General features: G+C 44.3%; 19 protein-coding genes, 2 long non-coding RNA genes, 4 other non-coding genes and 2 pseudogenes across 50 annotated transcripts in view; 16 read left to right on the top strand and 11 right to left on the bottom strand.

Moving 5' to 3' along the window:
* The first annotated feature begins 19950 nt into the window (after positions 1–19950).
* Positions 19951–106844, top strand: ITGA11 (integrin subunit alpha 11). Its single transcript, XM_087972965.1, has 30 exons — positions 19951–20129; positions 35332–35443; positions 53635–53744; positions 54234–54325; positions 55184–55298; positions 58454–58581; positions 59351–59499; positions 61430–61574; positions 62817–62982; positions 64486–64556; positions 65873–66017; positions 67952–68100; positions 69585–69725; positions 70441–70644; positions 71135–71265; positions 72005–72171; positions 72738–72880; positions 75012–75122; positions 77081–77166; positions 77526–77733; positions 84701–84799; positions 90129–90205; positions 92569–92658; positions 92811–92901; positions 92989–93102; positions 95424–95510; positions 97611–97721; positions 99057–99152; positions 103125–103238; positions 104868–106844. The coding sequence occupies exons 1-30, from the start codon at positions 20078–20080 to the stop codon at positions 104937–104939; spliced, it is 3576 nt and encodes a 1191-aa protein (XP_087829091.1). The 5' UTR covers positions 19951–20077; the 3' UTR covers positions 104940–106844.
* Positions 106845–110896: 4052 nt separating this feature from the next.
* FEM1B (fem-1 homolog B) lies at positions 110897–120698 on the bottom strand. Its single transcript, XM_026687902.2, has 2 exons — positions 120010–120698; positions 110897–114299 (listed from the first exon to the last, which is right to left on the bottom strand). Exons 1-2 carry the CDS (start codon positions 120447–120449, stop codon positions 112664–112666), a joined length of 2076 nt encoding a protein of 691 aa, XP_026543687.1. The 5' UTR covers positions 120450–120698; the 3' UTR covers positions 110897–112663.
* Positions 120699–124942: 4244 nt separating this feature from the next.
* CLN6 (CLN6 transmembrane ER protein) lies at positions 124943–139702 on the top strand. 2 transcript variants are annotated; one of them, XM_026687903.2, is made up of 7 exons: positions 124943–125219; positions 128128–128242; positions 130990–131088; positions 131724–131912; positions 132124–132179; positions 134896–135021; positions 139078–139702. In XM_026687903.2, the coding sequence occupies exons 1-7, from the start codon at positions 125122–125124 to the stop codon at positions 139367–139369; spliced, it is 975 nt and encodes a 324-aa protein (XP_026543688.1). In that variant the 5' UTR covers positions 124943–125121; the 3' UTR covers positions 139370–139702. The 2 variants fall into 2 exon arrangements, with proteins under 2 accessions (XP_026543688.1, XP_087829099.1); XM_087972973.1 differs by lacking the exon at positions 131724–131912 and having other exon boundaries at positions 125000–125219.
* A 6761-nt stretch (positions 139703–146463) lies between these two features.
* CALML4 (calmodulin like 4) lies at positions 146464–158327 on the top strand. Its single transcript, XM_026687906.2, has 5 exons — positions 146464–146589; positions 146687–146717; positions 149407–149547; positions 154816–155004; positions 158051–158327. Exons 1-5 carry the CDS (start codon positions 146587–146589, stop codon positions 158146–158148), a joined length of 462 nt encoding a protein of 153 aa, XP_026543691.1. The 5' UTR covers positions 146464–146586; the 3' UTR covers positions 158149–158327.
* Positions 158328–159489: 1162 nt separating this feature from the next.
* PIAS1 (protein inhibitor of activated STAT 1) lies at positions 159490–214118 on the bottom strand. 4 transcript variants are annotated; one of them, XM_026687913.2, is made up of 15 exons: positions 213990–214034; positions 194129–194156; positions 184238–184682; positions 176880–176964; positions 175451–175498; positions 175075–175165; positions 173995–174129; positions 171495–171600; positions 170784–170857; positions 169500–169660; positions 168346–168476; positions 168037–168211; positions 166344–166486; positions 164532–164569; positions 159490–163654 (listed from the first exon to the last, which is right to left on the bottom strand). In XM_026687913.2, the coding sequence occupies exons 3-15, from the start codon at positions 184677–184679 to the stop codon at positions 163355–163357; spliced, it is 1929 nt and encodes a 642-aa protein (XP_026543698.1). In that variant the 5' UTR covers positions 184680–184682; positions 194129–194156; positions 213990–214034; the 3' UTR covers positions 159490–163354. The 4 variants fall into 4 exon arrangements, with proteins under 4 accessions (XP_026543698.1, XP_026543700.2, XP_026543697.1 ...); XM_026687915.2 differs by lacking the exon at positions 194129–194156 and having other exon boundaries at positions 213990–214118; XM_026687912.2 differs by lacking the exons at positions 194129–194156; positions 213990–214034 and adding an exon at positions 212947–213088.
* A 27961-nt stretch (positions 214119–242079) lies between these two features.
* SKOR1 (SKI family transcriptional corepressor 1) lies at positions 242080–253618 on the bottom strand. The gene is given in 10 exon segments (XM_026691254.2): positions 242080–242432; positions 243488–243553; positions 243665–243739; positions 244799–244873; positions 247184–247255; positions 249106–249213; positions 249656–249755; positions 251547–251725; positions 251728–252327; positions 252330–253618. Coding segments are annotated over 10 exon segments (2649 nt in total). The 5' UTR covers positions 253606–253618; the 3' UTR covers positions 242080–242334.
* A 22309-nt stretch (positions 253619–275927) lies between these two features.
* On the bottom strand, positions 275928–432622 carry MAP2K5 (mitogen-activated protein kinase kinase 5). Of its 3 annotated transcripts, XM_087972951.1 has the most exons (22): positions 432419–432622; positions 427414–427462; positions 422451–422518; positions 418008–418077; positions 412734–412774; positions 411813–411880; positions 408221–408269; positions 401525–401589; positions 387021–387060; positions 380400–380468; positions 380228–380309; positions 379332–379393; positions 376146–376194; positions 371002–371075; positions 369950–370000; positions 360935–361006; positions 341809–341838; positions 326167–326193; positions 325809–325841; positions 309620–309681; positions 306476–306521; positions 275928–277544 (listed from the first exon to the last, which is right to left on the bottom strand). In XM_087972951.1, the coding sequence occupies exons 1-22, from the start codon at positions 432557–432559 to the stop codon at positions 277437–277439; spliced, it is 1356 nt and encodes a 451-aa protein (XP_087829077.1). In that variant the 5' UTR covers positions 432560–432622; the 3' UTR covers positions 275928–277436. The 3 variants fall into 3 exon arrangements, with proteins under 3 accessions (XP_087829077.1, XP_087829079.1, XP_087829078.1); XM_087972953.1 differs by lacking the exon at positions 422451–422518; XM_087972952.1 differs by lacking the exons at positions 325809–325841; positions 326167–326193.
* Positions 279042–286643, top strand: LOC148129718 (uncharacterized). The gene is made up of 3 exons (XR_015750827.1): positions 279042–279091; positions 281152–281203; positions 286561–286643. It is a non-coding gene; the product is annotated as an uncharacterized LOC148129718 (long non-coding RNA).
* A 7873-nt stretch (positions 432623–440495) lies between the features above and the next one.
* Positions 440496–445334, bottom strand: C11H15orf61 (chromosome 11 C15orf61 homolog). Its single transcript, XM_026673128.2, is given in 3 exon segments — positions 440496–441642; positions 444958–445167; positions 445170–445334. Coding segments are annotated over 3 exon segments (480 nt in total). The 5' UTR covers positions 445312–445334; the 3' UTR covers positions 440496–441514.
* A 3502-nt stretch (positions 445335–448836) lies between these two features.
* Positions 448837–552323, bottom strand: IQCH (IQ motif containing H). Of its 6 annotated transcripts, none has more exons than XM_087972937.1 (22): positions 552233–552323; positions 547452–547568; positions 546261–546358; positions 544368–544476; positions 536613–536732; positions 528710–528830; positions 527746–527874; positions 526252–526484; positions 523848–524399; positions 522390–522456; positions 507744–507827; positions 500581–500756; positions 494513–494785; positions 489225–489416; positions 477997–478117; positions 476121–476407; positions 457835–457942; positions 454318–454440; positions 453779–453840; positions 453057–453165; positions 450845–450948; positions 448837–449376 (listed from the first exon to the last, which is right to left on the bottom strand). In XM_087972937.1, coding segments are annotated over exons 1-22 (3237 nt in total). In that variant the 5' UTR covers positions 552284–552323; the 3' UTR covers positions 448837–449375. The 6 variants fall into 6 exon arrangements, with proteins under 6 accessions (XP_087829063.1, XP_087829061.1, XP_087829065.1 ...); XM_087972935.1 differs by having other exon boundaries at positions 457784–457942; positions 552233–552317; XM_087972939.1 differs by lacking the exon at positions 457835–457942 and having other exon boundaries at positions 552233–552317.
* Positions 552324–552596: 273 nt separating this feature from the next.
* Positions 552597–576704, top strand: AAGAB (alpha and gamma adaptin binding protein). The gene is made up of 10 exons (XM_026673127.2): positions 552597–552709; positions 560906–561096; positions 562040–562136; positions 564402–564491; positions 568952–569035; positions 570769–570851; positions 571284–571377; positions 572557–572661; positions 574903–574952; positions 576075–576704. The coding sequence occupies exons 1-10, from the start codon at positions 552643–552645 to the stop codon at positions 576150–576152; spliced, it is 939 nt and encodes a 312-aa protein (XP_026528912.2). The 5' UTR covers positions 552597–552642; the 3' UTR covers positions 576153–576704.
* A 460-nt stretch (positions 576705–577164) lies between these two features.
* Positions 577165–578852, top strand: LOC148129717 (uncharacterized). The gene is made up of 2 exons (XR_015750826.1): positions 577165–577749; positions 577781–578852. It is a non-coding gene; the product is annotated as an uncharacterized LOC148129717 (long non-coding RNA).
* A 5794-nt stretch (positions 578853–584646) lies between these two features.
* SMAD3 (SMAD family member 3) lies at positions 584647–661011 on the bottom strand. Its single transcript, XM_026673126.2, has 9 exons — positions 660526–661011; positions 604475–604668; positions 604219–604353; positions 602379–602453; positions 600410–600460; positions 597482–597694; positions 594699–594836; positions 590631–590775; positions 584647–586876 (listed from the first exon to the last, which is right to left on the bottom strand). The coding sequence occupies exons 1-9, from the start codon at positions 660729–660731 to the stop codon at positions 586753–586755; spliced, it is 1281 nt and encodes a 426-aa protein (XP_026528911.1). The 5' UTR covers positions 660732–661011; the 3' UTR covers positions 584647–586752.
* MAP2K1 (mitogen-activated protein kinase kinase 1) lies at positions 651197–943953 on the bottom strand. 2 transcript variants are annotated; one of them, XR_015750823.1, is made up of 12 exons: positions 943634–943953; positions 925244–925454; positions 923648–923794; positions 923285–923362; positions 921591–921642; positions 913081–913205; positions 911810–912017; positions 910578–910642; positions 908157–908218; positions 906891–906936; positions 905324–906256; positions 651197–651215 (listed from the first exon to the last, which is right to left on the bottom strand). XR_015750823.1 is itself a non-coding variant. In XM_087972954.1 (11 exons), the coding sequence occupies exons 1-11, from the start codon at positions 943711–943713 to the stop codon at positions 906143–906145; spliced, it is 1188 nt and encodes a 395-aa protein (XP_087829080.1). In that variant the 5' UTR covers positions 943714–943953; the 3' UTR covers positions 904920–906142. The 2 variants fall into 2 exon arrangements, 1 of the variants encoding a protein (XP_087829080.1); XM_087972954.1 differs by lacking the exon at positions 651197–651215 and having other exon boundaries at positions 904920–906256.
* On the bottom strand, positions 742437–794690 carry SMAD6 (SMAD family member 6). The gene is made up of 4 exons (XM_087972950.1): positions 793194–794690; positions 780545–780601; positions 776285–776362; positions 742437–743364 (listed from the first exon to the last, which is right to left on the bottom strand). Exons 1-4 carry the CDS (start codon positions 793903–793905, stop codon positions 742820–742822), a joined length of 1392 nt encoding a protein of 463 aa, XP_087829076.1. The 5' UTR covers positions 793906–794690; the 3' UTR covers positions 742437–742819.
* ZWILCH (zwilch kinetochore protein) lies at positions 867031–883677 on the bottom strand. Of its 3 annotated transcripts, none has more exons than XM_087972947.1 (18): positions 883307–883677; positions 880070–880121; positions 879164–879302; positions 878962–879077; positions 878394–878589; positions 877692–877772; positions 877218–877388; positions 876935–877006; positions 876199–876292; positions 875841–875893; positions 875242–875338; positions 875017–875096; positions 873252–873408; positions 872786–872814; positions 871669–871805; positions 870526–870621; positions 869082–869197; positions 867031–868492 (listed from the first exon to the last, which is right to left on the bottom strand). In XM_087972947.1, exons 1-18 carry the CDS (start codon positions 883320–883322, stop codon positions 868407–868409), a joined length of 1788 nt encoding a protein of 595 aa, XP_087829073.1. In that variant the 5' UTR covers positions 883323–883677; the 3' UTR covers positions 867031–868406. The 3 variants fall into 3 exon arrangements, with proteins under 3 accessions (XP_087829073.1, XP_087829074.1, XP_087829075.1); XM_087972948.1 differs by having other exon boundaries at positions 879164–879259; XM_087972949.1 differs by lacking the exons at positions 880070–880121; positions 883307–883677 and adding an exon at positions 879833–879860 and having other exon boundaries at positions 879164–879259.
* RPL4 (ribosomal protein L4) lies at positions 883756–890680 on the top strand. Its single transcript, XM_026673125.2, has 10 exons — positions 883756–883831; positions 885919–886090; positions 886826–886932; positions 887284–887422; positions 888136–888260; positions 888598–888727; positions 888988–889144; positions 890030–890113; positions 890309–890429; positions 890524–890680. The coding sequence occupies exons 1-10, from the start codon at positions 883829–883831 to the stop codon at positions 890605–890607; spliced, it is 1122 nt and encodes a 373-aa protein (XP_026528910.1). The 5' UTR covers positions 883756–883828; the 3' UTR covers positions 890608–890680.
* On the top strand, positions 885744–885844 carry LOC113415625 (small nucleolar RNA SNORD16). Its single transcript, XR_003371341.1, has one exon. It is a non-coding gene; the product is annotated as a small nucleolar RNA SNORD16 (small nucleolar RNA).
* On the top strand, positions 887124–887222 carry LOC113415624 (small nucleolar RNA SNORD16). Its single transcript, XR_003371340.2, has one exon. It is a non-coding gene; the product is annotated as a small nucleolar RNA SNORD16 (small nucleolar RNA).
* LOC113415623 (small nucleolar RNA SNORD18) lies at positions 888785–888856 on the top strand. Its single transcript, XR_003371339.1, has one exon. It is a non-coding gene; the product is annotated as a small nucleolar RNA SNORD18 (small nucleolar RNA).
* Positions 892481–902705, top strand: SNAPC5 (small nuclear RNA activating complex polypeptide 5). The gene is made up of 3 exons (XM_026673122.2): positions 892481–892635; positions 898838–898927; positions 901966–902705. Exons 1-3 carry the CDS (start codon positions 892546–892548, stop codon positions 902062–902064), a joined length of 279 nt encoding a protein of 92 aa, XP_026528907.2. The 5' UTR covers positions 892481–892545; the 3' UTR covers positions 902065–902705.
* On the top strand, positions 927134–929491 carry LOC148129716 (uncharacterized; annotated as a pseudogene).
* On the top strand, positions 929711–932576 carry LOC148129715 (uncharacterized; annotated as a pseudogene).
* A 6810-nt stretch (positions 943954–950763) lies between the features above and the next one.
* On the top strand, positions 950764–969768 carry TIPIN (TIMELESS interacting protein). 9 transcript variants are annotated; one of them, XM_087972964.1, is made up of 9 exons: positions 950764–950874; positions 952145–952297; positions 952889–952982; positions 954826–954901; positions 955641–955763; positions 955865–955928; positions 961378–961584; positions 963118–966853; positions 969543–969768. In XM_087972964.1, exons 2-8 carry the CDS (start codon positions 952168–952170, stop codon positions 963249–963251), a joined length of 828 nt encoding a protein of 275 aa, XP_087829090.1. In that variant the 5' UTR covers positions 950764–950874; positions 952145–952167; the 3' UTR covers positions 963252–966853; positions 969543–969768. The 9 variants fall into 9 exon arrangements, with proteins under 9 accessions (XP_087829090.1, XP_087829085.1, XP_026528905.2 ...); XM_087972959.1 differs by having other exon boundaries at positions 952886–952982; XM_026673120.2 differs by having other exon boundaries at positions 950804–950892.
* LOC113415626 (small Cajal body-specific RNA 14) lies at positions 959849–959982 on the top strand. Its single transcript, XR_003371342.2, has one exon.
* Positions 963403–988987, bottom strand: DIS3L (DIS3 like exosome 3'-5' exoribonuclease). 3 transcript variants are annotated; one of them, XM_087972932.1, is made up of 17 exons: positions 988516–988987; positions 987064–987217; positions 983662–983790; positions 981173–981308; positions 980524–980700; positions 979055–979133; positions 977862–978041; positions 976826–976995; positions 976557–976718; positions 975478–975725; positions 973258–973350; positions 972608–973141; positions 971404–971558; positions 971131–971312; positions 968821–968966; positions 966704–966878; positions 963403–966043 (listed from the first exon to the last, which is right to left on the bottom strand). In XM_087972932.1, exons 1-17 carry the CDS (start codon positions 988817–988819, stop codon positions 965729–965731), a joined length of 3339 nt encoding a protein of 1112 aa, XP_087829058.1. In that variant the 5' UTR covers positions 988820–988987; the 3' UTR covers positions 963403–965728. The 3 variants fall into 3 exon arrangements, with proteins under 3 accessions (XP_087829058.1, XP_087829059.1, XP_087829060.1); XM_087972933.1 differs by lacking the exon at positions 973258–973350 and having other exon boundaries at positions 964837–966043; XM_087972934.1 differs by lacking the exons at positions 963403–966043; positions 968821–968966 and having other exon boundaries at positions 966755–966878.
* Positions 988988–1013943: 24956 nt separating this feature from the next.
* MEGF11 (multiple EGF like domains 11) overlaps positions 1013944–1042864 on the top strand; it is a 530131-nt gene continuing 501210 nt past the window's right edge. For both annotated transcript variants that reach the window (XM_087972942.1, XM_087972943.1), the window contains exon 1: positions 1013944–1014028. The gene's annotated coding sequence lies outside the window, so the exon portion shown is untranslated. The remainder of the gene's footprint in view (positions 1014029–1042864) is intronic.

Raw genomic sequence — 1042864 nt, 5'->3', positions numbered from 1 at the left:
GGGGAAGCGCTGGGATGGAGGTGGGCGAGGGGGCTCCAGGCAGGAGCACTCTGGAACAGGGCTCGCCAACCTTGGCCGCTTTTAAGCCTGGTGGACTTCAACTCCCAGAATTCCCCAGCCAGCTTTGCTCTAATGCAGGGGTCCCCAACCATGGCGACTTGAAGCCTGGCGGACTTCAACTCCCAGAATTCCCCAGCCAGCTTTTGCTTTAATGCAGGGGTCTCCAACCATGGCGACTTGAAGCCTGGCGGACTTCAACTCCCAGAATTCCCCAGCCAGCTTTGCTCTAATGCAGGGTCTCCAACCATGGCGATTGAAGCCTGGTGGACTTCAACTCCCAGAATTCCCTTTGCTTTAATGCAGGGGTCTCCAACCATGGCGACTTGAAGCCTGGTGGACTTCAACTCCCAGAATTCCCCAGCCAGCTTTTGCTTTAATGCAGGGTCTCCAACCATGGCGACTTGAAGCCTGGCGGACTTCAACTCCCAGAATTCCCCAGCCAGCTTTTGCTTTAATGCAGGGGTCTCCAACCATGGCGACTGGAAGCCTGGTGGACTTCAACTCCCAGAATTCCCCAGCCAGCTTTTGCTTTAATGCAGGGGTCTCCAACCATGGCGACTTGAAGCCTGGCGGACTTCAACTCCCAGAATTCCCCAGCCAGCTTTTGCTTTAATGCAGGGGTCTCCAACCATGGCGACTTGAAGCCTGGCGGACTTCAACTCCCAGAATTCCCCAGCCAGCTTTTGCTTTAATGCAGGGTCTCCAACCATGGCGACTTGAAGCCTGGTGGACTTCCACTCCCAGAATTCCCCAGCCAGCTTTTGCTTTAATGCAGGGGTCTCCAACCATGGCGACTTGAAGCCTGGCGGACTTCCACTCCAGAATTCCCCACCCAGCTTTTGCTTTAATGCAGGGTCTCCAACCATGGCGACTTGAAGCCTGGCGGACTTCAACTCCCAGAATTCCCAGCCAGCTTTTGCTTTAATGCAGGGCTCCAACCATGGCGACTTGAAGCCTGGCGGACTTCAACTCCCAGAATTCCCAGCCAGCTTTGCTTTAATGCAGGGTCTCCAACCATGACTGAGCGGTGGACTTCAACTCCCAGAATTCCCCAGCCAGCTTGCAGAGGTCTCCAACCACGACTGCATGATCCAGGAGCTGGCTGGGAATTCTGAGTTAAGTCCTTGAGACCCCAGCATGATGGATGAAGAAGTCCTTTAATTCAGGGTCTCAACCTTGGCAACTTTAAGACTCGTGGACTTCAATTCCCAGCATTCCCCACGCTGGCTGGGCAATTCCACAAGTCTCTTCTGTTGCCAAGGTTGGACATCCCTGCATTAAGGTTTCTAGGTCATGATGAACCTGACATGGTCAATTCAGTTGTACCTTACATCAGGGGTCTCAACCTTGGCAACTTTAAGACTTGTGGACTTCAACTCCCAGAATTCCTCAGCCAGCTTTGCTGGCTGAGGAATTCTGGAAGTTGAGGTCCACAAGTCTTAACGTTGCCAAGGATGAAGACCTCTGCCTTAATTCTCATTCTGCACATAAGATGCTCCGATTCAAGAGTGCTCCAGTCCCAGTGGCCTCCGATGCCTTTGGCCTCCCCCTCCACCCCCTCGTCCCTCCAATATACCTTGAAGAAAGTTTGGTTGCCACTGGCAGTTTGGCTTTTTGTGTGCCCAATTCTCACCCTCTCCTCCTCTCCCTGCTCCCTTTTTTGCAAGTCAGCCGCGGATTATTGCTCGAATTAATTAGCCCCAATTAATTGGTTGAGGGGACCTAGCTTGCTCTCCTCCCCTCCGGAGCGGGGAGTCAGTCGGGAGGACAGAGGAGAGCAAAGCGAGGAGAGCTGTGCCAAATGGAGGCGCTCTCTCCAAATTGCTTCCATGCCGTGAAGTCCTTTAATCTGCCTGGGCGTCAATGGAAGAACATCGTGTCTCGTTCCGCACGCAGGCCTTGAAAGAGGCTGAGCTGCCAACATACTAGCACTGCTCTGTGTGACAATGTTTTTGCGGCACCACTGTTCCAAGGTCTCAGGTGCTGCAGCTGGAAATGGAAGTTTAGAAAGAAAAGTTCCACGGAGGACTTAGGCTCACTCTCTTTAACAAGTCTTTGGTATGTATTGCTATGAAAAAAAATATCATTATCATCTTCATAATTTTAAAATATAGCCTGTTAAAGTAGCTCTTGGGAGGATTTCAATGCTGTACACCAGAACAACTAGACATAAGGACAGTTTTTTTTCCAAACGCCATCACTCTGCTAAACAAATAATTCCCTCAACACTGTCCAACTTTACTAAGTCTGCACTACCCTTGCGATTAATCCTCCCATCCTTCCTTTCACCCATCTCCTCCTGCTTATGACTGTGTGACTGTAACCTTGTTGCTTGTATCATTACGATTTTTATTCCTAGTATGTTTCCTAGTATGATTTGATTGCCTATGACTATATTAAATACCCGATGATTCTTGACTCTTGACGAAGGTCTCTTTTCTTTTATCTACACTGAGAGCATTTGCATCAAAGACAAATTCCTTGTGTGTCCAATCACACTTGGCCAATAAAAAAGGAATTCTATTTTATCCGGCAAGACAAATCTAAGCTTTGACTACAATTGTTGAATGAGCTGATCCTGAACCATTCTCCGGTGACAGAATCTCAGCCATCCAGGCAAAGGTTTCTAAAGGCTGAATCATGGCAACTGGACTAATATTTTTGTTCGTTAGCCTGAGACATTTCACTGCTCATCCAAGCAGCTTCGTTCGTTCTCTGGTGACTTGCACCAAAACCAGGGGACATTTCATTTTACCCTAAAGTTGGAAGAAAAAAACTGGATCTGGAAAAAAATTGGTCTTTGCCCAATAGCAACAGCACTTAGACATATACCGTTTCACAGGTTTTTTTTCCATCCCTCTCTAAGCAGTTTACAGAGTCAACCTCTTGCCCCCAACAATCTGGGTCCTCATTTACCCACCTCGGAAAGATGGAAGGCTAAGTCAGCCTGGAGCCTGGTGAAAACCGAACTGCTGTCAATTGGCAGTCAGCAGAAGTAGCCTGCAGTACTGCATTCTACCCACTGCACCACCCAGGCTCTATCAAGCAAAGATGACAACAGATAAATCAGGCAACATTTGTAGAAATACCTTCTTTGAACAAAGAAATCATTAGGTGCTGAACAGATCATCCCAGGGACCTTGAATTTGGACTGGCAGAAGAAGTAGCCAGTCTGCCAAAATAAGATCTGCCCTGATTGTACCTCTAGCCATCAATGTCTTCTGGCAGAGTTCCACCTTCAACGAAAGAAAGAAGGCCAGTGAGGTGTGATCTGAGTAATATTTTATGTCAGTATGTTGCCAAGGCAGAGAACAAATTTGAAGAACTACATTTCTTCATACCTGAAAAACTCTGGGTTGAAACATGCTATTGGTAAAGATGAGGTCACTTTGTAATTGAGGTAACCTACAGTTGCACAAATGAATAAATAATATAGAAAAGCAAAAGAAGGGGAAATGTTTGCCTACTGAAAATAGTTACAAGAGGGGAAAAAACATTTGTTTAATTAGATGCCAGATGCCAGGAAGACAAGATGACGCAACGAGATTTATCAAAATAAGCAGTGTGCAGAAATTGAAACTACCAGACAAATAACAGCAGACAAAAAGCAGACGAACAATTAAGTGGGAAACAATTCTTTATCAAGGAACTGCCAAGGTGAAAACCGAACCCCTCCAATCCTGGCAGGACAAGCTTCTGTATATAATAAACAGGAAGGCAACGTCTCTCTCTCTCTCTCTCTCTCTCACACACACACACACACACAAGCACTGATGATGTTACCTATGCTACTAATGAAATGTCTGGAAGCTAACAGCCAAGTTCAGAGAACTCCAAGGATTCCATAGTTCAACCCTGAGTTATATATCTCAAAGGTGCTTTTTTTTTTCAAGAGGCAACTGGACTTTCTGGTTTTTTCTTCGAAGACATTTCGCCTCTCATCCAAGAAGCTTCTTCAGCAACAGTCCACAAGCCTTCAAATTGCCAAGGTTGAAGATCCCTGTTGTAGAGTGTCCTACTTGATCAATGGGTTGGACTAGAAGACTCCAAGGTCCCTTCCAACTCCATTGTTCCATATTCCCCCCACCCAATTTTCACGTAATAAATACTCAGCTTTAATAGAGGATCCTTACTCTCAAATCATCTTGTTAAACTTTTTGTTGTGCTAGTAATTATGCTGGCACTTGTCAGCTCACTTCTGTCTGTTACAGGGGTGTTAAATTCATGGGCTGGAACTCTGGGGGGTTGAAGTCCACAAGTCTTAAAGTTGCCAAGGTTGGAGACCCCTCCTGAACTGCCCTTTTAAGCACCCTGGGCAGGTGCCTCCTTTGTAATTTGTCACTTCTGCAGTGACACCCGTTGCCCTGCCTGACACTGAGCGAAAGAAACGCGCCTTTGAAACAGCGCTCACAGCTCCCTCTTATGGTCAAGAGCGGGATTGCTTTCTGAGAAAGGCAGGGGAGCCACACACACCCCCCACATTGTCCGTGTGCTGGGATCCCTCGCCCCCCCCCCCCACTTCCCACTTGGCTCTGCACATGCCCCTCATCCCAGTACATTCATCTCAAAGCTCCTTTGGATCCTTCGAGTGATCCTTCCCCATCATGGAGTCTCTTCGTACCCTGAAAAAAAAACATAAATATGGAAATTTCTAAGAAAGTCAACAAACAGATTATTTTTATCGGATTAGATCGGACCGCGGATTGTTTGGTGTGAACTTAGCCATCCTGGTTTGGGCACCAAGATGCAGGACTTAGGATGGTGTACATAGTTCCAGCTAAGAGTGCTTCGTTCAACAAGCTATGGCTAAAGTAAGCTGTGGCTTAACTCAATGGTTGTCAGCGGGATCCTCTCATAATTCCATACCGGAAGGAAACTGAGCCAAGATCTCTTTCATTCCCAGTGGTATCCACTTCGCCTGCTTTGCCACAATGGTTTCGATGCTGTAGGAAGTTAGCGCCCACCCCTCTCCTAGAAAAATGAAATATCTTAGGAAATATTAAAAAGGCAGAATATTTCCCCTAAAAAGAGTAGAAACTCAGAAGCAGAAGCTCACCCCCACCTTTGCTAATGGCCCATTACTCTGGCCTAGGCCAGTCTATTTTACATAACAAAGATCTACTCCAGGTAGATCATAATAGGAATTGCCCCAAAGCCCTTTCATTACATTATAATCCAGCAAAGCTCAACCAAGCCTGGGTCTCAGGACAGCCTACAGAATTGCCTCTGCATGGCCCCCTGGGAGTCTGACAACTAATCAGAATACAATTAGAACTTAAAGCAGAAATCTTTTTACTGGGAATAATAAAAGGTGAATACGCAAAAGAAATAAAATATTTAATTTTGCATATAATTACTGCAGCCAGGCTAGCACTTAGTGTTGGAAAGGAGATCTTATGCCAACAGAGTTTAATAATCCAAAAAGTCTATGATTGCGCTGAAATGGAGAAACTTACTCTAAAATTAAAAGAAAAGGAAAACTCAAAGTACTATACAGTCTAAGAAAACTGGTACAAATGGATAAACAACAGAAACCAGCGAGTAAATAAATAAGGAAGGAATAATAGAAAGAGGTTAAAGTATGAGTAGTAACCAGATATATGAAATAAGTATTAGAATAATGTTTGATATATTAGCACTGTCGAATTAATTTGTAATGTATATAGCGTTTTTCATTTTTAACAAAATGTTTTGTATTTTATATTTTGTATTTACCTTTTTAATATTTAATAAAGTTTTTGTAAAATTAAAAAATACAATCCCAACAGAGGATATAAAACCCAGGCACTCTCAGCATCTCAGCCCTTTTTCCCTTCTTTCCCTTCACCCAACGTCCGGAAGCATGTGACCGTCCTTTTCACTTTGGAGCTCCAAGGCCTGTGGTCCTGTCCACCATTAAACCATCTTTCCAAGCAGCCTCCATGTTTCCAGCGTCTTTCTTCCCCACTTGGAACTGAACCCAGAAGGATAATTCTTCCAACAATGCCTTTCTCAAGCCACGGCCCGGCTCCCTGGGGCTCTGCTCCTTGGATTGCTGTCCGGAGGAGGAAGCCGCTGGGCTCTGGGGAGGAGGGGGCAGCAACAACATCTGGCGCTTCCTGAAGGGTCCGTGGGACCGCTCAGATTGGGTGGGGTCCTTTCCGGCCATTGCCGCAGCTGAGTGGGCTTCCTTTGCTGCGGCCGGAGAGTCACTTTGGCCTTATCTGCAAATGAGCCGGGAAAGCAGATGGGATGGTAAGAATCCCAGGATCCTGGCAGGAAACCAGAGACGGTGCTGGTACTTACGCACTGTCTCGCCTCTGCCCTTGTCTCCATGGAAGTCAGTGGAAATACCGGCAAAGTAACAAAAGCATCGCACATTCCGTTTGTGCATTCTTTGAAATACCCTTTTGAAGATTTTGGTGGGACGGCCTTTTAAAACTTCTCAGTAAAGGTTCACATTCCCTTGTTAAATCTAGCACTTTAGTATCTACAGTGCCTCGTCTGTTCTCTTTGGGGAGAAGACAGACACCGCAGGCCTCAGTTTGAAGAGAACATGTCAGTCAGAAGCTGGGACTGCTTCGTTTTCCCCCTTGTTTGACTCAAGAAAGATCAAGGCTAGACTTATAACGTCAATGCAGACAGATAACCCCATTTCTCCCCAAACTCTCCCCCTCTCATAGAGCAGAATTTGCTCTACATTAGGGGTCTCCAACCTTGGTGACTTTAAGACTTGTGGACTTCAACTCCCAGAATTCCTCAGCCAGAATAGAATAGATTAGATTAAAATAGAGAATAGACTAGAATAGAATAGAGAATAAAAATAGAATGGAAATAGAATAGAAGTAGAAATAGAAATAATAGAATAGAATAGAATAGAATAGAATAGAATAGAATAGAATAGAATAGAATAGAATAGAGAATAGAAATAGAATAGAAATAGAAATAGAATAGAAATAGAAATAGAAATAGAAATAGAATAGAATAGAATAGAATAGAATAGAATTCTTTATTGGCCAAGTGTAACTGGACACACAACGAATGTGTCTTCGGTGCATAAGCTCTCAGTGTACATAAAAGACTTGAGTGATCAATCATGATCATAGTCATCATAAAAATACATTCATCATAAATCATAAAATGCAATACTTAGTGATAATCATAGGATGCTAAATAAGAAATCAACATAAATCATACGAGGAACTAATAAACAATATACATTGTGAAGATACAAGCAACAAAGTTATAGTCGTAAGTAGAAAAAGGGGATAGGTAATAGGAAAGGTGAGAAGAATAATATTAATACAGTCTAACTAAATAGTTGGACAGTGTTGAGGGAATTATTTGTTTAGCAGAGTGATGGCATTCGGGAAAGAACTCCCTTGGTGTCTAGTTGTTCTGGTGTGCAGTGCCCTATAGCATCGTTTTGAGGGAAGGAGTTGAAACGGTTGATGTCCAGGATGTGAGGGGTCTGTAGATATTTCCCATCTGTTTTCAAATGTTTATCATGTCAATTAATCATTTCTCCTTATATTTCTAGGGGCTAAATCACAACACAGGCAAAACTTCTTTGGAAGAAGCATGCAACTGTGTTAAAAGAGAGGGTTCTTGAGGAAAAAAAAAACAGGCCTGGGAACTGCAACTGGCGCAGTGGTGTCTATCACAATGAAATCACCGGGATCCAGTTAAATGGGGGCTTCTTCTCTAAGACAAAGGAAAGCATCGTTCGTTCGTTGGCATCAGCCGGAATCTGGGCTGCCCAAAGTCCCTTCATATACAGACCCCAAAGTCTCTTCTCTGCCCAGGTGGAGTTTGGCGGGGGGGGCCATTGGCTTCTTGGGAGGGCAAGGCTGCCCCCTAGTGGCCCCTAATGGCTCCAAGACCGGAGGGGATGCCAGATGTCCAGGAATAAAGTTTGTGGTCCTTTTCTCCTTCGTTCTAAGTTGCTTCTCTCCTTGAATAGTTTCCACCCATTGCTTCTTGTTCCTGTGCTTTGGAGAATAGGTGGGGGGCCCTCTTCTTTGTGGCAGCCCCTCAAATATTGAAAGGCTGCTATCATTACAAGGCAACCTTTGAAAACTATTCAGAAGATGCAGTTGGTGCAAAATGCAACTGCTGTTCACATAAAACAGGTGCACCGCAGGTGTTGCACTGGCTGCACTGTCCTAAATTAGGCTATAAACTAAAAGTTCAATTTAAGCTTTATTTATATCTTTTGTAAAAGAAGTTGGAAGTCACTTTTTATACTTCTTTTGTATACTTATTTGTTTTCTGTGCTGCTATCCTCTAACTTTTTTCTTTATTCTGCCTATCCCCTTTTCTGGCTATTTATTTTTGTTAGTTTTTATCTTATATAGCCTATGGAAATCTTACATAAAAAAAGCTAAATTTGCTAAAATTATGCCAGTGATGAAAGGAAGGGGTAGGTGGGAACAAACTGCACCAGTGAACCTCTGCCCAAAGACAAAGAGAAAGGGAGGGGCGAGAGGTCATGCTGAATTAACAGCCCCCAGACCATCATTTCCCTGTCAGCTCATCTAAAGAGAAGAGTCAAATAGGTGGAAGACATTTGACTGTAGCAAATTAACAGAACTAACAATAGAATGAAAACCTAAATTTCGCAACAAAAACTACTCAGATTGTTGTGGTCTCTTCTACATACTCTCACAAAATTGTTATGGCATAAAATGCCCTTAGCAAAGAAATTTTAAGCTCTAAGACATAAATGGCCGGGCCCACACATTGCACAAGGTCCGGGGCATCCGCAGCAGCATGTAATAAAAACCATCTTGCCACCATAATCATGTGGTAAAAGCCCTGCCCGTTTTTAGTGCGCATCACACGTGCAACAGATTTGATTAAATTGTGAGGCTCAACCACGCAGTCACAATCCCACCTTCAATTTTTTTTGTTTCATCCTATCTGAGGACAACCCCGCTGTGTCTGATTTTGCCTTAGTACGTTGTGCAAATCCATCCACTGTCATTTATAAACCATGCTTATGGCCTTGCAACAATTACTTACAAATTTGTTCAATCGCAGATAAGAAGGTGACCTTTATTGCAGGGGTGTTAAACTCGTAGCGTCACGGTGGTGTCATGTGACATCGTGGACTTCCCCCCCCTTCGCTAAACCGGGTGGGGGCATGGCCAGCATGTGAGGCTCTGAGTGTGACTCCCCTATTTTATTGTCACTTTTTTCTGTGACACACACACTGACACACATTAAAAATGAAATTCTGATGCCTGCTGTCAAAAGAAAATATGTACCCATACCCATACATACCCATACATATACATATGCACACACACACACACACACACACACACACACACTTATATTACTCACAGTCCATTTGGAATACATAAATTATAACTTAGGTCAGAGGTTTCCAAACTTGGCAACTTTAAGACTTGTGCAGCTGGCTGGAGAATTTCTGGGAATTAAAGTCCACAAGTCTTAAAGTTGCCAAGTTTGGGGACCCCTGACTTAGGTGATGAGGGCTTATAGGTCAGCCTGTAGGCTTAGCAGGCTGCCTGGCCTTCTTTGGGGAGGAAAACAGTAGCTTGACCAACACAGGCCAGTTCACCCCTTGCACTCAGCCAAGTGTGATTGGACACACAAGGGATTTGTTTTGGTGAGAGCATTTGCACCGAAGACAAATTCCTTGTGTGTCCAATCACACTTGGCCAATGAAGAATTCTATTCTATTCTATCCTGCAGGAGGCGCCCTCGTTTAATCTTTGCACATTGAACCGGCCCAGCTGGCTGTGATTTGCTGAACAAGCCAGGGTAGGCCATCTCCCTCCAAGCTACCTGCCACTCTGCCCCCTGTGTCAGCTTTGGAGTCGGGGTTTTCTGGAATGCTGACACCCTGCTTTTTGTGGGGCTTTCAATGGCACCATCCCGGTGCAATTGTCATCTAGACTTTTCTGATGGCTAAAACAGCCTTAGTGGAACCCTAAGCAAGCAGAGTTGCTTCTGATGAGAGCCGGAGGTGTTCCCGGGACTGGCCACAAGGGGGCAGGCCTGGGACGGTTTGGAGCACTTGGGCTTTGAGGCCAGCGCTGTGCCCGAGTCCAAAACCTTTTGCAATTTGAGTTGGGGGCTGAGCTCATTCGGGTTCCTGGCCAAGACTAATCAGCTTCCTTCTTCTGGGAGGACCAAGGCCCTCCGCCTTCTTCTCAGTGGCCCATCCCTGCTTTCTCCCTTGCCAGTAAAACAGCAACTGAAGAGTCTGAAGCTCCCAAAAGATTTTCCCCCTGGAAAAAAAGAACAGATGAAATAATGGGAGGCTGGGACCAGCTCCCAACCCTTCCAGCGGCTTAATGCTTTTCACAGAGCTCAAGAGGCCCGAAGTTCATTCCTTATTATTTTAGCCTGTCAAGATAGCTGCCCTCCACTTCCTCTCCAGTCTGGCCACTCAGACTGACCCAGAGTGATAAATGCTGTCCAAGACTTGAAAAACAACAGAGGAGCGGATCGGGTGTCCACCTTGCCCTTTCAAGGTGGAGAAGAATGACGTGTCAAAACAGGGCTCAGTCAAGGCAGCAGCAGCTTCTGGGGCCGTTGGCGGAAGGCAAGCGGGGAGATGGTTGCAAAGGAAGTCGTGCAAAGATCATAGAGTTGCAGGGCTGGAGGGCATCTCTCAGCCTTTGTAGGTTGACCAGGTCAGGAGCAGACTCTTGTAGAAAGTTAGCGCCCACCCTGTGATGACCCAAAGGGGCATGGCACAAAGGCAACACAGTCAGATAATCAGTAGGAATCCCTTTATTAGCTCCAACTTTGCCCCCAATGTCCTGGTTACCTTCTGGGCTGGAGAAAAAACTCTCCCAGGAACAGCAGATAAGTCCAAAACATGGTCAACACAAACTGTTATTACAAGTCCACTCAAGCCAAAATAAGGTAATTAGTTTGGCAGGGCAGGAGCAAGAATTCCAGGCACGGCAAAACTCAACACGGTTGGGAAGACGCCAGGAACACAGATAAGCAACAACAACACAGGATAAAGTCACGTTTGCTCCCAGCAGTTGCCACAGTCAGCATTCAGTTCTTATAAACTTTCATTCATAGTGTGGCTAATGAAGGGAATCCTCCCCTGTGAACCACACAACCCACGTTGCTCTCTTCTCTGTTCCTCCCTGCGTGCCCTAGGATGAAGAGGGGGTGGGCCTGGGTCTTCCTCTGAACTCTCTCTCCTTTGTTCTACCTCTCCCCTGCTCTGCCCAGCCAGACTTTGCCCTTCCCCAGTTTCCTCCACAGCCAAAGGAGCCACACTCCCACCCCCTGTCAGCTGTTCGTCTTCCTCCTCGGATTCAGACTCTGACAGGGGCATGACAGACCCCTCTCCTAGAAGAATTGAAATACTTTGAGAAATATTTAAAAAGGCAGAATATTATAATTCCTCTAAAAAAGAAATAGAAATCTTAAAGGAAACAGAAACTCGGAGCCACCGTTCCCTGGCCCCAAGCCGATACTAAGCTGAGGCCAGCTTTTAGAAATGCAGATTTGGTCATCCACTCAAGACAGGATATTTTGAATAAAGGCAGAATTAGGTAGAATGGTAGGATGAGCCCTTACCCAAGATCCAAACCAGGAAAGCCATTAAAGACACAATAGGAATGGCCCAACACCCTTTCAGGACCCAAGCCTCCTCATTACATCATCTTAGAGAGTCCAGGTTTCCATCAAACTTAATTCAGACAACCTAAAAAGTTAGCTACGATCCCTGCATAGCCCCCTGGGAGTCTGACAACCCATAGACTACAATTTCTTGCACAGGAACCGGAAGTTCAAGGGAAAGGCCCAAGAGAGGGTATAAATATCTCTCTCTCTGTCCACTCCATGTGGTCAGCTGCCCAGAATCACCAATCATGGGCTTGGTGGTTCTGCTTCACCATTAAGCCGTCTCTCCAACCAGCCTCCATGTTTCCAGTGTCTTTCTCTCCACTTGGAACTGAACCCAGATGGACCTTTCTTCCAACACTCTACAAAGACTACGCAAATCCTATTGACTGTTGGAGGCATAACAACATTATATTGAAAGAACGCCTCGTACAGTAATCCTGGTCGGCTCATGACAACCAATAAAGGCAAACCACACACAAACAGATCAAACTTTTCCCGCCAGGCACAGCCTTTCCACGCTGATGAACTCCTGATGGAACCCCACCTTAGCTGGATGGTTGGGGAAATAGCCAGATCTCTTCAGCTATTAGGAATGTTTGGATCGCTGAGTTCTATAGGCAAGTTTTAACACACGGGCTGAATTTCCTTCAATCCCTAGCAAAAGAGTTTTGAAATACAAGTTTAAGGATTTGAAAAACAATCTTTTCGAATAAGGAGAAAAGGGGTGATTGTAACTTTTATTTTGTAAAATTGCAAATGGACTTGTGTGCAAACTAAATGTATTTTACGCATGTTACGTTGATTGTTCCACTTTATTCTATGCACCCTGTTTGTTTTTTTTCCTGCTTTCCGTCCTGGGCTCTACACATCAAGAAAGATTCAAAGAAAATTCAGAGACTAGAAATGAAACTTCAAGAAGAGAGTGCAGGAGCTAAGTGTGTTCTGTCTTGAAAAGGGTGACTGAGAAAGGGCGTTTGGCGTCTGCAGATGAGGGCAGGACAAGAAGAAGCAATGGGTGAAAACTGATCAAGGAGAGAAACAATCTGGAACGACGGAGAAATTTCCTGACAGTTAAGAACAATTCATCAGTGGAACTCCTTGCCTCCAGAAGTTGTAAATGCTCCAACACTGAAAGTTTTAACAAAGAGATTGGATAACCATTTGTCCTGCTTAAGCAGGGGGCTGGACTAGAAGGCCTCCAAGATCCCTTCCAACTCTGTCATTCTATATGTGGCAAGCCTTGAGGCAGCGTTGAAGCCCAGCAGATCCAGTCCTGCCTCTTGTCAACCTCTGTCTGAGTTTTGCTTTGGATAATGGCTGCCTCCAGGAGCGCTTCCACATGGACGTGGCTCTAGCCAAGGAGCCAATGCCCTGGTGAGAACTAGGAACCATGTGCAGTCAGGATTCTTGACCAAGTAAATGCTATGTCAGGTCAAATACTGTATAACTGCAGACTCCTTTCTGACCTTCCCCACCCACACAAGGAGGCCAAGGGGAGAAGCAAAGCTGGGCTGTCCCGATTTCCTTTCGGTGCTTAGGACTTCCAGCCATAGAATACAGACTGGGAAGAAACAGACATTGTACAGAGAGGAACATGTTTGCACAGCTGTTGGACACAAGGGTTGGTTTGGCTGTCTCATGAAAAAAAAAGAAAATCTCTGCTGGTCAGTCCAGAACTTGATGGGAGTCCAATATTCTCTTTCTCAAAGTCAGCCAATCCGATGCCTCCTCCCACCAGCAGGACATTAGCACGAGTGTCTTCCAAATAAGTTATTACCACCAGGCATTGTAGCCATGCAGGGTGGTGATGATGGAAACCGGGGTGAAATCCAGTGCATAGCTAAAATATGGAGCTCCCGGTTACCAGATAAAAATGATGCTTGCTTTATTTAGCTGAGTTTAAGAACAGAATGGACAATTCTGTAGAGGACACAATATGTGGAGAATGATTGTGTATAGGAGTGCACAGTGTGCTGGGGGAAGGAGAGAGAGAGAGAGAGAGAGAGAGAGAGAGATGGTGGTCAGACCAAGTCAGAGAAATCACAGAATGAAATTTCATAGAGACAAGTTCAAAGTTCTTCACTAAGAAAACAAAACTCAACTGCAAAGTTATACCAAGCTCTTAGTAAATGAGGTTGTGACAGTATCTTGGAACAGTAGTTGATTGGATAATTATTACGAGCTAGCTGTGTGATGTGGCATCACAAACACCTTTTTGCAACTTTAGATTGCATCAAGAGATACATCATTTTCAAGTCATAAAAAGTATTGGTGTTCCATTTCCTTTTGCTTTGGTCCAGGTACAATATTGCAACCCCAAAATCTATTCAGCTAGTAATTCTGTCAAAAAACAAAATCAGGTTAATTGGGGGGGGGGGGAGAGAGAAATCCATGTGGTGCTTGTTGTATTCTTTTTCAAATACTTAGAAATGAGCATTGGTGGTGCAGTGGTTAGAGTGCAGTACTGCAGGCTACTTCTGCTGGCTGCCTGCAATTTGGCAGTTCAAATCTCACCAGGCTCAAGGTTGACTCAGCCTTCCATCCTTCCGCAGTCAGTAAAATGAGGACTCAGATTGTTGGGGGACAATAGACTGACTTTGTAAACTGCTTAGAGAGGGCTGGAAAGCACCACGGAGCTGTACATAAGTCTAAGTGCTATTGCTAAATAGACCATTTAACAATCTACTCAAAGGCATTGTAGAGGTGAAGCTAATAGGTATGTAATTTCCGAATCCCTCTTTCTTTCCCCCTTTTGAAGATTTGCTATCCTCTAATCCACTCCCTTTTCCCATGCAACAGATCCATAGCCTCTTTGCCGTTTGGTGGTGTCTGCGGTCCTGGCAGTGGGGAAAGACCAAAGTGACCAAAGAAGTGGCTGGCTTTACTTCATTGTTCAGGGAGACATCTATTGACAAAGTTTTAATTTGCATTCCTGCATGGAGTAGGAAGTAGAATGGGATGATATCAAGGAACCCTTCCAGCTCTAAGATTCTATGAAGAAGTTGGAATGTGACCATTCGCATTCCTAGGTCCTAGCCCGCTTCAACAGAGGGGCAGCATCAAGATCATGAGAATACTGCTGGATATATTGCACTGGTAAGACCCCTCCTGGAATGCTGCATCCAGTACTGGCCGCCAAAGTCCAGAAAAGATGCAGAGGCCCTAGAAAGAGCATAGAGAAGAGCAACAAAGAGGATAAGGGGCCTGGAGGCTAAATTGTATGATGGACGGCTAAGGGAACAAAGTATATCTAGACTCTGGCCTAACGAAGAGAAGGATTAGGGTGACATGACAGCTGCCTTCCAGTGTTTGAGGGGCTATGAGAGAGAAGAGGTTGATTCTCCAGAGCACCCGAGGCCAGGAAATGAAGCAATCAGAGGTGGTCTTCAGCAGGTTCTGAACAGTTCTGGAGAACCGGTAGCAGAACCAAGCCACGCCCACCAAGCCACGCCCACAGAACCGGTAGTAAAAAAAAATGGAGTCCCACCACTACAAGCAATGCTTTGCTAAAGAGAGATTCAAACTGGAACTAAGGAGGAACTTCTAGAGAGTAACAACACTTAATCAATGGGACACCTTGACTCCTGGAGTTGTGGGTGTTCCATCACTGGAGGTTTTCAAGAAAAGATCGACACCCATTGACCATGTGGTGGGACTGTCACTAGAAGACCTCCAAAACGCCCCTTTCAGCCCTGCACTTCTGTGAACGCTGATCAGGTGGGTAGCCACTGAGTTTTGGGGCACAGCAAATTCTGTGGCACAAGATAAGCATTGCTTCCCTCGACTTGTAAGCCAATCAGTAAACCTAGGGATTTGCTTTTCTCTTCTCTGTTTCCCTAATCAAATAAATACACTTGGGGAATTTTACAGATCGTACGTAAAATAGACGGCAATGGAGAAATTGGAGTCGTTGTCCTGTAGTGACATATAAGATCTCTGCACCAACTCATTCAGCTGCAGGGACTGATCTCCAGATGACAACCATCTGTCTGGAACCCTTTCCAGTTTCTGCGCTGAGCAGGCCCTTGCAATACTTACTTTTGTTTTTGCTGCGTTCCCATGACACAGCCTCGGTTTCATCATCTCCGGCCTGGGAGTGAGACAGCCACGCGGCTGCAAAAGCCATGTTCTCCCATTTCTTCTTCTGACAGCCTCCAAGAGCCGAGTCTGTCTGGGGAATCCATTAAGCTTTGACTCCCATTCCCTTGGAAGGAGATCAGGTTGCTGGCAGAGATAATAGGACAGAAATCGGCAACGAGGATGCTAACGTAGTTTTCTCGCCACTCCGATATGGGTCCAGGATGCCACCGGCTCTTTCTTCTGGGCGAGGCAAGGTTCCTTTCTCCAATTCTGACCCAGAAAAGTATACTATAAGATAAAACCTACTGCCCCGAGGCATACTTTTGTGGTGACATCATATTCAAGACAAAGGCTGATGGAATTTCCATGATCTCTCATTTCGGTGGGAAGACATTCATCAGCCTCTTTAAGGTGGGCTAGAGGTAGAGAGACAGCGAGTTTTCACAGATGGGAGACTCCTTTTGGACCCAGGATTGACAGGATTCCAGAAGAGCATCAAACCATGTTCAAAAGCAGGCTGGAAGAACCACCAATGTACACGGGGAGCCATGTGTCCCTCCTGCTCCAATGTGCAGCCAGTGTCTTGTGAGCGTCAGTCAACGGCCAGTCAGGCTGATCTAAACCTCAGGGCCAGGAATCGCTCAGCTAGCCTGACCTGCACTTCAGTGTCTATTATTGAAGGATTAAAAGCCTGTAGAGCAAGGGTCTTCAAACTGTCTGCAAGGAATATCAATCCTTCCATTCCCCACCATCCAGTCAGAGCTGAAGAAGCTTCTTGGAGGAGAAGTGAAAGGTCTTCAAAAGAAAAAACAAGCAAGTCCAGTGGCCTCCTGAAAAAAGCACCTTTGGGATTAATGCAAGGATGCACGCTTCTGTTTCAGTTCCCAAAAGGATCAGTCAACCAGCCTAAAAATGGAACAAATATTAAGTTTGGTCCAGAAATTCCTACTCTAGGATCATCATCTTCAGCTAACTCAGAAAAAAAAAAAAGTCAAACTGACGAGCTTGCAGCAAACTCGCTGCTAAGCTTCTCAAGAAAAACAACAGCAGGTCCCTCTGAAGCTGACCATCTGGGAGAAGTGGCTTGTCTGTAGACACGGATCCAAGCTCCCAAGTCCCAAGTCCCCATGGTTTGGCTTGGCCTGTAATAAAGCCAGATACCAGACACCCGAAACTTTCTTCCCAAGGCTTTCAGTTAGAAAGGCGTATCAGCTGTTGCTGGAATGCAGCCGCTTGTATGATCTTCAGGTCACGTAATAAAAAATTAAAGAGGTTGAATTTTTAAATTTCCTCACAGCGCAAGTTCACCCCGTGGACTGTCTCCTCTCCTCCTCTGGGTGAAGGCAGTCCCTCCCGAGGAGGCAAAGGCAAAAAACCACTGGAAAATGTTGCCAAGAAAATTGCCGGGTTACCAGGAGTCAACAACACTGAGTCAGATCAAACAAAGCTAATTCCATCTTCTTCAGAAAAAGGGAGACAGAACATAGAGCACACAATAATAGGGTTGGAAGGGACCTTGGAGGTCTTCTAGTCCAACCCCCTGCTCAAGCAGCGGACCCTCTACCATTTCAGACAAGTGGTTGTCCAGGCTCCAGTGATGGAGGACCCACAAGGCAAGCCATGTCAGGAGTTGCTTGCTCTCACCATTAGGCAATTTCTCCTTAGTCCTGGGTTACTTTTCTCCTTGGTTAGTTTCCCTCCATTGTCTACTCTATGGATTCTCAGTCCTGCGGGTCCTGGTTGTTCCAAAGATGCTCTTTTCAAGAGGCAACTGGACTTTCTAATTTTCCTCTGAAGACATTTCACTTCTCATCCAAGACAGACTCATCCCCAACAACCTGTGCCTGTGCTTAACAGTGAAGGGACACAGAGCAGAAAACATCAGCGTTGAAGAAGCTTCTTGGATGAGAAGCAAAACGTCTTCAAAGAAAAACCAGAAAGTCCAGTTATCTCTTGAAAAAAAAAAAGCACCTTTTGGATTTCCATCCATTGTTTTTTGCCTTGCTGTTTGGTGCTTTGGGAAATCGTTTGACTCCCTCGTCTTTGTAGGAGCCCCTCAAATATTGGAAGGCTGCTATCATGTCTCCCTTGGTCCTTCGGTTCATTAGACTAGACACACCCAATTCCTGTAGCCCTCCTTCATATGTTTTAGCCCCAACTTCCTAATCATTTTGGTTGCTCTTCTCTGCACTTGTTCTAGAGTCTCAACATCTTTTTTATATTCTGATGACCAGAACCGGATACAACATTCCAAGTGTGGTCTTCCTAAGGCTTTGTAAAGTGGTACTAGAACTTCACATGATCCGGATTCTATCCATCTATTAAGGCAGCCCAGGATTGCATTTCGGCTGCTGCCACACATGCTTCTGGCTCTTATTTAAGCGATTGTGTCCACTAGGACTCCAAGATCCCTCCCACGGTTACTGGCATTAAGCCAAGTTTCACCCAGTCTGCAGCTGTGCATTTGGTTTTTCTTGCCTAAGCGTAAAACCTTACTTTTATCTACATTGAATTTCATTTTGTTAGATGGGGCTCAGGGTTCAAGTCTGTCAAGATTTTGTCTTCTGGGGTGTGGGCTATTCCTGCCAGCTTAAGTGTTGTCTGCAAATTTGATGAATTCCCCTATTATTCCCTTGTCTAGATGAAACCTTTGGGTACCCCACGTTTTACCTTCTTCCATGTGGATGGAGTTCTGCTGGAGACTACACGGGGGGGATACGATTTGTAAGCCAGTTACAAACCCACCTGGTGGTGGTGCTGTCTAACCCACATTTTTCCTAGCTTACCCAGAAGTAGCTTATGGTCCACTTTATCAAAGGCCTTACTGAAATCTAAGTATGCTTTGTCCACAGCATTTCACTGATCCACTAATTCAGTCACTTTGTCAAATAATGAAATCAAATTTGTTTGGCATGATCTGTTTTTGACGAACTTGGCAAACTTTACAACATGCAAACTTCACAACTTGGTAGACTTCACAATTTGTTGCACAAACTAAGGAAAATGCCTGGGAAGATAAAGGTGAAGATGGTTATAAGACAACGCAGAGTAAAAAAAAAGAAAACCCAGGCGACCTCATGGCCTCGGAGTGCAACACGTCATCTTTCTTTTAGGAGCTCCAGGTATGAGGGCACTTGTCTTCCTCCGGCATTTTCCCCACAACAGGCTGAGGGAATGGCCTGCAGTCACCCAAGGAGTTCTCCTATATGAGGGTCAGCCTGAACTTGGGGCTCCCCGTTGCTCATCCAGCACCTTGAATACTAGACATCATCTCGAAGACGATGAGTGCTCTCAGATGCTTCCTTGAGTGCAATGGCTTTTTGAGGGAGAATTTTAGTATTGTAAACATTTCATAATTTAGCATTTAGGTCTTAACTTAGAGTTTCTTGCGTAATGTTTTAGTAGTATTGGTTTTACATGCGTTTTTATTCACTTTGTCTTGTTTTTTTTGCTCACCTATTAGTGACTTATTTCTCTTGTATAATAGTATAGCTGTTAGGCAAAATGTTTCTCAGTCACCCTAAGAAAGGATCTGATCTTTTTGATGGGACTTTTTATAATTCTGTTGAGGGGCTGCAGGATATTTGGGTCCTGCAGCAACTGGTGAAGGAGTGATTTGTAGGAGGAAGATGCTTCTGTTGGAATAAAAGCAAGTTGGAAGATGTGGCAGATTCTTGCAGCAGCTCAAAAACCTGCAACTCAGCAAAGAGGACGTCACCGTCGATCTACCGAAAATAGATGACTGCCAAACAGGCTTTTTAACCCACCGTCTAAATCTGAAAAATTCATTTTGAAATCTTCAATCTGACCATTTTTCAAGTGATCAAATGCTACCTTGTTTGAACAAAGCGGGGCAAATTTGGCAGGTTCACTTCCAGTTTTTCGGAGTAAGTGCTCCCTCCTCCTCCTCCCCCCGTCACATAATACGATGCTCCGTGTTTTCATGGTGTTTGGCAAGAGCACCTCAAAACTGCGAGGGCCGCTTAGGAGGGAAAGTTTGTTTTGCCATGGCAGCGCAGTCCTCCTCGCCGGAGCGCTTTCCACACTCCGGAAGCCTGCCGCTTCTGACAGCCAGGCCTGGGGGAGACCCTGCTGCTGGCACAAGCCTCTGCTCCTAGCCACCCCATCCCCACCCCGCTTCCCTGCTCCTGCACCTCCTACTACAACCCACCCCGTCCCTCCCACTTCCTTTTGAGAGCTGCTTCTGTCAGGAGTGGGAAGAGACTTGTGGGATAAGCGAGCCGCTTTTCACCGAGTTGGACCTCGGCTTCGCTTTGGAGCCTTCGGCGTATGGTCTGACCAGGCAGCCCCGGACATCTCTGGGTCCCCCATGGAGACCTGCCGAGGGGTGATGGTGGCCTGGGCTGTCAGCCTCCTGACAGGTAAGCCTGCCTGACCTCTGCAGCCTCCTGTGAAGACCTGAAGGCTGTGAGGGAGGAGAAGGTGAGGGGGGTGGCAGGGAGGTGGGCTCGCTGGCTCTGTTAGCTGTTCCCTGACAGATGCCTCCCCAGGACGCTTGGATGAGGATGCTCCTTTTTTTGCAAAAGGCAAAAAGGCGAAAGACCTCCCCTTCTTTTCCTATTTTCTATTTCTATGGCAGCTTTGGAGTTTGGCATCTGGATAGTTCAAAGATATTGATATTTCAATGTGTCGCTTTTGATACTTTCTTTGGACGAAGGAGGGAAAGGAAGGCGTTCTTCACGGAGCTTTTAAAATGCTTTTGCTTATTCAAAGCTGGGGGTCCTCACTGGAGGCTTTGAGAGGGTTGGCTAATAAAATTTGCGGGAGCCACCTTCTCAGGGACTCCTTCTTCTTCTTCTTCTTCTTCTTCTTCTTCTTCTTCTTCTTCTTCTTCTTCTTCTTCTTCTCTTCTTCTTCTTCTTCTTCTTCTTCTTCTTCTTCTTCTTCTTCTTCTTCCTGCAAATTTAAACACCATATGGGTTCGAGCACAGCTGGGGCAGCGTATTACGTTACAGAGGAAGGGGAGAGGTGAAATTAACTTATTATTGGCTTTTCTTTGCAAATTTAAACACCATTGTATAGCCTTTCTTTCTTTTCTTTTCTGGCTGAAAGCAGAATTTCTTTCTTTCTTTCTTTCTTTCTTTCTTTCTTTCTTTCTTCTTTCTTTCTTTCTTTCTTTCTTTTTCTTTCTTTTCTTCTTCTTTCTTCTTCTTCTTCTCTTTCTCTCTTCTCTTTCTGTTATAGTTGAATCTTTTGTGCTCAGTTCCTTCAAGAGCTTCCGTCTCTCTGAGACTTTAGAACAACAGGGTGGAAAATGGTCTTCTGTTTTTGGAGAGAAGGTCTGCTGTTTGTATTTGTGGGAATTATTTGAAAAACGACGCCTCATTTTTTTCCAGGCTGAGGAGAATTTGAAGGCTGGAGCACAGCAAATTGTGACTTAGAGGGGGAATGTGCTTCCACGTGGACAAATGATTTTGTTTTGCCTGCCACCAAGCTGATTTAAGGGTTGGCCTTTTTTTTCTCTGGTGTAGCAATTCCGCAGATTCAGGATTTAAAGACGCTGCACTGCCACTACCACAGTAGCAACCAGACCAAGTTGCATTTACATTTTAAGTGTATGCTTCATGCTTAGTATCTAGAGATGCATTATTTCAAGGGACCGATTAACAGGGTGTAAGTCTATTTTTATTTTGCTCCCCGTTTGTTACTACGGTGTATTCACTTTGTACCGTAGCCCCAATAGAGCTGACTGTGAAGGCAGAGTCATCCAGGGCAGCCAGGATCAACTCAAGGGATTGTGAACTGGGCTGCAAGGTTTATAGGTTTATAGCCTCTGTCCTCATTCACATAGATGTTTCGGGTGAAAGAAAATCGGGCAATCTGCTGTAATATTCCTACCTAGTAATTTTTTCTCCTACAAATTGTTTAGGAATGGGGCTTCTCAGTTTTTCACTCTTTAGAGTAGGATTTCCTCGGCCGCTTGAGGATGTCTGGACTCACCGGGCAGCCATGCTGCAGTCTTCACATCTTCTAAGGTTGGGAAGCACTGCCGTAGAAACTTAAATACAACTTCTTTGTTTTATTGAATGTGTATACCCACCCGTCTGAAATCGTTGACTTAGAAACTTAAATCTGCAGGACTAACCCGTGAAAATTGTTGGCCGCTTGCTTTTCCAGCCCCAATAACACATTTTATATTTCAAATTTCCCAGTCCACCACTGCTTTCCTGTCTCTTTCAATAATTAGGCATGGTTGTGCATTTGGGGGAGGAAGGTTTTTTTTTCTCTCATGCATTACAATGACTGGAACTGTGGATGGTCCATTCGAGAACTTCTGCCCCAAACATCCTGCCTTGGCCTTGCTTGTGGGGCATGGGGAGGTCTTGGTGATCTTTACGGTTCCCTCCAGTGAGCAGGTGAAGAGCTGCAGGCAGAGTCTGAAGAGGTACGGAAGAAATGAAGAACACATCTAAAGGGTTCTTTTAATGAAGAATCAAGCAGGGATATAAATTGAAGGATTCTCCTCACAATCCAATTTATGGGAGAAATAAAACACACAAAGAAAAAGTATATGGTTTTATGTTTCTTTGGATCATAATATAGACCACCGCTCCTGATGTTATCATTTAAGAAATTCTGGTCTAAGACTTGGGAGGTGATCACGAGTTGTAGAAAAGGTATTCAGGGATCGTTCCCTCTACCCACCTGTCCTAGATCGTAGAATCATAGGGCTGGAGGAGGCCTGGGACATATTCCAATTCTACCCCTTGCCCAAGGCAGGGGTCCCTATATCTGTGGCCGAGGGAATTAGGTATGTCTAGCCTAACGAAAAGAAGGAGTAGGGTGACATGATAGCAGTCTTCTAAAACTCAACAGGCAGGGATAGAGATGAGGATTGACTTGTTCTCCAAACTACAGGACCTCTCTAGGACTTTGCCTTGGAACCTAACAAAGCTGGCTGAGGAATTCTGGGAGTTGAAGTCCACAGGTCTTAAAGTGGCCAAGGTTGGAGACCCTTGTTTTACAGCCCCCCCCGGCCCGGGGGCGGGGGCCGGTGTGCGGGGAGGTTTTTTTTTTGATGTTTTTTTGGTTTATGTTTTTTTGGGTGTTGTGGGGGGTGTTTGGGTGGGGGGTGGAGTTGGTTGGGGGGGTTTTGTTTTGGATTTTTTTTTTAAAAGATTTGGTTTTTGGGAATTTTTTTTTTTTTTTATTTTTTTTTTTTTAAAAAAAAGGGGGGGGGGGAAAAAAGCGGGGGGGGGGGGGGAGGGGTTTTTCTTTTTTGGGGGGTCTCGGGGACTAAGTGTTGGGGACCCTTCGACCTCTCTAGGACTTTGCCTTGGAACCTAACAAAGCTGGCTGAGGAATTCTGGGAGTTGAAGTCCACAGGTCTTAAAGTGGCCAAGGTTGGAGACCCCTACTCCAAAGCATCAGAAGGCAGGGCAAAAAGCAATGGGTTGAAGTTCATTAAAGAGAGATCTAACTTGGCACTAAGGAGGTATTTCCCAGAAAGTGAAAGCAATTAGCCAATGGAACAGCTTGCCTCTTGTAATTGTGTGTGATCAGTCAGTGGAGATTTTCAAGAAAAGGTTGTACACTTACTTGTCCAGGATGGGATAAAGATTCCTGCCTCCTCCCTCACTCTGTCCATCTGTTTGAATGAAGGACACATATAGACTGTTGCCGTTGGCACTGTCTCTAAGGTGGCAACCTCAAAGACCACCAAAAGCCTCTGCTTCTCAACCTCAGCAAATTAAGGCTAGCTGCAGAATTCCGGGAGTTGAAATCCACACTCTTAAAGCTGTTGAGGTTGAGATACACTGACCTAAACACACAGCTGGGGCTGACTGTTTTCTCTAGCAAGGAGACTCAGGCCTGCCAGTAGCCAAGTCAGCAGCAGCCCCTCCCATCTGGCTGAGCCAAGCAGCCCCCCTCCCCCTCTCATCACCCACCTCCAGCCCCCAGCCCAGGCACCTTTCCCCTGGGCTGCGTTTCTCCCACGGCAGTTTTTCTTGCAATATATTTTTTGGATAGATTCTTGGGTGCTGTCAAATATTATTTTTTGCAAAGGAGGAGGAAGAAACTTATTTATATATGTCAAGCTGTGTTTACATGCCTGGCTTTTTTGTGCCAAAATGATGGAAATAATTATATATTAATATTTCAGTGGTTTGCTGGCAAGTTTTGGAAATGCTAATTCTTGACATTCCAGAGAATGCAATAAATAACGCAAAAACTTTTACAGCAGTGTTTTTCAAACTTGGCAACTATATATATATATATATATATACAGAAGCCTGATGATGGCAGATGAGATTCTGCCGAAACGTTGCTACAACTTTAAAAGCACAACTGCAATGACGTGGGAAAATACCCGAACAAAGCTGAATGCCATACATGTAAGTACCCGCGAAAACTTAAGAAAATTATAGTTGTGCTTTTAAAGTTGTAGCAACGTTTTGGCAAAATCTCATCTGCCATCATCAGGCTTCTGTATTGTGTTCATCTGTGAGTCAGACTTTTAGAATTGTTTCAGTTTTAAATTTGGGGCTAGCCTACTGCTGTGCCAGAATGGTTTTTTTCTTCATCCTGATTGGTTGGGAGTCTTGGTCTGTGTTTATTGGTCTTGGAGTTTGCTGTGTTCTGCTTGATTGGTGTTTCTAATATCTTCTGTCTGTTTTGTGGCTTTTTGTGTGTGTCTTGATTGGCTGGCAACATTGTGTTTCCTGTATTGGAGGCTTTTAGTGCAGCTTGGCTCCGAGTAAATGGACGGCTATCATTTGTTAGGAAGCTAGGTTTCATCTGGGTGCCTGGTTGGGGTGTGTTTGAGCTGGAGGTATCAGGGGGGATCTGTTTGTGCCCAGGTGTTTGGCTGGCTTGTGGTGTGGAGATTTTTTTGTTTGTGAGTGCAGGCTTCCAAATGATTGACAGTCTGGTGGAATCATCTCTTCTATTCATGCTTTCAGGTCTTTTTTCAATCTCTATGGCTTCTCTGATAATTCTGTGGCTGGGGTTTTCTATAGTGGCTAGGGTTTTGGTGCCATTGAAGTCGATGCTATGACCTGTGGCTCTCATGTGTTGGACTAGTGAGGAAGTGTGTTCCAGCTTTTTGACTGCATTTTTGTGTTCATCCAGGTGGGTACTTATTCTTCTATTGGTCCGTCCAATGTATGTGGCCGGGCATGATGCATAGGGGACTTCATATATGCCTTGGTTTTCCAGGTCAATTTTATCTTTGGGGCTTCTAAGGATGGCTGCTATTTTTCTGTCTGTTTTGAAGGCAGTCTTGATGTGATGCCTGTGTAGTATCTTACTGATTTTGTCGACAACCCCAATATGTGATCATATTTTTCTAGAGCTTGTGTTTCAAAGTGTTCCATGTAGAGGTTTGCGATGACAGGTGAGAGGGGTGACCCCATGGGTGCTCCTTCTATTTGTTTGCATTTTTGTCCGTTGTAGGTGAAGTATGTATTGGATAGGCAGTGGTTCGTTAGATCTAGGAGTTGAAGTCCACAAGTCTTAAAAGCTGTCAAGTTTGAAGACCCCTGCTGCAAAGTCCCCATTCCCTCCCCACCCCACTAACCTGCTTTCCAGTTCCATTCTCCTGGGCAGGGCAACCAAAGGAGACCCAGCCGAGCAGCTGGGACTCCATGGGAGGCTGAGAAGAGATGGGGTTGGCGGGTGGTATTGGCCGGTTCTCTGAACTACTCAAAATTTCCCCTACCAGTTCTCCAGAACTGGTCAGAACCGGCTGAATACCGCCTCTGGACCCAGTCTTTCTGAATGGATAACCAACTCTGCATTTCTAAAAGCTGGCCTCCTCAGTTTCTGCTTGGGGCAGGGAGACTGGTGCTGGTTTCTGCCTCTCTTAAGATCCCCCCCACCAATTTCTCCTTTAGGGGAAATATTCTATCCTGCCTTTTTAATATTCCCCAAAATATTTCATTCTCTAGGAGGTGGCTGGGCACTGACTTTCTACAGCCCCCAAAGTCAGGTTTGCCTTCCCTTCCCATAGTGTAGCTAGACCCAATTGGGCCCAGGATTTCTTCTTCAGCCTCTCCTGGCTCCCTGGAGTGCTGGTGGGGAAGGGAGAAACTGGTTAGGGTACTTTCCTTTTCCAAGGGCATTTTGATATTCCAATTCAGCGTTACTGATAGCCCGTTGGTCTGTTCCTTGTCTCTGGAATCAAAAGCAAGTTTGATTCTGGTTGTTGTGGCAATGCGGGGAAGCATCAAATTATTCTAACAAAATTGCCGTAAAACTACTGGGGTGCAGCATTCAAAAGCAACATCGGTTGTAAACTGAAGGAGTTGGCAGGTGCATGGAGAGGTTGTAAGAGAATCATTTGAAGTTTATGGTCTACCCAGCAAGGGGATAAGATTACACTCTGATAGCCCAAAGTTGCTTTTTCAAAAGGCGACTGGACTTTCTTTGTTTTTCCTTGAAAATGTTTCGCTTCTCATCCAAGAAGCTTCTTCAGTTCAGATGAAAGTAAAACACATCAAGAAAGCCCTCGGAATGTATGGCTATTCCAACAGGGCCTTCATATAATCCCAAAAAAAGACCCAACAGGAGCTCCTCCACTACAGACAAAGAAGAGAACAATTTAAAAAAAGCAACATTGCCATCCCATATGTTGCAGGAATATCTGAAAAGCTCAGGAGGGTTTTCAACCAATACAACATTTGTGCGCACTTTAAACCAAAGAATACACTAAAGCAGAAGCTTGTCTATCCTAAGAATAAAACACCCAGACACAAATTGAGTAATGTGATATATGTACAATGCAATTCAGAAAGACATGTGCTTTGGAGGGACGAAACAACCACTCCTCAAATGCCTGGCACAATACAGGAGAACAAACCCATCAGGAGAAGATTCAGTGGTGCATCTGACTTTGAAAGACAACGGTCACTCTTTCGAAGACAGCAAAGTCCGCAAATCTGGACCGAGAGGACCCCTGGGTTTGAAAGAGGAATCAAAGAGGCCATCTAACAGACTTTCACAGATGAACAGAGTTGGAAGGGACCTTGTAGGTCATCTAGTCCAACCTCCCACCCAAGCAGAAGACCCTACACCATTTCTGACAAATGGCAGTTGAATTTCTTTTTGAAAGTCTCAAGTGATGAAGCTCCCACGGCTTCCGAAGGCAACTTCTGTTCCATGGGTTGGTTGTTCTATGTTAAGAGTGAACAACCCTCTCTCAACAACGGGGGAGGCATGCAACACCACCTGTCTCCTGTTTAGAACACAGTCCTTGCCGTAGTTCCAAGAAGGTTCCACATCAATCTGCTCTATCCAGGGGACTCTGAGGCACAGATAAACCTCCAAGTGGCCTCAATGACTCTCAGAAAGAGTGCCAATGACCAGATGACTGCAAGGAATATAAATCCTTCCACCCTCCACATTCAGTCAGAACTGAAGAAGCTTCTTGGGTGAGAGAAGTGAAATGTCTTCAAGCAAAAACAAAGAACGTCTAGTTGCCTTTTGAAAATCTCCATAGATTGTGATACCCTGATATTTCTGGTCTGGGAAATCAAGGCATCCTTTGTCTGTTTTTCAAGAGGGTTAACAAAGTGGTCGAAATGGACAATTTGGTAGGAAAAAAAATCAGTTGCATGTGACTGGTTTGTGTCCGTTAGAGCAGACCAGGTAACTAAAGCCATGTAAGTCAGGACCACTTTTATTGTAACAACTGTAGAACAGAATCTTGTAAATCTGGATAGGCTTCCCTCCTTTCTCTCTTCATCTTCATGCACATGTGAATGTGGCTTCTCTGAGACATCTTCTCATGTTGCGTTCTTGGCCCAAGCTCAAGATCTTCCTACCTGACCATTGCTTTGGTATTAGCATGGGAGATGTGCATATTATCTTGAGCAGAAATGTCCCTTTGCAAAAGGGCCCATGCAGGGCTGTCCACAGGGTGGGGATGTGTGGTTAAAAATCATCCAGATGGCAGCCATGATCATGCTCTTAATGCCCCTCCTCTTTTCTAATGTCTTTTAAAGCAAAAAGAAAGAAAAACTCTTCCATCACATGGTCACAACTGCCATATGCACTTTTTAAACAATCCTCTTGTAAATGACCTTGGATTTGAGGTATCATTGGCATATCTAGGGCTGTGGGACATTTTAATCCTGCTGCTGTGAGATTTTATAAAAGCCAGGCAGAGGAGTTGCCGTTACAAATCAGCTTGGATTTTTGCAAGCAGAAGCAAAAACAATTATGGCTTCTAAAGAGGAAAAGATCCTTTGTAAAAATATGGTTCTTTAAGGTGTGGTATGTGGCAGAAAATTGTAAATAAGGAACTGTATCATTTTCATTTAAGGAAAAAATATTTGACCAGAACACTTTTTAGAATTGATTGATATTCATCAGTTTGGTCAAAAAGATTATCTGAATATTGAAAGATTGTGTTCATTGAATCAGGTACGCAGTATAGTCAGTCACTGAAGAGTTGTATTTTATAATTCTGTGCATTTAAAAGCATTAAGATATTTTATGTACAAAATTAGTATTTATAGTTATGAGTTTTATGAGGTTTAATGTCAGAATTGTTACTAATGTTGCTGGTGAGGAAAATATCAATATTCCTTCCAACATCTGTAAACAGTTATTGCTTTTATGTATTTAATATTTCATTAATGACATTCTGGACACTTTCTGCATTTTTTAAAAATGGGTACATCACAGTCCCCACAATGCTTCTAACACCCAGTTCACAATACTTAGTCATGAAGCACCCTTCCAAGGGTGGTCCAGAAACTGGGCCCCATCTGAGAGCTCCTTCTCTGCACATCAGTTCAAGATGCCCACAGCAAGTAATTCACACACATTTTCCATGAACTTGCCTGGTCCTACATGAACCTCAGGACAATTGTATGTGCCTCAACCATTTATGAGGTGGTTCAGTAGCAGGACGCATCTCTGGTATTGAGGAATTGCTATGGTGATTTGTTAACAAACAATCAGTACAGACCATATTAGGATACTAAATAAAACAATATAAATTGTAAGATACAAGCAATGAAGTTATAGTCATAAGATGATAAGGAAATAGGTAATAGGCAAGATGAGAAGAATAATGGTAATACAGCCCTTCTAGGTAGTTTGACATAGAATAGAATAGAATAGAATAGAATAGAATAGAATAGAATAGAGTAGAGTGAGAGAGTAGAGTAGAGTAGAGTAGAGTAGAATAGAATAGAATAGAATAGAATAGAATAGAATAGAATAGAATAGAATAGAATAGAATTCTTTATTGGCCAAGTGTGATTGGACATACAAGGAATTTGTGTTGGTGTAAATACTCTCAGTATACATAAAGAAAAGGTACATTTGTTAAGAATCAAGAATCATAACGTACAACACTTAATGATAGTCATGGGGTACAATCAACAATCAAATCATACTAGGAAACAGTTAATATAAATCATAAGGATACAAGCAACAAAGTTACAAATTTGGAAAGTTGGAAATTCCTCAGAAACAGTTCATTAGGGCAGAAGGTTGTTGTGCAAATGTTAGCTGGATGTGTAGTTGGGCAGAAAATTCCAGGTTCAAAGATGTGTGTACACTTTGTAAATAGTTGAACAGTCTTGAGGGAATTATTTGTTTAGCAGAGTGATAGCTTTCGGGGAAAACTGTTCTTGTGTCTAGTTGTTCTGATGTGCAGTGCTCTATAGCTTCATTTTGAGGAAGAACGCCAACCAAGATAAACCATGATACTCTGCAAATAAAGTGAAAAAGTAATTGTCTCCAGAAGACGGTTCAGCCATGATGGGTCCAAGGACTCTAATATGGAACAGCTGATACATGGAACTTGAAGAGGTCTGGCCTCACCCCCGAGTAGTTAAGTTTGCACTTGAAGTTGTTTTGCAACCCTTTCTGTGTATCATGATCTAGTTTTGTTCATACATATACGGTGCTTGGGGCTCAGCAGTTAAAGACCGTGAGCTTGTCAGCTGGAAAACGGACAACCTAGATTTGTGACCCGAATGCCGCACAATAGGTGGAGCTCCTGTTCCTGCCCCAACTCCTGCCAACGTAGCAATTTGAAAACATGCAAATGTGAGTAGATAAATACCTTCGGTGGGAGGGTAACAGTGTTCCATGTGCCTTGACGTGTCGTCGTGCTGGCCACATGATCACGGAAGCGTCTTTGGAGCATGCTGGCTCCCTCAGCGAAGAAATAGAGACGAGCATTTTCCCCTCGAATCGGACAGGCACTTGATCCCATTTTCCCAACTCCAGTTCAAGGAGATGTGCTTACCTTGATTTTAGAAGGCAGACAGGAAATTAAATGCCGTAGGCCTCCAGCCATATGCCTATTGCCCACTGGTGGGATTCAAATTTTTACTACTGGTTCCATGGGTGTGGCTTGGTGGGCGTGGCAGGGGAAGGATACTGTAAAACCTCCAGTCAGAGGTGGTATTTTCCAGATCAGGGTTGCCATCTGGCCGTTTTTCTGGCCAAATTTGAGAAATCTGGCCGTATTTCTATCTGCTTGGCTGTGAAAAAATGATGTCTCCGGCCAAATTTATTTGGCCGGAAATTTGGCCGTACAAAAGTTGCTTGGCCGTGAAATCGGCCAGATGGCAACCCAGCCGCTCTCCTTCCCTCACGCATGCGCGTCACCATGAGCAAAAGGAGGACAAGCGCGTCCTCTGGCGCTCTCCTTCCCTCACGCATGCGCGTCACCATGAGCAAAAGGAGGACAAGCGCGTCCTCTGGCGCTCTCCTTCCCTCGCGCATGCGCGTCACCATGAGCAAATAATAATTTGCCTGAATTTGGCCGTATTTTGACTGGAGTTTGGCCGCAGAACCAAACTGCGATCTGACAACCCTGTTCCAGATCTCCAAACTACTCAAAATTTCTGCTACCGGGTTCTCCAGAATACCACCTCTGAATAAAACCTCTGATATTGCCACCTGACAAGATGCTGAACCAGTAAACCAGAGACTGAATTACAGCAAGGATTACTATCCAAGATTTTTTCCCTCACTTTACGCTATAGATAGGGTACGAGCTCTGGGAAGCCAAAATCTGGGTGATTACTAGATGGCAGCAGATTCTGGGTGTGCACAACTAAAAAAAAAAAATGTAAGGAAAAGCATAAAAATAATTTTTACCTCCTGTCCAATAAAAAAAATCATTCTGGATTTGTAACAAATGATTCCACACAAAATCGGATCTTTTTCAAGCTACACTGATTTACCACCAGCTTCTAGTAATGTGTGTAGAAGTGGTTACAGGCTGCAAGCTTAATATAAACAAACCCAGTCACTTTGTGTTCTTTTTCCTTCTTTTCCCCTTTACAATATTTATTTGCTGAACGGCTTGGCCTATAGAAGGAATAGATTCCTTTTCAGAGTTCTGATTATGAGGTAGGAAAAAGGGATTCTCCCATCCCTCCAGAGAATTCTCTATATTTACATTCTAGATATCTTTCCAGCTGGAAGTCTCCAGTCAAGAATGACCGTGAAGAAAGTGTTGTAGAACTGAAAGCAATGCCAGGAAGTGATTTCTTTGAGCAATGCCCTCCCCTCTCCCAACAATGTTGTTGAAAACTAGCTTTGCCAGGCCAAGACCATCAAAGCATTGGTTCTTTCAAATACTTTACTAAAAACTATGGAAAATATTGTGACACCTTAAAAGTAAATATTGTTTATATATGCACAATGTCATGGAGCAGAGGATAGAAAGAAGAGAAGACAGAATTACCTGTGGACGTGGCTGGAAATGAATCAGCAGTAAGATGTGACACAAACCTTCCTGAATGGAATAACTACCAGATGTAGTATAGTTTTATTTAATCTTTAAGAAAATATGTGGTTTCTTCTGTGAAATCACAACTCAGCTTGTTAGCAGTGAATACTCATTCCTTGACGTACTCAAGAATTGTCCTATCACTGTTTCAGGGATACCATAATTTCTGCTGTGAAATAACTTAGTTTTGTTGTGTATCCAGTTATTTTTTTGTACAGAGTTTGGTATGATTTAGCCTCCAAATATCACCACCTTAATTTTTCCCTGCACTATGTCTAGTGTCTCACCATTCGTAAATTGTGGTGATCAGAGTTGGATGTAGTATGCCATATGCACTCTGTGACTTTTTATACCATCTATATCAGTGGTCGCCAACTGGTGGGCTGAAGCCCATGGTGAGCCATGGAAAAAATTTGGTGGGCTGCAGAAGAAATGGCCCACGAAAACAATTAATCTGGGCCGTGCAGTTCTCACACCTCCCGGCTCTTCGTGGGACCCCGGAGTCAGGTCCCTGAGATGCAGGTGCCAACCAGCTCCTTCTCCTGGCACCTGCTGTCAGCTCTTTGGATTGCTCCAGCCTCTCTCTTTCTTTTTCTTTCCCCTCCACCCACCCACCCACCTGGAAGCAGGCAAGGAAAGGGAGATGGGGCAGTGCGCAGCTGGCTCCTCCAGCCCTCACCCCCTCTTCCAAAACCGAAACCTCGGAGACGCAGGCAAAGTTTTCATTTAATGGTTTTAAAGGCCACATTACAACAAAACTCTCATTTGTTTTACATTGTATGAGTCTTTATCTAAGATCTTTACTTCAGGGCTTTCACCTCTAACTCACACGAGAATACGTTTAAAGCATTCCTGATCAAGATTAAATGGTTTTAGCAATATTTTGGGGAAGTAAACGACCAACCTATTCTTCAAAGCACCTGAGGGCAACAAGTAATGGGTGGAAGATCATTAAAGACTAATCCAACCTAGAACTTAGGAGAAATTTCTTGACAACGAGAACAATTAACCAGTGAAATGATTTGCCTCTAGAAATGGTTGGTGGTCCATCATTGGAGGTTTTCTAGAAGTGACTGGACAAGCATTTTATCTGGAATGATACAGGATCTCTTGTCATGATTGGGGCATTGGACTAAAAGGCCTCCAAGTTCCCTTCCAAGTTCCAACCCTATTTATTTTTATTTTATTTGATTTGCCAATTGTTTACAAGATAATAAGTATAAGTGTATACATAGTTGTGAATACATGAAATGGGTACATATAAGAAAAATAAAAGAATAAGAGAAACAATAGGACAGGGACAGTAGGCACGATGGTGCGCTTTATGCACGCCCCTACAGACCTCTTAGGAAAGGGGTGAGGTCAATAGTAGACAGTCTAAGGTTAAAGTTTTTGGGGTTTGGGGAAGAGACTATAGAGTCGGGTAGAGTATTCCAGACATTGACCACTCTATTGCTGAAGTCGTATTTCCTGCAATCAAGTTTGGTGCGGTTTACTTTGAGTTTGTATCTATTGTGTGCTCTTGTGTTGTTATGGTTGAAGCTGAAGTATTCATTGACAGGTAGGACATTGCAATGTATGATTTTATATACCATGCTTAAGTCCCACCGAAGACGGCGTAATTCAAGGTTTTCTAGTTTTAGAATTTCAAGTCTGGTGGCATAAGGTATTCTACAACGAGTAGAAGAGTGGAGAACTCTTCTTGTGAAATATTTCTGGACTTTCTATTATCCTGTTCTGTTTTCTATCTTGTACTGGCATCCAGATAACTCAGATAAGACCTCCGGTGCGGGTCAGCAACTCAGATTGGATCCTGCAACATTATCCTGGGACAAATATTTTTGCCTTAATTCGTAATCCCAGAATCTTAATATAAACAAAACATTAAAATTTAGCATAAAAGGGATAGGTCCTCCTTGAAAATGAACACGTTAACAAAACTTCCTTAAAGAAACAGTTCAATACAGAACCAGTTTAAATGCTATCGAATTAGGATACATAAAGAAATTGTCAACCGTCCCACTCAGTCATTTAGCAAATTTGTTTTTGCCAAGAGTACACTTTACTGAATCTTAAAATGGTTGCAGAAATAGTGTAATCTTAATCTGAGGTTCTCCCGTGCAAACAATAAAAAGGGAATTTTCCTCTCCCCCCACCTCCTCCCCCCCTTATCTGTAAATGTCCAATTAAGTGCTTATATAATTGTTTAGGAAACAGGTTCTTGGTTTCCAGCTCTGCATACCGATGTTTGACCTTGGCTGGCTGAAGCTTCTCACAAGGCTCAGCTGGGCTTCCATCCCACTTTCTTCTTCTTTACATTCCAATCTCTCCCCCTCACCCCAATTGCTAATTTCAGGCTTATGAAGCTTGGGTCGAAGAGATGCCGCCATGAAACAAAATGCAATAATAGTTAGTAGCACATCATATACAGGTGGGTCATGGAATTGGTGGGTGAGTTGGGAGGACACCCGAACCCATTCAGGGTCCTTCTGGAAGTCCTTCCATAAAATTAGGTATTGCAACTTTCTCTTATAGCAGCAAGAATCATAAATTCCTTGACCGCAAAATGTTGTTCTCCTTCTGTTAGGGTGGGAGGGGTGGTGGTGGCTTGGTGGCAGGATGCAAGGATGAGTCCGTGACAGGTTTCAAAAGACTACAATGGAAAACTGGATAGATACATTTAAGACTCTTAGGAAATTTCAATTCAACTGTCACTGACTTTATGGCCATAGTAATGGGGAATGGCCCTACATATTTGGGATCAAGTTTTTGGCAAGGCTGCCGTGACTGCATAAATTTTGTAGAAAGATAAACGTTACCCACTACTTTACATTCCTTCTGTGGAGCTCACCTCTTATCGGCTTGTCTCTTGTACGTGTCCCACGCCTCATTCATGCAGAAAGAGAATGCAACATGGTAGAAATGTTAAAATGGTACTGTGGTAATGGTAAAATTGAAGAAAAAATAATTGAAAAATGGATTGGACCAGAAATCGGCAGCTTCCTCATTACTGTGTAATGCAGAATTTGGGGAGCGTTAGCGTAATCTGAAGAAGCTGACCAATGGCCCTGTTTCAGCTAACCAGACCCTCCTGAATAACACAACTGTGCCTCTTCCTAGACTGGGAGGAAGGGGCCTTTCTCATTCATCCTACTACATTCTTTTGTTTACGGCAGTACTCCATCGTGGAGCTGTCCTTGAAGATGTTCCAGAAACTGCATCTAATCCAGAATTAGAACAGCAATGATTGTTTCTGACATTTTTCATTATACTTGTATAACACCACTGCTTTGTGAATTGCACCAGCTGTCCGCCAGTTTCTGAATGTAATTCAAGTGGGAATTAACCTCTACAAGCCCCACATGGTATAGGGCCAAGCTATTTAGGGAACTGCTGGTGTCTCATCATCTCTCTTGGCCCACCAAATCCAGCAGGGAGAGCATATTTTGGGTCCCTTTCATTAGTGCCATCTTGACTCATTAGTTTACTTTCGCTGCCCTGTGAAACTTCTGCTAAGCCAAGCAAAGTACAGTTCAAATGTTAACAGAGTTTAACTGCTTCCAGGACCATCAAGAATTATACATATTTTTTAAATGTAGAAGTGTAGAATACCCCATGCAGAAACACTTTCTCATTCTCTTCAGCAGATTTTTCTTTATGAGAGAGAGCTACCGTTGAACTTTTCCATCCTTGCAGAACCTGAGATAGACTCCAGTAAAAATGAATTCGAAAACTAAACAATTGACCAACTTAACATCACGAATCAAAATGACTGTTCTCTCAAACATTTTTCTGAATTTAGAATTTTGGTTCTTTTCTTGCAGAACTAATTTCTCTTAATATTTTTTTTGTCTCAGGAGTCTGTGATACCTTCAACATCGATACCAAGAAGCCAAGGATTATCCCCGGCTCCAAAGAAGCATACTTCGGCTACACAGTTCAACAGCATGAAATCAATGGGAAGAAATGGTAAACCATAGTGCCTTGGCCTGAGATTGAATGTTTAGCTTATCTGCTCTCCAAATGTGTTGAATATGGCTGTCAAAATAATGAGACCTGGAAAATAATGAGAGCCGAAGGCACTTCTGATAGTATCAGTCTAGTGAAGTCTGGCTTATTTTGTGATGTTACTTAAAGTTTAGGGCAAAAGTGTGGGGTTTTTATGCCTTTTTTATTGAGCTGCAACACAACCTTTTGTTGTCATTGTTATGTGGATACCAGAAATGTCAAAGCTAAATAACAATAGTAGTAGTTTATTGAATGATTAATCTTGCGATCTTATCAATATCGAAGTTAAAAGGTATTCTTTTTCCAACCTGCTCATGTATTGCTTTGTTTATAAAGGAAAAGGATAGAAGTTTGCTCAATTCATGCACAAATGTTAACTCCCAGGGGGGAAAAAAATCCTCCAGCAAGGGGCGATCTTTTAGATTTGTACAATCTATTCCCAGGGTGCTTCGAAGGAGTAGAACAGAAGCATTAATCTAAGTCTGTCAGCATCCAGAAAAAAATATGAACACACGAAGTGTTTGAAAAAGGAATTATGTTACTGACACTCGAATACAAATGGTGGGGGTGACATTTTGAAAAAGAACATGTTCTTTTTCATCCAGGAAATGTACATGTCAAAAAATAAAAGCAGGGTAATTTTGTATGTAAAGAAAAGCAGATTCTCCATCTAGTCACATTATGATTTAAACAGGGAGAAGATGTGTACAAGCCCTTCATATTCTATAAAATGTAGCAAATATAAACTTTAATTTTTTAAAAAAATCTATGTACCTTCCATTAAAAATCCAGATTGCCATATTATTCCTAATATATTCAAGATTTTTTCTTTTCTTTTTACAACACTGTAATCCAGGGTCTCCACCTTGGCAACTTTAAGACTTGTGGACTACAACTCCCAGAGTTCCTCAGCCAGCAAAGCTGGCTGAGGAACTCTGGGAGTTGTAGTCCACAAGCCTTAAAGTTGCCAAGGTTGGAGACCTGCTGTAATCCCTTGAATTCAGGGTGGGGTCAGGGCGACTTGAGCTGAGTGTTTACTGGCCGGACACCCTTCCTGACACCTATGCAGAATGTGATGACCCAAAGGGGCGTGACACAAAAATAACCAAGTCAAAAAAGTAGAATAAATTCCCTTTAATGCCTCCAATTTGGCCCCGTTGTCCAATTATCCTCGGTTGGATAACAAACTCTTCCAAAAACAGTCTACGAAGGGCAGAAATGTAGTCTAAACCCAAAGTAAAGATAATTAGAAATAAAAAAACAACAACCAACACAACCCACACTGAAGCAATTAATATGGTAGGCCAGGATGATAAATTGCAGGCTTTCAAAGGATAACTCAGCACCCACAGTTGGAAGGATGCCAAAACCCAGATAAGACTTGACCAAGAAAATGCACACTTTGCTTCCAGCAAGGAGCTGTATGCAAACGCTCCACTTATATCCTGTTCTCCCAGCTGCAACTAATGAAAGGGATCAGGGCCTTTTCCTCTCTCGCAAGCTGTGTTGCTCCCTTCTCCGTTCTTCCTTGCGTGCCCCAGGATGAAGAGAGGATGGGCCTGAGTCTTCCTCTGAATGCTCAGCCGGACTTGCCCTTCCCCCGTTTCCTCCACAGCCACCGGAGCCACACTCCCACTCCCTGTCAGCTGCTCAACCTCCCCCTCAGAATCAGACTCCAACAAGGGCAGGACACGGAATTTGCAGCAGATATTTTCTTTTTGTGCCCTGAGAGAGAGAGACCAGTGCCTAGGATTGAACGCTCAACCTTCTGACTGGGTCACACGAGCATCTTCACCACTAGGCCACCACAGCTGCTCTATCCTAACATATTCAACAATAATAGGCCTAAACCTATGTAGCATGGTTTCTTGTCTTCCTGATTTGAGTGCCAAGGACTCAATCATAATTTATGGTTGAAAAAGTCTGGTGCAAATGGAGTGAACATTTTAGACTATTTTACTAATGCCCTGGCAGCTGAGTGTATGAACTAGCTATGGGACCAAGAGTTGCCTTTGACTTGGCATGAAATTTCTCTCCAGGATCCTCAATCAGAGTACTATTGCAGTCTTTGGGAAAGGGATATCCAGTGTCTGAGCCAACTGTTAAGTCTGTTTCTTTTTAAAAAGATGTCTAAAATGCAAATTCAGGAATTAGTAGCTAAAATAAGCTAATGACTTATAAGCCAATATGACATATCTGGTAAAAATATGAATCACTAAACCAACAAGCCAACTGACATGTCATACTAATAAAGAATTCAGCGTTTTCTATGGTGCACATATTCAGCCGACTCTGCTAAATCTGAAATTGGCAAAAAGCAGATGTACTGGGAAAAAAGAGAACTAAAAAACCCAAAAACAAATCAAACCTTTATTACAACTTATGAGCCAGAAATCACAGCAATAAAACACATAGACATGCAATGTTTGATAAAAAAATTTAAAATTGCAACAACATATAAAATACATTATTATAATAACTAGTAAAAATACCAGTGGCAATCACCAAAATCTATATACTACTAAAAATCTCGTGTCTTTTAACTGGGCAAATGTCATAGGGCAAAACCAAGAAACCTCAAATGGATGAACTTATAGAACGTGTCCAAAATCTGGAGCCATGACTCTCTTAGAACTGAAATATAGAACTTTTTATAAAACATTTTATGACATAAAATTATTGAAATCATTTTATGTCAAAATACAAAAATTCATAAAACAATTCACGTGGTTAACTGCTGAAGTTCAATTGTTCTATACAGTTCAACTTTTCAAAGGAGATACATTTCTGAATATCTCCCTGAATTTTTAAGATTTTTTTCTGAAACATTAGAAGCTGTTTCATTGTGGAAGGCATCTGATGAAGAAATAGCTCTGAAACAATGACCCACTAGATCACGGGTTGTCTAGATTGTTTTAAACTTCAACTGTGGATAGGACAGATAAACAAATGATGGCCCAAAATAGGGCTATTTGGAAAAATATGTCAGTGTCTTGTCAGATAGAAGCAGTGGCAGACAGACAAAATTGCCGAATTCGAATTGAAGAAAGTTAAGGGCATGACACATGGGCTTAAACTGGTTTGACAATCAAAACCACAAATTTACGTTAAGGCAAAAACTAGATAAATCCCGAATTGCCAACTGCAAATATTCCAGTAAGAGATACTGGGAAAGAAAAAGCACTCTAAACGCTCGGTGACAATTTCAAAATCTTGGTCTGTCCAGAAAACTGATGATTCTTGACTCGTAACGAATGCATCTTTTCTTTTATGTATACTGAGAGTATTTACACCAAGACAAATCCCTCGTGTGTCCAATCACACTTGGCCAATAAAGTAGTCTAGTCGAGTCTAGTTTAGTCTAAAAGAATGAAATAATCACAGCTTTTACAAACTGCGGTATGTCACCAAATATTTAAAAATGAATTTTCTTAGCATTTTGAATGCATCTTTGAGTCTCCCCACCCAGGGTACTTTTTTTAGGTGCCATAACTCTCCCAGATATCTTTTGTGTATCTGATACAAAGAGCAGCTTACTTCGGTGAGTTTGCAAGCTGGAAGGAAGGTAGGAAATGTATCTTCATTATAGCACCAAGCCTTGAATCTCCTCCTGCTTTTGAGATTTTATGTTCTTCACCAGAGCGAGATGATTTTGGGAGGTTTAAACATTACACCTTGTTTTCCATCCAAATGCTTTTCTTAGGCTTTAGGGTCGCCATATCCAAGATGGCCTCAACAAGGTTACTTGGCTATCAGCATTGCCTCTTAATAATTTATTTTCCGGCTTTCCATAATCATGTGAATCATGAAATAACAAAACAGGTCCAGTTATACAACATACCAGACCTTGCTACAACTAAACAAATCTGCACATTATGCAGCTACCACATAAAGTTGATAGATGTGTTACATAAATCAACCAGCCCTTATTAGATTCTTTCTACCCCTTAGAGCAGGGGTGTCCAACCTTGGCAACTTTAAGACTTGTGGACTCCAACTCCCAGAATTCCTCAGCCAGCAAAGCTGGCTGAGGAATTCTGGGAGTTGGAGTCCACAAGTCTTAAAGTTGCCAAGGTTGGACACCCCTGCCTTAGAGAATAGACTCAAGATTCAGTAGGATCTTGACAGACTTGAGCATTGGGTCCTAGCCAACAAGATGGTGAGAAATTAAGGTTTTCTATTTAGGCAGGAAAGAAAAACCAAATTCACAGGTATACAGCAGATGGTACCTGGCTCATCAGTAATAACTGTGGGAAGGATCTTGGTGTCCTAGTGGACCACCACTTATGAGCCACCAGTATGCCGCAGCTGCCAAAAAAATCAACACAATCCTAGGCTGCATCCACAGAGGGATAACATTAAGATTATGAGAAGTGATAGTACTGCTTTATTCTGCACTAGTGAAGCCACTTGAAATCCTGGGTCCAATTGTGGTCACCATGATACAAAAAGGACGCTGAGACCCTAGAAAATGTGCAGAGAAGGGCAAGAAACACGACGAGGGGTTTGGGGGCTAAGTCGTACAATGAATGGTTCAGGGAAGGAGCCTGGGGTATGTCTAACCTAACAAAAAGAAGGATCAGGGGGGAAATGAGAGCAATCTTCCAGCATTTGAGAATTCCTCTGGCTGAGGAACTCTGGGTGTTGAAGTCCACAAGTCTTAAAGTTGCCATGGTTGGAGACCCCTGCTCCAAAGCACCAGAGGACAGGATAAGAAGCAATGGATGGAAGCTCTTTAAGAGAGATCCAGACTGGGACGAAGGGAAAATGTCCTGATAGTGAAACCAATCAATAGAATAACTTGCCTCCTAGAGTTGTGGATGCTGCATCAAGGAAGGTTTTCAAACGACTGGACAGTTATTTGTCTGGGATAGTATAAGGTGTCCTGCAGGGGGTTAGACTAGAAGATCGAAGCTCCCTTCCAGCCCTATGATTCCATCAATTTGTCCCCATTCCTTCTTTTCCTGAACTTGTTTAGAATATGCAATGTCTTTTCATGTATGTAGATGTTTTCTTTATATATCTTTAAGTCCAACTTAATATAAAATTAAGCTAGATAAGATATCAGAAGTAAGAGTCATTTTTAAAGAAGCCTCTTTAAAGGGTATGATGCATGAGAGAGGGGGAGGGAGGGAGAGAGGGAGGAAGAGGGAGATACTCCTATGAGTCATTATTGATTCTTGGCAACTGCCTAGACGAATCCCTGCAGTTTTCTGGGCAAGATTTTTCTGAAGTGGTTTCCTTTGCTTTCTTCCTGAGAGAGAGAGAAACCAGCCCAAAGTCTTCCAGCTGGCTTGCCAAAAGCAAGACTAGAAGTAAACTACCTCATCAAATTACATCATCATCTTCTTCTTCTTCGTCATCATCATTTCCTCTCCGATAACCAAATGGACGCATGTAAACATTTGTGCCAAGCCAGATCACTTTTTCAGATATTCGTTTTCATCCATCAAAGTTCACTTCCTCCACAGACCCAGACTCTATTAAGGAGAATGATTGGTGGATGTTTTCCTGGTGTCGTTTTGGTGGAAAAGAGAGAGTTAAAGCAGGGGGTTTCCACCAACCACTCTCCTTAATGTGCCCTGAACTTAGTAAAGAAGGACAACAACATTTGCCGGGACTGGACTTCTGACGGGATAGGAAGCAGTGATGGGGGCAACAAATTTAACACTGCTGTAGCTTTCTTCTGGCCAAGAAACCAGACGAAAACCACATTAACTCAGCCATTCATTTGTCAACATATTTTCCCATGTCAACATTAACTCCTTTTCTTTATAGCAGGGGAAAAGTTAAGTAGTCTATATTTATCTACTCTTGCTTCTTCCTTCCTCTTCGTTTCTTCTCTCTCTCCCTCTCCCTCTCTTTCTCTCTCTCTCTCTCCCTCCCCCTCCCCTTAGGTCTATTCATTTATTTTTTTAGCAGAACTGCTTTCTTCATTTTGAAGCAGCCAAATATTATCCATTTGGGGGAAAGGATTCCAAGGGTAATGGTGGTAGTGGAAAGTATGAAAAGAAAGAATTCAGAGAGATTCCAAAAGAGAAGGGAAAAAGTCATTTTCAGGCTCTAAAATACAGCCAACATGATTAGATCATCCTCTTTCTCCATTATCTTTCCAGATTGGCATTGAAACTTGTTCTTTTCTAATTTCCTGAACTTGGTTCCTTGTTTTGTCTAAAATAAGCACACACACATATTATTTTAGTATGTTAAGAGTATTTTTTTTTCAGAGTGAATTTAATAGCTCTCAAAAATGGGAAATCTCAATATTTCTAATTTTGTTTAACTATTAAAATATTCCAAAATTTCTGAATCTTAAATTTTATATACCATCTGATTTATTCATGCTTCATTTAAAAAGATTTTATGGGATCCCTCACAAGCCTGCTTAGGTTTCCCAATTTATGTGATGCTGCTTATGTGATGCTCCAGAGTTTGCCAGGCCTACGATCTAAGTCAAGGCACGGTGTCAATCCAAAGAGAGGCAGGAATCACAACAACCAGAGAACACACAGATAGGAAAGAAACACCTTGTTCCCAGCCTCACCTCCATCTGTCTGCTGTGCTAAATAGCCATCTTCTGGTGCAGCCCATCAAGAAGGGTGAGGCTTCCTCATGAGTAATCTGGTTGACCTTTATCTGCACCTGCTTTCTGTCTGCCCTACCTGTTCTGGAATCAGGTGCAGTAGGCAGTTCCTCTTCCTCATCACTGACTGGCTGCAGCTGCATGCTTTCCCTACCTGGAGCCTCAGGGCTGTCCGGCTGTAACTCTGCTTCAGGCAACGCCTTCATAGACAGCTGCTTGGAGCCATCAACCAACTCAGCTCTTGATGTGCCAGGAACATCTTCCCCCAGCTGACATCTAGAGAGGTATCTGAGAAGGCATGGGGGGAGTCATTATGAATAATAATAATAATAATAATAATAATAATAATAATAATAATAATAATAATAATAATAATAATAATAATAATAATAATAATAATAATAATCTGTCATGTAACTTTGTAATTGTAAATTTTCAAATTCTGGCCAGAACTCTGCATTCACACATCTTGGTGCCATAGCAAAAAAATGCAGGCTGTTCTGAACTAATCTGTCTCATCTTACCTCCTCTCCAAATGGTTCGTTTTTACCAGGGGTGGGATTCTACCGGTTCGCACCTATTCGCTAGAACCGGTTGTTAACCTTCTAAGCAGTTCGGAGAACTGATTGTTAGAAGAAATGACTGGCCTAATCCTGTAAGGAAGGCAGGAAGGAAACATTCTGGTGTTGCTGACAGAAACTGCCTCTCCGTTAACCCTGATTACATTCTTGGCAGGACTAGACTTCCTGTCTCTGGAATTTCTCTGGAGTTTTCCCCCCCTCTTTTGCTGGTTCTTTGTTTATGTGGAGTGACTATTCAAAGGTACAATGGCACTGAAAAAAGTGACTTATGACCATTTTTCACACTTACGACTGTTACAGCATCCCCACAGTCATGAAAGGCCAGGCGAGGAGATGCGTGCCTCTACGTGAGTGATATTGAGTTGGCCACATCCAGCCAATAACATGACCACCAAGCCATGTCCACCCAGTCACATGACCACCAAGCTACACCCACCAACTTAGCCATGCCCACAGAACCGGTTGTTAAAAAATTTGAATTCCATCCCTGGTTTTTACTATTGTATTAGACATTTTACTATGGACATTTGTGCCCCCCCCTGCTCCTTTGGATGGAACTGATAGGAAGATGCAACGTTAAGCTGGCAAGGATTACTTTTAAGTCTCTTTTTGCCAAGTGTTTCTACTTCGTTTCCTGTATTCACAACACAATTTGAATTTGTGGAAGAACAGAATCCTGAGGAGGGCCTGACCCAGCCAGGACCCAGAAGCCTCATGCTTCCATGCATGCCACTGTGATTGAGCATATGAGCCAGAACATTGGCAGCTGACCTTCAGGTCCTGGAGGCAATAGCACTTCTAGTAGCAGACCTGTCGTTCCCAATCCTACTGCACAGTAACATGAAAGAGTGGAAGAAATGGCCTTAGGGGAGGCAACATCAAATCTGCTTTGAAGATTTACGGCAATAATTGCACAGTGTTGATCTGTAAAAGTAATTAGTCATTTGCCCCCATCCCATCTTGGCTGGCTAGATACTGAATGCTCTATGTCCCAGTGGGGGTGGAAAGCATGGCTGGCTTAATACCAACTTTTGCTAGACATTCCGAGCACAAATACAAGGCAGCTTAAAGCAGTTATACGTTTAACATCAACATACAGTTGACTCTTTTTGGAACAAAGCTACTGTGATGGGGGAGAGGAGTTAGGCAGGTTTAGTCATCCTAAAGTATTTCCATATGAAAAAATAAACGTATTTCCAGACTTACTTTTTTCAGTAGAAAGTTCCCTTGCCAACTGAGAGGCCAGCACAGAATTTCCACTTGTAACCTATAAAACAACTAAAAACCTGTTTTTGAACTTAAACTATACTGTGGTACAATAGTCCTCATAAAATGTGGCAATAAGTTTGACAAGCTAATTATACTTTTTGTGAAGAAACTGCTGTCTTTTTTTATATTCTTCCATGTATGAGAAATAGTGGAGAAAGTATTACAAGCAGTATATGACCTGATTTGTTCCGTTTATAAGGAGCACAAGACGTCATAGGTATGGAATAGACAAACCACAGTTTTTATACTGCAAAGCTACACTTACTACTGTAATATATACAGCCAACTTTTTAAAAATCTGGGTTTCTTCCTGTTGTTGTGCACTGATTCAAACCACAGCTCCTTCACTTTTGCATGTTCAGTGCCTCTTTCTTTTTAAGCAATGCTCATAAAATTGACATCACATGGTCCTCGACAGTACTGAATATATACAGACGCCACAGTTACCCATAAGATCAGTCACAAAAGAGAAAGAGAAAAAAAATAGAAAACAGCAACAAGAAGTAGGAGAGTATGCTGTCTATTGTGTGGAAGCATTTGGCACTCAGATGGAATGGAATAAATAACCCATGATGGGGCAATTTCTGTTCGACCATATCATCCTGCTCATCCTCATTTCTCCTTCTATGCTGAGGATTTCGGAAAAACACATTGAGGGAAGTCTATTGTGTAAGTAACACATTGGTCAGAAGAGAGACAAGGGATGAGTAAGCAGGACGAAAGCCCGCCTTGTATCATTTATGTCTATAAGGATAGGTTTCTCTATGTAGAATGTACCACAACAATACTGGGAAGTGAATGGAGAATGGGTGGAGAATTCTTCAACCCTTGTTCTGTACAGGAGCCCCAATTAAACCATCCCTAAAAATGTCTGCTCAGCCTCTAATGTGAAGGAGCAAAGCAGAGCCAATAATTGCTTCTTCTGTCATTGGTTCAGCTGTCAACTCCACTTCAACAGTGTCCATGAGGGAGGGTCAAAAAAGCCCAGATGGTGGCAGCAGTCCTTTGATCAAATCCTTATTATGCGCTAAAAAAGGAACAGCTTTGATCCCATGGACACGGCTACTTCTTGAATCTCCCCACCCTCAGCAGATCCCTGTGTTTTATTTGCAGGATTTTTTAAATATATTTTTTTCTTAGAACCTAAGAGGCACCTGAGACATTTTCCTGTTAACATTGGTCCCGTTTTCTAGGTGTTCAGGGCTCTTAGACAAGATGTTCTGAATTTATCAATGGCTGCAAGACAGACAAGTTATTATAAACCTCCAAAATATCTTCCATAACATTTTCCAACTGAATAAACTGCTTTTTGGGCAAAACCCAGCAACCTGTGTACAGAGATACAGTCCTGTGAAATTTGCCTGGACACAACCTCCCTTAAACTCCATTATTCCCAAATAAGCAGGCCTGGCTCTGGAATCTGGATTCAAATATTTTGAAAGTTCCAGCATGAAACTTGAACAGAGAAGCCCTGAATAATGGAAAATGGAAAGAACTTTGAAGAAAAGGAAAGGTGAGGGTGGGGAGGAGGAAGAGAGAGAGGAGAGTTGTGATGACAAGACAATGCATTCTGCATTTTTCTTGTTTAAAATAAAATAATATTGGAGCTTGGAATAGGACAACTCACTGTGGGGGTCTCAATTGGATGGGACTTCAGCCAACTCCACCATTAGGACACGGGTCCAATTTGGGCCCAAACTTGGTGCAGACTTTAAGACTTGTGGACTTGTGGTTCTGGGCAGCTGACCATATAGAGTTGAGGACCCGTTAGACCCTCGAGGGGAATGGGGGAGTAGTTGGGGGGGGGGGGGGGGGGGGGGGGGGGGGGGGGGGGGGGGGGGGGGGGGGGGGGGGGAATAGCCTTGGTTTTTTTTTATGTTTATTTTTTTTGTGATTTTTTTTTTTTTTTTTTTATGGGGGGGGAGGAATTATAATGGTGGTGTGGATTGTGGTTTGGTTTAATAGTTGACTAAAACAGTTGTTTTTTTGTTTGTCGGTCCACAAAGGTGGTGGTAGCTTTTTATACCTGTTCTTGGGCTTTGAACTTGAGCTTCCTGTTCCTATGCAAGAACATGTATTCTATTAGTTGCTGTCAGACTCTCACGGGGCTGTGCAGGGGTCATAGCTGAGGTAATCTGAGCTCCCAGGTTTGGTTGAAGCTTGGCTGATGCAATGTCCTTAGGAGATTGTGCCCTGTGGTGAGCTCTGCTGCTAGATGGGTTAATCCTAATATGTCCTGGAGGGTCATCATGTCTTAATCCCTGTCACCCTGGAGCTGGAGGTCTTTTGTGTTGTAGATAGACTAACTCAGTCTTTCTTAATGGGCACCAAATATCTGCTGGGGGCAGGGAGCTGCTTTCTGTCTTTAAAACATGTTTCCTCTTTATCATCCAGGGAAATATAATATTCTGTCTTTTTAAATATTTCCCAAAATATTTCATTCTTCTAGGAGAGTGGTGGGTGCTAACTTTGTATAGTGTTTTCTACAGATTTTTAAATAGTATGGCTATTTGGAATTGAAATATGTAAACTACTAATTGATACATCCTACTGGTAAGGATGTCTAGTCAAGGTAGATTTGCCAAAAGTCCTAATGACACACAAGATGGAACTAAAGAGTTAAAATTTTCTGCACTTCCCTTGTATTTTTAAAGCTTAGAACTTTAAAGGAATGAAATGAAAATGATCTATCCCTAATGTACTTCCTGCAAATACAGCAAAACGTGATACTCTGGCTTTCTCCTAAAGAATGTCATTTTTTTTCTCAGTCTTTGTATGTTTACTAGTATTTGTGTGGGTGTGCACATGTATATGTATGCAGCAATAATACCTTTCAACATGAAGGACTATTATGTCTCCAATTCCAGCCATTCCTCTAGATAAAGTATGAACATTTAACTGGAATTCTTCAGTCTTTAAAATTTTGCTGCTCTGTTTCATATCTCTTGACTGTTTTTATATAGTACTAGCTCTATACCCATGCTTCACTATGAAACTATATGATCAGGCTTAGTTTTTGGGAGGAAAATAAGGTGGGGATTGTGCCTCTGCCTAGACTTGGCTAGAAGGTCTTCGTTTTTGCCAGTAAAAACTATGGTAAACCATCAAAAATTAAGATTAAAGGTATTAACTAACTAGCTGGATACCCGTGATTCGCTATGAAACTATGCGGTCAGGCTTAGTTTTTGGGGAGAAAAATAAGGTGGGAAATTCTACCTCTGCCTACCAGCATCTATCAGTATTCATCTGGCTAGCGTCCTGTCAGTGAGAGAGAGAGAGAGAGGGCTGTTGAAGGCTGTTTGGAAATTGAAACGGTATTTGCTGTGTGAGCAAGAAGGAGACAGCAAGGAGCCTGGGCGTGGCTTAGCTCAACTGTCCTGTACTAAAGCTGCTTGGTGCTGTGAAACTGAAACTTCTCTCCTCTGCTTGTGTTTTGCATTTGGAAAAGATGTCTTTTCAGGTGGAGATGGGGAGTAGAACTCCTTAGCATCAGAGCGTGTTAATAATAATAATATATGAAATACTAATACTCTGATGGTCATTTCGAAAAATCCTTTCTTAGTGAGCACCTAGAAGCCAAGAGGAACTTACGTGCCAAATTTCAAGTTTTGTAGGCTTCACGGTTCTAGAGATTTTGTGACGATGCATGAGGGGCCTTTCACTTTTATATATATATAGAAAGATTACTTTGTATTCCACCTTTTTTCTAATAGCTCTAAGTTGCACAAATGAAAGGGGCATCACACTCCTCCTCCTCCTTCTCTAACAACTCCGACTGGAGAAGAGGATTGGTTCAAATGAGCGAGGGAAGAACCTGTGGCTCCTTGGTCGCAGGGCATTTCATCACAATGTTTTTTTTCTTCCAAGTATAGACATTTATCTTTTTACTTCTTAAGGTTCATATGCCTGTAAAAATGTGTGCATCAATACAATGCCACACTGCATGGTTTCATCTACCATTTCTCTTGTTGGCAAGGCTCTCATTTTGACAGTGATTGCCTGTTGGAAGAAAATTATTACCTTCACGTGTATGGCTAGAAAATAAATATGTTCAGATTTTAAATGGATGTGGGACAGCATTGCAAATAGTAAAGTACAGCAGCCAATGTATAATCTATACCATAAGGTGGGGGAGGAAAACTGAACATTGATGCCTATTATTGGGATATAGGTATTCCTCTAGTTCTGATCTATAGAAAAATATCAGAGTTATCAAATCATAGACACCCAGAGTGTGCATCTCTTCAGCTGAATCATCTGTGGACTTTGGAGATATCTGTCATTATCAAATCATTATCAGTTTAAGATGTGAGTTACACCTCTCTCTTTTTCCAACTATTTAAATATTCCTCTTGATCTACTCATACTTCACATTCCAAATATTGGGCTGTTTCTCCAGACTCATATTGAACCCATGAGCTGTGCTGAGTCTCAGCCAGAGATTAAGTGTACCATGGATTGCAAAGGACTGATCCTTTCTTACTTTTCCTGCCTGGCCTTCATTCCACAGATATTGCTACTTTCCCCCCAAATAATAAAACACATGAATCATTTTTTTCTGGAAATGCAATTAAAAAATTATATTTGCTTCCCAACTAATTTTATCAATGGGCAGCTGATTCAATGTAGAATAACCATCAAATAAAGTAGATTAAAACATATGTTGATGGAATGCAAGCATGCTTTTATTTCTGTTGGTTTAATTTCCTCTAAATGTCCTCTTTTGAAGCTGACACCCTGGTCAGTATATCTCTCTAGGTAAAGCAATAAACCGCTTTGCCACAAGGAATGGAGTGGGGTGGAGTGAAGTGGAATGGAATGGAATGGAATAGAATAGAATAGAATAGAATAGAATAGAATAGAATGGAATGGAATGGAATGGAATGGAATAGAATAGAATAGAATAGAATAGAATAGAATAGAATATAGAATGGAATGGAATGGAATGAAACAGAACAGAACAGAATAGAATATAGAATGGAATAGAATAGAATATAGAATAGAATAGAGTAGAGTAGAGTAGAATAGAATAGAATAGAATAGAATAGAATAGAATAGAATAGAATAGAATAGAATAAAATAGAATGGAATGGAATGGAACGGAACGGAACGGAACGGAACGGAACAGAACAGAACAGAACAGAACAGAACAGAATAGAATAGAATAGAATAGAATAGAATAGAATAGAATAGAATAGTGAAGAGCCGTGGTGGCGCAGTGGTTAGAATGCAGTACTGCAGGCTACTTCTGCTGGTCACCGGCTGCCAGCAGTTTGGCAGTTTGGGTTTCACAGGCTCAAGGTTGACTCAACCTTCCATCCTTCCAAGGTTGGTAAAATGAGGACTCAGATTGTTGGTGGGCAAGATGCTGACTCTGTAAACCACTTAGAGAGGGGTGTAAAGCACTGTGAAGTGGTATATAAGTCTGCTATTGCTATTGTGAATAGAATAGATCAGACTAGACTAGACTAGACTAGAATAGAATAGAATAGAATAGAATAGAATAGAATAGAATAGAATAGAATAGAATAGAATAGAATAGAATAGAATAGAATAGAACATTTTCCATGGTTAGTTTAAATCTCAAGATAGTTTCTGCCTAGAGGACTTAGCAAAATGTTGGTTCTACCTCTAGAGCAGGAATGGGGAACTATGGCCCTTTTATGACTTGTGGATTTTAACTCCCAGAATTCCAGAGCCAGCCATGCTGGCTCACAAATTCTGGAAGTTGAAGTCCACAAGTCATAAAGAGGCCATAGTTCCCCATCTCTCTTCTAGAGTTTCAGTCATCTGCGCTGTCATAATCTCTTGGATATCCAATTTTTTTTCATCCCTCAGTAGTGCATAAAACTATGATAATAAAATATCACCCAAGAATCACATTTGCCCCAATTCAACCACAACTAAAACAACCAAGAAGCTGGAGATAATTAACGAGGCATACTTTTGTAACATAAAAAATGATTATCCAGCAATTTTCCAGTAAGGAAAAATGGCCTTGTATAAAAACAATACATAGATAGTTTTCCAATATAAATAGTCATTTAAATAGTTTTCATATTATTCATAAAGAATAGCTAGGCATGGTTATAAATGTGCAGATATTTCTTCTTGGAGAATGTTCCTTACATTTGCAACTTATATAGACACTCTTTTACCTGTGGAGAACTATCAGTAAAGACTAAGGTAGTTGTACAAATTCATTAGGTCAACTGGAGTTTACTTCAGGAGTTTTCTTCAAGCCTATTTACTTCCTGCTACTATCTGAATAATCTGCTGCTTTCACATTTGTATTAAATAACCTCCATCCGCAGACTTCAATCACAATTTCGTTGTTTCCATCTTAATTTTTTGACTTTCCCTGACATCCCTTTTCTGTTGGACCAACAACCTGATCCAGCAGGGCATTTCTTATGTCCATAAACCGTGTAACCTTTAGAAAAAGCAGTATTGATGCAAGTGAACTGAGATCCTATACATCTCTTCAGTTAGTTGCAACTAAGCTCACCCTCACCCTCTTCTGCTCCCCTTGTATAATCTGTCATATAATCTGTCTTGGGTGCCTCTTTTTGCTGCGGCTGCCCCTCAAGTACTGAAAGAATGCTATCCTGTGTTCCCTGACTCTTCTCTTCCTTAACTGGCTCATACCGAAGCAGTGATCCACCAGGACACCCTTCTCACAGGCACTAATGTTGAGCCAGGTACTTCCTGTTCTGTACCTGGGCACTCGGTTTTTCCTGCCTATGTGCAGGATCTCACTTTTCTCACCCCTGAACTGCATCTTGTTGGATAGAACCCAGTGTTCAAGTCTGCCAAGATCCTTCTTCAGTCTATCTTCCAAAGTGTTCGTAATTCCCTTCAGCTTGGTGCCATCCGCAAAGTGGATGAGCTCATCCTCTCATTTAAGAGTCATTTATGAAAAGGCTCCAAGATGTAGAGGAAACAAAAAGTCATATCAGTGAAGACAACAATATCCTGAAGTATCTTTCTTCCCCCCCCCCCCACCCTTAGGGAGTGCGGATTCTTTTCTCCCAAGTAGGTTGAATTTTAAATTGTTAATAATCTGTGGCCACTGAATTGCATGGAAACTTGGCAGCTGCAGAAATATTTTCCCAAATATTTTAATGGCAAATACTGAAATGAGTTGCTTCAGATGTCTCAATGGTATTTACTGTTCCAAGAAGTTTTTAGGAGGCATGGCAGCTGAACTATTAAAACATTTGGATTCACTCTTTGCAAAACCAAACCAATAATGTTGTGGGGAAAAAAATAAGAATGGCATTAAAGTTGACTTGTGTTAAAATTTTCTAGAAGAGGGACAATGTCAATTTTTTTTTAAAGAAGTCTTGTGGCACTTTAAATACTAACAAACCTATGGGACATAAAGTTTGGTGAAATATAAGACTTTACTTTGATGGCAAGACTTGAAATACCTGATTGTAAATGTATTAACAGCGGCTAGGATTGTATTTGCTAAAAACTGAAAAAATGAGAAAATACCATCACAGGAGGAAATCATTAAGAAAATATTGGAATGTGCTGAAATGAGTAGATTGACATTTGAAATTAGAGAACAAGAGGATAAACAATTTTATAAAATTTGGGATCTTTTCTATCAATGGTTAGACAACAAAGTACAGTAATGAAATATGTAGATTTTTAGAAAATAATAAATATATAAAGATGTACTTTTTTCTTATTATAGCTACAAAATGATTTTAGGATAGATTTAGGATGATAGTATGAACTGTTATAAAATAAATTAAGTAAATTATGGTTATCTTGTAAAATATGAATGAATAAAAGTATAGTCAAATGATTGATTAATAATGATACTAAGGTATTTAATTTTTGATTGACAATATGAGATTATATGTAATGTAATTGTAATTGAAGACTACGAAATGGAAGCACAAAACAATTTGTAAACCAACCGGCACACTGTATGTACACCTATGGAAGATAGCTTGATGTTTTTATGTTTTGTTTGTTTATGTTTGTTTTTAAAAACCAATAAAATAAAAATAAAAAAAAGGAATCAGAGGTACCATCCCGAGGCAAGAACCAATGGTTGAAAGATCCAAGGGCACAAGTGTGAGAACGGAATGCAAATGCCCACCAAAGAGGCACCAAACTTTAGAACTGTTACCAAAACATCTACTTTGAATACCATTGGACATTAACAAAATGACCAAGCGGGGAGGGCATGGGAGAAGGGAAAAATCACTGGGTTTATACAGGAATATCAAGATCTGGCTTGCTTACACGGTAACCACTTGGCTTTAGTAAAAGCATCCCTTTCACTACAATGGAGTTGAGGGTCTTTCTTTCCTAAATGCCCAAGCTGGCACAGCCCTAACGCTATTTGATTAAATGCATAGAATAGTATCCTGAATCTGGAATCTTTATATATGCATTTATGGGGCTCTTCCAGACAATCAGTATTTCCGCCTCCAAGATCCCTGTTTGTGAATCAAACTGACTTTGCCAGACTGGGAAAGAGATCCATTTCCAACGTGAGATGACTTCCTCTACATGTTTCCAGGATACTTCGGAATTCGAAAGACAAAACTGAAGCTCAAGTAGACCTGATCTAAAAGACCCTACGGTATACAGCTTCAGAGCCTTCCACATGCAATTCTTCCAACATGGTGGGCTTCTGATGGTCTTAGATGTGGAGCCGAGCAACCAATTAACTTCAGAAGTTAATCAGGTCAGCTGGTGCTCCAGAGGAATTAGCTGCAGTTCTCTGTACTTCAGGTTAGGTGGTTTCCCACATTCACAAACCTTCACTTTCTGCTTCTGGGCTCTTGGTGTCACTGCTGGCAGCTCCTGAGGGCTTGGGGGGTAGGGCAAAACTAATGGTCATGTAGAAAGGGGGCAGAGAACAAATTTAACTTACAAAAATAGCACCAAGTGTTATAATTTACTTTCTACTGCAATCTTTCTTCCGTTAAAACCAGCCAGCATGAAATCAGAGTTTTATTCCTGCCAGCCTTTGATTTGGATGATTTGAACAATATTTTTGCTCCAAAAGGAATGAGTCTTTGTTTAGATTTCTTTCTGGTGCCCGACTGTTTTGGGGAGCTGCTAAAGTCAGACCAGCTTGTTCATTGGACATGCTTGAGTGCCGAGAAGCCATCTCCTCTGCATCTCTGCTGGCAAATATTTCCCAACCAGCAGCCTCAATCAGCCCAGAAGATCCTGGCGAGCACATAAGGGCATCCAGACCCCAGGTCAAGAAGGGGACAAGATGTAGTAGCTCTTTCATGTTGCGGCTTTTTCTGTTTTGTTCTAGCACAGGAATAGGCAATCTTTGGGTAGCTGAATGCAGAGGTTAACATTTTCTTTGGAGGCCACAGGGAGGGTGCAAGGACGAAGAAAAAAGTCAGGGTCATGAAAGGATAGGGGTTTTTTTCCTTTCCTTTTTAAACTGTGTAAAGGCTACCTTCAGGCTCAAACAACACTTTTTTATGCTTCTGCTCCCCAAAGGGTGAGAAATAGCACACCACTTTTCTATACCACTAACCTTGCAGGGGGCTAAGAAGACAAATAATGGTTTGCATCAAGAAACACCTCACCGGAGCAAAGGACAGCCTCCTTGCATGGACAGAACAAACCATATCTAAGGATTTAGTGGAGACAGAATTTCTCAGCTGTTGTCCTGAATTAATATTGCCTAAAGGCCAGATATGTACCGATTTTGTTTTCTTTTCCAGGCTAGTGGTAGGAGCTCCCTATGAGATCAATGGGCCCCAAAAAACGGGAGATGTCTACAAGTGTTCAGTGAACGGCAAGACCAACAGCACCTGTTCCAAGCTCAATCTAGGTAAAGCTATGGAATGGAAGGGCTGAGCTTATTGTCTCTGGGTATTGCTCTGAAAGTGTTAGAAGCCACACAGAGGAAGGTTTACATTGACATGCAAAACTCAAGTCACCTCAAGGTAGATGTTGTCTATTATCTATGATTAAAAGTTGGTGAGCTGAACATAGTGAAGTATGTTCACCTCACCAACTTTTTGAGCAGAACATGTAAGCCAGAAGGAGAAAGCTATCCAGGACAGGTTAATGTTAACCCACCATGTATTACTGAAATACGGTTCCCAGTATTTTAGCTGAGACTGGACCTGTAGGCCCAAGAGTTTTTGGAACAGACGGCGCCTAGTCAATTAGATGTAGGGTCAATGGGGGAGAAAGGGTGACAGTTGTCAAGGAGAAAAGATGACGATAGTGGTGATGAGGAGACACCAGGCTCTCTCTTCAAGGGCTGTGACGTTTCTCCCACCGCATGTCTTGACTGTGACACTTTTTTCCCAAGGAAGAGTAACTCTTTCCAATGTGTCGGAACGAAAGGATAACATGCGCCTGGGTCTCAGCTTAACTACCAACCCCAAAGACAACAGCTTTTTGGTAAGAAATTATGTGTGAATAATTTACAAACACTCTTTTTGCTGGGATTATCTTCAGGGGTTTCTGACCTGGAACCCACCATTCAGTCTCCTATAAGGTAGCTGCCTCCAACGGCAGTTTCTGGGTTTCATGCAAATCCGAAAATTAACAGGATAAAATATTTGGAAGGAACCTTGAAGATCTTCTAGTCCAACCCTTTTTGCTCCAGCAGAATATACCATTTCAGGCAAGTGGAGCACCCACAACAGGCAAGGCATCCCAGTGGTTAATTGTTCTCCTTGTCAGGCAATGTCTTCTTAGTTCTAGGTTGCTTCTCTCTCTCCTTGCTTCGTTTCCATCCGTTGTTTCTTGTCCTGCCTTCGGGTGCTTTGGAAAATTGGTTGACCCCTCTTTTTTGCGGCATCCCCTCAAATATTGAAACACTGCTATCATGTCACGCCTGGTCCTTCTTTACACTAGACCGGAAATACCCCAATTCTTGTGATTATTATTCTGTATGATTAGAAGACAGGTTGCTAAAACTTACCATGTCCTAGAGCAGAGGTCTCCAACCTTGGCAACTTTAAGACTTGTGGACTTCAACTCCCAGAATTCTCCAGCCAGGTCTGCAGAGCTGGCTGGAGAATTCTGGGAGTTGAAGTCCACAAGTCTTAAAGTTGCCAAGGTTGGAGACCTCTGTCCTAGAGAGCTCCCTTCCTGGGCAGAGATTCTGTTTCTTATAGCTGACTTTGATTTCCTTTCACCTTGACAAACATCTACTGCTCATGGGGAAATGCCCCCAACTTCCACAGAAATTATCCAGGCCACTGAAAGAAAACGTGTCCTAATATGTCGTTGTTTTCTTCCTTTCTGACACAGGCTTGCAGCCCTCTGTGGTCTCATGAGTGCGGAAGTTCCTACTACACCACAGGCATGTGCTCCAGAGTGAACTCCAACTTCAGATACTCCAAGTCAGTGGCTCCAGCTCTCCAGAGTAGGAAGATCAGCCTATTACGTTTTCTCTCTCCCCCACCTCTCCTCCGCTTCCTTCTTCCCTCTCTCGCTCTCCGCCTGGGGATTTAGAATCACCATCTTAGGGGAAACAAATCCGCCTGTTCTTGCAAAGAAGCCTGTCCAATGGGGATTTTGTGCTGACAGTGGTTAATAGGCAGCAGTGGGGTGGGGGCAACCACCCTCCTCCCAGACAGCCAGGAGGCTTGTGTTTGATCCCTGTTTTCCGGCGAAGAAGCAAAGTGAAGAAAACAAATGGTCAGGAGACCGTTCTTGGCAATGCCCTGCGGAGAACTTTACCAACCCTGACTCAATCCGAGGAAAGAAAAATGTGTGTGATGTCCTTGCACTTAATCACTGTACAAATGGGATTTATGGGGATATTTTGCCTTTTGGGTCACATCTCTGCAGAGGTCTGCAGACTCCCTGGCTCCACGCTCTTCCATTCAATCCCAGGAAAAAAACATTTGGAAGTTCCTCAAGGGCCTATTTTATTTTTTTAATCAAAGTTCTACACTAATCTCTTAATCTACACTAATCTTATTCCTAGAAAATAGGTGCAGAATTCCTCCTACCTCTTGGAAAATTCAGAGAAACGTTCCACCTATTTATTTCTAGGCCCACACATTGGTTGGAGAATTTCAAAGGGTTAATTCTTGATCAGAAACCGCAGTGCCCTCAAAAACTACAATTTTTTTTCCTGTCCCTCTTTCACTGTTTGGGGCAGATTAACCATTAAGCAAAACGATCACATGCTCCCTCTCAGAGCAAGAGAGGGAAGTGGGATGCTACAGAATTTCTCCCCCTAGCTATTATGCGCTTCATGCATTGCCATGTTTTCAGTACAAGAGCCCTGGTGGTGCATTGGTTAGAATGCAGCATTGCAAGCTAACTCTGCCCACTGCCAGGAATTCAATCCTGACCCGCTCAAGGTTGACTCTGCCTGCCATTGTTCCATGGTCAGTAAAATGAGGAGCCAGATTGTTGCAGGCAATAGGCTGGCATTTGTAAATGACTCAGAGAGTGCCGAGAAGCACAACGGAGCGGTATATAAGTTTAAGCGCTATTCCTATTGTTACTTATTCTTAATGTCTTGTCAGTTATTCAAGGAGGATACTATTGCTCAGCTATGTGTGGAGTATCATCGAATAAGAGACTGGAAGGGACCTTGTAGGTCTTTTAATGCAACCCCCCTGATGGAGCAGGACACCCTATACCATTCTGGACAAATGGTCACTAGTCTCTTCTTGGAAACTGCCAGGGAACCCACAACCTGGATAGGCAAACCTATTGATTAATTATTCTAATTCTTAATTCTCAGACTCCTTAATTCTCACTTTAATAATATTCATCCGTTATTTCTTGTCTTGCTCTCAGGTGTTTTGGAGAATAGGTTGACCCCGTCTTCTCTGTAACAACCTCCCATTTGCTGGAAGACTGCTACCATGTCACCCTTAGTTCTTCTCTAGACTTGAGATACCTTTTGATAGGTTGGTCTGTTTTTCCCTTTTGTGTAAAGATACATGCAAAGAATTAATTTAGCACTTCTGCTTTCCCCTGCAGTCCATTACCTCTTTGCCATCTTCCGTTTAGTGGACCGATCGTTTCCTTGGCTTTTTTGTTGCTTTTTACATATTGAAAGAAACTGTTTTTACTGAGGGGTCTGGAGGCTAAACCATATGACAAGCAGTTGTAAGAACTAGGTATATCTAGTCTAATGAGAAGGACTATGGTTGACATGATAGCATATCATCATCTTCCAATATTTTTTTTAAAAAATATTTTTATTGTACATTTTTTGTTATTATACATCACATTTCCAGTTTTGCAATGGCATTTCCAGTTTTGTACTGGCTATGTCATCCTTTTTAAATATACATTGTAGTATACACCCTGGTTATAACTATTCTCTTAGTCATAGAGTATAGTCTCTTTTAAATACATAGTGTTGTACGTCATAATTATAACTATTATTTTCATAGTTCAGAGGTGGTATTCAGCTGGTTCTGACCAGTTCTGGAGAATTGGTAGTGGAAATTTTGAGTAGTTCGGAGACCCGGCAAATCCCACCTCTGACTGGAGATTTTACAGTATCTTTCCCTTGCCATGCCCACCAAGCCACACTCACAGAACCGGTAGTAAAGAAAATTGAATCCCACCATTGTCATAGTTGTACCTTGACACATCATCTTCCAATATTTGATTGGCTGTCACAGAGACGAGGGGATCAACCTATTCTCCAAATGACCTGGGAGCAAGAGAAGAAGTAATGGGTGGAAGATTATTAAAAGGAGACCCAACCTAAAATTAAGGAGAAATTTCCTCACAGTGGGAACAATTAATCAATGGAATGGCTTGCTTTCAGAAGTTTTAGGTACTTCTCACTGGAGTTTTTTAAGAAGAGATCGGACAACCATTTTTCTGAAATGGTATAGGGTCTTCTGCTGGAGCAGAGGATTGAACTAGATAGAAGACCTCCAAGGTCCCTTCTAACCCTGTTATTCTGTGTTCTATGTTCTATTATTTTTGGCATTTGTTGCAAGTCATTGTCTCATTCTGAGACAATGAGTTCTAATCCCACCTTAGCCATGAAAGCCACATCAATGGTGTGTATTCTTAAGCCTCGGAGCTATATCTAGCCGCTAAAAGGCTTTGCATACAACCTCCAACACACTTCCAAAAACTGTCACCTCAATGTAAACATGAGGAACAGTCATTTAATTGTATGTAATCATTGTGAAATAAATTTATTTAAATTTACATTTAGATAAAGCCTTTTTATTTTTTGCATGGACCATCACAGCCCCTAAAGATTGTAGCATGGTCCTTGGATCTGGAAAAGTTGCTTAGCTCTGTTGGAGACCTGGAAAGAAGCGCTATCCAATTCAAGAGGACTTTGAGTGGTCAGACACAGAACTGTGATGTTAAATGTCTGGTATTGTTGTATTAATAATAACATAGAGCAGAAACACAATAGACCCAAGGAAAAAGTGGAGAGATGCGATTTCAGAGTAGAAGAAGGAACGGTTGGCATTTGCTCCAAGATTCCTTTGCTCCAAGGGGAAAGGAATTGGCAGCCTATTCCACTCCTTTTTGGTAGCCAATATCCCTTAATGATCTTTCTCCATCTGGTTGCAGAATGCCAGACATACATGGATATAATTATCGTACTGGATGGATCTAACAGCATCTACCCCTGGGCAGAAGTTCAAAATTTCCTGATAAGAATCTTGAAGAAATTTTACATTGGACCAGGCCAAATACAGGTGACAAAACATGCGTGCACTTCATTTCATAGATTTCTTTGGTTATATATGTCCCCCTTGCCCCTTTGCTTCAATAATAAATTTGCACTATTTATTTTTAAAAGCATAATTTATTTTTATTTATTTATTTTTAAAAGCATAATAATCTCTTTTATCTATTTATTTTTAAAAGCATAATAATCTCTCAGTACTCGCAGGCTCACATACAACTGGGTTTTGACTTGTGGTCATATTTTGGAGCAGAGATCACCAGTGTTGGCTGGACATTATAACCTTGATTCACTTCGCTGGAATGAGATTCAAATGACTTCAGCTCACTTTATTGGGAAATTACCAAGTCATAAGTAGTAGACTGGGCTGCATTTGGATTTGAAAGCAAAAGGTGCTCTGAAGCACCCAGTCATTGGCACCTGTCTGCAGCTCCTTAAAGTTGGTCTACTAGTTAAGGCACCAGGTTAGAAAGCGGGAGATGGAAAGTTCTTACCATGAAAGCCAGATGTTGGACTTTGGGCCAATCCTTCTCTTTCAGACCAACTCATCCCACAGGGTTGTTGTTGTGGGGATAGTAGGAGGAAGGAAGTGTGTTGGATGTGTTTGCCGCCTTGAGTTGTTTGTCACAGTTTTAAAGTTTTAAAAAAGGTTTAAAGTTATACAAGACAAACAGACAGACAAGAAAAGTGTTCAGAAGTAGGATTTTCTTGTAATATATTCTGTAGGCTCGTTCACGAAATAAGCTTCTCACCCCAATAATTTGCAATGTTTTCACAAGGTTGGAGTTGTCCAGTATGGAGAGGATGCTGTCCATGAATTTCACCTGAACGATTATAGGTCTGTAAAGGATGTGGTAGAAGCTGCTAAACACATCGAGCAGAGAGGGGGTACTGAAACCCGAACAGCCTTTGGAATAGAGTTTGCCCGGTAAGCTTACTTTCCAGGGTCTGTTCAGATGTGTTCTTAGGCAGGCATGAGAATTGGGCAGCGACGGAGCTTAGCAGTTTATCCCAGGTGTGGTAGATCATGGATGCATTCTGATCCGAACACATCATAAGCAGACAGCAAAAACAACCATGCACATTATCTCCAAAATCCTAAGGCAGTGAGGTAACTCTAAGCAAAGTAAACATTATAGACAATACCAATATGCACTATAATTTAGAGGACACTGAATTAATTTTGCTACTGAGAAATACTAAGACAAGGCAGCAATTAGAATAAGATTAAAGAATATGCAGCCCAGAAGGCTTATGCCCCAAAAGCAATTTTAAAAAGAGAGTATCTCTGAGTTTATCTAGTATGAATTTCTTTCTTTCCCTACTTAACATATTGTGGAAATGAAAACATATTTTTTTTCTCTGGAAATTATGGAGCATTCTAATTGCAAGGGGTTGCAACCAAAGAACAATAATAATTCTGTTCTTCACTCGATAATCTATACCTGTGATGGCGAACCTATGGCGCGCGTGCCACAGGTGGCACGCAGAGCCATTTGTCCCAGCACATGAGCTGCAGGCAAACTTACCTCACTGTGCTTGCACGTGCCTCACAGTTGATTTTCGGCAGGTTTGAGGCCTTTTTTGGCCTCCCAAAGGCTTGAGGAAGGCTTCCGCAGGCTTTGCAGGTTGAAAACTAGCCCCGTTTCATCACTTCCGGTTTTTCCGAAAATACCAGAAGTGATGAAACAGGGCTAGTTTTCGGCCTGCAAAGCCTGCAGAAACCTGCAGAAGCCTTCCTGAAGCCTTTGGGAGGCCGAAAAAGGCCTCAAACCTGCTGAAATCAGCTGTGAGGTGCTGTGCAGGTAAGGAGGTGGCGAGAGGTGGGTGGGTGGTTGGGGATTGCGCGTGCATGCGTAGGGGGAGTGGAAGTGCACGCATTGCATTCTGGGTGCTGGCACACGAGTGCGAGCATGCAAGCGCATGCATAATTTTTGGCACAGGAGCCCAAAAAGGTTAGCCACCACTTAATCTATACTTTGTTACATTTCATGACTTTTGGCCAAAGCAGGTTCCTTTGTGGTCTTTATGGTGCAAATTCTCAATGCCCCCATATTGCAAGAACCAAGAAAGTGGCATCTCCATGGTGATTCTAAGTCATTCAGGTCATAGTTGTTCCAACGGTGCTTTTTTTAAAAGACAACTGGACTTTTTCTGTTTTTCCTTGAAGACATTTTCGCTACTCATCGAAGAAGCTTCTTCAGTTCTGTCCACTTCAGTCAGAACTGAAGAAACTTCTTGGATGAGAAACAAATCATCTTCAAGGAAAAAACCCAAGAAAGTCCAGTTGCCTTTTGAAAAAGCACCTTTAGGACAAGAGAGTGACAGACTGCTCTTACAGGCACGTTCCCCATTCCTCTCTTTTTGTCCCAGTCTTTGTTTTAGTTTGTGCTACAACCTCCCCAGAATTCAGGTAACCTTAAAAAATAGCAGATGAGTATAAAAAGAATATAACAAAGAAGTTTCTTTGTGTCAGATCACAAAACAACAAGAGATTGAGAATCTAATATAAACAGAACCTTGTATACACAAAGGGGCTTTATTATTGCTAAGTATTCTTTGGCTCTAAAGGAAATGAGCCAGGGGAATAGAAATCACTTTTAAAGTATTTTGTTGTAAAACGTCCCTTCCTGCTTTTGTAGAGCAATGACTCTTGGCTTTTATGTTACCTAATAGTGGGCTTTTCCCTCCCTGTTGCTGGTGCCCAGAGGAAGATGCACCTGCTTTCTAAATAAAGCCCAGGAAAATCACAGGGGCCATGGACCCAATGCACCGAGATCCTCCTTGGAAAATCGTCATGCTTCATTTGCAAAATGCCACATCTCTCACCAACTTCTCTGCGTCTCTTTTAATTTCAGCTCAGAAGCATTTCAGAAAGGAGGGCGGAAGGGTGCAAAGAAGGTTATGATTGTGATCACTGATGGAGAGTCTCACGACAGCCCAGATCTTGAGAAGGCCATTGAAGGCAGCGAAAAGGACAACGTCACCAGATATGCCGTTGCAGTAAGTCATTTATGGGGGCTGCACACTTTTTGCCCGGAACCTTCGGAGTTGTACTGAAATGGCTGTGAATTCAGAGTCCACCTGCTAGGAAAAGATTGAAGGACTCAGTTTTAAAATAGATTGCCAATTTCTGATGGATAACCCACATGACGTAAGTGGATCGGGTCCCGGCAGGGGTGGGACGCTACCGGTTCGGCCCGGTTCTATAGAACCTGTAGCTGCGAAGAGCCAGTCAGTACAGTCCTAGGCTGCACCAACAGACGGATAGTATCTATATCACACGAAGTGTTAATACTGCTCTAATCTGCACTGATAAGACCACACTTGGAATACTTCATCCAGTTTTGGTCACCACAATTTTAAAAAGATGTTGAGACTCTGGAAAGAATGCAGAGAAGAGCAACCAAGATGATTAGGGAACTGGAGGCTAAAACATATGAAGAATGATTGCAAGAACTGGGTATGTCTAGTTTAATGAAAATAAGTACTAGGGAGGACATAGCAGCGTTCCAATATTTAGGGGATGTCAACCTATTCTCCAAAGCACCTTAGGGCAGGACAAGAAGTAGCAGATGGAACCTTATCAAGCAAAGATCCAACCTATTATTATGGAGAAATTTCCGGTCAGTTAGAACAATTTAATCAGCGGAACAGCTTCCCTCCAGAAAGTGTGGATACTCCATCGCTGGAGGTTTTTAAGAAGCGGTTGGACAGCCCCTTGTCTGGAATCGTATAGTTTCTCCTGCCTGAGCAGGAGGTTGGAGTAGAAGACCCCCAAGATGCTTCCCATCTCAGTTATGCTGTTACTGTGTCTGGAACATTGAGCAATTCCAGTCACACTTGAGAAGGCTGTAACAGAGCTGGGAAAACAGAAATATAGAAAAGAAACATTTTCTTTTGAGAAAAGGGTGAATTTTTCCTCCACCTGTGCATTTGAAAACTAGCCTTGTAATTATTATTATTTTTGTAGCCTTTGAGCCTGGCGACTGTCCGGACATGTCCCTGCAGTTTTCTTGGCAAGATTTCAAAAATAATTTTCTATCCGCTGAGAGGAAATGACTGGCCCAAGGTCATACAGGATCACTCAGGGTTTGGTCTTTGTGCCCGAGGCAAGGCTAAAACGCCAAGTTTCCCAGTTTCTAGCCAAGTACCCTAATCACTACACCAAACTGGCTTTCTTGCAAATACTTCCACCATGACTGTAATGATCATGCTGAGATATCTTTTTGCTTGCCACTCCAGGTCCTTGGTTATTACAACAGAAGAGGGATCAACCCTGCAGCCTTTTTGAAAGAAATCAAATATATAGCGAGTGACCCGGATGAAAAACATTTCTTTAATGTCAGTGATGAGGCTGCCCTTAAAGATATTGTGGATGCTCTTGGGGAGAGGATTTTCAGCTTAGAAGGTGAGCAACTTCTGAGGGATTGCAAGGACGATGTAGGAGGCTCACTTCTCCATCCTACAACATGAGAAACTTTGAATATGGTGCACAGGAGTTTGGTATGAAGTTCCATGGGGGAATCTGCAACTCACATTTCAGTATTCGCACACACATGCCTTCAGCCTTGGCTCCTAAAGACTGCCTGGACAAGTGTTTATCTAAAGTCTTTTTCTGGGCAAGATTTCAGAAGTGGTGTGCCATTGCATGCTTTCTAGGGCTGAGAGAGAGAGCGACTGGCCCAGGGTCACCCAGCTGGCTTTGTGCCTAGGTAGGACCAGCCATCATGGCATCCTGGTTTCTAGCCTTGTTTATCCCTTAAACCAAACTGTCTGTATTCTGAATTAATTTGGAAATGTTTATGGTGACTGCATTTGTTAGTCCCCCTCAGCCAGAGAGATGCTTTAAGCTTTTGCCTCTTGGGCTCTGTGCGAAGGAAGAAAAGTCTAACTTTGTAACTCCTGTTTCCTGGCTACATGAGGACCTAGAGATAGCAGTAGGGTGTGACTTCCATGGATGTAGGAAGGAGAATCTTTGGCTCTGGCTTTTCTCACTGCATTATCGAAGCAAAGTTGTTTTTAAACAGTATTTTTGAAGTTTCCTGAATTTTGAGCAGGCTACTAGACCTCAATCATGTGCAAAGTACAAAAATACTTTCTTTTTGTTACAGTTCAACCCTATTTCTGCAGTTTTTAAAGTGCTTGCAGTGACAGAGTTAATTATGACAAGTCACCCTCAATAGAACTCTAAATGCTTTGGACAGGGGTCCCCAACCGTGGCAGCTTTAAGACTTGTGGACTTCAAGCATAGCTGGCGGAGAAATTCTGAGAGTTGAAGTCCACAAGTCTTAAAGTTGCCAAGTTTGGAGACCTCTGGATTTGGAGATTCCTTAAACGGCAGGAATCTGTTATAAGTAAGGTACTCATCTCTGTGATTTATTTCTGAATGTGGATGCTAAGTCAAAAACTGCCAAGAACTCTAATCTGCACTCAAATTTCTTGCATATGTTTATGTCCGTGCTTTTCAATCTTGGCAAGGTGAAGATGTCTGACTTCAGCTCCCAGAATTCCCCAGCCAGCAAGTCCAGACATCTTCACCCTGCCACGATTGAGAAATACTGGTTTATGTCCTCATCGTTTCTGCTGTGGACATTAGCCTATCACTGGGATGAATGATGGGGTCGCAGAAGGGCTAATTTCACATGCAACGCAGCATTTTTATGCCTGAACCGATAGCCAAAGTGGGACAAGGTAATTTACATGCCATTTATTCCAACTTTTCAGCTTTAGACTTTTAAACAGATGGATAGGATTTTCTCTGCTTTTATTTTCTGGGCTCATGCTCACAAATCTTCCTATTGGCCTTTGTAATATTTATATCGAATTTCATCACACAACTGTAATGGCAGGTAATAAACCTATTTTTCTTTCTTTCATATTTTTTTTTAAATATCTCCTTTTGGTGTTTTAGGCACCAACAAAAATGAAATATCCTTCGGCCTGGAAATGTCCCAGACTGGATTTTCATCCCATATTGTGGAAGTAAGTGAATAACTGACTTTTTTTTTTTCATTTTATCTCATGATACATGTGACTTTGGCATGCAATAGATATAACTGAGCCTGAAAAGCTCTTGGTTTGTGATATATGGATCCAACAAAAGTTTGCATCAGGTGGAAGGTACCTGGACTTCTCTGTCTATGATAAGCTGGAAGCACAAAAATTTAAGCTGCGCTCTGGTTTCAGACAGCTGCTACTTAATGCAATGGGGGTCCAAAAAGCCTCCAAGTAGATCGGCAGAAAACCTGAACTATTTTTTTACTGTGCTCTTCATGGAAAACAAAATCTAAGAAGTGGTCAGTTCATTTATTTCTTGCACATGTTTTGACAAAAATTAAGAGCAAAACATTCTTTGAACAATAATTAAAAGAACTATCCCTGTATTTTGTAGCCCTGGAGAATATAACAATTTAACAAATTGCTGAGGGTGGCTAGGATCCTGGGGACATAGGGAGCTGCCTATTGCCAAATCAATAGAATAGAATAGAATAGAATAGAATAGAATAGAATAGAATAGAATAGAATAGAATAGAATAGAATAGAATAGAATAGAATAGAATTCTTTATTGGCCAAATGTGGTTGGACACACAAGGCATTTGTCTTGGTGTAAATACTCTTAGTATACATAAAAGAAAAGATACATTTGTCAAGAATCATCCGGTCCAACACTTAATGATAGTCATAGGGAACAATAAGCCATCAAATCCTACTAGGAAACAATCAATATAAATCGCAAGGATACAAGCTACAAAGTTATAGTCATACAGTCCCAAGTGGGAGGGGATGGGTGATAAGGAGTGATGAGAAGATTAATAGTAATAGTAATGCAGACTTTGTAAATAGTTGGACAGTGTCGAGGGAATTATTGGTTTAGCAGAGTGTCTAGTTGTTCTGGTGTGCAGTGCCCTATAGCGTCATTTTGAGGGAAGGAGTTGACACAGTTTATGTCCAGGATGTGAGGGGTCTGTAGATATTTTCACAGCCCCCTTTTTGACCCATGCAGTATACAGGTCCTCGATGGAAGGCAGGTTGGTAGCCATTGTTTTTTTCTGCAGTCCTAATTACTCTCTGAAGTCTGCGTCTGTCCTGTTGGGTTGCAGAACCAAACCAGACAGTGATAGAGGTGCAGATGAAAGACTGAAGTCCAGTCTTGTCCAGTCTCTCGATAAGAACATACAGGAACCCTGCAAGGTTTCGGGCAGACATTTTCCAGCCTTCTTGAATGCAGCAATGAATAATGGACCCGCACCTTCCACTTTCATTATCCCTTGGCTTTTTTTGACAATTCCATGAATAGGATGGCATTCTGCTTGGAGCCGTTGGTGCCTATGACTGGAATGGGGCCGTGCTCAAGGAGACCAGCAGTGGCAAAGTGGTTCCTCACCGAGAATCCTACCTGGAAGAGTTTCCAGATGAACTGAAAAATCACGGGGCCTATCTTGGTAAGAACAACGTGCACTGCGCACGCTTCTGGGTGGACATTAACCAAAGCTTAACCAAAGCTGCAATTCAGACATGAAATACTGGTTCCCAAATTATAACAGCCATAAAAATCACAATTAAACAATATTTCATATAATTGTATGTATTTAAAATATTAATTTAAATGGAGAAAGGTAGAAAGCTAGCCATTTGTTGCTGAATTCCAGATAAGAGAGAAGCGGGTGGGATCTAGAAAAGGAGCCCATTGGGATGCAGATAAGGAGAAGAAAAGCAGACGCGGAATGGCATGAAAACAGAGGAATTGTTGGTGCAGAATCAACAGGAGTCTGGAACGCCAACCCTTCTGGGAGGAACTCTGGATGGGGCAGGAATCTTCCAGAAGGGACAGCCCTCTGAATTGGGGGTCAGCCTGGAGTCACAGGTAGAGCTACATCAGAGGTGGGATTCAGCCGGTTCTGACCAGTTCTAGAGAACCGGTAGCGGAAATTTTGAGTAGTTCAGAGAACCGGCCAATCCCACCTGACTGGCACCGCCAACCCCATCTCTTCTCTGCCTCCCATTGAGTCCCAGCTGATCGTCTGGGTCTCCTTTGGTTGCTGCACAGGAGAACGGAGCTGGAAAGCAGGTTAGTGGGGTGGGCAGGGAAGGGGGATTTTGCAGTCACCTTCCCCTGCCACGCCCACCAAGCCATGCCATGCCCGCAGAATGCCACACCCACTAAGCCACACCCACAGCTGAACAGCTGGGTCTCCTTTGGTTGCCCTGCACAGGAGAATGGAGCTGGAAAGCAGGTGAGTGGGATGGGGAGGGAAGGGGGATTCTGCAGTATCCTTCCCCTGCCACACCTACCACACCACACCCACGGAACCGATAGTAAAAAATTTTGAATCCCACCATGAGCTCTATGGGCCATAGGACAACTGTGGCCAGGAACATTTTTGCTTTACTTGGGTCAGTGCAACTGGCAAGAGTGACAAAACACTTGTTACTCTTGTATACGTAGATGGCTGCACTATGATCTCTCTGTGGCCGGCTTTGAGGATTACTCAGAAGTTGCAGAAGTGGCAAGTGAGAGCCACGATAGATAGATAACGGTGCTGCAGGCTCTTCACCAGTCATCAGGCTTCTGGATGCATCTCTCAAGGGGCTGCTTTGAACCTAAATCGCCTGATCCAGCTTGGTGTCCAGGTACCTGCAGGCCTACTGCAAAGTGGTTCTACACATTCCGATAGGCTAGGAATACTGGGGTTGATACTCATGTGGTGCCAACCATCTGGAATAATCACTCCCTGGAGATATCAGAGGGCTCCCAACCTTTAAGAAGATGGTTACATGGATGGTCAGAAAAGCCTAGAGGGATCAAGACCTGGTCGTTGGGATGAAGAAGGAAACAGAGGACTTACGTTTTCATTATAAATGAAATGATTATTAATGAAGCCATTACAGATTATATGGTTGGCCATCATATTTTCGATAGCTATTTGTTTTAAGTGTAAATCTCCATGAGTCTTTAGACATGTGACAGGAGCACATTTCCAGGGCAGGGGGGTAAAAACCAAGATAATACATTCAAAGCCCCACTTCCTTTTGGCATATTGGATTTGCAGAAAAAGGGAGTAGGGCTTCAATTGCATGGTCACTGCTTCCATGTCAATATTTTAACAGTGGTAATCTAAAAACACAGTAAATTAAGAAGAGATTATATAAATGAATCAAACCCATAAAACAACTGTAAACGGAAGGCCACCCTGGATTGAAACTGTTTTGCAGGTTGTCAGAAAGTAAGAAAGGCTGTACAATATTGTAGAAAAGGACTCCAAGTGGGATTATGATAATGATGATCAGTTCTGGCCATGGAAATAGGCCACTGTAAGGGACTCCCGCTGCATGATCTCTCTTGTGTGTGTATATGTGTGTGTGTGTGTGTTTCTAGGCTACACTGTCACCTCCGTGGTGTCCACAAGACTCGAAAGGATTTACGTAGCAGGAGCCCCTCGATTCAACCACACGGGAAAAGTGATTGTTTTCACAATGCACACAAACCGAAGCCTCACCATCCACCAATCACTGACCGGAGAGCAGGTAACAGATATATTTCTGGGCATCGCTTTAGGACGCTATGTGACTGGCAAAGAAGGAGGCCGTGGCACGTGGCTGGATTAAAGCGAATAGATAATTAAGCAGAGTCCAGCAATGGTGCCCTTTGACAGGAGCAAAGCTCTCATGCCATAAAGAGGAATAAATGTGATATCCGATGAAAACTTCAAGCCAAACGTTTAAACTTTAATCATTCACAGAAAATGGTTTCTTTACCCCAGTGCGGATTGAAGTTGAATGCAGCAGATAAGAACAATTTATAAGATTGAAGAGTGTGGCCATTAAAGAATTAAGGTAGTCCTTGGCTTATGACCACAATTGAGCCCAAAATGTATGTTACTAAGCGGAAGATTTGGTAAGTGAACTTTGCCCCATTTTACAACTTTTCTTGCCAAGCGAATCACGACACTTGTGAAGCTAGTAACATGCTTGTTAAGTGACTTTGCTTGTCAGAAGGTTGCAAAAGGTGATCCCAGGACACCCCAGGATCACCATAAATACAAGTCAGTTGCCAAGTGTCTGAATACTGACCGCATGCCCATGGGGATGATAAACGGTCAAAGTCGCACAGTCACAAAGAACTGTTGTAAGTCAAGACCACTTGTAGAGGGAAAACCTCTGGTGGTCTGTAAGATAACAATAATTGTGGGGCAGCGCACCAACTGCACAGTCACTTTTTTAAATGAACTGTTGTAAGTCAAGGACTACTTGTAGCTAGAGGGGAAAACCTCTGTGGTGGCTCCTGCCCTTGGTCTGCTTAATTGATAACAATAACCTTATAATAATAACAGTAAAATTATTGCCTTCAAGTTGGTGTTTTCCCCACAGCAATTCCAAAATAAAACAGCACTGGGGATTCAGGACTGACTCTTCTGTTTTTCACTTCATCCTTTCAAAGCCATTTGTCTGTGGGTCTGATATAATTTCCTGAAGAAATGCCTGGACAGGTTATAAATTATAAGAAGAACTGTCTCCTTTCAGGAGCTGATTTTGAGTTTTTCTACTTCAAGCATGACTGTGGCCAAATGGAATGAATAAGCAATGTTGAATTGCCTATTATACAGACACATTTCTGTCTATAAAAGAATGCGAATCTTGGCATTCATCAAGAATCCACAGAATACTATTTGCTTGATGTAAATAGGCTTCAATTCTTTCAGACTGAGTTCATCGTTTTTTACCATGGACTTTCAGTAACAGAATCAATCAACGGAAAGCAACCGAGAATAGCAGTTAATACGATCCTTAATCTTCCAGGATCAAAGTGTTATTTCGCTCTCCGTCTCTCTGAAGTGTTATTCCAGAAGCAAAGTCTAGACAAGGAGATGATGGATGGTTTCCTCTGAGAAATGGCTCTCATTCCAGTAGTATCATTACAGATGCCATTAATTTTTCAGAAGCATATGCCAATGCAGAAATACACAGCTCTGTAGTCTTCGTTCTGTCTCTATTTTTCATATCCTTCTCAGATCGGTGCCTACTTTGGAAGTGAAATAAGTTCAGTTGATGTTGATGGGGATGGAATCACAGACATTCTGTTGGTTGGGGCTCCCATGTATTTCAGCGAAGGGAGAGAGAGAGGAAAGGTCTACATCTACAGCTTAAAAGAGGTAATTCTTCTTCCTGTGTTGACAAATGGGTATGTTCTTCAAGGAGAGGAAGAGCTCTTTTACATTTGTTTCCTTTGTCATATGACAGCTGATCATACCATTGACCAAGCAGGAGCAGTTGGTTTCCGATGATTAGTATATTCAACCAAAATATAGGAAGTTTTTGATTCTGAGTTCCTCCTTTCTGAAGACATTGAGATCAATCAAGAAGAATCGAGGGGAAACATTTAGAGTAATGAACAAAAATATAAGGAAGAACAAACACCAACCTTAAGAGAAATCTCTTTCTCAAACAGCAGAAGAAAAACCATTGTGTTTAATAAGGCTTCTCGCCATGGGACAATTCAATACTGTATTTTCATTCAGTTACTTTTATTATTGGTGACTACCTTTTCATTGAAATTATTGTAACTCTTTTGTTTCTGGATTATTTTATTATTAATGGCCATGGTTCAGTTGAAATTAATTTAACTTTTGCATTTGTTGAATTGTCCCATGGCAAGTTGGTTTGGTTGCGGTGAGTTGGCCATGGCGAGTTGGCTGTTGTCCCATTCTGAAGTGTGGCGTAAATTTCAATGCATTTTCTGCCTGGATTTCTCACTTTCTCCATCTCTTTTTTGAGGGGCAACAAATTTTCTGACAAATTGTATTCATGGTTCATTCTGTGCTGATACACAAATGTGGTTTTTTTTTTCCACCTTTTCTCTTCTTAAAGAACCAATTTGTCCCCAATGGAGCTCTGAAGGACTTGCCCGGCTATCAGAATTCCAGGTTTGGATCCTGCATTGCCTCTGTGCCTGACCTGAACCAGGATTCCTACAGCGATGTAGTTGTGGGAGCACCTCTGGAGGACGAGCACCAGGGAGCTCTGTATATCTTCCACGGTTATAGGGAAAATCTGATCCGGAGATATAAGCAGGTACAGATTCTCTGTAGGCCGTGAGACAAAGGCAGAGAAGGGGTGATGGTTGGGGTCTACATCAGCTTTTGGGCTTGAATGAAATCCCATTCATTTAATCCAATATATTTAACATTGTTAAGTTTCTGCATGTAATAATTTTGTTCTAGTGACGTATTATTCATTTTATTCATATCACTTTGGGGTGGGGATCCAGGGGGTTTGCCCAAGGGTTCACCCCTGCAGTATTGTTAGGAATGTGAGACTGGAAATATTAAATACAGGGAGATTAACTTAAATTGATGCCAATTTGCTTTTTGACATAGCCCCACCCAACTAGTTTTTCAAGGACAACCTTCTCTCATTCGTCTAGGGACTCTGGGAGCTGAACTCAACCAATAGGCCTTGTACACCGAGATATAGTTTGGGTGTGCACGCTTGTTAAAATACGTAATTTACTCTTGCACAGCTATGTTGAAAGAAAACTCTTTTTTCCCCCTTGTTCTACCAGAGAATTGCAGCTGTTGACCTTTCTCCCGGCTTTATGTATTTTGGGAGCAGCATCCATGGAAACCTGGATATGAATGAAGACAAGCTGGTGGATCTTGCTGTGGGCTCGCGTGGAAGTGCCGTCCTATTATGGTTGGTCATATCCAATATAAGACCGGTTCATTCAGAATGAAATGGGGCAGCAAGGAGGAAGGGAGCCAAACCCAACCAACACCCCGAGTTAGTAGATGTCCATCACTGTATGAGGAGTCTAGGCAGTGGTAGGATTCAATGGGTTTTTACTACCGGTTCTGTGGGCGTGGCTTGCTGGGCGTGGCAGGGGAGGGATAGTGTAAAATCTCTAGTCAAGGGTGGCATTTGCTGGTTCTCCGAACTACTCAAAATTTCCACTACCGGTTCTCCAGAACCGGTCAGAACCTGCTGAATTCACCACCTCTGAGTCTAGGGAATATGAGCGCAAGCACTGAGGTTTTAGATCCACGCCCCTCCTGGCTGGTGAAAGCTTCCGCCGTGGTGACATGCAGATGAGTTTTGGCAGTGATTAATGCTTCCCTGTGGGAGGCGGTGGTACCCTAGCATTTTAAGGATGCTGTGGTCCACCCTCTTCTCAAGAAGCCATCATTAGGCCCTACCGGATAATTTTCACCTTGTCTCATGTTACCCAGTGGTGTATTAACCATTAAGCAAACTAAGCCCACGCTTAGGGCACCAGTGAGCCTTAATCCGCCACTGATCTTGCCTTACTGCAGCGCACGGCTGTAGCAAGGCAGCCTTTCTCCCCTGTTGCATCCAAAGCTCTGAGCCCCTCCGCCCAGCAATGCATTTCTGGACTGGCTCAAGATACCAGCTGCCTCTCCCTCTTCCCTGTAAGGTCCCGCAGTGTGGTCCAAATCAATGCCAGCCTCCAGTTTGAGCCCTCCAAAATCAACATCTTCACCAAGGACTGCGTTCGGAATGGAAAAGAGGCCACCTGTCTGTCAGCCTTTCTTTGCTTCACTGCCGTTTTCCTCTCAGCTCATTTTCAGGCAGCTCACGTAGGTAAGTGGCAGGGGGCTGCCCTCCCTTGACAGGTGTTCTCCCCATTGGGTGGCTGTATTGCTTCCCCAGGGAGGGGGCTTTTATTCGGGACACAATCCTGTCCCAGATGCTCAGGGCAGGGAGCAGAGGGGTAAAAGAAACGCTTTAGGGGGAAAAAAGCCTGAAATTGTCTCCACAATCCAGTGATTACAAGGAAGCCCCTCTTAACCTCTTCCCATCACTGCAATTTAATCATCACTTGCTTGTTTAAACTAAGTTTCTTATTTAAGAAGTAAATTTATAAGACAATTGTGGCAGTCTTCGGAATCACGTCTAACGGTAGAGGAATGGGGCTGCAGAAGACATTAATGATGTCTTCACAGAGCACTGATGAGGTTACCTAGCCAGGTCGTGAAACGTCTACAAGAAAACAAGCAAGCTCAGAGAACCCCAAGGGCCCACCATTTCAACCCTGAACTACAAATATTCTCCTTTATTAATATGAGATTTGAACTAACTTGAGATTCGTTCTACATTAGTCCGCACTGAGGAATAAATTATTTAACCTCCATCTTCCTTTATTTCAGCCTTGAATTACAACCTCACCATTGATGAACGACGGTATTTCCCACGAGCTCACCTGGATGCAAATGGAGAGCGACTGGCCCACAAGGCAGCTGCCCTGCTTGCCGGCCAGGAACATTGCGACAGGATGGATTTTCATGTCTTGGTAGGGATTTTCTTGTTGGGTAACCGCATTCAATTTTTTTGTTTTTGTCTCTAAAGAGCATTTCTCAGGGATGTCTGTAGGCAGGAGGTGTTGGAGAAGTAGGCTTTGCATGGGGGTGGACATGGTGGCACAACTGAAGCTCTGCCCCTTTTGTACAGGTGTGCCAGTTTTGACTCCCTCATGTGTTAGATCAGGTAGATCGGTTCCCACAGAGACGCGAGACCAAAAGTGTACATTCAGCTCTTTATTTCAATGTTAAGACCTGTACAAGATCTTGGAGCCGCGGCAGCCCTTCATATAGGGATTGCTCGCGGCTCGCCGGCCAATGACAGGGCTTTGAATCTCCCGCGATCGGCTCAGCCAATCGCGGTTGATTCTTAGCGCGCCAATCACGGCCGTTCAGTTGACCAATCGGGTCGCGGTCCGTGTAGACCAATCAGTATTCAGTATTTGGAGTATGCTGATATAGAACCTCGTGGATGCTCCTGATTTCAATCCAGCTGTGTGAAATATTTCTTGCAAGTTCTTTCACAAAATAGCAATCGCACTTAGATATATATATATACTGGTTCACAATGCTTTACCACCCTCTCTAAGTGGTTTACAGAGTCAGCATATTGCCTCCAATAATCTGGGCCCCCATTTTACCAATCTCGGAAGGATGGAAGGTACAGTCAACTTTGAGCTGGTGAGACTCGAATTGCTGAACGGCTGTCAGTCGGCAGTCAGCAGAATAGATTGCAATACTGCAATCTAACCATGGCACCACCGTGGATATTAGTCAATTAAAATATCCACTGGCCATTGTACCTCCAGGCCTACATGCCAACTTGCAGAAAGAACAATTCCATTGGTTACTTGTCCTCACTGTTAGGAAATTAATCCTTAATTCTCAATTGCTTCTCTCCTTGATTAGTTTCTATCCATTGCTCCTCTCCTTCATTAGTTTACATCCACTGTTTCTTGTCTTGCTTTCTGGTGATTTGGAAAATAAATTGACCCCCTTCCTCATTGTGGCAGCCTCTCAAATACTGGAATCCTGCTAGCATGTCGTTCCCCACATGCCCTTCTTTTCTCTAGACTAGCCAAACCCAAATCCTATAACCGTTCTTGATGTTTTAGTCTCCAGGTCTTTAACCATCTTTGTTGCACTTCTCTGCATTCTTTCTAGAATCTTAACATCTTTTTTATATCATGGCAATAAAAAACTGGATTCAATATTCCAGGTGTGTCTTACTAAGGCTTTATAAAGCAGTAGTAATCCTGTATGATTTTGATTCTATGCCTCTGTTTATACAACCAAGGACTGCTTTGGCTGCTGCTCACTGCTGACTCATGTTTAAGTGATCGTCCACTAGGACTCCAAAGACCCTCTCACAGTTACTGTTTTTGAGTCAGGTTGACCTAATCTGTACTTGTACCTTTGGTTTTTCCTGCCCAGGTATAAGACTTTGCTTGTCTCCACATTAAATTTCATGTTGTTGGATAGGGCCCATTGTTCAAGTCTGTCAAGATCTTGTTGGATCCTGAGCTGGTCTTCTGGGCTGCTGGCTATTCCTGACATTTGATGATTTCCCTTTCTGTTCCTTCTTCTAAGTCATTTCTGAAGATATGGAAGAGTACTGGGCCTAAGAGAGAACCTTGTGGTACCCCACTGCTTACTTCTCTTCATGTAGATGTCGTACCGTTAACTGTACTTGTTGAGTACAGTTTGTCAGCCAGCTACAAATCCATTTGGTGGTGCTGCTGTCTATCCCACATTTTTCCAGCTTACTCTTTAAGTATTTAATGGTGTTCTTGGTTTGCATTTTTGAGTTTGATTGTAAATGCATTTTTGTTATTATTTTCCTATAAAGTCATATTTTTCAATGGTTATAGGAAAGCTTGATTGTTTGTACAATTACAAAATACCGGGCATAAAGGCAAAAGTAATAAAGAGTTTCGTAATTGGAATAGTACAAAATAAATGAATAAAGAAACAAAATAAAAATAAGACAAATGCTGCTCATTTGGACAGTTTATGGTGCAATGCACTGTGTAAACCCAAAAGTTAGTTCTCTAACCAGATTAAGTGTGTTGAGCACACTCATCAGACCAATAACTATGTTCCCTGTTCTTTTTATTCTTTCAGGATACGGCTGATTATGTGAAGCCAGTGACTTTCTCTGTCGATTATGCCCTAAAGAGTCCTGAGACTGGACCAGTGTTGGATGATGGTTGGCCAACTTCACTGAAAGTTGCTGTGCGTGACACCTTCTGATCCTGGAGTGAGGGTTAAAGAGGGTTAAATTTAGAAACCCTTGCAAGGAACGTTCGGCTTATTTATCGCTTTGGCTCTCTTTCCCCATCACCTAAAGCAGTGGAGGGATTCAAATTTTTTTACTACTGGTTCTGTGGGCGTGGCTTGGCGGGCGTGGCAGGGGAAGGATATTGTAAAATCTCCAGTCAGAGGTGGAATTTGCTGGTTCTCAGAACTACTCAAAATTTCCGCTACCGGTTCTCCAGAACTGGTCAGAACCTGCTGAATACCAGCCCTGACCCAAAGCCTCTTTCAGCACAGAATAAAGAACAGTCGTCTGAGATGAACCAGTCAGGAAGGGAAGATACCCAGGAATTGTAGAGTCAGAAAGAACAGAGAGCAGAGGATAAAGAGTCTTCTTGGTGGAGTATTTACAGTGTAGTTTAAAATCTGTGTGAAATTGATAAATAACAGAGCAACATGGACTCAATTTGGTTGAATGAAGCTGGAGACCCCTTGTTTCACATGTTTCTACATCTCATGGAGCAACACTATATCGTTCTAATATAAACAACCAAATCTGCAGAAAGTCTATGGCCCAATCTTGAAATCCAATCCACTTTAAAACATGACATACCTGTACCATTATAAATTTTTTGCAAGAATTTATGAATTCCTGAAGGAGGGTGCACCATTTGTTCTGGAATTTTTCTGGCTCTTCAATTCCAGCCCAAGAACAGACATCTAAAATGACTAAATGGTTTCCAGACCTCAGAAATTAGTTTCAGTAACCAATAGATATATGGGTATAGTACTCCATTCAAAATCCAAGAAAGACGCTCTTTGACTCCATTATTATAGAGAAAAGAGAACTTTTATTGGAAATCAAGTGGTAGTAGCATCATGGGAATTCTAGATCTGAGGATTTACGCATGAAAAACACATATACAAAGTGATGGCAACGTTCCCACCCACCATAGTTCAACTGGGCCATCCAATCGAAGATGTGTATAACGTCAGGTGGGGCATCTTCAGGTGGTGATGCAGACATCTGGCCGTTGACCTTGGCCTAGTTTGATAAAGAGCTGCAGTTACATAGTAAGCAAACAAGTAGGCATAAATAATAAAGTTTTCCCCAAGTTTTACATTCTCTAAAACCTCCAGCACATTTCCCACCCCCACAAAGCCCAATTATTTCACCCTCCCCCCCCCCATTACTATGGCAGCTGAAAGATGCGAGAGAAAGCAAAGGAGTCTTGAAGGCTGACAGATATAGGCATAGACATAGACCATACAGTATGCATGGTATTACAGTATATGTGTATGCCTACACACTCATACACACAAACACAAATCAACATGAGGCTGGGGTACACAGGATTAAAAAGCATAAGGATGCATAAAATATAATTTAAAAAGAAAAAAACGCATGCACACGCTGCTGTATCAAACCTGGCAGCATTATATGTTATACCACGGTCAGTAGTTGAAAGCAGAGAACTGTGGAATTGCACTGTTTGTCCTGGAGATTTGTAAGGTAACGGTGAGATGAGGCTGGTAGGAATTATAGTACAGGCAGTGGGAACTCTGTGCATCCAGAATCACCAGGGCATTGTCTCTCTGGCTAATAATAGGTTGTTAGTCCCAAATGAAGACTGGATTTTGTTTTTCCTTGAACATGTTTTGCTTTTCATCCAAGGAGCTTCTTCGGTTCTTCTTTGGCGAAAAGCAAAACATCTCCAAGGAAAAACAATAAGTCCAGCTGCCTTTTGAAAAAGCACCTTTGGGGCAACCATGACCTGGATGACGGAGAATCTCCACAGACAAATGAGTTGCTAGGATTTCTGCTTTGTCTTAGCGAGGGGACAGCATTTCCCAGTCTTTCCTTGAGTCGTGCATAACTTCGAGCATTGAGGGTGCCCACATCTTAAACCATCCAACCCTTCTCCTCTGCCCAATAGGTCCCGTTCTGGAATGGATGCAACGAAGATGAGCACTGCATCCCTAATTTGGTTCTGGATGCTAAAACAGACGTCCCAACTGCCATGTGAGTAGATCTTCTGAAGTGAGTCTAAAGTTAGAGGGATCTGGGAAACCAGATTGCACAGTTCATTTTGGAGAGCTTTGTGGAAGGGAAGTAACCTGAGCAGGTGAATCTCTTTCTTCCCCTTTGTCTTGAAAGGGCAGGATCATTCTCCGTGAAGGTCACATCTTCACTCAGGCTGCTGGCCAGCACCGTTGTACTCTCAGCTGCCAATTGGCCTAACTGCCCCCACCCACCCACCCACCCACCCCATCTCTTGACTCCAGTCTATGTGTGCAAGGGATTGAACTCATGTGAATTTCCTTCATGCTCTTGCAGACCCTGCTGTGTGGCTGCTGCCATAACATTTGCTCTTTTCATAGGGAATATTGCAGACGGGTCCTGAGAAAATCTCACTCGGATTGCTCCGCCTACACGCTGTCTTTTGATACCTCCATTTTTGTCATAGAGAGTGCCAGGAGGAGGGTAGCAGTAGAAGCCCTGTTGGAGAACAGAGGAGAAAATGCATATAACACCATTCTAAACATTTCCTTCTCAAGAAACCTGCAGTTTGCAAGCTTGATTCAGAAGGTAAGGCTTTCCCTAAACACTCCCTTGCAGGAGCGAAGGCTGATAATTCTTAACGATTTAAAAAATATCTCTTTCTGGCAGCCCCTGAAGCCCTCATTGTCTTGCTAGTTGAAAATTAAGAGCAGAGTTCTCTATTCTTTTTTGAGTTGCAAAATGTTCAGAAACAGTATTGTGTGCTTTAAAATAGATGTAACATTTCCCCCCCCAAATTCTCCCCAAGTTCGACTTGGATTGAATGAGGTCTCCCTGCATCTGAGAATAAGCACTCAAGCATCCCTCCTGTCCCCCAAACGCATACTTTTTTTTAGCCACTTTTTATTTTATTCATTTATCAGATTTATGTACAGTAGCCACCCTCTCGCCAAAAGTCACACTTTGCTGCAGCTGTCCATTGATTGCAGCTCCTGACCACCCAAAATTTGCTGTGGGCCGCCTGTCATCAAAAGGTTGCTCACCACAATTTCAAACATCCACATGAAAACATAGGAGGGTTGGGGCCAATCTCACATGAGGATGGAAGTGGGAGGGGGCAGCAAGATGTTCCAGAGGGCAGGATCACAGCAGAGCAGGCCCCCCTCCTGGCCCTGACAGCTGGAATAATTGGGCTGATGGCACCGACAACATACCTCCCCTACTGGCATGAGAGGGTGGGCCAGTCCCAGTGGGGTGAGACAGTGATTGAACTAGTCCTTTGACACAACTCAGAACTGATTGACCAACTTTATTCTTGGAGAAGGAAGGTAACTAAATCACCTGTGGTAACTAAATCTTGAACGCTCTGTGGCCTGTGATGTGTTGTCCTGAGGTTCCCATATACTCCTTCAATTGCAACCCTTCCACTACCCTTGGAATCTTTCTTTCCCTACCACCAGTCTCAGAAAAATGCCTGACTTCTTCCAGTTTGGCATGGAGAGAAATGCTTTATTCTTCCTGTTGTCTTGTCATTCTTTCTGCATGCAGGGAATTCACCAAATGTAGTTTGTCTGCAGGTTTTCTTATAGGGAGGAGGTGAAGACTTTGGTGGGTGGGTGCAATAAAAATAACTTGGTTTTGAATGTTAACAAAACAAAGGAGATCATTGTTGGTTTTAGAAGTCATACTCCACTTCGTATCAAGGCTGCAGTGTGGGGGTGGTCAATAGTATTAAGTATCTGGGGGTGCAGATAACTAACAATCTGGCTCTCCCCACATGCCATCCTCAGTGAAGCGTGCAAACCAATGTCTGCATTTCCTGTGTCGGATGAGGAGAGCACTTCTTCCTCCTGTCCTGGCCACTTTTTACAGAGGCATGATTGAGACCAAATTGTATCACCGTTTGGTTCAGTGGCTGCAATGCCTCAGATAGAAAGTCCCTACAGTGAGTGGTGAGGACAGCGGAGAAGATTATAAGAAGCTCACTTCTCATTATTCAGAACGCTGCTTATAAGCGCAATGTGCTTATTAGAGCTCAAAGCCTTGTTAGAGACCCCACACACCCAATTCTGGTCTGTTTCTGCTGCTCCCCTCTTGGAGGAGGTTTCAAAGTATCATCTGCAGGACTACTAGATTCTGGAACAGCTTTGTTCCCTGTGCATCCATCTGATAAAGTCCCATGATTCTTCTCTCCCCCCACCCCCCATGTGTATATATATATATATATATATATATATATATATATATACATCTGAATTAGACTGTGATGTTTCTCTGTGTCATATATGCGTGTGTATGTGGTTATATGCATAATGGTTATCTTTTGAGAGCCAAATGCAACGAAATTTCATTTTAATGTATGCTGATTAGTGACAATAAAGTCTTTATTTTACTCTACTCTATTCTAAACAATTTTACATAGAATTGCATATGACTATTCAATAATCACAGAAGGCAAGTGGAATTTCTGAACCCTCCCCTTGTTGGGGAAGATACCAGGGAAGAGGAAGACCTCGTTGACTTACCACTGTGGAATTTTGGTTTTTTTTATCATTGGAACTTATATTTGAGCCTTTTTTACCAGAATAACTTATCTTTATGGATGAACTAAACCTCACATTCCTTTCTATTCTTTGTGAAGGTTTGTCCTTTCATTATTTTGGTTTTTAGAAGGCAAACACCCTGCAGAAGTATTTCCAACATTTTTGTGCCAGAGAGTGCTGTGCTTTAAAATACATTAACTTGTGACAAATGACACAGAGGCAACTTAATACAATGTTCATTTATGATTGTTATATGGTAATTCTAATTGTAGTCATACAATTGTGGCTTATTTAGCCTCTATGGTGCAGTGGTTAGAGTCAGGGGTGGGTTTCTACCAGTTCGCACCTATTTGCTAGAACCGGTTGTTAACCTTCTAAGCAGTTCGGAGAACCGGTTGTTAGAAGAACTTACTGGCCTAATCCTGTAAAGAAGGCAGGAAGGAAACATTCTGGTGTTGCTTACAGAAACTGCCTCTCCGTTGACCCTTATTACATTCTTGGCAGGACTAGACTTCCTGTCTCAGGAACCTCTCTGGAGTTTTTTCCCCCTCCTTTGCTGGTACTTTGGTTGTGTGGAGTGACCATTCAAAGTTACAATGGCACTGAAAAAAGTGACTTATGACCCTTTTTCACACTTACGACTGTTGCAGCATCCCCACAGTCATGAGAGGCCAGGTGAGGAGATGCATGCCTCGATGTGAGTGGTATTGAGTTGGCCATGCCCAGCGAATCACATGACCATTAAGCCATGTCCACTCAGTCACATGACCACCAAGCCACGCCCACCAACTAAGCCATGCCCACAGAACCGGTTGTTAAAAAATTTGAATCCCACCCCTGGTTAGAGTGCAATATTGTAAGCTACTTCTGCAGCCAGCTGCCTACAATTCAAATCCCACCAGGCTCAAGGTTGACTCAGCCTTCCATCCTTCCCAGGTGGGTAAAATGAGGAGCCAGATTGTTGGGGGAAAGAGGCTGACTCTGTAAGCAGCTTAGAGAGGGGCTGTAAAGCACTATGAAGCGGTATATAAGTCTAAGGGCTATTGCTATTATTTGGTAAATCATAGACAAGCATATTTTCATTTTGTATAATGTATGAAATATTAAGCATGGACCTATATCCATCCATCCATCAGATGACTTGAGAAGATACAGAGCTAGCAGTTGACTATCCCTGAGAAAGAGGCATCTGATCTAATAAGATCTTCAACTCCAAAATCCACCAGTGGTCAGCAACCTCATATGTTTACTTCTGGCCTTCAGCTTTTCCCTCATGCTCCTCTTTTCTCTGTCTGCAGTATATTCGACTTAATAGAAAAGTGCCAGTAAGAGGTGATTTTCTTTCCCCCCAGAGAAAGAAAGGGAGAGGCTCAGAGGGGTTTGACTGCACAGCCGATGCGCTAAGAATTGCGCATGTAAAGCTAGATGGGTTTGCCAAGCATCTGTTAAGCACTTGGGAGGGGGGAAAAGGAAGCTTTAACGATAGGAAGCTTCAAATGCCAATGCCTGAAAAGGCTTTATTTTAAAATGATTCTGATTTATCATTTTCATGGAGCAGTATCCACGTCAGCAGCTTTATCACCCTGAATCCGGCAGGTCTGAGCTGTGAGAAAGGCAGTTTTCCAATTGCAAAATCTGCTCCCCTTCCAGGGGAGCTAAATGGCAGGCCAGTTGACCAGTAGCCAGTAAGTGCAGTTCAATCGACCTGGCAGTATATTCATTCTCCAGATCCACCTCTCTTTGGAAATATCTTTATGTCGGAATGCTAAAATGCCTGTTGCCCCAAATAGAGATACAACGGAACAAGGCGAGCCTGTGAATCTACACCAATTGGCCTCCATCACTCCCAAATGCACATCCATCTCTATTTCAAGTCTCACATCCATCTCTACCTCCAGAACATCCCACCTGCATCCTCATGTTACACCGGGATTCCCTTTAGGATTTGGCTTATGATGCCATTGCCCAGATGCTGAGCCAGGGAATTCCATTAACAAAGACTCTTAGTTGGATCCCCATCAAAGAAAGAATCTAAGAATTATCTTAGATAATCAATAGATTCATGCCTTCCTGATCTCGCTGAATTCATGGCAAAACAATCCCCAGTGGCTAAATAACTGTTGAGTTACTCTGCCTGGGCACAGAAATCATGTTCTTATGACATTACCATATGCAGCTACTTAGAAGACATCATCTCTCATTCAGCCACTGGGCGATCGTACCATTTACATCCTGGCTGGGCCTCCAAAACCGCCTCCTCTCAGAAACGTATAACTGGGTTGTCAGCACATGTAAGCACTTTGTTGTATGTTTTGGATGGCCTGGGCTTTCCATCCCTCTTTAGTAGCAAAGATGCTGACCTTGCTGCAGAGGCCTCACTAATCTATGCAGCATGAAGATTTCCTTTTGTTGGTTTTTAAAGCTGCCAGTGGAAAATTGCAGGAACAACTACCCACAAAATAGTGTAAAAACTTCTCTGTTTTCTGATGGATTGCCCTGAAATAACCAAAGAAAAATATTAGGAGAACTATCAGAGCAAGTATTAAAGGCCATCTTTGTCTTCTGATAAGAGTAGGTTTGTTTTATATGTATTTTTTAAAAGGAATCTCCTATAATTCTGGAGTATAACATTTGGGGAGTTGTGGATGTTTGGAGGGCTACAACATTCCAGAGAAGAATCAAGTCCTAAATCAGATGGATTTTTTCATTCCCAAATCAAGATGACTACAGAGTACATTTTCTCTTGCAAGGACGCTTTAATTCCTATCTGTATTGGGTTTGTATTTATTGACAGAATCATTCTTCCTCCATCAATACCATTTGGCTGGATCTGCTATTTGGCTGCTGTCCTTTTCTGTAGATACTTACAGCATTGGGTCCAAGAGATAATTAGAGGACAGAAATCCTGATCATTTACAGTGTAGCATTTCAAACTGGGGCTTAAATTGAGGTGGTTATGTGAGGCACCTTTTGATTTCGAGCCAATTGGTCCATGAACAGTAATAGCAGATTCCCCATTTATATGCCATTCCAATTAAAAGCAGCTCTCAGTGGCTGACACTTAAAAGCAAACTGTACAAATTAAATGGCAACAATCAAATTTTTGCATCGTCCTGAAAGGCCACCCAGAAAATTCTGGTCTTATCACCTGACATTTCCAAACTCAAACTGATTATGTTATCATAGCTAATTGTTTATATGCCTCCTGACTCCCAGCAACTCTGAACCATTTACAAATGGTTTAAAGTATTAAAAACAGGAAGAACTAGAGAAAAAAAGAAAGGTGAAGATGGCAGGATGACAAATCAGCTGGAGCTAAAGGAAAAATCCACATCGTACAAAGGGGCTTCAACCATTCTTGCCAAACACCTGGGCAAAGAATCAGATCTTCTTGATCCTTCAAGTGCCATTCAGATCTCAGGGGGAATTTGATTCATGAGGGCGCAAACTGTTACAGAGAAAGAGCACTTCCAGGGTCCTGACATATGACATTGTTTAATCACAGGAACCCTCAGAAAGCCAATCTTGCCAAATAAAATTGCCTGGGTAGATACTATGAGAGGCAGTAATGAGGCCTTAAGCCCTGTATCTTCTTACCAACACCCAGATTTCTCACAAAGATCTTCACTGTTAACATCCAAAGTTAATACTTTGTCCATACACAAGAGAGAGAGAAAGAGAGAGATGATAGAAAAGAAATTGGCTTTATTTTTGATGGGGTCACACAAATGCATGTATCATTTTATGAGTCAAGTTACCATAAAGTTTGATGGCTTCCTTTGATGGTTAAAGGGACTGTGCTGGTCAGACAGTATATAGTTAATTGGGAATTGGGAGCTGTCCCCTTAAGGGAATGCCTCATGGTAAATGTAGTCAATGCCTCATGGAAAATGTAATTCATGTCATGTGGTCACATCTGTAATCTTGATTGGTCACTGAATTGACTCTTGGTTGGGTTTGGGGGAATTTCCTTTATTCTTGACCCAGCATCGCGCTGGTGTCTTCCCCTTTGCTCCATCATTATGGGATGAAGATAACTATATTTTCACACTATGAAGACGACTATGCAAAGATTGGACATTAGATGAATCTCAACGTAACTGTGAGTTATACCTTGAGGATGCCTATTACAATCCAATAAAGAGAACTTTGTATGGAAGCCTTTGTAGAGTTTATCTAACTGTCTTTATATTCAGCCAGAAAGTTAAGTTAAAGACAGAACAGGGACAAAAATGTTCCCTTTAACACTTCTGTGAAATATTAATATTATTAATATCTGGGAAATATTAAGGCTTTAAACTAAATTGAAAAAACCCTGAACATTCTGGAAGAAAACAAACCAGTTCCATATTGGTACTATGGAAACCACATAAATGTGTCTGTGAGATCAGTAGAGGTCCTTATCCAACTAGGTGGATCATAGAAAAACTGTGTTGGACTACTAGAAAGTTCTAACAATGCAGCTGAGATTGGAATGCTGAGATAACATTCTGGAAGAAAACTATAGCAAACCCTTTCTGTATTCCATCGAGAATAATGGGCACTGTAGATGGCAGTGGGGATCAAAATTTAAAGGAGGCTTTATTTACTGTGATTACTTCTCATGTTGTGGATAATTTCCCATTTCTGCCACATTAATCTTTCAGGTTGGCAGTGATTTTTGGATGTGCCTAGGCAGGGTTTCAGGGTCTCAAGGGTTTCAGGGGCCACCTGAAGTTCTAAACTCTTCTGTGGCATAAATGGATCATTTGGCCTTCCAATGGTGTATCTGTCATAGCTGTAATTCATCCATCTTGTGCTGAACAATCCCTTTTTCCCTGTCCCAGCGTTATATTATTCTCAAGAGAGCCACAGTAGGTCATTCCACAATGTGTCCAAATTATGCTATTTTGAATCTGGTCCTTTGTGCTTTGAGTAAGCATCTAGACTCTACTGTTCTATTATTATAGTTGCATGTAAATTTACAGAATGAGCCTTAACTTGAAATCTGCATCCTTTCCCTTTCGTTTCAGGATGACCCGGACATTAACATAGAATGTATGTCTGAGGAGAAACATTCAAACAGCAAACTTTGCAATGTCAGCTATCCCTTCTTCCGAGCCAAAGCAAAGGTAACTAGAGATTCCTAAATGAAACACGCCTATCAGCCTAGGGTTGAATAAGTGATTCCTTTTCTGCATTTTTAAAGAATTCTGCTTTTTACACAGTTGCTGCTTCCCAGAACAGCTCACATCAATTAATATTTGGGTCACATTCTAGAGATATGGCAAGGAAAGAGAAAGAGACAAAGGAGTCCAGTATTTCATAGCCAGAAATGTGACATTTATAATATCCATCTTAGGCCAAGCTGATTTTTTTGCTTGTAAGGAACAGTAATTGATGATTTTGGTCCTTTTGCGGATGGGTGATATATGTGCTATCCTTCAGCTATCCCCTCACTGGATAGCTATCAGTAGAAACGAAGAAACAGGATGGACAAAATAGCCTTTTGCAGCTGTGTCTTTTAAGGCTAATAGGAGAAGTACCGTTGGTTTCCATCTTATCATGAAGTTTTTTGTTGGAGTGGACCCTGGATGAGAATAGGTTGACAGGAACAACTTCAAGTTTTATGAGAATCTCAAGAATCAACAGTCAGAGCCAGAAGGCAAATACAGATTCAAGTGGGCTCATACCAGAATCTACTTCTCACATGCCTCCACATATTTCTCTAAGCGTTATTTTTCAGCAACATCTTCATGTACAAATATAAGATTGGATAAATTTTTGAGCAGCTGAGAAACCCTTGTTACTTTACTGAAAAACTTGCCTTCTTTCTATTTGTCCTGCTCAGAAAAAGGATGATGAACATAGGTTTGCGGTATCCTGATAGATCTCTGCTAGTAAGCCAGGATAAAAAAACTCAATGACTAAAACTCATTGAGATTGATGCCTTTATAAATATCCATTATATTACATGGAAGCTTGGCAGAGGGTTTGTATGCTAGGAAGAACTACATGAGCTGTATCTGCGTGACCAAAGATAACTCCAGAGCATGAAATTAAAGACTGACTCTGTCCAGACATTGACTGAGTAATGCTGCTGAACACAGATTCCACACCACCTAATTGCCGTTGCTTTCCAAGCCAGAAGAGTTTGTTAAGAATTCCAGAACCATGAAAAACTGGCAGATTAATATTAGCTTTTCCAAATCTTTATTGCCAAATAAGAAAATAATAGGTTTGGCCAAGAGGTTTCAACTGCATTAAGATGGTCCAGCATCTTAAACAGTCTTTGGGCAGCCGGTTAAAAACTAGAAGACAAAGCTAAAAGATTTCTCCCTTAATCAAGCAATTTAATTTTTTTTAATCCAAGTTTTTTGAATGACTGTTGACAGTTTGGGTCCCAGTTTCATTTCCTTCTCATTAATGACTTTTTGGGGAGATGGAGGAACACAAAGGTTGCTGAAAGTTTGAGTTGTCAGAAGTCTTACCAGATAAATAGTACTTTATCTTCTATGGCTTCTTTATGTTAAGGATCAATTAAAAGTTCTAACCTCCCAAAAGCCTAAACAGAGATGAAATTTTAGTCCAGAATATTATAAACTGTTCCAGCAGTAGCATAACAAAGAATGCAGATGATTATTTTGTGGCTATTTCCTTCTGAAATAAAATATAAACAAAGCAATAGTTTGAGAAACGGAAGCTGAAAACTCTGAGAACAGATTTTCAAAGTTCAGGGAATCAGATAAATTTATTACTCTAATGTTTCTGATATTTAGAATTTAAGTATTGATCTTTGGGGGTCAATACTGACTACCTGGGGCAATTCTGATTTAAATATTGTCCAGTCAAAATGTTGAATGGCAGGCTGCTATAATTCACCGGGAAATTGTGATAATTCCCCTGCTTCTCACTTCAGAGGTGCCTTTCCTTCCCCCTTCTCCCATCTACGGACAAACAATTCCTCCTACAAGCTGGGCCCCAAAGCCATAGCTCGAAGCCCCTTGGAAGGCCTGGTCTTGGTCTCCTCTATGGGACTCCATTAAAAGGGACTCACTCGCATTCCATTTAATGCCCCTGTTTTGGAGAACTGGGGTTCTACTTCTGCTCTATTGATAAACCAGGATGGCTCAAGGGAGCACGCTTTTAAAATTATTATTTTCAGCATCCAAGAGCTATACAACGTAGTGCCAAATTAAAACATTTAACTTTGGAACCTGGCTTTTTTATGTGGAGGGGGAAGACTTTTATTGACATTTTAAGCATTGTGGAGAGAAATGAATCTCTTTTTTCATTGTTTGTTGTTGTTTCATTTCTGCTGAAAATCAACTGGAAATAACACCACCAACTTTCAGCATTTTGCAGGAATTTTGAACGATACAATTGTACAGACACACCCAAGGTTAAAAAAAAAAAAGGAGCTGCAGCTACAGTGTGCTCCTTCCTGCTATGTGCCCACACATTGGCTGTATTCTCACAACATGTTTAACTGGGTCAGTGTGATAGTAGCATGTTTTAATTAACTAGTAATCTAGTTATCAACTTAACTATCCCCAGAAGCAGAGATATACAACTTTAAACAGAGCCATGTTTGCATAGGGTATATTAACACACAACACCACATCTGCCATATTGTGAGAACTACTGGCTGTGGGTTAATTGATCCTCTTGAGACTAGATCCTAATAAAAATAGATATTCCCTCTATTTTGGTTTTATACCCACCCATCCCTGATCCCTACCAGCCCACTTGGAAGGCCTGAATAAATGGAGAAGGGGGCTGGATCCACTGGATTGGCTCCAAAACAAGCCCCACCGATACCTGGGAGATGAAATCTGAGGAGAACCCTCCTCCAACCAGCCCCATCATGATGGGTTGTTTTTTTCCTTTCTTTTTAATTCCAACTTGCAAACAAGGGACGAGAAGTGGACCAGGCTGAATGGCTTTGCTTTGGCAAGGATGGGGGACTGTAATTTGTGTGAAGGCAAGCAAAACCCCACTATCGTCAGCTTTACGGGGCCATTAAAAGGGGGCAGAGCTTAGATCACCATCCTGATTTTTTGACACATACATCAGATATTGTACATCTTAATGACAAACCAGGAAGTCCAGTTGCTTCTTGAAAAAAAACCACCTGCAAGGCAACCATGACCTGGAGAACTGAGAATCGTCTAATTTATGATATTCTAATATATGAACCTGGAGAGCGAAGGCTTCTTTTACTGTACAGCAGCTTTTCATTTATTTCTAATTTTAAAAAATATTTATAAACAACTTACTTCAAAGCGCTGGATGGCACGCATGCTTTCTCCCAACCCACACACATTTATATGCAAACTGTTGTAATTCAAATGTATTCAAAACATATTTTTGGCAACCACTGCCAACCCATTCCACCCAGGGCAAATAAAGACCCTATTAAACCAATCAAATGCATTGCATCTTCTCCAATCAGCTTCCATCAAAACAAAGTGCTTCCATGCCCTGTTTCAAAAGGGATTGCTAGCCCATCTTCATTGAAGAAGCTGTGGTGGCGCAGTGGTCAGTATTACGGGCTAATTCAGCTCTCTGCCAGCAGTTCAATCCTGACTGGCTCCAGGTCGACTCAGCCTTCCCAAGTCGGTAAAATGAGGACCAAGCCACTTCCAAAATCAATCTGTGTCTCTGTCTGTCTATTTGTCTGTCTGTCCATCCATCCGTCCATCTGTCTGTATCTGTCTGTCTGTCTATTTATCTATTGTCTTGAACATAACTTAGAGAGCGTGCATAAGCGCACCAACGTGCTTACCATCCCTGTCCTATTGTTTCTTTTTTTTCTTATTTCTGTCAATTTCATGTATTCATAGCCATGTTTATACTTACACCTGTTATCTAATAATCGCTTGACAAAATAAAATAAATAAATAATAAATAAAAATAAATAGAACAATGGTTGCAACAATATTAAGAAAATGCATTGTAAAAATTAGGTGCAGTTTCCTAAATATTTTGTATAACATTGTGCTGTTACAATGATTTGTAACAGCAAAGAAAAGTACAATATTCTATGTATGTTTGGATAAATAAAACTATTAATTTCCCTGTGAATTGCAACAAGCCAGTCTTGACTGAATTGCAAAAATGAGAAACAGGTTTATGATGAAAAACAACCACAGATTCCAAAGGAGTACATTTGTTAACAATCAAATAAAGAACAGTTCAGAAAATGCAACTAACTAAAGTTTCCTTCAAATGAACTTGAAGGATGATACCATTAGAGAATATGATCCTGCTGCCGCTGCTTTGTTGTTTTTTCTTTAATGCATAAGGAAAAAGGACCAATTGTGACTGTGACTGTGACTGGGGTGAGGTGGGGGAGTTAAGAAGGCACTCAATTCTTCCAAGGTCTTTCTTTAAAAATTAGTAATAAAAAGACTTCCCATAATCAAAAGGGTTTAAGAGGAAAGCAGGGGCATCTACAGTGGGCCAAGAAAGTTAAAATGGCAGCTCAGCAGCACAATTGAAGCCCTGACCTTTTTCGTGGGGGTTGCATGTAAACTTCAATGTCTCCATTGTGACTGGTAACTATTTTGACCCCATCCTTGCAGACATTCCTACTCACCAAAAGGTTTCTTGAGGTTCCTTCTAGAGAGAAAGGTCCGCTTTGGAGGTCGTCATGCACTTTTGGACACCTTCAGTTGCTGTATCAGATTGGGTAGAACTTTGCATTATTCATCCCGATCACAGGCTAGGAATACTTATATTAACCCTTTTTGCAGTTACATTATACACTTCTTTCCTTTCCCCAAATGTTAGGCTTAACACAACGTACGTCTACTAAGAAACAGAGTAAAAACAGTCACATGGCCTACCAGCCTGGGACTTAAGGTGGCTCATTATAAGAGTTGGAAGGCACCTTGGAGATCTTCTAACCCAGCCCTTTGCTCAAGCAAGGAGACCCTATATCATTTTAGACAAATGGTTGTGCCAGTCCCTTCTTAAAAGCCTCCAGAGATGGAGAAGCCACAACTTCTGAAGGCAAATGGTTCCACTGATCGTTCTTACTGTCCTTAGTTCTAGGTTGCTTCTCTCTTTGTTTCCACCCACTGCTTCTTGTCTTGCATTCTGGTGCTTTGGAAAATGGGTTGACACCCCCTCACACACACATCTTTATGGTAGCCTCTCAAATCATGGAATACTGCTATCATGTCACCCCCTATTCCTTCCTTTCGCTAGACTGAGCGTACCCAATTCCTCCATATGTTTTAGTTTTCAGTCCCCCTAATCATCTTTGTTGTCCTTCTCTGCACTCATCCCAGAATCTCAACATCTTTTTAATATTATGGTGACCAACATTAGATGCAATATTCCAAGTGTGGTCTTACCAAGGCAGTATAAACTGGCAGTATAATGGATAGTATAAAAGGAAATGCTGGCAGAAATACTTTGTTTAATGTCCTAAATCTGTTCTGATCTCTACAGGTTGCTTTTCGCTTGGATTTCGAGTTCAAAAAGTCAATCTTCCTCCAAAACCTGGAGATATTTTTGAATGCCAGCAGGTTAGTAATTATTTTTTTTAACTTCTTCTATTACCCGGTCCTGATCATTTGCTTTTTTTCTCTCTCACTCACCCGTGTCCCTTCACCACCCACAAATAGACTTCTCCCCCTGGCTTCATCTTTGTAACTGTTCCTGGTTTCCTCCTCCTGTGACAAGACAGCTGTCAACCATGCCCCCTCCTCAGGCGATTTGCCATGAAAACACTCCTTGGAAACATGGGTGTCAAAAGTTTGGGAGGACAACAGGCCACATTCCCTCTTCTCCCTGAAATTCTGATCAAGGCTAGACATCCTCAGGCCCCTCCAAACCCCAGTTCAGCAGATACATCAAAGAACAGCAAAGCTACATCTCAAGGGCTAAAGTTAAAAAGAAAGTGCTGCAAAGTAATTAGAAAGTTGTAGAACAGGATAACAGAGTTGGAAGGGACCCTGTAGGTCATCTAGCCCAAGCAGGAGACCCTGCACCATTTCTGACAGTCCAGTCTCTTCTTGAAAGCCTCCAGGGATGAAGCTCCCACAACTTCCGAGGGCAACTTCTGTTCCATTGGCTGATTGTTCTCACTGTCAGAAAATTCCTCCTTATTTCTAGGTTGATCAGTTTCCATCTATTATTTCTTGTCTGGCCTTGAGGTGCTTTGGAAAATAACCTGGACATATAGATTACTTCTTGAAATGCTCGGAAGTTAAAATTTATCCTGGGAAATGAGGAGTTTTTCCAGTTCCACTATAGAATACTGATATTGTACTGACTCCTGGGCAGTTCCCACAGGCCTAATTTTGCCTTTGGAAGTGTTTTCACATTAAATGGATTTGCTGGCAATAAATACTATTACAAACCCAAATGCATTGCTTGGAATGGCACTTTTATAAAACAGAGTTCTAGTTTCTTTTTAAAAAATCATTCAGTTTACAAGCTCACACAAGTGAAGTATTAGCTTTGCCATTCACCTAAAGGGAATTATAGTATGCTCTTCCTGGAAGTGTGAGATAACAATAGCACACAGACTTATATACTGCTTCATGATGCTTTATGGCCCTCTCTAAGCAGTTTACTGAGTCAGCCTCTTGCCCCCAACAATCTGCGTCCTCCTTTGACCCACCTCAGAAGGATGGAAGGCTGAGTCAACCTTGAGCTGGTCAGGATCAAACTGTGCCTGGCTGTGGGCACAGTTAGCCTGCAATGCTGCATTGCAACCACCACGCTACCAGGGCTCTAATCATTGCATCCTAACCACTTGCGCCACCACAGCTGTTTGCAACCATCTCCCACTCCCAGACACAAACTCATATGTGGAAAATACTCAGCCAATGATATTCATAATGCCATGTTATAATTTGAAAGCAGCACAATAATATATGCAAATTGGTGCTACCAGTAAAACAAACCATGGGACTAAGGACTTGACGACCTCAGAGCTTCCTTCTAACTACTCTTAAGCAACAGGGATTTACAACGCTGAGAAATTTTTCCAACTTGGACAGTAGTTATCCTTTACTTGTATTTTACCTTTCAGGAATAAAAATATACAAGGGAAGTGAAATATAAGGCTGAAGAACGAGTTTTGCCCATTACAGCTAAAAGAAAGTGAATATTTATATCCAGTTTTGGCTGATCTGTTTCCATTTTTTTTTTTCAAATTCTAGACATTATTTTTTTTCACACACCATAACTGAAGCTGGAAGAGGCCATGGCAAACCACCTCCATACTGTTGCCAAAAAAACATGTGTTAATGATGTCCCCAGAAGCTGCAGATTAGTTTTTAAACTTAATGCAATCTTCATGTCACTCTCACAGCGCGCTTTTACTTCTAAGTGTCCCTCTTTCCTAATAAGAGGAAAAGTTGGTGTGTTTAAGTTGCAACTCTCCAGCTGCATATCTTGAAAAAAATAGCAAGTCAAGCAAATTGCAGATGGAACAGATCCCAGGATAGTATCAAATCCCTAATTCCAGCCAGTGGTGGAAAAAACACATTTTTCTCCTTGCTTCAGCTAGGAATGTTGACTCATATGAAGCAAAGATCAGCTTTGACATGTCTGTAATGCGCTTATTAAGCCAGGACAGCACTGGCAAGAGAAGGCGCTGTCTCCGGCCAAAATCACCAAGACTTCAGTAGACAGAAATTGCTTCCCTTGGGAAGGAGACCAGAGAAAATATAGGCATTAATTGCACAAAGGAAAAACTGAGCTGGGTGGGGGTCTGTTTATGAGTCTAACTGCTCATAGTAAAAGTCAGTGAGGTTCGAAATAAGGAGTCAGTGCCTCCCCTAGGAGATGGTAGCTATCACTTTATGGCCCATCAGCATTGTACCTTTCTTATGGGATGGTCTCTAAATAGATCTCTGGTTCCATCTCCACGTTCTAGTGACAGCGATGAACAAGAAACCACGAAAGAGGACAATTCTGCTCTCCTCAAATTTCAGCTGAAATATGAAACCGATCTCCTTTTCACCAGGTATTTTGGATATTGTACAGAGTGAGTTTTGTGCCGCTATAATTCATCATTCTGGAAATGACGGTGTGTGTTCTATCTGTTCAGGCCTTCTGAGCAGTGGGATCAATTTTTATTTTGATTGGGTTCTCCTTTTTTTTTTTGCTGCTGTTCAGGAGTTCCAGCCAGAACTATTATGAGATCGAACCCAACAATTCTCTGCAGACGTACGATAGAATTGGCCCACCATTTAATTGCACTTTTAAGGTAAATTCATTTTTGTTGTAAGCAACATATTGGGAAGGGGAGATGGCTTCTTGCAGAAGAGGGTCACATGCTACTTTTTCCCTTCAGCTACAGAATCTGGGCCTCTTCCCTGTTGATGGGATAGTTATCAAAATCACAGTCCCGGTAGCCACACGAGGAGGGAATCGCCTTCTGCAGCTAACAGGCTTCCATGGACCAGAGGTATCCAGAGTTGCTACTAATTATTTTGGTGTTAGAGAACCTCAAGAAATGAGCTTGAACAATCAATCCGATACCTCAAGAGAAAGCACATCATCTACCTAGCTACTGAATAAAGATGACAGTTAGGGATGGCATTGTTCTTCTCAGGTGGGCACATGTCATTGTTTCCTTAATAATAGGCTGCCCTCCTGTTACAGTTTTCCCAGCCATTACATGCAGGTCAGTGAAAGACCAAGCACATTCACACAACATGCCAGATATGGTTAGTTTTGATGTGTTTTTTTAGTTTTGTTTTGGGAGTTTTAGTGTATATTTAGTGTGTTGTTTTTGTTGTGGTCCGCTGGCGGCCTGCAGAACTGGCAGCAGAATCGGACAGTGGGGAGGAGCATGAGCCAGTCCTGGAGTCTGGGGAGGACTTGGATGAGGGATCTGTGTCCGACACAGAGATGGGGCCAGGGCCATCTGGGAGTTATGTGCTGACTCCAGAACCTCCAGAATCTGGCAGCAGCAAGGCAGAGGAACAGGGCTGCCTGTTCCCAGTGCGCACTTGCACAGAGCTGCCAGAAGGCAAGAACAGTTAAGGCAAAAGGGGTAACTCAAGAGTAAGGCTTGGAGATGATTGGCTCCTTCCATAAGACATAAAAGAGGAGTAAAGGGACAGGAGCCTTTGCAGGAAGCAACTTTGTACTTTCTGGTCAGTTTAAACTCTGAAGATCCATGTTGACTCTGCTCCATTTGGCCTTGTACAGCTAATTGGCAATTTAGTCGTTGGCAGCATTTCAAGGGAGATAAAGGTGGGTGCTTATCAGCCTTATCCCGAAAGACTACAGCAGACTTCTGTTGGACTATTCATAAACTGTTTGGGACTCATTACGGGCTGTTAAATCATATAATTCATAGCCATTGAAATAAGAACAAGGTTTTTGGGAACAGCGTGTGATTGTTACTGCCTCAGGAAACCTTGGTCAGAACAGCTTCATTTTATTATTCCAAGTAGTAAACACATTCAAAAATTAAGCCAATTCAGAACCAGATTTGTTGAGGTAATTCCCCGTTAGGAGAACGAGCGCATACAGGGAGTCGTATTTGAGAGGAGTGTTTGAATAATACACACACAGCACACAGATACACTGTACAGTAAATGTAGGTTTTTACTTCCAGAAAGGTTTAAAGCAAAGTTCAAAATAAGCAGTCCAAAGTCAATCTTTTCTATGACCACCAACCCTCATAACTAGCCTGGTTGTTTTTGGATGGTCTTCATGCTAATGGAGAGGAAATGCTGGTTTTGGCACAGACTAGGATGCCCACAAAGTCCCTGCTGCTATTGTGGCTGTGATCAGGCCAACGGACCTCCTCTATCTCCTGCCCTGAGGATCTCCTTCAATTACTGGTGCTTTGCCCAAATAGTTTGTAGACTTTCCCCCATAGGAGGGAAAGGTATTGAGATCACCTGATCTAATCTGTTGCCCAGGGATGCCCTACACCAGGGGTGTCCAACCTTGGCAACTTTAAGGCTTGTGGACTTCAACTCCCAGAATTCCTCAGCCAGCTTTGCTGGGAGTTGAAGTCCACAAGTCTTAAAATTGCCAAGGTTGGACACCCCTGCCCTACACCATCTTTGACAGGCAGCAGGCCAGTCTCTGTTTAAAGCCACCACTCCATCTTGAGGCAGCTGTTTCTATTGTCTTATCAATTTGGAAATTTTTCATGGATTTCATTCAAAATCTTCCTTGTAATTTAAACCACTTTTTCCTTATTTCGTGTTTTGGAACAATTTGGAACAGTCCTGCCCCCAAAGTGATGGGAACCACTTCCAAAATCAACAGTGATCTGAAAATTGGGAAGAAAATACAGTAAATAAAAATTTAAAAAACAATGAAAACATGCAGTGTTGAAAGTTATAATTCCAGCAGCTGTCAGAGAAGGTCCAAACAGGAACTAGATGGAAGCAGTGAAATACTGTAGAAAACCGTTTAATGGCTCCCCTTTTCATGAGTTGGATTTTCTTGATTCTTCCCAATCGCTATACGAAACTAAAAGAGGTCCTCATATTCTATAGTATTCCTCTGTACAAGCAGGACAGATGGAAAATATTAAGACCCCAAGAGAAGAGATCCAAGAGTTTTTGTGGCCAAAGTAGCATTTAACAGTGGATTGTAAAGAGTGTAATCACATTCTTCTGGAGTGATTGTGGATGGAATGCCTGCCTCCTTAAAGTCACAGCATTGGTTTTGCATATCCTCTTGAGGTCCAGGCCTCAAAATAAACCAAAGCATGTGTTTATTTGATGAATGACTCCTCTCTCCCCCTCTCTCTCATAGAATGGTATGGTCTGCAATGTTGGAGGCAATAACACAGACTACCGAAGGACCCCCTCAGATGAAGATTTAGGCCGTCATCCCCAGATGGTGAGCCCTTTCAGTATCACAACATGGTGGTGAAGGTTCTATGGCTGAGCACGGTTGTCTTGCGTCAGGCTGCACAACAAAGAGTAACCCTCTGAAACACCAACAACCCACTCTAGATCTTTGGAGAGCTGGAGAAGCTTAGGCACTCTATCTCAGTGGTCCCCAACCTTTTTTATGCCGCGGCCCGGTACCGCCATCAGCTGGGCGCCGCCATCTTGTTTTGATGAAAAAGTGCTTCCGAGCTGAGCTTTCTACCCGGAAAAGCTCACCGAAGCACTTTTTCATCAAAACAAGATGGCGGCGCACAGCAAGCCAGCGGCCCGGTAGGATTTGTTCCACGGACCGGTACCGGTCCGCGGACCGGTGGTTGGGGACCCCTGCTCTATCTGACAGCTTTTCTATAGAGTAGAGATTGACATTTCTATCTTCCAAGTTTCAATCACAGGAAGTATTTATCAGTGGCTGACCAACTCCTATGCTTCAGGGAGCAATCTCGAGTTCTGTCTTCCCATGTGCATTTTCCTATTTTTGGACCACAGTTTATCAAGGGAGCAGTCCAGCTTTGAAGAGCTTACCAGTGATGCTAATAAAATGATTTCTTGGGTAGTTCCCACCCTTCCCAGTTCAAAATTAGCTTCAGTGGTGTTTGGTATAAAACAAAACCCTTTCACCAGTCCTCTCATTTGAAAATTTCTCAACAAGAAGCACAATATTTGTCCTTTTTAAAAAAAAGGCTACTCTCCCTCCAGACCCTCAAAGATTAGTAAGACTTCTCATCTAACTCTGTAGCAACTCATAACATGTAAACGTCTACATCTATCTGCTGGAATTTGGCACAGTTAATCCAAGAGAAGGAGCAAATGCTGAATAAGTTATAGAATCTAACACATAATTGGCACATACACCCCTATACTGTACATATGTGTGAAAAATAACATGGTGAAGATGCTAGACTAGGAATGGAAAGGCCCAGGTTCAGAAGTTCCCTCCTCAACCTTAGAAGCTCCTTGGAAGACTTTGGGCCAGTCACTCCCTCCAGCCTGGTAGATGAGGGTCCATAATCTTCACCGAAGAGGCCTTTCTTACAGTGGATTGATTCAAGCTGATCGTTTATACATGTATACTGTTCACGTATATAATGTGTGTGGGGGTGAAACTATAAAATTTAACATTGGCTTGATTTTATCTACGCAGCTTTTCTATGCATACAAAGTTCATTCCGTTTGGTTAAAAAATACTAAACAAATGCAACTGTTTGGAGAGTCAGGTGCAAATCAGTTTACCAGAAACTGAGGTTCCTAGTTGAATCAGATATAGCTTCATATATGACCTCTTTTTGTGCAGGAGCATTGCAAAATATTCCTCACTCCTCAGCCCATTTGCCAGATCATTAGTACTTTATGGCTAAGATTATGCAACATATAAAATCATCAACACGGCACCATTTAGGTACCTCATGCTGATGCATTCTACACTGGCTGAACTTTCTGAATGCTCTTCAAGGGTAGACCCATGTATAGTGCATGTAGTAGCCCAGACAAGAGGTGACAAGGGCATGAGTGATAGCAGGACCCCTCCCCCTACTCATCTAGGAGCAGACGTAGCTGGCACACGGCCTGAAGGTATGCAAAGGCCTTCCTACATACAGTTGTCACTTGGTCTTCAAGCAGGACCCCCCAAGATTATGCATTATGTCTGACTGAGATGGTGCCCCCCCCCATCCAAGACCTATGATGGAAGGTTCCCAGACCAGAAGGTCCACTCCCAGAGCCTCTCCATCTTGCCTAGATTGACCCAAAGCCTGTTGCACCGTATCCAGCACCCCACAACCTCCAGACACTGGGACAACCCACAGCATCACTCAGGCAACCAAGGGGGAGATTAAAGCTGGGTATCATCTATATATTGGTGATACTTTATCCCAAATTGTCAGCTGACCTCACCCAGCAGCGTCATGTAGATGGCCTCAGATAGATGTTTAAATGAGTTCATGCAGCCATTTTGAAGGAAATTCTATCAATCAAAGGACTTCCAGGTTAAAGGGGGGAAATGGCCCAATATCTTACATTCCACCAAACCTCACTTGTCTTTTTGTTCCAGAACTACAGTAATTCTGATGTGATTTCAATCGACTGCAGTGTGAATCTGGCTGCCAATGAAGAAGTCAGCTTCCTCTTATATGGAAATTTGTGGATGAGGACCCTAAGAATGGTATGGTCAAGATGCAAATTGCCATCTTTCTAAGAGCCAACGCAAGCAATAAATGTTAGGTCCTGCTCTGGCGTTTCTTCAGTGGTGGGATTAAAAAATTTTCACTACCGATTATGTGGGTGCAGCTTGGTGGGCGTAGCTTAGTAGGCATGGCAAAGGAAGGATGCTGCAAAATCCCATTCCCGCCACACCCCACTAACCTGCTTTCCAGCTCCGTTCTCTTGTGCAGGGCAACCAAAGGAGACTCAGCCGATCAGCTGGGACTCGATGGGAGGCAGAGAAGAGATCTGGGAGGGACCAGTCACAGGTGGTATTGGCCAGTTCTCTGAACTACTCAAAATTTCCGCTACCAGTTCTCTCCAGAACTGGTCAGAACCGTCTGAATGCCACCTCTGCGTTTCTTCCTACGGGTGGGGCGCTGGTCAGATTTTTTCCTTCCGCACTAACTTGGCTTTCAGTGGTAATAATAGTTATCCCAAAGCCAGAGTTCTTAGCCCAGCTGGGGAACGAAAGTTTCCAGAGTCCGCATTAGTTGCTGGCTAACTGCAAAGAGAGAATGTGGTCCTACCAGGAGCAGCTGGGATTTAAGATGAACATAAAACTTCAAGGAAATTTTAAAAGAGATTATATTTCAAAGAAACAAACGTGTGATTCTCTACCATTAAAAAAATTTAATAGGGTAAACATGGAAGCAGTACTGAAATTGGCAAGAAAGTAGCTGGAAAGTCTCACCAGTGATGACGTCCCATTTCGCAGATTTTATGTTTCCCCAATCGCAGGATACCCCTTTTCCTGCCTTTCCCTATCTGCCAAGTCACTGTAACAGGGGTGTCAAACTTGCAGCATTATGGCAGTGTCATGTGACATATCGGGACTTTTTCCCCCCTTCGCTAAACTGGCCATGGGCATGGCCAGCGCGTGAGGCATCCAGCCAGCGGGCTGGGAGTTTGACAGCCCTGCTCTGTAACCAAGGACACATCAAACCACACTGAGAGTCTAGGAAGGAATGATGAAGAGAAGACAGGCTATTTTTCTGCCTTCATTTGTGTCAGGAGGCAGAATTCTTTTGGATGTGATCAGTGCATTGATCCAAAAGAGCATTCTAGCCTCTGTAGGCCATCATTAATGAGAGTGAATCAATTCTGACTAAACTAGGTGACCCGTCTCCCTATTAGAACATGTTCACACAAGGCTCTAAGGAATGGTTTGTTGATTTGGGTCAGTATATTGTGTGAACTTCATATTTATGGTTTCTTCCACCAAGCTATAGTTAAAATCAAACACGGCTTAGCATCATGTGTGAAGAGAGCCAATGATTCTCTCCTATCTGTCCAGCTGAAATTCAAGACCCTGAGATTCATCTTCAATGCTGCCTTGCAGAGAGGTTTTCGTAGCGCCTTTGTCTTCAAAGAGGAGGATCCCAGTCGCCAGGTAAGTCCGTAGATCACAGGTCCTCTTCTCACTTGCTCCTGTCAACTTGACTCTTGGGAGTTCATAATCACCTGAAGATGCTAACGGAAACTAAAGCTCGCCTTTGGGATTATAGGCATCTGTGGACTCTAGTTTTCACATTTCTTCTGACCCTGATACGGTATGTCTTTCCAGGCCACCCAGAGAGGAAGAAACAAAAAAGTCAAGACAGCAGCCACCCTCCCGCAGTCAAAAAAAACGGCCTCTTTTTTAAAATTGTGCCATAATATGTGTAAAAGTGGGGGCAGGGCTTTGACAAAGGGCTTATGGATGAATTATTTGACCCCCTTCTGGACACCCCTGACCAGTCTACATGCCCCTCTCTACACTATCACTCTCTTCTCGAATTCAGTGGTGTAAACCATCTTGCTATTGATGAGTTTAATATGCATTCCGTTCTAACTTCATGCATTTTGGAGAAACTTGGCTTCAGCTGTCATGCTGGCATTAATAACAGCAGCCAAGTTATTTCTTAACACGGTGAGGCTTACAAGTCTTTCTATTATTGATAATAACAATCTTGTCATTATTAACGAGAAAAAAAATTAAAGTGGAATAATAGCATGACTTAATAAGCTTCCTTGAAAGGTTCTGATTCCAAACAGCTGGATACAAAGTTCATAACAAATTCATAAATTGTGGCAGGAATTGTAGCACATTATAATCTGCATGAAGGACTAGAATAAAACTGATGAATATTTCAGCCATTCATCAGCTGCGTATCCCCAGTGGGTGCGGTTTGAACTTTAACTGCCACAGTAATGTGAATGCGTCATTGGTGTGGAAGTTCAAAACCCCTGGAGGACAATGTGTTGCCAACCTTTAACCAAACTAATAGGCTGTGTGTTCTAATGTTGAGGAGCACCTCATTTTAGAAATGAAGAATTATTTAAGGGAGAGCAGTGGTTTTGAACAAAAGTACATTTTTAATTCTGAAAACAGAGTGGAACTTAGCATCATATTGCATATATTTTAACCTCCCTTTCTGGGGTTTGAGCTAGTTTAAGAATTAATGGCCACCATGACAATCAGGGGCATCTCCCAGGTCATCATTGCCTGACCAACACTGCAACAACACCTTTCCTCAAAGCAGAAGAGATGTGATATTGTTTGGGGAAGACCTGTCCATGGACCAGTCATTTATTCATGAGGATGGATTGAATCAGGACTGTCAAAGCATCCGGGAAGGCTGGTGGCTCATTAACATGGTACCTGCAGATACCAGATTGAACTGGAGGGTTTCTGGTTAGCCTTTCAGGAATTTCCAAACAATCGGGAACTCTGTTGATCAATCTCTGATCAGTGGAAGTGACCTGGATGTTTGATAGGGTTGCCTGAGTAACCTTTAATCCCTCCATTGATCACTGGCAACTCTTTGCTTTTCTGAGGAATTGAAAATGAAGCAAACAAAGATCCCTAGAGTGAGGTTGTCGGAAAATGAGGTTGCATCTGAGGCATATGAATCAATCTGAGGTTGAACCAACTCTTTCTAGCGATCAGAGCGTTGAAGCGTAACTCCACCCTTATGACATCTGCAGGAGACTGTCAGCCAGCTTCATGGTTCATAGCAACCCAGGCCCTGTTAAGTAATGGTAGGTTGGGACAGCCAGTAACAGTAATGTGCAGACATCTGGCCAGTAATCTCATAGATTAAATCACTCATACTTTTTTTCAAAATGAAAGCTGGATCAGCAGGATTATGAGGTGACACAGGAGGACACATCTAGCAACCTTAACTGAGCCTTAGGATCCCGAGGCAGCAAATTCCTTTTGGGCATAAGTTCCATCACTTGTGAACTTGACCGCTAATCCTCCTGGTTAAGGGATCAAGAAGGCAACAGTGACTGGATTTGAGCAATGTATTTTTCAGGAAGGGAGATGTTCCAGCAATCTTAAAAGACAATCCAGCAATTCCGAGTGTATATCCAACTTTTCTTTTTGGAAGAACATTGATAAAACAGTGAGCGGCAACTTGTCAATCCTCTGAGATAAAGTCAGGAAACAGGAGCTGCTCGTAGTCTTGAAAAATAGTTTTGCAAGTTACTCAATATTGGATTAAAATCTTGAAAGTCTGTCAGTATGGCCCCACTTATATCTAACCTAATCAAGGCGGAGTTGTCTGAATTCCTTTTTCAATTTCTGCTTTCTACTACCCCAGGATTGAAATACTGTTGTTGTGACTTTCCACATTCTCCTGATGTTCTATCACACAATTACAGAGGAAGAAGCAGGTTGTCTGGATCCTCGGCACTTAGGATTTAGGCCTAAAGAAGGCTGCAGTCTGCAGTTCTCTCTCTCCCTCGTGGTGGAACATGGAGGGAAAGCGGGAGCACAGCTATCCTTCTGCTGCTGTATCTTTCAGTGGCCTTTGGTATTGGTCAACCGGGGTCCTTCTGGTCGTCCTGTGAGGGTTGGAAGTGAGAGACCACCTTTTGTGGCTGTTTTGTTCCTTCCTGAATGGGCAAGTCTGGGTCAGTGGTTTCAGCTGGAAGAACAAACCCAGGGGAATTCCAGTATGGGTAACTAAGGGCTTACTTAGCCTTCCCCCCCCAGCTTGTTTCTTTGGGGCTTAGATATCTCAGAGGCCACCTATTCCAGTATGTTTTGTTTGCCAGAACTGGGAGAATAGAGTTAATAGCTTAAGTTCCCTCCCATCGGTGGGAAGAAGCAGAGAAACAGGAAAACTAAAGCAGTTTGTCCCTTACACACAAGTTATCCCCCCTCTCGTGCCTTTCCAAGAAGGTGATAAACCAGAAATCCTTTATAGACCGAAATAGCTGGAACAGTTGTTGTTATGGCTTTATCTATCTACCTAGTTCCACCGCAGAATTCAAGTCCTTCTTTCTTGTTTACAAACCACCTTAAACCACCTCAGACGGAGCAGGAGCGCCCCCTTCTGAGCAGCTGTGGCTCAGCCGCAGCCACCAAACAGAAGAGGCCGCCTTGTTTTTGCAGTCCATCCGTAGGAGGACTCACCTGCCGTTCATATTGGACCTCCTGTGCCTTTATTTTATTTATTTATTTATTTATTTATTTGATTTGCCAATTGTTTACAAGATAAAAAGTATAAGTGTATACATAGTTGTGAATACATGAAATGGGTACATATAAGAAAAATAAAAGAATAAGAGAAACAATAGGACAGGGACGGTAGGCACGTTGGTGCGCTTATGCACGCCCCCTACAGACCTCTTAGGAAAGGGGGGAGGTCAATAGTAGACAGTCTAAGGTTAAAGTTTTTGGGGTTTGGGGAAGAAACTACAGAGTCGGGTAGAGTATTCCAGACGTTGACCACTCTGTTGCTGAAGTCGTATTTCCTGCCATCAAGTTTGGTACGGTTTACTTTGAGTTTGTATCTATTGTGAGCTCTTGTGTTGTTATGGTTGAAGCTGAAGTATTCATTGACAGGTAGGACATTGCAATGTATGATTTTATATACCATGCTTAAATCAGACCGAAGATGGCGTAATTCAAGGTTTTCTAGTTCTAGAATTTCAAGTGGCATAAGGTATTCTACAACGAGTAGAGGAGTGGAGAACTCTTCTTGTGAAATATTTCTGGACTTTCTCAATTGTGCTAATATCAGATACGTAGTGTGGGTTCCAGACTGATGAACTGTATTCGAGTATTGGTCTAGCAAATGTTTTGTATGCTCTGGTTAGTAGTGTGATATTACCAGAGAAAAAGCAACGTAGGATTAGGTTAACAACTCTTAATGCCTTTTTGGCTATGTAGTTGCAGTGGGCTCTAGCACTTAGATCATTAGAGGTGAGTATTCCAAGGTCCTTTACAGAGCTGGGATCATCAACAAGATCTTGACTATTCAGCTTGTATTTTATTTTCTGATTTTTTTTGCCAATATGTAAGCCTTCCAAAAGAGTCGACCCTGGAAGAGTTCCAGGTTACGCCTCACTGTCCTTTTTCCCCTTGCAGATTGCATTTGAGATCTCCAAAGTCGAAGAGTCCCACATCCCCACCTGGATCATCATTGGGAGCACGCTAGGTGGTTTCCTGCTGCTGGCGCTCCTAGTGCTGGCCCTCTGGAAGGTAAGCCGTTCTGCAGCGCCCCCCCCCGCCCCCCCCAGGGTAGACATGGATGTATTGGGATTGGCTCATCATCATCAGGAACACTTCTCCAACTTTAAGTAAGCTCCCACCTGAAGAACGGCACCCTTCAGAGGCAGCGATTAATCGGGGCCAAACTTTTCCATGCAACCACAATGAACAGAGGAGCCAAAAAAAAAAAACCCACCACCCTGCATTTTGTAACGCTGAATTCAGCTATCTTGGCATTGCATGCATTGAGTTATACTGGACACCCTGGAGAATACAGTAAGATAGCAATTGAACATCCCTATAGACAGAATTATTTTTCCAAAAACCCTTTTAATGACAACACAGATTAGCTTTCCATTTTTATGGATTAATCTACATTACCAGTTAATTGACACACACATATTTTTCATTATAGCAAGAAACCAGCTGATTCTTTTCTTAGGTAGGAATAACTAGCAAACTTCAAATAGTCCTTGACTTACAACAGTTCATTCAGTGACTGTTCAAAGTTACAACAGCGCACTGACTTATGACCATTTTTCACACTAACGATCATTGTGGCATCCCCTTGGTCATGTGATCAAAATTCAAATGCTTGGCAACTGACTCACAGTTATGATGGTCGCAGTGTCCCGAGGTCATGTGATTACCTTTTGCCACTTCCTGACAAGAAAAGTCAATGGGAAACCCAGATTCCTTTAACAACCATGTTATTAACTTAACAAGTGCAGCGATTCACTTAACAACAGTGGCAAGAAATGTCATTAAATGTCTCAGCAGCAGAAATTTGGGGCTCAATTGTGGTTGTAAGTCAAGGACTTCCTGCATTGCACTCTTGGGTTGCATCAACGGGGTATTGAGATCACAGAAAGGAACAGTAAGAGGGAGGGGAGAGAGAGGGGAAGAGAGAGGGGGGAAGGAGAAGTGGGGGTGAGAGAGAGACCAACGCAAAGTGAGAACTCTTCCACAGTTTGCCTCCCGGAAATGTGGGTGCCGCATGCTGGCGCTTTCCCATAAAGGTTGAGTAGCCATTGGCTTGGAAGGGTCTTAGAGTTCCTGTCCTCAGCGGAGGCTTGGACGAAGACCTCCAAGATTCCTCTCAACTCTATGATCCTGGGAGGTCTCCAGAAGACGGCCAAAAAGTCAAGATGGCAGCTTGCAACCATGCAAAACCCTGGATCTGTTTATGAGTCGCAAAGTTGCCATCTTGACTTTTTTGACCCTTAATATGAATATCCTTGTAAACTAATTTCTCCCTCATTCTAAGTAGCACAAAAAGGAAAAACCGTTCTTGTTTATGGTCTTCCTATAATTCATTATGGCTGCTTCCTTTCTTTAATGGAGGTTTTATATACCGTATAACGGGTAGAAAATCAGGTGGGTTTTTTTGCCCTTTTTTCCTTCATTATTTAATTTTGAAATGTTTGAAATTTTTCATACCATTCTTTAAGCAAAAGTGAAAAGTTAACGTAACCTGTGTTAGGTAAATTACAGTTAAATTCTTTGGCATGCCGTTTCAGTGATTTGTTTGTTAAACAACTGAAAGCTTTCGAGTTGGCAAACTCAGTCAAGGCATGAGATTTACAGACGGATTTTCTGCTTTGTCTTGTATCTCTTTAGCTTGGTTTTTTTCAAAGCACCACCCGCAAGAGAGATGCAAGCCAGGATCAGACCGCCAAAGATTTGGACTAAGGTTTCCATGGTCCTGAGCATACAGGCCTGGTTTTTGTTTTTCTTTCTCACAAACAAGTCTACTTTGCTGCATGGCCAGCCTTCGTTTGCCTTGATCCGTTTCCGTTATCTGAAAGTAACCCAGTTGCTCAGTGTTATCCTGCAAAGGAGAAGCCTCCACCAGCAAGGACTTCAAACTGGTTTTGCTTCCTTCTGCCTAAGACACTGGAACTATACAAGAAGGACAGGGAGAGAGAGTAGATCCACAAGGAGCAGCTTTCTCTTTAAAATGACCTACTTGGGCCATAAGGCTGATGGAAAAGAGGCCAGAAGACTCTTCGAAGACCCTCTGATAATCCTTTACATGTCTACGGCATGCGCAAAATTGTTTGGGAGGATAATACGCTTTTCAGAGGGAGGAAAAACTTTGCTCTAAAATAAAAAGAAGTGCAAAGTCTTAAGATTCACAGAGATACTTGACCTTCCGCATTCAAGCTGCCAAGGACAAACAGGCCAGACAGAAGCCTCTACAGTGCACTTCCTTAAAAACAAGTCACGTTGCTACAATAAAATGGCGTTTTATTCCAGATTACTTAGGGACTTATCAATCTTTACGGACAAAAATGGATGCTTTCAAATCAGATCTGCATAGCTGCTGAGCGCAAATTGGGATCACTAAAGCTAAGTGGATATTAATTTGCAGACGGGCACAAGGAGCACACGTTTGCGGTCAGGTATCTGAAGAGCAAAAAAAATGGATAGAGATGACCTGTAATCATGTTACCAGATTATATGTGCAAGTGTACCAGTAAAACCAGGCGCCCGATGGTTCTGAAGGCAACGATACAATGCAGTGGGTGCTGCTTTGCCGTACAACAGGATCCTTTTTATTCTCAAAGCAAGTAGTACAGAAGTGCTCATGAAGAGAAGCCACCGGCTTTCTTTCTTTTTTCCTTCAGTTTTTGTGTGTGGAGATTTTCTTTTTATATGCACTGAACAAATACCCATCATTCTAAGCACCTTAATGCAAATCTTCAATCCTCGGCTGTATATACTTATTTAGAAAATGTTTAACTTTCTTACTTTTAAGGTGACTTTAAGAAAACCAGTTTGAAGAATTTTCCCCAAGTTGTGCAATTTCCAAAATCAACGAGTGAGGAAAATTGTAGTATATGTATATACTTCTGTATATTGGAAAGGGTTTAATTGACTATTTTTTCTTCTTTTGCATATACTTATTTATGCCAGTGTTAATATTGATAAGTGAGAACAAGATATTGGTTCAGCTGAATTCAGTAACGTAAAATGTACCACTAGGGTTTTTTTTAAGAATTGGGGGGGGGCGGAGTAAAAGTTTTAAAATATGTTTAAATATTCTTTGCCTACACCCAGTTTTAATGCAGTATAAATATAACTTTCCCACTGGATGAATATTACATACTCTGCTATGACATTCAATGGAAGAATCTGGTTACTCAACAAGTTAAGAGTTGTGAGTTGTAGCTGAACAACCTGAAGCCCTCAAAAGCCACAAGTTTTCTTAACGTGAAAAAGAAAAGTGGGGGCTATTATGTGATGGAAAATAGTCCTGTTAATGGCAATGAATTTCACATTTCATTCAAATCAACATTAGTTTTCTGTCCACTTTGGGGCTTGAGGCATAAAAAAAATCAAATAGCCCCTGGACTGATCCTCTCAAAAATCTACTCCCTCATATCAGGACATTTTAGTGATGAAGTGAGGCTGTTGCTTTCACAGATGGTGGTGTAGAAGCAGACAGGAAGTCTCTTTAGAAGAAAAAAACAAAATGGACACTTAAGATCCACTGTTGTGATTCTATTTTTTAAATTCGCTTTGTGAAGAAGGTGGTAGTTTTCCTTCAAGGCAACCTAGAAATATTTCAAATAAATTCCATTTGGATAGATATTCTGCCCACATTCTGGATTGTATACTTGAATACTGTTTATTTCTGCCATGCTGTTTCTCATTCTTCAGCCAGGTATGTTTTTGTTCCTTCCTTTGATTGTTGGAATATTTTAAGCCTGAACAAGCAACTGCCTTAAAAGCCTTCATTTTACGCCAAAATCCCAGTCTTGGCTTTAGGCTGGAGTGGTAGGGAATCCCCCCCTCCGTTTGTTTTCCATCCCCCCCCCTCTAAAACATAGCTACAAGTGGGAGGAAATCTTAAAATCTTAAAAACTGATTGTTTGCCAAGTGGAAACCTAAAAAAAATAAAAATAAACCCTTGATATCATTATGCGATCATATTCTATTGAAGCCCATGCAAACCAGTTGGGCTTATCTTGCATCTGCATAGACTAGCAATATTTTTCCAGCGTGAGGGACTCCTTCCATCAAGTGGGAGAAGCGTTGCGGAAGGATGAGCAGCCCACTGAAAGCAATTTCCCTAATTATTTTTTTGCAAGGCCAATCCGATGTACTTTGATTCACCTTCCAGTGATGGGCCAAGCCGTAGGGAAACCTTGTCTCTGGAGATTCTCGGGTCATGGTTGTCCCAAAGGTGCTTATTCAAAGGCGACGGGGCTTTGTTGGTTTTCCTTGAAGATGTTTCCCTTCTCAGAACTGAAGAAGCTTCATGGATGAGAAGGGAAATATCTTCAAGGAAAACCAACAAAGGAAGCCCAGTGGGAACTTTTTGTCCTGTTTACAGTGATTCTTTTCAGCTTCCAAGGAGATGGACTAAGGATGCTTCCGGTTGATCAGACTGGTCAGGCCAGGATTGTTCCCCGTGGTTAAAGGCCACCGTGGCATCCTTAAGTGATCCCTGTATTCCTGCTTATTCAAAAGAGGCAGCAATATCGCCTCCTCTATGAACCCTTAAAGACTGTTTCTGGGAGAAGCAATTAGGAGAGTGGGGGGGCCTCAAAGCATCTGAATTAAACTAATTATTATCCTGAGATTTCGATGGGGGCTTCACTCAAGGTACTGGGACTGGGACTGTTTCGGTAGTCCTTGGTGAATTACCTACCGTATGCCAGAACTAGAACTTCACTTGTCAATTAGCGATCTTGAACGTTACTTAAATTCAACAATATGCATGCTGAGGAAGAATAAGCGGCAATTAAATCCAGACAGAGCAGAGGTGCTATTAGTAAGGGGGAAAAAAAAACAGATATGGTCTTTGCTTGCCGCACTCTTCCTGAAAGGGCAGGATTGTAATTTGGGAACGCTCCTTGACCCCCTAAAGCAGGGGTGGGCAACTATGCTTGCTCAGGAATTCTGGGAGTTGAAGTCCATAATTCATAAAAGGGCCATAGTTGCCCACCCCTGCCCTAAAGTGATCCTGGATTTGCAAGCGAGAACACATTTTCAATAACCAAAACACGGCAATGAGGTTGTTGAGGTTGTTGAATTTAAGTAATGCTCAAGATTGACTGGGACAAGGTGCAAGGATCACATAATCACAGGCTGACAAATCAATACTGGGGATTACTTGAACACACCTTTTAAAAAGCAGCTTTGAGGCTGCCACCTAATTATGTGGGTCAGGAGAAGGCCCGGTGCCGAAGAGTCCTTCCCTTGCATGGCCCCAGCCTGAAGAAGGAACTCCAAGAAGTTGAATTCTAACCCCAGTTCTAGACTGCTGAAAGGGCAAAAGCCACTCCATTTCAGCAAGCTTTTTCAATCTTCTGTTTTACCACGGATTTAGATTTTGCCTTGGATTTTAACTGCATTGTTTACAACTGTATCTTCAACTGATGTAAGCCATTTTAAATGTGGTAGGAAGCCATAAATCAATATTTTGCTAGTTCCTACTGACCTCACAGCAGCTCAAAAGATACACACAATAGAATGGAAGTCATCATGTTGCCTTTTGGTTCAATGCTATCTTAACGTAGAGAAGGGAGAAGGAATCTCAAGACATTGCCAAAATTGAATGGTGGCTGATCCAGAGCAAACCACAAAGTACTTCTTGACTCAAATCCTGCTTTATTTGCTTGCAAAATGCTGATGATACTAAACTGGCAGGAATAGCTAACGCCCAAAGAAGACAGGCTCAAGATCCAGATGGATCGTGACTGACTTAAAACACTGGGCCCTATCTAACAAAATGAAATTCAACGTAGAGAAAAGTAAAGTCTTACATTTAGGCAAGAAACACCAAAAGGACCCATATAGACTGAGTGAAACCAGGCTCAATAGCAGTAACTGTGAGAGGGATCTTGGAGTCTGAGTGGACAACCAGCTAAATAGGAGCCAGCCGTGTGCAGCGACAGCCCAAAAAGCCCACGCAATCCTAACTTGCATTAACAGAGGGATGCAATCAAGATCATGGGAGGTACTAATACCACTCAATAAAGCCTTAGTAAAACCACACCTAGAGTACTGCATCCAGTTTGGGTCACCACACTATAAAAAAGATGTTGAGACTCTAGAAAGAGTGCAGAGAAGAGCAACCAGGATGATGAGGGGACTGGAAGCTTTAAAACCGTGATGGCGAACCTATGGCACATAGGTCCCATAGCCCTTTGTGCCAGCACGCGAGCCGTAGGCAAACTTACCTTACTGCGCATGAGCGCACCTCACAACTGATTTTTGGCTGGTTTGAGGCCTTTTACAGCCTTCAGGGCTTGAAAAAAGCCTCTGCAGGCTGAAATAGGCCTGTTTTGTCACTTCCTGTGATACCGGAAGTGACAAAACTGGCCTATTCATCCTGCAGAGGCTTTTTTCAAGCCCCTGGGAGGCCGAAAAAGGCCTCAAACCAGCCGAAAATCAGCTGTGAGGCACAGTGCAGGTAAGGGTGCGGGGGGAGCACAGCAGGGGGGGATTGCACGCGCATGCACAGGGGGGAGTGCATTGCCTTCTGGGTGCTGGCATGTGAGCGCACGTGCGCCAGCGCACACACAATTTTTGGCACAGGAGCTCAAAAAGGTGCTAGCCACCACTGCTCTAAAACATATGAAGAACGGTTGGAGGAACTGGGCTTGGCTACTCTAGGGAAGAGAAGGACCAGGGGAGACAGGAGAGCAGCCTTCCAATACTTGAGGGGCTGCCACAGAGAGGAAGAAAGGGGTCAAACTATTTTCCAAGGCACCCGAAGGCCAGACAAGGAATAATGGATGGAAACTGAACGAGGAGAGATTCAACCTGGAAATAAGGAGAAACTTTCTGTCTGTGAGAACAATCAACCCATGGAACAGAAGTTGCCCTCAGAAGTTGTGGGAGCTTCATCTCTGCAAGCTTTCAAGAAGAGACTGGACAGCCATATATCAGAAATGGTATAGGCCAGGGTTTCCTGCTTGGGCAGGGGGTTGGACTAGATGACCTACCAGGTCCCTTCCAACTCTGTTGTTCTGTTCTATTCTAAAATGGATTAGATATGTAATGGATTAGATTGCAATATACTCTTCAGATGAAAACAAGCAAAACATCTCTTTGTATTAGACACTGGGAATCAACAACAGGAAGACACTTTCCTCCTATGGCAACCATGTGCCCCTTACGTGTTCTGTTTTAGAAAGACATATAAAATATTCCTGAAACAAAGAGTAGTCTATAGTTGATTGTAAGCCATTTACTGTTTCCTGTGGAACTGAAGGGCAAAGGATATCAAAGGATATCTCAGCCATCTGAATTTTAGCTCACACAAAGTTCATTCCAAATCTAATCTGTTCAATGAAATTTCTTGGGAGAACCCTTGGTATTATGTTCATTCCAAACCTTTTACTTGTGCTTAATAGAAACACCACAATTACACAGTTAATTAAATTAGACCAAAATAAAAAATAACCATGTATATTATTTTTATAAAAATTTAACCCAGTTTTCATTGTTCAAAATAAATTCCATGGCCAGGTCTTCCAAGACACGCTATAAAAAGTGGGACCCCACATCGACAGTTTTCACGTCATTATGGCTTTGAAGAACCGAACTTTCTGAGCTGCTGAACCAGCTAATACACAACCAAGAAACTGCAGCATGAGGACAAGCCAACGAATCCATTCTATTTCACATCATTTGATTATGTGATTATTTGTTTCAAGCATAGTTTGGTAAACGACAATGGCACGTTTCAAAAACAATACTGTAATTTGTAAGTAGTAATCACTGCTTTCATTAAAAAACACACAGCCGAAAGCAAAGGTATAGTTTATCATTGAATTCTAGAGTTGGAAGAGGTCCCTGAAGCCCAAACCCTGCTCCATCTACTGGGTGTTCTTCAAAACAGCATTTCCCTCCCTTGGATTAACATACACTTGCCATTCTTAAACATTTCAGTGGCTTACAAGACAATTGTTAAATAGTGGATTAACAGGGAAGAAGGCAGGCACAACAATCAGAAATGGAGGCAATGCATGTTTTTTACAATATTTTGCATCTATTTGAAAAACAGAAAGTTTATAGGCAATGGGCAGAATCCACTTCCCCCGGTGTCCTTTACTGGTGCCCTTACTGGTGCCAAAGAGACAGCAGTAACAGGTCCTCTTTGCAACGTGATAAATTAGAATTAAGACCTGGTTTTCACATTCAAGATTTTTATTTGTAGTACAAACACATACACCTGTGCCCAGAGTGTCTTTCCCGAATAGAACTGACCCATTTTTAAAAAATGACAGGAGACCATTCTTCCACATTTTGACAAAGTGACATTTAAAATAATGGCATGTGCTTCCAAAGACCTGTAAAAACTCCCACTTATAGGCTGCTGACGTTTCTGCTAAAGAGATGCTTTTCCCAGGTCAAAACATTTTTTCACACAATCAAGTTACTACAGAGAATTAACAAGATGGCCTTGGGAGGGGGGCATTTCGGGGCGGTGGGATCCTAAACGGAGCCATGATCAATAGACTGAAAACACAACATTATTTTCAGGGCAGGACAATGTCAATTATTCTTCCCTGATCCTTCCTGCTACAATTTTTAAATATTATTTCTAAAAAAATATGAGCTCATCTTTTGCAAAAAAAAATAATAATCCTTGCTTGCCAGCTAGTTGGAAGATAGTAGGAAAATGCATCCCAGATAAAATTCTAGGTGAGGGGCCTATCCAAAACCACCGCGCTTATCCATCCACACATAAATACCCACAGCATTTTTGCTCGACTGAAAAAATACTTCTGCATAAAGAACTGAGTTGGAAGAGTTGTGTCAATATTTTTTTTTTCTAAGAATCAATGAAAAATATACTATCAACAAGCCCGTTCTCTTGTCTGAATTTCTGTCTCATGGGAAATAATCAGTTTTCATTTCACTGCAGAAATTAGAAAGAAAAGTTGGCTGTATTGGTGGGAATGGAAAAACGTTAAAAAAAAAAATAGGCTGGTGAAGAAGACATTTCCCTGGATTGTTATATGTGTCAATAAAATCCCAGCAATAATTCTCACCTCCATCTCCTCCCACCCCCCACTGGATGACTCCCCAGGCGGCTGCATAGATACGTACTGTCTCGATCTATCAAATGCAAAACACTTGGCAGATAGCTGCTTAAAGCATTCTCGGCTGTCAATGGTGAAACCCGTGTGCATCAGAGTGCTCTATCAAAATATTCTACCCTTATTCGAATTTAGGGTTTGCTCTGTTCTCCTCTAAGGGAAAAAGACCCCATTTATCCTGCCACCAGGTGATCTATTTGGAAATCAAAGCAAAATATCAAAGAGCTGACTGGTGTCTATTCACGCCTGAAAAAAAATGGAAAAGGAAAAGGAGATCCAGACTATGTGTCTGACATTTTATCTGACCCTTCATGGAGGGAGAGGGAGATATCACCGTCTAGGTGCGGATTCCTAGTGGAATTCTACAAATTCTTCCAACGCCTTGGGGATCTGATTGTGGTAACCGATATGATGAACCCGCACAGCTCGAGCAGCCAGGCACTTCAGGCTCAGTTTCATTTGAGTCTTCAAGAGGATTTCGGACACCCCCGTCGTACTTTTGTCGAGAGGTGTTTTTTTCTGTTTGTTTGTCATATCTGTATGAGCACCGGCCTCCACCAAGCTGATGATGATAGAATGCAAGGTCAAAAAGTCACTAATGGGCCTGTTGTACTGGACTATGACGTGCAGCGGAGTGTTTCCCTCGTGGTCCACCGCGTTGACGTCCGCGCCACAGTCCAGAAGAAGTTTGGTGACCAGGGCGTTAGGGAAGCTGCAGACGTCGTTGGTGTGGAAGTCATCAACTGGCGTACCGGAGTTGACCGCGTGGTGTAACAAACTAGACCCATCTCGTGTCCTGGGATCCAGGTGGATTAAGTTATAAATCTGTTTATTAATTCGTGATTGTTCCTCATCTCTACACTGGGTTTTGGTTGAGATGCACACCAAGTACAAGAAGGTAAAGATATTGCATTCGTAGTTGTCCATGGCTGTGTGAAGCTCAGCTTCTGGAGAGCTTTTGACCCTGGCCATGCCTTGCTCTATCTCCAGGACGCTACATCTCAAGACGCTCTCAATGTCCTTGGCTTTCACAGGCTCATTCAAGTGTATCATCTGAGAGAAAACTTGAGCGAATCGGAGAAGGTCCTTGTGGGTGTTCCTACTGCCTCTCTGTCGTAAATGCAAAGCATGGAGCCAGAGCTTAATGCACTGTTCAAACTGCATGTTATCGGCATAAACAGCACCACGGTAAATAATTGGATGCGACACATCGATGTTATCAGAGCCCAGGATCCGCTCACGGACAATGAGGCCCTCCATGTGCAAAGCATCTCGGTCCTGGCGAATGCGTTCTAACTCCTGAGGAGTTCGGCATTCCGTCCGGTTGCCATAGGCTTCTATCTGGGGCAGGATGTCCTTCTCTATAAGGTTCTCGCTATCTCTGTACCGCTCGAGCATGGCTAAATATAAATAATGATAGGTTTTCATGATGTCATAATTTTCCCGGTCGTTTGCAAAGGAGGCACCCAGGAGTTCCAAAGCTTCGATCCTGCTCTTGCGGTCACAGTCCGCGTGTGCCAACAGCAGCTCCACAACATCAGCTTTACAACTCTCTGCAGCTGCCTTCAGAGGCGTCATGCCATGGCCGTTCACCATCATGGCAGACTCCCACTTGACTAGCTCCCGGACAATCTCCAAGTGACCCGCCTCAGCTGCAAAGTGCAATGCTGTAGCGCCACAGTGTGCTTTGGCATTGGGATCAGCATGCTGCTCTAGAAGGAAGCGCACCACGTCGACATGGCCCTTGTAAGCAGCGATCATAAGGCAAGTGTTGTCATACTTGTTAGCAATGCTAATGTTGGCATTGTTCTCCACAAGGTACTTGACGATGTCCAGCCTGCCGTCAAAGCAGGCAGCCCGCAGAGGGGTGGAATTGGTCACGGTAGTGTGGTTAACGTTCGCCCCATGGCTTACCAAAAGCTTGACAACTTCGAAGTGGCCAGCCCCAGCTGCACACCACAGTGCTGTGGCTCCATCTATGACGTAACTATGGAAAAAGAAAAGAGATAAATTGTGTACAACAGCTGTAATTTTAGCACAGGCTTAAAAGTAAGTCCACGAGAAATAAAGAGGTGGAGTTTCTCTGTTCAGAGAGACAATTCGGAAGGAGGGAGAGTGCAAAGGACGAGTATTAAATGAAAGACCAAGGATAGCCTTAAGAATTGTGCTTTTGTATAGGCACAACACCAGGGTAGCGATATACAGTAAGTTTTGTACACTGGAGAGTATAAGGCTAGTTTTAAAAGTGCAATTTCATACAACAGTGAAACAGTCCAATCCATAAATAGGCCAGCTGGTAGGAACTATTTGCCAGCAATATTAACAGGCAGTTTACAAGATACAACCACGGCATATAACAGAGATACTAAACAGCACTATGCCTATTCTGAACAGCTGAATGATAACTGATCAAAAACATGTGCACTGGTTCTAACAGACCAGCTGTGGTCCTTAAGTATGTTCTCTTATAAGAAATGCAGGACTCTGGATGGAAAAGTCCCAAAATTCTGAGAAACGTCACCCAAGTTTAAGCAAATGCATGCATGAAAAGTTCTTGGGGAGAAAGGGAAGACCTCTACTCATTTCACTTTGCTTAAAAGGGTGGTAGCAATTTAGTTAGCCTGCTCAATTGCATTTATAATCTCAGGAAAACTCCATGATATAAACCAGGGAGACAAGTTCATTTATTGAAGGGATGCAACGGTACAGATTTTCATGAAGTGAAGCAGAGGTAACTAGTAAACCCAAAGTGTGTCAACCAACTGAACATAAGCTTATTATGCAAAAAAATAATAATAATAAAAAAAAGTTGAATTAGCAGAATTTAAACGTGTTTTGTGTACGTGTTTTTGTTTCTGGCAGAGTTCATTTTTTATTCATATTTGTTTCATTAACAATAAGTCTTTATTGATTAGCCCTTGGGCCATATCAAAGTGCAAAGTTCCAGCAACAATTTGTTACTAAAATTTAATAAAAGCAATTCAAAATGGAACTTGATAAAATACAATTTAAAATGGAATCTAGACAAAATACGATTTAAGATGAAATAGTAATAAAGTACAATCCAAAATAAAACTGTAATAACGTACAATAATTTAAGATATGGATAAAATATAATAACATTATATTTCAGAGTCGCCCTTGCAATCTACCCCAATCAATCGCACATATGCAGATCTCAACCGAATTGCTTTGTTTGAATACTGTGCTACTTTAAATGTTATTTTCAAGTTCTGGCCGGACATAAGGTGAGTTATTTGGATATGGGTATCCCAATGGGTCATTCGGTGTTTCATGAAATAACAACCAAATTGTATCTGGAATTTGGCATGATTTATCTTCTTAGAAGAGGCAATTATGTCCCAATGTCACTGTTTCACAGGAGGTCCCACTTCACGCTGCTGGCCGTCCCACCTTTTGCCGGGCAGGAGGTGAGTGGAGGGAAGTTACTGAAGGGAGTTTAAAAACAACAGGCAAAAACCTCCTGGCCCAGGGAAGCCCTTGGGTTCCAAAGCCGTTTAAAGGAAAGGAAGAAATGGAGCCTAAAAGTTATTTATTCCAGCCTGAGGTGAGGATCCTTTTACAGGACCTATGCTGTGGCTTCATCCAAATTTGCTTTGCCAGGGAATTTTTGGGTAATTTTTTTTTTTAAATTCTGCTGCTCTTTGGCTTGCCTCTTCTAACCTATCGTGGATCTGCAGGGTGGAACAGAGGAAGCCCCTTCAGGATTCTCTTCTAAAACTCTCCACAGACTCTCCGATAGTTTCCTCTGGATACCAAGGCAACTGTCTGCAAGGTGTCCTCTTCAAAGGTTATCCCTGTGAACTAATACGATAATTTAACAGAGCTTCTTTAACACAGGCCTGATGGGATGGAAGCGAAGCAAGTGAAATTTAGCTGCAGGCTCTACCTATCGAGTTCCCAGTCCCTAAAATTCAACCTGGATAGCTCTTCAAATTAGGAGTTTTCAAAGTGGTCTTCCCTCCTCCAATTAGACCATTTCTGCTGTTTAATTCTCCCTTGTCAAAACAGAAAAAAAATAGCTTTTGTACTCAAAAAGATTTTAACCCGAAATCACTTTCATTTGATCTAATGAGACGTTTCAGCGTAACTTGTCCTACCTTACCTAATCCATTCCACCAGGAGCAGAGAGCAAATGGGGGGGTCTGGCTGCCCTTAGGTGTCTGCCTAAGCTCCCCCTCTCCTGGGTGGTATGTCCCACAGCTCTCAGCAACCCAACTCTTCAGCGATGTCACAGAAAGAAATTATCAAGTTGATTTGGGCAAAAAAAGAGAGAGAAAGGTGGGCCAGTGAGACAGCAAATACTGTGTTTCCCCAAACATACGACCTATCCGAAAACAAGCCCTAGGCCAGGGGTGTCCAACCTTGGCAACTTTAAGACTTGTGGACTTCAACTCCCAGAATTCCTCAGCCAGCAAAGCTGGCTGAGGAATTCTGGGAGTTGAAGTCCACAAGTCTTAAAGTTGCCAAGGTTGGACACCCCTGCCCTAGGCCCATTTTCACGCCTGCGCCTAATATAAGCCCTACCCAAAAAATAAGCCCCACTTATGCCCCGCCCATCGCTTGGCTGAACCAGGTGGGGCGAGGCACACATGTAAAAATCAAGCTAGGGTCGGGGTGCGGTATGGAGCTGCCCCATGGGCTCTGCGCTCGCTTACCTTAGGACCACTGCAACCAGGGCTCCCACAACCCAACACCTGTTGTCCCGCTGTCCGACTTCTTCTGTTGGCTGCTTCCAGTCACTCGTGGCCGGATGCCACATGGCACATCGTGCTGGTGACACCGCTCGTGGTAGGACACCGTGAGGCTTATTTTACTGGTGCCGCCACTTGTGGCAGGACACCATGAGGTGCAGTGCATCAGTGTCGCCGCTCACACGCACAACAGCACAACACTACAAAGCCACCCGCCATGAGCGGCAGCACCAGTGCAATGAGCCACGTAGCGTCTGGCCACGAGAGGCCACAGAAGACAGGCAGCAGCACAACAGGTGTTGGGGCATGAGAGGCCTGGCTACGGTGGTCCTAAGGTAAGTGGGTCTCCCAAGGACCTGGTGCTTATTTTGGGCTCCAAAAGAAAGTAAGACCAGGTCTTATTTTCAGCTGTCTTATTACAGCTATGTACATGGGAAATGCTGAGCGTTGCATGTTTAAGCAGTTTGTATTTGTCCTTTGGTATGATATCTTTAAATGAAATGAAGAATTTTAGCTTCACTGAAACAAGATCTTCTAAACCAGTAAAATGCCAGCCTGACTGGAAAGAACAGAATAAGAAAATTGAAATGCACCCAAGTTCTTTCAGATGAGACCTTTAAGCCATTATTCCAACACTCCCAATGCTTCCCCTCAGGAAATACATAAAGAAAGCTGTAGAGTTGTAATTGCAGGAATGTTCCAATCTCGGATGGCAAACCTCAGATAAAGAATGTTTCCAAGCAAATACAACTCAGGTAAACAAAGTCACTAATCTAAAGGAGGATTAGAGAGAGGAAGTAAACATATGTTAGACTTTAACTAGAGATAATTAATTGTATGGATTACTATGCTAAACAGTAACGAAAGTTAAGCAGTAACCAAAGTTAACCAATGATGGAGGATAATTAAAAATGTGTATAAATGCAAGACTAGACTCCAATAAAGATCATCATGATTCAGTTGTTCATGATCAAACAACTCGACTGCCTCGTCATTACAACAGAAAGCTCCATGCACTGAAAGACCTTCAAGGCCTCCTTATCTCTGCCCACAATATTCCACCAAAATACAGAGTGGCTTCTGTTTCAAAGGCTTCTTGTCTTTTCTTTTTGCAGTCAGTAAAAATGTGGGAAACGCCAGGGTTTCTTCACGGGTGGAGCTCTTTTTCTACAAAATATTAACATCCCTGAATCTAATGATTGACCTCACACAATGCAAGGCACAGGCTGGATGATGACCGTGAACAGTCCTGTGATCTGGATTTAGTGCATTAGGCTAAATAACGTGGGCTTGAATAGAAGTTTCATTTCTCACAGCCTTCTCTTCCCTTCCCTTGTAGCTTCCCAATTTTCCAACAAACTCCTGCCTTGCAGGAAAGAGAAATCATTCCTGGCCCTAACAATAGTTTAGTTTAGTTTATTGTCACTGCAACTCGTACAATGAAATTAAATACAACCTTCAGTGTACAATTTATGACTATGAAAATAAACACAAACACACATCCCTCACACTGCACACATTGAACTGAAAACCCCTGATATTGCATTAATATTGCACTATACATTAATATTGTCAATAGACCTACTGCCCTGGGATAGAAGCTGTTTTTCAGCCTATTTGTCCTTGTTTTTATTATCCTGTACAGTCTGCAATAACAGGAGGTTCAGAGGGAATGAAATGATAAAAATGCCCAAGGGTGAGAAATTTGACAGCCATAGCAGGACTCTCCAACCTTGGCAACTTTAAGCCTGGTGGACTTCAACTCCCACAATTCCCCAGCCAGGAGTTGAAGTCTGCCAGGCTTAAAGTTTCCAAGGTTGGAGAGCCCTGAGCCATAGGATGGCAAGCCCTGCACATATCACCTCCTGTTGCATGCAACTTATCCCAAAACTTGGGGCAATGAGTCCAGGGTCATACTACCTACGCCCCTTCCTAATTACAGTCCAGCAGGATCAGAATTGCACAAATTACTCCTAGGGAGCAAACGAGAAACCTTTTTGGCTGGCCTCATTCCTCCACTGGTAGGGATTGGGGACCATCATTGATTGGCACCGATGCCATCCAGGTGGAAGGAAGATATCCACCTAACCAGACTCTCTCTCTCTCTCCATCTCTCCTCCTTCTCCCTCCATCTCTCCCTCCTTCTCCTCCATCTCTCCCTCCTTCTCTCTCTCTCTCTCTCTCCCTCCTTCTCTCTCTCTCCTCTCCCTCCATCTCTCCCTCCTTCTCTCTCCTCCTTCTCTCTCTCCTCCTCTCTCTCTCTCCTCTCTCCTCTCTCTCTCCCTCCTTCTCCCTCCATCTCTCCCTCCTTCTCTCTCTCTCTCTCCCTCCTTCTCTCTCTCCATCTCTCCCTCCTTCTCCCTCCATCTCCCTCCTCTCTCTCTCTCCCTCCTTCTCTCTCTCCATCTCTCCTCCTTCTCCCTCCATCTCTCCCTCCTCTCTCTCTCCTCCCTCTCTCTCTCTCTCCCTCTCTCTCCTCTCCATCTCTCCCTCCATCTCTCCCTCCTTCTCTCTCTCTCTCTCCTCTCCCTCCTTCTCTCTCTCCCTCTCTTCTCTCTCTCTCTCTCTCCCTCTCTCCTCCTCTCCTCCTTCTCTCTCTCTCTCTCCTCCTCTCCTCTCCATCTCTCCCTCCTTCTCTCTCTCTCCTCTCTCTCTCTCCTCCTTCTCTCTCTCTCCATCTCTCCCTCCTCTCCCTCCATCTCTCCCTCCTTCTCTCTCTCTCTCCTCCTCTCTCTCTCCATCTCTCCTCCATCTCTCCCTCCTCTCTCTCCTCCTTCTCTCTCTCTCCATCTCTCCCTCCTTCTCTCTCCATCTCTCCCTCCTCCTTCTCTCTCTCTCTCTCATCTCTCCCTCCTTCTCCCTCCATCTCTCCCTCCATCTCTCCCTCTCTCCATCCCTCCATCCTTCTCTCTCTCTCTGAACCGGACCGCGCTCCCCTGGCCCCCCGGGGTGCCTGCCTGTCCGGGCCCTCGGCGCACCTACCCATCGAAGCGGACGGTGCCGGTCTGCTGCGTCTGCACCCGGTAGTGCTCCAGCAGCAGGCGGACCACCTTGGCGTGCCCGTTGCGCGCGGCGATGATGAGCGGCGTGGACCGCTGCCCGCCCTGGTGCGTGACGTGGCCGAGCAGGTAGCGGACGTCGCCCTCGGAGCGGTTGAGCAGCAGGGCGGCCAGGGTCAGCACCCGGCCCTCGCTGGCCGCCTTGTAGACGTAGCCGGCCAGGCTCTCCATGGCCGCCTGCTCCTGCAGGGACCGCCACCGCGCCCCGCCGGCCTCCCCCGGAGGGGCCGGGGCCGGCCGGGGCTCCTCCCGCTCTCCCCCCTCCGTGGCTCCGCAGCGGGCGCGGGCATGCGGGCCGGCCCCCTTGGGGTCCGCGGGGGCGCCGGCGCTCCTCGTCGTCCCGCCGCTCCCGTCGCCCACCATGCGCGGCCGGTCAGACGGGCCCCATGGCCGGCCGTCTCCGCCTCTGCCGGGCAGCGCGCCTCCTGGGAAGGGGCCCTCGGGGCGCAGCGTCCGCCGGGAGCGCCGGAGCGCCCCTCCTGCCCGCCGGCCGCGATCCTGCAGGAGCCCCGCGGAGGGCGGGCGGCGGCGGCACCGGGAGGAGCTGCGAAGGGCCGAGCCGCGGAGGCCTCCCCGGAGCGCCCAGGAAGGAGGACGGGACGCTTCCTGGCATGCTACGGGTGCCCGGAAGGGTCGCAGCGCTGTCCCAGCGGAGGGGCGGGGTTGGTAGCTACGGAACGTCGGAAGCGCCCTGCCGGCCGTCCAATCGGCATCAGTTGTTCTTAGCGCCCTTGCATGGTCCCGGAACCTATAAAGCAGCCGTCCAGTCCTCAGCAAAACCAATCCGTCCCGGAAACCGCTGCTCAGACGAAATGGTTCCGGAGCCCGAACGGTCCTGGCTGCTGAGCGGTGGAGCTGTCTCCGGTCCGGCCTGTTTCCTTGGGGGGAGGGGGGGGAGTGGCAGGGTGGCGACGTGGATGGAGCAACTGGCACGCTGGCCTCCCTGCACGCGCCAAGCCGCGATTTCTTTGTGTTAAACCACAATCCTCCGATTGCAAACTACTATGGGACTCGTTGATCTAAACCCGGCGCGTCGGTGCAAACTCAGCCGTCAAAATCTTTTCAGGCTCTTGTTGGGCTCCGCAGCCTTTTGGGGGAATGACAAGGCTCTCCCTTCCAAGCCACCAGCCCCGCAGCTGGCGTAAAACGTGACTGACACAAAACCCGCAGGACCTTTTGCAATTCCTGACCCGACGTCAGGATGAGATCCTTTCCTCGGTCCAAGCGTGGCAAGGGAGAACTTCTTTCCCTTCTGGCTTTAATTTAACCTCTGTTAAAATAACTCGACTCCCATGCAACTGAATGTGTGGCATACACAACCCTGTTTGTTCCACTGGATAAATTGTGTTTTCACCCTGGTCTGTGATTGTAATAAACTCTGTCTATATGTTTGACCGTATGATATGGGGACGTGTAGTTTTACTTCTAGGGCAAGAATATAAAAGCTCTATCTAAGCAGGATACAAAACTTGAAAGTTAAGAGAAAAGTGAATTCTGAGGTCCGGTTGGAATTTCCTATGTTGCACTGAAACTATTCAACATTTGTCACTTGTTGTGTAAGTTGTCTCTTTCGGCAGAAATAGCAGCAGCATTGCTTTCCTTGCCTCTTGCTAGAGCTGCCTGTGACTTGCTCCAGAGGCCTTCAGGGGACCCAGCCTTTGTCCTGCTTTGTCATTTGTAGTACCAGCTGCCTCAGTAATGTGATCTTGCTAATTGGACCTGAGGCCTGTTCTATATTGGTTTCAGTAACAAAATGAATAGTTAATTCAGAGTCCTGCAACTGGAGATGTTGCCACCTGTAGAAATAATACAAGGCCAATTTCATGTATTATGTACAGACCTGATTCAGCCACGAGACTCTTTCCACAGCCTGCACCAAAGAGGCATGGGCATGGAGACTCCCTGCTGCAAATATTTCCACTTGTTCTTCCCCCATTCCCTCATGATCCTTGATAGGATCTTTACTCTTAATCTCCCAGGATAGATTATCTGAATATGGTAATTCATGAGCAATGCACGTGCATCAAAAAGCTCCTCAAATGTCAGGCTGGCAGGCAGAGATGTTATGCCACAAAAGCAGTTGTGAGGGGATTTTTTTCCCCATTCTTTGAGGTTTCTCACTGCATAATTATAATCATAAATTGGATTGCTTCCATTCAGGAGTGAGCAAATTCAGTTCAGGAGTGAGCCAATTGTTGCTGTGTACTCTGATTTGTGCAATTTTCAGTGTACTTATAAATATTGGCTTCATTATCATCATTTTAGCCATTGTTTGAGCACTGCAGGATGAAGGCCTCTTCCGTATGTTTCCAACCAATGCAGTCCTGAACTTCCTTTTGCCACTTGGGCCCACAATCCTTACCGATGTCATCTTGTTTTAGGTCCCTTTTGTGGATCCTTTTGATCCAGTGGGATCCATTCTATGACTACCTTGGTCCACCTGCCATCATTTCTTCTTGCTATGTGACCAGCCCACTTCCATTGCAATTCTTTTATTCTCTTGATGATACACTTTAGTTCTCTAATCCATCTGCAGGTTTTTCTATCTTGTCTTGTAATACTGAGCATGTATCCTTGCATGGCTGTTTACGCCACTCACAGCTTTTTTATGGATTATGAGGTTAGTGTCCGTGTTTCATTGGCATATTAGAGCAGGTAGTATACACTGATCGAAAACTTTTCTCTTCAGGCAGAGACGGAGGCTGTTCTTGAAAATTATGCTTAGCTTACCAAATGCCTGCCAGCCAGATTTCATTACTGACAGCAGCAGAATACCTTGAATGTGGAGGTAGCCAGAGTACTGTCGGATCATCCTCTTGCTCCTCAGCTATGCATCACTTGGGAACAAAGTTTGAATCAGAAGGAAGGTTGGACTACAAATTGCTGCTGCAAACTATCATAAAAGTAAGAGGCTGAAAACTCTTGGGTTACTGGCTCAGGTTTTAGATGGTACTAGTCTCATTTTATTGTCTTGTATTATTATTGACACATGAATATATGGAAGGTGAAAATTTTCTGTTACTTGCTTTTTTTACCACAAAACTCTTTCATGCCTAACTGAATTAAAGGGAAAAACACAGTAAAATACAGTCAAAAGGAGAGATTGCCTACAAAAAATGGTTGCTTTTTTCCTCCCCTGTCCTTACAAAGCAGACAGATTGGAGAAAAATCTCAAAAAAGATCTGAAGATCTGAAGAGATTAAGTCATTTTTCTTCTATAGCAGTGGTTGCCAACTGAGACAATTTTGGTGGGCCGCAGAGAAATCTCACCCCCAGAGCATCCCCCCAAAGCAATTAATCCAGGCTGTGCAGGAACACAAGGCTGCACCGCCCACATGGCCCATGGGAACCCTCCCCGCCCACTCACTCCTTACCAGCAAACTTGCCTGCCAAATTGCTATTTTTCCTTTTTCCAACCATCATCTGTCCTGCTGTGCCCGGAGATTTACTGTAGATTAGCTAGGAAGCAGGAAATGGTTGGATTTCTTGCTTTCTAGCTAGTCTTTAGATCTTTGGCTCTGCTTTTAAGTACAGCCGAACCTCCCTTAGGACTGAAGGTTTGCTTGCAAGCAAATTCGAGAGACTGAGCTAGCCGATGGCAGATAGATAGATAGATAGATAGATAGATAGATCACTGAATGATTCTATGAGCAACTCAATCTGCCTGCCTGCTTTGCCTGATTTTGGGTAAAAGCTGCTTTTTTATAAAAAATCCAATATTTATATAAATATTTATATAAATTTATATAAATATTCAGATACAAGCCATGCCCAGCCAGTCACATGATCACCAAGCTACACCCACAAATTAGGCCACACCCACAGAACCAGTTAGTGGTCCCTGGGATCTAAAATGAGTTTCGTGGTCCCTGAGGTCCAAAAGTTTGGCGATCCCTGGACTAGATGACCTCCAATGTTCCTTCCAACTCTGATTATCTGTTACTTTGTTACAAAGTTATTTCCCATTCAGGAGTCGGACAGGCCATGGATGAAAACCGTTCTTCAGCTTTCTATATATATTTATATATCTATATATAAATATCTATATCTATCCATATCTATATCTCTAAATATCTATCCATCCATCCATCTATATCTATATCTCAAAATCTCTATCTATCCATCCATCTATATCTATACCTCTAAATCTCTATCTACCCATCCATCCATCCATATCTATCTCTAAACATCTATCTATCTGTCTGTCTGTCTGTCTGTCTATCTATCCATCCATCCATATCTATATCTCTGAATATCTATCTATCTATCTATCTATCTATCTATCTATCTATCTATCTATCTGTCTGTCTGTCTGTCTGTCTGTCTGTCTATCTATCTATCTATCTATCCATCATCTATCATCTATCTATCTATCTATCTATTTATCTATCTATCTATCTATCTATCCATCACCTATCATCTATCTATCCATCATCTATCATCTACCTACCTACCTACTACCTACCTACCTATCCATCCATCCATCCATCCATCTCTATATCTCTAAATCTCTCCGGCCTCTCTCGCCCTTCCCCGAGGAGCGTCTTCCGTTCCGCTGAGGTTCAGCCACAGAGCCCCATGTCTCCAAGCCATTTGCTCCCAGCCGAGGCCGGGCTGAGCCGATCCGCAGCCGGGGAAGCTGGATCAGCCCGCCCGCCGTTCGTGGGGGGGACCTTCAGGGCTGCTCAGACCGACTCGGGCTCGCCTTTCCCGAAAGCTCGGCCGGCGCTCTATTCCCCGGGACGGGCACCGAACTCAGGAGAGCCGCCCGGCTCCTCCCCGGCCCAACAAAACGTCCGTCCGGAGTTTGGCAGCCGCCCGACGGAGCGGCCTCTGGGCGGCCCCTGGGGCGAGCGGGCGGGGTCCGGCGCGGCAGGGACGGCGCTGCGTTGGCCGGCCGCCGCCGCCGGGGCTGAGCCGGGGCCGGGCGGCCAGAGGGGGCAGCAGACCTTCCGCCAAGCCGGGGCCGCCCAAGCCCGCCCCGCCGCCGGACTAGCGTCTCTGCCCGCATGGCGGCTTCCAACCGGCGGCTGCCATGAACGGCGACCGCAGCCCCGCAGGAAGGGAGACTCCCGCCGCCGCCGCCGCGCGACTCCCGGCGTCCCTGAGGAGGCGCCACCCGGGCGGCCGCAGGTGCTCCGTCCTTCCCCTCCCCACCCCGGGATCCCCTCCCGGCCCCGGCTCTTGCCCACGGCCGCCGAGCAGCCCCCGTGGGAGGGCGGGCGGGTGAGAGCTGCTTCCCGGGCCGAAGGGTCGCGACAGCCCAGCCTGAGGGGGCAGCGAGGGGCCCCTTCGGAGCCGCCCGCGAGGGTCGCCTTGGCAACCCCCGGCCCGGCCCGGCCGGTCTCGCCCGACGCCCCGAGACCCTCTTGCTGCCCCCGGAAGGGAAGCGGGGAGGGGGGCGGTTGCGGTTCGCCTTCTCGGCGGGGCCCGCAGAGGAAGCCCCTCCAGGCCGGAGCCGGTTTTGGAGCTCGGTTTTTCTCGGTCCCTTTCCAGGGGTGGCCGGACTACAACTCCCAGCCACTGGGAATGTGGCGCCTGCTGGCTGGGAATGCTGGGAGTTGAAGTCTCTCGCGCCCTGAGGTTGAGGAAACTCCGAAAGGGGCTTCCTTCCCCCCCGCGACGCCCGGACTGCGGGCTCTCTCGCCCTTCCTGGAGGCTGAAGCGCCTCTTGAATATTCCCGGCAGAGCAGATTAAACAGATAATCAGAGTTGGGAGGGACATTGAAGGTCATCTAGTCCAACCCCCCCTGCCGAAGCAGGAGACCCTACCAGGGGTCTTCAAACTTGACAACTTTAAGACTTGTGGACTTCAACTCCCAGAATTCCTCCTCCAGTCATGTTAGCTCAGGAATTCTGGGAGTTGAAGTCTGTAAGTCTTAACACTTGCCAAGTTTGAAGGCCCTTGCCGTGCACCATTTCTGACAGATGGGAGTCCAGTCTCTTCTTGAAAGCTTCCAGTGATGGCCCTCCCCAAGCCTGCCTTTTCCCCTTGTCCCAGGCCGTCCCTCCGGCCAGTCCATGAGGGGTTCAAATGGGGTTTTTTGGCTCGGGCAGGGCTCCCCCAAACTTGGCCACTTTAAGACTGGTGGGCTTCGACTCCCAGAATTCTCCAGCCGGCTATTTATATATGCCCACGGCACGAGGATAAATGACAAGGTTTGGAGATGGTTTTATTATACGCTGGTTGCTGATGAAAGCAAACTGGCCTCTAGCTATGATACTGCATGTTGTTTTCCTCATTATCCTCGTTTTTACTGCTTTGTTGCCAGTGTAAACTTGCCTCAACATTTGCTAAAACTTTCCTTTCTAAAAAAAGGGGGGCAGGGAAGTGTAGATGAGCAAATGGAATGAAGAAGATGATTTGTTCTGTATCTAGAGACAAAAGGAGAGGCAAAGCGGCGTTTCTGAAGGAAAGTGAAGAGGACAGGAGGAACTTGTTGAGCTTGGAAAGAAGCTCTGGGTTCCTATTTTTAGAGAACTGGAGGGCTAAAAAGTGTTCAAAAATAAAACGCAATTATTAAACTTCACTCCATGCTCTAAGTCAGAGGTCTCCAAACTTGGCCACTTTAAGACGGGTGGACTTCAACTCCCAACATAGCAGGCTGGACAGTTCTGGGAGTTGAAGTCCACCCGTCTTAAAGTGGCCAAGTTTGGAGAGCCCTGAGCTAAGGTTTGGTGGCATTTTGCATTCCTTTCCAATCTGCCCTGGATTGGCACCTCTGGTTCCTGTCATCATCATCCGTCCCATTCTCTTCCCTTCCTGCATTTTAGGCATGCGGAATGCCAGTGAAAGCGAAGCGGGCTGAAGCATTTCACAGAGTTGGAAGGGGCCTTGTATAGGTCATGTAGTCCAACCCCTGCCCCCAATGTATATTCTGTCTTCATTGTGAGTTGTGCTGGGGAGGGATGCACAAAGGGAGGCTCAGCCAATTTCATCGCACACGGGTTGTACTCTGACAGTAAAGGTTGATTGATTTACAATGGTAGAGCTGACAATTCTGAAAGGGCGCAGCCCAGGCTGACTTCTTTTTTTAACCATCTTACGTTAGACATTCTGGATTTAAAGTCATGAAAACGGGCTAATTTGGGGGGAAGGAAACAATCTGTGTCTTTAGAAGAAAAACCAGACATCCAAGAAGCATTAAAATGGCCATGAGCAGCAGCGAATTTTTTGAGGCAAAGAGGGGTCTTGACTTAATGGATTCCCTCCCCCCCCCCCTCAATCCTTGTGGCATCTTGGGGTCAGGCAGGGATGTCACCATAATCTATGATTAAATGAAAACAAGATATGTGCCAGGATTCCGGCAGTGACCCCAATTTAAATCATGAGTCTTGAGCCAAACTTCCAAAACTTCAAAAGGATTTATGGGGAGTTTAACATGTCCGGCACTGCCTGGGTGTAGCTGACTCTGAGACACATCATTCACTGTCACCCTTGACCCTGGTTTCCCCCCCACCCCCTGGGTGTATCGTAATTCATATTCTCCAATGGGACACATTCATAGCCAAGAGTCATCAATCATGCTCTCCAGTTAGAATTTTGCCCGGCAGAAACTTCAGTCACCTAGTTACTTATCTTTGAAAACATTTATGGAATGCACTTTCGGTTTGCAAGCTGCCGCCCTGCTCCCCCTCCCTTTCTGTTGGCAACTCTAAAAAGACCATAGAAATATTTCATGAGTTGAAAATAAAGCTGTTTTGACATGATGCGCATAAAAACAGCTGGAGCTTTGATCACACAACCATGGCTGCTGTTTCGATTTTTTTTTTAAAACCCTGCCGAAACTGCTAAGGACAGATGACTCTGTGGCGGCCAAAGGTTTAGTGCGCCTGCATTCTGGGATGCACCAAGCCAGCCCAAGATGCAGTTCACAGAGATCAACTGAAATTATGGCTCAAACAAGTGTGGAGACAGCTGCTATGCCACCTTCAACAGGGAGGGTGGTAGAAAAAGATACCTTTTCCTCGCTTTGTGTCTGTGTGTGTTTGTGTTGGTTGGCCTGACTTACATCCCTTGCCTTCCCGCTTTCACTCCCAGGCATGGAGCGATCCTCAAGGATGATGTTTGCAGGGATTCGTGCTTCCATTTTGATTTGTGGTTTTATTTCACTCTGCAAAACTGGGTCCTGGACTTTGGCCGGCCCATTGCCATGGTGAGTACCCCGGGGATGAGGTCGATTGACGTTAAGGGTTCAGAGGATGTAGAGGAATTGAGGTGAAGATGCACCGGGACAGAAAAATGAAGGTTCCTTCCCAAATACAGGTAGTCCTTGACTTATAACAGTTCATTTAGTGACCCTCCAAAGATTACAACGGCACTGAAAAAAGTGACTGGTGTGATCAAAATCCAGACGCTTAGCAGTTTCATATTTATGACGGTTGCAGTGTCCGGGGTGGGTGGGTGTATCATGTGATCAGTGTCAAGGCTCTGACAAATCACCCCCATTCAAATCTAGCCACATTTCTCAGAGTAAGAAAAAAAAAAAAGATTTATTAGGAGTGACCATTTCAGCGTTACCTGGGTGCATCCGACTCTAAGACACATCATTCATTTCCCCCTTGACCCTGGTCTTCCCCCCCACCCCCTGGATGTATATTCTCCAATGGGACACCTCCATAGCCAAGAGTCACCAATCATGCTCTCCAGTAAGAATTTTGCACGCCAGAAGCTTCGGCTGCCTAGCAATGATCTGAAGCATGTAAGGAATGCATTGCCTTCCCCGGCTCCCTTTCTGCTGGCAACTAAAAAGACCAAAGGAGTATTTTTTTAGTTGATAATCAGTTTTTGCAACTTTCTGACAAGCAAAGTCAGAATCCCAATGGGGAAGCCGTATTCGCTTAACAACTGTTTTACTAATTTAAAAACTGCAACGATTCGCTTAACAACTGTGGCAAGACAGATTGTAAAATGGGACAAAATTCACTTAACCCAGAAGTCTTCAAACTTGACGGCTTTAAGGCTTGTGGGACTTCAACTCCCAGAATTCCTCCTCCAGTCATGTTAGCTCAGGAATGCTGGGAGTTGAAGTCCCACAAGCCTTAAAGTTGCCAGGTTTGAAGACCCTTGACTTAGCAAATGTCTTGCTAAAGAACGTAAATGTTGGGCTCAATTGCGGTCGTAAGTTGGAGGCCTGGCTGCATCCTGGCTTTAGCATTTGGGGTTCGGGCAGCCTTGCGAGCTCTCTGCTCCCGGGGTTCTGTGGCGCTTTCCCCCACTGGGATTCTTTCACTAAGACTCTTAACCGCAGGTGACAACAGGACCATAAACTCCTCAGCCGTCATGGGCAAATTGGGCTGCCCCAGAAGGGAGCTCCCGCCTGCAAACACTCCTGCGTGGGCCTCTTTTTTTCCTCCCCTCACCCCGAGGTGCCCTTCACCTCCCACTCACGAATGAAACCGGCTGAAGTTGACTTTGACTCTTGCTACTGAAATGGCGTCTCTCCCTTGTTCTTCTGCCTTTCTCCAAATTGCATCAAATCTGTTCAGTTTTGTGAATGAATGAATGAATGAATGAATGAATGAATGAATGAATTCTTTATTGGCCAAGTGTGATTAGACACACAAGGAATTTGTCTTGGTGCAAATACTCTCAGTGTACATAAAAAATACATTCATCTAGAGTCAAGAATCATAAAGTACAACACTTAATAATAGTCATAGGATACAATAAGAATAGAATAGAGTAGAGTAAAGTAGGGTAGAATAGAGCAGAACAGAACAGAACAGAATATAATTCTTTTATTGGCCAAGTGTGATTGGATACACAATGAATTTGTCCTGGTGCAAATGCTCTCAGTGTACATAAAAGAAAAGTTACGTTTGTCAAGAGTCGAGAATCATAAGGTATGACAATAATAGTCACAGGGTACAATAAGCAATCAAATCATACTAGGAAACAGTGAATAGAATAGAATAATAGAATAGAATAGAATAGAATAGAATAGAATAGAATAGAATAGAATAGAATAGAATAGAATAGAATAGAATTCTTTATTGGCCAAGTGTGATTAGACACACAAGGAATTTGTCTTGGTGCAAGTGCTCTCAGTGTACATAAAAAGAAAAGGTATATTTGTCACCTGTAACCCAGGAGGGAAAACAAGGGACTGCAGGCAGGACAGAGCTAGCAGAGCAGCTGGCCGGTTGGCTGGGCAGCCGGGTTCATGGTGGGAGGGGTTTTTGCTGAGCCCAAGATGGTTGGGGGGGGGGCACTTCGGTGTGACAGAGGGAAAAGGCTGATCCTCTTGAAAGTCCAGCCTGGCTGTTTGCTCCATTCTCATTTTAAAATGTTTACAAAAATGGTTTTACTTTGAAAGAAAAGTGAAAGGGAACATAACATGACACAAAGCTTCCAGAATCACCTTTATTTTCAAGAAATCCTGGAAGTAAATTTTCAGTCTGATCTCTTTATCCTCATCTTGACATGCGTGCTCACAGGAAGGTAAATAGTACAGCCCCTGAATACGCATTGAGTGTGAGGTCAGGATGGTGTGTTACACACTGTTCTACAAATATGTCAACATGTCTCTTGGTTGATATGCGTGTAAGGATGGTTGGTGCTTTAATTTTTCAGTGTAAGCTGTTTGTCGCTTGCAAATCCTCCTCCATATTCTGTAATGCATTTGGCAAAGAAGATTTGGGATTAGGATGTTTGCGTTGCTCTGAGATTAATTTTTCTTGGCATTGGCTTTTGACGTTGCCTCCCTCCCTCCGTCTGTCTCGCCCACACAAACACACAGAGAAAAATATCGGCAAGCCAAGGTGGCCTTTATGGTCGACAAAAACCTTGACAAAAATCTGCCGCAGAAAGCCCACCAATAATGAAGGGGTGGCACAGCCTGCCTATCTGGCTTCGTGCTTTATGTGTGTGTGTGTGTGTGTGTTTTGTCTCCCTCTGCAGATCGTGCTTCCCCTGGAGTGGTTTCCCCTGAACAGACCCAGCGTGGGGGATTATTTTCACATGGCCTATAATATCATCACACCCTTTATTCTCCTGAAGGTAAAATAGTTGCTGGATTCTTCCTGCACAAAGTCATCTGGGACAGTGTTGCTCAACCTTGGGAAGTTTTAAGATGTGTGGATGTCAACTCCCAGAATCCTCCCAGCCTTCATCTCCTTCGTGACTAATCCAAGAAAATCAGTTTCTCCCCTGTTGAAAAGACGGTTGAGTGAGTCACGGAGGAAGAACTAGGAGAGAGAAGGCTGCCGTTTAGACGTCAGTCCCTCACTCCTCGTGGTGGCACTGGAGGCCGATGTTTTGGGAACAGCCCAAAAGAGAGCAGAGGGGCTGAATCGGTCTGGTGTCATCTCTAGGGCAGCCCTGGGTCAGCAGCTTCTCCATCGCAGCCCCCCCTAAATGGGTTGTCTCGCTAGTTTTAAGGGGAAAGGGGCCCACAGGGAACTTCCTCCATTCTCAGTGGGGGCCGGGCAGGGGGATACCGCTACCTCCAAGCGGGGGGGGGGTTTAGGTTGAGGCACCCCCTCTTCTGCAGAGACTTTTCCCCTCCGGAACAGTTTCTGACGGCTTCTGCGGGAGTTGGATTCCTCTTAGGAAAGGGGAGGAGGTTTTTGAGGGGCTCTGGGAGGGGCCTGACTTTGCTCCCCAGCCTCAGACCCCGGTGGCTTTGTGTGCAGCTGATGGAGCGCTCTCCCAAGGCTCTTCCCCGGTCCATGGTGTATCTCTGCATCATCGTATTCGTCATGGGGGCCAGCATCCACCTGGTGGGCGACTCTGTCAATCACCGGCTGATCTTCAGCGGCTACCAGCTCCACCTGTCCGTCCGAGAGAATCCAATCATCAAAAATCTCAAGCCGGAGACTCTGGTGAGAGAGGTTGGCTCGCTCTGCTTGTGACTCCTGACACTGCTAGTCTGGCTCCGTCCCTCCCTCCCTCCCTCCCTCCCTCCCTCGCTCTCGCTCTCCTTTGGTTATAAGCTGAGGACTATCTGTCACAACCGCCACGCTAAGCAGAGCTCTTGGCTGCCTGGCCCACATGCCTTCGGTCTCTGGACTCTTCCCTTTCCTTCCTTTCCAGATCGACTCCTTTGAACTGCTGTACTATTACGATGAGCACCTGGGCCATTCCATGTGGTGAGTCTTGGCTGCGTGTGGAACCGGCTCCCTTTCCCTGTTGCTCTGGGGAAAAACGTGGCCTCACCTGGTCCCGTGGGCTGAGAAGGCACGAGAGGTGGGCAGTTGGGAGAGCCGGCAGCATTTGCTCAGGTGCCTCCCTTGGAGTCCCCGTGGGGCTTGCCGCTCCTCGCGTTAAACCTCCTTTAGGGTTACTTCATCTCGTTTCCTTCTTAAAAAGATTCCGCAGCCGTCCTTCGGGGCGAAACTATGCAGCCCCTTCCCAAGAACAAAAATGCACCCTTACACCTACTCTGACACAAAGAGGAAAAACAGTCACAAAAGGGGCCAGCCGTTCCCGAGCCAAAAGTCTTGGAATCTAATCCGGGATCCTTTTCTTCGCATCCTGAAAATATTGGTCTGCTTGGCTGCATTGTTTCCATGCCGCTGATTTGTTGTAATGCGCTCTCTCTCTGTGGATTCTGTGCCACCTGATGCTGCCCCTGCTTTCCTTGGGTAGACTGGAGGTACATTTCATCAATGCATTAATAGAGATAAGCAAATCATAAACCACAGCGGGTTCCCCACCACTTGACATCTTTCTAACAAGATTTTAACGGATCAAGAATTAGAATCATCATCCTCTTTAACCACCCCATGCTGCCTTGTGGGGGTGGAGTCTGGGCAACTGAATGGAGCAAGCAGAGTGTTTGAATGGCCAGATGCCCTTCCTGTCGCCAGTGAGGAGTTTTGTTCAGCAGATAATATTCTCAGTGTGCCCAGAGAGAGAAATAACTGCCTCTACCTAGGATCGAACTCATAGCCTCCTGATTGTGAGGTGAGAGCTCCACCTCTAGGCCACCTGGCCAAGAATTAGAATAATATTAGAATAATAGAGTTGGAAGGGCCCTTGGAGGTCTTCTAGTCCAACCCCCTGCTCAAGCAGGAGACCCTATAACATTTCAGGCCAGTGACTAGTTTCTTCTTAAAAACTTTAATAATCAATCTGGTCACACCTGCATCACTGCCCCTGCTCACCCCTTTGTGGAGCTGCTGGCTAGGTGAGACTTTCCACCAGGTAGGCCTGCACCTGTCTGAGCCCTCCTGGTGGGCTGTGAGAACCATGAGGGGGATGCAACGAACCAAAAGTGCATTTTGATTGAGTTATCAAAGCCTAAATCAAGGATTTTTGGTGCAGGATTGCTTACTTAAATCTGTTTCTGCTGCATTTCCCCGTATTATTGGTTGGTAATCAGTGTTCCAAGCTCTTGGCATAGTTATTTCCCTTGTTTTCATTAAGAAGTCCCTGGACTTTTGCCAAACAGGACTGTGGATTCTGTGAAAAGGATTTGGAGCAAGCCCGTCCTGCTTTGCGTGCACAGCCCAGTTCTCTGTGACTCACCAAAGCGGCCCCTCTGTTTCCAGCTCTCCACGTGACCCCAAGGAAAAGGTGCTGCTGCAGCTTTAAGAACCCTGTTCATTTTAATGGGTCAGGGCCTTAAAGCCACAGGATCTTCTTCTTGCCTGTGGAAACCGGTCAGCCGCCAAAGATGATAGAATACAGAACTGAAAAAAAAGTGGCTAAGAATCGGGAGGAATCCGTTAGCGCAACGTTTCCAGCCTTAGCGGCTCGAAGCTGTGTGTCAGTCTTGCCCCAGCTAGGTCCCTAGTAAAGAAAGACCCTCAACTCCACTTGGTTGAAGTGATAGGTTCTTTGACCGAGGATTAGTGGCTGCAAACGGAACAAGGCAAGGCTAAAAGTTCCAGCATGAAATGTTACGGCATTTCCCCCTTCTCCCTGCCCCTCCTCTCTTCAACGATCCGTCTTCGTCCAGTGGCGTTCCATACAGGTGTTTTGGGAACCGCTTGGATATTCCATGCCACTCAATGCAATTCCCATTCCTTTCCCAGGCTCTGCGGCCTTGAAGGCTGGAATCGGCCAGTTTTCTCTCTCTCTCTCTCTCTCTCTCTCTCTCTCTCTCTCTCTCTCACACACACACACACACACACACACACACACACACACACCTTGCTCATCTCTACCTTCTATACGCCAATTGCTCACTTCCCCTCCCCCCTTCCCCTCAACAATTTATGGAAGGGTGTCAGCCAAGATGGCAGATTTGACAACGTGTGAATTTCGACTCCCAAGGATTCCTTAGTCAGCTCTGCTGGCTAGGGGATTCTGGGAATGGAAGTCCATACATCTTCCAGCTGGTAAGATTGAAAAATCTTGGCGTCCGTGCCTTTTCTGACCAGCACATTTCATCCCAAGTCATATGTCTTGGAATATAAAAGGGGCGGGTCAGAAAAGGCGCTCCTACGCTTCTCTGGATTATTTTTTTGGCCACCGAAGACGAAAGGGGCTCTCTTCTTACAAGTGAGAACAGGGTTTATGATGTAGGCTGGCAGGATTCCTGTTCTGGCTTAAATGTCCAGTCAAAGTGGCCGGGTATTTCTGAGGGCAAAGGGAAGAAGATAGGGCTCTCTCACCGCTTGGTTACACTGATAAGAACACTAGATACTCAAGGATGTAGGCACTGAGGCATCAAGTATTTTTATTAGGTCAAAAGAGGGTGAGGACTTCCAGGTTCTCAAAACTGTCTCTTCAGGCCATTAAACAGCTACTTTGTCCACTTTGCCAAGCCGGAGGAACCGAAACGAGGTGTTAAAAACACCAGGAGACCCTTTTCCACTTTATCCCTCACAACCTCTTGCAATGTTGTTCTCTTCACAGGTACATCCCCTTCTTTCTCATTCTGTGCATATATTTTTCTGGCTGCTTCATACCCTGCAAAGAACAACAGCCGAGAATCCCTGTGGCTGCTTTACTCCTCATTGGGCCCAGCAGCCTCTATTACTGGTAAGTGAGCCCAGGTGACACGAGAAGGCAACCAAACCAAGCCAGGTGTATCTGCATGTGAGACAGTTGGTGTCTCGGCTGGCGTCTGAATATCCCAAGCGGAACATAGAATAATAGCTGGAAGGGGCCTTGGAGGTTTTCTAGTCCAATCAGTGGCTCAAGAAGGAGACCCTTAGGCCAGTCTGGACAAACAGCTGTCCAATATTTTCTTTAAAACCTCCAGTGATGGAGCCCCCACAACTTCTGGAGACAAGCTGTTCCGTTAATTAATGGTTCTTACGTTAGGTGCATGTGTAAAAACTAATCTAGGGCTTATTTTCGGGAAAACACGGTCACAGGAAATTTATCCTTAGTTCTAGGTTGGATCTCTCTGGTAATCTTCCATCTGTTACTTCTTATTGTACCCTCGGGTGCTTCGAATTATAGGTCAACCACTTCTCGGTGACAGTCCCTCAAATATTAGAAGAAGTCACCCCTGGCTCTTCTCTTTATTAGACTCCCCCCCACCCAGTTTCTGCAACTGTTCCTTGCACCAGGACTAATCTTTTAAGTTTCAAGTAGTTATTTTCTGGAGTCCCCGGAAGGGTCAAATGCCACGAAAAGGGTTTGGCTCCTGGGATTCCTTTTTTCCAGGCAAATGTCCAAAAAAAACGGAGGGCCAACATGTCCAGCTAGCTATTTTCTAACTCTTAATGCAGCTGCTCCGGTGGGGAAGCAGTTGGTGGTCCATTCCAAATAGAGACTCAAGAAATGGAAGTGCAGGTTCACAAGATTGGCGTAGTACGGAGCTGCACCCAAAACGGAGTCATGGATTAATGCTATTAGAGGTATCTCCTCTGTCGTGCCATGGACTGACTTCTTCCACAATCTCAGTATGTTACATCCACAGCATTTCTGTAGCTTACAGTCTAGTCCAGGGGTGTCCAACCTTGGCAACTTTAAGACTTGTGGACTTCAACTCCCCAAAGCTGGCTGAGGAATTCTGGGAGTTGAAGTCCACAAGTCTTAAAGTTGCCAAGGTTGGACACCCCTGGTCTAGTCCCTTCGTTTTAAAAAAATCAGATTAGTGGGGCACAATCCATTTTTAATGAACCCCTTGCTGGCCACGAGTAATCCTATTCCTTTCTAAGTATTGGGAAGTTCACTGTTTGAGGACGTTTTCTAGGATTTTCCCAGGCATCGGTTTCCAACGAATGGCTCTGTAGTTTCTTGAGTCCACTTCTTCTTCCTTCATAAAGATTGGAAACAATGTCAGTTCCACTTGGGTTGTCTTGTTCAAATGTATTTCAAATCTAGGCTGAATATTTGAACGGACTTTCCAAGGTGGAATTTGCAAAATAGTCCGATAAACCACGGCCCAGTCTCTTGCCTTGTAAACTGTTCAGAGAAGGATCGGTCAATTCTAGTTAGCGATCCTTTATCGGGTGGGGCAAAGTGGGGGTGGGAAAAGGGGAACCCTGCCAAACTGATCCATGGAGACCGTTTCAAACTCTGGTTCCGTTTCTTTCCTGTTGCAAACTTTAAAACTCATCCTGGGGGGAAAAGAGAGAGGGGTGGGGGCAGGATGGATGCCTGCTCTCTGTTTCCTTTTGTCACACTGGTATCTTTGGGGCGGTGGTGGGATTCAAAAAGTTTTACCACCGGTTCGGTGGGCGTGGCTTAGTGGGCACGCTTTGCACAGGCGCGAAGGTGTTCCAACTCACCTCCTGCAATCCTGCACCCTCCCGGTCGCTTCAGCAGCTACAGCGCTCGGCTGTGCCGTGCAAAGCAGCTGCGCTTCAAAAGCAGAGGATAAAGGTGAGTAGGGAAGCCCGACAGCAGAGAGGCGGAGAGAACCGTTTTGGTCTCTGCTGCTCATCACCGCTACCGGCTCAGCAGAACTGGGCCAAACCAAGGGGTGGGATTCTACCGGTTCGCACCTCTTCGCTAGAACCGGTTGTTAACATCCTAAGCAGTTTGGAGAACCGGTTGTTAGAAGAAATTCCTGGGGCTAATCCTGTAAGGAAGGCAGGAAGGAAACATTCTGGTGTTGCTTACAGAAACTGCCTCTCCGTTAACCCTTATTACATTCTTGGCAGGACTAGACTTCCTGTCTCTGGAACTTCACTGGAGTTTTTTTCCCCCTCCTTTGCTGGTACTTTGCTTGTGTGGGGTGACCATTCAAAGTTACCATGGCACTGAAAAAAGTGACATGACCATTTCTCACGCTTACAACTGTTGCACCATCCCCACAGTCACGAGAGGCCAGGCGAGGAAGTGCGTGCCTCGATGTGAGTGATATTGAGTTGGCCACGCCCAGCCAATAACATGACCACCAAGCCATGTCCACCCAGTCACATGACCACCAAGCCACGCCCACCACCTAAGCCACGCCCACAGAACCGGTTGTTAAAAAAATTGAATCCCACCCCTGGCCGAACCGGTAGAATACCATCACTGCTGTGGCGTCTCCCAGGGGCCCCTTGTCTTGCCAGTCAGCCACTGGCATCTCTTGTAACCAGCCATTTCCCCAAAAGGTGGCTTCCTTCCCACAGGACCCCTGGCTAGCTCATCTTAGCGGGTAGAAGTAGAGTTTGGTAGCTGCTGCTGCAGCTCTTCATTGCAGCCTTCCAAGAATATTTATGCTGGGTCTGTTCCAAAGCTTGCTGAAAACAGTTTTAGGTAGTCCTCTCGACTTACAATAGTTCATTTAGTGACGGGTTCAAAGTTGCTACGGGAATGAAAAAGCTATCTTTTTTTCACACTTACGACCATGGCAGCATCCCCATAGTCACGTGAACAAAGTGCAAATACTTGGCAACTGGTTCGTATTTGCAGTGTCCCTGGGGTCACGTGATGATTCCCTTTTGCAGCTTTCTGGTCAGCAAAATCAATAGGAAACCAGATTCATTTCACAACCGTGTTACTAACGTAACTGTTCTGGCCAAGGCTTCCTGAGACTGTAATTAAGCACACACTTAGTCCAAACTACCCTCTTTTTATTTCAACGCTGGGAATTATGTTCATTCCCAGCCTGTATGCAATGAGTCCCAAACAGTCCCTCAAAATAAGCACCCACCTTTCTCTCCTTTGAATTGCTGCCAACAACCAAAGCGCCAAATGAACTGTAAAAACCCAACTGAAGTACAAAGTCCACACAGAGCTTCAAGGTTTAATCTGAACAGAGCGAACGACTTTGCTTCCTGCAAAGGTTTCTCTACCTTTGCCTGTCCTTTATACCTTAGGGGAGGGGCAATCACCTCTCAGCCTTAACTCCCAAGTCTCCCCTTTTGTCTCAGCTGCTCTTGTCTTCTAGTAGCTCTGCGCACATGTTCACTGGGAACAGGCTCCCCTTGCTCCTCTGCCTTGCTGCTGCCAGACTCCGGAGGCACCCCAGAATCAGCACCCCACTCTCAGATGGCCCTGGCCCCATCTCTGCATTGGATGCAGGACCCTCGTCCAAGTCCTCCCCAGACCCCCAGCCTGGCCCATGTTCCTCCCCACTGTCTGACTCTGCTGCCGTCTCCGCAGGATGCTGGCGGATCACAACAACAACTACAGTGATTCACTTAACAACTGCAGCAAGAAAGGTCATAAAATGGGACAAAGCTCACCTAACAAATGTCTCATTAGCAGCTGAAATTTTGGGCTCCATTGTGGTCCTAAGTCCAGGAGTACTGTATAAGTCAGGGGTCCCCCAAACTTGGCAGCTTGAAGACTGGTGGACTTCAACTCCCAGAATTCCCCAGCCAGCCGTATCTGTTTCTTTTTTCTCTTGACCTCCGAAAGTGGAGAGAGAGATTGCAGAGGAAGGGATTACAAGAGAGCAAGCTATGCTGGCTGGGGATAATTCTGGGAGTTGAAGTCCACCAGTCTTAAAATGGCCAAGTTTGGAGGCCCCTGGTACAGGTGAAGAAAGGACGTGGGACGAAAGTGTCAAATTAGACTATGCCTTCAGTATGAGGTCTGCCCGCCCCCACATGCAGAGCCCCCCCTTCCCTTCTGGGAGGCATCTGCTCCTTCTTCCTGCTTGAGAAGCTCACCTTGACCTCGCCCTGGGCTCCCTCCCTCTTGCAGGTACCTGGTGACGGAGGGCCAGATCTTCACCCTCTTCATCTTCACCACCTTCGCCCTGGTGGCCCTGGTGATGCACCAGAGGCGGAAGGGCCTCGTCATGGACAGCAACGGCCGCTTCCTCTTTTACTCCTTCCTCCTGGCACTGGGGCTGGTGGCCCTCTGGATCGGCTGGCTCTGGAACGACCGGATCCTCCGGAACAAATACCCCGGCATCATCTACGTCCCTGAACCCTGGGCCTTTTACACCTTGCACTGGAGGGATCTGCCCTCCACGAAGGCCGAGAGCTTTTGATGCGGTGGCTGCTATGTTATTTTGGGGGGGCACGGGGTCCTTTGGGCGAGCCAGCAGGGTTTGGGGTGGTGCCCCGCAGAGCCCAGAGAAGGGAGGCTCAGCGTTCCTCCCGTCCACGGCTGTTATGCCCAGAGGAGCCTGATTCTGCGCGTGGATTCATTTGGAAGCAGGTTCTCCCAAACCGGGGCCTCCTCCCAAATCAATCTTCACTGGGAGCCCTAGACTAGAACGAGGGCTGCGGGAAGACCCCTTGGAACCCGAACGAGAATCTACCCAATCTGCTGATCTGACATTCCTTTTGTATTTGGGTTTGTATTTTTCCCCATGGTTTAAGTCAGGGGTGTCCAACCTTGGCCATTTTAAGACTTGTGGACTTCAACTCCCAGAGTTCCTCAGCCAGCAAAGCTGGCTGAGGAACTCTGGGAGTTGAAGTCCACAAGTCTTAAAATGGCCAAGGTTGGACACCCCTGGTTTAAGTCCTGTGTGATTGAGGAGATGTCTGGTCTATGTAGAGTTTGTCAGAGAATGTTGACTGGAGAAGAGAGCCAGGAGACCCTGTCTGACTTCTGATGTTCAACCTGTCCTCTCATTTTGCCTTTTCCAATCTATGCAGAAATGGAAGAACCTCTTATTTCGTGCTGCTGACTCTTGCTAAGTACGGTACGACGGCCTCTGCGTTCCGTTCTCAGCCAGGTCTTTGATAGCTAGTTTGGTTGTTTACTCCTCAGATTCATGGTGCAGGTAGATAGTATTAAGCCTGGTGAATTTTGAAACGAGATAAAAAGCACTGAAGATTTTGACTTCCAGCCTCCTGGTTTTTGCGCTCGCTAACATGGACAAGCAGCCGATACGGCTGGAAAGGAGAGAGATTCAGTCAGGGGTGCAAAAAAAGCATGGCGTTAGGTACCTGCAAACAGGAGATTAGGAGTAGCAAACAAAAGAGGCTGCGAAGGGAGGTCAAAGAGCAGCCACCACATGCAAAGAGGCTGTCTGGCCCTGTACAGGTAGTCCTCAATTTGCCACAGTTTCATTTAGTAACCAAAGTTACAACAGCACTGGAAAAAAAGGAACTTATGACCATTCTTCACACAACCATTCCAGCATCCCTCTGGTCACCTGGCCAAAATTCAGATGGCAGCTGACTCGTATTTATGACCATTGCAGCGTCCAGAAGTCATGTGATCCCCTTTTGCAGCCTTCTGACAAGCAAGGAAGCCGGATTCATTCAATAACCGTGTTGCTAATTTAACAATTGCAGTGATTCCCTTAACAACTGTGGCAAGAAGTGCCGTAAAACGGGGCAAAATTCGCTGAACAAGCGTCTCGGTTACCAACAGAAATTTTGGGCTTGATTGTCAAGGACTACCTGTAGTTTATTGTCCCCCCCTAGGAAGGTTCCTGGCTTTGATGATGACACCCTAACTAGCAAATTATCTATTCCCAGCAGAGAATAAGAATTACGGCCCCAAAGTAGCTCAGCCAGAGTTAGCTCTAAATTAGATGATTTTTTTCATCGATGAAGCCCACCAACCTCTAAACCGGTCATATTGTCAATAACTCACAGCATCTTTTAGAACTTTACGCCGAGGGAATGGTGGTAGAAGTAGCCACTGTAGGGTAGACAGATCCTCTTCTGCTTTTCTCTTGAAGAAAGAGACCCTTTTCAAAACTATGGTTTCTCCTTCCCTCCCTTTGAATACTCGAGTGGGAAACTCCACACCTAAAAATGCGCAGAGACAACCTTCAGCAGGGGTGTCCAACCTTGGCAACTTTAAGACTTGTGGACTTTGTTAAGCCTGGATTCCCCAACGGGTGTTAAGGAAAACAAACTAAACAGAACGTGCAGCGAAGTCAGATAGGAAGACAGGTAAATGTGTGAGATAAGTTTTCTAGTTAACACGCAGTAAAAATACAGATACGCTTGTGCTATCAAAAATATTGTTTATTCCATTTAAGAATTATAGCATAGTCAAAGTAAACAGTCCATTAGTCATATATCATTTCAGTCAAGTCTTGTCGGGGATACTCTATTTGCAAAGTCCGTGTTGAATAGCCAATGTCAGTTCACTTACAATAAATCAGTCCAATCTTTTTCTTCTCTCCGTTGAGAAAATAAACACCCCTTTATCTCTCCCCATTCCAGCAAGAACGCAGTCATCAATCCATACAGTAATTAGGGTTCAGTAAGCCAGAGAGAGAGAGAGCTGCATTTGCCTCGCTTCATATATAGTGCTTTTACAACCACACCCTTAATTACATTCTTGCTGTTAAAGTTACACACACTTTAACTAACAAACCATGATACCATATTTATTATTTTTACCCAAACCAGTTAGGGTAAACAATGTTATCCCTAACAGACTTCAACTCCCAGAATTCCTCAGCCAGCAAAGCTGGCTGAGGAATTCTAGGAGTTGAAGTCCACAAGTCTTAAAGTTGCCAAGGTTGGACACCCCTGCTTTAAAGTTACAAAATTCTTCACTGGAACATTTTTGGGGGGGATGTGCACAGGGAGAGGAAAAAAAAACACCTTAAGAGGACTCTGACCACAGAATCAAAGCCCCCTGCCCTGGTCCGTGAATGCACTCAATTTAAGCAAGACCCCACCCACCCTCAGGGCTTCAATTACACAACTGCACCCCCTTGACTCTCTTACTCCCTTTCAGATGGTCCTGTTTGTTGTTCTTGCATTTTGGAAACCTAGAGCAGGTCTTTTGTAGCACAGAAAGAAGGCATTCACAATTCGAGCCATTGTTGAAGTCAGTGGTAAAGTATGCCCAGATTGTTGCTGAGAAAAAAACGTGGACATTTCTGCCTGGTCGGCAAAAACACAGCTCAGCTGGAGTGAGTCTCTTCCTTTTAATAGTGTCTCTGTTTAATAGGACAAAGTTGATGAAACGGCTTGTGAGGGGCCAGTTTCGGCATTCTGGAAGAGTCGGGGTGTCATTCCACGTTTATCGCTGAAAGGAAACCCCTTAGAAAATTTCTGTGCGGAAATTGAAACAAGAAAGTTATTTTTTTTTTATTATTTATGATTTTGATGTTTAGCTAGGATAGATTATAGAAAGAAGAGTATTGTGGTGTAACTTGAGAGAGAAAAGTTAAAACGTAATTGTATTGCAGTTCTTCAACGGCTGTGAAGAATATCAGAGGTCACTGAGGTGTATCTTTTTTTCTTTTCTGTTTAGCTTTTTCCTTTTGTTGTAATTTTTTGCTTTTTCTTTGCTTTCTTTCATTTTCTCTTCTTTATATATGTTGCATTAGTTTATATATTTAAAAACTCTGAATTATACGAGGAAAAAAGGAAATTCTAGAGCCGTGATGGCACGTGTGCCACAGGTGGCATGCCGAGCCATTTGTGCCGGTACGTGAGTTGCAGGCAAACTTACCTCACTGCGCATGTGCGCACCTCACAGCTGATTTTCGGTCAGTTTGAGGCCTTTCTCGGCCTCCCAAAGGCTTGAGGAAAGCTTCTGCAAGCTTTGCAGGCCAAAAACTAGGCCCGTTTCGTCACTTCCGGTATTTTTGGAAAAACAGGAAGTGATGAAACGGGGCCAGTTTTCGGCCTGCAAAGCCTACAGAAGCCTTCCTCAAGCTTTTGGGAGGCCAACAAAGGCCTCAAACCGGCCGAAAATCAGCTGTGAGACGCAGTGTAGGTAAGGGGGTGGGGTGGGGAGGCTTGCACACACATGCATAAGGGGGCGTGGGGAGGCACACGCATTGCCTTCTGGGCGCTGGCATGCGAGCACGAGCGTGCGAGCACACGCACCATTTTTGGCACAGGAGCCTAAAAAGGTTAGCCACCACTGTTCTAGAGGATGCTAAATTTGAGAAGGCTGTGCTAGCATGTTATGCGCTGAATGAGGTCATCTCTGCACAGCCATAATGATGCCACTAGATGTGGGGGGAGGCAGGGAGGGAGGGAGAGGCTGCCTAGTCCAGGCGTCTCCAATCTTGGCAACTTTAAGCTGGCTGAGGAACTCTGGGAGTTGAAGTCCACAAGTCTTAAAAGTTGCCAAGGTTGGAGACCCCTGGCCTAGGGAACAATCAGACAAGAGATGGCATAGCTCACAGCTGCATAAGGACCGAGAAAGGGACTCCGAAAGGAACCCTCCCTCATTTCTGTAGCGTTAAGGAACCTGAGGGGTTTGTACTATCAGACTTGCAAGAATCTGTTCGTCTAGTTTTATAATAAAAGAGTAGAATTGACTTTTCTGGTTGTGTTTCCTTGTCTGGTTTATCCGGGAAGGCTGAGAGCCGTTTGAACAATCCTTTCCAATGAATGTGCATCAGTAGAACATCTGGCTACAAGGTTGTGTCACAGGGATGACTAATAAAAAGAGAATATTTACAGTTCAGGGTCGAGCTGTTTTAGTCCTTGGTGCTCTCTGAGCTTGGCTATTTTCTTGCAGATGTTTCATTGCCCACCTAGGTAACATCTTCGGTCCACGACTAAGCTCAGTACATGGAGTACAATAGAGCTCCACCTTAGGCTGTGTGCTATTCAACATTAATTTTGAGTTTGGATGATGATCAGAAAATAATACAGGTTACGTAAAATAAGCAGATAACAATCAGCTTAGAGAATAGTATCAAGATTCAGGAGAATCCCATGACGAGTAGGAACAACAAGCGAAAGTCAGGAAGATGGATTTCAACACAGACAAACGCAAGGCATGGAAAATGCATTTGGGTAGAGCAAATAAATTAAAGGCATGAATATAAAATGGAGGAGACTACTGGACCACACGTGAAAAGAACCTGGTTCTCTCAGAGGTCCCAACAACGTGAACCAGTAGTGTGATCGGTGTGCAAACACCTCCCCCCCAATGAATCCAAGGCTGCATCGACAGAAGTTTAGCATCACAATCGAGGGAAGCCCTTATTTTTTCTCTGCAGTGGTTGGACTGTGACTCCATATATTTTCTACTTCTGGGCACCATAAAGATGCTGAAGACCTGGAAAGAGTCCTGTGCAAAAAAGAACAACATACATCGTGAGAGGCTTGTAGACAAGACGTGGATATGCTTTGTTTAAAAAAGGGAGATGTGTTCTGACCCAAACCTTGTTCCAAGCAAACCTTGTTCCAAGCATAATGGAGGTAACAGCAAAACCTTTTAATGATTCTTTACGAATTCCGTTCCTTCCCGGTTAAAAGGCTGTTTCAAACTAATTGCCTCTGATAAGAAGGAGCCTTGCCAAGGTGGTGCAAGGCTGCCAAGAACACTAGATAAAAGTTTGTAAGAAATATTTCAAACACAAAGAGTCTCCAAACACTAACCAAGATATTCCGAACGTCCACAAGGCTTGAGTGCAAAAACTTTTTTGCTTCCTACAAAGAACTCCAGTTTCTCAGCTGGCTTTTATCCCTTATGGGAGGGGCCATCACCTTGAAGCCTTACTCCCGAGTCGCCCGTGCTGCTGCAGCTGCTCTTTCCTTCGAGCAGCCCTGTGCGCATGCACACTGGGCACAGGCTCCTCGGGGGCCTCTTCCTCACTGCTGCCAGCCTCCACCATCTCCAAAGGCAGCACTCCACTCCCTGATACTCCTGGCCCCATCCCTGCATCACACGCAGGCCCCTCACCCGAGTCCTCGCTCTCCGAGACCTCAGCCGTCCGCACCTGCTGCTGGCGAACCACAACAAGACACAACAGCAGTCTCTTCTAATACTTGGAAAGGTGGTCCCAGAGAAGAGGAGTGAATGTATTACTATCCTCTGTATTATGGACAAGAACCAGTGGGTAGAGGATTTACCAAGAGAGATCCAATTGAAAATGAGGAATTTCATGAAAATAAGAACTCTCAGCCTCTTGGGATGGTGGGGCCTCATGGATCACGTGGCCTTCGGTAAAATGTGTTACACTGAAAAGGTGCTACTGGACTCCTTTGAATTTGAGCTACTATAGACTAAGATGGTTCTCCTACAATAAAGGTTAACATAAATTCTTCAGCTATGGAACCAACTGCCTCAGGAGACAGTGAACTCTCCTTTGCTCAAAACGTTTCAACAGAAACTTAAGGGTTATCACTCAGGATTGCTGTAGTAGTAGGTTCCTGCAATAGGCTGGATCCGGTCCATGGGGTGCTTAAATCTGGCCTGTGGGCATCACAACCCCCCCCTGTTGCCCCAGTTTGGCCAGCAGAGTGCTGCAGGAGACATCCATCCTGTCTCCCCCCCCCCCGCCCCCAGCCAGCCCGAGGAGGAAAACTACAACACTGATCCGGCTCGCGAAGAAAATCCAGTTTGATACCCCTGATCTAGATAAGGGGTCTCCAACCTTGGCAACTTTAAGACTTGTGGACTTCAACTCCCAGAATTCCTCAGCCAGCAAAGCAAAGCAAAGAATTCTGGGATCTGAAGTCCGCAAGTCTTCAAGTTGCCATGGTTGGAGAGCCCAGATCTAGATGATCTCCAAAATCCCTTTCAATCCTCACATTTCATGAATCTTACGGTACTTACTGCTGAATTTATTACTGTACATTGATGGATGGTCCTTGACACACAAGCTAGGCAGCTCTTGAACCAGCCCAGGCCACTTCTGACCTGAAACCCAAGATGGTGGCAATTTCCTCTCATTGATAAGGGAGATACTGCTGCTTAGCCACCCCTGTGCCCAGAAGTCAAAATATATATATTCTTGTATTGCCGTTAGTAATTGTACTCAAAATGTCTCCTGGTAAAAACAAAGATGGAAGTTTAGGTAAGGTCTTTCTAAATATTCGGCCATTTCTCCCTTTCAGCCGGTTCCAATGCCTAGAAAGCAAGCTTTTAATGGAGTGACCTCTTTTTGAGTTAAGCAACATGTCGAGGCTTTGCAAATGCCTTGGGTTGAACCCTACTTAACCTGTCTTGAAGGAGGCTGGAGACTGTGAAGCCACTGGCATCTAACGGAATACTTGAAGGCTTTAGAAAGATGGTGTTCTTATCTGCTCTGTGCAGTACAAAAAGCCAAGTCCTTGTCAAGAAGAGAGAGCCGGAAAATAATTCCTGCAAACACAGAACAGTCCCGGATCTGGTTGCTGTTGCTTGCTAACAGCTGAAATTTGACCCTCAACCTGGATTGTATCCATGACGACTAAAGGTATTTATTACACCTGCTGCTACCACTCTCTGGGATGAGTGGACTTCGCCCCCTTCATCAACGAGGAAGCTGGGGGTGGAAGGCAGGCAGGGCAGCCGGGGAAGAACCAGCATCTGCACCCCAAAACCTTCCAAATGGTGACTGGGAACAATTTGGCCAGGATGGTGGCTGGGGGATCCTTTGGCAGAGCAGAATGAGGTTGCTTCATTGTTGTTTTCCCTTTTTGTCTTGCAGGCAAAGTTTCTAACCCAGGATCAGATCAATGGTAGGTGCCTTTCTCATTTCAAAAGGGCAGCTTATTACCCTTCTCTTTCATTACGTGCATCCTGGTCTTCCTTGACTCCAAAACTTGACTCCAGCTTTCTGGGAGGGCAGAGCAGGGCAGGTCCCTTTCCACTTCCCTACGAAAGAATTTGTAAGACCAGGAGAGGCACATATGTTTTGTACAACTTCCATCTATGAAACCTGCGATTGATCCCTAGGTAAAATGTTCCTGTCCATCTGAAGAGTGTCGGTCACACTCTTTGCATTCTTTAAAAAGGCTACAATTCTTGCCTTGCCTTTCAGGGCTACATTAGCATGTGAATGACCTCTTGCTGCATTGTCCTTTCCAAGAGTTGCTAGGTAGCAATTATATTGCTTGGAAAAAAAGGTATAAATGCCAGGACAGAAGGGACCCGGTAGAGTTTCTGGAAGAAGGGCAAGCTGTCCTTAGAGGTGGGGGCACTTTCGGGGTCAAAGGGGCACCAGCCACCAGCTAAGATAGGAGGGCTAGAAGGTCACTTGCATCTGCGGCTTTGTATACCTCACTGGCTAGTCTAATAAGCGCAGGGGTGAAGGTATTGGACAGGACCATAGAAACTCAGGTTCAAGTGCATTAAACTGCAGGAAAAACAATTGCTACTAACCTGACTTCCGTGGAGGACCTGTGTACTGCACGAGTCAAAAAGGGGGCTGGGAAAATATCTACAGACCCCTCACATCCCAGACATAAACTGTTTCAACTCCTTTCCTCAAAACGACGCTATAGAGCCCTGCACACCAGAACTACTAGACACAAGGACAGTTTTTCCCCCAACACCATCACTCTGCTAAACAAATAATTCCCCCAACACTGTCCAACTATTTACAAAGTCTGCACTACTATCACTATTAACCTTCTCATCACTCCCTATCGCCCATCCCCTCCCACTTGTGACTGTATGACTGTGACTTTGTCGCTTGTATCCTTACAATTTATATTGTTTCCTAGTATGACTTGATGGCTTATTGTACCCTATGACAATCATTAAGTGTTGGACCTTATGATTCTTGATGAATGTATGTTTTCTTTTATGTACACTGAAAGCATTTGCACCAAGACAAATTCCTTGTGTGTCCAATCACACTTGGCCAATAAAGAATTCTATTCTATTCTATTCTATTCTATTCTATTCTATTCTATTCTATTCTATTCTATTCTATTCTATTCTTATTCTTATTCTTATTCTTATTCTTATTCTATTCTATTCTTATTCTTATTCTATTCTACTCTATTCTATTCCATTCCATTCCATTCCATATTCTATTCTATTCTATTCTGTTCTGTTCTGTTCTGTTCTGTTCCATTCCTTATTCTATTCCATCCCATCCCATCCCATCCCATCCCATCCCATCCCATTCCATTCCATTCCATTCCATTCTATTCTATTCTATTCTATTCTATTCTATTCTATTCTATTCTATTCTATTCTATTCTATTCTCCTTCCTTCTTTCTCTATTCCATTCTATTCCATTCCTTATTCTATTCTATTCTATTCTATTCTATTCTATTCTAATCTAATCTAATCTAATCTAAACTAATCTAATCAGCCATGGAAGCTCATTGGTGACAGACCAACTACAGGTAAGTCTTTGACTTATGACCTTAGCAAATCTTCAAAGTTATGACAGACACCCCTCCCCTCCATAGTTCTGATGACAGTCATGTGACCACATTTTGGAGACTCAGCAACCATCCTGCATTTACGGCCATTTTCAGTTTTAGCCAAAACGCAGCCTTTACATCCAGTTTCCTACAGAGATGCCCCTTAGTGAACAATGGCTTTGCTTAACAACCTTGGGGATTGCTTAACCACTACAACTTTATGGCCACCACTGAAAAACTCTTAAAATTCAGGTCAGTCATATGGGTGACCCACTTTAAGACCATCCCAACTTAGGACCATAATGAGTCAGCTCCATTATTGTTGTAAGTTGAGGATTACCTAAACTCTCAGATGCACCAAGATCACGGGATTTATGGTGGGAAAAACGGAGGACAGAATGTTATATACCTTATCTGGAAAAAAAGATCTAATAATTAAATAACTAATATGTGTATGACTTTGCCTGTGAGATGGGCGGCATACAAATTTAATACATAAATATCCCAGCAAGCATTGGCCCCTGAGTGACCTTTTCTGAGTTCAGAAAGGAAGCAGGATATCTCTTGGATAGAACTTGGATAGAGACTAGAAGGAGGCCTCGTTGCTTTAGGCCAGGGGTCCCCAAACTTGGGCCAACTTTAAGACCTGTGGACTTCAACTCCCAGAATTCTCCAGCCAGCTCTGCTTCTGAGAGTTGAAGTCCATAAGTCTTCAAGCGGCCAAGTTTGGAGACCTCTGCCCTAGGCCAAACTAAGAAGTCAGGAAGACATAAGAGAAGATGAGGATGGTGACCCACCAGCCCTGCCAAGAAAACCTTGTAGACACATCTGTGAGTCCACCAAAAGGCAAGGATGAAGACATCTGTGCTTTTAGGGCTACGCTCATAGTAGCTGCAGGATGATTGGGTTCTTGTAAACTCAGTAGCAATTGAAATAATAATTGAATTTACGCTTGATCCTCCCTCCTGTGGAGAGTTGAGCCCAGACATTCCTTGCCTCTCAGCCTCAGAAACCATCCCATGGTCCTTCTCCTTTTCTCCTAAACAGAATTCAAGGAGTGTTTTTCCCTGTATGACAAAAGGCAGAAAGGCAGAATCAAGGCCAGCGATCTTATCGTTGTCATGCGCAGTTTGGGCACCAGCCCAACTCTGGGAGAGGTGGCCAGGCACCTTCAGCTCCACAAGATCGGTAAGTGTCAGTAAGATCCCCCTCCCTCCCTCCCTGCTTAACTTTTGAAGATCAGCCAAATGTGTGTATTTAATTAACATTAAATGTAATTCACATATATGTTCCCAGTCATGTGTTGTTCTGCACCAGTGACACCATATGGAAAGATTCCAGGGGATGCAGCTATATGTCCATGGTACAAAACAGGGGTCCCCAAACTTGGCTGGAGAATTCTGGGAATTGAAGTCCACAAGCCTTCACTGAACCTGGAAAATGTATGATAATTCAAACGGAGCACATTTTCCTGGTAAGATGCTGATACCAGAGGCTGATTTCCTTTTACCTTTAAAATAGATGTGTGACAGCAAGTAGGAACTGCCTTGGGCTCTCTACAAATATATGTTATTCTATTCTAATGGTAAATGTATTAAATTTATCTTAAACGTTCAGCAGATGAGAAAAGGGAAAGTTTACATTAAGGATCATTAATAAAGGGGCTGAAATAACATAGAATAACAGAGTTGGAAGGAACCTTGGAGGTCAGCTAGTCTAACCCCTTGCTTGAGCAGGAGAGACTATTCCATTTTAGACAAATGATTGGACAGCCTCCAGTGATAGAGCACCCAAATCTTCTGAAGTTAAGTTGTTCCACTGATTAATTTTTCTCACTGTCATTTCTCCTTAGTTCTAGGTTGGTTCTCTCCTTATTCAGTGTCCATCCATTATTCCTTGTCTGGTCTACAGGCGCTTTAGAAAACAGCTTGACCCCCTTCCTCCTCTCTGTGGCAGCTCCTCAAATGCTGGAAGGCTGCTCTCATGTCTCCCCTGGTCCTTTTCTTCCCTAGACTAGCCAAGCCCAGTTCCTGCAACCGTTCATCGTATGTTTTAGTCTTCAGTCCCCTCATCATCCTGGTTGCTTTTTTCTGTACTTTTTCTAGAGTCTCTACATCTTTTTTATATCATGTTGATCAAAAATGGATGCAGTAGTCCAAGTGTGGTCTTACTAAGGCATTATAAACTGGTACTAACACTTCATATGGTCTTTATTCTATCCCTCTATGATACTACAAATTTAAATTTGATCGTAATATAAACATAACAATATTTCAGGGATAGATAAGCCATCAATCTTGGCCCCATCAATCCATTTGTCATCATCATGCCGCTTAAAGCTGGAAATAAATCCATTTTCTTAGCAAGATTTTTCCATATCTTTCCAAATTAAAAGTAAAGTAAGTTGAATTTCCACTGCGCTTAATAGTTATTTTGCCTTTTTTATGTATTTGTTGAATTTACATAGCCGCCCATCACACATATGTGACTCTGCGTGACTCACATAATTAAAATAGCAACAGCCAAAACTGTCAAATGATTAAATAGCATAAACAGTAAACAGGGGCAAGTACACTCAGAGTCTTACAAACAATCTAACCACCTAGCTGGCAAGCTCCACACTATTTCTCCCTGCTGCCTGACACCTTCTAGCCATGTGCTCCCATTAATGGATCTTTTGTTTCCTTAACTTCCTTCTTGTAAGAAACCTTTTAGATTATTTTTAACGTTTTGTTGCAAGTCTTAGCTCATTCTGGGCCTTTGGCTTTCCTGAGTCCTTCCTGGTAGATTCAGCATGTCCCTCAATTTGACCTTTTTGTCCCTCAATTTGTCTACTAATTCTTTATGCAACCATGCTGGTCGTCTTGCTTGTCCATCTCTGTGGTATTATTTCTCTAGGGCCTAATCCTGTAAGGAAGGCAGGAAGGAAACATTCTGGTGTTGCTTACAGAAACTGCCTCTCCGTTCACCCTTATTACATTCTTGGCAGGACTAGACTTCCTGTCTCTGGAACTTCTCTGGAGTTTTTTTCCCTTCTTTGCTGGTACTTTGCTTGTGTGAAGTGACCATTCAAAGTTACAATGGCACTGAAAAAAGTGACTTATGACCATTTTTCACACTTATGACTGTTGCAGCATCCCCACCGTCATGAGAGGCCAGGCGAGGAGATGCGTGCCCCGATGTGAGTGATATTGAGTTGGCCACGCCCAGCCAATAATATGACCACCAAGCCACACCCACCACCTAATCCATGCCCACCACCTAAGCCACGCCCACAGAGCCGGTTGTTAAAATATTTGAATCCCACCCCTGATCTACTCCCTCAATTATTTCATTTCATATATGTAAGACGGAGGTCTAATGTCGCTGTCCCTCTAGTTCCCTCCTCTACCTCTTGTATGACAAAGTTGTTAGCTAAGCATGTCAGGAACGTGTTTGATTTCCCACTCCCTGCAGAGTTTGTTTCCCAGTTGATGGGACGGGAAGATGTGCTGCCTGAAATAATAGCAATAGAAATAGCACTTAGACTTATATACCGCTTCATGGTGCTTTCCAGCCCTCTCTAAGCAGTTTACAGAGTCAGCCTGTTGCCCCCAACAATCTGGGTCCTCATTTTACCAACCTTGGAAGGAAGGAAGGTTGAGTCAATCTTGAGCCAGTCAGGATCAAACTGCCAAACTGCTGGCAGCTGGCAGTCAGCAGAAGCAGCCCACAGTACTACATTCTAACCACTGTGCCACCACGGCTCATAAATAACCCAGCTCCATCCCATATTGGCCTTTAAAAATCAAAACCAGCCCCTTGGCTGAACCTGGAAGCAATCTGGCAGCCAGTGCAGCTCATGGAGCAGAGATGTAATGTGCCATTCTTGGGGCATCGGTAATTTCCTGCATCGCTGCATTTTGCATGCTTTTCAAGGGCAATTTGCAGTTTTCATTACAGTGGCCCTTTTGGGAGGGACTGAGAGTAAAGCTTGCCAATCAAGAAACAGGTACAACTGGGGACACAATACCAAGGTGCAAAATCTCTCCTAGCCATGACTATACAACCTGCGTGTGCAGATGAAGCTTCACTCACTAGCACATGGCTTGCGCAGTCCGGTTCCCAACAAGCCACAGATTGGGGTTTGAGGGCCACTGTTTTACAATCTAGCTCGGAGAATACCAAGAATGCAGAGTTCAGCCTGGAGCTATATATATATATATATCTCTACTGTGTGGTTTGTTATTTTACTAAAGAAAATCAATCCTTTTGAAAATAATCTTGCATTTTTGCCTTCTAAGGTTGTTTTCTAAGCTGGGAAACATGGTAAGCTTTTGAAATGCAAATCTCAGCAGTTGGGAGCTTGTTCCACAGATTTATTCAATTTAAACGAATTGGGAGCTTTTTTGGACTTCTCCTTGAATATAGTCACTATTGGCAAAGGATCTTTAGAATTCTGGTCAGCATCTCAAATGGTTAAAGAAATGTGAAGAGCTTGCTACAAATCATCGTTGAACTGGTTCTGCAAATTTTTCTTTTTATTCTGGTATTATAGAAATAAAATGAAAATAATTCTACGCTTTCTAAGGAAAGCGTAGTACTGATCTACAGAAAGATCAGCTGAAATATGAAATATAGTTCATATTCAAGGATATGAAACTATCCTCCTGTGGTGATGCAGGAGAAAAGATGACAGGGACAGTTTGGGGAAACCTTCAGAGCTTCAAATTACTTCTCTTTCGGCCTTTCTTTACAAAAATTAAGCATCCAGTCATTATGGAAAACTAGGATGTTAGCTTGGAGCAGAAATGGGTCACCTTTTGGTACCTGGACCCAAACTTGACCTATGGGAGTGGAACAAGGTCTGTAAAGCTATCACACGGTGCTTTTTCAAAAGTCAACTGAACTATCTGTTTTTTCTTGAAGAGATTTAGCTTCTCATCCAAGAACCTTCTTCAACCTTCTGAAGAAGTGAAGAAGCTTCTTTGGATGGGAAGTGAGGTTTTCAAGGAAAAAACCAAGAACTGCCTTTTTCAACTGCCTCTTGGAAAAAGCTTCTTTGGGACAACCGTGACAGGGATGGGATGCTACCGGTTCGGCCCGGTTCTATAGAACCGGTAGCTCTGAAGAGCAGCAGACGCCAAACCAAGTTCGCTGCAATGATCTTTTGGTCCTCTGTTTGGCCCACCCGCCCGCCTGGGCTCTTGGCTGTCCTTTATTTCCTGCTTTTTCAACCTCACCTGCTTTGCGCGGCACGGTTGAGGTTGAAAAAGCAGGAAAGAGGAGGATTTTCAAACGCTGCACACCCACACGCAGCGCTTGTCAGCTGTCTGGGCGGCACAGCTGTTGTTTTTTTTTTGCAAATGCTGAACACGCGCACACAAAACCGGTACTCTCTCAACAAATCGGTGGTAACACCAGTTGAATCCCACCCCTGAACCGTGACCTGGATGACTGAGAATCTCCAAAGAGATCTGTAAAGCCAGAGCTATTTCACACATGGGCTGGCAGGCAGGGCTAGGATATTTCATTCTTGGCAGAGTCTGGGGCGATCAGGAACTTTCTATCGTACTCCTTATTGTAGGAAGACTATTTTAAAATGTCTTTGTGCATTTCCTTACTCCAAAGGGGCAGGAAGCCATGACACTGACATTTGGTTCTAGGCTCCATACTAGAGATTTGGGTTAATGTCAGTGTTCCAGAAAACCCCAAACTCCAACATCAAAACTCCGAGGCAGGCGTTTTCTCAAAGTTCCATTTTATTAGAAGAGTCATACTGGCCCATCTGGGAAAACCCGAATCTGGGAGTTCTGGGTTTTCCCTTAGTAATTCAAAAGTCCAAAACCCAACCCCTGCACCCATCAGTCCATCATATGGCCCAATCACCATCTGTCCCAATGTGAGACACCCCTTCAACCAGGAAAACCATGGCCTTGACCGAAAGGAGGAACGCTCTTGTGTATAACTACATACACTCTACAAACCCCCCCCACCCAATTTCCCAGGCACAGGAATGTAGCAGCGTGGAAGCTCCTGGTGCTAATATGGCTTCCAAAACTGACAGCCAGCTTAAGATGACAAGCAGGCAACTCTGATTTACGTGGAGAGACATGCTAAGTCAGTGATCCCCAACCTTTTTTACGCCGCGCCCGGTACCGGCATCAGCTGGCGCCGCCATCTTTTTGATGAAAAAGTGCTTCCGGTTACCTCACCGGAAGCACGTTTCATCAAAAAGATGGCGGCGTAGCTCGTGAGCTTTCTGGGTGAAATGGCTTTCTCTGCCCATCTTTTGAGAAATGGCTTTCTACCCGGAAAAGCTCACCGGAAGCACTTTTTCATCAAAAAAAGATGACGGCGCCAGCAAGCCAGCGGCCCGGTAGGACTTGTTCCGCGGACCGGTGGTTGGGGACCCCTGTGCTAAGTGATGGGCTTTAATAGTTTTCTTTTCATGCAGTGCTTCCTTCTCACTTACAGATGTCAACGAAGAACTGGATTTTTCAACTTTCCTGACCATGATGTATAGGCAAATGCAGCAGGAAGATCCAAGGAATGAAATCCTTCTGGCCATGTTAATGGTAGACCAGCAAAGGACCGGATTCATCTCCGTGGCTGAATTGCAGGCGAAGCTAATGAACCTTGGAGAGAAGCTATCCAAGGAAGAGGGTGAGTCTCGGGCAAAGGTCTTTATGCCTTGACCCTTGGAAGAGGGCTTTGTCCAAAGACAGTAGCCCTCAGTACTTGGCCTTAATTCATTCTGGGCGCTGCGATGGGTACTTAAAAGGACAAGTCCTAAACAAACCAGGTGACCCTTTGTTTTGACCGGGAAGAACTTTCTATCTGTCCCTTTTTCTAAGTCGGTGACCTTCCCAGTCCGCCCTCTATGGCTGACCCCCTTCTCTGGCAGCATGGCTGACTTCCTGTTTGTTCCCCATAACGATTCCCCTCTTCCCATAGCAGCACATTGAGTACAAAGGCTGAGCACTGGGACGACATGTTCACCTCAAAATGCATCCAGAACCAAATTTAATGAGTTTTGAAGCAGTTGAGTACCAAGGTACAACTGTACAGGAAGATGGAAGGGAAGAGGGAGCGAGCAAAGGCGGCTACATTCCTGTGTTTCCCCTAAAATAAGACTTGGTCTTATATTAATTTTTTGCTCCAAAAGATGCATTAGGGCTTATTTTCTGGTTAGACCTTTTTGGGGGGAAAACACGGTACTAAATGCATCCGTCTGGCTGACATTCTTAACTGGGGCTTATTGTTGGGGGTAGGGCTTATATTATGAGCATCCCGGAAGACCACGCTAGGGCTTATTTTCTGGCTGGGTCTTGTTTTCAGGGAAACAGGGTATCATTGTTAATTAACTAGGTTAATTTGTGTCCTCTAGATCAGGGCTGGGCAATTAATCTTCCCAAAGAGACACATGAGAAACAGGGACTGTTGTGGAGGGTTGAACTGACAGGGCTGTGACGATGCAAAAGAATGAATGCCCATGCAGATGTAAATTGGCTAAGGAACTCTGGAAGTTGAAGTCCACAAGTCTTAAAGTTGCCAAGGTTGGAGACCCATCCCAGAGTATCGGTATAAATATTACAGTCCAGCATACCGCAATGGTAAAGCTGGAAAACACCGTTTTCTTTCCTATAGCTTTTCCTCCACCGCATAGTGTTTCTATTCAGCACAGCAGACCTGGTAACTTGGTGCAGGATTCTGTCAATTGGTAGAGTTAAAAGCTAAGCATCTACTCTCAGTGTAGGAAGAACCTAAAAATCTTCATAGGACCCTCAACAGTGGGTGGAAGGCCAGTTTCCAAAAAGTAGGCACTTGGGATAAAAACGAATAGGGATTTTTATTTAAATTCAAATTAAATAAATTAAGACACATTTCATGATTAATTTTCCTCTATTTTTAATATTTTTCTGCGGCATAATAAACACTTCAGTTCCACTGAATTGTTGAAGGGCTTTGTGGTTTCAGATTCTGGGCTAGGAGAAATCAGCAACCAGGCACACAGAACAGGTGCATGAAAGAAGGAATGCTAGTGGATTTTGTGGTTTAGCGTGGAGTAAAAAGTATTTTGTGGCTGGGAGCAATCAAGATTTTCTCCTTCTTCTTGGATATCCTCTTTATAATAATCACTCCCCAGGTTCAGACATTTGACTCATCTAGGTGGCTCTCTAGTTCAGGAGTCTCCAACCTTGGCCACTTGAAGCCTGGTGGACTTCAAGTTGCCAAGGTTAGAGACCCCTGCTCTAGTTTGCTCTTAGCTTTAAGAACACCGAGTCCTGGTGGCCTAGTGGTTAGAGCAAGGGTCTTCCAACTTGGCAAGTCTAAGACTTGTGGGACTTCAACTCCCAGAATTCCTCCTCCAGTCATGTTAGCTCAGGAATTCTGGGAGTTGAAGTCCCACAAGTCTTAGACTTGCCAAGTTGGAAGACCTTTGGGTTAGAGTGTAGTATTCTAGGCAAACTCTCTGCACAGCCAGGAGTTCGATCCTGACAGGGCCCAAGGTTGACTCCGCCTTCCATCCTTCCAAGGTTGGTCAAATGAAGACCCAGATTGTTGGGGTCCAAATGCTGACTTTGTAAACTGCTCAAGAGTTCTGTAAAGTGCCATAGAGTGGGTATATAAATCGAAGTGTTATGGCTATTGATCTATACCAGGGGTGTCAAACTCGCGTTGTCATGTAATGTATTGTGATTTCCCTCCCCCCCTTTGGTAAACTGGGGATGGGCATGGCCAGCGCGTGACATATCTGGCCCACAGGCTGCAAGTTTGACACCCCTGATCTATACCGTACTTGGAGGTATTTCAGTTAGTCCTATCCCAAACCTCAACCTGCTTCAAACCAGGTTGTCAACTCATAAAATATTTCTATGGTCTTTTTAGAGTTGCCAACAGAAAGGGAGGAGGGGGGAGCAGTGCGGCAGCTTGCAAAACCGAAACCGCATTCCACAAATGTTTTCAAAGATAGTAACTAGGTGACTGGAGTTTCTGCCGTGCAAAATTCTAACTGGAGAGCCTGATTGATGACTCTGGGCTATGGATGTGTCCCATTGGAGGATATGAATTACGATACACCCTGGTGGAAAACCAGGGTCAAGGGTGACAATGAATTATGTGTCTCAGAGTCAGCTACACCCAGGCAGTGCCGGACCTTTTAACTCCCAATCAATCCTTTAGAAGTTTTGGAAGTTTGGCTCGAGACTCATGATTTAAATGGGGGCGACTGCCGGAATCCTGACACAGGTTCCTACATCATGCGCCTTTGTGATGTGTGAACCACCTATTCCACCAATTGTTTCCTTTAGCTGTTGAATTACCATAATTTCATCTCCCACTCATCCACAATTTGACATCCTAATTAAAGATCATGAGCCTTGGTGCTGTACTGGTCACTTCTGCTGACTATTGACTGCATACAATTTGGCAGTTCGATCCTCACCAGGCTCCAGGTTGACTCAGCCTTCCATCCTTCCAAGGTGGGTAAAACGAGGAGCCAGATTGTTGGGGGCAAGAGGCTGACTCTGTAAAACTGCTTAGAGAGGGCTGGAAAGCACTACGAAACAGTATATAAATCTAAGTGCTATTACCATAATTTCATCTCCTGCCTATCCACAATTTGACATCTAATTAAAGATCTGAAATAAATAGTCTGGATATCTGTAACCTGCAGCCTGAAGTTCAATTATTCTGCCATTGCTTACAGTGGACCACCTTTTGAAGAATGTCAGAACAGGACACAACGGACTGGTGAAGTATGAAGACTTAATTCAATCAATCACACTTCCACTTGATGATTATTGAATTGCAAAAAAGCAACCCATCTTCTTCTCGCAGCCTTCATCGGTTCTTCTTGGAACCTGGGGCCTGACTGCCTTTTTGTCTTAAAAAATAAACACTTTGTGGCAAACAAAAAGAAATATGTTAAACAATGAAAGAAAAGCAGAAATGTTAGCTTTTCTGGGTAAAATCTACTATGCTTATTTTCTGTTTGAGTGAAGTTTCTTTGTTGTTGTTTTTTAAAGTAATCAAAAAGCAGGTGCTCGCAAACTGGAAATACTTTTCAGTATCATGCAATCCATAAAGTTTGCTTTTTGTGAGGAAACACATTGCAAGGAGTCAGATCAGATTAACAGAGTTGGAAGGGACCTTGTAGGTCAGCTAGTCCAACCCTCCGCCCAAGCAAGAGGCCCTATACCAGGGGTGGGATTCTACCAGTTCGCCCCTATTCACTAGAACCGGTTAAAATTCTAAGCAGTTCGGAGAACCGGTTGTTAGAAGAAATTACAGGGCTAATCCTGTAAGGAAGGCAGGAAGGAAACATTCTGGTGTTGCTGACAGAAACTGCCTCTCCGTTAACCCTTATTACATTCTTGGCAGGACTAGACTTCCTGTCTCAGGAACGTCTCTGGAGTTTTTTTCCCCTCCTTTGCTGGTACTTTGCTTGTGTGGAGGGACCATTCAAAGTTACCATGGCACTGAAAAAAGTGACTTATGACCATTTTTCACACTTACGACTGTTGCAGCATTCCGAGTGTCACGAGAGGCCAGGCGAGAAGATGTTTGCCTCGATGTGAGTGATGTTGAGTTGGCCACGCCCAGCCAGTCACATGACCACCAAGCCACACCCACCTGGTCACATGACCACCAAGCCACGCCCACCAACTAAGCCATGCCCACAGAACCGGTTGTTTAAAAAATTGAATCCCACCCCTGCCCTAGACCATTTCTGACAGATGTCAGATGTCCAGTCTCTTCTTGAAAGCCTCCAGGGATGAAGCTCCCACAACTTCCGAAGGCAACTCCTGTTCCCTTGAATCAGTGTGATGCAGCTGTGTTGTGGTCACTGAACGTGGTGTGAAGCAGCATCAGGAGCAGCTACTCGAAGCAGAGGTTCACGTAACCAGAGTCTGCGCAGTCATCCACTACCACACCGACGTACCCAGATACTCATAAAGTGGTATACATCCTCCAGCTTGGCAGCTCCTGATTTCAAAGACAGCCAGTGCCTCCTGGCACAAATAGCAAGCTACAACTAAGGTTCTTTCAATTTGCACTGGTTTTTTGAATAGAGTTTACCAAGAATTTATCTCTTGCAAACCCAGTCTATTATTGTGCATACATGGCAAGTTATTCCACAAGAGAGAACATAATAATGTTTTTATTACATCTAAAGATGTTTTACATAAACAAGTAACATTCAATAGGGTAAACCATTTCTCTTCCAATGCATGTAATAAATATTTTCACTTGGTACTTTTATACAAACTGACATTGGTCTACTATACATTTTTAAAAGCCACTTTTTAAAACTTGTTTGGCATGCTGTATGGAAACTTAAGAGAAAGTTTAAGGCAATGAATCACAGATCTGCGTTTATGGAATCACTTTTTCTGTTTTTCACTTTATATACACAGGTTCTTCCCTTTTGTTAATCAGAACAATTAACAGCAGCACACATTGGGGCCTCTGGCAGTTTTAGTTCAATAGAAATCAAAGCTCTTACCGAAGAACAATAAAATAAAATAAGAAACCATAATTTCAAATTATGAGAAAAGCTAGGAAATGTTTAATATAATGGGAAAGCTTAGCCAAAGTACAGCAGAATTACTAGTAAGAATCAGCTTCAGGTTGATACATTAGTTCTGTTTCAGTAGAGAACAGAAGAAACGTGGGAATGCAGTTAAAATACTGTGGATTTTGCTTGCAATTTTGGTTTTGCATTCAGGTTTTTAAACAGGAAAATGATGCATCTAGTTAATGCCCACAGAAGTGATTCAAAATCACTCTTATTATAGAAGACTCTTGCATCTGTGTGTATACACACAGAGCACAACGTACACAAAGTACAAACAAGACATACAAGTCATAAGCACACCCACACCCACACACTCCTTTCTGTGGGGAAAAATAATAAGCCACCATCCCCACAAAAGCAAATATACAAAATGAAATACGTAGGTCTTACATTGTCCAATTAAGCAAAACAGACCCCTTTGCTTCCCAGAAAAACTACCACGGTCAAAAATTAGTTTGGCAAGGACATCTCACCACAGAAGAAAATCCTGTAGTCAAAATATATTGTTACTCCCAAAGTCTGATGCATGTTCTGACTTAATTGACTGCCCAGATCTCATTTAGGTTGGAAAAGATTTCGAGCAGAAGAATTGGCATTAACTCCCCCCGGCTTCCATTTGGGATGTTACTGAATATCTCACATTCAAATGATCGGTGCTGCTTTCAGGTGCAACCTCACCTGTCCCTTGGCAGCCAGAGGTGGCTCTTCTATTTGGTTCATTGAAAAACTGAAGTACCAGCAGGACTTTCGTTTCATAATTATCAAGTCAATTTAACGTGGAGGAAATCCTATGTTTCCCGCAACGCCCAATTCTTTATCGGACTGAGAGCCAGATCAAAATTCTTCTGATGCACGTCCAGCCCAGAATGCACCACAGACACACGGACGGATGGACACACACACACACAAACACACACACACAAAGCTAAACACCCTCTCCATGAACCCACTCAAAGCAGTGCATAAATTCAGCTTCCTTCGGTTAGATGCAGCAGGGGAGCCAGTATACATGCAGATCACAGTACGTACGATTCGTGGTCAGTGCAAACAAACTTCACACGGCTACTTGCCTGATGCATTTACTGTACATGTACTGATTCTCCATCACAAGTAAACAGAGCGTGACTGCAGCTCATTTTTACACACGCTGGGCCCACGCTCTCTAGCTTAACCACCTTACAATGTGCTATGGTGTGTTATTAGAACATATACTTTTAAGTATTCAACAAAAACAATTATTTGGAGTTATGCAAAAATGTCAGATCGAAGGCCACAGGCTTTCAAGAGAATGGTGCCAATTCTGTTCTACAGCCATCCATCTGGCTATTTCCCAATCTTCACTTGGAACACAGAGAGGATAAATTTTAAACGTTAGGTATAATTCTTAAGCCAGTATTAGCTTTAATGCCCCAAGCTATAGTGAATTTAGAAAATATTACTGTTTTCTACTTGCTTCTTTAACTCTTACTGCCATTTAATAAATTAGAAACTAGCAAGGAATCATATTGGCCAAACATTAATAGAATACATGCATGGAACAGAATACACACCTTCGCTCTCACACACACATATCTATAAATACATATATACACACGCATATACATATAAACAAACATTCCTAAAATTCAAATCAAAATGTAAATGGCAAATGGGATGTATTTCAGAAAATCCAATATAACTTTGCTGAGGTCTATATTAAAAAAAAAATCACTTTTAAGATTAAAAATTTGTAGTTTCTCATTGATTTAAGTTTCATTAAAAGACAGCCTTGAAAAGAAGAGTTTGGAAAAATGCTGCCCTTTCCAGATCATGGTTCAAAGAACCAGCTAACGTGCCTCCTGATTAAGACGAAACAAAAAGGCCGGCCTTGTTGCACCACTTGGCTTCCTCCTGCTGAAATCTGCATCGTTTTTAAAACTTGATTTTAAGGTGAGTTATAAAATCTTCTAATCTCAACACAGATTTTGGCATGCAGAAAATTTCACTTGTCCTTCCCTGTCATTTTCTTTTTAAAATCTCCTGCCAATTTTCATGTTTTGTTATTTTTGGGGGGGTGGGGGTGGGGAGATGCTTTTTAAAAAAATCAGCCAAATAAAAACAGTTTTCTAACTTAACGTTCATCCCTCAGTATGGAATTTGCAAATGCTAAAAGGGTGAGGCCCGTATCTTCCTTCAGAAGATGGGAAAGAAGAGGAACAAATAATCTTGCAGATTTTTATTTTCCAATAAGCCGCAATACAAACGGAAGGGCTTTTTGTCATAATTTAATGGGCCACTCTTTAGCCCAATCCTAGGGATTATTTACTCAAATATTAGTTTTGCTAAATCCTACTCAATTCAATAGGGCACATTTTCCCAAGCCAAAAAAAAAAATGTTTTCTAGGATTGGACCTTGGTGCATAGGGTGGCCATTAACACTGTCAACTGCACAATAAGCTTACTGAAATTACATTATTCCTCTTAAATATTGATGGGTTGGCTCTATTTAGTAAACGTGTTCTAAAAATTCCACCAATTTCTTTGTCTTTAGAACTCTAGACAAAGAGTTTAATTGCCACAGTAATGCCAAGCAACTGCCTCAACCAAGGGTGCCCTCACTGGCACCTAGATTTTAAGAAGCCATTTGGTCTCATCCAACTGAGTGGAATAACCCTTTAATGGCAAACAATTAGCGAAGAGGAGAACTGTGAAATCTGAGTTATGAGCAAACCAAGGCAGTGCTAGCTAATCCACACAATCCAAAGAAAAAAAATGTGGGTCCACATCAGAACAAACAGCCAAAAGACTTTCCCAAACCTACATCCAGCTGACACACGAGAAAACGCTATGGAATTTCGGTAACTCAAACAGCCTCTGTCCTACTTGGGGATAAACAAATGAAGAGAAAAGCAAGAAGGTCCAATTCAATTGCAAACACTGCATTTGTTTCAAAGCAAATGTGCAGGCAAACTTTCCCAACGGAGCCTTAAGGAAGGAGAAATTCTCTCCAATTATTGTGGATGCCGTTCCGTTTCCTCAAGAACCAGAAGTCCTCTATTAACGTTCAGTGTTTCAAGTGCACCATTTCCCCCGTCAGCACTGCTGTGAACAAACGAAAAGTTATATATGGTTCAGAGTCAAAGCTTCAAAACAAGCCCGCCAGCGCACAAGATAAATCGGGAGGGGAAAAAGTCTTCCAGACCCCAAGCAATTATGTTGGGAGCTTTTGTCGTTTTTGTTTTGTTTTGTTTTTCACCAGTCCAATCATCTTAGGTTTATATACAAAAGTACAACTGAAAATATAGCTTTGTTCTCTGTACACGTCTCTTTTTTTTTTTTCCCCCTACAAAAAAAGGAAAAGCTTATCTGCATTTCTAAACAAAAATAAGGTCAAACGAAAGAATCGCAAATCTCTTCTTCACCCACGGAGTCCAGGGACACCTCAACCGAAGCTCAGTCCAAAGAAATGATGTCCGGCATGACGCCGAAGAGAGAGGCCGGGTCTGTGCTGCCCCTGCTGGCCACGGGGTGGCTGTGGGCCTCCCGCATACTGGTGGAGGAGACGAGGCTGCTGTTGCTGCCGCTGTTGCTGCCATTCGTGGTGGGGAGGGTGGCGCCCGCTCCGGAGTTCAGCTGGTCCAGGAACATCTGCGACGAAGTGTAGGGGAAAAACCGGGAGTGCAAGAGTTCTTGATCATCGGAAGTGGAGACGGCGGCGGCGGCAGCGGCCGCCAAAATGGAAGTGCTGTAATGCTGGGGAGGAGATAAAAAGGCTGATGAAACCGGGGAGGGTCAAGGACACCCTGTCCCTTTCTGCCGCCAGCCCCAAACGTGGATCGTTGGAGTGGGAGTTAGAGGCTTCCCAAGCCCAGGCGGTGGAGAGGCCCTGCGAAATCTCACATCTGGAGTCGGGGCACCAGGGTGGGGTTTCAATGTTCAGCAGCCACAGAGCCACAGCTGGAATATCGGTCATGGCCTCTGAACGAAGGCCGAGGCGCCTTGGGAACCCATTAAAGAGCCGCAGTGGTGTAGTGGTCAGAGTGCAGTACTGCAGGCTACTTCTGCTGACTGTTGGCTGCCAGCAGTTTGGGTCTCCCCAGGCTCAAGGTTGACTCAGCCTTCCGTCCTTCCGAGGTGGGTCAAATGAGGACCCAGACTGTTGGGGGCAAGAGGCTGACTCTGTAAACCGCTTAGAGAGGGCCGGAAAGCTCTGTGAAGCGGTATAGAAGTCTAAGTGCTATTGCTATTAAATGGGAAGAGGGAAGAGAACGGGAAGCCAGTGAGGTCTGAGCTGGGCAGAACAGTTCTCCTTTTGGTAGTTCACTGGCACAATTTTACACCACTTTTGTCATGCACTGGATGCCTGCACCAGATTAGGGCATTTTAGTACACAAAGATATTTATTGCCTTTGCAAACGAGAATTCGTCAATCAACTTGTGAAATCCCCTCAGTAGCTACAGGAAACTTTTAACCTTGTACCTTTAACCTTAAAGGTGACTAGGATGGGTGGATAATTAGGGATGTTATATTATGTATTATTTTAAGTGTACTTCTGCACTCCAAAACGCTGGGAATTTTTGGAGATTCTGGAAATACATGAATACGCAAATAAATTAACACGCAACCTACCTGATTGTCTCCTGGTAAGAACGAAAAGAAGTCCAAACCTGTGGGAGACAAAATGAAGGTATTTTTTTCACTTTCTTCATAGCAACAGAGTTGGGCAGAGAAAATGGCAGCATCTGAGGCTGAACCAAACAAATACAGGTAAGTCCTTGATTGATGGCCACAATTGAACCCAAAGTGTTGTTAAGCAGGACGATTATTGAGTTTTGCCCCATTTTATGACCTTTCCTGCCACATTTGTTAAGTGAATCGCTGCAGTGGTTAAATGAGTAACCTGGTCGTTAAGTGAATCTGGCTTCCCCGTTGACTTTGCTGGTCAGAAGGTCGCAAAAAAAAGATCACGTGACTCTGAGACACTGCAAGCATCAGGTGAACCTGAGCCAGTTGCCAACCACCCGAATTTTGATCATGTGACTATGGGGATGCAAGCAACAGTCGTAAGTGTGAACAGTGGTCAAAAGTTCACTTTTTCCAGGGCTATTGTAACTTCGAATGGTCACTAAATGAGCTATTGTAAGTTGAGGACTAGCTGTAACTCCTGGGAGATTGTCTCACTTAACACAGCCTTGCTCAATATTCATCAGTGGCTGCATCTCTTTCTCCTCCACCATTAACCACGGGGCGCAGATATAATGCTGGGAGAAGCCATCCAGAAGGAGAAGGTGAGGTCGCATCGGAGTGCTAACCGTGCCACCTTAAATCTGGCATAGAGAGATACAGATAGATAGATAGATAGATAGATAGATAGATAGATAGATAGATAGATAGATAGATAGATAGATAGATAGATAGATAGATAGATAGATAGATAGCTCGATAGATGATAGGTGATAGATAGATAGATAGATAGATAGATAGATAGATAGATAGATAGATAGATAGATAGATAGATAGATAGATAGATAGATAGGTAGATAGAGAGCAAGCGCCATCTGAACGTTTGAGCTGATGCACGATGCTGCCTTCTGGCTAGTAATGGATGCAGCACCTGAATAACATCACCACTGCAAAAGCCACACTGGCTGCAATAGCGCAATTATCTTCTGGGTCTAATTTAAAGGTCAACTTTAAAGTTGGGGACTGGCTACCTCTGGGACCACCTACTTGCAGGTTGGATCTGCCTTGTCCAGCAAGCTGTGGACGAGAAGGGCTGCCCAGGGAGTGCAATGTCCGTCTCCGTGCACACAATGTGCCCCCAAATATTTGGACTACCCACACAGTAGCATAATAATTGTAGTAATAAATAAACAAAATAAAATATTTCTCTTTTCTCACAACTCTCCTCTGGGTATATGACAAAAGGACTCTGGCCTGCAAAAGCCCAGGTCAATATGTATGTGATTGTCTCCACACAAGTTGGGAGGGACCTTCTAGAGGTCATCTAGTCCACCCCGCCCCTCCCCAAGCGGGAGACCCTACACCATTTCTGACAGCCAGTTCTTGGAAGCCTCCAGTGACGACGCTCCCACAACTTCTGAAGGCCACTTCTGTGTCCGTGGGTTGATCCCTCTCACGGTCTTGGTCGTTTTTTGTTCCAAGAACTAACAAAGTCACTGTAAAAGTATATACTTTCCTTTCGGGCAGGTGCTTATTTGGACTAGACTGCTCTGAAAATGATCCCCTCTCGCCTCAGACTGCAGGCCCAGTGCTTTTATTAAACCTCCAAACAAACTGAGTGCTTTGGGGGGCGAGGGGGAAGGACAGAATTCAGCCTATTCCACAGTAAGGGCCCCCAAAGGTAAGAAAGACCCTTGTCATGCCCCCAGAAGATTCTGCCTCAACCCCCCCAGCCTCTCTCCAGGGTCAGAAACCTACCTTGGAGGTCGTAAGGCATGGGAGTCATATGAAAGGGATGCCTGTAGTCCTGCAGGAGTGATGTGTTGATGTAGCTTGTGTCAACAGCTGGAAGGCTGGGAGTTCTTGAAACAGGAGAGACTTGGTTGGGCAGACTTAAAAGGCTAGAAAAGGAAAAGGACACTTGGAAGAGCCATGGAAGGCGGCTGTGGGATCCTCCCCCAACAGCCACTGAGATTCAGAACTAAGGTGTTTGCATCGCTCGTCCTGCCAAACGACAAGGGCTTCCTTAGTCATTCAGCAAGCTAGGATTCTCTACTTCTCTTCCACGGCCTTTTTATTCAGCCTTGTGCACCCTGTTCAGCATTTCCGCACCACCCAGAAACGGAGGGGTTGCACCCATCAGGTTCTCCTCTGTTAACCTCCAGAGGCCACCAGCCGTGGGACGCTCCACCTTCCTTCCGTGGGAAAGGGTAAGTGGAATTCCCTGTAGAATTCTAGTCTTGTCAGGCGATAAAACTGATTGAATCATACATTTTTTTTCCCCTCAGAATATGCAGCCGTGGAAAGGCTGCCACCTATTCACGAAAGCTTCTGTTTATCGGTCATTTTGTTGGGGTTCACCGGCCACAGGTGCGGATGGCTGAGGTCTCGGAGAGTGAGGAGATGAGCGGCCTGTGTGGGATGCAGGGATGGGGCCAGGAGGGAGTGGGGTGCTGCCTTCGGAGATTGTGGCGGCTGGCAGCAGTGAGGAAGAGGCCCCCGAGGAGCCTGTGCCCAGGGTGTGCGCGCGCAGGGCTGCTCGAAGGAAAGAGCAGCTGCAGCAGCACAGGCGACTCGGGACTAAGGCTGCAAGGTAATGGCCCCTCCCTTAAGAGATAAAAGCCAGCTGAGAAACCGGAGTTCTTTGCAGGAAGCAAAGAAGTTTTTGCACTCAAGCCTTGTGGAGGTTTGGATTCTCTTAGTTTGTGTTTGGAGACTCTTTGTGTTTCAACTATTTCTTGGCAACTTTATCTAGTGTTCTTGGCAGCCTTGCACAACCTTGGCAAGGCTCGTTCTTATTAGAGACAATTAGTTTTAATAGCTTTTTAACCATGAATTAACAGAATTCGCAGAGAAGCATTAAAAGCTTTTGCTTTTATCTCTGCTTGGTTTTTGTTGACTTGGAACAAGGTTTGGGTCAGAACACATTTTCACAGAATGTGAAAGAAACCCTATTTTGTCATCCCCAAACCAGGCTTCAGTGGACATGCTTTGGAGAAATAAAGGATCCCAAAATGAAAGTGAGAACTCCTTCTGCACTTCCTACTACAAATTGCCAAACAGGTAATAAATAATTGACCTACGATCTTACGGAACCTGCCCATCTGACCACGGTTCCAAGTCGTGATGATTGTAAAGGGGGACATTACACAACTGGACACAATTTTATGACTTCTTTGTGCAACTTACATACACCCACAGTGCTCATAACGCAACCGCCTTGGTCATTAAGTGAACCCATTGTTTGATATGGGTTGGTTTTGCTGAAAAATGGAGCTAAACACCAGGTTTTGGCAATAACGTTGTAAATTGGGGTCATGTGCTGGGGACACTGCAAATGGCTGTAAATGTAGGGTGCCCAAAATTCGGTCCTATGACAGTGGGGAAAGGGGAGCTGGCTGCTGTAACTTCAGAGCTCCCTGTCTCCCTCTAACTTGGGTTGCCATCTCACCTCTTGCTGTTAATGGGTGACACAGGAGACAGGGATGGACATCTCCTCTTGATAGGCGGTTCCTCTTCCTCCTCATCGGATGAACTGTCAATGGTTAAGTCGATCACTTCAACCTTCTTATTTTTGTTGGACTGATGAGAAGATACCTGATGATCCACAGAAGAACTTAAGCAGCCTAGGAACAGTCAAATGTTGAAATCAACGTAAGTTGAAGCCACGTGTCACATAATGAACAATTGGGAACCACGTACAGCAACAAGCAAATAGGAAAAATCTTTAAAGAGGCAGTCAAATTATTGGGAAACTCACCTTCGACACCATTATAAGATGTTGTCACTTCTTGGGCCTCTTTTTTTGACCTCATAGGAGCCCATGACCCATCTTCCTTAAACTGAATCTCATCACAATCTGTGCAGTATTTCAGAATTTCCATAAACAACCTATAAAATAGAAGCTTCCTTAAAAATCACCCTGGATATACAGGAAAGCATATCTATTAGATATGTTCAACCTCTGAGACCTAATATGGAATGGCAGCATCAAAGTACAACTTAATACCTTAGACCAGGGATCTTCAAACTTGACAGCTTTAACACTCGTGGACTTCAACTCCCAGAATTCCTCCTCCGGTCACGTTAGCTCAGGGATTCTGGGAGTTGAAGTCCACAAGTCTTAAACTTGCCAAGTTTGAAGACCCTTGATCTATTCTATCTATCTATCTATCTATCTATCTATCTATCTATCTATCTATCTATCTATCTATCTATCTATCTATCTATCTATCTATCTATCTATCTATCTATCTATCTATCTATCTATCTATTCTCCCTCCCTTTATCTATCTATTCTATCTTTCTATCTATTCTACCTCTCTTTCTCTATTTATTCCAGGGGCCTTAAAACTCGACAGCTTTAAGACTTGTAGACTTCAACTTCCAGAATTCCTCCTCCTCCAGCCAGGTTAGCTCAGGGATCATGGGAGTTGAAGTCCACAAGTTTTAGCTCAGGGATCATGGGAGTTGAAGTCCACAAGTTTTAAACTTGCCAAGTTGGAAGACCCTTGATCTATTCTATCGATCTATTCTATCGATCTATCTATTCTATCTATCTTTCTATCTATTCTACCTCTCTTTATCTATTCCAGGGGACTTCAAATTCGACAGCTTTAAGACTTGTGGGCTTCAACTCTCAGAATTCCGCCTCCGGTCATGTTAGCTGAGGAATTCTGGGAGTTGAAGTCCACAAGACTTACACTTGCCAAGTTGGAAGACCCTTGACTTAGACCAGTGTTTCTCAATCGTGGAAGCTTTAAGATGGCTGGACTTCAATTCCCAGAATTCCCCCACCAGCTAGAATTCTGGGAGTTGAAGTCCACCCATCTTCAAGCTGCCAAGACTGAGAAATGCTGCCTTGGACATTTCCCAAGTATTCCCAACTATTCCTGGCTTCTGAAAGGTACTCACCCATCAATTATTAGGTGTTCATAGGGTGCTTTTTTGTCACAGACAGGACACACCCAAGTGGGCTTCTTTTCATTCATCTGAATGTACAAGGTGGCATCAAAACACTGAAGGTGGGAGCAAGTCAGAGACCTGCAAGGTATTGCTAGTCGCATTTTGCCAAGCTTTTAAAAGAAAAGAAAAAAAGGTGAATTGAATAATTAAGTCTGACATACAAACAAAAGTTGGCTTAACAAAAAGAAGTCCTTTTTGGCTAAATAAAACCTCTAGGTAAGGCAAAAAGGTGCACAGGAGGTGAAGGCAAACTCTGCCTTGAATGGATGCATGAATAAATTCGTTCAACTTCTCCCGCAGAGGAGGACTCCCATCTTCCCAGTGAGGCCATTCTTGCCAGATCAGGTGGATTAACATTCAAAGTGACATTGTACAGTAGATACAGGTAGTCCTTGACTTACAACAGTTCATTTAGGAACCGTTCAACCTTACAAAGAACACTAAAAATGTGACTTACGACCATTTTTCACAGTTATGACTTTTGAAACATTCCCCATGATAATGTGATCAAAATTTTGTTCACCCCATTATAAAAAAGATGTTGAGACTCTAGAAAGAGTGCAGAGAAGAGCAACCAGGATGATGAGGGGACTGGAGGCTAAAACATACAATGAACGGTTGCAGGAACCGGGCCTAGCTAGTCTAAGGAAGAGAAGGACCAGGGGAGACAGGATAGCAGTGATCCAATATTTGAGGGGCTGCCCCAGAGAGGAAGGGGGTCAAGCTATTTTCCAAGGCACCTGAAGGCCAGACAGGAAACAATGGATGGAAACTGATCCAGGAGAGATTGGAGGAATTTTCTGACAGTGAGAGCAATCAACCCATGGAACAGAAGTCGCCTTTGGAAGTTGTGGGAGCTTCATCACTGGAGGCTTTCAAGAAGAGACTGGAGTGTCTGAAATGGTGTAGGGTCTCCTGCTTGGGCAGGGGGGTTGGACTAGATGACCTACAAGGTCCCTTCCAACTCTGATTATCTGTCTGTTAAAAAATTCAGATGCTTGACAACTGACTCATAGTTATGACGCTCAGAGTGTCAATGAGGAAGCCAGATTCACTTAAGAACCGTGTTAGCTGCCACTAACTGATCAACTGCAGTGATTCACTTAATAACTCTGGAAAAAAGGGTTGTAAAAAGGACAACTCAATTGTTAATTCTCTCAACTGTGGTCGTAAGTCAAGGACTACCTGTACTCAATGCAATGAGGGAAGAATTTTAGAAAAAAATACACTTACTGGGCATAGAAGAGAAACTCTTAAACTGGTGGTTGCTATTTCACTGTCAGGATCTGCTGTTAGTTTCTCTTTGACTGTGAAGAAGAAAAACAAAAAACAAAATTGAAACTATCATTAGAAGGTGTAACAACCCAATGAAGTGGGGGAAAGCCAGGATAGGAAGTCAATGCATTTCCTGAGTTAGTCAGAAACAGGTTTTGAGGTCCCCAAATGAGTTTGAAGAACTGTTAGTAAAATGCTCTGCGGGATGCTGAAAGTGAGGCTGGAGGGAGAAAAGAGAAGGGAATCAGGGCCCTTTTCTTCCCCATAAGCCATGTTGCTCCCTTCTCCGTTCCTCCCTGCGCGCCCCTAGGATGAAGAGGGGGGTGGGCCTGGGTCTTCCTCTGAATGCCCTGCTGGACTGTGCCCTTCCCCAGTTTCCTCCACAGCCACCGGAGCCACACTCCCACTCCGTCAGCTGTTCCACCTCCCCCCTCGGAATCAGATTCCAACAGGGGCATGACACATTCATTCATTCATTCATTCATTCATTCATTCATTCATTCAATTTCTCAGTCAATAACTCTGGGCAGCTTACAATTCAAAAACATATTACAATTAGGACACTTAAAACAATTTAAAGCAATGAAGCAACAATAAGGGGGGACCATTATCGCAGCGTCTTTCTCCTGAAATGATTCTGTACTTGGAGCTTGCACTCAGTAGACGTACTTAGCGCTCTCGAATGGTCAGGGTTTCTTATGCCTTTTATTCGTAGCCTCTGTAGCAACACAGATGAGGACAGCTGCTTGACAAGGTAGACGGCCATCGAATAAGACTGCAGGGAAACACAAGAAAGAACCAGGCAGTCAAAATACCAGGAATGCATGTTATTATATCCAAATCCGTGTGACATTTGGAATTAGAAGCAAAATTCACTGGTTTTGGGGAGATACAGTAAATAATGGAAGTTATTTTTACTCTTTGCACTTAGAAGAAATATAGAGGGTTAGGCTGTAAGAGGTTGCAATTTAACAGATCACTATGAACCATCCAGCAGTTTCCCAAGAAAATATATGAAATTACCATATCCAGGAAGGATAGGGTGATGTGGCTCCAAAGTAATTGAAACAAGAGTTCATATTTCATTTTCTTGTTAAGTACTAGAAAAATATTCATTACACGTTTTCTTCTCTAACAAATGCCAAAATCTGGCAGATAGATTTTATGTTTTGTATGTTTTATCCAACCAACATAATCAAATCACTTTGGAAGTCGCCACATTTGTTTTGAATGTATGTGGCATTCATCAGGTCAGAAGGATTATAGAACTGTTTTTTTGAAGACTGCTTGCATTTTCTGTTGCTTGTTTGGTATGTGATTTAGCTTGTGGTTTTTATGTACAGTAAGTACATAAAAATTGGTTTGACTTGATTTAATTTTAAAAAAATAGTTTGAAGACTAAAAGCCTTGTTTTCCTAAGGTCAAATACCTCAAGATAAAAGTTTGTTCAAAAATGCCTGGATTGGATTCTGACGCCATTTCAGTCCAGTTTCATTATTCTACAATAAACACTATAACTTACATACAACTTAGAACTGGAAGAAGGAATTCATCAAACCTAAGATATATTGCCAGTTGAGAGGTGTAGAACTCTTATTCAAAACTATATAAAGTCCCGATTGTCTCAAAAGAGTCTCTTACCTCTATGCCATCTTCACATATTTTATTATTTACAATTATATGTCAAGGCGTATATCAAAAGCAAAATTACAGCTCTATGAACTATGGAATAAAGAACGATGTTTACTTGCTTCCAGTTCAACTTATTTCACAGCAAGTTGTGACTCTTTGGGGCAAAGTTAACTCACACAGGTCTGTGTCTGCATACATCCATCCATATATACAAATGCATATAGATATATATTCCATTTCCCCTTCTTTTTTCTAAATTGAACATTGTTTTAATTAAGCTGCCACAATTTGTAAAATATCTAACTTATGCAGAGATCTATCACACATCCCTTTCATGGTCCAATTTGGTCAAGAGCCAAATTAACCAAAATAACATACTGCCAGCATTAACTTAAAGAAGCAACTTGTCTCAGCAGCTTTACAGAAATCTGATAAACAGAGAAAGCAGAACATCAAGCTTCTCCCTTTGCTTGGGTTGAAAAGCGATGTCTGGAAATCCTGCACGATGCACCTTTACAAAGGAATCTCACAGATTCCAGAAACATCACGAGGTTAGTCGTGAGACGCAAATCCTGAAGTCATAGAACCAGAGGGTTGGAAAGAACCATCTAACACACCCCTCCCCAGTATCTACTCTGAAGCTGGCCTGACTGAGGCCATTTTGGAGGCTTCTGTGCTGCCTCAATGATGCTGAGGGAAAGGGATTTTGTAGCCAAAACAAAGTAGTTTCCCCTGAGAACCAAGGACATTCCCACAGGTGGCTGATAAGAGGAAGAGTGACATTTCCAAGCAACCAGTCAGCACCTTGACTGGACCATGCGACTGATTGTTTGCGAAAGGGGAAATAACTTTTATTTTTAGTTAGGCGAAAACCGCAGGAACCTTTAGAGTCGGTTTTCACCAGTCTGTGCCAATATGATGCGTCCAATAAACCTGTTCTTTGAGGAGCCTGCTTGCCTCGGAGTTCTGCTTGCTATGGTTGTATTACTTGGAACCCTGGCATGCAGGTGTTGAAATCCAGACTTCAGCATCTCCAACAGACACATGTCCAGCCTCTGTTTGACTACACAGAGTAAATTGCCCCCCCCATCCTCTCTTGATCATCAGTTCCACTCTTGCAGCAAAACACCTGAAAAAAGGATGACTAGATCTGCACCAGAAGCCTCAGCAGGTTTACTTCGGTTTCCTGCTATTTTCAATCTGACTAGCAAGGAGTGGTCTTCATTCACGCCCCTCAATACCTCACTGCTTCTGGCAACTAGGCAAGTAATTAAATAGTGGTTTTTAGGGTTGTCTCTTCTTTTGCTTACACATGCAATTGGAATTGTCTTCACTGAGCCCAATTATCTAAGCCTCCCTAAGCAACATCCATCTCTTCCAACTGATGCCAAGATGTACTAGAGATAGCCAATCTACAAAAAGCCCCAGAGATATTTATTGAAATCATTAAGTTCAGACAAAGCTACTCTGATTCATTGACTAGATGTAACAATCCCTCCTCCCAATAATTTTGCTTTGTAGCAAAAACATTACTTACTCTTCCTATTTCTGCAGTCCAAGAGACAACAATTGTGTTTGGTACTGTTGTGGATAGTCGCACCAGTGAAGTAATGTTGATTGGTCTGCTTGGTCGCTTTGGTTCAACCCCGTTTTTAGTTGGAGGAAGGTAGCCCTGAAACACCAGAAATCAAGTCACCATTATGAAAATGACCATGTGAAGCCATGTCTTCCTTTTCATGACCTTTTGCTCGAGGCCACATCAATATCTGAAGTAGGTCATTATGTCCCTTTTGTTGGTAGGGAATTAAGATGAAATCCTTACACCCCTAATTTCCCTTTATGAGATAGGTTGATAGAGATGGACAGATAACCAAAACTAGTCAAAGACCAGAAAGTTCATTTCATACTACAAAAAGGCCAAGGAAGAAAGTCAACGCTCGGGCACTATGGAATGGGATATGTTATGTGAGAAAGATCAAGTGTCAGGTTTCCAAGTGATGAAACCACCAAGAAGAAGGTAAGAAAAAGAATATATACTAAGCCTAACTAAAATGGCTACACATATGTCAATGTTGGGCTTAACATCAAGTTTTTTTAAAAATCCCACTTAATTTACACGGAGAACTTGAAACAGATGAGCTGACCGACCGTGCCCTAGTTGAAAAGCTACCAAGATCAGGTTTCATTGGTACTTAGTTGCAAAAAAAGATTCAATGAACATGTCCACGAAATCACCAGCTCATAGGAGACCAATTTTTACGGGATGAGAGACCAATGGGTCACCCCAGGGCAGTAGGCTAACCTGGGAAGTAAAACTAAAGAATCCTATAAGAAGGGAATAGTAACCACTTCCATCCTGCTGACTAAAAAACTCGTCAACTCGTCATGTTTGTCATATCACCAGAAATTGAACTGGACTCCTAGGAGATTTTGCCTCAAAAGAACTGTAAGCAGAAGAGACAGAATAACTCAGGTGACTTCTGCATGTCAAACAAAGGCACCACTGAATGCAAAGATCACTTATAAGGACAATTATGCCACAAACCATCCATAGCTCCCACATGGATTGTTTTATGAAAAAGAAGACTATAGTATTCATATTTGGGGAGATACTTACAGGAAGGCTACATGGTTTTCCGTTAACTTTCACACAAAGGTTGGGTGGGAAGTGGTCTTCTTGTGGGCAACTGGTTTCAGATAAGCAAAACCTAAGGATATTACAAAGTTCAGTTATGTTATATTTTATTTATTTTCAGCCCATAAAAATAACTAAATTTGGCAAACATACCTAACATTCTTTCCTCCCCTATTTGCCCCCAACAACAATCCTGTGATTATAGATATACATGTATGTATTACGTAGGGAAACATTTATATGCATACTCATTACCAGTTTGCATAATTTAAGTCTGTTGTAGACACAATATTTGACACAGAATGTGGAGGAGAAGGGAAACACCATATTGCAACTGGATTATAGGAAAAGCAATTACCTTAACTGGACCTGCACAGTGAAATCACATTTGGTTCCAGAAATATCCCTAACAAAAACATTAGACACTGATTAAATACAGACTGTTAAAATAATCCATCACATAATTTAAACATGTAAAGCTTGAAACAGAATATGCCAGCACCAAACTATGTTGAAATGGCACATTTGATCCAATGGCAAATGGCCCATTTGATCCAACCTTCATCCTCCTCCTTCAAATCCTTTCCCCGTTTCTGAACAGACTACATAGACAAATAGCATTTATATGGTTCTGGCATCATTTTAAATTATGAAAATGCACATACTCTGAACATGGGGGTCAGGGCACTCATGTGTTAGGAGTTAGCACTCCCAGTTAGAAGCAAAGTGTGGGCAACAGTACGCTGACCTGCAAACAGCCTGCATAGAACGGCATGGCCACACTTGAAGTAATTTTTTATTATACTTGTGGAGTAAGTGGCCCAGACTTGTGAATTACTAGATAACTAAGAGGAAAGGTTACAAAAATTAAGTGCAGAGATCCCAGGAATGGCAAAGTAAGTGTAAAGGCTTTTTTGTGTGGTTGTTGTGTCAGCCCTTGGCAAGCATAATACAAGGAGAAAAGATGAGGCAGCATAAGGCAAATGTGCTCCCATACATTTTATCTTCAAAAGCCAAGTTGGGAAGAATGGGCCTACCATATTTATGAAAACCACTGGATTATGGAAACACAAAGACTCTGTGGACATGAGGAACAAAGAACTTGGAACTTCCAAAATCAGAAGCCAGTGCGCGTATCTCTAGATATATAAGTAGCCGGGTGCTTGTGCATAGCAAGAGAGACTTGGACCAAATTAAAGAGAATTTACCACGAAAAGAACATCGGTTCGTTCTACTGTGCATCTTACGGAAAGAATGCGTTCTTTAAGAAGGCAAGAATCTCATATCACATGAGCCAAAAATGTGGTCAGCATGATGTCACTTGTGTTGGGGGGGGGTGCCTGTGGTGGGCCAACCAACCTGCCATCGAAAACAGGCTCCTGAGCTCCGTTGACGGCTGTGACAACCTCCTGCAACCTTCTACCAGCGAAAACGGTGCTCAGGGGGGCCACGCCCAGCCCTCACACGCTGTTTTCACTGGCAGAGTCACCACAGGCCGGTCCTTCGCTTTTTCCAGGATGGCCCCGCGGGACAGATCTCTAAGCACCCTATTTGGCTTGAGTTTGACCCCCCCCCCGCTCTATTCCTTTGCTCATTCCCCTAAGCCACATTAAACATTAAAGCTTTACATTGCACTTCTATCACACCCCAAGGTCACCTCATCCTCACTAGGAATGCTAAAACCTGAAAAAAAGTCCTGCCCCACAATTATAAACACACCTCTTCAAAAGGTCACCACCTTTTGGAAATAAGAAGCATTGCACTAAAAGGGCAGGAGGACCACTTACATGGAACTGCTGATCTGCTGCACTTGCTGTGGAGTCAGGGCAAATGCAAAGCAGGTTTCCCGAAATCTCTGGCTATTATCTGATGCTAAAGAGAGGTCAAGAGGAGATTAAGTAAACATGACAATGATTATTTTTCGTTATATAGACAATTCTGTCATCATTTTAGGAAATTTAGCATCAACCCAACCTTAGGTTATCTTCTAGGGCAATGTTTCCAACCATGGCAGCTTTAAGATTGCGATGGAAAACACTGTTCTAGGGGTTGATTCTTCTCACAGGATATAGACTTACCTTGGAAAAGAACTGGAAGTTGATTTCAAAAATTACTTTAGAAATAGAAAATATAACAGGACTAAAACCTGACACGCTGAGCCATTTAAAAAAAAAAGACTGATGAAGAACACAAAGTAAAATGTTCTGATTGACAAAACAGTTCGGAGTAATTGTGAGGGAGAATCCATATTTTAAGCATTAAGCTTCAACTTGTGTGGCACATTATTACAGCGCACTCTATACATTCCCTGCATGACTGAGAGTGCAGAAACTCATTCACAAAGATCTGATTTACATCCTGAAGTCTCAAGTCGTTTGATTAAATGTGAGTCATTAAATACAAATTATCTCTTCTCATAACATAAAACAAATGCTTGTAGAACAAAACAAGGAAGAATTAGCAGAGCCAAAGGGGATTATGTTCTACCAACTAAGAAGAGGATATTTTAATTGAAATGCAATAAAGAAGAGCTCAACATAGACTTTCTCTTGCTCTGTTAGCTTCCACGAAGGAGGTGGATAGAAAGGTTTCTTCTAAGATTTGCAAAACTCATCATGTTTCTAAGCCCAGCGTACAGCTTGTGAGGCAGCAGAATTTCAGCCAAGCTAAGTTAACAAACTGCATTATTTGAAAGAAAAAAAAGTATTCTGACTTTAATAGGAAAATGAAAGTAAGACAAATGTATCACCCAAAAACTATTATAAATTAAACGTGGAAACTAGTCAGGACTCTGATACTATACCTGCATATAAAACATATAATATAGTTAATGTATATAATTAACTTCCTTTATTTGGGGAGTTCTTATGGGGCCGCGTTATCAGCTTCCAGGGCCGCAGGTTGAGCATGCCTGCTGTGGGCTGTTTTTAGAGGCATTAGAACAGACTCTTTGATAAAGACAAATATATATGACTCCTGTATTTATGAGAAGCTTGTGCATATTTTTATAAAACATATACAGTTAAGAGTTTATGATTAAAAGATGCAATTAAAACTATACTGAGCAATGTTTGAAATCTGAATATAATATAAACTTTGAGAGCAAACCAGCCAGGTACCCCCTTACAGTAATTTACAGATATTATATTAACAGTTCCATTACCTTCAGTTAAAACAAGCATTTAATGACCCACGCACAGAAAGCTGTAGCTATAAATATATCACTGAAATGCTCTTCTGGTAACATATTCCTTTCTGAATTGGAAAAAGAAATCCAGTTAACCATTCAAAAATGGTCCTGGGTGAACATGCAGTGTTCTATCCCAAGCAGGCTCCCCAACTCAGTTCCAGTCCTCCTCAATTCTATTTATTCACTGGGTGCACTTTCAATCTTTCCTTGCAAATTGGCCATTGCTAAATAATTGAGTTTATTACAATAACTCAAGATAAATTGTATCGCCAAATTGCTATTTGCTGGAATATTTCACAGTACAATAAAATGAGGAAGAATTTTTGCTTTATACAGTTACATTATGGGACATTTATTAACGTAAGAGATATTATATTAATCCAAGAAAGCACTACTGTATTTTACCATAATTTTCTAACCCCGCTTGTTCTCCATCTTTGCTGCACTCTGTTCACTAAATATACAGAGTTTGTGGAATACCACCAGCATAAAGTTTCACAGAATCATAGGAAGACAATGATACTCCATTTAGATTTTAATCTGCCCTTGTGATTGCAATGAAATTGAGCACGGTCATGGAAAAAGGCAGAGATGTGGAAGTTTCTTAATCTCCTCAAACTACAATATTTTTGCAAGCTTTTTGCCACTCAGTTCCTTCTCACCCAAGGACAGAGGACTTGGTCCTGCAAAATCAAACATGAAATAATCCTTTTGAGCTTCACAAAATTATTTTGTGTATTCATCAAGCCAGCTGACCTGGTTTTTGGTGTCAGATAGACTTGAAGACTCTCTCTCTCTCTCTGTGTGTGTGTGTGTGTGTGTGTGTGTGTGTGCGTATATGAACACGCATGCACACATGTAACGAATGGCATTTTTATAATTACTTTGGCCTCTCAAATCCAAACATTTGAATTTGGGCATAAAGTTTCACAGAATCATAGAAGGTACATAAAAGAAAAAAAAAGAAAGAATACAATAGAAAAGAATACACAGTAGTAAAGAAAAAGAAAAGGAATAAAGAAATGACTTTCCCCTAATCACAACAAGTGTAAACTATTTTAATAATGTAAGATCTTCTCTTAAAATGAGACAAATTTCTTCTTCCTGTTTCCTGTCTCTTATCTATAAACAAATACCTCAAGGCTCCTCATTTCAGTCCCTATGTCAGCAAAAGTCTATTAAGAGATTCCAGAGACAACAACATATCTGTTTTAACCGTGATAAAATATTTACACATTATGTTGCCCATCTCGCAGTCACAAAATAAACCAAGTTTATATTCCTTCATTTTGATCCTTACTCCCTTCAAATAATATCATAGAACTTGGTTCCTTTTCATTTTTTTTGTCCCTTTTCACAAAATTCTTCAGCTTTAACAAGCCTCTTTCGTAAATCCAATATAGCAAAATTATCCAGATTTGTTATTTATATATCCCTTTTAATTATTAAGATATTAGCTGGTTTCTTTTGTATGTCCAGTGTGATAGCTTTTCCATGTCATTCTTGTAGCCTATCATTTTTAAATCCACTTTGAAATCAGTCTCAATCAGGTAAAATCTCTTCCATAACAAGGGGCGTGCAAAAATGCACCATTGTGCCTACCCTCCCTGTCCCATTGTCCCCATTTATTCGTACCTATTTCCTGTATTCTTACTCATGTTTATACTTATATCTATTACCTCGTAAGCAATTGACAAATCAAATAAATAAATAAAACATTTTAAGCGCCATAGATTAAAATTAACTTCTGGGTCCACTGTTCAAAAATAAGCTTTAATATGTCCAGTGTTAAAATATTTTACTTCATTCTGTATTTCTAAATTGAGATTAGGTGTTCTTCTTTAATTGTAAAAGAAGGGCTTGGACTACACTCCCTTCCAATCTTGTTATTCCATGTTATTCTAGGATTTCACCCCCGTTTCTTCTGAGGACTAAACGACTTCAATAACATTGTTATCAGTAGATAAAGATATTACATCTAGATGTGGCATGTATGGATTACCTAGAAATTGGAACCCTAACAAAGGAACTGAGCTCTACCTGTTTTAAACAAACAATCCAAGGGGCCTCTGCAAACTATGGCAGACTAAAAAATGTGTAAGAAAACAAAATGGGTTGGACTTGGAGCAGCATTTCATCTGCAAACATGCATCCAGGTCAACACCTGGCTTCTGTAACTGTCTGGATCCTTGCAGGATTAGACTAAGACCATTAATATTTGGTCAATTTAAGCAGGCATTATCATAGCTCCTTTAATGGATAACATCTGTTAGAACCAGGAATATATTTTAGATTGTTGTGGCAGGAAAGAGGAATTATTTTCTACACGAAGATTTCACAGAAGCAGGCAGCAACAGGATAGGTCGATCTAGAATTAATGGAAAGATAAAAGGATTGCAGCAGAATATAATAGTGTTTTTTGCTATATGATTTAAAACAGGCCACCTCTATTTGAATTCTAGGAGTAGAACAAGTGCAAGCATGTGTTAAGAAGGGAATGCTGTAAATTTCACTCAGTTATACTTCTGCTACAGTGGAAGAAACTAACAAGCCCTTATATCTCAGGAGGTCCAAATCCCTCCATAGCTCCCATTAGGCTGGACAAAACACAAACCCCTCTAAGTCAACCGATGCACAGACTTTTAATAACAACCACACAGACTGGCTCAGTGGGGGACAGGGAACAATTTGATGCTGGAAATTATTACAGATGACGTCTGAATCCAGGATTAGCAGGGAATTAATCCCATGTCATTTCATAATACTAAAGGATGAAATGGTCCATTTTTTTATTCATAAGGCATTCTCTCGTTTCAATACTGAAAGGCATCAAAAACTGCAGAAGAATTAGCTCGATATTTAAAATTAAAATAAAAGTGTGTTCCCACTGTACATTTCATTTCTAAAGCTAACAATTTATTTGAAATTATCAGCCGGAAACATAAAAAACTTGTTCCTTGTGATCTTAAAAGACACTGACAAAATTATTTTCTTGCTGATCTTAAGAACACATTTAAAATAAAATCCTCAAATCATTAAGAACTGCAACTGTGTAGTTTCAGAGAAGAATTCTTGCCCGTGAATTTATTTCCATCGACAAAAGAACACCTGTATCTTAAGAGTAATAGCAAGGGGACACCATCTTCTCAAGGGACCGAGAGCCGCTTCTGGTTCTCTTCAATAAGCCCTCAAAATGATAGCCATATTGTAAGTGTGAAAACCCAAATGTCTATTAGGGCCCCGAGAGAGCAAAGAAAAAAAGCCAGAGACTCAGCAGGGTTGGCCGCAATCCAAGCAGGAAAGAGTCACAAGTAACTGGAATTTGCATCAGCCCTTTAGAGTCTGAACAAACAGTAAAAAAAAAAGAAGAAGTGAGGATACTCCAGATACAAAAGAGACTTCAACAGATGCTTTTGAGTTAACCTAATACATTAACAGGATTTAATAATTAGCCTTGAACAATTAACTACGGTACCATTGCATTTTAACATACCCCAAGGCATGTTAATTCTCAAAAACATTTATCTGCACTCCTGTTTTTTTTTAAGAAACTTCATTTCAAGCGTGCATTCGTACCGCAGAGCTGCGCCGTTTGTCTGAAGTAGTGCTGATAAGTAATCGTTTTTCAAGAAAGCCATGAAAGGCTGGATTAGGACTTTGCAAAGTTCTCTTGGGCAGGAATTATTTGGAGTATGCAATACTACATTATTACCTTACTCTGTGCTTCTGACCAGAATTCATCAAGGACTGAAAAGCTCAATTTATCTCCTCTTCCTAATTGAAAAGGAGATAATTTAGAGAGCTGAATATTACTCAAATATACATGAAATTGGTTAATGATTTGCAACATTGTTTAGAGTCTACGTAGTTAGATAATGGCTTGAAAGGAGAGACAGTCTCAGATCCCTAGAGTGATACTGCCATTCAACTGGGGAAAGAGTGGGACCCCAAGTATATTTCTTTATTTCTACTTTTGACAACTGCTATTTTCACCTAAGCACCCTGAGATTTTTCTCACCTTTTGGGGAATGTATAAGGGGGGAGGGCCATGTGGATTGTTTCACTCTGAAAGTCCCTGGGAATGCTTGCTTATCTGGTTTTCAGTATACAACACAATATTACAATAACTTCACACCTGCGGATTGGCTGAATCCACCTTGGGCTGAAAGTGCTTTATTTCCAACTATATTGCCTGAGGGGATTCAGAGCCTGCTTTGCTTTTGTTCTGCTATCACTTCTGCTCAATAAAAGGTTCCTTTTGAAATACCAAGTTCCAAGAGTGTTTACTTTCTTGAGTGAGGAGGAGAGGCAGGGCCTTGCAGACAGATTCTTTCAGGATTTGAAAAGCTTCACATCAATATAATCCCCTGAGACACCCAGAAAGCTACAGGACTATGGATAGGTCAGTTGGACTCCTTCATATAAGGCAAGTCTCTCTTAGACATTTAAAAACATAGAACATGTATAATAATAATAAATGTCCCGTAATTTCACCTCTCCCAAAGTTTATACTATATATCTTACTTCTGTTAGACTCCTGAAATGTTATTGGATAGCTACATTTGGTTCTGCAGCTAAGAGATTCTGCCCTCAACTCACATTTGGCACATCCGATCATCTATAAAACTTTTAGCACCTTCTAGATTGCCAATTGTCTCATTTGCAACCTTTTAATGATCAAACATCTCTCTTTTATGTTTATAGCTAAATACCTATGCCTAAAAGTGCTCTCAACTGTAACATCTCATTTTATTTTATGGCTATACTACAGTATCAATAATTTTATTTGATTTTAGGCTCTGGCCAGTAATATATTTTAGTTAGCTTCTGCATTCCTTACAGTCTCTAATTTGATTATTTTGGTCTATTTTATTTGTTGCATTGTCTACCTAGTGCTTTTGTACTGTTTGTCATAGGCCTGCTCACTAATTACCATAATTAATAAAGTATTCATCAGCCTTTCTCAGTCTTGTGGTTCTGGACACACTAGACACATATTTATTTATTTGATTTGATTTGTCAATTGCTTACAAGATAATAGGTATAAGTATAAACATAGTTATGAATACATGAAATGGGTACATATAAGAAAATTAAAAGAAATAATAGGTCAGGGACAGTAGACACATTGGTGCGCTTATGCAGGCCCCCTGCAATATATATCCTATAGTTTCCACCCATATTTTAGTCTAATGTGTTTAGGAAAAAATAATAGAAATATCTTATTTCAGCATTTTTACATATTAGTTCAACATTAAGAAAAAACACATTAAGAAAAATGGTCTTAAAAATGAGTAAAGTCTATAAACAGACTCCCTTTTTGAGCCCAAAAGATTTTTGGAAGCTGTAAGCTAGCTCAAATTTTGTATGTGTAACAAGATCGCTAATCAAGCATTCTGGTGAGCTGGTAATTCCGATAGTGCAAAATAAAACAAACTTAAAGTCTTTCAAATTTTTGGCATTTTGATTGCTTGTGTTAGCAAGCCACATTGTAAACATATGACCAAAAAAATTCTGGAATATCAAAGCATACTTTTAAAATTTGTAGGTTGTGACTTAGGCCTTTTTTTTTCATTAGTAAGAACATTACTAAGTAGCATTCTGCAATGACGGTCCAATAACTTATTTAATAAAATAATCCCTAGTCAAATTGTTTTCTATTGAAGAATAATTCAACAGCTTACAATTACATATTCTGGCAAAATTTGTTTGTATTCATTCAAAATTTGTTTGTACCATGTTCATCCACCTAAATAACTGTAAATATAGCACCCAGACTCCAGTCCATCTTTAAAAAGTCAAGAAATCGTTCCATCCAAACTGGAGGTAACAGGCTTTCAATCTGCAAGTTGGGAGTTGTCAAGGAAGAAAAGCAAGAGATCCTTAAATGCATTACTTACATCCTCATGCATATAAACGATTGCGTTTATAAAAGTGACAATAATATTCCCTTACCTAGACTGGTTGGTTTTATCAGTTCATCCAACAAGTCATAAAATGGCAACTTCTGAAGCTTTATGTCCGGGTGGACTGGGTGGAGTGCTGAGGTCAGATGGGGCAGGTCCAGTTCGTGTTTAGGTCCCAGGAGAGAAACAGGAAGCAATGGCGAGGTTGCTGGGGGGCCATCAAAAGCCAGTTGCGGAATGGTAGAGGACGACAAAGGGGATGACATGGACGTTGAGTGGACGCTTGGGATGGACAAGTCTGCAGAGGTGATTATTTTTTGCGGGAACCGCCTCCTGTAAAGTTCTTTGATTTTCATTTGGACAGCAGGACTGCAGCCAGCCTTGAGCAAGTGAAGGGCTTTAGTGAGGAGTTCGTGTTTGCGGCCGTGTTTGTTTCTTCCTGCGTAACCCAAAAGCACTTGCAACTCAGAGACTCGGAGGCTCATCACCATTTGCTTGAAGACAAACAAAAAGGCAAGACAACAGTTATTCAATCAGAGCTGTCTGTGAACATGAAAGAGTAGAGAGTTAACAACCTAGAGAATCAAGCAAAGCGTAACTCTGCTCCACCGAGCATACATTCTTCTTCTTCATCATCATCATCACCATTATCATCATCATCATCATCATATCATGATTGTTGTTGTTGTTCTGCATTGGGAGGAAAACTTTTCCAATCGTGAGTTTATTTCCAGGTCCCAGCAAAAATCACCCAAAGTGAACAATGAGTTTTGCTTAACCCTCATGGCATTTGCTTTACAACTGCCACAAAAAAAGTTGTAAAATTGTGCGCAGTCCCATGATAACCCACTTTAGAACTGTCACAACTTAAGACCAAAATTCTAGGCTCAATTACAGTCATAAAGTGAGGATTACCTGTCGTTAAATGATACTAGAAGATACTAGTCTCTGCAGTAGGATAGAAGTGTGAAAGTGGTTGGTGTAGTGTTTAAGGCAGTAGGCAGGAAACTGGGAAACCGTGACTCGTAGTCCTGCCTTAGGCAGGAAACTAGTTGAGTGACCTTGGGCCAGTCCCCCTCTCTCGGCCCTAGGAAGCAAGCAATGGCAAGCCACTTCTGGAAAACCTTGCCAGGAAAATCACAGGGACTAGTGCAGGGGGTCAACCAGGAGTCAAAAACTCACTTGAAAGTCACAGACACAAAAAGGGAAAACCAAGTAAAGAAATGAAATTATCTACTGCAATTCCACTGTTCACCATATCCCATGTCATTAAATAATTTGCAGTAGGATAGAAAGATGAAAGAACAAATTCTGACCATGTCCCTTTATTTTCTCTTAAGATTGCATGTTGTATCCTAGGGGTGTCAAACTCGATTTCAGTGAGGGCCACATCAGGGTTGTGTTTGACCTCGGGGGGCCGCGGCCAGCTCGACATCGTGTCGGGGGCACCTGTAGTGGCCCGAGCTCTCTGCCAGAGAAAACATGCTCCCGAGCTCCTGAGTTTGACAGCCCTGCTCCATACCTATATCTATACAGCCCATCGGAAAAAGAGGTGAGCTGCAGCAGAGGTGAGTGATAATTGGGGCTCTTCCCTAAAGAGTCACTTGCCAAATCGAGAGATTTAGAAGCATTTCATCTGCTTGAACCCACAGGCCTTTGCTTACAATGCTGATAAATCTGAACATCTGAAGCCATTTTACGGAGGGCTAATTTACAGAAGTTTCTTTTTACTTTTTTCTTACTATTTTAATTCATGCTTTTAAATTTTTCAAAACTGGGCATCATGTCACATCCCACCTAACAACTGCTCCACTCAGTGGCTGAGATTCTCGACTCAACTGTAGTTTTAAATTGAGAACTACTTGTACCGTCAGGAGTGAAATGTTTGTAGATGTCATCCACACTAAAATGTTCTGCTTAAGCAAATCTTAGCTATTTACGAGAGCACAAAGAAAGAATATCTGCTGCAAACTTGGTGCAGCTGCAGGGAGGGCATCCGGCCAGTAAATGCTCAGCTCCATCTAGTTCCCCTCCCTTGACTCTACCCCGAAATAAAGGATTACAGGGTCGTAGAAAAAAGGAGAAAGAGAATGCTTTTAAAAGGTTGACTGTCTATATCTCATTATGTAAGTAACTTCTGTGAATCAGTTTGAACCGGCAGTGCATAGACAAAATAAATAAAATGGAAGAGGGGACACCAATATTCATAATTTGGAGAAAACGAAACTCAAACTCTTCTATAACAAATTGGCAACAGAGAGATGGAACTAGACAAACTTAAAGCCACGATTTCCACCTGTCCAGCTTGCTGAAAGAACGACCCACAACTCAAAAACAAACCCAAAAGCATAAATACCAGTCCCCAGCAGTGAATTGTTACCGTATGAATAGTCCACTTTAAAGATGATTATTGTTCAAAAATGCAACATTCAACCTTAGGAAATGAAAAAGCCACTATGCACTTTTTTCAGGCACTAAAGATAATGTACGCTGCAAACTGAAAGGGGGAAAAAAAAAACCTTAGTATTAACCTCTCAAGACAGAAATTGCAAATTCTACCAAGTTTCCACCTTAAATGTCACCATTGGAAATTCCGAAAGCCGAAGGAAGTGGGGGCCAGTGGGTGGGCGGCCATGTGGGCGGTGCAGCCTTCTGTTCCCGCGCAGCCTGGATTAATTGCTTTGGGGGGAGTGTTTGGGGGGGGACACACAAACCTCTGCGGACCACCAGTGGTCCCTGGACCACCAGTTGGTGACCACTGCTCCAATGTACTGTTTTGCCGTTGAATTTGAAGCACTGCACAATTCTAGGCTGCCGTTCTTAAAGTAAATGTCAGCTTTCAGTCCCATCTGAGAATTTAACTCCAGGTATTTTTGCAATCATGTCCTACCTATCAGGACATCACTGATTATGAATAAGAATTTCCCCCATCAGCAGAGCTGTTGTTTTTAAGGAGCCTCATTTTATTCAAGGAGTCATAACACAATATTTTGTATACTGAAGAAAACAAATTGGAGGGAAGCAAGAAAGGAGGCAGGTTATTAAAACAGTCAATTATGCTAACTAACCCTTTCAGCTAGCTGCAATATTACTTGTTGCATGCTGTCAGCACCTTCTAAAGTAAAAATTATCCAGTAAGCATTTCCTGTTTAGCTGCAATACACAATTCTTTGTGGGATTAATTGCATTATTCAGCTGCAGAATCACATCACTTCTTCTGCTGTCTTTTCACCTTCTTGGCCGATGAAGCCAAATCATTCACCAGCATTTATGATACATGGAGATCGATGGCGGAGGATCTGATGATTTTGATCTGCTTCGTTTTTTATTTTTATTTTTCTGCCTTCAAGTCTGTGTTAACTCCCGATGACTGTTCTGGATTCATTCCTGCAGTTTTCTTGGCAAGTTTTCAGGCATGGTTTTTCCATGGCCTTCTTCCTCAGGCTGAAAATGACTGGCCCAAGGTCACTCAGCTGGCTTAGTGCCGTAAAGCAAGACTAGAACCCAGTCTCTCTGTTTCTAGCCTTGTGGCTTTAACCACTGCCCCAAACTGGCTCAATCTGCTTTGTTTAGTTTTTCTTATTTAATTATTTAAAATGTATCTACTGTTTACTAAAGCAGTATACTTACTAAAGGCTATGCAAAGCTAATTCTAATACTACTCTAAGAAGAGTGAGGAAGAAAAATCTATCCTTTTTAGAGATGTGGAAACTCCGGAAAAAATAAAACCAATGTTTCAAGTACTTTGGAATTATTTTCCAAGCCGATGCTGGAAGAGGCACTCATGCTGATTAGGTAGCCCAAAGAATTACCACAGCAATTCTATAGTATCACTGCTCAAGGTAATACTGCTAGCTATCTTACTCATAGCATTAAACTTTCCCAGACAAAGTCTTAGACAACAGCTTGGACTATACTTACTCTTACTTGGATTATACTTATATCACTATTTCTGGCAGCTGTCAGTCTTGGTCTATATTCTAGTTTAGTCCAGGAGAATCAGTTTTTTGGTTCTTGGGAATCACTTCCTAGTTCTTTATTTCATACTTCCGAATGCATCTCAAATGTGGCTCTTAGGCTAGAAGCAAGGCTGGTTATAGGGAAAACAAAAGCTTGGCTAATAATATTTAATTATTGGCTTAAACTCGTCAATCAGCCCACTGGGTTGCCCCACTCCAGCTTTAAATGTCTGTCTACTTGGAAAAAATCCCTTAAGCAGAAGGTACTTTCATGCAGCATCTCCCAGACCACATCAAAGTTGGACTCAGGCAAATTGTTGATTGCTCAACAATTACTTCAAAATGGGTGGCAATCTAATCTGAACAGAATGTCCAGCTCTTGCATAAACCATTCATTAGGGAGGCAAAGTTCCCTACCTTTATTCACTGACTCATTCAAATTACAAACTGGTCTTTACTGGTGCTCACTGTAATGCCCGGCTGTCAGTATTTCACAGAGCAGATATTGCATCTCCCTGTGGCTCATGATCCCTTCCTGGGCAGCAAGGAAAAAAATGGAATCAATCACATCGCTGGCACATCACATTGAGCCAAAATCTGTTTCTGCTCTTCTAGCACCAATCCCCGGTCTATCCGATACCTTCCACACTGAATTTATGCTTCCTGATAAGATCTTTCACACCACATATGCTGACTCTGTAAACCGCTTAGAGAGTGCTGTAAAGCACTATGAAGCGGTATACAAGTCTAAGTGCTATTGCTATACAATGCTGTGAAATTCCTGTCATTTAAAATCAAGAACCCAGAGCAAGCTGCCCCTAAGACTGATTGTTACAAATGCTTATTTGTTGTTTATCTATTTGTCTTTTTTTAATCTGCTAGCTAAAGGCTGTAATAAAATTAAATTGAATTGAAAATTAAGTTAAAAATTTGGAACATTTGTGTGGCCATTCAAAAAAAAGATTTAATTAGGTAGTATATAAATCTTTAAATAAAAATACAAAAGAAAAAACAACACATATCATTAAAGCAAACTAAAACAATTAAACATTGTTTGCAACTAAAATATAATTACCTTTCAGCAAATGGAAATTCTACTCAACCCAAACAACCAGGAAGTGCTCCAAAAAACTGTGAAGAACTAATCTGAATCAAGCAGATAGAAGTGAAGACCTTATAAGGCACACCAGATCAGAAATATCAAACCACCCCAACTGCTTGGTCCTGTAGCCGTATTTTGAGGTCCTCAAACCAGTTTATAATAGGAAACACAACCCCCCACGCGCTATTGTATGCGTCAAGTATGGATGCATTACAGTAGCGCTGGAGTTGGAGGGGCTGCAATAGGAAGAAAAGATGTTTCCATCAGAAGGACCCCACGGTCCACGCCCCATAGTAGGACAATGGAATGGAACACAGAACAAAGAACACAGAATAACAGAGTTGGAAAGGACCTTGCAGGTCTTCTGTCCAAGCCCCTGCTAGAGTGGGAGACCCTACAGACCATTTCAGACGAATGGCTATCCAATCTATTCTTGCAAACCTCCCGTGATGGAGCACCCACAACTTCTGGAGGCAAGGAGTTCCACTGTTTAATTGTTCTCACTGTCAGGAAATGTCTCCTGAGTTCTAGGTTGCTTCTCTCTCTCCTTGATGAGTTTCCATTCACTGTTTCTTGTCTTGCCTCCTGGTGCTTTGGAGAGTAGGTTGAAACCACCCCCACCCCTTGTCTTTGTGGTAGCTCCTCAAATATTGGAATACTCCTATCATGTCTGCTATCATGTCTCCCATAGTCCTTTTCATTGGACTAGACATACGCAATTCCTGCAACTGTGCTTCATCGACGTTAGCCTCCAGCCGCCTAATCATCATCTTTGTTGCTCTTTTCTGTACTTTTTCCAGTGCCCCAACATCTTTTTTATATTGTGGTGACCAAAATTGGAAGCAGTATTACAAGTGTAGAATGCTAAGGAGCTTTCTAAAGTGGTGCTCATCCTTCACAAGCTTTTGGCTCTATCCCTCTATTAATGCAACCTAGGATTCCATTCACTTTTTGGGCTGCGCCACACATTGCTGGCTCATAAACTTAAATGATCATCCACTAGGACTCCAAGATCCCTCCCACAGTTACTGTTTTGGAGTCATGGTTTCACTAATCTGTATTTGTACATTTGGTTTTTTCTGCCCAAGTACAAAAACCTTGCTTTTCTCTATGTTAAATTTATTTTGTTGGATGAGGCCCCAGCGTTCAAGTCTGTCAAGATTCTTTTCAATCCTGAGCTTATCTTCTGGGGTGTTGGCTATTCCTGCCAGCTTAGTGTCGCCTGCAAGTTTGATGAGTTCCCCTTCTAGCCCTTCATCTAAGCCATTTATGAAGATACGGAAGAGAGCCGGGTCTAAAACGGAATCCCCGGGTATCCCACTGCCCACCTCCCTCCATGTGGATTAGTTCCAGTAAGGATTACACATTGAGTACGGTTTGTTAGCCAGTTACAAATCCATCTGGTGGCGTTCTCCAGCTAGGCTGGAGGGAGGGGCCAAGCGGGACCCTAAATTTGAATCTAAAGTACTGTGTGCAGTAGGCCACGCAGGCTGGACGTCTTCCAGAATCTCTGAAGCCTTATCTTACTTGTCTTCCATAGGAATGCAGGACGTCTGGCGAGATTCTTGACTCTTCAGGAGTGATTTTGGTTGCTCCCGCCTCACAGACAAGAAGCAAAACCAATTCCAAGTTTATGTTTTTAAAGATAATAATGTTCCTCTAGTTTTTGCTCAAACCTCTATTTCTGGAAAATCTTATTAAGCTACTATAATTATTTATCATGTTAATGTTTCAAAGTTTTATCATATTGCTGTTATTTTATTGTAAGCAGCACATAGAGAGATGGGTGGCATAGAAATTTAATATATAAATTGGTTGAATTTGTCCGTGTCTCTTTAGCCCTGGTCAGCATAGTAGATTTAAACATATAAGCTGCAGTTCCATACTATTTTTTAATTAGTTTTTCTTTTTGGGGAGAGGGATCTCTAGGTTTTGGGTGCCTTTAATTTTAATATATATCCCCATGCTTCCTTTGCTGTTTTTGTTGCAAACTTCTTCATAAATTCCATTGTACTTTATTCTTGCTCAGACTTTATTTTTTAGGCAAATCTCCTGGAGGCAGCCTCTCCATTCAAACAGTGCAACTCCAGGGTCCTTCTGGGGTCGTGACTCTGTCAGAGTCTATTCATGAACTGGAATAGAGCCCGGTAACGAGGTCAGCCAATGAATAGGCATACCAACTAAGTCAGCCAATGAGGACTGTTTGGAAACTGAAACGAGAAGTAGCCTAGGCGTGGCTCTATATTAAGCTCTGCAACTCTGTTGAGCTCCGAGTCTGTCTATTGAAAGTGAAACGGCTTCTCTCCTCTGCTGTGTGTCTTGCTTGCCTGCTGAACTAAAGTGAAACTGAGGCCTGTTTCTGAGCTCCTGAGTTGCTGCTGTTCTGCTCTGAACCTGTCACATGTCTGCTTCTGTTTGAGTTTGCTCCATGCTGGAGAAATCTACAACTGGTATTGTAAAATTTATGTTAGGTGTTTATAAAGAAGTTAAATGAAGCCTCAGCCATCTGTGTTTACTTTTCTGGTGCTGAATTTATGCTGCAGCACTCTGAACAGATTCCTGCTTGGGGAGCAGGTGGCACTCGTGGCTAAGAGGGCTCCGTGCTGGTTGCACCTGGATCAAGAGACTCGTGTCCTGACCACCTCCCAGATGAAGCACTACAAGAGACCACCTCTTTCTGTTCACAGCTCCCTGTTCCATCAGGTCCAGTTGCCTTTTGAAAAAGAACCTTTGAGACAACCCAAAGAAATACAAGAAGAATGCAGCTTGGATAAAGGAGGTAAATAAGAATAAAAAAGGTGAAATGAAAGGTGCAAAATCGAATTTGGGTCAAACAGACTGGCACCTGCCACCAGATGTAACAATTGTTGACAAGAAAGAAAGAAAAAAGTCTGGATAATGGATTTTGTATCTCTAGACAGTGGAAATAGAAAAGAAAGAACTGGAGAAAATGACAAAATACAAAGACCTGCAAATAGAACTACCACGGCAAAAGAAAGCAAAGATAACATGTGTCTTGGATGCAACACTAAAATATTTGGAACACCATCAGCATTGACAAAACCACCATCAGTCAATTACAAAGGCAACTTTATTTGTAACATCTGGTAAGGATGCCTTTATGCCACCTTCAAACATCCGCCTATTCCAGATCCTTGGGAAGAATTCAATAGGTGAATAAAAAATGTGTGCAACTAACCATAATATTAATAGGACCAAAACGTTACATTCTATTTAATAATATCATTTAGAACTACATTCAGTCTTATCTTCAATTCCATTTCAAAATTAATACTGTAGGTCAGTGTTTCTCAACCTTGGCCACTTTAAAACCTGTGGACTTCAACTCTCAACAATTTCCCAGCAGCATGGCTGGTTGGGAAATTCTGGGAGTTGAGGTCCACAGATCTTAAAGTGACCAAAGTTGTGAAACATTCTTGTAGGTGATTATTTGCACAGCTTCATCTCATGTGCCAGCTATGCCTGTTCCTGGATCAGGTATAGCAGGCCCTTCAGTTGGTCCCTCATGACTTATTCACTTCACAGCCAGGTTGTTGCAATGGTTCTACATGGGGCTCCTGTTTAAAGACCTTTTGGGAGCTGCAGCAGAAGGGGCAGTAACGGACATGCCTCAGAATGCCCATCTGTCACTCTATGAGCTGTGCTGATTGATACCCAGGGAGCTTCCAGATGCAATCGAAAGTGCTTGTTATAATTTATGGCACAGGGCCTAGTTGTTTGACAAGATTATCTTCCATGGTTTCTGTTTATCTGTAAGATTAGACAAAGCTGATGAATCGCAGTCCCATTTATGCCAACAATGCCACCTACTGGGACCCAGGAAGTGTGCCTTCTCTGACACAATATGCCCCAGAAATCTGTTTAGCTCCTACCTTAATAGTGTTCCACAAGTGCTTAAAAATGTGGCTTTCTCCTTGCTGTGAATGGTGAAATATTCTGTACAATACATAAGAGTTTGGTTTGTGTGGATAAATGTTATTACAAACAGACAATAAAATCTTGAAAAGTTGTAAAGCAAAGCATTCATGGACATCTGAGTTCATGCTAGGCAAATGTTAATCTTTTTTGCCTTATGTTTTTGAAGTGCCAAGCATCTGAAAGTTGGTATGGGGACAGTAAAGAAAATAATTTTTTTTAAGGACAGTTAGCTGAAGAACAAGGCTGCTCTTTTCAGATTAGCAAAAGCCTAAAAGGCTCAGGTAAGGAATACGCTGTCCTTCTAAAAGTATCTTCTGCAGTATTTTCCCTAGAAGATTAATTTAAGAAAGTTGCTTCAGAACATTTGGGGCGCAAATGTAGCCCCTATTTACGACTATTTAAAGTTTTGCATCTTTTTCTGGACTGATGATACTTGTACCCCCATGTGCTCCAAAGCAGTCTTTCCAAATTATTTCTTAAATGCTACTAAGCCTACTCTCTTCCCACATCCAATTGAGTTTTGAGGTGTGTCCCGAATTACAAAACTCAAACAAAATGGATTAGTCTATAGTAAGTGTTGTGGTTGTTTGTTTTCCCTCTAGCTTGTATACTACAAGACATTGGATTCTGAAAATAACATTTTTAAGAACACAAGATGCATTCTACCAACATCTAAAACTGAAGACTAAGAAGTGACAAATTCCATTCATCAAATGGGAAAAACAAATGAACTGTTAGGACCCCGAAACTGGAGGATAGGATGATTTAGAGATACTATCAATAGCATATGCAACCTTCCTGAGCTTTCCTAACAACAAAGCCCAAACCTTTAATAAGGCAACCTAGACAGGTTTCAGTTATAATACCTACAAAACGTTTCAGTTTTAAAACAGCTGTTGAGGGTGCTAAGCTAAAAATAAAATAAATTGTTCCATCCTACCTCTTCTAGCAGCTTCTTTCTCTTTCACCTGAAAAACAAAGACAACTTTCCTTGATGATGTAGTTCAAAATTCAGGGGTTGGAAAGAGAGGGGGAGAAAAAGCTTTATAAAAAGCTTTATTAAAAAAAAACCCATGTTTATAGTCACTATTCTCCTTTGTATATAGTGGCAAAGCAAGGCATTCAAGCAGGTTACTGAAGAAGCTAATATGGATGCTAATCTGTAGGAAATACATGATCACATCACATTAAACCAAAAACAAACAGAGCAATGCCTTAATTTATATCAGCCAAGCTTCTGCGTGGCAGTGTCTAGGCTGGTGCCATCTTTGAGAGATGCTAGAGTTAATAGGCATTATTAATTATGCATATCTGGTGCTCCTTAGATTCCCCAAATTCACTGTGCCAGATAAATTTTTCTGCGTGCTTCCAGAGCAAACCACTCTTTTTGCAACAATTCAACTTGGCTTTAAGCTTAATTTAAAATTAATGGAATAGCTGAGTTCCAGCATTACTGCTTTTCATTTCAGTGGGGCTGTGTCCAGAATTCTCTCCCTGTGCCTCTGAAATGTAACGATGAACGCCTAGATCGAGTTGCAAGTGAATATTTATTTACTATCTGAGTTTTATGGTTATCTTTGATATTAAACAAGGTTGTGGAATATAACAGTCTTCAGTTTAGTAGTAGAAAAATCAAATCAACTCTGCTAGCATTTTCAATTTTTACTACCCCCATCAAATTTAGCCATGCAGACAGGAGCTGTTTTACTCTGCTATTTGTTAGTCTAGTTTAAGGACAAGTAATTGCAGAGAAATACGTTAGTGTTAGACACAGGCCTGGCAAGTACTATGGAGTGCTTTTGCAGAGAATTAAAATAATGCACAAGAATCAGGACAAGAGATTAAAACAAAGAGAAAGGATAATCAGATTATTTTTTTGTTTTTGTTCCTTAAATATTCAGGTTCCCTCTCTCCAGCCCGACAGAGGGAATAGTGCCATTAATTAGGAAGCCACCGCTTGCATCTATTGGTGTGTCAATCATTTATTTATTTATTTATTCATTAAACTATATTGGCCGCTCAATTTCAATTGACCCTGGAAACTAGTTCCACCCATCACTGATGTTCCTGCCCTTAATACTTACTCTAGGTGATGGAGCATATTAATAGCGTTCTCTTGGTATCTAAATATACTGTATACAAGCCCAAAGGAGGCGTTTAGCATTTATGACCGGTTCTCTGATATCCACAATTGCTGGGTACTAAAAAGAAAATGGACTTATTCAATTATCTTCCATTTGCCAAGGGGAAGAACCCGAAGAAGAAGAAAAATTGGTATTCCCCCTCCCCCAAAGTATTTAAGAGATTAAAAGATGTTACAAGTGCATCTGGAAATTATATTAAAGAAAAGAACCAAAACTGATGCTACACAGCAGTAGCAGGGAAGTAGTTTTTGGCTGCTAATTGTGGACTAAGAGGCACTAGAGATGCTTAAAAGTAAAAACAAAGTTCAAAGAAAAGCAACCGCTTTTACTGGAGGAGAAAAGTGTCACAGGACAAAAATGAGGAATCCAAGCACATCCATTCTTTCAAACAAGACAAACAGGGAATCAACTGCCAGACTGCAATTACAGGGAGTCCTTGACTTACAACAGCTCATTTAGCAACTGTTCAAAGTTACAATAGCACTGAAAAAGTGACTTATGACCAGTGGTGGCTTTCAAATTTTTTTTCCTACCGGTTCGATGCAAGAACGCACCTTGCAACCGGTAGAATGCCAGCACTGCTTATGACCATTTTTCACATGACCATTGCAGCATCTCCAAGGCCACATGGTCACAATTCAGATACTTGGCAACTGACTCATATTTTTGGCGGTTGCAATGCCCAGAGGCTCTGTGATTCCCTCCTTTGCGACTTTCTGAGAAGCCAGACGGGAAAGCCAGATTCACTTAATCATGTTACTAACTTAACAGTTGCAGAGATTCACTTAACAGCCACGGCAAGAAAAGTCGCAAATTGGGGCAAAGCTCCCTTAACAAATGTCTCACTTATCAACAGAAATTATGGGCTCAGTTGTGAACATTAAGTCGAGGACTCTGTGTCGTTTTGACTTGCAGGGAAGGACAGAGGGAGCTTACACCCATGACAGTCAGGCGGCCTGAAGACCGGACTTCCAAGAGCAGCACTCAGAGCTTTCCTGAATAAAGAGCAGAGGAAGCAACAGAAGTTGCAAAGTTATGGATTAAAAGGGCAGGTAGATGGGTCTCCAAGAAAAGGGTGGAGTAAGAGGATTAGGTCTGCAAGCAGCAAAATCAAAGCATGGGTAGGAGGAATCTAAGAAGATGCACCCAAAACATTTTAGGAGGAGGCCATAATTGTTGAGAAGGGAAACAAAATAAAACACAAAAAACTGAGAAGAAATAACAGCCTTGAATATTAAGGGTCAGACCTGCAGAATTTGCTTTCAGACACTCAAAGTAACAATAAAAATTCAGTTTAGTATGATACAAAATGATCACATTCATCCTATGCAGTTTATTAGAGCTGTGGTGGGACGGTGGTTTGAATGCAGTATTGCAGGCTAACTTTGCTGACTCTCAGGAGTTTGATCCTGACCCGTTCAAGGTTAACTCAGCCTTCCATCCTTCCGAGGTTAATAAAATGAGGACCCAGATTGACAGGGACAAAGATGCTCAGAGAGAGAGAGAGAGAGCAGTAAAGGACAATGAAGCGCTATGTAAGTCTAAATGCTATTGCTATATGCTACAGGTGGTCCTCGGTGAACGACCACTCACTGACGAAGACTGAATAAGGGGGACTTGATAACAGATCCTCAAAGTTGTGGCCACTGCAGTGTCCCTGGGTCATGGTATTGTGAGTCAGATACTTGGCAACCAGCTCACAATTACAACGTCCCACGGTCACATGTCTGCTATTTGTAACATTCACTGGTGGCTTTGACAGAGTCAATGGGGAAGTAGGCAGGAAGTTATCAATGACAACCATGTGACTGTAGAACACCTAACAATGGCAACTGGGACTGCCGCAATTGCCATAGGTTGGCGCACTCATGTGACGTTATGGTCTTTGTCTGCAGCACTCAGCAAGGGAGATGTCAGTCCCAAACAACCAGAATTAAGCAAAAACTACATGTATTATATCGAAACTAAGACTCACGACTCTTTACCTCATGGGAGTTGGGCTTCAAGGTGACATGGAAGAAACATGAGTTTGTTTTGTGGAGAAGTTAATCCGGGATTCAAAGAAAAGCAATCAGAAAACAAGAACCACAAAGCTGGATCAGACCAAAGACTATCTAATCCAGGGGTGTCAAACATAAGGCCCGTGGACCAGATCCAGCCTGAGGGGTGCTTAGATCTGGCCCGCAGGGCCGCCCTGGAAACAGCGAAGGACCGTCCCACAGTGCCTCTGCCAGCGAAAATGGAGCTTGGGAGGGCCGTGAGCTCCGTTTTCGGCTGTGATGGCCGGCTGCAGCCCTCCCGACCTCCGTTTTTTACTGGCAAAGCGCTCAGGCCACCACAGGTGCCTCTAACACAAGTGACGTTGAGCTGGCCACACAACCCCCCAGCCTCCCCAAGGTCAAACACAACCCTGATGTGGCCCTCAATGAAATCGAGTTTGGCACCTCTGGTCTAGTCAAAGGGTCTCCTGTTCAGTGGCATCGGCTATCCTCGAGAAAGCCTAGAACCTGAAACCCAAGAAGAGCTCCCCACCTGGATACCCTAGTAATGCTACTTTAAGAAAGTTCTCCACCTTCTTTCTTTATCCAATGAATACATACCCGTATCTTTCTTTCTCCTTTTCTTTCTTTTTCTACTGAAAAAAATCCAAAACATGACCTTTCTCCTTAGAGAACTAGCTCCTCCTGCCTCATACCTGCTTTAATAGAACTCTTATTGTTTCTTTAGTTACAATTATATAAAAATCATTTTGAGAATAATAATAATTGATATTTCAATCAAAACTGTGCCATATTTTTATATGAATACTTCATAAACTAGCAGTTTCACTTGCATTTTTATTCTAATGATGTTCAACACAAAATTTCTATTGTCCATAGCAGCCACACAAACACACAATTATGCTACGCAGGATTCTTTGTTCTAGCATACAAAATTGCTCATTTGCTATTTTGCTGCCATTAAATCTATTCATAAACACTATTTTACAGATCTTCATAGCCTACTTAAGTTTTCACAACTCATATTTTGATTTTTCTATGAACTTATTCACCTCTCAGCTTCCTCCTTAAAGGCCACAGCATACAATACCAACTCTTTCACAACCCCACTGTTTAATTCCTTCCATCCATAGCAAGAACTATTTGTACACCTGCCTCTATTCTTCCAATAGTCCGTTTACACAGAGATTTTTGGGGGAGGAATGTTGCTCAAGTCCAAATAAACAATATCATTTATCCACAGATCACTGATGTTATTTTAAAAAATTCCAAAAGGTTAAAAATAGACCTATTTTTTATTCAGCAAAATATTTTCCATATGTTCAAATCCCAAGCTTTCTTAATATATTTTACCAAGTTGCCTGGAAAATCAATTTATGGTATCAAATTAATAGTGTCTTGTGTTACATTAATCTGAAAAGTTCTGGATCAAAAGCATATGTAATGACCAGGTGTTTATTTTTTTAAAGTACATATCACATATTGTCTTTGCAGCAAGAAATAATTGTCCAGTAAAAAAATTATTACCATTTGGTTTCTATACAGTCATATGAAAAAATAAGTACATCCCATGTAAAATGCTCTTTCTTTGTTATATGTCACTCATCTCACAAAACATATCCAGGTGGTGTATGTGGAAACATAAATATTTTATCTTTATACAAACAATATATACAGAACTGTAAAAATGATATAATTAAAAAAAATGACTTTGCAATCTTATTCAACAAAGAGATATGCCTTTCCTTCTGTGGAAAAAGTAGGTACATGCTTGGCTTTACTGCCTGTTATTGCCCTCTCAAATAGACTTTTTTTTTTATCATGGTCTAATAGTGACATCAACTGGGAGGGTATTTCCCCCCCCCCCATGCAGAATTCTTTCCTCTGTGATGTTCATGGGGTTTTTTGCAGCACAGCCCATTTCAAATCACTCTGCAGCATCTCAATGAGGTTTAGAGCTGGGCTTTGAGTTGGCTATTCCAGAATCCTCTTATCTTCCAGCCATTCTTGGTTGAAGGATGAATTCAAACTGGATTTCTATGATGAGCAGCAGAGCAGGCCCACAACATTCTACCACCATGCTTTGCAGCTGGCATGAGGTTCTTCTGATGAAAGGCTGTGTTTGGGTTTTGCCTAGCATGACTTCTGGTGCCATGACAAAATACCTACCTTTATCTCTTCTGTCCACAGCACACTGTTCCAAACATCCTGATCCTCGTGTAGGTGTTTATCGGCAAATTTTATTCTTGGCCTCATGTTCTTTCTGGACAGCAAAGGTTTCTTCCTGGCACACTCCCATGTAGATCTAATTTGTGCAGCTTCTGTCTAATGGTAATTTGACGGACTCCGGCATTCATGACAGGGAGAGCTGTATGTGATAAAATTCTGAGATTCTTCCACCATCTTGCATTCTGTTCTCAGGATGAACTTACTCAGATGGTGGCCTGGCTGGGCAAGTTGGCAGTTGTTTGAAATCTTCTTCACTTTTGGTAGATCTTCAAAACATTAGGATGCCTGATGAGCAATGATTTGGCAATCTATAAAAATCCCTAACCCTTCCCAGATCCATAGACTTCTATAATGTTCTTTCTGAAGAGCTCAGAGAACGCTTTTCAGCAAGGCATGATGATACTTCAGCAAGAAAAAGCAAATCAAATGAAATGTTCAAGATTTCATTAAGACAGGTTTCTCCCAGATCATCTGTAATAAAGTTCTAGACATTTTCATCGAATCTGGTGCACCTGGTTCTAATTTTAGGTATCTGTGTTAATGATAAATGTAGGGGTAAATTTAGTTTTCTACATGAAAAATTGGTATTTGTTTCTTTAATTATGCAACGACTACAAAATGTAAATGATTCATGATGTTCATTATATCTATCGGTGCTGTTACAATGAAGATCAAATAGTTATCCTGTATGCTGAAATATATTGAAAAGACAAAAAATTTAGTGGGGTATACTTTTTCACGATTGTAATTTTTTTTTTGCAATCCTATCCATTTTTTGTATAAAGGTATCTCCTTAATGTCAAGGTTCCAAGTAATAAATCCATGGCAAGCCAGACTCCAAGACAACTGAATTCCTCAAATACTTTTTATTGGAATTATCATATTGGCATATTTGAAAACCAACTCTGAAAACTCCCATGGTTTTCACCTAATTAAAAGTAAAAGATTTTCTACTCAAAACAATTGTCACATGGTCCATCACCGTGCACTCTGACAACCGGCTAGCATCACTCCATCTTCCTCTGACCAGGTGCGAGAATGTCCTTGGTTCCCAAGAGAAAGTATTTTGTTTTGGCTACAAAATCCCCTCTATCTCAATTCCCTCCTCCCTATTCCTCAGCTCCAGTGTGGCAATGTTGAAGTGGTCCAAATGGCTTCGGTCAGGCCAGCTTCAGGGTTGATACTTTTTATCCTGTACTTAAAAATGTACAATTTTTCATATATTTGACATTTTCAGGCTTTTGCTTTTCTTGACATTACTTGACAGTTTGTGAAATGTTCTTTTTATATCCTTTGTGAGGTTGTAGTCTGCACATTAGCAGTACAGAAGTGCTACTTGATTTTTCTACAGCTTTCACAGCAGATAAATATATTTTTCATAATTTGAAATATTCAGTGTATTCTGTTATACATATTAAATTTTATGCTGCTTATAGTCAATGTTTCTGAGGAAGGACCAATCGTCCAATGAGATTCTGGGTGCTATGCAGCAGCTTCCTTCTGGTTGTCCAAGAGTTCCAAGACTTTTTGCAGAAATATTTTGTTAAAACTTGAATAAGTTACCATGCCAATGCCAGGGAAGCCATTTTTACAGCCCCTTTCCCCAAACTTCTTCCTTTGGCTTCTGTCCTTATATCAACACTGTTTCCATAGATAGCCTCAATGAGACTGTAGAATTTAAAAAAACAAAACCTCATATCAATAACAAAACTAATTTTATTAATATATACTGTTCACTACCTTATTAAACAACAAGAAATTTGCTAAACAACTAAGAGAATGCATACTGGTCAATTAAAGCTTGAAAAACAGTAAATGTATTTATCCACAAAACATGTTCAAATTAGTGTTAAGTTTCTTTCAGTTCTTTTAAATACAGTGGGTACAGAAAGTCTACACCCGTTAAATGCTCAGAAGGTTTTTGAGATGTAAAAAAGGACAAGTTAAATCACTTCAGAATTCTTTCCACCTTTATTATAACATAAGCTGTATAATTCAATTGAAAAACGAACTGAAATCTTTTTTGGGGGGAGGTGGGGGATAATAATAATAATAAAACGCACAATAACACGGCAGCATAAGTGTTCACACCTTGGTGTGGCTGTGTTCAAAATTAACCAATCACACTAAAAGTGATGGAAACAGTAGGCAGGACACATCTGCCATCAATTAAAGTAACTCTGTTCAAGCCCATATAAAATTCAGCTGTTCTCGGATTTTTCTGACTTTCACTCAGTTGCCCCTCATAACGAAAACCATGGTCTGCAAAGAGCTTACACAGCATCAAAGGGATCTCACTGCTGAAAGGTATCAGTCAGGAAAGGAGTAAAAAAAAATTCTAAGGCATTGGATATACTATGGAACATAGTGAAGACAATCATCAGCAAATGGAGGAAATATGGCACAATGACATTACCAAGAACTAGATGTTCCTCCAAAATTGATAAAAAAGCAAGAAAACTGATCAAAGAGGCTGCCAAGCAACATGAAAGAATTTCTGGCGAGTACTGGTTATATATGCTATATGTAGCAACCATCTTCCGTATTCGTGTGTCTGGGCTATGGGACAGGATGGCAAGATGGAAGCCTTTTCTTACAAATAAAAAATATCCAAGCCTGGCTACATTTTGCAAAAACCTACATTGTCTGAAAAAATCATGTGGAAAAATGTGTTATGATCTGATGAGGCCAAGGTTGAACTTGTGGACTGTAATTCCAAAAAGTATGTTTGACGCAAAAACAACCACTGCGCATCACAAAAATACACCATATGCCCCCAGTGAATCACGGGGGAGGGCTGCATATGATGCTTTGGGGCTGCTTTTCTTCAGCTGGGCTGAAGTCCAGGTAGAGGGAAATACGAACAGCTCCAAATATTGGTCAATTTTGGCACAAGCCCTTCAGGCCTCTGCTAAAATGCTGAAGATGAAGTTCACCTTTCAGCACGAGAACGATCCAAGGTATGTCTCCAAATCCACAAAAGAATGACTTCATCAGAAGATGATCAAAGGTTTGGAATGGTCCAGCCAGAGTCTGAACCTGAATCCAGCTGAAAATCTGTCAGGTGACCTGAAGAGGGCTATGAACAGGAGAGGCACCCTGACCGGATTGGAGCACCTTTGCAAGAAAGCGTGGGCAAGGTGAGCCATGTTGATAGCCTCCCACCCCAGGACTGAATAAAAGGTCCTCCAACAAAGTATCACTTTAAGAGTGTCCACCTTTATGCAACCATATTATTGTAGATTTTTTTACTGTTATTTTCCTTCTAAAAGATTTCAGTTTGTTTTTCAATTGTATATGTCATATTAAAAGTGGAAAGAAGTGATTTATCTTGGTCAGATTTTTTTTTATATATCTCAAAAACTTTTAACAGGAGTGTGCAACTTTCCATATCCAGTGTAGGTATTAAAAAATGTTATTTGTTACTATTTACCCCATTTCATTAAAAATGAGCTAATATTTTATGCAGAATATTTAAACAACATTTATAAGAATGCCTCATTGAATTTTATGTAAATAGTTCAATTATTTTTGGTTATTGTTAAAAGTAAATATATAAAATTGGTAAAATTAAAACTGCATGTATTTTAATTTTGCTTAACTGAAGTACAACAAATCTACAGTGCTCTGAGGTAGTACAAAATATTTTCAGAAAATTCATTACTGTGTCTAATCTTAAACTGTTTTCATATTCAGCTATTTTATGCAGACTAAGATCTTTGAATGAGTTTCCTATTGGATTTATTTTTCTTAAATAGGACTCTGTGTCCTCTATGATGTAAAGAACATACAGCACAGGCTTCTTTCGTTTGGAATAATGGTTAAGTTATTCCCTAGCAGTTGTTTGAGAAAAATCTTCTGATATAGCAATATTCAACTAAAATCACTTCTGTCATGAGGCAAATAAATAGAAGGAAGCAATCAAGTAAAAGATCTTCTTGAGCAGCTTTAGCCAATGGACTGCATAGATATGTATGATATAAGGGAACAAAAGAAAACAAGAACCGGGAGGGATATATTATAAAAGAAAGTTTGTTAAATATTTACGATTTTGATTTATATCCCACGTTTATTATTTTTACGAATAACTGAAGACAACAAACATATCCAAAACACCTTCTTCCTGTTTCCCCAAAAATAAGACTCAAATAAGCCCTAGCATGATTTTTCAGGATGCTCGTAATATAAGCCCTACCCCTAAAATAAGCCTGTTAAGATTGTCAGCCAGACGGACGCACTTAGTACCATATTTCCCCGAAAATAGGACCTAATCAGAAAATAAGCCCTAATACATCTTTTGGAGCATAAAATTAATATTAATTAATTAAAAATTAATTAAGACCCGGTCTTATTTTGGGGGAAATACCAGTACTTTCCCAACAACAACAACAACAACCCTGTGAGGGAGGTTGGACTGAGAGTGCGACTGGCCCACGGTCACCCAGCTAGCTTTCATGGCCAAGGCAGGACTTGAAGTTGCGGTCTCTTGCTTTCTAGCCTGGTGCCTTAACCACTAGACCAACTGGCTCTCTTACATCCCTTAAAAGCAAGGTTAAGACCCACATTTGACCACTAGCATCACTGCGAAATACTTTTCATTCAAAGACAATTTTACAGTAAGAAAGTCCTGATTCTTCTTCCTGGCGCTCTGGCAGGGTCCCCTTGAGAAAAGGTCTGATTATAAATGCCATTAATATGGCACACCTGGATTAAAGAAACAAACAAAAAACAAAACAAAAGTTGCTTAATAAAGGAAGAATTCTACTATGGCTACAAGTAGTCTTCAACCATTCATTTAATGGCCGTTCAAAGTTACAATGACACTAAAAAAGCAGTGCCTTGCTTAGCAACATAAATTTTGTGCTTAATTATAGCCTTAAATCGAGGACAAACTGTAATTGTAAGTTGTAAAAATAAAAAGCAATTTTAAAGCAGGAACCTTAGAAAGATGGCAGAATTCAGAAACATTCAGAAAATTGTGGGAATAAAATTTGAATTAAAACCATAAATACTTTGTTAGATATGATCCCAGAGGGTAAAAATTAAAGGCATCATAATTTATCAGGATATATGCTCTCAGCAACAAAAATTAATGTGACACAATACAGAAAAAGAGGAATCTTGCCATCTCTACTGAATTAGGAGCCTTTTTTTTTCTAAACTAAAGAAGTATATGCAAAAGCTTTTCTGATAAGGAAGTTGCTCTTTTATCAGCTTTTACAGGTTGACAGACTGAAGGCCGCATGGCTTTCAATGAGAGCCAGCCCCTTGCACAAACCAAGCTTAATATATTGTCCAGGCTCCTTATAAGTCCAACTCTCTCTTCCCAGCCTTCTACCTTTACTTTCTTACTGAAATCACCAGTTTTGCTTATGTCTTAACCTTCTTATACAGTCAGGTCCATATATTTTGGGGCAATGATATGTTTTGTGGCATTTGGCCTCTGTGCACTGCCACTGGAACGTCCAAGATATGAGCAAAAAGTGAAGTCTTTCAGCTTTAATTCAGGGGGTTTGACGAAAGTGTGGCATTAACCGTTGAGGAATTGCAGCCATTTTAAGGCATCCAGCTCTGATGTTGCTGCCAAACTTCTACCTCTATTTAATTTTGTAGGGCACCTAAATCCTTCCAGCCTCGCAGCCGTATACAATATTCATTTTAAGACACAAAAGGCATTTCAGGACAATGGGCCTCATCAAGATTTCTTTACAGCTTCACTATGCAGACACATATCCTCCTTCAATTTTATTTTAGGATTTTTAAGTACTATAACCATTAATTGAGACCAGCTCTGGGGCTAAGCAATGCAGCTGCAAATGTGCAATGTTATATGACCATGCTGACTTACGAGCGCAGTTGTGGCAGTCGCCATTGATAGGAGGCTCCCACAGGGCTTTTAATCCCTGGTCATCCTCACTGCTCTTCTCTAAACAACCAGGAGGGATCAGACCGATGGTAACAAGAGTGTAGCAATTGTCTCTCTTGGTTTGAAAATGACACTTCTGTTGATGCCACCTAAAACTGTGTTTTTGCAGCTACACTTCTCTGCTAGCTCATGTTCAGCTCAAGGCTCAGCTGAGCATCCAGGTTGTATGTCCGAGGACTGGGACCAGAGTATCCTGAGCAGGGGCAGCCGGACAACAGCCCCCTTGCTGGTGGCTCAGCACTGTCCAATGGCTACCACACTCCTTGGCCTGCAGACCTGCCAGCTGTGCCTGCAGATGTAGAGGAGGGAAAGGATCTGGTCCTAGACAAAAAAAAGTTTGACAACCCTGTCTTGAGGCATTAGTTATCCCAATTATGTTATTGTCTACAAATATGGCAAGCAATCCCTCCACCTGTTCACAGAAATCATTAATGAAAATGTTGAAGAGCAAGAGGCCCAGGACCGACCTTGTGGCTCCCCACTGGCTGGCTCTCTTGGATGTCAGGAATCAGCGACTAGTAGGCAAATACAACGACTAGTAGGCAAATACAACGTTGAGGCAGCTGTATACCCACTTAATTTATCATGCCATCATTCTACCCTTAACAAGCCTGCTAAACCAGCATGCCATGGGGGACTTCTCTGATACTTTGCTGAAGTCAGGTTATATTGTATTTGCAGCGCTTCGACCACCAATTCAGTAAATGATCTGAGAAAGATTGCTGGGGTAATATTTGTTCTTGACAAATCAGTACTGAATTCTGATAACTACGGAATGGTTTCCACGGTCCTTGGATCAACTTATTCTAGAATCTTGCCAGGGTATCAATATCAAACTGACTGAGGTTTAATATATCTTCCTTGTTATCTTTTTGAAGATACTGTAAGGATGTTTGCTCTCCTTCAATGATTTGTCACTTCCCAGTCTTCCTGAATTTCTCCAGAATAATAATACAGGGAGTCCTCAACTTTCAATCACAATTGACCCCAAAATTTCTCTTGGTAAGTGAGACATTTAAGTGAGTTTTGTCCCATTTTACCACCTTTCCTGCCACAGTTGCTAAGTGAATCACTGCAGTCATGTTAGTAACACAGCTATTAAGTGAATCTTGTTTCCCCGCTGACTTCGCTTGTCACAAGGTCGCAAAAGGGGATCCCATGACCCTCGGGAACTACAACTGCCTTAAATATGAACCAGTTGCCACGCATTTGAATTTTGTTCACGTGATTATGGGGATTCTGCAATGGTCCTAAGTGTGAAAAAAGATGTCAATTTTTCATTGCCGTTGTAACTTTGAATGGTCACTAAACAAATCCTTGTAATTCGAGGACTACCTGTACATAATAGTTGACGGACAGAATCTTCAGAACCTTAAGATTCAATTAATTAACCTCAAATTTCAGATCTGCTCCTCCATCCTGCTCCTCTAAGTTTCCTGGTGGAACAAAAAATTACTTTCTGAAAACCTGTAATCTCCAGGGAAAAAGTCAGTTCCTATTATCTCTAGTTTTGCCACCAAGCCGTCTGCCTTATTTTGCATTTCTAGCCATCTCTGTGTCATTTTATTTAAATTTCTAGAATTAATGGCTTGAAATGGAAAATTAATGGAAAATAACCTTTTGGAATAGTCTAATAACATGAATTCCCTTCCTCACTGCATTGACAACTTTCATAAGGCTTGTGACTTCCAACTTCTTCTGACTTCTTGCCACCTACTTCTAGAATAGCCTTTTTTCATGATTAAAACTCTAACGGTCTCAAACTTGATATATCAGGTTTGGATATTAAAAAGATACGGCCAAAGTTAAATTAGTGTGAATTTAATATATTTAAATATTTTTTTTGTTTTTATAAATATTTACTATTAACGTAAACACTTCCTCAAATTAAATTCTCAGTTATCTGACAAATTGTTTTTCTTTCATCCTCTTTGCAGTTTCTCTTCTTCATACAATCAGCTATTTGGTTTCCTTTTCACTCCCTTGTCTACATATGCCCGATCATAAATGCTATACTAAAATGCTTTTGTCCCAACTTTTATACAATAAAATAAAATAACTTCATGCCTTCAAAAGAAACCATCAATGACTCTTTATATGGAACATCTTTAACCTAACAAAAACATTCTAAAAAATATGCAACTTTTATTAAAGAGTGAATTAATAAAAAAAAATCCACCAATAACCTTATAAATATCATTGAAAGGTACTTTTAATTAAGTATGAAACCCTTCAGACAGTATGTACAGACTGTTTATATTTACATGTGCAAAAAATCTGCATTCTAATTTTTCCAGCCTATTACTGGCCTATTTTTTCCACAGCAATGCAAAGCTGCTTATTTGACATGTGCACTGGTAGCAGGAGGGAAATAAACACTTTTAAAATTACAGATACTTAGCTAACTGCATCTAAAAGCCACTGTTCGCTTAAATTGATTTTATTGTGTAACACACTTCAGAATTTGAACTGTACTATACAGAATGTGAAACTGTACTATAAATAAGTTTAAGGTAGAGTTCCCCAATTTGAAAATGTTCAAATTTTTTTTTTAAATCAGCACCTGATTTAATTGAGGAGTAGCGATTTCTTTCTTTAAAGCAGGGGTGTCAAACTCAATTTCATGGAGAGCTGCATCAGGGTTGTGTTTGACCTTGGAGGGTGGGGGGCAGGTATAGCATGGCCAGCTCAACATTACTTGTGTCAGGGGCACCTGTGGTAGCCCGAGAGCTGTCAGTGGAAACGGGCTCCCGAACTCCGTTTTCAGCTGCAACGGCCTCCTGCCAGCGAAAGTAGAGCTTGGGTGGACTGCATTTCTGCTAGATCTAAGCACGCCATTGGCTGCATCCGGCCTGTGGGCCTTGAGTTTGATACCCCTGCTTTAAAGGATAAGCATTTCTGTGCCAAATCTTTTTATAAAGTTTTATTTTTGTTCCCACAATATAGCGGCTCATATTATACATCAGTTCAAAGTGCTACCTCATCTATTTATTTTCAAGTACTTTTATGCCTTTTCCATAAAAACGAATCTGAGTGGCTTACTATAGCAATACACCAAAAACAACCATTCAAAAATACATATAAATATCTGCAATTAAAGATCATAAAAATCACCATCACACAACCATCACTGAGGCCAACTGATATCCATCCCAAATATATTATAAGGTTTATACATCAATTAAAATTGGTATTATTCTTTTTCTCTATAAAAATCTTTCTGGGGTTTGGTAGCACCTTCATAAACTCCAGTACTGGAAATCTGGTATCACAAAGCTTTGGATTTGTTTTCCAACTATAAAATAATCATTGACAAAAACACAAAGTACCAAAGTGACTTACATATACCATCTAATAACTTGGCAAGTTTAAGACTTGTGGACTTCAACTCCCAGAATTCCTGAGCTAACATGACTGGAGGAGGAATTCTAGGAGTTGAAGTCCACAAGTCTTAAAGCTGTCAAATTTGAAGACCCCTGGTCTTCCTACTTGAGCAGGGGGTTGGACCTCCAAGGTTCCTCCCAACTCTGTTATTCTATGTTCTATCCAGGAAAGAGAAACACCACCCTTTCCTAAGCCTCTTTCTCAATCTGCTCTTACAACAGGAAGTTTTTCTTACCCTCAACTAAAATCTTCCTTCATGTAATTTAAATACTTTACAGCATATCTTGTCCCAAATTACAAGCAACAGGTCTTTGCTTTCTTTGTGTGACAACCCTTAAGATATTTGAAGAGGGTGATTATGATTGCATTATGACTTTTTGTCACAAAGTTAAACATACCCAATTTCCACAAGCTCTTCTTATAAGAGTCCAATTCCCTGAGCATCCACACTTACTGTACTTTACTTTAGGCGGCACCTGAGCTGTGCAGACTAGAACAGAAGGCAGCTATTGTTTTATATTGAAACGGTAATACCAATATTTGATGCAATCTAAATTTGATTTTGCCCCTTGGAACAGGCAACTATTTGCAGGCCCTGCCATTCCTTAAGACAATGTTTGCCTTCCCCCTTCCAAAAAGGGTTTCTCAGACCCCATCTGTAATTTTAGCATTCAAGAAGTGCTATCCTGAACTGTAATATTAATTCAAACTGTACACAATATGTAAGGACTTATAGGAAGTTTTAAAAAACTTTCAACCATGCAACAGATATTTTCTTCCCTGCAGATTGGAAACAGGCCTGATTGTCCATTTAAAAACAATCCCAAAAGTAGCTCGTCTTGAATTTAAATTAACTTCCAAAATTAACAAAGGGAAGGGAATTTTTTTCCATCTGCTCTTCCTGTTAAGCCTGATCAGTTTTATCCCTCCAGCAGAAAAGTCAAAACTGAAAACAGTCTGCAATTTCACAGGAATGCATACAGTACAATAATTTAAGGACTCCTGGCTATCACCTTTTCTTGGATGTTCCAATAACAAGCCTTGGAAGAGTTTCCTTTAAAAGCAGGTATTTACTTACAAAACTCTGGATCTAGAAAATCTGAATAACCTTCCCACACAATATCATTATTAGATTTTTATCCTACCTTTTTTAAATATATGTTTTGGTCATCTCAAGGCTGTGACCATTCCTAATATGTCTGTTTTCCCCACAACAATCCTGCGAGGGGGGCTGGGTTGAGAGGGTATGACAGGACCCACAGTTAGTCGGTTTTCATGCTTAAAGAAGGCCTAAATTTCTCAGTCTTCTCATTTCTAGACCAGAATTTTGAATACTACACCAAAGCGGCTCTCAATTTTTAAAAATAGTTTATATTCTTTACTGTTTGTATAAATTTGCCTTCAGAAATTGTGGGCCCTCCATCACTGGAAGTTTTTAAGAAGAGACTAGACAATCACTTAGAATAGGGGGTCAAATTATTCTACAAAGTACCAGAGGGCAGGCCAAGAAACAGTGGTTGGAAACTAATCAGAGAGAGAAGCAACCTGAATTTAAGGAGAAACTTCCCAACAGTGAGGACAATTAACCAGTGGAACAGCCTGCCACCAGAAATTGTGGGCCCTCCATCACTGGAAGTTTTTAAGAAGAGTCCAGTCACTTGTCTGAAATAGTATAGTTCTTCTATGTGAGCAGGGGGCTGGACTAGAAGATCTCGGAGATCCCTTCCAGCTCTATTCTATTCTATTCTAAATGTAATATATGCATATAAATTGCATGTGCATATAAAAGATTTGTATCAAAATATTTTACAATCTTTGTATGTCAAGTAGCTTCTTTTCCTACCCCAAAGCAGTCAAGTCTGATAGAAACAGGGGATCAGGCTATTTGGAGCTATTTGCCCCTAGAAGGATCACTGCCAGACAGGACTTTCGCTTTCGTTTACATCGTCCAAATCCATTTAGAAAGTGAGAGGAAATTCCAAATTTACTTTCACATCACTCACCATTTTCGTAATATTGGATACAATTGCTTTACTTAAGAGACAACAAAAAGGGGGGAACTACAGGCAGTCCTTAACTTACAACTATTCGTTTAGTGACCAAAGTTACAACAGCACTGAAAAAAGTGACATGTTTTTCACACTTGCAACTGTAGCAACATAGCCAAGGTCATGTGATCAAAATTGAGGCGCTTGGCACTGGCATATTGTGACCCACAGCATCACCAAGAGCCTGATGCAATTGAATGGATATCATCATCATCACAATTTGCAGTGTTCCAGGGTCCTGTGATCACCTTTTCAGACCTTCTTGCAAGCAAAGTCAATCGGGAAGCCAGATTCACTTAACAACCATGTTATTAACTTAATAACTGCAGTGATTCGCTTCATTATAGCAAGAAAGGCCATAAAATGAGGCATAATTCACAATATAACATATAGCATATAACAATATAATTCACTATATTCTTTGCAATGGAAATTTTGGGCTCAATTGTTTTTGTAACATTAAAAATATTAAAAATATTTGTCTTCTGGTCTACATTTGTTAGACATTTTTTATTTGTATCCTGCCTTTATTATTTTTACAAATAATTCAAGACAATGGATATATCCCACACAAATGGGGGGAGGGGTATTTTCCCTACAACATCCCTGCGAGATGGGTCAGATTCTAAGTTTTAGTCTTCTCAATTGTTTTTGCTTACTTGTAGTCTTCATTTTAGTTTTAAATGTGTACATTTTCATATTTAATATTCTGTAAATTGCCTTGAGTTTGTTAAATGTTAAAAAATCTCATATTTTAAAATTTATGTTAACACCAAAGAAAGCAATAAAAATCAACATCAGAGACAGATGCTACAGAGAGAACAGAACACCTAATGTTGGCAAATTAGCAGGGGAAAAGAAAGATAGAGGGACTGCAGGGAAAAATTCATGTCTTAAAAAATGCTTTTAACGTTATTATTTTGAGTAATTTTCTCACGCTAACAGAAGGAAAAAAATGTATATCCCTCACATATAAATTTGCTTTCTCCACAGGACCTTGAAGGGAGAAAAGGAGAAATGTTTTGCTATCTAAAAGAGTCCGGTTTTAAAACTATTCCCTAATAAGCCCATCATCTCAGCCAATCAGAGCCAAGATTAACGAAGCAGCTCAAAGAGTGAGTGAAAACAGATAAATGTTTTTATGCTTTGCAACAGCTGGCTACAACAATGTTTGCTGATTTTCTTTAACTATCTTATTTCCGGACCAGCAAAATTCCACTCCACTCTTCAAAGCACAAAAGGCAGGAGGGAGGTGATAAACAGGATCCATTCAAAGAAAATAGTCATCACTTTGTATACAAATTCCAGAAGGATCAAAGCACAGTTGAAGAGTCCAAATGAAAAAAAGATCTTTATAGATACCTAGAGGTCCTCTGGCACCGTTCCATCAAAAATCTCAAAAAGTCTCAGCAAGCACAATAGGTTTTCAACACATTATCATTGTTAACTATTAGATACCTGTTATCCGGCTCATAACTATCCTCTCTTCCCTTTCCAGCCTCATCCCAATTTAAACCTACATCAAGCATCTCATGTAGTAAGATGCAGCAATTGCTCTTTGAAAGCTTTCACATTACCTCTGCCTGAATGCTGATGTACACATCTGACTTACCTTGTGACTTGTAAAGACTGAAACTCTGCACAAGGGGGGGGGGGGAATCTTCCATCTGCACTAAAGACTTTTTTATACTAAGCATTTACTTTGCATTTCAGACATTTGCTGTATTTCACGGCAACTAGCTAGCCTTGCAATAAATGAAAATACTAAGCACTGTAACTGAATATATCCCCCTAAAATCCTTTTATCACCACCAAACATACGCATTTAAAGAAATGAATATTATTATAAAACCCTTCGATGCAATCTCAACAGGAAATTGAAACGTTAAGAATCTTCTAGCTATATCAAACATTCTTTTGACAAAAGGGATACGGGGGAGGGAGAAATATATAAATATATATATAAATATATAAGCTTCTTGAGATGCTGCTAAGAGCCCAGAGATACTGAAAGTATTTGCTCTCACCGGCGTCCCCATCCCTCCTCCAGCTGTCATCCCCTGGGCCCTTCAGAAGCCTCAGTAGGAAAAAGGAGCCGGCGAGATTCCCCTCTTTTCGTTTCCTTCCTCTCGAGTAGGAGGGAATCCAGTTTCCTTCCGCCCACTCTCGCCTTCCAGAGAGCTCAGAAAAGCCTGAACTTTCGTGGGGGGGAAAAAGAGCCAGGAAAGGCGGAAAAGAGCCGGGAGAGGGAGAAGCCGGGGGAGCCCCGCTTCCTCCGCGCTCACTTTCTGGCAACTCAACCCCAACACCCGCGAACCGCCAACGCCAAATGCCGGCCCGTCCGTCCGTCCGTCCGTCCGCGTCCCCTTTGATTGCGCCCCTCGCGTTCACACGACCCCAATTGGCGTCCCGCGCACACGCATCTTCCGAGCGGGCCCCGTCGCGCCAAAAAGGAAAGGGAAACTACCGTGGGGGAGCGCTAAGCTGAGAGCGGGGGGGTTGTAACTCTGTCCCTCCACTTCTTCCGCCAAGCCGCCCCCGTCCCGTCCCGTCCCGAGAGACTTTCCCAGCCGGGGCCACTTTCCCGGGCAAAGCCGGCACTGCTCCCCGGGGTCGAGCGGGAGACAGGCAGGCAGGCTCGGGCGAGAGGCCCCCCCCGCGCCTGGGGCAAAAGTTGGGCCCCCGAGAGTGGGGAGAGCCCGGGCAGAAAAGAGGTCCCGAGCTCCGCTGGGGGACGGTCGAAAGGGGCCCCCGTCCTGCCTGGAGGAGGAGACCAGCCCGGCCCTCCGCGGGGAAGGAAGCGGGAGCCCCGCAGCGGGACGAAGGCGGCCGGGGAGGCGAGGCGGTGGCAGAGGCGCCCCCACGGGGGTCTTTTCTTCAGGCAGCCCGGGGGAGGGCGCCCTCCTCAGTCCTCCCTGCCCCTCCGACCCCGCGCTCGCGCCGATACCGCCGCCTCAAAAGGCGGCACCGCGCGCCCCCCACGTGGGCCCCGCTGCCCCCGAAACGGCCCCGGGCGGGGGCGGAGAGCGGCCGTGGAGGGAGGCGGGGGGGCTCCCAACTGCGCCTTTACCTTTAGTTCCGCACTGTCCGCCATTTTGAATCGTGGGGCGCAAGCGCAGTGAACCCCGCCGGGAGACCGCCTTCCCCGCCCCCGCCCCGCGCCCGGCGTTTGAATCCGCGGCGCGCGCGCGGCAGCCATTTTGTCCGTCCCCCTCCGGGCGGGACGCCGCTGCCCGGGAGGGGGAGCTTCCTCGAGGGCGAGGCGGGACGATGGGGGGCTTGGGGGTGGTGGTGGTGACGGGTTGGCGAGGCGAAACCCACCATCGCTCACCTGTCCTTTCGGGGGGGTGACGCCCTTTCGCGCCCCGGTTCTTACCGCGGGGGCATTCACTGGAGAGGATGGCAGGTTCCGTGACGTCACGGCAGCTCAGCCAATGGCCGCAGAGGAGTGCTGTGAGCAATCTGGAGACTGGGCAACCTGATGGTTAAAGGGCTCGTCTGGATGACTGCAGGGGTACCTCAACGACCCCCCCCTCCCCCAAGTATGACAAGCTCTGCATCTGAATGCAGCCGCCTTCTGCCAGGCTTCCCCTCCTAGAAGGAGAACTGCAGGAAACTGGTCCAAGAAGTGGAGAGAAGGACCAGGGGAGACATGATAGCAATGTTCCAATACTTGAGGGGCTGCCACATTGAGGAGGGGATTCACCCACAGTATTTATCAAGGCACCTGAAGGCCAGACAAGGAACAATGGATGGAAACTGAACAAGAGGAGATTCCAACTAGAAATGAGGAATTTCCTGACAGGGAGAACAATCAACCCATGGAACAGAAGTTGCCTTCAGAGGATGTGGGGGCTTCATCACTGGAGGCTTTCAAGAAGAGGTTGGACTCCCATCTGTCAGAAATGGTGTAGGGTCTCCTGCTTGGGCGATGGGGGGAGGGTTGGACTAGATGACCTACAAGGTCCCTTCCAACTCTGTTAATCTGTTAAAGAAACAGGTTGAGCTGGGTTAGCAGACCTTCTGGGTGGTATGATTTCCCCCACAGCACTGTGGCCAGGAAGAAAAGGAGCAGAGGACTTTCCTTCAGCATCCCTCAGGGAAATTATTTTAGTCCAGAGCTGTGTCAAATTTTAATTCAATCGTATTGTGTCATTTCCCCATGCAAGTAGGATTTCTGTGTAATTGCAGTGGTGAATTTTAATTCATTTTTTGGGACCAGCATCAAGATATCTAAAATGGAAATGGAGACCCTCTCCTTGTTCACCAATTGAACTACCACCATCTTCTGGCCTGCCAAGAACATTGCAAATCAAGCTTCTTCATTCCTTTACCTTTTTTAAAAAATAAAGTTTGATTTTTAAAAAAATCTCTTGTAGACGTTTTATTACCAAACTAGGTAACATCATCAGGGCACTCTTTGTTATTTCTCTGTAAATGTGATAAAATAACTAATAGGAACACAGAAGTTTGTCTCATACTACGGTACCTGTAATGTTGGACTCTAGCAGACAGAACATTAAGGTCTCCAGGAACTAAACAAATTATGTATACACCTGTAAAATTGAAGAATTGTTTGTGCACCACTTTGTCTAAAGGATAAATCTAAGATCCAGTTTGGTCTACTAGGAAACAAATAAAACAATATAAATTGTAAAGATACAAGCAACATGGTTATACCCATAAGTAGGAAGAGATAGGTACTAGGAAGGATGAGAAGTGTAATACAGTCTTAGTAAATAATTTGATAGTGTTGAGGGAATTATTTGTTTAGCAGAGTGATGGCGTTTGGGGAAAAACTGTCCTTGTGTCTAGAGTAGTTGTTCTGATGTGCAGTGCCCTATAGTGTCATTTTGAGGGTAGAAGTCGAAACAATTTATGTCCAGGATGTGAGAGGTCTGTAGATATTTTCGCAGCCCTCTTTTTGACTGTGCAGTATCCAGGTCCTCTATGGAAGGCAGGTTGGTAGCCATTGTTTTTTCTGCAGTTCTAATTCCTCTCTGGAGTCTGTGTCTGTCCTGTTGGGTTGCAAAGCCAAACCAGACAGTTGTAGAGGTGCAGATGACAGACTCAACAATTACAAAAATTACCTAGTTACTAGGATTGCAACCCACTGAATCAACTGAGGTGTTTAAGAAACACATTTACCACTTTTTGCAATATGTAAGATTGTGTTGTAGTCTCACAATTTTCAGTTCAAAGTAGCTCTCCTGTGGCTAGCACAATCCTAGGAGATAGATCAGTTTTCATATTTTTAATAAGTGTTGTAGCCAGTTAGACTTTGGGAAATAATACCGTAGTGATGAGTAAATGTGTTTTCTTACAGATTTTTTTCTTTCTGTTAAATAAAGCTTGGAATATGGATGTCATTTGTATAGTAAATACTAATTACTGTGATGCATTTAATTGTCACAGGTATTATATGTGTTAAATCTTCTTGTGTGGCCTTTCATCTTGACAGCTTAAGCTAGGAGATGACAAGTGAAAAAAGGAACAATTTGACTGAAACCTCCTCTTCCAAAGACTAGAAATATGAGCTTGTAAGAAGGTCCATCTGCCTAAAAAAAAGCATCGAGATTTTACAGCCAAAAAAATGCAAGGCAGCTTAAAAAACAAATTGTAAAGAATAAGCTATCTAGTCACTTTTTAATTGCAATCCCATGCAAGCAAAACGTCTCCAAAGGTTTATTAAGGAATTTGACCATAAACCTCTTTGTTTTATTAGGTTACAATGCACTAATCAATCAACGTATGCTAACATTTATAGCCTCTCTTCCCCATCTCTGTTTGGCAATGTTATTAATATAATAAGAATCTCTATCCTTTAAGAGATGGGAAACATATTAATTTACACATTTTCTTCAAAACAATTCAATGGATTAACTGTAATACAGGAATTTAACCTAATGTGATTGGTTGGTAATTTATGCTTTTCCAGTAATAACATTAAAAGTAAGTACCATTTTCATCCTATATTTACTAGGAAGTAAATCCCTCTTCCCTCCTGAAGTTACTCCATCCAGAAGGATAGCTTAGTTTGCCCTTAATGAAGTTTTCATGAAAGAAAATCCCTCCATCTGGACTGTAACATACAGCTAGAGGAGAGAAGGGTAAGAACCACTCCCTCTATGTAAATTATAACTGCTCCAAGGATGCAAGAATGTCATGCATCTCATATTAGTTTAAGCATGCTGGGGAAGGAGATAGTCACTGCAGGTGGTACGTTGTTGCATGAGCCATAATGCAGATGAGTCCACAGAGTATAAATGTCAGTGTGAAGAAGCCACAGTGGCAGGTTGTCCATAGGAAATGGAGGGGGGGGGTGTCAAAAAAGTTAAGATAGCAGATGCAGCCACATGTTCAAAGCCTTGCACCTTTTTATGTGCATCCTGCTGTTTGAATGTGGCCGAGAAGAAAGAAGCCAGCTGGACCAGGGAGAATGGAAATTCAAGCCAGCAAGAGATACACTCACTGGTCATAGAGATCTATTACATTTCTCCTCTATATATTCAATTTGATTAGCCATTGTAGGAAACAGGATGCTGAATGTGGCAGTGCTCTTCTAACAAAACCGCATACATCCTGAAGTTGGGCTTGATTGACTCTGTTCACTGCACACAAACCTTCAAACGTCAGAATAATTAAGAATAATCATTTGGCAATTAACTTTTTGTCACTTTCCCCAAGTTTAAAGATAACTTTGCATTCTCGTACGTTTCCCACCCACTCCGGCTGGATGGAGGTATGTTTTGCCATTTTAGAAGGAGAGTTTCACATTTGTTGTGTCAGGAAATGATTACAAACATGAACTTATTAAACCCGAATATTCCTGGTTCATGTTTCCTTTGAAATGCCAACAGAACAGCCAAACATCACAAGATCAGAAAACTGCCGAGGGGGGGTTAGTGAAAGCAATTAATTGAACCATATAATTAAGGCTTCCTTTCAATGTGGCTAAGCTTTCTTTTTCCACAACATAAATACTAGTCAGAATCAAGTGTGAATTCATAACTAACCCCTGTTGTTTACTTTGTGGGAGAATTGGTGGGGTGTGAAGTAGATGAGATGAGTACAATGACAGGTTTCCTCCCATCCGCTGAGACAGAGCAACTCTGGGTTCAGCGAGGGAATCCAAACAAACTTCAAAATTAGTAGTGTCTACAATTACAGAAATATAATTTTGGGTAATTACTGCCATATAATTAGCAGTGCTGCCTTTTTAAATCTAGATCTTTCTCTGTTTCAGTTTTTATTGTATTTTCATACATTAGTATGCCTTGCAGAAACATGAGAATGTATATATTTGACAATTTTCAAAGGTTGGGGAGGTTATAAATCAAGCCTCTGGGTCATTGTGTGCTGAATGTGTGTTCTGTGACCAAGAGGAGAAAGTCTGGCTTACACCCAGATACTCTGTGATATTAGTAACTAAACTAATGAAGGCTTAAAATGGATGTTTCCAGCGGCATTTTGCTTGTCTAATCAGTTTTGCTGTAATCAGCTTCTGCTGCTTTAATGGCATCTCGGGCTCTTACGTGATAGATTGGGTCAGCCACAGGACTCTGAGAGGAGGTGAGTCCATAAGTGGATGTTTGTGTAATTAAATGTGAGACAAAGTAGCAAACTGTGATTAGTAGATTTAGAAGCTGCCTTATCAAAGAGCAGAAAGGAGCACTTTCACATAATGTTGTAGGAGCATCAACAGGATGGATCTAAAAACTCAAGATGGCCGAAGCTTGAGATCAAACCTCCTTCCCCTTTTTACATGCATTACAAATCACATAAAAATGGGTGTGGGGATGGCCAAGGCCACCATCTTGATCTTTTTCAAAAACGCCCTTCTACTCCTAGATGCCCCTGCTTTGGTATAGGTGAAGATTCAATTCAGGGTCTGAATTGTTCATCAAGGATTGCCCTTACGTGTCCAGGGGGTTACCATTTGGGATCTAAAATCTCAAATGGGGTTACATGGAACAGCCAAAATACCCTCACAGACTGTATATAGAGTTCCTGAGGGAAAGAGGGAACCAAAGAGTGGACAGCACCCCCATTTATCTGTGTGATAGGAAAGGCAAAGGATGAAATAAACAATGTAATACAAGTAGCAGTTTTAACCTTTTTCATTCTCAGGACTCTGGGTTCTCTTCAAATCGTATAAATCTTTCACTTTTGCATGTACATATATTTAAAAATAAGCATCAAAATCAGATAAGCAGGTTAATTGGGGTTGAATTCTCAATAGAAATGTATTCAGGCACCCAAAGCAACTAGATAATAAGCACAAATAATTAAAACAGAATTATTATTGTTATTGTTATTATTATTGGTGTTATTATTGTTGTTGTTATAATAATTATTATTCTGAGTAAAATCCGTGGAAAAGAACATCCATAATGCTAAAAGATTAATAAATGCCTTCACTACAAAGTTGGATATCAAATAGTTGTTGCATTTTGGCCCCCTAACTTGAGATCATCCCAGAATGTCACCAACTTGCTAGGCCCTGAAAGCAACAGTAAATTAGTTCAGTTCTGGTGCAAATGCCCACATCAGTGTTCCCTTCTACAGAGCCATGATCACCCACCACAAGGGAAACCTGGTGTGAGAGAGATGTTCTATAGTCTTGCTTGCATCTATGTTAACTATCACCCCATTAATTAAGTCTTAGCGTTCAAATAGGCACCCTTAAGAACTCAATAGAATGCCCAACTTGAAAATAATTGAGAGGTTCACGAATCCCCTGTGAACTCCACTGGAGTCTAAACAAAGATGTCGTGTAGTTTCTAATGTAAATCATACTCCCTGTCTGGGCTTCACTGGTTTGTGAGAAGTTGAGGTGCTCTGGCTGTCTTCAACTTCAAACTGTTCAGTTCTAATATCTGATCTGAGACCTTTGAGTGATAAATTCTTAAAAGTCTAGATTTGAATCTCTTTGCGCTCAATCATTTAGCACCAGCCACATATTTATTATGCATAGCCCTCAGCCATAGTATCAGTCATGTTTGTCGTTCTGAATTATAGTTACCATGCTGCCTTTTCCCCCACTTTGCCAGACTCCTGGTCTTTAACAACCATGTGGCAGGCACTTCAGCATGGAGTAACTGTGACTTTTGAATCACAGAACTATTTTGCACTGCTCTGCATTAAGATCAAGAAATGCTATGTGCACTTCCTTGAACTTCTTCACAAAGGCTGCACTTAAATAAGTTAAACAAAAGGAGGCCTAGAGAGATGCTTTGCCTGCAGGCTGGGTTCTACTTTTTTAAATAGCACACTTGCTAAGATAATAGGTCTTAACCAATCCCAGCAAAAGATTGTGTTCTCAGCTCAGCCAAAATTCCATACGACTTAGAGCATGGAGTGAAGTTTAACCATTGCTTTTATTTTTAACACTTTTTAACCTCAGTTCTCTAAAAATATGAATCCAGAGCTTCTTTCCAAGCTCAACAAGTTCCTCCTGTCCTCTTCACTTTCCTTCAGAAACGCCGCTTTGCCTCTCCTTTTGTCTCTAGATACAGAACAAATCATCTTCTTCATTCCATTTGCTCATCTACACTTCCCTGCCCCCCTCTTTTTTTTAGAAAGAAAAGTTTTAGCAAATGTTGAGGCAAGTTTACACTGGCAACAAAGCAGTAAAAACGAGGATAATGAGGAAAACAACATGCAGTATCATAGCAAGAGGCCAGTTTGCTTTCATCAGCAACCAGCATATAATAAGCCATCCCCAAAACTTGTCATTTATCCTCATGGCGTGGGCATATATAAATAGTAAATTGTTGTACCACAGCTTAGATTCTGCCTCCAATCTGAATGTATTTTCTTATACTTCAGTGGTATTTAGTTTCCTCCTTGAAAGGAAGAATAATAACAAACTACATCCCTATTATCATTACCAGGAATTTCTTGTGTTTTTTTTTTTTTAATTTGAATTCTTTATGCTTGGTTTCTCTGTATTTGATTTTATGGTTCTTGTAGTAGACCTGACAGTTGATCTCACCAGAGATAGGAAGCATGGCTGGTATAAATGTGTGTTTGTGCAGCATAGTAGCAAAAGCAAAAAGTACTCCATCCTTAACTCTCACATGGAAATATAATTCTTCCAATCATCATTTATTTTCACACTCAGTTAGAGAACTGGTACAGTGGTTACTTGGAAGAAGGCGCCCATATTTCTCATGGGACAGATGAGAAATACTAATAGTTGAAGATTATTCCCGTTGACCATAATTTCCTCTAAATGTAAACTGTGTTTATTTTAAGAGATGTAGGTGTATGAATCAGAAAATCCAAATTGTGGGTACAACATGTTGATTAATGCAGGGCTCTGCACAATTAGTTGTACATCCTATCAACTAAATTCATAGGAAACTTCACTATATGGTTTACCACGTTTGAGTTTAGAGCTGAAGACAGTGGTTACTTTAGAAAGCTGACGTTGTTATAATAGAACATCACTGTAGGGGTGCCCACTCTTTCCTACCTCTAAATATAAACTTTGCTTTGTGGTTGCTTTAAATATTTGCTAAACGAGATCAGAAACAACACAAAGATAAATGAAACAAGTTTAGGCATTGGAACAAGATACTGCCAAAAGCTATTAGTCCCTCCAACTTGGAATATACCCAGTATCTTATAAGGCGAAGATGGAAAATAAATTTCTTAAGATCCGACTTCTTACTTACTGTTCTTATAGTGTGTATAAGAAATTTTAACTATCCCCGAATTTATCTGTTCTCTCAGAGTCTAAGTATTGAGTTGTTTGCTCCAACAGACTGCTAAACTAAAAGGTGCTTTTTGTTCTTGGATAGGAGGATAATCTTGGAACCAATATGAACCTGAAACATATAGGAAACTAATAACTCCTACGCTGAGAAGGACTAGTGTTACCAATTCACTGTGAGAGGGGAGGATAAATGGAGACCAACGTGATGAGAAATAGGGACCTTTCACACACAGCTGAAATGGAAGATTTTTCCATGATTTGGGGTCTGATGGAAGAGTACCAGTGTGTTCAGGACAATCTGTCCCTCAAACAAATACAAGTAAATAGTTGTCAGTTAATTATACACGGTCAATTAATTACAGCATGCTTATCAGTACTCCGCTGTTACAGAACATAATGTTATATTCTTATCCTATAAAACATATTACTAAGAACTGATAACCAAGAAAAATATTTTCCTCTGGCAAAGTTTTACTCATTGGCTTTAAGAAGCCACAATACCTGAAATGCTATGGTGAGGTTATATATTAAAAAGAGGGATACATCATTTATCTGAATTCCATGTGAAAATTACAAAGAGTCTTGTGGCACATTAAAGATTAACAGATGTATTACATCACAGGTGTTTTGTAAACTAAGTTATATGGAAGGTTCTATAAGCGGTGGGATCAAGGGGAAAATATATGCACTATTTCAGTGGTCATTCATCAAGCAGGATTAGTAGCAATAGCAAGAGCACTTAAACTTATATACAGCTTCATAGTGTTCCACAGCCCTCTCTAAGTGGTTTGCAGTGTCAGCATATTTCCTCCAACAATCTGGGTCCTCATTTTACCGACCTCGGAAGGATGGAAGGCTGAATCAGCCTTGAGCTGGTGAGAATCAAACTGCTGGCAGTTGGCAGAATTAGCCTGCAATACTGCAGTCTAACCACCGCTGTATATGATAGAATGATATCATATAACTGTTGTGCTGTAAATCCATAGGGTGATAAAAAGCCATTATTCTGATTCAAGATGTAGGCTGACAGAGGTAACCATAGCTTGACAAATTGTAACTCAGTGTCTTATAATGGGATCTTCCTTTAAAGGTTTTTTTGACCGTAGAGGTTCTTTAATTATTGCTTTTCTTTGATATAGCATTTACGTCTGTTTATTCTTTTGCATAGAAACCAAAGCGAAATGAAATTTATCATCTGAGGTCATTTCTTTCATTTCTGAACTGATTGGGAAAAGAAGAGTTTTTTTCAATTAGTCAGTCAGTTTACAAATTATAGATTTTATTAGCAGGATTTATTTAGTCACCTCAATTAGCTAAGTCCCTAGACAATGAACAACATCCAAAATTAATAAGGCACTTAAATATCAATATGTATAATACAGCATAATATAATTTTAGAAAGCCATGCCAATGTAACCATGCTGTTCAATTCCCGAAGCCCAGCTTTTACAAGGTTTCAGAAGGCTACAGGGGCCTTTAGAGCCATTGTCACCTGAGATGACAGGTATTTCTAAAGAGGAGCTAGGAGAGCTTGTATTATGGCTAAAACAGCTTTAAGAATTCTCACTTTGTGACTATCCCTCTGATATTCACTATCTCCATAGTACATATACATAAGCCTTCGTACTGGTAAATCATCTGCAGCCTACCGCAATGATACCAGTCAACCTAACAACACAAGAGCCACATAGATACAAACTCAAAGTACCACACCAAACGTTGCAGGAAATCACAGCAATAGAGGGTCAATCTCCACCGACTTGAGTCTCTCCCAAACCCAAAACTTTAACCTGCTTCCTCACCTCCTAAGGGGGCCCGCCTATTCTTCTTCTTTTTTCTTTTTACCATTTCATGTTTCAAATCCTTCTTATTTCTTAAACAATTGGCAAACAAAAAAAAAATAAATAAACAGCACATAAAATCTGCAACTGGCACTTCATCTCTGCAGGGAAGGTGCACAGCAGAGGCATCTGGCAGAAGGTCAGAAATATAAACAATGCAGGTAAAAAGGGGCGAGGACTTTAATTGCAAGGTTGTAGCCTCCATCCTGGATTTTTATTATCCCTCCTCTCATGGATGTTCCTGTTGCAAAGTGCTCAGCAAGAAGATTTTTTTTCTTCACTCAGTGGACAGCAGAAGGAAGCTTCCCAGAGTTTTGAAGAATACGCATGGATTTTTCATTTATTTCCTAATGTAAGAATTTAACACATTTGTTTTCAACTGGGATTTCCGTCAGTTTGGGTGCATAACTAGTCAGTGGTCACTTTCCTGCAGGCTGCTTCATAGAATAGAATAGAATAGAATAGAATAGAATAGAATAGAATAGAATAGAATAGAATAGAATAGAATAGAATAGAATAGAATAGAATTATTTATTGGCCAAATGTGATTGGACACACCAGGAATTTGTCTTGGTGCAAATGCTCTTGGTGTACATAAAAGAAAAGATACATTCATCAAGAGTCAAGAATCATAAGGTACAACACTTAATAATAGTCATAGGGTACAATCAGCAATCAAATCATACTATGAGCTCCGTCATTCCATTGGCAGTTTGGAGTACCTTCTAACTGTGCAACTATGGGCCAGTCTGGCTTGTTTCATTTCAACACTTTAGCAGTTTGCGTTTCCATTTGCATTATTGTGCTCAGTAAAGACATCCACGAGTCAAACTTAAATGATGAATAAAGCCATGCTGGGTTTTTGGCAACAATCAAGTGAAAATTTACCTTCTTTGTGGATTGTTTTTTTTCCCCTTCTTTCAGTTTCTCAGATTATGCACAGACCTCAGATTTCCCAGGGAATCTCTTGTCCAACTTTGCCTACCCTGCTTGGTCAGGTGCTGCAATCTGCTAAAAGCATGTAATAGCCGTGTTCCAATCAAAGCTAAGGCCAAGAACTGCATGTCGTAAATTGAGCTTCTTCAGATATTGTTGCTGCTCTAATAAGTAGGTGTCCCAGGTTGCACATGCCCTTTGAGAGGTGTGTGAGCTGGAATGGGTCAGATATTCTAGCCTTTGGAAGCATCATTTGGAAGCAGTTCTGGTCTCTTACATTTCAACTGCATTGGGTATCCAGAAATATCCCAGCGTTTTACCCAACCGATGTGTCAAAGTAGCATCTCCTGATTTCCCAAAGGCAAACATGCTAGTATGCCTCTGGGAGTACAATTGATCTGGTACCAGGACAACCTTTGAGTTGTACTTTGCGGTGTCATCAAAGAGGAGGGAGGGGGGTCATGCTGCAGAGCAGCCTCTGACCTCGGGAGGTTATCAAGCGCGACAAAGAACATCAGCCTTGGTCTGCAGGACAAAGCAGGGAAATAAGCCACTCTGAAAGGAGAGCTGCTGGGGGTAAGATGAAAGGGGGTTGAAATGTGAAATCAGAGTTGGGAGGACAACAGAGAAAGTTGATGTCATGGTTAATCAGCCCAATAGTTGGATGAGGGTCACTAATCTGGCAAAAAAGCCAAAATGTAAACAATTTTATTGCCAGGTTTTTAGGGTTTAAAATATCCATCATCATGTTGCTTTAGAATGTTTGCAACACTTCTAGATGACAGGGAAGGATGAGTATCGCCCAGGGGTGGGGTTCAAATTTCTTAACAACCCGTTCTGTGGGCGTGGTCTAATTTGTGGGTGTGGCTAGGTGGTCATATGATTGTGTGGGTGTGGCTTGTTGACTGGGCATGGCAAGGTGGTCATATGACTGGGATGGGCGTGGCTAGATGGTCATGTGACTGGAGTGGGTGTGGCTAGGTAGCCATGTGACTGGCAAACCAAATCTAAGTGGTCCTTAGCAAGTGTTCTAATTTACAACTGACCTCCTCAGAGCTACTTGACCTGTTTTGGTGTTTTCACACACACACACACACACACACACACACTTATGACCAGTTACAACATCCCACAAAGTCTTGTGACTGAGGTTTTCTATGTTTTTTGCCAGTTTCCAACAATTCCTTGTGGTTTTCCAGTTAAAAATGCCCATTGGGGAAAATGGACTTGTTTTAACAACCAGTGTTTGCTTAATGACCACAAGGTTCACTTAGCGACCATGGTGTTTGCCTAACCCAGGGGTCTGCAACCCACTCAAAGAACTACTTTTCTATTTTCTTTTAAACAGGCATCTCTGTCGTTCTTTCTTTCTCCCTCTCTCTTTGTCATCTCTTTCTCTTTCTTCCTCATCTCTCTTTCTCTTTCTTCTTCATCTCTCTTTTTCTTTCTCCCTCTCTCTGTTTCTCATTTCTCTTTCTCTCTCTCTCATCTATAACTGCTAAGATTGGAAGCTGTTTCTTTATAATCCTGTTTCTTTTCAGTTTTTTTCACACACATTTGTGCATACGTATCCAATACTCTTCCTTCCTTTCCGCTATGTATTCAAAATGAGCAATGGTTTTGTGTGTGTATGTGTGTAGCATGTGTATATGTGCGTTATGTCTGTGTGTGGATATGTCTATATATTTCACTTTTAATGTATGCCAGTGTACTTACAGTAAAAAATGACAATAAAAGTTATCTTATCCCATCTTCCTTCTTTCCTTCCCAACCCCATTCCTCCCCACACCCAATTTTGTGTTGGCTTCCCAGCCAAGTACTTACCAGGTCTGATCCTGCTTAGCTTTCTAAAATCAGCCTACTGAAATAAATACCAAACTAAACTGCCCAATAATTTACCTATCATCTCTATCTTGCACCTGATTTCAATGTAAACAGCCAATCTGCAGTATTACTAAATTTTGCTAGGCATCTGCTGCATGTTATTCTCTCTTCCTTGATAATCCAGTCCTGAGATCTCCAAACTTGGCAACTTTAAGACTTGTGGACTTCAACTCCCAGAATTCTCCAGCCAGCAAAGCTTTGCTGGCTGGAGAATTCTGGGAGTTGAAGTCCACAAGTCTTAAAGTTGCCAAGTTGGGGACCCCTGATCTAGTTTTAGCTGGGCAAAACAGTCTGGAGTCACTGGCAAGAGCAGCTCAGGGAGGAGAAAAGTTGTGCGTCTCCCCATATTCCTTTCTCCACGAGCAACCTTGTCCCCTCCTCCTCATTTTGAAGTGCGCTAAGTTTAAAGGTGCTGCGAGAGGCTGCTCACGGAGAGAGGAGTAGGGGAGACACATGACTCTTCTCCATACCAAGAGGGCTGCTCTCTCTCTCTCTCTCTCTCTCTCTCTTCCACTCTTGGTGTGGAAAAAAGTCGGTGAGAGCAGCAATTGAGGTGGTCGGTCACCCGTCCCAGGGCTCACACTCACCACACCTGCAGGAGGTGGGGGATGCAGCAGCAGTGAGGCAGCAATGGCAATTCTGGCGGGATTGGGGTTTCCAGGACCAGTCCCCCCCACCACCATCCATGTGGCTGCACACGTGGTGCATCAGGGCTTCCAGGCTTTGCTTCCCGCAACTGCCATCAGCTGTCCTGGACTCGATCAAGGGGCGCCTTCTTAACACAAGCCTCTCCATGTGTTCCTTCCTGCTGCTCCTGCTGGGAGAGCAAGAGAGTTTCCCAGCACAGCGGAAAGTTTGCAAGTCCATTGGAAATGGCTCCTGAGCAGCAGAGAGAAGCAGGATTCAACCTGGCTGCTTCTCTGCTTGCCCCGGAGCCATTTCCAATGGGAGGGAGACTTGCAAGTTTTTCACTGTGCTGGGAAACTCTCTTGCTCTCCCAGGTGGAGCAGCAGGTGAGAGAAACAGCCACTGACCTGGCTGGAGCCCATACGAGCCTCTCCACCTGTTCCCCGGTGAAAGGTAAGTGGTTGGGGAAAGGCGATCGCTGGCAGCAACAAAAGACAAGTGGGGGTGGGGAAGGCAACCGGGGCTTGCAGAGCCTCACTCACCCAGGGAGATCAATAAAGGCAGGGCCACAGTGAAATGTAGGCAACAATGGCTGGCCTGACGGGCGCGCAAAAGCAGGCTGCAGGCGTTGCGCATGCGTGCAATGTTACACATGCGTGATAAGGATTCACTGGGCAGGGAGCGGAGAAGCAAGTGGAGAAGCGGGTGGAGAAGGGCGGGGCCAGCCAGAGGCCCAATTTGCCGGTTCTCCAAACTACAGAGAATCATAGCAACCGATTCTACCGAACCGGTGCAAACTGGTAGAATCCCACCCCTGGTATTGCCACTCCCGTTCCTTTGAGGCACTCGAATAATATAAAGTATGTACTGCAATGTTATGAATACAAAAGATAACAATCCACTACCTTTCTTTATATTCAGGATCTGTTTAAGGATGAGCAATAATAACAAGTTCTGAACAAAAATAAAAGTAAAAAAGTCCGTTGGCAAGTAAAGAAAGTAACAACATGGTGCAATAGCAGAGCTGAGGTGCCTAATTATGTTTGTTACTTTCTGTTTCTGGAGGACTGTGAAAACCTTGGCCAGGAGCTCCTGCTGAGCTGCGAGAGAGCAAAAGGCAGAATTCCGCACTTAGGAGCACAAGCTTAGAGTGGAACAGTCCCAAGACTTGGATACAAAGAAGGATTTCTGCTGATCATTTATATTTTGCCAAGAAACAGCAAGTGCTGTGCAGTTAAAAAGGAGAAAAGGAATCAAGCCCGGCCGGCCCTTTCGTTGGGAAGAATTGCAGTGTTGTTTCAGGCCGCAGATTCTGGGAAACAGCTCCAAAGCCTCAAAGCTTCCTTCATTGGGAAAAGCTGTTTCTATTGTCAAAGAAAGAGATTCAGCTGCCTTTTGCCACAAAGCACGAGGCCTCATTTTGTATTTCACCTCAAAAACCAAAACATCTTCTGATCTTTGAAGAGAAAAATCAAAGGGAGATTGTAGGAAATGGTTGGGGTGAGGGGGGAAGAAACCTGTTAAATAGTCAGAAAGGAGCATCAGCCTCCATCAGAGGCAAAGATGGGGAGGAAGCAGTTTGGATGTGAGCCACAGCCAAACCAGAACCCGTTCTGAAGAGGAATTGCTAAGGCTGAAAGAGAATTCGGATGATCAGCGGGACAACCTCTTGAAATCTCTTCTGTCCTGGAATCAATCATCTCTTTACTGGAGTGCATCCAGAGGTTTCAACCCCTATGTTCCCTTAATGATAACCAGCATCCCAAAAGCATTGGGGCCACCTTCCATTCCATTTCTATTTCTGCCAGTGATGCAGGAGGAGGTCAAAGCCCTCGGAAGGAGCTACCAAGAACCTGGGCTTAAAACAGGGGTCCCCAAACTTAGCAACTTTAAGACTTGTGGAGTTCAACTCCCAGAATTCTCCAGCCAGCTGCTGGCTGGAGAATTCTAGCAGTTGAGTTGCCAAGGTTGGAGACTTCTGATTTAAAAGGTCCACGAAAGGGTAGTGGAGACTAACTTGTTAATATCATAGCTGCCAAATGGATAGCATCTGAAACTGTTCCAGTCCATCTTTGCATCTCGCGTGGGGTAAGGGACCAGAGATTTTGAGCAATTTTTGAGGCTTGTTTAAATTTGGGGACAGTGGCTAATTATCCCCATTGTTGTACTTTTTCAGAGCACATACAAAGTTCCCTCTTCTCCATTCTCCCACACACACACACACACACACATCCATGGCTGTGAAAGAAACTATGGCGAGTGGAGCTGGTGCCTTCTAACAGATGCACCTTAGCGTTTCTTGCAGAAATTCACTCTGCTAGAATTGAATTTCAAATTACAAGAACTAATTAATCAAGAGGCCGTTTTATTTTTATTTTTCATTAAGGGTGAAATATTGAGGTCTTCTAAAAGAGTCCAACATATCCTTTCCTTGATTAAAAATGTTAGCCTCTACTTCCCAGGCCAGAAATTTCAAAGCAGCTGCTAATTTGGCCTCCTAAGGGAAACTTGGCAAGAATTGCTAGTCTGGAATTTTTATTAGGGAGGTTTAATTATTATGTGCTTTCCCCCCGCCCCTCCCACCCTCTGGATGAGAAATATTGCCAAGCCCCAACTGTGACACTGAATGGCCTCATAAATTCACAGTGAAATGTACAGCTTTGCACTCCGGAGATGACTGAGCTACATAGTTGAACTGCTACATCAACAGGTCAGCTCCAGTAAAAAGGACTCTTCTCTCTACCAAGAGTGTGTTTCGGGTCCCCCGCTTGATTTGGTGTTTAGCCTGGTGTCCTGCCCTTGTTGGAGTCCGATTCTGAGGGGGAGATTGAGCAGCTGACAGGGAGTGGGAGTGTGGCTCCGGTGGCTGTGGAAGAAACGGGGGAAGGGCACAGTCCAGATGGGCATTCAGAGGAAAACCCAGGCCCACCCCCCCCTCTTCATCCTAGGGCACACAGGGAGGAACGGAGAAGGGAGCAACATGGCTTACGGGAGAGAAAAAGGCTCTGATCCCTTTCATTAGTTGCAGCTGGGAGACCAGGATATAAGAAGGGCGTTTGCACACAGCTCCTTGCTGGAAGCGAAGTGTACATTATATTTGTCTGGCCTTCCCATTTCTTACACAGTCGCTCTAAAGCAAAACTCCAGTCAGCTGTGAGGTGAAATCAAAAGGACAATTGTGAATGTAAATGAAGCATAAAATAAATGATAATAAGCTCTCATTTGAAACACATTCACAAAAGGAATTGAAAATGAAAAAAAAGATGAAAAAGGTTGGAAAGGTTGCAGAGCAGTTTTTTGTTCGCATATGTTCCAATTTTTCCCTTCAGTTCATCTCCCAGGGTTTAACTCGGAGGTCTCCAAACTTGGCAACTTTAAGACTTGTGGACTTCAATTCCCAGAATTCTCCAGCCAGCTGGCTGGAGAATTCTGGGAGTTGAAGTCCACAAATCTTAAAGTTGCCAAGTTTGGGGACCCCTGGTTTAACTAAAAGCTTGCCCATCTTGTTACCAGCTAAGGCAAAAGAACCCACTAACCAGGAGGTGGCATGATGTTCTATATTCACACACACACACACCCCACACATACACAAATGGCTAGACTTGAGCATGGCACCCTGTTAAGAGTTTGCAGAAATCACTCCCAGAAAGCACACTCAGATAACTGATTCAGCAGGATTCATTAACTTCTTTATATACATAATGATATGAGCAAAATGTACAATACCAATAGTAGATTCTTCCAATGTAACACAAGCAAAACACAAGCAGCAGCTTCAGAGTTCAGAGCAGGGAACTTAATACAGAGCCACACCCAGTCTACACCTAGTTTCACTTTCCAATTCAGCTCCCATTGGCTGGTCTGTTGCCATGCCTATTCATTGGCTGACTTTGTTATTAAGCTCTATTCCAGTTCATGAATATACGCTGACAAGGTGGTCACCAACTGGTGGGCTGGGGACCACTGATGGTCAGCAAGAAAATATTGGTGGTTCACAGAGAAATGTTCCCCCCCAAAGCAATTAATCCAGGCTGCGCGGGAACACATGGCTGTGCCGCCCACATGGCCGCCTGCTGGCCCCCACCCTTTGGCCGAGTGCAAACTTTACCTTGAATAGAGCCACGTGAGCTGGTACTAGAAGGTAAGACCAACAGCGGGGGAGGGAAATCCATCCCGGGGTGGCTTGCTGACGTTGGTGGGAAAGTCGGTCCCATATTCCAGAGCTGTAGTAGTCACAGGACTTTTTGGTCATCCCGGAGCAGCTGCTCCTCCACTTGGGTGCACCGGCCTGCCATGGACTGGAGGAGCTACTCCAGGATGACCAAAGGGCCAGTCCTGTGACTACGGCAGCTCTGGAATATGGGACCGACTTTCCCACCAATGTCAGTCAAAATTCATATTAGTGGTCCGCGAGATTTAATATTATGAGTTTGGTGGTCCCTGAGGTCCGAAAGGTTGGCAACCCTTGTTCTGACGCACCCTCTGTGGGGACATTCTGGAAAGCAACCTCCAAAGAAGAACGTCTCCTTTCTTGTCTCATCCTGACCTTGATAAATGGGGAAATATGTCTTTTGTGTGAGACTTAGTTTTAATTTCCCCAGCTTTGATGAGGAATTGTTTAATTTCCACAGCTTTGTGTGGCATTGTTTGGCTTCTTCCATTAAACGCAATTTTGAGTTCACTTCCATGAATACATTTTACACCTATTATTCTATTAGAGTATTAATTGAACTGAACAATGGTCAACATCATATCTCATGAGCAATCTTAGATTATTTTTAAGAAAGGCATTCACACACAGGCAGAGAGAATCAAGTCAAGAATGCTTGTAGTTATCACAATATGGTGGCTGTTTTCACAGTTTTACAGAATATGCAGACACACATTCTAGCTAGTTTTCCCCAGCAGGTCAGTTGAGGCCTACGGGCTTCCTTATCCTTCCATATGATAGTGTGCTTGGCTGGATTTTAACCTTGATTTGTTTATTTTTCTGTAACTTAATGTGTTGCATATACCCAATACTTTTGTTTTCTTGAATTGGGCGAACCCCAAAAAGACTGAATTCAGTAATATCTCCAAGAGAAATGAGTGATTAAGAAATATGAATGCATAAATAAAAACAAAGTTAAAAATATAGTGTGAATAGTGCCAGAGAAAGATACAGTATATCAGGGGTCCCCAACCGCCGGTCCGCGGACCGGTACCGGGCCGCGGAACAAGCCTTACCGGGCCGCTGGTTGCTGGGCGCCGCCATCTTTTTGGTAAAAAAGCAATTTTCGTCAAAAAAGATGGCGGCGCCAGCGCTTCGGGTGAGCTTTTCCGGGTAGAAAGCCATTTCTACCTGAAAAAGCTCACCAGAAGCGCTGGCGCCGTTATTTGACGAAAATCACTTCCGTGACGCCACCGGAAGTGATTTTTCGTCAAAAAGATGGCGGCGCCAGCTGACGCTGAACCGGGTCAGCGGCGCAGCTGACGCCGGAACCGGGCCGCGGCGTCGAAAAGGTTGGGGATCCCTGCAGTATATTATGTCTGGCCTTAAGGGCTTTAATCAACAAACATGGAGAACTTTGGCTGGTCCATGAGAGGGGAGGACAATGGGCACAACCATGGCATCAAATCCTCTCCTCAGAATTTCACCCAGAGCTGGGATTCAGCCGGTTTACACCGGTTCGATAGAACCGGTAGCTAATTTTTTTTTGGAGTTCAGAGAACTGGCTGAAAACCGTGCCTCCCCCCCTCACTTTCCTCCCAGCGAGCGGCCAGGAGGCAAGGCCAGTAGCTGGTCGAGGCCTCGAGGTGAGGTGAGGCAAGGCACCTCTCGACATGACGTCAAGTTGGCCACACACACACACACACACACACACAGTCACATGACCACCCAGCACACCTAACCCAGCTGGTCATTAGGGCAGAAAACCTGTTGTTAAATTATTTGAATCCCACCACTGGTTTCACCAGTGGTGGCCAGCTACCATCTTGGCTTCTTTGACTTGTCTGGCCCTTTTTTCCTTGCATTTGATTCCAACACAAAACAGTAGAACCCCTCTTGAACCCCTCCACCCGCCTACCCTTGAATTTAGTTCATTTTCAGAAGCTGGCCAGTATCTGTACTTCCAGATCTGCTTTATTTAAAGTCCTAATTGGAAATACCAGTTGTTTTGTGTTATTGTGTCTCCAGCCTTGTTATCTCCCTCCAGCTATTTAAGAGTCTTCAACAGCACCGCATTCCCTTCCATCAGCCCTTGACGTCTCTTTCTCTCTAATTATTTCATCTTGTACTGGGTAAATCAGTTTCATAATTTCTAGTATATTAAGCACTTAATATGTTGTGTCATTTGAAACTACATCTTACAGTCAGTAAAGTACATTTTAATGAGGGTTAAGTGGTGTGAAAATACTGATCCCATATAACAGTTGGTTTTTTTGTTTTTTGATTTGGTATGTTTAAATCTTGAATGTTACAAGCTTTGGCATCCTGCACAGAATATCCTTTGAACAGGTGGTTATGTTGAAATTATATTTATATTAATGGTTCATTAAGGAGTTTTATCATTGTGGCTGCCAATTCTCCTGCTGGCCCTTTAATGCTGCCTGGCCTGCTCAGGTCAGCCATTGGCCCCGCATGGGAAATTCTGCAGACTGGTTGGTGCAGGTCAGGCTGCAACTAAACACATCAAAACTGAGCGCAGGAAGGAGAAGGCTGTAGTTCAAGTCAGAGCATCATTCCAGAGCATCAGGATGTCCACCACTACCTTGTTTCCCCAAAAATATGTCCTACCCTGAAATTAAGTCCTAGCTTGATTTTTATACATGCGCCCAATATATAAGCCCTACCCACACAAAAAATAAGCCCTAATTAAGCCCACCCACACCAGAATGCATGGGTAAAAATTAAGCTAGGGTGGAGATGGAGGGTGGTGGAGCCACCCTACTACTTACCTTTGGACAGTTGTAGCCAGTCCTCGCACACCCCGACACCTGCCTTGCCAGGCCATTTCTTCTGCAGCTGGCAAGGCTGGCAAGGCTTTCCTGAAGGCCTCTGGATCAATCCAGAGCTCTGTTATCATCTGCAGAGGCCTTCAGGAAAACTTTGCCAGCAGCAGCAGTTGTTCCTGAAGGCCTCTGACAGCGAAAGGGAGGCCGGGGGTGACGCGCGCAAGTGAGGTTAGTCAGTGGATGACATCCCCACAAAATAAGATCTGGTGCCCTTTTTGGTGGGGAAAAAATATAAGACGGGGTCTTATTTTCGTGGAAACATGGTATTTGACAGTGTCGTTCCAGGCAGTTGACCAGATTTTTCTAAGGTTACCAAATTTGGACTACAAAGCTTTGGATCTTTGTTCTATGGTGGTTCTTCAGGTGGCTCTGGGGATTTTTCATGGAGTCAGCCAAGACTGTATACCAGGGGTGTCAAACTCGATTTCATTGAGGGCCGCATCAGGGTTGTGCTTGACCTGGGAGGGGGTGTGGTTGGGGTGTGGCCAGCTTGACATCACTCATGTCATGTCCTCAGCCAGCAAAGCTGGAAGCCAACCAAATTCTGGGAGTTGAAGTCCACAAGTCTTAAAGTTGCCAAGGTTGGAGACTTCTGCCCCAGAGGAGCCTTGCCATCTGCTGGTGGCTAAGTGCTAAGGCAGGACTTCTCTTTCTTTCTTTCTTTTTTTCCTTCCTTCCTTCCTTCCTTCCTTCCTTCCTTCCTCCCTCCCTCCCTCCCTCCCTCCCTCTCTTCTCTTCTTTTGCCTTTCCTCTTCCTTCTCCTTTCTTCTTCCTTCCCCTCTTTCCTTCTTTTTTCTTCCTTGGTCTCTTCCCATCTTTCCTTCTTCTTCTTTTTGTCTTTCCTCTTTCTCTTTCTTCTTCCCTGATGCAAAAGGGGAAACATCTCTCCTTTTTGTTTTGTTTGGCTTTTAATTTGTTTTGCTAGCCCTCTGAAATGGAGCCCGGGGGGGCACATGTCCAGGCCAAAAACGGGGCCTGGGGGGCAGCCAAGTGCACCATGGGCCAGTCCTTTGCAGTTTTCATGGCTGCCCTGCAGGCCTGAATTAAGCACCCTTAAGTTTGACACTCTTACTCTTACATTAAGGGAGAGAGGATTGGAAGGTGAGTGTGGTTTTCAAAATGGAAGAAGAAACAATAATAACATGCATTGCAGTGATGATACTACTTTGGTAGCTGAAAATGCAAATGAACGGCAAGGTCTAGTAAAGTCAACGAGTGTGTTGGGGGGGTGGAGGATCATGATTAAATGATTAAACATAAAGACAACTAGCAATCAACATATAGAATTGACAGTGAAGATACTGGAGTGGTAAATAGCTTATTGTCAGGTGCAAAAACCAGGTCCACATGTGAAGGTTCAATTTAACTGCTTTATTGCTAACAGCCTATGCACAGGAATCTTCTCAACTAATGGTCAGCACCTGAGAAGGGTCAACTGCATTCAAGGAGTTGAACTTCGTTGGCTTGTGGCCATGTAATGACTCTAAACCAGGGTGTCCAACCTTGGCAACTTTAAGACTTGTGGACTTCAACTCCCAGAATTCCTCAGCCAGCTTTGCTGGCTGAGGAATTCTGGGAGTTGAAGTCCACAAGTCTTAAAGTTGCCAAGGTTGGACACCCCTGCTCTAAACTGATCCCTCTTTTCACTCTGCCATTGTCTCCTACACTTACACCTTTTAGAAGTAACCATTAAAAGAACCGGGAGCCAAGATATAATTCTGCAGAGGAGCACTTGGTCGAGTAGCCATGAACACCTTGGAAGAGATACTCAGATGCTGTGATGTGTCTATACCTACAAAGATCAGAACCACCCAGTTGGTGTCCCTATGGAAGCAGAAGCTGGACCTTGAAAGAAGCAAGGTAGAAAAAGTATGGATACATTTGAGTGTTGGTGTTGGGAAGGACTCCTAAGTGTGCCGTGGATAACCAAAAGAACAGAGAGATCAAATCAACCCTTCTAAATGCCGCTTTCTTGTCAATCACACTCATGTGAACAGGTGACTCTGCAAATGGCCATAAATGTGATCCAGTTGCCAAATGCCCCAAATGTGATTACATGACCTTAGAGGGGGTGACAGTCAGAACTTTGTGTGTTTTATGTCAGGGCTCCGGCATCGACCCCCATTCAAATCATGGGTCTAGCCGCATCTCTCAGAATTTTTTTTAAAAAATTATTAGGAGTGAACATGCCGGTGCTACCTGGGTGTAGCCGACTCTGAGACACATCATTCATCTCCCCCTTGATCCTGGTCTTCCTCCTGCCCCCTGGGTGTATATTCTCCAATGGGGCACTTCCATAGACAAGAGTCATCCATCATGTTCTCCAGTAATAATCTTGCATGCCAGAAGCTTCGGCCGCCTAGCAATTATCTGAAGCATTTAAGGAATGCACTACTTCTGCCCTCCTTTCTGCTGGCAACTCTAAAAGACCAGAGGAATATTTTTGAGTTGACATTGTACCTTTTTGGTGGGGTTGTCTGTTAGAACTTTGAACAGTTGTAAGTTGAGGGCCAGGTGTATACCACATGGTGGGGGTTGAGGAATATCCTACCTGACACTAGGAAATACAATTCCTTTCTGGAATTATAACAGTGAACAAAGCCGAGCCACTTTGGTGTAGTGGTTAAGGTGGTGGCCCAAAAACCTGTTCTAGTCCGGTCTTAGGAGGCAGAAAAGCCAGCTGAGTGGCTTTGGACTAAGCGCTGCCTTTCTCAACCCAGCCTATCCCAGCTGTCGTGAGGAAAATAGGAGAAGGAAGGATTATTGGGTAGGTTCACCGCCTTGAGTTATTTATAAAAAGCAATAAAAGGATAAAAACCTAATTAATGTTAAACACAAACCCAGCTGATTGCATGGAATTCAGATTATATCTTCTAGCCTATGTCACTCGAATACTTGCATGCTCAGCCACCAGCAATCTGCAGTCTTCTTTGTCTGGGATGAAAAACTCTGAGATTTGGTTAAAGAGAAGCGTGGTGTCAGCCTCCAAGAATCTTTCTTCTGCTTGTCTTTCTGGCTGCCATAGAACCAGGGGGGAGGGAAGGATAATTGGGCTTCGTGTGGGGAAGAGAGTTGGAGATTTAAGTTGGTGAAATGTAAAAGTTGGGATATTTTCTTCACTAAGCTTACTTGCTTACTGGGCAAATGTAGCCTCTTATTTGTCTAGGCCAAGGTCAACCGCCTGGGCATGCCAGATGTGTGAAAGACCACCTGAAGATGCCCCACCATGACATTATGCACACCTCAGATTATGATGGCCAGTTTGAACTCTTGGGGGTGGGAACATGGGAATAACTTTCTGTATGTGATTTTTGCGCCTATTCTTCTGATGCTACCACTTCTATTTCCAGTAAAAGTCCTTTTCTCTATAACAATGGAGTCCAAGGTTTTCTTTCTTGGATTTTGAATGGAGCCTCACCTGACACATGGGACACTTGAACAATTTCCACTCAGTTCTGTGGGTTTTATTTCTGAGCAAATAAGAATTTGGTGGAATAGGAATGAAAAACTGGCTCCAACTCTCCCAAACAAGTTCAGTGCCTGCAATGCTAGGCTGTGGTCACTAGATGGCAGTATGGTGATGTGCAATAAAATTAACCCAACCATATGATATGCACAGTTTGGTTTTTTCCTTTAAATGACACCATATTTTTCCTATTAATGTTTCATTTTACATAATTAGAACTTTGGAAGCTAATTAAAATAGATACCAGAAACCTCAATCAGCAACAAATTGCATACTTATCAGAAGCCGATAGTTTGGTGCTTTATGCTTCAGAGATATGACATTTGAGCAGTATTAGAGCCGCAAAAATGCTACCGCCTGACAGATGGGGTTTGGTGCTCCAATCACAAAAGAGGTGTCATATTTTAAGACTCATCAGTAGCTGTAAAATGCAAGGATCCAAAAGAATGACTCTCTCCTGCATGGTGTATATTCCAGTTATTACAGCATAAGAATGGGGAACTTATAGTCCAGGAGTCTCCAACTTTGGCAACTTTAAGCCTTGGGGGACTTCAACTCCTTTGCTGGCTGGGGAATTCTGGGAGTTGAAGTCCCCCAAGGCTTAAAGTTGCCAAGGTTGGAGGCCCCTGCTATAGTCTCCAGATTAGGCTGACCTGCATGTTCCAGCTGCATAGGAATACCAAATTAACATATATATTTTTCTCTATCTGCAGTTCAGATTAGTGGAAGCTAATTAGTGGAAGTTATTTTGTCTATTTCAAAAGAGCAAAAACAACAACTCACCGATATTTGGGTGCTCAAGTGAATATGAAGGAATGGAACTGACACCTCCATTCTATGTGTTACTTCCAGGAGAGACCAACCGTTAGGGATGTCCACAAGAGGGGTCAAAAAGAGTCAGGTGGCACCCCAACGGATCGATCAGAGCCCTGCCCCCTTTTTAAAAATTCAGACCCAGAAGCCATGGCGCCTATCCAATTTGATTTCAGCTTCCGGTTCTTTTTTAATGGGAAGTTAGCACTGCATTATTATCCCAAAGGTGCTTTTTCAGGCAGCAATTGGACTTCCTTGTTTTGTCTTTTGAAGACGTTTCGCTTCTCATCCAAGAAGCTTCTTCGGCTCTGACTAAATGGTGGGGAATGGAAGGATTGATATTCTACAGGGTTCTAGGAGGTGATCCCGAGGACGCAGATAAATTTCCAAGTGCTTCAACGACCTTCTGAAACCATGAGGGCGAGCCTATGGCATGCGAGCTGCACTACCTGCACTGCGCATGCGCGCACCTCCAAGCTGATTTTCAGCCCATTGGAGGCTGTTTTCACCCTCCCGGAGGCTTGAAGGAAGCCTCTGCGGCCTCGGGAGGCTGAAAAACGGGCCTTCCGGAAATACCAGGAGTGCCGAAACGGGCCTGTTTTTCAGCCCCCCGAGGCTGCAGAGGCTTCCCTCGAGCTTTCAGGAGAGCGAAAACAGCCGAAAACAGGCCGAAAATCATCTGGGAGGTGCGCAGATGTGCAGCGCAGGTAAGGAAGCAGAGGTGTTGCATACGCATGCGCAGGCGGGGCAGGGCGCATTGCATTGTGGGTGCTGGCATGCGCACGCTTTTGGCACACCACAACAAGAAGGTTCGCCATCACTGCAAATGACCGTCAAGGAGTATCAATCCTCCCGTTCCCCACCATCCATCCAGTCAGAGCTGAAGAAGCTTCTTGGAGGAGAAGCAAAATGTCTTCAAAAGAAAAAACAAGAAAGTCCAATTGCCTCCTGAAAAAGTGTCCCTTTGGGACGACCAGGACCTGGATGACCCAGAACCTCTACAGACCGTGGCACGATTATTTTCCCAAATGCTGTGACCTCGGCAACACCCCATAAGCATCCTAGAGGGGAACAACGCTAGAGGCCTCTGCACCTCAGGGCCCGGCTGGGAAAGTTGCCTACTTGCCCAGAAAGATACACAGACCCGGAAAAGCAAAGTTAGGAGAGTAAGGAGCACCCAGTTTTCTCTCTATCTGCTTTGTGATTTTAGCCGCTGTGTCGGGCCTCATCAAACAGTTTGAAGACTGGCAAACCCCAATTAATGATTTCACCACCATCAGAGTCATCCACAATAATTTGGAACGATGGATCCTTCTCTATTCACCTACATCAGTTCTACAGCGTAATTCTAATTTCTGTTGCTAAATGAGATGGTTGTTAAATGAATTTTGCCCCATTTTAAGACCTTTCTTGCCACCGTTGTTAAGCGAAACACTGCAGTGGTTCAGTTAGTAATATGATGATTCAGTGGATCTGGTGTTCCCCGTTGACTTTGCTTTTCAAAAGATCGCAAAAGGGAACCCTGGGACACCGCAACTGTCATAAGTACATGTCAGTTGCCAAGCATCTGAATTTTGATCCCGTGATCATGGAGACGTGTGAAAAATGGTCATAAGTCATTTTTTTCAGTGCCGTTGTAAGTTTGAATGGTCACTAACCGAACTAATAAATCAAGGACTACTTGTACCATATAACTGCCCCTAAGTTCTGGAGGACACAAGATTTAGCACACTTTTAATGTATCTCACATAGGAGTTCTTGAATGCATACCCCAAAACTCTCACATGCGACGATTGTGCCTTTGCAGAGAAGGGTCTATGGAAACCCTCACCCTCTATGAACTGCGGGAGCCATCTTTTCCATCCTCATTTAATGAAGTACCCGGGTAATTCTGATTTATTCTATGTACAGTCCTTCTCAAACCAGTATGATTCCATTTCTATGAACACGGCCAAATTTTGTGATGCTGTCTGTAAAACTTAACCCCTGCTTAATTGCCTCCGTGGCCTAACAATGATCTATTTCTTTCCATATGCTGATGTGTGTTGCATTGGGGTCAGTGACCACAATATACACACACACATATGTGGGAATATCACAGCCATTTTGTAAGCAAGGCTACAACATGCTCTCCAAATAACAAATGTGCCACAAGCCAAAGGAAGGAAGAAAAAGAGAGAGAGAGAAAAGAAAGAGAGAGCAATGGAGAGCAGGAAGAGCCAAAAGATTTCAGCCCATCACTTGTAGCAGTGCAATCGTTACAAAGGCCAATTCTACCTTAAATTATCAAGTGCACAAGTGTAATCTCTGCTAACTCCCATTTGGAAAAAGGGGATCATGAAAGCCAGTGCCATTCTCGGAGTGTACATCTATCTGGAAGATGAAAGGATCCAAACCCAGGATCTAAATCCATCCAGTAACTATTTCCAATTGTCAGATTGACCCAGATTCTTTGTGGATTAATTCTGACTTTGGCAATCCTAAACTAACTGACATCCCCAGTTTGGCCTTTAGAGGCCTCTGTGACCAGTTTTTACTCCTACCTGTGTCAGGAAAGGATGCCAAAGATGCAGGTAAAAAGATGTAGGTTACAAACAGCAATCTGTCACTCGGTGATTCAGTCATGAATCATGGCACTACACGACTGCTTTGCTTAGTGAAAGGCAGTTCTGGCACTTCCTGGTTGCCATCCTAACCCGAGGATCGCGCAGATCGTTAAGGAGGAGTCCCAGGCAAGCAGCCAAGTGGGCATGTAGGCAGAGGCCGCAGGTGGGCACTCTGGAGTGCAGGCAGGTGCTATAGGTTGCAAACTCTCCAACTTTGGCAACTTTAAGCCTGGAATTCTGGGAGTTGAAGTCTGCCAGGCTTAAGGTTGCCAAGGTTGGAGACCCCCGCTATAAGGGGTGGAGGTAGCTGCAGGCCAGACTATGGCCCGTGCATGGATGCCACAGGCAGGAATGCGCAATGGAGCACAGGAGCAGCAGCGAGAGTAACCTCGTGGCAGCTCCCCCATTGGCTTTGCTCGTAGAAAGGCAGCAGGGAGCATCGGAAATCGCCACCACTGGGACTTGCCGCAATGTCGTTGCATCACAAGCCCCGAGCCCCCAGATGACATGACCCCCACAGGGGTCGGAGGGTCTGGGGGCGCGAAGGCCCGACCCTCCCCCTGCGCCCAAGCCGCGTCCTCCTCTTCATCCGGGCGCTTCTTCGGGGCGAGGCGGGCCGGTTTTGTGCCCCCCTCCCAGCCCCCAGGAGAGTGCTGGTTCCGAGCTGCGGCGAAAGGCCCGGCCGGTCCCGGGCCACGGAGGGGGGTGGGGGCTGCTGGGGGTGGTGCCGGGCGGCTGAAGCGGAGGTTCCCGGGCGCGCCGAGGCGACTGGCTGGAAGTCGGGCTCTCTTTCAAAGTCGGTTTTTATTCAAAGGGAAGGAAACCGGGGAGGGTCCAGGAACCACCTGACAGCAGGCTGGCCTTTTCTCGGGGTGAGACCCCCTCCCTCCGCTCCGAGGGGCGGGCTGAGCCTCTGGGGTCCCTTTGGGAGCCGCCCAAGGCCGGCTGGGGCCAGTGGCCAGGGCCCCCGCCTTTAAAGTGCTGTGCTGCATCAACCGGGGGTGGGGTGGGGGGGTGGGGGTGGAGGAAACGGAGCCCGAAAGAAATCGGTTTAAAAAAAATACACCTGGAGACAGGTGGGAGCGAGGAAGGAGGGAAACGCAACTGCGCTTCTAGCCATTGCACGTCGCCCCTCGGAGGGGACCCCGGAGCCAGCCCTCCACGACCCCCGGCTCTCAGCCGGGGTGGAAGCGACGATGGCGCAGCGGGCGGAGGGGGCAGAGAGACAGAGAGAGACCCTCCCCACGCCCCCTCCCCTCCCCCCCCCCGGGAGCCAGCTGGATCTGCCCTTCTCCCCGCCCCGCCTCGGCCCTTCGGCAGTCTGGCTCGCCTTCCAGGTCCCGATCCAATCCGGCGCAGCTTCTATTTACACGACCGGGAAGAAGCCGCCCTCTCTTGCCTCGCGCTCCTCCTCGGTCTATTTACACGAGTCTCTGCTGGATTCGGACCGGCCTGGTGGAGTCTCGCTGACGGCCCTCCCCGTCCAGACAGGAGGGGAGGGGAGGCGGGCAGGCGGGCGGGTCTCACTGGGGCAACAAGGGCGGCTTGAAGGAGCAGTTGCCGGCGCAGTGGCGAGGAGTCAGCATCTTGCAGGAAAAGTGGTGCAGCGCATCGTGGGCCTCTGCGGGGGAAGCGGCAGAGAAGAGGAGCCGTCACTCCCCGCCGCACGGAGCCCCCACTTCTCCCCTCAGCCCGGGAGGAGGCCCGCCCAGCAAGGGACTCGCCCCCTGCCCGCCTCCCGCCTCCCCAGGCCGAGCCCCCTTCCAAGCGAGCTCAATTTCCAGTAGGGCCGCGAAAGGCATTTCTCTTCCCCAGGACGGGAGGATCCGGCTAATGCCCGGGGTCTCCTAGGGGCGGCCCATCCGGGCCCTAACGAGGCCGGCTTCCAAGATCAGCGCCATGCAGGCTTGTCTCAGGCTAGGGCCCAAAAAGCCCAGGTGACCATTTTGCCCGTATCCTGCAACCACCCCGCTCCTTCAACGTCCCGAGGACGGGATTCCTCTCCTGCCGTGTAAAGTCGGGCCAAACGTTCTCCTCGTCCCCAAGTGCTGCGCGGCGCCTCTCCAGACAAACGGGGCGGAGGAGGGAGGGGTACAAAAGGCGGCAAGGCCGGTTCCAAGGTGGGGCTGGTGGGTTTCCAAGGAGAGTAAGCTAAGCCAGAGACCCGGTTAAGGAACCAGAGGCTCTGGCTTCACCTGTCAGGTGAAGAGGGAAATGCACTGTGGCCCCCCCAAAGCGGATCCAGTCGGACCTCCAGCCCCGCATCGGATTTGACTACTTTTCTGCGGGGGGGAGGGGGGGCGATGGAGGGAGAGAGATTCGTTAACTGGTCTCCCCCCCCTCCCCAATCTTACACCTGTTTCTGCAGGTCCATAAAGGAGCGAGTTCCTAACTCGGAGTTGAAAGGCGGGGGTGTGTGGTTCTTGGCGCCCTTGGCAGCCTGGTTGTGTTCGAGCCTTGCCCAACTCCGCCGCCCGCGCTTAAGCAGGTGAGTGCAGGTGCGCCAAGGTCCAGGGGGCAAAAGCCTCACGGCTGCTCAGGGCCGGTTCGTCCTGGCAGCGGGCGCGGGATTTCTCAGCTACCGTCTTAGGCCGCTTTGCACGGGCAGGAGGGCCGGAAAGGATTTTGGTGCCCGCTTCTTGGGTGCCCTGCAAGGCGCCGGGGAAGGACACGCACCTTTGAGCTTCTGCTGAATGGCGTAGCGGGCCTTCCGTTCCTGGTCCAGCTCGTTGCACAGGGTATCTGCGGGGACAAGACGAGCTCGGGCGGGGCCGGCAAGGGCCTCTCTCTGTGCAACCCCCCCCAATTCCCCCCATCCTCCCCCCCTCCGGACTGCGGAACCGGCTTCCTCACCCCGCACGATCTGCAGCTGCTGCACCATCTCCTCCCGGTAGGCCAGCTCGCGCTTCATCTGGTCCTGGAAGTTATCTGCGGGCAGCGAGGAGGAGGAGGCGGCGTCGGGAAGAGGCGGCAGGCAGCCCGGGCAGAGGGAGCCCCCTCCTCCCGCGGGAGCTTCGCCGGCTGCGAATCCGGGTCATCGGAACCCGCGAACCCGGCGACCTGCTTCCTGGGACGCCCAAGCAAGGCCGCCTTTCCCCGCGACTGGACGCCAAAGCCGGGCTGCCTGGAACGACGGCCGGCCGGCAGCGGGGCAGGACGGCGGACCAGCGCCGGAGCCTGGCCTGCAAAGTTGGCCGCCTGGAGGCTCTCCCAGCCCCGCCCGCCGCCGGGCGTTGTTTCCCCTCGGTCGGGGCAACCCGCGGGACTGCTTTGCCCTTGAGAGCCAACCCTTCGGTTTCCCGTCCTGGGTGGAAGGCCTGGATCTGCAACCCGAGGCTCCTTTGGGGCGTCCCTGTCCAAGAGGGAAGGGGCGACTCCTTTGCCCCCCCCCCTTCCTCTGAAGAGCCAGAAGGGAGGGGCAAAGACCGGTCCGGGGCTTCGTCTCCAAAGCCAACCCAACGGGGTAGCCAGGATGCTTGAACTGGGTAAGACCCCCTTTTCTGAGCGGCACAGCTCTGGATTTTCTCACCAAGTTTAGAATGATCCGAATTCTTCGTTGGCCAAGTGGGGTTGGAATTGGTCAATTGCACAAGGAATTGGTCTTGGTGCAAATGCTCTCAGTTGAGCAGGTGCGCTTCGCCCCGCGTGAAACCCGGGCTTAGCACGTGGGAAGACAGCGCTGGACTGCGGAGTCTCGGGTCGCGGGGTGGGTGGGAGGTGAGAGGCCCCCTCCGCCTCCATGGGGGGCGAGGGGGGAGCGGGCTGGAGTTTCCTTTTGCTCCCGGCTCCTCGTCTTCGCCCAGGGAACAAGCAGAGGGCCAAGACTTTGGAGGCCTTTCCGCCTCGGGGCTTCCTTCCCGGCCGCCCCCTCTCCGAAGAGCCCCCTTTTCGCAACCTGGCAGCCAGGATCGGGGCCACCCGGCGCAGCCGCGAGGAGGAGCCGTTTGGAACAAGCTTGAAGCCGCGAAAGGAAGCGGAGGAAGATACCTTTGAGACTTTGGAATTCTCTTTCCAATTTCTTCCTGAGATCCATCTGCTCCAGGAGGAGTCTGTGCAGCTCGTCTGTTGGCGGAGAGGGGAAAGGAGGAGGGGTGGCAGTTGGGGGGGGGGGGCGTCAGGGTGAGGGAGCTCTGCTAAGGGGTCCCTGAAATAGAGACCTTCCTTTCCAGGGAGGAAATGCCTTGTCGCCAATTAAAGGGGAAATATAATGTTCATTTGCCTGCAGAGAAGCCTATTCACATCTGTATTTGCACCTACAGAGGCGCAAACACACACACACACACATGCACACAGAGTCGGCTGACCTCAAAAAGCCAAGCAAGGTTAGAAGGATTTAGGCAAGGATGGGAGACCATCTGTAAATGCTTAGAGCTGCAGGCTAGAAATCAGGGGCCTCTAACCTTGGCCACTTTAAGCCTGGGGAATTATTAGCAAAGCTGGCTGGGAAATTCTGGGTGGGAGTTGAAGTCCCCCAGGCTTAAAGTGGCCAAGGTTGGAGACCCCTGGACTAGATTCTAAAAGAGGGGATCCCCCCCCCAAAAAAAGCAGTGCCAGTTCCCTTCCAAATGGTTGAACTGCCAGGAGCCCAACTCTCTTGGAGAGGGACGCTGGAGTAGGACGACCTCTAGATCAGTGGTTCCCAACCTTTTTTTTGCCCTGTACCCCTAAATAAATTTCACTCGAACCTCACACCCCCTGAAATTTAGACTTTAGGAGCTACTGAACACGTGAAATATATGGTAGGATTGAATCTTTTCAGCTATGTATGTGACGGCCACTAAATAACGATACTTAACTCTAAAATGAAAACAAAGTTAAGCCATTGCAAAAGAAAATAAAAATGCCAACATATAGCCAATATCCTATTATTTACCTGGACTTTTCTCGCACCCCCTGGAATATCGTCTCGCACCCCCAGGGGGTGCAAGCACCCCAGGTTGGGAACCCCTGCTCTAGAACTTCGTGGGGAAAAAAGAGGTTCCCCTGTTAGGCTTTTGGGGGACTCCTTTTAAACGCGAGCTGTATTCCAGGAGGAAGGAACTGAACAGGGGCTTCATTTGCACCTGGTAGGACAATCCAAACCGCCAAGGCTGCTCCCTCCGGACATTCCTTATTATAACAATAGATAACTCCCTCCCTCCACAACGCCCCCCTCCCCCCCCCCCCCAGCTGCCAACTTCCCTACCACCCTGGAGCTGCAACCCCCAGTGGGACGAACCACCCCAAGTGCCTCCTGGAGACCCATGCAAATCCACATGGCAAGCCACGGAAACCCCATTGTTCCCAGCTCTGGGACTGTGCAAAACACACTTTCCCTTTCGCCTAGCCCTCTGGGCTAAGGCCTCTTTTGCAGGAGGGCCGAATGTCAGCTCTCCAAGAATCCTCCTTCGGCTTATCTTTCCGGCTGCCATAGAAAGGTGGGTGGGTGGGGAATAATTGGGGGGGGGGAGAAAGTGCTGGGGGTTTAAGTTGGTGAAATGTAAAAGTTGGGATGTTTTCTTGACTATGCTGACTTGCTCACTGCGCAGATTTAGCCCCTTACCTGTCTCCAGCACTTTTCCCCCCACGAAGTCCAGTTATTCTTCCGTCCACCTCCCCCTCCCCATTTCTATAGCAGCCAGAAGCAGGAGGAGGAGTCCTGGAGGCTAACACCCACTTTTCTCACGCTTTGCCTCCCCCCGCCACCCTTAAACCCTGCAGTCCCAGAGCGGTGGAAAGGCCAAGATCCTTTCAAAAGTAAAAACCCCGGCCCGACTTCAGGGGCATATCCAGTGGTGGGATTCAGCCAGTTCGCACCAATTCACAAGAAATCGGTTGTTAATGTTCTGAGCATTTTGGTGAACTGGTTGTTGGAAGAAATCGTTAGGGTGGAGAACCGGTTGTCCAATTATTTGAATCCCACCCCTGGGCACATCCCAGTTTTGGAAGTCTTCTTGTGGGGTGTTTTGGTTGAGATCCTACATTTTTACAGATCTCCTGGTGGCCTTCTTTCCAAAGCCTGAGCCTGCTTAGCTTTTAGAGGTCAGAAGCCAAGTTTCTTTAGAACAGAAAAAGGCCAGCAAAGGGAAGGGCGAGGTAGGGACCTGGATTAAGCCTGTCATTCAGGCGGACAAAGAATGTCCTGCTGGTGCCTTGGTGCAAAAAAGCCGCTCGCTTAATGCAGGCACCGGGCAAGGACAGAAGCAGCGTGACCCACAGCTTAAAGGCCGCGCAGAAAAGCGGAACTGCGCTGAATCCTCTGGCTTGGAAGGCGTAGCCCAGGATGCAGGGAAGACCCCCCCCCAGAGGAAAAGTTGCTCCCCTCCGTTTTCCTTCAGAGGGGGCCGCGGTGCACGTGGCTGCCTTCATCCCGGATCCCCACGACGTTCCTACCTCTCGCCAGAGCGCCGAGGTCCTTCTCGCCCAACGGAGTCCCAGTGACGTCGAGGATGGTCGCTTCCTCCCCTAGGAGGAGAGAAATCCCGAAATTCGGTCCCGCCCTGCGTCCCTGTCCCGCTTCTCTCCCGCCGCTCCCCCGCCCCCGCGAGGGACCGAACCGCTTTGGGAGGGACAGGACAGGACAGGAACTCCCTGGAGGGGGGGCGCAGGGCCAGGAGGGGCCCTTCCCACCAGCGCCCTTTGCCTCCCCAGGGCTCAGCCGAGGAAAAGGCTGCAGTTTCACGTGAAATGTAGTGTGGATCCCTTCACGTTGGATAGGATAGGCTGCCATTAGCCTAGGCCTCCCCCCCACCAAGCCGGCCTAATGACTCCTGGAGAACCGAATTCTGCCTTTCTTTTGCATTCTCTCCTTGGGCTTTGCATAGAGTGGTTTCCGCTAAGAGGTGCTTAAATTCGATTCTTTCGTTTTGCTGGAGCCTATGAAAGGAATGTGACCCTTTCTGGCTTCTCGAAGGAGTCTCAAGAGCCGCAGATTCAGTGACACCTGTCAGAACCTCCCTGCCTGCCCGAAATCTGCTGCGGGACTGGATTTTCCTTCCTGCCGCGAACCGATGGGAGGAGGCGCCGGAGGAGGAGGAGGGCAATCCGGCCAGAGCGCCCTTGAGCCCCGGGATTTCGCCTCTCAGGCAGCCCAGGGACCTCGCAGGAGGGAAGGCTCCGAATTCAAGGAGCAGGTAAGGAGCGTCGGGCCCTCCAAGGGAAAACCGCGCGTAGGGATGGCTCAGCCGCAGCGCGCATCCAGGACTCCTCTGCTGCCCAAGGGCGCAAAGCTCCCGGGGAAGAAGGGGACTTGCTCGGCTGAGGAAGGTCCGGAAGGGCCCGGCGGCAGCAGAGGCGGCCGACCAAGACCACGAGGAAGGCCAGTGCCCCCCCCCACCAGCCGCCCCGGGTCTCTTGGGCGCCTCCAGAGCAGAGAACTGGCTTCCTTCGAGGAAGGCGCTGCTGAGAAACCCCGACTTGAACCGTCGGAAGGCGGAGGGCGCCAAGGCCGCTCCTGCTCGAAACTGGGCCGCCGGAATGAGGAAGCAGCGAGGCGGGTGGCAGGAGGCCCGGCCCGGAGATCTCCTGCCAGCCACCTGGTTTGACTCAGCAGAGCCTCTCGCCCCCCGCCCCCGCTGAATCGAAACGGAGGGTGGAAGGTGACCTGTCTCGAAAACGGGCGGCCGGTTTGTCTGACGGAACCGGTGCCGAAGGGCTGAGTCTCTCCAGGATGAACCCCTGCAGTTCTCTCCTCTCTCTCTCTCCCCCTCCCCTCCGTCCCCGAAAGGCCAAACGCGGCGTCCTGGCTGCGGTCCAAGCCCCGCGGACCACCAAGTGCTCAGATCCAGGGCATTTTGGACGGTCAATAGGACGATTCCGATCCTGTGACAACTACATCACCCATCATTCCCCGACAGCGTAGACCATGGAACTGGCAGTCCTTTTATATCCTCGGGGACCCCCCCCCCGCCTCGCCCTTTTCCACCCGGACACGGGCCGCGAGCCCTTAAGCCGAGTTTCCTTCCCAGGAAGGAACTGTCTGTCCTCCCTCTAGCCGGAACACGGGTGTCAGGCTGCAGCAAAGGCTCCGCGGCCTCTTGGGGCCAGGCCTCTTGGGTTTGGGGGCGTCCGGGGGCTGAATTCGAAGGGCCCGCTTGCCTGCGCTGAACCGAACCTGGGTTTCTATTTTCACTTAACTCCGTTTCTTGGCTGCAGCCCGCTGAGCCTTTTGCCACAATACCTGCTCAGCCTTCTCCGCCTCGGCTGCTCTCTTCGGCGCTTCTGCCCGCCCATCGGGGTCAACCTGGCCTTCTGCAACGGCAGCCCTCGCCCCCCCCGCCCCCCCTCCAAGAGCCGACCAGGCCCGTCCCCTTTACCTCGCTCGGCCTGAGTCGGGCTGGGCTGCGAGACGCTGCTCTGCTTCGGGGAGCGTTTCTTGCTCTCCAGCTCCTCTTCGGCCGAGGGCACGTCTTCGTGGTCGGGGTCTTAGGGCCAAGGAAGCGCTTTTCAGGACACGGAGCTCGGCCGGAGCCCGCCTCAGCCACGGCAGGTAGACCCGAGCCCTTAGGAAGGGACTCCCCGCTGCCCTGGGAAGCAGGTCGGCCCGCTTCGCCCTCCCCCCATAAGCCACGTCCGGCCTGCCCCGAACAGAGAGGAGCGCTTGGGGAATTCGGGGCAAGGTCCGGGCCGGCAAGACTAGTAGCGGGGTGGGTGGGTGGCGCCCCCTCCCCTTAAAATCAAGGCAAAGGAAAGAAAAACTCGTCCCCGACGGACCACGGTGGTGGTGGGGGGAGGGCAGAGGCCTGAAAGACGCCTTGGAAGAGGTCTGGGGTCCGGACCTAGGCCCGAGGGGGGGGGGGCTTCCCTTAGCAGCGCCGTTTCCCCCGCCCAGCCCCGAGCTCTCTCTCTCGTGCGGCTGATTCGTACCGTTTGCGTCTGGGGCGCAGGGATAGGGAGTGATGGGTGGGCCCAGGGAGACCCCGGCTTTGAGCGCCTGCGGACAATCCTCCCTCCCCGAAGGATAGGCCTGCGAAGGAAAAGACAGAAAGAGAGTTGGGCTCCACACGCCACGACGGACTCACCGAGCGAGCCATCCGAATTGAGCTCTGCTTCCCAGGACCCGTGGCTCTCTGGCGCAGGAAAAATCCCACCCGTGGCCGAGAATCCAAGAACGCAATAAGACGAATCCAGAGGCCAAATTGGAGGCCGATTCCGCTTCGCCTCGGGGCCATTTCCCGCCGTTCCGTGGAAAGAAAAACCCACCGACCTTCCGTGTCTTGTCCTTTTAGGCAGGGTGGATTAGCGAGGGAAAAGCCCGACTTAATTAAACTGCTCCAGAAAAAAAGCAAAGGTCTTTCCCCGGTTCGAAAGGAATCTCAAAGCGAAGAGCTCCTTAAAAGCCTCCGTGTCTTTTGAAGGCTTATTAAGTGACCGCCACTACCGACCCCGGGAAGCGAATTTCAATCCGCTCCGAGCTAAGATCCGACTTTACACTCTCTCTTCCTCCTTAGTTCTACCGATCAGACTCCAAATTTCCCCCGTTCAAATGCGAACAGCGGGAAATTCGATGGACATACAAACTCGAAGCTGATCGTCTTGTGGAAAAGGGGCTGGGATAGCTACGCTTTGGGTGCCAAACCACCCAGAGACGGCCAGAACGAAGCGAAGGGAAAGGAAGGAGCCCCTGTTCGAATACGGGGAGAACTTTCACTCTCTCTCCCTCACACGCACACACACACACCGTGGTGGGCAGGCCCCGAAGGGAGCGAGCCTTTTTTTTAATGCCCCTATTTGTTTGCTGGGCTGCCAACAGCCCAATGGATCGGGCGCTGCTTTCGCCCTGCCCTCCCGAGCCTGCTTGGGTGTTCCCTGCTCCGTTCTCCTCCTTCGGCTCCTCCTGTTCTAACTCCCTGGTAGGCTTTGGAGCGGGTCCCCCGGCCGACCCCAGCCGACTTCCAGGCCTCCATTTGCTTTTTGCCTCGCTTTTGCGGGGCAAGGCGATTAAAAAAAGCAAGTGCCTTTTAAAGAGCCGCTGAGGTGGGGGAGAGAGCCGGTTTGCAGCGGGGTCTCCCCGGGCGAGCTCACGGCGGCCTCTTTCTCTGCCCCCAACCCAGATTCCCGAGGCCGGCGGGGGGGGCTGGAGCTGTTCGTGGTGCTGATACAATAAACTCGCCCGTTCAATTCGGCAGGGCCTGGTGGGGGAAGTCACAGGCGCCCGAGGCTGGTTTCTCGTTCTCCGGGTAGGAGAATTGGCCTCAAACCCTAGCTAGAAAACCATGTTGGTGTGGTGGCCAAGGCACCGGGCTGCCAACCAGGAGACCCTGAGTCCTGCCTTGGGCTGGGTGACCTTAGACCCAGGCGCTCAGCCCCAAGAAGGAGGTCATGGCAAAAAAAACACCAATCCAAAAAATTCGCTTTAAAAATTAGCCAAGAAAACTGCAGGGATTTGTCCCAGAAGTCAATACTGACTCGACACACACATAAGCACACACACACACACATGCCGTATTCTGGGCCCGGCAGGTACAGTGGCCTTGGAGGGAGGGATGCCCCGTGTGATCTCGGCCTGGTGCCTCAACCCAGCCAAAGGAAAGGGCCCCCTCTCTCCCGCCAAGGGCTGGGAAGGCAAACTAAGCGGGACAGGCCTGGCCGGGCCTCCCCTGCCCCTTCCCCCCACCCCAGAATCCCTGCCCTCCTTTTACCTCCCGTCCTCCCCCGCCCTTCGCCGCAGAGCCTGCCCGACCCTCCTTCCCCAGCGCCCCTTGTCAGGGGATCAGGGCCTGCCTTTCCCCGCCTCCCCTCCCGCTTCCCCACGCACCTCGTAGCCAGCCCGGCTGCCGGTCCTCTCCGAGGGACGCTCCTCCGCTTCCGCCGCCTTCTCCGCCGTTGCCAGGCCTCCTCCTCCTCCTCCCGGGGCTGCGGCCAGGGGCTCGTCCGCCTCGGGCAGGAGCAGCGGGGGCGGCGGGGGCGGCGGCGGGGACTGCTGCGCGTCTCCCCCGGCGCCTCGTCCTCCTCGTCTTCGTCCTCCGCGAAGCGGTTCGACTCCACGTCCACGTCCGGCTCGCCCGCCGTCTCGTTCCCGGGCGAGAGGGAGCGGTAGCTGGAGCTGCCCTCGCTGAGGAAGTCCGGGGAGATGTAGCCCGCGCAGCCCCGCGGCCCGGCGTAAACCTCCCGGGTGGTCCCGTAGAGTTTGGCGATGCTCTCGGCGTCCTTCACCACCGGGCGGAAGGCCGAGAGGTAGCTGCCCTTCCTGGGCAGCGGCAGGGGCGGCAGCAGGGCCTCGTCGCCCGAGCGCTCCTCCTCCCCGACGGCCGCCGCCGCCGCCGCCGCTCTGGCGAGGGCGCTGGGGCAGCGCTCGGCCTCGGCGGCGCCGGAGCCCTCCTGCGGGGTGGCGCTGCTCCGCTCGCTGCCCGACGGCTCCGAGCCCTCCAGGTCCACGTGGGCCGGGACGCGCAGGCCCAGCGGTTCGGCAGCGGCGGCGGCGGCGGCTGCTGCAGCGGCGGCGACCACCACGGCGGTGGCGGCCGCTTTGGCTTGGCTCTGGGCGGGATAGGGCGGCACCGGGAGGCTCCCGGAGGCCGGCCAGAACATGGGGAAAGAGGGTAGACGCCGCCCTCCTTGGCCGCCGCGCCGGGCTGCTGGGGCGGGTGCGGCGGCGGCGGGTGCGGCGGCGGCTGGGGCGGCGGCGGGTGCGGCGGGGCCCAGAACATGCCCTGCGTCAGGGCGGCTGCCTTGCTGGGGTCGCCGCCGGGCCCGCCCAGGGCGTCCTCCTGCTTCTTGGGGCACAAGCCGAAGGCTGCAGCGGGGAAGCCGTAGGGCGGCGGGAAGAGCGGCGGGGGCAGCTTCTGCAGCATCCCGAACCCTTTGCTGGGCACCGGGATGACCGGGTAGCTGCGCACGGAGGCCGCGGCCGGGCCGTGCGCGAGGGCGGGCATGCCCAGCCCTGGCCGCTCCGCCCCGGGAGGCTCGTCGGCCCCGCCGCTGCAGCGCAGGCTCTTGTGCACCGGGGCCAGGTCGGCCGAGGAGGGCGGCGGCGGGTGCAGGGCGCTCTTGGCCGCCGAGGAGGAGGAGGCGCCGCCGCCGCCGCCGCCGCCGCCGTGCAAGGAGAAGGTCCGCTTGCGGGTGCCGCCGTTGAACATGGCCTTGACGTCCTCCCAGGCGTGGCTGAGGTCGTCGGTGGCGCCCTTGTCGCTGAGCTTGAGGTGGCGGCGCCAGGAGTTGAAGTTGGCGGCGTCGGGCTGCGTGTACTTGGCGTCGGGCGTGCGGTGCGAGTGGAAGATGAACTTGTTGGGCGAGAAGTACATGCTGCAGTAGCTGCACTTGATGCACTTGGCGCGCGAGCTGTTGTAGCGCGCCGGGATGAAGCTGCCCCGCGAGCCCCAGGCGCACTCGTGCACCACGTCGAAGGCGAAGTTCTCGGGCAGCTTGGGCGGCTTGTGCTCGCCCAGGAAGGACTTGCAGAGCCGCTCGGCCTCGCGCTTGGTGATCATGCCGCAGCGGCGCGAGGAGATGGGCATGGCGCCGGCTCGGCGCAGGATCTCCAGCTGCACCGGCGTGCACTGCACGCAGGTGATGCCCAGCGCCACCCGACGGTTGTGGATCTCATTGTAGCTGTAGTTCTTGAGCAGCGTGTTGGAGATCTGCGCCAGGCAGAGGCGCTCCTGCCCGTCGATGACCAGCGAGACGATGGGCACGCCGTAGAGCGAGGTCTCCCCGACCTGGTTGGGCTTCAGCGGGCTGGAGCCGGCGTAGGGCTGCAGCTCCTGCTTGGAGTGAGGGGAGGACGAGGAAGAGGACGAAGCTGAGGACGAGGAGGAGGAGCCAGACTCGCGCCCCGCTCCCAGCTGACTGGCGGCGGCGGCGGCCAGCGGCTCCATCTCTGCCGCAGGCGGCCGGACCCCTGCAAAGAAGGGGGAAGCGGGAGAGGCGCTGAGCGAGGCTCCGGCCAGCCGGACAGGGGGACCCCGGGGGGGAGGGCGGCTGGGCGGGAGCGGAGGCCGGCCGACGCCTCCATCCTGGGCCGGCCCTGCCCTCCGCCTTCAGCGGAAGGGCCTCTGCCGCAGCCCAGGCCGCCCCCTCCCTCGGGGAGCCTGCCTCGGAAGCTGTCCGGGCGGCGAGAAAGGGGCGGAGGGGCCGGGGGGAGGCGTCCGCCCGCCTGAACCGAGGCTCGCGGCCGGGTTCCTTGGGGAAGCCGCCGGAGAAGCGCACCCACCCGCGCTCCCAAAGGCCCTCGCCTGGCTGCGGCGGCTCCTTTCCGCTTTCTTGCCCCTTTTTCAAAGACGCGTGAAAAACCGAACTAGCCTTAAGCCACGCGTTGGATTCAAGCACGCCCCCCCCCAGATCATTGTTCGTGCGGGAGAAAGCGGAGGCTTCCCGGAGGGCGCCGCGCGGGTGGGTTTCCACGCGCGGGGAGCTGTCCGGCGCCTTGTCAGCCGGAGGTGCCGGCGGCGCCCTCCTGGACGGTCCCGCTGGGGCTGAAGAGCCGAAGATCCTGCTTTAACGTGGCGTAAGGCGCCTTCCACCCCCAGCCCCGGGGTCCCTCCGGCCCCAGGATCGCCCCGCGGCCGAGCCCAGTCGGGCCCAATGGAGCCCCCGCCGCGGCGGTTCTCAACCCAGCCGGCAAACGGGGAGTCGATCCGGCGCTTTCCTTGCCTTCCCCGCCTCCCGCTCTCCCTTCTTTGGGACTTTCCCGTCTCTAAATCGGATGAAGGAGCCGGTCGGAAAGCGGGGGAGCCGCCGCGGCTAATCCGTCCCCGCCGCTCCGCTTAATACCTTTCGGGAGACGCCAAAGCCGCCTTAAGCGCCACCGAAAGCCTCCTCCGGCAGCCGAGAGAACCGAGAGGCCGGGATTAAAGGCCAGCAGCTCTCGGGGAATTACGGGGAATCGGCCAAAGCTTCTGCCGCTCTCAAGCGGGGACCCGAACTTCCTTTCCTCCCCTTGGGCAGGAGCAGAGAAGCGCCGTCCAAAGCGCCCCCCTCCTCCTCCTCCCGTCCTCCTGCTCCAAACCTCCCCGCCAAGGCGCCCGAACCGAACGAACCCCGGGCAGGTTCCCCCCAGAAAGCCGATCCTAAGCAAGGGAGGCGCGCATCCAGGCGGGGTGGGGTGGGGGGCCCTGAGGCTGCTTCTAAGCGGATCTCTACGCCAAGAACACGACACGGCGCTGAATTCGTGTTCGGATCCTCCTCCTTTGGCCCCTTGGAAAAAGTGACCCCGCGCAGCCCCGGCCCCGCCGCGCAAAACCCGAAGCCCAGCTGCCCTGCTCAGGCGGGAGCAACGAAATGAAAGGAAACCCAACAGGCTCCGGCTATGCGAGGCAACCTTAGAAAGGGGGAAAGAAGCGGAAAGGGGGAGAGGCAGCAAAACCTCCCTGAGCCAAGGGGAGGCTGTCTTCGCCGCCCGGGAGCCATTCCCGGATCCCCCGAAAGCTTCCCAGCGCAGAGCGGGGATCGCTCAGGGGCGAGGAAGGAGGGATCCCCCTCCCCAGCTGCGCCTGCCCGGGGCCCTGGCTTACCGGCGGCGGCGGCGGCGGCGGTGGCGGGGCGGGGGGGCCTTCTCACTGGCCCAGATCCCCAGGCGAGCCCGGCAGAGGCGCGACGACGGAGGCTCCGGCCGCGGCGGCCACTTTCATGGAGCTTCTTCCCGGCGGTGTCCCGCCTGTCGCCTCCGTCCGCGGCTTTGGCGAGGCGGGCGGGCGGTTGACCGCATGGCTCGGCTTTAAAAAAAAGGAAAAAAAAGAAGGAGGGGGCAGAAAGGCAGGAGGGCGGGGGAAGAGGCGGAGGCGGGCGGGGTCCCAGCCTTCGTTGGAGCCGCTACTCCCTCTGATCCGCCGGCAGCGCAACTCTGAGCCAGGCGGGCGGGCAACACCCACTTAGCACCGTTGCGCGAAACGCCGCCGGGACGCCTGTCAATCATCCGGTGGGCAGTCAATCCAAAGGCAGATGGGCTTCCTTAAGAAAAGACGGATTGCTGGCGGGAGGAGGGGCAGTACCGGGGGAGGAGACGGAGGAGGAGGAGGAGGAAGCGCGCGCAGCAAGGAGCCGCCGGCAGCGAGAAGGTAAGAGACCCCGCCGGCTGCCCACCTTTCCTTTTCCTTAGCTGGGCCCACTGAAGGAGCCTCGACCCAGCCCGTCTCTCTCTCTCTCTCTCTCTCTCTCTCTCTCACACACACACACACACACACACACACACCTGCCCGGGATCGAACGCGCGAAGCTCCCTCTGCTCCCCGCCTCCAGGTCGGGGCCTTTCTTAAAGGGCAAGAGGCGGGAAGGGAGGGCTCGGGGAAGTCGGTCGACGGAGGGCGATGAAGTCGCCCCCTCCACAAAATAACCCATTTCTACAACCCCGGCCCTGTCGTCTCGGCGGTGTTGCAAGTGAAAATATGGGGAGGGGCAATGAAAGGGGGAGTCCAACAAGGGGAGGGCAAAAAAGCAAGACTGGCTTCTCTGGGGCTCCAGCGGGATTCAGTTCACGTTCACCCTTTTCTCCCCTCCTTTTTATACAGGCGGGTATTTTTATACAGGCGATTTCTCGGGGGTCTGGAGCGAGGGGTGGGGGGCAGCCTGGTGGGGAGTTCAGCTGAGGACTAGTTGCAGGGCGACTCAAACGAACGGGGGGAGTGAATTCCTTGAATCCAAGGCTGCTGGCAAGACACGCTTCTCTCTCCTCCCCGCCTTTTTTTCGGCCGGTCCTAAGTGGTGGTTGCATGCTTCATATTTGGGGGGCAGCTTTAAAAAGGGCCCCTTTGCTATTTTCCCCCGTAAGCAAAGCCCCGGGAGAGGAAGGTCTTCGTAGATCCCCGGGATCTGGGTGAAAGAAATCCTTCCCTAGAATGGCGGGATCCGTTTCCCCTTCCCCGCGTGGCTCAGCCGTGGAGCCGGCAGGGAAAGCAAAGCAGGTACCGCGTTGAAAGCAGCAACTCAAAAGCGCCGGCCTGTCCCTCTCCCGTCGGGGGGAGCCGCCTCTTTCACCGGGGTGGGGTGGGGGAGAGCGAGGGGGGAAGTAAACAATGAATAATCATCAAATTATCCAAAAGTGCCTCCGTGGACCTGCTTGAAAAACACGCAAAAGCAGCGAGGCGCCGGCCTTACAGAAGCCGCTCGGCTTTCTTTCCCCAGCTGGATAACATCTGGCCGTGAGATCAACTCAACCCCGTAAGAGCCAACACCTTTGGGGACCTTAAGGGACCCCGGCAGCCTCTGATGGAAATCCAAGGTCAGGGGGACCGGAGGAGAGATGCTATTCTGGGGAAAGATGCTCCCCCAAAGGGCTCCCTCGTGGCTTCGTTTGGCCACCATGCCCCCCAACGAAAGCGGCCCAGCCCCGCGTTTGACCGGGGAGCCCTTGGTGGGGTCTGCGGAGGCCGAATCCCTTCGCCCTCGGACCCAGCTCGGCCTTGCAAGAAAACTTGGTGCAGATGAAGCGCCGTTTTGCACACCTGATTCCTGCCTCTCAAGCTGGAAAGGAGGCATTAAAAACACAAGTAGAGATGTTGGCATTATTATTGTTGTTGTTGTTGTTATTCTATTTAGGATATGATTCTTATCCAGCTGCATCCCTCCTCCTCCTCCTCCTCCTCTCTCCGGGCGCCTCGTCCCCGCCCTCTTCTTTATGTTGAAATCGTTCCAGGGATATTCATTCCCCCCCCCCAAAACTACAATAAATACATTGAAACGTTATAATGAGAAACTCGCCCCCGCCTCGTCCCTTCCCCGCACTCCATTCCTCAGGCTGTTTCTAAAAGCATCTTGGCATTAAGTGCTCTTAATGGACGCGTTAATTAAACTGTAATTAATCATACTGTCCGGCCCCAAATTTGAGCAATTACCCTAATCAAACAGAAGTTAATAACGGCCCAGGCTGGCGCCCTCGGGCGAGCACTTTTGCGGCGCGGCCGCTCCGGCAGCCAACAGCGTTCGCCTTTCGCCCCGGCATCTGGGCTCCATATTCCGGCGCTTTGTTCTGAAAGGGAAAGTGGCTGCTTGGGAGTTTGATTAGCAGGGCGCGCGGTTTGTCCTTGAGAAGCAGATACGGGGGATAAGACGAGGGGGGCGCAGGAGGGGGTTTAAAAGCAGTATGATTGTTTAGGTGATTGCTATCGTTTTATTTTTGGTGAGGACGGCAGGATTCGTTAAAAGCTAAGAGGAGGACGGCGGTTCGAAGGGCAACGGGGTGCTGTGTTTCTTGTGTGTGTGTGTGTGTTGGGGGGGGGGGGCTTGACAATTAAAGGAGTTTTCCTTGCTTTTGTGCAAGTTGAACCGATTATTCCAGGAGGCTCTGGGCGGAGAACAGCCGCGACCCTCGAGTTGGGTGATGCTTATGGGTGCCAGGAACTTCCCCTGTGCGCCCCTTAACCCAAAATCTCCCTTCAGCGACCTCCGGCACGGGAAAAGGGGAGCTGGAATAATCCTGCCCGTGGCAGCTCTGTGTAACCCGGCCTGGCTTCCCGAACCGCGCTCCCCTTTCCGGGAAGCGGATAGCTCGCCATAATTACAATGCGATTTGGTAATTATTCCTCGGCTTTTAATTATTTAAAGCAGACACATTGAATCCTGCCTTGTGACCAATAAATGTGGCAAGTCCGGACGGTCAGAAGGCGGCCCCTCCCCTTCCTTGGCCTTTAATTAGACTTTGCCCTGGTAATCGGAGCCGCGGCCGGGCCTCTCCTTCCTTCGGCTCCCGCAAACCTGGCCCTCCTCTCCCCCCCACCCCCGCTGCCCCCCACAAACAAATGCGTGGTTAAATATTTAATAGCCGCTATTACCGCATTAAACGTTTGTGGCGGACTGCAGCCCAGGCAAGCATCTTTCGCGGCTAATCCTCTGCATAAGATCCGAGCGCAAAAGCGGGCAGCGGACGAGAGGTTTCTACCCGGTTCAATACACGGGCAACCTGCGAGAGGGAGAAAGAGAGGGCGAGGAAAAGAGAGAAGAGTTTTTCTTTTGGGTGGGAATTTGACGGAATGTATTTTTCACTTGAAAAAGAAAAGAAAAAAAACAAAACGCTATTTCGCTTGACGTTTTAGTCTACGTTATTCACCGGCTCGGGTGGTCGGTGGGTTGCTGTAATCTGAACCGCCGTACTAAAGAACAACAAACAAACAACGTGTGAAGGAGAGATTAAATGTAATTGTAAATACTTACAAAGCGCCGTATTTAATCCGACTTCTCCACCCGTCAGATCCTCCCCCGTCTCCCCGCCTTTCGCCCCAGGCCTCTTAACCTCTGCAGAGCTGCGGATATTAGCCCCGTCTGTTAGCCCAGAGTGTCAATTGCAAAAGCAACCCGGGGGAAAGAGGGAGGGAGGGGGAGGCCAAGGGGGAGGAAAAGTTTGTAACGTGGAAGGAAGTTGACCACCAGCCGCCAGGCCATCCGGATGTTTTCCAAGAAACCGCTTAAAATAGCAAAGGGGTCTTGGGGTCTAACGCTTTCTGGGGAAGCTTGTTCCGCGGGCGGAAACGGAGTTGGGAGCGGGAAAGCCGGGGAAGGAAGCCGGTTTAAGGCGCAGCGTTATTGCATCGAGGCGCTGCCTCTCGTCCCGTGCATACAGGAACCCAAACCTTGTCCTTTAAGTAGCATCAAAGGCCGGTTGTTGGAAAACGCTCCCAGGTTTCTCTTGACTGCTTCAGGTGAGCCCTTCAAAGAAGGCAATCGCTGAGGGGATCGGGGCCCCTTCGGAGTCTAGCAGAGGGCGAGGAGGGCGCTAGCCGTTTGAGCAGACTTAAGGAAAACGGGAGGGGGGAGAAGAGCTTGTTTCGTTACTTAAAGGTGGTTTATTTAGCTGCTTAGATACGAATCCCATCAAAGCACAAAGGTCTCAGAAGACGACACAATGCTGTTATAAAGAAACTGCCACTCAAGCAGAACTCAGGTGCTCCATTTGGGCTTTGGTGAACCTGCAAAGAGGAGCGAGTCTCACCTGGAGAGCCCTTCCGCCTTGCCCACTCTGGCCTCGGAGAGAGGCCCGTTGCTCGGCCCAGTCCGGGAAGGTCAGCGCGGGCGATTCTTCAGAGGCAAAGCCGCCCTACGACGCGCGGGGTGTCGCTGTCCCAGGTGCTGAAGCGCCCCCACGGCTGACGCTCCGGTCCCGACCGCGGAGGCCCTTGGGTAGATGCCACACCTGAGACAGCGTCCTTCTCTTCCTTGCTCTAGTCCAGACTCACCTGAAAGGACATTCGAAGTAAAATGCGATGTTGGTAACCTGGCTAAGGTAGGGTGCCTCTTCCCTCCCTCTCTGGGCCATCCCAGCTTCTCAGAGCTGGAAAGAGAGCCAGCGTATGTGGGTGCTTGCACACACAGACACACACACACACACTTCCGATACAGTGATCTGATGTCCCGCACACACTTTATGTAGGAATGCCGAGAAAAGAAAGTTTGGCCGACAGTATAATTTGTAGGTTCTCTAGATCCTGAGCAACTCTGGCCAAATGGTCCAAAGCAGGAAGAAATGTGGATGAAGTGGTGGAAGTGTGTGTGTGTGTGTGTGTGTGTGAGGATTTCGTGGTTTTCTTTCTCTTCCAAGTGTTAAGGTTGTGGCTGAGCTAACCCTATTTACGTTGCTGCTTCGAGATTTGGAGGGAGACACATGGGAGCCAACCAAAATGTATATGCATGTGGGGAGGATGATGAAGAAAAGGAACAAAGAAACACCTTTTCAGGGAAGAAGAATTCAAACTCTTTGCAGCTCCCTTTTTCTCAACTTCCCGTTTTTGTCTGGAAAAAGCCGCCCACCATCCCAAGGAGAAGCCAAGGGTGGGGCCCCACCTGTTGGCTAACAGCACAGGGTCGGGGGCCCACGCAGACCAAACCTATGGGGGTCCTTCCTCTACCGCCCCCAGCAAACAGGAAGGTGCCTCCCCTTCCCTACCCTTTCATTACTTTTCACTACTAAAGCTCCTTGCGATCCCATATCTTTTAACAGTTGAATTAACTGCAGTTTTTTTGTCAGTTAATTAGGTTTAATTTACATAATTAGTACAGTATAAAGAGTATTGGGGCTAATCAGGAGGTACATCTCGCTTACTGTGTAAACACGGATTCGGAATTAAAAATCAGATGTAATTAAGGCGTGTGCGCACACGTGCGTGTGTGTTGGGTTTAATTGTAACAATTTCTAATTAAAACTCAATGCTCATCCAGTGCAAGAGGGCTGGGGTGGTTCTACGTGGTGAGAGAGGGTTGAGGAGATGGCTGGATGTTTCCTTTCTGTTCTTCATTTTGGAGCAGCTGTGCTTAGTGCTTGGAAGGTTGACACATTAAGCCTAAAAGATTTTGAGTGACTGGAAGGAGAGAGAGAGAGACAGGCTCAAAACTTCTCCGTCTGGGAAATCATGGGGCAGAAGATGGCACATCTCGACACTTGCCAGTTACACTCAAGGAGTACATCTTGTTTTATCTCTGTCCTAAGAAACTCACTGTCACAAGATACTCTAACAGGTACCTGTCTATATTAAATGCTTTATTTATTCCCAAATTTGGGGTGCCTTGCAAATAAAATAAAATTTATTTTAAAAACAAGACAAAAAAAAACATGCAGAGATACAAATTTAAAAGGAACCTTGGTAATTTTTTCAGGATGGCTTAGAGACACCCTGAGGCCCAATAGCATCATAGGTTAGTGATGCTCTTTTCATCAACCAAGGCAGTCCAATCCTCTTAAGGTCAATAGGTTTTGACTCAGTCCTTCTGAAGGACTTTCTTTGGCCTCAGACACAACGAGGTAGTGGCCCCTTCATAGCTCACACCAATGTTTTGTGGGGGAAGGTTTGAGTGCAGGTGCACCATCTCGCCAGGTCCTTCTTTGTTCCTGCAGCTCCGGTGAACCTTCTGCTTGGTGGGGCCGAGGCTGGGATATTGGACTGGTTTGGGATTTGCTTCCCAGTTTGCTTCTACTGGCTGCCTTTTAGAACAGTACCTGGTGGTCTCACGAGGACGAACCCTTCCCAGCACCCAATCCTCCGGCTCGTGGGAGAATAAATAAACCGGGGATCATCTCGTGGCTGGAGAAAGAGCATTGTGTATGGAAATGTTTGTGGTGGTGCAGAAGTTTGGGTGCTGGAATCTCACAGAACAAAGGGCCATCCAGATTATTTAGTTGGGGATGGAGGAGGGAACGTTACCCGTGACGGAAAGGGGGCTTCTCTGGGATGCAGGAGGATGAACAGGGGTCTTTCCCCGGAGTTGTTTTTTCTCAACCTTGGCAACTGGAAGACTTTCACCCCCAGAATTTCCCAGCCAGTTTCTCCTGGGATTTGAAGTTCACACGTCTTTAAATGTCCAAGGTTGAGAAACGTTGCTCCAGAGGCTGAGGGTGGGTTTGGTGAATCAAAGAATAACAGGACAGGAAGGGACATTGGAGGTCGTCTAGTCCAACTGCCTGCCAGAGCAGGAGACCCTAAATCAAATGGCTGTCCAGTCTCTTTTTGAAAACCTCCAGCAATGGAGCACACAATTTCCGGAGGTAAAAACTGTTCCAGTGATTAATTCTTCTCACTGTCATAAAATTTCTCCTTACTCCTAGGTTGAATTTATTTAATAACCTTCCCCCCCTTCCTTCTTGTCCTGCTCTCCGGGGTCTTGGAGAAGAGGGTGACCATGTAAGAGCCCTTCAAGTATTGGAAGATTGCTGTCATGCCACGCAAATTCTTCTATTCGTTAGAAGCCCTAATCAAGGACCTGATAGCAGCTGTTAAGGCAACGTCTGAATATATAGGCAGTTCTGAGTCAGGTGGGTTTTGTTTTTTTTCAAAGTCAGAATATTCAGGTCTGATAAGTTCAGAATTTCCATGTATCGAGGCAACCCTTTGGGAATTGCTCCAAGGGTTCCTATTACTATTGGTACAGCCATTGATTTCTTCCTCCACAATCGCTCAACTTCAATTTACAAATCACGATATTTCATTATTTTTTCTAGTTGTTTCTCTTCAATTTGTGCATCACCTGGTATTGCAATATCAATGAACCAGATTCTTTTCTTTCCCACAATAGTGATGTCAGGCGTGTTGTGAGCCAGATGTCTCTATGTTTGGATTCAAAAAACCCACAAGATCTTGACTCGCTCATTTTTAAGAATGTTGTCAATTCAGTGTTCCCAGTCATTTTTGCTGCATTTGAACCTAAACTGTGGTAGATTATTGTTGTTGTTGTTGTTTTGTTGTTGTTTCTCTGAGTTATCACCCTGCGGTGCTTTCAGTCCTTTAGCTAAGATTAACAACAATATACCAACATTGGAAGACATTCTATACCGAATCCAGGCAGTTCCAAGACCAAATACGACAAAGATTTTATCGGGATGGACAAAAGGCTCTGTCTCTCTGGTTGTGTGAATCAAATACTCTTCACCCTGCAAGACGAGCCCAAGGGGGTCTCGGAGAGGGCTGCCAGGAGGAAGCCGCTGGGCGGCGATCTCCGTCGGGCAGAGCCCCTCGGAGGGGGCGCAGGGGCGGACGGTGGCTTCAGCTTCCTTGCGAGGAGGCCCGCCGGCCGGCCTCCGTTGGGACGGCAGAGGCACCGCCTGGCTGACCAGGTCTTTCCCGGCTTGGAGGCCCTGCCCCCGCTCCCTCCCGCCAAGGCTCCTTCCCTCCCCGCTCCAGAGGGGCTCGCCGACCGAGATTGGCCCATAAATCAGCGCCGTCGGAGACCCTGGAAGTTTAATAAGCGCCTCCGATTGGAAACGAATGTCCCCCATTTAACTGCGGGATCAGCACCGTATCAAAGCATGACCCCAATAAATTTCGCTTTAGCGGCCGATCAATCCCGGTCTCTCGCCATCGATCCGGGCCCCGCTCCCTCCCTCCTCCCTCCCTCCGGCGGCCTCTCCAGCCGGCGCTTCCTCGAGGGAGAAGCTCCGGGAAGGGCACTGCGTGGCGAAGGGAGGCCGGCTTCTGCTGGACGGGGCGGGCCGGGGGCGACGGCTGGGCTGGGCTGCTGGTTCCACCGCCACCGCCCACCGCCTCGCAGCTCCGGAGGTCTGGGGAGGGGAGCCAAAGATCGCTCTCCCCAAACGGCCGAGGCCTTTCAGCACCACGGACAGCGGCCGGCAGCACGGCCGAGGCCTTTCAGGGCAGGGGGCTCCAACCTTGGCAACTGTAAGACTTGTGAAGTCCAGAAGTCTTAAAGTTGCCAAGGTTGGAGACCCCTGTTCCAGGGAGCTGATCGAAAGCAGCGCCGCCGCCTCCGCTCAAGCTGGCCCTCCGGAAGGCCAAACCCAGGTTTGTCCCCCCTCCCGCCAGTGGTTTCTTGAGGCTTCCAGCACAGGACGGGCCCTGCCCCACCTGGAATCAAACACCAGGACAGGCCTCCCCCTTTCCTTATAGCTTTGGACAAACCCCCCTCCCCCCAAGAAGGGACCAGAAAAACGAATGAAAAGTGCCTGATCGATGGACAAGACTCTATTGATTAGGTCTCCTGGAGAGCCTTCCTCAATGAAAATGAAAATGAGCTAAAGGGGAGCCATTAAAGCCATCCGGCTTTTGCACAGGCATCCCCACCGCCTTGGTTAGGGGTAGTAACTCTTACACCATCAACAAGCAACTAGAGCCCACTGTAACTACACAGCCAAAAAGGCCTTAAGAGTTGTTAACCTAATCCTACATAGCTTTTTCTCTGGTAATATCACACTACTAACTAGAGCATACAAAACATTTGCTAGACCAATACTCAAATACAGCTCATCAGTCTGGGACCCACATTAAGTATCTGATATTAACACAGTTGAGAAAGTCCAGAAATATTTCACAAAAAGAGTTATCCACTCCTCTACTCGTTGCTGAATACTTTATGCCACCAGACTCGAAATTCTAGACCTAGAAAACCTTGAATTACGCCGTCTTCGGTCCGATCTAAGTATAGTATATAAAATCATACATTGCAATGTCCTACCTGTCAATGAATACTTCAGCTTCAACCATAACAATACAAGAGCAAACAATAGATACAAACTCAAGGTTAATTGCACCAAACTTGATTGCAGGAAATACGACTTCAGCAACAGAGTGGTCAATGTCTGGAATACTCTACCTGACTCTGTAGTTTCTTCCCCAAACCCCAAAAACTTTAACCTTAGACTGTCTACTATTGACCTCACCCCTTTCCTAAGAGGTCTGTAGGGGGCGTGCATAAGCGCACCATCATGCCTACCGTCCCTGTCCTATTGTTTCATTTATTTTTCTTATATGTATCCATTTCATGTATTCATAACTATGTTTATACTTACACCTATTATCTTGTAAGCGATTGACAACTCAAATAAATTCATGAACATCTCATGGACACTCCCAGTTATCTTAGCTCCTGATCTTGCATAATATGCGTTTCCAGTAATAGTTCAGACTCTCATTAAATTTTCCTGTTCAGGGGAGAATTCCAGGTTTTTTCACATTTCCACAAAATGGCAGAGAAAATTCTGATCCAGAGGTATATACACAGGAAGTCTCCAGAGATGGATGGAGCTGCTCAAACAAAGCCCCTCCCCGGGAAGAGGGGTGAGCTGGATGCCTGGGAGACCATTCCCAACTGGAGTGAGCTGCCCTTCTCTCCCCCTGGAAGCCTTGGGATCCCTCGAGAGCCGTGTGTCTGACTGGAGGTGTAGCACATTGGTTGTTCCAGAATCTCTCCTCCCCCCCTCCACAACCCCCCACATCCATTTCCCATTAAGCATCTCTTGGGCTGAGCAGCCACTTATAAACCTTGAACCCTCGCCCAGGATTCCACCGGCTGCCCTGAAAATCAAGAGGCTCAGGCTGTTCTCCCAACAGGCAGGAAGGCCCAACCCATAAATCCTGTCCTAAGTCACACTTGTAGTTTATGAGTCTACCTTTTCGTGAAGGTAAACTCCCGAGTCAGTACAAATTGTTGGCAATGCTACCACTGGAGTATAGAGCACACAGACAGACACTTGGAGAAAAATCCACATCTCTAATCACGTAAAGCCCCTTCCTGCATTTCTGTTTCATTTGTCATCCTGGATGGACTGAAGCTCTATATTTTTTTTACCCCAAATTCAGTGCTTGAATCTATTTTCAGTACCTGGCATCAAGGAACACAGGAATGTTAGAAGGCTTCTAGTAGGTTAACCCTCAAAGAGAACCTTGATTATTTGATCTTAATTTTTAATTTAATTTATTTTATATTTTTTTATTTTATTATATTTATTATCCGCTTAGTCTTCTTCCAGACTGTGGGTTCTGTAATTAAAATCACCATGGGAATTTTTAGGAGAAGAGAACTTTGGCTCGTAGTGTTGGCATGGCTAACTCTCTTTCACCCAAATAGGGTTTAGTTCTTGCGTCTGGTCCTTCTCCCCTCCCCCCAAGCATTGAAACCCCTGGAATTAGGAGGCTGAGCAAAGAATATTTATGTCCTTTAGCACTTACCTCTCTTGTTAGGATATTCTCACCCCAATTTGGTCTGTCCTCAGAACCTGTTGTACTGGCTCAACCACTGCTGGGAAACATTTGCCTGTTTGTTACCCTCCCCTCGGAAAACTAGCTTCTAGGAAAGAGGGAAAGTTTTGCAGAGATGGACTCCAGTGGGAACTATGGAGGTAGAAAACAATTCAGACTGGAAAAGGACCTGAGGATCATCTAGCATAATCTTGTGTCGAGTAGCTGCCAACTCTGCCTTCCATTGGGGAGTTTATGTCAAGCTAGATGACCAGGCTGAGGTACGTGGCCCTGGAGTGCTGGGTATCACATAAGGAAGAGAAGGATTAGGGGAGACATGGTGGCAGTCTTCCGGTCCTTGAGGGGCAGTCCCAGAGAAGGGGGGGTGGACTTTATCCTTCAAAGCACCTGCGGGCAGGACAAGAACCAATGGGTAGAAGTTGGCCAAGGAGAGATTCAACCTGGAACTAAACTTCCAGTCAGTGAGATCAATTAATCAATGGAATAGCTTTTCTCCTGGAGTTGCTCCATCGCTGGAGGTTTTCAAGGAAACTTTGGACAACCATTTGTCTGAAATGGAATAAGGACTCCTGGCTTCTTCACCAGTGGGTTGGGCTAGAACTGTGATGGCAAACCTATAGCGCGTGTGCCACAGGTGGCACACAGAGCCATTTGTACCAGCATGCGAGCTGCAGGCAAACTTACCTCACTGCGCATGTGCGCACCTCACAACTGATTTTCGGCTGGTTTGAGGCCTTTTTCGGCCTCCCAGAGGCTTGAGGAAGGCTTCTGCAGGCTTTGCAGGCTGAAGAATGGGCCCGTTTCGTATTTCCAGAAATACCGGAAGTGACGAAACGGGCCTATTTTTCAGCCTGCAAAGGCTTTCTTCAAGCCTCTGGGAGGCCGAAAAAGGCCTCAAACCAGCCGAAAATCAGCTGTGAGGCACAGTGCAGGTAAGGGAGTGGCGTGGGAGGGTGGGGATTGCGCACGCATGCGCAGAAGGCATGGGGCCGCGCACACAATGCCTTCTGGGTGCTGGCACACGAGCATGAGTGTGCAAGAGCACGCACCAATTTTGGCACAGGAGCCCCAAAAGGTTAGCCGCCACTGGGCTAGAAGACCTGCAAGATCTCCAGCTCTACAATTCAAGTCTTAGCAGGAGCTCTTTGTCTGAAGAATCACAAGTGGGTCATCAGAAAAGGTGGCACTTAGTACAACCTTTGTCCATCAGGTAAGGGCAGGTGGTTTTCTACTCCCCAGGAGAGCGGCTTAAGAGACAAATCTTGGGACATGCAAGTTTGTAGGTTTTGCTAGCTCACAATGAGCACGGGGGGGGGGCTTTTTGCTGTTCAGGCGGTCGGTGGGTGAGAGAACCATCGTAACCATGCAGGGTTGTGATCTAGGAACAAGACTGGCCCAAAGATTTCCCCTTAAATATTTCAGGACATCTAGTGATGAAGCACAGTCACAACATGGTGGATGTTGTTGTGTGTGAATTCATCCAAAGGAGAGAATTTGTGCCTCAGCTGGAAGAGTTTGAGATTTGCTGTTTTGGTGGGTTGTTTTGAAGTCACAGTTTGATCCTTTCTGTGAATTGTTCTCTGTGCCAATAAATTCGCACACCAAGAGAGCTTTTTCAAATGGCTGTTGAGAAAACAAAGAATGACGCTTTGCCCTTGGCAAACTGGCAGCAGGGGACTGTGACAAAAAGGAGGCAAGGAACAGTTCCCCCCCTCAGCACCCTGCTCTGGAAAATAACTTGGCCAAATGGAAGCATTTGGGGACTCCAGGAAAGGTAAAGTTACTTTTTTTAACATGCAGAATATCTTTCTCCAGAGCAGGGTTTTAACAAAACTTTCAGGAAAATCCCCAGTGACCCCTTAGAAAACAAAAATCATTTTAAGTAACTGCAAAGATTACAGATTAACAGAGTTGGAAGGGACCTTGTAGGTCATCTAGTCCAACCCCCCCATGCCCAAGCAGGAGACCCTACACCATTTCTGACAAATGGCAGTCCAGTCTCTTCTTGAAAGCCTCCAGCAATGAAGCTCCCACAACTTTTGTTCCATTGGTTGATTGCTCTGATTGTCAAAAAAATTCCTCCTTATTTCCAGGTTGAATCTCTCCTTGTTGAGTTTCCATCCATGATTCCTTGTCTGGCCTTCGGGTGCCTTGGAAAATAGCCTGACCCACTTCCTCCTCCTCTCTGTGGCAGCCCCTCAAATGCTGGAACATTGCTCTCATGTCTCCCCTGGACAGCTGAAATGAACACACACAAAATGGTATAATATATAATATGGCTGACATTTGATTTTTACAAAATCAATTGCGGAAAGAAGTGTTTAAAAAAAACACAAACGCTACTGAGCAAGACATGGATATTGCAGCCCCTATGACTCATCCTTAAACATAGAACCAGGTCCTGCAATCTAACAGTTTTAACTTTAACCATTTATTTACATTTAAAGTTGAAGTTAAATTTATGGTTAAATTTAGATTTAACCATTTCCTGACAGGGAATTCACCAGTGCTTGCCTCCAGAAGTTGCGGCTGCTCCAACCCTGGAGGATTTTAAGAAGGGGCTGGATGGCCATTTGTCCTGAATGGTCTAAGGCGGGGCTCTCCAACCTTGGCAACTTTAAGCCTGGTGGACTTCAACTCCCAGAATTCCCCAGCCAGCTTGGAGAGCCCTGGTCTACGGTCTCCTGCTTGAGTAGGGGGTTGGACTAGAAGACCCTTCCATCACTGCTATTCTGTGATTTTAGGGACGGAACTGGCGTTTTCGTCTCCCGCCCATCAGATCGTTGAATGTCAAGAGTGCAGGAAGGAAAGTGTGTGTTATGGACAGCAGTCTCTGAAATGTATCGATAGTGAACATAGGGTGCTATTCAGTGCAGAGTGGAAAAAGCAGGACCACTCTGGATTGCTCCCAATTCACAGCTGACTGCAATTTGGCAGTTCGAATCCCACCAGGCTCCAGGTTGACTCAGCCTTCCGTCCTTCCGAGGTCGGTCAAAGGAGGACCCAGATTGTTGGGAGCAATATGATGACTCTGTCAACCACTTAGAGAGGGCTGTAAAACACTGGGAAGCGGTATATAAGTTTACATGCTATTGCTATCTAATGGGGCCTTTCTTTTCCGTGGCTGCCCCTACCTTGTGGAACTCCCCACCTGCTGATGATTCCTCAGCCCTTTCCACCCCCACTTCTGGCCTTTTAGGGAGATGCTGGGATTGTATGCGTAGAAAACATGGAAGGAGATGAGCTGACTCTACTGAGGGGGATGATTATGGTGCAGAGTTATGGTTTATGTTGTATGGTTGTTTTATAACTTGGCTTTACGGTTGGTATAAGCTGCCCAGAGTTGCTTAAGATTGGTGGCCATATGTACCCTTTAAGTAAGTAAGTAAGTAAGTAAGTAAGTAAGTAAGTAAGTAAATGAAATAAATGCAACATGGATATTGTGGAGTTTCTCATCAGAAGGGATCGTAGTGGCAATAAATAAACCAACCTGGGATGGAGACAAACCTACTGATTTCTAAGTGTATAATGACAGCTTGAGGTAATGGAGGATGTTGAGCTCCGTGTGAGTATTGTTTTTGGCCATTATGAAGACAGAAAAGATCTATTGTGAGATCTGGGGCCTTCCTCTCAGGTTTCTCCACTCAACCCCATAGAACCAGGAGAGGAGGGGACCAAAGTTCTCGAAATGTAATACTCAATTCCCAATTAGGTAGGTTTGCAAGTCTCTTTGGCTTCCCCTCTTTAGTGCAACACTCGCTTACCGTTTTGCAGGGGAAATGCCAAATTCACAGCAGTTTGCTCTCAAACACTGCGAGTGTATTCCAACAGATTGAAACTATTGGGCTTATGTGAATGTCTGAGCCTGGCAGAATAAACTACAATGACTGTCAACAGAGGAAACGACACATTAGAGAAATGTAAAGACTCCCTTGAACTGAACTGAGCTTCTGACAGCTTCATGGGGTGGGATTTCTGGGGCTCTCTTATCACCGAAGCACCGCGGCTCTTGCTTGCAGAATGCAATAAAATAATATACTCTACTGTCCTGTCCTCTATTTATAGTAGAAGCACGTGATACGTCTATTTCAGCTCCTTTAAGATGAGTGACTTCAACTGGTTAGAATCCACTCATCTTAAAGTAGTTCAGGGTGAGAAACGTTGCTCTTACAGAGTGTTGTACACAGAAATACAATAGCCTATAAACACACACTCTCTCCTACAAATACCCATCTTACAGCAGTCATACATGGATTGCTTTGAAAAAAATATGCCATTATAGCCATTATTAACCAGTGGAACAGCTTGCCTCCAGAAATCGCGGGTGCTCTAATATTGGAGGGTTTTGTTTTTTTTTAAAAAAATTGTTATTGTGCTTTTTAACCATTAGTGTGCTTTTCATTCTTATTTCTCTTGTCTAGCCAGATATACCACTTCTCCCAGACTGTATAATATTCGGATTCCTCTCTATCTTGCAGTTCCAAAGTAAGTTGAACCATCTCTGCACAGTCCAACACTTTATTCCTATGGCCATCGGAATATTGGAGGTTTTTAAGAATAGGTTGGACAGTCACTTGTCTGAGGTGGTATAGCTTCTCCTGCTTGAGGAGGGGGCTGGACTAGAAGACCTCCAAGGACCCTTCCAGCTCTATTTCTATTTCTATTATGGCTTGCTGACATTGGTGTAAGAGTGAGAGTGAGATCTGATCTAACCCCCCTCTCTCTCTCCCTCCCTCCCTCCCTCCCTTTCTCTCTCTCTCTCTCTCACACACACACACCACAACCTCCCTTTCTCTCTCTCTCCCTCCCTCCCTTTCTCTCTCTCTCTCTCTCTCTGTCACACACACACACACAAACCTCCCTTTCTCTCCCTCCCTCCCTTTCTCTCTCTCTCTCTCACACACACACACCACAACCTCCCTTTCTCTCTCTCTCTCTCTCTTCTCTCTCTCTCTCACACACACAAACCTCCCTTTCTCTCCCTCCCTCCCTCCCTCCCTCTCTCTCACACACACACACCACAACCTCCTTTCTCTCTCTCCTCCCTCCCTCCCTCTCTCTCTCTCTCTCTCTCTCACACACACACAAACCTCCCTTTCTCTCCCTCCCTCCCTCCCTCTCTCTCTCTCACCACACACACCACAACCTCCCTTCTCTCTCTCTCCCTCCCTCCCTTCTCTCTCTCTCTCTCTCTGTCTCTCTCTCTCTCACACACACACAAACCTCCCTTTCTCTCCCTCCCTCCCTCCCTTTCCCTCTCTCTCTCTCTCTCACACACACCCACCCTTTCTCTCCCTCCCTCTCTCTCTCTCTCTCTCTCTCTCACACACACACACACAGATCCCTCACACACTCCCCCCCGCTCCAAGGCAGCCACCTTCCTAACCTGTTTAGAAGAAGAAAGAAGTGGAAAGAAGCAGCCAGGTGGCCAGGCAAGTTCTCCCCTCCCCCTTCCCCTTCCCTCCCACCTCGTGTTGTTCTGACATAAGCCTTGTGCAGGCCGGCCATGTGGATGGTGCAGCCTTGTGTCCCCCCACAGCCTGGGTTGATTGCTTTGGGGAGTGCAGGGGAGTGATATTTCTCTGCGGACCACCAAAATTTTCTCATGGACCACCCGTGGGCCGCAGCCCACCGGTTGGCGACCACGGCCTTAGTGTGCTCCCATCAGGAGCCCCCCGAGAGAGAACTGAGGCTACTTAATTGCAGCTCCCCCCCATCACGAGGAACGGACAACCCCGCCTGGATTGATTTCCCTCTCATTGTTAGGGATGCTCCTTATCCTGTTATCAGCCTGGTATTTTATACATAATGAAAAAAAACCAGTGGAAACTAATTTCTCCTGCCTGGTTCTCTTCCCTTTGACTAAAAGCTAAAGCTGAGCAAAGCTAATCAGGAAGCGTTAATTGGACGAACTTCAGCGACGACTGCAAGGCTGCCTGTATGGCATTTGGGGCGAGAAAAGAGCTCCAGGCGCCCCCAGATCTTGCCAGCTGGTTTAAGGGGTGTCCGTGGAAGGCCGCAGGGAGGGAATGAAAAAGTAAAATAACAGGAGGGCACATCAGAAAGGCGGACAGGTCTCTGACTGCACGGCCGAAGGTGCCGCCTTGACTTTTCTGCCTCTCCACCCAACAGCACCGGTGTCCCCTTCCGACTGCCAAAGCCAAGTTCAAGAAATGGTGCAAAGCAAACATCTTTCCGTGGCTGAGCGACTGGAAACTGGTGTCGGTTGCTTCCCTTGGAGGATGCCTTGATTCCTGCCAAAGCCCTTCAGATCCTGGTGTCAGGGCTCCGACAATCCACCCCCATTCAAATTATAAGTCTCTAGCCGCGTCTCTCGGAGTAAAAAAGATGGATTTATTAGGAGTGGCCATGTTGGCGTTAGCTGGGTGCAGCCGACACTAAAATACATCATTCATTCCCCTTTTGACCCTGGTCTTCCCCTCCACCCCCTGGATGTATATTCTCCAATGGGACACATCCATAGCCAAGAGTCATCCATCATGCTCTCCAGTAATAATCTTGCGCGTCAACAGCTTCGGCTGCCTAGCAATTATCTGAAGCATTTAAGGAATGCACTGCTTCCTCCACTCCCTTTCTGCTGACAACTCTAAAAGACCAGAGAAATATTTTTGAGTTGATATCTGGGTAATCTCTTTTTTCCAGACTTCTGTTGGAAGAAATATCCTTCTGGGTTCAGTTCCAAGTGGGGAAACAGACATTGGAAACATGGAGGCTGTTTGGAAGGTTTAATGGTGAACAGGACCACATGGCCTGGAGCTCCAGAGGGAAGAGATCCAAAAAGGGCTTTTTCCACTGTTCTCCTTGACTTACTAGGGTTTGCCGATCCTTTGCAGTATGGAGAGGAAGAGGGAAATATTGTATTTAATTACCAAACCAAGCAGGTATGCAAGATGAGATTTACATGAGCCATTATTAAGGTAACTCACCTGGAGGTCCCCTTTTCCTGATTCCTGGCAGAATTAATCACCATGATAGAAAAGACATGGTTCGGCCATGTGAGTCGCGCCAAGGAAGAATCCATCATCAAATCTGCGATGAAGGTGATTGTCGGAGGAGCGAGACCGCGTGGTAGACCTAAGCAACGCTGGATGGACACGATCAAGGCCGACCTAGAGATCGCGAAGGCAGACCTGACATACGTGGCAGACAGAGAGGCGTGGAAGCAATACTCAAGGACGTTAGCGGACCTCGCCAGAGCGCGAGACAAACGCTGAAGAAACAGAAGAAGAAGAAGAAGAAGATAGAAAAGACAAAAGACCCAGGCAAGAACAAAAGCAAGGGCAATCATGGATCAAGCAGGCTCAGCTCCAGAAATCTCAACATGTTAAAAACCAGCTTTAATAATGGTGGAAGTGTTATACCCCAAAACAAGTTACTAATAGTCTCAGAAAGTAAAGTTGCTGACAAGCAGCTGGACTTCACGTAAAATGTCCCCTGGCCTGCATGCTGCAAGTATCAACATCAAAAACTGCTAGGACATGTTGTTATGTGCCTATAAATTAAAGCTATATTTTTAGATTTTTCCAGCTGTATCTGCTTTGTGAGTGTGTGTGTGTAGTTTTCAGTTGTGTAGGGAGTGTGTTTTCAGTTGTCTAGTTTTGTGGGTCTCCTGCCAATCCAGTCATGTTACAGTATGACTTTTCTGGATTGGCAGCAGACCCATAAAACTACACAACTGAAAACACACTCCCTACACAACGGAAAACTACACACATACACTCACAAAGCAGATACAGCTGGAAAAATCTAAAAATATAGCTTTAATTTATAGGCACATAACATTTCACACAATTTAAAAGAACTTCCATACACACACAATGCCAACCTCACAAAGGAGCTGCTTTTTAAAAATAGAAAAGCAGCTAAAATTTTCCAAATTTTATATGACGATTTTTTTTTGGAAACAAATTAACACACTTACTATTTTTTTAAATCAGGGGACTGCAAACTTGACAGCTTTAAGACTTGTGGGCTTCAACTCCCAGAATTCCTCCTCCAAGTTTGAAGACCCTTGTCTTCAAGGCAAGCAAGCGGCGAGAGGGCGGGCGGGGCAAGCAAGCGAGTGGTGACCGTCGGGACGTGGCCAGCCAGAAGTCGCTACCAGTTCTGCGACCCACACCAAATTCTTGCTACCGGGTCGCCAGAACCAGTGCGAACCGGCTGAATACCACCTCTGATGATAATCAACAAAAATAATGACAAGACTGTTCACATTTTATATATTACCTTGTACATCCAATTGAGGTCCTTTTGTATTTTTTGTAATAGGTTAATTCAAGTTGGATGCAATGGGTAAATGGCTGATCATAAAGCATCATCAGATCCAAAACATCTTTATTAGTGAGGCTGTCACTGAATCACATTTTCAGAACACGTTCTTCACTTAAAAACATGCTTAAAGAATCGGTGAGGATTATCAATAGTTGAGGTATGGCTGATAAATGAAAACAAGAAGTTCCAAAACATGCAAGGCGTTTCAGCAGTAACTTGCAAGCTGCAACTGTCTTATTTGCTCAAAAAAAAACAACCCAAAAAAAACACAAAACCACAACTTAATGTGAGTAAACGGAGAACTTAATGTGATTTTAAAATTAAGCTAAACAGAAATATGCTTTAGACCAGAGTGCTCTATGCAAAGTGTTAGAAAAGAAGCAACAGAAAGAACTGTTTCATCCCAAGTGGCCGAAGGGAAGGGAATTTGTCTCACTTTTAGAAAAAGCACCCACGGCCAAGCCACCATTCCATCGAGTCATTCATTGTAGTGTTATCTGCCAGAAAGGCTGTGACATTGCAGCAATTAAGACAAACTTTCGTCTATCAGTTCACGCCTGCAATCTCTTATCCTTCACCTGGAGATTGATGATCCCTTCAAGGAAGGAAGCAGAGTCTTTTTCCAGGCTGCCTTCCAAGTAACGGTTAGGAGTTGTAATTGTTCAGCAGAAGTTGCTTCTTGCCACACAAGGCCTCCAACCCATTTGGATCCTCTTCCGATCTTGAGTGATGGAGCACCCCAAGCAGAGCCTTCTTGGTAAAGCAATTCTGCTTGCTATCAACCAGCCCAAGATGGTCGACTTCTGAAGGACCCCTTCAAGAATAAATAGCAGAAGATCTGGGATGCGTCAAGAAGAACAATGGCACTCAGGTGAAAGACCCAAGAATGCCTTCCTTTTTTGCAGGGAAGGAACCTGTATTATCACTAGGAAGTCTGCCCTCTTGATTTCAAAGGCTGTTTTGAAGAAAACAGCATTTTAAAATAAGATTGGGGTTGATTGTTGGGATGACAATTTACTATGAACACGTCCTATTGGTTTGTTTGTTTTTGTATCTATTTGTGTATTTGCATCAGTTTTTAAAAATTTTTGATATGGTCAAACAATTAAATAAAGTTTCTATTCTATTCTAAAGCAAATTTAAAATTAGTGATTAAAAAATCAGTAAGTCTGATGGGCACAATGGCTCGTGGTTAAAAACACTGAGCTTCTCAGCTGAACAACTGACAGCCTGGGTTTGAGACCCAAGTGCCATGCCGTGGGTGAGCTCCTGCCCACCTAGCAGTTTGAAAGCATGCAAATGTGAGTAGATGAATAGGTTCCAGTTTTTGGGGAAGGTTAACAGTGTCCTGTGCACCTCAGCCACATGACCGTGGAAACGTCTTTGGATAACGCTGGCTCCCTCTGCTAAAGAAGTGGAGATGACCCCTACGCTCTACAGTCGGGACACAAGGCAAACCCTTACTTCACTAAAAAAAAAAAAAAAAATCCAAATTCTTAAACTTTCAGTGTAAGTCTTTTAATGTCATAATTATTTAGACAGGCGACAAAAGTTGAATAGGGCAGTCCATAAAGCAGCCATCTGCAACAGATCCACGTTTTAGGGTGCAGAGAAACCTTGTTTGCTATCAAAGGCTGGACTCCTTTGAGACTGTGTCCAGAAGTTGTTGGTGGACTGGATTACAGCACAATTTCCTTCTTCCTGTTTTTGGTTTTCTTCTTTTTTGCAGAGTAGCTACTGAAGGTCAGACAATCAGAGGGCTGCACAACTCCCAGCCTCCCTTCTTTGAGTTGGGTCTCCATTTGACCCGTGACTCCAGTTGGTGAGGTTAATGGATAGACTTCATTACCTGGATCAGTTTCAGCAGATTCACCTAAGATGCTAAACCCTGAACTAGGTAAGGAGATGCAACTGCTACCCCCCATAATGTTATGCACAAACAGATAAATTGCATTATCCATGTACACCACCTAGAGCCTGATAAATTGGCAGAATATATATTCGTGTGACAAATAAATAAACAAATAAAAACATTAGAGTTTAATAGGATGGCACGGTTCACACAACTTGCTAAGTCACTTTTATCAGTATGGATTCCCAGACCGTCTTCAGTCACCAACCGCCCAGGCTCAATTTAGCCTGATGTTCTAAAAACGTAGCTATTGCAGCTTTCACCGGTGAAGGTTGCACAAATACACACATTTAATTGAACAAAGGAATGATAAGTCACATCAGCCTCAGGCAACATTTGTGGAGGAAGAGAGAGAGAGACTTTAATATTTTTATCTTAGGTTTGTTGAATAGGAACAAAGGAAGCTTCCAATCAAAGGGTCCAACTTTGCTATCAACCCTGGCCAGCAGCACCTCTTCTGCAGTTCAGGCAAGAATCCCCCCAAGAATGAACTTCAGACCAACCTCAAGGAATTGTCCTACCGCTCAAGGGAATAACAACACCATCAACAAATGAAAGCCCAGCCCAACTTTTCCTCCTGTTTGATCTTCTGCTAAGGTCTCCTTGATGTCCCTGGCGTCCACCTCGTCCTACGTAAGGAGTAGCAGGTACAGGGGACAGTGCAAGCATTAGCGCACACCCTTTGGCAGATACTGCGTACGCTTTTTTATTCTTTCACCTCGGTCCATTTTCTTTCACCGGCCCATCATTTAATAACGTTCAGTTTCCAATCCCAATCCAAAAGCAGGCGCCTGACTGAGTCCACAGGGCTGCCGCCTTCCTTTTCTGCTCATGTCCTTATGTTTGTTTCGCTAGCAAAGACCCCCAAAGCATATAAAATACTTGGGAGGCCAATATATACACATTCAAATATAAAATATATGTTCGCCTTGTCTTAGGGATGCAGGAGGAGGCAGTGAGAGCCGCGGGGGGCAAAGGACGCCTGCTGAATTTCTTGAAGAAAAGACGCCGGCTCTTTCCTGGCGGGCTCCACTCTGCAATGTGAAGCTCTTCGGAGGCTCCGGTCTCGTGGGGGAGAGAGAGCGCATCGCTCTTCCTCTCACTGGGATCCCTGTTGTTGCACACGCCTCTCCTCCAGAGTCCGGCACACCCACATGGAGACCACTTCGGCGTTCCCGTCATTGTACTGCACAATAAAGAGGTGGCCCTAAAAGGAAAAAAAAGGAAAAGAGAAAAGGTGGGTTCAGTTTAAGAGCGTCAAAGAACTGAGGAGTGGAGGAAATGCAAAAGGCTCTTGTCATCCTGCTAAAGGCTTTTGCCAGAAATCCCGACTGTCTGCATACGGTCTACTGGAAAGAGAGGGGAGTTTTATTGTGGAAATAGGCGGCTACCAATCTCACTTGGGGTGTGTTTTTAAGTTTAAAAATAAACGGCACGTTTTTCTTTCGAAGGCACAATCTGAGCACGCAGATAACATCCTGCGAACTGAAAAGGGCTTTTCAAGAAACACAACAGAGGTTTTTCTCACGTGCTGGAAAAGTTCTCCTGTTTTTATTCATTTGGATACCTTTCAAAGGTGGAACCAAATGTGGGATCTGCAGTTACACAAAGATAGGAGGTGGGAGCCATGGAGAAGCCCCCCCCCCCAATTCTCTCTTGAGTCCAGGATCATCTAAGAAGGCAGCAGGGAAAAATAACCCCCATGCAGTGTTTTTCAACACTGATGTGGGGGCTTCAACTGCCAGAACTCCCCAGAGATGCTGGCTGAGAACTCTAGGTGTTGAATTCCATACGTCTTCAAGTTATTGGAGATGAGAAATATTGTTCTAGGATTTGGAATGAGTGCCAACCAGTGGTGGGATTCAGCCAGTTCTGACCAGTTCGGGAGAACCGGTAGCGGAAATTTTGAGTCGTTCGGAGAACCGGCCAATCCCACCTCTGACTGGCTCCGCCAACCCCATCTCTTCTCTGCCTCCCATTGAGTCCCAGCTGATCGGCTGCGTCTCCTTTGGTTGCCCTGCCCAGGAGAACGGAGCTGGGAAGCAGGTTAGTGGGGTGGGGAGGGAAGGGGGATTTTGCAGTCACCTTCCCCGGCCTCGCCCACCAAGCCACGTCCACAGAACCGGTAGTAAAAAAATTTTGAATCCCACCGCTGCTGCGAAGGTTGAAAAGCAAAGAACAGGAACACGGGTCTGAAGGCCCTTGCAGATGCTACCCGCTTCTGTGCTTTGTGCTGGGCCACGAGACTGGCATGATGCCATGCACGATGCCCTATTCTCAGAAGGCAATGCCACACGACTGTTCTCTCTGCTCTTAGATCTGGCAGGAGAGAAGGGGGGGGGGGAGAGCTGTGAAATAATGTTGAAAATGTGCAACTAACGTCTTCTTCCAGAGGTCTAAGTGACTTGGCTTTACTTGTCTCCAAAATGCATAACTGCCTTCAAAACTAACGGCTTAATAATCGGGTCCCAAAGCCTTCAAGAAGAGCGTGAGGAGGAAAAGTCCTGGCCGAACCGAAGGGTGTGACACGAAAGAGGCAGAGGGGCACAAAAGAGGCACAGATGGCGTGGGGACGGGGAGAGAGGAAAATGCTGGGTAAGAAGCAGCTTTGAGATCTAATCATATTAGGAAGGTGGGGATTTACTTAATCTCCTTTGGGCTTCAGGGGAGTAAAGGGCCTCCTCCACTAGAGATAGAGAGAGAGCTTTGGACCTGCAAGGGATGCCACAACGGGTGTGGTGCTCTTTAGGCCAGGTAAGGCCTTTCTATGTCACTTTGCATTTATGAATGCAATGTCCCCAACCCCCCTGGATGGTGGAGAGCTTAGGAAGGGCTTTCAGATTATTCTAAATTCCCCCCATTTCTGCCCCAAGGTAAGTGTGTCCTCAGATGCACCCCTGCTTGGCTTCAAATCCTTCCTCCTTCTGATGAATAGTATTGGAATTCTCTTTCCTGCCTTGTCTTCTCGACCCTGCCTCTAAATATATATATATATTTTTCTCAACCTTTAAGATGTGTGGACTTCAAGTCCCAGAGTCCCCCAGGCAGCCTGGCGGGCTAAGGAATTCTGGGAATTGACGGCCACGTCTCTTCAAGTTCCCAAGGTTGAGGAACACGGACTTAGATGGTTTTGTGCAAGACAAAAATCAAGGAATCCAACAACTACTTTACCTTCAGGAGAAGGTAAACTGGCAGCTGGGGAATTCTGGGAATGGAAGTCCACGCATCTTAAAGTCGCCAAGGTTGAAAAACTCTGCCTTAGATTCTTACAAAAGAAGGGAATGAAAGAAGGTGTATACTTTCAGTTTTCAGGGTTATTTTTTTTTTAAATAGCCTAACGTGGCATTTGTCAGGACCCAAGCCCTGTGCCCCCCCCCTTCCCTGCCATGTCCTTCTGCTCAAATCCCATGCTTAGTTCTTCAGGACCCAGATTCCTTGCAGTAATCACTCTTCAGCAAATGCCACAAGGTTAAATTCGCTCAACTGTTGGTAAAACTCATGGAGATCCCCGGAGGAGCAGAAAAGATCTCCTCATTCACAGTCAAGGCTGGAAATACCCGTCCTGCCTTTTAAATAAGCAGCCACAAACACGAGTCAGGGAACAAATCAAGAGGCTGCAGACAAGGGGAGCAGATTCACGGAGCTCGTAAGATCAGCTATTAGGCAGATTTTGCTGGTTTCCAGCGTGAATCTCTTTTTTCCCCCAGAGAAAAACGGACCAAGCCAATTCTTGCCGCCACCAGCAATCTGGACAGTTCTGCCAAAACTCCAGCCCACTGAAGACAGTCAAGGGCAAACATGGAGTATCCAATGACTGTTCAAATAATAATAATAATAATAAATATTCTCCACTACAGAAGACATAATAGATAAAGAGGGCTGGAAGGGACTTCAGATTCTGCTCAAGGTAGGAGACCCTACTCCATTCCTATCCAAGGGTTGCCAATTTTCTCTTGAAAACCCCCAACAACTCCAGGAGGCCAGCGGTTCCGCTCATTAATCGTTCCCACCCACCGTTTGGAAACCCTTCCTTATTTCCAACTTGGATCTCCCTCCGAGGAGATCTCCCACCCAGCAGGGCTTCTTGTCCTGCCTTCAGATGCTCTGGAGAAAAAGGCCAACCTTTTTCCTTCTCTGTGACAGCCCCTCTCTCTAGAGGGGCTCTGACCCTTCGAGGGGCTGCGACGGGGAATATTGGGCCGTGATACAGAACATTTCCTTGAGAATGGAGGCCTCTTCCCACCACGTCATTCTGGAGAAGGTTGGGGCGAACTCAACGTCTTGGTTGCGTTACGCCATTTGGATGGAGCGGTTTCAGCTTCCGTGTTTGTCATCCTTTGGAACCACCGTGACATGCGATGTGGTGGGGTGGCAACGGTGGTGGGATTTTTTAAAAAAGCAACAACGATCAGTTCTGCGAGCGTGGCTTTTGGTGGGGCAGGCGAAAGATACTGCAAAACCTCCATTCCCTCCCCACCCCACTAACCTGCTTTCCAGTTCCGTTCTCCTGTGTAGGGCATCCAAAGAAGACCCAGCCGATCGGCTGTGGGCGCGGCTTGGTGGGCATGGTATTCTATGGGTGTGGCTTGGTGGGCGTGGCAGGGGAAGGATACTGCAAAATCCCCCTTCCCTCCCCCACTCCACTAACCTGCTTTCCAGTTCCGTTCTCCTGTGCAGGGCATCCAAAGGAGACCCAGCCGATCAGCTGGGACTCAATGGGAGGCAGAGAAGAGATGGGGTTGGCAGAGCCACTCGGAGGTGGCATTGGCCGGTTCTCCGAACTACTCAGAATTTCCGCTACCGGTTCTCTCCAGAACTGGTCAGAACCTGCTGAATTCCGCCTCTGGGTGACAACCTAAGAAACAGGTGGGTATGAAAGGCCCAGCTGCTGAAGAATGGCTGGTGGGGGGAGAATCCCCTCTAGGGTGATGGAAGGGCAGGGTCTCTTCTGCCTCACCCCCCCCCCCCAAAAAAAAGAGGGCCGCTTGAGAAAAGGAAGCGGCAGCAGCAGCAGAGAAAGCGACCCTTATGTCCAGGCCTTCCGCCTTGGGTGGGGGGAATTTTACTGGGGCAGGAAGAAGCGGAGAGCTGGAGGGGCTGAGAGGAGGCTGGAGGGCAGGGGGTGGGGTGGGGTGGGGGGCCCCCACCAGAACAAGCCAGCGACACTGGAAAATGGAGCTGGCAGTTCATGCAGGTATAATGAAGTTCCAGGCAGTTAGAAAGAGACAGACCCCATTTGTTAACCCGACATTCTCATTTCTAAAGGACGAAGAAACAAATAGAACACAACAAGCATGGAAGGAAGTAATGGGAAAGAAGGGAGAGAGAGAGGAGGGAGGGAGGGAGGGAAAGACACAAGAATGAGGGTCCTCGTGCGCTTCACCAGATTCAAGGAGAGGGGAGGGGGGCGGAGGCCCCTTTATTCCTGAGTAATATTGCTCCAGATCTAAAAAGTCCACAATTCTTAAATATCCCAGCAGAGATTCCCTTCGTTTTATCAAGTAATGGTGCAGAAATGTAAACACGCAGAAGTCTGAAAGGCGTTTTCTCTTAGCGGCGAACGCTCCTCCAAGCTTTTGCAGGCGAGGGATCGGGCCCAGGGGTGGGATTCAAATATTTTAACAGCTGGTTCTGTGGGTGTGGCTTAGCTGGTGGGTGTGGCTTGGTGGTCGTGTTATTGGCTGGGCGTGGCCAACTCAACATCACTCACATCGAGGCACGCATCTCCTCGCCTGACCTCTTGTGACTGTGGGGATGCTGCAACAGTCGTAAGTGTGAAAAATGGTCATAAGTCACTTTTTTCAGTGCCATTGTAACTTCGAACGGTCCCTCCACACAAGCAAAGTACCAGCAAAGGAGGGAAAAATAACTCCAGAGAAGTTCCTGGGACAGGAAGTCTAGTCCTGCCAAGAATGTAATAAGGGTTAACGGTGAGGCAGTTTCTGTAAGCAACACCAGAATGTTTCCTTCCTGCCTTCCTTACAGGATTAGCCCTGTAATTTCTTCTAACAACTGCTCAGAATGTTAACAACCGGGTCTAGCAAATAGGTGCGAACTGGTAGAATCCCACCCCGATCGGGCCGCTCTGCCACTGGAACCAGGGCTGGACCTGATGTTGAAAGAAGGATCCCACAAGGGTCCCACTTTAAAGAAGAGAGGGAGGGGCCAACTGGTAATCCAATGCTTCCCAATGGCAGCAACTTCCAAAATTCCTAATCTCAGGAATGCTGTTGCTAAGAATTCTGTGAACCGAAGGCCATCAAGGTTGGCTTATTCTCTGGGCTGGCCCCCAACTTGGACATCCCTGTACCCGTGTCTGGTCAAGGCCGGTACTCTTGGTCCTTCTCCTGGGTTTCAGCCATCAGTGGACAAGTTAGCTTAGCTTTCAGTCCTGTGGCCCTTTCTTGACTCTTTAGAGTTCTTTTGGACAGTATTGCCTTTATTGAGAGGAAGAGCCTCGGTGGCACAGTGGTTAGAGTGCAGTACTGCAGGCTACTTCTGCTGACTGCTGACTGCCTGCAATTTGGCAGTTCAATTCTCATCAGGCTCAAAGTTGACTCAGCCTTCCGTTCTTCCCAGGTGACTAAAATGAGGACCCAAATTGTTGGGGGATAATAGGCCAACTTTGTAAACCACTTAGAGAGGGCTGTAAAGCACTGTGAAGCGGTATAGAAGTCTAAGTCTCTTCCCTTTCCCTTTTCCTTCCTTCCTTCCTTCCTTCCTTCCTTCCTTCCTTCTTCCTTCCTTCCTTCCTTCCTTCCTTCCTTCCTTCCTTCCTTCCTTCCTTCCTTCCATCTTTCTGAGGTGGGTAAATGAGGACCCAGATTCCTTAAACCACTTCCACTTCCTTCTTTCTACTGCTTCTTCCTTCCTTCCCTTCCTTCCATGGAGTACCGTGGTTAGAATGCAGCATTGAAGGCAAACTCTGCCCACTGCCAGGAGTTCGATCCGGACTGGCTCAAGGTTGACTCAGCCTTCCCTCCTTCCGAGGTGGGTAAAATGAGGACCCAGACTGTATGGGGCAAGAGGCCGATGCCGCAAACCACTTAAGAGAGGGCTGGAAAGCACTGTGAAGCGGCCTGTAAGTCTAAGGGCTCTTGCTACTCAATTACAGTACTGCAAAGTTTGCAATATGTGAAAAACGAAAATACTGTCCCGTCAAGGCAACATTCCTCCAAGGGATGAAAAACTCCTTTTTTGGTACCAGTGCAGCTCAAAATAATTGTGAGAGATCTACTCAGGGGGATGAACATGCCTGGTACAAAACCCCAGGATTGAGAGCAGGAGCCCAGGATCCATCAGAATTGGGCTAACACAGGTAGTCCTCGGCTTCCAACCAGAATTGACCCCAACGTTTCTCTTGCTAAGCGAGACAAGTGAGTTTTGCCCCATTTTACAACTTATCATGCCACAATCGTTAAGCAAATTAATGCAGATGTTGAGCTAGTAACAGGGTTGTTGAGTACATCTGGCTTCCGTCAGAAGATCGCAAAAGGGACATTGCAACTGTCATGAATACGAGTCAGTTTCTAAGCATCTGAATTTTGATCTCGTGACCCTGGGGACACTCAACGGTCGTAAGTGTGAAAAAGGGTCATAAGTCACTTTTTTCATGGCTGTTGTAACTTCGAATGGTCACTAAATGAACTGCTGTAATTCGAAGACTACCTGTATTAGGTACAAGACAATGAAAGTTAAAAATGAAGACACACATTGTGATGACCCGGAGTGTAACACAAACATAACAAACTCCAAAAACGTAAATAAATATCCTTTAATGCCTCCAACGTGGTCCCACTGCTCAATAATTCTCAGTTGGAGATAAAACGTACTCAAACAGAGTCTTCAAAAAAAAGCAATACAGTCCAAACTTAATGAGCAGATAGAGGTGAAATAAAAAAACCAAAACAAACTACAATGAAGGAAATTCCACAACGGACCAGGATAAGTAATTTCCAACTTCAAGGAGATAACAGTCTGTTGGAAGGACGCCAACCAAGGTAACTTCAGCCCAAAGTAAAACACGCTTTGCTTCTGGCAACGCTGTGTTGTAATCGTCTCTCTTGTATACTAGTCTCCCCAGCCATAACCAATGAGTGGGATCATGGCCGCTTCCTCTCTCGTAAGCCAAGTTGTTTCCTTCTCAGTTCCTCCATGCATAGGGGATGGGCCTGGTTCTTCCTCTGGCTGCCCAGCCAGCCTCTGCCCCTCCCCAGCCTCCTCCACAACCTCTGGAGCCACACTCCCACTCCCTGTTGGCTGTTCCTCCTCTCCCTCAGAGTCAGTCTCCACCAGGGGCATGACACACATTTACTTCTCGGTATGCCTTAACATTCCTCACCTTCTACTAGCTCCTTGCTTAATCAACCTACTCTATACCATTTTCCCCATTAAGGAGTCTCTGTTGGTCCAGTGTAGGATCTTAATCCTGCAGGGCCCGCACCAATCAAGAAGCAATAAAAACAATTATTCTCTGCTTGCTGTTAAAGACCAAGATATGTCAATATCCCGCCCCCAGCATTTTGCCCTGAGTCTCTCTTGGGCTCAAGGGCTGTTGAAAGGATTGGCTCAAGCGCCTCCTTTATGCTCTGGGGAAAGTCCATTCTTTCGGGGCAAAAGATTCGGCCCCGGCCAGGTCAGGTCAGAGGCCTGGAGATGCTAGAGGGTGAGTGTCAGCCAGCCTAATTTTCTTTGCCAACTCTGAAAATGAGATAAACAATGACAAAACAGGCGTTTTAAATGAACTTGTCACATCTCGTTTTCTTGAGAAAGGCTGCCTTTTTAGAGCCACCAATTTTGTGGAAGGCCATTAACTCTTTCCAAGGCCTTTAGAGAGGAGGAGGAGGAGGGAGCCAAGGAGCACTTGGTTTTGCTCAGCATTTGCAACCTGGCACCTTCCCAATTCCCTTCCTTCTTGGGTTTACCCTTCATCCAGATGTTAAGACTCTCTTCAATCGCCCCGTTGGTAAATACAGCAAAAGAAACTCCTGGGACATTATTATTATTATTATTATTTTACCAAGAGTAGAACTTTACTGATAAACCCACATAGGCACGCAAGTAGCAAAGCCAGTTCTAAAATTTTCACGCGAACACCAGCATAGGTAAAATTCCCCCCCTTTTTTCCTCTGGACACACCTCCCCGCCCCCAATGTTCACCGTCCACCAATCAATTGCATTCATTTTGTTTCCGGAATGATCTGAGCCATGAAACTCCCAACTCCTCCCTCCCAAGCAGTGTGTCCTTTCTGGCCCAGCTTCTGAAGGAACCGAGTCAAGAACGGTTGCCGGAACTGGGTATGGCTAGTCTGGAGAAAAAAAGGACTGGGTGGGATGGGACAAGATAGCAACAGTCCAGTATTTGAGGGGCTGCCCTCAAGGGGAGAGGGGGGTCAACCTATTTTCCAAAGCAGGGGTCTCCCATCTCGACAACTTTAAGCCTGGAGGACTTCAACTCCCAGAACTCCAGCAAAGCTGGCTGGGGAATTCTGGGAGGTGAAGCCCGCCAGGCTTAAAGTTGCTAAGGTTGGAGACCCCTGCTCCAAAGCCCCAGAGGGGGCAGGACAAGAAACAATGGATGGAAATTAATCAAGAAGAGAAGCAACCTCCAAACAGTGAAGATCATTAACCCGTGGAACAGCTTGCCACCAGAAGTTGTGGGTGCTTCCTCACTGGAGGTTTTTAAGAAGAGACTGGACTTGTCTCATATTGTATGCAAGGGTCTTCCAACTTGGCAAGTTCAAGACTTGTGGGACTTCAACTCCCAGAATTCCTGAGCTAACATGATTGGAGGAGGAATTCTGGGAGTTGAAGTCCCACAAGTCTTAAAGCCGTCGAGTTTGAAGACCCCTGGAATAGGATCTCCTCCTCAATTGGACTAGAAGACCTCCAAGAACCTTTCCAGCTTTTCCCTGATCCTTTTTTCTCCTGCCGAGTCCTCCAACAATCACAAGAACTTCCACTTTCCGGAAGAAGCAGAAAGATCGACAGTGTCAGTCACATTGGTTAGTCAGTCAAACATTTCTATTCCAAAACTTCCTTTCGTTGCAGCCGGTGGAAGGAGAGTGACTTAATTTAAGAGGGTTGCAGCTGCCCATTCTATTCAACGTTTATTATTTACATCCAAATTTCAAATCTGCAGGTTTGGGGATATTTTGGAAGAGATTTGATGTGCTATTTTTGCATCATCACTTTTTCAGTGTCTTTTTTTCCCTTTTCTTTAGAAGACTGTGCCTGGGTCGGGTACAGAATTAAACATCCCTGCGCAGAGACATTGGGAGTGGGCAGAACAAGAACCAGAGCGTCAGGATGAAAAGGGAACCGAGGCCCGTGTGAAATTGTGTCCAAGATTTTCATCTGTGATGAAAAGGGCTTTGGCTGGTTATGCAGCCTTTTTTCGTACTTTCTTCCAAATGTAGGCAAGCGAAGTGGTTTATTGCACAGCACAGCATGTTCAGACATACTGTATTGTAATCTTGTGTATGTTGTGTATGTTAAAAGCATTAAATAATGGAACTTAAGAAATCTAAAATTCAGCTTTCTCTTTAAAAGTTTAGGGCCTCGGGTGAGGAAAAATATTCTCAAAGCTCTTTCAAACTCCTAAATCGCAACTGTTCTGACCATGGCTTCCAAGACCGTAATTAAGCAGACGCTTAGTCCAAACAACTCTTGTTTTATTTCAATGCTGGGAATTACGTTCATTCCCAGCCTGTAATGAGCCCCAAACAGTCCCTCGAGATAAGCACCCACCTTTCTCTCCTTTGAATTGCTGCCAACAACCAAAGTGCCAAATGAACTATAAAAAAACCAACAGAAGTACAAAGTCCATACGGAGCTTCAAGATTTCATCTGAACAGAGCAAACGACTTTGCTTCCTGCAAAGGTTTCTCTACCTTTGCCTGTCCTTTATACCTTATGGGAAGGGCAATCACCTCCAAGCCTTACTCCCGAGTCGTCCCTTTTGTTTCAGCTGCTCTTGCCTTCTAGCAGCTCTGTGCACACGCGCACTGGGAACAGGCTCCCCTTGATCCTCTGCCTCGCTGCTACAAGACTCCGAAGGCTCTGGAGTCAGCACCCCACTCCCAGATGGCCCTGGCCCCATCTCTGCATCGGACGCAGGACCCTTGTCCGAGTCTACCCCTGACTGATCCGTGTTCTTCCCCACTGTCCGATTCCGCTGCCGTCTGCACAGGCTGCTGGTGAACCACAACAATAAGCATTGTTTTGAGGTTGGACAAGCTTTTTAGAGTCTAGCACAGCATTCTGGATCTCCCCAATGTCCATCCATCAAAGGCCCAATCCTGAGTCTCTATACGCTCAGGGGTACCAGCTGTCGACATAGATTTGGCAGGAAGGCTTTGATATGCCCCACAATGGTAAGCAAAAGTGAAAAGCTGAATTTATCTCTGCGCCAAAGCCACAGAGGCCATTGCCTTTCCTTTAGATAAAAGTCTGAGGAAACATCTGGATCAGGAACAATAAAATAAGATGGAAATTCCCAACTGTTGCAATTGAAAGCTATATTGCTGGAAGGGCTGTGGTGCCCTCCGATGGCACTTCAAGTACAGTTTATTTGGGTGTGATATTAAAAGGGTATTTTTATTGCATGATACAATGCAATGAGACCATGGGCCTCTGCAAGAAAGATCTTATAGACTCAGAAGCGTAATGAACCCAGAGCCTGTCAAACATTATCCTGTACATTAACCTATCGTTAATGGCACATTAGGGCTGGGGGCATCGCACGCTTGCTGGTCGGGACTTGAGTCAGGACAGCATAAAGAGAAAGGGGGGAAACCCACAGCGCCTTAGCTAGCAGAGAAATTAGTATTTCTTCAGGCAACACCGTTCGATTTGTAAAACAAGAGCCTTGCGGCCGAGCACGGCTCTCGAATCCTTCTGTACAAAACAGAAAACAGCAATTCTTTCCTTAAAAATACTCTGGTTTGGTGTGGAAGCTCTTTACTGAATAGAAGGTGACACTTACTGGCTGGATCTAGACAAAAAGTGGCTTGTTTTACCAAGGATCTGTTGACTAAGCCACTAAGCCACGCTTAAATCATAAGCAAAAAAGATGGGGCTGGGTTCACACCACATTAAACCAAACCAACCACATTTACTTGGGCCGTTTGGCTGTAAATAATAATAATTCCCAAGAAGCCGTATCAATAATTATAACTAAGTAATCACATTAGTCATATTATTTGCAACAAGATGTAATGTTTGTCAAAAAGCAAACCACATTACAGCTTATTGCAAACCACATTACAGCTTATTGCAAAAATGAACTGATGGTTTGTTATTGATAACAAACCACGTTACAGCTTATTGCAAAAATGAACTGATGGTAGCCTTAGACAGGTCAAAAACTTTGGGGGTTCAATCCTGACATGCTGTCCTGTCCTCTTCTCCTCAAAACTCCAAAGGATTTGCCCAACTGTTGGTTTTTTAATTTTATTTTATGGTTAGCAGAGATCACCATTGGCTGAATTCCATGCTCCGAAAGAGAATTTGGGCTCCACATTTGACGCACGGAGAGCTTAAGTGCATTAGTCCTTTCCAAGTGTCCTCTTCCGCGCCCGCAGAAGACTTCTCAAAGGGACACTACAGAATTTCCACAAGCCTTTCTGAAAGCCATTTTTTTCTTTCTAGACCAAGGCTCTCCAATGTTGGCAACTTTAAAATTTGTGGACTTCAACTCCCAGAGTTCCTCAGCCAAAGGTGGCTGAGGAACTCTGGGAGTTGAAGTCCACAAATTTTAAAGTTGCCAACATTGGAGACCTCTGCTGTAGATATTTCTTATAGAATATAATAATAAATATAATAAATAAACTATTTCTTTTCTTTTCTTTTCTTTCTTTTATAACACAACCAGATTGTGTGTTTTGTATTATAATTATGTATTATTATCTGTTTATACATATACATACATACATACATACATACATACATACATACATACAATAGATCCCTTCTATCACTGAGAGTTGAAGACCCATCAGCTACTCTCACCTGCTGGGCCCATCTGTCCAGCTGGTCATATCAATGAAGCCTGGTGGTACTGGATTATTTTGCCCCCAAAGAGCTGGTTGGTACTACCCAGTGATTGTTTCTCTCGTTTCTCCAGTTCAGGGGTATCAAACTCAAGGCTCGCGGGCCAGAGGTGATATTCAGCTGGTTCTGACCAGTTTTGGAGAACTTGTAGTGGAAATGTTGATTAGTTCAGAGAACCGGCCAATCCCACCTCTGACTGGCCCCGCCCCATTTATTCTCTGCCTCCCAAGTCCCAGCTGATTGGCTGGATCTTATTTGATTGCCCAGCCCAGGAGAACGGAGCTGGAAAGCAGGTTAAGGAAGTGGGGAGGGAATGGGGATTTTGCAGTATCCTTCCCCTGCCATGCCTGCCAAGCCATATCCACCAAGCCACGCCCACAGAACTGGTAGTAAAAATTTTTGAATCCCACCACTGCCGTGGGCCACCCCTGAATTAGGGATCGCCTGTGGGCCTGCACTGGAAACAGCGAAGGACCAGCCTGCGGTGCCTCTACCAGTGAAAATGGAGCTCGGGCAGGCTGCACGCAGCCTCCCCCAGCTCCATTTTAGATGGCAGAGGGCTGCAGGAGGCTGTCATGGCCAAAAACGGAGCCCGGGAGGGCCGTTGCAGGCAAAAACGGAGCCTCCGTGAATGCCGTCGAGCTGGCCACGGCCCCCTCCCAAGGTCAAACACAACCCTGATGCAGCCCTCAATGAAATCGAATGTGACATCCCTTGTCTAATGGGGCTATAAGGAAGTAGAAAAGGGTGTGCTTCATCCAGGTGTGACATTTAGAAATTAAATTCTTAAATGGATCCAGTGGTGGGATTCAAATTTTTTTTACTACCGTTTCTGTGAGCATTGGTTGGTGGGCGTGGCATGGCTTGGTAGGTGTGGCAGGGGAAGGATACTGCAAAATCCCCCTTCCCTCCCCACCCCACTAACCTGCTTTCCAGCTCCGTTCTCCTGTGCAGGGAAACCAAAGGAGACCCAGCTGATCAGCTGGGACTCGATGGTAGGCAGAGAAGAGATGGGGTTGGCGGGGCCAGTCAGAGGTGGGATTGGCCGTTTCTCCGAACGACTCAAAATTTCCGCTACCGGTTCTCGAGAACCGGTGAGAACCGGCTGAATCCCACCTCTGAACGGATCCACTATTGCCTATTGGAAAGATTTTATTGTGCTTCAGAAGAAACGAGAAGCTATTACTGCATAAAGAATGAGAAGTGGTACAACAAGGAACCAGAGCCAACAAACGGGCCTTTCATTTGGCCATCTGAGTTGGAACACAAGCTTGCAGCCTCCTGCCCAGTCCTCTCCACGAGCCACGTGCTTTTAGCAGTAAAACCCCCAGCAAGGAGCCAAATTGAAACTGACTTTTTTCCATTGCTATTTTCCAATGGAGAAATTGGCCTCTCGCATGGTTTGGTGCCCTATTCCACGCTGTAATTAAAATGCTCATTAGCGGATGTGAGAGACAATAGATTTGAAGCATACAAGTAAGCTCAGGAGTTGCCATTTTAAAATCTCCCCTTCAAAATTGTCGGAAACATTAATCATCCCTGCACTTCAAATGTTCCGATATTCACCTGGCTACACTATTAAAATAAAACTTGCTGCCCCAGGGAAATCCTACTTATTCTTAATTGTTTCGAGACTTTGATGGGCTTTTAATCTAAGATTAATTTATGCAATTTTAAATAACTCTTCTTATGATTAATAAGCTTGAAAATTAAAAGGAGTCTAAAGCAATTATAATGAGCATTTGGTCATAACCTCATTAGGCGAAGGAGAGAGGAATGCAGCACTGGAATCATTACAAGATTACAATTTAAGGTTACTTCCAGATAAGTCAAACACAGCTTTACAATTTGCCAAGGCAGATTAGACGGAGTCAGGTGAAGGAGATACAGGGTCTACCTGGATCGTCACAACAACACTGTTACAGGGCCAGGGCAAGAGTAAGTATTTTACTCATCATCTGGGTTGTTGGCAATGGATGGGGAGATTAACACTGTTTAGAGTTGCAAAAGTGTTTGCGTGAGTCAGTGAATAACCTACCACCACACTCCAAACTCTTGGCAGAGATTGGCAGAGGGAGAAGGAAATATAACATGAAATGCTATTAAGATTTTGGAACATCTACTAGTCCTTTCATAAACTGAAGCATCTACACTGTGGGTCAAGGCCGAAAAAATACAGATTTCTTGAGCTGGAAGGAGGAAAGATTTAACTCTTGGATACTATTGTGCTTAGTGGAAAAACCAAATTAAAGAACGACTACATAACCTCTGTTTCAAATGCATTCAAGTCAAAGGCAGCCCGCTTGCATATTCTAAAGTTCAATTAGATCTGCCTTTCTGTAATTTTAAGGATGGCATGGTGGCTCAGCGGTTAAGATGCCGAGCTTGTCGGCTGGGCTGGAAAGCCAGCAACCCGGGTTTGAGACCCTAGATCAGGGGTTCCCAACCTGGGGTGTGAGACGATATTCCAGGGGGTGCGAGAAAAGTCCAGGTAAATAATAGGATATTGGCTATATGTTGGCATTTTTATTTATTATGCAATGGATTAACTTTGTTTTCATTTTAGAGTTAAGTATCGTTATTTAGTGGCCGTCACCATACCTAGCTGAAAAGGTTCAATCCTACCATATATTTAACGCGTTCAGTAGTTCCTAAAGTCTAAATTTCAGGGGGTGCGAGGTTCGAGTGAAATTTCTTTAGGGGTGCGGGGCGAAAAAAAGGTTGGGAACCACTGCCCTAGATCCAACACAACGGGGTGAGCTCCTGTCCTCGCCCGAGCTCCTGCCAACCCGGCAGTTCAAAAGCAGGCAAATCCAAGTAGATAAATAGGTACCACTTCAGTGGGAAAATAACAGCGCTCTGTGACGTCATGCTGGCCACGTGATTGTCTTCGCACAGCGCTGGCTCAATGACCTTGAAACTGAGGTGAGCACTGTCCCCTGTAATTGGTAACGACTAGCACAGTAAAATTCCTTTCCTCAGCCCTCTTTTACTCTGAGCTTCTTCAGGACATTTCCTGTCCGCAAATGTTCTAACTCCCTGGTCATCTTTGCTGTCCTTTTCCAAATCTGTTCAATTTCTTTGAATCCTTCTTAACAAGCATACTCAAGATAGGGTCTGATTAAAGCAGAATACATTGGAAAAATAACATGGAAACGATACTTTGGTGGATATAGCCTGAAATTGTATTTGTCCTTTTGCAGAGCCACGGATAACCACCCGCACCGATGCGGTTTTCCGTCAACCGCTATTCCTAATTCTTTTGCACACATGATATTATCCCTGTCATACCCCTGGTGGATTGACTCTGAGGGAGAGGAGGAACAGCCGACAGGGAGTGGAAGTGTGGCTCCGGAGGTTGTGGAGGAGGCTGGGGAAGGGCAGAGGCCGGCTGGGCAGTCAGAGGAGGACCCAGGCCCATCCCTTCTCCATCCTAGGTCACACAGGGAAGAGAGGATAAGGGAGAGGCGTGGTCTACTCGGGAGGAGAGGGCCTTGATCCTCTCCATGGGCTGCAGGTGTGACAACTGAATAAGAGTTTGGACCTGCGTTCTGGCAAACGCTGGAAACAAAGTGTGTAAATATCTCTAGTTTATAGTTCCTCTCTGAGTTTGGCGTCCTTCCCAGTGTGTGTTATAACATCCTCCAGCCCTTATCTTGCCTGGTTTGTGTTGCTTTTTTCCTCCTTCTTGTAACTGTTGGTGTGGGAGTGTTTTTGTCTTCCATCAAAGATATTCGGAGCTTGGAAGCAAAGTGAAGGAATAAAAGGGGCTTCACCTGTTTTCTGTGACTGTGTTTGTTTTGTATCCCACCCTGGGTCATCACAATCCCTGTCTTAAAACAGTTTCTAGTGATCAGGTTTTTTATTTCCTTAAATAAAGAGTTTTGCATGTGTCTCAATTAGTCTTCATTCGGTAATTTCCACCCCATTTCAATCACCACATTCAATCCAAATTCAAATCCAATTCAACTCAACAATTCAAAGTTTTGAATTTTCTTTCTCTCTACTCTAAGGGTATCAGCTCTTGTACCCCATGCTATCTCTGCAAATCTGATAAACGTCTCCCCTACCTCTTCATTTAAGTAATTAAATCTTTAATAAAAGCTAGCTGGAAATCAGGCTTCCATAAACAAAACAACCTAGATAATCCATGACTTGGCTTTGCTTTAGGCAGAAGTTCCAGCGTTCCCCCGCAATGCAACGAGAATACAGGATAGTCCCAGGATGGATCTTCTGAAATCTTTTCCCCACTACTGGGGAGAAGGATCTATTGGAGGAGAAAATACAGGTAGTCCTCGACTTACGAACTACGACTGAGCCCAAAATTTGTGTTGCTGAGCAAGACATTTGTTAAGTGAATTTTGCCCCGTTTTTCAACCTTCCTTGCCACAGTTGTTAAGTGAATTGTGACATTTGTTAAGTTAGTTACATGGTTGTTAAGTGAATCTGGTATCTGGCTTCCTCACTGACTTTGTCAGAAGGTCGTAAAAAGTGATCACATGATCCCGGGACCCTGCAACCGTCATAAATGTGAGTCAGTTGCCAACTGTCTTAATTTTGACAATGTGACCCTGGGGATGCTGCAGCAGTCATAAGTGTGACAAATGGTCGTTACTTGTTTTCAGTGATGTAACTTTGAATGGTCACTAATTGAACTGTTGTAAGTCGAGGCTACCTGTACTCTCACCTTCTACTGCATGAACTCATTTCCCACAGGTTCTCCTTCCTTCCTTCTTCCTTCTCTGCTTCCTTCCTTCCTCTTCCTCTGTTCTCCTTCCTTCCCTCTGCCTTTTTCCTTCCTTCCTCCTCTTCTGCCTCTTTCCTTCCTTCCTTCTCTCTGCTTCCTTCCTTCCTCCTTCTCTCTGCCTCCTTCCTCCCTTCCAACCAACCAACCGACCAACCAACCAACCAACCAACCAACCAACCAACCAACCAACCAAGATCCTCACTACTCAGCCCCTGCTCAATTCCACCAGGTAGAACCTCCCTTTCCCTTCTTTACTCCCAGAGAGCTAAATACAGAACCGTGGCAACTGACTGGTTTACAAGAGGAGTTGGCATTCCACAGCCGGACTTCAATTCCACAGAATTCGATAGAATAACATAAAATGATGTTTAATTTAAAAATTAGAAAGTGGAGCAAAGGCAGAGGTGGATTGAAACAAAATTTAAATTCCTGTCAAGCCCATTTAAACACAGGAGCCCTTCATAGCCAATTAGCTGCTCCGTATGAATGCTGAAAGAACTCAGGCCTGGTCACTGTCCGTCAAGAGCAGATCCACGGGGGGGGGATTAACTAAAATCAGGAGTGTATGAAATATTTATCTCCCTGGTTGATCGGGATGGGGCTGGCAAAGTGTAAACAAGACAGAAATCAATTCCTTTCTCAAACCCTCCTCAAATGGTCTGGGGGCACATGTTAGCTTGGATTCTGCTACGGCGGGTTTGGCCTTAATTGTGGTTGTTGATCTCCTGGCGGTCCCTGGGGTCCCCATCTCCCCATGACAGATACTTAACACTCCTTCCACATCTCCAGCTACTTCGAATCCTCAACAGGTTTGGCGTGTGTGTGTGTGTGTGTGTGTGTGTGTGTGTGTGTGTTTGGTTGGTTTTTCAAAAGGATTTGAAACTGTGTGGGCCGGAGGGGGGGAGAGCCCGAGAGCGCGTAAGGGGCTTTGTCCGTAGAACATTCTCTTGTTCACAAGCAGCTGGGCTCGGCTGCCACCAGGGAAGGAGGCGACGAAGAAGGTGCTAAAAGACTCTCGTCCGCCATTGTGATTGCCCCGCCGGGAATTCGGAGGATAAAGCGGAGCTCGGAGAGAGAGAGAAGGGGGACATCCCAACCACGGGGCAGCCTAACCAAAGAAAGTTCCTGGGATAATGACAGCCTGTCAGTCACCAGGAAATCCAATTAAGGAGCCTTCTGCCTAGATGCTCTTCCCAGAGATCCTGGTATTGTCTCCAACTCCGCACGACAGGGATGGTGAGGTGGACGACAATTCCCACCAATCGGACCTGGATAGCACAACTGCTGTCCCCAGGATGGAAAATCCTTCCTGGCCATGCACAGGGACATCCTTGGACTGGATCCTGGACCTGGGTGTGTGTGTGTGTGTGGTGTCTTCCCGGCACCAGGAGGCTCCCAGCTGTGAAGATCCAGTGATGGTGAACAAAATTCTCACTCTCTAATGGGACCCCAAGACCCTTCACATGTCAATTCTTGTACTTCCCCCTCTGATTGCTGAGCTCCTGCCAATTCAACCTATTTTAAAGTCTATTTTTACCTGCTGAGACCGGTTGTGAGGGGACTGGCACACAAACACAACTCACTTCGGCGGGGCTGGTGTAGTAAGGGTCCCTGGTGAATGGTGTCCTAGATTAACAAGCAAGCATCATCTTGTCCGCCTGCTGTAACTCTCTCAAATCTGTTCACACAACCATGCCAGGAGTCTAGCGTCCCATCGGGCCTGATGGTGCATTTGCACGGTTTTCAGCCTTGCGGGGAGAGAGGTAGGACAATTATGGGGCACGAGGGATGGGGTGGGGTGGCGCTTCAGGATAAAGGGCCTCCCTTCAGTGTCAACATTTTGAAATGCCTTCTCCTGGGAGTTTTGACTGATTCCTGTCCTGTTAACTCTGACTGTGTCAAGGGAGCATTTTCCTGCGTTTGCTTTTCGTTTTAATCCTGGATTTTAAAAATATTTGGTCTCTTGTTAAGTAACCTGAAAATCTGAAAATCTTTTTAAGGAGAATCAAGGAAAGAAAGGGTCATTCTTTTAAAGAATCAAGGGGGGAAAAGGGTAATTTTATCACTTGCTGGAAATCAGTTCAGCCTCCTGACAGCACAATCAGCCAGCAAATATGAGCACTGAACTAGCTCCACAGCTATGGCTGCTATTCAGCTGCATGTATCAGACCTTGTGGACAATGCAAAACATGCACAGCCACACCTATATTTCTCCTCCCCCCCCGAAATTAATTCTAGATGACACAGACCTAGTTTTTCAGACACAAGCAAAACTAGGCCTGGATGTATCGGTTCAGACCTTCCAGCTTTAGAAGTGGCATCTAGATTTTATCCTAAGGAGATTGTGTGTGAGAGAGACAGATTGGCATGGACTAGGGGGAAAATGAAAGTAAGTGCTACGTGTCTTCTAGAAGCTGCTTCCAGGTCACCAAGCATCCTGACCTTGAACTGACCTTATGAAAACATCCTGCCTGAACCTAACTGGCGGCATGTGGTTGGGCAATGGGAGGGAACTAAGGAAGGGAAAAGTTGAATTTGGGGATTTTGGCGCACAATTCTCCGTTTTGACTATGCGCAACTGCAATACATTTGACTTCTAATAAAACTAGACCTTTCTCAACAAATGGAGCCAAGAATCGTTTCTACTTTGTAGAGGTTTAAATGGTGGCAGGTCTGCCGCTGTGTGGGCAGCAGCCTCCGTAAGAGTCCCAGAGGCTAGGAGAAATCTGCACCGCCCCAACTAGCTATTCTTGGAGCAACAACTCTACTGTCCGTGCTCCGTGTCTGTCGGCAGTCTGTAAACGTTTAGCAGTGCTGGGAAGAGAATGAAGATTTCTTGTTATATATGGTTGGCACTGAGAAATCACGAGGGCATCCTTTCCTCTTTTGACATGCATTGCATTGATTTGGTCATACAGACATACCGTAACTTTTTAAAACCACAATCCCTCACTTGTCCCGGCCAATCCCTGCTATTGTATTCAAGAGGACTCTCAAGCAATTAAAGGATGCTATGATTTTCAAAGATGCAAAACAAACTCATTGCCTTGTACATTAATAAAGTGGCTTTTGCACCAAGATAAATTCCTTCTGTGTCCAATCACACTTGGCCAATAAAGAATTCTATTCTATTCTATTCTATTCTATTCTATTCTATTCTATTCTATTCTATATTCAATTCTGTTCTGTTCTGTTCTATTCAATTCTACTTTCTATTCTAAACCTTTTCTATATTCTATTCTATTCTATTCTATTCCATTCTCTATTCTATTCTCTCTTCTCTTTTCTCTCTTCTCTTCTCTTCTATTCCTTATTCTATTAGATTCGATTCTACTCTACTCTATTCTAAACCTTTTCTATATTCTATTCTATTCTATTCTATTCTATTCTATTCTATTCTATTCTATTCTATTCTATTCTATTCTATTCTATTCTATTCTATTCTATTCTCTGGTTACCACAATATAAAAACGTTACTGAAACTCTGGAAAGAGTGCAGAGAAGAGAAACAAAGATGATTAGGGGGCTGGAGGCTAAAACACATGAAGAACAGTTGCAGGAATTCGGCATGTCTAGTCTAATGAAAAGAAGGACCCGGGGGAGACATGACAGCAGTCTTCCAATATTTGAGGAGGGGCTGCCCCAAAGAAGAGGGGGCCCAATCCGAAGGCAGGACAAGAAGCCAAGAGTGGAAAGTCATCCACGGGAGAAGCAACCTGGAACTACGGTGAAATTTCCTGACAGGGAGAACAATTAACCAGAGGAACAGCTTTGCCTTTGGGCCTTGCATGTGTTTCATCCCTGGAGGTTTTGAAGACGAGATTGGACAACCATTTGTCTAAAATGGTATCAGGTCTCCTGCTTGAGCAGGGGGTTGGACTAGATGACCTCCAAGGCCTCTTCCAACTCTGTTATTGTGATTCTGATTTCACAATCCAGAGAGTCAATTCCATCCTATTTACATTTCCCCCATCCTATAACTCCGCAGTTGTGCCTAAGAGTCTGAAACCCCTGAGTTGTCAGCACTGCTTATCTGTAGATTTAGTCAACAGCTTTTTCAGTCACACAGTTTATGCAAGGACAAACTTTTAATGGAAGGCAAGAGATCCATTACTTCCGCTCTCTGGTGGGCCACAAAAAGACACGGACCTCCCAGTGGCTTCAGGGGAGATAATAGCATTTGCTTAACATGGGATTCCATGACATCAAAACCATTAAAGGGAATAGCAATTTCTTTTTCTTTCTTTCTTTTTTTTTAAAAAAAAATCAATTGTCACTTAACTAAAAATATTTGAACTTTACAGTAAACACATTGAATCAAATGCTGCATCCCCAATTCTGTACATTTTCCTGTCTTTTATTCTTACCGGTGGGTAGCAGGGATTTGGAATAATTTTCCAAGATTTTGTCAACATTAGATGTCTTGAAAATGACTTAGTTAGACATGGATGCATCAAATTCAGTTTGTTAGAAGTCAGCTTGTTATGAATTATTATGCATTTGTTATTATGGCAGATTTTTGTTGGACAAAGTCAGACTGGGTTAGGTGGCTCTCAAGACAACAAAGATGCTTTTTCGAGAGGCAACTGAACTTTCTTTGTTTTTCCTTGAAGACATTTCACATCTCATCCAAGAAGCTTCAGTTCAATTCAGTTCAGAGCTGAAGCAGCTTTTTGGATGAGAAGGGAAACGTCTTCAAGGAAAAACAAAGGAAGCCCAGTTGCCACTCGAAAAAACACCTTTGGTATAACCATGACCTGCATGACTGAGAACCTCCATACACATTTAAACAAGCCCAACTATGATTCGATGGACCTCAAGACAATGCATTTCACATAAAGCAACCCACAGCCCCAGGACAATTTTCAACATCGGTGCAATGATGTTATTGTGTAAATGATGCACCTTAATGCAAAGGACAATTTCTGTTACCTGTATACTGACATCATCACCCAAAAAGCCTGTGAGGCACTTTTTTATTTAGTGAACACTTATGAGTAACCTTCACGCGCCCTCCAGTTGGCTCTTTCCAGTGTCGTTTCAAACACAACACCAGCAAACTCCCTGTGGTCATCTTCAGAATCAAAAGAAGGGCATGGTCTGTCCTGACTGGTCCATGCAGAGGCTCTACATCTCAACCAGTTGGCCCCCAACTGCTGGGGAGGCAAAGGTGCCTTCCAGGTCAAAAAAATTAAAGATAATCAGAATGTCAACTGTGTCAACTGTGTGTTGTACAGATCATCTTCAAGAAGTGAGGGGAGCCAAATGTCAACTCATAAAACATTTTGTATACACATTTTATAGTTGTCCACAGAAAGAAAGGGGGGTAGTTTCAAAGAGCAGGCAGCAGTGTGGAATCGAAAGTACATTCCATTCATATTTTCTTCAGAGAGTGATTAGATGACTGAAGCTTCTGCCACGCAATGATCTAATTGGAGAGCATGACTGATAACACTTGGCTATGGATGTGTTTCGTTGGATGATATACCCAGAGGGGTAGGGGGAAAAGCAGGATCAAGGGTGACAGTGAATTACGTATCTCAGGGTTGGCTACGCCCAGGCTAATGCCGGCATGTTAACTTTTAATAAATCCTTTGAAGTTTTGGGAGTGTGGTTTGAGGCTCACGGACTAACTACCAGAATCCTGACAGAGAAAATCAGGTGCAAAAAAACCAAAAGTGTCAAAGAGCACAAGGTAGAGGCTGCGTATATCTGCAGGATCCAATCTAGGTTGGTCGCTAGTACCAGAGGTTTAGTCTTCTGAGGTCTCACGCGGAGCCCATCTTCGGGGAATTTCTCTCTCTACCACATTCTGATATAGACCAACCCAGATTGGATCCTGTATCCTGGGACATGTTCATCTGCCTTCCTTCACTGTCTGTATTTGTGCAGGGGGGAAAAAGCACGAAAAGCCCATTTGGTATCATTTCTGAAATGGCATTTCTGGTTAAACCAGGCAGGCTCTGAAAGCAGACAGACAGAGGAGAGATCCACACACCTCTCCCCTGGCCTTCTGGAATAGCTTGGCTCTGCCGCTCGGCCTGGGCTGCTACTTTGGGGGCGGCTGATGGGGTAGCGAAGACCCTCACCCACAGGCTGCCCATCGCCTTGGTTCTTAACTTGTAACCTCTTTATTCTAATTTTATTTAGCACTTTCAAACACTTTTATTATATTGTAAGCTCCCCAGAGTGACTGTATTAATGGGATGGGTGGCATAGAAATTCAATAGATTAGATAGATGATAGATGATAGATGATAGATAAAGATAGATAGATGATAGATAGATAGATAGACAGACAGATAAGACAGATAGAGACAGACAAGAGAGAAAGATAAAAAGACAGACAGACCAGATAGATAGACAGACAAGGTAAATAGACAGACAAACAAGATAGAGACACAGATAGATAGACAGTCAAGATAGAAAGATAGAAAGACAGACAGACAAGATAGATAGACAGACAAGGTAAATAGATAGACAAACAAGATAGAGACAGACAGATAGATAGACAAGATAGAAAGATAGATAGAAAGACAAACAGACAAGTCAGATAGATAGATAGATAGATAGATAGATAGATAGATAGATAGATAGATAGATAGATAGATAGATAGATAGATAGATAGAGACAAGGTAAATAGACAAGACAGGCAGACAGAATAGATAGATATAGACAAGATAGATAGATATGATAGATGGAAAGACAGATAGAATATAGTTAGCTAGAGATAGATGATAGACAATAGATGGATAGGCAAAAGATAGATGATGTAGATAGACAAATGATAGAAGATCGATTAGACAGACACTCTTCCTCCCCTTCCCTGAAGAACCAGCTAGAAGCGTGTGTGTGTGTGTGTGTGTGTGTGTGTGTGTGTTAAGGAACCTCAACGTCTACATAGTGTGACCCAGGCAACTATTTCTTTGGGGGAGGGGGGCCTCCAATAAACAAAGTCGAGATGCCTCCAGCTTCCCTGGGGTGGGGGGGATAGTTTTCTGGCAAGGGGCCTTCCGTTCTACGGTGGAGGACAATCCAGAGGAGGGGGTTCTCTGCTTTCGGGGAAGAGGATATGCTTCACAAGGAGGACTTGGCGAGGGGCTGCCGGGAGCCCCTTCAGAAACGCGGTCGTGCCAAAGCCCTAGAAGCCGGCCTGCCTTTCTAAACAATTCTCAAAAGCAGGCTAGCACTACTGGGAGACAATTTCCATGTTCGGATGCTTGCTGGAAAGTCTCCCGGCCACTGAACAGCGAGAACAGATAATAACCATTAGTAAATCAAACTCCTTGGCAATATCCAGCTGTGCCTTGTGCATTTACATACAGATAGAATGGGTATATGTTTTTAATATGTATGCGCTAACACACTTTCCCCACAGCTGAAGTGTGTCTTACGAAAGGAGGCGGTGGATGGGAACGGCATCGCCACGAGATAATAAAGTGACCTAGATAAAGTATTAGCCAGCGATTGATCTCAAGCGGGGAAGGCTGTCTCTCTCTGACCTGGTTACTTACTATGCATAGATTCCATTAAATAGAGCTTAGGAACGGAAAGCTTCGGGAAAATGGTGCCACTGAGGCCAAAACCAACGGTGGCCAACGCCGCATGACCTGGCGTCCCACACGTGGCCCTCTCTCGTGCAGCGCTGCGTCCCTCCGGCCAACAGATAAAGAGGCCTCTTCTTCTTCCTGCCTCTTCAAACCAAAAACCCTTTGTAAGCAGGCGGGAATGGGCTCCCTCTTGGAGCGATCGGTAGTTTATGAAGGATCTTAAGCAGGCAGCCATGGAATGGCGCCGTCAGGTCCTGCAAAGGACGGAGCTAAGGGAGGACGACGCACCCCGATTCAAAGCTCGCTTCGGCTGACGCTGTGGCAACGTCATCCCCATATGGAAACAAGATTGGGAGGTGCACGTCAGAGGAAGTCAAAAGCGGGATAGAGCACCGCTTGGAGTAGACTTTGAGGGGCCTTGCATTAGGATAACAGAGTTGGAAGGGACCTTGTAGGTCATCTAGTCCAGCCCCTTGCTCAAGCAGGAGACCCTATAGCATTTCTGACAAAGCCTCCAGTGATGAAGCTCCCACATTTTCTGAAGACAAGCAGTTCCATTGTTGATTGTTCCCATTGTCAGAAAATTCTCCTTATTTCTAGGTTAAATCTCTCCTTGATCAGTTTCTATCCATTATTCCTTCTCTGGCCTTCAGGTGCTTTGGAAAACAGCTTGACCCCGTCCTCCTCTCTGTGGCAGCCCTTCAACTATTGGAAGACTGCTATCACGTCTCCCCTGGTCCTTCTCTTCACTAGATTAGCCAGGCCCAGTTCCTGCAACTGTTCTTCATATGTTTTAGTCTCCAGTCCTCTCATCATCCTGGTTGCTCTTCTCTGCACTCTTTCTAGAGTCTCAACATCCTTTTTATGGTGTGGGGACCAAACCTGGATGCAGTATTCTAGGTGTGGCCTTACAAAGGCTTTACAGAGCAGTACTAGTACCTCGCGTGATCTTGATTTTATCTCTCTGTTAATGCAATTTAGGATTGCATTGGCTGCTGCAACACACTGCTGGCTCATATTTTGATTGTCCACTAGGACGCCAAAATCCCTCTCGCAGTTACTTCTGTTAACCCAGGTGTCACCTAATTTGTACATGTTCCTTTGACTTTTCTTGCCTAAGTGTAGGACTTTACTTTTCTCTACATTCATGTTGCCGAGAGGTTCTCTCTGAGAGTTAATGCTCTCACAGAAAACAAATCCGTGGAAGGCCTTCTCAGTGGGCCAGTCTTGCTTACACCAAGGCTTAGTCCTGGTGGACAGCATTCCACAGACATGTTGGAAAAGATGATGATAAATAACAGAAAAAAACTGGATTTGTAGAGCCACACGTCCTGATTTAGCTAACAGAGAGGTGAAACGCTGCAATGCAATGGTACCTGTGTCTTCAACGGATTCGAAACCCGTCAAATTTGGAACTGGGTGCATTTTGATGCAAAAATGTTGCCCCAGTACTCGTAGTTTCTTTAGTGTTCAGTCCATTGCAAGAAGATAAGGGTGACAGCTGCAGAGGGCAGACAGGAAGTCAGCCATACTCGGAAGGTGGATGACATAGGAAAAAGGACAGACAGAAAGATTTTAATGGCCAAAATGAAGAGTCACATGGTTTGTTTGGCATTCAGTTTGTAGCCTCCCATAACCAATTAATGTTGAGTACCTAGGAACCACTGTATTCACTTTGCTGCCATTGTTTATTAGATTAAATGATCTATAGTATTATTCTAAAGTAACCATGCAGCCAGAAGAGTCTCTAGCTTTTTTCTCATTCTATAGCTAAGGAATCAGTTAGAGAGCTGGTCTTGTCCAGGAACTTCCTCGATTTGCAACCATTTATTTAATGGGGGTTCAAAGTTACAACGGCCTCAGAAAAGGTGACTTTTGACGCATCTTCACATGACTGTTGCAACAGCCCCATGGTCAGGGGAGTGCAATTCAGGCATTTGGCAACCAGCTTGCAATTATGATGGCTGCAGTCTTGCGGTCATGTACTCACAATTTGGGATCTTTTCAGTGGTTTCTGGCAGCTAAAGTCAATTGGGGATGCTGCATTCACTTAATGACCACAGCAAACATTGCTGTAAAATCAGGTCGGGTTACATGGTTTGTTTAATGACCAAATCCCTTAGTGACCAAAATTCTGGTCCCAATTGTGACTGTAAGTCAAGAGCTACCTGTAGTAGCTTAATTTTTGGTCATTGCTCCAACCGGTCTATGCCCAACCATTTCTCTCTTGCTGTCTCCTTGGCAAAACTCAATGCGTCTGTCCAAAAAGATGGCCAATGCCTTGTGTTGTCTGGCTAAAATATTTTTTAAAAATCCATCATCCTGACGGCATTTAAACAAGACAGAGAATTGAGTGCAGTTCAACTGTACGGTTAAGATGAAAATGCTACTTGAACACATCAGCAGGGCTTCTTCACCTGAGGAAAACAAGATTACAGGAGTCCTCAAATTTGGCAACTTTAAGACTTGTGGACTTCAACTCCCAGAATTCCTCTATGCTGGCTGAGGAATTCTGGGAATTGAAGTCCACAAGTCTTAAAGTTGCCAAGTCTGGAGACCTCTGGGCTAGAAGAGTAACTGCTGCTGTGTAAATGGTCATCTTTCCAGCTCCTTCCCCCTTCCCTGATTAAAAAGAAATTCTCTCTTAAATCTTTCAAGACTTCGTGGAACTGTAGGTGAGAATGCCACCTTCTCAGGAATTTTGGCCATTAAAAAATATCCTTCCAATAACACCGGTGGGGCTTAAAATAACTGTTGTAAATTGTCACGGTCATTCACCAGAACAGTGTCGCCAGCCAATTCTGCACTGTAAGCAAAAACCAGGAGCAAACCAGGATGAATCCGGAAAAATCAATCTACCATTCTTTGTCCAGGAAGCCAACGGCAGGTGTAGCCAAGCAAGATCACTCACAGATCCATAAACGAAGAAGACCTCAGCCAAGCTGCCCTTCGTGGAGATCTGGTCAGTACCGAAGGGCCAACCTTGCTGGCTAAGCAGCTGTTTTTAGAAGGCCGCTTTCAAAGGAGAAAAAAAGCAGCCGGAGAGAAAGTACTAAATCTTAAAAGAAGCCCAACTCTCTCTTTTTGAAGCTGTCATGTTTTTTTTTAATTATTAAAGGGGGAAAGATACTGCCTTATGAGTTGAACCGAGCACTTCAGGGCAGGTAGTTGGAAAGATATATAACTCTGCGTCTCAGTTCCTATCGGCACTCACCCCTTGGCCTCCCTCTTTATGGCTTTACACCCTGGAGTGGCGTTATAGCTTCTGAACACACACACACACACACACACACACACACACACACACAGATATATACTGAGCGTTGTGAAGTGCGATCTGCAGATGTTTTATTTATAAGTGCCAGGCCTATTGCATCACAGAAAGCATGCATTTACAAAGAGCTACGGATTTTATGAAACCCCATTCTGTTGGTTTAATAGTCAAGCCACCCAGGCATAGAATAATAACATTGTGTAAGGTAAATGCATCTCCATCTCTAGAACCTGTTCCAAGTTTTCTCAGATGTGACTAAGTGCAGGAACCTTCCAACCATCCCAAGTTAATAAAAAAGAGAGAGAGAGAAAGGCAAGGCAGCTTCAACAGTACTCAGAAATAGAACGGGTGGTGTGGAGAGAAAAAACAACCAAGTCCCACATCATTTAGGTGTATCAAGAGTTGTTTAAATGCTCTTTCAACATCAACAGAAATTACTGGCTTTCAAAAATAGATTCAAGGTCAAATGTCTCACCTAGCGTGAAGAAAGAACCGAGAAAGTAACACCTGAGATGCTGGGATCAATAGAGTGAAATGTTCAACAACAGTTTCCTTTCCCAATTATTACTGTGCCCAGCACTAGATTCCAAAGTAGTTCCACAAATACACTTAGCAGTGTGTGAGGTATACAAACACAGGTCCAGCCCAAAGGTTGTAACATGAGTTGTGTGATTTTATGGATCCTGGCCATCATTCTTTAACTTTGATGGGAACTTGCCATCCGCTTTCCTCTGTTTTCCCCTGATATATATAAAAAATATCCAATACCTCTCACCCAAATAAATGATGTACAGCTATAAGTGGGTATTGAGGTTTTTAGGATCTTGGTGCCTTTATTCCTTATTTTGTTTTTGATTGTATCCTTTTTAAAAATGTTTTTTTTTTCGCGAGCTGCCCAGGACGCATTGGAAGTTGGGTCTCATAGAAATGTAATAGTCATTAAAAAAAAAATTAATAGATAAATGAATACTCATTCTAAAGAAAGCAGGAAAAAGAAACAGGTCCATCTTTCATGTTGTTATTAACAAAGAAAACTTGAAGAGATTAGGGTTTTTCTTTAGAAACCTTAGCAAGGTGAAGTCCCACCCACCCATTTCACAATAAAAATACAGAGTATTTTGTATAGAGTACCAGATATCACAAATGCTAATATTGATACACACACACACATACACACAAATCTGGAATTTTTTTTAAAAAAAACATAATTCAACAAATTAAGGAAGGACTCTGAACAATCTCTTTGACAGAAAGTCTCTTTTGACCCAATGGCCAGAAAATTCCAAGAAGGTTTTGCTAATGCATGTCTGATCCCACTCTTAAAGACGATTAACAATGCTAATGAAATCATGAGATCTCAATAGTGTCTGCTGGATGCCAGTGCTGGAAGCAAAGTTTAGATTTGATATGAGTTAACTTATGGGGAAAAGACAATAAACAAACGTGCATGCGTCATAAATCAATAAAACTTTGGAGGTTTATGTCTCGGAAGCTGTAGAGCCAGATCGACTCACCATTAATTCTTCAGGGGCTGGTCGTTCTTTTGGTTGCTTCCTCATACTGACAATACACGGACAGAGAAAAAAACAAAGTTAGGAAATGCCCCAAGAACAGTGAAGATTTTTAAATATCTCATGATGCTTGAGCAACGGTCACACACCAAATTGTATTAACCAAGGGGGAAGGTCGAAAGATTGCTTTAAAAAGTGCCCCAAATGGTGTCTTTTCAAGAAAAAAAAATATTTTTTTTTTTCTTCAATGAGCTAAGAAGGAACAAGCCATCTTCTTCCTCAATTTGCTGTAACGCATTTTACATGCTGATTTAGAACATGTCAGGGACTTAAGTAAAACTGGGGAAGCAGGCCTGGGGCAAACCCTGATCATCTAAGACAGGGGTTGTCCAACCTTGGCAATTTTAAGACTTGTGGACTTCAACTCCCAGAGTTCCTCAGCCAGCTTTGCTGGCTGAGGAACTCTGGGAGTTGAAGTCCACAAGTCTTAAAATTGCCAAGGTTGGACAACCCCTGATCTAAGATGACTCCTAAAAACAATCTCTCCAAAGAGTAGCCAAAAAGGAATCCTGTTCACTTCTGCCACTGAGTTTGCTCTTCATTCTTTGGTCCAGCTTGTCGGAGGATATAATCTTTCAGGTTTTTTTTCCAGCGAAAACTTTAGTGTTCTTATGGGGTATTCTTTTCTTTTTTTGCGAAATCCCCTTCAGTCTCCTTGGGAATCCCATCACTTTCTAAAACAGGCCCTTATTACTTTGATCTTTCAAATGATTCGCAGTGGTTAATTCAGCAATCCTACAACTGGCCTATTTCTCCCCGTGCAAGAGGACAGGAGAGAAAGAAAGTGGAAGAAATCAGGATCTATATCTATATTTATATCTATATCTCTATATATCTCTATATATCTATATCTATCTATCTATATCTATATCTATATCTATATCTATCTCTATCTCTATCTCTATCTCTATATCTATCTATCTATCTATCTATCTATCTATCTATCTATCTATCTATCTATCTATCTATCTATATCTATCTATCTATCTATCTATCTATCTATTTGGTTCGTACCTCTCAATTCCCAAAGCACAGTATTGTTTTTGAAGGGCAAATAACCTGGCCAGGCTACCAGATGGCGAAGTATGTGGGGTCCCAAAGGGGCTTTTTCAAGAGGCAACTGGACTTCCTTTGTTTTTCCTTGAAGACGTTTTGCTTCTCCATCCAAGAAGCTTCTTCGGTTCTTCAGTCGGATTAAGAAAAAAAACAAAGACAACCCAGTGCTTCTTGAAAAAACACATTTGGGACAAACGTGGATGATGGAGAATCTCCGTAGAATTACATGAAGCTCCCAGAATTCCTCTTCCGTCGTGCCCATTCCCTTCCCAACTTCCCGTCTGCAGCGCCAGCTCCCTCGTCGCTTCCCTTGTCGGCAAAGCCAACCAGGGGCTGCATTCTTTGCAAGCTGTTCTAAGCCACCTTGGCAACACGCTTAATCTGACATTCCGAAGTAGCTGGGTCTTCTGGGAGAAGGAGGCTATTATGCGCCATCATTTATGCCTCCACCTGACATCTGTGGACGTATCTGCAGAGGTTAGCCCTCTTCCTGCCTCAATTAAAAAAATATAAAAACAATATGCTTTCTGATTAATCTCTAGGTAGGAGTGGGAAGGTACAGCAAGATAGATCACCCAGGCTTTCTAGCTTTACTACAGAAATCTAATCTACCCCAAAGTGGATCGGCCTTATAATAAACATAAGCTTTGTATTTATTATTTCAATTAACAATAGTCACACTGTTAATTCCTTCTCTCTCTCTTTCAAAAAAAAAAAAAAAAAAACCAGACCTCCCTTTGGACTATTCCAGGAGAGGCCTCTGTCATCAGCATTATTCCAATGCTTCTCCCACTTGGTTACCTCATTCGAAGTTAATTCTATTGACATCAGTCAAAAACTTTACTTGCAAAGGAAAGGAAAATTAGAACAAAGGAAAGTATGTGTGTGTGTGTGTGTGTAGGTCATCCATTTTGATTGTCAACATCGGTATTTTTCAACAGAGATATATTCCTATTAGTACCGCAAGTGGCTGGACCAATTCTGTGTGGTGCTGAGAGTAATTTTATTTTACTGGTTTCAGGCAATAGCTTTAAAAGCTTCCCTCTCCTACCCCTTCCACAAAAGAGAATAGAGGAGACCTTCAGTTTTTTAAAGTGGTGCAACTTTACTGGTATGACCGCTGTCTTTCCCTGTACATTACAGGGTTGCTGTTATTACGTTTTAGTAAGTGTAGGCCTTGGTGTGTGGATTTTGTTTTGGTTTTCCGTTCCTCTATTAAATCATGCTATTTTGTTTGAGAAGAAAAAAAGTAATTCTAGCTCTCATCCAACATGCTTAGGCCATAAGTTGCTTGTTCTTTTAGCCTTCAAATACTTGTTTATAAGCTTTCCCCATAAAAGAGGCCATGAATGCATCTTTGCTATGGTAAGTTAACCTTTCGGTGAGCAGGAGATTTGGACTTTAAACTACATCCGCTTCCTTTTAATGTTGCTTTTTAATTTAAGGAGTCCTTCTGGTTGACCGTTAGGCAGTCCGCCTGGACTGGAAGAATGAAAACATGCCCTACAGTGTGGTTTAAAAGAAGCACCCCCATCAGAACACCTCCCAAAGACAGATCCCCCCCCAATAAAATTTCTTCCAAATGAAAAGCCCGCAAATTAATCGGGGCTGCAGTTTAGATGCCCTTCAAAAGCGGAGTTTATTTCGCTAAGCCAGAAGAGAAATGCTGGAATAATAGAGGGGTAAATACGATTATCTATCACCTTCATCCAAGAGGTTTTGAACACATGCCCGTGTGCCTATAGAAACGCACGGCACCGGTTCTCTCACAATGCACCGAGATTCCCAGTTGTTTATGGGTGGGTGGGTGGGTGGGGCAATAAAGTCCACCTCCGAAGTACTTTTATGACCCTTTGTGTAAATAACGTTTACATAATTTAAACAGTTTGCTCAGCTTTGCTGGCCCAGCCCTGGCAGGTCCCTGGAGCCCTGGACGGATTCAAGAGGAAGCCATAAGGTCCTGTGATACAGTGAGTTAATGGCATGTATCATTTACATCGAGGGCACGGCACATTTGCAAACGAAGCTTACCATTGAGTGATGAAGTGTACGAACGGCTCCGAGAACTCCCCAACCGGAAGGACAGGAGATTCCTACAAGCCCGTTTGGGCCACGGGTAAGGGGGGAAGAGGGCAGGGGAGGGAGGGAGGGAGGGAGGGAAGAAAAAGAAGGAGAGAAGCGTTGAGTCCAAATTGTCAATTTGACGGCAAACAAACGGAGACGTTTAAAAAAAAAAAAAGACAAAATCAAATCAAAAAGGAAACCCTGCATTTAAAAGTAATGAGCGTTACGCAGTGGGGAAAACACATGTAGAAATCCAACCAAGAGGAAGTCGGAAACGGACAATGATAGCCACGGGGCAGGCAAGAAGGTAGCGAAAGTGTAAATGAGAAATTAATGATTATTTAAGTAACACCCAAATGGTCTTGTAATTAACAAAGAGCTGGGAAATTATTCTTGTGTTGACCTTTGCTTCCTCCATCATAGTTGCTATTTATTTACACTTAGCAATCCCAAATCTTGTTAGATTTAAGCAGAAGAAGCCAGGAGTGTATAAAGAACTAAAAACAAAAAAAAACAAAAACAAAACCAGAGAGCCGAGCTAATTAACCAACCATCCAACAAAAAGAGAAGCCACAGATATACATTCAGCAAACGAGAGGGGGGGAAAGGGGGTCCCCGCATTATTTCAAAGGGGGAAGGGCTGGTTCTCCGTGAAGGGAGATGCACACATGGGGGAGGCTCGGCGGTGGCCCCCTCCCAGCCCAGAACGACAGAGACTTTTGCCAGTGTTTATAGTCTAACAGCTCAGGATGTAATGAAATGGCACTGTGGAGGACTTTAACAGCCATCTCATTAGTCCTACAGTTGGAACAAGAGAGCCGCATCCAAGAGGAATCATCTGCAAATGACTTAGCTTCTCATCTATTCTCATTTGCTATTAAAAATATCTTTCGGCAGCTTTTGCCACCGCCACCTTACCCGTCTCTTTCCCCAAGTGTTCTGCAAAGTATGATGCATGCACCTATTTAAATTAACAAAGGAATGACTTATTTTAATCTCGCCGTGCTTTGCCTCTTTTGGCCGTTTGCGAGAGCCATCTATCATCACATACAACCTTCTAATGCTGCAGGCAAGAAACTCAGAGCGTGTAACATTTGGCGGGAGCCAAACAATTTCTCTCGCACACAACTGTGTCAAATGCATGTGAGGGGTTCATTAGGGAGGGTTGCGAGGGAAATGGCTTGGATGCGATGGGGAGAAAGGGAGGGGGGGTAAGTTTAAAAAGGAGAGGAGGAGGAGGAGGAGGAGGAGGCTCCAAGCTCCTCCGCCAACAACACATGTGTGTGCATGTCACTCTCAATGGCGTCGGCAAGAAGCAACCACCGAGCTGCTGAAGTGATTAGTAAATATACATATAATTGCGACGGCCCAATTATCAGAAAAATGAGAGTGGTAATTACAAGATAGAAAATTAACTAGAACTCTTATTAAGGCTTTGTCTCCAATTCAAACAAACAGAAATTGCAGCAAAACACAATTAAATCAAAAGTAACTGAAGAGTACAAGGCGACAAGATTCGGAGTGTTGCCTTTGACACACGTTTTGTGGGTTGCACAAAGCTGGGCAAATGGAGAGAAGCTAAAAAAATTAAATAAATAAACCCTCGCCTTGAGTGAAGGCCCTGCAAGGACGCTGTGAGAAAGACTCGCCCTCGGAAGCCGTTGGGTTGGGGCTCCCATTGCATCAGGGACGGGGAACGCTTGGCCCTTTGATGACTTCAACTCCCAGAATTCCTCGGGCAGCTACGGTGAAAGGCAAACGCCCATAAGCTATGCTGGCTCTGGAATTCTGGGAGTAGAAGTCCACAAGTCTTAAAGTTGCCAAGGTTGGAGCCTTCCACAATATTCTTTAGAACAGTCCTAACAGGTAGGCCTGCTAATATGGCACATTTGAGGGGTTTTCAGATGAGACACATCATTCATTGTCACCCTTGACCCTGGTTTTCCCCCACCCCCTGGGTGTATCGTAATTCATATTCTCCAATGGGACACATCCATAGCCAAGAGTCATCAATCATGCTCTCCATTTAGAATTTTGCACGGCAGAAACTCCAGTCACCTAGTTACTATCTTTGAAAACATTTGTGGAATGCACTTTCGATTTCCAAGCTGCCATACTGCTCCCCCTCACTTTCTGTTGGCAACTCTAAAAAGACCATAGAAATATTTTATGAGTTGACACAGTATGCATTTATGATGGTTGCCACATCCTGGGGTCATGTGATCACCATTTCCCAGTTGGCTTCCAAGGAGCAAATGCAGGGAGCCGGATTCCCTTAAAAACTGTGATTAAAAGGCTGGCCAAATGGGCCCTGGGTCACATGGCTCACTTGATTGCATTGCTTAATGATGGGAGTTCCAGCCTCGGACTATTTGTACCTAGTTGGGTGATGAAACATCTGCAAGCAAGCAACCAAGCTGAGAGAGCACCAAGGAATCCACAATTCAACCCTGAACTCCAGTACTTTTCTTCTGTTAGGATCTCCTTCCCCATAAGAGGCCCGTAGATTCTTTTTTCCAACCAGGCCTCTGAACTGAACACTTGCATCGGTTGAGCTATGCAGAAGCAATTTGGAGAAGCTGGTCTTAATCCATTTTTCCTACGTGCATGTGGGTCTTGTTTTCTTGGTCAGCAGCCATTTTGCAAATGGCAACCTCCCTCCCTTCATGGCAGCCATTTTGTGACAGACTCCTCATGAGCTCTCAAGAATCCGAACGAGGCCCAGGAGCTCCTGACTGCTCTCGTTGAAGAATCCTGGCCAGGGCTGGTCTCTCTGTCTCCTCCCTTCTTCGTCTTCTCAGAAACCCTCCTGAAGAGAGACAAGACGTCTAGCTGAAGGCCTAGCAGGAGTTTTTGGCTCTTGGCAAGATCTGAACCAGACATTTCCAACACCTTGTGGTGGATGTACAAAGTAGGATTCGAATAAGCCCCACGGCAGATCCTCCTAACACGACTCTCCATCCAAGGTCGACGCAGGCCTCCCGAGAAGCCGACGACGGAGGGAACCTCGGTTCTCACTCACCGCGACTCCTCTGAACGCTGATCCGGGGTGGCATTGATGGTGGTGGGAGTGTTTTGAGTGATTGCCTCTACCTTGTGAATAATGAACAGTTCAAGGAGGTCAACCCATTACAACAGAAGCTGTTTAATTATTAATTATGCACCACCTCTGAGCAAAAGGACAAGTTCAGAATGTTTAATATGTGGGAAACTCCAGCCAGACCCGGTGTGGCATTTGGCTATTAGACCTCGTCAGCAAGGCGCTCAAGCAGAACAAACAAAGCACAGAGCAGAAAAATATTTGGAGGCAGGGGGAAGAGAGAGAGGAGGTTGAACTTTAAACTCCCTCCCTAATATTTAATTTGTGGATGTGACAGCTCTCCAGCTATGGGTTGAGCTACGTAACCCAAGTGGACGGAAGTGGCTGGTTCTGGGCTTGGCGGGCTTCGACCCAGGAAGAAGCTTGGCCAGAGTCATTCCTCAGGCACCTTTGATCCTTTTCCTTAATGCTTTTGATCACACAGACATGCAGCCGATTAAACAAGGCCTCCAGATTTTAATTATTTACTTGATTATGTATGATTTACTGGATCTATACATCCGTAGAATTATCGTGTTTGGTTCTGGCTCGAAATGAACCTTCTAGGCAAGCGGCAATTTAAATCAGCAAAGCCCGGCACACACATGCACTCACCACGCCACGTCCCCAACGATAAAACAAGTAAATTAAAACATGAATAATAAAAATAATTAACTATTAAAAGCCTGAGAAAAGAGAGGTATCTTTACCGAGTCTCTAAAAGAAAGAGGCAGGGTGGGGATGCAAATTAACAGAGCGGGGGCCCTTCTGATTGGGGGGGGGGGCAAGGAAGTCGATTAGTCCCCGAGGTCCAAGACCCGATAGGTTTCGTTTCAAATTCATAGCCTCAATTCTCCATTTCAAGGAGGAGAGGTCTGTGTAGGCTCAGGAATGCAAAGGTTTTTTTAAAAGTTTAGAAATAGCCAAGGGCTATCACGTGTTCATATGAATAGTGTGATGACCCAAAGGGGCGTGGCACAAAGGCAACAGTCAGATAATCAGTAGGAGTCCCTTTATTAGCTCCAACTTTGCCCCCAATGTCCTGATTACCTTCTGGCTGGAGAAAAACTCTCCCAGGAACAGCCTTTGGCTGCAGAGAATCAAGTCCAAAACGTGGCCAACAAAAACTGGAACTTAAAGGCCAATCAAGGCAAAATGAGGTAATTCGTCCGGCAGGGTAGGAGCAAGAATTCCAGATGTGAAGGTAGGGCAAAGCTCACACAGTTGGAAAGATGCCAGGAACACAGATAACCAAAGTCAACACAGGATTAACTCATGTTTGTTCTCAACACTGCACTCAGCATGTATCTCTTTTAAACTTCCTTCCCAGGTGTGGCTAATGAAGGGAATCAGGGCCCTTTCCTCCCCCGTAAGTCACGCAACCCACGTTGCTCTCTTCTTCGTTCCTCCCTGCGTGCCCCTGGATGAAGAGGGGGTGGGCCTGGGTCTTCCTCTGAACTCTCCCTTATTCTACTCTCCCCTGCTCTGCCCAGACGGACTTTGCCCTTCCCCAGTTTCCTCCACAGCCAAAGGAGCCACACTCCCATTCCCTGAATCCCTCCTCGGATTCAGACTCTGACAGGGGCATGACATATAGGTAGTCCTTGACTTACAACCACAATTGGAACCAGAATTTCTTTTGTTCCGCAGGGCAGTTGTTAAATGAGCCACCATTTTTATTACCCTTTTTGCCGTGGTTTCCAAGTGAATCACTGCAGTTATTAAGCGAATCATGTCTGTCGTTATGTGAACCCGTCTTCTCCACTGACCCTTCTTGTCAGAATCCAGCTGGGAAGATTGCAAAGAGCAATCACACAACCCAAATGGGAGACCGCAACCATCATAAATACATGCTGGTCCCTGAATGTTGATGATGTGACTGTGGGAATGCTGCGATGCGTGGTCATAACTTTGATCAGTCACCAAATGGTTGTAAGTCAGGGGCTACCTCATTGGTGGGATACAAATAATGTAACAACCAGTTCTCTGCCCTAATGATGTCTTCCAACAACCAGTTCACCAAACTGCTCAGAAAGTTAACCACTGGTTCTCCCAAAGTGATGCGAACTGGCTGAATCCCACCACTGGACTACCTTTATACCTGTACTAGAAAACTGCTCAGCCATCCTGTCTTTGTGCTGATGAGTTCCCCCTTCCATAATCAGGAAAAGACAGGGCAAGGAGAACCAGGTGGGCAGGAGCTGATGTGAGCTGCACTTTCTAAGGGCTCTTGAGCATCCCCACGAGGGCAGGTTGCCCAGAAGTGATTGGATTCACCGCTTCAAAGCTGCCCATTGTCCTGCGCTGACTGAAGGACACCCGTGAGCTGGCCCCATTTTCAGATTTTCAAAGGTGGCAGGCAGCTTGCAGTCATTATGGGGGTGGTCCCCGGGGATCAAAGAGCCCTTGCCTAGAATCCTTTGATCTCTTCCCTTATGTCTTTGATCAGCAAGTTCTCCATAATTTCCTCAGTCTATAACTGCTCCAGAAGAGCCAGGGTTAAAATCATGCTGGGAATTTATATTCTGTATTTGCCTATTCAATATAGGTTTCACACACACCATGTTTTCTTCCTGTGCAGTTTATTTCTAGAATATATTGAGAAAGAAGATGTTAATTAAACACTACCAATAAACAACCTGGAAGATTCAGGAACCTAACCCATCATCTTAAGAGCTCTACCCCAGAATAAGAACGGGGAATGAGCAGTAGGAAAGGGAGAGAGAGAGAGAGTAACACTCAGGGTCTCCATCCCACCATGTCCCTCAAAGTTATTGTTCAAGTTCTATTTCCAGTTTCTAGCAGTAGATAAATCTTGAGGTTTGCCAGAGGCCAAGGCTCTATGGAAGACAAGCAGGCCAAGTCACAGAGTTTTCGCACAATGTTGCTCAGAATCCACTTCGTATATTCATTTAGCCACAAGAAGGATTTCACTGTAGAGAAGTGAGACTGCACTACAGCGCTTCAGGAACCAGAGTGTTGGGGGCAAGATGTTGACTCTGCAAACCGCTTAGAGAAGGCTTTAAAGCAAGGCTCTCCAACCTTGGCCACTTTAAGCCTGGCGGACTTCAACTCCCAGAATTCCCCTAGTCAAGGCTTAAAAGTTGCCAAGGTTGGAGACCCTTGCTTTAAAGCACCGTGAAGCGGTATATAAGGCTAAGCGCTGTTGCTGTTGCTGCGCTTTGTGGCTTCTGGATCACCCTCCTAACAGTTTCAGTTCTATAGAGCCCTTTTCAGGATCAATTCATCTGTTAGATCTGTCACAACAGCCCTGAGGTCCTACTCTGGGATTGGCTGGGATAACCTGAAGTGGAGCCTTGGCTTTTAGTTGGTGGGTGTTTGTGTGGTCTGTGCGCGTGAACATTGATGCTGATTAAGTCCTATCTGTTTCATTAGTGATTCAACTAGAGGCGTGGTGGCGCAGTGGTTAGAATGCAATGCTGCAGGCTACTTCTGCTGACTGCCAGCAGTTCAGCAGTTCGATAATGATGGGCTCAAAGTTGACTCAGCCTTCCATCCTTCCGAGGCCAGGAGTCAGACTGTTGGGAGCAAGAGGCTGACTCTGTAAACTGCTTAGAGAGGACTGTAAAAGCGCAATATATAAATCTGAGTGCTACTACTAGGGGTCTGATTATCCACACTCCACACTTCCTTGCCCTTGGGTCTTATTGCAACATGAGCAGTGATGTCTCTTTCAGAAGGTTTGTTCACCATTCCTGGACTTCTTATTTGAAAAGTCCCCGTCAACTTTTAGGAAATGCCATCCGGGCACTGATAACTGAACAACTGGGTTAGGCTCAACCAAGGAGCTGTCATTGCATCACCTTTGCTACAGGAAGCCTGGCAACCTGGACACCCCTCTTCATTCGTCTTTTTAAACAGGGAAGGCTGGGCCTAGGAGCAGGGGTGGGATTCTCGAGGTTCGCACCTATTCGCTAGAACTGGTTGTTAACATTCTAAGCAGTTTGGAGAACCGGTTGTTAGAAGAAATTACAGGGCTAATCCTGTAAGGAAGGCAGGAAGGAAACATTCTGGTGTTGCTTACAGAAACTGCCTCTCCATTAACCCTTACTACATTCTTGGCAGGACTAGACTTCCGGTCTCAGGAACTTCTCTGGAGTTTTTTCCCCTCCTTTGCTGGTTGTTTTGCTTGTGTGGAGTGACCATTCAAAGTTACAATGGCACTGAAAAAAAGTGACTTATGACCGTTTTTCACACTTACGACTGTTGCAGCATCCCCACAGTCACGAGAGGCCAGGCAAGGAGATGCGTGCCTCGATGTGAGTGATGTTGAGTTGGCCACGCCCAGCCAGTCACACTACCAAGCCACGCCCACCAACTAAGCCACGCCCACAGAAGCGGTTGTTAAAAAAATTGAATCCCACCCCTGCCTAGGAGCCCCCTCCCAGAACCTGGCTCTACCACAAGGCCTCTGTGAAAATGCTCAGCCTGCTTATCGCTCTCATGCTGTCTTTTCTTGCGTTTTCATAGAAATTCTGCTGCATATAATCAGGTATGTCCATTGACACTCACAAGATTGAGTTTTTAGGAACCTTTAAATGAGTTTGGCCTCTTGGGAAGGTTGGTTCTCAGGCTGGTCTAAAGGCCATTCCTACCTGTGGTTTCACCCAGTTTCCATCTAGACTTTGAATCTTACACCAAGGTAAGGTCACAGTTTCAGGCTCCATTAAAGAGAACAGCAGGAAACATTTGGAATAGGGTACAAGTAACGATAGATTCATTCTGATACTTGACTCTCCTTCAGTACAAATGTATTTAATATCAGGGAAAAGAAAATGTAGGGTGGGGTGCACATGCCACATTCTTCTCTACTTCTGGAAGTTTCTGGAAGTGTTTTTGCCAAGGAGATGAATGGCCTTAGAAACGAGCCAGGGGCCGAGATCGTCTCCAGTCTCCCAGATTCGAAGACGCTGACAACGCCTCAAAAGCTACCCAGTTTTGGTGCTTGGTAGTTAAGGGGCTACGTTTCAGTTCTGCCTGTTTATAACCACTGGGTGAAACCCTCTTCACTGAATTTCACGGCAATATGAATCCGCCAAGCAAGGAATGTCTTTTGGTCCCGGGGAGAAATCTGACCCTTAAAACAGCAGAGAGCAGAACAAGGAAGTGCAGCTGATGAGGTGATTCTTCACCCCTCCCCATCCAGGTGGAGCCCAGCTTTTGAGGTGGGTCACCTAAGACCGTCTCTCTCTTCAGCAGGAGAGAAGCAGGTGTAGATGGACCTGGCTGGGGCCAGGGAGCAAAACAGAGAGAGGACCGAGAGGACCAGCCTCAGAAGAGGGAAAGTCACTTCGAGAGATAAACAGGATGAGTGAATGAATGAGCTTGAAGGGATCTTGGAGGTCTTCCACTGTTCAAGCAGGAGAACTTCTACTATTTCAGATAAGGGACTGTCTAGACCAGGGGTCTCCAACCTTGTCCACTTTAAGACTTGTGGACTTCAACTCCCAGAGTTCCTCTCGCCACTTGCTTGCCTTGAAGACAAGGGTCTTCAAACTTGGAGGAGGAATTCTGGGAGTTGAAGTCCACAAGTCTTAAAGTGGACAAGGTTGGAGACCCCTGGTCTAGACTCTTCGTAAAAACCTCCAGGGATGGAGCGCCCATGATTTCTGAAGGCAACTTTTGTTCTGCTAGGAAGTTACTCTGCGAGGAAGTTTCTCCTTAATTCCAGGTTGCTCCTCTCCTTGGTTAGTTTCCAGCCATTGTTTCTTGTCCTTCCCCTCTCGTGAGGAGAGGAGAATCTTTAAAACTCAGGGTTGAATTGTGGGATCCTCGGTGCTCTTGGACTGAGGTTTGCTCCAGTGCTTTGGAGAATCATTGGACCCTCTCTTCTTTGTGGCAGCCCCTACCAAGTATCACAGTCCTAAACTCTTGGAAGTCCAAAAAAGACTACAGCTAGTCTTTATTTAGAGTCTGCCTGGTACAACTGTCCGTTTGAAGTTTATGGCAGTGACAAAGAAAACAAAAACAAAACCCTGCGTCTATAGAGATTCTCAATCATCCAAGTCACAGTTGCCCTAAAGGTGCTTTTATAAAAGGTTGGACTTTCTTTGGTTTTTTCCTTGAAAACATTTTGCTTGTCCTCCAATAAGCTCCTTCACAAACAAGCTCCTTGGGTGACAAGCGAAACATTTTCAAGGGGAAAAAAAACAACCCCAAGGAAGTCTAGCTGCTTTTTGTAAAAGCACCTTTGGACCAGCAGTTCTTCCATTTCTGACCTTCACAGTTCTGTAGAGCAAAGGAAAGCCAAAGTCAAATCATAAGCACAGTTGCCATTTTGCTTAATGACCACTTCACTTAATGACAGAGTTGAAGCCCTCATTGTGGTTCCTAAACCAGGACCGCCGGTACTATTTTGGTTGTGTCCTTGAATGCAGCTGGCTTCCTCATAAAACAAGAACTTCCATATCTCTGAGAGGTGCCGTATCCTTCTGTTCTTCTTCCACTTTCTTTAGCAATTTGTTGAGAGTTTCTTCCAAATGTTCATGCCAGCCACAACTCCTACAACTCCTAATTTAGAGGCCTGATGCATCTCAATGCCTGCAGATAACAATGACTGTTCAAAATTAACAGCCCAAGATAGACCTGTCTTCCAGGAATTCACCCAATTCCTTTTTTAAAGCCATCCAAGTTATTGGTAGTCAATATCCCTCATGGTGATGAATCCTGCAGGTTAATCATGCTGTGTGAAGAGCTGTTTCCTTTCGATTGGTCTGTATCGCCTAGAATCGTGCAGATATACCTCCCGGTTGGCGAGATGTAGGAAACGGAGTTTTAGCTGGCAAGGTTGTCTTTAAATTAGATATTCTAGTATGCAAAGAATATCACAGATATGCTTGGAAGAAAATACAATTCTGAAAGAATGCAACCCAGGTGGGAAACATTATTTTGCTACATGACACGTGAACGGATGGATGGATGGAAGTAAGACAAGAGAAGGGGGAAAAGGTTATTGAGCCATCCTGAGACCCAAGAATAAATGATAATGGGGCGATCGGGTGATTATCTCTTAGAGAAATACTCGTGTTAAATGTGTGATCTAAGCATAAGTCAATTCATATACCCTCATGGCAAGGGAATATATTGGAAATCCAAATGCATAGTATGCACGATTTAGCTGTTCATGGTGAAAGACTGAGAGTATTAGTGAAAGATGCAAGGATAATTAGAGATCGGAACAGGATACAAACTACTTTGAGTGCCAAGAATGGATCTTGGGGGAAAAGTGGAAAAGGAAAGAAAAGAAATAAGAATGGAAGTCAAACAACTGCAGGAAGGGAAAAGCATGAGTGTGATATGAAACATATTCAAAAAAGATATGACTATTTTCCCAACTGAACAAATGGAAAATGGATGCGGAGATTATGACCACGATAGAGCCCCAAAGTTCTGTTATTAAGTGAGACATTTGTTAAATGACTTTTGCCACATTTGACAACCGTTGTTAAGTGAATCACTGCAGTTGTTAAACTAGTAACCTGGTTACTAATGGCTTCCCCATTGACCAACATAACAACTGCAGTGGTTCACTTAAAAACAGTGGCAAGAAAAGTAAAATGGGACAAAATTCCCTTAGCATCTGCCTATGTTGAGCTCCATTGTGGTTGTAAGTCGAGGATTACCTGTGCTTCCATCCTCCCCCATCCTCCCGGGGGCCTTTTTTTTCCTACACCAAAGATATTCCAGGCTCTTCTCATGAGGCAGCTGCTCCTGCTGGTTTCCTTCTCCGGCGCGTCGTTCTCCAGCTCGGTTGGGCCCTTTTCCTCAAATATCCTGACCAGAATGTCAATTCCCCAAAGCCAAGTTCTGACTGCAAAGCATCTGGGCTTTCTTTCTTTTGGAGGCCACCCCGCTGGGATCTCAGACATCAGAGAAGTCTTCGAACGCTCCCCGTTTACGTACGTCCTCAGAAAAAGACCGAGTCCTGGACCACAACCCCGGGACCTCACACATGGGTTGGGAAGGGGCGCATCCCCCCACGTACAGGTGTGAGGGGGGGGGCACACCCTGTGCCAGACAAGGGCAGCTGCGGGTGGAGTAGCAACGTGGCTCCCCGCTTTGCCCTTTTGAGTTTCCGGATCTTTCCAGTCCTCGTTTGCTCTCACAAAGTTGGTGCGCAAAGGGAGCATTTGGCCCAAGATCATCAGTCTTAGAACACTAAACACTTTTAATAGCTAAGACTTTGCGTTATCACGAATGTGCCGAAAACAACAGCAGCTGCAGCATATCGGAAAGCAAACAGACTTTTTCTCATGAGGTCCTTATTTAGAAAGAGAGACAGACATGAGCCCATTAAGTGGGGACAATTATTCTCCCCCAACAGGGCTGCATCTTAAAAAGAGCTGAGGGAGGAAAGCGGGAGGAGAATGAGGCAGGCATTGAGGGAAGGAAAACCCGTAGGGCACCCACCGGGGCCTGAGGAGAAATGGAATTCATCGTCTGCTGAAGGCAGGGAGCCCAGAAGCCAGCGGGGCTTTCATTGCCCCATTCCACAGCGCATGGTGCTCAGAAGCAGGTGGCGCTTCTTGGAGCTCCTCGCTTTCGAACGGCTCACGCGCCCAAGAAGAGAAGCTCATAGTCCTCAGGACTGGAGGCAGGGAGCTTTCGAGGGTGAGCAGGGCATCTGTTAGGAAAAAAAACAACACCGGAGGCTGGAAGAGCAAATGGAGCAGAAGAGAGGCCACGAGAAGTCTCTGGACTTGTTTACGCAGGCAGATTTTGGGGGGCAATAACCGCCTCTGCCTTTGGGGTTGGAAGATTTTAGACGGGGGCTAAGCGTGGGTCTCCTTTGTGCAGGAGACGAAGCAAAAAGCTCCCCTTGTGACCGTCTTTGCAATTGTGCCCGTGCGACGGGGTCTCAGTTTTCTCTCTCTCAAACAAGCCCACACGAACTCACACGCACTCTCTCTCCAGCCTGATGTCTGCAGCATCAACTTGGTGCACATTCTTCATTCCAGGCCTACAACAACCGCAGAGAGCACTGACCCCTGATCTTGGGATGCTCAACTCTCTCTGGAAGGACAGCTGCCGCTTCCAAAGTCAACAACTGCCGGAGAGTAATTGGCACGTATAAACATGCCGAGTCTGAAGTCACGAAGTTGCCCCGTCAGAAAAAGAGTATTTGTTCTGTCTATGCAGATGGTCAGTCATCCAAAGTCACTGTTGTCCCCAAGGGGCTTTTTCATATTTGTTTCTTTCTTGAAGACATTTCTGAACTGAAGAAGCATCTTGGAGGAGAGGGGAAATGTCTTCAAGGAAAAACAGAGTCCAGTGGCCTTGTGGATGACACAGAGTGCACCACAAACGTAACAAAATCCAAAAAACGTAAATAAATGTCCTTTAATGCAGGGGTCTCCAACCTTGGCAACTTTAAGACTAGCGGACTTCAACTCCCAGAGTTCCTCAGCCAGCTTTGCTGGCTGAGGAACTCTGGGAGTTGAAGTCCGCTAGTCTTAAAGTTGCTAAGGTTGGAGACCCCCTGCTTTAATGCCTCCAACTTGGCCCCACTGTTCAATAATTCTCAGTTGGAGATAAAACGTACTAAAAAAGAGTCTTCCAAAGAAAGCAATACAGTCCGAACTTAATGAGCAGATAGAGGTGAAATAAAAAAACCAAACAAACTACAATGATGAAATTTCCACAACGGAACAGGAGAAGTATTTACCAACTTCAAGGAGATAACAAGGCACAGTCTGTTGGGAGAACGCTAACCAAGATAAACCTTCTTTAGGAATAAAACACTAATTTTTCTCCAGCGTCTGTTAGCACACAGGTCCAACCTTTTATGCAAATGTCACACCTGCAACCCATGAAGAGGATCATGGCCCTCTCCTGAGTAGACCAGGTTTTACCCTGATCCTCTCCTCCCTGCATGCCCTAGGATGGAGAGGGGACGGGCCTGGGTCCTCCTCTGACTGCCCAGCCGGCCTCTGCCCTTCCCCAGCCTCCTCCACAACCTCCGGAGCCACACTCCCACTCCCTGTCGGCTGTTCCTCCTCTCCCTCAAAGTCAGACTCCACCAGGGGCATGACAGGCCCTTTGAAAAAGCACCTTTGGGACAGCATTTGTTCTGAAAAATATCATTTCTCCTCTGCACTTTCTCCACTGTTCTGTTCTCTGTCCCAGTCCGGGCTCTGTCACTGTTGTGGTTCACCGGCAGCAGGTGTGGATGGCTGAGGTCTTGGAGAGCGAGGACTCAGATGAGGGGCCTGTGTGTGATGCAGGGATGGGGCCAGGACCCTCAGGGAGTGGAGTGCTGCCTTTGGAGATGGTGGAGGCTGGCAGCAGTGAGGAAGGAATCCTTCAAGGTGCCTTTTGTCTATGCCTTCAAATCATAACAAGTGAACCAGGGGTGGGATGCAAATAGTTTTACTACCAGTTCTGTGGGCATGGCTAGGTGAGCATGGCCATGTGACTGGTTGGGCATCACTTCTGCTTCTTCTTTTTTTTTGTGCAGGACCCTCCCCCCCGCACTCCATTTTTTTTTTTTGGCCTCCTGGGCCTCAGGGAAGCCTCCTGGGGGGGCGTTTTTGCTCCCTGAGGCCCAGGAAGGCAAAAAACCCTGAGTGTGTGTGTGTGTGGTGGGGGGGCGCAGCACACATACCCCCACGTGCCCCTTTTTTGCCTTCTGAACCTCCTGGGCAAAGCAGTAAGACAGTGAGGGGGATCCTGGCACAGCTGATCATCGGAACAGCTGATCGCCGGGAGAATAAATAAATAAATAAATAAATAAATAAATAAATAAATAAATAAACAAACACCGGTTCGGCCGGTATTTTTTTGCAAACCAGTAAGACAGTGAGGGGGATCCTGGCACAGCTGATCATCGGAACAGCTGACCGTCGGGAGGAAAAATAAATAAATAAATAAACACCGGTTTGGCGGGTATTTTTGACTACCGGTTCGTGTGAACCGGTAAAATCCCACCACTGAAGTGAACCTAAGCTGACAGTTTGCATGAACTCCAGGATCTATCGGATGCAAAATCGTATCAGGCTCAGATCAGAATGTTTTCAATGGCGAAGTTGATCAACTGAAACTCCTTCAGAGCTTTCAGGGGTCTCTAGAATTGTGCAAAAGTCTCCAAAACAAGACAGCCTTACAAAGGTTCCCGAAGGAAAGGTCCCTATACAGGGAGAAACCTACGTATAACAATAGAATTCATCTTGCCTCAGGTGCTCTGGACAAGGATGTGCCAGTTTGACAAGCAATCAGAGAGAACGAAAGAGACGTGGAGGCAGTAGAACCTCAGCAGTGGCCACGCAGAAATCGGAGTAAGCAGAAATACAGATTAAAAAAAAAAAGGTGTTTCAGCAGAACAATGGATCTGGCTAGAAGACTGCAAGTGGTTCAAGGATTTGGATAGACCTCTGAGACCCGGTCTTTGTCTCAAAACACAACCCAACTCCTCTGAGTAGGGTCCTCGGTCTTATCTAGGAGTAGCTGCTCAAGATATGCCCCGCCCCTCCTTTGTTCACCTTGCACTCAGAGCTAACAAAAGCCTCTCACCTGAGTAATCACTTTTTCCTCTGGATCCCTCGGTTGCCTCCAGTGGCTTCAATCACCTGCCACAATCCCCACTTGTTTCCTCCAGGTTCCATTCCCTGGTTTTCCTCGGTTCCTGAGCTGCATCCTCCCTCCCACCCACCTACCTACCCACTCCCCTTTTTCCTTCTCCAGTAAAGACCTGTGGAGGCTGAAAAGAGCTCCAGCCCGTCCTATTTGATTCCCTTGCCTTCCCCACCGTAGAAGGCTTGGAGCAACCTGGCCTATCTGGAGGAGGAACGAGTCCGCAGTAACCTCTCCCAAGCTAAAGCAGAAATCAAGGGGTTTGCCAAGGTCAAGGGAAGGAGGCCCTTCTGTCCCCCCCCATGGACCCTGAAATGGGGAACACCAACATCCTTTGCTGCCCCTTGTCACCCAGGGGGTCTGAGACAACTCGCTGTGGCCAATTCACCACGTCCAACTTGCCGCAGGACAACTGGCGGCAGGACAATTCAACGCCATATTAATCATTTCCATTCAGCTACTTTCATTATTAGTGACCACGTTTCCATCAAAATTACTGTAACTCTTGTATTTCTGGATTGACTTTATTTTAAATAATACAGTCAAAAGACGAACAGAGGTAGATGCAAGCATTTCGCGTTGAACAGAGGTAGATGCAAGCATTTCGCGTCTACGTTACGATAACACGGTTTAAAACCAGCCTCAAATATAACCGTGTTATCGTAATGTAGATACTGATGAGCCAATGCGAAATGCTTGCATCTACCTCTGTTCGTCTTTTGACTGTATTGTTGAAAGTATTAAATGGGACTAAGTGTTTTAAATCTCCTTATTTTATTATTATTGGCCACAGTTCTGTCAACATTAATTTAACTTTTGCACTTGTTGAATTGTCTCGTGGTGAGCTGTCCCGTGGCCAGTTGACCATGGGGAGTTGGCAGCAACCCAGTCCGGTCACCCAGGGCAACTGGTGGGCATTTGCCCGTCTGCTGAAGGGGACACTTCAAGCTTGGATAGGGAGCTCCTGCAGGAGATTGGGATTAAATGATTACGAAGGATCCAGATTTTGCAGAAGAGACTCGCCAAGAACCATTTTCTCCCACGGGAGGCCCCCCTTTCCAATCTGTTCTTGTTTACCACTCAACTCTGACCCCCGTTAATGGGGCTCCCTTTTTTTTTGCACACCTCAAGCAAGCAAAATTGCAGCTTGCCCTTCTTTGCATCACCTCATCTGGCAAGGCGGAGAAGGGATCAATTATCCCAGGGATTCTACTATGGCCCCTCTTTTCCAGGAGGGGGAAGAAAAAAAAGAGGGGAGAGGTTTTCCTGAAAACAGCCTCAATTTCCCCAAGAATTCAAGAGGAAGACTCAGGAAACGGCACAAAGCAGAACAAGGCCAAGCGGAGTTGACGGCTCAGAGCTGCACAAGGCAACTTGTCTCGCTGCGGAGGACGTCGGGCCATTGTGCTTCATTAGGAAACAAAATATAAGCTTTCCAGTCCATTAGGGATGACTTTAGGAGTGAAAGCACATAAGACAGCGACTCACCTCATCAACAATGCACTGGAGTAACTGGAGAGGCTGTGATGGAAAGGGGTGGGGGAACAGGGGAGAGAAGTATTAGGCCATATGCAATATCTTTACATGGAGTGGAAAGGGGAAAAAAAAATCATTAATGCAATAAAATATAGCAAGATTAATCAACAGCAGCAAACTCTTATAAAAACATCGTGGCTCAGGATGTCCTATTATTTCTAATGGTACCTAATCTAATACAGGCAGTTAAAGGTTTGCTTTTTCCGCAAAATGCAATTTGCTAAGTTTAAAGCAAGGCATTCAAGCATGCGAAGAAGCAGCCATCAGGAAAAAGAAAAGTGAATTTTTTTCCCAAACTCATAAAGCTTACCATTAAAGATCCCTGGTTTTTCTGAATCTGAAAAGGGGGGAAAAAAAAAAGGGGAGGCAATATGTAATTAGCATGTCATAATCAAAATGACTCACTTGGACACATTATGATCACTGAGAGAAAATTATTGTATCGCTGGTGGCAATTTGTGGGCATGTGTTAACACAATTTACATAATGAAAATACACAAATGTTAATAGCTCGCTTCTCATTTATAGGCGAAAGTCAGCAGAATGTTAATTTCACACAACACTTTTTAGTACCCTCCAGGTTGTATTAGAATAGGGAGAAAAAGCATAATCCATTTCAAAAGGCTGTTTACGATTCAGATATAAATAATGTTTTATATTGCTCGATTGTGAGCACTGCGCTTAATGTTGCAATCATTGCTAATGTTATGAAGCTCACTCTTTTTAAATTAAAAACCGATTTATTTAAAATTGAAATTAAATCATAGTCAGAAATTAGAATTTTGGATTACTGCCAGAGTCTGCTCATAATTCCCCCCCCCTCTCTTTTTTTAAGAAAACTTTAATTATGTAGCTGAACTATCTGCCTGTACTTGGTGAATACTAGTTGATGCTCCACTTTTGGCAGTTTAATGCATGCTCTCAAGCCCCATAGCTACTTTCCAGATACCTGCTTTAGGTCTGAGAAGTGCCTGTCTTTGGGGCAATTCCCCTATTCCCAATGACCTTGAGAGGAGCCTGCAAAACTCAAGCCGAGATTTGAACTGAAACCGTATAAGGATTGAGGAGGGGGTTGGAAAAGAAGACCTCCACACTCCTCCTTCCAACTCTACGTTCTATGGACGAATCAAATCGGTTCAGCAATCCGGGATTGGTTTACTGGCTCAGAAAGTCAATTTCGTGGGCCCGAGACCCATGGATGGACCAAGAGACCTGAAGAAGGTGAAGTCCCTGCTAAGCTGCCAGTAATCCATCCAAACTTTTGCACAGATCAACACGTCCCTTGAGTTTTATAGTATGTTATTGGACAACCCTTTATTTATTCACTGGAATTTAGAGTTTACCCCATGCCAAGGGGAGTTTTAATTTAAAAAAAAATCTAGAAAAAGTGCAAAAATGCTGTGAAGTCACAAAGCACACTTTAAAAGATTTCTGGGATACACGGAAAGGCATGAACCTAAAACATGTTTATTTTTCTTGCAATGGTTGACCCTTCTTCCCATTCAATATTCCCAGCTCAGGAATGTCAGAAATGATGAATGGCTGGTATGCCGACAATCGGCTTCATGGCTCTTTCTCCCCAATTTGCTGGAGGCGTTCTCTCTTAAGTAAAAGTTTGCCCAGGTAACGATGCACAATGGAATCCAGCCCAAATCCATACCTGAACACAGCTCCCCCGCAAGGGAGTGGGAAGGACACCCTTGCACTTGTACCTGTAGGGTTAGGGTTAATGGCTGGGGAGGAAACTGGGGAAGGGCACAGTCCGGCTGGGCATTCAGAGGAAGTCCCAGGTCCACCCCCTCTTCATCCTAGGGCACGCAGGGAGGAGCGGATAAGGCAGCAACCTGGATTACGGGGGAGAAAAGGGCCCTGATTCCCTTCATTAAGCTGCAGCTGGGAAAACAGGATTTAAAAAGGGTGTTTGCTCACAGCACCTTGCCGGAAAGCGTGAATGATCTTTGTTTGCCACATCTTATCTGGGTTCTGGCATCATCCCAACTGTGTGTGTTTTGTTATCTTTTAGAAGTCTGCAATTCCTTATCCTGCTGTGTCTTGTTAATTGCTGCAGAGTGGTTTGTATTGGTTTTTATTTATAATTTATATGTACTTTGGGTTCAGACTGAATTTCTTCCTTTTAAAAACTGTTCTTGGGAGAGTTTTTTTCTCCAGCCGATGATAACTGGACACTGGGGGCCAAGTTGGAGGAATTAAAGGGACTTTACTTTTTTGTGTGACTTTGCTGCTTTTGTGCCACACCCCGGGTCATCACAGCAATTGAAGTTAGGACAGCACTGAAAAAAGTGACCTATGACAGGTTCCAATGGTCACGTAATCACAATTTAGGCACGTGGCAACTGGTATATATTTGCTTTTGTTCCCCCTACTAATTTTTATTAAGAAAGACTTTGAACAGGTCAAACTAATATGAGAACTTAATACAAAAATACATAAAAAAGGAAAAGGAAAAAGTGTGGGGGGAAAAATCCTACATAAAAAAGGAGAAAAAAACATAAAATCTCCCCAAGGAAGTAGTAAGAAAAAGAAACGTCCTTTTTCATCCCCAGCAAATATATTCAACATGAAGAACTTATCACTGTCTCTTAAAATACAACCGAATACATCTTCATTCCATACTTCACTCTGTTTCCTATAAATTTATTTCTAAATCTTCAACTCTCCTTATAAATCAACAAAGGTCCAGTAAAAATTAAGAGACACCCAGCAACATAAATACATAATCTCTGTTTCCATTTAATCTAAATCCTGCTCATCCCTCGGTTTTATAATCAAAACCTAATCCCAATTAATAATTAAGCACTGTAAAAAATTAAACACTGTTAAACATTGCCAGAATTAGTAACCCTTATTTACATATAAAAAATAACATAGATATTGCAAGATAAACCATTGCATCCAGTGAAACATATAAAAAAAGCTATCCAGTCAAGATAACCATTAAGCATATCCATAATCAAATAAACCAACTTTGAATTTTTTTCCCTTCTTCCTCCTGGCCATCCTTCAGTCCCATAGATCAGGGGTCGGCAACCTTTGGGACCTCAGGGACCACCAAACTCATAATTTTAAATCCCGTGGACCAGAGGCCCTGGGAAAATCCCCAAATAAGCCTGCAGGAAAATTCCCCATCCCGTTTTCCTACCGATCGATCATTCTTTATTTGGATCGCAGGATACCGTTTCCAGCTCCGTTCTCACAGGGAGAGAGAGCGAGAGAGACTTTTGGCTTCATGCAAGGAAAGCAGCAGAAGCAGCAGAAGTCTTTCTTTCTCTCCCCCAAACTCCGCCAGAAATGAGTCTTTGTGAGACTTGTCGCACTGGCGCAGCCTCTTGGAGCAGGAGGCCTTGCAGGGTCCCAAAGACTCATTTCTGGTGGAGTTTGGGGGAGAGAAAGAAAGACTTTTGCTGCTTTCTGTGATTCAACCTGGAAATAAGGAGAAATTTCCTGACAGGGAGAACAATCAACCCATGGAACAGAAGTTGCCTTCAGAAGTTGTCGGAGCTTCAACACTGGAGGCGTTCAAGAAGAGACTGGATTGCCATTTGTCAGAAATGGTGCAGGGTCTCCCGCTTGGGCTAGATGACCTACAAGGTCCCTTCCAGCTCTGTTAATCTGCTCTCTGTTACTATATTTTCCCCTAAACCTTTGCTGCCCGGTTGTTCAAACTCTGCTTCTCTAAAGTACATTTTTCAGTGCAACGCAATGTTGCTTACTATCTCTAACCCTGCAAACTTGGAACATTTTAGCAAACAAAACAGCCAACTCAACCAACTAAGCATCTGATATTAGGATGTACAAGGACATTGTTTGTTTAAGTTTTTTCCATGTAAGGTGCTAGACTGGGAGGATTCTCCACTTTCTACCACCATGAGAAGCTCCTCTTGAGTTAGGAGGAATATTTTCCAGCTCTGGAGACCTCAACTTGGCCGTTCTTTGCAGCCAATTTCTGGAACTCTTCCTGGGATGTCCTACCTGCTCCAGTTCAGCGCGTCTTCTCTGGGTGCTGTTTGGTGGGATTAAGATTGAGCCAAGCAGAAATTCCACCCAGAAGCCTTAAAACAGGGGTTGTCAAACTTGGCAACTTTAAGACTTGTGGACTTCAACTCCTAGAATTCTGGAAGTTAAAGTCCACAAGTCTTAAAGTTGCCAAGTTTGGAGACCTCTGCCTTAAAATAATTGTTTTATTTCCTTTTACAATTACTAATATAACGTATAGGAAATATTCAGAAAACTTTTAAACTTCTGTATGAATTGTCACAATCTACTACGATTGCTAGTGTTACGGGTAGTCCTTGAATTACAACCATAATGGAGTCCCTGATTATGGCTATAAATTGTGATGGTTATACCGTGGGTCACCACATCACCAATTTTACAACCGTTTTGGGGGGTGGCCATTAAGTGAACCCATTATTTGCTATGGGGCAAGAAACAAAATGTAAACACCAGTTTCCAGCAGGGTCCCGCAAATGGCTGTAAACACAGACCAACTGTGGCGCATCCAACACGCAGTTGTGTGACGGGGGGAACGTTAAAATTTCGTAAGTAGCCTGTGGGTTTCCCTTGTAACTTCAGTTACTATGCAACCAGTCATAAGTCAAGGACTATCTGTACTTTTGTTTTTAACTCTGGGAGAAGACTGCACAGACTCAGTGTATGAATAAAGTACAGAGTGATGGTAATATTATTTATTTATACATATTATAATAATTTACTTCTATTATCTAACCATTGATAAACAAATCCCAGGGGTGGGATTCTACCAGTTCGCATCTATTCACTAGAACCCATTGTTAACTTTCTAAGCAGTTTGGAGAACCGGTTGTTAGAAGAAATTACAGGGCTAATCCTGTAAGGAAGGCAGGAAGGAAACATTCTGGTGTTGCTTACAGAAACTGCCTCTCCATTAACCCTTATTACGTTCTTGCCAGGACTAGACTTCCTGTCTCAGGAATTTCTCTGGGGTTTTTTTCTCTCCTCCTTTGCTGGTACTTTGCTTGTGTAGAGTGACCATTCAGTTACAATGGCACTGAAAAAAGTGACTTACGACCATTTTTCACACTTATGACTGTTGCAGCATTCCCACAGTCATGAGAGGCCAGGCGAGGAGATGCGTGCCTCGATGTGAGTGATGTTGAGTTGGTCACGCCCACCCAGTCACATGACCATGCCCACCACCTAAGCCACGCCCACAGAACCGGTTGTTAAAAATTTGAATCCCACCCCTGACAAATCCAATGTTAAAAAATATTCTGTATCTTCTTTGCCTTTAATCTTTAGTGTTAACTATGAATAGTATTACTATGTATAAATAAATTGACCCAAATAATACACTGTTTACCAAGCACCAATGTATGTTAAAGAAAAATGTATAAATATATTAAAAAACATTATATACATACATACATACATATATTTATACATTTTTAACATACACATATATAATACAGAGTGAAATAGTATATTCTATAGCAGTGGCTAACCTTTTTTCTAGTTGTGTGCCGAAAGTGTGCGTGCATGCGCCCCTGCACCCATAATGCAATGCACGCACGATCTCCCTGCCCATGTGTGCACGTCCCCCCCCCCACCTGTGCATGTGTGTGCATCTCCCCCGTATGCGTCTCCCCCTGCGCATGCACGGCCGATAACTGACAATCAGCTGGCTGGCGGGGGGGCGGGGACGCGCGCATGCACAGTGGGTCTATTCCAGGTGACCTCTCGCATGCCGGCAGAAATGGCTCTGCGTGCCACTTCGGGCATGTGTGCCATAAGTTTGCCATCACGGTTCTATAGATTCCCTGGAATGCTGAATAAAACACATGTGCATTTATATCCAGAAGGAAGGGTCTATGGAGATTCTCAGCCCAGGTCATGGTTTTGCTTCTCATGCAAGAAGCTTCTTGGATGAGAAGCGAAACGTCTTCAAGGAAAAACCAAGTCCAGCTGCCTTTTTGAAAAAAAAAAAAAAAACACCTTTGGGACATCCAGAAGGAAGGTTGGGTGGGAAATCTGGTTAAAAATGCAAGAGGTTTCATGTCATAGTTACATTCATGGAAGTTTTACTTTTGCAAAATTCATGCTTTGACCTGCATCCAATTCTAGTTCTCTGTTTCTTCCTCTGTTATTCTTCCTTGAATAATGAAAAAAGCGCCCCTTTCTTGAGTCAAGAGAGTCTAAAAGAATCCTGTCTTCTGCAGCTTAGGGACCAACTCAACCATACTTTCCTTCATATTTGGCTCCTCTCCTGGAAGTTTCCTTAAATACAGTTGTAGCAACTGCTCATACTAATAAATCTGCTGGAATTGCAGATTAGCAGATCATAAAACAAAAAGTGAAAATGAAGTTAAAATAGTATAAAGTGCAAAGTTACACTGAAAACATACTTGCAATGCATTCTAAGCTCTAAACACTAAAAATAAAGCTACCTCCCTTTGATTGTATTAATATGATAATTTACTCCTATAAATAATCTGTTTTGGGATCAAAGCAACACTTGGATCTTTTTTCATGCCAACATATACATCTCATCCTTGTGATGTACTTCTGCCTCCCTCTCTTCAGCTACCCAGTTATGGAAATACATGAAGAACTATGGGAAGCTCTTCTGCTGAAACATTTTGGAAATAAAAAGATAATCCCTCATATGCTTTGTTCTGGCATTCGTGGCATTCAGAATTATTCCACAAAGCAATCCATTTTTCCACAGTACTTGAGCTCTGCAGGTATACTGTGCCAAAAAAAAAAACTACATTGGGTTTCACTCTATTTGGGTAGCTCCATGCTATCCAAACAAAGAAAGTGATATAATGCATTTTCTATTATGATATTACTGAAAAGGTATCATCTACAGATAATTGCATCTGTACCCATTCCACTGACTCACAGAAACTGTATGTAAGCCAGTCTTATGTGCTGTAATGCAACAGTGTCATAATTTATTCTTAAATAGGAAAACGATACTGAATTTTAAACTATATTTTGATAAGAGCAGAATATATCAGTTCATGGAAATCTACATATTTGTAGGGGTTCTGCACATATTCAGTGAGAAAACTGAATATAAAATGAACTTTAAGGTTTTTTTTAAAAAAATTGAAACAGTAAATAATAGATTAATTCCTTTATTTTCTGTGAAGACTAATAAAATAAAGCTCTTCTTTTCTTACAATTCACCATGGAAAAACAGCATTATTTTGACATCAACATGTGAACAATGTTTTATGTCTTTTAAATGGTTCCGAATAGTTATATGTTAAATGACAACAGATTTCATTGTTATTTTGAAACTGTCTGTTTGCTGCTCTTCAATTCTTCTACAAAATAAATGTTTAAATGATACTTCAATCAATTGAAAAAGGAAAATATCAGTGGAGCAGCTTTTCTAGTTAAACAAAATTATATGTCCTTTCTCTCTTCCTCTGACAAGTAGCTCTTACATCAAAATGAAAACGGGCCAAAGCATGGTCAATATTATGGATTACACACAAGAAAAAGAACCTCGGAGCTTGCTGGTCTCAAGGAACAGGAGCAACAGCTTCAATTAAAAACAGCCAATTACTCAGCCCTTTAAGATGCTGCAAATAAATGAATTGCTTTTAAATGGAAGTCCTTGGATGAAAGGTTGTTTGACCCACAATTCAATTGCACTAACAGGAATCATAATGAGGGAGGAATTGCTGAAACAAAATATTTCTTTTCTCCCCCCAAAAAGGGGAAAAAATGGCTTTTGAATCAAAAGCTTTTTGCAAAATGTCTGGCACTGCAAAAGGAAGAAGGTCCATGGAGATTCTCCATCATCCAGGCCATGGTTGTCCCAAAGGTGCTTTTTCAAGAGGCAACTGGGCTTCCTTTGTTTTTCCTTGAAGACGTTTTGCTTCTCACCCAAGAAGCTCCTTCAGTTCTGACTGAATGGTGGAAGGATGGAAGGATCCTTGCAGACATCTGGTCGTTGGCATTCTTTCTAAGAGTCGTTGAGGCCACTTGGAGATTCATCTGTGCCATCAGGGTCACCTGGATAGTGCAAATGTCTATGGAACCTCCTTGGAACTGCTAAAAGGACAACACAGCTCCTTCCATTTTCACGAAAATCCTTCCATTCTCCACTATTCAGTCAGAACTGAACTGAAGAAGCTTCCATTTTCACGAGAATCCTTCCATTCTCCACCATTCAGTCAGAACTGAAGAAGCTTCTTGAATGAGAAGCGAAACGTCCTCAGGGGAAAACAAAGGAAATCCTTACTTCCCCGCCCACTGGATTCCTGCCTGTTTCCTTCCCTTCATATTGCTGGGCAGGCCCTCCCGCCCCAACCTGGAGTGTTCGGCATATCTGGAAGGGCTTCCACGTACAAGGTCTCTCGACACCTCTGCCATCTCCTGAAAATGCCATCGGAGTTTCGGCAGAAATGTTTCCCGGAAAGCTCGTGTGCGGCATATATTTGATGGTGCTCCAGCTACCCGAAAAGCTCACCGAAGCACTTTTATGAAGTCTCATCAGAAATAGCAACAGCACTAGCGCTTAGACTTCTATACCGCTTCACAAGGCTTTACAGCCCCCGCTAAGTGGTTTACAGAGTCAGCCTATCGTGCCCAACACTCTGGGTCTTCATTTTACCCACCTTGGGAGGACAGAAGGCTGAGTCAACGTTGAGCGGGGTGAGATCCTATCTGCCAAATTGCAGGCCACCAGCATTCAGCAGAAGTAGCCCGCAGTACTGCACTCTAACCACTGCGCCACTGAGGAGACGCCCCAACTCCCTGGACCCATTTCAGTGGGGATCTAGGGTTTCATATCCCGCCCCCGAAGAGCAGTTTGTGCAGCTTGCCTTTTCAGGTGCCAAAAAAACTTCTGGTCAGTTTGGTCAGCAGCCTCCTTCCTGGATCCATACTGTGGATCCAGCCCCTCTGGACAGAATTAAGGGAAAAACGTCACCCAAGAGCTGGGTTTGCCCTTGGAGACAGCTTGGGACCTTTGATTCATGCAGCAGGAAGCAGTGGGTGAAACGTCTAGTCCAGGGGTGTCCAACCTTGGCAACTTTAAGACTTGTGGACTTCAACTCCCAGAATTCCTCAGCCAGCTTTGCTGGCTGAGGAATTCTGGGAGTTGAAGTCCACAAGTCTTAAAGTTGCCAAGGTTGGACACCCCTGGTCTAGTCGGTCGGCCTTAAGAAAGTCATTTTACACTGTTTACATTTTGGAAGTCTTCCGTCGGCTGTCTTCTCACCATTGGCACCGAGGATGGAGGGCAACCTTTAAAGGCCTGTTTAGTGGATGGCTTTCCTTCGAGAAGATCAGAAAGCAGATCCATTCCTCCCATGGAAGAAGATGCTTTAGTCAGGAGCCAAGATGCCTCCATTGTGGAAAGCTGACTCGAGGGGGGCTGGTTGTTTCTAAAAGCTGGTTGTTTTTAACCTTTACAATATACATATATTTGGGGGGGGGGGGGTGTTTCATCTCCTTCCTGTGGTTGGCTTTGCAAGGCAGTCGTAGTGTACATAGTTTTTATTCTTAGTGATCATGTGAGATGAAACCGTCTCCCTCAATGAATGGATGAATACAAATATTATGGGACAATAATAACAGACGATAATTTCATCATTGCAGACTTTCAGAGGGGCACAAAACGTGCACATTTCACCTCTCTGTGTGATTGATTTAAAGAGTCTGTTGGGGTCACGGTGAGGAAAGTGCAGTTATAATATTTTTAACGGAAGAGAAAGTCCCGGAGACTCAATTGAACTCACACAGATCAGAATGACCAAGAAGCTCCTTGGAACGGAGAGAAAAAGTTTCGCTGTGAATTTTTTAAAGGTGAATTTCCAGGATAAAATAAAGAGTTTTGCGATCATCTCTTGCATTTTGGATTGTGGATTAATAAACTGTTAATACTACTAAAATGAAGAAATTCTAATGCAGGAGGAACAGCTGAGTAATGTCCCCGTTTGGAGGCCAGAGCATAACTCAGAAGACGAAGAGAGAGAGAGAGAGAGATGTTCCGACCCCTGTGTTTAATTTTATATAATTTAAATAATTAATAATATCTTTGTGAAGGTACAATCTGGACTATGGTTCCCTTCCCTAGCAAAAGCCGCCTGCCTAAGGCTGTTATTTGTGCAAAAGATTCTCTCTCCCACCTTGAAACTTCACGTCGTCCACCTCCACAGAGGGCTCTGGTCTTTTCCACCAACAGCTCCTCTCAATTAGCTGCACTTTGGATGGCACAACCTCCCTTTACCAAATCAGCCTACGCAAGGCGCACAGGCTCCTCAAACCCTCTCGATTACTCACACTTTGGTTTCCGTGGCGCTGGACGCGGGGCCGCCTCTGTCCGGAAAGCAAAGCAATATGTCATCATTTTGCTGAGCTAACTGGCCTCGCAGTCTTGTCCCTTTGAGTTAGGCGCAAGGCAGCAGCACTTCATCAAACCGTTTGGCCACAGCCAGGCATGAAAAGGCTGGCAGGAGGGATGGGGAAGTTGCAAACCCTGGCTTGCAATTGGCCGTGATTAAAAAAAAGGAGGGGAAACAAAAGTTGCCCCTTGGAAGGCAAAGCGCAGAGAAAAAGCTCCTTGCGCTGGTCTCTCACCTTCCAGGTTTGCAATCGGGCATTTCAAAGCTGGCTCGAGGATTGTGTGGAACAGGCGCCTCTGCATTTGCCGCTTCTTTCTTTTTTTGGGGGGGGGCGGAGGAGGAGGAGGAGGAGGAAGAGGGGGAGAGCTTCTCCTCCCTCCCTCCCTCCCGTCTTCTACTTATCATGCTCCTTATTTGAAACAGATTTTTAACAGATAATCTTGCTCATTATAACAATATCTCGCTTGCATTTTATTCAAATAATTCTTAAAAACAGCTTTAAAAGCCGTTTGGAATAAACACCGAGCTTCCCATCAATCAAAAGCAAAAAAAATTTCCGCTGGCGGTTGTATAAACATCAGATCAACTCACTGATGTCTTCAAGGATTTCAAACTGAACCATAAAAAACTCCATTAACTTCTGACAAAGAATGCAAATTAATCGCAACATGGGGTGAGATGAAATTAAAGGCTCTATTCTAATCAATGACAAGGCAGGATGAAATATTTACTTCTCTCTCTCTCTCTCTCTCCTCTTCTCTCTCTCCCCTCTTCTCTCTGCTTCCTGTATTCAGGTTGGAGTCCACCAAGCGAGGCTACATGGTAGGTGCGAGATGGTCTCAAACTTGAGACAAAATCTGCTTGCAGAGATCCACCCAGCCACGCGCACCCTCGCCCAAATCTCAGGTGCACCCCATTTGTTATTCACACTCTCTTGTGCCAGTGGAGGAGAGCCTGGCACAGACAGATGCACAAGGAACCCGAAATGACAGCTCTGCCCTCCGGAAGTGCGATCACTACAGGAAAATCTAGTACAGCCTCCAGGTGAAATGTCTGGTGCTCCATATGGAGCAGAGAAAATTAACAACAAGATGGAAATCTCACAAACAGCAGGGAGCTGGAATTTTTTTTATGGAAAAAAAAAATGAAATTTAAAGATGAAGGAGAAGTAATAAATTAATGGGGTGTGAAAACATTCAAAGCTTTACAATACCAGGGGCACTATTTACTCAGATTTGCTTTTTTTATAAAAAAAAAAGAAAGAAAAGAAGAAGGAGGAGGAGGAGGGGGCCAGGCATCCTTCCTTCCAAACTTCAAATCGTTTGATGTAATTTATTAACAAAGATCTGCAAGTGTATCCGAAAAGAGGGGGAAGGGTCTTTAGCCAGATTCAGAAGAAATCGCTGGAGATTATTTCCTCACAATCTCTGGCAGCCAAAAAGCGGCGTCTCCTCTAAATGCGGCCAAGGGATTCGGCCTCTAAACCAGGAGCAGTTTAAGCACCAGCAGGGACAATTCTTAAGCATCTCTCAAAATTTCCTGACGATAAGACTGCCCTCTGCCACCTTTTATCTAATCGAGACAGTTGGCATCTCTGTAAAGGAAAGAGGCACCTTTTTATTTCCTGCAGGTTTCTCCAAGAAACCGGACCCTTGCAAGAATCCTGCACAACTCCATACAATACAGCCCTAGCAGAGTCCCCTCCCTGCTGGACCAGGAAAAAATTATGTCAAAACCACCCTGGTACCACAAATGCAGAACCAGAGATTTGGGGGCCAAAATAGAAACTAATTTCAAAAGGATGATTCTGCAGTTGCTTAGATGATTGACTCAACATGTAGAACATGACAATGATCTCTGTCAGGACAGAAGGATTCTTCTAAATCTCTTTTGGGGGGAACAAAAGAGACCGGAATTTAGAGGAGCTAAAACTGCCATTCTTTCAGAACATTTTTTTTTTTACCCTTGCCAACAAATATGTGACAAGGACTACAATTATAGATAAGCACCAAACATCTTCGCAATTTGCTAGTGGTTTAGCAAACTGTGGCCGTTGCTTGTAAAAAAACACCTGGCAGTAGCAGCGTTTCATCTAATTATCACAATATTGAAATGTTTTCCCTGCAAACTGACAATTGCAAATAAACTGCAAACGAAAAAAAGGACAACAACATTCGCCCTACATCAGCGACAGCGTCATCCTAATATAAATGTTTTGACATCTTGTTTTCATGCCTAGGAACAAGGAGCGCATCGTAGAGGAAGCAGACCCAGAATTTTGCAGGGAGGCTTTCCGTGCCCTGGGCGCTCTCCCCCCGACACTGGAGGCTCTTTATTCCCTCTCTCTGATCTGAAAAGCAAACAGCCTGGTAGTTTCTCTGTCTGTCACCAAAACAAAGAACAGATGGAAACGGGGCTTCCTGCCCCAAAGAGATTCACTTCTAGCCTCTTACACAGAGCAGGCGAGAGGAAGGAGGTGGATGGATTCAGGGGCTCAAAGAGAAGTCGCACTTCACAGAGCTGTCACTCACATTCTTTCCAAGAGCTTTTTGGCATTTCTACACTAAAACCAAAGGGTTTTTTGGGTGTGTGTGTGTGTGTAACCTACCCCTATGTTGCAGTTCAGCTGGCTGAGAAGCCCGAGGATATTGCAGTGCGATCCTGAAACACGACTGTGATTTTCGCTCCCAGACTGAGAAAACTGTGGTACAGGGAGTCCTTGAGTTATAACTGGCCGCTTAGGGGCTCTTCGAAATTATAACAAATTCTGGAAAAAGGAACTTATGGCCTGGATTTGGAATTCTGAAGCCCCCCGCCCCAGTCATGTGACTGCATTTGGGGCGTGTGGTAACCGGCTTGCATTGACAGCCATTTACAGAGTCCCGAGGTCACACGACTGTGGTTTCCTTTTTTTTTTGTCGTCTTAAACCGGGGTTTACTTCCAGTTTCTAGACAAAAAATGCCCAATGCAGACAATGGATTTGCTAACCACGGCGTTCACTTTACAACTGCCATGTCCGCTTAAAAGGCCTGTAAAATTGGGTGCTATCGCGTGATGACTCACTTAACGACCAACATGATTTACAACTGTTCAACCAGAGAACAGGTCTGATGCTTATCATGCTGAGGTTAACTAATTCCCATCGCTATAAGAAGTGTCAAGAAGTCCTTCTCTAGCCCCACATTTTCTTTTGGACGTTTTTAATTTTGCCCATGTTTGAAAGCCATCGCTCACCTGTTGCACAGGCACCTGGCTACTTATTCAGCGTCCTTTGAAAGACCCCACTCGCTCCTGAGCCTTTCCCAACTTTGCTGGTCACTATAATAAGCATTCTTGCAGTAATATATTTCTTCCTCTGCCGCTATGCACTTTTGGACTTGGTGTGTAGCATTTGTGAATGGATTTTTTTGGGGGGGGGTGGGTTGGACTAGATGACTTACAAAGTTCCTTCCAACTCTGTTAATCTGTATCTGTAAAGCCCCGACACCAGACAACTGCCGGTTTAAATAGAACCACCCAACAGCAGCAAATTGAGAATAAGCATGGATTGATCTACTAAATCTTCAAGTCTGGACACGTATCAGAGAATTAGTTCAATTTTTTTTTTTTTTTTAAAAGATAAAGTACTTCCAAACACAAGGAAGAGATCAAATTGCTTCCTATTATTCAATAACCACAGCGGTGAGGCATCTGCATAATCTAACCGTGCATAAATTAGCATGGTTCATTTGCATAATAATAACAAGTTAATAGATGCTTAAAGAGCACAGACCAACACCGGTTTTAAATCAGAGATGCCTCCCGGCCCTTTGGCCTGTATCAATGGGGAGGTTAGGGAAAGGGACCGCCGTTCACCAGGGGAATAGGCGGCTTCCTCTTCCTCTGCCGGTGCAGGAGAATTGCAACTTTGCAGTATTGCAACTGCCTGGAATGATAAATGCACTTGTGCCGTCCCCTGACAAGTACAACAAATGTTTTCATTGGGGTTAAGGATGGGCGAGGAATAAACATGCCGCTTTCAGTAATTAAATTTTAATCTGTGTAGCACAGGATTTCTCCCACTTTATAAACCTCTGTAAGGTTTGCCAATTGCACAGGGGCCGATAGGAAAGCACTCCAGAGGGTGAACGTCATTGCCCAGAGGATCATGGGTTGCCCTCTATAAAGCTTTGGAAGAGCTTTATAGCTCCCGCTGCCTTAAGAAAGTTCAAAACATCCTCAAATATCCGTCTCATCCTGGGAACCCCCCCCCTTTTTTTAACTATTACCATCTGGCAGACGGTACAGAATATTAAAAACCAAGCACAAATAGGCTGAAAAACAGCTTCTATCCCAGGGCAGTAACTCTTTTGAATTCTACTAAATATTAATGCAATATCAGGGGTTTTCAATTCAACTATATAGAATGTGAAGGATGTGTGTTTGTGTTTATTTTCATGGTCATAATGTACACGGAAGATGGTATTTAATTTAGTTTCGTTTTTAGTTTACTTTATTGTCATTGCACCTCGTACAACAAAATTAAATACCACCTTCCGTGTACATTATGACAAATTCTTAATTTTGTTGTACGAGGTGCAATGGCAATAAAGTAATGTAAACTAAACTAAACTAAACCTCTTAAGGACCATAATTGTCCATGGAAGATTTGCGCAGTCAAAGCCAGGAGCAAAAATGGGTGGCCCACCTCTAGGGAGGGGTCTAAACCACGGCTGGGATTTTCAGATTCGGGATTCCCCCAGTTGTGCCAGTTACTATCCAAATAAAAGAGAATTTTTGAGCGATGTCTTGTCTCGGAGTTATTGGTTAGAGTGGAGGGTTGCTGGAATGCTGACCAATTTTCAAGACCAATCCAATGAAAGGGGATATGCACAATAAGTTCTTCTTTCTGAAAACCAACCCAGACATGGACAAGAACGACAGGGAAGCAGCGGAGTCTCTGGGCCTAAGCCATGGCCACCGGTGACCCTGACTGGGATTAGTGGCTTCCATCCTCTTCCACCCAACCAAATCTTTCACCCAAAATAAACTCATGCAAAGAGCTTCATATAAAGAAGCGTTTGTGAAGTGTTTGTGTTCTTCTTTTTCTAAAAAAATGAAATTCTACTTCAATATCTGTGGACTTCAAGTCCCAGAATCTTCCTCGTTCTTTAGCGCACTATTTTCTCAACCTTGGGAATGTTAAAATAGGTGGACGTCAACTCCCGGAATGCTGGCTGGGGAATTCTGGGAGCTGGAAGTCCACCTATCTTAAATTTCCTGAGCTTGAGAAACGCTGCTCTAAACACACTGGATTTTGACACACAATCACTTTCAGCCAGCGTGTTGACAGGAAGGCAGAAAAGCAAATTTGCTCGGCTCCAAACTCACTATAAGCTCCGCTCCGGGAAACAGTCTAAGAGGGATAAAAAAAATAAATCTTGGACCTTAAAAGGAGGACAAAATCCATGGTGGTTTTGGACAACTCTGAAGTGATTGCTTTTTGATTTAATGGGGCAGATTTATATGAACCACAAAGACTGACACAATTGCTTGTTGCAACTTCATCCACAGGAATCAATGAGGCAGCAACGAACGAACGTCTTACCTGAGGATAGGGGAACCTCCCGAGAGCGAGCTGGAAGGAAAAAAAGAAGAAGGTCTAGTTAGAGAGATTTGCATTAGGGGCTGAGCAAAAGGAAGGGGGTTATTGGTTCAGAATGGTTTTGAGGGCAAAAGAGAGAGAGAGAGAGAATCAGAATTTAAAAAAAAAACACTTAATGGATAAGCAAAACGGCAATATTTTGAAAAGCTATCCATAAATGAGCAGCAGATCTGTTAACACATCTATTTGTCTGCCTGCCTGCCCGGCCAAATTCTCTGCTCGTAAACAAAATATGGGCCTTTTTCAATTCTGTGGCCTCTCTTTGCATTTTCAGTTGCTAAGAGATTGGAGCTATTTGGATGAGAGCTGTCGGTCACCATGAACACGGGAAAAAGTGCCAAGGTGCTTGGACGGCCTCCATCCACCGAGGAAGCCAAGTCCTGCCTTTTGCTCTGGAAGGCAGGCAGCCTCCCAAAAACCATGGCGCTCTGCTCCCTCCAATCTCTGTTGGCTGTCTCAGTTCAGCCCTACGGCGATGGGTTCAAATCCTCGCGTCGAGCTGAGGCGCTGGCTGGGACTGCTTTTCGTTACCACGTTGATTTTGAGACAGAGGGGCTCCAAGGTGAACCGGCCCAAGAGGGCCACCGCCTCGTTGCCTTGCATCCCACGGACCCGAGAAAACGGCACCCGGGCGATCCTGGAGTTGCAACCGCAACTGGCACCAGAATTTCCATGAACTAAGCAAAGGGGGTCCAATTTCACGATCTTTTTTTTCTCTCTCTCTTGCTATTAAGTGGGTCCATGCATTTGCAGTCATTAAGCAAGTCTGGCTTTCCCCACTAACTTTCTTTAGTGACGTTTTGATGTCGATCGATGAAGAAATGGTAAGTTGAGAGCTACTTGTATACATTCCTTGGCTTACAACAGTCTGTTTAGTGACCATTCAACGTTACAGGTGGCACTGGAAAAAGGGACTTATGTCTGTTTTTCCACACTTATGACTGTTTCAGCATCCCTATGGTCACGTGATTTACATTCGAACACTTGACAACTGGTTCATAATCACTAGTCAAAAAGAGGGCTGTGAAAGTATCTACAGGCCCCTCACATCCCGGACATAAACTGTTTCAACTCCTTCCCTCAAAACAACGCTGTAGAGCATTGCACACCAGAACAACTAGACACAAGGAGAGTTTTTCCCCCAGTGCCATCACTCTGGTATACAATTAATTCCCACAACACTGTCCAACTATTACAAAGTCTGCACTATCATTCCTATTAACCTTCTCATCACTCCTTATCACCCATCCCCTCCCACTTGTGACTGCAACTTTGTCGTTTGTATCCTTACGATTTATATTATTTCCTAGTATGATTTGATTGCTTACTGTACCCTATGACTATTATTAAGTGTTGGACCTTCTGATTCTTGACTCTTGACAAATGTATCTTTTCTTTTATGTACACTGAGAGCACTTGCACCAAGACAAATTCCTTGTGTGTCCAATCACACTTGGCCAATAAAGAATTCTATTTTATTTCTATTTCTATTCTATACTCTTTCTATTCATTTTGCAATTCTATTCTATTCTATTCTATTCTATTCTATTCTATTCTATTCTATTCTATTCTATTCTATTCTATTCTATTCTATTCTATTCTATTCTATTTCTATTTCTATTTCTATTCTAATTTATGACACTTGCAGTGTCTGGGGATCATGAGATCCCCTTTTGTGACCTTCTGACAAGCCAAGTGTCAGGATTCCGGCAGTTACCCCCATTTAAATCATGAGTCTCGAGCCAAACTTCCAAAACTTCAAAAGGATTGGGAGTTAACATGTCTGGCACTGCCTGGGTGGTGGTTTCGACCTTTGTTTTGAATCTGGGGTTGCGCATGCCACTGCCATGTGCCCTACCCCACACACCCCCACATACACATTGGTAGCATTTAACTGGGCTTTGTGAGAGGGTTGGTTTTGGGACAGATCGTGGTGGTGTGCTGTCCCGTCGGCTTGGTGGCCTCTGGTCTGGTTGCCCTCTGTCTCTGGTTCCTGGCGGCTTCCTCCTGTCACTAGCACGTAATGCCCCGTGGACTTTGATGGCTCCTCAGAACCGCTCCAACAGCCGGTTCGGGATGTCCCGATAGGCGGTTACTTGGCTCATTTGCTGGTCCAGGCTTGTTCTGAAAAAACGAACCAGCATCCGCTCGGGCAAAAGGGGGAGCTTCCCACTGGTTTTCCTGAGTGCACGGGTGTGTTCCTTGATGGATCGCCTTCCCTACTTTAGGTTGCTGTGCTCATCCTCTGCCTCCTCAAATCCGGCCTCTAGCAGTCGTAGGAAGTCATGTTAGTTGGGGAGGGTCCCTTCTCTTGTGGAGGATTGCTAGCCATCCTCTTGCTTCTCCCCCAACCCCTCAGAAATGGCTCTAGGGGACGGGTGGAGGTGTCCATAGCGTTCTAGGTCAACTTAGTTAACGGGGAAGCCCAATCCCCTTCAGAATCACGTGACTAACTTAACAATTACGTTGTTAACTTTTAACTACTGTGGCAAGAAAGGTTGTAACATGAGGCAAAAAACTCACTTAATGAATGTTTTGCCTAGCAACGTATAATTTGGGATCAAACTGCAGTCGAAAGTTGAGGAGCTCGAGTGCGAAGCACATTAGGAACACGGCCAAGGCCTGGACTGCTTGCTCTTCTGCATAGAAGCCGCAACAAGAGATCAACATTTAGGAGGATGACAATGCCCTTTTCAAATAATACTCAAATGGGCGCAGATGAAGATTTATGCAAATCACGCCATGTTACGCAAATATATTCTGAGGGCAGAATTGGTTTTCTCGACATAGAAATGATTGCCGTGGAGAGCCCACACCTTCTGACGACAATATATTTGCAAGGTCTAAGCCAGGCCTTCCGTAGGGAAGGGCTCTGGCTTGAACAAGGCGACCCTAAAGATGCCAGCCATGGCGAGAACCTTTGTTTGACTGGGCTGGGGGTGAGGGCTCTCCCCCCACCCCTGCCCCAGTCCAAGATTGTCAAGGTAATCTGTAATCCCCCCGAAATAGCCTGCAGATATGTCACTGTACTAAATGTGTTTCAGATTTAATGAAGCCTTAATGTCCTTTTTAATTTTGCCTGTTTCTGTATCACCAGGGGTCGAGCAAGGCAATCAACACTCGAGAGGATGGTTTGGTTTAAAACTAGGAAAAACTCATTTGCTTATGAGTTGCACTGTATTTTCTTAATTAAATTTACTGAGTAAAATGGTTTTAAGTTCAGCCAACCAATGACCTCTGTATGTAGATTTAGATTTATAAATAGGCTAACAGCTAAAGCATGGAAGCCAAAAGATTGGAGGGCGGGGGAAGAGAAGCTCTCAGATAAAACAAATTAGGGCTTTGCATTGTTCCTGCATAACATGAGCAGTGTGGACTCCACTGATTTATAACCCTCAAAAGGAAACGGAAAACAGAAAAGCACAGCGAGAAGGTAACCCGAAAAGTCTTGATAGCACGTTGTAAGTTTGAGAACAGAGTCCTGTCTTCCGCCTCACCTCTGGAATCCTTCTGGCTCAGCCACTTAGCGTATCTATTCCCCCACCCAGGAACATCTTATTTTAAATCCTAATCATTCTAATTTGTCGCCCTCTGCTCCAGAACTCCAGAACATTCCTTTAAAGCAGAGTTGCCTGCCACAGGCTGAGGTTGCAGGAAGAGGCGCCTCTTCTTGACCATTGGCAAGACAATGCAGAAAACAGGCAGTGGCTGACCAATAACCTCCTCAGCCTCACCTCTGAAAGCCCCTGGGGAAATACCCAAGAGATGATGTTGGTTAAGTGTGACCTCTGCCAGCAAGACAGGACCAAGGACACCGGACCAAACCACAGGCGATATGAAGATACTGGAAATTCTACCCCCAAGCCAAAACAAGGTAAGATCTGAGACAACAGAGCAACTAAAGACATTCCGGTCTCTCTGTCAGGTACCAAGGTAGGTAGCTCTTACGTCCCAAGTTCTCAACATGACCTCCATGGCCATCAATAGGCCTGAGACCTGTTCCTTGAGAACCATCTTTGATTCTTCTACATTAAAAGAAGTTTCAGGTTAAATTGGAAACCATTCTTAGATCATAATCTAAATATTGATACTTCATCCAAAATACGGGTTTCTTCATGCATAGAACCTATATGTTAATTATACGAAATCTAACTAATTTTAATAACATGAACTTACTACCATCTACATTTTCCATGTGATTGTGTTGTCTTTGGCCTTTGTACTCATTTTAGCTTGTTCAACCATGATTCTTAGTCCAAAACATGCTCTATGTATATAGATATTGATAATTAATTGATATTTTAGAAAGCTTTAACCTTAGTCACAATGTTTAGAATGATTGTCTAGTGCAGGCTTCCTTGCCTGGTTGTCTTCCAGGTGCATTGGTTGCACAACTGAAAGCATAAGGTCCCTTCCAACTCTGTTATTCTAAGTTCTAACCATCTGAAGGGACTTTAGCTGGAACACATTAGACCAGGGGTACCCAAACTTGGCAATTTAAGACTTGTGGACTTCAATAGCTGGCTGGAGAATTTGAGAAGTTGAAGTCCCCAAGTCTTAAAGTAGTCAAGTTTGGAGGCCTCTGCGTTAGACAAATGTGATCTAAAACAAAGTTGCTAGAACTTTTAAGGAAACCTGACCTGGAGTTTTATAGGAAGCATTGCTTCTGTCAACCCGGAAGCCATTTTGAAGCACCTTCAAGGCTGCCACAGTAGGGCTGGCTGTAGCCATGGGAATGGGAGGGGGGTTGATAGAGATAGCTGGGGGATTTGTAGCCATAACAAGATTCTTTCCCCTGGGAACCAAGGACATTCTCACCAGGTGTTGGGAAGGCGTGGACTGAAACCAACTGGAGTTTAGATGGTGACCAGGTGACAGACATATGGGCTGGGGGAAAGAACTTTGATTTTTAATTTGGGTGGAGAAAACCACAGGACTTTCAGAGTCGGGTTTTCACCAGATTTGCCAGATATGATATGCCTAATAAATCTGAACTTTGAGGAGCACCTTAGCCTCAGGGTTTTGATAACGTTGAGTGTGTTACTTGGAACCCTGACAGGTTGTTCTGGTCTCTCAGGCAGATCTCTTTAGTTCACTATTTGGGCTGGACTAGATGGTCCAACAGGTAGAATTCCCTAAAGTTGTCAGTCTGAGATCAAACGCATTTATTCACAAAATTAATAATTATTAGGATTTGAGCCCCATGCCCTTTGCAATGCTGTTTTTGATAAGGGTGCTATAAAGCCTCCCCCACCCTCTACACCCCCCCAGATTAAGTCTGTGCGACTTGCAACTTTGTTTTTTTAATTTACAGTTATTCTGAAAAGCAGAGGATGGCTTTATTTAGTCACATTCCATGTTTCTCAGCATAACTGCAAATTGAAAATAAGCACTTACAATACTGCTTGTGATCGAGCTAAAGAAGTACTTTATAGTCTGAAATGTTCTAAAATTTGTTCTTAATTACTTTGTGCACATTTTACACAATTAAATTTCCATCTCAAGATTTTGCATTTAGATTGTGCACTGCTGCTAAACTCTCCATTTAGAGGAAAAAAGCGGCACGTTTGGAGCAAAGCAGACGCTGGAAAGTGGGTTGTTTTTTTTTCCCTGTCTCTCTTTAAAACCCAAACATAACAACTGGATTACCTGAAACCACGGGCGTAGAGATTTCATTCCCAAGATCAATTTGTAGATTTTCAGGTACAAGGTTTAAAATCACCTTAACAGTCCCCCGACAAAAGCCCTGATAAATATTAAATACTGCAAAGAGAAGCCATGTCATTTCCCCTTTTTATCTCTACCAATTCCGCCGTCCCCTTATGGCACAATTTTAAAAAGAATCCGTGAGGATATAACTGCAATTTACCCACGTTTAAGTGCTCGGGAGGTTAAATTGGGAAGAGAGCAACAGCAGCAGAAGCCACCTTGAAATAGGGTTTCAATTAAAGGGGGAGGATTTACTAAACCCCCTCCAAATGGGAGGAAAGGGTTACAAATTAATTTAATCTTCTGCCCCGAACTGCGCAGCTGCATTCCAAAGTGCCTGGCTTAAAAACAAAGCCCACCAGGCAGCCGAGGGAGGAAAGCTTCCATTTTTAACATTGCAAAGATCTTTAGTGGGTGACTTGTGGAATGTACCACCCCTTCCTGTGGGTTGGGGGACTGGGTAGTAATGGGAGACAGGTAAACAGGCAGGGCTGGCATCCAGACAGGGAGACCACCCCACAGCAGGGAAAACAGGCTCACTTACCTCCGTTTAAAAAAGTCCTAATGTTTAGTCCTAATGTTTCTCAGTTCTGTAATGGTATGTAAAGGATCACCTGGGCAGGGGAAGAGATCCTGCATAGGGGAGGATCCGATAAGAGGGGGGCATAGCCTTTATCAACCCACTCAAAATTACAGGCGGTTCCAAGGCCACATGCTTTTGTTTAGGTAAATTTAAATTTAAATATTCAACAGTTTGAAACGGGCTGCATTTTTGGGGGGTAACCTCTCAAAAGAATCGAACATGCCATTAAAAATGACCTGATCCAGAATAAAAATCCCCTTTATAACCCAAACATAAAAAAAAGTTATTGTCTACCCAATAAGGATTATATAGTTCATCCTTCCTGGGAATAAGGATGAAATGTTAATCTCGTGCCTACCGTCCCTGTCCTATTGTCCCCGTTTATTTGTGCCTGTTTTCTGTTTCCTGACTTGTGTTTATCTTTATACCTATTATCTTGTAAGCGATTGACAAATCAAATAGATACATAAAATAAAAACAAATAAACAAACAAACAAATAAAAAGGGGAGCCGATTTCCAAGCGCTCAAAAGAGGATCACATAACTTCAAAACCGAGTTGTAAGTAAGTAGTCTGGGGTGGGGGTGTCAGTTGTAACTTGGAAGGCCTGCTAAGCGAAAGCTCTTAAGCCAAGGCCGGCCGTCCTGTAACCTTGGCAACTTTAAGACTTGTGGACTTCAATTCCCAGAGTTCCTCAGCCAGCAAAGCTGGCTGAGGAACTCTGGGAGTTGAAGTCCACAAGTCTTAAAGTTGCCAAGGTTGGAGACCCCTGCTGTATAGGATGCAGAGATCTGGACTACAAACAGAGCTTCTGGCAAAGGAGTTCAGGCTAAGCCCAAGAACCATTCAGCCATTTCTTTATTTGCTTACACAGATCAAGTAGACCCTGGCATCCCTTGTTTCAGGGTGGAGTTGGGCGACTGAATGTTTCTCCTTGCACTCTGGACCTCACTCTAGGCAAGAGGTCTGGGCACCCCACGTCCCTCAGCCCACTTGGAGGGCTGCCAGAGCCCACCACCATCATGCGGCTGACCTTGACAAACCATCACCCATTTTGGGTGGCAGGGTTTCTCGCATCTCATTTCCAAAGGGGTATAACCTCTGTTGAGTAAAACAGCATAATCAACACTTTTCCCCCTCAAAAACCAAGGGCTTCATTATTTCTCCAACATGCCACCGGAGGCTCTTGAATGCCTGATTTACAAAAAAATAATAATTTACACACAAAAAATGTAGCCCCAAAATATTTGATGACTCCTCCTGGCAAAACCTCCTCAGAAATATAACAATGGCATTATTGCTACTATTATGGGATAAATTTTAAGCCAACACATATGAATGTCCTTTCAGGACATTTGAGTCACAAGTCTGGATCCCAACCAATAAGACCAAGGAGCTTATAGTGGACTGTAGAAGGAACAGATCAGACCCCCAGCCCTTGCTTATCCACGGAGACCGAGTGGAGCAAGTGGCCAGTTTTAAGTTTCTGGGGGTTACCCTAGAAGAGGACCTGACCTGGGGTGCCCCCATTGCAGCCGTGGTCAAAAGGGCCCAGCAGAGATTCTACTACCTGAGGCTTCTCAGAAAACAACAATTGAATGAGAAAATGCTGGTGAACTTCTACCGCTGCACCAGAGAGAGTATCTTAACTTGCTGCACCTCTCTGTATGGTTTGCCAATTGCACAGGGGCAGATAGGAAAGCACTCCAGAGGGTGAACGTCATTGCCCAGAGGATCATGGGTTGCCCTCTCCCCTCTTTGGAAGAGCTTTATAGCTCCCGCTGCTTCAAGAAAGTTCAAAACATTCTCAAAGATCCATCTCATCCTGGGAACCCTTTTTTTTTTTTGAACTATTACCACCTGGCAGACGGTACAGGACAATAAAAATAAGGACAAATAGGCTGAAAAACAGCTTCTATCCCAGGACAGTAGCTCTGTTGAATTCTACTGTATAGTGCAACATGAATGCAATATCAGGGGGTTTCAATTCAATGTATAGAATGTGAAGGATGTGTGTTTGTGTTTATTTTCATAGAAAGATGGCATTTAATTTCGTCGCACAAGATGCAATGACAATAAAGTAAAGTAAACTAAACTCTAATTAGGGACCCGATGTGGAATTAATGAAGGAGGAGTCCGTTCTCCCCCCCCCTCCCACAAGTCACCAGTGAGGTTTTCTTGTTTATTCTAGCTTTGCGGGGTGTGTGTGTGTGTGTGTCTGAAAAGAAAGGGCCCTGGACACTCCTCTCCCCCAGGGAGACCAGAGGCTGGGCTGGTCCATCTTGTTATCCCCTTTCTGCAAATCAAAATGCAGCAACACCTTTGCCTAAGTGTTGGGAACTTAAAAGAGTTTATGGATTTGTACCATCTCTGTGCATCTTTCCTTCCTTTGCTTTGTTGAAGTAATTACCTTATTTGTCTCTCTGGAACCCAACCTTTGTATGGTTCCCTGGCAATGAAGTCAAGAGAAAGATGGATAGTTTGAGGTCTCAACCTGGACCAACTTTACCTAAACTTCCCACTTTATTGCAGTTTAGTACATAACGTTCCCCTAATACATGTGGGGTTACTTCCCAGTGCACCAAGTGGATAAATCATGCTGGAATATTACTCCGGCTAAGTTCTGCTATGACTGGAGCATATGTGCTTCCAAGCCACTGAAGCGGAGCCCCATAAAATACACTAATTACTAGAAGTTCTGGTCACTGGGTGATTGATAACACTCTGGAGGCGACTTCTTCCAGCCCTGATTTTCTGATGGGTCTTTACCCGCCGCAGAGGCCATTATGTATTCATGACCCAGGCCTTGGGCACTGGACTCTGCTCTCCACTTTGCCACCAGTGAACCACCTTAAAAGCTGGACAACATCATCCATTGTCACGTAGATGACCTCCATTTGGCAAAGTCAACCCAGAATAGCCAATCTCTCCCTGTCTCTCAAGCTCCATCATTTACCAATCCAAAAAGCAGGCGTTGCTCTCAATATATGCATGACTTGAAAGCGGGGTGGGATTCTACCTGTTCGGACTGGTTCTATAGAACCGGTTCTTACGATTTTGCACAGTTCGGAGAACCAGAAAATCGCACCACTGGCTGGCCCCGCCCCGCCGAGTCACTCCTTATCTCGCATGCGCACCATCCAACTTGCCTGCATTGTGCCTTGACCTGATTTTTGATAAGTTGCTATTTTTCCTTTCCCTCCCCAACGATCAGCTGTTCCACGTGATTTAGATTAGCCAGAAAGCAGGAAATCATCTGATTTCTTGCTTTCTACCTAACCTAAATGGCTGTTGTACTGCTTCGCCTTCACCCAGGAGGCCTCCCTGAGGCTCAGTCAGCCGTGGTATTCGGGGGGTTGCGGGGGGGGCGGGGGACAAGTGGCCCGAGAGCAGAGCTGAACTTTCTTTAGGACGGACGCTTCTATTTTTCAGGGCAGACTGAGGCAGCAGATTGCAGAAAGACAGATCTGCGAGTGAATCTGTGATTCTGCAAGCAACTCAATCTGCCTGCCTGCTTTTGGGTAAAAGTTGCTCTTTTTGCAATAAAAAAATTCAATATTTACATAAATATTTACAATATTTACACACAAGCCATGCCCACCCAGCCACGTGACCACAAGCCACACCCACAAATTAGGCCACACCCATAGAACCAGTTGTTAAGAAATTTGAATCCCACCCCTGCCTGAAAGGGAATATCCCAATTCTCCCAATCTGCTTCTTAGAACTTTGCTTTAAAGGGGTGTTTTTGTCCAGTTGTATTTAACCCAATTTTCTATTCAGAGATCTTCCTCTATGTCATGCCATTTCTCTAAGACTGACCAAAATGCCCTCTCCAGCTTTCTATCTGCATGAGAACCATAAACAAAGGCTCCCAAAGAAACGATATTTTTATGGTTTTTCTCTAGCTCTTCTACTTAAAATTCACCAAAAGCTGAGCACTTCCTCAAAGAGTCAAAAGAGATAAAACCAGAGTTTTAAAATAACCAGCTTTGAAAAGTAAGCCCATTCTACTTTATTCAGAAAGGTCTCAATGTGATCCAACTTCTCAGAAGCATATTTTCTTAGTGGGAAGCGGGTGGGGGAAAGTTTCCAAGAGCCTTGGTCTTCAATACATTCCTTAAAGCTAGAGAATGGCATTTTTGTCCTTTAAACTTTGTCCCAGAAAGTTAACTTTTAACGCATCACTGAAGGTCCCTACTATGTTGAGCCCTGATCAATTTTCTTCCTTCAACTTGCCTCATGCAGAACTCGAATGCTGGAATGCTTGCTGGCTGAGAAACACTGGGAGTTGAAGTCCGCCTGTCTTAAATCTAGAATTCTTTACTGGCCAAGTGGGATTGAACACACAAGGAATTTGTCTTGGTGCAAATGCTCTCAGTGTACATAAAAGAGACATCCATCAAGAATCATAAGGTCCAACACTTAATGATAGTCATAGGGAACAATAAGCAATCAAATCCTACTAGGAAACAGTCAATATAAATCGTAAGGATACGAGCGACAAAGTTACAGTCATACAGTCACAAGTGGGAGGGGATGGACGATAAGGAGCGATGAGAAGATTAATAGTGATAGTAGTAGTGATAGTAGTAGACTTTGTAAATAGTTGGACAGGGTTGAGGGATTTATTTGTTTAGCAGAGCGATGGCGTTGGGGGAAAAAGTGTCCTTGGGTCTAGTTGTTCTGGTGTGCAGTGCTCTATATAGCGTTGTTTTGAGGGAAGGAGTTAAAGTCCCCAAGATTGACAAAAGCGTCTTCACGGAAGCCCTGATCACTTGCTAACCAGAAAATCCTTCTTCCTGCAAGTTCTAAGGAGAATCTTAACCCACTTTTTGTACTATGTGCTTTGCCACCCCCTCAAAACACAACTTCTTGATTGTCTTCAACCTGCCAGAATTCCCTTCCAGAGAGAACAGAAGTTTTTCCCCCATGGAGAGGGAAAAGCTGCAAGTGAACAAGATAAAGGAAGATATGCATCCCTTCTCCAGGAAGCAAGCTGTCCTCCTTGTCAGTGTCAAATGGCATCACAAACCAATAGGAACAATATTGTGTGGCTCAGGGATATTAGCTGTATGGAATTCTGTGCTAGCTAGTAGACTAATTTATATTTTATAAACTTACTAGCACCTGTCTTCTCTTTTGCGCATTCAAACTAGACTTATAACTTTTCATATAATAACCATTCAAGGTTACAATGACACTGAAAAAAGTGACTTATGACTGTTTTTCACTTTACGACCATTGCAGCATCCACATGGTCATGTGATCAAAATTCAGATGGTCATGTGATCAAAATTCATCCTATTTATGATGGTTGCAGTGTCCTAAGGATTATGTAATCCACTGTTTACAACCTTCTGACAAAGCCAAGAGGAATCCAGGTTCACGTTAACAACTGTGTTGATTTACTTAACAACAGTGGCAAGAAAGGTCGTAAAATGGGGCAGAATTCATTTAACCAATGTCTCGCTTTGCAACAGAAATGTTGGGCTCAGCAGATAATTTAATGCTACATTTATTAACGGCGGCAAGAATAACTTATGCACAGAATTGGAATAATGATAGTATGCCACCAGAGGAAAATGTGATAAAATAGTAGAATGTGCCGAGGTGAGTAAGTTGACCATGGAGATAAAGGAAAGATAGAAAACGGATTATTATTTGACGTGGAATATACTGTATGATTGGCTAAATAATAGATACAAAGTTGAATAGAGAAGAGGAAAATAAGATAATAAGGTAAAAGATATAGTAGATAAAAATAGATTAAGCAACATAGACAAGTGTATGGATAGTTAAGATTTATGTAAAAATATGTATACCGTCACAAAAGCGTTGTAATGAATGGAAATGGTGTTGTATACAAGAAAATTTGTTCAATAAAAATCATTTTAAAACAAGAAAAGAAATGTTGGGCTCAACTGAGGTCATTAAGTCGAGGGCTACCTGTACAGTGTTTTTGTTGACACATCTCACTCCAGATTTTCTTAGCTTTCTGAGTCATCATCCTTGAAGGAAGCGTCCAGTTAACCTTTCTTCCCTTTAGTGGAACACAAATAACCCACTAATCCATCACAGCTCCAACCAAGATATTCCTCAGTTTTAAATGCTAGTTTCTTATCAAGATATTCTCCAGTTATGACTCTCGAATTCTTCATAGAGCAAGATGGCTCCATTAAGTAGTTTTTCATAAAGATGTGAGTCGGCTTTTCGTGCTTTTATTTATCAAGATAGTTTACTTCATACCCTCTTCCTGTTTGTCTCATCATTTTTAATTGCTATTCTTCATCACAATTGCTTCATGCTACTGCTTTGCCATATTTTAATCGCTTTTTTAAAAATATGTTAGTTATACTGTTACGCAGTTTTGGAATTCTGATTGGAAGAAGAGTTTTATTAATGTTATAAATAAAAACCATATTGGGGCATATGTAAACAGCTGTTGTCTATACTGAATTAAGTGAAATATAATTCCTGAATAAGAATAAATGACATTATCCAGTTTGGAATAAAAATACAGTACTTTAACAACAGTAAAAAGCGTGCTATTTATATGCCATCTTTGTGCTAAATAAATGGCTTTTGGTATTAACTTTATGGAAAAATATAGTCCAATCAATGATGTGAGGCAGAGATCTCCAATCTTTCCAGCTTTGCAGACTGGTGTGTGTGTGTGTGTGTGTTTGTCTGTTTTGGTGCAAGCAGTGAGGCAACTATGTGTGTGCGCAGATGCATTTCCACCGCCAGGTTCCAAACGGTTCTGTCAACCATCCCATTTGGCACATCCAAAAAAAGAAACTCTTGGCACGCAGGAACTACCACGAGTAAAACTTCATTGAAAGATCCATTCAGGCCCAGCAGATGCAAAGTCAGCTCTGAAGTTTTCCCATGAAACTTTGGTAAAACCCCATTTTCATCCCTGGTTCATTGTCCACCAATTACACTCAGTCTGTCAGCCTTCAAGAATCTTTCTTCTGCTTGTCTTTCTGGCTGCCATAGTAACGGGGGGAGGGAGGATAAACTGGGAAGAGTGCTGGAGGCTTGAGTTGGTGAAATGAAAAACTTGGGAAAACTTTCTTGTTTATGCTTACTTGCTTACTGCTGCAGCTGTAGCATCTTATCTATCCAGGCCAAGGTCAACGGCCAGGCGTCTGAATCACCAGCTAAAGATGCCACACATGACATTATCTCAGATTGGATGGCCAGTTTGAACTATTGTGGGTGGGAACTTTGTCATAACTTTGTATATGTGATTTTTGCGCCTAATGCCTCAGATCTCGAATTCTTTTTGATGCTACCACTTGATTTCCAGTAAAAGTCCTTTTCTCTAGAACAATGGAGTCTACGGTTTTCTTTCTTGGATTTTGAATGGAGCTTCACCTGACTCAGTCCTTTTGTTTTATGGAAACATTCTTCGCCAGCTGGTATCTCTGAGAACCTGGCCTTGGTGGATATCTCCTCTCGAGTGGCAGGAAGGCTCTCCGTGCATTCCTTAGCCTCCCCACACCCTAGAAATTTAACAAAAAACCCACCAGTTTCTGTTTGGCAAACGGCAAGCCGGAAGTTGATGCAGGCAATGAAGAAAGCCAGTCATCTTTGACAGGCTCAAAGCCTGGGGGTGGGCCACAGCCTGGCGCTTGGGGAACCCCTGATGTAAGGGCTTTGATCCAATTGAAAAAAAGAGAAAGAAAGGAACTCTTTCTCCCTTTTGGGGGGATATCTGTTGTGGTTCACCAGCAGCAGGTGTGGACGGCTGAGGTCTCGGATAGCGAGGACTCACATGAGGGACTGGCGTGTGATGCAGGGATGGGGCCAGGACCATCAGGGAGTGGAATGGAGACTGGAGATTGTGGCGGCTGGCAGCAGTGAGGAAGAGCCCCCTGAGGAGCCTGTGCCCAGTGTGCATGCGTGCAGGGCTGCTCGAAGGAAAGAGCAGCTGCAGCAGCACGGGCAACTCGGGAGTACAGTTGCAAGGTAATGGCCCCTCCCTTAAGAGATAAAAGCCAGCTGAGAAACTGGAGTTCTTTGCAGGAAGCAAAGAAGTTCTTGCACTCAAGCCTTGTGGAAGTTCGGACTATCTTGGTTGGTGTTTTAAGACTTTTTGTTTGGAATATTTCTTGGCAACATAATCTAGTGCTTTTGGCAGCCTTGCACAATCTTGGCAACGTGTGATGACCTGGCGGCACGGCACAGAAATAACACAGGCAACTGGCAGTTCAAACCACCCCTTTATTGCTCTAAATTTCCCCAAAACGCTCCCCATTTCTGGCAAGTCCCAGAGCAAAGTGATATCTCACACACACACACACACACACATACACCCCTCAAGCAGCCTCTGGCTGCAAATAGTCCAGCCCAATGCTGTGAGAGCACCACGGCTGCAAAACAAGAAATCCAGCAGGGCAAGTCGAGGAGCCCAGGAAGCAAAGAGGCACGAAAGTAATCCAGAAATCCAGAAAGAATGCAAGGAATCCAGGAGCGTTCAAACGTCGGCACTCAACACTCCAGGAATTCAGCATTTGTTCCTGACAAATGCCCCTCCCCACAGCGTCTCCTTAAAGTCTTAGATCCCAGGTGTGCCTTGTGAAGAGGGGCGGGGTGCTCTCCTTCCGAGCAGCCGGGGCAGTCTGCACTGTTCTCGCCTTCTCTCCACTCTCCGTGCTCTCGGATCAGGAGGGGGAGGCCCTTGCTCATCACCTGAACTATGTCTCTCATGTTCACTGCTTAGACTCTCTTGGTCATCCTGTCCCCCCTTCCTCCCTGCCTACAAGCCATCCCAATCCTGAAAGGCCCTGGCCTGACTGGGCCTGCTCCTCCCCATTTTCCTCCCAAGCCAACGAAGCCGCTCTCTCGATCTCCGTCTGTACCAGTTCCGGCAGATTCAGGCTCTGACGGGGGCATGACACGGTGTTTCCCAATTGTGGCAACTTGAACGTGAGTGGACTTCCAGAATTCTGGGAATTGAAGCCCACCCATCTCCTAGTTGGCAAAGTTGAGAAACATTGTTCTCAGGGGCTCCTGAAATCACAGGAAGGAACGGCTTTCAAGCTACAAGGCATTTCATTTGAAAAGTATTTTAAAGGATGCCACCCTTATTTTTTTTTTTAGTCTGTCTCTTATAATAGAGTGATTTAAAGCCACCAAATCACTGATGGTTCCTTGGATAGTTGGTTATAAAAGGATGATTTTTATTAGTCTGGGAAAAGTTGAAAATGTGGTAGAGAAAACAGTTAAAGCAATTTAAAACAAATCATACCGTAACTACTGAAATGTGCCTAAATCCATCTAATGCGTTCAATTAACAACTACTTGAAATCTTTAGACTAAGAATGAGGAAATAATGCTACTTTAAATGGAATTACTTAATACTGACCTCCTATCTTTCAGAAAGAGATGCAGAGTTAAAAGTTGAGCAGCGCATGATTAAGGTTTACAGGAGTGGAATGAAAAGGGGTATGAGTCATGCCACCTGGTCTAGTAATGCATCAATTCTAGGCCATTCTAGAGTTGTGGGCATCAACTCTACCCCGTCTCTGAGATGCAAAAGCCATCCTGCTTCTGTTGGGATGTCAGTCAATCACCAAATTTGACTGTTGAAAATGTAAGAGATGACCAGGCGAGGAGTCAAATGTGACCAAGGGAGGAGTCAAACGTGTCATCACTCATGAGTCCCTGTGCACCCACAATAAATCTAAGTCCAGCCCAGCTTGAATGCCTTTCTTATCTCTCGCTAATTTCCTTTGACCGTTAGTAGTTCACATTCTTGTAGAGTTGCAATAAATCTTTATACTCATTTGAACTGCCTGAATCTCCTGATTTTCCCAGCACTTGACAGAAAATGCTGAAGAAAACCACACTAAGACCACAACTCTTCAGGACTGTAGCCACATCTTTGAAGATGAGTGAGGACACAAATGATGACTTCTGGTTTATCAACCTGAGCCTGAACACAGGGGCAAAGAAATGAACAGAACAATGCCACGGCTGGATGACAAGAGGAATGGCAAAATCTCAAATACAACTCAAAGAGTTGTGACAAGAAGTGGTTGGGGCTATTATGGCAACGGAGATAAAAATGCCAGTCCCCGCACAATATTACAGGATTCATAACCAGGTCCCCAAAGAGGGTACATTTTGTTCTCATTTTTCTTCTTCTTCCATAATCTCTTTTCATAGAAACAGAAATCAGGAAACCCATTTAAGCCCCTTATATTTGTTGTATTATTTCTTTCGAGAAGTACATTTCAAGACAGAATGCTGACCATAAGTAGACTTCATATCCCAAATGAAAGAGGGTAAGGTTCAAATGCTCTTCAAGATCTTCAGAGATGTTTTAGATGAAGGCATGGAAGGGATGCCCATAAAATCTATGATTGACACATAGCCGGGGAGGGAGGGAGGGAGGGAGGGGAGCCAATATCTCAACAGAAAAGCTCGGGGTTCAAAAGGTACCGATAGACTTGAACATTGGGCCCTATCCAACGGAATACTTTTTGGTGGTGAGAAATGTAAGGTTCTGCATTTAGGCAGGAAAAACCAGGTGCACAGTTAAGAGTTGTAAGTGGTAGCTGGCTTGGCGGTTGCACTGATGAGAAATCTCTGCGTATCTTGGTAGATGCAGATGAAGCATTCACTAGCAACGTGCTTCAGTTGCCAGAAGAGCCCTTGTGGTTTGGGGCTGCATGAAGATCTGAGGCAGGGGTCCCCAAACTTGGCAACTTTAAGACTTGTGGACTTCAACTCCCAGCATAGCTGGCTGGAGAATTCTGGGAGTTGAAGTCCACAAGTCTTAAAGTTGCCAAGTTTGGAGACCTCTGGTCTAAGGGAAGTGCTATGTTGCACAGGTCAGACCAACTATGGGATATTGTGTCCAGTTCTAGTTGTCACAATTAGAGGATGGACTGGAAAGAACACAGAGAAGAGAAGCAAAGAGGGGGGGATTAGAGACCTTTGAATGAGCTTTATCCAGATTTTCTGGGTGGAAAACCCACTCTGGTTTCAATCCCCTTGAAGCTGAATAAGAACGCTCATGGCATCTTATAAGTTACAATTACATTAATACAAACATTTGCTCTCATTCTTGACTGATTTTTCTATCGATATATTCTTTTGTGTCAGCTGCAGATAACTGCAAGATTCCAAGGTCTACTCAACTTTATATACTTATTTTAAAGTGTCAACCCTTAGCGCCATCCTTTCAACCGTCCAATTTGCATTTTTTTTTTTGCCCTTTGGATGTCGTTTGTCATTTGCACACAAAACACCACACTGCTTGTTCAGGAGGGATCATCAGCTACAGGTTGGAAGTTGAATTTCTCCAGCTCCTGGATTAATTTAAGCTGCCTTGTGATTTATTTATTTTGTGATCCATAACTCAACAGAAGTATCAGACCAGGATTCTTTACCTGGGAACTCAGAAATCGGTTCCTCGAAAAGAACAAATGGGAGTAATAAATAAGTTCCAAAGAATTTATGAATATCACGACATGAGAGAGAACAAGACTGTATCCTATTTTAAAACTGCAGTCTTTTCCCCCCAATAAAACATACATTGGAAAGAACCTCTTCAGCTTTTACTTCCTAGGTCAGGGGTCTCCAACCGTGGCAACTTTAAGTCTGGAGCTTTGCTGGCTGGGGAATTCTGGGAATTGAAGTCCTCCTATTCTGTCTTTTGGTTCACTTGCTGAATTTAAAGACAGATAGATAACTCTACAAATTCTTCCATACAAAGTTTCTTTTATTGGATTATATTAGGTATCCTCAAGGTAACTCACAGTTATGTTGAGATGCAACTAATGTCCAATTCTTTGCACAGTTGAAATCATAGTGTAAATGATAGTAAACTTTCTATCCCATATTTCATCCCATTGTCGTAGAATCAGGGGGTAGAGGGGCTACCATGAGGTTGTGTTCAGGCAAGAGTGAGGGAGCCTCCCCCAACCCACCAAGGGTCAATTCAGTGACCAATCAGGGTTACAGATGTGGCCACATGACATGAACTACATTTCCCAGGATACCTTAACTGTATTTACCAGGATGCATTCCCTTAAGGGGACCGCTCCCAATTCCTAACTAACTATACCTGGCTGGACAGCATACTCCCCGCCTGGAATTATAAATTCCACTATTAACTAAAGAGCAAGTAACAGTATAACTAAGATAAACAGTAAAGACTAAAACTAACTGAATAGCAGTTAACTATATAACTAAGAGAAACAGTTAGCTATGTTACTATTTACTGTTTCTCTTAGTTATATAGATAACTGTTTATCTTAGTTATATAGTTAACTGCTATTCAGTTAGTTTTAGTCTTTACTGTTTATCTACAGCACACCTCCAGACTGAAAAGGTGCCAAGGTTGGAGGCCCCTGACCTAGTGAACTAAAAATGGAACTGTTCAGAGCAGGAAATTCCAGCATCGACTTCAGGTCCCTGACCCAGCCGTCTTTAACAGCCGTGACCTTTGGTGACTTGGGATAAAGGCACCACTGCAGCTGTAACATCTCAGCAGTTGCAGCCTAAGACTTGGCAAACCCTCTACAAAACCCTCATTCAAATACTTTCTCTTCTTAGAAGAGACCAAGAGAAGCTAAGATTGAAGACCTGGACATTGTCTTGGAGACCCACCTTAATGGTTCTTCTCCCAGCCAAAGACTGATGAAAGATTCCTTTTTGTTCTTTCTTTCATTTGCAGTTCAGAATTAAAGGTGTTATTTTTTTGGGGGGGGGGGGAGGGGGAACAAAAGAAAACAACAACAACAGGTAAGACACTCACCTCCATGAAGGAAATTCCCAGACTCCATACATCAGAATGGATGCCGTACTGTTCTCCGGAAATTCGTTCTGGCTGTTAAAAACAAACAGAGGAAGGGGACAGTTGAACCAAATGAAATGCCAAGAAATAGTAGCATGATAGCTTGTAAATTATGCAAGAAACAAAAACTCGCGTTTCAAACATTCATGAAGTGCCTAAAGGCATTTATTGCCTCCATTTACGGTACTAATTAATACCGGCAAATTTTAATTTTGATTCCCCCTGCTGCTTCGGCAGAATGTGGAGGCTTAGCCATGGGCCATTATGCACTTGAGAACAGGCCTCTCTCCCCTGTGCCTCAGTACTCCTGAGGAAGTGTTTGAAGAGGTTCACCTGCACCCCAAAACCCAGAAGCCCGGTGAATGTAAAGCCTAAAGCTGTGAGGTTGTGGCAGGAGCTCTCAGATTCAGACACAGGTTAACAGTTGGAAGGGACTTTGTAGCTCATCTAGTCCAACCCCCTGCCCAAGCAGGAGACCCTACACCATTTCTGACCGATGGCAGTCCAGTCTCTTCTTGAAAGCCTCCAGTGATGAAGCTCCCACAACTTCTGAAGGCAACTTCTGTTCCATTGGTTGATTGTTCTCCCTGTCAGAAAATTCCTCCTTATTTCCAGGTTGAATCTCTCCTTGTTCAGTTTCCATCCATTATTCCTTGTCTGGCCTTTGGGTGCCTTGGAAAACAGCTTGACCCCCTTCCTCCTCTCTGTGGCAGCCCCTCCAATATTGGAAGACTGCTAACCTGTCTCCCCTAGTCCTTCTCTTTCCTAGACTAGCCAGACCCAGTTCCTGCAACCGTTCTTCGTATGTTTTAGCCTCCAGTAATCCCCTAATCATCCTGGTTGCTCTTCTCTGCACTCTTTCTAGAGTCTCAACATCTTTGTTATAGTGTGGTGACCAAAACTGGATGCAGTACTCTAGGTGTGGTCTTACATACTTTAGGAGAGGTGATCTCATCTCACCCTCTCCTTGTTCTGTGGATTAACATGCTGGGCAAAGATACCTGTGATACCACTGAAGCAGCACCTGGGTCAGACAAAGCATCTCTTCTGCAACCCTTCCGATCTCAACAACTCAAGAACTGGAAGTATGTCCCTCCATACTGGGAGTCCTCAACTGAGCACCATTCATTTAGCAATTGATCCAAGTTACAATAATGGCCCTGAAACAAAGTGACCTACAACTGGCCTCCGACCCCTGTAAGCACTCCCTTGGTCACATGATCCAAATTTAATAATCGGCATGTAGAGACGATGGTTGGGGCATCTTGGGGGGGGCACTCGATTGCCATTTTGGGACCTTTTCAGCCAGCTTCGAACAAGGAAGTCAATGTGGGAAGCCTGGATTCGCTTAACAATCATGTGATTTGCTTAATTAGCTGTGACCAAAATCAAGCACAGCTTACTGAACAGCCACCTTGCTTAGCAGTGGAATATCTGCTCCCAATTGTGCTCCTATGTTCACAACTGCCTATAAAAGGACTGCCTCATATGTTGAGGACTGCGCCAACTCAGGAAGCTCAAACTGCCCAAGGAGCTGCTGATCCAGTTCTACAGAGGAATGATGGAGTCTGTCATCTGCACCTCTATAACTGTCTGGTTTGGTTCTGCAACCCAGCAGGACAGACACAGACTCCGGAGAGGAATTAGGACTGCAGAAAAAACAATGGCTACTAACCTGCCTTCCGTGGAGGACCTGGATACTGCACGAGTCAAAAAGAGGGCTGGGAAAATATCTATAGGCTCCTCACATCCCGGACATAAACTGTTTCAACTCCTTCCCTCAAAACGATGCTATAGAGCACTGCACACCAGAACAACTAGACACAAGGACAGTTTTTTCCCAAATGCCATCACTCTGCTAAACAAATAATTCCCTCAACACTGTCAAATTATTTACAAACTCTGCACTACTATTACTATTAATCTTCTCATCACTCCTTATCACACATCCCCTCCTGCTTGTGACTGTATGAGTGTAAATTTGTTGCTTGTATCCTTACAATTTATATTGACTGTTTCCTAGTATGATTTGAATAGAATAGAACAGAATTCTTTATTGACCAAGTGTGATCGGACACACAAGGAATTTGTCTTGATGCAAATGCTCTCAGTGTACATAAAAGAAAATACATTCGTCAAGAGTCAAGAAACATAAAGTACAACACTTAATAATAGTCATAGGGTACAATAAGAATAGAATAGAATAGAATAGAATAGAATAGAATAGAATAGAATAGATTTCTTTATTGGCCAAGTGTGATTGGACACACAAGGAATTTGTCTTGGTGCAAATGCTCTCAGTGCACATAAAAGAAAACATACATTCATCAAGAGTTGAGAATCATAAGGTACAACACTTAATGATAGTCATAGGGTACAAGAAGCAATCAAATCCAATCGTATGAGCAACTTCTGCTCAGGTTACAGCCTCGTTGTCCCAAAAGTGTTTTTTTTTAAAGAGGCCACTGGACTTTCTTGTTTTTTCTTTGAAGACATTTCGCTTCTCATCCAAGAAGCTTCTTCAGCTCTGACTGGATGGTGAAGGATGAAAGGATTGACACTCCTTGAAGACAGCTGGTCCTTTGTATCCTTTCTGAGGGTCGTTGAGGCCACTTGGAGGTTTATCTCTGTCCTCGGGGTCACCTAAGTGGTGCAAATGGTTCCTAAAGTCTGCAATTTTTTCCTCTGGCAATCCATTCCTACTCGCACACCATTCCAAGGGTGTTCATCCCAATTGTATTAGCTAAAATGTAGAGATTCTCAGTCCTCCCGGTCATGGTTGTCCCAAAGGTGCTTTTTTTCAAGAGGCAACAGGACTTTCTGTTTTTTTCTTTGAAGACATTTCGCTTCTCATCCAAGAAGCTTCTTCGGGTCTGACTGGATGTTGGGGGATGGAAGGATTGATATTCCTTGCAGACAGCTGGTCCTTTGTATCCTTTTTGGCGAGTCATTACGGTCACCTGGAGGTTTACCTGTGTCCTCAGGGTCACCTGAGTGGTGCAAATGGGTGTGGAGCCTTCTTGCAACTGCTGAAAGGACTTTGTGGTAGACTGGAGATGGATGGTGTTGTACCCCTCCCCCTCTGTTGAGGGAGGGCTGTTCAATTTTGACACAGATGGCCTCTTTGGCCCCTCCTTCAAACCACCGGTCCTCTCTGTCCAAAATGTGGACTATGCCAGAAAGTCCAGTTGCCTCTTGACCTGGATGACTGAGAATCTCCAGAAACTTGCAGCCTTCTTAATTATATTCAATCATCAATGACAGTAAAATGCGTGGAGCCACTCAGAACATGTTTTCTGCCTCCTCCTCCTCCTCCTCCTCCTCCTCCTCCTCCTCCTCCTCCTCCTCCATCATCTCCTCCCTGAGTCAAGTAGGTGCTGTAATTACCTGACTGCATTAAGCAAGCACGAACCCAGCTTCCCCTTTAAATGCTCCAGAGCTAATGTGGACGGCAACCTCGTACCAATTACGGGACAGTTTAATACCATTTGAGCCAGCCAGGGACGCCAAACCGTCAATCACTCCTGAACTTAGAAGCTGGGCTGTGTGCACCGCTGAGGTCAGGTGCGATGTGAAATGCAAGAATAAGACGAGGCGGCGAGAACTTCCTTCCCACTGAGCTGTTAATGCACCTGTCTAGTTGAGGCACCTTGTACAACTCCTCCCAGGCTCCTACAAAGCCCAGGAAACCTTTAGAGGAAAACAAATGGGCCCAAATTAGTGACAGTTCAACGTACTCAACAAGTAAATCCTTGAAGCTGTTAATCCCAGGTCAAGAGCTTTTAGCGCCAAGTAAATGTTAAGTAAAAAACACTGAAGAGAAAAGCCTTTAAGTCGTTGCCTTCGAGACGGGAGAGAGGCTTAAGCCTCCCGCAAGCAGCCGCCGGCAGAGATACCAGAGCAGGGCAGGGCACTCGGGAACTGAATTCCACTCGGTGCAGGATCTGGACTTGGGTCTCTTCAGGTTCTGCTGAGATCCAGCTGGCAGCCTGGGGGAGTTCCGACCCAGGCTTCCCAAAATCATGAAGCAGGCTCCACTTCCCGATAACAACCCCTTAAAGTGAATTCCTCTCCAGCAAAGTCTTTGCCAGACCAATACTTGAATGCAGCTCTGCTGTCTGGAATCCACATTGTATATCAGACATTAATACAACTGAGCGAGTCCAGAAGTATTTTACAAGAAGAGTACTACACTCCTCTGTTCGCAACAGAATACCCTACACCACCGGACTTGAGATTCTAGGCTTAGACAACCTTGAACTACGCCAGCTAAGATTGGACTTGGGCATAGTACATAAAATTATATGTTACAATGTCTTACCAGTTAATGAATATTTCAGCTTAAACCACAACAACACAAGAGCACACCACAGATATAAACTAAATGTAAATCACTTCAAACTTGATTGCAGGAAGTACGATTTCAGCAACAGATTGGTCAATGTCTGGAATGCACTACCTGGCTATGTTGTCACCTGCTCAAACCCCACCTCCTTTACCCTCAAGCTAACCTCTGCTGATCTCACCCCATTCCTAAGAGGTCTGTAAGGGCGTGCATAAGCGCACAATCGTGCCTCTCGCCCCTGTCCTATTGTCCCCAATTATTAGTTCCTATTTCATGTATTTAAACTTATGTTTATTCTTATTTCTATTATATTGCAAGCATTTGACAAAATAAAATAAATAAATAAAGTCCCAGCAAACGGTCTTTCGTGAGATTTCACAACTACAGACCTTTATCAGGCTTGAAGAGTTGCCAGGCCAATATCTTCCAAATGCCACGCTGGAGCAGAACTTACTTGGCAAGAAGTCAGGAACAGACCTTCACCCAAATGAATTGAATTAATTGTCTCCTGCAAGCATCACTCCCCTTTGGCTCCTCTTTATTCCCTATGGGAAGGGCCATTCGCTGTCCACCCGTGCCTTTATTCCCCCATCAACCCTTGTTCCTTAACTGTTCCCTTCTCCTGGCAGATCTGCGCATGCACATGTCAGGAACAGGCTCCAGATGTTCTTCTTGCCCCACTGATCTCTGACTCTAAAGGCAACTGTCAGGCGGCCCTGGCCCCATCTCTGCCTCCGATGCAGTGCGCTCATCAGAGCCTTCCCCAGACTCCAGGACTGGCCCAACTTCTTCCCCAACCTCCTCACTGTCTGAGTTTGCCACCGGCTCCACTGGCCACTTGTGGGCCACAACATTGGGATTCGTCATGGCTTCCCTGCTCTCTGAGCCACGAGCTGCCGCTGCCGTCCACTCTCAACATCCTTGGCTTGCAGCGTCTTCCTCCTGTGCCTATTCTGATGACTTTGATGCCCACCAGAGAAGTTAAGGGCTCATGAGAAGACATCCTGGCAAGGCCTGCGCCAGCCCAGAGCTCATTTTCTCCCCCTCCTAAATCCAGCAAGGCATTGGGTGTTCTTGCTGGACATCTCCTCAGCTTCCAGGCATTTCTAACCACAAGAGTTGCCTTGGATCCATGCTCTGTCCTTGCACATTTCGTGCACGGCACCCTTTGAATTGCTTGCTGCAGAAGTACAGGTAGTCCTCAACTTACAATAGTTCCCTTAGTGACCGTCCTAAGGAATAACATCACTGAAAAAGTGACTTATGACCATTTTTCTCACATTTACAACGGTTGCAGTATTCCCCGTGATCATGTGATCAAAATTTAGATGCTCTCCAAGTAACAACACATTTATGACGGTTGCACTGTCCTGGGGTCACATGACCCCCTTTATGTGACCTCCTGCCAAGCAAAGGCAACGGGGAAGCCAAGTTCACTTAACAACCATGTTGCTAGCTGAACAACGGCAGTGATTCTCTTAACAACTGCGGCAAGGAAGGTCGTAAAATAGAACAAAACTCGGTTAACAAATGTGTTGCTTAGCAACAGAGGTTTTGGGCTCAATTGTAAGTCAAGGACTACCTGTACAGCGATAAGCAAAGAATGATATTGAGGAGCAAGCTTCGAGGCCAATTTCACAGCATTGTGTCTGCAGTCCTATTGCTTAGACCTCGTCTTCCCCAAAGCCAACCAATGATGCTCTGCTGAAAAGGCAGAAGGTTGGAGAAGCCATTTTCAACCTCCTAAACCAGGGGTCTCCAACCTTGACAACTTTAAGACATGTGGACGTCAACTTCCATAATTCCTGAGCTAACATGACTGGAGGGGGAATTCTGGGAATTGAAGTCCACTAGCCTTAAAGCTGTCAAGTTTGAAGACCCTTGGAATAGAGAAAGAGAGGTAGAATAGAATAGAATAGAATAGAATAGAATAGAATAGAATAGAATAGAATAGAATAGAATAGAATAGAATGATAGATAGATAGATAGATAGATAGATAGATAGATAGATAGATAGATAGATAGATAGATAATAGATAGATAGATAGATAGATAGATAGATAGATAGATAGATAGATAGGATAGAGGGAGAGAAAGATAGAATAGATAGAGAGGTAGAATAGATAGAAAGAGAGAGAATAGATAGGATATAGATAGATGGATGATAGATAGATAGATAGATAGATAGATAGATAGATAGATAGATAGATAGATAGATAGATAGATAGATAGATAGATAGATGATAGAAAGAATAGATCAAGGGTCTTCAAACGTGGCAAGTTTAAGACTTGTGGACTTCAACTCCCAGAATTCCTGAGCTAACATGACTGGAGGAGGAATTCTGGGAGTTGAAGTCCACAAGTCTTAAAGCTGTCAAGTTTGAAGACCCCTGGAATAGAAAAAGAGAGGTAGAACAGATAGAGAGATAGATAGGATAGAGGGAAAGAAAGATAGAATAGATAAAATAGATAGAATAGATAGAATAGATAAAAGAGAGAGATAGAATAGATAGGATATAGATGAGAGATGAGAGAGAGAGAGAGAGAGAGAGAATAGATCAAGGTTCTTCAAACTTGCAAAGTTTAAGACTTGTGGACTTCAACGCCCAGAATCCCTTAGCTAGCATTACTGGAGGAGGAATTCTGGGAGTTGAAGTCCACAAGTCTTAAAGCTGTCAAGTTTGAAGACCCCTGCTCTAAAGGAAGAGAACTCTCAACCAGTCTTGAAGTCTGTATTTTATTCAGGCCCATGTCAGCATTCTGAACTTATGGTTGGCATGAAGTTTCCAGACAAGCTACATTTTTCAACCTCAGCCTGGAATGGGATACATTCTCTGGTTTCACTGAGTGATATAACAGGTTTTTCTTTCAAGATTCAACCCACCTCCCCAAAATAAGAACTTGGATGAAACAAATTGTGTTAAGCACAAAGGACATTTGAGAACTGAAGAAGCTTTAATCCTCTGGTTTTTCAATTAGCAGATGGATGCATCACAGTCATCCATAAACAGTATGAAAAAAAAGTAATTTCTTGAAGACACACCTGGGAAATGGATGTGTAATCGAGGTTTGTACATTAAACGAAATAATGCAATTTAATTACTACTGCTATTTAAGGCCAACAAGAAGAGGAGATGAAGAAAATGAATTATTTGAGATCTCTTCTCTTTTGAAGACGACACTTACTGTTTTGGAGAAACCAAAGTTAGACCGAGCACTTAAGGAGACAGCCCAAGACAAATACATATTCAAACTTCTTTATACCTTCTACTGCCCTCACTTAAAAGTTAGCAAAGAGAGTGAGAGAGAATTCAGAATAAGATAAGATAAATACAGGTAGTCCTCAATTTACAACAGTTCATTTAATGACTGTTCAAAGTTACATCACTGAAAAAAATGACCTATGCTCATCTTTCACACAACCCTTGAATCATTCCCACAATCACATGATCAAAATTCTGGCAGTTGGCAACTGACTCATATTTGACGGTTGCCCATAACTTTCTTTCCCGAAGCATCTTAAACATTGGCCTGTGTGACAGAGTAGGAAGAGGGTGAATCTGTTCAGCAGGGAGAAGAATCGAGCAACACCAGCCCCACCGTGGAAAAACATATCGCCTATCAATTAAGCCCCAAGGTAGACCTGTCCTCTTGAGCCTCCAGATCCAGAACGTTCACTAGATTAGCCGTGGACTTCAGGCTCAGGGATCGATACGCCCACAATCTCTCTAGAGGGGCTGGTTCTCTCATCAGCCATCCACTGTGAACGGGCTATTGCCTTTTCTACCTGTCGATTTCTGAAGGCAAGCAAGAACCGTCTGTCCTTGGGTTCATGTCATCCTACAGCACATGATTTCTATAGTAGGGGTCTCCAACCGTGGCAACTTTAAGACTTGTGGACTTCAACTCCCATAATTCCTCAGCCAGCTTTGTTCTATTGCACTTTCCAGCACGATGATGGTGTTTCAGAGACGGAAACAGTTTCCTTAGACCATTTTGTTAGAGGGTCAGGTTAGTAAGTGCCATACTACAGCAAAGAATCTTCCCCAGACCTTTATGGATAAAGAACCTTGGCCTACCTTGGCTTCATTCTGAGGGCCCCATGTTTTTAGACACACACACACACACAGGCAGAAGAGCTGGGCTTTCTATTGTTCCTTTTTATTTACTTTACAGGCGAGTGAGGGGAGTTGCTGCCTTTGTCACAGTGCATGTGTAGAAATTCTGTTGGTGTGCCTTTTTTATTACATCCCTTGTCAGCTGTCTGTCTGTCCATTCATCCGTCCATCCATTTCCTCCCTTTTCTCTCAACGTTCACCCATGGGTGGGTGGGTGGGTGGGGTCTCCTCTCATTTTATCCTCCAAAAATAGGATGGCATCGAGGTCTACCAGGATGCTCCAGGGCTTAAAAGAAGCTGCTCTTGAGTTGGGGGTGGGTGATATTGGGGAATTTAAGTCCAAGATCTTAATCGTAAATTTCTATGCCACTTGTTATTTCCACGTATCAATCAGATCTTCCTTCCTTGGCAATTGGAGAAACAGTAGAGAAACGAATGAAGAAGAAAGACAAAGCTGAGGAGCCCACCCCATGTTTTCATTTAAACCAAAGCATCTTCATATAATTTACTTACTGCCATATATGCATTCGTCCCGACGTAGGTCTTTGCTATGGAATTCACCAGCTGTCAGACAAAACAACTTGTTAGGGCCACATAAAGCACAAATAAAGCAGGTAATTATTCCTCATTTAACACTAATTATCCTACGTATAAATCAGAGGAAGAAGAAAAAGTAAAGTGGGGAGTGGGCAAATTTGCCAGCCAAGGCATTAAAACCCACCCACCCTCCTGGCTTCCTTCAAATGAGAGCCCTTTTAAAATATCCATCATATTTCAATTTACGGGCGAGAACAAAGGCTACTCTAGAGCCTGAAGGAGGAGGCTTGGAGTATTTAGTATCCTACCAAGCAGCTGGACCCGTCTATTGGAAAGTGTGTGTGTGTGTGTGTGTGTGTGTGTATGAAATCCAGCACATTCAAACTCCTCCTGCTCCTCCTCCTCCTCCTCCTGTCAGCTGGGCCCAAGATGTGAATAAAGCCACCTTGATTATCAGGCTGGAATGAACACTAAATATGCTGAGGGACAACAGATTCTGACAACACATAATGCAGCCGTGACCTCCTCTTTGGTCCTCATGTTTGGCTGGGAGGAGAGGTGGCTGCAATTCAATTCAACATCGCGGCGAGCGTGAGGGTCAGTTTCACGCCAGATTCCTCAGGGGAAGCCCCAAATGGAAATTAATTAAAATTTGTGCTGCACATTGTTAAAGCCCACCGCCATTGTTGATCCCCATATTAATTTTTACCATGGGCCAGTCGGTCTCCCCAAGCGTCCCTCTCGCTCTGCCCTATCCTTTTGTTTGGCCCGAGCGCTTTCAGAGCCAAGCTGCATATCAATGAAGTGGGCTATTTGTAAGTAGTAATTACAATATCAGCAGTTTTTACTGTCATTAAACAATGAACAATCATATTCTGATGAAGAAAAGTCACAGGAGATTAAAAAGGAGGGATGGTTATGTCCCCGGCAGAGGAAGCCCTTGAGAGGGGAGTCGGTTTGTCTCCTCGCCAGTTTGGAGAGCAGAATTAAGAGGGGAGAGGATCAACCAAGGAATGCAAGGGACATACCTGGGTGCTGACTCCAAAGTCACATAACTTGACCTGGCCTCTTGTGTTCACCAACATATTAGAGGGCTTCACGTCTGTGTTGGGAAGAGAGACAACAAAGGCAGGATAAATCCAGAGAGCATTGATTTAATAGCAAATACCAGCTGATGGCCAGCTAAAAGAAATATGGGTCTGTGCAAAAATGTAATTTGAGAAAACATCTCCGGCTTGACCCTCTGTAGCTCTCAGAATGACAGAGAAGCACATTCAGTCTTGTAACATTCTCTTACTATGAAGTTATCATAAAAATAATGTTAGCTTGCGTGGTTTCCTTGCTTGGCCTGCTACGGAGGACTGATACAAGGTCCAAAGGAAGGACGGAGGCCAAGAGTGGTCCATTGGGAAGCTGAGGGTAGGTAAGGTCCTGCAAGCCAGGAGGACATCAACTCACCTAGAATAAGAATCTCCTAAAGAAACCCAGAAGGAGACAATGACGAAGTATGGCTATAAGATGTAAGCAATATGTAGGCACATCGAAAGGCGCTCTTCTAATTACCAGAGAAAAAAAGCAGAACTTTTGTGAAATTGGAAGGGGGGACCTGTCAGCCTTGGAAGCCATATTTTACTTGGAAGCTTCGAGGCTGCCACCTTCAGTGCCTGGGGATTTGGGAGGGGGGATTTCATAAAGAGGTAGAACAGGGGTCCCCAACCGCCGGTCAGCGGACCGGTACCGGGCCGCGGAACAACCCTTACCGGGCCGCTGGTTGCTGGGCGCCGCCATCTTTTTTGGTAAAAAGCGCTTCTGGTGAGCTTTTCCGGGTAGAAAGCTCACCGGAAGCGCTGTTTCGTCATAAAAGATGGCGGCGCTAGCAGCTCGGTGAGCTTTTCCGGGTAGAAAGCCATTTCTACCCGAAAAAGCTCACCAGAAGCGCTAGCCGCCATCTTTTATGACGAAACAGCGCTCGGTGACGCTCACCTGAAGCGCCTTTTCGTCATAAAAGATGGCGGCGCCCAGTTGACGCCGGTACCGGGCCGCGGCGCCCAGCTGATGTCGGAACCGGGCCGCGGCGTCGAAAAGGTTGGGGATCCCTGAGGTAGAAGATTAGACACAACAACTTTTTCTCAGAGAGTCAAGGACATATTGCCCTGCACCTGGAGGGGAGTGACTGGAGGAAGGTCTCCAGTTTGGATGACGTTTGATTGGGCCCCGTGATGGACTGCTGGGTGCAGGGGAGGGATTTTTGATTTTCTTTGGGGAAGGGAAAACCTGGAACTTTCAGATTTGGGTTTTCCCAGATGTGCCAATAGGACAACTCTAATAAAATGGAACTTTTGAGAAAATGCTGGTCTCGGAGTTTATTGGTTTGGAGGTGGTTAGTTAGAACGCTGACATGGAGATGATGATGTGGTCCAGTCAAAGCTGCAAAGACGCCTGGTCATTGATGGTGTCTGAACTGAAGGAAGACATCCTCGCTTGACCCAGTTGGAATGAGGAATCTGAGAAGCATGAACGTTTTGAGAGCTTGGAATGGTCAAAGTGGAAATGAAATGTACCAAGTTGGATATCTTAGGAATAAATGGACTGGAATGGGCCATTTAAAGCCAGATGACTACAAGATATACTATTCAGGGCATGAGTCCGTAGAAAGGAACGAAACGGCGATGAAACTGAAAGAGTTTCAGCAAATATGTGTTCATCTATAATCCAATAAACAACAAGAACATATTTCCCCGAATTAGTGGTTATCAATGAACATCTATGTTATACAAATCTATGCCCCTTCAAAATGAAGGAAGACCCCGAGCAATTCCAGGGCAAATTATAGGAGGCGTTAGAGGCAACATCAGGAAGGGAGGTAATTCTACTAATGGGAAATTGGAATGCATCAACTGGAGAAATGAAGAAACCTATAATTACAGGGAGAAATCAATTTAGTAAATACAATTACGTGGAAAGTGGGTTAATAATTTTGAAAAAAAGAATTATTTATTGCTGCCAACACCTGCTCCAAATACTATAAACAGAGATGCCATAGCTGGATATGATCAGAAGGATGACATGAGAATGCAACCGATGACAGAACAGGAAACGGAAGGGAATCCGGCCAGCTGAAATTTGATCCAGTGAGATTGTGGAGCAGACCTTGAATTTTTGGTGTGAAATACAGATAGTTCTGCAACTGAGGACCACCATGGAGCCCAAATTTTCTGCTGCTAAGTGAGACATACTTTAAGTGAGTTTTGCCCCATTTGACAACCTTCCTTGCCACAGTCGTTAAGTGAATCACTGCACTCTTCAGTTAGTCGCACGGTTGTTAAGTGAATCTGGCTCCCCCGTCGACTTCGCTTGTCAGAAGGTCGCAAAAGTTGATCCCCTGATCCCGGGACACTGCAAGCGTCATAAATGTGAGACAGTTGCCAAATGGGTGAATTTTGATCACGTGACCATGGGGACATTGCAACGGTTGTAAGTGTCATAGGTCACTGTTTCATTGCCACTGTAACTTCGAACCTTCACTAAATGAACTGTTCTAAGTCGAGGACTACCTGTATAACAATTAACTTGAAAAATTTAAGAGGCTAATAAATATGTCAGTGAAGGATGATTTGAGTGAGACGGATGAAAGGGAGAGTTCAATCTGCTTACAAAGAGGAATCAGAGGTTATAGGAGATCAGTCATAGAAAATTGGAGGCTGAGCGGAAAAATCTCCCAGCCTTTAAAAGAAGAGGAGACCCAAAGAGCTTTCAGAATAATCCAGGGAAAAGCAAAAGATGAAAAGGTTGGTAACAAGAAATATGTATGATCACTTAACTCAGCTTTCCAACATCTAAGAAAAGAAGGCCAGGAAAAAGGCCACAATCAATATTTCTTAAAGGTCGAACAAAAATTTACAGATACAGTGTGAATATTAGAGATGCCACTTTGAGCTCTTGGAGGAAATGTGGGATATAAATCTAAAAATGAGTAAAATAAGCTTTATGAAAGGAGAAACCTCGCCTTGCCTTCTCCTCCTGAGCTATTTTTACCAGACAATGAAATAAATGGAGCATTGGCCGTTTTTTTCCTTGCCATTATTTGAATATGATTCAAGCCATCTATTACAAAAACATACCGACTGCTTTATTTAGAAAACACAATGTATTCTCCTCAAAATCATCTTTGTAAAAAAACCAGGCTCTCTTCATTTTGTACGTATAATAAGGAGGGGCCTGCAAAGCATTTCATCCTGAACCGTTTCAAGCGTGAAACTCTGCAAACATCCTGCCTTCAGCAGCCTGGAAGTGTTTTGAACTGAAAAGCCGTGGCATTTCCTGGACGTTTTGCATCTGAAACAATTCAAAATGAAATGTTTTGCACACCCCACTAGCACAGTACCCAAATATCAGAGTTGGAGAAACCTGTACGATACAATCCCCAGTGAGAAATGCAAATTACCAAGAGCTCATTATAACTGGCTACACAAGGGGTTTTTTTTGCCTTTCCCCCAGGCTGTCAAGAGCCCTGGACTCTGCTTTTTCTAGAGAGATGGCTCAAGTGCAAGGCACATATAATCCCTTGCACAAGTTAGATCACTCTCTCTTTCCTTGGCAAAATGTTCTACCCCGAATGTTTTTCACTTCCATGGTGCCAAAATCGACATGTTTTAGCAGCTGATGGAAGAAGTACGGGTTCCCTAGGAAAAAGCAACCCTTAGCAAAAAAAGATCTGTTCACTCATACACTAGACCAGGGTCTCCAACTCCTGGTCCATGGACCGACACCAGGCCATGGCATGCCAGCAACTGCGCCCACAAACAAGCAAAACTCCATCCGTGGGATGCAGGCAGCACACAAAACCACACTCTCTCCGGTCCATGGAAAAAACCTCTCTCCACGGAACCGGTCCCTGGTGCCCAAAAGGTTGGGGCCCACTGCACTAGACCAGTTGACCAGGAAGAGGAAACAACTTGAGACTCTCCTGACAAAAAAAATCTGTTCTGACCAAGGCTTCCCGAGACCGTAATTAAGCACATGCTTATTTAAAACAACTCTTGTTTTATTTCAACGCTGGGAATTATGTTCATTCCCAGCCTGTATGCAATGAGTCCTAAACAGTCTCTCGAGATAAGCACCCACCTTTCTCTCCTTTGAATTGCTGCCAACAACTAAAGTGCCATATGAACTGTAAAAAACCAACCAAAGTACAAAGTCCATACAGACCTTCAAGGATTAATCCGAACAGAAAGAATGACTTTGCTTCCTGCAAAGGTTTCTCTACCTTTGCCTGTCCTTTATACCTTAGGGGAGGGGCAATCATCTCCTAGTCTTACTCCCAAGTCGCCCCTTTTGTTTCTGCTGCTCTCGCCTTCTAGCAGCTCTGCACACATGCGCACTGGGAACAGGCTCCCCTTGCTCCTCTGCCTTGCTGCTCCCAGACTCCGAAGGCTTCGGAGTCAGCACCACTTCCAGATGGTCCTGGCCCCAGCTCTGCATTGGATGCAGGACCCTCGTTCGAGTCCTCCACAGACTCTCGGACTGGTCCTCGTTCTTCCCCACTGTCTGATTCCGCTGCTGTCTGCACAGGCTGCCGGCGAACCACAACAAAATCACACACCCACACACACCCACACACACCCACACACCCACGGAAAGAAGTCTAGCAATATAAGGAAATGAAGAGAAGAAGGTCTGTACCATAAATGCTCCAGGAAGATGCAGGGTGACAAAAGCAAACTCATTTATTATTATTTAAAGGGGTAATGTTAAATATTCCAAGTACACGAACAAGTGAAACCTCGTAAGTGTACTATCTTGAAACCTTACTTTGTTCTGACTCTCAACCCAGTCTGTGTGAAAACAGATCTTCACAGATCTTTGCTGAGGCAAAGAATAAAGGAGGTAAAGGAGATAAAAGATGGATTTTGCTCCACGAGTCACTGCTGACTCTTAAGGGGACGCTGCTCATCTCCATTTCAAGGCCACTTAAGCCAGTGCTGTCCGAGGACCTTTGCGCGGTCAAGGGGCCAGCATGACATCCCAGAGTGCTGCTAAAGAGTCAAAGAATCTGTTGCCTTAAATTCCACCACAAGCCGGTTAATTTTAAGATCTCAATATTCCTTTCTTGAAATTTAAGTCTGAATCATGACATTCAGCTGAAACATAAAAGAACAAACATGCAACTCACCTCTATGTAAAATTTTTAAGCTCCATAAATAAGTAAGACCTTTAACAACCTACAAATCAGGAAAAAAAGAAACGGGTCAATATATTTAATACATAGCATAACATAAAGATACATATTTTCATTTTCTAGGCTGTTGGCCACACTGGGAAGTCAAAACAGTTCGGAAGAAGGCAAGAGAAAACTTCTTTGGAATTTTTTCCACCCTAATATTTTCTCTTGCCTTCTTCCAAACTGTTTTGATTTGTCCACAAAGTTCAGCAGGAGTTGAGCTCTAGACAAAGAAGCATTTCTCTTCTTCCCTCTTGGAACCTGGAAACCACCACCTATATCTTGCAACAAACTAAGGTATGAGAATAAATCTTCACTTATTAAAGAAAATGCCCACCACTTATAGACCTTAGGATGGAAAGCAACCAGTCTTATGTTTTCAGACTGGGTTTGCAAATATTTCATTGTTAGAGAGAGGCAGAGACATAGGATGTTATTGGGGGAAACAGTGATACTACACAACAAAGAGGTAGCGAAGTGCCTTTGTTTTTTTACTGCACAATACTTTAGCAACATGTCAGCTCACCTACCGCATGGAAGTAGCATTTCCTTTTTATTATAAAGAGTGACACATGAGTGCATGAATTTGCAATGATGGATTTTTAACACCCAATGTAAGAATGCTATCAAAGTAGAGAACAAAACCTCCACATGTAGCAATGCACAGACTCCTTGAGAGGTTGCATGTATCTGTTGAATGAATGGCTATAAAAAGCGTCCTGTTAACTAAATAATAGAGTGATTTTCATTTCTGTGTTTAAGACTGCATTGTAAGTACAAGTCCAAAGATCTCCCACAGCCTCTTATGCATCGATCAGATATCTCACTATTCATTTACACTAAACAAAAGGACATTTTCCAATCTGGGGCACATATACACGAAGTATTAAGCATTCAGTTGTTAAAAAGAGATGCCGGCAGAGACCAGCTTTTTCACTAGATACTCCAGAAGCTATTGGAGGAACTCAGTATATGGTAGGTTAGATAACAATGACTTGACAGAGCCTTGACACAAGCAGTTGTTGTACCTGCCATCAACCACTCATTTTCTTGACAGTTTAAGGACACGTCTGAGCGGGGAGGGGGAGAAAGAACCTACAACCAACATGAGCACTTCAGTGCAAGGTGTCTCTACATAAAAAACAGAAAGGAAAATAAATGGGTAAAACGGCAAGCAAAACCCAAACCCATGTTAACTTAGGCAAGATACTGATGGGAGATGCTTGCAGCTGGCCTTCTCTGCTGTCTTTCCTCACTTGCAGCAAATACACAAAGAAAGAGAAGGCCTATCAAGACTTTTACTTATATTTTTGTGGTAGGGACTGTAATAGAGTAGAATAGAGTGGACTAGGGTAGGGTACGGTAAGGTAGGGTAGAGTAGAATAAGAATACCAATAAGAGAAGATAGTGGAACAGATGAGAAGAATAATAGTATTACAGCCCTACTACGTGGGTAAATATTCTTAGACATAATACAGCACTGTGGGTCATTAGGTGCTCAGCAGAGCAATGGAACGAGGGAGAAAACGTGTCCTTGTGTCTGGTTGTTTTGGCATGCAATGCCCTATAGCAGCATCCCAAAGGGAGGAGTTGGAACAGTTTATGTCCAGAATATGAGGGGTTTGTACATATTTTCTCAGCCCTCTTTCTGACCCGTATAGTATACAGGTTCTCAATGGAAATCGGGCTGGTTGCAATTGTTTTTTTTCTGCAGTTCTAACTATCTGTTGGAGGCTGTACCTGTCCTGTTTGATAGCTGCACCAAACCAGACAATTATAGAAGTACAAACGACAGACTCTAAAGCAAGTACAAATGAAGGACTCAAAGGCAACTGGAAAGGTTCTGAGAGTAAAATAAAGTAAATATTCCTGGGTTCTCTGAGCATTCTCTACCCAGGTCTGTTTCCCAAAATCTCTCCCACCCATGTGCTGTCCACAGATGGGGGCTGGGATGGGAGGAGAGGATTAAATTGTCCCACTCAGTCTCTGTTACCACAGCCACCGGTTGGTGTTTCTATCTTAGAGTCAGATAGTTCCCGCCCTTATTCTGAGTTCATGTTTTAAGATTTAGATATGTGAGAGCCATCCTTTTAAAGTCAATTTATCAAACAGCCAGCCAATTCATTGCACAGCCTTCGGCACACTAGGAATTCTTTGCCTATAAAACATTTAAAAGACGCCACCTGAAATTCTATCTTGTCAGGGTGCACATGATCCCAAGAAGTAGAAAGTCTTTTTAGTCAAATGAAAGTTACAGGCGTAATTATTTAGTAAGTTGCAAATTATCCCAACAGGAAAATGAAACACTTTTCAGCTCGCTGAAACAGGCCACATGAAAATCCCCAGGCTCTCCCACACCACAAGAAACCACATTGGGCTCAAAAGTAAACCCATTTGGAATTGTTCCACAGGGAGCACATCTGATGAAAAGATGCTCTTTGCGCATGCATCTGAAGTGCAGAGGATGAAGCCGAGCTGTGAATTACAATGAAAGTAGACTAAATAGCTGTCTGCGTTAGATTAAAGGGTTTCAGTTGTCAGCTTGATGTATAATGAGTGTGGAAAACAGGAATTTAATTAAGTAGTGCATTATAGAATAACTCTGATATGCTTTAAACCACTTAAATTATCAAAGCCACCCTCCCATTTAGCCATTGTGCAGTAATCCCCTTCTCTCAACGGTCAACTGGGTGTTCGTTCTGTGGGCCTTTATTCAGCTGTCAAAGATTATGGTGTGTTCATTCCAATTTGGTCCATTCTGCTTAAGAACACCCTGCAGTGTGTGCAAAGGCACAATTAGGCAGAAACAGGGCACTTTGCTCTCTTTACCCCAGAAATACAGAGCGTCTTGTAGCATCTTGAAGATGATTATAGTGTATGCCTCTCTGAATTCAAATACTTTCATTATATGCTTTTATTCAAGGGAACCTTAATCCATGCTGTAATCAATGGGTTTGCTTTCCAAGTATTATAAGAGTCTCTAATGTCTCCCATTTCTCTTCCTGGTTTTTCCTTCCCCACTCCTGCCAATGGCTTCTACTACACCTGCACACTTCGTTTGACAACTTTACGATTGTGATTAAGCAATTCCACATTTATTAAATGTTTCAAGAACGGAATATACCCCAAGGTACTCACAGCTACAGCTATTCTTCCCAAGACGTGTTCTGGAATTTTTCTGTAGACATCTAAGGAGCCCCCTGCAGGGAGAACAAAGTATGGTCAACTGAAGCTAAGCTGGTCTTTTCTAAAAACGTCACGTCGATCAGGGGTCGCCAAACGTGGCAACTTTAAGACTTGTGAACCTCAACTCCCAAAATTCCCCAGCCAGCATGACCTAGATGATTGGGTGCATATTTTGTGATCCAACAAATTGGTGAGGAATCTGTGCCTGGTTTGCTCAATAAATTTATCCTGAGGTGAAAGTGCCAAGTAAAAAAATCTTTAAGGTTGTCATTACAAAAACCTAATATCCCTTAAACCTACAAGAAATGCATAGGACCAAGGAAACAACTTAGAAGGAAAATCTGTATGGGTGACTAAAGCTATTAAGATGAAGGAACAGAAGTTTTGTCAGTAAATACAGATTGCATGCAATTGGGAAATATTAAATTACATATAAACCACCTTTTATTATCTGCCATATCTAAACTTTCAATAAAAGTTTGTGCACTCTATTCAAGAAAACAGCACCAAGAAATAACTCTTGCTTACCTGATGCATTGAGCCTTGTGAACATTATTCTTAAAATACCCTTTTTTAAATTAAAAAAAAACCACTCTCTGTAGGATTTACAGTTCTAAGATATAGTAAACCAATATTCTTCAACCAATTCCATTTTTCCGATTCCTGTTTCTAAACTATGGTCCTTCACCAATAGCAATAGCAGTTAAGACTTATATACGGCTTCATAGCGCTTTACCGCCTTCTCTAAGTGGTTTACAGTCAGCATATTCCCTCCAACAATCTGGGTCCTCGTTTTACCGACCTCAGAAGGATGGAAGGCTGAGTCAATGTTATAGTATATCACTTACCATCCATAAATTCAGTACAAAGGGAAATCCGGTTTTCTACAAAAAAAGCACCATAAAATCCTATGATGTACGATGAATCGCACTGGAAAAAGAAGAAATAGCAGGTTAATTTTTTTTAAGGAAAAACTGCATGCTAAACAGAATTGAAAAAGAAGTGCTAGAAAAGCATTACCTTATAAAGGATTTCTAATTCGGACATAATCTGTTTCTGAAGTTCTAATGTAATATCTAAAGGAATCACCTGGAAATAAACATTAATATTAGATTATTTATTTCACTACAGAAAATCGGGCAGCACTCAGCAAGAAACATTATTGTACCATTTCTTTTTCTTTTTTTAATGTATCAGCTCCAGTCTCCATCGAGGAAAAAAAAATCTCTCATGTTTCTGGGAGCAAAGCTTTTGTCCTCACTGTTACTGAAATCAACGCTGTAGCCCAGAGTTTCTCCATCTCAGCCACTTGAAGGTGGATGGACTTCCACTCCCAGAAGTCCATGCATGCTGGCTGGGGAATTCTGGGAACTGACGTTTAAGCGGCAGAGGTTGAAAAACACTGCAATAGCCCACCCAAAAGTGGTTCAGAGGAGACCAGTCTAGATCAGTTATGCAATGTAACTAGACTTTTGGTACTTAAAATTACATCTCTTCTGAGTCAAGATTGATTTTTGATCACTTCATGGAGACAACCCCGTAGCCACTTTCTGGGATTTGATTTCCCAGTTTAGTATTCCTCACAGACACCCATCCATGTATGGACCAGACTCATACCTGCTTAGCTACCAATACCACACAAAAGATGCTGCCTTGTGCAAAACCCACCCTAATTATCCTACCACAAAGGATCCTTAGTGGGCAGCCCCCAAAGAAATTTTATCACTCCTTGGCAGCCCATTTTTAATATGGAAATACATCTCTACAGCTTAATCACTTCAAAAAGAAAATACTGAGTTTATGTCTCCTCGGTGTAACTCGTATTTAATCTAAATATTTCATCTATCTCTGCATCCATTTCTTGTTTTCCACCTTTTTAGAAGTACTGCAAAAAAGGTACAACCAATTGTGCATTTCCGGACACCCACCTGACTTTTTGAGCCTCTCCACGGCTGCCCTCAGACCTCTAACAACAGATATATTCCACTTCACATATTATTATTATTATTTCTTCACAGGTTTGTATATCAGTGTTTCACAACCTTGGCAGTATTCAGATGTATGGACTTCAACACCCAGACAGGCTGGGGAATTCTGGGAGTTGAAGTCCACATATCTGAAAGCTGCCAAGGTTGCAAAACATTGCTGTATTTGATTATAATTCTAAAGTATTTGATCATTTCATTTCATTCTATGTATTTTATTTAATTTGTGTCTAAGGTCCTTGAAGGGTTTCTTTGTCTTCTGGATCGGTTTTGTTTTGTTTTGTTTTTTTGGTGGTGGGGAGAGATATAAAATATTTCTGCCACAACTGCATTATTTTCTTCTAGAAAAATTTCGGGCCATCCCTGGAGCAGCAGATTCATGCAGAAAGTTCCTATCTTCTCCAGAACATTCTGTATTCAGAATGAAATGTTTTGCCCCTCCATAACTACAGTTAGTCCTTGATCTATGACCACAATCGAGCCCAACGTTTCTGCTACCAAATGAGACAGTTGTTAAGTGAATTTTGCCCAGTTTTATGACATTTCTTGCTATAGTTGTTATCACTGCAGTTGTTAAGTCAGTAATGTGGTTGTTAAGTGAATCTGGCTTCCCGCTGAACCTGGGACCCTGCAACTGTCATAAGTATGAACCGGTTGCCAAGCATCTGAATGTTGGTCAGGTGACCATGGGGATGTTGCAAGGGTTGTGTGAAAAATGGTCATAAGTCACTTTTTTCATTGCTGTTGTAACTTTGAATGGTCACTAAATGAACTGTTGCAAGTCGAAGACTATCTGTATTACTTAAATGTCTGTATTTTTAGGACAATACCTGGAAACACCTGGAAACTCTGATTATTAGAGTAGGAAATATGACTGGGATCCATCCTCACAGTTTCCAGGTGTTTCCAGGTATTATTATCTAGTTTAATTATCAATTATCTAGTCTAATTGTCAAGTCTAATCCATTATCTAGTCTAGTTTCCAGGTATTCCCAAGTATTATTTGGCCTAAAAATGCAGACATTTAAGTAATACAGGTAGTTTTCGATTTACAATGGTTCATTTAGCTCTGAAGTTTCTCTGAATATGCTCAGGAACCCTTCTCCAATCCTGAGGTATACACTTCTCTCCCCCACATGTCATTCCTGCCTGACAAAAGCAGGATCCAGGCCTACATGTCTTAGAATCTGGGTGGGAATTTCAGGATCAAATACACTTTGCGGATTCAGCACAGCCAACGCTCTGCTGCAGCTCGACTTCTAATGGAAATTTTCTTTCAATCCCTTGTTTACATCCAGCTGATTTCCGAACCTACATTTTTAAAGTATTGATGTCTGTCTAAACAGAGGGAAAAAGTGCACAACCCATTTCTATCAAGAATTTGCTTTAGGGTTATTTATAAAAGCTGTAACTGTAATAGAAATGCTGCCAAGAAAACATTTAACACATTTCTCCAAATCAATAGTCATTTGCCAACAATATTCACTTACATTTTTTTTTTCCTGGATGGAAAGCTTAAAACAAAGTAAACTGCTGGAACCGTTGTATCAACTTTGCTCCTTAGAGGAACAAGGAAAATTTAACTCTCTCCGGACTCTAAAAAAAGGCCATTTTGAACTTCAATGTTCCTTTTCACTTTAGTAAGTCCAGCTTTCCTCCAGACAAGCTTGACCACTGCAAAACCTTCATCTGGATATTGATCACAGAAGGCAAATTCAGTATCAGCCAAGATAAGAAATTAAAACAAGAAAGCCTGAAAGCTGGTATATTGATTTTACAGGTAGATTGATTTTTAAGAACACGGCCCCATTTTGTATAAAATAGTGGGAGAGGGGCTGCTTCCCCAAATTATATATTTACATTGTATACGTCACGTTGTGCTACCCAGGCCGTGTGTAAAAAGTCTCTGTATTAAAAGGTGCAGATTAGATTAATATGCACAGATTATTAACACTGTGCATTACAGGTACAGATTAGGCGAATAGCAGGAACTGCAACAGGGATCTTGGAGTCCTAGTGGTCAATCGTTTAAACATCAGCCAACAGTGTGTGGCAGCTTCCAAAAAAAGCCAGCACATTCCTAGGCTGCATTAACAGAGGGATAGAATCAAGATCACATGAAGGATTAGCACCGTTTTATATTGCTTTGGTAAGAGCACACTAGGAATACTTTTGGTCACCATATCATCAAAAAAAGATGTGGAGATTCTAGAAAGAGTGCAGAGAAGAGCAAGAAAGATGATTAGGGGACTGGAGGCTAAAATATATGAAGAACGGTGGCTGCGTTCTCCCCTACGGTCTCATGACCACAGCTAAGGGACTTGGCAACCAGATCACCTCTATGCCATTCCATAGCAAAAAACACTCATAGGACTACATTGATTCACTTAATGATTATGGCATTAACTGAATGATGCCGCATAAACTTAAGACTAGTGGGAAAGAAGTTATAACATCAGGTCCAATCACATCAATGTTATGACTGTCATGACTACGATGGAAATCCCAGGCTCCATTGCAGTCGTAAGTCAAGGACTACCTGTAGGAGGCAGTTGAAAAAAAAAAGAGCAGAAATTCAAACTGTGGGTCTCAGATGATGTGGGTGACGCTTGCCTTTAGAAAGGAAGCAAATTCTTCAACGTTTCCCAGGGCTTGCTAAAAAAAATATGTCTGTTTGGGATTATTCTGTTGGGAGTATTTGGACTGGCAGGCTCTGGATGACCGGGCACCCAGCAGACAACCTGAAGGTTGGTTAAGAAATAGGAAATAGAAATAAATAAATTTGATTTTAATTACTCTCACTGGAGAAAGAGGTAATGGCTCCTATGAATTTGCATTAGGATTCAAATCCTTATTTCAGTTTATTCTTTTAATGATGTACAAGTGAATCAGAGAGAACAGAACCAGGGTTAGGGGAAAAAAGGGCCCTGTCTGCAAATATTTAAATTTAATTTAAATTTAAAATGGCCCGACGCCATCCTCTCTCTTAAATAACCGCCAGGCCACAGAAAAGGGACTCCTCAAGCCGGAGAAAGGGTTAAACCCCACCAAAAATACCTGAGCCATTTTCTCTGCTACACCTCCAGGACAAACAAGGATGAGTTGTCAAGCTAAATACAAGCACTCAAGTGACGGAATTATAATTTACTTGGGTGCTCAATTTAAATTAGTGAGAGGCTATTAAAATATACAGTATAGCGACGGCAATTCATCACGGGCTGTCATGGATGACTTCATCTATTTGCCGGAGTTGCGCGTGTGCCACTAAAGGGAATGAGAGCAAAATCACAGGTCAAATTAAGCCGCAATTCCATTTTAATTCACTTATTTAATCTGCGGCAATATAATTGTCTTTTACAGTATGTACAACTCAGAGGAAATTTGGGAGTTCGATAGGCAGTATACAAATGATTAATCAAATGGACCATTTAAATGCTAGTTAAGAACAGAAGAAACGCCCAGGAACTGCAGCCGGGCAAACAGCCGCACTGCTCCCGGTGCACCGATTGGGCGGCTGGTGCTTCAGTCTCTCTTGTCTTGATGGGATGGAGGCCTTGGAGAAGATGGCCAGGACTTGGCCACAAACCCACTTTTGGGGTCCCCTCCATCCTGATTTCTTACACTTTTAACACAATTTGCAGGGCATTTCTTTTTTATTGCTGTCTATAATGGAAATAATTTATTCCTTTGTCAAAGAGCTGGACCTAAGTATATGCAATAGGGAATATTTGCTGGCTGATGAATTCTGGGAGTTGAAGTCCGTAAAGTCTTTAAGTTGCCACGGTTGGAGACCCTTGCTTTAAAGGTGTCATGCTCCTGTTGGAATCTGATTCTGAGGGAGAGGTGGAACAGCTGACAGGAAGTGGGAGTGTGGCTCCGGTGGCTGTGGAGGAAACCGGGGAAGGGCACAGTCCAGTTGGGCATTTAGAGGAAGACCCAGGCCCACCCCCTCTTTATCCTAGGGCACGCAGGGAGGAATGGATAAGGGAGCAATGTGAGTTGTGTGGTTTACAGGGGAGGAAAGGGCCCTGATCCCCTTCATTGGCGGCAGCTGGGAAAACTGTTTAAAAAGGCAAACTAGGCACAGCAAAGTTGCTGGAAGCAAAGCATGAAATTATTCTGGTTTGTCAAGTCTTAGTTGAGTTCTGGCACCCTCCCAACTGTGTGTGTTTCGTACATGCATGTTTGTGAGGGCACACTGCATTATGGGTGTCAGCACGCTATTGCATGCGTGCTTTCAGCACACCACAACAAAAAGGTTCGCCATCACTGCTCTACAAGTTCTGAGGGTTCCTGGACATGCTTTTTAGCTCTTTCTCTTTTCCATCTTTGCTAGTAGAGCAGACCTTCAGCCCGGTGGTATAGGATTCTGATCACTCCCATTTTGGGTTCCAGTGGGTGGTAAGAATCAAAATGTAAATACTGATCTGTGTGGGTGGGTTTTTTGTAAACTTCAGCATTAAGGCTTCTGTCTTCCTTAGTGGGTACTGCACAGTCCAGGAAGGCCAGACTATTTTCCTTAACATCTTTCCGCACGAATTTGATGTCCCTGTCCACAGAGTTGATGTGTTTGGTGAGGGCTTCCAATTCCTGTGTTTTAATCTTGGCCCAAGTATCATCCACGTATCTATACCAGTGGGTGGGTGAGATTCCTGGGAAGGAGTCTAGGACTTTACTTTCCACCTCTTCCATGTAGAGATTGGCCACAATGGGGGACAAAGGTGAACCCAGGGCACAGCCGTGTTTCTGTCTGTAGAAACCAAAGCAACCGGCTCAAATTTATGAGGGTGTGTGTGTTCTGGAGCCACCTAATCACCTTCGGCGACCTTCTGAGAAGCGAAATCAACGGGGAAGCCAGATTCACTTAACAACTGTGCTACCAACTTAAAAAAAACTGCAGTGCTTCACTAAACATGTGTCAAGAAAGGTCATAAAATGGGACAAAATTCACTTAACAACTGTCTCGCTTAGCAAAGAAATGTGGTTGTGTATGCAGTAAAAATATTCGGGGATGGTGAAAAATGGATCTTAAGAGGAAGCCATTTTAGGAAGAATTTGTTGTTCTACCAGGACATCATGACGGAGGAGAAGAAGAATCTGGCAGGGAATTATTTGTAATTCTCCAACAGAAAGAAGCTGTAGAGACAGGCATCAGCGCTGGAGCAGACCTAAAAGCCTAAGCTCCCACTTTTTTTCTTAAGGCATTTAACAATCTTAATTTTTGAATACAATCAAGAGGAAAGAGAAGAAACCACAATTTAACCATCTAAGATGAGAAAACTTATGGGATATATGGAGACGCTGACCTCAGATAGTTAAATAATCACACAATCAAATTAAAAACTGCACTGGAGGAAAGGCCCCGTTTCCCCCTTTGTAGAGAATCTGTAGGTTGTTTTTTTTTTAATGCTAATATAAAGCCACCATTGTCAGTTCTGCAATAGATTAAAAGTCTTCCCTGCCTGTATTCCTCCCAGGACCAAGTTGTACTACCAAGAAAAAAAAGAGAAGAGATTGCTTTGTACTTCCTCACTTATAAATCGTGCCCTTCGGTCCAGATGTGTGTTCATTGCAAAAATTGGCTTCATGTAATAGTCCTGGAAATAGAAGACTGGGGCAGGGGAATCTTTTAAAGCAGATTTGTGAACAAACTTACCTTTACAGCTAGTATTTTCCCACTGGGGACATGGTTTGCTCTGCATCCAAAGAAGAAGACAGTCAGTTTAAAGCAAAGAAAAACCATGGTCGTATTTTAACTTTTACGCGATGGCTTGTTAAAGTTTCTAGCTAATGGCATCCCTGAGCAATTGGAAGTTGTATGCTCGAGTGATATATGCAACAAGCCCAGTTCCAGTGAAGTGGGCAGTTCCATACCCAAACAACAAACAACCGCAAAAATCAATCCTGTGCAACGTGTGACTTATCAAGCTGAATAAAGCCTATCAGCCATGTTAACACACTCAGCTAACAACTCCTGGAGTCTCCCATTCCTGTTGCCTTTCCAGAACGAATAGCCCAGGGTAGACCTGACAAACCTCAGCAAAGAAAGGGAGGACCGTCTTAAAGAATGATCCTTCCTAGGCTTGTTGTCTGGAAGAGGGACCTCTCTCAGCCTAAAAAAATGCCCACAGAGCCAACCAGATGTTTCTGTGCTCTGAGTCGAATCATGGAATCCAAGTTGGAAGCGGCACTCAAGTCAAACTCCTTTCCTTTGGGCGGGGATCCAAATGAAAGCATGCCAGACACACGCTGGTCCTGGGTCCACCTGCACACATCCACTGATCGGGAGGCCATCGCTCCTTGGGTGCATCGTCAAACCATTCTTTGTGGTTGGTAAGTTTTTCGGCTACAGTTCACAGCGAAGCTGAAATTTGCTTTCCTGTAACTTAAAATAACTTTGAAAAATAAAACAACTTCACTCTGGAACAAGTCTTGGCCTCTTTTAAACCCTAAAACTCAACTTCTGGTCCTCTCATGATCCCTCTTCCTCTTCTCTGAACCTGTCCCAGGTTCTCAGAATACACCTTAAAATGTGGTGCCCAGTACTCAAGTGCGTACAGTACTCCAGGGGTCTCCAACCTTGGTCACTTTACGCCTGGAGGACTTCAATTCCCAGAATTCCCCAGCCAGCTGGCTGGGGAATTCTGGGAATTGAAGTCCTCCAGGCGTAAAGTGACCAAGGTTGGAGACCCCTGCAGTACTCAACACGAGCCCCGGAAAAAGTAGAATAAAATGGAATGATTACTTCACACAGTGTAGAACCCACACACATCTTGTGACCTATCTACGAATGGAATTTGATCATTTTTGCAGTTCGATTATCCTACTGGCTCCAGTCAGCTACCACCCAAAGCTTCTGTAGAAAGGGATGCCTTCTCCAATCCAGCTACAAGGAAGCTCTACATCTGACTTCTGCCCTTTCATGAATTTTTTAAAAGTGTCTTCCTCTAAAAAAAAATATTGCGGAGGGGAAAAAAAAAAAACTGGTCTTCCCAAATGGAATTTTAGCATTAAAAATTAGCCGTTCTGTTAAGTAAATCCTAAAAACCCTGTAAGAAAAATTGATTTCAGAGCACAACATTAACTTTCCTCCAGGGATTTCTCAGATGGTGGAGAGAGCAGAGCCATTACATCAGAGCAGGTAAAATGAACCCTAAACTATGAACAGTGGCAAAACATTTTGACTTTCAGATCAGCCGAACGATAACCCAACAGGCTGCTGAGAGAGTGTGCTTAACGTCTGTTAGCTTAATATGTCCTGCACCGGGCAGTTTGGCAACTTAATTAGCTTGTCAAGAAAGCCGATCTTTTTGTCCCCCTCCTTCCCCTTCAAAGGGGAGGGGTGGCCTCTTGTTTTCAAGTGAATTAAAAGGAAAGACTTGATGATTTAATTATGATGCACGCCAAGTCATCCGTGGAAGTTTGGGTTAAATTTCCAGCCAAGAGCAGTACCTGGTTTGGTTTACAGCGCATCGACACTAGCAATTTAACATTTAATTATCATTGTGGAAGGGATCACAGAGTGGATGCGGTGCCCCTGGGGCGCAGGGCACCCCTGGATTCTGCAAGCACTACAACGCACTGGAAGAAGGAAGCAAATGGGCTTATTCCAAGCCGCCACCACATTCACCGCTGTCTTGACCTTCTCTAGCGCATTATCCGTAAAGTGATTAATGGAGTCTGAATGGGAACTTTGGTTACTTGGAAAGAAAACTGGACACCTTAGCAAGGTTTTAATTAACAGCAAACCCTTCCAGGCTCGCTGCAGCTCGTGCAGTAATTACCTGTCCCAATAAACTTGCTGGAAAACACGTTCAGCCCTAACTGAAGAACCAGAAGTTGATGTTGGCCGTTTAAATTACGAACGTGCTCTCATGGTTCAAATACCCACTCCAACCTAGAGCTGCCCGGAAGATTGTTCTGGTGCAGCAACCCCACATCACCGGCTTCCTGCATTAGCTTCAAGAACAGAACACAGAATAATAAGAGTTGAAAGGGACCTTGGAGGTCTACTAGTCCAACCCCTTGATTCAGCAGGGGACCCTATACCACGGGTGTCAAACTTGCGGCGTCACGTTGCTGTCACGCGATGCTTTTCCCCGCTTCGTGGAGCTGGGGTGGGCCTGACCTGCACGTGATGCATCCAGCCCGCAGGCCGCCATTTTGACACCCCTGCCCTATACCATTCCGGACAGGTGGCTGTCCTGTTTCTTCCTATGGAGACTGCTGATGAGCCAGTGATGGAAAACCTACAGATATAAGTGGGTGGGATGTGCTCAGCTGCTTCCCCTGGCAAACTAAGTAGGGACAAGAGTTTCAGAGCCTGGAGCGGCATGACTGATACATAATTCTGGACGGTTTCTATGCTTGCAATATTAATACAGCCCCTCCTTGAGGGAGATGGGCCTTCTAGAAGCATGAAATAATATAATATAATAATAATAATATAATATAAATATATCCTTGGTGAATCTTCTGCAAGCCACCACCAAGCTCATATGGCACCAAGGACTCCACAATTTGAGCTACAAATATTTTCTGTATGCCCTGAGTTACAGGCATTTCCTTCTACTGGAATATTAATAAGTTGAAAATATAATTTGTAACAACTACAGACTGATTGCTCCAAGAATATAAGACTCATGAAAGGTAAACAGATCCTTCGAAGGAATGTGGGGTGTAAAATAAATCACTCCCACAAAGAAAGCAGAGCTTCTTTGAAATTAGAAGGGCATCTTCCAGTCACTGTTCCTGTGAATCCCTTTCTTTCTCTCTTTCTTTCTCTCTTTCTCTTTTCTTTCTTTCTTTCTTTCTTTCTTTCTTTCTTTCTTTCTTTCTTTCTTTCTTTCTTTCTTTCTTTCTCTCTCTCTCTCTCTCTCTCTCTCTCTCTCTCTCTCTCTCTCTCTCTCTCTCTCTTTCTTTCTTTCTTTCTTTCTTTCTTCTTTCTTTCATTCATTTATTCAATTCACTCACTGCCAAAGGCCAACCAAAGTTACCGTAACTTTTGGTTCTGAAATGAAAAAAATTGGGGAGCTTTCCTGTTTCCACAAAGCATTTTGTGGATGGGGCACCCTACCATAAGAGAACAGCTCAGATAGGATTTTTAAAATTCCTTTTTTAGTATAAAGCAAACTTAAGAAAGACAATTTCCACCATCAAGAAAACAACAGCGCAGAATTCTCCTGCTACCTATCAGCTACCTATCGGGGTTCATTATGCTGAGCCTTTTCTGCAAAGAAAAGAACAAGATGCAAAGAACAGCTTTAAGCAGCCTTGGCACAATTGTGTCAAATATTTTATTAAACTTGACTACTGCCCACATAACAGACGCCTGGCATCCTGGAGGGACCACTGTCCATTTAGCATCCCTTGGAAAATTCAAAGGCTTCTCTGCGGGGCCTTCTGACAAAGCAATGTGCCCAGGCGGGGTAAGAGCGCTATTTTGGGCATTGAAAGGCAGACGGTGTGATCAAAGGTGCACATGAATGCACACGTACACACTTCATGTGAGCAAAACACGCCACGTTTCCCCTCCCCTCAACCCTAACAGGAAAGTTACAACATGATAGGCAAGCCGCTAAAAGCTTTTTTTACTTCTATTGTTTCTACTACAACCTCTGCCCTTAAAGGCCAAGGATGTCGGTGGCCTTCCAACTTGGCAAGTTTAAGACTTGTGGGACTTCAACTCCCAGAATTCCTGAGCTAACATGACTGGAGGAGGAATTCTGGGAGTTGAAGTCCACAAGTCTTAAAGCTGTCAAGTTTGAAGACCCCTGGAATAGATAGAGAAAGAGAAAGAGAAAGAGAAAGAGAAAGAGAAAGAGAGAGAGAGAGAGAGAGAGAGAGAGACAGAGAGAATAGATAAAGAGAGGTAGAATAGATAGATAGATAGAAATAGAATAGAATAGAATGATACGTAGGTAAGTAGTTAAATAGATAGATGATAGATAGATAGATAGATAGATAGATAGATAGATAGATAGATAGATAGATAGAATAAATACATCAAGGGTCTTCAAACTTGGCAAGTTTAAGGTTTGTGGACTTCAACTCCCAGAATCCCTGAGCTAACATGACTGGAGGAGGAATTCTGGGAGTTGAAGTCCACACAGCTTCAAGGAGCTGAGCTTGAGAAACACTGGGTTAGAAAAAACATCAGCCTGGAATCACCGGTAGTCCTCGACTTACAACAGTTCTTTTAGTGACTGACAATGGCACTAAAAAAGTGGCTTTTTCACTCGCGACCGTTGCCACATCCCCCTGGTCACAGGGTCAAAATCCAGGCACTTGGCAACTGACTCACATTTACGACGGTTGCGGTGCCCCAGGTTCATGTGCTCTCCTTCTGACAAGCAAAGCCAACGGGAAAGCCAGATTCATTTAACAACCCTGTTATTAATGTAACAACTACAGTGTTTCACTTAAGAACTGTGGCAAGGACAGGTTGTAAAATGGGGCAAAACTCACTCAACAAATGACTCGCTTAGCAACGGAGCTTTTGGGCTCAACTGTGGTAGTAAGTCGAGGCCTACCTGCACTTCCGGCACTGAGGTAAAGGTTGGGTGCATCTTTAACCAGCTTGCTGAAAGCAGGCATGAGGGAATGGTGGTCCAAAGCCCCTCCTTCTCCCGATTAAAGCTTATTCTTCTTAAATTAAGGGCCAGGGAGCCTCGGTGGATCTTAAGTCCCAACTGTTCTGACCAAGGCTTCCTGAGACCATAATTAAGCACACGCTTAGTCCAAACAACTCTTGTTTTATTTCAACGCTGGGAATTATGTTCATTCCCAGCCTGTAATGAGTCCTAAACAGTCCCTCAAGATAAGCACCCACCTCTCTCTCCTTTGAATTGCTGCCAACAACTAAAGTGCCAAATGAACTATAAAAAAACGAACCGAAGTACAAAGTTCACATAGAGCTTCAAGGTTTAATCCGAACAGAGCGAATGACTTTGCTTCCTGCAAAGGTTTATCTACCTTTGCCTGTCCTTTATACCTTAGGGGAGGGGCAATCACCTCCAAGCCTTACTCTCAAGTTGCTCCTTTTGTCTCAGCTGCTCTTGCCTTCTAGCAGCTCTGCGCACACGCGCACTGGGAACAGGCTCCCCTTGTTCCTCTGCCTCGCTGCTGCCAGACTCCGGAGGCACCCCAGAATCAGCACCCCACTCCCAGATGGCCCTGGCCCCATCTCTGCGTTGGACGCAGGACCCTCATCCAAGTCCTCTCCAGACTCCCGGACTGGCCTATGTTCCTCCCCATTGTCCGATTCCCCTGCCGTCTGCACAGGCTGCCGGCGAACCACGACACCAACATTCAGAACACAAAAAAAGGAACCAGAAGAAGGAAATGGGGGCCTGTGGAGGCCTCTAGGAAGCTAAGACCCCTCCAATCATCTCCAGCATTTGTTCCAGATGCCACACTGTGGCGTACAGCTGTTGCCTTGGCTCCACGAAATGTTCCTCCCCGAAAGCCCTCAATGCTCAGAAACCCCTGAATCTGGACACACATGGAGCCTGGCCCTGCCAAGGCCGAGTGGATGGAAAGCTCATTCCTCTCATCCAGGAGATGTTCAGTGTCTCTAAACATTACCCATTGTGCAGAGACAGGAGGGTCACCAGCTGTAGATGACCTGCAGCAAGCCATACCCAGACTCCGTTCCAGGTCTTCAGTCTGGGCAGATTGGCTTAATGGCCAGAGTTTGGGAGAGTTTTAAACGGCAATATTTCCATGTGCCGAAACGGCCGGGTGAAAAGAAGAAGAGGTTTCCAGGAAAATTAGCACTTTGACAGTTGTTGCCTTCCGTAATAGTCGAGCCCATTAGCTGACTTGCTGGCTGTTACAAAAAGGACATTCAGAAGTGAGCAGCAGCCTCATTGGATCGCGGCTCATTCAAAGCCACGAGCGATGCCAACCTGCCTCCTCTCCCAAAATCCCACCACAGATGTTTGAATGATGACCACAAAATGATTCATTATTAACTTGAAGGCGCCCTCTGGCCACAGACTCTTTGCCTCGAAAATGGACTTTTCCAAGAATGCAAGAGCAGCCCACCCATCCCCCGCCATGCCCCAGGCAAAGGGTGGAAAGATAAAAAAAAAAAGACTCCTGATGTGACAGACAAAAGCACTGGGGAGGAGAGGAACCCCAAAAGAGGAAGAGAGGTGGGATGACCCAAAGGGGCGTGGCACAAAGGCAACACAGTCAGATAATCAATAAGAGCCCCTTTGATAGCTCCAACTTTGCTCCCAATGTCCTGGTTACCTTCTGGCTGGAGAAAAACTCTCCCAGGAGCAGCCTTTGGTTGCAGAGAATCAAGTCCAAAACATTGACAACAAAAACTGTAACTATAAGTTCAATCAAGGCAAAATGAGGTAATTAATCTGACAGGGCAGGAGGAAGAATTCCAGATGTGAAGGTGCAGCCAAACTCACACGGATGGAAAGATGCTAGGAACACAGATAAGCAAAGACAACACAGGATAAAGTCACGTTTGCTCCCAGCAGCTGCCGCAGCCAGCATTCAGTTCTTTTAAACTCTCTTCCCAGGTGTTGCTAATGAAGGGAATCAGGGCCCCTTCCTCCCCCATAAGCCACGCAACCCACGTCGCTCTCTTCTCCATTCCTCCTTGCGTGCCCTGGGATGAAGAGGGGGTGGGCCTGGGTCTTCTTCTGAACTCCCCCTCCCTTGCTCTACCTCTCCCCTGCTCTGCCCAGCCGGACTTTGCCCTTCCCAGCCTCCTCCACAGAACCACATTCCCACCCCTGTCAGCTGTCTGTCTTCCTCCTTGGATTCAGACTCTGACAGGGGCATGACAAGAGGTTGTAGCCTAGAATCTCGATCTGTTTTGTGGGTTTTCGCCAAGGAGTTTTTAAAGCACAAGATGTAGGACGATCATTTCTTATCAAAGGAACGGGGTGCTATCTCCACAAACTACACACAGTCCTGCTTCTTTGCCAAACTTGGCAAGAAGATGTTGCAGAATGTTTCTTGAGATGCTAAAGAGCTAGGTTAGGCACACCGCAGTGGTCTTGCCATCTGAATTCAGTGCAGATCAAGGGGACTTGCCATGGTCCTTGCTTGATCCATTGGGCTAATGCCCGTGCAGGACAGAAGAATTTCTTGAGGTTGCCTTGGTGATGTCTCCTTCGGTTCCTTAGCAAAACCCCTAGTTTATTTCTAAATCGAGAACAACTTAACTTTTTGCTGAATCTTCAGCAGGAGGAGTGCAGAGTGCAACAAAACAAGTTTAATTTAAGAATCAACCAGTTTCTAATTAAACCGCCATAGGCAGCTGGTTGGATAAGTTTTAATCAGTTTCAGTCACCTATTGATTGGGATGCTGAAGCTTAAAAATTAAAAGTAAAAGTAAAAGATGATTTGGGAATTGCCGCATCTCAGAACAACAGTACAGCCCTCGGTAAATAACTCCTCTTTTAACCATCAGCTAAATGAACACTTCAATACCACAGCACAAAGTCTTCTGCAAAATTACTTTAACTAACAAGCAGAAATTTATCAGCTTCAGCCAAAATCAATGCCGAAATCAATTTGAACACTGGTTGTGTCTAAAGGGGCTCATTGGTAATTTACGGAAATTACTCCATGTAAATGTCTGTGCTTTAATTGAACAGTTTCATCAACTAGGCCGTGATTGCTGTCCATTTATTTATTTACTTTCACCGCAACACTTCTTCAACAGAAGCGATGGGTTTTTGTCAAGGCGAGAGGAGACACTTCATCTTCATTTTAGGCACTTTTGTGCGTAACCGATTTTACGAGCTGGGCCACCAACGGCTGGGGTCAGTGGAAACAAGGGAATTGCAACCCCCGGTCAGACTTGCTTAACCTGTAACAATGGTCCCTGCAAATTCTGGGGGGGGGGGCGGTGACGAACCTGAGGGCAGGAACAGAGAAAGGAGGGTGGGGGGAGGCTCAAGGTGTCCTGGAAGAGAAAAAGAGGAAGGTGGGTGGCTTCTTCTCTGGAATGCAAAAACACAAAGATTGTTTATGGACCAGGTTTGCTAAGCCAAATTAAGAAGGATATAGTGGAAGAGCTGCCCTGCTGAGCCAAAAGGCTCTTGAGCAATTATTATTTATTTAGCGTATGGCCAAGAGAAGCACCCTCGTACACGCAATCCACATAGTTGTGTACAAACCTTCGACCGGGGATACAGCAATGGCTTCAAAACTGGACATATAACAAGCGATTTCTAGCAGCAGTTGGCACCTGGACCCACAAGAGACGAGGCTAAAGGCTGCGTTCCTCTCCTTAACACCCATCAATTAATCCCGTCCATGGTAGATGTCTACGTCACTTTCATCACCTGCACGCAAACTTTCTACTTGAAGACTTCAGCAAGCACTCGCGGGAATGTGATATTTTGGGCCATCTTCCCTATTTGGTTAGAATAACAGAGTTGGAAGGGACCTTGTACGTCATCTAGTCCAACCCATACATATATATAAGACCCTATAGCATTTCTGACAAAGCCTCCAGTGATGAAGCTCCCACAATTTCTGAAGGCAACTTCTGTTCCATGGGTTGAATGCTCTCACTGTCAGAAAATTTCTCCTTATTTCTAGGTTAAATCCCTCCTTGTTCAGTTTTCATCCGTTATTCCTTGTCTGGCCTTCGGGTGCTTTGGAAAACAGCTTGATCCCCTCCTCCTCTCTGTGGCAGCCCCTCAAATATTGGGAGACTGCTATCACGTCTCCCCTGGTCCTTCTCTTCCCTAGACTAGCCAAGCCCAGATCCTGCAACCATTCATCATGTGTTTGAGCCTCCAGTCCTCTCATCATCCTGGTTGCTCTTCTCTGCACTCTTTCTAGAGTCTCAACATCTTTTTTATAGTGTGATGACCAAACTGGATGCATATTGTAGGTGTGACCTTACAAAGGCTTTATAGAGCGATATTAGTACTTCACGTGATTTTGATTTTATCTCTCTGTAATGCAACTTAGGATTGCATTGGCTTTTTTGGCTGCTGCCGGACACTGCTGGCTCATATTTAATTGACTGTCCACTAGGACTCCAAAATCCCTCTCGCAGTTACTTCTATTAACCCAGGTGTCACCTAATTTATGCATGTTCCTTTGACTTTTCTTGCCTAAGCGTAGAACTTTACTTTTCTCTACACCAAATTTCATTTTGTTAGATCAGGCCCTGAGTTCAGGTCTGTCAAGATCCTTCTGGATCTTGAGCCTATCATCTGTTGTGTTGGCTATTCCTCTCAGCTTAGTGTCAGCTGCAAGTTTGCCCAGGTTAGGTTGAGAATTTTGACAATTGAAGCACAACCACCCTTGCAGAAATCCCCAGAAAATACTTCTGGTGCCGAGAGCTCTCCTGGATCCCAAGGGCTAGGAGATCATTTATAGATGTGTCCTGCTTGTGAAGGTCCCAGAGACAGCTGGTAGAGTGGCTGGTAGAAAACGGAAAGGACCTGCTGGGTTGGCTTTAGCAGGGCATTTATGAAATCTGGGCCAAATTACCAATGTTAAAATGCTACATGATCTTGCAGAGAAAACTATGCCGAAGAGTTTGCAAAATATGAGAAAATGCTAGGTGTTATTTACCACTGAGAAGTTTCAAATGATACCAATAAGGTGTCTTTGTTATAAACAATTTAATGACATTTTTCCCTCTGTACGAATTTTAAAGAAGGGACACTGCCCTATAAATCAAATTGTTAGCGTATTTCAAGGAACCCAGGAAGCAATTTGGAAAAAAAAAAGTCTTAAGAGCTGTGTAAATCACCAATTAGTTTAAAAATGTGGAAGAAAGCAAACCCAGTGCTGCGTTTGGCCTTTCCCATGAATTATTTTTCCAAAAAAGCAATTTAAGTAAATACCCTGGATGCGGCAGTATACAAATACTTTCCAATATATGTACACAAGAGTCTGCACTTCCCATCATACCTGATTTTCAAAAATATCTGGAGGGTAGAAAAAAATTACAATACCTAGTTTAAATTAGGTAGAGTAATAAATCTATAGCCTAACTACACTGGCTTTACCACTTGGAAAAAACTCGGGCTGCAATCAACTGCAATTTACAATCGCCAGACCATTCCTGGCCACTGTAAGCAGCACAGGGAATTCAGCCTCTCCTGTGCCGAATTCCAGGGGGAACATCTGGGAAATAAATGGGGGAGGATGGGGATGGCCAGCCAAAGGGTGGCCGGCCCAAAGGTGCTGCAGGTACGGAGGCTGGAAGCCCAGGGATGTGACTGCCTCCATGTGTCTACCAACTGTTCGCCCCAAAAGGCTCATCTACTGCACCAGCAGGGGATAAATTCTTTATGTTCTTTGTTGAACTCTTCAGGTTTAGGGAAGAGAAAAAAATGTAATTTTGAGATGATCGTGTGCTTGACCATAAGAGAAAAGAGGTTACTAGTCTCTTCTCCAACAAGAGCCATTTCGCAACAGAAATGTAGCAGAAAATACATGAAATGCGTATTAACCGCGTGGAGCAAACTACGTTAATTAAGAAGTACATCAATTATTAAAATATATAATTTAAAGAGACCCTCAGTTTGGTCTTTTTCTCTTTTGGTCAAGCACATGATCATCTCAAAAACATATATTTTTCTCTCTTTAAGCTTAATAAAGGACATTTATCCCTGCTGGTGCAGTGGTTGGGCCTCTCTAAAACAGCCATGATTTCTTCTCTACTTACGATGTGGCATCGCAGCGCCCAGGGCCAAACGCTTGAAGCTCTGGGGCTCTTTAGTGGCTGCCAAAAGACTGACTTCTGGCCAGGTGAATCTTCAAAGGCCCTGGGGGAAGCGGAAACCTTCTCAGGTGCTGGGCCAGGTGTCGTCCCTCCTTGGTTCTTCCCTGGCTGCCAGCTTCAAAAAGCACATCATCCCTTAATTAAGAAAATGCCAGAAATAAACTAAGCACAAAGCTAAAAGCTATAAACCACCTTTTCCTTAAACAAACAAAACAGAAGGACCAAAAAAAAAAAAGAGAGAGAGAGAAAAGGATTCAGCAAGTTCTCCTTAGAAATATTGCTATAGAAATATTGATTTTCTTACTCAACTCAATTGACCGAAAAGTTGTTTGTATGGCAATATTGGCCCAGGCAATCCGCTGGAACGATTTTGCTGCACGGAGTAATCAAGTGCATTTCTGAAGTATAATTATATTGTCATAAAAACGAAGCCAAGATAACCTTCTCTTCGAGCAATAAACCTGCAGCGGCAGTAAAAACCGTAAGAGAGACACAGATAGCCAGCATTCCGTGATAGGGTGCCTTCCGAAGAGGCCGGCCCACACTAGCTGCTCTTCCCTTAAGCTACAGTTAGCACGAAAGTGATCAATACCTCAATCTCCATAAACTATTTCAATAATAGTTAGTTCACCTGGAAACAGAAACTGAATGTTTCTGCTCAGCGACCTGAGACTGCCTCCTTGTTGGTTGAGCGCAAGTAATATTTCATTGCCATAATGGATACGACTCAGCCCGGGGTTTTAGCAGGAGGCAGACAAACACACATTCTTCAGTTACAAATCAATATATGCTACACACCTTTCAAAAAAAGAAAAAAAAAAAGGGCCAGGATGTGGGATGCTGGCGGTCAAAAAAATACAAAATGTGTCACCAGGAGCAGTTATAATTAATTTATTTTGACAAAACAATCATCAATTCTCTCCGGCAAAGGACCCACAGCTGCAGCGGCCGCTAACCAAAACCAAAGCCAATCTACCTGTAAGCAGAGCTTCAGTTCAGCTTTGCCTGCCACAGAGGTGGCTTCTCCTCAATGTGCCGGGAACATAGCGATTATTTCCAACGAGCTGGATACCCGCGCTTTGCTACGAAACTATGTGGTCGGGCTTAGTTTTTGGGAAGGAAAATAAGGAGAAAAAAAATTGTGCCTCTGCCTACCAGCATCCATCGGTATTCATCTGGCTAGCATCCTGTCAGTGTGGGAGAGAGTTGAGGGGTGTTTGGAAACTGAAGGAGTATTTGCTGTGTGAGCAAGGAGACAGCAAGGAGCCTGGGCGTGGCTTAGCTCAACTGTTCTGTACTAAAGCTGCTTGGTGCTGTGAACTGAAACTGAAATTCCTCTCCTCTTTTTTTGCATTTGGAAGAGATTTCTCTTCAGGTGGGGAGGGGGAGTAGAACTCCTTAGCATCAGAGCGTGTTAATAATAATAATAATATAGGAATATAGGAAATACTAATGCTCTGATGGTCATTTCGAAAAATCCTTCCTCAGTGAGCACCTAGAAGCCAAGAGGAAGATATGGGCCAAATTTCAAGTTTGTAGGCTTTACGGTTCTGGAGATTTTGTGATGATGTGTGATTGGTATTTCATATATATTTGGTTTTCTTGCAGATGTTTCATTACCCAAACTAGGCAACATCATCACTGCTAATCATAAAATCTAAATATAATGGGGTGCAGTGAACGTATCTCTTGCTCTCAAAGTCTGCAAATAGCTACAGAATAATTTCCCTGTCCTGAAGACGTACCCCAAATTCCTCTCTTTCCTCTCTGGAAAACTTCCCCCACCTGCCACTCGAGGACTTGTGTTGTGATGGGTCAAGCCAAGAACAAGAAGGCAAATGCATTTGGAGGGAGTAGTTCAGTCGAAAAGCTGGAAATCCAGATCCTTACTGACTAACCGGAGAAATGTCCTGTTGGAACGAGACAGCGCCCGGAAAGGACAACAATGTGTAGTTACATGAAGTTTACCAACCGCTTTTAGCATCTGATCGGAAGAAAGGCAGCAGCTTCCATCGCATTGCCACGGCTGAATCAGATAATCCGTAACAAACTTCATTATGAACAAACTTCCCGGGATATTAATTTACTTGCATAAATGGCAGGATTCTCAAAAGGCTCTCGCAATTCCCATAATGGTAACAGAAGCTCATGCAGATCCACCACAATTAGTCTTTGTCATCTAATTCCAAGGAAGCTGTCAATACAGCGGAGCATTTCCTGGCCTGGCTAATGGCCTGGGCGAAGGTGAGCAAGCTGAAATTAAATCTGGACAAGACAAAGGGGCTGCTTCTTGATCAATGGGAAATCAGGATCAGCTATCGGGAGCGAAGCGGCTCCTAAGGTTTGCAGCTTGTGGACCTCCTTGGATCCCGCCCTGTTCCTAGCTTTCACGGGGCCATGGTGGCAGGGCAGCATATTTGAACATTACGGTTCATGTATCACCTATTGACTCTTCATGAGTCAATCAGCCTAACTAGGGCTGCCTGCGCGTTCGTAATATCCTATTAGGCTACTCCAATGTGTTTCATCTGGGGCTGCTGTTGAAGAACACCTGGAAATCTAAAGGAGGGTGTGTTTGCCAAGCTTGTGTAACGCCCACAAAACAGAAATGGCTTAGAGTTAGTAAGTGTCAATCCTATGTGGCTGAAATGAGTCCCCAGCTATTCCAGCATGAGAAAACAGGGCTGGGTGCTAATAATAGTTGGACTAAACCAACTATTCATCTACCTCAACACCCATCCACCAATAAAAACAAGGAGAATAGCTATAATTTTGCTATCATGTTGGCATGATACACGCAAATTGTGGCACATCAAAACAGCGTTTGTCTTTTTCTGGTATCAGACACAGAATTATTCTCCATGTTTGCCCATAATCTTTGCTAATAGCCATTACAATTATTCCTGGCAAAGTTGTCCACAAATGGATTGAGTCTTACATGCTTGTTATCATATTTTCCATACACATTGTCATTTAGAAAGTATTTTTCCTTTTTGAAAATATTGATCATCACAGTCTTTGTTGGTTGCGAGAGAGCCTGCAACCCTGTTATAAATTTTAGTCTAAATCTATACAAAACATCCTAGAAAAAAAGGGTATTCCATCTTCTTCATTTAAAATAAAAAGTTTATCCATTTGGAAACAGCAATTTTAGCCCACAATGGCAATTTTCTTTGACATTGGACTAAGATTTAACTAAGATTCAGATACTGTCATCCCAAAGGGTGTATGAAAAGCTAATTCTCTAGACATAATTTAGCTATGAAGGCAGCTCAAGCAAACATTAAAGATCATTGGCATTTCATAAAGGGGGGAGGGGGGGGAAGGCCAGCCACCTTGTGACATAATTTTTGGGAAAGGAAAATGTCTCTTCCTTTTCTTTCCCCCCCAAAGTTGGAGTGAAGGGGAAGAGGAGGGACAGGGACACTCACTTGTAAACGGTCCCTCCGTTGCCGTGCCCGAGGATGTCTCGATACCGTATGTCTTGTTCATTCATCTCCACCAGGAAGAAAGAAAAACAAAAGAGATGTCAGGCTGGGATGCAAGTGTCAAGGAGAAGCCACTCTCGGCCATAAACAACCCGCCGTCTGGGTCATTTCAAGTTCAGCTGCAAGAACGAGGAGATCAATACAACATTTGCTGTCCAATTTATAAAAGACAATACCAGGGGACAAAGTGATGGAAAGTTTAATGACAATTTGTTTGCCTGGGTCATTTCATTAAAGTTTGATAAAAGGTGTCAAAATGGAATGATAACATAGCTCAAGAGGAGCAGGGCACCGACCTGGAGGGGAGTGGAAGAGGCTCTGGAGCTCAGACACGGCATCACCAAGGCCTGGGCCAGGCGGGGACCGGAGAGTCCCTCAGCCAATGCTCTGGCCTGGAAGCAGCCACAGACGAGCTCCTGACACCTGACAGGTTTTTTGCTCTGAAGCTAGAGAAGAGCCACAAGAACACGCTGCTCAAATGGCCCAGGAAGGATGGATGGCTCACACCACTCACTTAGCAGGTAAGCACTCAATTCTCAGTGCACACACGTTCTCGTTGTGCAGCCATTCTCCTTCCCCACATGCAAAGTCCAGCAGATAAGCCACCAGCCCAATGACACTGGTACAACAACCCGAAGGTCAAAATTAGTACCTTGAATTAAATACTGCGGTATGGACCCCTTGACTCCAAAACCATGTTTAGGAGAGAAGGAGACCCTCCCATTTAGAGAATACAGCTTATATAGATTTATCAAATCATATGGTTACATAACACTTCCTGTTTCCCATATATGGACGTTATATAATGTTTTCCTAAGGAAGTTCAAACCTTCCATGGACAACTCCCAACATTCTCATTATAGTCAGATTTCCCGTTATTCAAGTACCAGAAGATTATAAGAAAACCATTAATATCTCTTAATGTGATTTATAATGTCAAGAGCGCCCCAGCACGTACCTCTAACTTATGCCAAGTACATAGTTTTGCAATCTTGTATTTTTTTCTAGCAGAAAACACATTTCATAACTGTTCTGAGCTTTAAAAGTTCAGATTGCGAACACAAAATGGCTTCAGTTCGGCTCTTTATATTCTCAGGTGTAATAACCAAATTTTCACCTATAACATTTAAGAACAGGGGTCCCCAACCTTGGCAACTTTAAGCCTGGTGGACTTCAACTCCCAGAATTCCCCAGTTGAAGTTCGCCAGGCTTAATTCTGGGAGTTGAAGTCCACCAGGCTTAAAGTTGCCAAGGTTGGAGATCCCTGGTTTAGAAGGTAACAAGGGGTCAATTTGGCAATCAGCTCTCGGCTAATGTAAAGCCACCTCATGAAAAACAAAACTCTCCGCCATGAATTTTCCTGAGTAAAAAAAAAAGCTTTGGTAGAAATATGATGTGAGGAACAAATCATGTGCCAGAACGATGATAAAAAGTAATCTATTGGAGGGCTATAAAAAGGCCCGTTTTAAAATGCCTTTTGCTGCACTTCAATGCAATGATTATATAACCAGGGGAATATTTCTCTCACGTCTAAAACTTGGGTAATCTGTGATTGTTAGAAGCGCAATGCCACAAAAATGGCCATTTATTTTGCGTATTTAGTTTGTTGCAGTAAACTTATTGTTTTGAAATTAATTGACAGACAGCAAACACTATACCATGTCAGACAAATGGCCATCCAAACTCTTCTTTGAAACTTCCAGTGATGGAACATTCACAACTTCTGGAGGCAAGCAATTCCATTGTTGTGATTGTTGTCATCACTGTCAGGAAATTTCTTCATAATTCTAGGTTGGATCTCTCTTTAATATTTCACCAGGTACTTCTTGACCTGCTCGAGGGAGCTTTTCAAAATAGATCGACCCCCTCTTTTCCGTGACAGCCCTTCAAATATTGAAAAACTATTGTATCACTCCTAGTCCTTCTCTTCGTTAGACTAGACATATCCAGTTCCCACAACCATTCCTCGCATGTTTTATTTTCTGGTGCCCTAATCATTTTTATTGCGCTTCTCTACACTCTGTCTCGAGTCTCAGCATCTTTTCTGTATGTTAGCAGGTGCGTCCAATATCCAGGGAAGAAAGTTCTGGAGCTTTTTTTGGGAAGATCTATCAGGGGAGAACAGCTATTATATAACCTTGACCAAAATCAATACGCTTCTATTGGGGATGATATTCCACCAAGCGTGCAGGTTTGGGAAGGCCGCAAATGGGATTGGCGAGGGAGGAAGGAGACACTGACCAGTCAACCAGATTGCCTGAATCAACCCTGGTGATCCAAAAGAAACTTCTCAGCAGGCTTGACGGGACCAATACATGTGTATTCGGCCTCTTGTAAAAATGCCCTGAAATCTGCTGTTTCTGAGGATTTCTATTATCCTCTCCGCTTGCAGCGGAATGAGAATGTCTACACCAGGGGTGTCCAACCTTGGCAACTTTAAGCCTGGAGGACTTCGACTCCCAGAATTCCCCAGCCAGCAAAGCTGGCTGGGGAATTCTGGGAGTTGAAGTCCTCCAGGCTTAAAGTTGCCAAGGTTGGACACCCCTGGTCTAGATTATCCTACTCCAGATATACCCTTACTCAATTCCGGGATGTGCCAGTTCAGCTCAAACGTTATGCAAGTTGTGCATAACAGAAGCAGTGAGTTCACAGAGGCCACCAAAGCATTGGAACTCTGTATTTTTAAAAACCGAGATTGTGGATTTGAGAATAAAGCTTCTTTTCTTAGTTCTTTAGAGCCATTCGGGGAGATTACAATTGCCTGAAAAGCAGGATAAAGCCACGCTAAACAAGTAAGAAAACTTCATAAACCCAGAGAGAAATGTCAAGGATCCCTAGCAATTTATTTATTGTGTTGGAGAATCTGAAGGCATCAATCAAATCCTAACAACTACCAACTCTGCAGCAGGCACCAGTCCATTATTTTTTCTTATGCAATCTTTGATCGGACACCGAGAGTAACAGAATGAACCGAAAGTGAAATAGTATCCAATTATGGATCAGCAAATAAAATAGTCTTTGTTTATATCTGCTGTCTTGGAAAGAATCAGCATGCATCTCTTATAAATCATTAGAAAAAATGCTCAATTAATCCTTATTTGATATATACAGCTACGGCAGGTGCCTCCTCCTATAAGGGCTCCCTCCCCTGAACCAATCAAAGTCCTAATGGCTTCAGAGAGCAGACATAGTCTATGAACAGACAATTGGAGAGATTTAGTAAATCCCACTTCATAGAGCAGGGACTAATCGGAAAACATGAGCCAGTCAAATGTTTCTTATGAACTGTTGACACTACGTCAATGCTCAATCAATTGGCGGCATTTTCCCTGAGTGACAGAAAAGAAATAAATATTTATATCACATAACCTGTATCAATGAACCTCGGCAGAAAGCTATTTCTAACCTGTCAATATTTGATTATCTTGAAGAATCATGTCCCCTTTCTGTTAATGATTAATATGAATTTTTTTTTATTAAACCTAAGTGAAGGCTTTCGGGGCAACTAAAGTCTTTATTAATGCTTTAAAACAGAAGGCAGGAAACCCCCTCTCTCATAGGCAGGGTTTCTCCTCTGGTTTTCAGATGGGTGGGCTTCAACTCCCAGGCTATGCTGGCTGGGGAATTCTGGGAGTTGAAGCCCACCCACCTGAAAAATCACCTGCCTACGAGAGAGTGGGCTTCACAATTTAACCCCCTCCTCCACACTGGTCCTCCTATGTTAGGCAGGTTCTCACCCACATCAACTGGGCAGGATAGGACCAGCCTGGATCAGGCCCAGATGTGCCCACCCCTCACAATTCAAAGCTCAGTTTGTTCCTGGTACAAGGTAGAGGCCCCAGTCCTCTCCATGGGAAAGGCCAATGTTGTTGGTTCGCCGGCAGCCTGTGCAGACGGCAGCGGAATTGACCGTGGGGAAGAACGGGGACCAGTCTGGGGAGGACTCAAGACGAGGGTCCTGCGTCCGATGCAGAGCTGGGGCCAGGACATATCTGGGAGTGGGGTGCTGACTCCGGAGCCTTCAGAGTCTGGCAGCAGCGAGGCAGAGGAACCAGAGGAGCCTGTTCCCAGGGTGCGTGTGCGCAGAGCTGCTAGAAGGCAAGAGCAGCTGAAACAAAAAAAAGCTTGGAAGTGATTGCCCCTCCCCTAAAGGATAAAGGACAGGCAAAGGTAGGGAAACTTTTGCAGGAAGCAAAGTAATTCGCTCTGTTCAGATTAAACCTTGAAGCTCTGTGTGGACTTTGTACTTTGGTTGGTTTTTTTTATAGTTCATTTGGCACTTTATTGTTGGCAGCAATTCAAAGGAGAGAAAGGTGGGTGCTTATCTCGAGGGACTGTTTGGGACTCATTACGGGCTGGGAATGAACATAATTCCCAGCGTTGAAATAAAACAAGAGTTGTTTGGACTAAGCGTGTGCTTAATTACGGTCTCAGGAAGCCTGGGTCAGAACAAACAAGGTGTTGACGCTAGTGCCTCTTTGCCACCTTCTGCAGGTGGGATTCTTTCAACCTGAGCTCTGCTCAGAGCTTCTTGGGCAAGAGAAGAACGTGGTTCTCTTCTAGCGCTTCGTCTGCGAGGCTGCCTGCCTTCCCAATCGAGGCTCCGTCCTGGGGATTCCCCAGAAATCCTTAGGGCTCAACATTTGCCCAAATGCTTGGGGGGGGGGGAGCTCAACAATGCACTCTGGAATGCCTTCAGAACTGCTACAAGTAGTCCTTGACTTACAACAGTTCATTTAGTGACCGTACGAAGTTACAACGGCACTGAAAAGAAGTGACTTGTGACTATTTTTCACACTTACGACCGTTGCAGCATCCCCATGGTCACGTGATCAAAACTCAGATGCTTGACAACTGATTCATAGTTATGATGGTCACGGTGTCCTGGGGCCACGTGGTCCCCTTTTGCGACCTTCTGACAAGGCTAGTCACTGGGGAAGCCAGATTCATTTAACAATGGTGTTACTCCCTTAACAGTTCCATGGATTCACTTAACAACTCTGGCAGGAAAGCTTGTAAAATGGGGCAAGACTCACTTCACAAATGTCTCCCTGATGGGCGTTGGGCTCAATTGTGGTCATAAGTCGAGGACTGCTTGTACTAAATCCATTTTTTGAATGAAAAAGGCAGCTCTTTGTTCGTGTTTGGATGCCAAGCATTCAGCAACAATTAAAGGAATGCAACCTGAATCCCAGCACAATTTGGAAACTAAATCAATCTCGCAACTGAAGTAAACCTCCCTATATCCTTCAGTGCAGTTCAGTCCTAACAGGCACCCCAAACCTTCCTTAAGAAATCATTTCCCTTCCCAACTGAAAACCTCCTTACCTCACTCAAGCAGACTGAAAAACCGTTATTTCGCAAGACGAGGCTTTCAAAAAGAAAATGTCTAATAATATTTCATTCCCTCCTCTACCCTTGAAATATCACCTTTACCACAGACAAGCAGCTGCTGAAGATTAAATAAAATGCAGGGAATGAGGGGGGGGAAAAGCAGCACAAAGGATTTAAGAACATTCCGTTGTCTATCCTTCAAGGTAAGACGACGCTTAAAAGAAGAAGAGCCAAAATCCATATTCCGAAGTTTTATTTAAAGGCTGCTGGCTGCAAATAACACAGCCCTCCGTGGAGCGAGGCTGGCAGGACTGTCCCCCTCCATTAAGAGAGCAGCCTTACAGGTGATCGGCTGAAGGACACGCCTGAAGACCAGCTTTCGTCTTCTTGACACGTTCAACTACCACTACTTGATTCATGAAATGCCACGGAGGCTGGGGGAGGTCAGTTGTTGTGAAGGCATTGAATACGCATCCGAGATAATTAAGATTTCAGCCTTCGCAACACGGAAGGGAAGTGAACAGCAGTTAAGAAAATCAATAAGAGTCTTTTATTCGCGGTGACACAGATGTCTCAGTCAATAGTGTCTAATAGGCAGGCTTGATCGGCGTGGACAGGGGCTGCCTCCAAGGCTATCAAAGGGTTTCGCCATGACAAAACATTAAAACTTATTTATGTGGCTAGGGAAGAATCCGGCAGCCTTGAGGTGTTTTCATTTCGCGGGAGTATATTTAAAGCCATTATGCAATTGGGGAACGTCCGGTTTGAATCCGAGTGGCCAGGAAGGGCTGGGCCTCTCCTCTCCTCTCGCCTGTCGCCTTCCCCTGCAGGAGTCAGAGCAGCTTTTTTATGGGATTTTTTCCCCCCCTTCTTTTACAGACTTTCAAGGGAGGCACCCCTTTTGCTACTGCCTCTTGGGTAGCAGGGGCGTCCGAGCCCGTCTGCAAACAGCCAGCAGAGCACCAACCCCGTTTTGCTATTCAAAATTGATTACGCTTTCTCCCCTAAATTGAGGCAACCGAATGGCGGGTGCGAGAGGCACTTCAATCTATTTGGAGCTAAATCTGATTAGTGCATTTTGAAAAAAGGGGAAGTAAATTGGCGTGCCAATCCAAATCAATCAGGACAGGGGGCTCTTCCACAGCGCAAGCTCTTTTGCCGGCCTTCGCCTCTACTTTATTAAAAGAACACATTACCCGTAAGTGAGCCGTAAACATCTCTGGGGTGAATTGAGCACCTCAGGCACATCTGAATTCAGGCAGACGTCCGTCGTGCCTGCAGCCAGCCCCACGCCAATATGCCTACCTGGCCGTTTGCAAGTATTTTCTTCAGCTCAGCGGAGGACTTCTTCAGACTGCAGCGTTTGGAAGAACAAAGGTAAAAAGGGAAAGAAGGAAGAAGAAAAAGGAAGGTCATTGTCCACCTGCCCTTTGTGGAGGGGAGCTACAACTTGCCCTTTGCTAAGGAACACCTCGTTGCTAATTGGGACATTCTGCCCAGGATTACAAGTGGGTAAACTACACACTGGTGTAATTAGAATTACGTGTGTGTAAAGCACCCGCACATTTTGTTTCATTTATAGTCTCCTTGAAATGCTGACAGTTGGCAAACGAATTTCATTGGCGAAGTTAATGGTTCCCCAAGAAAACTAAAAAAAACTCGGGAAGGTTGCAGACAGTTCAAAGGCTGAGGCCCTCGTGCAGAATAACAGAATTGGAAGGGACCTTGGAGGTCTTCTAGTCCAACCCCTGCTCAACTGGAAGGCCTTAAACCAGGGTCTCCAACCTTGGCAACTTTAAGGCTTGTGGATACAACTCCCAGAGTTCCTCAGCCAGCAAAGCTGGCTGAGGAACTCTGGGAGTTGTAGTCCACAAGCCTTAAAGTTGCCAAGGTTGGAGACCCCTGCCTTAAACTATTCCAGACAAGCGGCTATCCAGTCTCTTCTTGAAACCTTCCAGTGATGGAGCTGCCACAACTTCTGGAGGCAAAGCTGCTCCACTGGTTAATTATTCTCACCATTAGGAAATTTCTCCTTGGTTATAAGTTGCTTCTCTCTTTGATTTAATTTCCATGGATTGTTTCTTGTCTTGCCTTTTGGTACTTTGGAGAACTGATTGTCATTCCCCCCCCCCTTCGTTGTGGCAGTCCCTCAAATATTGGAACATTGCCACCATTTCATCCCAGTACTTCTTTCCGCTAGGCCAGACCTACCCAGTTCTCTTTATGTTTTAGCCTCCAGTCGCCTAATCATTTTTCTTGCCCTTCTCTGCATCTCTTTCTAGAGTCTCAACATCTTTCTTTATAATACGGAGAGCGAAACGGGATGCAATCTTTCAAATGCAGGGTTACCAAAGCATTATTAAACAGTACTCAAATGTCTCTTGATCCTTGCCTTTGTAACCTGGGAATAGCTGCAATTTGCTATTTATTGAGAGGAGGAGCCTGACTTATTATTAGCTTAAGGTCTTATGCTTCAGCCCAGTTTAGCTGAACTCTCTTCTCTAGGAGGACCTGGGAGAAAAGCCGCCTCATAGCACAATCCAGCAGGAGTTCCTCTGCATGGACCGTGCCTTAATCCAGTGTTGTTGTGCATGAACACAAGGGGGTGCTTTTGTGTGTACTCCCTAATAATTTTATCCAAATACGGAGGAGGACATTTTCTGCTGCGTCCATAAAAGTTAAATCCCAACAACCCTTTCTTACTGCTGCCGCAGAAAACTACATCTGAAAAGGAGCCCTTAAAAAGAACGATTATGTTCTTGACAGGCTGAAGTGTCTTGATCATCGATCCTGACGGAAATAAAAGAAACTTCTTTGTTCTTTAATAAGCCTCCTCTCTGCTAGAATACTTTAAAGGAAAAAGTACTTTGCCAAATGAAATGTACGCTGATCTTGTCATCGCTCGCAACTCGCCGTTTTGTGAACATGAAACAGAGGCAGGCTGTCAGTGACTTCAAAAACAGTCATTCCTTATGCAGATGGCTTTTGGGAATGAAAGCCAATTAATTGCCCCATTAGATGACAGCATCAACTCAAGCCATTGTTGCAGGGCATTTGCGGAATCAGCTCCAAGTGAGGATAGCTGAGGAAATAAATGACCACAAAGCAAGGAAACGGGACGCGTGCCCTACAAACCGAATTTAAATATCAGATCTGTAATAAGGACAGACAATGCGATCTTTGTATCGGAAGCGCAATATGAAAATTACTCTGACTCTTCAGGATAAGCTGCAGAGATTTTTTTTTTTTTTAATATAAAAGTCTATTTCACTGCAGGCCACATATGTGGCACATATCCACAACACACAAGAGGTCCTCCTAGGTCATAGAGTGTATGCAACTCTATGGGAACCCTTCTTAATGCTAGAGACCATTCTGGCTCTGTTTAGGGGCAAAGGTTTCCTCCTTCTTGGCAAGGGCCTCTCATTTTCAGGGTTTCTGCTTCATTTGTCCCTTCCTGACTCTGCTCTTTTCCTGATTGCTGCTCCTTTCCTTTGGCTAAAGGCCCTGCCTTTATCTTTGCCAAATTCAGCACACCTCTCATCCTTCCCTTCCGCTGGGAAAGCCATCATGCCCCATTTTCCAGCAAGGGACTGAGCACGGAAACTATGGAACGATAATTAGCTCAGATCTGAAGCAAAGTCTGCATTAACAAATAATATTCCAAGGAACGTTCTTATGATCATTTAGAAAGGTCTACGCAGCACTTATAATTTTTATCCTGTTACTGGCAAATGCTTACCTGAGGTATCCTAGTGTTCCCCGTTTACAGAAAGTTGTTAACTTATTTAACAGACAGAAAGTTGGTAACTTTTTACATTAATATTTATATATCTCCCACCTTCATTATTTTTATAAATAATACAGGCAGCAGACATACCACTATTCTTTTCTCCTCCTATTTTCTCTACAACAGCAACCCTATCAAGTGGGCTGTGAGAGAGAAGCCACCCAGCCAGCTTTCATACCCAAGGCACGTTATCAGCTTGGAAGCCATTTTTCTTTGAAGCTTCTGGGCTGCCACATTCAGTGCCTGGGAATTTGGGACACGGGACTTCAAGGAGCTTTGGAAGATTAGCCACAACAACATTCCTTTCTCAGAGAGTCAAGGACATGTTACCCTGCACCTGGAGGGAAGTGACTGGGGATAGTCTCCAGTTGGAAAGAAGTAATGAGTGGACCGTGTGATGGACTATGGGGTGCAGGGTTGCATTTTGGATTCTCTTTGGGCTAAGGAAAACCTGGAAATCTCAGATTCGGGTTTTACTCAGATGTGCCAATATGACATCTCTAATAAAATGGACCTTTGAGAAGACGACAGTCTCAGAGTCTTTTAATTCGGAGGTTGTTACTTGGAACGCTGACAGCAAGACTAGAACTCATGGTCTTCTGGTGACTGGCCCAAAGTCACCCAGCCAGCTTTGGCGGAACCAGAACTCGAAGCTCCCAACTTCTAGCCTGGCACCTTCACCACTAGACCCAAACTTGCTTAGATTTTCCTGCTGAACCTATAACTGGACCAACGTTTTGAGAACCTTCCGTGCTGCACCTGTTCAAATGGTGTGCCTGACAGCTCAGGTTGCAACCCAAACACTAACGCTTTGGCTCAATCGCACTTGGGGGAAAAAATTATTTGTTCTCCTAAAACGCAGCGCTGTGCGCAGAAGTGGATGTCAAGAAATCCACACCGAAGTAGGTCGCCTAACAGGTGAGGTTAGTGCTGGATTCACCAGGCTGCACAAACCTTGCTGAAAATTACTCAACTCAATCGCCCGCAAGTATTCCCACCTTTCCCCGTTTACTTCTGTTAATTACTATGCAAAAATCACTTCTGAGGCTGTGCCTTAATAAAGCACAAGTGTGCTTTCCCCCCACCCCCCTGCACCCCCGCTCTTACCTATGGCTTGGAAGGGAGTCTGGGATGGCCGCACTGCTATTGTTAGCAGACCCTGCTCGTGTATTTACCTGCGGGGAGAAAAAGAATCTTTATCCGTAGTTTTTATTCAGGGGACGTGGTTCTAATTAACCTGTAATTTGCTGTGAATTTCCTATTTCACGAGGAAGGTTAATTAGCTAGTTGCCCATGGTAGAAACCCAGCCTGTATGTAGGTTACCACATTGTGTTGTAGAGGAACCGTGTTCTTTTATTCAGCCTGCATTTGAAATGCTTGGTTAGGTAATGCAATCAGGAGCTGGCACACAATACGGCTTTCATTCCGTCTCTATTAAATACACCTCTTCCTTCCCTCCCCAGCCCATCACCTTTTTTGCACAAATATATCAATTACCTCTCTGTAATGTCACTGAAAAGATGGAGGCATGTCCTGTGCACCGTACGGAATTCCTTATTCAACCCATTAACCACAACAACAGTGCCCATAGGAGGGTCCCTTGAAGGAAAGGTAACCCTAATCTCACAGCTGCTCTTACGCGGGTCGACATCTCAGTTCGTGCCATCTTTTGTCTTTGTTTAGGGGTAATTTGGGTGGTCCAAGAGGAGCGTTTCTGCAGATCTGTCGCATCAAAAGGGGAACGCAGGGCCACCTATTGCCCCAGCGTCTTCAAGGCTGATCTAAGAAACGCATTCACAAAACCCAGGAAGGAAGGAAACAATGCCTCTTCCAGGCGCAAGACAGACCAGCTGGGCTCGCACCCAGGAAGGATCTGTCCTCTGCTGCAGTTTGTTCAAAAAACAAAAACAAAAAAACAATCTGCTTGTCAAGGCTGAGAAAGTACAGTTTTATCTGACATTTCAATAAATGGAACACAGCATTGCAAATTCATCTACGTTTACGGAAACAATTATTGAAATTCCTACCTTCAGGCCATGTATGTTCCTTTTCCCAGGAGGCTTGCAAGCTGAAACAGTAATTGACTAAATTGTAGAATACATCAACACCATTTACAAATTTGTTCAAAATGAAATCTTTTCTTTTTGTAATGAGGGCGATACAGAAATTAGTGGAGAGAAATGATCGAAAGGCATCTCCCAGGACTCTTAAAGCCGAGATGATAAAATGAGATCTCTTGGACCTGTAGGAGCATATATTTTTTAAACAAACAGAGCAAAGCCTCAACTTATTTATATCTTAAACGATATTAAAATGAAAGCCACAGAGAGAATCTCCTGCTCCAACTTTCAGTAACTGCACTATATGTGGGTGTGGGTGTTTTTTTCTTTTGCCCACTTCTTTTTTACAATATTTCATCTTCACATGTTTTCTGGTGACACTATATCAGGGTGGTCAGGTTAAGACATCTGCTGGAAGTTGGGTGTTTAAAACAGGAGAGCACCCCAAAGAAAAATGACCTGCATTCTGTGTTACCACACACAATCTTCCCTGGCTTTTATGTGGGAAAAGAGAAGCTGGACATTTAAAAGCAGCATTGAGGACATCGGGAATGAGATCCAGGATAAATTTAGATGCTCTTCCTAGCTGTGCGCACAGATCTATTGTCAGGCTGTTGTCACAGGCTTCAAGATGAACTGGAGCAAGAGGGAGAATTACATTTCCTTAACGCCCCTGGAATTTCGCTGCCCCTTTCCAACCCAATGAAGCCACAAAGGCTTGCAGCTATGTGTTACAGACAGTTCCCATTTTAAAACTACAGCACCCTACAAATAGTATGTTAAAGGGCCTGTCAATTTTGATTGATTGTCTGGGAAAGGATGGATTTGATTCCCCCCACCTTTCTCTCCCCCCTCTTCTTGTGAAATACATGCATTTCACTCATGGTTATGACAGCAGGAAACAGAGCCATTTATTAGTCAAGAGGACACAGATGATAGTTATTAAACACAGCAGTTAGGACAGGCCCCGTGCAATTTAAACTACATTAAACATTGCCAGCATATCCTTAAATAAGAGACGCCGAGCTGCTGGTGTGTGCACAGAAGGAACGAAAAGAGTGGGAATGAAAAACAGGAATATCATCTGGTGGGAAATAGAAAATAAAAACAATAAGCTATTCCTAATTCGGGGCAAGGAGGCAGGGTGATGGCTCAGCGGTTAAGACTCTGGGCATGTCAGCTGGAAAGCCGGCAGCCCAGGTTTGAGAACTGAGCTCCCTACGACGGGGTGAGTTTCCGTCCTCTTGTCAGCTCCTGCCTACCCCAGCAATTTGAAAGCAGGAAAATGCGAGTAGATAAATAGATAACACTGGGAAGGTAACTGTGCTCCATGACATCATGCTGGTCACATGACCGTGGGAATGTCTTCGGGCAGCACTGGCTCGAGAGTACTTGAAACAGGGATGAGCACTGTTCCCTTTAGTCAGCAACGACTAGTGGGGTAAAATTTGTGGGGTCTCCCCTTATTTGGGGCGAGGGTAGCAGAAATATTTCTTTGGGTATATGAATGAAAGGGGATCGATCTATAGTGGCTACAAGCATAAAGGAATTAAGCCACAAACAGAAGATACAAAGTTCCAAGCAATGCAAAATGAGCTGTCTTTTTGAAATGTAGCGTGCTAAATTAAATAGAATAAAAATTAGAGCAATCAATTGCTTAAATTAGGATCAAATTACGTGAGCGATCAGATTTATCTACGGCAGTGTTTCTCAACCTTGGCCTCTTTAAATGTGTGGACTTCAACTCCCAGAATTTCCTTACTTGTTGATATTCACCCATCTTAAAGTGGGCAAGGCTGAGAAACATTCATCTATGCAACTGACCACCTATATATCAAGCTCTGCCTCAACAATCCCTGCAAATGTTTATTTATTTATTTACTCGTTTATAAAATTTATCGGCCGCCCATCTTACCATAATGTTAATTCTGGGCAGCTTACAGGCATAAAAATACGCCTACGTTAAAACAACCAATTAAAACCAAGATTAACATCTAGGACATGTGGTGAGGGAGGGGATGGAATGGGTGGAGATGGGATCTGTTGTTACTCGATCACCCACCTCCATGGGGGCCCCAGCAGCGTTGCTGTTAAGATTTACTGGTTGGCACACTCTTGTGATCAACGTCTGCTCAGTGGTGACCCCCAAAACCTCCGGAATCCTGTTCTGTTCAGGTGTTTGTGTAAAAGCTGAAGACCTTCCTTTCTGTGCCACGTGTCCTCTAACACACTTGCATGCGTGAAAGCCCTTCCCCAATCTGTGCATCATGCACTGGATAATATGCCGATTAGAGCTCTGTGTCTTCCCTTCCCTTCCCTTCTTCGTTGCTTCGGGGAAAGTGTAGCCTTAAAAAAGAGATGATGATGATTAACTGCAATACAGGAGGTCCTTGACCGCAATTGAACCCAAAAACTCTGTTGCTAAGCCAGGGAGTTGTTAAGTTAGCTTTGCACCATTTTGCGACCTTTCTTGCCACGGTTGTTGACTGCAACCGTCATAAATGCATGTCAGTTGCCAAGTGTCCAGATCACATGACCAGGAGGCCACTGCAATGGTCTTAAGTGTATTTAGGCCAAACTGGCAACTTTTTCAGCAGGTTGTGGGAATGCAATGGACATAATAAAACATCTTGTCTTCAACAAAGCATCTGACAAAGTGCCCCATAGTATGCCGATTAGCAAACAGATTCAGCATGGTAGGACAATTGGGTAGATAAGTAGCAGGCATGAAAATCATGCTTATCCACGGTTCCCCTTGAAATTGGAGATGCCACTGAGTACAGCACTGCAACCGTCTCTATTTTTCAACAATTCCATTAATGGTTCGGATGAAGAACGGATGCTTCTCATCTATTTACAGGTATAACAAAACTGGGTGGGACAGCCTAATGTTTTAATGTTTTATATTTCAGTTTTTATGATGTTCTATCTAAGCCACCCAGTCGCTCGACAGTGAAGTGGGCTGAATATAAAGTCAGTCAATCAATCAAACAGCTAATACCCTAGAAGGCAGAAATAAAATTTAAAACAATCTTACTAGATAAGAAAATGAAGAGGGGGAAAAATATAATAAAATGAAAAGCAATAAAGATAAACGCAAACTTTGCTTAAGAAACATGAATTGAACATCAGGATGTAGGATGGGGATATTTGGATTAATAATAACAAAGGTGAAAAGGATTTTGAAACTGTAGCTGACTGCAAGGTGAGGCAGAGTCAGCAGTGGGATATGGATGGTAAAAAGGCAGATTGTAATTTGAGGCTGCATCAACAGAAGAAGAGTCGCAATGCATGGAGAGTGGAGATCCACTTTCTATGGAGATCCTCCGTCATCCAGGTCATGATGTCCCAAAAGTGATTTTTCAAAAGGCAACAGGACTTACTTTGTTTTTGTTTTTTCCTGAAGACCTTTTGCTTCTCATCTGAGAGAGCACAGATAGGTGGGCCTCAATAACTCTCACAAAGAGAGCTAACAACCAGATGACTGCAAGGAATGTAAAGTCTTCCATTCTCCACCATTCAGTTAGAGTTGAAGAAGCTTCTTGGATGGGAAGTGAAATGTCTTCAAGGAAAAAACAAAGGAAGTCCAGTTGCCTTTTGAAAAAAGCACCTTTGGGATGGAAAGTCATAGTGTCAGGTCCCATTCAGAGAAATTGGTCTGGTTCAGAGAACGTCCAAGGGCCTGGAAGTTAAGAGACGAAAGGAACTGGGCAGAGGAAGAGAAGTAAAGAGGGGATATGGTGCACTTCTGCCTATAATGGCTGAAACATATTCTTTATGGTCTAGAGGGCAAGACATGTAGTTAGTAGGTTCATCTTATAGGAAGGCAGATCCTAACAGGCTTTTTGGAAAATCTTCCTAATAGTCAGCCTCCAAGGTTTCTTCTTCTGCTTGACTCTTTCCGGCTGCCACAGAAATGGGGGGAATAATTGGGCTTCATGGGGGGGGGAAGAGTGCTGGAGGTTGAAGTTGTGTGAACTGTAAAAGTTGGGGTGCTTTCCTGCTTACTGCGCAAATGCAACCACTTATCTTTTCTAGGCCAAGGTCAACCGTCTTGGCACACCAGATGTGTGAGACGCCACCTGAAGATGTACCCACATCACATTATACACACCTCAGATTGGATGTCCGGTTTGAATTGTTGGGAGTGGGGACTTGGGATAACTTTCCTAATGTGATTTTTGCGCCTTTTGCTTCAGATCTTGTATTTCTCCTGTTGCTACCGCTTTATATTTAGTAAAAGTCCTTTTCTCTATAAAAAATGGGGTCCAAGGCTTTCTTTCTTGGATTTGGAATGGAGCCACACCTGACACTTAATAGGGAGGGCAGTATGAGGGTTTGGCGGGGTGGGAGGCAGAAGATAATCTGCACTTTACTGGGGACATCTGGATTTCTAGAAGGTCCAGAGCGTTTGAATTGACCTTCTCCATAGTCCTTCCAAATCTGTGTTTAAGAAAAAGATTGGGGCAGTCTGAGGAAACAGCAACCTTGTGTGCACATGTGACCAAGAAATGTTTGTATGCAAGAGGGAAAGGGATGCTGACCTATTTCTCTTCTAAATGCCTCCTTTTTCACAGAGGAGAATTCCATCTTCAAACTGCTGCCCTCTTTCTAACCCTGATCAGTTTTGCTATGGAAACCTGTTGGTTAATTGCCCAATTTAAAACGGAGAGAGTTATAAGTAATGAAAAGTCTATAACGTTTTAATTGGAAAGCTTGCAGCATGATCATTTATGCAGGGGAACAGTTTAGTTTTGAGGTATTTCAACTGATTTATTGCATGGAAATCTACTTGCGTCTAATTTCAATCATCAAAAATTATGCTTCTGAAGAAAATATCTAAGTGCACGGAGAAAGTTGCATAACATGCAAACATATGTATGGAAAAATGATATTATCTCCAGGTTTTACAATACTCCCATTTTTGCAATAATGGTCTCAAAAATACCCCCCACCCACCCAACTAGAGTTTGGAGACTATCCGTGGCTTGGGCTTATCCCCCTGGGGGAGGCCTGTGACTACAGCTACACTTTACTTTTAAACTTCCACATGTTGTGCGGTGCAAACAATAATTTTTGTTATTCTGGTTTGCTTTGGAAAAGAGCTGCAGCTGCACTCAAAGAATAGATTTCTCAACCCCAACTTAAGACCGAATTGTGGAATTATCTGCCTTTGAACCTGCCTAGAAGATAGAAGACCTGATGGAACATTGGTAGGTGTTGAAAGCTGTGCAAAATTACCTCTTGGGTAGATCTGCAGGGGTACAATCAGCTGTCCATTTCCCTGCTGCTCCATTACAGTTGTGTAATACTGAAAAAAATAGATAAGAACGGCAAGTAAGTTTGTGTATTTTGTTCAATTCACCAATTCCAGAGTAGTGGCATTAGAGGCAAAACAATGAACATAAGGATTGAAAAAGTGGCTTTTAAACGTTTATCTGCTGTTGGACACTCTCACCAGATCTTACCTGCAGATCATATGCCGGCATGCACACCCATATATCATAACTTTCACTTCCCTTCCTCTGTATTTGTCTACCTTCAAAAGAGTTACCAATATGGCGACTTGGCCCCAAAATAGCAAACTCTGGACTCCAGGTAGCTTTCTTCTGTGGTTGTTGCAGCTCTCAAAGATCTCTGCTCAGCCAGGCTTTTAATGCTACGCAGGTACTTCCAATCGGGCTTCCCTCCGCCCAGTCCAAGGCAAAAAAGAGATTTGTTCTGAGTTGCCCTGAACAACCTGATTGGCTTTGGTTACGGCAACAAATGCTTTCCACTCAATAAAGAGCACTGAAATCAGACTCAGACCATCGGTTATAAGATGATGCGCCCTTTGGGTGGACCCTTCCATATCCCAACAGAAATGTAGAAATGCACATCCAACCATCTTTGACCTTTGGCCCCACTTAAAGAGTCAACAGCAAGTACTTCTGAAAATGTGAGCCGGTAAATACTATCCAGGACACTGCTAAGCCAAGATTAACTTGAGATAAAGCTGTGGGGGGGCGGGGGGGGGGGCGGCAATTAGGTCAGGAAGACCTAAACAGGAGGACTGGCAAAAAGAAAAAAGAATGGAACCCAAAGTGAAGTGTAGACATGGTTAGGGAACATCTGGCTCTTGAGTTGCCTCTAGGGGGAAATGAGTCATAGGAATAGGCTAGAATACCACTTGGTATCGACCACCTAAGTCTTCTATGAGCTCCTGGATGTCATCTTGTGGCTGGGACGGATCGTCCTTCCATGCCTTGGGAGAGGATTTTGCTGCACCCCATTAGCTCATGGTCTTTGGGGCAACCAGGAGCCGCTCCCACTGTAAACTTGGCCCTAACATATAGTGCAGGTACATAGTTGACTCAATCTTCATTTTGGAGATTGAGGACACTGGTCTCTGTGCATGTATAGATAGAATAGACTAGAATAGAATTCTTTATTGGCCAAGGGTGATTGGACACACAAGGAATTTGCCTTCGGTGCAAATGGGTAAAGATGGGTATGAGAAATAGGGGTAAAGATGCCAATCCCAAATCACTATGATGACATTATACAATTTTATACAAATATGATGCCGCAAAATAGGCCAAAGCGAAAGCAAGATTCCCACCAATCATCTACAGAAACAATGTGAACGAGTCACGTAGAAAGCAGTCCAGTTTGGGGCTAGTTCTAGATCACCCATGGAGAACAATTCCTAATGGTAAAAAATCTCCATGAGACAGACTGGAACATCCTGCTGGAAAATACTGTGGAATTCTAGTAGTTTCCTGGAAGACTGGGCTGCAGTCCATTTGCACGGGCCCTAGAGATGAAGCCCAGCTGGTTGCAAAACTTATTAACGGAATATTTGTCTAGACAAAACGTGTGATTGACCTGATTAGTTATTGTCAAAGGTTCTTTAACTGCATCTAAAGCAGGTCTGTCCGACTTTTGGCAACTTTTAAGTTTGTGGACTTCAACTCCTAGAATTCCCCAGCCAGCATGACTGCCTAGGGAATTCTGGGAGTTGAAGTCCCTAAGTCTTAAAATGGCCAAGGTTGGACGTCTCTGATCTAAAGACAAGAGAATGTAGAACTAAATGAACTTTCAGCTTGAACTTGCAAGACAACCCTTCCATCTAAATCAGGCAAAAAACTCTGTGGTTTGACCCCACTGAGCCCCCCGGCATCTCTCACTCTGCAGAACTCTGCTTGTCTTCTCTTCCAGCATCAGCCTGGAGGCACAAAAAAGAGCTGAAAACATGACATCGAAGCCAGAATTTCAGCTTCAGAAAGCAGATTCTTATACGACTCTTCACTTTCCTGGGACTGACTCCAGAGAGGCTCTGGGTAGATTTCGCTCTTTGTTTCTTTAAAATAATAATAATAAAAAAAGAATGGCCTTCTCCATTACTCAAACGGAGATGACAAGTAAATGAAATATCAATCATGTCAGCTGTCAACCTTCTGGGACAGCAATAACTGTTAACAAGTAGTCTGGAAAAATGGTCCAAAAATGATTTGTCCTCCACATCTCAGCACTTGGGGTTGCCATGGAAAGTTAAGATGCCAGGGGCTATTTGGAACACTCTTCAGGTATTCTTTTTAATGGAAAATTTGCCAGTTATTGATCCAAAACGTGTACCCTTTGCTTCCAGATGGCTGCGAGCAACTTTCCAATCAGTGGCTGTCAAAAAAATTACTGCCTTTTTATACCTATAGAAGACAACAACTGTAAACTAGCTCTGGGGTCACTCAGTGGCTCCTTTTTAATTAACCAAGAGTTAGACAGCGAAGCCATTTGGATTATTTTTCTATGAATAAAATGTGCAATTAATAAACCCCAGTGTCCATCTCATCAAGTTAAGTGTTTAGTGCCGTGGTGTGAGCGGGAAAGTTTAGAAGTAACTCAAGGGAGAGAAGGTTTCAGTGGAAATAACCATCTCTGACGACAGAGGGATTCCAGAATGACAACCTATCATTCATGTTTTGATTAAAAACTGACCTTACATTTCATCTTTATAGTAATTTGCATCAATGATAACACAGCAACTTTCTAGGAATTATTTCATTCAGGTCTGAAAACTCTTTAAGGAAACATATATTTCTTCCTAATTCAGATTACAACTTCTGAAAATGCATTCTGGTTTCATGCCACCTATAATTGATCCCCTATGAAAACGGAGAGCCAGTTTGGTCTAGTGATTAAGGCATCAGGCTAGAAAGCAGGAGATCGTGAATTACATCTTTTGCAGCAGCCGTTAAGTGAATACAGTGGTTGATCAGAACAGGTAACAGTGAAATGGTCTCCGTGAAGGATCTGGTCCATCCATGCCTCAGTTCAGAAGGAGGAGAGTCCTATCACTCTGCTTTACAGTGAGTTCTCACTTCATGACTGGTTGCTTAGCGAATGTTCAGAGTTATGTTGGTCCACCCTCCCCAAAAATGTATATACGTCATGGACTTGAAGTTATGACATCCAGCCCCATGGTCACACAATTGCATTTTAGGTGCTTGGCAACCGGTGCACATTTAAGGCTTTTCACAGTGTTCCAAAATCACCCAACCACAAAGGTTTTTCCACTTTCCAGCAAAAAAAAAAGTGCACAGTAGCTTTGGTTAATGACTGTGTTGTCTGCTTAATGATCTCCACCAAACTGCCTTCAAATCAGGTCAGTCACATGGTGACTCACTTTATGACCGGCTCGACTTATGATCGTAATTCCAGGCTCAATTAGGTTGTAAGTCAAGTCTACCTATAACTGCAAAGAAATGGGAATGTCTCAACTCATACATATTTATAAAGCGTAAAGGGCGAGCCATTTATAAAGATATACATAAGCACTGCAGCCTTCCTCTCTTTGCTGTCGTTATTAAAAGACAAGACACTTTAAAATCTTCTCAGCACGCCAAGCCTGCAGCTAAAATATAACTCTTCTGAGAGAAGGGGTGAAGAAGTATCCAGATGAAAGCAGATTTTGTTTTTAAATTTTTTTTAAAGAGCCGAAGGGTTCGTTTTTAATGAGCCGTTACTTTAAGTAATGCATAAAAAATAGAAATTGATAGTCCATTTAGCCTGCACTATATCTAATGCAAAAGTCTTTGGGATATGTTATTCTTAATGCTCACAACAAGATCTGTAAGTATATTATTCTTCATATGGTTATTCTTTATAACCATTCTTCATATGGTTTTCCAACAAAAGACGGAAATTTCATACAAAATCCCAGCCCCAACTTGTTCAACTAAGATGATAAAAATATAAAAAAAAACACCAAAAAAAAATACAACAACAACAAACCAAATTCTAATATTGGTGTCTTAATTTGGTGCTCTCACTAAAAAACAAAGTTATATGGGAGCAACAGTAACTTGAACACTGCAGGATTCTGCACAATCACCCTTGCTGCACAGTCCTCTAGCTGCCTCATTCTGCAACGGGACAACTTGCTGTGGCCAACTCACTACGGGAAATTCAATAATTCAATTTAAAAAAATGTGTCATTCATATCTCATTCAGTCCTTCCTTTTGCATCCGTTCTTTACTGATTCTACTCCGCCGTTTCTTGATGTTAGTGTAACTCTTGTCCTGCGGTGAGAGGGCCGTGTCAAGTTGTCCAAGAGTCTCTTTTCATTCAACTCAGCCTTTTGAGTGATGCTGGCTAGCAATCGGTAACTTAGTTAATCCGGTTTACTGAACATATATACCTACATAGGACAACATTGCTTTCATTTCTTCATCGCTGCGGACAGTAATCCGATCGCCGTCTTCATCTTCATCTGCATAAAATCAAAGTCTGTGTATTAAAATTTACCAGGTTTAAAGAAAGACCACATATTCGATAGATGTCGAGGAAACTTTTGAAACGTGAACAAATGAGAGCCAAAGAAGATGAACACAGACTGGTTTTGCCTTAGTTTTAAGGAAGGGGGACTAGCTGGGCAGGTGGGAAGAGAGAGAACAAAGCATGGAACTGAAAAGTCGTGTGAACCGGTCTAGGGTGACTTCAGATCCTCTCCATGGACCTCAGCTTTGGGGCCAGGTCACACTATGGAAATTATCTGATGATATAATGAGGAGGGGGATTCACAACTTCTGCACAAACTGCATTGGGTGCCAGGTTGCTTCTGGATCTAATTCCAAGCATTGGTTCTGATCACCTGTTCTGATCAAGGCTTCCTGAGACCGTAATTAAGCAGATGCTTAGTTCAAACAACCCTCTTTTTATTTCAAAGGCTGGGAATTATGTTCAATCCCAGCCCGTAATGAGTCCCAAACAGTCCCTCGAGATAAGCACCCACCTTTATCTCCTTTGAATTGCTGCCAACAACTAAAGGGCCAAATGAACTGTAAAAAACCCAACCAAAGTACAAAGTCCACACAGAGCTTCAAGGATTAATCTGAACAGAACAAACGACTTTGCTTCCTGCAAAGATTTCTCTACCTTTGCCTGTCCTTTATCCCTTATGGGAGGGGCAGTCACCTCCCAGCCTTACTCCTGAGTCTCCCCTTTTGTCTTAGCTGCTCTTGCCTTCTGGCAGCTCTGTGCACACACGCACTGGGAACAGGCTCCCGCTGTTCCTCTGCCTCGCTGCTGCCAGACTCTGGAGGCTCTGGAGGCAGCACCCCACTCCCAGATGGCCCTGGCCCCATCTCTCCATTGATCACAGGACCCGCGTCCGAGTCCTCCCCAGACTCCCAAACTGGTCCCTGCTCTTCCCCACTGTCCGATTCCGCTGCCGTCAAACCACGACATCACCTTTAAAACCCTACCTATGGAACCGTCTTCGTTCCATTACACTGGCCCATCCCAGAGGGTCAGAGAGGGAAGGTATGTTGCAAACCCCATCAATTCTGACTGGCAGGTCTAAGAAGAGAATCTTCTCTGCCATTGCCCCTTCCTCCCTGGAACACTGTCTGTCCATCTCCCAGGAGCGAGGTGAGCCCCTAATTTCCTGGTCCTAGCCTGAACACCTGGCTCTCCCATCTCACTTGGGGCCCACAGAGGAACAGGCAGCCATGGGGCCAGCTAACCCTCTGAAGCCCTTCCTTTGCTTTTTACATTTTTATTTTATTCTCTTTAACTGCCTATTATAACGTTTATATGTAGCTCTTATATTTTGATGCCTACTTGTATGCTGCCCAGAATCACCTTATGAGAGAGGTTGGCAGTTTCTACATGTGATAAACAAACAAAGTAAGTAAGTGCAGGCTATGCCCCTCCCTGGCCCTGGTGCAGGCATCTTACACTATCCAAATTTAGCTTATGCTCCTTAAGGGTTTACGTTACTCTCTAAAGTCGATCCACACAGAGGGTGGCATAAGGACACCACCGCTGTAGGTAGAAGATCTCCTAGGGCAGGGGTGTCAAACTCAAGGCCCGCAGGTCGGATCCAATCCGCTGACTGCTTAGAACTGGTCCACGGGGCCTCACTGGAAACAGTGAAGGACTGGCCTGCGGTGTCTCTGCTAGCGAAAACAGGTTCCTGAGCTCCATTTCCGGCTGCAATGGCCTCTGCAGAGGTTTGCAGGAGGCCGTCGCAGCCGGAAATGGAGCTCGGGAGCCTGTTTTCACTGGCAGAAGGGTTGCAGGAGGCCGTCGCAGCCAGAAATGGAGCTTGGGAGCCTGTTTTCACTGGCAGAGGGTTGCAGGAGGCCGTCGCAGCCGGAAATGGAGCTCGGGAGCCTGTTTTCACTGGCAGAGGGTTGCAGGAGGCCGTCGCAGCCGGAAATGGAGCTCGGGAGCCTGTTTTCATTGGCAGAGCGCTCAGGCCACCACAGACACCGACACTAATGACATTAAGCTGGCCATGCCCCCCCCGAGATCAAACACAACCCTGATGCGTCAACCCTCAATGAAATCAAGTCTGACACCCCTGTCCTAGAGGCAAACTAAGTGATTCACTCAGTCTCGGTTCTATCACTATCTTTGTCTCCCCAAAGAGGAACATAAGGCCTCTCACTTCATAAGCAAATATAATTCTTGTATCAACCAGTACAAGTCATTAGAACAGTAACAGCTAAGAAAATTCTAAACTCCATCTGATTTTAAATGGAGGGGAAAAAAACAGCTAATAAAAACAAACAAACCAGAATGATCAAGAGAATAGGAGGAATTTAAAACAAGACACCTGGAAGGAGTCTTTTTGCAGTAAAAAGGCCATGATTTGCAAAGCTCCCAAATAAATGCCACTGAAAATGCACCTCATTACAGAAGATTAGCTTTAAAAGCTACCCAACTTTGGAAATTCTCCGGTGGAGCCGAAGTGTCTTTCTGTTCTTACAGGAGGCACATTTGGGGATCAAGCAAGCCGCGGAACAGCCGCGGCGGCTCCCTAAAAGAGACGAGCGTCATTCCTTGTCGGATGGGAGGGAAATGGGCTCTTTCGGGTACTGTGTTTCTCTGGCTCAAGTAGGGACGTTGCTCACCCATCCCGCCGGGAGGAAACCACGGAGCGGTTCTGCAGAAGGCAAAGGTTCAAAGGGGGCTTAACCGAGCCCCTCTCCTTGCCTAGAGCACAAACAACACGATCTTCCAGTCCATTAGGGAAGCAAAAGTAGAACTCAATAAAGCCTGGATTTTTTGCTAATGTCACCTCCTCGCAAGACACCGAAGAGAAAGCAGCAGATGGCAACCAAATATTTCCACAGCAATTTTTGCAAAATACGCACTATGCCGGGCACACACAAAACGGTTTGGGATGAAAGGACCATAACGAGCCATATGTCGTTAGTTGTTTTATTTGTAGCAACATGGCGTACAACAAGGTCCAATGGCAACGGAGAATACAGCCCCAGGTAGAGGCAGCCACAGAAGACACACCGGAGATAGCAATAACTAAGCAAACAGGAGAGGAAGCCGCTGCGGATAGCAATTAACTGCCTCCAAGAAAGCCATCAAGTAGCTGAGAAGATACTTAAGCCAGGGAAATTTCAGGCTCTCATTAGGGAGAAGATAACCTAGAAACCAAACGGCATCCATACACATTAACATATTTTTTGACGCACTTAAGTGGCAGGAGAAACAATGTCATGCTGATGCAAAATGACAGGCTAATTCAACAACTAGGAAGCACAGCAGCAGATGTTATGAGCGAAGCCATGATGAAACCCATAATTCCTCAGAGCAGGTTCTGCCCAGGACTGCAATCCATGCTGGTTACTGGTACAGAGATGTCAGCTGAGGGGCAAAGGGCAGCGGGGAAGATGGGGCTGGCCTTGCAGGCCATTTTGAGAGTCCGGCCACCTTCAACTCTATAACCCCGTATCTGGGGAGGGGTGCCCAAAATGGTCCCATTATAGACACTGTTTTGGTACGATGATCTCATAAGACAGCCTATCTAAAATCAAAGGTGTATAAAACAATGGCATGCCCAGTAGCTTTATATGGCACTGGACGAATGCACGGAGTGCTTTTTAGATGCCATGGAGGCGTTTCCCTTGACCATGTCAGCAATGACCCAATAGAGCAGCCTACTGGGCATTGCACCAAATGCGGGAGAAACGCCTAGAGTGGCATGGCAACGTCCTACGAGCAGCACCGCACACCGGTGCCTTCCACTTTAACACAAGATGTCAAGCGCCCAAGTGGAAGGACCAAGCAAAGATGGCAAGACACAATAAATGCAGACGTGAACATTGCCCAGTTGGACCTGTAGGCTGTGTCTGATCATGGAAGATGGCCTTCGTCAATCCAAAAAGCGCACCTTGCACCTGTGGGTGCTTGGAAGATGATGATGAACTTGTAAGACGGAGGAGGAGAGGAGAGGAGAGAACAAAATTACTAAACAATAGAACAGAACACAGCAGAACAGAACAGAATTCTTTATTGGTCAAGTGTGATAGGCACACCCAAGGAATTTGTCTCCAGTGCATAAGCTCTCAGTGTACATACAAACAACAAAGTGATAGGTTATCGATCAGAAATCATAGTTTCAATCATTCATCATAAGATGCATACAACAAGTAATTAAATCATAAGATACCAATAGGAGAAGATAATAGAGAAGATGAGAAAAGATAATAACAATACAGCCTATTCACAGGCCAGCATTGTTCCCGCATAATAAAAATGGAGAGAGAGGGGGGTCCTCTCCAGTGTGAAAGGACCCTAAGCTTAATGCTCGGAGGTACTGAACTGCAGGCATCTTCCAGGGTCTGACCCCAGGAAAGTCCAGGTTAAGCCTTCTGAGCCCTGAGCTGCCCTCCAACCTTCTCCCATGAAGACAATGGCCAGGTGGTGGGTTCCCTGCCTCCAGAGAAAGTAACAAGTCCATAACCAATTTAGTACCGTATTGACAAAGAAGGTCTGATTCCCACAAACAGAGATTCCTGCTTTTAACCCTACAAATCTGAAAATTAAAATCTCAGCAGATGAAGCCTCCAGGTACTTTATATTTTTCATTTAATTTGAGCAATATAATTGCAGCGCGTCCAAAGAGCACAGTGAGGTCAGGATGGTAATTAAAGCTAGATGGTAGAAATATGTGCTCTCAAGATGTGATTAAATAATAAAATATTACTTAGCTAAAGTTTATCATTAAACTTGCATTGGTGCATAAATATTTAACTGTGCGATATCTGAACATAAACCAAGATGTAGTTGTCACTGCTTTAAATAAATGATGCAAGGATAAACTGCCCCGCTCCCGTCTCTCTGGCAAGCAATACTCACATTCAAAAGCTGTTGTGGTTGCATCAGGAAGAACCTGACTGATCACGTCCTGTAACATTAAAAATGAAGGCCGTTAGTTATATTCGTAACGGAAGACTTTTTACAGAATAATTAATATTCAGCTTTGCCTAGCATGTTAACTCGGGCTACTGAGGGAAGAAGTGACGCCTCACATATTTCATACTTGGAAGAGACCCTCGTGTAGGATTGAGAAATGCCTCTCTTTACCACCCAGAGTTGTTACTCGGCTAATGTGGAGCAGCAGCTCCCAGGGGGGTGTTTGCAAACTCCGCTCATTTGCCTATCGCGCAGTTTTCACCTGACGTAGGCGAGGAAGACTCCAGTCTTTGTCATAAACTCTCTTGTTTCTCTAGAGCAGGGCGAGGGAGCTTCTATGACTTGAGGACTTCAACTCCCAGAATTCCTAAGCTGGCCATGCGGGCTCAGGAATTCTGGGAGTTGACGTCCACAAGTCAGGGCCATAGTTCTCCACCTCTGCTCTAACGTAAGACGGAAAGGAGGAGAACTCTATGGTCTTTTCCATTCATTGGCCTTTGCCTCTCTAGGCAGCACTTTCAACTTTCAGGCGGGTGGACCTCGGAATTCTGGGATCTGAGGTCCACACATCCTAAAGTTGCTGAGGTTGAGCGCTCTACTCCAATGTCCATTGCTCTTCTGCATTCAGCCAAGTTTGGAGGTGCCAACAGGGTGTCAAACTCGGGTTTCATTGAGGGCCGCATCAGGGTTGCGTTCAACCTGGGGGGGCGGGGGGGGGGCGGCGCAGCCAGCTTGACGTCACTCATGTCGGGGCACCTGTGGTGGCCAGAGCACTCTGCCAGAGAAAACGAGCTCCTGAGCACCGTTTTTGGCTACGATGTCCTCCTGCAACCCTCTGCCAGCGAAAACATTTTTGCTGGCAGAGGCACCATGGGCCAATCCTTTGGTGTTTCCAGGGCAGCCCCATGTGTCAACTCCTAAAATATTTCTTTGGTCTTTTTTGAGTTGCCAACAGAATGGGAGGGGGGAGCAGTGCGGCAGCTTGCACACCTAAACTGCATTCCATAAATGTTTTTAAAGATAGTTTCTAGGTGACTGAAGTTTCTGCCACACAAAATTCTAATTGGAGAATATGATTGATGACTCTTGGCTATGGAGGTGTCCCATTGGAGAATGTGAATTATGATACACCCAGGGGGTGGGGGAAACCAGGGTCAAAGGTGGCTGTGGATGATGTGTCTCAGAGTTGGCTGCACCCAGGTAGTGACGGACAGTTTAACTCCTAATAAATCCTTTTGAAGTTTTGGAAGTTTGGCTCAAGACTCATGATTTAATTGGGGTAACTGCTGGAATCCTGACACTGCAGGCCAGATCTAAGCACCCTGGGGGCTGGATCCAGTCCCCAGGGCTTGAGTTTGAAGCCCCTGTGCCAAATGCTTTCCAGAAATGGGTCGCCCTTTGAGAAAGCATTGCACCAGCTACTTTAAACACTCACTTTATCAGTGAGATGGGTGGCATACAAATACATGCATACATGCATACAATATCTAACAACCTTCCAATTAAAGGTCCAGTTCAGGTAGTCTTTGACTTATAACCATTCATTTAGAGACTGTTCAAAGATACAATGGCATTGGAAAAAACCCTTGCACTTATGACCACTGCAGCATCCCCATGGTTACAACGATCAAAATTTGGGTGCGTGTATTCATGACAGTTGCAGCATCCTGGATCGCATGATTGCCATTTGTGACCTCCCCAGCTGGCTTCCAACAAGCAAATTCAATGGGGGAAACTGGATTTGCTTAATGACCCTGTGATTTACTTAACGACTGCTGCGATCTGCTTAACCACCATGACAAAAAAAAAGGTTATAAAATTGGGTGTTAGCAATGGAAATTCTAGTTGTAGTTATTAATTTGAGGACTTCCTGGATTGTCAATCTGAAGTTAATTTCAACAAGGAAATTAGCTGCTGCACTTAAAGTGATGGTTTTAATGAATAAGCCAAGATGGCATTATTGCTCTGACAATATGAACCTGAAATGGCTGTGGAGGAAATCCCCTTGAGCTCACAACCTATGTTCATTTGATCATGTTAAACCAATAACAGATGAAAATGTGTAGATATGTGTAATAGAAGTAACAACGTAATTTCAAAACTAACACATACATGTGTATGCTTCCCTCAAACTACTTTAAATGTTATCCTAATTGTGGAAAAGGAATGAGAATAGACAAGAAAAAAGAAAAGGAATATAACTAACTCTGGTTGACACCGATTCTGTTAATTATACCTCTCCCCAGCTTTCCAAATTACCACATATGTAAATTACTCAGGAGCCAACTTTGGCTGGAGAATTCTGGGAGTTGAAGTCCACAGGTATTTTTATTTTTATATATATGTGTGTGTGCATATGTGTGTGTATGTGTATACAAAATTACTTCTTGTTTTACAGGCCTTGTGTACCCCATCCCCACCCCTTTCAACTCCTTTTTGTGGTTCTCCTGACACCCAATTCTCTCTTCCATAAGCACATCATAGACACAGCCTTTTTGATAAAAGACTTGTTTCTTACAGCTTTTTTTTGGACAAATAGTTGTTTCTTTACGTTTTTAGCAGCACTTAGTCTATCTTAAAATTTCTCCAACTATTTCCTTCTCTTTAGTAATCATTCCATCCAGATACAAAAATTCATCCACCTGCTCGTCTTTCAACATTTACAATATCTATGACTTGCCAAGTAGTCACTCCATTTTCCTTCTCAAACACAACTGTCTGTTCTGACCAAGGCTTCCGAGACTGTAATTACGCACCTGCTTATTTAAAACAACTCTTGTTTTATTTCAAGGCTGGGAATTACATTCATTCCCAGCCCGTAATGAGTCACAAACAGTCCCTTGAGATAAGCACCCACCTTTCTCTCCTTTGAATTGCTGCCAACAACCAAAGCGCCAAATGAACTGTAAAAAACCAACCGAAGTACAAAGTCCACACAGAGCTTCAAGGCTGAATCCGAATAGAGCAAACAACTTTGCTTCCTGCAAAGGTTTCTTTACCTTTGCACAGGCTGCCGGCGAACCACAACACTGTTGATCTTTGACGTACTTATTTTCAGGTTCCTTCTTCCTAAATTGTATAGCCTACAATCTAACATTCAGAGTCTCAGCCAACAAGGCATTGCCATAGATTCACTTTCACATCCACAGCCAATCTGTCTCTAACATCACAGCAATGATCCCTATAGCATTTATCCATAAATATGTGAAGTAACCGAGGGGAGTATCATGTATCTTTGTCTTACCTCCTACTAAACAATTGTCTCGTCATTCTAGTTACAGGTAGTCCTTGACCAACAACAGTTCATTTAGTGACCATTCGAAGTAACAGCAGCATTGGAAAAAGTGAATTATGATCGTTTTTCACACAACCATTGTAGCATCCTTGTGGCCATGTGATTAAAATTCAGCCGCTTGGCAACTGACTCATATTTATAATGGCTGCAATATCACCTTTGTGATCACCTTTTACGAACTTCTAATAAGCAAAGTCAGTAGGGAAATCCGATTCACTGTTACTAGCTTAACAACTGCAATGGTTCACTTAACACAAGGGTCTTCCAACTTGACAGCTTTAAGATTTACGGACTTCAACTCCCAGAATTCCTGAGCTAACATGACTGGAGGAGGAATTCTGGGAGTTGAAGTCCGCAAGTCTTAAAGCTGTCAAGTTGGAAGAGCCCTGACTTAACTATGGCAAGAAAGGTCTTAAGATGGGGCAAAACTCACTTAACAAATATCTTACTTAGCAACAGAAATTTTGGGCTCAATGTTGGTGATAAGTAGAGGACTACCTGTATTTTCCCCCATGCTTTCTCATCCTATCATATTGAATAATGAACAGTCAATTCCACATCGGTACAAAACAGTCCATAATTCTATCTTATTTTGATTACAAAATGCATTTTCCACATCAACAAATGTGTCATTTGCTTCATTTGCTTCCTTATATTCATTCATTTCTCAAAGATGGCTGAAAATCTGGTTTTAACATATACACACACATATATATATATATACACACATATACATACGTACACACACATATATACATATACATCTATCTATATATCTATGTATGTATGTATATGTATATATCTATATCTATGTATATTTATATGTGTGTGTATATGTATATGTGCGTATATATATATATTATATATATATATATATATATATATATATATATATATACACACACACACATATATACACACACACACACACACAGTATATATACACACACACATATACATATACAGTATATACATATATACATACATATACATATACATATACATACGTACACACACACATATATATACATATACATACATACACCTATGTATGTGTATGTATATATATATATCTATGGATATGGATATGTGTATGTGTGTATGTACATATATATATACAGTATACACACACACATATACATACAGTATATACATACACACACACACACACATATATACATATACATACATCTATGTATGTATGTATGTATGTATATGTATATATCTATGGATATGGATATGTATGTGTGTGTATATACACACACACATGCACACACACACATATATATATAAAAAGAAAAATACTTGTGGACTTCCACTCCCAGAATTCTCCAGCCAGCAAAGAGTTGAAGTCCACAAGGCTTAAAGTGGGCCAAGTTTGGGGACCCCTTAACTGTAAACAGTCCCCAGCAAGGTGGGCGTTCTTTGTGAAGTTGGGGGCGGGGGGTTCCCTCTGATAGGGCTGGCTCGTCCTCGGGGCTGCGACCCATAATCCCCGACCCCGCCCGTGCCGGGCCCAGCAGAGGCCGGCCCAGCGCCAAGCCCACGGGGGGGGGGGGTGCCTCTCCGGCCTGGGCTCCTCCGAGGGGGTCCAGCAGAGCCCCCCCTCCGCCGCAGGATGCCCCCCCGCCCCCTTCCCCGCGAGACCCTCACCAGCACGTCCCGGAAGAGCAGCTGCGGCGCGGGGTGCACGGTCCAGTCCACGGCGCCGCCGCCGTCCGGGATGCGGATGCGGATGACCAGCGCGGGCCGGGCCGGCTCCATCCCGGGGTCGCCCAGGGCCAGCAGGAGCATCCCCGGAGCGGCGGCGGCGGCGGTGGCGGCGCTCCTCTCCGCGGGACTAGGCCGCGCCAGGCCGGAAAGGCTCGGGCCGCAGGCGCCGCCCTCCCCCACCCCCCGGCGCGCGCGCTCCCGACGCAGCCCCCCCTCCCCCCTCTCGCTTCCGCGGGGGCGCGCGCTTGCCGGGTCCGCGGAACGCCTCGCCACCAGAAACACTCCCCCCCCCCGCCCGCCCCCAGCTTCGTTCAATGAGCGTTTGCAGCGTCTCCTCTCCTCAGGCTTTGCCACCCAGCTAGTCCTCGACTTGCAACAGTTCATTCAGTGACCGACGGCGCTGGAAAGAGTGACTTAGGACCGGTTTTTTTCACACTTGCGACCATTGCAGCATCCCCATGATCCATGGCTTGGCAACAGACTCGTATTTATGGCCGTTGCAGCGTCACAGGAACGAACCCTAAAATGCATTTATCCAGAAATATGTGAAGTAACCAATGGGGTGGTGGGGAGGCTATCACGTATCTTTATCTTACCTCCTCCTACTATTAAATCCCCACCACTCTGGATCTGAACTGTACATTAGCCACCTAATAAATTGAAAGATTATGGCACGAAGCAACAGAACATAGAATAATAAGAGTTGGAAGGTCTTAAAGTTGTTACCAAGGTTGGATATACCCCTGATTTAAATAAACCTGGTTCTCCTCTTCCGACTGCTCCTCCTTATATTAGTTTACTTTATTGTCATTGCACCTCCTGCAATGACAATAAATACCATCTTCAGTGTACATTATGATATGAAAATAAATGCAAACACACATCCTTCACATTCTATACATTGAACTGAAAACCCGATATTGCATTCATATTGTGCTATACAGTAGAATTCAACAGAGCTACTGCCCTGGGATAGAAGCTGTTTTTCAGCCTATTTGTCCTTGTTTTTATTGTCTTGTACCGTCTGCCAGATGGTAATAGTTCAAAAAAAAAAAAGGGTTCCCAGGATGAGATGGATCTTTGAGGGTGTTTCGAACTTTCTTAAGGCAGCGGGAGGTCTAAAGCTCTTCCAAAGAGGGGAGAGGGCAACCCATGATCTTCTTGGCAATGACATTAACCCTCTGGAGTGCTTTCCTATCTGCCCCGGTGCAATTGGCAAACCATACAGAGGTGCAGTAAGTTAAGATACTCTCTATGGTGCAGCCGTAGAAGCTCACCAGCAGTTTTCCATCCAGTTGTTGTTTCTTTAGATCGAATCCACAATGAGATTCTCTTCTTTGCCCCTTGACAGAAAAGGAATCTGGAATGGAGAAGTGCCAAGGGACCAGCGATTCCTTTCTGGGGGGCCCAAAGTCCGCCTGGGGGCTCTTCTGGGAGTATTCACAATGTTTGTCTCCCCCCCACTTGTACCAATACCTCTTATCTTATGACCTATGCAGATAGATCTCAACTGCCAACCCCGACTGAGCCCAAAATTTCTGTGGTTAAGCAGGTTAATTTTGCCCCCCTTTACGATCTATTCTGCCACTGTTGTTAAGTGAATCACTGCAGTTGTTAAGTTAGTAACACGGTTGTTAAGTGAATCTGGCTTCTCCCTTGACTTTGCTTGTCAGGGTGGCAAAAGGGGATCAACGTGACCCTGTGATATGGCAACCATCATAAATGTGAGTCAGTTGCCAAGTGCCTGAAATTCAATCACGTGACCATGGGGATGTTACAATGGTTGTAAGTGGCAAAAATGCTCATAATTCCCTTCTTCCACTGCTGTTGTAACTTTGAATGGTCACTAAATGAACTATTGTAGGATTACCTGTAACTAGAATGATTGATCAGGGATTCGAGCTAAAGAAGGAGCAGTCTGAGGAGGAGAGCTAGGTTTATTTAAATCAGGGATATCCAACCTTGGCAACTTTTAAGGCCGGTGGACTTCAACTCCCAGAATTCCCTGTAGCTGTAGCTTCATTTCTTTTTAGTTCACCTAATAACTTTTCTTCCTAATTAGACAATTCCTGATTCTTTTGAGGAAGTAGAAGGGCAATGGCAAATATATCACCATATATTTGCCATTGTTCTTCCGTTTACAAGGAAGGAAAGAAAGAAAGAGGTGAAGGGAAGGGAAAGGAGAGGAGAAAAAAAGAAAGAAAGAAAGAAAGAAAGAAAGAAAGAAAGAAAGAAAGAAAGAAAGAAAGAAAGAAAGAAGGAAGGAAGGAAGGAAGGAAGGAAGGAAGGAAGGAAGAAAGAAAGAAAAGAAAGAAAGAAAGAAAGAAAGAAAGAAAGAAAGAAAGAAAGAAAGAAAGAAAGAAAGAAAGAAGAGAAGGAAGGAAGGAAAGAGGTGAAGGAAAGAAAGAAAGAGGTGAAGGGAACGGAAAGGAGAGGAGAAAGAAAGAAAGAAAGAAAGAAAGAAAGAAAGAAAGAAAGAAAGAAAGAAAGAAAGAAAGAAAGAAAGAAAGAAAAGAAAGAAAGAAAGAAGAGGAAGGAAGGAAGGAAAGAGGTGAAGGAAAGAAAGAAAGAGGTGAAGGGAAGGGAAGGGAGAGGAGAAAGAAAGAGAGAGAGAGAGAGAAAGAAAGAAAAGAAAGAAAGAAAGAAAGAAAGAAAGAAAGAAAGAAAGAAAGAAAGAAAGAAAGAAAGAAAGAAAGAAAGAAAGAAAGAAAGATGATGATGATGAGGGAGTATTAAATTGAGGGATGCAAAATTCTGATAACGTGCTAATCCAGAGTTGAGGGCCCATCCTTTCATGGATCTTCTTGTTCTAGATGCCGTGTAGGAGAGCCCTGCTAATGCATGGTGCAAAACATCAGCAGTCTGGTTGCACCTTTTCAAAGTAACAAATGTTATCAAAAGGCGGATAAAAATGTTATTAAAAGCTGCCGCTCACTTCGTTGGCTGCAAAGAGTGGCTGAATCGATCTGGGAGTTAAACTGGGATGAGGTGGGGAAAATGGAGGGGAGATGCAACTTACATGATCCCCTCCCTCCCAATGTCATTTTGTGTGTCCAATGAAGTGAGTTGCTAACAACACAAAAGCGTATACCTTTCCGTCAAAATTTGTTAGTGGGAAGAGATGCTAGCAGGCTCCCTGTTCTTTGTCAGCCAAGTGCCACTTCTTTATCATTTCAGTTGGAAGCCAATTTGGTGACTCTAGTTGGGTGTTTTCGTAACCTCAGCCTGGGTTAAGCTTGCTGGCTGAGGAATTCTGGGAGTTGGAGTCCACCCATCTGAAATGGTTTGAGGTTGAAAAACACCCAGCTGGCTGCACCTTCAGTCTGGATGAGCTTCCACAGAAGAATATGCCAGTTGTGCAACGTCTTATTGGGAGGGTGTGCAATTATATATATTTTCCCCTCGAAAATCCAGCAGGTGCAAACCTGAGATGGCCTTCCTGATCCCCCAAAATATTCCCTGCGTGGGTATACGGATTCCACAAGCTTAAAGCATTCCACAACTTTCCTCAGTTAGCTTGAGGGGCTTTATAATTGTTTTTGCCGACCTATAAATTTTTGAGTAACAACAAAATTATTGTGATTTTTCTTACTAAATTATTCATATATTACAAAGCATGTATGTAACAAGGGCCATGAATCAAAAGGCATATAATGACTCTATCTTGCAGTCATTTCTTCAAAGAAAAACTCAAATAGATTTATGGATAGAAGTTAACTAAGAGACCATGATTTTAATAGTGTTCATAATTCTACCTGCTCCTTCCCCAGCTTCATACATTCTTTTTTTTTTTAAAAAAAAAAGTGCTACACAGTTTTTAAATGAATTTTAAAATTCAGAGCTTTCCTTTGGGAAGACAATTACTTTCCACCATTTAGCAGTTGGGTCCAATTGGTACTATTGCAATCACTGAAATAACTTTGTCATGAGGTAACTCAGAGCTCATAAACTGTGCTTAAAAGGATGCAAATATCTCTAAGAGAAGTTCTGGCTAAGTGTTTTGTATTTTTGAAATAAAAGCAAGATGTTGCCATTGTACATCATTGATCCTTTTATTCAGTTATCTGTTACAGACGACAGCCTAGAACTCAAAGGGCACCTGGCTCAGTTCCTCAAGAGATATTTAATGGGACTTTGATCGGCAGGTTGGTGTTTATTCTTTTCATAAATATAGTAGTAGTACCCCGCATCTGACCAGGACTTGGAGCTGCAGTCTGGGGAAGCTATGTGGGAGAAAGCCAGGGGTTTCCGTCCAAAGGCTTATTCTGTTCTCTTCATTTCTAACTTAAAATGTCCTGGTTGAAGTTTAGTTCTGGAATTAAAATAAATTCCCAAGAGGCCCCTCCAATCGATCTTTATGCAAACATCAATGCTTGAGACTATTACATATTGGCATTTGTAAGTATTAATGCAAGCCTGACATTTCCATTAACACGTATACACAAAACATCCAACACATTTCAGCTTTTTGGATTAGTAAACAATACTCCACGGACGAGGCTTCTGTTAATAATGTTTCTTATTGTTGGAAAATCTCCTGGCGGACAAATTTGTCAAACATACAAAAGGTCTAAAAGTGAAATATAGTAATTAAGACTCTTATTTTATTGATTGGGGAACTTAAGTAATTTTTCATTACTAACGTAAGATTTAATACATAAAAGTAGTTAAAGATTCTGCCTTGGCACTAGCCATTAGCATGTAATTGAACTAGTAAAAAAGATCAGTTTAACCTATGTTGATTACCACCTTACCTTTGAAAGGCAATTAAGGATCTCAATCATTGCAACAAGATTTGATTGTGTGGCCTTTATTGGACATCGATCTTTTAGCAAAGCGCAGTTACATTTTCCATTAATTTACAGTAGCAGTTTAACTCTGGTACCTTAGACCATTGACCCAGATAAGATGTCAGGCTAAGTACTTGTTTAGTTTAAGGGGCTCTCACCACTCATTCCTCTTTAAAAGGGACACCGAAACAAGTCCGATATCTATCAAGCAGGCTTAGGCGGAGGTTTCGGTTACTGGCATGCTTTTCATCAGGCTGAATTCCCTGATCTCTCTCTCTCCTTTGCTTTTTTAAGCATTGCCCCTTCTACCAAAGAAAAGAGATAATTGAAAGCAGGGAAGAAGCGTCCAAACACAAAGTGGAGCAACTATTGTTTCAAAGGATCGCATTTCCTGGAAGGTCATGTATTCTGGGCGTCTGAAATGCATTTTGAAGAGGGATTGGAAGTACCTGCCCAGCCATTTTATTGCCAATGAAGCTGCCAGGCCAGAAAACAGGAGAGAGTAGGTGGGAGGTTTGAACAGGATAAAAAAACAGAAATAATTGGCCATGTAGCATGGGGCTGGGGTGGGGGGATCTGAAAGCTAAGAGCAGAGGTCTCCAAACGTGGCAACTTTAAGACTTGTGTACTTCAATTCCCAGAGTTCTTCATCCGAGAAGTTGAAGTCCACAAGTCGCCAAGTTTGGAGACCCCTGGCTAAGAGCAAGGACATTCCCAAGGATGGAGTTGGGATGAGATGGGGAGGGGAGCCACTTATCAGGACATGGAACCAAAAGAATGCATTCAAGTGGTGTTGACGTCACACTTTGGTACAATATCTTATTTTATACGAGATGTCGTTTTATATTTTCCTCTCTCCTGCAAAGAACATAGTAACAGCAATAGCACTTACTTATATACCGCTTTACAGTGCTTTACAGCCCCTCTCTAAGCGGTTTAGAGTCAGCCTCTTGCCCCCAACAATCTGGGTCCTCATTTTACCCACCTTAGAAGGATGGAAGGCTGAGTCAACCTGGAGCCTGGTGGGATTCGAACTGCCAAATTGCAGTAGGAGTAGCTTGCAATACTGCACTGCACCAACATGCTGCAAAGGTCAGATTCGTGCGTGTGAAGGAAGGATGAAGCAGCTTCACATTGGACATTCATGCAAAACCACCACAGAAGACATACGTAAACCATTTTAGATCGTGCCAAGTTCACGCACAGTAGCAAGTCATCTGTTTTGGCTTTAACATGCTATACTAGGAACCTTATCACAGTGGCTTGTAAATCACAGGGGACTGATCAGAATTGGAAGAATGCAGCCAGTTTGGGTCATTAAACAGGTAAAACGAGAGTAATTTTGTGTAATGTGTAGACTGTTTTCTCCTTAGAATTACTTTTCATTCAGGGCCCAAATTTTACTCACTCTTATCCTTTACAACAGGAATACAAGAATTGTATTTTTGACACAGAACGTGCTTATTTAATTCTTAAAAAGTTGATATAGGCACAAGACATATGTCTTTGAACGTAAGTATAGGATTTGTTTCGGGAGGGGAGTAGACTATGAAAGTTTGCACATTGCACTAAGCCTAAACTTTGGAGTAATTCAATTTACCTAAATTAGCAAGTCTGCAGGTTCTTAATACTGCTGCTGGTCTACCACCAATGGTTGCAGCTACCACTATGACTTAAATGTCAACAGGAAATCCAAACTTTTGTTTTTCAAACACGTCAGGAATTGGAAGGTAAGAACCAATCAGGTTTCTATGAATTGTGGTTTCTATGCTGCAACAGGCCAGAGAAGGAACTTCTGGGTTGACAGAACCCTCGAGTGGCAAGTGCAAACTCCAAGGCCAGGATTGGAGTCCACGTAAGAACATTCCTGACAAAGATCCTCTCAGCTCCTGCTTGAAACCTCCAGGGTGGGAAAGCTTAGGGTCTTCATCACTAATTAGTTCCTCCTACCTTCTGGAATTGTCCCAAAGATCTACCTGGAACTGGCTTTTCTCAAATTGAAAACCATGCCATGCCCTCCATGCTGAACAGCCCTGAGGCCTTCAGGTACTCAAGCACAGCCAGCATGTTGCCACTCACTGAGGATTATGCCAACCCGTCCCAGTAGGTCCTGCAGGAGAGGCTGCTCCAGAACTCATCTGTGAGGGATCATCAGTTGGTGGAAGCCAGGAAACCTTGTTTTGCTGTGGCCATCTGCCCTTTGAACAGATCGGCCATGACTTTGCTGGGGTTTTTTGCAAGGTCTTCAAGATCTTTGTGGTTTTGTCACTGGGCTTGGAGATCTGGAGGTGCAGCAGAGCTGATGCAATCGCTGTGTTAAATCTGTGTGGGCTTTCTACCCCAGTTGTTGATTGCATGTGTGCATTTTTAAAATACTACTGTTTATTAGTTTTGATAATCCTGAATTTCAAATTGAAAGAATAATGAATACCTGCCTCTAGTCTTTTCTTCACTCAGCAAAACAGTCCCAAGAGGTTTTCTTGACGATACCTACCCAAATTAGTTCCCAACAGAATTCATCTATCCTATCATCTACAGTGGGACGCCTCGCATCAACTGAACAACGCACCTTCTGTTTAAATGCAACAAGTAGCCACACAAACAGCCCCTAGTGATACTATTACTGCTTCTGAACTTTGCCCTCAGTCATCTTCCAAGTTCATCCTTCACCATGATCAGCTCTTGAAGAACCGGAGATCCATTGATTTTCATGTAATAAAAAGAAAAATTCTTACTACATTTGCCTAATTGTTGCACCGTGAGCGCCCTGAGCAAGATTCTGCTTGCTATTAATGCTGCAAACACTGTCAAATTCTGGGGGATCAATAGAGTAGTTTGTCAAGGAGATTCTCCGAGGAGGGAGGCCCAGCGCGCTATAGACAAGGAGTCATGTTCCCTCCACTTATCGAAAAACAGGTAAGCAAAGTCAGCACTCTCCATTATCAGAAATCAAATAAGCTGCAGCTAGCGAACGGGCCACTCCAAGGGGAAGCTTTATTTATTGCGTGGTAATTAAAAAACATTTTATCAGTCTTGTTCTGAGACCAAACCTTTAAAGAAGAGTATCGACAAAATCGGGAGCAATGAACGAGCAGTATTTGACTTTAACTTATGAGCTGCACTTATTTAATTCTGCCCATTACTGGGAACATAAGTTCCAGCCAATCTAGCAAAATGCTAATAGTCACTTTTATTATTAATGAAGCTTAATGTAACACACCAGCTACTCCTCTGGGCGAACTATTTATTTAACTTGTTATTAAGAATATCCTTTGGTATCAAATATACTGGATTGTTTCCTTGATTACAGATTTAGAGCTGCAGTTAAAACAAATGTACCACTTGTCTTCTGAATAAGAGCAAGTCATAATTCAATTCTGATAGATTTTAAAAAATAGACTAACACAAGATCTAACAAGAGCCTTTTGAAAAATAAATTATATTATATTCTTATAGCAAACGTCCCAGATGAAAATAACTTGCTGAAATAATTTAAAATGAACAAATGTTAGGCATGTTTTTAGATCTGTCTTCATAACTACATTATTCCTGCAACACTTTATCAGGAAAGCTTTGGAAGTCAAAGAGTTTGACAACAAACTAGAGTGACTGAGTGTAATTTTTTACATTAAGCATACGACAAAGTCATAGTGTGTCTTACTACTAAATCATACTGAGTCAAATAGTCAAGCACACACTTAACGATCTTCCACTGAAAGTAACAGGATAAATTTCGGCCATATTACAATCACTCTACCTGGCTGCAGGTACACTGAACCCTCTGAAATTTCAGAGGCATTTTTTCAAAACTCTGGATTTTAATAGAAACAACTTCTATTTATCAAAGAGAACTGAACCTCTGTTTGAATATCAGTTATACAGTTTTTAAAATTCATTATGAAGAAAGGTATTGCTTTAAATTGTACTTAAAATTGGATAATTAGACAAGATCGTAAAAAATCAGTATTTTCATTAAGAGGCAAATGTCAGCTTTGAATGAAATAAGTTAATTCAAGTAATTTCCCAGAGTTTTGTTGGGTTTTGCATTTGAGCAAAATTCAACATGCATTTGATATGTTTTACAGAGTCAAAGAAAAGCAATACGTTTCAACAATAGGGACATTCCTTGAAAAAATACATATACTGTTTGCATAAGAATGTTGACACAGCAAAAGATTGGGAAAATATTCTTGTCTATATTAATTTAGCAATAATTTAGCACAGTAACAGTTTTTGAAATCACGTTTTAGTACATGGCGCCTTCGTCTTCTTTATTCAGGAAGTAAATAGTGACCGGGCCACAGCACGTCTGAACAGTCTCGGTGACGCTGGCAAAACACCAAGAGCTAATTCCGTATAATAATGTTGGGATTCCTAGTGCAAAAAGAAACAGGTTAGGAGTTGCACGACTGTCACTATTCATAACAGCTTTGCCAATAAACTCAGGATACAGCAGGAAAAGAAAATTAAGTTTAAAGACCCCGGTTGGCCCTACCAGCAATATTGTGGGTTTGTTTGAAGCTAAATGTTGGATGTGAACCCAGCCAGCCCAATGTAAGAAAAAGCCTTGAACAAAGAGCTTTTTTTTTTTTTTTGGAAAGAAAAAGGTCTGTCATGAAAAGGTGGTCTGAGTGGCTGCTAGGAATGGCTCTTGGCTCCATCATTGAGCATCATCTTGCAAAAAAAAGGGGGGGGAATACAGCAAAAGGTATTTGTGGTCCAGGGCTGACATTCATTTAGTGACCAAAGTTACAACGGCACTGAAAAGTGTGACTTACGACCGTTTTTCAGAGTTGTGATTTTTGCAGCATCCCCAGGGTCATGTGATCAAAATTCAGGTGCTTGGCAATTGCTTTATGACGGTTGCTGTGTCCCAAGGTCATGGGATTCCCTCTTGCGATCTTCTGACAAGCAAAGTCAATGAGGAAGCCAGATTCCCTTAACAACCGGATTAGTAACTTTTCAACTGGGATTCACTTAACAACCGTGGCAAGAAAGGTCATAAAATGGAGCAAAACTTCCTTAACAAAGGTTTCACTTAACAAGAGGAATATTGAGTTCCATTGTGGTTGGAGGTTGAGGGCTACCTGTGCATGAAGTCACCTAGTGCCCAAGTGGCTCCGCCAAGCAGCCGCCCAGAGCTGGTGGGATCCAAGCATCACGCAGGAAGTCAGGTTTCCAGAACATTTTGAACTGGAGAGCTTTCTTGGGGGAAAAGGGTTCAGAATGCCACTGGAAAGTGAAGGGGGGGTGATGGGGGGAGAGATGTTTTCCCCACCTTTCCCTAACTGGTTTCTTTAGCCACACAGTCACTGCATGTTTGGTCAACAGAGACCTGCTTCCCGTTGAACAAAACAAAGCAAAAAATGAAAGTCAACTTCTAGCAGCAGCAGCAGAAGAAGAAGTAGACGACCTTCAGGCCCTTCTCTTCACCATCATTCTGCTCCTTTTGCAGCAATTTAAAGCAAGAGGTTGGCCAGGGCTGTCTTCATGCCTGGGCCTGATGGGCACTTGCCTGTGAGTCCCACCAGCATAGGGGCCCCCATGTGCTACTTAGGAATGATTCACACCTCTTTGCACTTTTACCATGGGGAGAAGACACAGGAGTATAGCCAGCCAGCCAAACAGGTTTAAAACCAGCTTCTACGCAGGGGCTGTCAGACTCCTGAACACAATATAGCACCACAAACGAATGTCACTGGTGCCAGTGTAGTGTGTAATATGTATATACCGTAAGACAGGGGTCCCCAAATGTGGCAACTTTAAGACTTGTGGGCTTCAACTCCCATAATTCTTCAGCCAGCTTTGTCTTAAACTTTGGAGACCCCCGATATAAGATCATACGCCATGTTGAACAGCATATGACGCACTTATGGAAATGTATGACTAGCTGTTGTTTTTCTTAACTACTTGTGTAAGGACTACTCTTTATAGTTTCCATGTTGTCTTGTATTCTTGTATGGAGTGCACCAGTAGAGGCTAAAACAATTTTGTTGTATACATGATGTACAATAATAAAGATTTTGAACTTTGTATGTCAACCCTTCAATGCACCTTGCATCATATAAATACAGCGACATATTTATTACATTTTACTGCATTTTTTAATTACTACTAACATGCGAATGTATATTTATCGACCATTTACATTTTTTATTCCTGTGAGTTGTCGTTGTAGTAGGGGCCCCAGGACACTTTGCTTTGCCTGGGGCCCATCATGCTGTTAAGACGGCCCTGGACTAACCTGCATGTCAAGATCATAGGTCTGGTTTTGACAGCCGGCCACAGAGCATCACCCACAGCCTTTAGATGTACTGGACTACACAACCTATGCTCCTTTGTTCTATGGAGTGTCCAGGAGGGAACCGGAGGCAAGGCAGGCCCTGCACTCCCCTGGGAGACCTGGCTCTGCTGAACTGCTTGGGCCCAGCAGAGATGTTTGCAGCCGTGCAGGTGGGTTAATCCCTCGAATCTCCCTGCCTTTTAATTCTGATTTTTAAGTATTTGTGTGGTAATCTATCTACGTTTGCATGATAGTTTTTAGTTTGCATATTTTTATGACTTATTTTTACGCACATACTCAGCTTCACTGTGAAGGAGATGGTCAGTTTCTAAATGGATGTAGAGGGAGGGAGGGGGGTAGATAGGTAGAAGTAGGTAGGTAGATAGATGGAGGTAGATAGAATAGGATTGGCATTTAGAATAGAATGAATGAGCTGGAAGGGACTTTCAAGGTCTTCTAGTCCAGCCCCTGTTCAAGCAGGAGAATCGATACCATTTCATATAAGTGACTCTCTAGAGATAGATAGATAGATAGAGATTAGATGGATACCATAGATATAGACAGACAAATATTAGATAGATAGATAGACAGACAGACATTAGATAGAATAGAATAGACGAATGAAGAATAGAATAGAATGGAATAGAAATAGAATAGAATAGGATTGGCATTTAGAATAGAATGAGCTGGAAGGGACTTTCAGGTCTTCTAGTCCAGCCCCTGTTCAAGCAGGAGAATCTATACCATTTTAAATAAGTGACTGTCTAGAGCAGGTGTCACCTTGGCACTTTAAGACTTGTGGACTTCAACTCCCAGAATTTGCTGGCTGAGAATTCTGGGAGTTGAAGTCCAATCTAAAGTTGCCAAGGTGACACCTGTCTAGAGATGATAGAGATTAGATAGATACCATAGATAGACAGATATTACAATATAATAGACGAATGAATAGAATGGAATAGAATAGAATAGAATAGGACTGGCATTTAGAATAGAATGAATGAGCTGGAAGGGACCTTTGAGGTCTTCTAGTCCACCCCTGTTCAAGCAGGAGAATTTATACCATTTCAAATGAGTGACTGTCTAGATAGAGGATAGATAGATAGTAGATAGAAATAGATCTAGGTAGGTAGGTAAATGAAAATATATATTTATCGACCATTTTACATTTTTATTCCTCTAGAGTCATTGTCGCCCTAGGGGCCCCAGGACACTGCTTTGCCCGGGGATCCCATAAGGCTATCAAGACGGCCCTGAGGTTGGTTTAACCGGCGCAACGAAGGCGGGGAAGCCCGGGCCCTTCTTGAGAGGGAGAGCCGGGTTGAAGCCCCCCCCAAAAAAACAGAGAGGGGGGGTCACTTGCGCCCCCCGCCCGCCCCCCCCCTGCAAGAGGCCGCCCGCGGGCTCACCCAGGTTGAGCAGCTTGAGGGCGGCCAGCAGGGCGTCCTGGCCGTCCAGGTCCTGGCGGGGCCCGCGGGAGCAGTGGTACTTGACGAAGGGGAAGCAGCCGGTGCGCAGCACGTGGTAGTTGGCGCCGCGCACCGCCCAGTTGAAGCTGGAGCGGCCGAACTGGTCGTTGCGCACCGCGCTGTACTTGACGCAGAAGGAGGTCCAGGGGGAAGCCGGCGCTGCAGCAGGTGGAGGGTCAGCACCTCCGAGGCGGCCGGCCGCGGCGGAGACCCCGACGGCCACAACAGGGCCCGCAGGAGGCCCGCGTGCAGCCGGCCCAGCGCCCGCCCGCAGGCCCACCAGAGCCGCCTCATGCAAACCCGGTCGACGACGCCCACCGCGCCTGCGCGTGGACGCCGGCCCTGCGTGCGCGCGCATTCCCCCGGCGTCGTCGTCGGGAGGACGCGTGCCGCCGCGGCCTCCGCGCGACCCCACGGTCGGCGGCGCCTTCACCTCACAACTGGGGAATTCTGGGAGTTGAAGTCCGCCAGTCTTAAAGTTGCCCAGGTTGGGGGCACGCGCACGCGTGTCTGTGTGGGCTTTCCCCGGAGAGCGACCCCCGAAGTGCCAGCAGTTTCCCGCCCCCCACAAAATTATGCGCCAATCCATCACGCTCGGAGAGCGAGATTGCGCTAACGAATCAATTCCCGCGCAATCAGAAGGCAGCGCGGCTTCTGTTCCCAGAATGCACTGCTCCCCCACCCCACACACAAAGCATGAATCCTAGCAACGGATTTGGGTCCGGCTTTCCCTTTGGACGGGGTGGGGGTGGGGGTGGGGGTGGGGGGGTGTCTTCCAACTAGACCGCTTTTAAGACTTGTGGACTTCAACTCCCAGAGTTCCTCCTCCGGTCATGTTAGCTTAGGGATTCTGGGAGTTGAAGTCCCACAAGTCTTAAAAGCTGCCAAGTTTGAAGACCCCTGTTTTGCATCATAAATAGATAATCTATATATATTTATAAAAGCGAAATGCCACTCATGCATCATCACAAAATCTCCAGAACCGTCAAGCCTACAAACTTGAAATTTGGCACTTACCTTCCTCCTGGCTTCTAGGTACTCATTAAGAAAGGATTTTTTGAAATGACCGTCAGAGCATTTAGAGTATTTCCTATATTATTACAATAGAATAGAATAGAATAGAATAGAATAGAATAGAATAGAATAGAATAGAATATTGGGATGAAGAATAGAATAGAATATAGAATGGAATGGAATGGAATGGAATGGAATGGAATAGAATAGAATAGAATAGAATAGAATAGAATAGAATATAGAATGGAATGGAATGGAATGGAATGGAATGGAATGGAATGGAATGGAATAGAATAGAATAGAATAGAATAGAATTCTTTATTGGCCAAGTGTGATTGGACACACAAGGAATTTGTCTTCGGTGCAAATGCTCTCAGTGTACATAAAAGAAAAGAGACATTTGTCAAGAGTCAAGAATCATCAGGTCCAACACTTAATGATAGTCATAGGATACAATAAGAAATTAAATCATACTTGGAAACAGTCAATATAAATCGTAAGGATACAAGTGACAAGGTTACAGTCATACAATCACAAGTGGGAGGGGATTGGCGATAAGGAGGTAGTGATTGTAGTGCAGACTTTGTAAATAGTTGGACAGCATGGAGGGAATTTTTTGTTTAGCCGAGTGAAGGCGTTCAGGAAAAAGTTGTTGTGTCTAGTTGTTCTGGTGTGCAGTGCTCTATAACAGTGGTCATCAACTGGTGGGCCGGGGACCACTGGTGGTCCGCAAGAAAATTTTGGTGGTCCGCAGAGAAATATCACTTCCAAAGCACCCCCCAAAGCAATTAATCCAGGCTGTTTCTGCTTTTTTTGCAGAGACCCTGGGAAAGTCCCCCAAAAAGTCTGCAGGAAAACCCCCACCCTGTTTTCCTACCAAACAGTTGTTCTTTATTGGGGATCGCAGGATACCGTCTCTCTCCCCTCCCCCCAGAACAGAGCTCTAAAAGCAGGTTAGGAATGTGGCTGCCTTGGAGGGGGTGGGGTGTGTGAGGGACCTGTGTGTGTGTGAGAGAGAGAGAGGGAGGGGAGGGAGGGAGAGGGAGAGAGAGAGAACATCACCGCCAGCCCTCCAAGGTTAGATTGGATCTCTCTCTCTTTCTCCCACCAATGTCAGCAAGCCACCATCACTCAAAATTCATATTAGTAGTCCGTGGGTCCACAGCTGTTGTGGTTCGCCGGCAGCCTGTGCAGACGGCAGTGGAATCGGACAGTGGGGAAGAGCAGGGACCAGTTTGGGAGTCTGTGGAGGACTCGGATGAGAGTCCTGCGTCCGATGCAGAGATGGGGCCAGGACCATCTGGGAGTGGGATGCTGACTCCGGAGCCTCCAGAATCTGGCAGCAGCGAGGCAGAGGAACAAGGGGAGCCTGTTCCCAGTGTGCGTGTGCACAGAGCTGCTAGAAGGCAAGAGCAGCTGAGACAAAAGGGGCGACTCAGGAGTAAGGCTGAGAGGTGATTGCCCCTCCCCTAAGGTATAAAGGAAGTGCAAAGGTACAGAAACCTTTGCAGGAAGCAACGTCATTTGCTCTGATCGGTTTGGACTCTGAAAGCTCCGTGGAGAATTTGTTCTCTGATTATGAAAAGATTAATTGGGGCTTTAGTCGTTGGCAGCACTTCAAGCAAGATAAGGTGCGTTCTTATCAGACATCTTACAAAAAACTTTGGCAGATGTCCCTGGGACTAATTATAACCAGTTAAGACTCATTCTGGGCTGTGAATGACGATAATTCACAGCCATTGAACTAAAATAAAAGAGTTTTGGATTTTATATGTGTTTGTTGGTGTCTCGGGAAGCCTTAGGACAGAAGAACAGCTTATCTCATAAATCTGGCTTTGTGGCCCAGGGTGGGGGGACTGGTTCCAACTGAGTGGTGGGGAAATGCGCACAGCTCCATTTGCAAGAGCGGCAGCACACGGGCACACGCTCGCCTGCTGCTCGCACAAGAGGGTTTGTGCACGCATGTGCTTGCCCGCCACTTCCGTGGCCCAGTTCTGAATGGCTCAAAGCCCGGTTGTGGGCCAGGACCAGGGGTTGGGAACCGTGTCATAAATGACTAGAAGTAGTCCTCGACTTACGACTTATGACCATTTTTCATGCCTACGACCATTGCAGCATCCCCATAGCTGTATGGTCAAAGTTTAGGTACTTGGCAACTAGCATGTATTTCTACAACAAAATTTGTGTATTTCTCCCTTCCTTGATATTGGCCGGATCTGTGTGGATTTGACTCCAGGTTACAAATCAGCAATTGGTTTAAGGCCACGTTTTTCAAAGTTGGCAGCTTCAAAAGATGTGGAATTCAACTCCCAGAATTCCCTGGCTGGCCAAGATTGAAAAATACTGATTGGAGAACAAGAAACAGGGCAAATTGTACTAACTATAAGAAAGACCTTTTTTTTTAAAATAAAAGTGTCATTAAGAATAGGCAGTAACTTTTCAGCAGTTACTGATAACGCCCATGTCTTTAGAATGGGAATCTCAAAAACAGACTGTTTACTGAATTAGCCTGATTACTGAATTAAGCCATTGCCTAAGTTCGAATAATTCCTTAGGTCATAAATACCAAAGCACCAGGGCTCACAAAACACACGAGATCTTTAAACAAAACCAACCAAGTTTAGTATATTGTGCAGGCACTAATTTAATTAACTTAGTTAAGTATGTTATCTGAACTCAGCCACTGTGAGGAACAGGTTTCTCCATATTTGGATAATGGGTTTTAAATCTTGTTCCGCATAATTACTTCCAAGCAAATCGTGCTTTTTTTTTTTTTTTTTTTGAGTAACAGAACAACTCCCAAAAATTTGTGAAGTATGAAACTATTTGTAATGTAATCTAGTATAGAATTTAAAGTCCTCTTTTGAATGTTCCTATGATTTCCTTCAGTTCTTATGGATTGTTGACATTGAAAATGGATTGGGATATGATTCCTTGAAACCCAGTGGATCTTCTGAGTAGATCATCCAATGAAACGCATGAAAATGTCTCCTTCTTTTCCATGCAACAGTTGAATTTTAGGCACATTTCTTTAAGGAAAAATGAATTAAAAAATCTTAGAAATGAGAAGAGTCTTCTCACTTCCAACATTGGGAAATTATTTTTTTTCACTATAAATACGTTGCAATTTATTGGAGGAATAAATACTCATGTAAAGCACTCAGAGGAAACTTAATCTAATATTAACAGTTTTTAAAACCTGGGTCACTACGGGGACCTACTTGGGGTTTTCAAAAATCTCAAAAACAATTTCAGATTTACAAGTGTAAAAGTGGAAGTCTTCAAAAGACGAAGAGTTTGAAGATGCCTGGTGAGAATCTCAAGGTGTGAAGAGTGTATTTTAATCTGTAGGAAGATCAAAAAAAATATCTTAACAAATCAACGTTCGAGTATTTTTTTCTTCCAAAACAATTAATAATCTTCAATAATTAGTGTTGCTTTGCCCCAAAAGAGAGCAGGTATAAATTTCATATTTAGGTTTCTTTGCAAGATCCAATCTGGGACAGTCACCTGGACTAGAGATCTAGTCTTTTGAGCTTTCGGATTGGTGCTGGAGTGCTTGCTTCCTCAGGGAACTTCTCTCCATCAGAATCTGTGCTTTGGGCCAGGGGTCTCCAACCTTGGCAACTTGACGACTTAAGGATTTCAACTCCCAGAATTCCTCAGCCAGCATGTGGGAGTTGAAGTCCACAAGTCATAATTCTGGGAGTTGAAATCCTTAAGTCGTCAAGTTGCCAAGGTTGGAGACCCCTGTTTTAGGCTGTAGTATGCATGGTATTCATGTGTTGCCTAGTGAAGCCACACCCAATCAGACATCACATAAATACGATGCATAGTATAGCCCAAAGCACACATACTGCTAAACAGAAGTTCCCTGAAGATGGGCTCCAGCATGAACCCTAAAGCTTGGAAGACTAAACCTCTCGTCCCGGTGACTGATACAGATTCAATCTTGCAACATTATCCTGGGACTTGTATATTTGCCTTTATTTGTGAGGTTTCTTCGTATACATATTAATTTCTATAAATAGTTATACCACCCTATAATAAATCATAGGCATACAACCGAGAGCATGTTATGGAGTGAGGGAACTGACCATTTGCATCCTATTACACATTTTTTCTCTTCCAAAAGACAAACGTGCCCAACTAAGTATTATTTTTAAAGCTTTAGGCCAAGGGTCTCCAAACTTGGCAAGTTTAAGACTTGTGGACTTCAACTCCCAGAATTCCTGAGCTAACATGACTGGAGGAGGAATTCTGGGAGTTGAAGTCCACCAGTCAAGTTTGAAAACCCCTGCTTTAGGCTCAAGCTATCCTAAGGAAGTAGGAATGTGGTGGCTCAGGGGCTAAGACACTGAGCTTGTCGATCAGGAAGGTCAGCAGTTTGGCGGTTCGAATCCCTAGCACCGCGTAATGGAGTGAGCTCCTGCTCCTTGTCCCAGCTTCTACCAACCTAGCAGTTCAAAAGCTTGTAAAAAATACAAGTAGAAAAATAGGGACCACTTTGGTGGGAAGGGAACAATGTTCGGTGTTTAGTCCTGCCGGCCACATGACCACAGAGACGTCTTCGGACAGCGCTGGCTCTTTGGTTTTGAAACGGAGATGAGCACCGCCCCCTGGAGCCGGAAAACAACTAGCATGTCTGTGTGAGGGGAACCTTTACCAATCCTAAGGAAAAATGAATGTTTTTTTTTGGTCTGGCCGACTAGTCACCTGTTCCAGAGAAGTGAATGAAGTGTGATTTGGGGAAAAGAAAAATGCAAAAGGATTATTGGAAGACACTATGGACAGAAAAGGGATGTTTACTCACTATTTTCTGGATGTTTTTGCTTTTGAGGCCTTCTTTTCCTCTCCAAATTTTAACTTGTTCTGTTCTGTAACCCCCAGGATCCTCTCAATATCCTGAATGGCTCCCTAGAAAGAGGTGGGAATGCTGCAGATTAGCCCCAGAGGTCCAGCCTCCCACTCCTGGGTGGGCTTCTGGACTGAGCATAATTGACATTCACCTGTGTTGATGGAAGATGCTAGGCTAAAGTCAAGGAAACTGCATCCCATTTCTCCCCATCCCTGGTGGTGCACATGTTTTTAATCCTGATGAGCAGAGATCTCCAAACTTGGCAACTTTGAGGCTTGTGGACTTCAATTCCCAGAATTCCCTGGGAGTTGGAAGTCCACAAATCTTAAGGTTGCCAAATTTGGAGACCCCTGCTCATGACTTATGGCGTCATCCAAAGTTGAAGCTACCATAATCTGAAAGTTACAGCAAGGGACTTGTAAACAATAGCAAAGTTTGGGCAGAAGTCTTGGTTCGTAGAAACCCAAAATGGTGACTTCAGCATTTCCCAGAATCTTCACAAAAATTGAATGCGTTGCCCGAAGGGGCAAGTTGCATATTCTGATTTTTGGACTTGTTTCCATTCAGGAAGATTAGGCTTCAACTTTCAGAATCCTACAGTCTGCCCAAAGAACTAAGTATATACAGATACAGATTAACAGAGTTGGAAGGGACCTTGTAGGTCATCTAATCCAGCCCCCCCTGCCCAAGCAGGAAACCCTGCATCATTTCTGATGGATGGCAGTCCGGTCTCTTCTCGAAAGCTTCCAGTGTTGAAGCATTCGCAACTGCTGGTGGCCAGCTGGTCCATTGGCTGATTGCTCTCACAGTCAGAACGCTTCTCCTTATTTCCAGGCTGAATCTCTCCTTGTTCAGTTTCCATCCATATGCAAGGATGACCTCAGACATGTGCAAGATCCATGTCAATCTGGGTGGTGTGGTGTCACAGAAGCCATTATGGAGACCACATTCATATAATCAAGAGATGCTCTTTATTTTTTGACATCTCTTGTGTGTGTGTGGGGGGGTGGGGTGGTGGCCGCTTCATGGTGCCTTCGCTGGGGTTGAGATGGACCACTGCTTTCCCGTTCATCACTCAGAATCACTGCTGGGACTGAGTGTATTTCCAGGGCCATCTTTGAAGTAGAAACCAAGCCATCACCATGCAGTAGCACACAAAATACAACTTGTAAGAAGTTGGAAGTACAATTAATAGGTTGCAGGAATTGGAAGATCCGTCTAGTCTAACAAAGAGAAGGGCCGGGGTGATATGATAGTCTTTTAGTATTAGAGGGGGCTGTCACAGTGAAGAAGGGGTTGATTTATTCTCCAAGAGAGCCGGACAAGAAGTACTTGGTGAAAGAGAGAGAGCCAGCCTAGAATTAAGAAGAAATTTCATGACAGTGAAAACAATTAATCAGGAGCTCCATCGTTGGAGCTTTCCAGGAAGAGACTGGAGCACCATTTGCCTGCACATGATATACTGTCTCCTGCTTGAGCAGGGAGTTGGACTAGAAGACCTCCAAGGTCCCTTCCACTCCTGTTATTCTATGTTCTGTGTTGAAAGGAGCTGAGCTGCAAGTGAACGGCCATTCACAAAACACCAGCACTCCAGAGGCTCCCTAAGTAAGTCCTTGCTTTGATAGCCATCCTATTGGGCAAAACGTAGTAGACAAGGGTATAAGCTCTGGGCTTACAGCCATCACCCTTCCGTAGCTATTGGGACATAAACAGCCTATTTGTTTGCCTCCTCCTAATGGATGTGTTTTAATATTTCAAACATCTCAACCGTTTCATTTGACGAATCAATAGAAGTCTTTGGGGAGAAGTGCATTTTTTTGCCTCTCCAATTAGTAAATCCAAGAGTGGATGTATGCAAAATGAAAATCTAATTTTCTCAGGAGCTAGGCCATTCATGCTAGAGAGGGTTGTGTTGTGTGCGTGTGTTTTTTAAACAAATACACCAATCGCTCTCAGCCCAAGCAAATCCATGCTCCTGTACTAAAACCCTTACATTTAACTAACAGATTCGCCGGGAATCTCACAATATTGACCCGTAAGCTGTGAAATACGTACTGCTACGAGCAGAAGCGAGGATGGTTTAGCACTTGCTTATAATACAGCATGAGGTGTTTTCTGTCCCTTGAACAAAAATTTAACTGGGATCGTTAGTTAATTAACACCTCACCTTAAAATTGGTCTCGGCATGCATATTAGGTGCTGATAATTCTTGATAGATGATGAAGAGATGCTGAGCAAAGGTCATGAGGGCCCCCTGGAGATGTTCTCCAATTGTTCTGTTAATGATATCCAAAGAAATGTCTTTGCCAATGATTCTATTCGCAGGCTTAAAAACAATCGCCCTCTCGTTTGGGCCTGTCAGACGGTGGGATTTAATGAATATTTTCAATCTCCGAAGGTGGCCATCTTCAGGGAGGTACAAAAGATGAGGCTCCATTTTAACTTGTCAGTAAAAAGGATTTGTGTAATAAATATTTTTTATTAATCAAGTAATGGAGGAGGGCAAAAGCTTGAGTCATTCGAAACACGAGAGTCTTATCTTTGCTAAAGCATCTCAAATATGTGAACAGGGAGCGCTGGTAGTAGGAGAACCCCAGCATTATTAAGGGCACGGAAACTGGGGGTTGCTCAGATCCACCCTAAAAAGAGTTCAACTGTTTCAAGTGAGGCTTGAGCTGGGGCTACTCTTGAAGAATAGTTACCAGGTAAAAATAGCTATGGATATTTTTAATCTGGCTTTTCTGACACGATTCTGTGCCGTAGCCATCAGGGTCTGTTAAGGAGCCATTCTCCCCGAGGTTTAATCTTTCAGAAAACTGGCAAAGGGCAGAGAGAAGGAATCTTAAACTCCAGGACCATCAAGGACCAGCGATGCTCTTGGGAACTTACATCATTCCAAATGTGTTTCGTTTCTGGTCTTCAAACAAGATAAAAATGGTTCCTTCTTTTAGCTGTTGAGAAGGGATAAGACATTAAGCTTTTTATTTTTTTACTGTGTCTGGAAATGCTAAACATACAATTTCCCACGATCACCTGCTAAGGCGCGTTACGTGAGATGACGTAAGGACAAAAATTAAGAGCAAGCCGAATAAGATTTTCACTTCCAAGGTGATATAAAAAGTTGATGGTCAAGTATTCAGCAAGAGAAAGTATCTGTAAATAAAATATATTTGTAATTCCTTCCTTCTCTCCCCATCTCCCTGCAAGTCCTAATGACCTGAAATCAGGATTTCAGTATTTGAACTGTATTAATAAACGCACACAATCACAGATTGCATCGAAATTGATCCGAGGCAAAAAGAGAGATTCTTTTCCCAAAACAGTTAATGTGTGGTTCACGCATTTTCGAGGTTGACCCTCAATTTCTTCCCCAGCCTATTTGCCTATTATTATTATTTCACTGAAATTAAAGCAGGCATCGTTCTTACCCGCACATCGTAGCCAATCCCGTGAGCTTTGCACATCTGGAGGAAAACATTATAGTAGATGAAGGAAAGGTTGCCGTTCTTAATTGAACTGCTCATGAGAATGTAGCGGCTGACCAGGGAGGCCTGGCAAAGGAGAAAGGAGAAAGAGTGAAGGCCGAGGAATTCCTGAGAGATTCCAGCTTTGAGGCTGGAGTGCAGATTTACACAAGAGTAGCTAAATCTTCAGTCTCCTGGCATATTTCCTCTTTGTCTTCTCCAAAGAAGCAAATCTCAGCCTTTGGAGTGGATTCACTTGAACAAAGAAGGGGGTTTAGCACTGTAACTCAAGGAGGCACCTCCATTCGTTAAGTCCTGTTGACACATTTAGTCCTGTTGTCACACTGCATGATGCTGATGCAGAGACCTCCCTGTGCAGCTTTCCCAACCTGTCGCCCTCCAGACCAGCTCAGTTTCTGTTCCCACTGGAAGATTAAGGATTTTAGGAGTGGGAGCGTCAGCTCTGGAAGCCATATTGACACCAGACGCTTCCACACTGAACACATTCTTGAGTCTGGGAAAATGGGAGGGGGGGAATTTCTTGGAGTGCATGTAGTTAGACATAATAACATTCTTTTTGTAAATCAAGGTCATGTTATTTCTGCACCTGGGTGAGGGGACGTCTCAAGCTAGGACAGATGGTGATTGGGGCTTGTGATGTGATAATGGGTGCAGGGGAGGGATTTGTAGTTTTTACTTATTGTAAGGAAACCCAACTCCCACTGGCTGGAGAATTCTGGGAGTTGAAGTCCATAAGTCTTAAAGTTGCCAAGTTTGGAGACCCCTGGATCCAGAGGGGATCCCCAAGGGCCATAAGAAAGGCACCGGGGAGGGGCACTGGCTGCCCACCGTTGTGCCATCAACTGGCTATCACAATGTCAAGAAGGCTAATAATACAATATTTGCAAAGCTCTGCTAAGCAAAATTGTGTCTGGTTGTTGGCAGAAATCAGGGTGGGGTGGGGATAAGAGCCGAGGGGTTTCAGCCATGCTAGCTGATGCCTCTGCCGAGTCATTTTGGGGATCATCCAGTAAAGACCCGAGTTTCAATGGGCGCACGCAGGGTTCAAAAGGTGCCGTATGTAGAAAGGCAGTTTGGAAAGCTTATGCAACCAATGCGTGTCTCGAGCAGCTTTTGCTGATATTCCATATTCCAATGGGATAATTTTATTATTTTAGTTATTTTTTGCAGTACAGCATTAGAACCGTGAGAGTAGAGATTTTTAAGCTAGTTCTCCAATTTAATGGACAGATATTGTGGATATGAAGTCCAGCCTTCGTCCCCCTCATCCCAAATCCCTCCTTCTCAAGGGTTAATTTTGGCATGGAACTGCTAACCCGAGTGGCAACCACATCTCTTCCTTTGCACACCATGTTCGCCCATGCACTATTATGAGACAGGCAAGCAGCCACAGGGCAGGGCCAGTGGCTGAAAGAAAGGCTTCCAGAACAGGTACCCAAAGTTTTGTCCCTGGCAAAAGACGGAGACAAATCAAACAAACGAATGCTTGATAAAATAATCCAAATCACAGCTTAACAAGCGTAAACCCGAATGTAGCAGCAATAACACCGAACCATTGTTTAAACGCAGGCATCGGTCTGATGAGGTGCTTATTTCAGCTACAAAGCAGACAAACACATGCATAATGAACTGCGGGATGAATTATTAATGTCTTGCTTATTTAGCCTCATCTGTCTCAAAGATAATGTATCCTAAGTATAATGAGTGATTGGTTTTCTACATAATTACAGTAGCGGCGGTATCTAGGAAATTTGCTCTGGCAAAGGAGATTTCTAAAAATAAAAACCATCACTCGTACTCGGTCGCCGCTCCATTTTATCAAAATCAAAGCAAGCAGCCCAGTGAACACATAATAAATTCGCGGGGACAGAAGCATTATTAACATCATAATTTCACATAAAGTGTTTTTACTTAATCATTCATTATAGATCATGCACTGTAAAAAGATTTGTCTCTGTTTGTTTCTCCCAGTTCTTTAAAAGATTTGATGTGGTGGATCTCCAGTTTTACCCCGAACGCTTGGCTGAACAAGGAAGAAATGATATGCTGTGGGCAACGGGCAGGTCAAAAGTGACAGATATGCATTAACCTGCAATTATTTTAATGTAAAGAATGGCTGCTTGCTTACTTTCTAATACCTGGAACTGGAACTGAATCGGAAGTCATTTTTACTCCTCTTGCCCCACTTAGCAGCTTGAGAAGAATAGACCAAAAGGTTATCAATCTTGACATTTGGGGGAATGCACAAAACCTGGCCATAAAGCAATTTCCCCATGCAGCGGCTATAGAAAGTTTACACACCCGTGCTAAAATACCAGGTTTTGGGGAAGAAGAAAAAAAATTAGATCAAGATAAATCACTTCAAATTTTCCCCACCTTTAATATAACATATACGTGCTACAATTCAACAGAAAAACAAACTGAAATATTTTTTGGGGGGGGGGGGTGAGGGGGAGAATTACAATAATGTGGTTGCATGAAGATGCACATACCAAATGCCAGGGAAATCAGAAAATTGAGGCAGTTGTTGGGGTTAGCCGGCAGCTGGTGCAGACGGCTGAGGAAAGCGAGGACTCGGATGAGGAGCCAGGACTACCAGGGAGTGGACTGTTGCCTTCAGAGATGGTGGGGGCTGGCAGCAGGAATGAGGAGGTTCCCGAGGAGCCAAGTGTGCGTGCATGCAGGGCTGCTCGCAGGAAAGAGCAGAGCTGCAGCAGCACGGGCGACTCGGGAATAAGGCTGCAAGGTGATGGTCCCTCCTTCAAGAAGATAAAAGCCAGTTGCGAAGCGAATGTTCTTTGCAGAAAGCAAAGACGTTTTGAAACTACAGCCTCGTGGACATTGCAGTAGCTTACTTGGTATTTGAAGACTCTGGTGTGAAATATTTCTTATCTGTTATTCTTGGCAGAGTTCGCACAGTTTTGGTGAGGCTTGTGCTTATTAAAGTTAATTAGTTTCCAGCAGTCTTTTAACCGGGGATTTGTAAGAATCTCTTCCTTTTGGTTCGTGTTTGTTTTATTGGAAAAGGGTTTGGGAAAGAACAGCAGTTCACATGAGTATAAAGATTTATTACAAGCTTAAGCTCTCTACAAGAATCTGAACTACCAGGGGAAATTTGCGGGAGTTAAGAATAGAAAGGAATTCAAGGTGGGCTGGAGTTAGATTTCTTGAGGGCACGCGGGGACTCATGACTGATAATGCATTTGACCCCTCCCTGGGGCTCAGACCCCTCTCCTACAGCAGGGGTCTCCAACCTTGGCCACTTTAAGCCTGGCAGACGTCAACTCCCAGAATTCCCCAGCCAGAATTCTGGGAGTTGACGTCTGCCAGGCTTAAAGTGGCCAAGGTTGGAGACCCTTGGTTTAGGCCACAAACTGCTTATTTGTTTCTTCATTCAAGCATCACTTACGGATCGGGCCTGTTCTTTCTGCACAGGTGCCTTCTTGGGAGCTAGCTGTACCTGGAAGCGACTTGACACGCAGTCAAAGGTCCCCTCAGTCACATAGAGTGCAATCTGAGTCATGGCCAAATGATCGCTGTAGCGCAGATCCAAGTCTGTGGCCCAAACCTTGGGAGAGAAAGAGACCGGTCAAGCACAGCTTCTCTTTTAGGCTCAAAGATAAACCTCTCGGCTTGAAGGTAGGATGGCCGTACTGCAGGGGACATGGCGGCTCAGGGGGATAAGACGTTGGTCTTGTCGATCGGAAAGGTTAGCAATTCGGCGGTTCGAATCCCTAGCGCCGCGTCACGGAGAGAGCTCCCGTTACTTGTCCCAGCAACTTCTGCCAACCTAGCCGTTCGAAAGCACGTCAAAAAGATGCAAGTAGAAAAACGGGGACCCCTTTGGTGGGAAGGTAACAGTGTTCCGTGCGCCTTCAGCGTTTAGTCATGCCGGCCACATGACCACGGAGACGCCTTCAGATAGCGCTTTGGCTCTTTGGCTTTGAAATGGAGATGAGCACCGCCCACTAGAGCTGGGAAACGACCAGCACATATTACGTGCAAGGGGAACCTTTACCTTTTACCTTTATATCTGAAGAGCACAAGAGGCACCGACAGCTGACGTATTGTCTGAAGTGGCTCAAACAATTTGTGAACCTGCCTTACATTTCGTATCAGCTTACAATCTCCTGATTGTCGGAGCGAATCGGTTCACTCACAGATGATCCTTGGAACTACCGGTTTGGACGAAGCAGGACGAACCGGTAGAATCCCACCACTGTGCTGCACCCTTAATTCCCTTAGCACTGTCTCACTTCTCATCTTTTCTCATCCTCTCCTCTTTCCTACTATCTTCTCCTATCGGTTTCTTAAGATTTATCAATTGACCTATGACCTATTATTTGCTATTGATATGTACGGCATAAGCTTATGCACCGGAGACGAATTTCTTGGGTGTCCAACTTGACCAATAAAAAATTCTATGATTCTATGGCTGACAACTGCAAGTTAAGATGGTTTGGGGGCGAATGTCTGAAGTTAAACTTGGAAGAAGGTTATCAGTGTGCCCAAAGAGGTAAGTACTTGTGTTGTAAACCAACAACAGTGCAAATGCCCAAGAAGGTGCCTATTTATGACTGCATCCATGGCCACCTTCATATTTTTTAATGTAACCATGACACGCTGTATATCAAATGACTGCAGCAAGTCATCTTCACTTTCAGTTGTTCTATCTAAAACATATTTATAGTCACATATTTGAAAGCTGGCTCATCCCAGAGAGAGCTTAAGAAACAAGCCATATATCAATTCTACAATTGGATAGGATTAGAAGCGGGCATAAAATAGACCAGGATCTTCAGGGGAACCACTCAGTGCTCTGCAATAAATCACCACATCTGTCTCAATTGAAACAAAATGACTCCACTGCCCTATTCTAGTAGGCTTGCTAAAAGAAGAAGAAGAAGAGAAAGCTTGGAAAGTTAACTTTTTGTATTAAAGAACTACGAGGCTGTACAACCAAAGATGCCTGGGCTACACCTGCAGGGGACCTCCTCCTTCCTTCTATGGCAGTATTTCTCCACCGCGGCAACTGAAGGTGTGTGGATTTGAACTCCCAGAATTTCCCAGGCAGCCTTGCTGATTGGGGAGCTCTGGGAGTTGAAATCCAGACATCTTCGAATTGTCAAGGTGGAGAAACACCTTGTTTTAAGGGAACATCCGGCCCATCCTTTTCAAAGATCTTCCCACGGCCTGGAAATACACCAATTTTGGCCATGACAAAGATGGACCAGTTCTATGTTTCTTTAAAAAGTTCCTCAAACAGATGATAACTGAAACAATATTCTTAATAGTCCCTGGGATTTAGGACAGGCTTGAATGTTGCAGACCGGCTGAAAATGTAAGAATGCAATGGTAGGTTTGGTAGGGCTCACTTTTCCATAGCCATTTATTCATGGTTTATATAAGGAACTCTGTTTCCTAGGCTTACACGATACCCTGAGTGATAAATTAAGCAGGCCGCCTGTGTTTTCATGATATCCAAGCTAACAAGTAGGTGGGTATTGGTTTGGGGTGCCATTGAACAGAGGTAGAGAGGATTAAAACATGCTTCACAAGATGAGAGACAGCCAATACAGTCAGAGTGGCCTTGGAAATTGAGATACAGTTCAATAGGCAAACTAGAGGGGGAGAGAATGAAGGAGGAGGAGGAGCAGGAAGAAGAGGAAGAGGAAGAGGAAAAGGAAAAGGAGGAGGACGAATAGGTGGAGGAGGAAGAGGAGGTCAATCCATTAAAAACAAAACAAAACAAAACAAAATCAGTCCATCAGTTTCTCCCACCCACCCGCCATCAGAATTGATGAAGTTTCTTGAATGAGAAGCAAAATATTTTCTTCTTCCTCCTCAAGGGAAAAACAGTCCAATTGCCTTCTGAAGCCAAAAGCACCTTTGAGTAGCTATGGGCACAGCTGCCATTTTTACTTCTGGAGAACTGAGCTTTGGCTGTGCACCTGGGCACAGGTTGTTCATTCCCAGGAGGGTCTCCTCTGTAAACAGCGGCCCTTTAGAAGCAAATCTCCCACAGAACGACTTGGACAAGCCACTGAATGGTAAATGGCATCATTATAAGGCTATTAAGGGGTCAGGCAGTCAAGGCTTCTTGCTAAACTGGAGCTAATTTCTGAATCATATTACAAAATAATGCCCCCTTTTTATAACAGGAAATAAATCATGTCAGAAACAGTTAATAATGAACTGTCAAATATCAGTTTTACTGTTAAATAACCCATTTGTCAACTTAAATATTTCCCATTGCATAAGAAAAAAAGAGGACCTTGGATCTTCTTTGGGTACAGTTCAGTGCCAATATTTCCTTCTATTTCACTTCTAATGTTACAGTGTTTTTCTCTAGCACTCCTCTTCTAAATTTTCCCCTACAGAGGTGCACATCCTTCGCTGGCCCTCAAAACCGCCATTTAACTAAAAAGAATACAAGAGAAAACTCTGCTGCGTAGAACCCAGGGCAACCATGCCAGGATCTCAATGCCCCCAGGAAGCCCCCAGTTGGTTAGGAACTCAACATTCTCTTCTCGTCTTCCCTGACAACTGATTGCCAGAGGTTTCTTGCCCTGAGACGGAATGGATTATATGATGTATTTTGATGCTTTTCTTTTAACTATTCAAGAAGAATTTCTGTCCTCTGTCTTATAGGCATACCCGTTTCTAGGGCTAGTTAGCAGATCCGAGTTGGAAAAAAAGTTGACCACTAGATGGCAGCAATGAGACACTGAGAAATCAAAGCTTGGCTGACCTCTAGCAACATTCATATTATTGCAGACAAATCCCAGCCATCCATACCTGCCCAACCCCCTGCTGGCTCCAATAGTTTTCTAATCTGATCCAAAGGCCTGGGAGTTGGGCTGCCTGGAGCTCTAGAACATTCAAAGCAACATATGGGAAGAAAATCAGAATACCTTAGAGATACGAATGACAGAGTTGTAAGGGTCCCATCTCCTCCCCTAGCAGGAGACCGTGTCCCAATTCAGACAAATGGCTGTCGATCTCTTCTTAAAAACCTCCAGTGACGGAGCACCCACAGCTTCTGGAGGTAGGTCATTCCACTGGTTCATTGTTCTTACTGCCATAGGCTAAACAACCAAACAGTTCTCACTGTCAGGGGATTTCCCTTCAGTTCCTTAGGCTGGATTTTTTAAAAACGATCTTCCACCAGTTACTTCTTGTTTTGCCTTCAACTGCTTTGGAGAATAGGGTCAACCCCATCTTCTCATTCCCTCGAGTACCGGAAGACGGTTATCATGCTACCCTTGGCCCTCACACTTTCCTGATGAGATGTTTGAAAAATGCACAATATTGGTCACATTCAGATTCGTGCACTCTGCAAAACTGGCACCGTTCCGCAGATTTCATCCCCCCAGCTAGATCTATAGAGCCTTCTATTTCATTTCTTCCAACATCAATCCTTAATTGTTGTTTTTTTAGAACTTTGGAGTCTTATTTAACAGGCATCATCATCTGGGTTGTTCAATTCAGTGAAACAATTTTGTGTGTCATTCCCTATCGGGCTATTAAATTGCATTTCTTTTGAGAAAAAAAAATTCAACTGCCCCCACCCAAAAAAAGGGGCGTTCACTCAGCTTTGCCAAATATGAGCTTATCAGAGGCCGTTAGATAGTTGTGTCTTCTTTGCCAGTTACATGCAACCAATCTCTCATCTGACTCATAACTGGGGAGGATCGTTTTTTGCTAGAAGTAAAACAACCAACACAGAGTAAGTAAATACAGCTCGTATCTCACAGAGAATTGAAAGGCCCAATGCAGGTCACCGCAGCCTTTGCCCCAAGTGCTTTTACCAAAGACCAAGGGGGACAGATCAGTTTCTATTCTCTGGTGAGAAGGATTAATCTAGTTCAGGGGTCTCCAACCTCGGCAACTTTTAAGATTTGTGGACTTCAACTCCCATAATTCTTGAGTTGAAGCCCACAAGTTGCTGGCTGGAGAATTCTGGGAGTTGAAGTCCACAAGTCTTAGTGGCCAAGTTTGGAGACCCCTGGTTTAGCTGTTGACACTTGGTGGAAAAACAAAGTCAGCCCAGCAACTGGGGTCCCTTTCATTTGTGGGCAAAAAAAAAGGAAGACCTCGTGAGAGCTTTTGAGCTACAGAGCCCCAAAGCAAGGCGCTCAACCCTGACTTGTGCCCACTGGCTCCTTCGTAAACCGAACCCCCCCTATCAATAACGATATCTACTCTGGGCTCCTAAATCCAAACCCATTTCTGCACCCTTCTTAGGTGGGCCTGTGACGTATAGGGAGAAAGGAGAACAGCCTCTTGGTTAACGGAGATATTTACTCCTCTGCAGGAAATCCAGTTTTGCTGTTGATGCCCACCGAGTGTGATATTGATCTCAGGATGCCTTAAGCAGGGAGCATTTCGGCTGGAATCGTATTTCTCTCCCATCACTGTCGGGCCATAACTCTTTTCTTTAAGTCTTTGTGCTGGCATCCATCACCGCCCGAATCAGCTGCAGGCTCCTGAGCCTTATATTTGAAGTTCTCCCTCCGCCCCCATTTTCTCTCTCATCACTTCACTCTCTGTTTTTTGCTTCCTTCCTATGCCAAAGGCCCACCAACTCCCCCCATGCACCTTAAACACCTTCTCCATGCCTGTCGTCAGCCCTCATCCATACTGTTTTTGCCATTGTCATCTTCAGAGATTTCCCCTGATGGTCTCCCCTCCAAGTATTAACCAGGGATAACCCTGCTTAGCATTTAGATCAGCCTAGGTCAGGAGTGAGGGATCTAAGGATGCAGTTCTTATATCACTAGTAGCCAATAAATCCTGCTGTCTCCATCCCCTACTTGAGCTGTATAGCAACAGTAATAGCACTTAGACTTGTATACCGCTTCACAAGGGCTTTTACAGCCCTCTCTAAAAGGTTTACTGAGTCGGTCTATTGCTCCCAACAATCTGGGTCCTCATTTGACCCACCTCGGAAGGACGGAAGGCTGAGTCAACTTGGAGCCTGGTGGGATTCGAAGTGCCAAATTGCCGGCAGCCGGCAGCCAGCAGAAGTAGCCTGAAGTACTGCACTCTGACCACTGCGCCACTGTGGCTCACAGGTTGGACTAGCTCAGCCAATATGGTTCAGAAAGCCCCAATGATGCGATTCTTCCATATCGTCCTGCAGCCATCTAGCCAAGTTCCCACTTGATGGCGATGGAATGCAAAACATGCATACAGATCTCATTATTGTAGTTGGTTGCCCGGGCAGCCAGATGTTTAGGTTGGATTTGGCATTCTTATCCACCTCTTGGGTCCTCCCAAGGCCTGGAAGGAGAGATGTTGTTGCTTGATGAAAGGTCACAGGGTAAGTTCTAGGAATAGCTGCCATTTGCAATTGACTAATAGTGATTTTGTCAATGCCAGAAATGTTCAAGAGCTGCGCCAGACGTTTTGGAATTGCACCCAGTATCGCTGTTGGTACTATCTTTGCTTTCTTTCCTCCACAGTCGTTCTAGTTCAATTTGCAGGTCTTTGTATTTTGTGATTTTCTTCATTTCTTTCTCTTCTCTTCTGCTCTCTCCAGGCACTGCCATGTCCAGCGTGCAGACTTTTTTGGTCTTTCTTATTGACAACTGAGAGATCTGGCAAAGTTATGCGGTAGCTGCTTTTCTGTTTTGAATTCAAAAGGTCCCACGGCATTTTAAGCTTCTTCGTTTTCTATTAGCTTGTGGTCCTGCCAGTTCTTGCTTGTAGCAAAATGGTATTTCTTGCAGATCTTCCCAGGTACCGTTGTTGCTACTTTGTCGTGCTCTTGCCTGTAGTCACTTTGTGCGATCTTCTTGCACCAGCTAACTAGATGTTCCGCTATTCCTTCAGCTCCTTTGCTGAGGCGGCATTTGCTGTCTGTTGCTGTGTCCTCAATTTTGGCTTTGCATGCCTTTGTTCTTCAGGCTTGGTCTTGTGCAGCCAGGATTAGCCCCTCTGTCTCTGTCTTCAATTTCCCTCCTCTTAGCCTTTGCCAGGTCTTGCTACTGGTTTTGCCTTCTAGTCTTTTTATGAACTGGCCATGCAAGACTTTCCCCATGCCTCTTTTCTATTCTTCATTTGGCCTTTTTGTCGGCCAGTCTGATCTTGCTGATACTCGGTGAATGTTCATGGTGTACAAACATCAGTGCGCCTTCTTTACTCTCCTTCAGATATCCTCCCAAAGCCCTTTGTTCTTCTTCAACTGTCTGGTACTTACAACATTCCACACCCACCCATGCGCCTTGATAAACAGATTCAGTCAACATCACTGCATGGATGAAGGAGAAGAATCATTGTCATTATTTTTCCGATTCTCCTGCCGAGATCTATTCGAGTCCAGTCCACTATTCCAGCTGTAGATCTAATAACTGGAATTGCCCAGGTGTTAATTGCCTTGATGGTGTTTCCTCTACTGAATTGGGACTTTTAAGATCTTCTTTACTCTCTTGATGTGTTCATTTCTAACCTTCTTCTTGACTTCAGTGTGCTTAATGTTGTCAGCTTGAAGGATGCCCAGGTATTTGTGGGGATTGTCTTCATCCAGACTCTTCATGCTAGTTCCGTAGGATACCTCGATTCCTTAATGTCTCACTAGTTTTCCCTCTGTTGATATTGAGAGTGACACATTTGTCCAGTCCAAACTCCACTGCAATATCTTCAGATCAGATTAACAGAGTTGGAAGGGACCTTGTAGATCATTTAGTCCAACCCCCCGCCCAAGCAAGAGGCCCTACGCCATTTCTGAGAAATGGCAGTCCAATCTCAAAAGTCTCAAATGATGAAGCTCTTGGTTGTATCCTCACACAGTGTTGAGCACGGATTCCATTTGAATACAGCTTTAGGTTTTCAGATTATTATTACTATTAGTAATTTTAATTATTTTTATTTTAATTCAGATTATTATGATTTCTCTGCGACACCCAACAACACAGGAGATTCTCTGTAAAATATAAATTGTTCAGAGTGAATAAAGCCACAGTTACGGCATCATTCTTTACAGGAGGCACGTAAATGTTTCAGCTTTAAAATTTGAGAAAGGCCGGGAAGCGTAAGTTCTGAAACAGTTGCTAAATTATCGCTTTTCTTCATTCCATTTAATTGTTTTTCTTCCTCCAATACTGACATCTATATTTTTTACAGGGAGTGCATCTACTTTTTTGCATGTGCGGGGGGGGGGGGGTTGCTTTTTTTTAAAAAAGAGGCTAGATTATACAGTCAAAATGCCAATTAGTAAAATATTAATGCAAATCAGTTCTCTTTACAATGGTTAAAACTCACAATGGGACTGAACATTTTTGCTGGAATTAGTGTTTACCTGATTTGGCTGCCATCTAGTGGTGGTTGGTGAAATACTTTGATTTACTAAACATATCTAGCCAAAACATATTACAAGTTGTCCCACACTTACAAATATTCATTTAGTGATTGTTCAAAGTTACAACTGAAAAAAAAATGCATTACAACCAGTCCTCACGCTTACAACTGTCGCAGCATTCCCAAGGTCAAATGATAAGATTTATTATGGCAACTGGCTTGTATTTATGACTGTTGAAGCATCCTGGGCAGAGGTGGTATTCAGCTGGTTCTGACCGGTTCTGGAGAACTGGTAGAGGAAATTTTTGAGTAGTTCGGAGAACCGGCAAATACCACCTCCGACTGGCCCCACCGGCCCCATCTCTTCTTTCTGCCTCCCATCGAGTCCCGGCTGATCAGCTGGGTCTCCTTTGGTTGCCCTGCCCAGGAAAACAGAGCTGGAAAGCAGGTTAGTGGGGTGGGGAGGGAAGGGGGATTTTGCAGTATCCTTCCCCTGCCATGCCCATCAAGCCACGCCACGCCCACAGAACACCACGCCCACCAAGCCACGCCCACAGCTGAACAGCTGGGTCTTCTTTGGTTGCCCTGCACAGGAGAACGGAGCTGGAAAGCAGGTTACTGGGGTGGGGAGAGAAGGGGGATTTTGCAATATCCTTCCCCTGTCACGCCCACCAAGCCACGCCCACAGAACCGGTAGTAAAAAAATTTGAATCCCACCACTGATCCTGGGGTCACATGATAAGATTTTCCTAGCTGGCTTCGGACAAGCAATTATCAATGGAAAAAGCTGGATTTGCTTCACAACCTTGTGATTCTCACAACACCTCCAGTCATTTGCTTAACAACTGCAACAAAAAGGTCATAAAATTGTCCGCAAATCACTTAACAACCATCTTGCTTAGCAGTGGACGTTCTGGTCCCAATTGCGGTTGTATGTTTGTTTGTTTTTGTAAAAGTTTTTTATTTTTTAACAACAAACATAAACAAGCATAAACATAAAACAACAAATAAAACCTTTCAGTTGTACAGTGTGTCGGTTGGTACATATTTCTTGTGCATAGCATCTAGTCTGTGCAGACATCCAACTGTATCCTCCTACAGTTAAATTTATTTACTCCACTTTCCATACCATGTTATGTTATTATTATATCATCATTAAACTTTAATTGCAAATCCCTATGATCCTTTTAGAGCAAATCTCAGTTTTTACTAGGTCTAGCTTATATTATAATTCATTCCATAATAAACACTTGTAACATAACATTACTACTGTATTATATTTACTATTATATTACATTTATATTTCATTTTCCTGTTTTTCTATCTAGCCGTTGATAAAACAAATCCCACATTTTGTAATGTTCTTTTTCTTCTTGCGCTCTAATTGCCAGTGTTAATCTACTCATCCCTGCACATTCCATTATTTTCTTAATCACCTCCTCCTCCTCTATCGGATCAACTGCGGTTGTATGTTGAGGCCTATCTGTACAGAAAGGACCCACTGCGGCTGTGAAAGGCCACCCACAGAGGTGAGACAGATCCCGAAGGATTGCAGCCAGCACCCAAAGGCAGAAACCAATTCTGGAGAAGTTTGGCTGGTGAGAACACAAATATCAGCGCACGGCTGAAAGCCAAAATGTTTGGAGCGGGCAGAAGCACGTGATGGGATTACTCTGTTCCAATGTTTTAGTTACTTATGAGTAATTTACTTATGGTTTTAGTGTATTTTAGTCTGTGCAGACATCCAAGCAGAGGAAAAAATACTATCTAAAAGGACGCCAGTCATTTCTACTGGCAGAGAAAACCCCGGCCTTCTTTTCCTGATGGCAGGTGAAGGAAAAATGCAAGCAAAGAGTAGCTCCTAACTCTGCTATTCCGTATTCTGCACTTGGTTTGCTGTTTCCTTGTCCCCAAGTGAGTTTTCTCTCCCTCTGCACAATCTGCATTCCCTATTTGGCTGAAGAATGGCAAAACGACCTTGATGTCTCAGGAGATCCTCAGTCATGCAGGTAGGTCATGGTTGTCTCCAAGGGCTTTTTTCAAAAGGCAACTAGAGTTTCTTGGTTTTTTTCCCTTGGAGGCATTTTCGCTTCTCATCCAGGAAGCTTCTTCAGTACCGAACTGAAGTGAACTGAGCTGAAGAAGCTTCTTGGATGAGAAGCGAAACGTCTTCAAAGAAAAAAAAAACCAAGAAAGTCCAATTGCCAGTTGAAAAAAAAAAGCACCTTTAGGAGCAAAATGACCTCCTTATTCTGAAGCACTTGGAAAGAAGGGCTGATACGGCCATGTGCTTGGGCAGTTCTTGAGACCTGAATGAGGTGCACCAGAGCATGGGATCAGGTGAGATAATGTGGAAAGGGAACTTCATGAGGACAGTGGTGACACCCAAGCAGGAAAAGCCCAAAGGGAACATCAGGCCAGCCATAAAACAAACTTGCATAGGAAAAGAGATTTAATAAAAGGTATTGAAAGAAGCCCCCTAGACAAAAGCCAAGTAATTAAGAAAACTAAGGAAACAAGAAAAGAAAACCCTTACAAACACAAGACATGCCAAATCAGCTAAACAAACAGACAAAAGACACAAAATATATTGCAAAGGAGACAGACAGGAGATTGCCACAAGAAAACATTAGGAAACTGATAATCCAATCAAACCACCCTGCAAAGTTTGCCTTCTGCACCCCACGGAGTTTACCCTCCGGCGGAAATGAAGACAACCCCTGAAAGGATTTAAAACATTAAGAAATACAAACACAAGCACATACACACACAAAATGAGAAAAAGGTATATAAATCAGGGGCTTATCATACAAAGCGAGCTAGCCCCAGGAGCAGACTTCTTGCTATCTCTCACCTTCCTGAAAAATAAAAAGAACCAGCTTCCAAGCAGTTGCCTGTGTCCTTGCACTGGAGTTCTCCCATCAGGAAAACCGAACCCTCAGAAGAAAGGCATTTTCCAGCCTTTCAACAATAGGAAGACTACCACATGTGCTCCTGGAAACAAGCAGGCCGAAGCCCGTTTCCTGCAAGCCACACATTAAAAAGCCACACATTAAAAATTGTAAATATTTGTTAGAGGTAGAATTAGAAGAAAATGTTGTTAAGGGATGTATGATAGCTTGGGCTCAAAACATAGGACATAATATAAATTTGACAGAGTGGGAAAGCATTTGGAACCTAAATTATAAACTAACAAAATCGGCATCACACAAAGAGAATATTTATAAGATGTTTTATAGATGGTATTTACCCCCCGGGAGATTGGCGAAGATATATCCCAACATGAATCCGGCATGTTGGAAATGTAGAAAGAAAGAGGGTACCTTCTACCACATGTGGTGGTCCTGTTCAGAAGCTCAGAAATATTGGCTTAAAATTAAATAATGGCTGCAAGAAATTCTTAAGGAACAAGTAGAATTGGAACCAGAATTATTTTTGTTAGGGATATTCAAAAAGAAATGTGCAAAAAAATATAAAGTATATTGTATTACGTATCTTAACGGCTGCTAGAATAGCTTATGCTCAATGCTGGAAGCACAACTATATAACCTCAGATGAACTGATTATTCCAGAAATAATGGCTTGTGCTAAAATGGACAAATTGACTTTAATGGTACAAGAGAAAGAGGAGTCTGAATACTATAGAATTTGGGGAAAATGATATAATTGGATCAAATTAAAACAGATAGAAAATGAAGGAATTAAAGATAAGCAACTTATAGATTAAATGTATATATTTACACAAAATTGTATATATTTGTAAATATGCACAAAAGATAGAAATGTATGAGATGAATGTCACAAAACTGTTAATGTCATGATATTTATTTTTTGTTTTATTTTTAAAATATATAAAAGACTAATAAAGTTTATTAAAAAAATAAGGAAATAAGGAGGAATTTTCTGACAGGGGGAACAATCAACCCGTGGAACAGAAGTTGCCTTCAGAAGTTGTGGGAGCTTCATCACTGGAGGCATTCAAGAAGAGACTGGACTGCCCTCGGTCAGAAATGGTGTAGGGTCTCCTGCTTGGGCAGAGGGGGTTGGAGCAGAAGACCTCTAAGGTCCTTCCCCACCTGCACCCCACTGGTCCTGACTATGGCAGTTGGTCAGAGCTGTATTTTCTTCTTGAAGACCTATGAATGCTGAAGCACCGTCTCCAGTATCATCCCAAGTGCCAGTTTATCTCCTTATAGAAAAGCAACTCCTACAAGCCCCCTTTGCACCATCTCCAAGCCCCTTCATCTGTTTCAGACTGAAGGCAGATTATCCTGGAAATGGTTTCATTCTCCCAATCTATAAAACCACCCAGGATATTTTGAGGTCTAATGGAGGATTGCATGTTTTACAAAATGTATTGTCTCACCAATAACCCGCCTTACAATGTTTTGTTTGTAATTCCAACTTCTGCTTTTAACAGCATTTGTGGAAAAAAAAGAAAAGAAAGACCCACTGAAATAGAGACTCGGAAATACGGATCTTGACAGGCAGAAACCCACCCAAGATAAAGGGCTCCCACTCCCTTTCTCAAACTAATTTGTGCAGTGTCTGCTTGAGAGTTTGATTTGCTTCGTTTTGCTTTGTGATGATGAAGGTTGCATTGGGGAATCAAAATTTTCAGATTTCTTTAATCATCGCAGTGACGAGAGAAAAGTCTTCATGTACCTACTCAGCTTTCCTTAGCCAATTACATATCCCTTTCAACAGGCTAGCTGGGTCATTTCTAAAACTGTTGGCTAAACTAATTAAAAAAAATCCTACATGAACTGTCTAGCATTTAATCAGTGAAATAACAGATTGAAAATTGGTATTAAAATATTGTCAGAAAAATGGAGAACTATTTTCCCAGTCGAAGAAGAGTAGAGAAGGTGTTTGGAAAACAGTCTTTAAAACAGATTTCTTCTCAAACATTCCTGCTTAATATATACTTAGAATATAATCCATCACTAAAAGATGCTACTTTGATGCTCTTCGGGGGAAAAATGAATTTATAGCTAATCAGAAAGATGGATTTGTTCTTCTATCTAGAATAATTTCTTAATATGGAAGGTGGACTCATTAATATGCTTCAGCATGCAATAATAATCAAGATTACTGCAATCTCTGAATGGGGAAAGATTCTGGGTTTAAGGTAGGTGGAGGGAATTGGTCCTCACGGTTTTCCTACTTTAACATCCTTATTTGATTGGCATTAGCACTGATGCCCTCTAGCTTCCCATCCTAGTCCTTCACCTGACCAAGAATTAAGCCAGCAGAAGTCACAAAGGAGGTTTTGGGCTTGGAGAAAATATTGATGTGGGGGAAATGAATTGTCTCCCGCGGAAGCTTCCTTGGGCATCCCCCAGACCCAGAAGCTTCTGTCTGAAGGAGAAAAGGTGTTGTCTGGAAACTCCAAACCAGAATAGAAATCCCACCACTATCACATACTTTGGACATCATTTTCGTTCCTTTTGAGTTTTGCCTGGTAGTCACAACTGAAAATTTCATATTCTGCCTCCCCATAATGCATCAGGTAATTGGATGTATAGCTTTCTTCCACGACTGCAAGGTGACTTACAACATTCCTTATTTTTTATCCTTAAGGCATCCTGAGATGAGAAAAAAAAATCTGGGCACAAGGTCACCCATGGAATTTCCATGGCTGAAAAATAGCAGTAGCACTTAGACTTATACACCGCTTTCCAGTGCTTTCCAGCCCTCTCTAAGCGGTTTACAGAGTCAGCCTCTTGCCCCAAGAATCTGGGTCCACATTTTACCCACCTCGGAAGGATGGAAGGCTGAGGCAACCTTGAGCTGGTCAGGTTTCAACTGCTGACAGTGAGCAGAATTAGCCTGCCGTTCTGCATTCTAACCACTGGGAAGGAAGGAAGGAAGGAAGGAAGGAAGGAAGGAAGGAAGGAAGGAAGGAAGGCAGGCCTTAGCAATAGCACTTAGACTTACATACCGCTTCAGAGGGCTTTTACAGCCCTCTCTAAGAGTCAGCCTCTTTCCCCCAACAATCTGGGTCCTCATTTTACTCACCTTGGGAGGATGGAAAGCTGGGCCAACCTTGAGCTGATCAGGATCAAACTGTTGGCAGTGGGCAGAGGTGGCCTGTGATACTGTATTCTAACCATGGAGCAGGAAGGAAGGAAGGAAGGAAGGAAGGAAGGAAGGAAGGAAGGAAGGAAGGAAGGAAGGAAGGAAGGAAGGAAGGAAGGAAGGAAGGAAGGAAGGAAGGAAGGAAGGAAGGAAGGAAAATAGCAATAGTAATAGCTCTTAGACTTATATACCGCTTCCCAGTGCTTTCCAGCCCTCTCTAAGCGGTTTACAGAGTCAACCTCTTGCCCCCAACAATCTGGCTCCTCCTTTTACCCACCTCGGAAGGATGGATGGCTGAGTCAACCTGGAGCCTGGTGGGATTCGAACTGCCAAATTGCAGACAGCCGGCAGTCAGCAGAAGTAGCCTGCAGTACTGCACTCTAACCACTGCGGCATCGTGGCTCAAAATGCTTCAATTGCAATCTCCTCAAGTCATAGAATAGATCAACACCTTAATCACAATACCAGGTGGATTGTGGTTGTGAGCCGTAACAATAAAGTTATCAGATAAGCTGCTTGCTTCTGATTGTTCTGAAGTTTGGTTGTGGTTTCTTGTTGCTGCTCTGAACTATGCAGATTCTCTTTATATTGTCAACCAGCAGTTCTTCAAATTAGGAACCTAATCACTTAAGCCTTGATCCTCACTGTCAATCAATTCTATTATTGCTTGAGAGGAAAGTCAGTTCATAAAATCTATAAGATCCCTTGGAGACAAAACTAGCTTGTATTGTATTGAAACAAGAATGGAGACAGAAACAGCCACCTTACTCAAAGCAATGTGATAACAAGGCCATATTTGTAGTAAATACCACCGAAATTGGCTTACTGAATACGAGTTGAGTTGTTGTTAACAATTATTGAAAACACACTCAATTGATATATTATTTCTAATTGTAATTTTGGTCCATTTCATTCTGTTCCATCTTCTTTCTTTCAGAACCAGGACTACAATACAAATGCTGTACAAATCAGAACTAACTCAAGATATTAGACAACTCTACAAACCTTCCTTGTATAATCTGAAACATCTAAGATCTCTTTTCCCAGGGATCCATTTGTTGCAGAGAAGAGCAACAAGGATTAGAGATGTGGAGGCTAAAACACATGAAGAATAGTTGCAGGAATTCGGCATGTCTAGTCTAATGAAAAGAAGACGGGGTGAGGGGACATGATACAGAGTTCCAATATTTGAGTGCCTGCCACAGAGAAGTGGGGGGCGGTCAACCTATTTTCCCAAAGCCCCTGAAGGCAGGACAAGAAGCAACGGATGGAAACTAATCAAGGAGAGAAGCAACCTGGAACTAAGAAATTTCTTGACAGTGAGAACGATCAACCAGTGGAACAACTTGCCTCCAGAAGTTGTGAATGCTCCAACACTGGAAGTTTTTAAGAAGAGATTGGGTAACCATTTGTCTGAAATGGTGCAGGGTTTCCTGCCTAAGCAGGGGGTTGGACTAGAAGACCTCCAAGGTCCCTTCCAGCTATGTTATTCTGATCATTTAGCTCTTCCATGACCAGCTCCTGAGTGCAGAAGAGAGTGCAGTCACAGGGACCTCAAGAATCTTGCTGGAGACTCGCTGAAAGGGTAAAGGAAATTACTCCTGTATGGCCCAGTTCTAGCAATTGACAAAACTATTTTTTATGATTCCACTGAAAGTCAAAGAACAAAGGTGAAGTGAAGGAAACAGGACTCGTGACTGTGTGCAGGAGTCACTGAGCATGAGTCCCCCCACTATAACCCTAATCCCATGTGCCTGACCAATGGTTTCTAGAGGGGACAGGAAAGGGAGATTCCTCAAACTCTGAGGTTACCCCTGAATTGCTTCGCTAGCTGCACCCCAAACGATGGCAGCTCCTAAACAAATTTCATATTTCATCTACTCCTAAAACTGAAGGGTTATCTCAGGTCTATTAGCTACCAGCAAAAACCTGTCCCATTTTGTATGTGCAGAAATTTCTGGGATTTTGAAAAGACTCGTATCGTATCACAATCTCTGGGATTTGGGGATATTTAAGTACTCTTTCACTATAGTGGTAACAGATGTTCAATGATATATTTAATTTTTAGGTTTAGAGAAATAACATAGATCATTGGTTATCTTCAGTAAAAGACAATTCCTGGAGGATGCCTGAGTGTACAATAGTTCTGGAGAATTTATTTCAGCCTTTGAGCTACTGATCTAAAATGGGAAATTAGTGTGAGAGTGTTTGAACAAGTCTAATAGGATTTCTAGTTTGCCAAAAAAAATAATGCTTTCAGAAGCACAATCTTTGGTGTAATCTCTCTCTCACACAACAAGACAGATGGCATCATTAATTGCCTCTATATCTAATTAAGTTGGGGGGGGTGGGAAACTCGGCTTAAGTAATGCTAAAGTTGTGGCACAAACTGGGAAATGTAGGAAATCGCAAGGTGTAGAGCCCCTGGGGGAAAAAGAAACAGGGGCTGATGTGGATGATGAAAGGATGGAAGGAAACTTGAAGGAAAAGGGCGAAGAGTTTTCTCTAGAACCTTTTTGGGGGAGGAAATGACACCAGGGGAGAGAAAAAAGACCAAACTGCTATCTAGCTGGGCTCCTTGGCAGCACAAAGTTAAATGTAACACAGCCAGAATAAAGTGGAAAGTTTTGCTCCCAAATCAAAACAAACCTTGCTTCATTTTATTCCCAAATATTTTCAGTCCTCCTGTTAAATATGCATGACGCCACATTAACATGAGCCTTACGTTATATGCAAAGTGGAGTCTGATGTAAGACTCCACTGAACGGTTCAGCCGCTGGTGGGGAGATTGAGTCCCTGTCAGTGGCTGAAGGGTCGGACAGTGCCGGTCATAAAAAGGTGGCGCTGGCCACGTTGGTGGCTTTTTGAATTCAGCTTGTAAATAAAGAGTTTCTTGAATTCCTGAGTCCTGCCCCTTCCTCATCCGCGCCCATTTAACACACCTCCCCAAGCCTCTGCATGCACCCTGCACTTACCTGCATTGAAAATGGGTCGCGTGGGGACTGCTGGGAGGGGAAGGGTGGGCGGGGCCAGCCAGGAGTGGGATTTGGGGGGCGGCTCTCTAAACTGCACAGAATCTTAGCTAGGGGCTCTCCCGGACCCCTGCAAACTCCCCAAATTCCCCAGCCAGCAAAGCCAGGCTTTGGGGGATTCTGGGAGTTGAAGTCCACCAGGCTTAAGGTTGCCAAGGTTGGAGAACCCTGGACTAGTCCAATCTCCTGCCCGAGGTAGATAACCTTATACCAGCCGGAAAAAACGGATATCTAAGTCTTTTCTTGGACACCCCCGTTCACTTGGGTTGATTTATTCTGCTGGTTTAAAACACAAATATTTCACCAGGAATCTTCCCATCGGTGTTTAATACTTTCCCCTTGAGGTCAAGGAACAGAAAACTGGGTGGCTGAATGACAAAGGTAGATTCTGCAGCCACCCCTGGAGAAATGTAAACAAAGTAGAAAAAGCCCCTGAACCTAAAGGCTAAAGTATTTGCACCAAGACAAATTCCTTGTGTGTCCAACCACACTTGGCCAATAAAGAATTCTATTCTGTTCTATTCTATTCTATTCTTCATTCTATTCTATTCTATTCTATTCTATTCTATTCTATTTCTATTCTATTCTATCTCAATATTCTATTCTATTCTATTCCATTCTATTCCATTCTATATTCTATTCTATTTCTATTCTATTCTTCATCCCAATATTCTATTCTATTCTATTCTATTCTATTCTATTCTATTCTATTCTATTCTATTCTATTCTATTCTATTTCTATTTCTATTCTTCATCCCAATATTCTATTCCACTCCATTCCATTCGATTTCATTCCACTCCACTTTATTCCTATTCTATTCTATTCTATTCTATTCTATTCTATTCTATTCTATTCTATTCCATTCTCTATTCTATTCTATTCTATTCTATTCTATTCTATTCTATTCCATTCCATTCCACTCCACTCCACTCCACTTCTATTCTATTCCATTCCATTCCATTCCATTCCATCCACTCCATTCCACTCCACTCCACTCCACTACATTCTGCATTTCTATTCTATTCTATTCTATTCTATTCTATTCTATTCTATTCTATTCTATTCTATTCCATTCCATTCCATTCCATTCCATTCCATTCCATTCCATTCCATTCCATTCTATAAGAGATCAGCATTTATTCCGGATTTTCCGCAGCACATATTTCTGAGGATCCGGGGTTAATTAGGGTGCAGGGCTTAATAAAAGAAAACACTTTGCTGCACCTGCCCCCACCCCCCACCCCTTCTCCCACAACCCCAGGAATCCAGTGATTCTGCAGTGATTCTGGAGAGAGTGCCAAAGGAACCGAAGCTCTACCTTTATGGCTCACCTGCTGCCTCAAAGTCTGCGGGTGGATGAAAGTCACAAAGTCGACCGAAAAGTATCCCACCACCGCCCTGGATTTGCAGGCCTCCCCGATTTTAAGACACAGCTGGTGAAGGAGCTTGGGTTCAATGGAAGCCTGAGGAAGGGTGGTTCCTGAAGACTGGAAAGGACCCTCGGCGTGGAACTGGTCTCCGCAGGAAACCATGGTGACTTCCCCGGTGGGTTCAATCAGCATGTCCACGGTGAGGCTGGTGATGCTATCGGAAGGTGGGAAGGCTTCTACGACTCCACCTGGTCGGAGACACAAGAGCACCAGCGTCAAGCCGCTTCATTGCACACTCTACAAATGTCCCCATTGCAAAAGGATGATTTTATAAAGCAATGGTTACAGCAGGGGTGTCCAACCTTGGCAACTTTAAGACTTGTGGACTTCAACTCCCAGAATTCCTCAGCCAGCTTTGCTGGCTGAGGAATTCTGGGAGTTGAAGTCCACAAGTCTTAAAGTTGCCAAGGTTGGACACCCCTGGGTTACAGCCTTACCCCAAGCAGTTTCCAAAAGTAAATACGTTTGATTCCATCACTCGTTGCAGAAGTTGCTCCTGCCTTGTTAAACGGGAAAGTCAATCCTGACTTTGCCTGGGCTTATAAGGGGCAGTTTCTTTGGTGGCTGTGGTTATATTTGGAGGGGAATTGGGTATAGGCTGAGCAATTATAAAGAGAAACCCACCACCATTCCTGATGCTACAGTTGAGTTGGTGGCTTTAGAAATCTAAATTTTTAAATAAATAAAATCCATGTCTTGGTGTAGGAAAATGGAAGAGCTTCTTACTTCCTACTCTAAGTATCCTGAAGGACTGACCACTCTGCCCATATTCTTTCTCTTTCAGAGCAGAAGGATGGGGAAGGAGCAAAGGGAGGAAACCGTATCCAATGGTGGTAGGTAGGTAGAGGACACTCCGTGTTGAAAACCTAAGTCCTGCAGGCGCAAAATTCTCCTTGCTGAGTTGTAAGGAACTATAACCATTTTCTGACTCAATCTGAAAGTCGTATTTACTGTTACATGCCCAATGTTGGAGGGTTCTAATTTTCTCTATACAAGAAGAATCACCAGGTCAAGAACATCAGAAAGACGAGCTGGAACAAACCCACCTGGGACGTCCAGGGATGTAAAGGTATGCATGTATGTATGTGGTTATTGATATATGGAGCTTCTCATTCTTAAACATGATGACTTGCAAAACTGCTTGAAAATGCCTCATGTGGACTCCAGAGAGCAGAGAAGAAGGAGATGAACAGAACTGACGAAAGATGAGGATTCGGTGGTCTTTATCGCTCCAGTTCCTCACCAATTCCAACTAGCCAAAGTTTGCGAGTGAAGAAAGAAACACGAAGGGAACTTCCATCCATTTCCACAATTGCTCCTCTCTGCTGTGATGTCCATGGCCCACACTTGGGGCTTTTTCACAGCACCCCAATGGGACTCCCCTCACCCCAAGACCACGACATACCCACAACAACCCAGGGACAGCCTCACCCAACAGTTCTGGGCCGTTTTTAGGTTGCTCGTTTTCTCAACCCAAAGTGGGACAGAAATTTTACCTATGGGGGGTAACTTTAGAGAAGGGAGGGAGGTGGGAATCTCAAAACCATTGAAGTGAATAAGGGCATCCCTCTTTCTATCCCGGCGGGCGCATGATCCTGTCCAAAGTGGGCCTGGTCGAAGATGGCTGCCTGTATTTCATTCTTAAAAAGATAAGAAACGTTAACGCGGGGAAGGGAAGAGGGTGGAAGTGGAGAAATATCCCAATGAATGAGAACAAAGTGCTGGCGACATAATTATCCCTGATAGCACTTAGCAGGAATGTAGCAGTCTTATTTACCTTGACTCACAAACGTTTGGAGGAATTTCCCCCATGTAGGAAATCGTTTCTCATTGACAGCCTGAGCGTGCTGTGCTAAAAGGCCCGGCAGCTCCTGTGAGAGCTTCACCAAAGCTGGTTCCTGCAGAAACAAATTAAATAGAACCACAAGCAATTTTACTGCAGAAATGAAAACGGCTTGTGGGGTGATTAAAAACCAGGCCTCCAACAGGCAGTGTGGTTACTGTTTAACCACGGCCAGGAAGCCCTTTTTTAAATGTTTCCCCTATCTTCTTTCATGTATCTGGCAACTTTTGGGGGTCTCTCCCCAATCTCTTCCTTAAAAAAGAAAGAATACATACATACATACATACATACATACATACATACATACATACATACATACATACATACTCAAACATTTAACAACTATACAAATGGGGAATTAAGAGATTAAAACCATTCATATTTTTGCCTAATGGGAAGATCTATTCATTTCCCTTCAAAAGATACGGATTATCTCTTTACTCAAAAGCCTTCCCCTACCCTCTCTTGTGGAATCACATGTAGAACTCACATTTGTGGAGTCTCACCCAATTCTGCCCTCCATACAGTTTTCACGGGCACCCACTCCCTCCCCAACGCCCCAGGCCAAGGTATCTGAAGAGCGTTAGCGTTGGGGAGCCTACTTTTCATTTCAAACTCTTGGTTTGGCTCTGATGTCATCTCCCCGGATCTTGTCCTAGCTCATCACAAGTCACCTTTGACTTATATGGTTTTGGTTGTTGGTCCTTTATTCAAAACTGCCCTCAGTTAAATAAAAGACCACATAAGTGAAACCGGGATCAGTTGGGTGCAGGAGATAAAGGGATGCTGATGCAAGAGGCAATCCATGTAGGATGCTTCCCAAGTCCCTAAAAGAACCACGGATTTGCGCGCACACACAAAAGGCAACAACCCAGGCCCAGGTCTTAACTTCATGGTTTCAATCAGGCCCGCGGCCTGGAAGCTGAGCAAGCACATCAAACTTGGGAACTTTTGCACATCGCGTTCCAGGTCACTCACAGTCGCTTCCCTCTTTCCCTTGAGCCTTTTTCTTCTGCTTCACGACCCCTTGAAATTAGAAATGTCCCATGCTCCAAAGAGGACTAATTGCCCCTTCGCACCACAATCTTGGGACTCTGTTCTTGCTCCTGCTGGCTGCAACGGATGGGAGAAAGGTCTCCCTCACTCCTTTTGTCCTCCTGCTTGAAGAGGGGCTCTGCCCATTTTTAAATGCTTCCTGTCAGTGCTTTGTCCACTGAAGAGGGCAGGTAAGGACATCTATCCTTTCCCAGCTTCCGAATTTCAAACCCCAAATATTCCCCCTTTAGCATGTGCCTTGGTTAAGACATCTACTGCTCATAGATAGAAAGTCCCTGAACACAGCTGAATCTTTTTGAATGTTTGAATAAAGGTGCAAGAGGCTGATTGCCAGAGATTATACGCCTACCTTGAATCAAGCAGAAAGCAAGAATTATACTACATATGGTTCAACAAACCTCGACCAGCAGTTTTTGCAAAGGGACACTCTATCTCCAGTGGTTATTATTAGTCTTTAAAAAGAATTAGCTAATTTGCTGGAAGTTGGGCAGCATGCTATTATTATGGTTCATCACTCAGCCAGCTGGTTGTTTGTCCACCTATTTTTGTCCACCTATTGAATCCTTCCCAAGGACTTGGGATAGGTAGATACGGACATTTGATGGTCTTAAAAGGTATTGTGGCAAGATGTCAGCTGCTCCCAGCCAAGCTTCCTTTTGCAATTGACTGATGGGGATTTTGTCAATGTCAAAATGTTATTATTAGTAATAATAATCCAGTGATTCCAGTGGTTATTGACACACAGGGTGTCCTATCAAAATCTCTTGAATTACACTTATAAAATCTGTAGATTGACAACATTTCCATACACCAATATATTACAACTTCCTAGATTCTTGAGAAAAACTCAGTGAGAATGAAGACCAATGACCAGCTAATGAACTGGCCTTTGCAATTCTTCTTCTTCTTCCTCCTCCTTCTCCTCCTCCTCCTCCTCCTCCTCATCATCATCATCATCATGATGTTATTATTATTTGGTTGTTCAGGATTCCTAGATTTTCAGAAAGCCTTTGGTCATGTTATGCTTTTTAAGAACTGAGAGGCCATGCCTAAGGGAAGTCTGTTTGACCTACAAGGTCACTTGATATTAAGAGTGGCAATCATGAATGGTGAACCTTCTTTAGCTTGTGACTTTTTCCTACAGTTGGCAGAGAGAAAATGTGCAGAGCTACGCGGAGGAGGAATGCCTTAATGGGCTATAGATTGCAGCGCCGTGCAATTGCACTGAACCGCCTGAAAAGGACCATATAGACAAGAGACTGGAAGAATGAATGACTTGTGGTTTCTTTCATGTATAACTAATTTGGGAACTAGTGAGAATTAATGATTTCCCATATGGAGCGCAGGGAGGGAATGGAAGACTGCAGGGTCCACAAAAATGTGCTTTTCATTGATTAACGCTAGTGAGATGTCCTGCCTGCAAATCAATACGTACCATTAAGTTGCTTTGGTCTTATTGTCATCGAATTAGGAAAGGCCATTCCATCCAGTCTTCCTGGGTTAGATCCCAGGATGTTTAATATCTGAGATATCTTTTTCTAATCCAAAACAACAACAACCCCAAAAACAACCAAATCTTTGTAATGTGTCCTTTCCTATCATGGCGTTCAAAGGGTTTTTCTTTCCTTTTGTTTGCAATTAATTTGCAGAAGCGAAGATGGTCTTACTTATTAGGAGGTTCATTTGTTTAGGAAGGTAGTTAAGGAGACAGCAGAGCTTTGGGGAAGAGGAGGGTTTGGGTCTAGCCATGTCCTTCTCAGGTGCTTTCAACCACTTTAGGGGATTATACAGATCATAACAGAATAATAGAGTTGGAAGGGACCTTGAAGGTCTTCTAGGCCAGCCCTCTGCTCAAATAGGAGATCCTATATACCAGCCTGGAAAAATGGCTATCCAATCTCTTCTTAAAAACCTCCAGTGATGCGGATCAAAGTAGGACATAAAGAAATAATTTCACAAAAGCAAAAGAGGAGAAGGAGGACAGGCTGTTGTAATAAATAGAACCCAGTTCATGTATAGTTTTATTACAGGTAGTTTTTGACTTACAGCAGTTCATTTAGTGACTGCTCAAAGTTACAACAGCAGCGAAAAAAGTCATTTATGATCCAGAGTCATAGGATCAAAATTCAGATGCTTAGCAACTGGTTCATATTTATGACGGTCGCAGTGTCGACGTTGTGTATCTGCCATTCTTCAATGGGAAGAAGAAGGGGGGGGGGAGTTGGTACAAGTAATCCTTTTTAATGTAACCTGAATATCTTAAGTCTTGTATTGAATCTTCCTTTTCAAGAAAGAATTCCTTGTGAAATACCCAGTTTTCAGAAGTTCATTCTTATCGTTTGAAAGGGAGAGTATAAGTCTGGGACTTACACTCAATGGGGAAAACCAGACTTGCTTAACAACCACGTTACTAACTGCAATGATTCACTTAACAACGGTGGCAAGAAAGGTCACAAACTGGGGCATAACACCTGTCTCACTTAGCAATGGAAACGTTGGCTCAATTGTGGTTGTAAGTCAAGGACTACCTCCTAAATCTCATTAGTTATCCACAAATAGGCTTGTCCATCAGACTTAGAATAACTCTATTGTCACTTTAAATGTACACTAATTAAAAATGAAATTTCGTTGCATGCAGCTCTCAAAGGGTCCCCACCTCCAATATCCACTACATAAACATGAGAAAATAAATAAATACAAAAGTATGCATACACCCACATCTATTCATAGCACCAATGCTGGTCTATTTCTTAACTGGGCTTCCTCCCTGTCCGGTTTCTAAACAATTGCTGTGATTTAAATTTCTTTCCGGGGAGCCACGGAAGAAACTGAGCTGCCTTCCCTCCGATGAGGAGCTGCTCCAGTCCTTTGCACAGATTAACACACAAAGGGTGGGAATTCCCTCCCCTCCAACGCAGGCCAATGGTTTACACGCACTCCAGAGATTGTTTCGTTATACATTTTTTGGTTACTCTCCGGAGTCTACACCAAAGAGCAAAAAAAAAATAAAACATAAAAAAAGATGCAGGATATGTTTTGGGAAGCAATCCATCCCCAGCCGCACTTACTTAGAATTCAGATGTGGCTTTTAGGAGGCTGCATGCTTGAGTGTGCGGCTGAAAATTTGAAAATTAACAAAAAGTCCTGGTTTTTTTTTTTTCCTTCCTTTATTTTCCTTTCTTCCCCCCCCCCCTTTCTTTTCGCGAGATGTCATCTTTTGGAAGGTAACATCATGTAAAACAGCTGCCATTACCGAGTCCCGCAAATGGTTTTCCTATGTAAAATGGCTTTGTAAAATATTTGCTCCATCTGCTGAAAGGAGCGAAAGACAATTTTCCTTGATACCTAATGGCCCATTTCAGCTGGATGGGAAGCGATTTGCCCGCCTAGCGCCTTGCGCTGGATCAAATGTGCGAGGGCCCTTCCGCACAAGTCTCTTCTTAGGCGGCATTATCTCCCCTCGGCTTCGGCTTCGGCTTTTTCCTCATGACTGCTGGCCCTTCGCTCAGGATCAATGCACAGGCCAAGGGCAGCCATTGTTGTGCTTCAGGGGCGTGGCTGTTTGCCTCGCCAGTGGACAGGAGGAGGAGGAGGAGGAGGCCGGGCCTCTTGCAACTTTCCACCTCTTCATCTTCCTGCTTTTCCGTCCCCCCCCCCTGCACCGTGAGGGCTGCGTTTGCCTCTTCTGCCTCGCTGAGGTAGTTCTGAATTTGCACAAATGCACAAAATGACAAGGACGCAGTTTCTCGTCCCCCCCCATGGCTCCAGACTCCCATTGGGGGGACCGGGGCCGAGCAGGAATGCTCCTCCGCCTGCAGTTCTGCCTTGTGCCTCCCTGACATCCCTTTCTCAGATAAATAAAAAAATATAAAACAAACAAACAAACAAACAAACAAACAAACAAACAAACAAATATAAACCCCCAAAAGACTGCTAACGCAAGTTGGTGAGCTAAAGTGCCAGAAATAAAATATTTTGAAAGAAACATGTATTATTATTTTTTTTTTAAAAAAAGGAAAAATGCTAAAGTGAAGAGAGAGGTGAAGTTTGTAAATGTTTCTAAATATTGACACGTGCTTAATTTTTACAGGAGGAGGACCTGGGCTCACAATGCTATTGCTAAATCATTCTTACTATCATTAATTTTATTTTGGGCAGAGCGGTAAGTTCTGAGCAATTTATTTTGTCAATGGGCTTAAATTCAAATTGTGGGAAGGTAACTGATGGCGCTGTCCTTCGTTAATACGCAGAAGGTATTTTTTCTTTAATTAACCAGCATTGTTTCAGGAAAAGGTATTTTTGTGGTTTCAATTTTCTAACTTACATTTATGCAAAACACTCCGAATCTCCTGCCTTACTGCCCTCCCTGAAAGAGAAACCCTGCTGATTTAGGATTTATGTTTAATGCACAATCAGACAGACGGTCTCATTGCCAAAAACACATTTAAGACATCGTGTTGAAGTTGACGGGAGGTGTGCAAATCAACACATTCTTTTCCTGCCTGCATTTTATATTATAAACTAATAAAAAAGAAAAGGGAAAAAAAAAACAGAACTAGAAACAAATACAATTATCTTCTCAGGATTTCTGAGAATGAAAATTGGCCAAGCACAAACTCATTTTTTATTTCTTCCCCATGGCTAAAAGCCATGCTTTTCTTTTTACTTGTAGGCAAAAAAAATCTATAAATGCCACAACACAACCTCAATCAATCAATCAATCAATCGGCTGCAAAAATTCACCGCAATCCTGTATTAACCAATACAAGCCTCTTTTAAAAAAAAAAAAAAATCTCGTAGTTATATTTACACATGGCTAAATTTGCACATTTGTGTTTAGCATCTCTCTGCCTCTTCAAATTCAGCAAAAATAAACATTTAAATTTCTTCTAGACGGGTTATGGCAGATGACCTGATTTTCTTCCTCCATCTTAACTTCCTCCCCTTGTCTGTGCGCTGTTATTGGTAAAAACTGGCAGCGAAATTCAATGGATTGCAAATATTCTGGGTCCATATGGCCTCAAACCCCGAAGCTCTGAAGGGGCCCCTCACTGCTGCTTTGTACCATTTGCAAAGTCTTCATCCCCAGATGGTAACATTTAAACCCCCTTTTCTCGGCTTTGTACAATAGACCTTGGCACAATTTCAACTGTTTACTCCGGTAATTAACAGTACTGATACCACAACAATTACAACTCCGACAATCTTAACACAATAATGCTATGAATTAGTGAGAGCTAATGGCTGGAAGGTATAGTGGTTCCAGACTGCTTGAGATCTGTGAATTTCCCCCAAATAAAATAAAAGGTACCAAACAGCACGGGCGGCTCTCCGGCTCTCCGTAGACAATGATTACCTAGTAATTAGTTTACACAAAGCTTCCTATTTAATGGCAAAACACTGTAATTAACGCGTGACAGAAAATCAAAGGGTGCTTTGTAAGCATATGAAAAATTAACACCACAGGCCCATAGCTTTATGTACTGATTAGAAGAATATTAAATCAATAGGACATGTAAATCAACAGCTTGCCTATCTGATTATTGAAGGTCCTAGGAATTTAACCAAGGGACATAATTGTGGTGCCTTGTTATTTTACTAAGGAATCAGGGAATCACCTGAAATCTAAACACCAGTAGCCGCATTAAATATAATAATAGCCAACTGAGCAGCCCCTACCCAGCGTGTTTTCTGATGTAATCGGTAAACACAACATGACAGCCTATCGACAACCATGGAGTGGAGAGAATAGCGGAGACCTCTCCTGTTAACTAATATAATTTTAGCATCTACTATTAAGTTACATGATGCTCAGATGCGGCTATCAAAATCCTACCGCCGCAAATGCCAGGTTTGTTGGTTTAAGACCACAATTGGACGTTAAGATGTAACAACGGCACAAAAGCTATAACGGGAGCTGGTCATTGTTCCCCAGCAGCATCTGGTAAAAGTTAACAGACACCGACTTTAGGGGATCAGGGGTAAAGGGACCCCCTAATTCCCCCAAATTGATGGCAGGAAATACGACTTCAGCCACAGAGTGGTCAATGTCTGGAATACTCTACCTGACTCTGTGGTTTCTTCCCCAAACCCCCAAAACTTTAACCTCAGACTGTCTACTATTGACCTCACCCCTTTCCTAAGAGGTCTGTAGGGGGTTGTGCATAAGCGCACCAACGTGCCTACCATCCCTGTCCTATTGTTTCTTTTATTATTTTTCTTATATGTATCCATGTATCCATAACTATGTTTATACTTATACCCATTATCTTGTAAGCAATTGACAAAAATAAATAAATAAATAAATAAAATAAATTCTCCTTTCCCAAAGATATGGTGGAGTTTATGCATGATGGGAGGGGGAGAAAGCCAAATACCCCTCCCCAATATTTTGTGTCACCGAGGCATCCAGTCTAGCTCAGGATGGTTGAAACATTGCTGTTTTAAGCAAAAGAGGGGAACATGTAGACATTAAAAATCCCAGAGAAAATACATTTTCTTTGTATGGTTAGCCTTCATTTTTTCCATAATATGCTCACGAGGTTAGAAAAAGCCAAATCCATCAAGGGCAAGTTGTCTGAAAGGCACTGTTTTTACATGCCAATCAATATACTTTATCTAGGAAAAACACGATTATTTTATCTATTTTCCCCCACATATAAATAAAGTCTAGATAAATGCTGTTTTAGACAAGTGTTCCACTCTGGTACAATATAAGGGAGAATGTTTTCAAAGCCTCTCTTTCTCCCTCCCCCCTCCCTCTCTGGAAATGGGCCAGATCCATGATACTGAATTGATTGGGAGACACACACACAGTCCCATCTCACAGCTACATCTAGTTCTATTTAGCACTCCAGGTTGAACGAATCTATCTCCTTAGAGCAGGGGGGGGGTCTTCAAAGATGGCAACTTTAAGACTTGTGGACTTCAACTCCCAGAATCCCCCAGCCAGCCATTTAGGTTGAGAAACACTGCCTTAGAGGGTGCACAGCCGGGGTGATTCATCAACAGTCATGCTCAGGAGCTTGGAGGCTTTGACAAGACTCTTTGCTAGTTTGCTTCTTACCCTGGGGTAAAGAGGGCCCCCCAAACAAGCATTACACCCTTATAGTTAAAACCATGAAGACGAAGTTGCTTGGCCCGCAAAGTTCCCCTGTGAGAAATGACTCATGAGGAAATGGCTGGTAGTGTGTGAGGCCCGCTTTCATGGCCCAGAATCTGAGGATGAAATAACAAGCGCTAAGAAGTCATAAACTGCCTGGCAGCCACGTAGCAGAGGTCCATCTGTTTCCTGGAGTGCCCAGCCAAATGTCTTTGGGAAGCTCATAGAGAAGAGCAGGAAAGTGACAGCTACCCCCTGTTGCTTCTTGCAAGCATCTGCTACTGAGAGTTCAATTCCTACAGCCCCAAGTTTTTCCAAAAGCCAGCCAATCTTTCACAAAGAACCGCAACTTCTGATGAACCGTGAGTTCACTTCTTTCCAGAATCATAGAACTGGATCTTGGAGGTCTTCTGATGGTTATCCAATCCCTTGTTGAAAACCTCAAGCAATAGAGCACCATAATTCCGGGAGGCAAGCTATTCCTCTGCTTAACGGTTGGGTCTACCTCAGATGAGTTTCTACACATTGCTTGTTGTCTTGTCCTCAGGTGCTATGGAAAATAAATTGACATCCTCTTCCCTGTACCCTTCAAGTATTTGAAGACTGCTGCCATATTTTCGCTCAGTCTTCTCTTCATTAAGCTAAATATAGCTCATTCCTTTAGCTAGTATTCATAGGATTTAGCTTCCAGACCCTTAATCATCTTTGTTGCTCTTCTTTGTGTTCTTTTTTAGGGGCTCAGTGTGCCGTATAAAGCAGTATTGTCTCTTCTTGTGATCTTGATGCTATCCCTCTGTTGATGCAGCCCAGGATTGTTGACTTTTTTGGCAGCTGCAGCCCAGTGCTGGCTTCTACTTGAGGGATTATCTGCTAGGACAACTAGATCCCTCTCACAGGCAGGTATCTATCTGATACCTGTACACCTGGTTTTTCCTGCCAAAGTACTGGGTTTTACTTTTCTCACCACTGAACTGCATCTAGTTGGGAGCTGGAAACGGGATGAGCTTGTTTCTCTCTTTCCAAGGTGTTTTGCTCCGGTCCATCTCTCATTTTATCTCAAGGCTGGAGATATGTAGAAGTTAGTTCATCAATGCTCATCAAAGAACTTCCTCCCAGATTCCATAACCAGTAAGCCTACAAGAGAACTGTCACAGACGCTAACTACTGGAACTAAATACTGAAAAGTGAGTACAGTTTGCTTGAGATTGAAATGACTCTATTAAACCCTTGGACAACTGATCTTCTCTTGAAGCTATGTGCTTTCAAAAGGTGAAATCAAGATAACCGGGTGTACATCCTGGTCAAGATGGTCATTGTTGTGTCTCAAGGACCCAACAACTGGCCTACGTTTTAAAATGGAGCAGCACAACACACAGTAGGAACGCCTATAAACTGCTTTATGCTTAATCGTTGCCCTGCTACATACCAATGAAGGGGGGGAAAAAACCTTGGGATCGTGTCATAAACCGCTATGCAAATGATGCTATTTGTAAGTATTAACATAATTTAGTGCTTAGAGTCATATTCTCATTTCTAATAACTCTACTGGAATGGAGAGTCTTTTGCCATGTACTCTTAGCCTGCAGGATAGTCTTTTATCACAAAAGCTGAATTTTTTTAATAACCTGCCAGCATATGTTTGGTATCTGGCAGCTTAAGTTGATGACACAATGTCTTCATTATCAAAAGCAGGTCTCCGTACTGTAATAGGACATTAAAGCATGCCCGTGCTCATAAAGTAATGCTTTGAAATCTAAACGCAGAAGTATTACAACAGCTCTCAGGAACAAAGGGAGGTTTTAATCCTTGGCATTCGGAGGGAATACTCAACAGAGGCTGCAATTTGTTTCTAAAAGGAAGACGGACGCAGAGCAGGAAAAAAAAAGGCATGGAAAATGGCCAGGTGAGATGTTAGAAGTCGAGCAACTTCATCCTAATGCAAGCTATGGGGTGAGGTGGGGCGGACAGATGAGATGGGTGGAGTTGAAACAGAAGCCGTTTGTGCAGGGCAGAGAAGCATGAGATCCCGGCCTAACAACTGCAACGGGAACTGTGTTGCAACTGTGGTGGCCATGTGATGTCTTGTTTAGCAACTGCTTACTTAGCAATGGAAATTCTGGTCCCAATCTGAGGGTCATAATCCGAGGACTTCCTCTAGAGCAGGGGTGTCCAACCTTGGCAACTTTAAGACTTGTGGACTTCAACTCCCAGAATTCCTCAGCCAGCATAGTTGCCAAGGTTGGACACCCCTGCTCTAGAGGAAGAGAAGGACGAAGACACCACCAGGAGTTGTCCACGGAGATTCTCAATCATCCAAGTTATGGTTGTCTTTGGTTGGAACGGAGCCATTTCTTGGATGAGAAGCGAAATATTTTTCAAAGGGGGGAAAAAACAAGAAAATGCAGCTGCCTTTTGGAGAGAGCATCTTTGAGGAGGAGTTGAGCACTGGGATTCGTGACTGGAATAAAACGCTGCTGAGGTGATGGGTAAATAAGGAGATACTTCTATTAAGGCACAGAAGTTCAGATAAGAGTTCATGGAGTAAAGAGTGCATTGTTTTAATACATTGCATGTATTCTATTGTATTTTTGTCATTTGTTTCTTTTCTTCCCAAAGATTTAAAAATATGGCATAATGCATATAAACTAACAAATTTATTTTAGTAGATGCTTGCAAGAACTTGTATACTGAAGCGTGAATTCTTATTCCACAAAAACTGTTATGTCACTATTGTTTATACATTATTAATATTGGCTAAAGCGACAGAAGATGAGATCAACCTGATTTGTCCTTAATCAAAGCACTGTTTGAAAATAACTACCACTGAATTCCTGATAAATTATTATATTTATCAAACTAATATCCGCTACAATTAAAAGAGGTTCTAATGGTGACTGACCCAGAATGGACAGCCTGAAAGGAGAAGTATCACCTGGACTTTCCCTTCCAGGGTTTGCCTTTTGAGATCACCTGCTCAAAATTTATGAAATCCAAAGTGACTTACATGAGCCCATCTCTTATTCCACATCTCTGGTCCGTATCGATGATGCTCCTTCATAAGCCAAGTGTAGCATTTGAGATGTTTAGTGATGTCACAAAATGCAGTCCCATTTCCTCCAAATTCATTATCCACCTTGAACACCCAACGCTGCACTTCTGGGTTGTCTATAATCAGCTGACTGAGGGCCTCAATCATCTGGAGGACAAAAATGTGAAGATTTTATTTTCCATTTTAGTTCTTCTCGTTCTGTAACTCGTGTTCCAAACTTCTGACCAGATGTTCTGCGCAACACAGAGGTAAAACTAAGAGAGAAGGAACGTAAGAGCACTAGATAATATACAATGAAGAAGAGAACTGTGATGACCCAGGGCGTGTCACAAAAATAACCAAGTCACAAAAATAGAATAAATTCCCTTTAATGCCTCCAACTTGGCCCCAATGTCCAATTATCCTTGGCTGGATATCAAACACTTAAAGAAAAGAGTTTACGGAGGGAGTAAATGCAGTCCGAACGTAAAGTAAAGTTAATTCAAAACTAAAAAACCCAACACAAACCACACTGAAGGAATTAATACAGCAGGCCAGGATGATAAATTGCAGACTTCTACCAGATAACAGCAGCAACTACAGTTGGGAGGAAGCCAAAACACAGATAAGCTCCGACAAGAATAATGCACACTTTGGGGACTTCCGGTTTGAGCTTCTTCAGCAACAGACCAAAACCTCGTCTCTGTGAGGCTTCGATCCGTGCTCGCCGCTGGAGCGCCCCGAGCCGGCTGGTTTCAGGGCTAAGCCACCCCGTAGAGGTGGTGAAGAGGGGGGAGACTGCCAGCAGGGTTAAGGAGAGCCGCATCTCTCCTCCCCAGCTGGCCATTACTCCCTTTCCCAAAGGCGGTTGCAACGGTGGTCAGAAATGGCCACCACAAAGAAGAACTCGACCGGAAAAGAATGTGCAGGAGGAAGATAAGAAGAGAAAGTTTTGGTTGACCGGGTCAAACAGCAAAAGCAATAAATAAGGTACCCTGGAATTGAAACTATTAAAAAACAATAACATTGTTCCCTAAGAAGATTTTTAAGCTGCAAAGGAGAGAGAAACGGGAAAAGATTTGGTTTTCTCCTTTTCCTATACTGACAGCTAAGAGACTTAAGCAAGAAATTGGGAAAAAATCCACTTTGACATCAATAGGCATTTAATGCTGAAAATAAAAAGTCAAAGGGATAATAAAGATTTCTGGATAATTAAAAGCTTTTGAAAACAGACTTCAACTGGGGCATGACAAGAACGGAACAACGGAGTTCCAAGGGACCTTGGCGGTCTTCTAGTCCAACCCTGCTCATCCAGGAGAACCTATACCATTTCAAACAAGTGGCTCTTGTTAAACACCTCCAGGGATGAAGCAATCAAAACTTCTGAAGGCAAAGCTGTTCCACTTGTTCTCACGGTTAGGAAGTTTTTCCTTAATTCTAGGTTGTTTCTCTGCTTGGTTAGTTTCTATTTATTGTTTCTTGTCTTTTCTTCTGGAGCTTTGGAAAATAGGCTGACCCCCTCTTTTTTGGGGCAGCCCCTCAGATATTGCAAAACTGTTCTCATGTCACTCCTAGTCCTTCTTTTCACTAGACCAGACAAACCCAATTCCTGCAACCATTCTTCATATGTTTTAGCCTCCAGCTCCTTAATCATCTCAACATCTTTTTTTATAATATGATGACATATTATTAAAAAAAACTGTTTAAAATGTATTATTTCAAATATTGACACAGTCCTTTTCAAACAGTAATTTCAAATAGTCAAATAATACTAATGTATACTAATAATAATGTACTGTCCATTTTTTTTACTAGATAGAAAAATACTCCTTGTTAAGGAGATGGAAAGTATAAATTTCTGAAAGAGACTGACTTGGGAGGAATCTGTTACAGTGGCTCGTATACTGGAATTTAAGGAATCTTTTATTATTTGAACAAGCCACATAGAATTATTATTTATTTGCTCCGTGCCTCATTATTTGCTCCTTCTGAAAGTCCAATAAATGGGTTTTCTCTTGACGACCCCTACAGAAATGAAATGGATCAATAAAATTGTAAACATTGCACCAATGGAAAGAATTATGAGCTATCTTTAAGTGAAAATTGAACTGTGCCTTAAATTATTGTCACCTTCCTTTGATTATTTAACACCTCCCGTCAATATTTCATAAGGAGCTTACAGCAGGAAATAAAAATAACATGAGACAAATAGATGCAAAAGTAGAATTTCAGAGTACAGTTCATAACAATGAAAACAACATTGCGGTCAGCACATTGGACACATAACACTGTAGTATATTATTTTTATATAACTATGATTAATTCAGGCCATAAGTTGACCTGCCTGTATCATCTACTTTTAATCTAATGTGAGGCTCGTGGTCCCCAATTTCACACTTAGCACCCCCAGATAGAGACACCAGATTTACTAGCAAAATTGCTGAATTTTGGGAATCTTTATTTATTGAATGGCAATCTTTATTTATTGATTTGAGGGAGGGAGGGAGGGAGGGAGGGGAGGGAGGGAGGGAGGGAGGGAGGAAGGAAGGAAGGAAGGAAGGAAGGAAGGAAGGAAGGAAGGAAGGAAGGAAGGAAGGAAGGAAGGAAGGAAGGAAGGAAGGGAAAGAGATGGAGGGAGCGAGGAAGGAAGGAAAAGGGAGGGAAGGAAGGAAGGAAGGAAGGAAGGAAGGAAGGAAGGAAGGAAGGAAGGAAGGAAGGAAGATTTTCTGCTTCCCAGAAAATCCTCATTCTTACACTAACATCCTTATAAATCAAAGATTTGTTTTCTTGGGGAGCTGTCAGGATATTTGGTAGGTGAGGCTATAGTCCTTAAACCTGCAAAAATCCCTATGCTCATTAGAGGGATAATGCCCTGGAAACTCATAGATCAGCTGAGGATATCTGACCTCATAAAATAATCAGCCGTCAGTGTAGCTACTTTCTCAGGTACTGAGTAAACAGCAGTCTTATAAAACAGCCCAGGGAGTGCTCCAATATAGCCAAGGAATGGATTTTGGGGACTTTTTACAGACAATTACCTCAACCTCTAATATCTTTAGGTTTTCCTAGAACACAAGCAGGTAGAGGATTTTTCTAAAAAATTGAAAACTGGAAAAGTTAATGTTATAAATAAGTATTAACCGAATTGTTCATGGTTGCTTTGGGTGCTCCAGTAGGCTCCAATCCTCGAAAACTAGTAAGAACCATGCCTTAAAAAGCCATGCTTGGAGGCAGGAAGGAGGCCTATTCAGGTGTTTTCATTCTGGAAAGCTCACCCTGGAGAAGTGCCCAATGATGTTCTAATGACACAGGCTTCCCAGAAAGCATCTGGACGTCGAACCTGGATGTCTGCAGGAGAGGATCCAGTTTGGCTCTCTCTCTCACAGATAGGTTGTGGCCCAAATGGAAGCAATATGCATAGAGCTGTATATACCAAATCTTCTGTCCTCCAGAGACATCCATCTTTTCCATGCGTAACTGCTATAACCTTAGGAGCCAATGTTTTTTTGCATGACATCAGCAGAAGCTGGAAACTTACCTGGGACACAGATGTGCTGAGTGCTGGGCAAGGAATACACCAGCTCTATATCAGGGGTCTCCAACCTTGGCAACTTTAAGACTTGTGGACTTCAACTCCCAGAGTTCCTCAGCCAACTCCAGCAGTTGAAGTCCACAAGTCTACAAGGAATTCTGGGAGTTGAAGTCCACCCATCTTAAAGCTGCCAATATTGAGAAACACTGTTTTAAGATCTCAAAATGGAGCCTTCAGTTGGAGATTTTGTTGGCCCTCTCATAAAACCATGGCCCCATGGTGAGTGCAGCCAATCAAGAATGCCCATCACCAGGAGGCAAACTATGTCCAGAGCTGCAGTCGATTGGCATTTTTATCTCTGTACTTCGTGTGGAACCAAGTGGGCTCTCTTAGTGGAAAGATGCTTGAGGTTGGTGCCCAAACATAATTTTTTCCATTAAAAAAGCTCAAAGAAAGAGCGTCAAAGCATGGAACCTGAGCATTGCACCAAGACTTGAATCAAACAAATGGCTGAACAAAGATTTGCACTTCAACCAAAGGAACCCAGAGCTCCCTCTAACGGTATGTGGGAATGACCTTGGGAGACTGGGGTGGGGAGAAATGCTGCCTTGGGAACGGTCAGATAGGCGAAGGCCTAGCCTGGAGTTGCACAATGGGTGGAGAAAGAGGGTTAGAATGGACCCTCCTTAACTTCTTCGGCTGTAAAAGAGATGGGGGGAGATTTGTACTTTCCGACTTTCAAGACTGAAGACAGCCTTCCCGAGCAGACTAGAAAGGAAGCACGACAGATAAACTAATTCCTCTTTATTGTAAGCCTACATTAGCAGAATTGTGCAATGAATGAAGGCCAATTTGGTCCCCGGATAATGTTGCAGGATCCAATCTGGATTACGTTCATTCCTTGAGGATGGGCTCCAGCATGAGCCTGAAAGTTTGGAAGACTAAACCTCTGGTCCCAGTGATGAACCCAGATTGGATCTGGTCCAGCTGTGCAAGTCTGAAAGTACAAATCTTCTCCAATACTAAGGTCGGTCCCTTCTGAACCTCTTTCTCTGCCCACTATACAGCCGAGGGCTATAGCTTCTCTTATCTGATTGCTCCCCAGGCAGCATCTCTTCCCCTGTCTCCCAAGGTCATCGCCGTATACCAGGGGTCTGCAACCTTCAACACTCAAAGAGCCATTTGGACCCATTTCCCACAGAAAAGAAAATATCGGGAGCCACAAAACCTGGGTGGGCATGGCCATCTCAACATCACTCCCACCCAGTCACATAACCCACCCACCCCGCCACGCCCACCCAGGTTTTGTGGCTCCTGGTGTTTTCTGTGGGAAATGGGTCTCTCTCTCTCTCTCTTTTTCTCTCCCCCTTTCCCTCTCATTTCAATTTCTTATGTTTTACCTTCTCAGGCCAGTTGAGGAGTGACTGGGAGGGGAGGGTGAGGGGCGGGGCCAGCCAGTGGTAGGATCACCCAACAGGGAGCCACAGCAGAGGGCCCAAAGAGCTGCATGCAGCACCAGAGCCCACGAGTTGCGGGCAACTACCATATACCATAACTCTCCCTTACAGACCATTCAGGAACTGAGTTCCGGGGCTGAGTCAATTAAGGACCTCAAGTCCTCTGGTACCAGGAGTTGAGCTCTGTCCAAATAAGAACGGAAGGAAAATAAATAGCGCGTCCGAATAGTCTCCGCTCAGATTTCCTCACCTGCCCAATCTGTGGCCAGTCTTACCTGCTGCCTGTTATAGATGTCGTACTGCCCGGGAGGTACCGGAACACCTGCAGCATCAAAGACTCTTTTGTTTCCGGACTTGGTGCTGTAGAGATGAGCCACTTCTGGATCAGAACCGAGAATGGGCAGGTCTAGCACATCGGCCACTTCCAGGTCATCTTGATTCAGAAGGCCTCCCACGATATAGGCTTCCTTGCCTTGGACCAGGTTTTTGACCCTTTTCAGGGTCCTAGGGCTGTATTTCAAGAAGGTAGCCAGGGACATGGGGCGATTCTGGAGGAGGAAGACATTAGTCTTGTTAAGAAGTGTGGTTTTCTCTTCCTTCCACCCAGCTAATTTATAATGTTGAGTGCAATAAATACATTATTAATAGCAGGCTGGGTTATGACCTATCCTGTAGCGTAGCAGTTTAAATTGATAAAAGCTGTTGGGGTGAGGTTCCATAATCACTCACATCTTTAGTGTGTCGGAAATGGGCTCGCTGGGAATAAAACTAATTACTACACATCTGTATTTATTTGATCCATGCGGAATTCTCCTTCTGTCACTTGGAAGAGAAGCTTGCAGCCCTTGGATAACAGTGATAACATCTCAACACATTTGATTCTACCACGTCAGGGGGAAAAAAATCAATACCAAAAAAAAAAAAAAGAATAAAAAATGAATAATGCACACCAAGCCAGTCGAGGTGAAGTACATTCAGCCCACCAAGATCAGTATTTTAAATGGCTCTTTCAGCAAATGGTTTCATTTACAAAAAAAAAACATATTCTTTTCCACAGGATAGGTAAGTTTCATTAGCTACACACCCTTTCTGCAAGCATCATTCAGGTCAAAAAGGTTTGTTTAAACAATTGGAAGACCAAAGTTTGGAATGCGTCACAGATTCTATTTTCAGTGCATCTCCACAACATAAGAGGACTGTATGTGAGAGACAACTGGTTGTTTGCAAACATAAATTGTGCTGGAATGTTCATCAGGGATCTGTGACTGCCTGAAACCCTCTCTTAATGATACTCTCAGTAGCATGCCTATTTTGTCTTTATAATCTGTAAAATGGCCTGCTATAAAGTGTGCCTAAAATAGGGGAGGAATAAACGAAAAAGGCATAGAAATGTATCAAAGCATAACCTGTGCAGGGGTCTGGCAGCGCATAAACAAGACAGACAGAATATTACCTAACCAAACTGGTAATATGTAGGGCATATTCTTCTGGAGACTTGCATGCATTGTATTGAATTGCATGGCACTGCATTGCATGTAAAGCCACTGTAAATCTGCCCTCCTCTGTCAGTGTAAACCACCTACAGTAGCCCCATAGCGAGATAGGCGGCAAATAAATTTAACGAATAAATAATAAATAAATGAATGAATACAGAGCCAGAGATGTCTTCCAAGAAATCTGAGCTTATTTTGCTTGCAAATCTCTGCTGTTGCATTTTATGCTGACCGAACTCCGATGTTATGTGTACCTACAGTTAGTCTGCGACTTACGACCACAATGGAGCCCATATTCATGTGGTTGAGACATTTGTTAACTAAGTTTTGCCCCATTTTGAAGATCTTTCTTGCCACATCTGTTCAGTGAATCAATGCAGTTGTTAAGTAAGCAACCTGGTTGTTAAGTGAATCTGGCTCCCCCATTGAGTTTGCTTGTCAGAAGGCCACAAAAGGGGAATCATAGGAGCCCTGGGACATGGCAAGCATCATAAATGTGAATCCGTTGCCAAGCTGTTGTGGTTAGCCGGCAGCAGGTACAGATGGCTGAGGAGAGAGAGGACTCGGATGAGGGGCCAGGACCATTAGGGAGTGGACTGCTGCCTTTAGAGATTGTGGGGGCTGGCAGCAGTGATGAGGAGGTTTCCGAGGAGCCTGTGCCAAGTGCACGTGCACGAAGGAGGAAAGAACAATTACAGCAGCACAGGTGACTCAGGAGTAAGGCTGCAAGGTAATGGCCCCTCCCTCAAGAGGATAAAAGCCAGGTTTGAAAAAGTGTTCTCTGCAGAAAGCAAAGAAGCTCTGAAGCTCAACTTGTGGACATCTTAGTTTGTATTTGGAGAATTTTGTAAATTAGCTCTTATCTCTGGGTTTTTGACAGCACTGACGAACACCTTGGCAGGGCTCTTTCTTGTCAGAGCTAATTAGTGGAAAGCAGCCTTTTATCTGTAAAGGAACAGAATTTGTTATTAAACCTTAAAAAGTGGGGGCTGCTACCTTCGTCTGTGTTTGCTCCTTGGGAACCCGGTTGGGTCAGAACACAAGCATATGAGTTTTGATCATGTGACCAAGGGGATGTTGCAGCAATCATAAGTGTAAAAAACGATCATAAGTCACTTTTTTCAATGCTGTTGTAACTGCACAATCACTAAATGAACTGTTGTAACTTGAGGACTATCTGTACATGACTATTAATGCCTGTTTCTCATCACATTTGTGGTTCTAACTTTAATCCCAGGGTTTAGCTTTCTTTGATAAAGAATTCATCGTCTGCTCATCCAAGTTCCTGAAAATGCACTCATTATGTCCCACGCACACGTGCATACTGGCCTATGTTTATTTTCATTTCTAATGGTCAGTAATAAACTTACTGCTTACATCCGTGATGGCGAACCTAGGGCACACGTGTCACAGGCGGCACACAGAACCATTTGTGCCGGCACGCGAGCTGCAGGCAAACTTACCTCACTGGGCAAGCGTGCGCCTCACAGCTGATTTTCGGCTGGTTTGAGGCCTTTTTCAGCCTCCCAAAGGCTTGAGGAAGGCTTCTGCAGGCTTTGCAGGCGGAAAACTAGCCCCGTTTCGTCATTTCCGGTATTTTTGGAAAAACAGGAAGTGACAAAACTGGGCTAGTTTTCGGCCTGCGAAGCCTGCAGAAGCCTTCCTCAAGCCTTTGGGAAGCCGAAAAAGGCCTCAAACCGGCCGAAAATCAGCTGTGAGGTGCAGCGCAGGTAAGGGGGCAGCGAGGGTGGGTGGATGGGGATTGTGCGCACATGGCATGCACATTGCCTTCTGGGTGCTGGCACGCGAGCATGCAAGCACAGGCACATTTTTTGCCGCAGGAGCCCAAAAAGGTTAGCCACCACTGGCTTACATAATCCACGACAGAAACGGGAAACACAAAGCTAACCAACTGTATTCAGCAATCCAGATGTTCTGAGCCACAATGTACTTCTGGCCAAAAAGGGGCTCGTATCACAGCTTCTGGAAAGTGGCACCAAGCCACGTATTTAACAATGTCTGTTATAAAACAATGAATCGGCTAAACCATACAAACAAGCTTGTAACAGCACAAAATTTAAGAGCTGGCAGATATGCCTGTTGTGATAGTACAACCCAAACAGAGTTCTCGTAGAGAAAGGCATCGTAATTTTATAGTTCTAATAATGACCCAGAAATCTTCTTGCAGTGAAAAGGTTTCATATTTCATGCACAGAAATAAATAAGCAACCCTTGCAATACAGACAAGATCACCAACTTCAACAGAGTTGATGGGACTTGCATTGCAGCGAGATCAAAAAAATCTACGGGACAAGAGAACCCATCCTTAGGGAGGGTATATTATTATTTTATTTGTTTTTTTAAATCTCACCTTACTTATTTTTATAAATAGCTCAAGGGAGCGAACATGTCTAATACTCTTCCCTTCTATTTTTCCAACAACATCCACCCCGTGAGATGGGGACTGACAAGGCTGGGGCAATCAAATCCATCTAGAGGATTCAAAACTATGATTAACCTAGCACCCGTCAAGGAGAAACTAATTCAAGGGCACAGAAAGGAAAGTCATAAATTGGATTTTGCTACAATAATAAAAACAAGAAAGCGTGAAGGAGCATAAAACAGAACAGTTCTGGACTTGCATTCTTTTTACAGGTCTTCTATTGTAGACCAAGGGTATCAAACTGGGGCCTGGGGTGTGGATGCATCCTGTGCAGGCCACGCCTACCCCAGCTCCATGAAGGGGGAAAATGTCGCGAAACTCATGTGACGGCAACGTGACGCGTTGAGTTTGACACCCATTCTGTAGACCAGAGGTCTCCAAACTTGGCATCTTTAAGACTGGTGGACTTCAATTCCCAGAATTCTTAAAGTTGCCAAGTTTGGAGACCTCTGCTGTAGATATGTGTATGTGTATGTGAAGATTGGTGCGTGCATAAGCGCGCCAATAGTGCCTACCGTCCCTGTCCTATTGTTTTTTATTTTTCCTATAAGTATCTATCTCATGTCTTCAAAACTATATTTATTCTTATACCTGTATCTTGCAAGCGATTGACAAATCAAATAAATACTAAAATACTCCATCACAAGATGAAATCCCATAGGACAGCATGGAAAATAGCTATTTGGTTAGCACCTACTAGTTTAAACCCCCGAGAACACCTGGGGAGAGGAAGTGGTCCAGGGTGCCTCCTTGTGGCCTGACCATTAGTGAAACCTCTGCCAAGCCACCAGGTTTTGACCTGCCTCGCTCCGTCTGCTCAAATTTGAAGGAAAAATTAAGTGTGGTACTGGAAGAATCGCCTCTGCCTTGCATCCGTGGGGATGGAAAGATTCCCCTTGTTGAGAATGTGCTGCTGATATGCAAACTATGAAACACATTGTGCAAGACTGGCCATGACCAAGTGCATTTCTCTGGATCCCTAGAAGATCTGCACAAAGCAATGCCAGAGGTCCGGACAGCTGAACTGGACATCCGGTTTTGAGGCCATTGCGATACTCCCATAGAATGTTTACCTATAATTACGTGGACTGTGTATCTATGTTTACTCCTCTTCTGGCATGTTCTCATCATACGCTAAATAAGAGTGGCGGAGAAAACTGCTTCGGTGACACCAGCGGTGGGATTCAAATTTTTTTAACAGCCGGTTCTGTGGGTGTGGCTTAGTTGGTGGGCGTGGCTTGGTGGTCATGTGACTGGGTGGACATGGCTTGATGGACATGTTATTGGCTGGGTGTGGCCAACTCAACATTACTCACATCGAGGCATGCATCTCCTCGCCTGGCCTCTCATGACTGAGGGGATGCTGCAACAGTTATTAAGTGTGAAAAATGGTCATAAGCCACTTTTTTCAGTGCCATTGTCACTTTGAAGGGTCCCTCCACATAAGCAAAGTACCAGCAAAGGAGGGGGAAAAAACTCCAGAGAAGTTCCAGAGACAGGAAGTCTAGTCCTGCCAAGAATGCAATAAGGGTTAACGGAGAGGCAGTTTCTGTAAGCAACCCCAGAATGTTTCCTTCCTGCCTTCCTTACAGGATTAGGCCAGTAATTTCTTCTAACAACCGGTTCTCCGAACTGCTTAGAAGGTTAACAACCGGTTCTAGCGAATAGGTGCGAGCTGGTAGAATCCCACCCCTGGGTGGCACTCCCAGCTCGGCCGAACTGGGCCAAACCAGTAGAATACCACCACTGCTTTCTACTGATTAATTGTTTTCACTGTCAGGAAATTTCTCTTTAAGTTCCAGGTTGGCTCTTTCTTTAACGAGCTTCCATCCACTGCTTCTTGTCCTACTATCAAGTGCAACTATTTGTACCTGAGGGTAGGATAATACATAATAGAAAATATAATACAGAATATTTTTATCTACACATGCACACATACACACACATACATATATACTGTGTTTGTGTATACATATACACACTCAGTATATACACACACACACACAAAACACATATATATATAATTGTGTGTGTGTTTGTATAAAAGAATATATACTAGAAAATAGGGACTATCTGCACACTTCAGCCACGGGATATGTGAGCAGTGTTTTGTGCAATTTGCTTTCCGTAATGTAGTCAACCTCTGAAGTTCATCATTTTAAAAGGGGCCAGGCATTGGGCAGAAATCAGCAGTGAAGGCCTTAGCTGAGCTCAGCTTTCAGCCTGAAAAAACTCAACTGGGCTTTTATTTCTAACACTCTTTTTAACTAGTCACTTAATCTGTGCAGCTCTTAACACTTGCAATAATATTTCACTGATGGGTACCGGAGCGTTGCAAGTTATAAAATTTCCAATTTAATTTTACGGCATTCCCCCCAGCTATAGTAATTAGAAGATACAAACTCACAGGAAAACTGTTGATGGCTTCAGGGGTGAGGATTTTGAACCTGTCCTGTAGGTCACCAATGTCCTCGGGGTTCCCAGACCGAACGGCTGGCTGCAAACCCAGGAGTTTATTGTAGTACCGCAGCAATTCTTCACTTACTTCTAAGGGGCAAATATAGATGACGTCCACATTTGCGTCTTTAATAGGAGAAAGGGGGAAAAAACCAAGACACACTGATAATCGTTGACAAAAAGGTAACATTGCTTGAGGTTTCCCATTATCCTATAACCTGAGAAAGTAGGTACTTTAACTTTGTGTTCCTTTTACTCCTCAGTTCCATCCTGCTTGCTAAAAGCATACAACTTGTGGGACAACTGGCTTTCAGAAGGAAGTCTGCAAAATATGAGCACAAAACCTCAGGGAACACAAGCTCAATGACTGGCTTTGTAGCTTGACAGGAAGGGTGCGTGGTTTGGAAAACGAAGTTCATCAGACCCTATTATCAAGTGTTTCTCAATATCAGCAACTTTTAAGAGGGTTGGACCGCAACTCCCAGAATTCCCCAGCCAGCACTCTAAATGGGAATTCTGGGAGTTGAAGTCCACCCATCCTAAAAGTTGCTGAAGTTGAGAAACACTGGACTATACAAAGCTCAGCTACCGGCTCTTAGAAATCAGCAGAGACAGTCATCTCATAAAATAAATTAATCTTGCTTTGTAGTCCCCCGCCCCCAAAGAAGGTCGTACTATGGAGCAGTCAGAATGCCTCCTTAGACCTACTTCTCCTAAGCAACGAGCTTTGGGCTTGTGGCACTGCAGAGGTAAGCAACCCAAAAGCCCTCCAGTTCCATTTTTGTTGGAAGAATAGCAATAGCACTTAGACTTATATACTGCTTTACAGTGCTTTTACAGCCCTCTCTAAGCAGTTTACAGAGTCAGCCTCTTGCCCCCAACAATCTGGGTCCTCATTTTACTCACCTCGGAAGGACGGAAGGCTGAGTCAACCTGGAGCCTGCAGGTAGTTGGCTGCAGCAGAAGTAACTTGCAGTACTGCACTCTAACCACTACGCCACCGCGAATCCTAATATACAGTATTTCCCTTCTCGTCTTAATCTTAAAATACTCTCCATTCCTTCCCTCTTTTCACAGGCCCTAATTTCTACTCCTCACTGCACTTACTCTGAATCCTTCTTGAAATGTGGTGATCAGAATTTGAGAGAGTATTTAAAATAGGCTTTGATCAAAGCAGACTGTAATGGGATGATTACTTCCCGTGATTTGGAAATTGTACTTCTGTGGATGTAGCTTAAAACGGCATTTGCTTTCTTTCCAGCCTCATTGTGCTTGTGATTCACAGCCAGCCTGCGTCCGCTTTGTATTCCAAGATCTTCAGCAGATGGGGAGATGCACTGACAAAGCACCTCAGCCCTGGAGACCAAGGTTCACAATAATAAGAAAATAAGTGGGCAGGTGAATTTAAGTACTTGTATGAGATTAAGTATTTTGCAAGATCAGGATAGGAACTTTTCCCCCCTTTGGGAATTAATGCCATAGCATGCAAGATAAATCAAAGGAATAAAGAAAGGTAGAAGATCAGCAAAAGTTTTGGGCTCTCTTTTGTACTGACTTTTAATAACAGAATAACAGAGTTGGAAGAGACCTTGGAAGTCTTCTCATTCAAGCAGGAGAATCTATACCATTTCAGACAAAGGGCTGTCCAGTCTCTTCTTAAAAACCTCCCGTGAAAACCCACAATTTCTGGAGGCAAGCTCTTCCACTGATTAGTTGTTCTCGCAGTTGGTAAGTTTCTCCTTCATTTCAGGTTGCTTTTCTCCTGGATTAGTTTCCATCCATTGCTTCTTTTCTTGCCTTCTGATGCTTTGGAAAATAGTTTGACCCTCTTCTTTGTAGGAGCCCCTCCGATATTGGAACCTGCTATCATGTTTTATTAGAGGGGTAATCTGTAATCTGTTAATTGGCTCTGATTGTGGGTTTATTTGTTGTTTAATGTAGGCAAGAAAATAGGGGGAGAGAGAGAGAAAATATGCATAATTCGTTATGAAGGCCCTGGGATGATGACTATCCTTCTAAACTTCCTTTCAGACAGATCTGCTCTTTTCAAGATGAGATTACTGAAATTGGGAAGCAACCAAAGGCGAAGCCAGCAAAGCCCAAGGAGCCACCACTATGAATCCATGAGTTTGCAATGGAAAAAGGAAAGGTTTCTTTAGAAAACTCAATTGTGTTGTCCAGGGGGAAAAAAGGAACATACAGGTGCAAAATGAGTCCCCCTATCTTAAGAGTGACATCAACAGCAAGCAAAGCAGATGGCTCCTTGGGTGCTTTCTAAAAGCTAGATGAGCAGGAAGTCCAAAGGAAATGAATGGCAGATCACAAGATTGTTGAGATGTGGGAAGAATTCTCTGTAGATATTTGTCCCTATGCCTGAACTTCTCAAGAGCGGAGTTGGGGAGCTAAAGCAAGTAATGCAGACTGGGTGGTGGTGAGCCTTTAGATTTTGTTGATAAATTTATTCATTGTCTTAAAGTATTTGTAGGCCACCTATCCGTTAAGGAGATGGGTGATTTCTATATTTGATAAATGAACAAATAAGAAAGATAGATCCCGGGCAGCAAACAATAAAGCAAGATGAGGACAGAAAGAACAGAAAGCTTAATAACATTAAAAATACAACAGACACAAATGGCCAAGTTGGGCCCCTCAAATCAAGTAGAGCCTTGAGAAATGCAAGGTGAGAGGGAAGTAGCACACTCTACATACCTCTGGCAGGCTGGGGACTGAAGAAGACTCCCAAAATCACTAGGTTTCCCATTCAAACCCAATCATCCCCTGCTGATTAATGTAACGGTCCCACAAAACGCATCTTCTTGGATTCTGTAGAGATTCTCAGTCATCCAAATCATGGTTGTCCCAGAGGTGCTTTTTTCCATTCCCCACTATCCAGTCAGAGCTGAAGAAGCTTCTTTGAGGAGAAGCAAAACATCTTTAAAAGGAAAAACAAGGAAGTCCAGTTGCCTCCTGAAAAAAAGCACCTTTGGGATGTTTTCTAGGATGCTCTTCTTCCGAGAATCAGACCTCATGTCCGAACCTGTTCTTTAGCCTGAGCAGCTGCCTGCTTGCCATGTGTGGTTTCCATGCTGCCTATAACTTTCTAACTCATTCAGAGGTAACAAATCTTTCCCTAAATAAACACCACAATATAGAAGAGTTGCACTGAGGACAAAACAACATTAGTGCCTTCATAATATATAAAGGCAATTAAGTTATTATTTTAGGCTCCCATAAATTTTGAGGATTTTTGTGCAAATGGCATTTATGAAATAATAATGATGCTGAAATATACATGAATCATGTAGAGTGTGTCATTCTGGGTAACCAGCAATCTTGGCCACTGACAAATTAATATTTTTTTGCTCTTCTGTTAAAAGAGCGAAAGGAGACAAATAAAAGAAGGAACTCTTCCAGTTTTACGTTAGGTCAGAGATGGCCTTTTTATGACTTGTGGACTTCCAACCCCCAGAATTCCCGAGCCAGTCCTTCCTGGGAAGCTTGTTGGGTAATGATTCATAGGTCAGATTCCAACAATACAGCACCTTTGCAATTACAATCTCACACCTCCCTTCGTGCTTTTTTCCAAGTTCCAAGTGGAAGTTCATTGCATTCATTCATAAAAACCTCCATATCATACTTACCGGGAAAACCCCGTGTCTCCCTCTCAAACGTGGCATGAAGATAAACCAGGGTTTGTACTGAGCACCATGTGAAATGGCCAACAGCGCCACATGGGGAAACTTTACTCTGCCCCCAAAGTACACAATCTCACATCAATAGGCAATGCATCCGATACCCACTGATCTCCCGCGGAGTTGTGAAACTTGCTAAGAAATCCGATCACCGGTTTTTCAACAGAATTCTTTCTTAAAACAAATATGAGCTAATTTATCAAGAGCCACTAAGGGGCAAATTATGCATGATTTACATGCGCATACCTATGGACTAGTTATTTATTTAGTGATGTTTAATAATGCAATAAACAAGCCAGAAGACATACAATAGCACTCATATGTCTTAGATGCCTATATTTAATTTTCAGTTTAAGTTTAAAACTTTAAAGCTTTCAAAAACAATTATACCCACCTGCCTTCAATTGAGGACCTGTATCCTGCACGAGTCAAAAAGAGGGCTGTGAAAATATTTACAGACCCCTCACATCCCGGACATAAACTGTTTCAACTCCTTCCCTCAAAACAACGCTATAGAGCACTGCACATCAGAACAACTAGACACAAGGACAGTTTTTTCCCAAATGCCTTCACTCTGCTAAACAAATAATTCCCACAACACTGTTCAACTATTTACAAAGTGTACACTACTATTACTGTTAATCTTCTCACCACTCCTTATCACCCCTCCCCTCCCACTTGACTGTTTCCTAGTATGATTTGATTGTTGATTGTACCCTATGACTATCATTAAGTGTTGTACGTTATGATTCCTGATTCTTAACTAATGTATCTTTTCTTTATGTATACTGAGAGTATTTACACCAAGACAAATTCCTTGTGTGTCCAATCACACTTGGCCAATAAAGTATTCTATTCTATCTATTCTATTCTTTCAAAACACATTTCAATTATAGAACCTAGAACCATAGGTCTGGAAGGAACCATGGAGGTCTTCTATTCCAACCCTTTGCTCAAGCACCTGTCCCATTCTGGACAAATGGCTAATCAGTCTCTTCTTAATTAAATAGAAAAGCTTACAAAACAGGAATGAGCAAAAAAACTATTTAAGCTCACATACACTTGGCACAGCAGCCTGTGATGGTTTAAAACCCAACACGAAATAGCAATAAACCACAACTTTTAATTAAAACAGCATCAGACAAAACAATAAAATAATAATTGCACCCATCATGTCAATTGATAAAAAGTACATTTTTTTTTAAAACTGATACAAATACTATAGGTTTGGGGGTATCTCTTAAAATCAGCCAAGGACTATAGTCTCAGAGGAGAGAATTACACAATGCAGTGGTACCTCAGTACTCATCGTTAATTAGTTCTAAAGTGTGTGATGAGCACCAAACAATTTCCCCCCCATAAAGAATAATGTTGTGAGTCAGAAGGCAGCCAACATTGACAAGTTCTAGCTTGTGTGTTGACTACCAAATGATGAGTACTGGGACAAAATTTTCATGTCAAAATGCATTGAGTACCAAATTTGATAAGTTTCAAAGCAGTTGAGTATCAAAGTACCACTGTATAGTGTGGCTGTTGGACCTCAATTATTTCTCGTTATGCCTCCTTCCTAGGTAGCATTTGACGGAGGGTGAATGGAATTGGTGCAAAACAAAGAAATCATATTCATTAGGCAGGCAAGATTCAAGTCATGTTGTTGAAACAAGCTATTTGAATTTGGTTTGGGATCAATGGAGAGATATCTCATGTTCCCAATGGGAAGCATCTAAGGGCAGTCTGAGTGCTGTGTTCTAGATCTATTGCACTTCTCGGGTTTGCTTCAAAGGCTGGCTCACATAATGCACATTACCACAACCTATTTGTGGAGTCCGTGGTGTTCTCTGAGCTTGGTGAAGACATTTCATTACCAAGCTAGGTGACATCATCAGTGCAACCCCTTTGGGAGACAAACTATTTTATGGATCATAAAAGCCAGCAAAACTCTTTCTATAAAGATGGTAAATCATGCACACCTTCAGACCAGCCCACATTCAGATCTAGCTACTTATGCTTCATCCCAATTTGCAGTCTGTTCCATGCTGGACCCACCCAAAGTTGACCCAGTGGAAGAAGATGGAAAAAAAGAAGTAGAGTTGGATGTCATCCACATAAACGTGGCACCTGCGATGACTTCCCCAGATACATCTCCAGATGTCAGCTTGGAGGAAGATAAACCAGTCCCAAGCATGTCAGGGGCAGAGTTGGTCAATGGCTCCAAGCAGCCATTTGAGAGGGATTTGGCTGAAACGGAGCTGCAGCAGGACAGCCCTGAGGCATGGGGAGAGAACACAGCTGCAGCCAGTCAGCGAGGAGGAAGAGGAACTAACTCCTGCACCTGATCCAAGAACAGGTAGGGCAGAGAAAAGGCAGGAGCACTGAACGTCAGCCAGATCACTCGCGAGGAGGCAGCCTCACCCCTCTTGATGAGCTGCACCAGAAACTGGCGATTTAGCACAGCAGACAAATGGAGACGATGCGGAGAACAACATGTTCATTTCTTCGCTGTGTATTTCCTGGTTGTGATTTCGGTCTTGCTTTGGTTTGGCACCATGCCTTGACTTTGGGTTGTGCCTTGTAAACTCTGGACTTATCTTGCCTCATGAACCCTCTTGTATTTTGGATTCAATTTTATTTATTGTTTGGGAAACTTTCAAGGGCCTTGTGGACTCCTTGGCCATTGCTCTGTGGACTACCATTGGTCTGCTTGTGGCTGGACTTAATTGGGACAGTTCTGGGTTTTTGGTGAAGGGAAGTGCTGGGGAATATTAATAAACCTGCTAGACCACCGTTACGTGTGAGTGAGTGGGATAGCACAGCACAGAGCACCACATTATGTGATAATGACATCCGATGCTTTGTGTAGATCAGGCCTTCTTAATAGGCCTTAAAGTTGCCACAGTTGAGAAAACTGGTATTGATATTGAAAAGCACTTTAATGAACTTTTGGGCACTCCAGGCTGCCAATAATTTCTGCATAGGAATTGACAGACATTAACTAAGTTTATACATTATGTAAAGCCCTGGCTTGCTGAATTATGATGTGTATCTATGGAAATTCTCAGGAATCCAGGTCATGGTTGTTACAAAGGTGCTTTTTTTTCAAAAGGCAGTTGGACTTCCTTCATTTTTGCTTGAAAGACGTTTCACTTCTCATCCAAGAAGCTTCCCCCATTCAGTCAGAACTGAAGAAGCTTCTTGGATGAGAAGTGAAACGTCTTCAAGGAAAAATAAAGAAAGTCTGATGAGGATATTAATAAGCTGGGTTCGTGTAACCTGGCAAACGAAAGCCAAACGCCTCGTCGCAGTTTAGCTGGTATATAAGCCTTCAAATTGGCCATGAGGGCACAATCTGTTGGCTCAGAAATACGAATCCTTTTTTCTTTGGAAGCATAATAGAGGCAGAGCGGCTGGAAGGAAAGTGTACCTTTGATCTCGCACAGCCTTCCAAACTGCGATCCCTGATGAACAGCGAAATCTGGGTCGGCCTCTCGAAGGGACTGCTTGTATCCTGAAAGAAAGCACCACAACTGATTAACACGCATCCCATCCGTAGAAGGTTGTATGCTCTTATTTTTATTTTTATTTTTTTGCCGGGGGGAAGGAATTCAGCCTTCCACTTACATTTCAGAAATTTTCCAGAAAAATTAATAACATTAAAAATGAGACCTGACATAAGAACTACTGAGCTTGACTTTCGACAAATACAAGAGCAATTCATCTATCAAAAAAGAAGAAAAACGGTGCAATGTACTTACACTGTGTTCTGAATAACTGAAATTTGAAAAAAAAATTATGCACTAGACTAATTCTGAATCAGGTACACAGCCATGCTTTCCAATAAAGCAGGGGATTTTTTTTTTTGAATGTATTACTGGAACCCTAATCTGGCTTTTAAATAATTAGGAACAAGAATTGCTAATAATAATAATAATAATAATAATAATAATAATAATAATAATAATAATAATAATCGAGAAATACAGCATCCTAAGTTCAAACGCAGCATTCTCCCTTATTAAATTCTAACTATCTTGTTTGCTATTATTTCTCTGAGATCTAGTGAAAACTGGGAAACGTCGTAAAGAAAAGCAATTAATAGAACTAGATCTTAAAATTATAGTATGACAACACTCAAATAAATTGAGTGTCTGTTAAGGAGGATTGTTGTAATAAATTGACATGCAACTTTACTGCACAATTCAGTATACCGATCTATATTTACTAGTATAAAAAAAATAAGCAAATGTATTTGTTTTTATTTGAATTATCTCGCCCACCTTTCTATTCACATAGTGCTCAGAACAGCTGATATAAAAACATCACAAGACAAAACTGAAGCTAAAACCGAAGACAATTAAAATCACAAATACTAAAATCATCTCCATTTAAAGCCTCGGTTGTCTTTTCCTGATAGAATAATTAAAACTAGAACACTTTCCGTTAAAACAAAATTAATTGAATTTTCACAAACATATTCTCTCTCTTGCTCTCTCTTTCGCATTAAAGCATTTTAATTTGCAATTATGTGACATCTGGATTGCACAATACAAGCAGGGTTTTTGCTGGGCCCTTTTGTGATGTAATGCGCTGAGGGTTTTCGCGCACATGCTGCCGGCTGGCTGGCTGAAGTCTGTCTCTCTGGGAATATGTGAGTAAGATATAAAATAAATACTTCAGAGCGACTGCACGATTCCTATAAAATGTTTTCTGTTTAACACTTTGGGATAGTCGCATCCAGAAAGATTTTGAAATTAAGCTAATTGCATAGGAACGATCTTAGTATTAAAAAGGAAAGAAAAAAGATCAATTGTCAGCAGGGCAGCTTGTCAGGAAATCGATACCAAGTGCTGCTTAATATAAGTGCAGGTTTGATGTGCTGCTGTTATAGCATGGTTTGCTAACAAGATTAAAATAATGCTTTGTCCTTTGAAATGTATATTAAGGCCTCTGGAATCTTGCAAATGGAATCTCAGATACCTAGGAAGTTGTATCCCATGTACACATTTTGGGCAAACGTGATAGGAGGCGTTTTAGACATGCCATTCAATTTCTGTCTTTGGGGGAAGATCACAGAACGAAATCTGACAACTGAAAATTAATTATAGGAAAACAAATTACCTTTCTAGCTAGCACAACAGCTTGTTTTCAGCAGTTGCCAAACAAATGCTTCAAAAGGCTTACTGGAAGATTTTGAACGTGACTGCCATGAGCTACATCTGTTCTTATCATTGGATAGATGCTTCCGGAGACCGAAGTTCCATTTAGCTCTCAGAGACAATGGTATCAAAAAGGTCATCTAAATTCAATCCATTTCAGCAGACCGGGATATCTTAAAATATGTAAGGTCCGAGTCGTTTCTGATGCTCTGCTCCAAAACATTTCATTGAGAGGGAAAATTTCCCCTTCTGATAATACAATTTACTTGCGTAAATGCTTTTAAGTCGTCATAAACGGTCTTGCAGATTACTGGGACAGAAAGGTGCAAAAGACAAATTGCCCACAGAACAAGGCCAAGTCCAGTATAACAGGCACTTCCAAGAGGCAGGTAGAAGCCAAAAAGATCAGAACTGGCACAATGGGGGAAAAACCCTAAGTTTCTCCAAGAGAAAAATCCCTCCATTCCCTAGCACGATTGTTAGGTTTTTTTTATCCTGAATGAAAAATAAAAATCTACCACAATCTCTCCTTCCCCCCCTCTCTCTGTCTGTCTGTGTGTAGAGAATAGAATACAGTGAAATTAGAATAGAAATAGAATAAAAATAGAACAAAATTACAAAAGAATAGAACAGAACAGAACAGGACAGGACAGAACAGAATAATAGAATAGAATTATGAAAGAATGGAATGGAATGGAATGGAATAGAATAGAATAGAATATTCTTTATTGGCCAAGTGTGAATGGACATACAAGGAATTTATCTCTAGTGCATAAACTCTCAGTGTATACAAACAACAAAATATTATCATCATAAGATACCAACAGAAGACAGTGGAAAAAGATAAGAAGAAAAGATAAGAATACAGCCATACTACATGAGTATGTAAGTCTGTTTTGAGCCTCACCTGTATAACTACTTTGAAAAGCAAGCCTGGATGAAAATTCTTAACAGCTTCGCAAGGAATCTAATTCCTGGGCCTGAGATGCCATCTCACCAGGGGATCCTTCACTGGGGTGGACCTTCCCATGCTACAGATCTACTTGATTCTCTCTAGTGCTTAATGGGGATCAAGGACCAACCTCAAAAGTCAAAAGCCTAAGCATCTCAGTGTGTCCAACTGCACGGAGAATGAAGACAGGAAAACAGGCATGGAACATGAAATGGCAGGGCTGGTAGGGACTTCAGGGGTCTTCTAACATCCCGACAGGAGACTTTTGAACCACCTGGTTCAAACGGTTGGGATATTCCAAGATGCTGAAGCATTTGGATCTCAAAGGCTCCCGCAACGAATAAAACGGTGGCAGACTAGCGTCAGGTTTCATTGATGGGGATTTAACTCAAAATTTATGGAGTTCCCACCTCTATCACTGTATAGCTTCTATAGCAGGGGTGTCCAACCTTGGCAACTTTAAGGCTTGTGGACTTCAGCTCCCAGAATTCCTCAGCCAGCTTTGCAAAGCTGGCTGAGGAATTCTGGGAGCTGAAGTCCACAAGCCTTAAAGTTGCCAAGGTTGGACACCCCTGTTCTATAGCTTTATAGAAGGGTAAGATCTAGAGCAGAATCTCCCAACCTCAGCCTCCCAACCTCTGCTACTTTAAGGTCGGTGGACTTCAACTCCCAGAATTCTCCAGCCTGTATGGTTGGGGAATTCTGGAAGTTGAAGTCCGCCTATTTAAAGTTGTTGGAAGTTGAGAAACTCTCTAACCTAGAGTTAGCTGCGTTTCCTGATCGATCAGGAGGTTGTTTTCCATCTTCTCCCAGGTTTGTAATAATAGCTAGATCTCTTATTCAGCAGTTAAAGTAGCATTAAAATAGGATGTTAGTGGATCATATGGCAAAAGGAAAAACGTGCAAAATCATCCATTAGATCGAGTCCCACAAACTGCTATGGGGCAGAGCGGTTTGTATCACGAGAAAGTAACACCCCCTGAAGGCCACATTTTAATTTGATGAAAGCTCTTTCATATCAACACAATTCAAAAATAATGGAATGGAATGTTCACATTTGTTTTAAAAATGCACATATTTATTTGAGAAATAGTAGGACACAACCTTATCACGTCTCTTACTAAACTGTATAATTTGTTTGTGGTCCTGGATAATCAGACAAAAGAAAAACTGAGAAGATTCCCATAGATTAAGAATACCCCCAACTTTCCATTTAAGAGCATTTCTAATGTGAGGGAAATTTAAATCAAAAGGAACCATTTCAGTAAAAGTACTATGTCAAACCACAAGATATTATTCTGTCATAAATTCAACCAAGTGATGGCTCTTCAGTATCAGTGCACATGAAATGACTTCCCAATTATCATTTCAAAGTTTTCATAGTCACAAACTTTTTTTATGCAGGCTCATGAAATACTGCAGCGTCATTATTGGTTAATATAAGCACAACTGAAGAATAATTAATCACAAGGCTGACTTTATTTTTTGAATATAAAAAGTTTCTATTGGGCCAACAGGCAGATAACAGATAATCAGAGTTGGAAGGGACCTTGTAGGTCATCTAGTCCGACCCTCTGCCCAAGCAGGAGACCCTACACCATTTCTGACAGATGGCAGTCCAGTCTCTTCTTGAAAGCCTCCAGTGATGAAGCTCCCACAACTTCCATGGATTGATTGTTCTCACTGTCAGAAAATTTCTCCTTCTTTCCAGGTTGAATCTCTCCTTGTTCAGTTTCCATCCATGCACACACTTCTAAGAAAAAGCTAGTTAGTTAGTTAGTTAGTTAGTTAGTAGACTTTATTCTCTGACCTTCATGAAATGCAACCAGAGCTTGTAAACAAGCGGCTCTTGAATGAAGATGAAACTATGCAGAGCTCTGGCATCCAATCATCATGTCTGCAAACACACACACATGAAGGGAACCATATTGTGTCTTTGAATGTTGGTCTCTAATCCAGCTTCACGTCTCCATCTTAAGATGATGCCATCTTACTGGCTCATATTTACGATGGTTTTAGTGTTCTCAGGAGTCACATGATCCCCTTTTGCGACCTTCTCTCAAGCAAAATCAATTTTGCTTGAGCCAGACTCACTTAACGACCGTGTGACTAACTTAAAAAATTGCAGGGATTTGCTTAACAACGATGGCAAGAATGGTTGTAAAATGTATGACTTAGCAACAGAAATTTTGGGCTCAAATGTGGCCGTGATTCAAGGTCTACTTGAACTTTAAACTTGCCTTGAGTTAATTAACAATTTGGGTTCAACAAATGTTGCTTCAGAATAAGCATGTATATCATTGCAGGTTTGGTTAAAAGCATGTGATTTTATTTTTAGTGGCATCAATCAAGGACTCTCAAATGGGGTGACATTTGGGGTGACAATCAAGGACTCTCAAATGGGATGAAAAAAATTCCAGTTATGGTTTCTTCCAGGAACTGGGATTCAGTAACTCAGCTGCATTATTTTCATGTAAAGCTGTTTTAATCCCTGGAATTAAAAAACTGTCCTTCCCGGGTTAGGCAAAGACATATATTCTGAAATCTATCAAATCTAACATTTATTAAAACTGCAAGTATGCCAAAGATCTTGGTTCTCTAGTTATATTTTATCATTTTATTTTCTGTATAAAATGTCTTCAAAAAAGAGCAACAATTTACTTAAAAGAGATTAATATTTTGTGTATTTTGCATCTGTGACATTTGATAACAGAAAGGGGAAAAAATGATATTGATTTTTTTCCACTTCCTGAAAAGCCTTTTTACTGTAGCCAAGTGCTGTAATGGGCCAAATCCACTGTGTGCCAAGCCTCACGTGAGCAACTTCAATGGTTCCGGTGCATGCTAGGTCTCACGTAGGCTGAAAACAGACACCAGGAACAAGACCATAAAACACGTCACAAGGGCAGTTAACTGGAATGCAGTTTGGTTTGCTAGTTTAAATTTACCATGGCATGGTTATTGGAAGATGCGATGCATCCACTAACATTCCTACGCATGTAACATAATGATTGGATAAACTCACCCCCTTTGTGTGTTCCCAATAAAAGGAGTTCCCCAAACCCTGATCGGGGCAGCTCACCCAAGATAGAACTTGCGTTAGTGTCTTTCTTGATGCATTCGACCACCCAGTGAGAAGCCTTCCATATGCGGAGCAAAACCGCATTTGGTGAACCCCACGTGATCCACTAAAAGGAACGGGTGCGTCTCTTTCGACTGCCTATCTCACCCGGCCGGGCGAGCCAGTTGCAACTCAGGGAAGCCGCCTCGTGTCACGGATCCCTCCCCAGGAATCTTCATCAAAGAAGACATCCTCCTTTCAGGTGAGTATGGGCGGAAAATTCTCCAAAGAGCAGATGGCACGCTTTGCAGGAATTGGAAGAATTAACGAAGAGTTCAATTCGTATTTTTGGGAGTCAGGGCAAAATGCTCCTGATTCCAACTAAAAAGGACCTTATCACCCTTTTGACTTACATTTACATACAATATCCGGCTTATCCGGATAAAGGGTCCTTGAAAGTTTCCACATGGCAGCGTTTGGGTGACTATCTTCATAGCAATCCCAGGGCTCCACCAAAAATTCTGACCACGTGGAGGACAGTCCTGGAATGCTTAACAATCCATGGCTCAGCGTGACCAAGACCCCCTCCTCTGAGGGGATCCTCCTCCTCCCTATACAGCTGAAATCAAGACAAAGGACGCTTCCCTTTAGAAACTTCCCCCACTGCTCCTGAACCCACGAGTTCTCCTAACTCAAATCCAGCGAGGGATCAGACACCCATGGGAGCATTCGCACAAGCCATGATGCAGGGACGCAGAGAGGGCTCTCTTACTCTAGAGGAGCTCTCTCTCTGTCCCGTTGAATATGAGGGGATGAAGCCGGAAATATGGTGCCTAGACTTGAACCTTTATCTATGAAATTAATTAGAGATTTAAAACAAGCCGTGGCCATGTACGGCATCCAGGCACCATATGTCAGAGGCTTCATTAACACCATCAGCACCTCCTTTTTCATGTTACCCCAAGATTGGAAGGATCTTTTCGCATGATACTGACAGGACCACAGCACGTTGTTTGGGAATCAGACTTTCGTGCGAAGCTGAAAAATTTGCCCTCGATCATGGTAGGGTCGCGAGAGCGGATCAAATTTGTGGTATGGGTCAATTTAGGGACTTAGCAACTCAGGCGACACTCCCAGCAACCCTTACCTTTGCCAGTATTATTGCAATCAGAGCCCTTGACAAAGTTGATGATCCTACCTCTGGCATCGTAGGATCTTTTTCAAAAATCATTCAAGGCTCAAATCAGCCGTATGCCGAGTTCGTGAGAGGAACTTCAGAAAGCCATTCATAGGCAAATCTCTAATGTAGAGGCCCGTAAGGAGCTTCTGTTAAAACTGGCTGTTGAAAATGCTAATGAGGATTGCAAAAGGATTTTGCAGCCTCTATCTGCCCGAGGGGGCCTCCCTCTCGGACTATCTAAAGGCTTGCAGAATCGTGGGGACTGTCTCCTACAATATGGAGCATCTGGCTATGGCTTTGCAGCAAGCAAACTCTCAGAACAGGCCGGCCGGAAACTGCTTCAATTGTGGGAAACCTGGCCATTTTAAGGCACAATGCAGAGCCAGAGACAATACACAAAACAACACCAAGCCTAAGACAATATGCCCCAGGTGCAAGAAAGGGTACCACTGGGCAAGTCAGTGTCGCAACAACAATTCTCAGCCACAGGAAACTAGAGGAGGGCGATCAGCCAGCCCCACTCCCAAGGCTGACTCATATCTTTCCACCCTAATTGCCTCTGAAGATATGGAAATTGACATCCCAGGCACTGTTTACTTTCTTCCCACATGCCTGAAAACGATCCCCCTGCCATGACACCCCTCATAATCTATCCCATCCGAGACCTCATGGCAAGGGGAATCATTGCTTCTCCGTTTTTGAGAGACTCCGATGACTTTTCCTCAGTAGCCATGGCAGTAATGGAAACACTCCCACAAAAATTAGCAAGGAGAATTAGTAGCAACCGCTATTCCAGTACCTGTTAAAACAGATGATGCATGGGCATTTACTGTCCATCAGACAGTAGAACAAGCCAGGCCTGTGTTACAATTTACAATCCATAACAAGGTCTTCTCGGGTCTCTTAGATACTGGAGCTGATGTAAGTGTCATCCGAACGGCTGAGTGGCCGGACGATTGGCCTTTGGAAACTGCCCCAGCCGTTCGGGGAGTGGGAGGAGTTCAGCACGCCCACCGTAGCAAACAGTGGCTACCGGTGAGTTCTTCTGATATTTCTCGCACTGCCTACCTCCAACCTTTGGTCCTTCCACTGCATACTAACCTGTGGGGCCGTGATCTTATGTCTCAACTTAATGCGAGACTCATTATTGATTAATGGAATCTTTTGCTAGAAATCCACTACGGTTGCAATTAAAAACCACAGAACCTGTGTGGGTAGATCAATGGCCCCTCACTATAGACAAACTAGAAGCCCTGCACTCACTTGTTCAGGACCAAATTGTCAAAGGGCACGTTGAACCATCTGTCAGTCCATATAACACCCCCATATTTGTTATAAAGAAAAAGTCAGGAAAATTCAGGATATTATGTGATCTGAGAGCTGTAAATGCTATTATAAAACCAATGGGGGCATTACAATGTGGTCTGCCAAATCCCAACATCATCCCTGAGAAATTTGATTTAATGGTCATTGATTTAAAGACTGTTTTTTTCTATCCCTCTGCATGAACAAGATCGTGCCTTATTCGCTTTTACACTACCTCGTTTAAACAACTCCTCTCCCTCCTCCCGCTTTCAGTGGAAAGTCCTACCTCAAGGCATGCTTAATAGTCCCACCATGTGTCAACACTATGTCAACAATGTCTTGCTACCCTATCGTTCAGCTTTCCCACAATTTCTGGTGTATCACTACATGGATGATATCCTTGTTGCAGCTCCTGGACCACCGGTGCGGTGTTCACTTCATTCTCTTTCCTGAAAGCCGTTCTTGCAGAAGGAGGTTTGTACATAGCACCTGAAAAGGTGCAAGTACTAACTCCATACGCATATCTGGGCTATAAAATGCTTTCTGCTACTGCCTATCCTTCACTTCCCTCTTTGTCTCTACCTTCTCAACCCACCTTGGTTCAACTATCTGGGTACCATAAACTGGTACCATAAATCTTTCCTGTCTTTAACCACTGATATTCTTTCTCCATTGTTTGAAGCCCTTACTTGGGGAAAAGCCTGCTGACACAATATCCTTGCAGCAACCTAAGCTTCAAGCAATACATCACCACAAAGAGCTGAACTTGCTGCAACCATATTAGTCTTCCAGAATTTTAACGAACCCATCAACTTGATCTTAGACAGCCTATATGTTACTCAAATAGTCTCTACTATCCATGACTCTTACCTCTCTCCTGCAATTGATAAAAACCTCCTCTCTCTTTTTGTTACATTACAACACCTTGTTGCACAGCGTCAACATCCTTTCTTTGTAGCACACATTCGTAGCCACCAACCCTTCCCAGGAATCCTCCAGGAAGGCAATGATGTGGCGGATCAAGCAGCTGCAGGCATCATGACATCACACACATTGACTCCTTGGGAGAGTCATTCTTATTTCCATCAAAACACCAAAGCTCTCATGAAACATTTCAACCTCACGATGGCAGAAGCCTCAGCCATTAGGCAACAATGCCCCACCTGTAGTCAACAAGCCCATTCCATTCCCTTAGGGGTAAATCCCGCGGGTTGAAAGCCTGCGAAATATGGCAAATGGATGTTACTCAATTTCCTTCATTTGCCCCCTGGAAGTATCTGCATGTTACAATTGATACTTATTCAGGGTTCATAATGGCAACTCCGCAAAGAGGAGAAGCCTCCAAACATGTCATCAATCATTGCATTCGCACTTTTGCATCGTTGGGACGCCCAAATGAAATAAAAACAGACAATGGTCCTGCATACACTAGCACAGCTATGTCAGAATTTTTGCGCTAAGTGGCAAATTACCCACAAGTTTGGTATTCCTCATAACAGCCAGGGACAAGCCCTGGCAGAGAGAAACTAACTTGACGCTAAAAACAGCGTTAGAACGACATTTGATCAAAGGGAAAGAACCCTTGGCCTCCCGGCGATGCAAGACACTCTTAATCTCTGTCTTTATACACTCAACTTCCTCAACCTCTCTGGCACCCTGCTATGACAGCAGCGGGCGGCATTTTCCTCCCCCTCCCTGATTCTCCCAAACCACAGGTATACTACCGCCAATTGCCAGACCCTACTTGGAAGGGTCCTGCTGCTCTCCTCACCTGGGGTCGTGGCTACGCAGCTATCCAGCTTCCAGATCGTGTCCTGTGGGTTCCTGGACGGCACATCAGACCATACCACCCCAAAGTAGAAAAGTCACCACCTGCAGACATATCAACATGATTCGTCTCGTTGCCTTGCCAACCCTCTTCCTCTTTCTTGCTGCACATGCCTCCAAGGTCTCCATTCCATCTCGAGTGACATACTTCACGCCAGGTACTCCCCTCTTGCTGACCTGCACTGCATCTGGGGACATCTTTCCCCCTTACCTCAGATGGTCAACGCTCCTAAGCCGTGGCCCCACATCTCCAGCAATGCTTCCTTCCAGATCAACACTTTTGAACATCCCCCTCGAACTACACTCCTCATACTTCGCCCCACTGCCACCACCTATTATTGCTCGGTCGACGCCTCTATGATTCCATAAGCAACATTTATGAATCCTGGACAGTCCTTAGACCCCGTTCATCTCGATCATTATCACAGACAATTCGCAAGTCAGCCTGACATTTATGCTCAGGCCACCCTTTCTACATCGAATTAAGAGATCGCAGAACTCTGCCAGCGCATCAGATGGTTGCACCCCCTGCCTGACCAAAACCACGCAGGCAGGATCCACTCAAATAACTCTCATCTACCATACCCAACAACCGCAGAAGTGCCTTCCTCTACGGGAAAAACTTGCCAAAACAATGGGACCATGTACCATCTATGCAAGATGAACTCAAAAACCATTTGCTACGATCCCAAGGCAGCTGTACGTCTCAACGTCACCTTATGGGCAGGACTTCCAAAAAACCTCTGGCAGATCCGATCCTGAAGGGGAAGGAAAACTTTATTACCTAAACCACACCACCGTGCTCAAGGACGGTACTAACCCAATTGTTTTAATCTTTGATGTTTGTGTTGCTTGTTCTAAACCAGGGGGACATTCATGTGGGTCGGATGACTGGAAATCAACGTACGCTCACAATCATAAATACTTGTGTCATACACCCATTAACTGGGCCATGGGGAACCCCAACCACTGGACCCCTTGTGGAGGTTCCGTTGAGTGCTCGGGTTGGTCTTGTGTCTGTGATTATACCGGGAGGGTACTCAGGTTGCAATCATCTGTCACATTTCAAACGAATATCAGGGTTTACCACAGACAATAAGGTAGAAATCACTATCTCCAGGCAACACCCTGCCTTGGAAACTTATGGTATAGGATTGATGGCACAGGAATAGACCCAAATACTTACATTACCATAAAAACTGAAATAATTTATGAAGGCGAGAAACATCATTAGGCTGGTCAGTATATAATAATTTAAGGAAATTAGAAAAAGCCCCTGATACCAGCATTATTGCAAAAAACTTGTTCATGGATATGGCAGAAAAAATTGCAAAACAACTTGCAGTAACCAATTGTTTTGTCTGTGGGGAACCACCACAGGAGAACAATGGCCATGGCAAGCCTTAGAAGCCTCGCCATCTCTGTTTAATAACATGTCTTCTGTAGGAAACATAACAGCTAGAACAGCTTCGATCCACTTATCTGGACAATTACCACTAACTTAATCGGTAGAAACTGTTTTCCCGAAATGGATCCATTCCAGTAGGACACCTCCTTTGCTTAGGTACATGGGATAACTCCTACCAGACTTGGACAGCACCTGACAATGCTACCACCACACCTGCCAAATTCAACACTTCCCTCCTACCTTATCTCTATGACACAACATCCTCTCAAAGTTGGACAGCTCCAAATAACATGTATTGGATTTGTGGTAACCTAGCCTATCCGTCCCTTCCAGCAGATTGGCAAGGGTCATGTGTATTGGGGTGGATAAGACCTTCCTTTTTCCTCCTACCGATCTCCATCAAGCAAGAACTGGGCATCCCTGTGTATGATACATTATCCCACAAGAAAAGAGACACCGATAATACCTTTGCAGGTTTCCCCTGTCAATCAGAATATGAAGGGGACACCTGGACCTCAGAAAGAATCGTCTGCACCTTCAGCATTGCTAGTTGGGCCCAAGATGGCTCCTGGGGGTACAGAACCCCCATATACATGATTAATAGAATTATGCGTTTACAAGCTGTTTTAGATTTAGCAGGACAACGTATAGACAAGGCTCTAAACACTCTAGCAACTGCTACGGACAAATTACGCACAGCTGTCTACCAAAATCGTTTAGCTTTAGACTACATACTAGCCAAAGAAGGAGGGGTATGTGGTAGGTTCAATCTTACGAACTGTTGTCTTCAAATTGACAAAGTTGGCAAAGTAGTAGCACAATTAACAACTGAGATGCGACAATTAACCTACAATCCTAATCAAGTATGGCAAGGTATTGATTTTAAGAATATTTTTAGTTCTTGGTTCCCTAAACTACCAGGATTACAAGCCATAGTAGCTCTCATAGGTATGATTGCTGCAGGATCGTTATTCTTCCATGTGTATTACCAATATTTGTTCGTACCATCTCCAATAGTCTGTCTTTATTAGCTGAAAAGCGTGCCATTGCACAGGTTAATGCCCTCTGGGAAAAGAACCTCTGTACAAAGTCATACCCTCAGAAGACCCTGATGCGTGCGCTCGCACAAGTTTTTGCATGGGTAGTGATGAAGATCCAGAAGAAATTCCTCCATATAAAACTAAAACAGAGGGAGATGCTGTAATGGGCCAAATCCACTGTGTGCCAAGCCTCACGTGAGCAACTTCAATGGTTCCGGTGCATGCTAGGTCTCACGTAGGCTGAAAACAGACACCAGGAACAAGACCATAAAACACGTCACAAGGGCAGTTAACTGGAATGCAGTTTGGTTTGCTAGTTTAAATTTACCATGGCATGGTTATTGGAAGATGCGATGCATCCACTAACATTCCCCGCATGTAACATAATGATTGGATAAACTCACCCCCTTTGTGTGTTCCCAATAAAAGGAGTTCCCCAAACCCTGATCGGGCAGCTCACCCAAGATAGAACTTGCGTTAGTGTCTTTCTTGATGCATTCGACCACCCAGTGAGAAGCCTTCCATATGCGGAGCAAAACCGCAGCCAAGACAGGATTCCTGGAAGGATCTGTTTTTAAGAAACCAAGGATTTTCTAAAGTGGTGCTTGCATGTCAATCAAAAGCAGTAGAAACTTTGTTTTTTTTAAAAAAAAAGAAAGAAAGAAAGAAAGGAAAGAGAAATTTTGTGATGTGCAATACTGCAAGCTTCACCGCAGGTGCCAAGATTCTGCGCAGCAGCGGTGGGAATTCATCGGAAACAGGTGATTAATCCATCATAGCTGTTTTACACAATTAATGCAGCAAGCCCGGTTTGCATTATCACTCGCTTGCATTTTGGGTCTCACAATTTAAGGACTGATATTACAGTTAGGCCATGCTGCGTTTTGCTTGTGTGCAACTGACTGATTGGGATGCCAGATGGTGATTTTGATCCAGATTTGATCTGTTATTTATTATTTAATTCTAGAATTTTTTTAACTGGACGTTCCTTGAGTGTTTTTCACTTGCTCTGGTCTCTGGTCTTTGACTAGACTAAATATAGATGAAACACCCTGCCAGCTTCACTTGAGACTTTAAAGGGGGTCTGGAGAAGAGCAGAGCTGTGGAAGTGATGGCCGAGGATGCTCAGAGCCGGCCCTTCCATCAGCCGTTCAGCGAACGGCTCTCCGCAAACTCTACAGCCGCAGCAGCGACGGCGGCCATGGAGGGCTGCAGTCAAAAGGAAGGTCGCTTGGATATCTTCTGCGGAGACATTTTCCGTATGGCCCCAATTAAAAGAGAGCTAGCTGCTTTATTTTAAAACGTGGGCCGCTGTTCCCATTAGCAGCCATGTCCTAGAAAGATCCTTTTGAGAAACATCTTGGCTTGCAAAAACCCCCCCAGATGCACAGGGAAACGGCTCTTAAGCCCCCCAATTCATAAATGTAATTAAATAATTACCCGAGTGCTAATTAACATGGAGCTGCAGATTATTTAAGCACACACACACATACACACACACACACACAAACTACCCCACTATTCAACTTCTTAATTATTCTTGTTCACCACAGCATTTCCTTTTGCTAGGCGCCCAAGGTGCAAATAAACCCTCCCATCTGCTCGTAATTAGAACTAAATAATTTCAGAGAACGCGGCTTATCATTTTGACTGCACATTTGATTAAAAGCAAGGTGCAAGCAGCATCCTGGCTTATCGGCGCAACAGCAACCCAAGCCAGCAAACCCACACCCCCTCCTTGTGGAAGGCAAGCAGAAACCCTGTTTGTGAGGCTGGGGGAGGGTGGGTTTTTTTTAAGGGGAGGGCAGCGAGGAAAGAAAAAGGGAGGGCAGGAAGGCGGGTGTGTGTGTGAGAGAAGACAACTTTTTAGTTCATTTCATACAGAAGGAAGCGAATTACCGCAAATCACCTCTCCTCTGAATAGCGGCCTCTACATAATGACTTTATTTGCTTAATCCCCAAATTAAACGCTGCCGTTTCAAGTGAAGGCCCTGTGTTATTACTCTCATCATGTCGACAACATTTTCCTGCCGAGACCAATTTGAATAAAACAAGGCCTTCCTTGAACTCAATCAAGGAGTCATAATGCGGTGTGTAATAGGGGTTGCTGAAAGAACCCAGAGACAAAAGCGTTCCTCTACCTAACGATGGGATATGGATAATCGTCCTCCTAGAGCTCCTGATGCGATTCCAGTTGGCGGCCAGATGCTAAAAATCAAGAAAAGGCATTGATCAGTGACAGGAGGGACCTGCCGCGGATGCAACCCAGCCGAACTTCAGCTGTTTCCCCCTCCTCCGTTTTTCCCACTGTACAGTTAAGCCAGGCATAAATTATATTAATTGATTTAATCACATACTTAAAACATCTTCCCCAATTAATTTAATTAGATGGCTACATGAAGCTACTGGCAGGGGAAGATTAGAGGCTGATCACTTAATTAACAGAATATGAATGAAAAAAAGAGAGAGAGAGAGAGAGAGAGAAAGCAAACATAAATGAAATGGTGAGCACTAATTAAAAGCTTGTCTGCAAACTTAAGTACTTTCTGACAAAGTAGTGACTGCCACAGAGGCGAGGGAGATTGTTTTTGTGGGCCACAAATCAAGTGCACGGTATTGTGTTGGAAAGGAAGAGTAGGGGAGAGAGAGACCGCAGAGGAGAGAAAGGTGGGAAGAAGGCACCACATTTGCTGCCGGAGGAGGCTGGGCCACACCAAAGTGTCTCTTGGGAACACGGAATCCATGCCCTGACTTTACACCCTCTTGACTACCGCGGTGTGCTCTGCATGGAGCCGCCCTTGAACCCTGGAATGTCCACCGATGCAAAATTCAGCCGCTGCCCTGGCTGCTTTTAAAAACCCTCAGGCAGAGTTTCTCAAACACAGCCACTTTTAAGGATGCGTGGATTTATAACTTATAGCATCTTGAGAGTTTCTTTTTTTGAACTTCTGCTAGACCCCTTGTGTAAGTTACCTGACCGGGAAAGGCAGGCTATAAATGGCATCAAAAGGTAAAAAATAATCTACGGATAAAACTGAAAGGATGATAAGCACTGTACGGGTATCTAGTAAAATTGGAAGGAGAGGACGGAGGCAGGGAAGGACATAATGATGTCCAGGGCTTGGCATTGGCAGAAGCTGGACAGTTGACAGCTGTCACCGAACATCAGTCTGGCTATTAATGCCCTCCCCCCCCCGTCTCATCCCCCTCCCCTCTTTCTGGGTTGTGCCATTTAAACCTGAAGTCAGGAAAACAAAAAAAAGAGAGAGCAGAACCGAAGCGATCCCTAAAGAAGCGCGGTGCTAAATGCAATCAAAAGCTGCCTGTTCCAAACCTACCGAATACATTTTTGGACGAGAAGGGGTTTTGTTCTCCCCATTTCACGCCGCAAAGGAGAAGCAGCAGTTGTTTGGGAGGGGGGAGGGAGGGAGGGAATGGAGGCAGACTGTAGGTACCAAAGACTGCACATTTAATGATGTGTAAAATATGCTTGGACAAGGGTAGAGTTAAATGGGGGGAGGGAGGGGGGGGAGAGAGAAAGGAACATTTGATTGCAATCATTGGGCAGGGATGCTGAGACAAAGGGGCCAAGCAGCTACCGTGCTCCTGAGGCGGAAGTTCTCCAGGTGTTTCTGCCGAGATTCCTTCAGCGTCTTTCGGACCCGTTTCAGGTGAACGTGGATCAGCCAAGAAATGGCAATGATGCCTGAGGCCCACTGCCGATGCCTGAACCCAATGTAGGACTTTCTCAATTTGTAGCACCTCCACGTCGCCTGGATCTTGGTGGCCGCCTTTTGGGTCCCGTTTTCGCCTTTGTACCTCCGGCCGGGCTGCTTTAAAAGCTTCTGAACCGTGGACACGTTCTTTAAGACCGAGAGGATTTCCTCCCGGGTGGCCCTCTGGCTTAGCTCGAAGTGCGGGACGAGGTCCATGGCTCTCTTCCCCAGGACGATGGCCAGGGGAACGGCGTAGTCCTTCATCAGAGCCTCCACCTGCTGCAGGAAGGAGAAGACGCTGCCCCAGAAGAGGCAGCAGTACTGCTTGAACTGCACCAGGTCGGGCGCCGCGTAGTCCAGGACGCCTTTGCAGACCGGGATTTCAAACTCAAAGGCCACTTTCTTGAAGGTCTCCGGCGGTACCTCTTCTGGGGGCTAGAGAGAGGAAGAATCGAACCGAATAGAAATCAGTGGCGGGATTCCAATTTTTTTTTTACTACCGGTTCTGTGGGCGTGGCTTGGTGGGAGAGGGTTAGGGTGAGGGCTCAGGTTCTTGGAACCGTTGAAAGGACTGTGTTGCAGATTGGAGATAGATGATGCCTCCCCACCCCCCTCTGTTGAGTTCCAAGAAGGCTCCACACCCATTTGCACTACTCAGGTGACCCTGAGGACACAGATGACCTCCAGGCGGCCTTAACAACTTGCTATACAGTTGTTGCTATACAGAGGAATGATTGAGTCAATCATCTGCACCTCTGCAACTGTCTGGTTTGGTTCTGCAACCCAACAGGACAGACACGGACTCCAGAGAGGAATTAGGACTGCAAAAAAAACAATGGCTACCAACCTGCCTTCCATCGAGGACCTGGATACTGCATGAGTCAAAAAGAGGGCTGTGAAAATATCTACAGACCCCTCACATCCCGGATATAAACTGTTTCAACTCCTTCCCTCAAAACGACGCTACAGAGCACTGCACACCAGAACAACTAGACACGAGGACAGTTTTTCCCCAAACGCCATCACTCTGCTAAACAACTCATTTCCTCAACACTGTTTACAAAGTCTGCACTACTATTACTATTAATCTTCTCATCACTCCTTATCGCCCATCCCCTCCCACTTGGGACTGTAGGACTGTAACTTTGTCGCTTGTATCCTTATGATTTATATTGACTGTTTCCTAGTAGGATTTGATTGTTGATTGTACCCTATGACTGTCATTAAGTGTTGTACCTTATGATTCTTAATGAATGTATCTTTTCTTTATGTATACTGAGAGTATTTACACCAAGGCAAATTCCTTGTGTGTCCAATCACACTGCCCAATAAAGAATCCTATTCTATTCTATTCTATTCTATTCTATTCTATTCTATTCATTCCATTCCATTCCATTCCATTCCATTCCATTCCATTCTATTCCATTCTCCTTCCTTCTTTCTCTATTCCATTCTATTCTATTCTATTCTATTCTATTCTATTCTATTCTATTCTATTCTATTCTATTCTATTCCATTCCATTCCATTCCATTCTATTCTCCTTCCTTCTTCTATTCTATTCTATTCTATTCTATTCTATTCTATTCTATTCTATTCTATTCTATTCTATTCTATTCTATTCTATTCTATTCTATTCTATTCTATTCTATTCTATTCCATTCCATTCCATTCCATTCTATTCTCCTTCCTTCTTCTATTCTATTCTATTCTATTCTATTCTATTCTATTCTATTCTATTCTATTCTATTCTATTCCATTCCATTCCATTCCATTCCATTCTATTCTCCTTCCTTCTTCTATTCTATTCTATTCTATTCTATTCTATTCTATTCTATTCTATTCTATTCTATTCTATTCTATTCTATTCTATTCTATTCCATTCCATTCCATTCTATTCTCCTTCCTTCTTCTATTCTATTCTATTCTATTCTATTCTATTCTATTCTATTCTATTCTATTCTATTCTATTCTATTCCATTCCATTCCATTCCATTCCATTCTATTCTCCTTCCTTCTTCTCTTCTATTCTATTCTATTCTATTCTATTCTAATTCTATTCTATTCTATTCTATTCTAAAAGGATGCAAATGACCAGCTGTCTGCAAGGAGTATCAATCCTTCCCTTCCCCACCATGCAGTCAGAGCTGAAGAAGCTTCTTGGAGGAGAAGCAAAACGTCTTCAAAGAAAACAAAACAACAACAAGAAAGTCCAGTTGCCTCTTGAAAAAAAACAAGTGTGAGGGGACTATGACCTAGATGTCTGAGAATCTCCAGAGACGCACGTACCTTGGCCAAGCAAGCCGAAGAGGCGGCTGACTCCCTTAGTCTCATCGCTTGAAGGAGCTGCTGCTGTTTGAGCTTCTTGGAGGACATGACGGAGATGCAAGATGGCGGTGGGGCAATGCTGCCCTTGGTTCCTTTCTTCTCCTTTCCGCCTTCTGCTGGGCCCTCAGAGACCTGGGTGGCCTTTTGAGAGGGGAGGGGAGCCGCTTCTACCTTCTTGCTCTGCCGAGCCCGGTCTACGGCACAGATAAAGGGGGCTTTGAAAAGGCCAGGGTGCTCAAATCCCTCAGGCGTATCATTTGCCCACCCCAGAAGCCACGTTGAACTGAGACCTGGTCGGTTTTCTTGCCTACATTAAGCGACGGACAAACCACCAATCATAGCCAACCAACAGGTTAGAGATGGACCCTCTAAGAAAACATGATAGCGGGGTTCCAATATTGGAGGGGCTCCTACAAAGACAAGGGGGTCCAATTATTTTTCCAAAGCATCAGAAGGCAAGGAAAGAAGCAACCGATGGAAACTAATCCAGGTGAGAAGCAGCCTGGAATTATGGAGGAACTTCCTAACAGAATAATTAACCAGTGGAACGGCTTTGCCTTCAGAAATTGTGGGTGCTTCTATCACTGGAGGCTTTTAAGAAGAAACTGGACAGCTACTTGTCTGGAGTGGGATAGGACTCCTGCTTCAGCAGGGGGTTGGACTAGAAGGCCTTCAAGATCCCTTCCAAAACTCGGTTATTCTCTTAACAGATGCACTGCCGAGGAAACACCTGGGATTTCAAGCCGGAAGAAATAGAAGATTCCTATTTCTTCTTCTGTAGGAAGTTGGCACCCACCCCTCCCAGAAAAAGTGAAATAGCCTAGGAAATATTAAAAAGGCAGAATATTTCCCCTCAAAGGGAAGTAGAAACTCACCCCCACCTTTGTTAATGGGCGGGCCATTAAGATCTAGGCCAGAGTATTCTACATAACAAAGGCCTCTACCCAACTCACCACCTGGCCTGGCAAGAGTGCATCAGCCAGCCCTTGGGTGAAGCCATGTGGGTCCAGACAAAGCGTACAAAGTTAGCGAAGACCCCGCCCCTGGGAGTCTGGCAGCCAATGGGATGCATTTCTTGCACAGGAACAGGAAACACTCAGGGGAGACCCAACGGAGGGTATAAAACCAAGGGACTCTCAGCATCTCTTTTCCCTTTTTCCCTTCTTTCCCTTCACCCAACATCCGGAAGCATGTGATCGTCCTTTTCACTTCGGAGCTCTAAGCCACGTGGTCCTGTCCACCATTAAACCATCTTTCCTAACCGCCTCCATTGTTTCTAATGTCTTTCCTTCCCCGCTTGGAACCGAACCCAGAGGGATATTTCTTCCAGCAATCCCTTTTTGTGCTTTCAAGTTTTGAAATCCCCGAGGATAACAAAGGAGTCTTGGCGCATGATCCAATGAGAGCGGATGCCTGCCTTTCAACCACGGGAGACTCCCGCTTGGCTGAACCTACCTGCGTCCACCTTCTTGTGCTTGGCCTGAAATTCGTGGAGAAGGACAGGTTTTGGCAGGATGGGCGGCTTCTTTAGAGTAATCCTAGCAGCCCGTGGGATCAGCCCTCTTTCAATTAGATTTAGGATGCCTAGGAAGGGAATAAGCGTCACAGATTATTTCAAAGACGACTTACCTGGGAGGTGTAATTAATATTATTATTTTTTTGGACTTCCAAACCAGGGGTGCAGAGGTGGGATTCAGCCGGTTCTGACCAGTTCTGGAGAGAACCGGTAGCGGAAATTTTGAGTAGTTTGGAGAACCGGCCAATCCCACCATCTGACTGGTGCCTCCCACATCTATTCTCCGCTTCTCATTGAGTCCCATCTGATCGGCTGGGTCTCCTTTGGTTGCCCTGCCTGGGAGAACGGAGCTGGAAAGCAGGTTAGTGGGGTGGGGGAGGGAAGGGGGATTTTGCAGGAACCTTCCCCCTGCCACGCCCACAGAACTGGTAGTAAAACAAATTGAACCCCACCACTGCAGGGGTAGGCTACAAACATTTTAGCAATGGGTTCTCTGCCTGGTTGGTGGGCGGCCTTGGCCTGGTTGGCCTCCTGCACCATGATGGGGAGGGGCGTTTTTGCCCTCCCCAGCCTCCGGAGGCTTTACTCGAACCCCTGGGAGGGCGAAAACACTCTCCCTGGGCTCTGGAGACTCCCTGGAAGCCGGAAAGGGCTCCATTTCCAGCCTTCCCAAACTCCTGGGAGGCCAGCAACGCTAGCTGGGGAATTCTGGGAGTTGAAGTCCACCCGGCTTTAAAGTTGCCAAGGTTGGAGACCCCTGGACTAGAAGACCTCTAAGGTCCCTTCCAACCCTATTATTCTATGTTCTGTGTACGAGAGTGGCTGACCAACGGTACAACATGTTGTATTTGCCAAGGCAAAGGCAGCAAATGGGCCCAGGAGAATGACGCGGCCAGGACTGACCTTTCTCTCCATCCTTCTCGGTAATAGGCAAGGCAGAGTGAATGTGGCTCAAATAGGAGGAGGAGGGAGCAATGGGAAGGTTGTAGACGGTCACCCCTTTCGCAATCTTCTGCGTTGGTGCCTAAATCAAGAGAAAACACGTTTCCTCTTTCAGCGGCTCACCTGTTGATTGTACGGACCACTTGTGTCTAGGAACTTTTCTGAGGCGGCAAAACATGATTTGATCCTAACCACCCAAAGATTGGTCCAGGCTCAGGTTTCATGGTTTAGGAGTACGGAATATACTATGGGGCTCCATCAGCAATTCTTGTAATTTAGAAGATAATGAATGTTTTAGGAAACCCATTATGTATTAGTCACATTTTTTAAAAAGGCATCTTTGCCCGTTAGTTAGTTTAGTTAGTGTGTGTGTGTGTGTGTGTGTGTGTGTGTGTTTGGCATGTATGTTCCTCTTGGTTTCTAGGTGCTCACTAAGAGAGGATTTTTCAAAAGGACCATCAGAGCTATTAGTATTTCCTATATTATTATTAACATGCTCTGATGCTAAGGAGTTCTCCTCCCCCTCCTCCTCCCCAATCTCTTCCAAATGCTAAACACAAGCAGAGGAGTTTCAGTTTTAGTTTCACAGCACCAGGCAGTTTTAGTACAGAACAGTTGAGCTAAGCCAGGCCCAGGCTCCTTGCTGTCTGCTTCTTGCTCACACAGCAAATACTGTTTCAGTCTCCAAACAGCCCTCAACTCTCTCACACACTGACAGGACGCTAACCAGATGAATAGCGATGGATGCCGGTAGGCAGAGGCAGAATTCCCCCCCCCCCCTATTTTCCTCCCCAAAAACTAAGGCCGACCACATACTTTCGTAGCGAAGCATGGGTATAGTGCTAGTATATGTGTGTGTCTGTGTGTGCGTGTCTCTCTCTGTGTGTGTACGAGAAATCCTATTTCTTATCTATAGAAAAATCTGAATAATTGAAGTCACATTTTTTCCCTTCTAATCCAAACTTCTTTTTTTTTTTTTAGATCTCTTAGGATGATCTGGTGAACGTCAGTTGTGTATATCACTCTACTAAACATAGTTGCAAAAATTTAGTGCTTATTTACTACCTCATGAAGAATACTTCATTAATCACCAAAAGTCATGGAGAGTGTGGCAGGATAAATAACTTTTTGTACTTCTATTTCATGAGTTACAAAATCTCTTCTTTGGTGCTCGGTTTACACCACTGTTTCAGAACAATAAAAATTAAATAAGTGCTGGTCTGGGTTCTAGCAGGCGACATGATAGCAGTGCTCCAATATTTGAGGGGCTACTACAAAGAAGAGGGGATTAACCTATTCTCCAGAGCACCAGAAGGCAAGACAAGAAGCAATGGATGGAAACTAATCAAAGAGAGAAGCAACCTGGGATTAAGGAGGAAGCTCCGAACAGTGAGGATAATTAACCAGTGGAACAGCTTGCCACCATAAATCATGGGTGCCCCATCACTGGAGGTTTTTAAGAAGAGTCTAGATGGTCACTTATCTGAAATAGTAGAGGTTCTACCGCTTGAACGGGGCTGGACTAGAAGACCTCCGAGATCCCTTCCTACTCTGTTACTTTGTTAAATTAGAAGTTGAATAGTTCTGCCTTTCCTTTACTATCTGTTAACAATTTGGCCTCTTCACTGGGAATGTGGTATAATAATTATCTTTTTTTAATGTTTATTTTGGACTTACCCCCAAAGGGCCCTTTTTCTCAGGCACCTTTGCTAAGCTTATTATTGTAACACCTGCCTAATACATAACCCGAGAGCCCAATATCCCTCAAGAGGAAGCTGAAATAAATACAAGACTATGCTACTAGTTTTTGGTTCCAACAATAACTGACGCGCCAAAGGCATTATTTTTCAAGTCCATCCTTAACACGATGTTGGTCATCATGGTAATGGTTCTACATTTCTTCCAGAAAGGAATGCCTGCAAGAAACCTTCTTTGTGGAGCTGGCTGACCACACCGGAGATGCCTCTACCCAAAAGGAAGAGCCGGACAAAATCAGACATGCCTGCTCACAGGATAAACACTGCCGTAGCGCTGAAGCAAACCACTCATTTCCAGCCAAGGAATTGGACACGTCTAATATCACGAAAACATTTTTGGTGGAGGGAAACATCACATCAGAACACAATTTTCAAAGGTTAGAACAGAGATCTTAATTTGGGCTGCCGGCAAACATTTACTCTGCCATAATATGCCTGAAATGTGCTGCAGAAGTATTTTCTCTTTATCTCAAGCAATTCTCTGTATAATTAACTTGAGGCATGAGACAAAAGAATTCTATTAGTCCTTTTGAAGCGCATTTCTGTGGTGGATAAAAATGTCCCGCTCAATATGGTTATTTTTCTGTGGTTCAATTTAAAGCAAACATTTTTTTTTAAAGGGTCTTTCCCCCAATTTCCATTGTTTTCCTTTTTGTTAGGAACAAAACTGGACTGAAGCAAAACAAGTTTAGGAAGTGAAGGAGGCAGCCAGCAGATTGCAGAACCGCCAATGGATAAACGGATGGGCGCCCACCAGAGACCCTTTCATTGTCCACATTCGAAGTTCACAGCTGAGCAACTCACCAACAAGTTTTCTCTAGAATCAGACGGATTCTGAGGACGGAACAGAAGCAGAACGTTTGGCTCCAGATGCAAGGCTGTTTCAGTTACTACTCTTTAGCGACACTGATAAATTAGTTGGACGGTGGCTTCATATTACCAGTGGCCCATGGAAATGATTCTGCAAAATTATGGACACATGGAAAATACACCACCCCTGCCAGAAAGCAAGCCAACAAAAACAAAAACCTTTCCCATCTGTGATGAAACCCTTCAACTATTTTATGCTTTTTTTAAGAGAGGGGGGGAAAAAGACACTTAATTTTGTCACTTCATGTGAAAAGATTTTTAATTGTGGGCACCGAAGCTATTCAACACAAAAGAAATGCAAACTATGAATATACAGAAGCATTTAATAGAGGCTTAGCCACTTAAGAAACTCTTCCCCCCTTTTCTCCATCTGCTGACTTAAGCATCTGGTACCTTCTCAAGATACTTAGCGGTCCACCTAAATTATCAGTTCCTTCCAACTCACCACTGACCAGGCTAATTATTAGTGGGAGAGCCATATTGGTCTACGACCGCCAAAAATCAGGAGTGCAATACAGGCAGTTCTCGTGTAGTGACTCTGCCTTGTTTAGTGGCCATTTGCAGCAAGGAAAAAGTAACTTTGCAACCAATCCTTGCATTGATGACTTTTGCAGGTCTGTAAAGCCAAGGAAATCTGAAGTCAGATCGTAAACATGGTGGGGGTTCCCCTTAGCAACTGCCTCATTTAATGACTAAGTCGCTTGTCACTACACGAGGACTATCTGTAGGGCCTTTTCAGATAACAAATGTTATTAATAGGGATATGCATTGCATATCCAGAGCATTGCATGCCAAACAACTAAACACAAGAGTTGTGCCATCATTCTGCTCAACACTTAATTCTCTCAGCACTGTCTCATTCTCACCTTTTCTTATCTTCTCATCTTTCCTACTATCTTCTTCTGGTTTCTTATGATCTGTCAATTATTGTTTGTAACTCAATGATTGGAACTATGATTTAGGTTAACTATGATTAATAATTGTAACTATGATTTATGACCTATTACATGCTGTTTACATGTACACTGTGACCTTATACACCTGAGACAAATTCTTTGTGTGTCTGATCACACTTGGCCAATAAAGAATTCCGTTCTGTTCCATTCCATGTTTTTGTATACCGCTCAATACATCAAAAGTAAGTTAAACTATTATTTGTTTTAAATTGGGAGGAGGTGGAGCAGGGAGAAAAACCCAGGTTTCTACTTCGCCTCTTACATTTACACCATCAGAGGCACAACCTTTCCCTACTGTGAGCCCTGCCAGCAACAGCCCCTTTAGATTCCGTGCAGGACAAACATGGCAGATTCTTTGCAAAAGAGTTAATGGGCACAAATCTCGCACAAAGGCTCAAAACTAGGACAAAGTAGTATCTGAGCATTTTAATTTCCCAAGACGCTCCATTACAGATTTCAAAGTAGCTCTTTCGGAACAAAGAAATTTTACAAGCACAATTGAGCTGGGGGGAAGACGGCTGAACTTATATCCATCAAATGGTTTCAGGCCACCTCAACAAACGCAACGGGCTTCCAGCGCGTTACAATTGCCAATTGAAAAGACACTTGTAATATGTCTCTCAGGTAGCCTGCATCTGCATCTCCCCCCCCCCAACTACCCCAGCCTCACCCCAATTTAAATCCAACATCAGCCTAGCTACTCTGCGCATGTGATGAAGCAAGCATGGCTGGCGAAAGAAATCCGACGACTTTCCTTTCAATCGGCCAGCCTGCAAAGCTGCTACCGGCCTCCCTCTGATTAGTGAAGAGAGAGGTAGAAAAGTTGGCTAGACTTTTCAGCAAGAAAACTTTGCAGCTCCTTTTGTTAAACCATCCAATGGTCCAAAGCCCCAACCCTCCCATTTTGGACTCAAAGCCCATTTAGACTCTTAGGGAAGCCTTTCTAATCGAAAGACCTCCGGTAGGTTGTCCTTCCAGCTGACCTGTCTCAAATTAACCGCACCAGGTAGGTGGCCAAGAAGAGATGCGTGACCGAAAGCAGCACAGAAGGAAGGGAGCTGGGTAATAGCTGGCTCAAACTGCTGTGCATCTTACTTGTGGGCAAAAGGCCAGCCAGTGCCGAGCAGGATTGGAGGGCCGGGCTGATTGGAATTCCAGGCTGGGCCTGCCTCCTTGTCCAGCGACAGCTGTAAGCCAGCAGCCCATAGCATCTCAATCAGGCATGGAGTTCCATCAAAGAATGCTGATATGGACGGCGGCTCCCCTCCACCCTCGCTGAGTGACAGTCAATCTCGGATTCCAGATGACAAGGACTGGATGCAAAATGTAAAACAAATGGTGACCTTTCCAAAGATTAATTTGTTTACCAACAACAACAAAAAAACCACACCAAACAAACACTCTCCGTTTTGTCATCCAGGAATAGAGGTGACCTTCACATTCCCATTTGTAGCTGGAGAAGAAGACACACGCAATCATCGGCTCACTTAAACTGATCTCACCAATTCTGACTTCTCTTAGATTTGGGGGGAAAGGACAGTTTATTAATTTGCCATTGTCTTCTGTTTACGCTTGTCATAAATGCAGCGAACGTGCTGCAAATGACCATCCAGTGGAACATCAATTTGTTTAAGTCTGATGCCAACATCGGGGCTTTGATTCCCTTTTTATAATTGAAACCATAGGCAGAATCTTCTCCCCCTCGCCCCTTCCCTCTCCAAGATCTTAGTCCATCCTGCAGCACACCTGAAAAGAAAACCACGGTTTTTACTACTGCTACAAAACCATTTCCAGGACAAATGGCTGCTCCTTTCCTAGGCAGAGCAGTCCAGACCCAGAGAGATGCCTATAAGCTTCACAGAGGACGAAAGCAAGAGAAAGAAAAGAGAGGAGGAACTTAAGGAAAACGGGCAGTAGGACACGGCACCTCGTAAAAAACTTGGGGAGGCAAAGGCATTAAATCCTCCCTCATGAATAAATGAAAAGGAACCGAGTTTGTCTTGCATTATTTATTTATTTATTGGAAGGTGGAGACCCAAGCACCCCCAAAGCTACGCAACAATGCTGTGAGCGTGAAAATGACGGAGAGCTCCTCTGAGGTCACTGCAATTATGGAGACTTATTTTTGTGGCTGTTTGAATGGGCATTTTTTGCTCTTTGACAGAGGTGAGCAACTCGGAAATTGCCGGAGGAGAAAGTGGTAAGAGGCCTGCAGCTAATCGGCCCCTCTTAAGAAGCACACAATTAAAATAATTCGCATGCTATTTAAATTAACACAGCTAATCTGCATATTTAAGCAAATGTAATTAACAGAATTTTGTGCATTCACAAACACCAATCTATACATCTAATTATGTGCAATTAACATACTCTGCATTCAAGTTTAATTAATAGTGTTAATTTGTACATTTTCGTGGCCTGTAATTAACATAAATTCAATATTTTCACAAGCACTGCTAAGTTATGTATTGCAGTGATATTTTGATATATGTTATATCGATGTCATGGATATAATTTGTACAAAATTCTTTAAATTCTGTGTTCAAATAACAGTAATATTCTTGACCAGACTTTTTAAAAAAGAGAATCTAATACCTGATACATTCAAGTTGCTTCAACACAGCTGGAAGTTCTCCTTTGTCCTATTATTTATTGCAAACATTTTCAACATGTGCTGGTTGAGGTTGCTTACGGGAGACCCGATCTGAGCTAGCAAGCTGGAATGAAGACATGGCTGGAGTATTGTCAAATCTGAGATAGGAAGCAGTTCTTTATGAGGAATTCTGTCTCTTGACGTTCAGATTCACAGTTGAGGATCATCACTCCTGGACCGGGAGTTTTTCCAAGTTGCGCAGGAAGCGCTAAGGCTCAGGTGGGCCTGGATACCTGTGCCATAGGCACTCTCTCCTGGAAAAGGTATCTCTAGCCATAACGAGTATATTCATTACGAATGAAGGCGAATTGACTTGTCCCAGGATAATGCTGCAGGATCCAATCTGAATCAATCACTGGGGACCAGAGGTTGCGTCTTCCAAACTTTCAGACTGGTGCTGGAGCCCATCCTCACAGAACGTCTGCCTAGCAGTGTGCGTGCTTTGGGCTGCTCTATGTGGGTTTTTTAGATACTGATTGGGGTGTTGATGGTTGGCTATTAAGTCATGGGCTGCCATTTGTGCTGCCAAGCCCTCACCTTAACAGATAATCAGAGAGTGCAGGTCATCTAGTCCAACCCCCACCCAAGCAGGAGACCCTACACCATTTCTGACAGATGGCAGTCCAGTGCCTTATTTTTTATTTATTTGTTTGTTTGTTTGTTTGTTTATTTAGTCAGTCAGTCAGTCAGTCAGTCAGTCAGTCAGTCAACAATTATTAGACAACAGGTATAAGTATAAACATGGTAATAAACACATGAAATGGATACGAACAAGAGAAAAGAAACAATAGGACAGGGACGGTAGGCACGTTGGTGCACTTATGGACGCCCCCCCCTTCTCAAAAGCCTCCAGTGATGAAGCTCCTACAACTTCCGAAAGCAACTTCTGTTCCATCGGTTGATTGTTCTCCCTGTCAGAAAATTCCTCCTTATTTCCAGGTTGAATCTCTCCTTGTTCAGTTTCCATCCATTATTACTTGTCTGGCCTACAGGCGCTTTAGAAAATAGCTTGACACCCCCCCCCCCCCTCTCTGTGGCAGCCATTCAACTATTGGAAGACTGCTATCATAGCATATCTGGCTGGAGAATTCGGCGAGTTGAAGTCCACAAGTCTTAAAGTTGCCAAGTTTGGAGACCTCTGGTCTAACATAATGCGTTAGTACATTTATCAGTGAGGCACCAGGAGGATTTGAACTAAAGAGATCAAATGATGTAGATGCACAAAATAGTTTGGTGCTGTATTCCCTAAAACAATATATTGTTGGAGCCAGATGTTTTGCCCAAGAGAGTAGCTGAGGGGTTAATTTATTTTCCAAAACACCAGAAGGCAGGACAAGAAATAACGGATGGAAGGTAAAATCAAGGAGTGAAGCAACCTAGAACTAAGGAGAAATTTTTCGTAACAGTGAGAACAGTTAATCAGTGGAATGGTTTGCTTCTAGAAGCTGTGGGTGGTCCATCACTGGAGGCTTTTAAGAAGAGACTGGACAGCCAGGTATGGGGTCTCCTGCTGGAGCAGGGGGGGTGGACCTCCGAGGTCACTTCCAACTGTTATTCAGAGATTCAAAACTGTTCTGAAGAAAAATCAGAAGCAATAAACAAAGCAATGAAAATACTTGATTACTTACACATGCTGTTTTCCTCCGATTAACCAACGGCAAACTGACGCCATAGTTCTGATTTACGATGCTTCGGTGGTATATGTGCCTTGGGTCACACAGAATCTTCATCATCATGGAAAGCTTGTGCTGTAAAGAAACACAATGCAGCCTGTCTGCAATTTGGGAGTTTTATCTAGTACTATTTACCTTGGTACTCAACTGCTTTGAAACGCATCGACCTTGGTATGCAATGCATTTCGACGCGAAAATTCTGCCACGGTACTCATCATTTGTTTCGTCCTCAATGCGCAAGCTAAAACTTGTCATTGTTGGCTGCCTTGTGACATTATTCCTTTTGGGAAATAATGGGTACTCATTGTTTTTGATACTCATCACATCTCCCAGAGCCAATTAACGATGAGTGCTGAAGTACCATTATATTAATTAACTTTATATGGCATCCATCTCAGTCGTCCATCCATACCACCTTTGAGTCAGACCTGAATCGAAACAATCCTCGGCTCCCTTTTGTTGCAAAAGTAATAGTTTTATTAGAAGTCAAGTGAACTGCAGCAAAGCAAAGCCAGAAGTGAAGTTCGGGCCAAAATTTCCTGGTTAACTTTCCCCATCTAGTTCCTCTGCTTCCTTGGCCCCTTATTGTCCAACTATACTTGAGTAAATTATTTTTTGCAACGGTCTTGCATTTCTTCTGCCAGGGCAATGAGCTTGAAAACTCTGAGTGTCTTGGAGAGGCACAGCCTCTTCTCACCAACTTCGTCGGTTTCACTTTCCCCCACCTGTCTGGCTCCCTCCCTCCATAGTTCATGGCAGATTGGCAGCTCTGACACCTTGTTAGCATCCCTGCGTGATGCCTTCCTGGGTCAGCTGGAGGAGGAGCACAGGACATACGGGCAGCAACGCAAGTGGCGAACCATTTCGTAATGCAGAAAAGGAAAAATCTTTTCTGTCTACTATGAAAAGCCCATTTTCGTCTAAAAGGGAGGGGGCAGCTTGCATGATTCCCCTAGCCAAATGCTTCTCTCCCCTGGATCTATCATGCACCACTCTCCTCCTCATTTCCTAAGGGACTAACCCAGGGGTCCCCAACCTTGGCCACTTGAAGACTTGTGGACTTCAACTCCCAGAATTCTGGAAGTTAAAGGAAATAAATATTAAGTTTCTCTTTTATAACAGAATTAGAAATTTTAAGTGCATTATTAAGCTGTGTTGTCTTCGTTGCTGTATCCTAACCACAAAGTGTGGTCAATTAAACAAAACGTGCTGGATAGTTGCAGGCTTCTTAGAAAACAGGAACATCTGACCATGATGAAGCTACCAGTAAACAAGATAAGATATCCGGTGCCTCGGAAGAAACAGTGAAGCCGGGCCTTTACCTTACAGTATGACTTAGAGGTAATAAGGGGAGTGGGGTGGGCTTCTTAGACATGGCGTACATTGTGTAGAGTGTATAAAATGTATTGTTTGACCATGAGATCTTGCTCTTCTTGTACCCAATCCACTTTGGAAGGGACTTGAAGGCCCGTCTGCAAACGTTTCTTTTCTTTAATAAACCTTTGAATTGAGCGCCAGACCTGCCTCTGTATGGTGAGTATTAAATAATTCAGGTCTCACAAAGTCCACAAGTTTTAAAATTGCCAAGTTTGGAGACCTCTGGACTAACTTCTTCTCAGATGTCTCGGGATGGCCAGGTTGTATGCTTCAAGTCCTTCAGGCTCTTAAGATAGGCAGAACCTCTTCGACTGAGAGATCAAGAAGCTTCCCAGTTCTGCAGCTCTGTCTGAAGGTGACCCATAGAAGCCACAGCCCGAGGTTGCCGATCTCAGCTGAAGATACTCCAGAACCAAGTGGATACCCAAGGCAATTGCAGATAGTGCTTGACTTACAACAGTTGGTTTAGCGACCATTCAAAGCTACAACAGCACTGGAAAAAAGTGACTTATGACCGTTTTTCACACTTACGCCGAGGACTACCTGTATGAAGCGAGAGCAATCAACCCACGGGACAGAAGTTGCCTTCGGAAGTTGTGGGAGCTTTCTCACTGGAGGCTTTCAAGAAGAAAGAGACTGGACTGCCATCTGTCAGAAATGGTGTAGTGTCTCCTGCTTGGGCGGATGGTTGGACTAGATGACCTACAAGGTCCCTTCCAACTCTGCTACTCTGTTATGTGCAGACGGAAGGGATCGGTCGGTGCGCATTGCAAATGGCCTGCAGTAAGCTTGCCTTCTGCGTCTTTGTGGGTGAGCAAGAATATTCCTTTTTTTTAAATAAAACACTAAGGTTGACACTGTCAACGCTGCAGCAGCCAGAAAACCCTCCTCCACCGGGGAGACTGTTCTCCTCCCCCTCTACAATGTTCCCTTAGAAACAATACCTTGTGGACCACAAATCAACGGTGGCCGTCATGGAGACAGCTCATGAGGCACCATAAACAACTCTACCAAACTGAGGCCGGGGCCCATCCCATCATTTTACCTTCACCCTGCGTGATCTTATCCACCGTGGGTTCCCCCTCCCCCTTATGGTTGCATTTGTCATCCAAATTTAACATGGCTGTTATTTCTAGTTACTTCTAGCTGGAATCAGAAAAACAACCAATAACTGTCTGTTTACCACCATCGCCCCTCCAATTCTGGTGAGTGCTTCTATCCTAGAGATGGCAACTGCTCTGGGTTCAACTATAGAAGGACAAGGACCATGGTTTAGGACCCAGGCGAGATGGCCCCGGGGAAGCTGCCTGCAAGTTCATAGGAGGGGCAAAGCCCCAGGCATAATAACCCTGTGCTGCAGGATGCTGCTTGTAAGCGCTATGTGCTTAGAGCTCAAAGTCTTGTTAGAGACACCGCACATCTGCTTTATGGTCTGTCCCTGTGGCTCCTGTCAACTCATAAAATGTGTGTGTGTGTGTGTGTGTGTGTGTTGTACAAGTCACCTTCAAGAAGTGAGGGGAGCCGAGTGTCAACTCATAAAATATTTCTGTGGTCTTTTAGAGTTGCCAACAGAAAGGGAGGGGGAAGCAGTGCGGCAGCTTGCATTCCATAAATGTTTTCAAAAATATTAACTAGGTGACTGAAGTTTCTGCCTTGCAAAATTCTAACTGGATAGTATGATTGATGACTCTTGGCTATGGAAGTGTCCCACTGGAGAATATGAGTTACAATACACCCAGGGGGTGGAGGGAAAACCAGGGTCAAGGGTGACAATGAATGATGTGTCTCAGAGTCGGTTACACCCAGGCAGTGCCAGCTTGTTAACTCCCAATAAATCTTTTTGGAGTTTGGCTCGAGACTCATGATTTAAATGGGGTTAAGTGTCGGAAGTTTTGAAGTATCTGTAGCAGGACTACTAGATTCTGGATTTGTTCCCTATGCCAGGGGTCTCCAACCTTGGCAACTTTAAGCCTGACAGACTTGAACCCAGAATTCCCCAGCCAGCTTAAGGTTGCCAAGATTGGAGACCCCTGTGTCAGGATTCCAGCAGTTACCCCCAATTAAATCATGAGTCTCGAGCCAAACTTCCAAAACTTAAAAAGGATTTATTGGGAGTTAACATGCCGGCACTGCCTGGGTGTAGCCGACTCTGAGGCACGTCATTCATTGTCACCCTTGACCCTGGTTTTCCGCCCACCCCCTGGGTGTATCGTAATCCATATTCTCCAATGGGACACATCCATAGCCCAGAGCCATCAATCATGCTCTCCAGTTAGAATTTTGCACAGCAGAAACTTCAGTCACCTAGTTACTGTCTTTGAACAACTATTTATGGAATGCACTTTTGATTTCCAAGCTGCCGCACTGCTCCCCACTCCTTTTCTGTTGGCAACTCTAAAAAGACCAGAGAACTCATATTTTATGAGTTGACACCCTGCTTTAAAGCCCCCTCTAAGCGGTTCGCAGAGTCAGCATCTTCTTCAGGGATGCTTTGACTCCGAGGAGTCACTAAACGAATGGCTGCCAGTCATGGACTACCTGTACAGGTGGTCCTCGACTTATGGCCACAATTGAGCCCAACATTTCTGTTGTTCAATGAAACGTTTGTGAAGTGAGTTTTGCCCCATCTTACGACCTTCCTTGCCACAATTGTTAAGTGGATCATTGCAGTTGATAAGTTAGTAATTCGCAAAAGGGGATCACTGAACCTTGGAACACTGCAACCGTCATAACTATGAGTCAGTTGCCAAGTGCTTGAATTTTGACCATGTGACCAAGGGGATGCTGTAACAGTCGTAAGTCTGGAAAATGGTCACTTTTTTCGGTGCCGTTGTAACTTAGAACGGTCACTAAATGAACTGCCATAAGTCGAGGACTACCTATATTCCAGCTACATGATATTCCCTGTTTTCTTTCTATAACCACTTGTCCTATTCTGGCTCCCTGCCAACTCCTAAAAAGTGGCAATTGCAAATGAAAACCTCTCACTGCTGAGAGTGTTATACAAATATTGGGAATGGCAACTTGGTCATTAAATGAAGCAGTTGCTAAGGGAACAACCATAGTTTTATGACTTTCTATCAGCTTTCCTTTGTTTTACAAACCTGCAAAAGTTGTAAATGAGAGGATTGGCCACCAAGTTACTTCTTCATCAGCTCTGCAGCTGAAAATGAGGCAGTCTTTTAGCTACAACGAGGCAGCCACTAAATGAGGACGTGAGTCACTATTAAATGTTAAACCATATATTTTGCCTTGCATTTATTGTACATTAACTGCATTTTATCACATTCTGCAAACACTACTTAGAATTACCTAGACTGGAAAAAAATTCGTGACAGTGAAAACAATTAATCTGTGGAATGACTTGCCTCCAACACCGGAGGCTTTGAAGAAGAGACTGGACAGCCCCTTGCCTGAAATGGTATAAGGTCTCCTGCTTGAGCAGTGGGTTGGGCTAGAAGACCTCTAGGATCCCTTTCCAGCCCTCTGAAGATATTGTATTCTGTATAAAGCATTGTAACTCTCTGGAATCCCAGCGGACTTCCTCGTCCCAGCAGTCACAGCTAAAATTAGAACTCGCCGTGCTAGAAAGTCAACAAAACTATTCTTCAACGGTGAATGGCAGCTTGCGGCGAGGGAGGAAAGGAGAAATAAGCAGGAACGAGATGCAGTTCTCCGTCCTTTATCTCACTTAATTCTGAACCCTCCAGCGTATGTCGCAGGTTTAGCAAAATTCTGCTTTCATCAGCAACTGAAAATGGTCCCGCCAAACCCACCGGAGACCACTGCTAAAAATTCCGGGCTTTAACATTCATTTTAAGAACTCACTCAGAGGGAATGAACCAAAACAGGTCCCTTGAATTGGTTCTTAGCTAGCTGAGGTCACACACGCAAAGAATTTCACTTGGGAAGTAATTGAAAAAATCAGATTTTGTTCCTGCCCAACTATATATTTTTTTTTTCTTGCCAGTGAATTCTGCAATCACATCAAGGATGTGATATAGAGCTATGCCAGGCTCACACAACTGAGTTGTTACCATCCATGTAACCAAGTGGTTGATTAATAAATGTGTACAGAATCTGCTTGTGTGAATTTATCTGCTGTTGGCAAATTATTTTGGACACAAAATGTTATTATTGTAGTGGCAGGCAAAAAATGAACAACAGGTAACACATTCACAATATTTAAAGAAATGAGAATTCGGATTCTAAAGGGGAATGACATCTCAGATATTATCCGGATGCAACAGATCCAGGTATTCTGATTGCCATAAGGACCGAGAAAGAATTTACTTACAGGGAGGAAAAAAACTTGTTAAGATAAGCTCATATGTACTTATTATATTAATAAATATAATGTTTGTATTAATGAATATGCTTTTGTTTTAAAAGTAGAAGCTTCAGGACTCCATACAAGATACAAATTATCTCGATGTGAAAGAGATGTTCGCAAAGAACATGTGATTTCACTGACAGATTAAACCAATTAATAGGGTTGGAAGGGACCTTGTAGGTCATCTAGTCCGACTCCCACCCCAAGCAGGAGACCCTACTGACAGATGGTGGTCCTGTCTCTTCTTGAAAGCTTCCAGTGATGAAGCTCCCGCAGGACAGGCAGCAAAACATTTGGGCCTCCTTGACAGGATGAAGACAATCTCACCTAGTAGTTTTCTTGGAAAGATGACTTTGGAAATGACCACAGGTTTGTTCTTCGGTTGGCAGGTAAGGAACAAGCATGGCTGCAGCTTGAAAGTACGTGGGCCTTGCTGCTGGAGGAATTCTGGATATTGAAGGCCACGTATCTTCAAATGGCCACGGCAGAAACACTGGGTTAAGCTGTTGCACTGGGACCAGAGAGATTCAATTTCAAGTCCCAGTTTGTGTTGGAGCTCACGAGGGATTGTGAGTCAGTCGCTCTCCCTCAATCTATCTCTGCGGTAGGGAGGAAATCAGGGGAGGCTTGGGAAGGAAACCCCCTTGGTTTACCAAAACAACCAGACCATCACCATAAACCTTAAGGCCTCCAGTTTTTTTGCCCTTAGGGGAGGAGGAACCCTGCCCCATAATCCATTCCCTAGCCTGCAGAACAAAATCCAAAGTGGGCCTGTCCTCGGGGGCTCTACGGCTGAATCACTTCAGAGGAGAACTAAGACAGCAGGATCCCTGCAGAGGGGTGAATTCAGCAGGTTCTGACCAGTTCTGGAGAACTGGTAGCGGAAACTTTGAGTAGTTCGGAGAACCGGTGGTAAAGCGTTCCAGCAACACTCCATTCTACCCAAATGACTCTGAAACCGACATCTCTTGAAGGTTCCTTTTGTTTTGGATAGTAAACTGGCACCCCTGGGGAATCTCGAATCTGAAGGTTCTTGTCTTCCTTACAATAAGTAAAAACTACAAAATCCATCCCCTGCACCCATCGTCGCATCACATGGCCCAATCACCACCCGTCCCCAGTTAAGACTTCCTCTCTGCTATGCACAACACAACCTGACCTTGAATCAGAAAAAGAATGTTATTATGTCTAACTAGGTCTATTTCAATATATTCCCCCTTCCCACTTTCCCAGGCTGAGATGTGGCAGCGTGGGAGCCTCCGGTCCGATCTAAATATAGTATATAAAATCATACATTGCAATGTCCTACCTGTCAATGAATACTTCAGCTTCAACCATAACAAGAGCACACAATAGATACAAACTCAAGGATAACCGCACCAAACTTGACTGCAGAAAATACGACTTCAGCAACAGAGTGGTCAATGTCTGGAATACTCTACCTGACTCTGTGGTTTCTTCCCCAAACCCCAAAAACTTTTAACCTTAGACTGTCTACTATTGACCTCACCCCTGTAGGGGGCGTGCATAAGCGCACCAATTGTGCCTATCGTCCCTGTCCTATTGTTTCTTTTTATTTTTCTTATAAGTATCTCATGTATTCAAAACTATGTTTATTCTTATACCTGTATCTTGTAAGTGATTGACAAATCAAATCAAATCAAATCAAATAAATCAAATAAATCAAATAAATCAAATAAATCAAATAAATCAAATAAATCAAATAAATCAAATAAATCAAATAAATCAAATAAATCAAATAAATAAAATAAATCAAATAAATAAAATAAATAAATAAATATGGCTTCCAAAGCTAACAGAATGGAGATTTTACAGTATCCTTCCCCTCCCACGCCCAAGCCACGCCACGCCCACCAACCACGCCACGCCCGCCACACCACGCCCACCAAGCCACGCCCACAGAACCGGTAGTAAAAAAAAAGAATTGAATCCCACCACTGGATCCCTGGCAAGATTAAAAGAGATGGGCTGCTTCCAACCTTTGAGCCCAAGGATGAGGCTGGAGGCAGGGCTGCAGCGCCAGGAGGGGTGATCACGGGCATCTTGGGGAAAGTGATCGCTTTCTGAGAAGGCTCCAGGGGGATTCCCCTAAATTGGAAAGAGAACAGAATCAGAAAGCAGGCAAAAGAGCTTTATTTTAGTATCCCCCAAAGAAGACATTCAGTGTAGCAACCTTCCACCAGGCAGAATAGCCAAAATGTTTCCAAATATGATACCTAAATGTTGGAGGTGCAGTTATAACCAGGGAACATACCTCCATATGTGGTGGACGTGCCCTCATGCATGGAGATATTGGATCATGGTTAGAGGAAATAACGAAACAGAGAGTGAAATTTAAACCAGAAATCTTTTTATTAGGAATGTTAGAGCCTAATAGGTACAGAAAATAATCAATATTTGATGCTCCATATCATAAAATTTTCTGCTCTTCCCAGGGTTGAAGCGGCAGCTGGAAGTGTACTATTGTCATTGACTGTCAGCCTTCAAGATTTTCTCCCTTTGCTTTGCATCTTTCGGCTGTCATAAGTAACGGGGGAGGAGGGGGAATGGTTATGGGAAGTGAGCCAGAGGTGTTACAAACCAGAACTGTATAAACTGGGGGAGGGTACATTCTTGCTTAGGTTTCTATCCTATGCTATGCGCAGCTGCAACCCTTTATCAAACTATGTCAAGGTCAATGGACAGAGGCCTCATCACCACCTGGAGATGCCCAAATGGTGATATACACAACTTTTAATTGGATGAGCCAATTGAACTATTGGGGGTGGGAACGTTGCCATTACTTTGTATATGTGATTTACGTGCCCATTTTCTCAGATTCAGAATTCTTTTGTTGCTACCACTTGATTTCCAGTAAAAGATATCTTTTCTCTGATTAAAGGAGTCTTAAGTATTTCTTTCTTGGATTTTGAATGGAGCACCAGCTGACATTGACCATGCCAGCCAAAAACTCCAAATCCTCCACTACCAAACAACAAAATAATAATATCTCTACCAAGGACCTCCCAGATCCCTGCACATGCTTCAAATGTCTTGAAACCATCAATGAAAGCGAAGATAACATCAAATGCCACCTATGTGACAATCAAGACCACCTTGCCTGCTTAAACTTAAAACAAAAACCTAGCTGATCTCCTAAAAACATCCAAGGGACCTCCAAGGTCCCTTCCAACTCTGTTATTCTATTCTGTTCTAGAAACTCGCCACAGTCAACCCGTAACAGCCAACTTGTCATCATGGCCAACTTGTCAACAGAAAAACTCACCATGGGACAATTTACCAATAACTAAATTTAATTATTTAAAAGGTTAAAATTATTTTAATTTTTGCCATTTGTATTTCATTCTGCCACTCCTTTTGCATCCTTTCTTTAATGATTCTATCCCACCAATTCTTTGATATTAGTGTAACTCTCGTCCTGTGTCCAGTTGGCTGTGGCGAGTTGTCATAGAACCTCCCCCAAAATCGGCATGCAAGCTGGGTAGCACCATCCAGATTCCACACCTTGTTTTAAGGCTTGCCATCCTGCATGCAAGATGTTGAGCTTGTCCCAGGAGAGAAAGAGGACGTTCTATGGTATGTTCTCAATCTTGGAGACATTCTCAGCCAGAAACATCCAGTGAACAACCCAGTAAGACCAAAACAGAGGCGTGGACTGCCATTTCCAAACCACAGAACTTCACAAAGGAGGCACTCAAAGCACCAAGCAAAGCTATTCGGTGTCATGTGAATACAGCCAACTCCTTCTCCAATCCTTGCCAGGAAGCAGAATGTTGATGTTTGGAAGTGGCTTATTGAAAACTATCTTCGAATCCTTAAAAGCACCCAAATTCTACCTCTTAAAAGACAAACAAGCTGAATGTTCTTCTTACCATTTGGAAATTTGCCTTGAAGAGCGCTCTACATCGTCCGCCGGGAAAATAGTTAGCACTGATCTGTTCACTGCATTTAAATACTTTTCTGCATGGTCCTGTTTGAGAGTAGAGAGAAAATATGTGTGTTTATATCTGTATACTGTATATCTGCATCTCTCTCTCTCTCAGTAGTCCTTGACTTACGACCAGAATTAAGCCCAAAATTTCTGCTGCAAAGTGAGTTTTGTCCCTTTTTGCGACCTTTCTTGCCACAGTTGTTAAGTGAATCACTAAAATTGTTAAGTTAGTAACAAAGCTGTTAAGTGAATCTGGCTTCCTCGTTCACTTTGCTTCTCAGAAGGTCGCAAAAGGTGATCACATGACACGAGGACACTGCAGCTATTATAAATATGAGACAGTTGTCACACATTTGAATTTTGATCACACGGCCATTGGGATGCCACAACGGCCATATAAGTGTGAAAATTGCTCATGTCACTTCAGCACTGTTATAACTTCAAATGGTCACTAAATGAACTGTTGTAACTCAAGGACTACCTGTTCTGACCAAGGCTTCCTGGGACCATAATTAAGCACATGCTTAGTCCAAATAACTTTTTTTTTATTTCAGCGCTGGGAATTATGTTCATTCCCAGCCTGTAATGAGTCCCAAACAGTCCCTCGAGATAAGCACCCACCTTTCTCTCCTTTGAATTGCTGCCAACAACTAAAGTGCCAAATGAACTATAAAAAAACCAACAGAAGTATGAAGTCCACACAGAGTTTCAAGGTTTCATCTGAACAGAGCGAACGACTTTGCTTCCTGCAAAGGTTTCTCTACCTTTGCCTGTCCTTTATACCTTATGGGAGGGGCAATCACCTCCCAGCCTTACTCCCAAGTCGCCCCTTTTGTCTTAGCTGCTCTTGCCTTCTAGCAGCTCTGTGCACACGCACACTGGGAACAGGCTCCCCTTGTTCGTCGGCCTCACTGCTGCCAGACGCTGAAGGCTCCGGAGTCAGCACTCCACTCCCAGATGGCCCAGGCCCCATCTCTGCATCGGACGCAGGACCCTCGTCTGAGTCCTCCCCAGACTCCCAAACTGGTCCCCGTTCTTCCCCACTGTCCGATTCCGCTGCCGTCTGCACAGGCTGCTGGTGAACCACAACACTACCTGTAGTTTACCGCTAAAAGAGAGGCAATTCACTTACCCTCAGCCTGTTCTCTGCCTTCTCAACAATCGATTCTAGACTTTCAGCATCTGTTGTTTCCCAGTCATGGCTGAAATCTCGCAGTTGTTCCTTCAACTGTTGAAGATCTTCTTGAACCTAGGAAAGAAAGCATGCACTGAAAACACACAAGAATTTAAATGCACCTCTGAGGTTAAGACTGAAAAGTATCCGGCTGCTTAAACCTCAGAGTCTTCTGGAATGTTACAAGTGGGAGACAAAAGCTGGCATTTCAAATTACAGGGCTGGAGTTGGGATAGTGCAAGCATCACGTATTCTCTAACAAGGCCACTTGAAAGAAAGAAAAAAACAACCACCACCAGGCTGGGTCCAGCGATGTCCACAAATCAAAATGATCACGCACACACACACATATAATGATGTCATCCCACAAATGTTATTATGGTCTTGCATCAGGATGTTGGACAAAAGTATGTGTACATGTGATTGCATCATCACACTTGTCAGCGTTTACCTGCTGGCCCTTCCTGCAGGTGTGCATGACCAAATAAACATATTGAGCCACTGTTGACAAAACACCAAGGCTGAATCAACATCAAACAGCCCGTTGTGTTGCAGTGTGTAATGTAAACAAGGCTACCCCGTTAAGCCATGTTAACATGATGTGCAATTTCTTAACTGTATTTGATGGATTAGTGTGCTATACAAATATAGCCTGGCTCAAATAACATTATTGATTTAGGCTTCGGTTCCAATAATAGGTATAATGCTCAATGAGACTTGTACCGTATATGAAGAATTCTACTGTGCAGCTGCCTTCCAATATACTCAACTGGGAGTAAATGCCAATAAAGTTAATCTTGCTTTGGAACACTTTTAACTGTTAAAATATCTTAAGTTTTCTAATCTACACTGTCACAAACCCTCGTAGCTTCTTGGGAGCAACCAACCAAACTTCATTTGCAAAAAAGTTTCTTCCAATTTCCACTCTACCCCCGCTTGATTTATTTTATCAGACAGAAAACACTGTTTTTTTCTTTTAGCCATGTAAAGACATCTTAGCTTAAGCAATTACACAAATAGATTTCTTCCTCCAAACTGTCTTTTACAACTTCAACCATGGAAGAATTTGGGATGCAGTAAGAACACAGTCAAATGATTTATTGCTTGCTCAGGATTCCTGACTTAACTATTCCCCTGCCTGAAGGAAGCTAACAAAGCAGGTAGCTAGATGCACAGGGAGTCCTCGAGTTACAACGGCAACAGAGAATGCCCATCATGGTTGTAACCTGATTTTATGACCTTTTTGTTCAGTGAATCCCTGGTGCCACTAAGTGAATGTGTGGTCATGAAGTGAATACTGTGGTTGTTTAAGCGAACCCACAGCTTGCTGTGGGTGAGGTTTTGCAGAAAACTGAAGGTAAATGAATTTTCAGCAAAATCATCATAAAATGCAGTCAAGAGACCAAACGGCCAAAAATACATACATGATTAGAATAAAACCTTAAAGCAGCACATAGATTATAAGCCAGAAATATTTTTGTTAGGTATTATACCTGAAAAGTATGATAAAGGGAATCTATATTTAATATACGTTTTGACAGCAGCAAGAATTGTATTTGCACAGGACTGGAAAAACGAGGGAAAACCTGCAGAAGATGATGCAATTAAAAAAAAGCTTAGATTGTGCTGACACTAAAAATAAGGGAAAAAGAAGATGCAGAATATTTTCAAACATGGGACTTGTTTTACAAATGGTTGGATAATAGAAGTAGAAATTAGGACTGGGAAATGTATTATGTAAACAAATGGAGCCAGACAATGTGCTGTTCAATAAGCACCTATGCATGTAAAATGAAAATATATAAACAAACTGTTAAAAAAAAGAGACACCAAATGGCCATAAATGCAGCACAGCTGCCAAGCACCAGAAGTGACTGTATAGTTATCCATAAGCCTCCAACATTTTGGGCTTTATTTATACCTAGCTGGCAACATCTCCTGGCTAGCAGCACACTTGTCTCTTTTCTTCCAATCCTCTTTGCCATCTCGTAGACGTGATCCCTCAGATGCTGGTCCTTCCCTAATTTTGGTGAATTTTCATGTTTTTTTAGCTATCCCACTACAGCTTTTGTCATCTGTAAATTTGATAAGCATCCTCTCCACCCTTTGTCTACTCTTATGTGAGAAAATGGTGAAGAATAGAGGATGCAGGACAATCCTTTCTACTCTACTTGATAAGTTCTGGATCAGGTGGCCAACAAACTAAAGCTCATGAGCCAAATCCAACCTGCCATCTGTCTCTGTACGGCCTGTGAGCTAAGAATGGACAGGTGGGTAGGTAGGTGGAGCTACCTAGACCTGAACCTCACCTGAGCTCCCAATGTGAAGGGTGGGGCTGAGCATCCTGGGCATTGGTGGCCTCCTTGCTGGCAAGCTGCTACTCCTTGGCCTGCAGACCTGCCAGTTGTACCTGCAGAGCTGCTGGAGCCTCTGCCCTGGCCTCTTGGAAGTGTGAGCAGGTCAAAGAAAGGGAATTTCATCAATTAAAAATGTTTGGAAATTTGTTTCCCCCCTGGTTATATAAGAACATAATATCCTTGATTTAACCTCTTGGTCCACAAAGCTTAAAATATTTACTATCTGGACTTTTACACACAAAAATGTTACTCCTTGTTCTAGACCACAAACTGGTGATGAAGACACTTTTGAATCGGAATTTTGAGCCAGTCAAGTATTCACTTATCACAGCCAAGAGCCCTTTCTTAACTAGCTTGCTAATTAAAATAGCATGGGATATTTTTGTCAAATATTTTGCTTAAAAACAAATTCTGTTAAGTCCACAGAATCCTCATAGCTAAGGGCATGATGTAGTCAAAACCTGAGATCAGGGTAGTCTGGCAGGACTGAGACTGTCCTAAACAGTCACCCAACCAGCATTCATGCCTAAGGGAGGCCTAGAATCCACAATCTCTGTTCTCTCTCTCTGTATGTATGTATGTATGTTTTTTATTTTATGTCTTATTTAGCTTTTTCTTTCTTTCGTGGAGCTTCTATTTTAATTTTGTGAATAAAACAAATTTTTGGAAAAAGAGCGTTCTTAGAAAAGAGTTCAGGTGCCAATGTGACACGTGAAAGCGAGCGATCTCTGGATCTAATGGATCAGAGGCCACATTTCCTTATGGTTGAGAAAAATGTCACTGCAAATGGAGCCAATTAAAGCCGAGGGGAACATAAAATTGAGTGTCTGCTACCCTGCTTGCCCACTCCATTCTCTTCAGGCATTCCAGTAGTTATGATGCTTTGAAACAGCATCCTTTTGGAAAAGTCTGTTGCTGATTAACACAATCTTTAGATGCAAAAGAGTTCCAGAAGAATCTCTGGAACTAAGGGAATGGGATAACTTTTATCAGGAAGCATCATTTCCCACTAGGTAAATGCTACCGTGATTGATTCTAGTTGCTAAGTTGTGCAGTGTGATATGAATGCACTGGTTTCTACTATCAGAAAATAATATATTTGTCAAGGTAGGATCTTCCAAAGTAAGTAGATAAAATTCTGAATGTCAGTCATGTGGTTTTTAAGACAAAGCTGATTGAAAAAATAGCTGGCTAATTCCACATAATTGTATGTATGTATGTACGTACGTATGTATGTATATATGTATATGTATGCATATTATATATACATGTATACATGTATACATGTATACATATACATACATACATACATACATACATATATATATATATTACACATACACATACATACATATATAGATACATACATACTAAATCTGTGAAATATTTCTGAAATCAAACCAAAGACAGTTCCATTGGAGACTAGTACATTGTATTTTCCATTTAGATATTTAATCAGCTGTAAGCTTCATCTCTTCAGGGCATCATATTGCCAGAGTAGTCCAAAAGACAGGTGACAGTTATTTTGGAAGATGTCTACCAAATCTGCTTTTTCTCCACCAGAAGGCTAAGGTTAGACATTAAAAAGGGGAAACAGTAACTTCTGAGGGATCTGTAAACTATATTAAAATGAGAGAGAAAACCATTTGTTAAATCTATATGAGATACACACAGGACTGATTAGAGCTGTAGGAATCAAGGCCAATAAGACAAAAATGCAACTGAAAGGCAGAGGGCTAGAAGGAGGCTGTGGAGCAGCTGAAGCATCAATTCCACGGTTATTGCATTTTTCTTCTGAAACTTTCCTATAAAGGTCCTATGGGTTATATTTAGCCAAGGAATCCTGGCTGGACTATAGAAGATTTACTCAGTCAAAGAGGAAAAAAATCCCATGGAGAAAGAATGGCCCGACTCACTCTTTTTTCAGGGGCTTTTTTTCAGGGTAACACACCAATAGTTGTGTTTGTGCAGCCACAACTTAGGAAATTGACACCAAGCCACAACCTAACCAGCCAAATAAAAGGCAATTTCCTTGGTTAGCCCAGTTTTAGCTCAGGGCAGCCTTTGGCCCTGATGCAAACCACCATTTAAAAAATAGTTGTTTTTTTTTAAACTTAAAAAAAAAACTTTGCGCTCTGCAAAAAGGGTCGAGAGGGTGGACGACCCAGTATGCTTTGCTAACCCAGCCACGGCCAATTCACCAAGCCCAGCCGTGAAGCCCCCCGCCCATCGTGGTTTAGGCAACAGACCAGGGTTAGTTAGTCAAACTGTGGCTGAGCCTAGCCACCACCACCACCACCCCGGGATTCTGGAGCCCATCAGGTCGGGCAGTGGCGCGAGGGGGTCCGGGGAGCCGGGCGGAGGCGACCTCCTTCGACCCACCTGCACCAAGACGCTGCCCAGCTCGACCCCCGACCCAGCTACCCCCGCCATGGCGGAACCTCCCACTCCGGAAAGGCGCCGGGTATCACGTGACCTCGCCTCCTAGCAACGGGACGCGCGGCTCGGGCCTGGACCACGGGCCCGTATTAGGCGGGGGGGAAGAATGGCCGTAGCCGTGTGAAATGGACCCAGCTCCGCTTTCTGTTCGCGAAAGAAAAGAGGCGCGGAGGTGCCTTTGCTTTCGTATCGCAGTTCTTCGGGGATTACGGGTTTCTTGAGCCGCAACCGTTCGCTAACTTTGTTTGCTTCCGTCGCCCCCAGCGGTTGTTTAAAATGGTACGGGCCGGAAAGGGCGGGGCCTCCGCCGGAAAGGGAAGCGCCGGGCCCTTCAAAGACCGCTGGCGTGCGCGATGGCCGTCCCGTGCACCTTGATCACCAGCTGCGCGGCGGGCTTCCCCGGGGAGGAGCTGGTGAAACGTGAGTCGGCTCGAGCCCCGGCCGGGCTTTCCGGTCCCCGGAGCTCCTTTCCCGGCTCTGGCCCTGCCCGTGGCGAGAGATGTCTCTCTCCCTCCAAGCCACGAGAGGCAAAGAGCCCCTGAACATGTGCAGAGGGCGCCCGGTGGCAGCGGCTGCTCTCGGCCAGCCGTGGAATAATCCCTCAGGAAGCCCCGTCAGGCCTGGACGGATCTGGATGAGCTCGGCAGGGCGACAAAAGAGAGCCCGCAGGGGGAAGGGGCTGGCCTAGAAGCCAGGAGAGAGGGAGCGCTGCGCCTCCCTGCGGGGTGGAAGCTGCCTGGGGGACTGGCCAGTCCCTCTCCCCCTGCCCAGAGACAGTTGGGCCATGAGCTGACAGTGTACACACACACACATACTTGCATATACACCGTCAGCTCATGGCAATGTCAGCTCATATATGTATGCATGCATGCATATGCATCTACCCAAAGCAACGTGTGTGTGTAATATATATGTGTAAGTAGGTATGTACATATGTGTTTGTGTATACACATACATATACACACTCATGTATATGCATATACACCGTCAGCTCATATATATGTATGCATGCGTGCATATATCCCAGTTGCTTTGGGTAGGTGGGCGGCATATGAATTTAATAAATAAAAGTTACATACACATGCACAGAGGACATATAGAAGAGATAAATTAATAGTAAAAGCTGTTTGTCTTTTACTATTCTGTAATAACGAAATTTCATTTTAATGTGTGCCGGTTAGTGTACATTTAAAATGACATTAAAGTTATTGTAAAAGTCTTGCCCCTCCAGATTGTTAGAGGTCATCAGGACCATCCTAATGAAATGTTGAGCATGATTCCTCTTTTATGAATTTTTTTTCTTTTTTTCCCCTTTGGCTTTTTAGCCAGAAATAGATTCTTTCTCTCCCCCTTCCACCCGAAGGGCGGAAAGAGAAGGGGTAGAGGAGGAACCTCCTTTTTGAGACCAGGAAGGAAGGCTGAGTCGACCTTTGTGGGAAATGCATGCTGGGTTGGCTTCTGCTTCCTGCAGATCTTCCTCAAAAAGTTATTAGTCACTTTTTGTTCACTGATAAGGAAGCTGGATAAGCATGGGACATTTTCAATGCCTTGCTTAGATGGGATGTGTATACGTGTGATACATTTCGCCTTTCAATCCTCTAGGAGGGGGTCAGTGCAAGTTTCCTGTTTTCTTCTTCCTCATTCCTTAAAAATAAGATAAAAATAAAATTCCTTATTTTTATTGATTACAAATAAATCTGATGAACAAATGATTGTCAGAGAACAACAGTCCACTATTTTTGGATGTTCAATAGCTTTTGCTATTGAAATTTCTTTTCATGTTTGGTTGAAATGTACTGTACTGTATTAATTTTTAGTTTTCACCTCCTTATTCTAATCCTGCCCTATTGAAATGTCAACGGGCACATGTTGTCATCTTAAACATAGCAGCCTTTCGGATATTTGAAGATAACTATCATGGTCACCCTTTCATTGCTTTTTCTACAAACTAATCATACCCCTGTCTCTCAGCCATTTTATATGGGATTTCATTTTCAAATACACCCAGTCGTGGTTACTATTGCTTGACACAATTCAGTTTGGCAGCATGGTTGATTAAGTGTCCCAGAACTTCCCATCTAGGCTGATTAGCACTGAACGGTTCTACCACTTTTGTGTTCTAGATAGTTTTTGTTTAATTCAAACTGAGATGCTGTTCATCTTTTTAGTAAAAGTAGTAGACAGCTGGCTCAATGATTAATCTGTTGAATGGTTACATCTTCATTTTTTTTTTTTTGTTTACCTTAAATGCATGAATGTTTGTATCTTGCTTCTCCCTGGTTTTAGTCAATCTTGCCAGCCCTCTGCCAGTCATTAGTTTGATAAAGCCCTTCCATATTCTTATCCAAGCAAAGCACGGAACTCAGGACGAATGCTTATAATAGTTTGCTGGAGATTCGATGTGGTGTCACTCCTTTGTGTTCACTCGTTACAGTTGTGCAGTAATAGATCCATTAACATCCATGCATTCTCGGAGCTACGAGGTGGAAAGTCTTCCAAAATATGCTTAAACCGTTAATGAGTAATGAAACATGTTCTGGTATAACAAACAGTGGCTTTTAATGATTACTGCATTTTCCCCTGGTTATTTATAAACAACTGCTTAATCTGCTCTGAACCTATAGGGTTTCCCTTCTGTCTCCAGCTGCTATATCATTTGCACTCAGCTTACATTACCAGACTACTTGAAACTGTGGATGAAAGGAATAGATATTATTAGTTTTTTTCATGGGGAAGATAAATTAGACTAAATCTCAGGAGAAGTGTGCTCTTGAAAGTCAGTGAATGAACATTCAGCGTTGGTGAAACTGAGAGCCTTTTTGGTGGTGTGGTAAAGGCACCAGCTACAAATTGTGAGTTTTGGCCCCACCTTAGGCACACACATCCACCTTGGATTTGCAACGGCAAATCACTTCTGAAATCTTGCCAAGAAAGCCACAGAGACTAGACCAGGTAATTGCCAGGTGTCAACAATGACTTGAAGGCATGCAAACACACACAACTGTGATACCGAAGTTGTGTGATAGTTAAGACTTAAGATTTTAATCAGGGAAATGATAAAATCTTCAGTTAAGACTTAAGATTTTAATCAGGGAAATCCTGGAGAAGTTCTCCTTTGACACTAGAACTTAACTGGCTGTTTTTTTAATCAGTCAGTTTTTTCTCAAAAATCTTGCCAAAAAGCCACTTATCCAGGCAGTCTCTGATCTCTGAGAATCAAAAACAATTAAACAGAAGGGGAAAAAAACAGATTTAGTTAATGTCATTTTATTTCCACACATTTCAGTGTTTTTTATTTACTACTCTTCCTCTTTGAATAGTATGATTGCCTTAAAAAGAAATAGCGTAATGAATTTTGCATATATTTGCATATCACGTACTATGTTATTTTCTGAAACAAGCTAAACATTCCTGTGTACTGTATGGAGCAAGGACAGGGTCTGCTTGAATGACAGATTTTCCTCTTTTTTTTTTTTTGCGTAAATCTCATAGAAAAAAACCATACAGATGCCATAGATATATAATTTTTATAGAATCCTCAGGTCGAAAGGGACTTTAGAGGTCTGTTAATCCAACTCCTTTTCCAGTGCAGAATCCCTTATCCTGGACAAAAAGGCTGTCCAACTTTTTCTTGGAAACTTCTAGCGGAGACTCCACAACTCCAGAAGGCAGGATGATGTTCAACTGTTAAATAGCTCTCAAGTCGAGGAAATTACTCTTTATTTCCAGTTTCTGTCTCCCACTGTAAACAATATTCCCCCATTAACTCTTATCTTTGGGGACTGTGGGGAATAAATCCTTCTTCCCTATGACAATCCTTTAAATATTGGAAGGCAGAGATTATGTCTCCCATAACCCCTTTTTTTCTTCTGGTTGAACATTGTTTTGTTAGTTTTTAACCATTTAAGTCATGTCTGATTCTTGGTGACTTTATAGGCAAGTGCTGTCCATGCTACCCTCTCAAGAACAGCTTCTTTCCGTTGCTGGATGTTCAACTTGGCATTAGATTTGATGGGATCAAGCCAGCCAGTTATGTCTTTGCCCCGTCTTCTCGTCCCACCAACCATGCCTAGCCTCATTGCCTTCTGCAATGAATTTGCATGCATAACACAGTATCAGATGTAGCCTTATGATTTAACCTTCTAGGATGCTTCTGGTTTTATACCATTGAAGACCTCTCTGTTAGTTACTCTGGCTGCCCATGGCATACGCCGTCATTTGCCCCAGCACCACAGTTCAAAGGCGCCAATTCTTCTTGGGTCAGTCTTCTAAATGTCCAACTCTCACAACCCATAGATCATTATTGCTCTAACAGTGGAACATACCCAGCTCCTTTTAACTGTTCTTCATAAGACTGAACTTCTGGGCCCTTCAACACTCTGTCCAGTTTCTCAACATCCTTCTTGACCAGAATTAGGCCCCATGTTTGGCCGTGGCCTGATTCAGTGCCGTGGAGAGCAGAACTAGCCCATTCCACAGTTTTGGTGTTAATCCTCCCTGTTTAATGCAACCTGAAGCTGGATTGGCACTTTTGGGGCAGCTGTGGCACGTTGCTTTGTACTTCTGCAGAAGGATTTGTGGTTCATTCCACCAGGTGGCTCTCCAGGCACACCAAGGCTGTGTTTGCAGACCGATGCCCGTGGAACCATGAGACTGGGATCGTCTCGAAAAGTACTAACTCTGTTCTCTAAACCACCTGGGCTCAGGACAAGGGAAGCTTATCAAAGAGAGATCCGACCGAGAATTAAGGAGACATTTCCTGACAGTGAGAACAATTAATCAGTGGAATGGCTTGTCTCCAGAAGTTGTGAATGCTCCAACACTGGAAGTTTTCAAGAATAGATCAGAGAACAGTTTAACTGGGATGGTATAAGGCTCCTTGCCTTGAACTGGGGGTTGGTTTAGAAGATCTCCAGGGTCCCTTCCAGCTCTGTTATTCTGTTATTCTTTCAATGGCTAAGCCGACCGATCATAATTCAAGGATTACCGGTATAGTAAATGTGAATGAAGTTCATGTGCACTGATATTAACGAAGGACATGTCTATCTGGTCAGGTAAGGATGTGCGAGTGATGGAGAATTGATCCCTGGCACCCTCTTGTTGGTGAAGGAGATGGAGTGGCATTGCATGTAGTTAACTGTTGCACAACTCAGAGGTACCACTGGCAGCGTCTTGACTGGAGATTCACCCTCTAACTCGGGTGTCAAACTCGATTTCATGAAGGGCTGCATCAGGATTGTGTTTGACCTCGGAGGGACAGGTGGGCATGGCCATGGGTGGGTGGGGCTGTGGCTATGGTGGGCGTGGCCAGCTCAATGTCTCTCGGGTCCGGGGGTGGGGAGGCACCTGTGGTGGCCAAGTGCTAAGGCAGGACTTCCCTGAGACCCTCCCTCACTCTCATAATCTTCCTTCCTTCCTTCCTTCCTTCCTTCCTTCCTTCCTTCCTTCCTTCCTTCCTTCCTTCCTTCCTTCCTTCCTTCCTCTCTTTTTCTCAATCTCTCTCTTTCCTTCCTTCCTTCTTTCCCATCCCTCCCATCTCTCCTTCTTTCCTTCCTTTCTCTCTTTCCTTCTTTCTTTCCTCCCTTAACAGATAATCAGAGTTGGAAGGGACCTTGTAGGTCATCTAGTCCAATCCCCCAACCCTACACCATTTCTGACAAATGGCAGTCCAGTCTCTTCTTGAAAGCCTCCAGTGATGAAGCTCCCACAACTTCCGAGGGCAACTTCTGTTCCATGGGTTGATTGTTCTGTCAGAAAGTTTCCTCTTATTTCCAGGTTGAATCTCTCCTTGTTCACTTTCCATCCATTATTCCTTGTCTGGCCTTTGGGTGCCTTGGAAAATAGCTTGAACCCTTCCTCCTCTTCTGTTGCATACCCTCAAAATATTGGAAGACTGCTATCCTTCCTTCCTTTCTTTTTCCTTCCTTCTTCCTTCTCGTTTCTTCCCCTCTTTCCCTTATTTTTCCTTCCTTGCTCTCTTCTCATCTTTCCTTCTTGTTCTTTCTCTTTCCTCTTTCCCTTTTTCCTTCTCTGTCCCTTCTTGCATGCTCAAATGCAGATGGGGAAAACATTTCTCCTTTTGGTTTTAGTCTGCTTTGATAGCCCCCTGCCAGTGAAAACTTGAGCTCGGTGGGGACTGCGCGCAGCCCCCAAACCCCTTTTCGGCTGCGACAGCCTCTTACAGTCCCTTGCCAGTGAAAATGGAGCAAGCCCCCCCCCCGTTCTCCCCCCGTTCCGTTTCACTGGCAAAGGGCTGCAGGAGGCTGTCGCAGCTGAAAACAGGACATGGGGGTGGGGTGGGGGCCCTGAGCTCCATTTTCCCTGCCAGAGGCACTGCAGGCCAAATTTCAGTCCTTGAGTTTTGACACCCCTGCTTCTTAACTCAGTTTGGCTCTGAAGAAAAGTGTCAGGCTGAAGCAGCTGTTACCTTTTTCATTCGACGCATCCTCTGCCTGGGATGGTGTGGGGTGGTATGCAGATATGGGGCCAGTTGTTTTGGTTGGTGCTGGGAGTGCTTGTTCTGGGGCATGGCACAGGATCGTGTCAAGAGAGCTGGCCTGCGCTCCATGAAAACCCAAGCCGTGGAAAGTTAGCTCGGGAGGCCTGTCGAACGGTTGCAATTGCCAAATGCATCAGTTGATTCTTCCTTTCCTTTCCTTTCCTTTCCTTTCCTTTCCTTTCCTTTCCTTTCCTTTCCTTTCCTTTCCTTTCCTTTCCTTTCCTTTCCTTTCCTTTCCTTCCCTTCCCTTCCTTCATTTTCCTTTCCTTTCCTTCCTTCCCTTTCATTTTCCTTTTCTTTCCTTTTCTTTGTTTTTCTTTCCTTTCCTTTTCTTTCCTTTCATTTTCCTTTCCTTCCCTTTCCTTCCCTTCCCTTTCATTTTCCTTTCCTTCCTTCCTTTCCTTTCCTTTCCTTTCCTTTCCTTTCCTTTCCTTCCTTTCCTTTCCTTTCCTTTCTTCCTTTCCTTTCTTTCCTTTTCCTTTTTTCTTTCCTTTCTTTCCTTTCCTTTCCTTCTTCCTTTCCTTCCCTTTCCTTCCCTTCCCTTCCCTTTCATTTTCCTTTCCTTCCCTTCCCTTCCCTTCCCTTTCCTTTCCTTTCCTTTCCTTCCCTTCCCTTCCCTTCCCTTCCCTTCCTTCCCTTCCTTCCATTTTCCTTTCCTTTCCTTTCCTTTCCTTCCCTTCCCTTCCCTTTCATTTTCCTTTTCTTTCCTTTTCTTTGTTTTTCTTTCCTTTCCTTTTCTTTCCTTTCCTTTTCTTCCCTTTCATTTTCCTTTCCTTTCCTTCCCTTTCCTTCCTTCCCTTTCCTTTTCCTTTCTTTCCTTTCCTTTCCTTTTTCTTTCCTTCCTTAACTTCCCTTCCCTCTCCTCTCCTCTCCTCCCTCTCCTCTCCTCTCCCTCCTCTCTCTCCCCCCTCCCAAACTCTGAACTTTGTGTATGCAAAACCGCAGGCCTACCCAAGGGTTGGAAATATCACACATTAAAGCAGAGGTCTCCAAACTTGGCAACTTTAAGTCTTGTGGACTTCAACTCCCAGAATTCGGGAAGTTGAACTCCCCAAAGTCTTAAAAGTTGCCAAATTTGGGGAACCCTGAATTAAAGTGAGCTGTTCTCCCACGACACAACAGTTTCCCAGCCCACTATTTTCGTCGTTAGGGCGGGTTTGGGACAGGGCTTTTTTGGGGGGGTGCTGGAACGCCAGCTCCGAAAATGAGTACCTTCTCCGAATCCAGATATGGAAAGCTGTCATTATCATGCGAGGGCTGGGCGAGAGTTGGAGGAAGAGGGTGCCCAGCTTCTGTGGGGAATTTCCTAAAGGCCGGTCATCCGAGCAAAATGGTTCCAAGATTCTGGATAACCTCACGGGTGTGTATTTTTACACCCTCGTGTGGGTTGCAAGGGGAAGCCTATTTATACTAACTGCTTAGCCAGCTGGGTCAACTTTTCTCATGGGCAGCTGGTAAAAGTAGATGAAAGTAGGAACAGCATATTGTGAAGGGAGGGTGGAGGTGAAGACCCACCACAATTCTGCCCAGCCCATATAGCGTTTGAAGGATCAACCTGAAAGCAGGAGAGGGGATTCCCCCACCCCCACCCGGTAATGAATCTCAAACAGTCCCCTGAGATAAGCACCCACCTTTCTTTTCTGTGAAGTGCTGCCAATAACAGAAGTGTCAATTGAACTAGAAAAAAACCAACCGAAGTACAAAGAGCTTCAATAATAAATCTGAACCGAACGAATGACTTTGCTTCCTGCACAGGTTTCGTCATCTTTGCCTGTCCTTTATACCTTATGGGAGGGGCAATCGCCTCCTAGCCTAACTCCCGAGTCGCCCCTTTTGTTTCAGCTGCTCTTGCCTCCTAGCAGCTCTGCGCATATGCGCACTGGGAACAGGCTCCCACTACTCCTCTGCCTCGCTGCTGCCAGACTCCGGAAGCTCCAGAGTCAGCACCCCACTCCCAGATGGTCCTGGCCCCATCTCTGTATCGGATGCAGGACCCTCGTCCGAGTCCTCCCCAGACTCCCAAACTGGTCCCTGTTCTTCCCCGCTATCCAATTCCACTGCTGTCTGTACTGTCTGCCAGTGAACCGCAACAACAGTCTCTTTGTCGTCTCTTGCAGGTATCACCGGAGAGGAAGAGCTTCCTGAGCACATTGCCGCGGAGAGCGGAGCCCGGTTTTACCCCTGGACGATAGACAATAAATATTACTCCGCCGCCATCCATCTCTGCGTGGTGGCAAATGTATTTCAGGTGACTTCGGAAATTGCCGAGTCCATTCAGGCTTTCCTCATCTGCTTCGACAGCACCACAGTGAGTGTTGCCCTGCCGTTCGGGATGTAGAGTGGTGCAGCCTAGCCTAGCAGAATTGGAAGGGATGCAATCCAACCCTGCCCCCCCCCCCCCAGCCCGGTGGACATTCTGGTTCAGAAACTGTAGGGTGGTGTTCTTCCATCTATGACCTGTGACGTTTGTGGAGCCGACGAACCTATTACAATTCTACTCTACCCCTCTACTTTCAAATCAATTCCTTCCCAGGGTTTGGAGAGTGATTTCAACTGTTTTGTGGGTGGGAAAATTCTGGAAGCCGAAATCCAGACCTCTGAAAGTTGCTGAGATTGAGACATTCTGGTTTACGTGAAAAGATAACGCATAAGAATACGTGATATTCTTCTAGGCTTTCTGAGAATTTATTGAGATTGGTAGGAGGTTACTGATGGTAGAGCTTCCGCTAGTTAGCACTAATTTGGCCTGGGTGATGTGAAGAGGGAGGGTGGTATGGTGGTTCAGGGCTTGGACTAGGAGCAAGAAGGCCCAAATTCTTGTCCCTTCTCAACCACAAACACTCCTTGGGTCACTTTGGGTCAGACTCTCTCAACCCAACCTACCCCGTAACCTTGTTGCAGAGAAAAAGATAGGAGCAAAACAAAAAAATTCCTTGGTTGGTTAAGAGGGTTTAAGAGTCCTAATAGTTGAAGGTTGCCTATTAGATGTCAAATTTGCAGATTTTAAGTGAAGTTCCAATTCCTCCTGTTCTCCGAACCAGCTTCCAACGGGGTCATTGCACCAGGTTCTAGTCCCCTCTCGGCCCCAGACATCTTGGGTCATTTTTTTTGACCCAAATTTTAAGGTGGCTGATCTCCCTTGAAACTTTTCTGCTTCCTAAGATTTCCTTTTGATAAAGATTTTTGTAGAACCGAATATGCTTTTGCTTGTAATACTCCATAAAGCCAGCTATCCCTATCTCCTTTTACAGATATCAGGGCTGGATGCTGTCTCTCAGTGGCTTCCTCTGATAGAAGACTGGCTACCGGAAGTGATGATCTTGGTCTGTGACAGAGTCTCTGAAAATGGTAAGGCGACAAGGACAAACTCGGTTAGAGTGGGAAGCTTGGCAGAAGCAACAGAGGGAGCAGATTGGCTTGGAAAGGCCATATTTTCAAAATCTGAAAATGTGCTTTTGGAGAACTGCTTCCTGGTTTACAATTCCTCAGTGCTGGTCTTAAGCCAGCTAAGCCTCTGCAGACATCAGGGCTACCTCAACCTCCCAAGGCAGCGGAACAGTTCCCCGATTGCATTGTTATTTTTAAAGAACTACCACGTTTACCTGAAAGAAAATTGACCCAAAGGAAAACAATGATGAACACATTCGATAAACACAAGCCAAGCTTCTCTCCCAATGGCCAACTTGTCACCCTGTCAACCAACATTGGCCGATTCCAGTTAGAAGTAGCCTGAACGATTTAGTCTGGGCCTAGTGACTTGATTTGGGACTGGGATTTCCATCCTGAGCGAAGCGTCATCAGGTGAAACACCGCAAGATCTCACTGTATAATGAGGGCAATCTCAAACCGCGGTTGTCAGGGCAGGATGATGCCGTTGTTAGGCAAGGAACTTAAGTCTTCTCCTGCACTGCTATGCTCGCCCCGACTTGAACTCCCCCATCCATCAGTCTTCCCCATTTCTGCCCATTTCACTGTCTTGTCCTCACTGGCCCCTCACCGCCTCCCCTGACCTTTGCCCTCTTCCTGCTGCTGTGGAGCAGCTACTCCCAGCCTGGTCCCTCGTGTGGCTTTGCCAAGGCTGTGCCAATTTTGGGGGAAAGGCTGCGCGTGCCCAGCAGGAGTCTCGTGCAGGGCCAGGCCAGGAGCACCTGGTCAGCAGTCGGAGGAGGACGAGAGAAAAAGGGGTAGGGGCAGCGGTGGGGGAGTGTAGCACAGGGTGGCCCAAAGGGCAGAGATGGAGACATAGGCCGCCTTCCTGTGGTCCCAAAGGTGCTTTTATTATTTCAAGAGGCAACTGGGCTTTCTTTGCTTTTCTTTGAAGACGTTTCGCTTCCTCATCCAAGAAGCTTCTTCAGCTCTGACAGGATGGTGGGGAACAGAAAGGTTGATATTCCTTGCAGGCGGCTGGTCATTTGCATCCTTTTAGAGCTGGGCTGTCAAAACTCCTGGCCTGCAGGCCGCCTGCATCACATGCTGGCCATGCCCACGGCTGATTTAGCGAAGGAGAAAAAAGTTCTGATACATCGCATGATGCCGCCGTGACGACATGAGGGTGACCACCCTGTTTTAGAGGAACATTGAAACACTCGGAAGTTTATCTGTGTCCTCGGGGTCAGTAGTGAGTCGTGCTCCTGGTTCCTGCAGTCTGCAATTTTTTTTTTTTGGAAACCTCCAAGCGGCCTCAACGACCCTCAAAAAGAATGCAAATGACCAGCTGGTCCACAAGGGAATATCAATCCTTCCATTCCACCTCCACCATCCAGTCAGAGCTGAAGAAGCTTCTTGGATGAGGAGTGAAAGGTCTTCAAAGAAAAACCAGAAAGTCCACTTGCCTCCTGAAAAAGCACCTTTGGGATAACTGTGACCTGGAGCAGAGGTCACCAACCGACGGTCTGTGGACCACTGGTGGTCCGCAAGAACATTTTGATGGTCCTCAGCTGCTCTGGGATGGCCAAAGGGCCAGTCCTGTGACTACTACAGCCCTGGAATATGGGACCAACTTTCCCACCACCCTCAGTCTGCCCCGTCTTCATTTTCCTTCACTCAGATTAAGCATTATTTTGTAATAATTACACTAACTTTAATAATTTTGTTGCAATTAAACAACCTTTAAAGATTTTGTTACGGTTAAATAAGCATTTATGATTTTGTTATATTAAATAGGTGCATTTCGTTTGAATAAAATGGAAGTTCTCTGATCATTATTTTACAAATGTTTTTTTCTTTTTTTTAAAAAAAATCACATTAGTGGTCCGCGGGATTTAAAATTATGAATTTGGTGGTCCCTGAAGTCCAAAAGGTTAGAGACCCCTGACCTGGAGGACTGAGAACCGCTCTGGACTTTTAGGCCTTCCTGTTCATTTCCAGTTTATTTTAACCTTTCCAGTTGAGCAGGCCATCCCAAGGTTTACTCGTTGCATTGTCCCCCTGTCCAGCGACTGCGTTCCCACTCTGGACAGATTTTGCCCACCTGCAGCCCTTGCCCAGAATCTTCCAAGAGTTTTCAGCCATGCATCCCCTCCAGGGAGTTTTCTCCCGCCGGTACCCAGAGCGGTGGGAGCCCTTCCTGGGGGAGAGGGGGGGAAACCCACGCCTTTCCTCTCTCCCTTGTAGGCATCAGCCGGCAGAAGGCCCAAGAGTGGTGCATCAAGCACGGCTTTGAGTTGGTGGAGCTCAACCCAGAGGAGCTTCCGGATGAGGACGGTGAGATTTGGCCTTGGCCTCCTGCCCGCGGCGACTTTCAAGCGGTTTGGTTTCTTTGCGGGTCATTGGCAAGTTTCATCCCTGCCAGAAAAATGCCCGGCGTCTTCTCTCCCCGCTGAATTAGGTGGGGTTGCTCCATCACAGGCAATCGGAGACCGTGGTTGGGGATGCATGCAAGGGTCTCCCCAGGGTGTGGTCGACAAAAGTCAAGCTAGCAGCCACAACAATGTGGTTTGCAATTCTTTAATTTTTTTTTCCCCCCCTGTGCATAAGAAAGAGGCAGAGAATTCCTCACAATACGGTGGCCGCCAGCTCAACTTTAAAAAACAAAACAAAACCAACCCTGGATATGTTCCAGATCTTTTTTTTAAATGCACATCTATACCATTCACCACATTTATCTCAGGAGTTGAGCTTTTTTTGACGTGGCTCTTCCTGACTTCCAAAACAGTGGAGATCGCCTTTGCAAGAGAGAGTGAGGATTGGGCAGAGGGACAGATGTTGGAAGGGTGCCGGAAATGCTTTCATGCACTGCCCCCCCCCCATCAGTCTCCTTAGAGGTGTGGGGGGCTTCAGTTGCACCACGGAGCTTGGTCCTTCAAGACGCTGCCTTCTGGCTCCTTAGCATCATCCACACCACCTCTGTAAAAATTGTGATCACTGCACTTTCTCTTATAGAAGCTCCTGGATGTGGGCAACCTTGCAAATCCCGATTTCTGTTCAGATGAATCTTTCTCAATTGCTGCTCTGTCTCTTTGTCTGTCATTACCCATCTGTATCTCTCTAATCTATATCATCTATCTGTAGCTATCATCTATTTGATATGAGCCTCAGTAGTGCAAGCTCCTCCTACTGCAATTTAGCAGATCAAATCCCACCAAGCTCAAGGTTGACTCAGCCTTCCCTCCTTCCGAGGTGGGTAAAATGAGGATCCAAATTGTTGGAGGCAAGAGGCTGACTCTCTAAACTACTTAGGGCTGGAAAGCACTGTAAAATGGTTATATAAGTCTTAAGTGCTATTGCTATTGATCTATATCATCTATCTGCCACAGAGAGGAAGGGGTCAAGCTATTTTCTAAAGCCACCTGTAGGCCAGACAAGGAATCATGGATGGAAACTGAACAAGGAAAGATTTAACCTGGAAATAAGGAGAAACTTTCTGACAGTGAGAACCATCAACCCGCGGAACAGAAGTTGCCTTCGGAAGTTGTGGGAGCTTCATCCCTGGAAGCTTTCAAGAAGAGATTGGACTGCCATCTGTCAGAAATGGTGTAGGGTCTCCCACTTGGGTGGGGGGGTTGGACTAGATGACCTACAAGGTCCCTTCCAGCTCTGGTTATCTGTTATCTATCTGTCTTATCTATCTGTCTATCATCTATATCTAGTTATCTAGCTATCATCCATCCATCCATCCATCCATCCATCCATCCATCCATCATGTAACTCTGTCTGTCTGTCTGTCTGTCTGTCTGTCTGTCTGTCTGTCTATCTATCTATCTATCTATCTATCTATCTATCCTGCCTACATATCCATCCATCCACCCACCCACCTCCCTCCCTAGCTCTGGGTGGCTTACAATATTTATATTGGTGCTTTTTCACAGGAAAAAAATGCTTGAAGGCCAAATTTTCATGTTTAATGTTTGAATGTTTTGTACGTCTGCTTTTATGATGTTTAAGCCGCCCAGGGTCACTTGACCGTGAGGTGGGCGGTATGTAAATTTAATAAGAAAATAAACACATAAAGTTGGGGTAGCTGTCTGTGCCCTGGGGAGTCTGGGTTTGCTCTCTTGGCATCAAGGGCTGTAAAGAAGGAGGGTTTTTTTTTTGTTTATTGCATTGGTGTGGCAAAATGCTGCAGTATTTCTGGAGCTATTTCCTGATAAATATTTGAGGGATTAGGCAAGAAATCTCTGACTACCTTAGTGGTAAACAACATCTTATTTTTTTCCATCTTGGATTTAAACCAGGGGTCCCCAAGTCCCCAAGTCTTAAACTTGCCTAGTTTGGAGACCTCTGATTTAAACAGATAAGATGGCTTGTCATAAACTTAGGTCCAGGCCAGAAATACATCCTTAGGCTCAGAAACATCCTGATATTTTGTTTTAGTTTTACACCTTTCACCCCGAAGCTGGTTGGTATTTTTTAGGATTGTAACAAAAGAGTAACCTGTCCTGCTTAGTCATTTCTTATCAGAATTTGCCATTTTAAAATAGGCCAAGGCTTCATTCAAAACTTTTTATCATGTAGCGGGCATTCAAGATGATATAACAGCTTTTATTCCGTTGGTTGCATCGTCATTTTGATAGTTTCGTTTGAGTCATCCACCCGAGGAGAGGCTCTAAAGTGGCTCTTGAGTCCTTGCTGGTAATTTTTTTTTTAAATTACATGTCATCCTCAACTTAAGACCACAATCGAGCCCAAAATTTAGGTTGGCAAGCAAGACAGTGAAGTGAGTTTTGTCCCTTTTTTGCAACCTTTCTTGCCCACCGTTGTTAAGAGAATCACTGCAGCTAAGTTAAGATAGTAACACGGTTGTTCAAGTGAATCTGGCTTCGCCATTAAGAAGGTTGCAAAAGGGGATCACATGACCCCAGGGGACACTGAAACCGTCCTAAATACGAATCAGTCGCCAAGCACCTGAATTTGGATCACAGAAGCATGGGGGAAATCAAGGAATTAAAAGACCAAGGCCTAATTAATTATAGATTTGTGGCCATATCTTCAGCTGCAAGCGAGATACAAAAAAAGGTGCAGAAGAATATGGATTCGATAATGAGTTGCAACAATTAGAAAAATTTTGGTAGGTCCGGAGGAGAAATTTATAACAAGAACATACAATTACTTATTAAGATTTGACACGGAAGAGGAAGTAGTAAAAGGACGTATGATAGCATGGGCAAAAAAATTTGGACACAACATAGAACTAGAAGACTGGGAAAAAATTATGGAGTAAGAATTATACATTAACAGGATCCGCAGCTTAGAAGGGGAAGATAAGATGTTTTACCGTTGGCATTTGGCACCGATGAGATTAGCAAAAATGTATCCCAATATAAATCCAAGATGTAAACAGAGACAGGGTACCTTCTTCCATATGTGGTAGCTAAGCCCAGAAGCCCCAAATACTGGGTCAAAATACGGAGTTGGTTGCAAGAAATAATGAATTGTTACTTTTAGGAATTAAAAAACAGTAAAAAACAAATATGTGATATTACATATAACAGCAGCAAGGATTGCATTTGCACAATATTGGAAGCGAGATAGTCTGCCAGCGGAGGAATTAGTGATCCAAAAGAATGTGCTGAAATGGACAAACTCACTCTAGAGCTAAATGACAAAGAAGAGTCAGATTATATGCCGTCTGGGACAGTTGGTACCAATGGTTGAATAGTAGGAATAAGAATAATAGAGATAAGAAAAATGTAGACAAATGTATATAAATGTATGGAGATTTGTATACTTAATAATGATGTCACAGTGTTGTTGAAGATGAGGATGAGATTTGTAAACGTGAAAAAGCATAATAATAAATAAATAAAGCAGAGAGTGTGGCTCCGGAGGTTGCGGAGGAGGCTGGGGAAGGGCAGAGGCCGGCTGGGCAGTCAGAGGAAGAACCAGGCCCATCCCCTCTATCCTAGGGCACGCAGGGAGGAGAGGATAAGGGAGAGGCATGGTCTACTCGGGAGGAGAGGGCCGTGATCCTCTTCATGGGCTGCAGCTGTGACGAATAAGAGGACGGACTTGTGTACGGGCAAACGCTGGAAACAAAGCATGGAAATATCTCTACTTTATGGTTCCTCTCTGAGTTTGGCGTCCTTCCCAGTGTGTGTTCTGATATCTGTGGACGTCCTCCAGCCCTTATCTTGCCTGGTTTGTATTGCTTTTTTCCTTCTTGTAACTGTTTGTGTGGGAGTTTTTTGTCTTCCATCGAAGAATATTCGGAGCTTGGAAGCAAAGTGAAGGAATAAAAGGGGCTTCCCCTGTTTTCTGTGACTGTGTTCGATTTGTATCCCGTTCTGGGTCATCACACTCCCTCTCTTGATGGCGTTAAATTCAAATCGAGAACTGAGAACGACCTTGTTAAGAGGACAGTATCCAGGCCTTGTTTATCCTTCTCAGTTTCTGAATCCTCATTCTGTTTCTGACGAGGAGAGCGGTCCAGTGGCCTAGAGGTGGAGCTCTCACCTCACCATCAGGAGTCTGTGAGTTCGATCCTAGGTAGAGGCAGTTATTTCTCTCTTTGGGCACACTGAGAATATTATCTGCTGAACAAAACTCCTCATTGGCGACAGGAAGGGCACCTGGCCATTCAAACACTCCGCTCGCTCCATTCAGTTGCCCTGGCAACACCCCTACAAGGGATTGTGGGGTGATTAAATGAACATGATTCTGTTTCTGACGAAGCCTTTGTAATAAGTTGTATTCCAACTCTGCTCTCCTCATTCCCCCCACTTTAGATGATTTTCCAGAATCCACAGGAGTGAAACGAATCGTCCAAGCCTTGAATGCCAATGTCTGGTCAAACGTGGTGATGAAAAACGGTAGGCGGTTTTTTAAGCTTTTAAAAATCAGCGCAAATAATTTCCTGGCATGGGTGCAGAGCAATTTTTCCCAGAATGTCTGGCATCCTGGGAGGCAATGCTGTGGGAATTTATTCCCCAGCACGGATCCCCGTAACCTGAGGAATGTCTGGGACGGAAGAGACCGCCATCCCTTGCTCTCGACTGGGGGAGGAGGAGAGGGGGAGGGTTAGGGGCATCTCGTGGAATAACAACTGGAAACCTGTTTTGCTGGAAGTTGCGTCTTCCCAGAAAGAAGAATTCAACAACGGAATCCGTTGTCCAGAAAGGTGGCATAAGTCAGTGGCCCCCAACCTTTTTTGTGCCGCGGCCCGGTACCGGCATCACAAAATGATCCGTGGCCCGGTACCGGCATCAGCACGCATGACAAGGCAAGGCGAGCCGAGTGACCGGTCAGCCAGCCGTCCCCCGCTTCTCCCCGCCACCTTCAACTCCTCCTTTGTACCTTTGTCGATGGGCTTCGCTTCGGGACGGTCGCTCGGCTCGCCTTGCCTTGGGAGCTGAAAGAATCCTCGTGCCTTAGTTTCGTTCAAAGCCCCCCCCCCTTCGATGAAACTAAGGCGCGAGGATTCCTTCAGGACCCAAACGCCGCTTTCCAACCGGAAAAGCTCACCCGGAAGCACTTTCTCGTCAAACAAGATGGCGGCGCCCAGCAAACCGGCGGCCCGGTAGGAAATGTTCCACGGACCGGTACCGGTCCGTGGCCCGGTGGTTGGGGACCCCTGGCATAAGTAACGTGAATGTCTTGATTGATGGATTCTCGTAGCAGGTTGGACTCCTTGAATCACAGAATAACAGAGTTGGAAGGGACCTTGGGGGTCTTCTAGTCAATCCCCAAGATCCGGTCCGCGGCCCAGTGCCAGGCCGCAGCATGTTTGGAACCAGGTCACGGAAGTGGTGGACAAGCACGTGTGAAAGTAGTATGTGCACATGCGTGCACAATGCCATCTCCTCTCCCCCCGATACCCCTCCGCAGGCTCGCCAACCCAGAAAGGTTGGAGACCATTGTACTAGTCCAGAGGTCCCCAAACTTGGCAACTTTAAGGCTTGGAGGGTGAAAAATGGGCCTCCTGGAAATTCGGGAAGGCCGGAAATGGGCCCGTTTCCAGCTCCAAAAGAGCCTCCGGAGCCCAAGGAGTCCGTTTTCACCCCCGCGAAGGCTCAAGGAAAGCCTCCAGAGGCAGGGGAGGGTGAAAATGCACCCCCTGCCATGGTGCAGCAAGCGGACTAGGCCACGCCCACCCTGGCCACGCCCACCCAGCCACCGGGCAGAGAACCCTTTGCTAAAATTGGGCCGTGGCCTGTTCAGAACCAGGCCACGCAAGTGGCCAGCAAGGGTGCCCATGGGTTCAGCTCCATTTGTGTGGTTGGTGGGCACTTGCCACCATTTGGAACCCATCCCGCCCCCTGGCCCACCAAGCTGGAAAGACGGGGGGCCGCTGTGCTAGATCACCTGCCTCTGGCTATATAGCCTACTCCTCAGTGACCAGCATGCTCACGCAGGGGCCGTATGGAAGCCCCTGAGCCACAACTGGAGTGTTGCACCCACAGCATCCCGATCGCTTGGCCTCTTGGCTTCTGACTGGGAATTTCTGAAGCCGCAGCCGGATGCCTTCCAGGCCAGGCCAGGGCTGGACGATGCCCTTGAAGGACCTGGCCTTCTGCTAACTGACCCTCCCTTTCTTCCTTTTCAGAGGCGAGTCACAACTTCGGCCTTTTCCCAGCCTTAACAGGGGCAGGACGCAGGATCGGATCAGAGAAGAACGAAGCTCCAGAAGTAAACAGCCATTTTTAAAAATTCCTGGGTGGGATGTCTCTCTCCTTGCAGCTTCCTCCTTGGCTGTTTTGCCTTTCTTCTTGGAGGCAGCTCTGCATCTGTTATGCCCCTGATTTAACCCTGGGGTACTCCGTTTTAATTTACTGGGCAGGGCCCCTTTATCATCAAACATTTTATTTTTTTAAAGGAGGCCTGGAAATGTAATGTTCTCTACAATTAAAACATTAAGTCCCAGGGATCACCAGATTATGTGTTTGGTATCGTAATTGGAACTTACCTACATTTGAACACAGGTGTCCTTTTGACCTGGTTTGGCTCTCGTCGGCTCCATGGAATTTGCATCCTTGAGGCTGGCCCAGGTCAACCCGTACTTTGTGCCAATTTCCACGGGAGGGGGTTGAGTCTGATTCGACTTGTTTCCTTTCCCTCCAGGCCAACTCTTTGCCGGCAGAGAGGGCCCAGTCTGGGTTGGATCCAGAAGAAGCTCTGGTCCCTGCGGAGGGAACCCAGGGGGACCCCACTGCTGGTAAGAGCCTCTTTGCTAAGTAGGGTAAAGTGGAGAAAACAGGTCTGTTCCCTCCATCGGTTGTTTGCAAGACACTCTTTCGGCCCATCCAGTCTCCCCAATCAGGAAGACTCTCAGGGGTTGTCACGGGAGCTCTCTCCCTGTCCCAACCCACTGTTGTGGCCCAGCAGAACTGGCGCCGGATAGTGAGGAGGTTGGGGAGGAACATGGGCCAGTCCTGGAGTCTGGGGACAGCTCTGACGAGGGCTCTGTGTCGAAGGCAGAGATGGGGCCAGGGCCGCCTGACAGTTATCAGCTGCCTTCGGGGTCGGAGATCAGTGGGGCAGAAGAACAGCTGGAGCCTGTTCCCAGTGTGCACATGCGCAGAACTGCCAGGAGAAGGGACTAGTTAAGGAACAAGGGTCGGCTCGGGAGTAAAGACACAGGTGGACGGTGAATGGCCCCTCCCATAGGGAATAAAGAGGAGCAAAAGGGGAGTGGAGTTTGCAGGAGACAATTAGTTCATTTAATTAGGGTGAAGATTTGTTCCTGACTCCTTGCCAAGTATTTTCTGCTACAGGCGGAGCTGGCGTCGCGACGATACGGCTTTGCAATCTCGGGGCTCTGAGATTGCAGCCGATATCTTTGCCCCGGTCGGTCCAAACGGACCTAAACCGTCCCGTAGAGACGGTGATAGTGAAGGGCACATCCTGTGGATCCCAGGGATATCGCAAAGTCCCTGGTCGATTCAGGAGAAGCCCTTTTTGCCAGCGGCGGAGAGATTGTAAATCACTCTTGAAAGACTGTTTGCCGGGCCTTTGCTGGATGTGAATGAGAGGAATTCACATTAGCCTAAATAAAAGGGCTTTTGTCGCGACGAGGAGCCTGCTTCCTGATTTGGTGAAGCCCAAGTCAGAACACCCACCTCCTGCTCAGTCAGTCAATCCGGTCAGTGAGAGCGGGTCTATGACAATTCGCCATGGCCAACTCGCTATGGCCCACCCGCCACGGCCAACTCCCCATGGCTAACTTGCCCCAACTAACTCGCTTCCGGACCATTCGCCACGACCATCTCATCACTGGACAACTCGCTGCGGGACGAGCATCACACTAATCTCGAAGAAATGGGTGCGATGAGTCGGCTGCGGTGAGTGGTCCCCTCCGCAGTGAGAGCTGCCTCTCTTTTGGGCTTCTCTGCAGATCCAGTGCTGGACACGGACATTCAAGAGCTCGCCAGCCTCACCGTGGGAGAAGGAGACATCGAGAACTTTGAGCGACTCTTCTCCAAGTTGAAGGAAATGAAAGGTAGCCTTCCGCTTATTTCAGTGGTGGGATTCAAAAATGTTTACTACCGTTTCTGTGGGCATGGCTTGGTGGGCTTGGCAGGGGAAGGATACTGCAAAATCCCCATTTCCCCCCCACCCCACCCCACTAACCTGCTTTCCAGCTCCATTCTCCTGGGCAGGGCAACCAAAGGAGATCAGCTGGGACTCAATGGGAGGTAGAGAATAGATGGGGTTGGTGGGGCCAGTCAGAGGTGGGATTGGCCAGTTCTCCGAACCACTTAAAATTTCTGCTACCAGTTCTTGAGAACCGGTCAGAACCGGCTGAATATCCACCTCTGGCTTATTTCCCCAAACTCAGAAAACAACTCGGTTTTCTTGCAAATTTGCCAGGGCTGGCTTTCAGAGTGCAACAGCCAGGTAGCTCCCCTCAGTCTGACCCATCCACAAAGGAATGGAGGGAGGGGCTGGGGGAGGGGGAGACAAGACGAATGCTGCGGAATGCAGTTTCCGAGCAGCAGAATCTAGGAAGCACAGACATGATATTCTTCCGATTAAAATCGGAATTCGATTTTGGAAATTGCCCCCTTCCCCCTCTTCTCTTCCTTCCCTCCCTCGGAGGCCCCCTGAGTCAGGAGTTGCCACACGCCAGCGCGGCCTCCAGTCCGCGTTGCCTCGGGAGGAAAGGCAAAAAGGAAGAGCCGCGCGGCGCTGCAACAGCAGCAGCGGCACTGGAGGCTCAGGCGCAGCAGCTCCCGGTTTGCCTTTCCCTTCCCGAGAACAGCGGGACTGGTCGACGGAGCTGCGCCAGGCTCCGTAGCAACTCCTGACAGCCCCCAGCCGGACACCTGAGCGGAGCCTGGGCAGTGCGGCGGAGGCCGCTGAGTGGCAGGAAAAGGAGCTGGGCAGCCACGGGCCATCCGTCTCTCCGTGCAACACGCCACACGCCCGGCCCTGGCGAAAGCAGCGGCGCTCCCGGGTGGCGGCCTCGGCCCCGCCCCAGGGAAGCAGCTGCCCAGCTCTGGAGCTGATCCACACGTGACCTGGCTGGAAAGGAAGGGTGTGTAGCGTTGGTGTTGTGTGTGCGATTTCTTGGCTCGTGGCGCGTGTCTCTTTTGGCCAGCCCGGTTTTTTTTCAGAGAATTATCATGCCTGGAAGCAGGAGGAAAGCAGCAGCCCAGCCCTGTGCTCTGGAGCAGGGGTCTCCAACCTTGGCCACTTTAAGACTTGCAGACTTCCAACTCCCCGAATTCCTCAGCCAGCTTTGGAAATGCACAAAGCCTTAAAATGGCCAAGGTTGGAGACCCCTGCTCCGGAGGCAGGAGCGGGCTGCTGGGTATTTGCAAATCCCACGCCTGGTTGGCCCCGCCCACCCTGCCCTGCCCCTCCCAGAAGTGCAGGGCCCGCGGGGAGGCCCAGGGAGGGCAAAACTCGGGCCTCCTGGAAGTTTGGGAAGGCCAGAAATCGGCCTGTTTCTGGCTTCCAGAGAGCCTCCGGAGTCTGGGGAAGGTGAAAACACTCTCCCCGCCCCCATGGCTGTGGTGCAGGAGGCCGACTAGGCCACGCCCACCATGGCCACACCCACCCAGCAACCGGGCAGGGAACCCATTGCTAAATTGTTCTTTTTTTAAAAAAAAAAAATACTTTATTGATTTTACAATTAAAATAGACCAACAACACACACATAAATGCAAGAGATAAAAAGAAAACAAGGGGGGGGAAAAGAATAGAAAGAAAAAGATAGAAAACAATTGAAAACATGCTAAAATTCTTTGAAGCCCACCCGTTCTGGAGGCCTCCGGTTTGCTCTGCCATAACGGGAGCAAGAAAGGAAAACAAGAAGTTGGGAATCCATCCTTACCTAATTCTGGCAACTGATGTTATTTGGGCATGCGACGCAACCCCTTTTTTTCTGCCTCCCCAATTTATCTGCTGGAGTCAGAAATTGGTTGGGTTTCGGCACTAGCATTTACTTCCCCTCCACTGCAGCCTTGGGGGGGTGGGGTGTCTTTGAACGGGTTGAAAAACTGCGTAGAGAAGGAACTTTCTAGAATGTGTGATTGGAGGGCGGGGGGAACAGGAGTAGCTGAAGTTGCACCCACCGGATCCTGCCGGCCTTCCGGCTGCTTCTGGCTTCTTTCAGGGCGGTAACACATGGCCAAGATCCTGTCTGTCCTTTTTTTAAAAAAAAAAATCTTTGCAAATAGCCTTTTCTTTTTCGTCTTCCTTTGCTCTAGATTTTTCTTTCCCTTTCGTTTTCCAGAAAAGGCTGCCATCCTGCCTCACGAACAAAGAAAGCTGCACGCCGAAAAGGTAAGATTTGGGATTAGAACAGAGGTGGATATTCAGCCGGTTCTGACTGGTTCTGGAGAACCGGTAGCGGAAATTTTAAGTGGTTTGGAGAACCGGCCAATGCTGCCTCTGACTGGCCCCCGCCAACCCCATCTCTTCTCTCTGCCTCCCATTGAGTCCCAGCTGATCATCTGGGTCTCCTTGGGTTGCCCTGCACGGGAGAACGGAGCTGGGAAGCAGGCTAGTGGGGTGGGGGAGGGAATGGAGATTTTTGCAGTCACCTTCCCCTGCCACGCCCACCAAGCCACGCCCACAGAACCGGTAGTAAAAAAATTTGAATCCCACCACTGGATTAAAGGTGCTTTTTCTGAGCCCAAACCCAGCCAGATGCTGCTTACTAGCACCCTAGCATCTCACTGAGTCGCCTCGTCCCTTACGAGCTTCTCTCCCCAACCAAAATCAATATTTTTTCATGCTCAGTTCTCTCCATTGGGTCAAAATCTCTGTAATCACAGCAAACATTTGATCAAATATGCTTTATTTTTTATTTTTTTTAGTTTTTTGGGTTGCTTCTCCCAAGTTGCAGATCCCAGGATAGGAGCCAAGTGTCCACGGATGCCCTCCTGGCTTAAGTTGAGGGGTCTACTTGGGAGCTTTTAGGGCAGGGGTCCCCAACTCGGTTTCATGGAGGGCTGCATCAGGGTTGTGTTTTGACCTCAAGGGAGGCCGGGGGGAGGAGGGGCAGGGAGGGAGGAGCATGGCCTGGCCAGGCCAGGTTGGGCATGGCCTTCTGCCCGCAAAAATGGAGTTGGGGGGCCCATGTATGGCCCCCCAGGACCCACACAGCCTGTCCTGAGCTCCATTTTTCCTGGCAGAGGGGCTGCAGGAGCCCATCCTGGCTGAAAATGGAGCTTGGGATTGCTGCGCGCAGCCCTCCCGAGCTCCGTTTACATCGGCAGAGATACTGCCAGCCGGTCCTTGGCTGTTTCCAGATCTAAGCACCCTCCGGGCAGCATCCGGGCCCGTGGGCCTTGAGTTTGACACCCTTTTTAGGGTGTTTTATCTCCCATAGGTGTGTGTGTGTATGGGGTGTGTGTGTGTATGAGCCTCCAGGAGTTCTAGCCTGTTTGCTTTGACTCCTAGGTTGCCAAAGCCTTCTGGATGGCCATCAGAGGAGACCAGGATGAGATTGAAGGCTTGTCTTCCGACGAGGACAACTAAGGGACGGGGGTTTGCAGGACTGGAACGGGACCCCAGCTCTGCTGCCGCCCTGGTTTTGACAAGGCCTCGTTTTCTCTGCAGCCCTGGCAGAGACTTTGGGGGGGGGGTGGGGGTTGTCTCTTGAGACCTAGTTCGTTCTTGTTCTTCCGCACTGGAACGTCAGCTGCCTCCGTGGTCTCCCTGCCTGGATTTACCAAGGGGAACGTGGACCTTCGAGTGAACGGAACCTGTTCCCGACTAAAGGAGAACCTGCAACAGTATCTTGGCAGTGGCTGCTTTGTGGGATAAGACCAAGCAGGGTTCCATTGTCTTCATATTAAAAACAAAAAAAAACACCCGACTGAAATCTGGAGGGGAATGTTGGTAGAAAGTTATCTGTTAGTTTCAGAGTCCTGATGTCCCTAGGGCAGAGGTCTCCAAATTTGGCCACTTGTAGACTTGAACTCCCAGAATTCCTCAGCCAGCAGAGCAGAGCTGGCTGGAGAATTCTGGGAGTTGAAGTCCACAGGTCTTAAAGTGGCCCAGTTTGGGGAGGGACACCTGGGTTAGCCCCTTGGGAAATGAGGAAGAGAGTGGTGCCTGATAGATCCAGGGGAGAGAGAGGCATTTGGCTAGGGGAATCATGCAAGCTGCCCCCTCCCTTTTAGACGAAAATGGGCTCTTCATAATAGACAGAAAAGATTTTGCCTTTTCTGCATTACGAAATGGTTCGCCACTTGCATTGCTGCCCGCGTGTACTGTGCTCCTCCTCACTTTCCCCCACCTGTCTGGCTCCCTCCCTCCATAGTTCATGGCAGATTGGCAGCTCTGACACCTTGTTAGCATCCCTGCGTGATGCCTTCCTGGGTCAGCTGGAGGAGGAGCACAGGACATACGGGCAGCAATGCAAGTGGCGAACCATTTCGTAATGCAGAAAAAGGCAAAATCTTTTCTGTCTTATTATGAAAAGCCCATTTTCGTCTAAAAGGGAGGGGGCAGTTTGCATGATTCCCCTAGCCAAATGCCTCTCTCTCCCCTGGATCTATCATGCACCACTCTCCTCCTCATTTCCTAAGGGACTAACCCAGGGGTCCCCAACCTGGGCCACTTGAAGACTTGTGGACTTCAACTCCCAGAATTCTCCAGCCAACTCTCTTCTGCTGGCTGAGGAATTCTGGGAGTTGGAAGTCCACAAGTCTTAAAAGTGGCCAAGGTTGGAGACCTCTGCCCTAGACTCTTAAAAGAGGAGAACCCGTTGAGAGAGGCTCAACTTCTTTTGGCTCATTTGGAAATTACATTCTGAGTGTTTATCTAATGCTGGCCGGCCAAGAGGAGACAGAGCTTGCATGCCGTCTACCCTGCCTGGAAGCCGAGCATGAACCAGCGCCAGGAGAAAAATCCGAACGTGGTCTCGTTTTCCCCACGGGGCCCGTAAGTGGCAACTTAGGCTGTGTGCAACTCTCCTTACTTGGAGGAGGCTGTTGCGTCTCTGCCTTTGGAAAGAACAAAGGGAGGGGAGCGCATCTGCCTGCCCAACCTGCAACCCCAGGGGGGTTAGGATTCGAACTAGATTCCTTATGCCAGGAGTCTCCAACATCCCGGGCCATGCAGGCAGCAGGTGAGCGCGCACGCACAGCTCCGCCTGCGAGTGGTGGGCGCTCACACTCCTCATCCAAGTGCCATTTGTCTGAGTGGCAGACGGGCATGCCGCTGGCACAAATAGAGGTGCGCGTGCTCATGCGCAGGCCTGCCACTCGTGGGGAACCATCCCCTCCCCTCCTTCCCTCCGGGCCACCAAGCCGGAAGGGTTTTGGGAACTTGCTGCTTTACGCAGAAGCAGAACCGAGCCATCTCCTGCCCCCCACCCCCGGGCCTGAAGCAGCACCCCCCAGGCAGATAAAGCACTTTACAGCAAGGGTCCTCAAACTTGGCAACTTTAAGACAAGTCTTCAAGTTGCTAAGTGTGGAGACCTCTGCTTTAGAGTCTAGTTCGGTGATGGGGAACCTTTCTTGTTGTGGTGTGCTGAAAGCCCAGGCCGGCACCCACAATGCATGCGTGCACAACACCCCCGCTCCCCCTTCACCTGCACTGATTTTCGGCCAGCTCGGGGCCGTTTTTGCCCTCCCGGGGGCTCGAGGGAAGCCTCTGCAGCCTTGGGAGGCCGAAAAACAGGCCTGTTTTGGCACTTCCAGTATTTCCGGAAGGCCCGTGTTTCAGCCTCCCGAGGCTTCAGGGGCTTCCCTCGAGCTCCCGGGAGGGCGAAAACGGCCTCAAGCAGGCCGAAAACCAGCTGGGAGAGACGTGTGCATGCGCAGTGCAGGTAAAGTTTGGCTGGGGCTCACGTGCCCGCACAAATGGCTCTGCGTGCCCCCTGTAGCACCCCCACAAGGTCCGGTTACTTCCACTGTTAACGTCACCACGGCAGCCTCTTGGGATCCCATCGTTCTGTGCAGTTCTTCACCCCCCTTCGGCTGGGAGATGTGGCTACCCAGCTGCTCCACCCCAAGGGCTCATGAGCCATTATGGGCCACGGCTCCCATCATCCACAGCCCTTTGATCACTGGCTGGGTGGGAGGCCAGCTGCTGCTGCTGCTTCTGTCAGCACTTGGAGATGGCCCTGTTGGGAAGGCGGCAGTGCAGTGGTCCAGCCACGGGGTGGGCTGGGGAAACCTTTTGTTTGTTTGGTGTTGTGTTAGGATAAATAAAGTCTGCTCAAAACACAGGCTGCTGTCTGGTCAGTCCGTCCAGGAGGGTGCACCGACAGGGCCTCTGCAGACCGGAACAAGGACTTAAGAGGGGCTGCCGAGTTTGGGACAGGAGGGACCAGCCACGAAAGGTGGAGACAGGTCTGCTTTATAAGAGCCACGGGATCGAGCTAGGAAACAAAGGAAAGCACCTTCTTACTAAATCCAGAGGTCTCCAAACGGAGCAACTTTTAAGACTTGTGGACTTCAACTCCCAGAATTACTGGCTGGAGAATTCTGAGAGTTGAAGTCCACAAGCCTTAAAGTTACCAAGTTTGGGGACCCCTGCTAAATCTCAAAGGACATTCCCATTCCCCACTCCTCCGGCTGAGGAATCCCCCCGCCCCTCTGGCAGGGCCACCCTATCTACAAAGGAATGTTTGGGAAAGAGAAAACCTGTGCAGGGACCAGCATGGCCTGTCCTCAGGTGGATTCACCTGGCTTCTAAAAACAGGGGAGAAGGATCCTTAAGAACGTAGCGGGGAGGGGGAAAACATCCCAGGGCTTGAAACCTCACGTTAAGAAATAACAGAACATGGATGTTACAAAGCTTTTAATAAGACATAAGCTAAAGGCCGAAGGACAACAAGCAATTTACAGCCAAAAGTACAAAACATTGGGTGAAGAACATACCATAAGGGGCCCATTATTTCTCAAGAAATCCAAGAGCTGAACTCTACTTCCATCTAAGATGAGAAGGGGACCGCTCCCTGCTTTGACGATGTCAACCACCTTGTATCAAAGGCTGCTAACGGGAGCAGAACAGAACGAGGAAGGACCACTTACTATCGGTTCCACTGCTAGAAGCCCGTCTCAACCTCAGCCTGTCTTGAGCCACAAGGACTCTTCCTGCCTCCTGATGTTAGATAAGCAGGCAGGTGTGTAGAGCAGCTTTCCATGACTCCCGTGCTCGGGAATTGCCATTTCCCACTGCTCGGCCTCTGTGAGCCACAGCCTCAACCCAGTTAACCAAGAATCCTGCCCTCGTCAATCTGTCTGAGAGGGGGGGAATTTGGAAAAAGGAAAACTGGCCCTACAGCTGCCATGGGCCTCTCTATGAGGTTGGCCCCACACCTGTGTGCCTGTTGGAGATTCTCAGGCATCGAGGTCATAATTGTCTCAAAGGGGCTTCGTTTCTTCTTCAAAAGGCATCTGGAATGTTCTTCCCCTCCTTCCATTGCCCCAGGGATGGGATTCTACTGGTTCACCCTGGTTCAGGCGAACCGGTAGCTCTTGAGGATCAGCTGTGAGCGAACCGGTTGGCTCCAATGATCAGCTGTTGGGCCTGCCTGCCCAGGCTCTAGTCAGGGTGTCCAACCTTGGCAACTTTAAGACTTGTGGACTTCAACTCCCAGAATTCCTCAGCCAGCTTTGCTGGCTGAGGAATTCTGGGAGTTGAAGTCCACAAGTCTTAAAGTTGCCAAGGTTGGACAGTCCTGCTCTAGTCTATGCTTTATATCCTGCTTTTCAAGCTCAGGTGATTTGCACGGCACAGCAGATGGCTGCGCGTCAGCTGTTTAACACACAGATTGCTGCAGAAGGTAGCAAATGCTCTGTGCATGTGCAAAGCACGCATCTGGTGCGTGTACACGCATTCACCGAAGTAGTTGTCACACCGGTTGAATCACACCCCTGCACTGCCCCCACCATCCTGCCAGAACTGATGAAGCTTCTTGAAATACCTTCTTGCACAGGATTGGGGGGGAAGTCCAGTTGCCTTTTAAAAAAGCACCTTTGATCACACCTGCATTGTCCACTCAGCATAGGAGTGTCCCATGTGTGGAAGACTTGTGCCCCAAGAGTGTCAAGTCATCCAAGGCAGGTTGACAGGGGGCAAGCCCAATCCAACAGAAATTAAGTGCTTTGCTACTTACGAGAAAAATAGTTGGACCGACCTCTTGGCTCTTGTCTGAATGGACATCGGACGATATACCTCTGTGAAATCTTTTCCCAACTCTCTTGAAGTTGAGTATCTTGAGTAAACCTGGCTACTACATTAGTTGCATAAATAAATATATACCTAAAACCATGTTAAAACATTTTAGCCACACCTTTCTACTGGAGGGGCTAACCATTTCTTACCCTACCCTAGGAAAATTTAAACTCTGGTTCTGCCAGCCTCTTGAGGATTTAGAACAGAGGTTTCCAAACTTGACCGCTTTAAGACTGGTGGACTTCAACTCCTATGCTGGCTGGAGAATTCTGGGAGTTGAAGTCCACCAGTCTTAAAGTGGCCAAATTTGGGGACCCGATTTAGAAGCTCAATTTTAGAAGCCTTACCACCCTTGTCCATCTGGGACACCGCCAGCCTCCTGCCCAGTCCTGTCCCCACTAGCCCTGGCAAAGAGGTCATCTAGGAATTGACCTCAACGCAGCTTTCAACAGTTCTTCAACCTCTTGCAGGATCATCCTTGAATTTTTTACCCTTTGTGTCCCTTTGCTGGAAAGCTCCCAGCAGCCTCTCTTCTCCTAAAAACCACTCACTTTCAGTCCTTTCTGTCAAGTGAGGATACGGTTCTTGTAGAAAGCTCAAATATAAAAACAATGCACATTGCAATTTGGCTCATTATCATACAATGGGTGGGGGGGAGGGAGTTTTTAATCAAAGTCGGTAAAATCCAAGTCCGTCCTGGCTATCTGGACATGCCGGCCAGCAGCTGCGTAAGGTGAAAGAGTCCAGGTCAGCTCATCAAGAGTCCATAGCTGAGAGATTTCAGTCATGGGGCCGATGCTGCATCTTAAGCTCCTGCGCGAGTGAAAAGTTCAGAAGCCCCACGGTTTGGCACACAGATGCATGCGCTCACTGCATCACTTAACTAACAGCATGGGGGGAAAAGCCTCTGACTGAGCAGGGGGCCCAGCCCCAAGACAAGCTGTAGGGAGCCACTAAAGGCCCTGCTAGAAGATCAGCACCTCCAAATCTTACGAACTTCACCCGCTGCAAAGAAGAATTGGAGTGGTGATCATCCAACGCTTTCAGGGTAGCACATGGGATGTCACACCACCCCCAAGGCCCAAGCGTTGGTCATCCCTTCCGAGGGACAACAGCAAATAATCATATTTAGAAGAGCAACCAAGAGGGGCTTTTTAAAGTCGAAGTTACTTCCAACCGTCAACGAAAGCCCAGAGCGTCTTCTCCAGAGCAATATATGGGCTCCAGGGTCCCCCAGATTTTGTGGAGTTTCAATCAATGTAAACCTGAAAGGGGAGGGGGACAGGGAGGCTTGAACCTTGTTATCTTAACAATCCTCTCTACTTTGCACAATATTGCCCCAGGCGTTCCTTGTGCTCTTCATACAGACGTCCGATCGGTAGACCAAAATGTTTCTGTCCAGTACGTAATGCTTCCAGATTCCTTTTAAAAATAATGCCTGCACCACTCAGGAGCCAAATTGGTGAAGTCACCAGCGCAGCTCCAGATTATCCCAATGAGGACTTTTCAAGATTTTGGCACTTGTGTGAGAGTTTCATGCTGTATGGCTTGTTTCGCAAATTTCCATTTCAGGTAGCAAGAAGCGGGTCAGACAAAAAGTTTTTAGCTGGCTTTAAATCTGCACAACAAGATTGGGTTCGCCTACTTCTCTGTTATGCCTTGCTTAGTCACATTTTATTGACTAAACTATGATTGGCTAGGTTTGCAGAATGCATCCACTTGAGTTGAGGCAAACCATGGTATGGCTTGGTGTTACGAATGCAGCCCGATACTAGCGGGTCCCACTCAAGACCTGAAAGGGGTAAGACTCGCACCTGAGCAATAGCTTACCTGCTGTTGGCACCTGTTTCCCCAACTAATGAGCCCAGGAAGCTAGAATTGAGTGCCCTTTCTGCACCATTTCCAAATTTCTACTAGGCAACCTTTTAACAAGGCACAAGGTACATTTCTAGCAGGTCTATGGGTGCAGACCGGGGAAAATTAAATGCACTTAACGTATATTTTATTTTATGGCAGTTCCTAGGCATTTCAACATCTAATTTGAAACATCAATTTAATACCAAACATCAATTTGAGAAGATTTTTTTTTTCCTGTTTATACCTGAATAGAATCTGGGTGAGTTCACATATACAGCTAAACTATGTTTTGTTGAATAAGCCACAATGGGTGGGCTTGGATATCCTAAGGCAGTGCTTCACAAACTTTTCTCTTCATTACCCAAAACTTATCAGAAAATCCTTATTTAAAAGTCCCTGTTTGGTTTGTGTGTTGTTAGCCAAAAAAAAGACAAAACCCTGCTTTTACCCCTTCTGGGTTATTTACCCAAGTTTGGGAAGCACTATCTTAGCAACAACCAATGTACACTATGATTTAGCAACCTTTGGGTGGGATTTTTAATTTCACAAGATTTCACAAGATTTCCTGGCTCACATAGGATCCTCTTACAAGCATTCCCACTTCTATCTGTATGGCAAAAAGTTCGGCTGAAACTTTAAAAAGTTATTTAAACTGCTTCTGAGAATTTTGCTGAACTATATTTCATGGGCATTTGGGTGGCTTGGTATCCCAGGCTGTACGAAGCAAGGTTTGCAATCTCTGGAAGAAACGTCTCCCCTCTTCACTGAACGTAGAAACCGAGAGACATTTTTCTAAAGAAACATCTCCTGTTTGTGGAACTATGAACATACTGATCATACCTCCGTTTTTGCCAACGATGGCAAGATTTATGGGCAGGGGAATGATTTACCCTGTAGAGTAGACTTATCACACAGAACTGAATACAAACAGGAAATCTCAAGAAATAAACTCTGACTTGTGCAAAGTGGCTAATATACGGAGTAAGAAAATATATCTCTATGCATTTAAAACTATCTCTTCAAACTTCCTTTACTGTTCATTTGCAAACTCACATGGACTCTCTTTAATCCGTCCTTCCAGCAGTGAATAAGTTACCAAAAGCAGAATAGGTCTGTGTGATTGATCTGGGAGAGCCACGCTATCCAATTATAATTGGGTTGGGTGACCAGATCCTTCAACATAAGGAGGCCCACTCAAACTTGTAGAAACGTCGTGTTTCTAGAAGAGAACCTTTAAGAAAGTGAATTCTCTGCGCCCAGAAATTAAGTTTTCACCATAAAGGACCCAGCTACCCTAAAATTATCCAATGGGCTAGGATGCTCAAAACTCCCAGAGACGATATAAGTGCACAACCCAGCATATCTGGAAGAAATAAGGTCAGCGAAAACAGCAACAGTGTCCCCAGTGAACTAGAACGGGGGTCTCCAACCTTGGCCACTTTAAGACTTGTGGACTTCAACTCCAAGCTGGCTGAGGAATTCTGGGAGTTGAAGTCCACAAGTCTTAAAGTTGCTAAGGTTGGAGACCCCTGAACTAGAACACAGCGGTGGCTACTTGATTAAAGCTGTACAGAACCTGGAGCAGAAATATTTCATCCTGGGTGGCTAAAACCTCTACACTCACCGCATTTAAAAAAAAAAACCTTCAGAAATGTCTTTGGGTTGATTGTTCCTACCAGCCACCATTGCTAAAACTTTTTTTTTTTTTTTTTTTACAAAAAGCACGCACACCACACATATACTGAAAGTTTTCTCTCCTTGGATTATTTAAAAGCATTTCTGAAATTCAAAATATTCCATACGGTATATTGTCGTATGGTTAGGGTTAAGGTTACTCTGAACCTTTATAGCAGGGGTGTCCAACCTTGGCAACTTTAAGCCTGGAGGACTTCAACTCCCAGAATTCCCCAGCCAGCAAAGCTGGCTGGGGAATTCTGGGAGTTGAAGTCCTCCAGGCTTAAAGTTGCCAAGGTTGGACACCCCTGCTTTATAGAGTAAGATTCTATAAATGCATATTTTAAAGACGACTCCGGCATGGCTCTGATATCGAAAGGTTGAATTTAACCCTACGAAAAACCCAATTGGGTTTCAGATGCTGCATATATACTGTATATTAATCAGATTGAGAACAAGGCATTTTAGGGTCCTCTGAGGCAGCCATTTCTGTTTCTGAAGGCCGACAAGATTAATACTGAACTTTAAACAACCCGTCAAGACATTAATCTGAAATTTAAAAGGTATTTCTTATCTGCATTCCCAAATATTTGCCAGTCAGCCAACCTGAACAGACATACAACCTACTCAATACAGTTAAATGCTTTGAGTTACTTGACCACGAGGTGAATTGTGTTCTTCGGTATTGTTTTAGCTTTTTAGGTTTTAATTAAAATCTGCTCAATTCTGAGGAAAAATAATGGATTCGCAGCTTCTGGGAACTGGTTACCAAGTTTCTTTGTGTTTAAGTCTTGAGAATCTAGAAGTAGGTCCAAATTTCTGAACAATTCCAGATGGGTTGACTGGTGATGAATAACACTTAACTTCTGATCGCAAAAACGTGGATTTCACCCTCACAATCACGAAGCGGATTAGAACCAGAATTACTGGCCACTGTAGAACCCTTGCACACATCCACCCACCCACCCACAACTGGCTTTGAAGAGCAGTAAGCAGGGCTCCAAATCTGTTTATAGAGGTTTGCTTAGTTACAAGAATCCAAACAGTAATCACGGTCAATTAAATCATCTTGGAGCCGGTGCTGTGGTCAGGCTGTTCCGATTTGATGGACGGAAAAAGATCCGTTTCAGCAGATGAGTCAAATGACCAAGGAGATCCTATTGGTGAGGAAGGCGTGTTAAGTTTCTCCTGGCCAGTTTTGCTCCAGAACAGTTCTGGCTGGCTGTCTTCTTCCCTTAACAGAACATAATATAGAATAGAATAGAATAGAATAGAATAGAATAGAATAGAATAGAATAGAATAGAATAGAAATAGAAATAGAAATAGAAATAGAAATAGAAATAGAAATAGAAATAGAAATAGAAGTCCCCGGACTTGGCAACAAAAGCTATGCTGACTGGAGAATTCTGGGAGTTGAAGTCCACAAGTCTTAAAGTTGCCAAGTTTGAAAACCTCTGGAATAGAATAACAGAGTTGGAAGGGACCTTGGAGGTCTTCTAGTCCAACCCCCTGCTTAGGCAGGAAACCCTAAACCTTCCAGCGGATGCTTTTGAGAGGCAGCTTTGGAAGCAGGGCAGGCAAACGTGCTTTTCCAAAAGCCGCCCTCCTTTCAGAGGTTCTTGAGAAGATCATGAGCCCAGCAGGACAGCACGGAAGAAGTGGCAGGTTCCGAGCAAGTCCAAAGGAGAAACCACCTTCCAATAGGGACTGAAGGCCGGGGGAATGAGCTGGGGACACTTTGCCTTTAACACACAGGAGGCCTTCGCTGCGGGATCATCCCAGGGTCCGTTTCCGTGTATGAGAGGAGTCAGCGCTTTCCTTGGGGCCCCGAGTCCTCTTCCTCTTCCGTTAATGGCACCTGATCCATCGGGCCTGCAAATGAGGAGGACGATCTCCTCTTCCAAATGGTTGGCAGAGAAAAAGGCACCATCGCCCAGGCAGCTGCTCAGAAAAGGAATATTAGAAGGTGCCCCGGTTCTTCTCCCCCATGGGCCTGGCGCCAAGTGGGAATTCCTCGCACGAAGAGGTAGGAAGGAGGAAGGGCAGGGAGCAGACAGAACCGCTTCCCTGCTCTCTACCCTCCCAAGAATGGCTGCCAAGTGCCACCCTGTCTCGCAAAGCCCATCAGCCACAGCCTGCCTTGTCCTAAATTAGACAGCCAAGCTGCCCATGGAGCCGAGGCCCCACCTGGGCATCTCAAAGCTTTTGGGTGGCTCCTCCGAACCCACGAAGTCTCTGCTCCAGTCAAGGATATCCAAAAAAATCTTTCACTGAACAGAAGAAGGAAACGGCTGGGCCTTGGAAGGACACAGCCGCTTCTGTTTTGTTTTGTTTCTGTACATTACCGAAGAGGGGCTGACCTCTTTTGTCCCTACTCAAGACTTGACCTGCTTCCACTTTTCCTCATCCTTTTAAGACATGCTGGAGCAACGGATGCTCGGGGACCCCATCTGCGTCAAGACCTTGTCCAGCCACTGCAAGGGGCCGTTCAGGTGGAGCTCGATCCAGCAGGGTGTGCTCGTGACGGTCTGGCGCCTGGAACGGAAACACAAGAGAGGAGGAGGCATGGCATCTCCACGAGAACGTGGAGGAGAGGAGAGGAGAGGACGACCAAAACCGAAAGCCAGAATCGGCTCTCTTCCTCCCGAACAGCAGAAGCAGGTTAACCTCGCCCTGTTGAGGCTGGTCTGGTCAAGAAGCACACATTGTGGTCTTTATTGTAAGCTAAAAACATGGGTGGGATTCAATCTTTTAAAACTGGTTCTGTGGGCGTGGCTTAGTTGGTGGGCGTGGCTTGGTGGTCATGTGATTGGCTGGGCGTGGCCAACTCAACATCACTCACATCGAGGCACGCATCTCCTCGCCTGGCCTCTCGTGACCGTGGGGATGCTGCAACAGTCGTAAGCGTGAAAAAGGGTCATAAGTCACTTTTTTCAGTGCCATGGTAACTTTGAATGGTACCAGCGGTGGGTGGAAGAACCATCGCCTTCCGGTTCTGCTTCCTGAAAGATCAGGCCAGTGCTAGGAGATTCAGACCCCTGCCTGGTCCAGCCCCCCATGTGCTTTGCAAGGGGCCTGGGAGGGAGAGGGAGGCAGGCCAGCCCTGCTTAGCCAGGTAGGTCCCCCTCGCTGGGCCAGGGGAGGCAAGCATCCAGCTGAGAGGTTCCGTGAGAGGAAGGGAATTGGGGGTGCTCCTAAACGCTGAGCCTGCCCTGGTCCAAGAGCATCTCTCTCCACCTTCTGACCTAGTTGGGGAAATAACTCTGCAAAGGTCCTGCTGCGCCATTTGGGCAATCAGAGAGAGAAAGAGAGGAGAGAAAGAGAAAGAAGAGAGAGGGAGAGGGAGTAGAGAGAGGAGAGAAAGAGAGAGAGGAGAGAAAGAGAAAGAAGAGAGAGGGGGGAGAGAGAGAGGGAGACAGAGGAGAGAGGAGAGAGAGAGAAAGGGAAAGGGAGAGAAGAGAAAGGAGAGAAAGAGAGAGAGAGGAGAGAAAGGGAAAGAAGAGGGAGGGAGAGAGAGAGACAGAGGAGAGAGGAGAGAGAGGAAAAGGGAAAGGGAGAGAAGAGAAAGGAGAGAAAGAGAGAGAGAGGAGAGAAAGAGAAAGAAGAGGGAGGGAGAGAGAGAGAGACAGAGGAGAGAGGAGAGAGAGGAAAAGGAAAAGGGAGAGAAGAGAAAGGAGAGAAAGAGAGAGAGAGGAGAGAAAGAGAAAGAAGAGGGAGGGAGAAGAGGAAGGGAGAGAGGGAGACAGAGGAGAGAGAGGAGAGAGAGAAAGGGAGAGGGGGGAGAAAGACTCCTTCTACTGACCCCACCTAGCATCATTAACCAGAGGAGAGCAAACGTTTCTCTAATCTGGCTGCAGAGGCTGCTGTCCCCCCAAGTGACCCCTGAGTAGACACGTAGCAGAAAGGCCCAAGGAGATTCCCCCAGAAGGGGGTGGAGAGGGAGGGAGGGAGGGAGGGAGGGGAGCAGCCCTGGCTGGCCTGGGATGGAGACCAAGGGATACGAGGCCCTGTTGACCCCTGTTTAATATGCAGCTGGGGGCCCAGTTGCAATGCACAAGCACAGAACGTGCTCCGGCCGGCTGTCCCTTCTCAAGGACCGAGGCCTCCCAGCCCCACCCAAGGCCGCGGAAGCAGCAGCAGTGTGCACATCTGGGGCTCATTAGACACCCTGGCCATCGGCCAAGGCCCAAAGCAGCCGGAGCAGGGGAGCAAGCCAACAGCCCAACAAGAGGGACTCCAGACATCTGGAGTAGCTGCGAGAGGTAATGCGAGAGGCCTGGGGCGCCCACTCCTTCCCGGCCGAGGTGGGAAGCAGCACTGCTGCCGTCTATTCCCAGGAGCTCATGGAAGCACAGCCAGGATTGCCACCACCCCCCCGGCCCCCTTCCTTCCTTCCTGGGGTCCTTGCAGGCGGCTTGCAGTGTCTTGGTCCTGGGGTTACAACCCAAACCATCCGTCCAACTCCCACTTTCCCAGCTGGGAGCCTCTTCTGCCTCCTGCTAAACATTCCTTCCTGCCCTCCAATTCCCTGAACGGCCATGCAGCCAAAGCCGTCCCTTCCGGCATCGTCTCAAGGGCCACCTTGGGGCACCGCGGTCATCTCTCGGCCTCTTCACCCAGCCATCTCGAGGCCCAAGGCCTAACAGAAGAACAGGCGACGTTGGCGGTCTTCTAGTCCACCCTCCCATGGTCAAGCAAGAGATTCTCCACCGTTCCAGGCAAGTGGCTGTCCAGCCTCTTCTTCAAAGCTTCCAGGGATGGAGCACCCATAAATTCTGGAGGCCAGCAGTTCCACTGGTTGATTTGTCTGTTAGGAAGTTTCTCCTTAATTCCAAGTTGCTTCTGTCCCTGATTAGTTTTCATCCATTGTTCCTGGTCTTGCCTTCAGGCCAGAAGTGGTCTTCAGCCGGTTCTGACCAGTTCTGGAGAGAACCGGTAGCGGAAATTTTGAGTAGTTCAAACAACCGGCCAATGCCACCTCTGAGTGGCCCCGCCAACCCCATCTCTTCTCTGCCTCCCACTGAGTCCCAGCTGGTCGGCTGGGTCTCCTTTGGTTGCCCTGCACGGGAGAACAGAGCTGGAAAGCAGGTTAGTGGGGTAGGGAGGGAAGGGGGATTTTGCAGTCTCCTTCCCCTGCCACGCCCACCAGTGGTGGGAGTCAATTTTTTTTTTTACTACTGGTTCTGTGGGCGTGGCTTGGTGGGCATGGTGTTGTTTGGTGGGCGTGGCTTGGTGGGCGTGGCAGTGGAAGGATACTGCAAATTCCCCCTTCCCTCCCCATCCCACTAACCTGCTTTCCAGCTCCGTTCTCCTCTGCAGGGCAACCAAAGATCGGCTGGGACTCGATGGGAGGCAGGGAATAGATGGGGTTGGCGGGGCCACTCAGAGGTGGCATTGGCCGGTTCTCTGAACTACTCAAAATTTCCGCTACGATTCTCCAGAACTGGTCAGAACTGGCTGAATACCCAACAACCACGCCCACAGAACCAGTAGTAAAAATTTTGGAATCCCACCACTGCTTCATGTGCTTTCAAAAATAGGTTGACTTTAATTTCTTGGTGGCAGCCCCTCAAATATTGGAAGACTGCTATCATGTCCCCCCTTGTCCTTCCTTTCACTAGACCAGACATACCCAGGGGTCGGATTCAAACTTTTTAACAACTGGTTCTGTGGGCGTGGCTTAGTTGGTGGGCGTGGCTTGGCGGTCATGTTGTTGGCTGGGCGTGGCCAACTCAGTATCACTCACATCGAGGCATGCATCTCCTCGCCTGGCCTCTCATGACTGTGGGGATGCTGCAACAGTCATAAGTGTGAACAATGGTCATGTCACTTTTTTCAGTGCCATTGTAACTTTGAATGGTCACTCCACACAAGCAAAGTACCAGCAAAGGAGGGGGAAAAAAAACTCCAGAGAAGTTCCTGAGACAGGAAGTCTAGTCCTGCCAAGAATGTAATAAGGGTTAACGGAGAGGCAGTTCCTGTAAGCAACACCAGAATGTTTCCTTCCTGCCTTCCTTACAGGATTAGCCCAGTAATTTCTTCAAACAACCCGTTCTCCAAACTGCTTAGAATATTAACAACCGGTTCTAGCAAATAGGTGCGAACCGGTAGAATCCCACCCCCGGACATACCCAATTCCTGCAAACGTTCTTCATATGTTTTAGCCTTCAGTCCCCCAATCATCCAATCAATCCAAGAGGAGCTAAGGACTCGGGACGCTCCCCCGCCCTCCCCCCCCCCATAACTCTGGGCCTCCTGGAGCTCCCCTTCCATTCCATGAAATGCTGACCTGTACTCGGCCCCCCAGCCCTTGACGAAGCTCATCCGGATGGTGCACATGCGTGTCAACTGGTAGACGGCCTCAAAACCCTGGTTGACTGACTGAGCCAGGAGGGCTGCAAATTCTTGATTGTTAAATATCTTCAAGTTACACCCTGTTGGAGGACAGAGAATGAAAACAAAGAAGAGGGGCAAAGTTAGGAAGCATTCTCTAACGGCATCTCCACGTGACCTCTTTTGGGTCCTTCAGTAGCTCACCACACACAGAACAGTCTCCCCCAAAGCCTTCAAGGTGAGTGAAACAGATGCACAAAACTCTAGAATTAAAAAAAAAGTGGAAGGGATCTAATTTTCTAAAAAGCGGGCAACCCCTTCCAAGGGTAAATTTCCCCATTAAATAATCAATCAAGAGCTTCTTGTTCTCAATGTGAGGTTTTGTGAAACCGCAAGGTACATGTTAGTATTGGCTCTGCTAGTAAATGCCAGAGAGCAGTGATGTCGTCATATATCAATTTGGTTAGTTGCTGGGTTAACGAAAATGTAAAGAGGCCACCTTGGACATCAAACAGGGATATTAATCGTTATGAATGTCAGCTATTCACTAAGTCAGAGGTCTCCACGCTTGGCAACTTTAAGACTTGTGGACTTCAACTCCCAGAATTCTCCAGCCAGCATAGCTGGACATAGGTGTCAAAAGCGAGAAATGTCAGAACTTGGTCCTTGAAAAAGGGATGGATGGAACACTTTGGGGGCAACCACTGAGAATGTCTTTTTAGACTCGGTGATGCAGAGGTTGGAGTGCAGTACTGCAGGCTACTTCTGCTGACTGCCAGCTGTCTCCAATTTGGAAGTTCAAATCTCACCAGGCTCAAGGTTGACTCAGCCTTCCATCCTTCCGAGGTGGGTAAAATGAGGATCCAGATTGTTGGGGGCAAGAGGCTGACTCAGTAAAGCGCTTAGAGAGGGCTGGAAAGCACTCTGAAGCGATATGTAAGTCTAAGTACTTACAATTGCTGATGCCCTTCCTTCCTTCCTTCCTTCCTTCCTTCCTTCCTTCCTTCCTTCCTTCCTTCCTTCCTTCCTTCCTTCCTTCCTTCCTTCCTTCCTTCCTTCCTTCCTTCCTTCCTTCCTTCCTGTTACAATGCAGAATTGCAAGCAAACTCTGCCCACAGTCAGTAGTTTGATCCTGACTGGCTTAAGGTTGACTCAGCCTTCCATCCTTCCGAGGTGGGTAAAATGAGGACCCAGATGGTTGGGGGCAATTTGCTGATTCTGTAAACCGCTTAGAGAGGGGCTGTAAAAGCACTAGGAAGCGGTATATAAGTCTAAGGGCTATGGCTATGGCTAGGTAGTCCTTAATTTACAACTGGAATCAGAATTTCCATTGTTAAGCAAGGTGGCTTGCACCCAATTTTACAATCTTCTTTTTTGCCATGCTTCTTAACCAAATCATGGCAGTTATTCAGTGAATCCCATGGTCGTTAAGCGAGTCCATCTTTTCCCATTGACTTTGCTTGTCAGGAGCCAACTGGGGAGATCTCAAATGGTGGCCACAGGACCCAGGACGGTTCAATCGTCATAAATACATCCCGGTTGCCAAGCGCCTGAATTCTGTTCCCATGTCCTGGTGATGTTGCAATAGTCATAAGTCCTAACCCTAACCCTATCCCTCTGTTACGGCCACTTAGAGCTGCATTGGCCTGGCCTCTCTTGCATGCTTCAAGCCCTGAAGCAGCTCCCAAAAATAAGCAGGCAGGACCTGCTAATCTGCAATGAAGGCCAGGAGTTACGCTGGCTTGGAAGAGCAAGAGACACAACATTCCTAGGTTAAAACCACACACACAAACACACAGGCAGCTCTATCTGAAATTAAACCACCACACACACACACAAATCTTTGCAATTGCAGTTCATGATGTTTGCAGTGCAAGACTTTCCCCAAGCCATTTTTCTAGCCCTTTCTTCGCTTTTTCGATCTCAAGAGTCCACACTCTCAGCTTTCAAGTGCATCTTCAGTCATAAGATCATAAGATCAAGTGTTTTAAAATATTCAAGACAAGCCGTTTCTTATTTCTAAATTGGGATGGCGTTAAAGCTTTTCACAAATCAAAGAAAATAGAAAACTAGTGAAAGATAGAGTAACATAACTTTTGAGAAAGACAAAAAGGTTTCTACTAAGCTAAAATTGTTCTCTGTATTACTGTAGAGATCTGTAAAATGATGGAATACAGGAAGTCCTCTAGTTATAATGCCAGGGGACCACATAGCTTGGCCACAGCACTCCAGGCAGTCCCAGCTGTCTCTGTAATCCCAAAAGACGTGGGTCATTAAACGGAAGCAGAGAGAAATCTCTTCGTAACTCCAAACGGTTGCTGAATGAATGGCCATAACTCGAGGACTACCTGCTTTGCTTTTCTACTTTAATGCTCGTCGTGTAAAGTGGCTCGTGTCAGCTTCAACAGAAACTGCTCTGATCCATCAGCACAGACAACTTCTGAAACTGGGGATTTAGCCAAGAAATCCAAAAATTGATAAGTGGCTGAAATGATCTTTCTTCAAGCGAAACGAGAGGGCCAGTTCAAATGGGGGCTTCTTTCGTGGATGTCATTCAGATTCGGATGTGGGCCAGAAACCAATAGTAGCATTTGGCCTTTTTTTTAAGGATTCCCTGCATGAGTCCAGCCAGCCAAATATTCTAAGGAAGATTTTGAGCCTATGTCAGAACGCAGAGATTTATTGCAAGGCAAAAGAGAAGCTAGATTTTGTGGTCTAGACCAGGGGTCTCCAACCTTGGCAACTTTAAGCCCGGTGGGCTTCAACTCCCAGAAAGCTGGCTGGGGAATTCTGGGAGTTGGAGTCCACCAGGCGTAAAATTGCCAAGGTTGGAGACCCCTGGTCTAGATGTAAGTTGTGCATGCACGTGTTGACTGCAGGGCCGATATACCAGTCGGGTAAGAACTAATCCAGGAATTGGCAATGATGGCAACTTTATCAGCTGAGGACTTTGACTCCCAGAATTCCCAACTTCTCCGAAATGAAATCCACTTGCCATAGTTGATGATTCTGGCCTAACCCGAGGTCCACCTCTTATTCAGAGATTCTCGGACATAATTCTCTTTGCAACTCCAGTGCATGCAAAAAAAACCCCACCTCCTTCTAATTCTCCATCGCACCTACCAACAGAGCTATCAACCAGTTTAGACCGATCCAAGCGGGAGATGAATGCAAATTGTTTTGCAAAACTGGATAAGGTCCTCCAGAAAACCCAAGTTCTTGAAAAGATGAATCTTGCATTCAACATGCCAATACGGGCTTTTAAGAACAACAACAACACGGTCTCCAGCAGTGGGATCCTCCTACCTGTTCCACGATCACCTGAGAGGAACAAGAAAAGTGCAGGGTGGGTAAGAGGACCGATCCTGCACTTTTCTTTCTCCTCCCCGCTGATCTTCGGAGGCCTTTTTTAACTACCGGGTCAGGTGAACCGGTCTGAACCGGTAGCATACCACCACCGACAGTCTCAAATCTCATTGTTTGTGTTTCCTTCTTCCTAGAAGTGGCAGCTAATTTGGGGGGGGGGGAGAGAGAGAGAGGGAGAGAGCGAGAGAGGGTCTCCCATGGAAATCCTGCTGTGATTCTCAATTGCAGAGATTCACTGCCACAGAGTCAGTCCTCTGGGCCAACTCATTGGACAGAAGTTCTCAGGGACGACTCACTTCACTCGGCCCTTCTTCACTCTACTGCCATCGGGTGGGAGATAGAGAAGCACAGCCAGCCACCCCAACGGGCTGAAGAACTGTTTCTACCCGTGGACTGTCAGACTCTTGAACTTCATGTCAAGGTGGTACGATAGACTTGCGGGACCGGTGTGTTGTGCAACCAGGTCACCTAGTGTAATAAGATTGGGACTGGGTTAGGGACTTCTGTCCTCACCGTGAGTTGTGTTGTGTTGGGGAGGGTGCACGAAGGGAGGCTCAGCCAATCTCACTGCACGCATGTTGTACTCTTGACAATAAAGGTAATAATTGGTCAGAGAAAGACACAAAACACAAAAGGAAGCAGAGTCAAAATAGGTTACCTGGCGGTATCTTGCACACGGTAGCTGGGTGCCAGCCATAACGCTGGTTGCAGTTGGGGGACTGGACAAATATGGCACTGTCACTAAGGCACTCGGCAAAAACTTCCCCTCCAATGTAATACAGTCTCACTCCTCTCCCTAGAAAACACAGGTTCAGCATCAGGACAGCAAAGAAGACAAAGAGTTTGATCTCTTTTTGGAAGCCCAGGACTCCTTTGGGTCCTCCCAGGCAGCAAGAGGCATGGAAGGTCGTTGCACCCTTCTTCCAGAAAGCAACTTAAGTGATGTTTTGTAACATATCTTGACTGTGTCTATGGAGAGTCTCAATCATCCAGGTCATGGTTGTTCCAAAGGTGTTTTTTTCCCAAAAGGCACCTTCTTACTGCATGGCCTCCTCTACTCGTTGCAGAATACCTTATGCCACCAGACTCAAAATTCTAGACCTAGAAAACCTTGAATTACGCTGCCTTCGGTCTGATCTTAGTATATAAAATCATCCATTGCAATGTCCTACCTGTCAATGAATATTTCAGCTTCAACCATAACAATACAAGAGCACACAATCGATACAAACTCAAGGTTAATCGCACCAAACTTGATTGCAGGAAATACGACTTCAGCAACAAAGTGGTCAATGTCTGGAATACTCTACCTGACTCTGTGGTTTCTTCCCCAAACCCCAAAAACTTTAACCTTAGACTGTCTACTATTGACCTCACCCCTTTCCTAAGAGGTCTGTAGGGCGTGCATAAAGCGCACCAACGTGCCTACTCTCCCTGTCCTATTGTTTATTTTTCTTATATGTATCCATGTATTCATAACTATGTTTTTACTTATACCTATTATCTTGTAAGCAATTGACAAACCAAATAAAATAAAATAAATAAATATCCCAAAGGTGTTTTTCCCAGAAGGCAACTGGACTTTTTTGTTTTTTCCTTGAAAACATCCAGAACTGAAGAAGCTTCTTGGATGAGAGGTGAAACATTTTTAAGGAAAAACCAAGAAAGTCCAGTTGCCTTCTGGGAAAAAAAAACACCTTTTGGATAGCCTGATGGTCATGCAGTGAGAAGACTGGGCTGAATTACCTATCCTGGGTCACCAAGGGGGGAGAAATGGAGAGCTGGAAAGAATTTGAACCACTCTGCATTCCAGGGAAAGGCAATTGGATGCCACTCAGGAATCTGGGGTTTCAGTTCTGTCAGAGTATATTCATGAACTGGAATAGATCCTGGTAACAAGGTCAGCCAACGAATAGGCATAACAACTAAGTCAGCCAATGAGGACTGTTTGGAAACTGAAACTAGAAGTAGCCTAGGCGTGGCTCTATATTAAGCTCTGCAACTCTGTTGAGCTCCGAGTCTGTCTATTGAAAGTGAAACTGCTTCTCTCCTCTGCTGTGTGTCTTGCTTGCCTGCTGAACTAAAGTGAGACTGAGGCCTGTTTCTGAGCTCCTGAGTTGCTGCTGTTCTGCTCTGAACCTGTAACATGTCTGCTTCTGTGTGAGTTTGCTCCATGCTGGAGAAATCTACAACTGGTATTGTAAAATTTACTTTTTGTGTTTATAAAGAAGTTAAATGAAGCCTCAGCCACCTGTGTTTTACTTTTCTGGCGCTGAATTTACACTGCAATACTTTGAACAAGTTCTCACAACGTGGCTAAAGGCTGATGGGAACGATAGTCTGAAACATCTGGAATGTGCCTTCCCTGTGCTGTAGCTACTACCGCATGCAAGTTATCTTAGGCAATAAGTTGCTTTCTAATAAGTCAGCCCTCTTTTCCGTAGTCTCCAGGAAGAGGCACTGATGGAAATTCCATTATTTAAAAGGTCCAAAACTGATGAAGTCACTACAGCTGGAACAAAGTTTATTTGGGTTTTTGTTTTTTTTTAATCTCCAAAGCATGGCAGCTAGTTCTATTTAATTCCCTCTGTTCATTGATTCCAAGTAATCTGGAAAAAATGTTATGATTTGTTAACGGAACTCAAAAAGAGCACCATTAAGAAACACAACTTTTTCAACACTGGAGATTTTGATAGACTGGTTTGTTAAAGTCGTTGCTCTCATCCTGTGGAAGGGAATCCAGCTTTCCATTTTTGTTGGTGAGAGAGAGCCAGCTGTAAGAAACAGAGTTAAAAAATGTGCTTGTGTGAAGATCACAGAAAAGTTGATGCCTTCCAAACATTAAGTTTATTTTATATAAAGAAGAAAGATAACAAAGCCAGACGGCCTTGTGTAATTAAATGTGCAGCATTTAAATTAAATGTGGGGAACTATGGCCTCTTTTTATGACCTTGGACCAACTCCTAAAATTCCCGAGCCAACATGCTATAACTATGGCTCCTTTACGATGTATGGACTTCAACTCCCAGAATTCCCGAGCCATCATGGCAACTATGGCTCCTTTACGACGTATGGACTTCAACTCCCAGAATTCCCGAGCCATCATGGCAACTATGGCTCCTTTACGACGTATGGACTTCCTCCTTTACGACGTATGGACTTCAACTCCCAGAATTCCCGAGCCATCATGGCAACTATGGCTCCTTTACGACGTATGGACTTCAACTCCCAGAATTCCTGAGAGGAACTCTGGGAGTTGAAGTCCACACGTCATAAAAGGGCTACAGTTCCTCACCCCTGACTTAAGGTAAGCAGAAAAGCGACGTGTGTCCTAACGGCTAAACTCTCCTGGTCGAGTTCAGTGTTTACACAGGGCCTGAGTCCCTTCCACCACCACCCTTTCCAGCCCACTTCCCCCAAAGACAAGGCAATGGAGGCTACCAATGTGCCGCCTGGTCAGCTCCACAGCTGCATTGCGGTTGACATTGGAAAGCAGGCCGAGGCAGAAGCGCTCCGAATTTGATGGGTCCGTGAAACCATCCACGGTCATTGAGGGCTGAGAGGCGTGGAATGTCTCTCCCACTCGCTGGTTGAGCTCATAATAGGAAATGGAGCACCAGAAGGCCGGCTCACAGTAGGTGACTGGCTGGAGATCTGCAAGCAAAAAAAAAAATGGAGAGGATAAAGTTTGCTTCTTCTCACAGGTACAGTTTATAATAAAATGTGTACAGGTAGTCAGAATAATAGAATAGCAAACTTGGAAGGGTCCTTTGGAGCAGTGGTCGCCAACCGGTGGGCTGGGGACCATTGGTGCTCTGCGAGAAAAATTTTTGGGTCCGCAGAGAAATGTCACTCCCCAAAGCAATTAATCCAGGCTGTGTGGGAACACAAGGCTCCACCCTCCACATGGCCCCCGGGAACACAAGGCTTGTGTCGCTTGCATTGCAAGCAACACGAGGTAGTGAGGGGAGGGGGGAAAGGGCAGAGGGGGGGAACTTGCCTTACTCGCTCCATGCGTCTTGCCTGGCCACCGGGCTGCTTCTTTCCACTTCTTTCTTCTTCTGCTTTTGGCAGCATGCAAGGAAAGCAGCAAAGGTCTTTCTTTCTCTCCCCCAAACTCTGCCAGAAATGAGTCTTGGGGACCCTGCAAGGCCTCCTGCTCCAAGAGGCTGCGCCGCAACAAAAGACTCATTTCTGGCGGAGTTTGGGGGAGAGAAAGAAAGACTTCTGCTGCTTCTGCTGCTTTCCTTGCATGAAGCCAAAAGTCTCTCTCTCTCTCTCTCTCTCGACCCCCCAAGAATGGAGCTGGAGACAGTATCCTGCGATCCCAAATAAAGAACGATCGATCGGTAGGAAAACGGGGTGGGGAATTTTCCTGCGGGCTTTTTTGGGGGATTTTCCCAGGGCCTCTGGGCCGCGGGATTTAAAATTATGAATTTGGTGGTCCCTGAGGTCCAAAAGGTTGGCGACCCCTGCTTTGGAGGTCTGATCCACTGCTCAAGCAGGAGACCTTATATTAGTGATGGCAAATCTTTTAGAGACCTGAGTGCCCAAACTACAACCCAGAACGCACTTATTAATCGCATAGTGCCAACACAGCAATTTAACCTGAATACTGAGGTTTTACTTTAGAAAAAACAACTGATATAGTAACATCTTTTTTTCTTAAGAGAAAAAACACAATAACAAAGCTTTCAATGATACAAACAACTTTTGATATTTACAATTTCGGGCTCACCTCAACCATAATTTTATTTAATTATGTTTTTACATTTCTGAACTGTCCATCTCCCTCAAAGAGGGAATCTTGCCGATGGCAGCTCTGCCCCCTACCAAATACATTTGGGCAACATTAATAGAGGATTTGAACCCCAAAATCAAACACAGCCTTCCCATTCATCTTTCTAGCAAGTGTAGGTCCCACTTCGATCTATTCTTAGACACCAAATATTCCTGGTTGCGATGCTCCGTCTACAACAGGGGTTTCCAACCTTGGCAACTTTAAGACTTGTGGACTTCAACTCCCAGAATTCCTCAGCCAGGAGTTTTGATTTGAAGTCCACAAGTCTTAAAGCTGCCAAGTTTGGAGACCTCTGGTCTACAAGATAGAAGTAATTGTGGACTGTCAAAGAAGTCTAATGACCAGCCACTGACCAGCTTTTTTCTCCATAATTCTCTTTTAAAGCCATCGAAGGTGCCACCATATTTTGGGGCAATGAATTCCTTAGTTTAACTCTGCATTGTGGAAAGAACTTCAATGAATCTGCCTTGAATATACCACTCCTCAAGTTTCATTGGATGACCCAACATGGAAACACTGAAAATGACAACAACTTCCAGATTTGTCAATAAATACAACCAAATGGTGGATGAGGACTTGAACTGCGGTTCAGTAGAGGTTGTGTGGGCAGCATCTCCAAGCCAAGCTGAGTTGAGCGAAATGTTATTTGTGCCTGTGAGCCTCTTGTCAGTGGATGTTGACAAGAACGAGCTAAATGCCACAAGACATTTGTTACTTAAATCATATTCGTGCAAGATTAAAGAGCTGGCTTGTTGCCACACATCTGTTTTCTCACTCAGGAACCAAAATAGTTTTTTTTTTAAGAGAACTGGAAATGATCTCAGAGTGGATTGCTTCCTTAGGATACGTACATTCGTCTTGTCAGAAAGAAACAGGTGGCAGAACTTCAAGAGAAAATACAACCTGATAAATTTATTAACTGGGAGTGAAAGTGGAAGGAGAATGCCAAATGTTGAGTCTTTTTTTCACAATTTAGTTTAGTTTAGTTTATTGTCATTGCACCTCGTAGAATGAATTTAAATAGCATCTTCTGTGTACAATTTATGACTATAAAAATAAACACAAACATACAACCTTCTCATTCTATACAATTGAACTGAAACCCCCTGATATTGCATTAATATTGCACTATACAGTAGAATTCAATAGAGTTACTGCCCTGGGATAGAAGCTGTTTTTCAGCCTATTTGTCCTTGTTTTTATTGTCCTGTACCGTCTGCCAGATGGTAATAGTTCAAAAAAAAAAAAGGGTGCCCAGGATGAGATGGATCTTTGACAATGTTTTGAACTTTCTTAAGGCAGCGGGAGGTATAAAGCTCTTCCAAAGAGGGGAGAGGGCAACCCATGATCCTCTGGGCAATGACGTTCACCCTCTGGAGTGCTTTCCTATCTGCCACTGTGCAATTGGCAAACCTTACACAGTTGTGCAGTAAGTTAAGATACTCTCTCTGGTGCAGCGGTAGAAGGTCACCAGCAGTTTTTCCCCATTAAAGCCACCGTTCTGTAGCACCCTCTATGACTCCACCTCCCAGGGGAAAATCAAAGGTCCCACATCATGCTACACTTACCCAGATTACTGTGTGCAGGAGACATCGGATTCGGAGATAAATTTGGAGAACCTACCGGGGCAGAAGAAAATTCAATAATTAACTCTTGAGACAGATCACACACTGCACTAACCCAAAGTTTGCATAATTGTGACCTGTTGAATAAACCACAGGAATTGTCTTCACATGCTAAGCCAAAGTGCTTTGGTGCGGTGTACAAATTAGCTTCGTTTTTAAGTTGAGGGTCTTACTAATCTCCAAACAATTCCTCAAGGAAATTCTGTGTTACGGTTCTAGAGTCCAAAAAGTGATCTGAAAAGCTGTTGCTCCCTTCCGTGTGTCCAGATTGCTCTAGACTGGGTGAATAAAAGCTATACCACCACCTCTAATTTAGATGCAACAGGGGGGAAAAAACCCCTCAACTTTAACAAGGTTCATTTTGCCATTTGCCAAACAAATTCAAAAAAATATCCGCCTCCCTCTATTTATGGACTTCTCCATCTCTTTTCTTGAGAACTGCAGATGGCAAAGATGGAACTAAACTGGGAGAAAAGCAGAATTGGGTTTTGTACTCCCATTCAGTCATTTATGATTATAAATAGCTATTTTAGGTACAGTTGTCATGTTTTGTGGTTTACATCAGCAGTATAGCCATTAGCTGCAACTCTCTCAGGCTAACATTCTTCTTGAGAAGTGCCCTCAAAGAGTTGTTTGTTGTCTAACTAAGCTAGGAAACCGGGGTTAAATCCGGGGTGGGATTCAACCGGTGTAACAACTGGTTTGGTGAGTGCACACGCAGTGTTTACATTTCACTTTCTGCTTCAAGGCCAGTGTGTAAAACAGCTGATGCGTCGCAATCCACTGTGCCGCGCAAAGTAGCTGAGCTGAAAAACCCAGAAATAAAGCACAGACTATAGCCAGGACAGGCTTACCCAACAGCTGATCATCGGAGTAAACTGGTTCACTCCCAGCTGACCTTAGAGCTACCGGTTCACCCGAACCGGGACAAACTGGTAGAATCCCACCCCTGGGTTATACCCTGTTCAATGTGCATCTCCTCCCTACGTGGCTGGTATTGAACCCAGGACTGTTGCTTTCTTTGTCAGCCATCAGCCACAGATGGGAAAAATAACTCCTGGGCAGAGAAGGAGAGAATAATCTAGACCAGTAGTGGCTAACCTTTTGGGGCTCCTGTGTCAAAAATTGTGTGCGCGCTTGCACGCTGGTGCTCGCGTGCCAGCACCCAGAAGGCAATATGCGCCCCCCTCACGCCTCCTACACATGCACGCGCAATCCCCACCCCCCTGCACTGCACTTCACAGCTGATTTTCGGCAGGTTTGAGGCCTTTTTCGGCCTCCCAGAGGCTTGAGGAAGGCTTCTGCAGGCCGAAAACTAGCCCCGTTTCATCACTTCCGGTATTTTCGGAAAAACAGGAAGTGACAAAACAGGGCTAGTTTTCGGCCTGCAAAGCCTGCAGAAGCCTTCCTCAAGCTTTTGGGAGGCCGAAAAAGGCCTCAAACCCACCGAAAATCAGCTGTGAGGCACGCGCATGTGCAGTGAGGTAAGTTTGCCTGCAGCTCGCATGCCAGCACAAAGGATTCTCGTACCACCTGTGGCATGCGTGCCGTAGGTTTGCCATCATGGATCTAGAGCAAGGGTCTCCAACCTTGGCAACTTTAAGCCGACGGACTTCAATTCCCAGAATTCCCCAGCCAGCTTTGCAGGCTGGGGAATTCTAGGAGTTGATGTCCACTAGGCTTAAAGTTGCCAAGGTTGGAGACCTAATTTAGACCAGGGGTGGGGGAAGGTGATGGGAGGAGGGTGGTGAAAGGAGGCAAGATCTCAAATACGAGGAAAGAGAGGAGGAAGGAATCCTCTCAGGGATGGGATGAGTTTTCAAGACTTGGCCAGAGTTGAGTGGCGAGACAAGAGAACCATTCCTTTTAATCCCACACACAAAAAAAATATTCATTTCTGCTTTTGATTTACCTGCATCTAAACCGTGGTTCATTTGATGGTCACTGGTTTCTCCATCCTCGCTCAGATATCCGGGAGGCGGTGTCTCTAAAGAGGGGGAAGAAAATTAAAATAAGAGATTTACCAAAGCCGCACCATTCCCCAGCTGCACTCCCCACCCACCCACCCGAGCTATTTATCAGTCTTCCAGTCTGTTTTTCTATTCAGTCAAGGTCCCAAGATAGGCCAACCAAAATCCAAATACCACAGTTGAAAGCATGTCTCAAAACTAATAAAAACGTGAACAAATTATTAAAAGCCTGCTGGCAAGGGAGATGCCTCTTGGCTGCTCTTCTAAGAGAAGTCAGGAGAGCTCTGGGGGAGAATCACGCAGGAGAAGGCCTCCTCCTCCTCCTCCATTCTCTCCTCCATTCCCTCCTTTTCCTCTTCCTCCATTCTCTTCTCCTTCTCCATTCTCTCTTTCTCCTTCTTCTCCTTCTCCATTCCCTTCTCCTCCATTCTCTCCTCCATTCTCTCCTCCATTCTCTCCTTTTCCTCTTCCTCCATTCTCTTCTCCTTCTCCATTCTCTCTTTCTCCTTCTTCTCCTTCTCCATTCCCTTCTCCCCCTCTTCCTCCATTCTCTTCTCCTTCTCCTCCTCCATTCTCTCCTTCTCCTCCTCCATCTCCATTCTCCACTACTACTACTACTACTACTACTACTACTACTACTACTACTACTACTGGAGAAGCATCCTCTCTTGCAAAATGTAACAGCTAGAAAGGCCCAAAAGATGAGCATAAAAGAGTAAACAGATCAGACCTCCAGCCCTTGCTTATTCAGGGAGACCAAGTAAAGCAAGTGACCAGTTTTAAGTTTCTGGGTGTTACCCTAAAAGAGGACCTGACCTGGGGTGCTCTCATATTGCAGCCCTGGTCAAAATGATACTACCTGAGATTTCTCAGGAAACAACAACTGAATGAAAAACTGCTGGTGACCTTCTACCGTTGCACCAGAGAGCATCTTAACTTGCTGCACCTCTGTATGGTTTGCCAATTGCACAGTGGCAGGTAGGAAAGCACTCCAGAGGGTTAAGGTCATTGCCCAGAGGATCATTGGTTGCCCTCTCCCCTTTTTGGAAGAGCTTTATACCTTCCGCTGCCTTAAGAAAGTTCAAAACATCCTCAAAGATCCATCTCTTCCTGGGAACCCTTTTTTTTTTTTTTTTGAACTATTACCACCTGGCAGACGGTACAGGACAATAAAAACAAGGACAAATAGGCTGAAAAACAGCTTCTATCTCAGGGCAGTAGCTCTTTTGCTGTATAGTGCAGTGTTGGTGTGGTGTCGGGAGTTTCCGGTTCAATGTGTGGAGGGCGAAGGGTGTGTGTTTGTGTTTATTTTCATGGTCCTGACGTGCACTGAAGACGGTGTTTGATTTCGTTGTAGGAGGTGCAATGACAATTTTAAAAAGAGTAAAAAAATAAATAAACTAAACTCCTCTGGTCAAGATTTGGTCTTTGAAAATAAAATAAAAAATAAGACAGAGGGCTTTATAAGCCATTCCTTGCTTACCACCTGGTTGTGAAATAAGCAGTGAAGGCTTCTTGGAAGCACAGGTGAGTAGTGTGTACACCGGGGAGTAGTGGAGGGTCAGGACTGGAAAGAATCTGAGCCGGAGGGGAGGATAACAGAGGCCCTGGAGGAGGAAGCCCACCCTTTTCAAAAGGGTCTCCTTCCCCTCACACCCAGAGTTAGCTGGGCAAGAAGGAGGCCTGAAGCCCTCGGGGCCAAAGCGAAGCGAGTTTTCCTGGCGCTTGAAAGGAAGCCCCTCCCCGCTCTCCTGCGCCCTCTCCTTCCTGGGGACGCCATACCTGGAATGTAGTTGCTCTGAGGCTCGATGCCAGCTGGGAAATTCGTGTTCTCGGGAATGGAATGGCTGTAGTCGTCGAGCGGAGGGAATTCGGCTGGAATTTCCGCGTGTCGTGGGACCAAAACCGGAGGTAATACTGCGGAGAAAAGCAGCCAGTCGCACAAACGCGGCCCACTTTGGGGCTTCTGATGAGGAGACCCCCCCCCTCCCTTCGCTCCCCCAACCCCTTCCCCTAGGGGCCCCTGGGTTGGCCCTACCTGGCGTTTCCACTCTTTGGTAGTGATAGGGGTTCACACAGACTTCGTCCTTCTTCATGTTGAAGGCGTATTCGCACATTTCCATGGCGCGCAGTTCGTGGTGGCTGTGAAGGTCTGGCCACCGCCACAGCCGGCAATAGATGACGTGCGGGAGACCCTTTCGATGGGAGACTTGTAGCCGGCCATCCAGCGACCTGGAGTTGGAGAGAAAAGACGCCGTTGGGAGACAAGACTTAGCTAGAAGCTCTTCGTTTTTGCCATTAAACATTGTGGTCAAACCATCAAAAATTAAGATTAAAGATAGCAAATAACGAGCTGGATACCCGTGCTTCACTACGAAACTATTTGGTCGGGCTTAGTTTTTTGGGAGGAAAAGAAGGGTGGGGGGGAATTCTGCCTCTGCCTACCAGCATCCATCGGTATTCATCTAGCGTCCTGTCAGGGTGTGAGAGAGTTGAGGGCTGTTTGGAAACTGAAACAGTATTTGCTGTGTGAGCAAGGAGGAGACAGCAAGGAACCTGGGCGTGGCTTAGCTCAACTGTTCTGTATTAAAGCTGCTTGGTGCTGTGAAAACTGAAACTGAAATTCCTCTCCTCTGCTTGTGTTTTGCATTTGGAGCAGATTTCTTTCCAGGTGGGGAAGGGGAGTAGGACTCCTTAGCATCAGAGGATGTTAATAATAATAATAATAATAATAATAATAATAATAATAATAATAATAATAATAATAATAATAATAATAATAATATAGGAAATACTAATAGCTCTGATGGTCGTTTCAAAAAACCCTTTCTTAGTTAGCACCTAGAAGCCAAGAGGAAGATACATGCCAAATTTTAAATTTGTAGGCTTTATGGTTCTGGAGATTTTGTGATGATGCGTAAGTGGTATTTTGCTTTTATATGTATAGATAAAGATAAATATTTAAATAGCTGCCACTATTAAAAGGCATTCTTGAAATAATTTCAGAAGCTGTTAATCCAAAACAAGTCAACTACTCATTTACAGGATCTCTGTATTTACTGGATCTACCAGATCGTTAGAAATGCACTGGGGGAAGGTGGGTGGGAGAAACAGAAAGATTACTTGCAAGACTAAGATTTTATTATCTTCTATGATCTTATTCTCAAGGAAGAACCTAACCACAACCAAACCTACTGCAAAGTTACCTGAGGTTTATTTTGGGGTGGGTATTTCCACCCCATCCCCAAAGCTACAGCACAGGGCCTTTTTATACTTTTTGATTTGTAAATTTATCAAGCAAAACTAAAACAATTCGGCAGGAAGATGCAAACAGACAAAAAGGACACACAATAGTGATAAAAGTAAAATAAAACTTAACAAAAAAAAATCACAATATTAATATACAACTATCTCAGTCCTTTAACAAATTATTAAATCTGGGCTTTTTATAATATAATAAAGACCCGTTTTTAAAAAAAATCAGCAAAGACCATGTCTCTTGAATACCCTTGTTAATAACTGCAGTTTTGATTTTTCTATATCTGTGCAGGATGACTCTCTAAGCCAACCTAAAAAAAAAGCCAAACTTCTTCATAAATTGCCAAAATATGTATCTTTGGACTTGTGTTCACCATCATGTTTACGCTGTTAACAACCGTGATTTTTCTGCCAGATTTGTGTTAATACTTGCGATCAAAATCTCCCTAACTTCAGAATGTGACACAACTCCAGTGCAGTGTGTTGTGCACAAAAGTCTGAGAAGTTTGCTAGCCTGGAAACTTCGGTAGAGGACAAGACGCACAAACAGGGCTGGAGCAGGAAGGATGTTCTTGGTTGGCATCAGAACTGCTAATGCCAAGTGCCAGCCTGGCCTGAAAGCATCCACCACAGACTCTGGAAGCCGGTGCCAACTACAACAAAACCCAGCAGCCCCACCCCCTACTTCGCCATTTACTTACTACCACTTAAGCCGTCTCTCTGGCTGACCGACTCTGCCTTTGGGCGAAAGGGATGCCAACTGGCACAGTTGCCCATGCTGGTAGTTGACTGGCAACTCCTGTTTCCCTGCTCGGGAAGGGATGGAGGAGAGCATTGTGGTCCAGTGTCAGCAATGCTGCTTCCTGTGGCAAAAGAGGATGTTCCTCCCAGAAAGCTAAAAACAAACCACCCCAATGTCTCAATGCACCTCCTCTCCACATGTTGTGTCTAGAGAAGGAGAGATCTGGGGAAACCAGCCTTCCCGGTCAGCAAGTGCGTGCTTATAGTGGGCGGCTCCTCAGGAAGCATGGGCTGGATCAATAAGGTGGGTGGAAGGAAGGAAGGAAGGAAGGAAGGAAGGAAGGAAGGAAGGAAGGAAGGAAGGAAGGAAGCTTGCCTGCAGCTTGCTTGCCAGAACAAATGGCTCTGCATGCCACCATCACGGGTATAAGGTCTTCTGCTTGAGCAGGGGTTGGACTAGAAGACCTCCAAGGTTCCTTTCAATGCTGTTATTCTCTTATTCTGTCATCTTGAGATCTGTTGGTTTTGGTTTGGAGAGATTCTCTCAGAGCTCTTCCCAATCTGTTTTTTGTTTTACTACAGATGCAACGATTTGGAATCATCGGCACACTTGGCTTCCTCCTGCCCTCCATTTACTCCAGAATGTTTATAAACACAGGCAAAACTATTGTTTGCAAGATCGCTTCCTTGGGGACTCCACTCCAGTTTGAAAACGGCCCATGGATTTGTTTGGCTGCATAGTCTGCAGACCCGGAGTTACCATAACGATCAAAACAAGTTTCTTGAAAACAATTCAACAAAGAGGAAACATCGTAAAAAAAAGCAATCAAACAAAGCTCCATAAACGTCAAGAACTACGCTTGCCTGTGGAGGGATCAGATCCAAGATCTTCCAACAGAGTTTGTGATGGCCTTGTTTTCTTTTTAGATCGAACCTTTGGTCTGGATTCCTGTTTGCTGTTCTTTAGCAGGACGTAGGAATCCCTGTCTTCTCAAAAAAAAAAACCTTCTATTTGATGTGGAGTTTTATTCCCCAATCACCACTGAGCAAAGAAGGAACTGGGGTAACTAATCCAGGAGAGAAGCAACGTTGAACTAAGGAGAAATTTCCCGACAATGGGAACAATCTTATTTAATAAAATGAAATTCAATGTAGAGAAAAGTAAAGTCTTACTCTTAGGCAAGAAAAACCAAAACTATACAAATAAACTGGGATAAACCAGACTTAATAGCAGTAGCTGTGAGAGGGATCTTGGAATCTTAGTGGACAACCAGTTAAATACGAGCGAACAGTGTGCAGTGGCAGCCCAAAAAGCCAATGCAATTCTAAATTGCCTTAACAAAGGGATACAGTCAAGATCAAGGGAGGTATTAATACCATTCCATAAAGCCTTAGTAAGACCACACCTTGAGTACTGCATCCAGTTTTGGTCACCACACTATAAAAAAAGACTAGAAATTGTGCAGAGAAGAGTACCCAGGATGATGAGGGGACTGGAGGGTAAAACTTATGAAGAACTGGGCCTGGCTAGTCTAGTGAAGAGAAGGACCAGGGGAGACATCATAGCAGTCTTCCAATATTTGAGGGGATCCCCAGACAGGAGGGGGGGGGGTCAAGTTATTTTATAAAGCACCTCTAGGCTTTAGGAATAATGGATGGAAACCGAACAAGGAGGCATTTTCTGACCGTGAGAACAATCACCCCAAGGAACAGAAGTTGCCTTCGGAAGTTGTGGGAGCTTCATCACTGGAAGCTTTCAAGAAGAGACTGGACAGCCCTCTGTCAGAAATGGTGTAGAGTCTGTTTGTGCAGGGGGTTGGACTAGATGGCCCAAAGGGACCCTTCCAACTCTGTTAATCTGCATCTGTATCTATCTGTAACAATTAACCAGTGGAACTGCTTGCCTGCAGAAGTGGTGGGTGCTCTGTCACTGGAGGCTTTTAAGAAGAGACTAGACAGCCATTTGTCTGGAATGGGATAGGGCAGAGGTCACAGACACTGTTAGGTATAACATTGATACCAAATATGGTTTGGGTGAATAAATATATAAAACTTAGATATCATGGTTTAAGTGCTTATCACTTTAAGCACAATGCAGCAGGCAATTAGCCGATTAAGGGTGCGGTTAGAAGTTACAATATAAGGAAGCATTAGAAGCTGGAAAGTTTACTGGCTGTAACTGTGTGCTGCTGCGACTAACTGTGATTACTGACTGTGAGTGCCTGTGACTGAACTGTTCTTGTTTGCTACTGTTTGCTGAATATCCAGCGTTTGTTTCTCTGGAGAGTGAAACCGGAGGAGGAGAAGATATCTTTATCGGCTGATAAAGATATTGCAAGGACTCTTAACTTGGACTATACTAGTGAGTCTTACTGGATGGAAATACTGTGAATGACTTAATGGACTGAATGACAATGCTTAAACTCTAACTGGATTAAAAACTATTTAAACTACAAACAGTGTTTGTGTTCAGTGTGTGTATACTCTGGGGCCCTTCCGCTCTCCTTTGGCTTCCTGGCTTGACTACTGCTGCAATACTCTTCTAGGGGTTAATTCCCAAACCCCTAACATTGGTTATGGGCCCAGCAGCATAGTCTAACTAACCAGGATATAGCAGAGAGAGTTGGTGTGAGTTGCACATTACTGTAAAAACAAACTGTTTTAATTAGTTTAAAATAGTCAAAATATCTGAAGAGTAATGGCACAAGTAAATTTGTCACAACTGTCCATGATATCCAGGCTGGATGGAACAAACTATGTTTCATGGTCAATGAAATGTAGTTTACTTCTACGCAGAGAAGGTTTGTGGGACATTATAGCAAACCCACCAGATGTGAGTAGATGGGATCCTGCTAATGATGATGATAACGAAAAGTTACAAGACTTTAAACTGAAGAATGAGCAGGCTTTATGCATCATAGGACTGACTCTCTGTGATCAGCAGCTTGTCCATATTCGTGGAGAAGAAAATGCTGCAAACTGCTGGGAGAACCTCAGGAAGATTTATGTTCGGGACAGTGTAGGAGCACATATAAATCTTACACGGAAGCTTTTTCGAACGCATCTTCAGAGGAATGGAGATATGTTAGTTCATTTAAACTGTATGAAGAGCATTTTTCAAGATTTGCAAGAAAAAGAGCTTATATTTAATGAACTGCAACAAGTCTACATAATATTATCTTCATTAGATCAAAGCTATGATGACTATGTGACTTCGTTAGAGGTATTGCCAAAAGAAAGCCTCTCATTAACCGACATAACAGGCAGGCTACTAGAAGAAGCCAGAAGAAGGCGTGAGCGTGACGAGCTGAGAGAAGATAAGAAAGAAGAGAAATTATCTTCAAAGTTTGAAAGAAACCAGCAAAGCGAAGTAAAGCACCCGGAAGAAGAGAATTTATCTTCGACGGCATACACAATTAAAAAATGTTTTAATTGTGGAGGCAGAGGACATTTGGCAAGATTCTGTAAAAAGAGAAAAGGCCAGAATGTAAAAAAAGCCAAAGAAAGCATTTGAACTAGCCACGTTTAGCAACTCTGATGTGAAGAATAATTTATGGGTGGTTGACAGTGGCGCATCCCACTGCATCACAAGAGATAAGACAAAATTTATAAAAATGTCTACAAGCTCTCAACATATATCACTTGCAAACGGCTGGAACCTTAAAGCTAAAGGTGAAGGTTTTGCACATTGTCCGTGCATAAACCAGGATATAAAAATGTTGTATGTACCGCAACTAAAGTTTAATTTGCTTTCAGTAAGGGTATTAGATAAATTAGGTTATGTAATTACTTTTAAAGATAATAATTGCATAATTGAAAAAGATAACAAAAAGGTAACTGCAGCTTTAAATGGAACATTATATGTCTTAGATAATAGTAAGAAAGGGGAGGCTCAAACTGTATTTAATAATATAAAGCCTCATGAAGAATGTATCCATTTATTGCATAGGCGTTTGGGGCATGTAAATTTTAAAATGCTAAAACGTACAGTTGAGTTATCTGAAGGAATAAGGTTAAAACCTTGTGATAAATATTTACGTTGTAATGTTTGCTGTGAAGATAAGAGCAAAGTATTGCCTGCAAATAGGCTAAATGGTTTCAAAACAAAAGAACCTTTAGAAGTAGTATTTGCAGACATAATAGGTCCAAAGAAACCCAGTATGGGGGTGCTAGATATATACTGAGCATTATGGACCATTATTCTAGATATGGGTTTTGCTATTTAATGAAAAGCAAAACTGAAACATATCAACATTTTTTCAATTGGCTTAGGTTTGCTGAAAGAAAGTCTAAACGTCAATTGATAACCCTGGTGACAGATAATGGCACGGAATTTGTTAATAACAAATTCCAGAACAGACTTAAGGTAGCTGGAATAGAGCATAAGAAGTCTGCTCCATACAGGCCAGAACATAACGCTTTTATTGAAAGAAGAGGCCAAACACTACAGGCGATGGTTAGAACAATGTTAAATGATTCTGGGTTACCTGATTCTTTGTGGGGAGGCTACAATGTGTGCTAATAACATATTGAACAACGTTGTTAATACAACAACAGGTGAAATTCCATTCACCAGATGGCATGGCAGGAAACCTGATCTAAGTTACCTGCACACATTTGGTGCACCAGCATGGGTGCATATTCCTGCACAAATCAGAAAAAAAGGGCAACATAGAGCTAAAAGATTTTTCTTTGTTGGTTATCAGGCAAACCATAGGGCATATAGATTTTGGGAGAAAGGCACATCTAAAGTGTTATGTAGTGCTAGTGCCCAATTTCTAGAACATGAAGGATGGGAGAAATTAGAACAGGATGCCAATAAAGATGTAATTATTGAATCCTATAGAAATCCCATTAGTTATCCCTGTAACTTTAAAAATAAAGTAAAGAGACAAATACAGGATGAAATAGTGCCCATAAAGGAAGAAACAGATTCAATAGCTGAACAGGATGAGGAAGATGAACAGGTAGTAGTTCAACAAAGTCCTCCTGTAAGCCCTGTAATTCCCAGAAGAACTACACGTATATCTAGACCGCCTGATAGGTACCAGGCTAACACAGTGTGCCAGATTAATCAAGTTCCTAATTCTGTTGAAGAAATTAAAAAGTATCCTACTAAGGAAAAAGAAAAATGGTATGCAGCAATGAATAAGGAACTGAATTCATTAAGTGATATGAAGGTGTATGAGAATGCCAAATTACCTGTAGGAAAGAAATCCATTGGCTGCAAATGGATATTTAAGGTAAAAAACAGATAAGGATGGTAATTTAATCCATAAGGCAAGGTTAGTAGCCCAAGGTTTTAGGCAGAATGCTAATGACTATGATGAGGTGTTTGCACCTAGTCTTAAGGCAGCAACCTTGAGGGCAGCTTTAGTGTGGGCAGCTAGTAAAAACTATATAGTTAACCATCTAGATGTGGAAACTGCTTACTTGCACGCCCCATTAAAACATATTATTTATATGAAAAGACCTGTTGGTATTAAAAGTGAAAATAAGGATAATAATGATTGTTGGTTGTTAAAGAAAAGCCTCTATGGTCTTGAACAATCAGGCTATGAATGGAACCAGTATATTGTAAAGGAACTAGACAATATAGGATTTAAAGCTGGTTTAGCCGATCCATGTCTGTTTAAGAGGGAGACAAATGGGAAAGTATCATTATTATTACTATTCACAGATGATATTGCTTTGATAACTGAAACTAATGATGAAGCAAATAAAATAATAACATCATTAGGAAAGAGAATAAAGATCAAGCAATTAGGGGAGATAAAGAAGTATCTTGGTTTGAATATAAATAAAACACGGAAAGGTTTTAAGATATCTCAGGAAGATAAGATAAGCAAATTGCTAAAGATTACAAGATGGAGCTTTGTAAGCCAGCTAAGACTCCAATGAGTCAGGAGTTTAGCAACACTGATGAACAAAGCCCGGAGTTTGATAAGGTGATTTATCAATCTTTAATTGGTAGTTTGAGTTATATTAGTAATTGGTCTAGACCAGATATATCGTACTGTGTGAATCAGTTGGCTAGATTCAATTCTGCACCATGTGAAAGACACTGGAATGCAGCTAAGAGGATATTAAGATATCTTAAAAAGACAATGAATTATTCATTGTATTTAGAACCAAAGGGTGATTTAATTTTGAGTGCTTATGCAGATGCTAGCTTTGCATCAGAAAGAGACACTAGAAAGTCGACTTCAGGAACAGCCATAATGCTGGGTAAAACATTAATAGGCTGGAAGTCAATAAGACAACAGCATATAAGTTTGTCTACTATGGAGGCAGAATTCTCCTGTTTATCATTGTTATGTACAGAATTAATAATGTATAAACAAATGTTAATTGATATAGGTATAACTGTAGATTATCCTATAATTATACATGAAGATAATCAGGCAGCAATTCAAATGGCCACAAATATTGGAGTAAAAACAAGGAGCAAGCATACAGATCTAAGATATCTAAACGTGAGACAATCTGTAAGAAGTAAGATGATTCAGCTAGAGTACTGTATGTCGGAGGACAATTTAGCTGATAATTTTACTAAAGCCCAAGGTGCCAGTAAGCACCAGGAGAGTTGTGAAAAATATGGGATTAGATTGTAAAGGTATTATATATTTATTTCACCCAAAAGGGGAGTATGTTAGGTATAACATTGATACCAAATATGGTTTGGGTGAATAAATATATAAAACTTAGATATCATGGTTTAAGTGCTTATCACTTTAAGCACAATGCAGCAGGCAATTAGCCGATTAAGGGTGCGGTTAGAAGTTACAATATAAGGAAGCATTAGAAGCTGGAAAGTTTACTGGCTGTAACTGTGTGCTGCTGCGACTAACTGTGATTACTGACTGTGAGTGCCTGTGACTGAACTGTTCTTGTTTGCTACTGTTTGCTGAATATCCAGCGTTTGTTTCTCTGGAGAGTGAAACCGGAGGAGGAGAAGATATCTTTATCGGCTGATAAAGATATTGCAAGGACTCTTAACTTGGACTATACTAGTGAGTCTTACTGGATGGAAATACTGTGAATGACTTAATGGACTGAATGACAATGCTTAAACTCTAACTGGATTAAAAACTATTTAAACTACAAACAGTGTTTGTGTTCAGTGTGTGTATACTCTGGGGCCCTTCCGCTCTCCTTTGGCTTCCTGGCTTGACTACTGCTGCAATACTCTTCTAGGGGTTAATTCCCAAACCCCTAACAGACACCCCTGGTTCGTGGCCCAGTTCTAGGCTATAGCCTGTTTGGAACTGGGCCGCAGAAGTGGTGGGTAAGCACGCACGTGCATGAAGCTGCATTTCTGAAAGCAGCATGCACACGCAAAACCATTCCCTCTCCCCCTCTGCCCAACCCCACTGCAGCCTCTGCCAGTCCACCAAGCTGGAAAGGTTGGGCACCGCTGGTATAGGATATCCTGCTTCTGCAGGGGGTTGGACTAGAAGACCTCCAAAGTCCCTTCCTATTCTGTTATTCTGTCACTCATGTACTGCAACACCAAACCAGGGCATCGGTCTCGCAATGGAAGAATGGATGGCAAAAGTGATGGGATTGGCAGGGATGGCACAACTGTTTTAATTAAAGAGAAGAACCTATCTAGTTTTATTTCCATTTGGAAACTATTTCTGAACTTTTATTTGAAATTGAAAAAAATGAAACTGATTTTAGGTTTTGAGGATTAGAATGACTTTGCTATTATAGAAATGGCTTGAAATATTAGAAATGTGAAGCAAAAAGTTGAAGCTGTAATTCTTTGTATTGTATTGCATTGCATGGTAAAAGTTAGAACTCCTTTCTTTCTTTCTTTCCTTTCTTTCTCTCCTTTTCTTCTCTTTGCGCCTTTCCTTCTTTTTTCTCTTAGTTTTCCAACTTTTGTCTCTTTTTCTATTTTTTAATCTTATAATAAACTTTAATAAAATTCCAGAGGCGTAGGTGAGCAGAGTTACAACTGAAATCAGGATGAGGTCCACAACTTTTCCACCAATTTTTCTCCCTAGAGATTTTCTACTTGCCACTTTTTTTCTCTCCAAAAGTATAGAAAAGCACCAAGGAAGGAGGAAAGCAAGGCTAAACTCCCCAGTAAAACAGCAAAACACATCTTTTTCCCCATTTCCTCCATAAAAGCACTTTATCAGAGCACTAAACCAGTTCTGTTTGCATTTCTCCAGCCTCCCGTGTTCACCATGAAGGGAGTGTGGGATGAATAATTTCCGGTCCAGAGACCACACACCTCATCATACACTTTCTACAGATGCACCTGATGACCCCAAAACTTACTCCCCACTTAGCCAAGAAACAATGAGGAATTTCCAGCAGGAAAGGACGGAGGATTTTTGCCTCTTGAAATCAGACATTGTGAGGCGAGAGAGCCAAGCCAAAGGTGAAAAGCACAGCAAAAAAGAGAAATGAGTGAGTTTTATATCTCCAGCTTCCTTGATTATGACTCACCACCCAACCAGAGATAAAAAGCCCAGCCCCAAAGATGGAAAAGTTTTTGAGCTCTTAACAAGACCCTTCTCTTGCACAATGCAGAAAAACAGAGGATTTGCACAAATACCCTTTTTTCCCCCTAGGATTGTCGTAAAATTTCTAAAAGCAAACTTATTTTCAGCACTCTCAGTCAACAAATCGTCACAAAGGATGTGCAGTGTGGGACCCTTAGCTGTGTTGGAGAAAAGGGCCCAGCGCGCTTCCATTCAATAACAAAATCAGATCCTTCCTTTGCAGGATCCAATCTGGGTTGGTCATTGGGACCAGAAGTTTAGTCTTTCCAAGCCTTCTCACTCGTGGCGGACCTGATCCTCAGGGAACTTCTCTCTCGTCAGAATGTGTAAATTGCAAACATTCTGGAGACAGAGAAACTCCAAGAAGATGGGCTCCAGCACAAGTTTAAACGCTCAAAAGAGCCACGATGGAAGAGTGGCGAGAATGCAGCATTGTAGGAAAACTCTGTCCACAGTCTGGAGTTTGATCATGGCTGGCTCAAGGTTGACTCAGCCTCCCATCTGTCCAAGATCAGAAAAGTGAGGACCCGGATTGTTGGGGGCTGACTCTGTAAACCGTTTAGGGTGGGCTATAAAGCACTGTGAAGCGATAGATAAGTCTACTGCCTTTCCATCGCTCCATCCATGCATGATGCGCAGTGGTTAGAATCAATGGTGGGATTAAATTTTTTTTACTACTGGTTCTGTGGGAGTGGCTTGGTGGGCGTGGCAGGGGAAAGGATACTGCAAAATCCCCCTTCCCTCCCCACCCCACTAACCTGCTTTCCAGCTCCGTTCTCCTGTGCAGGGCAACAAAAGAAGACCCAGCCAATCAGCTGGGACACAATGGGAGGCAGAGAAGAGATGGGGTTGGCGGGGTCAGGCAGAGGTGGCATTGGCCGGTTCTCTGAACTACTCAAAATTTCCACTACTGGTTCTCCAGAACTGGTCAGAACCAGCTGAACACCACCTCTGGTTAGAATGCAGTATTGCAGGCTGACTGCCCACTGCCAAGAGTTCAACCTGACTGGCTCAAGGTTGACCCTTCTGAGGTAAGTAAAACGAGGACCCAGATTATTGGGGACAAAATGCTGATTCAGTAAACCACTTAGAGAGGGCTGGAAAGCGGTATGTTCACTCCTCTTTTTAAAATTGCATTTTCATTCACAACCCTGATCTTCCCCATTTCATACTCTGGCTTAACTACTGGGACAAACAGAGGAGGATCATGCGTGTAATTCGGAACAGGCTGGAGGATCTCAGGAAAGCTGGCTTCCACTTGTGACTCACTCTGCCTCATATACGCACAGAGGCCTCTTTTGTGGAGATCAACATTTTCCCCAAGTAATTGGGAACCGATGTTTCCACTACACCAGATGAATGCAGACCATTTGGCCAAATGCAGTGGCAGAATAACAGAAGAGTTGGAATGGACCTTGGAGGTCTTCTAGTCCAACCCCCTGCCTAGGCAGGAAACCCTACACCACTTCAGACAAATGGTTATCCAATCTCTTTTTAAAAAGCTCCAATATTGGAGCATTTACATCTTCTGGAGGCAAGGAGTTCCACTGATTAATTGTCTTGACTATGAGGAAATTTCTCCTTAATTCTAAGTTGCTTCTCTCCTTGATTAGTTTCCACCCATGGCTTCTTGTTCTACCTTCAGATGTTTTGGAGAATAAATTGACTCCTTCTTCATTGCGGCAACCTCTTAGATATTGGAACACTGCTACCATGTCACCCCCTTAGTTCTTCTTTTCATCAAACTAGATATACCCAATTCCTGCAACCATTCTTCATGTGTTTTAGCCTTCAGTTCATGCACGACTGGTGAATCTAGACCTAAACAGGATGCTAGTAAATTCTGTATTTCAACCCCCACGTGGCTGCTTTTTTAAACACGCAAAATGTAGTTTCTTTGAGATTAAAATTGGTAAAAAGCAAGCTGAGTCCTACATTAATTTAGGAGGACATATAAAAAGTTAGAAGTGAAGTTTATGGACACCGAGTTCATTGGCCTTTATACCCAGGACACAAGAGAATGTAAAACATTTAATACTTTTGCTATTTATTCACTCGTTAAAACAATGCTTCATCCTGTGATTCACAATTTACGCAAATTAAGTTCCGGCATGATGGGAAGAAGTGAATGTCACTCCATGGCCAAATTGTTTTAAACTTCTCAGAGAACACCCGAAATATTGCAAACGGGCTCCATCTGGTCCAGACAAACTCCTGCTGGCTACTCGCAACCTCCCGTCTTCTACTGTAGAAGTCAAAATTTCAGCAACAACACAACCATATATTTTTACCCTACATATAAATGGATTACAATGGAGGAAAGGAAAAATGAAGCCATAACTTGGAGTTAGCAGATTTTTTTTTTATATCATAAACACACACACACAAGTGGTCCTCACAAGTTACAGCCATTTGTTGAAACACTATTTGAAGTTATAATGGTGCTGAAAAAAATGTGGTTTACAACTGGTCTTCACTCTTAAGACCAGGTGTCCCCAAACTTGGCCACTTTAAGACTGGTGGACTTCAACTCCCAGAATTCTCCAGCCAGCATAGGAGTTGAAGTCCACCAGTCTTAAAGCGGTCAAGTTTGGAGACCTCTGTTCTAAATCCTCAAGAGGCTGGCAGAACCAGAGTTTAAATTTTCCTAGGGTAGGGCAAGAAATGATTAGCCCCTCCAGTAGAAAGGTGTGGCTAAAATGTTTTAACATGGTTTTAGGTATATATTTATTTATGCAACTAATGTAGTAGCCAGGTTCACGCAAGATACTTCTCAACTTCAAGAGAGTTGGGAAAAGATTTCACAGAGGTATATCGTCCGATGTCCATTCAGACAAGAGCCAAGAGGTCGGTCCAACCATTTTTCTTCATAGCAAAGCACTTAATTTCTATTGGATTGGGCTTGCCCCTGTCAACCTGCCTTGGATGACTTGACACTCTTGGGGCACAAGTCTTCCATGCATGGGACGCTCCTTCCAAGCTGAGTGGACAATGCAGGTGTGATGTCTCAAAGGTGCTTTTTAAAAAGGTAACTGGACTTAGCTGGTTGGAGAATTCTGAGAGTTGAAGTCCACAAAGTCTTAAAGTTGCCAAGTTTGGTGATCCCTGCTTAAGACCGTTGCTGTGCCTTGAGCTCCCAAAGAACCAGCATGAATTTACAATGGTTCGTCGTGTCCTGAAATTGGGCGTTGTTTACCTGAACGCCACTTTTCCTTGTAGGCAAGACAGGTCAGGATGGGATGGGGTAGAACTCTTCCTTATTGATTAGGACTGTGCAAAAGGCTTACTAGCCTAGCCCCACCCACTCTAGGTGACTCCTCCCCAGTTTCTGGGAAGTCAGTGGGACAGACTGGATTGCCTCTAATGAAGAAAAACAAGAAATTAACAGGACCCCCACCCCATGGTCCCAGGAAGGGACAAAGCCCAGGGTGGATATTGGAAGACTGCTATCCTGTCTCCCCTAGGTTTACTTTTCACTGGATTAGACATACCCAATTCCTGCAAGGCTCCAGCCCCTTTTAATCATCTTTGTTGCTCTTTTCTGCATTCTTTCCAGAGTCTCAAAATCTTTTTATATTATGCTGACCAAAAGTGAATGCAGTATCTTAAATAAGATTAATTTATTAAACACACACACAGAAACACACAGAAACACACACACAGATATACTGCATATATAAGGTTGTAAAATTGGGTGGGACTGCATTGCTTAACAATCGGAGTTCTGATCCCAACTGTTTATAAGTTGAGGACTACATACACTTATATAGAAAAAAAAAGACTATCAATGTTCATTTGATTATACTGTACATCCTCAGTGCATTGTTTAATAAAAATCGATTTTTTCCAACCACTGTTTCTAGGTTAAACAAGATGAAAAGGCAATCACTGTCTCTAAACCAAGAAAAAAGGAAAAACACCAGGTCTGTGTAGTTAAATCTCTTTCCTCACCATTGATGTTCTTGGTTACACAGAAAACCCACTTCTCACTTCCTCTCAAACCGCCAACTATTCCCCCCTGCTCCGTTTCAGTGAATCTGCTTGCATCTCACAATGAGTTTCACGAAGATGCAAGTGACCACCAAGCTTCCTGAGTTGACACTCCTGTTATGTAAAAATAGTTCAAATTAAGCACCCAAAGGCAAGGCGAATGGAAACTAATCGAAGAGAGAAGCAACCTAGAATGGAAGAGAAATTCCATGTCAGAACAATCAACCAAAGGAAGGCCTTGCCTTCAGAAGTTGTAGATGTTCCATCACTGGAGGTTTTTAAGAAGAGACTGGACAGCCACTTGTCTGGAATAACATAGGGTCTCCTGCTGGAGCAAGCGAGCTTTTCTAGTAACTGTCTTCTAACAAAGTGGCTTCCATCCACTCCATAAAATCATAGGTTGGAAGGAGGCAATTATATGTTGATCTTCTAGTCCAGGAGTCTCCAACCTTGGCCACTTTAAGACTTATGGACTTCAACCCCCAGAATTCCTCAGCCCGAACGCTGGGAGTTGAAATCCACAAGTCTTAAAGTAGCCAAAGTTGGAGATCCCTGTTCTAGTCGACCTCCTGCCCATAGCAAGAATCCTCAGACCATCCTAGACCTGGCTTGAAAGCCTCCACTGACAGAGCCACCATGTCTCCAGGAGGCCGCTTAGTCCAATGCATGAGAGATCCGATGTTCAGAACATTTCTCATTTCTAAGTCAGATCTCTCTCTCTCTCTGCAGAGTTTTCACTTGTGGGTTCTTGTCTCACCCTTGGGCACTACTGCAAACAAACCCACAGCCTCTGCTGTCCTGTGACATCCCTTCAAGCATTTGCCATCATGTCTCCCCTTTGCCTTATTTTCTTTAAACTAAACATTCCATTGGATAGACAGATTGCAAGAACACAAGCAAGTGGTCAGAGAAGGCCTGAACTCATTGGCAGCCTCACATGGTGTTGTGGTTCGCCGACAGCCGGTGTGGAAGGCCGAGGTCTCAGAGAGTGTGGACTCTGATGAGGGGCCTGCGTGTGATGCAGGGATGGGGCCAGGACCATCAGGGAGTGGAAGGCTGCCTTCGAAGATTGTGGAGGCTGGCAGCAATGAGGAAGAGGGCCCCGAGGAGCCTGTGCCCAGTGTGCGCACGCACAGGACTGCTCAAAGAGCAGCTGCAGCAGCACAGGCGACTTTGGGAGTAAGGCTGCAAGGTAATGGCCCCTCCCTCAAGAGATAAAAGTCAGCTGAGAAATCGGAGTTCTTTGCAGGAAGCAAAGCAGTTTTACACTCGAGCCTGGTGGAATATCTAAGTTGGTATTTGGAGACTCTTTGTGTTTGAATTATTGCTTAGTGACTTTATCTAGTGTTCGTGGCAGCCTTGCAAAAACTTGGCCAGGCTCTTCCTTATCAGAGCTAATAAGCTGGAAGCAGCCTTTTATCTGTGAAGAAACGGGATTCGTAAATGAAACAGTAAAAGGTTGCGCTGGTACTTTTGTCTTGTGTTTACTCTCTTGGAACCAAGTTTGGGTGAGAACACATTGCAATGAACAGGGACATTCAATGTACATTCAATTTTGCAGCTACTAAGATTGTTGGTCGAGCAGGCACAAAAACAGCCAGGGAAATGATTGAAGCCTGGGAAAGAGGCCCCTTGTCAGTCAACAGGAGGGCTGATTTACCACCAGATACTTACTTAGAACCAAAGGCCTGGCAGCTAATCCCCAGCCATCAACTAACCAATCAATCAGTAGGAAAGTACTATATAAATATGATGCACAGAATAGCCGAAAGCATATATTCTAGTAGAGTTCCTTGAGGATGACTTCCAGCATGAGTCTAAAAGTTCAGAAGAGTAAAGTTCTGGTTATCTGCAATCCAGATTGGATATTGCAACCTTATCCTGGGACACATATGTTCGCCTTCATTCATTACAGTTTCTGCATGTGGAAATGGGCAACTTTCGATCTGATTGTAGATTCTGAGCCATCCAAGGTCACGGTTGTCCCAAAGGTGCTTTTTCAGGAGGCAATTGGACTTCCTTGTTTTTCCCCCCCCCTTTTGACGACGTTTCATTTCTCCTTCAAGAAGCTTCTTCAGCTCTGACAAGATGGTGGGAAATGGAAGGATTTATATTCCTTGCAGACAGCTGGTCATCTGCATCCTTTTAGAGGGTCGTTGAGGCCACTTGGAGGTTTATCTGTGTCCTCATTTCTGACCGATGGCAGTCCAGTCTCTTCTTGAAAGCCTCCAGTGATGAAGCTCCCACAACTTCTGAAGGCAACTTCTGTTCCATTGGTTGATTGTTCTCACAGTCAGAAAATGTCTCCTAATTTCCAGGTTGAATCTCTCCTGGATCAGTTTCCATCCGTTATTCCTTGTCTGGCCTTCAGGTGCTTTGGAAAATAGCTTGATCCCCTTCCTCCTCTCTGTGGCAGCCCCTCAAATATTGGAAGACTGTTCTCATGTCTCCCCTGGTCTTTCTCTTTACTAGACTAGCCAAGCCTAGTTCCTGCAACCATTCATCGTATGTTTTAACCTCCAGTCCCCTCATCATCCTGGTTGCTCTTCTCTGCACTTTTTCTAGAGACTCAACATCTTTTTTTTCTAGTGTGGTGACCAAAACTGAAAGCATTATTCTTGGTGTGGTCTTACTAAGGCTTTATAGAGTGGAATTAGTACCTCCCTTGATCTTGATTGTATCCCTCTGTTAATGCAGCTTAGGATTGCATTGGCTTTTTTGGCTGCTGTAGATCTTGCACCAAGCAACAGTTGGACTCAGTGATCCTCGAGATCCCTTCCAACTCAGTGATTATATAGTTCACAAATGGAGCAGCTAAAATCACATTATTTGTTAAAACAGACAAATTAGATAATCAGAATCCATGGGGGAGGACCATGGCCTTTGAAGAAACCTAGCCTGCTCCTGGGGTATGGTATATGCCAGGAGTCTTGTTAGGGTTTGAGGATTAACCCCTAGCATAGTATTGCAGCAGTAGTCAAGCCAGGAAGGGCCCCAGAGTATACACACACTGAACACAAACACTGTTTGTAGTTTAAATAGTTTTTAATCCAGTTAGAGTTTAAGCATTGTCATTCAGTCCATTAAGTCATTCACAGTATTTCCATCCAGTAAGACTCACTAGTATAGTCCAAGTTAAGAGTCCTTGCAATATCTTTATCAGCCGATAAAGATATCTTCTCCTCCTCCGGTTTCACTCTCCAGAGAAACAAACGCTGGATATTCAGCAAACAGTAGCAAACAAAAACAGTTCAGTCACAGGCACTAACAGTCAGTAATCACAGTTAGTCACAGTAAGACACAGTAAGTCGCAGCAGCACACAGTTACAGTTACAGCAAGTTTTCCAGCTTCTAATGCTTCCTTATATTGTAACTTCTAACCGCACCCTTAATCGGCTAATTGCCTGCTGCATTGTGCTTAAAGTGATAAGCACTTAAACCATGATATCTAAGTTTTATATATTTATTCACCCAAACCATATTTGGTATCAATGTTATACCTAACATACTCCCCTTTTGGGTGAAATAAATATATAATACCTTTACAATCTAATCCCATATTTTTCACAACTCTCCTGGTGCTTACTGGCACCTTGGGCTTTAGTAAAATTATCAGCTAAATTGTCCTCCGACATACAGTACTCTAGCTGAATCATCTTACTTCTTACAGATTGTCTCACGTTTAGGTATCTTAGATCTGTATGCTTGCTCCTTGTTTTTACTCCAATATTTGTGGCCATTTGAATTGCTGCCTGATTATCTTCATGTATAATTATAGGATAATCTACTGTTATACCTATATCAATTAACATTTGTTTATACATTATTAATTCTGTACATAACAATGATAAACAGGAGAATTCTGCCTCCATAGTAGACAAACTTATATGCTGTTGTCTTATTGACTTCCAGCCTATTAATGTTTTACCCAGCATTATGGCTGTTCCTGAAGTCGACTTTCTAGTGTCTCTTTCTGATGCAAAGCTAGCATCTGCATAAGCACTCAGAATTAAATCACCCTTTGGTTCTAAATACAATGAATAATTCATTGTCTTTTTAAGATATCTTAATATCCTCTTAGCTGCATTCCAGTGTCTTTCACATGGTGCAGAATTGAATCTAGCCAACTGATTCACGCAGTACGATATATCTGGTCTAGACCAATTACTAATATAACTCAAACTACCAATTAAAGATTGATAAATCACCTTATCAAACTCAGGGCTTTGTACATCAGTGTTGCTAAACTCCTGACTCATTGGAGTCTTAGCTGGCTTACAAAGCTCCATCTTGTAATCTTTTAGCAATTTGCTTATCTTATCTTCCTGAGATATCTTAAAACCTTTCCGTGTTTTCTTTATATTCAAACCGAGATACTTCTTTATCTCCCTAATTGCTTGATCTTTATTCTCTTTCCTAATGATGTTATTATTTTATTTGCTTCATCATTAGTTTCAGTTATCAAAGCAATGTCATCTGTGAATAGTAATAATAATGATACTTTCCCATTTGTCTCCCTCTTAAACAGACATGGATCGGCTAAACCAGCTTTAAATCCTATATTGTCTAGTTCCTTTACAATATACTGGTTCCATTCATAGCCTGATTGTTTAAGACCATAGAGGCTTTTCTTTAACAACCAACAATCATTATTATCCTTATTTTCACTTTTAATACCAACAGGTTTTTTCATATAAATAGTATGTTTTAATGGGGCGTGCAAGTAAGCAGTTTCCACATCTAAATGGTTAACTATATAGTTTTTACTAGCTGCCCACACTAAAGCTGCTCTCAAGGTTGCTGCCTTAAGACTAGGTGCAAACACCTCATCATAGTCATTAGCATTCTGCCTAAAACCTTGAGCTACTAACCTTGCCTTATGGATTAAATTACCATCTTTATCTATTTTTACCTTAAATATCCATTTGCAGCCAATGGATTTCTTTCCTACAGGTAATTTAGCATTTTCATACACCTTCATATCTCTTAATGAATTCAGTTCCTTATTCATTGCTGCATACCATCTTTCTTTTTCCTTAGTAGGATACTTTTTAATTTCTTCTACAGAATTAGGAACTTGATTAATCTGGCACACTGTGTTAGCCTGGTACCTATCAGGCGGTCTAGATATACGTGTAGTTCTTCTGGGAATTACAGGGCTTACAGGAGGACTTTGTTGAACTACTACCTGTTCATCTTCCTCATCCTGTTCAGCTATTGAATCTGTTTCTTCCTTTATGGGCACTATTTCATCCTGTATTTGTCTCTTTACTTTATTTTTAAAGTTACAGGGATAACTAATGGGATTTCTATAGGATTCAATAATTACATCTTTATTGGCATCCTGTTCTAATTTCTCCCATCCTTCATGTTCTAGAAATTGGGCACTAGCACTACATAACACTTTAGATGTGCCTTTCTCCCAAAATCTATATGCCCTATGGTTTGCCTGATAACCAACGAAGAAAAATCTTTAGCTCTATGTTGCCCTTTTTTTCTGAGTTGTGCAGGAATATGCACCCATGCTGGTGCACCAAATGTGTGCAGGTAACTTAGATCAGGTTTCCTGCCATGCCACCTGGTAAATGGAATTTCACCTGTTGTTGTATTAACAACGTTGTTCAATATGTTATTAGCACACATTGTAGCCTCCCCACAAAGAATCAGGTAACCCAGAATCATTTAACATTGTTCTAACCATTGCCTGTAGTGTTTGGCCTCTTCTTTCAATAAAAGCATTATGTTCTGGCCTGTATGGAGCAGACTTCTTATGCTCTATTCCAGCTACCTTAAGTCTGTTTTGGAATTTGTTATTAATAAATTCCGTGCCATTATCTGTCACCAGGGTTATCAGTTGTCGTTTAGACTTTCTTTCAGCAAACCTAATCCAATTGAAAAAATGTTGATATGTTTCAGTTTTGCTTTTCATTAAATAGCAAAACCCATATCTAGAATAATGGTCCATAATGCTCAGTATATATCTAGCACCCCCATACTGGGTTTCTTTGGACCTATTATGTCTGCAAATACTACTTCTAAAGGTTCTTTTGTTTTGAAACCATTTAGCCTATTTGCAGGCAATACCTTGCTCTTATCTTCACAGCAAACATTACAACGCAAATATTTATCACAAGGTTTTAACCTTATTCCTTCAGATAACTCAACTGTACGTTTTAGCATTTTAAAATTTACATGCCCCAAACGCCTATGCAATAAATGGATACATTCATCATGAGGCTTTATATTATTAAATACAGTTTGAGCCTCCCCTTTCTTACTATTATCTAAGACATATAATGTTCCATTTAAAGCTGCAGTTACCCTTTTGTTATCTTTTTCAATTATGCAATTATTATCTTTAAAAGTAATTACATAACCTAATTTATCTAATACCCTTACTGAAAGCAAATTAAACTTTAGTTGCGGTACATACAACATTTTTATATCCTGGTTTATGTACGGACAACGTGCAAAACCTTGACCTTTCGCTTTCAGTTTCCAGCCATTGGCAAGAGATATATGTTGGGAACTTGTAGACATTTTTATAAATTTTGTCTTATCTCTTGTGATGCAGTGGGATGCGCCACTGTCAACCACCCATAAATTATTCTTCACATCAGAGTTGCCAAACGTGGCTAGTTCAAATGCTTTCTTTGGCTTTTTTATATTCTGGCTTTTTATCTTTTTGCAGAATCTTGCCAAATGTCCTCTGCCTCCACAATTAAAACACTTTTTAATTGTGTATGCCGTTGAAGATAAATTCTCTTCTTCCGGGTGCTTTACTTTGCTAATCTGGTTTCTTTCAAGCTTTGAAGATAATTTCTCTTCTTTCTTATCTTCTCTCAGCTCGTCACGCTCACGCCTTCTTCTGGCTTCTTCTAGTAGCCTGCCTGTAATCTCGGTTAATGAGAGGCTTTCTTTTGGCAATACCTCTAACGAAGTCACATAGTCATCATAGCTTTGATCTAATGAAGATAATATTATGTAGACTTGTTGCAGTTCATTAAATATAAGCTCTTTTTCTTGCAAATCTTGAAAAATGCTCTTCATACAGTTTAAATGAACTAACATATCTCCATTCCTCTGAAGATGCGTTCGAAAAAGCTTCCGTGTAAGATTTATATGTGCTCCTACACTGTCCCGAACATAAATCTTCCTGAGGTTCTCCCAGCAGTTTGCAGCATTTTCTTCTCCACGAATATGGACAAGCTGCTGATCACAGAGAGTCAGTCCTATGATGCATAAAGCCTGCTCATTCTTCAGTTTAAAGTCGTGTAACTTTTCGTTATCATCATCATTAGCAGGATCCCAGCTACTCACATCTGGTGGGTTTGCTATAATGTCCCACAATCCTTCTCTGCGTAGAAGTAAACTACATTTCATTGACCATGAAACATAGTTTGTTCCATCCAGCCTGGATATCATGGACAGTTGTGACAAATTTACTTGTGCCATTACTCTTCAGATATTTTGACTATTTTAAACTAATTAAAACAGTTTGTTTTTACAGTAATGTGCAACTCACACCAACTCTCTCTGCTATATCCTGGTTAGTTAGACTATGCTGCTGGGCCCATAACCAATGTTAGGGTTTGAGGATTAACCCCTAGCATAGTATTGCAGCAGTAGTCAAGCCAGGAAGGGCCCCAGAGTATACACACACTGAACACAAACACTGTTTGTAGTTTAAATAGTTTTTAATCCAGTTAGAGTTTAAGCATTGTCATTCAGTCCATTAAGTCATTCACAGTATTTCCATCCAGTAAGACTCACTAGTATAGTCCAAGTTAAGAGTCCTTGCAATATCTTTATCAGCCGATAAAGATATCTTCTCCTCCTCCGGTTTCACTCTCCAGAGAAACAAACGCTGGATATTCAGCAAACAGTAGCAAACAAAAACAGTTCAGTCACAGGCACTAACAGTCAGTAATCACAGTTAGTCACAGTAAGACACAGTAAGTCGCAGCAGCACACAGTTACAGTTACAGCAAGTTTTCCAGCTTCTAATGCTTCCTTATATTGTAACTTCTAACCGCACCCTTAATCGGCTAATTGCCTGCTGCATTGTGCTTAAAGTGATAAGCACTTAAACCATGATATCTAAGTTTTATATATTTATTCACCCAAACCATATTTGGTATCAATGTTATACCTAACAAGTCTCCAAACTTGGCAACTGTAAGACTTGTGGACTTCAACTCCCAGACTTGCCCAGCCAGCATGACTAGTTGAGGAATTCTGGGAGTTGAAGTCCACAGGTCGTCACCGGGCCATAGTTATCTACCCTTGGCCTAGAAAGATCTGTTGGGGAATCAGATGACTTATCAGTTGGGCTTTTCCACTTTCACTCTCCATATATGGTGCAAACCGAAGGAGATTTCAAAAGCCTGCCAAATGAAAGCTCACTCACACTTCTTTCCAACGTCATGTGTTTATTAGTTTCCTCCTGCAGACGCTCCTGTGGCTTTCTGGTTTGAAATGACTCCATCAGCATCCTACCCTGAACCGTAATCCAAAGGGTATTCCCCACCTCCACTGTTAAGGTGAAGAGAAAAACTCGAGGCTACCCGCTCAACTTTGCCGCTGAGAAAGGACTGGCTGAGGAACTGAAGAGACCCATCCATGCTTTATATTGAGAAGATCATTGGTTTGAAAGAGGGGCCAAAAAAATATCCATCCATGTTGAAATTGAACACCTCTCCCTCAGCAGAATGAGCGGGAGAGGGAATAAGACACTACCCATCTCCAGCCTACAAGGCAGCCTTTGCAGAAGTTCGAAGAAGATTCTACCAGGGCTGGGATTCTACCGGTTCGCCCCTATTCGCTAGAACCGGTTGTTAACATTCTCAGCAGTTCGGAGAACCGGTTGTTAGAAGAAATGACTGGCCTAATCCTGTAAGGAAGGCAGGAAGGAAACATTCTGGTGTTGCAGAATATGGAAAACTGAAATAAAATTTTTATATATAAAAAAAAAAAAGAAGAGTTCTCAGAGAGAGTGTTAATGATCAGATGACGGCAAAGAAACACAATCCTTCCATAGCACCCAGGATCCTATCAGAACTTCTCCTTCCACCCCACTCCCATTCAGTCTCAACTGTCAGGGCCTATCCTTCCATCCCGCCAACAGAACTGATGAAGCTTCTTGGATGAGAATTTCAATTTCAATTCAGAATAGAGCTTGAAGGGACCTTGGAGGTCATCTAGTCCAACCTCCTGCTCGAGCAGGAGACCTTATACCATTCCAGACAAATGGCTGTCCAGTCTCTCCTTAGAAGCCTCCAGTGAAGAAGCACCCACAACTTCTGAAGACAAGCGGTAGCTGTTCCACTGGTTGACTGTTTGCCGACTGACGAACTCTGGAAGTTGAAGTCCACAAGTCTTAAAGTTGCCAAGGTTGGAAACTCATGTTTTAAAGCACCTTTGAGACAATGGGATTCCTGATTTCAACGGACACGTGTGCTGATTGTTCCACCATTCCATCAGACGGGGCTGGCTGGGACGAATGCAATCGTTCATCATCAGCAAACGATGCAGGAACTCTCTGCTCAAAACATTTGGCCAAAATTTCAACGATGATCTAATCAGGGACTTCCATTCCAGACTCTGTAATATTAACTGTACGATGTCCGTTTATAAACTATTCTTATCTTAAATCCACTAAGTACACATTCAGCCATAGAGCTTATCTTCATTTATTCCCAAGAAGCCAATGTTTAGACATACAAACTATCAACCCGCATCTGGAAAGTCCCCAAATCACACTTTTGAAAGGGCCACCATGTTTTCTGCTGGCCTGGACAGAAGGCAGACTGTCTATATGGGGTGTTCCCCATCACCCGACACTCACTCTAAGCTCCCCTCTCCCCACCTCTCCTCCAATCTTCCCCAACTATCTGCTAGAACAGAGGTGGGGAACGATAGCAATCGCACTTAAGACTTTATGACCTGTGGACATCAACTCCCAGAATTCCTGACCTGGGGGTTAAGGTCTCAGGTCATAAAGGGGCCATAGTTCACCACCCTTGTGCTCAAAGCTCTCAGCCCCTAATCCAAGCAGAAACTGAGTACAAAATTACTTCATCCATGTGGATTTGGCTCATTCACACCCTTTACAAAATTCAGCTATTGCTCAAACGAGTTTTGATGTTTTTTAAAAATGTGCCCAATACACGCAGTTAGCTATCGGATAGAGAGAAGAGCTCTGGAGCTCTCAAGTGTGTAGAAGACATTTTATATTTAGCACCGGTTCTCCCAAGTAAAAGCAAAAGAACAATTTCGAATCTAATGACTGATGATAGAAACTTGAATTAGAAAGAGGAAGCATGAATTAAAATGAAACAAAACATGAAAGGCAAGCAGATGTGCCCGCATGATCTTGGCCCAGACTACTGAGGTCAGGATTCCTAATCTGGGGCATTTTAGACTTGTGGATGTCCCCACATAAAACGTTGGTCAAGGAAGCTGTGATTGACAAAGGGCCAGATCTGGAGGGTTTTTGATGGGAGGAAACTGGGTGTACCTAGAGTGAACATTTCCAAGAGATCTGATGTGGGGTCCTTGGTGCAATCTGAACTTGCTTGTTTTCTTGCAGACGTCTCATTACCCAAACTAGGTGGTACCATCATCTCTTTGTGAAAATTGTGGTTCCATCATAGTCTGTGCCAACCTGGCACCCCCCAGAAGTATATTTAGAGCGAGGAGGCAGGGAATGTTGCAGGTCCCACCCCCCAAGGAAGATACACCTGGTGGGACCCAGAAGAAGGGCCTTCTCGGTGGTGGCTCCCTCTCTCTGGAACCTCATCCCCCCAGAGATTAGAATGGCCCCCACTCTAAATACTCTTCCGGAAGGCGCTGAAGACCTGGTTCTGCCAGCGGGCCTGGGGAACCCAGAGAGGGATGGAGCCCATCAAATGGCTCGTGTGATCTGCTGTCATCAGGGCAGAGGGTGGGAGTTGTGGGGGGGTTATTATTATTTTATTGTTCCATATTTTGTTCTATTGTACTTTGATAATTTATTTTATTCTTTTTGTTATTTTTTATTTTTGTTTTAAATATGGTTTTACATTCTGTAAGCAGCCTTGAGTTGCCATGGGCGAATAGGCGGCGATATACATTCAATAAATCAATACATCAATAAATGAATATTTACCCCAGATATTATGCTTAGAAAAAAATTGATATAAGATGTTTGGACTTGGTGGTCTTGACAGCTAAAATAGTAGAGTTGTTTTTTTAAAATGATTGGAGATATAAAGACCATTCTTTCATATCTGGTAACAATGCTGTTATGCTAATGATATTGGAAGATCACCCTGGAAAATAATTCATACTACAATAGACTGCCTTCCCTCCTCCAGGGGAGGGAGGAAGAAGTGAAGGGCTACATCAGATCACTTTCCTTGTGACAATCCCAAATTTATTCTTCCCTTGCTTCACTTAAATGTTTTTCTTTTATTTCCTGAAGAGTGAGGCACAAAGAAATTTACTTAATGGAAAGATAATAATTTGTTTAAACCGCAAGATGTGATTATCGAGAACATTATCAAATCTTTTTATTATCTTAAAAGATAATAAACTCTTTTGAGATCCTGAATCCATAATGACTTTTTTTCATTTGACTTTCAGTATCTTCAAATAGAGAGAATTAAATGGAGAGTATTAAAAGGACTGCAGAAACAAGAAGCAACTACTAAACTTCAACATCTTTTAATATGTAAGCTGGAGGCATTTTGTTGTGGTTCGCTGGCAGCCCGTGCAGACGGCAGTGGAATCGGACAGTTGGGAAGAAAGGGGACCAGTCCGGGAGTCCGGAGAGGACTCGGACGAGGGTCCTGCGTCCGATGCAGAGATGGGGCCAGGACCATTTGGGAGTGGGGTGCTGACTCCGGAGCCTCTGGAGTCTGGCAGCAGCGAGGCAGAGGAACAAGGGGAGCCTGTTCCCAGTACGCGTCTGCGCAGAGCTGCTAGAAGGCAAGAGCAGCTTAAACAAAAGGGACGACTCAGGAGTAAGGCTGGGAGGTGACTGCCCCTCCCATAAGGGATAAAAGTCAGACGGGATAAAATGCTGAAACCTTTGCAGGAAGCAAAGTTGTTCATTTGGTTCAGATTCATTCTTGAAGTTCTGTGTACTTTGGTTGGTTTTTTTCTTGTACTTCGGTTGGTTTCTTTTATAGTTAATTGGATACTTCTGTTTTTGGCAGCATTCCACAGAACTGAAAGGTGTGTGCTTATCTTGGGGAACCCGTTTAAGATTAGTTCCGGATGGGAATGGAAACAATTCCCAGGGCTGCAATAAAATAGGTTTTGCTTTTAAAGCAAGTTTGTGATTAATTACAATTTATGAAGCCTAGGTCAGAACACATTTCTGCTGGGCCTTATTTATAAAGTACTGAGCAAAGTACGACTCAACCAGGACAAATTGAAGATTGCATATTAAATGTTTGATCCCTTATTTGGAAGGAAGATTTCACTTTCTTAAGATAAGAAGGCAAAAATCAAGGCCAATTCTGCTAAAATCCGGTAAGGGGTTGTCCAAATGGCCATAAACGTGGGCAAGTTCCTCAGAGCCCAAAATGCAGCCACATGACCATCACATGCCTTTTTCAAGAGGCAACTGGACTTTCTTTGTTTTTCCTTGAAGACGTTTCGCTTCTCACCCAAGAAGCTTTCTCAGTTCTGACTGAATGGTGGAGAATGGAAGGATCTATATTCCTTGGAGTCATCTGGTCGTTAGCGCTCTTTCTGAGAGTCGTTGAGACCACTTGGAGGTTTATCTGTGCCCTCAGGGTCTCCTGTATCAGGGTGCAAATGAACGTGGAACCTTCTTGGAACTGCAGAAAGGGCTGGCACAGGAAATAGGTGGTGTTGTATTCTCCCCCTTTTCAATCTTTAATGTAGGTGGCCACTTTGACCCCACTTTCACACCAGCGGTCCTCTCTGCCCAAAATGTGGACTTTGCTGTCTTCCAAAGAATAGCCTTTGTCTTTTAAATGCAGGTGGACTGCTGAATGTAGTCTCCTCCTATGTTGTGCCATGCGTTTGTGAAGTGGTTGTTTTGCTTCTCCAATGTAGATCTGCACGTGTCTCACTGCCAGGACTATGTATACTTCCTTTCTCCACCCTTCAGTCAGACCTGAAGAAGCTTCTCGGATGAGAAGTGAAACGTCTTCAAAGGAAAACAATGAAAAGTCCAGTTGCCTCTTGGAAAAAAACACCTTTGGGACAACCACAACCTGGATGACTGAGAATCTCCACAGAAATGACCCATGCTGGAGGTGGAGGTGGATTTCCAGATGTTGTAACTTTGGAACAGGTAGCTTTTGGTGGGTCTCTCGTAATTTCAAACGGTCATCCAAGTCAGGGGTCGCCAACCTTTTGGACCTCAGGGACCACCAAACTCATAATTTTAAATCCCGCGGACCATTAATATGAATTTTGACTGGCGGTGGCTTGCTGACGTTGGTGGGAAAGTCGGTCCCATATGCCAGAGCTGCAGGAGTCCCAGGACTGGCCCTTTGGTCATTCCGGAGCAGCTCCTCCAGTCTATGGCAGGCCGGTGCACCCGGGTGGAAAAGCAGCTGCTCCAGGATGACCAAAGAGTCCTGTGACCACTGCAGCTCTGGAATAGGGGACCGACTTTCCCACCAATGTCAACAAGCCACCCCGGGACGGATTTCCCTCCCCCGCTGTTGGTCTTACCTTCCAGTTCCAACTCGCGTGGCTCTACTCAAGGTAAGGTTTGCGCTTGGCCGAAGGGTGGGGGCCAGCGGGTGGGCAGGCCACGTGGGTGGCGGAGCCTTGTGTTCCCACGCAGCCTGCATTAATTTGCTTGGGGGGAGTGAATGGGGGGGGGGGACATTTCTCTATGGACCACCAAAATTTTCTCATGGACCACAAGTGGTCCGCAGCCCAGCAGTTGGTGACCACTGGTCTAAGTGACCACTCATAAGTCGAGGACTATCTGAATTATCACTCTGTCCCCATTTAAAAATGGTTCCATCCTTGTTTCTAGCATGGAGTGTTAACCCTCACTGGTTTCATGCTAGTATTCAAAGTACTCGGTAAGAGATCGGTCCGGTTGAAAAAGGATGCAGTCAATGGAGGCCAGCAGGCAACTTTCTCTTGCTCCACTGACCAAAGCAGAGGAGGCCGCAGTGAGGCCCATCCAACCTCAGTTCCTGCTCTCTAAACAGCCCAACCGTCTTCTTGGGGTTTAAACAGACAATAACCCCAGGAGGCTTTGTGGGTTCTCTCTATGACTATGCGCAAACCACAACACCCACTGAGCTGGGGTTACAAAACAGAGAGGGTGTTAGGTTGACGAAGCTCAGAAGAAGACAAATGAATAAACAGCCCAGAAACAGACCTCGCGTCTGCAGCCAAAAGCCAACTCTTGGCTGTCCCCACAGCATGGCTGCTTCGTGGGTGGGTGGGTGGGTGGGCTGGGGTGGTCTTGGCAATTCACCAAACGCCCAACTTGCAAAGAAGGGAGGTGGCATTTTGTCCATTTCCCAGAAGTGCCCTTCCCCCATCACTGCTTTTTGCTTGAGCTTGGGGTTGGACTAGAAGACCTCCAAGTTCCCTTTATTGTTTGTAATCACTTCAGCTTACTTTTGTCTTCTATTTCCCCTGAGTGGGTTGCGCATACTTGCAGACCAACTCTCTAGAGCTAACCCTTTTTTGGGCTCCTGTGCTACAAATTGTGCAAGGCAATGCACGCACCACTCCCATGCCCCCTGCGCATGCATGCACAACCCCCCCAACCCCTACCTTCACTGTGCCTCCCAGCTGATTTTCGGCCCGTTTGAGGCCTTTTTCGGCCTTCCAGAGGCTTGAGGAAGCCTCTGCAGCCTTTGCAGGCGAAAAATGGCCCTATTCGAACGGGCCTATTTTTCGGCCTGCAAAGGCTGCAGAGGCTTCCCTCAAGCCTCTGGAAGGCCGAAAAAGGCCTCAAACGGGCCGAAAATCAGCTGGGAGGCATGCGCAGGCGCAGTTTGCCTGGGGTCACGTGCCCACACAAATGGCTCTGCGTGCCACCTGTGGCACATGTGCCATAGATTTGCCCTCTTGGGGCAGGGATTCCACCCCATTTTTTTAAAAAAAATGCCACTGGGGACTACATGATGCTGGGAGAAGCGAAATAGTAAATTAGTTGGACTCAGGCGCCTCTTTATATCATGTGGGGGCACAAACTGCATCCTGCAATGCTCGTTCAATGTGCCACTCACCCTGAGCATGTCACTTTCTAGTGCCTTTCTCCTCACGAGACGTAAGATGCTCTTCTCACCCTCCCAAAACAAGGAAATTCATGTTAAGCAAGCCACACAAAGTACGTTAGGTCTTAAAGCCAACAATTAAAACAGGGCCTCCAAATATAATGCTATTAATCACTCGTAGGGTGGGTCTCCTTTAGATTAGGCTAAAACGGAGTTGTATAGTCTGAGATTTACAGTGTTGTAGGACCCAGCTATTGTCTTAGGAATCTGTGCTAGACTAAACATGGTTTGTTTGCTTGAGCCCAGCTGTTTCTGGGAACGTAGCAACTGTGCTTCCTTCATTTGGTCGAGAGTTGAGGGTGTTATGCAAATTCTGCCACAAAGGGCCCAAAATGGGTTGAATCATGTCTACCTATTTAAACAAGATGGCCTCTGCCCACCCACGTTCTCTGTTGACAGTGATGTTTCAGAAGAAAAAGGGCTGGAGGGCATGTTTGGGCATCCACCACAATCCTGCATGGAGCATTGAGAGAGACATGACACTGGGGTTAGTAAGGAGGCAGGATGTTGCTCATAGGTGAGGCTGCTCCCTTTCTTCTTAAGGGCAGGTGTAGACTTGAGGGAGCTTCCCCCATCTTCCTGGTTTCCTGTCCCAATTCTCCTTGGCCATAAAGCAGAGGTGATATTCAGCCGGTTCTGACCGGTTCTCAGGAACCGGTAGCAGAAATTTTGAGTAGTTGGGAGAAGCAGCAAATCCCACCTCTGACTGGCCCCGTCCCCATCTATTCTCCGCCTCCCGAGTCCCAGCTGATCAGCTGGGTCTTCTTTGGATGCCCTACACAGGAGAACAGAGCTGGAAAGCAGGTTAGTGGAGTGGGGAGGGAATGGGATAGGATGGGATAGAATGGAATGGAATGGATGGGAGGATAGGATAGGATAGGATAGGATAGAATAGAATAGAATAGAATAGAATAGAATAGAATAGAATAGAATTCTTTATTGGCCAAGTGTGGTTGGACACACAAGGAATTTGTCTCCGTGCAAATGCTCTCAGTGTACATAAAAGAGACATTCGTCAAGAATCATCAGGTACAACACTTAATGATAGTCACAGGGTACAATAAACAATCAAATCATACTAGGAAACAGTCAATATAAATCGTAAGGATACAAGCAACAAAGTTACAGTCATAAGTGGGAGGAGATGGGTGATCAAGAGTGATGAGAAGATTGATAGTAATCACAATGCAGACTTTGTAAATAGTTGAACAATGTAGAGGGAATTATTTGTTTAGCAGAGTGATGGTGTTTGGGAAAAAACTGTCCTTGTGTGTAGTTGTTCTGATGTGCAGTGCTCTATATAGCGTCGTTTTGAGGGAAGGAGTTGAACAGTTTATGTCCGGGATGTGAGGGGCCTGTAGATATTTTCACAGCCCTCTTTTTGACTGTGCAGTATCCAGGTCCTCCATGGAAGGCAGGTTGGTAGCCATTGTTTTTTTCTGCAGTCCTAATTACCCTCTGAAGTCTGTGTCTGTCCTGTTGGTTTACAGAGCCAAACCAGACAGTGATAGAGGTGCAGATGCCAGACTAATATAATTCCTCTGTGGAACTGGATCGGCAACTCCTTGGGCAGTTCGAGCTTCCTGAGTTGGCGCAGGAAGAACATTTTGCAGTAACCTGCCACGCCCACCAAGCCACGCCCACCAAGCCACGCCCACAGAACTGGTAGTAAAAAATCTCAATCCCCCCACTGCCATCAAGCCCCCTTCGCTCACATGGCTGGAACAGAAGGAACTTCCCTCCAAACTCCGATCTCACCAGTCGCCCAAATCCAAAAACTCCTCAGGGGATACTAAATATGAATACTGATCTATCTCCAATCACTCCACTATAAATGAGGTTTTGCAACCTTGGTCGCTGGTGAGCTACAAAATTCTGGGGGTTTAAGTCCACACGCTTAAAAGTTAGCAACTTTGAAAAGGCACAGCTTAAAAACTAAGTTTATGACGATCAAACGTCACCGTTCCAACGTTGCCTATTTTTCCCCTTCTCATACAGGTAGCCCTTGGCTTACAACAGTTCATTTAGTGACCATTCAAAATTATGACACTGAAAAAAATGAGTTATGGTCATTTTTCACACGATCATTATAGCACCCCATGGTCACATGGATCAAAATTCAGACGCTTGGCAACTGACCCATATTTATGACGGTTGCAGAGTCCTGGGGTGATCCCCTTTTGCGGACTTCTGACAAGCAAAGTCCATGGGGGAGCCTGATTCACTTAACAACCTCAATGATTCACTTAACAACCTCAATGATTCACTTAACAATTGTAGCAAGAGACATTGTAAAACGGGGCCAAATCCACTTAACAAATGTTTTGCTTAGCAACAGAAATGTTGGGTTCAATTATGGTCATAAGTCGAGGACGTAAGTTGAGCCGTGGTGGCGCAGTGGTTGGAGGGCAGTATTGCAGGCTACTTCTGCTGACTGCCGGCTGCCTGCAATTTGGCAGTTCGAATCTCACCAGGCTCCAGGTTGACTCAGCCTTCCCTCCTTCCGAGGTGGGTAAAATGAGGACTCAGATTGTTGGGGACAAGAGGCTGATTCTGTAAAGCGCTTAGAGTAGAGAGGGCTACAAAGCACTGTGAAGCGGTATATAAGTCTAAGTCAAAGGTCTTCAAACTTGGCAAGGTTAAGACTTGTGGGACTTCAACTCCCAAAATTCCTGAGCTAACATGACTGGAGGAGGAATTCTGGGAGTTGAAGTCCACAAGTCTTTAAAGCTGTCAAGTTTGAAGACCCCTGGAATAGATAGAGAAAGAGAGGTAGAATAGATAGAAAGAGATAGATATAATAGATAGAGGGAGAAAAAGACAGAATACATAAGATAGAATGGATAGATAAAGAGAGATAGCATAGATAGAGAGAAAGAGAGATAGAATAGAATAGAATAAAATAGAATAGATAGAATAGATCAAGGATCTTCAAACTTGCCAAGTTTAAGACTTGTGGATTTCAATTCCCAGAATTCCTGAGCTAACATGACTGGAGGAGGAATTCTGGGAGTTGAAGTCCACAAGTCTTAAAGCTGTCGAGTTTGAAGACCCCTGGTCTAAGTGCTACTGCTATTACCTGCACTCTCTTTTCCACTTCAGATTTGTTATACAGTAAAATGCTGGCTGGTTAAGAGACCTGGAATTCTCGTAGCCCTACTAAAGGTATAGTGTGACCAATCAACCCAACCATCTCACTGGTGGCCACATCCATTTCTACAATTTCTGATCGGGGCAAGCCTGCTGTGAGATTCCACACATGTCCATTCATGCAAACCCAGTCATAACCTAACAGCCCCATGTCTTCTCATCCAAACTGCATTTTATTTGCGGAGGGTGGGAGGGTGAGTGTTGCTCCAGGACAACTGATACAGTCAGATGAATGAATCTCTTGCCTACATTTTTAAATAGCTTTGCTTGGTTAATCACCCGCAGAGCGTGGCTTTCAAGTAATTACAACCTATGATCTCCCGCGATGCCTCAGCTCAAGTAAGAAAGATCTCTGTGAGCTACTCCACATGATTACAGACTAGAGCAAGCTTGTTCGGGCAAGTGGATCTCTGCTCTGAAGACAAAATATCCCTACCTAGGAAAAGATTACGTGACGCAACCCTATGCTTGTCTAAAGTTTGTTATCTGGAGGGTAGCAAGTTTTGCTGTTCTCAGTCAGAAGTTGCTGCCAACTCTCACCACAAGCCAAGGCCGCCACCAGAAGGCGATGCAAAAGACAAAACTCATCAGCCCCCAATCCTCGGAACATGAATTGATGGGAAATTAAACAGGGGCCCAACAAGAAACCGTCATCCTTTCAAGGGGAGGGTTAGCTCTTATTTGCTGGTGTCAGACCTGCCCCAGCCTGGGCATTCAGGAAAGAGAGACCCTTGATTCCGTTTGTAATCAATGCACGAGCAGTGGATCTGTTCCAGACGACGGCTCGCGTGCCATAGGTTCACCATCAGGGCCCAAGGCCGTCCCGCCTTGGACATCTTGGAAGGGTCCAAAAAAGTTCAAATTGGGTGTTTGGATAACAGTTCCATAGTTTGGCATCTCTTTGGCGGGTGTTTGCATTCTGTTCACGGGCGTGCGTCCTTGGATCGTTGACCCACTGTCTCTGGTTGGAACTTCTAGTTCCTGTCATGCCCCCCTCCCTCTATCCTCTCAACCCCACTCCCCACACTTTCATGCAGGCTGCTATCGAAGCGAATCAGGGCAGTAAGGGCAGATCAGGCTGCTGGCCTGGAATGCCAATTATAAATGGGAGGCAGGGTACAAAAATGCTGTATGGTTCATTATAGGACTTTCCACTTGAGTTAATAGTTTAAAGCAGCGTTTCTTGGCAACTTTAAGACATGTGGACTTCAACTCCCAGAATTCCGCAGCCAGCTATGAAGTCCACACGTCTTAAAAGTTGCCAAGGTTGATACACATACTGCTAAAGCAATGAGAGTTTCTTCAAAAAAAAAAAAAATTCAGGCCCAAATACATGACACCCCTTCTTTCTAATTTCATGGGGACTGGAGACTAAAACATATAATACAAAACATACAATCAAGATCAAGTGAGGCACTAATACCACTCTATAAAGCAAGGCTCTTCAAACTTGGCAAGTTTAAGACTTGTGGACTTCAACTCCCAGAATTCCTGAGCTAACATGACTGGAGAAGGAATTCTGGGAGTTGAAGTCCACAAGCCTTAAAGCTGTCAAGTTTGAAGACCCCTGCTATAAAGCCTTAGTAAGACCACACCCAGAGTCCTACATCCAGTTTTGGCCACCACACTATAAAAAAGATGTTGAGACTCTAGAAAGAGTGCAGAGAAGAGCAACCAGGATGATGAGGAGACTGGAGGCTCAAACACTCGATGAATGGTTGCATGATGTGGGTTTGGCTAGTCTAGTGAAGAGAAGGACCAGGGGAGACAGGATAGCAGTCTTCCAATACTTGAGGGGCTGCCACAGAGAGGAAGAAGGAGTCAAGCTATTCTCCATCGTTGTGATGAGAAGAAGCATTCAGGTAAGACAACGCTCTTTTTCCAAAGCATTTGAAGGCCAGGCAAGGAATAAAGGATGGAAACTGAACAAGGAGAGATTCAACCTGGAAATAAGGAGGAATTTTCTGACCGTGAGAGCAATCAACCAATGGAACAGAAGTTGCCTTCAGATGTTGTGGGAGCTTCATCACTGGAGGCTTTCAAGAAGAGACTGGACAGCCATCTGACACCAGTCAGACTAGATGATCTACAAGGCCCCTTCCAACTCTGTTAATCTGTTAATCATTTCATCCAAAACTGGCTGTGAAAAGAAAATGTCCGATGCACAGTTCCGACAGGATCTGAATCCAGATTGCTTCAAACAGAGTCCATCATTTGAAGGCAACAGTTAAGAGCAGGCTTGATCTAACTTCTTCTTTACCTTTTACCCTGGCCAGAGAAGTTGGTTTATTCACCTTTCTTCTCCAATTCTTCCCAAAGAGCCAGGAGGGTTTACAATAGCAGGTCAGGAATCCAGAAATAAAATGACAAGAGGCCGACCTCAGAAACATCACCACACAACCTTTCCATGATTGGATTCCAGGCCAAATAAAATGACAAGAGGCCATGGGGGGCGGGAACTATCATGCAACAAACCACGTTCTGCCAACATTGTGCTCATTCCACTGGCAGGGGACTGTTTCCACCCCCAAGGGTTCAGATCAGGGCTGAGGGGGTGACTCAAAACCTCTCTGGCTGACTCAGCCCCTATGAAGCGCTTCCCACATTATTGGTGACAAGTCCTGAGATATTAGAAAGTGATTCACTTCGCAAACAGTCCCTCCAAGCTGCAAAAAAAAAAAAAAAAAAGGCACAATTTGCACCCAAGAATGGGAGGCTTTAAACAATGACAGGCCTTGTGAGCCAGAAATTTCTCCCGCCTGCAGCCACACCTCGCTGCCTTGTATGTGAAGCTCAGGGCCCAGGAGTGGGAAGGTGAGTCACCAAGTGCTCACGTCTTTTGGCAAACAACCTTGTTGACAAGAAGCACGAAAGGGCTACTGGCACAAATGCTGGAGCGCCAGAGAAGCATGAGGGGAGAGAGGAGGGGTCCCCATTCGAACCTCTCTGCTCCCTCCACTCCAAGGGGCCCCCAACCACCGACACTCTTTGCAACCACTTCAACTTTTGCTGTTAACCACCCTCTCCTCTCCGTTTTTTCAATTAGAGGCTCCTTCTGGGGGAAAAATGGCACCCTCTCAAGTGCTACCCACGCCAACAGCCTGCTGTGCAGCTATAATTATCCCCCCTTGGACCCAATCTCCCTGGGGAGCAGCGGTGAGAGGTTCTCGGGTTTCAAAGGGCTCTAAAGAGCATCCAGAGGAGCTGAAGGAGGCAAGAAACAGGGCTGCCAATCAATCCTTCGGTGCAGATTTTCTTTCCCTGCTGCAGCTTAGGGGAGACTGTGCAGGGGGGCGGGGGGATAAGCAGCTTCCAAAACCAAAACAGAACCTATCACTAGGCAGGTAGTCCTCGACTTCTGACCATGACTGAGCCCCAAATGGATATTGGCAAGTGAGACATTTGTGAAGCTGCAGGCGGGGGATCGACGTCACTCGTGTCGGGGGGGGGGGGGCACCTGTAGTGGCCCAGGCAGGGCTGGGGGGGGGAATCCGGCCCACCGACCTTTAGTTTGACACCCCTGTTCTAGGGAACCAAAGAATGCACTTTGTTGTGGCCAGTCTTGCACAGTGTGTTTAATAGTTTGCATATCAGCACCACAATCACAACAAGGGGACTCTTTTCCATCCCCCACTGATATGGGGCAGTACCACACCTGATTCTGTTCAATTTTGGCCAGACGGAGTGAGGCAGGTCAAAACCTGGTGGCTTGGCAGAGGTTTCACTGATGGTCAGGCCACAAGGAGGCACCCTGGACCCTTCCTCTCCCCAGGTGTTCTCAGGGGTTAAACTGGGCAAGTGAACACAGGTAGTCCATGACTCGCAACAGCTTGTTTAGTGACTGTTCAAAGTTACGATAGGAGTGAAAAAACTGACATAGGACCATTTTTTCTTTTTTCTTTTGGAATTTTTATTTTTATTTTTAACAGCAAACATAAGCAAACACAAAAACACGAACCACAAAGTAAAATCTTCTTTCCACTGTACAGCGTGTCGGTTGGTACATATCTCTTGTGCACAATATCAAGTCATTTCCTCCTAATTTTATGTTAAAGTTCATAAGGTATAAAACTACTATCTGCATAATATCACATTATTATCAAATCATTGTTAGACTGTAATTACAAATTCACACCATCCTTTTCAAGCGAATCTCAACTTTTATAAAATCTAGTTCATATTGTCATTCATTTCATAATAATCAATTGTAGCCTATCATTACATTGCATTATCTTTACTATTATGTTGTATTTATATTATAATATATTTTATTTCTCCATTTTCTTATCTAGCCATTGATAAGGACCATTTTTTCACACTTACAACCATTGTGGTATCTCCGTGGTCATGTGATCAAAATTCAGGCCCTTGGCAACTGACTCATATTTAGGATGACGGCAGTGTCGCAGGGGGTCTTCTGTGTCACGTTCTGCGACTTTCTGACAACCAAATCCAATGGGGGGAGGCAGATCCACCTTACAATCAGGTTACTAACTTAACAACTACAGTGATTCACTTAACAACCGGGGCAAGAACGGTCATAAAGTGGGGCTAAAACTCACTTAACAGCTGCCTCGCTTAGCAACAGAAATGTTGGGGCTCAATGGCAGCTGAGGACCAGGACCTGTATTGTTTTCCAAGCTGGTCCTATGGGGTTTCAATCTTGTGATGGGCTAGGCCTTGTTTGGGTGAAGAGGTGAAGAGGTCTCGATATTTAGCATCCTTGACCATGGCCAGACGAGAGCTTGATGTGGAGTGGTACGATATTGCTAAGTACTGGTAACCAACCAGTGCACAGAAATGGGATGCAATGTGCCAGAGATGATATGTAGCATCAATACTGGGAATCGTATTTACAGGAGTTTCTACGCAGTTCTACCACTTCGCTGTTTTATAGACCCCTCACATCCCGGACATAAACTGTTTCAACTCCTTCCCTCAAAACGACGCTATAGAGCGCTGCGCAGCAGAACAATGAGACACAAGGACAGTTTTTCCCCCGAACGTCATCACTCAGCTAAACAAATAATTCCCTCAACGCTGTCCAACTATTTACTAAGTCTGCACTACTATTACTATTAATCTTCTCATCATTCCTTATCACCCATCCCCTCCTACTTGTGACTGTATGACTGTAACTTTGTCGCTTGTATCCTTACAATTTATATTGACTGTTTCCTGGTATGATTTGATGGCTTAGTGACTATGACTATTATCATGTGTTATTTCTGATGATTATTGACTATCTTTTCTTTTATGTACACTGAGAGCATTTGCACCGAGACAAATTCCTTGTGTGTCCAACGACACTTGGTCAATAAAGAATTCTATTCTAATTCTATTCTATTCTTTCTTGTCCAGTAATTCAGTCTCTGGGCCCTTTCTAACAAAAATGAAATTCAATATAGAGAAAAGGATGGTTTTACACTCAGGCAAGAAAAAAAACAAGTAGTCAAGTACAGATTAAGCTCATTAGCAGTAACTGTGAGAGGGATCTTGGAGTCCTAGTGGACAACCACTTATATATGAACAGGCAGTGTGCAGCCGCCGCCAAAAAAGCCAACTGAACCCTAAGTTGCATTAACAATCGAGATCAAGTGAGGTATTAATGCCACTCTATAAAGCCTTAGAAAGACCACGCCTAGAATACTGCATCCAGTTTTGATCACTATATTATAAAAAAAAAATGCTGAAACTCTGGAAAGAGTGCAGCAAAGAGCCACAAAGATAATATGGGGTCTTGTAAGCTAAAACATATGAAAATGTTTGTAGGAACTGGGTACGTCTAGTCTATTGAAAAGAAGAACTAGGGGTGATATGACAGCAGTGTTTTAACATTTGAGGGACTGTCCCAAAGAGGAGAGGGTCAACCTATTTTCCAAAGCACTTGAAGGCAGGACCACGAAGGAATACATGGAAACTAACCAAGGAGAGAAGCAACCTAGATCTAAGGAGAAACTTTCTAACAGTGAGAACAATTACCAGTAGAAAGGCCTTCCTTCAGAAGTTGTGGATGCTTCATCACTAGAAGCTCGGGCCACCACAGGTGCCCCCGACATGAGTGACTTCAAGCTGGCCATGCCCCCTGGCCACACCCCCATGCTCCCCCCGAGGTCAAACACAACCTTGATGTGACCCTCCGTGAAATCGAGTTTGACACCTCTGGCATAGAGTCTCCTGCTTGAACAGGCGGTTGGACTAGAAGACCTCCAAGGTCCCTTCCAATTCTGTTCTGTTCTGTTCTGTTCTGTTTGGTTCGGTTCTCTTTGTGTGTTACATTCCCACGCCTTCAAGCTGCAACTGCCTAGTATATTGTAATAGTAATGATATATTATAATTGATTATTTTTGAAAAGTTATAATATGAATATAAATTAGTAAGAGTTGAGATTTGCTCTTAAAGATAAATTAAATTAAATTAAAATTTTAATGATAGTATAATAATGATACAATATGATATAGAATGTTGATTAGAATATAATATGAATGCAAACTTAAGAGGAAAGGACTGTAAGTATTGTGCACACAGCATACGTACCAAACTGACACACTGTACAATTGAAAGAAGGGTTTATTTGTTGTCTTGTTTGTTATAAAAATAAAATAAAAATAAAAAATAAAGCTGCAACTGCCTGGAGTTCTGGGAGCTACAATCTGAATCTGAAAACACACCTGACAGTGACCAAGGTGGGAAAACTTACAAACCACAACAGCTGAACAGTCATTTCCAGATCAGCCCCAATGCTTGTTCCGGGCCAGGGGAATGACCCAAAGCAAAAGTTAAAAACTATGTGTGTATGCAGGGTATTTATATGATTTAGTGCTCCTAACTTTAGCACGCTATTATTGCCTGAAAAGCGATTTTCCTGACTCTATTTTGATTCCAGCACACTGTCAAAAGCAGGTTGCTTCAAACCCCAGTTAGAAGCAGCTGAAAATTACTAATCCAGATTTTAAGGGCCATCTTCCAAAAGAGTTTGGCTGGACGGGCCAACTGGAAAACGTGCAACTCAGAATAGCAAAACATACACAGAAAGCAGAGTAAGAACATATACTTTAAAAAAAAAAGTGAGGAATTTAAGTAGACAAAAAAAACAACTTTCTGGAAATGGGATATATTTTGTCCCAAAAATGCATTCACAGTGCGGGGGGGAAGGAATTGATTTTTTATCTTTCTTGGCTTCACGTCATGTTCCACATGTGGCACAGCTGTATTCCTCTGGAGAAGAATGTATTGCACAAGCCTCTGCTTACTAGTCAAGCAGAACTGTTATTATTATCATCACTCTAACACTATTTTCCCCAATGGAGCACATGGCACAAAGAATATCATAATACAATGAAGTGAAGCCTAAACCTCTGGTCCCGTTGACTGATCAAGATTGGATTCTGCAAGAAGAAGCATTTAACTGTAAATTAGAAATAAACCAGTTTGCTGTCAGGTTGAAGGAGCCTGGCTAAAAACTGGGAGACAGATAGTTCTAGTCCTGCCTTAGGCATGAAAGCCAGGTGAGTGACTTTGGGCCGACCGCCAGGAGACAGAGAGTTCTAGTCCTGCCTTAGACATGAAAGCCAGGTGAATGACTTTGGGCCGATCACCAGGAGACAGAGAGTTCTAGTCCTGCCTTAGACATGAAAGCCAGGTGAATGACTTTGGGCCGATCACCAGGAGACAGAGAGTTCTAGTCCTGCCTTAGGCATGAAAGCCAGGTGAGTGACTTTGGGCCAATCACCAGGAGACAGAGAGTTCTAGTCCTGCCTTAGACATGAAAGCCAGGTGAGTGACTTTGGGCCGATCGCCAGGAGACAGAGAGTTCTAGTCCCACCTTAGGCATGAAAGCCAGGTGAGTGACTTTGGGCCAATCGCCAGGAGACAAAGAGTTCTAGTCCTGCCTTAGACATGAAAGCCAGGTGAGTGACTTTGGGCCGATCGCCAGGAGACAGAGAGTTCTAGTCCTGCCTTAGGCATGAAAGCCAGGTGAGTGACTTTGGGCCGATCACCAGAAGACAGAGACAAAGTAGGTTGGGTGACCTTGGGGCAGTCCTCAATCCACCTCACAGGAATGTTGTTGTAAAGTAGAGGTAGAAGGAATATTAGGTATTTTTGCCCCTTTGAGTTCCTTACAAAGTAATAAAGGTGGGATGGATGGATGGATGGATGGATGGATGGATGGATGGATGGATAAATAAATAAATAAACAAATAAATAAACAAATAAATAAACAAATAAATAAACAAATAAATAAATAAATAGGCAGACTTATGCTGAATGCCTTTCTTTCTCCCCAAAGGGAATTCTTACCGCTAAAAGACATGTACCCATGGCAGCTCTTCGTTAGAAACCACAGTGACACCACATGCACGACATCATCACGGAAACGATGTCAACCAGGACAGCAAAGCTCATTCAGCTCCGTGAACGCTCCTGCGTGGAGTTCTGTCTCTGGAACGCAGCCACGTGCTTCTCAGCTCAGGCATCTACAGTTCAGCTGCCAGAATTCCCAGCCATGGCTGTGCTCGCTGGGGAATTCTGGGAGATTGTCCAGCCAGACAGGTGAAGGCTGCCATTCATGCACAGGACACATGAGGGCTGCTGCTTTCCCGAGCAAGCCCAACGTGGATCTGTGGTTAGTCTGACGAGGTGGCAGCTGGCCTCCTCAAGACTGCCCCTGCCGATGTGGTAATGCGGCCAGGGCTCCTTGCCACACACGAACAGCAATCCAAACCCAAGTGGGACCCAGAGAATGGCCTGGCGCAGGGACAATTTCAACGCCAGCGGTGCCTTGGCTATGCACTACAAGGTGACCCAACGTTCCTGAACAATGCCATGCACATACACAGGGCTCAGCACAATGGGATGCCCCAGGGCAAGAGAAGGAAGGCTGTTTCATTCGTGCATGCTGGGTATGGAAATAGCCTTAAGCAGGCAACAAGAAGTAAAAAAAATTGGTCTAGTCATTAAGGCACCAAGCTAGAAAGCAGGAGATCATGAGTTCTTGTCCCACTGTAGTCATGAAAGCCAAATAGGTGACTTTGGGCGAATCACCAGGAGGTAGGGAGTTCAAGTCCTGCTGTCAGCTCTGAGATTCAGCTGCCAAAAATGAAGAGGGGGGGTGGAAGAGTTGGAAAGTTCAAGGTTATTCCGTATGTCGCATTAAGAAATTCCAGCTGCAGTTAATTGGTTCTCATGATTAATGAAGTGTCGAAGTGGGAGGAGAGAAGGTGGATTTTGTGTAACGTGCAAAAATGACTTTCACTTTTGGAAATTGCCATAGAAGTACCAGAGCTGTTCCTAATAAATCAGTTGGAGATTATATTGTCTCGGAATGACTGATTACCATGGATAATTTCTGGATGCCTAACACCTGCCTTAGCCATGAAAGCCGGCTGGGTGACTTTGCGTGAACCACCAGGAGATGGGGAGTTCTAGTCCTGCCTTAGCCATGAAAGCTGGCTGGGTGTCTAATGGCCAATCGATCAGAAGATGGGGAGTTCTAGTTCTGCTTTAGCCATGAAAGCCAGCTGGGTGACTTTGAGCTAGTCGCTCTCTCTCAGCCCAACTCACCTCACAGGGTTGTTGTCATTGTGGGAAAATAGGAAGGGGGGGGTAATGTGCTGGATATCTTCACCACTTTGATTTATTTGTAAAAATAATAGAGGCAGGATACAAATAAATAAATGAATAATAAAAAAAACATTGGAGAAACTTTATTCCAGATTAAATGGCCCCCATTCCTCTTTGGTTCAACTATCTTGAAACGCAATCTAAATATACAGCAATCTGTGTTTGTCAACCATGGTAACTTGAAGTTGTGTGGACTTCCACTCCTAGAATTCCCTATTAAGCATAGCTGGCTGGGGAATTCTGGGACTTGAAGTCCACCCAGCAACCAAGTTTGAGAAACATTTTTCTACTGGTCTACATCAAAGAACACAAGAGCCAGGAGAGAGACCAGCTGAGGTTTCCCACAAAAAAATCTGTGGTGTGTCAAGGCCTGACAAAGTAGTGCATATCTGGCCGTAAAAAAGGTTGATTTAAACTAGCATTCAAAGTCAGCTGACCTACCACCATCTAAAAATGGCTAAAAGTTGCTCCTGGAAAAAAACCAGAATCCTTCAGAATTCTGAAGGCAACTTGATTTCCGAGTCAAACTCAAATGAGCAATCCAATTCGTATCCTAAATTCTTTCCACACATAACACACTAGAGCAAAGGTCTTCAAACTTGGCAAGTTTAAGACTTATGGACTAATTCCCAGAATTCCTGAGCTAACATGACTGGAGGAGGAATTCTGGGAGTTGAAGTCCACAAGTCTTAAAGCTGTCAAGTTTGACGAGCCCTGCACTAGAGTCTATTATTTAAAATGGCCCACTTAAGATCATCATATCACAGTTTACAAATCCAAGCTACAAAAGATGAAGATACTCATCAACCATAAGTTCTCACTTTGATTCACAGCACAATGAATTAAATGCTCAATAAGCTAGGATTTAAATCATTCCAATTCTAAGATTTCCTAATTAAATATGACTCAAAACCTAAAGCAAATTATCTTACCATGGAAGAATAAACAAATAGGATCGGCATATTGACAAACAATATATGTGTAACTTATTTTAATAATTTCCAAGCACACCTAGTTTGGGCCAGGCCAAATATCACCAGAATTCAATAATCTGGCATCATGGCCTGAAATTCATGGTGGACAAATCATGACTGGAAACTTGGTGAAAGATTTAGCTGGACCTTTGGCATGAGACACCAATGACATCTATCTGGTGGTCCAGTAAATTACCATTGATGAGGGTAAGCCAAAATTCAAGGTACAGGGAGTGGTGGATCCCTTAACTGGATCCCTTGCAGGGAAGTGCTACTTTAGAGGTGCCCCACAAGTATTTTTTTTTTCTTCAAGAGGCAACTGGACTTTCTGGTTTTCTTTCTGAGAATCTCCACAAACACTTTATAAATGGGAATCCAGCATAGAGATCAATCATGATGCTATTAATCTGCGGTTTCTAAAAGTCAACTTATATGTGGGCTAAAAGTTGCTCCTGGAACCATAGACTTGAATCTAGAATAACAGAACTGGAAGGGACCTTGGAGGTCATCTAATCCAACTCCCTGCACAAGCAAGAGAACCTATACCATCTCAGACAAGTGGCTGTCCAGTCTCTCCTTGAAACCCCCCCAGTGATGGGGCACCCACAACTTCTGAAGGCAAGCCTGTTCCACCGGTTGATTGTTCTCACTGTTAGGAAATTCCTGCTTAGTTCTAGGTTGCTTCTCTCCTCCGTTAGTTTCCATCCCTCAAAATAAGTAAAATAATCAGAAACCCTCAAAATAAAGACGATTCGATCTCTGAGTCAATGATCTCAATATGGAAATCCAGCACAGAGATCACAATTGTTTCTGACAATATCAATCTGCAGTTTCTGATAGTCAACTTACACATTGACTATCAGCCCATCAACAGCCCCTTGTGGACCCTTTTCCACCCATCTTTTTACTTCAGGTGGCTTTATATGAAGAAAAACATCAAATGCAAAATGCTGGGTTCGGATGTCGTCATCTTTAAAAGAATGAGCAGTGAAATCAACAAAAGTTGTGGTCAACAGAAGTCCTGCGGATTTTAGCAGAGTTGTACCAGATGTTGACTTTTTTAACACCCACGTCCTAGAATCTGAACAGAAGATCTCAAGACAATTTTCCCCACCGTTGTATAAAAGAAGGCACCAATTTTCCCAAGCTTACACAAACCAAACTTAGCCTCTGGTTTCACAATTGTTCTATACATCCTCTGCATAACAAAAACTCTTTGTGCTTCTTTTCTTGCTACCCTCTTTTTAGGGTTATCTTAAACAAAGCACTTATAATGGGTTATGTGTCTACGCAGCGCCTTTCCCTGGAAAAGGAATGGCTACTATGCCATGATTTCAAGGCTCGTCTCTGCTGTGAATTGACGTGATGGGCGCACTGGGAAAGTCCTGCACCTTTCCCTGAATGTGGGGGTGGATGTGGTAAACCTCAAAGTCGCATATGCAAAACACTTCTGTAGCATTTCAGCACAAGGGAAGAAAAATCCACAAGTTTCTTCTCTCTACTTGCTTGGAAGCCAAGTAGCAAGTGGATAAAAACACTTCGATCAAGCCTCAGGAAAGGACCTTAGTTAAGGAAGGTCATCATATGACATTCAGAGGAAGCACCATCTTCTCCTCCAGAATCACATTCCCAGCTTAATAAGTTTTTAAAAAGAACCACAGATCATCCTTAAATGCCTAGGAAAACCCCCCTGCTACTGGGGGACAGAAGAAGACCATTAGAAAGGGAGGAGAATAGAAGAGAAAATGGGAATAAGTCATGCAAGAAGGAGGTTTTTTTTTTCATCCTCAGTGACTACACAACTCCCACTGTCCTCAGAAGACCTTTGCAAGCCCGTGTTCCAACCTTGTGAAAAGCATCAACTGGTGATAAATTATTCTACAATCAAGATGAACGTGCTTGCCAGAAGATCTAAACGCTGTTCCTGTAATAAGGTTTGCGTTGTCTCATCCTTTAAATATGTAGGGGAGGCATTTCATGCCCAAGGCAGTTGAAGGGCACAAAGCTGCCAAGCTGCCTTAAGTGTGCCAAAAAGCTCAAGGCCACTTTGTGAGAGAGCAGCAACTTGCCTTCCACAGCAGTGCTCAAGTTATCTCTGGAAGGGATCTTGCAGGTCATCTAGTCCAACCCCCCACCCAAGCAGGAGACCCTACACCATTTCTGACAGATGGCAGTCTCTACTTGAAAGCTTTCAGTGATGAAGCTGCCACAATTTCTGAAGGCAATGTCTGTTCCATTGCTTGATTGTTCTGTCAGAACAACTCTTCTCTGGGGCAGCCCCCCTCAAATATTGGAAGATGCTCTCCTGTCTCCCCTGGTCCTTCTCTTCACTAGACTAGCCAGGCCCGGTTCCTGCAACCGTTTATCGTATGTTTGAGCCTCCAGTCCCCTCATCATCCTGGTTGCTCTTCTCTGCATTCTTTCCAGAGTCTCAACCTCTTTTTTTATAGTGTGGTGACCAAAACTGGATGCAGTATTTTAGGAGTGGTCTTACTAAGACAAGGGTCTTCAAACTTGGCAATTCCTGAGTTAACATGGCTGGAGAATTTCTAAGCTAACACGACTGGAGGAGGATTCTGGGAGTTGAAGTCCACGAGTCTTAAAGCTGTTAAGTTTGAAGACCCCTGTACTAAGGCTTTATAGAGTGGTATTTTTATATCCCCCTGTTAATGCAATTTAGGATTGCATTGGCTTTTTTTTTGGCTTTGGACCATTTTCTTCCTGACCTCCTGGAGGAGGTTGTCATAGGTTCTTTTAATAATACCTAAGTCGGTGGGCTCCAAAACACCAGAGCACCAACATAACCATACAGGTCCCTAGAAAACACACACACACACAAGCACTCAAAGACTAATATTCAGTGCTAGCTACTCCATTCTTTTCCACTTCTACTACCACCTCCTACTCCTCCCTCCAACAATTACTTCCCACGTTCCACTGTCAGAGAACAATATCTCTCTTTCAATCTGCTGTAGGCTGCAAGACTGTCACGCAAAGGAAAGCTGAAATGAGATTATATATAAGCACAACTGCGGTTTTGCTTAACGGCTGCTTTGCTTAAGGACCACACTGTGGGTTCCAATGGTGGTTCCTAAAGGACAACGGTCTGGACCTACATCATGCCACTAGCTGTAGTGGAACACCCAAAGCATTTGAACACCTCTCTCCTACAGTCTGATAAGAGCTCTGGGAATTCTGGGAGTTGAAGTCCACACATAGCTTGAAGTTGCCAAGGTTGAAAAACACGGCTCTAGTCTAATGACTCTCAACCACCGTTTTTCCCACTGCTTTAAAATAACTGAGAGGCAACCTACTTTTAAATTTGAAAGTTCAATGTTTTAGGATCTGCCGTCGAGTCTGCCATTAACGGAATCCAGAGAAAAGCAAGCAGTTCTTTAGAATGGAATGGAATAGAATAAGAAAGAATAGAATAGAAATTGGAATGCAATAGTATGGAAAGGAATTGAATAGAATAGAATAGAAAAGAAATTGGAATGCAATAGAATGGAAAGAATTGAATAGAAATAGAAATAGAAATAGAAATAGAAATAGAAATAGAAATAGAATAGAATAAGAAAAAATAGAGTAGAAATTGGAATGCAATAGAATGGAAAGGAATTGGAATAGAATAGAATAGAACAGAACAGAACAGAACAGAATAGAATAGAATGTATAAAATGATGGAATAAATAGTTTAGTCATGGATGATTAATAACTGATAAGTATATAAAGATATGTTAGTTTGACAATGTGAGAATTTATATAAACCGTGAGCAATGACTATGAAAGGATAGCACTAACGATTTGTAACCAACGGACACACTGTATGTATATAAAATGGAAGATGGTTTTATGTTTTGTTTGTATATGTTTGTCTTAAAAAATAAAAACTTTTATCAAAAAAAGAATAGAATAGAATAGAATTCTTCATTGGCCAAATGTGATTGGACGCACAAGGAATTTGTCGGTGTGTCCAATCACACTTGGCCAATGAAGAATTCTATTTAAACCTGCAAAGGGGGGGTTAGTCCACGAAGGACCTCCGGACAGCGGCTTCTGTGGTTCCTTGCCATCTGCTGCTTTTGTTGCCAAAGCACACAAACTGCGACGGACCCACAATACTTCCCCCTCTTAATCCAACAACGCTTCAAAGCGGGTGAGCATCAAATGTTTATGTGGGCAACTCAAATTTCCTGCAGAAATGCCTTGGAGCCCCGTTGCTATTGCAGAAACTTTGTGCAAAAGCTGTTGCACTAGCGTGGAAAGAGCCACATCAGCAGAACAAAGCATTGTGCATTTCGGATCCTAGGACAGTGATGGCTAACCTGTTCCTCGCCACGGGCCGAAAGGGGGTGCACGCATGCCTGCACCCATAATGCAGTGCGTGCATGATCCCCCAGCCCCTGTGCACCTCTATGCATGCGCAAGCAAAAAAAAAACCGCCCCCTGTGCATGCCCAAATGTCTCCTGTGTGCGTGTCTCCCCCCAAGCATGTGTGGGAGATACCCAAGAATCAGCTGGCTGGGAGGGGGCGCACACATGCGCCGTAGGTCTGTTCCGGGCGACCTCTCACATGCTTCCATAGGTTTGCCATCACGGTCCTAGGGCATCAAACTTTCCAGATTCTCCAATCGCCCATGACGCCCAGCAGATCTGTGACTTTTAACTCCCAATCTTCTTAGCAACAGCTATGCTGAGTGGGGGATTCAGGAAATCCACCTGTCCAGAGGGTACTCAAATCCTGGATGGACGCATTGAACTGTAGAGGGACTGACCATTCTAGCTTTCTAACAGCCACAGGCCAGGACGATATTCTTCTCTATCCTTGCTAGGAAATTCAAATGCATGAAGCAATTTTTCATCAAGACCTTGTTTGAAGGCTTTTTGGAGGCATCAAAAGTGGTTGCTGTGGAAACAGATGGCTGGTAATCTAAACTGGGACATCAGTCTGATCTGCAGAAGTTGTTTAGAACATAGAACACAGAATAATAAAGGGTCCTTGGAGGTCTTCTAGTCCAGCCCCCTGCTTAAGCAGGAGACCCTATGCTATTTCGGACAAATGGCTATCCAGACTCACTATCCAGTGATGGAGCACCCACACTTTCAAGCTATTCCATGGGTTGATTGCTCCCTCCTTTCTTCAACTTTCTCTTTGAGAACAGGCAACAGAATTTCATTTTTAATGTGGGCCAGTGTGCTCACAGTAAAAAAAAAAAAAAACGACAACGAAGTTATCTTATCTGTTCCTTTTTACTAGACTACTCTTATCCAATTCCTGCAACTGTTCTTCGTTATGTTTTAGCCTCCAGTCCCTTAATCATCTTTGTTGATCTTCTCTGCACTCTTTCCAGAGTCTCAACATCTTTTTTATGGTGGCAACCAAAAGCAGATGCGGTATTCCGAGTATAGTCTTACTAAGGATTTGTAAAGCCTTTATCTTATTATTTATCTTGTTTTGTCTTATTATTTCTGAAACGTACCTTTTTTGGCCCTGCCCTCTTTCAAGTGGATATTCTTGAAGGACAAATCAACATGAAGCAACTTTGAGAGCCAATGCTCTAACATGTTCTCCTGTACTTTTTTTGTGTAGAACCAGCCCTGATACATACGGAAAGTGCTGGATTTACTGTAATTAAGATCAGAATTATTAATGTAAGCCATTGCAGTCATTAAACAGGTCACCATGTGAGCATGTCCAACTGTATGACCTATTTTTTGCTGTGGTCATTAAGTGAATGCAGTAGTCAGCAGGCAAATTGTAGTTGTTAGGCAAATCCGTTTTTCCAACGGCCATTTTTTGGCCAGAAATTGGAAGCAAATGCCAGAAATCAAAGTCAAATTCGCAGTCACGTAGGACACTGCAAATTGCCGTAAATCTGATCACACGGCTGGGTTGAATACAGTCATGGAACTTTAAAATCAGGTCATAAATTCCTTTCTTTGTGGGGGTGGGGGCATTGTAACCTCAGGTGATTGCTCAATGATCAGTCCTAAATTGAGGACTATCAGTAAACGGCAAGCCGTCTTGATGGAACCATTTCAGAAATCGAACATTTCAGCAGGAAGAGAGAATATTTTGCTCAGCTTTTCTCTTTACTATAAAAATTTAGCCAGGGTGCTCCAAAATCGTTGTTCAAGCAATGCCTTCTTCCTGAGGCCAACTCAACGTTCAGAAAAGGTATTCATGTTTTTGGAAATCCCTGCCTTTCTCATTATACCAGATGCGAAGAAGCTAAGTTGTGGTGAGGGAAGTGAGAAGAAGATTTTAAAAAGGTTTGACTAGATGCTGAAGACCGAAGTCTGCCATATTATTCCCACAGCATATTCCATCTTTTTTCACTTGCTATAATTCTTAAAAATTCATTGCAAGTTCTCCTTTTAACACGGACATTTCATCAGAGGCCTGATTATTCCGCCGAAATTACCTAACTGCAGAAGTCAACAGAAGGACTCTGCAGAATGACTTATGCCAGTGTAGCAAGAGGGCCCTTGACTGCCTTCCAGAATTTATCTATTTTTTAAGTGTCTGTGTTCATAAAGAACTCCACTCTAATCCATCACTCCTTTATATAAGTATAGAAGTAACACAATTCTCCGGCACTGCCAACGGCAGAGCGATGAAAACTGCCAGGAGCTAAATGCCAGGCAATGCACAGCCGGTGCCTCAATCTGTTGCAAGAAATTCAGCCGGGACCTTAGCTTGTTCTCCGAACCCAGCCACCCCCCTTTATGCCGTAAAACGGGCTCTACACACACACACACACAGACACACAGACAGACAGGCAGGGCTGAAAGGGCAGCAAAGGCCTGGAATACAAGAATGGTGGGAATGAGAGCAGCAGAGTAAGTAAGCATTCAGCACAAGCACATCCTACACACCAGGAAAGAGGCCTTGGAAGCCCACACACACACACACACACACACACACACACACACCTGGGTCTACAAGGCGGGATGGAAGAATGCCCTGTCCTTGGAAAGGCCTTTCACACAAACCAGGCTCTTCCCCCATGTCTATTCACACAGCAGCCCTTCTGGAACAGATGCATTTGGGCCCAAGCAAATACACGGGGACTCGCCAGCTGCGGTGGGCGTTTCCGCCCCTGAGCAAAAGGGACAGCATCCCTTTTACACAAAGATCCAGGAAGGCTGGGGGGTGGGGGGCGGGGGAGACACCTCTAAGCAGGCAGTTCAAGAGAAGGACCACGTGGAAAAGAAAAGCGCTTTCCTGAAATGAAAGGAATGAAAGCGAAAGTTTTGCAAACCAAAGAGAATGGAACATAATGGGCAAATATGAGATGATACGAATGCATTAGTATAAAAGACAGTTGTAACTATGTATATAATTGTAGATAAATGTACATAGAAATAATACGCAGCTAGCACTATACTAATAACATAAGGGACAAAAAAAATGAACTGTTATGTGTACCTTTATACTATAGCTTTGTATGGCCAAAATGATGGCCAAGAAAGTTGTGTTCAATTGTTTTTAATGTTTATTCAAGAAGAAGAAGAAGAAGAAGAAGAAGAAGAAGAAGAAGAAGAAGAAGAAGAAGAAGAAGAAGAAGAAGAAGAAGAAGAAGAAGAAGAAGAAGAAGAAGAAGAAGAAGAAGAAGAAGAAGAAGAAGAAGAAGAAGAAGAAGAAGAAGAAGAAGAAGAAGAAGAAGGAGGAGGAGGAGGAGGAGGAGGAGGAGGAGGAGGAGGAGGAGGAGGAGGAGGAGGAGGAGGAGGAGGAGGAGGAGGAAGAAGAAGAAGAAGAAGAAGAAGAAGAAGAAGAAGAAGAAGAAGAAGAAGAAGAAGAAAAGAAGAAAAAGAAAGAAAAGAGCTTTCTTGAGAAGAGTTTGCACAAGACCCAGAGCGCTTGGTGAGGAGGTGAGGGCTGGGAAGAAGGACCACCAGTTCACTTCCTTCTCCACCTTCCAACTCACGGGAGAGATGGTGATCGTGGGGCTGGTCACTTCCCTGCCTTGTTGAGAGAGAATCAATCAGGAGGAGGCAGCGCTGGGAACGTTGCCTGGAGCTCCAGAAGGAGAGGAGGAGAGAAGCAAGAAACTAGGTTTTCCTAACCCAAGCTGTGGCTCAGAGGCATGCCAGCTCTCCCCCAGTCCCTTCTGGAGAATTCAAACCCAGATGAGCTCCTGCAGAAAAGCACCCCCCCTCCTCCCCAAACTATCAGAGAACTAGGAGTGGGGGGGTGGATGGGGGGGCTCAGTTCCTCAGCCATAAATGCCCCCGATTTTGAGCCGGCCTCTGTGCAAAAGGGCAGCTTCTACACCCAGCGAGAGCCTCTCTGCCCTGGACGCTTGGAAGCCCGTCTTTCAAAAAAGGAAACATTTTCGGCACTGCCCCGACCCTCCTCGCCTCCCACCTCCCCGGCTGGCCCAACAACAGATGCCTCTTTGTGTGAGCCCGCCGTCCCCCCCTAAATCACCCCGACAGCCAAGATTCACATTGACCGAGCGTTGGGAAAGCAAAAGGCAGGCAGGAAAACAAACAAGACTTCTGGGCCCGACGACGCTGAGAACTTTCCTCCTTGCGCTGAAGGGAGGCCACACGGCTGCTTTGCAGGCCCGACTCAGAAGAGAGAGAGAGAGAGGAGGGAGGGGAGGGAGGGAGGGAGGGGAGGGAAGGAAGAAGAAAGGGAGGGAGGGAGGGAAGGAAGAAGAAAGGGAGGAGGATGGGAGGAAGGAAGGAGAAAGGGAGGGAGGGAAGGAAGGAAGAAGAAAGGAGGGAAGGAGGATGGGAGGAAGGAAGGAAGGAGGAAGGAAGAAAAGAAAGAAAGAAAGAAAGAAAGAAAGAAAGAAAGAAAGAAAGAAAGAAAGAAGGAAGGAAGGAAGGAAGGAAGGAAGGAAGGAAGGAAGAAAGAGGGAAGGAAGGAAGGAAGGAAGGAAGGAAGGAAGGAAGAAAGGAAGGAAGGAAGGAAGAGAAAGAAAGAAAGAAAGAAAGGAAGGAAAGAAGGAAGGAAGGAAGGAAGGAAGGAAGGAAGGAAGGAAGGAAGGAAGGAAGGAAGAAAGGAAGGAAGGAAGGAAGGAAGGAAGGAAGGAAGGAAGGAAGGAAGGAAGAAAGAAAGAAAGAGGAAGGAAGGAAGGAAGGAAGGAAGGAAGGAAGGAAGGAAGGAAGGAAGGAAGGAGAAAGAAAGAAAGAAAAAGAAAGAGGGAAGGAAAGAAGGAAGGAAGAAAGAAAGGAAGGAAGAAAGAAAGAAAGAAAGAAAGAAAGAAAGAAAGAAAGAAAGGAAGGAAGAAAGGAAGGAAGGAAGGAAGGAAGGAGGAAGGAAGGAAGGAAGGAAGGAAGGAAGGAAGGAAGGAAGGAAGGAAGGAAGGAAGGAAGGAAGGAAGAAGAAAGAAAGAAAGAAAGAAAGAAAGAAAGAAAGAAAGAAAGAAGTGGATAAGCACAGAGCCCAGGCTCCCTCCAGGAGCAAACCTATAAGGACCCCAAATTCAAACGCCAGACTCAAACGGGTTCTGGAAGAACCAAATCAACCTTTGTGGGTGTTTTTGTTTTGTTTTTTAAACTCCCCCACGTGACCTGGAGCAATCCCGCCCGTCTCCAAGAGCCCCAAAGGAAGGGCCAAAATCCATGATGAGGAAACGGCTTGGCCGGCCGAACATTCCCCACCCTGTCCGAATCAGGCCAAGCGGCCTTCTCCCTTCAAGCTCCAGGCGTTCGAAATGGATCGTCCCCCCGTGTGATTCCCAAGCAAGAGTTCTGGGAGGCCTTTGCACGGCCCACAGCAGGACAGGGGAAAAAAGCCCCTCTGTGAATATTATTCCACCAAGGAAGGAGTTTTGGGGGGAACTCCCTGTGAAGAGGAGGCAGAAGACACTCGGCCCAGGCAGGGCCCTTCCAGTGGCCAGGGGTCCCCGAACTTGGCAACTTTAAGACGGGTGGACTTCAACTCCTGGAATCCTCCAGCCAGCATAGCTGGAAGTTGAGGTCCACAAGTCTTAAAGTTGCCAAGTTTAGAGACCTCTGGGCTAGAGAGACAGCAAGTCCATTGGAACCTCTGCCCCACTTCGGCCCGTCTCCAAGGCGCCTCCGGGCAGTTTGCAGACAGGGCCAGAAGCCAGCAAAGACTGCTCATCCCCTCCGCTCAGGCGGACCCCCAGTTGATGCCCCAAAGGAGCTGAACTCTGGTGGACCTGGTGCAGGAAATACGACTTCAGCCACAGAGTGGTCCATGTCTGGAATCCTCTACCTGACTCTGTGGTTTCTTCCCCGAACCCCAAAAACTTTTAACTTTAGACTGTCTACTGTTGACCTCACCCCTTTCCTAAGAGGCCTGTAGGGGCCGTGCATAAGCGCACCAATCGTGCCTACCGTCCCTGTCCTATTGTTTCTTTTATTTTTCTTACATGTACCCATTTCATGTATCCATAACTATTATACCTATTATCTTGTAAGCAATTGACAAATAAAAATAAATAAACAGAATGGTCAATGTCTGGAATACTCTACCTGACTCTGTGGTTTCTTCCCCGAACCCCAAAAACTTTAGACTGTCTGCTATTGACCTAAGAGGTCTGTAGGGGGCATGCATAAGCGCACCAACGTGCCTACCGTCCCTGTCCTATTGTTTCTTTTATTTTTCTTATATGTATCCATATATTCATAACTATGTTTTTACTTACACGTATTATCTTGTAAGCAACTGACAAACCAAATAAAATAAAATAAAAAAATAAATAAATCTCCTGCCCTGGTTCAGGCGGACCCCCCGTTGATTCCCCCCAGGAGCTGAATCCTGGTGGATCTCATGCCCTGATAAATTATTTGCCCTTATTCTCCCAAATCGTGGTCTGCCCGGTTTTGCCTGCGACAGCCAGGCAGGCCATCGTCACTTCTGAACAAGCTGCTCCAGCATCAAATCAGGGTTAAAACCTTCCGGCAGGGGTGGAGCTGGCTCCCAGGAAGGGCCCTGGTGGTAACTGGGTTTCTAGGTGTTTGGCCAAAAAAACGAAAAGAAAAGCTGGAAGTTTACGGAATCCGGCCCTCCTTTGCCAGGTGTCATCCACGTTTGCCGGCCTCTTTATTTCACATAGGCGAATCCTTGCAATCACGACGCTGTTTTGCTCCCGGCATAAACACAAATGATAATCCATGCGAGTCTTGGAATAAACATAAAGTAAACCAAACCAAACCTGGAATAAGTGAATTCGATGACGGTGGAACATTTTCACTGCTCATTGAAAGGTGCTTTTAAAAAACATTCTCCTGTTTGCTTCGCCCCTATTTTTACTACCGACTCATAACTCATTGCGTGGTCTTGCAAAGCAGGCAGATAAAGAAGTAGTGGGAGGCAGTGGGCGCCTCTCCATCCTCCATGGAACTGTCGCAGCCTCCTTCTCGCCTCCCCCCACCCCAATAAGAGCCCCCCCATCACTAGCGGCATCTGTAAACCGGGCGTCTCCAACCTTAGCAACCTTAAACCAGGGATCTCTAACCTTAGCAACCTTAAATCAGGAATCTCCAACCTTAGCAACCTTAAACCAGGGATCTCCAACCTTAGCAACCTTAAATCAGGGATCTCTAACCTGGCAACCTTAAACTAGGCTCCAACCTTGGCAACCTTAAACCAGGGATCTCCAACCTTAGCAACCTTAAACCAGGGATCTCCAACCTTGACAACCTTAAACCAGGGGTCTCCAACCTTAGCAACCTTAAACCAGGGATCTCCAACCTTAGCAACCTTAAACCAGGGATCTCCAACCTTGACAACCTTAAACCAGGGATCTCCAACCTTAGCAACCTTAAACCAGGGATCTCCAACCTTAGCAACCTTAAACCAGGGATCTCCAACCTTGGCAACCTTAAACCAGGGATCTCCAACCTTGGCAACCTTAAACCAGGGATCTCCAACCTTAGCAACCTTAAACCAGGGATCTCCAACCTTGACAACCTTAAACCAGGGATCTCCAACCTTAGCAACCTTAAACCAGGGATCTCCAACCTTAGCAACCTTAAACCAGGGACCTCCAACCTTGGCAACCTTAAACCAGGGATCTCCAACCTTGGCAACCTTAAACCAGGGGTCTCCAACCATGGCAACTTTAAATTGCTAAACCAGGGATCTCCAACCTTGGCAACTTTAAACCTGGCAGACTTCAACTCCCAGAATTCCCCAGCCAGCTTTGCTCCCAATTCAGGGAGTTGGCCCCCCAGGCTTGAAGTTGCCAAGGTTGGAGATCCCCGAGCAGGGGGCTGGACTAGAAGGCCTCCAAGTCCCTTCCAACTCTGTTCTTCTGTTCAAACCCTAGTGGCGTGGCTTGCCTCCAGAAGGTTGGAGACCCCTGCCTTAGGGCAAAGCTCGCGGGGGGGGGATTCTGGGAGCTGAAGTCCGCCAGGCTCCCAGTGGCCGAGATTGGAGACCCCCCCCCCGCCTAAACGATCCGGGGGGAGGCATCGGAGGGAGAGGCTCGCCGGAGAAGCCTCCTCCCTCCTTCCCCGTCGGGTGGGGAGGGGGGCCCGGAGAGCCGTCCCGAGGAACAAAGGCAGGCCGCCCACCCCCACAGCCACCCCCGGGGCCTGGGCGTCCCGGAGGGTCTCCCTCCTCCCTACCTGGGGATGGTGATGCACTTGGTGGCGGCGCTCTGCGTGGTGATGGCCTTCTCCAGCTCGTCCAGCTGGCCGGTCTTCTTGAGCTTCTTGACGAGGCTCTTGACCGCCTTCTCGCACCACTTCTCCTCCTGCCCGTTCTGCTCGCCCTTCTTCCAGCCCAGCAGCCGCTTCACGATGGGCGGCGTGAAGGGCAGGATGGACGACATGGCCGGCGGCCGGGAGCAGGAGGCCGGCCGAGAGGGCAGCACCAGGAGCCCGCCCGCCTCGCTCTCCCTCCGGCGCCGCGTCCACGTCCCGCCTCTCTCTCGCTCGCTCTCTCTCTCTCTCGCCCGGCTCAGGCGGGCCAGGAGCGGCCGGGCTCGGCCCGGGACAAAGCGGAGGACGCCGCCGCCGCCGCCTCCAACTTTCCGCCGACTTCTTCCCGACGCGCCTCTAGCGGCGGCTCGGCGGGCTCCGACTCCGGCTGCGGCTCCACCTCCGGCTGGGCGCGCGCCCCTCCTCGCCTCCTGCGTAAAGGCGCGCGCTCCGGTCGGCCGTCTGAGCCGCATGCAAATCGGGGGTGGCCGCCGCCTCCTCCTCCAAGGGAGGAGGCGGTGGGGAGGGGGGGCAGAGGGAGGCCACCTGCCCCTGGACACCCCCCACCCTCAGCCCAGCCCTCGCCGGCGCTGGAGCCCCCCCGCGGGAGGAAGGAGTGGAGGCGCTCAGTCCCCGGCTTTCCAGTCCCTCGGCCCTGGGCCCATTTGGAGAGCGCCCTCGGGGGTCCAGCCCTGCCGGCTTGCCCGACCGCCCGGCTCTAAAACGGTCGCTGTGAGAGAGGGGCCTTGGGAGTCAGATGAACAGATGTGTTGGAAGGGACTTGTAGGTCATCTAGTCCAACCCCCCTCTAAGATTCTTTCTTCTCCTTGACTCTTTCTGGCTGTCAGGGAAAGGTGGAGGAAGGGTGTTGGAGGTTGAAATTGTGTGAATTGTAAAAGTTGGGATGCTTTCTTGCTTACTACACAAATGCAGCTACTTTTCTAGGCCAAGGTCAACCCTCTTGGCATACAGGATAGAATAGAATAGAATAGAATAGAATAGAATAGAATAGAATAGAATAGAATAGAATAGAATCTTTATATAAAATAGAATAGAATCTTTATCAAGAATAGTATAGAATCTTTATTGAGAATAGAATAGAACAGAATAGAATCTTTATATAAAATAGAATAGAATCTTTATCAAGAATAGTATAGAATCTTTATTGAGAATAGAATAGAACAGAATAGAATCTTTATATAAAATAGAATAGAATCTTTATCTAGAATAGAATAGAATAGAATAGAATAGAATAGAATAGAATAGAATAGAATTGCTTGTTTGTTTGCCATCACTGCAGCTGAGTTTGCCCAGTGAATCTGACCAGCTTGCAATTTACTTCTATTGCAATGTTTCTTAACACTCTGCTGTTCTGAGAGTTGAAGTCCACCCATCCTAAAGGTCCCAAGGTTGAGACACACTGGCCTGTTGGATGAGATGAGCATCCATTCATTCATTCATTCACCCACCATCCATCCATCCATCCATCCATCCAAATATGAATATGAAATATAAATATAAATAAAGCATAATTTTCTTTGTTGGTTTCTGTAGTTTGTGGAAATGAGTGGAAAGAGCACCATTCTTAGTGGTTTGCTCCCTCACTCAATTATATCAGTAAAGATCATACCTATAAGCTTTCCAGAGAAATAGTTCAAAAAGCTGTTAGGAGAAGAAGGAGCAGGTAGTGTTCCTTGTGCACGTCAGATAATTAAAGAGGAATTGCAAAGTTTTGTAAAAAGAACAAATGTAGTCAACTGCTCTTTGAACCATTCACAACTACAATTTATCTCTGAACTCAGAGAAATAATGTTTTAAACTATTATTGTTCCTTTCTGAGGCCGAATGTCTATGTGCCTATCATTTGAACTGTGATCTGCTTGCCCACGAGAATGACTTTCTAGGCCAAAGCTGGGCTCTTCATGTTACCCAAGATGTAATCTGGTTTGTTTGTATTTTGTTTAATGTGAGAGCTCGGTCACTATGATTTTAAAGTATGATTTATTGCAGGGATTGGAAACATTTTCAGGCATTGGAAACTTTTGCACAACTCTGCACAACAATGCAGGGCCAACATTTCAACATAAACAAAGCTGAACTCTTAGGGCAGATCTTGCAAGATATTAACATTCTCACCACATATCTCAGAAACATGGAAATTTTGCAAGACTTTGGCCACATTTATGGTTATTTTTTTAATTACTCTGTGAATCTGTGCACATGGTTGAGTCATTGTTTATGCCTTCTTGTACAAACCTAACCATGTATAGTTTATTCAGTAAACCATACTTAACAAACACGTGGGTCCATTTATATTTAACCCAGAGTTTTAATGCATTCAACCTCTGGTTAATAAATACAGGGTGATCCAGGAGAGTGTGATCTGTAAGTGTTCCTCACACTCAGCAGAATGGCTTTTCACCTTGGAAGTCATGAATGGAGAAGAGATCTTTGAGCTGTGGTGGCGCAGTTGGTTAGAGTGCAGTACTGCAGGCTCCTTCTGCTGACTGCTGGCTACCAGCAGTTTAGCAGTTCAAATCTCACTAGCTCAAGGTTGACTCAGCCTTCCGTCCTTCTGAGGTGGGTAAAATGAGGACCCAGATTGTTGGGGGCAAGAGGCTGACTCTGTAAACTGCTTAGAGAGGGCTGGAAAGCACTGTGAAGCGGTATATAAATCTAAGGGCTATTGCTATTATTTTTATTTCTATTATCTATTCTATTCTATTCTATTCTATTTTATTCTATTTTTCTATCCCAACCTATCCTATTATTATTCTATTCTATTCTATTCTATTCTATTCTATTCTATTCTATTCTATTCTATTCTATTCTATTCTACTCTACTCTACTCTACTCTACTCTACTCTACTCTATTCTTCTAACCTATCCTATTATTCTATTCTATCCTATCCTATCCTATCCTATCCTATTCTGTTCTATTCTATTCTATTTTATTCTATTGTATTCTTCTATCCTAACCTATCCTATTTCTATTCTATTCTATTCTATTCTATTCTACTCTACTCTATTCTATTCTTCTAACCTATCCTATTATTCTATTCCATTCCATTCCATTCTATCCTATCCTATCCTATCCTATCCTATTTTATTCTATTCTATTCTATTCTATTCTATTCTATTCTATTCTATTCTATTCTATTCTATTCTATTCTATTCTATTCTTCTATCCTAACCTATCCTATTATTATTCTATTCTATTCTATTCTATTCTATTCTATTCTATTCTATTCTATTCTATTCTATTCTATTCTATTCTATTCTATATTAGCACAGTAGTAGTTAGAATTTAGTATTGCAGGGTCAACTCTGCTGATGGCCAGCAGTTTGATCCTGACTGGCTCAAGGTTGACTCAGCCTCCCAAGGTCAGTTAAATGAGGACCCAGATTGTTGGGGGCGAGAGGCTGACTCTAAACCCCTTAGAGAGGGCTGGGAAGCCCTGGGAAGCGGTATAGAAGTCTCAAGTGCTATTGCTATCTTCTTCTCTAATCTAAGATGGGTCTAGGAGGGGAATGTATAAAAACTGTAGAGCAAATAGAGTGCATGAATTCAGCACCCATACTGGTTTCTGGAAGAACTCAAACACAGCACATTGCACCTGTGCCAAAAGTATTGTGCTGGCTGCCAAATCCTTTTCAAGCCAAAGCCAAAGTACTGATTACCGTTTGGCTCAGGCCCAGCCTATTTAAAATAATGGTTCTTTGGAGATGATCTCGCCCCAACACACCTGAGGGGGATGCCCTACCTGGCTACAGGCCTCCCTCGAGGGGACTCCAGGCTGAGGTGAAGAAATCTGACCTCTTCCTGGCTTGTAAAGAGCCCTAAATCATAATTATTAATATTTTTTAAAAAGTGAGTTTTTATTGTTCATTTTAATTGCTCTTAATTGTTGCTTTTAAATTGTTTTTAATATCCCTGGATTTAATTTTGATTGTATCTCTTATGGAAAATGGCTGAGAGATCTGGATTGCCAACAAAATTATGTGTAATAAATAGTCATCCCTTGAGGGTAAAAAGCTTTAAAGCCACCTCAGTTTCTCCACTTGGCAAACCTGGCTTGCGATGTTCATAGGCCCATCTCTGGCAAGCAGGAGCAAAGTTGGCATTTATTTATTTTTCTGTGCCCGAAGTAGCCAGGGACAAAATTGCTTCCATAACAAAGGAGGTGGCAGTTTACTCCAACCTCTGGCTTGGCATTAGCAAGGCCGACTTGGTGAGTTTTCACGAGGTCCTGCCCCTGTGAAGGAAATGGAACTCAAGCCCCAAAACCGGAATTGCCATAACCAACTCCCCGTGGGACAGCTCGCTGCAGGGCAATCCGACTATTTAATTTAAGTATTTAAAATAATTACAAAATTATTTTAATTTTTGTCATTCACATTTCATTTTGTCTCTCCTTTTTTTGCACCCTCTCTTTAATGAGTCCATCGCACCATTTCTATGATATTAGAATAGAATAGAGCTGGAAGGAACCTTACAGGTCTTCTAGCTCATGCAGGAGAACCTACACTATTTCAGATAAGCAGGGGTGGGATTCTACCAGTTCGCATCTATTCCCTAGAACCGGTTGTTAACCTTCTAAGCAGTTCGGAGAACCGGTTGTTAGAAGAAATTACAGGGCTAATCCTGTAAGGAAGGCAGGAAGGAAACATTCTGGTGTTGCTGACAGAAACTGCCTCTCCGTTAACCCTTATTACATTCTTGGCAGGACTAGACTTCCTGTCTCAGGAACTTCTCTGGAGTTATTTTTCCCTCCTTTGCTGGTACTTTGCTTGCGTGGAGGGACCATTCAAAGTTACAGTGGCACTGAAAAAAGTGACTTATGGCCGTTGTTCACACTTACGACTGTTGCAGCATCCCCACAGTCATGAGAGGCCAGGCGATCTGTAAAGTGTGAAAAATAGTCATAAGTTGCTTTTGTCAGAGCTGGAGATAACATAACACAAGTGACAAAGGCTTCCCAAGGTCACAAAGCCAACTCCTCAGTCCCAATAAAACCCCTTTTATTTAGGTTAAAGGGAAATCCTGGCAAACAGCTGCCTTTTTCTCCTTCTCTCTCTCTCTCCTCTCCTTCTCTCTCTCCGTCTCCTTCTCCTCCTCCTTCTTTTTCTTCTCTCACTCTCCTCCTTCTCCCTCGCTCTCCTTTTCCTCCTCCTTCTCCATCTCTTTCCCCTTCTTCCTCTCCTCTTCCTTCTCCTTTTCCTTCTCTCTCTCCCCCTCTCTTTTTCCTCCTCCTCCTCCTCCTCCTTCTCTTTCCCTCTCCTCTTTCTCATCCTTCTCATTTTTTTCTCCTTCTGCCTCTCCTTCTTCTCTCTCTGCCTCTCCTCTCTCTCTCTCTCTCTCTCTCTCTGCCTCTCCTTTCTCTCTCTCTCTGTCTCCCTCCCTCGCTCCCTCCCTCTGCAGTTGCTGAAAGAAAAGCCAATGGCGAACCACCTAGAGGTTGGACAGACTTCTGGCAGCAATGTTTTAATACAGGGGTGTCCAACCTTGGCAACTTTAAGAGTTGTGGACTTCAACTCTTAAAGTTGCCAAGGTTGGACACCCCTGCTTTAATAGATCCTGCACCAAGCAGGGGTTGGAGTAAATGACCGTGGAACTCTCTAACATTCTGCGCAACCGTCTCCCTGCTAGAGGTATGAGTAGCATTCGCTTCTCTGAGGCTCCTCTAAGGTTTGAAAAGCCCTGCTCGTTTTGATCTGAGTTTTTATTTTCTGTTTGTCCCGAGAAAGAGACCGGTATATCCTTGGGAATGGCCTGTGTCTTATCAGCAAACGCTTTCACTTGGGGGCATGTGGTGAAATCGCTCCCCAACTCCTGCGCTGGGCCTCTTGGTGACTTCCTGGAAGAACTCCGTTCAGGGAGGGAACAATTGCAGATGCTATCTCAGGGGCTTCTGACTTCAGAGCTTCTGGGATGGCCGGAGGCTTGTGGGATGGATGAAAGTCCTGCTCAGGAGAACCGCTTCCCTCCAGAATGGTAGCAAAAGGAGCAGAGAATTTCAATCCATTCCACAGGATTGCAGCAATTCCCTGACCGATCCCATCACACACCCCATGAGGCTGTGCAAAAGGGCCCTTCCAGAGTCTGGACTCCAGTTGGACACCTGTAGCCGCTCTTGACAAGTCAACAGGCAGGCAGCAAAAATCTAGCAGACACAGTGCTGAGATTAGGCGAAACTGGGCTCCAAAACAGTCACTGTGTGAGAGAGGAGCAACCTGGAATTAAGGAGAGACAGTGAGGACAATTAACCAGCGGAACAGCTGGCCTCCAGAAGTTGTTGGGTGTTTCATTGCTGAGAAGAGACCGGACAGTCAACTTGCCTGAGATTGTATAAGTTCTCCTGCTTGAGCAGGGACTGGACTAGAAGACCTCCAAGGTCCCTTCCAGCTCTGTTCTATTCTAATATCGAAGAAATGATGGAATAGAATCATTAAAGAGAATCATTCTGGCATTCGCCTAGATCAGGGTCACTCAACCCGGGCAACTTTAAGACTTGTGGACTTCAACTCCCAGAATTCTCCAGTCATCAACTTGTGGACTTCAACTCCCAGAATTCTCCAGCCAGCAAGTTGTGGACTTCACCTCCCAGAATTCTCCAGCCAGCAACTTGTGGACTTCAACTCCCAGAATTCTCCAGCCAGCAACTTGTGGACTTCAACTCCCAGAATTCTCCAGCCAGCAACTTGTGGACTTCAACTCCCAGAATTCTCCAGCCAGCAACTTGTGGACTTCAACTCCCAGAATTCTCCAGCCAGCAACTTGTGGACTTCAAATCCCAGAATTCTCCAGCCAGCAACTTGTGGACTTCAACTCCCAGAATTCTCCAGCCAGCAACTTGTGGACTTCAACTCCCAGAATTCTCCAGCCAGCAACTTGTGGACTTCAACTCCCGGAATTCTCCAGTCATCAACTTGTGGATGTTGCTGGCTGGAGAATTCTGGGAGTTGAAGTCCACAAATCTTAAAGTCGCACCAGGTTGGAGAACCCTTGGCCTACATTGTCCTACAACCTACAGTGAGATAGGAATAATCTTGTCTGGCTGGATCAAACTTCAGCCTTTTTCCCATGCCTTTATTTTATAATTGGATTGAAAAAAATCTGGATCAACAGCCCTGAAAGAAAAGCAGCATTTTCTCCGTCCATAGCCCAGGAACAAAAATAGCCCGGGTTTCAAGAGGGTTGAGGAAAACCTGCCATCTTCGCCAGGCTCTCAGCCTGGCACTTTGCTGGCTAGACTGTGGGCAGCTGTGCCACCCTGAGCCATTGCCCGAATCAGCGAACCAAGCTGCAAAATGATAGCCATGTCCCTCCGCTGCATTTTAACCGCCGTTCTTTAAAGTATTCATAATTGCTTGCGATGCCAACCACGGTTTCCCTGGACGTAGGAGGGCATGAAAGAGATATTATGATGGTTGCCAGGAGAAACAGGGCCTCCATTGACCAGCCTTGGCCAACTTCAGCCAGTCTGCCCAGATGCAAAAGGGAGATCCTTGGCACCTGCAGACACAGCTCCTGTTGACCAGTCTGGGGGAAACCTTACGGCTGCCAGAGCCTGACGGACAGACAGTGGGGTTGAATCGAGCCTCACACTGCAGAAAAAGCAGCCAGGACAAAACTTAGGGGTTTGGTTGCATTGCCTCCTTCAGAAGCGACAGGAGGCGAAGAATAGCTGGCACTCCTCATGGGAAAATTCATCGATGCTTTTAACCTCCTGAACACAACAACTGTCAAGGCTCTGACAAACCACCCCCATTCGAATCATAAGTCTCTAGCTGCATTTCTCAAAGTAAAAAAATTGAATTATTAGGAATGACCATGTCGGTGTTACCTGGGTGCAGCCGACTCTAAGACACATCATTCATTTCCCCCTTGACCCTGGTCTTCCCCCCACCCCCTGGATATGTATTCTCCAATGGGACACCTCCATAGCCAAGAGTCATCAATCATACTCTCCAGTAATAATCTTGCCTGCCAGAAGCTTCGGCTGCCTAGCAATTACCTGAAACATTTAAGGAATGCACTGCTTTCCCCGCTTCCTTTCTGCTGGCAACTAAAAAGACCAAAGAAGTATTTTTTAGTTGACAACAACCTGTGATGAACATGGAGAAAGCCTCCTTCAGGGTCTGATAGGGGTTCTCGGTCATCCAAGTCATGCTCGTCCCAAAGGTGCTTTTTTCCAGGAGGCGAATGGATTTTCTTGTGTTTTTTTCTTTTGAAGACGTTTCGCTTCTAGCCCAAGAAGCTCCCTCAGCTCTGACAGGATAGTGGGGAATGGAAGGATTTATACAGGACTGCCTGTATCGTGGGACGCAATGGCTCAGGGGCTAAGATGCCAAGCTTGTGGATCAGAAAGGTCAGCAGTTTGGTGGTTCGAATCCCTAGCGCCACATAACGGAGTGAGCTCCCGTTACTTGTCCCAGCTTCTGCCAACCTAGCAGTTCGAAAGCATGTAAAAATGCAAGTAGAAAAACAGGGACCCCTTTGGTGGGAAGGGAACAGCGTTCCGTGCACCTTCGGCGTTGAGTCATGCCGGCCACATGACCACGGAGATGTCTTTGATCAGCGCTGGTTCTCTTCGACTTTGTAACGGAGATTAGCACCACGCCTACCACGGATGTGCGAGGGGAACCTTTACTTTACCCGTATCCAGTGGTAGGATTCAATTTTTTTTTACTACTGGTTCTGTGGGCGTGGCTTGGTGGGCGTGGCAGGGGAAGGAGACTGTAAAATCTCCAGTCAGAAGCGGGATTGGCCGGTTCTCCCAACTACTCAAAATGTCCACTACTGGTTCTCCAGAACTGGTCCGAACCGGCTGAATCCCACCTCTGCCTGTATCATCTTCTGAATAAAATGAAGACCGAATCGATCGATGTTGCCTGCTTTGTTTTCTTCTTGCCATAGATCAATTCAGCTGTGGCCAAAGGAGACAGTGAGGACAATTAAGCAGCGGAACAGAAGTTGCCTCAAGAAATTGTGAGTGCTCCATCATTGGAGGCGTTTAAGGAGAGGCTGGACAGCCACTTGTCTGGAATGGGATAGGACCTCCTGCTTGGGCAGGGTGGGGCGTTGGATCCAAAATGTTGAGACTCTAGAAAAAGTGCAGAGAAGAGCAACCAGGATGGGGACTGGAGGCTCAAACATACGAAGAACGGTTGCAGGAACTGGGCCTGGCTAGTCTAGGGAAGAGAAGGACCAGGGGAGACAGAGAGCATCTTCCAATATTTGAGGGCTTGCCACAGAGAGGAGAAAGGGGTCAAGCTATTTTCCAAAGCACCTGAAGGCCAATGAGGCCTGAGGAGAGATTCAACCTGGAAATAAGGAGGAATTTTCTTGACAGGAGAACAATCAACCAATGGAGGAACAACCTACAGGTCCTTTCCAACTCTGTTAATCTAATAAAAACCAAGATGATTAGGGACTGGAGACAGGAAACTGAGGGCTGCCCCACAAGCTATTTTAAAGCACCGAAGGCCAGACAAGGAATAATGGATGGAAACAGAAGAAGGAGAGACTCAACCTGGAAATAAGAAGGATTTTTTCTGACAGAACGATCAACAATGGAACTGCTTGCCTTCAGATATTGCAGAGATTTCAGATATCACTGGAGGCTTTGTCAGAAACACTATTCTCCAAGGGGTTTGACTAGATGACCTACAACGTCCCTTCCAACTCTAAGTTCTAAGTCTCTTCCAGCTCTATTCTGATATTTTGTCCTGTGGATATGAGGAAGTCCCCCCCCAAAGCTGGGTATTCCTCCTCCTCCTCCTCCTCCTCCTCCGCAGCCTGGCTGAGTCACAGGTGTCTCTTTGCAGCCCTACCTGCCAGGTGGGCCCCCTGAACAGATGGCTCAATAGCATTATTAATAACAGAAATCTGAGCCCTTCCATTAGTCACTCAGGAAAGAGGCAGCCGGGAGGGAAAACACCTTGGCTGGAGATGCGGAGCGGAGATGAATCACTTCTAATCAGGACACGGAGATCCCTTCAGCTTCTTCTTGGCCCAAAAAGGGGGGGGGTGCCCTGCAAACCGCCCCCCGCCCCAAATATCGTCATGGGGCTGAAGGGAGATGAGGAGCTTCCCTGATTGCGCCAATCCAGCCTGCCTGAAATCCAGTGGGTGGATTTCAGTTTAGGCTCCTCCATAAACACCCTCTGGACTTGGCCGCATGGCAGGAATGCAGCGGCATTCAGCTATGCCTGGAGGGAAACCGGGTTGGCTTCCTCCACAGGAAGTAGAAATTCTTCTGTAATCTCTCTCTCTCTCTCTCTCTTTTTAATTGATTGATGGGTGCCATCAAATTAGCGTCCTACTCTTATCAACCAGAGAAATAGATGTTCAGCCTTCTCGGATCTCGTTTTTCAGGTCTTCCAGTGGGGCCCACATCCTTGCTGCAATAGAGTCCACCCACCTCTCCACCAATCATCCCCTCCCCTCCTCTTCCTTCCCCTCCCCTCCCCTCCTGACAGAAAAAGGACCACCCCCAACGGAGCTGCTTGGGGCAAACAAGCGTTTGTAGTGCTGAATTTATAACCGCCATCAATGCTTTCTTAGCAGGCTTGGGCCATTGGTCATCTGGGGCCATTGGTCAGGTTTGAGTGTGTGGGTGGGTGGGTGTGTGGGTGTGTGGGTGGGTGGGAGGGGTGTGTGTGTTAAAAAGTAAATATTGAGGCCCTGTCTCTACAAATGAAGCTTTACACCTATGATATCTGCAGATACTCCTGCCTATCTGACTCTGATGTTGCTTACAGAAATGACTGTGGGGATGCTGCAACAGTCGTAAGTGTGAACAATGGCCGTAAGTCACTTTTTTCAGTGCCATTGTAACTTTGAATGGTCACTCCACACAAGCAAAGTACCAGCAAAGGAGGGGGAAAAAAACTCCAGAGAAGTTCCTGGGACAGGAACTCTAATCCTGCCAAGAATGTAATAAGGGTTAACGGAGAGGCAGTTTCTATAAGCAACACCAGAATGTTTCCTTCCTGCCTTCCTTACGGGATTAGGCCAGTAATTTCTTCTAACAACCAGTTCTCTGAACTGCTTAGAAGGTTAACAACCGATTCAAGCGAAAAGGTGAGAACCTGTAGAATCCCACCCCTGGTTCTCCTCCTGTCTTGAACATGGGGTTGGACTAGAACAGGGGTCTCCAACCGTGGCGACTTTGAGCCTGGTGGACTTCAACTCCCAGAATTCCCCAGCCAGCAAAGCTGGACTAGAAGACTTCCAAGGTTCCTTCTAGGTCTCTGTGATTCTATGATTCTGTGAAATTGCATTCTGCCCGTCTCTCTACCAAGTGACAGATTTGGCCACAGGAATGGCTGGGGAGAGCAGTAGAGCTGCCAAGAATGGACTACAAAGACCAGATGATTGCCATGCAGCCGCAAAGACCCAACCCTTTTGTTACTGTGATAGTTTTGTGCAATTTTTGCAACATCAACATGATAGCAATTGTTGGAAGAAATATCCTTCTGGGTTCAGTTCCAAGTGAGGAGAAAGACACTGGAAACATGGAGGCTGCTTGGAAAGATGGTTTAATGGTGGGCAGGACCACATGATTTGAAGTCCTGGGTAGGTGACCACATGGAATGGAGAGTGAGATATATTTATACTCTCTCTTGGCCTTTGAACTTGAGCTTCCTGTTCCTGTGGCAAGGGCATGTATTCTGATTGGTTGTCAGAGTCCCATGGGGCCATGCAGGGGTAACTTTGTAGGTTTTCTTGAGTCCCAAGCTTGGTTGAATCTTGCTAGGTGATGATGTAAGGAAGAGGGTTGTGTTCTGAAAGCGTGTGGGTTGGGCAATTCCTATTATGGCTTAATGGCTTTATCCTGGTTTGGATCCTGGGTAGGATTGATTGGATTGAGGGCTAATCCTGTCATGTCCTGAGGGTGAAGGCCTTTTTTTCTTGTAGATAGGTTGGTACCAAAATATCTGCTGGGGAGGAGGGTCGGGGAGCTCAGCCTCCGAGTTTATGTCTTTAGAAACATGTTTCTCCTTTAGGGAAAATACAATATTCTGTATTCTTTTTAATATTTCCTAGAACATTTCATTCTTCTAGGAGAGGGCTGGGTGCTAAGTTCCCAAACATGGAGGTAGGTCTCCCTTGTTCCTCCTCCAGAGCGGGAATTGAGAGCCATCAACCCCTCCCCACTCATCCGAGTTCCTTTCCTGCCTGGGATGGGATGACTAAGTTCCTGGGCTGAGTGAGGAGGCCAGCGTGCAATCGTGCAATCGTGTTTGCTCAGGCCACTGCCAAGTAAACAAGTCCTCCCTGGGATGGCGTCCTCTTCTCTCTCTCAGCCCCTGGTCTCACCTGGTGGTCTTCCTCCATCGAACAGGTGATGTGGCTTCCTTCAGCCTCCTTGTTGCTTCCTGCAGACTTGGCCGAGAGATCAATGGCACCGGTGGTGGGGATTGTTATCTTTTGGGTAAATAAAAGAATCCAAGGAAGACGGAGCCCCGAGGAAGGAAAGAAGGAAGGAAGGGCCTGTGTTGTTTTCAGGAAAGTGGATGTGAACATCAAATGTGCCTTCAGCCTGAGTCAGAGCCCTGCTTGGGGGCAAGGCTGTCTGTCATAATCTTATCTTGATCTGGTTAGAAAGAAGAACATCTTTCTCATTTTTCTGAAAAATATAACCCCTGTTCTCATCCAGACGATCGAGCTCATCCCCACCTGGACCACTGTGAACATTTGCAAGCCCAGAATGTAGTTCTCTGCTTAGTAGCTGGTGTTAATCCCCTAGAGCACAGGCAGTGGTGGGATTCAAAATCTTTTACTACCGGTTCTGTGCCCGTGGCTTGGTGGGCATGGCAGAGGAAGGTTACTGCAAAATCTCCATTCCCTCCCCACCCCGCTAACCTGCTTTCCAGCTCCGTTCTCCTGTGCAGGGCAACCAAAGGAGACCCAGCCGATCAGCTGGGACTCGAAGGGAGGCAGAGAAGAGAAGGGGTTGGCGGGGCCAGTCAGAGGTGGGATTGGCCGGTTCTCCAAACCACACAAAATTTCTGCTACCAGTCAGAACTGACCACCCAAGCAGGAGACCCTACATCATTTCTGACAGAAGGCCATCCAGTCTCTTCTTGAAAGCCTCCAGTGCTCCCATAACTTCCGAAGGCAACTTCTGTTCCATTGGTTGATTGTTCTCCCTGTCAGAAAATGTCTCCTTATTTCCAGGTTGAATCTCTCCTGGATCATTATTCATTATTCCTTGTCTGGCCTTCAGGTGCCTTGGCAAATATTCACACTGTCTACAGATGGTCCTCAACTTACAACGACAATTGGCATCTGACACTGTGCGACTCGATTGTTAATTGAGCAGAGCCTAATTTTAGTTCAATTTTAAGGAAATCTTCCTCAACTGACTTCACTTGTGAGGAGCCAGCTGGGAAGGTCCCAAATGGTGACCACATGACCTGGGATATTGCACCGTCGTAAACCCAGGTCAGTTGCCAAGCTCCTGTCATGTTCAGAGGACGGCTGGGAAGCTGCAATGGTCATAAATTTGAGGAGTGGTCATAAACCTAATTTTTTAGCACCATTGTAGCTTTGAACAGTTGCTAAGCAAATGGTTGTAAGTTGAGGACCAGGTCAGGTAAAGGTGGAACAACTTCATTTGCACCACACTTGAAATTGTTTAATATTAATTTTGGTTAAGCTTTTTTCTGCTAGATACGTCAAGCTGTTTGGCTCTTATGGTGGTGTCCATGTTCAATTTAGGCAGAGCAAACAGCAAACTGCAGCTTAGGGAATCCGTATTCTGATGGTGCAAATGAGCTCATTATTATTTTTAATAATAAAAGTATTCCTGATTACTTATTTTGTCAGCATTTAGTGTGTATATGTATGAGCTTAAAATTACTTTAAAATTACATTTCAGAACTGCTTCCAAGGTATACACTATATCGTAACCTATGAGAGAGATAAAGGCATTGAATGCTGGCTTTACGATGAATAATGTAGGAAATCAATAATTACTTTTATTTGAAACAATTTGTATTTCTCACTTTAAATACCTTGGTATTAAATAAAAGCCATAGGTATGTTTGCAATTTTATGTGACAAACCAAGGTGGTGTTTTGGTATGCACTTTAGTGAGACCTGGTGTAACTTTTTAACAATATATTTTTTTAACAAGGGGCAAAATAACAGAAAAGAATAACAGAGTTGGAAGGGACCTTGGAGGTCATCTAGTCCAATCCCCTGTTCAAGCAGCAAACCCTAGACCATTTTCAGGCAAATGGTTGTCCATGTCTTCTTAAAAGCTTCCAGTGTTGGAGCATTTACAACTTCTGGAGGGACTGATTAATTATTCTCATTATCTCCTTAATTATCCCCTTAATTCCAAGTTGCTTTTCTCCTCCCCTGGTTTCCATCCATTGCTTCTTGTCCAGCCTTCAGGTGCGTTGGAGAATTGGTTGACCATCTCTATCTGGTTGGAAGTTAAAACCCACCCCTCTCCTAGGAAAATGAAATATTTTAGGATATACTGAAAAGGCATAATATTTCCCCTAAAAAGAAAAGTAGAAACTCAGAGAGGCAGAAACTCAGCCCCCCACTTTGCTAATGGACCATTACTCTGGTTAGAGTAGTCAGTCTGTTTTACATAACAAAGATCTACTCCAGGTAGAGCTATATTAGGAATTGCCCCAAGCCCTTTCATGACATCATCATCATCCAGCGAGGCTCAACCAAGCCTGGGAATCAGGACAGCCTACAGAGTTGCCTCTGCATGGCCGCTTGGGAGTCTGACAACCAATCAGAATACGAGCTCCAATTCAAATCCCAACAGAGGGTATAAAACCCAGCATCACTCTCAGCATCTCAGCCTGCCCTTCTTTGGAGCTCCCAAACAACGTGGTCCTGTCCACCATTAAACCATCTTTCCAAGCAGCCGCCATGTTTCCAGTGTCTTTTTCCCAACTTGGAACTGAACCCAGAAGGATCTTTCATCCAACATTGTGGTAGGTCCTGTCTCCCTTGGTCCTTCTTTTCATCAGACTAGCCAAGCCCGGTTCCTGCAAACATTCATCATTTGTTTTAATCTCCAGTCCCCTCATCATCCTGGTTGCTCTTCTCTGCACTCGTTTCCAGAGCAGGAGGTCCCCAAACTTGGCAACTTTAAGACTTGTGGACTTCAACTCCCAGATTTCTCCAGCCATGAGAGTTGAAGTCCACAAGTCTTAAAGTTGCCAAGTTTGGGGACCCCCTGCTCTGGAGTCCCAACATCTTTTCTTTTAACATCCTATCGTCCAAAACTGGATGCAATATTCCAAGCGTGGTCTTATCCAAGTGGTATTAACACTTCACATGTTAATAGGGGGCTTGGCTTTTCCTGTGGTCTGGTTCATGGAATTGGGCTAGTGAAAAAAAAAAAAAACAACACCCAAAAAGCAAGAAATGGTGTAGAATCTTTTGAGAGCCGATTTGGTTTGCAAACTCCAAATGCCTCCAATTCCGACCAGAAGAAGCTCTGGCGCTTTTCAATGTTGGAGCGCCCTCTGGCGGGGAGTGGTTTGCCTTGTGGCGGTGCTTTTGGAACGTGTTATCGCTACTCGGGCTCAACATGGATGAAGCGATGGTTACTATGTATTGTAGATTTATTTATTTATTTATTTATTTATTTGATTTGCCAATTGTTTACAAGATAATAAGTATAAGTGTATACATAGTTGTGAATACATGAAATGGGTACATATAAGAAAAATAAAAGAATAAGAGAAACAATAGGACAGGGACGGTAGGCACGTTGGTGCACTTATGCACGCCCCCTACAGACCTCTTAGGAAAGGGGGGAGGTCAATAGTAGACAGTCTAAGGTTAAAGTTTTTGGGGTTTGGGGAAGAGACTACAGAGTCAGGTAGAGTATTCCAGACATTGACCACTCTATTGCTGAAGTCGTATTTCCTGCAATCAAGCTTGGTGCGGTTTACTTTGAGTTTGTATCTATTGTGTGCTCTTGTGTTATGGTTGAAGCTGAAGTATTCATTGACAGGTAGGACATTGCAATGTATGATTTTATATACCATGCTTAAGTCAGACCGAAGACGGCGTAATTCAAGGTTTTCTAGTTCTAGAATTTCAAGTCTGGTGGCATAAGGTATTCTACAACGAGTAGAAGAGTGGAGAACTCTTCTTGTGAAATATTTCTGGACTTTCTCAATTGTGCTAATATCAGAATTGTGCTAATATCAGACTTCATATTAGATGAAGTCCACGAGCCAACTACGTGCGTGGAGCTAGGTCTGTGGATGCCCTGAGTTGGTGAGGCAGCTCAGACCAAGAAGTCAGCTTCTACTTCCACCGTGCATGATGCGCTCCAAATCTATTTGCTAAGTCTTCCTCTCTGCCCCCTTTATATTCCATTTCCTCATAAGTTACTTTTAGCCTAGTTTTCTTTGGAGTTCTTGTTTTCTTACGCGTTTCTTCCAATCTAACTGTATTTGGAAATCTGATGCGTAGTAGAGCAGGGAAAAGAGTGTTTCAAAGTTTAGAATGTGTTGAGCAACATATGAAGAACGGTAGCAGGAATTGGGTAGTCTAGTGCGGTGGTTGCCAACCAGTGGGCCAGGGACCACTGGTGGTCTAAGAGAAAATTTTGGTGGTCCGCAGAGAGATGTCACCCCCAAAGCACCCCCCAAATCAATTCATCCAGGCTGCACGGGAACACAAGGCTGCGCCACCCACATGGCCCGTGGGAACACAGGGCTTGCGTCGCTTGCATTGCAAACAACACGAGGTAGTGAGGGGAGGGGGGAAAGGGAGGGGGGGAACTTGCCCCACTTGCCACACGCGTCTCGCCTGGCCACCGGGCCGCTTCTTTCTGCTTCTTTCTTCTGCTTTTGGTTGCACGCAAGGAAAGCACCAGAGGTTTTTCTTTCTCTCCCCCAAACTCCGCCAGGAATGAGTCTTTGGGACCCTTCAAGGCCTCTTGCTCCAAGAGGCTGCGCCGGCACAACAAGTCTCACAAAGACTCATTTCTGGCGGAGTTTGGGGGAGGGAAAGAAAGACTTCTGCTGCTTCTGCTGCTTTCCTTGCATGAAACCAAAAGTCTCTCTCTCTCTCTCTCTCTCTCTCTCTCTCTCTCTCTCTCGCTCTCGCTCTCTCTCTCTCTCTCTCTCTCTCCCCTTGAGAACGGAGCTGGAGACGGTGTCCTGGGATCCCAAATAAAGAATGGTTGATTGGTAAGAAAACAGGGTGGGAAATCTTCCTGCAGGCTTTTTTTAAATTTTCCCAGGGTCTCTGGTCCGTGGGATTTAAAATTATGAGTTTGGTGGTGCCTGAGGTCCAAAAGGTTGGTGACCCCTGGTCTAGTCAAGAGAAAAACTAGGGGTGACATGATAGCAATGTTCCAGTATTTGAGGGGCTGTCACAAAGAAGTGGGGGTCAAATTATTCTCCAAAGCATCTGAAGGCAGGACAAGAAACAATGGATGGAAACTAATCCAGGATATGAACAGCTTAGAACCAACCTAGGAGAACTTTTCTGACAGAACAATAATCATGGAATGACGTTCTTTATATGTTTTAGCCTCCAACACCTTAATTATCTTTGTTGCTTTTCTCTTCACTCTTTCCAGAGTCTCAACATCTTTTTTATATCATGGTAACCAAAACTGGATGTGGTATTCCACCTGTGGTCTCACGGGTGCCCTCATATGCAAGGAATACCATGTTGTTGGCTGATAAACTGCCCAAGGAGCTCAAACTGCTGATCCAGTTCTAAAGAGGAATTATTCTTTCATCTGCACCCCTATAACTGTCTGGTTTGGTTCTGCAACCCAACAGGACAGACACAGACTCCAGAGAGTAATTGGGACTACAGAAAAAAACAATTACTACCAACCTGCCTTCCATGGAGAACCTGTATCCTGCACGAGTCAAAAAGGGGGCTGTGAAAATATCTACAGACCCCCACACCCTGACATAAACTGTTTCAATTCTTATCCTCAAAACGATGCTATAGCACACTGCACACCAGAACAACCTGATACAAGGACAGTTTTTCCCCAAACACTATCACAATTTATATTGACTGTTTCCTAGTATGATTTGATTGCTTACTGTACCGTATGACTATTATTATTAAGTGTTGTGCCTTATGATTCTTGACTCTTGATTAATGTATCTTTTCTTTTATGTACACCAAGAGCATTTGCACAAGACAAATTCCTGGTGTGTCCAATCATACTTGGCCAATAAAGAATTCTAATTCTAATTCTAATAAAATGGACAATTTGCAGCAAATGCTGGATGGAGTATATAACCAGGTGCACAAACTCAAGCCACTGTAGTTATTTGGCAAACCCAAAATGAACAAATAATGGCTTAGCACAACATGTGAACTCAGTCAATAGCTTGTTCCATACCTGGAAAGGCTCTTAAATGTTTATTTGATTAGCAGCAATTGGTTCCCTGTTGGAAACAGGGCTGGTGTCATCTCCATTATGTGAGAATCTGGCTCACATCCTATTTTGATTGTTGCCTTTATAAGAGAGTGAAAGACAGATACCTCGGTCTATATACCAAACAAATGATCCATTGGGAGCCGCATATCAAAACAACTTACCTTATGTGCAGCCAGAATTTGAAAACAACGTTTAATACAGCACAGGAATTGAGCAAAATGGTTTGGGCATATTTTTGTGCATACAATTGAATGTGGGCAAATTCTTATGGCTATACGGCGTGTGCGTTTATGTGGTTGCATGTGTGTAGGTGTTGAAGATTGCAGCTGTGACTGTCGAATCAAAGCAGCAACTCTTTCTAGGTGCATCGCATCTACCATCACCGTCTTTACTTTCTGGATATTCCTCTGTGGACACCCTGATTGTGAGAGGTGGAGAACGTATTCCTCGGTGCATGTCATCCATGCTCTGCATGATTGTAGCAGTATCTGAGACTGACTAGGAAATAGTCAGATATGTGGTGGAACAAACTTGGAATCCTTGCACAGACTACCTGAACAGGGGTTCAGGCAGTTCCTGTCCAGGGCTGGGGAAATTAGGAGAATATAAGGATGAATGAATATAAGGAGGGGGAAAAAAACTCCAGAGAGGTTCCTGAGACAGGAAGTCCAGTCCTGCCAAGAATGCAATAAGGGTTAACGGAGAGGCAGTCTCTGTAAGCAACACCAGAATGTTTCCTTCCTGCCTTCCTTACAGGATTAGCCCAGTAATTTCTTCTAACAACCAGTTCTCTGAACTGCTCTGAATGTTAACAACCAGTTCTAGCGAATAGGTGCGAACTGGTAGAATCCCACCCCTGGAAAGGAGGACACACTGCTTGTTTAATGTTCTTGGCATTATGACAAAAGTTACAGCGAAAAACTGCAAAATAAAAGCTACTTAGGCCTAGCCTACGAATGTAATTTATTTCTTTATTTGTTAAATTTAGATTCTGCCCATCCGTTATCCAATTACCTTTTCCAATTGCAATTTTTTCCCCAACATACCTTTTCAAATTTCACACCCCAAAACGTATGATGTCCCTCAATCCACAGACTAACATGATCATTCATGAGGACAATTAACCAGTGGGAACAGAAGTTGCCTTCAGAAACCGTGGGCACTTCATCCCTGGAGGTTTTAAGAAGAGATTGGACAGTCACTTATCTGAAATAGTAGAGGTTCTCCTGCTTGAACAGTGGGCTGGACTAGAAGACCTCCAAGATCCCTTCAAGCTCATTCATTCACTCATAAATTTGAAGGGGCAGGATTGAATCCAATGGCTGGAATCAGGGAAATTAATAAATCACATAAACTCTGTTTGTAGAGCCTGCCAACAAACGAGTCAAGAGAAAGAAGCAGACAATTTGTCCCAGTACACACATTTTCAATGACGACTCTTGTGAAAGCAATCCAAAAACAGTGACAACACTAGGAAGTCACTCGAAAAGCCAGACTGTACTTGATTCGAAGGCTACGTCTGCCAGATGAAGAACATCAGGACAAAAAGGAATTATGGAATCAGAGGGCTGGGTTGGGTCTTGGAGGTCTTCAACCCAACCCAAAATAGGAAAATGAAATATATTATAATATAAATATAATACAACAGTGAATATAATACAATGTAATGATATGTTATGATTGATTACTATGGAAGGAATCAGAATAGGAATTAGAATTTGTCCAAACAGATTCGCTCGAAAAAGATAATGTAAACTTGCAATTAAAGTCTGATGATGATGTAATAATAACATAACAGGACATGGAAAGTTGATTAATATAATATGAATACAAATTTAAATTTAAGAGTGAAAGACTATGTGCACAAGAAATATATACCAACCGACACATTGAACAATTGAAAGAAGGTTTTATTTGTTGTTTTGTGTTTATGTTTGTTTATGTTTGTTGTCTAAAAAAATTTACAAAAAAGAGGAGAGAGAGGGATCGTTCCCCAAACTAGACCACTCTTTCTAAATTAAGTCTGAATGCCTTCTTCTAAGGAAGTGACATTCTTACAAGCCTTCTGCTCATTTCGTGATCCTTACGTGCACTTTTTCTAGCCTAGACCCTCTCTTCCGAGCTGTCTAGGGTCCAGGGCTGTGCATCTCAAAAAGCGGACTCCTCCTGTATTTGCAAAACACCCTGTTTTTCTTCGCTCCTACCCATCAGAAGCCAACTCCATGTAGTTGTACCTTCAGAGCAGGCTGGGGGGAAAAAAAACTCTCCCTGGCCTTTGATGGAGCTGCTAGGGAGATAAATATATTGTTAAGTTAAGCAAAATTAAAAATGTTAAGAATTAACTAAGGGCAAGCTAGAGTGAACGGATAATAAGATAACCTCCAGATGTTCATCATAGACAGATTTCCAGACAGTTAAATTGCTTAATGCATTTCCTTTGGCTAGCCTATCAATCTCCCAGCCTGTCTGAGAGGCTTCGCTAATAGTCTTCCTCCATCCACATGATTATCGTGGAAATGCCTCAGTGGGACCAGCGGTGGTTCTCCCACCAGGTAGGGCCTCTGATTCATCGACGGCGCTCGAGTGTGGAAAATTGATTGCTAGTTGTTGTCAGCAGGCTACGATTAACTCGCCAGAGTTGTCTTTGCAACACAAATTAATAGTGGGGAGAACAAAAAGCAGAGTGAATAATTTTATTAATTAATCACTTCCTGTAAATAAATGAATTTGCCATTTAAAGGGACCAAAAAATAAATAAATCATAAAAGCAAAATGGAGAGCCGGGGTCCTTGAGGCAGGGCAGAAGAGTTGATCTAAAGGGGGAATCTGTGGCTGTAAATCAGGGCTGATTTATCCAAAGGGGCTTTTTTTCAAGAGGACTTTCTTTGTTTTCCCTTGAAGAGGTTTCACTTCTCATCCTTAGAAGCTTCTTCAGTTCTCCATCATTCAGTCAGAACTGAAGAAGCTTCTTGGATGAAAAGCAAAATGCCTTAGAGGAAAGAGGAAGTCCAGTTGCCTCTTGAAAAAAGCCCCTTTGAGACAACCATGATCTGGATGACCAAGAATCTCCATCGACAGCACGGATTTATTGTGCAGGGAAGTGGGTTGGAGAGGACCCCCCCCTCCTTTCAAAACATCCCCCACCATCCCCCCCCCTGATTTCCCTAACACAGAAGCAAAGGATCTTCAAGCAGCTGGAAGATTCTGAATTGTTGGACAAGTCCGGATGAGTTCCTGAAATTTCACAGCCAGAATTAGAGGAGTGACTTGGCTGCCGCCACCTTGTTTTCGCTTTTCTTTTTTCAATTTTCAAATTTAAATATCAGGCCTGACCGTTAACTCTCAAGCTCAGACAAAGGGGGCTCTAACTGGCCACCTGCTGAAGATCTACTGGCAGGAAATGTGGCCTGAACATTTATTTCATAAAAAAAACAGAATAACGGAGTTGGAAGGGAATCTTGGAGGTCTTCTAGTCCAACCCCCTGCTCAAGCAGGAAACCCTCTACCATTTCAGACAGGTGGATGCCCAGTCTCTTCTTAGAAGCCCCCAGGGATGGAGCAGCCACTCTTTAATTGGTCTCCTTGTCAGGAAATTTCTCCTTAATTCCAGGTTGAAATTCTCCTTGATTAGTTTCCATCCCTTGCTTCTCATTCTTCCTTCAGGTGCTTTGGAGAAGAGATTGACCCCCCTCCTCTTTGTGGCAGCCCCTCAAATACTGGAACCCTGCTATCGTGTCATTGCAATTCTTCTTTTCACATTGATTGATGAGATTGAGAACCATTCTGTCTCCCCCCCACACTTCTAATATTTTGCAGGTATAGCAAGGTACACATCAAAGGGAGATCTGAACGGATACCGGCAAAATAAAAATGCAAACTATCCAGGATGAAGATTATGGGCTCTTAAACTCATTCCCAATCCTAACAGATTAAGGAGATGGTTCGGTTGCTTGTTTGTTTGTTTGTTTTTTCCACTCGGTGGATTTTTTTTTCTTTTTTTTGTAATAATTTTATTAAAGATCATTATAGTGTATAAGGAGAACTCACACAATTACAGAATAAAGAAATACATAAAAGTTTTTTTAAATTAAAAAGTGCAGAACAGGAACAAAGAAAAGAATCCACACTAACCCCTTGTCACTATCTTCAAAACATAACCAAGCATTTCATCATTCCATACATCACCCAGTTTCCTATAAGCCTGTCTCTGAAACCTTATCTCTCCCTACTAAACTGCAAAAATCCAGTAAGGTTTGCCAGAAATAATAGTATATAAATATCATACAAATACAAAGAGTGCGGAGAAGAACAACAAAAATGATTAAGGATCTGGAAGCTGAACCCTGCGGTGATCAGTTGAGGGAACTAGGTATGTTCATTCTCTCTTCTAGTCTACTGAAGAGAAGGAGGTGACATGACAGCTGTCCTTTCCTGCTTTTCTTCTTCTACTTGTCTTCTTCTACAGAGAAGAGGTGGTTGAGCTCTTCTCCAAAGTACTTGAGGGCAAGACAAAAAACTAACAGATGGAAGCTTATCAAAAGAGACCCAAGCTAGAATTAAGGAGAACAACTAATCAATGGAACAGGTTGTGGGTCAACACTGAAGGTTTCTGGAACACACTGGACAACATCTGGGATGATATAAGGTCTCCTACTTGGGCAGAAGGTTGGACTAAAGACCTCCAAGGTTCCTTCCAGCCCTAGGATTTTAAATTTCTATACCCAATCCTGGTGGATTTTCCATGCCCAGAGGAAGTTCTTTCAAATAGTTCAAAGCAGCCACACACACCTGATGCCACCTATCATGTCCAGTCAGGGTACGGGCAGTGGTGCTGATGGTAGATAAAATATCAATTGCACCAGGCCATTTTATGGGTCCAGGGAACCCTAAATACCAGTTAAGGCTGGTAGGCTTACTGGTGTCTGTGTTTCTTAACCTGAACCTCCATTTTCTGAGTCTCCAGCCTTTAAGCGGGGGGGAAATTAAATTTTCATTTTAAACCAACAGCAGCTGTTCCTCTGGTAATGCTTCGGCATGGCTTGAAGGGCAGACGATCAAGAGCAGAAAGAGACACGCCGCTGTTCCTCCTTGATTTGGCCAAGGCTTCCTCGAACTGCACCCTGGTCCCATTAGTACACCTTTCCCACATGCACATGACCCTTCCTTATGGGAGTCAAGGACCACAGCAGTTGGAGGGAGAACCATTCTTCCAAAGCCTTCCCTTCGCTGAGACCCAAAGCCACTTGAGGCCTCTATGAACTTCCCTTTTTTCCTTTTGACCAAATTGGCCAGCTATGAAACAAGCCTCATGGTTGACTTTGGTTGACCTTAAAAAAGCTAAGCAGAATGGCCTGATAGGACATGGAAAAGAGACCACCAGGATATCCTACCTCTTAAGTGAGATGGGGATGTTGAAAATCGCAAGCCTTCTCCATTGCCAAGAAGACACCATGGACCCATCCATAGACATGAGTGAGATTGTCTCGAAGAACACTAATATTTATTTTTTTTGACATTTTAAGCAGTTTCACTGGGTGATGTGGCTGGCAGCTTTTTAAATTTTAAATTCATTTTGAAGTCCTCACCCAGAATCATTGAGAGGATTCCCATAAAATTATTAGTGGTGTCTCTGATTTCTTGCCTCAGGGTTTGTCTTTGGTTGTTTGTTGAATAAACAAAAATTGGCCACTTCACGAAGCAATAATTCTACCATTCTTAGCAAATCACTTAGGGAGTTTGCAGGGGTCTTAAAAATGTCAGATAACAGCCTTAACCATGCAATCAAAGCCCTACCCAGTTTTCTGTGTGCTCCAACATGTTTGTGGCCACCATAGTCCAACCTATTTTAACCATCCTCATTGAAGAGCAGGGGCTTTGATTTCCCTAACCCCAAGAAGACATTTCCACTTGCGGGCTCGGTTCAGTGTGGCATATAAACCTCAAGAAGAGAGTAGATTTATTTAACCGCGATGTCAGGATTCTAACAAAGCCACCCCCATTCAAATCATAAGCGTCTAGCAGCATCTCAGAGAAAATAAAATTGATTTATTAGAAGTGGCCATGTTGGTGTTAGCTGGATGCAGCTGATACTAAAATACATCATTTCCCCCTTGACCCTGGTCTTCCCCCCCACCCCCTGGATGTATATTCTCCAATGGGACACATCCATAGCCAAGAGTCATCAATCATGCTCTCCAGTAATTTTCTTGCGCTCCGACAATTTTGGGCTGCCAGGGTGATTATCTAGGCACTTAAGGAATGCACTGTTCCCCATCTCCCTTTTTCTGGCAGCTAAAAAGACCAAAGGAGTATCTTTTTAATTGACACGCAATTAGATTCACATTGGTGGCTTTATTTTGACATTATTTTAGTTTGCTGTTTTGCAACCTTAGTCATTGGAGGATGGATGGAACAGTTCCCAGAAGTCCTCAGGAAGTCACGCTTCCTGGGGAATTCTGGGAGCTGAAGAACACACGTTTTCAAGTGCTCATGGTTGAGAACCACTCCTTTAGCTGATCCTTTTAGGTGACATATTTTTGTTTTAAAATTTACTCACCTTCATGTTGAGAGGGACAAACCCTCTGAGGCCTGGGCATTTGAGGTCATTTTAGGAGTGTCCACCAAACAGAAGGGACCCCTCCCCCATGTCAACATCCTATAGAACATCTGGATAAGGTTTTTCATCCACCTTCTTGCAGTCAGAATAGAAAGGAGTTTAGTTGTGAACGTAAATACAGAACATTAAAGATGCGTCTTCCGGTCATCAATAAATAACCCTGAGCAGGAAAAAAACATACAAGATTTGTCACCAAATGGGAGAATGTAACAAACAATGAAAGTTTCCAAAATTAATTTTCTTCATTTTAGTTTATTAAAATTGCTTTCATCCATCTCCCATGTTAAATATTTTATTTTTTCATATTAATGGCTGCAATTTCTACTCTGCCTTCCTTCTGTCATTAACACTGTACAAACTTAATATCATTAGTAGTTTTTTCCTTTAATTATGTGACTGGAAGAAGAAAAACATCAAAGTTTCCGTGAAATTGGAATAGTATATCTAAATTGCCTCATGTTTATTTTAACATTAACAGTAAATGAAGCTAATGGGCTTCTATATTATTAAAAGCAGCCGTTTGTGTCCTGCCTGCTTTAAAAGATGTTAAATAATTAGTTATTTAATAGAGAGGTGCAAAACAAATCAAAGAAGCAGAAAAACTTTGGAGTGGGAGGATTCGGGCTTCAAACTGGAAACTCTTTTTGAGGGGAAGACATGGAGGGTGAAGCTTTGCATCCTGCTGAGATACTGATAGCTCTAATTTAATAACAAGCCGGGGGGGTTTCTGTCATCTTTGAGATGTAAAGGAGTTCCACATCTTGAAAGGATATTTGGAAATAATTAACCTTTTTGGGCTCCTGTGCCAAAAATTGCGTGCGTGCTTGCATGCTCACGCTCACGTGCCAGCACCCGGAAGGCAATGCGCCTGCCCCATGCCCCTATGCATGCGCGCACAATCCCCACCCACACACCCACACACGCCGCTGCCGCCTTGCCTACACTGTGCCTCACAGCTGATTTTCAGGAAGTTTGAGGCCTTTTTCAGCCTCCCAGGAGCTTCAGGAAGGCTTCTGCAGGCTTCTGCAGGCTTTTCAGGACAAAAACTAGCCCCGTTTTGTCACATCTGGTATTTCCGGAAAAACAGGAAGTGACAAAACGGGCCTAGTTTTTGGCCTGAAAAGCCTGCAGAAGCCTTCCTGAAACCTGTGGAAGGCCGAAAAAGGCTTCAAACCAGCCAAAAATCAGCTGTGGGACACATGCATGCACAGTGAGGTAAGTTTGCCTGCAGCTCGTGTGCTGGCACAAACGGCTCTGCGTGCCACCTGTGGTACACGTGCCATAGGTTTGCCATCACGGGTCTATATGCATAGGAATCTAACCCACTTAGATTAGACCACTGGTCTTCAAACCTTGGCACCTGGACTTCAACTCCCAGAATTCCCTGGGCAGCAGCAGCATGCTAAAACTGGGGAATTCTGGAAGTTGAAGTCCTCTCAGCTTAAAGGTGCTGAGATTGACAAACACTGTTCCAGATCAGTTTTGTCCCACTGGAAGTCTCTACAAGGCCTACAGCTCCCCAAATACACAGTAACTACAGACAACTTTGCAGTGGTTGAGGATTTTGAGCATTGTAATTGCAGCCCAAGGTGCACAACGCCTGTGATTTTAGAACCTGAGAGTGAAAGTTAGGCCTTTTGCTGCCTTAGAAGCAGGAAGCAAGAGCAGGGAGTCAAAAACATCAAGATGGCGCTCCCAATCAAAGACCAGACCATTTTTAGATGCGCCAGCAGCTGCAAACTTCTCTTCCTGCATGTTTTCTGTCTTTTGAAGTGGCACAAATAAGATGTTGTCATCTCCCTCCCTCTGAGGTGCAAAGTTTCCTGTGGATGCATCACCTGGGGGAACATCAAAGCTCTGCCTGGTTTTAATACACATCGCAGGTCTGGAGGTTTGATCGCATCCTTGTAGCTGCCATCTTGACTTTTTTTGGCTCATCTGGCTCATTGCCGATCAATTGCAATCAGCTGTACAAGATGATTTTGTGATCTGGATCTTTTCTAGCCTGTTTTATTTTATTTTTATTTATTTGATTTATTTGATTTGTCAATTGCTTACAAGATAATAGGTATAAGTATATACATAGTTATGAATACATGAAATGGGTACATATAAGAAAAATAAAAGAAATAATAGGACAGGGACGGTAGGCACGTGCTTAGGAAAGGGGTGAGGTCAATAGTAGACAGTCTAAGGTTAAAGTTTTTGGGGTTTGGGGAAGAAACTACAGAGTCAGGTAGAGTATTCCAGACATTGACCATTCTGTTGCTGAAGTCGTATTTCCTGCAATCAAGTTTGGTGCGGTTAACCTTGAGTTTGTATCTATTGTTTGCTCTTGTGTTGTTATGGTTGAAGCTGAAGTATTCATTGACAGGTAGGACATTGCAATGTATGATTTTATATACCATACTTAGATCAGACCGAAGACGGCGTAATTCAAGGGTTTCTAGGTCTAGAATTTCGAGTCTGGTGGCATAAGGTATTCTACAATGAGTAGAGGAGTGGAGAACTCTTCTTGTGAAATATTTCTGGACTTTCTCAACTGTGCTAATATCAGATATGTAATGTGGGTTCCAGACTGATGAGCTGTAGTCGAGTATTGGTCTAGCAAATGTTTTGTATGCTCTAGTTAGTAGTGTGATATTACCAGAGAAAAAGCGACGTAGGATTAGGTTAACAACTTTTAATGCCTTTTTGGCTATGTAGTTACAGTGGGCTCTAGCACTTAGATAATTAGAGATGAGTATTCCAAGGTCCTTTACAGAGCTTGGATCATCAACAAGATCTTGACTATTCAGCTTGTATTTTATTTTCTGATTTTTTTTGGCAATATGTAAGACAGAGCGTTTATTTGTTGAGATTTGAAGTTGCCATTTGTTTGACCATTCTGATACATAGTCAAGATCTTTTTGAAGGGTAGCAGTATTGTCTGTGGTATTGAACAGCTTTACATCATCAGCGAAAAGAACGCAGTTGCTCTTAATATGATCACAGAGGTCATTTATGTAGAGTATGAAGAAAGTTGGTCCTAGAACACTGCCTTGGGGGACACCACTATTGACAGGTACAGAATTTGATAGGACACTCCCAATTTTGACCATTTGTTGTCTGTTTGACAGGAATGCTTCTATCCAGTTATTCAGTTGTCCAGAGATACCATAAGATTTTAGTTTTAGGAGTAGTTTGTCGTGTACCACTGAATCAAAGGCTTTACAGAAGTTTATGTAGATTGCGTCTATTGCTTTGCCCTGATCGAGTTGTGTAGTCCATATGTTTTTGCAGTGTAAGAGTTGCAGATTACAGGATAGTTTTTTCCTGAAACCAAATTGTTTATTGGAGAGTAGGTTGTTTGTCTCTAAGTGGAGGATAATAGATTGGTTAATAATTGATTCCATGACTTTACAGGTGATGCAGCATATGGAGATTGGTCTGTAATTTTCAACTAGGCTGGGGTCTCCCTTTTTGAAGATGGGGATGACTGTGGCTTGTGACCATAGGTTAGGCAAGGACCTGGTCCTGAAAGATTTTTCAAAGATTATGCTTAGAGGTTCGGCTATGGCAGTGGATAGCTTTTTTAAGAAGTAGGCACGTATTCCATCCAGTCCAATAGATAGAGATAGTTTTAGATTGCGTAGTGCTTTTTCAACATTGTCTTCTCAATATGTATTAGATCATTGTAGTTGTCTGTGGTTCGGCTAGGAAATACTGGGCATGATCCATTGCTGTTTACAAATACTGAGAAGAAGAATGTGTTAAAGATGTTGGCTTTAATGGTGTCATCATTGCAGTCTTTACCGTTAGGTCCTATCAGGGCTGGGATGGACCTTGAGTCTTTTAGTTTGTTGTTTACAAAATTGTAAAAAGCGCAGGTGGAATTGGTGCATAGAAGGTTTTCCTCTTGTTTAATGTGATAATTGGCACATTCAGTCTTTATCTGGTGGCATAAATTTTTGTATCGGCTTTTGAAATTGGCAACGTGACCAGATTTGTTTTTCCACCAGAGTGATCTCTTTTTGGATTGAAGTTTCCTTATTGTTATGGGTAATCTGTTTTTTGTTTTGTTTTGAAAGTTGTTGTTGGTACATATAGTTTGATGACTCTTTTGACTTCAAGTAAAAATATGTTGTAATGGTCTTCAACAGTATTGCATCCAGTGAATAGAGATTGCCAATCAAGGGATGAGAGATCGTTGTCTATAAGATCATAGTTGCCTTTTTTGAAGTTATAATTGGGGATTACGTCATTGTGATGATTTTTGTGTGGGCGTACGTTGAGACAAAAGTCAATCATATTGTGGTCACTGCTGGAAAAGGGTTCTTTAGTTTGTATTCCGTAAATTAAATTCAAACTATTGCAGAAGATGAGATCGAGACAGTTGTTAAGCCTAGTATTGTTGGTTACTAGTTGTTTACCACTGCTCAAAGGAAACCAAAAAAGGCAGTAAGCCCAAAACAGAATCTACAATTAGATCTCCAAAGAGCTAAAGTGCTTGAAAAAGTTGATGGACAACCTTGTGTCTTGAGGTAATACATTTTAATAGATTAATAGTGTTTGATGGGACCTTGTAGGTCAACTAGTTCAACCCCCTCTTTAATCTGTTGAACTTGTTGCCATGCATCCAAATTCTGATCGGGTGACCCTGGGGATGTACCTAAATGTGAAAAAACTTTAGGCACATCTAGATCAACCATATATCACAACCTGTATCATTGGCCACTTTGCTCGATTTTATGCTGTTTAGATGGAGCACTGTCGATTGTCTGCTAAGCCGCAGTGGCTGATAGGAGTCCATATCAGAGAGAGAAGATCCACCAAGCATGATCCCAGCAGGAGAACAAGGAGAGTGGAAGAGTTAGGAAAGTTGGAATCAGTCGGTTTAATTGCAAAGGGAATGGCACTATCAGGCAACTAAGCAGGAAGGCCCATGTGGTTTTGGGTGCACATGTAGCTATCAAAAGAAGGTGGCAGTCATGAGAGAATGGTCAAAACCTTGTCCCTTTTTACAGGTGGCATCCTTGCTGATTTTTGGCCTCTGCTCCAGTGCAATCAAATTACAGTACCATCTTTAACAGGAAATTAGAATAACAGAAGAGTTGGAAGGGACCTTGGAGGTCTTCTAGTCCAACCCCCTGCCTAGGCAAGAAACCCCACACCACTTCAGACAAATGGTTATCCAATATCTTTTTAAAAACTTCCAGTGTTGGAGCATTCACAACTTCTGGAGGCAAGTTGTTCCACTGATTAATTGTTCCGACTGTCAGAAAATTCCTCCTTAGTTCTAAGTTGCTTCTCTCCTTGATTAGTTTCCACCCATTGATTCTTGTCCTGCCCTCAGGTGCTTTGGAGAATAGCTTGACTCCCTCTTCTTTGGGGCAGCCCCTGAGGTATTGGAACCCTGCTATGATGTCACCCCTAGTCCTTCTTTTCACCAAACTAGACATACCCAGTTCCTGCCACCGATCTTCATATGTTTTAGCCTCCAGTCCCCTAATCATCTTTGTTGCTTTTCTCTGCACTCCTTCTAGAATCTAAATAAGCCGCTGGTCCAAATTTTTGTCTTAGTGTAATGTGAGAAACTAGATCTGATCTGCTGGATGATAACGCTGATGATGACCATGACAATAATAAACAGACAAAGGGGAATTACAGAGGAATGATTGAGTCTGTCATCTGCACCTCTATAACTGTCTGGTTTGGTTCTGCAACCCAACAGGACAGACACAGACTCCAGAGAGTAATTGGGACTGCAGAAAAAACAATGGCTACCAACCTGCCTTCCATGGAGGACCTGGATACTGTACGAGTCAAAAAGAGGGCTGTGAAAATATCTACAGACCCCTCACATCCCGGACATAACACTCAAAACAACACTATAGAGCCCTGCACACCAGAACAACTAGACACAAGGACAGTTTTTCCCCGAACGCCATCACTGATAAACAAATAATTCCCTCCACACTGTTCAACTATTTACAAAGTCTGCATTACTATTACTATTAATCTTCTCATCCTTCCTTATCACCCATCCCCTCCCACTTGTGACTGTTTGACTGTGACTTTGTTGCTTGTATCCTTGCGATTTATATTGACTGTTTCCTAGTATGATTTGATTGCTTAATGTACCCTATGACTATCGTTAAGTGTTGGACCTGATGATTCTTGACTCTTGACGAATGTATCTTTTCTTTTATGTACACTTTATGTACACTTTTATGCATGCATTTGCACCGACAAATTCCTTGTGTGTCCAATCACACTTAGCCAATAAAGAATTATATTCTATTCCATTCCATCCCATCCCATCCCATCCCATCCCATTCCTATTCCTATTCCTATTTCTATTTCTACTTCTACTTCTACTTACTTCTACTTCTACTTCTACTTACTTCTACTTCTCTTCTCTTCTCTTCTCTTCTCTTCTCTTCTCTTCTCTTCTCTTCTCTTCTCTTCTACCCCACCCTACCCTACCCTATCCCATGCTATGCTATGCTATTCCATTGCTATTTCTGTTCTGTTCCATTCCTATTCCTATTCCTATTCCTATTTCTACTTCTACTTCTACTTCTACTTACTTCTACTTCTCTTCTCTTCTCTTCTCTTCTCTTCTCTTCTCTTCTCTTCTCTTCTCTTCTCTTCTCTTCTCCCCCACCCTGCCCTACCCTATCCCATGCTATGCTATGCTATTCCATTGCTATTTCTGTTCTGTTCCATTCCTATTCCTATTCCTATTCCTATTCCTATTCCTATTCCTGTTCCTGTTCCTGTTCCTATTTCTATTCTATCTGCCTATCCCAGGTGCTGGGGGAAGGACTCAATAGGCGGAGAAAAGTGCCGAATCCAGTCTAAACCCTTGCCTGACTGTGTGACCAACCCTAAGAATTCAGGTAGTCCTTGACATACGTCCACAATTGAGCCCCAAAATTTCCATTGCTAAGCAAGACAATTGTTAAGTGAGTTTCACCCTCCCCTTTTATGACCTTCCTTGCCACAGTCGTTAAGTGAATCACTGCACTCTTAAGTTAGTCACACGGTTGTTAAGTGAATCTGGCTCCCCCATCGACTTCGCTTGTCTGAAGGTCGCAAAAGTTGATCACGTGACCCCTGGACACTGCAGCCGTCATAAATATGAACCAGTTGCCAAGCATCTGAATTTTGATCATGTGACCAGAGGGATACTGCAATGGTTGCAAGTCTGAAAATGGTCATAAGTCATTTTTTTTCAGTGCCTTTGTAACTTCAAATGATCACTAAATGCACTGTTATAAGTTGAGGACCACCTGAAATGAGGCCAAAAGCACTGGCCAGCTGTAACCAAAGGAGCACAATTGTTGGTCCCCCTCTAATGTATGAAAGAATAATTTCTGCCGGAGAATTGTTAGTATTTTAAAAAAAGGAGCTAGAATTCACTGAACGGCTGTCAGCGATGTAATAAGGAAATTCTGAAAGCATCCGGAATCGCCAAATACGTTGTCAGAGTCCGGCGCTTGGCGTATCCGTCACCCACTCCTTAAGACATATTAAAGCTGATTTTAGAACAACGAGCATTTTCTCTCCTCTCCCTTTAAAGGCAGACGTTATTGTTACGTAGGCTTTTGTTTTAATTGAAATAGGTATTGAAATACTCAATGAAGCCTTGGTGGATTGGTTAATAGGGTACCAATCCATTTGCAGAACAGCCAAAAATATATATCCTGGTAATTGTCATTTTCCAACACGGAGAAGGCTTAATCAAATCCCAAAAAAGCAGCTTTAATTTACAGAGCAATGAAACTCGCTAACCTCTCTTTCGATCAAAGAATTAAAAATAATAATAATCCAAAACACCCAGTCCAGAGCACGGTTTATTTTGTACAATGGCCCATAACTGCATTTGTGTGATTTAAAAGCCTTTTTTTTTTTTTTTAACCATAGGGTAATATTACATGCATGTAGAATTGAGCTCTTGTTATGGCTCATTTGTCCCCACAGAGACCAAAAATCATTTGCTCCTCAATTCCTACCTAAAAGACTTCTTTTATATATAATTCTCATAGTTTACTTTAAATGGGATCCTTAGGTTAAGATTTTTTCCTCCCGGTGGCTACGGTTTGTCGAATCAGCTCGTAAGGGGTGCTTAATGCCTCTTGACATCCTGGGAAATATTTTTTTACATTTGGGGCACAAATTGATGATGTTTGTGGTGTTGCTGTCCTGAAAACCCCACCTGCCTCCAAGAGATATTAGACCCACAAGAGGCAGCTTTCAACCTTCATTTCTTGCCCAACCTTCCACCAGAGAATAAATATTTACATTATTAATATGTTATTATAGTAATTATATTAATTAACATAATATATGAATACATAACCAATATCTGAGTGGCTGCCACAAAAGAGGGGAAGGGGTTGCCAACCTATTTCCCAAAGCATCAGAAGGCAAGACAAGAAATAATGGGTGTGTCATGCCCCTGTTGGAATCTGATTCAGAGGGAGAGGTGAAACAGCTGACAGGGGAGTGGGAGGTGTGGCTCCAGTGACTGTGGAGGAAACTGGGGAAGGGCACAAGCCAGCTGGGCATTCAGAGGAAGACCCAGGCCCACCCCTTCTTCATCCTAAGGCACGCAGAGAGGAACAGATAAAGGGAGCAACATGGTTTACAGGGAGGAAAGGGCCCTGATCCCCTTCAGGGGTTGCAGCTGGGAAGACCGTTTAAAAGGGCAAACTGCACATGGCAAAGTTGCTGGAAGCAAAGCGTGAAATTATTCTGGTTTGTCAAGTCTTACCTAAGTTCTGGTGTCCTCCCAAGTGTGTGTATTTCGTTACCTTTTGATGTCTTCAATCCCTCATCCTGCCCTGTCTCATTAATTGCTGCAGTGTGGTTTGTGTTGGTTTTTATTAATAATTCATATGTACTTTGAGTTTGGATGGAATTTCTTCCCTTTAAAAACTGTTCTTGGGAGAGTTTTTCCTCCAGCTGATGATAGTTGGACATTGGAGGCCAAGTTGGAGGAACTAAAGGGACTTTACCTATTTTTGTGACTTTGTTCCTTTTGTGCCATGCCCTGGGTCACACCACAGGGTGGAAACTGGTCAAGGAAAGAAACAACCTAGAACTAAGGAGAAATTTCTTGACAGTGAGAACAATCAACCAGTATAATGGCTTGCCTCCAGAAGTTGTGGATGCTCAATTACTGGAGGCTTTTAAGAAAAGACTGGACAGCCATTTGTCTGAAAAGGGTCTCCTTCTTGCGTAGAGGGTTGGACTAGAAGACCTCCAAAATCCCTTCCAACTCTATTCTGATTGTCTGTGGAGATTCTCAGTCCTCCAGGTCATGGTTGCCCCAAAGGTGCTTTTTTTCAAGAGGCAACTGGACTTTCTTTTCTTTTTTTTAAAGACATTTCGCTTCTCATCCAAGAAGCTTCTTCAGCTCTGTTCTACTCTGATGGATTGATTGAGGATTTCCTGCTTCTGCAGGGGGTTAAACTAGAAGATCTCCAGAGTCCCTTCCAACTCTGTTATTCAGGCTCAGCTGGGCATTCTGGGAATTGCAGCCACGAGACTTCTGGCTAGAGATGGCCAGATGGGTAAGGCTGCAGTGGACATTTGCACACCCAGAAGCAACACCTATGCACCCGTGGTGGTATTCAGCCAGTTCTGACCGGTTCTGGAGACCCGGTCGTGGAAATTTTGAGTAGTTTGGATAACCAGAAAATCCCACCTCTGACTGGCCCCACCAATCTATTCTCTGCCTCCCATTGAGTCCCAGTTGATCGGCTGGGTCTTCTTTGGTTGCCTTGCACAGGAGAACGGAGCTGGAGAGCAGGTTAGTTGGGCAGGGAGGGAATAGGGATTTTGTAGTAACCTTCCCCTGCCACGCCCACCAAATCACGCCCATAGAATCCATAGTAAAAAAATTTGAACCCCACCACTAGCTCATAACCCAAGGACTAGCTACATCTAGTTTACATTACTGCATGATTGACACCAAAAACATCTTATCAATATTTTTTTCCCCTCCCCTTAAATGTTTTTTTTTTTTTTTGCAAATGTTTAAATTTGGAAGACTCCCTCCCAAAATGGACAGGAGTGAAAAGGTCAGCAGCCTTCTAGTCCTTCTGAAGGCTGCTGCTGAAGCTTGAAGTGGAGGTAAAATTTGAGAACTTTTCCAGACTTCTGGAAGACTTAGAAAAGCTCTGCAGAACTCTTGTTCTCTTTGCAGTGACCCGTGAGGGAGGAATTAAGAATTAAACAAAGGGCAAGGTGTCATTTTCAACTAAAATTAAGGGAGTTTTATATAACTCTTTAGATTAGAATACGACTCTATTCTAGTCTACCAAGTTGGCACTAAATGGTTAAGACAAAAATCAGGCCTGACCCAATCCAACTTTTCTTCACTTATCTTCTTGAGATGCATGCCATTTGCAAGGGTCTCTATTTTGCATGCTCATACATACCATGTTGCATTGCTGAGAGGATGCCCAGAAGGGATACCTCCTACACAACATCGTTGTTGTGTCGATGATCCAAACTCTTTCAAGGACCTTGGAGTACTCATCTCTAATGATCTACGTGCTAGAGCCCACTGTAACTACATAGCCAAAAAGGCATTAAGAGTTGTTAACCTAATCCTACGTTGCTTTTTCTCTGGTAATATCACACTACTAACTAGAGCATACAAAACATTTGCTAGACCAATACTCGAATACAGCCCATCGGTCTGGAACCCGCATTACGTATCTGACATTAGCACAGTTGAGAAAGTCCAGAAATATTTCACAAGAAGAGTTCTCCACTCCGCTACTCGTTGTAGAATACCTTATGTCACCAGACTTGAAATTCTAGAACTAGAAAACCTTGAATTATACCGTCTTCGGTCCAATCTAAGCATAGCATATAAAATCATATATTGCAATGTCCTACCTGTCAATGAATACTTCAGCTTCAACCATAACAATACAAGAGCGAACAATAGATACAAACTCAAGGTTGATCGCACCAAACTTGACTGCAGGAAATACGACTTCAGCAACAGAATGGTCAATGTCTGAAATACTCTACCTGATTCTGTGGTTTCTTCCCCAAACCCCAAAAACTTTAACCTTAGACTGTCTACTATTGACCTAAGAGGTCTGTAGGGGGCGTGCATAAGCGCACCAATGTGTCTACCGTCCCTGTCCTATTGTTTCTTTTATTTTTGTTACATGCATCCATGTATTGATAACTATGTTTTTACTTATACCTATTATCTTGTAAGCAATTGACAAACCAAATAAATAAAATAAATAAAATAAACATTAGATGGAACAATTTGTTGAATTGGAGTCGGCCTTTCTGAACCTTCTTGGCAGAGTGTGGCACAGGGGGTGGGCTAAACACAAGTTGCTAAAGAGATTTCTGGGTTTTGTCCCTCGAGGAACCCCATTAAAGGGGGAGTCAAAGGATGTTGCTCAGCCGCCTGGAGCCAACAGAGGCCTCTGGCATCCATCGTCCTTGTCCTTTGGCTGCGTCAGCCAGCTGGCCTCCTCCTGCCTCCCCTCTCCAGCCTCTGCAGGAACAGGGCTGCCCCTTTCTGACCCCTCCCCCCTCTCCTTTCCATCCTCCCCATCCTTTCCATCCTGTCCCAAATGTGTGTTGAATCGGCTCTTTTCCTTGTTGCTTTGAAGATGGCTTTATAGAAAGCAGGACGCCTCAATAGCGGCAGATGGCAGATAAGTAGGAATGGTAAATAGTTTTAATTACTGGATAATGTAAGTGAGACAATAAAGGGGAAGAGAGGGAGAGCGAGAGCTGCTGCCACAGCGAGGCTGCAAGTGTGGTGGGACCCAATTTGTCTGGAAGGCAGCATGTGTTGCTCCCGTCTTTGGAGGGCTTTAAAAGAGAGTTGCCGAAAAAATATTAATTGCCTGGTTCATCTGCCCATCCGTCTTCTCCACCAAAGTCGCAGGCTTCCTTTAATTTCAGGGGAACGGTTCGGAAATGGGAATCATGCAAATGAGTATCTTAGCTATTCATTTGTTTTACTGCAAGCGTTTTGTGAGCAAATGGCCTAAAGCCTGCAATGAATTAAAAGAGTCGGCACTGGAGACCGATTTTTAATACAAAGTCCTGACACGAAGACGACCCCGACCGGCAGCAGCGAAAATGTTGGCATAGCAACTTTGGGCATTTTCATGCAAATTGGCTCCTATATAGATGATAGCAGTGCAATGATTTCCTTCAACTAATCATCATAAAATTAGTTTCACTATATTTAAATGCCTCCACTTAATGCGTTATATCCATATGCATGAAATTGCCTGAGCTAATGCAGTACATAAAATGCCAAAGACACAATGAATAGCCAAATTGCAAGCAGTTATGTCGCCTCCTATTAAAAAAAAACCCTTTTTGTCTATTTTTTTTGGGGGACGCAGGGAGAGAAAGAGAGAGAGAGAGAGATTGGGAAGTGTTGTTATTGAATGTGTGGTTCCCCCAAAGGCATCTATCACCAATTGCTAACAATGCACACAAACATTCAGCCTTCGTTTAAGTAACGTTAAGGTTGTACAAAATCCAGAACACTGATGAGTGATGCTGTCTCGGTCCCAGGAGCAAAGCAGAAGCCAGCCGTTGCCAACGTGGAAACTGGCAGATGAACAGAATGCAAAGAATCAGAGACAGCCATTGTTTAATGATGATGACAACGATGACAACAACCGTTTAGAAAACCAATCCTGGCCTAATGAAAACTTTAACCTCTAGCCAAGAACGGGTGGTGTTAAGGACTTTTAAGAGAGACTCTGCAGCGACTGTTTCATTGCAAAACGATATGTGCGCAGAGGAAAGAGGAAAGGAAGGAAAAAGAAGAGGGAGGGAGAACTAGACCTAAAGATAGTTTTTCCCGCCATGCCATCCCTCTGCTAAACAGCTAATTCCCACAGCACTGTCTGATGCCGAAAGATATCTAACCATATAGCGGGACTGTATTATTGTTCTTTTATCTTTTGTATTACCTGCTGTTATTGGTATCTTATGACTATCACTTTTTGGTTCTATCTTATGATTTATATTTGTATCTTATGATTTACCACTTTGTTGCCTGTATGTATACTGAGAGCTTATGCACCGGAGACAATTTCTTTGTGTATCCAATCACACTTGGCTAATAAAGAATATTCTATTCTATTCTATTCTATTCTATTCTATTCTATTCTATTCTATTCTATTCTATTCTATTCTATTCTATTTCTATTTCTATTTCTATTTCTATTCTGTTCTTCATTCCTCAATTCTATTCTATTCCATTCCACTCTATTCCATTCTGTATTTTGTTCTATTTCTGTTCTATTGTATTGTATTGTATTGTATTCCATTCCATTCCATTCCATTCCACTCCATATTTTCTATTCTATTCTATTCTATTCTATTCCATTCCATTCCATTCCATTCCATTCCACTCCATATTTTCTATTCTATTCTATTCTGTTCTGTTCTGTTCTGTTCTGTTCTGTTCTATTCTATTCCTATTCCATTGCATTCCATTCCATATTTTCTATTCTATTCTATTCTATTCTATTCTATTCTATTCTATTCTATTCTATTCTATTCTATTCTATTTCTATTCTGTTCTTCATTCCTCAATTCTATTCTATTCCATTCCACTCTATTCCATTCTGTATTTGTTCTATTTCTGTTCTATTGTATTGTATTGTATTGTATTGTATTCCATTCCATTCCATTCCACTCCATATTTTCTATTCTATTCTATTCTATTCTATTCTATTCTATTCTATTCTATTCTATTCTATTCCTATTCCATTCCACTCCATATTTTCTATTCTATTCTATTCTATTCTATTCTATTCTATTCTGTTCTGTTCTGTTCTATTCTATTCCTATTCCATTCCATTCCATTCCATTCCATTCCATTCCATATTTTATATTCTATTCTATTCTATTCTATTCTGTTCTGTTCTATTCTATTCTATTCTATTCTATTCTATTTCTATTCTGTTCTTCATTCCTCAATTCTATTCTATTCCATTCCACTCTATTCCATTCTGTATTTTGTTTTATTTCTGTTCTATTGTATTGTATTGTATTGTATTGTATTGTATTGTATTGTATTCCATTCCATTCCATTCCATTCCATTCTATTCCACTCCATATTTTCTATTCTATTCTATTCTATTCTATTCCATTCCATTCCATTCCACTCCATATTTTCTATTCTATTCTATTCTGTTCTGTTCTGTTCTGTTCTGTTCTGTTCTATTCTATTCCTATTCCATTCCATTCCATTCCATATTTTCTATTCTATTCTATTCTATTCTATTCTGTTCTATTCTATTCTATTCTATTCTATTCTATTCTATTCTATTCTATTCTATTCTGTTCTTCATTCCTCAATTCTATTCTATTCCATTCCACTCTATTCCATTCTGTATTTTGTTCTATTTCTGTTCTATTGTATTGTATTGTATTGTATTGTATTCCATTCCATTCCATTCCATTCCATTCCACTCCATATTTTCTATTCTATTCTATTCTATTCTATTCTATTCTATTCTATTCTATTCTATTCTATTCTATTCTATTCTATTCCATTCCATTCCATTCCATTCCATTCCATTCCATTCCACTCCATATTTTCTATTCTATTCTATTCTATTCTATTCTATTCTATTCTATTCTATTCTATTCTATTCTATTCTGTTCTGTTCTGTTCTGTTCTGTTCTATTCTGATTTGTTCTGTTCTATTCTCTTCTGTTCTGTTCTTTCTACTCTACTCTGCTCTACTCCTCATACTGCTTTTTAAGAATGAGAGAACTTCATGTTCACCTGTACAATAAAGCACACTTGGAAATATTTCCATGGAGGAAGCAGCCCAGAACACTTCCCCTAATGTGTCGCACTGGAGATATGCTCTTTAGAATAGATGCGGCCAGGGAAACACAAAATGTGCTTTAGTAGAAAGTGAAATGCAATAACAATTACATGAAAAGGATTAAAGACCGTTGTGTGTTGGTCTGGAGGTACACACTAACTTTCCCCTTTCATCGTTTTAAAATAAATCTTCAGTTGCCAAAAGCCTTTTGCACTTGGGCACCGGAGCCAAAGCTCTGCAGGGAAATGTGTGACATATGGCATATTTTTCCCCTTCAAGTTGAGCATCAAGCTGCATTGGAGGTATGCCTCTTTTCCAAACTAAAGCCAAAGAGAGCATTTGCAGAGAGAAAAAATAATCCTGAGACTATGGAAGGATATAAATAGTCCTTGACTTATGACCACAAGTGGGATCACAATTTCCATCCCTAAGCAAGGGAGTCACACCCAATTTTGCAACCTTTTTTTTTTTGCCATGGTTGTTAAGCAGCTGTTAAGCGAATCTTGCTTCCTCCATTGACTTTGCTGGTTGGAAACTGACAGGGAAAGTTGCAAATGCTGATCATGTGAACCCAGGATGCTGCGCTCATTGTGAGCGCGTGCTTGTTGCCAAGTGCTTGATCACTTGGCGATGGCTGTAAGTGTGAGGACTGATCACAACCACTTATTACAGAGCCGTTGTAATTTTGAGCGGTCACCAAACACATGGTTGAGGTCCACCTGTACTGTTCCTACTTGAGGGTGGTCTCTCTTTGGAGACAGAGAGGTCATTTGAAACCAGGTATTTAACTTAATATGTTCCAGCTATTAAATTAAATATCTTAACAGAATCCCTTGTTTCAAATGACCTCTCTCTACCCAAAGAGACACCACCTCAGGTTGGAACAAATACAGGTAGACCTCAACCATTTGTTTAGTAACCGCTCAAAATTACAATGGGCCAGAACACACAGTGGTAGCTGATTGGTTGGAGAGTGCGGACTCCTACATGAGGCAATCTATGATTGGATGCTGGGTATAAAGGGGGAGTTTCCTCCCCCCCCACCTTTTTTCTTCTTGTGTGTGTGCTCTGTAGGCTGTTGTGTGATTTACCTCATGATTTACCTCATGATTTACCTCATGATTTACCTCATGATTTAGTGATGTGGTGATGTGCCTGACTATCTTGTCTAATGTAAATAGAGGAGTTCAATATGTTTATTTCTATAAAAATAAAACTTCGTGTCAGAGTCTCTGACTTCATTTAAACACCTGCAGCACAATTCCCTGACATATTACCACCAAGAGTCCATCCTTGGACTTTCAACAGCTGGACCGTCTGTCCAGGGCAGTCAGTCATGGGAGAAGCAACAGGGAGAGGATGAAGTCATTCCTTGTGTTGAATGGGACAATTCACCATGGCCATCACCCCATGGCCATTTCGCTGTAGCCATCTCGCCATGGTCAATTCCCCATAGTACAACTCGCCAGAGACCATTTCACGCAGGTTAACTCAACACAATAAACGTTATCCACTGTTGCTTCAACATAGTGGTGGGTAACATTTATCACATTGAGTTATCCTGAGTGGAATTGTCCCACGGTGAGTTAGCCACAGTGTGAGATGGCCGTGTGGCAAGATGGTTGTGGCGGGTTGGCCATGGTGAATTGTTCCATAACCTTCCTCATGGCTAGTATGGGTTGGGAATGTCTGCTCGAAGACAGTTGGACATTCAATCCAGCTCAGCTTGTTACAGTTTCCCCATTGCTGGTGATTCTCCACGATGGCTGGATGCCAACGCTGCCATTGTCGCATAACTCATCTCTCAAGTGCTAATTACAAAACTACTTAATTAAGGGAAATTCGATTTTTTCCCCACATTAACTGTATTTTCTATGGCTCTTGCTGGAGCCATTTTCTGCAAGGAAGAATCTTCAAGTCACTGCAAAGTTGCACAGGTGTGACTGCGGAGAAGCTGACTCAGCTCCAGGAATTAACCAGCAGGAGCCGTTAAGAGAGCACCAAAATTGCAAGCAGATCTTTTAGCGGACTGCAGAGAGAGACCTCCTTGATTCCTGAAGTCACAGTGCGAATGCACTGATCTCAGCACAATGTGGGCTCGATAAGGGGCATCTGCCTAGGGAGGCATACGTCAAAATGGCAGCCGCTGCTTTGTGTTCAGAGCCCTGCTCCCCTTTTGCACATTAAAAAAGGAATAGGGAAGTGTTTCTTTAACCTTGGCAACTTTAAGATGCGTGGACTTCCAACTTCCAGAATTCCCCAGCCAGCAAATGGTTGTGACTGCCATCTTGACTTTTTTGACAGTCTTGGGCACTCCTGGACGCCATTCACACAAGAATGGCCTGGTCATCAGATGTAAACACAAGGCTTGCTCTTTTAAAAGTCATTCTGCCTTTCCTTTCCATGTAACCAAGCAAGGAAACCAGTCATTCATTTTAGACCATAGGAAAACGGCAGGATAATCTTAAGGACATGGAATAAAGCACATAAATAACTAAATCGGTAATGCGAGGCAGATCGTGAGTCCTCTGTGCATTGAGCAGCTTCCAAACTACCTGTCTTGACCCCTAACTGTGAGCATTAACTTCATAACTGAAGTATGGTGAAGGTTGGTTCCACCATATTAAAAAAGGGAACGATTTACGGCCATCTGTAATTGCTCACTGAATATTTCATGGCCTTATATTGTACCCCTATTTTCAAGCTGTTTGCTTCACTTCTGTGGAAGCATAATGTTCCTCCAACACAGGATGGCTTTTGGTGAGATTCTTGGAAATGAATTCACATCAAGAGAACGTGGTTCTCCTGACTGGTTCTCGGCCTAAGCACCAACACAAGGTTTATCCATTCTGACCAGAGGGTGGGTGGGTAGACTGGGAGGCTATAGGCCCGAATATCTGAAAGAGAATTATCTGAATCATTAGCAGTCTTCCATGACTTGAGGCCTGTCACAGTGAAGGCAGGGTTGACCTGCTCTGTAAAGCACCTGAGGGCAGGACAAGGAGTAACCTTGGTGGAAGATTATCAAAGAGGGATACAACCTAGATCTAAGGAGGAATTTCATGGCAGTGTGAACAATAAACCAGTGGAATGGCTGGCCTTTAGAAGTGATGGGTGCTCCAACACTAGAGCTCTTAAAGAATAGATTGGACTTCTAGGTCTAATTGAGAATTAATCTAGCCTTGAGCCATGATAAATGGGACATGCAAAAAAATGCACTTTGGAGCAATGTCTGTTGGGGAGGGAAATTATTTTAAAGGCCTATGTGTTACATTACCAACAGCCAGCATGGGGAATTCTGGGTGTTGAAATCCACACATCTTAAAGTTGATGGGGGTGAAGAAATGCTCCATTAAGAAGAACAATCATTAGTTATTCCAACATTACGTTATTCCAGTTCACTTTTTTACTAGTTTGTGACGAAGAAAGACCCCCACGAAAACAACACTGAAATGGACTTACAGGTAGTCCTCGACTTACAATCATTTGTTGAGCAACTGTTGGAAGTTTCTGGCCAACTGGTCATCCCATTTATGACCATCGTGCCATCTCCATGGTCATGTGATCAAAAGCCATGCACTTGGCAACTGGCATGTGTTTACAATGATTGTAGTGTCCTGAGATCACATGATCACCCTTGGTAACCTCCCCAACAGTCTTCCGACCAGGAAACTCAACGGAAGGTGGATACACTTAATAATTGCATGATTCACTTAAGAAACTCAGCGATTTGCTTAACAACCATAGCAAAAAGAAAAATATTATAAAAGGCATGACTTACCAAACAACTACCAGGGAAATTCTGGTCCCAGTTAAGTTCATAAATCTAGTAGCTACAGCTGGATGTAGGGTTTTCTGCTTGGGTGGGGGCTGGACTAAAACAGTGGTCACCAACCAGTGGGCCGGGGAACACTGGATGTCTGCAAGAAAATTTTGGTGGTCCGCAGAGAAATGTGTCCCCCCCCCAAAGCAATTAATCCAGGCTGCACAGGAACACAATGGCCACATGGCCCGCCCACCCGCTGCCCCCACCCTTCGGCCAAGCGCAAACCTTACCTTGAGTAGAGCTACGCGAGCTGGAACTGGAAGGTAAGACCAACAGCGGGGGAGGGAAATCCGTCCCGGGGTGGCTTGCTGACATTGGTGGGAAAGTCGGTCCCATATTCCAGAGCTGCAGCGGTCACAGGAGTCTTTGGTCATCCTGGAGCAGCTGCATTTCCACCCGGGTGCACCGGCCTGCCATGGACTGGAGGAGCTGCTCCGGGATGACCAAAGGGCCAGTCCTGGGACTACGGCAGCTCTGGAATATGGGACCGACTTTCCCACCAATGTCAGCAAGCCACTGTCAGTCAAAATTCACATTAGTGGTCCGTGGGATTTAAAATTATGAGTTTGGTGGTCCCTGAGATCCAAAATGTTGGCCACCCCTGGACTAGATGACCTCCAAGGTCCCTTCAAAAAAACTCTGTAATTCCGTTATCTTAACAGTATGCTGTGAATGGTGATATTCACTGTTGCTAATTCCAAATCAATTTCCAGTTATGGATGTCATGTGACTGAGGATTTGAGGAGTTGAGGTCTAAAACTTTTAGAAGGTTCCAGATTGTGGAAGTCTTCACTATCTTTGAAAAATTGTCATTTCAAGGGGAAAGAGCCCCAGTGAACGTTTTTACAAACATTCTCCCTGGATTCCTGGATTCCAAGAGTTCTGATCGGAAGTGTGTTTGCGAAAGGTTATTCTTCGTGGTGGTAGAAGCCCGTCTTTCTTCTGGCGTGTCAACGAGCCTTCGCCTTTTGTGTGTTTCCTTGCCCACAGCAATCCTGTGTCACAGGAGAAATTATTGGGACGTTTACAATGTCGCTCTCTTGCCGTTTCCAGCCATTTTTCACGCTGTTAATTCACTTCATCTTACTATTCGCAGGCAAAGTGCCTCCAAGATATTGGCAATCAAAATTTTTACGACTAGTTATTGTAACTCTGGAGTCAAATTTATCTCCATGTCACCCAAGAGAATAACGTGGCATCAAATTAGCATGATAAGCAAAGAACGGGAGAGATGGAGGCTGATGTACATCCATGCTCAAGAAGCATCCCGTGGAGATCAGATAAGATTCAAGATCCAGACATGAGTAAGAATACAGGAAATAGGTACGAATAAATGGGGACAATGGGACAGGGATGGTAGGCATGATGGTGCACTGATGCATGCCCTTGACAGACCTCTTAGGAATGGGGTGAGGTCAATAGTGGATAGTTTAAGTTTAAAGGAGTGAGGGTTAGAGGATGTGACAACAGTCAGGTGGAGCATTCCAGGCATTGACCACTCTGTTGCTGAAGTCGTAGTTTCTGCAATCGAGTTTGGAGTGGTTTACCTTGAGTTTGTATCTGTTGTGTGCTCTTGTATTGTTGTGATTGAAGCTGAAGTAGTCATTGACTGGTAGGACATTGTAGCAGATAATTTTGTGTACTATGCTTAAGTCCAACCATAGGCGGCATAGTTCAAGGTTGTCCAAGCCCAAAATCTCAAGCCTGGTGGTTTAGGGTATTCTGTTGCGAGCAGAGGAGTGTAGTACTCTTCTCGTGAAATACTTCTGGACTCGCTCAATTGTATTAATGTCCGATATACATTGCAGATTCCAGACTGATGAGCTGTATTTGAGTATTGGTCTGGCAAAAGTTTTGTATGCCCTAGTTAGCAATTCAATATTACCAGAGGAGAAGCTTCCTAAGATTAGATTTACAACTATGTCCCAGAAACAGTCGTGGGATTCAACCAGTGTAACAATGGTTCGGTGAGCGTGCGTGCCCACAGCCAAATGTGTACTTTAAAGAAGATCTGGCACAGAGTGTCATTATTTTCCCAAATGTCAAGACTTAACTTTACCAAAATATAACAAGCAAGCTTGCAATTCTCTTTCTCCCTCCAACTGTTATTTAAAGAAGAAAAAAATCTGCAAATTCATTAATTTTTTTCCAATTTTCGTTTCTCCTCCTGTGAACCAAAATGGAAGTCATTTGTGTACATTTCTTGCTAAAAAAAAAAAAAAAAAGCGGTGTCTGTGTGTGATAAAAGGTAATGCCATGGGTAGCAGAATGTAAACACACACGCGTTTCCTCAATAAACATGTTAATTTCTTGCGATCATATTCATGCGTGCCATATCCATCACGCAGACCCTATTTGGCAAAGGCAGCCGCGGCTCATCACTCAGGAGAGGCAGGGCCTGCCAGTTCTCTGCAGGAATCAAATAGTGCAACTTAACTCACTTGATGATGCCCCCAGGAGCAAAACAGGAGTCTCATAAATGTCTGCAAATGTGATAAAAGGATAATCTTGCATAAATGAGACCCCATCATCATTACCTGCACAAGTATAAGTTTAAAAAAGCAACAGCAGTGATATTGCAAGGCTGGTTCGTATTCAGTCGAAATTAAAGCAGAGCCTCATGGCCCATGGCAGAGCTACGAGATTGGCTGAAGAACCTTTGTCCTTGCCCTGCTCTTGTTACCCCAAATGTTTGGTGCACCCCATTTCAGATGCGTGCACCAAACATGCATGCACCAATTCAGCCTCCCTTGATCAGCTGGGCTTCAAAGCCCATTATTCCCCAGCAAGAGGGCAGTTACTGGCAGGGTTTTGTAAAACCAAAGAGGTTAGGAACGGTGCCTGATGAAGAAAGGTTGCCTTAACTGAATCTGGAATTTTTACATAAGCATGCATAAAAGGCAGTTAAACTTTGATCGTGCAACTGCAACTTCCATCTTGACTTTTTTGACCTCCCTGGTGGTTCTTTGTACCAACTCAGTGTTACTTGGACCTACGCCTGACTGTCCAGAAGAGAAAAGCAGCTGCAAGGAGTGTCTGGTGGTGAACATTTGACTTCAGGTCTTCTCAAGGATGGATTGAGGTTACAATTTACCTTCTAGAGTGTCTCAACCTCAGTAACTTTGTGTCTGGACTTCAGCCCCTCCATTTCTCCAGCCAGCATGAAGTGAGCCGCACATTGTTTCAGGATGTGGTATTATGTGATGGGTCATGTTTCTGTTTTCTGAGGACTTCCAGAAGATGTTCTGAAATTTCAAATTTACCCCACAATGTCACCTCCTCCTGGCTGAAGATGTTTCAGGAGAGCGAGCAGTCCAAGAGAATGAAATTCAATTCCATTCAGTAGTCTTTATTGGCCAAGTGTGATTGAACACACAAGGAGTTTGTCTCAGGTGCACAAGTTCTCAGTGTACATATAAACAACAAAGTGATAAATCATAAGGTACAAACAATGAAGTGCTAAATCATAATATACCAATAAGAGAAGGTAGTAGGAAAGATGAGGATAATAGTAATACAGCCCTACTACATGGGCAAATATTCTTAGGCATAGGACAGTGCTGTGGGAATTATCTGTTTAGTAGAGATGCCATGCGGGGGAAAATCTGTGTCTGTCTGGTTGTTTTGGTACGCAATGCCATCCTGGGTGGAGGAGTTGGAACAGTTGGTCTCCAGCGTGTGAGGGGTCTGTCACAGTGTAGCACTGTAACTCACTTAACAACTATCAGAATTAGCAACAGGAATTTTGGGTTCAATTGTGGTCATAAGTTGTGAACCACCAGTGGTGGGATTCAAATAATTTAACAACCAGTTCTCTGCCCTAATGATTTCTTCCAGAAACCAGTTCACGAAACTGCTCAGAAAGTGAACAACTGGTTCTTCTGAACTGGTGTGAACTGGCTGAATCCCACCACTGAGAACCACCCGTACTTCCCTCAAGAAAGTAAAACAAAAACCAGAGGTGTAGCAGGAAAACCGCTTCCCTGATGGCGTCTTCTAGCAGGGGACACCTGGGTTTGAAGAGAAGAGGCCCTTTCTGGCACCTGCATACTGGCACCTGCTCATGGGTGGAAAGACCATCTGACAACCTGTTTCCAGAGGGACAGGTGACCTGGTGTTTCCAGATGTTTTTGACTCTGAAGCATCTAGGGAGTATTCAGTCCCTGGGGGAAGGAGGCCATATCCAAAAAATCTGTAAGGATTTTGTAACTTGCTAACAAGTTCAAAGCTCCCGAGACTCCTTTTATTTCTAGTGTTTCTGGTTAAATGACCTTTATTATTCTACTGTGCTACATAAATAGGTAATAAAGATACATATGCCGTTACTGGACACTACTGTAGATTTCACTGTGGATGTTCAAGGCGGCGTGTTTTAAATAATACACAGCTCCAGCAATTTCGGCAATTATTCCTTAATTCCTTTTCTGTGCGTTTGTGCCACAAATCTAAAGGTTAGAGTTTGTTTTAGGAATATTAGTGAACCCCTGGTATAAAGTAACAAATCTGGCAGAATTAGGGCATCACAGCAACCCTCATATTGGCAAAGAAAGTATCACACACACACACACACACACACACCACAGACAAACACGTGTGAGAAGAAATATCCATCTGGTTCAGTTCCAAGCCGGGAAAAAGGCACCGGAGACAAAATGGAGGCTGGAGGCTGATTGGAAAGACAGTCCATTTACTGGTGAACAGGACCAGATGTTTGTGGTTCTGATTCAGCTGGCCATATGGCGTTGGGGGTATTTATACCTTCTCTTGGGCTTTGAGCTGTTCCTGTGCAAGAACATGTATTCTGTTGGCTGTTGTCGGATTCCCATGGGGCCCTGTAAAAAACCTAGGAGTTTGTCTGAGCTAAGTTTGGTTGAAGTTTGGCTGATGCAATGAAGGGGCTTGTTGGGCAATTCCTATTGTGGCTGAGGGCTAATCCTACCTTTGTTCAGACCTTGCTGCAGGGAATTTGCTTATGAATAGAGCTAGTTATCTCTTTATTTCTTAAGTGCTGGCGTTTGCTGAGGGCTATTACAGAAAAGTAGGGGTTGCTTTCCAAGAGCATGTTTCTCCATTTCTCACCAAGGGAAATATAATATTCTGCCTTTTTAATATTTCTCAAAATATTTCATTCTTCTAGGAGAGGGGGTGGGTGCTAACTTTCTACACCACACTGAGTGGTAATTTTAGTGGGGAATTGTTCACCCACCCCGAAATCTGCTCTGGCCATCTCTTTTGGCTGCCAAGTCCCCGCCATGTTGCTCTCCTTTGATCTCTAGCCTGTAATAGTGGCCACTAGGCCATGAACCAAGTGTGGGCTCCCTGTGCATCCTGACGCCAAGTTTCCTGTTAATACAGTTAGACACACAGCACTGAACACTTGCTGGTGACATGCTCAGGTCATCCCCTAAGAGATTAGATCAGACTAGGAACCATCCTGCTCACCATTTTACTGGTACCCTGTTGGCCAGTACAAACCTAACCTTTTCTCTCTATAACCCTAAGTCCTGTCTTCCTTGCTGTTTTGATTGGTGCAAAGCAGAGTCCAGCCTCTCTACAGGCACCTAACAAGGCTCCAAACAGGCAACAAGGGGATTGTGGGGAGGTGTGTGTATGTGTCTGTGTGTGTGAGAGAGAGACAGACACAGAGACACACACACAGAGACAGAGAGAAACAGAGAGAAAGACACAGAGAGACACACAGAGAGAGAAACAGAGAGTCAGAGTCAGAGACAGACAGACACACAAACATAGCACACAATCTTTCATGGTTGTTTTATGACCCAACCCTCCCCAATCCTTTCAACTCTTTGTCTGGCTGCTTTTGAACGTGGGTTTGATCATATAAATCACCATTTTCAGAGGTGTTGTATGATGACCAGCAGCGTGGCACAAAGGCAACCCAGCCAGATAAATAAGTAGAGATCACTTTTTATCTCCAACTTTGCCCTCAATGTTCCGGTTACCTCCTGGTCTGGAGAAAAACTCTCCTCAGGAACCTGCAACAGCCTTTGGCTGCAGATATTCCAATCCAAAATGGTGTAAACAGAAAACTTTAAACTATAAATCCAAGGTAATAAATCCGACAGGGCAAGATAAGGAGTTCCAGAAGTGAAGTAATATGGCAGTAAATCAAACCAGTTGGAAGGATGCCAGGAACTCAGGTAACAGCAGCCAACGTTAAATAAACTCAATGTTTGTTCCCAATAAACACCCCTCCCAATTGCCTCTCCTTTAAACTCCCTCCCCAGGTGTGTCTTGTGAAGGGAATCAGGTCCCTTTCCTCCCCCGAAGCCACACAACCCACATTGCTCTCTTCTCCATTCTTCCCTGCGTGCCCTAGGATGACGAGGGGTGGGTGGGCCTTGGTCTTCCTCTGAACCCCTTCTCCCCTGTTCTACCTCTTCCCTCCTCTGCTGAGCCTGACTTTGCCCTTCCCCAGTTTCCTCCCCTGCCAACGGAGCCACACTCCTACTCTTTGTCAGCTGTCCGTCTTCCTCCTCAGATTTTGACTGATGGGGGCATGACATGTCGTAACTTTGAATGGTCACTGAACAAATGGATGATAAGTCTACCTGTTGTCTGTCCTATCAAGGATTAATTTGTGACATCCTTTAACCCAACTGCAGCCTTCACTGCCTTCTAAAATCCAAATCTTAAAATGAATTTGAACCTTTTTTTATTTTCTGATAACTCCAAGATCCCCATGAGAACATTTAGGCAACGGGCTGGCAAGCAATTCTCAACTTCTTTTGCACATCAGTTTTGGCAATGCTATTATTTTATTTATTTTAAAATAAAACCCTGTCTTATTTTGATATTTTGGACTGGAGCAGCCTTTTGGCAAGTCCAGTTTGAATCCTGCCCCCCAAATCGCTGGTCTTGTGTGGGAGCTTTGATTTCATCTTCTCCTGATCTCTTTGGTGTCCTCAGCCAGCCGAGCAAAGATGCTGAAGAGAGGACCTTGCGACCAGTGGTGGGATTCCAATTTTTTTTTTACTACCGGTTCTGTGGGCGTGGCTTGGTGGGCGTGGCAGGGGGAGGATCCTGCAAAATCTCCATTCCCTCCCCACCCCACTAACCTGCTTTCCAGCTCCGTTCTCCTGTGCAGGGACTCAATGGGAGGCAGAGAAGAGATCAGGCCGGGGCCAGAGAGGCACTATTGGGCAGTTCTCTAAACTACTCAGAATTTCCACTACTGGTTCTCCAGAACTGGTCAGAACCTGCTGAATACCCACCTCTGCTCGTGACACAACACTGGCTTCTCCTCCTGTGCCGTGTTCACCCCACGCAAATTGGCTCCCTCGCTAGCTAGGATCTCTTCTGCCAAAACAAATCAGGATCCTAGATGGGATTTGTTGGCTTGTTAGCACATTCCCTTCTCTTTAACCTCCCCCCACCCTTTCCCTGCTGAGGCTCCCCTCCCCAAGCCACTTATCTCTTTCTGTGATCCAGACCTCATTATATTATTTTCCACCAAGGGAATATTTATCATCATTTTATCCTGTCTGTCAAGTGGAGGCTCCTGGAGGAAAAAAATATTCAGTGGCTTGATAGGCACTTCGCTGTCAGCTTCTGCCTTTGATAGGCGCTTCCCGAAGACTCCAGTGGGTCCCCATTAGCTCCCAGAGGGAAACTGAGGCGTTTGCTCTTCCGCTATTGAAGAGAAATGTAAAACCTCTATTAATTACCATGCAAATTGTAGCTAGGAGAGATTCCCTCCCTCCCTCTCTAAGGCAGTGTGCCTCAACCTTCGCAACTTCAAGATGTTTGGATCTGCTAGGGCAAGGGTCCCCAAACTTGGCAACTTTAAGACTTGTGGACTTGACCTCCCAGAATTCTCCAGCCAGCAGTTTTCTTCTGCCTCTGGGGTGTGTTTAGCTCCAAACCCCTGAGAGCTGGACAAGAGCCTCTGAAAACTGGGGCTTTATAATCACCATTGAATTATAAATTTAACTGGGCAAGAAGGGGAAAATGATTAGGGAAGCAATTATAAACGATTACAATTATTATGGGTACATAATTGCTTCAAATTTGGTTACATTTACATTTTACTTAAAAACAAACTTAGTTTTGGCTTCTCTTTACTCTACCTCCACTATTTGTTGAGTGCAGAAACGAAGCTGGCTCTCAGCTGGCAATAGATAGATGGATAGATAGATAGATAGATAGAGATAGAGATAGAGATAGAGATAGAGGTAGAGATAGAGAGATAGAGATAGAGATAGAGGTAGAGGTAGAGGTAGAGATAGAGATAGAGATAGAGAGAGGTAGAGGTAGAGATAGAGATAGAGATAGAGATAGAGATAGAGATAGAGGTAGAGGTAGAGATAGAGATAGAGGTAGAGGTAGAGATAGAGATAGAGATAGAGGTAGAGATATATAGAGATAGAGATAGAGATAGAGGTAGAGGTAGAGGTAGAGATAGAGATAGAGATAGAGATAGAGATAGAGGTAGAGGTAGAGGTAGAGATAGAGATAGAGATAGAGATAGAGATAGAGATAGAGATAGAGATAGAGGTAGAGGTAGAGGTAGAGATAGAGATAGAGGTAGAGGTAGAGGTAGAGATAGAGATAGAGATATATAGAGATAGAGATAGAGATAGAGATAGAGATAGAGATAGAGGTAGAGGTAGAGATAGAGATAGAGATAGAGGTAGAGATATATAGAGATAGAGATAGAGATAGAGATAGAGATAGAGATAGAGATAGAGATAGAGATAGAGATAGAGATAGAGATAGAGATATATCTCAGTCTGTTGTCTTTCATCAGAGGACGTTCTCAACATCCATATATTTAGGAAGCTGCTCAACTCTGGCTCCTTCACCTGCTGAAAAAGGGGGTTCCTTGGAAGGAGAAACCCTGCCGTTGTCTGCAGCTGTTGATTCTTCTATCCTTTTCAAGGCCTTCACATACACTTGAGCATGTCCTATCAACATGATGGGCCCCACCCACAAGGAAGCAGAGCTTGGCTACGTACACCCTCTATTAAAGGAGTGGAGGGTTATGGTTTCGACTTGGAAAGGATGGGTTCTGCCTTCAAAATTTCCGAGAAGGGATATCAAACCCCTTCAGGAATTCAAACCCCTTCTTTAGAAATTGAGATGGGCTGTAATTTAAACAGTTGGTAGATGACGCTGGATCCAGCAGAAGGTGTAATTTATTCCATCTGCTCCATGGACATCAAACATACCAAAGTGTTTATAACTCGAGTCATAATATAAAAAAAAAACAACAGTTCTGTTCAACCTGCATACCTCTTGGTGATTCTCTGCAGCTAAAATACCCAGGTTCTGCTCCACAAAGGGCTTCAGGCCAGCCCATAATGCAACCGCTTCCTTGGGCCTGCCACATGTCTCCCTTTCTGGACATGACTTATTTTAAGTCTGCTCTTAAGTCTGCCCAGTCCTTTATTTAAAAATGCATCCGGTTTGGGGATTTCTCCAGATGGGATCAGCCATCTCCTAAAGGGGACAGAAGTTTTAAATCTAGAAGAGGAGAAGAAAAGAAATTACTCCTCCTAAAACTTCATTCTGGACTTCAGAAGAGCAGCTAAAAGTAGCCACAGTGGATCACAGTCAATAATGCTGCTGCTGCTGCTCACTTGGTCCACAGACTGGACCTCAAGCTTATTTAAGGTCAGTTGGTGGGAAGGGGAACCACCTGTCTTCACCAGCCCAGGAACAACAGCTGTCCAATGGGATTCCACCTGCCTGGTGAAGATGTTCTACCTGGAGGGGAAATTAGGGTGGGCACCTACCTCTGGAGAACCATCACCCCACTCTTCATGCTGCCATGTCCTACAACACCCCACAAATTAGTATTCAGAGATCATAGGAACAAATGCAAGTTAGACCTGTTCTTGTTTCTTTTGAAATAAACTGTTCACAACTGCAAAGTAGATCTCTTGCTTGCTTATGGATTTGCTATCTATCATATCTATCTATCTATCTATCTATCTATCTATCTATCTATCTATCTATCTATCTATCTATCTATCATCTATCTGTTCCCTAGGTTCATGAGGAAAATTCAGAATGATAAAAAGGACTATGTTATATTTCAGTGTGGATATTTGATTCTAAGGCAATTCAACCCAAATAGAATCAGAGTTTTGGATTATGGGCAAGTCATTGGAAACTGGCTTCAAAATTAGTGTGGCGGATGATTATTCACATGTTCAAACTTCTTTGGGGGAATCCGTTTGCACATTCAAACTGAATTGATTTGATTAGTATCATTCAAAGAGCCAAACAAAATCAGATTCATTTGCTGAATCAGACTGAAAACTGAATCAATTCTGAATGCAAATCCTAACTGATGTGGCCTTAATAACTGATTTGAATCAGATTCTTTCCTCCTTCACATACCCTCGATGACAATGAACTGTAAAAGAACGTAACCAGCAAGTGCACAAAATGAACCAAATGTGATACCTTTCATGCAAGCACGGTAAAAGGGGCAAAGTTTTGACTGTATAGTTGTGGCTGTCATTTTGACTTTTTCTTTTTTGATACCCGCTTCCCTCCCTCCCTTGCAAGCCACCCTTGTTAGGAATCCTGCACTGGAAGGATAAAGCTGGAGGAAGAATCCATTGGACCTGGCGGTGCATATGGATTGCCGATCAGCAGATCCCCTACTTTAGCCATTCTAGTTGGGGGTCTCTTCAAATGTGTTTGGACTGGCTGGTAGCCTGGGACGAGAAGGAGGAGGAGGAGGAGGAGGAGATGAAAGGGAAGGAGTAGATGAAGATGAAGGAGAAGGAGAGAGAGAAGGAGTCCTTTCAACATAGCAAAAAGAGGTCTACTTTAGCTAGGAAGAAAACCAAGTCCAATAATAGAGAGGAGGGAGGAGTTCAAGAGCAATGCTTGCGGCTTCCTTCCTTGGTAGAACAACTAAACTGCCAAAAACATTGCCAAAAAGGCATTAAGAGTTGTAAATCTAATCTTACGAAGCTTCTCCTCCAAAATATAGAATTGCTAACTAGGGCATACAAAACTAGGACATACAAAACTTTTGCTAGACCAATACTCGAATGCAGATCATCTGTCTGGAATCCGCACTGTATATCCAACATTAATACAATTGAGCGAGTCCAGAAGTATTTCACGAGAAGAGTTCTACACTCCTCTGCTCGCAACAGAATACCCTAAACCACCAGGCTTGAGATTTTGGGCTTGGACAACCTTGAGCTACGCCGCTTACAGTTGGACTTAAGTGTAGTACACAAAATTAGATGATTGCAGAAAGTACGACTTCAGCAGCAGAGTGGTCAATGTCTGGAATGCACTACCTGGCTCTGTTGTCACATCCTCTAACCCCCACCCCACTCCTTTAACCTCAAACTAACCACTATTGACCTCACCCCATTCCTAAGAGGTCTGGAAGGGGTGTGCATAAGTGCACCATCGTGCCTACTGTCCCTGTCCTATTGTCCCAATTTATCTGTACCTATTTCTTGTATTCTTACTCGTGTTTATACATACCTATTATCTTGTAAGCCATTGACAAATCAAATAAATAAATACAGTAAAAATGAATGAATGAATGAATGAATTCTGAGCATCAATTGCCAGAAGGAAGAGCTACAATAGACAACTACTGTACTGGTCAGCTTCTTTGCTCCACCTCTGTGAAACCACTAGATGGCGAAGGCCATTGCAAAATGCTTTGCCAGTTTGAAGTTAGTCCCTCTCAAAGGCTGCCTGAATTGAGCTGCAAGCTGCTTGCTTTATTGAGACTCAGAGCAAGAGTGTCAATCGGGTCCCAATGCAGAGAAATGCAGAGACAGCGGCGCAGGCTCAATTGTATATGTATATTTAAGAGAAGCTCTTCACTCCCTAGTCAGTGTCTCTCAAGCTCTTTAAAAGAGAGAGCCAACCTAGAACTAAGGGGAAATTTCTCAACAGCGAGAACAGGGAATAAGGCAGCTTCCTGGAGCTGTGGTGCTCCATCGCTGGAATAACAGAATAGCAGATTTAGAAGGGACCTCAGAGATCATCTAGCCCTGATCAAGCAGATAACTAATTAATTGTTCCCAATGTCTGGAAATTTCTCCATAGTTGGATCTCTCCTTGATATGTTTCCATCTCATTTCTTCTTGTCCTGCCCTCCGGAGAATAATAGGTTATCTCCCTCTTCTCTGAGCCTCTAAAATATTGGAAGACTGAGATCATGTTGCCCCCTAGTCCTTCTGTGATGACGTGGGGTGTGACACGAAGGCAACACAGTCAGATAATAAATAAGAGTCCCTTTATTAACTCCAACTTTGCCCCCAATGTCCTGCTTACCTTCTGGCTAGAGAAAAACACGTCCAGGAACAGCCTTTGGCTGTAGAGAATCAAGTCACGTGGTCACCACAAACTGTAACTATAAATCCAATCATGCCAAACTGAGGTAATTAATTTGGCAGGGTAAGAGCAAGAATTCCAGACGTGAAGGCACTCACGGCAAAACCCACACGGTTGGGAGGATGCCAGGAATGCAGATAATCAAAGTCAACACAAGATAAACTCGTGTTTGTTCCTAGCAGCTGCTGCACTCAGCTTGCATCTCTTTTAAACTTTCTTCCCAGCTGTGGCTAATGAAGGGAATCAGGGCCCTTTCCTCCCCCGTAAGCTGCGCAGCCCACTTTGCTCCCTTCTCCATTCTTCTTCTGCATGCCATAGGATGAAGAGAGGGTGGGCCTGTGTCTTCCTCTGAACTCCCTCTCCCTTGTTCTACCTCTTCCCTGCTCTGCCCACCTGGACTTTGCCCTTCCCCAGTTTCCTCCACAGCCAATGGACCCCCACCCCCACTCCCTGTCAGCTGTTCATCTTCCTCCTCAGATTCGGACTCATGACACCTTCTCTTCACTAGACTAAAGAAATCCAATTCCTACAACCGTTCATCATATTTTTGGCATCCAGCCCCCAATCTTCTTTGTTGCTCTTTACCAATTTGATCAGGGTGGCATAAGGCCCCCTGCAGAGGATTGGACTGGAAGAACGAAACACTGAAAAGATGGCAATAATAAATACTAAAAATCAAATAGAAAATCCCTTAAGAGCCTACAACAGAATAGAGAGGGAAAAAGGATGATGTTTTAAAACAATGGAAGGGTTATGGATGGATATTCAAAAGATGCAGCAAAAGGAGATAAAGGGAAAGGTAGAAGAAACAATTAATGTGCAAAAATTCTAGAAAGACATATAGGATCCCAAAGGAGAAACATAACAGAATTACCAAAAAATCAATAAATGATAAAATTCTAAAAAGGCTGAGAGATGATGGATAGAGACAATATCCTGCAATATAGTAACTATATTGAAAGCCAATAGAAATAAGTGGAGTTTAAATTGGGGAAATAGCAGCATATAGATATATAATAGAATTTATTATTAACATAACTATATTAAGATTAGGAGGTGGTAGATTAGGACTAGGAATATCTAAATTTATTTTGATTCACAGGATGAAAAAAAAGAACATATTGGAAAATATAGTTTTCACGGACTATAAATTCAGGGAATTTAGAGATATAATTTTGTGATTGATTACATATCATTGATAACTGGTTTTATTGGTGTTTATAGAAAATTGAGATATTGAAAATGGAATACTGACTGATATCTATAATATTAAAATATTAGTGACAATAGGGGTTAATAAGTATACAGTATGAAGAAATGTTATTGATATATTTTTTGAGGAAGTGATAAAAATCATAAAGAGAGAATAGTATTGTTTAAAGATAATGAGGCAAACACAGAAGAACCCCAACACATGGGAAAAATAAAGAAATGTATAAATTGGGAAAATAGTAGAATATATATTGATATATAAAAGAATATGTTATAATTATTATGAGCACATTAAGGTCTGAAGTTGGAAGATAAAAATTTTGTATGTATGTATTATTACTGTGAGCATTGTGTGAAAAATATGTTAACACAGTCATTGCTCTGTCCACAAAAAATGCTGGTTGTTAAAGGAAAAACTGCAGACAAAACATATACAAAAAAGGAAAAGAAAAGAAACAAGGGATGGAAAGTAATCAAGGAGAGAAGCAATTTAGATCTAAGGAGAAACTTCCTAACAGTGATAACAATCAACCAGCGGAATGGCTGGCCTCCAGAAATTGTGGTTGCGCCATCATTGGAGGTTTTCAAGAAGACACTTGTCTAAAATGGGATAGGGTTTCTTGCTTGAGCAGGGGGTTGGACTAGAAGATCTCCAAGGTCCCTTCCAATTCAATTTTTCTTTTATTCTGAGAGGCAGAAGAATGTGCCTATGCCATGCTTTAAATGGGAGCATGAAGTACATGCCTTGTAACTGCAGAGTATATCAGGGGTGGGATACAATTTTTTAAACAACCGGTTCTGTGGGCGTGGCTTAGGTGGCGGGCGTGGCTTGGTGGTCGTGTGACTGGGTGGATGTGGCTTGGTGGTCACGTTATTGGATGGGCGTGGTCAACTCAATATCACTCACATCAAGACACGCATCTCCTTGCCTGGCCTCTCGTGACTGTGGGGATGCTGCAACAGTCGTAAGTGTAAAAAAGGGTCACAAGTCACTTTTTTCGGTGCCATTGTAACTTTGAATGGTCCCTCCACACAAGCAAAGTACCAGCAAAGGAGAAAAAAAAAACCTCCAGAGAAGTTCCTGAGACAGGAAGTCCAGTCCTGCCAAGAATGTAATAAGGGTTAACGGAGAGGCAGTTTCTGTAAGCAACACCAGAATGTTTCCTTCCTGCCTTCCTTATAGGATTAGCCCAGTAATTTCTTCTAACAACAGGTTCTCCAAACTGCTTAGAATGTTAACAACCAGTTCTAGTGAATAGGTGCAAACCTGTAGAATCCCAGCCCTGGAGTATATGCTTGAAGCAGTCAATGCTACCGCAATTCTATGCTTGGGTTTAGCCTATTTTTTTTAACCTTTCCTTTGTGTAACTGCGGAAGCTACATTTGCCTGTTGCTTCTGCTTACTGAACACCTTTTCTCTTTTCCCTCCCGTTTCTCATGGCCCCCACCCCATAGTCAATTTCAGAATCAACTTCTGGAAGATCCTGATCTAGAGCCATTTCATAATCTCTTTGTCAGTTTCCTAGAGAATATCCAATTTGATATTTCAGTTCTCTGTCATCACTTCCCACCAGCAAAACTGATTGTGTTGTGGCTTTGAAATCTAACCTGCAATATAATCAGCCTACAGAATAGATTATTGCCCCAAAGAGTCCCATAAAAGCAATGAGAGGAAAAATGGTTTTTTTCAGGGGAAACGGTATCAAGAGGACAGGTTGGGTATGCGCCTTAGTCAGTGAGAGAGTAGGTAGAATACAACACCCATAAAAATCTACTCCTTGTCAGACACAACTGTAGTCAAAGTGGTGTAAAAGAGATGCTGGATCATGAGCCTACTTAGATTTTGTAAAAAAAAAAAGAACTGCAGAAAGAGACGGTATTTAGAAGTAAGTTTAGTTTAGAGATCCTTTTCAGACACTGGCTGTGAAAATTAAAGATATTAAATCCTGCAAGATTGTTAGATCTCATGCCGTTTCAACTATCTCACCCACAAGATCTTGGGTGAGCTCATATAAGAATGCCATATATTGCCCTCCTGCAGGATCAAAACCATCCATGTAGAGTTAGGCTGAAATTTCTGGATCTGCTGGACTCTACTGGGAAAAAGGAAGGAAAAAAAAACACTCAGAAACAGGAGTGCTAGAACAAGGAGTTGGAAAGCTAGCACATTTCTGGCTTTAGGAGGTGGTCAAGGATTTTCTGCCCATTGTTGCTCCCAAGTGCTTATTCTAATGCAAGGCAAATCCAATTTTCTCTTGGAATTGGGCCATTCTTAAAGCTCCTTGAGAGCAGAATGGGACAACTCACCGCGGCACAATTCCATGCCGGAAAACTCAACGGAATAAATGCCCGTCACTGTTTCTTTGACATTATTTCCATTGACAAAAATGGAAATAGTGTCGAAGAAACAGTGAGATGACATTTATTGTGGTGAGTTATCCTGCATGGAATTGTCCATTGTGAGCTGTCCTGCAGCAGGCTGGCCACAGTAAAGTTCTCCTAGATCCCCTGGAGAATGCGCGGGAAGCTCAGAGGGCATTATCTGGTTCTGCCATTTTAATGAGGGGGGGCTTTCCCTTCTCTGTCTGAGGAAAGCCCCCAACTCACCGCTTCAGAAGACTTTAGTTAGTCTCAGCCTCAAGGGTTCAAGAATTCCCAAGAATTCTTCCAGCTCAGGACTCCAGAGTGGAAGTTCAACAATATTGTGGACAGCCTATAACAGATGGGACATTGTCCATATGGGATGAGGTAAGATATCCCTTGGTCTCCTTATATGGCTCTCGAAGGTAAACCAACTCATAAACCCAATTTGGAGAACTTTGAAAACATGAACACATTATTATTATTATTTTTTAAAAAAAGGTGCCCACATACTCACAGGGTGAAATGGGAGAAAAGAAATGACCTCAGCGCCAGTTAAATAAGCCTGACCTCATCAGGAAGTGAGTGAGGCAGGACGTGGCTGACCTTGGCTGATTTCCAAGTGGGGCCTGGTTGGGTCCTCAATGTGGTAACACAGGCCTGGAAGTTGGCCTGGAAAGCGCAGAAAACATCCCGGAGATAGCAAAAGCCAACCACTTCCATACTTTTGCCAAGAAAACAACAGGGACATGTTTGTGAAGTCCTCGCCCGTTAAGTTTGGAAGGAGAATGTATGCACGAGGCTTCCTTCAGCGAAGGGGTCACCCCACCCAGGGATAATCCTGCTTGTTTCCTTCACTGGGCTGACAACGGATTTTTCCTTCTGGGCAATGGAACGGTTCATGACCAAAGCCGGCCTGAAGTTGCTTTCTTTGACCGGCTGCCTAAGATGAGTTCCCGCTTGCCGTGGTCAATTTCTTCAGGCAGATAGCTTACAAAGGCTTTAGAACAAGACGGTAGCAGGAAGGAGGAGTCTTAATGGGAGAGAAACACAGGGGTTTGGGGGCCATTCTTCTGCAGAGTGAAGTCAATGCTGAGCTCATCCACCAGGTGCTTCAAAAAAAGGTAACTTGATGTTTTCAAGTCAGAAGCCGCTCGGGGTCTCTTGCCTGCTTCCACTTTTCTTGGTGTCTTAATCTTCTTAATCTTGGGTCCTTCTGAGGGATGAGAGAGGTTCCAGGAGATGTTCAAAGAAGTCCACTTTTTTATCAGTTTTAGTGTTCCTGACTGCACTCTGGGCATTGCCTCTGGGGAAGTATGATGAGGGAAGTGCGCAAACCCAAGCAAACCAAACATCTGTCTAATTCAAGTATGGGCAACCTGGGTTCTCACTCGGGCGGCCCCGGAGCCCTTTCTAAATGATGGAAGAAGGTATGTCTACGGAGATTCTCAATCATCCAGGTCATGGTTGTCCCAAGGGTGCTTTTCCAAAAGGCAACTGGACTTTCTTGGTTTTTTTTCATGGAAACCGTTTTGCTTCTTTATCCAAGAGGAAAACCGAAGAAGCTTCTTGGATGAAAAGTGAACCAATAAAAAACCCAAGAAAGACCAGTTGCCTTTTGGAAAAGTTTCTTTGGACAATGGAAGGGGTGGGGGGATACAGCAGTGGCAGTCCGTCTTGAACTGTTTTCTGGTTCCAACTTTCTAATGGCAAAGAAGGGTCTTATTTCTGTATCCAGGCAAAGTCTGTAGACGAGATCCCAACTCTTTCCTTCCATGGAAGCATCTTCCCAGGCAAAGAGGGAAGATATTTTAAATAGCCATGCTAGGAGCCGGAGCTGGTTCCAGCGTTGGGAGAGAAGAATGAGAAGCGCAGGAAACCAGCCTCATTCACACCTATCAGGGAAATTGCCCAATGACTTCCTTATTGGTTCTGCCACCATCTGTTTGAAGTCCAGAGCTGGCTGCCATCCAAAATGATTTCCACAAGGTTTTCTTTACCAAAACATGTCTCTGTTATTTACTCTCTGTCCTAGGCCTATTGTGGACACACCCCAGGTTTGTGCTAATTATGAAGCAGGGTTCTGAGATGCTGGACTCCAATACCCTTTCTGATGCAGGAAAGTATTATTATTATTAATCCTTCTAATGCAGGAATCTTCCAGGGATTCAAGGGCTGTCATAGAGACCAGTGGCCTATTCTCCAAAGCACCTGAGGGCAGGACAAGAAGTAATTAGGGGACTGGAGGCTAAAACATACGATGAACGATGAACGGTTGCAAGAACTGGACATGGCTAGTCTAGGGAAGAGAAGGACCAGGGGAGACAATGAGAGCAGTGATCCAATATTTGAGGGGCTGCCCCAGAGAGGAGGAGAGGGGTCAAGCTGTTTTCCAAAGCATCTGAAGGCCAGACAAGGAACAATGGATGGAAACTGATTAAGGGGAGATTCAACCTGGAAATAAGGAGAAATTTTCTGACAGGGAGAACAATCAACCCATGGAACAGAAGTTGCCTTCAGAAGCTGCCATTTGGATTGCCATTTGTCAGAAATGGTGTAGGGTCTCCTGCTTGGGTGTGGGGGGGGTTGGACTAGATGACCTACAAGGTCCCTTCCAACTCTGTCAATCTGTAAATGTGTTTGTTTTTAACTGCGATTTGCCCGTTTCCTCTCCAAGGCACCTGAAGGCCAGACATGGAATAATGGATGGAAACCGAACAAGGAGAGATTCAACCTGGAAATAAGGAGAAACTTTCTGACAGGGAGAACCATCAACCCATGGAACAGAAGTTGCCTTCAGAAGTTGTGGGAGCTTCATCACTGGAGGCTTTCAAGAAGAGACTAGACTGCCATCTGTCAGAAATGGTGTAGGGTCTCCTGCTTGGGTGGGGGGTTGGACTACATGACCTAAAGGGTCCTTCCAACTCTGTTAGTCTGAATCTGGCCAAGGCCCAGGGGGGACCAAGAGGCTTCTGAAGAGATGCTGTGACTGGCTCTGGCGTCCTTCTCAGAGGCTCTGAATTCTGCCGGGAACGTCTGAGCCGATGGGTGCTGCCTGTCGCCCATTCGCACCCACTTCCTGCTGAACCAACCCAGGATTTGGATTTCAGCCACGGAAAGAGCCGTCGCCCCCTCAAACGCCTCCATCCCAGCCTCTCTCAAGATGCAAATATCTAGAGAATGTTTCTCTTCCATGACTGGGGGTGGGTGGGTGGGGGGTCATGTGGACCCCGTGGGGAATGGCTTTAGACAGAAGCTGCTGCCAAGCGGGAAGAGATGGTGCCAGACGCTTTATCAACAGCTGCCGCCGGTTTTATCGGGGTGCATAATAACAGCAAGCAGGAAAAAGAAAAGAAGAGGAGGAGGAGGAGAAAGGAATGGCTTAATCTGTTAATTGGAGCCCCTGGGAGGGGTGGAGTTGATGTCTCTGGTTGCAGAGACAGGCTCTCTTGTGCAAAGTCTTCTCGACCCGGCTTCCGAAGTCATTCTCCCAGGACCAGCAGGCATGCCCGGCTTGGCGACAGTGGTCTGCAGCCCAACAACAGACCCCAAAGGGCATCACGTTCCTCCACCCACCAGGCTGCCTTGCCACCCACCACAACGCCACTTGCCATCTGACCGCTCTGGTGCCACCCAGCCCCGAATGCCGCCCCCCCGAGACTGGCGGTGCTGCCCACCAGGAAAGGTCAAGCCCACTTGGAAACGTCTGGGAACAATCATCCGTGTGTTGTTCTCAGGGAATCGGTTGGTGGGAAGCTGGCAAAGTTGGTTCTTTGTCCCTCTGCAGGGAAGGCTGGCCGACAACTTCTGCCCTCCCAGTAATCCCTAGCAGTTTGCAAAAAATCGTTTCTTGTCAAGTCGCTTGGAGCGATGGGGCAGGAGATGCCCTCCCAGGTGCCCAAAGCCGTGCCAGGATTTGGGCAGCGTAATGAGGGATGACCCCCCCCCCCAAAGTGGGTGAAGCAGGACCCCACCTCTGCCTGTGAACGAATTCGTCCCTTTTTATCCAAGTTTGTTGTTCTGTTGGAAGAAATATCCCTCTGGGTTCAGTTCCAAGTGGGGAAGAAAGACACTGGAAACATGGAGGCTGTTTGGAAAGATGGTTTAATGGTGGACAGGACCACATGCCTTGGAGCTCCAAAGTGAAACACATACTTCAAGATGTTGGGTGAAGGAAAAAGAAGGGCCAAGAAGCTGAGAGACGCTTGGTTTTATGGAAAAGGTTGTTTCCACAATGGCCTTTCGATCCTTTAGATCAGGGGTCTCCAACCTTGGCAACTTTGAGACTTGTGGACTTCAGTTCCCAGAATTCCTCAGCACAGCTGGGAATTGAAGTCCACAAGTCTTAAAGTTGCCAAGGTTGGAGACCCCTGCTTTAGATGTATCCAGACGTGGTCACTGGGTAAGTTAAGATGGGTGGCCACAATTGGACAAGCAAAACATAGCATACTGAATGGAAGGGGAGGGAGGGGAGGAGAGGAGAGGAGAGAGAGGAGAGAAGAGAAGAGAAGAGAAGAGAGAGAGAGAAGAGAGAGAAGAGAGAGAAGAAAGAGAGAAGAGAAATGAATAGAGAAGAAGAAGAGAAGAGAAGAGAAGAGAAGAGAAGAGAAGAGAAGAGAAAGAAGAGAAGAGAAGAGAAGAGAAGAGAAGAAAATGAATAGAATAGACCAGAATAGACCAGAATAGAATAGAAGGGAAGGGAAGGGAAGGGAAGAGAAGAGAAGAGAGAAGAGAAGAGAGAGAAAGAATAGAGAAGAGAAGAGAAGAGAAGAGAAGAGAAGAGAAGAGAAGAGAAGAGAAGAGAGAAGAGAAGAGAAGAAGAGAAGAGAAGAGAAGAGAAGAGAAGAGAAAATGAATAGAATAGACCAGAATAGAATAGAAGGGAAGGGAAGGGAAGGGAAGGGAATGGAAGGGAAGGGAAGGAAGAAGAGAAGAGAAGGGAAGGGAAGAGAAGAAGGGAAGAGAAGAGAAGAGAAGAGAAGAGAAGAGAAGAGAAGAGAAGAGAAGAGAGAGAGAAGAGAAGATGAATAGAATAGATCCAGAATAGAATAGAATAGAATAGAATAGGAATAGAAGAAGGAAGAGAAGAAGAGAAGAAGAGAAGAGAAGAGAAGAGAAGAGAAGAGAAGAGAAAATGAATAGAATAGAAGAGAAGAGAAGAGAAGAGAAGAGAGAGAGGAGAGGAGAGGAGAGAAGAGAAGAGAAGAGAAGAAAAGAGAAGAGTTGGAAGGGATCTTGGAGGTCTTGTAGTTCATGCCCCTGTTCAAGTGGGAGACCCTATATTATTTCAGACTTTCTGAAATTCCTTTCATTGCGTGCCATGGCTATTTCCATGACTTTAAAGATCCTCTTTTGTAGACACGCCTGGCTGCCCTCTTTCATCGCAGCTTTCCTTTGATTCCCCAAATAAATCCCTGGGCTATTAGCTGTGGCTCTTCCATTTTCCTAGGGCCCCCTGGCTCTTGTGCAAGGCTCGCCAGACAGATGGAGCCAGATGTTGGATCTTGCTTTGCAGCGAAACTGCTCGCCGCTCCATAGATATTTTTGAATGATTCAACGTTGCCAAGCAGAAGTCCCTCGCGAGTCCCAAGGAAGGGAGACGGCCCGTGGAGTCTTGGGGTGCCCATCTTCCTTTCCCTGGCTGGACCAGCAGCCGGAGCCCCCGTTGGAGACCCAAATCTTGACCTGAGAGAGGTTTTCCCCGGGATCTGTTCATGGACGGAGCCTGGCTTTCTGTGTCCGCCTCAACCTTGGCAACTCACCCTGGATTTCTTTTTTGGGACACAGTCCTGACGTTGGCTGACTCTCTTCCTATTTCCCGATTCAACTGAGCTACCACCCACCCTTCTCCACCCGTCGGTCCTTCCTTCCTTCCTTCCTGGTTTTGGCTACAAAATGATTTCCTGCCCCCTGATCTCTGACCTCTGGCCGGAATGTCCCAGCATGGGCCGGTCTGTCCTACTGCCCTTTCTCCTTCTCGTTGGCCTTCTGTTCCAGCGCTCAGCTTCCTGATCTGGTCCCCTCCAGTTGGGGAGTCCGCCTCTGGCTGCGCTCCAGGACCTGCCTTTGGGCAGAATCGGCTGCCTCTGTCCCGGGGTCAGTCAGAGGTGGGATTTGCTGGTTCTCCAAACGACTCAAAATTTCCGCTATCCGTTCTCTCCAGAACCGGTCTCTGGTTGTGTATAAGTGCATTTTTCTGGGTGTGTTTTTCAAGTCCAGATTTGGGCAGGAAGAAGGAGGCTGATTATTGGCTAGCTGAGCTGTGGTGGTGCAGTGGTCAGAATGCAGCATTGCAGGCTAATTCTGCCCACTGCCAGCAGTTCGATCCTGACTGGCTCAAGGTTGACTCATCCTTCCGAGGTCAATAAAATGAGGACCTAGATTGTTGGGGGAAATAGGCTGACTCTGCAAACTGCTCAGAGAGGACTATAAAGTACTAGGAAGCAGTATATAAGTAAGTACTAAGTGCTATCCTATGTACACAGGAAGTCCTTGATTTACAACCAGTGGTGGGATTCAACAGATGTCACAACTGGTTTGGTGAGTGCACGTTTCACTCCATAAAAGACCATCTCTTTGGGCAGTCAGAGCTAAAAGCATCACGTCAGAGGCAAAACCTGGTGTTTACTTACATGGTTCTTTGCAAAATCTGATCCTAAAATTGCTTGCTTATTTATTTATTCATTCATTCTACTTGCATCCTGCCAAATCAACCCAGGCCCAAAACAATCTTCGAAAATGACAATAACCACAAAAGTCAGCCATTAAAAAAAATCTCTATAGTAAAGAAAACCAAACGTAGAAATTATAACACCAAGTTTGCATGTGATAGAAACCAGGAGGAAAGGAAATGTTTCTGCCTCCTGTTAAATAATGCGTTTAATTTCATCAAATCAAATAACAGCAGGCATGCTCTCTCTTCCAAATGGCTGCGTTGAAATCCTTTTCATTAGTAGGAAGGATTTGTTTCATCTTGGTTTACTGAGCTAAATAAGTGGTCAGGTTTTTGACAGCTTGCGAAATCAAACCCTGGTTAGGAAAGGCACAGATCCTGCCTATAGCAGCCCTCTGAGTTTCACCACCCAAAATGGATCTTTGGATAGCAACTCATGCCCTCGTTCCCATGCATCTAGGCTACTGCAGTATATTTTTCCTGGGTCTGCCTTTGAAGACTCCATGCATGCCAACTGCAAAAGCTGGCATTACTCAAATAAGACTTCAATGGATAATTAGGACTGCAGAAAAAACAATGGCTACCAACCTGCCTTCCATTGGAGACTTGTATACTGAAGGAGTCAAAAAGAGAGCTATGAAAATATCTACAGACCCCACACATCCTGGACATAAACTTTCAACTTCTACCCTCAAAACAACGCTACAGAGCACTGCACACCAGAACAACTAGACACAAAGGGATTTTTTTTTCCTGAACGCCATCACTCTGCTAAACAACTAATTCCCACAACACTGTCAAACTATTTGTATTACTATTATTCTTCGTATATGATTTATATTGTTTTATTTAGTTTCCTAGTATGATTTTGATTGTTTATAACTATGACAATCACTGTTGTATCTTATGATTATTGATGTATTTTTTATGTACACTGAGAGCATATGCACCGAAGACAAATTCCTTGTGTGTCCAATCACATTTGGCCAATAAAGAATTCTATTCTATTCTATTCTATTCCATTCCATTCCATTCCATTCCACTCCATATTTTCTATTCTATTCTATTCTATTCTATTCTATTCTATTCTATTCTATTCTATTCTATTCTATTCTATTCTATTCTATTCTATTTCATTCTATTTCTATTCTATTCTTCATTCCTCGATTCTATTCTATTCTATTCCATTCCACTCCGTTCCATTCTGTACTCTGTTCTATTCTATTCTATTCTATTCTATTCTATTCTATTCTATTCTATTCTATTCTATTCTATTCTATTCTATTCTATTCTATTCTATTCTATTCTATTCTATTCTATTTCTATTCTATTCTATTCTATTCCATTCCATTTCTATTTCTATAACATGGGTGATGTATACTTTTCATCCTTGTATTTCTGGATGCAATTACACGTGTGGGTTTTAACTTCCAGAAACTGAAGTATGTTCAGAACTACCTCTTTCGAGCAGAACTGTCTGCCCTTGGCTCCCCATCCACAGGCCCAGCTCTCTCTCACATTGACCGTTTTCTGAAAGGTAAATATGGAAAGTTCTGGAAAACCTTCAGAGAATGAATCAAACTGTTCCTCTTTGGCTTGCATTCTTATTCTGTTTTTCCATACACGGAGGTGTACATGGGATAGATATGGTCAAAAAAAGGGGGGCCCCACAGTGGTAAAATGGAAAGCCTGCAGAATTTAACTCTGTTTAACAGAACACTGTAAAAAGCAGGCGGGAAAAGGGAGACAGAAAGAAGGAGGTGGGAGGGGAGGTAAATGGAGGGGGAGGGGAGCGGGAGGAGGAAAGGAAAGGAAGGGACGAGGATAAATGAAAGACAGGAAGGGAAGGAAAAGGAAAGAAAAGAGAAGGGAAGTAAAAATGGAAGTAAAAGGGGGAAGGGAAAGGAAAGGGGTAAACGAAAGGAAGGGAAGAGAGAAAAAAGAAAAAGAAAGAGAGCAAGTGAAAAGAGAGAGAGAGAGTGAAAGAGAAAGAAAGAAAGAAAGAAAGAAAGAAAGAAAGAAAGAAAGAAAGAAAGAAAGAAAGAAAGAAAGAAAGAAAGAAACTATAATGGGGTGAAAGCATTTCCTGAGGAGAAGTTTTAGCTTCTAATATGGAACCCATTAGTGGCGAAATCTGCTTCTTCCCATGTGCCTTTTCACTGGTGTTTAACGCACAGAAGGCAGCATTGTTGCATTTCGCTCCCCTGTGCTAGTATCTCTTACCCACAGGAAATTAAATAAAGTCGCTTTTTCAAATGGCTGTCAAAAGAAGCAAGTGGACGCTGCCCTTTCCGTGATTACACTTCGAAGCCCTTATTATTATTATTATTATTTTAAACTTCTGGGCTAACTTTGATCTAATTTAATCCAGAGTCAAAACTCTCCAGGCAGATGGGCCTTTAAGCCTGAACGATGAACTTGAGGGGACGGAACCTGTCGGTGGTTTTATTCCATAGTATCTCTGACTTTATCTAAGGTCAGGGAAACTACCTATAGAAGAGAAAGGTGGCCTATGGAACAGGAGATGCACAGAACATGGAATAGCAGGGTTGGAAGGGACCTCAGAGGTCCTCTAGTCCAGCCCCTTGCTCAAGCAAGAGCAAGATGAGATTGGACAAATGCCTGTCCAATCTTTTCTTGAAACCTCCCCTGATGGAGCACCCACCACTGCCAGAGGCAGTTTTGAATTTATATTTTACCGACAAAGAAATAAAGGGTAAAGTGATATCTGTCGGTAAAATATAAATTCGACACAAAAATAGTTTGTGGAGAAAGCAACTGCCTGCGAAGGCTCCTGGACTGGGGCCGAAAGGCGAAAGTGGAAGCAGTAATAACTGGGTAGATCAGGTTGCCCTGATAGACTGGTCCCACCGGAGAAAAAAACACTTAAGCTGTTTAATTGCAGCTAAGGATCGTTTGGCCTGAAGGGAAATGGCTTTATAAAGGGTGGGGCACCCTAATTTTGTCCCTCTCGCCCTTTGAGAGCTGCATCCCCAGCATGGAGTGAAGGGTCTTTCAATCCCAGAGAACGGAGATACAAGCATTTCCACAGGGCCCCACCAGCACCAGCAGTACTTAAAAATAAATACAAAAATGTAGCTGTAAAATCCCCAAATCTATCAAATGAGCTGTAGAGATATGAAAACTGGGCATTTTGCTCCTTCCTCATCCCAAATCTTGCTGTAGAACAGTGTTTCTCAACCTTGGCAATTTTAAGACATATTTTATTTATTTACAGATTACAGATAATCAGAGTTGGAAGGGACCTTGTAGGTCATCTAGTCCAACCCTCCACCCAAGTTTGTTTGTTTGTTTATTGTTTATTATTTATTATTTATTATTTATTTATTTTGATTTGTCAATCGCTTACAAGATAATAGGTATAAGTATATACATAGTTATAAATACATGAAATGGGTACGTATAAGAAAAATAAAAGAAACAATAGGACAGGGACGGTAGGCAGCTGTGAGGTGCAGCGCAGGTAAGGGGGTGGCAGGGGGTGGGAGGATTGCGCGTGCATGCATAGGGGGTGTGGGGGGGGTGCACATTGCCATCTGGGAGCTGGCACGCAAGCATGAGCATGCAAGCACACATGTTTGGCACAGGAACCCAAAAAGCTTCACCCCCACTGTCCTAGACCCACTCTGAGATGTGACTCTCTTTGAGAGCTGTATGCAACAAAATTTCATTTTAATATATGCCGATTAGTGTCCAATCAAAGTGACAATAAAGTTATTCTAAGTCTAAGTTCTAAGTCTTTTAAAAGGCAGCTTCTACCATAAGCATGAAAAGACCCCTCCTTGAAACAAACATTCGTCTTAGCAGATGCTCTCAAACCCCTTTGTTCATTCATGGATCTTTTTTTTTTTGGTAGCCCTCTCATTCCTAACACAATTTTTTACCGCAATCCCATTAATCCAGAATACTGTACAGTTTCTCCCTACGCTCCTTTCTGTTTCTTCCATTACCACTATTTACCGGAAAATTATATCAGTGCCAGAAAGCCCCAATTCAGGCTTTCTAAGACACATTTTGGTCCTTTCATTCATAATTAAAATGACACTTTCATTTCCAGGCATGCAATTCGTTAATTCCCTTCAGCCCTTTTATTCTATTCTCATTATCTCTCCCCGTTTCTCTTAGTTCCCAGGGATGCAACCATTGGTCGAATCAAACTCACTTTTTGCATTGTCCACTGGGAAAATGAGATTAAAGTACTGAATGTAGAATAATAACAGACATGGAAGGGAGGCCTTCTACCCTAACTCCCTGTTCTAGCAGGAGACCCTATACCATCCCAGACAAATGGCTGTCCAGCCTCTTCTTGAAAACCTTCAGTGATGGAGCACCCACAACTTCTGAAGGCAAGCTGTTCCACTGATTAATTGTTCTCAGTCAGGAAATTAGACTGGATCTCTTTTTGATCAATTTCCATCTATTACTTTTTGTCCATCCTTCAGTTGCTTTGGAGAATAGCATGACCCCCTCCTCTCTGTAACAGCCCCACAGATATTGGAAGGCTGCTATCATGTCACCCTAGTACTTATCTTCATTAGATTAGACATTCCCAGTTTCCGCATATGGTTTAGCCTCCAGACCCTAATAATCGTTGTTGCTCTTCTCTGTACTCTTTGTAGAATCTCAACAGCGTTTTTGCATCCTAGAGAAGAAAACTGGTGCAGTATTCTAAGTATCACGTTACCAGTGTAGCATAAAGCGGTATTAACACTTCACGTGATCTTGATACATGCCTGTTGATTTTTCGGAAGCTGCAGCACATTGTTGGCTCATACCTAACTTAATTGAATGCTGTTGAGGCAGGTACCACCTATCCTATACCTTTGCATTTGGTTTTTCTTACCTGAGTGTAGAACCTTACTTTTCTCACCACCTAATTACATTTTGTTGGTTAAGCCCCAGTGTTCAAATCTGTCAAGAGCCTTCTGGATCTTTAGACTATCTTCTAAAATGTTGGCTTTCCCACCCAACAGATAGCTTGATATCTGCAAATTTGATGAATTCTACTTCTATTTCATCATCTAAAGTGTTCATGAAGATATTGAAGAGTACTGGGCCTAAGACTTGTGGTACCCACTGCATGTTTCCCTCCATGTAGATGTATTTCTATTGAGAACTACACATTGAGTATGGTTGGTCAGCCAGTTGTGAATCCATTTGGTGATGATACTGTTTATCCCAATTTTTTCTATCTCACCAATAAGTAGACTGTAGTCCATTTTGTCAAATGCCTTACTGAATTCCAAGAATACTATGTCCACAGCATTTTGCTGGTTCACTAATTTAGTCACTTTGTCAAAGAATGAAATTAGGTTTGTCTGGCATGATCTGTTTTTGACACACCCATGTTGGCTTCTAGTAATAACTTTACTTGTTCCTAGGTGTTTGCAGATCCATAACTTGGTATTCATTGTTTTAGGGGAACTTTTGGAAAAATTCTACGTTATATCTTCCCTTACTACAAGAAATCCAAAACTTACTTTGTAAAACTCAGACCCAGGTTCTTATGGATTCTCAACTAATTTCCTGACCATGTTACATACAGAGTCATGAATCTAATACTCTTTTCCTACATGTTTTCAGATTTATCCTCTGTTGTGTCACTTAGAATACAGATCAAATAAACAAAGCATAATTCTTAATGCCTTTACCCATTGTTACTCTTTGACAACTGTGCTGATAAGCCAATTCCCAATTTAATAAAATATCTGCCAAATGGAAGATATCCAGACATTGCACACTCTGTTTTTCCAGACAGTCCATTGATACAGACCTCATAATTTTCTTTATCTAAATGCCAAACATCTTAAATTTTACAGCAGCCTTTCTGGTTTCCTCTGAACAAACGGAGATTCCAGAGGTAATTTTAATCCATGGAGAAGGCAGCAGATAAGGGAAGGTTGATGTGAGCCATAGAGTTTATTGTATTGCGTTAGTTGTATTAGGTTCTCTATGGTTTTTGAAAATCAAGAATCGTGATCTTACATTAGCTAATCAGGAACCTCTGGAAAGTAAGTTGAATCTAAAATCTGATCTAATCTGATTTGTGTAAGGCTGCTTTGTGCCAATTGCAAGGAACAAGCCCCACTGCATGCAGTGGGATTTATTTATTTTCATATATTTCACATGAATGGAGTAAGTAACATGAAAACTGGGACTCGGGTAGTTATCTAGCCAAACCCTCTGCCCAAGCAGGAGACCCTACACCATTTCTGACGCATGGCAGTCCAATCTCTTCTTGAAAGGGATGAAGCTCCCACAACTTCTGAAAGTGTGAACCACACATCTTAAAATTGTCAAAGAAGGGTTTAAATACGTGTGATCAATACTTGGGGTGCCTTTCCAAAAAGTATGGGATAAATTCAATGGTGGGGGTAAAAGGAAGGATCCAGAACCAAAAGAAAGCAGGGTTGGCAGAAGGGATGATTAGAAATAGAAAATATTGTATAAAAATATAAACGTGTAGGAAGTTAGCACCCACCCCTCTCCTAGAAAAATGAAATATCCTAGGAAATATTAAAAAGGCAGAATATTTCCCCTAAAAAGAGAAGTAGAAACTCAGAAGCAGAAACTCCCCTCAGAAGCAGAAGCTCGCCCCCACCACACACACACCTTTTTTAATGGGCGCGCCAGAGTATTCTACATAACAAAGCCCTCTACCCGTTTCACCACCTGGCCTGGGAAGATTGCATCAGCCAGCGCTCAGGTGAAGCCATGTGGTCCAGACAAATCTACAAAGTTAGCTAAGACCCCCGTCCCCTGGGAGTCTGACAGCCATTGGGATACATTTCTTACACAGGAACAGGAAACACTAAGGTGTGGCCCAACAGAGGGTATAAAATAATTGCACTCTCAGCATCTTGCCCCTTCTTTTTCCTTCACCCAACATCTGGAAGCATGTGATTGTCCCTTTCACTTTGGAGTTCCTAAGCCATGTGGTCCTGTCCACCATTAAACCATCTTTCCAAGCAGTCACCATGTTTCCAGTGTCTTTTCCCCCCACTTGGAACGAAAATTCTTCCAACAATTGTATAAATGTATTTATTTATTGATTTGATTTGATTTGTCAATCGCTTATAAGATGCAGGTATAAGAATAAACATAGTTTTGAATACATGAGGTAGATACTTATAAGAAAAAATAAAAAGAAACAATAGGACAGGGATGGTAGGCATGATTGGTGCGCTTATGCACGCATAAATGTAAATTATAAATTATAAATGTATATAAAACATGTATTCTATGTCATAATATGCATAACAAACAAGACTGTCAGGACGATCACACAGCGTCCAATGTTTTTAACAATTTATTCAATAAAACTCTGGGGGAAAAATATACTTGGGGTGCCTTTCCCTGACCAGGGTCAGGTCACCCCAGCTGCTGACCAGAAGGAGGGTCCTCCAGGCAGGGCACTTGCCCTATAGCTGTCCTCCCCCTCTGAAGAACAGGAGGCTTTGCCAGCGGGAGGGAGGACAGGCAGGAAAGGGATGTGAGGGGAGAGCGGATAATTGGGGTGGGCAGTTTGCGTTTTGCTCAAAGAGGCACCCCTGCAGCCGCATTTTTTTGGGGGGAGCAGCGTGAGAACACGGAGCAAGCAGGAAACCGAAGCTGTTAGGTGGAAAAACCACTTCGCTGAAGCTGGCCTGAATCCAAGCCAAGACGTTGTTGCCTCCCCCCCACCAGGTGCCTGTGGAACTTCTGCCTGCTATGAACCTATTTAAGGCTTTGTATAGTTTTCCTTTATGGAGGGGGGGGGGGCATTCCCTCTGCCTGGATCCCTCTTCCAGAGTTCCTCAACTTAGCAGAGTCAATGTTGACAATGCTGGGACATCTGGCAGATACCGAAGCTGGAGAAGACTCTTGGAGCCTCTTAATTTGTTTACGTAGATAAGAAAGAAAGAAAGAAAGAAAGAAAGAAAGAAAGAAAGAAAGAAAGAAAGAAAGAAGGAAGGAAGGAAGGAAGGAAGGAAGGAAGGAAGGAAGGAAAGGAAAGGAAAGGAAAGGGAAGAAGGAAGGAAGGAAAGAAGAAAGAAAGAAAGAAAGAAAGAAAGAAAGAAAGAAAGAAAGAAAGAAAGAAAGAAAGAAGGAAGGAAGGAAGGAAGGAAGGAAGGAAGGAAGGAAGGAAGGAAAGAAAGAAAGGAGGGAAGAAGGAAGGAAAGAAAGAAGGGAGGGAGGGAGGAAGAGAGAGGAAAGGAGGAAGGAAAGAAAGAAGGGAGAAAGAAAGAAAGAAAGAAAGAAAGAAAGAAAGAAAGAAAGGAAGGAAGGAAGGAAGGAAGGAAGGAAGGAAGGAAGGAAGGAAGGAAAGAAAGAAGGAAGGAAAGGAAAGGAAAGAAAGAAGGGAGGGAAGAAGAAGGAAAGAAAGAAGGGAGGGAGGGAGGAAGAGAGAAGGAAAGAAAGAAGGAAAGAAAGAAAGGAGGAAGGAAGAAAGAAAGAAGGAAAGAAAGAAAGAAAGAAAGAAAGAAAGAAAGAAAGAAAGAAAGAAAGAAAGAAAGAAAGAAAGAAAGAAAGAAAGAAAGAAAAAGAAAGAAAGACTATGAATTTTTCTCCGCAGTTTCCGTCTAATCGCTGGCATTGAAAGATATACAACGTCTGTCTCTGGAGTTTCAGGCTATCAGACCTGGGCCATTGACACAGGTTTGTTCTCCATGAGCTGGGTGGTCCCTTTGAATGGCCTTTGCAAGTGACTGGCCAGCATCAAACATCCAGGGGTTAAATTCTGCAAGTTCACAAAAGGTTTGGTAACTTCTCTGGGGGAACCTCAGTTTTCTGACAAACTGCCCTAATTTAAGATTAGCCCCATAGAGGCAACCTAACAAGGCAGGCACAGGCTCCAGAGAGTAATTAGAAAAAACAATGGCTACCAACCTGCCTTCCATGGAGGACCCGTATCCTGCACAAGTCAAAAAGAGGGCTGGGAAAATATTTACAGACCCCTCACATCCCGGACATAAACGGTTTCAACTCCTTCCCTCAAAACGACACTATAGAGCACTGCACACCAGAACAATTAGACACAAGGACAGTTTTTCCCAAAAGCCATCACTCTGCTAAACAACTCATTTCCTCAACACTGTTTACAAAGTCTGCACTACTATTCCTATTAACCTTCTCATCACTCCTTATCGCCAATCTCCTCCCACTTGTGACTGCATGACAGTAACTTTGTCGCTTGTATCTTACGATTTATATTGACTGTTTCCTAGTATGATTTGATTGCTTATTTGTACCCTATGACTATCATTAAGTGTTGTACCTTATGATTCTTGATGAATGTATCTTTTATTTTATGTACACTGAGAGCATTTGCACCAAGACAAATTCCTTGTGTGTCCAATCACACTTGGCCAATAAAAGAATTCTGTTCTGTTCTGTTCTGTTCCGTTCCGTTCCATTCTGTTCTATACTATACTATTCTAGAGCAGGGGTCTCCAACCTTGGCAACGTTACGACTGGTGGACTTCAACTCCCAGAGTCCCTCAGCCAGCAAAGCTTAAAGTTCTTAAACTTGCCAAGGTTGGAGACCCCTGCCGTAGAGCACACCTTCATGGCGCCCTCACAGAACACACTGGCTCTTTGGATGGGTTCATATGACACACAAAGCCCAGAGACAGAAACAAAGAAAGGCAACATCATATTCCTATTTGCTGAAACAAGGACTGGATTCCTAGTGCAGAAACCATCCGATCCCCAAGTAATGTGTGAACTGGAGACTCCTGGGCTCTCCAGGCATCCCTTCAAGGTTTTAAGACGAAGGCTCCAAGCTCGGTTTGGAAAAGGAGGAGGCTGCGTTTTGCAAGGCCAGCCTGCCAAAGATGAGTCTCTTCATTTGTCTCCCCAGCTCAAGTAAACACCAACCCATTGTTTAGAGAAGATGTGACTTTTCAAAGCAAAAGCAACATTTTGCTGGGTGGTGGGGAAGAGAGGATTGTTCCGCAACACTCATTTTGTATAAAAGCTGCATTTGAGAGCGATTGGAGGGCCAAAGAAAGGGAGGATGGAGACAAACGGGTCCCCTCCCCCTTCCACCATTTGATAAATCCTGAAAGACTCAGAAAGGCTCAAACCTTCTGATCTACGACTTCATTGTTTGCCACACCAAAGCGGAGTTTTACAACAGTATCAAATAACCCACAAATGCCACAAAGGACAGGATGTGTGTGTTTGCTGAAAAACAACCTGAAAGGTTTCAGATGTCACACATTAACCAACTACAGCGGCTTAGCTCTTCGCAGTGAGCAAGCCCAGCGGATTCCCAGCCCACCCCTTTGAAGTGCAATTTTGAGCAGCGCATGCTACATACTAATCAGGCAACTCTAAAACTTTCTTCTTGGTTGCTTACAAGGGCTGTATTTCAGGGCTGCAATAAATTTACCCCTCCAGAACCATTCCCTCACCCTCCTGACATTTTAATGTCACCTTTTGCAAATGCATCTTACCAAATGGAAGAGACTTAAAAAGAAAAAAAAATTAAGGAACCAGTTCTGAGCAACAGAATAAGAGTTGGGAGGGGCTTTGGACTTCTTCTAGTTCAGGGGTCCCTAACCCTAACCAGAGGTGGTATTCGGCAGGTTCTGATCAGTTTTATTTTATTTTTATTTATTTATTTTGTCAAGCAATTATAAGATAACAGGTGTAAGTATAAACATAGTTATGGATTCATGAAATGGATACATATAAGAAAAATAAAAATAATAAAAAGAAAAAGAAACAATAGGACAGGGACGGTAGGCACGTTGGTGCGCTTATGCACGCCCCCTACAGACCTCTTAGGAAAGGGGTAGGAAAGGGGTCTAAGGTTAAAGTTCTGGTTAAAGTTCTAAGGTTAAAGTTCTGGAGAACCGATAGCAGAAATTTTGAGTAGCTGGGAGAACTGGCCAATCCCACCTCTGACTGGCCCCGCCAACCCCATCTCTTCTCCGCCTCCCATTGAGTCCAAGCTGATTGGCTGGGTCTACTTTTGTTGCCCTGCACAGGAGAACGGAGCTGGAAAGCAGGTTAGGGGGGTGGGGAGGGAATGGGGATTTTGCAGTAGTCTTTCCCTGCCATGCCCACCAAGCCACGCCCACAGAACCAGTAGTAAAAAAAATGTAATCCCACCACTGACTCTAAACCCTATTTGGAATTGGGCCACATGAGGGGTGGTTGGAGCATGTGTGTGTGCACACAATTTGTGTGGGCGATGGCCCGGCGGGCACCATTTGTGCAAGGGCTACATACATGTGCCAGCCAGCCGTTCTTGCAGCCCATACCCCCTGTATCTCCCTCATCCCACCCCAGACAGCCCCCCCAAGCCGTAGTCTCTTTTTGAAAGCCTCCAGTGATGGAGCAACCACAACTTCTGGAAGTAGGCCATCCTACTGATTCATTGTTCTCCTGGTCAGGCAATTTCTCCTTCCTTCTAAGTTGCTTCTCTCTCTCCTTGGTTAGTTTCCATCCATTGCTTCTTGTCCTGCCTTCCTGTGCCTTGGAAAATAGATTGACCTCCTCTTGACAAAAAGGGGATCAATTTATTCTGGGCAAATATATTTCAGCCCAAGAAAAGCAACAGGAATATATATAAAATATATATATAAAATCCAACAGGTATGCAGGTAATACCTGAACCTACTTTGGTTGACCTGAACATAGCTGGTTATTGCTGGGATGAGAGACCGCTAGGAAGTTTGATGGTTAATAATCTAGTTATACTATAATAGTTATAATAAGTTATACTACCTGAGGCTTCTCAGAAAACAACAACTGAATGGAAAATTGCTGGTGACCTTCTACCACTGCACCATAGAGAGTATCTTAACTTACTGCACAACTGTGTATGGTTTGCCAATTGCACTGTGGCAGATAAGACAGCACTCCAGAGGGTGAACATCATTGCCCAGAGGATCATGGGTTGCCCTCTCCCCTCTTTGGAAGAGCTTTGTAGCTCCTGCTGCCCTAAAAAAGTTCAAAACATCCTCAAAGATCTGTCTCATCCTGGGCACCCTTTTTTTTTTGAACTATTACCATCTGGCAGACGGTACAGGACAATAAAAACAAGGACAAATAGGCTGAAAAACAGCTTCTATCCCAGGGCAGTCGCTCTTTTGAATTCTACTATATAATGCAGTATTGGTGCGGTGTCGGGGTTTTCAGTTCAATGTGTGGAGGGTGAAGGGTGTGTGTTTGTGTTTATTTTCATGGTCATGATGTGCACTGAAGATGGTGTTTGATTTCGTTGTAGGAGGTGCAATGACAATAAAGTTAACTAACTGGGAAGTAAAAGAAAAATCACACCCCAGAAGACATTAGGAATCCAAATTATTGACAATTAGGATGTGAAGACATTGGTTAAGTGAATTTAATTTGAGGGAGACTTCACTGCTTTTCTCTCTAAGGAATGTTGTCTTGTCAAGAAGTAGCAGGACTTGGCCTAGATCTTGAATCTGGAGCAGAGGTCTCCAGACCTGGTAACTTTAAGACATTCTGGGAATTCTGGGAGTTGAAGTCCACAAGTCTTAAAAGTTGTGAAGCCTGATGATCCCTGATCTAGAATAATAATTAGAAAGAAGAGCCAAAAGCCATTGTCTATTCTTCCGGATCTCCTCGTGACCTTCCAGATGCTTTTTTGGGGAAGCCATGATTCAGGAAACAACACTCAAGATTAAATCCACTTTCCCCCATGATTTTTTGTCCAATTCCCCAGTCATCTAGACTAGCGACTATCACTAGGCTCAGTGCCAATGAACTCCACGTGAACTCCATTTATTTAGACATTTCTCTAAATTTAGCAATAACTATCACCTCCCAATTCCTACAAGATTTGAAATAAGTTGTCACCTGTAAGAAAGGTTGGACCTATTGAAACCAAGAGCAAGGTTCAGTCCCCTGAACTTAAAAGAATGGAGGCCGAGCAGAAGCATCAGAAGAAATGTCTACCCAGAAGAGGGATGGATCCCTTCAGTTTTGAAGGGACTTGATAGTCCTCTAGAATAGGGGTCTTCAACCTTGGCAACTTTAAGACTTGTGGACTTCAACTCCTAGAGTTCCTCAGCCAGCAAAGTTGAAGTCCACAAGTCTTAAAGTTGCCAAGATTGGAGACCCTTGCATAGAGGACACCTTCAGGACACTCTCACAGAACACACGGACTCTTTTGATGGGTTCATATGACACAAAGAAAGGAAACATAATACACGACTATTTGCTGAAACAAGGACTGGATTCCGACAGCAGAAACCACCCGATCCCCAAGTAATGTGTGAGGAACTGGCTGAGGAAATCTGGGAGTTGAAGTCCACAAGTCTTAAAGTTGCCAAGATTGGAGACCTCTGCTCTAAAAAGTACTGGTAGGTTCCTGACTGAGCAGCATTAACAGTGGATTAACAGTGGATTAAGTGAGTTGGATTAACAGTGTCCTCTCCTGGCCCCACACAGTAGAGGAACCTCTGGTACATAGCACATCTCCCCCTCACTCCATCCAAAACATGGGCCTCTGTGGAGTCGTGGGAGCCCTCCAGGAGGACAACATGTTCAAATTGGTTCAGCCTCTTTTGCCAGAGAGGAGTTGGACGTCTGCCTAAAATCATAAAACAGCTTTGTAAGAAAGAAGAACGGAGCTAACATCCCAATACAAACTCCAATGATGTTCTGGCAGAGACTGGGGGCTCTTGTTAATTTCCCTCCCACCATACCCTGGATTTAATTTTATTATTTAAATAGTGCAAGGAACAAGAAAAGACCACAGTTCTTGAATCCTGAGAGAAGCCAGCTGGGTTTTGCATAAAGGCAAGAATTTGCTTCTGCTCTCGTATCATTGGAGGACTAAAAAGACATTCTTTTAGTTGATCAGCCAGCCTATATTGATTGAACGTGGAAAAATCAAGCACTGTCTCAATTTACCTTCCTCCTGCGTGAGGGATCATTAGGCAAGCAGTGGGGTGGAAGGCACCCGTGTCTCCATGCGTCTGTTATCACCAATCCCATGCATTTATAAGGAACACACACGTTAAAAAGAGATTGCCAAAGAGATGCATTTGATTATCGTTAAAAAATAAAATAAAAAATAGAAGTCTTGGCTTTGCAAAGGAATAGCTCTTAAGAACGCTTGCAATTGGTCCAAATGGGAGCTATGAAATAGTTGAGGTTGATTGTGTAATGCAGGGGCTGTTTTAATTTAATGGCATTTAATACAACTGCGGGGCCGTGTTTTTGTTTCATTTTATTTGATTATTTTTTTTCAGAGCAACCCCAGGATAGAGGCAGGTTTTTTTTTTGGGGGGGGTGTAAAACCCTGATGCAGCTGGATTCCTCAGAAGGGACTTGAGGAGAAGGTGCTGCAGCCGAGATGTTCATCCAGGATCTATGCCAGGCGCAAGCAAGATCCAGATGTGTAGAGCAGAGATCTCCAAACTTGGCAACTTTAAGACTTGTGGACTCCCAGAATTTTGGGAGTTGAAGTCCACAAGTCTTAAAGTTGCCAAGTTTGGGATTCTGGGTGTTGAAACCCACAAGTCTTAAAAGTGGCCAATTTTGGGGACCCCCGGTGTAGAGTTTAAGCTTACTGGTCCTTTATTATATTTTGACCTATTATTCAGGATTCTTCCCAGACTGCCAGCCTTCACCTGGAAACAGGCAGGTAAGGCTCTAAGGAGCTTAAAGAAGGTCGGTTCTGGATCTGTTTTGGCTACGACACAAGGATTCAAGGCTAACTCCGTGCTTGAGGCCTCTCCCTGTCTACCTGGGTGTTCCTGAATCTCCGGGGAGGGACAGAAGCCGAGCAGAGCATCCCCATCAGAACACAAAGATCTTACCCGAAACTTATAGTAAAGAGAAAGCATATTTGGCTATTCGTGTGTTAACTGCAGCTAGAACTGTATTTACTCAAAACTGGAAAAGTGAAGAGATTCCTACTGATGGAAAATGTGATTAGAAAAATATTAGAATGTGCAGATATGAACAGATTATTAACACTTGCAATTAAAGAGAAGGAGCAAGCGGAATATTTTAAGGTATGGGAACTACATATTTTGATTTATTTTAAGCTAGAGAAAAATACAAAAGCTACACATAGCTAATAGATTAGTAAAATATAGAAAAGAGGTTTGTAGAACTAAACATGTCAAAAAGAGGGGTGTTACAGTAATAGAGATATTATGTATATGAATAAGATAAGAATAGAGAATTAATACCAAAGAAATGAACACGGATGTAATTTTAATTATTATTGCACAAGATATTTGTATTCAGATGACACGCTGCTAAATGGAAGATGAATTGTATGTAGTTTAAATAAAATAAAATAAAATATTTACCAAAAAAAAAAAGAATGCAAAGAAATGGGGAAAGAGACCTTCTTTGGAAGGGAGAAGGGATCTGCCAAGAATAGGGTCAGCTACAAACCGGGCCCAGTTTGGTTCTGGTTTTTATTTCATTTCATGCCAACTCCAGAAATATATTGTCTTGAAGTCATAAATAATTCCCCTTCCCATTTTCTTTCTTTCTTCAAAAAGTAATTAAAAAAAAAACAGACAACAGGGGAACCTATAAATGCAAATAGTTTATTATCAATGAGCAACTCGTTTTTGGCCTGGATATTACTATTAAAAAAACAACAACTATACAGCCAAAATCCTGGTAATACTCCAATATTTGCTGTATATTTTTTTCCATCTTTTTTTTTAAAAACAACAACTGTACTACTGAAAGACTTTTAGCCAAAGTGCATTTTCCATTTTTTGTCCATATACACATTGCACCGTACATAAATAATGACATTATAAAAATGACTCCATAATTACAAGTATAATATATATATTTTCATATTATATATATATATATATATATATATATATAAAACTTTATATTAAATCTAGGTAGATGATATTTGGGGTCCTCGGGGCTTCGCTCCTCAGCATGCAACAGCTACCTGTTGTTTGTGTTGAGCAAAATTTCTAGCCAGCAGGGACAAGAGGTGATAAATTGCCTGGAGTAGCAGGGCCCCCAGCCTTTCGCAAAGCTGATCCGGACGCTGTTCGGGTCGTAGGGTCCATCTGGGTAGTCCAAGTCAGGGGCATGCGTCAAGAGGCAGGATTTCTCGTAGTCAAAGGCCTTGATCGAATACCCAGGCATCACTTTGTGCACAATTAAGGTCCTACAGCTGGGAATGTCCAGCGTTGGGGAATTGACGAAGATCGGGTGCTCGCTTCGGTTGTAAGCCCACACGCCGTCCGCTTCTTTGCTGAGCAAAATCCCGTAGCCGATCTTGTTCCTAGTCCTCTGCACCGTCTCGTTCCTGTTCTCCGGGATGAGCTGTCCGAGGCAGAAGCCGTTTCCTTGAGGTAGGTCATAAAATATACTGACGGATTGTTCGTACACTGTGTAGAGGCGACCCACACGGGTCCGGTGCTCCCAGTAGGCCACGTTGCACCAGTGGCTGTGCTTCGTGGCATCGGGCGACATGCTGGCATCTGGGAAGAGAGGAAGGGACAGGTTAGGTCAGCCCAAAGGAAGAGAAGCTCTGAACCAACATGGCTGCTCGAGGCCTGGCGGCCGGAACTGCCACCTCGCTGCCAGCCTGCCGTGAACCCGGGGGAGGGGAGGAGCTGGAGGGCTGGGCGAGGGCCTGGGGAAAGTGAATGAAGACTTCAAGGTCATTCCCTTGCAAGAAGAAAGCCAACCTGTTCCCAAAACATCTCTTTTAAACTTGAATGGGTAATGAGAGACAAACAATGGGAAGGGACCAAGGGAAAAGAAAGTTAACTGGCGAAAATCTGGCATGGCTTCTCACCCACTGTAATTCACTTGACGTCTAGTAAACTGTCATGCCCCTGTTGGAGTCTGGCTCTGAGGGAGAGGAGGAGGAACAGCCAACAGGGAATGGGAGTATGGCTCCGGAGGTTGTGGAGGAAACTGGGAAAGGGCATAGGCCAGCTGGGCATTCAGAGGAAGACCCAGGCCCATCCCCTCTTCATCCTAGGGCACCCAGGGAAGAGCAGATAAGGGAGAAATATGAGTGGCGTGGTCTACAGGGAGGAAGGGGCCCTGATCCCCTTCATGGGCTGCAGCTGTGAGGACTGTTTAAAAGGACAAACTGCGTATGGCCCAAAGCTGGAAGGAAAACGTGAAATAATTCTAGTCTTACAGTTCTTATCTGAGTTCTGGCATCCTTCCCATTTCAATATATGTGGACGTCTTCAAACCCTTATCCTGTCTTGTCTCCTTAATTGCTTCAGTGTGGTTTGTGTTGTTTTTTTTCTATTTATAATTTATATGTATTTTGAGTTTGAACGGCATTTAGTTTACTTTATTGTCATTGCATCTCGTACAACGAAATCAAACACCATCTTCAGTGCACATCATGACCACGACCATGAAAAAGACTTGTGGACTTCAACTCCCAGAATTCCTGAGCTAACGTGATTGGAGGAGGAATTCTGGGAGTTGAAGTCCACAATTTTTAAAGATGTCAAGTTTGAAGAGCCCTAGAATATATAGAGAAAGAGAGGTAGAATAGATAAAGATAGATAGAAGAGAGAGAGAGAGAGAGAGGATAGATAGAAAAGATAGATAAAGAGAGGAAGAATAGAGAGGATAGAGAGGATAGATAGATAGATAGATAGATAGATAGATAGATAGATAGATAGATAGATAGATAGATAGAAAAGATAGATAAAGAGAGGTAGAATAGATAGAGAGAAAGAGAGAGATAGGATAGAGTAGGTAGGTAGGTAAATAGATAGAAAGAATAGAGCAAGGGTCTTAAAACTTGGCAAGTTCAAGGTTTGTGTACTTCAACTCCCAGAATCCCTGAGCTAACATGACTGGAGGAATTCTGGGAGTTGAAGTCCACAAGTCTTAAAGCTGTCAAGTTTAGAGACCTCTGTTCTAGAACCAGATAATGTCCTAATTGGAAGGAAAAGAGCAATTTTTGCATATATGGATACACCACAGGGATGGCAGATTTGAAGATAAAAAGAAAAGGCTGAAATGGATGGATTATGCATCGCCCTTGATGCATTTAGGTGGAAGAACAGATCACACCCATTTTTGCAAAAAGCAAAGTTTTTTACATACAAATAACACCTTACTGGCTGTTATATCTCACAATGATATTTGGATAATTTCTAGGTTTCTGGCTGGGGTCTGAATTACCAAAGAACATCCATCAAAGGATGAGATTCCTACTGTGTTAATTCTTTGATGAATAAAAAACAAGGTCAAACTGTTTTAATTCTTGTTTAAAACCAGAATCAGAGGAAAATGCTTTGACCTTTCCATTTCACCTTTATCTGGAACCCTTCAAACCTGAACAGCGCAAAGATCAGAGTCCCTCTTCTGTGCCTTTTTTTGGGGTGTGTGTGGTGTGTGGTGGTGCACATGAAAATACTTTCTAACAGCCCCGAAGTTGTTTTAAGGGATGTCATCTTTAAAGGAACAGGATAGCAGTCAAGCTATTTTCTAAAGCGCCTGTAGGCCAGACAAGGAATAATGGATGGAAACGGAACAAGGAGAGATTCAACTTGGAAATAAGGGGAAACTTTCTGTCAGTGAGAACAATCCACCCATGGAACAGAAGTTGCCCTTGGAAGTTGTGGGAGCGCCATCACTTGAGACCTTCAAGAAGAGACTGGATTGCCATCTGTCAGAAATGGTGGTGGGTCTCCCGCTTGGGCGGGGGTTGGACTAGATGACCTACAAGGTCCCTTCCAACTCTGATTATCTGTAATCTGTTAACAGCACAGAAATAGCAACCGAAGATAAATAACTAAGCAACCGGAGCATTAGATGTTTTCTCCCTCTGCTACTATCTGAAGTCTGTAGTCCTTTTCGTGGAACCTCGGCCAAGCATTCTTGGTTTGTGGGAAAAACCCTGAACCTGGCTCGGAGCTTCCCATCAAACCTATCGCAAGACGTCGCCCTCCTGACCTTGTTCCTTGAGGCCATCCAGTCCAATTAACTCTGAAGTCAAACCGATACCATCATTTGGCTTGAGAGAGAGAGCAGACTGACAGCGCTGGATTTCAAAAATAGAGGCCTACTTTCTCTCTCCCGCTCCCACCCAACGACCCCCTTTCATTCTCAAATTTCACTGGCAGGAAAAGCAGACATTACTTGCCCAGGGAACCAACCCTAAACTGCTGTTGTTTTGCTAAAGATTAACTTTGAGTTGTAACTCTCTGCAGTTTTCAAATGGGAGAGGAGGAGGAGGAGGGGAAGACCGTCAACCTGGCTCAAGTTTCCCCAGGCAAAATCCTGGACCAAGAATGTTATTTGGTTCAAAAAACAACAACCACCACCACCACCCCAAAATGATTTTAGAAGACTTTAACCATGCAAAAACAAGCTTGTGAGAATGCTCAAGATCAGAGGTCTCCAAACTTTAAGGCTTCTGGACTTCAACTCCCTGGCTGGAGAATTCTGGGAGTTAAAGTCCACAAGTCTTAAAGCTGCCAAGTTTGGAGAGCTCTGCTCAAGATTTAACAGTCACAGGGGAAAAATGCCTGTGTGAATTGTTCTTCTGCAATTTGTCTCCCTGTGTTCTCCAAATTGGCTGATACACTGATAAACCATGTTCGCCTGAGCCTGGAGGGTTTGAACTTCAGGTCTACCTGTGTCCAAAACAAATGATACCACCAGCTACACAGTTCCTTAAAAACTAAGTTAGGCGCATGAAGGTCTGGCCTGAAAATGACAGTCCTAAATCAATCATCATCAAACAGAGGAGGAGTTTTTAGATGGAGAAGGTTGAGGGAAATACGGGCAGGTTCAAGAGGAGCTACTCAGTCAAGCAAGTAGGTCCAGAGAAGGAACTGGAAGCTACATCCCAGAATTGAACTGAAGAAGCTTCTTGGATGAGAAGTGAAGCATTTTCAAAGAAAACACAAGGAAGTACAGTTGCTTTTTGGACTACATTTTAGGAAGCTGGAAAAGTATATTGCCAAGCTTTGAATGGTTAGTTTATTGATTGATTTTTAATTCTAGTTTTGATTTAATTGCACCAATTTTATGATGCTCTATTCTCTCCATTTTAATACCTGCAAGCCATTTTGAGTGTAGGAATAAAGAGCTGGAATACACACACACATACATACATACATACATACATACATACATACATACATACATACATATCTCTATCTATCTATCTATCTATCTATCTATCTATCTATCTATCTATCTATCTATCTATCTATCTATCTATATATAAAAATATAATTCATCCATCCGTAGCCTACATTGATCTCAGGGCTCAACTATCCTTTTTGCAGTTGATCAACGATTTACAGAATATTGCTGGATTTCCTTACTACAGCAAATACCCAATTTTGCACGGTTTTCCTTCTTCTATCCAAACTTTTGGCAGCTAATGTTCTGCTGGCTTGGCCAGCATTAAGCATTCAGAGGCGGGGGAAATGAGAGAATATTACAAGCCAACGGTTTCGGCTGAATCCTGGTAAGACCAAAGGGCTATATGGGTGCATGGATTTGAGAGTTTAACATCTTTACTTCTGGATGGGATTGCACTGCCTCCTACACACACTCACAACTCCTGCTTGAAGGGTAGGTAGTCATTGCGGCTAAGAGAGCCTTTGTGCAACTTTCGGGTTGTGTGTGTCAGTTGTGCCCTTTCCTGGATCCGACTCCCTGCACCTTAAATCCTTCACACCTGGTCATCTAGCATTTGGACTACTGCAATGGGCTCTACGTGGGGCTCCCCTTGAAGAGACCAGGAAGGTTTCCAGGTGCAGATCATGGCTGCGTGAACAGTTCTTGGGGTCCCAGGGAGGCCCATATAACACTGCTGTTCTGTGAACTGCGCTGGTTGTCAGTTTGCTTCTGCGTCCAATTCAAAGTGTTGGTTATCACCTTTAAAGTCCTCAGTGGCATGTCTCCAGAAACTGTCCAAGAAACTGTCCCCCCAATGGTATTGTTGTGCCCCACTCACTCCAGCAAAAGGGGCATGCTGCAGATCCCACCGGTCAAATTTTAAAAACGTTTTAGTGTTTTTTTTATTTTTGGCTTATAGGCTGTTACAAACTGCTCGTGATCACTTTTAATAATAATAATACTTTGTCGTCATTGTACGTATATACACAGTATCCACCCGTGATGGCGAACCTATGGCATGCGTGGCACAGGTGGCACGTAGAGCCATTTGTTCTGGCACGCGAGCTGCAGGCAAACTTACCTCACTGCGCATGAGCGGACCTCACAGCAGATTTTCGGCCGGTTTGAGGCCTTTTTCGGCCTTCCAAAGGCTTGAGGAAGGCTTCTGCAGGCTTCGCAGGCCGAAAACTAGCCCTGTTTTGTCACTTCCTGTTTTTCCAAAAATACCAGAAGTGACGAAACCGGACTAGTTTTCGGCCTGCAAAGCCTGCAGAAGCCTTCCTCAAGCCTCTGGGAGGCCAAAAAAGGCCTCAAACCGGCCGAAAATCTGCTGTGAGGCGCAGTGCAGGTAAGGGGGCAGTGTGGGTGGGTGGATGGGGATTGAACGTGCATGCGTAGGGGGCATGCGCTCATTGTCTTCTGGGTGCTGGCACGCAGCGCAAGCATGCAAGCACAAGCACAATGTTTGACACAGGAGCCCAGAAAGTTTAGCCACCACTGGTATACACAGTATGCTGTGTATATATGTACAATGACAATAAAGTATTATTGAAATATTAAAGTACAATGAAATTCACATCACACCCAGAGACCAGACTCAACACGCGTACAACATGACAATCCCCAAACACCCCCACACCCACCCAAATTCCCCACCCCCTAAAAACACACAAGCATCCACACAACAGACCAAGTAATATTGTCCAACAGCTCACTGACGGTGGTCCTTAAGTTCATTGTTAAGTGCAATTATAGCTCTGGGATTAAATACTGTTCAGAAAACGTGTGGTCTGAGTTTTAATTGTTCTGTATCTTCTGCCAGAAGGCAACAGTTCATAAAGATTGTGAGCAGGATGGGAAGAGTCTCTGAGAATAGTGAAACAGGCAGCATATAAATATAAATAACAATAAATAACAGAATAATAGAGCTGGAAGGGACCTTGAAGGTCTTCTAGTCCAGCCCCCTGGTCAAGTAGGAGAACCTATACCATATCTCAGACCAGTGACTGTCCAGTCTTTTCTTAAAAAACCTCCAGTGATGGAGCACTCACAACTTCTGCAGGCAAGCCATTCCACTGGTTAATTATGTGAAATATGTGAAATGAAAATCCCAACCGGTTGTTTTTTTTTTCCATTACCCCACCACAACCAATCCTCTTGGTGACACAGTCTCCCCCTTTCTGGTATCTTCCAGAGATTCTGGAGGATGGTTTGCACCACTCTTAGGCAGCTTTGTGTGTTGAACAGAACAGAACATTAGAACAGAACAAGAATAACAGAGTTAGAAGAGACCCTGAGATTGCAAGTGGAAACTCTGGGACTGAGACTTTGAGACTCAAGAGTTGGACGTGTTGGCGAAGCTGTTTGGGCACAACAGCAGCTGTAGCCGAGCACATCTGGCCACAGCTGCCTTATGGGAGGTTTTGTCAGCCGCTGCCTCAAATTCACCAAGCCTCTGACTGACTTCTGTCTCCTGCAGAGGAACAAGGTTGGTGCTCTTATCCAAAGTTATGCCAGCTGTACCATAATTGGGAGGTTTTCTCTCTAAATGTCCAGGTTTGGGAGCAACTCAAGCCTTTGCTGTCTGCTTAAACCCTTCCCCCTTTTCTAAAGCGTGCACCCGTGGTGGTATTCAGTCAGTTTGCACCGGTTCAGGTGAACCGGTAGCAAGGATTTGCCGTGGGTCACCGAACCAGTAGTAACTTCTGGCTGGCCACGCCCCCAGCCCAGTCGCCCCTCCCCTCCCCACTCAGTCAGTCCTTATCGTGAATGCGCATGCCCGACATTGCTTGGCTCAGCCAATCGCGGTAGATTCTTAGCGCGCCAATCACGGTCGCTCAGTTAGCCAATCCGGTCACGGTCCGTGTGGACCAATCAGGTGTCAGGGTTTGGAGTATGCTAATATAGCACACTCGCTGTCTCACTGCTCCACCCAGGCGGCTTCCCTGAGGCCCAGAAGGCCCCAAAATGAAGCATTGGGGGGGGGGCGGGAATTGCTGAAAAAAGCCACACCCACCCAGTCACATGACCATGCCCACCTAGCCACGCCCACAGAACCAGTAGTAAAAAAAATTTGAATCCCACCACTGGCTGCACGATATATAGGCATGGGGCACAGGCGTGCGTAAACGGCTCTCTCTTTTAAAGCCCTGAATATATTTTTCAAAAATGATTCTCTCCTTCTGAAACACTCAATAGCCCATAGATTCAAGCGAGGCGTTTTTACCAAAGTGAAAGCCGACGGCCGGATTCTACACACCTACAACTGCACAGCCTGGAGAAATAGAAGGAACTGAATCAATCAGGGTTAAAAATTAATAACTCGGTCTGTGACCATGGAGCGTGTCTGAGCAAATGTGGGAAATTCCTGCCTGGTGGGATCTCCAGAAGAAGATGGATTAGCAAGGAGGGCTTTGGCTTATGATTTCAGGGGTGTGTGTGTGTGTGTGTGTGTGTGTGTGTATGTGTGTGCAATTCTCAGAACTGCACAAGTAATTCCTCGGATCCTTTTTGCACAAAGAATATTTCTCCTTTCAACGACCACGAATGCTGGTTTATGGAATGCAGCCAAGAACTACGACCGATCTCTGGGTCGTGTTTCCAAAAATCAGCAGCCAGGAGAGAAAAAAAAGGGACAGAAACGCTTGGAGATTTCATTTCTGATCAAGAAGAGAAGGAACTTCTGTTGCCAAAAGAGGTCCTTGCTCCCAGATGTTTGCCACCATCTAGCCCTGGGATGGTGAACCTTTTTGGGCTCCTGTGCCAAAAATTGTGCACTCACATACCGGCACCCAGAAGGCAATGTGCACGCCCCCCCCGCCCCCTACGCATGCAATCCCCCCCCCCCAGTATTTCCGGAAATACAGGAAGTGACGAAACAGGCCTATTTTTCAGCCTGCAAAGGCTTCCCTCAAGCCTCTGGGAGGCCAAAAAAGGCCTGAAACGGGTTGAAAACAGCTGGGAGGCGCATGCATGCGCAAGCTCATCTGAGAGCACCAAGGACCCCTCCTGTCAACCCTGAGCTACAAATATTCTCCTTCAGTAAAAACCCCATCCCAATCTTATGAAAGAGGCTTGCTAAAATTATTTTACCCTTTTATCTTCATCCACTGCTTCAGAATCCAGCAGCTATGGTTGGAGACAATTTTTGGAACAAGCGGCCCACATAAGGAGCAGGTTAAAATTCCCTTGCAGAAACTGGTACCCAGAAGGGAGGGAAACAGCCACCGCAGCTCCAGTGCATCCCTCGACCAGCAAACACCCTGAATTGCTTTCATGAAGTTTTTAAGGATTACAAGCTGCAGCTAGAATGCAATCAGGTGAAACCCCTGAAGTTGGCCCATTACATGAAAAACCCTCCAATGAAGTATGGGTGAATGTATCTGGTGATGGAAACTTTAAAAGAGGCATGGCCTGCAAACAACTTGCTCCCCCTTTCAAACTCTTGAACTATTACATTACCGCCAGGTGAGACTGGCGCGTCTCAGGGACAAATGATCCACGACACGCCAATCCATGCCATGCCACCCCAGCCAGGGCAAGGCCGGAGTTGAGTTTTTCTCAGCCTCCAATCTGCTTGTTTGTACAAGCCAGCTCTTCAGGCCCATACCTTCAGCGTGAAGTCAGTCGGGGCGGCAGCCATAAGCTCAGTTTTCTTCCCCGCCCATTCTTTCAAGACCCTTCCTCAAATTTTTTTTTTGGAAAGGTTGCCTGGAAGGGAGAGGGAAAAACACAGGCATGTGGCAGACGGGGCTCTCCAGCTGTGCCTGTGGTTTGCAGGAGGGCACCTCTGAATCAAGGCTTTCTGGGTCAATGGAGCCTGAGAAGGTCCTTCCTTGGAGAAACAGCCAAGGCGTTTCCAAGAAGCCACGGGGAGCATTTATTTGGGCAGCAAGCACATTCCAAGCTATAGGATGGTGATGGATGTGGTGCGACGGATGTGGTTATTAGGGCTGCTGGCTCTAAACGTCTCCAAGATGAGCATCAAAAGTTAAGGAGAATCAAACCACCTCACTGTGCAATCTTGGCCTCCCTTCACCGTTGGCTTCCTGAGCAATCATCCCCCAGAAGTCTTCCAGAAATGTTGGGACAGGACTTCTGCAGTTCCCAGGATGTTCCAGGTCTGCGAAGGGGGAATTCTGGGAAGAGAAGTTCTAACACATCTAGAGGCCACCCGTTTTATGGAAGGTTCTCTCCACAGCTCCACGCGGTCCAACAGGATGACTAATGGCAGCACGTTATATATATATCACAGCCTCAAACCTTTGGTCTAGCTGGTGTAATGCAGGCAACTTTCGGATTCTGTAACAGCTAACTCAGCACAACCAAGCAAAGGTTTTCCTAAAGGCCCCAGAGGCTTACCATAATAAATCAACTCATTTCAAAACAGCCTCCCTGGCCCCTCAGGCCACTTTGATCTCTCTGCTCCTAGGAGAGTTGGGGCAAGCTGCCAGCAGCTGTTGCTATTGTTGTTATTAATTGGTTCTGTGGATGGAAGGAGATTCCTAGTCTAGCTCAGGGCTACTTTTAAGCCTGGAGGACTTCAACTCCCAGAATTCAAGCTGGCTGGGGAATTCTGGGAGTTGAAGTCCTCCAGGCTTAAAGTTGCCAAGGTTGGAGAGCCCTGAGCAAGCTAACCACTTCCTTCAGAGACGGAGGGCCGAAGTAGTGGACACAGCACACGCTTGCCAACTCCCTTTCTGTTTGTTATGATGCAATGGCCCCCCAAAAGAGGGGAAAACACAATCCTAGGTAGGTACACCCTTCAAAGGCCATCCGGACCGTCCAATTATCAAAAATGCATTGATGGAAAAAGTTAAAGAGACAAGAAGTTGATGAAAAGAATGTCAACGCATGGAACAAAGGCACGGAAATGCACAGGTGGGATGCTGTTCGCATCTAGCTCAGTGGTCACCAATCAGTGGTCACCGCGAGAAAATTTTGGTGGTCTGCAGAGAAATGTCACCCCCCAAAGCAGTTAATCCAGCTGCATGGGAACACAAGGCTGCGCCACCCACATGGCCCGCGGGAACACAAGGCTTGAGTCACTTATGTTGCGAACAACACAAGTTAGTGAGGGGAGGGAGGAAAGGGGGGGGGAACTTGCCCCACTCGCCCCATGTGCCGGGCTGCTGCTTTCTGCTTCTTTCTTCTTCTGCTTTTGGCTGCATGCAAGGAAAGCAGCAAAAGTCTTTCTTTCTCTCCCCCAAACTCCGCCAGAAATGAGTCTTTGGGACCCTGCAAGGCCTCCTGCTCCAAGAGGCTGCGTCGGTGAAGTCTCATTTCTGGCAGTTTGGGGGAGAGAAAGAAAGACTTCTGCAGCTTCTGCTGTTTTCCTTGCATGAAGCCAAAAGTCTCTCTCTCTTTCCCCCTGAGAATGGAGCTGTGGACGGTATCCTGCGATCCCAAATAAAGAACGATGGATCGGTAGGAAAACAGAGTGGGGAATTTTCCTGCAGACTTTTTTGGGGGATTTTTCCAGGGTCTCTGGGCCGTGGGATTTAAAATTATGAGTTTGGTGGTCCCTGAAGTCCAAAAGGTTGGCGACCCCTGGTCTAAAATGTCTTCCTGAATTATGGAATTATGTCCAGAACTTACTATTATGGTTTCTGGTGCATTCAGCCAGATGTTTAGACTGGATCTGGCATTCTTATCAACCTATCGAATCTTTCCCAAGGACCGGGGAAGTTTGAGGGTGTTAAAGGTATCAATGCAGGATGTCAGATGTTCCAAATAAAGTTCCTTTTGCAATTGGGGGGCCTTTGTCATTGCTGACAGTGTTCAAATGGTGCTCCAGATGTTTTTGGATTACACTCAGAGAATCTATTATTATTGGTACTATCTTTGCTTTTATTATTATTAAGAATAATAGAACGTATATGACAATATTTCATCTCCATCAATCTTCCCCAGCTCTGGGAGCCATTGACAACCAGATGTCATTGAGCCATTGAGCCAGATGTCAATGGCTAGCATTCAGGACTCAAGTTGGACTTCCCCAACTTGGTTATTCTCCAGTCAGGTGGTTTGAGAATTGCCACCTTGGGAAAGGTTGGTATGTATAATGGCAGCTTCTCATAAACTTTGCTGAGATGTACAAATGGGACAACTATCTTTTTTTTAAATTCTTCCTTATGAGAATGAAAGTTGGGATTTCAAGTAACTGGAAACCAGTTATTAGCACATCTCCATACCTCAGAGATCAGTCTTGTCTTCCCCAGCCTGAACCATTGAAATGAGACTGGCTACATCTTCATCTTCCAGCCAACCCAGCTAATGACCATCCAGATGGCAACAGGTTGAAGGAGACTGACCAAGAGAACATGCAGGATTAGAGAATGTGTCCAAAACAACATGGAAACCCCCTTCCAGACCAGGGGTCTCCAATCTTGGTCACTTTAAGATAGCTAGGGAATTCTGGGAGTTGAAGTCTACCAGTCTTAAAGTGGCCAAGACTGAAGATCCCTGTTCTATCTAGACCATGAATGGATGCCTTCCACCAGGCCAGAAAGAAGCAAAATGGGCTAGACATGGCAGAGCAAATATTCCAGTCAGCATAGAAGGCCAAACGACATCTCTCTCGAGTGCCTAAATTCTCGACTGGAACTTATTTCCAGTGTTTCCATCCGAAAACTGTGATAACTGGACAGTTCGATAAAGATCTAGCCAACGCTTGATCTCTGTAATCCCAGGAGAACGCTAGAAGAAAAGGGGAAGGAGCAGCTCCAAATAAAATAAGCCTCAGGGCACTGAAACCAGAGTCAGAGGACAATAACAAAGGAAGACAAGGATATCTGATCTGTTTTGTTGTAGGAATCCTGTGAAGGATCCCAGCAAAGGCACACGCTGCAAGTTCTGTTTACTACAGTTTATTTTTGTCAGGTTTCCGACTGTGTTTTGGGGAGGGAATAAAAGGGAAGGCATCACCAAGGTTCTTCTCTCTGCCCCATAACTGAAGAAGGCAAATGGTTGCTAAGATTGTGTGCAACAAACAGGAACAAAAGCCCTCACTTTTTTTTTCCTCCTCCCCACGGGCTGCGCTCACTTTTAAAGAAAAAGGGAGAAAAATAAGATCCAAACTCGGGTTAAATCAACATCTGCCAAAAATATCCCCACTGAACAAAATAGCAGGATTTCATTAAGTCAATTGCAACTTGGCAAAAAATTCTGAAAAAGGGGAAGCCGCAGCCAGGCCTGTAATTTAAGCCTTGTTTGAAGAGCAGCGGCCTGAATGCAAACGAAACTGCAATTCCACGACTTTTATTTTTATTTTTAAATCCATGCCCTGGCTCCCGCTGCTCCATTCAGAGAACCACAAGGTTTGCAGGCCATTGCAACATTCGGGAGAGTTTTCTTGGTGGGAGAAAAAGAGGCAGGAGGGAGAAAGAAAAAATTCCCAGAAGCCTCCACAGTAATTCAATGTGGAAATCAACCCGGTTGTAGGACAGGGGTCCCCAAACTTGGCAACTTTAAAAATAAAAATTATACATTAACAAGATCAGCGGCCTATAAAGAAAATATATGTAAGATGTTCTATAGGTGGCATTTGTCCCCAATGAGACTGGCTAAAATGTACCCTAATATGAATCCAACATGCTGGAAATGCAGACAAAACCAAGGTACTTTCTACCATATGTGGTGGTCATGCCCGGAAGCCCAAAAATATTGGATTAAAATATGGAGTTGGCTACAAGAGATAGTGGAATAATTAAGGGGAATTATAGAAAAAAGATAAAATATATCCTATTACATATTCTGACAGCATCAAGAATAATATATTCACAATGTTGGAAACAAAATAACATGCCTACTGAGGAATTAATAATTCAAAAAATTCTAGACTGTGCTGAAATGGACAAATTGACATTAATACTAAAAGAGAAAAGAGTCAGGATATTATGAAATTTGGGATAATTGGTATAATTGGTTGAATAATAGAAATAAAGATAAAGGAAGTAAGAAAATTACAGATAAAAGTAAATGAATGTACACAAAGATGTATAAATGTAGATACTTATATGAGATTGATGTGTAGAATAATTTGTATAATGATGACAGAGTACTGTTAAAGTCAAGATTAATGTGTGTTAAAGGTGAAAAAGAACAATAAAAATTATTTTAAAAAAAGACTTGTGGATTTCAACTCCCAGAATTCTGTTCTGCTCTGCTAGCTGGAGAATTCTGGGAGTTGAAGTCCACAAGTTTTAAAGTGGCCAAGTTTGGGGACCTCTGTTGTAGGAGAAGAGGAGGCAGAGTCTGGAGGTGGAGTCAAGAGAGGACTCAGCCTAGAATCCTTACATATCCACAAACACTCCAAGCCCAGGCCCTACTTAATTCCGCTTGCTGACCTTTAGTTGACTAGATTCTTTCTACGTAGGCTTGAAAAATAAATCCACCTCACTAGAACTTAATGAGTGGTCCCAATTCTTCAGGTCTGAGACAGATTGGAAGCGCCAATGTAAGCAGAAGAATGGCAGGAACTGCCAGAACAGGAGCTCGAGGCAGGTATGGTCCACTTGGATAGGGAAGCTCCTAAGTCAGGGGTGGGCAAACTACGGCCCGCGGGCCACATGCGGCCCGTTGGTCTGTCCAATCCGGCCCGCCCCTGAAAAAAATTTGCTGGGCTTGGCGTATTGCCCTGCGCCGCGTGGCCCCCAAAGCTGCAAAACAGTGCGGAGCGCTCTCGGGGTAGGAAAGAAAAGAAGAACTTTGCAAAGGCCTCGGCTGGGAGTTCGAAATCACCTTTGAGTGCGACCTCTCCGAAGGTGAGTCCCCGCCGATCCCCTTTTTTTCGGGGCTTCAGGCTTAAACTTTGCAAAGGCAAAGTTTGCAGGCTGGAGCGTCTTCCCGCCGAGGAGCGGGAAGGGTTCCGCCCAGCGGGCGGGCGGGCTGCTTGGAGCGGGCTGCTTGGAGCCACCTAAAGCTAGGCCGCTGCTGGTGGAGCATTGCCCTGCCTTGGTGCCCCGTTTCCCGGCTCAGCGGTCCTGCTTGGGCAGCACTTTAAAAGCCTGCTCCCAGCACCCGAGCAACTTCCCAGCAACTTTTGGCTTCCTTTTAACTTACGGGTGCTCGTGCCTGGCCCCGAGCCGCGCGACGGAGGGGAAACCCAGAGCGCCACCGGGTCGCCTCCTCCAAGCAGCCCGCCCACCCACCGGGCGGAACCCTTCCCGCTCCTCGGCGGGAAGACGCTCCCGCCTGCAAACTTTGCCTGTGCAAAGTTTAAGCCTGGAAGCCCCGGAAACCCGAGCAACTTCCCAGCAACTTTCGGCTTCCTTTTAACTCGCGGGCGCTCGCGCCTGGCCCCGAGCCGCGCGGCGGAGGGGAAGCCCAGCGGGCGGGCGGGCTGCTTGGAGGAGGCGACCCAGCGGTGCTCCGGCAGCAGCAACAGGCAGTTCCGCCCGGGCTCTGCTCAGGTGTCCGGCTGGGGCTGTCAGGAGTTGCTACCGCCGGCGCAGCTCCGCACGGCTCCAGTCCCGCGTTGCCTTGGGAAGGAAAAGGCAAAACCAGGAGCCGCTGAGCCTGAGTCTCCGGTGCCGCTGCTGCCGTTGCAAAGCACCGCCGCGGCTCTTCCTTTTTGCCTTTCCCTTCCTGAGGCAACGCAGGACTGGAGCCGCGCAGAGCCACACCGGCGGTAGCAACTCCTGACTCAGGGGGCCTCCGAGGGGAGGGGAAGGAGGAGAAGAGGGGGGGGAAAGGGTGGGGGGGCCGATTCCCAAAAAATCTTGTGCTGACCCAGCCCGTCTGTCAAATTTTAAAAGTCAATGCGGCCCCCGAGCCAAAAAGTTTGCCCACCCCTGTCCTAAGTCCTGCTCAGTGGTGGGATTCAAATAATTTAACAACCGGTTCATCTGAATCGGTGCGAACCAGCTGAATCCCACCACTCCTGCTCCAATTATTTCCTTCCAATCCCAGGTCAAACAAAATCCACTTGCTTCAGGCTTTGAGTTCAGTTGGATAAGGCTTTCCATCTACTGGGTTGTACCCAGGAGGCAAAAGGTTCTGACTGCAGGAAAGGAAACGCAGCAGCCAATATGGGGGCCTACTTCCTGGAATTTCCCAGCCACTTAAGTTTCCAGTGCAGTGTTTCTCAACCTTAGGGACTTTAAGATGTGCAGACTTCCAACTTTGAAGAAATGGCACAAGAGCTCACAAGGTGCTTCCACATGTGCAGATCAAACTGGCACCACAAAGGAGGAAGAAAAGACAAAACGACAACCTTTCTAATGCTCAGTCAAGGAATTCATTCACCTATTCAGCAGCTAGCAGTCCCTTGTCCAACTGATGCATTTGATTAAAAAGCATGAGCTTGCAGCTCAGGAAAGTGTTATGCTTCCTTTCAATTAAATTAGTTAATAGCAGTAACTGCGAGAGGGATCTTGGAGTCTTAGTGGACAACCAGTTAAATATGAGCAGGCAGTGTGTGGCAGCATTAAAAAAAGCCAACACAATCCTAAATTGCATTAACAGAGGGATACAATCAAGATCAAGTGAAATACTAATACCACTCTATAAAGCCTTAGTAAGACCACACCTAGAGTACTGCATCCAGTTTTGGTCACCACACTATAAAAAAGATGTTGAAACTCTAGAAAGAGTGCAGAGAAGAGCAATCAAGATGATTAGGGGACTGGAGACTAAAACATATGCAGAACGGTTGCAGGAACTGGGCATGGCTAGTCTAGGGAAGAGAAGGACCAGGGGAGACAGGATAGCATCTTCCAATATTTGAGGGGGCTGCCACAGAGAGGAGGAAGGGGGTCAAGCTATTTTCCAGAGCACCTGAAGGCCAGACAAGGAATAATGGATGGACACTGATCCAGGATAGATTCAACCTGGAAATAAGGAGACATTTTCTGTCAGTGACAGCAATCAACCCATGGAACAGAAGTTGCCTTCAGAAATTGTGGGAGCTTCATCACTGGAAGTTTTCAAGGGGAGATTGGACTTCCATTTGTCAGGGATGGTGTAGGGTCTCCTGCATGGGTTGGGGGAGTTGAACTACTAGATGACCCACAAGGTCCATTCCAACTGTGTTAATCTAATCTAATCTAATCTAATCTAATCTAATCAATTGGAAAAGGGGTTTATCAAACCTGCTCTTATGTTTGGCTACCATAAACTGACACGTTTCTCCTTTCACAATGCCTGAGAATCTCAATCTTCGACAAGGTATTCAAGACCCCCCTAAAAACAGGGGAAGGGAGGACTTCTGTCAGGTGCTTTATAAGAGTAAAACCCACTCAGATTAGATCAGTGTTCTTAGCAACTTGAAAATGTGGGTGGACTTCAACTCCCAGAATTCCTCAGCCAGCAATTCTGGCAGGAGAATTCTTGGGAGTTGAAGTCCACCACACCTCAAAAGTTGTTGAGGTTGATAAACACTGGATTAGGCCATGCCAGGTTAGAAGGCCAAAGACATCATACAAACCCATGGTTTGTTTTAACCATGGTTTGCACAAGAAGCCAAATGGCCTGTTTCGTAACCATGCTGAGCTGCCAAAGACTGTCAACCCTTTTGATGGCTTCTAGTTTTGGGGGGAAGAAAAATGGCTATGCTAGATAAGGGGGTGATGGGATGGGGAGGGCTGTGGCCCTCAAAACTAGGATTATTTGCATTCCCCCCCCCTTTTTTTTTTCTTTTGCTTTTTTGGGAAGGAAAGGACGCGACGCTAGCAATCTCTTGGCAGTTTTCTTTCTTTAAAAAGCAAAGTAGGTTACACCGATCTCAGGACTAGCAGTTATGATTTTTAACGTGTTTACCATTTGAGAGTGAAAACTGTGGAGTCCCTGGTGCCAGCAAGCTGAGTTGAAGAAGACTTCAGAGGACCCACATAAAAGGGGCTGAAGAGGAGAACGGAGGTTTGGGCCTTGACTGCTGCCCTCTTCCAAACCACGAGCATCAGAAAGGGCCCATTCATTACACGGGAGGGCTTTTCTGTTTGTTAATATATTAAATTCTATTGATCATAACAAGTTTTACAAAAACTATACACACAAACACTGAAAAAAATACTAATATATTTCACCAAAAAGGGGTGGAGTGGGGACAAAAGAAAGCATGGAGGGAAACTATGCACAGGTAGTCCTCAGATATCGAACAATACTTAACAATTTTCTCAATCTACATTTAAAAAAAGTACTTCTCTATTGCTATAAAATGCCCAAAAGATGAAGTGTGGTGTCACTTTTGGAAAACTAGACGGAATTGTTCAAAAACAGAGGAGTTACAGATAAATCTCTGTAGAAACAACAACCCATCAGATGCAAATGAAGTCGGATTCTTCTCTTTGGAGCAGCTTCATTCATCCCTAGACTTAAGGTTCAACTCAACCCTTTGCTCCTCTCTTACCTTCCCTTCCTTCCCCTTCAGCTCTGTCCTACTAGGCAACTAACCAGAACCTGTCTCCAGAATCTTAACCAATCTATGAAGACCTAATAATCTGCTAAGCTATACAGGTGGTCCTCGACTTACAACAGTTCATTTTATGACCATTCATAGTTACAACAAAACTTGACCATTTTTCACACGTACAACCATTGAAGCCACCCCAAGGTCAAGGGATAAAAATCCAGATGCTTGCCAACTGACTCATATTTATGACCGTTGCAGCGTCCCTGGGGTCATGGCATTCCCCTTTTGTGACCTTCTGACAAGCGAAGTCAATGGGGGAGCCGGATTCACTTAACAACCATGTTCCTACAACTTAACAGCTGCATTGATTCACCTAACAAATGGGGCAAGAAAGTTCGTAAAATGGGGCAAAGTTCACTTAACCAATGTCTCACTTAGCAACTGAAATTTTGGGCTCAATTGTGGTTGTAAGTCGAGGATTATCTGCATTTATAGGTATGTCAGGGGCAAAAAACCAGGAGGCAGGATAGAGTTCGAAAGCACTACACGTTTATTCCATGCAACCTATACAAATAATCTGATCTACTAATGGTCAAGGCAAGTTGATGCCAGATAAGAGTCAACTGACTTCAAGGGGGCTGGACTTAGGCCTCTTTGGGGGTGGGGGTCATAGGGACTCGAGATCCTAGGTAGAAGGCAGACATTTCTCTGGGTACAATGAGAATTTATCTGCTGAACAAAATGCCGCCCTGGTGACAGGAAGGGCATCCAGCCAGTAAACACTGTGCTAGCTCCATTCAGTTGGCCAGACTCCACCCTGCAAGGGATTATGGGGTCATTAAAAGAAGATGCGGATGATAGGAACTCGAGACTGATAATGTGTTTGACCCCCCTCTGACCACCTCCTACAAAACAGGTTGGAATTGTGTCTCGTGCCTTGTGAATTGTTTCAGGAGGGAAAATTGGAACGGAGTTTGGTAAAATGAATCCAGGACATGATGACATTGACAGGGGGGCAGGTGGGTGAGCCCACCCCATAAAGAGAAACAGGTTTTTGCCTCCTAATCTGAGCGTGCAAAATGCAGCGCATGAAAAAGAGCACGAAGTCGCTTGGGTGAATTTTCAGATATTCTGCTTATTCCACTGCTAGGAGAAAAACGCGATGAAAGCTAAAGAAATAATTCCCTTTTGTGGAATAACTCTTTGAACGTAGCACTTTATTGATTAATTTCTTAAGTACTCTCAGAGTTTACCAGCTTGAAAATTTACCTAATAAAAAACATGGAGCACGCAGAACAAACGTTATTCTGGTTTTCTTTTTTACAAAACCTCATTGCCACTGATAATACTATGTTCTGTCACTAGATGTCGCAATTTACACCCTGTAGCAACATGAAAACCAGCTCTCAAAGTGGCTGGGAAATTCTGGGAGTTGAAGTCTACTACAACTTTAAGACTTGTGGACTTCAACTCCCAGAATTCTCCAGCCAGCATAGCTGGCTGGAGAATTCTGGGAGTTGAAGTCCACAAGTCTTAAAGTTGCCAAGGTTGGAGACCTCTGTACTACACATTTTCAAATTGCCAAGTTTAAGAAGAACTGGTTTATCTGATGCTTAAAATGGGCTGCTAACGGGAGCGGGGCGGCAAAGCTATGGGGCCCAGGGAACTGGAAATGGCCTACAGAGGAAAGGTAGTCCTTAATGTATAGCAGTTCGCTTAGTGACCATTTGAAGTTACAGCAGAACTGAAAAAAAGTGACATATGACCGCTTTTCACTCTTAATGACCGCTGTAGCATCTCCAAGGTCAAAGGATCAAAATTTGAGTGCTTGGCAACTGGCATGTACTTATGACAGTTGCAGTGTCCTGGGGTCATGTGATCACCCTTTGTGACCTTCTCCAGTTGGCTTGCAAAGTTAATGGGGAAAAACCAGATAACAACCCCATGTTTCAACAACTCCAGTGATTTGCTTAACCACTTTGGCAAAAAGGTCGTAAAATGGGGAGAAATTCACTTAACAACTACCCAAAAAACTGTCAAATTCTAAGGGTATATATGGGTATATATGGCACTTAGTGTACTGCCAAGAAAATGATACTGAAAGATGCCGATATAAATTTCTATTACAGAAACTTCTGTAAAACTTTTTAACATTTTGCTTTTGGTAAACTTTTTAATATCTTGAACTTTAACAAAGTACTCTTTAAAAAAACAACTGCTTTGCTGCCTTGTTTAGCAATGGAAACGTTGGGTTCTGCTGTGGTCATATTTGAGCCAATAAACAGACAAGGTGCACAGAGAATATACAGTCCATGGAGTCTAAAATTAACACTTGGGAAAAACTGTTCGGGTTGTTCTCAAAATCGTTCCGCCTTTCTAGGTAGGAGACAGATAAAACTTTTAAAACTTAAGTCTACTGTACATATTTTAAGAAGTACTTTAAATATTTACTATACAAACACTTAAGGAAATGTTATTATTATGTCTCTAAAACACAACAGCCGATAGTTCTGAGCTCAGCCACACTAACTTCAGGGTCTTTTCCCACCAATATTTTTCTTACCGGTGCAAAAAATAGCAACAGAAGAAATGCTAAATAATTTTCTTATCTTGGCTCAGTATGTTACAATCTAGGCAGCAAATAAAACAACGCTTAATCCTCCCGCTCTCTCTCTCTCCTGGCAAGGCAGACACAAACACAACTCCTCAGTTCTCTTCCGTATGTTCAGATCTAATTATACTATGGTTGAATCAACCCAGATTTGTGATTGTGCTTTGACCTACTTCCCCCAAGTCACAATCTGGTGGTTTTAATACCATATTTGCCATCGGCTCTTATCTACTCCATTTTGCTTTACAATTCTGTTTGGTACACCAAAGTTCAGGGCTTCCCTTTATTGAAGAAACACACTAGGCTGGCTGAAGGAGTTTGATTTGCAAAGAAATGACTAAATGTTTGTTTCTAAAATTTGTTAACTTGGAAATATATCTCACTGAGATTGGGTGTCATTTTTGTTTAACAACCCTTACAGCGTGTCATATTCTCTTAAATTGCCCCATTTGGGATCAATTTAAGAACTAGAGCTTCAATCCAAGGAATTCTGTTTCCACTGTTTGCTACGATTTATTCAGCCGATCATTTTTGATCATTCATTTCACTAGTTACGGTTTGGTTTCACACAACCTGCGAAGCGAAGGTATGACTGATTTGTACTGCCCAAGGACCATCATTATTTAGAAGTCAACCACAGAAAAAGCAGAATTCTGGTCTATGTACCCAACGGAAGTTCCTCAATCTCTACTCCCAATCTTTAACGGGAAGCAAGGAGTCTATTAGCACAGCAATTGCTTGCAACCAACATGGCTGCCCTGGTGAGAATCTAAACCACGGTTTCTGAACGTCCGTAACTCTGAGATGGATGGACTTCAACTCCCAGAATTCCTCTTGGAGTTGAGGTCCATATACTGTATCTTCAGTTGCTGAGGTTGGGGACCACTGATGTAGACATCAATACATTCAATCTGAGTTACTCTCACCTGGCCAGAGACGCCTTGTTAGAGAACACATTCAGCCATCCATGTACTCACTACATAATTCACAACCAACTCACTTCTTGTTTTCACAGCAATAGAGTAGTATCAAGTATTTTTTTTTAAGAAATAGCAAAGGATGGGATGGGATGAGAAGGGAAGGGTCAGTAGGAGAAGGAAAGAAAAGGGAAGGGGGAGGAGGGGAGGAGGGGAGGGAAGGGAAGGGAAGAGAAGAGAAGAGAAGACTTGTAGCAAGCTACTCAGGTACCAGATAATGCCTGAATTAATCCAGCTGTAGATTTCAGGTATCTTTAGCATTTATATTTTAATTGCTTTTCAGTACTGAATGTAGCTGGAACTGGTGGGTTTATGACTAATGTCCATTTTGTTTGTTCTTGGAAACATCCCTGGACTGGTACCTAATCTGGGCACAGCCTGTTTAATGTATACAAATTGTTGAGCTTCCCAATCTGCGAAAGATCCCCGTACCCATAACACCCCGCTCAAGTCTGTGTTTATTCTACTAGAGAGGCCGGATGCCCAAAATGTTCCTTTCAGAAGCAATTCAGCCACCTTCCCAATGAGGCAGGACTAAAACTCCCATCAGCCACATCCAGGCAAGAGACGATGGAGCAAAAGACTTAAAGTAATAAAGGTATGGAAGCTGCCATACACAACTGTAATGCCAGCCCCTATCAGCAGCTCTCTAGGCCAGGGGTCTCCAACCGTGGCAGCTTTAAGACTTGTGCACTTCAACTCCCAGGATTCCTCAGCTAGCATGGAATTCTGGGAGTTGAAGTTTGCAAGTCCTGAGGTTGGAATCCCCTGAAGTCTAGGCAATTTTCTATCAGCAACTTTCCTGCAGCTTTCAAGGGGGGAAACCTAATTTTCGCAACCTGCTGGTTTCAATTGTGCCTTTTTCACAGCATGCCAAAGAAGTACTGGGGGATGGAAAGCAGGAACCAGCAGAGGGTTGTGGGAAAGACTGGTGCCCAGTGAAGATTAGAACAGAAAATAATATTGTGGGTAGCTCAGACAAAAAAGCAACTCGACTGGAAGCAACCGTTAAAAAGGCATTTGCTGCATCCCTCCGCAAAATGACAAATACACACCCTACTGTGGCAACTATAGTGAGTATACTGTCACTTAAAATATGTTGTGACCTCAGTTCACTGGGAAAAACAGGATAGCCCATTTTCTACGGCTATCTTGGTCAGTATTGATGTTGGTCAACCCTTACTCTGGACAAAATAACTTTGCCCAAATCCATTTGGCAACTTTACAATTGGTGGACTTTAACTCAGCCTCACTGGCTGAGGAATTCTGGGAGTTGAAGTCTACAGGTGTAAAGTTGCCAAGGTTGGATGGCTGAGGAATTCTGGGAGTTGAAGTCTACAGGTGTAAAGTTGCCAAGGTTGGATGGCTGAGGAATTCTGGGAGTTGAAGTCTACAGGTGTAAAGTTGCCAAGGTTGGATGGCTGATGAATTCTAGGAGTTGGAAGTCCACAGGTGTACAGTTGCCAAGGTTGGAGACCTCTGACCTGCAGACCCAACAGAAGCCCAGCAAATAAGTCTCTGAACGCACCCTTGCAGCCCATTTTTAGCGTTCCTAGTTAAGCTAAAAAGTGTTCTTTCCAAAGGTTAAAAAGCATTATCCCATCCCACCAGAGTGATGACACAACTCTTGTCTTCTAGAGACCGAAACAGAATAATTACAAGTGGTACCTCAGTACTCGTCATTAATTGGTTCCGAGAGGCGTGACAAGTACTAAAAATGATGAGTTCCAAACAAACCATGTGACTAAGGTGCCACCTTTTGTTTTCGGTAGTGAGTCACAAGTCAGCTGACACCAACAAGTTCTCGCTTGCCCACCGAGTATCAAAACAAACAATAAATACTAGGACAACATTTTCGCATCAAAATGTGTCGAGTACCAAATTTGACGAGTTTCAAAGCAGTCAAGTACCAAGTATGACTGCAGATTAAAAGATTTAAAGCCCTACCACCACCACAAAGGGTAGCTCATCCCAGTTCTAGCAAAGAAGACCAGCTTGAGAATAATTTCTTATATATCACTTTGCATATAAGGATAGAACCGGTGTCTACTTCCAGCACCTACATGTACAGTACCTTTTCTTTTTTCAGGATTTCACTTGTCGTGATTCATCTAAGGAAAACGCTAATGTCTTAATGTCTGCTTCCAATTACTCTTTGTCATGCATAGCAAAAAAGAGTCAACAAGTGTACACTGTTTTTATAGGAAAAGGGGGGGGGGAAGCAAGCTTCATCCAGCAGCATTTCCCAACTGTAAAACAAGGTTCACTTTATTTATTATTTTGCAAACATAATTTACTTCCAAAAGGAAGAAACGGAAGGATACCGCCTGCCAGGGTTGGTTGGTCAGTCTGCCGGCAGTGGGCCAGTCCCATAAATATTTGGCAATGGGTGGAATAGAGAGCTCTCTTCTGCCCTCTTTAACTAAAAAGAGACCAGTTATTGGAATCCCCTCCTTTCCTTCCTGAAGGATTCATAAAACAGTCTTCATAATTCATGTATTTCCTGAGAGTCTCCAATCAACTAACCTAGAGCTGAGGAGAAATTTACTAACGGTGGGAGCAATCAATCCTTGGAGCAACTTGCTTTCAGAAGTTGTGGGGGCTCCAACCCTGGAAGTTTTGAAGGAGAGATTGGATAGCCATTTGTCTGAAATGGTATAGGGTCTCCTGCTTGAGCAGGGGTTGGACTAGAAGACCTCCAAGGTCCCTTCCAGCTGTATTATTTATTGTATGCACTATGAAAAAAAAATGGATCCCCTGAAAACAGCTTTCTTCACTCAGTGTAGCAGGAAACAAGCTAGCCTCTTCCTCACCCCAGCGCTATCAACTTAGTGAAAATCAGCTTCCTACCTATGTGGGCCTCAAGCATTAGTAAACAGGTTTCCACACACTGGGACATGACAGCCGCCTCCCAAATACTTGAGGGTCAGCCACAGAGAGGAGGAAGGGGGTCAAGCTATTCTCCAAAGCTCCTGAAGGCCAGACAAGGTGCAGTGGATGGAAACTGAACAAGGAGAGATTCAACCTGGAAATAAGGAGAAACTTTCTGACAGTGAGAACAATCAATCCATGGAACAGGAGTTGCCTTCGGAAGTTGTGGGAGCTTCATCACTGGAAGCTCTCAAGAAGAGAATGGACAGCCATCTGTAAGAAACTGTGTAGGGTCTCCTGCTTGGGCAGGGGGTTGGACTAGATGACCTACAAGGTCCCTTCTATTCTATTCTATTCTATTCTATTCTATTCTATTCTATTCTATTCTATTCCATTCCATTCCATTCCATTCCATTCCATTCCATTCCATTCCAATCACACCTTCATTTCTGAGAAGCAAATTCATGTTGTCTGAGGAATCCTAGCTGAAGGCATGCAGAGATTACTACCTTAGAGTAGGATATACACAACACGGATACTCAAGAATCTGTTCCACCTTAAATTCTCCGTCTTAGGCAGCCATTCTGGAATGAAACTCTCCCCTGGGCTCCCTCTGAATATAAATCTTGCTGGTTTCTTTGATCTCCATTCATCTCCCTTCCCCGGCAAATAGCAAAGCCAGTCAAAAGTCGCCCCCCCCCTCCTCCTCAGGCACAAATGCAGAGTTCCATCCATGGGCATCTCTCAGTTTTCCACAGGCAGAAAAAAAAGGGCTTGAAAAGCAGTGAGAATCTTCTAAGTTGCTGCCATTTAAACATAGAACCTTCTCCCACCTTTCCAGCCTGGATTATCAAGTTAGAAAAAGAATGTTAAGGTTAGTGTTATTCTCTCCCCATGAATTAAGAACACCCCACCATTCCCCTATTGTACAGGCCAAACCATCTCATATTTTTTGGAATATCTCACAAACAGAGTGAACAATTAAATAATCAGTGAAAAGTGTGATCTTGAAATCCTTGCAGAATTGCATAGTATTCTGCAAGGATTTCAAGAGCAAACTTTTCACTGGTTATTTAATTATTTCACTTCTGCACCAACCTCCAAGGAATCCAAGAGGTTTCTTTTAGACCATTCTCCACAATGGGTTGGACTAGATGATCTACAAGGTCCCTTCCAACTCATCTGTTAATTCTAGTCCTAAAATGACAACAGGTCGCAGCCAAAAGAGCTAGGGTGGCCAGAAGTGCTCCAGGGTGATTGGCCACCTAAAGATCTTGGTTATGCAGGGAGGAAACAGGGAGGAAGCGTGAGAAAGGGAGTAACTCCACCTTAATTACTCTAGGTAGAAAACAATTTGGAGAACTGCTTCCCCAGACTTTCAAAATGCTTGTCAGATTACCCTCCTTGCCATAAAATCTTCCCCCAAAAAACCAAACATCAGAAGAAGCTGGGGAAAGTGGTGAAGTTTTAGCAAGTTCACACTGGAAGGCTCAACCATGGGAAGCAAAGAATTTTGGGTGTTCCTCTGATAACTCCAAAGTGGGGCCTCCAGGCCTCAAGTCCCACAGTTAACAGTCTACACACACACACACACACACACCTGTCCCATTGGAAATGTTAGAGGTCGAGGGTTGAGGGCCAACTCCCTTAGAAGACCCAAGGTTGGGCTAATGCTACCCAGGGAAGTGGACAACAACCTGCCACCCATTTTTAAGTTGTGTCCTTAAGATTACCTTTGGAAGTTGTGGGAGCTTCATCTGGAGGCTTTCAAGAAGAGACTGGACTGGCCTCTTGTGACTGTGGGGATGCTGCAACAGTCATAAGTGTGAAAAATGGTCATAAGTCACTTTTTCCAGTGCCATTGTAACTTTGAATGGTCACTCCACACAAGCAAAGTACCAGCAAAGGAGGGGAAAAAAAAAACTCCAGAGACGTTCCTGAGACAGGAAGTCTAGTCCTGCCAAGAATGTAAGAAGGGTTAACGGAGAGGCAGTTTCTATAAGCAACACCAGAATGTTTCCTTCCTGCCTTCCTTACAGGATTAGCCCAGTAATTTCTTCTAACAACCGGTTCTCCGAACTGCTTAGAAGGTTAACAACCGGTTCTAGCGAATAGGTGCGAACCGGTAGAATCCCACCCCTGGTATCTACCTCCTTCGAGATTAGCGAAGATGTATCCCAACATGAATCCGCCATGTTGGAAGTGCAAAAAGGAAAAAAAGGTACATTTTATTACATGTGGTGGTCCTGCCCGGAGACCCAAAAATATTGGTTAAAAATTAAACAATGGTTGCAAGAGATTATTTGTGAACCAACAGAATTAGAACCGGATTTATTTTTATTGGGGATATTCAAAAAGAAATCTGGGAGAAATATAAAATGTATAGTGCTACATATTCTAACTGCAGCCAGAATTGCTTAGGCCCAGTGTGGGAAACATACATGTATACCACCCGATGAATTGATTATTCAAAAAATAATGACTTGTGCTGAGATGGATAAATTAACCCTGATGTTGCAAGAGAAAGAGGAGACTGACTATTATAAGACTTGGGAAAAATGGTATGACTGGATTGAGCAAAGATAGATAAATGGATGATGAAAAAAATTAACGATAAGCAACATATAAATTAATGTTTATATTCGAATAACTTGTATATAATCCACAAAATAGTAGTATGAGACGAATGCCACAAACTGTTGAAGTTAAGAGATTTGTACTCTTTGTTTGTTTGTTTTCTTTTAAAAAAAGCCATAAAAGACTAATAAAGTTTTTTTTTTAAAAAAATGTTCAAAGGTTTATTCAGAGCCTTTGATGTTCTTTCTTACTTGCCCCCCACCCACCCCCCAAAAAAACAAACCCTGGCTGGCTCTCGCCACCACAGTCTGACAGCAAAGGCCAAAGAGAGGGATGCTGGCATCCAGGGCATTCATTTGAGTAATATATTTCCGCCTTAAAAAAGCTCCTTTTCGTCTTCCAAATATTTTGGCTTCTCTAGTTTGCAAAAAAAAAAAAAAAAATCCCGAAAGGAGACGAGCAGGGTTGGAACAGCTCAAAGGCTCGGCCAGGAATCTACCCTGAAGTCCCTCAGCTGTTCCAAAGCTTTTGAGAGCTTAACCAAGAAGCCGTAGGTGCCATTTCCCCCCCAGCTGAATCCTCCTCACAAACAGCCTCTGTTCGGGTCAGGAGGTTTGGGGAAATCAGCAAATGCTGCATTTTCGGAGTCTCTCTCGGCTGTTTGGCTTGGAGAGTTTAAACTTTCTCATCTTTCTCCTCTTCCGTTTCCCCCAAAAAAAAAGGATCCTTCCAACTTCCGATTCCCCGTTTCTTTTTTTCTTTTTCTTTAGACCTGGATGTCCACCTTGGTCAACTTTTTAAGACCTGCGGACTTTTGATTCCCAGAATCCCCCAGTCAGCATGGCTGGCTGGGGAATTCTGGGAGCTGAAGTCCAAATAGAATAGAATGGAAGAGAAGAGAATACAGATTACATTAGATTAGACAGAACAGAACAGAATACAGATCAATAGAATAGAATAGAATAGAATAGAATAGAATAGAATAGAATAGAATAGAATAGAATAGAATAGAATAGAATAGAATAGAATAGAATAGAATATTGGGATGAAGAATAGAATAGAATAGAATAGAATACAGATTAACAGATAACAGATAATCAGAGTTGGAAGGGACTTTATAGGTCATCTAGTCCAACCCCCCACTGCCCAAGCAGGAGACCCTACCCCATTTCTGACAAATGGCAGTCCAGTCTCTTCTTGAAAGCCTCCAGCGATGAAGCTCCCACAATTTCCGAGGGCAAGCCATTCCATTGGTTGAATGTTCTCACTGTCAGAAAGTTTCTCCTTATTTCCAGGTTGAATCTCTCCTTGTTCACTTTCCATCCATTGTTCCTTGCCTGCCCTTCAGGCGCCTTGGCTTGACGCCTTCCTCTCTGGGGCAGCCCCTCAAATATTGGAAGACTGCTATCATGTCTCCCCTGATTAGATTAGATTAGAAAGAATGGAACAGAATACAGATTAGATTGGATTAGATTAGAATAGAATAGAACAGAATACAGATGAATGGAATGGAATGGAATAGAAATAGAAGAGAAGAAAAGCGAAGAGAAGAGAATACAGATTACATTAGATTAGATTAGATTAGATTAGATTAGAAAGAACAGATGAATAGAACAGAATAAGAATCGAATACAGACTGGATTAGATTAGATAGAATAGAATAGAACAGAATACAGATGAATAGAATAGAATGGAATGGAACAGAAATAGAATAGAACAGGAGCTGGAAGGGACCTGGAGATCTTGTAGTCCACCCCCCCTGCTGAAACAGGAGAATCTTGGCAACTTGTAAGTTGCATGGACTTCCATTCCCAGAATTCTCCAGCCACCAACTGGGGTGGGTGGGTGGGTGGGGAAATGCCACGTATTGCAACCAGATTGCCCTCCGATCCAGAAAGGAAAGGAAAGCGCCACCCCTCGACATCTCTACGGAGGGCCCCCAGCTCTCCATCAGACTCATCCAAGGGACTCTGCTAGGAGTCCTCAACCTCAGCAGCCTTTGGGTAATGCTGGTTCCAACCAATTCACCGCCAGCATGGGGGCTGTTCCCGCTGGCCAGTTCAGGCAACAACTTCAGCCAAAACCCATCTGGTGCCTCTCCCAGATCAGGGAAGGCTGATATTTGGCTCACCGATCCCCAAACGGCTGCTTTAAATCTGGCCACGGAAGGGTTAAACTGCAGCCAGCCTCTTATCCTATATAGATGCAGCTCTGCCCACTGGGGAAAGATAAATAACCCACATTAGACGCTTATGAAAAGCTGAGCCGCTTGAAATTCCACAGTAGGAGACGGGAATATCCAATTACACTACCATTTTGGTTACCAAGTGATCGTTATTTTGTTCTAGCAGAAAAGTTTTAAGCCCACTTTGTGTGTGTGTGTGTGTGTGTGTGCTTCTGACGGTTATGCAAAGGTAAGATGCCACATGAACCCATCACTGGAAGTAAAGAACATCTGGACCGCTCATCCACAGCTCATTTAAAGAGAGAGAATTGGGCGCTGGGTCACGCCAAATGTTGCAGAGCTCAGCGTCCAAAAGCTGATAGTAAAAGCACCTTATATTTCCCCCACCCCTCCCTTCTAGGTCAGTGGTCATAAACTGTATTTACTTGAGCTTCAGAGCTGAGTCAAAAGCCAAGACAGGCCAGAGTTCTTCTACCACGCAAGCACATGTCCCTTCCTGAGGCCCAAAAAATATCTCACATTCCTACACGTTGGAATCAAATTTCTGGAAGCTTTCTCAACCTTTCCTCTCCGAGCTGGCACACAACCCATCTTGAGAGAAGAAAAGAGAAGGCCTTACGGTTTCCTGCGCACACCAGGCTGTGGGAATAGCCCAGCTCTGTTTTTTGGGGGACCTTACATTCCCACCAGGTTTAGAGTTAAGTAACACATCCGCCGGAGTTCATTTGCTCCAACAGCTTTTAGGAGCAATTGCAGTTAAATAGGAAACATTCCCCGGGTGGATAAACTAAACTTCACCCACAGATGACAATTGCTCAGATATAATCTAATGGAACATCGTGTTCCTATGCTTGGGCCCTGAAAAAACAAAAAGTATACAGGTAGTCCTTGACTTATAACAGTTTGTTTAGTGACTGTTCAAAATTACAATGGCGCCGAGAAAAGGGACTTGTGACCATTTCTCAGTTACAATTTTTGAAGCATCCCCTATGATCATGTGATCAAAATTCAGACATTGGCAACTAACTCATATTTATGACGGTTGCATTGTCCTGGTATGTGAATCCCCTTTTTGTGTCCTTCTGATAAGCAAATTCAATGGGGAAGCCAGGTCCATGTTGCTGACTTCATGTCAGCACGTTTGCAGTGTCACTACTATTATGAGACAACTCAGGAGCAAAACACAGCATAGAGACATATACATGGTAGGCAAACACCTGACAAGCAATCAATCTTCTTAACTCTACACGGAGAACTCTGCAATGGCTACAGGACACAAAGAGAGAGAACACGCCCTCTAATGGCTGCCTTTATAATAGTCACCTCTTAAAAGAGGCAAAACTTCTGTGGATCCATTCTGTTGGTCAGCTCTTAAATTTCAATACCTTTAACACTTTACAACTTAACAACCATGGCAAGGTAGGATGTAAAATGGGGCAAAGCACCCTTAGCAACTGTCACTTAGCAACAGAGATTTCGGGTTCGATGGTGGCCATAAGGTTAAAGGCAACCTGCACATTTTGAAGTTCATTTCCAACATCTGCAGCTGCAACGCCATGTCACTGTTCAATGGGCCAAACGGCACCAAAGGACCTCCATCAATCATTCAGCCTGGATGGATCCACCAGGGCCACCTTTTCACCACTGCTCTGGTCACTCCATCAATACCGCTAGCCTCCCTGAGAGTTAATAACTTCAGGTGGGCTTGCTCAGCAGGTTCCTTTCACCCTCCGTGTGGGATTCCTCTAAATCAGGGGTCTGGGAGTTGAAGTCCTGCAAGCTTAAAGTGGCCAAAGTTGGAGACCCCTGCTCTAAATACAAATCACCAACAACCTCATTCTGGGTGCAACAAACTACGTGCATGTTAGTGAGCTCTAAATCTAAACCGAGCAGAAGCCTGCAGAGTACATTTTCCAAAAAGAAAAAAGAAAGAAAGGACCTACAATCAGTAATGTTAATTTTTCCCTACTTCCTTACACTAGCAGTTTCACAAACAATAACAAGAGAAGGTGAAAATGAGGTTATCAAAGTTCCTGAGCAAACAAGAGTCCTGCAAAACAGGAAGACCATTACTGGACTCCTTGCTAAACAGGGCAGGAATAATTTTTGAAATAGGAGAGGCAACATGCATTACTGTACTTACAGAAGTTATATGCATTTGCATGTGTTTCAAAGCAGTAATATGCTTATTATTTATCTATATATAGAAAAGCAAAATACCACTCATGCATCATCACAAAATCTCCAGAACCGTACAGCCTTCAAACTTGAAATTTTGGCTTCTAGCTCACTAAGAAAGGATTTTTCAAAACGACCATCAGAGCTATTAGTATTTCCTATATTATTATTATTAACACGCTCTGATGCTAAGGAGTCCTACTCCCCCTCCCCACCTGGAAAGAAATCTGCTCCAAGTGCAAAACACAAGCAGAGGAGAGAAGTTTTAGTTTCAGAGCACCAACCAGCTTTAGTATAGAACAGTTGAGCTAAGCCATGCCCAGGCTCCTTGCTGTCTCCTTGCTCACTCAGCAAATACTGTTTCAGTTTCCAAATAGCCCTCAACTCTCTCACACACTGACAGGACACTAGCCAGATGAATACCGATGGATGCTGGAAGGCAGAAGCACAATTCCACCCCCCACCCCCCGCTTATTTTCCTCCCCAAATCTAAGCCCGACCACATAGTTTCGTAGTGAAGCACGGGTATCGAGCTAGTTTATCTATATATTAAAGTATTGTATTTTATTCCAATTGCATTTTAAATTGTATTTCATTCCAATTCTATTTTACACTGTTTTTATCAGATTTTAGTAATAAATTGTGTTTGGAACTCTGCACTTTGATATGGTCTATAAATCAATAAAGCAAACTAATTAACTCCGATATTCAGTAGGAAAATCTACTAACAATTTAAGTGATATACAGAGGGTTTGGGGAATTGTGTTTTTTTTTTTCCTGCAAAAAGCAAACAAATTATTAATATTTCAGAGAAACTTCCCAAGCCTCAAGGTTCAGGCTATAAATAGAAACAGGTGAAGCTTACTTTTAAATATGAGCATTCAAGCAATTTTTGGAGAAACGATTATTCAGACAAATAGAAATATTTACACAAAGCACATTTGCAGTCTATTTTGAGGAACAGACATTGGCCATGAAAGATAAAGATCGCTTGCTGATTTTCAGTACCACCATCAAATACACTGAATCTTGTTTTTCTTTTCTTTCCTCGTTAATTCTTAATGAGTTTGACAATTGCACATTTCTGGAACGGAGCTTGTTAGAATGTATTTCATGCTTTCCCTGTACTGATAAAATGCATTGCTTGGCACATTTTAACAATACCAGTGGCTAAAAGGCATATAAACACGGGAGCCTTTTATTGGGGTCAGCAAGTGATTTCCCCAGTTCCAAGTCCATGTTAAAGAGATCCTGCGAGAGAGGAAGCACAGGCAGCCCTTGACTTAAGCCCAAAATTTCTGCTGCTGACCGAGACCGTTGTTAATGGAGTTTTGCCCCATTTTACGACCTTCCTTGCCACCGTTGTTAAGTGAATCATTGCAGTTGTAAGGAACGCAGAAGTGAATTTTTTTAAAAAATTTTCTTATATGTATCCATGTATTCATAACTATGTTTTTACTTATACCTATTATCTTGCAAGCAATTGACAAATAAAAATAAATAAAAATAAAACCTGGCTTCTCCGTGGACTTTGCTTGTCAGAAGGTTGCAAAAGGGGATCACGTTGATCCCACAATACTGCAACCGTGGTAAGTATGAACCAGCTAAGCTTCTGGATTTTGATCACACGATCGTGATGTCAGAGTATATTCATGAGCTGGAATACAGCCTGGTAACAAAGTCAGCCAATGAATAGGCATACCAAACTAAGTCAGCCAATGAGGACTGTTTGGAAACTGAAACTAGAAGTAGCCTAGGCGTGGCTCTATATTAAGCTCTGCAGCTATGCTGAGCTCTGAGTCTGTCTACTGAAAGTGAAACGGCTTCTCTCCTCTGCTTGCCTGCTGAACTAAAGTGAAACTGATTTGTGAAAAAAGTGAATCTGTTTCTGAGCTGCTACTGCTGCTGAAAGTTGCTTGCAAGATGTTTCTGTTTGAGTTTGCTCCATGGTGGAGAAATCTACAACTGGCATTGTAAAATTTATTTAATATGTTTATAAAGATGTTAAATGAAGCCTCAGCCGTCTGCATTTATTACACATGAGGATTTCTACAATGGTCATAAACTGTGAAAAACAGTCCTAACTCACTATTTTCGGTGCTGCTGTAACGTTGAATGGTCGCTAAATGAACCACTGCAGATTGAGGACTTACCTGTATATTAACTAGCTTTTTCTTGTGAAGGTATTTTGATTCCTGTTATTTAACATTGTGACCACTTTTGTTTGCTGTTTTAGTACCCAAAGTCCCAAAGGTTCTTTTTTTTTTTTTCAAAAGGCAACTGGACTTTCTTGGTTTTTGCTTGTGGTTTGGCTTGCAGATGTTTCGCTTCTCATCCAAGAAGCTTCTTCAGATCTCCAGAACTGAAGAAGCTTCTTGGATGAGAAAGCGAAACATCTTCAAGCAAAAACAAAGACATCCCAGTTGCCTTTTGTGCTCTGACCTTTGGGACAACTGGATGATTGAGGATCTCCGCAGACACAAGGTATTTTTCTTCGGAAAGTATCGCACACATGAAAAAATCTACCTACCAGAAAAGTCTCTGGCGATGAGGTTGGGTGAATTTGTAGCCCCCGTTTCAGTGTAGGACAATGTGGAATTTGAAAGGTCTAGGAAGCAGAGGAAAAAGGGCACATGTTATTTCCAAAGTGGCCAATAATTTTAACCATCCCAAGAAGCATTTCCCCCCCAAGGGCTGCGCAATGGTTCTGATTCAATTCCTCAAAGGTGCTTTCACACCTGTGCGAGGGACTTATCTGCTTCTCCATAAAGCAGCCACATTGTTTTCTGGGATCCCAGAAAACAGCTGGAAGCAGAGAATAGAGTAGAGGTAGAAGTAGAATAAGCTGGAGGGGCCTTGGAGGTCTTCTAGTCCAGCCCCCTCCTCAAGCAGGAGAACCTATACCATCTCAGACAAGTGGCTGTCCAGTCTCTTCTTAGAAACCTCCAGGGATGGAGCAGCCACAATTTCTGGTGGCGGGCTGTCCCACTGGTTAATTGTCCTCACTGTTGGGAAGTTTCTTCTTAATTCCAGGTTCCTTCTCTCTGATTAGTTTCCATCCATCGTTTCTTGTCCTGCCCTCAGGTGCTTTGGAAAATAAGTTGAGCCCCCTCTTCTTTGTGGCAGCCTCTCAAATACTGAAACACTGCTATCATGTCGCCCGTAATTCTTCTTTTCTTTAGACTAGCCAGACCCAAAACCTGCCAATGGTTCTTCATGTGTTTGGGTCTCCAGACCTTTGATCATCTTAGTTGCTCTTCTCTGAATTGAACAAAGGTTTTAACCTCTGAGAAAGGACACGGCTGCTTTCAGAAGATTCAGACAGGATCTGTACTTTAGCTCACGAACATCTTTTTGGAGTCAAATCCAAAACACCGCACAGCTCTTGGTTTATTCTGCAAAAGTCTTCATTTGACCCATAGGCATCATTTCAAATCATGGTTTACAAGAGAGAAAGTGAAAGGACGTGCCTTTTTTTTTTTCAACAAACAATAGTTAAAACAAGCTGCGGTTTAACGCAACGTGTGAACCTAGAGGCAACTGCCGCTTTTTCTGCTCCTGCCTTCTTGCCTGGCTGACTTTTAAGTAGCTCTCTTCATGAAAATATAGGAAATCAAGCCTTAATCCTAATCACAAAATACTGCTGTTTCGTTTTAAAGGAAGAAGCAAGGAAGTTGGGGGAAGGGAACTAACCCATAACACTAGCAACCAATCCTTATCTTTGCAGAGGCCTTTAAAGAAAACCTTTTCCAGCCCATCCCAAAGGAAGAATCACTTTTTTCCTAGCAAGAACAAAACAGTAACTCTGGCTAGCTTTTAAGACAGAGGTCTCCAAACTTAGTAACTTTAAGACTTGTGGACTTCAACTCCCAGAATTCTCCAGCCAGCTATGCTGGCTGAAGAATTCTGGGAGTTGAAGTCCACAAGTCTTAAAGTTGCCAAGTTTGAGGACCCCTGTCTTAAGACATCAATAAATGGAAAAAAATGTAGTTAGTCCTCCACCTATGACCATAACTGAGGCCAAAATCCCCATTGCAAAACAAGACAGCTGTTAAGTGAGTTTTGCTCCATTTTATGTCCTTTCTTGCCACACTTGTTAAGTGTGAATCATTGCAGTGGTTAAGTTAGTGACGTGGTTAAGTAAATCTGGCTTCCCTGTTGACTTTGCTTCTGAGAAGATCCCAAAAAGGGATCACATGATCCTGGGACATGGCAACTGTCATAAATATGAACCAATTGTCAAGTGTCCAAATTTTGATCAGGTAACCACAGAGATGCTGCAGTTGTGTGAAAACTGGTTGTAAATCTTTTTTTTTTCAGTGCTGTAACCTTGAGCAGTCACTAAACGAACTGTTATAAGTCAAGGACTACCTGTAATATAGCTATTTATAGCTGTTTTGCCCTGAAAAACTGTTTTTTTTTTTTTTCAGGGCAAAACAGTCTGTCTTTTCTGCTAAGATGTGGGACTGCAGTTCGCCAAGGTTTTTATTCCTAACCTCACCAGAGATGCCAACGGTGGATACTAAGGAAGAGCAAGGCACAAACACGGGCAGGATTTGGACCTCCAAAATAATCCAAGGTTGAGTGGATTGAACAAGTAGGAACTTGGAGCGCCCTGGCTAAGGTTACACTAAGCCTCCAAACAACTCATTGTTACTCTAACTTAATTATCACTATTAAAATTCTTGAAGCTGTTTATTCTTGTTTCCTTCCTTCCTTCCTCCCCCAAGACCAAGAAAACTTTGTTTTAACAAGTTAAAAGTCTTTTGTTAAGTCTCTCCCTCTCTCTCTCTCTCTCTCTCTCTCCTGCACTTGGTGCCACTTGTTTTAAAAATATGCTCTAAAAACCGGGTCCAAAATCAATTAATGATTTTGTGCGTTTTCCCTTTTTCTTTTCAATCCTGCTGGTTCAAAAAGCAGAGTTCCGATACATGAACTCAGAGTTTCCTGTCTACCGTTATTATCCAGAGTGGACACAATACAAATTGATCCAAATTCAGGCATTGCGCAACTGGCGTGTATTTAGAACTGTGGTCCTGTCCCGAGGTCATTGGATCAAGATTTGTAACTTTCCCAGCCAGCAAAGACTATGGAGGAGGGCCAGATTTGCTTTAACGACTGCATGATTCACTTAACTGCTACAATTTGGCTTAACAACTGTGGCAAAAAAGGCGTGACCCACTTAACAATTGCTATGATGACCTGGGGCTTGGCACAAAGGCAACACAGTCACAGAAGTAAGAAAAGTCCCTTTAATACCTCCAACTTTGCCCCCAATGTCCAGTTACCTTCGACTGGAGAAAAAAATTCTCCCAAGAATAGTCTTCAAGTGGAGGAAATTCAGTCCGAAAACAAAGTACATACAAACTGTAACTAAAAATCCACAAAATCGTGCTGCAGCAATTAACTGGACAGGGCAGGAGGAGGAATTGCTTCAAAGGCCAACAAAACACACATAGTTGGAAAGATGCCAGGAACACAGATAAGCCTCGACAATAACAGATAACTCACGATTTGCTCTCAACAACTTGCTGTGCGCAACTTCCCTTTTTAAACACTGTGTTCCCAGCTACAGCTAATGAAGGGAATCAGGGCCCTTTCCTCCCCCGCAAGCCACGCAACTCATGTTGCTCCCTTCTCAGTTCCTCCCTGCATGCCCTAGGATGAAGAGGGGGTGGGCCTGGACTTTCCTCTGAATTCCCTCTCCCTTGCTCTCCCTCTCCCCTGCTCTGCCCAGCCGGACTTTGCCCTTCCCATTTTTTCCACAGCCAATGGACTCCCACTCCCTGTCAGCTGCTCAGCCTCCCCCTCGGAATCAGATTCCGACAGGGACATGACAATTGCCTTGCTTAGCCACAGAAATGTTGGACTCAATTGTGATGGTAGGTCAAGGACTACCTGTAAGCCGGCCCTTCTGTTTCACACTGACCAGGCATCTCTAGCTGGCGGATGGGAACTGGGAGTCCTAATGCAACTTTCACATCTTAAATTCCTTCAGAAACTTTGGGCACAGGAACCCTTTGGCCAACCCAGGAGTCCCCACAGAGGCTAGGGGAGGGCAAAAAACGGGCCTCTCAGAAGTTTGAGAAGGCCGGAACTGGGCCTGTTTCCGGCCTCCGGAGGGCTTCCGGAGCCTGGGGAGGCTGTTTTTGCCCTCCCGGAGGCACGAGGAAAGCCTCTGGAGTCCGGGGAGGGCAAAAATACCCACCCCCCCCGCCGTGGTGCAGGAGGCCAACTAGGCCACGCCCACCCAGCAACCTGGCAAAGAACCCGTTACTAAAATTTTTGAAGTCCACCCCTGGTTACAAGCCTTCCATGTACTTCACTGTACAAGCCCTTGAAGATGGGAGGATCAAACTATTTTCCAAAGCACCAGAGGGCAGGAAAAGAAACAATGGATGAAAAACTAACCAAGGAGAGAAGCAACCCAGAATTAAAAGATAAATTTCCTGCCAGTGAGGACAATTAACCAGTGGAATGACCTACCTCCAGAAGTTGTGGCTGCTCCATCACTGGAGGTTTTCAAAAAGAGACTGGACAGCCGTTTGTCCGAGACGGTATAGGGTCAAGACCTCCAAGGTCCCTTCCAACCCTGTTATTCTATGTTTTATGTCTAAGTTTTGCATGACACACAGAGGGAAAAGCCAAAGGTGGCCATCTTCCTTTTGGAAAAAGAGTACAAAAGTTGCCCACAAAATACAGGTTTCCGGTTCTGGACACCACAAGTGGAACGCTCTTACTAACGCTCAGAAAACTGGAGGAGGGAAGTCAGGGTGAAGAACATACTTACTCAATGGCTTTTGCTCATCCTTTGGAGACAGCCGGGAATAAGGAGGGGGAGGTGATTCTGAAAAAGAAAAAGGAGACAAATCAAGTTTTCAGAAAGGTGGTTTCGATCTCAATGAAGTCACTTCTAATTGAACAAAGGATGGGATATTGATCAGAAGCTCACATATATTAAAATATACTTCCGTTGACAGGAAGCAGAATAACCCACTCAACTTCCCTTGCCAAGCTACAGGGTTGAGATCAGAGGTCTCCAACCTTGGCCACTTTAAGACTTGCAGACTTCAACTCCCAGAATTCTGGGAATTGAAGTCCACAAGTCTTGAAGTGGCCAAGTTTGGGGACCCCTAGTTTAGATGCATGCAATTCCTATGAGTAGAAGACTTCCATGGGCCACAAATAACCCTCCATCCAAAGTTCCCTTGCTTGGTTGACCCAACACTTGACTAAATTGGGATAGGGTAGACTATGAGTCAGCCTTTCCTAAGAACCCTAAGATTGTCCTTAGCATGGCATTTCTCAACCTGGGTTGTTTGAAGATGCGTGTGGACTTCAACTCCAAGAAGTTGAAGTCCACCTATCTTCAAACGGCCAAGGTGGAGAAATACTGTCTTAGCATGTTGCATCAAGCAAACCATAATGTTCAATCATAAGATGGCATAGGCGCTTCGTCTCTTGCGCAATACGTAGAATACATCAGTTACATGGATTTAGCATAGTGTTCATACCACCAAATATGCCTTAAAGAGAAACTACAGCTTGCAATTTTCAAGTTCATTTACTCTACAACAATCCCACCAAATGAAACATAGTTTTAAGTTGGCTGGATCCTCACAAGGAATATGATCCACCCTGTAATTGGTAGCCCTAAAACCTAAAATTTCTGCTGTTAAGCGAGACATTTGTTAAGAGAGTTTTGTGACATTTTATTGCCGTTTTATGACATTTCCCGCCACCGTTGTTAAGTGAACCACTGCAGTTGTTAAGTTAGCAACCTGGTTGTTAAGTGAATCTGGCTTCCCCATTGACTTTGCTTGTCAGAAAGTCGTAAAAGGTGATTTACATGACTGACATAAAGATGAACCAGTTGCCAAGCATTTTAATTTTGATTACAAGATTATGGGGATAGTGCAAAAGCTGTAACTGTGAAAAATGGTCATAAGTCACATCTGTCAGTGCTGTTGTAAACTTTGAACGGTTACTAAATGAGCTGTTGGAAGTCAAGGACTACCTGTAGTTACTTTTCTCCGTGTCAGCTGAAGAGGTAGCCCCCAAATTTAGAATTTATTCCCCGTGCGCCTGGAAAACTACCATCTTTTGCTGAAGTCAAAAGATCTCACAGTTCCAGCAATACAAGAATGCAGAGCCTCTTAACACGGTTTTCAGCCAATAATGGCACATTCACATGCTATATTAAGGCATGGTTCATTAGAGACGGAGTCTTCGTTTGCACAACGCACCGAATCCAGACCAAGCAAACGGAATCATGGTTTAGGACAGAGGTCTCCAAACTTGGCAACTTTAAGACTGGTGGACCTCAACTTCCAGCTATGCTGGCTGGAGAATTCTGGGAGTTGAAGTCCACCAGTCTAAAAGTTGCCAAGTTTGGGGAGCTCTGGTTTAGGACAACATGTGAATCCAGTAAGTGCCATTTTCCCCTCCTTTCAAGAGCCTCAAAGGGTCTTTAATTGTGGTTTACAAAAGAGTTGGCTTTTGCACAACACACAGCCTAAAATGCACTGGGGTGAAAGGATTGCCATGCTGTGCAAATCCAACCAAGAAGGTTTTGATGGATGGTTCAGGTGTTTTAAGAATATGTGCAACTGAGCTCATTCAGCAAAACCACCTATTATTTTGCACTGGGTAAACACAGCCCCAGAGGCTCAGCAGGGAACTAAAATAGTCAAAACTGGCTACCAAACAAAACTGGTTTAACTCTGAAGCAGAAAACATTCCTAACAACACTGTCACTTTTTTGGCAGGAGCAACATTTCCTCCGGATATGTCCAGCCAGGCTCAAGACAGCCAAAACTTTCCTCCTTAAGTTTCTGTTGCCTCTATTACAAGGAACTTGGTATTTGGTGTCTCAGGAATAGTCAGGGGAAAGAATTCCATCCCTCCCGATAGGAAAGATACAAAAGACTGAATTCAGAGCATAACAAGAGGCGGGGGAAACGACATTGGTACTGCAAAACAAACAAACAAAAATAAAATGAAGGAAAGCTCATTTCCTAATCAACTTGCAGCGCTGAGAAAAAGGAAAATTGCTAACAGTAATGTTAGGGTCTCTGGGTTCCCTATTTTAAATGACATTTTAAAAAAAAAGATAGACAGAAAACAGCCTTTCACAAACATGCTTATGAGATGGAGGCTATCACAAGTTGCATCCAAGAAACATTTTCCTGGATTCTTCCTCCGTTCCTCCTCTAATTCGCATTATTATATGACTGGAGCAAGAGAAAAAATTCATAAAAACCAAGACATTCCGGCTCAGGTAAGCTGGTTCTTCTTCTCCTGTACAGGTTTGGCAAGTTTGAGAAACACGTTTGCAAAAGGAGAGGTTTAAAACACAAACGCACACACACACACAAACCCTGGCTTGCCATAAAGATTGGCTTTTAAAAATAAGAGGCGCTGTTGCTTTAAGACGGGCCGTCAGATAGAAGGGCCAGTCAAACTGGCGCCAGCCAAATGCAAACTGCATATTATCACCACTTCTTCACCTAAATAGTGGGTTTAGGGGGGTGGGTGGAGGAGAAACTCTTCAGAGAGAAGGGGAAGCTCCCCTCCCAAGCGCAACTTGAAAATGATCTCAGTTGAAAGGGGGGGAATAAATGCCTGGCCAAAAAGAGAGAGGGGGATTTGCTGCCTACGTGGGGCTTCTCCCCAATTCCCATCTGTTTTCGCCTGAAGAAACCAGTGTGTTTTTTCTGTAAACCCCCAAAAAAACAACCTTTCTCTCTTTCGGCTATAATCCAGGGATTTCCAACCCTGGCAACTTTAAGACCGGTGGACTTCAACTCCCAGAATTCCTCAGCCAGGGGAATTCTGGGAGTTGAAGACCACAGAGGTCTTGGAAGGTGGCCAAGGTCGGAAACTTTTTGTTGCAATGAAAAAAAACAGCACAGGTAGTCCTTGACGTACGTACGACTACAATGGAGCCCAAAATCTCTGTTGCTAAGTGAGATAGTTGTTAAGTGAGTTTTACCCCGTTTCACGTCCTTTTCCTGCCACCGTTGTTAAGTGAATCACTGCAGTGATTCAGTTAGTGACACGGCTGTTAAGTGAATCTGGCTTCCCCACTGACTTTGCCTGACAGAAGGTCCCCCAAAAAGGGGATCATCAGCTGACCCCTCAGGACACGGCAACCGTTATAAATATGAATCCCTTGCCAAGTGAATTCTGGTCACGTGACCATAGGGATGCTGTAGCAGACATAAAGTGGAGAAAAATGGTCATAAGCCACTTTTTTTTCCAGCCCCATTGTAACTTTGAACAGTCACTACACCAACTGTTGCAAGTTCAGGACTACCTGTAATTTTCGGGACACAATTGCCACAGGAAAGAAAGAAAGAAAGAAAGAAAGGAAGGAAGACAGAAAGAAAGATGGAAAGAAAGATGAAAAGGAAAGAAGGAAGGAAGGAAGGAAGGAAGGAAGGAAACAGGAAGGAGGAAAGAAGGAAAGGGAAAATAAAAGGAAGGAAGAAGGAAGAAGGAAGGAAGGAAGGAAGGAAGGAAGGAACACGGAAAGAAGATGAAAGAAAGATGAAGGAAGGAAGGAAGAAAGAAATAAAGAGGGGAAGGAAGGAAGGAAGGAAGGAAGGAAGGAAGAAGGAAAGGAAGGAAAGAGGGAAGGAAGGAAGGAAGGAAGGAAGGAAGGAAGGAAGGAAGGAAGGAAGGAAGGAAGGAAGGAAGGAAGGAAGGAAGGAAGGAAAAGCTACAATTTTACAAGGTGGAGGATGATGGGAGTCGATTCTCCAAAGCTTTAGAAAGTTTGAAAAGGTTGAGGAAAAAGCCAGGGGGGGGTCGGTCTTCCAAACTCAAGCTCTCATCAGGGGTTTTCAACAGCCAAAATAGCGAACGCAATCCTGGGTTATATAAACAGAGGCACAGAATCAAAATCACATGAAGTATCAGTACCACTTTATGAATCCTTAGTAAGGCCACCCCGGAACAGTTTTGGTCACCACATTACCAAAAAAAAAAAAAGAAGAAGAAGTTGAGACTTTGGAAAAAGTGCAGAGAAGAGCAACTAAGACGATTCAAGGCCTGAGGACAAAAACATATGCAGGAACTGGGTATGTCTAGTCTAGAGAAAAGACGGACTCGGGGTGACATAATAGCCGTACTCCAGTATTTGAGGAGCTGCCACAAAGAGGAGAGGGGGTCCACTTATTTTCCAAAGCCCCAGAGGGCAGGACAAGAAACAAGGGCTGGAAACTAATCAAAGGGAGAAGCAACCTGGAATTCAGGATGAACTTCTGAACAGGGAGGAAAAATTAACCAGTGGAAAAGATTCCCTCCATAAATTGTGGCTGCTCCATCACTGGGGGCTTTTAAGAAGAGACTGGGCAGCCACCTGTCTGAAATGATACAGGTTCTCCTGCTCGAGCAGGGGGTTGGACTAGAAGACCTCTGGGGGGTCCCTTCCAGCTCTAGTCTGATTGATTGATTCTCTCTCCGATGCCGCCTTTTAGAAATACCGCCCATCCAAGTTAAGGGCTCCTTCCTGTCAAAAAGCAAGGGAAGAACTTAGGCAAGCCCTGGTTGTTGGCCGGCCTGCCTCCCTCCTTCCCTCCCTTGGATTTAGCCCTGCTCCAGTGAACAGCAGCTATTTGGCTCCAGCCGCCTGTGCAGGGGGGATGCTGGTTTGCCTGCTGTGGAAAGGGGGGGCAAGGCTGTTCCCAGGGCGACCCCAAGCAGGAAAAGGGAAAGCACCTTTTGCAAAAGGTGCATTCTGCTTTCCCTTCCCTTGTTTTTACTTTCCCCTTCTGCAGAAAACTTTCAGCTAAGCAAGCAAAACAAGATTTCTTTCTTTCTTTCTTTCTTTTTTTTAGTTCAGCCCCAAGAAAAGAATCTAATTGCACTTAAGTAGGAGCTGCGGATCCTCCTGGCTTCCGGGGGCCTTTATTATGGGTCTCTCCTCTTGCCCAGCCAGCCTGGAATCTAACAGATCCCATTCCCTGCAAAAAGTTTCCCCTCACCCTCTTTCTCAGGGAAATCGGGTTTTTTTCTTTTTTTTGCTTTCTTCTTTTTAATACCAGCCCCCTGATAGAAAAGTTTAACTCTTTGCTGGCTGGAATCCAGCCGGAGCTGCAGGTTTCGGATTCTTCTCCTTGTGGGGAATTTGGAAAAAGATTTCCAGGGAGGGAGAGACTGTCAGACAGAGGACCCATCCTTCCAAGTAAAATGCAAACAAACACAAGCCTTGCTCAGGCTTTTAGGTTTTTGCATAAATCATACTTTTTATTTCAGTGAATTGTTCGAAGGGCTCAACGTTCATTTAATCATGCATGGATCCTGCCAGGGACATGGTGACTGGAGGATAAAACATGAGAAGAACGGTTGCAGGAACTGGGTTGGTCTAATCTAACAGAAACAAGGATGATGGGTGACAATGATAGTTGCCTTCCAATATTTGAGGGGCTCCCACCAAAAAGAGGTGGGGTCGACCTATTCTTCAAAGCAGGAGTAACAGATGGAAACTGATCAAGGCGAGAAGCAACCAAGAACGGAGGAGAAATTTCTTCACAGTGAGAACAATTAACCCGTGGAATAACTTGTCTCCAGAGGTTGTGGGTGGAGGCTTTTAAAAAGAGACTGGATAGCTACTACCAGGTCTCCTGCTTGAGCAGGGGGCTGGACTAGAAGACCTCCAAGGTCCCTTTCCCACCTTGTTATTCTGTCCAAGAGTGGGCCAAGTTAATCAGTGAGATCTTCCTTTATCATTTTTCAGCCACCAGGTTCCACCAGTTCCAAAGCCCGTGGATTGTGCAGGAGTGGGGATGGTGAGTGGGATGGCCACCCAACGGGTGTTGAGTCAGAGACACAGGAGCCAGACCAGCTGGACCAAGGAGGAGGGAACCCAGCAATTGTGGTTCGGCAACATCTGCAAGGCCCCAAGTTGTTGATCCTCCTGTGAAGTATTGTCTGCAGCCAGACTGGGACTGAATGGAAATCTACCCCCCATGGCTGTTAAAGGCCTTTTAGTATAAACCAGAGGTCTCCAAACTTGGCAACTTTAAGACTTGTGGACTTCAACTTTCAGAATTTCTGGAAGTTGAAGTCCACAAGTCTTTTAAGTTGCCAAGTTTGGGGACCCCTGGTATAAACTGTGTGTGCTGGGCCCTGCACGAAACAATGCCTGGTCGAAAGCAGCATTTACCATGAATCCAGAAGCAGAAAGATGAGATGGAGAGAAAAGTCATGTCCCTTTTTGGGGGGAGAGCTAGAACAGAATTACACATTCCTTATTCCTAATCGTTTTGGGAAGGAGTGGGGTTTCAGGCAATGTTTATAGGCTCCCAAATGTTTATCTAAAGAGGTTGAGGGTGTCCATCCCAAATCACTCCCTGAGCTTACACAGAGGACAGAAAGACAGTCCATTTGCTGTAGGACTTTTTGGATACTCCATTTGCTGTAGGTCTCTCTCTCTCTCTCTCTCTCTCTCTTGCTATTCCCTCCCTCTTCTCCTTCCTCCCTCCCTGCCTCCCTCCCTGTCATTCTCATTTCTTCTTTCTTTCTTTCTTTCTTTCTTTCTTTCTTTCTTTCTTTCTTTCTTTCTTTCTTTCTTTCTTTTTCTTTTCTTTTTCTTTCTTTCCCTCCCCTCTTCTCCTCCCTCCTTCCCTGCCTCCCTCCCTGTCATTCTCATTTCTTCTTTCTTTCTTTCTTTCTTTCTTTCTTTCTTTCTTTCTTTCTTTCTTTCTTTCTTTCTTTCTTTCTTTCTTTCTTTCTTTCCCTTCCCTCTTCTCCTTCCTCCCTCTTTGCTTGAGATACTGGCAACATTCAGGCACCCCTTCAAGCCACAAAAAAAAAAAAAAAAAACCCAAAAAAATCTCTAAAACACAACAGGCTTTATCTGGGAATTCCTCAAAGGCAAATCAAGCATTAACTGTTGTGTGTAAAACTAGCTGCAGCTATGCACAAAGTTTACACTGACATTGGATTCTTAAAGAATCACGACTGACCCAGTTTCAAGACAACAATAAAACCAAGAGATGATCAAATATAAATAAATATAAACCCATGTCATATGGGAAATGGATGGTCTTCCGAGATCAGAGATGTATAACTTTCCATGGGGGAAGATTTAAGATGCACTCCCAAAACTCACCCAAGTTTGGTAAAACTATTTTTTGCAATTAAGTCTCATTACGCTGAGCAGTTTTCTTATCTCACATTAAAAATTGCAATTGGGTAGCAACTTCAGGATAGATGCAGGCTGCATAAATCTCTTAAAGCCCTCGTGTCCTTCAGGTGTGAACATGCCAGATGTGTGTGTGGAGGGGAGATTTCTTTAACATGGCACAAACGTGCTCAATTCCTAAAGCAAGTGTGCAAACACTGTCCAGTCTTAGTAGCAAAGCACAGCCAGAGAATCAAGTTTAGCAGTGGTCCAATTATTGGATGAAAATCATTCATGTATGGGTGACTTCTTAGAGTATCTTCTGGTGCAGTGTTTCTCAACCTTGGTCAGCTGAGGAATTCTGGGAGTTGGAAGTCCACACATCTGGAAGTGGCCAAGGCTGAAAACTGCTGCTTTAAAGCCATCCAAATTTCATTGTAGACACCTTTATATCAGCAACAGTGGCTGGGCAATGCTATGAAAGGTGCTGTCAGTTGCTGGGATGGTAGGTGATGACTTGGGGCAATGTTTATCAACCTTGGCAAGCTCATCAGTCTGGAACCCGCATTACGTATCTGATATTAACACAGTTGAGAAAGTCCAGAAATATTTCACAAGAAGAGTTCTCCACTCCTCTACTCATTGCAGAAGAGCTTATGCCACCAGACTCGAAAGACTTAGAAAACCTAGAACTACGCCGTCTTCGGTCCGATCTAAGTATAGTATATAAAATCATACATTGCAATGTCCTACCTGTCAATGAATACTTCAGCTTCAACCATAACAACACAAGAGCACACAATAGATACAAACTCAAGGTTAACCGCACCAAACTTGATTGCAGGAAATACGACTTCAGCAACAGAGGGGTCAATGTCTGGAATACTCTACCTGACTCTGTGGTTTCTTCCCCAAACCCCAAAAACTTTAACCTTAGACTGTCTACTATTGACCTCACCCCTTTCCTAAGAGGTCTGTAGGGGGCGTGCATAAGCGCACCAACATGCCTACCGTCCCTGTCCTATTGTTTCTTTTATTATTTTTCTTATATGTATCCATGTATCCATAACTATGTTTATACTTATACCTGTTATCTTATAATTGCTTGACAAAATAAATAAATAAATAAAATAAATAAAACTTGAAGTTGGGTGAACTTCAACTCCCAGCATTCCCCAGCCATTCTGGGAGTTGAAGTTCACCCATCTTCTGGTGGAAAATAAAGGTTTGAGTAGAAGAGATAATTAACCAGAAAGTAGAGTTCAGACCAGAAACATTCTTACTGGGAATTATTAATGAGAAATACAGTAAAGGAACAATATACTTAATGATACATATAATAACAGCTGTGAGATTGGTGTATGCCCAAAACTAGAAGAATGAAGATACCCCTACAGAAAGTGAAATAATAAGGAAAATATTAGTCTGTGCAGAGATGGACAGGCTTACTTTAGAAATCAAAGATAAGGGTGAGACAGATTATTATGAGGTCTGGAGTAAAATGTATCAATGGCTGGAGACAAGGAAAAAGAAAGAAGGGGTTGACGCTTTATAGGAATGAAAGTTTTGTAAACCAAAGAGAATGGAATATAATGAACAAATATGAGATGATACGAGTGCATGAGTATAAAAGATGGTTGTAAATATGCATATAATTGTATGTAAATGTAAATAAATGTAGATAGAAATAATATGCAGCTAGCACTATACTAACAACATAAGGGAAAAAGGAAATTAATTGTTATGTGTATCTCTATACTATAGCTTGTAAGGCCAAAATGATGGGCAAGAAAGTCGCACTATGTTCCATTGTTTTTAATGTTTATTCAATAAAATTTATACAATAAAATAAAAAATAAAAAAAAAAGAAGTTCATCCATCTTCAAGCTGTCAAAGTTGAGAAACACTGAACTAGGACTTAAGTCATCAGCCTTATGACATACAGAAATTCAGGTAGGTGGCTTGGGCCCAATCTTATTATTTTCCTTAATCCATTTCACAGGAACTGTGGTTGGGGTCATAAACTCAGGGAGAGAAATCCCCTCCTTTCGAAAAGGAGCAAAAGGCAGGACCTCAATTCAGTGAAGGAATAAAAACCAGCAAGAAGTTGCCACAAAGTAGCAGTGCGTGTTGAAGGCTCCATTTGGGATTGATGCATGTTCCTGTTCTTGATTTCCCAAGAACTGGGTGTGACTCTCTGACTTGCTGAAAGCTCCCACGAGACAGCACTGCAGGTTTGGGACTTGGGGTCTTTCAAGTTGTCTGGATACGGAATTTTCCAGACATCCAAACCATGGCTTCAATGTTAGGATCAAGCCAAAATGTGGCTTCCTAGACTCTACCTTTTTCCAGGCTTAGTTCAAAGGGTAAACTGGTCTCTTGGTTTATTTACAGATTTGATTTCCATGGCTGCCCATCTCACCTACAACCATCACACACACACACACACACACACACACCTTGCTTAAAAGAAAGCATGGTAGACAATCCTAAACTTACGACCACAACGGAGCCCAAAATTTCTGTTGCTAAGTGAGACAGGTATTAAGTGAATTTTGACCCGTTTTACAACCGTTCTTGCCACACTTGTTAAGTGAGTCGCTGCGGTTGTTAAATTAGTAACACCGTTGTTAAGTGAATCTGGCATTGACTTCTGCTTTTCAGAAGGTTGCAACAGTGGATCACATGACCCCCCAGGACATTGCAACCGTCATAAATGTGAATCAGCGCCTGAATTTTGATTGTGTGACTATAAGGGATGTTGCAATGGTCATTAAGTGTGAAAAACTGTCACAAATCACTTTTCTCCAGGATGTAACTTTGAATGGAAACATTAAAGGAACTGTTGTGACACAAAAATAACAAAGTCACGAAAGCAGAATAAATTCCCTTTAATGCCCCCAAATTGGCCCCAATGTCCAATTATCCTTGGCTGGATAACAACTTCTTCAAAAAACAGTCTACCAAGGGCAGAAATACAGACCGAACCCAAAGTAAAGATAATTAGAAATAAAAAAAATCCCAACACAAACCTCACTGAAGAAATTAACACGACAGGCCAGGATGATAAAATTGCAGGCTTTCAAAGGGTAACACAAGCAGCCACAGTTGGGAGGATGCCAAAACTCAGATAAGCCTCGACCAAGATAATGCAGGCTTTGCTTCCAGCAAGGTACTGTGTGCGAACGCCCCACTGTTCTCCCAGCTGCAACTAGTGAAAGGGATCAGGGCCCTTTTCTCTCTCCCAAGCCACGTTGCTCCCTTCTCCGTTCCTCCTTGCATGCCCTAGGATGAAGAGGGGATGGGCCTGGGTCTTCCTCTGAATGCCCAGCTGGACTTTGCCCCCCCCCGTTTCTTCCACAGCCACGGGAGCCACACTCCCACTCCCTTGTCAGCTGCTCGACCTCCCCTCAGAATCAGACTCCAACAAGGGCACGAAACTCCCTGTATAATGCAACCCATGGTACCAGAAGATGAGAGCAGACAAACTGTATGGGGTTGAATGCTTCCAGCATGCTCAGTGTTTACAAAGGAGAAGTTCTCTGCCTCCAGGGAAGGAGGGAAGCTTCTACCAGCGATGTAATTCACCCATCCAAGGCACTACTAGATAGATGTTCCAGTTCCCACGTGAAGCATCTCCACGGATGAAAAAGTCTTGGGTCAGCGCAAAATTGAGCTAAGGACACACAGATGGTGCGCCACCCCAGGGGGGCTGATATGGCAAATGTTTCCTGAAGACATTTGCCTCCCAAGACCCCCCTTTTAAAGGGAATTGGAGAGGATGATAAAAGTAGGTCACCCGTCTTTACAAGAGACTTCCAAAACGACTCTTCTTAAATGCCGCTTTGCCAGAAACCATAACTTCTCATTTTCACCGTGAATTTAAGCTTCCCATTTCCAGCTGAAGAAAAAGTGCAGAAAAAAGGAAGCTGCCAAACCCCACAAGGACTATGCTGTGAAGAAGCAGAAGAGCAGCCTGCAAATGCTTTTAGGTTATGAAGACATATGCAAGGACCCCAAAAGAGGCACTTGGATCAAACTTTCAAAACACAATGAAATCCTCAGCCGGCTCTTTATCAAAGGCTCCAGCACTGCTCAAAGAGAGGAAGACCACCACTTCTCCTCCTGGGATGGAAATCACTTGGTGGCAAATCCCGCCCACCCTTCACGTACTTGGGGGGCCCCTCAAGGCAGGACTGCAGAATCTTCCGCCTGTCCAGACCTGTTGGGGTCTGCATTCCCAAGGTGAGTGGGACTGGAAGCAAGGGAGGGGGGGGGTTATTGAGGGGGGAGGGTGTCCTCCTGGTTCAGAGTGCAAGAGGAGGTGAGGGAGACCTTTGTTTCCAGGCCCATCCTCTCCCCTCCCCAGAAGTCCCCTTCTGCTTGGGAGCCAAAAAGGGGGATGGGTTTTAAATGGCACAAAGAATGGAGGGGAGGGGGACCGTGGCCCAACAGACAGGCCCATCAGCAGCTCCGTCTCCAGAGGTTTCATTGCCCCAACCTGTCATTTCCAAATGGCTTTTGGTGGGAGTCCCAACTTTTTTCAGTGCCAGCATGGAAGGATTCCAACTCACATTAGAGTAGGGGTCTCCAAACCTTGGCCACTGGAAGCCTGGGGGACTTCAACTCCCAGAATTCCCCAATCCAGCTTTGCTCTAATGCAAGGGTCTCCAAACCTTGGCCACTGGAAGCCTGGGGGGCTTCAACTCCCAGAATTCCCAATCCAGCTTTGCTCTAATGCAAGGGTCTCCAACCTTGGCCACTGGAAGCCTGGCGGACTTCAACTCCCAGAATTCCCCAGCCAGCTTTGCTCTAATGCAGGGGTCCCCAACCTTGGCCACTGGAAGCCTGGGGGATTTCAACTCCCAGAATTCCCCAATCCAGCTTTGCTCTAATGCAGGGGTCTCCAACCTTGGCCACTGGAAGCCTGGCGGACTTCAACTCCCACAATTACCCAGCCAGCTTTCCCCAGGTTGGAATCTCCAACCAGTGGCCAAGGTTGGAGATTCCTGGTTTAGGCACAGATGTTGGCTAAGACCAGGCAGAATCTGTCCAGTCCAGCTTTCTTCCACCCTGTCTGTTGGGAAAGTGGAGGTCCCTGCTCCTATATAACCAGGTTTGTTTAGTCTGGCCAGGCTACATCACAACTTCACACCAAGGGAAGGCCGACCCACAACCTTCACTAAAGTGCCCGTCCGTCCCCTTTCCCACGGGGCGAGAGTGCAGGTGGGCCCGAGGGGGCGGCCCAGGGACCCCCGCCAGCCTTCCACCACCACCACCCCGTCCCGCGCCCGGCAAGCCGCCTTACCTGAGCCGCACAGCCGGCTGAAGTGGTAGGGGTTGCAGCAGACAGTGGGCCCGTCGGGGAGGCCGAAGCGCCGGCACTCGCACAGCGGCTTCAGCTCGGCGGGGCCCTGGAGGTCCGGCCAGCGGAAGAGTTTGCCCAGGAGCAGCTGCGGCGGGGCCGGCTGGCCGCCCAGCCTGACCTCCAGCTCGGCCCGGGAGACCAGGACGCAGGCGCTGGGCAGCCCTCCGCGGGACTCGACGGCCTCCAGCAGGCTATCGAGGGCGCGCTCCTTGAGGCGCTTGAGGAGCGAGTAGGTGAGGCTGTTCAGCTCCTGCTCCAGCGGCGGCGCCAGGCGGGAGCGGCCGTCGAGGCAGGAGGCGCCGTCCAAGGGCCGCTCCTTGAAGAGGCAGCAGCCGACCGCCTGGGCCTCGCTCTCCGGAGCCCACCCGCCGGCTTCCTTCTCCGCCTCCTGCGCCGCTGCCTCGGCCGCCTCCTCGAGGTCGCCGCCGCCGCCGTCGCCGTGCACCATGGACCCCGCCGCCGGCTCCTCGACGGCGCCTCCGCAGGTCCCCGGCCGCCTGGCCTCGCTCCCGCTCCCGGGCTCCTCGCTCTGCCCGAGGAGGCTGCTGCTCTTGCCCGCATCTCCTCCTCCGCCGCCGCCGCCGCCGCCGTCGGGGAGCAGCCGGCTTCTCCAAAGGCGCCGCACAAGCCCTGCCCGTTTGGACCGGAACATGCGCTTCGGCCGGGCTTTGCCCTTCGCCTGGCTCCGGGTCAGACCCTCCCGGGCGGGCGCCGCATGGAGGGGAGCCAGCGACGGCGTCGGCGGCTGCTGCTGCTGCTGCTGCTGGGGCTGCTGCTGCTACCGCCGCGGCGTCGGCGGCCGGAGCAAAGCCTCGCACGGCCGGCCCAGCCAAGCGCCGAGGGTCGGCAGCCGCGCTGCCGCATCAGGAAGCGCCGCAACGGCATAGAGCGGCAGCCCCGAAAGGCCGACGGCGCGTGGGAAGCAGCCCGGGCCGCCGCCCGCCCCTCGGCTCTCTCTCTCTCTCTCTCTGCGGCAAGAAGAAGACGCCGGCGAGCCCGCGACGGCTCCTTGCCCGGAGGCCGCCCCTCCAAGCGGCTCGGTCTGCTGCTCTCCGGCTCGGCTCCCTCGACGACGACGGGGCGGGAGAAGGGGAGAGTCGGGTCGGGTGGCGCGCTCTTCTTCCTCGGCCACGCTTTACCAAGTTGGCCGGACTTGGCCGGGCAACAGCCGCAAGAGGCCGCCTCCCGGGCTCGGACGCCGGCCGGAGGAGCCCGGCATAGCTGGCTCGGACGCCGCAATCGCCTCCTCGTCCGTCCCGGGCCGGGAGCGGCGACGCCGCGGCGGCACTGGGGGCCGTCCACGCGCGGAGGGGAGCCCGGCGGCGGCTTCCCCGGAGGAGCGAGGCGGGCGATCGCGGCGCTCCCTGCCCGCCGCCGCCGCTGCTGCTGCTGCTGCTGCTTGTACCGCCGCCGCCGCCGCCGCCCTCTTTTTTTTTTTTTTTGTTCTCCCGCCCGGAGCGGGTCGGGGCCCCCTGGCCGAGCGCGGAGTCATTGGCTCCCTCCCATCATGTGCCAGTCTAGACACTTTGGCGGCGCGGGAGGGTTGCGCAAACAAGCGCTCGGGTTTCTTCCCTCTTAAAGGAAAACGCCTCTCGGCCGCTTTGGGGACGGCGCGGATCCCCGCCTGGCTTCTCTCCGCGCCCTTTCACCCCCCACCCCACCCCACCCCCGGGGAAAGGAGGGCAGGGAGGCCAGCCGGAGCCGGAATGAGACGGGTTGGGGGAAAAGGGGGTCTAGGGAGGTCTTCTAGTCCAACCCCCTGCTCAGATGCCGTGGCTTCTGGGAGGGGAGCCCTGGCACTGGGAATGAACGGAAGAACAGAGCTGGAAGGGGCCCTGGAGGTCTTCTAGTCCAACCCCCTGCTCAGATGCCGTGGCTTCTTGGAGGGGAGCCCTGGCACTGGGAATGAACGAAAGAACAGAGCTGGAAGGGGCCTGGAGGTCTTCTAGTCCAACCCCTGCTCAGATGCCGTGGCTTCTGGAGGGGAGCCCTGGCACTGGGAATGAACGAAAGAACAGAGCTGGAAGGGGCCCTGGAGGTCTTCTAGCCAACCCCTGCTCAGATGCCGTGGCTTCTTGGAGGGGAGCCCTGGCACTGTGAATGAATGGAAGAACCGAGTCGGAAGGGGCCCTGGAGGTCTTCTAGTCCAACCCCTGCTCAGATGAACCTGGGGGCTTCTGGGAGGAGCCCTGGCACTGGACTTCAAGAACAGAGAATTTCTGGGGAGTTCTGGGAATTAAAGCCCCACCAGCCGCTTAAAGTGGCCAAGGTTGGAATGAACGGAAGAACAGAGCGTCAATAATGGGCTGAGGTCTTCTAGTCCAACCCCTGCTCAGATGAAAGGGGCTTCTGGAGGAGGGAGCTCCTGGCACTGGGAATGAACCAAGAACAGAGTCGGAAGGGGCCCTCGAGGTTGAAGTCCAACCCCTGCTCAGATGCCGTGGCTTCTTGGAGGGGAGCCCTGGCACTGGGAATGAACAGAAGAACAGAGTTGGAAGGGGCCCTGGAGGTCTTCTAGTCCAACCCCTGCTCAGATGCCGTGGCTTCTTGGAGGGGAGCCCTGGCACTGGGAATGAACAGAAGAACAGAGCTGGAAGGGGCCCTGGAGGTCTTCTAGTCCAACCCCTGCTCAGATGCCTGTGGCTTCTTGGAGGGGAGCCCTGGCACTGGGAATGAACGGAAGAACAGAGCTGGAAGGGGCCCTCGAGGTCTTCTAGTCCAACCCCTGCTCAGATGCCGTGGCTTCTGGGAGGGGAGCCCTGGCACTGGGAATGAACGAAAGAACAGAGCTGGAAGGGGCCCTGGAGGTCTTCTAGTCCAACCCCTGCTCAGATGCCGTGGCTTCTGGAGGGGAGCCCTGGCACTGGGAATGAACGAAAGAACAGAGCTGGAAGGGGCCCTGGAGGTCTTCTAGTCCAACCCCTGCTCATTCCCAGTGCCAGGGGCTCCCTCCAAGAAGCCACGGCATCTGAAGGTGGCACTGGAATGAACGGAAGAACAGAGCTCGAAGGGACCTCGAGGCTTCTTCCAATCTCTGTTCTGCCGTTCATTCCCAGTGCCAGGGAATCCTTCCAACAGAAGCCACGGGGTCGCTCCCCTGCTCAGAGGAAGGTTTTCCAGGAAAACCCTTCACGGGGAGCACCTCTGAGCAGGGGTTGGACTAGGAAGACCTCCAGGGGGCCCTTCCAGCTCTGTTCTTTCGCAGTCTCATTCCCACTTGCCAGGGGACTCCAACCCAGAAGCCACGGCATCTGGGAGCAGGGGTTAGGGCCAAGTTGAGACCTCCAGGGCCCCTTCCAGCTCTGTTCTTTCTGTTCATTCCCAGTGCCAGGGCTCCCTTCCAAGAAGCCACGGGGCGCTTTGCTGGCTGGGGAATTCTGGGAGTTGAAGTCCTCCAGGCTTCAAGCGGCCAAGGTTGGAGACCCCTGGTGTAGTCTCTTCTGGGAAACCTTCCGTGGTGGAGCACCCACAACTTCTGGAGGCAAGCTGTTCCACTGGTTAATGGTTCCCACTATCAGAAAATTTCTCCTTAGGTTGTTTCTCTCCTTGATTCGTTTCCATCCATTCCTTCTTGTTCTGCCTCGTTTTGCCAGACGTTCTCAGAGTACCAGCCTGGTCCTGAGCCCTGCAGAAGTGGGGTTTGGAGAAGTCAAGGCAGGAATTTTGAGGAACCCCCCTTTTGTTTCGCTCCTTGTCCCTGGCCTTTCTTTCCCCCAGACATTCACCTCGGGGTTTCCTCTTTTGATGCTCACAACAACCTTGCGAGGTGGGTCAGGCTGGAAGAAGAAATGACCAGTTTGGCTTCTTTAGCTAGCAAGCTGTGCTGATCAGAAAAGACTCCAACTGGTTGTTATTGGGATTGGGGACCACCAGGAAATCCCAGGGCTGTACCTTAGACTAGGAGAGTTGAAAACAGTTTCTAGAAGGGGGCAAATAGAGAATGAGTGATATTATGGGGGATCCCACTCAGGATGGGATACAACTTTATTTCTACTTTTGAAGCAGAGGTGAAGACACACTTCATGGCCCCAAATGAAATCCACTTCTCCCACCAAACAAATCTCACAGGGAATTACTCTAGAGTAAATATAGACGCATCAGGTCACACACTCTGTGGCAATAGACAGCATTCCAGGTTGCTCCAAAACTTATTGCTGTGTTGTAGTTCGAGATGTCTCTGACTTCCACGCACATCCTGCTATCTGTTTGCAGAAGGTTGGGGCTCATGCACACACCAACAGCCACAGCTATTCCAGTTCACAACCACCTTGGGACAGAAGGCGTTCGATTCCCTGTTTAGGCAGGTGGAACCAAAGTTAACAAAAATAACATCAGCAACTTGTGGAGTTCAGCATGGAGAACACAAACCCTGGCCTTAATCCCTTGAACTCCATTTTCTAGTCCAGGGGTCCCCAAACTTGGCAACTTTAAGATTTGTGGACTTCAACTCCCACAATTCTCCAGCCAGTATAGCTGGAAGTCCACAAGTTTTAAAGTTGCCAAGGTTGCAGACCTCTGTTCGAAAGTCAGAAAGGATGTGTTCACATAACACGTATGAACCAGTTTTGTTGCAAACCTAATTGCTGTATTCATGTATCGTATTTATTTGGGTGAATTGTAATGTTGGTTAGTTTCTGGCTTATCGCATAGCATGAATCCAGCCCATTTAGTCAGTTTGCTGTCTTGTGCAACCTTTTAGAATGGATTTGTTGGGCAACAAGTTTAATCTGTGAGCAACAGCAATTGGAGTTTTCCTTTTGTTTGGACAGAGTTACAATGGGAGATGGGGGGGTGAGAAATGATATTAAAGTATTGGGAGAAAAATTGCTGTTGCTCTCTAGAACAGGGGTCTCCAACCTTGGCAACTTTAAGTCTTGTGGACTTCAACTCCCAGAATTCCCCAGCCAGCAGTCTATTCTTTTAAACAAAGCTTGCCGTTTAAAAACACAGTTATGACTTGACATACGAACTGGACCCAGACAAATTAGAACACTCAACAGACCATTGTTTAAAGAAATAATGACATTCTGGGGAGCTAGCTGACATACAGCCATCACAGATGGTAATAATCTAAATCTGGCTGAGGAATTCTGGGAGTTGAAGTCCACAAGTCTTACGAAGGTCAGACACCCCTGGCATATAGGGTTGAAAATATTGAAGCTGGACACTTAGGCAGGAAAAACCAAAAGTACACATACAGACTGGGTGAAACCAGGCTTAATAGCAGTAACTGTGAGAGGGATATTGGAGTCTGAGTGGACAACCAGCTAAATATGAGCCAGCAGTGTGCAGCAGCAGCCAAAAAAGCCAATGCAATCCTAAATTGCATTAACAATCGAGATTAAGGGAGGTACTAATACCACTCCGCAAAGCCTTAGTAAGACCTCACCTAGAATACTGCATCCAGTTTTGGTCACCACACTATAAAAAAGATGTTGAGACTCTAGAAAGAGTGCAGAGAAGAGCAACCAGGATGATGAGGGGACTGGAGGCTAAAACATATGAAGAACGGTTGCAGGAACTGGGCCTGGCTAGTCTAGGGAAGAGAAAAACCAGGGGAGACAGGAGAGCATCTTCCAATATTTGATGGGCTACCACAGAGAGGAGGAAGGGGTCAAGCTATTTTCCAAAGCACCCGAAGGCCAGACAAGGAATAATGGATGGAAAGTGAACAAGGAGAGATTCAACCTGGAAATAAGGAGACACTTTCTGACAGAACAATCCACCCATGGAACAGAAGTTGCCCTCGGAAGTTGTGGGAGCGCCATCACTTGAGACTTTCAAGAAGAGACTGGACTGCCATTTGTCAGAAATGGTGTAGGGTCTCCCTCTTGGACAGGGGGTTGGACTAGATGTCCTACAAGGTCCCTTCCACCTCTTCACCCCATCCCCATCCATCCCAGGCGCAGCCTCTAATCCTCTGTTTCAGCTCAGAAAGCTATGCTGGCTGTTGTTGTTTTTTATAGCCTCCCTAACATCTCATTATAAACTCTGCACTGTCAACAAAGGTGGTGACTTGGTGACTCCAGGCCTGGCTCAATAAGGAAGCAACATCTCGGAAGCTTCTGACCTTTGGAAGCAGGGCTGAAAAGGGCCGTCTGGTTGCCCACATGCAGGAATATAGGGAGGGGTTTTAAAATAACCTCACATGCAAATGTTGGATCTTGTGTGGTTTGGGAGTTGTTCTCTCGGTGGAATAGTTGCAGGGGTCTCCAACCTTGGCAACTTCATGACTTGTAGACTTCAACTCCCAGAGTTGAAGTCCACAAGTTTTAAAGTAGCCAAGGTTGGAGACCCATGGAATAGAATAGAATTCTTTATTGGCCAAGTGTGATTGGACACACAAGGAATTTGTTTTGGTGCCTATGCCCTCAAGATACATATGTCAAGAATCATAGATATAACACTTAGAAGTAGTCATAGGGTACTATAAATCATACTAGGAAACATAATAATAAACTAGGGCTGTTTTATATATAACATATATGTGTGTTTAAGTGTGTCTGTATGTTTAAAAGTCATGTATGTATGTGTCTGTATGTTTAAGGGTCTTGTTATTTTGATGTAAACTCTAATCTTATTTTTATCTCCACCATTAACTGTATTTGCAGAAAAATCATAGAAAAATTATAGTCATAGGGTACTATAAATCATACTAGGAAACACACACACACACACACACACACACACACACACACACACATATATATATATATTCTTAAGTTTTCGTGGGTATTTACATGTATAGTATTCAGCTTTGTTCGGGAGTTTTCCCACGTCATTGTAGTTGTGCTTTTAAAGTTGTAGCAACGTTTCGGCAGAATCTCATCTGCCATCATCAGGCTTCTGTATTGTGTCCGTCTGTGAGGATATATATGTTTTTATATGTTTCATATATATATATATGAAACATATAAAACATAATAAATCATACCAGGAAATATAACAATAAGTTAGGGCTGTTATATATAACATATATAGGTGTTTAAGTGTGTCTGTATGTTTAAAGGTCTCATTATTTGATGTAAACTCAAGTCTAATCTTATTTTTATCTCCACCATCAATTGTACTTGCACAAAACTGGGAAAGTGAAGAGATTCCGACTGATGAGAAGGTGGTCAGGAAAATATGAGAATGTGCAGGAATGAATAGATTAACCCTTGTAATTAAAGAGAAGGAACAAACCGAATACTGTGTGATACGGGAATCTTTCTATCGATGGCTTGAGAATAAATATGGGAATTAGAAATTTAAAAAGATCCATGAAAAATAGAAAACATGCTGAGAGAATTAAATATGTGATGATAAAGATTCTTATAATAATTAGACATATTATGTATATCAGTATTGAGTAAGAATAGAGAATCAATACCAATGCAATGAATAGGTGTAATTGTATTTGTTATTGCACAAGCTATTTGTACCTAGATGACACACTGTTTAAATGGAAGATGGATTATTTGTTTTAAATAAAAACTAATATTTTTTTTTAAAAAAATCTAACTTTATTTGGTTCCCAAATTACAGAGAAATATCAAGTCACTTTACTGGGGCTACATTATCTTGAACCCTGAGAAAATACAGTCCTTATAATACAAGTACTTTATTTTTTCAGATTTAGAATCATAGAATAACAAGAGCTGGAAGGGATCCTGGAGGTCATCTAGTCCAACCCCCTGCTCCAGCAGGAGAGTCTATTATAAGACAAGCGGAAGTCCACACCTCTTCAAGTGGCCAAGGTTGAGAAATACTGTGGCCTAGCTTATTGAACTATTGTTGAACAGCCGCCTTGAGCTCTCGTGGAAAAAGCGGCATATAAATCCTGCATTTTCTTAAAACAAACAAACAAAATTCCCTCCGGCGCGCCAAGAGTTAAGCCGCCTCTTTTTTTTTTCCCCTTTCTCCCCCCCAAGTCCGAGAGGCTAGGCCACGCCCCCCGGATTGATTAACTTGTTCAGGGCGAGCAAAAGTTCAGGCTCCGGAAGCGCCGATTGGCCTTCGGCAGGAGGCCGCCCCGCCCCTCGGGCGTGTTGATTGGCTTTGGGCGTTCCATTCAGGGGAAGGCGGGTTGTTCCTTGAATGAAAGGAAGGCTCAGCGATTGCGCAAACCTGCCGACGGGGCTTTTGAATGGAGAGGCGCAGCTGCGGGGTGGCGAGTTGAGCGGGGCTTGCAGCCTCTCCTGGCTTCTGGAGGCAAGCCAAGGCACTGTGAATTAACCAGAAGAAAGGAAGGGGCCTTGGAGGTCTTCTAGTCCAGCCTCCTGCTCAAGCAAGAGAACTAACACCATTCTAGACCAGGGCTCTCCAACCTTGGCCACTTTAAGCCTGGAGGACTTCAACTCCCAGAATTCCCCAGCCAGCTTTGCTGGCTGGGGAATTCTGGGAGTTGAAGTCCTCCAGGCTTAAAGTGGCCAAGGTTGGAGAGCCCTGGTCTAGACAAATGACTGTCCAAAGTCTTCTTAAAAGCCTCCAGGGATTGAGCACCCATCACTTCTGGGGAATTTCTGGGGAGTTCTGGGAATTGAAGTCCACTAGGCTTAAAAGTTGCCAAGATTGGAGACTCCTGCTCCAAAGGGACACCCCCTCACACACACCAAAGGGGGATTGTGAATGCACTTTCCTCCAGAGAGCCCCCTGGCCCCTGTGGCTCTTGGCTGCCGACAGGCGGACGGTTAGGGTCTCTGAGCATTATAAAAGTGCTTAGACTGTGGTGTTTCTCTATGTCATATATGTGGGTACATGCACAATTTTGTATTTATTTTGTCATGTGTAGAAATAGAAATAGAATTCTTTCTTGGCCAAGTGTGATTGGACACACAAGGAATTGGTCTTGGTGCAAATGCTCTCAGTGTACATAAAAGAAAAGATACGTTGGTCAAGAGTCAAGAATCATCAGGTACACTTAATGATAGGCATAGGGTACAATAAGCAATCAAATCCAACTAGGAAACAGTCAGTTTAAAGAACAGAATAAGAAAAAGAATAGAATAGAATAGAATAGGAATAGAACAGAACAGAACAGAACAGAACAGAACAGAATAGAATAGAATAGAATAGCAAAATGAATAGAAAGAGTATAGAATAGAAATAGAAATAAAATAGAATTTCTTTATTGGCCAAGTGTGATTGGACACACAAGGAATTTGTCTTGGTGCAAATGCTCTCAGTGTACATAAAAGAAAAGATACGTTGGTCAAGAGTCAAGAATCATCAGGTACACTTAATGATAGGCATAGGGTACAATAAGCAATCAAATGCAACTAGGAAACAGTCAGTTTAAAGAATAGAATAAGAAAAAGAATAGAGTAGAGTAGAGTAGAGTAGAATAGAATAGAATAGAATAGAATAGAATAGAATAGAATAGAATAGAATAGAATAGAATAGAATAGAATAGAATAGAATAGAATAGAATAGAATAGAATAGAATTCTTTCTTGGCCAAGTGTGATTGGACACACAAGGAATTTGTCTTGATGCAAATGCTCTCAGTGTACATAAAAGATACATTGGTCAAGAGTCAAGAATCATCAGTTACACTTAATGATAGGCATAGGGTACAATAAGCAATCAAATGCAACTAGGAAACAGTCAGTTTAAAGAATAGAATAAGAATAAGAAAAAGAATAGAGTATAATAGAATAGAATTAGGGATAGGGATAGGGATAGGAATAGGAATAGGAATAGGAATAGGAATAGAATAGAATAGAATAGAATAGAATAGAATAGAATAAGAATAGAATAGAATAAGAATAGAATAATAGAATAGAATAGAATAGAATAGAATAGAATAGAATTCCCTTCTACGTCTTTTTGTAAGCCTTTGTATTTCGTGATTTTTCTCCAGTTCTTTCTCTTTTCTTTTGCTGTCTCTGGATACTGCCATGTCCCCTATCCAGACTTTTTAAAAATCTTTCTTATCAAATTTTTATTATTGTTATGACTAGCAGAGCCATTAAGCCCCATGTAAAATTACGAGAGCTTAGCAGAAGCAGAGTGCTTACTCCACAAATCAAAGAAAGTAAATCCACAAAGGTAAAGTTAATGAAATTAATTCTTTTTTTTTTAAAAAAAAGAATCCATATGAGCAAATTTGTCATGCTTGGACTAACTGTTGCTGCGTTTTCACTGGAGCCAATCAGAATTTTGGCTGCTGTATTGATGATAGCGTGATCGATGCCCGACAGAAGATCAGTCTAAAAATCTTCAATCCTTGAGAGATTCTGCTGGGTAACATAAGGGCAGCCTTCCCTCAAAACTGACGAGTTTCTTTGCTGATTAAATATCTTCATCAGGAATGCAGCTGCTATGGAGTGATCCAAGTCCCAACCTTTTTTTTTTTTTAAATCCATGTTGCATGTGTGTGTCATGATCATCCTCTTTTAACAACCCCATAATCCCTTGTGAGGTGGAGTCTAGGCAACTGAATGTGTGCATAAACGCACCAATGTGCCTACCATCCCTGTCCTATTGTTTCTTTTATTTTTCTTATATGTACCCATTTCATGTATTCATAACTATGTTTATTCTTATACCTATTATCTTGTAAGCGATTGACAAATCAAATGAAATATAAATAAATAAATAAAATGGAGCTGTTTACTGGCTGGATGCCCTTCCTATCACCAATACGGAGTTATGTTCGGCAGATATATACTCATCGTGCCCAGCTCCACCTCTAGGCCACTGCGCCACTCCCTGTTGCACACGTGTGTGATGTGTATAAAAAAGGGCAGAGATCAACCATGGATCGCTGTTTCTGACAAGCCAAGATTTGCTTAACAATTGCAGTGAATCACTTAACAACCATGGCATAAAAAGTCATCCAAATGGGCGCAGCTCACTTAACATGCACCCTGCTTTGCTTAGCAAAGGAGAGGCTGGTTCCAATTGCAGTCGTAAGTCAAGGAGTATCTGCCATTAAACCTACAAGTTGCACACCCAAGCGTGCCAGGCCTTCATCACTTTTGGTGGAAGTGTCCTAAGCAGACGCAGCAAACGTAATGAAATGACCAAGCAGCTTCTTTGGAAAAAGGATTCTAACTCAAGTTTGAGATGCAAGGAGTAAAAATGCCACTAAATCAGGTTTATCTCATGATGGCTTCATGGATCTAACTGGGCAGCTTGCTTTACAAACATATCTACCTTCTTCCTGGAGCAATGAATGATAAATTATGTCATGCCCTTGTTAGAGTCGGACTCTGAGGGAGAGGAGGAACAGGAGGTGTGGCTCCGGAGATTGTGGAGGAGGCTGGGGAAGGGCAGAGCATTTAGAGGAAGACCCAGGCCCATCCCCTATTCATCCTAGGACACGCAGGGAGGAATGGAGAAGGAAACAACTTGGCTTGCGAGAGAGGAAGCGGCCATGATCCCCCTCATTGGTTGCAGCTGGGGAGACTAGTACATAAGAGAGACGATTACAACACAGCGTTGCCAGAAACAAAGCGTGTTTTATTTTGGGCTGAAGTTATCTTGGTTGACGTCCTTCCAACAGACTGTGCCTTGCTATCTCCTCGAAGTTGGTAATTACTTATCCTGGTCCATTGTGGAATTTCCTTCATTGTAGTTTGTTTTGGTTTCTTATTTCACCTCTATCTGCTCATTAAGTTCGGACTGCATTGCTTTTTTTTTTGAAGACTATATTTGAGTACATTTTACCTTCAACTGAGAATTATTGAACAGTGGGGTCAAGTTGGAAGCATTAAAGGACATTTATTTGCATTTTTTTTTTAATTTTGTTACGTTTGTGTTACGCTCTGGGTCATCACAAATTACATTTTACTTCCTGGTGGTCTCCCCTCTGAGGGAAATCACCCCTCCTAGAAGAGTGAAATATTCTGAGAAATATTTAAAAAGGCAGAATATTATATTTCCCCTAAAAGAGGAATAGAAATCTTAAGGGAGATAGAAACTCAGCAGATATTTTGTGCCCATTGAGAAGGACTGGGCCAGCCTATCTTCAAAACAAAAGGACCTCCAGCTCCACGGTGATGGGATTAAGACATGACCCCCCAGGTCAACACCTGGGGGCATTGCATCATCCTCCAGGTTTCAACCAAACCTATCTCAGACAAACTCCCAGCATGAGAGTCAGATAGCAGCTAATAGAATAAACGTCCTTGCACAGGAACAGGAAGCTCCAGGGCAAGGCCCAAGAGAAGGTATAAATAATAACCCTCATTCTCTATTACATGTGGTCAGCGTCCCCATGTTCTTCTGCTTCACCGTTAAACCATCTTTCCAATAAGCCCCCATATGTCTTATTCCAGGCTTGGAACTGAACCAGATGGACATTTCTTCCCATGCATCCATGGATTCAACCAGGCCTGTCCTGGCTTAAGTCCCTGGAGACTAAATAAGCGATCGAGGTCAACTGCTAATATCTGTGGAATGACATAAACGTCAGGCAGTTAATACAGTCCTAGAGGTAAACCTTCCATGATAAATTTTCAGAAAAGAGACCACCCCTCTGCTTTCCCCATTTAGAACCTCCCAGATGGGCTGGAAGACACCCCTGCCTGGAAGAGTCATAATGGAGAAACCCAGGTTCTCATCTGGTGGGTGGGTTTTGACCAATCATCCCCAGCCCAGCCTGCACTGCAGGGTTGTTGGAGGAAGGAGTCCCATTTCACTATCTTGATGTCCTGGAGCAGGGGTCTCCAACCTTAGCGACTTTTAGCATGGGGTCTCCTGCTTGAGCGGGGTGGTGGTGGACTAGAAGACCTCCGAGGTCCCTTCCAGCTCTATTCTTCTGTTATTTATTGATTATATTTAAAGATATCTGATCACTGCTGCTGCATTACCACCTCTCTCCATTAGGTGGTAGATGAGGAATTTATCCTCAAAATCCTTAGAATCCCGCAAGTATTAAAATCCCAGATATTTTTATGCCTTTCAATTCTGTAATTGGTAATAATGCAATAAAACCCACAGTGGCATCACAGAATTGAACCCCTGTATATTGGAAAGGACATTGCATTTTTTTTTTAAAAAAAAAAAATCATATTTCTTGAGGGGAAAAAAATGCAAAAATCCAGTAGGGGGGGTTCTCCTTTTATTGGCACCAAAACAGCACCACAAGATGTGCCAGCTTTTGCCTCCTGCAGAAGTCTTCGCCAGACTCGTGGGGCAAAGAGCATGGGGAGCAAAGAATCCAGAACAGGCAGCATCTGCCCAGATGTTTCGGCAAGGCGACTGCAACTCAGAATCGGCCCCCAGGTAGGATGGGTTGACCAGACTGAGCTGGGAAAATCTTTATTTCAAGCGCTTCACTTCCCAAGTTGGATTAGCATCTCGGATTATATGGCTGGGTGGCAACCTCTGGGCTCAAAGGTAAACAGGGTCAGAACTCACATGGCAAATGTGAAGACCAAAAGTTAATTTGAGAATTCTTTTTTTGAAAATTCCTCCTCAAGGCAGTGGCAAATGTTTCTGGACACTTGTCAAAAAGCCATCCAAGAATACCACTGGGACTCTATAGCTCAGCTGGGCCAGTCTCAATCTTCACTGTCACAACAAATGGAGGCCCCATGCTCATCCTAATTTTGGAAACCTAGACAATGTCCGGCCTGGTGATAATAGGGACAGGAGACCACCAGGAAATCATAAGGGTTTTCCCCCGTTCAATCATGTCTGGTTCTCAGACTGCCTGGACAAGACTCTGCAGTTTTCTTGGCGAAGTTTTTGATTTACCATTGCTTCCTTCCTAGGGCAGAGAGAGAATGACTGATCCAAGTTCACCCAGCTGGCTATGTGACTACGGCAGGACTAGAACCAGGGGTGGGATTCAAATTTTTTAACAACCGGTTCTGTGGGCATGGCTTAGTTGGTGGGCGTGACTTGGTGGTCATGTGACTGGCTGGGCGTGGCCAACTCAATATCACTCACATCGAGGCACGCATCTCCTCACCTGGCTTCTCGTGACTGTGGGGATGCTGCAACAGTCGTAAGTGTGAAAAATGGTCACAAGTCACTTTTTTCAGTGCCATTGTAACTTTGAATGGTCACTCCACACAAGCAAAGTACCAGCAAAGGAGGGGAAAAAAACTCCAGAGAAGTTTTAGAGACAGGAAGTCCTGCCAAGAATGTAATAAGGGTTAACGGAGAGGCAGTTTCTGTCAGCAACACCAGAATGTTTCCTTCCTGCCTTCCTTACAGGATTAGCCCAGTCATTTCTTCTAACAACTGGTTCTCCGAACTGCTTAGAAGGTTAACAACCGGTTCTAGCGAATAGGTGCTGATAGAATCCCACCCCTGACTAGAACTCACACTCTCCTAGTTTCTAGTCTAATGCCTTAACCATTACACTAAACTGCGTCTCGGTTTGTAGTAAGACTAGGACATTTAAAATAAAATCCCAGAAGGAGACAATGGTACCATTGTACCAAAGCATGGTACTCAACGTGTTCTGTCCAATGAGTGGGATGATATTTCATTTTATAGAATACAGAGCGGATTCTGCTTTGAGCTAATTTCTGTCACATGTGGAACGCTATTCTTCCCTCCTCTGGCAGCCTGCCTTATTTGCTGTCTGGCTGCATGGATATCTTGGCTGCCAGCTTGGGGGGGTCTTGATTTCGGAGGAATTTTAACTGGAGGAATTTGCTTGGGGGTGTGTGACTAATGTATGTTACTGGAGGTCACGTCTCTTATTTTTTATATTTATTTCTGTCCCGTCTTTATTATTTTTACAGATAACTCAAGGCAGCGAACATATCCAACACACATTCCTCCTACTATTTTCCTCAGCGCAACAACCCTGTGAGGTGGGAGAGTGTCATGCCCCTGTCGGAATCTGACTTGGAGGAGAAAGATGAACAGCTGACAGGGAGTGGGAATGTGGCTCCGTTGGCTGTGGACGAAACTGGGGAAGGGCAAAGTCTAGCTGGGCAGAGCAGGGAAGAGGTAGAACAAGGGAGAGGGAATTTGGAGGAAGACCCAGGCCCACCCCTATTCATCCTAGGGCACACAGGGAGGAATGGAGAAGGGAGCAACCGTGAGTTGCGTGGCTTACGGGCGAGGAAAGGGCCCTGATTCCCTTCATTAGCTGCAGCTGGGAACAGTGTGTAAAAAAGGCAAGCTGCGTGCAGCAAGCTGTTGGGAGCAAATGTGACTTTATCTTGTATCATGGAGGCTTATCTGTGTTCCTGGCATCTTCCCAACTGTGTGAATTTTGCCGTGCTTTCAAGTTTGAAATTCCTGCTCCTGCCCTGCCAAACTAATTACTGTACTTCAGTTTGGTTTGTTTGGATTTTAAATTACCATTTGTGTGTACCTTGTTTTGGACTGAATTTTCTACAGTCAAAGGCTGTTCCTGGGAGAGTTTTTCTCCAGCCCGAAGGTAACCTGGATATTGGGGGCAAAGTTGGGAGATAATAAAGGGACTCGTTGCTTATCTGACTGTGTTGCCTTCGTGCCACGCCCTGGGTCATCACGGAGAGAGAGAGAGATGAGAGAGAGAGGGAGAGAGAGATGAGAAAGAGAGGGAGGGAGAAAGAGAGGCAGAAATAAAAAGAGAGATGAGAGAGAGAGATGAATGAGAGGAGATGAGAAAGAGAGAGGGAGAACGAGATGAGAAAGAGCAAGAGAGGGAGAAAGAGAGATGAGAAAGAGAGAGAGGGAGAAAGAAAGAGATAGATGAGAGAGAGAGAGAGACTGGCCTAAAAGTCACCCAGCTGGCTTTCATACTGAAGGTGGGACTTAAACTCACCATCTTCAGGCTTCTAGCCTATTGCCTTAACCACTAAACCAAACTGGCTGTCTTATGTGTTGTATTTGCTGCCCAGTGCTTACATGGCAACAATGCCGAAGTAGGATCGTTGTGTGGTCTCCTATCCCCACGAGGCTAATTCTATATATAACTTTCTCTGTATCGATCAAGGTCATCTGCAGGTGCTACCCAGCATCTTTTCTACGCTATTCTTTATTCTCAACGAACTATTGCAGAAACTAGGTACGTCCAGTCTAATGAAGAGAAGGATTAGGGGTGACAGGATAGCAGCCTTCCGATATTTGAGGGGCTGCCACAGAGAAGAGGGGATTTGACCCATTCTCCAGTCCAAGGCACCTGAAGGCAGGACAAGAAGCAACAAACGGAAGATGATCAACCTAGAATTAAAAAGAGAGGACAATTAACCTGCGGAACAGCTTGCCTCTGGAAACTGTGGGTGTTCCATCCCTGGGGGATTTTAAGAACGGACTGGACAGCCATTTGTCTGGAATGTTTCAGCAACTGGCTGGACCTCAGGGTCCCTTCCAGCTCTGTTATTCTGTACTCCGTAATATTTTAGTGCTCAAAGCAAACAGTGCAAAGCTCAGAAGACAATCTGCCTTTTGTGGTACTCTGAGCCTCTGCATGCTGTAAGTAGAAGGAGAGGAAACACCCTTGCCCTTCCAAGTAAGACTGCGTGGCCCACTTCCCAGCTCTCAAACTCACCATGGCCCCATTGTTTAGTTTTAACCTCTGGCAGGAGCGACAAACCACAATGGCCTTTTGTCGTGGCTCTCATGCCCTTCATAACAGTGTCTTTCATAAGGTTTTCATTTTAAAAGAATTAGCAGCATCGCGCCGACTTCCTTTCTTTTCCCATCTCCGAAAAGGGAAGAGGGCAAAAGATTGGAAAGGTGGTTCGCTTACCTGTCCTCAGGTGAAATAGCTCTGGGGCATCCATCAGCTTGCCTGAAACGGCTTGCGTTCGGAAGTTGTGGGAGCTTCATCACGGGAGGCTTCCAAGAAGAGACTGGACTGCCCTCTGTCAGAAATGGTGTAGGGTCTTCTGCTTGGGCGGCGGTGGTGGGGGGTTGGAATAGATGACCTACAAGGTCCCTTCCAACTCCATTAATCTGTTAATCAGCCTACTGCTCCAGGGATTGCAAGGGAGATGTGCAAGAATCATAGAGGTAGTCAACTTATGACCACAGTTGAGCCCAAAATTTCTGTTGCTAAGTGAAACATTTGTTAAGTGAATTTTGCCCCGTTTTATGACCTTTCTTGCCATAGTTGTTAAGTGAATCACTGCAGTTGTTAAATTAGTAATACTATTGTTAAGTTGACTTTGCTTGTCCGAAAAGCGCAAAAAATTGATCACATGACCCCAGGACACTATGACCGTCGTAAATAGGAGCCAGTTGGCAAGCATCTGAATTTTGATTACACGACCATGGAGATGTGGCAATGGCCGTAACTGTGAAAAACAGTTCTAAGTAACTTTCTTCATTGCCTTTGTGACTTTGAACAATCACTAAATGAACTTCTGTAAGTCAAGGACTACCTATATAGAAACATAGAGTTTGGAAGGGAGCTAAAAGGTCATCAGGCTCAACCCCCTGGACAAGGATTTACTTACCCCAACCCTGGATAGATGATTATCTAGCCACTCCATGCAATAACCACCTAATTGTGTTCATTTATTAATAACAAATTAATTAAATTAAATTAATAACAAATTAATTAATTTAATTTAATTAATAACCACCTAATTGTGTTAATTTGTTGTGGGGGTGTCATCACTTGAGACTTTCAGGAAGAGATTGGATTGCCATTTGTCAGATCTCCTGCTTGAGCGGGGGGTTGGACTAGATGACCTACAAGGTCCCTTCCAACTCTGATTATCTGTTATCTCTCACTAATTGACAGCTCTCGATGTCCCTAAATTCTTAGTATTTAATCTAGTGCTTGTCAACCTTCGCCACTTGAAAATGTGTGGACTTCAACTCCCAGAATTCCCTAGGCAGCACATGTGACTTTCAACTTCCAGAATCCCTCAGCCTTGGTAGCTTAGGGAAATCTGGGAGATAAAAGTCTATATATTTCCAGTGACCAAAGTTGAGAAACACTGCCCTTTAGTCTGTATCTCCATCCTTGAAAATTAGTTCCATTAATTCTGGTAGAGCACTGAATCTTAACAAAGTGAGCTTTGATAGAACGCAAGGATGATCTTTGTGGTCCCCGCATTGCTTTGATTAGCATGAAGGTCTTCTTGGTGGGACGTGGTGGCTCAGTGGCTAAGATGCTGAGTTGGTCAATCAGAAAGGTCGGCAGTTCGGCGGTTCGAATCCCTAGCGCCACGTAATGGAGTGAGCTGAGCTCCCGTTGCTTGTCCCAGCTTCTGCCAACCTAGCAGTTCGAAAGCATGTAAAAAAAAATCTACAGTCAGAGGTGGGATTTGCCGATTCTCCGAACTACTCAAAATTTCCACTATCGATTCTCCAGAAACTGGTCAGAATCTGCTGAATACCCACCTCTGCTGACGGACCTCAACTCCCAGAATTAAACTCTCCGGCTTAAAGTTGCCCAGGTTGGAGACCCCTGCTTTAAGGCACTGGATGGGACCACCTCTGCCCCACTCTCAACTCCATGTGGTCAGCTGCCCAGAATCACCAATCATGGGCTTGGTAGGTTCTGCTTCACCATTAAACCATCTTTCCAATCACCCTCCGTGTTTCCAGTGTCTTTCTCTCCGCTTGGAACGGAAGCAGAGGGATATATTTCTTCCAACAAGGGACTCTGGGTGACTTGAAACTCCGCCTGGTTTGTTTGTTTGTTTTTTGTAATGTGCCACGGTCTCAGAAAGTCACCACAAAGGGGCCACAATGATGTAGTCAAAGCCCCACCACCCTTTTTTTTTTTTTGCTTGCATCTCACAACTGTGACTGACTTTTCTGACTCCTGGCGGCTGCAGCATTTACCTGTCTCCAGCTTCTTCGTCTGCTCTCCTTACGCATTTCCCCCTCTTTGATTGCCTTTTCCCCATCTCAGCGCCTGCCTTCCTTGGGCTGCTTGGAGACAGGCTGGGTTAGGCCCTCGGGTCGCTATCTCTGGTCCCGCCTGAGGTCACTTCCAAAATGTTGCTGCTCACAATGGAAGAGAACCGTGACTGGGAAAGACCCACAGGAAGCCAAGCTGAGATGGAAGAAGCAGATAGTCCTTCACAAAAGGGCTTGGAAACCTTTCAAGCGGGCCTGGCTTGCTTCTTCCTCACCGAACACTCCCTATTTTCAATTTCTTTTTATGAACAAAGAGTGGTCCTTCAAAGCCCGAAAGTGCTTTTCCACCAGCTCCGTTCAAGGCAGGCACCCAAGATCCAGGAAAGGAAACTCGGTTCCTACTTTTAAAAAAAAAAGAAAAAAAAAGGTGAATTCTTTTAGCAAAGTCTGGTTGCAGAAGAAACCAGGGCAATTTTGGGTCTTTGGTTAGGGCAAGTGTTATTCAAAGTAGCAACCATGGCACCGGGAGATGTCCCAAAAGGCTCGGATTTTTCTCTTGCCTTCTCCCCTGTCTACAGCAATTTTTCAACCTTGGCAACTTTTAAGACGTGCCCAGAATTCCCCAGCCAACATATGTGACTTTCAAACTCCCAGAATTCCCCAGCCAACACATGTGACTTTCAAACTCCCAGAATTCCCCAGCCTACACATGTGACTTTCAAACTCCCAGAATTCCCCAGCCTACACATGTGACTTTCAAACTCCCAGAATTCCCCAGCCAACCCGTGTGACTTTCAAACTCCCAGAATTCCCCAGCCAACACGTGTGACTTTCAAACTCCCAGAATTCCCCAGCCAACACGTGTGACTTTCAAACTCCCAGAATTCCCCAGCCAACACGTGTGACTTTCAAACTCCCAGAATCCCCAGCCAACACGTGGACTTTCAAACTCCCAGCCCCAGCCAACCCGTGTGACTTTCAAACTCCCAGAATTCCCCAGCCAACCCGTGTGACTTTCAAACTCCCAGAATTCCCCAGCCAACACGTGTGACTTTCAAACTCCCAGAATTCCCCAGCCAGCATGCTGAGAGTTGAACACCATATGCCCTACAATTGCTAAACTTGAGAACAGTGGCCTACAGTGGGAGTATAAACCAGGTCTCTGAGTCTGTTTGAAACCAAAGGAGCTGGCTCATTTAGAAAGGAGGCATCAGGTCCAATCTCCAATTCAAAACTTAGATAAGCAGCCTGGTGCTGTGGGGTTCAAAGGCAGCCTGTCCTGCTGGGAGTCACTCTGGCTGCTGGCCCCGTCTGGCTTGTCCTTTGGTTTAAAAAAGATTATAAATACATTAGAAACCAGCCTGCTGCAAACAAAGAGTCGGCTTCTAGCATTATCTTTATTCCCAAGAGCGTCTCTGGGCTTTGCATAATCCCTGCAGGCGCTTGGAGAAAATGGGAAATTGAGAGTGCTTGCAAACCAGGGAGTTGTCTGTCTCCCCAGGACAGAGAAGAGAGTGGCAGACGGACCCCAAGGAGCCAGAAGGAAGGCAGGAAGTGCCCACAATAGTTGGCCTTGTCAATTGGCACGGCGGCGTGACTGCTGTGTTTCCCAATGGCAACTATTCTCAGCGGGAGGCACCTTCCCTGCAACTGCGCTTTTGGGAGTGCTTGACTTCGCCTCTGGCAGGGGGGGGTGGACTAGAAGACCTCCAGGGTCCCTTCACACTCTGTGATTCTGTTCTGTTACGTCCTACCCCTGAGTGCAAGGCAAAAGGCTTTAGTTTATACCAGATTCTCCCCTGAGTGGAGGAGTGTTTCGAATTAAAAATGCCCCCGTTTGTAGAGACAGCCAAGTTTGATGACAGTAGCCATTTCTTTCTTTCTCCCCTTGAACATGGTGGCGGGGAAAATAGGAGGAGGAAGATGCGCTGGATCTATTCACCACCTTATTTATAAAAATAATAAAGGCGGCGGGGGGTGGGGGTGGATATATATAAATAAACATCTGCTGGAAATGGCCACACCCCGGCCAGCGTCGAGCCCCAACTGTCCACCCTGCACTGTCAAACCTTGACAGACTAAATACTCCTTGAGGGGCCCTTGGGACAGTTTAGAAATAAGGTGGCAGCGGGGAGGGGGATATTTTAGCAACCAGAAGGATAATTTGCTATTTCTTTAGCAAGGTCTCTTGGGACGAGGCCAACGATGCTGCGAATGATAGAAACCCCACGGAAAACACTCCCTAATAATTTTTATTTTTCTTATATGTATCCATTGCGTGTGGTCATAACTATGTTTGTACTTATACCTGTTATCTTATAATCACTTGACAAAATAAATAAATAAATAAATAAATAAATAAATAAATAAATAAATAAAATAAAATAAAATAAAATAATCCATGTGCTTTGCACAGGACCTTATGATGATAACGAAGGCTGTCTACCTTCAGTTGATCAAGTGAAGGGGAGAGAATAAGGGTAGTCCTTGACTTATATAATTATTATATAATTATTATATTATAAGGGTGTTTTGCCACAATCGTTGCCAAACCCTCTTTTTTTTTTTTAGAGAGATTTGTAACTGTGGGATGTGCCTTGAATGTCTGAGGTGCAAATATACATCAATTGCATCCTTTGCAGGGGGCTCCCTCATTGGCATAAACATGCACATCTACTCAAACGTAGGGCGAATAATTCAGATGTATTGTTTTATTTGATGCCTATGGTCGCCCATCTCATTTAAACATCAGAATTGGTGTAGGATTTGCTTGGGCAGGGGTTGGAGGTTGGACTAGATCAGGGGGTCGCTGCTGGCAGACTCTGGAGGCTCCAGAGGCAGCACCCCACTCCCAGATGGTCCTGGCCCCATTTCTGCATCGGACGCAGGACCCTTGTCCAGGGGTGGGATTCAATTTTTTTAACAACCGGTTCTGTGGGCGTGGCTTAGGTGGTGGGTATGGCTTGGTGGTCATGTGACCGGGTATATGTAGCTTGGTGGTCATGTTATTGGCTGGGTGTGGCCAACTCAATATCACTCACATCGAGGCACATATCTCTTCGCCTGGCCTCTCATGACTGTGGGATGCTGCAACAGTCGTAAGTGTGAGAAATGGTCATAAGTCACTTTTTTCAGTGCCATTGTAACTTTGAATGGTCCCTGCACACAAGCAAAGTACCAGCAAAGGAGGAGAAAAAAAACTCCAGAGAAGTTCCTGAGACAGGAAGTCTAGTCCTGCCAAGAATGTAATGAGGGTTAACAGAGAGGCAGTTTCTGTCAGCAACATCAGAATGTTTCCTTCCTGCCTTCCTTACAGGATTAGCCCTGTAATTTCTTCTAACAACCGGTTCTCCGAACTGCTTAGAATGTTAACAATGGGTTCTAGCGAATGGGTGCGAACCGGTAGAATCCCACCCCTGCCCTTGTCCGAGTCCTCTCCAGACTCCCAGACTGGCCTCTGTTCCTCCCCATTGTCCGATTCCGCTGCGGTCTGCACAGGCTACTGGTGAACCACCACCCCCTGCTCCAAAGCACTCACTAATGCAGCCTCTTCGTGTCCAACTCGGTGCTCTCCAGACATATAGGATCTGGATAACACGCAACATTATCTGGATAGCCCCGATGGCTGAGATCTGTTCTGCTTAGGTTAAAAGGAAATAAAATCCTTCTGATCTCCTGGGAGAAGGTTGGGGGTATTCACCTGGCTGATAGAGCGTCTTTCTTTGATCAGCAAGTCAAAAGCGGTGTGTATTTCTCCACTGACACGCTATCCAGTGGGTGGGGATTTTCCACTGAAATGGAACTTTTGTGGGTGTAAAATATATGCTCTGTTTCAATGGGCTTGCCCACCTTTTGGGAATCAGGACACTTATTCATTCAGTAAACCAGGGCTCCCCAACCTTGGCAACTTTAAGACGCATAGACTTCAACTCCCAGAATTCCCTGGCCAGGGAATTCTGGGAGTTGACGTCCAGAAGTCTTAAAGTTGCCAAGTTTGGGGACCCCTGAAATAAACAAACTGTGAAGTGTCCAATAAAATGGCCGAGAACTTGTCACCAACAACACCCATTTTTCACTTGCTTTGATGGTGCAGTTGTGGCTACCCTCGTGACTTATTTTGACCCTTTCCTGCACTCTGGAACAAGCCAGGATCTTGAAAACCCTGTTACCCTAAGTTGGAGGGACCAGATTGGATTCCTAAATGATGCTCCCTAATTCTGCAACCTGATGAGAAAAAACGACAGAGGAAATTTTAAAGGAGGAAAGAAAAAAAAAAGGGAGAAGCAGAGAAATATTTGCTATGGCTGCAGTTTGCCCTGCCTGGAAGAATTAGGACTCTGTCGCTATCTGGATTTTGAGTCCTGGTCGAGCTGTCTCCTGGCCTTGCTTGTTTTTCCTTTGGAGGCATTTTATCTCCCACTGTAATGAATTTTCCTGCCTGGTTAATGGCATGGAGCAAGTCCTGAAGGCGCAGAAATAACAAATAAAGGAAAAACCCGTTTGGAACAGGAAAGATGGAGGAGGCAAGGTTTAGACGGTGTGTAGGGTCTTCTGCTTGGGGTGGTGGTGGGGTTTGGACTAGATGACCTACAATGTCCCTTCCAACTCTTGTTATTCTAAACCAGGGGTCTTCCAACTTGGCAAGTTTAAGACTTGGGGACTTCAATTCCCAGAATTCCTGAGCTAACCTGACTGGAGGAGGAGGAATTCTGGGAGTTGAAGTCCACAAGTCTTAAAGCTGGCTGGGGAATTCTGGGAGTTGAAGTCCACAAGTCTTAAAAGTTCCAAAGTTGGTATAAGGTTCTCCTGCTCAAGCAGCGAGTTGGACTAGAGGACCTCCAAGGTTCCTTCCAACACGGTTACTCTATGAAGGGAGAAAGTGCGTGGCTTGGCACCGTGCTACAAAAATGGGCATTGTGGCACTTTCGCCCAGCCGGGAAATCTTCCCGGGACTTTTGCGCCTTGGCCGTCATGGGTTTCCATCCCCGGGGATCTCACTCGGGAGACCGTCGGAAGGCACTGGAGCCTGGAGGGAGAAGCAGGCCCTGGTTCCCCGGGGGCTCGGGCGGAGGGAAGGCGGTGGGTGGGGCAGGGGCTGAAGCCCTCCAAGGCAGCGTTATCTCCCCCGGAGCCCCTTCGCCGTTCCCTGGCTCCGGCACGGTGGGCGTCTGCGGGAAGCCCCAGCCAAGAACCAGCCGGCTGGGCTCCGTGACAGGCAAGGGGACAGGCGGGCTTATCGGGGCCGGGCAGTTGGATGGAGCGCCTGGCGTCTGTCTGGGGCGGCTCGACGGCTCCCAGTTCACCCCGCTCAAGACGCCCGGCTGGAATGCGGAGGGGAAGCTCTGGAAGCTTTCTCTCTCTCTCTCTCTCTCTCTCCCTCATTCCTTCCTTTCTCTCTTTCCCTCCTTTCTCTCCCTCCCTCCCTCCTTTCTCTCTCTCTTCATTCCTTCCCCTCTTTTTCACTCCTTTCTCTTTTCCCTCCTTCCTCTCTCTCTCTTTCCCTCCTTTCTCTTCCTCCCTCCCTCCTTTCTCTCTCTCTTCATTCCTTCCCCTCTTTTTCACTCATTTCTCTCTTCCCTCCTCCCTCCCTCCTTCCTCTCTCTCTCTCTTCCCTCCTTTCTCTCCCTCCCTCCTTTCTCTCTCTCTTCATTCCTTCCCCTCTTTTCACTCCTTTCTCTCTTCCCTCCTCCCTCCCTCCTTCCTCTCTCTCTTTCCCCCTTCTCTCTCTCTTCTCTCCTTCCTCTCTTTTCCCTCCTTTTTCTCTTTCCCTCCTTCCCCCTCCTTTCCCTCCTTTATCTCTCCCTCCCTTCCTCTCCATCCTTTTCTCTCTCTCTCTTTCCCTCCTTTCTCTCTCTCTTCATTCCTTCCCCTCTTTTTCACTCCTTTCTCTCTTCCCTCCTCCCACCCTCCTTCCTCTCTCTCTCTTTCCCGTCTTTCTCTCTCTCTTCTCTCCTTCCTCTTTTCCCTCCTTTTCTCTCTCTTTCCCTCCTTCCCCTCTCTTTCCCTCCTTTATCTCTCCCTCCCTCTCTCTTTCTCTCCATCCTTTCTCTCTCTCTCTTTTCCTCCTTTCTCTCCCTCCCTCCCTCCTTTCTCTCTCTCTTCATACCATCCCCTCTTTTCCTCCTTTCTCTCTTCCTCCTCCTCCCTCCTTCCTCTCTCTCTCTTTCCCTCCTTTCTCTCTCTCCCTCTCCTTCCTCTCTTTCCTCCTTTCTTCTCTTTCCTCCCTTCCCCCTCTCTTTCCCTCCTTTATCTCTCCCTCCCTCTCTTTTCCCTCCATCCTTTCTCTCTCTCTCTTTTCCTCCTTTCTCTTCCTCCCTCCCTCCCTCCCTTGGCTAGTAACGGCTGGGGGCTTCCCTGGACCACCCTTTTCCCAGGATGGGTGCCCGATTCTGTATTTTCACAGGGTGCGGTGGGGGGGGAAATGCACCCCCCCAGGCCTGAGTTTCCCCAGCCCAGTCTCCCACGTGGACTTCTATCCCCCCCAACTCCGCCGCCCCCGGTCCAGACATCCAGGAGACCAGCTGGCGATAAGAGCCTTCCCTCCGCCCTCGCCCCTGGCTCTGCTCTGCCGCCAGCCTCAGGCGGGGGGGGGGGGGGGGGCTCGGCAATCTCTAGATTGCCGAGGGGAAAGTTTGTAGCTTGGCCGCGCGCGTTTCCTTTTGCAAAAGAAGGACAAGGACTTCTCTCTGGGCGGCTTTGCAAAATTAGAACCATAGGGCTAGAAGGCGCCTTTGAGGTCTTCTGTAGTCCAGGGGTCCCCAAACTTGGCCCCTTCGGGCTGGAGAATTCTGGGAGTCTGATATTAACACAGTTGAGAAAGTCCAGAAATATTTCACAAGAAGAGTTCTCCACTCCTCGTTGCAGAATACCTTATGCCACCAGACTCGAAATTCTAGACCTAGAAAACCTAGAACTACGCCGTCTTCGGTCCGATCTAAGCATAGTATATAAAATCATACATTGCAATGTCCTACCTGTGAATGAATACTTCAGCTTCAACCATAGCAATACAAGAGTGAACAATAGATACAAACTCAAGGTTAATTGCACCAAACTTGATTGCAGAAAATACGACTTCAGCAACAGAGTGGTCAATGTCTGGAATACTCTACCTGACTCTGTGGTTTCTTCCCTGAACCCCAAAAACTTTAACCTTAGACTGTCTACTATTGACCTCACCCCTTTCCTAAGAGGTCTGTAGGGGGCGTGCATAAGTGCACCAATCGTGCCTACCGTCCCTGTCCTATTTTTTCTTTTATATTTCTTATACATACCCATTTCATGTATTCATAACTATGTATATACTTATACCTATTATCTTGTAAGTGATTGACAAATCAAATAAATAAAAAAATAAAAATAAAATAAGTCTTAAAGTGGCCAAGTTTGGAGACCTCTGATTCTAGTCCAAGTCCCAGTTCAAGGCAGGAGGAAACCATATACCAGCGTGGACAAATGGCCGTCCAATCTTTTCTTGAAGAGCTCCAACGATGGAGCCTCCACAACTTCAGGAGGCAAAGCTATTGCATTGATTCCTTGTTCTCGAGGTCAAGAAAGTATTCTTTAGTTCTGGGTTGGATCTCTCTTGAATGCTCTTCCACCTGTTACTTCTTGCCTTGCCTTCAAGTCCTTTGAAAAATAGGTCAACAGCTTCTTTGACAAGCCCTTCAAATATTGGGAGATGGCTTCCATGTCTCCCCTAATCTTTCTCTTCATTAGAAGAGACATTCCCAGTTCCTGCAACTGTTCATCGTATGTTTGGGCCTCCGGTCCCTTAACCATCTTTGTTGCTCTTCTCTGCACTCTGTCTAGAGTCTCAGCCTCTTTCTAGTCCATTTTTTTAAGCTGATGCTTAAGAGTTAAGATTAAGATGCTTACATTTCCCTCTGCAGTGCCCAGAAGTGGCATCTCGCAAGGCCTTTCTCTCCTTTGGCAGCCTCAGATCTCTGCTGTGCCTTCATCTTGGCTGTCATCTTATGCCCAGCCTTGACGGGCAACGGGGATGCCAACTTTACCAACAGAAGAGAATAAGGATGGCTCAGGGTGGAACTGAGGGGTCCTTGGCGTTCTCTGAGCTTGGTGGTTATCTTGCAGACGTTTCACTGCCAAACTAAGTAATAACATCAGTAGAAGAAGGGAGGAGGGTTGGCAGGGTGGAGGAAGAGGAGGAGGAGGAGGAGGAAGAGGAGGAAGAGGAGGAGGAGGAACTGAAGGGTCCTTGGTGCTCTCTGAGCTTGGTTGCTTTCTTGCAGACGTTTCATTGCCAAACTAAGTAATAACATCAGTACTAGAAGGGAGTAGAATTTACAGGGAGGAAGAGGAGGAGGAGGAGAAGGAAGAGGAGGAAGAGGAGGAGGAGGAGAAGGAAGAGGAGGAAGAGGAGGAGGAGGAGGAGGAGGAGGAGGAGGAAGAGGAGGAGGAAGAGGAGGAAGAGGAGGAGGAGGAGGAAGAGGAGGAGGAGGAGGAACTGAGGGTCCTTGGTGCTCTCTGAGCTTGGCTGCTTTCTTGCAGACGTTTCATTGCCAAACTAAGTAATAACATCAGTACTAGAAGGGAGTAGAATTTACAGGGAGGAAGAGGAGGAGGAGGAGAAGGAAGAGGAGGAAGAGGAGGAGGAGGAGAAGGAAGAAGAGGAGGAAGAGGAGGAGGAGGAGAAGAGGAGGAGGAGGAGGAGGAGGAAGAGGAGGAAGAGGAGGAGGAGGAACTGAAGGGTCCTTGGTGCTCTCTGAGCTTGGCTGCTTTCTTGCAGACGTTTCATTGCCAAACTAAGTAATAACATCAGTACTAGAAGGGAGTAGAATTTACAGGGAGGAAGAGGAGGAGGAGGAGGAGGAGAAGGAGGAGGAGGAAGAGGAGGAGGAGGAGAAGGAGGATTGCTGGGTCCTTGGTGCTCTCTGAGCTTGGCTGTTAGCTTGCAAACATTTCACTACCCAACTAGGTAACCTCATCAGTGCTAGAAGAGAGGGGGGCCAGAGAGAAAACCCCATTCCCTTCTAGCAAAATGAAATGCGATGACAGCCAAGCTCAGAGAGCACCATGGACCCCACAGTGTGTCCAATCCAACATCGATGACGTGGGTTTCTTCCATTGCCTTCAAGGACGAGAAACAGCCATTGGTCTCAAAGCAGGGATGATGGATTCTCCTGGGGGCAGGACGGATGCTCTTCTGCTTTAATCATGGCTTAAACAAGGTTAGCTGCTCTCTTTTCAGCCAGAAGCTGCGATATAAATTATTCTGAGGATAAGGAGCAAGAAGATGATGGGATATTTCATCGGAGACGCCAAGACAGACACATTCAGCCTTTGGGAAACCTTTGAGTTACGTCTTTCAAACAGCCGGATAGTGCATTGAAATGTCCACTTACAACAGTTCATTTAGTGACCATTCAAAGTTGCAACAGCATTGAAAAAAAGAGACTTATGACCATTTTTCACACTTACGGCCATTGAGGCCTCCCCATGGTCCCATGATCCAACTTCAGAGGCTTGGCAAGTGACTCATATTTATGACGGTTGCAATGTCCCAGGGTTATGCCAGCCTCCTTGGTGGCAAAGAAATGCAATGTCCCTTTTGCGACCTTCTCACAAACGAAGTCAGTGGGGAAGCTGGATTCACTTAACAACAGGGTTAAGTGGCTGGCAGTGATTCACTCAACAACGGTGGCAAGAAAGGTCATCAAAACGGGGCAAAACTCAACCACTGACTTGCTAACTTGACGATGATCTGTACTATTTCACAGACGCCTTTCCATTTTGAATGCGCATAGCCTGTTTGACCGAAAAATACGACCAACCCTGAAAGTAAGCCCTAGCTTGCTTTTTACACGTGTGCTCAATATAAGCCCTACCCCCAAAATAAGCCCTCATTGAGACCCCCACCCACCCCAGAGTAGACGGGTAAAAATTAATCTAGGGTGGGGATGGGAGGGTGGAGCTGCCCTACCACTTACCTTTGGACAGGTGTAGCCAGGCCTCGCACACCCCGAAACCTGCCTTGTCGGCCCATTTCTTCTGCAGCCGGCAAGGCTGGCAAGGCTTTCCCGAAGGCCTCTGGAGCTGGTAACAAAGCTCAGGATCGATCCAGAGCTCCATTATTGACTGCAGAAGCCTTGAGGAAAAGCTTGCTAGCTGCAGAAGAAGACGTTCCTCCTGAAGGCCTTTGACAATGAAAAGGAGGCCGGGAGTGACATGCGCAAGTGAGGTTAGTCAGTAGATGACATCCCCGAAAATAAGACCTGGTCCCTTTTTTTGGTGGCAAAAATAAAATAAAATAAAATAAGACAGGGTCTTATTTTTGGAGAAACACGGTATTGATGTGATCAAGCTTGGCTGCAAAGTCCTGTTTAATGACCTGGAATATTCCATTGATTTGTCTCTAAATGCAAGCCTGGTCCACTTTATTATACATTTTGGCAATTCTGGGGTTGCCAAAAACGATCCCATGATTTCTTTGCCACCAAGGAGGCCAGCATCTCCCAGGCCTCTCCTTTCCCTGCTGCTCCTGTTCGCCCCCACCCCTACCCCTCTGTCTTTCGCTCTCTGTCTTTCTCTCTCTGTCTTTCTCTCTCTCTCTCTCTATCCCCCATTTGCTCATCTCCGCTGCCAAAAGGCTGGACCCAGCGTGCCATGAAAAATGTAGACTTCTGAATTCCAAACTTTTCCCTCAAAGAATAATTTATGATTGTGTGGTGGAAAGTACATTTTCCCACACCAACGGAGACAAAAAGAATATCTTTACCAAAATATATCAGCAGCAGCAGAGAGAGAGAGAGAGAGAGAAAGAGAAAGAGAGAGAGAGAAAGAGAGAGAGAGAGAGAGAAAAAAAAGAGAGAGAAAGAGAGAGAGAGAGGGAGGGAGGGAGGCCTGGGCCTGCTGGCACTTTCCATGGGGAAGGAATCTTGGCTGGGATAGTGCAAGAACTTTATTTTTTTTTGTGAAAAATCCGATGAACTCACAGGCAGCCGGAGAACGAAGCATCCAACTGAGCTCGCAACGCAGCCTTTGGCTCATTCAGATGCTTATCTAAGTATCCTGACAGTCGGCCTTGTCTTTCTCAAATTATATTTAGAATAGGAATAGAATAGGAATAGGAATAGAGTAGAGTAGAGTAGAGTAGAATAGAATAAATATTGGAATGAACGAATAGAATAAAAATAGAATAGAATAGAATAGAATAGAATAGAATAGAATAGAATAGATATTGGAATGAAGGAATAGAGTAGAATAGAATAGAATAGAATAGAATAGAATAGAATAGAATAGAATAGAATAGAATAGAATAAATATTGGAATGAAGGAATAGAGTAGAATAGAATAGAATAGAATGGAATGGAATGGAATGGAATGGAATGGAATGGAGTAGAGTAGAGTAGAGTAGAGTAGAATAGAATAGAATAGAATAGAATAGAATAGAATAGAATAGGAGAATGGAATGGAATAAAACAGAATTGAATTGAATTGAATTGAATTGAATTGAATGAGGAAGAATGGAATGGAATGGAATAGAATAGAAATAAGATTAGAATGCGAAAAGAAGAGAATGAGAATAGAATAGAATAAGGAAGAATGGAATGGAATGGAATGGAATGGAATAGAATAGAATAGAATAGAATAGAATAGAATAGAATAGAATACAATACAATACAATACAATACAATACAATACAATACAATACAATACAATACAATACAATACAATATGATACAATACGATAGAATACAATAGAATACAATAGAATATAATTCTTTATTGGCCAAGTGTGATTGGACACACAAGGAATTTGTCTTGGTGCAAATGCTCTCAGCGTACATAAAAGATATCAGTGATGAATCATTCATAGACTAGAAATGACTGGATCTGCTCTCACTGGATGGTGGGGAAAGGAAGGATGTATATACCTTGCAGACACCTGGTCATTTGCATTCTTCTAGAGAGTTACTGAGGCCCACTGGTGGTATTCTACTGGTTCGGCCCGGTTCAGTCGAACCAGTATCTCGGATGATCATCTGTGAGAGAACCGGTTCGCTCCGACGATCGGCTGCTGGACCCCCCCCGCCTGCCCTGGTTCTATTCTGACCTTTATTTCCTGCTTTCCAACCTCAGCTGCTTTGCCGTGCATCAGCTGTTTGACACACAGAGCTTGCAGTGGAAGGTGAGTTTCCAACACTGCGTGTGCGCAAAGCGCGTGGTTGGCACAAAGCGCGCACTCACACCGAACCGGTAGGAAAACTTTTTGAAACCCACAACTGCTGCGGCCACTTGGAGGTTATCTGTGTCCTCAGGCTCACCTGAGTAGTGCAAATGGGTGTGAAGCCTTGGAAATGCTGAAAGGACCGTCTGTGTTGTAGACTGGACATAGATGTTGAGGGTGGGCTGCTCAGTTTTGACATAAATGGCCTCTTTGGCCCCACTTCCAAACCAGCGGTCTTCTCTGTCCAAAATGTGGACTTTGCTGTCTTCAAAAGACGGTCCTTGGCACCGTCAATCCTCCTTTAGTGAAATTTTCTGGCTTAGAGCAGGGGTCTCCAACCTTGGCCACTTTAAGACTTGTGGACTTCAACTCCCAACTCCACAGCAAAGCTGGCTGGGGAATTCTGGGAGTTGAAGTCCTCCAGGCTTAAAGATACCAAGGTGGGAGACCCCTGCCTTAGAATATTCTTGGGGTTAAAGCCAACACAACATACGTGCACACGTTAAACATGCCCAATTCCTGAGACCATTCTTCATACGTTTTAGTCTCCAGGCCCTTAATCAATCTTCTTTTCCTTTCTGTTGGGGTGGTGGTGGGTGGTTGTAGGTTAGTAATGCTGCTGAAAACCTAGGCAGAGTATCGTCCCATTCTATGAGGCAGGGGACTTCAAACTTGACAGCTTTAAGACTGGTGGACTTCAACTCCCAGAATTCCTCCTCCCATCATGTTACCTCATGAATTCTGGGAGTTGAAGTCCACAAGTCTTAAAATTGTCAAGTTTGAAAATCCTTGCTCTAATCTGTCTGTCTGTCTGTCTGTCTGTCTGTCTGTCTATCATTTATCTTTCTATTCTATCTATTCTCCCTTTCTCTCTATCTATTCTACCTCTCTTTATCTATCTATTCTATCTATCTATTCTATCTATCTATTCTATCTATCTCTCTATCTATTCGACCTCTCCTTCTCTATCTATCTATCTATCTATCTATCTATTCCAGGGGTCTTCAAATTTGACAGCTTTAAGACTTGTGGACTTCAACTCCCAGAATTCCTCCTCCAGTCATGTTACCTCATGAATTCTGGGAGTTGAAGTCCACAAGTCTTAAACTTGTCAAGTTTGAAAACCCTTGCTCTATTCTGTCTGTCTGTCTGTCTGTCTGTCTGTCTGTCTATCTATCTATCATCTATCTTTCTATTCTATCTATTCTCTCTTTCTCTCTATCTATTCGACCTCTCTTTATCTATCTATTCTATCTATCTATTCTATCTATCGCTCTATCTATTTGACCTGTCTTTCCCTATCTATCTATTTATTCCAGGGGTCTTCAAATTTGACAGCTTTAAGACTTGCGGACTTCAACTCCCAGAATTCCTCCTCCAGTCAATTCCTGCAATTGTTCATGTTTTAATCTCCAGCCACCTAATCATCTTTGTTGCTCTTCTCCGCACTCTTTCCAAAGCCTCTATATCTTTTTTTTAATTACGTGGTGACCATTAACATTAATGTGGTCATTAAGATTTTGTTTATTGTTGCTTGTTTCATTCATTTGTCTTTTCAGTTCTGCCTCTACCAGGAGAAGAGCCTGGAATTAAGTGTGCGCAAACCTTCTTCACGGACCCCATTCCACCAAAGACTCTGCAAACATCCTGTGGTTGAAACCAAGTTCCAGTTCCACCAATAGTGAGATGCAAAGTCATTATCTTAATTCAGAACATCTGAAAAAAAAAGAGAGAGAGAGAGAGAGAGCAAACTCTCACTTTCTCCAAAAGCTGCAAGTCAGCAATTTCCAGCTGAAGATTTCCTTTGAAGGTTTTGCTTGTTTGTTTAAGACTGACCACTCTTCAGATTGGCTGTTCAGAGGGGCTGGAAAGTTGGTGTCTCGCAACGAAAGTAAAAATAACAGTCCTAATCTAAAGAGGATGAAGAGGCAACGGAGAACAAAGCCAAGCAGAATTTACTAGCTTGAGGGTCCCCTTAAAGGGTATCCGAACAAGGGGAGGGGGGAAAAATCCAGCTTCAATACAGTCGTGGTTAAGAACTTCTTAATCCTGTCTCCTTCCTGGCCGAGGGCCAGTTGGAGCCACGTCAAGAAATCCTGGCAGAAAATGTTGGGGCCAGAGTTACATGCAAACGAGTCCATTGGAGAGGAATTAAGTTTGCACAGCCAGATTCTCGGCCAATCCCCGGTTGGTTTCCCTTCCTTTTTCTGTTGGTCTTCCTTCATCCATGCGTAGACCGTTTGGGGCAGGAGTAGCAACAACAACCCAGATAGAAGCCACAAACTGTGAACAAAGCTTGCCATTCCCACAGCACCCCGTTATTCTTGGGGACACCCGGTAGACACATCCGTACTGGAGGTGATGGTCTGAAGTTGGAGGAGAGCAACTTCTGAGGTACTAGTACCACTCTGTAAAGCCTTAGTAAGGCCACACCTAGAGTACTGCATCCAGTTTTGGTCCCCACGCTATAAAAAGAGGTTGAGACTCTAGAAAGAGTGCAGAGAAGAGCAACCAGGATGATGAGGGGATGGTTGGAAGATAAAACATATGAAGAACGGTTGCAGGAACTGGGCAATGTAGTCTAGGGAAGAGAAGGACCAGGGGAGACAGATTCAACCTGGAAATAAGGAGACATTTTCTGACAATGAGAACAATCAACCCATGGAACCGAAGTTTCCTTCAGAAGTTGTGGGTGCTCCATCACTGGAAGCTTTCAGGAAGAGACTGGACTGCCATCAGTCCAACCGTTCGTTGTTTGTTTGAGCCTCCACTCCCCTAATCATCCTGGTTGCTCTTCTCTGCACTTTTTCTAGGGTCTCAACATCTTTTTTATAGTGTGGTGACCAAAACTGAATGCCGTACTCTCAGTGTGGTCTTACTAAGGCTTTTTAGAGTGGTATTAGTACCCTCCCTCCATCTTGATTATATCCCTCTGTTAATGCAACTTAGGACTGCTTTAACTGGTTATCCACTAAGATGCCAAGATCCTTCTCACAGTTACTTGCAAGTGTGAAAAAAGCCAGCCCTGACCCAAGGGAGAACTCTTAGAAGGTGAGCCTCTTTGCAATAAAATAATAGCAATAGCAATAGCACTTGGACTTATATACCGCTTCACAGAGCTTTCCAGCCCTCTCTAAGTGGTTTACAGAGTCGGCCTCTTGCCTCTAACAATTTGGGTCCTCATTTTACGCACCTTGGAAGGACGGAAGGCTCAGTCAATCTTGAGCCGGTCAGGATCGAACTGCTGGCAGTGGGCAGAGTTAGCCTGCAATACTGCATTCTAACCACCCTGCCATCACAGCTGATGAATGGATGGATGATTGGATGGATAGCAATAGCCCTTAGACTTATATACCACTTCACGGTGCTTTCCAGCCCTCTCTAAGTGGTTTACACAGTCAGCCTCTTGCCCCCAACAATCTGGGTCCCTCATTTTACCCACCCCGGAAGGAGGGAAGGCGGAGTCAACCTGGAGCCGGTGAGATTCGAACTGCCAAATTGCAGGCAGCCGGCAGTCAGCAAAAGTAGCCTGCAGTACTGGACTCCAACCACTGTGCCACCAAGGCTCGAGATAATGCTTGGATTGGGGGAACAGAGCAGTTTTTCCTCTAGGAATGTAAATTAAGTTGCTATGTTGGTTAGGGCATAGCTAAGTACAGGTAGTCCTCAACTTACAACAGTTCATTTAGTGACCATTTGAAGTTGCAACAGCCTAGCAAAAAGTAACCTAGGGCCATTTTTCGCACTGAGTGACGACCATTACAGCATCCCCATGGCCACGTGATCCAAACTCAGAAGCTTGGCAACTGATTCGTGTTTATGACGGTCTCAATGTCCCGGAATCACGTGGTCCCCTTTTGCGACCTTCTGAGAACAAAGTCAGTAGGGAAGCCAGATTCACTTAACAACTGTGTTACTCATTGAACAGCTGCAGGGACTCAGGGGCAAAACTCACTTAACAAATTTCTCACTTAGCAGCAGAAATTTTGGGCTCACGTTTGGTCATGAACAGTCACTCAACGAAGGGTTATAGCACCTGTAGAGGTAGTCCTCGACTTATAACCCTCTGTTTAGCGATGATTCAAAGTTATAACAGCATGAAAAAGTAAGTTACAACCAGCCCTCCGATTAAGGGCCACTGCAGCATCCCCAGATCAAAATTTGGTTGCTTGGCAATCTGCATATATTTAGGAGGGTTGCAGCATCCCATCGTCATGTGATCAATATTTGCGACTATCCCAGGCATCTCTCGACAAGCAAGGGGAGAAGCTGAATTTGTTTAACCACCATGTGGTTCATTTAAGGCAAGGATCTTCCAACTTGGCGAGTTTAAGACTTGTGGACTTCAACTCCCAGAATTCCTGAGCTAACAGGACTGGAGGAAGAGGAATTCTGGGAGCTGAAGTCCGCAAGTCTTAAAGCTGTCAAATTTGAAGACCCCCTAGAATAGATAGATAGGGAAAGAGAGGTAGAATAGATAGAAAGACAGATAGATAGAATAGATAGATAGATAGAGGGAGAGAAAGATAGAATAGATAGATAGAATAGATAGATAAAGAGGGGTAGAATAGAGATAGATAGATAGATAGATAGATAGATAGATAGATAGATAGATAGATAGATAGATAGATAGATAGATGGATGGATGGATGGATGGATGGATGGATGGATGGATGGATGGATGGATGGATGGATGGATGGATGGATGGATGGATGGATGGATGGATAGATAGATAGATAGATAGATAGATAGATAGATAGATAGATAGATAGATAGATAGATAGATAGATAGATCGATCAAGGGTCTTCAAACTTGGCAAGTTTAAGACTTGTGGGACTTCAACTCCCAGAATTCCTGAGCTAACATGACTGGAGGAGGAATTCTGGGGGTTGAAGTCCACAAGCCTTCAAGATGTCAAGTGTGAAGACCCTTGATTTAAAGCTTCAATGATTTACTTGACTGTGTGCGCGCGCGTGATGACGCCCTCTCCCACTTCCCGCCTTGACTTCAGCCCCCTCCCCAAAGGTCAAAGTCCTGTTCTCCAGCCTCAGGCTGTGCAAACAACCCGGCACCAGGACGATAAGATAGGAAGAGGGGTTGTTTTTTTTCCTGTCCATCTCCCAAAACCTCAAGAGGTCAGGAAGGGGCCCTGGAGCCGGACAGTAGTCCCTTCCAGCTGCCTCAGCCAGAAACCCACCCACCCCCAGATCATGTGGGACACCCCCACCCCCTGCTTCCCTTCTTCTGCCCGCTTAGGGAAGGGGCTGCAGCCTTATCTGCCCTCAGCCCCCACCCCGGCTTCCACGGAAGAAGGGCCCCTGCAGGGAAAGGAGCCCAACCTTCGTCTTGCACCCCTCCCTCTTGAGCTGCCCCCCTCCCACAGGATCCCTGGAGCCACCTCCTTCTGCACCCAATTAATCTGAGGCTTTGGACAAGGGCCAAGCCGCCCCCCCCACCCTCACAGCCAGCCTTTACGCAACGCCAGGGGAAATAAGATTAGGCAGGGATGGGGATTCGTTTGGTTCGGTCCCCATTTTCAATTACCAAGCTCTTCCTCCGGGGAAAAGCATCTTCAGGCCAGGCCTAGAAAGGGGCAGGAAGGGTGGGGTGAGGTGGGGAGGGGAGAATCCCACCATGGGGAACCAGAGACCAAGTGGAGAAAGCAAACTGGCCATGCAGGAGTGATGCTGGAGTCAGGATTTGCAGCAGCCTCTCGGATGCCTTTGGAGAACCCGGAAGGTGGCAGAATCAGGCCTTAGGGAAGCCCACAGAATCATTGGTCCCCTTCCTTCCTTCCTTCCTTCCTTCCTTCCTTCCTTCCTTCCTTCCTTCTTTCCTCCCTCCCTCTGTTTCCTTCCTCCCTTCCTTCTTTCCTCCCTTCCTCTGTTTCCTTCCTCCGTATCCTCCCTCCCTCTCTCTCCTCCTCCCTTCCCTCTGCTTTCCTTCCTTCCTTCCCTCTACTTCCTCCCTCCCTCCCTCCTTTTCCTCCCTCCCTCTCTCCCTCTGCTTCCTTCCTTCCACCCTCCCCTCCCTCTACTTGCTTGCTTCTTTCCTTCCTTCAGGAAGGAAGGAGAGAGAAAAGGGAGAGGGAGAGAGGGAGGGAGAGAACGGAAGGAACAGGAAGAGGGGAAGAGGGAGGGAAAGAAGGAAGGAAGAGGGGGAGGGGGAGGGAAGGAAGGGGGAGGGGAGGGGAGGGAAGGAAGGAACAGGGGGAGAGGGAGGGAAGGAAGAGGGGGGAGGGAAGGAAGGGGAGGGGAGGGAAGGAACAGGGGAGAGGGATGGAAGGAAGAGGGGGAGGGGGAGGGAAGGAAGGGGACGGGAAGGGAAGGAAGGAAGAGAGAGAGGGAAAAGAAGGGAAAGAGGAAGGAATGGAGGGAGGGAAGGAAGGAAGAGGGGAGGGGGAGGGAAGGAAGGGGACGGGAAGGGAAGGAAGGAAGAGAGAGAGGGAAAAGAAGGGAAAGAGGAAGGAATGGAGGGAGGGAGGGAAGGAAGAGGGGGAGGGGGAGGGAAGGAAGGGGGAGGGGAGGGGAGGGAAGGAAGGAACAGGGGGAGAGGGAGGGAAGGAAGAGGGGGGGGGAGGGAAGGAAGGAAGAGAGAGAGGGAAAAGAAGGGAAAGAGGAAGGAATGGAGGGAGGGAGGGAAGGAAGAGGGGAGGGGGAGGGAAGGAAGGGGGTGGGGGAGGGAAGGAAGGAAGAGAGAGAGGGAAAAGAAGGGAAAGAGGAAGGAATGGAGGGAGGGAGGGAAGGAAGAGGGGAGGGGGAGGGAAGGAAGGGGGTGGGGGAGGGAAGGAAGGAAGAGAGAGAGGGGAAAGAAGGGAATGAGGAAGGAATGGAGGGAATGAGGGAGGGAGGTAAAGAGAAGGGGATGATTTAAGCTACCAATCTCTGCTACTTGGAAAATTCATACATGGTGCCCAATGCTTGTGCCATCTCTGTCCCTCCACCCTACTTACTGCACTGCCCCCTCCTGCGGATGCCTCCCCAGCTTCAGGCTGTCCCAAAGCAGCCCCCGACCCTGGGGCCCCTTTCACGGTCACCCCCGACCAGACCTTTCATTTGATTCATCTTAACTCAACAGAGCGAATGTGTTTCCCACCCTCTGCGCTTATCCCTTTTGCCCTCAGCCTCGTAAAAATGGCACCAGCGGCCATTTTGGATGGGTGACCTCTCCCTGGTAGAGAGCCTGCAGGATTTCCAGGTGTCTGTGCACCTGGAAGAAAGCCACCTGCCCTTCGAGGGAGGAACCTCCAGAGCCTCACTAAGCCCCCTGGGCTGATGACACCCCAACCCTCCAGCCTTGCTTGTCTATGGAGATGCTCCGCCACCCAGGCCGTGGTTGTCCCAAAGGCGCGGTTTCAAAACGCAGCTGGACGTTCTTGGTTTTCCCCGGAAGAGGTTTCGCTCCTCATCCGAGAAGCTTCTTCAGGTCTGACGGAAGGGTGGAGAAGGGAAGGATTTAAATGAGAACCGAGGAAGCTTCTCGGATGAGGAGTGAAACCTCTTCCAAGAAAAAGAAAGAAAGTCGAGATGCCTTTTGAAAAAGGGCCTTTGGGATCTTTGCTTTTGGGTTCTGGCAAAGAGGCCTCCGCACCCCACTTTCTCCAAATTGCTTGCTCCCGAGACCGGTGTGTGTGTGTGTGTGTGTGTGTGTGTGTGAGGTGGGAACGGAGCCCTGCTTCTTGGTGACTTTCTCCACACGGCACCTCTTCGCTGGGGCCGTCCAGTCCCCTTCCCATGCCAGCCAGAGATTTGCTTGGTGCCAGTGAGTTCTTTGTCCCTGGCGCAATTGATACAGCTTCTCCCAGATAAACACGAGCTTGTTTAACTCCATCTGTTGATAAGCCCCCGCAAGGACCTGATAATGTGGCCGATCGGATGTTGTCCGGACGAAGGAATCAGACATGCTGGCTGCAGCTTTTTCCCTTTCAAAGCAGAATTGTTTGGAAAAGAGGCGGCCCAGGCGAAGCATCAAATGCAGCCTGGAATGTCCTCGCCCAGCCTCAGAAAAGGGTTCAGGCAACACACAGAAGCAACACACACACACTCGGACAGCCCCAGTGACCTGGACGGGAGGCAATACAAGTAGACCTCAACTTACCACAGTTCATTTAAGGACCGTTCAAAATTACAACAGAACTTTTGATTGTTTTTCACACTTTACGACCATTGCAGCATCTTCGTGGTCACGGGATCAAAATTTGGACCTTTAGCAACTGACGTATATTTACGACGGTTGCAGTGCCTCTATATCATTTTGTGACCTTCTGACAAGCTAGATCACTTGTCTGGGATGGTATAGAATAGGTTCTCCTGCTGGATTAGAAAACCTCCAAGGTCCCTTCCAGATTCTCTTCTAATCTATATTCTGTTCTATTCTTCATTCCATTATTCTATTCTATTCTGTTCTGTTCTGTTCTATTCTAATTTCTATTCTATTCCATTCATTATTCCATTCCATTCCATTCCATTCTAACTCTATTCCATTCCATTCTAATTTCTATTCTATTCTAGTCTAATTTCTATTCCATTCATTATTCTATTCTATTCTATTCTATTCTATTCTATTCTATATTCTATTATATTCTTCATTCCATTATTCTATTCTATTCTGTTCTGTTCTGTTCTATTCTAATTTCTATTCTATTCCATTCATTATTCCATTCCATTCCATTCTAACTCTATTCCATTCCATTCTAATTTCTATTCTATTCTAGTCTAATTTCTATTCCGTTCATTATTCTATTCTATTCTATTCTATTCTATTCTATTCTATATTCTATTCTATTCTTCATTCCATTATTCTATTCTGTTCCATTCCATTCTAATTTCTATTCTATATTCTATTCTATATTCTATTCCATATTCTATTATATTCTTCATTCCATTATTCTATTCTATTCTATTCTATTCTATTCTATTCTATTCTATTCTATTCTATTCTATTCTATTTTATTCTATTCTATTCTATTCTTCATTCCATCATTCTATTCTATTCTATTCTATTCTATTCTATTCTATTCTATTCTATTCTATTCTATTCTATTCTATTCTATTCCATTCCATTCTAATTTCTATTATATTCTAATTTCTATTCTATATTCTATTCTAATTTCTATTCCATATTCTATTATATTCTTCATTCCATTATTCTATTCTGTTCTGTTCTATTCTATTCTATTCTATTCTATTCTATTCTATTCTATTCTATTCTATTCTATTCTATATTCTATTCTATTCTTCATTCCATCATTCTATTCTATTCCATTCCATTCTAATTTCTATTCTATTCTAATTTCTATTCTATATTCTATTCTATATTCTATTCCATATTCTATTATATTCTTCATTCCATTATTCTATTCTATTCTATTCTATTCTATTCTATTCTATTCTATTCTAATTTCTATTCTATTCTAATTTCTGTTCTATTCCATTCATTATTCCATTCCATTCCATTCCATTCTATTCTAACTCTATTCCATTCCATTCTAATTTCTATTCCATATTCTATTATATTCTTCATTCCATTATTCTATTCTGTTCTGTTCTGTTCCGTTCCGTTCCGTTCCATTCCATTCCATTCCATTCCATTCCATTCGATTCGATTCCATTCTATTCTAATTTCTATTCTATTCTAATTTCTATTCTATTCCATTCATTATTCTATTCCATTCGATTCCATTCCATTCATTGTTCTATTCTATTCTATTCCTATGGGGGAGCCAGATTCATTTAACAACTAACTTAATGACTGCAGGGATTCACTTAACAATGTGGCAAGAAAGGTAATAAAATGGGACAAAACCCACTTAACAACTGTCCTGCTTGGGCTCAATCACGGTTATAAGTCGAGGATTACCAGTAGCTGGTTTGGGCCTCCAGTATTGCACCAACGTTGCCTCTGTGATGCTCTTTGACCCTTGTGGTTTGCAAATTATGATCCCGAAATAGCTTGTGGTGGAAACCAACCCCATCTGGGTTCGTTCAATAAAGCAGACTGAATCAAACCAGGGTTTAAAGCTTGGGGCTCACCCAGTGTGTGCGAAGGGGGGAAAAGCCCAGGTCTAAATGCAAGTCAGCTATGGAGGCTGGCAATTGCCTCCTGTTCGTGCCCTGCTGTAGGCAGACCTGGCAGGAGAGCTGAGATGGGCATACAAGTTGCAATTTGTTGATCAGTTCATCTTGGTAATGAATCATGCAAGCAGGAACTCACCTCATGGAGACAACAGTCTGGAGCTGTTAAGTCAAAAGGGAAATGTAGACAGAGCCGCCGCTCCCTTGGCTGGAGCTGCCTTTCAGGGTTCATTGTTTTCTCCTTTCAAAAAAAGGACATTTCTGCTTATTCTAGCTGTTTATTTTTACCCAGTTTTGTTTTGCAAAACTGGGCAGGGGACTGGTTTTAAATAAACACGACTTCTTCCCCCCCCCTTTTTTTAGCTATTAAGAATGGAATTGTTCTGGGTTTTGTTTTGGGGTTTGGTGAGGTTTCTCTTTTTAAAAAACAAAACTAAACTAAAACGAAAATATGCAACATACAAGAAGGAATTGACATACAGCCGTTCTTTAAAAATAAGAATAATATGAGAGTGTTTTCCCGATCTGCTGGAAAGAATCGTCAGCACAAGTTTCCTTTCTGCCATTAATCCAGTTGTTTTTTTTTGTTGCTAGTCGCAAAGTCGTGTCCGATCCATTGCGACCCCATGGACAATGTTCCTCCAGGCCTTCTTGTCCTCTACCATCTTCTGGAATCAAATTGAAGCTCACGCTGACTGCTTCAGTGACTCCATCCAGCCCCCGCCTTCTATTTATTTTATTTTATTTATTTGATTTGTCAATCGCTTACAAGATACAAGTATAAGAATAAACCTAGTTTTGAATACATGAGATGGATACTTATAAGAAAAATAAAAAGAAACAATAGGACAGGGATGGTAGGCACGATTGGTGCGCTTATGCACGCCCCCTACAGACCTCTTAGGTCAATAGTAGAAAGTCTAAGGTTAAAGTTTTTGGGGTTTGGGGAAGAAACCGCAGAGTCAGGTAGAGTATTCCAGACATTGATCACTCTGTTGCTGAAGTGGTATTTCCTGCAATCAAGTTTGGTGCAATTAATTGAGTTTGTATCTATTGTTTGCTCTTGTATTGTTATGGTTGAAGCTGAAGAATTCATTGACAGGTAGGACATTGCAATGTATGATTTTATATACTATAGTTAGATCGGACCGAAGACGGCGTAATTCAAGGTTTTCTAGGTCTAGAATTTCGAGTCTGGTGGCATAAGGTCTTCTGCAACGAGTAGAGGAGCGGAGAACCCTTCTCTGCTGTCCTCTTCTTTTGCCCTCCATCATTCCCAGCACTAGGCTCTTCTCCAGCAAGTCCTTCCTTCCTTCTCTTCAAGTGGCCAAAGTCTTTGAGCTTCATCTTCAGGATCTGGCCTTCTAAAGAGCAGTTGGGGTTGATCTCTTCTGGGGTTGACCATTTGGATCGCCTTGCCATCTTCTCCAGCACCAGAGTTGAAAGGCCTCAATTCCTTGGTGCTCAGCCTTTCTTATGGTCCAACTTTCACAGCCATGCATCGCAACTGGAGTTTGGGATGCTGCCTTTTACACAAGAAATGTTGCGGGTGGGAGAAGGCAAACAGTAGGGTGTCCTTGTGTGGGAGGGCATGGGACTGGGATCAGGCTGGTACCCTAACTTGTTTTGCCTTCCTAAAGATTCAATCCTTTTAAATTTCTAATAAAATGATATAGGAAGCTGGCACATTTTAAATTGGATGGATTATGTACCATCAAGTCAATGCCAATGCTTAGAGAGCACATAAAGATGGATCTTCTCTAGGATCTTCTCAACTTGGCTGTTTAGATCTTCTAACAATGACCCCATCGCTTCTCTGATGGAGTCCATCCACCATCATTCTCGCCATCATCCTCTTCTCTTTCCCTCCACCCTTCCTTCCCACCGTTATGGTCTTCCCAAGGGAGCTGGGTCTTTGCATTGGTTGGTTGATTGATTGGTTTTAAACAACCTCCGTTTTAATCAACCGCTGAGATAGACGTCCCAAAAGGGCTTTTTCAAGAGGCAACTGGACTTTCTGGTTTTCTTTTAAGATGTTTTGCTTCTCTTATCCAAGAAGCTTCTTCAGCTCTGACTGGATGGTACAACATAGGAGAAGAAATCCATCAGGACTAGATTCAGCAGTCCACGTGCTTTTAAAAGACACAGGCCACTCAGTTGAAGACAGTGAAGTCCACATGTTGGACAGAGAAGACTGCTCGTTTGAAAGAGGGGTCAGAGGCCATCTATGTCAAATAGACAGGGAAGGATATGACCCCATCCATCTCCAGACTACAACACAGTCCTTTCAGCAGTCCCAAGAAGGCTCCACACCCATTTGCACCACTCAGGTGACCCTGAGGACACAGGTAAACCTCCAAGTGGCCTTAACAACTCTTTGAAAAGGATGCAAATAATCATCTGTCTGCAAGGAGTATAAATCCTTCCCTTCCCCAACCATCCAGTCAGAGCTGAAGAAGCTTCTTGGATGAGAAGCGAAACATCTTCAAAGAAAAACTAGAAAGTCCAGGGTCCTCTTGAAGAAAAGACAACCAGGACCGTGATGGCTGAGAATCTCCATAGACACAGAGATAGACCTTTTCCAGGATAATCTGCCTCCAACCTGGCCCTTCAGTTCTGCCAATGATGTACCGATTGCTAATATTTGTTCAACTTCTTCCTAAATCAACAACTAAAAATCCCACAGAACCAGGCACCATATAAATGCTATGTATAGAACAGCCCAAAGCGCATATTCTGTTGAGAGAGAAGTTTCTTGAAGATGGACTTCAGCACAAATCCGAAAGCTCAGAAGTCTAAACCTCTGGTTTCAGGGACTGACCCAGATTGGATCCTGCAAATACAGATTAGTTAATGCAATAATTTTTCTAATTGCTACTTAGGGCTGCGAAACTTGGCCTCTGAAAAAGGAGATTAAAAAAAGGAGATAAAAAAGATGAAAAAGGTGGAAGTCTTTGAACTGGGATGCTGGAGGCAATTATTTGGCATCCCATGGACTGCAAAAATCACAAAATCCTTGACTGAACCTACAGATTAACAGAGTTTGAAGGGACCTTGTAGGTCCAACCCTACCCTGCCCAAGCAAACCCTATACCATTTCTGACAGGCGACAGAAATCCAGTATCTTCTTTTTTTTTAAATAATGTTTATTCTTTAAAAACCAAAATTACAAAGGTCTCATTTCCATTAACAGTAATTGTGTCATTGTATATACATGTTTCTCATTTTGTGACTATACATCATTTCTATCTTTATTCTTCACCCATTCATACCACCTCTCCCATATCGCAGGATATTCTCGATCATCTTTGCCTTTTAGTTCCATAGTGAATTTATCTAGTTCAGCACAGCCCATTATTTTTTGCATGAGAACTTCATCCGGTGGTATTTTATCACTCTTCCAATTTTGTGCTAAAGTAATTCTTGCTGCGGTTAAAATGTGTACAATAAGGTATCTTTTATCTTTACTCAAATTCCCTTTAATCATACCTAATAGAAACGTTTCTGGTTCTAATTTCAATCTATGCTTTGTAATCTCAAAAAGCCACCTCTGTACTTTCTTCCAGATTCTTTCACCTCTATACATTGCCACCACATATGAAAAAAACGTTCCTTTCTTTTGTTTGCACTTCCAGCATTCCGGTTTCAAATTTGGATACATTTTCGCCAGTCGTGCCGGCGCTAGGTGCCATCTACAAAACATTGTAGATTGATTTTCTTTAAATGCCGTTAACAAAATCAGCTTCCAGTTCTCGGTCCTAATCTTTTCCCACTCATCCAAATTTATGTTATGACCCACATTTTTTGCTCAGGCAATCATTGGTCCCTTGACAATTTCCTCCTCTAATTCCACCTCCAGTAAATAATTATACATTTGTGTTATAAATTTTATTTCCTTGCCTGTCAAGATTTGGTCCAATTTTTGTAAATCTTTATCTATCCCTAGTTCCTTTTCATCCTTCTTAAATTTTGTTTGAATTCGCTGCAGTCCAGTCTCTTCTTGAAAGCCTCCAGTGATGAAGATCCCACAACTTCCAAAGGCAAACTTCTGTTCCACAGGTTGATTGTTCTCCCTGTCAGAAAATTCCTCCTTATTTCTAAGTTGAATCTCTCCTTTTTCAGTTTCCATCCATTATTCCTTCTCTGGCCTTCGGGTGCCTTGGAAAATAGCTTCAGCCCTTCCTCTCTGGGGCAGCCCCTCAAATATGGGAAGACTGCTATCATGGTCCTTCTCTTCACTTGGCTAGCCAAGCCCAGTTCCTGCAACCGTCCATCGTAGGTTTCAGCCTCCAAAAATATCACTTGAAGCTACCAGTTAATGCAAAAGTGTTTTAACAGCCAAAGCCACAGCTGCCTCTGTTGCAAGGGCATAACTCAAGGAGTCTTTTAAGAAGGAAGGTTGGAATTTATCAAATCATGACAGAATAAACAACTTAATTACATCAGGGCCACTGCCAGAACATAAATGCTGGAATGGGGGTGTGGAGTGTTTCTAAATCTCCCCCTGGCATCAAGGTGCCTTCTCTCTCAAAGGAAGCCAAAACCCTGCATGGTGCAGCCTCCCCTGGCAATTAAGGCTCTGTGTCTTCCCAGGCTGCCTTTTAAATACGGGAAGGCAGGAAGAATTCAGGGATGGCCCTGAACTCCACAAAGGAAGGGACTGGGAGAGGAGAGGTAGGGCATCACCCAGCAAGACAGGCACCGGGGCCTTTTAATCACCCCATCACAGAATCCTCCTTCAGCAAGCAGGACAGGATGGCAGCAAGATGTCACTTGCCCTCATTTAACCTCGCTTGGGGTTGAGGAGGCCTTGGGGCAATGCTCAACCGCAGACTGCAGATCTTCTTTTCTAAGGGAGTTTGCATCAATTGCTAAATAAGGAGGAGAGAGTTGGAACAGAGTTTGTCAACCTCAGCAACATGAAGATGTGTGAACTTCAGTTCCCAGAATTCCTTAGACAGCATGTGGAGAAATCAACTCTCGGAATTCCCCAGCCAACAAGCTGAATTCCACCCAGCTTAAAATGACCAAGGTTGAAACACTTTAAGTTAGGAGAATAACGAAACAAGAAGTAAAATATGTTCCAAAGTAAGAATAACTATAGTTTTTGAAGGAAATAACTCACTGGTAATACACTAAAGAAAAAAAAGAGAGTCAAGGATTGCTCAAAATTGGAAATTTCCAAATAAGCTATCTTTGAAGAATTGCCATGCTAAAGTAAGGTCAGCGGCTCTTGGGGAAAAAAAATTACTGATAAAATTCCAGTACTGACATCTCAAAGAGATGAGTCATATTTTTTATCAGATTTGAAAATATTATAGAGGTATAAGTCATAATAACAATAATAACCTATGATTGAATATGAGATACATTGTTCTGGGGTGTTATCTTGTTTCTGCTTGCCTTATAGAACATTAAAAAAATTAAAATAGGGATGGGTGAGTGGGTTAATTATGGTTTCATCCCTTTTTTTTGCAAGTAGGATAAATTCAACTGATCAGACTTGCATAGGTTTTTCTGAAAGTTGATTCTACCATTTATATATAAACATTTTGTTCAGAAGTCCGCATTTCTCTCCCTAGTAATGTCAAATCTCTTCATGTTAGCACAATAAAAGGCATTGTTGCATTATTCTCATTTTGATTATTCTCAGATTTCCCCTAATATGGGACATTCTCATTGTGACTATTTGCAACATTCGGGCAATTGCTTGTTTATGTGTTTACTTATTGTTTGTGTGATTTATGTGTCACCCATTTTGTCTATATATTTTTTTTAGAATATACTGTATACTGTATGCTGCACAAGTCAAAAAGAGGGTGTGTAAATATTTACAGACCCCTCACATTCTGGACATAAACTGTTTGAACGCCTTCCCTCAAAACGATGCTATAGAGCACTGCACAACTAGACACAAGGATAGTTTTTCCCCGAACGCCATCACTCTGCTAAACAAATAATTCCCTCAACACTGTCCAACTATTTACAAAGTCTGCATTACTATTACTATTAACCTTCTCATCACTCCTTATCACCCATCCCCTCCCATTTGGGACTGTTTGACTGTAACCTTGTCGCTTGTACGATTTATAGTGACTGTTTCCTAGTATGATTTGATGGCTTCTTGTACCCTATGACTATCATTAAGTGTTGGACCTGATGATTCTTGACTCTTGACGAATGTATCTTTTCTTTTATGTGCACTGAGAGTATTTGCACCAAGACAAATTCCTTGTGTGTCCATTCACACTTGGCCAATAAAAGAATTCTATTCTATTTCTATTCTAATTTCTATTCTATTCTATTCTATTCTATTCTATTCTATTCTATTCTATTCTATTCTATTCTATTCTTATTCTATTCTATATTCTATTCTATTTTCTATCCCATGCCATCCATCCCATTCTATTTACATTCTATTTCTATATCCTTCGATTCTATTCTATTATACCCTATGACTATCATTAAGTGTTGGACCTGATGATTCTTGACTCTTGACGAATGTATCTTTTCTTTTATGTGCACTGAGAGTATTTGCACCAAGACAAATTCCTTGTGTGTCCATTCACACTTGGCCAATAAATAAGAGAATGGAATGGAATGGAATGGAGTAGAGTGGAATGGAATGGAATGGAATGGAATGGAATAGAATAGAATAGAATGGAATGGAATGGAATAGAATAGAATAGAATAGAATAGAATAGAATAGAATAGAATAGAATAGAATAGAATAGAATAGAATAGAATAGAATTATTTATTGGCCAAGTGTGAATGGACTTGGGTGAGAAGTGAAATGTCTTCCAGGAAAAACAAAGGAAGCCCAGTTGCCTCTTGAAAAAGCACTTTTGGGACAACCAGGGCCTGGATGACCGAGAATCTCCATAGATAAGTTAGATAAAGTTTTATGAAAATAGATCAGTGTCTACAAAGGCATGGAGTCTCAAGCAATGCTTCTCTTCCTTCCTTTCTACAGCCAACAAAAGCTGATTTCTACACTTAGTTCAGGAGGCCACGGAGGGCATCACCCGAGTATTAAGACTTGGTCAGCTGATCTTCTTTCGGCCCCTTAGTTATTGCATCCCTGTGCCACTCCCTATTTTGCAGTTTCAGCCTTGAGCCAAAAAATTCTGGCTCAAACACGAACAGGATTGTGGGCCGAACCAGCTGGAGCTACTGTGTGGTTCTAATAAACCACCAATGCAACGTTGCTGGATTCAGTCTTCTCGGGAATTCAGCCACAGACAAGCAGAAAGGGAGGCTGGCCAGGGACCAGGCTCAGCCCCGTGAGCCAGACAAGCCAATACAGGTAACCCTCAACTTATGACTGTCATGGAACCTGTCCATCATGGACATAAGGCAGGATGGTCTGATAAAAGGTCACCAATGTGACCAATCCCATTTTTTTATTTTGCAGTGGTTGTTAAACAAATGCCACAGTTGTAAAGTGGTTGCCACCGTCTTGAAGCAAACACCATGGCTGTCAGGCTTGTCCTGAATTGAGCCTTTGGGAAAGAAAGACCCTCGACTCCGTTTTTAAAGCGAAAGGTTTCCTTTTACTAATGGTGGCAGCCTAAGCGAAGCTGGGTCTGAATAGTCCCGTGCAAAGCCTGCCTTTTCTCCACTTCCCTGGTCATTCCTCCTGACCGTCTGTCAGCGTCCAGTGATATTTGAATTAGATGTTTTGGGAATGGAATTGAAGTTTGGTGGAGTTTTGCATTCCATTCTCACAGCTCCATCAAGGATCTGTTCCAGATTGACACCTCTGGTTCCTGTCACCCTCCCTCCTATCTCCCCAGTATCTCCACCCACCCATTTCAGCAGGACGCCAGCAAAGGGAAGCATGCTGGAAATGGCAGACCTGACCACTGGAGGGGATTCTGGGAAGTTTTCAGGAAAGGAGGCTGGGAGAAGATAGTCCTGTCCCCAAGGGGATCTTCCCATCTTGAGCTGTACAAAACGGTCCCACGGCTGTTCTCCAATTCCAGAAGCAAAGCGGTGGAACGTTTCGTGGCCAAGGCCTCAACCCTTAATGTTAAAAACCCCTTTCCCTTTTAAGCCTGCTTCACTTTGAACGCTGCTACCCCTCCTCCTGCCCTTTTTCATGGCGTCTCATCGATCTTTCTTACTGCCGTTTAGATTTTTCTTAGCTGCTCTGGGAGCTTTAAAGATGGGAATAGATTTCAAACCAATCATTCATAAATCAACTTGCAGTTTGAACGCTTCATGAGCATTTCCTCCTGGCGCTCCTCAGCCCTTTGGGAGGGAAAAAAATAAAAATCAGGGCAGCTAACATTTCAGCTGCTATAAAACGAGTAGAAGAGGTCAGGAAAATACTGTATGGTGTTAAAACTTTGCTGTTCCGACTTAAAATGTACTTAGGGGCCTTTCCTCACTTGAACCTAACAGCAACGTCAATATGCCTTGGGGATTTTTGCGATGTCTTTTGCAATGTCTTCATAAAATCAGAACATAAACTATCAGAGTTGAAAGGGAGCTTGGAGGTCTTCTAATCCAACTGCCTACTCAAACAGGAGGCCCTATTACATTCCGGAGAAGTGGGTGTCCAATCTCTTCTTGAAAGCCTCCAGCAATGGCACCCCAAACAATTTCTGCAGACCAACTGGCTTATTGTTCTCACGGTCAGGAAAATTTCTCCTTAGTTTCCTGATGTTGTCCATTTTTTGGTGCCCACCCAGGAATAAAGCAGCAGGAAGTCACCGCTGGGTGGTCAGCTGGAAGGTGTGGTCATTGGAGACCCAAGTATTGTGCAACGGGGTGAGCTTCCATCCTCACCCCAGCTCCTGCTCATCTAGCAGTTCGAAAGCATGCGAATGCCAGTAGATAAATAGATACTACTTCAGCGGGAAGGTAACAGCCTTTTGTCTATAGCGGAAGTCTCCAAACTTGGCCACTTTCAGACTTGTGGACTTCAACTCCCAGAATTCTCCAGCCAGCTAGCTATTGGGGACTCTGGTCTATAGCCATGCTGCCCATGTAACTATGGAAAATGTCTTCTGACAAGGTTGTCAAAATTGACTTCCTCAACTGTTTTTCTTATATGTATCCATGTATTCATAACTATGTTTTTACTTATACCTATTATCTTGTAAGCAATTGACAAAATAAAAATAAATAAATAAATATAAATATAAATATAAATATAAATATAAATATAAATATAAATATAAATAAACTAAGAATCTAGGGTTAAACACAACTGGGCCTGGGAAACCTTTAGCTTTTTTAAAAATCATCCTTACTGGCACAAATGCTAATGTAAAACTTCTGTTTCAATCTGATGTATTCCGATTTAGCCCTCAATTATTTTAGACTTTGTCATTCATTAGCAAATGAACTGGGCAAGACTGAGAACCAAAGGAGAAGGATCTGGGTTAGCAAGAGGCAGAATGGGACAAGTCACCATGGCCAACTCACTACAGTCAATTCGCTATGGCCAACTCATTGTGGGACCACTTGCCATGGCCAACTTGCCACAGGACAATTCACTGGAGGACAATTCAACAATTCAATTTAATTATTTAAAATAAATTTAAAAAATATTTTAACTTTTGTCGTTCATTTGTCATTTTGTCCCTCCTTTTGTCATCTGCACCTCTATAACTGTCTGGTTCAGTTCTGCAACCCAGTAAGACAGACACAGACTCCAGAGAGTAATTAGGACTGCAGAAAAAACAATTACTACCAACCTGCCTTCAATCAAGGATCTGTATACTGCACTGAGTCAAAAAGAGGGCTGTGAAAATATTTACAGGCCCCTCACATCCCAGACATGAACTGTTTCACCTCCATCCCTCAAAATGACTCTATAGAGCATTGCACACCAGAACAACTAGACACAAGGACAGTTTTTTCCCAAACGCCATCACTCTGCTAAACAAATAATTCCCTCAACACTGTCCAACTATTTATAAAGTTTGCATTACTATTAATCCTCCCATCCTTCCTTTCACTCATCTCCTCCCGCTTATGACTGTATGACTGTAACCTTTTTGCTTGTATCCTAACAATTTTTATTGACTTTCCTAGTATTTGATTGCTTATTGTACCCTATGATTATTGTTAAGTGTTGTACCTTATGATTCTTGACTCTTGACGAATGCATTTGCACCAAGACAAATTCCTTGTGTGTCCAATCACACTTGGCCAATAAAGAATTCTATTCTATTCTTTGGCATCCTTTCTTTGATGACTCTATTCCACCAATGCTTCAATATTAGTGTAACTCTTGTCCTATGGCAACTTGTCTCATTGCGAGTTGGCCATGGCAAGTTGACTAATCGAGTGTTGATGCTAGTGACTGATGGCAGTCCACTATTCTGTTGACTCAAGGATGGGAGGCAAAAATGTTGTAAAATTGGGTGGGACTACTTAACAACTGCCTTGTTTCCCAATGGAAAAACCTGTGTTCCAAGTATGTCTGTAAGTCAACTACCTGTACTTGGAAACTACATGGAACTGGTTTGCAATTGCTCTTCTATACTCGAATCTCCTGGTGGTCTCCTGTCTAAAGATTTATAAGTTCCATCCTGGCTTTCTTCTTTTGAGTTCAGCCAAGGTCAACTAAGTGTGGTCATCTGCTCGAATAGTGCTAGAAAAGCCACTGGAAGGTTTGGAGGATTTGATTTTTATAAGCTGTGGAGATCTTTAGTCCTGAGGAATGGAAAGATTGTTTGCGTTTACCTTGGATCAGGCAATTCATCTGAGCCAATGACGTAACCATGATTTACTCCATTAATCTTCTGGATCTGTGAAACACAACGAACAATGGATTAACTCACCTAGGCTGTGGTCTTGCAAAACTCACCAGGGTAAAATGTGATTGGTTAGTTTGTGGTTCAGTTTGTTCTGTAAAACATAGTTTATATGATGGCTGAAACTTGCCTTTGGCTCCACTCCAGGCAAATTTTTCTTTTAACAAAGCACTCAGCAAAAATAGTGAAGTAAAGTTTTGGAAGAGGTTAGCTGCTGATTTTTGTCAGATTAAAAGCCATAGAATACAACCAATGAGGAAGGCCACCAGCCTTTAAAAATAGCAACGATTGTTTCAACAATTGGTGTAAATATTGGGGAATTCTGGAAGTTGAAGTTAACGTATCTTAAAGTTGATAAGGGTAGGAGATGAGCAGGCTGCGACCGAGGGAGGGGTCAAAGGCGTCATCAGTTTCAGATCCCTTCATGCCCACAAGAGATCTTAAGTCCAGCCATCCTTAAATTCTGTTGACTTTTATCTACCGCCTTGACTGTTAGTAGCTCAGATTCTTGTAGAGAGCTTTAGCATTCCGTGGTACCTTGGTACTCAACTGCTTTGAAAGTCATGAATTTGATACTCCATGTCAGGATTCCAGCAATCGCCCTAATTAAATCATGATTCTTGAGCCAAACTTCAAAAAAGGATTTATTAGAGGCGACATACTGGCACTGCCCTGTAAGAAGCCAACTCTGGCATATGTAAATTACACTCACCTGTGACCCTGTTTCCCCCCTCTCCCCCCGGGCGTCTTATAAACCAGATTCTCCAATTGAGCACGTTCACAGGCTAGGTGTCATCAATCACATTCTCCAATTACGGGCTGGGTGTCATCATTCACGTTCTCCAATTAAATATATTCCCAGGCAAAAGCTCTGGTATTTGAGTTACAATCTTTTAAAGGTAAGAGTTGGAATGTATTTTCGATTTCAAACTGCTGCACTGCTGGCCTAGGTTTCCTTCCTTCCCACTCCCTTTTTTATGGCAACTACTAAAACAGGCGTAGAAGTGTTTTATGAGTTGACACCCCACACATTTTGACGGGAAAATGTTGTCCTGGTACTCATCATTGGTTTGGTACAGGTAATCCTTGACTTGCAACAGTTCATCTAGTGACTGTTCAAAGTTACAACAGGACTGAAAAAAAGTGGTTATTTTTCACATGTATGACCATTGCAGCATCCCCACAGTCATGCGCTTTATATTCGGTATGCTTGACCACTGGCTCATATTTATGAAGGTTGCCATGTCCCAGAGGGTCACGTGAACATTCCTTTTGTGACAGTCTGACAAGCGAAGTCAATGGGGAAGCCAGATTCACTGAACAACCACGTTACCAATTTAACAACTGCAGATATTCATTTAACAATGGTGGCAAGGAAAGTCGTAAAATGGGGCAAAACTCATAAAGCAAAACTCCCAGAAGAAGGGTCTTCTCCGTGGTAGCTCCTTCCCTCTGGAATATCATTCCCCCAAAGATTAGAATGGCCCCCCACTCTAGCACTCTTCCAAAAGGCACTGAAGACCTGGTTTTGCCAGCGGGCCTGGGGAACCCAGAGCGGGATGGAGCCCATCAAATGGCTCGTGTGATCTGCTGTCATCGGGGCAGAGGGTGGGAGTTGAGTTTTTTTCTCCCCTCCACCCCCCCAAATTTTGTTCTATTGTACTTTACTAATTTATTTGATTCTTTTAGTTAGTTATTATTGTTCTTTATTTTTATTTTTTGTTTTAAATATGGTTTTACATTGTGTAAGCCACCTCGAGTCGCCATGGGCCAATAGATGGCAATATAAATTAAATAAATAAAACTCACTTAACAAATTTCTCACTTAGCAACATCACTTCTGGGCTCAATTATGGTCATAAGTTGAGGACCATCTGTACACAATAGACAAGCCAGGAGTTATCGGTGTTGGCTACCTATAATAATTCACTATATTATTACTTATTGGGGAAAATTGGTTTGCTACTCACTGTTTTTTGGGTACTCATTGTACTCCCGGAAGCAATTAAGGTTGAGAACTGAAGTACCACTGTACAATAAACATATATCTTCATTCGAACTGCACGGACTCTTGATTTCCTGGGCTTGACACCGAGGTTGGGAAGGGCCTGCGTTAGAAGAAGGAAGGCGAACCTTCACCCCATGCCCAGTAATCCTATTACGGAATTAAGAAAACAAATTCCACCCCGTTTGTTATTTGGTGCCCTCTGGGTCTTTTGGAGGGGAGGAAGAGGAGGAAAAATCTTCAGGTTGAAATGCAAGGGGGGGAAATCCCATAAAATGCCCCATCGCTGGAGGCGAGGAAACCAGAGAAAAAGATGGGATAAACCCGTCCTCCTTTCAAGCCACTCTCTTTCTGCCCTGTTAATCAGGCTGTAGGATGAAAGGGAAGATTATTTTTAATTACAGGTGTGGGAGGGCTGACAGGAGAGATGAAGGCTCTCCGGATTCGGAGCCATCTTGATTCACCACAAAACCAACAAACAGACTCAGTAGCATCCAAGCAGCAGCCATTCCTTGCATTTGGGGGTTCACCCCCCTCCTCTTCTCAGTTAAAATACAGAGGAGCATTTTGAAGAATAGGAAGGATGCTGAATTCTCACCTTCAATTGCTCATTTTTAGTGGCAGCTCACTTTGAATAAAATATGGAGGGCAAGGGCATAGAACATAGAACAATGGGGTTGAAAGGGAGCTTGAAGGTCTTCTAGTCCAACCCCCTGCCAAGGCAGGGATGACTTGGAGCATGGTGCAAAGGCAACACAGTCAAATAAGCAAGGAGTGTCCCTTTAATATCTCCACCTCTTCTTTGTGGCAGACTTCAAATATTGGAACCCTGGGAAAGGAAAAGGAAGGGAAGGGATCTCTTATTCTATGATCACACAAGCTCACTTTTTTCTATTAACCACTTTCTTCCAAGCATCAAAACCACACATCATTGGCGCATTCTTTCTTTTTCATGCAAAAAGCCTGTAAAGGGTTTCCCATCAGCCGCAGATAGCCTAGCCCAGTGATGGCGAAACTTTTCAGCACCAAGTGCCCAAACTGGAACATGCGTGTGCTTCAGAGCGCCGGAAACTGAAGACCAGCTGGCTGGCGTACGCATGCGCACCGGCCAGCTGGTTTTGGGGTTTCTGGCATTCTGGCATGCGCAAAGACCAGCTGGCCAGCACACATGTGTCCGAGGGAAACCAGAAGAGCAGCTGGCAATGGCACGCTGTTCTGTTCCATTCCATTCCTGCGTGCCACCTCTGGCATGTGTGCCATAGGTTCGCCATCACGGGCCTAATCAATTTCAGAAAGCCAACCATTGGTGGCTTATTCCACAAACCATGGTCTGGGGAACTTTGCAAATTAGACTAAGGAGAACTTGCATCATCACCCCATGCTGCTTTCTACTCATTTTGCTTAGCAGCAGAAATTCTGGTCCACTGTGATCACCAGTCAAGGACGACCTGAATTAGTTCTGGGGGAAAGTTCCATTTTTTTCGTTTTTTCAAAATCACTTTCTTTTGTCATCAATCACGTCCTCCTTTTTTGTCCCCCTGCAAAGGAAGAAGCCATATTGAACTGGACACAAAGCCAGATGTTCCGGTATTGTTCCAGGTGGTTCCTCACCTTCCACAGCTCATTAAATCCATAGTTTTGGTGGTAGCAGTGCCTCAGCTAGAAGGTCCATACAGAGAGTGGTAGTGTGTGTGTGTGGGGGGGGGTGTTTGTCATGTTTATGTAATATATTTTGGAGGTGGCAACTGAGAGCTGTATAAAATTTCATTTGACTATATGCCGATTAGTGTGCATTCAAATTGTCAATAAAGTTATTATTCTGTTCTGTTCTGTTCTGTTCTATTCTATTCTGTTCTGTTCTGTTCTGTTCCGTTCCGTTCCATTCCATTCTGTATTCTACTCTCTTCTGCTTCTATTCTATTCTATTCTATTCTATTTCTATTTCTATTTCTATTTCTATTTCTATTTCTATTCTATATTCTATTCTATATTCTATTCTATTCTACCATTTATATATAAACATTTTGTTCAGAAGTCCGCATTTCTCTCCCTAATAATGTCAAATCTCTTCATGTTAGCACAATAAAAGGCATTGTTGCATTATTCTCATTTTGATTATTCTCAGATTTCCCCTAATATGGGACATTCTCATTGTGACTATTTGCAACATTCGGGCAACTGCTTGTTTATTTGTTTACTTATTGTTTATGTGATTTATGTGTCACCCATTTTGTCTATATATTTTTTTAGAATATACTGTATACTGTATACTGCACAAATCAAAAAGAGGTCTGTGTAAATATTTACTTACCCCTCACATTCCGGACATAAACTGAACGCCTTCCCTCAAAACGACGCTATAGAGCACTGCACAACTAGACACAAGGACAGTTTTCCCCCGAACGCCATCACTCTGCTAAACAAATAATTCCCTCAACACTGTCCAACTATTTACAAAATCTGCATTACTATTACTATTAACCTTCTCATCACTCCTTATCACCCATCCCCTCCCACTTGTGACTGTATGACTGTAACTTTGTTGCTTGTATCCTTACGATTTATATTGACTGTTTCCTAGTATGATTTGATTGCTTCTTGTACCCTATGACTATCATTAAGTGTTGGACCTGATGATTCTTGACTCTTGACAAATGTCTCTTCTTTTATGTACGCTGAGAGCACTTGCACTAAGACAAATTCCTTGTGTGTCCAATCACACTTGGCCAATAAAGAATTCTATTCTATTCTATTCCATTCCATTCTTTTTTTCCTCTTTGGTGTAGACTCCAGAGAGTAACAAAAAAACGTATAACGAAACCATCTCTGGAGTGCGTGTAAACCATTGGCCTGCGTTGGAGGGGAGAGAATTCCCACCCTTTGTGTGTTCATCTGTGCAAAGGACTGGAGCAGCTCCTCATCGGAGGGAAGGCAGCTCAGTTTCTTCCCTGGCTCCCGGAAAGAAATTTAAGTCACAGCAATTGTTTAGAAACTGGACAGGGAGGAAGCCCAGTTAAGAAATAGACCAGCATTGGTGCTATGAATATATGTGGGTGTATGCATACATTTGTATTTATTTTCTCATGTTTATGTAGTGGATATTGGAGGTGGTGACCCACTGAGAGCTGCATAGAATGAAATTTCATTTTAATGTATGCCGATTAGTGTACATTTAAAGTGACAACAGAGTTATTCTAAGCCTCAGCCATTAACGCGTCTTCTGATCAAATCCTGGCTGAGTTTGCAGCCCCAGAGCTCTCTTCTTTTTCTCCCCTTGTAATTTCTCTTATGGCTTGGCAAGTAGCTCGGAGGGGTGATTGTTCTCCAGCTGTGGTGCCAGTTGTGAGCTCTGATGAGCTTTGCACCGAGGCTGGTGGCAACCTGGGAGATAATGAGGACTGGCACTGCTCCCCGTCTGAAGCTGGTTTGACGGGCTGGGCATACCCAAAGACAGGCAGCACCCACTGCTCCGCCATGCCAGTTTTTAAGGAACCCTTTGAATGTTCTCCTGACCTTCACCTGAAGTTCCCTGCGGGCATCCAGCCTTCCTACGCATTAAGGAGGCTTCGGAGACAAAAGAATTTGGAACGGATTTCCCTCTGCTGGATGGGAAGAGGATTGTATTGGATGTCAGAGAAAAATATCCAGAGTCAACTTCCCAGAAAGCTGGATGCCACTGAACAAAGTTGGAAGGGAATTTTTTTATGCATTTCCCCAGAAGGAGAAATTTTCCCAGGACAGGAATTCTCCTTTCAGGAAGTCCTCAATTTATGACAACAGCTGGGACAGAATTTCTGTTGCTATGCAAGATGGTTGTTGAGTTGCGTCCAATTTAATGTCCTTTTTTTCCCTTACAGTTGTTAAGTGGATCGTTATGTTTGTTAAATGAATCATACAGTCATTAAGTGAATCTGGCTTCCCTTTGTTTGTTGGAAACCAGCTGGGAAAGTTGTGAATCCCATGGGCCCAGAATACTGTAAATATACGCCGGTTGCCAAGCGTCCAAATTTTGATGATGTGACAGGGGGGAATGCTGTGACAGTCATAAGTGCGAGGACCAGTTGTAAGACCCGTTTTTCAGTGTGATTGCAACTTTGTTCACTAAACAAATGGTTCCAAATTAAGAACTGCCTGTAGTCCTATTGCTTTTATTTTGAGTTCAGACCTCTGAATCCAGGGGAAAGATTTTTAAGGTGAATGTTAAAAAGCACCATTCATTAGTTAATTAGTTAGTTAGAGTTAGAATTCTTCATTGGCCAAGTGTGGTTGGACACACAAGGAATTTGTCTTGGTGCAAATGCTGTCAGTGTACATAAAAGAAAAGAGACATTCGTCAAGAGTCAAGAATCATCAGGTACAACACTTAATGATAGTCATAGGGTACAATCAGCAATCAAATTCATGGATGTTTTATTTCACAAAGTCATTCAAACACCTTTTAACACTTGAGAACAATTAACCAGTGGAAGGGCTTTCCTTCAGAAGTTGTGGGTGCTCCATCCGTGATGGTTTTGAAGAAGAGATGGGTCAACAATTTGTCTGAAATGGTATAGAGTCTCCTGCTTGAGCAGGGGTTAGACTAGAGGACCTCCAAGGTCCCTTCCAATTCTGATATTCTGTGAAATGGAAAGTAAAAAGAACAGATAAACCCTGAGCCTTCTTATGTCTATTCCAATTCCATCGTATCAGCTGCTCTGACTTGGAACCCATTGATAATGTTGCAAATTCGCCACAAGCAGGAATAAGAACGGGTGAGGGAGTCCCGCAAAACATATGCAAGCTTTGGAGTTCACCATGATTCTTCATCGGGCCAGAAGCTTTAAAGAAGTGGAGATAAGGAAACAACAAAGTCCAAAAAAACTAGGCCAGATGTAAACTATTTCTTTTTAAGTTCAAAGATGACGTTGGCGACAGAATGAAATGTCAGTGCTGGCATCAGACGATGCCTACTTGCCAAGGACAGAGGAAATGGTGTCTCCTTCCCATCTGTGAAAACAGGAAGTCCATAATCCCTGCACTGAGAGGGTTTATGATAGCCGGCAAATATCTCACAGAAGGAAGCCAAGAACTGTTTTCTCCTTATTCCAGAGTTCAGGGCCCAAAACCATGGATTTAAATGACAGGAAAACAGATTCCAGTACAATGGTAGAAAAAAACATGTTGCCCAAACAGTTGCCCAAATGAAGCCTTTCACTTAGAGAGCTCTCTGCCCAGGATAATTCATTTTCTATTTCAGAATAGAACTGGAAGGGACCTTAGAGGTCTTCTACTCCAACCCCCTGCTGTATATAGGAGATCCTATATACAATTTCAGACATGTGGCTGGAGTCTCTTCTTAAAAACCTCCCGTGAAGGGAACACCCACCACTTCGGAAGGCCCTTCCACTGGTTGATTGTTCTCATGGTTAAGGTAGTTTCTCCTCAATTCAAAGCTGCTTCTCTCCTTGATTGGTTTCCATCCGTTGCTTCTTGTCTTGCCTTCTGGTTCTTTGTAAAATTTGGTACATTGAGCAGGGTCTTTCGCCCTAAACAGCCTTCGGTGTCTTCTTTAACCAGAATAAGTTTCTCTCCCCTGCCTTTCTGGTCCTGGAAATGTTAATATTTGCTTCCTTATTTGGGAGTGAGGCCAGAGCCCTGGAATCCTCTATTTCTTTCCTGGATGAAGGATGGGGTGGAATAGATCCCTCCCTCGTGCAGCAATCGAGCAAACGGAAACGTCCTTTCCATTCCATGCGCAAGGAGAACATGGCCATCCCAATGGGGCTGCCCAAGTGGAGAAAGGCTGGCAGGGAAAAACCCCGCTTTGAAAGAAAGCAGCCTTGAATGTCGTTGGATAGCAGCACCAGCGTTGCGTTCTTGGAGAATTAAATAAGCAAGAGAAATAATTGTAAATCGATCAGGATGCCCTGGGCTTCTTCTCCCTCTCTGGAACCCTTTGCAATTCCAGCCTTGTTGAATGGCCACCAGAGGAGGTCTTGAGGAATGATGGGACGCAGAACATGCCCCGGAGTTTGCATACTTTGAAGCGTTTGAGAGAAAATAGATGATGGAGGAGGGACCCATTGCGTCACACACTGGCAGCATGCTTGGCAGGATGAGGGGAGATTTCATTTGGCCAACCTTTGGCTCCTGGTGGAGAATGTGATATATGTTCCATGCAGGAGTGGCAAAATCCCCTGACACCACAAGGCCATAAGCAGATCACTGTTGCTAATGTTATTATTTGTACTCGGAGGGTAGTAAGGATGATTATGCATTACTTGTAAGGGGTTGTGATTGACGGTATATGTTGCATTTTGAATCTTCACTTCCACATAGCTTCCAAAGGAAACTCCAGGAACACATCTATGAACAGAGGAGGAGGAGGAGGAGGAGGAAGAGGAAGAGGAGGAGGAGGAGGAGGAGAAGGAGGAGGAGGAAGAAGGAGAAGGAGAAGGAGAAGGAGAAGGAGAAGGAGAAGGAGAAGAAGAAGAAGAAGAAGAAGAAGAAGAAGAAGAAGAAGAAGAAGAAGAAGAAGAAGAAGGCACTGATGATGTTAAAATGTTAACATTTCATTGTTAACATTTCATTATCAAGCTTAGAGCACCAAAAAAATAAATCTTAGGTAAAGATTTTTGATGCTCTAAGCTGGATTGTTTGCTTGGAGACATTAGAAAACAATCCAGATGGAGTAATATTTTCCAGTCATGGATTTTGATGGACATGAAACAGATCTGTGTGGTTGGAACGCAGATAGTTAAATTAATATTCTATCTGGGGCTTCCCGCCCAAAAAAACCTTAGAAAAATTCGGATCCTCTCAACAAGATGGAGGATTGCAGGATGAAGAAACGGAGGAAAAGAAATGGAAAGGGAATTGCTCCTGCTTTTGAAATACGGGGAGGGAGGTACTTCTCCCCAACTTTTCCTAGACTGCGCGCAAGGAAGTCCCACTAGGGGAGGGGAATGGCTGAACAACCCCCAGCAGAGCAAATTTAAATATGCACATCTGCACAGTTGATTTTTGAATGTTGTGTGTGTGTGTGCGCGCGCATGTGGAATTGTTTCACACTAGCCTGGTTTTCCCTTTTTTTTGCATGGCATCAGGCGAAAGAGAACAGCTGTGTCTTTGCTCAGGGTATTCTCCAAATGGGCTTGTCCGCCTCTTTCCCATTTCCAGGCTTAATGGTCCTTGGATTAGATTTGAACCAAGGAAGCACATCCACCGCAGTGCGCTAAATCTTTGTCAAGGCAACTGTGAGCCTGCCTTTATTTTAAGGAAATGAGGCCGGCTGGGAATTAATTCAGGTCAACGCCAATGTGCCAGCGAAACGGCAAAGTCTATTTTTAGAGCAATTACAGAGGAGAGCCGGGCTGAAGAGGAGAGCAGCCAAAGGCTCTCCCATGACCCATCCATCCCCCAAAATGGCGCCTTTGCGTTTTGATGCGTGCTCTGCTCCACGCAGGAGCCAAGGAAGGAAGGAAGGAAGGAAGGAAGAGAGAATTCCCTTCTCCCCGTTTAATGGGAAGGTCCTTTGGTGCCCCCTTTTCACAGTTTCTCCCTAATATTGACACAACAAACGTTGCACATTTGCTTCGAAGATTGGCGAAGAGAGAAAGCTGAAAAAATAAAATCATACATTGCAATGTCCTACCTGTCAATGAATACTTCAGCTTCAACCATAACAACACAAGAGCACACAATAGATACAAACTCAAAGTTAACCGCACCAAACTTGATTGCAGGAAATACGACTTCAGCAATAGAGTGGTCAATGTCTGGAATACTCTACCCGACTCTGTAGTCTCTTCCCCAAACCCCCAAAACTTTAACCTTAGACTGTCTACTATTGACCTCACCCCTTTCCTAAGAGGTCTGTAGGGGGCGTGCATAAGCGCACCAACGTGCCTACCGTCCCTGTCCTATTGTTTCTCTTATTCTTCTTTTATTTTTCTTATATGTACCCATTTCATGTATTCACAACTATGTATACACTTATACTTATTATCTTGTAAACAATTGGCAAATCAAATAAATAAATAAAATAAAATAAATAAATAAATAAAAAATAAGCAGGAGAGGCCTCTGCCTGGCTCAGCCTTCTTCCACAGACACCTACATTCCTCTTTCCATGTGGCACAATGGAAGTCTATGGGATGAACCACACAGGTATTTTGTGGTTTGTAATGTGATCCTCCTCCTCCCCACACCACTTTCTCCTTCTTTTTAAAACACCTTTATTTTCCCAGGAACTTGGCACCACGAATGCTGAGAGGATTTTGGTACATAGAAACTCAATACATGTCAAAACGTTTAAAAGAAGGAGAAATGTTTTGTTCTCGAAGCCACCTTTCTCTCATAACTCTCTGCAGATAGAATCTTTTACAGGTCATCCTAGACTTACAACCACAATTCTGGTTACTAAGTGAAACACTTATTAAGTGAGTTTTGCCCCATTTTACAAACTTTTCAGAGGTGAGAGAGATACCAGGCAATTGCCGCCTTTTTCACCAGCATCTCTTGTGGCCACCAGAACCACAGAATTGGAAGGGACCATGGAGGTCTTCTAGTCCAAGCCCCTCCTCAAGCAGGAAACGCTATTACCATTTCGGATAAACGATTGTCCAATCTCTTAAATTCTCATTCCATTAAATTAAAATTGTAAAGACATCCGATAGAATTAAGGTATATCCTGTCCTTCTGGATCCTGAAGTCCTGTCAACTATAGGAGATCACCGGGCTGAGCCTGAGGGAGGGATCAAACGCATCATCAGTTTGGAGTCTCTACAGTCCAGACACCCCTCCTTCGAACGGCCACTAAACAAACTGTTGTAAGTTGAGGGCTACCTGTGTGGCATTGCAGGGAAGAATATTTGCCAGCGCCAACTTTAAAAGACCTTTATATTTACGGCCAGGTTTCAGGGTGCCATCGCAACGAGGGAAGGAAAACAGCCCAGGCTGCATAAGCCTTACTAATTTTATTTTTTTCCCCTTTCAAAGCACAAGGGAAGAAGGGGAGGCTCCATTCGGCCCCAAATTCAAGGAAGGACGATAGGAACAATTCAGAAGCGTAGCTCAAATCGTGCTTCATTTCCCCACCCTTATGTCCCCCCCCCCAAATATCAAAATTCGTCACTTATTGACCGGTGCAGAGATTGTTTGGCCGCCCACATCAGAATTCAGGATCAGCTGACAGGATTGTACTTCCTTCCACTGGCGCCCACAAAAAGGGACTTCTAGGCTGAAGGCCAGGAAGGATTTCTCAACAGAGATTGGAATAATGGGAGTCTCAGAAAGATTTTGGCACAGGCTGGAATGACACTTCGGACAAAGCTAAACACCCATTTAGCTAGTTTCCGCCTTGTCCTTGCTTCACCCGCCTCATTTCTTGGGGTCTTTCTGCTCTGGGCAAATTGGGCAGCTTTCCAAGCAAAACTGAAGCCGTTCCCTGTTGTTGTTTCTTCAAAAAATGTTATTTCCTAAACTATCTTGAGATGCTTCAACATATTCAGCCCATAAATGGGTTGAATAACTCCGTCTAGTTGGAAGCAGATACAGGTAATCCTTGACTTACAACCACAATTGTGAGAGAGGGACAGGCCCAAAGTCACCCAGCCAGCTTTCCTTTCACAAATGCAACTAGTCCTCAACTTACAACAATTCGTTTAGTTGAAAATTACAATGGCACTAACAAAAAAAAGTGACTTAATGACCGTTTTCCACACTTTTGTGACTGTTGCAGCCTCCCCAGGGTCAAAATTCAGACGGTTGGCAACTGGCTCATATCTATGACGTTTGTGGTGTCACACCCTTGTTAAGTGGATCTGGCTTCCCCATTGACTTTGCTGGTCAGATGGTCGCAAAATGAGGATCACATGAACTTGGGACACCACAACCGTCATAGATATGAGCCAGTTGGGTACAGTAGAGTAGAGTAGAGTAGAGTAGGGTAGAATAGAATAGAATAGAATAGAATAGAATAGAATAGAATAGAATAGAATAGAAATCCAAAAACTGCTGGGAGCCTTTCAAGGTGGATGTTGGACCTGAACCTGGAACCATTCTGGGCCAGCATGCTAACCACTGCATCCAACTGTCTCTTGCAAAATAGGTGGGATTGGTTTCGGATGGGCGAGGATGGCTGTGTTCTTTCTAATTGAATTAAGTCTATTTTACAGCGTGGTGTATTTTTCATCTTCCCCAGCTCAAAATGACGGATAGCCACATGGCCAATTTTCTGCAGCCGTATCCAACAGTTTGATGTTCCCTGGAATTGGGAACGGGAAGCGTTTCAGTACAACTTCATCCCTGGGGCACCGTGTTGCCCACTAAATATAAATGTAGAGATGTCAGGGGTTTTACACAAAGCTCAGGATAAACATTCCCTAAATAACGTTGGGGTCTGGATCAGTGGTCGCCAACCAGTGGGCCGGGGATCACTGGTGGTCCGTGAGAAAATTTTGGTAGTCCACAGAGAAATGTCACTCCCAAAGCACCCCCCCGCCAAAGCAATTAATCCAAGCTATGCGGGAACACAAGGCTTGCTTCGCTTGCATTGCGAACAACACGAGGTAGCCAGGGGACCTTGTGGCTAGAGGGGGTAGAGGGGGGGAACTTGCGCCATTCGCCCCACGCACCTGGCCTGGCCACCAGGCTGCTTCTTTCTGCTTCTTTCTTCTTCTGTTTTTGGCTGCACACAAGAAAAGCAGCAAAAATCTTTCTTTCTCTCCCCCAAACTCCGCCAGAAATGAGTCCTTGGGACCCTGCAAGGCATCCTTGCTCCAAGAGGCTGCGCCGGCGTGACAAGTCTCACAAAGACTCATTTCCGGTGGAGTTTGGGGGAGAGAAAGAAAGACTTCTGCGGCTTCTGCTGCTTTCCTTGCATGAAGCCCAAAGTCTCTCCTCTCTCTCTCTCTCTCTCCCCAGAACGGAGCTGGAGACAGTATCCTGCGATCCCAAATAAAGAATGATCGATCGGTAGGAAAACGGGGTGGGAGATTTTCCTGCAGACTCTTTTGGGGGGGATTTTCCCAGGGTCTCTGGTCCATGGGATTTAAAATTATGAGTTTGGTGGTCCCTGAGGTCCAAAAGGTTGGCGACCCCTGGTCTGGATGCTGCTGCAGTCCTGTGTGAAACCCAGATGAGACACCCTGGTCTCCCTCCAAGCAATTCAGCCAAATCAAGGAAGGATGTATCTTAATTAGCTGTCAGCTGCACCATTAACAGGGAGCTCAATTAACTGTTCTAAAATTGTAGCTTTTAAGTAAATTAAGATAGACGTTTAAATTTTGCCTGGCTGGTGAGGGAACAGAAGGACCAAGAATTAAAAGGACACAAACTTCGCTGGAAGACACCTGAATTTGTTTCATTTACTATATAGCTACATAATAATCCACAAAAAAAAGAAAGTTATTTTTCTTTAAATGAGGCCAACAATCTCTGGAGAATTACCACATACCTCGACTTATGAGCACAACGGAGCCCAGAATTTCTGTTGCTAAGAGAGACAGTTGTGAAATAAGTTTTGTCCCATTTTATGACCTTTCTTGCCACAGTTGTTAAGTGAATCACTGCAATTAAATTAGTTAATATGGTTGTTAAGTGAATCTGGCTTCCCAGTTGACTTTGTCAGGTTGCAAACGGATGACGTAACCCTGGGATGTTTCAACCGTCATAAATATGAGTCAGTTGCCAAGGGTCTGAGTTTTGATCACGTGACTAGGAGGTTGCTCCCATGGTCAGAACTGTGAAAAATAGTCATGTCGCTTTTTTTAGGGCTGATGTAACTTTGAACGGTCACTAAATGAATTGTTGTAACTCAAGGGCTACCTATATATACAAATATATCTTAGGAAATGTAAGAATCGCCATCTCCAGCTGTGCCTCACCTGACTTTTTGTCTTTGTGACTGGGAGAGGCATAGAGGCAGCCATTTTTGAACTGGGCAAGGCCCAGTTTGATCTTTGCAATGGTGTCCAAAACTCTACTCTAAAGCAAGGAAGTGGATTGCAGGAGAGGCAACCTGGTTTAGCTTGCACTTTGCATTTCTTGGAGCCCCGGGTTTAATTAGCCATGGGTGATTCCCTAGTAGTGTTGATTGAACAACAGAGAAACTCAAGCAACGGAGTAAGTTATGAGCCTGATTTAAATATCTAAGAATAGGATAGCATAGAATAGAATAAGAATGAATAGAACAGAATACAAATTAGAACAGAACATAATTAGAGTTGGAAGGGACCTCAGAGGTCGTCTAGTCCAGCCCCCCCTGTTTGAGCAGGAGATCCTATATCATTTCAGACAAATGGCTGTCCAGTCTCTTCTTGAGAGCCTTCAGTGATGGAGCACCCATAACTTCTGAAGGCAAGGCATTCCCCTGCTCCCCACTGTAAGGCAGTTTCTCTTTAGTCCTTGGCTGCTCCTCTCCTTTGGTTAGTTTCCATCTATTACTTCCTCTTGCCTTCAGGTGCTCTGGAGAAAAGGTTGACCTTCTCTGCGGCAGCCCGTCAGAAATAGGTATACTGCTATCATGTCACCATTAGTCTTTCTTTTCATTAAACCAGACATACACAATCCCTGCAACTGTTCTTCGTAGGTTTTAGCCTCCAGCCCCCTACTTGTTGTTGTTTTTCCACAAAATGTTATTGAACAAAAAGAAAAAAAAAACATTTAAAAACATTGAATGTGGTGTCATCATCCTGACACATCTAGTTGTCTTACATAGCTATTTTGGAAAATAAGTAATACATATTTATATCTTATGTAGATCAATATCAACAATTCATCTATCTATCTATCTATCTATCTATCTATCTATCTATCTATCTATCTATCTATCTATCTATCTATCTATCTATCTTTTCTTAAGTTTTAGCGGGTACTTACATGTATGGTATTCAGCTTTGTTCGGGTATTTTCCCACGTCATTGTAGTTGTGCTTTTAAAGTTGTAGCAACGTTTTGGCAGAATCTCATCTGCCATCATCAGGCTTCTGTATAGACGAACACAATATAGAAGCCTGATGATGGCAGATGAGATTCTGCCAAAACGTCGCTACAACTTTAAAAGCACAACTATAATGACGTGGGAAAATACCCGAACAAAGCTGAACACTATCTTTACATCCTTATCTTATTTTAATTGAAATTTTATGTCCTTCCTTTTTCCCAACCAGTGGTAAAACTTTCCCCACAGTTTGTAATATTCAGATTCATCTTTATTTTTTAGTTCCAATGTTAATTTGTCCATTTCTGCACATGTCCATATCTTTTTAATTATCTCTATTTCATCTGAAATTTCCCTGAGTTTCCACTTTTGAGCATAAACTAGTCTTGTAGCCGTAATCACATGTATTATTAGGTACATCATATCTTTATTACATTTCTCTATATTAGTTCCCAGTAAGAAAAATTCCGGTTTGTATTCAGGTTTGATTCCATTTCCTCTAACCAGCTCTCAATTTTATGCCAGAAATCCTGAGCTTTCCTACAAGTCCACCATACACGATAGTACGATCCCTACTTTTTCCCCTCACTTGTTCTTGTTGCTCTTCTCTTCACTCTTTCCAAGATCTCAACATCTTTTTGTATCATGGTGATTCAAACATACCTTCTTTTACTTCCCAGTTACAACCACGATCTTTCCCCCACCCCACTCCTTTGGCTTCATTCTTCAAACAGCTTCTGTTTTATCATTTCCTATTTTGGGGCTGGGCGTGTTCCTTATTATCTGATCATATTTTAACTGTGGGCAACCAACTTACAGAGATGTTTGTCTAGTATAAATGTCTGTATGATTCTATAGGGTGCAGAAAACAAAAAAATTAAGACTCAAAGCTCAACCTTGGAATCCGGTCCTTAAGGGGATCCCACCCACCCCCCAAATCACACTTGTGAGTTCGTGCCCAGTTTTGCTATCGCTACACTGGATGCTCATGTTTTAAAGTCTGCTTTAAAATGGAGAAAATGGAGGTGGGGGGGCTGGCTGAGTGCTGAATCGTTGCCTGGGGCATTGTGTGGATGTCAGCGATACCAACTAAGCCTGAAAGTATCCGTTGATTACCAAGTGTGATTAACCAATTAATAGCTTGATTACAGACTAAATATACAGCTCTGGTTAATTGGTGCTGGTAGCCCACTGGTATCTTGCCTTAAGCCCTCTCCCAGGCTCCGAGTTAATAAATTATTGTTCCCTTCCAAGGACTTCTGTTTTTACACATTTACTTACACATTTTGCAAATGGGAACTGAGGCCTCGGAAGCTCCAAAAGGATAAAAGGGAAGGATGCCAAACGGAGCTGTGAACTAATTTCTCTTGATAGTGCTATTCTCCCTCCTTTAAAAAAAAAAAAAAAAGTGCAATTGAAGGCAAACTTAACTGGTAGAAATTTAAAATATCAGCTTTGGGACTTTCAACCGCTGTGGATTACAGCCATCTTTAAGCTATCGCTGACACAACGATAACCATGTTTCTTACCACATGGTTAACCTGCTTAACCAAGGAAGAACATCTGGGTCACATTAAGCACTGTGGGAATGCTCACCAACTACAGATACTGTGTGCGTGCACTTCCTTTTCAGGACTAGAGTCCTTGCCTGCATCAAATAGACTGTCACCCGCCTAAAATGCATGCAGCAAATACCTAAGTTGCCATAAAACGGTTGTTTTTGGCTGTAAAGGCTGCACAGGGTGCACTCTGATAGATGTTCTGGGGCTGCCATCTTGTGGCGTCAGCCAAACCTTACACCTTCAAAACCGCCTTAATGCATTCCACCCCTATTTGTGTTTATTTATTTATTTATTTTATTTATTTGATTTGCCAATTGTTTACAAGATAATAAGTATAAGTGTATACATAGTTGTGAATACATGAAATGGGTACATATAAGAAAATAAAAGAATAAGAGAAACAATAGGACAGGGACGGTAGGCACGTTGGTGCGCTTATGCACGCCCCCTACAGACCTCTTAGGAAAGGGGTGAGGTCAATAGTAGACAGTCTAAGGTTAAAGTTTTTGGGGTTTGGGGAAGAGACTACAGAGTCGGGTAGAGTATTCCAGACATTGACCACTCTATTGCTGAAGTCGTATTTCCTGCAATCAAGTTTGGTGCGGTTAACTTTGAGTTTGTATCTATTGTGTGCTCTTGTGTTGTTATGGTTGAAGCTGAAGTATTCATTGACAGGTAGGACATTGCAATGTATGATTTTATATACCATGCTTAAGTCAGACCGAAGACGGCGTAATTCAAGGTTTTCTAGTTCTAGAATTTCAAGTCTGGTGGCATAAGGTATTCTACAACGAGTAGAGGAGTGGAGAACTCTTCTTGTGAAATATTTCTGGACTTTCTCAATTGTGCTAATATCAGATACGTAATGTGGGTTCCAGACTGATGAACTGTATTCGAATATTGGTCTAGCAAATGTTTTGTATGCTCTGGTTATTAGTGTGATATTACCAGAGAAAAAGCTACGTAGGATTAGGTTAACAACTCTTAATGCCTTTTTGGCTATGTAGTTGCAGTGGGCTCTAGCCCCACAAATACACTCCAGTTGTGTCTGGGGCACAACTCCTGGCTTGGGAGCAGGGCAAGCGGCACAAAAGGCAGTCCTTCCAACCGAAAAGCAAAGGATGGGTTAAAGAAAGGAATTTGCATTCTCTACCCTGTTTCTCCAAGCGTGGCTAAGAACCAAGTTGGTAAGCATTGGTTTTGTTTTCTTGAAATGCACCTTCACATTTTACACACATTAATTTGGGGGCATATCCAACCACAGAGGTAGTTTTGTTGTGTGAAATCCCTGCCTTCTGGCATATTTGGGTTGATTATAAAGAGCACAGATAGTCCTTGACTTATTGTTATGTATATGTAAATAACGTAGTTGGGTTGACAATATATAAACTACAAATATATGTTTGTAGCTTTAAGGAAAAATACTGTAATGTAATACGCTATGTTCTGGTTGGTTAATTATGCTACAAGTTGCCATAAGAGGGAGCTATAGATCATGGTTTAACTCTCTTTCTCTTTTTCACTGATCTCTTGATACTGATACTATGGACCGATACTGATTAACCCTGTTTATTTTGATATTCTGTTGATATTGAAGCTTATTTGTTGTATTATGGTTTGATATTTGTCTGCTGTAAAAGACATGGAACCGGTGAGAAGACTTTATAACTAGATGTAAGAAGACTTTATAACTGGATATTTCTGGACTGTTAAAAATGTGTACGACATGGACTGTTTATTGGACTGTGCTATTTCTTCAAGTAAACACTAAGACAACTTGTTCAACTCTGTGTGGCTGTATATTTCTTCATAACTATTCTCATAAACCGTTTTCCGTGTGCATATCCTTTTTATACAAGGGTTACTGTACACATATCCTAACACTTATGACCAAAATTTAACCCCAAATTTGTTGCTAAGTGAGACATTTAAATGACATTTTACGACCCCACTTTTTTTGCCACAGTTGTTAAGTTAGTATTGCTGATGGCTAAATGAATCTGGCTTCCTTGCTGATTTTGCTTTCCAGAAAGTCGCAAGAGAGGATTATCTGGGGATACTTGCAACCATGATAAATACACACGTCAGTTGCCAAGCTTCCAAATTTTGATCATGTGACCCTGGGGAGTCTGCAAAGGATTGCAAGTGTGAAAATTGGTCCTAAGTCACTTTTTTCAGTGCAGTTGTAACTTCGGCCAGTGAACAAATGCTTGGGACAGCAGAAATACTTGGGGTTTCCATATTTCTCTGCTTGGAGTTTTGTAAAGAAAGTGCTTAAAAATCCATTCTGGAACACCGGGCTCTTGAACTTTTCTAGACACAGCTAAAGGCCTTGAATGGGCCAGACCCACTCCTGAAAAGCCCAGCTAGCTAGAATTAAGGAAAAATTTCCTGACCCTGGGTCCCAAAACTTGGCAACTTTAAGACTTGTGGACTTCAACTCCCAGCATAGTTGGCTGGAGAATTCTGGGAGTTGAAGTCCACAAGTCTTAAAGTTGCCAAGTTTCGGGACCTCTGTTCCCGACAGTGAGAACAATTAACCAGTGGAATAGCTTGTCTCCAGAAGTTGTGGATTTTTATGCAGCTGTGATTACAGGTGCATAAAAAGAACAGGGCTTTGGCCCCCATCCCCCCCCAACACTCCTATTTCCAGAAATCTGCAGACAGGAAAATCAAAACACCATACTCTGTATCACAGGTGGGCAAGTATGATCCCTTTACAACCTATGGACTTCAACTCCCAGAATTCCTGAGTCACCCATGCTGGCTCAGGAATCCTGGGAGTTGAAGTCCACAGGTCATAAAAACACCATAGGTGGCTACCCTGCTATAAGCAGAACTTTGCACTGAGTAGTTGCTCAGGCATCAGAATGGAGCGGAAGCCCATTTAGGAGGAACGAATGGGCATTAACTGATACACACACCCAATTGCAAATTGATTTTACGTTGCATCACGTGCTGGGATTTATTTTGGCTGCAATGCTCACCTTCATCCTGGTTCATCTCAGCAATTCCTTGGCTGCTTTGCAAAGGATGGAATATCTGTCATCTGAAACAAGAGTAGTTCTGATCCAAGAGTATCTATTTGATGTTAATCTTCCTCTGGCAATATAAACCTAAAACAGTGGCTAAAAGTTTTGCTTGGCTAATAACAGGATGCTGGTTCAAATCTCAGTAAATTCTTTCTTTTCTCCCCTCCCTCCCTCCTCTTTTCCTAGCTATTTGAGTTTTTTTTCCCAAGGATAGAATGCAAAGCTCCAGCATTCGTTTCTCCAGACACTTGAGTGAAAATAATTATTTCTACGAAGTTTCTGCTGGATGTCAAAACAGCAACCTCTTACATAGTAGGTAAAGTTCTTAGCCGCCATGCCGTAGGGGAGATTACTAAGTTTATTAAGAGTACAGACTGGCTGGGAAGAAGCTGCTTGCCGTATATATTCATTTGCCATTTTAATTTACTACCTAGATGGAAATAAAATTAGTATATATCAATTCTAATACTACTTTGCATGGATTTGTTTTTAGGTTTATGTGTGAGCATTTGCACACGTACTACAGGTGTAGAAACACTTCCTCTCAAGAGAGATTAGCCATTTTCCCAGAATAGAAATTTAGGATGGCACAGCAACAAGAGCATCGTAGCATTGGGTCATGAATGATAGAGTGCTGCAAATTGTTGCAAAGTCTTGGCAGGGTTTTCTTAAGCCTGCGTGAGCATAAGAGGAGCAGCTTCAATTTTAAGTGTTTATCTCCCGGGTGTTCAACCTTGGCAACTTTTAAGACCTCTGGGCTTCAACTCCCAAGAATTCCCCAGCCAGCATGGGGTATACATACATATTGGAGGCTCCCGATGCTTTCTGAATTAACTGAATTAATGGCAAGGTGAGCATGAAATGGAAAAGAAAGAGGGGGAAAAAACCTGTGGAGGTTCCAAAATAGTAAACCTATTTTACTTTTCCAAGCAAGAGCTTGAAATTGTTTGATATTTTTTGGCTAAAGAGTACTTCTCAAAAGCGGATTGTTTCCAGTTCCAAGATTCGGCTGGATCACCATCACAGTAAAAGGAAATCTCTACAGAAGTCAGAACCCAGTAGGGATTCCAAAATGTTCAAGTGTTCCTTAAACTATCTTAATGTCATTAACAAAAGAAGAGAGGCGTTTTTTGCTGAATCTCTCGTCTGCTTTTTGTTACTTGGAGCAGTGAGCAGCTTTTGACGGCTTTCCTTCGACGGGGAAGGAAGCATCCGTCAAGGGCAGTTATGGAGCTCTTTTTCAACAGGCACAAACGCAGCATCTGCTAACAGGAGTTGGCGAGCAGGACCTCCGCTCTTTATTTATCAAAAGCTTTTTTTTTTAAAAAAAAAAAATTAACTAAAAGAAAACCGTATAGTGGGTCGGTAGGGTTTTTTTCTGTAGTCAGAGACCTTCGGCTCATACCGCTCCCATTAGCAGTCACCGTAAATTTCAGGAAAGCAAGATGCAGAGGTTGCAAAAATAGGAGGGGCAGCTAATATTTGAGAAGACAGAAGTAAAATTGGAAACAATCTGGGCAGGTTAAGACAAAAAGAGACCACAGATAATAAACGTTTACAGAAGCAAATGCAAATCTTTTACTCAGGCAACTGAAACCAAACACGGGAGTGTAAGGAGTTCCAAGCTGTCGGATCTTGGAACTGTCATCAATTATAAACTGACTTATCTGGCGGCAGCAGGATAACGGCAAACACAATCCTAGCTTAACAATAAAACTACTGCCTGCAAAGAGTGGTAGGATTCCAGAATTCCAGTCAATTTAGTATTGATGGATCCCAGCTCAGTCCTGACCAGTTATGTGTAACATGCTTTAAGGATTCAGGTAATAAATTGGTTCATAGGCTACAGTGGTCTCCAATCTTTCTGGCACCAGGGATTGGTTTTGCACAAGACCATTTTTTCACAGATGGGTGTGTGTGATTTTTCATGCAACCTAGATCTTGCCCGTGCACAGAAGCTTGCGTGGCCTGGTTGCTAACAGGTCACAGACTAGTACCAGTCTGCAGCCCTGGGGTTGGGGACCCCTTATATACCAAGGGCAGGAAGTTGAGGAACTAGAGACAAAATTGTATAAATTGTATAACTGTACAAAGACTAAATCTTGGTAAGACTGACAAGGAAAGGGACCTGGCAGCATTTTTCTGAGTGTTGAGAGAAACAGTTAAGAGCAGTTGGATGGTGCAAGTATCCAAGGCAGGTGTCAGAGATAGATTCAACTAGCAGGCTAGATAACCAACTACCTCCAAAGGTCAACAGTTGTACTTAGTGCCAGGGTTTCAATAATTCCAATTCTATGAAAAATTAGCTTCCGAAAATGGTTTAACGAAGGTTCCATTAGTGACGCTCCTAGAGGCAGAACGAAAGTGGTCTCTCATTTGGAGACTTGGCTTATTAAGTGACCTAACAGCCCTGCATTAACTTGTGAATTCTCCACACTTGGAAATGTTAGTGGAGACCGCTGAGCGAAGTCCTATGAGGACACACTTATGCACAATGTGCAACATCGCAGAAGAGAGAAGCTGTATAGGTTTATTTAGCAAATATAAATATATACCACCCAATCCTTGGTGGCTCATAAAATACATTTCAACAAGGCAATGCTAAAATTCCCAACAATCCCAAAACTAGTTAAAAGCCAACTTAACGATTATGGCTGTGCACAAAAATGCAGTTTTTCCTACCGTATTCAAAGGCATGGTGTTTCAGAAATGCCACCCAAATCATTCCTGGTGGGCTGCAGCTCAATAGAATCAGAATATGGAACATTTTCTTGGCCCCAGGATTTGGCTCACACAAAATGTGGAAGGTCTCTGGGTCAAAGCTGGTGGCCTTCCTGTCATTCGGCTCCTCTTCCCTGGGCTGTAAGCCAGGCTCCTCTCCTCTCCTTAGTGACCGTCACTGCTTGTGTCCTGGTCTTTTTTAGCCCTCTCCCTCCCAGCCTAAAACCTTCTGCCTAGCCCACATATTTGGATCCAAAGTTCAAGGCTGAAACTTGCATATATAGATCATAGCTGTTGGGATTGTCTTTCAATTTCCCTTCCCAAGAGAGAGGATAAAGAGGTCCACATTAACCAACTCTATGACAGGCTTCTGAAATTACTTCTACATTGCAAAGTTCCACAAATTTGTACAACTCCATCAGTCTGAATTTTGAACTGAATTAATTGGCAGGAATCACTGAATATTTTGGTAGGAAATTCACCTTTTCCTGGGTCATTTATTAAGAAGAGTGACCTTTCAAAGATACTGGATTAGAAGCTAGTCATCAGGGGTCTCCAAATTTGGCAACTTTAAGACTTGTGGGCTTCGACTCCCACAATTCCCCCGTCTTAAGTTGCCAAGTTTGGAGACCCCTGAGCTAGTTGATCTCAGGTTATTTCAAAAACCAACACAACTTTTTAAAACAGAGTTACAAAAACGAAGTACTGAGAGTTTTGGAAATCAGGTATGCCTGATTATTTCATTTTTTACAATCAGTTGATGGTAATCTCTTAATCTATTCCTGCTTTCTTACAGGTGCTCCCTGGCTTCCCCCATTCTGATATACAGTACTATAGATAAAAACAGTTCGGATGGCTTCCCCTGCCCGCCCTTGTGTCCTCCAGAGAAGCACAACCTCTGGCAGCCCACGCCAGCCTGCACAAGGCATTGGTTAGGCAGAAATAAGATGTAGCCTAGTTAAACCTTCCTGGGTGGCACAGGATTGGGAAGTTTGCCACAGCTCCTACATCGTATTTACAGAGGATGCGGTCCTCCAAGCTCAACATTCTGCTCTCCACTAAAATGCACTTTCCCCTTAAAACTGTCTTCTGCGAAAGAATTTCAACACAGGCAGCGGAGCACTACAACGAAGCTCTTTCTGGGTGAAGAAAAGGATCATGAATTGCACATGTTTAGATGAAGTCCACTTGAGAGCACTCAGAAAGAGTGATAAAACGCTTCTCTTTGTTGCCACAAATTTCGGTGTCATCCAGTGAATCTGCAGAACAAAAGGCAACAGTAACAAACATGAGGGGAAACTCAAAAGAAAACATTTAAGTGCCTCGAATGGGAGGCTTATTTAGGAGGGCTCTTTCACCGTTACAGGGGAATTTTATTGACATAAATACACCCACGACTCAAGATTTGGACAGTCTCCCAGCTATGAACCCAATTAAAATTATGCAAAACAAGAAAGTCAGAATCTACTCATTCTGGAAACTAACTTCCCCAAACATAAGAAGATAAGGCCGAAGGTCAAATATGGGTTCTTATTATTTTAACCAAAAGGAAAACAAAACAAGGGGATTCTTCTCATAGGCAGAAATGCAATTGTATCTAGATCTGTGGATATCATCTGTCAGAACAGAACATTAAAAACAAATGGAAAGATAGATAAGATCCATAGATAAGAAGCCAGAGAATAAACAAAGGGACACAAAAGATTGCTTGCCGCATGCCACCAAGTGATGTGTTAATAAATCCCAGAAGGAAATTTCAAAACAGGGCTTTGATTACAACAGCAGCTGTAAGAAATAAAATATAAAAGCTAATGCCGTTCTCAATTCCAGACTGCCAAGGTTCCTCACCACCGCTGGCCGGGTTGTGTTCAGCTGGAGGCGTGCTGCTAAGCTGCCATATTGTTTTCACCCTTTTCGGTCCTTGACCGCTGCTGATTTCCACTCTCCATATCTGAGGATGAGCACTGTAAAAACAAAAAAAAGATAAGAATTGATCATATTAAAGAGGTGCGTGTACTTGGACAACTCTTGCGATAAAACCTAAGGGTCTCCTACAGGTAGTCAGATCTCAAGACTATCTCTGCATATTGTACCTACAAAGGAAAGCTGAGTCTTACGCCTAACTAACCAGAGAGAGCAATGCCTTTCAGCAATTCTCTGAAATTATAGTTTGGAGCTAAAGACTCTCTTGCTTAGCCTCTGAATTCACTTGCCTGAAAGGACTAAATAGGAATTGTATGAGAATTCATTTTAATATTGTTCAGTCCTGACAGTGAAGGCTGGGAATGAGGAGCACTGTTTTGCAATGGTTCTCCTTCCCCAATGGCTGCTTCCAGCCGGCTGAGACAGTGAGGAAAGGCCAAGCGGTCAGCCACTCCATTCAGTGGGGCTCAGTCTCCTCCCCGTCACTCTTTAACACCAAGATATGAAATGACTGGGGCAGGTTATTCATTAGGACGGGGAGAGGCATCCGCAATATGCTAATAACATCTCCAAGGTAGGCTGACAGGATACAAGTAGAAATCCTTACTTGTTTCCTGGAGACTGTGAGGCCTGGATAGGGATTCTACCAAGACAAAGTAGCTGGGATTTGGATGCCAGATCAAGTCCCGCGATAGTTGCTTTGGGGGACTTTGACAAATGGAACTGGACAGTCCTTGGGGAATCCTGGGATTCCACTGGAATCCTACTTGAACAGCACATGGAAGTTGTAGCCACCAGGGCATGGGAGTAACTCAGTCTGATGCAGCAACAGTGGCGGCCTTTCCTTGATTAGCTGACTACTCACAATCCTTCACAAACGGATTGACTCTAGCACAGGGGTTTCCAGCTTTGGCCACTTTAAGACTTGTGGACTTCAACTCCCAGAATTCTCTAGACAGCGTAATTCTGGCTGAGGAACTCTGGGAGTTGAAGTCCACAAGACTTAAAGTTGCCAAGGCTGGAGACCCCTGCTCTAGTAGGTTCCAAGTGGAACTGTCTTGGAAGGCCAACTGGAAACTTCAGCCAGTGCAACGTGCAGGAGCCCAGGTAATCATGGAGACACTGTGGTTTGTCCACCCACCCCATTATAACGGGAGCTGCATTGGCAGCCTGTTAACTACTGAGTGCAATTCAGGGTGCTGGTTGTCACCTCTGAAGCCCTACGTGAGATTGCAAATGACGACTTTCCTCAAAGCCAATGCTTTAACTTACTGCCCAGCTTTGCCTGACAAGGAAGCTTCTATGCTATTTATTATTGCTTTTGTGTCAATTGATGGAGGGCCTTTAACTCCCTGAGGACTTGACTTACTTTTGGTAAAATTCCTTCACCAAACTTGTCTTGACTGGTAGCTGAAATGCATGTTTTTCATTCAGAGGGTTTTCTTTATAGTAATTGATGCAAGACCTACAAAAACAAAGACATTTTCACACCACCAATTCTTAGAAAAAAAATAGTAGAGAACTTATATAGATTACAACGTAAATCAAAATCATTGGCATCTTCAGATTTCTGTTCAATACATGCAATTGTATTTACTGTATATTTAATATATATTTATATTTAATATTATAAATAGAAATTTAAATAGATATTATGAAGAACATGCAAAAGTAGCACATGAGTGAACACAATGGAGACTCGTGACTCTAACAGCTTCTAGGAAGGAGAAGAAACTTGGACTAAACTGAATAAAAAGCAAAAGACACTAATTATACCCAAGCTGAGAACTTAACCCACAAGGTATCCCATATGAGCTAAAGAATAAGCAGATCAAAACAAGTGGGCAAAGCTAGGCCAAAAACTAAAGTTGATTTCATTTTTCATATTTAATCAAATGCAATACATAAAATCACTTCCCAGTCATATCAAATACATTTCTGTTCTGTATCGGATTAAGTTTTCACTTTAGTAAGAAATAGGGATTTACAAGTCTCAAAATATTTGTTCTGTGACAATTGAGAAGTCTTTTAAGTTTGAAAGGCTCATTTTCAATTATTGTTGTGAGCTTTAAACCCTTGCAAAAATGGATCTCACATTCAGACTTTCAATTTCAACGTGTATTCCCCACTGAATACGCCTTGGAGATGGTCTTTTAAGTAGCCCACATCAGGGAGAACTCTCTCTCTTCAAAAATAAATTGTGTTGTGGCTTTAGGGATACAATGGGAAGAATAAAGTTTCTTCCCTTGCCTCTTGATGTAATACAAAGATAGGAATTGAAAATGAAGGGAAGAATGAAATGCCACTCCTAAAGGATCAATTCAGTAATTATTAATTTATGGGTGGTTCCCCATACTGGTGAAATATTCCTTTAGCCTTCCTTCGCCCAGTGCAGAAAGAAGCATAGAAGCTGCACACTTTTTGTACAATTCTGTGAAGCAAAACCATCCCAATCATCATGTTTATTCGAGGGAACTCTCTTATTAAGAAAAAAGTTGCTGGAAGCAATTACTGTGTCAGAAAGATGAGGCTCTCATGTTCCAGTTTGATAAGGTCTAAGCAGTTGTCCACAATTTCCAACATGTGGTGTAGTTTCTGGATACGATGAACCTGTTCCTGAAGATCTACTGAAGTGGACATGAAGTAATCCTTTGAAAGAGAGAACAAGAGAACAAGCATCAGGAACTATTGACAGCAACTGTAATCTTAACCAAATGCTCACTTTCCTAAGGATTGGGTAAATAGCAATAGCACTTAGACTTATATACCGCTTTGCAGTGCTTTGCAGCTCTCTCTAAGCGGTTTAGAGTCAGCCTCTTGCCCCCAACAATCTGGGTCCTCATTTTACCCACCTTGGAAGGATGGAAGGCCGAGTCAACTTTGAGCCTGATGAGAATTGAACTGCCAAATTGTAGGCAGCTGGTTACAGCAGAAGTAGCTTGCAGTACTGCACTCTAACCACTGTGCCACAGAGGCTCCCAAACATATAACAATATGCAGACGGCCTCCGTTGCAAAAATCCAGTAAAAATCTCCCCAGTGCCCTCCACGCCAGACATCTGTGGCTATTCGACTCTCAAGTAAAGGTAGTCCTCGACGCATATAGCCATTTGTTTAGCAACTGTTCAAAGTTACAATGGTGCTGAAAAAGTGACTTACGACCAGTTTTTGCACTTTTAACCGTTGCAGTCTCCATAGCCACGTGATCAAAATCCAGGCACTCAGCAACCAGCCAGGTCCCACAGAGCAGGGGTCTCCAACCTTGGCCACTTTAAGACTTGTGGACTTCAACTCCCAGAATTCCTCAGCCAGCTTTGCTGGCTGAGGAATTCTGGGAGTTGAAGTTCTGGGAGAAGTCTTAAAGTGCGGCCAAGGTTGGAGACCCCTGCCACAGAGGCACGTGATTGTGATCTGTGCCCTTTCTCACTGGCTTCCAACAAGCAGCCAATGGAAGACCCTGGGATTTACTCAATGATCATGTGATTCACTTAATAACTGTGGCCAAAAAGGCCATAAAATCGGATGTGATTCATTTAACAACCACTCTGCTTAGCAACGGAAATTCTAATGTGGCCATAAGTCGAGGACTACGTATATGGTATTATTTGGAAAGTGAGAGCTATGACTTACCAAATGAGTCCGTATGGCAAATTCTTTGCCTGAAACACAAAACATAATTTGTATTATAATTTCATACAAAATAAATGCTACAAGCTGCAATGAAAGCCTTGATTTATTACAAAATTTGAAAACCAAAAGCTGGAGAGAATGACTTTTGCCTCCATGTTTGCATTATTGGAACCACCTGAAAAACTGAAAGAAAAACTGGAATTAGGAGACAGCTGGAGAGTTTTCCCTTTCCTAGTTCAGAGGTTGGCAGGGTAAAGGGACTGTGGGGAAGGATCCAGCAATGTTAGATATCAAATTTGTTCAGAAAGTCTCTTGTTAGTTGTAAATTAAATCAAAGTTTGATGTCTAATATATAATTTGCTCACCATTGATGTTAGTTGACAAAATACTAATATGTTTTTTAACAGAGAAAACCATAAATCATTTGGACACAACTACCCGAAATCAGGATGGTTACCCAACATACCCACAAAATAGCTGATATAGTCTCTCTTCATTTTATCCACGCCTATTTCTAGAAGCATCTGAACGGGAGAATCTCCATCAAGAGAAACGGTTTCCATCTTTCCATGGTAAGATTGCTTGATCAGTTTGCTCAGAAAGCTATTACTCTCTTGATGAATCTACAAAAAGAACCAATGTTTTACATAGACCCTCCTGCTCGTTATATACATATCCTGAAATATCTCAAAATAACCATTTAAATAAATCTAATTCCATATATTACATAAATTATGCATTTTAAGTGTGTAAAGTAAGCCTCCTGCTCCTACCATTCAACCAAAATATAGTCGCCAACCATCACTCCCAGTCTCATGTTAAGCTCAGTTGGAACCACAAAATGAGACCAGAATATTTGAGACTCCCTAATGCACAGGGCACAGATTAAATCAGAATTTAAAAAATGTGAAATATAGAGACTGAATCATGGAAAGATGGGGGATTAGAAGATGGAAAGAGGGAAGGAGTGAGTTATCCTGCCCAAGCCTCAGAAGCAAATCCCCTGAAAGATTGTCTGGGGAAATGCAAGACATAAGATTAAAAAAACTTCTACAAGCTGAAGTGTTAATCAGATGGTTGTGGCTGCCATCCTGACCTTTTAAGCACCTCCTTAGTAGATGTATCTGCTGGAAAGATCAGCAGGAAAGAAAGCACTTCTTAGTACCACACCCTAACATTATTTCTAGCAATTAAGTATATATATTTGGCCAGGTAAGACTATTTGACTGGATTGATAACTCCTTCCAAGTCACGTTTTATCTAACTATGGCTTGGGAAATAAACCTGGAGTTTCTTAACAGGAATAGACATAAGCCAGAATTAAATAAACCACATAATGTTGTGCCATGACAGGCTGCTTCTCTGGCAACCAAAGTCTAAGGGATCTGAATTCTATGAAGTGCTCAATGTAATATTATTGAGAAGATTTGAGGATGGAAGACTCATTAACCTCTATCAAGCAACCCCCAAACCAGGGAGTTCCCAATTTATATCACATTTTTCATTTTTTCAAAACAAACAAACATCCGTAGGACATGCCTTCTCTCCCCATCCCCACGTGGCTCTCCATCCCTCTCCATTTCTGAAGTGGCTAAAGCTGTCCTCTCTTCACAAACCTTTCTGAAGATAGTACAGCTCTAGCTACGTGTAGGAAACATTTGCCAGAGTGGCAGGGTCTGAAAACGAGAAAGCAAATGCAGCGAGGTACTAGGCACAAAAGGTGAAAGGTTTGCGGGTAAGACGGTGGATGGGCAAATGAAGGCTTGCTGAGGCTTTCTGGGCATAGCAGCAGCTGTAGAACTAGTGCAGTTCTGGGGGCATTTGCCATCCCTGCAAGGGGGGCGGGGAGGGGAAGAAAGAGGCAGGTTGGGGGGATTTGAAGTGCCTCTGTGGTCATAAGTGCAAGTGGCTGCCAAGTGCTTGAATTCTGATCACGTGACATGGCGGTGCTGCAATTGCTGTAACTTGGGGCACAGGTCGTAAGCCCATTTTTCAGTGCCATCCTTATTTCAGTCAAATGGACAAATGGTCATACATCAAAGAATACCTTTAACTGCATTCAGCTTAGGTTTTGATTTGGCTCTGCCTAGTTCCCTGTCCTAATCTTGCCCCTGGTTTTAGGAAGTGCAGCTCTTTGCACATCGCATCAACTCCTGGTCCGGAAAAAAAACTGGGCAGGCTGAAATGCAGGATGGCTCTCCCTGCATTCCAGGTTCGTTACTCCAACTCACCCAGGTCTGCAGTTCTCCATGCTGAAGGGCTCTTATTACCAACGAAAAACACTCCACTAGTTCCTCACGTGAAGCAACGTCTTGCGGGAGAAAAGTCAAGTATTAAATAAAGTTGTAACCTAACTCAAAGTAGACCAGGGGAATTAATAGAAATCCTTCCCTGGTCCCTTTAAAGACCGAGTATCTCATAATGTTTTGAGAGACAGAACCTAGAAACATACATACTTCTCCATATATTACACCAGAGCAGTTCAAGGAAATCAAGGTCTCCGCGCTGACTAAAAAGCGTTTTCATGGAACCAATGACTGCAGCAGTGTTATCCTGGAGATTCAGCAAGGAGAAATGAATTTCAAACTTCAAAATGAAACCAGAATTACAATGTTAGCTATTTAAATGTCACAGTTCAAAGAAACTTTACAACCATGTATTTACATTAATAAGAAAACTAGAAATAGAATTTTAAAGGTTCAAAATAACAAAGCGCATTAAAAAGCTCTGAAGATGGTGGGAAATGTAACACTCTTTTGCCATCAACCCTCCAAGAAAGGGTGACTGACACTTCTAATACAACTTCTGCCATTTCTAGTCCCCTCCCAGAGTTCAATTTAAGTTTAGAGGCGTTGAGTAACTGAATGGCCATTGAATGAAGCAGTAGCTAAACAACGACTACTTATACCAGGCTTGGAAATAGGTTTCCCCAAAAAATGTCTGTTATTTTTGCCATTCTAGTTGAGACAAAACTCATTGAAAGCTTCAATATTAAAACAGTCTTCAGTCAATCTAGAGTTCTGAGGGAATATTTTTCCACTATCTTATCAAATACCTCAGTATCATCTTCATTGTGTGACTTCAGTCCATCTACTTCATCTTTTATGTCTAAAAAGAAAAAAAAAGCTATGTACTATGGCCATCAGTTTTAATGTAATAGAACATACTTTGCTCTCATGCAACTTTGGCTGGAAGGAACATTTCCTGAACACATCAATTCATGATGACATGGCACACTTGCCTCCATGCCACATATTGGCTCATAGGTGGTGTTTTCCATTCGGGATTAATGTGTTGTGTGAATCCAGCCACTCTAATTTATTCAGCAAACCAAGTGTGCAATGCAAACTCAGCCCTTACACATATTTCAGTTAAGACTTCAAGGGAATTATTTCCAAAATGCTTAGCATTACCTTTCAAAAGTTTCTGTACTAGTTGGACAGCAGACTTTCTTCCCAGGGCATTCGGCCATTTTATTACTCCATTCTTCAAGGTCTCAGCCAAACTCTAACACCATCATCCAAAAACAAAGAAGTCTGAAGTCATGGCTCGATACAGCAGAGTGCAACACACAATAGCATACATGGCTATTTAATACAGGCTGCTGCCTCAGAAGTAGATTGATCCAATTAAGGGGGTTTGCTCTGCAGTAGGATATGTTACATATACTTATGTGCCCAGATGTACACACACACACACACACACACACACACAAGATGCTACTGAAATTACCAAGACATTTAAGTGTTATTACATTAAAAAGATTCATTTAAAAGATTCATTTATATTTAATAATTCTACCTTGACTCCATTTCAAAAGAGGACTGTTGAGTAAAACCTTGCAATCATCCTTGCTATTACTCAGCTACGTATTATTTTCTGACTGGGAAATAATAGCAATAGCTATAGCACTTACTTATATACTGCTTTATAGTGCCTTACAGCCCTCTCTAAGCGGTTTACAGAGTCAGCCTCTTTCCCCCAACAATCTGGGTCCTCATTTTACCCACCTCCAAAGGATGGAAGGCTGAGTCAACCTTGACCCTGGTGGGATTTAAAAAGCCAAATTGCAGGCAGCCGACAGTTAGCGGAAGTGGCCTGCAGTACAGCACGACGCCACCGAGGCTTCTATAATGTCGCAATACTTACCAAGAGAAACTGCAATTCTCTGTTTGGCTCATATACAGAACTCAAGAGGCTCCCAGAGGCCATCTGAAGTGTCTGAAATTTTCAAAAATAAAATGATTCATGTACGTATGTATGTATTTATGTATAATTCTTATGTATGTATGTATACTGTATAATGTATGTTTTACTACAAGATGTTTGCACACTCCCTCCTTTACCCTGTTCATAATTAAATGATTGCTAAATGAGCAGCAACATTTAGCATCTGTTATTATCACAGTATTGAAACTGTTGATTTCCTTACCAGCAGAGCAGTAGATGAGGGGGGAGGTACCTGCAGCATCTTTTTCACACCCTCCCAAGCAAAATCGGCATATATATTTCTCTCCAGTGGAATAAGAGAATCCTCCCGAGTCAAGGAATCCAGTGAAGGGGATTCAAGAAATTCATAACGGGCAAAGCCTGCCATTGTCAGCTACAACACAAGAAAGTTCACAGCTGTAGCCAGCCATTCCGAATGACGATAGCCATGAAAACATCACATTTTAGAAATGACCTTAACATCAGATTAAGACTACAATAATAAAAACTCCCTAAAAGCTGCACTGAAAACAAAGGCTTCTGCATTCAGTATAGAATGATCCAGTGCATATTAAATTCAAAATTATTGTGCTATGTAATAAAACACTATGTACTAAACTTAGAAAATTTTCAGTTAGTTCATTTTTCAAAAATGTAGTATATATTTGGTTGTGAATAAAAATAAAAATAAACGTACATCTGAAGCATGATGTCTCATTCTATGATTTTCTTTCAGTTCCTTCAAGCCAATAGAATAATTATTATCTGACACAGGACCTAGGGGAAAAACTGAATTAAATGAGGGCTTCCTAATTATCAAAACTTGATAAAAAGCTTTGATTTCATTTTTAAAATCTTCTAATATTATTCCTATCAGCAGCTAAAATATAAAGAATACTGTATCACAAATTGTAATTAGCAACTAATAACATACCTCAATTAATCTGTATGTCTGAAGCAGAGAAAAACATACAGTATATCCAAATGTAGAGATATTTCCAGAGGCTACTCTAAATAACCAATACAGTTTTAGCCCACAACTTCAAAAATAACATTTTGTCTGAATCAATTTGCTAAAACAGGTTTCATTTTTGAAGTATATACCCTAGATTCTATTTTTTTTTAAAAAATAGTGGATTTTTCCATTTTTTCTACTCATTGTTAATGGAACTTCCCACCACAGGCCAAAACTGTACCATAGCAATCCCAAAGCGCTTTTTCAAAAGGCAATTGGACTTTGTTTTTCCTTGAAGACGTTTCATTCCTCATCCAAGAAGCTTTTTCAGTCTTCTTTCTTTCCGTCTTCAAGGAAAAACACAGTCCATTTGCCTTCTGAAAAAGCACCTTTCTGACAACCATGACCTGGATGACTAAGATTCTCCCATAGACACTTACCGTTGTTGCAAGTAATAGTGTGAAGCCTGATTCCCAAAAGGTTGTTTCCACTCCTCAAAGGTTCTGCTCCAAGCCAAACAGTCTTTTTTGGGTCAGAAGGTTCACATCGAACCCAGAGCGGAGGAAGCTGCACTGCATGGTTTATTTGTAAATGTTTCATGTTTGGATTTTGAGACATTGTGTAGAAAGAAATCAACTGCCTATCAATGGTGAAAAGACATTATATCAGAATAGAAGATTATTACTTACAAAGTATTTGCTGTATTTTTTTAATATTTATTTTTTTGTATCCCAAATTGGCTAACATCAATTAAAAAAGAAAGGCAATGCTAATTCCATGTAGGTGAATGCATATTATACACACATGAACAAAAGGAATCTTATAATTGTCCCTTTGAGGAATTATAGATACAAAATTCTACTCACTCGCATATTTAAAGTTGATGCCATTTTGTAGAAACTAATATGCATTATTAAAGCTGTTCTGCTAGGCAGTAAAATTAGTTTTTGCTTTAGAAAGAATATATATTCTAAAGGATAAAGATTAAAATAATCACACAAACATGCATTACCTTGCTCTTGAAAGGGCCAGAGGAGATCCTGGTAAATTCTCTTTCAGAAAAGCCTCAGAAACTGAAGGCTCACCATTTTGACATTCTTCCAGACTGCTGGTTTCTTCATGTAATCTCTGCAAAAAAGCAGCCATGCTAGGAAATTTACTAAGTTCCAGAAAGGTGTAACGTATATAAATAGACAACTTACTTACCAACTTACCATTTTCTCTACAATAAAAAATGTCCCATTTGGGTCCCAAAGCTTTTCTAAGGGATTTGTATGGCCTTCATTGATCAAACGGACTCGTAGGTCAGTCTGGTAAAAAGAAACAAGTTGTTTCCATAGTACTTTTCTCAATCTAAATTTAAAAATAATTTGACTTACAGCACCATACACTTATACACTGAAAGGCATATTTACAGCAATTTGCATTCATGCACATCGTTTCCTTTGCAGCATAATCTTACTTCAAAGTAACTGATGTCAGAATTTCAGACCTGATTTTTCAGTAACTTTCTATGGTCTAGGATCCCCTTAGTGATGACAGAGGATAAAGACTGTGAAGAATTAAGATGCTTTCCCACCAGATTATATAACAGGTTTAATGTTGAATCATGTATAACTTTGCAATCATGCTTTATAGCAGACTCCAGAACTTATTAATAGTCCTTCCCTAGCAAAATAAAATTTATTTAAAGAAAACAGCCATAAAGCTGTATAAAAATAACACAAACCAAGCTGCAGAGAAAATAGAAAATGAATCTATTTCCTTTCATAGAATTTATTCAAATTAATTTGTATCAACAGTCCAAATTTTCAATCTGAATTATACAACATACCTATCAAGATGACTTATCATTTTTATTATTTATTATACTTATATCCTACCTTTCCCTCTGGAGTACATATATAGCATTACCTTTCCAAATTTATCCTTAAAACAAGAAGGAACATTTCTCAGATTTAAAAAATGAAAATAAACTAAACTTCATTCAGCATTATATATTTTCCCCTTCTAGAATCTATATCTAACCTTAAACTAATTTAAATCTTAACTTCACTATCTTTAACTGCACACCATTTCCTGTAAACTAATACTATGTTTAAAACACTTAATAAACATACCTCAAAAGTAGAAGGGCCAGCTGTATTATTCTGCTTTCTTTCTTCATATACTCTGAAATATAAATAGTGATTTATTTTTTTCTGAATACTGAAAACAATGCAGTTTTTTAAACAAGATTTTTGAAAATGGCTTCCTTCTGTTTTCTTACTAGGGTTGAGAGACTATTGGCCCAAGCTCACCAGCTGGCTTTGCCCATGACTTTTTCTGAGGTGTTTATAAAACTTCCCAGTCTAGCCTTCGGTGCCCTAGGATTTTGGGGAGTGTCTCATCCAAGTACTAGCCAAGATTAACCCCTTTTTAGATCTAAAAAATCAAGACAAAGATCAACTAATTTTTCATTCATTCAAACTTTTTAGGATGCATATTTGGCCTGTGTGTATATTTTGTTTAATTGGTTACACTGTGTAAATTTTTCCTTTGTTTTGCCAAAGTTTATACTGTATTACATTTTTTCACAGCTACGCTTGTAATTTGAACTTAATGAACTCTGCATGAAGAAGGCATTCCCCGAAGCGGATAAATCTAGAAGCAACCCCTCCCTCAAACCTAAGAAAATGGAAAAAATGATTTGACTAAATGCAATTAATTACACAATTAATTACAGAGTTTAATACTTAATTCTTACGGTATTATTTGTTATTTATTGTGAATATATGTGGTGTAAAAAAATTCCCCAAAACAACATGAACACCTTCCATTAAAATCCAACCAAACATATTCATAAGTTACTGGAAACTTAAACTCAGCCCCGCTCCAACCTTTCTAAATGGGAACCGAATACAGGCAGACCTACACTTCCAACCATTTGTTTAGGGTCCATTTGAAGTTACGGCACTGAAAAAAGGTGACTTATGACCTTTTTTCACACTTACGACCGTGGCAGCATCCCCATGGTCACGTGATCACCATTTACAACTTTTTGACAAGAAATGAGGAAGCCAGATTCACTTAGCAACCGTGTTACTAACTTAATGACGACTATGATCATGGTTTATCATTTATAACTTTTATGTACACTGAGAGTGTAGGAAGTTAGCACCCACTCCTCTCCTAGAAAATTGAAATATCCTAGGAAATATTAAAAAGGCAGAATATTTCCCCTAAAAAGAGTAAAGTAGAAACTCTGAGAGGCAGAAACTCACCCCCACACCTTTGTTAATGGGTGGGCCACTAAGGCCTGGGCCAGAATATTTTACATAACAAAGATCCTGGGCCAGCAAAGCGCTTGGGACTCAGGACAGTTTACAGAGTTGCCTTCCAGGGAGTGACAAGCATATAAAGCTCAACATATCAAGATAAAACCAGGGACTCAGGATCAGCCCTCTTTTTCACCTGAAGCAAAGGTGTAGGGTCTCCCGCTTGGGCGGGGGTTGGACTAGATGACCTACAAGGTCCCTTCCAACTCTGATTATCTGTTATCTGTTATCCTTTTCACTTTGGAGTTCCAAGCCATTTGGTCCTGTCCACCATTAAACCATCTTTCCAAGCAGCCTCCATGTTTCCAATGTCTTTTTCCACACTTGGAACCGAACCCAGAAGGATAATTCTTCCAACAAGAGCTTATGCACCGAAGACAAATTCCTTGTGTGTCCAATCACACCTGGCCAATAAACAATTCTATTTTATTCCATTCACTTCCATTTACAAGGCCTGCACTACTATTACTGTTACTTCTCATCTTCTCATCCTTCCTTACCACCCATCCCCTCCCACTTGTGACTGCATGACAGTAACTTTATCACTTGTATCCTTACGATTTATAGTAACTGTTTCCTAGTATGATTTGATTGCTTATTTGTACCCTATGACTATGATTAAGTGTTGGACCTGATGATTCTTGACGAATGTATTTTTTCTTTTATGTACCCTGAGAGCATTTGCACCAAGACAAATTCCTTGTGTGTCCAACCACACTTGGCCAATAAAGAATTCTATTCTATTCTATTCTATTCTATTCTATTCTATTCTATTCTATTCTATTCCTATTCCATTCCACTCCATATTTTCTATTCTATTCTATTCTATTCTATTCTATTCTATTCTATACTGTTCTGTTCTGTAACGCATTACTGTTCTGTTCTATTCTATTCTATTCTATTCTATTCCTATTCCATTCCACTCCATATTTTCTATTCTATTCTATTCTATTCTATTCTATACTGTTCTGTTCTGTTCTGTTCTGTTCTGTAAACGTACTGTTCTATTCTATTCTATTCTATTCTATTCTATACAGGTAGTCCTTGTCATATGACCACAATGGAGCCCAAACTTTTCATTGCTAACTGAGACAGTTGTTAAGTGAGTTTTGCCCCACTTGACACCCTTTCTTGCCACAGTTGTTAAGTGAATCGCCGCAATTATTACCCTAGTCACATGGCTGTTAAGTGAATCTGGCTTCCCCGTTGACTTTGCTTGTCAGAAGGTTGCAAAAGGGAATCACGTGACCTTCCCAGGCCACCGCAACGGTCATAAGTGTGAACCAGTGGCCAAAGTAGCTGAATTTTAATGACGTGAACCATGGAGACGCTGCAAGTGTGAAAAAAACGGCCATTGAGTGTGAAAAAATAAGCGTGAAAAGCAGCCGCTTTTTTCAGTGCTGTTGTAACTTTGAACGGTCACTAAATGAATTGTTGTAAGTCAACAACTACCTGTATTAGCACGACTGAGGGCAGGGACTTCTTTCATTGGTTTTACACTGTATATATCTTTCCTTAGTTTTGCCAGAAGTATATATTGCATTTTTTTCCCCCCACAGCCTCCACGAATTTCAGCTCATTCCAGTATTTTCATGAAGGACGGAGCCAGGGTTCAAATCTTCCCTCAGAGTTAAGCCATGAATAGCAACCCCTGTCCAGAAATGGAGTCTTCCAAACATGGCAAAATAACTAACTACATCTGGGTAATTTCAGTTTACTTGATTTTTTTTCTTAATCACTTGTATGAGGCAAAGGAGCCCCAGGAGAAACCTAAATGCAATTATTTGAACGGCTGGTTTTTATTAGCAAGAGAATAAAAATAAAACTAAATCACAATAACCGTCCTATTACTGTATTTTAGTGAGGCTCATTCCTGGCGTTTCACTTTTTCCCCTCTATTTTTATAAGCATCCCTTAAACTGGAGCTCCGTTCGAGCCCACCTCGCTGGGTTGTTATGAGGATTCAAGCAGAGAGCTAACCCCCCCCTTTTTTTTTAAACAGTTCCAAGATTAGAGGAGGAGGAGGACGGGCCCACTTACTGCAGGAGGAAGCCATGGAAGCGGAGGATCTCCTCCTGCCGCCGCCGGGAAGCCATCCGAGCGCCGCCGCCTCAGAGACGGTCAGCCAACCGGGAGCCGCGCGCACGCGCAGTCGCTTCCCGTAGCTCGAACTTGCGCGCCAGAACTACTTCCCATCATCTCCCGTGGACCCCCCTGAGGAATCCTTCCGCCGTAAGAGAGACGCCTGCCGGATCCTTCCTCTTCCCCCGAGAAAATAATCCCGGCATCTCCTGAGGAGACTTTAAACGGAGAATACGGCTGGAAACTTATTTTTTTTCCTCCCTTCATCTTCGTCAGACGAGGACCTCAGAACGGAAAGGGAAGGAGATGCGGGCGATCTGCCGGCTGAGGGGAGCTTATTCGGCTCGTCAGGGGCGGGGCCGTGCGCGCGCAAGCGGCAAAAGCCTAAGAGCTGCGAGGCGGCCTTCCTTTTCCGGTCGGGGCTGAGGCGGAGAAGGGCGCCGCGCGAGGGGCTCCTCAGCGGTCTTGAAGGCGCCCATCATGGTGAGGAGGGAAGCGGGCCGGGCGGGGCGGGGTGGGGTGGGATAAGCCGCGCGAGACGGCCGGAACGCCTCGGCTGACAAGCGGGGGAACGAAAGGGGCGCCTCCAGGGGAACGCGGGGAGAGAGAGAGGAGGCCGGGCAGGCTTGGAGGCCGGCCGGGCAGGCCGCCATCTTGGAGGAGTCGCTGCCGCGTGGAGGCCGCGCGAGCCAAGGAGGGAGGCCCGGCCCTCGCCTCTCAAGGGAGCCCCTCTCCCCCGCTTTTAGGCCGGAGGGGGAGGGACGGTTGCCCTCCCGCGCGGGGCGCCACGGACAGTTAATCCGCGATCCTTCTATCAGCAGCAACAATAATGGATGCGTGGATTCCTGGCCGCATTAAAGCACGACTCTTGCTGCAACCTCGTGCTGGGTAGTCCCTGTAACCTGGACAGAATAAATATATGAAGTCTTAGACATTGGTTGTCAAGAGCTGAAATTCACATTGGGGCTTCTGGAAGCAAGTCAGCAGGTCGGGGTGTTAAAGGCCTTTCAGCTGCTTCAAGGAGCATGGGCTGAAGTGTTAGATGATACACACAACACGAACCCCCCCACCCATCCCTATGGAATCTCCGTATCGAGTTATCTCCCAGATCTAGCATGAAGGCCAAAAATTAGCCACTTGCCTTCATTCCAGTGTTTTGTAGTTGCAGGTTGAGTGCAGGTTTGTGGCACCTAGTGTGACTACGTAAGTATTGCTGTGATCTAGGGTAGGGGTCTCCAACCTTGGTGACTTTAAGCCTGGTGGACTTCAACTCCCAGAATTCCCCAGCCAGCAAAGCTGGCTGGGGAATTCTGGGAGTTGAAGTCCACCAGGCTTAAAGTCACCAAGGTTGGAGACCCCTGATCTAGGGGTCTCCAACCTTAGCAGCTAAAATTTGAGGAATTCTGGGCGTTGAAGTCCCCAAGTCTTAAAAGTTGCCACGGTTGGAAACCCCTGATCTAAACTATTACTGTGGTCCAATAATAATAATAATAATAATAATAATAATAATAATAAAGTACATAGATCATTCTGACCCCATTGTGAGATGTAAGAACCGAATTATTCAATACTCAACACAGAAACAGGTCTGGTTCACCATTCAAAGGTTTATTAAAGAAAACAAGTGTTTGCAAACGGGCCTTCAAGTCCCTTCCAAAGTGGATTGGGTACAAGAAGAGCAAGCTTCCATATTCAAACAATACATTTGGTACCCCTGCACAGAACACGCCATGCCTAAGAGGCCCTCCCCACACACCCCTTATTCTCTATATTCTAAAATGAGATTAACTATAAGCTTGAGGGTCAGCACGACCTTGTTTTCTGTGTTTCAGTGTCTTGTTTTACTGCTGGGCTTTACCTTGGGAGGATGTCCCTTAGAACAATGTATCATGAACTTGTACCGAACACGTTTTAGGTTTTAGGGTGGGGGGTTTTATATAGAAAAAGAACAAGAGGAAGCTAACAGAAAAGCATCAAAAAGAGCAAAGAAGAATCTTCTAGTCTAACTACATAAAAATTCCATTATAAAAGAGTAACAATTCTTTTCTCTCACTGTTTAAAATCTTAATAGTAATAATAGCAACATTATTCCTGGGAATGATTGTAAGTGGCTGGAATTCACATAGGGGCTTTATGAAGCAAAGCAAATTACAAGCTCTGCAGGGCTTGCTGAAGGGTTGGGGTGGGTGACAGAAATGAAGTTCAACACAACGGTTCTTCCATTATTCTTGCCTTTCAACTGCTCAGTGTTAAATGATATCCTCTCTTCCCCCCAACCAAGTGTTGAGGTAAATCAAATTTCCATGCTGAGAGGCAGTATAATTCACATTTAACATTAAAGTGGAAATGCACTGCTGCAGCATGCAGAGTATAGGCGTGCATTGAGCACGTGTATTGCTGTGATGTTGTAATTTGCGTCCTATCTGGTATTCAGGGACGGTTGCCTGCCGTCCATAAACTGTTGCCATTGAACTGACGACTCTTCCAAACTGAGCAATAGTTCTATGTTAGTGAGCATCAGCAGCAGAATGAGTTGAATTGCAAGTCTAATGCTCCTTTTCCCCCTCCAGGCTTGTACTCGGCCATTAGTATCGGTTTACTCCGAAAAGGGAGAGGTTTCAGGTAAAAATGTCACCATGCCTGCTGTATTCAAGGCTCCGATTCGCCCGGACATTGTGAATTTTGTTCACACTAATTTGAGGAAGAACAGCAGGCAGCCCTATGCCGTCAGTGAACTTGCAGGTACGTTGCAGAAGAGGTGTGTTTTGCAAACTTTGAAAGATGGACATTCAGTGCTTTTCAATATTAAAATTGATAGTAGTTATCACATCCAAAGCAGTGGTGATGATACTTGATTTGCAATATGCAGTAATCCACTATGAAACATAATGCTTCCTTTAGATGTTACACAAAAAAAACCCCAAACGTTATAGGTGTTTTGACTTAGTTTGGGTTTTTAAGATCATCCAAAGAGTCATTGTGTTTGAAAATGAGATTCTGCAACAAAGCATTTTAGTACGCACAGATTGGTGAAATTTTACTCTTGGTCTGAATTTCCCATATCTCAGTGCCACTGTAATCATATTATCTTTAGATAATACACAACTTGCAAAAAATCAAATATAACCACTTTCAGAAAATAACATTTAGAATGGCTTATTATGGATTCATTAGGAAACATGTTTGCTTCCAGAGGCTTGTTGGAAAAAGTTTGCTTTTAATATTACTAAATGTTCTGATGTTGGTGCTTAATTTTTAGGGAGATTATCTAAAATCTATAATCAGTGTGGTGAATATATATATTATAATTACATACATACACGCTATATATATAGATTGTCCGAACACAATACACAAGCCTGAGGATGGCAGATGAGATTCTGCCGAAATGTCGCTACAACTTTAAAAACACAACTATAATGATGTGGGAAAATACCCGAACATATAAAAATAATTTATTTTTCCCCTTTTCCCTAGGGCACCAGACCAGCGCTGAATCCTGGGGTACTGGAAGGGCAGTTGCTCGTATTCCAAGGGTTCGTGGGGGTGGAACTCATCGATCTGGCCAGGGTGCTTTTGGCAATGTATCCTTCATTAGACAAATTATTTGATAATACGTAGCAACTATGTAAGGTAAATGGCATTTGAACTTCTGTGTTATGATTTAAAATACGTTGTATTTGATGGGCAATTCATTTAAAGCCCTTTTGTAGCATAGGAAACCTAACACCAATTGCTTGCCTTGTTTTGGTTAGAAGAAAAGAGGCCCCTTGCTTGCGGTGATGTTGTAATTTGCGCCTTACTCTGTATTCAGTGACAGTTGCCTGCTGTCATCAGCTGGTACAGGTGATTGATGATCCTTTAACTCTGAGCAAGGTGGAAGAGGGGCTTCCTGCAATAAAAAGCTAGTTCCATCCTTGACGCCTGATGCATAGATGTGTCGTGGAGGTCGCATGTTCGCCCCAACCAAAACTTGGCGACGCTGGCATCGCAGAGTGAACATCACTCAGAAGCGCTATGCCATCTGCTCTGCTCTGGCAGCTTCTGCCCTTCCAGCTCTAGTCATGTCCAAAGGCAAGTGTCTTTCTGCGATGGCATTGGGTATACAGGGCAAATGTAACTGAACTGAGTCTATAAAATAACATCTGGGAAAAAGGTATCAAATACTACCGTACTTGTATAAATGTCCTTGTAATCACAACTTCACAATAGATAAATCCATAAAACTTAATACTGCAACACACTAATGATATGCCACAATTCTAAAAAAAACAGTAATTTTAAAGTAAACACAACAGATACAAACTCCAGTATAATAACACTACAAAAAAAGGCCTCAGAAGCCTTAATTGAGTTGTATAGGGGTAGGTGCCAAATGAACCTTTAGGGAGAAGTTAATTCGGCAAGGCTGTGAGCACCATAAAGATATAGCTTGCTTTTATTCCTTTCCATTAGGATAGGGGTGGGAGTGATAGGAAGTATGCTCAACCAGGATGAGAGCATTCAACAAACTAGTCATCCTGGAGACAACTTAGATCACTCCATTAAGTCTTTAGATGTACCCAGAAATGAATTGAAAGCTGATGGAATGCCTTCAGTGCAAGTGTTGTATGATTGTAATGACCACTGCCTGCCACCATATAGGCCCTTTGTTTTGTGTCACATTTTCTGAAGAAATTCAGTGGGTATCTCTTGAATACTGTGTGTACAGAAAAGTCAGGGTGGTAGTATTTGGGCTTCGCTTGTCGACTAAACTTTCAATGACACTTTTGCTATCTTTATGTCAGGTCACCGCATTGAAGAGATTCCAGAACTTCCTCTGGTCGTTGAAGACAAAGTTGAAGGCTACAAAAAAACCAAGGAAGCTGTTCTCCTACTTAAGAAGCTGAAAGCTTGGAATGATATCAAAAAGGTGGGTTGGATCTTCAATTAAAGCAGAAGAGTGGCTGAGTGATGGACAGGCCAGTTGTTTTATTTAGTTTGAAAAATCTCTGCTAACTTTATTACTAGAATTGACTAACTTCAAAGAGCTTAGCATTTGGTACAAATATATATGATTACTGCAAAGAGAGATACCAAAAAGTACTGAGCATACATAATAATTACTGTTGCCTTTGCATATGATGAATTTTTCACTGGTCCGTGTTTCAGATAAACGTTGACGATAGTGAAATTCTGAATTGCTGGGTACCAGATCTGTTTGTCCTGTAATGGTGAATTTGGATTTTTACACACCTGTTTCTGTCCAGGTCTATGCCTCTCAGCGCATGCGGGCAGGCAAAGGTAAAATGAGGAACCGCCGTCGCATCCAGCGCAGGGGACCTTGCATCATTTATAACGAAGACAATGGTGTCATAAAAGCATTCAGGAATATCCCAGGTACTCCTTTCCGTTACTTTCGAGGATTCACAACAAGGTTGTTGGCTGGAGGACGGCCCTGAATGATGATATTCCACTTCATTGGTCCGTGTTTCTGAAAACACATGATTTGGTGGAAGTTCTGACTTAAGTATCAGCTGGTGGATTTCATTTGAGACACATTTACTTTCTAAACTTCATGGATTGAGTTTAAGACAATAACTTTCTCCTTGTGGGTATCTTTTACATGAAAGGCCACCTGGCATTCTCTCCCCTAATAGGAATCACTCTTCTCAATGTGAACAAGCTGAACCTTTTGAGACTCGCTCCTGGTGGCCACGTTGGACGTTTCTGCATCTGGACCGAAAGTGCTTTCCGCAAGCTGGATGACTTATACGGCACTTGGCGCAAGCCTGCCACCCTGAAAAGCAGCTACAAGTGAGTCTGCCTTCGCTTCCTTTTCAGCTTTGCAAACTGGAGCGTTGAAAGCCCTAAACCAGGCATGTCCAACTCAAAGGGCTTTTGAGTGGGGATGACTTCAGTCACCTTGTTCACCTTTGCTGTTCCTTTCATGGTGCTGAGGTCATTGTGTTGAAGGGAATTGAGCAGTATCTTTTTTTTGCATCTGGGGATCAGAAATGACATTTGGCTTGTAGGCCTACGTACCAGTGCACGAACAGATTCTTGCCAATACTGATAGAAGAAGTTGACCCTGGAGATCTCTCCAACATACAGGTCATGGGGATATAGCAGTAGCACTTAGATTTGTATACCGCTTCATAGTGCTTTTTACAGCATTCTCTAAACGGCTTGCAAAGTGAGCATTTTGCTCCCAACAATCAGGGTCTTCATTTTACCTCCATCCAAAGGATGGAAAGCTGAGTTGACTTTCTGTCAAATTTCTGGCACTGGGCAGACTCGGCCTCCAATACTGCATTCTAACCGCTGGGCCACCATGGCTCTTTTAGTAATTCATAATATATAGAAATATAGTGGGAGCTGTGCAGTGCTTGAACTTTGAAGAGGACAGGGGCTTTCTTAGTGTAATTGGCAACTCTGTAAAGTAGTTGAGAGGTGTTGCATAGATATACCTGCAGGCCTTCATATCTGAAGTGCCAGAGCCATTCTCTGGATAACCACATTTGGATGGGTTTGCACTATAATAGTTCTCAGTCCGGGTTTTTTTTTTTTTTTAAATGCTTGTTCCACTCCTGTTTTTAATATGAAATAGTAATCATGTTAAAAATACCTTCCAACATAGATTCTGCCTTGAAAAATAATTAACACAATTGTACCTTTGTTCTCATCTGTCTTTCTGTGCAGTCTGCCAATGCACAAGATGACCAATACTGACCTTGGAAGGATCCTCAAAAGCCAGGAGATCCAGAAGGCCCTACGTCCACCCAGGTACGTATCCGAACCATAAGTTTCTGATGTCCTCTGGAGGCAAAAGTGTGTTTGTGTTCCCATGAAGATGGGAGTTGTGTTGTACTACTTTTCTGCATGTTACCTCTTCTCCCCAGTATTGGTCCCTTCATGCGCACCGAGTGGTCCACCAAAGTTGTGTTCACAGTTCTGTGTCCCCATCTGTTTGTTCTGCAGGAAGAAGATTCGCCGTAGAGTCCTTAAGAAGAATCCACTGAAGAATTTGAGAATCATGGTTAAACTGAACCCATATGCCAAAACTATGAGGCGTAACACCATTCTGCGCCATGCTAAAAATGTGAGTGGCTTGACGTTTCTGAAATGTTATTCTGGAATACCTGTTTTTAAAGGAATAGAAATGACTGTGAACCGTTTTCTGTTTTTTTTGATAGCACAAACTCAGAGAAGAGAAGGCAGCGAAAGGGAAAGCGAAGATCCAAGTGGCAGGTGCTGAAAAGAGTGAAAGTTCAGCATAAAGAGTTTCTGCACTTTTATGATTCAATGCTTAAAAGATCTCAATTTACTCATAATAAAAAATATATATCCAAAGTGGTGTCATCATTTCATCTTTTATTTGCGCAGAGTAGCATAACTCGGTAGAATGCAAGATAATTGGAAATACGGTAGGGCAGCATGACTGAGCTAAAGGATGCTCTTTGCATGAACATATTCACCCAAGGGACCAACTGCATAAGAATGGCAGAAGGAGAAAACCGGGTTTTATCAGCAAGTTGGAATCTCTATCACAGCCAAAGAAAAGGAATTTTATCAAGATATCAGGAGCAATAATGTGGGAATCTTTACAAATGCGTTTTTTTTCTTCCTTTTTTGGTTACTTCACTTTTTCTGCATAAATATCTCAAAAAATAGAAATCGATTGGAAAAGCAGATACGCTATTTGTGTATATATGAAATGTGCTATTAACAATGGTACTGTACTTTTGGGGAAACAAGGTTTGCCTCAGATTTGGAGGGTGTTTGGTTTTTTTTTAATGCTTTCCTGCTCCGGGATATCCCAGCTATATAACAAAGCTGATGTGAATAGTCTGCCCTGTTTGCTTACTGTTTCTGGTGTTCTGTCCTGGGAGTAGATTTTCCAAAAGAGGGAATGCATCGTAAACTTTCACAAATTTAACTTAACAGGTCTATACTGAACTTCCTTTTTGTATCAGATTTTAAAAAAATCCTTGCACATCTATTCCGTATACCTAGATACAGGAAGATGGGGGTCTTCTAATCTCTTGCAGATACCCCAGGGCTTTAATTGTAGTGTATCTGAAGTAAAAGTATCCAGAGTAAGTCTAGTGATTGTTGCACCTTTGAGTTACCTTTGGGATGTCCAGTGTAAGCTTTTGCGCTCTACAGGGACAGCCTTATCTTGGACCAGTCAGCAGGGGAAATCAGATTTGCTACATATACATGCTGGTAATATGAGGATTTATTGATCACATTTTTAAGCTGCCCAACTCCCTCACTAATATTAAGGTGCTAACAATCCTTCAAAAAACAACCACCACCACCACTTGGGCATTTCTTCTCAGTTCCTCAAAGATAATGCCCTGGGTTGAATATTGACTGATTCCTAGTATGATTTCATTGCTTATTTGTACCCTATGACTATCATTAAGTGTTGCACCTAATGATTCTTGACAAATTTATCTTTTTTATGTACACTGAGAGCATTTGCACCAAGACAAATTCCTTGTGTGTCCAATCACACTTGGCCAATAAAGAATTCTATTCTTATTGTACCCCATGACTCTTATTAAGTGTTGTGTCTTATGATTCTTGATGAGTGTTTATCTTTTCTTTTATGAACACTGAGAGCATTTGCACCAAAACAAATTCCTTGTGTTCCCAATGACACTTGGCCAAGAAAGAATTCTATTCTTATTGTACCCCATGACTCTTATTAAGTGTTGTGTCTTATGATTCTTGATGAGTGTATCTTTTCTTTTATGAACACAGAGAGCATTTGCACCAAAACAAATTCCTTGTGTGTCCAATGACACTTGGCCAAGAAAGCATTCTATTCTATTCTGGCTTGGAATAATAGAACGAAATGGGGCTGTTTTGGGTAGGTGGGGCATTGCTCCCCTCTGTCTTCAGCCTCTTTCCTGACAAGCTGCTGTTTCACCCCCCTGGCTTTTGCTCCCCTTTCCATTTTTTTGGGGGGGAGGGGGAGGAAGCATTAAGACCTCCCCACGAGCTGAAGGCCGCTGAGGCCTCGAAACCAGGCACGTATCTTTTCCTTCCCTCTCTTCCGCCCTGGAGCAAAATGGCGGCTCCCGCGTCGCTTGCCTCTTCTCCCTCCGACCGGTGAGAGAGAGAGAGAGAGAGGGCCGTCGCCGGTGACGTCATCCCCAAGCGCACCCTCTCACCACCTCCTCGGGGGGGAGGGGGAGGGGAACAGGATGCTGAGCCGCCTGCAGGAGCTCCGCAAGGAGGAGGAGACGCTGCTGCGGGTCAAGGAGGCGCTGCACGACCAGCTCACCCGCCTCAAGGTGCGCAGGGAGCGAGCGGGGCCAGCCCCCCTCCCCTCCCGGGGGAGGGGGGGTAGCCCGGAACTGCGCACGTGTGGACGCCCGCACGTGTGTCGCACCCCGCTGGCACAGCCTCTGTCTAGGGAGGAGATTTGCCTCAAGGGAGCCCCCAATGGTGTCCCCCCCTCCCCACTATTGTCCCAAAGGTGCTTTTTTTCCAAGAGGCAACTGGACTGTCTGGATTTTTTCCCCCACTTTGAAGAGGTTTCCCTCCTCATCCCAGAAGCTTCTTCAACTCTGACTTCCGTTCCCCAGAGTTGAAGAAGCTTCTTGGATGAGAAACGAAACGTCTTCAAAGAAAACAACAACAACAACAACCAGAAAGTCCAGTTGCCTCTTGGAAAAAAAGAAAAAGAAGCACCTTTGAGACAACCATGACCTGGAGGACTGGGAATTTCCATAGATTTCCCCCCCCCCGAAATGTCTATAGGTCTGTAAGAACCAAGGCAGAGGATAATGGGTATGATAGTCCCAACAGAATTGGAAGACTGCAAGCGCAGAGACCAGCAGGGGCTTTTTCAGCCACACACACACACACACACATACAAGGCGATTGCAGGCAGGGTTGTAACTCAACTTCCCCCAAAAGATTCTTCTGAATGGCCTACCTCTCCCCCTGACCCCCCCAAGACCATTTTTTGCCTGGGGATGATGGGTGTTTTCATCCAAAAGCTATAGGAAATCGGATGGAGGAGTAACAAAGCCTATGTCCCTTGCCCCAATGCTTTGTTAAAGGCCAGTGTGTCTCAAATGATGATACAAGGTCCCATGGGGATCCTCGAAATCAAGGCCATATTAATTCAATATTAAAAATCCTGTGAAACATTCTTGACAATTGGCAGTGAATGTATCAATTTAAAATGTTAATATGGTAAATATGGATAAATATAAGCCATGCTTACAAAAGCTTATTTATGGTCCTCTGTAATTTTTAAAAGTGGGGAGGGGTCCTCAGAGATGAAAGCTTAAGAACAACTTGCTTCCAGAAGTTGCAAATGCTCCAACATTGGAAGATTTTAAGAAGAGATTGGACAGCCATTTGTCTGAAGTGGTGTAGGGTTTCCTGCCTAGGCAGGGGGTTGGACTAGAAGACCTCCAAGGTCCCTTCCAACTCTGTTATTCTAAATTTGTGGTCCAGGCCAAAGGAGCCATCCAAGCTGCTCCTTCAACCCCCACACCTGCATGTCAGTTTATGGGATGGGCCCTTGTTTGGTGGGTGTTTGGCTTTGGGTTGTGCTATTGTTGTTTATCATTTCAATGGGTGTGGTTGTCCATCTCAAGGATATGCAGGGAATTGTTATTTTTAATCCATGTAAGGATTGAGGATTTCTAGAGGAATGAGGACAGAAAATGCATCAAGCTATAATTTTAGAGTTGTAATTGCAGGAATGTTCCAATCTCGGATGGCAAACCTCAGATAAAGAATGTTTCCAAGCAAATACAACTCAGGCAAACAAAGCCACTAATCTAAAGGAGGATTAGAGAGAGGAAGTAAACATATGTTAGACTTTAACTAGAGATAATTAATTGTATTAATTACTGTGCTAAACAGTAACGAAAGTTAAGCAGTAACCAAAGTTAACCAATGATGGAGGATAATTAAAAATGTGTATAAATGCAAGACTAGATTCCAATAAAGTCATCATGATTCAGTTGTTCATGATCAAACAACTCGACTGCCTCGTCATTACAACATATAATGATATTTTTTAAAAAAGTTTTGATAAAAGAGGGAAGGATTGTCCTAGCTTGTAAGGAGACAATGGTTGGGGGCTCCAGGCAGATGGTTCCAAAGGGGGACATTTCAAAAACGAAAGGCCCCTTTTGGGCCCCCTTTGCACCCATCAGTCTCCCTTCAATTTGTGGAGTTGCTTAGAAAATTTCTAAGGATGGCGAGAATAACTTGGGCTGGCTTTCCCTGCATGGCGTCCCGCGAGATATTCAGTTCTTAGTTTATCTCCAGGCAAACAAAAAAAACAAAAATCCATAAAAACAGATAATGTCTAAAACAGTTGGACTGCCCGGACTCAAATGATCTAACAATAACTCAGTTCAAAGAACGTACACACACAAAAAACCCTCCCCAAAATACAGCAGGGACCTAAGCCAGGTTTTAAGAACTGTCAGGAAATCGAGGAAGACCGCTCTGTGTGTGTGCGTGTCCTTTTCTCTGAAGAGATGCTGTTCCAGAGGCTGGGGTTTCCCCAAAGAAGTAAGTGTGGTTGTTTTTCCCCAGTGAGACTGGTCTATCAGGGCAACCTGGCCTACCAATTATGGGTTGGAGCATACTACTTCAGCTTTCGCCTTTCAGCCCCAATCCAGGAGCCTTCACAGGCAGTCGCTTTTGCCACAAACTCTTTTTGTGTTGAATTTATATTTACTGGTATAGCCGACAAAGCAAGGCATGGCTTAGAAATGAATCCATCTACCTAATAGGCAGGTAGCCTGGGTTAGAATCCCAAAAGGGTATAGCTAGCTGATGAGAGCTAAATAGCTTGAAATAGATCTATGCTAGTCTCGATTTCTTGGTCGGTAAATATAAATTCAACACAAAAATAGTTTGTCCCTAGAGATCTTCTAGTTAATACAGGTCGTCCTCGACTTATGACCGCAACTGGAAAACACAAAATTTCTATTGCTTAGTCCCATTTTATCACCTTTCTTGCCCTAGTTGCTAAGTGAATCGGTACAGTTCTTAAATTAGTGACATGATTGTTAAGTAAATCTGGCTTCCCCCATGGACTTCGCCAGTCGGAACGTCGTAAAAAAAGGATCGCGTGACCCCGGGACCGTCATAAACATGAGTCAGTTGCCAAGCATCTGTTTTTTTTTTAATCGTATGACCATGGGAATGTTGCAATGATGGCAGGTATGGTCGTAAGTCACTTTTTTCCCCCACTGCCATTGTAACTTTGAGCAGTCACTAAATGAACTGTTGTAAGTTGAGGACTACACGTATTTCTCAACCTTACAAACTTTAGATCCCGGGACTAGAGGCAAGATGTGGCTAAACTGAAAATGGGAGGAAGCAAAAGGCAGGGTAAAGGCACAACAAGAAAGACAATATATATATATATATTAGAGATATAGATATAGATAGATAGGTAGACAGATATACAGATATGTATAAATTATATATATATATATATATATGTATGTGTGTGTGTGTGTATCTTTGGTTATTCAGGTTTTCTCCCACGTAAAATTGGAAGTATTTTGGCGATGTTTCGACGAAATCTCATTTGTCATCTTCAGGCTTGTGTCTTTGGCTTTGTGCTTCTTGGAGTAAAGCCGAAGACAGAAGCCTGAAGATGACGAATGAGATTTCGTCAACGTCGGCAAATACTCCACGGAGAAAAACAAAGATCCTACAAATACCAAAAACCTCAGAAAACAAATTATATATATATATATATATATATATATATATATATATATATATATATATATATATATATATATATATATATATATATATATATATATGTATATATGTATATATATATATTATATGTATATGATCTTTGGTTATTGGTTCTCGAGTATCTGGCGTTGGCGACACTCGCCATCTTCACTTGCTGGCTAGTGCCAGTGCAAGCAGCTTGCACTGGCACTAACAAATACCCGGGACCTGGCGTAAACGGGCACCTCAGAAACCTCAGAAAATAAGTATGTGTGTGTGTGTGTGTGTGTGTGTGTGTGTATATATATATATATATATATATATATATATATATATATATATATATATATATATATATATATATATATATATTTGTTTTCTTAAGTTTTCGCGGGTACTTACATGTATGGCATTTAGCTTTGTTCGGGTATTTTCCCACGTCATAGTAGTTGTGCTTTTAAAGTTGTATCGACGTTTCGGCAGAATCTCATCTGCCATCATCAGGCTCCTCATATATATATATGAGATAGAGACATAGAGACATAGAGAGATAGAGATGTATATGTATATATGTATCTGAAAAGGTATATCTTCTGAATTTTGGCTGCCCTAGATCAGAGATCTCTAAACTTGGCAACTTGAAGACTCGTGGACTTCAACTCCCAGACTTCTCCAGCCAGATGGAGAATTTGGGGATCCCTTCCCTAGATGAAGATAGCTCTCCTCCGACAGTGGCTTGAGACTTTTAACATCCTGTTTCTTCTCCCCATGGCACTTCGGGCCATAAAAGGGCTTAACCAGCCACCCTCCAGGCCTGGTGTCTGCCCTGTTGATTTGAATACCACAGGGGCTTGTGAGTCCTGGGCCAGCTGTTGGCAAAGGTGCTAAGACCCTGGTATGAATGAGGAAGGAAGGCCCAGCCAAACGCACAAAGGCTAGCTTTATAAATAGAGATTTAGGAATGTGCTTTCCGGAGGGGGATTAGCATTGTAAGCCTGGTTGTTCAGCTCCACTTCCTCTGCTGCAGATCTACTTACAATTGTTTGGATACCTAAATACTTAGATACCTAGAGCTTAAAAGAAGGCCAGTTTCTAGTCCTCCTGAGGTGGCTAGTCTTTGAAATGTGGGAGCGGTGCAAGTCTCCCCTTTGTCCTGGGGTCTCCTTGAGGCTTGATATTCCATCAAAAGAGAGTGTTTCTATCACAAAATATCAGGGGCTTTTCTTTCTTTTTTCTTTTGGTAATTTCCAGAAATGCTTCCCATATAACTACAATCTAAATTCCAGGCTTCCCTTGACCAGAGTTGACTTTAAATGGGTCATATTCATTTCATCATACAGAATGGTTGCTGGGATACAATTAGAGGGGACCCCACACGTGTCACCTTAAAATCTAGGAACTGGTAGTTTATAAAAGACAGCTTCATTGAAGACCTACGGGTCACTCCTTGCCTTACAATCACCAGTTTAGCGATTTTCTTGACAATAGCGTTGAAAAAAATAAAATGCGAGTCCTTACGTTTAGGACCATTGCAGCATTCCCAGGCACGTGATCAAAATTTGGGGACTTAACATCTAGATGAACAGAGTTGATCTATCTTAACCACTGTGTGATCCACTTAACAAACGGCAGCAATTCCCGAAAGAGCTGGGGGGGTGGCATAGTCTGGTTAGAAGGCAGTACTGCAGGCCACTTCTGCTGCCTGCTGTCTGCCTGCAATTTGGCCTTTCAAATCCCACCAGGCTCCAGGTTGACTCAGCCATCCGTCCTTCCGAGGTGGGTAAAAGGAGGACCCAGGTTGTTGGGTCAATCGGCCGACTCAGTAAACCTCTTAGAGAGGGCTGGAAAGCACTGTGAAATGGTATATAAGTCTAACTGCTATTGCTCTACCCTTTCCCTCCCTCCCTCTCCCTCCCTCCCTCTCCTCCTTCCTTCCTTCCTTTCCTTCCTTCCTTCCTTCCTTCCTTCCTTCCTTCCTTCCTTCCTTCCTTCCTTCCTTCCTTCCTTCCTTCCTTCCTTCCTTCCTTCCTTTCCTTCCTTCCTTTCCTTCCTTCCTTCCTTCCTTCCTTCCTTCCTTCCTTCCTTCCCCTTCCCTTTCTTCTGTGGTGACACAGTGGTTAGAATGCAGTATTGCAGGCTGATTCTGCCCACTGCCGGGAGTTCGATTGTGACTGGCTCAAGGTTGGCTCAGCCTTCCCACCTTCTGAGGTGGGTAAAATGAGGACCCAGATTGTTGGGCGCAAGAGGCTGACTCTGTAAACCGCTTTGAGAGGGCTGTAAAGCTCTGTGAAGCGGTATAGAAGTCCAAGTGCTAAATAACAGTAGCAAAATGGTGGTCAGATCAGGTGCTACTCATGTAGAAGCGGAAGTTCTGGTCCTAAATCGAAGACTGCCTGTATTGCAAGAGGGGAATTGCCATTTTTCCCTCCTGGGAGATCAACTGTGCCATAGTGAACCCTGGATTCATTTTAAAATCATAGCACTAGGATGCACAGCCCTTGGCTGGCCAGGTTATATTTTCACACTCTAAGGCAGGGGTCTCCAACCTTGGCCACTTTAAACCTGGAGGACCTTCAACTCCCAGAATTCCCCAGCCAGCTTTGCTGTGGAGTTGTTGGGAGTTGAAGTCCGCAAGTCTTAAAGTGGCCAAGGTTGGAGACCCCTGCTCTAAGCCAGATGATTTCACTAAAGGAGGATTGACGGTGCCAAGGACGTTGCTTAACGCCTCTTTCAAGGCTGACCATGACTTTCTGCTTCCAGGTGGAAGAGTTGGCTCTTCGGTCCATGATCAACGCCCGAGAAGGGACGATGTTCACGCCCTCGGCTGCTGTCACGGAGGAGCACGTAAACGTAAGGCTCTTTCCCTCCGCTGTAGTCGCTCTCTTGTTTAGAGGCCACAAAGAAGGAGTCCTCTTTACGAGAAGAAAGAAAAGGCTCCTGGGGCTCATGATCTACAGCCCCCCTGGTTGTAAGTTGTAACTGGTCCCTCATTTACCAGAATGCCAACTGAGGGAAGATTCTCCCCACGCTCTCCTCTGTTTCTGTCCAAGCAGGTGAACAATATTTCCAAGCCAAGAAACTCACTTTTTTTTTTAAAAAAACCCACCCATGGAAGATAGCAATAGCACTTAAGACTTATATACCGCTTTACATTTCTTTTCCAGCCCCCTCTAAGCAGTTGACAGAGTCAGCCTCTTGCCCCCAACAATTCTGGGTCCTCATTTGACCCACCTCGGAAGGACGGAAGGCTGAGTTTAACCTTGAGCCTGGCGGGATTCGAGCGGCCAAATTGCAGGCAGCCGGCAGTCAGCAGAAGTAGCCTGCAGTACCGCACTCCAACCTCTGCACCACCGTGGCTCGAGAGATCCCAAAGATGCTTATATTCTAAAGGCAGCTGGACTTTCTTTGTTTTTTTCTTGAAGACATGTCGCTTCTCATCCAGCTGGGCTTTCTTCCTGAGAGTTCGTGGAGGCCACTTGGAGGTTTATCTGTCCCCTCGGGGTCACCTGAATAGTGCAAATGGGTGTGTAACTTTCTTGGAACTGCGGAAAGGACTGTGTTTGTAAACAGGAGACAGATGATGTCGCATCCCTCCCTCTCTGTTGAGGGAGGGCTGTCCAGTCTTAATGTAGTTGGGCTCTTTCACCCCCTCTTTCAAACTTCCATTCTCCACCATTCCGTCAGAACTGAAGAAGCTTCTTGGATGAGAAGCGAAACCTCTTCAAGGAAAAACAAAGTCAGTCCAGTTGCCCTTAGAAAAAAGCGCCTTTGGGACAACCATGACCTGGATGATGGAGAATCTCCATAACCATGGATGGATGATATGCTGGAGGCAGGCATGACGGCATGATTTTACAGACCTTCTGTTTCCTGGGGAGGAAAACGCATCAACCACATAGGCAAGAGGACTTTGGAAACGTTTCCCTGACAGATCCTTACACCTTCTGGCCAGTGGTGGGTTTCCAATTTTTTTGACCACAGGTTCTGTGAGCGTGGCTTGGCGGGCAGGCTTTGCACACGTGTTCCACAGGCGTGCATGTGCCAAACGCAAGCGTTGCGTGTGCCCAGAGGGTTTGCTACCGCAATCCTACACTCTTCCCAGTGTCTTCAACAGCTGACCCGTGGCAATTGAAATGTGCCGCGCGAAGCAGCCGAGGTCGAAAAGCAGGAAATAAAGGTCAGCATAGAGCCGGGGCCGGCGGGTGGGCCCAGCAGCTGATCGTCGGAGCAAACCGGTTCACTCGCAGATGATCCTCGGAGCTACTGGTTTGGCTGAACCGGGACAAACCGGTGGAATCCCACCACCACTGCTTCTGGCCCAGGGAATCTTTAAATCGGGGCGCATAATTCGATTCACTGAGTTTCAGGAAGACGATATTAGAAAGACCCGTTTCACCCTTTTTACATTTTTGTTTGGGGACGAGCATTCTTTAATAATGTAAGTCACATCTTGGTGTGCTGATCCATGCATGAATTTATAACGTATGCATGGGTGTCTGCAGTGGTGGTAGGCTACCGGTTTGGACCGGTTTGGTCGAACCGGTCGTAAAAAAAGAGCAAGCGATCAGCTGGGAGGAAAACAAAAATCGTAGGATTAGCTCTCCCACCTCTGTGCTTTTCTTTATTCTCTCGTCTGATTGATGCTCCAGGCCTCAGCTGGTGTGGGGAAAGCTGCACGCTGGCGTTAGGCAAAGCACGCCCACTAAACCGGTTGTGAAACAATTTGAATCCCACCATTGTGTGTGTGTTTGTGTGTGTGTGTGAGAGAGAGAGACTGTTTTACAATGGTTTTGCTGAAAACCAGCAGTTTCTTCCCATTTTTGGACAAAACTGCCATAGTGAACACTGCCTTCCTTTTTTAAACCACAGTGCTCGTTTTACAACGTTTACCAATTGCTGTGAAAACGGTCGTAAAATCAGGTCATACGACCAAACCCGTTTTACAACCGTGACGACACACAACCAGTAATTGTTAGGCTCCATTACGGTCCTATGTCAAGGACTAACTCTTGTGTATCCACCAAGCTGCTATGGTTTGCCAGCAGCAGGTACGGACGGCTGAGGTCTCGGAGAGCGAGGACTCCGATGAGGGGCCTGCGTGTGAGGCAGGGATGGGGCCAGGACCATCAGGGAGTGGAAGGCGGCCTTTGGAGATTGTGGAGGCTGGCAGCAATGAGGAAGAGGCCCCCGAGGAGCCTGTGCCCAGTGTGCGCACGCACAGGACTGCTCGAAGGAAAGAACAGCTGCAGCAGCACGGGCGACTCGGGAGTAAGTCTGCAAGGCGATGGCCCCTCCCTGAGAAGATAAAAGCCAGCTGAGAAACTGCAGTTCTTTGCAGAAGGCAAAGAAGTTTGATACTAGAGCCTGGTGGACATCAGAATATCTGAGTTGGTGTTTAGAGACTCTTTGATTTATTGTTTAGTAATTTTATCTGGTGTTCTTGGCAGCCTTGCAAAAACTTGGCAAGGCTCTTGAATAGAATAGAATAAAATACTTTATATCAGGGGTGTCCAACCTTGGCAACTTTAAGCCTGGAGGACTTCAACTCCCAGAATTCCCCAGCCAGCTGGCTGGGGAATTCTGGGAGTTGAAGTCCTCCAGGCTTAAAGTTGCCAAGGTTGGACACCCCTGCTTTATATAATAGAATACTTATCGGAGTTAATTAGTTGGAAGCCGCCTTTTACCTGTGAAGAAACAGGATTCGTAAATGAAACAGTAAAAGGTTGTGCTGGTACCTTTGTCTTGTGTTTACTCTTGTGGAACCAGGTTTGGGTCAGAACACAAGCTCAGCATTTCCTTACCTGCTGCAAATGGCATTCGGGGTGTTTCTTCCCCCGACTTAATATTTCTTGGCAGGAAGTGACCCGTTTTCTTCTTTCTTTGCACAGATGGACAATGAACTGGCCATTAATCAGACTAAGCTGCAGTTACAAGTACGTGGCGATGGTGAGGAAGAGGAGGAGGAAGAAGAAGAATCGGATTCCTAGTGCACCCGTGTTGCTATCAGGCCAGGGCTCCGAAGCTTTCCCTGGCTTGGAGGAAACTTTGTGTGGTGCTCCAGAGACCCAAAAACCCCAACCAGAAAAGGCCGCTGAGCATCTCACAAAAATGTCTGAAGGCGGTAATAAATTACGGGGCGGGTTGGAAAACTGGCAGCATTGAAGCCTAATTATGTAGCACGAGTCATTTTCTAGAGCAGGGGCAACTTCCAACCTTGGCAACTTTTAAGACTTGTGGACTTCAAAGCTTGGCTGAGGAACTCTGGGAGTCGAAGTCCGCAAGTCTTAAAAGTTGCCAAGGTTGGAAGTTGCCCCTGCTCTAGAGCAGACCTACGTTTCAAAACAAGTAGCAGTTCAGGAAACGAAACTTTTGAAGCAATAATCTGTCCACAAAACATCATCTCCTGCCCGGTTGTAAACAAAAAAAAAAAAAAAAAAGGAAAAGCTGGGAAGCTGCCTGTTCTGTGCCAGTTGGGTTTTCCTGAACCTCCTATGGATAAATTGCACAAAAGAAGTGGAAAAATATGGGATTTTTCCCCCCCTGTATGGCTGTATATGACTCCTTTATTCTGGTTCGTTTGGGCCCATTTTATGAAACTTGTGTGGAATAAAAAAATATGTTTTGTTTACTCTGGGTAATATTAAAGATACTTTCCTAGCGGGCAGTTGGCACGTCAGTCCTTCCAACGGATGTCAAAATGACTCTGTTTGCTTTGCATCGCTCGGGATAGATTTGTGTCTTCAGAATTACAAATCACCCCAAAATAGGAAGTTGTTTTTTGGGGGGGGGGGGGCAAGAAGCATACATTCCCCCGCCCCGCCCCGAGTTTGACTCTTAAGATACTGCAGTGAATTGGTAGCTCTTTGGGAGGTGGCATAGCATATATGGGCACTGATTTTCAGGAAGGAGCAAACCAGCTGCAGCACATCTGGAATGGGGCAAGTTGCAAAGGCAGGCACACAAGAGCAAGTGTGGGCAACTGTGGTTGTCAGGATTCCAGCAATCACCCTAACGATCCTTGAACCAAACTTCAAAGAACTTCTAAGTACTCATTAGAGGCAACATACTGGCACTGCCCTGTATGAAGCCAACACTGGCATACCTCATTCACAGTCCCCTGTGACCCTGTTTCCCCCCTGGGTGTGTCATAAATCAGATTCTCCAACTGAACCAATTCACGGGCTGGGTGTCATCAATCACGTTCTTCAATTAAATATATTTGTGGGCAAAAGCTCTGGTATTTGAGTTACAATCTTTTAAAGGTAAGAGTTGGAATGTACTTCCGCTTCCACAAACTGCTGCAACTCCTCTTCCAGATTTCCTTCCTCTCCCACCCTGTTTTTTAATGGCAACTACTAAAACAGGCCTAGGAATGTTTTACGAGTTGACAACGGGTGACTTTACAACTTGAGGACTTCAACTCGCGGAAATTGAAGCTGGCTCAGGAATTTTGGGAGCTGAAGGCCCACAGGTTGTGAAGTTGCAATCGTGGCCCACCCCTGCACAAAAGAGAGTATATGTTAAGTCACTACTATCCTTTAAATTTCTGTGTGCTTCCTAGCCTTCCATACTCCCTTGGTTGAAAGTACAACTTCCAAGGTTTCCTACAGGTGACTTGGTACAACGTGTTGGGACCACGTGAAGTTACAACGGACCTCTAAAAAGGTTCCTGCAAACCTGGTTCCAAAGTTCTGATTGCCAGCCCCTCCCTTGCAGTCTTGTGGCCACAGGTCAGCTGTTCAGTGACAGACCTGCCTTTAGGTCTGTTTGTGGTGTCCAGTGTGCGTTTTACAACACTTTTGGCCCAAATCCAGTACAGGTAGTCTGTCCTCTGGTTACGACCACAGTTGAGCCCAAAGTTTATGTTGCTAAGTTAAAAGCTTTGTTAAGTGAGTTTTGCCCCATGTCACCACCATTGTTGCCACTGTCGTTCAGTGAATCCTTGCATTTGTTAAATTAGTCACACGGTTGTTAAGTGAATCTGGCTTCCCCATTGACTTTGCTTGGCAGAAGGTTGCAAAAAAAAAAAAAAAAGTCATCACATGACCCCAGAACACTACGACCGTCATAATATGAACAGGAGCCAGTTGCCAAGTGCCTGAATTTTGATCAGGGGGAGCATGGGGAGGCTGCAACCGTCATATAAGTCTGAAAAGTGGTCATAAGTCACTTTTTCCAGTGTCGTTGTGACTTCGAACCATCGCTAAATGAACTGTTGTAAGTTGAGGACTACCTGTGGGTACAACACTCTGATTGGGGCCTGGATTGCAGGGGGGGAAGAGCTATGCTTTATGGCAGAGATCTCCAACCTTGGCAGCTTTATAAGACTTGTGGGGTTCAACTCCCAGAATTCCTCAAATCTTAAAAAGTAGCTAAAGTTGGGGAGCCCTGCTTTGCTGGCTGAGGAATTCTGGGAGTTGAAGTCCACAAGTCTTAAACTTGGCAAGGTTGAAGACCCTTGCTTTATGGTAATCATCCATCAGGTGCTATACTGTAGTGCAGGGGTGTCCAACCTTGGCAACTTTAAGACTTGTGGACTTCAACTCCCAGAATTCCTCAGCCAGCAAAGCTTAAAGTCTTAAAGTTGCCAAGGTTGGACACCCCTGCAGTGTAATGTCTTAATACCTCATGCGGTACAGTTCACAATTGTCCTCCATCTGGAGAAGAGAGATCTCTGGAAGATGGGCTATGGAGTGTTTGTAGATCACGCCTGGGAGATCAGAGGCAGAGTTAAATCTAGAAGTTACTTCCTCTCCCCCAACCCAAAATGCCACGGAAAAAAAATCAACCCCAAGCGAGCTAACGGCCCGTGTTTTAAAAACCCCATAAAACTCTCCCAAAGTGATTTTGGTGACATTTATTAAATGTAGGATGCAGTTTGGCTCAACATCTGGAAAGAGTAAAATGATTAAAAAGAAGTTTCCAACACAACGGAGGCAGAGGTTTCATGACATCTAATAACCTCAGCCGTCCTTAGAAGGGAAATAAATCTTGGTGCCTTTAAAAGAAGAAAAGAGAAAAGAGAGAGAGAAAGAAATGCATCGATTCTGCCGGACAGTTTCCTATCACCCGTGCACAACGGATACCAAATTCATAGATGGAGGAGATGAGTGCCACTACGCCCGTCTTTCTCAACCTTGGGACCCTTGAAGATGGGTGGGCTTCGACTCCCAGAATAACTGGCTGGGGAATCCTGGGAGTTGAAGCCCACCCATCTTGAAGAGCTCAAGGTTGAAAAAACAGCACAGCCAAGCCAGCCCAAAATATCCAACAAGGCAAATAAATAAAAAGCATCGACAGGTGTGTTCATACTGACCCAGGAGGGGAGGCCAAATAATAATAATAATAATAATAATAACCCTTTACTCAGGCTGAAGCCCACCAATGGTTTTCCCCACCGGTTCAAGGACCCAGGGTTCTTCATGACTCCCACCTCAGCTTAGTGGCATCAAATCCATGTCCAAAAGCAACCCACCCGTCTCTAACTGTTCTGACCAGGACTGGGATAAGCAAAAGCTGAGGGAAAAAAAAAAGGGACCACCGAAGTTACACAAGGCTCACGGGACAAAAGTCTACCAAGGCTGAGAACAGCCAACCAGGTCTCTTGACGAGGTTCCCCAGTTAAGGAAAGGCATCCATCATTCACGTCAACTGTGCCGGTTTTGGCGGCGCGAAGCGTCACATTTGGTCGCCGAGAATCAAAACACAACAGCTGTTCGCACAAACCCGCGAAAGGGACTCGACCTGGAAAAGAATTTGGCACGACAAGCTTGAGAAGGCGCAGCACGGAAGCAGGGCGGCGGCGGCGGGAGGGGCAGCAGAATAACTTTTTTGAGTTGATGGGAAAAGAAGGGGGGGGGAAACGTGGCTCTAAACAGCGGGAGGTGGCTGGGAACACCAATGCGCCACATCATGCCATGCTCCCCGACCCCGGTGCGCATCGATGGGCGTCTGGAGTGAGCGGTTTCCGAGTCGGCCTCCCCCGTGGAATGGAAGTTGCATAGCAGCAGCAGCAGCAGCAGCAGCAGCCGGTGCAAGTCTTCGTACCGTGACCAGCGGAGCGGCTCAGAGTCCGCCGACGTGGGTTGGAGTGCTGGGCTGGTTGAGGCCGATGGTGGAGCACAGCCAGCCCGCAAAGTCCACCTCTTCCGCTTCCGCTCTTTTGATGAAAATGTGGACCTGGTAAGGAGAAAAGACAATAGCAATAGCACTTAGACTTATATACCGCTTTATAGTGCTTTCCAGCCCTCTCTAAGTGGTTTACAGAATCAGCCTCTTGCTGACTAAAATGGATGTGCCAGGTCCAGTTGTCTTCCTTCCTTCCCTCCATCCCTCCCTCCTTTCCCACCCCTCCCCTTTCCTTCCCCTTCCTTCCTTCCTTTCCCATCACACCCTTTCTTTCCTTCCTTCCTCTTATTAGCAATAGCAATAGCATTTAGACTTATATACCGCTTTATAGTGCTTTCCAGCCCTCTCTAAGTGGTTTACAGAGTCAGCTTCTTGCCCCCAACAATTTGGATCCTCATTTTACCGACCACGGAAGGATGGAAGGCTGAGTCAACCTTAAGCCCTGTCAGGATTAAACTGACAGAATTAGCCTGCAATGCTGCATTCGAATTGCACCACCATAGAAATAGAATAGAATAGAAAATAGAACAGAATAGTCAGCAACCCTAATTGGAAGTCGTGCATGTTGACTTTCTAAGTATTTAATGAAACCACTCTAGCATGTTGATGAAACCAGTAGATTCCAAGGGGAGGAATCTTGCAATATGCATCTTTCAAAAAAAAAAACCAGGAACAATTCACTCACCATAAGTTGTTTTAGATCTGCTCTCTCAGCCGGATTCTTGATCAAGCTGTCAAAAAGAAAAAGTTATATATTACAGTTGGGAGCCCAACACACCCACAAACACAATCATGGTTGAGGTATATGTTAAATTGGAGGTCTGCAGTTCTGGATTCCATGCAAAGGTTGAATGAATGGCAAGCCAAAATACGAAGCTTTAAATGCATGGTCCAGCTTTCATTACGGTCCCATACCAGAATAAAATTAAAATAAAACAAAACAGAAGAAGAAGACATAATCGTGTATTATAATTAGGGATGAGATCATTGGTGGGTGGCCAAAATCTGCCTAATTCTACAGATAAGTGTAGCAAAATTTAACCATGTTCAAATAAACTATCATACTGATCTAATGTACCTAAAAGAGATCAGAATTTCCTGAATATTTTGATAATGATTTTATATATATATATATATATATCTACAAGGATATTATTATATCCTGTGCAAAGTAACAGGACATGAGCTGTGGTTGCAATGGACCTTTGTTGACATGGGCACAATCTCCGCTCAAGGCATGGTCAATAATTCCCATGCTTTATTTGAATTGACACAGATCAATTTTGGATTCTGCCCTGGCTTTATCCATGTTGCTGGAGTGTGCATCCCAGCACATTGCTCAAAAACGACTGTGTTTCCTCGAAAATAAGACCCTGTCTTATATTTTTGCCAAGAAAAAAAAAAGGCACCAGGTCTTATTTTGGGGGGGGATGACTTACCTCACTTGCATGGGTGGCCCCTGGCCTCTTTTTTGCTATTCGGGAAAGCCTTGCCAGCTGCAGAAGAAATGGGCCGGCAAGGCAGGTGTTTGGGTGTGCGAGGCCTGGCTGCAACTGTTCAAAGGTAAGTAGTGGGGCAGCTCCACCCCTCCATAGCTTAATTTTTACCTGTCAACTCTGGAGTGGGCAGGATCTTAAATTAGGGCTTATTTTGGGAGTAGGGCTTATATTGGGCGCACATGTTAAAAATCAAGCTAGGATTAATTTCCTGAGTAGGTCATATTTTTGGGGAAACACGATCTGCGTGGCCATCAAATGACAAAAAAAAAATAAAAAATCTTGAAAAATCATACCATCATGTTGAATTGGGAGCAAGTTTGGTCCAGAAAGGCAAAAACGGACCTCATTTTATTAGTTACCAAAACGCCTTTTCAGAGAGTCAACCCCCCCAGCATTTTCATTGACCCCCCCACCCTCGTCCCCAAAGGAAACAGATTGGAGTCCGAACTCACCATTTGTTCACAAAGTCTTGGAATTCTGGACTGAAGACTCTGCTTGGCAGCTTTGGAGGGGGCTGAAAGCAACCAAGGGGTCAAAAAGATGAAAAGAGAAACGACCCTGCGACTCGGAGTTCATTGCCTTTTTAATCCCACCTTTATTACTCTACAAGAAACTCAAGACAGCGAATGTATCTAATAGTCCTTCTTTCTCCAATTTTCTCTACCACAACAACCTTGTGAGGTAGGTTGGGCCAAGTAAGAAGGACTGGCCCAAAGTCACCCAGCCAGCCTTCATGCCCAATAAGGCGGGACTAGAACTCTCCATCTCCTGGCTTCTAGGCCAGCACCTTAACCACTAGGCCAAATGGTCTGTCTGTCTGACTGTTTCTGTTTGTCTGTCTGTTTCTTTCTATATTGTCCACCTCCAATTGCAGGAATCACAATTATATCCACCTTTCATGACTTTGATTTTTTAGATGCTGCTCCATTTTCAAAGACTCTCAGCAGTTCCCCAAATGCCACAGGGTTAAAGAATAGACTAGGAGAAATTAGAATAGAATAATTGAATAGAATAGAAATAGAATAGGTTAGACTAGAACAGAACAGAATAGGACAATTCAGAATAGAATAGAATAGAATAGAATAGAATAGAATAGAATAGAATAGAATAGAATAGAATGAATAGAGAAATAGAATAGAATAGACTAGAACAGAATAGAAATAGGATAAACCAGAATAGAATAGAATTAGAATTAGAATAGAATAAATTAGAATAGAATAGAGAAACTAGAATAGGTTAGACTAGAACAGAACAGGATAGGACAATTCAGAATAGAATAGAATAGGAGAAATTAGAATAGAATAGAGAAATTTAGAATAGAATAGACTAAAACAGAATAGAAATAGGATAAACCAGAATAGAATAGAATAGAATAGAATAGAATAGAATAGAATAGAATAGAATAGAATAGAATAGAATAGAGAAATTAGAATAGAATAGACTAGAACAGAATAGAAATAGGATAAACCAGAATAGAATAGAATAGAATAGAATAGAATAGAATAGAATAGAATAGAATAGAATAGAATAGAATAGAATAGAATAGAGAAATTAGAATAGAATAGACTAGAACAGAATAGAAATAGGATAAATCAGAATAGAATAGAATAGAGAAATTTAGAATAGAATAGACTAGAACAGAATAGAAATAGGATAAATCAGAATAGAATAGAATAGAGAAATTAGAATAGAATAAGAATAACTTTGTCACTTTGAATGTCCACTAATTGGCATACGTTAAAAATGAAATTTCATTGCATATAGCTCTCAAAGGGTCACTACCTCCAATATTACACTACATAAACATGACAAGATAGATAAATAAGTACAAAATTATGCATATACCCACATATATTATATGACACACAGAAACAACACAGTCTAGTTATAAATGTTTATGGCGTGAAAAACAAATCTTGTGAGTTTACCAGATGGATGGCATGAGGAGCAAACGTGTTATAGAATCTGGTAGTCCTGCTACAAATACTACTAAAAAAAATAGCAGAAATGTGGGAACTAAATGCAGTCCACCCGAAGCATTTCCCTGAGGAAAGATGCAAGAGATCCTCACGTGCTGCACCAAGGGAGAGAACAGTCAAACCTGCCTCTGTTTAGCACAGAGGGGCCAACAAACCATCTTGATTGAGGTCTAAAACTCCTTTTCGCATCCCAGCATCAGCTGCCTCTCGAGCCTGCAATGACTGACTTTAATGTTGCCACAGAAACGGGCTTTGCAGCTGATGCGCCTGTTAGAAGAGTAAGACTTTCAAGCCAGACTGGGAAAGGCTGCTTCAGAGGCACCCCTAAAATACACCCCCCCTTTTTTTGCATATCTGGTCTTACTAAGATCTTGGGTGAGATTTCAGCCATCTACAAAGATTTTTGAGGAGCCAGAGGTGGTATATTCAGCAGGTTCTGACCAGTTCTGGAGAACCGGTAGCGGAAATTTTGAGTAGTTCAGAGAACCGGCAAACCCCACCTCTGACGGGCCCCGCCCCCATCTATTCTCCGCCTCCTGAGTCCCAGCTGATTGGCTGGGTCTTCTTTGGTTGCCCTGCAGAGGAGAACGGAGCTGGAAAGCAGGTTAGTGGGGTGGGGAGGAATGGGGATTTTGCAATATCTGTCCCTGCCACGCCCACCAAACCATGTCCACGGAACCAGTAGTAAAAATATTTACCGCTGATCCCAACCATCTGAATCTCCTCGGGGGTTCTGAACACGGCAGAATGGAAGGGGCCCTGGAGGTCATCTATACAGGGCAGGAGTCCATCACAACACCAGGGTTCCAGGATGCTTCTTACGACAGCAAAAACCCTTCCGCTTGCAGAAGACAAAAAAAAACAAAACCCGAAGACCCACTATATTCCACTCACCTCATTGACAATGTAGTCCAGGAGCTCAAAGATGGCCATAGGTGGTCGGCTGTCTGAACCGTAGGCTGAAAAAATGACAACACGTTGGCAAAATTAATTTCACTCTTTGGCGTATAGCTTATTTTTTTCACTCTTTTCTGATGAGACTTAACCGTGTCCAAAACTCGTTCAGTGGCATGCCTTGAAATTTGTTTTAAGAAATGCTGATGAAGAGAGACAGCGTAGGTTTTGTCAACGAATGTCTGCTAAAAACAAAATGTTTTTCAAACTCAACCTTAAGGCGTGTGGACTTCAACCCCCAGAAGGCTCTGGTCTGCTTCTCTTTTAGTTCAACCCACCTCACCGGCTTACCAGGAGAGGGAAGGTGTGTTGGATATGTTTGCCAGTTTGAACTATTTATAAAATGAATGAACGAATGGAGGAAGGAAGGAAAAGAAAGGAAAAGGAAAGGAAGGAAGGCATGTGTCCGCGTTTCAGCAACCCTCCACTCCAACCAATAACTCCGAGACAGACATCGCTCAAAAATTCTCTTTTATTTGGATAGTAACTGGCACAACTGGGGGGATCCCGAATCTGAAAATCCCAGGCTTCCTTGCAATAATCAAAACCACAAATCCAAACCCCCTACACCCACCATCCCATCCCATGCCCCAATCATCGTCCATCCCAACTGAAGACTTCTCTTCACATATGCACACAATAGCGTGACCTCAAACGACAAAACGAATGTTGTTTTGTCCAACTACATATACCCCGAGAACTTCCACCCTCCCACTTTCCAAGGCTCAAAATGGCGCAGCGCGGTTTCAATATGGCTTCCAAAACTCACAGCGTGCTGAGAGGAGAATTCTGGGAATTGAAGTCAACGTATCTTCAACTAGCCAAATTTGAAAATCCCTGGCCTAGACTGTCAGGAAGTCTTGGCCCTGTAACCAAGCAGGGACTGCCCAAATGAAAGCAAAGCCCTGGTGGAAGCAGGTATGGCCAGTGGGAAGAAACGGCCTCTTCTCTGAAGGTGCTTCTGCAGATCTGAAGGCCAAGCTCCTAGGCCCAGCCCATGCTGGAAGGATGGGGTTGCTCTGGCACAGCCTGTGCCCAACCATCCCAACACATTCACACCCACTGACTTCCCTAAAAAAAACCAACACCCAGCCACAACTGGATTCGCTTCTCCAAGGAGTGGTCCGTTTTCAGCCCCCCCAAGGTGGCACTGCCAGCTGGCGCCCTCTTACCACTCATGGGCCGCCCTGGCATCCTCTGCCGGGGAGACGTCTCCGAGACAGGATAGTCAGCCCCAACGGGACAGCCGAACATCAGCTCCAGCTCCTTGGTATCGGGCGGAGGGATGGGGTACCTGCCGATGGCCATCTCGACCAGGGAGAGCCCCATGCTCCAGATGTCCGACTGCACCGAGTAGTGAGTCCCTTGCAGTCTCTCCGGCTGGGGGGGATGGACGCAAAGTCAGAACGAGTCACAAGGGTGGAAAAAACATGGACAGTACAGCAGCAAAAGCCCGTCCGGTCACAGAATGGGAAGGGTGACGGAGGAGGAGAAATCGATAATGCGAAACTATTCGTGGTGTGGAGAACAACAACTTGGTCCTCAACACCAATAAGACCAAGGAGCTTATAGCGGATGATATAGAAGGAACAGATCAGACCTCCAGCACTTGCTTATCCATGGAGACCGAGTGGAAAAAGTGGCCAGTTTTAAGTTTCTGGGTGTTACCCTAAAAGAGGACCTGACCTGGGGTACCCACATTGCAGCCGTGGTCAAAAGGGCCCAGCAGAGATTAGACTACCTGAGACTTCTCAGAAAACAACAACTGAATGAAAAAGTGCTGGTGATCTTCTACCGCTGCACCAGAGAGAGAATCTTAAGTTACTGCACCTGTGTAGGGTTTGCCAATTGCACAGTGGCAGATAGGAAAGCACTCCATAGAGTTAATGTCATTGCCAAGAAGATCATGGGTTGCCTTCTCCCCTCTTTGAAAGAGCTTTATAGTTCCTGCTGCCTTAAGAAAGTTCAAAACACCCTCAAAGATCCATCTCATCCTGGGCATCCCCTTTTTTTGAACTATTACCACCTGGCAGACAGTACAGGACAATAAAAACAAGGACAAATAGGCTGAAAAACAGCTTCTGTCCCAGGGCAGTAGCTCTGTTGAATTCTGCTGTATAGTGCAGTGTTGGTGTGGTGTCGGGGGTTTTCAATTCAATGTGTGGAGGGTGAAGGATGTGTGTTTGTGTTTATTTTCATGGTCATGATGTACACTGAGGATGGTGTTTGATTTCGTTGTACGAGGTGCAATGGCAATAAAGTAAACTAAAACTAAACTAAACTAAATGAGAGGGCACCCTTAGGTTGCACACTCCTGTGCAAAACACTTGTGGCACTTTGCAGGCAAGAAAACACTCCACTCAACAAGAGATTGATCACCACACTGGTCAGCTGTTATCGTGTCTGAATTTGACAGCAGCTACTGGTACCTTATGGCACTTACCGACATGTAAGATCGCGTGCCCACAAAAGAGTTGGCCATGGAATCAATCAATTGCCCGCTGACCCCAAAATCGCAGAGTTTGATTTCTCCTCTCGAGTTGACCAAGATATTTGAGGGCTTCACATCTGGAAGGAGAGGGGAGGAAGCGGGAGAAGAAGAAGTAAAAAAGGAGAATACTTCAAACTGTTTAGTTCTGGGACAGCCATTCCTTTTGGCAACGCATGCTAGATCATAAAATCCATCCCAGCTTTCCCTCTTGTAGTCACGGATCCACATTCAAATCATTAAATAAAAAACAGCTACCAGTTCACATGCAGGGGGTCCTCTCCACCTACATTTCAGCCCAGAATTTCTGTTGCTATGCGAGACAAGATAAGTTAGTTTTGCCCCAATTTACAACCATTCTAGCCAGAGTTATTAAATGAATCACTATAGCTGTTAAGTGAGTAACAGAAGTGAGAAGTAACAGATGGAACAGAATTGAATCTGGCTCCCCATTGACTCTGCCTGTCAGGTCGCAAAAGAGGATCACATCAATCTGGAACACTGCAACCGTCATAAATAGGAGTCAGTTGCCAAGGGTCTGAAATTTGAGCATGTGACCATGGGGGATGCTGCAATGGTTGTAAGTGTGAAAAAACGGTTTTATGGCTCCCTTTTTTCAGTGCCGTTGTAACTTTGAGTGGTCACTAAGTGAGAACTGTTGTAAGTCAAGGACTTGCCTGTATAGAAAGGGATAAACGAGATTCAAATGTTAACCTCACACAGAATCGTCTGTGGGTTTATGCAGAATCAACAGAAAACAGCGTGACTGTCAGATCCGTCTATCTGCCATTCTTCAATGGAAGAATAAGTGGGGGGGGAAGTTGGTACAAGCAATGCTTACAGTGATGTTCTCCGCTCTTTTTTTATAAATTTTATTAAGTCTTCAAATTTTAAAAACATAAAATAAAACTTTATACATTGTTATCAACATCAAGACATCTTTTGCATCTCCTTACATTTTTCAGTATATGTATTTACTTATTCCTTTACCATTACATCTTACTCTTGCTGTAAATCAATACCTTTTATCCTAACACATCAATCTTCTCCATGGTATATTGATATGTTTACATATTCCCTCATTCTTTTCTTAATTGCCATTTTATTTCCTTTTTATTTCTAAACCACTCATACCAGGCATACCTGGCCCTATAGTAAATTGAATCTTCTGTCTTTTATTTTCATCGTGTCCATCTCTATACAATCTATTATTTTTTTTATAACCATGCCTTCTGGTGGAACCCCTTTTTTCTTTCCAGAGTTGTGCGTACGAAATCCCTGCAGCTGTTAATACGCGTAACATGATGTATCTATCTGTTTTATTGCATTTTTGTGTTATTATAATTAATAAAAAAGTTTCCGGATTAAGTTCAATTTTCTGATTCGTGATTTCTTCTATCCATTGTCTAATTATATTCCAATATTTTTTCCACTTCCTGGCATGTCCACCAGGTATCGAAATAAGTCCCTTTTTCTTTTCCACATTTCCAGCAATTTGGGTCTGAGTTAAACATTTTTGCCAGTCTAGCGGGGGGAAGGTGCCAACTGTAGAAAATTTTGTATTGATTTTCCCTGTATGCTGTAGATGTAATTAGTTTGTAATTTAGTCCCCACATTCTCTCCCAATTTTCCAGGTCTATATTATGGCCAACATTTTTTGCCCATACCACCATCGGTCTCTTTGACCACCTCCTCTTCCATTTTAAAATCTAGTAGAAAATTATATATTCTTGAGATCATTTTCTTTTCCATTTCTTGTAGAATTTTATCTAATTGATGCTTTTCCATGCAGAAACCAAATTGTTCTCTGTCCTTTTTGTATCTCGCCTGAATTTGCATGTATGTCCACCAATCTATCTTTATATTTTGTTGCTGTAGTTCTTGTCTCGTTTTTAATCTTCCTTGTGTGTCTAATAAGTCTTTATAATTCCTCTTTTTCCCCCAGTTCCATTGCGTTTGGGTAGATTTGTGCTTCCATAGTTGACAACCAGTTTGGCATTTTAGTATAATGATTCTTTTTAATCTTGTTCCATGTCCGAATTAATGAATCTCTAATCATGTGTCTCTGAAAATATGCATGTTGTTGACATTTCCCATCCCATAGGAAACTATGCCACCCTCTCTGCAAGTTGTGACCCTCTATCGACAATACTCTTCGACTCTCCAGGTTGATCCAATCTTTAATCCATACCATAGCCTCAGTCTGGTAATAAATTTCCCAGTCAGGGAGTCCAAAGCCACCCCTTTCTCTTTTGTCCTGTAACAATTTCATTTTTATCCTGTCCCAAACAAATTTACTTATTATTCGATCTAACTCTCTAAAAAAGGGTTTATCCAATCTTATTGGTGCAGTTTGAAAAAGATATAGTAATCTCTTGTTGTCAATTGTTGTCTCTTTTCTGCTCTGCTAGTAATCCGTCCAAATCGTAGAAATTTTAAGTTTTTATTCACAGTCTCGATCTTTTCTTCTGCGGTGCTCTCTCTCAGCCATCAAACTGTTCTTTTCCAACGGCTTCCTCCTCTCCCTTTCATTCTGCTATCCCCCACCAATTCGCCACTGTATTCACTCTCCCCAAAGATTCCCTCTGTCAAGAATCTTTCACAGGAATCTCTTCTTTCACCCCTCAAAAACTGTCCCAGTCTGCCGTTCTTCTTCTGATGTCTTGCGTTGATCCACTTTCCTGCTTCCCGATCGCAGCTGGCTGTCGTGGCTTCGGACCCGCCACAGGTGCCGAGTTTGTTTCACGCCGGATTCAAAGGGTTTCCCCTCTTGGCAGCAGGAGGTTGCTTCCCTCCACTCTGTTCCTAGGTTTCCCCTTCAGATTTGTGTGTCTCTCCGAGCTTCACACGATGCCTCTGAGAGCTTCCTAGCACAAAAATTCGGATACAGGATTGCAGAGATCGCTCTCCTGCTGCTCCGCTCCACCGTGACCTCACCACCGGAAGTCGACGTTCTCTGCTATTCAGTGATGGCTGGTAGCCTGCTACCCATGTGGATTTTGCAGTGGACTTCAATTCCCAGAATTCTCCAGCTAGCTATGGATTCTGGGATTTGAAGTCCACAAGCCTTACAGTTGCCCAACTTTGGAGACCTCTGGGAATGGAGAAGATGTATGGAACTCGTGTAGAGGCACAGGAACAGCCACCGAAAGACATTAAAGGATATGGAGAAAAGTACAGCCCTAAAATGATTGGAAACAGATTTGGGTTTTTGAAAGCCAATAAGTTCTTTTCCATTCTAGAGGCTACTGGATTAAATAGATGATCCTACCTCACTCTATTACATAGCCCCCACTTTAGGACAAAGAATAACAGAGTTGGAAGGGACCTTGGAGGTCTTCTAAATCCAGCGTCCTGCTCAAACAGGAGAACTTATACTATTTCAGATGTCATTGTCTAGTAGTCCCTTCTTGAAAACCTCCAGTGATGGAGCATCCATGATTTCTGGTGGCAAGACGTTCCACGGGTTAATTGTCCTCCCTGTTAGGAAGTTCCTCCTTAATTCCAGGTTGCTTCTCTCCTGGATTAGTTTCCCTCCGTTGTTTCTTGTCCTGCCCTCTGGGGCTTTGCACCTGTGGGCATAAGGCTGCCTGTATGCCAAAACTCAGTTGTTGGTGGTACCCAAAAAATGACAGCACGTGCTGTCTCGCAGGAATATATCCAGAATCTCTACAAGCCACTGTTTTGGAACAAGCCAGGATGCACCTTTCCCTAGGTCTCCTGCTCATCTGAATGGACTTCTTCTACCTGAAGTAAATCAGCAGCCAGAATCTTCTCCCTGTATAGCATCTCGAGCATCTTTGGAGAACCACTGGATTGCCAGGCAGGTGAGGGACATGCTGGGATGCGCCTCTTCTCCGCAGGAAGGCTGCTGGTAACCAGGCAACCGCTTCTCCACCAAGACTTGCAAGGAGCCCCTTTCCCCCCCTCCTTCCTCCCGTGGGCGAAGGACACCACTCAGCACAGCACTTAGCCAGCCATTAGCCCTGCATTAGGGCTCCCAGAGAAAGGAAGCCCACCTGAGATTCATCCCACCGGGGCAGGGAGAAAGGGGGAGGGGCCCGGGTTCAAGGAAAGCCGGCATCAAGCAGTGGGAAAGAGCTGCTGGCGGCTTCAACTTGAGGACGCTAAGTGCCTTAAAAACCACAGGAACAGATAGGTAGATAGAAGGTATATAGAAGATATCAAAGATAGATAGATATAAAGTCAGACAGACATAGATATAGCTACACAGACAGACACATAGATAGAAGATAGGATAGATAGATAGGATAGATAGATCGATAGAAGATATAGAAGAGATAGAACAGACAGACAGACAGATAGATAGATAGATAGATAGATAGATAGATAGATAGATAGATAGAGATAGATAGATAGATAGATAGATAGATAGATGATAGATAGATAGATAGATAGATAGATAGATAGATAGATAGATAGATAGATAGACAGACAGACAGACAGACATAGATAGATAATATAGGATAGACAGAAGATAGAGACATATAGATAGATATAGAGACATATAGATACACAGACATAGATAGATATAGATAGAAAATAGAAGATAGGATAGATAGAATACAAAAGATAGTTAGAAGATAGATATAGAGACATAGATATATAGACAGAGACATAGATATATAGATAGACAGACAGACATAGATAGATGATATAGAATAGATAGAGAGATAGAGAGACATAGATAGATAGATATAGATAGAAAATAGAAGATAGGATAGATAGAAGATAGTAGATAGATATAGACATAGATGATATAGAAGATAGAGACACAGATGGATGTAGAGACTTAGATATAGATACACACAGATAGACAGAGACATAGATAAGATAGATATAGATAGATAGACAGACAGACAGACAGACAGATAGATAATAAATAAATCCATCCATCCATCCATCCCTGGGCTGTGGTTTCACCTCTCCTTACCTACCCCTAAAAAAAGGCCATTCAGAGCAATGGGGGATTCGTAGAGCAGTTGGTTGTGTTTCATTTAGGCTTAGCATCTTGTGGGACCCTCACAGGGATCCTAGATCAACCCCCCCCGCCTTTTCCCTGAATTTTTGGAGGTAAAAAACAAAACAAACGCAAACGGGGAGGATAGCGAAGTGGCCGCTTGAAGAGCAGGTGTGTGCCTTTGAAAGAGCATGGAAAGGCTGGGAGGGAAGAGCAGAAAAGAGCTTTGAAGTTTTCATGGTCCCCGGCACACAGTGACCTCCGGTTCTGGCAAGCGGCTTCTCACAGCTTGGTTGGGTCTCATTTTTCTCAGCTGCGTTTCTGTCTTGTATTTTCTCGGAACTCAGGTATTGATTTCCGTTACCTGAGCGTCCAGTAAGGACCGGCAGGAACAAGCCAGTGGATGCGTGAGAATATCGAGTGCATTGACTTTGTGCAGGTGGCATGATTCGGCCCCGGGGGAGCTGTGACCAGCTGGGGCACGACACTCCCCCTTCCTGCTTCCCTGCAGGAAGCTAACACTAAGTGGCAAACTTCACACCATACATGCATCCTGGGTAGAACATGGTCCGAAAAGCCCCTAAGATGAAGCTTTTTCAGTCCTCTCAAATTACAGCTAGTCCTCGACTGGTCCATAACGGAGCCCCAAATTTCTGTTGTTATAGAGAGATAGTTAAGTGGGCTTTGTCCCATTTTACGACCTCCCTTACCGCAGTTAAGTGAACAACAGCCGTTAATAGATAACAGATAATCAGAGTTAGAAGGGACCTTGTAGGCCATCTAGTCCAACCCCCTGCCCAAGCCTACACCATTTCTGACAGAGGGCAGTCCAGTCTCTTCTTGAAAGCCTCCAGGGATGAAGCTCCCACAACTTCCGAAGGCAACTTCTGTTCCTTGGGTTGATTGTTCTCCCCGTCAGAAAATCCCTCCTTATTTCCAGGTTGAATTTCCCTGTGGTCAGTTTCCATCCATTATTCCTTGTCTGGCCTTCAGGTGCTTTGGAGAACAGCTTGACTATGGCAGCCCCTCAAATATTGGGAGACTGCTATCATGTCTCCCCTGGTCCTTCTCTTCACTCAACTAGCCAAGCCCAGTTCCTGCAACCATTCATTGTATGTTTTGGTCTCCAGTCCCCTCATCATCCTGGTTGCTCTTCTCTGCACTCTTCCTAGAGTCTCAACCTCTTTTTTATAGTGTGGTGACCAAAACTGGATGCAGTACTCTAGGTGTGGTCTTACTAAGGCTTTATAGAGTGATATTAGTACCTCCCTTGATCTTGATTGTATCCCTCTGTTAATGCAACTTAGGATTGCATTTGCTTTTTTGGCTGCTGCTGCCCACTGCTGGCTCATATTTAGCTGGTTGTCCACTCAGACTCCAAGATCCCTCTCACAGTTCCTGCTATTGAGCCTGGTTTCACCCAGTCTATATGTGTACTTTTGGTTTTTCTTGCCAAAGAGGAAGACTTCACTTTTCTCTACACTTAATTTCATTTTGTTAAACATGGCCCAGTGTTCAAATCTGTCAAGATCCATCTGGAATTTGAGCCTAGCTTCTACGGTGTTGGCTATTCTGCCAGTTTAGTATCATCATCTGCAAATTTTGTAAGTTCCCCTTCTATTCCCTCATCTAAGTCGTTAATAAAGATATTGAAGAGTCCTGGGCCTAAGAGGGAACCTTGCGGCACCCCACTGCTTACTTGTAGACGTAGACCCGTTAAGGACTACTCGTTCAGTACGGTGTGTCAGCCGTTGATCATTTAGTAACATTATTGACTAAATATTATTTAGTTGTTAAGTGAATCTGACTTCCCCCTGGGTTTTGCTTCTCAGAAGGTGGCAGAAGGGGACTGCAGCAACGGTCATAAGTATGAACCGATCGCTGAACTTCTGAATTTTGATCACATGATCCTAGGGATGCTACAAAGGTTGTCGGTGTGAAAAATGGCCACTTTTTTCAGGGCTGGGTTGTCACTGTGAAGGGTCATTAAATGAAGAATTGCAAGTCGAGGACTTACGTGTACAGGTAGTCCTTGACTTACGACTGGCTGTTTAACAACCATTCGAAGTTACACCCAACTTTTTAAAAAGTACATACAACCTGTTCTCAAAGTTACGACTTCTGTGCCCCTCCCAAAGTCACGTGGTTGCTTTTCGGGCACATGGCACATTTACAACAGGGTCCTGCAATGATCTGACCATGGTTTGCGGTATTTTTTGTCATTTCCCGGCAGAAAATGGCAAAAAAACCCCGCCCATTAGGCCATGCCGGATCCACTTAAGGACCAAGTGCTTCACTCAACGACCATAGGGGAATTGTTTGGCAACAATTGTACAGACAATCATAAAACTGAGTCTGGTTACATGAAAAGTCGAACGATGACAATACCTTATGACTGAAATTCTGGGTTCATTTGGTCATAAGTCAAGGACTACTTTTATTCCCCAGTTTTCAAGACAGGGGAATGCAGCAGCCGTGATGGACCGCTTCCCAGGGTGATTTGCAAGGGGAGGGGTGTGTGTATGTGGAGTGGGAGGGATGTCAGGTCCTTTGGGGTCCTTTTTTCAAGAGGCAACTGGACTTTCTGGTTTTTCTTTGAAGACATTTTGCTTCTCATCCCAGAAGCTTCTTCAGCTCTGACTGGATGGTGGGGAAGGGAAGGATGGATACTCCTTGCAGGCAGCTGGTCATTTGCATCCTTTTAGGGGGTCATTGAGGCCACTTGGAGGTTTATCTGTATCTTCGGGGTCACCTGAGTGGTGCAAATGGCTGTGGAGCCTTCTTGCAGCTGCTGAAAGGACTTTGTTGTAGACTGGAGGTAGATGATGTTGTACCCCACCACCCACCCCCGTTGAGGGAGGGCTGTTCAATTTTGACATAGATGGCCTCTTTGTTCCCTCTGTCAAACCACCAGTCCTCTCTGTCCAAAATATGGACTTTGTTATCTTCAAAAGAGTGGCCTGTGACTTTTAAATGCGGCTGTCTCCAAAGGACATCAATCCTTCCATTCCCCACCATCCAGTCAGAGCCGAAGAAGCTTCTTGGAGGAGAAGTGAAACATCTTCAAAAGAAGAAACCAGAAAGTCCAGTTGCCTTTTGAAAAAAGCACCCTGAGGACACAGACAAACCTCCAAGTGGCCTTAACAACTCTTTAAAAAAGATGCAAATGACCAGCAAGGAGTATCATATCAATCCTTCCGTTCTCCACCAACCATCCAGTCAGAGCTGAAGAAGCTTCTTGGAGGTGAAGCAAAACGTCTTCAAAAGAAAAAAAACCAAGAAAGTCCAATTGCCTCCTGAAAAAGCACCCTGGATGACTTGAGAATCTCCACAGACCTCTGGGATAGAGTTTCAGTTTTGTAGTCACAGCTGCAATCTTGATTTTCTTGACATTTCTATCTCCCACCTACTCGCAATTTTAGCAAAACATGGGCAAGTGAAGAAAATCTGGCTGCATTGAGGCCAGGAAACATAAACCACCTACCTCTGTGCATGATCTTATGCTTTTCTCTCAAATATGTTAGACCTTTTATAACCTGTGGATCAAAAGAAGGCGCTCATTGCAACAAGCAGACAACAACGATCAACATGCAACTGGATAAACTTCAAAGGAACGTAACCATATTCTACTTTAATAGAAGGGGGGGGGAACCCCCCAGCCTAACAGATATCCTGCTCCAGTTGACTGTTCTTCAGAAATTTTTATGACCGTGCCAGGCTTCAAACACAAGTTCAGACCTGGATCTCTTTAAAGCAGCCACCTCTTTGCTGCGGACGACACAGCTGCCCTCCACAAACTTGGAAATTGCTTTTTGCAACTGAATCTAAAGCACTTGCACAGCTAAGGATTCTAAGGTTGGATTATATGAATCTGGAATCCTAAGACAAACTATCCAAGTTAACTTCTTTGTAGAATCTTCCAGTTTGATGCAGGCACACCCAGGTACCCCTCTCATCATTTTCTCCAAGCCCACTATTTTTATAAAAAGAAAACATTGTTCATTGTTCATTTTCATGAGGCAGGTCAATATTTCTCAACTTTGTCAAGTTTAAGATGCGTCGATTTTGATTCCCAGAATTCTGGGACTCGAAGTCCATGCATCTTAAAGCTGACAAGGTTGAGGGAAAGCGAGTTGTCTTAAAATTTTAGGAAAATTGGGAAACCATTTTTTTTTTTGTTTCAGCCAATTATGACAGATGGAAAGCAGAAAAAGAGAAACATAAAGAACATCTTTTCCACTTATTTTTTTCTGTTTTTCTCTCTACGTGACCCCAATCCACACTGTGTGCCAAGGAATGGAGAGCTGTCGTTAAACACCATTGGGTTCGACTTCTGGCAATAGCAGCCGCAAATGTTCGCCCATCTGGGTTGGTCTTTCGTAATAACTCACAGCTCTTCCAAAGACAAGTGAGTCATTTCTTTGCGAGAGAGGCAGGACCCAGCAAATGTGTTCCGGGGATGGAGGCATAAAACAGAAGCTGCTACATGATTTACAAGGCTTGGGGGTGGGTGGGTGGGTGGGTGGGTGGGGGAAGGGAACATCCCTGATATTGCCTCTTGCACAGTTGTCAGCCTTATTTGAGGCCTTCAGTTCGAAAGGAAAAGAAAGACAGAAGAAAAAGGAAGAAAGGAGGAGGTGGTGGAAGGAAGAAGAAAGAGAGGAGGAAGGAAAAAGGAGGAGAGGAGGAGCAAAGAAGGGAGAAGGAAGAAAGGAGGAAGAAGGTAGGAGGATGAAAGAAGAAGAAAGGAAGAAGAGGAGGAAAGAAGGGAGGTGGAGGATGAAGGGGAAGGAAAAGGGGAGAAGAAAGGAAGGAGGGAGGCAGGGAGGAGGAGTAAGGATAGGGGGAAAAGGAAGAAGAAAGGAGAATGAAGAAGAAAGGGAGGAGGAGGAAAAGGAAAGAGGGTAGAGGAGGAGAAGGAGAAGGAAGGAAGGAAGGAAGAAAGGAGGAAAGGAAAAGGGAGAAGAAAGGAGGGAGGAGGAGGATGGGGAGAAAGGAAGAAAAGAGAAGGAGGATGAAGAAGAAGAAAGGAGGAAAGGAAAGAAGGAAGAATGGGGAAGGAGGAGGAAGGAAGAAGCGGAGGAGAAAGAAGGAAAAAGCGGAGGAAGAGGAAGAATTCCACGTCTCTTTGCCTTAAAGATGTTCTCAGCACTCTCTCCCTGCTGGACATGTACTTACCGCAATGCTGACTTTGCCGAGAATCTTCTCCGGAATTCTGCCAGCCTTCTTCAAGACTTGATCCAAGGATCCGCCATCCTATTAAGAAACGTTCAAGCAAAGGAAGGAAAATGGAGGGAGGGAGGAAGGAAAATAGGGATGGATGGATGAGGAAAGAAGGAAAATGGAGAGAGGAAGAAAGGGAAATAGTAGGATGGAGGGAGGGATAAGGAAGGAAGGAAAATAGAGAAAGGGATGGACGGACGGACGGAGGGAGGGTGGAACGTCTAACTCTGCTCCCCCAACCAACCTCCCCGAGCCCTTGAGGACAAAGCACCACAGGGTCCCAAGCAGCCCCCCCCCCAAGCGAAGAGGGCCACTTACCATGTGCTCCATGCAAATGCTAATCTCGCCGTCACTGTAAAAGGCTCCGTAAAACCCCACGATGTAGGGGGAGTTGCATTCGTGCAGGACTTGCAGCTCCCGGATGATCTGGTTGCGGATGGCTGGCTTGATCTCGAGATGAATCAACTGCCAAAAGAAGCCGTCGCTGTGGGTCGCCCCTCCGGTGCCTTCCATCACTTCAAGGGCCCAGCCCACCCTGCTGGCCGCAGCCAAGGACTCGAGGAAGCTAAAGCAAGAGGGTCAGGCCTCGGACCCCAGCCTCCTTTGGATCTTTAATGAGCTGGGCCCGCAAGCCGCCCCTCAAAGGTGCCCATTTAGCAAGGAAGAAGGCATTTCATCCAGTGGCGGGATTCAAATTTTTTTTTTACTACCGGTTCTGTGTGGTGAGCGTGGCAGGGGAAGGAGACTGCAAAGTCCCTATTTCCTCCTCACCCCACTAACCTGCTTTCCAGCTCCATTCTCCTGGGCAGGGCAACCAAAGAAGACCCAGCTGATCAGCTGGGACTTGGGAGGCGGAGAATAGATGGGGGCGGGGCCAGTCAGAGGTGGTATTGGCCAGTTCTCTGAACGACTCCAAATTTCCGCTACCGGTTCTCTAGAACCGGTCAGAACCGGCTGAATACCACCTCTGATTTCACCGCTCCTTGCCTGGCTAAAGAGAGGAAGGCAAAATTCTAAGGCTGAATATTGGCAGTCCTCGACTTATGACCACAACTGTGACCGGTATTTCAGCCACCAAAAAAACCCGGAATCATTAAACAAGTCACCGTCTGGCCAGACCCAATTTTATGACAATTTTCCCCCACCCCCCAAGATCATTGAGTGAGTCACGTGGCTGTTAAATGAAACCAACGTGGTCATTAAGTGAACCCATCTTTCCCAGTTGGCTTTGTTTGTCCGAAGTCATCTGGGAAGGTCCCCAAATCGCATCCGTATGACCGAAGATACCGCAACCCTCATAGCTTTTAAATCTGGGTTGCAAGGACATGAATTGCAATCATGTGGCCGTTTGGGGTCGGTATAACAGTCCTGAACTTTTAAGGACAGGTTGTAAGTCACTTTGAAGGCTGACGTAACTTTGAACCGTCCTTCAATGAAGAGTGGTAAGTCGAGGACTACCTGTACTCAGGAGTGGGCTTCGAAAAGTTTAGCAAATGGTTTTCTCTGTCCGGTTGCTGGGTGGATGTGGCCATGGTGTGGCTCAGCCCCTCCCCACAGCCCATTTTTACTCCCAGGGAGCTGCAGGGAGGCCTACTAGGCCCAAAACAGAGCATGGAGGTGTGCAGCGCCACCCCCAGGCCAGTTTTGGCTCCCAGGAGGATTTGCAGGAGGCCACATGCTGCCGGTCACACCCCCTGGTCACGCCTGCCACGGCCACCCACCCGGTCATTAGGGCAGAGAACCGGTTGTTCAATTATTGGAATCCCACCACTGGTCAGAACACTGATAACTGGAGGTACGCCTTGTCCCCCTCTGATGAAGGACTTCTGCAAATGGCGGCCGATTGAATTAAACCACGGTTCTGCAAAATGGCTCCGTGAGACGCAGGAACTTAAAGCCAGTCACCAAACTCACCTTCCGGGCCATGATGAGTCCAGAAGGCTTGTGTGAGACTTTGAAGACCACGCCACCGTTGCCGGCGCCCAGTTCGCTGATCTTCTCGAAGTCATCGTCCTTCAGTTCCCCCACTTTTTGCTTCTGGGTTAAAAAGGCCTCCAGCCGTTTCCGCTGCTGCTCGTCCAGTTCCAACTCCTCCAATTTTTTCTGCAGGGCTTCCAAATTGGTCCTGTGGGGCCCAGGTGGGAGAAGGGAGAAACTCCTATTAAAATTACAGGAGCCTGTCTCTCTCTCTCTCTCTCTCTCTCTCTCTCAAGATACAGAAAACTTGCACGTAAGGAAAGAGGAAGATTCTTGATGCACATTAGGGCAGGGGCCTCCCATCTTGGCAACTTGGAATTCTGGGAATTGAAGTCCACAAGTCTTAAAGTTGCCAAGGTTGGAGACCCCTGTGTTAGAGCAAAGTTGCCTGGTTGTTTCTGCTGTCACTCACTACCCTTACCGATTGTTATAGCGTCTGTGTCTTGCCTTTTCTTTGCAAGCTCCCCTGTAAGAGGAGGAGGAGCGGCAGGACCTGGGGGGCGGAGTCAAAAGAGTAATCAGCCTAGCATCCCAACGTAGCTACAAGCAAGCCAAGTCCAATTCCTCTTCAAATTCTGTGGACCCTTATCTAACTCCAAGCAGGTGCAAACCGTGAGTTGAGAAGATTCTTGTGTCTAGGCTGTTTAGCAATAAATCAGTTTAACGAGACTTTCCTAGTTAGGTAGACCTGATCTTTTGTTCTCTCCTAGTTTTATTACCCAACCACCCTGTGAGTAAATTGGGCCATTATGCCCCTAGGCATCCCAGGAAGTGCTACCCTCTACTAAAGAAGAGGTGGAAGCTGCAAGTTCTTCAGATCCCACAATACACCTCCTGAGATTTTGCTGGGAAGGGAAGGATCAATTCCACTTTCACCTAATTGATGTTTAGTGGCAGGCAGCCATTTTGTGACAGTGCTTGACTTCTGTTCTCAACGTTCCAGATAGGTTCCTATCTATACATGTGTATTTTTCCTGTGTCTGTTCCTCCCTGATGCACGGATGGAACACCTTAATGGGACACCCATCCAGCAGAAATAATATCAGCTACAGAAGCATAATTAATTAACTTTCAAACCGAAGACGTTTTCCATCCTCTGGCGTTCATTGATTCAACACAGCTGCTTGTTCCCGGCGAGCAATCATTTATTTCCCCCACAGAAAATATTCTCAGATTCCATTTGCAGCAAGCAAGGTGGTACTTTCCATTCTGCGGAAACGTTTTAGAACAGAGGTCTCCAAACTTGACAACTTTAAGACTTGTGGACTTCCACTCCCAGAATTCTCCAGCTAGCTGGAGAATTCTGGAAGTCCACAAGTGTTAAAGTTGCCAAGTTTGGGGACCCCTGTTTTAGGCATTCAATGGAACCAATTTGCAAGCTGTTATGCAACCACTCACACTTTGCATGGATGCTCCTCACTTGTTCATTACTCTCCTCTCAACAAAAATAGAGTAAACAGGTTCAAAAGAAGAAGACCTGAGATGCTACTCCTTTTGTTCTAAAGGTCCATCATCTAGATCAGGGTCCCCAACCACGGTCCGCGGACCGTGCCGGGCCGTGGAACAACTCCTACCGGGCCGCAGCTTGCTGGGCGCCGCCATCTTTTTGATGAAAAAGTGCTTCCGGTGAGCTTTTCCGGGTAGAAAGCTCACGGGCACGTTTTCATCAAAAAGATAAGCGGCATCGCGCTTCAGTGAGCTTTTCCGGTAGAAAGCCATTTCTACCGGAAAAGCTCACCGAGCACTGGCGCCGCCATCTTTTTGATGAAAACGTGCTTCCGGTGGCGTCACCGGAAGCACTTTTCATCAAAAAGATGGCGCCAGCTGATGGCGGACGGGCCGGCGCCAGCTGATGCGGTGCCGGGCAGCGGTGTCAAAAGGTTGGGGATCACTGATCTAGATCATTCAAATGTAGCAACCTTAAGGTACGATGACTTTATTTCCCAGAATTCCATGATGGCTGGGAAATTCTGGAAGTTGAAGTCCACACATCTTAAAGTTGCTAAGGCTAACAAACACTGTCTTAGCTCCTTTCAAGGTTCCTGCAAATGGTTCCTGAATGTGAACAGACTCCTTATTTTTAAGCCGAGAGGTGTTAAAAAGTGATTGTCTTCTTCCTTCGCAGCGGATTCTTCCAGCAATGAAAGCAGCTGCTACGGGTATTTTGGGGTCTTCAGCGAAGCACATTTAATGAATTCAGGAAAGCCAACTGCCACTTTTGAACCTTGCTAATCAAAAGACAGAGAAATGAGAGATGACGCCAACTGTTAGCCTAACACTTTCTGCCTTGCATTTTGCAGATGTTGTCCAATTCTCACCATTAAGCAGGGCTCCTGGAGGTGGCAAATTGCCTATGAGAAATCCAGCAGGAAAATCCAGCAACAAACGATTTGCAAACCCAGTGTGGCACGCCGTCAGCAACAGATTTGTGGGACCAGTAACTTTTAAAACAGCAAGAAATCACTTTTCATGCTCACAACGATATGGGTTTTGGTTAGAACACAGCTACAGAACATTGCAATTTTCACAGAATGGATGTTTAAATTCTCCTTTGGGGGAGGAAAAAAAAAAGAAGCAAAAATCAATCACTTTGAAGTCATTAAAACAAAAAGAAACCACGTGCCTTCAACCTCTACCTCACCAAGATTCCCTGGGCAGAAGATTTCCTGTCAGCTAAGACGGAGTCAGCTATACAAGTGGATCAGTTAACAGCAGCCAGCCAAGCAATTAATCTTTCTCACCAATCTGATCGGTTAGCAACAACCAACAAAGCAACAACCCTTTACTTGCTGACTTACTACTTCATTACTTCAATACTTATAACACTGATTACTTTATTACCTCAAAACGTATAACTTTTATTACTTCAAGACATATATCAATGATTAGATAATGATGTCTATAAAATAATTTCTCTATAATAATTTCTCTAAAATAATTTATCAATTGTTTGATTGTTTGATTGATTAGTGTGATTAGAGTGTCTAGTGCAAATAATGTGATTACCAATCTGTAATTTAATTGATTAGCAAGGTTAATTATTAGTGTAATTAATTGACCAGTGTGATTAGTGGTTACTGTAATTAATTGTTTAGGGTGATTGTTAATTAGTGAAATTACTTGACTAGCATGATTAATTAATTGATTGGTGCAATATTGTTATTGATCTTGTTTGATTGAACAATTTAATCAACGAACCATCTCAATAAAGCCACCATGCCAGGAAAAAAATCCAATGCCAAACCAGAAGCCCAAATGAAAGAAATCCCCACCAATGAACCACAAGACTCCTGCACATGCCATATATGTAAAGAAACTTTAAAGGAGAATGAAAATTCCATCAAATGTTCCCTATGTGACAACTACACTCACCATGGTTGCTTGGGATTAGCCAACAAATGGCTCAATTCCTAGAATCATCCAACCATGTGTTTCCATATTTCTGTCCATTGTGCAGACCCAACCTGGACAAATATATTGCCTTGTTCGAAAGAGTTGATACCATAGAAACATGAATATCTTCCCTTGACACCATAGTAGAATCCCTGGACACTACAAAAACAAGATTAACTAACCTTGAAAAAAAAGACAGCAACACAAAAAAATGAACATCCAATAGCTACAAACCACACCACCCAACAACTGCAACCACAACCCAATCCACAAAAAAACACAAATCCTACAAATAATGATATCCCAATCCTCATCAAAGAAGCCATCGAGTGTGAACGGAAACGTCCCAATGCCATCTTATTTGGTCTAGAAGACAACAATGATAATGATGACATCACAAATGTCCGCAACATCATCAGTGGCTATCAAGCATCAAGCATCTCCCCTGATGAAATACTCGACATTTCCTGCATCGGCCCAGAGTTCAAAAACAGTGACGGCTTGTTGGCCCCACGCTTCTGCAGGGTTGTTTGCAAAAATGAATTAAGCAAAGGAAAATTCATTTACACTATAAACTCACTTGCCAAGAGCAACATCAACCATAAGAATCTCCATTCTCGTCCTGACCTAACCTTACAGCAATATGTACGGTCCCGTGAACTACGCTCTGAACTCAAAAGACTACAGGAACAAGGAAATATTAACCTATACATTGACTACCGCACAGAATGTATCAAAAGCAAGACCTTCAACTTACATCCCAATAACCAACACCCCAACATCCAACATTAGGCATGCACGCCCCTTACTTCCTCCAGATCCACTACTACATATCTAAAATGCAAACTACTCAACGCAAGAAGCCTCACAAACAAAATGCATGAATTCCTTATCTTACTAAGCACAGCCACATTCAATATTATATTTGTTTGTGAGACGTGGCTGAATGCATCTTTTCCAGACTCCATTGCCACAGTCACAGAATATCTCGTTTATCGGTCAGATCGCTAAATCCATAGAGGAGGTGGAGTTGCTATCTTCTATAAAAAATCCCTAAATCTAAGAAAGATTCTAATTACACAAGAGCTTGCTCTTCCAGAGACCATCGTTTGTGAACTGTCCTTAAATACCACTATCCGCTTCTTACTAAGCTACAGAGCCCATGATTATGACATAGTTCATGCAAATGAACTAACTTAACTGCTGACGTGGGTTGCCTCTTGTCCACACCCTCTTATTTTCTTTGGTGACCTCAATCTACCTCTTATAAACTGGATCCTAAATGAATGTACATCCGAAGCCATACATGCAACTCTGTACAATGCTCTTACCACAGTGGGACTGGATCAATTAGTAACAAACAACACTAGAGTCAACAACTGCCTCGGCCTCATCTTCTGCAACAGCTCAAACTCAATTTATGGCCTACAAATACAAGAACCCTTTTCAAACAGTGACCACAGTATGATTGACTTTTGTCTCAATTTACGCCCTCACAAAGAAGATCATAATGATGGATCTCCAAAATACAATTTCAAAAAAGCCAACTCTGATCTCATAGATGCCGACCTATCATCTCTTGACTGGCACTTTCTGTTCTCTAACTGTAATACTACAGAAGACCATTATAATGCATTCTTACTTGAACTTGAAAGAGTCATTAAACTATATGTACCATTAGTAACCTAAAAACAAAAGAAACAAATTACCCATAACAATAAGGAAACTTCGATCAAAAAAAAAATCACTATGGCGTAAAAACAAAACTAACTACGTAGCAAACTTTAAAAACCGATACAATACCTTATGCCAACAGATAAAGGCAGAATGCACAAATTATTACTGCAAGGAGAAAAACCTCCTACGTACAAAATCTACCTGCGCCTTCTACAATTTTGTAAACTCCAAACTTAAAGACTCAAGAACCATCCCACCTCTAAAGGGACCAAATGGGAAAGACTGCAGCAACAAAGCTGTTAAGGCCAACCTCTTCAACACATTCTTCAGTTCAATCTTTGTAAACAGCAATGGTTCATGCCCCACATTTCCTAGTCGTACCACAACTAACTGCAATGATCTACTACATATTGACTTTACAGAAGATAATGTAGAAAAGGCACTATGAAACCTGAACCCATCCCTATCTATTGGCCCCGATGGATTATGTGCATACTTCTTAAAAAAGCTCTCCTTTGCCATAGCAAATGCCTAAGCATTATATATGATATATCATTCAAAACCAGCTCCTTACCAAACCTATGGTCCTTAGCTATGGTCATCCCTATCTTCAAAAAAGGTGACCCCAGCCTGGTTGAAAACTACAGACCAATCTCACTGTGTTCTGTCACCTGTAAAGTCATGGAATCAATCATTAACCAATTCATCACCCTCCACTTAGAGTCAACCTACTCTCCCAAAAACAATTTGGTTTCAGGAAAAAATTGTCCTGCAACCTACAACTCCTACACTGCAAAAACATAAGACTACTCTACTCAACCAGGGAAAAGCAATAGACGCAATTTACACAGACTTCTGCAAAGCCTTTGATTCAGTGGTACATGATAAACTACTGTTAAAACTAAACTCTTAGGGCATTTTTGGATCCCTTCATAAGTGGATTACTGCATTCCTGTCAAACCGGCAACAAATTGTAAAAATAGGGAGCGCTATATCAAACCCTGCTCCAGTCAACAGTGTCCCCCAAGGCAGCGTTTTAGGACCCACACTCTTTATACTCTATATAAATGACTTTTGCAATCACCTGATAAGCAACTGTGTCCTCTTCATGGATGATGTAAAACTATTCAACACCACCGACAATGCTACTGTTTTTCAAAGTGACCTTGATTATGTGTCTGAATGGTCAAACATTTGGCAACTCCAAATCTTGACCAACAAATGCTCTGTCCTACACATTGGTAAAAAAAAAATAAGTTCACCAAATACAAGCTAGGCAGATATGACCTCGTTGATGAACCTCACTCTGTCAAGGACCTCGGAGTACCCATATCTAATGATTTAAGCACTAGAGCTCACTGTAACAGCATTGCCAAAAAGGCATTAAGAATTGTAAATCTAATCTTACAAAGCTTCTCCTCTGGAAATATTGAATTGCTAACTAGGGCATTCAAAACCTTTGCTGCACCAATACTTGAATACAGCTCATCTGTCTGGAATCCGCACTGTATATCGGACATTCATACAATTGAGCGAGTCCAGAAGTATTTCAAGAAAAAAGTACTACACTCCTCTGCTCGCAACAGAATACCCTACACCACCAGGCTTGAAATTTTGGGCTTGGACAGTCTTGAACTACGCCGCCTGCGGTTGGACTTAAGTATAGTACACAAAATTATCTGCTACAATGTCCTACCAATCAATGACTACTTCAGCTTCAACCACAACAATATAAGAGCACACAACAGATACAAACTCAAGGTTAACTGCTCCAAACTTGATTGCAGAAAGTATGACTTCAGCAACTGAGTGGTCAATGCCTGGAATGCACTACCTGACTCTGTTGTTACATCCTCAAACTCCTTTAACCTCAAACCATCCGCTATTGACCTCACCCCATTCCTAAGAGGTCTGTAAGGGGCGCTATTGACCTCACCCCATTCCTAAGAGATCTGTAAGGGGCGTGCATAAGTGCACCATTGTGCCTCCCGTCCCTGTCCTATTGTCCCCATTTATTCGTACCCATTTCCTGTATTCATACTCATGTTTATACTTATACCTATTATCTTGTAAGCAATTGACAAATGAAATGAAATGAAATAAATAAATAAACATCCAAGCATTAGCTGAAAATAAAACGCTGTTTAAAAACAAAAACAGCAGAACAGCTGTCTTTGCCTCCCCCTTGTCTGTAGGTTGACAATCTCAAACCAAAATGTGAATAAGCCATCATTAGGAGCAGCGCAGATCTTGCATTAGTACGCCACAGTAAATTTTCAACTGTCATTGAAATTGGATTATGTACTTCCTGCTCCAGGAAAGATTATTTTCCCTTAACAGAGTGGAACACAGCTCGAGTTTCAAAGGGACATCCGCTGGCAATCTGCTTTTTTCCCCAGCCAACTGCTTGTGCTGAACACACCAAAACATGGGGCTTTATCCAGTGAAAGAAACCCAATTCACAGAAGTCCAGATTTACTCCTCTGCTGGACTTCACCACAATCTGAGATACACAAAATCACAGATAATGGCAAAGAATTCTGGGAGTTGCAGTCCACCAGTCTTAAAGCTGCCAAGTTTGGGGACCTCTGGTCTACACATACATCAAGCTTAGAACACAGAATCATAGGGCTTGAAGAGACCTGAGAGATCTTCTAGTCCAACCCCGTTCAAAGCAGGAGACCACAGTGTAAGAAAGATGTTGAGACCCTAGAAAAAGTGCAGAGAAGAGCAACCAGGAGGATTAGGGGAGTGGAGGCTAAAACATATGAAGAACAGTTGCAGGAACTGGGCTTGGCTAGTCTAGTAAAGAGAAGGACCAGGGGAGACAGAATAGCGGTCTTCCAATATTTGAGGGGCTGCCGCAGAGAGGAGGAAGGGGTCAAGCTATTTTCCAAAGCATTCGGATGGCCAGACAAGGAATAATGGATGGAAACTGAACAAGGAGAGATTCAACTTAAGTGCAAGAAGAGAATTTCAGAGTAATTAAACAGACTGCTGTTCTGGCTCCCACCCTTGCCAAAAAGATAATTCCTTAATTCAACAATTGGACCGAGTCAGAAGCAGGGAGACCGCAGGAAAAGCAAAGAAAACCTCGTGCCTCCGTTTAACTTAAGTTTGCAGCTGTCATCAGGGTTGGCACTTCTGAATCACGAACGCCATCCATTTCTTCTCTCAAAGGGGCAGATAATGGCCAATTTGGTCCTCTGCCCAAGGAGACAATTCAACAGGCGGGGCTAGGTGGAGGAAGAGGATGAACTCACATCCTGCCTTAAGCCATCATATAATTTGGCCTTGACAGAAGGGGTTGTTGCTGCTGGTGTTGCAACTCCAGCTGGAAACTATGGTTTGTGACTTAGCCTGATATGGAAATCCAGCCCGTTGTGATTAAGTCAATAAAAACGCTGATTTAGCACAGTGTGCAATCCCAACTATAATGTGAAGGATACTTTCTGTGTCCTTAAACTGTCCCCCAGCCAATTGTTAGAGCAGGGGTCTCCAACCCTTGGCAGCTTTGAAGACTTGTGGACTTCAACTCCCAGCTGGCTGAGGAATTCTGGGAGTTGAAGTCCACAAGTCTTAATATTTCCAGGTTTGGAAGTAGTCCCTATGTTAGAGCATCCATAACCACCTCTTCTGGGTCCACTGGCTAAGCATTCTGGGAGTCGGAATCCTCAAACATCGGGAGAATGCCTGGCAAGGAACAGCTGCTTCAAACTCCAGTATTATACCTGGAAAACAACCACATGTTCCTTGTTTTTTCCCCCTGCTTAGGCAGTCAAGGATAAAGATGTTGCCCTTGAAAAATGTATGAGGCTGTCTCCAGAATCCCTCCCTCCTCCCCTTAAAAGCCTCCCCCACCTCCTCATTAATTGCTCATGCCAAGGGAACTGTTAACTGCCTCCTACCTTCTCAAAAATGCGTGGGAATTCAGCAGAATAATTTCAAGTTTTGCACTTCATTCCCCTCCCCATCCAACTTTTTCCACTGATATAAATGCAAGCGGACCTGAGACAGAACCCCCTTGCACAAATGTGGATTTGCTCAAAGGGTGAAGAAAGAGATCAAAGGGTGATGAAAACTGTTTGCTTGGAATTGTATACAGGTAGTCCTCAAGTTATGACCACAATTTCTGCTGCAAAGCAATACATTTTTGGTTTTGCCCATTTCACCATCTTTGTTGGCCACAGCTGTTTAAGCGAATCATTGCAGTTGTTAAATTAGTTTACTTTATTGTCATTGCACCTTGTACAACGAAATCAAACACCATCTTCGGTGCACATTGAAAATAAAACACAAACACACGTACTTCACCCTCCACACATTGAACCGAAAAACCCCGACACACCAATAGCTGTTTTTCAGCCTATTTGTCCTTGTTTTTATTATTCTGTACCGTCTGCCAGATGGTAATAGTTCAAAAAAAAAAAAAAAAAAAGGGTGCCCAGGATGAAATGGATGTTTGAGAATGTTTTGAACTTTCTTAAGGCAGCGGGAGCTATAAAGCTCTTCCAAAGAGGGGAGAGGGCAACCCAAGATCTTCTGGGCAATGACGTTCATGCTCTGGCGTGCTGTCCTATCTGCCTCTGTGCAAATGGCAAATCATACAGAGAGGTGTAGTAAGTTAAAAGTCTCTCTATGGTGCAGCGGTAGAAGGTCACCAGCAGTTTCTCATTCAGTTGTTGTTTTCTGAGAAGCCTCAGGTAGTCTAATCTCTGCTGGGCCCTTTTGACCAGGGCTGCAATGGGAGCAACCCAGGTCTGGTCCTCTTTTAGGGTAACACCCAGAAACTTAAAACTGGCCACCTGCTCCACTCGGTCTCCATGGATAAACAAGGGTTGGGGGTCTGATCTGTTCCTTCTATAATCCACTAGAAGCTCTAAATTAGTAACTCGGGGAGTGAATCCAGTTTCCCCATTGACTTTGCTTGTCAGAAGGTCACAAAAGGAGACGTGACCCCAGGACACTGCAACCGTCATAAATACGAGTCAGTTGCTAAGCACCTGAATTTTGATCACGTGACCACGGGAATTTTGACCACGGGAATGCTGCAATGGTCGTAAATATGAGAAGCAGTAATTTTTTCTTATTTTTTTTCAATGCTGCTATAACTGCAAACCGTCACTAAATGAAAGGTTGTAAATTGAGGATTGCCTGCATATAATCCTATGTTGGATGAGATGCATTACTCTTCATAACTATTTGGTTAATATTTAAAATAAGACCATAGGGGGTGCAAATTTCCCTATGGCTGTTTCAGATATTCCAAATTTGGGGGGAAAAACAGTCCAGGTTTGAGCTGCTCTTGGGGCAGTTTCAATACGCCACCATTTGGAACAAGGGGAGCTTGAAAGAAGCCCTTGTTTGTTTGTCCCATGACCACAAAAAAAAATATAGCTGGGCATCAGTCCACAATGAGTGTTCTCTATGACCAAACGTACATAAAAATTGGCCAGCTAAAAATGTTCTTAAAGTTGAGAAACACTGCAAAACAACTAGACACAAAAACGGTTTCCGCCACCAGCACGTGACATCACTCTCCCGAACACTTAATTACTACAATACTGCCTTATGTCTAAGGATATTTACCCATGTAGTAGGGTTGTATTGCTTATTATCTTTCTTATCTTTTCTACTGCCTTTCCAATATTGGTATCTTATGATTATATTATGTACATTAAGAGCTTATGCACTGGAGATGAATTCCTTGTGCGTCCAATCACACTTGGCCAATAAAGAATTCTATTCTGTTCTGTCCCACTCCATCCCATTCTGCGTTGTTCCTCTTTGCTGTGTTCTATCCTATTGTTATATTATTCCATTCCATTCCACCTACCCACATTCTGCATTCTATTCTACTCTGATCTGTTCTACTGTTCTGTTCCACTCCACCCCATCCTGAGTGCCATTCTATTTTATTCTGCTCTGCGTTCTGTTCTGTTCTGTTCTGTTCTTCTATTCTATTTCATCCCACCCCACCCTATTTTGCTTTCTATTCTATTCTATTCCACTGAAATGAAATGCATGTCAATTTCATGTCAGACTGAAGGTAATTGTTGCTTTCAGAACAAGCCTCCCCCAATCGGTGCCATCTGTCCTATAATCCGCCATATTGTCACTTCATATAAATCTCACAACCTCCACAGCCGTTGGCAAAGCAACCAACTGTATTTATTTCTGTTTGAAGAACTAGGAGAGACTGTTTTAAAATCCAGATTATTTAAACGGCACACAACCTGCAACAGGGGCAAGTTGCAAGATTTAAAACAAGCATGGGGTACTTTTGGCCAAGTTCAAGCAACTCCCAACGCTCCCAAGTCCCTTCGGTGAGGAAGAATTTTGGGAGAAATTCAGGCTGTTACTTGGGATGGCTGAAAAGTAGTTAGATTAGACGACTTCTAGGAATGGAACATATTTTCTTAGATTTACTTAGAAGACAATTTTCCCCAAAGGCTGTAAGTCCACCTATCAAGAAGCACCATTTTGGAGGACTGAGATATGGTAGTAGAGAGATGGGTCTGAAATAAATGTTCGATTCGTTGGAATTCATCTAAAAAGGGGTCAGTTGAGGCTGCCATCTTGACATTTTTTTTGACTGCCAAGACCTATTTTCAGGGCTGGGATTCTACCGGTTCGGACCGGTTCAGGAGAACCGGATGTTAAATTTGCATCTGCTTCGCCGAACCATTCTTTGAACCGACCGGCTGGCCCTGCCCAGGAGTCTCCACGCAGCCCATTTTCGATGCAGGTAAGTCCAGGATCTGCCCAGAGGCAGAAGTACCGGAAGTCCGGAAACGGGCCTATTTCTGGCTTCCAGAGGGCCTCCGGTGGCCACGGAGGCCGTTTTCGCCCTCCCAGAGGCCCGAGGGAAGCCTCCGGACTCTGGGGAAGGCGAAAAATAGCCCTCCTAGAAGTTCCAGTAGGCCACGCCCACCCAGCAACTGGGCAGTGAACCGGTCGCTGGGATTTTTGAACCCCTGCCTATTTTGTACTTAACCTGACTGATCTGTAAGGGGAACCCATTCTTCCTTGCTGGCCCACTCCAATTGGGTGGGGACTTTGGAAGGTCAGCGTGGAGTGGCAACCATCCCTCGTAGTGATACCCTAAGGCTGTGATGGAGAATCTAGGGCACGCGTGCCACAAGTGGCACGCAGAGCCATTTGTGCTGGCACGCGAGCGGCAGGCAAACTTACCTCACTGCACATGCATGCGCCTCACAGCTGATTTTTTCCCCCCGGTTGGTTTGAGGCCTTTTTCGGCCTCCCAGAGGATTGGAAAAAGCCTCTACAAGGCTTTTCGGGACCAATTATATGCCCATTCCATCACTTCCGGTATACAGGATGCTTTCATTTTAGTCATTATAATAGGTAGCCCTTGACGTACAGCCACAAGTGGGGCCAGAAAACGTATTGTGTGCAATTGTTGAGTGAGGCATCACGTGACCACACACCCTTGACTTCCTTGCCACGTTTGTTTGTCATTGAGCGAGACATCACATGATACAATTTGCAACCTTTCCTGCAGGCTTCCCCATTGACTTGTTGGAAGCCACCTGGAAAAGCTGCAAATTGTGATCATGAGATCACCAGACGCTGCAACTTTAGTAAATGCAAGCCAGTTTGCGAATGCCTGAATCACAATCACACAACCGTGGGTGGTGCAAGCGGAACTTTGAGGATGAGTCATAAGCCACTTTGTCCAGCTCCATCATAACTTCAAAATATCATTTCGTATCAACAAACGGTTGTAAATTGATGAGAACCTCTGATATTATATCATATTATGATATGCTGTATAAGACAGGGAAAGAAGCAGCTTCGCGTGTGTCTCCTTTTGTGGAAGAAGATAGCCTTAGTTCAGGGGTGTCCAACCTTGGCAACTTTAAGACTTGTGGACTTCAACTCCCAGAAATAAAATTGCCAAGTTTGGAAATCTCTGATGTAGCACATAAAAGAAACGGGATATTTTCCACGATCCATGTTCTGGTAACTGCCAGATGTTTAATGTATTATACATGGGCCTGCCTTTACGATGGTTGCATAACAATTCATCGATACGGCTGCCAGATGACTAAAATGAGACCAGACTCTGATCCTATCATACCAGGAATGGCAGAGTATAAATCAAATCTAATACAAATACTTCAGCTGCCCTGTGTATTCTATTTTAGTTCACAGAGCTGTTTTTGGTTTTTACAGCTTTTTATCTATATATTATCGATATTATTTTGACACTAAAAAGTTTGTATTTTCTCAGGTGTTTTACTTCAATTTCTTCTACTCTAATCTTGGGTAGGTGTATTACTTTAATGTTATTCTAGGATTGTGTGATGCTTTAGAATCAATTTGTGACCGATATTTTGAAAAGCAAGAAAGCATAAACCTAGCATCTCTGGGTGACTCATTAAAGCAGCCACATCCCAGACTGCTTCCTGCAGCTGTAAAAACAGAGGTGGCTGCTTTCATAAGTGACAGATGGGACGGAATTAATGCTCCCACTGTTCCAAAGCACATCTGCCAAATTACACATGAAACACCCACACCCCCTCTTCAACAATTGGGAGTTTCTTAAAAAGAACATTTTAATGTACATGTTTTATTCTGCAATAGGTTAAGATTATAATCTACACAGTATTTTAAAAAAAATGCAACACCCCTGGATAATCTGAAAATTTGCACATTCAAAGAAAGTTTGCTTGTAGGGGGATTCAAACCAGATTTCCACCTCTGAAATGCAGCAAATTACAGTTTCTGTCATCTACTCAAGCAGCAAACCTGGATAACATTTGGTTTGGAAAAAGCAGTAAAGGTTCAAGTGTCTTCAGCCTTTTGGTGGAATTAAATGTAGAACAGTGTTCTTCAATCTTGGCAATTTAAAGACATGGACTTCAACTCCCAGAATTCCCCAGCCAGCATGGAGTTTAAGTCCACAAATCTTTGTCAAGATCAAGAAATGTGGCCCTAGATTCTGCTCACCTCACCTCCATTTTACAGTACAGAAAGGCAAAACGTGAATTATAGTGATCATTCCCTTGGTCTTTTCTTTGGGATCAATCAGGATGTTTTTAGGCAAAATCTCAGAACATAGTTCCAAATTTATTTTCTAGGAATACCTATGGATTATGGTGGCATTTTGCTCTGCAAGCTGTTAATTTGTATTTCTGCATTTCCAGTCTTAACAAATGGTGACAAAATATAGAGGTCAAAATGCAATCTTTAAAAAAAATAATCCATGCCATGTGCAGTTTTTAGTTAAAGTTCTTCTCTGCTCTCTCACTCCTGAGTACTTTTTTTGGGGTGGAGGGTATCAGACTGGTTAAATAAAATCTGGACGAATCACTTGCATTTCCTTTGCAAACTGCATCAGGGATCCAATTCTACCCCAATCTCTACCCCAAAAGAAAGGAAGGATGACACTCCTGCTATTCCATATTTTGCCAACTGGTTGTTCTCTATAGGGGCTTAATATGTTAACAAATCCTGCTTGATCCTACCATTTAATAAATTATTACGGTTACTATTTGGAGGAAAGTTGGTAAAAACAACAGTTCTGGAAATACTGCTGAGAACTGAATATTGGTCTTGGATCCTTTTCTCTAAAAGTGTTTGGATTATGACACTTCGGCACAGACTGTCCAATTGTTAGTCAATGACTTTGTTTTATTTTTTTGGCTATATGCTGGCTGGAGTCACTCCCACCTCTTGTAAGATGGGCAGCCATACAAGTTTGATAGTTTATTCATCTATTTCTGTCTCGGATGGATGGATGGATAGATATGAATTTGATAGTTTATCCATATATTCCTGAGAGGGGAGGAGGAGAGGGAAAGGGAGGGAGGGAGGGAGGGAGGGGGAGGGAGGGAGGGAGGGAGAGAGAGAGAGAGAGAGAGAGAGAGAGAGAGAGAGAGAGAGAGAGAGAGAGAGAGAAAGAAAGAAAGAAAGAAAGAAAGAAAGAAAGAAAGAAAGAAAGAAAGAAAGAAAGAAAGAAAGAAAGAAAGAAAGAAAGAAAGAATTAGGAATGTAAGCCGGTTGTTTCTCCAATGGAGAAAGTCAGCATTTGAGTTTCTCAAGAATTGCCACTGCTGTTGGCCGTGATAATTCATCTGGAGTTTCAAATGAGGATAGTGTTCGTTCTGAAGTGTGGCCCGATTAGGGCACCAGGTTGCCGAATCCCCCCATGTGGAAGGGACCCGTCTTCTACTTCAAACTCCTGCTGGATGCCGTCTCAGGAAGGCAGGAGCCAGAACTGCACACAACGACGGTTTCTAGCTTGATGCCACCATCACAGCCTCCGCAATAGCCAGGGTGCCAAAACAATTACACTGAACACGGCCCGAGTGCATGGCAGGTAAGGATATTTCCTGGCTCTCAGAGGATCTGCGACATTTGCTCCAGGCTGCCTTTCTGGATCCCTCTCCACTTTGGCTGCTCCCATTTGTCCAATATGATCAACACTCAGTGCCCAGAACGGGACAAAATAATCAAAGGGGGAGGGCGCAACCATCGATCAAGCAGAGAATCACGGCTTCTCACCCCGAGGCAGCTTAAAATGGCGTTCGCTTTTTTCGCAGTTAAGTCGCCCTCTGGGCTCAAGTTTGCTTTGCAGGGTGTGAGCTTCCATTTCTAAAATAAATAAACCTTTTAAAAGCAGACTGGAAGCAAAACCTGTCAGCAACCTGGTGCCCTACTTGGGCCACGCATCAAAGCAGAAGGAACACTATTCTCACTTCAAACTCCAGATTTATTTATCACTACCCAATATCAATGGCAACTGTTGAAAAAGTCAAGTGCTGATTTCCCCCCATTGCAGAATGACTCCTTTGCTCCTAATTTTCCATTACCTAATCCAATATATATATGGGGAGAGGGAGACAGGGAGGGAGAGAGAGAGAGAGAAAGAGAGAGAGAGAGAGAGAGAGAGAGAGAGAGAGAGAGAGAGAGAGAGAGAGAGAGAGCCAAATCAAGAACCAATAATCAGATCAGTACATTTCCAGCAGGCAGTTCTGTTTTTTCTCCAACTTTCCTGCAAACTATAACAATAATTTATTAAACTTGTAAGCTGTTGGACTCTCATGAACTCTTGAGCGCAAAGCAAACAAAGAAATTACAGTGAAACAAATAATGGAAAAATACTGCAAAAATTTACCCTCCACAAAGGCTAAATAAAGGAGAAATACAACCTTGTGTTTATGGGTTGTTGTTTTTTAAAGGAAAAGTTTATTACAACCAAAATTTCTGCCCAGAACCTACATTCTTTCTCTACCTTGCACCCCAGCACTTCCACTGATATGGTTTAAATCTGTCCCAACCAGCTGACCTGCAAACTCGAAAGCCTACTTTTTGGCCACAGATTCTACAAATACTGGCAATTGCCAGTCAACATTTTCACATCAAATGAAGCAAATGCAGAGGGGGGGAAAAAACACCTTCGCTTGGGCAGAGGGTTGGACTAGATGACTTACAAGTCCCTTCCAACTCTGTTAATCTGTTAGAATATATACAAGCATCACATTCATAGTTTGGATCCCTGGTTCCTGGGCACATTAGAAAAAAGTGAAACCCCCTTTCTAAATCAGAAACCAAGCACCAGCTTCCTAAATAAAGACCAGTATTATTTGTCAAATCTGCATGGCCTTGTTTTGTTTTTTTCTCATCCGGCGGGATATCAGCACTGAAATCCTGTTAAATCCCCCACCTAAATCTCATTTCATCCCAAGGATACACCCTGGTTTTGACCTAAGCACCGCACTGCCCCAAATAACGTAAAGCCAGGATCAAGCCAGGATTTGGTTTCCTCCAAAGAAGGGAAGAAGGAAAAGAGGAGGGGAGAGAGAGCAAGGGGGGGGGTTCTGGGCTGCAAAAGGGGGGTCCCCCCCCAAGGATCCTGCTTTGCGGAGGGGTGTGTGTGTGCAGACCCTCACCACTTCCAAGCTCCGAATAACAGATAATCAGAGTTGGAAGGGAGCTTGAAGGTCATCTAGTCCAACCCCCACCCCCTGCCCAAGCGGGAGACCCTACACCATATTTCTGACCAATGGGGAGTCCAAGGTCCCACTCGGTTCGCTAAAGGGCGCTCCGGAACGGCCAACCAGCCCCGCTGCCCCGCACCAGTGGCGTCGGCGGCCCCGGGCTGCCCAGCCGGCGGACGGGCGGCTCCTTCCCGCAAGCGAGAAGCCCAGGGCGGGCGATGCCTCTCCGGAGCGCAGCGGCTCTCTCGCTCGGCCAGCCAAGGATCGGCTGCGCGGAGACGAGGAAGAAGCGCCAGGAGCCGCCCGGAGCCTCCAGCAACAGGCAGCCCAAAGCCGGGCGGACGGGCGAGGGCGCGGCTGAGAGCTGCCCGCACCGGCTTCCTTCTTTCCTTCTCCCCTACCTGCCTCTCTCCTTCCTTCCTTCCTTCCTTCCTCTTTCTCTCCTTCCTTCGTTCCTCCCTTCCTTTTTCTCTTCTTTCTCCCTCCCTCCCTCCCTCTTTTCTTCTTTCGTCCTTTCTCTCCTTCCTTCTTCTTTCTCTCCTTCCTTCCTCTCCTTCCTCCTCCTCCTTTTTACTCTCCTTCCTTCTTCAATCCCTTCTCTCCCTTCTTCCTCCTCTCCTATTCTCTCCCTCTCTCCTTCCTTTTTCCTCTTTCTTTCTCTCCTTCCTTCTTCTTCCTCCTCCTCCTCCTCCTCCTTTCCTCCCTCCCTTCTTCAATCCTTTCTCTCCCTCTTCCTCCTCTCCTATTCTCTTCCCCTTCCTTCCTTCTTCCTCTCTTCTTTCTCTCCTTCCTTCTTCTTCCTCTCCTTCCTCCCTTTCTTTCCTCCCTCTTTCTTCCTCCTTCTTCAATCCTTTCTCCCTTCTTCCTCCTTCCTATTCTCTTCCCCGTTCCTTCCTTCTTTCCTCTTCTTTCTCTCCTTCCTTCTTCTTCCTCTCCTTCCTCCCTCCTCCTTTCTTCCTCCTTCCTTCCTTTCTCCCTTCTTCCTCCTCTCCTATTCTCTTCCCCGTTCCTTCCTTCTTTCCTCTCCTTCTTTCTCTCCTTCCTTCTTCTTCCTCCTTCCTCCCTCCTCCTTTCTTCCCTCCCTTCCTCTATCCTTTCTCCTTCTTCCTCCTCTCCTATTCTCTTCCCTCTCTCCTTCCTTTTTTCCTCTTTCTTTCTCTCCTTCCTTCTTCTTCCTCTCCTTCCTCCCTCCTCTTTCTTCCCTCCTCCCTCTATCCTTTCTCTCCCTTCTTCCTCCTCTCCTCTCCTCTTCCCTCTCTCCTTCCTTCCCTCCCTGCGCCCCACTCACTCGGCCGCGGTGGTGCCGTTGATGGCGGAGCCGTCGGGCGCGGGGCTCAGCTGGATGGGGCCCGGCTTCTTCTTGGGCATGGCGGCGGCGGCGGCGGCGGGCGCGGGCAGGGCGACTGGGCTTCCTCCGCCGGGCGAGCCCAGGGGGGGTGGGGGGCGCGGGGGCGGCGGCGGCGGGGCGGGCGGCTGCGCTCGGGGGGCGCTTTAAGGCGCGGGAGGCGGGCGAGGGGAAGGGGCGCTCCCCCTTCCTCGGGCCGGGAGGCGCGCAGGGCGCATGTGCTCCGGGCTCGGCCCAGCCGTCGCCGCGCTTCCGGCTCCGCTGCCAGGAATGCGGGGGAGACGCCGCGCCGAGGGGGAGGAGGGGGGAGGGGGCGGGGGAGGGAGGAAGGGAGGGAGGAGGAAGGAGGAGAAAGAAGAGGGGGACAAGGGAGGGGAGGGGGAGGGAGAAGGAAGAGGGGGGCAAGGGAGTGGAGGGAGAGGGATGGGGAGAGGAGGGGAGGAGGAAGGGAGGAGGAAGAGGGGGAGAGAGGGGAGGGAGGAGGAGGAGGAGAAAGGAAGAGGGGGCAAGGGAGGAGGGAGAGGGATGGGGAAGGAGGAGGGGAAGGAAGGGAGGAGGAATGAGGGAGAGAGGGGAGGAGGAGGAGGAGAAGGAAGAGGGGGCAAGGGAGTTGAGGAGAGGGATGGGGAGGAGGGGGAGGAGGAAGGGAGGAGGGGAGGGAGGGAGAGGGGGAGGAGAGGAGGAAGGAAGAGGGGGGCAAGGGAGTTGGAGGGAGAGGGGATGGGGAGAGGAGGGGAGGAAAAGGGAGGAGGAGGGGAGGAGGAGGGGGAGGAGGAGGAGAAAGAAAGAGGGGACAAGGGAGGAGGGAGGGGGAGGGAGAAGGAAGGGGGCAGGGGAGTGGAGGGAGAGGGATGGGGAGGGAGGGGAGGAGGAAGGGAGGAGGAAGAGGGGAGAGGGGGGAGGGGAGGAGGAGGAGAAGGAAGAGGGAGGCAAGGGAGTTGAGGGAGAGGGATGGGGAGAGGAGGGGAGGAGGAAGGGAGGAGGAAGAGGGGGAGAGAGGGGGAGGGAGGAGGGGAGGAGAAGGAAGAGGGGGGCAAGGAGTTGAGGGAGAGGGATGGGGAGAGGAGGGGAGGAGGAAGGGAGGAGGAAGAGGGGGAGAGGGGGAGGGAGGAGGAGGAGGAGAAAGAAGAGGGGGACAAGGGAGGGGAGGGAGGGAGAGGGGAGAAGGAAGAGGGGGGCAAGGGAGTTGAGGGAGAGGGGATGGGGAGAGGAGGGGAGGAGGAAGGGAGGAGGAAGAGGGGAGAGGGGGGAGGGAGGAGGAGGAGGAGAAAGAAGAGGGGGACAAGGGAGAGGGGAGGGGAGGGAGAAGGAAGAGGAGGGGGCAAGGGTGGAGGGAGAGGGATGGGGAGAGGAGGGGAGGAGGAAGGGAGGAGGAAGAGGGAGAGAGGGGGGGAGGAGGAGGAGAGAAGGAAGAGGGGGCAAGGGAGTGGAGGGAGAGGGATGGGGAGAGGAGGGGGAGGAGGAAGGGAGGAGGAAGAGGGGGAGAGAGGGGAGGGAGGAGGAGGAGAAGGAAGAGGGGGCAAGGGAGTTGAGGGAGAGGGATGGGGAGAGGGGGGAGGAGGAAGGGAGGAGGAAGAGGGGGAGAGGGGAGGAGGAGGAGGAGGAGAAAGAAGAGGGGACAAGGGAGGGGAGGGAGAGGAGAGGGAGAAGGAAGAGGGGGCAAGGGAGTTGAGGGAGAGGGGGATGGGGAGAGGAGGGGAGGAGGAAGGGAGGAGGAAGAGGGGAGAGGGGGAGGGAGGAGGAGGAGGAGAAAGAAGAGGGGACAAGGGAGGGGAGGGGGAGGGAGAAGGAAGAGGAGGGGGCAAGGGAGTGGAGGGAGAGGGATGGGAGAGGAGGAGGAGGAAGGGAGGAGGAAGAGGGGGGAGAGAGGGAGGGAGGAGGAGGAGAAGGAAGAGGGGGGCAAGGGAGTGGAGGGAGAGGGATGGGGAGAGGAGGGGAGGAGGAAGGGAGGAGGAAGAGGGGGAGAGAGGGGAGGGAGGAGGAGGAGAAGGAAGAGGGGGCAAGGGAGTTGAGGGAGAGGGATGGGGAGAGGAGGGAGGAGGAAGGGAGGGAGGAGGAAGAGGGGAGAGGGGGAGGGAGGAGGAGGAGGAGAAAGAAGAGGGACAAGGGAGGGAGGGAGGAGAGGGAGAAGGAAGAGGGGGCAAGGGAGTTGAGGGAGAGGGGATGGGGAGAGGAGGGGAGGAGGAAGGGAGGAGGAAGAGAGGGAGAGGGGGAGGGAGGAGGAGGAGGAGAAAGAAGAGGGGACAAGGGAGGGGAGGGAGAGGAGAAGGAAGAGGAGGGGCAAGGGAGTGGAGGGAGAGGGATGGGGAGAGGAGGAGGGAGGAAGGGAGGAGGAGGAAGAGGGGGAGAGAGGGGGAGGGAGGAGGAGGAGGAGAAAGAAGAGGGGGACAAGGGAGGGAGGGAGGAGAGGGAGAAGGAAGAGGGGGCAAGGGAGTTGAGGGAGAGGGGGATGGGGAGAGGAGGGGAGAAGGAGGGAGGAGGAAGAGGGGGAGAGGGGGGAGGGAGGAGGAGGAGGAGAAAGAAGAGGGGACAAGGGGGAGGGAGGGGAGAGGGAGAAGGAAGAGGGGGGCAAGGGAGTTGAGGGAGAGGGATGGGGAGAGGAGGGGAGAAGAAAGGGAGGAGGAAGAGGGGGAGAGGGGGAGGAGGAGGAGGAGAAAGAAGAGAGGGGACAAGGGGGAGGGAGAAGGAAGAGGAGGGGGGCTGGAGGGAGAGGGGGATGGGGAGAGGAGGGGAGAAGAAAGGGAGGAGGGAGGAGGAGGAGGAGAAAGAAAAGGGACAAGGGAGAGGAGGGGAGGGAGGTAAGGGGGGAGGGAGGGAGAAGGAAGAGGGGAGAGGAGGGGGGAGGAGGAAGAGGAGAAAAGGGACACCCCCCCCCAAACTCTCCAGGCGTTTCCAACCCTCCCTCTGCCACCCTCCCCCTTTCAGCTAGGTGGTCCACACTTCCCCCAGGCTTTTTGGCTCTTGATGGACTGTCCCATTTATCCTGGCGGGGGGGTGGGTGGGGATGAAAACATGCTGGATTGTTTGGTGAGGGGCACCCTCATTACTCTTTGTAAACCGCCCCCCAAAAAATCAGGCTGTATACAGTACAGGTAGTCTTCAACTTACAATGGTTCACTTAGTGACCATTCAAAGTTACAACAGTACTTTAAAAAGTGACTTATGACCATTTTTCACACTTAATAACCTTTGCTGCCTTCTCAGGGTAACGGGATCAAAATCCAGACGCTTGGCAACTGACTCATATTTATGACGGTTGCAGTGTCCTGGGGTCACTTTTGTGCAACCTGCTGACCGTCGAAATCAATGGGGAAGCCAGATGATTCCCTTAACAACCAATTTACTAAGTGAGCAACTGCAGCGATTCACTTAACGATGGCAAGAAAAGTCGTAAAATGGGGCAAAGCTCACTTAGCAAATGTCTTGCTTAACCACAGGAATGTCGGGCTCAATTGCAGTCGTAAGTGGAGGACTCCTTGTATTGCATTCGCCTTGACCGGAATTTCCAAGCCTTGGAAGCTTTTTAAGGCTTGTGGATTTCCATATATGTATATGTATATGTATATGTATACGTATATATGTATGTGTATACATATACACACACACGCACACACACACATCATTTACATTTACATTTTGCATTATCTTTTCTTCTGTTATCTAACCAAACATACCATTTCTCCCAGACCGAATAGTCTTTTCTTCCTTCTCCTGCAATTCTATTGTAAATTTATTCATTTTTACACAATCTATAATTGCACCTCTTCCTGCTTAACGACCTGCACAGTGCTAGGGTTAGGACAGAAAGCAGGACTGCGAGGATTGTCATGTGCCTTGGGCTGTATGATCACTGTGACAAAAAGCCTGATCGCAATTACTGTCATAAGTCGAGGAGTACCTGCACTGCAGATGTGTTGCATTGTCCTTGAGATGCAGTGGTCTGTGAATCCAATCCCTTCATGATTTTAATATTCTTAGAGGCAACAAAAGTGGCCGTCTTCACACATCGCCTTAAGCCAGAGTGTTCTTAATCACCAGAGTGTTAATTCTGTTGCTATGGCACCCTTGTTACACTAGCTGTCAAAAAGACAAGCTCCGTTGTGACAGGTCAGTAATGGAAACAATTGTGTCTAGTTCATTCAAACGTGTGTTGTTCCGCAAAGACAACATCCTTTGTCATATAATATACAACATACTCTCTGTCATATATGTTGGTATATGCATAATTTTGTATTTATTTTGTGATGTTTAGAAATAGAATAGAATTCTTTATTGGCCAAGTGTGATTGGACACACAAGGAATTTATCTTGGTGCAAATGCTCTCAGTGTACACAAAAGAAAAGATACATTCATCAAGAATCATAAGGTACAACACTTAATAATAGTCATAGGGTACAATAAGCAATCAAATCATACTAGGAAACAGTCCATATAAATCGTAAGGATACAAGCGACAAAGTTACAGTCATGCAGTCACAAGTGGGAGTGGATGGGTGATAAGGAGTGATGAGAAGATTAATAGGAATAGTAGTGCAGATTTTGTGAATAGTTGGACAGTGTTGAAGGAATTATTTGTTTAGCAGAATGATGGTGTTTGGGGAAAAAACTCCTTGTGTCTAGTTGTTCTGGTGTGCAGTGCTCTATAGTGTCATTTTGAGGGAAGGAGTTGAAACAGTTTATGTCCGGGATGTGAGGGGTCTGTAAATATTTTCACATCCCTCTTTTTGACTCATGCAGTATACAGGTCCTCCATGGAAGGCAGGCTGGTAGCAATTGCTTTTTCTGCAGTCCTAATTATCCTCTGAAGTCTGGGTCTGTCTTGTTGGGTTGCAGAACCAAACCAGACAGTTATAGAGGTGCAGATGACAGACTCCATCATTCCTCTGTAGAACTGGATCAGCAGCTCCTTGGGCAGTTTGAGCTTCCTGAGTTGGCGCAGAAAGAACATTCTTTGTTGTGCTTTTTTGATGACGTTTTTTATGTTAGGTGTCCCTTTTAAGTCTTGAGATATAATAGAACCTAGAAATTTGAAGGTTAATGTAGTGTCTATTGGAGGTAGAGGCCCTTTTGAGAGCTGTATGCAACAGAATTTCATTTCAATGTATGCCGATTAGTGTACATTCAAAGTGACAATAAAGTTATTCTAAGTATTAAGTCTAAAGAACTACAACTCTCATATGCCCCAGCCAGCAGGGGAAGTGATAAATCACAGGTAAGGTGACCAACTTTTTTACAATGAGGAAGACACAAATAAATTGAAGAAAAAAAACAAAGCCACTTGTGCGCACTCTTGCGTGCGGGATAATTTTCTGCAGAGGTGACTTCTTCCTCATTCAAAACTACTCTCAGGTCACGTGATGGTGCCTCTTGGCTGGGCTGGGCTTCCTTCAACCAAGCTACCTGGAATGGTGGGGATCTTGGCCACTTTAAGACTGATGGACTTCAACTCCCAGAGTTCCTCAGCCAGCAAAGGAGTTGAAGTCCACAAGTCTTAAAGTGGCCAAGGTTGGAGACCCCTGGGATAGGAGACCGAGGGGGATCTCCATGAAGGACGCCCCTGCAGTGTAGGACAGCATTGCATTTCCTGCGTTGGAGCAGCTTGGTTTGCCTTGACTGCAGTAAAGGATAGGAACAGCCTTGCTTGCTCCCTGACGAGTTTTACCAGCAGGGCAGAAGTTGGTTTTCCCAGCATGTCCCCACACCCTGGGATTACCTGGTTGTCTCCTTTTCCAAGATGAAACTAATTTTTTTTCTTTTTCTTTTTGATACCGGCCAAAGGACCCGGCCTCCGTGCCCAACCTAAACAAGCCTCTTCCTGGGTTTTTTTGCCATCCTGACGACGACCTTCTAAAAGGGGTTTGAGCAGGAGAAAACCTGGCATTTCTATGTCTTGGGAGATTCTCAGTCCTCTAAGTCAGAGGTCTCAACATTTGGATTTAATTCTCCAGGCTCTGGAGAATTCTCAGTCCTCTAGTCAACTAGAGCCTAAGTCATGATTGTCCCAAAGGTATGCTTTTTTTTCAAGAGGCAACTTTGGACTTTCTGGTTTTTCTTTGAAGACGTTTTGTTTGAAGACTCTTCTTGGATGAGAAGCGAAACGTCTCCAAAAGAAAAAGTGGCCAGTGGCCTCTTGAAATAAGCATCTTTGGGGCATAAAGACACATGCTTTTTTTCAAGAGGCAACTGGGCTTTCTTGTTTTTTCTTTGAAGACATTTCACTTCTCATCCAAGAAGCTTCTTCTGCTCTGACTGGATGGTGGCGAATGGAAGGATTTATACCCTTTGCAGATAGCTGGTCATTTGCATCCTTTTACAGAGCCGTTGAAGCACTTGGAGGTTTATCTGTATCCTCAGGGTCACCAGAGTCTGCAATTGTTTCCTCTGGAAATCCATTTCTAATCCCACATCAGAATTAGAATTAGAATAGAAAATTGAACAGAAAATAGAATAGAATAGAATAGAATATAGTATAGAATAGATAGTATAGTATAGTATAGAATAGAATAGAATAGAATATAGTATAGAATAGAATAGAATATAGAATAGAATATAGAATAGAATAGAATAGAATAGAATAGAATAGAATAGAATAGAATAGAATAGAATAGAATACTTTTATTGGCCAAGTGTGATTGTACACACAAGGAATTTGTCTTGGTGCAAATGCTCTCAGTGTACATAAAAGGGTGTTTTATTCATTATTCATTATTTATTTCGTTCAAAGGGTGTTCGCCCCTTATTGTACAGCCAAAACTCTGTAGAGATTCTCAGTCATCCCGGCTGACCCAAAGGTGCGTTTTCAAGGGGCAACTGGACTTTCTTGTTTTTTTCTTTGAAGACTTCTCATCCCAGAACCTCCTTCAGCTCTGACTGGATGGTGGGGAATGGGAGTCAGAGTTAAAGAAGCTCCCTGGATGAGAAGCGAAACGTCTTCAAAGAAAAAAATCAGAAAGTTCAGAATTGCTTCTTGAGGGGGGGGCGAAGGAGGGAAAGCACCTGGGGCCTCTCTACATTTTTTTTTAAGTTTACGATGCGCGGGACCTCTCGCGAGAGGACGCGAGGCGTCCGCTTGGGGAATTCCCACGCGCCCGCGTTCTGCTCACCTCCGGAAGCGGAAGCCCATCTCAAGAAGGCGGGCTCCACTGCTTCCGGTTCAGCCGGTTGGCGGTTGGCGGCTCGCTTGGTAGGAAGTCTGGAGAAGGTAGAACTTTCCGCGGGGGGCAGCCGCGACCCTTGCCGAGAAGAGAAGGTGCCGCAGCGGGATAGTTTGGGCACGGGAGGGCGGGTGGGGTGGCCTTCCCTGGGAGCTGGGAGGCTTCTCTCTGGCGCAGGTGGCTCCTTTGGGAAGGGAAGCTTCGCCTGCCCCGGTCAGTCCTTGGATGGGAGGCCACCAGGAGACCCGACGCGCGGGCGACAAGCTTTTCTGACACGGCACTTCTGTCTCCCGTCTTTCCCTCTGGCGACCACCCTGCGAGGTGGACTGGGCCAGGGGCCTCCAACCTTGGCCGCTTTAAGACTGGCAGACTCCAACTCCCAGAATTCCTCAGCCAGCAAAGCTGGCTGAGGAATTCTGGGAGTTGAAGTCCGCCAGTCTTAAAGCGGCTGAGGGAGGCCTCGGCCCCAAAGGGGGTCTAGGGCAATTCTCCCCAGGACAGCTCGCTGCGGGACAAGAGTTACTCTAATATCCAAGGTGATGGTGGAACAGAATCCTTAAAAGAAAGGATACCAAAGGGAGGGGGCAGAAAGAAAATGTGAACGGTGAAAATTTAAAATTTTATTTTAAAATAATAATCAAATAAAAATAATGTTAAATGGTCCCGCAGCAAGTTGGCTGTGGCAAGTTGTCCCATTCACCCGGCCCAAAGTCCCCTAGCTGGATTTCATATCTTAAGACCAGGCTACAACTCACCATCTCCTGCCTTAGCTTAGGCTGAGTGATGGCATGTATGTGTGTATACCTGTGTGTGTGCATGCACATATTATGCACATGTGTAATATACATGTGTGTGTGTGCACGCATATACTATGCATATCATGCAGGTATAGAACAGGTAGCACCTGGTTAAACTGCACTAGGAGTCCTAGTGAATGATCCCTGGCAGTGTGCAGTGGCAGCCAAAAAAAAAAGCCAGTGCAATCCTAGGCTGCATTAACAGAGGGGTACAGTCAAGATTGTGTGAAGAGTTAAGAACCCTTTATAAGGCCTTGTTAAGACCACACTTAGTGTACTGCATCCTGTTTTGGTCGCCACGATATTTAAAAAAAAAAACCTCTACAAAGAGTGCAGAAAAATGTAAAAAAAGATGATTAAGGGTCTGAAAGCTAAAACGTGAAGAACAGTTTCAGGAATTGGGTATCACTGTATTTTGAGATGTCATTTAGCTCTGCAAAGGTTTCAGAATTCTGCTCTTCATCTTTATATTTCCTCTTCCTCTTTTTATTGATATTTTCAGGTTTTAAGCATTCTTGAGGCAACATGATAGATCCTGTTGAAAACAATTTATCTGATCTTCCTGATTATGAACACACCCATGATGAGACCTTTCAGCCTCTTCTACCCCCAGACTCTCCAGGGGGGGTAGCGGAAGGTGCCTTACTCAATGGAGGTAACTATTCTCTTGACAATTGAAATATTATGCATTTATTTGTGAATAAGCCTTACATGATTTGTTGGGAGTTTCTCCAAAATATACATGCATATAAATGATCAATGCTTAGTAATACCAGTTTTTTTAAAGAGGAATTCATTTTATATATAATTATATGCATGCATACATATATAGCCATTACGCTGCACATGGCAAAGCTGTGGCAAAACCTCCTGAACTAGTGTACATATTTTCTACCTTTCTGCTTTCAAGGTTCAGCTTTCACAGCCTTTTCTTATATGGACTTGATAGGACGTATCCTTGTTGGCAAGAATGGTCTCTTCATTTTAATATTTACTCAAGTAACAGATGCTCCTCTCTGCTATGGCCCTGGGAAATCATCCTTGCACATTTTGAGCCTGGGGAGAGGTTGACCCTGCCTCAGTTCTTTTAGTATTGACTAGCATGTTAGCTTTGGCATTCTCTTTTTGCTTCTACATAGGTTTTAGCTAGATCTGTTTCCTAATACATGAACGATTTAATGACGAAAATCCAATAGGCACAATTTGTGTTCCTAGTTTTAGAATTGAATTCTATTCTATTCATCAGATCCAGAGGGAAATCAGTTGACACAAAACAAGGATTCTTCTGTGACCACAAGAAGAGCTGTTAAAAGAACAATACCTAAATTAGATGCTCAAAGGTATGTAGTCACTTTTTACTTTCTGTATGGTGCATATCCTTTAATATTATTTTTTTTACACGAGCCTCAGTTATGCTATTTTAAAAATGGTTTTCCTGATGCCACACTTCTGGAACAGAAATGATTGGGTATTTTTCCCCCCTCTGTTGGCTTGTTTCGTGTCCTCCCAAGGTTGTGAGAAACCTCTTCGTGCTGAGTGTTGGGGCATCCCTCAGCGGTCTGTAATGTCCACTAGAAACACTTGTGCTTCTCCCATTTGGCTGTGGGATTGCCCTGACTCGCTTCAGGGATGTTAACATCTGATTTCTAGCTCTTAGATTATGCAGGCAGTCCTTGACTTACAACCATTCATTTAGTGATCGTTCAAAGTTACAGTGTCACCGAAAAAAGGGACTTGTGACCATTTTTCACACAACCCTTGCAGCATCCTCATGATCACATGATCAAAATTCAGACAGTTGGCAACTGACTCATATTTATGACGGTTGTAGTCTCCTGGAATTACATGATCCGCTTTTGCGACCTTCTGCAAGCAAAGGTCAATGGGGAAGCCAGACTCACTTAACAAGCGAATTACTAACTTAACAACTGCAGACATCCACTTAACAACTTTGTGGCAAGAAAAGTTGTAAAATGGGGCAAGACTCACTTAACAACTGACTCGCTTAGCAACAGAAACGTTGGGCTCAATTGTGATCGCAAGTCGAGGATTACATATAATTTGTGTAAAAAAAAAACCATCGAGACTTTTTTCCGTTCTTACGTAAAATGTGTTGATTTGGAAATGCTGGGTTCAAAATGTCCTCTTCCTTTTATGAACCCTGCTGGACCTCCAAAGTGGGGTGCTGGGAAGTTGGTTAAATGGCTTGAAAAGTAAATTCTCTAAAATGAAAATGGTTCAAAGCATTCCAGACAGAACTCCCCAGCTGAAATTACTCAAAAGTATTTTCAGATGCCACTACTAGCCAGTTTTAAGTTTCTGGGTGTTACCCTAAAAGAGGACCTGACCTGGGATGCTCCCATTGCAGCCCTGGTCAAAAGGGCCCAGCAGAGATTAGACTACCTGAGACTTCTCAGAAAACAACAACTGAATGAAAAACTGCTGGTGACCTTCTACCGCTGCACCAGAGAGAGTATCTTAACTTACTACACCTGTGTAGGGTTTGTCAATTGCACAGTGGCAGATAGGAAAGCACTCCAGAGGGTTAATGTCATTGCTAAGAAGATCATGGGTTGCCTTCTCCCCTCTTTGGAAGAGCTTTAGAGTTCCTGCTGCTTCAAGAAAGTTCAAAACGTTCTCAAAGATCCATCTCATCCTGGGCATCCCCTTTTTTTGAACTATTACCATCTGGCAGACGGTACAGGACAATAAAAACAAGGACAAATAGGCTGAAAAACAGCTTCTATCCCAGGGCAGTAGCTCTTTTGAATTCTGCTGTATAGTGCAGTGTTAGTGCGGTATCGTCGGGGTTTTCAATTCAATGTGTGGAGTGTGAAGGGTGTGTGTTTGTGTTTATTTTCATGGTCATGATGTGCACTGAAGATGGTGTTTGATTTCATTGTAGGAGGTGCAATGACAATAAAGTAAACTAAGTAAACTAACCTATTTCTCAGTTTAGCAAGGATTGGTAGTCTTAATAGACGAGTCTAAAAGGGTTGTCCTATTTGTCACTGTCATTCAATTGCACCATATCAATTGATCAAAGCAGAGCAACAAAGCCTGTTGGCTGGGCCAAGGACTAAGGCCCCTAAAGTGTTGGCTTTCTCTTTCAAGATCTTGGATGATGGAGTGCCTTATTTATGATATTTTCCAAGTAACTGGAGACCCTTCTAATGTTTGCAGATTGATTTCAGAGCGAGGACTTCCAGCTTTGTGCAATTTGTTCGACAACGTAAATTTCAAAGGTAAAGGTCACGAGGTAAGAAATGGCTGAGAAAGAGTTTGCGGGTTTTTGTAGTTGTTTCATCCATATGTAGTCTGCAGTATGTCGAAGTTGTAATGTTCAAAGATGGAAGTTTGTCTTTAATGTACAGGTTGGCGTTTTCGGAGCTTCCATGCCAGTCTGTTTAGCTTTATTTGAAGTTGTATAGAATTGATTATTTTAAGTAATTTTTGTGTGATGCTATACTTCTGCAAGATAATCTGTATAATAATGAAACGACAGACATCCTTGACTTACAACCACGATTGAGCTCCAAATTTCTGTTGCTAAGTGAGACAGTTGCTAAGTGAAGAGAGTTTTACGACCGTTCTTGCCACAGTCGTTAAGTGAATCCAGTTGGTAAGTTACTAACATGGTTGTTCAGTGGCTTCCCCATTGACTTTGCTTGTCAGAAGGTGGCGACGGCTGATCACCTAGGACACTGCAACCGTTGTAAATATGAGTCAGTTGCCAAGCACCTGAATTTTGATCAGGTGTCCATGGGGGATGCTGCACTGGTCGTAAGTGTGAAAACCGTTCCTAAGCGATGGATCGGTGGGCTTGAGCAAGGGGCTGGACTAGAACAAGAATAAAAAGAAAATAAGCTCAGACTAACAGCCTCCTGACTTGAAGGCCACCCTAGCCTGGTCTTCATGGCCTTTTAGAAGGCTAAAAAGGGAGGGTTCCCTCCAGTCTGCTGTTGCTACGCTGGTCAAATGTATTCTCCTTTATTTAGGAAGCTGACCTGAGGACGCTTATAAGGCACATGGAACATTGGGCCCACCGCCTCTTCCCTCAACTTCCCTTTGAAAACGTTGTGGAAAGAATAGAGAGCTTGGGAAATAAAAAACCTGTTCAGGTGACTGTTAACAACGGGATTACTTTGGGTGGGATGAAGCGCTTAAGGGAAAGCTTACGCCTCTTGACCTGGGATGAATAGTGTTACCTTTGCCCCTCCAGGCGTGCTTAAAGAGAATTCGACTTGATCTCCCTCTTTTGAACGAAGACTTCAGAAGTCACGAAGGCACGTATGGCTTTAAAATATTGGCACTCGATTCTTTTTGCTTGAATTGATCAAAGGTAAAATGCCCCCGAGAAATAATAATAAATAATAAAGTCATAAATAATAATAGGCCAGGATGTTTAGTCGTTAGGTATTAGAAATCCATAGTCCTCAGTTAAAATTAACAAGAATTTATGCTAAGTAAGTCATAACTGTTAAGCACGTAGCATAGGTAGACGTCAGCTTTTGATCATGGATTTCTCATGCTAAGCAATTCAGGTGTTAAATGAGAAGCACTTGATTTTATCATCTTTTTGGGGGAGGGCTATGGTGGTTAGGCAAATTTCACTGTGGTTAAGTGAATCACATGGCCATTAAGTGAATCTAGTATCGACTAAAAATATACTTCTTTGGTCTTTTTAGTTGCCAGCAGAAAAGGAGTGGGGGGAAAGCAGTGCATTCCTTAAATGCTTCAGATAATCGCCTTGGCAGCCGAAGCTGTTGGTGTGCAAGATTATTACTGGAGAGCATGATTGATGATTCTTGGCTATGGATGTGTCCCATTGGAGAATATACACCCAGGGGGTAGGAGGAAGACCAGGGTCAAGGGGGAAATGAACGATGTATTTTAGTGTCAGCTGCGCCCAGCTAACGCCAACATGGCCATTCCTAATAAATCAGTGCGGCTAGAGACTTATAATTTGAACGGGGATGCATGTCGGAGTCCTGACATCTAGCTTCTTCTGTTGTTTTTGCTTGTCAGCAGCCAGCTGAGATGGTCACAAATGGTCCATCACAAGACTCAAGACACTGCAGTTGATGTACAGGTAGTCTTCAACTTACGACCATAATAGAGCCCAAAGTTTATGTTGCTAAGTAAGACATTCATTAAGTGAGTTTTATCCCCATTTTACGACTTTTCTTGCCGCAGTTGTTGCGAATTGCTGCAATTGTTAAATTAGTAAAATGGTCATTAAGTGAATCTGGCTGCCCCTTGACTTTGCTTGTCAGAAGGTCGCAAAAGGGGATCATGTGACCGCAGGACACTGCGACCGTCATTAGACCGCCAAGCGCCTGAATTTTGGTCACGTGGCCGTGAGGATGCTGCAATGGTCATAAGTGTGAAAAACGGTCATAAAGTCACTTTTTTCAGCGATGTAACTTCAAACGGTCACTAAATGAACTGTTGTAAGTTGAGGACTACAGTGTAAATACACACCAGTGGCCAAGTGGCCAAATTTTGATCACATAACTATTGACGATGCTGCAGCAGTTGTAAGTGTGGGGATCGGTCGTAAGTTCCTTTTTTCAGTGCCGTTGTAACTTTGAACACGCAAAGGGTTGTAAGTTGCGGACTACCTGTAGTTTGTATTGAGTAAGCCTAGAAGATAAACGCCTGTGCGTGTTTATTAATAAATGTTTCGTTGGGTAAGAGCAGAATAATCCCAGTTCCAGGATAGCCCGCCCCAACCAGGTGCTTTCCATATAAGTTGGAATCCCTTTTCCCAAGAATTCCAGCTATCGCGTCATGCCTCTCTCGGAATCTGATTCGGAGGAGGAAGCCGAGCAGCTGACGGGGTGAGAGTGTGGCTCCATTGGCTGTGGAAGAAACTGGGGAAGGGCACAGTCCGGCTGGGCAGAGCAGGAGAGAGGTAGAGTAAGGGAGAGGGAATTCGGAGGAAGACCCAGGCCCACCCCCTCTTCATCCTAGGGCATGCAGGGTGGGATGGAGGAGAGAGCAACATGGGTTGAATGCCTTACGGGGGAGGAAAGGGCCCTGATTCCCTTCATTAGCTGCAGCTGGGAACACAGTGTTTAAAGAGGAAGCTGCGCACACCAAGCTGTTGGGAGCAACTCGTGAATTATCTGGTACCGTTGAGGCTTATCGGTGTTCCTGGCGTCTTCCCAACTGTGTATGTTTTTCTGTGCTTTCAAGTCTGCAATTCCTTCTCCTGCCCTGTCAAGTTAATTGTTACAGCTTTGTTTGTTTGGATTTTTAGTTACAGTTTGTGTGTACTTTGTGTTCGGACTGAATTTTCTCCAGTCAAAGGCTGATCCTGGGAGAGTTTTTCTCCAGCCGAGGGTAACCTGGTCATTGGGGGCAAAGTTGGAGATAATAAGGGGACTCTTCTTGCTTATTTGACGTGTTGCCTTTGTGCCACGCCCCTTTGGGTCATCACATTTTGGTTAAGAATCATCTAGTTCAGTGATGGCGAATCTTTTGGGCACTCAATGCCCAGACTGTAACGCATGTGCATGTGTGCATGCTGGAGTGCCGGAAAACCAAAGATAAACTGGCCAAGTGTACGCATGGCTGTTTTTTTGGCTGTTTTCCGGGCTGTTTTTGGCCTGCAAAATGGCCTGCAAAAGGCCCGGAAAACAGCCCAAAAAACCAGCCTGTGTTTTTAACCAATTTTCATGCCGTTTTCCGCTGCCCCAGCACCTACAAAGACCAGCTGGTACCAGAAACCAGGAGTGCAGGTGGCGACAGGGTGCATGCCCACTGAGAGGGCTGTGTGTGCCACCTCTGGCATGTGTGCTATAGGTTGGCCATCACGGATCTAGCTCTTTCTTCATGAGGAGTACAGCTAGTCCTCGACTTACAACCACAGTTGAGCCCAACATTTCTATTGCTAAACAAAACATTTGTTAAGTAAGTTTGGTCCCGTTTTTTGACCTATCTTGCCTTGTTATTTGATTCACTTGTTGCTGAATGAATCACTGCAGTTTTTTAAAAATTAGTAACACGGTTGTTAAGTGAACCTGGCTAGGTCAGGGGTGGGCAATTAATTTTTCCCAAGGGCCCCACATAAGAAAGTAAGTCTGTTGTAGATGGCGTCTGCCACCTCACTGCCACCGTCTCGGGGTGGACAGGAACAGACTACAAAGAGATGGATGTGCGCCAGGATCATAAAAGGCCCAGGTCTGTAATAGGTAGAAATATTGGAAATCATTAGAACACTGGTGAATTTGATGAAATTTCTTCAAAATTGGGTTAAGAATGACTTTGAGAGTGTGTGTGAAGAGACAAAACAGTGGAATTGGGAAGAAATTCAGTTTCCAACAATTGAAGGCCAAGGAAAACTTCTTTTCTTTTTTGATAACCAGAGTTGGAAGGATCCTTATAGGTCATCTAGTCCAACCCCCTGCCCAAGCGGGAGAGCCTACAGCCTACACCATTTCTGACAGATGGCAGTCCAATCTCTTCTTGAAGGTCTCAAATGATGGCGCTCCCATAACTTCTGGTTATGCTGTACCATTGGTTGATTGTTCTCACTGTCAAGAAAGTTTCTCCTTATTTCCAGGTTGAATCTCTCCTTGTTCAGTTTCCATCCATTGTTCCTTGTCTGGCCTTCAGGTGCCTTGGAAAATAGTTTGACCCCCTCCTCCTCCCTGTGGCAGCCCCTCAAATATTGGGACATTGCTTTCCTGTCTCCCCTGGTCCTTCTCTTCACTAGACGAGCCATGGCCAGTTCCTGCAACCGTTCGTTGTTTGTTTGAGCCTCCACTCCCCTAATCCTCCTGGTTGCTCTTCTCTGTATTTTTTCTAGAGTCTCAACATCTTTTTTATGTGGTGTCCAAAACTGGATGCGGTATCTAGATGTGGTCTTACTAGGGCTTTATACAGTGGTATTAGTACCTCCCTTGATCTTGATTGTATCCCTCTGTTAATACAATTTATAATTGCATTTGCTTTTTTGGCTGCTGCTGCACACTGCTGGCTCCTATTTAGCTGGTTGTCCACTAAGACTCCAAGATCCCTCTCACAGTTACTGCTATTGAGCCTGGTTTCACCCAGTCTGTATGTGTCCTTTTGGTGTTTCTTGCCTAAGTGTAGGACTATCTCAGACTGTTAAAAGGAGTTGTTTTATTCTCTTCATTCAGTACCGTTCAACTTGGGAGGTGGCCTAGAAAGAAAATACATTTCAAGTACAAAACACGTGGCTGCAATAAATATCGGTTGTATTTGTAAGCAATACAATACATCCCCAGGTAGCCACGCACATTAATGTGATGGTTCCTGCCGACAGCGTCTGTCTAGTTATCAGATTTCTGTGCGATGGTTCCATACATTCATTTATGAAAGAATTGGGGTTGCAAGGAAAGAAAAACGATGTGTCTGTGGTTGCTTCGGTATGGATCCCAAAAAATATAGAAACAGTTGGTTTTTACAACTAGGTTTCTTTATTCTCATTCACATCCAACAAAGTCCTGGCAAACAGTCTTTCAAGAGTGATTTACAACTACAGACCTTATTAGCTTGGAGAGTTGCCAGGCCGATAGCTTCCAAGCACAACGTTGTAGCAGAAAATACTTGGCAAGGAGTCACGACCAAATCTTCACTCTAATTAAATGAACTCCTGCAAACCCCACTCCCCTTTTGCTCCTCTTTATTCCCTATGGGAGGGGCCATTCACCATCCACCTATGACTTTACTCCTGAGCCGACCCTTGTTCCTTAGCTGTTCCCTTCTTCTGGCAGCTCTGCGCATGTGCACACTGGGAACAGGCTCCAGCTGTTCTTCTGCCCCACTGATCTCCAACTCCAAAGGCAGCTGACAACTGTCGGACGGCCCTGGCCACATCTCTGCCTTGGACACAGAGCCCTCGTCAGAGCCTCCCCCAGACTCCAGGACTGGCCCATGCTCCTCCCCAGCCTCCTCACTGTCCGAGTCTGCTGCCAGCTCCACTGGCAGGCCATAAACAAGATCGAAGAATAAATAAATAAAGGAACGTTTCCTGAAAAGAGGCCATATTGATTTGGGCCTTTCTACCAGCTTAACTGTAGAGGTTGCCTAGATCAATGTTTCTGAACTTCAGCAACTAAATTTGTGTGGACATCAACTCCCAGAATTCCCAGGATGATGTAATGCAGGGGTGTCCAACCTTGGCAACTTTAAGACTTGTGGACTTCCAACTCCCAGAATTCCTCAGCCAGCAAAGCTGGCTGAGGAATTCTGGGAGTTGAAGTCCACAAGTCTTAAAGTTGCCAAGGTTGGACACCCCTGATGTAATGTGAAGTTAAACAAATAAAATGAATAGGTAACTATGGTCATGTTTGTATTGAGATGTTAAACTTGGAACCATACTGCTTGCAAAAAGAATGAGAATTCTTTAATTAAAAAAATAAAATAAAATGAAAACGGAGAAAATTGAATAATGGAATTACTAACTGATATGGTGGTAGGCATCTGGAGAGAGTAAGGTTGAAAATAAATATGGAAGAAGTATGAATTAATATGAATATATGCAGTGAGAAATGTATGATATATTGATGCCACACTTGTTAATGTATTGTTGTTATATGTCGATTGAAATGAAAAAAAATTGGGGAAAAAAACCTCCCAGAATTCCCCAGCCAGCCATGCGGGCTGGGGAATTCTGGGAGTTGAGGTCCACACAGCTTAACGTTGAAAAACACAGACCTTGCTGATAGCTGATTAATAGTGATCCTCTTCCATCTAAAACAGGTGAAGAAGATGAGAACAATAGACACAGCCCGGCCACCGAAGAACCAATTTTCCTTCCCGAAACACAGAATTCCCCAAAAGAATCTGGTTCTCCCTCTTTAAGTCCTGCCCTGACCGAGGAGCAACAGCAGAGAATCGAAAGGAACCGACAAAGAGCCCTTGAAAGAAGACAGGCAAAAAACCAGCTCAGTCAATCTCCAAACGATGGTGAGGTCTAAGTGTCAACCGTGAAAGACCGAGGCAGTTGGGGGACACTAGAATTCTCAGATTCCTGCTCAAAAGTCACAGTTTTAAATCGTTTAAACCAGGGGTCCCCAAACCTGGCCACATTATGACTTGTGGACTCCAACTCCCAGAATTCCCAGAGAGGTTTCCATCCCTCAAATGCTGCTTTCCTGAAGGACGAAGAGTCTTGTTTTAAATAATATTTTTCATATTATTATTAAATAATAATAATTTAAATGAGTGGAATTTTGATGACAGTGGCTGGAGGGAATTTTCATATTTGTGTTGCTGGAATTACCGATTCAGGCTGTGGTTGAAAGTCGATGCCTCTTGATTAATTTGGTCTTTGAAAAAAGGGCAGCCAATCGATCTCCATTTAATGGTAACATTTGGGAGTAACTACAGTAGTGGAAAAAAGGCAAGCCTCTTAATCCACGTTGTTGGGAGACCAAGATTCATGCCAGTCAGTTGTAGGGTGTGTTTAAATCAGGGATGGGCAGCTGTGGCCCCTTGATGGCCTGTGGACTTCAGCTCCCAGAATTCCCAAGCCAACCTTGATGTGGTTTATTAAGGCAGCGTCCCTTTTTTTCCCCTGAAAAAATCTGATATAGTTTACAATGGTGTTTTTAGTTTAGTTTTTGGACCCCTGGCAAAAATGCAGGAGGGCTGCCACAAACGGTGCCTGGGCTGTAAACTGGTGTTCGCCCAATACAACCATCCCAGCTGTTGGCTGCATGGCTCCAATAATTATTTTCAATGTGGCTGTAGAGGAATATTACTAAATACATACATAAGTTAATTAACTATATATTGAAAGTTTTTTTTTCCTCCTGTCAAATTGTGTCCAATTTTCAGAGACTGTACAGTTTCCTTGGCAAAGCTTTTCAGAAGCGCTTTGCCATTGCCTCCTTCCTAGGGCGGAGGGAGAGTGACTGGCCTAAAGTCACCCAAATGGCTTTATGCCTAAAGTGAGACTAGATCCCCTGGTTTCTAATCCAGTACCTTCTCCACTACCCCAAATGGGTCATCTTGAAATTTTACTTGGGCTTTAATCCCCTGTATTTTGGGCCCCAAACTTCTTTCTTTCCGAGTCCTTCCACTGTGGACTTCTAGCCACCTAAATGGTTGTGCACCTTTGGTGCAAGTATTTGGGGTGAAGCTGGGAACAAAGAAACAGCTCAAGGTTTCTTAGGCTTTGTGCTATTTAAACAGCGCAAGATTCTGATTTGAGAATTCTGGCAGAGCCTGATTCTATTGGACTTGGTTATAGTCCTCCATGGAAATCTTCTAATAATCCGTATGCACGTTCAGATTTTTTTAAAAAAACAAGTATTTTCTGCAAGTTGATACTTTAGTGATAATTATTTCCCATTCTCAACTAAAGAGATTATTTTCACTTCATAAAACTCAGGAAGCAATTGACCAGCTGGAAAACTCTGCCATGGCAATTATGTCAGAGGGGAAAAAGCTGATGCACAAATCGTGATTTTAAAGCCAACTTTTTGTTTCCTTTAGATTTGCCTACCAGTGAAGAATACGGCCCCATTACAGCTCAGGAGAAGGATGAGGTCTGCGTAGACAAAGTTGTTGGCGCCCCTTTTCAACCTACGGAGGACATGCAAAGTAGTACAGATCAAGTGTCTTTTTAATTGTGTGGAATAGGAGTAGCATAGTTTTGTTTTTACGGCAACTTTAGATGTCGAGGCTGGTTAATTTGGCAGCTGCTATAATTTCCAGTGTTTTCTGTTATGCCAACGTTTTAAAGAAGTGTTTTCATTTCAGTGAAAGAACATTTTAAGCTTTAAACATTTGTACAGCAAATTTTAATGAAAACTATACATAAAAGTCAAATGATGCTATATTTCTACACTTTAAATCTTTTATAACTTTCCCATTGTGAAATATTTGTAATTGCCCATATTTTATACTGGAAATGAAAATAATAAATCTTGTAAACTAGAACGAATATATAACCTGAAAAAAAATCTATTAATGTTGTAATTGCTGGTTAAAAGCTATGATTGTCTTCTAGAAATTGATGTCCAGATATTCTGGATTTAAAGGCACGAACGAAAGGATATGCAGAGTGAACTAAAATCATGAAAGACTACTATCATGTCACCCCTAATTCTTCTTCATGTATTTGTCTCCTGGCCTTTGATCACCTTAGTTGCTCTTCTCTGAACTTTTTCCAAAGTCTCAACATCTTTTTTTGTAGTATGGTGACCAAAATGGATTGCAGTGTTGTTCCATTTCATGCAGGTTACAACTAATACTTAGGCCTTTTTTCCTCTCCTGTTGAGTCATGTCCAATTCTCAGAAACTGCTTGGAAAAGTCCCTACGGTTTCCTTGATGAGGATTTCCAGAAATGATGCACTATTGCCTCCTTCTTAGGTCTGAGAAAAAGGGACTGGCTCAAGATTACTCAGCTAGGAGGACTAAAACTCAGCAGTCTCCCGGTTTCTAGCCCGATACCTTAATGTCTGTCTGGTTCCAACTTATACCTAGAGACTGGATTTAAAATATCCCACATATCTGATGTGGGGAAAGAAAGTACACCTTTGGGTCAGACTCGAGTCCTGATGGAACATGTCTCTGCTTTTTTCTTGGAGGGAAACTCAAAATGTGCTTATATACCTCTCTAGGATTTCAGAGTGTTTTGCTTCCTGATGTAAGTTTCAAACTACAGATTTCCTGGAGGTCTCCAGTCAGGTAAGAAATAACCCCACCTGTATTTGTGTTCCTAGCCTAGACAGGTTTACTACCCATCATACAAAAACAGAACGAGGAATATCTTTTTATTTTTCCAAACCACTTTTGTAAAAGCACTGTACAATGTGGACACTCACTTCTGGAACCAGTCAAGTTTGACAGACACTGTCAGTTAAACTTTCCATCCCCCCCCCTTTTTTTTCCCTTGGCTGCTAAATGCAGAGTTCAAACAAGGTCATGAAATCTTTGGTCCTTCCACTGAAAGTGATGCTTGCCAGCTTTGATCGTTGTTGGGGAAGGAGAAGACATTTTTATTGCTTCCACAAATTCATATGAATTAAATCTTGGCAATTCCTGGACCTTTTCTGAGACATAAAAGCTCGCTTCACGTATTATGCCAAGCTTGTGTGAACTCACTTGAGTGCTTGGGCTACAGGGGAAAGTCAGGCGTGTGAATGATAAGAGTTCTACCCTCAACTAAGGAGCACATGGTATTATGAACAGCAGCTAAGACACTGAGGTTCAGATCAGTCACCAGCATTTTAGTGTGTTTAGACTAGAGAATACAACCTATGAGGTTAGTACATGGTCCACTGCAGATCCAGAACATTGGGTTAACCATTCGTAATTTGTATTGTGCAAATCCAGGTGTTTTTGTGCTTTTAATAAAGAAATTAGGATTCCTACAAAGAGGCCTTGCAAACCCAAGTTTCAACATAAGAAAATAGCATATCTGAGCATCAAAAATTGCTTGGCTCTGCTTCCTGTAGACTTCAAAAACTCTTCAAACACTAAGCAATTCTCTGTTTACAAACAAAGTTATTTTTTTTAAAAAAAGACTGAACTAAATTTGTTCTTACAGCTACATCTGACTATTTCCTGACATTTATATACCGTATATCCAAGTATCTGCATGTCAAACAACTAAAAAAGATTAAATAACGGTACTGTATCTCAGTGTTTCTTAACACAAGCAGCAACTTTTAAGTTGCATAGACTTGATTCCCAAAATTCCTAAGCCAGCATGCCGGCTAGGGAATACTGGGAGTTGGCATCCATGATCTTAAAAGTTGCCGAAGTTGAGAAACACTATACTACCCATTAAAATAATTTAAAGCAGCTCACTTAATGTAGATCTCTACACAGTCAAAATTACCAAGCAGGAGTATTTTAAAGAATTAAGACGCTACATCATCACTTAACTCCCTGAGGTGCTCAAGAACTATTTACACTTCTCGGTATTTCATTTGTAAAAGACAAAGCATATCTTCCGTGAGCAATAATGCAATCTTAAAAATAGAATTTCCATATTTTTTTTAGATAAACAACACTGTAATAATAAATTTACAACTTTAAAAGAAAGATAAGCTGAGAAAAGAGATTTTGGGCACAGAAGCCGTGTGACATGAGGTGTCATGCGCCATGGTCTGCCGATACATCCAAGAGAGACAAATCCTTGATTTCTTCTAGCAGGTGATACAAACTCCACTTGCACTGGGTCTGCCGATACTCTTCATCAAATCCTTCCTTTACCTGGTTTGCTTTGGCCAGATTCTGTGCCAGTTGCGTTTCCTCTGCTGTCTTGGTGACTTCCCTTACCAAGTCCGTTCTAGACATCTGGGGCCTCTGAGATGGTTCCGTTTCCGACGTCTCGTACGGCTTGCAGCTGGTGATCTGAAGCTGGATCCTGTCTGCGTGGCAGCGAGATGCCTGTACAGAGATTTTCACCTGGGTAGAAAAAACAACTCTGAGTATCAGTCCCTTTTGTCAGACCTCCTTCAATAAAAAGCGACCCTTGGCTCCCGTTTAGCTGAGAAAGGTCTAGTTTTATCCGAAATCAAGCTTATCGTAGTCATGAAAAGCCAGAACTGAAAATTGCACGCTAAAATCCCTTAGTTCAACACTGCCCACCTCCCCAATAGCTGCCTCCCATTACTCACCCACCCCCGGGCAACCAATGAGGTTGAAGCAAGAGGTTTTCATAACGGACAATACAGGCACCGTTTGAGATACAGCTGGTATGCCGGATAACCTTGAAGCAGCATCTCAAGGAGATAACAGAGCTTACTTTCAGTTTCCCCCAAGCTTCCCCATTACATTTTCCCCCGCTCCCCACCATTCCTTGTAGCCTTGTCACCAAATAGTAGTGAAGCACAACCGAGCATAACAGCTGACACTTGCTCGTTTCCATAAACAGATGGTGCCTGTTGTAAAAGCAGCGCCCCCCTCAAGCTTTTGAGCAACAAGGACCAGTGGAGGGAGGTTTTCCCACAGACCAGGAAGGGGGCGTGGTTTCGCTTTGCTTGCGTGGCCCAGTTCCTGATGGACCGTGGACCGATGCTGCAGCATGGGGGGTTGGGGACCCTGTCATCAAGAGGCATCACTTACGGTCACATGATCGAAGAGATTCAAAGTCACAGGCTTTCCAACGGCGGGAGTGGCGGTAATTTTGCTGGGGAAGCGCTGCAGAGAACCAGGTTGCCATTCACAGCTCCCGTCGGTTGGACAGGAGATGACCAGCCCATCCTTGCTCCTCAGGTAAGCAGCCCCTTTAATACCATACCTGTAAGAGAAAGGGCTCGCTTGACAATGAAGATGCCTTTATCCCTTTATATTTACCAGCCAGGAAGCCCATGGGTCAAATACAAGTCACTGGGAAAGCAAGGGGGTCAAACTCAAAGCCTGGTGGACAGATCTGGATTGCGGGGCTGCTCTGGAAGCAGGAAAGGACCGGCCCTTGGTGCCTCTACCAGTGAAAACGGAGCTCAGGAAGGCTGCCTGCCACCCTCCCGAGCTCCGTTTTCGCTGGCAGAGGGTTGCAGAGGAGGACGTCGCAGCCGACAATGGAGCTCAGGAGCCTCTTTTTGCTGGCAGAAGCACCGCGGGTTACCACAGGACAGGGACATCAAGCTGGCCCTCCCTCTGAGGTCAAACACAACCCTGATGTGGCCCTCAATGAAATCGAGTTTGACACCCCTGAGTTAAAGGAACCAAAGGAAAGTCTAGATTGGCTGTTGAAGAAAAGAGCACTCTGGATTGGCACCCTGAAGGTCATGTCCCAGATAACCTTATTCGGGGGAGGAAAATGCACTCTGTATCAGAGACTGAGTGTCCTGGCCCAAACCTGGTCCCAAGGAAGCAAACACGAGACCAAGGTACCAGCACAACCTTTTAATGTTTTTTTTACGAATCCCGTTCCTTCATGGTTAAAAGGCTGCTTCAAACCAAGGGTGGGATTCTACCGGTTCGCACCTATTCGCTAGAACCGGTTGTTAACCTTCTAAGCAGTTTGGAGAACCGGTTGTTAGAAGAAATTACTGGCCTAATCCTGTAAGGAAGGCAGGAAGGGAACATTCTGGTGTTGCTTACAGAAACTGCCGCTCCGTTAACCCTTATTACATTCTTGGCAGGACTGGACTTTCTGTCTCTGGAACTTCTCTGAAGTTTTTTTCCCCCTCCTTTGCTGGTACTTTGCTTGTGTGGAGTGACCATTCAAAGTTACAATGGCACTGAAAAAAAGTGACTTACGACCATATTTCACACTTACGACTGTTGCAGCATCCCCACAGTCATGATACCATCGTCTCTTGAGACTGAAGGATGCCAATTTGGGACAACCATGACCTGGATCATTGAGAATCTTCACAGCCATGAGTACTAAAAATAGCTTTATTGTTAAGGTTATAGTAACAGAATCTTGAAGTCTGAAAGTCCTTCTCCCTTACTTTTACCTTCCAGAGAACCGGGGTGGGGTGGGTGTGTGTGGCTGTCCCTTCTGAGACACTTCCCACATCTCTTTTCCTTCCGTGGGCTGAGATGCCTTTTGCATGATGTTGTCTCGGCCAGGAGTCAGCAACCCATGCCTCTGGAGCCGCAGGTGGCTCCTTCATCCCTCTGCTGTGTCTCCCTGTTGCTCAAAATATGCGTCACTTATGTTGTGAGACACCCACTGGCCAGCGATTTATTGAGCTTTTCGACACCCAGTAGACCAACCATGGATAAATCCAAGAAAAGTTTCAGAAGAAAACGGAACTTTTAATTCAACTACATGTGGCTGCTCAGGAAACAGTCAGGCCTGGGAAGGGTTTTTATCGCTCCCGATGTTTTCTGTGGGAAATTGGTCCAAATGACTCTGAGTGTTTGAGGTTGCCAATCCCTGGTCTAGGCTACACTTCTTCCTCCTCCTGTCTCCCCAGGTCATTCTCACTTGCCGTTATATGGATTGAGGTCTAAACCACAGCATCTGTGTGGCAGGGACCCTCCTCAGAAGACCGTTAACAGCCCCACTGCCTGCAAAACTTTGCTAGCTGACCCTGGGATCTGTGCAGAACCTCTTCCCAAGTCTCTGAGCTTCGCTGTCTCTCATCTGTTGACTCTTACCTTGACAAAAGTGTTTTCCTGCAATGGATTCAGAACAACGTCTTCCTTGAAATTCTGCCCTTGCTTTCCAGTGCCTTGCCACGCCCACGGCCTTTCCTCACCCTCTTTCCAAGATGCCTCCTCACCTTGGCACGAAGACGAGCACCCCGTTGGTTCGGATTGAATAGATCACGCCGTCCGCTGAGCGCTGCTCCTCCCTTGCAGGACTCTTGTCACTGAAGAACATGCACTGGAAGAGCCCCGTGGACTGTTTCTGAACATGCTGGGCCGCCTTTCCGAAGAAAGCAATTCCAATTAGCCACAGAAGTTGCTCTCAAGACCATTTAGAGCAGGGGGGGGGGGTCCCCAACCTTGGCAACTTTTAAGACCTGTGGACTTCAACTCCCAGAATTCCACAAGCCTTAAAGGTGTCAAGGTTGGAGATCCCTGATTTAGAGTCACGGTCTCAGATAGCGTCAAATCCGGTACCTCTAATGCTGCCTGTCCCTTTCTTTGGCTCCTGTCCCTTTGGCAGCAGTATCTGAACTGCTGGTCTGTTCTGTTCCAACAAGCAACTCAGTACCCTTGAAACAGAAAATTCACTGTGGCTATTTAAAATGGAAAATCAGGATTAGAGAGCCAGTTTGGTGTTCCGGTTAAAGCAGCAGGCTAGAATGTCAGCCTTCAAGATTTTCTTCCTCTGCTTTGCATCTTTCGGCTGTCATAAGTAACGGGGGAGAGGAGGGGGGAAAGGTATGGGAAGTGAGCTGGAGGTGTTGCAAACTACTACTGTATAAACTGAGGAGGCGGGAGAGTACATTCTTGCTTAGGTTTCTATTTCTTGCTTAGCTTTCTCTTCTCTGCGCAGCTGCAAACCTTTATCGAAGTATGCCAAGGTCAACAGACAGAAGCCTCATCACCACCTGAAGATGTCCACATGATGACATGCACAACTTTTAATTGGAAGAACCATTTGAACTATTGGGGGTGGGAACGTTGCCATCACTTTGTGTCTGTGATTTACGCACCTATTTCCCCAGATTCAGAATTCTTTTGTTGCTACCACTTGACTTCCAGTAAAAGATATATTTTCTCGAATCGAAAGAGTCTAAGTATTTCTTTCTTGGATTTTGAATGGAGCACCAGCTGACATAGAAACTGGGAAGAGGAGGGGGGGACAGCCAGGGAGGACGAAGAGGGAATCAGTAATGCTGCGGTCACTGGCACACAGGAAACGGGACAGACGGGAAGTCCTTCCTGGCTGAAACAGTCACACGGTTAAGTCATGTGGTTTAGTTTAGTTGACTTCATTGCCATTGCACCTCATAAAATGAAATTAAATGTCATCTTCAGTGTACATTATACACAAACTAAAAATAAAACACAAACACACACCCTTCATATTCTATGCAATTGAATTGAAAACCCCTGATACTGCATTAATATTGCACTATGCAGTAGAATTCAATAGAGTTACTGCCCTGGGATGGAAGCTGTTTTTCAGCCTATTTGTCCTTGTTTTCATGATCCTGTACTGTCAGAATATAGTCATTAACTGGCAGAGACATGGTTAATGAAGTAAGCATGGCAACAGACCAGCCAAGGGGAGCTCACAGCCTGGGTGTGGTTTGGCTCTGTGTGCTTTGCTGAGAACTGAAAGTGAAACTAGTCTTGCTTGCTTGCTGAAACTGATATCTGCACTGAGCTGCTGCTGCTGCTTGTGTTTTTGCTTATATTACGTTGACAGAATCTACAAATAGTATTGTAAATTTTACTCATTATTATGTTTATAAAGAAGTTAAGGATCCTGCTTAATCAGTCATCTGTGTGTTTTCTGGACTTGGAATTTATGCTGCAAACTCTAATGTACTGTCTGCCAGATGGTAATAGTTCAAAAAAAGGGTGCCCAGGATGAGATGGATCTTTAAGAATGTTTTGAACTATATATAAAGCTCTTCCAAAGAGGGGAGAGGGCAACCAATGATCCTCTAGGCAATGATGTTAAACCCTCTGGAGTGCTTTCCTATCTGCCACTGTGCAATTGGCAAACCCTACAGAGGTGCAGTAAGTTAAGATACTCTCTGTGGTGCAGCGGTAGAAGGTCACCAGCAGTTTTCCATCCAGTTGTTGTTTTCTGACACGTCTCAGGTAGTATAATCTCTGCTGGGCCCTTTTGACCAGGGCTGCAATGTGAGCATCCCAGGTCAGGTCCTCTTTCATGGTAACACCCAGAAACTTAAAACTGGCCACTTGCTCCACTTGTTTGTTTTGATACTCATTGTTTTTAGTCCTTGTTGGACCGCAAATCAAGTATCGAGGTGCCATTTTAGACAGAATACTGTCATTCATGGAACATCTCCAGAATTGCTACAGTGAAAAGGTTTTCAAGCCTCAAGCACGCTTCTCTCTGTCTCGGGTTAAAGCATGGATAACAGAAAATTGGTCTGTAGCCTTACCCGGTTCCTGTTGTTGATATGTCTGCATAGTTCTTCAAGTTCTTTATTGCCGAGCAAGCCGTCTCTTGCACCAACTCCGTCTTCTTCTCTTGAGGTGGCTGCTAACAAGAGTCTGTGGACAATGATATCTGCGTACCTCCTAATGGGCGACGTGAAGTGGGTGTATTTATCTAGAGCAAGACCTAAGGTAGAAAGGACACTAATAAGCCCAAAGTCCACAAGACCAGGTGCAGAAATAAGAAACAGACACGTCGCCCACATTACAGCAAATACCGTAATGGAAGAAGTCTTCCTCGGGACACGATCCAGTTGAAAAATAGACCGCGTTGGACATGGCTTGGGTGACCATAGACCTCAACAGCTGGTTTACCAGGGGGTCAGAAGAGTCCACCGCTCTGTCCAGAGAGTCAGCTAATGCCTTGTTAGACCTGTCAAAAAAATAAAATAAAGTTACTTCTCTTAATTGCTCAATGCCATTTGTGGACTTGTGGACTTCAACTCCCAGAATTCCTGAGCCAGCTATACATGGCTGGCTCAGGAATTCTGGGACTTAAAGTCCAAAGGTCGTAAAGGGGCCATAGTTGTTGAGCCCTGCCCAATAAGAGTTTTGAAGCTGATAACTATAATAAAGCCAGCAGTGTGCGACGGCAGACCAAAAAAACCCCATGCAGTCCTAACTTGCATTAACAGAGGCAGAGGTGATATTCAGCCGGTTCGGACCGGTTCTGGTGTACCAGTAGTGGAAATTTTGACTAGTTCAGAGAATCAGCAAAGGCCACCTCTGGCTGGCCCCACCCACCCGCACCCACCCTGACATCTCCTATATTCCCTTGGTTTTTTTTAACTCAGCTGATGTGCGCCTCAGCTGAGCTAAAAAACAGCACAGCTCACCAGCGTTGATACAAAGGCCCTGCGTGCTTTGAGCTCTGCGTGCGCATGAAGTGTGCGTTAGGTGCGCGTGTACAGCTCACCAGTGTTGATATAGAAGGCATTCTTTCAGTCCTGTGCACATGCACGCTCCTTGAACCCCTAGGAAAAAAATTTGGAAACCCACCACTGAACAGAAGGATACAATCAAGATCAAGGGAGGAGCTAATTCCGCTCTATAAAGCCTTAGTAAGGCCACACCTAGAGTATTGCGTCCAATTTTAGTCACCGCACTATAAAAAAAATGTTGACACTCTAGAAAAAGTGCAGAGAAGAGCAACCAGGATTGATTTCAACCATGCCCCATTTTTGTGAGCACAGACACTGCGGGCTGGTCCTTTGCTATTTCCAGGCCGGCCCTGCGGGCTGCATTTAAGCAGCCTGCGGGCCAGATACGGCCCACGGGCCTTGAGTTGGACACCCCTGGCCTAGGCATATTTGAACATAGCTCCTATTTTCTGGGGTTCCATTCATCTAGTTGAAATGTTAATTTATACCGCTCGTCCACGTACAATATGCCGTACCCTAAACAAACAATAAATCCACTTACCGCGTGTCAATCGAAAAGCCTTTTGCCCCGGCACATTCTCGGACCTCGGAAAAAAATTCCTGCCGGGGTGGCGGGTGCTGACGAAGCAGCGCCTGATGCGGGAACACCTCCCAAATCTTCTTGGCCACCCAATGGTTTGCCAGGATCATGCACTCGGCTATCGTCTCGTGGACTTCCAGCGGCTGGCGGGGGATCAGGTCGTCGATGTTCTTCTTGTCGTCCAGCTGAACCCTGATTTCCACCCCTTCCAGCTCCAGGGCCCCGTAGCTGCTCCGCCTGGCTCGGAGGTGGCGGGCAACGTCAGTTAGCTTCCTGATGGCCCACATCAGCTCGTCTAACTTCTGTCTCCGGGAATTTTCCTCCATGCCTTTGAGCTCCAGGATTTCCGCTGCAGCAGTCAGGTCTTCGTCTAGCAAAGCCTGGGCGGCCTCGTAGAAGAGTTTGTAAGAAGAGCGAATGATGGTTCTCTTGTACTGGACTCTCTTTATTTCGTAAGAGGCCTTGTCCAGTTCCCAGATAACGCTCAGGGCATACCTGAAAACAAATATTCAAATCATCCCCGATGAAGGTACTTACAAGCAGTGTGTCAGGGCTCCAAGTAATACACCCATAGCGCCGGTCGCAAGGAGCTGATAAGGCTTAAAACTCACCTGTCCACGTTCCCAAGGAGAGAGCATAAATTGGCACTCAAGACGGCGGGCAACATATCGTAACGACGGTCAGCTAAGTAGTAAGTAGTAGCCCTGAGAAATCGGGAGTAAAAGTACTCAGTGGTTGTTTTTTTTCTGTCACCATACTTTTTGAAGCTTAAAAACAACTAGATACCAAAAACAACTAGATACCAACAACTTGTAACACCATGATTATATTTTAAGCTTTCGAGTCAGTCTTGACTCCTGGCAACTGCCTGGCCAGTTTCAGGCAGCTTGTTTGGTAACATATTTGGATGTATTCAGGCTTGTAATTACCGAATATAAAGTAAGTACCTCGATCCCCGTGCTTCGTTACGAAACGATGTGATCGGGCTTAGTTTTTGGGAAGGAAAATAAGAGAGGCTTCTGCCTACCAGCATCCATCGGTATTCATCTGGCTAGCGTCCTGTCAGGGTGTGTGAGAGTTGAGGGCTGTTTGGAAACTGAAACAGTATTTGCTGTGTGAGCAAGAAGGAGACAGCAAGGAGCCTGGGCGTGGCTTAGCTCAACTGTTCTGTGCTAGAGCTGCTTGGTGCTCTGAAACTGAAACTGAAACTCCTCTCCTTTGCTTGTGTTTTGCATTTGGAAGAGATTTCTTTTCAGGTGGGGCAGGGCAGTTGAACTCCTTAGCATCAGAGCCTGTTAATAATAATAATAATGTAGGAAATACTAATAGCTCTAATGGTCGTTTCGAAAAACCCTTTGTTAGGGAGCGCCTAGAAGCCAAGAGGAACATAGGTGCCAAAATTTCAAGTTTGTAGGCTTGACAAGATTTGGGAGATTTTGTGATGTTGCCTGAGTGGCATTTCACCTTTTACATATATATAGATTTTATTTAGATCAGAGGTGTAGGTTTCACGTAGCATTTGGATTAATGATAAAATGTTGACCTTTGTTGAGGCCTGGGGTTGTGGCTAAGGCCTCGGGCCCGATACCAGGAGGCTCTAGATCAGGGGTGTCCAACCTTGGCCACTTTAAGACTTGGGGACTTCAACTCCCAGAATTCCTCAGCCAGCTTTTCTGGCTGAGGAATTCTGGGAGTTGAAGTCCCCAAGTCTTAAAGTGGCCAAGGTTGGACACCCCTGCTCTAAATCCTACCCTTTTCTGAGGTGGAAAAGCCGCCGAGTGGCTTTGGGCCATTCACTCTCTTTCAGCCCTAGGAAGCAGCCGATGTCAAACCGTTCCCAAAATCTTGCCAAGAAAACTGCAAGAGCCTGTCAGGAGACAAGAGTGACTCCAAGGCACACCCACACACAATCTTTGTTGACATGGGATGCCTCGGTTTAGCTCAGAATAATTGTGCTTAAGCAGAAACAATTCACCAAGGAAGTTTTAACAGGGAAGAAAAACAAAAAATAGATTTAATGTGGGGCTCATGTTTTATAGGAAGACGTAACGCAGCTTGTTGATTCTTTCAGCAACTGTGGTAAATAAACCACAGTTTATGGCTCAGCCTCAGCCCATTTTACAGTCCTAACCAAACTGTGAATTATTCAAGCCACAGTTAAGGAAACTATGACTTAATGTGACCTTAGAAACCAATAAGATCAGGAGTAGCACAAAAGGCGAAAAATAATTTCGTCAAATCACACAGGCAGTCCTTGAACGTACAGCCATTTGTTTAGTGACCATTCCAAGTTACGACGTCAGTGGGGAACAAAAAGGTGGCATGACCATTTTTCACATTTACGACCGTGGCAGCCTCCCCCTAGTCACCTGATCAGAATTCAGAGCTCAATATTCTTGGTACACAGATAGTCCTTGACTTACAACCACAATTGAACCCAAAGTTTCCGTTGCTAAACGAGACAGTTAAGTGAGTTCTGCCCCATTTTTTGCCACCGTTGTTAAGTGAATCACTGCAGTTAAATTAGTAACATGGTTGTTAAGTCAATCTGGCTTCCCCCCATTGGCTTTGCTTGTCAGAAGGTCATAAAAGGGGATCCCATGACCCAGGGAACACTGCAACCGTCATAAATACGAGCCAGTTGCCAAGTGTCTGAATTTTGAACATGTGATCATGAGGATGCTGTAGGTCGTAAGTGTGGAAAGCGGCCATAAGGTCCTTTTTTGTCAGTGCCACTGTGACTTCGAATGGCCACTAGATGAATTGTTGTAGACTGAGGACTAGCTGTAGTTCCTTCACTTCCTCTTGCCGTTAAGCAGGAAAAGGCCTACCTTGCTTTGGCCTCCATATCGGTGTAAGAATTGGCTGCCACAAAATGAGTTACGTCAGCAATGTGGACGGCCAGTTCCAGGTGGCCGTCGGGGAGGAGCCTGATGGAGAGGGCATCATCCACATCTTCGCAGCCTTTGGGGTCGATGCTGAAGACCAAATGGGTCTCTCTCAGATCGAGGCGCTTCTGCTGCTCCTCTGGACTTACTTGCCACGGCTTCTCCGGGATGAGCGCGGGCATCTCACACATCTGCGTGCATCAAGAGTGAGGCAATGAGAACGCCGCGTCATAAACTGAGCACTGGTATCATCTAGTTCAGTGTCATGCCCTTGTGAGAGTCGGACTCTGAGGGAGAGGAGGAACAGCCGACAGAGAGTGGGAGTGTGGCTCCGGAGGTTGTGGAGGAGGCTGGGCAGTCAGAGGAAGACCCAGGACCATCCCCCCTCCATCCTAGGGCACGCAGGGAGGAGAGGGTAAGGGAGAGACGTGAATGGCATGGTCTATGGGAGAGGAAAGGGCCCTGATTCCCTTCATGGGCTGCAGCTGTGACAACTGGTTAAAAGGATGGACATGCGTATGGGCCAGTGCTGGAAACAAAGCGTGAAAATATCTAGTCTGTTGTTCCTGTCTCAGTTTGGCGTCCTTCCCAGTGTGTGTTCTGATATCTGTGGACGTCTTCAAGCCCTTATCTTGCCTGGTTCCCTTAATTGTTTCAGTGCGGTTTGTGTTGTTTTTACTCTTTATAATTCATAGGCATTTTTAGTTTAAACGGCATTTCCTCCTTCTTGTAACTGCTTGTGGGGGAGTTTTTTGTCTCCAGTCAAGGATATTTGGAGCTTTTGAAGCAAAGTGAAGGAATAAAAGGGGCTTCGCCTGTTTTTGTGAGTGTGTTTAGAATATATACTATACATACACGTACTATAGGCAGAGGCCAAACAAGCAGCAATTACAGCAGGGAAGAACACACAGCAAGACAGAGATGCCCTAATAGGGCCTCTTCTTATTGTACAAGTTCTTAAAGGTATAATAGCTTGTGTACAGCCCCTAATATTTGTTAATTTAAGAACTGGAAAAACTTACCTGTGCCTCGGAGAAAGGACTAACCGAAACAGTATTCTCCACTAGAATTGTTTGTATTTCTCCCTCGAGGTCGCCTATCCGGCCCACGACCCGCACAAAATGTCCGTTGGGGTACAGCGAGGTTGGTTCCCAAGAGTCTATACGCACGACAACCCGGAAGTCCTGACATGAAACCACACCAGAGGTGGTCAGAAGAGCAGAAAAATATGTCTGCACCCACCCACCCTGGACTCTGAGGGAACTCTTGAACGCCAAACACAACCGCTCACCTGCAACGCCTCGGCCTGCTGAGTGCTTATTCGGATTTTAGGGATCCTGTAATCCCAGGGAGTCACAAGAACCTTCTGGGCGTTTTTGGTGTGCGGCTGATTCTCTTCCCTGGATGGGAAAGTGACCACGTACTCGCGCCAGTTCTTCTGCAGGATGCCCACCACTTTGCCTGGGACGGGAAACCGATGCCAATTATTAGACTGACAGAGTTGGAAGGGGTCTTGTAGGTCATCTAGTCCACCCTCCCACCCAAGTGGGAGACCCGACACCGTTTCTGACAGAGGGCAGTCCAGTCTCTTCTTGAAAGCCTCCAGGGATGAAGCTCCCACAACCTCTGAAGGTAACGTCTGTGCCATAAGTGGATTTTTCTCATTGTCAGGAAATTCCTCCTTATTTCCAGGTTGAATCTCTCCATTATTTCATCCATTATTCCTTGTCTGGCTTTCAGGTGCTTTGGAGAATAGCTCATCTCTGGGGCAGCCCCTCAAAATTGGAAGGCTGCTCTCCTGTCTCCCCTGGTCCTTCTCTTCACTAGACTAGCCAGGCCCGGGTCCTGCAACTATTTATCGCATGTTTTACCCTCCAGTCCCCTAATCATCCTGGTTGCTCTTCTCTGCACTTTTTCTAGTCACAACATTTTTTTTATAGCGTAGTGACCAAAACTGGATGCAGTACTCTAGGTGTGGTCTTACTAAGGCTTTATAGAGTGGTATTAGTACCTCCCTTGATCTTGATTGTATCCCTTTGTGAATGCAATTTAGGATTGTGTTGGCTTTTTTGGCTGCCGCTGCACACTTCTGGCTCCTATTTAACTGCTGGTCCACCAAGATCCCTCTCACAGTTCCTGCTATTGAGCCTGGTTTCACCCAGTCTATATGTGTCCTTTTGGTTTTTCTTGTCTAAGGGTAGGACTTTACTTTTCTCTACACTGAATTTCAATTTGTTAGATAGGGCCCAGTTAACCTTGATAAGAGAACAGAAGTATAACCGGGTCTGGCCGCCTGATCTCAACAGCTCTTCTTCTTGGCCACGTACCAGTGGGCATGGGTTCACCATAAACCTCCCCAGCGGTCTTCTCTTCCCCCTCAGTCTCTCCGAGGGCAGCCGTCCGTTCTTTCCACTCCTTCTGGGGCAATAATTCCACCGCCACCACATCACCATGGATTGCCCTATTTCGGGCTTTCGTGCCGTAAATAAGAACATCTGTCTTGAGATCTGAGTACCAAGGAGAAAAAATAGGGATCAAGAGATCTTAGTATCTCTGGCATTAGAGAGGAGAAAAAACAAACAAAAAACCAGGAGATTTTCCATCTGCTTCAGCTTGTTCATTAAGGATATTCATGGATAAGAGATGATCCATTAAATGATGAATTAAATTAAATTAAATTAAAAAGTGGAACAATACTTGTTCCATATGCAAAAAAGCCTTGTTTTAACATAATAAATGTTAAGATATGATACACTTGGCTTGTTGTTGTTTTTAAAAAAGCTACCCAACATTTCAGGATATTATGTTGAGGTATTGCAATTTAAGAGCTGACCAGATGTAGCTGATGCAATATAAAGCTGATGCAATTGAAGAGGAGTCAGCATTAGTATTGCCCTTTTAAGATGAACAACGAGTCCACAGAAGTTTATATAAGGCAGCCATTAGAGGTCACGTTTCTCTCGCCTTGTGTCCTGTATCCATTGCAGAGTTCTCGGTGTAGAGTTCAGAAGAAAGACTGCTTATAAGGTATTTGCCTACCACGCATATTTCTGTATATAACTGTTGTCTATAATCCATTGTTAAATGTCTAAGCCCCTGTGTGCTGTGTTTTGCCCTGGGCTTGTCCAATAATAGTAGTCGCACTGCAAATGCTCTGACTATATTATCTTACTAATTTTTATCCCAATCCAATCCATGCCTGTTCCAAGTATCCCCAACAGCTCTGGGGAACCCATTCCCAAAATGACCCCCAGGTTCAACTGAACCCACCATAGTATCTGCAACAAAACAGAGGAGCAAAGGTCAGAAAAAAGTAGAGGCAGCATTGTCAGAAGCAGATTCCACCCATTAAACCAGCCCCCCCTTTTTTTTCCAGGCAGCCTAGTTAGGCCATGAACTGAGGTGTAAATTAAAACGAATTAAATTAAATTAATTAAATCGCCTCAAGGGTACATTGCATAGGAAGGCAAAAACTGACTTGGCATGAGAGCCAAATGGAATATGCTGGATTTGTCCTCACCTTTTTCTTTGTTGCTAGTGCCTTGAAGTCGCATGAATGCCTCTACTTGGGCTCTGTGCTTATTCACATTCAAGACCCCCTACAAAAATTAACAATAAAATGACAGAATATCAGATTGGAACTTGGAAGGGACCTTGGAGGTTTTCTAGTCCAACCCGCTGTTCATGGCAAGAGATCTTATACAGGGGTGGGATTCAATTTTTTTAACAGCCGGTTCTGTGGGTGTGGCTTAGGTGGTGGGCGTGGCTTGGTGGTCACGTGACTGGGTGGTCATGTTATTAGTTGGGCGTGGCCAACTCAACATCACTCACATCGAGGCACACATCTCCTCACCTGGCCTCTTGTGACTGTGGGGATGCTGCATCAGTTGTAAGTGTGAAAAATGGTCCTAAGTCACTTTTTTCAGTGCCAGTGTAACTTTGAATGGTCACTCCACACAAGCAAAGTACCAGCAAAGGAGGGGAAAAAACTCCAGAGAAGTTCCTGAGACAGGAAGTCTAGTCCTGCCAAGAATGTAATAAGGGTCAATGGAGAGGCAGTTTCTGTAAGCAACACCAGAATGTTTCCTTCCTGCCTTCCTGACAGGATTAGCCCAGTAATTTCTTCTAACAACCGGTTCTCCAAACTGCTTAGAAGGTTAACAACCGGTTCTAGCGAATAGGTGTGAACCGGTAGAATCCCACCCCTGGATAGTATTATGGTACCATTAGTACTGTTTTACAAAACCTAAGTAAGTTGTTAAAAATTTGAATCCCACCCCTGGTACTATCCCTCTATTAATGTAGCCTAGGATTGCATTGGTTTTGTTTGTTTTTTTAATTGCGGAGCTGTTTCAGAATCGTGCACGGATAAACCTTGATTTATTTCAGTTCCCTGATTATATACCGTAAATGGAGTGTTGTTTTTTCCCCTCAATTATATTGGTAAGAGAAGCTTTATGGTATCAGAGTATCAGGAAGTCAGAGAAAATCCTCAGTCGAGGTCTAAGAGAAGCGAAGAACTGAACCATGAAGGGCTTTGGAAATACTTAGTATAAGGTTGCTTCAGGATTCAAATACTAAAGAGAGCCGTCCACAGGATGGAAATGACTGGCAGCCCCTATTTATTTTTGTTTGTGCTGGATATTCTGTTTCGATTTGGGGGCTGACATTCTTTTAAGTCTAAGTGCTGCCTGGAGGAATGCTGAGAATTTTTACGAGCCAAACAGTTTAAGTATCCCAAAATGCCAAAATGTATTCATGCACGAGATAAATAAGTATTTTAAAAATAAAGTCATGTGCAGCAAAGTCAAGTTGGTCCTGAATCAGGAAGGATGAGAAACCCCAGGAGGTGTGTGTGTGTGTGTGTGTGATTCTGCACTCAAGTCTTTTTTAATACAGGTAAGTAAAGGTTCCCCTCATACATACATGCTAGTCGTTTCCGGCTCATCCCAATTACAAAGCTTTCTGCGCGTGCATTGGAAGCGTCACCTGGATGTAGAGTCCTGATTTGATTCCAGCTTCCAGGATCTCTACAGGGAGATGCTCGGGGTATTCCTTCCCACTGTTTTCATGGCTTTCGCTTTCCCGTTCACGTTGCGACTGGAGTATGGAATCCAAAAGCTCGTGGGCGGCTTTTAAATCGGGCCAGAAGTTGTCCAAGTAATTCTGTGTGTACGGATGAAGAAGAAGAAGAAGAAGAAGAAGAAGAAGAAGAAGAAGAAGAAGAAGAAGAAGAAGAAGAAGAAGAAATTGGAGACCAAACTGTCTGCCTTGTCTACCGATTTTACTTCATTAATTGTACCATTGATGTCGGCTGGGCAAGGTAGGCCAGACAAGAAATATACCCACAAGAAGCACTTCTACTGCGTAGTAAGGTTACTTCAACAGAATCTTGCAAGTCTCAATGTACGTGTCTCCTCCCTGCATCTTTACATCCAAGAAACTAGGCAGGGTGTAAGAACTGGCCTCTACTGTCTTCTAATCCTAACCCTTCTGCTTCTTTTACAAACACACCTCAGCCAGGTGTTGGCAGGGGCAGCCATCAGCACTTGGAATCCAGATCCTAAAGTAACCCCAAAATAGTTAAGCGACCAATTTTGTAAGCTGACCCACAAAAGAACAGCACGAAAGTGTTTACCTTGAACGAGATCACAAAGACACCTTCCGTTTCGCTTCCAAACAGCTGTACCGCCTCTTCGTCCTCTGTAACCATGACGACGGGCATCTGGCCTGAGAAGTGATTATAGTACCACACGGAGGCATTGTAAATGCTCCTAGGAGAATCAGCGTTCACATTTATCTTTAGGATGTCATGTTACACCTTCCCGTTTCGCTCTGATCCCGCAGTTCGTACGACTTCATGTCTGCCATTTGAAAACATGCCACAACTATCTAAGTCGGAGGTCTCCAAACCTGGCAACTTTAAGACTGGTAGACTTCAACTTTTCAGTGTTAAAGTTGACAAGTTTGGAGACCTCTGATCTAAGTCTATGCAGTCCTTCATGTTCTGACCTAGGTTTCCAAGACCGTAATTACGCACACGCTTATCTTAAAAACAAGGCTTGTTTTTATTGCAACACTGGAAATTATTTTCATTCCCAGCCAGTAATGAATCTCAAACAGTCCCTCGAGATAAGCACCCACCTTTCTTTCCTGTTAAGAGCTGCCAATAACAGAAGTGTCAAATGAACTAGAAAGAAAACCATTAACCTGCCAGCAGAACTTGTCAGAATGGAGAATCCAACGTTTCTACCAAAAAAATTAAGAGCTAATCTTTTGCCACATCCACATAGGGCAAGACTGAGTCGTGAACTAGGGAAAGTGACAGTTGACAAGGGGCGTGGTAAAAGATTAAGGATTCAGTCTCCGGGCAGAAAGGCACGTGTCAACCCATTCGTGGATTCTCCAATCGACGTGCTGGAGAAAGAAAACCAACCTAAGAGCTTCAAGAATGAGTCTGAACCGAACAAACGACTTTGCTTCCTGCAAAGGTTTCTCTACCTTTGCCTGTCCTTTATACCTTATGGGAGGGGCAATGACCTCCAAGCCTTACTCCCGAGTCACCCCTTTTGTCTCAGCTGCTCTTGCCTTCTAGCAGCTCTGCGCATACGTGCACTGGGAACAGGCTCCCCTGGTTCCTCTTCCTCGCTGCTGCCTGACTCTGGAGGCTCTGGAATCAGCACCCCACTCCCAGATGGTCCTGGCTCCATCTCTGCATCGGATGCAGGATCCTCGTCCGAGTCCTCCCCAGACTCCCGGACTGGTCCTCGTTCTTCCCCACTGTCTGATTCTGCTGCCGTCTGCACAGGCTGCCGGCAAACCACAACACTTCAAGCGTTCACTGATCAACACTAACGGGGAACTCTTTCCACATTACTTTACTGAAATACTTTATTGATTAGGCCTTATCGGAGTATACTTTATCAGAATAAAAAATAGGGAACAGACCATATGTGAAAAATAGAGTATAAAACACATAAATGGAGGAAAATGCACATCTTATTTCGGTGTCACCCCAATCACATCCAGGTAGGCAGTTCTCAGTTGTGCTGCTTTGTTAAAATGCTTTTGCCCCAGTACAGGTAATCCTCAACTTACAACAGTTCATTTGAGGGGGGGGGGGGGGGGGGGGGGGGGGGGGGGGGGGGGGGGGGGGTGGGGGGGGTTGGGGGGGGGGGGGGGGGGGGGGGGGGGGGGGGGGGTGGGGGGGGGGGGGGGGGGGGGGGGGGGGGGGGGGGGGGGGGGGGGGGGGGGGGGGGGGGGGGGGGGGGGGTTTGGGGGGGGGGGGGGGGGGGGGGGGGGGGGGGGGGAGGGGGGGGGGGGGGGGGGGGTGGTGTGGGGGGGGGGGGGGGTTTGTTGGGGGGGGGGGGGGGGGGGGGGGGGGGGGGGGGGGAGGGTGGTGTTTTGGTTTTTTTTTGTTGTGTGGTTGGTGGGGGGGGGGGGGGGGGGGGGGGGGGGGGTGTTTTGAGGGGGGGGGGGGGGGGGGGGGGGGGGGGGGGGGGGGGGGGGGGGGGGGGGTGTGGGGGGGGGGGGGTGGGGGGGGTTTGGGGGTTTGTTCTTGCCTCCCTTCAAGGTTGGCTCAACTTTCCATCCTTCTTAGGTTAGTAATAAAATGAGGACCCAGATTGTTGGGGGACAATAGACTCTGTAAACAGCTTAGAGGGGGCTGTAAAAGCACTGAGAAGCAGTATATAATTCTAACTGCTATTGCCCTTTTCTCTCTCTCTCTCTCTCTCTCTCTCTCCCTCTCCCCCTCTCTCCCTTCCTTCCTTCCTTCCTTCCTTCCTTCCTTCCTTCCTTCCTTCCTTCCTTGTGTGCAATGGTTAGAATGCAGTATTGCAGGCTTACTCTGCCCACAGCCTAGAGTTCAATCCTGACCGGCTCAAGCTTGACTCAATCTTTCATCCTTCTTAGGTCAGTAATAAAATGAGGACCTAGATTGTTGGGGGACAATAGACTCTGTCAACCGCTTAGAGAGGGCTATAAAAGGACTGGGAAACGGTGTAGAAGTCTAAGGGCTAGTGCTATTGCTACCCCCAGGCCAGGCCAGGCCTGATGAGGACCATGAAGGCGTCACCGCTGACCCAAAGTTGCACCGTTCAGGGCCGCGTTGTGTGAATCACGTACCTGGTCTGCCATTTCTCCAGTGATTCTCCCCGCTCTCGTGGCAAATAAGAAAGCATCTGGAATTCATTAAAAAACACAATGCAGTCGTGACGGGGATCCCTCACTAAATTCCGCAGTTTATTGTGCTGCCTGTAGAAGAAGCAGAAGATAAAAAGACGCGGTCTGAGGCAGCACAACTTTATTATTTAAGACTCGAAACAGACATCCCTCATATTGAGACTTCCTGTTCAAATATATATGGACCTTCAGATAATATGTTATATGTTAAACTACACTAAGAACAGCAGAGGCAGAGGGGTGGGTTTCTTCTTCTTCTAGAAACAACGTAGTTTCTTGCAATTATTGAACAGCTATATCAAAGGAATTGTGTAATGTGACAAGGGGGCTGGAATGTGTTTTCTTCTGTGCTCTGTTATATATTTTGACTTTCATCTTACGGCAGTGATTTATCGGAAGGCATCAACCACTTCAGTGAGGAGCAGGTGGCTGGCCAGGGGTTGCCCTACGGGCGTTTCCACCGGCTGCCCCTCCTACCCCTGCCTGGGCACCCCCTACCTGGCCTGCTTTGCCTGACAATGAGAATGCCAGGACCCCCTTCGGCCTGCCAGTCTGTTCAGTTGATGGGAGGGCTGCTCCTGCTCCCCCCACCTCCCGAGGCTGCAGACCCACCCAAGATTAAGAGCCTCGTTCATCCACCTAACTCTAGAAAAGGTGCAGAGAAGAGCAAGCAGGATGATGAGGGGACTGGAGGCTAAAACATATGAAGAATGGTTGCAGGAACTGGGCTTGGCTGGTCTAGGGAAGAGAAGGACCAAGGGAGACAGGATAGCAGTCTTCCAATATTTGAGGGGCTGCCTCAGAGAGGAGGAAGGGGTCAAGCTATTTTCCAAAGCACCCGAAGGCCAGACAAGGAAGAATGGATGGAAACTGCTCCAGGAGAGATTCAACCTGGAAATAAGGAGAAACTTTCTGTCAGTGAGAACAATCAACAAGTGGAACAGAAGTTGTGGGAGCTTCATCACTGGAAGCTTTCAAGAAGAGACTGGACTGCCCTCTGTCAGAAATGGTGTAGGGTCTCCTGCTTGGAAGCGGGGTTGAACTAGGTGACCTACAAGGTCCCTTCCAACTCTGTTAATCTTAATGAATTTATTTTTGCAACACCACTGAAACCTCATAAAAAGGCAACGTAAGATGTATATCTAAATAAAAGAGCATCGCATCCCAACTTTAAGTATTCAAACTATGCGTAAGAATTGATGTGATTGAAGTGTGAGTGAAAAATAATTCATTTACGGCCGCTGAAACATGCCATCGCGCCCATGACTTCCAAGTTTAGTGGGGAATATTTGACCCCATTTGTCAGACTGCAGGAAGGGCACGTGGGGAGGCAAATGGCAAATTCTGTGTCAGGAATGAAAACGATTAAGACGTATTATATAGGCATAACATGGAATCGTTTTCACAATCCAGAGAGTGTCCAACAGTTTAACAAAAAACAGTGGCAGAAAGATTTTAAACATTTTTATTAACTTGCTGTACTATGACTTTTGATTAAAATCCTGCATTACCTCTGAAATATATTCATAGATAATGATGCTATAATTAATGTCGGCTAGAAAAAACAACCCTGATTAACCTTTTATGTCTCAAGGGTATTTAGAGCACAGAGGTATTCATATAATCGCCAAGGCATATTATTAACCTTTGCAATCGATTAAAAGAAGAAGAAACCACAGTATACTTTTTACAGTTTCATTCTGTATATCTTGGCCTTTCCAATGCCACTTGAAATCTGAAATAAATCTGCTCACTAAATTCTGAAGGAATGTGAGATTTTAAGCATGTTTATTAATTTGCAAGGCAGATTAAATACAGAACGGCCTGCAAATCTTCATTTTTTTTTTCATTTTATTAACGGTATATTATGGATTGATTGATGCATGCATGTTTTTCTTCATTATCAGGGGAACAACCTGTATCACACTGTGATGCAAATGAACGGAAGTACTTTAGCTAGGTGAAAACTGAAATGACGGAAGGAAGACGTTGGATTTATATCCTGCCTTCCCTTCAGAAGCTCAAGGAAACACTCACTCATAGAAACCCCTCCTGCATCATCACCCCCACCCATTTCCACCCCACAATAACCACCTGGTGAGGTAGGTTGGGCTGAGGAACAGCACCTGGCCCCAAGTCAACCCAATCAATTTCTGTGGCTGACGGCAAAGTTGAACTTGGATTTCTCTAGCCAAGATTCCAACACTTTCACTTGGCTCTTGGTGAAAAAGTAGAGTGGAAACAATCTAGAACAGGGGTGTCCAACCTTGGCCACTTTAAGACTTGTGGACTTCAACTCCCAGAATTCCTCAGCCAGCAAAGCTGGCTGAGGAATTCTGGGAGTTGAAGTCCACAAGTCTTAAAGTGGCCAAGGTTGGACACCCCTGATCTAGAACATAGGATAATAGGGTTGGAAGGAACCTTGGAGGTTTTCTACTCCAACCCCTGCTGAAGCAGGAGATCCTACACCCGTGATGGCGAACCCATGGCACGCATGGCATGCAGAGCCATCTCTCTGGGCACGCCAGATGTCCCCGTTGCTCTTCTGGGTGGCGCCGGCCAGCTAGTCTTCGCACACGAACTGGACGCTCAGCTCTCCTGGTGCTCCTGTTTTGGCACTTGGCGCCGAAAAGATTTTCCAACACCGTCCTATACCCTTCCAGACAAATGGCTGTCCAAAAACCCTCCAACGATGGGAGAACTCACAACTTCCAGAGGCAAGCCATTCAGATTCACAGAGTTGGAAGGGACCTTGTAGGTCATCTAGTCCACCACCCCCGCCCAAGCGGGAGACCCTACACCATTTCTACACCAGAAGGCATTCCAATCTCTTCTTGAAAGCCTCCAATGATGAAACAGCCACAACTTCTGAAGGCAAGTTCTGTTCCACTGGCTGATTGTCCTCACTGTGAGAAAATTTATCCTTATTTTCAGGTTGATTCTTCTTTTAACGATCATTCACATCACACGATCTTGAAACTCTGCCTCTGTTGATGCAACTGAGGAGTGCGTTGGCCTGTGAACTATTCAGAAGTGGTATTCATCAGGTTGTGACTGGTTCTGGAGAACCGATAGCGGAAATTTTGAGTAGTTCGGAGAACCGGCAAATACCACCCCTGACTGGCCCTGCCAACCCCATCTATTCTCTGCCTTTCGAGTCCCAGCTGATCGGCTGGGTCTTCTTTTGTTGCCCTGCACAGGAGAAGGGAGCTGGAAAGCAGGTTAGTGGGGTGGAGAGGGAAGGGGGATTTTGCAGTATCCTTCCCCTGCCACGCCCACAGAACCGGTAGTAAAAAATTTTGAATCCCATCCCTGGAACTAACCCTGCCGGGGAGGACCAGATACCTGCGGCCTTTTTGCTGCTGCATCGCTTGACATGCGGTCTGCATGAAAACCAGGCCCTTCAGCTCAGGGAATTCCAGAATCTCCAGGTAATCTTGAAGCACCTTCCAGTCAGGCACAACATAGTGGGTGACATCATCGGAGAGCAATTTCCCATCTGAAGCAGAAAAACAACAACAAAATTCTGTGATATGTGTACGTAAATGCCTACGTATTTACAATTTGTGCGATGGAAGTTTTGACCAAGCTAAGACTGACAACCATTCCTGCTTTATCTCCCTTTAGTTTAGTTTACTTTAGTGTCATTGCACCTCGTACAACGAAATTAAATGCCATCTTCAGTGTACATTATGACTATGGAAATAAACACAAACACACATCCTTCGTATTCCATGCAATTGAACTGAAAACCCCTGATATTGCATCCATATTGCACTATACAGTAGGGTTCAAAAGAGCGACTGCCCTGGGATAGAAGCTGTTTTTCAGCCTATTTGTCCTTGTTTTTATTGTCCTGTACCGTCTGCCAGGTGGTAATAGTTCAAAAAAAAGGGGGTTCCCAGGATGAGATGGATCTTTGAGAACGTTTTGAACTTTCTTGAAGCAGCGGGAGCTATGAAGCTCTTCCAAAGAGGGGAGAGGGCAACCCATGATCCTCTGGGCAATGACGTTAACCCTCCGGAGCAGGGGTCTCCAACCTTGGCAACTTTCAGACTGGTGGACTTCAACTCCCAGAGTTCCTCAGCCAGCTTTGCTTTTTTGCTTTGTTGGCTGAGGAACTCTGGGAGTTGAAGTCCACCAGTCTGAAAGTTGCCAAGGTTGGAGACCCCTGCTCTGGAGTGCTTTCCTATCTGCCCCGGTGCAATTGGCAAACCAATTGGTGCAGTAAGTGAAGATACTCTCTGTTTATTTCTATTTGCACCTAGTAATAATCTTCGGGAACCGTCCCCATTTTTATTTACAAAATTCATTGTATTCTTTCAAACCCTTACTGAAAAAAAAGGGGAGAAGCCTTATTTTTCACCCTTTTTTTCCCTTCAAAGTACTAAACTTTTTTTTTTCTTTTCTGTTTAAATCAGAACTTTCTAATATGTCTTTTTCTTTGACTTCTTAACAAGCTTTAAACTTCAATATTACGTTTAGACCCCTCCCTCCATTGGACACTGAGCTTCTTCCGTGCTCTTCAGCACCAGCAGTGATTTTGCGCCACCACACGCCTCTTTCCAACCCAACACGTGTTCACACATTCACATGTTCTCCACGTGAAGCTAATATTTTGAGATCACACAGGAAACCCGCCCCGTGGCTCCACCCCTCCTGGGCTCCTCCCCCTCTCCCAAGCATTCAGAAGCCCCGCCCACCCCGGGAAGGCCGCGAACGGCATTCACACGACGACCTAATTCCCCGAGCCGCCGCCCCGCCCACTCCAAGCTCCGCCCCCCGCTCTCAACGCACCGCGGGGACAGCCCAACCGGCAGAGGGCGCTGCCGCAAGGCACGTCCGGACGCAGGTAGTGCTCGCGCACGACCCGCACGGAGCGGCCTTGCAGGCTCCGCAGCAGCAGCACCTTCTCGGTCCGCAACATCTCCGCTATAGAAAGCGAGGCCCCGTCGCCGTCCCGCCTCCCGTTGCCGGGCAGCCCTCCTTCCCGCCTCTCTGATTGGCCGTCGCCGGGGAGGGGGGGGGTCGGGCCAAACAGAAAAGGCCGCGCGCGGAGGGACGGGGCCGCGCGGGAAGGGCGTTGCCACTTCCGGTGCATTTTCCCGCCAACGTCTGAGGTAAAAGCTGGACGTTATCGCCGTCGGCTTCTCAGCGAGTGTCGCGCCCTAAGCAGGCCGCGCGCGTTGTGCGGGTTCTTTATTGTTTCGGAGCCGCGAGGTGCTCCGTCCTTCCGCTTCTGCCCGCCACTGCGACACCCCTGTGAGGTAGGCAGACGGAGCTGGAGGCCGGATCTCTCGTCACTTACTTCATCCCGGCAGGCTGCCTCCTTTTTTCCTCCCCGCCTTTCCTTCAAGGCAAAGGTCTCCAAAGCTGGCTGGAGAATTCTGGGAGTTGAAGTCCACAAGTCTTAAAAAAGTAGCCAAGTTTGGGGACCCCCTCCTTCAAGAGCTTCCATGGGGCTGCCTCTTCCTGTTTAATTCCCCATAACAACAGCCCTGCGAGGTGGGCTGGCCGAACATGAGGCCCCAGCTGCGAAGTCACTGAGGGAGCTTCTGAAGGAGGCCCCTGGTCTCTGTTGTGCTGGGTCAATGCCTTCCCCACTGGCCCAGAGCCCCCCCGAGGAATCCCTATGGCTTTCCATTGGAGGGGGAATGGAGAGCCTGGCTCTCTCCATTCTGAGGTGTTCCCTTCACACGGAGTCCCCAAACGCCACTTGGAAAACATGCCCGCTAGAGTCAGTTCTCAGCAACTCAGCTGCGTCGACAAACTGCATTCAATGGAGCTGTGTGTACATGAAGGGACACATGCAGTGGCGTGTCCCAAGGTTGTGTCTTGCACCCAGGACTCTTCCAATAGCAATAAGGCTTAACGGTGCTTAACAGCCCTCTCTGAGTGGTTTTTGCAGAGTCAGCCTCTTGACCCCCCAACACTCTGGATCCTCATTTTATAGATCTGGGAGAAGGATGAAAGGCTGGATCAACCTCGAACCAAGTCAGGATCAAACTCCTGGCAGTGGGCAACGTCAGCCTTCAATATTGCATTCTAACCACTGCACCACCACGGCAGTCGAATAGAATGGGGATTGGAATGGAATAGCCCTTAAGACTTATATACCGCTTCACGGTCCATTGACAGTCTTCTCTAAGCAGTTTACAGAATCAGCCTCTTGCCCCCAACAGTCTGGCTCCTCATTTTATCGATCTAGGAAGGATGAAAGGCTGGGCCAACCTTGAGCCTGGTGAGTCTCGAACTGCTACCTTGGACAGAGTTAGCCTGCAACACTCTATTCTGACAGGAAGGAAAGGGAAGGAAGGAAGGAAGGAAGGAGAGAAAGAAAAAAAAGAAAAGAGAAGAGAAAAGAGAAGAAAAGAGAAGAGAAGAGAAGAGAAAAAAAGAAGAAAAGAAAAGAAAAGAAGGATGGATGGAAGGAAGGAAGGATGGATGGATGGATGGAAGGAAGGAAGGAAGGAAGGATGGAAGGAAGGAAGGAAGGAAGGAAGAGAGGGAGGGAGGGAGGATGGAAGGAAGGAAGGAGGGAGGGAGGCACTACCATAGCAATAGCCCTTAGACTTCTATACAGCTTCACAGGGTTTTTACAGCCCTCTAAGCAGTTTACAGAATCAGCCTCTTGCCCCCAACAATCTGGCTCCTCATTTTATCGATCTAGGAAGGATGAAAGGCTGGGCCAACCTTGAGCCTGGTGAGTCTCGAAATGCTGGCTTGGGCAGAGTTAGCCTGCAACACTCTATTCTGACAGACAGGAAGGAAGGAAGGAAGGAAGGAAGGAAGGAAGGAAGGAAGGAAGGAAATAATCAAATTTGCAGATGAGGCCAAGTTGGTGAGAATAGTCAACACTCCAGAAAATGGGTTGAACATTCTCGAAGGATCTTAACAGACTTAAACACTGCAGCTGTCCAACAAAAGGCAATTCAGTGGTGCAAATAGGAAGGGTTTACACTTAGGCAAGAAAAAAATAATATAAATGCAGCCTTCATTAAGAGAAGGGATAGTTTTAAGAACGTGTGTTGAATACCGCTTTATATACTGCAAGGTAAGAAGAAATAGATGAAAACTAATCAATTAAAAAACCCACCTAGAAATAAGGACCCTGAGAACAATTAATCAGTAAACTCTCTTGCCTTCACAAGTTGTGGGTGCTCCATCACTGGAGGCTTTTAAGAAAAGATTGTCCAGAATGGTATAGTCTCCTGCTTGAGCAGGAGGTTGGACTAGAAGACCTCCAAGGTCCCTTCCAACTCTGTTATTCTGTTGTCTACTTTTGGTCTTGTTCTTCTTTCCCCTGTCAAAAGAGTAGAAGTCCTATGAAATAAATAATGCACAATAGCTATGAGTTTTCTGTATTTTATGAAGCTTTTTAAATGTGCTTTTATATGCATTTTTCCATGTTTTTAAACTATTGTCTTATTGTTTATTGTTTATATTTTCTTTTTCATTGTAAGTTGCCCAGAGTTGTATATCAGAGGATGGCTATATAATTTTGAATTGCTTATTTATTTGTGAAATATATATAGCTGCCCATCTCACCATATGAGAGTCTGAGTGGCATATATAATTGAAAACACAAAACAGAACAATTTTAAAATTTACTATTTTTGCTACAAAAAATTTAATCTTAATTTTTTTTTAAAATAAAAATACAAAGAATGTTTTTATATGTGTCAATAGTCTGGTTTAATCTAAAATAATACAACAAAATAAGCCAAACAAAAAACATTTAAACCAATTAAAACCACAAAAATATAATTATATAACAAAATTCTTATCCTGTTTTTCTTTATATATATAGATATAGATATAGATATAGATATAGATATAGATATAGATATAGATATAGATAGATAGATAGATAGATAGATAGATAGATAGATAGATAGATAGATATAGATTATAGATATAGATATAGATTATATATATGTTTTCTTAAGTTTTCGCGGGTACTTACATGTATGGTATTCAGCTTTGTTCGGGTATTTTCCCACATCATTAAAAGCACAACTATAATGACGTGGGAAAATACCCGAACAAAGCTGAATACCATACATACATACATAACTCAAAAGTGGTGAACGTACTGTGAGCATAATGTGAGTTTCATATGGGGTAATCTTACCATTCTGACACATACAGAATAGTAAGTACCGTATTTGCCGGCGTATAAGACGACTTTTTTGCCCCGAAAAACATGCCTCCAAGTGGGGGGGTCGTCTTATACGCCGGTATATCCACTGCCGGCTTTCGGATGCTTGTTGGACGCAGCGAAGGCGCCTCTGGCTTCCTGGATCCCCTGCGTCGCTTCCGCTTCATCCCGCTCGCCTCGCTCCGCCCGAGGCTGCAGCCTTCCTGCTCTTCCCACGGCCCCTGGCACTCCGCCCTGCCGCTGCAGCCCTGGGGATTTCTGGAGGGCATTTCCGGTGGTGGTGGGGGGTCGTCTTATACGCCGGGTCGCCTTATACGCCGGCAAATACGGTATAAATGTGTAAATGATTCTCAACTACAAAGTAATCAACAAAAAGTTCAATGAGAAGAAAGGAAGAGTGGTAGTGAGATATTGAGAGGGGTAGGAGCAGCTATATGTTTTGTAGGATATGAGCTGTCTTCTGATGCGTGCTTCCAGATGAAGTGGAAAGACTACTGAGCCACATCAAAACTACTAATTGCAATTCACTCCCATTTGTGGTCATGCATTATAGCTAGAAGAGGACAATTACTTTTAAGAAAGATTACTTTAAACCAGTGTTTCTCAACCTTGACATCTTTAAGGCATGTGAACATCAGCTTTCAAAATTCCCCAGCCAACATATTTTAAAGTTGCCAAGGTTGAGAAACACCGGTTTAGAATACAAAGTTGAGTAGGAAGTGAAGAGGCTGGGTGTGAAAGAGAGTTGTTTTTTTTTGCAGGAAAGCAAACTGAAAGTGAATAGCTAATTAACAAATTGGTATAAAATCTGAGATTTAGACCAATCCTTTCATCAATAGTACAAGAGACTTTAGCCAGACATGAACTGCAGCTCATATGGGGAAAGAGCACATGTTTGGCAAGAGCTTTGGGAATCTTGTCAGGAGGGCTAAACTAAACTGAAAGGATGAGGGAAAAAGAACCATGGACCAAGAAAAGTGCTGGACATTAGGAACATGGCTTCATATAATAAGGCCTTGCAAGACAAAAAAAATAGTTGAAATTCTTAATAGAGGTAGGGCTTAACTGCCTTGCTTAGCATGGAAATTTTGAGCTCAATTGTGGTCGTAAATCAAGGACTACCTGTATGTGGCAGCACGGAGACCAGTAAGCAGTGATAATCTCTTATCTCCAACATATAGATCTTACTTAACAGCTGCCCCATTTAGCAAGCATCTAAAACACTTGATGGCACTGAAACAGTAACTGTACAACTGGCCCTTGCATTTATGACTGTTGCAGTGACCCTGCGGTGATTGACATTTGCTTACTTCACAACTTGCTGCTGATGAGAGTCAATGGAGAAGGTGACAGTAAAATTGCAAGTCAAGGTTGCATGTCTTGCTTTCCAGTCTGAAGTGGTGACTCACTCAACCACCAAATGAAAGGTGATGTAAATCAGTTGTGTGATGTTTTGTATAGCAACCACATTGCTTAGCAGCAGAGTTTTCGGCCCAAAAGAATTTGGAAGCAAAAATATGGACGGATAGATAGATAGACAGACAGACAGACAATTCTTTGTAGGCCAAATATGATTGGACACACAAGGAATTTGTCTTGGTGCAAATGCTCTCAGTGTACATAAAAGATACATTTGTCAAGAGTCAAGAATAATGACTTCTGGTTTGTTCCTCATCGGAGTCAGAGCGGAATCCCTGATCATGGGCGGTTTTGCCCGAGCTCACTTGCTGGAGGGTCCCGATCGCGACCAGAACCACCCTGGTGGGGTGGTGAAGAAGGGGGAAATCGCCTGGAGAGTATAATTATAAAAAGTATCAAAAGTATAATTATAAAAGTATCATGCAATTATGGGTTACATTATAGAATGCTTCTCCAGGCAGAGATGTGACCAAACTATAAATCATCTCACAAGTTCTCAAGATAACAGGCTACAGTGGTAATGGGAGACCTAAAATACCCTGATTTTAGCTGGAAAATCAACTTCCCTCAGATTGAGTGGCCCTACAGATGTCTCATCTCACTTGCTGACAATAGTGCTTCTCAGAAGGAAGGAGAAACGAGAATCCACTACCCTGGATTTAATTCGGACCGAAGAGAGGAGCTGATCAGTAGCCTGATGGTATCAGGTGCCCTGGGAGAACTGGGCAGATTAAAGAGGGAGAAAAGCTGAGCGGAATTAGCCACAGACTTCAGAGAGGCTAGCTTCAATCAGCCTGGGCAAAAAGTATACAGCCTATTGAAACTCAAAATCCTAAATGAGAAGTCGAAGAGGGATGGGAGAACATGAGAAAATAGTTACAGGCATAAATGATCCCCATAATAAGGGGAAATGAAAAGCTTTAAGAAGTCTGTGAAATTAACCAAGAAGCAGAAAAATACGTATCGGAAATAGACTCAGCAGGAATCCAAACAGGTAATTCAGGTATATAACGATGGAGTTGGGAGGAGTAAGGGTGTTAAAGGGGGTTTTGGGGTGTGAATCTGGAAAATAAGATAACACAGGTAGTCCTCAACTTATGACCGGAATCAGGATTCCATTGCTAAGCAAGTTGATTGTGAGTGAGTTGTGCCTGATTTTATGGTTTTTTTGTTGTTTTTTTGCCATGGCTGTTAAGCAAATCACTGCTGCTGTTAAATGAATCGTGGCCATTAAGTGAATCCAGCTTCCTCCATTGACTTTGCTGGTCAGAAGCTGCCCGGGAAGATCGCAATTGGTGATCATATGACCTGGGAGGCTGCAACCCTCATAACTACATGCTGGTTGACAAGCGCCTGAATTTTGAACGCTTGAAAAAAATCGTTGATTTTTTTTTTCTTTCAGAATTTCATTTTTTTATCGTGCGCCAGTGTGTTCACAGGAAAAAAAAAGGGACAATAAAGGTGATCTTATTGACCTTGGAAATGCGGCAATGATCATCAAGTGTGATGTAGGTCAGTTTTTAGTGCTGCTGTAACTTTGAATGGTTCCTAAACAAATGGTTGCAAAACGAGGACTCCCTGTAGGGCCTTCCTATCAGAAGCAGGATGATTCAGGCAACTTCTGAGAGAAACCTCTCGGTGGTCAGAACTGTTGAGCGGGGGGACAATCCGCCTAAGAGGGTGGTGGCTTCCAAATAGGGGCTAGATAGTTTTCTGTCCAGGAAGAGTTTGTGGATTCCCAAACTAACCAAGGCATGGTCCAGATCTATAAGGTTCCCACCAACTCACACAAGCCATGATACTTTCCTGTTACAGGTAGTCCTCGACTCACAACAGTTCCTTTAGCCGCTGTTCAAAGTTGCAACCGGAAAAAAAAAGGGATTTGGGACCAGTCTTCACACTTACATCTGTTGCCGCATCCCCATGGTCACATAATCAAAATTCGGGTGCTTGGCAACTGGTTCATATTTATGACAGTCGCAGTATTCCGGGTCACGTAATCGCCTTTTGCGACTATCTCACAAGCAAAGCTAACGGGGGAGCCAGATTCACTTAACAACCTTATCAGTAACTGAACACCTGCAGTGATTCATTTAACTGTGGCAAGGAAGGTCATAAAACGAGGCAAAATTCATGTAACTGTCGCTCTTAGCAACAGAAATTCTGGGCTCAATTGTCGTCGTAAATTGAGGACCACGTGAGACGATACTGTTTTATTTCAGCATAAAAGAGCTTACTATTCAAGGAAACGGCTGTTAAGAACGAACATAATCACAAGTTGCTAAAAACAGAGGAATAGAGCAAAAGCTGTCATTCTGAATAGATTAGTATCTTTATTTTTGCTGGCATGTCAGAGCCGTTATGATCAATTATTAAGTAAAGAAGAAAAATTTTCTGTGATATCCACAACTCTGATTTTTCCATATACTTGCAGTTGTAATGTATCATCTTTTGACATTTTAATGACATTTTAATCTGGTAACTCCTTTCATTTTCAGGTTATGTTCATGTACACTGTAGAAGCTCCCATCTACTTCCCTCCCCCATGCCAGTCAAGGAAGAAAAACGCCTTTCCTTCTATTTGGCCAATTAAAAGATATAAGGTAGCCCAATTTAAGAAATAGGCCACGAAAGACAAAACAGTTTATTCTGTAGTTGAAACTCTTCGATTTCAAAAATCACGACTCATAGCTGGTGTATTGCAATCCTATGAATCTTTGCATAGAGGTAAATCCCACCCAGTTAGTTCACAGATTTGAAATGGCAATAGAGAGCCACAGATTATCTATAAAGATTTTTTTAAATTTGTTAGGTAGATCGATTATGTGCATTTGCCAATAGTTTTCAGGGTGTAATTTTCATAACTGGCACAGAGAGTCACTCCTTCCCTAGATTCAGCCCTGCTGGATGAAGCAAAGAGCTTCATTGGCCTTTTGTGATTATTCCAGCATCCTGGCTGCTTCACTCAAAATACGCCTAATAAACCTGTAAGTTCATCTTCAAAATTTTTAAAAAAATATTGCATAAAAATGCTGCTCTAGTGTACATTGTCACAAGCAATGACATAACCTGTTAGATGCATAGAGAGAGATCATCCTCGTTCTACTTTCATTTTTGCTTAGTTTTCACTGTTACATATTGGTTAAACAATTCCAACATTAAGATTAAATTGCTAAACTCTACTTTTATACATCATACAATTTGACACCTGTATAAAAAGAAAACTGGTGACTGTAACATCTTAGCAACATCTCATTTGTCATTCTGAGATAAATTTGTTGGTTGTTTTTTTTGCAGACATTTCATTACCTAACTAATTAACATAATCAGTGTTAGGGGGATTGGGATGTGCAGAAAGGAAGAGGAGGAGGAGGAAGGAATCTATGGGGTCTTTGGTGCTCTCTGAGCTTGGTTGTTTTTTTTGCAGATATTTCATTACCCAAACTAGGTAACTTCAGTGCTGGTGTTTTTAAACTTTCCAATCTAGCCTTGAGCTCTACATACATCTTTTTAAATCAGTGGACTTGTCTATAAAATTATAGCCTATGCACCCTTACCAAACAATGTGTTCCACCAAATTAAATACTGTAAAATGTATTATATTGCAATTAAGTGTATTGTCAAGCTCTTTGGGAGCTACCTGAATCCAAAGTAATTCTTCCAAGCAAGATTCTCACAGGGTCTTCTTTAACGCCATCTATCAAGATGAAAAAGGATTACCAGACTTCTAGAACTGACTTATTCTGAGTGTCGAACTAATTTATTCTCCAGTGCATTATTGGTGGTGTTTTTCTTAGTTCCTCTCTAATAGCTTTGCTGTGAACCAACAAGGCGGCAATTCTTTTCACAGATAACAGAGGAGCAGGGGGCTGTTTACAAAACTGCCTCCTGGATTCTTATCAATTGCTGAACTAAGTAACACACATAATGGGATCCAGCTGTTAATGTTCATTTTCTTTTCTTTTTTTAAATAATTTCGGAAAAGTGCTTCACAGTTAACGTAGAAGAACTGGAAGCCAAAACAACGCAGGGAAGTCTTTTCTTAAAACAATGTGTTGCATTATTTATCCCATTGCACTATTGTAAAGTAAACTTGTCAGGATTCCGGCAGTTGCCCTAACTAAAGCATAATTCTTCTCGGGTATATCTTAGATTATCCCCAAGTTTGGCAGGTTAGAGGGAGAGAGAAACCCAAATGGTCCTGGGAGAATCAAAAATTGAAAATGGGTCACCACCAGCAACTTACCTATTACTGGTATAGCCAGTAATAATAAAATAGCTTTTTCACTCATTAGTAGTTTTTCTTTTCTGAAAATTGGCATTGGCAAAAAGATGAATATACAGGATGGATGTAAGTGGGAAGCTGGAAAAATATTTCTGTGTACAGATAGCCCTCAACTTACAACAGTTCGTTTAGTGACTGTTGGAAGTTACAATGGCACTGAAACATGTGAGCTATGATCGTTTTTCAGGCTTACGACCGTTGCAGCATTCCAAGGTCAGGTGATCAAAATTCAGATGCTTGGCAACTGGTTCATATTTATGACGGTTGCAGTGTCCTGGGGTCACGTGATCCCCTTTTGGGACCTTCTGACAAACCAAGTCAATGGGGAAGCCAGATTCAATTAACAACCGTGATACTAACTTCACAACCGCAGTGATTCACTTAACAACTGTGGCATTGTTAAGTCGTAAAATGGGGCAAAACTCATGTCACAACTGTCTCATCTAGCAAAATAAATTTTAGGCTCAATTGTGATTGTAAGTCCAGGACTGCCTGTATATGCTGTCATGGAAATTTGACTGCTTTCAAAGGAACCTGAAACTATTCATCACCAGCATCAGCTGGGCGCCGCCATCTTTTTTTGATGAAAAAGTGCTTCCGGTGACCTCACCGGAAGCACTTTATCAAAAAAATGAGTCGCTTCCGGTGAGCTTTTCGGGTGAAATGGCTTTCTACCGGGAAAGCTCACCAGCAAGCGCTAGCGCCGCCATCTTTTTGATGAAAACGTGCTTCCGTGAGCTTTCTGCCGGAAAAGCTCACCGGAAGCGCTAAGCGCCGCCATCTTTTTTGATGAAAACGTGCTTCGGTGAGCTTTCTACCGGAAAAGCTCACGAGCGCTGCTGCCGCCATCTTTTTGATGAAAGCGTGCTTCCGTGAGCTTTCTACCCGGAAAAGCTCACGGAAGCACTTTTTCATCAAAAAAGATGGCGGTGCCCAGCAAGCCAGCGGCCTGGTAGGACCTGTTCCGCGGACCAGTGGTTGGGGACCCCTGCTGTATGTGGCAGCACGGAGACCAGTAAGCAGTGATAATCTCTTATCTCCAACATATAGATCTTACTTAACAGCTGCCCCATTTAGCAAGCATCTAAAACACTTGATGGCACTGAAACAGTAACTGTACAACTGGCCCTTGCATTTATGACTGTTGCAGTGACCCTGCGGTGATTGACATTTGCTTACTTCACAACTTGCTGCTGATAAGGAGAGTCAATGGAGAAGGTGACAGTAAAATTGCAAGTCAAGGTTGCATGTCTTGCTTTCCAGTCTGAAGTGGTGACTCACTCAACCACCAAATGAAAGGTGATGTAAATCAGTTGTGTGATGTTTTGTATAGCAACCACATTGCTTAGCAGCAGAGTTTTCGGCCCAAAAGAATTTGGAAGCAAAAATATGGACGGATAGATAGATAGATAGATAGATAGATAGATAGATAGATAGATAGACAGACAGACAGACAGACAGACAGACAGACAGACAATTCTTTGTAGGCCAAATGTGATTGGACACACAAGGAATTTGTCTTGGTGCAAATGCTCTCAGTGTACATAAAAGATACATTTGTCAAGAGTCAAGAATAATGACTTCTGGTTTGTTCCTCATCGGAGTCGGAGCGGAATCCCTGATCATGGGCGGTTTTGCCCGAGCTCACTTGCTGGAGGGTCCCGATCGCGACCAGAACCACCCTGGTGGGGTGGTGAAGAAGGGGGAAATCGCCTGGAGAGTATAATTATAAAAAGTATCAAAAGTATAATTATAAAAGTATCATGCAATTACATTATAGAATGCTTCTCCAGGCAGAGATGTGACCAAACTATAAATCATCTCACAAGTTCTCAAGATAACAGGCTACAGTGGTAATGGGAGACCTAAAATACCCTGATTTTAGCTGGAAAATCAACTTCCCTCAGATTGAGTGGCCCTACAGATGTCTCATCTCACTTGCTGACAATAGTGCTTCTCAGAAGGGGAAGGAGAAACGAGAATCAAAATAAATTTTAGGCTCAATTGTGATTGTAAGTCCAGGACTGCCTGTATATGCTGTCATGGAAATTTGACTGCTTTCAAAGGAACCTGAAACTATTCATCACTGTTAGGTCATTTTAATTAACATACACAGTAGATGAGAAAAATGCTGGTGGACCATGATTTTCCTCCTCCTACATAGCTTTGAGGTACCCTCCTAAAGTTCTATCTTACCTGTGCAGCAAATGATGACTCGAAATTGTTCAATGATGCTACCTGATTTAATTTCTCTCGATGGCTAAAAGGAATTAATCAATTTTCTATTGGCAAGAGTTATTTTAGCAGGCCTTTGCACTAAGCAACCAAATTGAGTCAAGAAACACCCTGGGCCTCATAATCAAGAAACCCTAATCATTCCATAAATATTGGGACATTTCCTGCCCAGATAAGGATAGATGTGAAATATCCAGACAATCCAGGCTATCAGGCCCCTTATTCCTTGGATATTGGACATAGATGTGTTTAAAGCTTATTTTAATTCTACAATCTTACACTAGCATTGTTACAAGTTATAATTTGACTGTAAGGACAACTTCAGAAAACCAGAAATCGCAAACAAAATGTAGGGAGGATCTTTTTCAGACTGATAATTGGCATATACAATTCTTTTTATAGCACCATAGAGAGAAACAAAAATGTTTCCATAACCACTTGAAAAGAAAAAGAGGGGAAAAAAAAACCCAAAGCAAATGATTTGGAACAACTCTGGTTGAATAAACTTGTCTTTGTTAGCACAGAACAATATTTAAACTATAGATTGGTTTAAAATTCAGGCAACGGACATGGAGATTTATACAGCTATCCAACTATTAAAGATTCTTGACTGATAAAATCAGTAACCATAAAGATAAGGCAGCTTCGGTGCATGTACTGTAGTATCTATGTGAACTACACATAAAAAATGATCAAAAGAATTGCCAGTATTTTTATTTCAGTACCCTGGACAGTTTTTCCTCTGTCCTGCAAACTTTGCATTGTCATGGGTTCATTTTTCTGCAGCCTGTAGAAATATTTGGCAGGCTGGATTTCAGATGAATAAAATAATATGCAAAGTAAACATATGTTACGATGCCTAATATTGCACGTGCAGAATTTAAATTTTCCTGGTGAATGATTTTTGACTTTGTTAATTGTTTTTTTCCCCCCACTGTAAACCCTCCCCCCCACATCTGTTGTTTGGTTTTTCTTCCGAAAGGCAGAAAAAAATGCAGTTTGTGCTGACAAACTTATAAGTAAGCAGGTAAAAATGAAATGCAACAAGGACGAGGAGGCACAGAGGAGACGGCGGGTAGCTTCTTTGCTGAGCCACGTCGCTCTGCTTGCGTTCTCGAAGGCAAGGCTTTTGCTGGTGCAAATGCAAAACAAGCCCTACCAGGATTGAGATTTTTGGCAGCCAAAGAACAGGAAGGTCAAACAGCTTGCCAGAGGTCATCCATCGAATTGAGTGTCTTTGACAGGAGAGCAGCCAAATTTCCCACCGTCTCCTTGTCCTGATCTGTTGCCCGTTGGCTTTTTTAATGCAGGACCAAGTTCTCTTTTGAGTCGTATTTCTTTTCCCAAGCAAACTATTTTTATAGAGTTTTGCAGTAACTTAATATATCCTGCAATGAAAGTCAGAGGGAGATATTGATGGCCTCCTTAGCATATTTTGGTGCATTGCCAGGAACACCCCTGTGGGAAAGGCAGCTATACTCTGCAATGGAGGGTTCCCACATCCTCAATTCTCTCGGAAAGGTTGTCCCTTATTATGATGATGCCATCATTCGGCACCTTCCATCTTCCCAACCCCCAACAGGACACGTTCAAAACAGAAGCGAAGGGCATCCATCTTTTACCACAATTTAACCACGGGGCTTGTTAATGTGGCCTGCTTAAATCAAACCATCTTACTTTATTTTCAGGACCTTATCTTTGTCAGTGACAAAACCAACGCCAAAGAGCAGCATTTATTCAGAATTAATGAATACAAATAAATCATTGGTTGACTTTATTAAGTAATGAGTTATTTAATTAAGAATAGAGATGGAGATAGAGGTCTTATGAGAGGCATGGTTTTCCAGGGAGAGCCGTTTTATCTTCTCTTGCACCAATCCTGTTGAAATAAATGGTAAAGTAAATATCCAGGAGACCTTGAACTAGTTTGAATATGCTTCTAATAATCTCAGTTTTATTTTTATTGGAATTTAAGGATTCCTTTTTCTTTATCGAGATTTTTTAAATTCCTTTTTGTTCATCCAACCTCCTTTGCTGATCGTCTCCTATGTATCAGATAACCGGGAGGTGGGGGAATGAAAACTGCCAAATGATATGCTAAAATAAATAGCAGATATCTAGAGTGGTCAACTTGAATGTTAAACTTATTTTACTTTGAGCGCATTGCCCATTTTGACCTCGATAAAATTATTCATGCCTGCAAAAGTGCATAACAACATTAAAGCACCGTTTTACTTGCAGGGATGTCTTCATTTTTGTGAATTAGCTTTTATTAGAGTTTGATGTCAAGCACTGCAAACTCAAAACAGAAAGTGTGCACGAGGGAGATTGCTGTTGTTTTGGAGCACAACACAGTATCTGTGGACCAAAGTAGATTCCCCACCCCACCCCCCAATAATGAAAATTAGCTGTGGTAAGAATTTTGTCTTCTGGAACCTGAATTGCTATTTCTTGCTATCAAATCTGCTTACCTAGGACAATTTTTTGTAATGTACAATTGTCTCTTTTTATCTTCACAGCAACTATGCAGACTTTGAAAAGCAGCAGCTCGCACGTTGCCTGATAGCCAAAAAGGGTGAGGAGACGTCAGCTCCTGATTTTCTGTGGGTCGAATGAGCAATTTTTCATTCTGTTGAGCATTTTATTCTTTGGACCCTTAGGCCCGTTTTCAGATTCTTCAAACAGCTGCTCCCATTTCCTCCCTCCAACATTCTGGCAGTCCCCGGCTTACGCAGGGGCAGTGGAGCCCAAAATTTATGTTGTTAAGTGAGACAGTTGTTAAGTGAATTTTGCCCCATATTGTTTTTCTTGCCAGAGTTAAGTGAATCGCGGCAGTTTTTAAGTCGTCGCAAAAGGGGATCATGTGAGGCCGGGGCACTACGAACGACATAAATATGAGCCAGTTGTTAAGCGCCTGAATTTTATTCGCGTGATCGCAATGGCTGTGTGAAAAACGGTCATGAGTCACTTTTTTCAGTGCCATTTTAACTCTGAACAGTCATTAATGGAACTGTTGTAAGTGGAGGACTACCTGTATGTATAGTCGTTTCAGCTGTTTTAAAGTGCACCGAAAAATGTGACTCACGAGGAGTCTTCGCACTTACAACCCTCACAGCATCCTGCAGTCCCGTGATCACAATTTGGCAACCGGCAGATATTTACGTTGGTTGCCAGTGTCCCAGTGTGATCACTGTTTGTGATCTTCCCAGCTGGCTTTGGACAAGCAAAGTTGGGGAAGGAAGCTGGATTCACTTAACAACTGTGTGAATCACTTAACAACCACCTTGCTTAGCAATGGAAATTCTGGCCCCCCCGTTGTGTGGCCATAAGTTGAGGACTGCCTGCACCGATCCTACTTGGGAATAGCTGTTTTCATTTCACACATCAGCAAGAAATCTGGAACTTTGGTCTAGAACAGGGGTCTTCAAACTTGACAGCTTTAAGACTTGTGGACTTCAACTCCCAGAATTCCTCCTCCAGTCATGTTAGCTCAGGAATTCTGGGAGTTGAAGTCCACAAGACTTAAACTTGCCAAGTTTGAAGACCCTTGATCTATTCATTCTACCTACCTACCTACCTACCTACCTACCTACCTACCTCTATCTTTCTCTCTTTCTCCCTCTATCTCTCTTTCTATTTTTACCTCTCTCGGGTCTTCAAACTCGACAGCTTTAAGACTTCTGGACTTCAACTCCCAGAATTCCTCCTCCAGTCATGTTAGCTCAAGTCTTACACTTGCCAAGTTTGAAGCTGAAGTCCACAAGTCTTACACTTGCCAAGTTTGAAGACCCTTCAATTCTAGAAGAAAAAAAAGATGTTCAGACACCATTTCATTCTCCATCTCATTTCCTTTGGGCCCTGCAAGAGATTAAATCCCATGGGCACCGATTCAGCAGTTGAGAGGAAGAAGACCGAGGGATCAAATATGCATCCTTTTGATATATATATGATTATTTCCCCCCCCAAAAGACAGGTTTTTGAAAAAGGCTGATTGTGGTGAGACTTTGGAGACAGAAAATGTCCAGCTGAGGTCTACAGTTTACAGCCTGATTGAAAACCTGCACTCACCTGGTTGCAAAATCCAGCGTCACAATGTTTTTGGATCACAGTGGGTTCTCCCCACCCACCCACTCCCATATTCTTCCACTGGGGGAGGGGGGGGAATGGCAGGAAACCATCCTGGCATCTCTTCTAGGCCATAATGAAGACAGATGGTTTACCTGGCACACTCTCCTTCCTGCCTTCTGTCTGCGGACAAGCAGATCATGAGCAAGGAGGGAGCATGAAGGCAGGTCACTCACACCCCCCACACACACCCCCACCACACACAGACAGTTTGATCTCCCCTGGGAGGGTGTCCTGAAGGGAAGGAAAAAGGAAAAGAAAACAGGAGGCAGAAAAGCAGAAGCTTGTGCCGAAAAAGAGACGTCATTATGTACTGTAGTGTAAGATGGAGACGGTTTTTCTGGGCTGCTGCTGCTGCTGCTTTTTAAACCACTTTCTTGCCATCTAGCCAGGAATCTGCTCTTCGTGTCTAAGAGCACAAAAGAGGCACTTCCAAGAGTTTATGCCCCTTTTATTGCACGAGAAAGGTGCTCTTCCCCACTTAGGTTTTTCCCAGTGCAAGTCTAATGGTTTGAAAAGAAGGGGCCTCATGAAGGTGAAAGATACAGAAATAGCCCCTTATATCAGACTAAAGGATCTTCATCCATTCTGCTGGGTCCAGAGAGTTGGCTGGCATAAAAGCAGATCTCGCACAACCGGCTTGGAGAGGGTTCCTGCCTTCAGATCTGGAACATATTCATCCTTGCTAGAAATAATCAGAGAAAAGATTATTTGGTGGGGGGAAAAATGAACTCTGGAGTGACCTTGAATTTCAAGTATAGGAAACTCTTCTTTTTTTTCCCTTTGTTCCCATTTTAAGTTATTTTGATGAGTCAAACTGTGCCTCATCATCAGAATAACGGGGTTGGAGGGGACCTTGGAGGTCTTCTAGTCCAACCCCCCTGCTCCAGCAGGAAACCCTATCATTTCAGACAAATGATTGTCCATGAATCATCGTTCATTTGATAGGTTTCAGATTTCCTGCCCATTGCATTTCCCCCTCTGCCTGGACCTTGAGACTGGACCACATGCCATCCAGGGTTATTCCTTGAGTTTAGATCCAGCCCTTCCATCTTCCCTGCCAGCCATGCTTCCCGTGAGCCAATGCAGGAGATGCTTAATGTCAGTTTGAAAAGTGTGATTCAGTGCTCCGCAGGCTTGCTATCATTTTGAACTGGTGAAAATATTGGGAATTTTGACAGCGTGTTATGGACTCTAGCACCAAATGGCCACCTTTGGGCTTCCTTTTTTATCTTCTAAGAATTCCTATGTGGAACCCGAGCAATCTTGAAAAAAAGGTAACGTTAGAGTAGTGATTGTTTTTTGTTTTTGTTTTGAAAAAAACATAATTTTAAAATTTTTAATTAAAAAAAAAAAACCAGTAAGGGAAACGGGGAGTCTGGTAAACACCAAGAAGGAATCAACAAACCAAATTGATGCCACTAGACAAAAAAATTAGGGAAAATTAGGAAAAAATTGGGAAAAATTAGCCCTATAAACTAAAAAACAATAAACCATTGTAGGGTTGTTATTTTTTCAGTTTGCAAAGAATGAAAATGGGCCTTAATAAAAAGCCTGCCGATTTGTTAGGGATTCTAGATTCTTCCTTCAAGCTCTTCCCTGAATTTTTTTTTTTTTTCGTTTCTTTGAAGTCTGGAGAATCCTGTCTCAAATTTTAGCAAAGATAACGGACAAAACTGGGAAATCACCTGATGAACCACCACGGTGGCTCTTTCGCTACTGCCCCAAATCTCAGATTTACTCCTGAACGCCTCCAGGAAAACGAGGTGAAAGAGCAGCTCTTGGGCAAACGATCTGGAACCACCGCAGCAAATTAACTCAACCTTCCTCAGTCTGGGGTTGGACTGCAGCTGCCCAAATCTTCAGACAGTTAATCCGACCCCTGTCAGGCTTATTGGCAGCTGCCTAAAAGTGAGCCCTTTGCATGCGTCACGCTCCCGGTCTTCTTTAGCAAGATTTATTGAAAGGGATGGCGCGGGGTTTACAAGAATTTGAAGAGCTGAACTGTTTCTTATTAGAACTAATCTCTCCCCATATACGTTATGGCAAGACTTTATGTTTCTCTCTCTGGATGGATTGGCAAGGGCTATTCACCAAGCTGGCAGCGGACTCTTTCTAAAACTGCCCCCCCTGAATCTTTATCGGTCTCACATCCCTGGCAGTTTCAGGTTGGAGGCCGATCTTCTTAATCAATTATTCCTCAAAGCTTTCTAATTTGATAAGTTCCCCCCCCCCACCCCCCATTCATGCAAAAATCGAGTGAAATCAGCTGTACGGAGAGTACAGAGTACAGAATGAATGTTTTGCATTGGATCTCGGCCCCTAAATCTAATATAAGTTATTTGATTTGAGTTCTTTGGATTAGTAAGGAGAGATTAGCTGTGAAGGAGACCAGATTGTTATTCCGCATTATTAATGATGTTGCCTATTCTTAGATTCGCCCAAACTAGAAAACTAATACATTTTGTTTATTGGAGGGTGGGGGTGAAGCACGGAGTAATCTAACATATATGAATTCTTTAAAGTATTTAATATGTGTTAAGAAGACAGCATGATAAATTCAATATTGAAAAGCAATATCAGGTTTACAATTATTTGCCATTTATCATCGCTGATTGTGCAGACAGTATCTTATTGAGGAGGATAAAGCGATTCATAAAGAGGATTTTGGTAGAGAAGAAAATAAAAACAGGGGAGAAGACAGATGCAATCTACGCATCCCTTGGCTACCGTTTTCACCAAACCATTATTTGTTCTTCCAAGTGACAAACTGTGTCTGGATTTTGTGTGCGTTTTTGTGTGTGTCTGTGTAATTGCTTGCACTTGGATATTAGAGATATGATAAATTTATTAAGGATGGCCCCGACACATTTTCTGAACAGTGCCCTGACAGCAGATTTTTCTCCAAAGATTTGATTTTTTCCCATTTTCAGAGGTAAATAGAGAGAGCTCTCCCAAAACCTTGGCTTCAAGAACTGGTTTCTTTGAAGGTTACTTACAATGAAGAAGGCAACTTCTCTCTCTCTCTCTCTCTCTCTCTCTCACACACACACACACACACACACACACACACACCTGGCAGAAGACAAGAAAATTCTGTTTCTAGTTCATCTGCGATGTTTTTAGAAATGATTCTTGTTAAAAGTTGTCTCACTGGTGTAGCTGTGTGGCTGAAAGGGCATATGTGTCAAACCACCACATACGAAGTTCTGTTAGTTTTCCAAATCATGTGAACTGAATCTTTGTGGCTTGTCAAGAAGGGTTTAATGCTTTATGTGATACAAGAATGGACTGGACTGGACTGGACTGGACTGGACTGGACTAGACTAGACTAGACTAGACTAGACTAGACTAGACTAGACTAGACTAGACTAGAATAGACTAGAATAGAATAGAATAGAATAGAATAGAATAGAATAGAATTCTTTATTGGCCAAGTGTGATTGGACACACAAGGAATTTGTCTTTGGTGATTATGCTCTCAGTAAAAGATACATTCATCAAAGTCCAGAATCATCAGGTACAACACTTAATGATAGTCATAGGGTACAAGAAGCAATCAAATCATACTAGGAAACAGTCACTATAAACCGTAAGGATACAAGCAACAAAGTTACAGTCATACAGTCACAAGTGGGAGGGGATGGGTGATAAGGAGTGATGAGAACATTAATAGTAATAGTAATACAGACTTAGTAAATAGTTCAGGGAATTATTTGTTTAGCAGAGTGAAGGCGTTTGGGAAAAAACTGTCCTTGTGTCTAGTTGTTCTGGTGTGCAGTGCTCTATATAGTGTCATTTTGAGGGTAGAGCATACAGAATAACACAGCTGGAAAGGATCTTGGAGGTCTTCTAGTCTAACCCCCCATGCCCAAGCTGGAAGACCCTCTGCCATTCCAGACAAATGGCTGTCCAGTCTCTTCTTAAAAGCCTCCTGTGATAGATCACCCACAACTTCTGAAAGCAAGCCATTCCACTGATTAATTGTTCTCACAGTCAGGAAGTTTCTCCTTAGTTCTAGGTTGATACTTTAATACTTTCCATCTGATACTTCTTGTCTTGCCTTCAAGTGCTTTGGAGAATAGCTTGACCCCTCCCTCTTCTTTGGGACAGCCCTTCAAATATTGGAAGACCGCTATCATGTCACCCCTAGTCCTTCTCTTCCTTGGCCTAGACACAATTCAACAAACTTCAATTGTTCACATCTTCGTCTAGGCCTAGGAAAATTTTGGGGGAATCTGAACTGCCTCTGCATATAACCTACCTAGAAGACATGTAATGTAGATGTATATGTCCCTCAAATTGCTGGCCACAGTTGCCCAATCAAAGGCACACCAGGTTGTCAATGGAACTTAAAAACAAAAAAGAGTCAGAATATTATGAGATTTGGAATTTTTGGTATAGTTGGCTGGAAGGTAGGTATGAAAAGAACAAAACAAAGTCAAATAAAAAGGTATGATGGAAATTAGTAACATTACAAGTAACTATGTTTGTAATATATAATTAGATGAAACTTTGTGTTATATGTTATATGTTAAAGTAATAAACGTGAATGATTATTCTACACTGTTTTGCTTACGTTGCGACAAGCGGAATGTTTGGTTTTATTTTATTTGTATAAATTTGTTTAATAAAGTATTTTTATAAATTAAAAACAAAAACAAAGTCACACCCTCTTTTTAAGTGCTTCTAGAAGAGGGCTTTGATCATACAATTGTGGCTGCCATTTGCCTTTTTGACATGCACACACACCTCGTTTTTCCCCAAGGGCTGAAATTGAAGAATTTGCCAACAGATAGTGCTTGGCGTTTACAACGTATTTCTTACAGCCCAATGATAGATTTCCTTGCCTGGAAATGTTCCACGAAGCTTCCTCAGTAAGAAGTGTGCTTAGAATTGCAAACCATCACTCTGTCCACACCATGTTAAGCCACAATGGGTTGTGTTTATGTTTCCTTGAACCCAGCCAATTGAAGTTCATTTAACAAATGAATAACAAGCTACCATCCAGCCTAAGACGTGAACCCTGTCAGGGTTTTGATGGAATAATTTAGCATATTTAGGAAACTGCCACTTAGATCAATTGGGGGAAAGGAATCAGCCCAGCCAGTAGATTTTATATTTTTCCTCCATGACTAGAAATGGACTTTGATCGCAAAAGGTTCCAGGAAGGTAGGGTTAAGTTTTGCTTGTGCTTAGCCTAAGACGTTGCTCTTCTCAGCAAAAAATAACCATCCTGATTTCCCAGAAGTATTACAATCTGCCAGCTAAAGGGGAGAGGTTTTCCTTCTTTGGGTCTTTTTTCTGGAGCAGATATTGATTGCTGATCAGTGGATTATTGAAGCCTTAATTTTAGATGTTGTGCTACAGCAAATGCCAAATGGGTGCATGGAGATTTTGTGATCCAGGGCTTAAGCAATGGCTGTGTTAGCAAGAAATGTAGAAAAAGCTAATCCCCGCAATAGCACAAACTGCTCAGCTGGTATTTAAAGTTGGTTTCCTTGTGTTGTGCTTAGCAGGTTGGGCAAACTCCAGCCCACCTGATCCATTTAGGATTCATTGCGTCCCCCAAACCAGAGCAGGGGTTAATCCAGTCACCAGGTTAAATGTGAACATGACCTCTAGCCGACGTGACGGGGTCATTTGAGACAGCCATGGCTAGTTGATCTTAGGTCTTTATCACAGGGCTGCCACATAATCACAATCTTTGGCTCCTTCTTCAAGTTTTCTGCTTGGCAAAGACCTGGATAAGGAAAGGGAAAATAAAACCCTCCAACCCAAAGATGCTACCCCTAAGAAAATAGAAAACCTAAGCACCAATCCATACAGATGGTCCTTGACTTACACCAATTCATTTAGAGACCTTTTTCAAAGTTACAATGGCACCGAAAAGAGTGACTTATGACCATTTTTCACACAATCACTGCAGCACCCCCATGGTCACCTGATCAAAATTCAGGCACTTGCCAACTGGTTTATGACAGTTGCACTGTTCCAGAGTCACGTGGTGATTTTTTTTGCCAAGCAAAGTCAATGGGGAATCCAGATCCACTTCACAAGCGTCACTACGTTAATAAGTGTGGCTAGGAAGGTTGTAAAATGGGGCAAAATTCACTTCATAACGGTCTCCCTTAGCAGCAGAAATGTTGGGCTCAATCGTGGTCATAAGTCAAGGACTACCTGTATTATTGCGGGCTTTTTAATTCTCCAACCTTGGCAACTTTAAGACTTGTGGACTTCAACTCCCAGAATTCCTCAGCCAGCAAAGCTGGCTGAGGAATTCTGGGAGTTGAAGTCCACAAGTCTTAAAGTTGCCAAGGTTGGACACCCCTGATTTAAATCTTTCAAAGCATATATGGAAACAAAGAAGGAAAGCCACTCTCTTTAAATCCCCCACTCCCTTCCCATGAGGAGACTCTCCCAAGGTTAGAGCACCTGCAGAAATGTCTCCCATCTATTAAATCTTAGTGGTGGGCTGTGAAAATCTTTTCTGAATGAGATCTTGCATAGATTCAGAAAGATGCCCTTGAGATAACCTTGTCCCAACACAACAGACAGGGCAAAATATTCTGTTACTGTCTATAAAGCAACCAAGTAGCTGCATCATTCATGCACTAGCTGTTTAGTAGTTTCATATGGATGCAGCCAAGCAGTGGGAGCCATAGCAAAATTGCTTTTTAAAAAGATATTTAAAGAGGGTTTTGGTCTGAATTTCCCCTGGCTGAGAAAACAAAAGGCCCTAAAAATAAATATATTTATTGTTGCAGAAGTTTTTGTCCTATGTAATTCCTTAAATTACCAAAAGGTGTAAGTCTTTAACAAGATGCTTCCCCCCCCCCAATAGATTAATACCTTGCCCAGAGAGCCTGGCGTGGCAGAAGGTTCAGAAAATGGTTTTGGCAAACTCTGGGGGCATCCCACCGGCTCATGATAATGGAATTATCTCCCACGCTGTTTCATATCTTCCCAGGAAAAGCCTTCAGGAATTGAGGATGAAATGTCCTAGTGATGCAACTCAGAATTCTTGTTGGAGGGATTTTTTTTTTAAAAAAAGAAGGAAGATCAAAGTTGCTTTCTACTATCTTTCTCACCCATAGCAGGAAAAGAGAGGGAGATATTATAATAATGAGATCAGGGTTCTTTTAACCTAGCATGTAATGTGGCCATAATTTGAACCTACCCTAGTGTGGTTTAATCCCAAGAGGTGAATCCAGCATAAAGACCGTACATCTGTGGAATCTTTGGTGCTCTTTAAGGTTATTTGTTGGCTTGCACAGACCACTCGGTTGGTGCCCCGATGGTTTATAGATGGAGCATTGATGGCGCTACCTGGCTGGGTCATGAAATGTTTGCAAGAAAGCAACCCAGCTCAGAGAGCACCAAGGACACCAAATTTCTCCTCTTCTCCTCCTCTCTGCAAACCTCACTGCCTTCAACCACTGATAATGATGACCTCATCTGGTATTGAAATGTCTGCAAGAGAAGAACCAAACTCCAAGAGCACCAAGGACTTCACGATTCAACTCTTGAGTTTAAAAGATTTTCCCCTCCACTCCCCTTAGGGCAAGAAACAATGGATGGAAACTAATCAAGGAGTGAAGCAACCTGGAATTAAGGCGGAACTTCCTGACAGGGAGGACAATTAACCCGTGGAACATCCTGCCACCAGAAATCATGGATGCTCCATCACTGGAGGTTTTGAAGAAGGGACTACTAGACAATGACATCTGAAATAGTATAAGTTCTCCTGTTTGAGCGGGACGCTGGATTTAGAAGACCTCCAAAAATAAAGCTCAATTTTATTGGTTTCCTATCTTTTCCCCAGGAGCAGGAGAGCATTTTGATGCCAAAAAAACTGTTCAGAGAAAGGGCTGAGCTTTGCCGTATGCAAAGCCTCCCACATTGCCCCCTTCTCTTAGCTAAAGCACTGAGTGCGATTTCTCAGGAGGACAGGAGAGGGAGAAGAAGAAGAGGGACTACTTACTTGTCAAGAAGAAACCAGACCTTCCCTGCATTTTAAGAGTCTTTTTCTTGAGTTTTCCAACCTTCTCTTAAACAGCTTGGCGTGGGCCACCTCTTTTTATACCCGCTTCCTTTTCTCAACGTAGTAATTTTATTCCTTTGTATGCCTAAATTACCATTTGTATCTGCTGCTATACCATTATTAGATAAAGGGCAAAACAAATATTTTTAATAAATAACACTCCCCCCCCCCAGTGCTCTTATTGTCAGGAATTGATTTTGCTTAGTTTGAGGTAATCGTTTCCTATTTTTAAATAAATATGCCACAAATGTTCTAAATGCACAAAGTAAAGAACAGCTTCTCTGCTTTATTATTCCCTTTCTTCCACTTTTGGAACTGGTTGTAACTTAAAAAAAAAAAAGATGCAGGAGGAGAGCAAAATCCCTCATCGCAAGTTTTCTTTTCATAGATGTACATTTGTTTTTAATATTCTAATGCAAATAATAAAGAAAAGCAATTAGTCTGGCTCTTGTTTATTCAATAAGCCATTGCTAAATTTCAATCAATATTCAATGGCTTTCCATCCTTGCTCTAATTTAATCAGCAGTCACTTATTTATTATTGATGTTGTGAGTTCAGAAGTTTCGCTTTTTTGTTTTCCAAGGGGAGAGATAATTAAAAGTCTGCCCCCCCCCACACACACACAAAACGCGGCGCCCAAAACTTGCTTTAAACCCGGGACAAGGCAGAGAAAAAACCACCCCGGGCAGAGGCCACCAGCAAATCGTGGCCACATCTGTGATCAACCGTGACAGGGACTGGAGCCGAATTGATCGCGCCACCAGTGGCCGAAACTCGGGCAACCCTCTCTTGCTCCACTGGCTTCCTGGGTCTAGAGAGCCAGATCTATAAAAGGCGAATCTTGCACGGATCGGATCGTGCTTCGCCTGCTGCTTTCTGACTCCAGCCTCGTGTCCAACCAGGCAGACCTCATTTGGGGATCAGTAAAAAAGGAAGGTTGGGGGTGGGTGGGAAGGAGGAACGCGGAGTTTTTGAGGTGCAGGCAAGCAGAGGCAGACCCCAGCCGTGTGTGTGTGTGTGTGTGTGTGTGTGCGCCAAGGGTGGGCTTCTCCATCCCTGCAGCCGGTGGGCATTTGCACTTGCTGAGGGTGGAAAAGTGTGAACAAAAACTCAAAACAACAACAACACATTTTGGTAAAAAGAGCCTGTCCGGAGATGAAGGCGCGTGGGGAGGAGAGAAAGAGGGAGTGGCAGAGAAGGGGGGAGGGAAAGGGGGTCCCTAACTAGGGAAGCGGGGGGCGGCAACAGCTTCTCCCCGCAGCCCAGAGAGAGCAAAGCAAACCCCCGCCCCGAAGAGGCAGCAGGACGAAGAGGCTCGATCGGCAGCGTTGTTCCAAGCGCCAGATAGACTGCGCCTGTCGCTGGAAGCCCGACGAGCTGGGGCGGGGGGCAATTTCCTTCTCGGAGAGGCCACGGAGTCAGCATTTCCTTGGGGGTCGGGGAGGGGGGTCGGAGGAAATTAAAAGCACTGTTGCCCGCCTCCCCGCAAGCCCCCCTTGGACCCACGGGCCTGCCTCTCCCTCCCAGGGGGCCCGGGAAAATCCGGACCCCGCGGCGCTAACTCCTTGCCCCTCGCGGGCTCCTTGTCGCAGGGCTGAATCATTTATTACCTGCAGTCTCCGGCACGGCCGAGGCCGCCGGTTGCAACCGCTCCTCCCCGGTTGGCGAGCGGGAGGCGGCGGCGGCGGCGCTCTGCAGGAGCTCAGAGGCGCTCCCCCCCGCCCCCAACACCATCATCGGCGGCGGGGGCAGGGGCGGTGCTGCTGGGCCGGGCCGGCTCCGAGTCCCCGCCCCGCCGGGGGCCTCCCCGTCCTGCTGGGAGGCGGCTTTAAGGCGCTCGCGCGGCGGCTGCAACTTTCCCAACCGAGCCGACCAGGCGCCGGGAAAGGAAGACCCCCGGCCACACCGAAGCGCCGCCGCCAGCCTCTCCCGGCCCGGCCCCCTCGCCAGCGGCTGCTGCTGCGGCTGCTGCTCTGGTCCCTCCTGCGGGCTCCGGCCCCCGCGCCTCTCCTCCGCTGCCCTCGGCCGGCTTCCCAGCCAGGTAAGGCGCCGAGTCTCTGAGCGCGTGCAGAGTTCCGCTTCCTTGCGTGCGGGTGGGGTGGGGTGGAAAGGCGCAGACCTGGCCGGCCGGTCTTGAGGGTCTTTGGGGAAGGCGAGGAGGAAGAAAGGAAGAGAGAGAGAGAGGGGGGTGTTAGCCTTTCCCTTCCCTTCCCAGCTGGGCTCATTGCTCGGGTGCCAAGTTCCTAGTCCCTGGTGAGGCTCTCTCTCTCTCTCTCTCTTCCGCGCCTCTCCCGTCCTGGGCTGTCCTTGCCGGAGGGTGCCGGTCCTCATACCCCCCCCGCCGCCCCCAGAATGGCCGGAATGGCGGTTCGCGCGGAAGCCCAAGGAAGGGGGATGCCAACCTCGCCATCACCTGCAAGAAGCAGGCGAGGAGTCCCTTGGAGTCCCGACGGGGGAAGAGGCGAGACGGGACGGGGGTCTCCACCAGCCGGGATTCCCTCTCCGGGTGGAGTCCGGGCTGAACTGCCTCTCCCCCCGCAACCTCCCCCCAAAAATCCTACCTAGTTCCTCTGCTGGGTTGACCTTCCCTCCAGCCTCCCCCACCCCCCACCCCCCAAAAAGAAAGCTGCACCGGGAGGGGAAAAAGAGCTACCCCCCCCATTTAAATCCCGGTTGCTGCCGTTCAACTCGCACCCCTTTTCAGGACTGTCCTCCCCCTCCCCTCCCCAAATACACCTGGGGAGATTTCACTCTTCCTCCAAAGTGGCTCCGACCCGAGTGCAGGGGGGGGGCTCTGCAGGCCCCCTTCCCCGCTGCTTGTTCAAGATGAACTTCTGGTCTCTCTAAAAACCCTTCTTCCCCAAAAAAATCCCACCTGCCACTTCTCGGGGCTCGCGGTTCATCCAGGCGGCCCCGCGCGTGTTAAATGAAGGTGGGGGTTTTTTGGGGGGGAGGGCGGGTGGGAGAGAGCGGGGACAATGCGGGCGCTGCTGGCCTCTAGCAGGGGGGGGGGCGGGCGTTGGGTGGCCAGAGCCCGGTGGGAATTGGGGACGGGGGGGGGGCTTTAGTCCTTTGCAAATAAATGACAGCCGGCTTTGCTCGCGGCTCTCCAAAGCGCATTGCAAATGCTGCGCCGGTTTTGTATCTGCAGAGAAGCCTCATCCAGATCCGGGGAGGGGGGAGGGGGGAAACAACCCCGAGCTTGGCTTTTAATTGTTTTGCCTGCACAGAGGCCAAAGTGAACCCCAATAGAGGCGTTAAAGGCTTGAACCTGTGAGCTCTTGGCTAACCACGAGCCGTCCTGCTGAGTGATAGGCGAGACCCCACTGCTGCTTCTTCGGTTCTCCCTAAATCCGTTCTCCTTGACTCTTAAAGTTTTGCTCTGGAGGTTGTTGGGAATCCTACTTACTCCTTCCTTAGATGGGATTCACTGCATGGTCCTCTTCCAAGATTTGATGGGAGGGGGCGACACCCGATAGATGTCAGGGGGCGGAAAAACTGTCCCAATAAAATAAAAATAAAAAACCCTTTGAACTGAACTCAGGGAGGGAGGGAGGCAAAGCTTCCCCCCCCCCAATACATTAGCATGCCAAATTACCTTTAAAAATGACTTAGTTGAGGAAAATGTCCAAGTCAGCATGGGTCAGCATCTTTGAGTCCCTGGAAGTAACTCTGCTCCCTGAATAGTCCACGAAAACATGCCTGTTTCCTTGCCTTTCACTGCCTTCCTGTTAACTCAGGGAAATTAAGTCTTTCTCTTGTGCCATATCCGACATTGGCGATCCTATTTTTATCAACAGCCGCATGAAAAAAAAAAAAGTGCCGTTGAGTTTTGTCCAAACCGGTCCCTTAAATTTTAAAGCCATGATGTTCTTCATCTTGGACCCTCATTTGCCATCAATCTTTACCTGGAGGATTAATTGGGCAACTTTATTTTCTTGTTTGCTACTTGTAACTGCTACCTACTCTACTTGCTCCTGAGGTTTCTCTATCAGGCTGCTGTGCTGAGTGAATTTAAAAAAAAAAAAACATTGTGTCATTCACACATCCTCAGGACTCTGTTTAGGAGGAGTCAAAGCTCTGGCTTTGTACTGTATATCCACCAACCTGTTGTACTTTTAATGGCATTTTAATTTCCCTGCCTCTGACTTGAGTGCAGAGTTGACTGGATTAATAATGATAGTGAAGGCCAAGGGAACGGGGAACAACCTTGGGCAAAAATTCAGATATTCTCCTGGGAAAATGTGATTCCTCTGAAAATGTATGTTACAAGCGATAGCAGATACAACTCTTGCTGTATAAAGCTTTGCTTCATGGGCTGGAAGGATGCGCGTTGAATGCTACTTGCCTGCTGTATAGGTGGATGGTAGCGTTAGGAAATAATTTATGGCGTTTAGAGAGCTATTCAGATTGAATCTCAGAAATTCTGCTTATAGTGCGTCCTTTTACTGATAAATACTTGAGAAAGTTTGTTTGCTTATTTGCGGATGCATTTGGGAAAAGGAAAATTGAAAGTAAATTGCATTTTCTTGATTTTCAGAAATGAATAATGTCTATTCCGTGGTTGTTCAAAAAAAAAAAATTAATTAAAGCTGAACAAATTCCAGTTAATTTAAATTAGCAAAGAGATTTTTAAATTTTAATGTTAGCTCCAAAGGTTGAAAACAAATAACTCTCTCTGGCTTTCCTTCCATATTTCATGTTTTTAGCTTGAAGTATGTTTCAAGCCCCCCTTTCTTTTTTTCTTTTTAAAAAGTCCCATTAGAACAATTTTGCTTTACAAATTCATTTTGCATTATGTTTTAAGCTGTCATGATTGTTTTGTGTCTTGAAGCCAATATGCTACTCAGCAAAATTATGATTTCTTGAAACGAGGCACTTTCTAAAGGAAGTGAATAGAGCTTTTTAAAAGCAAGTTGTACCAGCTATTTTTCCCCCGTGAAAAGGTTAAAAGATCCCTTCTTTAAATGTTTGAAATGTTTTCTGCATTGTTGCAAAATCTATGTCTGGCCGTTGTTTCTTGACTATCATTTCACAGGTTCCTTAGTTGCTTTGAAACTTTCAACAAGCTACAAAGGCAGGCAGAGGCTATGGCTATGGAAAACATGGTCAAATTCCCAGAGATCATTCATTTTATGAAGCTGAGCCATATCGTACAATAAAAGCACCGAGATGGCATTGGATCACAGTTATTTTGACTAAAACACCAGAGCTTTGAATAGGGAGGAATAAGAAAGAAGGCAGGAATCTCTGGTTGCCTTAAAAATTTCACCTCATGATCTAGTCTTCCCTGCCGGACATGGAAAAGGGGAAAAGATGGATATGATAAATACTTATTTAATTTGGCCAAGTGTTTTAGATGTTCAAAGAATTTGTCTCTGGTACACTAACACTCAGTGTACATGCAAAGCAACAGAGAGAATAATAATAATCCCAAGAAAAGGGGGAAATAAAAGATAATAAGGATAAATAATAATAGAATAGAATTCTTTATTGGCCAAGCGTGATTGGACACACAAGGAATTTGTCTTGGTGCAAATGCTGTCAGTGTACATAAAAGAAAAGATACATTCGTCAAGAGTCAAGAATCATCAGGTACAACACTTAATAATAGTCATAGGGTACAATAAGCAATCAAATCATACTAGGAAACAGTCAGTTTAAAGAATAGAATAGAATAGAATAGAATAGAATAGAATAGAATAGAATAGAATTCTTTATTGGCCAAGTGTGACTGGACACACAAGGAAGTTGTCTTGGTGCAAATGCTGTCAGTGTACATAAAAGAAAAGATACATTCATCAAGAGTCGAGAATCATAAGTTACAACACTTAATGTCACAGGGTACAATAAGCAATCAAATCATACTAGGAAACAGTCCATATAAATCATAAGGATACAAGCAACAAAGTTGCAGTCATACAGTCACAAGTGGGAGGGGATGGGTGATAAAGAGTGATGAGAAGGTTAATAGTAATAGTAATGCAGACTTAGTAAATAGTTGGACAGTGTTGAGGGAATTATTTGTTTAGCAGAGTGATGGTGTTTGGGGAAAAACTGTCCTTGTGTCTAGTTGTTCTAGATTGCAATGCTCTATAGCATCGTTTTGAGGGCAGGAGTTGAAAGAGTTTATGTCCGGGATGTGAGGGGTCTGTAGATATTTTCCCAGCCCTCTTTTTGACTCAGTGCAGGATACAGGTCCTCCATGGAAGGAAGGTTGGTAGCCATTGCTTTTTCTGCAGTCCCAATTACTCTCTGGAGTCTGTGTCTGTTCTGTTGGGTTGCAGAACCAAACCAGACAGTTATAGAGGTGCAGATGACAGACTCCATCATTCCTCTGTAGAACTGGATCAGCAGCTCCTTTGGCCATAAAACGACCCAAGTCACTCTTTTCAGTGCTGTTGTAACTTTGAACGGTCACTAAATGAACTGTCATATGTCAAGGACTACCCGCATCGTATGGAGTACTAGCATTGTGCCAGATGTTCCCGAGATTCAATGGCTTCGTATCACCAAGGAGAGAAAAGACAAACCGATTCTCAAACTCTTGTCAAGTGTTTTAAGAATTTGTGCTTTGGAGGCAACTTTGGATGTCTCTATTCTGGGAGAAATTCAGAATTTAGGTGGGAGGGAGACGAAAGGAATCCAGATTTTAATCCTGCAACTTTTTAGCTCTTTTCCAGTGTTTAGTTTGTCCTTCGATGTAAAACAGTCTCACCCCAGCTTGACATCTGAGAATAGCACCCAATTGCACCCTCACTATCCTACGATTTCTAGACATGGCAACATACCCAGGAATTGTTCTGACCAAGGCTTCCTGAGACTGTAATTAAGCACACGCTTAGTTAAAACAACTCTTGTTTTATTTCAATGCTGGGAATTATGTTCATTCCCAGTGTATAATGAGTCCCAAACAGTTCCTCAAGACAAGCACCCACCTTTCTTTCCTTTGAATTGCTGCCAACAACTAAAGGGCCAAATGAACTGTAAAAAACCAACCGAAGTACAAAGTCCATACAGAACTTCAAAGTTTAATCCAAACAGAGCAAACAACGTTGCTTCCTGCAAAGGTTTCTCTACCTTTGCACGTCCTTTATACCTTAGGGGAGGGGCAATCACCTCCAAGCCTAACTCCCGAGTCTCCCCTTTTGTCTGAGCTGCTCTTGCCTTCTAGCAGCTCTGTGCACACGCGCCCTGGGAACAGGCTCCCGCTGTTCTTCTGCCTCGCTGCTGCCAGACTCTGGAGGTTCCAGAGGCAGCACCCCACTCCCAGATGGCCCAGGCCCCATCTCTGCATCGGATGCAGGACCCTCATCCGAGTCCTCCCCAGACTCCCAAACTGGTCCCCGTTCTTCCCCACTGTCCGATTCCATTGCCGTTTACACGAGCTGCCGGTGAACCACAACAGGAATTTAAGGGAGGGTAGATATCCCTCTCCCCATTTATCCCAGTTGGATTCCCCAAGCCCCTGCAAGGAGGTTCAAGTTTCTTCACAAGCAGGACAAGAAGCTTCTATGCAGGAGTTTCCAGCTCATTTTGTTGTCAATGGGTCTGGGGGGGACTTTTTTCTTTTTTCTTTTACAATATTGACAGCATCTCTTCTGGGAAAACGATTGAAGTTCTACCTTATTGATGTAGATACCTTCCTTTCCCCCAGGTGACCTCTTGTCTTCTCACCCATCTGGGCCACAATGTCAACCAGATTGGAAGTTTCAAGCATCCAGGATGCCAATGTATCAGCTTCTAGAATTTAGAATTTTAGAACAACAGCGTTGGAAGGAACCTTGGAGATCACCTAGTCCAACCCCATGCTTAGGCAGGAAACCCACTTCAGACAAATGGTTATCTAACATGTTTTGAAAAACTTCTAAGGTTGGAGCATTTACAGCTTCTGGAGGCAAGTTTTTCCACCGATAAATTGTTCTAACTGTCAGGAAATTTCTCCTTAGTTCTAGGTTGCTTCTCTCCTTGATTCGTTTCCATCCATTGCCTCTTGCCTTGCCTTCTGGTGCTTTGGAAAATAGGTTGACCTCCCTCTTCTTTGGAGCAACCCCTGAGATGTGCTATCATGTCACCCCAGTTCTTCTTTTCGCTAGACTAGCCGTGCCCAGTTCCTGCACCTGTTCTTGATGTGCATTGGGAGCCAGTGTCTGGTGGGGCTATCCCAGTGCCATTCTGAGTGTCTCACATCTTTATGCTGCCCGCATTGAGCACAAAGGACCGCCGAAGCCATTCTGTTGATGACTTCCTGTATGGCTGCGGTGTTCACCCATATATTAGCTTATCGTGAAGGCCACATGCACAGCAATATTGATTTACATTTCAAATTTTATTAGCTTTCGTGTCTCCTTTTTGCCGAGCCTGCATTATTTTCACTTGGATTTTAATAACTTTATTATTATTATTTTTTAAAAAAATCCGCTAAAAATAACGGCAGGAAACTTTAGAATTTGTAATAAATTCTCAAAGATGAAGCTGGTAAGCAAAAGTTTGCGAGGGGGGTGGGTTTGGGAATGCTGTTTCTATAGATTGGTTGGCTTTGCCTATTCAGTATCGATCCAGTTGGTTTCTAAAATTAAAAAGAAAGGGGAAATTTTTTTTTAAAAAAAAAGAAAATTAAAAAGAAAGGATTTCAGATCCTTAACACGCATGAAACGCAAACGACGAATGACCTGCAGAAATTTCATCTCTTAAAATCTGTTGGAAGAAGGCAATACAGGAAGTTACAACCTTCGCTGGGATTATAATTTCCATCGTTAAGCCAGGTGGTTAAGCGATTCAGACCAGGTTTCGTGACTTTTTGCCATGGTTGTTAAGTGAATCACTTGAACTGTTAAGTGACTCATGATGTCATTAAGTGAATTTGGCTTCCCCCTCCCCCATTGACTTGGCTGGTTGGAGGCCTGTGGGTGCCAGGAATAGCAATAGCTCTTATATCCCACTTTATTTATTTATTTGATTTGCCAATTGTTTACAAGATAATAAGTATAAGTGTATACATAGTTGTGAATACATGAAATGGGTACATATAAGAAAAATAAAAGAAGAATAAGAGAAACAATAGGACAGGGACGGTAGGCACTTCACAATGCTTGACAGCCCTCTCTAAGCGGTTTGCAGAGTCAGCCTCTTGCCCCCCAACAATCCTCATTTTATTGACCTTGGAAAGATTTTTTTATTGATTTTATTTATTTTGTCAAGCAATTATAAGATAACAGGTATAAGTATAAGCATAGTTATGGATACAGGAAATGGATACATATAAGAAAAATTAAAAAAAAAAGAAACAATAGGACAGGGACGGTAGGCTTATGGTGCGCTCATGCACGCCCCCTACAGGTGGAAGGCTGAGTCAACCTTGAGCCTGGTGAGATTCGAACTGCCAAATTGGAGGCGGCCGGCAGTCAGCAGAAGGAGCCTGCAGTACTGCACTCTAAAAGGGACGTGGTGCCTCAGTGGCTAAGACGCTGAGCTTGTCAATCAGAAATATCGGCAGTTCAGCGGTTCAAATCCCTAGCGCCGCGTCACGGAGTGAGCTCCCGTTACTTGTCCCAGCTGCTGCCAACCTAGCCGTTCAAAAGCATGTAAAAATGCAAGCAGAAAAATAGTTGACCACTTTGGTGGGAAAGTAACTGCGTTTTCATCATGCCGGCCACGTGACCACGGAGACGTCTCCGGACAGCGCTGGCTGGCTTTGTAACTGAGATGAGCACCGCCCCCTAGAGCCGGAAATGACTAGCACGGATATGCGAGGGGAACATTTGCTTTTTACCTTTAACAACTGTGCCACCACGTAAATCAGAAAATCACGGTAGTTCGCACAAGTATAAAGATTTATTGCAAGCTTAGCCTAAGTTCAGCATAAGAGTCTGAACTACTAACAAGGAAGGTTAGTGGCGGTTAAGAACAGGAGGAATTCAAAGTGGGCTGGACTCAGATCTCTTGTGGGCACAAAGGGACTCATCGCTGATGACGCCTTCGACCCCTCCTTGAAGCTCAGCCTCGCCATCTCCTACAAAAATGCCGATTGCCAAGTGCCCAGATTTTGATCAGGTGACCACGGGGATGCTACCATGAATGTTTACAAGTGTGAGGACCGTAAGTCACTTTTTTTTTCAACGCCATTGCAACGTTGAATGATTGCTAAACGAATGCCTGGGAGTCAGTTGTCTGTATTAGAATTTATAGCTGGCACTGCCAGTTCCAGTCTTCCAAATTCTGGCCCCAACTGAACTGGTGGGCACCAGGTTGGGGAAAGTAAACTGGTTGGACGCTGACCAGCTTATCCAACCTAAAATTCCTCAAGATTTCTAATTCCACTTTTGGAATCTGTTTCTGCTCAAGTAAGTTTTTCTTTCGTGTGTTATCGCCAAATCACATCTGCTCCATTATTCATATCTGATAGCTATTTCCATCAATCTTTCCTTCAGTCTTGTGGGCTACTATTTCTCAACTTTAAAATGAGTGGACCCCAACTCCCAAAATTCCTGGGGAATTCTGGGAATGGAAGGCCACACATTTTAAAGGTGTCAAAGCTGAGGAACATCACTTCACTAGAGCTCCCAAATGTGCTAGAACAAAATTAGACCACCAGTAGAAGGCAGCAAATAGGTTTTTCTTTGTTTTCCATTAGTGATCTTTTACATTTCTTTTTTTTTAAAGAACTTTTTATTTTGACAACAAACATAAACAAACACAAACATAAAACATCAAATAAAATCATCTTTCTATTATACAGTGTGCCAGTTGATATGTATCTCTTGTGCACAATATTAACAGTCTTTCTCTCCTAAATTTAAATTAAAATTCATATTACGTAAATCAGCTATCCATATCATATTATATTATTATCAAACCATTGTTAGACTTTGATCGTAAATTCATATCATCCTTTTCGAGCAAATCTCAACTTTTACAATAATATCGTTCATTTCGTGATCTTTTGAATTTCTGCTATCCCTCCTCTGGCCGGCTGTCCAGTTTTGATTCAATCTCCCATTGAATCGGTTTCCTTTTTTCATCTTCAGACCAACTGAAAATCTTTTTCTTAATTTTCCCTAGGGAGCCATGTCAAATTATACTTTTTAATTATTAAAATCGCACTCTCTGTTTTTCTACTATTAGGCACACTGGTTTAAGTTTACTTAATAGTAAAAAAAAAGAAAAGAAAATGAATATATGAATTGGTATGCACAATCCAAATTTCCAGAGTTCTCCAGTTTTCATCCCCCAAAATAAAATGGTTGTTCAAATAAAGAAAATGAAATGCGTCCCTCGGACCACTATATAATTGATCCACAATAGTTTTGTTTCTTTTTTCCAACTCTAACAACATGCCTTCTCCATTTCTGTTCTCCAATTGCTAATTTTCAACCATTTGTATGCAATTCAAAAGAAAATGTTCATCTGCAAAATCCTCTTTCCTTTACAATACAATTTATAGCCAAAATAACTTTTGCCCCAAAGCTGAGCCCTTATATATTTCAGTATTTTATTTTGTGCTCTTTGCCTCCAACAATTCACTGAACCCATCAGTTTCTTCCTGGGGAAACACAAACAAACAGAGGAATCCAACCGATGGAAAACAAGGACTTTTGTAGAATTAAGTGTGCCTTTAAGTCTATAGAAATGTGACAAAGGGAATCACAAGGGGTTAAATGGAATGAATTAATCGATTGGTTGATTAAATTTATTTGCCGGCTATTTCACAGTTGAAGCAACTCTGAGCAGCTTGCATCAAGATGAAACAACATATAATAACAGTTATAAATATAAAATAGATTATGAAAATTATGGAAAATTAAACAAACAAAAAACAAGGATTTGGAGGGGAGACTAACAAGTGCACCAACCACCAACTAATTTAGGGGGTGGTAAATTGTTTTTATGCACATTTTTTTCTCTTTGTGTAGTCTTGTCTAGTTTTGCTCTATTTTTGTATTTCTTTTTTCTTTGGAGTCTGTATTTCAACAATTTGAATTAAAAAAAAAAGATTTAATTGCTGGGAATGTTTAAATCAGAGGCTGGGGGGGTGGGTGGGGTCTTGTGTCAATAATTCTTCATTCATTCTGTCTGCCCTGAGCAATGGTTAGACTAGATGATCTCCAAGTTCCCTCGCAACCTTTGCCTTTCATGAAGATTCGGTAATCCTGTTGATGTCCACATTGAGACATTAACATTCTTTACTTTGTGTTTCTTGGTCTTCAAGTTAATTAAGAATCATCCTTTACTATAATACAGGGTTAGAAATAAAACAGGCAACTCTGTGGCTGCGTTCACACAACAAGCTACATCTGGTTGGCTTAATCACAGTTTATGGATAATCCACACTTGGCTGGGTTCACCCCAGAGACCAAACTACCTGCAAGGAAGCCACCTGGGGGTATTGTGAAGACTCAGCCCATGTTTTCTATATATAATGCTGACCCAAATCTGTTTTTCTGGCATTGGAAAAAGGGCATCCAGATCGCAAGCAGCAAGGGCTGGGGTCAGAGGTGGTATTCAGCTGTTTCTGACCAGTTCTGGAGAACCAGTAGCGGAAATTTTGAGTAGCTTGGAGAACTGGCCAATGTCACCTCTGACTGGCCCTGCCCAGGGGTGGGATTCAAATTTTTAACCAGTTCTGTGGGCGTGGCTTAGTTGGTGGGCGTGGCTTGGTGTCATGTGACTGGGTGGACATGGCTTGGTGGTCATGTTATTGGCTGGGTGTGGCCAACTCAATATCACTCAGATAGAGGCGTGCATGTCCTCGCCTGGCCTTTCATGACTGTGGGGATGCTGCAACAGTCGTAAGTGGGAAAAACGGTCATAAGTCACTTTTTTCAGTGCCATTTGAATGGTGACTCCACACAAGCAAAGTACCAGCAAAGGAGGGGGAAAAAACTCCAGAGAAGTTCCTGAGACAGGAAGTCTAATCCTTCCAAGAATATAATAAGGGTTAACGGAGAGGCAGTTTCTGTAAGCAACCCCAGAATGTTTCCTTCCTGCCTTCCTTACAGGATTAGTAATTCCTTCTAACAACCGGTTCTCCGAACTGCTTAGAGTGTTAACAACCGGTTCTAGAGAATAGGTGTGGGCCTGTAGAATCCAACTCCTGGTCCTGCCCCCATCTCTTCTCTGCCTCCCATTGAGTCCCAGTTGATCGGCTGGGTCTTCTTTGGTTGCCCTGCCCAGGAGAACGGAGCTGGAAAGCAGGTTGGGGGTGAGGAGGGAATGGGATTTTGTAGTATCCTTCCCCTGCCATGCCCACAGAACCGGTAGTCGTATTTTTTGAACCCCACCACTGGCTGGGGTGCGATTCTTCTCGGCCGGCCGGGGAGCTGGGCTCTCACAGCTCATGTCCATTCACTGCTGTGAGCCCTTCAGTAACAGGCTCAGCTCAGGATGTTGGCTGAGCTCAGCAGCTGTTGTTTGGCCACGGGGTGGACACCGTGCCTGATGCTAGCTGTGTAAGGTGGAGAGATGCTTTCTAATAATCCCCTGAGCTTCAAGGCCTTTCTTGTTGCAAAGTCCGGTTTACATTAATCCTCCGCTTGGCTGCTGCTCCCAATTTGGGGGATGTGAAAGAGCCTCCAGTTGAAAAAGTGAGCGTGAAAAGGGGTGGAGGGAACACTGTAGACCCAAGTTCTCTTTAGGCTTGGTGGCCAACAGTGTTTTCATGTTTTCAAGGAGTTAATGATCAATTCTCTCTCCCCCTTCCTTTCTTCTCCTACTTCTTCCTCTCCTTCCTTCCTTCCTTCCTTCCTTCCTTCCTTCCCTCCCCTCTTCCTCCTTGTCCTTGTTCTTCTCTTTCTTCCTTCTTGTTCCTCCACTCATCCTTCTTCTTTGTCCTCCTCTCCTCTTCCTCCTTCTCCTCCTTGTTCTCTTCCATCTCCTCCTTCCTTGCTTCCTTCCCTCCCTGCCCTCCTCCTCCTCTGGTTCTTCTTCCCTCCTCCTCTCTTCCTCCCTTTCCTCCTTGTTCTCTTCTTCTTTCCTTCCCACCCTCCTCCCCTTCCTCCTCTCCTCCTCCCTCCTTGTTCTTCTCTTTCTTCCTTCTTTGTCCTCTCATTCTTCTTCCTTCCTCTCCTTTCCCCTCTCCACCCTATTCTCTTCCTTCTCTTCCTCCCCTTCCTCCTCCTCCTCCTCCTTGTTCTTCTCTTCCTTCTTTCTTTGTCCTCTCATTCTTCTTCTTCCTCTGCTCTTTCTCCCTCTCCACCCCATTCTCTTCCTTCTCTTCCTTCTCTTCCTTTTCTTCCTTCCATCCGCCTTCCTTCCCCTCTTCCTCCCTCTCCTCCTTGTTCTTCTCTTTCTTCCTCCTCCTCCTCTCCTCTTCCTCCCAGCTTTTAATCCTCCCACCCCAGCCCTTCCCTTACTTTAGACTATTCCTGGGGACCCTTCCCCCTTTTTCAGATGCCAGAGTTATGCCCCCGAGCGAGCGAGCGGAGGCTTTCTGCTGTGTTCCTTTCATCTCCTGTTTGTGCCTTTTAAAACCTTCAGTCCTTCTTCCCAGGCCGAGCTGTAAATCATGACTTGTTAATCACAGTGGCTGTGTTCCTACAATAGTCTAAGCCAGAATCAGAAAAACCACATTATAGCAATTTACCGCAATGGGTGAACCCAGCCAGGGGCTATTTTAAGTGCTTTTAAATCTTCCCTTCTTACTGGAGTCGTTTGCAGCTGGGTCTTCAGAATCTAATTTTGTGAGTCTCCCAGCCGTCTCACTTTCTTTCCCCAAAAGTTCCTAGCGTTGGCGTTTTACTCCTTTTTTTTCCCCTATGTTTTTTTTTTTTTTTTTTTTGAAAAGGGCTTTCCTTAAACCCAGCAGATACAGATTAACAGAGTTGGAAGGGACTTGGTAGGTCATCTAGTCCAACCCCCACACCCAGGCAAGAGACCTTACACCATTTCTGACAGATGGCAGTCCAGTCTCTTCTGGAAAGCTTCCAGCGAACTCTTTTTGCTTCTTTTCCTAAGGATGCGGTCAAAGCACCTGTTTCTAAGGTGCCCTGGATATAAAACTGGAGGACTCTAAAAGTGGTTCAATAAATAAAATCTGTTCGAGATTCAACCACGCCGCCATCTTGCCTTTTTTTGACCACTCCGCTGGGATGACCCCAGTTTCCTGTTGCTGGTATTAAAGAACTTATGAATTGGTACAATTGGGAAAGGGTCTTCCTTTGGGTTCGAAGGAAGATGGGCCTTCGACTTCAAAAGGCTCTTTAAAAACCCTTTTTGGAGGCCCGAGCGCCATTCCCAATCACATTAAATGAGCTGTCCGGGTGCATTAAAAAACAAAGTTGTCTCTTTGACATCCGTAGCTGGAAATTTTCCGCTAAGGGCAAAACTCTAAATGCTGTTAGGCAAAGAGAGAATCTGTGGAGGTAAAGCATAGGGTGCCCCTCTCTTTGGAAAGAGATATTTTTAATCTGCTTCCTCCAGCGAGCTCACCCCATCCTCAAATTAAAACAATGTGGTGGCATTGTAGCAATAGATACGGTGTTAATTAGTCCTTTGATTGCCTTTGCTTTAAATTCAAAAGATGGACAGAACTGCTTGTGTTTAAAAAACCGTGTGGCAATTAGTTTGGAATAAATTGTAGTCTCTCTGTGTAGGAGGCAAGGTTAATTTCCTTTTTTTTTTTTTGCTTGAGAAGGGTGGTGGGAAAATCCTGATCTTTCTAAATTTCTAACATGAAACAGGTTGGAAAGCTGCGTCCGCTTCTAGTTTCTGCTGTTTGGTAACTTATCAGGAAAATGCTGAAATTTAACTTGCCTTTGCAGGAGGCAGAGAAGGTATAAGAAACACAACTTAAGGCATGCTAGCTTTATTTGCTGTCATGATATTCCTTAGGGTAGGGGTGTCCAACCTCAGCAACTTTAAGAATTGTGGACTTCAATTCCCAGAATCCCCCATGCTGGCTGGGCAATTCCACAAGTCTCAAAGTTGCCAAGGTTGGACATCCCTGCAGTAGGGTTTCTAGGTCATGAGGAACCTGACATGGTCAATGGTGAGCCCCGTCTCCTCTTAGGGAAGGAGGAGATTGAGGTCCACCTGAAGGGGTGCGCTGAGGAATTTGCAGATTTTTCTGGAAGACGAAATCGCTCGACTTTGTTCCCAGTTGGATGCCGGCGTGGTTGCTGATCCGGTGGAAGCTTCTGTGGCAGGTTCTTGCCCTGTTATCTGGGAACGGTTTGACCCTGTTGCTCCTGAGGAAGTGGACAGGATCCTAGGGAGGATCCACACGAGCACCTGTATTTTAGACCCATGTCCCTCCTGGCTTGTGAAAGCTTCCCAGGAGGTGACAGGCGGGTGGACTCTGGTGGTGATTAATGCTTCCCTACAGGAGGGGACGGTGCCCCAGCACTTTAAGGAGGCTGTGGTCCACCCTCTTCTTAAGAAGCCATCGCTGGACTCCACCCGGTTGGACAATTTCCAACCTGTCTCCAATCTTCCCTTTTTGGGGAAGGTGGTTGAGAAGGTGGTCGCGCAGCAGCTCCAGAGGTTTCTGGATGAAACGGATTATCTCGACCCTCTACCAGTCAGGATTCAGGCCTGGGTTTGGGACAGAAACGGCATTGGTTGCACTTTTGGATGATCTCTGGAGGGAGTGAGATGGGAGTAGTGCATCCATCCTTGCTCTACTTGACCTCTCGATGGCTTTTGATACCATTGACCATGGGATTCTCTTGGGACGGCTTCAGGGGATGGGAGTGGGAGGACTTGGGCTGTCTTGGTTCACTTCCTTCCTCTGCGGCGGCTCTCAGTCAGTGTTGATAGGAGCCGCTGGGTGGGAGTTGGTTTTTGTTTGTGTTTGTGTTTGTTTTTTGTTTTCCCAAATTTTGTTCTATTGTACTTTACTAATTTATTGGATTCTTTTTGTTAGTTCTTATTGTTTTTATTTTTATTTTTTGTTTTAAATATGATTTTACATTGCGTAAGCCGCCTCAAGTCGCCATGGGCGAATAGGCGGCAATATAAATCAAATAAATCAATCAATCAATAAATAAATAAATTCGGTTGTACCTTACATCAGGGGTGTCCAACCTTGGCAACTTTAAGACTTATGGACTTCAACTCCCAGAATTCCTCAGCCAGCTTTGTTTGGGTCCAAGGCAAAGTCCTAGAGAGGCCCTGTAAACAGGGGTGTCCAACCTTGGCAACTTTAAGACTTGTGGACTTCAACTCCCAGAATTCCTTAGCCAGCTGGCTGAAGAATTCTGGGAGCTGAAGTCCACAAGTCTTAAAGTTGCCAAGGTTGGAGACTTCTGCCTTACATCACTACCTAGATGAATTGCTAGGAAGGAATCTGCCAGAAGATGGGACACTGTTTTCTTCTGGAAGGTGCTTGAAGGATGTTAACTAACAACAAGCTTTGAGATATTATTTCTTCCTTGGTTGGTTTCAAGATCTCCTGGCCAATGGTTCTGGAGAGTGAGAAGAATAGAGGCCCTGATGTTAATGACATTGACCTTTTGGAGTCACAGATTGTGACTGTTGACTCACAGGTTGATCCTTGCATTCCAAACCTTGTGCGGATCTCGTAATTCCTCTCCTAAAGAGGTGCTTTGGGAGACATGGAATAAGAGACCCACCTCTGAGGTTGGTCTGATGCTTTTGGGACTGAAAGAGGGCAGGATCATTTTTTTCTGTTGCTAAATGGTTGAAAGTCCTTGGCTGAAGTGCAGTAGAATGAGGTGTTTATGAATCAAACCAGAACATGGATTTTGTTTCTGATTATTTTTTAAACTTTTTAAAAATATTGTAAACCTTCCTTCTTTCCTTCCTTCCTTCCTTCCTTCCTTCCTTCCTTCCTTCCTTCCTTCCTTCCTTCCTTCCTTCCTTCCTTCCTTCCTTCCTTCCTTCCTCCCTCTCTCTTTTTCTTTCTCTGTCTCCCCCTACATGCCTACCTACCTACCTTTTTTCCTTTGGAATTCTGAGCGTGAGTCAAATTGCCCTTTTCCAGGTATTTCTGTCTTCTACTTCTGTTTTTCTGTTTTATTCTCAAGGGACATGGACATTTTTTTCAAATTCCTCTGGCTGAAATTTTCCAGACGGTTTGGGTGTGCAAGCCAGAGAGGGTAACAATTGGTAATTTCGGTTCCTTTATGTTTTGGTCCACCTGGACGTTCAAGTCTGAGAAAGATCCCCAGGAATCTTTCTTGGCAGGTGAGAAGTTTGCCAAGGTATTCACCCCCATATTCAGGTGTTTTTTTTTGTCACTACATCTCAAACTATCATGAGAATGTCACCAAACTTTCTCACCTGAAAGCAAGTTCTTCACCAGACTGAATGAGAATGGCAGAAAAATAGAGGACTTGGTAGATAACTTCTATGAATGTCATCCCTGTTGTTTGTAAGCTGTGGCTTAGGACAGATTTCACAACTCAAAACCCCACAGTTGTATTTGCAACCCCCCCCCCCAAAAAAAACGTTTACCACAGCCCCCGCAGTCTCTTTTGAAGATATTTCCTCATTGTGATTTCTAGTGTAACAAGGAGGAAAGCTATTAAATACAGTGATGATAATTATATTAATCACATTAAATGGAGGTAATTTAATTTTAATTATAGCAAAATGTAAATTACATGGAATCAAATGTAATGTTTAGCCGGGTTCCACTCATTTACTTGTTCTTGTCGTCAACCTCTTTGGCATGTACGCCTGCTTCTTCCTTCGGTGTAGTTTTCTATGGCTAACATCGCAAAAAGGAGAGAGAGAAAGAGAGAGGCGGGGAGAGAGAAAGAAAACCTCATTCTTGAATTATGATGTACAGACAGACTGTCAGCATTCCAGAAAACCTCCACTCCAACCAATAACTCCGAGACAGACCACCTTCTCAAAAGTTCTGTTTTAACTGGATAGTAAACTGGCACATCTGGGGAAATCCCAAATCTGAAAGTTCCGGGCTTCCTTGCCATAAGTAAAAACTACAAATCCACCCCCTGCACCCATCATCGCATCACACGCCCCTATCACCATCCGTCCCAAGATAAGACTTCCTCTCACTTAGGTGCAAAACAACCTGACCTTGAATCAGAAAAAGAATGTTATTATGTCTAACTACATACATTCCAAGAAATTCCCCCCTCCCCCATTTTCCCAGGCTCAAAATGTGGCGGTGTGGGAGCATCTGGCCTCAAAGCTAACACAATCTTTTTTTAAATGGTAGACCTCTCTCTACTTTATCCACAATTCCGATGACTGTAGAAGTGTCAGCCTGGCTAGGGAATTCTGGGACTTGAAGTCCACAAGTCTTAAAGTCACCAAGGTTGGACACCCCTAGTATAGGTTCTCCTATACACCAGGGGGTTGGATTAGAAGACCTCCAAAGTCCCTTCCAGCTGTATGATTCTATGTTCTTTAGGGAAGCCAGTCGTTTAAATCAATGCTGCTTGTGTATTAAAAAAAAAAAAGCACCTAGGAGCTTTTCTTTTGCAAGTGGTGTTTGGATAATCCTCCCCTAGTGCCCATCTATCAGGGCTGAATTTCCTGCAAAAGGCAGCTTAAAAGCGGCCTCGTGAAATGCTTCTTCCATTCTCCCAACTGCTCATCATCTATGGAACGCTGTGATGGCGCTTAATTGGAAATGAGTTTTGAGAGTCACACAGAGGCGTTTTTGGCCTTTGGAGCTTAGGATCAGCCTGCTGGAAGATGAGGGATGACATGTAATTTTCCAAGTTTGTATTGTTTCAAAGCATCCGCCCTCCCTCCCTCTTCCTCCCCCGAAACTGAGGCAGGAGGTGGGGGAGGTGAGTTGCACAGCCAAAAACTCAAAAGTCAGAATGAGAGTCATCTGTGAATAGTAAATGGGTCATGAAATTCTGTTTCATCTATAGGGAGGAGGGCAGTGGTGGGATTCAATTTTTTTTTACTACCGGTTCTGTGGGCGTGGCTTGGTGGGCGTGGCAGGGGAAGGAGACTGTAAAATCCCCAGTCAGAGGTGGGATTTATGATGGTTCTCCGAACTACTCAAAATTTCCGCTACTGGTTCTGAACCGGTTGTTAATCTTCTAAGCAGTTCGGAGAACCGGTTGTTAGAAGAAATTACTGGCCTAATCCTGTAAGGAAGGCAGGAAGGAAACATTCTGGTGTTGCTTACAGAAACTGCCTCTCCGTTAACCCTTATTGCATTCTTGGCAGGACTAGACTTCCTGTCTCTGGAACTTCTCTGGAGTTTTTTCCCCCCTCCTTTTCTGGTACTTTGCTTGTGTGGAGGGACCATTCAAAGTTACACTGGCACTGAAAAAAGTGACTTATGACCATTTTTCCCACTTATGACTGTTGCAGCATCCCCACAGTCACGAGAGGCCAGGCGAGGAGATGCGTGCCTCGATGATATTGAGGTGGCCATGCCCAGCCAATAACATGACCACCAAGCCACGTTCACCCAGTCACATGACCACAAAGCCACGCCCACTGACTAAGCCATGTCCACCGAACCGGTTGTTAAAAAATTTGAATCCCACCCCTGATGTAGAATATTATGGTCTGTAAATCAGTATGCTGTGACTTGTATGCAAACCCAAGCAATGATTGTTTGCTAAACAACTGGTAGCTAAACTCTGGCTTAGTATGATATAGGAACTATATTTATGTGAGACTCTGAATCTTCAATAAGGGAATATTTCTGATGAGTTTCTCATAGATTTTCTAGAGCTTTGTGGTATTTTATCCTGCTGAACATTGTTTGTAAACTTAGCTGGGTGTAAACAGTCCTTTGTTAGCTAGATAATAACTGCATTGTTACAAATGAGTTCCTTAGTTTTGTTCTTTCTTCAGATGTAGTACTTTTTATTGAGTGAGGTCTATTGGTATCTGTAATTTAATTGCAATGTTGTATGGATGTTGCTGGATGTAAGGAGTTCTAGATGAATAGCTTCACTCCGTTTTCAGATTTTGGAAGAGGTTGGTTTCTTTTGGTCCTATTCCTGTAGAAATTTGAAAACTCAATTTAAAAAAAAGTAATCCTGTAAAATCCTCACCCATGGCCTGGCTAAGTCAAAAAATTCTCCGTGAGGCTAGCCATGTTAGTTGCTGTCCTCCAGCAAAATCGGTCATGTTTTTCTTTCTTCGTTGTCCTGAGCATCTTTCCCAAAGAAGAATTCCTCAATATTCTTCAAAGGTGATTGCCATTTTCTCTGATTGTACCTAATGAAAACCTAATGGATTACAGAGCAGAGGACCAGAGTTTCCGTGGCTAAGCAGGGCAATTTTTGAATGCCTTGCATTCAATTTTACAGCCTTCCCCCCCCCACAGTTGTTAAATGAATCACTACAGCTGCTAAGTGAAGCATATGGACGTGAAATAAATATGGCTTCCCCTACTGACCTGCTTGTGGGAAATGGAAAGGTCGCTGAGAAGATGGCAAATGATGCTCGGGTGACACCGAGAAGCTGCAACGGTTTTAATACACGCTGGTTACAACAAGTGCCTGAATTTTGATTGTGGGGATGCTAAAATTATATATATTGGGGATATTGCAGTGGTCATATGTGTGGAGACCCATCATAAGTCACTCTTTTCGGTGCCATTGTACCTCAATAAATGGTTCTAAGTCAAGAAGAATCTGTATGTCTGTGGTGCTATTCAAAGTTTTTTACTACTGGTTTTGTGGGCATGGTGTGGCTTGGTGGGTGTGTCAGGAGAAGGATACTGTAAAATTCCCATTTCCACCCCACTCCATGTCAACTTTGGAAGCCTTTTAAACACCAGACGCTTCCACACTGCCACGTTCTTGAGCCTGGGAAAATGGGAGGGGGGAATTTCTTGGAGTGTATGTGGTTAGACATAATAGCATTCTTCTTCTAAGTCAAGGTCATGTTATTTCTGCACCTGGGTGAGGGGACGTCTCAAGTTGGGATGGATGGTGAGTGGGGCATATGATGCAATGATGGATGCAGGGGGTGGATTTGTAATTTTTTACTTATTGCAAGGAAACCTGGAACTTCCAGATTCGGGATTCGCCAGCTGTGCCAGTTTACTATCCAAATAAAACAGAACTTTTGAGAGGATGTCTTGTTTTGGAGTTATTGGTTGGAGTGGAGGTTCTCTGGAACGCTGACACCACACTAGCCTGCTTTCCAGCTCCGTTCTCCTGTGCAGAGCAACCAAAGAAGACCCAGCTGATCAGCTGGGATTCAATGGGAGACAGAGAATAGAGGGGAGCAGGGCCATTCAGAGGTGGCATTGGCCGGTTCGCCAAACTATTCAAAATTTCTGCTACCGGTTCTCCAGAACCGGTTAGAACCTGCTGAATACCACCTCTGGTATGCCAACCCTGAAGCTGTCCTAACCAAAGCCATTTTGTCCGCTACAGAGTTGCCACACTGGAGCTGAGAGTCAGGGAGGGGGGGATTTGAGATATTTTTGTAGCCAAAACAAAACACTTTCTCTTGGGAACCAAGGTCATTCTCACATCTGGTTGGAAGAAGGCAGATTGGACCCTGGGACTGATTGTTTTGAGAAAGTAGAAAATCTTTTACTTTTAATAAGGTGAAAACTACCAGAGTTTTCAGAGTCGGTTATCACCAGATATGTGCCAATATGATATTTCCAATAAAAGTATTCTTTGAGGCGTTCAATTGCCTTGGAGTGTTCGTTGCCATGGATCTATCACTTAGAACTCTGACACTGTATATACACCAAACTATCTGTCTGGATAGATCAATTTTGTCCATTTTATTTCCAGTTTTGGTTTCTTTTTAAAAAGTCAATCCCTCTTCATCCGTCTCACAGAAAAAGGATTTTTGAGGCTCAAATATTTGAGTATCAGATATCAAAAACCAAACCAGGCCAACTTTCCCCTTATCCTGTAGTGTTTATTCTGAAAGATGACCTATAAATATTTTAAATAAATCAGCAGCGTGGCTGTAAAAAGCTGCTTGGGATCCATTGAGTGGATGACCAAACCAGCTTAAATGCCCCACAGTTTTCAAAGTTTGTGTGTCCAAGCTGTAGCTGACCATTAGGCCAGATTTTGAGAACAAATGAAATGTTGGATTATTAATACTTCCAGGTTCTCACCCTTTGCTTGGTGATTTTGTTCATGAAAAGGCTGGGCTATTTTGCATGGTGGTCTGCTTTTTAAAAAGGAGTAAGCGGTAGATCTTTAACAGCTTTAACAGATTAACCGAGTTGGAAGGGACCTTGTAGGTCATCTAGTCCAACCCCCCCATCCAAGCAGACCCTACACCATTTCTGACAGATGGCAGTCCAGTCTCTTCTTGAAAGCTTCCAGTGATGAAACTCCCACAACCTCTGAAGGAAACTTCTATTCCATTGGTTGATTGTTCTCACTGTCAGAAAATTCCTCCTTATTTCCAGGTTGGATCTCTCCTTGTTCAGTTTCCATCCATTATTCCTTGTCTGGCTTTCCAAGTCCCTTGGAAAATAGCTTGACCCCTTCCTCTCTCTGGCAGCCCCTCAAATATTGGAAGACTGCTATCCTGTCTCCCCTGGTCCTTCTCTTCACTAGACTAGCCATGCCTAGTTCCTGCAACCGTTCATTGTATGTTTTAGTCTCCAGTCCCCTAATCATCCTGGTTGTTCTTCTCTGCACTTTTTCTAGAGTCTCAACATTATTTTTATAGTGTGGTGACCAAAACTGGGTGCAGATCTCATTCCCCAATCCTTATTAAACCCAATTCCTGGACTGGAGTGATAGAAAACACACACAATTGTTGCAAAGAAGAAAAACAGACGTTTTTGCTACCCTTGCCTTGCCAGCTCTCAGCCCCCTACAAAGCTATTTGTAACCACACATGCAATTGTCTCTGCTTTGTAATGGCCTCAGCCGAGAGGCAAGCATTCCTGCCAGCATGAAAATAGGCTGCTTATAGCCCTTGGAACCATTTAAAGGAAAATATCAGCTTTGCAACCATGTCCAGTGAATCACCACAGAACCCAGATATAAAGACACACGCTCATCCAAACCTGCTGATATCATGAGATCAGAAAGAGGTTGGGACCAATCTCAGCATGGCTGAAGGCAGTGAGGGCCAACCTTTTTGTTGTGGTGTGCCGCCACCCACAATGCAATGCGTCCCCCTGTGCATGTGTGCACAACACCCCCCCCCACCCCCTTACCTGCACTGCACATGTGTGCGCCTCCCAGGTGATATTTGGCCTGGAGGAGGCATGTAAGTTTCGCTGGGGTTCCCGTGGCTTTGTGTGCTACCTGTGTCACACGTGCCATCATGGGCTTAAGGCAATAAGGGTAGAAGAAGCCACCATCTTGGTGGGCAAGAGCTGTGGCTGATGTTTAAACCATGTTAGTAGTGTCAGCGTTCCAGGGAAAATCCATTCCTGTCAGTAACTCCAAGACAAGCATAATCTCAAAATACTTTTATTAGAATAGCATCTGGCACATTCTGTGGAATTCCGAAACTAAAAGTTTTCCCGGTGTCCCCAAAAGGTCCCAACCTACAAACCATCCCCTTTTCCCTCATCATCACATCGCATGAACCAATCTCAAAGCGGGTTCCAATTCTTACTGCGCCACACTCTTTAACCTTGAACTATCAAAAGAATTACCGTATTTGCCGGCGTATAAGACGACTTTTTTGCCCTGAAAAAGATGCCTCCAATTGGGGGGGTCGCCTTATATGCCGGGTCGCCTTATACGCCGGCAAATAGTAATTGGGAAGCACTGCGGCTGCCCGCGGCTGAGGCACTTTTGTCTACTGTGGAAACGAATCCCGTGAAGCCGAAGGAGCAGCCAGCCTTCTCCCAGCTCCCAAGGAGACGAGGCTCGCACCGCCCGGGCTCCGCTGAGGTATCCGGCTGGGGCTGTCAGATGTTGTCGCTGGCGCGGCTCCGCACGGCTCCAGTCCCGCGTTGCCCGGGAAGGGAAAGGCAAAACCAGGAGCCGCTGTTGCCATTGCAAAGCGCCGCCGCGGCTCTTCCTTTTGCCTTTCCCTTCCCGAGGCAACGCTGGACTGGAGCCGCTGGAGCCGCGCCAGCGGTAACAACTCCTGACAGCCCCAGCCGGATACCTCAGCGGAGCCCGGGCGGTGCGAGCCTCGCTTCCTTGGGAGCTGGGAGAAGGCTGGCTGCTCCTTTCGGCTTCACGGGATTGCTTTCCACAGTAGACAAAAGTGCCTCAAAAAAAAAAAAAGTGCAAAAGTGGAAGGCGTGCGGAAGAGGGGGCGAGTATATAACAAACTATATTTTGAGTGGAAATGTTGGGGGGTCGTCTTATACGCCGGGTCGTCTTATACGCCGGCATATACGGTATATTTTGTCTACTAAGAGCTACTCAATTAATATCATCCCCCTCCCACTTTCTCCAGCTATGTGGCAGCGATGAATCACGATTCCATAGCTGACAAATAGGTTACAGTCACAGGTGAGATGATGGAGAGTTTCAGACATGGAAACCATGCCTTATTGATGACAAAGATAGTTAGTGCAGTGGACTTTGGAGAAGGCTGCTAAGAAATGGAAATATGGGATACGAAGATTTATTCACCATTGCATCTAAGAATGAGTTTCTCAACTGTGACAACTTGAAGATGGTGGGCTTCTACTCCTAGAATTCTTCCGCCAGCCCGGATGTCTTCTTAAATTAGTGTTCCTTGGCCTTGACAAATTCTGGGAGTTGAATATTGTGGATTTCAACTTCCAGAATTTTTCAGTCAGCAAAATAGTCTCCTTAAATGAGCATTCTTTAGCCTTGACAACTTGAAGATGTGTGGACTTTCATCTTCCAAAGATCTCCAACCAACCATGAAACACTGATCTAAGAAGGCGTTCTCTTTCAGGCAAGTCTCAACTATTAATCATATTTGCTGGCATTTGTGCAACAAATAATGCTTTGCTTAATTAGAGCCATTCTCCCTGTTTGAAGTGGGCATAGAAAAATTGGAGCTGGCTTTTGGGTGGGGCGGTCAAATCAAAGGGCTCTTTGGAAAGGCACTGGTTGCACTTGAATAGCCATTGATTCAGGGCAATATCTACAGTGTGTCATCGGAGTGGGTGGAAATATGGGGCTAGGAATTTGCAAACCTGCATTGTGTTTATCAGGCCAAGCACAGATTGGTCACAATGGAGGATGTTTTTTTTTTTGCAAAGTGGGGTGGAAATGGAGCCTGTCAAGCGTAACCCTTCTCTGTGCAGGCTGGAGTGACTTTTGTGTAACGCACAACAGCCATGACAAACAGAGACCTGTACGTTGCCTCTGACAAATCTAAATCCTGCATCTTCTATAAATTATGCTAAATTTGCCCAGCTTCCTTTGTATGACATGCTATAATTTGTGTATTCTTGTTCTAAAGTGGTGGCTGCAAAGAATATGCTTGGAAGCACGCGGACGGTAAAAAGGCAGAGGAAAAACTCATTCCCCCCCCCACCATACTTGGCAAAACGCATACAATTAGAAATGATGCAATTTGCAGAATTGATATGTGCGGCAAACTGAAGCTTCTGTGGCTGACAAGTTTACATTTTCTGAGTTCTTCACTTTATATTCTTTGGAAAACCATATGGGTGGATGAAATTGTCTGAAAAAGTCCAACTTCATACAACCCTAGATCAGGTTCAGAACAGTTCTAGGAACTGGGTATGTCTAGTCTAGCAAAGGGAAGGATTAGGAGCGACATGATTGCAGTCTTCCAGTACTTGAGGGGCTGTCACAGGAAAGTGGAGGTCCATCTATTCTCCAAAGCACCTGTGATGACCCAGGGTGGGATACAAAACAAACAAAAACAGGTGAAGCCCCTTTTATTCCTTCACTTTGCTTCAAAGCTCCGAATATCCTTGACTAGAGACAAAAAACTCCCTCGCAAACAATTATGGAAAGGAGGAAATGCCGTTTAACCTAAAAATGCCTATAAATTATAAAGAGTAAAAACAACACAAACCGCACTGAAACAATTAAGGGAACCAGGCAAGATTAGGGCTTGAAGACGTCCACAGAGATCGGAACACACACTGGGAAGGACGCCAAACTGAGACAGGAACAATAGACTAGAGATAGTTCTACACTTTGTTTCCAGCACTGGCCCATATACATGTCCATCCTTTTAACCAGTTCTCACAGCTGCAGCCCATGAAGGGGATCAAGGCCCTTTCCTCCCCCATAGACCATGCCATTCCCATTTCTCCCTTATCCTCTCCTCCCTGCGTGTCCTAGGGTGAAGAGGGGATGGGTCTGGCTCTTCCTCTGATTGCCCAGCCGGCCTCTGCCCTTCCACAACCTCCTCCACAACCTCCGGAGCCACTCTTCCACTCCCTGCCAGCTGTTCCTCCTCTCCCTTGGAGTCAGTCTCCACCAGGGGCATGACAGCACCTGAAGGCAGGACAAGAAGGTCATTAAAGAGAGATCCAACCTAGAATTAAGGAGAAATTTCCTGAAAGTGTGAACAATTAATCAGTGGAACAACTTGTCTTCAGAAGTTTTGGGTGCTCCATCACTGGAGGTTTTCCAAAAGAGATTAGACAGCCATTTAGAATAGAATAAAATAGAATTCTTTATTGGCCAAGTGTGATTGGACATACAAGGAATTTGTCTTTGGTGCATAAGCTCTCAGTGTATATAAGAAAAAATAAAATACATCCATCAAGAATCATAAGACACAACCCTTAGTGATAGTCATAGGTTACTTATTAGCAATCAAATCATACTAGGAAACAAACAATATAAATTATAAAGATACAAGCAACATAGTTATAGTCATAAGTGGGAAGAGATCGGTAATAGGAAGGATGAGAAGAATAATAGCAATACAGTCTTACTTGACAGTGTTGTTGGAATTAGTTGTTTAGCAGAGTGATGGCATTCAGGAAAAAACTGTCCTTGTGTCTAGTTGTTCTCTATAGCATCGTTTTGAGGGAAGGTGTTGAAACAGTTTATGTCTGGGATGTGAGGGGTCTGTAAATATTTTCACAGCCCTCTTTTTGCAGTATCCAGGTCCTCCATGGAAGGCAGGTTCGTAGCAATTGCTTTTTCTGCAGTCCCAATTACTCTCTGCAGTCTGTGTCTGTCCTGTTGGGTTGCAGAACCAAACCAGGCAGTTATAGAGATGCAGATGACGGACTCAATCATTCCTCTGTAGAACTGAATCAGCAGCTCCTGTCACTCTTTTCAGCAGCTCCTTGGGCAGTTTGAGTTTTCTGAGTTGGCGCAGAAAAAACTCTTTGTTCTCTGTTTTTTAATGACGTTTTTGATGTTAGACGTCCATTTTAAGTCTTGAGATACGATAGAACCTAGAAACTTGAATGTCTCTACTGTTGATGCTGTGTTGTCTAGTATTGTAAGAGGTGGTAGTATAGGAGGGTTTCTCCTAAAATCTACCACCATTTCTACAGTTTTGAGTGCATTTAGTTCAAGATTGTTCTGGTTGCACCACGAGGCTAGTTGTTCAACCTCCCGCCTTTTATTTTAGAAAGGGGGTTGGATTAGAGGACCCTCAGTGATCCTTCCATCTCTGTTATTCTATGATTCTACGATCTAGTGGGAGACATTGCAAAAGTTATAGAGGTATTTCTGTAGATATGAAGACTGAACACGTGGGTAGAGAGGTTCCTAGCTTTGTCAGTAGGTTGATTTGGAGCAAGTGTGGCAAACACTTGCCCAAGCCACCAAGACTTCCTGTATCCTTGATGATTTTGGACTTGCATGTAGCAGGACACAAATTTGGGACCTGCTGGATGGAGAGAGGGCGGTTGACCAAGCCACACAAAAGCAGACTAATCTGCCACTCACCTCCTGGAAACTCCTGTTGTGTAGTTTGGTTAGTGCCGCAGTTGGCTTTTTCTTGGCCTTGATCAAGAGGAGGCAGCAACGTCAACTAGAAATCCCGAATGGAATTGCCACGATGTGACTTTTTTTTTCTGGATCAAATGCAGAAAGGAGGGAAGATCCTGAATTCAGCACCTGGGAAAGCACAAGGCTGAAGTGAGGAAATCTAGACTGCAGTCGGAGAAGCACACTCTGGGTGTCAGGTCCCACTCCAGATGGATGAGACCAAGGAAGCACAAATGACACAATTTCAGATAGCTTCAATGGTGATCTTCAGCAGGTTCTGACCAGTTCTGGAGAACCAGTAGCGGAAATTTTGAGTAGTTTGGAGAACCGCCCAATACCACCTCTGACTGGCCCCGTCCCCATCTATTCTCCGCCTCCCAAGTCCCAGCTGATCAGCTGGGTCTTCTTTGGTTGCCCTGCACAGGATAATGGAGCTGGAAAGCAGGTTAGTGGGGTGGGGAGGGAATGGGATTTTGCAGTATCCTTTCCCTGCCACGCCCACCAAGCCACCAGTAGTAAAAAAAAAAAAAATTGAATCCCACCACTGATGCAACCCCTCCCCTTTCAAGGCCTTACCCCTCTCCTCTCCTGGAGTCTCTCAAATTATGGGGGTCAGAAATCAAAGCCCACTAATTACCATGCATGAATCCAGTTTGAAAGATCCCAATTAAGAAGTGATTATTAGCAACCAGCTTGAGAAGTGCCAGGGAGCTAGAGAAGGAAACCTGCACACCCCTTCAAATCCCTCTTGTGCTTGGTGAGGTCTAAATGAGATCACCAGAGAAATTAACTTGCTGTGTAAAAGCTAATTTGTACATTAGCTCTGAATATTCTGAGTGATGAAAATTACGTTATTTGGGCTTATTAGAGTATCTTGCTGCTCTTATTCTTCTTAAATAAAGGCCTGCTCTTGCTTTTGATGCTTGAAATTGAAGTGGACATTTATCTATATATTCTGTCTGTCTGTCTGTCTGTCTGTCTGTCTGTCTGTCTGTCTGTCTGTCTGTCTGTCTGTCTGTCTGTCTATCTATCTATCTATCTATCTAGGCTGGAAACAGGCCCGTTTCTGGCATTCCCGAACTTCCGGGATGCACGTTTTTCACCCTCCCTGAGCCTCTGCAGGTACCCTGCACTTACCTGCATCCAAAATGGGCCGTGTGGGACTCCTGGGAGGGACAGGTCGGGGTGGGAAGGACCAGTCAGGGGTGGGATTTACCAGTTCACTAAACCTGTAATTAAAAAAAGTGATAAAATTAGCTACCGGTTGGCCCAAACTGGGGCGAACCGGTATCAGCCCACCCTTGCCCCTTGCCCTCTCCCTGAAGCCATTTTGGGAGCTGTGAAAATTCTGCTCCGTTGGCATATGCACATTGGCCCTCCATAGCAACTGCTTTGTGCCACTGCTCTCTATGTGCTGAAATAGTTGACCCACCATTTCCAGTCCGATAGATTTTTGTTAAACAACCCCTTTCTCTCCCCACTGAGAGCCACTGGGCCATTTCCTTTCTTTCTCAGAGTTTTATAAGCCTTTTAGTTTATGTGCGGTGCCACAGCAACAATGCTAAATTAAATCCTTACATTGACAGCCTGTCATATTTTAAAGCAAGGGTGCATTAGCAGTGTAGAAAGCTGTATGAAAATATTCTGGGTACTTCAGAACATTTTGGTGCATACTTTGAACATTGATTCCTTTGTAACGCAGAGGTTTAGGGGTGGGGAGCCTCCCGCCGAGGAAAGCTCTTAGCTTAATTGAACTGGGGGCCTTAATACTGGGAACCATCACTCAGCCGCCGAGATCGTTCCTTCTGTTAAGCTTAATTGTATGTCTCTCGAGGGCTTTGCGAGATCAATAGAAGATGATCAACACTCCTACTCCCGATAGTTATGCAGATAAACATTGGGCAATCATAATAAACTGGGTGAGAACAGAGGAAATGAAAAACCTACTTTGGAGGAAAGGGATTTCTGGGGAGGATAGGACCAGTGAAGGAGGAGGACTTCAGAGACACGGAGGGCTGTACCTAGAATCAAAAGCACCTCCCTGGGAGAGACCAAGAGTTGTCTTCTCAGTTGCACCAGTGACCTTCTAAGAAGTTCATAAAGCTTCCTCTTGTGAGATCCCTAAAGTGATACTGCCATTCAATTGGGAGAAG

The sequence above is a fragment of the Notechis scutatus genome, chromosome 11 (genome assembly GCF_049901735.1).
Source record: "Notechis scutatus isolate UNSWTSFEM ecotype Mainland chromosome 11, rNotScu1.2, whole genome shotgun sequence".
Lineage (NCBI taxonomy): Eukaryota > Metazoa > Chordata > Lepidosauria > Squamata > Elapidae > Notechis > Notechis scutatus.
Note: the sequence above shows the minus strand (reverse complement) of the source record. Positions and strands in the feature narration are given on the sequence as shown.

Excerpts from the sequence above, each read along its gene's own strand:
- ITGA11 (XM_087972965.1), top strand. The coding sequence starts at position 20,078 with ATGGAGACCTGCCGAGGGGTGATGGTGGCCTGGGCTGTCAGCCTCCTG. Across the intron at positions 66,018-67,951 it reads AAATCACGGGGCCTATCTTG|GCTACACTGTCACCTCCGTG; the intron begins GTAAGAACAACG and ends GTGTGTTTCTAG. Across the intron at positions 71,266-72,004 it reads GGAAGTGCCGTCCTATTATG|GTCCCGCAGTGTGGTCCAAA; the intron begins GTTGGTCATATC and ends CTTCCCTGTAAG.
- FEM1B (XM_026687902.2), bottom strand. The coding sequence starts at position 120,449 with ATGGTGGGCGACGGGAGCGGCGGGACGACGAGGAGCGCCGGCGCCCCC. Across the intron at positions 114,300-120,009 it reads GGCACCGTCCGCTTCGATGG|TTACGTCATAGATGGAGCCA; the intron begins GTAGGTGCGCCG and ends CTTTTTCCATAG.
- CLN6 (XM_026687903.2), top strand. The coding sequence starts at position 125,122 with ATGAACGGCGACCGCAGCCCCGCAGGAAGGGAGACTCCCGCCGCCGCC. Across the intron at positions 125,220-128,127 it reads CGCCACCCGGGCGGCCGCAG|GCATGGAGCGATCCTCAAGG; the intron begins GTGCTCCGTCCT and ends TTTCACTCCCAG. Across the intron at positions 135,022-139,077 it reads CCCAGCAGCCTCTATTACTG|GTACCTGGTGACGGAGGGCC; the intron begins GTAAGTGAGCCC and ends TCCCTCTTGCAG.
- CALML4 (XM_026687906.2), top strand. Across the intron at positions 146,718-149,406 it reads AACCCAGGATCAGATCAATG|AATTCAAGGAGTGTTTTTCC; the intron begins GTAGGTGCCTTT and ends TCTCCTAAACAG. Across the intron at positions 149,548-154,815 it reads CCTTCAGCTCCACAAGATCG|ATGTCAACGAAGAACTGGAT; the intron begins GTAAGTGTCAGT and ends TCTCACTTACAG.
- PIAS1 (XM_026687915.2), bottom strand. The coding sequence starts at position 214,118 with ATGGCTGCCGCGCGCGCGCCGCGGATTCAAACGCCGGGCGCGGGGCGG. Across the intron at positions 175,166-175,450 it reads ACTGTGCAGGTCCAGTTAAG|GTTTTGCTTATCTGAAACCA; the intron begins GTAATTGCTTTT and ends TAATATCCTTAG. Across the intron at positions 171,601-173,994 it reads GGACTGCAGAAATAGGAAGA|TCTTATTCGATGGCCGTCTA; the intron begins GTAAGTAATGTT and ends GTTTCCCTGCAG.
- MAP2K5 (XM_087972951.1), bottom strand. The coding sequence starts at position 432,559 with ATGCTCCTGCTGGCCCTGGGCGACCCCGGGATGGAGCCGGCCCGGCCC. Across the intron at positions 379,394-380,227 it reads TTGTACTGAATTTATGGATG|GGGGCTCCTTAGATGTCTAC; the intron begins GTAAGTGATATA and ends TTCTCCCTGCAG. Across the intron at positions 309,682-325,808 it reads TCCAGTGCATTGTTGATGAG|GAATCTCCTGTCCTTCCGGT; the intron begins GTGAGTCGCTGT and ends ACGGGCTTGTAG.
- IQCH (XM_087972935.1), bottom strand. The coding sequence starts at position 552,283 with ATGGCGGGGGTAGCTGGGTCGGGGGTCGAGCTGGGCAGCGTCTTGGTG. Across the intron at positions 524,400-526,251 it reads CTTCGGCTTGCTTGGCCAAG|CCCCCAGAAGAGGTACCGCC; the intron begins GTACGTGCGTCT and ends TCCTCTCTCTAG. Across the intron at positions 489,417-494,512 it reads ACATCTATAACAGGCAGCAG|ATGATTGAGGCCCTCAGTCA; the intron begins GTAAGACTGGCC and ends TTTGTCCTCCAG.
- AAGAB (XM_026673127.2), top strand. The coding sequence starts at position 552,643 with ATGGCCGTCCCGTGCACCTTGATCACCAGCTGCGCGGCGGGCTTCCCC. Across the intron at positions 552,710-560,905 it reads CGGGGAGGAGCTGGTGAAAC|GTATCACCGGAGAGGAAGAG; the intron begins GTGAGTCGGCTC and ends CGTCTCTTGCAG. Across the intron at positions 562,137-564,401 it reads TGACAGAGTCTCTGAAAATG|GCATCAGCCGGCAGAAGGCC; the intron begins GTAAGGCGACAA and ends TCTCCCTTGTAG.
- SMAD3 (XM_026673126.2), bottom strand. The coding sequence starts at position 660,731 with ATGTCGTCCATCCTGCCCTTCACGCCGCCCATCGTGAAGCGGCTGCTG. Across the intron at positions 602,454-604,218 it reads TCAGAGCAACTACATTCCAG|AGACACCGCCTCCCGGATAT; the intron begins GTATGGCGTCCC and ends CCCCCTCTTTAG. Across the intron at positions 594,837-597,481 it reads GCTGACCAGGCGGCACATTG|GGAGAGGAGTGAGACTGTAT; the intron begins GTAGCCTCCATT and ends TGTGTTTTCTAG.
- SMAD6 (XM_087972950.1), bottom strand. The coding sequence starts at position 793,905 with ATGTTCCGGTCCAAACGGGCAGGGCTTGTGCGGCGCCTTTGGAGAAGC. Across the intron at positions 780,602-793,193 it reads CAGCCGGCTGTGCGGCTCAG|AATCACCTCCCCCTCCTTAT; the intron begins GTAAGGCGGCTT and ends TTTCTTTTTCAG. Across the intron at positions 776,363-780,544 it reads GGATGAGCAAAAGCCATTGA|ACCTTTCAAATTCCACATTG; the intron begins GTAAGTATGTTC and ends TCTGCTTCCTAG.
- ZWILCH (XM_087972947.1), bottom strand. Across the intron at positions 875,894-876,198 it reads AGTACAGAAACTTTTGAAAG|ACATAAAAGATGAAGTAGAT; the intron begins GTAATGCTAAGC and ends TTTTCTTTTTAG. Across the intron at positions 871,806-872,785 it reads TTGCCATACGGACTCATTTG|GATTACTTCATGTCCACTTC; the intron begins GTAAGTCATAGC and ends TCTCTTTCAAAG.
- RPL4 (XM_026673125.2), top strand. Across the intron at positions 886,933-887,283 it reads GCCAGGGTGCTTTTGGCAAT|ATGTGTCGTGGAGGTCGCAT; the intron begins GTATCCTTCATT and ends CCTGATGCATAG. Across the intron at positions 887,423-888,135 it reads AGCTCTAGTCATGTCCAAAG|GTCACCGCATTGAAGAGATT; the intron begins GCAAGTGTCTTT and ends TCTTTATGTCAG.
- SNAPC5 (XM_026673122.2), top strand. The coding sequence starts at position 892,546 with ATGCTGAGCCGCCTGCAGGAGCTCCGCAAGGAGGAGGAGACGCTGCTG. Across the intron at positions 892,636-898,837 it reads ACCAGCTCACCCGCCTCAAG|GTGGAAGAGTTGGCTCTTCG; the intron begins GTGCGCAGGGAG and ends TTCTGCTTCCAG. Across the intron at positions 898,928-901,965 it reads TCACGGAGGAGCACGTAAAC|ATGGACAATGAACTGGCCAT; the intron begins GTAAGGCTCTTT and ends TTCTTTGCACAG.
- MAP2K1 (XM_087972954.1), bottom strand. The coding sequence starts at position 943,713 with ATGCCCAAGAAGAAGCCGGGCCCCATCCAGCTGAGCCCCGCGCCCGAC. Across the intron at positions 923,795-925,243 it reads GACTCATCATGGCCCGGAAG|TTGATTCATCTCGAGATCAA; the intron begins GTGAGTTTGGTG and ends TTCTTTTGGCAG. Across the intron at positions 908,219-910,577 it reads TGGACTACATTGTCAATGAG|CCCCCTCCAAAGCTGCCAAG; the intron begins GTGAGTGGAATA and ends GGTTGCTTTCAG.
- TIPIN (XM_087972959.1), top strand. The coding sequence starts at position 952,168 with ATGATAGATCCTGTTGAAAACAATTTATCTGATCTTCCTGATTATGAA. Across the intron at positions 952,983-954,825 it reads CCTAAATTAGATGCTCAAAG|ATTGATTTCAGAGCGAGGAC; the intron begins GTATGTAGTCAC and ends TAATGTTTGCAG. Across the intron at positions 961,585-963,117 it reads CAGTCAATCTCCAAACGATG|ATTTGCCTACCAGTGAAGAA; the intron begins GTGAGGTCTAAG and ends TGTTTCCTTTAG.
- DIS3L (XM_087972932.1), bottom strand. The coding sequence starts at position 988,819 with ATGCACCGGAAGTGGCAACGCCCTTCCCGCGCGGCCCCGTCCCTCCGC. Across the intron at positions 973,351-975,477 it reads GATATGGAGGCCAAAGCAAG|GGCTACTACTTACTACTTAG; the intron begins GTAGGCCTTTTC and ends CCGATTTCTCAG. Across the intron at positions 966,879-968,820 it reads GTGCTCGTCTTCGTGCCAAG|GTATGGTATTAAAGGGGCTG; the intron begins GTGAGGAGGCAT and ends TTTCTCTTACAG.